This window comes from Nymphalis io, chromosome 2 (assembly GCF_905147045.1).
Source record: "Nymphalis io chromosome 2, ilAglIoxx1.1, whole genome shotgun sequence".
Lineage (NCBI taxonomy): Eukaryota > Metazoa > Arthropoda > Insecta > Lepidoptera > Nymphalidae > Nymphalis > Nymphalis io.
Window position 1 is genome coordinate 7,175,582 of NC_065889.1, and position 1,122,855 is coordinate 8,298,436.

Consider the following 1,122,855-nt stretch of genomic DNA (forward strand, 5'->3'; position numbering starts at 1 on the left):
AATTAAGCACATGAAAATTCAGTGGTGCTTGCCCGGGTTTGAACCCACGATCATCGGTTAAGATTCACGCGTTCTTACCACAGGGCCATCTCGTAATTATTAAGTATTGTAATTTACAATCCCAATTTACTCGACTTTATGACACATATACCCATCTATTTTTCATATATGTTACGGTATACAGTATAATCGTTAAACGCATAGGAATGGATACACTTCTATAAGTACTTACGTATACTTACCCACTTACTGTAAAAATATTTTCTCTGCAATTGAGGACTGATACAACATAACAGAATATAAGAAGAGTACAACGAAAACTGTACACTACTCACTGCACACTTAAATCATTTGAGCCTAAATATGTGAGTAAGCCCGTGTAATTACAGTAATCTTAGTCCCCAAGTTTGGTAATGCATTAATAATAATATAAGTGATGGTTAATATTTCTTAAAGCGCCAATGTCTATGGGCGATGGTGACCACTTAACGTTAGGTGACCCATTTGCCAGTCTGCCTATCTATTTTAAATAAATTAAAAAAAAACGATGAATGAAATCAAAAAACGTTTCTGCGATCATGCCTCAAACCAAAGTATAGGCAAATACAAGATGTTTTAAAAAAAATACTCCCCATGAAGAATCGTTAGTCACACAGCGCATTATTTCATGTTTCGTATATGCAAAATTTTCATAACGGCGATTTTTTCTTTTAAATTTAGATCACACAAATAAAAACATACCTCATAGGATTTCAAGATTTACTCAACATGAAATAAATTAAGAACAATTAAATAAAAATCAAGTAAGAAATATTAAGTTAAGATTAAGACTAAAACACCTTATTTCCTTAAATTTACTTATAAAGATTAATTTTATTGATTAAAAATAGACCATCTCCATTCTCTTTAACGATATTTTTCACTGAAAATTTAGTTACAAGATGGTTGCCACTGTACAGATCTTTAATCACGAGACTTCGCTTTGGAACTTTGCCTTAGCTGTTTCATAGAGAGCATTGCTCATTCCCTCCCCAGTCTCTTTAACCATATAGTTGAGCAGGCTGCTGGGGTTCGAGAGTAGAATGTAAGGGTGGTCGAATTCTGCGACGCGGCCCTTGTCCATCACGAGAACGCGGTCAGAGTCCATGACGGTATGGAGACGATGCGCGATCGTGAGCACAGTGCAACTTGCGAACTGTCGGCGTATCGTCCTTTGGATTAAGGCATCCGTTCTGAAATGATTTTCAATGTAATTAATGTTTAATCATAATCATTTTTAATAATACATATGAACTAACCAATGAGACTTTAATACTTTTTTTAAATCATTACGGCTATAAATAATATTATGAAATTCCTGCTTAATGCACAATTAGATTATGAAAATAATTATGATAATAAGAACATCTCTTACTGAGGATCAACATTTGCCGTGGCCTCATCCATCACAAGTATCTTGTTGTCACGTAGCACAGCCCGAGCGAGACACACAAGCTGACGCTGCCCAACGGAAAAGTTAGTCCCGCCCTCTGTCACGTGAAAGTCAAGTGCTGGCACGGCGTCCTTTAGTTCTACCTTCAATTACATCATAATAATACACATGTGATCATATAATCAGTTCATAAATAAACACCGATTGAATTTATAAATTTGAAATCATTATTGATTATAAAGATTATTAGTGGTATTATTATGCGGTTAAATCATTATTATTACCTAATTTTGCAGCTAATACATTTGATATGGACAGTGTGAACAGATGAATGTTATGTAATGAACATATCACAAGAGAAGCATCGCAGAAGGCAAAACTATTAATATAGGTTATGACGTAAAAGAAACACCGCAACAAAAAGGGTGGATTGTATTCGGAATGAGAATCGGGATGAGCAGAACTGTTACAAATCTTTACTCCATATTCGATTGGAAAAGGGTTTAGAGATGAAGCCCCAATAAGTTGTCGATACAATAATCGTGATGGTCAATCATATCAATCATATTACAATAAAATAGACATATAAACGACATTTACAATTATATAGAATTTATAATAGCAATTCAAAGACCTTACGTACTTTAAACTTTCAATCGAATACAGATATTGTCATTTCGTTATTAAAAATTCCAGGATGTTACGAGAATAGCGAGCTCGACGTTCGACCTCTGACTTTTGTTTGACATTTATAGTTCAGTATCAATATACGTATCTATTTTATATGTAGTGGTGATTTTCCTTTGTTACTTTTAATTTATTAAATTAATAAAATTAAATATTTTAAATTTATATATATCAGATTATATTTTTTTATCTTTACTTGAATTAGGATGACTATTACACATTACAATTTTTTTTTAAATTAAAAAAATTATAAAATCATTAAAACACTTCGTATATAGTAGCAATAGAAATTTTTAATAAACACACATATATGATGTGAGCCACATTTATTGACGTACTCAAATACGATTCAAAATTGAAAATTTGAAAAATGATATAAATCGCTTCAACTCGAATCGAATGCATTAGTCTTATCTCACTGGATATGCAGGCCCGGACTTAGCGATTCAAGTACCTAGACATTTGAACCCCATCCACCCATTCCGAAGGGATTAAAATAATATTATATTATTTTTGGCGCCTTGTAGGCCTAGGCATAAATCCGGGACTGTGTATAATCTTCGCTTATCGAGACATTAGAAACATAATGTATGCACAAGGTCAGTTTTCTACTTACTTGTTCTAACGCTTTCCAAATTTCATCGTCGCTGTAGAGATTGAATGGATCCAAATTGTATCGCAACGTAGCAGAGAATAGCACAGGCTCTTGTGGTATAACTGATATGTTTGATCTCAATTCCTGGGGCAAATTTATATAATTCAATACAACCCTTTCACGACATGTACATAGAGGGGTTTTGATTTTTATTATAAACTGTCATTTTCATATATTTATTATTCGTAATAATTAGCAATTATTATAATAAAGTAAGAAATCAGTGTGTTTTTAAACAAAACTTCTATCAATCATTTGGGATAAAGTTTGAATTTGCAAAACGTACAGCGAGCTATTAAAGGAAGGAACTCCAACAGAAGTACACACAAAAAATACAAGTTTAAAAAAATAAATGTTAAAATGTAGGTCCAATTATAGGAGGACACAACATGCACAAGAACAGACTAACAAACTAAAACAAAAAATTTAATCTTAAAACAAAAATATAAAGAAAATAAAAGTAAATAAATAAATTAAAACATTATTTGTCAAACCCAGTAACAATAATCAGGCAATGCTTATTTAAAACCTTGTTAGCATTTATTTTCTTTATTCTTTATTTAGTTAATAGGAAAATATTTTATATATTCGTTGTTTTAAATTCGATTTTACATACAATGTGTTAGAACTTTTGCTTCTTTTCCATGAAACTTTAAAAAAAATGTTTAAATTATAGGCATGTCTTACCTTTTTAGAGATTCCACGGGTATCGACACCATCGATCTCAATACTGCCCTCGATATTTGAGAGTCTGAACAAAGCGGACATGAGCGACGACTTACCGGCACCTGTCCTTCCGACAATACCGACCTATAAAACAAATTATTGGCTGTGTTTTCTGATTTTCCTATTAAGTAAATAAAATTATATGGACAATACATTTGTATTATCCTCTTAGAAATCTTTAAGTGGACCTCTTTATATTAACCACAAAAAAATCTTACAAATAAATTGTTATGAATAATCTAGCGGTCTTTCTCTACGAAGTGGGGAGCCGCCGGCGCCTGGAAGTCAGTGCATCGGAATACCCATTAAAAAACCAGCGGTACCTTCACCGTCTTTTCGGTGGGCGTCAAGGGATCGCTTGTGCATACCGTGGTCTATCACTACACTTAGCATAATATTTAGAAACACATAAAATAATATTTCATGAAATATAAAACAAACAAACGTATATAGATTGTCTATTTTAATGTGAATGTTCAATATAATTTTGATTAGTAATTTTGCACATGAAAAAAATCCAAAAATGAAAAAAATTATGTTCCTAATAAAATTGTATAGCCCAAAAACATACCTTCCATCCACTATTTATTGTAAAATTCAAGTCTTTAAGAACCGGTGGATCTTCGAGTCCATATTTCAAGCTGACGTTTTCAAAGCGAATTTGTCCATCTGAAGGCCAATTCGGTGGTGGTTGAGTCGCTGAAATTATAAATTGCCGTCTAAGACTAATCTAATATTTTAACTATAAAATTAACAGGAATTTAAAACCATATTGCTACAGATATCCATTACAGAAATAAATGTGAATAAATTTCAACTGCTTATATATTCGGTCAAGGTGGCTGATCTCAAGGACTAGATAACTGCAAGGGAAATATTAGTTTGTGCTAATATATGTGCTAACACTGGTTTGCTTTTTATTTTCAGTTTGTCACTCTCATATCCCAATAGAACGGCAACTCGAAGGAGATCAGACGCGAACATATGATTTTATATGATTTAAAAGGAGCGTAACGGTGCCAATTCCTTAACTTCGTACTACTACTACGAATCTCTTGACAGATAAACTCAATAACTTTCTATTTACCTGACCTAACGAGCTATTAGATCAGAGAGGCAACATAATTTATATATACCAATATACTTTTATTAGGTCCTTACATATGAAATTAGCGTTTTGTCGTACTGACCACTTTGATCTGAAATATCTCTGGTTAAGAATTCCAAATTCATATTTATAAATTCATTTAGCACCTAAAATGTACCACATTTGAGTTTTCATCATCAAATCATCAAAACAGTCATTCATTTGTTTTTTCCTCATTATTTTTTTCTTTGGCGTCGCTTATTACCGCATAATGGGAAACATGAAATATCGGTATATTTCCAAGTTCGAGTTCTACCGTGGCACCAGTGCTGCAGAAACAGCTCGAAGGATTAATGATGTGTACGACGCTGGTATCGCAAAAGAAGGCACAGTAGGTTTTTGGTTTCAACGTTTCCGTTCTGGTAATTTCGACCTTCAGAACCAACCCCGTCAACGGCCGGAGACCAAAGTGGAAAATGAAAAATTAAAGGCTATTGTGGAAGCAGATCCATCACAACGCACTTCAGAGATAGCTGCAGACGTCGGGGTAAGTAATAAAACTGTATTAATCCACTTGAAGCAAATCGGGAAAGTAAAAAAACTTGAACAATGGGTACCTCATGAATTGAGTGAATCGAACTTGCAAATACGCGTCGACTGTTGTGTTACTTTGCTCAACAGTCACAATAATGAAGGGATTTTAAATCGAATCATGACTTGTGATTGTGGTGAAAAATGGATACTGTACGATAATCGGAAGCGCTCGTCGCAATGGCTGAACCCTGGAGACCCAGCCAAATCCTGCCCTAAACGAAAATTGACTCAGAAAAAGTTACTTGTGAGTGTTTGGTGGACTAGCGCCGGTGTCGTTTACTACAGCTTTCTAAAATCTGGCCAAACGATTACGGCAGATATCTATTGTCAGCTAATGAAGGAAGAACTAGCTGCTAAACAATAGAGATTGGTCAATCGCTCTAGGCCACTGCTGCTTCACGACAACGCAAGACCTGCACAACACACACACACTGCACAACAAAGAACCACTAAGTTAGATGAGCTGTAAGGACCGAATACATATTTACACATAAAAGGAATACTAACATTATATAGATATTTTAGACACATTTTAGACAATAATATTCAATTATTTTTCATACGTGACGTACATTATATTATGTCGCAATTACCGCAAGTACACGTGTACACATAAAAAGCGTTATCGTCATTGTAAATATACCTCAAAGTATATACAAACACGAATATAATATAAGGTAAACAAATAATTAGAACACAGATCAGTCAGGAATTAAAGTAAACAACTTATGTTTGCACAATTGATTCATGGATACTTCTGAAACCTTTTAATGAAATTATATATATAAATCGTCATAATTTTTTTATTAATATTATGCAAAAGAATGCGTTTAATTCGTACGGTTGTATATTGTTATAATAAAATGTATTAAGAATGGAAATTTCAAAAGTAAAGAATAAAACTTTACTTTTCATTATGAGCAAATAAATGGTGTCTAACAATGACGAGATAAATTTTTACTTTTTATCTTATTTAATATTCATATGACTATGGGTGACTTAATAATTAACATTGGATTTTTATAAGCAATCTTATTGAAGTTTATTATAAACTATCATTTTCACTCTTATTTAAAATAAACAGATCGATTAGGGCACTAATTAGGGACTCTGTTCAGTGTTCTTACAAAAATATACGTTATGTTGGGATATTTACGGCATTAGAACCACCTTCGATATGAATACATATTAATAACTTTCTAATTATAATGTTATTCTTTAGAAAAAAAACTTACAATGTCATCTAACAGGAGTAAACAAAATTTGAAAATAATCAAGTATAATACGAACCTAACTAACTTTGTAAATGTGAAAGCGAGTTTACTTGTTTGTTAATTACGATATCACATCTTAACTGAATAACGTAATATCTGTACCCCGCTACGGGTGAAGCCGCGATCAGAAAATAGTAACAAATGAAAATTAACGTTCTCATTATATTCAATAGATATTATTAAGAGCATCTCGGAGCTGTGCATGTTCACTCTAAAATGCTTGCGAAGATTTTCAACCCAACAAACAGACAAAAGATGAAGCAATGAGTATTCGTTCGATGAAGTTTTCAATGTAAGGCGCCGTTATATTGTTACCGTTTTACTGTTACCTACTAAAGCTATAATATAGCCAACAAAATTATTACGTACGCAAGATAATCATGTTAAAGTTTCAATGAAACTTGGAAATATTGTGCAAACTGTAATTACGTTCAGATTTATCTAATAGATACCTATAAACTTTTGCAGTCATTACTTCCACAAATCAAAGTTTATTATAGCTATTTCATCATATATAAGTAGTAGGTACTTAGTAATTATCAAACTTAGCAATTATACGCCGGTTAGTAACGCCGGTCACACGTTTATGAAAAAAAAAACACATTTCCAATTACATTTCTTAGATATTTTTAATAAGTGAGATGGCCTAGATGGCCCAACCCTAAAACACGTGATTCTTAAGTAAATATTTTGGATGGTAACAAAGTCGGGCAAGAGCCCCCCCGTTTTCATGTGCAAAAGAAAACAACGTGAGAAAATCTGCGTGTGTCGGATGAAAATCTTTCGTCTCGAATTGGAGAAGCGAGTTGATATAAGCTGCGAACTGTCTCCTTAAAAGGGAAAGAGGTCTTAGTCCAGCAGTGGCACATTAATAATAACATGTTTCTTAACATTGTATCAAAATTTGCCGTCGTAAAAACTTAACAGTTCTGAAATATATATGTCACATACACATCATATTGTTTATTACTTATCGTTAAGCTGTTCTCACCAGTTGGTACTAAAGATTAATAAGTATAATTTTCTGCTGTTGCAGCTAATACAATTTATGTTATTAATGAATTATTCTTATAATATTTTCAGACAGTTATAATTATTTTGCCCTCTTGCACTGTGATCTCTGGTTTACTATTCAATGCGGGAATTTGCGGTTAACACGCGGCGCCGATGCGGCGCCGTGTATACTTAATACGTGAACGTTGAAAATTGTAGTACAATCTTTTTAATATTTGTTATAAAGGAGAGTAGAGACATTTATATCATTCGAAGGGTACTATGCCATAAACATGAATATTGCCAAATGTTTGAAATAACACAAGAAACAATAAGGCATAAGTACACTTAAAGAGGTTCAAGAATTTCGAAATAACCTAACCTAACCACCGACATCACTTATTATAACGTTTGCTTTGTATCGTTATGTTGGGCGAGCGACCTCAAGTATTACATACACAGGGTCATTAGATCTTAGAATCTATGGTGGCGCATTGGTATAGTAAAGAATGGCATTTACTTCTTGCAGTGCCAGTATGTGCTAATTTGACCACATTGGTAATGTCTACGTGAAATTACCTAAAAATAAAGGTAGAAAATATTTTAAAATCACGACTCATTTATTTTAAGAAGACAATTAGACTTTGATCCACATAATGGTAATTAAGTGGGCTCTGGTCATAATAGCCATACTAAGTTCATAGATGAGAACGTATCTGCGGCCTCCTGATCGATTTCCGACACTTTTCAAAAGGAGACTAGCACATAACTAACCGCATATGAAATATTATAGGAAAAAAGAGAAGATACAAACAGAAGTGCACTCTCTATTTCCTTAAACTAAATTTAATAATCTGAGAGGACGGTCATGTGACACGATCGAAAAAGGTTCAGATGCAGGATCAACAGTCTATCTGCAGAGCCACCGCTGTAATGCCAATGCCAAGAAAGTAATACCAACTTCAATAATCCGGGCTGCTTTTGGCGTTAAAGGCAAAAAAATTTATTAATCCGGCAAAGAATTTGAACCCTCGGCATCTCCAGCTTCTATCATAGTATAAGGCATTCCTTAGATTGACAACGGAATCACACCACAAGATATAACTAGTTATATATTTGTCTATGTACATATAGATCACCCACTTAACTAAAATAATAATAAATAATGCTTATTTCTCTTCAAAAAACACAACTTCAATGATATAATTAAAATTGTATTCATAGTCTAGAATGTGTGAAGAGGTGTCCGAGTTAGGCATATTATATCTGTATTACACGAACTGGAACACGCCAATACAATATTGATGTTTGGAAATGGAACCAACTTAAAAGAATTCACAACACATTTTATATATGTTATAACATGTTTAAAACGATTAGTTTTATGACGCTCGCGTACATTATTATAATAAAATGAAAAACCTTTCAAGTGAACGTTTTATTGTTGTTCTAACGAACAATTTACTTCAAACTCATATATTCTTTTCAATCACGATATTAGTACATTATCGTATCTTGTTGTTGTCTAGTCGAAATGCGAAACATAATTTAAATAACAGTGGTTTCATGTATTGTCATACAATACATTTTCATACATAATTATTTCAAATATGCAAAATTATAACAAAACCTTGAATAGTTTAGTGTAGGAACATTTTCAGAAGTATTTATATAAGTTAATTCGAATACATCTTTTAGTCATTTTTTCGAGTACATATAGGATGAATAAGTGAACTAGTACCTACTTATATTGTTTATATATAAACTAAAAGCCAATGAATGTCCCACTGTTGGGCTAAGGCCTCCTATTTTTAAGGAGAAGGTTTGGAGCTTATTCCAACACGCTACTACAATGCGAGTGGATGGAATCCACATGTAGCAGAATTTCAGTGAAATTAGACACAACAGGTTTCCTTACGATGTTTTCCTTCACCGTCAAGCATGAGATGAATTATAAACACGAATTAAGCACAATTAAATACTTAAAACCGAAACCATTCAATACACAAATAGATAAATTACACTAAGCACTCTTTGCCAGAGGTAACATTATAGGCAAATTATGTTTATACAAACTGAATATGATCTGTATGATTAAATCCTGATGTATATAGAAAAGCGGCTAATGTATCCATTAGATTTTAAAAAAACCGAAAACATAGACATTTATAAAATAATAAAAAATCTTAAAACTCAAAAATCCACAGGTAGAGATACAATTAAACCATATAATTATAAAGATATTAAAGCTATAGCAGTTATAATTACACAAGCAACTATTAAACTAAAACTATCAAATACTGTAAATTAAACTTGCAAAAATCCTTTGTCAAAATTATTTCGACTAAAATAAAAACATAATAACATATAAAATCACAACAAGAGCTATAACAAGACACAAGCTAATCATATTTAAAGCAAACAACGTTTATGGAAAACGAATTGTAGATTATCTACTACCAAAACTAATAAACGAACTTACTATTAGATTTAAAATTAAAATTGACAAATAAATTTTTGATTAAATATAAAATGTAACTACACCAGTACCTACACATACAATTTACATTTAGAATCTTACCTGAAACAGTCTCTATAGTAGGAGCACAGATCATATTATACTATTCTAGGTATGAGTATAATCCTAATTACCAAATACTTTTGTGATAATATATAATAATAATAATGTTTAAAATTGTAAGTATATCTGTACGTTCATACATACTTACAATATTAAATAAACTTTGTTTTTCTTTGTTTATTGAAAGCTCGCCTGTGTATTATTTTATTTTACTTTTTTATTATGTTTGATATTTGTGTATTTTTATTATATATGTTAGTTTGTCTATGTTTAAGCAGCACCCGATCAAGCTGACAATGCTTATGGGTGTCAAGAATAAAAGTAAGAATAAAAGTGTTTATGTCTGAATTATATGATGGCTTAAACTCAACTCACGGCCATCGTCCATGTTTTCCTCAGCGGGAAGATTGGAGTACTCCAGAATGCGCTCCACAGAGGTCATGTGTGCAAGCAGATCGGCGGTCACACGCGCTGCCATTTGTAGCATCATGGTTAGAGTCATGGATTGGCTCACCGCTAGACCCACGCTGCCAACGGCTATCCAATCACCTGACGCGAAAAACAACTATTACCACTAAATTCTTTATTCAAATAGACTTATCATTATACAATTTATTAAATATAAAGCTACGGTTTAGGAAGTAGATTATATCGAGAAAAAAGGGGCAGGACACTTAGTAGTAAGATTCTCTTTTATTCGGATTATATCAGATAGGTTTAATTTTTAATATCATGCGTAAAAATTAACTTTTACTAATTTCACATATGTTATCGATTGTTTTAACCTTGTTGTTGTTCTAAGCTTGTAACCTTAAATATGAAAATATTGATATAATTGTTATAAACATCACCTTTTTTAATTAATAAAAAAATATTCAACCATACTTATAAACTTTGCTTAATGCTGGATTAGTTAAGCAATGCTATGTCTTCTTCTTTAGAATGTCATATGAATTTAAAACAGAAAGTGAAAATTCTGTGCTTAACTAAACAGTCGCTAAGCAACCGATTACCCTTTTAAGAAATTTGATAACATGGCACACATATTAATTATAAAATTCTTTGAAAATAATTTTAGTTATATAAAACTCACCAAAATCAATTAAAATAAATATAGCTAGTATAACTCCAAGGTACACGAGACATAAGATATCCAGGAACAGCCCAAAAGCACTTGAACCACCCAAGAATGTATAAAAGGCACTCGAGTTGAGATCCTAAAAAAATAATACTCTCAAACCACAGTTAAAACAATATTTGCATCTTATGACGTTATTTATTTAATTATCGTAACCTAAAATTTTACATTTACTTTAAAGTTTGCTTCGTATTATTTCTGTAACAATTCGATACGTTTTCGTATCAATGGTCGGAGATTACAGAACCCTAAATAAAAAAAATACGAAACTCCTTATCTATTTAAATAATTAGGGCCACATATGAATATTAAATAAACAAAAGAAAATAATATTCTACAAACGATTACCACATTATCGGTCAATAAAGATAACCTTAAAGTCATTATTGATAAGTTACCTGAGCGTCGTCGAACATTTTGAGCAGCCTGTACTGAGAATTAGAACTTCTAACAGTTGATAAACCAGACATTGTTGAGTTTATCATACTAAAAACGGGACTTTTAGCTGTTAAAAAATTAAAAAGAGTAATTAATATTAAACATATCAATCAATACAAGATCCTAAGTTATAAATACTATCTTACTAATATCAAAAGATAATAATAAAAACGTAATACACTATACACAACAACGCATCAGATACTGTATTTATTTACGCATAAAAAATGTAATAGAATCTTAACATAGTTATAATTTTTACGACAAAGAACTCAAATATTACTTAACTAGTAATTATAATAAGACTCACTCGTACTCTCCAGCCTCTTAACAGCCTGGGCCGCATTTAAGTACCACTTTAAGAGTATAACGAATACGAGCAGAAGTATTGCTGTAGGTATCAATGTCCAAGGTAGCGCCAACGCGTTCAGTACTAGCACGCTTGTAACAAACAAGTACATCTGAATCGTCTCGAGCATGCTACGGGGAAGCATTTCATCCATAGAGTCCATGTCCTTAGAAAATCGATTGAGAACTCGACCTATAAATACAGCGACAATGAATGATGATGAACGTATACACTACAACAACAAATGAGTCACGAACCCTATAAATTCAATTAAAAGTTGATCTGTTCTTTCTGTAATCAATGCTGTACTTTCCTTTAAAAGTGTTATTTAATGTGGTTTTTATTTTTTGTAAAACTCTAGGGCTTGTCAATATATAATAAATCGCTTACCAGATGGATTTGTATCGAAGAACCTCATCACAGCCGTTAGTAAATTCTTAAACATCGTGTCGTGTAAATTCTGGGAAGCCCGCATTGCCATGACCACGAAAGCAGCTATTCTTACTTGCGTCATAATAATTATAAATAGTACAGCTCCACCATAGATCCAGAGATATTGTCCAGTTGTCAAAGGGCCTACTTGCGTGCCTAAGCTGGTATCTGAAAAAAAAAGAAAACAACTTGGTTGGAACTTGGAAAATAACTGATGACGGCAGTGTTAGTAAAGATTCGCAGTTACGCAAAAACGTAGTTATTCTATACAGTATATATTTTTTAATCACCGCAATTGCTCCATATTAACGACATTTTTTTTAACCAATTGAGAGAATTGTTTCGAAATATTTGTTGCTTAAAAGATTATACATAATACTAGTATATTACATAATACTAGTATTATGTATAATCTTTTAAGCAACAATTATTAATTCCTAAAATAATATAATTCTTACTTTACTCTAAATATTATAATTAAAAAATAATAATTCAGAAACTAGTTTCTGAATTATTATTTTTTTAGGAATTAATAATAAAATAAATAAATATATAGAAGGCTACAAATTTCAAATCACTTGACATTGAAATATATGTATATTTAATTATTTCTTCCGACAATATTCCACTTAAACATAAGTGCCTTAAACAGGATTCTCATTATTCGATGTCAGGTAGGGTGGCAATAGTTAATCAAAAACAATTAAAACGAGAGATTTAAGTTGAATCAACAAAACTGTTTTTAAATTAAACTGGCTTACCAACTTTGAAAGTGGGTAGAGCAATTTAAGTATTTGTATATATGTTTAATGAAATGAGTGTTGCCCAAACCTAGACAGTTTTGCCTAAACCCTACCACACGCTTTTAATATTTTCGGGACCGAGTCACCCTCGTCCGTGGGAGAATACCCCGCATATATGTAACCGCACTAGCGTTCCCTGGGTGGTGCCAATCAGGTGACAATCTAACTGGTGGTAGGCCTCAGCCGTGGTTAATGACCACCCACCGGACAAAGCCGTACCGTCAAGCAATGCTGTTGTGTACCGGTACGATGTCCGGTGACACCATTCCAAGATAGGGTCAGAACAGTTGCGACATTGCAGAAGATCGAAACATTGCATGCTGAATTCGCCACATCGGGAGACTAGTTACGGAGGGTAGCGGGATCCGTGGCCCAGTGCATCGCTGGCCAACCGCAGATAGATGGGGACCCAAGTAGTGAGCTAGCTACTTACAAAAGGCTCCCACTGTCAAAAAGTCCTTGGGGGGCTCGGGCGTTCCCACAGTCTCCAGCCTAGTCCCCCATCAGTGTGCTCGATATTCCTATGTGTATCATCGTGTCTTAGCAGCAAGACGCCTCATTCTACTTCCGTCTCTCTACCTTTTTATTCTGCAACAAATGGTCAAGAAACAAGAAAGAGGAAAGTTTCACAGTGGTTGCACTCCCTCTCGCTTAAAATACACCTCAACAACATTAGAGGGTTGTACTCTAATATCGTGCCAGTCCTCTACCATCTTGAGACTGAGAAACCCCACCTCTTGTTTCTCACGGAGACGCAGATTGGTTGTCCGTCCGACGTATCGTATCATTCTTACCCAGGGTATATCGATTTTAATGCCCACCACAAGGACTGGCTATTTTCATACCAAAACACTGACCATGCTGGGTGAGTGACGCGAAAGCTAGCGTTTAGCGTTAGATCTTACCCAGCTGGTCTATAGTGCTACGCGGGTACCTGACGTTGACTCGCATAAAGCATATTACGCAGCAAGCACGGCACGCAAATGATTGCACAGTTGTAGAGAGCTACAAGTCCAACGCGCGAGCTAGTAAGGCCCAGATTAGGGCTCAGAGAGAAGCTATGGTTGAGCGCCTGAGCGTCATCCTTAGGGCAGTGTCCGATTGGCACGATGCCAATTTGGTCATGTTCAATGCAACCAAGACGCAGACGTGTTTGTTTTCCGCCAAAAAGAGGGATTTTCAGCTACCTCCCTCTGTGTCCGTACCTATAACTAACCACCTTGACATTCTTAACGTTACTCTCACGTCGACTCTAAATTTTGACTCTTTTATTGAGTCCAAAGCCCAAATAGCCGCCCGAAAGATTGGTATCCTCTCCAAAATGAGACGTTACTTTCCTCAGAACAAATGCTCAGCTTATACAAAGCACAAGTGAGGTCTTGTATGGACCTTTCTTACCTTTGGGACGGCTCTGCTAAGCACCACCTTCGAACTCTAAAGTCCATTGAGAGGCGGGCCAGGAGGCTGATAGGAGACGACACATTGGTCGAGTCTAGACTCCAAAGTCTCGAACATCGACGTGTGGTTGCATCACTTTCAGTCTTCTATCGGATACATTTCGGAGAATGTGCGCAGGAATTACATGAACTGTACTGATGGTAGGGCTTTGTGCAAGCTCGTCTGGGTAGGTACCACCCACTCATCAGATATTTTACCGCAAAACAGCAATACTTGATATTGTTGTGTACCGGTTTGAAGGGTGAACCTTGTGCCTGTAATTACACTGTCTCACAGTGTAATTACAGGCACAAGGGGCATAAAATCTTAGTTCCCAAGGTTGTTGGCGCATTGGCTATGTAAGCGATGGTTGATATTTCTTACAATGCCAATGTCTGAGGGGGTTTAGAGACCACTTACCATCAGGTGGCCCATATGCTCGTCCGCCTTCCTATTCTATAAAAAAAGAACTAATTTCTTCCGTCCCCTTTTATTGTCGAACGGCCAGGCAAACGCGACCAAGGTGCCACAGGTACACAGTGAAAATTCCCCGCCTACGTACGAAACACATTGAATCTACATTCATCATTCGCAATGCGAAACTGTGGAATGCTTTGCCTGAGTCCGTATTTTCTGATAGGTACAACGTTGGTGTCTTCAAATCCAGAGTTTTAGGCAAGCGTGCTACATTTTAGACCGTGTCGATGCTTAAGGTCAAGCAAGTCAACGGTCAAACGCTTGCCTATTAAGTGTAAAAAAATAATACCACAATACGGCTCACAGGGAAGGAAAAGAAACGTAACGCGAGTGAACTCGGAGCAGCTTTTTTCATTATATTTGATAATTTCATTAAAATTATTTTTTCTCGTGATAAAACTTTGTGATTAACGTCATCAAGTTAAGTTTATGTTTAACTCTTATAAATACCTTCCATATATATATGACAAAAACATATAAAGTTTGTATCGACTTCAAATTAAATAAGCGTACATTGCCTGATTCAACTTTGTAATCAATTAATTATTTTTATTACATTTATTCTTTTCTCTTAAATAAATATAAATATTTCTCTTATCGATAAATCAAATCTTTTTGAAAGTCATCCTTAGCAGTATTATTTCACATCTGCACTATGGAAAAAAACCCGAAATATGTACGCGGCAAGTGAATGGTTTTGTACTTCAGATACGTTAGAATAGACGGCTTGTGGTTCTTCAAATCTGTTCCTGCCCCTATTTAAATAATCGCATAAATTGTAGAATATCTGACTTCATCACATAGTAATATAGGTATAATAATAATCAATATAGGTATATAACCTATATAGATTATTATTATTATACAGTCGAGATAGCCCAGTGGTTTGAACACGTGACTTTTTATGTGCTTAAATTTGTTTCTATCTTCGTATTATAGTGAAACATGCATGTATCGAATGAAATTTTGCCACATTTGAACTCTACTCAATCCACCAACCATCAATGTGTCCTCGGTAATTGAATTAACCCAGCAATTTGTGATTCACAGACTATTTCATAATTATATCACCCATGATAAATATTAGCAACAGCTAAATTAAGTTTTAACTTTTTAACTTACCAGGCTCTTCTCCAGGCGGTAATGATATCTCGTACTCGTCCACTTGGTTTGTCCTGTATAAAAATAATGAAAAAAAGAAATGTATAAAAAGAATATGAATTGTAGCTTTATCACGGAAATCTTAACCGATGATTGAGGGTTCAAAGGCAAGATATCACCGCTAATTTTTATGTGTTCAATTTCTGTTTTAATGTGTACATCTTACGATTAGTGAAGAAAAACATCTTAAGGAAACCTAAATGTGCTGTGTATCACATGTGCATTTAAAGGCTGTTCATTTATTTTAATTTTATAAATAAATCTTACAATTATTATTTTCCTTACCAATAACTTAGCCAGTAGTCTGAAAACGTCGCTCCCGTCTGAGTAAGCAATAACGAGAATACCGCCATGAACACGACAAGCCAAGATTTAACTGACATCAAATAGTCCTTAACAACCGCCCATTTAAGATTTCCTTTCGCCCTTTCCTCTGCTTCCAAAACTTGTTCTTTTTCTTCCTGGGTGTCTTTATTGTCACTTCTGACTGACACTCGTGACATTCTATGTTGCAGTGTTGGTCTACGGTCATCCTTTGAAAGCAATTTTGATAGTAAAAAAAAATACATATATTATAATAAAAAGAGCAGTTGCTTTTACTTCAATTATTTTAAGTGTATATAAAATCGAACATTGTTTGTTTCTAGTAAAAGTAAATTTTAATGACGATTAAACTCATTTACAATAGACAGCAATTAGAAAACAAATTATCGTTTCTAATAAAACACATCGCAGCACCAAAATAATAATATTACGTACGTTCGTAACATATAGTCTACGTAAATGGATTCTGTACTCTTATAAAAATACCAAATATTTCGTCCCGTAAACTTATATGTATTTTGTTTATAATTTTCTTTAAAATAAAACTTACAATTATGGTTTAGGTAGAAAGTTGTTCTAATTTTGCTCATTTATAGTAAATGTGTATACGCGGTATAAATTTCTTAGTTATTATTGCCAGTTGGCCACTTTACTAAAATAAACAAACCTCGACTTACTTCTTGAATGTTCCCTTCTACTTTATTCTCTTTATCGTCTGATATCAAAGAAGAAAATTCTTTCTCAGATTTGACCAAATCATCGTAAGAGCCCATGTTTTTGATTGAGCCCTAAAATAAAGTGAACCAGTTACCAAAATATTCACACACATTACGTGATCGTAAATTGATGTCTTAATGACCTAACTCAAAACAACTTAATTACCTCACTCAAAACAATAATAAAATCTGCGGCCTTGAGAAAATGAACTTGATGCGTGACTAAAATGCGTGTCCGTCCGCTCAAGTATTTCTTTATACATCCGTCGAACAGCTGTCGACCGACTTTAGCATCAACAGCTGATAACGGATCGTCTAATAAATATATGTCTGCCTAAAACATACAAAATTAGAATTAAATTATCGTGTTATTTGTGAATTCACAAGGGACTTATTTACTTTCTTAATTACTAGTATTAGGTTTTATTACTAAGCTCTTTTATTTCTACGTATCATAATATATTTGTATTATGATATGTAGGAATTAAAGAGTTTAGTATATTTATATTTCCGTAACAGCCTGTGAATGTCCCACTGCTGGGCTAAAGGCCTCCCTCTCCTCTTTTTGAGGAGAAGGTTTGGAGCTTATTCCACCACGCTGCTCCAATGCGGGTTGGTGGAATACACATGTGGCAGAATTTCAGTGAAATTAGACACATGCAGGTTTCCTCACGATGTTTTCCTTCACCGTAAAGCACGAGATGAATTATAATCGCAAATTAAGCACATGAAAATTCAGTGGTGCTTGCCCGGGTTTGAACCGACGATCATCGGTTAGGATTCCCGCATTCTTACCACTGGGCCATCTCGGCTATAATATTTATATTTAATCCCTACCAATATTTTACATACAAAACAGTGTTTGTTAATTTGCTCTTCTTTCACGCAACAAGAGCGCAACGAATTAATAGACACAGATAGTTATAATATGATATTTTATTACCGGATTTTCATCCCGGCAAAATGCATGGGGCAAGTAAAACTGGTCTTTCTATAAAAATGTTCCCACAAACTTATTAAAATTTAACCTCTGGTTTTAAATATCAAATTAAAAACGTGTTATACGTTACGTATGTACGTTACAAAAGGTACTTTCTTTTAATTTCCTTTATGTATCTCTGTTAAAAAATATAAATGGATATCTGACTTATCTATAAAAGATAAGTCAGATATCCATTTATATGTACCGTTGCGAAATGTTTAATGGATATTATGGTGGTCTACTTTTTTGACATACCTACCTACAAAACTTTTGTCTCCGTCTGAATTGACAAAACACTTATTTAAAAATATAAACGTACTATATATGTATTACATACTATTTATTGTGTACGTGAATCCGGAAAACAAGTAAACAAAATGTATTTAATTATATAATAATTACGATAATACAATTAAATCCTATATTTCGCTACATACAAAGTTTTGCAGTTAATATCGATTGTGACATTTAATTTTCGCTGTACGTGCACCTGTCGTGCGCAGTATGAACTGCAGCCGCTTCAGCATCGCTCATATTGACTTTCATGAAGTTAATTTGTCAAACTATCCAACGTCATATGCCTAATGCTCCAAGCTGTCATGTTTGCATTTACGACAAAATGCCAAATATTTTTAAATAATTTATTATAAATGCGAAAGTAATTATTTCTATTTATAAAGTTTGAGGTATATGGAGGAGATATATGGTTGCTATGTAGTATATATATAAAAACATAAGATGACAAAAATATGAAGTTCTTTATAAATTGATGTTTTTTTTATATAAATATTTCGTTACGCAAATGAGACAGTTTAAAGAGCTCTCGTTAAAACAATGTGAGTGTGTACCCTACTTTGACTTATGTTGATTTTTTACATAATATGATGCGATGCGAACGTAATTAAAATGAAAATAATTTTACATGGCAAAATATAACTGTGAATGTCCTTTTATATAAAAAAAATTAAAATATATATCCTTGACATATATATTGTTATCATAATTATGTATAATGTCTAATAATATCCTGAAATTAACCAAGCAAAGAAAAATCGAAACGATAAATTTATCAATGGTATTTAATTTCAGTTTCACTTACCTCTCTATAAACAGCTCTCGCTAAATTAATCCTGGCCCTCTGTCCCCCCGAAAGTGACACACCTCGTTCACCCACTAAAGATAGGTCACCGTAAGGAAACTGCTTGAAATCCGGCAACAGGGAACAAACTCGACAAACCTGTGATAACATAAAACTAAAAAGCATAATTATTGTTTCTATTAAATCGCTTATTGTTTGAAAGTAATATCAGTTTCGTGACGATAATTATATAACAAAACTAAGCAATCCTATATAGCGTCAAAAAAACCGCATGTTGAATAAAATATAAACTCTATGTTGCTTGTTACCTAATTATCGAGAATGAAATATTAAATTCAATGACACACTTTTAAGATCGATAAATTTAATGACAAATACTTTTGCTCAATGAATCGATGTTTTTTATGTAATAGGGGGGCAAACTGGCAGACTCACCTGCTGGAAAGTAACCACCCATGCTGCCCATGGACACCTGCAATACCGGCTTGCAGATGTAGTATTTAGATTCATGTAATATTAATAAGTATTTATTAATGAATCTAAATACTTTGTAATGGCTTTACTTTTCAGGTTGATAAGTCATTGCTATAGATATAAATGAAAATACAACAACATAATCTTAACGCAGGTTCCAATCTTTCCGAGCTGAAGCAAAAACTTAGTTTCTGTATTACAATAAAACATAATTCGAATTTGAATAACATCGAACAAACCTGTAATATCATATGACATTTAAAAAAAACAATAAATTAGCACTTTTATTTGTCTTTTATATAAACTGTGATATAATTTAGTGAAAAATATTTTTTTAAACTATATTATAATGTATTTTTATGATAACATTGTTATCAACTCATCTTGACATTTAAAACAGCTGTACCAATATCTACGGCTTACTTATAAGCGTTGCTTATCGGGTGCTTAGTTAAACAATTATTTCTCTTTTTCTTTCATCATTGATTTCACATTTAAAAGAAGAATACAGTGTACTGTAACTAATAGAGCCCCTTAAAAACATTTTTATGTAAAGCCATCCGTAGTTATAAAAATATGTAGTCATGATGATTATTATTTTTAAAAATTATTTTATTTATATGATTTTGTTGATTCATTCTACGTAAAAAGATAAAATTTCTTTTTTACAAATCAATTGCGTCGTAATATTTATCATGTATCTAATATGACTTAACTTAGTTTAATGAATTTTGAATTCTAGAATATTGTTAATAAAGTCAATGCTTGAAATTAAAATTTTGAATATTTTGTGACCTTTGATGATGAGTGACCTTGAGCCTTCTTATGAGGCCCATTGGCACACACACTGGTTGAAAACTTTCGACTTGAGACACTGCGGTATTTGGGATGAGAAGATATCGTGTAGCTTCCGGAACGCTGTCCAGCCAAGTTGAATTCGACGATTGACCTCTTTCTCGAAGTTGAACCTACTTAGTTGGATGATCTGACCTAGGTAGACATAGTTGTCTACAACTTCGAGTGCAGAATTTCCAACCTTGACTTGAGTGGGTGCAACATGGATGTTCGACATGATTTTCGTCTTGTCCATGTTTATTTTTAGACCCACTTGTTGGGAAACCCTGCTGAGGTCATCGAGCATAGTGCCGAGGTCTTCCAAGTTTTCAGCCATAATTACAATGTCATCGGCAAATCGAAGATGAGTGATGTACTCGCCGTTGATATTGATGCCAAGTCCGTTCCAGTCCAGAAGCTTAAAAACATCTTCCAATGCAGTGGTAAACAGTTTCGGAGATATCAGTCTCCCTGTCTTACACCTCTCTGCAGTTGGATAGGTTTTGAGTTGTGATCCTGGAGTCGGATTGACATGCAGAAGGCTATGCTCGGAGTTTCTCTGCGAGATCGAATCAAAAATGATGAATTCCGCAGGCGAACCAAAGTAACCGACATAGCCCGAAGAATTGCTAAATTGAAGTGGCAGTGGGCGGGGCAAATTGCTCGCAGAACCGACGGCCGCTGGGGCAGAAAGGTTCTCGAGTGGCGACCACGAACCGGAAGACGCAGCGTGGGCAGGCCCCCTACAAGGTGGACCAACGACTTTCCGAGTCGCGGGAAGCCGTTGGATGCGAGCAGCGCAAGACCGGCCAACGTGGAAATCAATTTGGGGGAGGCCTTTGTCCAGCAGTGGACGGCTTTCAGCTGATATGATGATGATGATGATGATGATGATGATGAACTTTAAACTGGAAACACATTTAATTTAAAAAGCTACTTAAACTTGAAAAATGAAACATATAAATATATTTAATCTTAAAAGCATTTTCAACACCGCCACGATACAGGGACCCCACTTCTGACACTTTTCTGTTAATCCAAATATATATAATACTTATAATGTTTTTTATCAAAGAAAAGAAACATTGTAAGTAGAATCTACGGCGGTCATATTTATTAATTACATGACTTTATGTAAATTATCATGAATCAATTTAAATTATATCTCGGTGCTATTTTTAAAAATATAATGTATCCCATGTATGATAATATTATGATATGGTTTATCAATTACTGAATATAAATATTAAAACTAGATTCTATAAAAATAGTAATATAAAATGATACTAACCTCCTTGTACCTGTTCACGTCATACGGCAATCCAAATAAAATATTTTCTCTTACAGTCGCTGGGAATAACCACGACTCTTGACAAGCGTAAGACATGCTTCCCTTAATTGTCAAATTACCACTGTTCACTGGTAGTTCACGAAGAAGTACTTGCAATAAGGAAGACTAAAAAATATACAAATACGTTATGCAATTTTGTAAACCTGCAAAGCTAACCTATAAAAAAATATAAAAGTTTCAAACACAAGATCGAATTTCGAAAACGACCGAACGAAAAAAAATAGAAAATAAAAACGAAACGAAAATATTTTGACCTTTCCTGATCCAACAGCTCCTATAATGGCACACAACTTTCCCTTCTTTAAGTGCATAGTTATGTTCTTAAGAGTCATTTCTTCGGGACTTTTAGATACATCCCATGAAGCACTCACACCAGACAATTCAACCATGGTTTCTCCTACTACCGAAGTGCGTGGACTGACTACAAAACAACTTAGTATAAATTGCAAGCTACAATTTAAGTCTAAATCGTAACATTTTATGGAACAAACATTTTAAATCCCACGATTCGATTTAAAAGTCGGAGATCTTAAGGTCTTATACCAGTTTTATTGAGGGTAAAATTACCAAAATAAGGAATTTAAAAAAAAAACTTATATTTATTAATATTTGAAAAATGTCTTATATTAGTGTTAGCGTATTATTAACAGAATATATATACGTATGCCAGAAATCAACTTAATTGATGATTGATTTGATAAACTTTTTATGTATATTTAAAATAGATAATCCTTATCCTTGAAAAATATTAAAAATAATTACTTTACCAATAGAAAGTCTGGAATTTTCTTTTGTAGAATATTTTTGTGCAACTATTGAATTTGAATCAATGGTCGTCATTTTTCCCTTAAAGACCACTGGGACAATCATTGCTGTAGGTTTCTTTAACAGTGATAAATCTTCTCTTTCATCTAATGTAAGAGAAATAGACAAAACTTCACCAAAGTAATTTCAATAATCGTTACTTCGAATAACAAAAGGATATTGGTTATTGAACAACAATTATATCGACGTAGTAGTTACTTACCCATTATCAGTACATTCTGTATTCGCCCTAAAGATACTTTTAACTCTGACAAACTTGCGATTGCAAGTGGTAAAATAAAACTTAAATTCATTTGCACTATTCCAAGAAATACTTTAATAGGATATATCTGAAATTAATTTATTAATTTTATAATATTATAATTTATAAAAAATACATTTTTAATGTAAACAAAATAATGAATACTGTTTTATTTGTATATTATATCGATGTGTTACAGTTATATAATAAAATTAATATAATTATTTTAACGTTTAAACAAATTACCATATCAGCTCTTAGTAAATTTCCCGAGAGAATGAAAGTCAACGCCGTGAGGAACAAAGTACTACGCTCTGCAAACATCATGAATCCTAAAAAGACGCTACGAACGAATATTGACTTCCTGAGCGCGGCGAGCTCAAAGGCTCGCGCCACTTTTACCACGTGCTGAAACGACTTCTCCCAGGCATACATTTTTATAACCTGTACAGGGAAAAAGTTTTATAATTGATTAAAATTAAAACATAACTCTATTAAAATTTACATATAATTTTACATTTAATTTACCTGAATACCATTTATAATTTCACTCATTAATTTAATGCGTTTATCAGTTCTTTGTGCTACATTCCGTCTAATAACAGCCGTTAATTTTGTAAGACAAGCTAGAAAATAACATTATTTTACAAAACATTAACATTAATTAACATTTTTATTAAATGATCAAATAATACCTTGTATAGGAAGAACTAAGAGGACAACACCAAAAAGTCCAACGTATGGTGCATATCCAGCAGCTTCGTACAAAAAGTACATCACAATCGCTAATTGTAATGGGACCAACCATAAATAGTGCAGAAACATGAATGCCATATCAAAACGAGCCACATCATTTGACAGTATGTTCACCAATTTTCCAGCAGCTACTTCCGAAATAGACAACTGGTTCATACGCAGTATCTACCGAAGTTAAGATTCTATTTTAATTGCGATTTTTTACTATGAGACTTTTTTAAATCCCAATATATTTGATGTAGTTAATCGTTATCGTTAAAAGTTTCTATATCTATAATATTACCTTTCTATATATTAGAGATGAGCACGCTACTTTCACTTTTAAACTAAATCGATTCACGAACAAGTTGTTATGATGCTGGCTTAAGGCACCGACTAAGTTTAATGCTAACATTCCAATCGCATAAAATCCCGCTTCTTGTCTTGTTATAGACTGACTTGCATTAGCTGACCAGTAAGATAGAAGCTCAGAAAAAAGTAAAGGTTGAACAGTCCTGTTTAAGGTGATAGAAAATAACGATATAAATGTTTTTATAAATGCCAATAAAATATATAAAATTATTCTTTCACTAGAAATACCTTGCCGTGGCGTTAATCAAAAGAAGAAACGCTCCAGGAAGATACGCTAACCAGTACGCCTTCGTAAGTGCTTTGACAAGTGACGGCTTACGATTCTCTCGCAGAGCTCTATCGTATTCCTCTAGCCAATATCTAAATTAAATTCACACATTGCAATCATAAGTCTATACTCGCAATTATTTATAAAAATATATATTAAACAATTCACTTATTATAATTTATATATGTATACGAATTATTAGGAAATGTGTGTAAATATAATAATATATCTAAAAAAAGCTATAAAATGAACGCAAATATAAATCTTTACCTTTCAAATTTTCCTCCAAGCCTGTCAGAATCATATTGCTTGCTTGGAATTATTAGGTCATCTTCTTCTATGTCCCTTTTATTTCCTCTGTAGAGAACTGGACATATCCAACAAATAAACAATCTTGATAATATATTTGGTTTATTTCTTTTTTTACCAACATCAGGTTTATCTTCCATTTTTTTTAATGTTTTTGACACTGCCTATTTATTTTTTAATTTATATATGATTTCTTTTTATTTATGATATTATTATTTAACATTAACTCCGTTATCCGCTTAAACACACGTTTTATATGTAACAGACTATTGACTAATCTACTTGCCAACTGATAACAATGACAATCAATTTCGTATCATATACAATTTTATTTCAAATTTAAAAATTAGGTGATACTAATAATAATAATAATAATAATAATTTTATTCAATTTGCTTATAATATCGATTGGCTTATAATATCGAATTTTCAAACAAAAAAATATACTTTTACTGTTTATTACAAATTAAATAATACACAAATAATTTCGATAAAGTTGACATCAATTATAAAAAAACTATTTAAGGCTTAATAATAAAATTTCTCCTTTCCATGAATTGGACAAACTCGAGAGCATAAAGAATCACAAGTGCACTTTGATTGAACTAGTTTTTGTTCAATACTCTCCACTAACATTTTTACATGACATATAGGTACCATTTTACAATTACAAATTTCGGAGTTAAGGTCCTTTACGTTACTATCTTTGACGTTTACAAATTTTTTGTACTGAGAAATATGATCAGAGGGAAGGTACAAAGAATCGTAAAGTGAATTTTTGTTTAATTCAAAAGCGGTTCCTTTTTGTTCATTGTCAATTTGTCGGCCACTACAATCATACCAATTTTTATATTTGGTGATATTGCTTAAGCTAGTGTTGTTTGAAGTATCTGTTAAACAGCATGTCTCTTTTGAATATTTTAATACAATTTCTTCTTCGTTATCAGCAGTTATTATCACATCACAAGCATTCGTTAAATCTTTCTGCTGACTAATGCTGCCAGTGCTTTTATTTATACAAATATGTTCTGATCTTTTATGATTTGGTATCCTATTTATGATATAAAATAAATTGTTGGATGGATTTTCTTGTACTGACTTCGATATAGGATCATTTTTTTCATATTTTGTTCCAACTGCGGATTTATTGCAAATTTCCATTGGGCAAACATACGAACAATTCAATTTATATCCACTACAGTGATTTGTGCATATGGAATCTATTGTTTTGGTAACTGCATTTTTAGGTACTTCCAATTGTTCTTTTACTAAATTTGATGAAATACTAGCCGTTATGTCATTCTTTATTTCCATTGCCTGTAATTTTTTACATTTAAATTTTATATTCTTAGTTAGTATTGATTGATTGGCAGTAACATTAAAATCTAAATAACATGGTTCACTAATAGTATACCGACATTTGCAGTCAGTTATGTAGCCACTTTTAAATTCACAAGAAACTTTTTTCTCTGCAGTGTTATTTTCTCGAAAGTTGTACTCACACGCCTCACACGATTTATTATCAACAAAAATAGAAAATGCTTGAATAGAAGTATCTTCAAAATTATTTGCATGCTGATTACTTATGTTACTTTTATCATATTGTACAAAAACGTCATTACATTGTAATATTGATTCAGTCATCTGTTCTTTTGAGTTTTTTAAAGCAACATTTTCAATACTCATTTTATTTTCACATATGCATTTGTCCCTTAAACGCTGAAAATCATTATCAATCAAATTAGAAACCTTATCCAAAATAGCAGGTAAAATGCTTTCTATACTACTATCGTTAGTAATACAAGAACACTGAACTCGCTTCATTTTGACCTTTAAATATTCTTGTAACAAACAATAAGCTCTTTTCCAACTTTCTTCACTAACGTTAAGTCCCATACATCTACAACTCAATCGGTTTGTATTTTCTGAAACAACTTCCTTAACTTTATTTAAAATGTTGGAAAATAATAGTTTTTCTTCTTCAGCAGTAATACGTTTTGATTTGTATGAAAAACGTTGAAATTCTACTAATTTTTCTTTAAAATGTTCTTCGAGTAAATTAAAAGCATTTAATTCTAAATCATTATATTGATCCTTGTTACAACAAACACATTTTGTTTGATCGTTATTTATTATGTCTGGAGTACTTTTTAAGATATTGTTTTTTTCATCAGATAATGTATTTGAGAGTCTCGAATTGTTTTTAATTGGTGTACATTGTATTTCAGAATTTATAAGATTTTTTGAATGTATTTGAGATCTTCTTACTTCTAAATTATTGAGGTTATCGTTACCAAGATTCGTGAAAGTAGAAATTGTATTCATTTCATCAATCTCTTTAGTATTTTTTATTGCATTTGTCAGTGTAACTCCCAAAAATTTTACGTAATAATCACAATCGTCTGACAACAAGTCTGATTTTTTTAAAACATCTCCAACATAAGAATTCCCACATACTTCTAAATCTTTTTTATTAATACTATTGCTGTGTGATTCTTTGTCAACACTTTTGAATCTGGAATTGGCTTGCACGGAATAAACTTGTGATTCTTTTTTGAAATCAAGTTTACAGCTGTTTGGAGTTTGTATTTTGTGGATCTGATCTGGTTTGGTTACTTCATATGATTTCATGCATATATCTTGTCCATCACCATATTTTATTTTATTATAATCATGGTTTGTATCTTTAAAAAAATTATCGTTACTTTTATCTAAATTAACTGTGCCAATATACTCAGAATTAGTGGTATTAGGGTAAACATCGTAATTCGTACCAATATCATGACCATTAGAACAACATTCCGGTACAAGATCACATGGAAATGTAGGATTAATATTATCCTCTATTAATATTTTGTCTATTCCGTTAACTGGTAAATATATGGTTGACTTGTTTTGTTTTATGTCATCACTCAAATTTTGAGAAAGGTTATTGTCATTTGTTTGATTTTCTTTGCTTTGGTTGTATAATATCGACTTATAAAGCACATCATTTTTGTCTCCTTTCCTGTTTAATAAAGTATCTAAAAGTTTTTCAATTGAAGTGTTTGATGGAATTTTATGAAAACAAACACACTCGCTAGGACAACTAGTTTGTGTTGAAAATTTATTAGCTTGAGTATCGGCATCTTCTTCTGGCGATATTTGTGACATTTTGTAACTAGATATGGTTTCCATTTTATTTTTTGATATATTTACTTGAAAGTTATCCTTTTGGGGAGGATCTTGCATTGAATTATCCCGTGTTCCACATAAGCATAGATTTACAGCAAATGACTGTTCAATTTTTTTTAATATTTTTTTCTTTTTATTTTCAATAACTCCATATTGATTAGATTTGATAATATTTTGTTTTGTACTATAAGCCACCACCTTATTCTCAGATATATCTAATTGTCCTAAAGTTTTACCATTTTGAAATGTATTTTCATTTTTTTTTTCTTCGACATCCTTAATACGTTTAATTTTTTTGTTTGTTAATGGAATATTATTCTGTTTCTGCAATTAAAAAAACAATAAAACGAACAAGTCACGATTGAAGTTGAAAATATATAAAGCAATAAAGAATGTATATTTGTATTTATATATATCTTATTATAGCTTTTTATTAGTAAAATTCTAATATAATTAGTTCATAAAAATTTAATTTACTTCGTAAGTCTGTGTTCGTATTGTTTATGTGCATAAATATTGATACTGCATGAAATCGATGGTTAAGCAATTATTTATTAGCAAGAAATTTATCTCTTCGAAGATATCTGTGAAACTCTTCAATACCCATAATTACCTATACTGTTGATTCTATGGCTTACACTGTATACCGTACTTACTTACCGAAGCTCGTTTAACTATTCTTGCTATTTTCCCTTCCATCTGTCGCAGATCTTCCTTTTTGACGGACTCCTAAAAATTATAAAATTCGTGACTTGTTAATATAATTTGTAATATATATTATTATTGCTACTACTCCTTTCAGCTTAATACCTTCCTAAGATCTTCAACTTGAACCTTAAGTTGAGTGACATCTTGTAATGTACGTTTAAAGTATGAAGGTGGACTCTCTGTGTTTTTTCGAGCAATGTGTGTTGTATTTGGTCTTTTAACGAGACACTGAAATACTGCTGCTGTAGAGACCAGAAATAATAATTATTGACGTAATATACAACCCAACAATTTAATTGTACTTTTTCGTAATAGTATTAGCAACATAAGAATTCTAGAAATATAGCTACATAATATATCGAAATCACATGTAATGAAGAAAATGCTGTGCAAAAACAAGACAGAAACATTTTATGTATTACATTTCCAAGAAAATAAAAACGGTTCAGTAATTATTCTGAAGTAATAGTCGTTCACTGAAAACCTAATTGAGATATTTACACTCTTTAGCGAACAATTATATGATGTAAATATTTACAAAGTAAAACTTCCAAGATGCAGTAATGAAACAAAAGTTGAATGTAAACCATTTTATTGTTATTAAAACTAATCCAGTTAATAAATTCTCCATTGTTAAATATTCGAGTAATTACCCCTTAAAAAAATTACCCGGGCCATCATATAATCAAGAAATCCATCCATTTTCATACATTTTTATTATTCTGAATAAAACCTTTTTTTTTAAAGCCACTTCATGATATATTATAATTGGATGTTTGATTATTATATCGTTCCATATAACAATTTATAACACCTATAACTATTTGCAGGGCTAAACACCATTATCACTTCAAACGTAATGATAAAAGATGATAAAAAATATATTGAGAAAATGTACACTCGACTGGCATAATTTGGAAAAATGGTTCTTAGCTGTGTATTGTTAATATTATATACTGATACAATTGAATATGTTACAACAAGTAAGCTATTTTTTATTAAAAACATATTCATACTTTTTTATTTTAATATAATATAGTGTTTCAATGCGAACATAATAGCAAACTCAGATAAATAAATATACATAAATAAATATCAAATCCGTCACACCATCTCAGAAATATGCAATACAAAACTAAGATTTAGATTAATCACCTCACGCAATATAAATTATTAATGAGCATCCAAAGAATTGTCTGAGCTTCATAATAAAAACTAAAGTTATTGTAGAAACATCTACATTTTCATTCCGTCTAGATTGCTAACGAAACATATCACTAGTAATTACATACTACAAAAGGTAATAATCAATTGAGCCCTTATGTTTAATGCAAGAGTACAAGGAAAGATTGATAAACATTGAACGTTATGAAGAAAACGTTCGTTAAGAGGAAGTGAACAATACTAGTAATAAAGACAGTTAAATGACTATACATTAACAAATTTGTACAGCGCTTACGTTGCGGCCTGCATTCACAGGGAGGTGGTCCTTTAGAAATAATTTCCTTGGCTCTTTTTGTAATTTGATCGGCTCTCTCGTTAAAGAGTTGTTCTGCCAGTTTCGTAGCCATTTTTTGTGCTCGTCGTTCTATGTCTTGCTCTTGCGCGGCATCGTTTACTTCCACACTATAAGGCATTACTTGTGTCCGATCCACACAAGATTTACCGATCCACTATAGTATTAATAGTATTAATTATTAAATATTTAAGCCAAAACCGAAAAATAACATAACAATTGTTTTTTTATCATGCATAAATTAAAAACTAACTTTTGCGTGATATTTTTCAATAGATGTAGCAATTGCAATATCAAGCTCTCCAACGAGTAATTGCTCAAAAAAATTTCGCAGGTTTGACTTAACAACACTAGAACGATCCCAGTTATGTTTATCTTCTAGACATTTAAGTAATTGGCATGGCATTGTTGATCCTGATTCACTTAATTCAGACTGGAGTCCTCCGAAGAGATCAGAGAGTAAGGTAGATAAGAGTTGGGTACGAATAGAAGTACATGAGCATGTATCCTGAAAAAAAATGGTTGAATTACTATACAATTTTTATTTTGTGTTAATTTACATATCAGTCCTGAAACAATCGGCAAAAGAACCTCAACAGAATTGCTTGTTTTGACTTTCCATTTTGTTAAACGAAAATAATAAAATAAATCTTTCTTATGTAGTAAATTAAAAATAAACGGCTTTCCTAAAAAACTCCAAGTTCCTAAGAGTTAGATGTTACATAGCCGACATATAATAAAAAATAAAACAATATTTACAAGTAACTTTTCCTCCGAAATGCATTGACAAAGGGCAGCGAGAGAAGGAGTTCGCTTCACATCTATGGCTTCATCCAGAGGAATTTTACATCTGCATTCTATCACTTTCTCCTTAAGTTTCATTAGTTCCTCTCTTTTCTGCTTCAACTCGTTAACTTTCCCTTGCATGCGATTATCGCACATTGTCTTGCAACCATCCAGATCTTCCAATAAGCCTACTTTCTCTGTCCGTAATTCTGTAAGCTATAACGTTTTCTTTACTTGTATAAAAGCAATAGTTTTTTTATTAGGATATAATGCAATATTTGAAAAGGATGTGATCCTTGATTTCACTTATGACAAGTATTAAACTAGAGGTTGCAAGATTGGCTTATGTTTAAGGATACTACTCTGTTTTATGTGGTCGTAGTTAGATATGACATAGTACATAATCTTTGTTTTTTTTAATAAGACAAGTAGTTTCTCATATAAGCACATGTAAACATACAATATCACTCTACATTATTATTGGATCACCTACAAACCACTAATAATGTATTGACATAATAAAAAATAAAACTGAATATGTTCTCAACGCGATATAAATAAACACGTGATATAAATAAAAATTGTAGCTATTATTTTTATGGGACATGTGTTATATTAATGCTTATCCCAAAAAATGTGGCTTTTTTTCTTTGTTGTTAATATCACTTGGAAATGGTTACACTTGCAAGCAAATGTCTCTAATATTATTTAGTAAGTTATCATGTTTGTCATATTAAATGATGCTGCCACACTACATAATATACAAGTATATACAAATCAAAAATATAAGATTGCAAAAAAGTACCAACGACCAGAGTCGACGGAAACAGAGGGTAGAAATTATTACTTAGATTTCTTCTTCTGAAGTAAGATTAGTTCTAGACCCACAACCTGACTGTGATGGAATATCAATACTTTTATGGCGAGTAATGGATAAAGATCAGATTGTGATGCCTTTTGCTTTTTAACCTTATATAGCAGTTCTGGGATATAAGATAAGTTAAACAAAGAAATCTAGACTCTTAACAGACCTCAGTGCATTGTTAAAAAAATGGAATGAATACATTAGTTTTATTGATGACTTAATAAAAAGTAACCCCAGACGGATGCAGGCAGTTTAATCAGTAAGAGTAGGTACAATAAAATACTTCTTAAAAGTATAACATTCGATCGAATTTGATGTTATCAATTAAGCAATTCCTCAATAAACGCGATTCAAGTTAATTAATATAAATTAAAAAGATATATTATTTTGCATTCCTCTAATTATGTATGTTGGAGTTTTAATATAAATGCATAATATATATAATATTGCCTCTATACAAAAGTAATCGGAAATGGGTGTGTACAGTATGCCAAGTGTGTCATTTGATTCGTTGTTAAGTCCCACATAGAGGCAGATTAAACAAGTTATCTCTGGAATTGTTAAACGCACATTATTACTGAAGTAACAAAACTTGATATTAAGTATATTAAAACTCAATATAATTATTTAATCACTAACATGTTGATAGGCGAAATATGACGTTGAAATTAGAGTTTAAAAGTTTTAAGCTTCTCACGCTTCTCACCTTCTTACGCTGTTTTGTTTCAATAAGTAAATTGAATAACAATAAGTATATTATAATTTTTTTTTACCAAGACAAAACATAGATAACTTATTGCACATATGTATATTTTGATATAAGACTATACCATTTGAAATAATTACGTGTTAAATATGTAGTGTATTATTTTACTGAAGTAAATCAAACTTACTTGTAGTTTAATTTGTTTAACCTCAGACTCTTCATTCAATAGCTGATTTGAAACTTGTGTAATCTGTTCTTTAAGCATTCCGAGTTCCCCACGCAGCGCTATTTCTGCTTCATGCGTTAAACATCGTGCCGATTGTATTTCACTCTCTAGAGATGAAACTTTTCTACGAACCTGATCTTCTTTAAACTGAATTTAAAAAAAAATTGTTATTAATTTAAGAAGTAGATTCGGGTTCAATGGCTATAAGTCGTATATTCTATTCTAATTAAAGGAGAAGAAAAGATAAATAAACGACTTTGACCTTGAATTCACATTCGAGGTTGTGAGGTTGTGTTACATTGTGAGGTGTTTAGCTATAATTATTTATATATTTAGAGATGTAAAGGAAACTTTTGATAACTAAATAAGAAAGTATAAAATTCATTCATCCATCATTATTTTTATAAACATCCTTGTTCAAGGTCAGTGTTCTTAGTCAGTTCGGACAAAAATTGAATCTTAAGCAGCGGTGAAGTTGTTTTCGGAAGTTTGAAAGTTTAAAGTAGATTTTAGTACTTAAGTGAAATATTCTTGTACCATATACAGGTATTAGTTTATGGTACAAAAGATATTAGTTTGTACTACATAATATAGCAGAACATATATATATATACATATATATATATATATAGGAGATCTTTATTCCTCCTGCTATTGGCATGGCCTATAGCCTGTTAACATATTCATGCTTCTTAGGTCATCATTATCATTTGCTTACCCTTACACATATTAAGGTTTAGCGCAGTGTGACGTTCACCTTTGTCCGACGCCAGCACACCTTGGTAATACTTTAGCTGGAAGGTTAATACCATGGCACCATATGGGTGGTTGAAGAGCTCACGTGCTCAATTGACAAGAGTGCCTAACAAAATTCCGTTAACTCATACAAAATCTACGGTATGTTATCTATTGGATCGATTCTATTGGCACGGGAACATACTCACATTCACTACCATAATATAAGTTGTTATAGTTTTTACTTATTAAACCATTATAGTGTGCGAAATAGTTAATTTATATCAAGTAGTTTCTACAAAATTGTGATTCGCGTTACGTGAGTTAGTTTTTATTAGTTCAGGTGGTATTGGAGGTCTTGAGATATTTTTTTATTTATATTATTTGTATAACTTTGATAGAGAGCTGTATATGAAATCACTTTATTTCAAAATATATTTTATATAATCAAATATGTACAAAATATCTCTTTTAGCAAGCCTAACAGCCAAGAGCTTTCAAGACAAAAAAAAATTGTTAAAACTGTAATCTTTTTATGTAATTTACTTGAAGATCTCTATCCATTTGAGATGCTTTGCAGAGCTGCTCCGCCAAGGCACTATCGCCTCGTGCTGCCTCTTCGCTTAGTCGCAGTCGTACACAAGCGCGTTCACACAAATCTTTCTCGACCAATGTTAAGCTATCTCGTTCCTCCTCGGCAACCTGTGCGAGCTCTTTAACATTCTTGGCCAATTCAGTGCAAACACTTTTGTAGCCGTTCCGTTCCTCTATTGTCTTTTTTATCTAAAACAGAAATATTTGACAATTATATGTACAAAGACATATCTTATTATATATGACACATAGAAATAACATTATGATCAAGTCACGGAAGACACCTAAATGCCAAGGTTTGGTTCTACCAGTGACAGCCGGTTTTTCATTAAAGTTCCGAGTCAAGTTATTTAAGGCTATGGTAAATACACAGTATAAGGTACATAAAAATAGTGTTCACTTAAATACTTCATGGTACTTTAATATGATGCTTATAAATTGCAAAATGTCATAATTTTCTAACTTGTTTAGTGATATCGTCTTCTTTCTCTAACGCTAAGCCAAGACGACGTTGGAAACCAAGTTCTAGGTCCTTCCAGGCGGCTTCAGCTCGTTCAAGCAGTTCAACCCGTTCAGCTTCACGACGAGCGAGTTTTGCCGCTCGACTTCTTAGCTCACACACCGCTGTATCCAAATCCGCTAAGCGTTGCACACAAGCCGAATCCATGCAGCACGCCTAGCAAAATATTATTTTAATAAATTACATTTAAAAAATTCACAAGAAAAAATCAATAATTTCTTATTATACACTCCATACAATCTGACCAATCATTTCATAATAACTCATCATTTTGATAGAATAATGCAAGAATATGTGTAATAAATATATTCGTGATTAATGGGATTATAAACACAAATAAAGTACAGTTTTTTGTGTGGCCGATTGATTAAACATACTACTTAATGATCAAAAGTTAATTACAATAACTCACAGCATCTATTTTGTTCATTATATCATTTGGATTTTTTTGTGTTTTTCTAGTAGTATGATGTGAACAAGGCGTGCTTTCCATGCGCATAATAATTTTCGTTTCTACCGGCAACTTAACCACGGGTCCCATTAGTGACTTGGTGTCAAAATTCGAGGAGTCAATGTCTTTAGAATACACTGGTTGTTCGTGATAAAAATCATTCCTCGGTTTCGAATATATACTTGATTTGTTGACAATATCAATATTCGCGTTATTTGAATTCTCGGAAGATTGTTGAACGGGTTTATTACGATTTTGTTCGATGAATCTAAAAAATAAACAATATGTACAAAACAAATTACGATCAACGATACAATGCTAAAACATGACGCGTATATGTTTAATATCAGATGAATATATACTAATATTATTATTTTCTCTATTTAAAACCATATGATAATTGCAATTATGAAAAATTATATTAAAATAAAAAAGGGTGACCGCAATTGTTGTGGTCTTACTCCCGAGACGCACCACAAGATCTTTCACGTCAAAAAAGCTGTTATTTGAATATGATTTCCATTTCGCAAATGCTACAAGAAATCTCTTCAAGAGATAATAATGCTTTTAATACTTAGTTTTATTTTTACATTGTATAACCGTTTCATTTCTAGTACTTACGTTTTTATAAATTACTTAATAAATAAATAACAAAAAAGTAATAAAAACGCTATATAACGCATTGGTTGAAACGACTAGTATTTTTTTATTTAGCCTTACATACAATACAAAAATTGTTATCGGACACAGCTATTTTTTATGGATGCTGCCGTTATCATTAAAACTTGTTAAAAATAAGTAAATAATATGTTCATATATTTAAATAAGATAATATAATCAGAACAATTTACGTTGCGTCAACTAAATAGTAAAATCTAGTACATTTATTGTAATTAAATTGGCAGTGTATGAGCCAAAGACATACTTAGCATAATACCTTGTTATAAAGTTACACAACTACCCGCGTATCTTGCTATTAAGAGTGGTAATTGTATCTTACCTTGACATTATTCAAAGGTTTGTTAATTGTTAATTACAAAGTTAAAAATAATCAATAACTCCTCAGAAATCAATGAAAACTAATCATCCCGCATCAATTAAATACCGATTATTACTATTAGGGTATCGATAAGATTAATTGTGTAAATAAAAGGAAAATTTTTCAACATATTGGAAATATCTACAATTCTTATTAAAATAGTTAAAAATATATTTCAATGGTTATAACTGTGTTCAAATTCACGAGGTAATCTTCAAAGTATAATCTCTTACAAGGGCTTATAATTGTCACCACATAAACAGAGCGTAATAATAACTTTTAATTATCTTCATTGTATTTGACGACTGTACTTAGGTTCCTTTTCCCGTTTATAAGAGTCCGAAGTAAACTGTTATATCTCCCGGTCGTTACACATATCCAGATGGCACGCATTTTAAAAATATCGTTTTTTTATGTTTGGACTGCTGCATTAATTACACCCGTAATCATTATTAAAAATGCATTACCGATACCATCTTTTTACTCTTTACATAAAACAATGAAAGGTATTTGTTTATACACTGATACCAAAAAGAATTTACACTGGTAACACTGTTTACACTGGTGGAACTTTGTACAAGCTTGTCTGGGTAGGTACCACCCACTTATCAGATATTCTACCGCAAAACAACAGTACTTGGTATTGTTGTGTTCCGGTTTGAAGGGTAATTACACTGGCTCACTGCCAGTGTAATTTCAGGCACAAGGGACATAACATCTTAGTTCCCAAGGTTGGTGGCGCATTGGTGATGTAAGCGATGGTTAACATTTTTTCAATGCCAATGTCTATGGTCGTTGGTGACCACTTACCATCAGGTGGCCCATATGCCCGTCCGCCTTCCTATTCTATAAAAAAAGGCTTATTATGTAAATGACTCATAAATATTTTTTATTTGGTAAAGAATTGCGTAAGGTTATAGAATATTAAAGTATATCAATCTATTATACGCTAGTAAATTATATTCACAAGAAGCTTATAATTAAATAAATAATTAAGAATAATTGATGATAATGATAATGATGCCCTGGCTGACGATTTCGATCACGGTCACTAAAGAGAGACTATTATGGATTTGGATGTAATGTAGTGCGCAAGTATTTGAGGAGACGTAAATGCCCTATTCCCTCACTCTCATAATCCAATGGCAAATCCTACAGGACCAAAAAGTGTACAGGCAAATGATCGACGAATTGACATGATTTTTGACACTGCTAATATCCAAACTCCGGGATGCTACTGAAAATTTCTTGATAACAAACTAATATATATTGGTTAGGTCGGGTTTTAAACCTACAAATCAATGAGGAATTTTAGAATAATAATTAAAAAAAAAACATGTGTTACCTGTAGTGAAATAGCAACTACAAAGAAACCATAATCACTACCATTAAGATAAAATATATATATATATAAGCTCTAGCTTCTCTATGTAATAAAATCTTACTGATAAAGGCTGTCTGTATCTTTGTGCCCAAGCTGCTGCCAGGCTAGTATCGCGCAAGTGAGATGCCGTTCCTCCGGCGTCTGTGAGATCATTTCGAGCTCGTCACGCGACTCACGATCAAATCGCTCGTGCGCCGAGCGCATCGCATGCTGCATCAGCCAATATATTTCAATGAATAATTAAAACATCGTACTGTTTCTATATCATTTTGAAATAGTTAAGTGTAAGACGTAATCATCGTAATAATAAAGATTAAATTAAAAACATTGAAACTACCATCTAATATACTTTTAAAACTTGTTTTCTCTCTGATTTTATGACGTTAGATACACGCTAGTTGGCTGTGAATATTTTGTCAAGGCCAAGCATGGAAAATGGTCGACATAGTTTGTTGTAAAAAAATAACACCGAAATAGTTCAAATGTAGGTCAGCCTTATCTTATAAAATCTAAGGGAAATACTTCAGTTTAGTGGTTTAGGCGTGATGAGGTAAGAAACAAACAGACTTTACTTTGAAGTTTATTATATTAAGTCTGTAAAAATAAATATCTTTTGTATTGTACTACAATACGTACTTTAAAAATAAATCAATTAATTACTATTTAAACCTTAAATTTAAAAATAAACGGACAATTATTCACCCTTAAATCCATACATGGATCCTTTTCAAGCACCTTGGAAATATTCCAAATAATAAGAGAACACATCGATGTTAGTTTTGTTGGCAACGAAAACGAACCAGTTTGCCCGTATTTTCTAGGGCTTTGAGCCTGGAAACAATAATTTTTGGCGTATTTTTATATCACACGATATTCTACTTCCACCTGTCTATTTACCATTTTCATTGAGATATTGTCTGATTTAGCATAAATTACCACGCGTAATTTTGGTTTAGATTTGAAACCTATAATTTATTTAAGGAAATTATATTTTTGACACATTTTTTCTAGAAATTTGTTGCATACTTCATCTTTGTTTGACATATATCATTAATAGAAAAATCCCCGTTACCACAAAGTTTGAATTCTTCTGATCACAGATCTCCTAATTAATATCTACAATTGGAAATTTATGTCAAAGATGTAATTAAGCTAACGTTAATATATAATTCAAATAAGAAAGATAATAAAAACTTATTTAATTATAATCTGAAGGATCGCCACAATAGTATAGTTTGTGAACGAGGTTAAACGCAATAATTACCGTACAATTGTCAAGAAACACGTTATAAAGATGGCGATTTAATTTGTTCATTTTATAAGATTAGAGTAACTAATAAATGGAGCCGAGATGGTCTATTGCATGAAACAAAATCGCGGGTTCAATGCCGGGCGAACCACATGAAGTTTTAATGTGTTTATTTTTATGCTATAATTAATCTTGTACTCAGTAGTTACAACAACGTGAAAACTTGCACATGTCCGGTGAAATTCTGCATTAATAATACACTGAGCGTGTATTACGTGAACCTTAAAACGCGCAATAAAACTTAAAACTTCTCATCAGGCGAGAAGGCCTGTGTCCAGCTACTGTACATTTTTGAACTATTACGATTACAGTAATTATATACCCTGTATCTGAGACTACTTAATTTTCTTTAATTAATCCATACTGTTTATTGTAATATGCTAATTGCTTTTTTTGACTTAACCTTGGTCGCCAAGTGTTCTTCTTTCTTCCAAGAAACATTAGCATTGCGATATACGACAATATCTGTGCATTACATTACATGTGTAGCTATTATTTTAAAAACGATATACGTTTATATAATTTGACAAAAAAAAGATGTTGTGGTCATTTCGGCGGTGTTTTCAGTAAGTGAGCTACATCATCAACATCATTATCAACCCATTTTCGTCCACTATTGGACATAGGCCTCTCCAATGGCACGTCACTGAGCTCGATCTTCAGCTCTCAATCTCCATTTGCTGCCAGCCACTTTGCGTATATCGTCACTCCTCAAGCCGTGGTCTCAACTCTACAATATTAAATAAATAAATTTTAATATATACTTAGTATGTAAATCTTAACAACATACAAGAACACAGTAATATATAATATTGCTATTAAGCGGAAGTTGAACGAGTGAATCGGTGTCATCTACCGTCTTGTGATATTATCACCAATTAATGTGAAGGACTTTTACGTTGATACAAAGTCTACATTAAGATATTACTCGCAGATTCAAAATAATATTTCGTTGGACAAAGAGCAAGTCAAACACTTATTTATCTAAAGGTCATCGATCAATAATTATCCAATCAATATAAAAATAATTATCCAAGTAATTATGTATCGGAATGTAGATAGATATTGTCTATTAATCTGTGTGAGCTGAGAGATATCGGAATATAGGCAATACAAATAATTACATTTGTATACACTAAAAACTAAACTAAAGAAAAAACATAATAGTGGTAATTAGAAGTACATTTTGATTTAATATTGTATATTTATAAGTATTCATATATCTCTTGTATTAAGATAAGACTTACCTTTTAAAATAATATAAGTATTTAATGAAAAATGAAAAATGTTTTATTGATAACAATTAAAGCTTTCTCATATTTGCAAGTACTAGGTTAATACCCGTCTTACTGGGTTACCCGCTCTTCGACCAAGCAAACTTAACGTACCAACACAGTCATCATCGACACAGTAAAATACCGAGAGGTTATGTTTTATTTAAAGTTTGACCTTAAATAACCTTGACAATAATGTATTAAGACTAATACTGTTCTTTTTTAGTTTCCAGCTAATATAAAAATAGTATAGTTAAAAAAATATTTATAAATACAACGCATGAGATCTTGTTAGGTTCTACAGATCTATATAAGATCACGACTCATTATTCTTTAGATCGATTTCCGCATAGTAAAATACATATATAATAGCATAATATTTACAAGAATCCTTTTATATTTATTAATCGTTTTGTGTAATTTCATAATTATATATTTTCATTTATTGTTCATACTGGTGGTAGAGCTTTGTGCAAGCTCGTCTGGGTAGGTACCACTCATCAGATGTTCTACCGCAAAACAGCAGTACTTGGTATTGTTGTGTTCCGGTTTAAAGGGTGAGTGAGCCAGTGTAATTACAGGCACAAGGGACATAACATCTTAATTCCCAAGGTTGGTGGCGCATTGGTGATGCAAGCGATGGTTAACATTTCTTACAATGCCAATGTCTAGGGAGACCTCGTGACCACTTACCATCAGGTGGCCCATATGCTCGTCCAACTTCCTATTCTACAAATATATTTGTAATAATAACATTTTGATATTTAATGACCTCTATTGACCATTACTACTTGTAACTGTTAGCTAAAGAATGCATTATAAGATATTTTAATTTAAAGAACTCAAATACCCTTAGGAACTGTAACAAACTTATTTAAACTACCTACAATTACTGATTAAGGAGATAAATATTTCATATTAATAGTTTATTTAATTTACTTTATATTGTTTTCTCACATTTCATTGATTTTTTTCTGCTAAGTGGTAAGTGGATTTTTAATATTTTTAAGTTGGCAACATGGGCTTTTTAAAATTAAAAAAAGACTAAAAAGGTGTTGTAAAAACATCGAGGGATATAATAAATCACCAAGTTGGATATTTGGTTTTTTTATTTATAATCTGTATCGTACACCTCCGTCCACCATATTAGGAGATAGGAAACCAACCTACCAGAAAAACTGTGTTTATAAATGAAATGAATAATTTATTGATGATAATATTATTAGAATATTCAAGTTCTATAAAAAAACTAAATCAGTCGGTTATAATTAAATGTTTTATAAATTCTGTTTTGATAATAGTGTAACAACAATATACTATTGTAATGATAATGACGGATTAATTTTTACGTAGTAGCGCAAGTCATGTTTTTTTTTAAAATGCCACATATAAAAGTTCATAACATTACTAGTAAAGAAAGTAATTGATGTTACTCAAGTGCGTGCTAAAAAAATCCAATTATAATAATGGAAAACTTTCAAAGCTTTACAGTCTTGGATAGAAATTTTAAGCAAAAAATATCCTTGACATTGCCAAGTAGATAAAATCTGGGGCAGCCAAATATAGGAATGCAGCGGCTTATTCTTAAGATGAATACTACATACAAGTACCTACGTACGTCGGAAACATACGCAAATAATTGAAAGTTGTATCGAGTCTCTCAGAGGCGAGTAACTGTGAACCGTTATAATTGTGCTTTGAGGTCACGCTTCTAAATATTGGACGAATTATTTTATTCATATAGCAATCTTATATATTTCAAATTATTATGTCATATAGAATAATAAAATACGCTTATACAAATTGAATTAACTCTGTCCTTTTATTTGCTATTCATTTAAATATATAACCAAATATTTGTTTTACATAAAAACACTACAACGAGTTTCATGACTTTTAAACTAAACCGAAAAACAGGAGTTTGATCACGTATTCTCTTAACTTAGTGTCCCATTAAAATCTCAAGCGCCTATCATCTCGACGTGACACAAAAGAGGAAAGCAGTAGAGGAAAAACACTTAATTAATGGTCCTTTCGAATAAATTAGTACTCTTTCATAAATTGATATATTTTTCAAATGTGCATGAAATAATTTGTTATTACTTTAACATATTCGACTTATAACTTATCCTCGATCAATTTTCATTACTAGCTTTCTTAAGATTCAACGAAATGATATATTGCGAAGGTGATTCATCATTGCAATGTTCGCAGTGAATACATCATACCTAATAAAAAAACAAAAGAGAAGGGTCGATATACCCGAAGCAGGCGGCGCCGCCGGCGCGGGCGCCACTGGCCGGTTCCCATCGTTAACGGTCCGGGCCTTCCAAGTATAGCCAGCATTAGCTGCAATGTGATGCGAGTGCTACCACACTATTTTTAGCGCAAACTCCGTGTCAACAAGAAAGCTGCATTCATACGTCGGGTGTCAAGGCCCATACGTCCTATTACCTGTTTAAACTAACGTTCAATGGCACGTCTTTTACATAATAATGTCAATGTAATTACTTGCTACTTACCTTTATTTAACTACATTTATTATATTATGTCATTATTAATTTTTGCATAAAATAGTTTTTTTTTATTATTAACATTAACATAGGTAATTAATATCTAACCACATATTTTATGATATTGTTGCAAAATGTATTGTAACTGCTTATTGTATTTTGTTTAATTTTTTTTCTAGCACACTTTAATAAGCACCATTTTGTTTATTCAAATTTCTTGTTAAGTTAATTTAAATTAAAAAATAATGTTTTTGATAATAATTTTTATTTATCCCTAATTGTTTGTTTTATAATATAATATACATATCACGCTGATAAATTTGAGTAAATTCAATTCAATTCTTAGGCAGCTATTGTCAGTAGAATCGAAATTTTATTTATTTTACCAATAAAATATTATATGAATAAAACTAGCAAATATTCTTAATTTAAATAAACGAAGATTACCTTTCAGTAAAATATATTGATCAATAATTTGAACAATTACAAAAAACAATTAAAATAATACGTTCGAACTTCTATTTTGTACTTAACGTTGCATCATTAACGAACCTTAAATATTTGAGTTGAAACTCAAATATATTCTCATTTAAACGTCAAACAAAACGGGTGATACATTTACTGATATTATAAAACTGAAACGTATTGTTTGAACGCACTGATCTCGGAATAATACAGCTTAAAAGAAATGCGTTTAATATTCCATATTTGAGTAAGGGTCTATTTTACCGTAAAAAAGTAACCAATATGACAAACTGTATGAATATAAATCAATCTTAAAACCCTTCGACGATTATTATCATTTTATGCACAATTATGTATTTGATGGCTATTGTTTTAATTTAAGATATAATGTAAACAAATATTAAAATAATAGTAATATCTATCGCTCAGCAATATTTACTTTCGCAAATATTGCTGAATGATGAATTACACTTAATTATATTTTCATACTTCCAAACCCTAAGAAAAGTAAAATTTTATATTTATAAAATATTTTATTACAAAATTATGATAATATCTTGCTTCTTCTTATATTTACTTAATAATAATGTAGATTTATACTGGCTTTGACTGATTGCAACCTATCCAAACAAGGAATAGATAAGAAATCAGCAAGCTAATAAATTCACGAACATAATAATTTAAAAAATATACTTTTTTTTTTAATGTTAGCAGATTCCAAATGAACGACTACATTCGTGGCGCATTGACGATGTTAGGAATGGTTAGATTATATATCTTACAGTGCGGAAGTTTAATGGACACTGGTCCACTTACCACAAGGCGCATTTGCCATTCTTTCAACCAAATTAAAATTAAAATAAATATGCATCTCTAAATGCATTGTCTAATTTGAGCAGAGCGTTAAGATATGCAAACAATACCGCTCATCTAAATAAGATTGATTTTGAAATTAATATCAACGAATAAAATAAAATTTTAAATATTCAACATGCTATAAACATGCAAGAAGAAACAAAAACTATTAAAGTAAAAAAAATACAGCTTATATTACCTATGATACTAAACAATAACTAATAAGGCTCGTATGGGACTAAGTTATATACCAAAAATTACGTATAAATAGTGCTCATTTGTTTTATGAGTCATGTTTTAACATTTCCATATATTACAATGTACAGAAAAAATAATAATTGTCTGATCATGTTGAAGCAGTAAGCTATCATTATTGTCTGCATCAATTTGATTTATAGTTACGTAGTTGTGCATGATTCTTAAAATCAAACAATAAAACTTTCCTCTTATAAATACAAAGTAAATGCTAATGACGATATGATGATAGCAATAATATGTTTATAATATATATGTGTTAAAAGATATATTTATAGCTGTGTTTTTTATTGAAATGAAACAAAATACAGGTTAACAGGTTAAATATTATGGCAACAAAAATATATAAGAATAGTTTATCATTCAATTTACAACATTATGCAACTGTACACGTCATAATAATATGCATGCTATATAAAATTACTTTACATGTATGCAACGCACAGCTTATAACATATAAACATGGCCCAGAGTCAAATAAGTAAATCAAATAGTACAACACAAAAGCTAATTAAATAACTATCTAAGCTAAGAAAGTAAGCAACGATGTTAATTCGTTAAATATAGAATGAATCTACAAAAATAAATTAATCTAAAAAAACTGAAATTCTGATTTAAATGAATTTATACCAAATAAACTTAAACCTATTAATTTTTTATTTTTACAAAACTAATTTATTTATTCCTAAAAGCCAGCGTGCTAAGCGTGTACTTTTTAAAAAAATAAAGAAACGCATTTTCTTATATCAGCTTTATAGTTAGTAAGATTAACGCTTGCAAACATACAAAGACTTCTGCTTTACAATATTCCTTATGTAGATACGTTTATATTTTATCTCGGTGACGGTAGCTGATAATATATTACAAAGGTATTTAAATATACAGCGTGATATGAAAAACTAACATTATATAAGTAGATTAATGTAAACATTGTTATTATTATGTAACTCCTATACAGGGAAGTACATATATTCTTAGTACTATGATATAAAACATAATTAAATATTTCTTAAAAATGCTACCAAATCAAACCATTTGATATTTCTTAAAATCAAGTCAACGATGATACCTTTAATATACTTAGAACAAGAAAAATTAATTAAATATAAATTTAGTTTTAAACAAGGAAAGTATTGTTTGATAATATTTTTGATTGGAATCTAAACCTTTTATAGTTTCCGTTTGGCATTTAAAACATGTATAGAAAAAGACGCTGAATGTGCCAAAATTATCAAAGATTCGTGCAATTTTACATGAGTTTTATTAAAATTCTTTAAAAATAATGGTCTAGTAAATTATTTTCAGTTTAAACTGTAACTTCGAAGTTATAGTGACATCGGTCCGGTCCAGTAACTTTAGTTGAATACAGAATTTCTTTTTTAGCCCGACTGCCTTTAATTATAGGTTAACGTTATAAAATTTCAAAACGGTCAAGCGTGTATCGACAAAATGATATTTTTTTTTTAATTAAGATTTTAAAATGACATCATCTGTGAGAAGTTTTTGATTTGTTTTGTCATCAAGTCACTGTGACAATTATAGCATCGAAATAGATACAAATATTCATTACAAATGTTCTAAAAATAATAATTAATGAAAGTGAAAAATTGTTATAGTGATCGTGATTTTAAAATCGCAAATAACAAACTTGCTAAGCAAATATCTGTTCTTAAATAGGCAAATACAAAACAGTTCAGTGCCTTATTCTCCTCTGTTTGTCAAACAATTTTTTTGTTTGTTAGCTGTTCACGTGCTTTAGTATTTTCATTAAAAAAATGTAAATAAGAGTTTAAAAATAACACTCGACACATATAAATTCATATACGTTTCCCGCATAATTTCAATAACGATTATGTTCGAATTTCGAACAGTTATCCAAATAAATTGGTAAGTTTTTATTTAACATTTTCAATTTATACATAATTAGTAACCTTTCCAGACTAACAAAATATAAGAGTTCAGTAAGATCAGTACTTTGCCTCAATAAAAAAAACAAACAGCACGTAGTTCTCTACTCACAACTATAATGAAAAAAGAATTATTTTGGGTACATATTTTATTCCCTCAACGCTATCAAGTTATATCCACTTTAAAAATGTAATTTATTGAAAACGGTATTTGAAAAATCTAATATTGTGCAAATATGCTTCTGATATTGAAGTCGATATTTGTTCTCGAGATATTCAATATGAGAGAAACATTTTCGAAGACGTGAATGTTGTCTTTCATAATAAAAGGGAATCACGGTTAAGAATTTTCTAAATTCCGTAAGTAACTTCTTGGATCAATTTTAACTTATATGACATCCATTATAAGCTACGTTTTCTGTAAAATATTATATATCAAACTATTTTGATGAAACTAATACTAATATTCGCTAGCTCGTTTATAGAATAACTATTCTAAAATAATTTAAAAAAAACTCAGTACAGCCTAAAATAATGAAGCGATAACGAAGTTTAATTCACAACAGAACCCTAAAATGTAGCTACATATATGAATGAATAGCAACCCATTTGTGTTGGGCGCGGCAACCCTCTTCTAAAGTGATTGTTTTTGGAGCGGAATCCACCGCGCTGCACCACTACAACCTGGCTGTGGAGTGGGCCTCGGTATTTATTTTTAGAAGCGCGAGCTTCCTAATGTTTCTTTACCGCAAACGCAAAAACTTGCAAATCTTGCCAAGAATGAACTTAAGACGTGCGCGAGAAACTTATCTTTATCGGGCAACAAATGGACGATTTGTGTGTTATTTTGCTGTTGTGTAACAAAGCGGAATTAGTTTTGTTTAGCGTCGCATTCAGTTCTATTATATATTCACAGAGCAAGTTTAGTAAGATTGTTTTCTATCATTACAAATATAATGAAAATATAAATAAACATTACTATTATAATCGATTGACATAATTTACCTATATGTTACAATCTTAAAAAAGAAAGCCGAGATGACCCAGTGGTAAGAACGCGTGAATTTTAACCGATGATCGTGGGTTCAAACCCGGGCAAGCACCACTGAATTTTCATGTGCTTAATTTGTGATTATAATTCATCTCGTGCTTTACGGTGAAGGAAAACATCGTGAGGAAACCTGCATGTGTCTAATTTCACTGAAATTCTGCCACATGTGAATTCTACCAACCCGCATTGGAGCAGCGTGGTGGAATAAGCTCCAAACCTTCTCCTCAAAAAGAGGAGAGGAAGCCTTTAGCCCAGCAGTGGGACATTCACAGGCTGTTACGGTTACGGTTACAATCTTTACCGGTCATTACTAATTTCTATTAATGACATACATTAGGTTTGGTCATTTTTATTTAGCGTGTCGTCTGAGAAATGGGGATTATATGACCCTTACTGAGATACATATATAGTCAGATAGAGAAAGTAGTAGGTAAACCTAAAGTAGTGGTAAGTAATCGAAAGCACGTTTAAATAACTTTGTCGGTCAAAGTTTTTTTTAATCGGATTAGAGTTCGGAGGAGAGTTTTGAATGTTACCATATAATAATTTGTAAGAAATAAGTATCTTTTAATCCATTTATCGCAATCATATTATATTTTTAACAAAATAAAACTATATATATATATATTTAGTTTTAGTTTAGTTAGTTTAGTATATATCGATTATATTAAATTGAAGTACAAACCTGTTTATAACTCATATTTATAAATTTATTTACTGACCATCGTCATACATCTTTTAATACATAGAACGAATACTAATTAAAAGATATAAATAATCACACAACTATGTACATTGAGCAACTCACACTAACGAACTTGTTATGTAACGACAAAGCTATATTTTGCAAAATTAAGAACGAATGAAACTGAATCTAACACACGTGTTTATTCGAATAACCTTCATCAATTTTTCCATACTCTATTGACTGTAACTTGTCCGTGAATGATACATTTTTTTTTTAATCATAAGCGTTAAAAAAAAAATTATCGATAGTAATTCCTCTTTGCGGTCATGATAGCTTCAACATTTTTTTTAATATCGTTAAATTCTATTTATTTTAATATACACACACGATCAATATACACTAGACTTGACTTAAAACTCTACTTTACTTTATCGACTGTCGTAATAAACTCCATCCTTTAAAATATAAAACACTATATTATTACTTAGAATAATGAATCTTACAAGAGTAGCTCTTAAAAGTATTTTTATTTACTGTTATTGGCTAACCCATTTGTAGTATATCATAAATGCATATTCGAAAAAAAACTGAAGGTATTATTTTATTGTTAAATACAAAATGACTGATGCTCGATAATTAAAAAATTAATCATTTCGAAATCGATATTATATTTTAATTTATTTATTATAATAAAAGTTATCAAAGCACGTGCCCTAATCGTATACCAACTTACCTAATGAGATGAATCATTAAATCATTCTTATAATAAATGACACCTCATTCACTAATGTTACCACAGATTAGATTAACAAAACAATTTAGGTCAAAATTGTTCACCTGCCGAACCATTATTGAGAGAGAGAGCATTTGGGGTTTTAAGCATATATAGTTATATAGATGTTCTGAATAAATAAAGACAAACAAATTACTTCGTACATAAATTATTATATTACTATCACAAGTTATATATTCAGTAAAACTCAAAAAATTCGCCGATCTAATGGCTAAATGCTGCAGATCCCGAGGTTAAAAACTGGGGCTTTACCACGGTTCTATCGAAAAATTCTCAATATCAGCTCGAAGTAGAAATTGGCCGTGGTTACCGTGCCGTACCGTGCCTCTGAAAGCACGTAAAGAAGTCCTGCGCCAGAACTCATAACTCGAACTGACGGAATAGAGAGTGCACATGTGTTTGCGTGTTTGTATTTTTTTTTGTACACACTTTTGCAATAAAATTTGACCTGCGCAGTTGGATAATGTTTCTTGATGATGCTTAATATCAGGCCATGTTATGATAATAATATGTAGGTTTATTGAAGTACAGGAAAGGACAATTTTATTAAAGTACTTATTAACTTTCTTAAAATATAAACCTACTTTAATAAAAAACCTGCGGTTATTTGGAATGCTGTTATAGCATATAGTATACATACATACACCTGTAGGTGCAATACGGACGATAATAAGCGCCGCGAAAATTGTTTATTGAAAACAGCCACGTGTTTTGAATTAAAATTGTTCATTGATTGATATTATGTATTACATAATGTATAAATAATACATTTCCACTAAGTTTAAATGTTATATCCTGTAATGTCTCACTTCTGGGCTAAGGCCTCTGCGTTTTATGAGATTGTGCAGACCTCATTACCACTGCTCAAATACGGATTGGTGGATGAACATGTGGCAGATTTTCATCAGATACGAGCAGATCTTCTCAGTATGTTCTTTTTAACAGCCGAGTACAAAATGAGCTATAAACACAAATTAAGCACGAACAAAGTCAGTGGTGCTTGCCTGGAATTGAACCTGTTGGCAATCGAATAAAAATTAACTGTAAATCAACTTTTAGGAATCCATACGTTTTCTAAAATAATTAAATAGGTTTTGATATCCAAAAATAAAAAAATGGATTCACATGATACGTCATGAATCATGTTAGAACATGATTTTTGATACACCGCCCGAACAGACACGTCGACTGGCATCGTCCGGTGGATTGTCAATAAAGCTCATTGTACACGCATTGTCACCATTCAGTATGATGACCCCACTGCATGTAACAATAACATCTCAATACAACAATCGAAGGCGACCGGAACATGTAGTAACTACTTAACAACCGTTACTTACATATATTTCCATCTTTCAAACTCGTAGCATACGAGTACAATAATTACACATTTTTAATACATGATTCCGTATATTTCTTATAAGTAAATTTGGTTTTTTTTATATTTTATAAGACGCAGAACGTAACTAACTAGCTACCGTTTACATTAAATTCACATAATACTTCACTAACACGACAATAACAGACTCAAACGATTTTTTTTTTTTATTACACAAAGTTGTTAACCGTAAATTCAGGTTAGAGACGGTTTTGTAATGCACACAAAATATATCGGATGAAAGCGAGGATACGAATGACTACGTTTAGTATGTATAATAACCTTATAGCATACATACCTAATAACATTTTTTATGTTTTATACCTAGGTATATAATGTAATGTTATATGAAATATAACTAAGATGGTGTATATGACGATAATCGTCAGCAAAATTATAGCGCTGCTCGAGAACGGTCTCAGAAGTTAAGTATGTGTCAATCAATAGTCCAGAGGTTTTGGCAGCTATGCTAAAGGCAAGGGATCAGTTCCTTAACTAGGTCATTTTTTATAAAATAATCATACACCGAACATAAACTTCTCAAGTGTTGAGACATCACAAATATCTTGTATAGACCTCAAGAATATCCTTGAAAATTGTGTGCAAATTATACTAGGAACCGGTGTATGACGGCTTCTCAAATGCAAAGTACGCAGAACTGTCCGACACGTATCCCCAGATTTGTCAGCGAGCATCGATTTGCAAAACAGTAGTGTCGCTTAAAATTAAGCAACATGGACTCAAGAGGATTAAAAGTATTGTTCTGAAGTGAAACCAGGATATCCTTGTGATTTAATGATCAGGGACACACATTGCACACTTATGTTTTTAAAAACAATCGTCTATTATGGTGAAGGCTCCGTTCTATTCTGAGTAATGATTAATTCGTTGGCCGTACTATGCTTAGTCCAGCTGTCTTCATCGAAAATGTCACATTGACTGCTGACCTATACATAACGGAGTTTCTAATTTTTTTCGCACAACCCGCAGTGACTGATCTTGGTAGAAATTAGTATTATTGCTATTGCTAATATACCTAATAAAAATCCAATTCTGGAAAGTAATGTCAATAAAAAAAATTACTTTTTTACAAACTGATTCATACAAATATTGATATGTTGGCTTATTTCAGCCACGGCGGCCATATTTAACGATAACTAGCCAACTGCGTAGAAGACATTGTTGTATAATATGCGTACTAGAATAGACGAACACTCATAATCCAAAAGAATAACAATTCGGTTAGACCGAAGAGAATTCAGGCGCAGGACGCATTCATAAGCTAAGGATTTCATAAGAGAAACCCAATAACTCATTAGTCCGATTTTGGTTGTGAAATCAGTTACAATTTATATTTCATATTTTAGCCATGTCACCTGTATACTTTTCATATAAATCAACATATAATCATTTGTAAATGTTGTCTGTCAACTCGCAGTTTGTTCGATCCAGCCGTGGGACGGGGCCGTGTTACATACCATTATTCTACTCTTTATACAAAAACAAAAGAAACATGTTTGAGGCATAATAATAGCTTTTAATTACAATTAACTATTGTGTACATATTTATTTTGTGAAAAGTACATATTGTTTATTTAATAAAACTATACTATATATCAACATTTAAAATATTTCTTCATGTTACACGTACAACTGCTACCTAGTATTTTAGGCTCCGAAACGGGGTATAAGGCTTTTCAGGGTACTTCGCCTTTGTAGGCAACATCCATATAAAACAAAAAAATGCAGCCCTCACTTCGTCAGTAAAAAAATATATTTTTTACTTATTATTATAACAATATATAGCAATAACGTATATAGTATAGGCAGGCGCCACGCGCATACACGGGAGGAGAGAGCGGTGGCGGAGAGGGGCATGATAGCATAAGAGTGCGTCATGCCGTTTGTCGTCACGGCATACGAGTCGGTCTTACCACCAAACCGCGCCAATAGCTGTATCACATCAAAACACCGATTTTCTTTCTCCAGTTATTCTGTTCAGTATTTTCTTTTTAGGACCCGTGGCCGATTATATTTTGATTGACAATATCTATAAGTAAGCGTAATGATTCAATTAAATATTAATTTAATAAAATAATATATCATTACTTATATGCATTGAAATTAATTGCACATAATTTACAATATATTTTTTAAATGGTATTAATTTCTGTGATTAACTTAAATTAAAATAAATATACCTGCATTCTTACCCACCATTCAAATCATGATCGTATGGGAAGGTGGCAAGAATTTATGTACCCCTTGAATCGTAATTCCGATTAATTATTATTTAAGTAACTTGTTTCCTATTTTAACCATTTGCCATTGCCAAGCCATCTTCGTATTATATAAAACTGTGACAAGGTAGACAAGCAGGTTGGTTATCTGATGGTCAATAGCCATATCAGCCATATGTTTATTGGCTAGATAATTATTTTTATAAAATTAATTATAGCTACATAGAAATTCTAAAAAATATTATTTTTAGTTTTAACACGCTTGATACTGAAATAACTCATTTTTCACCTTATGAACGTCTCACAATCCGAGGAGGAAAAATGTGCAATATTTAAAAGCTCCAGAGCGGAGTTAATACTGTTAATGAGGCTGTGAAAAACAAGAGTCACTGGCGAGTAAGACGACGTTCAAGTGCTGTCGGTTCATATAAACGTGAACATCTCGCGCCCGCCACTCAGTGGAAGGAGGTTAGCGTTCGGTCCGTGTCGTACTCTGCAAGGCGCTTTGCGCACGCGCACCCGGCCCTAGCGCAAGTACCGCGATTTAGTTTATTTGACAAGAAATATGATCGTTTTGCTATTTTAATTTTTCGTCAAAAAGACGTTAACGTGGACTTGCGTCACTCAGTTTTTTTATTTTGTTTTTGTTTATTTTTTTATTTTTCAATCAAAATGGTTAGTGGAAATAAAAGTCCTGATGATCCTATGAAAATACCACCGAAGAATCGTGAAAAAAAAACAAATAATTACAAACGAGCTAATATATTCTCGAAGACATGGTTCGTTTGGATGATGCCTACATTTTGGCGCGGCTACAAGCGGGACCTCTACGACTCTGATCTTACGAAACCCAAAGACAGCCATCTCTCCGACAAGCTCGGGGATCGGTTGGAGACGTAAGTATTTTATTTATTATAATCTTATTACAGTTAATACCTTTCGAACTTGAAATCCTAAATATAAAGCAAACATTATTTTATTTGTTAGTTAATGTACATGTAAATATTAACGAATTCAATTTACAGCTGTTGACCTCATATTTACAAGGTAATATAAATAACGCCATGTATCTTGAAATATTTAAATTGGAAAAATATTTCCTGTTTAATTCTTGATATTGAAGTAGTGGTTATAATATATAAAAGTTTTTTTTTTTTCAAATACATTTCCAAAATATTCAATATAAAACTTGAATTTAAGTATAAATAATAAAATTCTACGTTTCCTATATTTTTTTCGTAGTTAAAACAGGCGAGTAATCTCTGTAAAATTGTTTATTTCACAAGTGATAGAATATACGCAACTTTATGCATAATATGTCATATATTTTTTATTTTTAATTAATAAATACATTACTAAGACTTTAATTTTAAAGACTAGCATGCGATTATCAGAGCACTTGGTGGTTCCTTGAAAAATTTGACTTATTATTTATTAAAATATATGTTGCAGCAGAAGTAATCATATAATCCATAATTAAATAAGAAATACATTTATATTATATTTTGAACTATTTTTTTATAACGTAACGTTAAAATCTAAAGCACTTCATCACCATAGTTCCTGACAGATATATCTTTAGAATACAGCAACGAACAAAACACTTTATTTAGAAGGCTATGTCACAATATATTTTTCTAGCAAACGAAGCAATAAAAAATGTCGAATTAGTGTACTCACGATCTGAACCTTTAAACTATCACTTTCGTGTTATAGCTTCATTTTCGCACCTCAACGATCTTAAATTATACACTCAATAATGAATCACATGCATTTATTTTATTTAATAATTCTTCTTCTTCTTCTTCTTTATTTTATTTAATAATTACAGCGAACAATTGATTTTAGTAAATTACATATAAAAGAATTTTTATTTCCAAAAATAAAATGCTACATGAATTAATGTATTACATATTTTTAAATCAGATTTTCATATCCATCTCTATGAAATTTCGACAGGGCTTTATCATTAAAATAAATTCTAATGGACATTTTAAATTCAAGTTACAAAAAGTAGAACAGCTAAGTTAATCCCACGAGCTTTCCAATCGTTCCCTAATTAGCATGACAGTTAATGGCATAAATATGGTAACGAGAAAAACATTGGAATATCTGATGGCTCTCGCATACATTACATTTTTTAAAGATATATTTTATTAAACTTGAATAATAATAAACCTACAAATAACACACGTGAAATGAATATACAATAATATTATTGTTTCATAAAACTTCATTTACAAAAACTTGAGATTGTTTATAAAATTACCTTCCAGTGGATATAAATCAGCGGGTAACAAAAGTAGCAAATTATAAATGAGTATAATTTGAACAAATGTTTTATAGTATAGATAATGTTAAAATGGCTTCCATGTCGCAAAATAAATCCGAGCATTCTATAAAAAATTGCGGTTTTATTATTATATGATAATAATCAAGCAATACTAAACTCTGCAACAAGCAGAACTTCAAGGTAACACTTTAATCGCTAAAGCTGTAATATAATTCATGTATCAATAAAAAGTTATCTTAAATCGTAACTTTTGTCTTGGTTTATTTATATCCATATTGGCATAACATTAGACGTAATAATGTCCCAAATTATCTAAATCATCATTTTTCTTTACAATTTCAAATATTTACATTCGCATGTTTTATAGTTTGCCTGTCCTACTTTTGTAGCATTTTTTATACATAGTGTGCAATTAAGACAAACTAAATAAATAAATATTCTAGAATCATCCGTATATAACATTGCATTAGAATTTTGCAAAGTTGTAAGTGCATGACTTATAAAATCATTGAATAGTAAGCCTGAGGTAGAACGCTGAGGAACCCCTGGTTTTATATAATAATCTATTTTTTTTTATTTACATTAAAGCCTTATAATATATATATTGAAAGATATCTCGTTTTTGAAAATTCAGCAGGTAATTTATATGAAAGATGATCATATTAAAAAAATACTACGATAATATTACCGAGTAAAAATATGTTTACATTATATATATATTAAGAACCTTATTATTTTCCTATTACTATAAATGGCGTTTCAATTATCATTATACTATAAGTATGTTATTTTGTATCACTAACATATTTTGACGATATATTATTAGGAAAGTACACTATATTGTAAGTCACATTTTAACGAGATGCATTTAAATAGTCATTAATTAATTACAATCATTAATTAATTAATTAATTACACATTCCTTAACATTTTTATGTTTTTATAATACATATTTAAAATTATATATATAAATGTTGTATAAATGTATAATGTATATGTATGAATGATTATTCGATTGATAAATCAACTCTTAAAATAAATAAATCGAGTATTTTATTATTATTTGTGTGTAGTATGTCTTATTTTCCATATCGCTAGTCCTGTTTATCACAATTAAACGATTTCCCTAGGAGGAAAATAATTCTAATCGAATGACGACTGATTCAATCACTGGTTGTTACTAATTACCCAATAAAGGTATGTGATGGTCACACGACAATCACTCATCTCACCTATATAGGCTTATTGTTATTATATCTTGTAAAAATTATCCGTTCCGTCAGATTTAAATAGAACCATTATATTTCAAGGATCACCGTTTGTCCGACCAAGGGTATTTGATTTTTCCTTTTCTGGCGTGTATCTACGCTATTTGAGCGCAATATTCTGCCAATGTCACGAAGGATATTTTCATTAAGGTTGTAAGCGACTCAACCGAAAATCAATCCATCGACAAAAGGAGTTTTAAACAGTAGTGCTATTTTGTAAGAGCATACACGAAACTCAACGCAAAAATCGGTCGTGTAATGTCAGAATGTGACAAGCGACATTGACCATAATAATTATGTCATTTAAAGAATCCATGCATCAAAATAGTGTATCGGGTGAGTTATGAACGAAATCTTACAGAATAGCACTGCAAAACAGGCAATCAGCCGGTAAAGTTTGTAAAATCCTTTTTCGTGCAGTTTAACAGTGCCGTGTGTACGCCTGCAAATTATATGGTAAAGAAAGGCTAAAATAGGACAGTACTTATACTCTAAAGAGAGTTATATAAAATCATAGAAATTTTTAAGTAAATACATTTATTTATAGATAAAATATTATATAATGAAAATAATTTTAATTCAGTTATGTTTCCTAGCAACTTAAATTTTCCTAAAACCTTTCATATTTAATATTTAGTACTGTTATTACTTAATTGAAAAGTGTATTAAAATCTTCCTTTTTCTTATTCCACTATAAAAATAATTAATTCGTAACAATTTATGAGGCTCCTATAAATAAACGATCAAAAGAAGCGTATTCCTTGTAGGAATGAATAAAAAACTAGATCCAATTCCCTTGTCTCTGGTTTATTTATAACTGGCTAAGATTGCATTACCAGGATCTGGGTGCGTTAACCTTTAAGCTTCGCATTTTATAACACATTGAAATTATAAATGAGGAAAATGGATACTTAGACAAGCATTTTATCTATCTCGGATTAAGAAATCCCAAATGTTTTTTTAACCTAAAAAGACAATAGAATTTTGAATACAATAAAAAGCAAATATAATCAGACATAGAATTAAAGAAACAAAGACCTAAATAAACAGTTTAAAAAACAATTCATTTATTTTTTAAAACAGGTTTTTTCTGACAATTAAAAGTAACAAGTAACTTCGTTTATATACATGGCATACCCATTTTAAGATATTTTTTTTATAATTATTAAATTATATTTTACTCGATAGTATTTGTCTTTGGTGTGTATCCCACAAAAATTTGTATTAAAAAAACATTTATTTTACAAATATATTGCCAGTTATCGTTAAAAATATTCGTTTTAATATGAAGACCAAATAAGATATCTAATAGACAGTACAGTTATTATTATATCAAACACTTACCTAGAGAATACAATTTTGTAAATCTAAAATATTATATTAGCTAAATTAATGCATACAATAGGCTAATCATGCAGGCATCATGTAGGCTAACCTGTCTATTTATACAAATTTGTTTTAAAAAAAAACGTATAATAATAGAAATTCCTATGTAGTTGAACAATGTAGAAAAATATAATATTGAAGGTCATTTATGGTTATAAAAACGAATAGTACCTAGTATTCTACCTATGAAACGTACCTACGTGTGTTTGTCACTTTGTACTACGCAAAAATAACAGCCGATCACGAATTGAAATTTTAAACATATGCGTCTTTGTTTTAAAGTTTTACACTATTGAAATAATTGTAACCTTCTAAATTGTTCGAGTCTTACAAAAGTATACATGTTGCTACATTTTTTTAGTAGCCATACACAACATATTTTATTTTCAAGTGCAAAATGACAATAGCATGTAATTTTTTGGGTTTTTAGCATAAAATAATTTACATTATCGTGAAATATCGTTGAGTCATTGATAGAATAAAATAATGCGTCAAACGACGCAAAATACACAAACTAACTTTAGAAAATATGTTATACAAATTGTTTATATAGTCTAATGGTTATGACAACCCGCTGCAATGTTGTGATTGTAGACATATAAATCTTATGGCATTTGAAATATGTTTTTCTTAGAACTATAGTATTATATAAAAATAAGTTAGCTTACGCAGATGTGAGTGCTATCCATTATAATACAATCACAAATAAAATAAATAGATATAACACCAAACAAATAATAAAAACCATAATTAAATGTATACAGATTAAAAATAATAACTGAGTGTCATCACGGCCGCGTTTTATTTTTAATAGTTTTAATAGTTTAATTTAATACTTTATTCAAGGCAAGAAAGAATATTGACCTTTTAACTTTAAACATATTAAAGAAGGTGTTCGTTGAAAAAAAATGCAAAGTATTAAAGAATAAAAAAAATTCTCTCTCAGGTATGTATATAATATTTACAACTTTTATAAAACCACTGTGAGCCAATTTAAATAAAATCTTAAGGTAATTTTACACCTATTCGATTAGCCTCGATCGAACATGGCCATTTGGCTATAGCCTTTGCGAATTTGGTGTAGCAAGACGCAATTTATCGATACACATTATGCATTACATCAAACAATCCAATCGATTTGCCTCAACAACGACATCACCAAGACGATCGAGGCCGATCGCTGTGCTGATCGAAGGTGCTTCTCACCTTTATATCACGGGTTACTACGCGTTTAACTATATAAGAATTTATTTATGTACAGCATCAGTGTTTATAGACGACGGAGACCCTAACTATCAAGTGGCACATTCTTTCGTCAGCTATAACACAATAAATTGAAAATAAGACTCGCATGAAAAGGAATTCGTTCTACAGCCAAATCAGCTCGAAGACTTTTTGCGTTTATAGACTTCTATATATATACCATAGTCACCAAACAAATAAATAAACAAATACATTTTATGTTTTTATTTTTATAGGGTAGTTATGAACAATACTCTCTCAGAAATAGTACATTGGTTTAGTGTTACTAATTTACCAAAACATAAAACAGTAAAAAGACAAAATGTATTAAACTTCCTATTCCCAACGTGAAATTTTTAAAAACGAATGTACTTTTAAATAGGTAAGCTTTAGATGCTGTAGAAGCAACAGAATTTCTTGGTATCACCATAGATTCTAAGCTTCAATGGGGTCCTAATATAAATAAATTGGCAAATAGACTCGGCAGCTCTGCAGCTTTCGCGGTAGTTATTTCCACAATATAATGTCTTATGGCATTCTACTCTGGGATAATGCAGCCTATATTGATACGATTTTTGAACTGCAGAAGAGGGTTATTTGTGCAATTTATAACCTGAGCCCAGAAGAATCACTAAGATGTAAATTTAAAGAAATTAAAATAATGTCCCTTTCAATGTCATTATCATCCTTGAGACTGGTGGTTAGTATATGTCCAAGGTATTTAAATTGGAAAACTAGAGTCAAGCTCATATTATTAATTTTTACCGAAGGTATATATTTTTGGACATTTATTACCACTTTCAAATATCATTATCATGCTTTTTTTACATCATATATAAGTCCATGTGTTTTGGCATAGCCTTCACAAGTTGCTAATAGTTTTCTTAGAACACAAACTCATGCGCTAAGCAAAACCATATCATCAGCGTAACTGATATTATTGACGTTAACTCCATCAATATGGCAACCAACATGCTGGTTATTGAGTATATCAATGAGCTCGTTAATATAAAGATTGAAGAGCGTAGGTGAGCTTAGCCCTCCTTGCCTTACCCCACATTCCAAGCAATATGATCGAGATAGCGCTCCATCCCATTTGACATTGTTAATTTGATTGTTATACCAATGTTTTAAAATTCTAGTAACCTCTGGTGGTATTTGTGTCTGTTTCAGCTTTGTCCAAAGGATATATAAATCATTTATATTTATGATAATTCGTTCTGATAATATATCTAAAGCCTCATCTCTACCCTGAAATTTCTTTTCTTCTTCAATAGCATGTAGGCAAAGATTTCTTCATTCTTCTACATTTATGGCATTAGGTTTTTACTCAGCTTATATCATTATCATCTATATCAATCGTGGTACCATCAAAACCACTCCGATTTGACATTACAACATTATTGTCTGATTTTAGTTTTTTATCATATTTAGTAAGACAAACGACGTTGTCTTCTACATGCTGTGTTTTAAAACCATACATTGACCATATATTCATGTGAAAATTCAGTATATTATTTTGAATTACGCTCTTTCCTTTCCAAGTAGTTCAATTAGACTTTTCCCTCACGTTTCCCTTCATAATACAATAAGAAGGGTTCTTTGTCAAGATTGATCGTACATTTCTGTCCAGCTATTGTAGTCAAGAAACTATTGGTTTTACTTACTAGTAGTAGAATTTTCTACAACGCATAATTTAAGTATTCCAAAAAAAAAAACGTTTCGTCAATTTCGAAGTATGTGACTTTATCGATTCGTTAATCGTAACTCAAAAAGGATCGGTTACTGATGACTATTACAATAACAATTCGTTAAATATAGGAACCAGATTTTAGTTAAGAGCTTTCTTTAAAAAATGTTTTGGATTTAATCTCATTTAGAAAAAGCTTTTGTTATTTTCACCACCATTTCAAGCAGTTATATTTTGTCGTCTATTTAAATATTATACATCATTTAGTCTGATAAATATTTGTAGATAAATTAATTTAAAACCTGCATTAATAATATGAATGAATGCCAAATGTTAATTTGTTAGATTATAATATGCTTAGCGATAAAATGTCATTGCGAGAAAATGCACTTACATGTATATGCACTTGATAATAAGATCTTGAACTTCTCGAATGTCTAGAAATGTAAATGTAATGTCCTGTATTTAAAACTTATAACGCAATACAACAAGTTTCCTGTTTTATTTAGCCGACTTTCCGGGTAATTGTGATTACATGCTATTTCATTGGGTAATATGGATGATGACAGCGGCACTTCGATATCATTTCTGTGCCACACAGGAACTGGAGAGTCATTAATCAATTCAAGATGGTACTTTGGACCCGTTTAGTGGAACGTATTACAAATATGTGTAAAAACAAGCTACATGCTATTTCTAAGGTGGCTTTACTTATATTTAGTACAATTTTTAAATGCTTTATTGTCGGTTGAAAAGTATTTTAATGCTGTGTCAGACTACCTGTTCTTTTTTCAATTAAAATGTAAATTCTTTATCAAATGATTCCTTTTTTATCTTTTCATGTATTTACGGATTAAATACACTATTTGAAGTCTAGATATTTGACTAAGCCAGTAAAACAATATAGTATTAACAGCGTTAGTTTGTACAAAAACCAAACAATCTGAAGTATCTTAGAATTTTAAAATATGTATTAAATATTCATTTTTTTTAAACATAAACAATAAAAAAATCGTTTAAGAACAGTTCATATATTTATTAGTAATAGTTCGAATTGTAGCACAAAAGAAGTTAGGTATCAATTGAAGTCACATGCCCATCCTAATTCCAAAGAACGAAGAGCTCGGCTATTGTGCGTCACGGTTAAGTAGCTGAGATCATGATGAAATTATCCTGTCAATGCCTGCGTGTCATAAACATCTTACCCATTTCCTGAAATATATCAGCAAAAAAATATATATATATTGCACGTCCAATTTTTTTTAATTTTATTTTGGCCAAATAAACCATTTCATATTCCGTCCTTAAAAACTAGTTAAAAAATTACAGAATAACGTAAAAAATGTAAATAATTTAGAAACTCAACAAAAGTTTAATACAAAGATGTACAAACAGACGTTAAGGTCAGCAAATGCAATCACACGCCGTGTCTGTTTCGGTAAGAACATGTTCAATGTATTTAAAATGTCGAGGGAGGTATACACGACACAAAGGTTTAGAGTCTATACGAATGGGAAGTACTAATCAAGGCGATGAGCGTCTTGTTAACAGACACATTATGTATACAATATACTACTCTACTTAGTCATACTGCACGTAGACTTATACGTATTGCAAACATTACTAAATACCAGGTGATGCGGGATATCTTAATTAAATGCAACCCATATGCACGACTTACGATTAAAATTATTATAATTGTAAATTAAACATAAATGTATTATGATCGTTCTAGTAATTTGACGTCATTAAAATCGTATCGAAGTATCCACATAAATAATTTATTAACTATTATTTATCAAGAATATACTTGTTAGCTTTTAGCTATGAATAATTTATCGGTTATCTAAATATATGATCAGTAATGAATCGTAAAAATGTTTTCTTTATAATAAAATAATTAAATATTTAATAAAACTATAATACATATTATGTATGTATTGAGGAATAAATATACCCCAGATCTCGTGTAGAGTAAAACACGCGTAGAGACACTATGATACATATATTAAATATAATCAAACCTTTCAATTAAAACAATACTAATTGCAGCTTTCTATATGACATTGTATTTTTTTAATATTATTGTGAAATAACTTTGATCTTCCAAACTTTGCTTGTTTTTTTAATTTTTGTTAGTATTATATATTATTATATTAAGGTCTTCAACAACACTACAATGTTTTTTTAATATAAAATAGGAAGACGGGCGAGCATATGGACCACCTGATGGTAAGTGGTCACCGTCACCTATAGACATTGGCATTGTAAGAAATGTTAACCATCGCTTACATCACCAATGCGCCACCAACCTTGGGAACTAAAATGTTATGTCCCTTGTACCTGTAATTACACCGTCTCACTCACCCTTCAAACCGGAACACAACAATACCAAGTACTGCTGTTTTGCGGTAGAATATCTGATGAGTGGGTGGTACCTACCCAGACGAGCTTGCACAAAGCTCTACTACCAGTCAAATGTGTTGTTATGGTAGACTTTAATGCTAAAGTGGGAGTACAAGATAGCGGTGAATCGAAAGTCGGACCTTCGGCTTGGGCTGCAGAAATCACAGGGAGCAAATGCTGGTAAACTTTCTCGAAGCGCAGGGGCTCTTTTTGATGAATTCTTTCTTTCAAAAGAAGCCCCAGAGAAGGTGGACCTGGTGAAGTCCTATAACGTGACAAGGAACGAGATAGACTTTATCATTTCGAATAAAAGGCATATTTAGAGATGTCTCAGTAATTAACAGGTTTACTACCAGAAGTGATCACCGCTTGGTTCGAGGCACTCTAGATATCGACTTCAAAGCCGAAAAATCGCGAATGATTCGCGAATCGCGAATGCTACTCTCCGACCTACCATGCTCCAAGCTGCTCAAGGCGCCGAAAAGTTCCAAATGGAACTTCAAAATCAATTTACCGCGTTGGAAACCGTAAGCACTATTGATGAGAAAATCGACACGCTGGTTAAAATACTGCAAAACCCGCAAGAGTTTTCCGCCACAGAAAGGAGACGACGCACCAAAACTCTCTGCTAAAACACTCGAGTTCACGAGGAAACGATGAGAACTACTATCGTTTTTGTCAGATAAGGCCTTAAACCGAACAATATAAACGCTGACGCTACGCGATCTCCGATGCTCCAATACTCGTGCCATCAAGGCTGCTATTGAGAAAAATTGGGGATCGAAAGTGTTCGCTCGCAAGTTTGGGAGGCCGTGTCTGACTAAACTTAAAACTGAAAATGGTGGGGTCGTTACCTCTAGGCCTAAGATTGTCGGAGAAGTAGAGAGGTTTTATGGGCAGTTATTCTCTTCAAGATCGGATAAGCCTGTAGGAATCAGTATTGATGACCAGCACGCTCCTCTTACGCGCCATTACTCAGCTCCCGGTCGTTGATCCAGACGGGATTAGGGCGGCTCTAGAACAGCTTAAAAACAACAAAGCTCCGGGAGATGACAGAATCACAACAGAGTTGCTTAAGGCAGGCGGGACTCCAGTCCTGAAAGCGCTAGCAGGCCTCTTTAATTCCATCATCCAACATGATAAGACCTTGGAAACGTGGAGCGGGAGTGAGGTGGTATTGTTTTTCAAGAAAGGTCTCTTGAAAAACTACAGACCAATCTCCCTTCTGAGTCACGTGTATAAGCTGTTCTCAAGAGTCCTCACGAAACGACGACTTGACGAGTTCCAGCCCCCAGAGCAAGCCAAGCTTTCGATTAGCCTACAGCACTGTGGACCACATCCATACTGTTCGGCAGATTGAGCAGAAGACCGAAGAGTACAATCAGCTGCTGTGCATGGCATTTGTGGACTACGAGAAAGCCTTCGACTCCATCGAAACCTGGGCAGCGCTATATCAAGGTATAGAGATATATCGAGGTACTGAGATGTCTGTACAACGCCGCTACAATGACTGTCCACGTCCAGGACTGTAAGACGAAGACGATCCAACTGCGCAGAGGGGAGAGACAGGGGGATGTAATATCCCCGAAACTGTTCACCACCGCGTTGGAAGATGTTTTAAAGGATCAATGGATTGGACTAGGTATGGAGTCAATATATACGGCGAGTACATCTCACACCTACGATTTACCGATGATATCGTCATCATAGCAGAGTCGCTAGAACAACTCACCGAAATGCTGCGTAGCCTAGGAAAGTCTTCCCGACGTCAGTCTCGGTATGAACTTGGACAAGACCAAGGTCATGTTCAATAGGAATGTCGTGCCGGGACCGATATACGTCGAAGGGAAACTTCTCGAAGTTGTTAGTGAATATACCTATACCTACATAAGACAGATCATACAAGTCGGAACAACTTCGAGAAGAAAGCCGATCAAAGAATTCGCTTGGGATGGGCAGCATTTGGCAACCTTCATCAAGTCCTCAAGTCGTCTATACCGCAGTGTTTGAAGACGAGAGTCTTCAACCATTACCTGCCATGACATACGGTGCCGAAACGTGGACACTAATTGCAGGACTAGTCCACAAATTCAAAGTCAGCGTGCTATGGAGCGAGCTATTCTCGGAGTATCTTTGAAGGATAAAATCAGAAATAAAATTATCCGGAAAAGAAACGGAGTCACCGACATAGCTTGACCGCGGGACCGCGGATCGGCAAACGCAGCGTAGGGTGCTCTCCAGCCAGATGAACTGATGACCTTAGGAACGTGGTGGGCACCAACTGGATGCGGAAGGCGGAGGACCGGGAGCTTTGGCGCGCCTTAGGAAAGGCCTATGTTCAGTAGTAGACAATGATTGGCTGTTGATTATATATTATAGAAAATAAATCTGACAGTCAGTTTCTTTCTGACCGCATATTTTAATTAGCAACAAAATTTCAAGTAATAAAAAAAACAGCGATTATTGAAAATAAATTAATGAAAAATGTAGTTGTCAGTTATCTTTCACGAAACTAGTATTAAAGTGTAATAAAATACAACCTAATAAAAATAAAAAATATAAAAAAAACTTTAGTTTAATTTTAGAATATCTTTAAGGTTTTTGTAATAGTCGCTAAAAAAATATTCGTAATGAATTCTGTTATAGTTGATTTTCAATTTGAATTCAAATTATTCCAAATACGTTTTCTTTATCCGTTTGGTTTATCAACTACAATAGTAAAACTATGAATAAGAAATTGAACCAGTTTAACACATTGCACCGTGTCCTCGTGATAAGTAATGCTCATACATATTATTATTAAAATCGTGAATCAATATCGTTTGCATTATAATATGTAATAAAGGTTTTATGTATTTATTTTTTAATTTGTTTCTCATTTATTACTCCTTATTCAAATCGACTTAATATTTGTTTCATATGGCAACATTGATTTCGGATCTATGAAACAGATAAACACCAATAAATACAGATGATGATGCTGTTACGAAATCTTAACAATCCTTTGTAAATGGTCGAGGAGGACGAGCAAGGGTTGCGTGAACAAGTCTAGAGTATTCGAAAGGAAGAATGACACATCGCAGTGCTTATTCAATTATTGAGATGGGATCTCGAGTTTTGCTTCAATTAAATCGTCCTAATCCAAGTCTATAGAAATGTGAATTTTATTACACAGCGGATACTGACAATAAATTTAATAATTACAATTAATGAGTAGTAGAGTTGATTATTGATGATAATTTATAACTCATTTCGCACAAAATAGAAACAGTGACATTTGGAATTTTAAGTTTCTAAACAATTTTTTAACGTAAAATTAGGTGATTTTATAATTAATTATTCTTTATTTCTCAATAAACTTACAACTGAAACCAATTAATATTTTTTTGCTTCTTCTCATTTTATCATAAATTGCACCCGTGCGAGACGGTGCAAATCGCTAGTAACTTTATAAAAACAAAAACACTTTTATTTACAGATTATTAAAACTAATTTAGCTTAACTCTATCGATAATACAAAACATCCTTACACAATTTTGTACATAACTGACTGATGTTGATTATACAAGTTTCATTGTGATAGTCCCTGAAATGCAACCGTTCTCATTTAGGCACCAAATAGTGATGATATGCTCCTGACTATATCAGCCACGGTGGCAACTTTGTGTTCCTATTCCCTGACTATCGTTATTCGATAGAACGGCAATCCGTCACAACCCCCGAATTGAGGCGCAGGACCAACAGCTTTACGTGCTCTACGTAACGCAGTCATTGTATGTGTAACACTATCCATGTCTAATGATAATTTCTTAACAAATCTAATAATATTTTGTCAACTGAAGTTGTTCGTCTATCAAAAATATTATAGCGGCTTTGCATGTGTCACCACTTCTTTACAATTTCTTTTTACAGTATGCTTTGTACCGCTGAATTTCATACTCTAATTAGACACTCGATAACAGAAGGATACTTGATCCCATTACGAATCGAAATTATCAATCTAAGTTTAAGATCCTCGCTTTATATAATCTGGGTCATCCAAGCTCTTTACTTATACTCAGAGGACTAAGCTTGACATTTTTATAATTTACAATAAGTGGTTACTTTCAACTATAGAATAAAGCACTACAGCACATATAAATCTCTCGTTAAACCGTCAATGCGTCGCTTGTTTTTTGGTATAATAACTCATAAGAAATTTTTTTATATGGTCAAAGGATGTACATTTAGATAATAGCGTTGAATATTACCTAAAGAGTTTTTATGTTAAAATCGACGCCAAGGTAAATGACTTCCGCAGTCCCTATGTAATAATGAGAATGGCTAATATAGTGATTATTACATACTCGTAAGTGAACTGGTCATCTGACACGGAGTGACCTTCGGAAACAAGTTAATCGCTACATCCTTGTTTATATTATAAAATTGTATCGACTAGTCTTGCTCTATAATATGTTTTGTAAACAAAGGTCAATGTGACCTGCTTAAATAAATAACTTTTTATTTCATTCCGAGATATATGGAATAGTAAGGTAGTAAAGCGTCTACTTTAGCGAAAAAATCCATTATTGTTGTAAAACTCTATAACAACTGATACAATAATTTTAAAATACATTTAATTAAGATGAGCCATTCGCATTAATGTATACTTTAAAAGACGCAATAAGCGCACATTAAAAATATCTTACATTTTTTAAAGTATTCTTTACATAAGCAGTGCACTTGCTCATTAATTAATGAATATTAACGCAATAACACAAACGTAACGACATGCTGGCTATTCTGATTATGAAAAAGTACTTACATATATTTATAGATTGCGGAAAAAAATATTTTAATCATGTTAAAGATGGTATATAGGTTTAAAATTTATAGAGAAAATGTATCTTTTTTTAATAGAACATTTTCACTTATATAAAAAATATAATAATACAAAATTTAAAATAATTTTTATGCATAATACTAAAAGGCTTTACATTAAGTTTAAAAGTGTTAATAATTATATTAGATTAGCTTATACGCTTAATATGCAAGAAGCGTGCTTGCAGGGTGCATGTTGAATCTAGAACTTAAAAATGCATAACACGTTTTCCAGCATGTGGGTACACGAATACCAGACTTTCACTCGATTGATCATTCATGTTACATAAATTGCCACAAATGGTTATATATTCGAAAATTAAAAAAAACTTTATCCTTATCATTCAATTTATCTTCGATGTATTTATATATATATATATATATATATATATATATATGTATATTTTATGCTTCAGATAGATAGCCGCAATGGCTCAGTGGCCTTTTATGAGAGTTGATTATCATACGTCAATTTTAACCGATGGTCCCGGGTTCAAATCCCTTAAGCATCACAAACTCAGTGAAATTATCATGTACTTCATTCATTGTCTTATTTTTTCTCCTGCTCAGAGATGAAAGGAAAAATTTCGATAGGAAATCTTACATTTAATGGATAATATTCTGCTTGAGAGTGTGGCTACACTTGACCAACCACACTGTCCTCTAACTCACAATATGGTGGAACTAGATCGGCAAGATGTATGGAAAATATTTGACGGATTTTTAAGGTCGTTTAAAAAACCAAACTTTCAAAATAAAGAATCTATTATAGCGTTCAATGTCATATAATTCATAAGAAATTCTTTTAAATATATATATATATATATATTCAGAGTTCGTCTTTCGAATACTGAATATATATATATATATATATATTCAGTATTCGAGTTTCGTGACGAACTCTTGACGAACTAAATAAAAACTTTTATAGTATTAAAAACAAAGATCGGTTAGATATTTAACTGTATAACGAAAGCACTAAAAACAAATTTGTTTTTAAGTTAAATACGGCTACGTTTAAGAGAAACTATTTTAAAGCATTCTACTTTATATAAGTCGCATTGCCAAGTCTATGCATGCTATCTGTGGGCACGTGTGACGTCGATTGTAGCCAAACCACGCCATTTCTTTTCAGTTAGAAAGAAAAAAATAAAGGCCGGACTGGCGTGAATAACTTTTATACCTTTATTTATTTCAGTGCGGTCGTGCACACTTTGCTATTTTTTTTCTTTAGGCAACTGATTCGCAAGAATTTAAACATGATTGGTTTACCTTTATTCTTAGAATTGACGCAAATGATAATAGATACCAAGAAAATAACTTAAGCTGAATACACACTTACACACTGACTACTAGCTAGCATCGTATTAATATAACACGTTTTGCATTTGCAATCATTTTACGAACTCGATTATAATTTGAGTTGCTGTAAATTTGTTTTAAACATTTATTGGAATGGTGGGAAAAGGTCAGTTTAAGCCGCAGCTAACGATAATAACATAATCATAATCAATTAGATAGATTGTGTAAACCATCGCGTCGAAGCTAAACAGGGACAAGGCAATGAAACGATCGCTTGTGACGCCATAACGGTAGACTTTAAAAAAATACCAATGCCCTAACTTAATAATAATTCATATATCGGACTAATACTATAAATGGGAAAGTAACTGTCTTTTTGTTACCTCATTACGTTTAAACCAATCGTAATGAAATTTTATGTAAAACTAGACTGGAAATTGGATAAGGGCATAGTCTAGTTTATTACTATTGCGATCTATAGCGAAACTAAACTTGATCGGAGTCACGTAGATCAACTATTAGTTTTTTTCAAATTGTTTTTCATTAAATAACCAATCATCAAATATTTGATGTTACATAAAAGTTAACGAAAAATATACTTGATTAGTTTGTTATTATATAACCTGCTTACATTTCCGTCGTCCCTTGTGCAATTCGAATGAGAGAGGATTAATGAACTCCCCGAACGTCGAAACATCCAATGCGGAAACTGCAATATGTTGATAAACATTGCTACAGCATTAATGGAATTATGAAATGCAACGTGATAACTTCCGAATAGTGGGAAAAACGATAATGGTTATTATAAATTAAAAATATTTCTTTGTTTTACGTGTATGAAAAAAAATACGACAATTTGAAACGCAATTATTATGATTATCGCCCGAAGCCCAACTGATTTTACAAATGCTTTTAATTATCATACATTCGATAACTGTTGTTTCACTTCGTTAAGGGGGAAGTCCATACCAGTCAGAAATACAACAAACAACCTCTAACCATAATAAGCAAAGTTTATTATCATTAACAACTATTTATAATAAAAAAAGTGAACTGTTTGAATTAGAATGATGAAATCGCTTCACTTCTTTGTATAACCTAAAATATACGAATAACGTTGTATTAAAAAATTTGGTGCTTATAACGCCAAGCAGTTTAGCATCTTATGGAATTCTTTTAAATGCCAGATGAACATGGTCGCTTAACTTGTTCAGGTACTATTTGCTTAACAGTTAACAGATGTGAATGTAACGTGACTTGCTCATTGTGTGAATTAAGTACATTTTTACATATACAAACGTTTTATATTAAATACGTACTACATAAAAAATTATAAAAAAATCGATCTTAGTCTATCATTAAATTTATGTTCAAAACATTTTCAATTTCATTTAGTTTATTTGAATATCAAATAAACTTAAATATACCAACTAGTAACAGACGAATAATGTTCGTGTGTCCCCCACTGTGCTAAAGAGGAAAATAGCCTTAAAGCTATTCGTCGGAATTTCTGTAAACCGATGTTTCGATTTCATCACGAACGCGACATAAATATACACACATATTAAGCATATGATAACTCAGTAGTGCGTATCCGGATTAGAACCTACGAACGTGTCCTACCAATTGGGCCATCTCAATTCTTTTTTAACGCTACTCGTGATTTTCAATTGAAATTATCGTGACGAAAACATCATGAGTGTGAAGAAATCCAAAAAAAACCCTTATCCTTCTCCCTACGTACACCAGTTCCTCGTGTACAGGCTGTTATCGTATTTTATGGGAAAGTTTTGAATTTAAAACATTAAAAAAAACTATAATATATTTATATAATAAGAATCGATGTATCGGTGATTTAACTACACAAACATTAACAATCTGCACGTACCTATATGACCCAAATGTACTAGGTATGTCATGACAAATTAGCCTACTTAAAAAAAACAATATAAATACCTACTCGGAAAATATCTACTTGGACAACAGAATATAAATAATACGAAATCAATGATATTATATATGTAAAAGGAAGTACGACATAGATTCTTTACTCTTGACCGCTTCGTTATTAGTTATACAAAGTGACACTAATATGCCACAATCGCTAACATATAGAAAAGTAAACATGATACCGGTTATAATTCTTATTCACAAGTAGATTTATACGCTTTCACTACCTATATTTACATATTTCAATGCCAACATTGCTTAGAAAAACATATCTCATTAAATTAGTTAAAAAAAATAAAGTTAATCCTTTGATAACTTCACTTCGCTACTGTTATTGTAAAATTCCATATCTAAAAATTATATTCGAATTTTAAGCTTTAAGAAGTCTTACGTTTTTATGTGTGTGTGTGTGTGAAAAACAAATTATACATATTAGTAAAGTTTGAGAAAATAATTGTTATTTTCAAACCACATTAATGACTTGCAACTTTCAGTATGTTTAGGGACATGTTTTGTTCCATCAAATATATATATGTATATATTTTACTGCAGGAAAAAAATATTACAGTGTACCTATAAGCAGCTTCTAAAGCAATTAAAAGAAAAGAAATTGCAGAATTATTCTTATCGCGGTCTTCTAATCGTCTTTTTCCTGGAAAACACTGCGCTGATTGTTGAAATATAATATGCCTTCTTAGGTATACATGTAAAACATAATTGTAGACTATTTAAAAACAATAGTTAAATATTAATTTAGTAAATATTTTGATACTTTACATTTTTAAAAATAATAAACGAATAAAAGAACGAGTTTCGGCCATGACAACCAAAGTCAAGGCATAGCTAACTGCGCATGAAACAGTATAGTGCACAAGTTTGCGCAAACATAGGGGTTCTTCTTTATTTAGTTCTTATTTTTATAATCCAATGGGACTGGAATACGACAAGCCTGGAGAGAGCAGGTGCTTGCCGAAGCATGGATGTAAAAAGACTGCTTGCTTCCTAGCTTCAGGTTGCTAGTGAGAATTACTTATAAAGAAAAGTCAATAACTTCTAATATAAATCCCGGTTATTATTAAGAACTTAAAAAAACTAAATTACTTAGTTTACAATATTATGACACGGAGTCGTCTGTTGACAATGGAATGATAATCAAATATTTTAATTCACTTATAATTAACCGTTAATATAAAACGTTATTGAAACACGAAAATAAAAATATTAGGAGGTCAAACAAAATCTGACATCGAAACCTGATCAGCCTTAACATGGTTTCATTTTTTCTCTTTGTACTCATCGCATAGAATATGTAAATCCATAGATAAATATCTTACAAAATCAGTTTAAACATTCATGAACATAATTATCAATTTGCAAGTGAAATATAAAGCAATTGATTTTAAACAACTATATATACTCGGCTTTACATATACTCGTAACTAGCTATCCATCCCGACTTCGTAGGGGTCTTTTACCTTATGCTTTTTTTATTTAACCATACCACACATATTAGGTACTTCTGGAAATATTAACTTTCTAATAGTGGAATGGTTATTAAAATCGGTGCAGTATTTTCTTAGTGCCGATATACCGAATATAAACAAATAAAGTATAAATTGTATTTTATTTATATACATCTATATAAATTTTATAGCCAACGTAAATAAAGTATACTTTTGTTTTGACATATATTAACTTATATAAATATTTATTTTTGTAAGAGCCAAAATATGCCAAGATATACATGTCAGTCAGAAGTACATCTGTGTTGTAGGAAAATACAGTCAGGAAACCTACACGTATCGGATATTCTTTGACATATCACATAATATGTATTCAGCCACCCACACTGGAGCAGTGATCCAGTTACTTTATTAATTATTTTTATGGTATTAATAAATAAAACTTTTTGTAGATGCTTAAATAATCATATAATGTTATATCATATTCATGCTCTCACATTTATCACAAGCTTTAAATAGGCTATTATAAACTCATATTAGATTTTCATTAATTGTCCACTGTATTTATAAAGGATAAAGTGTTTTTGTTTTACAAGCAATGTATTTGTTTTAATTCATATATTTAAAAATACATTATTTCATAACAAATAGAAATAGATCACGGTGCTTAAAATTATTATAATTTTGTTAATAAACGATTTATGTTGGTGGTAAAATTCCATAACCTGTAACTAAAAAAAATACTTGAATTCAAAAATGTATAGAATAACGGTTACTCGATCTCGTATAGAAATGAAGTAACTGTGTGTAATCAAAGGAATAGAGTAACTATATTACCCGGCGATATATATTGCATATCAACCTTTGCAACACATATAGTGAAATGGAAGAAGTAGAATGAATTGAGATTTTAAATGATTAAAAGTTTTTCTTAGAATTCTTTAATAGAATCATTTTAACAATTCAGAAACTCATAAATGTTTTATCAACTCTTAATATAATTTTAAAAATATAATTAGTTACTTCCTTTTGTTTCTGATTTTGTTCTTTATTTAAATATTTTTATTTTCAGATATTATTTTATTTTTGATTTGAATATTTTGTAATTGTGTTTGTGAATGGTGTGTTATCCTGTGATTGGTTGTGCATAGTTAGTTTAAGTTAATGTAAAAAGTGAATTTGAATGTGTGTTATGTACAACTGTTAGAGATCCAAATAAATAAATATAATTGATAACGGACTGTTAGCGTTTCGCGCGACAGAGATAACTCTCTACGAAGCCGGAATTAGTCGATTGTCTCTTTTCAATGGTGGATGTGCAATATTTATTACTGAGTACTATACTAAATTTTTTGCCGGTTCTTTTCTGTGGAACCGAACCGGTAATATCGCTAAAGTTAATTACATTTCAATAAAATATGTACATTTTTAATGGGAAATATGAGTCAAGTATTTCCATTGGTATTTATGTGTTCGTAAAAATAATAATTAAACTAAAAATAATTATTTTATTTTGTAAAACTATAAATATTATGAATGCCCTTCTAGTTTTACTCAATCGAAAAACAACGATTTCGTAAAATCGTATGATTGAAGGATGTCTTGACTATCTTACAACTACATAAATAAGATACATAGTATTAATTTTCATCCTTAATTTTCGAAATGCGTAAATTTTATATTGAATTTTTACATTGTTTTATTTAATAAATGCTTTTAATTTTACGCTGTAAATATGTTTTTTGCAGTTGGTTAATAATTCGGTCTCATTTTTCCTTATAAAAGAATAATTTAATGTGTGACATTAATCCGATTAGACATAGACATATCTTCGAACTTGATAAATAAAAAAAAGTACTGTAAGCATTACCAATCATTCGGATCCAGTTTTGTTATGTTGTCATGTTTTAGTTTTAATTAATTCCTTGACTTTAAGATCACCTTAAGTTTAAGGAAAACTTTTCAATAAATTCTTATCTTTGACCCATTTCTTTCTAAACTTGAAACTTGATGTTTAACTAAATGAGGTAGAACGGATATTAACAACTCTATTTAAAAATAAGAACATATATATTTAAACTGTGTACAGACATTTTTATAATATACAAAATTAAAAAAAATACAAAATACACATTACAAATTTATAACAAAAAAACGCCGTCTAAAAAATTGTCCTGTGGTATTGTACCCAAGACGCAATAAGAACATATTAAAATTGATATAAATAAAATTTATACGAGCTTTTAAATTTTAGTAACGTTCACGTTTAGTAAATTATTAAGTAAGCGTTCATTTCATCATTCGTAAATTGTAGCCATAAGCATGATAGCGCGAATGTTATAAAATTAATTGTTGTAAATATTTCAACGATTAAAGTGTTCCATCAATTATTTACAACTAATTCCAAATTAATATTTTTATATTTAATATTGTATTCGAGAATACCATACAATTCAAACATTATTAGTTGTTATATTGAATAATTCCATACATTGCAATTTCGAACAGTAGATTTTATATCACAAGATATTTGAACTCATGAAAAAAAGAGCTGACGGTGAAATATACACGACATATGGAGAATAATTGATTTATTGATAATTATGATTTTGATTTTGATATTTAATTTAGTTGTAGATAAGAGTGACTAGGTACTGAGTTTTTTTCCGGTGATTTGCTTGTAGAATCTACATTCCTAAACTATGGTAGCTTAAATTTAGTTTAATCCTGTGTCATGATTTAAAATTACCTGCACAAGCTTACTTGAATAAAATCCGGTCCGGGTAGCTTCTTATAAATCGGATCTAAGCATTACAAATCCATTGAGGATAACTTTATATAATTAAAATTAAATACACTTAAACTTGTAGACTTTAATAGGAAATAATGTTGACAATAACGATAACAATTATATTGATCGTTTAACGATGTGCGATACAACATTCTACAACACATTGAATATCATTAACTGCACAAATTACTTCTGACAGTCGAACAATCTACATATAATTTGTTCCTATATATATGCATTAAACAAAGAGACGTGATCGTCATCGTCTGGTGCATCAAGTAATTATAATTTATTTCAGATAAATCATTAATTATTATTATTAAATAGTGAGTTAAATAAATTTTGGCACATCTGGCTCAATGTATAGAACACAAATTATAATTGAAGATTGCGAGTTTAAGGCCGAGCAAGCACCGCTTACTTTTCATATATTTGTGTTTATAATTCAAATAGGGGCGAAATAACCTATGAACTTAAGTTAAGGAGAAGTCCATACGAGCCCCATTGTACAACATTTACGAGTACTTAGTTATATACTAACACAATAGTTAATCATCATGGACCCCTGGTCACGGCTTAATCAGCGTCACATGTATAAAATAACATATATGTGATCTTTAAAAAAATAAACAACATGATAAGGTCAAGGGCGTGTTAATTAATATAATGATGACATGAATAGTATGCTTCGAGGTGCGCTTGATAGATTAGCTGGACGTATTTACAAGAAACGACGCATTTGTAGCCACGTGGCAGCTAAGTTAACGATTATTTTAAATAGATAAATTATATATATACAAAATGTAATTATTTATATTTGGTTTTGAATTTGGACTCAAAAATATACCCATTACAAGGAGCCTATATAAGTAGGTTAACTATACACTGTACAGAAGAGTAGAATATAACTTCACATATATTTTATATTTCGATTTAAAAATGACTTAATCCAAAAAAAACCTTTTTTTTTCATTTTACAAGGAATACAATAAATTTGGATGCATCAATTGATAAAACTTATCCATATGAGATATTTAAATTATATTATTTATTAACAGGAAATGGCTAGAAGAAATAGCATTAGCGAACAAACAAGGAAGAAAGCCGTCTCTTCTCCGCGCGATGACCAAGGCTTTCTGGATGAGCTACGCACCTTCCGGCTTCATTTTTCTCATACAAGCTCTCATCCTTAAGTAAGCATTTCGTAATAGATAATAAATATATGGTATTTCAAACCTTCCTAGTAAACTCAATACAAAACTCAACTTCCTCAACAACGTTACAAGCACACTGTGTGTTGAATCATTTTTAAAATTCTACTAATAAATATATGATATTTTTAATATCTAAAAAACGATAGTTGAAATTTCATTCAAACGTTTGTGACAATTTTAGGCCGTTCCAGCCCGTGGCGTTGAGCATGATGCTGTCATATTGGGAACCCGGATCTGACATGACATACGAGCAGGCCATTTATTGTGCATCCGCTGTCATACTCATGTCTCTGTTGATAGCATTCCTGAATCACCACGGAACTTATTCAACTCAACAATTTGGAATGAAAGTCCGAATCGCTGCATGTTCTCTAATTTATAGAAAGGTTAAAATTTATTATCTAATATCAAAAAAATAAACGTATTTTAAAATTCTTTTAAGTAATTTGTTTGTTGCAAATATATTGAAATGTCAATTCGTATTTTATAACAATAAGTTTATACTTCTTTAGGTAATGCGTATGAGTTCTGGTGCATTGGCTCAGACGACTGCAGGGCAGGTAGTGAATCTTTTATCCAACGATGTGAATCGGTTTGATTACGCTTTCATCTATACACATTTCATCTGGATACTGCCCCTGCAAGTGGTCGTGGTTTGCTATCTGATCTACATTAAAATTGGATATGCTGCTATTGTTGGAGTCATTGGGATTGTATTACAGACGGTTCCAGTTCAATGTGAGTACCTACTTACCTCAATAATAAGTGAGAATAATCCTTTGATTATCATTAACAGCCCGCATTGGAGCAGCGTGGTGGAATAAGCTCCAAACCTTCTCCTCAAAAAGAGGAGAGGAGGCCTTTAGCCCAGCAGTGGGACATTCACAGGCTGTTACGGTATCATTAACAGTATGAAGACTTACGCGCAAATGAACTAAAATTATAATTAATTATTGATATTGTACGATGAATTATACAAACACATTTTTTCGCTTGCTAATGATAGTATCAGTTTTTGCTTTGTTCCTAATTCTCTTTGCTCTTTATCTTGGAATACACATACCTTATGCGGTAATAAGTTGTTATATAGTCAGCCTGTCTACTGAAAAAATCTTCTAAATCCTATCCATAAAGATTAGATTTTACATATCGCGCTGAGGCAAGAATTATGATGATTATTAGTTATTATTATCTGGCTAGTAAGTAAAAACACATCACTTTCAAAAGCTCAATCCTTCAGAATTCTTAAGAATTCTTGATTTTTACTTGCGACTTCTTTTATATTTATTTGATTATTTCTGTATAAATGTTACTTACCCTAAGATATTTTATGTATAATTTTATTTGTGTTTTTCTTATACAGCATACATGAGTAAATTATCGGCAAGGTTACGTATGAGAACCGCTTGCAAAACTGATGAACGTGTACGCATTATGGATGAAATTATTAATGGCATGCAGGTGATATATAATGCATTAATAATTCATTATTATTATAAAAATATACAAGATAATTTAAGCTAAAGAAATACACACTAATTATAATTCTTGTAATATTAGGTTATCAAAATGTACGCCTGGGAGAAACCATTCGAGAAGGTTGTAGCGTTGGCACGTAAGAATGAAATTAATTGCATCACATCTGCATCATATCTACGAGGAGTCTACCTTAGTTTTATGGTCTTCACCGAAAGACTGACTCTTTACATCACCCTTCTATCTTACTCTCTATTCGGATACCAAGTTACAGCGGACATTGTAAGTATTGTTTATAATAGAATCACTTGATAATCTATTGAGGATAAACAAGTTAAAAGGAATAGTATCGAACACTTTAATTGTAACACGTGAATCAATTACATCAACTGCGTATTATTATGATATACGTGTAACGATAATACTTTGCTTGTAAATGTGCGTTACACCAAAACCCAAAACGATTTTATTACAGGTGTTCCCCTTGGCGCAATTCTTCAATACACTTCAGGGCACGCTATCAATAATTATGTCAAATGCTGTGTCATTTTTGGCAGAAGCACTGATTTCAATCCAACGCCTTGAAACTTTCATGCTATTAGGTATGTGAGGCCTCTTGGTCTCGATGCATGCCTATTTTAATTGCATGCTGATACGTAAAAGCATGTTACACTATGTTTAAAAAGACCTCATTATGACAGGCGCTGGTAGAAAACTGAATGCTGCATACGTATTTACTAACCCTATATTAAGTTATTTATTTTTTTAATATGTAATGTAATGTAATGAGTCGTAGATATGTTTATACATGTATGTATGAAAAACATAAGATTTTATCAAATAAAAAAAAATATTGAAAATTATTTGTCGATTGATGATTTCCACAGGCTTTCCCGTTGGCTCAAATGTTCAATATTCTCCAAGCTTCGGTAGCTATTTTATTACCAATGTCTCTATCAATGTTGTTAGAGTCTTATACTTCTGTTCTTCGAATACAGCAACTATTAGTTTTGGGTACGATTTTAAATATTATATTGTGAGTGGCTCTTGTGAAACGTTTAAAGTGTGAGAAATACGTAATACTTAAATTAGCCGTTTTTTTTAATATATTATTTGCTTTATTTAACTACTAATGTGTTTATGTTTATCGCTTTTGAGTACTAACGACATTGTGTGGAAAAAATATTACAAAATTAATGGGAAAAGTAACATTAAACTAACTGTAGAATTTTAGTTTCTTATCCTTATTTTATGGATTCATGGTTGTTGGAATGTCATGAAATTATTTCTACATATGCATCCTTTAACTATAGCTTATACATCTGAAATATATAATAAATACATAATATTTTTAATTGTTTGTTGTATATTTAATATAAAACAAAATATTAATTAGAGTTCATTTATTAATATGCTTTAATCTCACACAAACAGATGAAAGAGAAGATCTTCGTAGTGTTGCTGATGTAGATATTGCAAAATTAGTTCAGAGGGTTGAAAATAAAAAAAATAAGAATCTTGGCGAATTAGACCTTCGCCAGAACACATTTAAGAAAATAGAAGAAGAAGGAATCTATAATCCAGGTAAATGAATTACAAAATTAATTTTCTAATGTCTTCCATAAGTTTCCATTAAAATATACACAAGACACAATACAATAATAATGCTGAAATTCGACTTAAGTGCTTCCCGAATTATACGAAATACTGCGCATGCTGTGGTTTCGCAGCATAGTCTTAGATATAAGCTAATTAAAGAAAAAAATATAAATAAAGGCCGAAAAATGACTACAATATATAAATACACATATAAATTGAGCTTCGCTACTCATTACTTACTCGTTAATTATACAAACTATATATATTATATTTTATATATTTTTGTAAATAATATATAAATAATAATAAATATATAAAAATAATTGAAAATTATAACTACAAAACTTTCTACACTTTAAATGTTCATCTTAGCGAGATACATATTTCAATATGTAAAAAAAATATTATTTTACTTGAATTTCAAAAATTATTATTTATTTACAAGGATTTGACTGCAATGAAAAGGGACTAATAGCGAAGCCAGTAAGCTCAGTTCCAGTTAGCTCAGACGTTGGTTTACTGATTCAAGATGTTTGTGCTAATTGGACAGAAGATGGTCCTATAACATTACGCAACATTAACTTAACTGTTCCTAAAGGAAAACTTTGCGCAATAATTGGGTCAGTCGGTTCTGGAAAGGTACCCTTCACTTCTTTATTTTCTTTTTTCTTTTTAATGATATCATAATTTAATAATTATTATTTTTTACAGAGTTCAATATTACATCTATTATTAAACGAACTACGCTCAACTACTGGAAAGATACATCTATCTGGGCCGTTATCCTACGCTTGCCAAGAACCCTGGTTATTCGTGTCCACTGTGCGCCAAAATATATTATTCGGTTTGCCGTATAATCCAAAAAAATATAAAGAGGTATATTATATTTATAATAAACATTTACTTGTTTCACTTTGTCTAAAACTGAAATAACTCATAAATTAATAAATTTCAGGTTGTAAGAGTATGTGCACTTCAGAAGGACTTCCAGCAGTTTCCACACGGTGATCAAACGCTTGTCGGTGAAAGAGGTGCTTCATTGTCCGGAGGTCAAAGAGCACGTATTAACCTCGCCAGAGCCGTTTATAGACAAGTGAGCGTAACAGCAATAATATCCTATTTTTTTTTATTTTAAGTAATGATTGGCTTCAACCACAACTTCCTTCGGCCCTTGAAGACAATTTTATCATATAAAAAAGTCATCAACTTAAAAACTCTAACTATTACGCAATTAAGCATGTCATAAAATTAACTTAAAGACAATATTGACATACACACCTAAAAAACACAAAAATTAAATCTTGGGGCTCTAAACAAGAAGCTTGTTAATTCAATCAGCTTCTAACCTTGTAGCTTGTATTTACGATTTCGTGCTATTTGCCTATTTTCTTTCTGACAAAGACATATGTATGATATTTCAGGCGGATATTTACCTACTAGATGATCCGCTATCAGCTGTGGATGCACACGTGGGGCGACAACTGTTCGACGAATGTATCACGGGCTACCTGCGTCATACCACTCGTGTCCTTGTAACTCACCAGCTCCACTATCTCAAAGCGGCAGATTACATCGTTATTATGAACAATGTAAGTTTAAAACATGTTTTGATGGCAACGACTCGGCAACTTATTGCACCAATACTACAAATTTATATAAAACAAAATATATAGTGTATAATTATCGCTATAGAATTATTAGCTTATGATTATTGGAAATGTTTATTAAGTAGTCTTTTGAAACATATATTGTTGTTTCTTTACATCAATTGTTAATTCAATAAAAATATCGTGATTTTATTTGAGTAAGGATAACATTAAAAACCTATACCTCTTGGTTGTTTGATGACTTTACCATATTATCTTTAATAGGGCGCTATTGACACCAAAGGTACATATGATGAACTACTGACCTCTGGCAAAGATTTCGCTAAATTACTACGTTCAGTTCAGGAAGATAAAAATGAAACGAACACGGAAAAAGAAAAGCCTCCTCCAATGTCACGGCGAACATCCGCTAGGGTGAGTAATAACAAAACACAACTACCATTTATACATAATTAAACAATTAGATTTTTAATTTCCTCCTGCTGAACATACTCTCGTAGGTACTTAACGAAATTATATTTCATTTTTTTTCAGTTGTCAACAACAAGACGGCCGTCTCTGTCAGAATCTACTATAGGTGGTGAAGTTCCTGCTCAAGAGATGGAAGAAGAAGAAAGAGAATCTGGGTCAATGGGATGGCGAGTGTACGGAGCCTACTTAAGAGCTGGTGGAAGAAAGGCTAGATTAGTCTTTATGGTACTGCTGCTTGTAATTGGACAGTTATCAGCAACTCTTTGCGACTACTGGGTTACTTTTTGGTAAGTTATGTATGAATTTTAGGAGTTTTTAATCTTAATTAAAAAAGGACTAACTAAAGGAACGGTCGGGAAACGCGGCTTACGTTGCTCCACATTTTCCATAGAGAAAGCTTGGAACTTATTCCAGTATACTGATCCATTGCGGTTAGGTCAAGTTTTTTTATCCGTGTCCTTCGGTTAAGATCTACCGCGATTGCTCAGCAGATAGACCACGTAGATCTTAACCGGTTCTAAATATCTGACGCTTTCCTATCAGAATTTGGTACTAATAATATAATTATATTGCAGGACAAATGAAGTCACTCGTCTAAAAGAAAGGGAAACAAACAGTACCGTTAAAGAATACGATAGAGTGAATGACCCACCCATGAATTCGACGTTCTCACTTACAAGTTACTTCTCCGGCATTGAAATACTACCAAGTATGATAATATACTTAACACTTTTTTACGAAACTGTAAAAAGGTATTATCACATATTTTTATGTTTTCAGATTTGAATATCCATGCTCTCATTGGACCATTGGATACATCTCAATATCTATATGTGTATACGGCATTAATTATTTGCTGCATCTTGTTCATTACTGCTCGTGCCTTTATGTTCTTCAAAGTCTGCATGACAGCTTCAAGAAACCTACACAATGACATGTTCCACTCTATGCTTCGTGGAGTAATGCGGTTTTTCGATACAAACTCCTCCGGTAATATACTAAAAATAAACGTAATGTCTTTACATTTCAAATTGAGTCTATATTTTAATACTTATCTTTGTATTTTTAGGACGTATATTGAATCGTTTTTCAAAGGATATTGGTGCGTTAGACGAATTATTGCCGCGTTTCCTTCTCGAGTGCATTCAAATTTACCTTGTAATGTTCAGTATATTAGCACTAAACGCTGCTGCCTTGGTCTGGACATTGTTACCGACAACTATAATTCTTCTATTATTTTACGTCATACTTCAAATATATTTAAAGTCAGCACAATCAATAAAACGTTTAGAAGGAACTAGTAAGTAAAAATATTTGTAGTTTTATTTGCTTTATATACAATTCCATGTTATTTTATACTTGATATTCTGTTAACAGCAAGGAGTCCTGTATTTTCTCACATGTCTGCAACATTGAATGGTATAAGCACAATCCGATCTTCTGGAGCACAGCAGCGGCTAATTCAAGAGTTCGATAGATACCAGGTTAAATTCGTTTCAACACTGCACACTGATAGCAATATTATGACATAATAGTAGAATTTGTGTTTATAATTCATCTCGTGTTTGACGGTGAAGGAAAACATCGTGAGGAAACCTGCATGTGTCTAATTTCATTGAAATTCTGCCACATGTGTATTCCACCAACCCGCATTGGAGCAGCGTGGTGGAATAAGCTCCAAACCTTCTCAAAAAGGGAGAGGAGGCCTTAGCCCAGCAGTGGGACATTAACAGGCTGTTACTGTACTGTTACTGTAGATAGTAGAACCTAATAAATTGTTGTTTAATATTTTATATTATTAAACGATATGCTAGAGTGAGAGACTGGGCCATCCGATTGTAATGTAGTCTCCAATTGTGGACATTGGCTAATGAGTGGCTGCACGGAACGCTTCCTCCAGTAAAACTTACGACCGTGACAATTTCTCATTACAATTGAGATGTCTGCCGTCCCGCACAAAAATTGCAGGATAGTCCACTAATTTATTTTTTTTGTTTTTAGGACATTCATACTTCTACATGGAGCAGTTATTTGGCTAGCGGAGTAACTCTTGGTTTTTGGCTCGATTTCATATGCGTGATCTATTTAACAATCGTGATAGTTGCTTTTCTCGTTATTGATAGCAGTAAGTATTGTAACTCACTAAACAAATAAGACATCATATTTTCAATGTCCATAAAGAGGTCGTATATATACCTACTGATTTATATGTTAATTATTTTATTTTATTATTAATAATATTTAATAGACAAAATTATAAATACATAAAGGGAAATATGTTTAAATAAAACAAAAATATATAATGACGACAACGTAAATTAAATACTCTTTTACATGGAGTGATTTATTTCGTTGCAGAAACTATATTCTCTGGCAACGTGGGACTGGCGATATCACAGACTCTCATCTTAACGGGTATGCTCCAGTTCGGAGTGCGGCAAACGGCGGAAGTGATCTCGCAAATGACTAGCGTGGAGCGAATTCTGCAATATACACATATTGAACGGGAACCCCAGTGGGATAAAGGAAGTAAGATAATTGCAAATAATTCTATGTTTACTTTCGTCGATTTCTTATTTAAATTATATTTTCAATAATTCATTTAAAACAATGCGATAGTGAAGCCTTAAGAATCTATATACGTTTCAGCTAAAGAAACCCCTAAAGGTTGGCCTTGGTGCGGCCGCGTCGAGTTTCGCAATTGTTACATGAAGTACACACCCGAAGATATACCTGTTTTAAAAAATTTGAACTTAATCATCGAAAGTGGTTGGAAGGTAAGTTTATATACGCTTTGTAATTAATTAGGACTTAAAATTGTTACCAAAGTGGATTTAAAACTATTTTAGAAAAATATAATAAGTACTTCTTTCGTCTTTGTGGCTCAAATACTATTTTGAAGATATAAATATTTGTATATTAAAATAACAGTTACAATGGATGTATTGTTGAATATTATTTTGTCTTTTTTTTCCAAAGGTTGGCATTGTCGGTAGGACGGGTGCCGGTAAATCTTCGCTGATTTCTTCTTTATTCCGTCTTGCTATTGTAGAGGGAGAAGTTCTTATTGATGAGGTCGATACCGGAAATCTTTCCCTTCAGGTTTGAAATATAACATTTATTTAATTTACATGAGTTATTTAAATTAGAATAATAAATATATATTTTTTTCAGGAGTTGCGCTCTAAAATATCAATCATTCCACAAGAACCAGTTCTATTTTCTGCAACTATTCGATACAATTTAGATCCATTTAACTCTTATGATGACGAACAACTGTGGAAAGCTCTAGAAGCAGTGAGTATCTCCCTCATATTTTTGTATTTGTTAGTCTATCTTTAACAGAAGGAGTTTAATATTTTTATTCAATTCAAAGGTCGATTTGAAAGCGGCAATCCCAGCTTTAGATTTTAAAGTATCCGAAGGTGGTTCTAACTTTTCACTTGGTCAAAGACAACTGATATGTTTGGCGCGAGCTATTCTTCGTGGAAATCGCATACTTGTGTTAGACGAGGCTACAGCAAATGTAGATCCAAAGTAAGTTTACTATTAATAACTAGATATATATAATTAAAGTACTTACTAACTAATATAAAAATGCATACATTTCAGAACCGATGAATTTATTCAGAGGACCATACGAAGGCGTTTTTCAGACTGCACAGTTTTAACAGTAGCTCACCGATTAAACACCATTATGGACTCGGATCGTGTTATGGTGATGGATTCTGGACGCCTGGTTGAGTTCGATCATCCATACAAATTGTTAAGCAATCCTGAAGGTTACTTTACAAAAATGGTCAAAGAAACCAGTGACAAGATGTCAATGCAGCTGTACGAAATTGCGAAGAAAACATTTCTCGACAGCGGCGGCGTGATAGAATAAAATAAAGTGTTAAGTTTACTATATTTAGTATTATAAGTTCATTGTTTTGGAATGATGCAGTTAGGTACTTAGAATTATAATTGTTATATTGCCGAGGGTATGAACAACGGCTAACGCATGTAATTCAAAAGGTTAAATAAAATTGTTGCCATAATTTAAATTAAACATCTAATTTAAATGTAATTTAAGATTCTTTTCTACGTTTCATATTAGATTTAATTTACATATAGATATGTAATGATTTATATATTGTACACATTCGCGATATAATTGGACTTAGGTGATTATAAGTTATGTTTCCAAATTATGTATTAAAATCGATCTATTTTTATGACGTATCACTTCTCCATTTTGGATAACTTCGAACATTATTAACTCGACTTATAGATGCGAATTCTACAAATTAGTATTATATTGCATGTAGGTCACATAGATTTTAACTAATTCGTTTTAAAAGTCAATTACTTTTAAAAATAAATATTATGATACATTACGAAATCGATACACTTCCCAATTCATATTAATAATCGAAATACCTTTTTGTATATAACGGCATGTTATTCCAATACAGACTGAGTGATGAATGAAAATGAATGAAAAATGCTTTGATTAAAATAATCAAAGAAAAAATGTAGCTATTAAGCAATGCGAATTTGTTATTTATTTTTATTAAAATACTACTTTTAATTTTTAAATATATTTGATGATATCAAATAAAAATTACTAAAGAATGTAAATTGTGATGCGGAAGTTATGCCTCAAACAAATAAAAAAAAGCTTTAAAATGTTTCTTTCATTGTGACAATACCAACTTACCTTCGAACCGAATCTAGTTACAAAATCAGGCAATACTAAATTTTATTTCATTTTCGTTCAATGAAGTTAAGTCTTTATATTTAATTGTGTTAAGACTACTTACACACTCTAATATTCTTTGATTATTATTGTAATTGCAGACAATATTTATGTTGTTTTATAATCAGTAAGCCCAGTGATCCTCCGCTGGGCAAAGGCCTCGTCTCCTGTTAAGGAGAGAGTTTAGATATTTTGTCACACCACACTGGTCTAGGCTGCATGTTGGTGAAAACATGTAGCAAGATTAAGTGTTCTTTGTCAAAGATTGACTAGAAAATTTAATAATTTGTATGTATATCAAATAAAGTTATTGTTTAAATAGCAATTTAAATACTATTATTAGCATTTGATATGACTTGATCTATTTAATACAATGAAGTCAATTTAAAAAGGTACAATATTAATAATACAACAAAATCAAGGTTCTTATTTATTTAAGTTGAAAGGATAATATTAAAACCTGTCATATATATATAACATATAAATACGAATTTGATGGAATAAAAAAAATCTGAACTTGATTTTATAACAAACAGAAAGTAATACAGTTACAAAACAAGGAGCTTATCACTCCAAAACAAAAAACGGTATAATACAAACAACAAAGTATTATTAAAATATTTGGTGCAAAATTATCCTACACAGTATTACATAATTAAGATGTAAATGTTTAAGAGGTTATTGTTCAGAAACTGAAAACTTCCATACTAAGTACAAAGCAATATAAGTTATTAAATACTTATTTAATTAAAACTTTTCTGACAATCAATTCCTATTTTATGATAATAAAATTTTTATTTTAAAAATTAACTTACTAAAATATAACAAAATTTAAAGTTTTCTACTCTTTACTGATTTTTTTTTAATTGTAATGTTCTTATTTCAGGTATCTTTTAGATAGGTAAAAATTAAATCAATGTCTTTGTGTTTCAAAATTAAAGAATTTACATAATAAGGTATATATTACATTATATATTTATGTACTTTTTCTTATGTAATTCCAACAGTTATCAAACAATATATAATTAAGCTTCACAGAAACTGTTTAACTACTTATATGCAATATTTTAAAAATACACAAAAAAATTGTGTTGAAAAAAAATTACAGCCACTATTACCTAATTCACACATTAAACATAGCAAACATTACACGATATGCAAGAAATATTTTAAATAGTTTAATAAACAATGCATTTTTTGCACTTCTATTATTTACGTTGTAGATTCATTAAAAAGAAAACTATTGATTAAGTTAATGTAATAGCCCAGTATTCCATTTGAACGCACATTTAATTTTCAAATATATTTTCTACATAATATGCAATAATTGCTAGCCTTGTCTTAAAATTATTTTGAAACATATCAGATCCTGCAGACATCATAAATATCAAAAAGTAAATGTGAGCAATTTTATTTCTTGTAAAAAAGCCATAGGGTCAATGATTAATTATTGACTCACACCAAACATGTATTGTTTTACCATTAACTATTTTGTATAAGTTCCTTACTCTACATCTGGTAAATCTTCTTCTTCAATAGAGCTTGAATCATCATTCTCATATTCGTCTCCAAAATCACCAATTTTATTCGAGAACATGTCATAATTTTCATCTAGCTCTGTACCACTCTCATCTTCATCCTGCCACCGGTTGAAATCTACTCTAAGCCAATGGTGTTTCTTTTTATCACTGGTTAAAGAGGGCCAGTATGTCTCATCCGGCCGCTCTTTAGCTAAGACAACCTCAATAAGCCTGCCTTTATTTACATGAGTGCTCTTCTCTGGATCTATTTCTGCATACAACGGTATTTCAACTTCGTACAATTTTTGTTCAGGTGTACAAATCCCTTTGAAGGAAATTGATTTTTTTTCTATTTTAATGTCTGGCTTTTCGCATTCCACATTAAAAGTTAAAAACACAATGGCATTTCTCTGTGCCCATGAAACTGAAGGCGGAGTTGCAATTGATTCTACACTCATTGTGGTTAAATAGGTTAAATACCTATTGTTATTACGTTAAGCAATTGATACCTTTTAATTTCACGCCTGCCCTAATTCAATTAGATATAGTAAAATACTACCAACAAATTACTGGGAGCAATGCGCCAAACGCCGACAAAGTTACAAATTGTAAAGTATTATGTTAAGTATATACTCTGTGCAATATGACGCTGTCAATTTGCTCTTTGTTGTAAGTAGGCATGGACTGTAGAGGTAAGGAGAAGTATCTTGTGTATAAAAAGTGTCCCCAAAATGAATGTATTTTAGATGATGCTGCTGGACCTTATGTGGAAATTTCCGTACCAAGTATTTACGCGTTTGATTCTTTGGGGAAAACGGAATTAGAGATAGAAAGAGATATCCGCCTCAAATTTATAAATTCTAAATAAACATATAAATTTATAGGTACCTAATAAATATCTTATAGCTAATAGTGCTATTCTACCAATTTATGGATACGAAATAAAATACCGGCGTTTAGAATCGTCTAAAGTGTTTTTAACATTTCTAGAATAAGCTTCACCTGCGTAATACTCGGTTTGTGAGAAATATTATTTTATACTATTTTTATAATAAAAGATTGAAGGATTTTAAATTATTTATATAAAATGTTTATCTTCAAAAACTACAGGAACACTGTAATGGGTGTTGTTGTTTTTCATTCTCTATTACTACTTTTATTATGAATGGATATTCACAAAAACCTTTTCAATAAACACAATTTATAATAACAAATTTAACTGGCGTAAATAAAATGTTACAAACATATTATTACCTATGGTTACAAAGTAAGTAAAATCCTGACTATTCAATATAATGGTAAATTGTAAAAATATCAATTATATATTAGACAATAGAGCAGAATGTCATGTGAATAATAATTTCAATTTGTTAAGAAATATCGTTGTTTAAAAAATTATAATATCAATATTTGTCTTGGGACATATTAAAATACCTATACTGGATGTAGGTAAACTTTTATGTCAGTTTCGGAACCTAAGAGCAAAGCAAGTCTTAGGTTTGCCAACATATCAAAGATATATTAAAAATAATTTTTACTATAGGCTCAAATTATGCCAGTTAATGTAAAAATATTTTTAGGTAATGAATATAACGAAGTGTTTTAAGTTTTGGGATGTCTACCACTTTTGTGTCACTTAAAGATTAAGCACGAGGCAGTCCCGTGCATCGACCCTTCTAGGAAAGTGTCATTTGTCTTGTTTAAGAGTCTGTGAGGAATTGCACAAAATAGTACAGATGGTTGTCATTGAAAAAGTAAGTAAAGCCTACGGAATGAGTGAGTAGCATTGTTGTTAACAAGAAAAATTCTGAGGAATTAAGAATAGGTATGTCTAGATCCTAGGAATCTAAATAAATATGAGAGGGCATTATCCGTTAGTGTAGATGATATTAGGTTAAAGCTGAAAGGTGCAGCTTATTTTCACAATTAGATGCAGTATGCACGGATCCACCCTCAAAAAAGGTTGTGGTCACGAACACCCGAAAATCGGCCAAGTGTGAGTCGGACTAAAGACTCGCTTACATAGCATTCCTACAAAGGAGAAGTTTAAAAAATATATGCATGGACTTAATATTAGGAATGTTGGTATGCCTTGCCTATAACGGTGGATCCTTATAGTCTAGTATTCCTGTACGTTTTTGGGTCAACCTTCCTGAATATAAAAATCCCAATTTTGTCTTTGATGTTTACAAGTATGATACAGTTGATTCTTGCTTGTCCGGAATTTGCGCAGACCTTCATGGATTTCTACTCGACTTCGAACCATATCCTTGGCTAAAATACTATATAGTAAGTTTTTTTGTTGAGTTTCCCAAAAAAAAATATAAAAAGAGAAAAGATCCGAAATTATTATTATACAACCAACTTTGAGAAATCTATTCTAGAGACAACTCTAATTATACTGAAATAAACTGATAATGCAGACAGTCGCCTTAAACCCACCCTTTCGTACATAATATTACCTATATTATGTACGTGTATATACAATGTATATGTATATTCATAAACAATATTTAGTATTACAAATTTCCATCAGCATTGAATTCTTTTTTTTTTTAACTTACCATTTTACGGTAACAATTTCAGTTACCCGAGCACAAGAATTTGAGATTAATTAAAACGCACGCTCCGGGCGCTATAATTAAAGAATTTGAAATACTTCAATGAGAGGATTTTTTTAAGGATACATATGGAATTTATTCAACCATTTTGCAATCTCTTCGGACTGAAATACGAGCGAGAAATAATTAAAATAGTACTGTTAGGACTTATCAGCAAATTGAAAATTGATATTATGTAATATCTACGAGTCGAGTGTTATATCTACGGACAACACTAAATTTTCATGTGCTTCATTTGTGGTTATAATTCATCTCGTGCTCGGTGAAGGAAAACATCGTGGGAAAATCTGTATGTGCTGCATGAAAGTCTACCATGTGTATCCACCAATCCACATTGGGACAGCACGGTCAAATAAGCTTCAAACATTCCCCCCAAAAAGGATAGGAAGCCTTAGCACAACAGTGGCATATATACAAGCTGTTACTTTTTTTTATGAGTAGGTATCTATTAAATCTGTATATTGAGTTTTAGAATGTTTCTCATATTATTTATGCCTTGATTATTAATTCTTGTATATTTCATATATATGTATATACCATCTGATAAGAATTTAATAAAGTTTGACGAATTTCATGATGACCTTGTCTCTCTTTCGTATACTTAAATTTACCCTCTTATTTTTTTATCTAAAAGGTATCTATATGTACGTTGGCGTCTTTATCAGTAAAAATGATATAACAAATTTCCAACAGTTTTCCTATTATTTTGAAATTAATACGAAATAAATAACATCACAACTTTTGTTAATAACACAACATTTGGTAAAGAAATATACGTCGATCATAACATTTAATTTTAATCCATAATGATTGCAAATATATCGCGTCAGTTTCATGTCAAAAATTTTCATTTTGTCTTTACACCTCTTGTGATTGGAATAGTCTATAAATCGAACTATACTAACTATGGATCATAATTTACTTTTATGACTCAATCACCAGTCATATTGGAACATAGACGGAAGATGACCAAGCCATAGAATATGTAAAATATATATATATATATATATATATATATATATATATATATATATATATATATATATATATATATATATATATATATATATATATATATATTCGTAGACAGAGAAACTAAGAGATCAAGGGCCTGTGAAGTGAAGTGGGCCGCGATTGAAACAGAGATAATTTGGGAATGTCACACACATTCATCTAAAATCAACAGCCAATCGTTGTCCACTGCTGAACATAGGCCTCTCCCAAGGTGCGCCAAAGCTCCCTGTCCTCCGCCTTCCGCATCCAGTTGGTGCCCGCCACCTTCTTAAGGTCGTCGGTCCACCTGGCTGGAGGGCGCCCTACGCTGCGCTTGCCGATTCGCGGTCTCCACTCTAGGACTCGTCTGCTCCAACGGCCATCGGTCCTACGACATACGTGACCAGCCCACTGCCACTTCAGCCTGCTAATTTTGCAAGCTATGTCGGTGACTCCGGTTCTTTTCCGGATAATCTCATTTCTGATCTTATCCTTCAAAGATACTCCGAGCATAGCGAGCACATTCATATAATTAAAAAAAAAACAAAAGAAAATGTTGCCATAGTAACTGCATTCCCTATTTTGGGAGATAAATAATTTTCAACACAAACTTTAACAGTTGATGCGTTGATTGTGTTTGATGTTAAATTTTACTTATCCAGTGAGAAGACAGAGAAATTATCCGTATATCATATTCAAGTGTATACAATGGTGCATTGTCGTATAATTTAATGAATATTTGATGTTGATGAAAATTGTTGATAATTAAATTACAAAATATACGCAAAACAATAATCAACAATTGTCATTTCGTCAAAGTCATGACGTGTACTCAAAGTCAATTAAATATATTGTTATTTAAAATGATTAATAGTAAAATAAAAAATACCTACATATTTTACTTTTATTAAACCTAAATTAAATATCACAACTGGAAATAAAATATTAATAATAAGCTATCAGAAAATAAAAATGCCCTCAAGTAAAAGAGTTCATGGCAATTCCGATTTCCGACAAAATAGTCACAAGATTCTTCTGAGTAAACACTTAATAATTGGTTACATGAGCGTCGATGTTAATCGCCAGTATTTACCTAGTTTCTAACAGCTTAAATTTTTAAACTTCGTTTCGAATGGTCTAGTTTCTCTAGATTTAAACCATAATTCAGATGCTGCTGTGAAGCGCACAACTGATAAGAACAACGAGAAAATTAACCTTTTATTGCATTTTATTTTGCATTATAATATACAACATATAAAAATCTTGACTTTATTACATATCGAAGAACATTAATAAGCGTTATGTGTAGTGCTTTCGGTGTATCGGAATCTTTAACTATAAGAGCCTGCTTGTTTAGAGATACAATATATTTATATTCTATTGAAACCGTAACAGCCTGTGAATGTCCCACTGCTGGGCTAAAGGCCTCCTCTCCTCTTTTTAAGGAGAAGGTTTGGAGCTTATTCCACCACGCTGCTCCAATGCGGGTTGGTAGAATTCACATGTGGCAGAATTTCAGTGAAATTAGACACATGCAGGTTTCCTCACGATGTTTTCCTTCACCGTAAAGCACGAGATGAATTATAATCACAAATTAAGCACATGAAAATTCAGTGGTGCTTGCCCGGGTTTGAACCCACGATCATCGGTTAAGATTCACGCGTTCTTACCACAGGGCCATCTCGGCTTTCTATTGAAAATGATCATAAAATTTTGCTAAAGATTAACAAAGCTTACTAATATAATTTATAAAAAAAATATATAGTTATTGTAATAGAATAGATATTCTTATTTAAATGTTTATATTATAATTCAGTATACATTTTGACTACAGATAAAAACAAATCGAATTTTAAATATTTCTGTCATTGTTTTGTAGAAAAAAAAGTAAGAATGCTTGAATTTATGATTTTTAGAAAATAAATTTAAATAATTCTTTATTACACAAAAAAACTATTTTATATAGCAGTTTAACAAGACTATACATATGCTATTCATATGAATGACAATTACTCTATAATGTATATCATTTTCATTTAGGGCACTCGTTATTTACTAGTAAGTTCTTTCAAATAGTTCATAATACTGCTATAAATATAATATTCATCTTTAAATGTTGTTAATCTCCAATTAATTTAATTGAAATATACATATTAAAGATTATTTCATCTTAATTTGCTAATATTAATAAAAAACTCAATTGTATTATTCATAATTAATCATTATATATGTAATAGCTTTATATTCATTCGATTGCATTTTTTTGTTAACACTTGTTGTGTATATTATTTACAGATGAACCTTTTTTTTTCAACGCTGAAAAAACGCGTTGCGCGTTTCCCCCAGCGGGGGGTATGTCGGGCTCGCCGGTGTCCAAAGCGCCGAGTGCGCCCCGAACATCGGAATACCCACTAAAAAACCAGCGGTACCCTTTCCATCTTAGCGCCACGGGATCGCTTGCGCATGCTACCGTGTAGCTCTGTATTTACAGATGAACTAACTAACTTAAACCCTAATATACAAAAACCTGTAATTGAAAATGATGAATTTTCATTATTCTATTTTACTACACTAGGCAATCTTAAACTATTGTATGGAGCACAAATTGATGCTTTATTGACAAAGGAATCAACAGAGGAAACTCTTAAGTCAAATGATTTTGAAAGTAATTTAAATTATTTGAGAAGTAATAAATTTGCTGATTAAAAAACGAACAGAAAAATACAAAACATTAAACAAGAAAGAAATTTTAAGTACGTATGCTTGCAGCATTTTATTAATTAAATTAAGAATGAATCAAAGATAAATAATATATGCTTATAGAGAAAATAAAAATGACTTATGGTTTTTATAAAAACAATATAATATAAATTGACATATTTAAATCATTAAAAATTTACAGACGATACAAATTACTCAGATGCTGGTGTCAATGCCTCTTAGCAGATTTGAGAGGTTTATTACTAGGATTCCGTGATGACAATGGTGAAGTCCAGAGGTTACAATGTTTTGATATATATGGTGTTTATTTTACAGAATGAATGGAATCCACGACAAGCTCTTAATTTTCTACATTACTTCTTATCATATATCAAACATTGCTATGAAAACCATATAAAATTCAAACAGAACCAATCGCACTACAGTTTCTAAAGATATTAATAATAAAAATACCGTAGATGAATGTAATAATGTCATTTTGCCTTGCTGGTTCTCAATAAAAACTTAATTATTAACTAGGTATAAAATTATTAATTATAACACCTCAACCTATTTTAACTTAATAATCATAAAAAAACACAACTGACAACTTTATCCTGACAATGTAAAAATTGAAACCCTTCATAAATTAATGATGAATTAAACACACGATAAAATAAAAACCAATTATAGCCATGACCTCACATATATAAATTTCAAGTTCAAGCAAATATAAATATGAAAAAATATGAAATAAACATACAATATTCTCTAAAACTTCTGAAAGAAAATGGGGCAAATAGATGAAAATACGTCATATGTCAAGATGGCTAAAAGTTCTTCTGGTGTAAAAAAATCATCCGCAAAGACTTCTGCATTATTTTCAAAGGAACCTATAAATTTCTTTGACCCTAAAATACAAGGAATTTTACTCGTGGGGCTATTAGCAGTTTTGGCATTAGCACTCTGGTTTGGTTTCACTAATGGATGCTTGGGAACACGACGTCGACGAAGAAGACGGTCATGCAGTTGGTAAAAAATATTAATCATCAGAAATAAATACAATAACATTTTCGTTGACTGGTAGCATCAAACAAGCACACAAATTTTATTAATTCATACTTTACATAAACACATGTGAAAAATTGAATAATTTGAACACTTTTTTTCAGTTATTACAACTAAATAATATAACTATAATCAATGGAAAGTTACTCAACAGCTGCCTATTCAAGCTTATGATGTTACATCCTTTTTTTGTCTAACTTTTCATATATATCTTTGTTAAATATAATAAAATTAATTAAAAACAAACTTTTACTATTATTACTGTTATTGTGTCCATCATATGGGACTTAAAATATTTATTCTTAGTGTATTAATGAAACTTGATGGTTTTATTTAATAGTATATTTTTAAGACAAAGTAAATTTGAATAAAATTTGTATTTCAAGAACTGATGCTGGAAAATGAAGGAGTATTGAAAAAATTAATGGAACTCGGCGACAATCAGTGAGAAAACCCAAATGTGGCTGTTTATGTATCTGAAAATTGCAACACAACTCTACATATTAGGTACTTATATACATAAGTACAAATGTAAATCGAGTTACTAAATTTTTAAATATATTTTTTATGAAATAAATATTACAGTGGTTTGAAAGTTATTTATTTATTTATATAAGAATTCAAATCCACTCACAGTTTACATATAGTTTCTTAACATTAACCAGTCTTAAGTATGTAATATTTACTGCTTAGACTGAAAATTAATACATAATATATGAATAGTAAAAGTAAAAATCTGATATAGCACAGAAATATTCAATTTACTTGGTTTCTTTTTATATAATCTTTCGTGTTCTAAATCCATTCATTTTGACTAGTTTCTTCCCATTTCTCTTCTCCTTTACCCCAATCATAGCTTTCTTCGTTTTCTTCTTCTTCTTCTTCTTCAGCATTTTCGATTTCTATTGATAATAATTAATACTTGTTAAATTACTGTTATAATTGATTATACAACATACAATCAGTCATTATTTTGTTCTTTATTTATAAGTTCTACCTTCTAAATCGTATTATTATTAAAAATAGATGTTTGGCCATCGTATAACATACGTGTAGTTGAGCTTTGTGGAAGCCTGATGATAACACAAATAAAGTTCCACAAATAATTTGTCATTTATTTATTTAGTACATCTTACGAACTAGTTAAGAATTTGTCATATGATAAAAATTTAGCTAGCTTGTAATTGAGGGGTATAGAAACAAAGGTGCCAATCTCCACCTTTGTACGAAAATTGACTAATAACGCCATCTAGTTGCAGAGATTTAAAGCTTGTGATCAATCAAAACATTATTATCAAACACGTCTATCAATCAACAGCCAATCGTTGTCCACTGCTGAACATAGGCCTCTCCCAAGGTCCGCCAAAGCTCCCTGTCCTCCGCCTTCCGCATCCAGTTGGTGCCCACCACCTTCTTAAGGTCGTCAGTCCAACTGGCTGGAGGGCGCCCTACGCTGCGCTTGCCGATTCGCGGTCTCCACTCTAGGATTCGTCTGCTCCAACGGCCATCGGTCCTACGACATACGTGACCAGCCCACTGCCACTTCAGCCTGCTAATTTTGCAAGCTATGTCGGTGACTCTGGTTCTTTTCCGGATAATCTCATTTCTGATCTTATCCTTCAAAGATACTCCGAGCATAGCTCGCTCCATAGCACGCTGAGCGACTTTGAATTTGTGGACTAGTCCCGCAGTTAGTGTCCACGTTTCGGCACCGTATGTCATGGCAGGTAAGACGCATTGGTTGAAGACTTTCGTCTTCAAACATTGCGCTATAGACGACTTGAGGACTTGACGAAGGTTGCCAAATGCTGCCCATCCCAAGCGAATTCTTCGATCGGCTTCCTTCTCGAAGTTGTTCCTACCGACTTGTATTATCTGTCCTAGGTAGGTATATTCACTAACAACTTCGAAAGGTTTCCCCTCGACGTATATCGGTCCCGGCACGACATGCCTATTGAACATGACCTTGGTCTTGTCCAAGTTTATACCGAGACCGACACACCGGGAAGACTCGCCTAGGCTACGCAGCATTTCGGTGAGTTGTTCCAGCGACTCTGCTATGATGACGATATCGTCGGCAAATCGAAGGTGTGGGATGTACTCGCCGTTTACATTGACTCCATACTCAGTCCAATCCAGCGTCTTGAAATTATATTACATCCCTCTGTCTCACCCCTCTGCGCAGTTGGATCGCCTTCGTCTTACAGTCCTGGATGTGGACAGTCATTGTAGCGGCGTTGTACAGACATCTCAGTACCTCGATATATCTCCAGTCGATATGACATCTCTGCAATGAGTCGAGCACTGTCCAGGTTTCGATGGAGTCGAAGGCTTTCTCGTAGTTCACAAATGCCATACACAGCGGCTGATTGTACTCTTCGGTCTTCTGCACAACAGCCGAACTGCCGAACAGTATGGATGTGGTCCACGATGCTGTAGCCTGATCGAAAGCCGGCTTGCTCTGGGGGCTGGAACTCGTCAAGTCGTCTGTAGAGACGGACGACGGTTCGTGACGACTCTTGAGAACAGCTTATACACGTGACTCAGGAAGGAGATCGGTCTGTAGTTTTTCAAGAGGGTTTTATCACCTTTCTTGAAAAACAGTACCACCTCACTCTCGCTCCACGTTTCCGGGGTCTTGCCATGTTGGATGACGGAATTAAAGAGGCTTGCTAGCTCTTTCAGGACCGGAGTCCCGCCTGCCTTAAGCAACTCTGTTGTGATTCCGTCATCTCCCGGGGCTTTGTTGTTTTAAAGCTGTTCTAGAGCCGCCCTAATCTCGCCTTTGTCAACGACCGGGAGCTCCTCGAATAAATGGCGCATAAGAGGGGCGCGCTGGTCATCAATACTGATTCCCACGGGTTTATCCGATCTTGAAGAGAACAACTGCCCATAAAACCTCTCTACTTCTCCGACAATCTCAGGCCTAGAGGTAACGACCCCACCATTTTCAGTTTTAAGTTTTGTCAGACGCGGCCTCCCAAACTTGCGAGCGAACACTTTCGATCCCAGATTTTGCTCAATCGCAGCCTTGATGGCACGGGTATTGGAGCGGCGGAGATCGCGTCGCGTTAGCGTTTTTATTGTTTATTTATATTATTTTATTTATTTTATATTTCTGTTTCAGGCCTTATCTGACAAAAACGATGGTAGTTCTCATCGTTTTCTCATTAGTGTCTCAGCAGAGAGATTTGGTGCGTTGTCTCTTCTCTGTGGCGGAAAACACTTGCGGGATGTGTTTTGCAGTATTTTGACCAGCGTGTCGGTTTTCTCATAAATGCTGCTTACGGTTTCCAACGCGGTGAATTGATTTTGAAGTTTCATTTGGAACTTTTCGGAGCCTTGAGCAACTTGGAGCATGGTAGGTCGGAGAGTAGACCTCATCATTCTCGATCTTTCGGCTTTGAAGTCGATATTTAGAGTGCCTCGAACCAAGCGGTGATCACTTCCATTATTAAACCTGTTGATCACTGAAACATCTCTAAATATGTGCCTTTTATTTGAAATGATAAAGTCTATCTCGTTCCTTGTCACGTTATCGGGGCTTCACCTCCTCTGAGCTTCTTTTGAAAGAAAGAATTCATCAAAAAGAGCCCCTGCGCTTCGAGAAAGTTAACCAGTATTTGCCCCCTGTGATTTCTGCAGCCCAAGCCGTAAGGTCCGACTTTTGATTCACCGCTATCTTGTACTCCCACTTTAGAATTAAAGTCTCTCATAACAACATTGTAGTGGGCCTTCGAGGTGTCGTTGAGGGCCTTTGCGATGTCCTCGTACATCGCTACGACCACATCATCAGAGTATGTCGAAGTTGGCTGTACGTACATATATACCTGTACGACCTTCAGGGAGTACCTGTCGGAAAGTTTTAGGACAAGGTACGCTACCCGGTTCGACACACTACTGATTTCCACAATGCTGCTAATGAGATCCTTTTTGACTAGAAAACCGACACCACCCTGGGAGAGGTTATCACCTTCGCGGAAGTAGAGTAAGTTACCGGACTCTAGAGTTATCGTGTCCTCCCCCTGTCTTCGGACTTCAGATAACCCCAGTATATGGCAGTTTATATGACTTAACTCTACTTCTAATTCGGCGAGGTGATGGTCCAGCCTCATCGAGCGTCCATTGTACGTTGCCATGTGAAGTCGTTTTATATGGTACCCTGCCGATACCGCGACCGCTACCTTGGTCGGGCCTAGCGGGCTTGCTGGTAACTGGGGGCCTTTTTTGGGCACATCTGCCATTAAGGAGGGTTTGCCCATACTCGCCGCGCTGGGCAGGCGGGTTGGCGAGCGCAGTAGGGGGGTAAGATGTTTATGGGGGGGGACGCTGCTGCGTATCCCCCCTTTTCCCCGTCCCTCAGTCGCCTCTTACGACACCCACGGGATGAGATTGGGGGAGTACTATTCTAAGCCGGTACTCCACGGCAAAAAACGGCAAAAAACACGTCTATATCCTTTAGAAATCTATAGTTGAAAACGAAAAGTTAAAATAAAATTATCTATGTCCACTGGAGATTGTCACTTATGTTTTGACAACTTCAAAATTTCAAAATATAAACGGGCACGAATCTACAAAATTAATGTTTAAATGGAATTAAATGTTTGTGAGTACCTCCGAACCTAGCTAGAAAGAAGCTAAGAGCCAAAATTTAAATAAGATAACTTTTGTTCAAGTTTAAAAAAAAAGAATACTGTTTTGTTACAAAAACATAAGTACAAGATTATAATAATTTTAAGAATAATTTCAAGTAATTATAACCAAATGATTCCTACTAAAGATAAAAATAAATATTTTGTTAATCATTATTCTAATTAAATGGCTTTAATTTAAACGCAATCAACAATATCCATTTCAGCGCAAATCAAATAATACTATATCCATATATGATTATTACAAGCAATCTCCACTTGATGGAAACAAACATAGCAATATCCAAATTTCTAACTATGTTTGTCGTTAAATCTCCATGTCAATCTGGTTCAAACTTGCTGTATATTTTCTTCCAACTCTATCCTATTGATTAGAAAAACACACAGTACAAAAATATGTGTATCTTTACAGATACAGGTTTTTGAGTTTTTTTACAAAATCAAAAAAACTGGAGATTGTCCCTTTGTTTCTATACCCCTCAATTTATCATAATGAATATATCGTGATTATTTATACCTTCCACAGCAGCATCTTCATTCTGTGTCTCCTGCAATTCTATAAATGATAAAGAGCATAATTTTAATATTGTGAATACAGAATTTACATATTAGCAGTTTTACCAATACTAAATGAATATAAAACTTTTTCCTTTAATCACATCATGGCGTATCCATATCGTCGCAAGTTCACATAACTATGATTACAATGATTTATCATTTTTTCTTTCATACAAAAAATAAAACATTTACGTTGATTTCTCTTAATATTGAAGACTCTGGGCAGTAGCAAAGAAAGCATACAGTACAGTACAGTAACAGCCTGTTAATGTCCCACTGCTGGGCTAAGGCCTCCTCTCCCTTTTGAGGAGAAGGTTTAGAGCTTATTCCACCACGCTGCTCCAATGCGGGTTGGTAGAATACACATGTGACAATTTCAATGAAATTAGACACATGCAGGTTTCCTCACGATGTTTTCCTTCACCGTCAAGCACGAGATGAATTATAAACACAAATTAAGCACATGAAAATTCAGTGGTGCTTGCCCGGGTTTGAACCCACGATCATCGGTTAAGATTCACGCGTTCTAACCACTAGGCCATCTCGGCTTTTTAAAGAAAGCATATTAAAGACAAAACAATGAGCTGCGAAACACAGGAGCACTGGCTAATCGTCGCAACTTTAATCAATTATATGCGGTCATTAGTATTTCACAGCGTCTTCTATGTCTTATTTAATCTATTTTCGGTACGTATTGGATACGTAATATTTCAAATGTTTTTTTTTTAATGTAGCCAGACCTAAGTATGGTTGAGTATTAAATAATTATCAATGCAATAAACCTACAAGCCTAGCCAGCGATTTAAACTTTTATTAGTGAATGGTAACGAGTTACAATTTTACTTTAACAAGAAATGTGGCAGTCAATAGTGCGTTTTTATTTCACGGCAATTTATAATACTATATAAAAGATCCAACAGATTCTAATTATTATTAATAAATAAAATATTATTACGATAAACATTATGTAGGTAGTGTCCAAATTATTATTGTGAATCACAACACATGAGATACGTCTCATTACATTACTCACTATTGAAAACAGAGGTTAAGATTGACAAAAACGAGCATCATTTGGCCTTTTTATGTAATTTACTTATTCAACTGTCGTATTCCAAATAGTAAGCCGAGATGGCCCAGTGGTTAAAACGTGTGAATCTTAACCGATGATCATGGGTTTAAACCTGGGCAAGCACCACTGAATTTTATGTGCTTAATTTGTGTTTATAATTCATCTCGTGCTTTACGGTGAAGGAAAACATAGTGAAGTCTAACCAGCATGTGTCTAATTTCACTGAAATTCTGCCACATGTGTATTCCACCAACCCACATTGGAGCAGCGTGGTGGAATAAGCCCCAAACCTTCTCCTCAAAAAGGGAGAGGAGGCCTTAGCCCAGCAGTGGGACATTAACAGGCTGTTACTGTTATTTCAAATAGTAAACTGAAATTTTATCATTCTATATTCTATATATGTGTAGTGCCTGCCAACACCAATGTATTATATGTAAATATAATAATACGCACAGTACATTAAAAATATTGAATCATGTTAACAAAATGCAGTGCATTTTGATAGAAATAGTTTATTATTTTGTATAGCAAAATATAATAAACCATTTAAATAACATAAATTATAAAACTCACGTGTTGCATTCCCGCCTCCCTTCATCATTTTCAAGATGTGCTGCTTCTCCTTAGAGAGATGTCTCTTCCCGTTCAAGTGCATCGTCATTTGTTCAGAGCATGTTACAGACGTCTGCAAATTAAATGGAGTCAGTTTAAATAAATCAATGTATTCCAAACCGATTTAGACAAAAATAACTAAATATATAACTAGCATTATTTGAATATTGGCCATGACAACTTTCAGATGCCTTCAAAATGGTGTGAGAGAAATGTTTTTTTTATTACATTGTTTGTTTTTTATTATTATTTAGAAGTGTTAGAATTATTATAATGCTACTTAAGATATTTTTTTATTTAGTTTGTTTCTTTTCATATCTTATCATATCTTGACCATTAAATTTTTATAGAATTATTGTTTTCATTTGTTGTTGTAGTTACTATTAACAATATAGATAAGGTGCGATTGATATAAAAATATTGCATGTAGTGTTCTCTTCTCCTTTGTGCAACCAATAGATCTGAATCAATAAATAAATAAATTATTTGTTGACAAAAGGATGAACATTTTTATTACAGGCTATATTATAAATTTTAGCAAATCTAAAGGTATAACGGTTAGAAAATATAATAAAAATAGTCATAAGTACAACATACCTTGCATATTTCACAATGCAGATCAGGTTGAACCACTTTCGCATCTTTCTCGACAGCTTCATCCTCTTCAGTAGTTGGTTTAAGATTTTTCTTTTCGCGGCGGATAAGTTGCTGCCTGTTATAAAAAATTAAAGTATTTATATTGCATCTTTTTTAAATTGTGTTAATTTTCAATTTTAATTTATAATTAATTATACAACTTACACACGACCTTGCATTCCTTGTTGTAGCAGAAACGGATTCTTGGGATTCTTACGACCCTCGACGATCCTATAAAAGTATCCGTTTAATCATTATGAATCACGTTCAAGAGTTCAATCTTTAAAAAAAAAACAATCGACATACGATCTGTGTGATTTCCCAGCGTAATGAGATTCCGAATGTGTTTTCGATGTAATATGAACATCACATAATTCACAGTACAGCTCACGTGCCTTCAGTGGTATCTGTGACGGGAAAGTGGTCCAGTAAATAAACGGAATTTTTACAGTAATAAAATTACAAAATGAAACAACCCGGAAAATAGACAACGCGTTCAATATTGGGTATATTTCATCTTAAAGCTTTAAACATTTGTGCAACGTTTTCATCAAAAATATAATAAGGGAGGTAGATTTAATAAGACAGAAACCTCACGTCTTCAATAACGTGAAGATCGACAATTTGTTACAATATAAGTTTCAATTTTGACGACGGTGTTCACATAAATCTCACTTGAGCCAATCTGTCCACAATCACGAGGCAAGGTGTTGCGAACAGCATATCAAGTGAGAAGCAATTATACTTTAAATGATTTCCATTATGTGAATCGGTTGGTCGCCAAAACCACTACTGAAACATTACGTTGACAAATTGCCCAGTTACCTCTTTGGCGCGACGGAATCCTATCTCGGTTGGTTGTGTTAACCATTTTTTCTGATTCTTGATATGGTTTTTGGAAATGTAATGAGTGCGAGCTGTAAACAAATCAAATCGATATGTTTCGTACAATTGGATAATGTTAAACTTATTATTTGACCGTCATCAATTTCTTTTTTATTCTTTCATTAGCAGAACTTACAGACAGCAAATGACTCGAAGCTTTGAGCGCAAAGCCCACAGTACTCTGGTTCCATCAGCTGTAGTAAATCACGTGGCAAATTCTTCAGCTGATCTTTTGCAACACCGCAGCCTATTTAATAATTAAAAAAAAATAGATTAAATAAATTACTAATAATCCATTATAACATTTATTGATAATTATCTTATTCTACTAACGTAAAAGATATCTTATAGTTTTGTCATCCATTGGTTGTCTACGAATTGGTGGTCCTTCAGGACCAAATCCTCTTCCCCACATGAAATTTCCTGGCGGCCCCTGTGGTCCTGGAGGTCCATGTGGCCCTGGAGGCCCATATGGCCCTTGATAGAACACAGGCGGTGGACCATTCGGTATTGGAAAATAGCCGCGTGGCCCGAAATAACGTGGAGGCCTAAAATTTTGACCATATCCACCACCTGGTGGACCATAGCCACCGCTATAATCTCCATAAGCATTATTGTAACGATCATTCCTGAAACAATGGATTTCTTATTTCTTAACTAAATCATATTAGGATAACATATAGATAGGATAGATAACTAGTTCGCCTATGTATAATATGAATAAATTCATAATTTCTTAGACAAAAATCAAAATTATTTATTCAATACTCTTATAAGCACTTTTGTACTTATCATGTTTTAGGATTAAATTGAATGGAAAGCCATCGAATAAAGTTATTAATCAGTATATAATTTAAGCTAGTAGATATGTTTTTCTAAAACAAGAAGATAGTTGGGCAAATAAGCTATCTTAAAGTGATCTAAACGCACCATTGGAAGGGCCCAGGTGCAGTGGGTATCTGCCCGTAGTCATCGGCTATGTGTGGAAAATCCCCAGAATAATGCCACCACCTTTGTAGTAAATAATTACCTCTGTCAATTGACATTGGCACAAGCAGTGATGATGTTGATGATAAAGTGCAATATAACTTGATATGATTAGAAAAATACATACATTAATATAGTGATGAGGTATAAATATGAGAGTGTGATAAGTTTTTAAGATACATTAATTTTGTAAATGATTTGAAACTTAATGAAATTAAAAAAAAAACTAGAATAGATACATACATACATTTCCCATGTATAAACAAATATATATATAGGTTACTCCAATCAGAGAAGTACACATAAACAAATATCAGATTGATATATTCCATGCAATTCGGTTATAGCTCTAACAATTCTTGATTAATATATATTTATTTATAATACAACACTATGCTACTTAAATCCACATTCATTATTTAAGTACCGACAAATTATATCATGTCAAATCAATTTCAGAATTAATTGTATCTGTACTAACGTGATTTGAATATGCTACATATATACATAAATACATATTATACAGAACCACATACATATATGGATGATTTTTCTAGCTGTTAATCTTTTTATATGAAAAATTAATATGTTACATCATTCATATTATTGTACCTGTAATGCACTGCAAAACTCACTCTTCAAGCATAGCAGTAGGAAGTTTAGATGCTTAGAATAATTAATGAATTGTACCACCAAGGCATACTAAAAAGCCCTACCAATGATACAGACCTGTTGTTATTCCCAAAATTTTTAGGATCAAAAGGTCTTTGTGGATGTTCTGGAAACATTCTCTCTTGACCTGCACCCCAAGTATTTTTGTTTCCTTTGAGGTCATTAAATTCTGTATCATCCATTATGCTAGAAGTACATTTTTATTGTATTATTATATTTGACAATATCATTCAAAATTATAATAATAGGTGGCAATGATTGTTTAAATTATGTATTAGTTATACTTAAAAACAATTTCTATAATAAATAGTTTTCATGAACTGAAAAATCCAAAAGCTAAGCTCATTTCACTATTACATCTAAAATTGATACTAGATTTGTTCTTTCTTTTTATGTGGCAATTTTAATGAATAAACAATTTATTGGTTGTTATCTAAAGATGTAATAACACTGAAATGATGGTACTGTCTAAAAAAATCTATAGTTTGAATTTATTGGGCAATAAAAAAGTGAAGTAAATATAAAGGATAGCATATTAATAATATTACAACACATTATAAAATATTTCTTTTAAGATAAACAGAATTAACCTTATACAATTTATACCAAATAAATGATGACATCAAACAACAGTCTTAATTTGTCCAGAAAGTTTGATAATCTTTAGGATATTTAATACTAATTACTATTTATACAGCTAACTGATATTATATGGTGATTTGTATCATTTAATCAGTCCTCAAGAAACAGAATTTATGAATATTTTACTTAACAACTAATCTCTTTTATATTTCCTTGATTCATCAATACCATTATTATAAATCACCCCTGCCCTCCTAGCACGCAGGCGAAAATTAGTAATTTTAATCATAGCTATCTATATTATAGCAGTATTATAGAATTGTGTTTTAAATAATAAAACAGTAGGTATTTTGAAACAATTTTAAACATAGTAGCCAATCGTAGGTTTAAGCACTTGACACAGGCATTTTGATTTAACAAAAGGAATATTTTATATTTATAAAAAATAATTTTTCATTACTACTATTTTTTGCTATTGAAGGGCAATGTTGTCTTAACTCCTTTATGACAAATATAATAGCTAGTATAGTTTGTAGACATGTAATAGTTTAGTTGATAATATTATAAGTTTTTTTTTTATGTTATCGTCAATAATGCCGAAAATAATAACTAAAAAGAAAACTACACACCTTTCGCTTACAGTGATTACTTCCTCTTCAACAAAATGCTAAAAGTTATTTTAACGTATATTTATTATTTAATGAAAACTTAAACTAAAGGTTTAACTATTACTTGATAAGTAACTAATGATAATGGTAAAGATTATAACAATGTTTCATTTAAGTTTTAAACCGTAGTCATTGTTTATTACAATAAATACATTAATAATAAAATAAACTAACAGTTATAATGAAATATATATTCGATTACCGGTGTACTTGAAAGAAACTGGAAATTGGAAAATAATATTAAAAATCTCGTGAACACAAGCCAACACCACAGAATCCACAGACAAAAACGCAAGTGTTATATTTATATTCCCTATAGTAATACTTCTCTATGGGTAGATTACTATAAAAAAGAGACCAGATCTTTATTTTTATCTCTTATGTTTACTACAATTCGAAAAAAAGGAGAAACGAAAAACAATAAGTAGAACTCCAAGAGAGTTCTATTAGGAAACCTATGAAATAGATAAATATTAATTCAGTTTCGATAAAAAAAAGTTATAATATGAGGACGTTTGGGATTATAAAATAGTGCCAAAAATCAGATGAAAAATTTAGTCCATTAAAATAACTGAATTATGAAATTGAGAATTATGTACCTTAAGCAAAGTAAACTTATATATAAATGTTTATTTATTATATTTGTTTTTACTCGCTTAGACCTTTCTTATACTCCTCATACTACCTCAAATACTGCATTGTGTAATCAATTTGTAAGCGAAACAATTGTATTTTTTGTTTCTAACATGTTTACCTATTTTATAAAATAAAATTACATATGACTTAATGACTAATTCGGATTATTTAACCCTAACACCAACCCAAAGCTCATTCAGATAGTTATATACACCTCCAACGTGTGCTTAAATACCAATGCTAAGCTCTGAAAATCTATAAATGTTTCATAATATAGAACAGACAATATAAGTATATTATAAATGGATTTTGTACCACTTCCGTATCAATATCACTATATGAAAGGTAATCACAGAGATTTCTTAACTGTAATATTATTAAGTGTGTATCCATTGTTGGAGACCCTTAATAAATAAACAGTTAAAAATAAATAATTTCGTGTGAACACCCTAATTATTTGTAAACGTATTCTTTATATTCTATAACCTGTCACCTGTTTATAAACTGACACTGATAGCTTACACGCTTTTAAAGTCTGATGTATTTCATTTCCATTTTGCCATATACATTATACATAGTCCATTAGATTTGATTTGATTGCAGTATATTTATAACCTTTGTTAGTTGTAAGGTTTAAAACAATTTAAGTTTCATTATATAGCAATTCTTTTATAGAGTATATAGATATGAGTTGTTCTAGAGGGAATACCAATAGAACACGACCCCAAAAACATCAAAATAGAACTGTATTTAAAAACACTTTACATGACACCAGTAAGAAAACTAAACTTTTAAATAATTTAGAAGTGACTGGTGTATGTGAACGTTGTAAAGAAATAATAGAATGGAAAATAAAATACAAGAAATACAAACCTCTCACGGTTCCAGGAAAATGTGTGTCATGCGAACAGAGAAATATTAAACATGCGTACCACATTATGTGTAATAAATGCGCAACTGAAAAAAAAGTTTGTACTAAATGCTGTAAGCCCTCAGAAGTGAGTATAATTAATTAATTGAATATAGATATATTATTATTCTTATAAGACCTTGAAAAAAAACTAAAAATCTATTTATACTTTGTAAATTTATGTGTATATGTTGTATTTTTTATTCTGCCAAATATATAATTATATGATAATAATTTTTAAATTGTAGTTGATTGTTGAAAAAAAAACTGAAAAACTGGTTGACAATGAAATTAAGTATCAATCAATATTAAAAAATCTTTCTGAAAGAAAAAGACGAACGTTTTTGAGGTAAGAAAATAATGTAATATGTAATGTTTTGTGGTTTTTCTCATTGACTTTGATTTTTAAATAATCCTCTTTGAAGAAATTAATAAATTAGTGATATAAACAAAATATAAATTTAATATTTTGTTGCATTGTAATATATAAGATAAATTTTCTCTCTACGAAAATTAATTTTCATAAAACACGAGAAATACTGCAATTTGATTTAGCGAGTAAATCAGTCTGCACACTGTTGCTTCTAGACAGTCAGTGATTGTTAAAATGGAACTGAAAAAACCTGGCATATAATTTTAAAAAATTAATAAAACATTATATTGCTTTGTAGTGTTTATTGTATTTTTAACCTCAAATTTGTGGCTGAGCAAAGTGCCACTTTCCACTTAATGATCTCTTTTATGAAAAGCGTGCAGTTCTTTTTATTAATTAAATTTTAACACTTACAGGCACATAAAGAAACAAGAATCCGATGGTATTGAAGTAACTGATGTGGACATAGATGCATTTTTGTTAGAAATGGGTAAAAAAGAGTTAGACAATGACTCTGGTGATGATATTAATTTCTCTGATTTAGAAATCTGAGAGAAGATATAATAAATTGTTTATTCCCTGTTTAATACATTAATAAAATAATAAACCATGTGTTTTTATTAAAGGTTTTTTATTAACAATTCCAAATTTTCGAAATAATTATAGAGATAAAATTTTTAGTATATTTTTTTTAATATTTTATTAATATAATTATTGTGATTACATTTTCACACCTTCTAATTATTAACCAGGTATATAAAATCTGCTTTAAATAGAACAAATTGTACAAAATGGCAACATTATTGCATTTTTACTTTTCACAATGAATAACTTAATTTATGTCTGTACAAAATATAAAAATGTATTTAACTAAAAAATAAATAATATGATTAATTTAACTTTATTATATATTAATGGATTTATTTATCCAATAAGGCCAAGGTGACGGAGCTGAAACAAAGTCATATAATTTTTAAGTTATACTTATAGAAAATAGTGGATTTTATTCACTTTAACAAAATCAACTCATACTGAGTGATTTGTTTAAAAAAACTGTTTAGCCTATAGAGTATGAGTGCCTGACATGCCATGTATTTATGTATAATCCCTGTGCGATGAAAATTGATTGACCTTTTTTTGAGAAATTTTACTTATAAACATAAGTACTTATTTATAAACATTGCTTAGCGGCTGGTTATTACATCATTGAGAGTCTGAGAGTGAAATCAGTGATCTTTTTTCAAAAAAAGAAGACTACGTAATGTTCAACTAATCACCTGATAAATAAACCATTATGAATAAGGCCGAAAAATTTTTTGAACAATATGATAAGTTGTGTGTATATTTTTAATTCACATTTTTATCATTAGAAAGCATGTTTTTTATTTGACTTTTCACTGGCGATTATTATTGCCGGTATAATAATACTTGTTTGCAATTTTAATTAGGGAAATGATTTTTCCTTAAGTTAAAAAAATATTTTAAAGATTTAACGGAAATTAACTAAAATTTATTATTTAACTTTTCAAATAAACAGAACTGTTAATTAAAATATAAATAATAACTTACCAAGCTATGTCTTTCTTTTTGCCTCTGTAGTATTGCCTCTGTTTGATTATCATCAAATTTAAGCACTGCTGTTATTACTTTAACTAGAGTTTCGGAATGTTCAGAACCTGTCAGATATTCATATACAATATTCTTTAAATATTCTAATTGAGTGTTCTCCTGCAGTGAATGCAAATGTCTTAAACTAACAAGTGCTTCATCTAGTCTTCTTTCTAATTTTTCATTAGATAGTCTTAATTTTTCATTATTGTTTTGCATATGATTCATGTTATCAGTCACTGATTGATTTATTTGTTCTAGATCAATCAATTTCTTTTCTAATCGATTTTTTGTTTCTGACAAATTATTATACTTATGAACAATGTCGTCATTGTTTATACAATTATTATCAGTAGTTATGCTTGTTTTAGGATATGACTGTGATTTTATTTGGTCCTTTAATTCAAGATTCTCTTCAGCCAGCAATGAGTTCTCGCGAACCAAGTTATCTATTTTATCTTTTCCGTGTTGGATTTCATTTTGAAGACTTTCTATATCACGAATGAACATGTCATTTTTTTCGTCACTATCATTAGTCGCAATGATTTCTCGTAATTTATCATTAAGTTGACTATTTTCTTTAGAAACTTTTGTCATATAAGATTGCAGGCCCACAATATCAGACTGCAATCGTTTATTCTCCTCTTTTAGCGCATCAAACTCCAGCGCACGTTCCTCTTGTTTTATTGTGATAGCCTCCATCTTGCAAATTTCTGATCTGTTATGTTTATTTTCTTCTGATATTGTATCGTTAGTGTTCTTTAGGAGTTCTATTTCCATTTTTAATTGTTCAATTGTGTCTTTGTTCTCGTTAAGGATTTGTTCCTGCTCATTGAAGTTATCTGTTTGTGTATTTTTTGCGTGTTTTTCCTTTTTTATATTTTCTTCAAGTTCAGATATAACAGAGTTTAAGTGGTCTTTTTCAATTTCTATTTGAGTATGTGATTTGCGAACTTCTTTTAATTCTGATTCGATATTAGTTACATTTTTGGAAATAGTTTCAGATAAGTTCTTTAATGATGTATTTTCTTGATTAAGCTCATCAATTCGTTTTTCTAAGTTAAGTATAATGGTTGTTTTTTTCTGATAATCTTCTTTAAGTGTTGATAATTCATTGTGTTCTATCATTAAAGCATTGAAATTGTTAAACAGATCATCATACTTTTGAGATATATTCTTAAATTCATTTCTTGATATTTCTTTGTCATTTTCATGTTCTTTTAATGAAACCAGTAGTTCATCATTTTCTTTCTTTAAAATCACAAGCTTTTCATCAATTGTGGTTTTCTCCTTACTATATTTTTTAATTTCTTCATTCAATTTTTCTGAATCAGTCATATAATTATTCAATTCCTTAACATAATCATCATTTTGTTTTTGTAAATCTTTTATCTTTTGTAACTGTTCACTATTTTCAAATTGCACTTTCTCTAATTTTGATTTTAATTTATCGTTTTCTTTTCGCAATTGATTATAATCATTGTTCAAAGTTTTGTATTGATCCGACATATTTTGAACGTTAATTTGTAAAGAGACATTAGAAAGACGCAAATCTTCGGATACCTTTTCACACCGAGCAAGTTCATTTCTTGTCGTGTTAGTTAATAAGATCATATTTTCGTTAATTATATTAAGTGTTTCATTTATATTTTGTTTGAATGATTTTGATTCTTTTAAGGTGTTATTTAAATGTTTTCGTAAGGCAATCACATTAGTTCTCAACTCTTCACATGATTTCTTTACCTGTTCTCCTTGAACTACTTTATCTTTTAGTGATGTTATTTCTGATTTTAACTCCTCTACAGTAATATTCAGCTGTTCGTTAAGTGTTTGAATAGACTCATGATTTAATAAAAGTTTTTCAATTTCCGATTGTAATTTTACAAGTTCTACCCTTTCCTCTTGAATCTCAGATTCTAAGTTACTACATTTTAATTTCCACATATTGATTTCTTTTGCTTGTTTCTTATCATCTTGTAATTCATGTTTGTTTAAAGAATTGATTTCTGTTTTTAATGTTTGATTTTCGTTTTCTAAATTGCTAATTTGTGTACTTTTCTTCGTATTTTCTTCAAGCAACTGTGTATTTCTATTTTCTAAATAAACATTCCTATCAATCATTGCTAACTTTTCAGCTGTTTCTTGCTTCATTTGTAGCTGTAAACAATTGTACTCCTCATCAGCCTTACTCTTTGTTTGTTCAAGGTATTGATATTTTTGTGCAAGAGCATCTAACTCTGTTTTTAACTCTCCCGCTTTAGTTTTATCAGCATTTAGTTCAGTAATTTCATTTCTTAACTTATTATGCTCTTCTTCCAATTGACTTATGTTGCTTTTATAATTATTTATTATTATATTAAGTGACTGAATTTCACTATCACTACTTGCTAAGCTATCTTTTAATGATTTGATTTCAGTTTCCTTACTTTCTAACTCTTTATGAATGCTTAGTTTATTTTCAGCTAGTGATATAGCATACTCCTCTTCTCTTTTACTTAAAATTTCGATTTTTTCATGTAACTTTTCAATTTCTTCCTGTGCATTTTTTAAATTTATTTCGACTATAGAAATTTCTTTATTTTTTAAAAATTCAATTGAATTATTTTTATTTTGTAATTCTTCAATATTTTCATTCAGTTCGTGAATCTTTTGCCTCGCTTCTGTTAATGATAGTGTAGCAGCTTTAAGCTGTTCATTTTCTTTAACTTTAGTTTCAAGTTCAGAAGAAATTATTTGTAATTCTGTAGTCAATTGCGCATTTTTTTCTTTAGTAGATTTAAGTGATTCTTTATACTTATTTAACAATTGTTCTAATTTTTCAATTTTATTATTTAAAACTGTCGTTTCCGCTATTCCGGTATCTTCGCTTGGTTTCCGGTCATTATTTATATCATCAGTAACTAAATTAATTAACGGTGCGTCATTATCATTTTTGTTATTTGTAACTTGGAGCTTATTTTCTGTTAACTCAACAGTATCCACTATATTACTATTTTGTAAAAGACTTAGTTTTGTATTGAGTGTTTCAATTTTTATATTTTTCTCCTCAATTTCTAAACGCAGGGCTTTTTCAAGGTGTGCCTAAAAATATATTTTTATTATATTACATACGGTTAAGTTAGAAAGGAAAAAAACAAATGTGTGATATACACATACTTTGGCACCTTGTTCTAATGAACATTGTTCTCTTAATTCAGATAATCTTCTTAAAGCTTTATCCTGTGTCTCTACTAAGACATTCTGAAAAAATAAAATATTATAGTTTGTATTCTTCCTTAATGTGAAATATATTTTTCTTTAAATCATGATTTTAATTTTATTTTACAAAATATCAATGAAAATATTTTTTCTAACATATATTAAAGAACATTTGTAATAAAATGAGTTTATTGTGTATCATAATTCATTTTAATAATGATTTTGTCGCCTATTAATACTTTAAAATCTAAATATTAACCCTTGCTTTTGCATTTTCCCTCTCCAGAAGTTTGTAATGACGAGCAAGATCTGCATACTGAGTTTTATATTTAGTACAACGATCTTGAGTACGACGGTATGCTGCATACAACTGTTCTTTTGTAACTCTGTCTAGGTTTACAGTACTTCCAGAAAATCCTTTCTCTTCAGCTTCACTGGCTGATACTTCCATATCTGACTGTAATTATAATAAAGTTAAAAAAATAATTATAAGAATGTAATTTACTTATAAATTTGGGTGAAGGTTTAAAGTGACACAAGGGATTAGATATATCATAGTGCACTCTTTACTCTAGCACCTCATAGTGGTGGGCATAATAACAGCATGCTGGAAATAATAAGGACTATGTACTTTTTAATCTGGACAACAAAAAGATCCAATCATAATTATTGGCCTGTCTCGGCTTTTGAACCTGGTGCCGCGTGATCCACAGCCATATAAGTTATCTACTTTATTAATCTCACAAAAATAATAACTTCAATTATTAGCCACTTGTAAAACTAAATTTTTATGCTGTAATCAAAGTAGGTTTTTAAAACATATTTAAAGGAATTAATTTCGTTTCCTACCTGCAGATGGTACATTGATGGGCTCTCATAACTCGGCAATCGGAATGATATATCACTAGCAAGTGAGCTGTTGGATAATCTTCTTTGTCCATGATTTTCCTGATGCATCTATAAGCAGAAAGTCTGATACTTAAAAGTCTTTTTAATTTTAAAATTTAACAGAATACATAGAGAAAATGTGTTACTTAAATATTCCATTACCACCAAAGTAAAAGTGTTGCAAACTTTAGATTGTTTAAATATTATAATATCTAATAATAATGAAAACAATACTCCTTTCTGAGAGGGGTTATATTAATTACATTTATAAATTCCAAAATATATATTTTTTACCTCTTGCTTAAATTGAAAGTCTGATTCAATATTTTGCTGACTGTTCCCTGCCTGAGCAAGAGGCACCTCTTGAAAAGTATGATGTTGATTGTATGTTGAAATCTTGTTTTTACTCAGAGTATCTAAAAAAAATAATTAAATAGTTATGAAGAATAGGAATAAGAAAGAACTTAATTTAGTACTTACCATTGTCACCTATGGAAAACAAATCATTATTTGTTATGTCAGATATGCTGCTTGAAGCAGATGTAACTGCAGCCTGGAAAAATATAAAAAAATAATAATTTTTGCCAAGGAAAAAATTAAAGATTAAAACTCTTATAATGACAATACTATAATGCAACTTATTATAACTCTCATTTTATTAGTATTAGTATTAATATAATTTTCATCTCAAAAAGAAACTCAAAGACATTTTTATTAATTGTCATAGCCATTATGTTTTGTAAGATATTTTTTGATGAAGGAATAAAATGTTATATTGATTTTTTCTTACTTGTGCAGCTTGTGCAAATTGTTGTATCCTTTGAGGAGATGACTTAACTTCCTCAGCTAATTTATCTTTAAATTTTTTGAACATGATTAAATTTTAAAATACTACTTTCAATTATAATGTGCAATTTAATTATGTTATTTTATTTATTAAATGTTACATAGTATATATTTATTTTATTCCAAAGTATAGAAATATGTATATTTTTAATAATTAAACATATAATTCTCGTTTAATCAACAAAACGTCATGAAGTTGGTAAATTCTGACAATGACGTTTTGTTTCGGATTTATCTGTATTAAATGTAATATTGTATTGCTTACAATAATAAGCGCATAATAAGAGTATTTGTGTCTATTATTATGCTACTGAAATTGTTAAAAAATGTGTACGTTAACTAGAAATAGGGATGGTCACTAGAGAATAGAGATAAGTAAAAGTATATAATATGTAGCACAGTGCACAGAATAAAACAACCTTAACGTCACGTACTAATAATGTTGGTACTTGGTAGTGATACATATTATACTAGGCATGGGCGATACAAATCGTATATATAGAACTGTACATACTAGTTACTTCATATCTTACATGCACTGTACAAGGCTTTTTGCATAGGCGATAAAAGACTGTTTTCTAATAAAAATAGGTCTATTCAAATAATTTCTCTTATTGTATAACCTCTTGACTACTGCAATCACTTTTTAATTGTTATAAAAGGTTGGGCTTATCGAATATTTTAAATTAAGTATGAAATTGTAACTTTATTAACATAAAAAATCAAAATTAAAAATAGTGTGCAAATATAAGATGAATTGTTTTTTTTTTATAATGAGTAGAACAAAAAATGATTTTGCATTTTTGCAGTAAACAGTGGTTTCCTTGTCATGTTTGTTACCTTAAACACAAAATGACTACTAAAGTACAAAGCTGCCTTTGTAATTTCAGTGATTTCAAAATTAAAACGTTAGCGATTTTCATGCGCCTAATTAATAATTTTAATTTGAGGCACAAGTGATGAGGCAAAATTATATATAATTTTAGTTAAATAAAAAATATGAATTAATAAGCATCCCCTACTTTGTATTTTGTATTAATTGATAATGGATAATAATACTTTTTATCGTGCCGATCGGACTTTCGTGTATTATGAACCGATTAAGGTGCTCTTCACTTCACCACAGCCCATATTTTGCTTTTGATTAAAAAGAGTGTTTATCTGTGTAGCATGTCTTTTAATATGTACCTATCATTTATGTCAAAATCTGTTAATGTTATAATATTGTTGTAAGTTGTAACTTGTAACAACCTCTCAGTGTAACCACTGCTCACCGATAAATAAATATATGCATTAATTTATTATAATACGATAAATAGTAAATATATAAGTGAGATTTAAGTGCCCGTTTACAATTATTGGGAGTTAAAAGTAAGTGTAATTTGTGTTTATTATGTATATACCTACTAGAAGATTAGTTCAAATAGCTGGATGGGGAGGACTTATTGTCGCAACGACTGGATTTTATTTACAAAATAAAATTGTAGATAATGTAAGAAACGACAGTTACTACAAAGATGCTTTAAAAAAATTGCGAAGCCATCCAGGAGCAGTACATTATCTCGGTGAACCTATTAAGGATAAGCGTTTTAAATTAAGTGACAGTGAAAATAATTACTCCGATGCATCATCAGCTAAACTTCGTGTTCCTGTATCTGGACAAAAAGAAAGAGGATATTATTATTTTTGGGCCGAAAAAATCGATGAAAAATGGTGTATTGTTAGAGCAGAACTAGAATTGAAATCAAAACCCGATGAAAGATTAGTGATAGTAAAGCAAAGTTAATTTCAGCAAAAAACCTAATATTGATTACATAAAAATAGTTAATGGATATTATTTATCACTATAATTTAGTTGGTTTGTAAAGTTCTTTGTTAACATAAATTATATAAATGTTTAAATATTTGTTTCAGTTTTTAATTTTATCCGAGTTTAAAAAATGATGTTTATTGGAACATCACGAGAAAAGTTTTTTTATCATAATACATTGTTATGTCTAGTTAAATCACTACAAGATAAAAATATAACGGTTGATCTTCGAAATGATTCTTATATTTGTGGTCAACTTACATCAGTGGATGGGTAAGTTAATGAAATAAAATAAGCATATACATTTAATTCTTTATTTTCATTAAAGGTAGTAACAGTTACTTGCATTTCTTATATTGATATTAATTTGGCAAAAACTTATAACATTGCATATTTTTTAATTATTCCAAAATTAATCATTGTGAATTCATTAAAGTGTATTGTGCAAATAATTTCATTGATATTTCCTCTTAGAGAGAATCTTTAACTAATGAAAAAAAATTAGAATTATTCTACACACATGTATTACGATGACAATATAGTTATTATAATTAGATTATTTATTTCATATTATTTACGAAAATAAGTTTGAATTTGTACTAAGTGCCAAATAAGTGCTTCTTCTTGACAAAAAAAAAAAACAAACAACAAAACAAATTTATAGTGAATTATTATTGCTTGTATATCTAATTATGATCTTAATAATATATTGGAAATATTATTTACAATTTTTATGACTGAACTATAATATCACTACAAACTAACTATAAATGATGTTTAGGAGGAATTAGTAATCAATTGGTTGGAATCTTAACCAATTATTACAGAAAGAGAGAAATTATTTGAAAGAATTGTTTTTTTCAATAAGCACCTCTAAACAACATTTATAAGTAAGGCCAAAATTTTCAAAAACTTTAAATGCAAACTTAGATTATACTTTCAATACACTTTCAACAAACTTTCAACACGTCACAAAGTCGTAGCACATAAAAGAGATATTAATTAAACCTACATCTAATATTTATTTATGGAAGGGCCACAATTACTACATTATATATATATATATATATTTAAAATGCAGTATTGAGATTACAGATATTGATTAATTTTGCCATTAAAGCAGAAAAATACAAGTTATAAGTCATATTAAATATGATTAAAATGCACACTATTATTATTACAGTTACATGAACCTCTCAATGAGTAAAGCAGTGTTTTGTGATTGCCAAGAAAATGAATATTATTTTGATAATTTATTTGTACAAGCTCGAAATATTAGATATGTACATATACCAGAGACAGTAAGTAATATAATTGCAAGTATAAAAAAAATATTTACAATATTTTTAATTAACTACTTGATGACAATGTTTTCATATTTAGGTGTCCATATTAGGAAACATACTAAACGAATTTAAAAAAGGAAATGGAAAAGATCCGAATAAGGAAGATAAACCTGTAAAATCAAGAAAAGCTAAAAAGGCATTACAACAGCATATGAAAATTGTGGCATCATTAGAGAATTAACTTTCTATTTACTTTTTTTTAATTATTTTAAAACTTTTCTTTGTAATAACATTACATTTATGAACAACAATATTTAATTAAATAAAAAAAAAGTTTGTAATTATATTTTATTTAATCAATTTATTTCTTTTCATTATCTGATATATTATCCTGAGAATCAGATGGAGTTGGCCTATCTTTTATGTTCATATTATGTTCATTACTAGAATCTTCAGATTGTACTTTGGTATCACTATCCTTACTGTGATTATTATTACTGAAGTTATTAGATGTAATTTTCTGTTTGCTGTCATGACAAGGCATCACTCCATTTTCTGTGAAAAATAATTTCGGTTTGCTTGTGCTGTATTCATCTATTTTAATATCTTGGGTAAAATTCTCGGTTTTGTTGGTTCGTTGATTTAAAAACGCCAATTGATCACTAGAAAACTTCCGTATACAATTATTTAGAAGTAAATTCCTGATATCGTAGTTTCCTGATTTTTCTAAATTTTGTGTAGTATTGGTGTTATCATTCATTTTAATAGATTTGTTTGTATCACCATTGTTTGATCCATTCATATCTTCGACTACAGTTCGCTCCCGCTTATTTCGTTCCTGTTGTATTATAACAACCTGCTTAAAGGGTGTAGCCTTATTTGTCGCAATGCTTCGGATATTAGCTGGTCGGAGAAACCCGTCATCTTTGATTTGTGTAGCCGGAGACGACTGTGAGGCTGAGTCAGATGTCTGACTACATAAATAACTTGATTGATTTATATTTGCAATTATTGATGTTGGACTCGGAGATGATTGAGTTACATTTGGTCTTTGCAAAACTTGTGGAATTGATGAACCTGTAATGAATTAATTATTATTATTTAATATTTAATTTTATTTAACTTATAACGAATTTGTATCTATGTCTCCACAAATTTATTGATTAAATATATTTTTTCACCTTCAAAAATTAAAAAACATCACCATTTGCTTTTGCCTTCTTCTTTTTATGGCATTTAAAAATTATGGTGGAATAAAAAACACATAAAAAACATTACACTCCTTTTTAGCAGCTGTGTAAAAAATGAGGTACACTATACCTGGTGGCTTGTACTTCGCGAGTTGGGCATAAACTTGCTTGATGCGCTCGATGTTAACCTGCGAGGCCTTAGCGTGGTCGACTATCGGTTGTGGGTAGTCTCGTCCAATGATACAATTCGCATCTTGTTGTACCGTCTCCGGTGCCATCCAGGGCTCGTGAATGAAACGAGTTGGTAAATTCCTCAACGCTGGAATATACTTCCTACCAAACCAAAGAAAAAAATCTATGTTAGTTTTAATACATGAGCTATCTTGTTCTTAGCTGTTCAGGTTCGTGTTTTGGCTGAATAACAGAGCGACGGCTTTGCCTCTGACATTGAATGTCAGAAACTCACATAAGTCATTATTGTTACATTGTTTACTTGTAAGAATTTACCAATGATTTGATGTATCTTTAATTAAAGGTATTATCCGCGCGGTCGTAGAATAAAACACGTGGATTTAACCGAATATGTGGTCAAGCATTTATGTGTTTACACTTGCTTAATTTGTGTAGAAGGTAAAGGAAAACATCGTGAAGAATCCTGCATGCATCGGGTGAAATTCTGATACGTGTATCAATCAACCCGCATTGGGGAAGCATGGTAGAATGAGCGCTAAAAGCTCCTCCTTCAAATGGATAGGTGGCACATATTTCGGCTCTATTTTAAGTGTTTGAAATTCATTGACAGTGAGAGCCGAGAAAGTAAAGAAGATAAATCACTTGAAGAAAAACATCAATACTTTAATATCAGATGATTTTCGCTTCCACACCTCCTAAGCAACGTGTCGTGAAAAGCTAATAAACAAACTTCCTTAAGAGGAGAAAAGTTCGTCCAACAGTTAGACATTAGCCGGCTGTTACTTAGATCTATTTCTAAATTGTCATGCGGTGTATATGTGAAGCTGCACGTGTTTTAATAATGTTTTATTTACGATAAGCATACTATACACATGTGAAATTAAGAAAAATAAATACACTGTACACAAAACAAACCTTTGGAAAATAACAGTTATCACACGGGACAGACTTTAATAAATGTAGGTCATTATGAATTTATGTTTTTGTTGAAATATATTTATCCTCCAACTGTTTAACAATAATTTCTTAACTGGGAAAAACTTTACACAAACTTTAATCGAAGCAACGAATATAAATAAAATCTTTGTAGAAGATCATTCGAAATCCTACCAAATTTTGGAAGATGTCAGATGTCATTATTTATTTTCGAAAACTCCTTTTTCACCTGTTCTCTGAAATTGCAAATGCTTAAATTAAAAAAAGCACTAAATAGAACTAAATTTATTAAAACGAAATAAAAAGTAATGAAAAAGTGAATGTGTGATATAAAATGTTAGGCCAGTAAGGCTATTATGTAACAAATGAATTTGAAAAAGCATATTATTCTACAAAAAAAAAAAATAGCTTTGCTTCTCCTACATTTCAAGAATAATTATAAACATACACAAAAGCTGCTCCTTAAAAATAATATGACATGTAACATTGACTGTGTTAATGAAATCAATGTGATAAAAAATGTTAGTTATGGTAGTGCTTTATGGAAATTGTGCTTATACTGTCCGATCCAATTAAATTAACATTACGAATAACTATTAAAAAATAGTGTATGAGTTATTTATAAATATATATAGATAAATGATTATTTATTATAGGTTTATGTAAAATTTATTTCATTTTTGTATAAAACGATTTAAGATCCGTTAGTTTTTGTCGTATGTTTACGTTTACGTTTCTTTATTTATTTAATTACTAGCCAATGGCATAATTTTTTTTGTATTCTTAAATGGTATAATAGACTAAAGTGGTAGTCTTGACCTGAATTTTTTCGTGATGTATGAAAATAACTAATACATATATACATAAATACAAATAATACTTACGACATTTATTTTTGCACATTGCTAATATAAAATACATACCTAATGAAGTCACCATTTGGATCAATTTTTCGACCAAAGCGGACGGGGCAATAGCAGTGGAAAAATTGCTGGAAGAAAGATGAGCACGACAGCCACATCCACATGCCCGCATTAACCGACCAATCGGCGTCCAGGAGCAGCTCGTCAAATACCTATAAAAATACTCATCAGTGTTGTAGCTAGATTGTCCGTGCCGATAAGTTTTTTGGTTTTTCTGTCAATGATTTTTAGTAACAATACAGCACAGGGCTGGTTACACACTCAAGATATTGTTGAAAATAGTGGCTTGTGAGATGTAAAATGTCTATAAAACAATAAACACCTTGCCTTACTTAGTAGTATCTTCAGTGTAATTTTAAAAACCCTTTTTGAATTTGGGTCATATGAGTACAAAAAGTAACATAATTTTATCTTTATAATGAATAAACTAATATGCAAGTCGATAGTTTTATTTAACATAATAACATTTAATAAACGTAATATTATACACCTATTTTTATTATTGAAACTTGGTTGGTTTTGGAAGTTTGCATAAAACTTGCATACAAAACTTAAAGCGGTACCTTCATGCCTTCCTCCCATGAGATCCAGAGGTCGCCTCTCGTGAGGAAACACGCAGCTGCGTGTCGCGATAAATGATGGATCCAACCTTCTTCTCGTAACTGAATCATTATTGCATCTATCCATGGATAACCAGTTTTGCCCTTAAAAAAAATCAATTTTGGTTTAAACTGCTATTTGTTATTCTTATAAAAAAATATTTATCTATACATAACTTGTCCTGACTAATTCATCAACGCAGAGCCACCAAACCAAATCCAAATCCAAACCACAGGGGTTAGAAACATTAAATTTTGGTAATTGATATATTTTATGATGGAAGCACCACAAAATTACGAAATGCAAAATACATAATGTCTTCATATCAATATACCCTAGGGAGGGCGAATTTCACTATCATAGTGAAACTAAATTAAATGTAAATAAGACGTGCCTGGTTTGTCCTGTACGGGCTTATTTCTCCTGGCTTATACCTGGGCTTGATAGTTTGATCATGGGTCAGCATTCTGAACACATTTCAGGAAACAGTATAATAAATGTTTCCAAATGACTTCTTTTGGAGCCAAAACAAATTATAGAAGATGGATTTATGTACTCTCAAGGTGCAAGGTTAGGTGTATCACTTAATCGGCAGTCTCGAAGCTTTACCTCAACATGACCCACAATTCTCACAAAGTTATTTTAGGATGTGCTCGAGAAGAGGTAGTTTTCATTCCAATATACCATCCTTCAGAATATTCATTCTAATTTCAAAGAATATAGTTCCATCTTAAAGCGTGCCTTTTTATGACAATCAATAAGTCCCAAAGCGCGCGAGCGAAGCCGCGGGCAACAGCTAGTCGTATTAAGTTATGGTCAAGTAATATTAGGTGAATTATTAACTTACATTTGCCCACTTCAAGAGAGCGTCTTGATTTTTCTGCCAAGGGATCTGTACACATATCGGGTTCCCTTCCATTCGATCAAAGTTGGGGTTCTTAGTCGCAGCGCAATAAAAAAATTCCCTCCACAGTATTTGGCCGTGTAATGACAACGGCGGTAGAACTCGCTTTACCCTTGTATACAGCTCGGTCAGTTGATAATAAAATAGCCTTGTGGATAAGCACCCAAATCTGCAACGGCGAAAAAACATGTCTTAAAAAATCTGGACAACATGCCTTATGATAAAATCTAATTATAAATTATGGTAATTCTGTTTATCACGAAATCCGTGCTTCAAATTCCGTCTATTCCAATTGAAGTAAGAAAAAAAGGTTTAATTGAAAATTGACATTGATTGAATCAACATTATTAATGATTATAATTCATCTCGTGCATGACGGTGAAGGAAAACATCGTGAGGAAACCTGCATGTCTAACTTCATTGAAATTATGCCACATGTGTATTCTACCAACCCGCATTGGAGCAGCGTGGTGGAATAAGCTCCCAAACCTTCTCCTCAAAAGGGAGAGGAGACCTTAGCCCAGCAGTGGGACATTAACAGGCTGTTACTGTTTACTGTTACTGAATCAAAATTTTTTTATCGTAGTACATTATTCACACACGGCCATCTGATCCCAAACTAAGCAGAGCTTGTACTATGGAAACGAGACAACTGGTATACAACATATAATACTTTTTTTGTAAATACATACTTATGATTTTTATTTTACCAACATGACATTGTTAATTAACTATTGCGGATAAAAGTGACGAAATTCAAATAAAATCCGTAATATATATACATTTATATATCGCTTCATTCTAAACAGCCCTAAACGCCAAATGACGTCACACATACGGTATCATGATGTTATACCTAATGTAAAAAAATAGAGTCATTTACTCATTTGCTTTGCCAATTAGGCGCCATTTTAAACTTTGAGTTGTTTACGTTTAAAACTCGTTTAAAACTTTCAGTACGTTGACCTTGTACGAAACGTGCGGCTGGTACGAAACAATATTTTAAATTCTCAATGGCGTGTACTCATCACATGGATCTATCTTGATTTTTAATCTTTATATATGCAGAGTTGATACTTTAAAAATAAAAGTCGTACTTTTGTTGTAATCAAAAATACATTAGTGACATTGTTTACCGTGACGCAAAGACCACTAATTTTTTTTAACGCTGTTAAAGCGCGTTACGCCTTTCCCCCACGGGAACAGTGGGGGGTATATGATGGGGCTCGTCGGTGTCCAAGGCGCCAAGTGCGCCCCGAACATCGGAATACCCACTAAAAAAACCAGCGGTACCCTTTCCGTCTTAGCGAGGAGAGCCGCGGGATCGCTTTCGCATGCAACCGTTAAAAAACACTACCTCACGTAACCGGTAATGTGACGTCACCAATTTTTTTTTTTATTTAATAATTTTCTCCCAATTTACGCATTAAAATATTTTTATGTTATTTCAGCACTTTTAAATTTTGAAATGTTGTCACTAGTCATTACGAGATAAAGATTTGTTTACATTTTTTTTCTTCTTCAATACGAATGGACTATTTTAGCTGTATTGACAGCTCTCAATGTATTGGTTTGACTTTTTCACTTAGTGGGTTAAAAATGATAGCAATTGACTGGCAGTTAAGTGAACATATAATTAACAGATCTTGTACAAATTAATCCATATCAATGTTGCTATCATAAAAATATTATGCACGCTATAGTTGCAAACAATACACCATAAATCAATTGGAGCAGCGTGGTGGAATAAGCTCCAAACCTTCTCAAAAAAGGAGAAGAGGCCTTAGCCCAGCATTGGGATATTCACAGGCTGTTACTTTACTACTTTTATTAAACAATCAGTATAAACTTGATTAAAATGTATTTAACCTCAAGTAAGGCGATAATCCTGTCTGACTAGCGAGCAGAGACTGCGGCGTCATCTTCGGTCGTCCAAATGAAGCCACCCACGCTTTTCTCTCTAAGTGCCTTTCCAGCCTCAATAAGGCCTCGTTCTCACCACCGATCCAAAGTGGAGGTTTGAGTCCGTCAGTGTCAAAGCCTAAAAGTAAATATTTTATTATTTATACTTTTCTTTTGTTATAAAAGAAAAAAACACGTGTTTTTAACAGACTTCGAATTATAATATATAATTATATATATTATTATGTTATCGAATTAAATTTACGAAACAAATCATCGCACTTTCTTATATAAAAAAATATTAAAAGTAAAATGATATAATAAAAAGTGAACTTAACGCATTAAAATCAATAACTTTCAGTAACTAGCTATGAAGCGTGTCTGTCATTGGAATGGTTTTTAACAAATAGGTCACAATATTGCGAAATAAACCTTTATACAAGCTACTCTAGCAATCAACGGCATGCGTACGTCCACGTGACGTATTATATATTTTATTACAAAACAAAATTTTGTTTTTAAAGTTTCTTTTTTTGTTTCCAAAAAAAAAAAGCCCGAGCTTTTGTAATCTGATCAAAACACTTTTTAATTTCCACGAAAAATAATAAAATAATAAGTTGAAAAAAAAAACATAAAACCCAAGTTTATGCAAGAAACTTGTTACAAAGTTACTTTTAATGTCCGGTTTCTAAATGTTAACCGAAGATTTTTATAATCGTCTGTGCTATACATTAATCTTCGTTTAAACTACGGTTAACTTGACGAATATATATGTCGTTTATTAGCTCCATAACTTTATTAGACGTTTCATTTTGCGTCAAACTAGTTTTTTTTAGGTAAATTAACAATAAAAATTATTAACATGAAAGACAACGCATTTATTATTCATGTTCTTCATAAGAACATTTAATCTTTCAGCGTCTGATTTGGACTTGAATTATAATGTATGTACACCCTGACACTTAAGACGTAATACAGGCCATTTGAAAGTGTTTACAATTTATATTAAGATAAAATATTGTGACGTATGCAGAAACGAAGGAACTTCAAAAACGGGGTATTACGTTAATGACAAACTTTAATAATAATAATAAATATATTAACGGTGTATTTTAGTAATGGCAATAAGTGCAACAAGTGCCCAAGTATGACTTTATGCAAAAAAATATCTCTGATTCACTCTTCTCTAACTTATGTGGGTTCGGTACAAAAGATATTACATTTGGAAAAAAAAACCTAAATACATGTACAAATTAAAACATCAAATTATATATTTCTGGACACAGAAAGCGTAGAAGACCCACTTCACGGTGAAACAATTTAAAATCGTTGAAATCAGGGGACCAATTCTACTAATTTATAACGGTTACGATACGTTCGCGATTCTATTTCGATCCAACTTCGAAGAAACCTCAACTAGATCGTTATGTTAGTGGAATAGGAAAACGATTATACGGCAACGATTACGTTTCGATTCGATTGCGATAAAATGACAATTCGTTTAGTTGAATTGATCTCCGGAACTCGACGTTTTTTGTACTGACCTCACCGAAATAAAATTAATACCGACCATACTTACCTAGTGCTACTATATTAAATAATACTTTAAATTTTAATTAGCATTTTATAATTGTAATACTATATATATTTATACTACTTGTGTAATCCTATTTTCGTTTTTGTCACGAGGAATGTAGTGTGTTATGTATATAAGCTTTCAGATTATCAAATAAATAAATACCACTCGCCATTAGGCGTCAAACTTAAAATTCAACGCAAAAATCGGTCGTGAAATGTCAGAAAGTGATATGCGACATTGACTATAATATGACATTTCAAGTATACACGCGTCAAAATAGTATATCGGGTGAGTAATGAAGTGAGTTATTATTGTGATTATGATATAGTATTAAAGTCGGCGTATAATATACTGACCAAGCTCTTCGAGGGTGGGTACACCGAAGCGATCTTCATGATCGGCCCCGAGTGGGGTGATGGCACCGTTGAGCATGTCCGCCGTTATGGCGGGCTCAGCCGGCGGCGGTGGAGGCATGCTCGCGATCAGTGCTTGGAACTGGTGGTACGTTAATGGTGCTTTGCCTCCATTGCGTTCTATAATGCTGTATAAATGAGAATATAATATACGTGTATTTTTAAATTTCAATTTCAACCATCTATATAAATAAAAAATAATGTTTGTATACGTTCCTAAAACATGCATCCGATTGTGATGAAACAGTGAAACTAAAGAAAAAAACACTATTTTTTTCGTGTATGTTTGTTCTTCAATATAAACGTTCTATGTAAATGCGAAGCCGAGACGTAGCTAGTATAAAATATGGCAAAAGGGACATAATATCATAGTTCCACTGTTGGTGACCCATTGGCGATGTAAGGACTCGTTAATATTTCTTACATTGCACATTTCAATTGCGTTATTAATAAGCATATGCAAATATAAATAAAAGTAAACTAAAATTTAATGACTACGATTGTCGGTCTAATCGTATTTCGTTGTTTGTTTTAGTCTTAAAAATGACTTATTTTATTTAAAACACTAGTTTTCGAGCGCGGCTTCGCTCTTTTTTTGGGAGAAGGATGTTAGGGTACCTCCCTATGTCCTTAATGTACACCTGACAACGTGTAAGCAAAATTTCAGGATGATTAAGATGTAAAAGCGTAACAGACACTCAATCAAAGTAACTTTTGCATTTATTACATTAGTTATATATTTTGAAGACTATAGGAGATTATTAGTGCGCTTCCCACTTTGGTAGTCTTTACAATTTCAGAACTCGTTAATCTTAACCGATGATCGTGGGTTCAAACCCGGGCAAGCACCACTGAATTTTAATGTGCTTAATTTGTGATTATCATTTCGTGCTTGACGGCGATGGAAAACATCGTGAGTAAACCTGCATGTGTCTAATTTCATTGAAATTATGTCACATGTGTATTCTACCAATCCGCATTGGTACTTTCACTCAAAAAGGTAGAGGCCTTAGCCTTAGCCCAGCAGTGGGACATTAACAGGCTGTTACTGTACTATATATTTTGTTTTTTATCCCTGACATTTACATTGCTCGTATGCGATACGATTAAATATTAATTAAAAAATATATTTATGTCAATCAATCAATCAACAGCCAATCGTTGTCCACTGCTGAACATAGGCCTCTCCCAAGGTGCGCCAAAGCTCCCTGTCCTCCGCCTTCCGCATCCAGTTGGTGCCCGCCATCTTCTTAAGGTCGTCGGTCCACCTGGCTGGAGGGCGCCCTACGCTGCGCTTGCCGATTCGCGGTCTCCACTCTATATTTATGTATTTGTTTTAAATCTATTACGTACTTGTCCAGCTTGTACAGTGTGTGCGAGACCCTGGAAGTGACTTTTATGCCAACTTCGCGACATTTGGTCGTTATGTTGTGGTCTCGAACGCGACCGTACGGCTCCGGATCCTCCTCGAATGTGAGTGCGGTTGTTTCCCATTCCCGAAACAGTTTTGGTAACGCATCCGCCGGCTGGCCTCTCACGACAAAAAGCCGTGAATTCAACTTTTTCAAATTGTTGTCTAAATCTTCTAGGCATTGTAGAAGAAATCTACAATGACATCACTCTAGTTAAGAATATTATGGTCGTTACACAATTCTGCCAACATTAAATACCGACTTAATCAGATGAAACAAACGTCATTAACGCTCTGCACAGTTATCGTTCATTGAAGTGTTACAGTTGATGCATGTGTAAGCTTCAATTTACAGTGTAACCTGGATAACTGGGATCACAAAAGATCTTATCACTTAAAGATGCTTTTCATATAGCCTGTTTCCTAAATTAGTTAGGTTTAAAATGACGGTTGCCTTATTTACTAATTATATATATATATATAATATATATAATAATTATTATAATTTTAACATTACATGTATTACGTGCTTCAAAAATCAACGCCTATAAATTTGAATAAATACGCCAGGATTTACAATATTTGACATTTCAAAATATTTATAAGTCTCTAATCCATTTTATCAGTCACCTTACAGGCTCTCTCTATTACATTCCTTACTCTGGTCTCTTCTTCTATTTCGAAGAAGAGCAGAATAAATGAAAAAAAAAAAGAAATTGGAGTACGAATTAGAGAAATAAGTATTCAAAGGTGTCGCAACCTGTCCTGGCCAATATTTAAAATTATGTTTTTTGCCTTACTTTAAGAGGCTATTAAGCTACAAAGAATTATAGTGTTAATATCGAATTAATACTATAATTGAAATGTCGGTTAGAAAGGCGTGATTATTCTCAGTTATTTCAACTCAACAGTGTCGGTACCTGAAATTATCAGTAATCGACGTTTCTCACATATACAGGGCCCAAGTAACCAGATTACACTGTTACAATACTTGTTACATAGATAGATTTGTTTTCGTAATGATTTCCAACTGATTAAAGGAAGAAAATTTTATAGAAACTATTCGTAAGCTATTCGTAACTTAACTCTTACGTATACTTCACAAAAACTAATTATTGATATAAAACGAATAAGACAAATTAATTACCTACAATAGATATTGCGTCAATTAACAATAAAAACCTTTTATTAATAAATATATTAATGTTACATACCTCCATTTGTTGATGCCAACATTCGACGAACTTGCGAACCATGGATCGATAATGAAAATGCATCGAAACGTTGCTGCGCCGGTGAGGCCCTCCCGTAAAGCCGGGTTATCGTGAAGTCGGAGCCCCTTCCTGAACCAGTGCACGGTGTTCTTCACTGGTTGACGCCCCGATGGCGTGCTCACTTGCGCCGCGACAGGAGTCCGCGTGCTCGACGCCGGCGGCGTCTCCGCGGCGGCCGACATAACTACGTCACCGACATCACTGTCTAAAATCACATGTCTTTATTTAAAAAGACAAATAATTAATAATAATATAAAAAAACTTCAAGTCGGCCTTGCGTCGATGATCTATATATGATACATCTTGATGTTTTTAAGCTGAAAAATAACGCAATTTCAATATCAATTAAAAACAAAACCTCCACTTTAAGTTAAATGATGCAATATAAGAGTATTTCTGACTTGACTTTTTAATATGGGCTCATAGATACTTATCAGTATATAGGTAGTATGATACCGCCTTTACACATGCGTGCTCGTATTGGCTTTAGTCTGACTCGAGTGACCGTTTACACATTCGCTTGTATTTATTTCTACTTCAACTTGACCAAACGGACGACATCGTCATTCTAGCGGCTTTCTGCATTGCAGCGATTTATACATATATGTCGCTGCAATGCAAAAAATATACATAATAATTATTAATATTATAATATCAATAAAATAATAAATAAATCATAAATTGTACAAATTCTTTCTTATTAAATATAAAATTCTTTAATAAATATAAATTCTAACATTAAAAAAATGAAAGAAAAAGCGAATGTATAACGATAAGATCGCCTCGCCACTCTATTGACTCGTGTTGAAGAAACCGCTTTTAGACGCGAGCGTCACAAGCGGCGAGGCGAAGCACGAGGTGAATGACGAATGCTCCGTTTACATTTTCGTGTCTCGACTCGTCGTTCGCCTCGTCACTCGCGCGAATGTGTAAATGCGGCTAAAACGTATGAATTAAAATGTATTATACCTTTTTATGACAAAAAATAAAAACATTACCTAGTGTGTAATTTTTGTTACCATAATTATTTAAAACTGACGAAGTGAGTGAAAAACGTAAGATTGAAAATGTTTTGTATCACACCAATTTTCACTTTTCATAATATAAATACTGAACATATATGAAAAATAGGCATTCCATGTGACCTGTAAAAAAATATTTGCTTTATAAACTTAATTTTCAACTAACCAATTTTTTATAATGAAGCTGATTTTATTTAACAATTTGTCAAAACTTTCTCATATGGCATTAAAGTACTTAATTTTTGACAAATTAGTTGTTGGGATTGTATGCACCATAATCGACATCATTATATTGAATATACACAGGGTATAGTAAGTAGCATTGCTTCATGGCAAGAGTATACAGCAATGATTATCAAAACAAAATTGTTAGCTATTGCCATGCCTGTCTCCTGTCTCATTGCAATTAACTTACCTGCCATTTAACATACACATAATAGCGAGTTGGAATGCAAGTTCTGTTCACTTACCTAATACAATGCGCTATCAGGTGGGGTTTTAAGCCGAACGCCAAAAAAAAACATTTATGAAAGCAAAGCCAGGCATGCTACCACCGATTGTGCATGTCTACTTGTATTTACATCCTGTTTGTAATGATTTGCTTTAGTAATCATGGCTTAATTATGCTTTCTTGCAAGTTACAGGCATGAAGTGAAGCAAATTGACATGCATGATTTACTTGCAAATTTTATTCTCTGTGCGCTATTTATAAGGCATGCACCAGTTTGCTCTCTGTATATGACAAACAGCAAAAGTTGAACCTGCCTTAAGTATGCCAGTTATAAAATTATAAATATCAAAAATTACAATTCAATATAATACTTGGAAACTGTATGACGCATTTAATTTTCTATGCCACAGAATCTGAAAAAGTAGGTACTTTTGTTTCTTGTCTTATATTTTATTCGCTAATGATATTTATATAATTTTGACCATGATGTAATAAATTATTCCCTAGCTTTACAAATTAGATATTAACACCTAATATATATAATACAACAGCTTAAATACTGTTCTCTCATCGCCTTTTTTAATTATATCAAGTAAGGAATACCTGAAAATAATTAATAAGTCCTTAGTGTCATATTTGGAGAATATATAAATTTAATTGGATATTATAACTACTTGTATATGAATTATGAAAAATAACACTACTGAGTTTCTGGACTGCTATATATATTTCTACGGAGAAAGAAATATATATGGAAAAAAAATATTTACTTTGTCTAAATATGTTCATTGAATATGATTGTTTGTCTATATAATAAAACGAAACTATGGTTTTTCTCAATTAGAATTATTATTGACAATTTCCTATTAAGAATATACTGCAATATTTTTAACAAAGCATTTGTTTAAAAAAATTTTAATTACTTATAATAATTAAAACAATATGTTTAAAATACTCTTAGTAAATGTCAAACATAATTATTTCAATCAATTTAGAATAAAAAATCTATATCATTAGTAATTGGTGATTACCATTACTTGATCTTGAAAATAGAATCTAGTAGTTTAAATTAAATTTTTATTTATCGATAATATTCTTACCTTGCAATCCGCTCCGCAGGAGTTCTTAAAACAAGATCTCCAGGGAAAAACATAGTAAGCACTTGTTCAAAATTGTAAATGTCTCATTTTAAATGTAATATATTTTTTTAGTATAAAATCAATAGTAGAAGAAAATGTTAATGTTGACTCATATCACATCGCTACAAAACATTGATTTTTATATTTTGCTAGTCTCTTTTGCAAAATTTTTAGCACTGAATAACGTTTTTTTTATCGTTTTAACACTTGCAACTTAATTTGTATATATAAACTTATTATTTCCTAAGTAATAATTAATTGTAGTTGGAATGGACTTTCTAGAACATCACTAAATTAAAACTGCGTTGATACAATACAAACAGAGAATAGCCAAACTCGGAACGCAGTGTACAGATTACTGGTAGAATGTCAGAATAAGAAATCAGCCACGCCGCTTGCAACGTGACTTTTATGTACAATTATAAACGTATATACATTAATACTATTACGTAGTATATACAAGACAGTACATAATAACTTTGGTATATAAGCAACATGACATATCTTTGAAGTTTGAAGTAATTTCAATAAACAATTTTTTCTTTAGAGTTTAGACTTTACTCCTTGGTACAATAACTCTTACAGCAAGGCCATACTTGCGACAAAATGTGTGTGATATATGTATGTAAAAAATGTAAATTATGAAAAAAAATTGGGAAGCTTTAAATGTACAAGATATTTGCTGTAATAATCATTTATTAAGTAAGAAGGCATTAACAATTACAAGAATATTTTAAAATATATGCATCAAGGTGTAGCATCGCCGTAACAACAAATACTTTACGTATGTTAAATGTTTACGTTTTAAATTCTGTCAGCATTGAAATGGTAGCCATTATTTTATTCCTATTTCTTAAACCATTACTAACAACATTAATGCTTTGCCACTTTGACTTGAGATCTAAGATATTTTGCCTGTAATATATTTGAAACCAATTGTATTAGGTTTAAATACGTTATAGGCAAAATATCTTTGTACCATTTACAAAAGCAATATGATACTATGGTATTTTATTTAAAAACAAGCATACATTTTGCCCTGCCCTGGGTACCTACGACAACTAGTGAGTTGCATTGTCAGACGTTCTTATTTTGTAAATGGTAACTCGATTGGTAAATATCTAAAGACAGCTCAACGTTTTCATAAAATAAAAATTGTCAATTTATGTATTTGTTAAGATAAAATTAGAAACGACTAAAGAAAACTTGTATACAATTGTATTCACAAATATGAAACCGGTAATTAGTGCTCTTAGGAGACGTTTGTCAAACGCTAAAATGTGTAATGTGTGTATTCGGCCTTTTTCACATCTTGGCAAATGGCAATACCATAGTTATAAGTTTAATGTCAAATTCTTTCTGAAGTTTCCCTCATTGAAAATGTACGTTTAAGTTGTTCTTAATATTTATCCAAAGTTATCTTTGAGTGTTTTGCTTTTTTTCATTGAATCTCATCGAAATAAAGTGTAATACATACGCACTCGAAAGATGATGATATTATTTCGAGAAAATATTAATAAAATAAATATTTTCAGTGGGGGTTGACGAGACGTGACAATGGGTCGTGTTATTCGGGCTCAGCGTAAAGGTGCCGGTTCGGTCTTCGTATCACACACTAAGAAAAGGAAAGGAGCCCCCAAACTCAGATCCTTAGATTATGCAGAACGTCATGGTTACATCAAAGGCGTCGTAAAGGTACAATCTAGTATTACAATATTAATTATATTTCCAATTATTAATTAAGTCTATTTTAATTAATTTATATTTATTTATAACTAGGACATCATTCATGACCCCGGGCGTGGCGCTCCATTAGCTGTTGTGCATTTCCGCGACCCCTACAAATTTAAGACCCGCAAGGAACTTTTCATTGCTCCAGAGGGTCTTTACACTGGCCAATTTGTTTACTGTGGAAAGAAGGCTACTCTTGAAGTCGGTATGGTTCATTTGTTTACTTTTTATTATAAAGTACCCCATTGTTAACCTCAAATAAACACTAATATCAAAATTTATTTTATATCACTGGCGACAACCTTGTTTCCATGCAATCTGACCTCCAGATTTAAAGAGTAAATTTTAACATTCAATGCATAATTAATAGTAAGTTTATTTGTATTTTATAGGAAATGTAATGCCAGTGGGTGCTATGCCTGAGGGTACAATTGTATGCAACCTCGAAGAGAAGATGGGTGATAGAGGGCGGCTAGCTCGTGCCTCTGGAAATTTTGCTACCGTCATTGGACACAATCCTGATGCCAAGCGTACTAGAGTAAAGCTTCCCTCTGGAGCCAAGAAAGTTCTGCCATCTAGCAATAGAGGAATGGTTGGTAAGTTAAAGAGAAAATTCAAAATCACAAGTACAAAAGTCTTATCTTAAAATTTAAAATAAAACATTATGCATTACTACAGTGCACAATGCAGGATTAACCCTTTAACCGCCTAGGTCGAATTAATCCGACAAATATTTTCGAGCCCATTTCGCCTGAGTCGTATATTTACGACCAAAATAACACTGATCGTTTTATCAGCTTTTTTATTTAATTACGCTGTATTCTATCAAAAATATGTTTACATTAGGTAAATAGTTAACTAAGTAATCGTTTACAGTTTAATACACTTTAGCCTCTTAATTAGAATTCTTAAAAATAATATCCAAAGTTAGAAGAATTACTAACATTATTTTTAGAAAATTGTATTGTGTGTTTCGATTCACTGTGCCGGGCGCTGGGGGCACGCCAACAGATATGAAGTCGGGCGGTTAAAGGGTTAAGAAAATACATATATTTACAATGATGACTTTCACTTACCTACTCTGAATATACTATGATTACACAGAGGCTCTTTCTGATTATTTATTTTGCATAAATATGAACTAACAATTTAGACAATGTTTCTAATTTATTTTAAATTTAAGGTATTGTTGCCGGTGGTGGACGTATTGACAAACCTATCTTGAAGGCTGGACGTGCCTACCATAAATACAAGGTTAAGCGTAACTGCTGGCCATATGTACGAGGTGTGTCCATGAACCCTGTCGAGCATCCTCACGGAGGTGGTAACCATCAACACATTGGTAAGTTTATTTTGATTGAAATAAAATATATGCTAATAGAAAAATAAATGTTACAAAATTCATGTACTTTGAGCAATGTTTACAATGTATTTATTAATAGTAAGTATTAAAAAAAAAATTATGTTAACCTTTGAGCCTTGTGATCATAAACCAGAGTCCCAAAACTTTACAACTTAAATATAAATTAAATTTTTAGGTAAGGCATCTACTGTCAAGAGAGGCACATCAGCTGGTCGCAAGGTCGGTCTTATTGCCGCTCGCAGAACCGGAAGAATTCGTGGTGGAAAGACAGAGGCAAAGAAGGAGACGTAAATGTCATTTTACAGAAAATAAAAGTTACAAAACTACTGGTCTTATCTTTTATATTCTAAATGCCTACTTCATTGGTTTTCTTAAATATGGAACTAGAATATAATGAATGTAATAGTTTTTACGATGTTCTTATATATTGTCAAGTGTTTGCTTTTTTCATGTTGGTAAGTCTACTAAGAATATGAATAGTCTAGCCAGTTTTATTATCAGACTAAGGAAGTAGTAAATTATACGTGAGAAATAAAAGTTGATAAAATTTTAGTATGTACATATAACACAAATTAAAAATATCATTTCATCCGAATCGTTTCATTAGAAAATATATTCTCAAATTGCTTAATATCGCGATTTCAAATAAAAAATAACATTGGTCTTATGAGTACATGTTACAGTACAATGTATTCCTATGAAGTGTTACCAAGTGTAAACACAAGAATTCTTAATGTCAACCTTTGTTTTGTGGTCTTTAAATATCAATGTGTTTTGTAGGAATGATTTATTTTATAGTAAATAAATGAATATTCTTATTTTTATTATAATTGTTATGAAATCTTATACCTAATAGGATTTTACGTAAGTCTTATTATCTACTGCATCATTAATTAAATCTGAAATTTCTATTTCACTATCATCTTTTTCAACATGAATTGATTTAACAAAAGTTTTATTTTGCACTGGTGTGCTGTCTGTGTCATCAAGGATAGAACTGCCGAGACTAGTATTACTGCCACCAAAATTTGTCGCTTTTTGTATGGGTGCTGTTAAAACATCCACTCCACCAACTAAAGCAGTTGAAAGAGTTGGGTTACGACGAGTAAGTTGTGATTCTATTGATTTTTTCAGTTCGGCAATTTTGGGGCTTGTATGTGAAGTGACTTGAACTTTGATTGTTGATGTTGGATGTTCATTTTCAATGCTGTTGAAAAAAGCAGTTATAAAAACATTTAAAGTGTATTATTTGAATATCGATTTAGTTTGTATTGTATTATTATATACATACCTAGAAATATCCCATTCTTCAGTGTCCAAATTCACAATTCCAGATTCGATTTGTTCGTTATTATCGGTTTTTTCTGTAATACTTTGTGATGGGGATGCACTCAGAGATTTCATTTGTATTGCGTCCATATCAAAAATAACTTTTTTTTTATTTAAAGAAGATGTAGAAGACGCATTTTTTAAAACCCCTTTTGTTTGTTTGAAATTATTAATGTTTTCTTCGGAATAAAATTTTCTTGGTGATGAGTCAATTATAGACTCTATTGCATCACTACTATCATAGTTTTTTTCCAAAATTGTCTTTTTGTTGATTATGATATCCTCAGTTTCGGTTTGATATAAATCATCATTTTTTGGGTAAGATTTATCGTCACGATTTCTAAGAAATCTCTGATTCGAGGAGTTTTGATTGTCAGGTTCGTCGGTTGGACGTCGTATTGGAGATTTCACTACGTTATTAACGACCCTTGCTTTTTGTTTATGAGTGCGCTCTTGTTCAAGTGACTGAGAGTTAGTGTCGTCACTTACACCGTTCATATCAAAAGCTTCAGAATTTTTATTTTGTGTTAGTGATTTAGAGGATTGATATTTAATATTCCTTTTTGGTTTTGAAACTTTTCTTCCAGTTTTCTTAGGAGAAATTACACTGTGTCGTTGGATTATTGGACTGGTATTGGAAGATTCTGGAGGTGTCTTTAGTAATGCTATTGCTTTCTTTGCTATGTCATTATAAGATTTATTAGTGTTATTAATAGCTTCACTAGATTTCACAAATGATAAAGCTTTTGTCTTAACATTAGTAAAAACTGATGAGAGACTGAATGTTTTAGGCGACTTGTTCGGTGAAATATAGTCATTTCGTGGGGAAACGTTTTTATTGGCAGTAGATTCATCTAAATGAGCCATTATTGAATGTAATATTTTTTCTCTTACTGGAAACCTCTGAAATAAAATGAATTAACTATTTCTATTGACTTTAATATTTATTGTTATACGATAATCGCTATTTGTATCTATCGAGATTACGAGATGGATTCACCGAAAGTTAAATATCGAAGAAATGGTCGCTGTTCAAAATCGAGTAATGTACCTATAAATATACACAAAATAAAAATATATTTTAGACCTTTGTTTTAGTCTCCTGTTCTTTTTGTAAGAGCACGCGTTGTTTTCGAAAAGTATTTTGGGGAAGTCGATTTCTCAACGGGTCCACTCCAAGGGATATCAATCGTTGGTTAACTTCTTCTGTCACTTTTGCTCTTACTATTTTCATTGGGCTGTAAAATATTGAAATAAATTTAATTAGTTTTGTGTTAATGAATAAGTGTGATATTTTGAGCAGTTATTTTAACGAAAAACAATTGTTAATAATTAGTAATAATAATCAGTCGGAGACTTAAATACCTGCTAGGAATGTGAACATAACCATTTTCCTTTTTTGAAACTGTGTGTTTGATAGAATTTATTTTATTTTTAGGTTTCTTTTCGGATTTATTTCTAGATTTTCTGACTGTATCAATTTCATAGGAAAATGAACTTTTTTTTGAATTTATATTTTTCATACATTGCTTTTCAGGCTTATCGTCAATCGAAGAATTTTTAATTACATTTTTTGTTTTAATTTTTTCGTCACATGTACTTGAGCTTTCACAAGTACTTGTCTCATTCATATTCAGAAGCTCCTGTGCTTTTTGTTGAAGCTTAGAAAGTGTAATTAAGTCTGCTGTAGGTGTCTTTTGCGTAGTTCTCAATGTATCCACACGATTTGTCTCGCTTATTTCTTTATTTATGTCGTTTATCTGAAATAACAAAGGCGAATAAGTAAAGCAAACAGTAGTAATTTCTAGATATTAGCTAAACGAATTGTTCTATTTTGGTTTTGCTTATTCGACATTTCTTCTGTTTCTTAGATTAGAGGGGTCTTACTTTATTCATGTGATTTAATTCTTTTCTCGGGGCTCTGCTTAAATGTTGTTCTAATATCTCTTGTAACTTTGAAGATTTTTCTTTTTCTGCATCAGCTCGAGCACGATATTCGTGCGCCTCATTCGTTACATCATTAAGTTTTTGCAATAATACTTTATACTCATTTGATTGCTTTTCTGCTTGTTTCACCCAATAGGCCATTTGATTCTCGATCTCTTTTCTTTTCTCTTTTTCATTTTCACCTCCCTTGAGAAGTTCCTCTTTTAATGATATTATTTCCGAACTCTGCTGCTTGATTGTTGCCTGTAGTTCTTCCATAATTTTTAAATCATTTTGAAACGAAGATTGTTCCTGCTTTTCTTTATTGCTAATTATATCAATAATTTGTTTGCGCAAAAGTACTATTTCTTGATTATATTTTTCGTATTCTTCTTTTTTCCAAGTGTCAATCTTGTTTTGCATATTCCCATCTGTTGAGACTTCAGCGTCCTTCATTTCTTTTATTAATTTTTCATTGTTATTAGGCTTAACATTTTGGATTATATTTTCATTTTCTGTAACGTTATCTTGACCATTTGAACTACGTGTATTTATAATTAAAATTTCCATTTGCTTTAATTTTGCTTTAAGTTCCTCTATTTCTTCATTTAACTTAGAATTTGTATTATCATTAGCTGTAATCTTTTCAGGAACTTCTTTTTGCTGAATATTTAGAATGTCTGCATGTCGTCTTGATATATGGCTTTTTAAGTAGAATTGATTTAAAAATATTTTTTCACAATAACTACATTTATTGTATTGTAAATCAGCGTGTGAAGTGGAACTAAATATGTCTCCTTTAGTATTATTTAATTTTTTCAAAAGCATTGTAGCTATATTTTCATTGCTGTAATGAAACGGCGTGCGTAAAGAATGTTTACTTTTTCTTTTTAATTTTCTTATTTCTTCCTCTTTTTCTTTCAAACTTCTTCTAGTTGTTTCAATTTCCTGAAAAAAATAAACAGTTTTGATCAACGTTGAAACAAATATATATTTAGACTACATTATTATTTATTAAGTAATTTATTTATATTAACTTACCTTAAGTAAACTTGTAACCTCTTCTCGCATTACATAAATACTACGATCGAGATAGTTTCTACAAAATTGTTGGTATTCGACTGTTAATTGTGATAAACGAAATATTTTTAGTACACCTTCGTCTAGTATTCGAACATCGAATTCAGATTCCAATACACATCCCAGTATCTGAAGACATTAATAATTAGTTGTATATCATAATATTATCATTTCAAAAAACAGTTTAGATATCTATTATAAGTGTGTATAAAATTTGCAAAAATAGCTTTGTATCTTTGCTTGGTTTTATCTGCTAAACAGCAAGATCGTGAGTTGGTATCCGGGCTCCGCTTTCTGTGAAATAAACCGTCTCAAGGGAAATTTTGTATGTTGATTTTGATTGAATTTAAGGGTACAGATACCACCATTGTTACAGCGTGGAATACGCTCGAAGTCTTCTTTATAATAAGGGAAACTTTTGCCAGGCAGGTGGACAGTTACCTACGGGCTGTTGCTGAAATAACTTACATCATTAATGTGTTGTTCAAGTAGACCAAATTTTCTATCTCTTATTATTGAATCAATATCGATCAATTCTGTAAAGAAGAAAATGTTATTAAGACAATTTTATATCAGTCAAACGTTTGGAAGGTTAAACTGCAAAAAATTGCGGTCATACAACACAACACTGCCTTTTTATATGTGAATATATTTTTATATTACACTAGCTGAGCCCGCGGTTTCACCTGCGTATAACTTAAAGAAATTACTAAGAGCAGACTTCTAATATTTCAGTATATACAACATTTTTAGTTTATTTTTGTGGGATATGAGCATTTATTGGCTTTTGCCGCACCCGCATCTAGATAGGGCAACAAACATACTGTACTGTAATGTTTTTCTAAGCAAAATGTCATTTCATGCTTATTACTTTAAATTCACAGACTTAGACATAAATAAATAATTATATTTTGCTATAGGAAAAGCTACCCAGCAGTAGGAACGCCCTGTACTTATTTGTAATTTCTGTTTAACTTTGCGGGTCGTTCTATTCTATTTTCTTCTATGCGATTGTATGGCTAAATTTTTTTTTATTTCTGTTTTCGATGAAATAAAGCTAATTTTTATTTTGTTATTATTGCATGAGAATAGTTGTTATCGATTGAGATCGATTGAGACCACTTTAAAATATGACAACGCCAACAAGGTTTTTTTTGAGTAATAACTAAACACAACGGCTTACTTATCTGTTCATGTAAGTGCGGCGTTAGTTTTATTAAAATCTGTTAATTTAGCATTAAGTTCATTATATAATGTGAGCTCCGGGTAATATTAATTTAAAATAATCGGAATAAGATACTTTCCTCCGGAAAAATGGAGCCTATATTTTAACTTAGACCACTATACATCTGTGAAAACCGCATTCTGTGTAGTTGTTTTTGCGTGATGTGGTACAAAAGTATAGACAGACACAAAAAATCTAAAAGCTGTTATTTTGGCTTCTGTTGCTTTAATAAAGACTTAAATATTAGTTTTTTTCAATATCTATAATGTACAGACATCAGCCTGTTATAATTTTATTATATGTTTAGATCAGCGATGACACGTGACAAGCTAAAGTATATTATTGTTTGACTATTACTTAGGCATAGCGTGATCGGGATTTCCCTAGAGTCTACAAATACACTTAAAATCTATGACTCATCCTAGTACTAGTATAGTATTATATGATCTGTGCCATATAGAATACCTTAAAGAGTATCTGTAATAAATCGATCATCAATCGACCATCAACCGATCAAGAAACGCATAAATTGTGTGAGATAGCTGGATTTTCAAGTCCAAGTTTACTTTTAAGTAAAAATGTTACTTTGTAACCGATATTAATTCTTAAAAGTACGTTGTTTGAGATTGATAATAATTATTAATTTCATACAACAATTAATATGTTTTAAAATAATGATAAACGATTTTTTTTAATTCTAGACCGAATTTATATTTTATTACAAGTTATTATTTAATGTCATATATTAATATGAATGAATCAAAGTTTAGGGATGTTTCTGGATGACTGGTTTCAACCAAATTGCATACAAAAAGGTATGCATGCTGATTCGAATGGGATTCATTAAATTTTTTGAATCTTGTCTTTAAAATGTTTTTTCAAATAGGTATATTTTATTTGGCTGAAAATAGTAGGCGATTGCTTGATTTTTTTAGAATATATATAAAATTAATTTATTATAAGGTTATAAACTTACTTATTTTGTTCCATTCTATGTTGACGCGTGGCTGGTGTGTATTAAATGTAAAACCACATTCTTCCGCCAAGTTTGGAAAATTGTGATGATATTCGTATGATGTTTTATAAGTCATATTTGAGCTTTATGTTTAATTTAGTTAATGTCACTTAACACTTTCATTTTTCTATGATTTTTAATCAAAATAAATTGTTTGTTATCAAAGCATAAAAGGCGAAACATTGATAAAACAGTTAATGTCAATGTTTGTCTATTAGTTGCTTAGCGACGATTATCTAGAAGCAATATTTTGAAATGTTGTTGCAAGGATTTTTGTTATTTTTTTACTTATTGCATAAAATTGGGTTGCTGTTTGTCTATATTATGTTGTGTGTATGTACATATATGATATATAATTTCTTTATTTTTTTTTCTTTTTAATGAGTCTTACGACTTTTCGTCGTTGATAATACAATTTTTTATATGTAGTTATAACTTTTATTTAATTTTGGGTGATTGAAAAAGGGTAAAAATTAAACAGATTGTTTATGTGGTCATAAACCACTTTGCCAGTCATAAACTTTATTTGTCCAATATACATTGCATCTTTTCCGTCGTTAAGATTCGGTTGCGTTACCTATTTACTAATTGGGAGCAGTCTCATGGTTCACGGGGCGGCCTAGCGACATTGTTCCCTTTTATGTATTTTTTTTGTATTTTTTATGCCGCTGACCAGTGTTTCAAGCAAAGGCGTAAGAAATGTGTGCAATGTTCAAATAGACGCACAAAACGCGAACCCAAAATAAGCTGAAGTAAGTAACAAACTAAAAACTTTAAAATCCGAATATTTTGTAGAGCTCGCGCTCTGTGCTCGAGATAACTTTGTACAGTAAATTTTCACGTATAAAAATAATAAAGAACATCGCGTTGGCAGAATCATTTTCCGAACGAGCGTCAGGCTTTGGTAGGTGGTCGATCTTGGACATCGAAGTGTTCACGCTGATGGTTTTTCTTCGGTGGCGGTGGCGGCGGAGGCTACCGAGGCATTGTCTTCGGGTGAGGGCTGGCAAGCGAGGGCTGGGAACCTCGCGTACAATGCAGCGCGGTATTTCGGGTGGCTGTTAAGAGAATGTAATCTTTAATTTGCATTCTCTTTTAAATTGGGATAATTAGATATAATTTATTTTATATTTGTTATTCGTTAGCTAGTATTACATATTTGTTTTTAAAAAATCATATTTGCATACCTGATACCGTATACAATTGGATTGTAGACAGCATTAGCCTTGGCGAAGACAGAGCCCCAGATAGTGGCAAGAGGAGTGATCGTGGCAGTTTCGAAGATACCAGCATAGTTGATGACAAGGTATGGAGTCCATGCCATGAACCATAGTGAAATGGTCATTAAAGCAACCTGTATTTAGAATTAAATTTAGGTATTGTTTTAAAATGTACGTCATACATTTTTTAAAAGTTTGTTTGATTATACCTTAGCCAATTTGCACTCAGCGCTTGTGTTAGCCGCATCAGATGACCTGAGAGAAGCAACGTTCATTTTCTTGGCCTGTTCCCTCATCGCCTTCTCGTGAGCTGCTACCGCCTGGTATAAGCATTAACATATTCGATTAATTAGCGTTTCATTGAATTTTAATTGTTATCTTAAGATACTGTAATTTATATTATTGTACCTGTACAATGAAGAAGTAAGAGTAGATGATGAGGAAGAGAGGCATGAAGTAGCAGAATACTGAGTAGACTAAGATGTAGCTGCGGTTGAACCAGCTCTTGTCAAGGTAGTCCGTTCCACAGGCGGTCATGTTGCCCTCAGGTACATATCTTAAATAAGAAAATATTTATTTGGATATTGTTTTTATAAGAATATTTTGTGACAATACTTGATGTGTATATATTTATTTACTACTCACCGGCCCCATCCGAGCAAGGGCGCAACGGTCCATGCCAACGAGAACATCCAGATTCCCAGCACTCGAAGCATAGCGCCGTTGATGGTCATAGGCTTGGCGGCAATTCCTTTTACGATCACGTTGTAGCGGTCAAAAGCAATCATCGTCATGGTCCAGATGGATATGCATCCGAATAAGGATCCGGCACACGCGTATAGTTGACACGCTAGTGGTCCTGGAACATTTGATATTGTAAATTATGTTAATTAAATAATTTTTAAAAATAAGAAATTCAAGATATATTGTCAGTCAAATTGCTATTTCCAATTGGGCAGGTCTGCACTATTATATTAGTTATATTTATTGTTAGTTATTAAAACAATATTTAACTTACCGAATACCCATGTTTCGCTGTAACAGTTGACCACCATAGGAGGTGACATTACACACATCATGAGGAAGTCCGAAAATGCTAAGTTCACGACGAGAATGTTTGATGGTGTTTTAAGGGTCTGGAAAAATATATCATAATTACAATAGTGAATTAAGAAATTATTTATAAACATGTATAAATAGCGTGATTATGTTTTAATCACCTTTGTGGTTGTGAAGATGTAGATGACCATTCCGTTGCCTGTGATGGAGATGAAGCCAAGAATCCCGATCACAAATCCGAGCAGGCCGTGCCATAGCGGATTCATTGGTGGAAATTGATACCTACAAATATTATTTATATAAAAACTTAAATTAAATCAGATCGAATCGAATTTTGAATTTAAATTTTACCAGTGGGGGTCAACTAGGTGCAGCATCTCTGGTAGTACTTTGTCGACGACGGTCTCATTGCTGCCGAAAGCTGCCATCTGACCGCCCCACGCCTGAAGAGCGGCAGCACCAGGGTCCAAGCTTGTGATTGCCATTTTGTTCCTAAAAGTATGTACTTAAATCTGCAAAAATAATTACATCCGTTATGGTTAAACACATTTGGCAAGGTACTGGCTTAATATATAAAAAAATCATTATTTAAAAGAATTTTTGTTTTAGCACCAAATGAAGCACAACATTTTATTTTAAGATTTATATGTTTTGATTTTTATTGAATGATGGTGTTAAAACAATTTATTCCTTTATGACTCACTAAAAAAGGGAAAAGAGTGGGTAGATCGCCCCGAGATGGTTAATACCAAAAATACTGAAGAAAATCGCTTCACGAACTACTCCAGTCTTTAGTTTGCTATAACCAATCTCTGGCGTGGATGCCAAGGCGTTGCGGAGGCTACTCGATCTTTCGGACGCTACACTTGTCTTTTATAATAAAAGAAGGAGGATTAAATTATCGTCATAAGAAATCGATATTCATAATTAGATATAGATAATAGGGTGAATATATTACCTGCTAAGTGTCTTATACAGGGAGGGCTTCCTGGTATACCTATTCGCCTGTTATTTTATTCATATCAGCGATATCTACATCATGCTTATAAAAACAATCATTAAGAAATTCGAAATTTTTACATGATTAAATAAGTTATCTAATTTTTAGTTATAATTTTCAATTCTATTAAATGTGCATAATTTATATTAACAAACTATTATGTTTTAAATGAAATCATAAATAAAAAGTATATTAAAAGTATGTTTAAAAACTGAAATGTCATAATTTAATAGTTTCGTAGGAAAATGCGTAATGTTCATTTTTAGTACATATGTATACCTACAACCTTAGACATATAAGGTATTTTATTATATGTAATTGTAAATATTATCTTTTTGTTGATGTATGTTAACAAATCTTAGGCTTAGGTGCTCGAAACTTTTATTAGAAAGTTGATTGGACATATGACTTATAATTTCTTACACTAAGCAAAGCTTTATTTTGAGGTTTAAGTTAACTAAATTGATGAGCCCTAAGGTTCAATCCGCGATAAATTTCGATAACATAATAAGGTTATTGCTTGTCATCATTCAGTTTGCCATATTGGCTGTCGGTTGTGGTCATTGATTTATCCTACATGACTTTCTTCTATTAGCTTACTATCTAAAGTAAAAATATATTTCAATACAGAATGTTATGGTTTTTGTAGTAAGAATAGCGAGTTGAGCTATACAAACCCAATAACTTCACAATACATACACTTATATTTACCTAGATTTATTAACAAATATAAATCAATATTAACAAGTATATTGAAGTAGTTCTTAAGAAAAAAATTCAAAGCATATTTTTTTAGTACATCCCTGGACTTCCTTAAGTCGGCTAATATAGTTATGACACCACTAAGTATAAGTATATGGAAATATAAGTATGTTAACAAGATTATAAACATCGGTAGGACAAATGTCGAGATTGCACAGTGGCTCAAGTAGTAAGTTCTTAAAACAAAATCCGGATACAAATCTGTGCAAGCGTTTTTAAAATTTTAATATGTAAGTATAAACTTGTATGTGTAAGTATATAATTCGCTTGCTTATGGTAAACAATGATAAGCTAAATTCATATTGAAAATATTTTCAAGTACCTAATCGGGTTTCATGTTATATCAAAAGCCAACAAAAACTCACATATTCGAAAGGGGAAAAATGAAACAGAGATTCAGAGGAACTATTTTCTTGAGGTGAAAAAGGGGTCGATTCGGGAACTAATTTATAACTAAATTACCAAAACAATTAACTTTTTTAATTTTTATCAGTCCCTCTGTTTGGCTCTTTTTCCAAGATAATCTTGACAACGGCTAAAAATTACAAACGCAAATTAAATTATTATAGGTATTTTAAAATATTATAGGAGTATTTCAAGGAACTGTTCATTTCATAAAAATCGGTAGAGTCTAACAAAGGTTATGACAACTTTAAGTTTACGTACTTATCTTTGTTGTTTATTATTTTAAGCTTATTATATATGAGATTACCAGCCGATTTAATGATTTAAATGGTTTATGCGTATTGAAATAGACATACTAACTATCATGTTAATTTTGATTACAGTAATCAAGATTACATATTTGTACGATTGATTTTTTAATAATATATAAATTTAGCTTTTCTTTTAAGTTTAATAATTTCTAATGCCCATATCATAACATTTGTATTGCAAATTGTAAAATATTTTTGTACATATAAAAAGTTATGGTAATATTTTTTTAAATTATAGGCAGGACGAGTAAATGGCCACCTGATGGTAAGAGATCACCACTGCCCATAGACATTGGCGAGGTAAGAAATAATAACCATCCCTTACTCCGCCATTGCGCCACCAACCTTGGGACACGTTACACGGGCTCATGCATCCTTCAAACCGATACGCAACAATTGCTGCTTAGCGGCAGAATATCTGATGAGTGGGTGGACAAAGACGGGCCTGCACAAAGGTGAATTAGAGTTAATTATGCAGTAAAAAAAAAGAGCTTTTGTTTAAGTTCTTTTGTTGACTTTTTTTTCAATAATCCATCTTTTTACCGTGAGTTGTGATTTATCTTTGTTAGAAATCATAACTTACCTAACAGTTCTGATTCTCATTTAAAATCATACTTTTGTATTCATTATTGTTATGAATAATTTCATTGTTTCCCTTTTCATTGCACATCCATGCTTAGCTTATAATATGATCTGCGCGATTATTTGTATTTCACATTTATATTTCTTAGTGAGAAATGCATAAGAACTTAGGTCTTATTTATTATTCAATAGTTCTTTCCTTTTTATTATTATACATTCCCGTTATCTGTTTCTGTCTTTAATAAATAAAATAAAAAAGTTTGGTCCAAAAATTGTCGCAAGTCTCTTAAAATCTTGTGCGCGCGTCTTAAGATAATCAAGGCAAAAACGATGTTTGGTAGTATATTTATAAAGTTTATTAAAGTTCTTTACTCATATGATTTATAATTTTAAGTTTTTTTACAGTTATATAATAATCATTTCATGTTTTTTTGTGATATTGTGCAGATGGCAATGACAATTTATTTTTATCACATACCATAATAACATTTAAGTCAAAAAGGATTCAGGATAAAACAGGAAAACAGTGACAAATAAAAAATCAAAACAACGATCAATTGAAACATATGTAAAAAGAAATAATACCTTTTAATATTAATGATAACGATATAATAACTTTATTTTATAACTGTTATGGTGGAAAGTGGTAACATTGACTCTGTATATGTCATTATTGAAAAGTAAATGTTTCAAATCGCTAGGTAGGTATTGTTGTTTCAAGTATTTTTGAAATCTAAATGATAAACAATATTTCTTTAAAAGATGGACACTGAAGATATAGCATTAAGTGAGGATGAAGAAGAAATTACAGCTGAGACCGTTTTAAAAACTCTTCAAAACGCTTGGCAAAATGAGCGTTTATCTCCAGAAATACTGCCCCATCATAACGACATGGTCGAATGTATGTTAGGACAAATACAACACATGGAGCGAAATATCAATAAACTACCCAAAACTGATCTTCGCTCATGTATTCATAAAATGGAATTAAATAGAATTAAGTATATTATTTGTAATTATCTTAAAACTAGGTTAAATAAAATAGAAAACTACTGCATTGCTATAGTCAATGAGGAGAAGCAAAGAATAGAGTCTGGAACGAATTATTTAACGCCATCTGAATTTAGATATGCCCAAGAATATGTATTGAACATGGAGAATCATTTGAAGAATACAGTACTTGATCATGTTCCGGGGAATATGCAAACATTTGAATTCAATAAAATGGCTATATATCCAAATTATCAATCTCATGTCTTTCTTAAAGCTAATGAAACAGTAAATGGTGTTGTTTTAGAAGACCTCCTAGGTGACCAAGATGAGGAAATAGATTTAGAAGGTATGTACAAAATGTCAACATTAGTTATTAATAATAAATGTTTGTCAATATATATTTTTTTGGTAACATTGGAGCCGAGACCAATTAGCTTTAATATAATTGTTCCCATTGACTTGGGTCTTTAGTAACTAATTTTTGCTCAGATTTGCTACAATCAAAGACAAAAGATTGGCCTGAACACACAAATACTGCCTTTAATTCTTTGAAGTAAGAGTATATTTTAAGTTTAAATTGGTGTATGTTAATTCCTTTTAACTTTTATTGGGGATAAATTATTTAATAAATAATTTTATTAGTTACTATTTTATATATTGACTTTTTTTATTTTAGAGGGATCCCAGCATATACTGCAATACAAGCCAATAGCAGATTTAGTAAAAAATGGCAAGGTGCAACTCGTATAGTTTAGTATAATACAAACAATAATTTTATACTTTTTATTGTTTTAATTTTCCCTTTTCCTTTTAGTAACTTAAGAAAATGGTTTTATACCTTTTTTCATAAAAAAAAACAAACATAAAAATATTTTTTTTATTAAAACAATATACTTATTGTCATAGACATTTACTGAAACATAATCACACTTTCACAATATGTAAATAAAATATTTGTGGAGTAAATATTAAAAAAAAAATTCTTATTCATAAATATTGGGACAATAACAAATGTCTATTTATTAAATCCTTCACATAAACATCAACTGTTTGTTTAGGAACTTTTAATCAGTTTTTTAATACAATCGAAATCCGTACCTATGGTTGTTAGATGGATGGCCAACTCTAGCTGTATATATTTGACTGTCCATGAAAAAAACATACTTTTCTGGTCTTAAATGAAGCATGCCAATATATTATTGCAGCAGCAGAAAATTATTAAGTGTAAAATCCAGCTTCAAGAAATCTTTCCTGGTTTCAAGGCTATATTTCTGGCCTAATTTAATGCTAGGGAACTGAATGTTTAATATATATAATAATCACTTTTATAGATGTAAATGCATGTTGTATGTTTTAATGTAAGTAATAAAAAATAGGTAAATAGTAATTGTAAATATATACAACAGCTGTTTTTGTTTAAGTAATATTTGTAAGTTTTTAAGTACTATATATTTTGTGACAAATTAAATAATACAAAATTATATTTGGTCCATTTTACACATTCATGTATTTAGTATTAATAACTTACTAAATTTTTAATGTTAAATTTATCTAAGTTAAGTAGTATGAATAAATATACAAAAATAGTGATTTACATGTACTAGATTAATAGAGAAGCTAATTTTAATTACACAAATGCATATAAACAATTTGCAAAATATCACTATTTTTTATATATTTACTGTTTAATAAAATATAGGATATATATTTGTTATTTACGTCTGTGTAATTTAGCACAGCTTGCATTTTATTTTCTAGAAAAATATTGTTTCCGCACAATATAAATGTTTTTAACAATATCTACGTCTGTAATTATAAAATATTTTTAAAGGCACAATCAGAAATAAATTGTAAAATACAAATTTCTCAGCTCAATTGAATCACATTGTTGCTAGCTTAAGATTAAGCAGAAATCTTAATGCTTAAGTACTTTATAATATATTTAGTCACAGGGGATGGTCGTCAGCGTCGACATATTTTATATGTTGTAGATAAGCATTATGGGCCAAATCGCGTAGGCTCTGTTCAGAGGCTGCACCTAACTGTCTGACCATGCGCAAAAAGTGACCATCTTTTTTTTGAAGTAACTCGTGAGGGTGACCACACTCTACTATTTGACCTGCCTCCATTACCTGTAAACAAAATAAAATAATTTAATCATCCCAAAAACTGATATATTTATTTTGTATTAAGGTTTTACTATTTAAACAAGTACTAAGTTTTTTATAACCATAGGAACTATGATTTTTAAGCAAACCATATCTTTGTAACATTATAAAAATTTTACAAAGATAAATTTTATAAATTCAATGAAATTGTTAATATATTTATTTTGCTGATCCTAATGTTAATACTATGATAAAATGATTTAAAAAAAGGTCATACGCGAAATCCTCAGATAAATACAAAAAGCACTTGAGACTGTCACATGTCAAATACAGATGCAGATTAGAGATCAAATCTCAATTCGTCAAATGTAATCTTTTTCATAATTTCATATGAGTAACATGAATCAATAATGTTGTTCGTTATACAATACAAGTACCAACATGTGATTTATGTTAGGGGTTTTATATCCAGTTTAAGTAATACATTAAATCCAACTTGAATTAGATATTTTTATCTATATATTATAATGTAAAGAAAAAACTTTATACCAGTTTTTATGCGCACGGATGATTTTGAGACTTGTTAAAGTTTATACGTAATATCTGTTACAAATAAAATATATTAAATAAAATAAAACATGCATACTTTAAATTATACTTAAAAACTAGTACCTAATAGGTTTTTTGAAATTTCTTTGTTTTTTTTATTGTAATAATGACCAAGAAACTACTACCGAATCTTATTTTTCAATCTTCGAATCGATAAATATTATATTTTCATTATCATCCCTATATATGTTATATTTTTTTAACAATAAATTACGGTTGAATTTGAACCAATGGACGACCACAAATAGTTATAAATACATATTTCGCAAACTGCATAAAAAATCAGTATCAAAAACGTACTAATCTATACTTCTATATTAATATTATAAAGAGGTAAAGTTTGTGTGGTTGTAGGGGGGGGGGGGGGGTTAACATCTGAAGTTACTTATCCGATTTTGAAAATTATTGTACCAATAGAAAGTCACATCACTTGTGAGTGTCATAGGATATATATTATCCCGAAAAATGAAGACTCGTGGTAGTGGGATTTGCGGAGAAAAAACGGTTGAACGAAAACGTTTCTTACGAACGCTGCCTTAACGATAAGAAATATATGATTGAGTTATAGAAAAAAGTCGTAGAGCTTGATAATGGCCACAAAAAAGGCAGTAGCAACATATGTGCAACTTTTATATTTAAGTAACAAAAAGTAATTTTTTATATTAAAAAAATTATTGAAATCGTTAGGTCATGTTTATTAGTCATATTATCAACAATTATGAATTCTTATATTATAAAATAAAAAAAACTTATCCTTTATTAACCTTTTACTGCATATAATTTGGACCAATGGTTAAAGAGATAATACGACATAGGTATGGAAGAACCGCGACCATGTCGCAATTCTATTAGACGGTTTTTTTCATATACAAAATTAATCAATCTATTTAAAAATAAATAGCTTTAATAATAGCTAAGGAAATTTTATTTGGATAAAATTCTTTTTTTACAGTTTTTTTTGTAGTTGCATAGTTTAAGAGATAAAAGAAAATATCAAATACGCGAGGCAATTTTGTTAATGTCCGGCCAATCGATCACAAGTAAAGATGCTTACCGCCCAACGAAGTGGGCACGGGTCAGCTAGTGTTATAATAAAGTTACAAAGCCGAAAACTAAACTATTCAATATATAATATATAACTATTTCAAGTTTTTATCACATCTAAAAATACTTACAACAACACGATCCGAATCCGCGACGGTATGTAAGCGATGCGCTACCGTCACCACTGTGCATTCGGAGAAGTGTTTACGTATCGATTTTTGAATTAGAGCGTCCGTGCTGCAAATAACAAAATTATAGGTTTTAATAGACATATTGCGTAAATATGTAGATGGACATAGTCAATACATTTATATACATGTGATAAAAAAAAAACATTATTGCTTATATGGTAACAGAAGTCATATAAATTAACAAGAACAAACTGATTGTTCACTTGGCTATCGGTTTTCTTGTACTCATTTATGTTCGCGTTTGTTCCATCGTTGCTTTTCTAAGTGCGTGCGAAATACACTTTAATGAAAACAGCCGAAAATATCGACCATCTGAATGTAAGGATTTTTTCCATAGACTTTGGTAGGTACTGTCAGAAATATAACTAATTTCTTTCACCGTTATTATTTGGTTACGGACACAGTAACATAGCAACCGAAGTCTTCTTTGGCGGTCGAATAATTGTATTTAGTACTTAGTACTTAATTATAATTTGTCTACATAATTTGAACCATAAAATTTTTTGTTTTTTTTTTTGTCAAAGCAATGATTATTAAAAATATGTTTGAATAAAAAATATTTATATTTAGGTAGTTCTTTTGGTCTTCCTTTTTTCGTATAAGCATTACGATAGAGGCGTGAACGTTTTCCTGGATTTTTATAAAATCAGTAAGTGCGACAAAGTGAGCTATATAAGGGCTATGCGATGTCTCGCTCGCACGTTTTATTAAACATAGAGTACGCACTTAGGGTCGACATTGGCCGTGGCTTCATCCAGCACGAGCAGGCGGTTGCGCGCGAGCGCGGCGCGCGCGAGGCACAGCAGCTGTCGTTGGCCCGCGCTGAAGTTGGCGCCGCCTGCCTCCACCTCCGACGACAGTGACGTGACGCTCTGCTTCAGCTCCACCTGGGGACGACGTTCAATTTATTTTTTACCGACTTCAACAGGAGGAGGCCATACATACATACATACATGACTTTATTTCATTGAAGCTAATACCTTGGTTGTCCAATATATTTTGTTAAAATCGGGATAAATAATGTTCGCCAGGCTCATCAAAGTTTGCTTATGATTTTGTTTCATTTCTCAATAACGTAAACGTAAAAATGACCGTTTACATAATGTTGAGTTGTATTTTTATTTAGTTTCAGCTGTCCCGTCGTGTTTTTGCGTAGAAACAAACTAAAAACTTACCTCTAAGTATGTATATAATATTGGCGTAATAAGTTGACTTTTAAAAACAAGCCTTTATATAATTTTCTCAAAGGAATACTCTGTCATAAGTACTACAATTGTGTGCAATATTTGATCCACACATACTAACAGGTGAAGTTTAATGAATGTTTCTAATGTGCACAACTATTCCATGTCGGTGTATTTTATTATCGATCGTGTTAATGTCGTCTCTCTCACACTCATGAAAAGGACAGACATCCCTTGGACCTGAACCTTGACATTTATATTGAACTTCTCGTTATGGTTATATATGTTTTTAATTTGGTAGTACCTATTATTTAAAACAGTAACTATAAGCAGAATAAAATGAAACTACTATATAATAAATTTACCTGTTCCAAAGCTTTCCAAATATCAGCGTCAGTATATTTGTCGAATGGATCCAAATTATATCGCAGACTTGCTGAAAACAGCACTGGTTCTTGAGGAATAATGGAAATCTTTGCTCGAAGTTCCTACAAAAGCAATATTTACTTGTATAAACAAAAAAAAACAGTTTTTTTTAATAGTATAGGTAGATGGACGAGCATATAGAACATGGTAAGTGGTCACCAACCAAGAAATGTTAACCATCAACCTCGGGAACTAAAGGGTTATGTCCCTTGTGCCTGTAATTACACTAGCTCACTTACCCTTCAAACCGGAACACAATACCAAGTACTGCTATTTTGCGGTAGAATATCTGATAAATGGGTGGTACCTACCCAGACGAGCCTGCACAAAGCCTTACCACCAGTTAAATCTCAAAATATTTTCAACTAAAACGATTTTCGATTTTAGTTAAATAAAAATGTAGCGACAGTCAATATGAATTTCAATGGTTTATCTTGCATTTGACCGCGAGCCCAAAATAAAATAGTATGTTACCTTTATGGCTTAATGCGTACAAATCCGATAATACTATATTGTAACTGTTATTAATATTATTATAATAATAAATATTGTGCAATTATATTCAAAAGTATATAACAATCGTTATTATAAAATAAACAATGGAATAATTAATTTTATTGATAATTATCAATTCGCGAATCTCAATTAGTGACCAAGTACTACAAGCTACTTTAGATTAGTAATGAATACATTAATTTCATATAATTTAATCATAGAGTGAACCTTATAATTATTTCAATTGCGTATATATGAGTATTCTATTTAAAACAAGACTCAAAATTGTTTATAGTAAGTTTACCTTGAGAGCTATTTCGCCGGTGTCGATATCGTCGATGTAAACATGCCCGTCTATCGGCGCTAAACGGAAGAGAGCTGATATTAATGACGATTTTCCCGCGCCAGTTCGACCGACGACACCCACCTGATAAATAATTATAATTTCGTAACAAGAAATGTAATATATAATTGAAATATTTACTAGTTTTCGCCAGCGTGTTTTTTTTATAAGTGTTAGGTATAAAAAAGTAGCCTTTTCTGGGGTTCAAAATTTCATCAGTGGTTCAGTGGTTTAGTCGCGAAAGCTAGAGTTACTTTTGTATTTATAATATTACTATAGATTTTCTAAATAACTACCTCATTTTAAGGTAATATGACTATTTATGAGTTACCAAAACCAAAACTTTTTATTTTATTTTATACTTACCGCTGTTACCGATAATTTAAATATTTTATGTGTATCAAATAGAATAGGCACTGTGTACGTTAAAATGGGAGATATTAAAGGATTTTCATCACAAGCCGAATTCCAGGCTGGCGAAGACGCGTACTAAATATATAAGTTTTTAGAGTACATTCAGACAGTCATTGATTTTTATAAGCATGAAGATTTAAGAGTTAATGGTTTTATCAAGCACTATGTGTGACTTTGAAGGCTATATAATCTTTGAATTAATTAAATATAAGAAGACACATAATTTTTTACAACGCGACAATATGGGCTTTACTTCGCTTTATCTATAACCTTTTACGTCATAAAAGTATACTCGTATACTTGTGTGTATACAATGCTTTGGCTCACTCCTTCGAATGTCAATTAACCGATGTTAGAAAGAGATATCGTTTCGTAGCTATTAACTTGCTATACATTTTTATTAATAAGGCCGTTAGTCTAATATAAACTTAAGTAGGATTTTTATTATTGTCATTTATAAGTCCAATATATAATAATAATATATTTAAATATTAAAACTTAAATTTATGGTAAGTAAGTAGGTTACATAAAATTCAGATAAATATCTTATGTAAATAAGATTAAAGCTGATCTGAAACCAAGCAAGATTCATTGTAATTTCTATAATAAATAACAATAAGTAAAAAATTTTTAAAAATGAAAATTGCAAGTCATGCTCAGCGAAAACCTTGAACAATATTTCGCTAGTTTCGAATATGTCGATAAACGATGATTCATGAAATAATAAAATATCGATAACGCATAATACTCTATTCTGGAATATATAAACGGATCGTTAGTCTAATGTGTCCTGCGTTTAATCCTAGGGGCCGACGTTTGATTTTTCTGTAAACAATATTTCAGTAAGAGCCCGGAGGTTGAAAGTTTTAACACTTTCGAGTCTATGAACGTAAAGCCGTTGCTCATCGTCCGTCGGAACTCACCGGTCATGTCGGATTACTATCCCATCAAATTATGAGATAGAGAGATAAGGAGTGCACAGTGTATTTAAACATATTAATTAAAAATAAAATTTTAAACATATTATGCAAAGCAATATCTCCTGTGTAGGTCTCTATTGGGAACAGTTGCTGTCACCGCAATCGATCATCATAATAGTTTTTCCACCAGCTTGACATACGTATTTGACAAATAAATGAATTAATTGCTTGGATATTTGCTCACCTTCCATCCACTTTCAATAACTATATTCAAATTCTTAAGTACTGGTTCCGCTTCCTTGTCGTATCTAAGATAGAGGTCTTTGAACACGAGACGAGCGCGTTGAGGCCACTCCTTCGGCGGCGAAGGACCATCTGTTTGCTCTTGAGGCAGCTTCGTAAACTGTAAGACTCGCTCCACACTCGTCATCTGAGATATCACTTCAGTGGTCTGTTTTATGCCATACTGCACCATGTTTACCAATATGAGTCCTTGGCTGATAGCGAGGCCTACGTTACCGGATTTGGTCGAACCTAAAAAGATAATATTTATGCAACTGACAGTTACTGACTTTTAATACTATAAATCGAGTAACTTCCGTCTGCGTATGTTATGTAACCTTGTTCTTGTTGGGTGAGTCTAAAAAAGTAAGCAATAGCCCTCAAATGTTTAACTGCTCGCAAAAGCTTCTTCTTCTTATCAGTGGAGGCGATTGACTTTATTACACCATGCTACTCCAGTGCGTGTTAGTAATTATACATTTTGCAGAATTTTATTTGACATATGCATTTTTTTTAATGTTTTTCATATCGCCAAATATAAATATGAGGAGCCTAAGCGGTGCCCGGATTTGAACCAGCGATCTTCGTTTAAGATTTTACTTGTGGTAGAGCTTTGTGAAAGCTCGTCTGGGTTGGTACCACCCACTCATCAAATATTCTACCGCAAAACAGCAGTACTTGGTACTGTTGCGTCCCAGTTTGAAGGGTGAGTGAGCCAGTGTAATTACAGACACAAGGGACATAACATCTTAGTTCTCAAGGTTGGTGGCGCATTGGTGATGTAAGCGATGGTTAACATTTCTTACAATGCCAATGTGCATGGGCGTTGGTGACCACTTACCATCAGGTGGCCCATGTAATTTAATCTATTCATTTTATTTAATTCGTTTTAGTACCTATATACTGAACCATTTCGTCTTTGTTTCAAATATTAATATCAATAAAATCCACGTTTTTAAACGAATTAAATAATAAACAAGGGACTAATTTCTTTTCAAAAATGGTCCATGGTTCCTTTCTTACAGCTTAATGATCGAAATGATAAAAGAATGATTTTGCTTACCGTCATCTAGTAATAAGAACGTGTAGGCGACTATCACAACATACATTGCCGAGATAAGACTCAACCATATCGAGAACGCTGTGTTAGTTATGAGGGTTAAGTACCTGGAATGACAATATTTTTATTTAATTTTATACGCAAAAAAACTATGCATAAAAAATTACTTACCTACTTTTATTATTTTGCGTAATAAAACTTAAATTAAAAATAAATCCCGACTCAAAAAAAAAAACAAAAAAAAAGGCTGAATAGGTAAAAAGTAAAAATCATAAAATAAAACTAAAAAGTAATAAATAATATGAATATTTTAAATGTATTAATAATCAAAAATTAATAGTAAGATTTATAAAAACATCTCGACAATATTATATTAGAATTTATAATACAAGATAATAAGATTATTAAAATTAAAATTTTGTCGTGTCGGGGGACCACACAACTTTGAAATATCTTGATTCCAGTTTTGTCGGCAGGACTCACCAGGCAGCGGTGTGTACATCCTGCTTGTCGTCGAACTGCGCGCGTAGCAGGTCCTGCGCCCCGCACGCGCGCACCGTGCCCAGCCCCGCCATGGTGGCCGACACGTGCGAGAACACCGGACTGCGCGACACGCCCTCGATCCTGAACAACATAAGTTCTCGTGCATATCGATCGCCAACAAGCTCAGCGGTTCTCTGCTTGCAAATTTTTAACTGAGGCAATCTACTAATTATAATTACTTTTATTGCAATTTAGTCCAATATTATTGTTAAAAAATGTTTAAGACTTTACTGAGAGTAGTTAACTTGTTTTAGTAAGGTTCAGTAATTTTCCATGTGAATATATTTCTATGTGTATATATTTCAAATTGATTTTGATGGGCTAATTTAACCGATAGAGTATAATAATGAAACTAAAAAGTTATCCAAAAATTAGTCTAAATCGTTCCTGTATCCAGTAAACAAGGTTATCTTGCTGCGAGCATGTTCAAGCCATTATCATGAATGTATATACATACTCAAAACCTCAATTCAAGCTTGGTTTTAATGAAGAAACTCAATATTGACTTGAGGCTTAATTATAAGTACAATGCAATGTTTTAAAATAAAATAAATTGTTCAAATATTATAAGTGTGCCGCTTTGAGTGAGACTTCCTAAACAATGGTGCATAGTCTGAATTGTGTTTGTAAATAAATATTAATAGTATATCAGTGTGTAAAATTCTACAGATAACAAAATATTATTTACGTTAACACAATTTTTCCGATTAAAGTATAAAATTTGATTACAGTAATATAAAATGTTTTTGTTTCAAACAGTTTCAATGCAAAAATAAATAACGTTTTTGGAAATAAGTAAATAAGTTATATCTGATTAAGTATCAACTATGGTAACACATATTAAAAAATTGTAATTAAAAAAAAGTATTATTCGAATAATAATAAAAGTAATTCACAAATTACACCTTTACAAACAATTAAAATTAACAATAGTTGCCTGTTAATGTCTCCTCCTCTCCTTTTGAGGAAACAATTTGGACCTTATTCTACCATCTTTGCGTAAAGCGAGTTGGTAGTGCCTAGGTTCAAACTCGCTATCTATCCTCGGTTAATATTTAAACTACCTACCTACTACTAACTATTCGTCAGATCGAACAGGATATTACGCCTTGCAATTAAATGTGCAATATTATTAGACAAAATATTTCTATGGAAGCGAATAATCCCTAAAAAATAGAGCAATTAAAGTGTTTGCATAGTGTGGTGTTTCATATTTGCAATACAAATAAACTTTTCGATTTCAATGAACTTATAAAAAGATAACTCAATACGCGACAAAACAGCTGAACAAACAAAGATACAAAAAGATAATTTTCCGCTATTAATAAGCTCGTGTTTACAAAAATCAGTTTCAAGTTTTAAATCAGAAAATAATTTTTACATACCTTTTAATGGCTTGTGCTGTGGTCAGGTAAATTATAGTCCACAGATACATGATTATGCCACAGAAGAGTGTCGTGAGCAGCATATAAGGATTAACAATGGCAACCATCACTAGTATACCGAACATCACCATGAACACCTATGTAATAAACAGACATAAATCTAATATATTATATAGATAAAGTCGAAACATTATTTAAAATAATAATGACAGGCTCCTCAATAGCTCAAGAGGATGTATGTATATATAATTACTTGTCATATATATTCTGACAGATTTTGATAACAGTGACCATTCCCAAGAGAGATTAGCCATCTGGGATGTCCCATTATAGTAAACAAGTATGTGCGCAAACACAAAACACTTCTCTATTCCCTCACTCTCATAATCCGACCGGACTAGAATTAAATCAGGCGCAAGGTCAACCGCTTTACGTGTTTTCCGAGAAACAGGAATATTATAATTACCAACTTTCAGTCTCCGGATTGCTACTGAAATTTCTTGGCAGAAGTACCTAATAACATTTTTAATGGCAATACCTGGGATTTGAACCCAAGAAGTGGGGCCCAGCTGTCTCATAAATTAGCCAATGTGTCTTGTATTGAGTAGGTTTCCCTCGAAAGGCAAATAATAATTAATTAAGTAAATATACCTGTATACTATCTAAGTACATTTTAGGTAGCATCTCATCAACTACTCCCATATCCTTAGAGAACCGATTAAGAATACGTCCTGAAGGATTGGTGTCGAAGAAGCGCATCGTCGCCGATAAGATGTTACTGAACATCTGATTGTGAAGTTTAATTGAACTGCGCATGCATACCCAGAGGAACAGCAAAGATCTAAAATACATAAAGGGCAATCTTAAGTATTGATTTTTTATTAAAGTATATTTTGCGGATACACGATGAAGACATTAATACAATTTTTGAACAAATCATAGTTTGATTGACTTTTCTAATTTTTAATAAAACTTGGCATGACATTATATAGTGGTTCTCAATACATGGGACTCTGGCTCATCATCACTTCTAGTAGTTCTCGATAAATTATGTACACAATTATTAAAAAAAAAATTGAAAACGTCCATCACTGGAGTGGGTAAGAATCACAGATAAGCCGGATTCTCCCTCAAGTTTCCAGGTACCCATTAAAGGATTTTCCATGCTTAATAAAAAAAAAGAGCAGCTGTCCTGCGCTCGCGATACGGTTTAATTTTTCTGCTTTTCGAAAATGGACGTTGAGTAATTTCCTTTTCCTTATTCCATGCTTGGATTCTAAGAGGTATAAAGCTGATTATGTTATAGTAAGTGTACCGTGCAATAAAATATCAAAGTTTAATGTCTCTCCACTAAAACGATTGGGAACCACCAGTTTATACCCAAGGGAGTCAAGTAAAGCATAATTCTAAAAAATATAAATCATTCAACAGACGACTTATCTCTTCAAATGATTTTTTTTAATAGTATAGGTAGGACGAGCATGTAAGCCACCTTATGGTAAGTGGTCACCAACGCCCATAAACATTGTAAGAAATCTTAATCATCGCTTACATCGCCAACCTTGGGAACTAACATAACATCGTCCCTTGTGCCTGAAATACTGGCTCACTCACACTTGAAATCGGAACACAACAATAACAAGTACTGCGGTTATACGGTAGAATATCTGATAAATGGGTGGTACTACCCAGATGAGCTTGCACAAAGCCCTACCCACCAGTATTATCTTATTAGTCTTATGTTTTCAAAAGGAGTCAAGGTCAGATAACAAACGAACATTCTGTCCATTCGTAACGAGACATATCTGATAGTTCTTTTCATGTTAAAACTGATAGCTGATTAGATAGATGTTGGATAGTTCAAGTACAAGAGTTATTTCAAATAAGGGCAACACATAATAAGGTTAAGGTCATTTTTTACATTTTATTTATATATACGTCATTTGCATATATGTCCCGTGAAACATCCGTGTTACGGTAACATCAAATAAAAACAAACGATTTTTAAAAGTGTAAATAATACGTTTAATATCCATTTTTGAGCAATTTGTTCTAAAGTCCTTGACGTTTTAACTCGAGATATGCTTGCACAAAAAATCTACTGACAGCAGCTGAGATTAGTGTCTTTTTTTCATTTGACAAGGATGTATAGGAGATAGATACATATAACTGTCTCTTTTTAACATCGATACTAAACAAAGCTAAACTAAAACAATTCGTCCCGTGCCGGCTGTTTATTTTTCGGCGCCGTATGTAAACGGCATTACATCATGATCTATGGTAAAATTTTATTTATATCTCTTAGTCACACATTTTCTTATTATTCTATAAGATTAAAAAAACAAGTTAGGTTCCAAATGTAAAATTAAAAAGAAAATAGTGCTTTACCTTCCAGTCGTCAGAATGATGCATCCCAAAATAGCGATCGCCCAAATATAAATATAGAATGAGTGATCAAAGGGTTCCTCGTTTAATGCAATATTTTGTATAGTTATTGCCGTTTTCATCATAGTACCGATAACTGTAAGGTTCGGATTCATTGTGCTCGTGGACACCAAGTTATCCAGAGGTGAAGTAACATTTGTTTCGAGAATATCGTCGTAACTTAATGAACTATTGCTCGTGGAGTTCGAATCTCCGCTAGCAATGTCTTCCATGAGATCATATTTTGCGCGTCTCAATTCAACATCATTCATCCTAAAATTATATAATAATGAATACTCTACTAATCTCTTTTAATATTATAGAAAAATTGTTTGCTATTTTTTTTTCTCAAAAGCGAGTTAGATAGGTAGGTAGTGCGCCTTAAGAGATAACTATAAAAATGATTATCAACGTCCACTGTCATATATTATATACGCCACACACCATAGAATTTACGATGTTATGTCATTTATGCATAGTATAAGGGCACACACAAACCAAAGGCCAGCAATGCAATATACTTGTTTGTGCAATAGAATAACAGAGTGAATGTTTAGTCTTTATTGAGCAGTCGAATTTATTATAAATAAATGTGGTGGACATTGTACGTGAAGTATTTTCTGATAACATTATTCGTGGGAACATTGTTATCAATATATAGTTAATCAATATATTTTTTAAATATCTGTGACTCTATTTTGGCCTCGCATCATATATAAACATATAAAAACATAGCTTATGGATAGGAGAAATTGATAGGGATAATTTTAACCCTAGGAAAGTTGCAAAAAATATGTAGGTCGAATCGTAATTAGATGATTGATGAATAAAAACGTACCAATGTGTGAGCCAAAGATCGCCAGCTGAAGTGATAATTTGGGCTAGAAGAATTGATATGATTGTAGAAATTAGCAGGGACCAGTTGCCGCCCGCTCGGAAGTACTTCGTGTATACCGATCCTGATACTCGACCTACGAACAAACATTAGTGAAATATTAATAAGCTATTTAGGTGCATACATTTCAAAGGAATTTGGGTATTGACTGTTAAAAATCTGTGTTTAATTATATAATACGAACATTGCCTTCGTTAGCCGTATAATTTTTCAAGCTTAATATATAAATAAGCAAAATGTAACACATTTAATTGTCCAGTAGAAGTACATAAAATAATTAAAGTCAATTATAATCACCGTCTCAACGCTGTGCCACGCAATTTGATCCTTCGAGTAGATAATATGAAATAAACAGCATGGAGACCCGGTATTTTATTTACGTGATTCGATCACGCGGGTAACATATGGGATGACAAATAGCTGCTATTAGTGCAAATGGTCATATTAAATTGTCTACTGTACAGACGACCACAAGATATGATAGTTTCCAGTGATTAATATATCTTCACATTTTCGCGTCTATCTTTTGAATATGCTACTGAATTATTAATTAATGTAAATTATCAAATACATAGTTGGAAAAATGCCTCATTTTGCCTTGGTGGTAGGGCTTTGTGTAAGCCCCTCTAAGTAGGTACCACCCACTGATCACTTATTTTACCGCTAGACTACAAAGTATTTTTGTGTTCCGATTGGAAAGGTGAGTGAACAAGTGTAAAAACAGTCACAAAGGACATCATTTCTACTAAGAAATGATTTCCACCAACCATAGGAACTATCCTATGGTTGGTGGCAGATTGGCGATGTATGTAACGGCTATTTTTTCTAACAGCGTCTTTTATAGACTGTGGTGACCATTTAAAAGTAATGGTCCATTTGTCAGTCTGCTTATTATAAATAAAATTAAAAAATATACTTTTTGGACTAACGGAAATATGAACTATTAAAAAAAACATAATAACGTACCCAATTAAAGTTTTAAGCTAATAAGCGGTTGCTTTGTAATTCTTATCGCATAATATGTTATTACACACAAGATATATCAATTTAAATCTAAGTATATCTAGTACTGTTTACACGTCTTAATAAATTACTATTGACATAAACGAAGTAAACTGTGTCATTTGGTAAAATTAGTTATATAAAACAATCATACATATAGAAAATACTCATTGAGTTCATTGTAAAACAGACGGAAAATTAAGATATATGAATAGACAGCATTGTTTGCATCTTTGAAAACGACACGACCCTAACCTAACAAAAGCAAAAGATGTAGTCTAGTCTTCCTTTTATCACAATAACTAAAATCTTTAAAATCTACCATTTTAACGTCCATAATGCCTGTTTGAATTATAGTTATAAAATATTTAAAATATTTTGTGTAAAAAATATTGATTGTTGTTTTGAAAACTTACAAATGGCTATATTTCCTTAAAAAGAGGCAATTATTTCGAAATCAGATACATTCTTCATTTTTTTTTTTATATTGGTAAGATTATAAACCAGAAATATAATTTAACATCGACATAGATCTACGATTACGGTCATAGAATAACATTATAAAAAATTGACATCGATATATGCAAACATTTGATATAACACATTACATAATTCAAATATATTGTACGCGTCGCTTAGGATACTGGTGTTGTCAGCTACCATTTACTGTCTTTGATAAATTAAGGTCGTCATTGATAACACACGTTTTTGTACTTTTATACATTTAGTGATTTCCATGAGCTAAGTAACAGTAAGTTATCTAAGAATATACATAAGTCACGATCGCATCGAGCATAATATATACAAAATACATCGCATATAATATATACATAATACATCACATATTATATATACATAATACCTACACTTTTTTGGCAGTCCACAAATAAGTACTAAACGAATAGCCATCTTTTTTAGGTCTTACTAAGTCTTAATAAACATCAGTAAGTACTTACGTAATAAATATATTATAATATATATAATGAAATAATTTTTACTTCAATTAATACAAATGAGTAAAGTCTTACCTTGTTCTATTAATTCGGCGCTTTCCTGCTGTTCCTCTTCCTCATCCGGCGAGCCTTCCGTTGTCGTGATGAGACTTGTCCGAGACTATAATTGTGAAATAAAAAAATAGACGTTTTACGACCAATTATTAATTTAATACATGAACTAAAAGAAATAAAATGCATAGGGAAAATATGGTGACGTGGGTGAAGTCGCGGGGAGCAATTGTAATAAATAGTTACTGCGGGGAGCGGAGAGGGATTGTAATAAATAATTACTTGGACTGAAATGCTTCGTTGTCGCACTTGTACGCGGCCTTCCTCGAGCGTTGCAGGTTGATCTTCATCTTCAAGCAGTTCTTCGAACAATGGGCTCTTTGACACTTCTTCAAAACTGGCTTGAGTTTCTATTTCACCCTGTTTATTAGGATATACTTATTATCTATTATATGTAGTGTTTCACGAAAGTACATTAAGCTGTAGAACCTGTAGCGGGACTCTCTCCAGTCGTGTCAGACTATTCTATCACACATCGAATTATGACAATATGGGCATAGAGAGTTTACAAATGTTTGCACATGAAATATATTTCACGTTATAATCTAACCGTAACACCTGCTACACGTACGGAGAAAAGTAAGCTAAAAAATAGACCGATAGACGCCGCGCGACAAAATAGCGAGTTGCGCGACATCGGAGCGACATATTGATATTTATGTATTTTTTTATTATTTACATTGTTCACAAATTCTCGTAACGTATGCCAACAATAGTGCGCGTCCTCAGAATGTGAAAAATATAGTAAGAAATAATAAAACATTTTCGAAATTAATTAAAATTAGTATTAGTCCTAATAATTAGTAAGATGTTACTGTATCGTTGCTATTATCTGTAGCGATAGCCTTTGTAATATACAACAAACAAAAAGAAATATTATATTATATTATATGTAAATGATAAACGCTTATGACTCATAATAATTATATCTCAATTTAACCAAATTAAAATAAGCACAACGTAACTAACTTACTTTCAATGTATGTATGTTTTAATTCAAAATAAACAGCACTAAAATTCGACGTTGAAAATTTTTGAACACAATATGGTAGAAGTTTTCCTAATCCCAAACAAATAATACTTACTATATATATTAGAGTATCTAAATATAAGTCGGTAAGGATATAAGTAAGTAAGTATTGACAAGGACTTTGTAACTTTTGCTATATAACACGAAACAATCTGCGTGATCTCGTATAATCATAGCAAATGTTGGTTAGTAATCTCCGTAAACTTAAGCATTTTATCTTTTAGCGATTAAAGATCTTAGTCAGATAAGTTTATCTGATCAAACATTTTAAAGTAATATTTGTATTTATTTAGCTGCTCACTATCTACGTATTTGCGTAGATTACTTTAGATAACTTATGTAATTATTTTTAGATTTCAAATCTCGATTTTTTTATTTTAAATGCGACCAAATTTAAGCTTTAAAACCTTGGAACTCCCATTTGAGGAAAATTATATTTACGTAATAGGTATATTTTATTTACTTCTGGAATGTAGCCATATAGCTGTCTAACGTTAGTACATTAACAACGTTTTTGTATTTTTTTCTTTTATTAGAGAATTAGCAAATGAAAACAATCGGTTTAATAATATAATATTTACTACGGTTTCTAGGTTATCGTGTACCGAGATATTAGTTGATAACATTGTACATCTACAGGAGTGCTAATGCTGAGTGTTCTATTTATGTAAAAACAATGAATATCAACTACTTGTTGGTCTCTATTATGGCATAACAGCCTGATGCGTATAGATTACACAATACTGTCAGAGGTCTCTATATACAATTATATTTTCTGTCACCGAATAATCGTTAAGATTATTTGTTTATAAAAGAAATATATATATACATTTTAAACTGTCGATACAATGTGTCCTATAATTTCATCTTTCATATTCCTATAGTTATAGTTTAGGTTAGGTTAGGTTAGGTAGGTTAGGTTAGTATCTGCGCTGACCGAGCTTCGCTTGGCTCAAATAAATTACATTTATGTGTTTGTTGCGGGTTTTTTAAAGGAAAACACCTAATTAAATGAACTTAAAAACCCAAAACTTTTCTTAATACAATTTTTTTCGTTATATATATTGGTATTAAAAACAACATTTATAATTTTCGACAGCTCATCTTTCGAAATTTATTACAAACTAACGTTCCATAAAATTAACATTTAAAGTTGTAGATATTTATCACACCTACAATTTTTATCAGTAAATAGAAATGCATAATTTTTTATCTCCGACTTCAAGCCGCTAGATTAAGATGAAATCTTAATATACAAATACTAAGCTCTTACTAATAATCCAAACCCGTTAAATAGCCATAGCCATGAGCTACGTACATATTCTTAGAAACAAAACAAATCGCATTCAAGTCCATTGTTCTGGTACGGTCATCATCAGGTTGCTTTCAATATTAACCTGTATTTACACTTTGATATTTAGCCTGAACATCAATCGTTGACGCGTAACCAAACTAAATGCCCAGAAATCCTTTATAGTTTTTAGGACTTTTCCAAAAGTGTATATTATTTATGCTACAGTAACAGCCTGTAAATGTCCCACTGCTAGGCTAAGGCTCCTCTATTTTTTATTTATGCTAACTTTTTACTAATTTTGTCTTTATTCCTTTATTCAATGTTGCGCAATTATACGATAAATCTATTCTCTAACTGTCATAAACTGACAGAATGACAATTCAATGCCATCGGAATGAGATTCCAGGAGGAAAACGGTCAAGTTTTTTTTTTAAATTATTATAATATGTTATTTACTCACATTTCGCAGTATTATAACCTTGTCGGCAGCCTTGAGGTGATGCAACTGGTGGGTAACAAGAATTCTTGTAGAGTGCCGCAGTAGTCCCAAGATGCATTCAGACACTAAGTGTTTGCCTACGTGCGTGTCGACAGCTGATAGCGGATCATCCAGGAGATAAATGTCTGCCTGTTTATGTAGATAAATGATAATCGTGAAAATTTGCAATCTTCGAATGACAAATATTTAAAATTTGAACAAAATAAATTTGATATAATATCTTGGACATAATTTATATTTAGAAAAAAAAGAGATAATTCTATCGTAAAATGTTATGTAATAACGTCAAATTATTAAGCGAAGGCCACGTCTTAATCGTCTATCTCAAATGTCTCTTTGTTGTATCTAATCACTATATTATGTTAAATGACAATATGACAAAATCGAACATCAAACAACACAACAACAATGACAAAGTCATATTTGTCAATAATATTATCTATTGTCATCTATAACATATATATGTATATCATCATTATGATGATATTATATGCATCTTAAGAAAATGTGACTAAACAAACGAAACACTAACCAATATGATTGATGACAAATAAATTTGTAGTCAATCATATTCGTCATTTTAATTGATTTCGACATTTTTTAAAACGGCATGGTTTTTTAAATACTACACCACCCACTCATTACTTTAAGCAGTAATACTTATATAACAGCCTATCAATTCAGTTACAAGTATAAACAAGGAACATAGCTCCCAAGGTTGGTGGCGAATTGGTAATTAGAGGAATTGTCAATATTTTTGGCAGCGCCAATGTCTCAGGGCGGTGGCTAGCACTTACTATCAGGTGGCCTATTTGCCTTTCCGCCTACCAATTATGAATAAACAAAAAAAGCTCAAGCTTAGCGCTCTAGAACTTATTTACGTACGATATGATGATATGGTTTAAATGAGTCAGTTGCGAGATAGGTTTTTTAAGAATATACAAGATGAAATATGAAGTATTTTATCAACTGTGTTGATTGTCTGTTATCTCTAGACAAAAAAAAACGCGTTAAAAATATCTATTATGTCCCTGAGAACAGACATTTCTATGATGTATTGTATCTATTTTCAATTCACGATATATTTTTAGATATATACAAAATGAATGAAGTTTTATTAAAATGAACAGCATTTATTAGATACTTTGAAATAAGTAATTATGTATCAAATGTATACACAACAACGCTAAGGTGAACGCCTTGCCATGCGCACATTCTACCTTTTTTTTATTGGTCTTAGAATAGGCCGACGACGTTACATTTTTAAAATTTAATAAGTTCATCTGTTTAAAGGTAGTTAAACCTATGGAATAAAATATAATGTACTAACATTTCTATAACATGCTCGAGCGAGTCCGATGCGCGCACGCTGTCCTCCGCTAAGACTAATTCCGCGTTCTCCGACCAGCGTCGCGTCACCAGACGGTAATTGTTCGAAATCCCGTATTAAAGCACACGCCGTCACCACCTGTAAATAAACATTGTTATATTTCATGTAATTGTGAACATAGCTATGTAACTTGTAAGCTAAGTTCGACCCAAATACATTTTTTATAATAATATCCTGGGACATTATTTACACACGGCCATCTGATCCCAAATTAAGCAAAGCCGGGTTTCCATAGCACAAGGTGTCGGGATGAAATGACTACATATACTACTTTTCTTTTGTAAATACATACTCATATGAATAATTACACCCAGACTCAGGACAATCAGACATGTTCATGCACACAAACGACGTGGGAATCAAACCGACGACCTTCGGCGTGAAACCACGTCAACTGGCACGCAAAAATTTGAAAATAAAATATCAATTACTTTAATGAATAGCCGTTTGCTGATAGGATTTCTTCTCCGTATCAGATCTTTCTGACTTTTCTTAAATTATACTTTTAGGATAATTTACTTTGCCCATATTGTTTTGAAATTTGTTAAAATTTATTCCGGGTAGAAAATAATTCCCTAGATCTCTGAAAGTTTTTTAAAAGATTTGGAATCGAATTTGATTAATTTTATTTTGTATATAATTATTTTCACATTATATAATTAAATAACGTTTATTTTCCAAATATGTATGTTAAATATTTTTGTTATTTTTTGTATTTTTTATAAAAAGTTTAGGTTCTTAGATTAAGAGTGGAGGTGTGATGTATGTCATTCATGTTGCTATGGATAAGACTCTCTGTCTTATCCATAGCATCACGAATTGTCTTGAATAAACTAGCTAGCAAATGGCCTTGTGTATTTTTTACTTCTTATCACCATAATTCGATTGTCAACATTTTACGAATGAGTAATGAATTAAGTTCTTACACAATAACACTGATGAACCGTTTGAAGAAAGAGCATTTGTCAGATTATATCCTACATATCAGAACCGTTATGTTTCTTGTTATACCGACAAATATATCGGGTTTTGTGATGTAATTTCAAGTCGTAAATCATATCAGACGTCCTAACTGATTGTTATTCTGTTTCTATTTCAGTCTTTTGTCACTAATGACCACGTAATGTTTTCGTTACGCGCTGTAGACACACTGTATTTCTATTGTTAAGATTTTTAAGTGGAAGTTCGTAGCAAATCATTGTAACTAATTTTACGGTATAAAAGCTTGAACTATAAAATATAATTAAATTAGCCCGCAAGTTAAAATTTCCTATTATTTAAATATTATTTAATATTGCAGAGTAAAAAAACAAATATTATGAAAATTAAATATATTTATTGAATTAAAGAAAGAACGAAAAATTTGCCACGAACTAAAAATTAATAATTTAAAATGTTAAGGCTATTAAAAGGTCATTTTTAGTAAATAGCTTTTAATGTGGACAAAATAAAATAAAAATAGCTGATAAATTAAAAATTTAAATCAAAAATATCGTTATCGTCAGCTGTTATTTGCTGCTGAGAATATTTTTTTTCCATTGTTAGTAATTTTATAGTTCGCGAGCGCAAATTTAAACGAAATATTAAGTAAAATGTTCAAAATTTGGAATATATTTGGAAACCCATATTCAGTTCATTGTCATCAACTTAGGCTTCGTAATGATTTAAAAAACATAATAAAAAATGTATACTTTATTCCATAATACAATCTAATGTTGGCTGTTTAATAATACCGATATAACAAACAAACAAACTTTTGCATAAATTAAGATGTGAAACATTTTTAAAGATGAAAGCTTGAACCGAAGTGACGTTAGCCCACGTCACGGCTAATAAGAAGTGCAACTAACGCCAGTCTTTTGTTCAATGTGTATTTAATATTTACAAGACGATGCCTTTGTTTATTATTCAGAACGATGACTGATAATTGACTTCATGTTTTTTATTTATTAGAAAACAGTAGTCAATTTTATGGTAATAGTTTTTAAACGTCGCCCTTTTAAATTTATAATTGTTACTTTATACGTTTTAAATTTATATTTTTAATATTTTGTAAGTTATTTAAAATACTACCAACGTTTATCGATTTAATCAACAATACCTCGTATATTACTATCGCCAAGTTTATATTATACATACATATTCAATCGACCTTGATAAAATGTCAATAAGCATTTGGATATATCAAACGTAGTCAACGTGTTACATAATGTCATACATCTGATGTACTTATAGTATGTTATAACAGAACTTGTATACAGAGCTACTAAAAGTTTTTATTGAAAATATTTTATGGTAGATATATAATTCCACAGATTTACGATAATAATTCAATCATAAAAGTTTAAAATAACTTTACATAAATAGGAGGGAATGTGTTTAATTAAAAAAATATAATAATTTTATTCAAATGAACTAAGTATATAAAATTTTTATATATACTTTTTTTATTGTCATAATATTAACTTTTTTTTTATTTTGGTTCTACCTAGTTTCTTTTGTATAGGTTATATCAGTATATCGTTTTGACTTTAATCATCAAACCGTAACAGCCTGTGAATGTCCCACTGCTGGGCTAAAGGCCTCCTCTCCTCTTTTTGAGGAGAAGGTTTGGAGCTTATTCTACCACGCTGCTCCAATGCGGGTTGGTGGAATACACATGTGGCAGAATTTCAGAGAAATTAGGCACATGCAGGTTTCCTCACGATGTTTTCCTTCACCGTAAAGCACGAGATGGATTATAATCACAAATTAAGTACATGAAAATTTAGCGGTGCTTGCCCGGGTTTGAACCCACGATAATCGGTTAAGATTCACGCGTTCTTACCACTGGGCACATCAAAGTACTTCTTAAAATATGCATTGTTGTATATAACGATAAGTGATATGTTTACACTGAAGAAAATATTCATCATGCATTTAAAACCGTAACTTTGATTTATTTAAGTATCGGTGTGTCTTAAGAAATAAATAAATTAGTCAATAAATATTTTCGAATAATAAATTTAAAGAATTAAATCATCCATATTTATTTCCTCGACTTTACCCGCTCTTCCATCCGGCAAGTGATACCATATTGCCGATGACCGATGGCTCTTGACTCACGATAACGATCCTCATGCTATCTATTAAGTATTTCGTATACATATATGTATATACCTACTACCGCGTACCGATTGTCAATCGTATACTTCACGAATTCATACTAGTGTTTGTTTCCCAAGCCGTAATTAGAAACTCATTACCTTATATTAAAATATTGTACTTACATTTTCATTTAAGTTTTAACAGTACTGTATACGTGAAAATTTAAGGTCCCATGGCGTATTTTATATGGTATCGGATGTGACGTCACTTTTGACTATTGTAAGGTCAAAGACTTTAATATTATAGATGTAACTCCAGTATAATATTAGTGACATAACAGTATTTTAGTATTGTATGGTATAAATTGTTACGTAGGTTTATGGAAATAACCTTAGTTAGTACTTTATATCAATTTTCCATTTGAGCGATAAGTATATATTTAAAATAATATAACAGTATCGTTTGTGAATTTATACTTGTAATTATTTTCACAATTTAATAACCTCAAATCACAATAGTAATCGTTCTAAGCATCAATAACATGTCTTCTAACAGCAAATTAAAAAGTAAAAATGTGTAGTCAAGTACGACGAATATTTCATTTAATATTCGTTTACTTATAAAAGTACATGTATAATGTCAATCAAATATTCAATAATCAAATATTCTTATCAAAAATACGTAACCTAAACTAAGGTCACAGTTTCATGTCCGGGCAAGCTTCACTGAATTATTATGTATTAATTCGCGCTTATACTATATATATTATCGCCGGGAAGTTTGCACGGCTCGCAAAACATCTGCTATTAAAATTACAACAGACTAGTTTCCACACGCGTCTTCACCCGCTTATTAGGAGGTAGGGCAAGGTTAAGTTTAAAATACGAAACAAATCATTACAATAACAATGTTAAATAAGACGGAGTAACTAGTCGTTATACCTTACCTTCTTATATCTCATCCGGTCGTACGGCAATCCGAACAGTATGTTTTGTCTAATGGTAGACACGAAGAGCCACGGTTCTTGGCTCGCGTACGCCAGCCGCGCTCCGCCGAGAGATACGGTGCCATGTGCCGGCTGCAGCTCTCCCAAGATCACTTGTAGAAGGGACGACTGGATAAATAGACAAAAATATAATTATTTAATTATGGTTTTAAGAACATTTTCACTTCTTACAATGTTAAGGTGAGTTATAAAATAATAATTTTTATTTTTTAATGTACGCTTAGTAATAATTTAATTAAGCTCATTATAAAATCCTGTTCCAACAAACCAAATTAGTTTTATTATCAAAAAAAGCTATATGAACGGTAATTTTACATTAATTAGCATACAGTTGATAAAAGTGAATTAATTTTGATCAAAATTTAATTGCCGAGGCGTTGTCACCGTGACGACTGAAACAGCAATATTTTAGGAACTATCATACATAAGAACATGAAATTCTCTTGTGTTGACTTGACACAAGATTTTCAATTCAAACTTTTTCCATTCAAACTTTTTCCCCAAATTAAACCTCAGGGTGACGTCAGGTTAGTCAATATAAATGCAAATATAAATATAATAAAACAAAAATAAATATATAAAAATACAAATAAATAAAATATAAACTGTATTAATTATCTGTCTCTGATTTCAAAATAACTGTCTCTTTTTAAGATAATATGGTTATTTGTGAGCTACCAAAACCAAAGAAACATATTTTTTTAGACAACCACTGCTGCCTAATAATTTAGCTATTTTATAATTAGCATTATGTACGTTAAAATAGCAGATGTTGGAGGATTTACGTCACAAACTGAATCCCACTTATAACCGTAATTATAATAAATACTATAATAAATACTTTCTATGTCTAACTTCAAATATTCTAGGTCTAGATTTAGATGTCGCAACAAAATATTTTAGGAATGGGGCATAAAAAAGAAGGTGTGTAGAGAATTCTTATCGTAATCGTAGTCGGTAAATAACGTTTAAAATTTACGTTTATTTATTGTTATTTACATAACATAACTATGTTGCAATCATTTAAATAGGATATCTTAAATATGTTTATATATGTAACTAATCAAATTAAAAAGTACATTTTTCATATTAAGATAAAAATAATAAAGATGATATCTATGGGAATTTAATAGATGAATATATTCTTACTTTGCCTGATCCAACTAAACCGGCGACACCAACGAACTCGCCGGGCTGTGCTGTTAGCGAAATATTCCTCAGCGTGTGTACGATGGGGTTGAGTTGCCAGCTCGCGTTCACATTCGATATAACTAAGCCCGTAGGTTTCAATTTATTATTCGCGTTCTCTTTTTCTTTATCTATTCCATTGCCTAGAATATTAGCAACTATTCCGTTCGTTTTGGGTTCATCCGTTTCCAATTCTTCAAGAGTTAAAAATTCCTAAAATGTTTATTATTTAATTATTTACTATACTACAACATCATGATTAGTATTACATTTATAGATCACGTTCTAATTAACTGTTAATTATAAAGCTGTTAAGGCTAACTTAATAAACTTAAGCGATGGAGAAAAATTAAAGTCGTATTAATATACCTCAAGTCGTCTTATGGACACTTTAGATTCAGCTAGGAATGCCAGTGCCATAGGGAAAAATATGTTACAAGCCAGTTGTAACAAATTATAGTATTGAACTAGGGAAAACGTGATGCCAGCACGTATTTCACCCCCTGCAACCACAAAGGCAACAACTGCTGCGAACAGAATGAACCGCTCCGTGAACACGCTGAGGGCTGTCGAAAAGCCCTTGATATAAGACGTCCTTAATATGAATTTTACTTCGTATCTGAAATATAAAAATCGTTTTAAGCACTTCTCGTTTATATTATTTTCAATATATTTACTTGAATTTGAAATAATTAGAGGTCGATGTTCGTCTATAATTGACTGCCGCGTTGGTCTAGTAGCTAGGTGTAAGGCAGCAGATCCGGAGGTCCTGGGTTCAAATCCTAGGAAGGGGCCAATAAAAAAATTATTGAGTTTTTCTGTCTAAAATTTTCAATAGTAGTCCGGAGTCTGGAAGTTGTAAGTGTGTACACCCCCGCACCTCGGAAAGCACGTTAAACGTTGTCTTGCGCCTGAACGTGGTCGTGTCGGATTGCCGTCCGATGGGACTATGAGAGTTAGGGAATAGAGTGCACCTGTGTTTACGCACACTCTTGTGCACTATAATATGTCCTGTGCGGTTGGCCAATCTCTCTTGAAATCTGTCTTGCCGTCTAGGCAGAAATCGATCTGGAGGACTATTATTATTATTTCGTTTATTTTATTATTTCGTTTCGAATATTTTTTAGTTTTTTTTATTGATACTACAGCTCGAAAAAAAAATCGGCTGTAAAACATAAAAGAATAAGGTACTGCAAAGGTAGATATCAACAAACGATTTTAAAAACGAGGAAGTTATAATTAAACAAATGCAAATATTCAAACAACACGTAATAACGCAAAATGTATACCCAACGTTTTAAACACCGTATAATTATACAAAATGATGTTGTTACTGATAATACTTAGTAATTTATATTTAACGTAATTTATTTAATAAAAGTATCAGAATTTTTACTTACTTGCGCAATTTATCTACAAGTTTCTCGAATGGTTTTTCCCATGCGTACATTTTTATCACTTGCACCCCATTTACAAGTTCACTCATGACTTTAACCCTTTCGTCCGTACGTTTCGCTATCTTCCCTCTTAAAACACCTTGGCGACTAGATAAATATGCTACAGAACAAACACCATAAGATCTTATTATCGGATAAAGCTATTTATATAATGTAATTTCCATAAGTATGATTATTGAATAATTTATAAGATGTTCAGGACTAATATTAAACAAAGGAGTTATTGAATAGAGCCATTATATCAAAAATATAAGGCCCAATTACAGCAATGAATGTGGCAGTGAAATTGAATTTATTAAACAAGTTATAGTAATTGTCGTACATATAAAATATAAATATATCTTGTTATATATCGCACGCTTTACTTGAACTGCAAAAGTAATTTTTAACGGTTTTTTCTTAATAATTTTGTCTTTATCTGTGGTGGTAATGGTATCATGCGTAGGCTGTGTTATGTTGTGTGAATTAAATCAATTTGACCTTATGAAATACCTTGAACAACTACAGTTTGCAGGAATATGACCGCCAGCGCAGCCAATGTAGCAAAGCCGATATGCTGCCAGACCAGGTAAGAAACAACTGGTACTACTATTGGCATAACCCAAAGGTAGTTCAAAAATAAAGCGGCTATATCGAAACGGTTAACATCGTTCGACATTAAATTTATTACTTGTCCCGGCTCCGTTTTGCTTAAGCCGATCCGGTTTAGCTTCAATATCTAAAAGCGGTAAAAAAACACATATTTAATACAAACTGTTGTACCATTCAGAGTTTTGCAGCAGATTTAAAAATAATATCAAGACCTTTTAAAAATGCAATATTTAAATGGTTAGTAATATTTGCATTCATTAGCATTAGGAAATATAAAAACTTGTTATTATTAATGTACAGGCAAAGCGAAATAATTTGGAATAATTTATAACAAAAATAATTAAGTTATTTGTAAAGATGTGATATACTAACCTTTCTATATAACATTGAACAAGCAGCTATTCTCACTCGCATCCCGATACAGCCTTGAGCTAAAGTTAGGTGGTTCAGCATCAAAGCGGTAATTATCGTCAAAAAATTCATTGCGAAATTATAAATATGTGCATTCCTATATGCCTCTGGTGTTTTATCTCCAGAAAAGTATTCTATAAATAAAGCTAGACAATAAGGTACCATCGGCCTGAAAAGAAAGTTTCGATTTGTATAAAATTATAAAACATTTAATGATTAAAAAGTGTTTAATCATTTTCAGCTTTATAATAACCTTTACAGAGTTGTAGTTAACCTTTTTAAAAAACGAATAATCAATAATAATATTGAGTCATTAACATAAATAGCCATTTAGTGCAGCAGTTTAAGTGCGAACTACGATTACAAAACTAACAATCCTAGCGAGGATTGTAAACAAACAAACGGCATGGAAAGCATAAAATATTATTTTCTAAGTTGTTATGATTTGTTTGCAAATTTATACAAAGAGATTTTTAAGCTGAACAGTAATATAGACGTAGAAGAACTCACCATAAAATGATAAAAAGCAGACCTACGAATAATCCACACATCATGTATTCCGCCCAGAAGCAACTTATAATTGCTCTGGTAAGAGAAGGTTTGCTTTTTTTCGTGTGATGTTTTTCCATTTCTTTGTTCCATGCTTCCTCGAGCCGATCGCCTAACCGGCCGGAGTAATCCCCTCTACGAGCTTGCCATAGATCATCTAATGTCAATCCACATTTGTAACCCCTTTTGAAAAGTCGAAAGCTCCACCTGTGATAAGAATACATTAAAAATAAGATCTATAGCCGAATTCCAATAGCAGGTGCAGTTTAGATAAGGAGGAGGAGTTTAAATAAACAACTTTGTCCTTGAATTGACATGACATCATTGGTCGAGATCTAAAAGAATTATATGGTTTTCATTAAGGATTCGTTTGAAAACGGCGCCGGCGTTTCGAATGTGGGCGTAGCTGCTATCGGAATTTTGGAAGTAAAATTATAGTGTATATGAGTAGTTAGCATAATACAGCAGAGCTATTAGCTAATCGCATGGCATATGTAAATCTAGTTAGTTTTGCTTTACTCCTTCTGTAAATTTTCATTGTAATATAGGTAGTATGTATAAAACTACATATAAGTATATATATATATATATATATATATATATATATATATATATATATATATTGTAAAGGGGTTGTAAGAGGAGGGGAACACGGGAATATATATATTCCCGTGTTCCCCTCCTCTTACAACCTCTCTTACAACCCGGGTTCCTTCAAACGAGGCGTGAAGAGGCATCCTTCCTATAACGACTTGACGTAATTTTAAATTTCATAAAAGAGGTAAGCGGACGTAAAAATGGGCCACCTGATGGTAAGTGGTAACCACCACCATAAACATTGGCGCCGTAAAAAATATTATTCATTCCTTATATCGCCTTGTGCCTGTAAGTACACAGGCTCACTCACCTATCATACCGGAACACAACACTATTAAGCATTTCTGTTAGGCGGTAGCATATCTGATGAGTGAGTAGATACATTAATTAGACTATCCTGGGGCCTCCATCATCCGTGTACATCAAGATAACACCATGATTATGGGAAAGTATAGCAACAAATAAGTTATTTAGATAATATCAAGTAATCGGCAACCGTAAAAGGAAACAAAATTTTAAATATGCTTAAAGAATCTTTAAACTCATACGAATTACTTTCTAATTTAACTAATTAGCAACCATGAATATTTAAGGATATAAGAATAAAGTCTTGGACACTGGCTATTTGATGTGACAAGGACGGATATACAAATCGACCGCGACCGCGAAGGCGCTAAGTGTTTATGATAAAATTTATATTGTTAGCGATGGCCGATCCCGCTTCATTTTACTGCTACAACATTAAAATGCATGCATTGTTCGGCACATACATAACTCTACCGTGTGTTTCTTATTTATGACAAATATTCATATGAACAACTTTTGTCTTGATTTATCAACCTAGTTTATGGTTGCTTATTTTTAACTAAAAATACTAATTAGTACTTTCCAAATAGTCTTTAAAATAGGAAATTTGGAAGGCCCATAGCGTTCATTAATTCATAATAACGCGTGTATACAAAAAATAAATAAGGTATAGAGTCGAATAATTGAAAAATAATAATATTGAAAAACAATAAACCCAAACACATAAGAATCTGACGATCTGACGAAAATCTGATGCGTGCTCTTTAGGATATTCCAAGCGTGCAGCTTTACAGTTTACTTAGACAAGTATGATTAATTAAGTCCATTTTTAAACGATAGTCAGCCATATTTAAAAACTAAACAAGCTGAATCTGATCGGATCAGAACTTTATTGATCTTAATAATCTTGGAATGGACCAAGTTTATCGTTAAGTTTGCCGATATTCCGCGTCCTAAAAGCTTTTGAGGTGATAAAACCTAGCAAAATTATTAGAAAGCGAACCGAAGCATTTTGTATATGTACAACACAATAAATATATATATTAATAATTGTAGGTTAGCAAACACATCCCGCATTTATACAATGATGAAGAACGAATAAAAAAGAAGTATTTTGACGTCTTAATAAGGATTTAGACCAGTAGACTATATATAATCGACTATATCTGTATTTATTTATATACACAGTAAAACTATCTATGTAAGTTCTTCAACGAATACAAAACCGAAAGCCAACCATAGCCCAACCATACGATTTAATACTTGATCGAAAGGCTGGTGAAAGCTGCGTACTACATTTATTAAAGTACAGGTTCTACTGAAATTAGAGGAGCAAACGGGTTGAAAAAACGTAACGTTATCAACAAATACTAAAAATGCCGATTCTAATAACGTCTTAGCAGATAAGTCTGCTTGTTTGCAGCTGTATGACAGATACTATATGAAACCTTTGGAACGGTTCCTATTATAAATTAGCATGAGCTCTGAATTATTAGCTTATTCTATTATTATTAGCTGTGTATGGATACCAAGTACGGGTACCTAATTACAATTACATAGAATTTTAAAAAATAAGCAGTACGGTACTCTCATGGTGTGTTTGGGTTTACGTTATATTCATATTCGTGTTGGTAACCTCTGACGCGGCTACAAATACTGACTCGAAACAGAAAACAAGGCGCGAACATGCAGGAAATGCGTGAACACCCGCGAATATTATCGACATTCGCATTTGCACCGTTTTACCAGTTTCCATAGCACGTGTGAATTTGGTGCCAACATTAATAATAACAAATACCAAAACATAATTTCTTCACCCAATTGTATTAAAAGTGTGTTGAGAAATTAAGTGAGGTACCTAATGTAATTTTTTTATTTTTTCAGTTGAAACACTTGGACCTTTGAGTAACGGTGCAAAAACTTTTTTTTAAAGTATAACACCTCATATTATTGCCTCTACTGGTTGGGCTGGTTCATTTTTCGCCCAGAGGATCGGAATTGCGATACAATGGACAAAGGCCACTAGTCTTCTTGCCATGATTTGTACAGTAATTATTTTTAATTTTGAATTGTATCTATATATATACAAATATAAATAGATATGAACTTTAATGGTTTTCTATAAATTGAAATTGCCGCTCAGGCTTTGCAATTTAGATTTGTATATCTATAGCATAAGTCATGACCTCTAGCCCATACAGATTTTCTACAGTACAGTACAGTACAGTAACCTCCTCTCCCTTTTGAGGAGAAGGTTTGGAGCTTATTCCACTACGCTGCTCCAATGCGGGTTGGTAGAATACACATGTGGCATAATTTCAATGAAATTAGACACATGCAGGTTTCCTCACGGTGTTTTCCTTCACCGTCAAGCACGAGATGAATTATAATCACAAATTATATATCTTCTGACACTCCATTCTAGTATACAGTAAGAAATATTTATTTATCATTTATTTTTTATTTACATAGAAGGATAAGTCAATAAAATATGAGAGAGGAAACTCATTTCTGTAATACAGGTCTTTGAGCCTGGCTCAGAAATCAGGAACTTCATTATAACTTGTTACTTTTTATGTGAATAAAGATTATTATTATTAATATTCGAGTATTCCAAACACAGGAGGAGTAAAGATAAAACAAAAATTTTACATTAAATTGACGATATATTATTGGTCGAGATCTCTAATAATAATCTATGGCAAACATTTTGGATTCTGGAAGTTTTTATCGGAACTTTTTAAGTAAAATAAAGGGAATATAATAGTTATGTTAATACCTGTTTGTAGAGCATAACATAGTAAAGCTTTTACGAAATTGCGTGTAATATGTAAATACAAGGTTTGTTTATCTTCACTTCTTCGATTGGAATACTGACTGCTTTATATAACCGTGGATGGATATTATAAATTGTAAAGTTATATATATGATATGGCTTTTCTTTTTGGCTTTAAGCTAAACTTAAACGAAAGGGGCGGATTTATTAGCAGCTTTGCTTCCACCTGAGGCATGATACCAAAATTTTTTACAAACATGCTAAAAAAAAATCTGCAAGACGGATTTCTAATATCTTAAAAAAAGAAGTGTACAAAACTCTACCGATGAAATTTTCTCTTTCCCTTTTACTCTACATTTGAGATAATAAATAAACTTTTGTACAAATAATGTTTCAAATAAATTGTTGAATTACAAATATAAAGTGGTCCACTCAGTTTCTGACTATAATTATAGAAGGAAACGCGACAAAAATACGTATAGCCTGTACTCGAAAAATCCGTAAATCTGTCACTGATAATGTATGATATTTTTACTGTCATTTGGAATGTCAATATCATTTCCAACGAGAAAGTTGTTTAAAGATTGATCGGGATTATAAAATAGAACAAATAAGATAACAAATAGTTTATATCTTTATAGTTATCACAAATAACATTTAAATATAAATGATGTATACGACAGCTCGTTACGTTTCATATGATAGATTTTAATGTAACATATCAGGCAATTTAAGAATACGGACTAATTACGGACGGAAGTATTCACAAACTCCTATTGCAGAAACATTTATAGAAGCTCCTGCAATTGGTGTTGTAGACCATAGAGTACACCTACAAACTGTAAGTTTGTTTTTGTCGGTAGAAATGCCGTCTGGATGGGCGCCACTTATATACTTTTACTGCGACGTTCTTATGTATATATTTTTCTTTTGAGCAAGTCAAAAGGTTATTTTTATGTACCTGATATATGTTTTTTTATTACAATATATTTAATATTTATATTGTTTTATGAATTATAGTTATATATACATTAAAATATACTTATAAGACTTTATAAAATAGATCGAACACATCGTCGTGTTAACCACTTTGACCCACTTAAGTGGTGACTGGTGATGACAATGCTTTTATCTCCGTAAACATTCCGCTAGTTGATTGATCATACCAGTCATTGTTACTTTATAATAATTTATAATATCATGCAGAATTATTACACAACAATATTACACCAAAAGCTATAGCCACAGATAAACAACACACTTAAATTTAATTGAATTACAACTTGTTTTCACAAAGTAAATAAACAAATATTCTAAACGCATTCGTCCCAAATTATATTACATAATCTAATCTACAGCTAGCTGTTCCTCGCGATTTTACCAATATTAAACTCAGAGCATACATATCTGTTTTATACAGTATCATGTTGTTTAAGATTTATTCACATTCAGCCCACATTTATCCACTGCTGGACATAGGCCTCCTCACAGGCGCGCCAATTCTCCCGGTCCTGTGCTAGTCGCATCCATTGAGCACCCGCCATTTTACTAAAATCGTCTGACCATCGGGCGGGTGGTCTGCCCACTGGCCTTTTTGCTTCTCTAGGCCACCATTAAGATTTATTGGTTACTATTAAGGCCTTAAATACCATTGTGAAGTGAACCTATATTCTACAGAAACAACCAATTTAACGCAAAAACAATTAAGTATTCAAATTGGACTGGTTAGTTTCTAAGATTTGTGCATGTGCGATTGTGAGTGCGTTCAACCATACAAACTATCTAGCTTTATAATATGAATATAGTGTTTTTCTACTAACGTTCAATATAATTATAATGTTAGTGCAAAATATAATTTAATTTCATAAGCACGCAAAGAGCGCACGTTTGTACACGTCCGTACCTGTACGCTTTGTACAGTTAACATTAGGGTCTATCCTCTTGAACTGTGCAATTGTGCATATCAACTGACCATAAGAAACATTTTTTTTTTCTCATGCGCATCAAATATTTTTTTTATATATTAAAAACTATTTGTTAAAATTAAAACAAACATTAAACGTTACTCATTATTTAAATAAAACACTTAAAATATGTGCTATTTAATTTGATATAGATTATTACTGTGTTAATTTTTAAAACGTAAATCTGGTCATTATGACTCACCTATTAAAGATTGGTCTCGGACTTCTCTGTACGCCTTTTTAACCCATAATACACTTGTGTATGAATTTGCGGTACCTCTCTTAAGCACAAGTCTATTACAAAGTAAAAAAAGTAGAAAAGCTTTTATTTTATTAAATTGTTCATTAATGTTGTACTTTTAATAACATTATTGTACTTTTATTTATATTCACATGAATGTATTTAGTATTAATATTTCGGCTGAATCTATGTAAATGAAACTAGATATAAAACATTATATAGTTTAGAAAAATGAAGCAAAAAAACTAACAAACAAAAACAGACAGATACACTTTATTTTCACTATTTATCTTAAAGATAATGAAACTTCGCTATAATTATAATTTCAAAACATCGAAATTTCATGTATCATCAATAATAAATATTGTTGCATGAATTTGATTAAGAATTGAACGATTTTTCACAATAATAATTATAATTACTTTTATAATTTAATTATTTACGATATTGGAACATTCGAAGTTCATTTGCTATAATCGGACAACATCTTGTGCACCTTGCAATGAATATGTTTGGTTTCCATAGACATCCAACTAACACGAAAAGACATTTGTGCGATTTAGTATGTAAAAAACTATCAAATAAATAGCTTATTTGATAATATTTTACTTATGGTTTTTTTAAGTATTTTACTTTTTTTTTGTACTTTGTATTTTTTTTTCAATTTATTTAAATACAAAATTTATAAGCTAGACACAGATAATAGCAAGGTATTGCTATACGTTGAAAGACAAAGATTCAACTTAACACTTTAGTCTGCCTTAAAATTAAAGTTTATCTTAAAAAAATAAAATATCAAATATAACGGAAAAATATTGTTAGTGGTAGTAAATGGCCAAATGATTGGAAAGATGACATGGATATGACAAGTATTTTTCACCCAAACCGGATACACAGAAAAAGGGAATCCGAAATGAAAGTTAATTCGATATATTGTAATTAAATTTAAATTAATAATAATAAAAGACTATCTGCAAAACCCTCCATTTGTTGATGATTATGATACTGAAAATATTATATATACAATAACAGCCTGTAAATGTCCCACTGCTGGGCTAAGCCTTAGGTCCTGCTTTTTTTGTAAGAGGAGCGTTTTTGGGGCTTTTTCCACCACGCTGCTCTAATGCGGGTTGGTAGAAGACACGTGTGGGAGAATTTTAGTGAAATTAGACACAGCAGGTTTCCTCACGATGTTTTCCTTTACCGCACGCTGCACGCAATTTATAAATTTATTAAATGTTCAGAATATCTGCCATATCTAAACAATCTCATTTTTAAATGATATTATTTTTTTTAATTGAACCAATTTACTTTTTAGACATATAAATAATAAATTCACCCGTAGAAAGAGCTAAGCCTATTCATATTTATCGCCTAGTATTGATTCCTTTATTTTTAATAACGAATACAAATAAATTTGATTAATTTATACATTTTTTGCTGTATATCTCTGAAATACGTTGAGCGTACTTTGCGATTTAGTTATTGCTGTAAATAGAGATACCTATAAAACCTCGATATGTACGACCTTCTTATTTCGTGGTTAAAAATTATAATTTAAGGATTGATGTAAGTAGAACAAGATGTTATCAGTTACTATGGGGATGCAATCATCCCTTGCACCCTTTCCTTTTTTTCATAAACGAATTATGTTGCTAGGGAACAATCGTCAAATATTATTGTTTGCTCAAGATACCACATTCATTTCAAGCTAAAATAATAACGACTACAGTATACTGCAAATATACTTCCTAAAAATTGATTACACCAAATGTATGGAATTTGAAAAGCATCAATGAGTGACGTAACAAAAGATTCCCGTAATTTATGATAGGACTTTAAGCTTTATTTTAAAGATTATTAAATAGCTATAATAATCATTAGTAATTCTTAAGTAAGTACAAAGCGTATTTCTAATTCCTCATAATTACTTACGATAGAATATAAATATTTTGAATTGAGTCAATTCGAAAGCTTTACGTTTTTAAAAATGAATATTGTAAAATAACGATTCAAAAATGCTGTCTTAATCAGTCTGCTTGAGTAAGTCAAGTAGTTTTTTTTTAAATTTGAATGTATGAAAGGTTGTAAACGGGAGCATATATAAAGTATTACAATACAATTGTCATAGCCAATTTAAAATTTTAATTGAATGCGTAATATTCCATCATCCAAACGTAAGTTCTAAATTACCGATAATGATATATTGTATTCTCTTCTTAAATGTTACAATAGGAAACAGGCATGTCCATTGTGCATGTACGAAAAAGCAAAATAAAAAGCGGAAAGTTCAAGAAAACTTATATTTCAAATAATTATGTCATAAAAATGTAATTGCGTTCGTTGTCATGGTTGCTACTAATATTAATTATCTATGTACGAAACACAGTATATTACAAAATAACATATATTTGTATAAAATATGTAATATTACATAAAGCAAGCGTCAAGCGAAACAAACCGAGTTAACTCACCACAAAAATATTTTTGATAAAATATTGGCGTTATCATGAGGATTTTTCTCTTTCAGCACTACTTTTGAATCCATTTTGTATGTATTTTTTTAAAACACAGTTTCTATTTTTAGGGTTTTTTAATTTCACCAGTTGACCTTAAGCAAAATAAGTACCACGTACTAAGTACATTGAATGTTGTATACAACAAATTCACAAACTATACACATTATTTTTATTAATATCCGAGATTTTTGTAAATGTAGGTATTTTTTTATTTTGTAAATAAATCACTTGTATGCGGATTAGTATTACAAAATGAGATGGAAATTTAATAGCTTTTATACGATTCCACGAAAACTGACCACACTGTAACGTCGCCCAGAACACGTCTTACTTCACTATTTTAATGAAATCGAAGTTCCATTCATTATTTAAAATATGTTTATATAATAATAAGTACGACAATTTTTTAAAGTCAGGTATGGAGTTTGTATCACAGATAGAACGGTAAGTAGCGGGCCGGTCCGGGTGTACCGATATGAGTGCACGGCGCCGCTCTGGCGCTCCGGCACTGACAAACTGACGGACCGCAGTTCGGTCGGGTGCGGTGTGTCTCAGCCGCTCACAATTCACATCTCTCGCTCTACACTTCCACATGATCCCGATTGTTGCTGAATCATTGTCGCTATAAATAATTATAGATGCTAGCCTTTTTAAATTAATTGTAATGTTTGAGACTGCGACTTAAATTTATGCTCCGTACCATATATGAAATAATAAAGTGGTTTTGCAAAACAAACTAAATTCATTAATATTTTTATTCAGTTATATACAAGGTACATATAATTAACAGATTACTGCCTACTGCCGAAGATTTCAAAAATTGAGAGTAATTATTAATTTCATGTCTATTTTTTATTTAATACAAACAATGTCTTAGATACTAACATTTTATCTTTTATTAGGCGAGTACCTATTATTTTACAAAATAAAATTTATTGGGGGTAATGACCGACCGTCGCCTTTCAAATCAAGGTTGAATTTCATTACATAAAATAACTGATTAGATTGCTCTTTACTCTATAAAAGCTTTTTAAAATCTTCGCTGCTTAATCTCTAGCTAATAGAGGATCAGATTCATAAGCAATATTCTTTAATTTGAATTTGAAACAAATTTATTTATGTGTATTTATTAAGCTTAGACTTTTTTTAATCAGGTACACACTGCACGTTTATTAATAATAAACAAATAAGCTTAATATAAATTAATCATCATCATCCAGTTCCTTATGAGATACACTGTGTAAATCTTTTCTTAAACGGTTAGTAGTTTCCATCCATCCATTATAGTTCAATCATAGTTAGGAGAAGGGGCAGGTGTTTGATATTCTATGTTCTTTTTTGTATTGTACCCCTGAAAACGTGTTTGTAATAATTTCATAACGAAATCAAATCGAAACAAACAAGTAAATAAACTCACTTTGACACTTAAGTGAATTACTAATCTTAAAAATCGTTTATCATACGTTATACCTTCCATAATTTTTTTCTAAATTAATTATTCAAATGCCAAAAATTTGGTCGATTTCCAAAGTGAAAAATGACAACAAAATACATTTAAATATTAACTACAACAAAAAATAATATATTGCACTGCAAAAAAGTGTTACGCCTGGACCAATTATTGTACCATTCGGGTTCTAAGTTGGGTTTGGAATTAAATACCCAATACCAATTTTCATTAGGACTGGTCGTTCTAGCTAAAATGAAATAACTTCAAGACTGGATAGAAAAGTTTAAGACTTTACAGTTGTCATTCAATCAAAACAAATTATTATGGTATATTGTCCAAATACACAAACTATTCTACTACAGTATTTACAATTTTAAATCTTATTATACTACTGTATTATGTAGTAGAATAGTTAACAACATATTATACTACAACTACGCCAGGAATTTTAGCACCAAAAATGCGTCCACTCTACATAGAATTCCGCTACTCGATTTTTCGATTGGATTATGTTATAAAGGTGTCCACAGTCCCCTAAAAGTATAAAATCGTGTTTTTGTCAACCCAAACCGCGAGCGTTAGCCGCCATGTTGAAAAACATATTTTTGCAAACATCTCGGAAATGTTGAGTTTGACGTTAAAAACAGTAGAAACCTTCATTGTAGAGGATAAAACTTCCCATCTTTTTTATTTTAATCTTTTTTCTCTATTGTTAATATTTTCCGATATAGTTAGTTATTTTTTTTTACAATATTATTTTATTTATTATGTAACTTATTAAATTAAGTACATAGGCAAATAGTAATATAATAATTATATTCATACAATGTTTTGTGTCTAAATTTTAAATCTTATTATTTGTTGAATTTGTCCAAAATGTTTTAATTTTGTAATTTGTTAATTTTAATTCTATCGCGTATTTTTCTTTATTTTATTTTGTGCAACTTAAATATTATACAATAACAGAGAAATGTCGCTTTGTTGGCGGGCGTTAGTAACTGCATCAGTTTTACACTACTTCTGTATTATCATGCATATTTTATTTCTGATCTGGTATGATGGTTCTAAATAAAAAAATGTTATTATTTTTACTCATTTATTGTTATATAATATAACACCTATATATTTATCTATCCATATAGATTTACTATATAATCAGTTATTTTTTAGGTCATAATTATATTTTTTCTTTTCTTCATCTCTACCATTAGTCAATTCTTTTGTAATATTACAAATTAATATATAGATTACACTGCTTATAGATACCGACTCACTGATTCTTTACCTTAAAGCAACAATGCAAAATATTTCAAATGATCTTGCCCTTTAAATTTAACTTAATTATAAAGCTCTTTGCACTTTACGAATGTGTTGACTTTTAGATTCTTTTACTGCCTCCTCTAACCTATTTGTGAGGTGAACTAAGTTTGGTAAATCACATTGAAGAAGAACATGTTTTATAACATGCTGACACTGACTAGCTGTTTTAGCGTCTTGAACTGAAGATATAATTTTCATTGGGGATAAGTAATTTTTTTGTCCTAAAGTTGTATGTCTGAAATCCTCTTCAGTTTGACCAAAGTTTTTAGGCCTTGATAACACAAAATCCATGGCAACCATAGGCTTTATTTCTTCTAAAGAATTCTTTGATGCCACCTGTAGTGATAAACATAATTCAATCAAGTTTATTAGAATTTGAAAAAAATATATGCAATATATGCTTAGAATAGCAAGGCGACGAGCAACTTTGACGAGCTGGTTGGCGTAGTTGGTACATATTTGCCTTTCACACCGAAGGTTGTGGGTTCGATTCCCACCCAGGACAGACATTTGTGTCCATGAACATGTCTGTTTGTCCTGAGTCTGGGTGTAATTATCTATATAAGTATGTATTTACAAAAGAAAAGTTAGTATATGTAGTATATCAGTTATCTGGTTTCCATAGCACAAGCTTTGTATAAGCTTAATTTGGGATCAGATGGCCGTGTGAAAAATGTCCCAGGATATTATTATTACTAAGGGTATGCTCAGAAATTCAATTCAGTTATTAAAAATACAATTTAAAAAATATAATTTGAATAATGTTGAATCATAAAAGATAATATTTAAACACTAATATATACTTTTTTATGTTAAATATCTACCTGCACTTCAAATCTCCAAGTAAGATCTTGATAACTTGCATCTTTTTGTTGAAGCAAGTTTAATGCTTCAGATAATTCCTTTCTCTTGGCATTATATAATTTAACTAAAATATGCTGTTGATCTTGGGAAAATCCTGCTATAGCCAGAGAAGACCTAAAGTTTGGTTCTGACAGCTGAAAATTTTTAAATCATTTGAGTTAAAGATATAATATAAAACTTTATATATATTTATATATTTTTTAATTTCGTATGTTTGTTACCTACGTTATGTTTACATCCTTCCACTATTAAATAAGCCAAAGCATAAATAAGATTTTTAACAACAACCACGGGAACATCCAGTTTTTCTGTAAAACAATATCATAGTCAGTTTCTAACCACAAAAAATATACAATTATAACCATATATTTATGTGTTACCTGCAGCAACAGTACATTTTTTTTCGTTCACGCCATTATTAAGATAGTCAATAGTGAGTTTGCAAAAATCAACTAAAACTGTAATGCAAAATATATTAATAACTTATTTACATTTTTTTATAGAAAATGCAGGCGGACGAGCATATGGGCCTCCTGATTTTAAGTGGTCACCAATGCCCATAGACATTGGGATTGTAAGAAATTTTAACCATCGCATACATCGCCAATGCGCCACCAACCTTAGTAACTAAGATGTTATGTCCCTTGTTATAAAAGAACAAGAAATAGAAAGAATGATTTCTATAATAATGTTATCAAGTACTCCACCTTGAGTAGAATGTTGATGAAGTAAATTTAAATGTTCTTTTTGTAATTCACTCAAAAAAATTATCATTGTGGAATGTGTGAAGCTGTTTTTTATTCTTCTTTTTCTGGCGTGTATCTACGCTAGTTGAGCTCAATAAAAAAATCTAATACATTTAAAGGATATCATAAGTGGCTATAATCTCTTTATTATTTTAAAAATTAAGGGCTTAAACAAGTTTTTGTGGCCATATCTGTCAAACAAAGTTTGACGTCTTCTGTCAATTTGAACTGACATGTCATTTTTGGTTATTACCATGGAGTGTAGAGCAGTATGGCAGCACTAACAAACTATCGATAGTTGTCCTCGAAAACTATTCAGGATATCGATAATAAAGAATCGTCTTGTGTCAATACCGACGATACTATCGATAGTAATTATAGCTCTCCATGTACAATACTATTGATAACAGCAATACTATCGATATAAATTCATTCAATAGTAATGATTTAATAAAATTTTAATACTATCAATTTCAATAAAATCATTGACTATCGATAGTCCAAAACTATCGATGCTATAGATAGTATCGATAGGTTTTGGTTAAAACTAATGAATTTTGCAATACTATCGATATATTGTTACTATCGTACCAATTACTATCGATAGTATTTGCTGTTATCAATAGTATTGCTCATAGTGAGTTATCGATACCATCGATAGCACCGATAGTATTCACACGTGAATATAATATTGATACACTACCGATACAATTGTTTACACTTTAACTATCGATAAACAATCGATTGTCTATCTACAGTGGACTATCGACATGCAACATTAGTGTAGAGTTAAGGAGAAGTTTCTTTGTGTATAGAAAGCGTACCTCAAATTGTATACAATTTAGATACTGGTTAGCTGGAGTTATATAGTCCTTAGCCTTACAAATGTATGCAGAATATAGAATACAGAATAGTTTAAGGCATGTGCTGATTTGCTTTTTTTTGTTTTATAATCCTTAAAGTCAAAAAGCTGACGTCATTGAAATCGCGGGGCACAACATAGAGAGATTACTGTCGATAAGTTAAAGCCTGGCTACATATATACCCTGGTAGATTAATTAAATAAAAAATTACCACGAAGGACCAGCCACTTATGCGACATCAAGCTACTAACTAAGCTCGACTAATAACGAAGGACGATGATTCGTTTCCACACATAAATATTCACCAAATACCTCTAATGTCAATTTCATTCGAATCCAAAAGTAGCGCTAGTTCGACAAGCGTTAAGTATTTTACTTTGACAAGTGTATCGTCTAAATCTGTTAAATGGTTTTTTGTGCATCTGATACGTCCTTCACATATGGAAATTTTATAACAATGATATTCAAGTCTAGGCAGAACTTTCAGAAGCTATCGATCAAACACCCTTTTCTCTATGACATGATGACCTTACATGATGTTTGAAGCGCTCATATTGCAAGTCCAAGCCAATTTAAATTCCACGCTGAACACAGCACTACGCTGCAGCTGTCAAGGGTGATCTACTTACTGACGACAGTCTCAAACAAAAAACAGATGTAATTCGACCATGTTTAGCATACCCACTAAAGAGGTCTAATCGTTTCTGGAGAAACGACGCTTGACCTGTGGTAACCGAAAACGTCTTATTTGAGAATTGCTCAATTGTCAAGCACACTGTCCATACGTTACTCTAACTTTTTTTTTTATATAGAATAGGAAGGTGGACGAGTATATGGGCCACCTGATGGTAAGTGGTCACCAAACGCCCTTAGACATTGGTATTGTAAGAAATGTCAACCATCGCTTATAGCCAATGCGCCACCAACCTTGGGAACTAAGATTTTATGTCCCTTGTGCCTGTAATTACACTGGCTCACTCACCCTTCAAACCGGAACACAACAATATCAAGTATTGCTGTTTTGCGGTAGAATATCTGATGAGTGGGTGGTACCTACCCAGACGAGCTTGCACAAAGCCTTACCACCAGTAAACTACATCCTGGTTGCCTCTGGAAATACAGTGACTTTTTTTTTCACACGGGTAATTTTCAATAATTATTTGGAACTTGAAAGGCAACCGGGATATGCGGGATTCTTATCCACTGAAACCACTGTAATCGCCGTCCTCAATACGGAACATTCAAAACAGGGTACGCGAGGCCCTTGACTTTGATTTTGTCGCTCACCTCTTCTATTACATACTCCCCAGAGAAAAACTATGTGAATAAAAATAATAATGTTAATTCTATCATAACATTTTATTTTTTAAGTGAGCAAGTGGCTTTTTATCAAGGAGAAAACTGAGATTGAGAAAACTTAAATTGAAATGCCATGACATCGGCTTCTTATCAAATAACAAGAATATTTATTTCAATGATCATCTTACAAGTACAAATAAGTTACTGCTACAATTGGTAAAGAAGACTTGTAAAGAAAAATCCTATAGATACGTATGGGTTAAAAATTGTTGCATAATGGTACGCCGAAATGATACCAGTCCGGTTTTACATATAGTTAATTCTTGTGATGTAAAAAAAATTGTTTAAGTACTATCGTATATTGCAAAAAAAGTATTTCCTATATTTTGTTGTATTCTCTTGTTGTTATTTTGTATGTTATAAGGCAGGCTCTGTATGGCTATTCAATATTCTTATACTGCATTTTATTTATGTATCATTATCCTTATTTGTTATGTTTATTCCAAGTGTATTTCGCTGTACTTGCTTCTAGAATAATATACTTAATGCTTATATTGCTAAGAGCGTATTGGGCACTTCGCAGCTACATTATTCAATTATATTATTTGCAAGAGAGCGGTAATCACTTATCAGGTGTTACTAGTACATTTGCTGAACAATTAGCAAATATTTTAAATGATATTTTATTGTGCACAATTGCCTTTTCCGCTTATAATGGCTAGGGATCTTAGTATTATTTATCAAAACGTTCGTGGACTCAGATCTAAAACTAATATTTTTTATAGGAACCTTATTCATGTTGACTGTGATATTATATGTCTTAGCGAAACCTGGCTGAATGAGTCTCTATTTGATTCGGAATTCTTCGACACACGGTATTCTGTATACAGAAGCGATCGTGATTACACTTTACGAGGAAATAGCTTAGGTGGCGGAGTTCTGATAGCTATAAGATTTCATCTCAATATTCACTCCTCATCTAAAATAAATTTGACAAATTCTGCGTCTGAAGTGATCAAAGTTAGCTTATCAATTAACTTGCTACCAACATCTAGATTAGTGCATATATACTGTTGTTATTTCCCTCATGGTAAATACCACTATGAAACATTATGCGAGTTTTTTGAATTAGTATCGTCAGAACTCATTTATAATCCTGACGACATTTTTTTAATATTGGGAGATTTTAACATTTCAAATGCTAAATGGAGTTACTGCCAGAATAGTATGGATCTTCAGAATATTTCTGACAATGACATTCTTATTGACTCTATATACCATTTTCTGAATTTTAATAACTTAAAGCAATACAATACAGTACCTAATATTAATAATAGATTTCTCGACTTAGTTATAAGTAATTGTGAATGTTCAATAGTAAGACACAGCGACCCACTTGTACCCGAAGACTCACATCATCCTACATTACTCATTTTACCTAAGATAACCGTACCGCGTGCAATTTCTAAGGCTTCTCGCACCATACGCATGTTTCATATAGCCGATTATACAGCAGTTAATAGAGCTCTGGGTGACATTGATTGGTTTGATCTCCTTAGTGAATCAGATATTACAAAAGCAGTAGATTTATTTTATGAAACGGTTAACAATGTTATACGTGAAATGGTGCCAACAAAAACTGTTGTATGCAACCGTCATTATCCATTCTGGTACTCAAAATCCTTAGTAAAGATTATTGCTGAAAAACTTAAATATCACAAAAAATGGAAAATGTACAACAGAAATATGGACTATGATACTTTTTGTTTATTGCGGGAAAGACAAAAAAGGGTTCAGATTTATTGCTACGACAGTTACATTAATTATTCCGAAATTCAAATTAAAAAGAACAGTAAATTTTTCTGGACTTTTGTTAAATCGAAACATGCTTCTAATTGCTTCCCTGAAACTATGTTTTATAATGATTCAGTTGCTACTGGTGGCAATGATGTTTGTCAACTTTTCAGCCAATACTTTAATTCGGTCTATGAAGCGACAGTTTCTGGCATTTCTGATCATGATTTAGATAATGTATCATCCAAGACGCATTTAAGTATTTGCTCTATAACTATTACACAAGAGATGGTCGAATGCTATCTTAAAGGTCTTGATATCAGAAAGGGATACGGGCCTGATGGCATTCCTCCTTTATTTTTAAAATCATGTCGCGCTACTCTATCATATCCGATCTATTTGTTATTCAATAAATCGTTGACTACTGGTAATATGCCTTCTGTATGGAAGCGATCATATATAGTACCAATATTCAAATCAGGTAATAAGCACGACATAAAGAATTATAGACCTATTTCTAAATTATGCGTCATAGCGAAAACTTTTGAGAAAATTATCTATGATTCTATCTTTCCTTTATTACGTCCAGTTATTCTTGAACAACAACATGGATTTGTTAACTGTAGATCGACAGAGTCCAACCTCTGTGAGTTAGTGCACCGTGTTTCTTCATCTATGGATAAGGGCAACCAGGTAGATGTAGTTTATACCGACTTCTCCAAGGCTTTTGATAAAATTTCACATAGCATATTACTTAAAAAATTGAAAGAAGTCGGTATACACGGCGATTTGCTTCGGTGGATAAGTTCATACCTTCGAAACCGTAGCCAGGCTGTGACAATCAAAGGTTATTGCTCATCCTTCTTTCCTGTCTCTTCAGGTGTACCTCAGGGATCTCACCTTGGCCCCCTGCTTTTCAATTTATATATTAATGACGTCAATGGCATAATTAAAAACTCATGTATTCTGTTATACGCAGACGATATGAAAATTTGTAGAGAGATTGCGACTCCGTTGGATTGCTCACTTTTGCAAGAGGATCTAGACAGATTGTGTCTATATTGTAAACACAATTCTCTATATTTAAATATAAATAAATGTAGCGTCATTCCTTTTTCACGGAAACGCGATCCTACTATATATGATTATCGTCTAGACGGTGTTGAGATTAATAAAGTGACCGAGGTGAGAGACCTGGGTATACATCTGGACAATAAGTTGACCTTCGGTTTGCATATAAGTAAGACAGTGGCTAAAGCTTGTCGAATGCTTGGTTTTGTGTTTAGAACGTCGAAAGATTTCAAGAAAACTAGTACCCTAACTCTTCTATATAATTCCTTTGTACGACCTATCCTCGAATACGCTTCCACTGTTTGGAATCCGCATTACAAAACATACATACACCGATTGGAAAGAGTCCAAAATAAATTTATAAGATTTGTGCGTTTTAAGGAATTTATACATAATAATGAATGCTTAATTACGTTATCACTCGCTGACAGAAGAGCGATCAGAGATCAAATATTCTTATTTAAATTAATTAATAATTTAGTTGATTCCCCGTTTCTCTTAGGTTGTATTAGTTTCCGATGCTCTCGAATCACCACACGTAAGTGCTTACTTTTTAATCCGTCACTCACCCGAAGCAAGTATGCGCAAAATATATTTGTATACAGAGCCTGCACCGATTACAATAAACGATTTAGCGAAATTGATTTTTTTACAACAGAGAATGTTAATAAAATAAGAAAATTATTGAAAGAATACTTGTTTAATAAATAATTAATAAAATTGATATTTTTTTGTAAATTAATAATGTATATGTATATTGAATCAATTACTTGCCATAAATTGATGATTTATGATGTTACTTTAATTGTTGAAATCAAATTTAAATATTTTTAATGACATTGTTTATATTTATGTTCATTAATATTATTGTAATTTAACTTCTTGATTTTTTTTTTTTTTTTAACTTTGTAATTAGTCGATTTGATTGTACTCGTAGATTGCATTGTATTTTTGTCTCTTTCTGTTGTCTTTTTTACATGCATACTCTAACATTTGTACTATTTTTAAGTGGAAACTTTATTGGTTTATGATTTAGTAATAATTCCTTAATTCTATGTAATAACACACTGTATGTTTCCCAAATATAAATAAAATAAAATAAAATATAGAATAATTTATTTAATGTATGTGTTAAATCTTGTTTTATGAATTAATTAACATTAGTGGATTTTATGAAATTTTAAATATCTCGAAATTATTCATAGTTACTAAAACTAGCAACATTTGAGCCAACATTGCATGGACGAATTTGATAGATTGTCAGTTTAATTATTTCTTTTTGACATTGTTCGCTATTTCTTAATTTCTCTGTTATCATTTTAATTATTTAAGGTTTACAAAGTTATGAATAAAGAAAAAGAATATTCAACATGGCTTTGAAAAAGGTTAAGGGTAACTTTGAAAGAATGTTTGATAAAAATCTCACCGATTTAGTTCGTGGGATCAGAAATAACAAAGATAATGAGGTACATATTATTTGTTTTAAACCAATTATGATTATTTAAACAGAGAAGAATACAATTAATTTAATTTTAAATAATTTTGAAACTTCTAGGCAAAATATATAGCCCAATGTATGGAAGAAATAAAAGTAGAATTGCGACAAGACAATATCGGAGTGAAAGCTAACGCTGTCGCAAAACTAACATATGTAAGTAACTAAATATACTTAACGCCGTGAATTGTTATTGTCATATAAATACATGTGGTATGTACTTAAATAATCCAAATTTTTGCAGACTCTTTATTAAATGTTATACAAAAAACAAATCAATCAATCAACTATTTTTGTTACATACTATTTTATTAAATATAGTTTAAAAATATGTCACTAAATTTTTATATTTTTAATAAACAACTTTTCAGCTTCAAATGTTAGGATATGATATATCATGGGCAATATTTAATATAATAGAAGTGATGAGTTCAAACAAATTTACTTTTAAACGTATTGGATACTTAGCTGCTAGTCAATCATTTCATGCAGATTCTGAATTGCTTATGCTTACCACAAATATGATAAGAAAAGATCTGAATGCTCAAAATCAATATGAAGCTGGGCTAGCACTAAGTGGCCTCAGTTGTTTCATATCCCATGATTTAGCAAGAGACTTGGCTAATGACATCATGACACTGGTTAGTATGAAATCAATTAAAGAAAATAACCTAATAAGTTTATTGATCAATTTATAATAAATGATATATTTTAGATGAGCTCAACTAAGCCATACCTGCGAATGAAAGCTGTGCTAATGATGTACAAGGTATTTCTAAGATACCCTGAGGCCTTAAGGCCAGCTTTTCCTAAATTAAAAGAAAAATTAGAAGATCCGGATCCTGGTTAGTATTGTTTCACATAAGTTACAGCCCATGAAACCTACAAGGGGGAAAAGGCTCCCTTAGGGAGAAGGCTTGGAACCATTAATTAAAACTGAAATGTTAAATACACACACAATATAGGGCAAAAATTTCAATTGTTTTTACCATTGACCATAAAGTAAATAATAAACAATGATTTGAATTTATATTATTTCACAAAACATATATATACTATAGTTCATGATTTAATTGTAACTGATATTATTTTATTTTTATTACTATAGGAGTCCAGTCAGCAGCTGTTAATGTTGTTTGTGAATTGGCAAGAAAGAACCCCAAAAACTATCTATCTTTAGCTCCAGTGTTCTTCAAATTAATGACAACATCTACTAATAATTGGATGTTGATTAAAATCATTAAACTGGTAAGTTGATTGAATTTTTCTATGATTGAATTTATAAGAAAAATTCTACCTTATATAAAATAACTTGCAGTATTGTTCCAAGTCTGTATTTTTACTTTTTTTTTAATAATATACAATTACAACTAAACACATACTAAATTTATGAATCATAATACTAAATGAACTGTAGGTGTAGGTGTTCATAATATTAGTATAAAATAAGTTTCATTACACATTTTATTTATTAAGGAGGCTTAACATGTTTCTGAAAGGTAATGTCAATAAATGTTGCCAGTATATTTCAATGGAAGGAAGATTAAACACAAATAAATAAATATTGTTACCGTTTGTCTTGAATAATATAGTAGAGCTACTAGCAAATCACAGATAATATGTATATCTAAGGTTTGTTTATCTTTAATGTGCCAGCCACTTGAAACTGGTTAAAAATTACAATAATACAAATCTATTGAAGGATATAAATTCAATGAAGAATTGTATTTTTCTATAATATTTACTAAATAAAAACATTTTGTTTATGCTTGTATACTCTGTACGTGTTAATTTTCAACTATAATTTATATGTTATTTGAATTTGAAATAATATAATCATTCAATCTAAACCTACATTTTAAATGTAGATCCTAAATTCCTACACTATGATTTAAAGAATACATAAATTACTACAGAGCCTATTTAAATGAAGCAGCTATTTTCTTTAAAGTGCCCGTGTTATCAAATGATTTTTAAATTTATACTGAGAAGTAAACGTCCTTGTAAAGTAAACAATTTGAATCTTATTTCACCACACAATGCAAGTATCAAGTGAATCTGCCCATCTAACATGGTTTTAATCATAAGGATGAATAAAGCAAGGCAATTATGCTTGCCCGGATTTTGTGAATAAATATTATTCTATATACATTGTTACATCTTAATACTAAAGTTATCTGAAAAGGACATTTTTTTAAATTATTAATTCAAAATCTCCACACAAATGTGCGTTCGTGCCTTTGGTTATATTTGGTTTCTAAATCTGTATTAAATGCTCGCTCCCATTTCAAATTACAAAAACTACATGAGTAGGACACATTAAAAATGTGGAATTTTTATTATATAAAACTGACAAATTCTATTTTTATTAAAAATATTGCAAACTGTTTTAAATTTCATCTAATATCTTATTGTTAATCCTTCACAGTTTGGTTTAATGACTCAGTATGAACCCGACATTGGGAGAAAAATTACTCAAAGCCTCATAGACCTTATTTGCAGGTACCCTTGTAACTAGAAAATGATAAGTTAGCAGCTAGTACCATCCACCACACCCCACTTGAACTGTATCGAGAAACACATTCAGAGAGAGGCTTCCTCATATGTTGCAGCTATTGCAAGTCTTGTTTGCAACATGTTTAATATTAGCAGTTTGATGTGTAAAGCTTTCTCATGACATCAAACTATGAACACATACATTGTTATTACCATTCATTTAAAGTAACATACAAAATGAAAGCAATGCCTTGAACCTTGCAATTATACAGCTCAATTGTTTACTAACTCACACTACGTTACACAAAATTGGCATGCCACACATTTTATATTATTTTCGCTGCTGTTAACAATTACCCAATCAGATGAATATGAAACTAGGAACGAGGCAACAACCTTGTAAGAAGTCAATACACAAGGCAATACAATATACGAGAACATTCTATATCAGGGTTCATGATATCCGCTCTCGCATAAGCTAGTTTTATGTAGCATCATTATATTTGTTCCAGTTTGGTGCCTTAACCCCATTAGAGCCCCGACTTGGCAAGAAACTGATAGAACCATTAACTAATTTAATTCATAGGTGAGTCGGAGTCTCAGATGCTTGTATACAAGATCGTCTATCCATATTTATTTGGACTCTATGGGGTGAAGGGAAGCTAAAAGCAATTGTAACATTATTTATAATTAATAAGAAGTATTATAAGTCAATAAAGATGCCCGTCATTGGTAGCATTTAGAAAGTGCTTAAAAAGCTTCTTCTGATTTCTTAGGAATAAGCTTTATTTAATTTATATAGTTGTAGGGAATAGATATAGCAGCTTTGTTTGCTAGAAAAAATTGTTGTTTAAATACATTTGTAGCTTTCAGGCTAAAGAGCAACGTAAGTCCCATGAATCACGACAAGTTATATAGAAAGACATATAGATTCACGCTTTTTTTTAATTATTAGAGCACTTTTTTCTTACTATTGATCCTTTGTCCACCTTACAGCACTCGTAAAGATGCAATATTGTTAATTAATGAATTAAATTTTTATAATTATATAATATTTAAATGTGATAAAAGTAGATATATTGTGATTGCTAGATTCAAAATGTTTAATTGATGTACAAAAATATAATCGTATTGTTTTCCACGTGCGCTTCGTCGTCGGTCAGTACGACAGCCATGTCGCTGCTGTACGAGTGCATCAACACGGTGATCGCGGTGCTGATCAGCATCAGCAGTGGCATGCCGGGACACGCTGCCTCCGTGCAGCTCTGTGTGCAGAAACTGAGGATACTCATTGAAGACAGCGATCAAAACTGTAACTAAACTTTTATTACATTTTAATATTTGCATTTTTATTTTTTTAAGGAAGACTAATCTTAGGAGAACATGCACTCTCTATTCAGTCACTCTCATAATCTGATAGGACGACATTCTGACATGACCTGATAATAATAATAATAAAATCATTTATTTCGACCAAACAGGGATCATAAATACAAATAATAGTAAAAAGACAAAAATTACAATAATAAAAATCTGAATTAAATCAAATCAATTCAAATTCACACTAATCAAAAGAATCAATCACATTAAATTATATTAAATTACATTAAATTCCATTAAATTAAATCAAAAATAAATTTAAATTAAACAATGTCATTAATGTAATTATTGTCAATTCACATATTCATTATTAGTCAATACATGAATCATATTGCAATGATTCGTTTACTGACAGTCAAATCTGCATGCGAACATTTTAAGGAAGACCAACCTTCTTAGTAGAAGATGCACTTTCTATTCAGTCACTCATAATCTGATGGGACGACATTCTGTCACGACCTAAGAGAGAACAGGTGCACGTTTTGCTGGCGATATTTTTGGCAGTGTTCCAATGTTTCCATGTTGTTCCAACGCAGTACCTTGTGGTCTGCAGCCTTATAGGATAGTCTATAAACCAATACGGCAATCATCAATAACATTATAATTAAATTTGTTAAATTAAAAAAATATATGACATATATTGTTTATTTCCAGTAAAGTACCTGGGATTGCTGGCGATGTCCCGAATACTCAAATCTCATCCGAAATCCGTGCAAGCTCACAAAGACCTCGTCCTGGCGTGTCTGGACGACAAAGACGAGTCTATTAGACTCCGAGCGTTGGGTCTTCTATACGGAATGGTATCTATATAACAATTCTCTATTATTTTTGACTAAACGGGCATTTTCTAGCATTTAATTGACATCATTTTACACATTTATCATGCCAATATAATATAATATATAATATACAATGTATTTATACTTGTCACTGTAGATAAACAAACCATTATTTCCTTGTGGTTGTGACGTAATAGATTAGAGCCCATTTCAACTATTTATAATTTTGTATTATAATGCTATAAAGTCGATTATTTTTATTTATTTTTAACGTGTCGTTCCTAATGAAGAGGAATGCTGCCACTAAAGATTCTAAATAAATGGATTTTTTACTTGATTAGCAATGATGTTGATCAGCCGTCATAGGTATTACTCATCATGGGACATGTTAGTTATACTACATGAGTATTTTAAATTTGTTTTGGATTCATATGAGTGAAGCGTGCACCTGGTTTTTTAAGGTATCCAAAAAAAATTTGATGGAGATAGTGAAGAAGCTGATGATGCACATGGAGCGCGCCGAGGGCACGCTGTACCGCGACGAGCTGCTCACGCGCATGATCGAGATCTGCTCCCAGAACAACTACCAGCACGTCGTGGACTTCGAGTGGTACATCACCGTGCTGGCCGAGCTCACGGAGATGGAGACCAGCGCCAAGCACGGTACGCCTCGTGCGCTACAATACGAATCTCGCATACTCTAGCTCGTAATAATGGATCATCGAATTATTTATAGACATTTTTAATTAACTGAAACACATCAAAGGTAGGGTAGGCATAGTTGCAAGTCACGGGAGACGCGAAGTAACGCTTGTGGTCGGCAGGCTGCATGATCGCGGCGCAGCTGACGGAGGTGGGCGCGCGCGTGGCGCAGACGCGCGCGTTCGCGGCGCGCGAGTGTGCGGCGCTGTGCGCGCGCGCCGCCGCCGCCCCGCCGCGCGCCGCCTCGCGCGAGGTGCTGTACGCCGCCGCCTACGTGCTCAGCGAGTACTGCACGTGAGTCGACACGACTATATGGATATATTTTTGTTTAATTCAAATAGTCAAACGGTCGGATGTGACTACCGGGTGGGTAGTGAGTGGTTATGATCGCCCATAAACATAAACTGGACCTAAGAAACGATAAAATATTTAGTACAATGTCAATACGCCGCCAACCGTGTGCTACATCGCTTGCCCTCGTTCCAGTGACTTCACCGGTTCGCAAATTTCGGAGAGCAGCTGACCGAGGTCACTCTTCCACATACCGAACCGATGTAGCCTCACATTTAATATAATCTTGTAAGAATTGGATTGTAAAGTGTGGCGTGTGTATCAGCGCGGAGGACGTGATGCGCGAGTCGATCTCGGCGCTGACGCTGGTGGCGGGCGCGGACGCGGGCGGGCCGGCCATGCGCGCGCGCGCCGTGTGCGTGCAGGCCGCGCTCAAGCTGGCCGCCAAGCTGCTGCGCGCCTTCGAGCTGCGCGGGGACCGCCGCGCCGTGCTCGCGGTCAGCACGCTCGCAACTATATAACTCATATGGTTGTGTTGATAAGTCGAGAAATTAATTATTGACAGTGTACACTCGTGTACGCAGGTGCTGCACGAAATCCTCGCCGGTGTGCGTCCGTTACTGTGCAGCGAGGACATGGAGGTGCAGGAGCGCGCGCACAACACCACGGCGCTGATGTCGCTGGTGCTGCGCCGGCTGGAGCCCACCGACCCCGCGCTCGGCGACTCGGTGGGCGAGCCTCTCGGCGAAACGCTCGTGGACCACGAACAGAGGTATTTATAGTTACAAATCTTTTAATCCAAATTTATACATTGTGTTCCAATTTTTGTTAAGAAGCACGACTACACTAAGATGAGCCACCACGATAACCAAATCACAACATAATAGAGGAAAACTTATATTTGCGCGTAAATAAGTAATGTTTTGTGCTTAATTTCTAGCAATGGACTCGAAAAAAATGAAAACGGTGAAATTATTGAAGAAGAATCAAGTAAAAGTTTGAGCGGTGGCCTTATTGAAGAAATTGCCAACCTATTTGAAGGAGAACTTAAACCAGTAGCACCGAAGGCACAGAAGAAAGTACCGATACCAGCTGAGTAAGTTCTCTTATGATATTATGACTGTATTTATCTAGAAAATTCTATCCATACCGTCATCTAATTAATATGATATATATTATTTATTTACTACTAGCCACCTGTGCCGGCTTCGCACGGTTAGAATAAGGGCCTACATTAAACGTTATATTATTATACAGTAATATTAATATATATGGCGTCATTTTTTTTCGACATCTTCAAACAAAACTTATTATACACCTAAATCCTTCTTTCATCATTCATTCAAAATTATATGAAAATCCGTTGGATAGTTTTTAAATTTATCGTTCAGTTGGCAAAATCAGATTTAATTATTTAGAATAACAATATTTCTCAAATCAAATCATTCATAATACTCAAAATAAAGCTTGTGTATAAATACGAAATGGAGAGAATACCATCGGTACCCAACAACTATTCATTGCAGATAGAGAACGTTATAAAATATCATTTAGGAAAAATTAAAAAAGGACACGACTGTCCTGAATGACGGAATCAATTTTTTTTTACTCAATTTAAAACTTTAACATGACGATTTTAAAAGTAGAACATATTTTAATTTAATTTTATGACAGACATTTAAATAAAAATAAATACAAAATAAAAATAAAAAGAACAAAATACACATTACAAATTTAAAGCAAAAACACGCCGTCTAAAAGATTGTCCTGTGGCGTTGTACCCAAGATGCTGGCACTTTTGCCTCTCTGCACCGCTAGACTCAGCCTTTGGGCTAAATAAGCGCCAGCTCTTGGGTCACCAGAAGTGTGGACCAGTTTCTTAGAAATATCTTTTACTAATTAATTTAATTAATATACATCACATACATACACGTTAATGTCACTCGAAATGTAAGAATTCTTGTAAGAATTTCTAACGATACCCCAAAAATCCAAATCTGTTCAGGCATTAAAAAAAATATGATGGAATAAAGACGCTCATATACTACACATAGGAGTCGCATAATATTACCTACGTTGAGGTTGAGATGAAGTGGCTTCACAAACCAGTAAAAATGAGTCAGAACTGTCGTTTACTTACAGCTTAGATCTAAACCAGTGGTTGTCACGTGACCGCTGGTCGTCCGACAGCTCCAGCTCGGAGGGAGAGGACGAGGGCGCCGCGCTGTTCACGGCGCCGCAAGCCGACGCCAAACCGGTCACGCAGTTCACTCCCGAGGAACTGCAAATGGTAATCACGATAACGGGTGTTGTCCAAGTCAAAAACGAAATACAGTATTAAATTATAAAAAATGTTCATTTAAAAAGTGACTTAAATTTTCGTTACTTTTTATATTTATGATTCAATGCATTTGACGAGCCGGGTGGCGTGGTTGGTAGATACTCGACTTTCACGCCGAAGGTTGTGTATTCGATTCCCACACAGGACAGACATTATAATATTATTTGTTTATTTTAAATCTCTATAACGAAAGCTAAAATTAATGAAACGAGATGTGAATCGTGTTTAAATGGCTTCATATAAAGTTACACCCATCTCTTCAAAGCGAGTACTGTTTATTTTGATATGCCTGTTAAGGTCTTTTCTTGATAAGTGGTCACCTTCGTCCATACACATTAGTACTAGTTATTTTATAAACTGGTATTTTTACATGGTTAGAGAAAGAAATTCGATACCAGGACTGGACGCATAAATAAATGTTATAGTAACTTTATATATAATAACTTCTTTTTAACAAGAATATAGGATATTACTTATATTTTCAGTTGCGTGAGGCGCGCAGACAGGAGCAAGCGAACAATCCTCACTATCTGAAGGATGACTCGCCGCGATCCTACCAACAGGACGATATACCCATTGCTGAAATAGCACTGGAAGTGCCTCTCCAAGTGCAATGTGTGTACAATAATTATAACTCATTCCAATGGTAGAACGCGTGAAGATCATTGATATATAAAAAAACCCAAGATACACAGTCACGAACAAAAGTAACGCTCGAATTTGTCACCAAACACTCGGCAATTTTATATAAATAGTTATAGTTATACTATAAACATTTTTTTTTGCAAATTCAACATTACGCGGATTGCTTAAAATTGTTTTCACAAGGCAGAGTGCGTAAAGCAATAAAATTTTACAACAGAAATTAGCCGGTAGGATTAAGGCATGGAGTGGAGGCGAATATTATTTATATTGATTATTTTTATACGACATTGTATTAGTTTTTAAGAGTTTGTTAAATTGTGTTCTAAACACGCATATATACTTTTATCTGAGCTTAAATATGTTTTGGGTAGGACATGTGTATAAATCAACGAAAAAAAAATTCTGGTAAAATTATTTATTTAATTTTTTGGTCCAAAAATTATTAGTAGAACATTTTATCGAAACTAAGTAGGTAAATAGATACCTATGTAGTTTAAGGTAATTGGGTAACGAGCTACCAGGCCGCGAAACTCAATTTTTTCAAGTTTCAGGTATCTACTACGGATCACTCTTAAAACTTTAAAAATATAATTATTTTTTAAATTGACATGGCAACAGCAGTAAACACATTAATTCACTTGAAATAAATTTAGTTTATTGTAGAGTTGTCTTTTTGAATTCGATTTCAGGTTTTCTGTTGTTGTCTTTGCTATATTATGTAAACGAACGTCTATAAACTTTTCTATAATAGCTTTTGTAAGACTAATTTTTAAAATTTCCAATTTAATTTTTTTTTTATAATATTTAATATTTGTCAAAACTATAACACAAAAAAGTTTGAAATTATTTATTAAAAAAATAAACATAATAAAAAAAATCGACCCATTGACTAAGAATAGGGTCATTTGTATTATAATGCGGTCATTGATTTTTGTCATATTATACTTGTACGGATGAATGAAGTTTTGAGACAAATTAAAACAAAATCATATATTGCGTTGTATATTAAGTCATAAAAACAACAAGAACAAATAAAAAAACAATTTTGCTTACCAATACGATATCCCATCCTTAACTTTAACGTTCTTGACGTAATATTTTTACAAAAAAAATTGAAAAAGTCGTCATTTTAACGAGTTTACAGTGACGCGGGCGAAGCGAGACTATTTGAAATGAGCGCACAATTCAAAATTGTGCGCTCATTTTATGCGGACATTTTTGAGACGCTGTATGTGTATCTTGGGTTTTTTATATATCAACGGTAAAGATAAATAAAAAACCTTCAATTGACATAACATCATTGGTCGAGATTTAAATAATCTATGTAATTCATTATGAATGTCGGCCGAATTGATGATGAAATTTTGGAAGTAAAATTAAACTACTCAAGAGCTGTTTGTAGTGCATAATATAACCGAGCTATTAGAAAATTGCAGGAATTTTTTACATCCAAGGTTTGTTTATTCTTAAGCGTCTTGCGTTGGATTATTGTCTTGCATTACATTAAACTAAGATTATACATACTGTTTTATTTTTATGAATAATATATTTTTGATTTTAGCCAAGAGATCTGATAAGTACTTAATTATAAGAGAAAATTCGAAAAAAGCCAAGAAAGAAAAACGGCCGTCGAAGAAACGAAAGAATAAGATAGAAAGACATTCCTCAGAATCTGACAGTGACGGTGAGTAACTATATTTTAGACAATATATTTTTTAATAATTCATATCAAGTACGAATATTCCATACATAAAATAGGATACATTATCCTCATATTCCCAACGTAGCAAATATAAGAGTCAAAAGCGACAGATACCGATAAAATAATCTAACGATATTATGCGGTTAATATGTATCCATGGCGTACATAACAATAAATTTAAAAAAAATTGTTCAAAAAATTTATAAGTTGCCAGCCGTGTGCCAGTCGAGTGGTAGTAGATATGAAGTTGTTTATTCTTTGCCGTCAGAGGGTGTGGACCGCGTGGGGCGGCCGGCAGTGGCGGAGGGCGGCGAGCTGCCCGACGGCGCGGCGCCGTCCGACGACGAGCAGTCGCCGCACGACGACCCGCACCGCGCGCTCGACCTCGACCTCGACCTGTGCGTCACACACACACTCATACCACACCATGTTTCACCTAATAGGCTTAAGTTCTACTAGCCGAGTTAGGTGTCTATCTTTGTAGAGAATATTAATTCCCGAAGGTTTTGTGTGTTATAATGATGAATGCGAGGTAATACCGCATATCGTCGCATATGAAACGATGTATCACATTTATTATATGTGGTACATGATAATAACATTCTTATTTATCGAATTTGAAGTGAACTAACATAAATTGCAGTTAATACCGTGATCTTATTATTGTTTTTCTGTATAGGCCTTTGCGAGAAGAAGAATTGCTGTCGTCCAGGATACAGCAGTATCCTTTACCAGAAAGCGGCTTATTGATTAAGAAAAAAGAATCAAAGAAGAATAAATCTTCAGAAAAAAGACCATCAGAAAAAACTTCTCATAAGAAGAAAATAAAAAATTCTAAACATAAGGAAATAGACTTAATGTTACCTGAAATTGCGAATAATGATCTAGGAGACAATTTACTCATAGAAACTGGAGATGACTATTCTCCTAAGAACAATCTAACAACCGATGATGCCTCTGATAAGAAACAACCGGAGAAACTTAAGACTGAAAAACACAAGAAGTCGAAGAAAGATATAAAAGACAAGGATTCAAAGAAAAAGAAAACTTCTAAAAAAGGTGCACATTACTCTTATAATAATTGAGAGATAGATACTTTAATAAATGCTTTTGATATTAAACAAAGTAATTTCTTTACAGATAAACATGAAACTAAAATTGGATACGAAGAAGCTTTAGGTATTTCCACGCCTAGCAAAGAAGTTATTTAGTGTTTGGCATAAGCAAGTTTTAACATTTTCCAAGACCCTTGTCACACGCTCTCAGTGCAATTGTTTATTTGAACAATTAGTTATGTTAGTTAGATTCATATATAAATATATTATAGGCAATGTTTTCATTAAACTTAAAATGAAACATGTCCATTTAAATAAACTTATATTTCTATTGATGTAGACTAATAAATATATATAATCATGTACAGTTTTATTGAAAGTTATATAATTAAGACTTAAGAAATAAAAGCCATTCATCTACACTTGAATATCTATTTTAGTTCAAATCCGTTTATACAATTTTGAAGTAAACATTTACAAAACCACAATTTACATTATATGTGTATAAAGAAATAAAAAAGACTTCAAAAATATATCTGCTGTCTTCAGCATCGGGCGGAATCTATGTGTCCTGAATTGCCACCTTTTGCACCAATGCTTTTATAAGTAATTGCTACCTATAAACGATTAATAAATCATACAATATATTTAAATTTATAATTGTAAACAATTCATTATAGCTGAAATTTAATAAAAACGCTAATTTTATTGCTCACGGTGATTCTTTCTAATAAAATAAATGTGTCATCATGATTATACAATAAAAAAATCGAAAAGAATATTCGCAAAAAATTAAACTTACTTAAAATAAAATATGTAAACTTACATACTGATACGCAAATAAATATAATCTGAAAAGGATTTATATTTTTTTTTTTGCAAATTTATAACAAACTTTTTTAATAAATAATTGTCATTTTCGAAAATGAATGAAAAACCATTTATTTTAAATATATATATATAGATAAAGGTGAGATTTTTAAGTCTTAAATAAAAGTATAACCTATTTATTTTTAAACATTTTTTCCTGTTTTTCATGATATTCATAATTATAAAAAGTCTCTTATTTCAGTTAAGATCATGTAACATAAGCTTTAATTTGAACCCGGCATATTACCGTTGTACCTTTAATTGATATATAATATGTATTAATTATAATACTTTAACTCTTAACATATAAAAATGTTATGAAGCGTGATAAAAAAAACTACATTCTATGATCCAAATAAAATTTTATTTACTGTGTAACCACTGTTAACAGACAAAAAATAATATCACTTGGATAAATCAAAATATTAACTTATTGTACTTTAATTTTAAGAATACCCATTGACAAATACATACATGAACTTAGATGTCAGTTCACTATATACAAAGGAACACAATATGTAGAACATATTATACTAATACACGATTATTGCGCTGATACACGTTCGAGGACACACTAAATGAAGGGTCCTATAAATTAATGATTCAGTATTTTACAGATAAAACTACATTCATAAAGTAAATGTCATTTTTATTAAAGGTTAATAACTTACAATAGAGGGTAACAACAATACTATCAACGTTTAAGAATGCTAAATAAGTTTCGAAAAATATAAATTAATCAAAATAATGTATGATTAATGTCAGCAGATACGATTACAACAATAAGCTCAATAATGAGAGTGATTACTTAGTCTAATGAAATCAATAAATAAAATTGTGAAAATATGCAAGTTTGCTAAGAAAAAAATGTGTTTTTAAATTACAATTGTTTGACATTTTAATAAATTAACTACATTTAAAAAAATATACTGCACTTGTTTTCTAAGTGTAACTATTTTTATTATAACGATAACGGAAACTTAATATGCTCAAGGTTGAATTAACTTTAATACAATAAAATATGTAATAAATATATAAATTAAAAAAATAAATGAAACAGTTGTGTTTCTACTATCTACATGTCAATCTAATATGAATAAATAACACAGCTCACGTAATTCAAAGTTATTATAACGCTAATAAGATGTGACTAATTTATTCAGAACAAACTTGTTCGGTAATATTATTCGAAGAAAGTTTAAATATGAGATTAATAGGATGTATTTAAATAGGTCTACTTTCTATTACAGTAATTAGTGCACAGATTATCCTATGAACATTCTAGTAAAATATAGTATAAATGGGAAATAAGTACCTCATTGTTTTATGAATAATTTAATAATATTTTATTATAATTTAATATTATATATATTTTATGTGTAGCACGATACGTGTAGGAATATTTTATATTGCATTTCTTTCAATTCATTCAATTATAAAGTAACATCACTCACTGTTTAAGAATTATTTTTTAGACCATAATCTGTGCACCAACGCAGTTAGAGTAGATTCACCAACTACGGCGACAATACTGTTTACTTCTCGAGCATATATTTGGGTATGTCGAACTTTACCCCGACGCCAGCTTGCTTGGCGAGCGCAACAATCTCGGAGAGCTGGACCACGAGCTTGGCCGCCTCGTCTAAGTCGTCGCGGGGCACGATACGCAGTCCGGAATCTGCGATCAGTTTTCTCGCTTCGTTCACTTTTGTACCCTGTTAAATACAAATTTTTATTTACTATTATTATTTATTGTGGCGCAATATGTAAAAAGCAATGCACTGCAATAACATGCAAATGCATTTTTTTTTTTGTAGCAAAGTTGTTAATAACAAAACCTAATTTATACAATGATAATAGAACAAGTTTATTCTCGTTGGTCATTACCATACAAACAATCTATATAAGACCAAAGTCTAATTGATGTAGCATAAATAACTGAGGCAGAAAGTGTAATATCAGTAATCAATCGTTAATTACTACCCATATTACAAATGGACATGTATGTAGCATATAATTATAATGCTTTTCTTATCACTAATTATGTTAAAAGCAATTAGCAAGCCAATTTCGATTTAAAACAGTCTACAAAAATAATTTATTTACAAACATAAATATACTAATGTCTAGATACTATATTATTCAACATCAACCACACACTAATATTGATTATATTATTTACCTGAAGACGGACAATCACAGGAATTTGAATGTTTAGATTTTTAGCGGCGTTTATAATACCCTCTGCGATGACGTCACAGCGCATGATACCTCCGAAGATGTTCACCAAAATAGCTGTCACTTTCGGGTCTGATAAGATAATCTTGAAGGCTTCCTATTAACAAGGTAGGTTTATGTATCTTATATAGTCATGAAATAAAAAAATATATAACAGCTAACGTCATTTATGTATATCCTAATTTTAAATAGAAATGTGGATTATGAATTGCAGTATTATACAATATTATTTTATCTCCATAAGATTAAAAGATATCAATTTTGGTTTACTAATGTGGGTTTACATATGAATATTTATAAAAATTAAATTGTATGTCAGTACCGCTACAGCTTGTGCAGTGGCTCCGCCTCCAACATCAAGAAAGTTGGCAGGGTCCCCTCCATACAGCTTGATGATATCCATGGTGGCCATTGCCAGCCCTGCACCGTTTACCATACACCCGATGTTTCCTGATCAATTTACAAATTAATAACATTAACTTTATATAAATTATATAAATTCTAATATTATACCACAACTTATAGTCCTTAACAACCACACACTAGCCCCCCTTTATTCATCAATCAATTAAACTTATTTATTAACTTACCATCAAGTGCAATGTAGTTGAGGTCAAACTTGGCAGCTTCAATTTCTTTAGCATCTTCTTGAGTGGTATCCCTCAATTGAAACAGTTCCTTTTGTCTGAACTGGGCGTTGTCGTCAAATCGGAATTTTGCGTCCAAGCAGAAGACTGTAAAATTATTTATACTCAGTAACAAATTCCTCTATATATAATGAAACCATACCATTTACATTTATGTATATATAAACTTACATTGCCCAGTAAGAGCATCTTCGGCGTAGGGATTAACTTCAATCAACAGAGCATCTTTCTTTAAGAACAAGTCATACATTTTCTTAATCATATCACAGGCTTCACTGGAACGTTCTTGTAGGCCAATCTAAAATCATTTAACTTTTTATAATATAATATTGTCCAAACTTAAGAATGTAACAATAGCCAGCAGTATCATGTTTAGAACCTTTTGTGTTAGTGGCTTACTATAAGATAGTTACCTTTTCAACTACACGTGCGACTTGCTCATCGGTAATACCAGTGACAATGTCAATTGGCTCATAGGTGATCGCATCTGGGTTCTCGGCAGCCACATCCTCAATGTTTACACCACCTTGGGACGATGCTATGATAACAGGACCCTATAAAAAAAGTAATTAATATGTAATTATTACTCTTTATTTAAAGTTTATATTGTATTAGAATTCTTCAATAAATCAGTGTTGAAATTTCTATAAGAAACTCAAATCTATTTTTATAATGATTGAATATTTTTATAATGATGAATTATATAACCTGTTTAATAACAGTGTATAACGTCCCACTCAACTAAAGCCTCTTTCTGATAAATCAATGTGATAAAATTTTATCCCTTCTCCACCGAGTATGATATTAATATAAATATAGCATATAAAACTCTATGTACATGAAATTACAAATAACAGGTTGAAAATATTTAGTGATACACTGGTAAAATAGCCTATAAGTACTTTAATACAATTGATTGATAGTTGTGCATGATTGAAGTTAATTATTATTGAACATCTTAAACAATGTACAATTTGCTACATTGATCAACAATTACAATTAACCAGAGATATACAATAGAATGAGATATACAATAGAATGTAGTTTATGATTTTAATTGCCTACTATAAATAATATTATAAAAAATATATGATGGGAGAATGAAGTTCCAATTATATATATTACATTTTTAAATTACAATGCAAGTACATTTTACCTTAACATATTTTTAATATGTACATAAGTATTTACACACCTTAATTTTTGTAGACATACTAACATAATATACTAACTTATTACATAAGTAGCATTAAAAACCACTTTATGGTGAATGATGGTCCACTGTGTATGTATTTCTTTGATTGTTAAGGAAACATTGTAATGTATACATTTCAAATTTTTACAAGGATGTTTGTTGTGTTGCTTTTGCTTCAGATATCATAAAAACACACAATGTTGACTCTAATTTCACCAAATGCATAATAATATCAACATCTATATGAGATGAATGGGGCACTAAAAATGTCAAACGAGAAATTGATATTTTTTTGTAAATTTGTATATAAAAAGCTAATATACATACATTGAAACTACGCTCCATCATTATAGCAACGTAAAACTCCCTTCGGGGAAACTTCCTCTCCGTGACCATCACCATGTTACAGATCCTCCCCGCTGCTCCTGTTTGTTTTGTCACCAAATACTGCTGAAGCATTTTACCCACAATATCTCCAGCTACTTCAGGTCTACAAATTAAATAAACATTGTTAGAATGTATATGATATAATAAAAAAACTTTTAACATTTTACACTGATGAAATAAGAGTTACAATTACTTAATTTATTTGCTTACTTGTCAACCATTCGCACACCACCTTGCAGGCCATTTTTAAATGCACCCTTTCCTCTACCTCCAGCAAGGACCTATGAATAAAAAGATATATCCATTTGATGATTTTAAACGAAGTATTATTTATTTCAAATTATTGCTCATCAATCAGCTGTTTATACGACATAACATTGATTTTAAAGAGTAAAATTAAAAAAAGTCAATGGTAACGAATAATATTTCTTTGAGATTACCTGCGCTTTTAATACAATATCTTTGGTATTAAGTTCTTGGGCGTACTTGACTGCCTCGTCCTTGGTCTTAGCAATGTTAAATTTAGGCACAGGAATGCCATGATCTCTCAGCAATGTGTAACTCACATACTCATGAACATTCAGGTTTCTAACTTGCTGCTTGATTGGTAGGTTGTTGGATGCTGACGATGCCAATAGCTATAAAATGTTTCCAATATATTTATTATTAGTTCACATTTACTACATTATAAACTGTTGAGTTTGCTGAAATTATATACATTGTATTTTTTCATTGCATGTGTAGTATTATTAAAATCTATTTAGTAATTTTTTATTATACTTAAAAAATATTTCATAGTATTAACTTGCCAGACTTATTTTGTAGATATTTAATTTAGTTATAATTTGGGTAAAAATAGATTCATTTTTAAAAACAAACAGTTTTATGTGTTCTAAATACTACTTTGTTATATATGTGTTGATGTATGTATGTATATTGTTGATGAAGAATTCTGACAAATATAATTATGTTAAGAAAAATTGAATTTAATTTAGCAAAATTTAGAATGATGATACAGTTATGCAGAATCTATGTTAACAAAGCAATTTACATATGTAAATTATTAATGAAATAATTACTAAGAAAAAATATGCGTGGTCTAGGGTACTTGTAAAAATAATGTATATAAATTATTATATGTTCTAACAAATATCTTTTATTGATATAAATAAATCTAGCAAGTTAGATTGCGCATTATTATTGATTTATTTCCGCAGATTTAAAGATTCATTATCAAGATTTTTTTATCAGATTACGGCTGTTACAATCTTATATAAAAAATAAACATTGTCTAGATGACGTAAGGTCTATGCGCTGAAAATGACAAGGTCAAATTTATAATTATATAAATAGACATCAAGTACATATATATTTACGTAACAAAAGAGAATCCGTAAAATTTAAAATTAGCGGGACATTCTGTACATAAAGCACTACATAAGTGTAATCTCGTAAGACGTAAAACATATCGAACAATGTAATTGTTGTGTGTATATTTTATTACATTGATTCAAGAAATATGTACTTAAAAGATTAGCCAAAATTTGAAATATAATATAAGTAATCACTAACCTTTGTTCCATTTTTAATAAATATAGTTTCTGCAAGTCCAAAAGAACGAGGTAGTAAAGTCGCCATTTTTCCCTACATATAATTGTGGTATTGCCAGTCGCGTGCGTTGGCAAAGAAGTAAAGAACTGTCACTATTCAAAAAAAATACAAAAAATATAAAAATCAATAAACAACAGCTGATGTCGCTAGTGTCGAATTTCGATGCATTTTTTTTAAGTGTCAACATATATATTTAAGTACCTTGGAAATATTAAATAATATAACTGTACAAATAATACAAGACAGTAATATAACTCACTTTACAAGATATAATCCAACAGCAAAATTGTGAAAATCATGTCATAAAATTTATTTCTGTTTTAATTTTGTCATTATTAAGAAAGCATAAAGAATAAGCAATTAATAATAATAATGAAACCTGTTATTATCCTTATTTTAAGAATAATAATTAATGCTTATATTATCCTTATTTTTTAAGAATACAAGTTGATAAGTAGTGACATAGAATTTAATGTTAGGCTATTTTTATCATATTTTGCTATTTTAACGAATAAAATATTATTATTGGTAATTTATATCAATAAATGAACACACTCAAAATAAATAGGTAATAATTAGTGATTGGCTTCATGGCTTGTTATTCGTATTATGTTGGTTACGGTTATACTTGTTCGACCTATACTATCTAATTCTAAGTTCTATAAAATTGCTGAATATTGGCTATTGTGAAAGATACCTTTCATTCTACATAAAATTATAAATTTAAATTAATTTTTAAATATACCTTTGATCATTAATTGTTTTCCTGCCGTTCGATTTTTCTTTAAAATCACTGTTTCTGTTACTACGGCCCACGCCCTTCAAGATGACATAATGGCTTTATACCGGTATACTGGAGAACTTAGTCATTTGTGACCATGCATTTGGTCGCTGAAATGATGGACGGCATACAAAAAGTTTTTAATGATTTGTCCATTCACTTATACTCTGATATTAACAGCTTCATTATATATTACATTGAAAGTGGAGGAGACGAAATGCAGCCCTGACGTACACCTAGACGTATAATTACCTCGTCTGTATTTTCATGATCCACAATTTTTACTGCCTTTTATTTCTCGTACAAGTTATTATTGTTAAATTTTTGTCATCCAAACTAAATATGTATTAAAGCGTTTTATTAGTATACACTCACACTACGGTCAAATGTTTTTACAAAATTGATGAAAATAAACGGGATATCAGTTTAAATATTACGACACTGGATATCAGTTTAAATATCACTGGTGGTAGAGCTTTGTGCAAGCTCGTCTGGGTAGGTACCACCCACTCATCAGATATTCTACCGCAAAACAGCAGTATTTGGTATTGTTGTATTCCGGTTTGAAGAGTGAGTGATCCAGTGTAATTACAAGCACAAGGGACATAACATCTTAGTCCCAAGGTTGGTGGCGCATTGGTGATGTAAGCGATGGTTAACATTTCTTACAATGCCAATGTCTAAGGGCGTTTGGTGACTACTTAGCATCAGGTGGCCCATATGCTCGTCCGCCTTTCTATTCTATATAAAAAAAAGACATTTCTGTAAGAGAACGTTTAGTACAAATAGTACCAGCACCACAGTGAAAGGGCTCTCACCCAGCTATTCATCACACCGACCGGATTCTGTTCTGCACGACTGTCGAGAATACTTTCAGTACGTAATTACTGTCACGTATAAGACTAATCGCAGGAATTCTCTGCACACCTTTGATTTCTACTTTAAAGGAATGGAATAAAATGGGTTAAATCCAATCTTAAGAAAAACTTTCAAATGTTGCTATAGATTACTAAATTAGTAAATGAATCCACTCTTCTTCCAGAAGTTATTTAACTTCGATTGGGATGTTTGATCCTAAACTTAACTTAACTTTCCTCTAATAGGTTTTCTTAATGATATATATATAACAAAATTCTCAGTAGCAGCCTGGAGTCTGGAAGTGCACACTCCCGTACCTCGAAAAGCACGTGAAGCCGTTGTCGATTGTCGTCCCATCGGATTATTAGAGTTAAGGAATAGTGAGTGCACCTGTGATTGCGCACACACTTCTGCACTATAATATCTCCTGTGTATGGCTCTCTTGAGATTGGTCGCCGTGGCCGAAATCGGTCTGGAGGACATTATGTATATACTCACCCAACCTTGCTCATGACTGATCTTTTTCTTATTTTTAAAAAATCAACAGAAAAGTATTAAGAAAGAAAAATGTGTGTCAATTAAATAAAACTGAATTATATCTTTTTTTCATTTCTTTCACACATTGAAATGGTTACTGTGACTTACCTATACATTAAATTTGTCTTAGATTTTTAAAATGTCTATAGATGTTGCACGAAAAATACAGCAACCATGATTATTTCTATATGTATACATATATGTTCTGCAAATATAGCCTATTCATATTTATAGTAACATATAAATATGGTAAGATTTTGCATTAATCAGGGGAAAATATAGTATTAGTATGATAATAAAAACCACAGAGGTACTCAGACTACTTTTTATTTATTATTATTACTATACTAATTGATTTGATTCAGATGTTTTTGTGGTCAAATCAACAATATTTTTATGTTTTTCTTCAGACCATACCCCATTTCCAGTAAAATAATGATTTTTTTCAAGTAAATACAATATGAGACTAAGCTTTTGTGATTGGCTTAATGTTGTTAAATCTATTTGTTCATAATGTAATGAGGCTAACCATTTATTTTGCTTTTCATTTGATTCTAATAGTTTTAGTGTTTCTCTTATCCTATTCCAAGGATACAACAGAATAGGGCAATTTTCATAAATATCATTAGCAGAAAAGTCTACACTCAACTGTTCATAAACATATTTAACTTGAATTAATGGGATGTTAATCCAAAATGGATGTCGTTTGATTATATTACGTATATGAGTGACATTAAATGAGTCGCCTAGTGACTTGCTTATACAGAAGACTAAATCTTTGCCTTTTCCCAATCGATCACCTGGTGCTTTCTCAAAAATTTCATAATGTGCAGAACTGCCAGAAAGTATATTGAGGCTCAAGCATTTTTTGTTGTAACTGTATAATTTCATCAGCCTTCTTGTCGCTGTCTTATTATAGTAGATCATTTTCAAAAATCTTGGGTGGCCATAAAATGCATTAAACTCCGGTATAGTTTTAGCTTTTTCTAATCTCTCTTTAATTGTAGCTGGGCTTAGTGTATATATTTGAAAACACCTGATTTGTGCTTCTTTACTTATTCCATATTCTTCCAAAGTTTTTCTTATTTCTAATAATGTTGAATAGTTTATTACAGCTAGCTTAGGATACATCCTTAATATTTCTTTTATATCTATTCCTCCAATTGATCTAAACTTATACAATATATTCTTTAAGTTGTCTGGGGAGGCATGCACTAAATACAAGTTGGATTTAATTTTTTTAATTGGAATAAGTATTTCACTCAGCAAAATATTCAGAGTTTCATTGATGGATTGTAGTGGACGATGTCGAATTGTTGGATATGTATCAATTCCTCTTACAAATTCATCTGAACTTAGATCTAACATAAGTTCAAGGTATCTTTGTATAATTTTTATTCTTAATGAATGTAAAGTAAATTTGTTAACATCTCCATATACTAATGTGGTGAGAGATGAAGGCCATTGGCTCATATAACTTGCCAGTCTATTTTCAATATTAAATGCTTGTGAAATGATTCCAGATTGTTTCAGTTCCCCTATTGTTTTTCCTTTTACTAATGTCAAATATGAAACTAAATATTGAGTTGATATATTGTTTACCCCGCATTCTTCTAATACTTTAAACCGATATTTCAAGGTTATTGGCAGTATACTACACAGCGAAGGGTGATCTAAAAGAACATTGCTATTAAATCCTAGATCATACAATGTAGTGACCAAGTTTTTAATTTGACTAACATCTAATTTTTTTATAACAGGGTGTTTTATTTGTAAATATTTAGCTGTACTTTCACTAACCCTAAAATATTTACACAAGTAAATTATATTATCTTCGTGAGTACAAAAATTTGATCGCATGGTCTTCCAAAAGCATGGGTCATATTGATATAGTCTTCTTAAAACCGTGTGGTGTTGTTTAAGCATCATGCTATTAAAAAAAATTAACAACATAAAATTAGACAATTTACATATTCGTTCATAATGTCTTAATTCTTACATCATAAAAATTAAAACAATAAACACAGTCACATTGACAAATATAACACTTGATAATTCAAATGTCAATATAATTAACGTCAATGTCTAATATCCTTTTTTCTTATTTAGTTTTTTTTTAAGTAGCTTATTGACGCTAGAAAAAAAGTATATTTTTAATATGGGAAACATATACTTTGTTGTTTAAAATACACATTATTAATTGATTAATTAAAAAAATTAAAGTTCTTAATTAAGGCAATCATTAAAAATGAAATTGATTTAAGGATTACACATCGAAATAACTGATGATAAGAATTAGTTCTTAACAAAACGATAAGATTACGAAACATAAGGAAGAAAGAATTGAATAACAATATGTCATTTCTAATAGATTGAATGGTGCAATATCTTTGCCAAAAGAAAGTGACACTTGTGAAGTTGTCAAATTTGTTTGGTTGATATTTAACTGGATACGATTGGTACTGCAGATTTAAATCGAAGAACACACCCATTTTATAATTTTTACTTTCTTATTGTTTTATTGTGCCGAAATAATTTTATGAGCTAACTTTAATATCAACATTATGGTATCTAAATCTAAAACTGGGTTGTTTGCTCTAAGTTTTTTTGGATTAGCATCTTTATTGATAACCATAGCTTTTGTTAGTCCATACTGGTTAGTTACTGATGGGAAGTTGAAAAATCCTAAGTTTTTCAAAATAGGTAAGCATAATAAATGGCCTTCTCTCGTACATTTACATAGAGTGAATAAAAAAAACACGTATTTTAATTTTTACAGGTTTGTGGGAAGTATGCTTCAATGGATTCGAAGAAACTCATCATTGGTATGACACAGAGTTTGAAGGCTGTAGTTGGATTTTTGATGAAGAATATTATATAATACATGAAATACTACTACCAGGCTTTTTTATAGCAACGCAATTCTTCTTCACAATATCTATGTGTTGTGTTTTAATATCACTTTTCATATCGTATTTGTATATGAAAAAAGACGAAGACGATGATAACTATGTTACTCTTTTAGTAACTTTTGGCACGATTCTTGTTATTGGAGGTGAGTTATAATTATAATGCATATTTTTGAAATGCATTATAATTATAAATATTTATTAAAATGTAATGCTGCAATAATGTTTTTTTTCATCAGGCTTCTCAGGCATAATATCGGTGGTAACGTTTGGAGCTAGAGGTGATGGACGGGACTGGATGCCTAATTGGGAGCACAATGATCTTGGCTGGTCATTTGCTCTCGGAGTTGTTGGGGTTATCTTTCTCTTTCCAGCCGGTATATTATTTCTCATTGAAGCGAGGGTACGAAAGTATAAGAGATTGCACGAGATGCAAAGTAGAGATCCCTCATCTTACAGTATGCGTGAGAGAAAAGTGGCATACCCTAGCCATACTGATATTTAAATATCTTGGTTTAGTTTCTATTATAAGTAACAAATATTATTAGACTATAGCAACTTTTGTTGCAACTATTACATCAGAATCCGTCCAATCTAAGAATCTCAGTTTAAGATTTTGTTGTTCATTAAGTATTAAAAGACCTTCCTTATATAAATAAAATAAAATTCAACTTAATTTAGAATATTCTTTATTAGTTTATTAAAAAAATCATGATCATTTATACTTAATAGCAATATAATTGAATCAAATAACATTTTATTTTTTGTTTTTGTGAGACATAAATTATTATTATATTGAAAATTAGCAATGAGTAATATTAATGTACACATTAACCTGCAGTAATAATGTACTACAGTACATTATTACTGCAGATTTCTTAAATGACAGAAAGATTCACTTATCCAATTAAATACTCATTGGTTCCGTACTGAATCATAAATTTCTTTATACCATTACTATTCAGATTGAAGTAAAATAAGTTAATTTGACTTTAATGAGGGGTTCAAAAATAATGTTTTTTTTTAATACAAATTATAATGCATGGTTATGAAAAGTAGCAAGCATTCAAAAATATTGTTGACTGCAATTAATTTTTAATAGCAAATAAAAATTACACCTCCCATCAAAATTGCAATGTGTGTAATGTAAATGTTTATAAATTTAATACCTACTCAGAATAATATATTGCACTTTGTGTTTCAGTATTTTGGTAATAATGTTTTAAGTATAGAAAATTTATATAAGCTTTTTATAGGATAAATATTAGAACTCAGTCATATGTTTGTCTGTGTAAGTATAAATAGTTTGACAATTAAATCAAGTTAAATAATGACAATTATACATATTAAATGTATATTTTCATGTATAATTTATCCTTTATTGTATTAAAATGTTATTGTTTTACCTGTTTTGCTGTTTACTGAGTAATTTGTAATTGTAATATGTAAATTAAGTATTGAACCCATTTGTCAATGTTATCGCAAATTAAAGTATAAGATTTGTATTTTTATATGTAATTTACTGAGTAATAAATTTATTACTTTTGAAAAAAACTACTTAATTAAATGCTCTTAACCTAAAATAAATCGATATTACGAATCTATTCTTAAGGGTTTTCGTAGTCAAACTCAAAATGTACATTGCATTTGTAAATTGAAATGGGCTGATCTAATTCTCTTTCTTTTAAATAATCTGCAAATCATTATTTATATGAACAGAATATATTTAATTTTTACAATGCATACAATAAAATCATTTTATTTCAATGCACAAATATGTATATAATATTATTATACTTTTGTAACTTGTCATACAATCTAGCTTTATATTCAGTTTATTTTTGTGGATGGTAAAATAAAGAGCCGAAATGGCCTAATGGATAGAACATGTATATGTTAACCAACCTTCGACATCCTGTTCTCGTCCGCGGCTGGACATGCATCTTCAATGGCACACCACTAAGTTCGATTTTCAGCTCTCAATTTCCATCCAATGTTAACCGGCGGCAGAGAGGATAATCTAGCCAAAGCCTACTGAGTTTTCAAGTCTATAATGTTCCTTTAATCAATGAACGAAAATTTCGTGAAGGAATCTACATGTGTAGGACATTTTGCCAGTGGATACTGGAACAGCATGGTGGTAAAAGCTCCATGGCTTTTTCTTATGAGGAGTGGCGGTCTTTACCGGTTACAACATTATTCTCTACTGATTGCAAGTGGTGCTAATATGAGACGATTCGTCTTATAGGTTAATATTATTCTACATTCTTTTAAGCATAAATGGCAAAATGTAGTTTTATAAAATCCAAATATGAGTTAGACGAGAATCTAAGTGGAATTAGTTACTCTAGAAAGACCAAGCACTATACTTAACTGTTTCATTATAATTATGTTTATTAAATGTACAGGGTACAGTTCTTTTACTTAGCAGTGCTTCTTTCGCGGCACTAAAACCTAGAGAAACGCTTTTACATTCATTGAGACCCAATAGAACACCATAAATAAATCCACTTGAAAAACAATCACCTGCCCCAGACACGTTTTCAATGCTATTTAACGCTTCTGCAGAATACAGACGAACCTCAAACTCGTGAGAGTTTATAGGGGATAAATTTGTGTTTTCGTTTAAGGATTTGACTGTAACCACACCTGCTGATCCTCTTGTAATCAATAATAAATCGACAAATTCTAGCACAATTTTTGATAGATTAATAATTTCCTCTAAATCGTTACTTTTCTTTATATTGTTGTTAGGCTTTAAAAAGTCTGCCATTGCTCGGAGCTCCATTATATTCGGTGAAGCGTATTTAACACGATGACTGTTTGATAGAGCTTTTATAGCTTTTCTTCGATCTGTTGGTTCAAAAAATACTAGAAAAAAGAAAAACAAATAATCAAAATTTGTTATAAAAGTATGAGATGTGCTGAAATCAAAATCATTATAACTTAAATTAGCAATATAGATAATCGATTGCGAAGTACATGCGCGAAATTCTTAGATAGCTAATGTCAGTTCGGCTATATAGTTAGCGGATAGTGCTAAACTACTTAGTCAATCAAAAAAAAAAGACTTTAAAAAGAAAGCCTCCTCGTAGCCTGGCACTGGAAAAAACTGAAATTATAATAAATCCTGGGTTTGTCGTGTTGTCTGGTCAGTCCACAACTCTATTATTGAGTGCTATTCTGGTAAAAATAGACATTTAAACTTGCCAAAACCAACTGATCTAAAGAAAGTAGACTAAACACAAAATTATTATTTATTTTGGTTTAATTGGTTTGGTATTTGATGTTTAACTAAAAGTTTTAGTATTAAATCAAAATAAAATATATCCAGTAAAAGAATTCCCAGTTCCATTACCACCCTGCAGCTGTAGTATACCTTCCTACTCAAGACTTCAGTGCTGGTTTGTTCTGCATTTGAGATTTCTCTATTTTTACATATCTTTAGAGAAACATGCTGTTTTTTACGAAAGACAATTAATTATTTTGTATACTGTATTAGAAATAAATAAAATAACTTTTTGGAGTGAATTTGGGAGTATCATATTCTTTATTGGTGCTAAGTAATATTAATCTACACTCTTCTAAGCATAAATAGCAAAATGTAGTTTTATAAAATCTATACAAATATGGGATAGTTGTGAATCTAATTGTAATTAGTCTAATCTAGAAAGAATGAGCATTATATTTAACTGTTACATTATAATTATGTTTATTTAATGTACAGGGCACCGAGTATGAGTGATGGATGCATAGACAGAGACACTAATAGACGCAATGACGATTTCCTTCTCACTTACACAGGAAAGAGAATGAAAATTACGTTACAAATGGTTTAAACAGAGATAGAATTATCAAATCTTTTGTCCCTTATCGCGTATCCAGTTTTGGAGTTTGTTTGCTGTTGTGCCACTTAAGTAGCGAAACGAACTTGGTGGACAGTTGGTGCATTCATTGTGTTTATTATTCAATTTTTGCTTATTTTTACGTTAGAAAACGATTCTATTCCAGTGAAAAGACCGAGAAACAATCCCTATATATCCTCATATCGAAGATTATGTAAGATGGCAATGGTGCATTGTCGTATTATTTCATGTTAAAGCGATACTAAGAAGGAAATTGCTGGCGTGTGTTTTCACGCGTAAGTACGACGCTTTTGTCCCTAAATATAGTTTCTCAGTGAGGTTTATTTTGTAACATTATTATCTTTATTATTATTGTTCATATTTTCAGATGCAGTTTTTTATCTAATATTTTCCCATAGGGTAATTTCCATAGTATAATTTAACAAAAAATAAAAAATCTTGTAATGTAATATTATTTTTAAATAAAGTAGGTATTATTTTTATACATAACATATCTATGAGTAAATGTCAAGCTTTGACGTTAAAAGATATCATTCACTTACACTTACCTACACATTTGACAGTCAAGTGTCAACCAAACCAAACTAACTGACTTGACTCCACCCTACGCTACAACTTATTTTAATTGCATTGTATGACTGTATGTTAACATAATACATTATACACTATTAATTTATTTAATTAAACAAAGTTTAAATTTCATTTCGTTAATTGTGGAACATAACAAGTTGGTTATACATTTTTCGAGTTCATATAATTATTTTTAAATTATTGTGTGTTGTTCGTGTAACTTCAAAGATAAAGCTTAACGATTTATTTAAGTGCATTGTTTATTGTTTTACAGAAGAGTCGAATTAAACATTGTAAGAAATTGTCTAAGGACTAAACCGAGTAAGTATATATATTTTTTTAAGTATTTATAATTTGCATTCTTCATTTTGTTGTTGTTTGGGGACAAGTTTGAAATGAATTGTATAGATTATATATGGGATGATTTTTATGTATATTATCTTAATTTTTGTTACATTTAGGAAAATAGATTAGGCATTTTATTCTGAACTAATTTACCAAAACTTTTTTATTTCATTATTAAAATTTGGTTACTAAACTTTTTTAAGTTTTAACACTTTTTTGATTTAGAATGTACATAATTATTGTATATTATATTATATTTCTGCAGATCTCAGGTTTTGAGGACATGATTATATATAAAAACCTAATTACTTTTAAAAATAATATTTGCTTTTATTGTATTATGACAGAAAAGATAACTTTTTATAAAATTTTAGTTCAACCAGTTAGATAGACCTGGTTTAAATTCAGTTGCAAGATTTGACCTATAAAAATTTACAAGAGAAGTAAAAATATTGTAAAATAAAGAAATTTATTGGCAACTGATCATTGAAAATTTTTGCTTTATTAAAATATTTTTTTTCTAAAAAATTGAATGAAAATTAAATAAATTTTCAATGAAGTAAAACAGATTAATGCCCTATGGTATGACATTATATCGAATTGTTTCTGTTTTACTTAAAAACAAATATTACTTACAATTTAAAAATAAAATATATTGTGTGAGTGTTTTAGACTCAAGAAAACACAAGTTTTTGTTGAATGTTAAATAATAATAGTATTATATAAGACATCATTTTAAGTTCATTATTGTATTATTTACAGTAACTAGAGGTCCCAGGTATAAAAAATATATAACTAACACTACACTTAATAAAAATTACAATTATGGAGTAAGAAATATATTAAATGTTGAGAGATTAATTAATCAGAAATTCATAAAAATAGATGAAAATATTGTTTGTGTGATATCATTTACCTCCATTACTTAAATTATGATTAACAAAGTTGTCAAAATTCAGCTGTGTTTTTAGAGTAAGGGTGACATACCCATCCATCTATCAAATTTTATAAAAAAAAACCTAACTATGAACTAAAATGTATAAATGCATATGTTTACCCAGGTGCACTCTCATTACCCGATAGGACGGCTAATCCTATAAGATACATTCGACCAACAACTCGATGTGCTTCCCTAGGCACTTTCAGACTCCGGACAGCTAATGAGACTTTTTCTAACTGAAAATCCAAATACCGATTTACCGGCGTGACTCAGGGTTTGCCAGGGTTAGCCTGACACGGGATCTGCGATCCAACCAATAAAAACCAACCTGACCAATAAGCCAGTCATGTTAGAGTATTACCCATATAAAAGTCATCATCATCAACATGACGCACTGGTTAGGCAATTATGCACATTATTATGCGTTCAATCTCTAGATTTCCTATAAATAAAACAAATCTCTTGCTGTCATAGTAAATATCCCATGTGCAAAGAACAGTTCTTAGACCATTTTTCTTCATTATTTACATAAATGACAAACCCAGTGAAACCCAGACAACCCAAACAATCCAATCGAAAATTCTTCCCTTGTTTGTTTTTTTAAATCAAAAGTTACAATTGAAACAGTAAATAGAAAATGCTAACTTCAATTTGCTTTAGTACCAAAAATTTTACATAATTCTTACTTTTTTAGGACTTAATATACACTAGACAATAAAGTTTCTTTTTTTATCTTTTTGTGTGATTACAAAAAAAATTTATATAATACTCTGGGAATAATAAATTTAAAAACGGGACACAGTTTAAAAAGTAATCGAAAATGAATTATAACAGTCAAATATATTTTTTAATATTCAGTTTATACCAATTTTAATAAGTATATTTTTATACTCATAAGAAATATTTTTTGCTAACATTTCCCACAGCAAACAACGCGTGTGAACTTTTTAGCATTGTGTATGTAACAAATGTATGACTGCTAGTCATTTGGTAAGAATTGCGAAACTTTTCATGTTTGTTATTCATCGCAATCTCATAACCTTGGTTTTGAAGTAAAATAAGTACTTTAAAACCTAGCACCATTAATGGCCTGTACCAAGGCTTTTGGTTTGCTCTAGTTAATATAATACCGTTATGTTATGTCCGGCCCTATTTATAAATATTGCAGTTGTTGTAAAAATCTAACATTAGTAAGTAAGTATATGGAAAATCAGTTGGGTATTAGAAGTAGTATTTAAATCGCGGACGGAGAGGAGTAATTATTAGGTAAAGTATCTTAAACGCTATTTTTTAACAGAACGAACGTACCTATGAAACATTTTTCACTATACTTTGGGTTGGTTTTAGATAGGATTGGATAAAATTGTATGCATTACTTTTGCCTAAAATAAATTTTTAAAACGTTATAATATTATAACGCTAAAATGTTCGTTTATTTGTTAGAATGGCCTAATTTCTGGATTAACAATTCCTTTTGAAAATATATTTTTACGTTTTAGTAAATATTTATGGGCTATCCATTTATTGAGAAAGGTTATAGCAGCTAGCTGATGTTTATTTATAACCATTGAAGTTACCAAACTTGAAGAAACGTTAACGAAAACTCAAAAAATTTAATACATAAAACACATGACCAAAGTAGTATTTGCAATTGCAAAATTGGTAACGATCCGAACGAAGCGATTGTTCGATTTTAAATGGAAGTTCATGCTCAATAAATTATTGGTTTTATGTAATTATTTTTAAACCAAAGCCTTTTGCGATTTGGTGTTTTTCGAATTTTATTCCTAATTTCACCAGTATACTAGAAAAATACTACCATAAACAGTGTTGTTGTTTTTTTTAGATTCACTAAAAATTATTGATTTGTGTCTTTAAAAGCATTCAAGCGCTACTCGAGGTTATTTTACTTTATATAACTTGAAACGTCCTTTGATCATTACTGACATTGCATATTCCGTCATTATATTAAAGGTCAAGTTTAACAAAATTATTAGCGAAAGAAATCCGATGGGAAATCTAGAACATTGAGGTCATTGTTCTTTTAAATACAGATAAAATATATTTATTACAGGCAAAAATGAAGAAACGAAGCTTAGCTGGTAATTGTGGGATAGTCGTTTTTGTAATTGCCCTTGTGACTGTGGCATTGGCATTCGGCACGCCTAATTGGCTCGTTAGTGACAACAGGATACGAGGAGCTAAAATGGACAGGTGATTTGAATACATATTCCTATATAATGTAATAATTATGTATTATTACTATGATATTTGATTGCGGTATACCGTTAAAAATTTGCATGAAGGAACACGTCGGATGTGTCTGATTAAATTTTGCTTCATGTGTATCCCACAGTGGTATATCGCGTTGGAATTAGCTCCAAACCGTCTACTTAAAAATATATGAGGCCTTTGCCTATCAGTGAGGCAACTACAGACTACTTGCTATTCAGATATAACATTCTGTATAGGTCTACTCAGCCAAAAATAAAAGAGTGATGCTCGAACCACTTTGTAAAGGGGTGGTCTCAAATGTCAAAGTACTAAACGCCTCGAAGTCCGGGTATGTATTTGTTTCATACATATTTATTATTTACAGGTTGGGATTATGGAGTCACTGCTTCAGGTCTCTACCGGATCCTTTAGATGTTAATCAGAGACGGTTTTTTGTCGGTTGTCGTTGGGTTTACGATCCATTCACAACTGGCTATGACAAGATTCGTGGATACCTATTACCAGGTTTGTATTCATGCTATCATTTTTTTATGTTATTATTCTGTGTCATTAGCTTCGAATTCCTGATATTTTTATTAGATAAGGGCACATTAAGGCACTCAGACGCAAACAGACGCCTCTTGAGTATAAATAACACCTTATTTGCTGTGAATAAACGCGTCGTTGTGCATTCAGACTACTCGTAAGATGAAATAAGTAAATCGGTTTGTTAAAGGTGCTTTCGCCATATTTTGTAGCATATTAAACCCTAACGCACGACTTGGTAGGCAAAAGATATAACACAAAGGCAGGCAAAAGAAACGTACAAGAATATACATATTACAATGTTCTTTGAGTATGTATGAACCTGTTTCACAAAACGATTATTGGAAACTTATGTTGCTAACACCCATTGGCGACAAGAATTTCCTTAATTTTAATGTAAGTTCTTAACAACAACGTATACAATATTGTGTAACACAGATACTGTCAATCATTGAAATAATGGTAATGTAATGTGTCTAGAAATAAAAACGATGTCAATTGTATCTTTTGTATAGGGTTGATTAATGTCCCTTCGTAGAATTCCGTATACAAACATGGCATTATTATATACTTAATATTATTTGTCCCCTTGTCACGCCTTAATAGTTTCTATAGATTTTAAAATTAAATTTACATGATATTTTATTTCAGATCGTTTTTATGATTAAATTAGAAACAATTTTATACTCTTGCCTTGTAGATCATTTTTGTGACCAACTATTGTTTTTATAAAGATTCACAACTTTTAATTATTGTCATTAATCATAATGTCATACAAGACAGGAACCTTCACAATCGTTATTATTTACACATTTTTTTAAAACATGTGATCGCCGTATAATGTGCCAAGTGCGAATTTTTTTACGTATTCGTTGAAGATAACTGCGATTTGTACGGAATTCCGATTATTGTCACTATACGCCGCTGTTTTCATTTCATACAATACAATACGTCAACACTATCGAATGAGTAAAAACACTCTTACTAGGCATACAGGTAATGTTTATTTCGTTCATGATTACGGAATTCTTTGAATCCTTGAACTTGACCGAATTCTCATATTTTGATTCCGTGTAATCCTAAAACCATTCATCAGCATTTTTTGCAAAATCTTATTTAATCACTTGTGATTGATATGATATGTCTGTGTGTGGTCTTGTAATTTTGAATCATTTTTAAAAAAATTGTCCATTTTGTTTGTGATGACAATATAGTATAGCAACACCTTGTTTAAAATAGCGGCTAAATAAAAGTTTGTTTTTAGAATGTTTTTTTTTTTAATCCATAGCTTATTTTAATTATTTCTCTTTCAGGATTTATGGTAGCGACCCAGTTCTTTTTCACGCTGTGTCTTATCGGAGTCTTGATATCGACGATATTAGTCATATTCTTTTTCCTATGTAGCGGTCCAAATCAACGCAGATATGTATTATTAATTAAAGGTATAGGATATATAATGTTAGGGGCAGGTAAGATACTTTTTTATTTTCTCATGTAACATTTTTTAAACGTCATAATTTGGTATGGATTATAATTTAATCTATCTCTTCAGCAATAAGCGGTGCTATAGCAGTTATAGTTTTTGCGTCACTTGGAAACACTGATGGATGGATGCCCGATCATTCTAATAATTATTTAGGTAAAGACTACTTTTTTAAATATTGTATATTCGATATTGCTTTGCTATACAAAATATATATTCAGTAGATACTTGTTATTACGGATGCACGGTAAAATTATAGGTCAAATCTATTCGTTATTACCACATCAATGTCGATAATTTGTAAGTGTAATTGAGGCTAATATGGAGTCAGTCCAGCGTAAGGCCGTTTCTTAAAATGACTCCCTTTGTTATTAATGAAGCTACGAGCTTGACCAGCGGCTTGTAAAAAAAAAATGTTTGTTATTCTTTGAGAACTATGTAGGTATTTCATGAGATGATAATTATGCTATAAATCGTTCTAGATCTTGTTGAGCTTGATTAAACATCATTACAATTACAACACCATTTTCAATGTTGTTGTCGTCTGTCGATAATTTTTTTGAAATATTTTAGTAAGTTTATATATTTTTAAATGAATAGTTTTAAATTTAAAATAATAAATTCCGCCATTTTTGTCTACATAAGAATTTTAAGTGTCACACTTAACGTATATTTTTTTTTAGGGTGGTCATTCGGCCTTGGTGTTGTGGGTGTTGTAGCCTGTCTCGTCACTGCAGCCTTATTTTTGACGGAAGCGAATATACAATTGAAAAAACGCAATCGTTTTAAAGAGTCTCAAGCACGTTTCGAGTTGGAAAACGAGTCGAAGGCGTAACGACTATCACAGATTATATTTCTAATATGAGACTATATAATACAAATATGTATAAAAATAAGTCAGAAGACAGTTAAGGTATCCTGATTTTTTGTCTTTTATATTTCGAATATATTTTTTAAAGTAAATAATTAATACTTCATAAGCCTTCTAATTTAATTCTGTGTCTAAATGGGTAAATTATAACTGTCAGTTTTTTTTTTCATTCAAATTGAGTTGAAAATAACTATTAAAACAAAGTGTCCTTAATAAATATTTAGGTATCATTTTGTCAATATTAGAACCAGTCTCGCAAGTGTTCTTATGCACCTACTTAAGAATTTCACCCTGTTTTAATAAAATAAAGGTATACTTTATTGTATAGATTTATCAACACATTAATTAGGTTAATTCTTACTTAGAAGTTGATAAGTTGTTATGAATTGTAAATTTTTATTTACTTTAAAAATAGTAACTATTAAGCTTTTATAAATTAAACAAAAATGAGGTTTTATTCTTTATAAATGGCTAATATGAAAATATATATACAGATGAACTATATTATAAAAAAAAATACAATTGCTCCAAATTGATTTTTAATCAATTTTTGCTGCAATACTCTAAAAACATTGCCGTATAATAACTTAGTTAACACATTTTTTTATTCTTTTCTTGATTAATAATTAGTAAACTTTATCGTTCGTTTATATTCATTCGATTTATAATTTCTTCGCACTGGTTTAAATGTTCTCCAGTTGCCGTGATCATAAAACTCCGTCCATCTTTTACTGTACATTATTCTATTTTTACAAAATAACTAAGTATTTACATCTTTTATATAAAGGTTTAAGGTAATTTGGTGTCACAGTGAAATTATAAACTTTAAACTAAGGATATATTTTAAATGTTAATGATTAAAAAACATCTGTGTGACCAAGCGAAAGTATTTGTATATGAGACATATACGAATGAGTGACTTTTGAATGCTTGTTTATAGCTTTCGCTTAGGCGTATTAAATTCTTTTTTATGTAATCTTAATTTTATTGTATATGAACCTCATAAAAGTATATGGTATTCCATTGGATATTTACTTGTCGTTTTAATCACTTTAATTAATGTAGCTTTAAATAATATAAGCTTTGTAATGATTGCAGATATTATTATAAGGATTGCCAACATTTTGTGAAAGTATTATTAAGTATTCTTTTTTATACACTTCATTGTCCGTTTTAATGATTTTTCTGTACAATTGTATAATCTTAAGTTATAGAATAAGGCACAATAAAATAAACGTCCAATTATCTTGTTAGTTCAAAACGATTCCGTCCACAAGTTCTACAGATCTGAATTGAATATGATCTTTTTTTACATGTATCATTTATATGAATTTTATATTAAATTTTAGATTTTATTTTTTTGTTTTATTTCTCTCGATGTTATATACGCATAATGTAATAAATTATTTAAATTTTCCTTGTTTGTATTTAGTTGGATTAAACTTTCAATGGAATGTAAAGTGAATCAACGATAATGAACCAGAATTTTGGCGTGATTGTGCCATAATTATTGTATCTGTTATACATAAAATAATAAGAGATACGTGACATAAATCGATTATTATTATTCTTAACACGAAACGAAACGAAAACAATTACAAGAATGAAAATATAAAAAGCATTTTATTGAAATCATCAAATCAAAAATTAACGATATTGTATTCTTACAAACATGAAGTGAAAATGACTTTTAAAAATAATACATAAATAAGTATTTGACTTTATAATAAGAAATACATAAATAATTAACAAAACGATCATTAACTACTTTAAATGCTAAGAAAACCAATTAAAAATGACAATTCAAATAATTGTATGTTCGAAGCACCCAAACTTCGCGCCAAAAGTGATATTTTTCTTCAATGACGGGCGTTGATGCACTTTTCTTTTTTTTTAAATATATTCCGGCACAATGAACTGATATATTCGGTCGAAGATTTTTAAGAGTATAGAATACGTTATACATACGATACGACGATGCAGCGAGCCACAATGTGATTTCGTATCGTGTGTTTTGGCCTAAGAGTATACGCATTTCTTATGAAAACAAAGTAAGGTTTTAAAGTTTTGTTGCCATTATTACTCGCAAAAAATATTGCCGTGTGATATAGAAATCAGACAGACAATAGATTTGTATGATGTATAGGATTTGCAAACAAGGGATACGAAGGGAAAATAACGTTCAAACTCGAACAGCTTTCTTTTTGTGAAAGTAGCGGAAGGAATGTTTTCTGCATTATACGACAAATATATAAGGATTTAAGATATATGATCTTTTAATGACTTCGCCAATGAGGTTCAAAGAGTTGTGGCATTAAGGAAACTTTTTTGCTATAAGAAGACCTGTAATATTCGTATAAATCATTTTGGGAACTGATATAACAAGAACATGTTAATAAAGTTGAAAATATTACTTAGATTCCATAAGAAATATTTAATTAATTTCACTAATTATATTCATTTATTTATTATATTTTTTATTATTTGTTTTTACAAGTTAATTTGCAAGTCTATCGAAAAGTCATGTACATTGTTATGGATATGTCAATCCCATAGAAATTAAACCGACAAAAACAACATCTGTCAGAAGTCAAACTGAAAAATCTTTTTCGGTAAAATTGACGAATTCGAAGCTCGAATAGATAGATATCGAAATATTTGTTAATGAATAAGAAGAAATAATTACTAATTGTTACAATGACTGCGGCTAATAATGAATATCCAAAGGCTTCCAGTAAGTTATTTGCGGGCACGCCCTTTAAGTTTTTATATTTATATCGGTGTTTCTTATTCAATTTTTTTGTTTACAATTAATATTAACTCTTACTATCATCATAACATTAAAAATTAATTAACTTAATTATATTTAGCTTTGTATATAAATTAATAAACGTGTTATATATTATTGTAGATGCCACCTTAATAGGAGCGACCATTACTTACATCGCGGGACTGTTCCTGTTGTTGTCTTTTGCTGGACCGTATTGGATTAAATCATATTCGGGAATGTTCTCTTCGTTTAAACACATGGGCCTATGGGAATACTGTTTTGATCGCTTCAGATTTCCCTCCTATCAGTATGATAAGTATTTTGATGGTTGTCATTACATTTTCGGTCAAGTAAGTTTATTTTGTTATAACATATAAAAAATTACTAAAAACAGTAGTTTTATTCATTAAGTACTTATTATTACTTGCAGGAGTTATACGTCATCCGTGAATGGTTGCTGCCGGCATGGTTAATGGCAGTTCAGACATTTGTGACATTAGCTTTGATGCTGTCTTTCATGGCACAGATACTACTGGCCTGCGTAGTAGTTCGCATGCCACTTAGAACAGTGCTGCGATATGAATGGATATTCGTATCTATTTCATTTATTATGGTTGCCATATCTAGTAAGTTTCTGCACTAATCATTTAATTTCTTTAATATTAATATTAAAGATAAACAATGTGATCCTTGATTTATAAATAAGTAAGAGGTAAAGCTAATCTTGATGATAACATTAAAGTATAACCTGTGCCCTGTTCACTAAACTGAATGCCTTTATAATAATGGTTTGTTGTTATATATTATTAACATTCCAAATAATGAAATTAAATTAAGTAACATTTCAATAGTTTATAATATGAATTTTAAAATACTAAATTATAATGTATGTTCGTATTATAAGGTTAAATATATTAATTATTATTTTTATATTATTTCAAGGTGTGTTTCTATTTCTCGCTGTTGCAATATTTGGAGGCAACTGCTATCGTCGTGATTGGTTGCTGTATCCATCGTTCAATATTCTTTCTTGGTCTTATGCATTTGCTGTTGTTGCCTTCATATTGTTTGGTAAGTTGTTTATCATTATTAAAAAATATTGTTCTATGCTTTATTATTGTTATATTGATGCCTATAATTAATATAGTTCTATTTTGTAGGTTTGGCAGCAATTCTTTTATTTTTGGAATCACGTAAATTATATGAGCTGCGATTGGAAGCTAAGAATCTTGTAGCTCAAATGCAACACAGCCAGCCTGAGCATGCTTTGCATCAATTGCGTGATCAGTTGCATCAACAACAGCAACTTGGATATTTTAGGAACTAAATATTATAATCTAACTAAATATTTTATTATCAACGCGTTTTCCTGAATTAAACAGTAATACAAATATTGCAAAGTCCATTAAACACAAATATTCACACAGTTTGATAGTTGTATAATAGTGAACACAATGTTTTACACTAATTTTGACCTTATGGTGCTTTTCCGCGGATATGGATGGCAATATTTATGTTTGCAACTCCTTAGAAAGTCAACAACACAATGTACAGTAATACAATGACAGTAACATAATGTTGTCAAATTTTTTATTGAGGTCTTAATTGCAAAAGTATTTCAGAAACAACATAAAATTGCCACTTTCCTTTTGCAAAGACAGCCTTGGATTTAATCTTGCATTAGTTGTAAACTATAAATCTCTAAAATATTCAATCATACTATTTAAAGACAAAACTGACTTAAACTTGTATTTTTAGTAACTAAGACTTATATATTTTAGTAATATTTGGTAAAATTAGAACTTGCTATTTTAATGTTTAATTTTACATTTAAGTTTGAATCTGTCAATTTTAGAGCATCTTCATTAAAGTTGAGACGGCTCAAAAAATATTATTTTAAAGGTATATTCCACAGATTAAATTAAGATATATATTAGGTCCTTACATATGAAATTAGCATTTTGTCGTACTGACCACTTTGATCTGAAATATCTCCTTTTTGGTTAAGAATTTCAAATTCAAATTGATAATTCATTTAGCTGGTAAAAAAAACTTGAACGATGGGTACCTCATGAATTGAGTAAATCGAACTTGCAAACACGCATCGACTGCTGTGTTACTTTGCTCAACCGACACAATAATGAAGGGATTTTAACTAATCTGATATTCGGAATAATAATCCGATAATCGGAAGCGCTGGTCATGGCTGAACCCTGGAGACCAGCCAAATCCTGCCCTAAACGAAAATTGAGTTAGAAAAAGTAACTTATGAGTGTTTGGCGGATTAGCACCGGTGTCGTTCACTACAGCTTTCTAAAATCTGGCCAAACGATTACGGCACATATCAGTTGTCAGCAACCGCAAACCATGAAGGAAGAACAAGCTGCTAAACAACCGAGATTGGTCAATCGCTCTAGGCCACTGCTGCTTCACGACAACGCAAGACCACACACTGTACAATAAACAACCACTAAGTTAGATGAGCTACAACTGGAATGTCTGCGACATCCACCGTACTCCCCGGACCTTGCTCCAACAGATTACACTTTTTTTCCGGAATTTGGAATCCTTCTTACAAGGAAAAAAAATCAACTCCGATGCGGCAGTCCAAACCGCCTTCAAGGAGTTTATTGATTCTCCATGGTTTTTTTAGTAAAGGGATCAATGAAGTACCTATGAGATGGCAAAAGTGCATAGATAACAACGCTGAATACATTGATTAATTAATATATTTTACAAAAAAAAATTTACTTTATATTCCTCCCGCACAAAACGCCAATTTCATATGTAAGGACCTAATATATAGTGACAGTTAAATACAAAAAGGGTATTTATTTTGTGTTTGGAGAATGCCCTTGAGGTGTAGTAAAATGATGAGATAAGTTGGTAATAATAAAAAAAAAAATTGCAGAATTTTAGTCAAGGTTTATTGAAATCAGAGGACAGCAAGAAAATCAGATGATTTAGAAAATCAGATAATTCACAGAAAGGAATCTCAAAGAGTTTGTAAGTGCCGTCACAACTTTTAAACTTATTGAATTTTAGTTCAATATTTAATAAATATGACGGAATAATAAAGTAAACGCAAGGTTTATAAAATCACTTATTTGTATGAATCTCATTCTGTAATGAAATCCGTCCATAATGTCAAAAGTATTTGATTGACAGTGTATGTTTAAGATTAGACTCATATTACATATTAATAAGGGCTGAGATGGCTAGTAAAAGACGACCGCATGATTAAATGCGTCTGAGAATCATGGACTTTAATTCATTTCAAATCTAATACATACAATCAAACCGACACATAATGCATTGAGCAATGTGGTGGAATCTTTAAATTCTTCTTGGAGGAGGCTTTAACTCAGTAGTGGGATTTTCTGGTATATATGATATAATAATTGCTACCATAAGAAATTGATACGCTATATCTCGTTACAAACACTGCCATGGCAATACAATGTGATATGAGTCTTAATTGTAATTTATATTATATTATTAATTTGATTATTTCTTAAGTAAGCATTTACTTCTTTTAGAAGTTGAATTAATAAGTTTTATACTTTAGTGTTGATGCAAATTTTTTTGCTTTAATTGTCATTCAATGTATTTTAAGAATTATGCAACATGAGTATTTACTTAACTTTTTTATTTTTATAATTTTTATTAAGTTAGAAAGAATTACTTACTATGTTATATTATAGCAGTAGATTGCACAAGTTTTTTGGATGCGGTAACAATCAAATTGAAAAATATTAATTATCGATATGTATGCAGTCTTATGAGCTTTGTAGGAAATATATTACCGAATATTAATATACTATAAGCATTCCAATACATTTGGTGTCAAAGGACACATGAATCTTCTATTTTTTATATCACTTAACTTGATACATGATGTAGTCATGTGAAAGCCATTATAACGTATTAGAAAGTATTTTTGTAAGACAAAAATTAGAAGTGCACATTTACTGTATGAAATAAGTTTTCTTGTATTAAAAGTGTATTTTCATATAACCTGTTTCATTTTCACAATAACGCCTCATACTCTCCGAAATCCTCAAGAAATCCGGTAAAACTTATGTAAAATAAATTAAACTATTTAATCCAAATTGTCGATGTAAAATGTTTATATGTACATTGATATTGTTATTACATATACATTTACATTCGGTATATATACTTTAATCCCCATCTATATTTTACGCTATCACAAACTAATCTTTTTATTAAAAGTATATATATAATATTCCTTATACATTTTAATATTATTCAATTTATGTCCCACTGATACTGATGTATAAAAGAGAATTTTAAGCAAAGTCTGCTAATCTGTTTTAGGTGTAATTTTGGTGGACAAACTGGAAAAATGCTCTGTCCAAGCTATATGTTAACAAATGCCTAATCTATACTAACGTTTTAAGTGCGAAAGTAACTCTGTCTATATGTTACGCTTTCACGACTAAACTACTGAACAGATTTTAATGAAATGATATAAAGGCTTAAAGTTTTCCTCTTCCCCCCCCGGACTGCCACGGGTGCGAACGTACACTACACCTGTTGTTTTTTTTTATCATCATCATCAAAATTATCGATGTTATTTTTTAAAAACAATTAAATATAAATTTTTGCATAAAAATCAGTAAGAAATAATAGAAGCACATACATATGAAGAGTGGAGCTAGGTGCATACGTCTAAAACAATATTACTAATCTCCACTTGAGTGCTGTCGCCCTGGTACTAGTAAGTCGATTACTAACGAGGTATTGTTAATTAATTAATATTTAGTCTTTATTTTTTAATTAACTTAGAATAATGAATAAAGCAAGAAAAAACCTATACACCTCTTGATATTCTGATTTCCTGGTACTTTGGATAATTAAATTTCTAGCTACAATTTATTAAATTTATATACTAAAGAAGCGCTGAAGTTGTTTGGTCAAAAGCGTCTCATCTTTTTTCATTTTTAAAAACAATTAAATATAAATTTTTGCATAAAAATCAGTAAGAAATAATAGAAGCACATACATATGAAGAGAGGAGCTAGGTGCATACGTCTAAAACAATATTACTAATCTCCACTTGAGTGCTGTCGCCCTGGTACTAGTAAGTCGATTACTAACGAGGTATTGTTAATTAATTAATATTTAGTCTTTATTTTTTAATTAACTTAGAATAATGAATAAAGCAAGAAAAAACCTATACACCTCTTGATATTCTGATTTCCTGGTACTTTGGATAATTAAATTTCTAGCTACAATTTATTAAATTTATATACTAAAGAAGCGCTGAAGTTGTTTGGTCAAAAGCGTCTCATCATTTTTTTCATTTTTAAAAACAATTAAATATAAATTTTTGCATAAAAATCAGTAAGAAATAATAGAAGCACATACATATGAAGAGAGGAGCTAGGTGCATACGTCTAAAACAATATTACTAATCTCCACTTGAGTGCTGTCGCCCTGGTACTAGTAAGTCGATTACTAACGAGGTATTGTTAATTAATTAATATTTAGTCTTTATTTTTAATTAACTTAGAATAATGAATAAAGCAAGAAAAAACCTATACACCTCTTGATATTCTGATTTCCTGGTACTTTGGATAATTAAATTTCTAGCTACAATTTATTAAATTTATATACTAAAGAAGCGCTGAAGTTGTTTGGTCAAAAGCGTCTCATCACTTATTGTACCCTGGTCCTTGAAACTATCGGAAATAGGAATAATATGCAAGTACATTTCTGACTGACAGACATGACAGGGAGTGCCATCGCTACTACAATTATGCTTTACTTATAAGTCTCCTAGTACAATTATAATTTATACACTAAGTAACAAAAAATGGATAAAAGTCTATTTATTCCATAATTTATATTAAATACTTTTTCGTGAACATTGGTCTGGCTGGCAATTACATTCTTTTGGTTTTCTGGACAGAGACGTGGGTGAAGTTCATAGTACCTTCAGTTCTCTTAAAGCTGACAGTACTCCGTGATAGAACAATATCAGTATTATGTTTTTGAAATTGGCAAGACATGAGGTAGTCTCAATTAGGTCACATTTGACTAATCTCTGCTTTTGCAATGGTTCTTTTCCTATACTCCTAAAATAATCGATCATCACACCGGTATTTAAGAATGGAGACAGAAACGATATCAATAATTGTAGGAAAAATTAATAAATAATAAATTAGTAAATTACTTTAATAAATATAACATTTTCTCTAATTCTTAGTTTGGATTTAGACAAAGTTAGTCTACCGAAGACGCCTTTATAGCACTGACTTCGTTAATTGTCAATCAACTGGACAAAGGAAAAAATTTAATTCAAAACCGTAATACACCCTTGACTTAAAAGAGACCTTTGATACCGTTTCTGTTATACAAAATCTTTATATAAAAGCTAAAAATCATTCACGTTAGAGGACTCCCCTTATAATTATTTAGCGACTGCCTTTCTAATAGAACACAAAAAGTTATAATCGGTTCCTATGTAAGTAGGGACCGACCTTGTTTCTCGTCTATATAAATGTAATTTAGAGCTAAAAAATTAACAGGTTTTTCGTATACAGATGATACTGCGATAAATTTCTCAGGCACAACATTTGATAAAATACGTAAAAATATAAAGAACCGACTAAGGGAAGTCGCCAATTGGCTAAATTTACTTACCCCGTATGTAACACAAAAAAATTATATTTGCTTTAATATCAATAACAAAACCCAGCTAGATTTAAATTTTAATATAAAATCCAAGGTGGCTTATACTAAATACTTGGGGATCATGATAGATAGATAGATCTATCTATCTATCATGGTATCCACATATCTATCGATCTTGTAGCCCCATAAGAAAACTTATCTGAATTTTCAAAATACTGAGACATGTAGTACCAACGATATGCTACGTAAAACTTATATTGACATGGGTCAGTCAGTTATATCCTATCGCATAACGGTCTTGGGAGGAACTTGTAAAACGAGAAAGCTCAAAGAGCCTAAAGTTATGTTCTTTAAGACTTTAAGGTACCCGACTGTTGATATATACCGTCTTAGTGAGGTTCTTACAGTACTGAAAACATGTTTTACTTGTTGTCCTAAAAGTTATTTAGTTAGTTGAAATAAATCACATAGTATTTTCTTCAAGTAGTTACAAATACTAAATTAGCTAGAAATTATTTTATTAATAGGTCATTTTATTTATACAACTTAATTATTAAAAACTTAAAATAATTACAATGCGTTATCTGGAATGTAAAAAATCATTGATAATTGGCTTAAAAAACTTAATAATTATGAGACTGAAGCATTACTAGATATTTTAAAATAACTAACACGTCACAATTACAGAAACATATGTTTTAACTTACACAAATAAATACTCATTCACATACACACACACACTTGACATACACACATTTCAGTTATTTAATTTAACTTACTTTGCATATTATGTAAGTTTAATTATGTCTTAAGCTAATTATTTGAATGGAATGCTATGGAAGAGCGGGGACTTCTGGCAGAAGTATTGTCATACATAAAAGAAGGTCCCTACAACGTTTGTAATAGCGATAAGTTTTTGTCATAATAAAATTTTTTTCATTTCATTTTTTTCACTTCTCCCTCTTATTACGAGGACGAGGCGAGGAGATCCGCGGGTAAAAACATGTTTCATATAATTAAGTCGTCTATGGAACGAATTGCATAATGTATGTTACTCACTCGGAGTGCCTTTAGACGTCACATTAAAAAGTCTACATTGTCAAATATCTGTTCATTACTTCGAATCCGTTTCTACAATAATGTGTAACATATTGGTATTTGCAGGTTTACCAATTTATATTGGTAGCAAATGTTTCAATTATTATTATTATATTATCTTCATTTTTCATACTTACTGAGTGTTAACTTTTGAAGGGTAGCTGGCAGAGAAATAACAGACTTAATTAAAGTTAAATTAACAACTTAAAACAGAAAAAATAAAAGATCAATAATTAATTTGTATGTAATAGCAGTTGCTGTCTAGACGAGGTAAGGTTTGATGGCTTATTAGTGTAATAATGAGACTACCACTAGGAAAGACGCGGGTTTGAAATAGCGCTTTTTGTACCTAGTTTATATATAGATTACATTCTATAGAACAAAAAAAAAAAAAACTGTCCAAAAAGTCTGATAACAATTAGTTGCCTTATTATCGCTGGTTTCAAATATTAACCGGTTCATAGACAGTCATTGTCTAACAAATCCGTAATAACCCAATATCATAATTCATTTAGATCAGATAAATAAGAGACATACATATTATAGATAACTAGTAGATTATATCTGATTAAGTAGTAAAATCCAACTTTTTTTTTCATGAAATGCTCTTAACTGCTGTTTAGATGGTTCCTTCGAGATGTGGTTGCGGAGCATGCAACCGTATCTCTCTTTATGTATGACAGTATGAGTATTCAACAAGACCAAACTAAAGTAGAACATTTATGTTGAGCTGGAAAAGTATCTCACATAGAACAGACTGTGAACAGTGTTCGGTATCTTTACCACGGTTAGAAGAGCAGAACAAAACATTTCTAAGCAGACTGTTGTGCCCAAACAGTGCGCAACGTACTAAAAGTCACCAGTCGACCAGCGATAGCCGTATTGAGTTTGTAGTTGACTATTAAATACTGGACTAGTAACTATTAAACAAAAAAATAACCTTACCAGGTTTTTTGTATTCGGTACATATCTTGAGAACGTAGTCCATAGTGGTAGCTGGTAAATTTCCGTCTAATACAATTAGTGGTGCATTTTTTAATACGTTGATATGTTTATTTACCTGTAGTAAAACGTTTCTAATGAATAATAGAACAGTAGTTATAATAAACCGCTCTTAATACAATACATTGAATTAATGATAACTTCTTAGTAATGATTGTTCCTTAATAATAAACATAAATAATGAAAAGTCACATACGACGAAATTTATGTGCATTTTATAAGACATAAAATTGGCTATAATCAATCGAAGCTATAAAATAAAATATATAACAGAAAAGAGAGTATGTATATTTTATTGTCGTTTTTTTTTTAATAATGTAAGTTAATTAAATATCTTTAACAAAATAATTATGAATGAACTTAAATGTGAAGAAAATAATGACTTGGATTCATTATATTGTTCACATTTAAGTTCATTCATTTTTACATTTTTTTTAGAATACCTGATACTAAGTTGTTAGAGCTTTATTAGTTCCATTAGATTATGAGAGGCAATAGTAAGTGCATTTGCGCACGCATTATAATATGACTTGCGCAGTTGGGCGAAATCGGTCAGGAGGATATCATGCTATGTTTATATATCCTGTATCTGTCAGATAGAGGATCTATAGAGGTATAACTCTCACATATTTTCCTCTCTTGATTTAATTATTTAAAGAATATAACGTGCGAGTATGTTGTTAGTAATAAAGTTGTGTTTTAATATTATAAAAAACCGTTACTCACAAGTTCTATAGTAATATGATTATGAATATCCATGTCTCCAAGACCCATTAAACATTCGCCTTTTTTGTCAAACATTGCTGCGTACATAGCTGTCCGTGTGTTTTTTACTATACAACCTATTAAAAATAAAAAATAAATGTTAATATTAAACAATTCATGGTAATTATAAAAGTAAGTATAATGATTGGACTTCTTTTATTCCATAATATTATCTTATTGTATGTAGATCCGCAAAGAGCGACAGATAAAAAATAATAATGCTTGAATGACTGCCAATTTCTTATGTGAAGGTTATCGCTAGTATTTGCCGAAATTGCAAAAAATCACCATCAAACTATACAATATTAAAGACAGATACAGTATCCTGTTTAGTAATGGGGGTAAAAGAATAAAATATAAATGAGTTTTTTATCATTTTATATTTTTTATAATTATAGGTTTATCTCTTCTCCTTTTTTGAGGAGGTTTGGAGCTTATTCCACCACGTTGCTTCAATGCAGGTTTGTGGAATTCACATGTGGTAGAATTTCAGTGAAATTAAACACATGCAGGTTTTCTCGAGATGTTTTCCTTCACCGTTAAGCACGATATAGAGTCAACGGTGTAAACGGCGAGAACCTCATACTCCTTCGATTTGCTGTAGATATTGTCATCATTGCAAAAACTTAGCAAAGTGCTGCATATTCTTTGCAAGTCTTCCTGGCGTGATGGTTTCGATATTCAATATTAAGGTCGGTTTCAACAGGTTTATATCTGGCCATTAGGTATAAAACTATCAGACAGAAGTGGTAGTGGGTAGGTCATATATATATGTCGAATTACCGATGGACGATAGAGCAGATTAGTCTTAGAGTGTCGACGGCGGATTGACAATCGCAGCGTAGGTCGCGCTCCAGCCAAGCGAATCGATTACACGGTGGCGGGATCGGACTGGATGTAAAAGGCGGAAAACCGGGTATTTTGGAAAAAGCCTATATCCAGCAGGGGACTACGATTGGCTAGATACTTTTAAAATCATGTAGTTAAAAAACAATTTCGAGTAACTACAATTGTTTACACACTACTGTAAATGAATGATAAATAATGGAATGTAAAAAGATCAGTTTCTGCATAAATTATACTTCTTTGGAATTATTGAACGAATCGTTTACTTTCTCTTTATGCTTAAGCTATTAATTATTTTCTTACCTATATGGCTATATTTTGTTTTGGGCAAAAGTTGTCATTACAAAATGAACAATAGAAATAAGCCAAAACACAGCAATTTATTAAAAATTAAAAACGCATGTACGTTTATTATAATATAGACGTTGAACTGATTAATACCAAACTCCTAAAAACGACAAAACTAATAAACTTATCTACAGTTAGAAATATACATAAGATATTTATTGTACTTAATGTGCATTAATTATATCTGTCACACATAAATTTTATTTAATTATAATTATTTACCGTCCAATAATAATCCAGGTGCAATATCTTGTAAGTACTGCCCATCTGTGTCATCTCCGATGGCTGTAAGGAGTCGTGCCCGTCCGTCTCGTAGCCGCCACAAAGCTTCCGCCATATTTCTGGCCACGCCGCCCGCACATTGCTCCGTTTTACAGGCGTGAGTACTGCCGTCCAGCTGTTAGACATACCATATCAAATTAATTATTAAAGCATTTTAAATGAAAGAACAAATAATATATTTGATTAATTATCTATATTTTATAGTCACTTCACTTGTTGGTAGGGTTTTGTGCAATCCCGCCTGGGTGGGTGCCACTCACTTAACACTTATTCTACCGCGAAGCAATACTTACTATTGTTTTGATCCGGGTTGCAGGCTGAGTGAACCTGTGTAACTACAAGCGCAAGGGACATAACATGTTAGTTCCCAATGTTGGTGGCGCATTGGCGATATAAGTAATAGTAAATATATTTTACTGTGCGAATGTCTGTGGGCGGTGTTGACCATTTATCATCAGGTAGCCCATTCTTCAAAACTGAATGAATGAGCTCCAACCTTTTTCCTCAAAAGGCGAGGTGTTACCTCCAGCTTTGAGACATTAGGAGGATTGTTTTCCCTAAATTGTTATAAAGTAGGTATAAAGTATAAAGTAGGTAGTATACTGTTTTATGTAAGAAATATGGATATTATAAACTATTACTAATATTCGATGTCAATAGCCACCCATCCACGCAAGAGATTTTTAATTTTATCACAATAAAATGACGAGAACTCTAAAATACCGTATCTTATAAAATAACGTTGATAAAACACACAAGTGAACAGTACTAATTTATACCCGCACTTGCGGGTAAGGCCTATTGTCTAACGACGGGAAAAAATATATTTTATTTTATACATTGCCATAACCTTCATTCCTTTCAGTACGAATATAATAAAATCTCAGCCTATTGCTGCTTGAAATTAAACACTACTTTTAAAAAAGAAAAACTTTATATTTTTTAATGATAGTAATTTCTATGCGTTTGGGCATTAATTGATTTAGACCTTGACCTTAAGTGCTCAGTTACTGAAGTTGATGCAATTATATACTATTAAGGGTATTATTATATAACAGGCGGGTTATACTGTAATCTGTATTGTTATAATATTCTTAAGCCCATTTTAGAATACGTTTATTTAGAGTTGCAAAGAAAATTGAATGTAAGTACATTAATTGAAAAAATATATGTATTAAAATATTATAATATAATATTTTAATGGTATCATTGTTATCTACTGAGTTTTAACTGTACCTACTTCACACATTTTAGAAATGAATAATGTATTAGTACTACTCTAAACTTAAAATAAAAACATGATGTCGGCTCATATTTTTATTTATAAAAACATGATGTCGGTTCATATTTTTATTCCATTCTAAAGTTGTAGTGTGCCCTTAAGCTAACGAATACGATAACGCAGTAAAATATACAAAGGCAGTCTTTCCCGCCTTGCAATGAAAATCGCATGCAAAGATAGAATTTTATTCAAAACAATCTAGGTTCCCTCGTGTTAAGGCACCATTTTGTTTTGCTCAGCATTGCGCTAGCATGTGGCGTTGACCGCATAGATGGTATCAACCTTTGCACGCGATACTGAAGTGCGCTAGTGAATTATGCAATCTACGTATTTTTGCCCCATAATAAATAAGAATAATTTATATTGCGCTAAACCCTAACTTATGCAAGTTTATACGCACTGACATAAAATTCGCAAGTTCAAACATGGGTAATTAATAGAAAATTTTAAGTGGAAATAATATTAAAATAAGGAGCGTTAATATGAATTTTCAACTCCTAGTATTTTTTTTTATAGTATAGGTGCGGACGAGCATTTGGGCCACCTGATGGTCAGTGGTCACATGCAAATTTATTAGACTTAATTATACTTTGTTGAAAGTATCTCAATATAAGTTAAAATAGAAATATTTTTTATGTGTAAATTCTATATCTATATATATCTAATAATTAAATTAGGCTGTAAATTAAACTGTGATGAAACGCTGGATGCTATTTGCTTGCAATGGCACGATTTGTTTGCATAAAAACCTCATTACTAGCATTTTTATTGACATTGACTCTGAGAACTGATTGCAACCCCGTCTAGGAAGGTACGCATAATAAAGACCTAATACTTTTTACACATACATGTATGTGTGCACATATATTTGATACTCGACCTATGTAAATGATAAAGGGTAAGGTGGGGCACAAAGAAACCAAAAAGTAATTTTAATTTAAAAAACAATCTGTATTCATAAAAGCCACAAAATTGTTAAACTTGCAGAAACTTTATTTAATTATCTACTAATCTGTCATTAAACAGATCAAAAATCAACCCTAAACCATTTTTATTTTACTAAAATCTTGATTCTGTTTCTCTGTGCCTCAGGTCTGGGGTACATTAAAACACTACCTGGGGTACAATGGAAATTAGCGGGGTACAGTGTAATATGCATTTTTATGGATTAAAATGTAAATAAAAATTAACCAATGTAGTATTTTTTTGTGATTTCCGTCGGAAATGTATAAATGTTACTTATTGTACATTGAAACATGTTTTAATATGTCCTGTTTTACTGTGCCCTGCCTGTCTATCAGTGTATCCTATAAAAAATACACATCTAAAACTTTTGAGGTTTATAGGTCCGGGCAACTGAATATGTGAAATATTATGAGAACATGTTTTTCAAGAAAATATTGAAAAATTTGCACAACCACCAAAACGAAAGTATTACCTAATTAAAATGAAAATAGTAAAAAAGAACTGCCAAATTATCTTTTACAATCAGAAATGTATATAAACAAATAAATAAAATTTAAGTATCTGTCGGTGATTTAAAAATATCTGCCTCTTTTAAAGTAAGTGTGGCTATTTGCGAGTTACCAAAGCCATAACAATATTTTTTTTATTATTGTCTGTTAGTCTGTGTGTCCGGGTTAATCATTGAAACGGCTAAAAATTAATAATTGAAATAATTGAATTATTATAAGAAATATTTCAAGGTCCCGTTTGGTCTTTATTTTATCAAAATGGGTTGAGTATATTAAAAGTTATAAAAACGTACGTATTTTTGGTGTTATAATATATGTTGCGGCCATTAATATAATGTATAAGAAGGCATTACATTAATTCAGTATATCCATTTTTTTGTAATAACTAGAATAATAATAATTTCAATATATTTGCTTCTGGAAGTTTTATCACAGCTAAAATATGACATGATTAACATATTTTGGCCTTTTTATTCCTTTTAACTGGATTTTCGATTACGATGCAAGTTAAGCCGCTGGCGATGTTCTTATTTTGAAATAAAACTATAAGCCGGCTTTAAATTAAAAAAATGACAACTGCAATAAGATAATTCGGCTGCATGACAAATCAGCGTTACGTGTGCAAATGTTTTATTAGAAATACGTAGAAATATTATGACTGTTTTACTGTACCCCTTGTGTTATCCCTTGTGCCCCACTTTACAAGACATGTATGTATATTATGCAACGGACTTTAGTTCTATGTTTATTAATATACGCATTTTAATTAGTGACAAAGTGTAATTAAATCTTGTGAAATGACAAAGTGCTTAGAAGAGTATTTGGATAAAGTAGGTTTTAAATTACTTTTTTTTCTGATTAAATATTGTCTTTTTAAGGTTACCATATATATATATATACAGTTTACATTAATGTATTATTATTAACAATTTTGGTATCACGTATGTTATTAATCGACAGCTCGAAATGTTTGGCGAAGACGCGTCCGATTACAATTAAAATTTTCATCAACATCTCATCGATAGTAATTGTAATCTTCCCGGAACATGTTAACGTTCTTCGATAAATAATGTCATTGTCACCGATATAGTTAATAACAGTATATAAGGGAAATAGAGCAATTATTATAGTTAAATAATAATTATACGAAAAAAATACGATAAACTTATAATTATATTATAGCATTATTTGTAACTCTCTTTTTTGTTATAACATGTTTATGTTTCTGATAGTGATCGACGTTGTAATGAGACATTTTGTAGAGATTGTATTTGACATCGATATTTATATTTATTGCAACAGTTGAACTTCTGCCACATGTGCAATCCACCAACCCGCTTTGGAGCAGCGTGGTGGAATAAGTCCCATACCTTCTCCTCAAAAAGGGAGAGGAGGCCTTAGCCCAGCAGTAGGACATTCACAGGCTGTTACTGATTGCAACAGTTAAATAAATTACATAGTTTGTAAGTGTTTAAATACATATGAATAATTGTATTAGATGTTATTGATAATAATAAAAAAAATCATGTTATTCTGTGGAAGGTTGAGTACTAGAAAGTTTGTAAAACCTTATGTTTAATGTTTGCTGAAAATAAGTTTTTAACTGGATTTGAACTAGTTAATCGTTAATTTCGTTTAGTAATTAGTTAATCGTGATATGTCTTTTGTAATTAGAAACCTATATTAGTTCCAGAATCAGTTAATTAATTTGTTATTTGATACGAATAGTCGACACCGTATCAAATAACAAATTAATGAGCACGACTGATAAGCTGTGTGATGATAAGCTTTAAAGAGTGATTGATCTATTTCGTTGATGTCATCATAAACATTACATCTGATTATAAAAACTGTTTAACTTTTCATTATTTCATTATTCGCTATTTTTCATAATCACATTTATACGATGATGAATACAATAATTATGGCCTTCAGAGTTCAAAGATTTTATCGAGGGATGTTTATTACTTAATGAGAGATAATAAGGCTACCGTTTCCTATTAAATGCGTAACGTCCCACATAAGCGTAAAATTTCGATCGACGTTTCAACGCCAGACACAGCGTCAGCGGTCAATATATATCTCAGCAGTGAACGACGTCTCCATTATAACATTAGTCAATAAAGAGCTCGTTTGTTTTTTGAATTTTGACTTTTTGTAAGCTGCTACTGTGGTACACAATCACTATAGTATATTTCGTTTGTAAGCATCGTAACAGGGCGTTCGTTCTGACACTGTAAGCAGACGATGGCGATGACGATATAGGACCTCAGGCTAACTAATAAGTCTTAAAAATAAAATAAAAATTGAAATATAAAAACTATGTTTATTTATGAGAATTAAAAAAAATACAATTTGGTCAAGAAAAAAAACTGGATATGGGCAATAGAGCCAATTAAAGCTAAGAACCATACATAAGACTACCTCCTAAGTACAAAAATAACTTTTAACAAAAATGTTTAGGCCGTATATTAGGAGAAGAATTACGAAAAGACGCATACCGGAATTTTATATTTATAAGAAACTGATGAAGCTTTTCATAATTCGGTTTGTTGTTCTAAATATCTAAATTTACGACTAGCTCCTGCGGCTGGATTCTTATGTGAGGGGAGGTGATAGGTAGGTTACGTGTAAATTCGGGGTATACGTTACGTTTAGGCCAAAATTCATCCAAATCCATGTAGTAGTTTTTGCGTAAAAACTTAACAAAGATCCATCCATTGAGCCTCACCAACTTTTGCGTTTGTAATATTAGTATATATGAAGTATTATCGAAGTCTTTATCGTCGATTTTGAAAAATTAAATCGACGGTTTACAAATATCGCTCGTTCAATATCATTACTTGCACGGCCAATGAACTAGTTTCTGCAACAAAAATACTACAAGCGAGCGCAGTTATATTTAACAACATGTCTTAGATATTTGAGATGCAATCACACGATTAAAGCTTGCATTGTGTGTGAGTATAATATAAGATGAATACAGAAGTATATCTAAATGATACCTAACATAACAAGTGATCCTTATTTCAACTACATTTTACTTAGATCATAAAAAAAACGCTACATTTGTGTTTTTACGTACAAATATGTTTGTACGATGTTTTCCGTCACCGCAGAGATTAATTATAAACACAAATTAAGCACAAGAAAATTCAGAGGTTCGAACCCGCAACATTCGGTTAAGATTTAATTGTTATTATCATTGGGTTATCTCGGTTCTTATTTTATGATAAGAACAAATCTTGCACTTATAAATATTTTTTGTGTATCTCGGAAACGATTTGGTTTAAAGTTTGTAATTACAAATGATTTTGCTTTTTAAAATCTATATAGGTACACCTATTTTATAAAAAAAAACGCAATTAAAAATATTTTTTACATACATAATATTAATAAATATCTTATAATGAACAAGAGTACTAAGAAAATTTATGAATATATTTACATATCTTAAAGGAATCCAAAAGCTAAACTGGAGGAGAAAATTTATTTGTTAAATAAAATTGCTATAGTCTTCTTAATTTTACTTAATTTTTATTTTACGTCTGGATTAAAAAATAGTTTACACTCTTAGTATAGACGTAGTATAAAAAGTTTAGTCGTGTTAGATTTTATAGCAGTTCAGTTTAACAACTTTTAACATTAAATTGAACGTAAGAAGCTATTCAACATGAAATGTGCTCAATCTCATTCATGAAGTGAACCTTTCTATGTTTAGAACCCGATGCATAAATTAAAAGACTTAAAATAGACTCCACGTTTCGCAAGAAAATTGACGCTAGCATTTCATCTCGCTTTCGCTCGAAGACACCGTACATTATGTTCTCGCGATTACTTGATAATTGATCTTAAATCGGCACGTTTTGGACCGTTATATTTTTCCTTGTTAGATCATATGTTATTACAACTTTTTATGTATAAACCTCTTTTTTTTTTAAAAAATAGCAGCAACGAATGCATAATATAAAATATTACAGTGATAACAGCCACCTTCATTGTCATTGTGTACATAAGATAAAAGAAATACAATATTTTTAGACTGTCTTAAAGCTTCGTTATATCCGATCATTAATAGAGTGTATTGGGTAGTATTTTGGCAGCAAACAGTTGGTTTTTCAATGGTTTTTGCAATGTGGGAGGGCGCTAGGGGGCGGCGGTATCGAGCGTGGGCGCGCCGCCCCGCGCCACTGAAGCCCTAGAGTGTAGAGCCAGTCCGCCGAGAGGCATCGCGCGCGCCCGCCGCTATTCTCTGCACTCGCGAAACTTGTTTCATCCAACTAACAATCTAGTGCACATGACAATACAACTTTTATATATTACCAAAGCGATATTTACGTGCACTGTCTCACAGCGGCGCTGCTGTTGAAGCAGCAGACCTAGAGTTAATTCAAGTTCGTAGCCGTCGTATTATTCCAAAATCGGTAGACCTAGCGACTGAAATAAATAGTGTGATAAATTGATATGATTTGTGATAGCAAATTAGTGGTTATCGAATAAATTGGGTGGTAGTAGCGTCACGTCTACGTCATGGTACGAGGTACGTGTGTCTAAAGATCTTAATAAGATGGCTTTTTATCCGAGTTCGTTTTAAATGAGTGTTCTGCTCGTATAAGATGAACGAAGGATAATAAAAAAAATCATTCGACTTGAAATATATTTTATGTTTGGATTTTTATGGTTTTTCCTTTCACTAACAATAAGTAGATTTATCAGATTTGACATTAAGTACCTATTTGTGAACATACTAGTACAAGTGCTACCGTTAACAGAATGAAGCTAACAAAGTGATACATATATTAAATGTGATTAGATGGCACCAAAAATATTCCAAGGCCTTTAATTAATAACGACTTTATTAGTAAATTTAAAATAAACATGACTATTTAATTAATTCTTGGTAAAAATAGAGCAACATTTGTATAATCACCGGATTTAATATCATAATTGCTTTGTATGTTAAGTAAATTTCACATGTTTTTAATTATCAAATCTTGGGATACCGTTTTTATTAGTCGGTTTAAAAAAATAAGTGCATTAAATTAATAACTACAAGTTACGCAGTATTTATCGATATACAACATGTCACATATAATTGGTTGTTTTTATAATTGGTTGTGTTTATAATTGGTCAATTATAATTCGTTATAACTATTTATGACTACCATGAATATAGATTTACGTAATTTATTAAAATACCAAAACTGTAGAATCTATGATGGAGATTAGGTTATTATAGTTTGCTTGTTATAACTTAAATTAGGCCTGAGAGCCTGCCTAGGGGCGGAAATACGATCAAAGCATGGCTTTTATATAAAAAATTTTATACTTCTGAAATATTTCAACGGCTTGTCATTGTACTATCGTTATTTATTACATTGTGATAGAAATGGCCCCACAGACGTCGTGGTTTTAATTAATATCCTGTAATATACAGGACATATTTTTTTTAATAATCAAGCAATTTTTTTAACAGTGAAATATGTAGTTACTTAATTAAAAATAGTTAATGTAAATAGAGGGGAAATATTCATTGTGCTATTCATCTACAACGCTTTCTATATAATGATCTTTGCATTTTTAAAATGTACCTATGAACAAATGTTGTACTTACATGTATGCGTATTAAATTTAAATTATTAATTTCCTTCACAGTTTTATTTAATTTAAATACTTTATAAAAATAGAAATAAATCGTTGTAGTTAATACGGATTACCACTAATATAGATATTCAAGGATTGCACCAGTCTATAAGCTACATCTATAAATTGGTGGAATCCACAACGTACATATATAATATTGAATTAAATGTTACTTTAAACATTATATAGAGATAGTTAGTGTATTTAAAAAGTAATAGTTAATTAACTAAAGTTAATGTTATCAATATGAATTGAATAATTTTGTAAGAAATAAGCGTTTTATGTATAAGTATTTATGTTAAATTTCAAAACAGCATCAAAATTTGTGACGTAAACATATGTACCCAATTATATTATATTTGGATTGGGAAATCAAGTGCAATCAGTTTAATTTGATTAATATGTAGACTATTGTTGCAAAGTATGGTACAAACATGTTAAATTATTTTTGCTTAAAAAAAGGTAGAGTTACCAGGTTTGATGCATGAAAGATTATTTTTTTTCAGATCAGAACGAACACATAAGTAATTTTATGCATCCTTCTTATTAAAAAAAATTAAAAAAAAAAACAATAAATTATACGTCATATTATAATAATTATTTTTTTAATTGTGAAATATATTGATAATTTTACTTGTACATTTGCAGTGCAATCTTTGGTATCGCTTTGTCTAATTGTAAATGTATTAAGAGATTCCCTTGTGATATCTGCTGTGTCCTGAGTGACGTCTTACGGGGTTAAAGGATCGAATGGGATTAAATAACATTAGTTTGATAGTATGATGTACCGTCTGTCTCACATCATTTGCATGACGTTTTTATGTTTGTGCCGTGTGTATGGAATTAAACTTATATCATTTAAGGTACCCTAGATGTGTAAACATTATGTCGAAAATTACGAGGATGTACATGCGATATTTTTTTATTGTTCTACAAAGCTTTTCCATCAATTCATGACAATATCTTATATAATACTTAAAGTGGGTACGTTTTAGACACCAACAAAGTTTTTAAAAGGTTTAAAGTAATTAGAGACTTAAAGTGGTTTTAATCCCAAGTTAGCACGCGAGTTTAATTTCCTAAAACTTTAACGAATTCCAGAAAGATGTCTCTTCTGGGCACAAGTCGTTACAGTGATTATTATTTAAAAGTAGTTTGTTGTCATTGAAAATGTCTATTTATTAAAGAATGGTAGTGAATGTCAGGGTTTAATGAAGAATTATTTTTAGCGTAGACTGTCTGATATATTTAATATTATTCAACGACATTACATAAATGTAAAAGTAAATGTTTAATAAGAAAATTCATATATTATATAACAATTACAATACTTCCACATTTGTTACAGTTATAGGTCAAAAAGTTGTATTTTTTTTTGGAATAGGCATTCTGGCAAATAGGCCAACTGATAAGTGGTCGCCACTGCCAATGCGCCACCAACCTTGGGGACTAAGATGTTATGTCTCTTGTGCATCTAATTACACCCGCTCACTATTTCAAACAGCTGCTTGGCGGAGAATATGTAATGAGTGGGTGGTACCTACACAGATGGGTTTGCATAAAATGCAGTAAAATATATAAATTTTTTACTTTACTGGTGGTAGGGCTTTGTGCAAGCTCGTCTGGGTAGGTACCACCCACTCATCAGATATTCTACCGCAAAACAGCAATACTTGATATTGTTGTGTTCCGGTTTGAAGGGTGAGTGAGCCAGTGTAATTACAGGCACAAGGGACATAAAATCTTAGTTCCCAAGGTTGGTGGCGCATTGGATATGTAAGCGATGGTTGACATTTCTTACAATGCTAATGTCTAAGAGCGTTGGTGACCACTTACCATCAGGTGGCTCATATGCTCGTCCGCCTTCCTATTCTATAAAAAAAAAAAAAAAAATAGTTTACAAGATATGTACAAAAATGTATTACAATATGACACATCTACAATAACACTATCTTGGATAGGACGGGCTATGATGATGCGTTATAACTCTTAATTTACAAAATAAAAAAAATTAGAGAAATATTATCAATTATTTTGTGACAGAATAAAGTCCTTCATAATTTTAACTAAATTACTTTAGTATATTATCATAATCAACATTTCGTGTAAATGAAAATTTATAGTACCGAGTAGGCAAATAAATGGTTTCTACAATAGTATTATAAAAAATATTAATATGTTACAGTCTTGAAAGTAGTTATGTCGGCATGAAGATATTAAAAATGCACATCCACACGTTCGATGTGTTGGATCATCGGAATACAGTTATCCATTTTAAATTGAACAATCGGCTGCTATTGACAGATTGAAACCATATTTCCATTTCTTTATAGAATTTTGTGATTATTTTCTCTCTTTTAACAGTATGAAGAGAAATATTGTGGTTTTAATGTTAACAAAGTATGTTTCTTTATTGTAAATATTTATATTATTGTACTGACTAATGGAGCTCTAGATTTCTTTTAAATTTCCTTAATTATATTATCTGTTTTTTTTTTTGTCAAGGAATTCTTAGTACTAGCCCAGAGCAGGAATTTCTAAGTTGATCGAGTTACATTGCCATTAACTTTAAATACCTACACATGTAATGTCATACATCCCTATTATCTCCAGTTGTATCCAATTTTATTTATCTAGATGTCCAGTATAATAGCCGTGTTTGCGCTCAATATTGCGTACTATAATATCTCCAGGCTGAGCAATGTCGTAGCCAAAATCTTTTAAGAGACATAATCAATAATGGATTAGTATTATGTGTGTCGAATTTAGACGAAGAAATATGTAATTTATATTAGACGTGTATTTTACTATGTCGTAGGGCTTTACCACCCACTCATCAGATATTCTACCGCTAAACAGCAAAACTTGGTATTTTTGCGTTCCGGTTTGAAGGATGAATGAGCTAGTGTATCTACAGGCACGAGGGACACAACATCTTCGTTCCCAACGTTGGTGGCGTTTTAGCTATGTAAGGAATGGTTAATATTTCTTATATCGCTAATGTCTACGGGCGGTGGTGCCACTTAACATCAGGTGGCCCATTTGCCCGTCCGCATACCTATAACATAAAAAACAACTTAAGCTTAAATATTTAGTTAATGGGTAACATGTTAGGAAGTACTGTAATCGTCTGTAATCTGCATGAAATAGTAAAATAGTAGATATATATTTGATTTAAATTTAAGTTTAAATGTAAAAGTAATGGAGGGAAATACGTAACAAAAATAAAACTAAAAATTATGAATTTTGGCGGAGATACGAATAATAACTTATTAAGAAAAAACGAAAAAACTTTTATTGTTAAAAGGTTATAGTTCAAATAAAGACAAAATACAATTTAAGCCGCGAGGAAACTGTTAATACGTCGACATGTGGTGTAATCAAATTGCACGGCCTAAATAAACGTGACGTAGCGAAGATTATGTTTTTTTTTTGTTAAATTCAATATAAATTAATGTTGTGGGGTAAATAATGATGTTGGGGCTGAAGTTAAATCGAGGCATTATTAAATTGCAGCTTTTATACCTGACGTTGGACTATTAATAGGTAAGTAATGGCGAACACATTAATCGCGTGATGTTGAAGAATGATAAATTGTTAAAGTTTTATTGCCTGGAAATGCACTGGCCTTATAAATGGACGATTTAATATTTATATCTACATTATTCAGATGTATGATATTTTTAATGGTGTTACGGTTTATAAATGCACTATAAAATATAATAAAATAATAATTATATTATTAGTATTAAAATAATATCTAGTGAAACATTTTAAAACAGATATTTATTTTATTCTCATAATAAAATGAATTTAATTTACGATACGATATTGGGATTATATCTAAGCCAAATGTTTCAGTTAATTTTTCGGAACTGTCTTAAAATTTAATTCTAAGATTCAATCCGTTGTAAATAACATATTAAATAGAAGCTTGTAATAATAATGAGAATTATTTTAATATTTTACATTTTTTTTTAATATAAACATATCATATACATACATACATTTAAATTTTACAGTAAATAGTTGATGATATCCATGCACAAAAGTGAAAGTAATTTCGGAAAATAGCGGTAAGTGCATTATTTGACAAGCAAGCAATCATATACATTTCATAGATTGAACGATAATTTATTAGATTTCTAGATACACAATCCACACAAATATATTTTAAATTCAAAAATACTTACAATAAAATATAATTCCTCGATAATATTACTAATACGGCTATTATGTTAATATCTTAAACAGTTTTTCTCATAGAAGGGTGTAATAAAGTTTTTCGAAGTTATTTTTCACCATTTCCTGCCTGACCTTGACTGGTCTCTCTGAGAATGACCGTCGTAGCAAAAACTCGGTCAGGCACACGCCATTGTCTCATTCATATTTGTAACTTATTTTTGTTTGGCTGTAATAGTAAAGGCTCGTCTTATAGTCATTTTTTGGCATTTTGTAATATATGTACGAACACCGACAATTACTTTTCTTTATATTTGTACCAAGCATAATTATACAAATTTAAAAATATATTCTGGTTTATAAAGCACGCTTGTAATTCGGCGGATGTATGAAGATTTTCTGTGAAGTAGTACTCTACTCAGACGAATCAGGTTTTGGTAAATACAACTACATCAAAGGCTAATAAGTATATTTATATATCGCTGTATCGCTGGAGTTCCCGGCACTCTACTCCTTAATAATATTTACTGAACCGCATCTAATGAGAACGATATTTGAAAATTACATTTATAATAGGTTTTTAATAATTCAAAAAATCGACTTCAAGGAAGGAACAGATTCTCAATTGATGCTTTTTATATGTAATGTTTTTATGTATGTTCATAACTTTTTCTTTTGATTCTTTTTGCCTTGGGTTTAATATAGCCCCGAGTTGGGCCTGTCTGGAAATTTTTAAGTTTTTGCTTATAAGAATGAGCAGTTTAGAATCGTCTTGTAGCAGGACAGTTTAGTTTTATGTAGCTACTATCGGTTCCGAATGTAGATTTTACCGAAAACCGACAAAAACAATCTCAAATGAAATTACAAAGTGAACTAACTATATACAATTAAATTTGTTAATCCTTTGTATAGCTAAACAGCAATACTTAGTATTGTTTGAAGGGTGAGTGTGCCAGTGTTACCACAGGCAAAAGGAACATAACATCTAGTTTCCAAGGTTAGTGTTTTGCGCATTGACGATGTAAGGAATGTAATATTTCTATAAGCGTCAATCTCTATGGGTGATGGTGAGCATTTATCATCCGGTAGCCTATCTACACCACGCTTCGCCTTCCTATTTTATATGAAAAAACCTGTATGCAAATCAACGAACCCTATATACGTTTTTTATTGTCATATATATGTAATAAATAAAAAAAACTTATCTGTTAATGTACGAGATGAGACAATGATATAAGATTTAATATTTTAGTAACGATTATTTATTATTATAATGTATTTCTGACGACGAGATGATTTATAAAAACAAGTAAATCATAATCCTAGGTGCTTGCATGGATTTGAACCAGAAGTCTTCGATTACGAGTAACTGTTCTAATCGCTCCGCTATCTCGGCGTTTTAATTTAATTTATGATTTTTTTAAGTTTAACAAAAAAACTTAAGTCAAGATGTCGTCCTGGGAGCATTGTATCATATATATTATGTATACGATACATATATATAGAAAACGTTGTAAGACTAATTGGATGAAAATATAGTATAAAGTTTTAGCTCAACGTGCAATTGTGTGTTGAGAGGAATGTATTAATAGCTAAAGGTCAGCTCATAAACGCAATTAAAGTTATACACAGCTCAATAGAGCGAAATGTCACTATATATGTATACATATACAATATCAATGCTAAATAAAATGGCTGTATACGAAATTCAATAAAAACATGTACATACATACATGTAACGTGTTGCGCAGCTGACGGCTCCCTGGGGGCGCAATTCTCTGCCTTGGAATCATGGATGGATGAATAAGTAAGCAGTGGGGCGCATTGCTGACGCGTTAAACTTATATCCAAGGTCAAAGATTGTTTGAAAATAATGCACTAATTGTTTATAATCATTACGATAATTGATTTGACTTTATTTTTAACTGCTATTATAATTTATTTTCAGTTTCTATTATATTTTATACAAAAATATTGATAAATTTTTCATTTATTGTATTCACGCGTATTCTGTTAAAGGCTATACGGGTATTCTTATCTGATATAGCTTGATGAGAGCTCAGTTCATATAAAAGATTTTTACGTATAGTTTATATTTGAGATTTTTACATTTTAGCAAAATACACAATTATTTGGCAATTTAATTGAAATTTTTAAAAAAGTAATTATGTTTTTTATCATAAAAAATTATAGTGTTATTTTTTTGTACCTATAAATAGTTGATGATATTTACGACAGTATTTATACAAAGCAGAAACAAAGGTGTAGTCTCAAAGGTGCATATCTAATATTATATCCTTCCGCGTACATGACTCATCAATTGTTTTGCGTCAATATTCGTCTATATTGAATTGAAATATGTGATTTTATATAACACATATTGAATTTTGGTTATAATACACATAAAATACGCTGCAAGTGATTTAATTAACGTACCTATGTAATTTTATTGTCGGGAAAGTGTAATCACGTGTGTTGCTTGCCGGTTATTCTCTGTAGAAACTATATTCCAAATCGTCGGTAATTTTTAATTTAACATTTTAATATAAAAATTCAAAAGGTGTGTATATCTATTTGAATAAAGTATATTTAGTCGCCTCGTTGGTCTAGTGGCTAGATATAAGGCCGCTGACTCGGAGGTCCTGAGTTCAATTCCCAGGTCGGGCCAATAAAAAGTTATTGGGTTTTTCTGTCAGCTAGGGACTAAAGAGTGCACCTGTGTTTGTGCACACACTTGTGCACTATAATATGTCCTGCGCAGTTGTCTTATCTCTTCTGAGATTGGCTGCCGTGGTCGAAATCGGTCTAGAGGACCTTATTTAGTTGATTTGAACGTTCCTTTTGGCTAAATCTAAAACTACCTGTATGTAAATATGAATGTTGCCAGAATTTAAACCAGTTTTATTAGAATTAAGCATTAAACCAGTTTTATTAGAATTAAGCATTAAGCCAGTTTTATTAGAATTAAGCACTAAAATCAACACAAACAATATCCAGAAGCAATATTAGAACCATCTTTCTCTGACATAAAAATACATCAATGATATGACGAAAAGTTTTACGGGCGCTGTTCTAGCAAGAAACGTTTGATAGTTTTGGATACGTTTAGCGAAACGATATAGAAAGCATTGAAACTTTACAGAACTTTCATCAATTCATTCTTATTGGTTTCGTTTATATACGTTGTTATAAATAAAAAAGTTTCTTTTATTGTTTTCTATCAGCAAATTCGATTGTTTATGGTAAACTCAAAAAGAGTTTTCTATGACAGCAAAAATCCTTATAAGCTAAGATCTTTGCCTGTTAGTTGTAGATATCCATTCATAATGCTTTGTTTTCGAATGTCATAATACTGATTATAGAAAAAGATAAAGCTGTATTTAATTATGCAACGTTTATTTGTAAGTCCGTTATTTTAAATTAGACTATTATTTAAAATAAGACCAAGAAACTAAAATGTAAAGCAAAATAAAACAATTAATGAAACAATGTGAGAACAAATTAATTTCCAGTTGAACAATTTTAAATCGAGTACTTCACAATAACTATTACAGAGATGTTAAATCAATAACTCGACCTGGGCCAAGGCGTAGATCAGACTAAAGAGAATTTAACCTCAACGTGAACTTTAGCTTTATTACTGAATGTTCTTATTGCCTAGCAATTATTGTTTTCCCTATTGTTTAAAATGTTCATCTTCCTCGTTGAAAAATCCTTTTTATTGTTTTAGTAGATGAAATAGATGTTGAATTGAGTCAATGTTATGCTCAAACTTTATCTAAACAAAAAGTTATTTATAATGATAATAAATATAAATATGAATGTGTGCATGTTTGTTAATTATACGTTTCTATGCTATTCATCCGATTATGTATAAAGTCATAAGTTTCATAACTTTAGTAAGTTTTGCGTAGGCTAGCGAGGCCCCGACAAAACAATCTGGAATGTATGTTTGTCCTTCAATATAAACGTTTTATGTAGATTCCTTGTTCGAAGCTGCGACGGGCAGCTAGAAGTAGGTATAATTATTGATGTATTTAATTTATAAAAATATATATGTATAAGCATGAATAACATCGTTTGTCTAGACATTTTTGTAATAAAGACATAAAAAAATATTTAAAGGTAACCGTTAACTAACGAGTTCATTAAACTTGAATCCCTGTATTTGTATGTACTTGATTAAATTAAGAATTTGAATTTATACAAAAGCGGCATTGTTAAGTTTATGTTCATTTAGTAAAACATTGGTAGTGAAATTTAATGTAATTTACATTTATGTAGGGTTTACACTTACTGGTTGTTGGGCTTCATGCGAATCAAGTCGTCTGAAGCTTCTTAATAGGTAGGCGAAATGGCAAATGGACCACTTTCTGGTCACCGACGCCCAGAGTTATTTGATATAGAATGAGTGGTACGTACTACCTAGCCAGACGGGATCGCAAAAAGTCTTACTACCCTGTTGCTATCTACTTTCAGGTATCCTAGCGCTAAACAGCTATATTACATTGTGCGTATTGGTTTGAAAGGTGAGTGAGCCAGTGTAATTTGCCATCAGCTTAAAGAGTGTACCTATCGGCAAAAACGATCACTAATCACCAGATGGCACAATACCAATGATATGTTCGATTTTAATTATCGATGGATAAATTTTCTTCATCACTGAGCTTACTAGAGGTGACCGTGCCATTCTGGAACGAATGGCTGTCCCAGTAAGCCATACTTAATCTTAAGCTCGAGCAATTCTTATTGGGAAAGGTATAGATTCTATTTTCGATTACTATTGTTACAATCACTTATTCGATGGTTTTATTTATAACAGAAAAATTACTTGGGAACTTATTTATTGTTAAATTACTTATGTGAATTAAGTTTTTTTTTCATTAATACTTGTATCTCCACATGTGTGTCCGTGGCATATTTAGATTTTTTTTCTTTTTGTGTTGAACTCTCCGTCAATTACGTATTGAAGTTCTAATATACTAAGAGCAATGTATTATATAATTAAAAAAAGCGGACTGCGCTATATTTTTCAAAATGTCAATATTATTTTATTTTATTGTTTACTTAATAATACATACTAAATGATAATTATAAATGAACCACAATGGCCCAGTTTATAAAGAGTATTATTTTGAATTTTAACCAAAAATTCACTTATTTATTTATTTATTTATTTATTTATTTACTTGCTGGTTCAAATAGTACAATTGATTTGTCGCAATTATTTTTATAATGCTTATATTTTTATAGGTCATTTTTTCAACATCAATACGTAAAAAAATATCGTTAAGCATAAAAACAACATCAATATTAACTGTCTTTTTCATGTGCTTAATTTGTGTTAATAATTCATCACGTCTCGGTACTTTTAAAGTCATATTATTATTATCTATTGTCTATCTATCTTTCATTGCGTAAGTTATCGAGCACACCGCATTTAATTCTGAAGGTAGTTATGTCTTAAGCCATAGTAATATTTTATAGACTTATTTTTGATCAAACTCTTTGGTTTATCACAAACTGATTGCAGTTTTATTCTTTATAGACTGCCTCTTTTGTCAAGTTATTGGTTTGTTCTGTCGAGAAATTCTCAACAGCAGCTTGGGTTTAGAAATTGGCAGTGATTAAAGCATGTAAAGTCGTTAGTCCTGCGCCTGAACTGTTTCTGGTCGTGTCGGATTTGTCATTCCATCAGATTTTGAAAGTAAAGGGATAGAGAGTGCCCTCGTGCTTGTGTACATACCTGTACACTATAATATATCCCGCGCAGACGGCCATCACCGTCATCATAAATTCAAAATTCAATGTTTTCTATCACACTATATTTATCTGGTAATCATTCCTATTTCAAATATTTTATAATTAATTTATTCTTGCGCTATGTAACCTCTTTCAAAACAACCTCTTTCTTTATTATGATACTGTTCACAATGTTTATAGTTTATCAAGCGTCCAAAGCCAAGAGTTCATTGTTAAAAGTTTATGGAGATGGCCATTGTTCGTGATACTGCGAAGATGAGTTAAAAGTAACATCTTCTTTAGAAAAAGAAGTAAAGTTTGCATCTTATAAAGCGATTTGAATAACAAAAGACGCAGTTATTATATATATTTTAAAATTAACTTTAATGTAGGGTGTTTATCGTATCAGGAATTTTATTAAGAAAACAATAATATTTTCTATTAGTTTCCGCCCGTGGCTTAGCCCGCGTGTAAGTGAGTGAGGTGTTGGTTTTGTGAAGTTACCCTATGTCCCGTTTTATACCCCTGACAACGTGTATGCAAAATTTCATAATGTTCGGTTCAGTAGATAAGACATGAAAGTGTAACAAACAAACGAAAAAACTCACTTTCGCATTAATAATATAATATTACTTAGGACTTGGGCTGGAACTATGAAAATACAAGCTACTGTATTTTCTTTCAACACAATGTTAAAAAATAAAGCACTTTCAATAAAGTTACATGGATTTTGGAATTGGATTATTCTTTAAAAAACCATTTTACAGAATAATGTATTCGAATGCCATTCGTATGAAAGTAAAAAAAAAATAAGAACGGAATATATCATTTGGTTTATCGAAAACCACGAAAGATTGAGTAATATGTATCTCGCAATGAACTTTGTTTTCGGATAAATATCATAGCGTGGGTGTACAACGCATTTATTGTAGTATGTTACCGTCAGCGAGCAAAGTGCCGCATCACTAGAGCGACTGAGATGTAGTTTGGCAACTCGCCAAGCCGCCTCGTTGATCGCAAGCTGTGTCTAACCGCCACCGCTTTGCGTCTTCATACAACAATTATCATTGAAATCTTGATAGAAAAATCTTTATAGCAATGTTACTATATATTTGCTTTAGATTTTTATTTGTGTGCTTGTTAAATGCCTCATTAGGAACCAGAAAGACTTAGTGATTGAGTTATTCTCTTATACCTCCTACCGCTCCGTGTGTTACCTCCTCTGTGGATACCTCCTGCCACTCCGTGTGTTGTTGAATGAAATGAAATAAAATTATATTTATTTCCCTCAACATAAAGGAAAAATTACATGTAATTTAATTAATCATTATAATAAAACCGTTTAACAAAGTACACATTCCTTTGTGAGAGGTATCCAGTACTAGTAGTACTGGTATCTATACTAGTTAACTGTTTTACAGATTACCAGGCTCCCTCTCGCACGGACCGACAGAATGGTAGTAATTACTATTAACTAAATTTAAATTAATTAATAAATTAAATAGTTTGCATGAAAAGATAAAACAATAATATTTCAAATATTAGTTTTTTTAATATATTTTTTTAATTAGTTAGTTTCTATTGACGTAAATCTGATTACATGTTACTTTATTGTGAACTTGTTTTCACCCGCGTGCGTAGAGGACAGGTGTTATCTAGCCTTTGCCCTTCTTTGGTATTCAAGCTTGCATCATACCAAATTAGATCAAAAGCGCAACAGACAGAGAGAGTTACTTTCGCATTTATAATATACTAGCTGACCCGTGCCCACTTTGTTGGGTGGTAAATATTTTTACTTGTGATCGATTGACCGAACATTAATAAAATTGTCTCGTGTTTTTTTTTAATATAGAATAGGAAGGTGGACGAGAATATGGGCCACCTGATGGTAAGTGGTCACGAACGACCATAGACATTGGCATTGTAAGAAATGTTAACCATCGCTTACATCACCAATGAGCCACCAACCTTGGGAACTAAGATGTTATGTCCCTTGTGCCTGTAATTACACTGGCTCACTCACCCTTCAAACCGGAACACAACAATACCAAGTACTGCTGTTTTGCGGTAGAATATCTGATGAGTGGTTGGTACCTATCTAGACGAGCTTGAACAAAGCTCTACCACCAGTAAATTTATTACCACCGTGTATTTGATATTTTAAATTATCTCTTAAAATATGCCACCAAAACAAACTGTAAAAAATGAATTTTATCTGAATAAAAATTCCTTGGTAATAAATTAATTTTTAAATAGATTGACGTATATGAAAAAACCGTCTAATAGAAATATCACTCGATAGATTACGACACGATCACGGTTCCATACCTATGTCGTATTATCTCTTTAACCATCCGTCCAAATTATATGCAGTAAAGGGGAAAATTCTTTTGTTTTTAACGACTTAAATTAAATTTTTTAATATAAAAAACCACTTTTTGTGACTTGAATATAAAAGTTAGACATTCGACCGTTTTTTCTCCGACTTACTTTGCAAATCCCATTACCACTTTTCTAAAAATGTTTTTCATTTTTCGGGTTAATTTATAGCCTATGACACTTACAAATGATGTGGCTTTCTAAAACCTCACAAACTTTACCTTATTATTATATTAGTATAGATACTAATATTAAATTATTAAAACTTTTAAAATTCGTGTAGTACTTTTAATTTTAAGACTAATTTATTTCAATTCTATCAATGATTATATTAATTTTGTCGATGGCAATATTGATAAGCTATTTGTCAATTATGGGGAAGCGAAATTCGGGATTCGGGCGTGCTTGTATCCAATAACGTGTAATGGGTTATTACATAATGCAAGCTGCGGTCGCAGCGAATCAAAATAGTACTTTAGTAGTATCCGCCCATGGCTTCGCACGCGCGTGTTTAGTAGCCATTTTGTAAGAACAAACTCGAGACTGATCGCAGAAATCGCTTGTTAAATGTCAGAAAGTGGTATGCGACATGGACCATAATAATTATAACATTTAAAGAATACACGCATCAAACTAGTATATCGCCATAAGTTGGTTGTCAGCGCTAGCAATGTGTATGAAAACTTTCACGATGATTGTTTGAGTAGTTTAAGACATGAAATAATCAAACTAACTATCAAGCACATTGTAATCGTCATTTTACAACATAAATATTTTTTATAGCTACGTAATGTAGATTCTACAGATAATAAACGGTGAGCAATTCAGTAGCTACTCTTTTCGTTACTAAAATACGTGTAATATATATATGCAATTTGTATGAAACTTCAAGCCCTGGTTTATATAATCTTGTACAGAGAGTGACTATAAATATATTTGTTGGTCATGTAAAATGATCTCCGGGATCTTATTATAGAATCGTATCGAATACCACAGAAATAATGTATTGAATTTTTGAAAATATAATGATTTTATATCGGCTGTAATATTTTATATATGACAGGTTTTTATTAAACTATTACTAAAATTACTTACTTTTATGCTATAATTTTAATTTATCTTACATTATAATTATAACATAAAAATCACGTTTGTCACATTAGTAGTCTAAATTAGAAGCAAGTGACACTACGAAGTGCACCTATTTTAATAACACTAATAATGCACTGAATCCTCCGAAGCGCGCTGCATCTAGTATATGATTATGCGTATTTGTTTAGTTTTTTCAATTAGTAAGACTAAAACTCTATTTATTTATTAATAATTTTCGTATGTTTTTTATTATGATTTTAACTTTTAAAACATAAAACACTAATTGTAATTTTAAAAGTTGCGCACTTTTTGGAAAAATATAAATCCTTTCTGTAAAAGTTTGTTGTCCTTGTGTTTACCTCTCTAAGGCCATGTGGCTATAACATTGAATCTTAACAGGAGATTGCATTCGGGTTTAAGGCTTAAACCCAAAATAAGCATTACTTTTCGTTTACTTAATTTGTGCTTATAATTAATTTCGTGCTCGTTATTGATGGAAAATATCAAAATGAAATCTGCATCGGACGAAATTCTGTTTATGTATCCACCAACACCTATTGAAGCAGCTTGATAGAATGAGCTTAAAACTTTCTTCTCGAGAGGAGGGGAGGCCTTAGCTCACCTGTGTTACTTATCTACTTACTACTATATCGATTTGAGATGATTTGGAGAATTTTTTGGAAATTAAGAAATATTTTGCAAATTATTGCAGTATCAAGGTATATTTATCTATTTTAAAAATCAATATGCAAATATTTGAAACAAGAATAAGAAAGAATAATTGTTGATTAAAAAAAATACCTTTGAATTCCTCAGTGGTGCAGCGTGATAGGTTAAGTCGGTGAGCGGTAAAAAATAAAGGTCAAACTGTAGTGCATATTATAGTGACTTTTGTTTTTCTTATGGAAAAAGTTTAATATTTCTTTATATGTATAATGCACTATATACAAGCTAATTTGTTGTACCAATGATAAAAAATCATATGTGATAAAAAGATAGGACTTTGATTTTCATACATAATATACTATATGATAGGTACCTATTACATGTTTATTTTTTTGATTGATAAAAAAGATTAACTACAGAATATCTTGCCGGTTCGGTACAATAAAATTAACCTTGTAAAATGTCGATTCAAAAGTGCTTGTCTACTTGAATAAAGTATATAAAATATCAGTCTAAGCTGTCTGCAATAAATGTCATGCAAACAGTTACTTTAAGCCGAGATAGCCTAGTGGTTAGAACACGTGAATCTTAACCGATGATCGTGGGTTCAAGCCCGGGCAAGCACCACTGAATTTTCATGTGCTTAATTTGTGATTATAATTCATCTCGTGCTTGACAGTGAAGGAAAACATCGTGAGGAAACCTGCATGTGTCTAATTTCATTGAAATTCTGCCACATGTGTATACTACCAACCCGCATTGGAGCAGCGTGGTGGAATAAGCTCCAACCCTTCTCCTCAAAAGGGAGAGGAGGCCTTAGCCCAGCGGTGGGACATTAACAGGCTGTTATGTTACAAACAGTTACTTTAATATACTTCATAGGGTATATCATGTCATACTATAACATATGGAATCTTATACGAGGCAAAAGATTTATATACAACACACATACATATACTCACGCAAACGTAGATATTCCAACAATAGTGTCCGATGATTTTTTTTTTAAAAACCGAACCAGTTTAAACCTTTTTTATCAAGAAATATAAGCTCTTTATGGTAAAATAAATGAGGAAACTAAGAATGACTTTATATTTTTAGTATGGCGATTTTTTGCTGACGTTTCCAGAGCTTAGAGGATTCCAACATTAAAAAAAAAACATCGAAAAGAGCTCGCGGACTCGTTGTATAATACTTTTATTTCTACTATTCTTGGACTATTCAGAATAGTCGTATTTCAGTAAAATTTTACATTTATTTAAATTAAAAAATTAAGTGTACGTAGAATAGGTATTGACTGTTACTAGTGATCAGAATCGGTTGAGGCTTAAAAATCAAAAAACTTGTACCATAATGTAGGTTTGATTTAAATAATTTTATTTTAATTTAATTCGAATTAATTTAATCTAATTTGTAATATGAAAAATCTGTAAAATATTATTATTGTAATTTTTGTCTTTTTACTATTTATTTGTATTTATGATCCCTGTTTGGTCGAAATAAATGATTTTATTATTATTATTATTATAATCCCTTGCCATGTTGGGATATTAAATTTAATTTAATTTTTCTATTATTTAAAATGACAGATTTACTAATAAGCTAATTTATAACATACAAACAAATAAATTAATGTTTTTCGTTCGTTATAGGTTTTCCATTTTTAGTATTGCCACGTGACGTTAATGAAACCTAAGTAAATACAAACACATAACTTAGTTAAATATGCTCCTTGCACGCAAAACTTCCTCGTTGACTTTGGAATGAGAGCTCCTTGTCTGACTGTTTGGTACAAATTCATTTCATGAGATAAGCTTATTCTCATGTTTGATCAATATTCAGTGGTCTCGGTTTTATGTCTAGACACAGATTAAACTAGACCAGCAGACAGTGAGCGATCATTTGTTAAAACTTTACATTTTTACCTATATGTCGATAATAATGTCCACACCAAATTTAATCAAAAATTTCTCATTTACGCCGACCGTGTATGTTTTATTATTCGTATGAGACGGGAATGTTTAGATTGAATTAAACTTGGCACGGAGTTACTCTCCGCTAATGTATGAATGTACATATTTAATTTCGTACGGCGAATAATGCATGCGGTGTTATAAAACGCGAATTTTCATTTCACGATCTTATCGTATTTTAGTAGCTACTTCGCATTTATTAGCTAAATATTTGCTTCAAACATTGCATAGGATTTTTATCGGTCATCGGTCACCGTCTTTTTTTATATATTATAATATGAGCAGTGCTATTCTGTAAGAACGATATGAAACTTTTGGCAATATACTATTTTGATGCGTGTATTCTTGAAATCTTATGATTATTATGGTCAATGACGCATATTCACATTCTGACATTTCACGAGCGATTTCTGCGGTGAGTGTCGACTGCTTTTACAGGATAGCGTTACTGTTATGGTAATAAATAATATTTTTATAATAAAGGTTGCATTTCGGTCGGAGATGATGGGTTTTAGTTTTTTAATTAATTATATATTTACAAGGATAATAAAATTGATCAGTAGATAGTAATTTACTTTTTTATGTTACCAAACCAATCGGTTATTATAATCTTAAATAATATACACAAAGTATATCTTCATAAAATTTATCTTTCTTAATTATATTAACACTGTTTAACTTGTAGATATTTCTTGCTCACGTTTTGTAAAACGCTGTAAGGCTGAATTGAAATTATTTCTTATTTAAGTGCAGTCGACGATTGATTATAGAGGGCATGAATTTAATTATTTGTCAATTATTTAATTTTTTTGTGTTAACCCAAAATATCATTAAACATAAAGTAAAATTTAAGAGAACATAAAACATACTACTTTCAAATAAATTGTTTATTTTTTTCAATTTTAGGATGTTAATGTTTATTTATTAATGAAAAAATGTGTTTAATGTTTCAAAATTAACAGCGGGTTTAGTAGTTTAAATATATACATATATAGAAACAGGGGCGAAGCAACAGGGACCTCGAAACCGAGTAAGCAAAAAATCGTAGGAGAAATGAAAGAATTTAAATGTATTTTAAGTCTTTGACGTTCAAGTCGCTAAATTTGCGTAAAGAAAAGGTCATCGCCGCAGTTAGGATGAAGCAACCAAACAAATTCTGAAACAGGGCCCATCAAGGGCAAGCTACGCCACTGTATAGAAACAATTCGAAGTTAAGTATATTACGTGGAATAGTTACGCCAACTCTATTACTGTGGATACGAGGAAAAACATGATCCACTCAAGTAGTATTCTAAGAAAGCCTTCTAACTATAATCTATTGACATTTCATTATCTCAATTGATTCAGGCAACGTCTATTCAGAGGACTGTATAAAAATAAGGCTGGCGTGTAATCGGCATTGACCCAGTGTCAGTAAAGAAGTGGGTTAGGGGAGTGTTGGTGAGCCCACGAAAGTCCGCGCCCGCAAAGCTCATCGAAGACATGAAGAACACATTTTTTACATTATTGTTATAATAAAAATAATATCTTTATTCTTCGGGCAACAAGGCCCATACTTTTAGTACATGATAATTAAACATAACATTACATAACATATATTAATAATTAGAATCACAATCACACTCACAATCACAATCGCAATCACAAAAATAATAATAATTAAAATGTATTTAATAGTATTTTTATTAATATAACATCGAATAATATTAGATTTTAATTTTGATATTTTTTCATCCGTATTAAGGTTTATAATACAAAACGTTCACAACAATTGATGTTTATATTTGATAGTGCTCTTGTTACAAGCGAAATGTCTATATCAGTTGTGGGATTTATGTCTTACATCGGTTTACGTCACTCGAGATGCAAGAAGATGTGTGCTTACTGCTTACATCGCAGCTACACGAAGTAGCAAGTATTGGCCTCTTACATTAGTGTCACGTCCTTAATTTAAAGCAGAAATATTTACAACAAAAAAAAGTTTTTCTATAAAATAGTCGGTAGATTGAATTGCATGCCAAGAATTTAATAATTCATATTCATATTCCGTTTTCTTTTTGTTCTTATGTATTCTTTAAAATTTATTATTATAATATTATTAGTAATTACAATTACTTAATTAGTAAAGTACAATTACTTTTTGACGTTTATCTTTTTACAGCAGAAAATTTATATATTTTTTTGAGTTATTAAAATATTGAAAGGCAGTAATGACTCGAAATATACGAAGAATAAACGATGGCAATTAAATCAAGAAAACAAAGCATTTTCTTTCACAACGACGACAATTTACATTTACAATGAAAGACATCCAATATCTGTTGGGTGAAGGTATCATTATAGCATCAGTAAGTATGAAAATGCACTGTTGCGATTGAAAGGTGAATTATATATTAAACGAATAATTTTCAATTTTCTATGCGGAATTTAATAAACAAAAAACTATTAATAAATAAACTTACCATTATGTACAAGTAACTGGGGCGTCGTATCTTAATACTTAGTAACAGCCTGTGAATGTCATACTGTGAAGGTTTGGAGCTTATTTCAATGCGGGTTCGTGAAATACACATGAGGCAGAATTTCAGTGAAAATCGACATACGCAGGTTTCATCACGATGTTTTCCCCCACCGTCAAGCACGATATGAATTATAATAATAAATTTATTAGCATATGAAAATTCAGTGGTGCTTGCCTGGGTTTGAACTCACTATCATCGGTTAAAACTCACGCGTTCTTACCACTGGGCCATCTCGACAGATCTTAATACTGACTTGACCAAATATTTGGTCGATACGCTTCTGTGTTGCTGTGTGGAAAAAAGGACAAGCTTTATAATATTAAGAATGTATATAGTAAGTAGGTGTATGCAAAAAATATATATACTTACATTTTACTTCCCATTTAAATTTAGAACAAACCCTAGTTATAAATTTATAATGTTTATTAAAAGACTATATTCTTGATATTAGTGTAAATATTGGGTATATATATTTTAAATCTATATCGACGTATAAAGGAGACCGCGGCGTTCAAAGTACTTTGCTTTGTAATATTTGATTTGACACTGTTAAATAATGTATGTCTCATCACTCACGCCCTCATAAATGATTCAAATATGATTCAAGCGAAGTTTCTTAGCATTTTCTTCACATTATACTTTTTATGGGAGCGCATTTGCATTATTTTCTATTTGATTGCAGTACTTTTTTTACAGAATATCTATATCTGGGTAAATAGGCAAAGACAAAACAGTTCAGTACCATTTTGTACTCTTTGTTTGTCAACCGATTATCTTTTCTTTTTGTAGTTATTGACAAGTTTTGGTGGAATCAATAAAAAAAAGTAGAAAAAAACTGTTCTTAACATGAATCGAATTTCAAATACTAGTCGACTTATTTATTCAGCATTAAAAAAAATTAACGTTTTTGATATCTCCCATTCAATAATAAATAAAGGCATCGGATAGTCAATAACATAACCGCTTATGGAATAGGTTAGATTTTTCCATTAGTACAAACGTATTTTGTTGAAATGAGTCATATAGTATAAAGTACATAAATGTCAGATGTATCTGTATAAAAGATAGGTCATTGAGGTCACACGTGGCAGTGCTACGGCTCCATTCTATAAAATCTATCTCACTGTCAAATATAACCACAAAATGAGACCGGACACGCAACATTCTTTGTTTATTTTTGTACTATGACGTGAAATTTGTCGTGTCATGAGGCGTTTTCCGGAAGCCCCACTTTGTTAAACTAACAGTCGCCTTATCAACATGTTATAAACTTAATTTGCGGAAAGAGCAAACAAATTTCGGTTATTTTGGAAGACGATAAAATCATAATAACGTTAAAATTTAACACGCAGAAAACGTAATAAAATATAGGAATAAACTTTGATTACATTTAAAAGATAGTTTATTTCTTACATTACCCAAGAAGGGATTATGTATTATTAAGTAAGTAAAACTCTGGGTTCTAAGTCTGATCTCTAATCGGTCGGGTCAATTTGTTGTCATCGATATGGCACGATTGCCACTTCGGGTCATGAGTCCTGTGTTTACGCACACAGCTGTGCACTATAAATAGGTGCCGTGGCCGAAATCCTACCCATTATTTTTTTTTAATAATGTAGTTAGGTGGACGAGAATATAGGCCAAGCCTGATGGTAAGTGGTCACCAAGGTCCATAGACATTGGCAGTGTAAGAAATGTTAACCATCGCTTACATTACCCATGCGCCACCAACCTTGGGAACTAAGATGTTATGTCCCTTGCCTGTAATTACAGTGGTTCACTCACCCTTCAAACCGGAACACAACAATACCAAGTAATGCTGTTTTGCGGTAGAATATCTGATGAGTGAGTGATACCTACCCAGAAGAGCTTTCACAAAGCCACCAAATTCTACCGCCAAACAGCAACGATTAGTATTGTTTTGTTTCAATTGATAGGGTGAGTGAACCAGCGTAACTACAGACATAACATATTAGTCCCAAAGGTTGGTGGCGTATTGGCGATGTAAGGAATGGTTAGTAATTCTTACAGTACCAATGTGTAAGGGCGCTGGTGCTCAACCTATTTTGAATAATTAAAAAAAAACGTTCTTAAGTTTTTTAATAAAAAATATATAATATTAAAGTAAAATGTACTCAATAAAACGCTTATTTAAATGTCTGTCTAGGAGATATTTAATTTATAGTCTGCAAGACCGACATTTATACATTTTATATATATAGAAAGGTGTCCATTCTTGGATGATTGAGGAGCTTGTTTTGAAATAGTCAAAGGCTTGGAGACAATGCTGAAGGATATTATAAAAGCGAGTTAATTTTGTAATCTTGATATAGTAGAATCTTAACTTAATTTAAATTTATTAGTACATTTTTTAAGGTAGTTTGTAGAATTAGAATTTATGTAATTATCTTGTGTGTATATATGTATATATATAAATATAATTAGTGTATGTATATTGTAACGCTTAGTTAGTCTAGTGCGTAGCTTATATGCCAGATCCTTAGGTCCCGGGTTCGACACCTACGTTGGGCCAATAAAATTTATTGAGTTTTTCTTTCAAGTTGTTGCCGCCAATGTTTTAACATACTTTTATAATGATATATTATATAAGAGAACGGGACGTACTTTTACTAGTGAAATTAAAAATTCATGTAAATTGACAGTCGTTTTTATTAAATCGTGTGAACTAAGTAACAGCAAAACATTGCTGTGCACCGTATACGGCACCGTGTTGCGGCACGACGATATACCGTCTCCCAGCAGCGGCGCCGTGCTGTTACACGGGTGGCGCACCGTAGACATGGGTCCGCGCCCAAATGGCAAGTGCTACAATTCAGGCGCGGACCCATGTGGTGACAAATAATACATATAAATATAAACAACTGTAGGAAATGTTCTCAGTTGTTAATAAATTTGTAACAAAACTCTTTAATGTTTCCCTTTTCACACCGCTTCAACATCAGACTGAAACTTCATCAATTAGTTCTGTGTTTTGAAAAATGACCGTTAAAATGTCTAGCGAATAAATTAATGTGTTTTTTACTTGTCCCTTTTTGTAGACCAAATTAAAATTCATCGAAAGAATTATTTTGCTTTATTTATGTGCCTGGAAAAAAAATACAAATATCTACATAAGTAGTACTAATAGAAAGATATATTATATGCACCAACAACAAGTGTGTTGTGTGTGGGTGTGTGTTTTCATTTTATTCATATTTGTGGTGTGTGTGTGATTTGAAAGCTTAAATAAAATATATATCAAATTTAGGAAGATACGTTGTTTATATTATATAAATATTAATACTTTCATTTGGTAGTATTCTAGATACAGTAACAGCCTGTTAGTGCCCCACTGCTGGGCTAAGGCCTCCTCTCCCTTTTTGAGAAGGTTTAGAGCTTATTCCACCACGCTACTCCAAAGCGGGTTAGTAGAATACACATGTGACATATTTTCAATGAAATTAGATACGTGCAGGTTTCCTCATGATGTTTTCCTTCTGCGCCAAGCACGAGATGAATTATAATCACAAATTAAGCACATGAAAATTCAGTGGTGCTTGCCCGGGCTTGAACCCACGATCATCGGTTAAGATTCACGCGTTCTAACCACTAGGCCATCTCGGTTTTTCGGTATTCTAGATGCGACGCTATAAATAATTTATATTAATTCTCTAAGTTTCGGGTAAGATATTTTATCTCCAGACTAGGACTCGTATATCTTTAAGCAATTGAATATAACGATCATCATCTAACCTAAGCGACTCCTATCCTTTCTAGCAATTTTGCTTGCATTTGGTCAGGAGTTTCTTTTTAAAAAAGGGGTTTTCGTGAACTATTTTTCACGATTGCAACCAGTCTTTACTGGTTTTTGGCCAATCCAATAACTGATTGGATTAGATATATCGATGTGATTTTTCTATCTATTTAAATCAGTGATATTTGTATGTATATGTTTCGGTTCCTTAAAAATAATAATTATTGAAGCGATTTCTATTGTACATGGTATATTTTATTATGAAAAATTTGTTTTATCTCCGTTTATTATATTCTACAAATTATTTGTTTTGTTTACGGATCATATAATGATCTACGAAGCGTAATTCAGCAACTACCATCGGTTTGGGCTTTATGGATCATAAAGCTACAAATAACAACTCCCTATAGTTGTATGTCCCTAGATAAATGATAATATGATAAATATTTTGATAAATGTACTATGATGAAATAGATACTAGTATTTCATTGTAAATGCCAATTACACATTTCTACTATTCGTAAGCAAAACGAAACATATTTTTAATAAAGAAACCGAGCTTCAGTACAAGTGCCTTCTTAAGAAAAGTCGTTACGAGCTTACCCTGAAAAAATGCTGTACTCGTTACTACTCAGTATTATTTTCTTTGTTTGAACTAAAAACTTCATCAATGGCTTGTGTATAATTCCAGTATCCAGGGTGCAGGAAAATAATATAAGTAAATATAATATATGTAAGAATACAAAAATATTGTCAAATTCCGATCTCTGGCTTGCTACTTAGAATTTCCATTACCACTAAATTTTAAGAGTTTTGTTTTAACCAACTCGGTATTTTACCCATGACCAACGGACAGGTCGTATATGTTAGTCACGAGAACGACGATGCACTTTAAGCCGTACCTTATATAATCGTTAAAAAATTTCTCGAAAAATATTATGTACACTTTTAAATTTACAGTTATTTAGGACTACATTCTTCACGCTATATTAAAATGATTCAAGTGATATAACCGATTAGTAAGCTTAACTTGTGAAAATACGAGTACAATAAGTTGCGAACAAATAAGAACCGAAGTAATGTTTGATTGACGTCACAATCGTTTGTACTAAGATTACGTCGTACGAAGAGACGCTATTTTAATATAATGTTGATTATTTATATATGTATATATAAGTGTTTCAAATGTATTCAATAGTGCTATATTTAACTAATGTATTTAATCAAAGTAGTAGTAGTAGTAGATTTTTAAGTATTATACTTCAAAATCTGTCTAGCTATAAGGGCTATAATACTAGCTACAAAAATGTGGACATTTATTGTAAAACAAAAAAAAATTGATAGAACAAATAAAATGGCCAACAAAACTGCTTGCTGCATTGTTTTGTTTACTGAAACAATTTCACTTAAATATCTACCGCCGATAGTAATTTTAATATAATAATATATAAGTTTGATGTAGCTTTTTATACCTAGTACTTATATTTATCTAAAACGTAATTGTTATTATTCACTTCGAGATATAAACATCTGAAAAACGTTAATCTTATTTTATTGTGCTTGAATTGTTCGAGTAAATTGGGAATGTAGTGAGATCAATGGCAGGAAACCGGATATATGTAAGAGCGGACTGACGGATATCCGGCTGGATTATGCTGTACTTTGTTAGGTTATTTTTAGCGGACCCTTGTAGCTTTACTCGATTTTATAAAATTTTAGACTTTAAAAAAAATTATTTGTTGGTACCTTCTTTAAAAACTGTTATTTAACGCTAGTTAAATTAACCTAGTGGCAAATTACATGTAATAACGATTTTATTATATTGATCACAACAATTTTTACCATGGAAAGTCAATCATCCAACAATGCATAAAAGAAAAAAACTATATTTAGCTTTTCTTTGTGTGAATTTAAATGTGTTTTCTTTAATAAAGACGTCTGTGCTTAGTAATTTGGTGAGATAAGGAATGGTAAATGTTTCTTACTTTGCATACATTGCATTAGTTCGTCCGCCTACTTATAACATAAAAAAGAATAGTTTCATTTTACCCTGAACGGTATTCGGAAAACTCATTTAAATTAATTATTAATGATAGTTGCAACAGTTAGTGGCTTCTTGGTAACTTCAAGTCGGACCGTTTTAAAAATCAATATTCTTTGCTGTAAAGTACTTTGTATTTAGTGAAACATCTGTATATTCTCGACAGAAAACAAGATCTACTAGTATTATTGACTTCCGAAATGATTGTTTTGCCCAATCTTGAATTCATGTTCATGATCTTCGGATCTGCAGCCGTATAAGTTAAAAAAAAACAATGAGACTGTCTAAACAATAAATAACATCATCGATAAATATATTTTTCCAAATAATTTAAATTTAAAGTTTAATAGGAATATTTAAATATTGAAAAGGTTCAGGTAATGTAACTGGTTGGCAAGCGGTTCCGTCTGGCGCAGTACGAGTATCTATAAGCTTGTGGTTTATTTTCATGACTCTTTTTTACTTGGCAACATTGGTGCTATACGAGTAAGTGGGCTTAGTTTTATTGCTATAGCATTAAAATGTCATGCGCTGCGGCAAGTTTGAATTTAGAACATTTTTACGTTAACTTTTTAAAAACTCGATTCAATTCTTTGACGTCAATTCTTTTCGAATGACAACTCGCTGTCAACGACTGCGGGAGTCAGCAGCACAGATTAAAAATGCACAATAACGTTGGATGCTAAGGCCGCTTTATGTTTATATTCCTTTGTGCGTAGTTTGAGTGGCTTTGTTTCGTATTATTATAGCATGTTCAAGACGTTAAAATTATGTAAAAAAAAGGTTTTATAGCCATAAAATATTCATATGCATTCGTATTTCAATGTTAAGTATTTTGAACCTCAAAATAACTTGTAGCGTTTATCCATGTAGCCATTAGAATAATTTTTATATATGAATTACTAAAGGTTTTCTACTTAAAGAATATTTTAATGTAATTGACTTAATAACTTTCTGTTGACTTTACTTGGTGGTAGCACTTTATGCAAGCCCGTCTGGTAGGATATCGCTTATTTATCACATATGCTACTGCCAGGCAGCAAATTTTTTTTTTTTAATTTCTTACTGTTTTAATGTCTGTGGGTGGTGGTAATTACTTACCAGTCCCATGTCTCATTTGAAAGTTTAAAAAAACTATAATGAAACAAACCGTTAATATACATAATGTTATTATTAACTGATCTGCTTTGGTTCTATTTTTATTTGGTGTTTTAGATCGTCCAATTCTAATAAGATCAAAATTTAACAATAACTGAAGAAATTTAATAGAAGTCGGTCTGGAAAACGATTTCGTTGATTAAAGTAGAACTTAGTAACCTTTGACATGAGCTAATTACCTGTCGCTCAATCGATGATAAAGGTTTTGTAGCAATCATAATTGCATCAATTTAACATTCGAAGAATCTGATATCGGAAATTGGAATAGTTTTTACTTTTAGTTTTTTTCATTGGCGAATTGTACTGAATTATACCTAACTTATACTAATTTCTTTTTGATCGAATTTTGACTTGGTGGTGGCGCTTTGTGCAAGTCAATCAGAGAATGTCCATCATCATTCATTATTTTACCATCAAACAGCAATAGAAAGTATTGAGCTAGTGGTTCGAAGGATGCAGGAAGCCATCGTTATTACAGGTAGAAGGAACATATTCGTAACATCATAGGTCCCCATGGTTGTTGGCTTATGACGATGTAAGGAATGGTTAATATTACTTACGGCTTCAATGTCTATTGCCGGTGGTGACTTATCACCAGTAATCCTGTTTTCACTTCCTATATAATTTAAAAAATAATAACAATGAGGCCCATTATTGTTTGTTATTGTCCACTAGAAATCACTTGATTTTAATAATATATTTACGTTATATTTTTATCTTAGGAAACTAAAAACTCAAGTGAATAAACAAAACTCTCATTGCCATATCAAACTATTATTAAACAGTTACTAATATAGCTCGACGTTAATAAAATGAAATGGACGTAGGTTTTTTTAAATCACATAATTACAGCTTGTAAAACCACAATTTATTTTTTATGAAATACTTTCTTCAGCAGCCGTTTCCTTAATATCTTGGGACAGTTGCTCAAGACAGTCTCATTCATTTTACGACTCAGAAAACTTACTTTTTAGAATGTTTTTATGAAACTACCGTTCTCCACTTTACTATCTTAAGAGTAGCGTCGAAAGAATTTCTTGTAATACGCTTAGCTTTATAACTCTAGACTGTTTTCATATATGTAGGTAAAAGAATAAAAATGTCGGCACAAAACACTATTTATTATTTTTACAAAACATTTTACATAATAGACTTACCTACCAATTAAAATAAATGTTATAATATTATAGCATCAATTTAAAAAATGAATTAAAATATATTTTTTTAATTTATGTATTATTGAGATAGATTTTTTTTTTGGAAGTTTCAAATTTTTTTTATTTTTTTATTTATAAGTAGCTTAATCTAAATTTGTGTTTTGCTTGTTTCAGATTGGAGCATTGTCCATCGGTCCATTGGTTCAACATAATGAAGTTTAGCTTGCAGCACAAAGGATTAGTCGAAAATCGAGGTATCGTAATATAAAAAAAGTTGTAAAAATGTTAACATATAAAATTTAAGGATAATTTTCAATATCAACATACAAATGTATTAAATAGACTGGAAATGATCACAAACTTTTGTTTCCGGCACAAGTTCAAGGCACTGGATTATAGCCTTGGAAGACATATGAAATAATTTATCTTTTGTCTTCAATCGAGTCGGATTGTTGACTGTAATACCTTGTGTAGTTTGTCTAAGGTCAGAATGGCCGTCGACTACTGAATAATTTTACCACTGTAAATGTTCCATTGCTGGGCCTTCTTTCGTTATCACCACGGTATTCCACTGCGAATTAGCTTTAGCTATGTCACGTACATATAATATTTCTGACATATATATACGGTATTTTTCACTTTGCTGAACATTACATGAACTACGATCCAGACATAAATAATTAAGTGTTTTTTTTATAGTATAGGTTAGGTGAACGAGCATATGGGCCGACTGATGGTAAGTGGTCACCAACGCCCATAGACATTGGCAGTGTAAAAAATGTTAACCATTGTTTACATCGCCAATGCGCCATCAACCTTGGGAACTAAGATGTTATGTCCTTTGTGCCTGTAAGAAGTGGCCCACTAGATAGAACATATAAATAGACACAATTTGTATTTAAAGTTCAATTATATGTATGATAAATTATATGTATGATATGATAATGAATTAGGTGAAATAATGGGCGATTTAAATAAGGGTTATTTTCGGACTGTAACATGCACGTTTGGAGAAACATAAACAACTGTGTTATGCATTAACTACGGTTATATAATTACGTTTTGTATACCAACATTGATACAATCATTAAATACAAACGAGTATACATTACATTACATTACATAGTATACATACGAATATACAAATTGGAATATAGCACAATGTGAACAAAGTCGTGCATTTTTTCATATTTTAAAAATAATTTTACAACAGTTCTATAAAATTTACTCATTCATTTTGAAGCGAACAGAAAAGGGACGGACTTATATGTTAAAAATGCTCGGAGTTTCCTGAAAAAATCCTGTTGTATATAACATTGCCCGTCAAAAGAGTTGCTGACTCTTTGTATTCGAGTAACAGGAAGAATTAGTTCGTGTTTTTTCCTGATGTGTATCACATTTTAAGAATTATATTAATAATAACAATATTTAAACGCTTCAATTGTTGATGGTTAATTTTGTAAAATATTTGTATTAATTAAATTAGAAAATCTTATGCTTTACTGTCGCTAAAAGAAACGATATTTGCGATACTTCTCCTCGAATATCTCGATGCGTGATTCTGACCAACTCGGTCTTGTAGGCATAGGATTTGCAGCAGAATACGCCAACAATTATAAATAATCATAATAATAAGGAGTCACTTGGACTTTTATATGTTATATTTTTATTAATTATTTTCGCCGAGAATGCCTGTAACGCACCTGCAAGGCCTCGGGTGTTGCAGGTGTCCATGGGCGGTGGTAGTTACTTTCCATCAGGTTAGCCTCCTGCTCACCTACATCCCCTCTTACATAAAAACGTGAAATACGGCACCGTAATTGATATTATGTTTAATCTTTTATTGGATTTGCTTCCTGTTATTTAGGCGTAATTTATATATCAAGTCAAGTCAAGTCAAGATGGAATATACATGTTTTTCTTCCCGATGCTTACCAACTCCTTACCAAGATGATTTATTATGCCTGTAAACTGTCAGGGATGACTTATTTATGGCACGTAAAAAAATATTGTGCTTTTTACTTGTGTAAACATTGAAATAACAACATATAAAAAAAAGTCTGGTTGGTAAAACGAATATTAAATTGAATTCTCATAATATATTACTGCATATCGAGTTGAATTCGATTCGTTTAGTATTTATTTCTTTAAAGTTACTATAAATTAAGGATATATTTTTAAATAAAGGCTCATACAAGAGCTTATGAATCGTATTTTTTTTAGTATAGTGTTGTAAGCTCCAAATAAAATATACACTGCTTCTCTTTATTTGATGTTCACTAGAAAAAATTGACATTAAAATCTCTAAAGACTTTCCACCTAGTCTTTTACATCAGTACAGCAACTAATAATCGCAATGATTTTAGTGAATATTTTATTCACTTCCAGTATACAGTGAGTGAGTTTATATATATATACTGTAGTATACACAAAATTAAAAAATAAATGAATAATTAAAGTAAAAATAAATAAATAACAACAATACGTTTAAATAAAACAATACGTAAGTTTAAAACTACCAAGATATACAAAGTATATTATAAGTTATCATATATGACGTGTTGTTTTGACTAAAGTGTATAATCTTTCCTAATCAATTTACTGAACAACTATTCGGTTTCCGTTCGTTATGTTTCACATTTTCATCTCTAGAGGTGAATTCTCGTTGAGGTGTAAACAAGCGCTTATTAGTATGACAAAGCGCCTACCTCAGGAAACAGAGAGGCACAGGTTGAGATGACGATAAGGCACGACCTCTACTATCAGACTTTCTATATCCGAACTGCGACCTTGTTTCAAGCGCACTTTAACACATCTCCATTCAATCATATAACATAAGTTTTTTTGTTTAAGGAGTGTTAAGGAAAACAAATTGATAAGATCATGTTTGTCAATTATTAAACATCGCGGTTGTGGCTCTGGGTATACGTATTTCGTCATTAAAGGAACGCAGGTCAAGAAAAAACGTGATTCGGTTTTTTTACGAGGCAGTAACCTTGGCTTACTTTCTGTAGATAAGCGAAAACACTTTGGGTGCGATATTCAAGGAGGTGGGGGTAGATCTTGTCCGACCCAACTAAGTATATCCAAATGCTAGATTATTATTATTACAAAACAATAATACATTGATAAAACTGTTCGTTTTTAATAAATAAAGGAATTTCTATGGGCGCATAGCCTATAATACAAGCTTTTGAATCACAATTATTATTGTAATTAAAGACTTGTCATATACAAAGTCAGGTAGCTATTACAATTATTGCAAACGTTAAAACTACAGATTACAACTCACCATATGCTGCAAATAATATAATCTTTACTTGAAAATTGTTTGTAAAAATTGACTATTAACTAATAGCCAAAAGAAAAGTCTAGAGAGCTGAAATTTGATACATAGTTTTATTTGATAACTTAAGCATCTCCGCAACGAAAGAAATTCTGAAAATTTCAAATGTACGTGGGGGTAATTTCAGGTGTAACTTTGTATGAATTACCTGTATGAAATCGAAAGAAGAACTAGCAGATAGTAACTTCATGTACATATATTAAGATCCGTCTCATTTCGCATCTTTAAAGTTAAATTGTTTTTAATTAATCATTAGTTAATTGGTATTTCCAATCGCGTAGAGTTTCATTGATAACAGTTAATAGTTATTCAGCAATACAAAACTGAATTGTTGAAAACAAAATACTTTTATAAACTGCTATAATTAAAATCCGATACCGAAGCAGGATCTAATCTATTGATTGTAGTAAATTCCTTCTTTTTTCGTCGTAAATAAAATGTAACAATTTGTTAACCTCCTATTGCGAACAATTGTGTAAACAGTTTTACATAATGGCCACCTTTTGCATAGAAAGCGATTATCTCGTAGAAATATTACACAGAAATTTATCACATTTTTGTTGCACGTTCTTGAGAATATTAATAGTATGAAACAAATCTTGTTTAACAAATCAGAATAATACAAGTTATGTAACAGATCGGCTTATGAGTTTTTACAAAAGATATTAAATAGACTATCTTTAAGAAGGCAAAAATCATGTGCATAAGCAGGTGTTGAAATTGATTCTTTTGTATCCACTGTGATGCAACATGATGTGATATTTCAAATATCATAAGAATAAATGTTTGCTTAGCAATTACGGCAGCATTTAGTCACGGTTTCGATGATAATGTTTGTTTTATTAATTTTTATTATGAGATAAAGATAATCAAATGAGCCACTATTTAATCCTAAAGTCATTATAAAATTAAAAGGCAAAGGCATTATAAAATCAATCTTAAATAAAACGCTGCTAACGTCAAAGTCTAATAAAAATTAATGATGTTATTTATTTGGCGTGTAAGTTTTGATTTTCTTTGTACGTGTAATAGCTGATTCTCACTTAATATCGGATTACAGTAATAGAAAACATACTGTAATATAAATATTCAGTATAAAACAAATTGTTTTAGTAACCACATTACACAGCCCAACTACCGATAAAATTTTCCCTTAATTAATAAAACTGTTTTGAATATACATAAAGATGTGACACGCTACATTGCCTCGTGTCATGAATATTATTAACTTATGAGAACAAAATATTCACATAGACCAATGCTATTGAGATTATGTTAATATTAATTCAATAATATTCTATTTCAATGTACTTGTAATAATGAATCATATATCAATATTTATCTAGATACCGATACAGTTTTGCTGTTATTCTAATTCTTTGTTTGGTTTTCCTTTATTCCGTAAAGGAAAACGGAACAAAGAATTTGAATATCGAGAACACTCATAAGTGGGACAGGAAGAATACTGGTGTTTGAGTCTTGAGAGATAATTCGATACATTTGTATACCATTATGAAAGGCTACGAACAATTAAAAACAGAACCCTTAAGAAATCAATATCCTATATTATTGTAAATAATAAAAAAGAAAAGCTTCTAGCTCCTTTCTCTTCTCACTTCACTATGTATTTATATTTAATTATTCTCTTTAAGCTTTTGCTATGAAATAATTGGAATAAAATAAAAAAGATATCCCTTATTTAAAAGAAATTTTTGTTAGTTATTGTCTACCGAATAACTTTTAGCATTCCCTTCTGTAAATAATAGTATTTATTGAGATATTATGTAAGTAGGTTTGTTTATTGCGGAAAGAGGTTAGGCTATTCATCGTATTGGTATAACGTTGTTTGTGGGTTTTTGTTTTCCGACAATATTATAAATTAATCATCATTCGTTAAATTCTTCAGTAAGGTAAAATAAAAATTTATGAATTACGTATTAAATATAATATAAGCTTCGTTATAGTGGCAAGTTCGATCTCCTCCTCCTACCCTTGATGTATTGTCGCTCCCATTTCCAAGAAAAGGTTTTCAGAAAACTGAAGGGGAAAATATGAATTAAAGTCTTCCAGGAAAACTGTGCTAGTATTATTCTCTAAATAAAATTAATTCACATTTTTTGTAATAAAAAATATCAAAATTTTAATCGCACAGGCTATGATCGCGTAACTATATTGATATAATGGGTAACGGGATTTCTCCATTGAATCATTTTGTTATTAGAAAAAAAACAGACATTTTGTCGTCTTACAAGTAATGGATAGTCAAACTTTTAATTAACATAATTAACTTATTATTCTAAGGTACGTACGTATTTTCAATATTAAATTTTTAACATTAAATTAATATAGTAATTCATATATTTAACCGGCTATATATCTATAAATAATACTAGAAGATTATTAATTTAGAGAAGAAAGGGTGTTTCCGGCAGAGTAAAATAAAACACAAAAAAGAAACAGATTTTTTGTATTAAGCGCACCAATCCGCATTCAATACCATTAACAGTTAGGGTCTCAGCAGCTTACCAGCAAAATCATCAAACAGTCAATCATCCATCAAAACACTGCGAAGATCCTAAATAAATTGAATAAGGACAACGGAATCATAATCCAGACGGTCCATTTATATTTTTTTATGCCCATCCATTTTATTTGGTCTGGTATCGCGTGTCTATTGCTCAGATATTAGCGTGTTCTGGGTCAAACCATGATTCCACATTGCAGTAACTACGAAACGACTATACGAAAGTCATTATGAAACTATCATCGAACTCTAAATATAAATAACTGCAGTTGTATTCAACTAATAATATCAGTCATTGGCAACATATTATGTAATAATATTTATCTTTTATTTGCTACTATTTGTAAACGAATAAATAAACTTTATCTATGCAAACTGCAGGTGAACGACTCACATTTCAATTGAATTCGGCATTCACAACGATTCAATACATGCATTCAATAACTTAGATTGGTTGGTTATATCACTTGGTACAAAGTATCCGCCAGACTGGGTGAATTGGAATTTATTTTGCTTGCCAAGTTTCCTTGTCATTAAATTGTTTGAGTTAATCCTTAATACGGCGACCGTAGGATGTTTATATTTATAAACGTTTTTAGTGGTTTTCTTTGTAATAAATTATTCAAAATATAGAATAGCAAGTTGAAATAAAGCAGATAATTGTATTAAATAGTTAATTGTAATTTTATATGTTTAAATAATTATATGTTATCTTAACAAAAACCATGGGAAAAGTTATTTTAACATATTGTGCCTTGATTAAGTTAAGCAGAGTTGGAGTTAACATATAAACGATAGATATCTACATAGCTCGCAGTTATTACAGCTAAGTTGATTCTGCCCATTACATAGCTTGTTAATTATTGATCAAATACTAACTGGTTGAGCTGTGCTCGGGACAATAGTACTAGTAAATTAATAGCTCACACGATAAATGCAAATAATTTGATACAAAAGCTTACTTCGGCTTGGTATTTTATATTACCAATAGTTTATATTATCAATGAAGTCATTATGCAACAAATGATATAATCGATAATTGTTTTCGTATCTTAATGTGCAAAGGTGTTACAGCTTCATTAAAATTTTGTATGGAGGTAAATTTTTAAAACGGTCCATGAAATTTAATTTTATATATCCCTCGTGTCAGGCGAAATGTATTATTTATAGCGTACATGTTCCCACGTCGTATCCTCGCTATACGTTTACATAAAATTACGTTCATTCCCCGCGACGTACGAGTAAGTTCTCATTACAGAGTGACGAGTACATTTGTCTAATAAGAGAGGCATTCTAATCGTAATTACATATGATATATTCATAAGAGAAGGTAGATATGGACATAGCATATAATTGTTAACGGATTTCTTAAATCCGAAACGTGATGGATTAGTGGTGGAACGCGTAAATCTTAACCAGTGATTGCGAATTCAAATCCGTGCAAACACCATTGTTCGGCTGAAAAGGAAAAGCCCTTCAGGAAATTTTCATGCGTCGAATGATGTTCCACATAGGAATAGCGTGGTGGAATTTGCTCTAAGCGTTCTACTTAAATGGGGTAAACACACTGTACTTTTTTATATTAAAGCCGAGAATACTTCAAAAACAAATTGGTTTTGTGGTGACATTTTGATATTAGATTTTCTGATAAATTCAGTATCTAAGTTCGTCTATATTTTCTGCTTAATTAATCTTGAAGGACCGAGGTCCTAATCATTTAGAATGTTCACGTTTGATCTGTTACGTGTCAGGATAGTTAGGAATTTTCCATCTGTGACATTTCTAGAGTGTCATTTGGATTTAGTTTTAGGTAATTTATTCAAAATTTCAAATTTGATTTAGTTATTTTATAATTTTAACGATACGAAATAAATTAGTTTAAGAATAATTTAAAATAGCAGTCAAATTTTACTAAAAATGAGGAAACGTGTTTTTGTAATGCCTAACTGAAAAAAACTACTAAACCAATATACCTACATAAAACTTATAACAGAAGATGCCTCGCGTTTTGGGGAAAATATATATAACAAACTATAATTTAATGTTCTTGTAATATATAAATGAGCAAAAACAGCCGTTCAGTACTAATTTCTCCTCTGTCAATGGATTTTCTTTTTTTGATTGTTAGATCTTGTCGAGTACTATTAATAAAAATTGGAAATAAGAGTAATAAGAAAAATTAGTCGGAATGTGTAAATTAATATATTTTAATAATAGTTTTGGTCTAATTTCGAACAATGGATGTACACCAGTACTTTTGAAATAGCAGTCAAATTGTTTGTTACTAATTGAGTATATTTTATATAAGAAATAAAATAAATTGATAAATTATTACAAGTTTAATTAAATTATACGTAAATTACTTAGTATGCAGGATGCTCTTTAACCTACATTAAGGCATTGTTAAGCAGGTCAATGTCTTTGAAGGAGTGCTTATAAAATATATATCTTATTTCTCCCTTTGTTAGCGAGGCTGTAAAACTGGCATAACGGGTTCCAAAATACAAAGCCAGATAAAGATAAATGGGAAAAATTTTACATTTCAAAGTGAATAATTTACACATTACATAATAATACATAAAAATAAAGCAAATGTATGTTTTGCAAACAAGAGACATACAGTCGTCAGTGAATAACATGAGATTTAGAGATTGATACGATTTTTTTACACATACATCGCCAATGTCTATGGGGCGGTGGTGACCACTAACATCTGTTGGCCCGTTAGCCAGTCCACCTACCTATTTCTTAAAAAAAACACTATGTATATTGTAAAATTTCAATATACACGATATTAAGCAGAGTTGCATATATTGTGTTGAGCTAACTGAAAAGGTATAAATGTTTCAAAACTTTGTCCAAAATTGTAAAAAAGTTATGATCACGGTCAAAACCGGAATAAATTAAAAAAAAAAAATTAATTTACTTATTAATGTTTGACATTGTGCTAAAATATTATGGGATTAAAATTTAACATCTTTGCTCTTAATGAGGAGTTAAGGGGGCACTTGTTAACGTCAGCTTCTCTGTCAGTTTTACGTTGGTGCTTTGTCACGCTCAGAGTGCTAGAGATAAATTGTTAAATACGATTATACATCCTTATTATATTTGACTTTAATTAGTTAAAACTTCATTCCTATGAAATAAATGTGTATAGCTGCTCTGAAAATAAGTTTTTATTTTATAAAGAAATCTAGTAACACATTAAGCCTAACATTCATTTTTAATTGACTTTAGACTTTTTATGTGACTCATTAAACTAATTAAACCGATAAAAATTAGTTGTTTTGTCTTTCTCTGTCAATGTTATTGTTATTGTGGAATATATTTAGTCATTGTTGAGTTATAATTAAAGCGTGTTACAAGAGTAATGCTCACAAGTATCTTAATAAGGCTACAATGCCCGCCTCGGGAGCTAAATGTAATTTGGTTGTTCTCGAGTGCCTCTCTGGCTGTATACAAAATTCATTCTAGTGGACTCAGACGGGCCTACAGCTTAAAACATTGTATTGCTTTATTTTAATGACAATGGACTTTTTACATCGGTCCGTTGTTTTAATTTTGAACATTATAGATTTTAAATTGTATATTAATTTACATAAACAAGCATATTTAATGTGTAATCACATTAAGTTAAGAGTCGTATTAAAAACAAAATTACTGCATTCGCTGACGAAACTTTCTAGAGTAAAATAATTAAAAGTTAGAGTATTATATTACGCAAACCTGATGTGAAGTTTATAATGTGAGCAAGTACACTCGAGCTCTCGATTATATTGCTGACAGTGAATAGAGTTAACGTACACGTAATGAGAGCCGATGTTCACTCGTCGACATCGGAACTCATTTTCATCGCTAAATGAGCTTTGATGACACACTTAAAACTCAAGCACCCTCCCGCATACGTTGCATGGTAACGATCATTTAGATTTGTCACAGAAATGTAATTATATATTTTGAATTTTTTTTATACGAACTGTTAACGAAAATGAAGTCACTCGAAATTATTGTGATCATGTGAATTGTTTTTATAGTTGTAATTCAATAAATTATTTATTTTGTAAATATTTCAATAAACGAATTGCTGTTCATTTAACGTTATCCTACTTTATTTTTAATTTCTTCAAAATCGGTTTAGCAGTATAGGAAAAAAATGGAATATTTACATATTAATATCGGTTTTTACATTCATGAGTCAATTTAGCTGCTTTAACTCCTTTCTTATTGAATTAAAGTAGCTAATTGTCTATTAATTTAATTTTTTATTTTATAATTGCTCTTTTAATACTTTAAGTTTTTGGTTGTTAATGAAATAATTTTTAATTAATTAGAAGGGATTTGACCAGGGTGAAGTATATAAATAATTTAATTTCTTATTGACTTAAATATTTAATTGTTCATTATTACACCTAATGCCTACGTGGCTTACTACGGGCGAACTAATGCACCGTAGCGCAGGTGTAGCTAGCGTAGAGCGCGCCAGAGGGCAACGTACCATGAGCTAGGGATGTGCAGCATGCATTAATGCACCGTAGTAACCTATGGTGTAGTATTTACGTAACATCTAATTATATTTATTGTTCATGTTGTGATTTATTTTAGGAAGCATCACGTACAGCTTAATCCAAAGACAGTGCATGTATAAACTATTTTTTAACTTGTCAATTCTTCTATCATTTGATTTAATATACATCCCGTACATCCCTTGTGTCAGGCCTACTGACCTTTTGAAGCGGCATACAATAATGTACAGTTTGATGTGTTGCGGTAGAATAATGGATCTGTGGGCAGCACTAACTCAGACGGGCTTGGCCAAAACCTATCACAGTTGGTATACAGCAGTACCTAACAAAACGGTACTTGTTAAAAGGTAAATGTATTGTATATATCTGAATTTACTTATTTCCGTTTATGATAAAGTAATTTAAAACCTTAGTAGTGCGAAGTTTATATTTTTAAACATTTAGAGCATTTTTCCTACCATTTCGCGCCATTATGATTTATACACCAATTTTATTATGATTTAAAAGATTTTATAATTTTCATTTGTATTTCAATATTATATTATATGTATTTGTTAAATTATATTCTATAAAGGTAATCTAAAAATTAAAAAAAAAAATTGAGCGAGACGGTTCAATGACGAAACTCTTGGGAATGTTAATTGAAGATCGTCATTTTAAATGCTGGCAAAAGTGAAATAGACTTTCAATGCATCACACGATACACTTATAAAACTGAAAACTGGTGAATGGAACACAATAGGCGATTACCACGGAACAAGACTGTAACTGACTATGACAGGCTCGCCGAATACCACCCACTGGCCTAGGATCTAGAATCCGCTAAGATAATTTGACAGTATCAAGAAAGACAACTGACACACAACAAGATTTTTTTATAAAATAGGAAGGCGAGGACGAAGGACGAGCATATGGGCCACCGATGGTAAGTGGTTACCAACGCCCATAGACATTGGCATTGTAAGAAATGTTAACCATCGCTTACATCACCAATGCGCCACCAACCTTGGGAACTAAGATGTCCCTTGTGCAGGCAGTGAGTGGGTGGTGTCTACCCAGACGAGCTTGCACAAAGCTCTACCACTAGTGGCAGTGATGAAGACAAAACAAAAATTACAATCCAAAAAATGGATGCTGATTGTGATGCTGTCTGGAAAAAAGAACTTCCAGGCACATCAAACTACCAAACACTAAGTAATAGCAAGATACACTAAAGGCAAGGACAACACGTCTGTGGAGACTACAAGACATGACAAAAAAAATAAAGACACGTGAATATTTCTCTCGTTTACAATCTCGTATTCTGCGATGGAGGAAACCTGCATGCGCCAGAAAATTTTCCTAAAGTACATATGCATATTTTTACTAACTATTACTATTCGTAGATTTATTTACGATGACGGCAATTATAGAGATACAGTTTCCTAGGAAATATTTTACATCCTGAAATTAAATCACATAGTCATCTGTCGTCGGAAATATCTGTAAATGTGTTTTGACATTTGTATTGATAATAATTTTCCTATTATTAACATCATAATAAATTTTATGCACAGATGCGAATTTTACATTTACATAGATTTGTATTTGATAAGGTAGTTGAAATCAGGGTTATATACACTGCCTTCTTTTTACTCTATAATACTTAAAGTACTATTTGTCTATACGCAATGCTGGTTTTTCATAAATACACGATTGTAATGAAGATAAACATAGTGTTTTTGAATAATACCGACATATAAGGTTTGTGCCAAATGTTGGCTATAAATTTCACACGGAGCCAAAGTTTGTCGGACGCATCGTCTTATTGCATCTCTAAATTCTTATTTAAAAAACATTTATAGATTTTTTAAAAACGTGACTTCTTTATATTACAGCTTATTTTTTAAACCCCGATTTCTGAACTTAACATGTTGTTCAGATAGATATCTTGGCAACGCGATTCGTATTCGCCTAGATTATTTTGACTTAATTTCATAAACCTAATGAAAAAAGAGGTGGCGCAAAACAATCTGCGAAAATTGCCACTTTCTATCTTAAGAAGCGAAAAAGTCACCGAATTTAAAAAAGTTATTTTTAGGTTCTATATTTGAAAGCAAAAGAAACGCTGGCATAATAGCGGAGGCATCCCAATTGCATATTTAACGAGGTCTCGCCAACTACCCGGAAGGAACGCGCGAGTTGACATTATAATTGCTGTGTAGTTAAACTTAGTTTTATTAAGACAAAACTTTTTGCAAAAACAAAATACGGAAATCCATGTTGACAATTTGGAATAGGGGTAGAATATATCATTATAGCATTTTTTGACGATGTGTTTGTTTACATCGCGACGAACTTTGTCTAAGATTACTATACTTAGACAAAGTTAAGATTACTATATAACAGAATAAATAAGAAGATTAATATTTACTCACAACTTACCAATTTTTGGCTTTTCAATTTGGGCTATGATGAGACAGAGTTATTACTTAAACTAATATAACATTGACTTAAATTATTTTCCTTTGTACCCCATCCCTTTCTTATATTATACACTTATATTATCTTATACACTTTATAAATTATATTTAGGTTTATATATTTTGTTAAATTAAATTGTATTCTATTTTAGGTTTGCATTGAACAAATAATAAATAATTATGCTATCGAATTGGAGGGCGTTACTAGCTACGACACAGTATAATACAGTATATATTGTTTATGTTATGTATTTATTGTTCAAAATAAATACATAAAATAAAAATTTCAAATCATTCGTGATAAATTGTTTTCCAAAATCTCTATGTTTGTAATACATATATTTTTGAAAATCTTCTGTCATCTAATGTATTTGCTTATTGAGCGTTTTACATTATACTATAAAGTTAAATATTATCATTGGCGCTATAAGTTCAAGTTTTCGAACCGTCGGGTGCATTGTCCTTTCTAACAGCTCTTTGGTATACAAGCGGTAATGCCTAACAAAGAATATTCGTAAAAGCTCTCGCTTTTCATAAATGTTTATATGGGTTCAGCTGAAGAAAGAGCAAATAGTAGAAAGCTTTAACGACAAAACAATGGATGTCAGGCAATTGTTTAAGTCCTTCTAAGCTATTGATCGATGGTATTCAGCTGCTAATCCATGCTAAGGTGTAAACAGTGTGACAAGAATGTGCGTTTAATCCTTTCGAGTTAGTCAGTTTATGCGGTCTGCTTGGTACTAGCCTTTGTTATATCACCTAACATATAATCGTGAAATACTTAAAATCTAAAACTAAAAAATAAGTCAATGTAAATGTCTTTCCCAAGGTTGGTGGCGCATTTGAAATATAAGGAGTGGTTAATATTTCTTACATCGCCAATGTATAACATCAACTGGCCCATTTGCCATTTTGGATGTAATATCCCGAATTAAGAAATAAGTGTTAAGAAATAAAATAGATTTGTAATTTGCTTAACTATATTTCGTAACAGCCTGTGAATGTCCCACTAATGGACTAAAGGCCTCCTCTCCACTTTTTGAGGAGAAGGTTTGGAGCTTATTTCACCACGCTGCTCCAATGCAGGTTGGTGGAATACACATGTGGCAGAATTTCAGTGAAATTAGACACATGCAGGTTTCTTCACGATGTTTTCCTTCACCGTAAAGCACAAGATGAATTATAATCACAAATTAAGCACATGAAAATTCAGTGGTGCTTGCCCGGGTTTGAACCCACGATCATCGGTTAAAATTCACGCGTTCTTACCACTGGGCCATCTCGGCTTATTATAAACTATATTATATTAAACGAAATATTTTATAAATTTTGAAAAACTAAATCTCACTTATTCTTTTTTAAATAGCATTTTTGCTTGAATTGTATAAATGTGTACGGTTCCATTAATCGATAGAAAATGGGTCATCTGTTTCCAGCATGAGAGGGCTTAGGAGACGTTGTTATTGGGACAGTTTTCCTCACTTAACCTTTAGATAGAATCATTGTACGTGACAAAGGGCAACTAATTCAATACGTCAGTACCCTTACTAACATTGTGTGGCCTTATTTCTAAAGTATTTTTATTAAGCTAACTAGAATTATCACAACAAGAAAAGCTATTCAAATAATTTAAAAGTTTGTTCATATGTTAGATGGTCAGCAAGTTACATAATTAAGCTCTAAGTAACAGTAAGTATCAGTAACATCAGTAACAGCCTGTTAATGTCCCACTGCTGGGATCCTCCTCTCCCTTTTTTTTGGGGAGCAGGTTTGGAGCTTATTCCACCACGCTGCTTCAATGCGGGTTGGTGGAATACACATGTGGCAGAATTTCGATGAAATGAGACACATGCAGGTTTCCTCACGATGTTTTCTTTCACCGAAAAGCACGAGATGAATTATAAACAAATAAAAGAAATTAAGCACATGAAAATTCAGAGGTGCTTGCCCGGGTTACAACCCACGTTCATCGGTTAAGATTCACGCGTTCTTACCACTGGGCCATCTTGACTTTTTCTAAGTAAGCGAATTTCCCACTAGCTACTGTTATGGGGTGGTGGATTCACATATGGCAATTTTTTTATTCAGAAAACGGAGATTAATTTTAAACACCTATTACATGAAAATTTATTGACGCTTGCCGGACCTTGAATACGCAATCATCGGTTACGATTCACATGTTCTAACCACTGGGCTACCATGACATTATACTTTATGGTTAACGACGACGACAAGCGAATTAACCTAAAATTGTAAGTCTTTTGTGTCAAATAATATAAAATTGTTAGTTAGTGCCTGAAACATGTTGAATTTCTCTTAATAATTATGCATATATACATATATTATGCTATATGTCAGAAACCTTCCTGCGAGTACCAAAAACAGCTATATAATATGTATTGATAAATATAATTGTATGCAATTAGTAAATAAGATTTTCTACCTATGGGATATACATTCCCAGATTTTAATTAATTTTAAAGATTCAAAACCAGTTAAGTGACGATTGTGATATTAAAATCCAACCGGACCGCGTGAACCGCAAATAATTTATTATGTCAAATGGCACTGACACTGCGGGAAAGAAATGTGGCGCTTGTTTCATTTTATTTTATGTTAAATATCATTACTTTAATTAATGATAAAGATGTTTATTTAATGTTTTTTTATCGTAGGTTATATTTTGATCTATGTGTATAATTATACATATATAAAGGGCGATTCGTGACTGACTTACTGTATTCCAGATTTTGAAGACATCTTTATCGTAAAATAGAGGCGCACTGTTAAAAAAAAAATTAAAATAAATGGAAAATGGTGAAGTAAGAGGAGAGAAAAGACAATGTCAATCTAAACCTATCTGTTATATTTCAATTTGGCTCTCCAAATAGTCGACAGAAAGTATATAAATACCTCTCGAGTATATACGGTTCATAGAGTATTGTGAAATTATATCTTCATATAAAAGTTTACGTGAACAAAGCTCGCAGGCTCAGCAGTTCCTCAATAAAAACGCCCAAAAGACAATAAACAATATAAATCAGTAGTTTTCGAAGACACTTGGCGCCTGAATAGCCTGCTACCTCAGATTGTTACACGAGTATTTCAGATAAGCTAGATAGAATAAAAATATATATGTATTATATATTTATTTTAAAAGGTATTATAAAATAATAATCTACATACAATATATATCTTTTTAAATTCTGATCGTAGATTAAGACACTGATAAATAAAGATACGCCCAAATGGTATTATTACCTACGGTTTCTATTTCGAGAAGTGTATTTTAAGTTGAATAAACCTGACGCGTTATAATAAGAACGCAAAGCACGATAAAATATTCCATGACTTTTAATAAAGACCAAAATACATGTAAGAAATGACTGAAGTGGTTACCAGTTCATATGACCTTATTATATCTTACAATGTGGGGAGTTTGGTTATCTTCGTCGATATAAATCATGGGGGCGGGGGTGACTCCTTGCTCCACCCCTGTGGGTCGAGGCTCGAGGGGACTCAACCGGACTCCGTTTATTTTTAACTTGCACTTGAACATAATTTTTATACTGGACACTTAGCTCGCCGGACCTTTCGTCGGTATAACCACTCTGCTCTTATTATTAATGCTATAATTATATTTTTGTTCCATAACTTGCATTTGTATTTCAGTAATATATAAAATGCTTTTGTGTAAGTTTTCGTTTGTTCATTATGCTTTTTTATAAAAGATTTTATTTTTATTTTCTTTGTTTCATTTCATTATTTCATAAAGATAAACTTATGCTTTTATAAAATAATAAAACTTTATTTATATTCATATTTTCTTATAAAAATCTTTATCTCGTGGTCCGATCAGTGGCTTTCAACCGTTTCGTTATCACGTAATAATATCAATTTTTAGCGATACCGATGTGTATCATTCGATCTTAGAAATATTATGCATCATAGAGTTTTATTATGAAAAGGAAACTATTGTAGTATAAAAAAAAAGTTCTATCCCTTATCAAGAATAATAAATTGCCTTGAGCCCAAAATGTGATACTTGATCGCAACTCCAAAAGATTTCCTTCGCGACTTTAAGTCGATAACTATTAGATATATCCATCCTCTTTTCGGAACGAAAGGTAATCTTTGAATATTGCTACTTCTATCTATATCGTTATTTCATAGGTGTACTTATATAACTCAGTGTTAATAATATGATATTGTTTAATTCCTTGGCAAAAGTTTTACTTTATATAAAAAATTAAAACGAGTTAATTTTTTATCGATTCTAATTAACAAAATATGAAGATAAAAAGTGTCATTAATTTAAGAAAAAAAAAAACACTTTTTGGCGGTGAAGGAAAACATCTTGAGGAACCTGCATGTGTCTAATTTCACTGAAATTCGGCCACATGTGTATTCCACCAAGCGACATTGGAGAAGCGTGGTGGAATAAGCTCCAAAACTTCTCCTCAAAAAGGAGAGGAGACTTTAGCCCAGCAGTGGGACATTTACGGGCTGTTACTTAATACAGTGTAGCATCGATATAACAAAACTGAAGGGAATTAGAAAAGCTTCGTTATACCAAGTAATTTGTTTCAATGAGGTTTGTTATATAGAGGTTAGGTTACTCTACGTTATAACAAGATAAAAAAAACTTGTACGTTTACATGCTTAATGATTTATTATTTCTCTCACCATTGTAACTGGCAAAACTAACAACGGTGACAAACAAAAGTGCTTACATTACTTGCCAACAAACAACAATGATTGTCTTACAAAAAATTTAACGTGTCTAAAACCTGTCGAGACATGTATTATTTAGGAATTGAGCGTGAGTGGTTGATTTGATACGTTATGTAAAGGTTATAAGTTGACAAAATTCGTTAAATAAAGGTAACTAATACTTATTATTTATATTCTGTTTGACATATTTTGTATTGGCTCTTATGGGCAGTTCTAGGGGATTTCGAAGAATTTGTTGAATCGAGGAAATTGTTGCCTAAATAATTTTATTAAAATGTATATTTTTATATATTAATCTATAACTTGAGAATAATCGATGAGTTTTGTGCTGGTTCTGTAGCTTATACCGAGATGGCCCGGTGGTTCGAACACCGTGAATAGTGATTTTTGATTATTATTATTATGAATGATATTGTGGGTTCAAACCGCGGCAAGGACCGCAAAATTTGTTTAGTTTAATTTGTGTTTATCATTTCTTTTAAATTAAACTCGGTGGTTAAGGAAAACATCGTGAAGAAACCTGCATGTCTTATATGTATATTTTTGGGTGATAGACGAACTTATTAACTAAACAAAACCCTATCACTAGGTAGAAAAAATATTTTAGCAATTATATTGAATATAAAGATATATATGCATATCATTAGATATCAATAACGCCAGGGAGTAGGAAATTCCGTAAACAAATCTATTTTTATTGAATATCATCCTCTTATATCTCATTCGGTTAATACTAGATAACGGTTTCAAGAACTCGATAAAACTTTCCAATACCACCTCGAGGGTGTCAACACGCAAACATCGAAGTAGTTAAAACACGCACACTGTCATTGTTATCAAAACAATAAACTGTAGTTTTTATTAGTTCGTAAAACGAGATTATAATGCCTTTAATTTAGATTAAATTTAAGTTTTTTTTTTTAATTTTTTAATTTATGTTTATAAATTGAGGACATTAACTAAAGTCGAAAATGGTGAAAAATTATACATACAATTAAATGTCTTTAATTTTGTTCTGTATATTTGTCTATCAAAAAAATATAAGAAAATATATTAAAAAATAGATGAGTGCGACCCTGAATAGTGAAACTCTTACATGTCTCAGACAACAATATCGATCGTACAAAGCAGTTTACCGTAACTTACATCGAGATAGATGAGCGTGGACATACTACATATTAGCACGCCATTAGATCATGCTGTCCAAAGAACTAGTTATGTGCACGATACTATCTGAGTCTTTGATCTTATCGATTTTAGAATGACTACGAAAAACCTTTAATTTACTTTTTAACGAAAGCTAAAGATAAAATTAGGCAGACATTCATAGATTTCCAAATTTAAGTTACTGCTGATGTTTTAATTTAACCTTAATTATTATTAATGAACTACCTAAGTAGGAACGTGTTGACAAAAATGACTAAATTTCAATGTTAGTAGAGTTTATTAATGAGGTTTTCGTAAAGCGGAACGTAACTACATCCGGCCATCGCCGCATTGTCCACATGATATAATTTCGGGCAGGAAATTACACGCTGGACACGCGACATCATCTACGGACTACAGTTGATTGCATGATATTAACATTTTTATTATTTTAGTCCTGTTTTTTAAAAGACTGACTTTTATTCCAAATTATGTCTTTGTTCCATTTACAGTTGGTCTTAGACCTTGGATTAATAGTGCAAACATTTGTTAAAATATATTATCACCTCATTTTATTGCCTCTACTGATGACAGCTGATTCATTATTATCCCAGAGGATCGGAATTGCGATTTAAAGGGGAAATGTTGCTAGCATTCTTGCCACTATTTCACGCGATTATTATTTAGACAGCATCTTTTTTTTTATTTTTACGAGTATATTAAAACCTTATTGTAAATGAATTTTTTGTACTTCATCATAATAAAATTAAAAGTTAGTCTAAATTTACTAATAAAAATAAGTAAATTAAAAAGTTAATAAAATAATGATAATATATTAAAGTTAATATTATAATGTATAAGATTATATAAGTGCTCGCAGATGTTCATACGGTCTGCAAAAATATAATTGTATACAATTATGATATGTATATTTTTGATATTAGATATATACTTATTACTGGGCATATAGTATAGTGTTAACTTCAATTCGAATTAAACGTACCCGAATTTTAGTTTTTTCAAATTTATATATATAGACATTTTTATGAAATACAAAATTAAAATAACAGTAACAAAATACACATTACAAATTTAAAGCAGAAACACGCCGTCTAAAAGATTGTCCTGTGGCATTGTACCCAAGACGCTGGCACTATTGCCTCTCTGCACCGCTAGACTCAGCCTTTGGGCTAAATAAGCGCCAGCTCTTGGAACATCAGAAGCGTGGACCAGTTTCTTAGAAATATCTTTTATGATTCTTTTTGTATCGGACGACCATGGACCCAATGTTTTTAACCCAGCCTCGCAAATTCATATTCGTTGGATATAAGTGAATATTTGCGGCGCTTGAGTATTTGAGCAGCTTCAGCGGCTGCACTGGCCTTACGAGACGTATTCTTGATATGAGATACTGCCAGCTTATCTACGAAAGTTGCATCCCACATATGAACACGTCCCATCGACCATGGCACTAATGTCACTCCATCGGGTCTCTTGCCATCATTTCTGCATAAACCATTCGGTTCCAAAGTAGCAGGAATCGATGCTGTGGCAAAAGCCCGATGAAGTATGTCATTAAGAGATCCATGGCGGCAGCTAAGTCCATGGCGTCCGAAATGATCCACCTGGGTACCACAGGGACATGTGTGAGGCTCGCACACCTTTAAACCTAAGCGAAGGCATACGGATTATTATTAATATATAAGTATGTCATTAAGAGATCCATGGCGGCAGCTAAGTCCATGGCGTCCGAAATGATCCACCTGGGTACCACAGGGACATGTGTGAGGCTCGCACACCTTTAAACCTAAGCGAAGGCATACGGATTATTATTAATTAAGCTTATTACTTGCCGATTACTTGCCGGTGCTGGAACCTTACAAAATGAATTTGTATTATAAATAATAAATATTGAATGTTTCAAAAGTGCTTGCTTGTAAAAGCTTAAATGATTAAAGTATATTTAGATTTTGATTATCGTTTATATAAAATGCCTTTTATAAAAAAAAATGTTTATGTTTTGCTGTACGTAAAGTTTGCATATAACGTTCAGTGCAAATTACTTCTTCACTTAAGGTATATATAAGATGGCCTAGTTGTTAGAACGCGTGAATCTTAACCGATGATCGTGGATTCAAACCCGGGCAAGCACCACTGAATTTTCATGTGCTTAATTTGTCTTTATAATTCATCTCGTGCTTGACGGTGAAGGAAAATACCGTGAGGAAACCTGCATGTGTCTAATTTCATTGAAATTCTGTCACATGTGTATTCTTCCAACCCGCATTGGAGCAGAGTGGTGGAATAAGCTCCAACCTTCTCCTGAAAAGGGAGAGGAGGCCTTAGCCCAGCTGTGGGACATTAACGGGCTGTTACTGTAAGGTTCATTTGTGAAATGTTATTTCCTCTCGGAATGTATGTACATAGATGAGTTAACATACGCATAATTTTTTATTAAAACCCGAGCGTTAGTTAAAAATACAAATTGACTGAGTAATTTTAATGATTTAAATGAGTAATGGTAAAATCGCCAATTATGGGTTTCAACAATTATTCAACCATCAAATAGCAATTATTTTTTCATATATTAATACTTTGTATAGCTTTATTTTGGTTTCAATAGTGAGTGAAACAGTGTAATTAATTACAAATGACATATCTAATTAATTACATTTATATGGTGGTTGGTGGCGACTACTTACCATCAGGTACACTTGTTCGGTTGTTTTCCTATAATATTTTCATTTTCCTTTATTTTTTTTAAAGAAAGATAAATCGTCAAGCACGTCTTTGGCATTTATAAATGTCTCCAGCATTAGCCTATGGACTGTTCTTTATATATAAAATAGGAAGAAATATATACGAAATAAATACAAATAGATATAATCTCCATGAAATAACCGATAATTAAATATTTTAAATGATCTATTAGTGATATTCACGTGAAGTTTCATGAGTACATATCGCTGTGGTGGAAATTACGAACTTAAACCGCAACATTATCTATGGTTGAGTGCATCAAATTACTATGGTAATTACTATCTAGAGCTGAATATGAAGACTTTGTATATTTTTATACAAAAGGATCCAAAATAATTTTGAACTTAACATTTTTATTTTATATATATATATATAATATTTTATATCTATATATATATATATATATATATAATATTTTATATCTATATATATATATATATATATATATATAATATATATATAAAATAAAAATGTTAAGTTCAAAATTATTTTGGATCCTTTTGTATAAAAATATACAAAGTCTTACAAGAGTTACTGTCTCTTTGGAATCGGGTAACAGAGGTTTTATTTTAATTTATAATTTATTTTATCTCAATTGCCGAGCGTCCGCGCTCTTGTTTAACTTAATTGCAAAAATATTTTTGATGACTACAAGTATATCATAGTGAGAATAACATGTACATTGCAAGCATTCACTATAATAATGAATTTTAAACTGTTAGCATAAAAATTGCCGCCGTGGATGCAGCATCGTTTCTTAGAGAGATTCGCAGTTCAGTTAGCAAAGGTCTATTAGCCTATATATTGTCCCATTAAAATCTTTCGCTCTACGAACTTGTTCATAAACAATTATTCACAAAAGCGCAGCGTTTCGAAACACATAGCCGTTTATTTTGTTATGTAATTCAAAGAGTTGTTTGATAATTTCCTCCTGATCGATTTCACGGCGACCATTCTCAAGGGAGACTAGTCAACAGCGCTGTAGATATTATAATGCAGAACGGTGTCCTCAAACACAAGTGCACTCCCTATTCCCTTACTCTCATAGGCAATCCGATATGACCGGATAGAGATCAGACAGGAACAACGACTTTACATTATTTCCGAGCAATTTCTTGGCAGAAAAAAATCATTTAATTTTTATTTTTGGTTTAAGCTATGCCCGCGGGCTATGTAGCCTTATAAATAGCAAAGACGGAAAATGCGAGTGATAGGAAACTTGCAACGTTTATGTATAGGAAGTAAATTAAAGCAGGCTGTGCGGTAAATGTGCCGACGCGCGTTGATGTGCTATCAATATTGAGCGGCAATTACCTGCGGTTTCAACCTGGAAACTTGCAAATGAATTTTAAACACGAGTGATAGTGATAAAGGGTATATGAATTTGAAATGGTGAATAACCATGACCTATTATTTTGTAACGGAAAATGTTGTAGCAAATGTGTTTATCGTTGGGATATGTTTGAGTTAATATCCGGTGACAAGCAGGCGATTTTCTTAGTCGATAATTTTCAATTTAGACTTTGAACATTAGATTTCAATTTAGAACTTTGATTTGAATAAAGAATATGGTAATGATTAAGATCATGAAATTATTGAAGAGATTAAAATCATATTTGCTTAGATTTAATAAATGTATGCCGATATATGAGAACTGGAACTGGAATGATGAAGAAATAGAATGAATGGAAGAAATGGAACTGAACTCTATAAAGAGCTAGCTTGTCAACGGTCATCTGTTTACAATATTAGTGTTTTTACAATATTTTTTGTTTTATTTGATGGTAGGGCCCTCCTTAAACGAGACTCTTCGAAGTATTGCTCACTTATTGGACCAAACAGCAGCATTGTTTTACTGTGTTCATACTTGAAGGATGAGTGAGCCTGAATGATTTAAAAAAACTTGGGAAAATTTGTCTTGTTAGGAATAGTTACTACAGTATATATATATAGCCGGTTTATTATCATTTACCTTAATAATTTTTTTTTAATAAAAAATTAAAACTAATATCACATATAAACTTGTAAGGGATATTTAAGTTAAAAAAATTTATAATATTTTTTTAAATCTTTAAACTAAATACCACAGTAACGGCCGTTATTTGTCACAACGTGCTTGAATAATAGATAAAAAGACAAATAAATCGTTTGTACAGAAATCTGTGAATGTTTTATTTACATATCAATTATTCAAATCGGATTTATTATAATTGTGTTAAATATTTCGTAAGCTTGTCGTACAATATAATGTCAAATTCGGTATACGCTTAGAATATAAATAATTAATCAAATACCTACGTATGTAGGTGTTTTTCAGTGGCGTTCTTTGTTGAAGAATGACAAATCGACAATGAAGTAACAGCAATATTTACTGAAATGATAAATTAATTTGTACAACCTATAGTGTTATGTTAGAATGGTTTGTTTATGCTTTGGCATGTACGCCATTGCAAATGTATGGACCTATAGGCTATATAAGCCGCATTACGCAGTGGTGATAATAGTTTCACCATCCATATTCAACCAACCATAGGTAGGACTTTGTACAAGCCCAGCTGGGTATCATTATATTAAAAAATATAAAAATTTAGAATGGCACAAGGATACTACATCTTTTATACGAGTACTAGTACTATGCTGGTTATCGTTTTCATGGTTTAAATAATTATTTATATATCTAACAGTTAAATATCTATGGGCAGAGGTGACTTGCTACTGGTCAATTTCAGTAGTTGAAAAAAAAATAATACTTTTAAATTGTCAAGTTAACCGGCACAATAGTAAAAAATTTCACCAATCTCACACAAGTTATTGCAATAAAAACAAGACAATTAAAAATTATCATTTAATTTTAATGTCATTGCTTGTGTGTGCCACAAGATATATAATGTAAAAATATTGTCTATTGTATTTTTATATGGAATAAATAAAAATAATTTGAAAAATATGTTTTTGTAGTTTGGTTCTAGAAAAACAAAATTAATGATCAATTGTCTAGATGTTATTTTTATTCGTTTTGTTAATAGCACCTCAGTTTATCGACACTACCGACAAATGAATATATAACAAAATTTATATGAAACATAATAAACCTTGCAATTTAAATTTGATATTTGTATTTTAAACAAAACAAAGAGAGACCAAAACCTCATTACAACGTTGTCAGAAAAACGTTATTTGTTTGTTTTAATTTGTAAACCTTTTGAATAGGATACTGGTTTATTTAAACACCTTACTTACAATTATATAGTTATATCTGGCCTTACAAATCAAATACTACGCTCTTCAAAGGTTAATTTAAAACAAAAACATTATTATTGTTCTTTATTTTAAACAAGTGTGTATTTTGTTTTGTCTACATTAAGCTGAATGTTACGTGTTATTTTAGAACTGAAAATGTTATTTGACTAAATGTATTGCACGTGTTTCTAGCCATAAAGCTAACCTAAATACGTTAGTTAAAATTGAAAGGCTTCGTTTTACGAGTTCTTTCAGGCATATTTACAATAGGCACTGGAGGTAGGACATGGGATTAGGTTGCTCGTAAAACATTGTATACTGAAACATGATACTAAGCGCCGTTTTGTGTGTGAAATCAACATGGTTACTTAAACTGAATGGTGCATGAGTTGCTTAACTAGAAGATTATATATAACAGTTTAGATAGAAGTATGCCAAAACGAAAGCTTAATATTATTTTGTATATAATACACAGCTGGGCAGACGCCTGCTCTCCTCTTTAGGAGAAGTTTTGCTTTTTCCAGAACTAGGTCCAATGATGGATGTGTATCCAGTAACATATATGTTATAGAATTAAATTCCACTTATACAGGAGCGTCTTATAGAAATCATTATTAATATATCTATACATCTGTAATTAAGAATTGACCTAAATATTTTGAATTCTAAAACCTTTAAATATATATATATCGGTATATGGATTATGTCAGTTAAAAAAATCAAACTTATGAGGAAATAATGAACTTTTGTTTTTCATCTTGTTTAAAAATTAATTGTTAACGAACAGAACACGGAACGGAACTAATGAAATATTAATTACGTTATATATAAATCCATGAAAAAAAGACTTCACGGAATAAATAAATTATTCACTTAATAGCTACCAATATGTTTTCTGTCTTTTGTTTTTACTTATATTTGATTGTTTATTTTTTTATTGCAGGAAATTACAAGGAGTACGAGCATCGAAATGCCACCTAAGTAAGCTAAAAAAATTAAATAGCTATCATACAACACCATCGTAATAATTCAGATCGATTGAGATACATCATCGCTTACCTTTTGTGTCATATTGCTTATCGTTTTTTTTTAATTTAACGAGCAACAGCTATTCGTGCGAAAATTCGTGCTTTAGAGTGCTTTTTATCTAATCTTAATTTTTGTGTCTATGTTTCACTATATTCAAATTGTTCCTTAATATATGCCGAGTTAACGATCGATAAACACTGACGGCTTCGGCTATATATGTCGTTCAGGTAATGATTAGTTAAAGAATGCTGTGTCTTCCTCTTTTGAATATCAAATTAATGATATCAGAAAGAGATAAATTAGTGTGTGAATATCATGGTGGTAGGGTTTTGCGCAAGCCCCGTTGAGTAGGTACCATTCATTCATCACGCATTTAAAAGTGAGTGAGCCAGTGTTACTACAGGAATAAGGTACATAACATCTTAGTTCCTAATGGTTGATATTTCTTACGGCACCAATGTCTATGCGTGGTGGTTACCACTTACCATCTAGCGGCCCCTTTGCAAGTCTGATTTTATATTACACAAAAACTCCAGTGCGTGTTAATAAAGCTGCTTTAAATTAAAAATAAAAGCACTTCTTTTAAGAAAACATGCGACAAAATTTAGTGGGCTTAAAAACTGTGGAGCTTGTAAGTTTTTTATTTAATTGTTTTAATTTATGCGAAATTTAACAAGGCCAACATTACAACATATAAAATTTATTTAATTTGGCTTTTTAAAACTAAGATGGTTTAATTTGATAGTAAGTATTTATAATGTTTTTTTTTCATGTATAAAATATGCCTACTAGCGTTTCATCAAGATATAGACCCTCAATCAATCAATCAATCAATCAACAGCCAATCGTTGTCCACTGCTGAACATAGGCCTCTCCCAAGGTGCGCCAAAGCTCCCTGTCCTCAGCCTTCCGCATCCAGTTGGTGCCTGCCACCTTCTTAAGGTCGTCGGTCCACCTGGCTGGAGGGCGCCCTACGCTGCGCTTGCCAATTCGCGGTCTCCACTCTAGGACTCGTCTGCTCCAACGGCCATCGGTCCTACGACATACGTGACCAGCCCACTGCAACTTCAGCCTGCTAATTTTGCAAGCTATGTCGGTGACTCCGGTTCTTTTCCGAATAATCTCATTTCTGATCTTATCCTTCAAAGATACTCCGAGCATAGCTCGCTCCATAGCACGCTGAGCGACTTTGAATTTGTGGACTAGTCCCGTAGTTAGTGTCCACGTTTCGGCACCGTATGTCATACGTAGGTAAGACGCATTGGTTGAACACTTTCGTCTTCAAACATTGCGGTATAGACGACTTGAGGACTTGACGAAGGTTGCCAAATGCTGCCCTTCCCAAGCGAATTCTTCGATCGGCTTCCTTCTCGAAGTTGTTCCTACCGACTTGTATTATCTGTCCTAGGTAGGTATATTCACTAACAACTTCGAGAGGTTTCCTCTCGACGTATATCGGTCCCGGCACGACATGCCTATTGAACATGGCCTTGGTCTTGTCCAAGTTTATACCGAGACCGACACACCGGGAAGACTCCGCAGCATTTCGGTGAGTTGTTCCAGCGACTCTGCTATGATGACGATATCGTCGGCAAATCGAAGGTGTGAGATGTACTCGACGTTTACATTGACCCCATACCCAGTCCAATCCAGCGTCTTGAAAACGTCTTCCAACGCGTTGGTGAACAGTTTCGGGGATATTACATCCCCCTGTCTCACCCCTGTGCGCAGTTGGATCGCCTTCGTCTTACAGTCCAGTCATTGTAGCGGCGTTGTACAGACATCTCAGTACCTCGACATATCTCCGATCGATATGACATCTCTGCAATGAGTCGAGCCCTGCCCAGGTTTCGATGGAGTCGAAGGCTTTCTCGTAGTCCACAAATGCCATACACAGCGGCTGATTGTACTCTTCGGTCTTCTGCACAATCTGCCGAACAGTATGGATGTGGTCCACGGTGCTGTAGCCTGATCGAAAGCCGGCTTGCTTCGTGACGACTCTTGAGAACAGCTTATACACGTGACTCAGGAGGGAGATTGATCTGTAGTTTTTCAAGAGAGTTTTATCACCTTTCTTGAAAAACAGTACCACCTCACTCCCACTCCACGTTTCCGGGGTCTTGCCATGTTGGATGACGGAATTAAAGAGGCTTGATAGCTCTTTCAGGACCGGAGTTCCACCTGCCTTAAGCAACTCTGTTGTGATTCCGTCATCTCCCGGAGCTTTGTTGTTTTTAAGCTGTTCTAGAGCCGCCCTAATCTCGCCTTGGTCAACGACCGGAAGCTCCTCGGAGTAATGGCGCATAAGAGGGGCGCGCTGGTCATCAATACTGATTCCCACGGGTTTATCCGATCTTGAAGAGAACAACTGCCCATAAAACCTCTCTACTTCTCCGACAATCTCAGGCCTAGAGGTAACGACCCCACCATTTTCAGCTTTAAGTTTTGTTATCGGCCTCCCAAACTTGCGAGCGAATACTTTCGATCCCCGATTTTGCTCAATTGCAGCCTTGATGGCACGGGTATTGGAGCATCGGAGATCGCGTCGCGTCAGCGTTTTTATTGTTCGATTTAAGGCCTTATCTGACAAAAACGATGGTAGTTCTCGTCGTTTTCTCATGAGCTCGAGTGTCTCAGCAGAGAGTTTTGGTGCGTTGTCTCTTCTCTGTGGCGGAAAACACTTGCGGGATGTGTTTTGCAGTATTTTGACCAGCGTGTCGGTTTTCTCATCAATGCTGCTTACGGTTTCCAACGCGGTGAATTGATTTTGAAGTTCCATTTGGAACTTTTCGGAGCCTTGAGCAGCTTGAAGCATGCTAGGTCGGAGAGTAGACCTCATCATTCTCGATCTTTCGGCTTTGAAGTCGATATTTAGAGTGCCTCGAACCAAGCGGTGATCACTTCCGGTATTAAACCTGTTGATGACTGAAATATCTCTAAATATGTGCCTTTTATTCGAAATGATAAAGTCTATCTTGTTCCTTGTCACGTTATCGGGGCTTCGCCAGGTCCACCTCCTCTGAGGCTTCTTTTGAAAGAAAGAATTCATCAAAAAGAGCCCCTGCGCTTCGAGAAAGTTTACCAGCATTTGCCCCCTGTGATATCTGCAGTCCAAGCCGTAAGGTCCGACTTTCGATTCACCGCTATCTTGTACTCCCACTTTAGCATTAAAGTCTCCCATAACAACATTCCTTCGAGGTGTCGTTGAGGGCCTTTGCGATGTCCTCGTACATCGCTTCAACCACATCATCAGAGTATGTCGAAGTTGGCGCATATACCTGTACGACGTTCAGGGAGTACCTGTCGGAAAGTTTTAGGACAAGGTACGCTACCCGGTTCGAGCCACTACTGATTTCCACAATGCTTCTAATGAGATCCTTTTTGACTAGAAAACCGACACCACCCTGGGAGAGGTTATCACCTTCGCGGAAGTAGAGTAAGTTACCGGACTCTAGAGTTATCGTGTCCTCCCCCTGTCTTCGGACTTCAGATAACCCCAGTATATTACAGACTTAACTCTACTTCTAATTCGGCGAGGTGATGGTCCAGCCTCATCGAGCGTCCACTGTACGTTGCCATGTGAAGTCGTTTTATATGGTAGCCTGCCGTGAACCGGTGATTCTTAGCACCCCCTGCCCTGCCAATACCGCGACTGCTACCTTGGTTGGGCCTAGTGGGCTTGCCGGTAACTGGGGGCCTTTTTTTGGGCGCATCTGCCATTAAGGGAGGGGTTTGCCCATACTCGCCGTGCTGGGCAGGCGTGTTGGCGAGCGCAGTAGGGGGTAAGATGTTTATGGGAGGGGGGACGCTGCTGCCCATCCCCCCTTTTCCCCGTCCCTCAGTCGCCTCTTACGACACCCACGGGATGAGATTGGAGGAGTACTATTCTAAGCCAGTACTCCACGGCGGTATAGACCCTATGAAGTCGAAATAATAAATTAATAAGAAAAACACGTCCAATTCGCGAAATACTGTGAAGGACGTTGCTGGAATAAAATTTAAGGCCATAAGCTTCATGACGACAGTGACTGTGGCTATGTCATTCAATTTAAAGAAGAAAATAATTGTTGTGGAAATAAATTAAATTGCTATTGTTGACGTTAAGCAGTATTTGTAATAAACGTAAAATGTTTATAGTCCATAGTCTCAACTAATACATGAATTTTCTTAAAATAAAAGACGCATCCGTTAAAATAGAAGACGCAGACGACTTAGAAGTTACAAGCGTTAAGTTTTATAGCCTGAAGGATACACTGTTTCAGTTGGCCCAGAAAATATATTTAATGTTAAAAGTGAAGGGTGAATGGGACAGGAACATAACTCATTTCATAAATCACTCGAGTGCGCTCTGGACCAAAGCGTTATCGTATATGTTAATATATAGACTAGCTATGTAGTTGAATTAGATAAAATCCTTATGTAATAAATTGTACACATTACTGTGTCGCATACGGTACGTATTTGCGACTCGTTTGCACATTTCATGCATGTCTAAACAAGGTCAATTGTCAACATGCCTGGCATTTGTATCGATGCTAACGCTAAATTAACTTAGCTAATGTAACAATGATACGACAGGTATGTCAGCAATGCATCGAAGTTTTATCGAAACATCATCGGATCGTGTGCATTACCGTTGATTACCTTTATAGCTGAAACGAACATAGCTAGCAGCTGGTTCACTAATTAAATTTATAATTTACGATGCGTATCTATGTAATTTACTAGGTGTTCATCACGGTTACACTCGTTTTAAAATATTCAAGCACCTCCTTGGTTGCAACGTGATAAAGTCTATAACGTTTTTCAGCAAAAGAACTATTTAATCAAAAAAAATTCAATTAGAATATTAGATTAACTTCTTCAGACGAACAAACTGTTTAGTGTTTTATTATTTTACTATAGATGATTTAGGTGTTATGCAAATTTGTATAAGACTATATTTGACTTTCAAAAATCATGAGATAATTACATTAAGCAATTTCGTACTAACCGGATTAGTTGTTAAGCAACTTAGATAAATATTTGATGAGGTTTGCGAAGTGACTTTCATGTAGAGCCTTTGACATTTATTGGTTCCATAATTTCCAGCTTATCGTTAAGTCTCCTATTGTGATAGTGTTCGATGTGACTAGATCCACAATAGATTTGGGCACTTGGCCTCAAAGACGGTCTACAAAGTGATGTTATAATCGGTGACAAACTTTGATACTTGCGTACTTGTTGTTACTATGTATAGGTAAGTAAAATTGGAACTAATTGAAGAAAAGTTTTATGCATCTGCTATTTAAAACATTTTATCAGTCTGTAAATTTAATTTTAATGTAGATTTTTGTAATTAACAATTATATATTTTATTATGTGTATAACAATTTCATGAAATATATATATTAAAATAATTTGAAATATTATAAATACAGAATTGTTCTAACATTCTGTTAAATAATGAAATGGGGCTGAGGGCCCTTCATTTATTGATGACCTAGTTTTTTAGCACCCTTATAAATCCACTACTGTTTATATATTATACGGTTCAAAGTATAATTATGCATTATTAAATTAAATATTTAATGAAATATAAAAGTATATTTTCCGTTTTAAAAAAACCTAAGAATTTGTTTTATGTTCCAAATGTTTGCACTAATTACAATAAATATTTTTTTTTGATTTAATCCAATTTAAAAAATAACAATATGAATTCACTTAAAATTAAAATCAAATGTTTGGAGTATTAGCAGTAGTTTAATTTCAATACGACTATTTGTATTTCAATCACACGCAACATCATTTTGTTTTGATATTTATAAAACAAATCTAAATTAAACAATTGTACTCAATATGAACAAAATCACATCAATCACGTGTGCACACGAAAAGACCAACAGAACTTTCCTAGTTTGCTTTAGACGTGATTGTTTATATTAATCAATATGACATTCTATTTAATAATGTTATTTAAAAATCTTTCACCGCTTTTTCGCACAGATAAAGAAATACATTATATTGTGTTACCATATTATAATCTTTTCTTCGTTTTTATAATCGCATGTAATCCATTTGCATTCTGAATTAAATTGGAAATCTTTCAAAATTGATTGTTTATATTGCATACAGTGCCACTGACAATACGCGATGGTAACTACAATATTTAATTATTTATTGCATCCCATTATGCGTAATAATATTTTCATTATGTGCATACACAGCAAAATAGTATATAGCAATAGATTCCATTACCCGCCTTCTTACCCGTAATAAATAAATCAAAAAATGAACAGACACTGACAAAGATCCAAACATACAAATCTTTACGTTTATAGTAGTTAATAATAAGATATAATTATAACCTCATCAGATAGCATCAAACATAATTTATATTCACTAATATTTTTAGTAGGTACAAGGATCTTATATCGTGGTGGGAGAGAGCCAAGGCTTTCTATTTTCCTTGTTTGTGACGTTGATCATGATGAGTTATAACCATTATTTATGCCACTCGATTGAACCGTACCCTCAGTCGATTGCCAATTCTCTTAAATACAATTACATTTGGCTGAAGTTCATATTATAATCAGAGCTTAAAACAGTGTTCTATGATTGATATAATTTAATAGACTAGAATTTATAGAAAAAACACGCGGTCTAAAAGATTGTCCTGTGGCATTGTACCCAAGACTCTGACACTATTGCCTCTCTGAACCGCTAGACTCAGCCCTTGGGCTAAATAAGCGCCAGCCCTTGGGTCACCAGGAGTATGGACTAGTTTCTTTGAGAGATCTTTTATTATTATTTTTTAATATCAAAAGATCATGTTACAAAACCCATAAAATTGAATATTGGCGGCGCTTGAGTGTTTGAGCAGCTTCAGGCACTGGCTTCAGGAGATGTATTCTTAATATGAGATAATGCCAGCGTATCTACGCAAGTTGCATCCCACACAAGGACACGTCGCATCGACCATGGCACTAATGTTGCTCCATCAGATCTCTTGCCATTATCTCTGCATAAAACGTTTGGTTCTAACGTAGCAGGAATCGATGTTGTGGGCAAAGCCCGACGGAGTATGTCATTTAGAGATCCATGGCGATATGCACGGCCAGCGCTTTTGCGGCAGCTGAGTACATGGCGTCCGAAATGATCCACACGGGTTCCACAACCATAATAAAATATGTATGTTTATTAAAAGTCAAGATGGCTAAGTTGCTATAATGGTACTGAAGTGATAATGTGATTGTCACCTTTGTATCCAACAACACCAATTAGAGCAGTGTAGTCGAATAAGCTCTAATTCCAAAGAGGTATTGTTTCTTTATAATAAACAAATAAAATAGGCTTTATTTTACATGGTCATCCTTGCAAACCACTTCTTACATAAATGCGCCTTGAACCACCAGATTTAAAATTTCATTTCACCTATTAATTACACTCATCGGAAAAGACCGGAACGCTGTTTGGTGGCAGAATGTGTATGTATTGAACACCGATAATAGTCGGTATATAGTAAATTGAAAAGTATTTTTGGTGAGTGGGACGAAAAAGGTTTCGTTCAGAACTTTAAATAATAATAAATTTTCATAAATTGCCTTTGTTACTCTTTTAATTAGCTACTTATATTAAATGTAAAAAGGTGTTATATATAAATGCTTATGGAGCGTTATTGAAATTTTAAAAAATGTGTGTTTTTAAATTCAGAAATAAATATAATAATATTTACATATTAATAAAATAATGTTCTTTTAAATATAAGTTTAAAAATAGCTGATTAATTTAGTTTAACAAATTATCAAATATCATATCGATTTTAAAACTACTAAAGTTCATTTATTTAAATGCATAATTATATTATTTTAAATTATATTATTTAATTAATTATATAAATAGACTTTAATAAATAGACTTTAATAAACAAAAAAATATAAATAGACTTTAATAAACTTTAATCAACTTAAGCTTAATCAACTTTTTTATATTACAATTATTTAAAAATAGAATTTTACACGATTTCATATTATTTTTTAACCGTTTTTTACTTCACAACCCGTCTTTGTATGACAACCTTTAAAAGACATTAAATGAAGTAAAGAAAGTAAATGAACATACTATCTACTCTTCTATGATACATAATCAAGGGAGAATACCGAACTGAACATTTATTATAGTGTACAAGTGTGCGGACCTCGGGATCTGCGGCCTTATATCTAACCATGGCAAGGCCATTTCAAGATCAAGGCATTCATAGCGCTGTAGATATACAAATTATGAAAGAAACCGAACGTAGTATATGAGAAAATGATATACGATATTGACTGTTATAATAATATTTATTGTATTATAAAAATCAGCTGAAATAATTTCGTCCATTCAAAATCGAATGTAAAAAGAAATGTAATTTTCTAACTAGTTGTAAAGTAGATAACATAGAGTTAGTGGTCAACCTTCGGGCTGTATAGGGAATTCGTTTACGAGTTAGAAATTAATTTCCTGCGGCACAAAGCAATCGGCGAGTCCGATGTGTCTCTGATAGGTACGGCTCGGCACGTCCCATTGATTGATTCACAAACTGTTTTGTGTTTCGCTTTTTACGTTCAGGTAATCGGGTCAATCGTTGTGAAAATGAATAGATTTTCGTGCGGTTAAATTTACTTCTACTATTAACTTTCTATCATCTTTAATTTGATATACACGAAGATAACATTTATCTTACCTATAAGCCTACTTATAACTAGAAAAAACAATGTCCTGACTGTATTTCGGTAATGGTGATTAATCTCAAATAAAAGCACTCTAATCGTTCTTTACCTTCGGCTTATCCTCCAGGCGCACGATCTTACGATCTTTCCAAGACACAGGAGTATTCCAAAACGAACACCTTCCTGACCGGGCTGAGATTTTTTTTACCTTTAACCGAAAAAAATGGCTGCAGTGGGCAAATGGCTCACTTGATGGTAAGTGATCGATAACATATATACACTGGCAATATTTTCCACTAACACTGTCAATGCTAAAACTAAGATTTTATGTCACTTACGTCATCCAGATTACAGGATCTAGTTCAGTCAAGCTTTAATCGAGAACACTAATATGGTGTGTTGTTGTTTGACGGAATAAATAATGTGCGTGGTAACCCATGCGGGTTGGAACAAAGTCCTATCACCAAGTGTTTCGGATTTCAGAAAAAATATTCTTTGTTTTATTTAGCACCTTTGGTTATGAATGCATTTATTTGTTTGTAGGTTTATTTATACAGTAGCTCGGACTGTCCCACGACAAGTTATAAAAAGGGCTTTGTGACAAGAATAAATAAAAACTAAAGCGAGTCTCAGATAGGTTTCATGTTTTCACTGCATTCTGCACTGCACATTTAGTAAGCGCGATATTTTAAATTAAAAATGTACTTGCATATACATTTTTACTGAGTGATATTTTAATTAACGGCTTGGAATTTTTACTGTATTTGTTTTGCCTTGTAATATTTCATTTCAAATTATTAGTCGACTTTAAAAAATATAGCCTATGTTGCCTCCGAATATTTATATGTTTATGTTCTCAAAAAAACTACAATATATATTTTTTACAGCGTATTTATAGGAAGGTTTTAGTATACAAAATATTAAGATAAATTTATGGAGACACTTAATATCCTTATTGGCTAAGTGGCTAGCTTAAAAGGCAGCAATTTCCAAGGTCCTGCGTTCGAATATTGGGTCCTGGAAGTTATATATAATGGGTTTTTCTTTTAAAAACTCCTCAGTTATTATGTATATTATATTTATGGAGTCTTGAGGTGTGTTTAAGCTGCCGTGCCTTGGTAAGCACGTTCCTGCTTCTGAACCAGTTGTGTAGTTTTGTCATCGCACCGAGAGAGAAACTGACGGAAGAGATGCACTTGTATATTTTCACCCACACGCATGCAAACTATATAGTCCTGCGCAGTTGGTTAGTCACCTTTGACAATGTCTACCATGTCCGAAATCAGCCAATATGGCATGATCTTGAAGACAATTATAAATAAGTAATCTAATTGTTTTTATAATTGATAAATTTGATTTATAACAAAAATATACTAAGATATAAAATTTCCAATAAGTATAGATAAATATGGCTTTCATTTTATTAACTATTATTCAACGTGTGCTTTTGGTAAATAATTAGATATTAAGCTTATAATGTGATTACAGTATTGCATTGTATATATTTCACATAGAATTTCTAATTATTTCTGGAAAATAATTTGAATTATTACGTTTAACATTTATATCTCCAACATGCATGTTATCCCGAGGTAATCTAATTAAGGTCCGCTTTAAATATAAATACATATTTTGATATGAAATGATTTCGCTACGAATATAATTTCGCTCGTCTATAATTCCCAAAGCAATTCATAAAAGTGGATGTTGACAGATTTATGATGATATACTATTTTGATTCGTATATTATTGAAATGGTATAACTATTATGGTCAATGTCGCATATCAGTATCTGACATTTCACGACCATTTTCTGCGGTGAGTTTCGAGTTCAATTATATGGAATAGCCCGCCCTACAGCAGTGGATTAATGTTAATTGGATATTATGACATGATGATTTTTATTTTAAAAATGAAAATTATATTGTTTTATTTCGTATTACACTTACTCCTATAAGAATTTTTTTTATACGTAGTTTTCCGGAAACTAATCTGACAAAGGTTTTGTACTTATTAGCTCTGGTTGTTCAGTCTGACGTAAGGAGGGTTCCTTAATGAGTTGCTAAGCCATATACTCTATCTGTAGGTAGATATATAATAGCGTAATGTACTTGTGGAATAGATTTCTTAATAATGTTGTTTATTACTTTTTCATCGTTTGTGAAACAAACTGATGTAAAGAAAATTAATAGCTTTTATTTTATGTGCAAAATTTATTTTATATGGTTCAGTAGAAACAATAAACAATGAATTCAAATAATACCTAGCACACCACATAGATTGCTGGTAAAAAAATTCATTAAAGAAATTTGGCAAAATATTTTGATCTGTTCTTTCCCGGGAATTTCCCGATTTGTTTAATATTGCGTGCTCTGCGCACACATATCATACTCCTCGTCAATCTGGGTATTTCCCGACATTGTCACAACTATGTATGTCATAGAGTAGGTAGTTTCAATAATATTTGAACGACATAAGAAAACGATCATATTCACTATATAAGTGTTATTAAAACAGTTAAAACAGCAGAACACTTTTGTAACACTAATAATATTTTATAAGGATGAATAAAATATTCATTTCCTAATGTTCTATTATATATTCTTCTTGTATTTTGGTATAAGTTAGTCCTTATTTCTATTTTATTTTAACATCAGTGTTATTATTTATTGGTCACAATTACATAAAATTAATATAAATCTTTAAAATACGAACATTATAAGTATGTTATGACACAACCGCATATTTGAAAGAACTACATAGGTCGTCTCAAATAATATAAAAGCATTAACCAGCGTTTTCTTTAGAACTGGAAATATTTTCCTCAAATTACGAATAGAAGTTTTCCTTTTAAGATAAAATGCATGAGATTTCATTCCCCTGTGTGGGGGGAAACAGAATGTATGCTGCTGTAGAAGGGTGGTGTTTTGCGTTTGCCTCGCAGCAACGTTGAAAGCATATTCAGGTATTGAATTAATTTAAATGCAAAATCATACATGTATCTCGTTTATGGTTTATGGTTAGTAAAATGTGTGAAGCGAAATTATATATAAATTGTGTTATATTCGAATACGACATCATACATTAGCATAAGTTATCTTAAGAAAGTGATATATTTTTTTAATTAAGAAGATGTTGTTTGATGTAAATTGTATTTAACTGAAAACTTATTAGGTATTTATAATCACATACGTATTGAATGAATTTAGGTTCTTGTTGATATCAATTTTGTACTCAAGATATATACAGCCGGAAAAAATAACAAACATACATCCAGATATGACACAATACAGAATCGTAATCGGGGGAAACCTTCGAAATTCGTTTTTCAATATTTTTGTATTGGAAAATAAGGCTGATTAATTTAATTCAACTCAAGCTACTATAGCTTTTTTAATATAATAAGAAATAATACTGTATAGGTTAGGTAGGGTAGGGTAGGGTACTGTAGTAGTAAAAAAAGTTTACCCTAGGTACTTACTTACTAGGTTACCCAAAACTGGTTTAGAATTTATATTCTACGAAATACGGGTAGCGTTCTCACTATCCCTATTCCGTGAGATTCTTAAGATAATGAGCTGACATTGTCATCCAAACGTGTTGTCCACGTTTCAAAATAAGAAAATCCTTGCAAAATAATATTTATTTCGTTTTTTTTCCGTGTCTTGGCTTAAATCTTGTTTGCTATCAACCTCTTTCCTATTTCCTGGTTCCTGTGTAAAGAGAAATGACATCTATAACGCTTACATATTCCTTTTAAAATAATCACTAATCCTTTGAATTAAGCTTTCTTTTCATATATAAAATATATTGTTTAATTTTTATTATAAAACTTTGCTTCTCTTGGGGACTATTATAGTTAACCCTGTTTTGCGTTCTTGGATAATATTTTAAAAGATTTACATAATCTCTTACGACCTTTGAGAATTTGTATAAAAAAACCGCAACTACTGTTGCATATTCATTTATATTTTAATATGAATTATGCACTTAATTTGAATGCTAGTTACAAAACTTCTTTTACCAAAGGTTGTTGTTAATGAGACAGCCATTGCGCACCTTTTTAAAAGAATATAAATCCTTTTTTATTTGTTACTCTTATGTCATCTGTTCTTTGCATGTTGCACAATAAAAGTTACTTAAATAGTTTGGAAATTCTTCAAAACAATTTGATTAGGAAAAATTAACTAATACATTAATTTTAATTACTATCGATGATAGTATAAAACACGCTTAATCATCTTGTAGTCACAATAACTATTTTAATTTGTTCGTCCAGCTAGAAAGTCGCTGACATCCCTCTTATCACCACATTTCCGACATGGTACGAGTGTAGTATCCCCTCGCCAAGACCATTAGAGTAGCTATAGATAAACAACAGCTTACGTGGCACCGTGGACTTTGATTTGGTTAATAATAACATGTCCAGAGGTAATATTCGAAATAGTTTAACATAAATTCTGGTAAAAAACAAAGAGAGGTGGCCTTTTATCTCTCTGCTACTAATATGCAGGGATTTACTTCAAGGGAAGCTGTGACTGGTGTCTTCCACAACCCAGTTAAATAATGGTATTTGTTAAATTGGAAATTTTGGAATTTGGAAATTTGTTAGCCGTATAGATTGGTTACATATACCAGCTATCACATGATATAATAATAATGTAATAAATTACTATGACAAAATTCAAAATTTTCTAACAATTTTTGACGTTACTTTTTTTTGAGAACCACAATAGCATTCGCATGAATTCGAAAACTTCGACTCCAATATTTTCGTTCATTGCTTACCAAAATTCTGTTATTACACTCTCCTTCTACAATTTATGAGATGCTATCTTGATTTAACAAGGAGCAATTGAATAAGCTTGAGTGTCTTTAGAATATTTGCAAACGGCTTATAATCGATCTTCTCAAAAACGAGTACGACCACCTTTGACACTGTCTCAATTCACTTAAGAGCCGTTCAAGTATGAAACTCACTTCCTGTATATAAAGTACAGTACTACTAGTACAATCCTAATCTTTAGCACGTTTTAAGTTACATTTAAAAAAAAAACCTTTTTGTCGCTCAATGTGTCATAAATGTTTATTTTGTAGATATATATTACAAATATTTAATGTTTATTCTTCCACGTATTTATATGTATTAAGGTTTAATATATATATATATATATATATATATATATATATATATTTAATATATACTTATATGTGTATGTCAGTGTTCACTGCTACTTCGTCGTGTCCCAAACCAGGTTGTCTGGATGAGATCGCAATCTTATCATGCTAAGCCCGCCTTTGTAAATCGTATCTTGCTGATGTGTTATTGTTGTGTGTGTTATTATAACATAAAGAGTATTTGTCGTTGTTGATCTTTACAAATTTGATATTTGGAAGTAAGATTTCTTCGAGATACTTCAAGATTTACAAAAGTATCTTAAGGAATAAATCATTAAGTAACATGCTTTTCTTACCAACTAAATATTCCTCTGAAAGGTATTTGCAATACGAGTAACCAAAATAAGTGGATTAAAAATAGTATTTATGTCATAAATTTGAAAAACCAATAAAAGTGAATAGGAATTTAACATCTTTATTATCTGTGCAAAAATAAAACTATAAAGCGGTAATTATCTGGCACTTGGCTTGCTTTAAAGTGTACAAAGGGTATATTGGTTTGAAATCTATAGGTGACTGTATTATCTGTTAGCTTTGAAGCGGCTGAGCTATGAAAGTTTGACACTAAAAGACTTAAATGATCAAAATGTGTATTCTTTTAAAAGTGTACTCAATTTTAGATTAACATGTTTCAACATTATCTATATATATATATAAATGAATAATTGACTGAATGACTGACATATTAACACAAAGCCCAAACTACTCGGGCTAGCACTATAAACAAAATATATAGCATACGGGTTCATTTAACACTAGTTTAGCACTTGAGAAGGATTTTTAAAATAATATATAGAATATGAATAGATGCAAGTTTGTATGAAATTCATTTTTTCAAGAAGGAGCTATGGGAATTGATACATTGCAATTCTGAAATATGAAGTAAGCGAAGCCGAGGGTCTAGCACTTTTCCCTCGGCTTCGCTTACTTCATAAAGATGGAAATTTTTTAAACAGTATCATAACTTATAAAATTGCTTATTAAGCGTTACCAATGGTTTTATCAAACAAATAGAAGCAATGACGCATTTCAATAAATTTTTTAGGCGTCTACGATATATTTTGATTTCTAGATGCCCTACGCTTTTTTAAATAAAAAAAGTATGTACCGACTATGCAAATTATACACCATCTATGTAATTTTCGATATTCACGTATTTCACAGTTTTTTGCTTTAATTTTTTTTAACTGCGGCGATTTTTATTATAAAACCAATTTTAAAATAACTTTCGTACCTAAACAAAATTTACGTTTCTGACATAAGGAGTATGTGTTGTTTTTCTTCATAAAAATAATAATAATATTGTCGTAAAAGGTACAGATGGTTGTGCGTGATTTGACTGTTAGTGGAGCGACGAAGTGAGCCATCAACATACTTACATGTTAGATTTAATTAGTGCTAACGAATGGGGCGGATAAACACAAATTAGTCACGCAAGAACAAGTACTTTGAACCGACTTGAAAAAGGCAGTGGTTATACATATATCTCTGTCCATTTACAAAACACGAATAATGATATCGATTATCTTTTAACCGACACGATCTCATAAATCTCTCATGAATGAATAATTTTGGGGTCAATCTGAACTAAAATTTGAATTTCGAATTCAGATTTCTGTCTTGGAAAATTGTTTACGTTTAAATAGAATTCATGCGTCTGTATTTATAGCGTGTCACGCGGATTTACCAATATTAAATATTGATTATACAGGTCGATTTCATAACATTATGAGAATTTTTTTACATTTTACCTGAATTATTGAAGTTTATGATTACTTTTACGCTTTTTCCTTTTTGTTCATAGCTTGAAGTTAAATGGTTTATGTCCTTTATCAATGAATGGATTATTTAACGCAAAACGATTATCTCAAATGGGATTAGTATTACCCAAGATTAGTTCTTTCAACCATAATTTAGCAATTCGGATTCTACTAGACCGAATCTTCTTGAGATTAACGCGTTGAACCATACAAGCAATCTAGCTTTATGAACATAATTGAAAATAGATAGATAACGTTGTGCTATGACGTGTTACATACCAGGTGGACATATATGAATAATCTGTGTTTTTATAATTAATGAAATGATTAGGATTGACGTCGTATTGGAGATATAATTCGTTTTCGTTTAACACAACTAAAATCCATTACGGAAACAATTGACTTAAATTTTAAGCTAGGGAAATGAAAGTGTTATAGCGTTATATTACTTCCATAACATTGACATAGTGACCCGAGGACCCTAGTAACATTTGCATGTTATTACCTGGCAACACCTTCGTGGCTACCTTGCGGTGTCTCCTGTATAACTAATATGTTTATGTGTAGCTCAAGGTCTGTTAATATATTGCCTTCCTTCGCTTTAAAAGGGTTGTAATTTTCACTTTGTACTACATTATGTTAACAAAATTACGTGCGTTGAAATTTCTTAAGCAGGTATGTAAAGAAACTTTTCTTTTAATTACAGCCCTCAATTAATGGCTTTTGTCGATAATAATAATAGTACATATTTTATAAATGGAAAAGGGTACGCGAAATATATAAAAGTATGTATCACAAAGAAATGGAAGAAATAATTTATTTCACATAAAATAATAAAACGGAAAAAATTTAAACAAACTGCTGTAAAATTTACAAATCAACTTCATTTGGAGAATAAAGGAAGCGGAGCTAGGTTGATGTATGAACGTAATATATACAATACTTTTTTATTTTATTTTTTAAAAATTTTAATCGAATAACAGTAGTAAAACTAATTAATTTTGTTAGTATGCTACTCATAGTACTACTCGTAGTAGTACTCGTAGTACTAATTTTTTTTAAGCTTCGTAAGGATTCCGATAATCGGATATCCAGATTTTAAATCCAGATTACTATACGGATCTTAGACGGATTATAGTCTTTTTAATTAAATAGAAAGGTTAAAAGATTTTTTTTCGACAAATCTTAGTAAAAGTTTGGTTATATTTCTTGTCGAGGCAGTAATTAGTCAGTCATCACTCGTAGAGATTGCTACGCGTCTGCGCGACGTCTGGCTCGTCGCCAGCTCTCTCGCATTGTTAGACTTTCTAATAAAAACATTGTTAGAATTTCTGTTAAATTGTTGTCCTTTGATTTCAAATGAAACTGATTCAGCAGGAACTATCGTTTTTTATGTCCGTTTTAAAATTTCCATCTCAGTTGCATTTTCATCTGAAAGGCGCCTTGGATTTTATGATTTGAGGAAATCGATACGAGACAAAAGAACGTTTATGTTATCATTCACGTATCGTTTATCTGAACAAGTTCAGAGACAGTATTAGTTAATTATATTAACATCCTCAGTTACCATCATATAGCTACATTAAATTTTCTAAAAGCTAAGTTTTATGATTTTGTTTAACAAACATATCTAAGAATCTTCACTATGTTGTTTGTTATATTTAAAATTATATTTCGATAATTGTGATATTATGATATTGATACATACAAATTTCTTAATATTTCATTGAAAGAATCTATTATAAACTTATTGATTTTATACATACGAAAAAATAGTATATTGTTACAATAAAGGAGTCAAATCTATCAATTCATATTCAACCACCAAGCACAATACTAATAATTAGTATTGTTGTGTTTTGGTTTGAAGGGCGAGTGAGTGTAACTACAGGCATAAAGAATATAACATCGTAGTTCCCCAGGTTGGTGGTATATTGGCGATGTAAGAAATGGTCAGACCAGACCACTTACCATCCGGTGGCCCATATGTCCATCCATCTATCTATTTTATATATAATAAGTCATCTATTTTATTTTATCTATATTCGAATAAAATATCATACAACTGAACCAACATAACAATTTTATGTACAAAATTGATAAACGACAATGTTGGTCTAAAGGTTTTGTCGGATTATAATTTAAATTCAAATAACACTTACAGGTGTCTGGCAAATTTATTTTACTTGGCTTGCTATTGAATTAGGTATTTGTCATCGTATTGAAACGTTAGAACTATTGTGATTTGAGTTGTAATTAAATCTAATGAATTTAATCTACTTTGATATGAACTAAATGCCATGTAAACGTGCATTTGATTGGTTCATTGTGTTCCAGTAATGGATTATTATGTAAATACTGTTTCATTAATAACGTGCAATATCTTATCACGATGCAAAGTGAATTAGTATATTAACATGTGACTGCCTAATAAAGGTTAACTAGCTTTTAAAGGTCCTGTGTACACACGGTCCAGTAAAAAGTTTTTGGGTTTTTGTCAACATATTCTCAATCGTCCGGTAAGTTTTGCAGTTGCCAGTGAAAATGTTCTTGTTTCTCAGAAAGCACGTGATGCCTTAGATCCTTAACCTGAGGATTGCGAGGCGGGAGGTCACTCCCTTCTGCCACGAGTGCGGTGCGCCTTCGGACACGGCGCGTCACACCCTGATTGAGTGTGCTGCATGGGGGCCTCAGCGCCATTACCTGGCGGCTATTGTAGGCGGAGACCTCTCGCTGCTGAGCGTGATAAACGCCATGATCGGTAGCGAGAGGGGCTGGAAGGAGATGGTCTCTTTCTGCGAAAACGTCATGTCGCAGAAGGAGGCCGCGGAGCGGGAGCGTGAGAACAGTGCTTCCGCTGACCCGCTTCGCCGAAGAAGACCGGGGAGAGGGAAGAGGGGGAGAAGACTTCGGCGCTATGCAAACCTTCTCCTCCCGCCGTAAATGTCGCCGGGGCTAGGGGTCTCTGTAACCCCTTAGAATCTGGAGGCCTGCAGAGGCGGGCCTACCATCGGGATGTCACGGTAGTATGCGCAAGCGATCCCGTGGCGTCCCCCGAAAAGACGGTGTGGGTATCGCTGGTTTTTTGGTGTGTATTCCGGCGCCTTCAGCGGCGGCGAGCCCCACATACCCCCCCACTTCAAGTAGGGAGAAACGCGTAAATGCGTTTTTAAACGCATATGCCCGATGTGTCCTTCAAGCATCTTATTGCAGGGTTGTCTGGAAGAGAAACTTCAGTGATAAGACCGCCCCTGCATTCTATATATTCATAGTATTATTAGCTTTTTTTCACTTTACTTTTTCACTAATGTTTTTCTTTGTTTGAGCTTGCAATAAAGATATTTATTATTATAATTATATAATTGCATCAAATTCTCTATACAAGAAATGCTTTGTTGCATTTTAATTCATGTAATTGTATCAGTTTTGATTAATTCATCAATGACACTTCGACTAAGCTGTATACTGTACTTTAGCCTTGACCGACCTCTCAATTTACTATTAGGCCAACATAGATTATGTTATTAGTTAGAACCACAACCATCAAACCTCGGAAGTCATTAATTTACCATTTATGCTGACCTTACATCTTAACCTGTGACTTTTACGTTAACGTTAAGTTTAGTTACCTAGTTGAATGTTACTTTGCTTACGGAACTTAACGTAACTAAAGTTATACAGTGCATCTAGTAAGGAGGATAACATGAACTTGGCTTTATTACATATTACTATATATTATAAAACAAAGACCTCTTGCCACGTCTTTCTGTCTGTCTATTTGGACGCGATAAACTCAAAAACTTCCGAACGGAGTTTTATATAGTTTTCACCAACGGAATGATTCACGAGGAAGGTGTATAATTTATTAAATGTTTCTACAACATTGGCTGAAATATGAAGAAGATTTTTGACTGACGAAAAAAAATCAAGCTGACTGACAGCTTTACCAAGTATTTCATAAACTAATAAATTATACTGTTTTCTACCCGTGTGAAACCGGGACGGGTAGATAGTTACTAATAATAGAATGTTACGTTATTGCTACTTCATCATAGCCGCAGTTATTTACAGTATATAGTAAAAAACGTAAAGTTCATACTTCGATATAAGCTCGAATGCTAAGGCTAAGGACTAATGCAGTGTTACTCAAATTTAATCTGCCTCGAGCGAGATCTTAGTAGTTTCAAAGTAAAAAGTATGAACATGTTCGAAATAAATCTCTTTCAGAGTTCGGGTTCAGCACATTTTCCCAAAGTTGTAAAGCTCCGTCTTTTGTAACATTAGGCTTTAGTAATATGTATGAACATAGTTTATATAACTTGTACTTAGTTCTTTTAGAATTTTCCTAATACGAGTCTCATCGTCAGTAGAATAGTTGTTTAATGTTTACAAGTTATTTGATTATAAATTGTCGCTTGCTTATAAAATATATTTTTAAATAATTTTATCTTTTATTTTTATTTATTTTTTAAATATGTGTTATATCTGCGTTATATAAATAAAAACTACGTTGCTTATATTGTGTCTGCTGCTATGCTAAAATAGTTTATACCGTTAATAATAATTAATCTAATGTAAATATTCTTTAACATAATGTTAGTTGTTTCGTGCCCAAACTTCAGTGACCCGGAATGTATGTCAGTTGTGTTTTTTAAGGCGAGCTTTTAGTCATCAAGGGATTCTGGATTCACATATGTGTGAAAACAGAGGTGTACATTCTATTCCCTCACTCTCATAAACCGATATAAAGAGTAATACGACAGGACTGAAAATAGTGCAGACTCAGGACAAATGGCTTTACGTGCTTTCAAGGCACGCGAGCTTACACATTTAAAACTTTTAGGTTTCCGTGCTATTACTATAATTCAATAAAATTATTAAACTTAAACTTCTTATATACCAAAGCGGCTACTTACTTACACTATTGCCACTGATAAATACGTACTTACACTATTGCCACTGATAAATTTAGATTTATGAATGTCTATACAATGTTCATGTTTACATTATTAATCGACTCGTAAAGTTGCCAATGGAAACTAGAATAGAATAGGAAATCTTTATTACATACTTGTTCTATAATTCAGTTTAAAATTAAAGCATACTATGTATAATGAGTGTTCAAAGACTGCCTTATTGCTTCCAGCTATCTCCGCCACCCAACCTTTGATGAGAGGCTTTTTGAATAAAAAACGGGCATGTGTAGTAAAATTGAATATACACTTTTATAATATAACCATAATTACAATATATTATTTAAATACACTATAACTAGTGTCCACCCGCGGCTTTTTTTTTTATAGAATAGGAAGGCGGACAAGCATATGGGCCACCTGATGGTAAGTGGTCACCAAACGCACTTAGACATTGGCATTGTAAGAAATGTCAACCATCGCTTACATAGCCAATGCGCCACCAACCTTGGGAACTAAGATTTTATGTCCCTTGTGCCTGTAATTACACTGGCTCACTCACCCTTCAAACCGGAACACAACAATATCAAGTATTGCTGTTTTGCGGTAGAATATCTGATGAGTGGGTGGTACCTACCCAGACGAGCTTGCACAAAGCCCCATCACCAGTAAAACCCACGCATCTGAGGCTGGGGGCAGGTTAACACCAGGTCTAGAAAAATAGCCTTATCTTTCCACCAAATTTCATCAAAATCGGTTCAGTGGTATACACGTGCAGCATAACAGACAGATACTTTCCTATTTATAATGTTAATAGATATATAGATTGATAATATACATATTTCTGTAAACTTCTGTGCCTGTGGTACAAGGGACATAACATCTTAGATTCAAAGGTTGGTGGCGCATTGGCGATGCAAGCGATGGTAACACTTCTTACAATGTCAATGTCTATGAGCGTTGGTGACCACTTACCATCACGAGCATATGCGCTCATCCACTTTCCTATTCTATAAAAACAAAAATATACATAACATATCTACATGAACATACGATACAAAACGTATCTTCATATTATTAAATATATTATGTTTTATATATATTTTTGGTAGCTTAATATATCCTAGTGATTACTTACAACAGGATAAGATTGTTTTCGTAATTTTTCACAGTCGGCTTTTTCTTCGTAAGTAAAATTTAAGTTTGTTTTATCAAGGGTTGGATTACGCCATGTACGCCTCCAGGCAATATATGTATCGGGGCCTTTCCCTTTTTCGTTTTTTTTACTTTAACCTAATTTTCGAATGTACGCTGGGTTTTTACTTCATTACTATGACGTAGCGATTAAAAAAATAATATAATTTATGAAAAATAAGGACATGATTTTCGTGTATAAAAACGACCCGATGTTTTTTACGGGTAGGTAATGAAGCGTTGTTTGTTGTTTGATGAATGTTTTGGTTTTAATTCTTCTGTTTTTGTGCCTGAACTCGTCTTAAGCGGCTGGATCGATTTTGATGAATGTTTGTGTGTTTCAATAAGTCTCTGGATAATTTAGATTGGACCCGGTATGTGGTGGTGCGATCGGATTTCAGGTTTTTCTTCCAAAAAAATAAAGCTCATGTACATAAATTCAAAGTAATACTTCCAATTTTATAACAAATTAAATATAAGCCAGGATATACTTTATAAGGATAAGCAGGTAATAACGATATTGTTTCCACGGATTATTCTTGAACAATGTCGTAAAATATTGGTATTCTGAAACATGTTTCTGAACGTAGTTTACAATTATGTAACCCACTTGAAATTCACAACGTCTGTTGTCTCGTATTGCATTCGAATACTTTAATATCGACAGCTTGGGATTGAAACGGGAAGAGGTACATTGGCGAAAAAATAAAGACACTACATGGGCGGTAACTGAGCGAGATCATAAGCATGCTTGGAATGTATAACTTTACTATTTTCCTTTTAAAATATTTTTTATGATGACCATACAATAGTATATTATTATTACAAAAATAGCGATTTTTTCTGATGGTCAACAGATCACATCTAAAAAAAATGACAATTTTGGTCACAAGTTTCAGTTACATTGATTCACTTTTCTAGGATTATGCGTTCAATCGTACTCATTTTTTCCTTGTTTCCGTTATTTATTGGCAAACAAATAAAACTTGGAAGCATGAGTAATAACAAAAGGTATTATTTTATGTCCATTTTTCGAATGAAAACGATTTTAACCTATACAATACAATACAATAAGCTAGTTTTTATTTTATATAATAATTTTGTTTGAACGTCTTGTCGCCTTTTTAAGTAAAGAAATAAATAAATCTAAAATATTTCATATATATTTTTAATCTATATATCGCCAATATGTTGTAATGTTTTAAAATTTGAATGTTTGACATAAAATAAACCAAGGCCGTTAAAAAAGCTATTGCCATCTTGGTCGCCATTTTGTTCACTCGTAAATAAGTAATCCTCGCCAGTTAAAGAAGTATTATGACTTCCCTTGCCTGCATTATAGCCAATTAAATCCATTATATGTAAATAACAAGGACATAAATAAAGGATGAAATGAAAAAAAAAACATAAAACGTGCAAAATGGCAAACTTAAAAGTTTTATTTAAAGAATAGCTCGAGTAAAAAGCTCGGGAAAATGTTGCAAGTATATTGACTGTGCCATAAATATTAAAATTAAAAATATAGAGCCGGTAACGGGCTAGTCAAGCGATTGGTTTTAGAAATTGTCTAAGATTCCAAGATTTTTTACTACGGTCTGAATCATTATCCACAGTTTATGTAAATGTCAGCTTTTTCCTTTTTTATAAGTGTTATTACATGGATCGGATTCCTTATTTGGTTTTTATGTATGCTATTTTTTTTTAAATATATATTTTTAATTGCTGTTTAATATTTATAACAATTGTTTTTTTGAGTATAAGCTATTATTTGAGTGTTATAGGAAAAAAAAATGAGACGTCAAATTTGATGCGAGTTGCATATTATCTGTAAACATAATCCAATTGTATTAATAGTAACTAAAATACTAACTTGTCACTAGCTACATATTTAATAAAAGATAAAATGAAATTAAAATATTTAGTATATTATCTTATGCAATTATAAATAATAATTTACACTAATCAAAATAAATATAAAAATATCAAATTGTGACTGCGTGCGTGGATATAATCCACAATCATATTTTATTCAAGGAGATAGCGCTGAAACTCGCTTGTTGCAATCAACAGACTAAATATTTTGTTAATTTCCCATATAAACTTTCCTAATATATCTTCTTATCGGGTCCCTACGTCATGAAACCTTTTTTTACAATATATATGAGTAGTTTCTTCTATGATAGGATATCACCATGTGTAAGTTATATTGGAACATAAATATGCTCCTTATATAATATAATCAGTAATATGATATTTATACGTATACCTAATCATCTGTACACTTTGTAAAAATCAATTAACATCGTAACGCGCCAACGGTACGGTGAGATTAACAGCGGCAATTCACGCGACATTGAATGAACGGCATGATAATGTTACACGATGTCGCAACGTGCTACGTCACGACGACGTAACATGTTAGGTGTGATAGAGCCCATTGTTGTAATGATTGTGAAATGCTAAACGAGTATGAATTAAAAAATTTAGATGAACAATATGTATCGTTAAATATAAAGATCCGATATTCAGGTGAAATAACGATTTTTTTAAACTACTTAACGATTTTATTACGAAATTCATTTTGGCGGTAAGGCCAGTAGTATTAGTATTATAATGTAATTAAAATTCCTCTACAGTAATTCGTTGAAAAGAGGTACTGAACAGTAATTTCTTTTGTTAAATTTTTATTAAACAGCCTAAATGGTGTCTGTTTTCTGACTTAATTTATTTTAAGAAGGCTACGATTTATGCGCTTAATGGTAAATAGACGGCATATACACTGGCACTATAAATCAAAGCAATTTCTTACACCGCGAATGCGTTGATAATAGAATCTAAGATCCTATAAGAATATAAATAATAAGAATCCTCATAACCTACTGGATCTGAAAATATAGCAATTGAGTTAAACAAGAGTATGGATGCATACTTTTTTGAGAATCAATAAAAGTATAAAAAATATATAGATAAAATAATTTTGGGTGAGCTTTGTGCTAGCTTGTCTGGTATGTACCACCTACTCATCAGATATTCTACCGTAAAACAGCAGTACTTGGTATTGTTGTGTTCCGGTTTGAAGGGTGAGTGAGCCAGTGTAATTACAGGTACAAGGGACATAACATCTTAGTTCCCAAAGTTGGTGGCACATTGGTGATGTAAGCGATAGTTAACATTTCTTAAATTGTCAATGTCTATGGGCGTTGGTGACCACTTACCATCAGGTGGCCCATATGCTCGTCCGCTTTCATATTCTATAAAAAAAAAATACTCATTCAACTCTTCAAAACGAAACTCAATATAAAGTATTGCTGTTTGACGTTAGACAACTTTGGGAGACCCATTCAATATTTACAAATACCGATTTGCACAAAGACGTTCGCCCGCAAAGATCAATACATACAACGACATCTATGTATCTACTAGTCTAAGTATATAAATAAACGTAAATGATTGTTGTTTGTCCTCTATGCCCTAAGCCAGTGATTCGATTGTGATTAAAATTTCTAGATTTGTCCTGTGTGTAATATAAGGTTCCTTCCTGGTAAAAATTATACTACTTTTTATGTACACCCTTATTCTACACGTGCTAAGCAGGACGGGTAGCTAGAGTTGAATAACTGATATAACGAATATTTAAATTCAATTTCGGAAATACTTATATTTTCATTCGTGATGAGGAAAAAGAATCAACTGTTTTTTTTCAATTACGGTAACCAGTTTCGCATTAACAAACTATATTTCTGAAACAATGTGTCAAATATTGTTCATTAGTAAAAATTTGAGACAAAACGTTCCATATTAACGTTTAACAGCCTATTAAAAACGGGCTATAAATGTTTTACAGTGTGTTTAAGCGTAAACGAAATTTCACTTTGCAGTCTGGTTCGGCTTATTACGCTGATACGTCCCCAAGTGGATTGCTATAAATGGCTGTACCCTTTTCACGTAAAATGAAACGACGTACAAAAAATAAAAAAAACGTGTATTGAAGTATCTCAATCTATACTTCAAAAAAAGTGTGCTATGCGCTTTGCGTTCTCTACATTATTCATAATCGTAATAGCCCGTAGGCTAAGATAAATGAAGTTATAATAATTAAAGTTTTTCATTTTTAAAGAACAAACAATAATACCTAAATTAGTTATTTAATTAGAGCCAAGATTTAGTTTAGGTATCCTATATAGTATCCTTGGTTGGTATTAGGTTTGAATGCTACTTTACCTTATCTTATTACCTAGAGATTTGCATACTTAAGGGAAAGGGGACTTGCATTGTCTAGGGACCTCTAAACGAATACAAGCCCTGGTAATATGTCTGAAATATAATAGATATGAAGTGCCTGGAAATTAAAAAAAACAGTATATTGTTTCGTATGACGAGTGGTTAGAAATCGTGAATCTTAACGGAATATTGCGGGATCAAACCCGGGTCAGTACATCTGAATTTTAAAGTGCTTAATTTATTTTTATAGTTCAGTATCCTGAGGGAATCAGCACGGGTCGAATAAAAATCCATAAAACGAGTATCTACAAACCCGCATTGGAGCAGCGTGATCGAATAAGCTCCAAATTTTATTCTCAAAGACTTGTTCAGGCTGGTACTTCTAGACTTTTTTATTTTGTATACAGAACCAACAAATAAGCGTTTGTATATAGTTCTATAACGACGTCAGTCATCACCTTTGAATGTCAAGTCGCTACTCCTAACAGACACTGTTTTATTGTCGGGTGATATTTTTAGCGAGCCTCAGGGCATTGAGAAGTGACGGCAGCGCGGGTCAACACTCGACAACACTGACTCCATATATCAATAAAGACATGAAAAAGTTGAGTGTCGCTCCGGGGCCTCTAGTCTTTGTACCATTTACCGCAACTTGTACGAAGGAAATGTAATATAACGAATGACGTCAGATCACTGTAAATAGCACTTCATGGTAGTTATATAACACAGAGAATATACGTACGATACGATAACATTTTATTGGATAGCTGAAATGAGGACAACTATTATATAGATAATTATTATTATGTTTTACTACGATTGAACTCGCGGCCTCGCCAGCGTGGAATTTATTTCGGGATGAAAATCCTTCAAAATGTTCAATTTTAACCTTAACCCTAAAATAGTGGACAGCTAAAATATACGTGAATTTTAGTTGTTATAATAAATCAGTTATTTGCATTGTTTATTTTTTAGCTGTTTTAAAAATTATTCCGGACAAACAGACAAACAGATTGTTTTGGTTTTGGTAACTCCTAAATAGCTCCTTAATTCACCAGACGGATATTTCAAGTTTATTTATTTGTTTCCGTAATCCGTAACTGTCCGTAACCACTACTGGGCTAAAGGCTTCCTCTCCCTTTTTTGAGGAGAAGGTTTGGAACTTATTCCACCACGCTGCTCCAGTGCTGATTGGTGTAATACACATGTGGCAGAATTTCAGTGAAATTAGACACATACATGTTTCCTCACGATGTTTTCCTTCACCGTAAAGCACGAGATAAATCATAATCACAAATTAAGCACATGATAATTCAGTGGTGCTTTCCCGGGCTTGAACCCACGATCATCGGTTAAAATTCACGCGTTCTTACCACTGGACCATCTAGGCTTCTATCTTTTTGTTTAGATAATTCAAATTCCTAGCAGTTTGTCGAGGCAATCAAAGACCGCTATTCTTTAAAATTAAACAAGATATTTTTTTAAAGAAAAGTATGTACGGCTATTTACTAATGTTTTTTTAAATTTCAACATCAAATCTCAAACGTTGCTTAAAAATTGTATGTAAAACATATTGATAAGTATATCTGACCGTAATAAGCTTATTATTTTAAATTAAATAGATTATTCACATTTATATGTATTTTAATAATAATTAAGAAAAATAATTTATATTTGTTTTATCCATTTTAAGTATTTTTGAGAAGTTTAAGTAAAGACGTTATAGATATGTATTATTATAAGTTGAACTATAAGTAGCAGACTAAAAAAGGTAAAAAATGAAACAGGATCACACTATTGTAAATCACTTAGTTTACACTATTAATTAATTGCACTTACTTTATACAATCTGTGTCGAGTTAAGTAGCTTCTACAAGAGAAGTTTTCAGCAGTTGGTAACAACTTGTAATTAAATCAAGGAAACAACCTTCATCGTCGAAGGGCTCCTTTATTTACTTTCTAAACTAACAAAGTTTCAAATTAGGAGAAAAGCTAGTTACAAAAAAATACATTTCGATATAACATAAATATATTTTTTTGTAAGGTCGGTGTAAAAATGTCATTTTTAATTTTACTCCTGTATTCAAAATGGTTTTAATGAAATATTAATATTCACTACTCTATATGATGATGTCAAATGGGACGGAAATCCGACACGTCTTAACGTGCTTTCCAAGGCACGGGAAGGTTACAACTTACAATCTCTGAGCTCAATTGTTTATCAAAATAACTCCAATATTTTTTATTGGCCTGACCTAGGACATTTATAAGCTAGCCACTTGACCGACGAGGCAGTTCTAGTGATATGACGAACTAAGCTAAGCGCACGCTTCACTTGTTGGTATAGCTTTGTGAAAGCCCGTCTGTACATCCAGTACATGTTCATCACATATTCTACCGCCAAACACTAATTCTTAGTATTGTGGTGTTCCGTTTTGAAGGGTGAGTGAGCCAGTGAACATAACGGGCACAATATAACATCTTAGTTTGCTATGGAAACAAAAGGTATATACAATATTACATTAATACAAATATTAAAAGAAAGAGAGAACTATAAAATTAAATAAATATTAAAAAATGAAATTAATAACAGCTACCATTCTTTAAAATATTCATAACATTAAATTTATTAAGGGAGAAATACCATCATTTAATTATTTATAAATATATATTATATTTCACAAGGTTTTACATCTCATTGATATCATCGCATTGATAATATAAGGGATGGTTACTATTTCTTTCAGTGCCAATGTCTATGGTATCATTTACCAGTCTGTCTACCTACTTGAAATAAAAAATATTCATAAATGTTATTAAGGATTATAAATACTTATAAAACATGCAATATGTGGCTTCAAATTTTCGATTAAGTCTTTGGTACATTTATTTTATCTATGTGAATAGAAACTTATCTAAACAGATTTAGATGGAAGCACACAAGTTTGATACAATTCGAACGATAAACGGTTGCTTGAGACGTTGTCGCCCGTTTTCAATATCCCATTGGCAGCGCAAACTATCTTAAATCTTGATCGCCCCGACGTCCGCAATGGAGACGGCGACGTGTTAACTAGCAGAGAGCAAACTATTGTTATCTACAAGAATATCACGGGATATATTTTTGTTTGTAAATCAAGATAATTATATTTAAAAAAATATCGCAGCAAAAAATGGCCGCGATGGCTTGTGGATAAAACTTGCAGTTATCCGATAAACGAATTCAAATTCAGTAAAGATTTGTGATTCATGTGCTCAATTTTTATAATAAACCAAAATTTATTTTGTAATTGAAAACATACTTAATAATTGGTGTTTAATTATACGAAACAACTATTAACTAATTACTTTTTATTAAGATTAATAGGTATAGTTCTGAAATTAAATTAATATATTAATAAAAGTATTTATTTTACAAAACGTTGATAACTAGATTAAAGAACATAATACACTAAAGTAATTCATAGTCGTATAGCTTACGATCACAATTGCGTTAACTAGTGGTAAGAACGCGTGAATCTTAACCGATGATCGTGGGTTCAAACCCGGGCAAGCACCACTGAATTTTCATGTGCTTAATTTGTGTTTATAATTCATCTCGTGCTTAACGGTGAAGGAAAACATCGTGAGGAAACCTGCATGTGTCTAATTTCATTGAAATTCTGCCACATGTGTATTCTACCAACCCGCATTGGAGCAGCGTGGTGGAATAAGCTCCAAACCTTCTCCTCAAAAGGGAGAGGAGGCCTTAGCCCAGCAGTGGGACATTAACAGGCTGTTACTGTACGTATGTACAGGTTAGCCATTTAATAAGGTTTAAAAAAAAACAAATTATAAATGTTTAATGTTAACAATTATTGTTGTGTTGTCGAATAGGATGTCAAATTAAAATTAAGTTTGATGGACTGCAAGAGATGGATAACGATCTATTTAGAATGTATAAAATAACATGATATGATATATTAATTGGAAATAAAATAAAGAAGCAATTCATAAATGAACTATTTGTTTTTATACATAAATATACTTTTTGCTGTTTTTTGCTTGTATTTTATAGTACGTAAATTTAGTAAATACAATAAAAAAATAGAAAATGTCAATTTTATGAAGAGATGCACGTTGTTGTATTCTGTCAGTGCGACCTCGACATGATAATGATATTGACTTTAGTATTTTGTTTTCTCACCGCTGCTCACTATTTGTCATTATAATTCATAAGGCGATGTCTATATATTTAGTAAAACCTCTTTTATATATCTTTTATATAATAACAGAAATTATATTATTTCTGTTATTGTCGTTTGTTTATAGAAGTTATTTTGGCGTGATAATGGTTTTTTTTCTATAATTGGGCTTTTTAAAAAATGTAATTGGTCATAATTTATAAACACGAAGCTTTGTTAGTAAGCAAACTAAAATTAACTAAAATTTTAACGATTAAAATTTGTTTCAGGCCTCGTACTGGATTGGTAGGTGCACTGCAGAGGCTTACTCGGCCCCTTCTGTGACTAGCCAGGCTTCGAGTTCAAGGCACGGGTGGCGGATTGTAAGATAATTACATTATTAACTTTTAAGAATATGTATATTTTTATTCTTACTATATTGTTCTATATCGCGAAACTAAAATCTTTTTGTAAGATTTTTGTGACGTACGTATATATATATATACGTGTCGTTTTAACCTGATTACGTTAGTTATTCCTGCGAAGATTGATTGTTTTTCGACGGATGGTAATATCATTAATGAAGTTCATAGCGTGAGCAGACACATTCCATACATTATTATAAAATATTTTAGGCGAGTCAGATTATTAACTCTCAAAGTTTTTGCAGCTTCACTGTGTTTATTTATTTACCTATTTAGTACTATCAATTATAGCTATAATAACTGAAGACTGAACATGATCTTGCTAAGACTATTAATCATGTTTTAAGTAGACTACGATGGTCCTACAAAGTATACGTCAATTAATTATAGTCAATGAGATAGGAGCCTGAACGCATTTCTATGCAAACTAAAATATTTAAAGGAAAACATATCTTTTGTATTTATTTAATAGATATCTGAGAGTGTACTTTCTTTAAAATATGTATAAAGTACGATATTTGTTGTTACCAATAAGCTTTAATACTTTATTGCTTAACGCTTCAATTCATGTGTCTGTCTTGCAGAGGCGTGGGGCGCGGCGCGTGGCGGCGGCGCGGGCGCGGGCGGCGCCATGAAGCGGCGCCCGCCACCATGACGCTGCCGCCGCCCGCGCGCCCCGCGCACTACCCCGCCGCGCATCGCGCAATGCGCTATTACCGCATCTGGATTTACGCGTGCAACGGGGCACTGCTGCTAGGGGCGCTTGCGTTTTGTGCAGCAGCGGGCCGCGCACTCGCGGACTATCGACGCGCACTAGTTCCTGGCCTAGGCGCTGCGCAACCTGGTTTTCTCTACGGCTACGCAGCCTTGCCTGCCCAAGCTGGCCTTTTGCAACTTTTGGGTTGCTTGGCCGCATTACGCCTTTCAGAACGTATGCTCAACGCCTATTGGCTTGCATTGCTGGCGCTACTCGTTGGTGACGCAGCGATTGGTGTTTATTGGGCATTCCGATTTGAGCGTGTCTGTCGAGAGTTACGACCACAACTACGTATACGTTTAGCGAAGGACTACGATTTGGACGGCGACTTTGCAGAGGCTTGGGATCGATTACAAAGAGAACAGCGCTGTTGTGGAGTGACCGGTCCGGCAGACTTTACAGCGTTTAATCGGACTACATTGCCACCTAGTTGCTGTCGAATACCGGCCCATACTCCCGCCGTGACGCCTGCCACATTAGCTGCCACCTCCGCTACGTCACCTGTACCATTCACACCAGTTCACTGTGTGCCGCACACAGCTGCTTGTGCTGAACGACTACTATCTTGGTTACGAAGAACTGCGGATGCGTTGTTTGTTTTAGGGTATTGCGTTATAGCATTTTTGAAATTGTGCTTCCTTGGAATATTGCGCTACGAAATTAAAGAGATGATACAAAAAATTAGAATATTACGAAGTGAAGGCGCAGGTGAGCTTCTAGAAGGGAGCCCAATGCACGGAGGGCCATTGTCACAGACCGTTGTGGTTAATGCTGTAAATGCTAATGGAGGTGTCCGCACTCATGGTGGGAGCCCAGAGAGGGCGGGAGAAAGGGAAGCTCTTCTCGGACGAGCTTCAGAACCATGCTCACGACGTAGCTTACACGACGAGCCTCTCGGGCCAAAAACTGTTAACGGTAACAATAATTGCGAAATGCGCGAGCTGGCGCGTGGAGAATACCGACCTCTGGCAGCTGACAGTGCAGCAACTCGAATCTGACTAAGATGTTACTTGGAGCGGTTGTTCGGGCGTCGATGGCGCTCATTTCCAGCAGATGGCTTTGAGGTGGAGCCCCCGATGGCTCGCGGTGTACCAGTGTGCGTGCGCCGGTCGGGGGCTCGCGTGCGCCTCGACCACCGCCGTCACACACGCTCCGAATTCGAACTTTAAGTGCGAGACCGTCAACCGGTGCCGGCACAGCCGCTTCGTATGCGGTGTTAATATCGCCGCTGTCAATTGAAGACTTGTTCGTGTGACTATGTGTATTTTGTGTTTACAATAGCATAGTTTATACATCAGTCATGGTTATTATGTGAAGTAAATGACATTCCGCGTTGTTACTTTAGAAGAATTGTGATCTGCGTGAACTGTAAATTTTATTGAGTGGCAACGAGTAATTTAGATGAGATAAACCGATTCCACGAGCAAAGCTTGTGTTTAGTTCCTATGCTTGGCAGTTTATAAATTATTTGAATTTTAGTATTTACTGTAATGTTTTGTTTAAATTGATATCATAAAATATAGTTTAGAGTGCATGGATATATGTATGTTATTAGCCACAGAGAGCGGTAGTATATGTTATTTGAGAGAAGGTGCATATGATGTATTTGTACCAAAAATAATTATTAATATATTGATTGTATTATTTTAGAGTTAAGTCAGCTTTTGATTGTATACCAATAGATTTAAATTATGTACGTCGACTCAGGTTCAAATTATCTTTTATCGGTTTACATAGTGCAAGTGTTGTTAGTCCCAACACCGCAATTATGATATGTTTTTACCGAATCAAAAAGTGAGTTCTCTCTTAAGACGTAAAACAAAACTCTTGGTTATAACTCCATAACAATAATACGATTACATCATATTTTGGTTTTGAGATTTGAAACATACATTCTTAGTTGTTTTAAAGGATTATTTTATTCCAAACAACAATACAAACGATCAGAGAACAAAATCTTCGACGTCATCACTTGTTACTGATTGCATACAATAGATTCAATCTATGACACGTGTAGTATGCGAGTTGTGCTTGGACAGGTTGACAAAATAGTACTGATATGAGCTTAAACGACGTAGTGCCTAATTATAAAAGCTTATAAATAAACAGATAAAAGTTGATTAACCATTTTTTTTAAATCAAATTTCGTTACCCATAATATTTGTAAAGAAAACGTACTAAAATTTCGAGTGTCTATTAAATTTTTTTCTTTGTTATTAGGTCATGGGAGCATTTACGTATTAAATGGCTGTGTAAATAGGTGTAACCTATTCCTCCTTATTAATAAATAATTAAATCTTTTTCAAAATGTTTGTCAGCTATTGGGTTGTTTCCGTTTTTTGTATTAACATAAAACTTTTTAATAGTAATATAATCATAAGGAACTATTTATTTAATAATTAAACCTTGGGAATACTTTGTTCCAAGTTTAAAGTGTTTGTTTCTTATGCTAAATAAATTGAATTTTGCTTAACCATTAACCAATGTTTAACGGTATTTGATACATAATTAAAGACCATTTAACAGAAGCACAATTGTGACTTTTGTATGTATATTATAACTTTTATATTTATTCGAAATAATATAAATTATATATATGTCAGTGTATAGACGTTCATATTTATGTCTATCGAGTTTAAAAGTTTAATTAATTAGGTGTAAACTTATTGATTGTTAATTAATTATTAATCGTAAAATGCTATAGATTTTCAGTGTTTAATAGGTATCTTAGTTCAGCCGCTGTTCGATATTGAAAATATTTGATGGATGAATGAAAATATAATATATGTAACATTTATGACATATTAAACTATAAATTTACATTATTATACCGTTAATTTCATTTGTAGTTTTTGCTACATACGAGTATATATTTAATCATTGTTGGAAACAACCCAATTAAGTGATTATATACACACAAGATGTGAGCGGACAAAATTATTAACAGATGTTGCGGGTTTTAAATGAGTATTTATTATAAATGAGATATTTAGTGTTGTTTTTAATTTATAGTAATTGTATTTGCTATGCAGTGCCGTGATTTAGAAGTGGTAATATTAATAGCTATACACCGATACTCGGATAGAAAGAACTAGCGTGACACAAGCACGTATAAAAATAAAATTTAGAATTTTTAAAAGAAAAAGAACCAAAAATAAACACTATGTAGTTAAGTATAACATTGCAGACCTACTCGTAGCCCATGCATGTCTAGTTCTTTCGCCTGACAAACGCCGTAAGTTCGATTGATCGCACGGCGTATCCATTCGCGAAACCTACACATTTGTAACATTATAATGTAACTTTTTAGAAAATATTGTAATGACTATTAAAAAATTAATTACTTTCGCTTAGAGTAGGTATATTTTATGAATTTATGCAGAAAAATAGTTTTTTAATATTGTTGTCACTGAATGTACCAATCTTATTAATATTTGTACCTATATTCGGAAAGTTGGATAATCTGTAGCTAGGATCAAATCTAAATCCTGCATTTCTTCCAAACGTTAAAAATAATATGTGCCTTGGCTTATAAAATCGTAAAACTGATTTTGTGTTAAATATAAAAGATTCGATTTATATAAAGTACCATTGAAACTTGAAACCTCGTCATTGATGTTTAAAAACAAAAACCTAACTGTCACATCTTTTATATCTTAACTACAGAGCAGATTTTTTAACGATTGAACAAGGAGGAAAATTTTATATAAAAATCCTTTTTTTAAATTATTTGATTGATTTATCGATATTAATTATTGAATATTCACTTAATTAATAAACCCTATTCGTTTCGTAAAAGTTTTTTATAAATGTTAAATAACTTAAATAAAAACATAATGTGTGTTTCTTCAATCATTCATTAAGGGTAGTCTTGTTACAACTTTCCGAAGGTATGCACTAGGCGACTGAGAGCTAATATTATCATAATAAATGCATTAAATAAAATCTTTGTTAAAATGTTGTATTATTTATTTAATATCCTCAAGTTTAATTGATTAATATAATATCCTGATCCCAAATTAAGTAGAGCTTGTACTATGGAAATCAGACAACTGCATATACTACTTTTCTCTTGTAAATACATACTTATATAGATAATTACACCCAGACTCAGGACAAAAAAACATGTTCATGCACACAAATGTGTCCTGGGTAGGAATCGAACGCACAACCTTCGGCGTGAAAGGCAAATATCTACCAACCACACCAACCGGCTCGTCAGAATATCATAACACTAAGAGAAGTCTTACTACAGGGCAAGGAGTTCCTATCCTTTAAAGAGGTCTAAAGTTTGTTCTACCAGGCTACTCTGCAGTGTACGTGGCAGTATCTCATCCGACAAATGCAATTTTACGAATTCAGTACATGAAAGTCCGTACTGATTGCCTGGATATGAACCAGTGATTAAAATCCACGTATTCAAATGCATTACTTTCTATTTCAACTCATAAGTTCAATAGCGGTAAGATGTATCAGACATAGTAGCAATCTAAATATTAACTTGTTCACATGTACCAATGACGTATTTTTTATTCAGATGTTTTGATGTCATATAAATATTAATCACTGCCTATATAATTAGAGTATCTTAAAATCTATTATTTATTTTCTATTTTGTAATGCCCAACTTAAAAAACTACTTAACTGAGACGCATAAAACTTATAAAAGATGCAGCTGTTTTCGGAAAAGGTTTTAGTATTTAATGTTATTATATAACTGGCTACGCTTAGCAATTTCACTCGTTTTAAATTTAGACTATTGACGTGAAAAGTATGAATTTTTATCAATTCAAGACAAATTCTACAACTTAACTATCAATACTATTAATAGCTTATCTGGGAACGCACATGCTGATATCGCTATGGGTGGGTGTGTTACATGATCGCGTTGTAATCAATTTTACAACGACGACAATTTCTATCCTGGTATCCTAATTTATAATTCTTAAAGTTAAAGATCTTTTTACTTCTGTATAGAAGTAAAAAGATATACTTCTGTATATCTTTTTAATTTTTTATAAGATCTTTTTACTTCTGTATAGAAGTAAAAAGATATACTTCTGTATAGAAGTAAAAAGATCTTTAACTTTAAGAATTATAAATTAGGATATATAAATATAAATTAGGATATAGAATTAGTAACAAAAATTTCTATCTATACAGATAGAAATTTTTGTTACTATTTTTGTCTTCTAAGCGTTCTTAAAGTTAGTTCTATTTGGGGCTGTTAATTTACTATATATTTCTGGTAAAACTTTATTTATTATAATGATACATTTCTTCTCATCGTACAAAAAATATTATACAAATTAAAATTATTTTATAAATTACCGGACATACAATAAATGCGAATATATGAATGTTGGACTGTTTTTTACGCGGACCATCATAGCAATGGTTCAATAGAGATACATACATAGAGTAAAAAAATTCGGAAGCAATTTTTAATAATTCATTTTTGTATATCAATTTTTATGTAGCTTTTACTACCTTCAGTAACAATAAAACCTATTCCGACGTTAGATATATTTTTGTAAGTCACGCGGAATTGCTTTAGTGCGGTTATTTCGTCGTTTCGAAGCTTCGATTAGAAGCTTCGAGTTCTCTAAACAGCAGTGAAACTAGTTTTCACAACACAGATTTATTGTTAGATTTAACTATACTGTCTTGCATCATATACTTTAAAAACACATCTTATTCCATATGATATATAATAATTTAATTATAATATGAGTATCCTATTAAATCACTTAGATTCAGAGATGCTTGTAAGAGTTTTGGTATACTTTGATTTTAGTATTTATGACATTTATTTTAGAATAATTTATGACGTTTAGTTTGTTTTGATATATCGTGTCTTGTGATATTAAGATAAAAAGGTAAAAGAATAAAAAAAAACAATAATATTTATTCCAGTAAATAGTGTATCTGAATCTAATATTTAAATGTTTTTGGAGAAATTTAAGCTCAACTTCGACCCTTTTAAAATATTATAGCAATATTAACATCAAAATAAATATTTTGATTATAGATCTTTAAGGATAAAACTCGTAGTAATTAACAAACTTCATATAGGAACAGCCGAACAAATGGACCACCTGCTGGTAAATGTTTGGTATTATATATATATTTTTATAGAATAGGAAGGCATACGATGCATATGCATTACGAACATATGGGCCACCTGATGGTAAGTGGTCACCAACGACCATAGACATTGGCATTGTAAGAAATGTTAACCATCGCTTACATCACCAATGCGCCACCAACCTTGGGAACTAAGATGTTATGCTCTTGTGCCTATACAATGGTTCACTCACCCTTTAAACCTGAACACAACACTACCAAGTACTGCTGTTTTGCGGTAGAATATCTGATGAGTGGGTGGTACCTACCCAAATGAGCTTGCACAAAGCTCTACCACCAGTAATAACACTGGCTCACTCTAAAATCGAACCAAAAAATGAGGAGCGGTTGTTGAGTTTGCACAAACAATCTACAATCAAGTAAAGTTTTTTAAAAGAAAATCAAGGGATCAATTTCGTAAAATCCCTACGTAGTTTTTCCAGTGTGAAATTAGAATCTAGAATTTTATTCGTGCGCTATAAACCCCGTGAGGAAATGCGAGCATGAAATGAAATTCTGAAACATATGGATCCGATAATTCTCAGTGGAACAGGGATCAGCACGTTGGATTAGTTCGGATTTTATCTACATCTCAGTGGATTGTTTCACTGTAACACGTGAGTATTGATATCGTAGTTACGTTTCATCACTTTGTTAAGCTTTTATATAACTTGCAAATTTTAAGTTTAGGTCAACACTGAATTAGAAGTACATTCTTTTTTCATACGGAATTGAAATTTTACATGTTGGTTTATTTTCATCGACGATGCCTTTTCATGGTAAGCATGATTGAAGCATTTGATTCTTCGCCCAGGATTAGCTGCATACGAAGGAATTACTCAACGTTCAACAGCATAGATAAACAATTTTTTAAATTAAAACTTGTTTATAATATTTTGTTGTTATTTGCTGTTATTTATAATAATAACTTCTACGAATCAGACTAATTGTCGCTTCTCTGAGCTTACGATTTCATATTCATATCATTCAAATGTTATTTGTATATCATTTAAATGTATCCATGTTGGTTTAAACCAACTTGTTTAACTTATAAAATTGCATATCATTAGGTCCTAGATTCGATTCCCGATGTCAAATCAATAATGGCAGAAAGAGCGAATTCAAAGTTTAACGAAACAGTCGCTAGGCAGAGTTTATAAGTAAGGCCAGTTATTTATTTAAATTAAATGATGGCTCCAGTCAAGTCAGAGTATTTTTTTACATTTAATTAATGAATTATTCATTTTACTATTAAATGAGTCATAATGTTATTATTAATTAATTTTCCAGTTATAAACATTACTTAACAAAAAAAGCTATTTAAAACCAGAACATATATAATATATACATATACATAATAATAATATAAAAATTAACTACTAGACTAGACTAACCGGTTTTTGTTTTGCTCCAATGCTAAATATATATCTACTTATTTTATAACTTTGTGTATATAACTTTAGCACTATATACTCGTAATAATGAGATAAACAAATTATTGCGCTAGTTACCTTGTTTAGTCTTGAAAATATTTTAAATACATCTGAAGTTTTTACAATAAATAAAACCTGACAAATGCTAAGGATATATCGATTTAATAAATATATTTTTATTTTCTTATTTATATAATTACCACAACATAAAAATAAGCAATTGATTTTGATCTTAAATAATTTATTATATAAAGTGGCTGTTTTTTTCTATTTTAATTCAAATTACACTTGTTTTGAAAAAAATAATTAACTAATACTTTAAATAAGAATTTTCTTTACTTAATTCATTCCCGAACATAGCAGTTAAAACTTCTTACAATACTTATGCAAAATATTTAATTATTATCAAACGGTTTTTAATTAAACGAACTTTGTTTATAGACTATGTCGTATAGATAAGATATATAGTAATAGTTAAATAAATACCAATGAATATGATGTTTAATATGGTAATTCGAGTACATTTTATTTTACAAATAATTTACAAATACAATTAAACAATATTGATAGTATTAAACTATAATTAACTTAACTTACCTGAACTCGATCTTCAGTTACTCTGTACGTCCTGTCGACATTAGCTCCACCAATGATAAGTACGTCTCCAGCGGTACCATCTCTTATAATATTCTCATCCCTATCGCTGCCTTTGGAACGACACGTATGAAACTGTCTTGAAGAATTTGTCATACATTTTCCCGTGCTCTTTGAGACGGCGATATTATGAGCGTTCTCTAAATTGTCGGCATTCCTCAGTTTTTGAAATTGAACGGCAATATCGGCGCCGACTTTTGCGTTGTTCTTTATGAGCGCGATGTCTGAGCGTCGTTAAGGAAAGAAATTGTGGCAATTAGTTTAACTAGGATCATTTTAGGACCGTTACGTTGTTATACGTTTAATTTACTGCTAAAATTAGCTCCGATGAACGGGTCAAGATTGTAATTAAAGACGTTAATGCTCTCGGCAATTGTTTGCCATTTAAGTCGTAATCTCCTTCGTGTAACTTCAGCTCATCTATATTTACAAAATTCAACCACAATCTATTTATGCAGGGTATGATCATGATGATAATGTCCTCCTGAACGATTTCAGCCAATCTCAAGGGAGACTAGCCAAATGCGCAGGACATATAGTGCACAACATACCCGATCTAGGGTTTGAGCCTAGTACCTCGGGATCTGTGGCCTTTTATATAGTCACTAAATTAACGGGGCAGTTATGTTTTCCATATCGTATAATTAAACTATCAAAACAGTTACTTGATGGTAAGTTAAACACCGATAAGAAGTGTCATAAATTCTTTAGACCATGAATGCGACGGAAATACATATCCCTTAAGTCTGTAATTACCCCTACACCTTTCACCCTTCAAAAAGGAACAATGTTTTGTTTTAATAAATAATAAATAGGTGGTGGTGGGTTGGACGATCTACCCCCAAGCTAAGCATCATATATTTACGTAAATTTATTTCACAAAACAAGTTTTCAACCTTTTTTAAAATGTTTAGTATAAATTGATATCTATAAACAATTTAACTTTGCCAATTTCATTTTCCCCTATATCGAATGATGTTTATCAGAAAAGGATACTAGCGTCGAGCGAGACGCCACCCGTAGCTGCAGACACTGCGGCCAGAAGGAATGGGGTCACTTCCTTACCCCGAATTCCTTGCTTATTTGCTTCAAGCAGCGCATTCTTTATGACAGTCTCAATAACATTCCCTACATAGTGACAAAAGTATGTCATTATTGAATTTATTGAAACAGGATCTAACTTAAAGCAATTAAAATACGTCTTCAATGAATTTTATTACAAAGTACAGTAAAAGTAAGTTCTTTAATAGCTTTAAAATTATGAAAGCAAACTAAATGTTGGATATTAATAAAGTAAAAAAATATGACAAAGATGGTGGGTTAAAACCATGGCAAGTAGGTACGACTGATTTTTTATGATTTTTATTCGTGTTTATAATTTTACTTCTGCTCAGCGGCGGAGAAAATCATCGTGAAAAGACCTGTATGTGATGTATAAAATTATGCTTCATTCCACCAACCCAGTGTGGTGGAATAAACTACAAACTCCTAGAGGCAGTTCCTCTAGAAGAGAACAAGCCTTAGCATTGAAGTCAGACATTTATTGGCTATTTTTTACTGTTAATAAGTAATACTCGTAATTTAAGTCTATAAATGTTAAAATTATATACTTTTACAAAAACTAGAATCTATAACGAGTGTTACAAAAGAAGATGAAGTTGTATTATCGCATAGAACGTGAACTCGATAAGTTGACCTAATTCTATTTTTCTATCTTTTTCCGTTTATTACGTCTTAATAGTTAGCTCGGTAGATAGTTTATTTCAAAGGCAGTTACTTCTAAATGTCATCGCGTAATACCCTCACCTTTCAGCGAGGCTTTATAAAGGGTACGATACTCGTAGGAACGGTATTGGTCTATACAGTCGGCAAAAAAACGTATAAAATGTATGCAAATGGCGTACTGGTTCACTTAGGTACCATTATATGCAAATTTTAACACTTTTTCTATTTTATTTACATATTTCGGTTTAGCTTTATCTATATCTTTAACTACATCTATCTTTATTAAATCTTTATTTTTGAATCATGAATTATAATATCAGTAATCTTTAGAGGCTTTACTTGTAAACGTTGCTCAGCGACTGTTTAGTTCAACACTGATTTATCTCTTTCCGTCATTATTGATTTTTCATTCGAAAGAATAAGATAGAGCATTGTTTAAATAATCATCCACTAAGCAACGTTGAGTAGAGGTGGCTCAGTGGATGGACATATTAAGCCCGTTAATGTTAACAGAAGGTCTCGGGTACAAATCCTGACAAGCAACACTGAGCTCTCAATATCATTCTTTCATGTCATCTTATGTTTAACGGTGAAGGATAACGAATGAGGTCGGTTATATTCTGTCACATGTCCACATTATCTAACGCGCACGGGAACAGCGTAGACAAATAAACTTAAGAGAAGACCTTTGACCAACATTAGGAATTTTATAGGTTGTACTTAAAAAAATCTAAGATATTTACCATCCATAGCATGTTCTTCAGGTATTGGAACAGCAATGACTATACCAGAAGATAATCGTTGTGCTGCTATCAAAATTCGTGCCGCTTGCAACGCATCAGTCACCCGGTGTGGTGCGTGGTGACCGGAACGTGTCGTGTAAAATGCTGGAAACTCTTCCGATCCACCGAAAGAACAGACCGTTACTCCTTGAGTTTCCTTTGGAAAAAACATAATTTCAATGAAAACCGTTAGACATTAAGAAGAAGATTTGTTTTATAACGTCTAATGGATTGTTGGTCATACATTACTCGAACAAACAAGACGGAGTCTACATTTAAAATTGATCAATAGAACTTTCGTAATGGCTGCCTGTGTACAAAATTAAACTAATTTATTCTGTGATATAATGATAATAATTTCCTCCAGAACGATTTCGGCCACGGCGGCCAATCTCAAGAGAGATTAGCTTACTACGCAGGAGATATTATAGTGCACAAGTGTGTGCGCAAGTGCACTCTCTATTCCAAAACTCGCATAATTCGAAGGGAGGGCAATCCGACACGACCGGAAAAAGAGCAGGTGCAGGTCTAACGGCTTCCGAGGCACGGGAGTGTACACACTTCCAATTTCCAGACTCCGGACTGCTACTGCAAATTTTCGGACAGAAAAACCTAATAACTTTTTATTGGCCCGGTCTGGGAATTGAACCCGAAAGGACCTCCGGATCTGCGGCCTTACATCAAGCAACTAGACCAACGAGGCATTCTGTGATATGAATGCATAGTGAAACATTATATAACATTCTATCTCTGAAAAGATACATTGAAATTCTAACTCAGTGAGCGTAAAGCTATGTGAAAATGTGCATCTGAATATGTTTAATAATATTACGACTTCCGTTTGTATCAAAAGGAAAATATTCATATTTTATATGAAAGGGATTTTGAATAAAACTAGTAAAACCTGTGGCTTCGCCAGCGTGAAATTTAGTTTGTGACAGGTATCATTCAAAACCTGGTAGATCTAATGATCGTGAATTTGACATGTAAAATATTTCAATTATTAGGTAGAAAATTCCAATGGTAGTCCAAAAATAAAAAAAATGACTCTTGGTTTAGGTAACTTGCAAATAGCCATGTTAACTTAAAAAGCAAAGGCTGTTATTTTGAAATCACACATATACACTTCAATTTTATTTATATATAAAGATTTATTGCGATTATAAATAACTACCTTACAAATATTATAAATATAAAAGCTTTTTTTTAATCTGAATTCTCGCAACTACTAATAACTACGGCTGATTTGGAATATTTTTAATTTAATAGTTTCTATTTTATAACGGATACAGGCTAAGAATATATAAACAGCTTATTATGTATGTATATAATTAGAGAGTAAGTCTAATTTTCTACCATTACATATACACAAGCATCTTGAGATACATTCTACTAATCAATGATTATTTATTTATTTTTTTAATATATTTTTTATTTTACCAAATATTATATCCATAAGAATGTGTCAATTAAAATGTCATTAATTAATATACAGATTAAAATTTAAATAACTTTTTTTAATTAATTGATTTTAGAAACATACAAACAACTACATATATTATAAATTTTAAGCTATATTATAATGTTCTCCTGTTCTAGAAAATACTAGATAATAATAGAAATCTATTACATTATGCTTTATATCATTCATATTTTCATACCAAGTATTCCAAAGTTCGTCCTATATCCAGGATAGATTTGACGCCGCTGCAAACGACCAACGTCTTGCTCCGTCCCAACTCATTGAGGTCAGCTGAAACATCCATCGTGTCCTCGCCTTGACGATGAACTCCACCTTTCATAAATCATGCTTAAGTCACTGCGGATACTCCACATAAGGAAATCTTTGAATTTGAACAAAGCGAGTATTTTTTGTATTTGTTACATGTATTATAATTTTATATATTATAAAAATGACTGTACATAGCTTAAAATTAATAGACTAAAAATATTTGCACTAGAAAAAAAAGAGTTACAATCGAATTGTTAAAAATATGCGTGACAATTTTAGGATGTGTCTATTTTAGAGACACATTTTTTAATAAAAAAAGTTTAATTACTTACGAGATAAATCATTATTTCTATAAAGAACTTCTATTCGAAAGACATACAAATCAAAATTAAAATAGCTTCCATACAATCTTTTTGAAAATGAATTGTTAATAAATATAAATATAACATATAATATTGTCTATATTATATGTTATATTTTATTTATTTATTTTATTTATTTTGACACTTTATTGCACCCAAACTTAAAACTAAAAATTACAATTTTTAAACAAAAAAAAAGTTGCATGAGGTGCAACAGGCGGCCTTATCGCTAAGCAGCGATCTCTTCCAGGCAACCTTTGGGCAGAGGATCATAATATTTATAAATGGGAAGGGTACAAGCCAGTTTACCTATATACTACATACACTTCTACATACATAATACATACATACATATATATACTACACTACTATTATATATAATATAAATATATATATACTATAATAAATACATACATAAATAAATACATAATATATATATATAATAAAAATTGGAGATATAACAAAACAAAAAATTAACAACGACAACGACTGCTTAGTATTAATAATGCGACAAGTAAAAGTCCTTAACCATACTTTTAAAAACGGCCAATGACTGTGCGCGCCTTGTATCTAAGGATAATGAGTTCCAAAGTCGAGAAGCTTCAACTGTGAAGGACTTAGAATAGTAGGAAGAAGAGTGAGAAGGAATGGAGAGAATTAAATTTTCATTCGAGCGAAGAGCGCGCTTATGAGTCTCCCTTAGAAGAGTGAAACGCTCTTTAAGATAGAAGGGTGTCGCTGGATTAAAAAGAATAGAATAGAGAAGAGATAAAATGTGAGCATTCCTGCGAAAGCGAATAGGGAGCCACTTGAGTTTTTGGCGAAATTCGGAAACATGATCATATTTGCGCAAACCAAATATGAACCGTATACATAGGTTTTGTAATCGCTCAAGTTTGTTTAGTGGTATGTACGATTAAGAAGGAGTGTTGAGCGAGTAAAAGTTGAAGAGAAAGAGTTTATAGATAGAAAGGACAGTTTATTGAAAGTCACAAGCACACACACACTAAAAGTCAGAAGAAGAAGAATAAGTTTAGAAGAGGCACAGAATTACACAGAGACAGTTACAAATTATAAATTATAGAAATAGGACGCGGCGGATACAATTTCTTAGAATTTCGAATTGAGTTAATAGCGTGTAAGCGTACAGCTGACTGACTCGATCGGCCGGTGCATCGTCCATCGGCGCGGCGCAAGCGCCGCCCCTCTGTGACGTAGTCGTTCGAGACAATGGGACCGGGCAGCGGCCGATCTATTTATTAACTACTAATAATTATGTTTGCGTGTCCGCTTTACATACAAATAAATATGTGTATTATTTTACAATATATTTTTTATATTTATTTATTTTTATATTTATGAAAATATATAATTATGCTACATCACCCCCCTTCAGAGACCGGGTTACGGGCGATAATAGTCGGGAAATTTTACAATGCGGCCCGAGTGTGTTTTCTTAATATTATCACCGGCAAAAGATAACCTCTGATGTTTCTCTCGTGTGTTGTGATGATGAGTGTGAACGTTGGATGGTGGTGTATTGTGATGGTGTGTGAGAGTGTAGGATGGTAGTGTGTTTGTTGGATCACTAAGTATGTAGGCCGGTTTTAAGCGATCTATCGATACTGTAACCTGTTTACCATTTACCATGATTTTGTACACCTTGTCGCTACGTGAAATAACTAAGTGAGGTCCGGAGTATGCTGGTGTTAGGGATCGTTTAGTGGTGTCGTCTCTGAGAAAAACGTGAGATGATGTGGGTAAGTCCTTATAAATGAAACTTTTGACCTTACCACTGTGGTGTGAGCTTGGCGATGGATGCAAGTTCCGCACAAAACTACGCAACCAAGACAGGTAGTCCGTCATGTCTGCCGTTTCTTCGCTACGAGGATCGAGAAAGTCGCCAGGTAGTCGCAGAGGTTGGCCGTAAACAAGTTCAGCCGGTGAGGCTTGTATGTCTTCCTTGTATGCGCTGCGAATTCCCAGTAAGACAAGAGGAAGGGACTCAACCCAAGGTCCATTACCGTGGCAGGTTATTGCAGCCTTGAGCTGCCGGTGAAACCTCTCCACGAGTCCGTTGCACGCTGGGTGATAAGCCGTGGTTCTCCGATGCTGAAAACCAGCACAGACAGACAATTTTTTAAATAGGGCTGATTCGAATTGTCTGCCCCTATCGGTAACTATATCTGTGGGACAACCAAATCGAGATATCCATCCGCTTAATAAGGCCTTTGCCACAGTTTCTGCGGTTATTTCCATTAGAGGGATTGCCTCAGGCCATCGCGTAAAGCGGTCTACGGCCGTAAGGCAGTATCGGTACCCGTGACATAACGACAAGGGTCCTATCAAATCGATGTGGACAAACGCGAATCTCAATTGTGGCAGTTTAAAATTTCCCACTGGAGCAAAGACATGCCTGGTCACCTTACTGCGTTGGCAAGCGAGGCAATTGCGTACCCAGCTCCGGCAGTCTTTCCTTAGTCCAGGCCACACGTAGCGTTCTGCGACCAACTTGGCAGTAGCATTGGCACCAGGATGACTCAAGCAGTGTAGACTTTCGTATACCTGCCTGCGTAAGTCTCTGGGAACAAAAGGTCTCGGGGTGGTGCTACTGACATCGCAGTACAGCTTATCCCGAGATCCAGGAATTTTTATTTGTCGGAGTTGCAGAGATGTGTTGCCTTTTAACAGCTCTGATAACTCAGTATCAGAACTTTGAGCTAAAGCTATTCTCTCAGGGTCAACAGGTTGGGTGATTTCCTCAATACGCGACAAAGTATCTGCCACCACGTTGTCTTTACCAGATATATGTCTGATATCGGTGGTAAATTGAGCTATCAGATCGAGGTGGCGAAACTGCCTAGGAGAACAATTGTTCTTACGATTATGAAAAGCGAAGGTGAGAGGTTTGTGGTCTGTGTAGACTACGAAGTCGCGAGCTTCTAACATGTGCCTGAAATATTTGATGCTCTCGTAGATGGCAAGCAGTTCACGATCGTAAGGCGAATACTTGATCTGAGCTGGGCTTAACTTACGAGAGAAGAATGCAAGAGGCTGCCATGCCCCCTCCTTCAGCTGCTGAACGACCGCGCCAACAGCTCTATCCGATGCATCAGTGACCAGGGCCAGCTTTGCGTCACAGTCTGGATGTGCTAACATGGCGGCTTGACAAAGGCTGTTTTTGCAGCTTTCAAAAGCTTCAACTTCCCGTGCTGTCAAGTTGACTGGACTGGAACCCTTGACAGAACCAGATAGTAGTTCGTTTAAAGGTGCCTGGTAAGTCGCTGCGCCGGGAATAAACCTACGGTAAAAATTCACCATGCCTAAGAAACGACGTAATTGTCTTACCGTCGTTGGAATGGGAAATTCCTTAATGGCATCTACCTTAGACGGCAGTGGTGTTGTTCCCTGAGCTGTGATGCGATGACTTAAGAACGTGACCTCGGATACACCGAAGATACACTTAGAGCTGTTTATAACCATACCGTATTCTCGGAGTCTGGTGAAGAGCTGGTGGAGGTGCATCTTGTGGGTCTGTTGGTCTTTTGAAAATACGAGGAAATCGTCCAGGAAAGCATATGTGAAGTCAAGACCTCTGAGCATTTCGTCGACGAAACGCTGAAACGTCTGTCCGGCGTTACGAAGTCCAAACGTCATGTATGGAAATTCATAAAGTCCGAACGGCGTTGTAATAGCGGTCTTCGGAATATCCTCTGGATTCACCCTGATTTGGTTGTACGCCTTTTCCAGATCTATTGTGGAGAATACAGTACAGCCGGAGAGGCTGTGAGTGAAGTCCTGTATGTGACGGATGGGATACCTGTCTGGAATCGTGCGAGCGTTGAGCATCCTATAGTCGCCACAAGGTCGCCAGCCGTCATTTTTCTTTGGCGCTAGGTGTAAAGGCGATGCCCATGGTGATTCGGAAGGACGACAGATACCACTTTGCAGCATGGTTTCAAATTCAGCCTTCGCAATTTTAAGCTTGTCTGGTGCTAGCCGGCGAGGTGTACAAAATACTGGTGGTCCAGGTGTTGTTTTAATGAAGTGCATCGTATTGTGTGAGTGTGTACGGTGTATGCCAGGTGGGCGAGTAATATCGGGGTACTGTCGTAGTATGTCGTGGTATGCAGAATTACCAGAGATTACCTTTACCGATGATATTACGTCTGCTGAATTGGCAGACGAAGCCGGGGACGTAAGCGTAGTTGTGTTGTCGATAAGACGCTGGTTTCTGCAATCAACAATTAAATTGTAATAAGACAAAAAATCCACGCCTATTATCGCCTTCGTAACGTCCGCAATAATAAATCTCCAAGTAAAGTCACGACGTAACCCTAAGTTTAAATTTAAATTAATAAAACCGTAAGTATAAATTTGTGTACCGTTTGCCGCACTTAACTCGAACTTCGTTTTCTCACGTCGTCCTGATAAGGCTGATCGGGGGAAAACGCATAGATCGCTGCCGGTGTCCACTAAAAATTGGTTTTTGGTTCTGCGATCGGTCACAAATAAGCGGCCGGTACTCGGGCAATCACTGGCCGCCATTACTGATCGCCCTTTGCGTTTCCCGACGCTCGGTAGTCACATGGCGGTATACACTTTTTAGCACGTTCGCCGAAATGTTGATGGTACCAGCAGTGTGATGAAGATTTTGATCGCGTAGAACTCGAGCGATGACGACTGCGGTTCCGGTATCTAGACCGTCCGCGCTCTCTCGACATCCTTTCTATTTTTTCGGTTAAACTAGCGACTTGTTTAGCCAGGGCTGCAATTTCGGTATTTTCACTGCTATTACTCGTGACGGCTGATGTTGACGCCATTTGAGGTCCGACCACGTCGCTAATTCGGTCAGCTAATTCCGCCAGATCGTCCATCGTGCTTTTCGATTGCGAAGCAATAATTGCTTGCATATTATGAGGGAGTCGACTTGCCCATATAGTGCGCAGGAAGTCTTCTGGTACTCCAGGTCCAGCTAAGTTCGTAAGATGCCTGTAGAACTGTGAAGGTTTTCTGTCTCCTAATTCCTCGTGCATGAGGAGCTGCTTTAATTTCTTCTCCTTGGAAGCAGATAATCTTTTTATCAACTCGCTTTTTAGCCTTTCATATTTATTAGTAGTTGGGGGGTAGGTGATTATGTCCTCCACCTCGCAAGCATATTGAGGGTCCAAATTCCCCGTTACATAATAAAACTTGGTCTCGTCAGTTTTTATATTTGACAGAGCAAACTGTGCTTCCATCTGGGAGAACCAAAGAGCTGGTTTCTCGGCGTAAAATGGTGGGATTCTTACACCAACCCGAAATGATTCATCGTGGTCTCACCCGCATGTTCCGGAACGTTCGGTGCCATTTCGATGCGTGCTTTAGGCTCGCTCATCTTGCTTGTGTTCTTCGGGGTCACCAGTTGTAGTGGTATGTACGATTAAGAAGGAGTGTTGAGCGAGTAAAAGTTGAAGAGAAAGAGTTTATAGATAGAAAGGACAGTTTATTGAAAGTCACAAGCACACACACACTAAAAGTCAGAAGAAGAAGAATAAGTTTAGAAGAGGCACAGAATTACACAGAGACAGTTACAAATTATAAATTATAGAAATAGGACGCGGCGGATACAATTTCTTAGAATTTCGAATTGAGTTAATAGCGTGTAAGCGTACAGCTGACTGACTCGATCGGCCGGTGCATCGTCCATCGGCGCGGCGCAAGCGCCGCCCCTCTGTGACGTAGTCGTTCGAGACAATGGGACCGGGCAGCGGCCGATCTATTTATTAACTACTAATAATTATGTTTGCGTGTCCGCTTTACATACAAATAAATATGTGTATTATTTTACAATATATTTTTTATATTTATTTATTTTTATATTTATGAAAATATATAATTATGCTACAAATTGCTTCTCACTTAAGTTAGTGTAACAAGTGTCAGCATAGTCAAGAATCGGTAGAAGGAGAGATTGTGCTAGCGTAACTTTAGTTGGAATGGGTAGAAAGTTTTACAATCTTCTCAGTGAGCCAATGGAAAAGAATATTTTTTTACTAACCTCATTTATTTGAGGTGTCCAAGAAAGGTGCCTATCAAAGATAACGCCGAGATTTTTTGCTGTTTCACAGATTGGTATGCAGACGCCATCAAAAAGGACGGGCGGTAATTGTTTCCACTCAATCCTTGAAATAAGTCTCGGGCTACCAATGATAATCACCTTTGTTTTAGTGGGATTAACTCTCAGACCATAAGATTTACTCCATTGACTTATGTGCATCAAATCTTCGTTTATTAAATCAATGGTGTCCGAGAGCCCGCTAAATTGAGTTTGTGAATATATTTGGAGATCATCTGCGTACTGGTAGAGAGAAGAAATGTGATTAGTGATAGAGGAAATGAATATAGAAAATAATAAAGGACACAACACGCCACCTTGCGGGACGCCAGCGCTTAGCATACACCAGTCTGAGTTACGACCATTAGTGTATACTCGCTGCCGACGTCCTCGCAAGTAACACTGAAACCAGTCAGAGAACGTAGTATAGCTAGTAAAATGTCAAAATCTACAGTGCTAAATGCATTACTGAAATCCAGCAGTGCTAACACTGTAATCAGTTGGTTGTCCATACCAAGTCTGATGTCGTCCGTTATTTGAACGAGGGCAGTAGCCGTACTATGACCACAACGGAAACCGGATTGGAAAGGATTCATAAGGTTATTTTTGGATAGAAAGGGACTCATTTGTTGATATATAAGACGCCCAAATACTTTTGACAAGAAAGGAAGGATCGATATTGGTCGAAATTCGGAGTAACTATTCGGATTGGACTTTTTAGGTACAGGGATTATTTGAGCATCTTTCCAGATCGTAGGAAATGTACAGGATTCTATCGACAAGTTGTAGATAGATGTGATGATAGGAGCTACAAGGTCAATAATGGGAATAATCATTTTACGGCTAATGCAATCCGAACCCACGGCATCAGAGTTGATGTGTAAAATGTTCTTCTTAACATCACATACAGTAAACTGACTTAAAGAGAAAGAAGGAATATTGGGAGTAGAAGACGCTGAAATATTTCTAATAGTGCTTATTTTCGTCGCACCATCTATGGTATCAGAAGACGAGAAATGCTTGTTAAGATGATTTATATCCAGATTATTTAAATTTAGTTCTTGGCGTGCTTTCCCAATTCCAAGTGTTTCAAGAAATTTCCACACTTTAGAAGGATCATTGTCGGTTAAGGACCGATGAATATGGCGTCGTTGTTGATCTCTACATTGCATGTTGCAGCGATTCCATGATTCCATGATTTTAATAAAGGGTTTTGATTTGTTACTAAAATAATTAGAGATAAACGATAATAATTAATGTTTTTTATATTGTTACTCTGTGAGCTTATAAAACGAACTTCTTGGATTTAATTTTACATATTTTAAAAATATATCTAGAGAATAAGGTTGTTTAAATATCAAATAAATAATGTCCCTGAAAAAGAACTCGTATATTTAAAATAATCATAATTAATAAGTATTTATAAATAATAAATAATATATGTCATCAGTAATTAAATTTTAATGTTAACGTCATACGCGCTACAGTAAAATAGTAAATAAAACATTAAGAAAAATACTTAGTACGAAGTATTAATCTTTTGCTAATTACATAAATTAATTAATATAAATGTTATTATAATTATGACGTAATAAAAAATATTCTGAATTAATTTTATGTAAATTTTCAATGTTCGGTTAAATATTATAAATGATGTTTTCTCAAGCAATACTCTTATTTGTTTAACATGATACTTATTGTTATAATTCCTGGAAACAAGGAAAGATTTATGAATTTCAAAGAACGTAATTAGATGAACATTATTTCACTACAAAAAAAATTACATTTTAAGCGAGTTTTTGCATATTTTTTTTATATATGCCCCGGGATGGCAAATGACTCTACTCCACCTGATGGTAAGTGGTAGTAGAGTCCAAACAATATGAATATATTAATTATTAATATATTTCTATGAATATGAAATATTATTAGACCAACTTGTAATAGATGTAGCTGTTTCGTAAGTATTGAATAATTTTATTAAAAGACCTGTAAATGAATTATTTAATACGATGTTATTTGCGTTTATAACTTGATAATAGCATAATTATTATGCATTATAAGTAGTCTAAACTAATATTTTTTTTGGTCAAGAGCAATGGTAAAGAAGATGTTATGTTCTTTGCATCCACTCAATTCAAAGAATTGCTGTTCAGCGTTGAATATGGCCTAGTGGTTCGAACGCGTGAATCTTAACCGATGATCGTGGGTTCAAGCCCGGGCAAACACCACTGAATTTTCATGTGCTTAATTTGTGTTTATAATTCATCTCGTGCTTGACGGTGAAGGAAAACTTCGTGAGGAAACCTGCATGGGTCTAATTTCATTGAAATTCTGCCACATGTGTATTCTACCAAGCCGCGTTGAAGCAGCGTGGTGGAATAAGCTCCAAACCTTCTCCTCAAAAGGGAGAGGAGGTCTTAGCCCAGAAATGGGACATTTACAGGCTGTTACTTACTTATGCTGATGAATAGTAGTACCAAATTTAAAAACAAACCGAGAGGAAAACGCAATTAACTTTTTTTGTTTTTGCTTATATTATAATAAGCCCATATTCAAAGCTAATTTAAATAAAAGAAAATTTTTAAATGTGTTTATAAGTTAAATAGGAATAATTTTATACTCAATATAAATATTATATATAGTTAATTTTAATTGAATAATATAAATCCGTACTAAATTCTGAATAGTGGTGGAACGATCTGAAATGTGAATTTTGCTCCAAATATTCAAATAACTACTGCCACTGGCAATCATTTAACGAAACGATTTAAGATTTGTGCGGTACAAATTTGAATGTTTGCAGCGAGCGAGAATCGTGGCATGAAATTATCGATTCCTACTGTGGAATTTGTTATTAATTTCACCACCTATTTACCGCGCGATCGCTTTTATTGAATGTGATACTTGCAACCGAATTGGTGTGAAAATTCAGTTATGCCGCTACATAAGTGTGTGGTCGTTAACCTCTCGCCGAATGCATTAGCTTTTCATAATTTGTCGACATTTTTATACTTTTATTAGAAAATAGGAGTTTATAGTTTCTTATTACAATTTTTTTAAGTATTTTTTTATCATGATGATACTTTTTTATCGATTCCACGCAAGGCGGTTATTTTCAGCTGAGAAAATTATTTATTTATTTGGTAATCCAACAGCTTACATTACATTACCAAATTTCATTAGCATAATATACCTTAATACCTTTAGTTAATATAGGTAGAAAGATGAGAATTGGATGGCTTAGTAAAATGTGTTAAATATTATATATATATTTATAATAATATATAATAATAAATAATATTATAATATTTTTTTGTATTGTTTCTAGTTTATCTGTATGTGTATATAGGAGAGCATAGGCTATAGCCGTATATATATATTGCTCTCCTAATAAATATATAAACTAGAAACTATACAATAAAATATTGTTTTCTTTGTGATTTGAAGTTTACAGAGAATTTAACGACTATAGGTATCGAATCATTCAAGCATTATAATATTTTGTAGTGCATAAGTTGATGCGTAAACACAGCCCCGTCTGTTCCCTGACGCTAATATGACGGGACGATAATCCGACACGACCGAAAAGAGTTCAAGCGCAGGATCAACGGATTTACGTTAAGGCACAAGAGTACAAACAATGCCAAATATCAAGCTTCGAGCTGCACCTACGGATTTCCACGTAGGAAATATCCAATATCTTTTTATAGCCCGATATTTGAACCCAGGAACTTGAGATTTGCAGTCCTATATACATTCAATAGACCGGCAAAGCAGTTAAGGTATTAAACTAACTACAATCACATGGGAATTCTACTAAAACAGATAGTTCTTGTTCATCAGCAATTATTCATCATTCGATCTTTTCTTGTTCTCAATAAAGAAATTTTGTATTTAAGTCAGAGAGAACACACATATATGTATTGCAAAATAGGCTATTCTTTAAAAGGATTGTAAAATATAATTCGTTTGGCACTCGTTCCATCACATCTAAAAGAACATACTTCTGTAATAAATGACAGTTTTTCCTTGTTACGAAAACAACAACGCTATAAAGCTTTGTTGACATTCAACTCAGTTACTCGTATATTACAGTAGGTGTGGCCCGCGGTTTCATCCGCGTTAAACTACTTGGCGTCGTATCGTGAAATTATTTAGCCTTTCTCAGTAAACAGTATTGTTATCATAAATATATTTCAAATCTAATATTAGGGCGCTTAATCACATAAACTCTCCAGCTTTATAATATACATATGGATATACTGTTCGTTGTAATGTTATGTTACCGTGATTTATTACCTAAATCATTCCCTAAAATCAAGGATAAAAAGCAAAGTAATAGTCTGCATTGCTAGGCTAATCTCCACTCTACCACCCTATGCCACCGCTGTTCTAATGCAGACTGGTAGATACATATGTAGCAGTATTTAATTTGACACATGGAGTGTCTTAACGGCGGTTTCTTTCACCCTTGAGCAATCTTCTCTTTTAAATTTGATTTGCTTTTTACGAAATGGGGAAACACGCCTCCACACTTTGCCCATCCCTATCGTGGCAATACATCGCTCGCTTCACGTCTCTTTTCCATTTTATTTTTCCCAAATGGCACAACAAAACAGAAATAACGGTCGTACAGCGGTGCACACCCCCACCATACCCTCGCTGTTTGAGGTCGAGTTCTCTAACATCCGAGGACTCCACACTAACCTCAACGCTGTCCACCACCATCTCGAGACAGCACGGCCAGCAATGTTGTTTCTCACGGAGACACAAATACTCCGTCCTGCCGATACCAGCTACCTTAATTATCCCGGCTACACGCTTGAAGAATCCTTCAAAGCGAAAGCCGGACTATGCTTGTTCGTCAGGACGGATGTTTGCTGTCACCGACTGCGCTGCTTGGAGGACCCCTCCTTCTCCATGTTGGTGGTACGTGTGGACCTGGTTCGTCAGAGCCGAGTCTACGTGTGCCTCTACAGATCCCACAATGGTGACTTGGAGACAAGCCGATTATTTGACCATCTTAGTCGGGTGGCAGATGCTGCGCAAGAGCAATTTCCTAGCGCGGAATTGGTGTTTTTGGGGGATTTTAATGCTCACCACGAATCATGGTTGAAATCCCTCAAAACTGACCATGCTGGAAGGACTGCTCATGCTTTTGCTCTCACACATGACTTGACCCAACTGGTTGATCAGCCCACCAGGATCCCAGATATTGATGGGCAAGCACCTTCTCTACTGGACCTTCTGCTGACTTCTCACCCGGTGGAATATCAGGTTGTGGTTCAGGCTCCTCTTGGCTCTTCGGATCACAGCCTTATATCTACCAGAGTGCCACAGGCCAAGCTGCCGCCACTAGCGGTATGCAAACGTCGCGTTTGGCACTATAAGTCGGCGGATTGGGACGGTATGCGCGATTACTATGCGTCGGTCCCTTGGAAGGAACGTTGCTTCAGTGGGAATGACCCGACAGCTAGTGCCGCTGCTGTTGCTGGCGAGATCATGTTGGGAATGGAATACTACGTTCCTAGCTCAGATCTCGTCAGTAGGAGTACGCGTAACCGTTGGTTCACTCGTGAATGTGCCGATGCTGTATCATCTAAGCAGGTGGCATATCGCAAGTGGATCAACGGCTGCATTAGCGGGGCATCTAACATTGACTCACTGAAAGCAAACTATAATAAAAATTCCAAGTCCTGTAGAAAGGCATACACGAGAGCGGATGCACAGCGCATTGTACAGATTGGTCATGACCTTGTTTCGCATCCTAGGGGCTCCCGTAGCTTCTGGCGTCTGACCAAGTCTGTGCAAAACAATTTCTGCCAACCTTCGCTGCCACCGCTCAGAAATCCGGACGGGTCGCTAGCTCACAGTCCGCAAGAGCAAGCTGATCTCCTGGCTAAACTCTTTGCCGACAATTCCGTCATCGATGATTGTAGTGCGCTGCCACCTACAATACCTTCATGTGGCCATACGATGCCTGACATTAAAATCAGGCAACGTGATGTGCGTGCGGAGCTGCAATCACTTGATATACGGAAAGCTAGCGGTCCCGATGGAATACCAGCCATAGTGCTGAAGAAGTGAGCAGCGGAGCTGTCTCCTGTGTTAACGCGCCTGTTCCAACTTTCTCTCTCTTCGGGATGTGTGCCGGAGGCTTGGAGAAGAGCTAATGTGCAAGTGGTTTCCAAAAAAGGGGATCGGTCTGACCCGGCAAATTATCGGCCAATTGCTATCACCTCAGTACTTTGTAAGGTGGATGGAACGGATTTTAAACAACCAACTGATCCATTACCTAGAAGATCACTGTTTAATTAATGATCGTCAGTACGGGTTTCGACCAAAACGGTCCACAGGTGATCTTCTAGCGTACGTAACACACCTCTGGGGTGAAGCTATCGACAAGCATGGAGAATCATTGGCTGTCAGCCTCGATATCTCCAAGGCTTTCGACAGGGTCTGGCACAGAAGTCTTCTCTCCAAGCTGCCGGCATATGGTCTGCCTGCTCAGCTATGCACCTGGATTGCCAGCTTCCTACACAAGCGTAGCCTTCGTGTTTTAGTTGATGGTTGCGCTTCACAATTCTATGTAGTGAATGCTGGGGTCCCCCAGGGATCTGTGCTATCTCCCACACTCTTTCTTTTGCATATCAATGATATGCTCTCTCTTGGGAACATACATTGCTATGCAGACGATAGTACAGTGCATGGTGGATACCACGGACGCGCAGTTGCTGGGCGAGCGGAAATTGAGGAGAAGCGGAAGGATCTTGTCATTGAACTCGATAGGACGTTAGAGCTTATCGCCAAATGGGGCTCTGATAATCTTGTTGAGTTTAATGCCAAGAAAACACAGGTATGCGCTCTCACGGCGAAAAAGTCAACATTTTCCCCTCTTCCCTCCCTCTGTGGTACTCCGCTGGTGATGCAAAGCAAAATCGCCATGCTGGGGATTGACGTTCGCTGCGACCTTAGTCCAAGGGATTACATCGAGGCTGTTATAAAAACAGCTTCACGGAAACTCGGAGTTCTGAACAAGGTGCGGCGCTTTTTCACGCCACAACAACTGTGCCTGCTGTACAAAACACAGGTACGGTCTTGCGTGGAATATTGCTCGCACCTTTGGGACGGCTCCGCTAATTACCTACTTGAGGCCTTGGACCGGTTGCAGCGACGTGCCGTACGCATTATTGGCGACGTAAAGGTCACAAACACCCTTGAACCTTTACAATTGCGTCGTGAGATAGCAGCACTGAGCGCTTTCTATCGACTGTATCACGGCGAGTGCTCTGAGGAATTATTCTCTCTAATTCCTGCTTCCCCCTTCCTTCTTAAGTCCACGCGAGCTGGTTCTCGATGTCACCGCCTAGCTGTGACATCAATTCCATCGCGAACAAAGAAATTTGGCAACTCCTTTCTTTGTCGCACTTCCAAAAAATGGAATTCCTTACCAGCTCACGTGTTCCCCTCCTCTTACAACCCGGGTTCCTTCAAACGAGGCGTGAAGAGGCATCTTGCGGGCCGGCAAGGCGAAGGCGGCTAGTGCAGAACGTTTTTCCCGTCTGTACTGGCCGTCGTCGCGTTTGGACTCTACTACCACTTACCATCAGGTGGAGTAGAGTCATTTGCCCTCCCGGCGAATATAAAATAAATAAATAAATATATATATATATATAATAGGAAAAATTTAATGGCAATAGCGCCACTTTCTGTACAATTCTACTTATACAAAGAGAGACTACATCGTTAGTCTACTATATAAGGCTGTAAATCCCGAGATCTTAGTCTTAATTCCGTGCAGTTGATTTGCTACTTTTTTTTTTAATTTAATATTCTATTTAAACGTATATTTATATTATCACTTACCTATACCTCCAGTAACAAAAATAGGTATGTCAGCTAATTCAGCTGCGATAATTGTTCCAGCGACCGTAGTGGCGCCATCTTTTTGAGCTGCTAACACGGGTGCCAGGTCTCTTCTAGATGCTTTAATAACACCCTTTGCTTTGGCCAGGTATTGAAGTTGGTCTCGTGTTAAGCCTATCGTTAGTTGCCCTTGAAGTATTGCAATAGTGGCTGGCGTTGCTCCCTAAAACAATACAATATATAAGAAATATTTTAATTAGTGTTTATTTATCCTTAGTATTATTTTATATATAAATGTGAAAATGAGTTTATTGTTTGTTACATTTTTACGTCTTAATCTCTAACACATTGTTAGAGATACAGGGGTAGGCCCTTTCCTATTACACAAAGACGCGGCCGGAAACTAATTTTTAACAAAGATTGGTATAATTTTGTTAAGTATAAATAAATGCTGGGCTACTTCGGGCCCTCTAGTTTATTATATCATCAATAAGTTATATTTCGTACAAATGTCTTTCGGTTTGAATGGTTACTGACGATGAGACAATGTGATCACAGGCACAAGGGACGTAACATTAGACTTGAACACGCTTAGATCTGGTTATTGGCAGTGCAATGATGGTTTTAGAAGTATTTAATGCTTCATACAATTTGCAAATTTGCATTTACCCTTGCTCATATAATTATTTTATTAATTTACATGCACAAAAATATAAAATTAAAATATCTTATATATTTTCTGATAATAAGTATTATTTAAATATGATATATTTTTAGAGAGAGAGAGGCATTCGCCTCCTTAAGAAGATTGGATTGAAATGTTCACTCGTTTAATTGAGTGACAAAAGGATATGAAGTGTTGTGTGACGTTCAGCAGCGGATTAGCTAGACGAAAGCCGCTTTCACTCAATTAAGGGCACTGCAGCTGACAAACGACCAACGCTGACGGTAAATTAAATAAACTTCGACACACGTATGACGTGCTACGCATGCCTCATAGGATAAATATCCTTTGAGGCATGCGTAGCTCATACCTTTATTAAATACGAATTCATTATATTTTTCTTTTTTTTCATTTATTTTTTTCTTCTTAAAGCAAAGGTATTAGATTATATAGTCTCAAATTCAGTATTTCTATAAAACAATACGATGCAATTTTCTTTTAGTAAATTAGCGGAGCTACGGCGGAGCTATATGTGTGTATTGGATTATATATAACTTAATATGACAGAAAAAATTATGACAAATCAGTTGCATGTATATCTTCATAGTTTTTTTAACATATTCAATTCAAAGACAACTTCAACAAGCAAAATTTGAGCAATGCAGTTCGTTACACACATGGCGTAAACATTCAAAGTAATTCTTGTTTCTTGAAAAGGAATAAATAGGGCGCCTGTTTCGGAGACGCCGAACGTGCTTTACAAGCTATAGCGGCAAAACGAGTTTCAATACTTTGCAAACGTTACGTTTAAAAAAAAAACTTTTTGTCTAGAAATTTAAAATTCGAGATATATTCCTTGTAACGATATTTTGAAGACTATTGTGTGAATAATACACATAATATTCATTTGCAAGTAATGTTTTATTCTGTTTGATTATGAAAATTAATCAATATATTATTCATATTCATTCCTATTATATTAAAACGTAATTTAAAATATTATTAGTATCCTAAACATTTTATAAATATAAATAATTTTAGGTTTCTACATAAAATGTTTGTATTACTTACTTGGCGTCTGATGATATCCTCTACTTCAAGTGCTGTCTCCAAATTCTTAGGATAAGGCATTCCGTGAGTGATAATAGTTGATTCCAAAGCCACTATCGGCTTCCTGTCCGCTTTCGCGTCGCGCACTTCATTCGAATACACAAAGGGATAGGTGGAGAGGCGTCTCGAGTAGCTAAGAAATCTAGCCATCTGAGCTCTCGAGGTAACTCTTAATAGACATGCCATCTTGATACTTCAAACAAGACAAATCGTCGCTGTGGAACAAAGAATTGTGTTAAAGTGGGTTTAGTCGAACAAACATAAGTTTTTTTTCAACAATATTTTTTCACTGGAAGAATGAGAAGCTTCTGGTTTTTGTATTACGTTTTTACAGTTGAATCGATTTTGGTAAAAACAAAATAATAACTATCAAATAAAGTAGCTTTTGATTGTACTATGGTAATACCAGTTAATATTTTTTACAGTGCCAATGTTTATGAGCCTCTTACCGTAGTAAGATACACTTAACATAGGTGGCCCATTTGCCCTATTCATCCTATTCAGCCTTTCTTTTTCTTAAAAAATAGCATTTTAACCATGTCCAAACTACATCAGCTTTTTTTACAACACATTTACAACTTAATGATTATCCAATTAATCAATATTTATTTTACTTTAGAGTTCTTAAAATAATTACTTTGTTTCGAAATTATCATAACATAATTACACATTTTCTTAATTAAGATCCTGTGATTAAAAATACATTCCCTGTCTTAATAAATTAACAAAGACATTATTTTCCTTAGTTTAATTATAACATCACTAGTTTTAAAGTACAAAAAAATGTACACGTTAGAAAATGTAAGATTACTATAAATAAATGTGTGTGTGATTTTAATTAAAATGTAAATAAAATAGTAATATTTAAAAACATACATAATTTTACATAACCAACTCCACAAAAACTTGGAATCTAACCGGTCTAGGGTTTTGGGTAGCTAGGGAATTAGGTTAGACTGAATTTAAATTAATTCACGCTGACATTGAGCCCGAATCTAATAAATCAGGTCAGATTCACAACTTAAGATATAACTTTAATAAAAATAATATTGGATTTGCAGCTGGAATTACCGTTATAGATAATGATGTCCTTCTGACCGATTTTGGTCACGGTGGTCATTCTGAACGGAGAATAGCCTACTACATAGGAGCCAAACGGCAATACATAGTATTGTTGTATTCCGGTTTCAAATGTGAGTGAGCCAGTGTCTCAAGGGACATCACTTCTTAGTTCCCAAGATTGGTTTCGCATTGGAAATGTAAGAATGTAAAATATTATTAATTATTATTATTTAATGTAAAATATTACTAGTTTTTTTTTGTAGTAGTGACCACTTACCATCAGGTGGCCCACTTGCCTATTCCATCTATTTTAAAATCCATGGAACGGTTATCTCAAGGCGCAGGAGCAACGGCTTCACGTTCTGGCTGAGATAAGAAAGTGTTAACACTCAACTTCTAAACTTTGGGCTGCCAGTGAGAATTTATTAACAGAAATTCCAATAACATTTTATTGTACAAGTTTTATTACGATCACGATTACAGCAAAAAAATTTAAAATTATATTTTTTGTAAAAATAAAACAGTAAGGCGTTTTCTACTGTAAAATCGAACAAACAAACAATTTTTTTTCAAACAATATTTGTTTGTCAGAAAATACATACAAATAAATACAATTCAAATCAGGGTAGTATGAGAGTTAGTTGAAACGTCTTAATAAAATACAAATATATAAAAAAAAACAAATAAAAGGATCAAGAACACTGCTCTTAGTTACAGACTACTTCGCTCAGAGCAAAAAAATATTCAATTTCTATATTCCGCACATATACAATCTAACGCATATTCTAACAAATTCATCAACATCACAATAGTAATATTTTAAATACTAAATACTTGTTGTTTAGAAATTAAATTTAAAGCAGATATTGCTTATGACTTTAAGAGATTACACAAAAGCTAATAAGTAATTGTTATGACATCTATCGCCGTATACTCTCATTTTAGCCAATGTATGAAGTTGTTAAATTAAAATATAATTTTTAACTTATATAGAAAATATTCTTATAAATTTTAATTTGGGGGCAATAATCTCTTCCCATACGAAATATTGAATTATAGACTGTGGCAAATAGACGGACTGAATTAAAAATTATAAAAAACTGATTATGCGAAAATAATGGTACACTTTATTATGTTTAATTTAGCGATTAAAATCTTTTTAAAAAAAATCATCCGTTACTATATAGCTGTCTCTCGAAGCTTTTTAGGCCTATCATCCGGTCGGCATTTCTCTGTTTTATATAATATGTTTTCATTTAAAGACACTATAAAAACATAACATAATCTACGTTTAACCGGCGTATTTTGGCAAAATAATGTAATATATAAAACTCTATATTGGTATATCCGTCTGAGATAAATAGACTTCGGCAATGTTTGACCAATCACCATAAAATTGACACATACACGTATTTTTATAATCTAGAAGGTTTTAATACTGATATAATTATATAATCCACTTTGTTGTAACTCGCCCCACTAGATGGCGCACTAGATGCTTAAACGATAAAGAAGTTAAGATAAGTTTTTTTAATATTTGTACAGAACAAATAACATGATCAAAACTTAAAGCAATAAAAATTTTAAACATCAAATGATAAATGATAAAAAACACGCGACACATTTTTTTTAATTTAGAATTAATTGGGTTAACGCTAAAAATTAATTAACGTATAGCTAAGTTAAATAAAAAAAAACTTAGAGATTTTTATTAATTAAATTGTAAGTTCTTGTCGATTGAAAAATTTTAATAGAACATTTATATTACTGCAAAAACTGCCATCCGTAGCAAATTTATATCAATATAATTTTCTCCGTTCGTTATAATGCTTAAAATAATGATAGAAAAAATATATTCAATGTAAAAAAGATGGTGATTTTCAACGCAACCTTAAAAATAAAATTGTGTAATTTCCTCTATAAATGCCTCTCTGCATTAAAAAAGGGAATATCTTATATATTATATATTAATAAGATAATAGTAAGTTACAAAATAGTACCGAAAATATATATTTATGTAGATGTAAAATACAATTTTGCGGGAATTTATGGGTAAGTTTTGTGAGGGTGGTCGATTAGTAACCAAAACGTTTGTACTCAATGCGTCGTTATTAGCAACGAATTGGTTTATCCTTGTCACATTGTCTTGACAACGGTGTCTCATATTATACTATTTCATTTGAACACGTTTTGTAATCTTCTACATTTTGATATTATTCATCTTTTTCGGTGAGTTATGTAATCATGTTATTATGTAACAACTTAAAATATCTAGCAATGTTTATTATTTTGCGTCAGAATAAGACATAAATAAATTTGGTTTCAGTGTTCATCTCGTTAAAATGGATGCGATACTTACATATATATAAGTACTGATATATATGTAGTTATAATAATTTGATTATCTGAACAAATAGATTTCTTTCACTTTACATTTGTATTGTCACAGTCCGTTATAAATGAGCATCATGTTAAGACTACAAAATATTTAAAAAAAACAAAATTCTGTAGAAGATATGCCCGATAAGTTAATAATAATCAAAGCACACTTATTGATTGAGTTTTCATATCATAATTCACTACTTGTTATTGTTACGTTAATAGAATTTTTTCATATTTATGGTTCTTTAAGTATCCCACACGTTAAGATGTCATTTATTACCAAGAAGCTTATGCCGTCACATAGAAATGCATTATTTTACTATCCCTTGAGCTCTGATATTAGTCCAATCAAATATTGAATATGTTAGATTAAATGTAAATTGCCAATGATTTATTTTTTCCTTTTTCATTTCTACAAACCATTTTTTTTCTGAAATTTCTTGAAATGTGATCCGCAATCGTTGTTTCTATGTAAATTTATTCTTTCTCGAGTGTACTAGGAGTAATTTCTTCATGGCGTATATTTGCCTTTTATTTTGATATAGTCTTTGTGTATTATTCTTATTACTTATAAATAAATGTTGAACAAAAATTATATAAATAAGTATAAGTAAATCGAGTTCATTGTTTGTGAAGCTTAGTAGCTTCACAAACGATGAACTCGATTTACTTATAATAAATATACGATCCTAGTGGATCGTATATTTGAAACTAGGCAGTATGCTTGTTAAGTTTTCTTGTTTGTACATATATCATATATGTACAAACAGAGAGACCATGAAACAACAAAATAAAAAAATATGTTTCGGATCTTTAATTTGTCACTATAATAATAATGAGCTTATAAAATATGTGTCATTTATGCACGAGTGACAATATATCCCTTTAGTTGTTTGTATTAATTTATCTGTAAAGTATTAATTTTAACATTACGTGTAGAAGTTAGTAATAGAGAAAATACATCCTATTTTATAAAACTACAACGCTATGGGGATTACTTGAATAAGAGGATTGAATTGTAAGTGGACGTCCGCTGTTGTATACTGAATGAATACGAAATTGAAACAATATAATATTGTAGTTTTCAAAAGCAATTAATGTTTTAGAATTTTTATACCTAAAATAAAAAGATACTTCATTTAAAATTATAATCGGCCGTTATGTTTTTAATGATAGAACATTAAAGCAGTTTTGAGGTATTTGCTAAACTGCCTTATTCAAATGTCTGCCATTGCTCAATCTCTCCAGAGACGAAAACATACACTGAACTCGAAAACTCTTATGAAAAAATGATTATTAGATTTTTTGTTGAGCATCATCAAGTTTGGTTTCAAGAAAATCCTAATATCTTGAGCCAGCTCCTCTTCGAATAAGTTAGATTGCAAAGTTCTTCGGATTTGAGAAGCTTTGCTCAAAGCATGGATTTCATTAGAACTTTAGAAAGTAACGATTTTGTTGTAACAAAATTAAATATATTAATATAGTCTCAACAGACGTATTTTTTATCTTTGGTGTATCTTTCTATCAGCTTTGATTGTCGTTTTTTTGTTTTATTTTCATCTTATTCTCTTTTTTTCGAACTGACTTTTTGCTTTTGGCCCAAATGGACTCAACAGCGTCATCTTGTTCTCTGTTATTCCTTATTAATTTTACGTTAGAAAGAAAAAGACTTGGCATTGTTTATCTAATCCCCTGTTAAATAAGGTTTATAAGTAAGGCCGCTAGTGTTCGGCGGTGAACACGAGCAAACCTACATTGTTAAATAAATTTCTACCACATGTGTATAAGCCTGCATTGGAGCAGCGTACTGAATTAAGTTCCAAACCTTATCCCAAAGAGGAAAGTTTCAGTCTATTCAGTGTTTCTTTTTTTATCACATTTTTTCTAATCAATTTAAATATATATTAATAGGTGTAAATATGGCGTGGGGTCTACCGAAACTCCCGGGGCTGATATTCTCTGATCCAACGAAGACTCAACACCACATCCGTAGTTCACTGCGGTATTATCAAGGGCATAGGTTTCCTGATACGCTCATCCGGGGACCAGGTGGAACAGCTACTGACGTGGACAGCAACGCATTTGCTTTACCTGACGATTCTGTCAAGTAAGAATCTTCTAATATTTTTCATTTAGTACATCTCATTGCGGTTTCGCCTGTGAAATTATATATTAAAATACTTTATACTAAAAGCGAAACACAGATGGCACTGTGCGGAGTAATACGGGTGGCAAGTGGTCGGTGTACGTTTAGTCAGTCAGTACTTAGTGAAAGTTGGTCGACACACAACTTGCCTAGGAACTGCTCAGTATTTCAACGTCCACAACGTATCACCAATTTATGAAATTATGAAGACGCGAGACCGTTTTTATTTGTTGTCTTCTTAGGCGATAAAATTAGCGATTTATTTATTTATTTGATTTGTAATTATTTGTTACTTTTAATTGTAAAAATTTATAATTTTTATTAAATAAAAAAAATATATGGTATAGTAATTATAATATCATGACATAATTTTGACAATTGTAAGCGCGTGATGTTATATGTATATTTTATCTCTTTTAGCTACGATCCATCGTTAACTTACGGACGCGTGAAGCAGCCAGCTCTGCCCGCAGTGATTCCACATTGGGTCCACTACGACAAGAGATGCCTGAACTTCACGGCTTTCTTCAAGCAGACGGTTTACGATAACCCAGATGAGAACTATCGCGTTCGTGTTGTAAACATCGTTTATTTTCTCGAAGATGATTCAATGACGGTGATGGAGCCTCGAGTCAAGGTAAAATTCAAATATCAAAGAAGGCACTTAAATGTATATATGTATGTAATGTATATACTTATATGTATTACAATCTAAGTAATTCGGATTATTATTATTTTTTACAAGCGTGCCATTTTTATTATCTTTGATTCCTATTGTAACGAGTGAGACCACCAAAGATAGCGGATTTACTTTGTTAAATGATGAAACTGATTCTCTGTACCTTTTTTTCTCTTCTCTTATGCTTAAATAATTAATAAGTCATACAAAACTTTAGCTTATGTTAAATAGGAATGGAAAAAAATTATTAAAAATTATTTTTTAATTGCTTAATTGAAATAACTTTTAATTTTTATTCAGTAGCAAGAGTATATATAATATAAAAAATAAAAACAATAATATACTTTATTTAAATAAAGCATTACAAGCTCTTTCAGTGCAAAAGTGAATGCGCAAATAAGTGCACTTAGCACTTTCTTTTCTACCCTCACTCCCATAATCCGATTGGATGGCAAATCTGATAAGCCCGAAAAGAATTCAGGGGCAGGACCAACGGCCTAACGTGCTCTTAGAGGCCCGGTAGTGTAAATACTGCCAACTACAAGACTCCGGAACGGGTTGCTACTGATCATTTTTCAAAAGAAAGACCCAATAAATTTTTATTGACCTGAACCGAGGCTTAAACCCAGGACTTCAAGATTTGCGGCCTTATAAATTACCCAACAGAACAACAAGGATTTTTTTTAAATAAAAGTAAAAAAAAAACAGATAGGATATATAAATCAATTTACGAGAAAACATTATTTCCGCAGCTTTTCACTAATGCAAGAGTATTTCCTTTTGGCCTCTCAAGAAATCACCGTTGTTCACGGTAAAGGATAATGCAGGTTATTGGTTGTGACGGCGAATACACTTGCTTTTATATCTAAGATACTAGGCCAAGAACAATAAATTCGTTAGAAGGAATACAAGTGATCGCTTTATTTTACTAGTAACTACTGCGGTTCTTGCGCCCAGCGGTTTTCTCGGTGGAATCTACATTCCAAGTCGTTGGTTTAATTAGTATTGCAAAATGTCAATTTGAAATAGAACAAGCCTAGTTGAATTAAGATTTTGAATGATGAGTGATTTTGGTCATCAGCTACATTTTTAATTTTGTTTTCAAATTCTTTTTATTTAAATATTTCTTATAAGTGTACAACGCATCACGAAATTTCGATTTCATGTAAAAACATATTTTTTTATAATTAAAGTTAAATGCATTCTAAAATTAAGGTAGGTATTCTAAGTACAATAATAAAATAACTTTTATTTTAAAAGTGAGCATAGACGATACAGTAATATTAAATAATATACAGCTAATTGCTAATACAAGCCGAGATGGCCCAGTGGTTAGAACGCGTGAATCTTATCCGATGATCGTGGGTTCCGGGCAAGCACCACTGTATTTTCATGTGCTTAATTTGTGATTATAATTCATCTCGTGCTTAACGGTGAAGGAAAACATCGTGAGGAAACCTGCATGTGTCTAATTTCATTGAAATTCTGCCACATGTGTATTCTACCAACCCGCATTGGAGCAGCGTGGTGGAATAAGCTCCAAACCTTCTCCCCAAAAAGGGAGAGGAGGCCTTAGCCCAGCAGTGGGACATTAACAGGCTGTTACTGTACTGTACTGTACTGTACTGTAATTGCTAATGTAGACATGGTAGAGGAGCTGCAAAAAAGATTAGTCGTTTTGTTGTTTCTATATTCAAAAACATACTTCTGAAAAACTGTATATGAATTTTGATGTCACTTCGACCAGCATGTATAGATTTATAAATAAATTGTACGTTTGCAAAGATAAATTTACCAAGAGAAACTATTAATGGTTATAATCCTAGAGAGAGTAGCCAGAAACAATTTTACTCAATTTTTTTTTTATAGAATAGGAAGGCGGACGAGCATATGAGCCACCTGATGGTAAGTGGTCACCAACGCCCTTAGACATTGGCATTGTAAGAAATGTCAACCATCGCTTACATAGCCAATGCGCCACCAACTTTGGGAACTAAGATTTTATGTCCCTTGTGCCTGTAATTACACTGGCTCACTCACCCTTTAAACCGGAACACAACAATATCAAGTACTGCTGTTTTGCGGGAGAATATCTGATGAGTGGGTTGTACCTACCCAGACGAGCTTGCACAAAGCCCTACCACCAGTAAACTCACACATTAAGTCAATAATCCTGTCATAATTTTTCTTATGACAATGGCTAAGGAAACGAGCGAAGTCGAATTTTAAAGAGCTTAAGCTTGAAAATTTGCGACTTTCAAATGGGTAGTAAAAATTTTATTTCTTTTTAATTTCTTTTAACATTAAAATTCGTTGTCTAGTGATTTTAATTGAATGCTTAGTCAAATAAATAGCAGTATGTGGTTTTTTCAAAAAATCTCAAAAGTAGCCTGGAGCTGGTAGTATTACTTACTCGTGCCTAGATAAAGATAAGGCCTTGGCGTTGGTCGTGAACTTGATTTCTCTGGACATATCTGATTGTTCCAACTAGTCAACACTTGTTTGCGATTTCGTGTGTATGTATGTGTTTTCTGCTTTCATGGCTAGTTTCTGTAATTTCCCGCGGTCAACGCCGTGGTATTCGATCAAGAGCACTTATAGATATTATTAATAATTTATCTATTGTACCAAATGGTTATTGAACGGTGTGCCATTTCTGGCAAATTGTTGTATCTATATTCTGAATAAACTACACGAGATTCTGCTGGGTTAGAAAATAGTTTGTGAATGTGATACGATTTACTCCGCTTGTTTACCGTGGTTTACTTTTATTTTGTTGCGGTAGTGCGATGTCGGTATTTTAAATGGAGTCTGTCAGTAGATTATAAACCAACAACAAAACTGCCAGCTTACTTCAGAAATAAAATGACGTAGTATGTTTACAGAACAAAGAAGATGAATCAGTAACTTATACGAATGCGGATCTTGAGACCGCAAGATTCAAATCCAAGGTCAATGTGTGACCATCAAAATGTGTTGAGTTTTTTCTGTCAATTTTTTTATAGAAACAGCTCGAAGTTTGGAAGTTGATAGGTGAAGCGGGGTACATTAACTAAATTCTGACTTATAGGCGCGTTTGTCTTCGATGTTGTCGGGATGTTGTCCTGTCGGAATATGGAGAGTGCGGCAATAGAGTGTGCACCATTATTTGCGCATAATATTTTACTATATTAAATGAAATGTAAAATTACCACTAGGTTTGAACCATGTATTGTTCAAAGAAGAATCAGCTAGAATAGCCAGTAGTTACTCTTATATACTAACATCAGTATGTGATTTGCTTTTTACATAATCTACATTTCATCAAGTACTATCTATAAAACAAGATTTGGAGATAGATCAATATACCTTGTCTATAATTGATACATCAAAAATGATGATCTTTATACTTTTTTTTGTTAACTGAGTGGATTATTTCTCAATTATAATAAAATAGAATGCTGCTGTAATACTCAATACAAAGAACTCGCGCACCTTCACAAACGAATAGTTAACATGATATGTTAAAATTCGGTCACATATAGCTGACTTTTTTATATTATATGTAGACAGACGGGCAAATGGGCTACCTGATGATAAGTGTTCACCGCCGCCCGTAGATACTGTCGATGTAAGAAATATTAACCATTCCTTACATCGCCAATGCGCCACCAACCTTAGGAACGAATATGTTATGTCCCTCGTGCCTGTAGTTACACTGCCTCACTATCCTTTAAGCCGGAACGCAAAAATAACAAGAATTGCTCTTTAGCGGCCTTACCCAGACGGGCTTGCGCAAAGCCCGCAAAGTAAAAGTAGTTCTCACATTATGCTTAATTTATATTTGTAGTCCAAATTTTGATCCACGGTGAAAAATGATATTGTGACGAAACCTGCATTTGTCAGTGCCACAATGGAGCAGTGTTATGGAATAAAATTGTCACCTTTGGCCAGTTGTGGGATATTTACGGGCTGTTACTACATTATAATATAATTTATCTGTTTATTTTCAATTTGACATTTCGTATAAATAGTATTTTTAATCAACTATCATAAAATACATTGGAATTAAAATATACCATTATATACTTCATAAGAATACCAGGCTTCTGGTAAAAAGAAACGGTATGGGGAACTGAGTTAATGTCGTTTCGTTTATGCTTTCTAATGAAAATAGACAGATCTTCCTTGTGTAATGCTATGTGATTGATTATTAATGAATGTTCTGTAATTATAAATATGTAATCTGTAGACAGTTATGGGCCTCGATGCCTGAATAATAAAGTTATTATTATTATTATTATTATTATGTGCGTTTTTGTTGGGTGATTTATTATATTTTATATTTAAAAAAAATCTCCAGCATAGGTAAAAGGTTTGAAAGAAAAGGTAATTTATAAAGATAATAAATTGTAGCTTTATGTTTCCGATTAGTCTGAAAGGCGAAAATTTTCATATGTTTTTATTGGTAGTAAAATTATCAGTAATGTTTATAATAATAACAATGCTTACTAATGAATATTTACTTATATAATGTAAGAATGTTGTCTGGGATGTATATGCAGTTCCATTTTAAATATTTATTGGCATCTGATAATAGGTTTTAAGTATGAGCCTGAAAATAATAAATCTAACTTAGGTTAATAATAATTTTGTTACGTGGTAGATAATTTTACCTTACATTGGTGAATTAACAAACCAAAGTAATAACTCGACCGTTTGACCTTTGAAAAGATTGGACAAAGTTTAGATTAGACATTTTTTTTTAAAAGTTTCATTGAAAATACTTTGCTCAGTTTATTGAAGTTGTAATTACTCTCGGCGCTTGTCCCGTAAATTTTCATAGCAAGGACTTCATGTACTGTAAGAGCTGTTAACGATTTGCTTTGTCGTCTGGCCGCCGCTAGCTCCTTTAATAACTTTACGGTTGATAAATAAAATTAGTTGTTTTATGTGAACACTTAATAACGGTACTTGCTCGATATTAATTGTGTAAAATCTTACACGGATAAGTAAGAAAAACGGCTATACAAATTGAATTATAAAGCCGTTAGTGTGTGTACATAGTAATATTTAAAACTCTTATTTAAAAAATTCATATTAGATATGTCTTTCCACTAAAGTCAGTTTATAAATAAATCTAGCTTTAATTTCTTGTAACTTTGCAAAAGTACATGTTATTTTAATGACACAAAAATGTCCCTGTAATCATTTTGTTCCTTTTCACGAGTTCTACTCGTATATTTAATGTAGTGTACATTTGGTAATAAACATTTAACACCGACTAAAGTGTATCTTTTAGCTTTCAGTAAACTATAAATATTTTATATTTTGTAATTATTCTCAATTAACTACAAAATACAGTACAACAACAGCCTGTTAATATCCCACTACTGGGCTAAGGCCTCCTCTCTCTTTTGAGGAGAAGGTTTGGAGCTTATTCCACCCCGCTGCTCCAGTGCGGATTGGTTGAATACACATGTGGCATAATTTCAATGAAATTATGTAGATACATGCAGGTTTCCTCACAATGTTTTCCTTCGCCATCAAGCACGAACTGAAACACAAGCACAAATTAAGCACATAAAAATTCAGTGGTGCTTGCCCGGGTTTGAACCCACGATCATCGATTAAGAATCACGCGTTCTAACCACTAGGCCATCTCGGCTATTTATTATTAACTATGTATGTAAATATTAGCTAGAATAAGTCTTAATGATTTTAGAGTCTTATAAGGCATTATAAATGGAAACGGTTTATAGTTTATGAACCAAAAAAAAATCTTAATGTTCCGGTTTCACATACATTATTTATCGAAGAATGTTCGAGATGTTTCTGGACGACAACGGTTTTTATAATCAAGGCACGGACGTCGAAAACTTGTCGAACATTTCTCAATAAATATCGTTACTGAAATCGGAACCATTAACTGTTTCATATTTCATCAGAATATAGGTTTTAGGATATCACACGGGTTTTCAGTAATAGGTAATTATTGAAAATAATAGTTAGCAGTCAAGATAAGTAGTGCGAGAATGATTCAGATTTTAAAACGAAATATCTTATAATTCAAATAAATAATATATTTAAATCTATTTGAGCGTACATCATAAAGCCAGATATTCTTCGTAGATTAAAATCTACATATATAAAACTGTGCATAGTATTATTCAAATTAATATTTAGTGTATTTTAAGATCATCTTCATCAGTTTTAGACCAAGTGCAATATTTAAATAATTGAGCCTTTTTCATAAATATAAGAGATAGAACACATCATCATCAATAATTCATCTCGTGCTCGGCGATGAAGAAAAACATCGTGAGAAAACCTGTATGTGTCGGGTGAAATTCATGTATCCACCAACATGCAATGGAGTAGCGAGGTGAAATAATCTATATAATATAAACCTTCTTCTTAAAATGAGAAAGAAGCATTAGTCCAGTGTGATATTTCCATTCTGTTATTTTACTTTTTATATATAACTGGAGTTCCATAAATTTAATATAATTAAAATAAGTTAATACACAACGGCGTTTTCCTTGTTTACTCAAAGTATATTTCGTAATGTTATACATACATCGACTTTTACTTAATAATATTACAACCTTATGAATGGCTTAAGGAAATACAAGCAAGAAGTAGTTTACAAAACGAGCTATTTAGGCAACGGAAACATTGTCATGTCGAATATTTGGTAAACATATGAACTAAGCCAAAATAGATTTCTTTGTCCAAAAAAATGTCACCTTGAAATAATTCGAATCGTAAAAAACTTAAAAATATATTTTTTTATCCTCTATAAAAAATATAAAGTATATTCCGTAATAAAATACTTACATATTATATTCTTGCTCGCAAGTTATATATTACGATGTTATTCGGTTACAATTTTATCAGAAATAATAAAACATTGCTCTTGCAATTACTTCTTTAAAAACAAGTGAAGTGGACTATTATTGAAATAGATTGCATAAATTACGGTTCCATATAATTAGGGTTTGACTCTAGCAGGAAAATGTTTCCCAAATCCCCGAGGTTGCATGATTAAACGTCCAATTTGCCGCTCAGAAGATTGTAACAGTTTTTATTTGCGAAAAATACGACTAAAACTTATAAGAGCTGCTTCACATTAGAAATACAACTGGTATTGCTCGCTGGCTGTCGGTAGCTGGTCACATTATAAATCGTGCCTTTACTTAACTGTGTCGATGGTGTAGATTAGCTAGCTTATGAGGCTGTAGATCGTATGGACCTGGTTTTGAAATAGTAGGTTGGGCGAATAAAAAGTTATTTTTTATCGAGGGATTCGCAGTAGCAGCCTGGAGATTTTTTTAACTTATATCTACAGGGACTGTGTCCGTGCCATTTGGTTCGAATGGTTTGGTTTTCTTTTATTTCATTTCGCTCCGCTTATAATCTATCTAATACACTAAAAAATACCAATATGTATTAAGATAAAACATCGTACACACTACTTGTTATATTACATTCATTACATTCTACTTGTTATATAGCAGCAACCTCAGATCCCGTGTGGAGATTCAGTCAGCTTTTCGAAAGCCACGCAAGCCTTTTTGATGTTATGATCCCTTGAGAGTGAGGCTTAGTCCTGACTGGCAAAATGCCATTTCGGGTTCGGGCATACCCTCCCCGACAAACTACTTTGCCGCGACACTACTTCTGGCCCTTATCGCGTAACTTGGAGCAGTCTCGGTCTTTCGAATGAAAAGGACGGTTGCATCATCGCCGTCGTCTGTGTAAAGCACGAATAAATACACGTAAGCAGTTCACAGATAAACCCGTTGGTCCGGTACCTAATCTCCGTCTGGTTGTATGAGATTATTGTCCCATCGGACTTCTGTTTACGCACTTATCTGCTTTAACATATTTTGTGCAGTTTCAATTGGAAATAGCCACCTTGCCCAGAATCCAGTCAGGAGGTCAACATCATGCTGTGCCTCTACTTTTATCGATGACACATCCTTCACAAAGTAGGTGAGCATGTTAATAATAATCGGCCCAAAATTGAAATCCGGATATCGGATTCCGCTTATGTAAATAGTGCTATTGAATTATATGCCAATAAACTTTGTCATGACGATTAGCGTATCGGTCGGGTCTCATGTGAACCAGCTCTAAGTGAAGATGCATTCGTCTACATTGAATGCGGTTAGCGCCGCAGGGAGGCTTTGTTCCACTGACTGCCGACTGCTCGTTCGTTTCAAAGTATTGGTCTTTCATGTTTCCCATCCATTTAATACTTTTACGTGGTATGGTATGCCATTTTTAGATTGAAATTAAATTTTCTTGGTAACAGTTATTTCTGTATTATTTTTCTCACCTATCAAATTTAACGCAAAGTATTTTGTTGCTTGCGACATTATATACTTAGTGTTTTTTTTTACCTTCAGATAAAGTTATCGGTTGGCTTAATTTGGTTTTAGATCCACTATACACAAAACAACCCGTACCGTACCTCGCCCCCTCTCTAGTCTTTTATCACATGAGACTGCTAGATTTAACATGATCTTGTGTCGTTTTATTAACATAAATAAAATAGTTGTAACTTTATATTGAAAAGGCCACAATGTCATTTTCAGTAACAGCCTGTGAATGTCCCACTGCTGAGCCGTCCTTTTTTGAGCGAAAGGTTTAGAGGTTCATCCACCACGTTACTCTAATGTATGTTTGTGGAATACACAAGTGGCATTTCAGTGAAATTAGACACATGCATCGTTCCTCACGATGTTTTCCTCAATCGTCAAGCACGAGATGAATTTTAAACAAATTCAGTGGTGCTTGGCAGGACGATCATCGAATTTCATGCGTTCTAACCACTTAGCCATCTCGGCTTTTTGCTTCAATTAAAACATTTAAAACAGCCATAATTGACACATTTGATGTTTTCAAATGCGATAATACCTATTACATAGATACACATTTAATAAAATAGTTTAAAAAAACGTGTTAGATTATTTGACTGTGGTAGATATTATGATAAACACTTTCATTGTTTTGTAAATTTCAATAAGTGCAATTTGTTAAATACGCTACGGATGTTGTAATATACCTGATAGTCTCAGAACTCGTTAACAATGTTATTTTACGAATAGAAACAAGGATAAATTAAAATTATATAAGTATGGGTATTGTCCATACTTATATAATGTTAATTTCTTCGGAACGGAATAAAATAAGAAGTCTATACAATTAGCAGCCGGTGTCGAAGCGATCATCTAAATTATTCAACATAAAATAAAATAATACGTCAATTTTTAATCACGTGATAAATCGAATCCTATCGTGTTAAGTAATATTCATACATTTTAGGATTTTTCTAAAAACGAAATAGACTATGCGACTTTGGCTGCATTCGTTGAAGGCGTGCTCCGCGTGGAGTGCGGAGAGGGAGATCCTGGTCCGTAAAGTCGGATAAGACCGAATCGGCGAATTTCTGTGAGACCTTCATGGTCCAGAAGGAGACGGCGGAGCGGGATCGGGAAAGGGCCGATCCTGCTCGGCGGAGACGACGATGGCGTCGTCTCGGCCACAGCACGGGAGAGGCCGCAGATGCGTTATATCAACACGATCCCGCAGCCTCTCCGATCCGTGCTGAGGACGGCCATCGCAGTGGTTTTATTGGGTAAGAATCCCACATACCCCGGTTCCACCCCGATGGGACGCGGGTATCTTTCTGAAGGTTTCCACTGCGAGAAAAAAAAGGCCCGAAGAATTAGAAAGATAAGAGTATATCGAGTTACATGATTTAGGCTCGAACAGATAATGAAGTTATTTTAGTTTTATTTGTACACAAACATATGACGTCTGTAAAATGTAAATAATGTTAGTTTATAATAATCGGTGGAAAACTAAACTTGGTGGTAAACTTTTTTATGAATACTACAGTTTGCCCAATGTTAGAAATTTAATTATAATCATTATTTAAAATTAAGTATATAAATAAATTTGCACATTTCGAAAAAACTTTTATTAACCATTTTTTATTGACAGCTCAAAAGCTCGTTAATAGCTATCGAAACAAAAAAATATATTTAATCAGCTGAGAAACAGAGCACAGAGCTAGAACACTGCAAAAAATTGATAACATTTGGTATGAAGTAAGCTCTAAGAGAAAGGTCATAACAAACATATAACAACCCCTGCCTCGACGGTAATATCTAATATACGGGCAAAGCCGCGATCAAACACTAGTTTTTAATACATATTCTCATTTATACTTTTATTCAATATAGATATATAGGACAAACTTTTTTATCAAACGGTAATATATACCCAATATATTTTTTATTTGAATACACTTATAAATTGTATCTTGCAGAACTCGGGATTATGGCAAGGAAGGTTGGTGAAACGAGGTAAGATACCCAAGAACGACCTCGGCGAGTTTTGGCACTGGAAAGATCTAGATGTCGGCAAGGATATCTGTATCTATGGCAAAGTGTTTCACACAGTCTCGTGTGATCTATTTACTAAGGTAAGATTTAAATTTATTTTATTTTATTTTAGTAAAAAGGGCTATCTGTATCTATTGTGATCATGTCATAAATCGGGTAGAAAGCCATCTTGTTTTCAATACGCATAGACATTGATACTATATGGAATACAAACCATTCTTTACCGAGTCATCAATTGGTTTATCTGCTTATTTTTATATTTGTTTTTAATATATTTTGTACAATAAACGAATCAACAAATATTGGTAAATTATAAACTTAATTTAGATTGATTCTATTATCATAAGGCGTCTATTTGGCACTAAGAGACCCATTATATAGAACTCGTAGATTTTAAACGAAGATCTCGGTTTAAAATGCAGTCATTAAATTATTTGTGCATTCATAATATTTAACTCATGGTTGGTGATAAAGAAAAACATCGCGAGAAGATTTGCTTATTTCGTATGGAATTGTTCCGTTTGTGTATCTACCAAACCGCTCGGTGAAAAAGTAAGCTACTAAAACCGTCTTCTTAAGGAGGAGGAGAGAAAGAGTCCAAAAGTGAGGCATTTAACCTAAAGTAACTTTACTATATTCATATATTTATATTTCAAACTAGAGTTGTCTTCTCGTCGGCATCTTTGATGTTTTAATTAAACGCGTTTAAATAATGAGAGCAGGCAACGTAATTATAAAACTTAATTAAAGTTATAATATTATTTAATTAAAAGTTCAAATGAGATTTTATTATTTGTAAAGAGTTGTAACTCAATAAAATAAAATCAAATCGAAATTAATAATCTATTATTCATAAGTCGTGAGCTGGCGGTATCAATGTTTGTACAGTCTACATAATTAAAATCAACTGTTGACAATAATATTTAAATATACAGTAACGAAGCTGTCTGTATATTAAATACTAGAAACTATATAAATAGACCAAACGAGCAAAATCGCGGGCAATAAGCGTGAGTTATAAATTGCTAGATTATGGAAATTGGTGATGTTTTAATGGATCAGTAAAAGCGTTATCAATTGGTTTTAATATCACAAATTGGGAATTGGGCATTGCGCCAGCATCAATAAACTAGTGAAAAAACATTGTAAACGTACTTAAAATAAAAATACTTCATTTAAAAAAAAAGTATTTTAACACAAATACGAGAAGTTAATATTATATTTAAAATTAAATATGATTAAAAAAAAAACAGTTACGTCGAAAGAATACATTTTAACCTTAAAACGCTAAACTAAAATCGAAAATACAAACAATGTGAAATAAATATTATATGTGGGTAGTTTTTGGTGGTGGGTTTTTAATGCATGTATTTACAAATATTACAAACTTTTTTCTCCACGTCACCTACCATAAAGCTAATAGAAATTGATTACGGCTTAAAAAATTGCAAGGAAAATCTTAACTATGTTTTATTCTATATAATATTTTACTCTTTTAAGCCTTTTTTTACAATATTAAATTAAATTGAAAACTACCAGACCGGATTAGAAGTTCTACTTAAATTAATTGGTAAGAAACTCAATACAATAAGTATTATTTACTTATTTTTTGTTGTTCCTGCTTACAAATTGCATACTAAATTCTCACCATTTTTCACCGACATATTTTTTTCGAATATTTTTATAATTACTTGTATTTAGTACAATCATTTTACTCCTTAATTGACAAATGTAAACATGTATCATGGACTTTGCACCAGGAAGTTGTTGCGAAGATGCTGTAACTGTGACTGTTTCTATCAAAACAATATTATTATGTATGTACTAAAATATTTAGTAAGTATATTATGTTGAATTGATTTGATCTGATTTAATTCAAATTTATTTGATTTCATTTTGTATTGTGATTTAATTCGAATTAATTTAATCTAATTTTAAATATGTAAAATCTGTAAAATATTGTTATTGTAATTTTTGTCTTTTTTTATTATTTATTGTGTTTTATATATAATTATGATCCTTGTTTGGTCGAAATAAATGTTTCTTATTCTTATTTCGAAGAGACCGTTGGTAGGCCCTTCTTTGTTACATCCCAAAGGAAGTCTCGTCCTCAAGATTATAAATAGCCCGTACGAACCTTTATGTGGAATATGGTTGCATGGATGGGTTCCATTCGAACGAAGGATTTCAGTCATTCTTAAAAATCTATAGTATACCTTTCTATTAAGAAGACTTTTGTTTACTCGTAATGTTAGGTGATTTTGTTTTTTTCAAATAATAGGCAGGAAATATTACGCATTTTACTTTTTTGTGCAGACGATAATGGGAATTTGCTTTTAGAAGACCAGTTATCGCCAACTTGACTTCGTTTCTTTCTCAAATAAACAAAATAACATCGAAAATTATTTTATGAAACTTGGTTTGTAAGTTGTAGTCGATTAAGCTGTATGCATATATGAGAAATGTAAGTTCTATAATTTTAATTTAATTTATGAATGGAACGCCAGGGCATTGTGAAAGTTGGCCGATTTTTTCATTTTGTTTTTGGTCTAGACACATAAAGCGTCGCTATTACGACTTAGCGGTATTTTTGTCCTCTCTGACTACCGTTCTTGTAATTTAAAGTTACAATTTTTATCCTGTTATTGTATGTGCATTTTGTATTAATAGAAATATCTCATAGAAATATATCATATAATAATTATAATTTTAAATTTTCAAATATGACATGAATTTTGAGATATTTGAAATGCGACTTTGTTTTAATTTAAAAAAAATAGGGGAAATAAAGATCTGTGTAATTTGTAACTTTAATAGATGTAGATGTTACTTGTATCTTAAATAATGTGTCAATATTAGTATCTATTAATAAAGATGTAAAGTTTGTTTGTCTGTCTGAACGCGCTCATATCTTCAAGCCGAGTTGAAAAAAACTTTTTGCTTTAGGAATCCTTCTTATTGTGAAAAGTATAGACTATATTACATCATTTTATAATTCAAGGGGACGAAGTAGACATGTTTAAAGTGCGCGGGGCAACTGTATAAAAAGGCAACGTTCTTATTGGCAGACTGATCATCGCATAGTCAAAATTTTAATACATGGAAATTATAAGAGCACCTTCATGTATGTGAAATAGACGCATTTTTATTTTAAGCTGCTTCCTTCAAACCGCAACTACATTCAGCCCCGTTTATATAAATATAATTATATTCAACACACCAAGGAGAAAATGCGTCTCGATGAGAGTATTAATGTAATTTTTTTTAATTTCCTCGGGTAAAGACGGTATGAGTAGTATCAGTAAAAATTAAAATTAATTACTTACATAGTTTGTCAAAAGAGCCCTTCATAATTTCATCGTGGATTTCGTTATCTATGCTGTTAATCTTGTTAGCTGATCGGTGACATAATAATTACTACACGTATAAGTTTACTTATTTGAACCAAAATCTTGAAATGAAACGTTAAAAGAGACCCTTAGTTTATTAGTTTATATTTTTACAAAATTTTATATAAGATTTATGGCCTGGGTAAGTATTTAGTTTAGGGAATGCTTGACGGTATTTAAAATTCAACTTTACTACGAACAGTAATAACACTAAAAAAACATTTGTTATTTGATTTGCAAGGTACGGAAGACGACCAGATACTGGATTCAACGTCAAAGTCAAAAGTAAAAATCTTCATTCAATATAGAAGCGTTACATTTAATTACTAATTGTTATAAATCTACCACCGGAAATAAACACGAAAGAAACAGCACGATTTTTTTTTTATATCTCATATTTTAAAATCGTAGTCAATACAATTGGATGGTAAGTAGTCACCAAAGTCACTTAACTTTGTTATTAAGTACCATTAATTGTTTCATACGCCCTCAACTATGGGAATTATTAATAAGTATTGTGCCCTCAATTTTTATTTCTACTCTCATTACCATTCTTTTTTTTAAAGCAGTAAGTTCCTCAATATCTACAAATAAAATAAAAAAAACTGTTTACAAACAAAGGTGTGAAAGATCTGAACTGTTGTGCCCTTTATATTTTTATATATAAGTTATATTTGTATCTGTGTCACTGATTTATGTTGTCATAAACTGTGATATCTCGAAACTGGCAGGCGGCAGCCATATCAAATACCGTGTGAGGAACAAAAATATTTTGTGTATACTTATTTACATATAAAGTAATTTATTTTTTAATTCAACTGCGGAAAGCATCTTCGAGGTTATCTGAACAATAACTCCGATAATTTCTTAAGCATTATAAATAATTAAGAGACCATGTAATACCTTATGATATACTTTTCTTTACTAGAACTTTTAACTATATCCACTAATAATAGAAGCTAATAGAACCATTCCTTTCATTACCAATGCGCCACCAATCTAGGACTGTTTGTTGAGCCGTGTCTATGAGTTAAAGGCTTATAAATAGGTATATATTATTCGTTTTCTTTAAAAAACTATTTAAAGAAGTATGGTTTTCTGTTTTTTAGCAAAAATATACAATACCTAATACGTTTTACATATCTACTCTATTCCCTAATAGATGGCGCTGAACGCTTTTAAATTTCAATAAAAAATATATTTACCAAAATCATAAAATTGATGATCTGTTAAAATTATGCTTGATATGATTGCAAATTTACAACAATGGAATTGAAATGTACTATGTCCAAATATGAAAAAGATAATGAGTGTTATTTTTTAATTTTTGTGACTTGTAAGAATATGTCAAATAATAACAAAGTTGTAAATTGTCTATGGTTTCATCTCAATGTCTTAGTTCCATAATATTTGACAATACCCGACAAGGCTCTGTAAGAGTGAGATCTACGCCGGATACTTTTGTCATAATTAATACATATATAGTGAATTGATAAATAAAAAAGACTGAAGACTTATAGTGATAATAATATGTATAATGCGATCATCTTGCGCCGCTACCAATTTTGAAGTAGGACCGATATCTGACTGTTTTGTGCAGAAACGCAATCGTTTATTTTTTCACCTTAATTTTTTCCTTTGTTAAAAAACGCATTAAAATGTATAGAACCTACCTAGGTTATGTTTTAGCAACACAGCTCCTAATATTGCAACACACGATCTAGAAAAATGTGCGTCGCTTGATAGCTTGCGTTATCATAACCCTGATAGTAAATAAATAACATGCTGACTACTCGACAGCGACGGATAATTTATGATGTACTCGTAAATTCTAAATTCAGCACCTTGTTTTGCATAAAGGTCACTCGATGACCTATTGTGTAACACCAACCTCACTTTTTATAATATTGATACTTTTTGACATTATTTTAAAAAAGTACTACTATTTTTAACAAATGAACCACACCATGTCACGTGGTACTGTATAACTATTTCGTACACTGTAAATGTCCGTGGTATTTAAGAATTTACGTCACTTGTGCAATGTAATTACATTGGCTCAATCACGTTCGAATCAAACCTGATCAGAACAATATAAAGTAACGCTGTTTAGTAATACAATATGTGATGAGTAGGGTAGCGTCAACCCAGATGGATATACATACAGTTTCAAACGATCCGTTGACGTCATCTGATTCCAGTAACAATTTCTTAATTATATTTAGCCAAACCTTTAAGTCCTTTTTATATATTATACAAAATCGTTTTTATGTAATATATAAAAAATTATATACCCTAAAATATATGTCCTAGAGGTCTGCCTATGATGGTAACCGTCCTGGATTAAAAAGCATTCATGGATTTTCATTTTTCACATTGAAATTTAAAGTAAAAAATTATAGTTTTTAACTTTTAAAATAATTCTAATTAAAGTTTTTGATCTTATTTTAAATTACAGTGTCTTTGTTTTGTAATCATTTGACATTGGGTTCCATACAAAAAACGGATTTGGTGATTGTTCCGGTATCTTGAGCATTGCCTATGAGTAATATAACCTTATCCGTGAATAAGCGTTGTATCCTTTTACTAAAATCAATAAAGGTTTTATCCCAATTGGCTATTTGTATCATGACTATCGGTGGAAATATTATAGTTTTTTTAATAATATTAATTACTTAAAGAAAAAATGGAATACCTAGAAATACATTTTGGATTGTTTAGAAAGATCGGAAAATTGTTATTATTATCCCCAATAAATTAAAGTTTTCTAAGAAAACGTCTAATCTACGATCCGACATCATATTTTGTTTAAAAAGGTTGGAACACAACAATAACAAGTACTGCTGTTTTGCGGTAGAATATCTGATAAGTGGGTGGTACCTACCCAGACGAGCTTTGCGAGGCTTTGTGCAAAAGCCAGTAATATATAATGTAATTCCAAGAAAATATATGCTTTTAATATTTTTTTCTTTTATCAAATTATTAGAAATGATTACTAAAAAAGGAAAACAAAACATTCCATAAAACATAAAATTATATAAATTAAAAAAGAGTAAAGAAGCAATATCAATAACAATTTGAAAAAAAACAATCATGAACAAAGATCGTTCCTATTTTAAAAGAGTAGTATTCTTTTTATTTTTATTTATCTAATTACAAACATACCTCTCATTGAAATTTACTTTTGTATTATTTACCCTAACTTATAAAAATATATATAAATAGTTTCAATTTAAATCTATTTACGTTAAAGCGTGAAATTATATAGACGTCATTCTGCGGCCATTGACCCGTTAGTATAATTCAATAGGTGGCGATGACTATACATGAATACAGACTGCCAATTGAAAATTGTGTTGAATCAGAATATACGATAATCTTTCAATCGAAATTAAACATTAAATAAAACAATATAATATCGAAAAAATACTTTTGATTAAAAACTTTTATGCGTCAGATACAAAAAAAAATGTTTATTATTATTACATTATGACAAAATTACGTACAATATTTAAATAACAACTATACCTGTTACACTAACGTTATTTTATTTTTAATAACTATTCGGTAATATTCATACCACGCATAAACTCCGAAAATCATAATCGTCTATCTATTTTTAATATCCATCATCTGGCAACATTTTCTCATTCGAACTTTATTGACCTTGACTTCGCAAAATATATTCTGTCTTTTTATACTACGGGTGAACGAACGAGACAGATAGATAAGAGCAGGCCCTCGCCACACCACGCTAGTGACGTCATGAATTCCTGCTAATAAAATTCCCTTTCTTATTCAACAGACGCCTACCGTTTATCGACTTATTTTTCTCGCACTAAGTCATAATGACGAAATGAATACACGATTCAATTCTTCACGATTACTTATCTATTATTAGTTTATATAAAATTACGTTGGTACTTACATTTGGACGTTGTATCGCAACTCGCTTGTTTCGACGGACCCGTCAAACTGGTTCGTTTCACAGAATGCTACCCTACGCTATATTTATTCCGTATCAATTTCTTTAACGTTTCATATTATTGTCGCTTTATTTTTAATGTTAAATCACCTTAAAACATATATTTGATTATCAATTCAATTGTAGTAACTAACTTATTACTTTTAATTCTAAGTCTTCTAAAAGTTTTGTCTGTCTGTTACGCTTTCACAGCTAAACCACTGAACCGATTTTGATGAAATTTGGTGTGAGATAAGATTGAACCCCAAAGAAGTCAAACAGTCAACAGCTGACCCCTCCTCCCCTAACACGCGTGCGAAACAGCTGGCGAAAACTAGTAGTAGATATATCAAATTTCATTGTATTATGTGGAAAAGAGTAATAACTAAGTTTCTTTTTGTTTCTTCTCGGTAGAATCTACATTCCGAACCGGTTGTAACATAAGCGTAGGTAGGTAGATAAGCTTAGGTAGGTAGATTTAATATTATAGGTAATCCTGTTACAGCATATAAATAAAGTAGATTTATGACATTTATTTTTAGTATTTCTCGTAACATTTCTGTTATATATTTGAGGTTTCTTTTCAGTACATTACGTCACTTTTTGACTTTCGACAACTGCCCAACAAGGAATAAATACGATACGATAAAACAATGATAACAATAATATTGAAATTAATAAAATTTTTACATTAATCCTAAATTTATACAAATTGACACGACCTTCAGCAATGAAGTAAACGACCGCGAGAGATATACAAATAAAAATTAAAAATAGTTACTGTACAATTCGAGACCGCGTGGAATGATGGCAAAAATACTAACAGCATTTCCCCTTTGAATCGCAATAATATTTTTATGTATATATTTTACATTAATATTTATTTATATCACTTTAACACAAAGTTCGCCATAAAACCTTGTCAATCCTTGTTGATGTGTGGGAATTGAAGTGTTTGTTTCATCAATCACTCCCTGCCAAGTGCCGCTCTGACGAATTGCAATTTCATCTGCTCTCTGTTATTATGATTTATTAGCAACGCTCTACGGCTTCGCTCAAATTATTTAAAATCTAATGACTCGTCCTGTTTCTGTACTGTAACGACACCATGCACAGCATTATCAAAAATATATCAATTATAATCAGAACGAACTGAAGAGCTTGGAGTTAGTATTGTTCGTGTCGGTTAGAGGTTAGTTTCGGTAGAATCTACATTCCGGACTGGTGGTAGACTTTATGTTAAAATAAAAATTTAAATGTTCAATAGTGCTTATGTTAGCCTACTTGAATAAAGTATATTTTTACTTTAAATCATGTTAACGTGGAACATACGGTCCATGATACATATGTATACATCTTATACTATGAAATGAGCTATTCTTGTATATACCTAATTATTTCTTTATTCTCGAAAACAGTTCTAACGATTTGGCTCAATTTTGTTATTTAGATAAAGTTTAATATTATTAAATTATTATTAAAACGGTCGCCCAGGTAGGCATTTACTTTATAAGTGGTTCAACTTAGTGACTTATCTAATTATAGTGACGAAAACACACATCTCTAGTTACCAAATGTGAATAAAAAAAACAGGGATTGAGTTTCATTTACTTACTATTTTTTTAAATGTAGTATGATTTCTATAAAAAAGCATTGTAGCTTTAACTTATTCATTAAGTCTCATCAAAGCATCGAAATCTTCTTAAAATAGTTAGTCAAATCAGTTTGGAGACAATTCTCGCGTTTGTAATCACCGTAAGCCATTAATGAAATAAACAAATACTTTTACATATTTTTATTTTTATAGGTACACAATATTATGTATATTAAACGTAATGGTTTTAGGCTTGGCCCAAAGAATATAAAAATTATAGTACGGTTTCAGGACGACAATTAATTTAAAAAAATTAGAATTCAAACGTAGCATTTTTACTTTTAGTATATATATTAAAAAGTTGAACATTTAAAAAGGGTTGATTTGATGAAGGATTAAAGGGGTGAAGAAATAACGTTAAAATTTCAATTTAAAAAAATCACTTCTTAGTGAGCCTCTATGTTAAGTACATATAATATTTATTTTAAGAAATCGGTTAAAGAAGTAAGCCGTCTTATTACGAATTAGCTTATTTTGTTTCAAATAAGATCAGATAAAAAGTAAAAAAAAATATCTTTCTATGAGGTCGTTAAACTCTTAGTGCATTTTATATTGAGATACAGTTCACAAAGAATGGTATCGTAAAGTCAAAACGTTTTTAGAATAACTTAGAGTGCGGTCAATATGATTAAAATAATGCGTCCTTATAGTCGACTATAAAGAATAAGTTATCGTCGAGCCATAAAATAAAGCTATATGTTACATTCTTCATATCCTTTACTAACTCTTAATGCTTCTCAAGAACATTCGGCTTTAAGTGGATTTCAAGGAAAATGTCAAAAACTTTATATATTTAATATATCTTTGATGTATATCTCAATTATTAAAGTTTTTGAATTTTCTTTTTCACCATTTTCTCGTATAGATGAGAAGTGACAGGTTGATTTTTACTTTGAGCGATTGGCATTTGATCTATCGAAGGATCAGCAACATGAAAGATATTGTAATAAAATAAATTACTAGCGTAATTTATACATACGTCTAACACGTCCCGATATTGGACTGCTGAAAAACATCCTGGAACCCAATCGCAGCGCCACCTATACCGGTTCTTATATAAGCCATCCACGGATTTATTTAAAGATACATTAATTGTCATAAAACCAGTCCGGTTTAGGAGGACTTCAGTAATATACATGGATATGTAGAATAGTCATATATATAATGTTTTTCGGTAGCGACTGAGAATATTATATAATATAGTATATTATAAAACAGTATGTACAACATACATCCAGTATATGAACAGCAGCCCAATCCAATACAAGTATATTTATATTTATAAGTTTTTTTAAGGTTAAATAATTCGAATCATTTAAAGCTATAACATTGTAGCAATTCCATTAAATAATATTATAAATTCTATTCTACTATATAGTACCTACATGTCACTAAATTTTGTTTTTACAAAAATAGCGTCTATTACAATAAAGTACGGTTTACATCAGAAGCACGACATCAAATCGCGTCGCAGCGCATTTTACATGTGGTAAAGGAAATTAAAGTGTCTACCTACACGATATTTAAAGTCCATATTTGGCTATAGGAACACAGGCTGCAATTGCATGCCGCCTCGTTCATTGGGAACGTTTGCATGCGCGTTCCATACAAATATGAACTTTCAATATTGTGTAGACACCTTAAATTCCTTTACCACATGTAAAATGCAATTCGATGCAGCGAGTTTTGTGTGAATCGTACTTGACAGAGCCTTAATTACGTTTTAATTATAAATTGTTAGATTGTATATACATGTAGGATCATTTCAATACTATTATTGTATTCTGTAAATAATAAAATTGTTCTGTACGTAGAATAGATTTAAAAATAGCAAAACATTGAAATTGAAGCATACTGTAATAGCATCACTTCATATAAAAAACTAAGTTTTCTCGCCGCGTATGGCTGTTCGTCTGAAAGCGATAAGCTCAAAAGCTACCGAACGGGTTTTAAATGGTTTTCAACGTTTAGGTGTATAATTCATTAAGATATGATGTTAATTGGCTAAAATAATATAAAAATAATTCGTAATATGTATAACATTATACGCGTTTTTTTTATATACCTTTATTCTACCTGTCTGAAGCCGGGGTTGCTAGTCTATAATAATAAAAATCGCCTTAATCGCATTTTTATATCATTAGAGCATTTTTTGTTTACATATAATATTAATAACGGAAATGTTTTTAGTTTTTCAGATAAACTCAATTAATATGTATCTGTATAATAAAGTAATTAACGATTATTGCGTTTTAGTTTTAGCGAGGATAATGTTTCGTAATAGGTATTTTATCAACATTATTAAGTATGTATACAATTGTACGTGTCATGTTCTTAATATTAATTAGATATTTATTACGAATCTATAGTTATATTATAAATGCGAAAATAACTCTGTCTGTCTTTTATGCTTCTACGGCTAAATCATAAAACTGATTTTGATGAAATTGTTATGTAGCATGATTGAACCCCAAGGAAAGAAGACTACTTTTTAAATCTAACACCTGATCCCCCACCAACAACCGCTGGCGAAAACTTTTTTTTATTTTATTAGATAACATATGTGTGAGCTTCTATTTATATTGAATTCAGCATTGAATGAGAACTTTTTATTTCTTAATTTTATCGGTTAGTGGTTTTTTTAATGATGTGTCCCAATGTTAGCTAGCCCAAAGTAATCTTTATCATCTCAAACATAGTCGCAAAGTCGTGAGCCTATGGGCATCATACAAGACAATTATTATAAAAGTTTCCTTAAAAATTAAATGACGTCGGTAGTTTTTACCCCTAATTGACATCCCATTTATGTGCACAAAGCGCTTCGCTTCCTCATTTCATATGCGAACAGCCAAGATGTATAACGATCCTCTGGCTGGCTCTTTTTTATTTAAAAAAAAAGGTACGTGCAAATGAGCCACCTGATGCTAAGTACATTCGCCGATAGATATGGACTCTCACACCCCCTAAATGCGCCGATAAACATGATATTTAATACGTTGTAGCCCATCAACCTTTAAAAACACTGGCTTGAAGGAAGAGTGAGCCAATGTAAGTATAAAAAAAATGACACAACATCATAGTTCCGAACATTTTTGGGTTTAATTTAATTTAACATTGGTGATTTAATTTAAGGAATAGTAAAACTTCGATAAACTTTTTGTATATCGTTTATAATTTCGTGAAATAAATAAAAACTTTTCCCAGGCATCATGAATAAAGCATAAAATATTATCGACTAGCTCTTGATACGAACCAGAACTTGATATTAAAAAATCAATATGCATTTATTGAGGCATTACGTATAATTTTTTATCGAACAGAATCAAATTTATTTAAGTTTTTATTTTTATACTAACTTGACACGTATATTCCATGAAGTGGCGAGTTATTTCTTATTATATTGTATTTATAATACGTTTTCCTGTTCATTATAATATATTACATCTATACTAATTAATAAACTGAAGTGTCTGTCGGTGATTTAAAAATAACTGCCTCTTTTAAAGTTAACATGGCTATTTGTGAGATAGCAAAACCAAAGCAATATTTTTTTTAGTTTTGTCTGTCTGTTTGTCTGGGGGTAATCTTAAAACGGCTAAAATTTACAAATTTAAATAACCGAATTATTACAAGAAGTATTTCAAGGTCCCGTTTATATATTTCACCAAAATCGATTGAGTCTATTAAAAATTGTAAAAAAATAATGTTCATGTACGTATTTTTGTTATTATAATATATGTTGCGGTCATTAGACCATAGATGGCGGTGTGCGAAATATGCCAATTTCTGAATCGCGGTGTCTAGATTTTCCGGAGTGATCATCATGTATGGCAATACATATTATCATTCGCGTTTCGTTTAATTTTTTGCTGTCGTTGTTCTGTCGTCGTTTCGTTTGATTGTTTTGAGTTTTTTTATTAATTTCATTATTACATTAATAATATTAAATACTTTGTGGCTTTAGGTTGCAACTATTAACTCAGTTGTAATTTTTTTCTATTCGTGTAGACATCTTAAGTTAATATTTTTGTTTTGAATTTTAAAGATTTGTTTTTACTTTTAAGGTTACCTATTCCTTAGTTGTAGGGCTTCATAAAGTTTACATTCAATCGCTAAGTGATAAAGTGTTTATAATTAAATTAGATTAGAAGGGTTACAATTTTTTTCTATTACTTTTAAGTAAATGTTTTATTTGTAACCTGGGTAGTGACAGATACATTATTTCGAAGATTTCTCAATGATTTTGATTTGATTACCTATTAATATATATTTTTATAGATTCTTCATAAAATTCCTTACAGATTAGTATGTAAATATTCTAAAGTTTTTTACACACGTTGTTAGCATTGGAAATTAAGTGGGAAGTAAAAATTGCGATAATTTTTTTGTAAAATAAGGTATATTTTTTAAATTAAAACTGGTTCATGTATAGTTTTCTCCTTTCTTTGTCGCACTTCCAAAAAATGGAATTCCTTACCAGCTCACGTGTTCCCCTCCTTTTACAACCCGAGTTCCTTCAAACGAGGCGTGAAGAGGCATCTTGCGGACCGGCAAGGCGAAGGCGGCTAGTGCAGAACATTCTTTCCGTCTGTACTGGCCGTCGTCGCGTTTGAACTCTTCTACCACTTACCATCAGGTGGAGTAGAGTCATTTGCCCTCTCGACGATTATAAAAAAAAAGAAGTTTTTGCTTGATTTCATAGCTAAATCGTATATTTACAAAATGCAGTATCACTACACACGTTTTGACGCGTCCCATTTTGGGAGGCGCGCCAGTTGATGGGTTAATATTTCGCATAGATTATAGATTTCATTAAAGCTTGCATTACTTTTTTTTATTTTGACCCTATTTATAGTCTGATTAGATAAGAAGGGTTGTATCTTTTTTTATTACTCGCTGCTGATTTACTCATGCACAACTTTATGAGCATGTTCACATATAAGTCATTCCAAAGATATCGTTGTTATAGCAAATGGAGATACTACATCAATATAGTATAGGAGGCATTAAAAAAAATCAGTATATCCATTTTTCTTTAATTACTAGAATAATAATAATCGCATTAATATTATAAATACGAAAGGTTGTGTGTGCTGTAAATATTTATTACTTCTTCGCGCTTATCACAATTAACATATTTTGGCCTTTTTATCCCGTTTAACTGGTTTTTAGATAATGACGCGGGCGGAGCCGCAGGTGATCCACTAGTATTTAATACAAAGGAAAATGTATTAATATACGTTTGCTGGGGCATAATATATATATAAGATTAATCGATTATATTGTGAAATAACAACAACAACGTTTTAATTTTTTTATTAAAGTAAAATTCATATAAAATATATGTAAAAAAGTTAAATTTTCATTTAAAGCTCTATTAATAATAAAAATAGATTCGAGATTCACAAGGCTGTTCTCCTTACCCAGACATATTAACAATGCTTATAAAATCTTAATTATGGCGTATATCTTAAATTAGAATGTAGCTTTGAAATGAGAAATGATTTTGACTCCCATGTACAACATGATAAAGTTTGGTATATCGTATGCAAAGCCACGCGCTGGTTGAGGCAGGGGTCTAATGGCGTACACGATGGTATGTATAACACGGCTGGCGGTGTACACTCTAAACAAGAGAGTTGCCCACTCGCTGGGTGGTCCGGTGGTCAGGTAAAAAGCACCCAATATCCAGAACACAGGAATATTTTCCAAATCATTCAAGTGAGCTCGCCTGACTCTCTCGACATCGAGGTCATCGAACTTCACTATTCCCTTAGTCTTTTCAGCGTCCTCTTCGTTTGCAAATACTTTCTTTTTGTATTGTACTCTTGCTGTCAATATTGCCATAATCAATATTTTGAGACCAAGAATAATTGAACATAAGACGTAAGACTGGATTGCTGTTTCTTCTAAACACATCTCAATTTAAAATATATTTTTAAACAATATTAAAGAGAACTCTGAACTCAACAACTGGTTTTCCTTAAATGTTTTTATGACTGAATATATGAAACCTCAGTCTTCCTTGTAAATGCTGGCCATATACTCATACTATATATATATGAATTTAATTTAAAATATTAATATTTATTAATTTCTAATATACAAAATCAATATTATTAATGGCATAATAAAATACTTTAGAAAAAAAAAATGTGAGCAAAGAAAAACACCCTTCTATAACCTGTGTTAAAATGAAGTAATTAAAAAAAAATCTTAAAAAATTACACTGCGGTTATGTAATGAAACACAACTTGGATGCCCATGTACCACGTGATAAGATACCCTATTTTGAACACTATAACCCTCGTCGGCTGTGGTAGAGGTACCACTGTATACACTACGGTATGTATAATTCTGCTCACTGTGTACACTCTGAAGAGAAATTTAGCCCACGCTGCTGCCGGTCCAGTCGTCACGTACAAAGCTCCAAGTATCCAAAACGCTGGAATATTCTCTATGTCGTTGCGATGAGCGCGTCGTGATCTTTCGACAACTGGATCGTCAAATTTAATTTTCCCACCTAAAATCTGCACGTCTTCCGGATTTATAAAAATACCACGGGTTAACCGGAATAGCCCTGTCAGCATTCCTACGGACAGTAACTTCACAGCAAGAATCGATGAATACAAAATATAAGATTGGACCACAGGACTGGTTAGCGTTATCATAGCCATGTATTAATATTTTTTTAAATTCCAAGTCACTGAGAACTGCACGTCGTGAAGATTATTATATGAATGTTTAAGGTTTCTCTTCGATCCCACTATAGCTTCGTCATCGTTATTAGTAAGATTGGAGTTCATTAAAAGCGAAATAGCTAAGTGGATATAGCACGTGGAGCACTATACTTAGTTTGTGTTTATAATTAATCTCGTACTCATTGATTGAGGAAAATATATATAATTACAGGCACAAGGGACATAAAATCTTAGTTCCCAAGGTTGGTGGCGCATTGGCTATGTAAGCGATGGTTGACATTTCTTACAATGCCAATGTCTAAGGGCGTTTGGTGACCAATTACCATCAGGTGACCCATATGCTCGTCCGCCTTCCTATTCTATAAAAAAAATCGTGAGGTAGTCTGCATATATCAGAGAAAGTCACATATTTATTCAAAAACTTGCTCTAGAGCAGCACGGTGCCTATGCTTCCTTTCTTTCTATTTTTCTTAAGAGGAGACGATTGCTTTACATACACATAGACTATTTACACGACATTTTATTATAGACACATACCTACATATTATTATGCACGACATATACAGACTATTTTACTTATACAGAATATTAATAAGACGTGTAATATTATTCACACGCATAGAAAATGTGCATCATCATATATTATTTTCATAGTAGTGTAATCGTAGGTGTAATGGTGACTTGACAAAAATAGTGTAGATTAATTTAAAAATGAGGGGATTTGTAACGTAAGTTATGTATCATACTAACTTGTTGGAAAAATTAAATATCAACGAATAAATTATTTTAAAAAACGTTACGGTTGAAAAATTCGCTTATTTAATGAAAAAAAATGACGTATAAATAGGAAATTAAAATGTAAAATTATTCAGATAAAGGTTACAAGTACAAATAATGTTACGGAGCTCGTGTGTCTGAAATCATTCGTTAATTCAATGGTTTTCGGAGCAGCGGAACGAGGAAACTCAATTTGCATATCAAACACAGAACACGGTACATTGAAACTTGTTTTTACTTTTAAATAGTTGTTTGTGTGAATTCTGCGAAATTGAGGATATTTTAATTTACAATGACGTTATAGAATAAAATAGAAAAGATTAATAGAATTCGAATTTGTTTATCCGATTAATATGAAATTTGACACTTTTATGTACTTTTTAATGAAAAATGTAATAGTATCTACTTCATTGTAAGTCGGTATTTGATGTTGCTGTAGCGTACAGCGGCATTCTTTGATGTGATGATTTTTGAAATTCAAAATTTAAACAAAATTCAAATACCTATTATGTCGTTTAGAATAAGTAGTAATGATGTTTAAATAAATACTATTAACACATAGTATTTAATGTATTTAATATTTTTCGACTGCCTCGTTGGTCTAGTGGTTTAATGTATGTATGGTGTAATGTTTAAGGCCGCGGACCCGGAGGTCCTGGGTTCAATTCCCAGGTTGGGCCAATAAAAAGTTTTTGGGTTTTTCTGTCAGAAAATTCTCAGTAGCAGCCCGGAGTCTGGAAGTTGGAAGTGTTTTCACTCCCGTGCCTCGGAAAACACGTAAAGCCGTTGGTCCTGCGCCTGAACTCTTTCCGGTCGTGTCGGATTGCCGTCCCATCGGATTATGAGAGTTAGGGAAAAGAGAATGCACCTGTGCTTGCGCACACGCTTGTGCACTATAATATCTCCTGCGCAGTTGGCTAATCTCTCTTGAGATTGGCCGCCGTGGCCGAAATCGGTCTGGAGGACATTATTATTATTATTATTTAATGTTTAAACATACATGAAACATAATGTATTTGCTTATTAAGATAATACTCCAGTTTTTTTTAAATACGCAGGTATAATTCTAACGTCTGAAACGCTGATCAAAGTAAGATTGAGTGCTAAGTTTTTCTGAATAGTCATTGGTCGTCAGCAACTAATGACGCTATAGGCGACCAATGAGCGTTCAACAGTTAGTCTGATTAGTTTTTCTGACTTTGATCAGCATTTCAGAAACTGTAGGTTAATATTTTTTTTATTCTTCACAAATATAGAAAGCTAAATAATAATCTTGCATGTTCAGTATTACTGTTGAAAAAGTATTGAAAGTGCTATATGTGTGTGGATGATGTAAAAGATAAAATAAAACCTTAGATATGTAAGTTGAATCGTTGATTAAAATCCGTTTTAATATGTGGTATTTTATTGCTAGTAATACCTTAATTATAAAAGTTAATATTAAACAGTAATGAAATTTATCTAATACGAATATTTAAATAGTTAAGTATTTCTTTGAACTTCGACTATTGAACGAACTTTAATGTGAAATAAAAAAAAATATGCAAATGAAATTTTCGATTAATATCATTGCGTACGCGGGGATTAAATGTATCATCGGTTAGCGTTATGAATTTATTATTACCACATATTACAGTTAAAGCCATTTACACCTCTACATGGATATGTTCCTGTACCATCTTCAAACGTAATCCCCTTGTTAGCTTTGAGTTGGAGTAGATTGCCTACTGAGTGCCATATCGAATGCTATCGGGTAAACATAAATTGACATCTGCAGATTGTTTTCAGAGCTTAAAAGAGAGTATTCGTAGCGTCAATACCATAATAATTTGTTAGGGCTTAATGCCTGTGGTTGATCTACGGATGCAAACCCATGATTATTTCTACCATTAAAAATAATACTTTGTATTACTCTGTTCTGTTTGCCCTAGTATTAGTTTCTTTTGTTTTTCGATATCGTTGACGTTAGAGTTGGTTCCTCCTGACCGGTCTAGGCCAGTCTGGGTGCGGGCCTGGGGGTTGCCCCCTTTATCCGGACTAAACCTCACCGACAGGTTTAGCCACCGCGTCTTTTTATTTTAGCCCGAATGGCCAGGGTCTCAATCACCCAGTGGCTATTGTTCGTTGACGTTAACTACAATTTATATGAAATTCCGATTATTGTAACTAGACAGCGCTATTTTCACTCCAGTTAACGCCAACGCTATCGAATAAGTGAAAAACTCGCACTAGGTACACTGGTTTAAGGGTGACTGAGTATCACCAGCACATGGGACACATGGAAATAGTTTAAATAATTTTATACACACGCACACACATACGCACACACGATAACTACTAACTGTATACTATAACATTCCATTCATATTTATTAGTTATTCTTTTTGGAACCTTATACTTATAATACTGTTGGTAGAGTTTTGTGCAAGCTCGTCTGAGTAGGTACCACCCAGTCATAAGATATTCTACTGCAAAACAGCAGTACTTGGTATTGCTGTGTTCCGGTTTGAAGGGTGAGTAAGCCAGTTTAATTACAGACACAAGGGACATAACAACTTAGTTCCCAAGGTTGGTGGCGCATTGGTGATGTAAGCGATGTTTAACATTTCTTACAATGCCAATGTCTATAGGCGTTGGTGACCACTTACCATCAGGTGGCCCATATGCTCGTCCGCCTTCCTATTCTATAAAAAAAATGTTAATAGTATGGAAGTGAACGTTGACATCTGCAACACAATTTTTATTTTCGCAGTGTCATCGTTACAACTATATTTTTTATAAAATTGTAAATGTTCTTGAATAAAATGTTTATCTATCAATATTTATCCATTTCTCTTGTAAATCCATTGTCATGGTGCAAAAGTTATCATCACATACCATCAGCTTCCAAAGGAACGTTGCCTTAAAAAAAAGTTCTTAAAAATAAAAATAGAAGACTTACAGGGCAGAGCTATAATACTTTGTTTTATTATTACAAACCGTATTGTTGATAATAATAAGACATTTGACGTAATCTTTAATCAGAACTACGCTTATGTGTTAATCTACGGATAGACTTTACTCGCTGCTCGAATTGTAATGTGTTTCGTATCTTATCTTTATTGATCGGACGCATAACTGTTTAGTGATAACACCTACTAAATATATACTGAGACTAATATCAGTAATTCAACCTTGGAATCCCAGTGTGACTGCCCTAATTTATTGGCATATATTACTGAACCACTGTTTGTCTGTCTGAAGCCTAATCTCTAAGACTAGATCGACGGGCCCTAATTAAGATCTCGTATCTTCAAAAGGGAACCCATATCTATACGGGACGAATACCGCAAAAGAAAATTCAGTTTAAAATGTCTATATGTTCTTTGTGCATAGATAGATACATTTTTGTAAGAGTTAAAATGAATATAAGTAATATAAGTAGTATTATATATATCAAGGCATAAGAACAATTCCTTGCCTCGTAAAAAGATCTAAGTACTAAATTGCAATGTTTACTACTGCAATGTCTTAACAAATAATCGCATCAAAAATGTTATAATATGTTTTTTTTATATTAAAGTCTGTGGATTATTTAATTTAGTAGTCGTTAATTCGTTTGTCTATGTCGATTATTTTATTATGTAGGTGCCAAGTATGTTCGACCATAATATTGATTGTAATTTTTACGACTTTTTTTCATTCCTATTACAGTACACTAATACGATTTTAAGCTAGTACTATTTTGTTGATTGCCTCGTTGATCTAGTGGCTTGATGTAAGACCGCAGACCAGGAGGTCCAGGGATCAATTCCCGAGTCGGGGTAATAAATAGTTATTGTGTTTTTCTGTCAGAAAATTCTCATTAACAGCCCGGTGTCTGGAAGTTGGAAATGTGTTTACTCCCGTGCCTCTGAAAGCACGTAAAGCCGTTGGTGCTGCGCCTGAACTCTTTTCGGTCGTGTCGAATTGCCGTCCCATCGGATTATGAGAGTTAGAGAATAGAGAGTGCACCTGTGTTTGCGCACACACTTGTGCACTATAATATCTCCTGCGTAGTTGGCTAATCTCTCTTGAGATTGGCCGCCGTGGCCGAAATTGATCTGGAGGATATTATTATTATTTTATTACTATTTTAAAATGGTGGAAGTCAGTTACGGTATTACTTATGGTATTTTTCGTTAGGACTGTCGAGATGAGTAGCAGAACTGTATTTCATTTTGAGCGAAACACGCCTGATGATGTTAATAAAAATGTTTTTATAGGTAATCATAAATACTTATACATTTTCTATAGAAGGTATTTTTATTGCAATATTATAAATAAATTGGTTGTGTCTTTTTATGTTCCTATAAATATTAAATATTTTATGAGTAAGGTCAAAAGCTATTATTTTCTCGTCCGTTTTATTTAAGAAACAAAAGTGTTTTTAACATATTTTAATAATACCTAATAAAAAACTTTAGTTTTATAAGCGCATACATTATTTTCCAATAGAATTAATTAATAAAAAAGTTTGCTCGCCCCCGGGTGGGCTCGAACCACCAACCTTTCGGTTAACAGCCGAACGCGCTAGCCAATTGCGCCACGGAGGCTCTTATTGACAAGGCCCAAATTAATCATCCAAAGATGTTTTTTGAATTATGATGATTACAAATTAGTTGTATTTTTAAAATAAGATATGATATGTATAAAAATAAAGGTTATGTATAAAAAATAATATACTATTGTAAATAAATAAGACATATTTATAAACTAACTTTTACACATGGCTTTTTAGCCCACGTGTATGTTTTTTTATGACAAGATAATTTTGCTGCGCTTTTGTTAGGCAGGACGAAAAATTGTTTCTATTTTCAAATTAAATTAAATAACTTTTAAAGAGACGATATAGCTTAGTGGCTATAATAAGTATAACTTAACGTAACCGAAGATTACAGGTTCTAGCCCCGACAAGCACTACTAATTTTTGTTTTTTGCTTAATTTGTGCTTATAATTCATCTCGGGCGATTAAGTGAAACATCGTGAGAAAACCGGTATGTGGCGCATGAATATCTTCCACATTTGTAGTTGTATATCCAGTATCCACCAACCCGCTATGGGGCAGCGTTGTAGAATAATCTCCTCTAAAGAAGTGGAAGCCATCAGTGGGACATTTACCGGATGTAGCCTAAAGATAGCCGGTAAAGTCTAAAGATCGTTTAAAATAAAATAAAATCTATTGTTTTGGTTTTGTTAACACGCAAATAGAAATCCTAAATTAATAAGAGGCAGTTAATTTGAAGTCACGGACAGACACTTCAATATTAATTATTTGTATAGATGATATCCTCCTGACCGATTTTAAGGGAGTCCACCAAACTGCGTAGGACACATTACGCGGGCACTATATTCCCTCACTTGCTTAATTCGATGGCACATCGGCATTCCTAGACACCACTATATTTGTTTTATTTATTTAAATGGTGTCTGGAAGAGACCGCTCTTTTAGCGATAAGACCGCCTTTTGTACATAAATAGTTTTTGTTTCTTTTTTTATGTTTGTGTTTAAAATGGTTCTGTAACTTTTTTGGTGTACAATAAAGCATATTCTATTCTATTCTTTTTTTTTAATAGAAGATTATTTTTCTTTAGTATTAATGTACTCACATTAATACTAAAGAAAAATAATCTTGCGTTAAACAGAATAGCGATAAACGAACTACGGCGACTGGTCATCAAACCAGTTTCAAGCAACTTTGTTTTAGTTAAATTAATAAACAGTTACTCTGGTATATTAATTGTTATTTATAATTCATTTTAGTTTAGGATACACTAACCGGTTGCTTAAATTTTGTTAATAGTGTTGTTAAATGTGTTAAATGTGTGTTAAATTTTGTTAACATTCACATAACCATAGGACACATAAATAAGAAATTTAAAAATCTCAAGCCGCTTATTTCGCATGCTGTACATGGAGTCATGGACAGCATGTGTCCAAACGTGAAAATCACGAATAGCATCATCTATTGAATTAGTTTTCAATTAGACAGCTGCGCTCCAACTTAACGGAATAGGAGTGCTTATACCTATTTGTCCCGCATTTTATAATGAAACAGCTACCCGTCATGATTTTGAACGGGTATGGTATTCAGAGGTTAGGTATAAAAATATATGTATATAATATAAAGTGGCATATGTCCTTCTTTGAGGCTTAAGCTTACCGAATTTCATCAAAATCAGTCCATTGGTTTTACCGTGAATGCATACAGGCAAATTTCACTTACATTCGCATTTATAATATTAGTATGCTATAGATGAATATATTATGTGGGCTAGAAATTATTTAATAGTATATGGTTAAACATAATTTTACTTACTACTTACGCTTAAACTGTAATATTTTGCTGTATTTTTACATAATATATAAATGTAGTAAATATCGCTATATCATAAAATAAATATATCAAACATTTTATATAATACTAATAATAAGAATATCAGTAGTATTATTTAAATTTAGGAGTAATTATTACTAAGCAACTACAATTTCATTATTTAATTTATATTTAAAAATTTTTTTTAATAAAACCAGTAAAACTTATGATACGCACCTAGACATTTTAATTAAAATAAAAAGTTAAGATTTTTCGAGGAGTTACATAAAAGCCTACATAAACCATTATTTTAGAGTAAACAAATATTATAATTTATATTTGTAAAGGAAAGTATATTTGTAAAGTTTAGTCATTGGTTGTAGGTAATAGTCCTGTCAGCTGGATAAAGATTTATTCCGTTGAGGAGATGGATAGCGAGGTTAAATCTAACACAAGTCATTGGGGTATTGGAAATATACGGATACCAACATTTCATCCAATACGTGCAGGTTTCAAAGAGTTGTATACATAAATATATTATATTCATGTAGCATTTGCGTGACTTGGTTAGAATTTTCAACCTTTCGGTTAATACCAATGTGGCCTATCCACCTCCAATTTTATTCTTATTTATATTTGAAATAAACGGTATAATTATATTAAATAAAATATGAATATTAATAAAAACTTAACTAATAATATTTTCTAATAATAAATTAAAATGTATTGTATTAAGATCAAATATTAAAAGAATTAAGATGCAAAACACAAGTGAAATAAGATAAAGAGAGAGGGATAATCGAAACGTAATTAATATAAACGAATATAAAATTAAATAAATAAACAATTTTACAATATATTATTTACAGGATAAATTAATTTGTTAATGAAAATTAGATAGTTATAATAACATTATAACATTTTCTTGTTTGAAATGTTAATTTGTATGGACTATAACTACATTTGTTGTTTCGTCATGTTTTGATCAATCAATCTCTGACAGGTGGTTAGGGTGATAAATTACATTGTTATCTATTCTCCGTTGTCGATGGTCGTCAATATCAAGCACACGTTGCTGCCATAGACAGAATGGGGGGCCACCCCCCAGAATTATCGTCCGAGACGCCTTTAGAGGTCACAAGAGTGGTTGTCCGAAAAAGTATACTATATCATTATAACTACTAAACTTTTGAATATGTTTATATAGATTTTCATATTAGGTCCTTACATATGAAATTAGCGTTTTGTCGTACTGACCACTTTGATCTGAAATATCTCCAAAGAGGAGAATATCTCCAAAGTTAAGAATTCCAAATTCAAATTTATAAATTCATTTAGTACATTTGAGTTTTGAAAACAGTCATTCATTTTCCTCATTATTTTTTTCTTTGGCGACGCTTATTACCGCACAATGGAAAACATGAAATATCGGTATATTTACGAGTACGAGTTCTACTGTGGCACCAGAGCTGCAGAAATAGCTCGAAGGATTAATGATGTGTACGGCGCTGGTGTCGCAAAAGAAAGCACGGTACGTTTTTGGTTTCAACGTTTTCGTTCTGGAAATTTCGACCTTCAGAACCAACATCGTGGACGGTCTGAGACCAAAGTGAAAAATGAAGAAGTAAGAGCTATTGTGGAAGCGAATCCATCACAAAGCACTTCAGAGATAGCTGCAGGCTTCGGGGTAAGTGATAAAACTGTATTAATCCACTTGAAGCAAATCGGGAAAGTAAAAAAACTTGAACGATTGGTACCTCATGAATTGAGTGAATTGAACTTGCAAACACGCGTCTTTACGCGATTTTAAATCGAATCATTACTTATGATGAAAAGTGGATACTGTACGATAATCGGAAGCGCTCGTCGCAATGGCTGAACCCTGGAGGCCCAGCCAAATCCTGTCCTAAACGAAAATTGACTTAGAAAAAGTTACTTGTGAGTGTTTGGTGGATTAGCGCCGGTGTCGTTCACTACAGCTTTCTAAAATCTGGCCAAACGATTAAGGTAGTTATCTATTGTCAGCAACTGCAAACCATGAAGGAAGAACTAGCTGCTAAACAACCGAGATTGGTCAATCTATTAGTATCAATATATTAGTTACCTATGAGATGGCAAAAGTGCATAGATAACAACGGTGCATACATTGATTAATTAAATATATTTTACAAAAAAAAATACTTTATACTCTCCCGTACAAAACGCCAATTTCATATGTAAGGACCTAATAATAACGAGTAGGTATAGTATATATTGAAATCTGCGTTAAAACACTCAACTGAACTTCTTGTAGGAATTGATGTACAATAATTTACTATATACAGAGCAGTAAATATGTAAATTAATCCTTCAAAAAGTTCAATTTTTATTAAATTTTATATGAATATGAAGTGGGAGGAGTTATTTATAATAGATTTAATATTATTGACAAAAACTACTTATGCCATTTTAATTTTACTTTCAAAGTTTTAATACCAACTTCGCCTACATTCTGATTTTATGAATCCACAATGAATACCACATAATCTTTAGACCCTTACCTACCGATGATGTCATTTAAATCCAAGGTCATATTTATTTATGCTATATACTCTACTTAAACCAAAACCCGTCAATAAGCGCCTAGCTAAATCTTTAAAACCGGATAATACTTAGATTTATTAGAACTTTAATTTATTAATTTTATTTTAGGGTATACAAACTGTTACATAATTCCTAAAATACACAAAACAATAAAGTTTCCACAGAAATATTTGAAATAAAGAGAAATAAAATGCATATTAATATGAAAATATGTCATATTATTAAAAAGTACTAAATTGTCTATGGTTTCATTCTAATATGTTTGATTAGATACAAGGCTACGTGTCTATGTATATAATTCTAATTAACACGTTAATAGTGGAATTAATTTAACAAGACAAAAGATACACAGTAACAATACCACACTAACTTAAGTTTCATTCAATGTAACATTGTCTGAACCTTGATTCATGAATATATCATTTGATTTGATTTAATTTGTTATAAAGCGTTAATTAACAGGATATAAAATTTTCATTCGCATCTACCTGGCCACAATAAAATATCCGATGATAAGTATGGATGCTGTCTAAGATGGAACTCACTTCCATATAAGATGCCTATTTACTTTTGAATCTTCCTTTTTTATGCTAATGGTCGACAATCTGTATTTATGGCTTATGCTTGTTTATCCACATGTAAAATTTAAAATTTGTCAGAACATAATAATATAAATGATAGCAACACAAACATTATTAATTAGAATTATCTCTAATTACATTTTAAAAAGGTCGATCGGGTTAGGTTTAATTTATTTACCTTAATGTGCTAAAAGCAATGGCTACATTGAAGATAGACAGACGTGGTGCAACATTAGCTCTTGAAATCAAAGTATGTATTTTAAATTTAAATTCAAGTTCAATAGTACGTATTTTAGTTTAGACTGTGCGTGCATAACCAAATTAATTATAACTCGAAACTCTCAATAATTTAAACGTTTTATTTTAATTACTGTTTTTGTTATATTTAATTTTAAACGTTATGTTTATTTGAAGTAAATAGATTTATTTAATTAGAATTATTTAATTATCACAATATTCATAAAATTATATGTATTATCTTCACTTATGATATGTCCTACTACTTTATGGTTTTGGACAAGAATACAATATATTACTTTACGAATGTGTGAACAAACACAGGTGCAGAGGTGCAGAATGTATTTGTTCATTCTAATAGTCCGATGGCTTGGCACTACGACGACGGAGAGAGATCAGGACATCAGATGCTAGAGTATTAGCCCAACCCTGTACCAACATTGACCTCATGATCTGTGACCTCTGTTAGCCTGATCTAGCTAACCACAAGACAAACAAAGCAGCTTATCATAAAGTTCTAATTATATATACTTCATTATTGTTTCGTTGTGTGATTTAATTCAAAGTTATCTTGTACATTGTATTTTATACCATTTTTTGTGTATATAAACAAAATCTATATAATATTATCACTAAGGGCTTTATTTTATTTTTATCGTTATATTGTGTTATCAATATATCTGTATTTTTTATAAAGATTTAGACTAGGCGCTTTGCTCGATACACATAAAAGTGTGTGATGTAGATAGCGACAGTGATAGAACGAGATAGATATAAAGAACGGTCATATTAATTATTATCAGAATACTTCGTCGGCGCTGCTTGAATAATACATATATATGGCCTTGCTTGTAAACGTTGCTTAGCGACTGTTTAGTTTAACTCTGATTGCGCTCTTTCTGTCATTATTGCATTGACATTCGAAAGAAGAAGACAACATTAACTAATCACCCGCTAAGCAACGCTTATAACTAAGGCCGATATTGTATTACAAGCGTTTGTGATGACGTTAAATCATAACGATTCATGGTCATTGATGTGTTCCTATATTTGAAAATAATTACGGTGATAACTATGCATTATAACTAAAAAATTGTATTATAAATTAAAAAAATCCTACGAAGGAAAATAATTTTTGGCCATTATTATTATAAATACCTTTAATACTTTTTATTCACTCAACAAAATACATAATTGTAAAGTCACAGTATGAACATTATCACTTTTTTGTTATCAAGGAGCGTCTATATAAAACTTATAACACAATGAACAATTAATTTAACCTTAACAAAATTATCTGAATAATATTATAGCGCAGTTAAATAGTGAGATACAATTTTGACTCCCATGTACCACTTAATTAAATATGGTATTCCGTATGCGATACCACGAGCTGGTTGAGGCAAGGGTTTGACGGCGTACACGATGGTATGTAAGACACGGCCCGCAGTGTACACTCTGAACAAAAGAGTAGCCAGCGCACTAGAAGGCCCTGTAGTCAAGTACAATGCACCCAATACCCAAAACACAGGGATATTCTCTAAATCATTCAAGTGAGCTCGCCTGACTCTCTCGACATCGGGGTCATCAAACTTCACTATTCCCTTAGTCTTTTTAGCGTCTTCTTCGTTTGCGAATACTTTCTTCCTGTATCGTTCTCTTGCCGTCAGTACCGCCATGCCTAGTACTTTAAGAGCTAAGATACTCGAGTACAATATGTACGATTGCACCGCCGGTTCAGCTATCGTGACGGGCACCATGTTTATATTTTGCGGTTTTTATTTGCAAGTGAATTAACTAACGCAACACGTGCTATCGACTCGACGAACGAAACTTCAATGTGATATAAAACAATGCTGACGCCGGCCGGTAGATAATAAATTGTTCAACTCATCACACAATTGATCACCTTGTTTTGTTAACTAAAATGTTAAATCATCATGATAAAAGTATTTCGTGTTTAATGTTATTTTTTTGCCTTTTATTACTATATCCTGTAATTCATTGTTAATATGAAAATAAGGGAATAAGAATAATACGATTTTGTTGCATAAAGGTTATATAATTCAGGAATTATAAAAAAATAACAGAGGAATTAAACTCCAGTGAACGAAATTACAATTACAAAGCGCTCATATAGTATAACACAACTTGAATACCCATGTACCACTTGATAATAGTAGGAATTATGTATGCTATAGCCCTCGTCGGCTGCGGTAGAGGTACCACTGCATACACAATTGTATGTATAATTCTGCTCACTGTGTACACTCTGAAGAGAAGTGTAGCCCACGCTGCTGCCGGTCCAGTCGTCACGTACAATGCTCCAAGTATCCAAAATGCTGGAATATTCTCTAAGTCGTTGAGATGAGCGCGCCGAGTCCTCTCTACAGCTGGATCATCGAACTTAACTTTTCCTTTCAAAGCCTTAGCATCTTCTGGATTTGAATAAATCCCTCGTGACATCCGCACTAGCGATGTTAAAGTCGATAAAGATATTAACTTTAATGCTAATATCGCCGAATACACAATATATGATTGGACAACCGGGTTTGATATTGGTATCACCGACATTTTAGCTGTTTAATGGATCGCTCGCTCAGACGGGAGTTACGTGAATGTCGATATAAGTGTTCTGACTCGACGTGCGTCGCTAGCCGGTTCGTAACGGTATATTTGCTACGAGTTTTGGTGTTGTTTCATTAAACATACTTCATAGTTTATTTTAAACTGTCACATAGTGAAACAGTAATGTACAAGTTACACTATGTTTTATCGCTTGACTTAATTTATCGAACGCTTTCTATAATTAAAATCATATATTAACGTCAGTGAAGTCACGGATAGTTCATCGAGTACCTACGTTTATTTATTAATTTTCTGTTAATATAATATTTTTAAAATATAAGTAAAAGATATTTTTTTATTCTAGACAGTCTCGTTGCTTTTAATAATTACGTTTTTAGACGTGGCTATTTTGTTTACATAATAGTCAATCTTGTAGAAATTACAATACAGCATAAGCCAGACAGGTTTTGGTTCTTTTTTGTATTATTAAAAACCAGGAAGACAATTCAAAAAACAGCCAAGAAAATTATGGTTAGTGACTAAAATATTAACTTCGTTTTTAAAACGAATAAAAAAAAATTTACGATGTATGGTAGTCATATTGTTCGGGGGGTCTTTTTATTCAATGCATAAATGAAGTGTTAATCTTACATTAACAGCATAGAAAAAAATCAATTGTTTTGAAATGTTGGCCGGAATGTTGTTAATGCAGCTTGCATTAATAATAATACCACAGTGGCTGCCTTTTACGTAACTTGATAACCAATACCTCCTAAAAATATTGAAATTTGCAAAAAACAGCCATATAGGTTGGCTGACTTCTGCAATTTAGGTTATTTATTTATTTTATGTCGATTTTGGCTGCACTTTACACCATGTTGTCTTATCAAAAACTATTTGTTGTAATGCCTTTATTTGATTGCTCATAACGCAAATACGTTGTTATAGAAGATATCAACATGGCTGTCTCTTAAAAAAAACCGGTATATCAAAATTAATATGGCTGTGCTAATAACTCATTTTTCGAATAAATGCCACATGGCTGCTTTTTGCATAACTAGGATTCAATTGAAAAAATAAAACTAAGAAAATAAATACATTTAAATAATATTTATTCATTTACAATATCAAATAAGTAGCTACTTTGCTATTGCCGAAATCTACTTAGATGTGGCCATCGAAATTTTTCAAAATCACTCGTTCACTGAAGATAGCTCTGCCAAGTCACAAGCGAAGAAAGGTATGGGATGTTTGTAGTAATGAAACGATCAAGAAGCCTCTTCGTTCCTTACCGGAAACGGCCATCGCAGCAGTCTTAGTAGGTAAAGACTCCCACATAACCCAGTTCAGGAGCTCGGGTCTGACTGGAGGACTAACCTTTGCTTATAAAATAATAAAATATAGCTAACATTTTAGCTAAAGTAAATAACTGTTACAAAACAAACTAATGTTTTAAAAAATAACATTATTTATATGTAGCCATTATCTTGAGTATTTGCCGAGAACTAGCGCTATGCGGTGTGTAAAGCGAATTCTCGAAAATTCGATCGCGTAAACAAGCAATATTTACACGAAGCTCTTTCATCTCTCCGTTTCCATGAAATGGAAGTTTGAAATTAATTGCTTTTACTCGTACCAATGTACTAATAATATACTACCGAAAGTACGCAAATACTAATTTTATAGTAATTGTGTATTAAAAAAAATATCATCTATAATTTCACATCCAAAAAAACCGAATTTTAGGTCAGTTGGTTTTTATATATTTCTCTTCTTATTAAAACTTAGTGTGGGCCCATTTGGTTGCTGGCATTTTTCAATACGCATTCGATATTCTATACTGGTGCTGATTTCGTATTATGAAATCATTTTAGGTCTAAAATTTATTTTATCATAATTTTCTCTCTTTTTTGCAATATAAAATTAAATTGCGAGACAGTTTTGTCGTTGCAAGCTCCGTGACAGATATTGTAGTACTGAAAACAAAAAAAAGAATGTTCATGCCATTTTAGTCACCTGAATTTTATTTAATATAGTGAAGCTCTCAAAGAACCTAGAATTAAATTATCAGGCGAAAATACGGTTATTAATGAGATTTTAAATTCAAGAACGAAAAATTGGACAATGGGACTGACGTGCCTGTGTAGGACAAAAGTCCCTAAATGAAATAAAGAAAAAAAAAACAAAGTTGGACCAAAATAGCATTTCATTTTACGTATGCATCTGAAAAATTGTTTAGGTCTTAGTTATGCTATTATAATAAAAAAATCTGTTAAAAAAGTGTTAAAAAAAAATATTCAGGACTTTTTTTATCGTGAGCGATGAGGGCTATTAAAAACATAGATTAAACAAAATTTTCGAATACTTTTTTCCTAAGAACCACCATTCCTAAGATATTTAAAACAACTGAATTTATACAGGTGGTAGAGTTTGGGTCCTGGGAAATCTCGTGTCTTGAAGACTCGGAACTTTATCCAGATTTAACATTCTCATGAATGTGATTACTATTTAAAGCGATAAGTAAAGATATAGGTACATTAATTTATCAACGATAAAAAACAAAAACTGAATAGTAAGATAAATAAAAATAATTATAACTATCACATAATATCGAAATTGACGAAATGAGTTCACGATAATCCAATTAACTGCTGGCAAAAAATCGTCGACAACCATTGTGTATTTTACTTTCGTATGTGGATGGAAGAAGTATCTCAGAGAGTCCTTTGCATTTATTGGAATGTATGAAATTTTTTTTTCATTTTCGGTCGTTTACTTCATTGCTGAAAGTCGTGTCCACTCTGATCTAGGGTCTGGGACACGATCTCTGTGAATTTTCTCCAGTCCTTCCTGTCCTCAGCTTTTCTCAGGGCTGTGGTCACTTGGAGACAAGTGAGGTTGGTAACTTGGTCCGATGGTCCGACCATTGTGTGGGGCAGCGGCCACTTGGTCGTTTCTCCTCTACTTTGCCAAGCACCATCAACTTGTCGCGGTTGTCAGGCTGAAAAAATAATTTCGAACTAGCCCTTCGAAGGCGGATGTGTGACTTTCTCTCTCTTATTTCATTTTACCCTACCTAGTATTGGCGCTTTCCTAAAATTTTATCCACTTTCTTCAGCAACGCTCTCGTAGTTTCATACATTAATATTACCATTTCCTCTAAATTGCTATCGATGTTACAAACGAAACTTCAATGTTATATACAACGCCGAGTAGCGACGCCAATTATTGTTCAGCTCATCATTGATCACCTTATTTTGTTATCTAAACCGTCAAATCATCGTGATAAGCGTATTACGATTTGATGTCATTTTTTTGCCTTTAATTTATAAATAATAATATAAAAGAAAAAATAAATGACATGATTTTGTTTCATAACATTTGTTATATTTCAGAAATTATAAAAATAAAAACAAGCGAATGTAACTATAGTAAGCAAGACACAGTTACACGGCGCTAATATAGTATAATACAATTTGAATTCCCATGTACCACTTTATAAGAACAGGGATTACGTATGCTATAGCCCTCATCGGCTGCGGTAGAGGTACCACCGTATACACTACGGTATGTATAATTCTGCTCACTGTGTACACTCTGAAGAGAAATTTAGCCCACGCTGCTGCCGGTCCAGTCGTCACGTACAAAGCTCCAAGTATCCAAAATGCTGGAATATTCTCTAAGTCGTTGAGATGAGCGCGCCGAGTCCTCTCTACAATTGGATCATCTAATTTAACTTTTCCTGTCAAAGCCTTAGCATCTTCTGGATTTGCATAAATCCCTCGTGATAACCGCACTAGCGATGTTAAAGTCGATACAGATATTAACTTTAATGCTAATATCGCCGAATATACAATATACGACTGGAGAACTGGAGTTGATATTGGTATCACCGACATTTTAACAGTTTAAAACTGATCACTCTCTAGGAACGCAGTTATTTCAATGTCGATATAACTTATAAGTAATCTGTCTCCACGTTTGTCGCTAGCCGGTTGGTTATTTGCTCTGCGATTAGTTGTTGTTTCATTAAAAATATTTCATAGTATATTTTGAGCTGTCACATAGTGATACAGTAATATACAAGTTACACAAGTTTTATCGAAGCTAATTAACGAAACGTACTCAAGATAATGCCGCTGTCAAAAATATCGTCCAATGCCAACCAATTGTGTATTTTTTACGTCTAAAGTCCGCAGATAATGCATACCAAAATATTGATTATTATATATTTATTTCATGTATTATTATAATTCCATATCAATACTTTTATAACCAACGCGAATAAAAATAACTTTAAAACAATGATAAAAGAATATACGATTTAAATTATAAGTATATTGTTAAACCTCCGCATTACAAATTCAATACGAGCAGTTATTGCTGTACTACGGTAATCCTCTTATTATTGTTGTGATCGGATGTAGCCTTAAATCCATTCGATAGAGCAATCAGTCCTTTCGAATGGCACCGTGTAAACATGGTCTCGACCCGAAGCTGACTGCACGTTACGGCTATAAGGCGACCTATATCAAGATCGTATGACGTAAATACATTTGTTTTGTTAAGTTATTCGCTGTGGGTATACCGATATGTGTATTTAATGGAATTTTTCGACCGATATCTTGATTGATCACCGATTCAGATGTACTGTTTGCTTGTATGTTGTTTTATTTTGTGTAAAGTTAAAAAAAAACCGTAAGTGTAAATGCTTCATTAAGGAACCTTTTTGAGCTTATACCATTTCCGCTGCTCCGGTACGGGTTGGATTACACATTTCGTAAAATTTCATCCGGTATATTACGATGTTTCCTTACGATGTTTAGCTACACAGCTGAGTACGATATACATTATTAATAGCAATAAAGCACATGAAAACTCAGAGCGTACATTGATTTTGTATAACGTAAGTCAATCTGAAATCTTACGGTGATTCCAATTTTGAATAATTTTATTTTTTAATATTAATGTATATTTTAGAAATGTATACATAGTCTAAGAATAGACGACTGTATCATCAATCAAATAATATTTATTGTAATTGCTGTTGCTTAAAATTATTCACAAACTATAAAATTAAATCGCCCCCGGGTGGGCTCGAACCACCAACCTTTCGGTTAACAGCCGAACGCGCTAGCCAATTGCGCCACGGAGGCAAGTGACAAATGTGTCTAAAGTCATCATAGTCAGCGACTAGTATGTCATATTTTGTATAATTTAAAAGGAATATATTTTATTAAAAAAAATACTTTTACTTAATATAATATCACTTTTTAATAAATTTTGTTTATATTTATATATAAATTTACGTTTATATTTACCGCCAGATTCTGATATGATGATTTAATAAACTGCTTGAATACTGAACGCTCATTGGATGCCTATTGCGTCATCGTTGACATTGATCAATGACAATTCAGATTTAAAGTAGAAATAGTTTACCTGACTTTAGTAAACGTTTCAAAAGCTGTAGATTGTATTTACTACTTTAAATTTTAAACGTTTGCATGTACAAAATATGCATTAAGGATAAGTTTATTTCGACGGCAGAATGAGATGAACTTTTTCCTATTTTTTTTACGCTACTCTCCATTAGTAAAAACTAACTTGCTGAAATGTTATGAAAAGATAGCACCTACCTTATTTTGTATTTGTAAAAAATATAATATCCTAGTATCACGTATTGACGAAATTTAACCAATTTTCTTTTGTGCACGTCTAGGGCACATTTCCGTTCAAATGATATTATTTTAATTCCCCTTCTTTTAAAACAAATACCATATGTTTAACGTATTTACATATAGACTACCGACATATATTCTTACATACGTGATAAGATAGATATAAGATATTGAAATATTAACTTGTAAGTATTTTTTTCATTTTTAATTTGTCTATACAATTTTAATGAGGGAACGGAAGAAGCGTTTATAAGATATTCTTTAAGGAATAAAAATATATTCTTAAATATTAAGATCATGTCTTAACATTTGTATGACAGTTCTTAAAAAATTAGAAAAAACATTGTAGAATAATATCAAGAAGATATGATCTTATATTATTATTTTACTTTGCAGGAGTGGCTAGAGTCACAAGGCATAGAGCTATCAAAGGAGGAAGAGCTACCCATGGACTCATATACTCATAAGGAGCGCTGGAAGTCTGTGCAGCCACCAAAAAGAAGTAAGAACCATGAGGACCGATTAAGGAGATTCCTGGAATACGAAGGAAAAATATTAACGTAAGCTTAAAACATCTCAATTAATTTTTTGTTTACTTTAGTTTATTTAATTCTGCCACGTTTTTCCACTAACCTGTAGTGTTGGTGGTTGGAGGTGGAATAAGCTCAAATCCTTCTCCTCAGGAGGGGAGGAGGCATTTGCCTGGTAGGTGTGTGGCAGGGAATGTCATTTTTTGTTAAATACTATAGCTGTATAAAACGTTTCTATCCAAAGACAATCATATAAAGAAAAAATCTTTTATTTTTGTTTGGGCCAGGCGTTTGCTGGCATACGCAGAAAATCAAAATAATAGTCGGATGAATAGTTTAGAAACGCATAAAGGACAAAAATACAAACATTCATTTTTATTTATTATAAGAAGAATGAATTTAGAATAATGTACTTGTATCTAGGTTATTTCTAACACAACATTTATTATCTTAATCTGAAATAAAACATTACTATTATACATAAAAGAAAATGTCATCATTAAATGAATCGATTATTCATATTATTTTAAATAATATATACAATATCTTTAATGACTTCAAAATTCAAAATCGATTTTCGTTATTAATGCTCTGCCTAATTATTAACCATTATCTTTGTTAATATAAAATACGTCAATAAGACGATAAAATGTTTGTAATAAGTTCCATTTCCACCATTTCTTAAGTGGTTGTGATATTTCAGATTTCTAAAGTTAAATTTTTAGGTGAATGTACAGAAATTTTTACAGGCAACTCTTATTGGAGCGTTGTAGAGGAATGAGCTCCAATCCTTTAAAAAGGATAGATGGCCTTAACCCAAATGGGGGACACATATCGGCTGTTACTTTATTTTTTAATCGATTCCAAGCTATTAATAATTAATTTTATCCTACTAGTAAATCCAATTTTAGCAATGTTTGCAACTTAGTCTTGCTATTTCTTTTAATAGTTCGTAAAACTGGCAATTGATTATTCTAGGCTAATCTATATATCTACATTATTTTGAATTTATTATATTGGGTATTATTTATATAATCTATGTAGGTTCATCCAACACATGTATTTTTATAGTTATTTAAAAACTAAAAACTTCAGTATAACAAATTTATTTAAAGTAATTTTAATAAGCTATATTAGGAAATATATAACTTTGTGTACATTTAAGTAGTAGTAAGTGCGGGGGCGGTAAGTACGTAGCAGGATCTCGCAGCTTCTGCGATCTGTGTACGAACCATCGCAAGGGTTTTATTAGGTGAGATCCCATACGATTCGGTTGCTGTCCAGGACCCGCCAATTTCTATATTTAATATAGATTGGCAAACTGGCAAATGGGTCCCTTGATGGTAATTGGTCACCTCCGCCCATACACATTGGCACTGTATGAAATCGCCAATGCAACACGAACCTTAAGAACTAAGATGTTATGTCTCTTGTACCTGTAGTTACACTGGTTTCATAGATATACCAAACAATATAAAACAAAACACTATAACTAATTCTATTTTACAATCAACAAAGCTTCAGCCTAATATAGACATATCCATCAGCTTAACAATTAGATAGTTCAGCTAATTTAACACTAAATCGGCAGTCGAGTTACTGTCTAATAAAGTTATCTTGTATGCTGTGTAATTAGATCCGATGTAGTCCAACAAACTTAATCTAAAGTTTGAAAGACAATGCGAAGTTTCCCATGGTGATGTTCAATGTTTAAGCGTTCGTTCTCATGATTATTACTGTAATAGTAAACAGTAACAGACTGTTAATGTCCCACTGCTGGGCTAAGGCCTCCTCTCCCTTTTGCGGAGAAGGTTTGGACCTTATTCCACAACGCTGCTCCAATGCTGGTTGGTAGAATACACATGTGGCATAATTTCAATGAAATAGACATATGCAGGTTTTTTCACGATGTGTTCCTTCACCGTCAAGCACGTCAAGCGTCAAGATGAATTATAAACACAAATTAAGCACATGAAAAGTGGTGCTTGCCCGGTTTTGAACCCACGATCATCGGTTAAGATTTACGCGTTCTAACCACTAGGCCATCTCGGCTATTATTATTGCTGAAGTCATTACAATTTAATAGGTAAATGTGATTTTTACTTTGTTTGAGCATGTTTGATGCTCAATCACTCATTCAATCATTATCAATCAATCATTAACACTAATTATAATTATTTTATACATTACAGCAGACGAGATTTTTTTTTTAGTTTAACGGAAAGTTTTTATAAATATCTCACCTTACAGCGTTACTTCGTAGATTTCAGATATAATATTTGGTATTAGTACTTACTACTATGGCCAAGGGACCTACGGTTGTTATTTTTTTTTTGTAAATATCCTAAATCGGTTTCTTCCTATATCATCATCAATCTATTCACTCAATTTACTTTTATTTTACTTAACCATTAAGTCACATTAAGCATAAAAAATATTATTGGTGTATCAATAATATCATACTTAAATATAATGAAATTAATATTCATAAATATTATAATTAATGAGTTATATACGAGTTTAACTGATAGGGTTAATCTTATTTACTAAACATGTCATGCCTTCTTCGATAAATAAAGCGAATATCTACGTAAGATATAAATTTATAATAATAATATCAACATTTCTAGTTTAATTATAAGTAAAACTTGATAACAGTTATTCACAAGAAATATTTTATAATAATATTGAAAATATTGATTTATTAATTACAAGAACATGAAATTCACGCTTTTCACGTCAACAGTCAAAATTTAAAACGAGTGAAACAATTAAACGCATCTACTTGTATATATATTTTTTATAGAATAGGTAGGCGGCCGAGCATATGGTGGTAAGTTGTCACCAACGCCCATATATATTGACATTCTAAGAAATGTTAACCATCGCTTACATCGCCAATGTGCCACCTACCTTGGGAATTAACATGTTATGTCCCTTGTGCCTGTAATTACACTGGCTCACTCACCCTTCAAACCGAAACACAACAATACCAAGTACTGCTGTTTAGCGGTAGAACATGAGTGGGTGGTACCTACCCAGACGAGCTTGCACAAAACCCTACCAATAATAATATGATAGACTTTTTTCGAAACGCACTGCAAGTTCTGGTAGAAGTTCTGTGTATGTATATATTTTCAGGTGTTTCAGTTAGGCGTTAAAGAATAGCCTCAATAATTACCATTTATAAAGTAATATATCATAGAAACACACTGACGCAGCCCAAAAAACGTATTATTTCAATAATTTTAATATAGTAAAATGACTTTTATGTCAATTTATTTCTGAGACACTTAAGTAACTATAGCTTTTTGCTACTACAGCTACCGATTACCTGTTTTACTATTCCGTTAATTCACATTAATATATCACTCGTAAAATGTTAAAAAACAATCGACTCACGGTGATACGCTATTTTGATGCGAGTATCTTTTAAATGTTATAATTATTATAATAAATGTCGCATGTCACCTTCTGTTATTTTGCGATCGTGTAATTTTCGGCTTGAGTATCATTACGTCATCCTACCTGGTGGCACTGACAAGGACAATAGGGACAATAGTTATATTAAAAAAGTGCGAATAATTATATCTTTTCTACTTTCCTGCAAATGTGTCTTATTAATAGTGAATGTAATAATTTGTCGCATGTTATTACAGATAAGTGCGGACAATAGACTCGCCTGTCAGCTTAAGGTATGCTAATTAAGGGCTTGGAGAAAATCTCTACAAGTATATTTTGCGTAGACTTAATATTACGACCAAGACACGATTATTATATACGATGTATACTTGCTTTTTTAAGTTAGTATCGGAAGAATAAAAAAAATGTGAATTGATATGTTTTTATAAATATTTGCAATCATTTTAAACATTGATGTTAGAGAGAAGTTTCACGTAATACTTGGTGCATGTCCATCGTCCACATATAATATGTTCTACCGCCAAACAGCCATACTTAGTACTTTTTTTCATATTAGCCGGGAGGGCAAATGACTCTACTCCACCTGATGGTAAGTGGTAGTAGAGTTCAAACGCGACGACGACCAGTACAGTCCCACTTTCATTAAAAAAAAAAACATCATCGAAATTATAGCAATAATTTCATCTTTTTGGATGTTAGTGAAAGGTTATTAAATTTAATTCCGTGTAAGCTTTCTGAACCTGTTTTTAGACTCATAACTTTTTAGTAAAAATAAGTGTCCGTGTACGAGATAAGAAAGATAAGTTAAGTTATAAGTTGCGTCTCTTAATCGGACTTTTTTTTCCAATCAGGTAAAGGATACACAATAACTCATTACTTTAAAGTTATATATTTTACATACTTAATTTCTTAGTATTGACAAATTTATAGCATGAAATGTTGTAGTCATATCGATAAAAATAATTTATAATAAAATTAATACATATTATTTATTCATTATTGAGCCGGTGCCCATTGATTAGAAAACTTGAATCTTAACTGAAGACTACGGGTTGGTACCGGGACAAGCACCACTGAATGTTAATGTATTTATAATTGATCTCGTGCTTGGTCGTGATAAGCCACATTGTGATAAAACTTACATGTTTCGGATGAAATTCTATTTCATGTGTATCCATCAATCCGCATTGAAGTAGCGTGGTAGGTAAAGCTCTAAAACTTCTCTTCAAAAGGAGAGTATACATACATTATATTACGTTATCAATTTCAGAGCGTCACGGTAGCATGCGCAAGCGATCCCGTGGCGCTCCTCGTTAAGACGGAAAGGGTACCGCTGGTTTTTTAGTGGGTATTCCGATATGCGGGGCGCACTAGGTGCCTTGGACACCGGCGAGTCCCACATACCCCCCCACTCCACTGTTCACCGTGGGAGAAACGCGTAATGCGTTTTGCAGCGTAAAAAAAAAAGAAAAAAAAAAGTTTACTTTATAAATTACACATACACAAAACATGAGAAATTCCAGCTAATAAATATCAATATGGTGGTTACAATTTCTCAATGCCCGAAAACCTTTATAAATCAGCTCAGCACTTAAGTTTATAACATTATTATGGATAAAGCAACCCTTCATAAGTAGGTGTAAGTCGCCCCATGAGAAAATGTCGCTATTTTATTCGTTGTTATTACCTATAAACATACCTCTTTTATTCTGAGGATTTTATGTCATAAATAAATTCTATTAATAGAAACCCGACTTATTCGGTCTAGTTTTATGTAAGAGGCAATAGGAAGTGACTGCTCCGTTTGATTTACGAATGGATTTGTTTGATTTTGTTTTAATAAGTGTATTGCGGTAATTTTCATTTTATTCTTTTATACACTTATATAACAAAACTTCCTCTGCTAGAGAGCTAACTTGGAAATAAAATACGATTTTTATCATGACATAGTTATATATAATACACTATTAAAAATATATAATTTATTAGGCTACTAAATTAGATTTTACGCCCTGCTTGTCGAATGAAAGTACTTGTTATAATAAAAAACATTAATTTGTGAAAATAAACAATAATTAGGATCAATAAATTGAAGTATATTTTTCAATCGTAGTTATCATGATGACAAGTTGTATGTTATTAAATTAAAATGATTTATCTACTGAATATTCATTATAAATTAATATCGAAATCGCAATTTACAGTCATTTAATTATGTGTTTTATTTTGTTATCTATGTATTTGTTTACCAACTATATAAACAAATTATGAAAATAATATATGACAATGTACAAAGTTAAGTATGACTTATTTTTTTATGTAATATCATAATAATAATAATACCCTTCGATTTAAAACCGACTCGTATGCCGTGACTGCAAACGGCATGACGATATTTTGTGTCAAATATAAAAACTATTCAACTTATAAATAATGAAGTAAAAATTACATAAAAAATAAACAAAAGAAAATATAAAAAAAATTATATTGTTAAAAAAAACTATAAATATCTAACAAATCCACAGAAAGTGCATGATGTTATTACTTTGCTTTGATAGTAATTGTTCTTTACTCAGTAAATTATCATACATTCATACTAATCAGTATATGTGACAGGAATGTCTCTTTTCATAACTTTCGGTGACAATACTTGTCAGAACGCCTTACTAAATTAACTGAGCTCTCACGTTAAACAATTTCAGTAACCGTAGCACCAAACCTTATGCCGTAATTATCACGCTACACCACCGTGTCATGTTTCCTTTTCAAGCGGTGACAACGGAGCGAATTCTCCCTGTCGCTTGGTTCATAATGTATCGTTATGTTTACGACAATGACTTTCCAAGCAACATAACAGTGAGATGCTTTATGCAATGAAATTTGAGCTTTAATGACTAGTAATTTTAATTACGTCTGCTAACTCATTCGTTAGAGTTAGCTAATTATAATTATTAATAACAAATTTATTTATCGCAATAAATAAAAAGTTTATTTGTTTCGTTTCTAAATCATTTGTGTTGAATCCGTGAGTTGTTTCGCGAACGCCTGTAAAATTACTGGTTCAAAAAAAAAACTGTATATGTGTGTCTTTCAATACAAACGTTTATTCTACCCGTGCAATTAAACACATCGAGTTTGTAAATAAAAAAAATATCTTATTATTATAATTATATATACCAAATTATATAGTATACGCGCCACACACACACACACACACACACACACACACATACACACAAGGGAGTAGAGAAAGGTAGCATAAGAGCGCCGTATGCCGTCACGGCATACGAGTCGGTCTTACCCCCTAGGCGTGCCAATACACACATACACATATCATTATCAACTATATATTACCCGTATGTATTAACATAAAAAAATCAGTATATTAAATATATTCTATAACAAAATTGAATTAATTAAATTTAATTGAATCTGTAACGATTAACATGGACGGTTAAGTTTTATGATTATTTTACGTTTACAGCATGAGTTATTGTGTTTTGATTCATCATTACTTATTCAAAATGGCGTATTGAACTTGGATCCGTCACAAGGGTAGCTACGTATTAATAAATCATTAAACTTTGATGGCTCTAGGTATTCATAATATATTATTAACAAGGCAATCCCTAATGATCGCGTTCATTTTTTACCTTCATTCAATATTATAAATATCTTGCCTCGTTAATCTAGTAGCTAGATATATGGCCGTAGATCCCGAGGAGATTGCCTCGGAAAGCAAGTAATGTCTTTGGACCTGCCTGATCTCTTTCCTGTCGTATCGGATTGCCATTCCATTAATTTTTTTTTTGTTTATAGAATAGGAAGGCGGACGAGCATATATGCCACCAGATGGTAAGTGATCACTAACGCCCATAGACATAGGCATTGGAAGAAATGTTAACCATCGCTTACATCACCAATGCGCCACCAACCTTGAGAACTAAGATGTTATGTCCCTTGTGCCTGTAATTACACTGGCTCACTCACCCTACAAACCGGAACACAACAATACCAAGTACTGTTGTTTTGCGGTAGAATATCTGACGAGTGGGTGGTACCTACCCAGACGAGCTTTCACAAAACTCTACCACCAGTTAACCGTAATGTTTAGTAAATGAATGCGTCAGTAACAGCATGTAAATTTCTCCCACTGCTGGTAAAAGGTTAAGATTAAGGACTAACTTCAAAACTTGAAGTTTATTCTAAACTCCACCACGCTGTTCCAGTGCAGGTTGATGGATACATATGTCACAAAATTTTATTCGCCACATGCAGGTTTCCTCAGGTTGTTTTCCTTTTCATTTGAATTATAAACAAATAAAGCATATGAAAATTCATACACACATAAGTTGTCCGTTAAGGTTCACGTGTTCCAGTTCCTACCAGCTCGTATAATAAATCGGGTCAAATATATTAGCTTCCCTATTATTTAGCAATAAATAATATAAATGTACCCCTGCATAGCGTGCACGCCTGCTCGAAGAAATTGTTGACGTTTGTGAATGCTAATATTATTAAATTATTATTTGACCGATTTTTACGTCGTTGCAGCAATCAATAAACGTTTCTACGAATCGTATTTTATATTTCAACGCTTAAAAGCGTTTTGTGTTTAAGTTTGTGAAGCAATATTAGATAGAAGGGTCTTATCGTCCTCAATTTATCAAGCATTGTCTTCAAAGCAAATAACTCTTATTTGGATAATCTTGTAAATACGGGTAGTATTTACAAGATTATCTGAATGGAGAAAACAAGTTTTGAAGTTATTGCGAAGACCCTAAATTTTGCTTAAATATTAGTACTATACCAAAAAAATTATTTACATACTATATTTACATAAATACACAATAAAAAAGATGAAAACCTTACCAACCTTGCCCTGCCTGACATTATTATGGCAGTCGGTATAAAAGACGAAGTGCTGAAGCGCCATTTAGCATCTTTTGCATTTTGCTCTTTCGTCTTGATTGCTTTTCAGTAACAATTAGTTAAAATTAGTCACTTAAGTCATTTTCATTTATACAATTCTCAAAAAACGACAGGAGGCCTTAGCCCAACTTTAGGACATATACAGGCTGTTACTTTACTTTTTTTTAAAGGTTTCAAATCAATCTTACGATGAAATTCATCTAAGACATATTACATATAGTTGTTATTTTTAGGTTCAACGTTGTTTGGGATAACAGGGACGCTGAATACGGAGAACTGACGGAATACAAAATGTTCTACTTTTTGCAAGACGATACCATCGCTGTTAAGGTAATTCTGTAATTACTTTTAACTATGATTTTTACCGCATATTTAAAGTCATCTATTGGATTAAAACATGAAATTGCATAAAGAAATTATATTTCTGTTCGTTCAAAATGAATACCTGTCCCTTAGTGTTATGGTTGAAAATTGAAAATTGTCCCATACTGCAGGTTTTATCAAAGAATTGACTTTTATTTTTGCTCCGTCACCTATAATATCGTGTTTAGGAAAATGAGATTTTAATACGTAAAGTTAAAGCAGGTTAGTAAATTACGTAGACGATAATTATTTTTATAAATAGTAGTAATCTTAGTAGCTATATATATTTTTTACAAAATTATATTTTTAACAAATTTCACACTTTGGCAGTAGGTATGCTTATAATAAAACTAACTAAATTATAAGAAAAATATTGTTGCTATTGCATTTACATCGGGAATAGTTATTTTCTCTGTTATATAATTGTTCAAAGTTTTCGCACCCATTAAAGCTGGAGCGATAAAATCTTTTGATGGCAGGGTAAACTTTGGCTCTAATTTCGCAACAATCCGGGCCTGCAGAACATCGAAGCGATGAATATTTATTGTAAAGACCCGAGTGCTGAGCGTTCGAATTACGAACCTATACACGTTTTGTTCGCTTGCGTCTATATCCCCGTGCTTACACAATAACTTGCAGTATTGCTGTAACTGTAAATTTGTTTAGGGTTTGACTCAAAGATGTTGCCATATAGAGCCTCATCTAGGCTTTATAATATGATATATTCAAATAATTAGGTAACTGGTCAATCATACGTAAAATTAACCTTAGTCATGTGACAATTAAAAAAAAACACTTATGTGTACGTTCAACTTAAGTCCATCATGGTGGTAAGACACGTCATCATTTGATCAATGAATAAAATGGTATGTTATTTGACATTTATTTAAATTTTGACGTTTCTTAATTTTTTTCCCGGAAATAATTTTCATATTTAATCGTCATCCCTACTAGTTCATAAAACAATGTTTACTCTGTGTAAATAAATCTCGAAACTCATATCAATTCTCATTGATAATTAATGATTACTTACTTAAAAAAAAACTACTTACTTTACTTAATAAAAACTACCTATTTTTTTATGGTGTCCATAATTTCAAGATTATACTTTTATTTAGAACTTTAAAATTTTGTCGCAGGAGATACACGATGACAGAGGTGGAAAAGATCCTTTCCCTCTTCTTCTTAAGAAGAGAAAAATACCCAAAATGTGGAAAGAGAGACCATGTAAGTCAGAGTAAAGAATAAACATAGAATTACTAAGGCATGAATCTGAAAACTGTTTTTATACAAAAATAATTTAAAACACTGACAATTAATAATAATAAAAACAATATTTCGCTAAAATAATTTGAAAAGGTTAAGAGGTAGAAGAAGTGTAAGTACACAATGTAGAGCATAAAATTTAATAATGGATTTCTCTCGATCACTCTCAAAACGGATTAAGGAGATTAGGGAGGCTGTAAGTTAAGAATTGACAATTTTTTACAAGGATGTAAAAATTATATAAATCAAAAAAGCAGAATATATAAATATTTAATGAATATAAATATGTAGCTAATACAGATTAAATAGTAAGCAGTATTCGCCGGAACAACGAATGCCTTACATCAACCCTCAGCTTACAGCCTCCTTAAAATATTTTCTATAAAACTTTATACTCTAGTTTCTTAGTTTGAACTTTTTTTTTCTACTCTTAACATTTTTAACTCTACCCTGGTGTATAATCTTTTTCGTAGACAACAGCTTTTGCTTGCTTCGAACGATGTCATAAATGACTTAAACGTTGATTTAAATACCTACTCGTTTGACTGGAATATATGTATAACGTTTAATTATAATTTACTTCAAATAAACGACATCGAAAAGTTTATATAACTATATATAAGTGTAAGAGATATCTATTTATATCTCTATTGTTCTTATATTTAAAACTAGCTGTGCTCCGGAGTTTTGCAATACATATTAAACTTAAATGAGTTGTTGTAACTTTCGATAGATTTAACCGATTTCGATTAAATAAAAACCAAACGGTATCTTGGAACACTTCTTATAATAATTCTGTTATATGCGTTTGTATTTATTAACCATTTTGAAAATTAACCCGAACTAATAATCAGACAGACAGATAGACAGACAATCAAAAAACAATGAACATAATGTTCGTTTTGATTTTGGTATCTCACAAATAGCCGTATTAACTTAAGAAGCAGTTATTTTGAAATCATAGATAAACACTTGAATTTATTTGTACAGTTAAAACTGCACTCTTTTTATTTTAAATTTAACTTAATCCAAGCTACAATATAATCCGTAAAGTTTAAAGGACTCATATTCAAACAACCGGCAGTCTACTCAATTTTCATTCTCAAACCGTTACTTTTAATCTTGTCGGTAAATAAGTTCAAATGCTTGACGTCTACTCAAAATTTCATAGCGTAATCGCCTTAAGAGCATCCTATTAATATAAGTTTACGACGACTCAGAGATTAACCGTACCGTATATTTACCGAGATTTTACCGTCAGCAATTTCCAACATCTCATTTGCAAGGTAATTAGGATGTAGTTAGGTGGTAGGTATTGTTTACTGACCTGGAGCTTTCTCGGCTCGGTTTAAATGAAACGGACAAAATGAAACATCGAATAGCTATTTCGTGGTTCAAACGTACGGAAACTGTGTTGTGGGTTGTCAAAGCACGTAAATTGGAAATGTTGCATCAGTTTTATTTACGAGTGAGACATTTTAAGAGAATTTTATAAATTAAAATATTATATATACGTTATTTGTTAATATATAACAATAATCTAAATGATAACGGACACTGATTTTTTTATTTTAATAATGATATCGAGCGAATAAACAATTGATGTCAATTGTCTCGTTCTTTATGTAATATAATATATTCTGCATATGTTAAAAATGAGTAATGAAATGAAAGCAGTGAGCACGTTACATCCATAATGCTACCAAAATTGGATTTTATTCGTGTATTCGCTACACGTCCGCTGTAGTCTATATTTATGGCACTGATTAAGGCTAGCAGGTTATTGTTTATTCAGCATCATTCCCATCGATTGCTATGGAAACAACAGAGGAGGAAATAACCGAGTTCTATTCGCCGAGGGACCTGATTGTGGGTGAAACTGTGTTCGTTCTCGGCCGCCGTTTCCTGATATTCGACTGTGATAACTTTACTAGAAAATATTACAGGTTAGTACCCAAAGGATTATACTTGAGTAATCAAATATAGACGAAACAACAATTATATTCTTTATTCATTGTATTTTGGTTTTAAAACAAATTATATATGTAATTCATAACATAAATATAATTTTGTATCAAATAGACATTATATTCTTAATACTGATTAGAGTTTTTAACCATCCCATGTACCGTTGAGATGTATTATATATTTCAATATTCTATTATAAAGATTTTTTTTTCTTTTTGTCGTTGACGTCACGTACCATATTATATTCTGTCTGGTCTGGTCACAAATAACATTCAAATTACGTAGACAAATATAACAGCTTCATATATTATAGCCTGCTATATATGGCTAATATATGTAGATATAAAATACCGGTACTAACTTTAACTACAGATTATTTTTTTCTATTTATTTGATTCATTAATAACATCGTAAATAACTATATCAATAGATTTAAAAAATTAAAATAAATAATAATTTATACTTAAGTACTAATATAACCAAATCAAGTTGTTACGCCTTCAGCGTCCATGCTCTACAATGTAGAGTCTAAATACCTACTGTAAAAAACAATAATAAATTGCCGTTGATTTATTTAAGACTTATTTTATTTATTTATTTGATAAGCCCTTTGTATTGTAATTGAACAGAAAAATTATTATTTATACTTTATAATAATATAAAGACTTAACTATATGGTATACCAATATAACGAAATAATTGCACTATAGTTAAAACGATTATGTAGATACTTTCAATATTTTCAATTATTAGTAAGCATAACATGTTTTTATGGTAAAAGGGAATGCAACGTTACAGAGATAATTTTGTACGCCCAGGCCCGGATATCCAAGACCCATAGCAATTTTGACATTTGAGTAAATCCACACTAAAATACCCCCCCCCCACCCCCTATTCCGAAGCAGTAAAATTGCTTTATTAGGCCTAGGTATAAATTCGGGGCTGTAGACGTTGCCTTTATAAGTAAAAGTCGATTAAAATCAGTGTATTGCTGTTTTGTATGTCTGTCGGTATGTGTATCATTGTCGAGCACAAGTCTCTTTTCCTTTAAGAAGAACGCTTGAAACTAATCTACCACGATGCTCCAATGGTTAGAGATGAATTATAAAGACAAATTAGGCACATAAACATTCACTAGTTCTTGACTAGGTTTGAACTAGTTATCCGGTTTAGGTTTAAATGTTTTAACCGCCGGATTATCTAGTCTTTTTTTATGTTAAAACTTTGTTAGAATCATTGTGTAAATTATTTCACTTCAAGCATAAGTGACATAGAACTATGTTAATTTCATTAAAAATCAAAGATTCATTTCATTGTGCACCCGATTTAATTAGTTTTGTCCGCAATGATCAATGAGACAAATAATGAACCGAAGCCTGTTAAACCTATCATGTGATTCGGTTTCTAATAAGATAATGCCCGCGCAATTTGACCTAATTCTAAGTACACAGTATTTACTTATCTATAATAAATTTAAATTTAATTTATTAGCAGCATATTTACAATATAATATATATTAAGTACATAAAACGTTTTTTATAACTTTATATTTTTATATATATAATTAATATAGTAACATGTTCATCATGAAATAAACGCAGTTTATATACGAGATAGGCCTCACAAAGAATTGAAGATGTATATTCAAAAAATAAAAATAAAATAAAACAAAATAGGTTCCGCAAAAGTTCCTGTAAAAGTAGTAATATAATATAAAAGTATGCTTCAGATAATCTTTTTATGACATCGATACAAATATATACACGTATATGTCTATAAGCCACAACATTTAATACACCTTTACGGGGTGATTTGTTTAATAAATATGATTTAATTAAAATGAATCGTGGATTTATATTTATTACAGGAGAGGTCAGAAAATAAATATCCTTTTTTTACTTTTTGTTTATAGTTTATATGTATATAACTGACTGCCTCGTTGGTCTAGTGGCTTGATATAAGGCCGCAGACCCGGAGGTCAGGTTTTCAATCCCCAGGTCGGGCCAATAAAAAGTTATTGGGTTTTTCTGTTAGATTCAAAATTCTCAGTAGCAGCCCGGAGTCTGGAAGTTGGAAGTGTGTACACTCCCGTGCCTCGGAAAGCCGTTGGTCCTGCGCCTGAACTCTTTCCGGTCATGTCGGATTGCCGTCCCATTGGATTATGAGAGTTAGGGAATAGAGAGTGCACCTGTGTTAGCGCACACACTTGTGCACTATAATATCTCCTGCGTAGTTGGCTAATCTCTCTTAAGATTGGCCGCCATGGCCAAAATCGGTCTAGAGGACATTATTATTATTATTATTTATTATATGTATATAAATCACACGGGAATGACGAATAGTTTTCGAAAGCGCAATGGCTATTTTTATTCACCAAAACATACCCATACCATCTAACCCTAAAACTAGTCCAAATTTATAATCTGGTATTTAAAAAATCACTACCCAAAGATTACTGGCATCTTAGTCCAAGCAAGCGAAAATTGGATGCATATTATAACTAACTTAGCTTGACTACTTATTTAAGTTAATTTTTTGAATTAATTAAATATTTCATGAAAATGAATTCTAATCTGTATTTTTTTCATATTGAAATAAATTGTAAGTAGTTATCATGTCGCTAACAATAGAATGCGCTCCACGAATTGAACCAGTCGTAGAGAAGTTTCTAACTTTGTTCTTGACATAGTGTCGCATGCTTTAGCATAGTTTCATAACACAATGTTATTGTTCAGGACAATGCTGAACATTGAACAGCCCCCACGCATTGAGGTTCATCATGAGACTAAGAAAGAGTTTCCCAAGGTAAGTTGACATTAGATCTAATAACCGTTTTTACTTCAGTTCACTTAAACGCGTGACATTTTTTATTAATTACTGCTATGTCTTTATTAATGACTTTAGTGTATGGAGACCATAATTAAAGAATTAAATACTTTTTAAAAAATATTAGGCTTTTCAATGTTAATGTTTGCATAGAGGGCGGATTTCTAAAAAAAAACTCTTTTAAAAAAAAACAGATTAATATACTGTGAAAGTTGACTCTGACTAATATTTCTTGCACGCTATCAAAGGCTTTCGATAAATCAGAAATATTCCCGTAGTTATACGACTTCAATAAAAAAATTTTGATGAGCACTGGAGCAATGTAGATTGGTTTTTTTTTTTTTTATAGAATAGGAAGGTGGACGAGCATATGGGCCACCTGATGGTAAGTGGTCACCAACGCTCTTAGACATTGGCATTGTAAGAAATGTCAACCATCGCTTACATATCCAATGCGCCACCAACCTTGGGAACTAAGATTTTATGTCCCTTGTGCCTGTAATTACACTGGCTCACTCACCCTTCAAACCGGAACACAACAATATCAAGTATTGCTGTTTTGCGGTAGAATATCTGATGAGTGGGTGGTACCTACCCAGACGAGCTTGCACAAAGCCCTACCACCAGTGGTATGTATGTAGGTTTATATAGTAATTAAAATTTGACTGGCGTAAGATTTCTTTTTATAGAGTATTCCTCCTCACATTGGTATCGGCACTCCGGAGGACACGTTGCAGTCCTGCTACGGCCTGACACCAAAGGCTCCACACAAAGACGTCATCAAATACAACCTGAATGCTAACAAAGTAAGCAATAAGCAATATTTTAATAATATATTTTAAATATATTTCATAGTAATTGCTAATATTAAGAGAATGTTTTATCAAAAATGGTGATGAATGACTTTTTTTTATTGTCTCGTATGCATTCCTATACTATATTTGATTGTAAAAATTTTGTTAGTCTTGGGTGAAAGTTTTTGGCATTGTATGGCGCGAGAGTCATTAGGGTTATTGATTAATAACAAATTTAGAGTCACTGCACCGCATTTCAGCCTTATCGTTTAGCTAGAAAATATCTAATAATCTATGAACACATACTCATACGGCCTGACTTATAATCGTTGTTAGCGGCTGTGCAGTTAAAAACGGATTCCGCTCTTTCAGTTATTATTGGTTTGACATTCGAAAGAAAAAGTCAACATTGTGTAAGCCATCCGCTAATCAACGTTTATAAGTAGGTAAGGTCGTTAATGCTTAAAACATTTTTTTTATTAAACATAATATAAATTGTAGCAATTTAACGCTTAAATTGTTCTTTATTATGAATTTACTCGAGTACATCTGTTGCGAATTGAAGTTTCTAACATCAATACAAAGTTTAATTTAGGTACACGTGAAGTCGAGTTATCCGAGCGTAGTCAGACGCTAAACTCGAAACTATAATCCATTTCTGAATACAATTATTTCATGCCTTGTCTCTATAAACACAATATCTGAAACAACTAGGATGTTATAAAATCTCGCATAATTGCTTGTACATGATGAAATATTCTCAGCTGCGACATTTTACCTCGCCAGCGGGTAGCTAACTACGTTTCGAATGCAATTCTAAAATCTCTTGGTGCTTTTAAATATTTTCTTCTTTTTTATTTTGAATTTATTTTCTTTTCGAAAATCTCAATTCTAACGTTGTAATTGTAACTATAATTGTAAAAATGTAAACATCACTCGTAACAGATAGTTTAATTTACTTTTTATTTGTAACCTAGTTGTTAGATATATATATAATAATAAAAACGCTTTATACAGATTTTGCTATATAGCGTTTACGTATATATAAATTTCATTAGAAAATTTGAACAATATATACAGGGTTACAGGGTAATATGTCACGATCCTTTTAAAGGGTTATAGTTCAGGACAATAGCTATCAAATGACCCCCAAAATGCTTATGCAAAAGTGTATCGTTTTCGAGTTATTAATTTTTTAATATTTTTTTTATTTAAAGGATGTTTAAGATTCTAAAATTCAATAAAAAAAAAATCAACGTATTTTCCCTATTTTTTTTTGTATTTCTTGCTAGGGTACATCCTAGTTAATAATAACCAGTTATAAAACAAAAACAATCTTCAAGCATTTTTAAATTACAGATCCAAAACTGTACAACTTTTCGATTTTTAATTTTGATTCTTTAAGATACTCGCAATTTTTTTGTAAAAATCACTATGGCTCTTATCGTGCGGATCATTTTAAAAACATCTGCGTTTCCTTAGCTATCCATCGGTACATAAAAAGTACAGTAACAATCATAAACTCAGGAGAAAATTAGATAACAAAGAGACCAGGTAGGAAATTCTAAGAAATGCTATTGTTAAGAAATTAAATCTGGATCAAAGACAAAAGGACCTCAATGCAAAGTAGTTAAAGATTATTTTTAATAGGGGTAATAGGTAAAAAAGGAGAGATAAACCAGAGCTGTTTGTGGAATACTATTATCAATTCCTTTGAATTTACTGTCATTTTTTCTAATTTCCTTTTATCTCATTTCTTTTAGGAATAAGAGTAATAAAACCTTGTCGGGGTACATAATACTCACTGTACTAGCACTGCTCGTATAGTGTGGACGCGCTTTAGTGAATATTGATCTCTTAAATTTTTGAAAAAAACCGCTTCGTTTACTGGACTCTGTTTCTTACAACTTCGTGACTCGGCTAGCTAAAAGGAATTTGTGATTTGTGTTTATGATAACTTGGCGCGTAAAAAGGACTATTATGGCTGCAGAACAAAATTCTTCTCGTCGTCCGTACTCTAATGAGGAATACGCTGACATCTTATTTTGCTATGGATATTGTAACGGTGACGCCGCAGCTGCTCGTCGTGAGTATAATCGTCGATTTCCGAATCGCCGGACACCTGACAATAGTGTCTTTATTGGTGTGTATCGTCGAATTAGAGAAACTGGTCGCGTGCAAAGGAGACAATCTGATTCCGGACGCCCTCGTGTCCGTTCTCCAGATGAAGAAGATGTAATTATTCGTCATTTTCGAGAGGACCCTACAGTTTCCACCAATATTGTGGCAAACCGACTGGGCGTATCTCAATGGAGAGTCTGGTTTACTGTCCACGCGGCTGGATTGTATCCCTATCATTACACACCCGTACACGTGATTGAAGAAGGAGATCCTGCAGGATCCGTCTTGCAAGACGTTTAGATTTTTGCCGATTTATGCTACACTGTGATGCAGAAAATCCCAATTTTTTGAGAAAAATTTTATGGACAGACGAGTCAAAGTTTGACAAAGATGGTATTATTAACTACCACAATATTCGATATTGGTCTCAAAAAGAACAGGGAAACCCTCACAAAAAGCGATTAAGCGGTTCCCAAAGACGTTTCTCGGTAAACGTCTGGATGGGGATTATCAATGATAATCTTATTGGGCCACATTTCCTACCTGATAACTTAAATGGTGAAAGTTATGAAAGCTTGCTTAGAGAAATCCTGCATGAGTTACTCGAAAATGTTTCGCTGAAACTTAGGCAGAGAATGATATTCCAGCATGATGGTTGCCCCGCACACTTTCGAATGTCCGTAAGACAGTGGCTAGACAGCAATTATCGTAATAGATGGATTGGCAGAGGAGGACCAATCCCATGGCCAGCGAGAAGTCCAGATTTGACTCCGATGGACTATTATGTCTGGGGGCATATGAAAAGCCTGGTTTATGATGTTTCACCAGTACAAACAATTGAAGAACTCAAAACAAGAATAATGAATGCTGCAAATTCTATTCGACATAGCTTGAGTAGTGTTGTAGTAAAAAGTGAATTAAGAAAAAGAATGCGTATTTGTATACGAAATAGGGGATCTCATTTTGAACACGAATTATGAATAATAAACAGTGTAATTTCGAAAGTATGGAGTAACTAAAAAGATTAAGTATTTTGTTTTTGATTTAAATTCAAAATTGCAATGACAGCTCTGGTTTATCTCTCCTTTTTTACCTATTACCCCTATTAAAAATAATCTTTAACTACTTTGCATTGAGGTCCTTTTGTCTTTGATCCAGATTTAATTTCTTAACAATAGCATTTCTTAGAATTTCCTACCTGGTCTCTTTGTTATCTAATTTTCTCCTGAGTTTATGATTGTTACTGTACTTTTTATGTACCGATGGATAGCTAAGGAAACGCAGATGTTTTTAAAATGATCCGCACGATAAGAGCCATAGTGATTTTTACAAAAAAATTGCGAGTATCTTAAAGAATCAAAATTAAAAATCGAAAAGTTGTACAGTTTTGGATCTGTAATTTAAAAATGCTTGAAGATTGTTTTTGTTTTATAACTGGTTATTATTAACTAGGATGTACCCTAGCAAGAAATACAAAAAAAAATAGGGAAAATACGTTGATTTTTTTTTTATTGAATTTTAGAATCTTAAACATCCTTTAAATAAAAAAAATATTAAAAAATTAATAACTCGAAAACGATACACTTTTGCATAAGCATTTTGGGGGTCATTTGATAGCTATTGTCCTGAACTATAACCCTTTAAAAGGATCGTGACATATTACCCTGTAACCCTGTATATAAAGTTCTTCCGATCTGAAGCATTGCCAGAGCGATTAAAATTTAACTGTTATTTATACGAAGAGAAAATATTGGCTTTTACAGTATGATTATAAATCAGAAATAAATTTGTACATGAATAATATAAATGGAAATATTTCGGCTTGGTCTTTCCGATTCAATATATAACTGTGCTTATCTGATTGATGAAATATAATATTGTTATCACATTGTTTCAGGACGTATTGAATCTAAATAATATTTGAATAATTCGTTTATTTTTTGGTTGTAGGTTATTTATGTATGTGTTATCGAAGAGAAGTGTGTAGGTCACATCAAAAATTGTCGTAAACTTACCTACTATAAATTTAAAGAGGCAAATGAAACTGATATTTTATATTATCAGATAAATTTTATGTTTCATTCAGTACCTACGCTACCTCTGTGAGCTGGACTGGATACACCCAGAGGACAAAGACCGTCAGTTCGTCCTCTCTTACAGTCTCGCAGACGGTACCATTAAGATTGGAGAAATACCGCGCCGTAATTCAGGAATACGCGAAGGAAAGTTCTTGAAGTCGATGCGTTTGCAAACGCCAGAATCTGACCCTAACTTTCCGACCTACTACACACCAGAAAGATTTTATATTGGTAAGTAAGGTATGTTTAGCGTACTAATTACACTTTTTTTAGATAACACACAATTTTAACAAATTAATCGAGTTTTCACTAATAAGTTATTCACGCCTCTTCTTTCTTCTTTGTTCTAACCCTCTTCCCAGTTCAGCCGGGGTCGGGTCTCCTTGTACATCTGCGCCAGAGAGCTCTGTTCTGGGTTGTCTGTGTACTCAGATTCTCTTTATGGGCCTCTTTTTGTATGTTTGACCACCAGGTTGCGGGCGGTTGCCCTCTTCCCCGCGGTCGGTCCGGGATATTTAAGGCTTTCTTGATAGGATGATCATCGTTACGTCTCAGGATATGGCCGTACCAGCGCAGTCGACATTCCTTCAATTTTTCCACAATTGGTGTTACCTTGAACGATCCCCTGACATACTCATTCCTTACTTTGTTTAGCCGGGTGATTCCTCCCGCCCATCTAAGCATTTTCATCTCACTTGTATGCAGTTGTTGTTCGTGTGACTTTTTGATGGTCCAACACTCTGCCCCATAGATCATGGATGGGCGTACTACCGTTTTGTACACTTTTCCCTTTACACGAATGGGCATTCTATGGTCACAGAGAACACCCGAAAGCGATTTCCATTTTATCCAGGCGGTTTTAATGCGGTGGTCCACGTCCTTATCGATATTTGCATCAGTAGTAAGCACAGTTCCAAGATATTTGAAGTTGTCTACTTTGGTTAGTGCGCGGTTGTTTATGTAAATATTACATCCCGTCTCTTCTGTCCCTCCATAGTCACACTCAAAATATACGGTCTTACTTCGACTAATGCGTAGCCCATGGTTTTCTATTTGTGTCACCCACCGGTTAAGTGATTCCTGTAGGTTTTGTGCATTTTTCGCCACTAGGACTATATCATCTGCGTAAAGAATACACTCTGGCGCTGGTTTTTGTATGCCTCGCGTGATGTAGTCTATGGACAGGTTGAATAGCAATGGGCTCAAGGCAGATCCCTGATGTACTCCTACATTTAAGTGGAAGGGCTCGCCAAGACCGGCTGGACTTTTGACGCGCGTTTTGGTGTTTATGTACATATCTTGTATTAGTACCACATAGTATTCCGGGATGTTTTGAGCTCTCATAGCCTGCCAAACTAGATTTCTGGGAGAAAAGGCTTTCGATAGGGTATCGAAAGCCTTTTCTAGGTCGATGAACAGGAGATACAGATTTTCTTTGTTTGAACGATGTTTCTCCATCACAACTCTAATTAACTGAATGGCATCGATGGTAGATTCGCCAGGCGTGAAGCCGTATTGGTTCTCAGTTATAAGGGTACAGTCATTTTTGCGTGCAGCGATGATTCTTTCAAACAGTTTCAGTGTGTGTGATGTGAGTTTTGTTCCCCATAATAAGTTATTCACACCATTAAAACAAAAAAGAAGACTATTATTAAGATAATTATTGAATATTACTTTCAAAATATAAAACAATTTACTTAAAAATGTCTCATTTTATTTTCAATAATATGAATATTTTAGAAATCTATATTTATAAAAAAAAAAAGTTGTGCCTGAATCTATATCTTAAAATCAAATATATATACGGACGAATTGAGAACTCTTTTTTTTGTAGTCGGTTCAAAATCATTGAGTCTAAAAAGCTGAAATTTGGTACATTGTTGTATTATATAACGTAAGCCGCTTAAAAAGATTTTTTGGCAATTTAAACTTTAAGGAGGGAAATGGGGGTGATGGTAATTTTATATCAATTTTACCCGAGTGAAGTCGGGACACAAATCATTTCGTCTCGCCTTTTAGAGCATAATCTTATTTTCAACTTGTAGCAATTACTTAACATATTGCCATTGCTTCGCTTTGCAATTAATAAATTTAAATATCGTGATTGAAAAAACTTTAATAAATAAGGCGTACCTATTACTCGATAAAAAATTATATATATATATATATATTGTGTATTATACTTGGTAGATTATTAAGCTGTTATCATTTTAGACAAACGAGGCAGATGGATTTTGTTAATAACAGTAATTACTGATATTTTTGTGTTTAACAGATACAAAAAAGAACGATAAAAACATTTTGTTATTTCAATTTTCTAACTAGGCATGTATTTCTTTATAAAATATAAACAAAGAAAATAAAAGAAAACAGTCAGAATGTTAAAATTATTATAATCAAATTATTTAATAAGGAATTCTTAAATATATTAATGAAGAAGAGGTAGCCAAGTGGATATAATTGAACTGAACTCGTCGTTTGTAATTGAAGTTCTCAATAAGTGGAGAAAAGGCTTTTGCGGATACCATAGATATGTACTGAATACTTACGCCTTACTAGTATTATTAGTTGAAATAAAAATTCTAACACTAAACTAAAGCCTTGAAAGTGTTTTTTTTTTGTGATTAACGCTGTACAAATGCCTTAAAGTTATATTAAAAATTACTTCAATAAATGCTTAATTGTCAATTATAAAATCAATTAAGCAAAACGGAAATTCATGTTAGAGTCTTGCAACAGCTATTTCAAATTTGAATTCAAGGTCCAAATTTTGGTCAAAACACTGGGTCTTGTTTTAATTGTTCTATCGTTTGTCTTCTTATTCTATCCAAGGGCAACATGCTACTGACATATACTGATTATATAATCAGGTTTCACTGACGATATATTTCATTAAAGTATAATTATGATATTTTCAAGCACTTTCAGTTAATTCAGTGGTAAATAAAATATGAATTCAAATTTAAGGATGGGGGCGCAAATGTTAGAGACCGCAATTGATATTAGTATTCAAGTAATATATTTAGGAAAAACAATACATTAATATGGATTAAAATAAATAAATAGTAGCGTTATTAAAATACATTTTCTTATTATTATAATAATATAAAGCAACAAAGTATATAGTATTACACTATTTACGTATAAAAAAAGTCCAGAGTTAGCGAAAGGAGCATGACGTCAAAATAGTGTCATGCCGATTGCCGTTACGGCATATCTGCAGTCAGTTTTACCCCCAAGGCGCGCCAAGATTTTTTTTTGTTTTACATAAAAAAATGTATTAACCATGATATATGTATAATTTTTAATTCAGGCGCAATAGTCCCGGTCTTCAAGCATCGTTTCAAAATAGTAGGTTGCGATCTCTTTGTGTACCGCTACATGAGTGCCAATCCGAACAAGTTCCCGCAGGAAGTCATTGACAATATACGTAACTATCACATGAGAGAGGGCAATTTGAAAGATGAACTTGAGGTAAGATATTTTGTACGGAAACATTTTTTTTTATAAATCGGAGCCGACAACCTTAAACAAAGGTTTCGGATTCCAACCCGGACAAATACCCGGGCAAAAAATGATGTTTACATGTGCTCATTTCCTACTAATATTATAAACATGAAAGTTTGTGATAATGAGTGTATCTTTATTTTTCTTTCATGACACTTTCAAACACTTATCATTACAAAAAAAGTACCACACCAAAAATTGTACTGCAGTTTTATTATTCCTTAATTATAGTCTTAAAATTAAAAATGAGTGTTTTGGTGTTAAAAAGGGCCTTAAAACAACATGCTATGTGTTCAAAATATTAACATGAACAGGAGGCAGTTCGTGACGAACAAGCGGCAGACACAAGAGCTCGTTTGGCGAAGATTGGACAAGCGGCTGTGGCAGAACCAAGCGCTATGGAGCGCTGTCTCACCTCGCTCGATGTGGTCGAAGGCAGTGCCTCACCACCACGCCCACCAACACCACCTATGACCACAGACCGCATCTCTTACGACGACTCCTTGCGCATGATGAGACTGAGGTAATTATGATTTCACATATAACCTTTTACAACCTCGTACGGGCACCGCCTACTCATAAGTTATTCCCCTCTGGTAATTAATTAAAAAACAAATAAATTAATTATAGAGCCAGAAGTATTATAACCATGAATTTATGATAAATAATTTTGTTAAACGATATTTGTGAAATTGCTATTGCTATTTGTTTTTCGTGAAATTATTGGTCACCGTTAGAAAAGTTCAGCCGCCAGCCTTCCTAACTTAAATGAAAAGGAAAACTGCTATACAATGTAATCACAGCTGCCGAAACCCTCCTTAATCATTTAGATTAAAAAAATATTTAGTTAACAAAATCGTTGATGCGTAAATTATTTTACATATTATTTCAATGCCATGACATTATATCATGGTTTATCTTAATGTCTGTTCACAGTAAGCCAACATGCGACAACGTGGTACCATTAAAGGGCATCCTCAAATCAAGTGCTGCTCGTGATGATCATCAGAAAATAGTATGCTTCAGTGGACCGGCTCCTGAAGAACGACAGGAACCCACCAAGCCAATAACTTATGCCCCTGGCCAACAACCACATTATAATGAAGACGAAGATTTCTGCGAGAAATATAAGGATACGGTATGTTTAAAAAATACCATCGGTATGACTTTTATAAGGTTTTATAACCACATTTTAATCATAGATTTGGTATCATGTGCAATGCTTGAAATTGTATTATAAAATTATTATATTTAAAAATTGAATTGCTTTCATTGAATATAGAATCATTTAAATAACTTTTTGAAAGCCAAAGTAAAAATTATTACCGCACTCTTTTTCGAAAAGAAAATATCCAGACCGGACAAGAACAGGCGCAAAAATTTTAGCGAGTTTTCATTTCTAGTTTTGTAATTGTTTGCAACACAAATAACATGGATTACCCTGTGGTTATCAACGTTTGTTTATTTTGTGTTCGAAGTACATTTCTTATTTCATTTTCTATATATGCGGCTACAAAAAACAGGTACATAAAACTTAAAAACTATACAAATATAGTATCTACACATATTCCAATGAAATATGTATTTCTGAGAAATATTTTCTTGAATTTTTTTCATATTTATCATAGGACGCGGCGGAACGAGCAGAGCGTCGGGCTAAAGATATATGCCCGTACGAAATTATACCAAGTGAACGAGATCAAAACGCAACTGATGAAGAAGTTTTGATAAAACCCAAATTACCAGGATACCTTGGGTCATATGGAGTGGATTGTAAGGCGGTAAATATTGTCACCAATATCTTCGAATGTACTTAATATAATATGATTTAACTATATTTTATGAAAAAATTACTGTAATTATCATTTGTGTTCCGGGATGTCAGTTATTCTGACGCTAAGCATAAATAGTTTGAGGAGTTCGAGAAAGTGGTAGTGATATTAAAGACAAGGTAGATAACATTTTAGATCCCCTAGTTAGCAACACATTGATTGTTTAGAAAATGGCTCAACTTGCAGTGCCATCATCTGAGGTGACCACCTATTGCATTTGTCCGAACGTCTTCATGCTATGGTGTATAATCATTTATCCTGACGGACTAACAACGAACAAGTAGTGGTTCCAAAACTGTTGTTAGAGTTTCGGGTTTACCGTAACAGCCCGGAGTTTGGAATTATTACAGGTATGCAATCCCGAAGTACTTTGAAAAGCACGTAAAGCTGTTACTCCTGTGTCTGAACTCTTTCCTTTCTATGAGATTTAGGAGATAGAGAGTGCATGTGTGCACACACATTTGCACTAAAATATCGTCTGCGGTGTCTAGTCTTTAAAAGTAGCCGACGTGTTAATTATTTTTTTAACTATATAAATAAAAAACGATTAAAAATTCACTTTTAGATTCCCGACTATATGCGCTTACAACCGGATGCCTACGATAAAATCAGGGATCTACGTCGTGAGGTGCCGGAGATTTCGCCTGCAGCAGCACGCGCTGCAGCCTACCTGCAAAAGCCGATGCCTCCTTTGGAGGCCTGCGCGGAACCTCCACCCGATAAGCCATGTACGAGGACGAGGGCTGAAGACGTTTCATTTTCTTGCCCACGCGAGGAACCAGGAATGCCGTGCTGCGATATTGACAAAAGCTTCCAGTAATATGATTGTTTTTTTTTATTAAATATATTATTTTTATTGAGTGGATATATTTTTTTCATTTCACAGACCTCAATTTCATCTTATTAATCTATTCAGTATATAAAGGTACCAACATAATGCCGATGAATATAGTTCAACATAGGGACTATATATGTTAACAAACAGTTCATTATGGTACATAACTGTCGCTTTTAGATCTTATTATATTCGTTTTTCTCTATATAAGTATAATATATATCGTAAATTATGCATTTTTAATATAACAAAAAGTAATGTTAGTTTTGACTAATCTTCAATTTCAATTAAATACTACGATTGATTGATTTAATTCAGATCTTACTCACTGTGTCCCGTCCATCTTAGTGATAAACGAAATTGAACTAAACAATTCTATATCAAGAAACATATAATGTTAATAACGAATACTTATAGAATTCTCCTTATTTAAATTCGAAAATTATACCAAAATATCAGCTAGTTTTATTTTAAATTATTGTTTAACTATTTGAAAGCTTTATTATAAGAATTTGAAAAGTATATATAAATTAATATTTATTTCACAAAACAATAGTAGAAAATAATATTGATTCTCAATGAGAATTAACTACATTAATTTCAACTTAATATTCATAATCTTATTATTTAGAATAATTTAATTAAAAGCAAAATAATAATAGAGAAACGTATATTTTAATATTTCCTTCTCAAAAAGCATAAACACTTACATACAGTATAAATACTTGTATCTTCCAAATTCTTGTATCGCTATGTTGCCATAGAAACCGCTGTACGGTTACTGTTACATATGTATTTTATTATATATGTATATTTATACGAATTATACAAAATATATGATCACAAGTACAATCACTGCCAATGTGACGAACATTCCACCAAATAGTACGTATTTATCCTGAGACACTCTTCGTTCTATTAGAGATATCGTTGCATTGGAGAGCCCCAGCGTATTGGCCAAGTCTATTAACCTACGATGCGCACCCTTCAGTGTTTCGCGATTATATCTCAATGTCTCCAAAATATTTGAACCTGTAAATTAAAATAATTGGTAATGTTTCTTTTTTTTAAATAACATTTTTAAAAACTTATTCCGTTTTGTTTTAATACTTAAATCTAATAATTAAATTTATCATTGATGGTAGATGGTAACTTATGGGTACGATTGTATGGAGCAGTAACGATCAACGCGGGTGAAGCCTTGCGGAACAGGTAATATAAACATAGATTGAAATTTTTCTTATGTAATTTGAAGTTTATATACATATAAACAATTAATAATTTCAAAATTCTCAACTTGTAAATTATATATATTCTCAAGTTGTAAAACAACAGGATATGAATCTTCAACACACGGTATAGTAAATAAATCAATACTAATAGATGCAATTTCCGTATTTCGACATGAAATTTTAAGACCCGTGCGCTTAGACAAACTCGATTCGAGTCGAAGCGATTTTCATATCAATGCTTAGCCACGTAAAATTGGCGTTTTCGCCAGACAAATTCGTCAATCGATCCCCTAGTGTCAGGGAGTATAAACGATTTAAATTTTGCTTTAAATCGAATATAGTCACACTACCGAGAAAGACGCCATAACTAAACACAAACCTAATAAGCTTTATTAATTATAACTAATAAGCTACAAAATTGAGTTCTTGATAAATGTCACAGAAAAATATTCAGATGCTCTTATTATAAGAATTGTGTCCAGATAAGGATCTGGTGTTCATTATATTCTTGGATAAATAATTTATTATAGTGATTTTCATTTACGTATTATATTTGATGTGTAGGTATTACTTATTTATAGTGCCGTTTGTATGTACATAAATAAATAAATCTATTCATATTGACTGGAAAAAGACCCATGATATTTGTCGAAATAAGAAGCACTTTTGTCCAAATAGTTTTACCTCAAATAGAAACCAAATCACAGGCGAATAGCACTAAAAACATAATAAATATTTAACCCCGATATATAATATTTCAAGGTTATATATTTGTCACTCGTTTGGAAGGCAATTTGACAAAAATTACCAAATCTAGTGACATAGTAATGTTGGTTAAATGTGCGCAGATATTCGTGAACTCTTTCAATATTCATAAATGCACAACACATTACTATTACTTTACTAACTTCAACTCAAATAATTAAGCATTTGTTTTATGATATTATTTATACGGTGTTGTGAGAACGAGACGTACGCTGATCTCGTGCGCAGCTTTGATATCTGATTCATTGTTTTGATATCAACACCATATTAGTCGTACTTTTATTAAAGAAATGTAGTTAACTCGACAATGTAGAAAAGATATAAAGATTAATTACCTTTGTTACTAGTGAAGTGTCAAGTTCAATGACGTCATTTTGACTAATCCATAATGTGGTAAGTCCATAAATTATATTTCGTACTTCGTATAAATCAACCCGTTCACAATTAGCGCATTTTATTTTATTCCCATGTATACAGTATTTAAATCACATAATATTTTAAAATACGAGCTTAACATGCACGGCCTTGCCACATGACCGCAAGCGGTTTTATGATTATAATGCGTTTCGTATATTATATATATTTGTGTATATATATAGTGTAACCGTTAATGGAATGTTTTGTAACGTGAACTATTTTATATACTGTCCGGATATCATTAAAATAAATAAAAAGACTAACATAACTTTATATTAATTACTAGCTTTGCCCTTCAGTTTCACGCGCGTTCGAATTGTAACATGAAGCTATTTAGGCTTTTTTTCTCTCTGGAAAAACGCATTTACGAGTTTTCCCCACATAAAGGGGTATGTGGAATTCACTGGCGCTGAGTGCACCGGAATACTCATAAAAACAGCGGTACCATTCCGTCTATTCGCGATCGCTTACACATGGTACCGTGACGCCCCGGCGGCTGGCCCATCTGTGCAGGCCACCATTCCTAGAGGGTTTCCCGGGTACAGGGAACTCACCTAGCCCCAAGCCATAGTCACAGCCTCACCGTAAGCCTAGCGCTTACGACGGGAGGACTAAATACGCATAGCGGAAACTATATAGCCTATGCTCTAAACGTTTTCTCAATAAACAGACTTATGCCTAAATAATATCAAATCGCACTGGTAATGTCTGAGATATTTATTTATTTATTAAGGTTATTTCTCGTTAAGCATCCTTCAATACCATCGAGCATTTAAGGACCTTAACCAGCTTTATAGTGTTGAGAAACCGTCTCATCACCAGAGGTCGATGCGACTCAGAGAACCGTTTATTCATATATTATAAATAACTTTAAAAAATAAAACTTGTATCATGAATATTAAAGAAAAAAAAATACTTTTTTCGTTAAAAAAAAAAACAAGTTACGAATCATTAAAACAATTTAATAAAATAATAAAACACGAAACTGGCCTGAGGGAAATGAAGTAAACAAAACTCTCCTTCGGTGCTGTTTTTTAAGTTCACTAATGACGTAATTAGCGAAACGAAATTGTTTTCAAACATTTTTACCATAACATTAGTCTAATTAAATATATAAATTGATTCTAGACAAGTAGAACTAAACGCGCTCTTAATTCGTAGCACGACAAATTTCGTCTACTTTTGTATATAACGATTGTGTATATGTATTTGTCTTGGTGTAAATAAATAAAAATAATAAAACGATGAAAGATTGAGTAGTAAAAAGCCGAAATGTAGTAGTAACTCTTTTAAATATTGATATATTTAGATAATAGTGATCGGGACGTAAAGCTTTCACACACACTGGTATACAAGCACGTATATTAATAAAACATGCGCTTAACATGAACATATGCTTGATAGTCGCACGTTACTGATAAAATACAACACACGATGATAGCAACTGACAAGTCTCTTCTAATAATAATATAGTATATTCTGTATTATACAAGAAAAAGTCGAAACAAAAAAAAAATACAGTCACGTAAACTTCTTAAACGTAGATAAATTATTTTTAAGCATTACAATTAGCATATTTTTAAGAATTAGACGAGCTTTTTAAAACAACTGTAAATTCTATACTTTTAAAATTTATACGGTTGAACATTAAAATTTGGAAATTATTTACAATATCCGCTAAGATTATCCTTTTGGGAATTTCAACTTTAAGGGGGGAATGGGAAAAATTGTATGAATTTAAGACGTACGAAGTCGGGACGAACCGCTAGTATTTTATATTTTCATTAAAAACACAAATACTTGCTGTTGGGATATGAACGGAATCCTAAGTTGTCTTAGTTTTTAAACATATTTAATGCCCATATTATGGCAACAATTAGACTTTGAGGCAGAAATACGAACGACTTAAGTTTGTCCTGTGGGTTGCAAACAGAAATATTTAAAAAAAAAAAACAAGTTATTTTATACAAGTTCTCTTTTTGGAGTCCTAGACGTTAAATCAAAAGAAAAATCTCAAAAATAATAATCAAACTTAAGATATCTATACGCGGTTTCCTTGTAAAGACCAGCTCCTACACATAAACACAACCGTAAACCAGTGAGTATGTCTGTATAGCTTTGTACCGATCACACGTAAAGCCTATTCTATATATATTAATTCGTGATCCCCAAAATATATCTAATAATTATAGTGAAAAAAAAGAAAATTAAAGTATCGCATACGCATAATTTGAAGTCACACATAGACGTGAAGAAAAAAATCTTAGTCAAATTTGTTAAGACACGAAGGTCAAATTCCGATCAAATAAATTACAACGTTACTAAACACATGTTTTTTAATTTACCTTTCGTTTTCGGACAAACCGGTTCAGTCAATATATATATATATATATATATATATATATATATTATATATATACATATATATTTTTAATGTATTTTCGTACTATGTTTTCCTGTCCGATTTTGCCCACAGCGGCCATTTTCAAGTCAACTGTAAGACAGGACATATTACTATAGTGCACAAGTATGTGAACGAACAGAAATGCATTGCCGTAATTATCATTTAGTAAATTATTCAGTATTTAGTTAGTTAAATCAATTCAAGGTCAAAGTTGTTTATTTACCATAGTTTTTTAAATTGGTATGGAATATATATGCTTAATAAGAGTTATTAAATGACTTGCACTTGCGAGTGTGGAGCTTTATGTCACAGAAGGTATCGAAAATTTGACAAATGAAATTATTAGGATAGCATCGCTTATATATAAAACACCTTAGATAATAACGAGATACTCAAAGAAAATTTGCACTTATCAAGTCGAAATAATTATCTATTTATAACCCTCGTCTACACATAAGCCGTTTAAAAAAACAAATACATATATACCTACAAATAAAACAGACAACAGTCGTTATGCCTTGTTAAAAAAAAACAATATATTTAAAAAAAAATGGAAAAAATTAGATTTTCTAAAATTTATCGATTAAATTCATAGTGGAAATATTATTTAAAGATCGAATGAATCGGTAAAGGAAAACACGGTCTGATCAAAGGTCACTGATTCTAAAACAGTATAAATTATTTACTATAATAAAATATTTTTAAACATCTAAGTATTATATGTGATTATTAATTCTTACAACCTGTGCAAGGTTAAGTTGAAGTGACATAAGAACAAATTGTTCTCTGATAAATTAAATTCTAATTTTAAATTAAAATGTTATTCGTATTCAACCAGACAGATAGATATACTTCATCATATATGTATTTGTCAGTATGTACATTTTAATTATTAAAAAATACCTACATCTATTTAGAATAATATGAGAATATTTTTTCTATATTCCAAGCACCTTTTTCTTTGTACATAAAATTATTAATTTTAAAATAATTAACCGAGGTCGACCGGCAATCTTATTGATATTTCGTCATTTTTAATCTCATTACTATGCCGAAACTATCTAACTTACCGTAATGACCTTGCCAGTATATATAACAAAATATATAGTAAAATAATTAGCTTTTTAATAATATTTATATAAAAATGTATTATAATTATTTAATATTATTTATATTTACCGAAGCGCCATGTAAATACGTATATAACATTAAATCGTTCACTTAGGTACTAATTATGTGAATAATAACGGTAATTTCTTTTATAATTAAGCATTTACAAGAACGCCACCTATTATCTTATTGTAAAAAAAATATTAGATAATTACATCATATTCAATTATAATTAATAAATTAATAACGTTTTCTGTGAATCGACTGCAATGAAACTAAAAGCAAATGTCACTCGTGGCCAAGGAAAACTTCTCATTGATATTACCACTAACTCGGTCGGATTATCATAAAACAATTACAAATACATATTTCTAGAAAACTGCTATGCTATGCTATATGTAATATTGTTGTAACGCTCAGTAATATTCATAAGGATAACATTAAATTCTACATATATTAATAGCTACTATTGATATAACAGTATTAACGTTCGCATTATATTTGCTTTAAAACTACACTGCCAAAAAAATCGACACACCCGTATTTTTTTACTTACAAAGTTGTTATCTTAACTATGCGACGAACTAGGTGGATTGTTTTACTTATGGGACATACATTTAACATTTTATTACCCACTTGATATTGATTTGGAGGAGTTGTAAGTGTTATTGAGGATATTTGGAATATTTTTAAAGTATTGATAAGAAAACGATACTTTGTGCACAAAGTGCATGGTTAGTTTATTTCCAGTTCTTAACGCGGAGTCATCTCGGTTCGATGTTTATTATTGATTAAGTGTATGAAACTTTGTTGAAACAATAATTTTAATAAGTTTAAACATAAAAAATGGATACTACTGAAGCAGAAGCTGCTCAAGTCGTAGCTCTTATTCATGAGGGGTTAAGTCAGCGAAATGTGGCTAGAATACTAAAATTAAGTCGTTCAGAGGTGCGAAGAGTGTACAAACGCTACTTGGAGACTGGGGAGTATCGCCGGAGACCAGGATCTGGCAGGGGGCGTGTCACGAACCCGACCGATGACCGTTTTATTGGTTTGACGTCTTTAAGAAACCGACATCTTTCGGCTGTTGACGTTCAAGGTAGACTCCGAGAAAGTCGTGGAGTGTCTGTGAGTGAAAATACTGTAAGAAGAAGACTTCGAGAGCAAAACTTAACCCCTCACAAGCCAGCAACAGGACCAAAACTCACAGCATCCCATCGACAAGCAAGACTACAATTTGCTAGGCAGCACGTCGATTGGACACTGGACCAATGGGAGACAGTATTGTTCAGTGATGAAAGCCGAATGTCTCTAGTAGGCTCTGATGGACGACGTAACGTCATGCGAAGGCCAGGAGAACGCTACTCTCAGTGTTGCATTCGAGAAACAGTCCGATTTGGTGGAGGCTCTACAATGTTTTGGGGAGGTATTTCTTTGACGGGACGCACAGAGCTGGTTTTTTTCCGTAATCGTGCTGTTAATGCTGAAACTTACATAACGGACATTCTGGAGCCTCATGTGATGCCTTACGCTGGATATATTGGGGACAATTTCCAACTTATGCACGACAACGCACGACCTCACTTCGCTAGAATTGTTAAAGACTATCTCAGGGAAGTCGAAATTCCAGTTATGCAGTGGCCAGCCAATAGTCCGGACTTAAACCCGATAGAGCACCTCTGGGACCAGCTAAAACGTACGGTTCGAGCACGAAATCCAATTCCAGAAACCCTGAATCAACTGGAAGCTGCCCTAACTGAAGAATGGCAACGGACCCCACAGGAAGACATTAAAAAGCTAATCAGGTCACTTAATAGGCGTATGCAGGCAGTGATTAGGTCAAGAGGAGGAAACACTCCCTATTAAAGTAAGATTTGGGCACCCAAATTTAAAAACAAACGGCATAATCGTTTTGTACACAAAAAAATAAAATTGCGTAAAATTTTATGTTTTCGTGTTTTGTCACATATTTACCTAAAAACCTATTTTTTGCGCACTATTTCTGTTTTTGTACAATCCTACAATTGCATTTTTTCATTATCAATCTTAAAAATATAAAAATGTGGTAGTTTAAAACCATACGATAGCTTTTTTACAAAAAATGTAGGTGGGTCGATTTTTTTGGAGGCCAGTGTAGCTATTCCATATTATTCCGTTCGTATTTATCTAGTAAATTCCGTCATTTATATAAACCCATAACCTTATATGATATTTATTATCCTTAGCTTATTTCAATAAAAATTACATCATTGTTCCATATTTAAAAGAAAGGTACAAGTAAAGGTACTTATTCGTTATGAATCTGTGTAAAAATAGTGTTTTTAATGTTGCCTAAGTTATTATTGGAACCGTGAAAGTAGATTTAAAGAGGAAACAATAATTTAAAAGGAATAGTGTATTTAAAAATATATATATTAATATATTATTAATGAAAAACTTTTTGTAGTACGTAATATAGTATATCCTTCTGCCATTGAAGTATAACCCCACGCTACCTCAATGAACAGCACGAAGTAGGCTTCAGCGGCTGATATAGATCCTTTTTTAATTGTTTGCACAGCTTAGGACAGCAGGAACTTAAAAAAAATTCAGCAGGATTTCTGATGTTTTGCAGAAAGAAGTCTCAACAACATTCAGATGATTTATCAACGTTTATTGCAATGTTCATGCAACGGTCAACGGTACTGATTGATGTTTTACTTTTTCCTACATAATCTTATTTGATATAATATCCGCATAAAAAATAGTTGTAAAAAATAATAGTCAATTTCAAATATTCTTCGTTTTAAATGGACGGCGAGTTTTTAAAAATATGATTTGATTTATTTAGTATTAACTTAAATAATCTTATTAATCGGAAATTGAATATACGGCACATAAAAAAAGTTGTAACACAATTACGTCAATTTTTTACATAAGCCTTTCCATTTTTATTATAGGCTTCTGTCTAGTGGTTATCGATTAAGAGCTTTATCCACTATAATACTCTACTGCATAGTGGTGGACAGAATTCCTTTCGATATATACAGATTTTCTCATTTTATTTGTTAAATAAGGCGTTGTGCTTCGCCGAATACTATTTATTATTATAACTCCATTCAATTATTATTATAACTCCATTCAAGCCCAACTTTCATATACCATTAGCTACTCTGCACGATTCCTCCCACGTCACACATACACCCGCGGTCTTGATCTTGTTAAATAACCACAAGAACTGCTTTATCCATAAAATTTCTCAAGAATTGAACTATCGAATGCAATATTTTTTCAAATACGGCTCTCGCTGGAAGCGATTAGAGCGTTCAAAAGTACAAACAAAATCTTTCGCTTTATACATATTATAAATGATACTGGGCCATTTCGGCACCAATAAAAGAAACTAGTCATATAAACACCTACGCATTTTTCATAGCAATAACTTACATAAGCGCAAGATGACGATGAAACCATCAGAGAATTACAAAGATGTGTGAAATTTGTAATTCTCTGAATAATTACTAAAAATCCTATTCATACTTTTGGTTTCGTTTCTAATTTTTACCTCGTTCAAGCTGTCTGATTTTGAAACAAAGTATCGAACATATAAGAAAGGATTCTTCTAAGATTATTTTCAACCTTTATATGTGAGCATATTTTGTCAGAAAGTTTCTAAGATCCTATTTCTTGTCGTCTTATGACATCTGTAATACACTATTATTTCTATATTATATGTAATATACCTCTGTATCTATTTGAAGCATATTATATGTGTAAGTATGTATATTTCTGTGTAGTGTTGATAATATAAATTACTAATTTCTGTTTAGCCTAAAGGTTGACTGGTAGAGAATGCCTTCAGGCATTAAGTCCACCTTTTGTTCCAATTACATGTTGTGGTGGTCATGAAGTTTTTAAATAAAAATAGTGTTACCCTATTACACCATATTTATTAGGATTATTATGTCTCAATCTAAACCACGAGTCAGGCATGTAGCCACAGAGAAACAGTTTACCCAGCTTTTAAAAACATCTTTTAAATGTAATTAGAAATTATGCTTCTCATTATGTTAAATCTCACCATACATAAAGGACTTGGTAATTTAAGTAATATATATATATATATATATATATATATATATATATATATATATATATATATATATATATATAGAATTAATATTCCAAATGGGCCACCTGATGGTAAGTGGTCACCAACGCCCATAGATATTGGCATTGTAAGAAATGTTAACCATCGCTTACATATCCAATGCGCCACCAACTGATGAGTGGGTGGTACCTACCCAGACGAGCATGCACAAAGCTCTACCATCAGTAAAAGTTAGTTACCATGTTTCAATAAAATAGTTATTTTCAATAAAGATTCAAACCTGTGTGTAACATTTCGTCAACATTTCTATGTGAATGCTGCAAAGAATTTTGTTCCTGAGCCAAGTAATCAACCGTTATAGCCGTGTGATCATGGCCGAACCTTCTACTCACTAACTCTTCTCTCTCTGCCTTTTCCTGCTCACGCCTACGTCTTTTATTCTGGGCATTAATCAATGATGCCTGAAAGTATAAAAACATAATGTTTGTGAAATAGTGATATTGTTTTTAAGTAAGTTTTTTATTTTATAAGTCTTATAGTGGTCCTTACTGAAGTTAAAGGATTTTATTAATGCTAATAACTTACTGGTTATACTTTTAGTGACCAAATGAATAATAAAATTTAAATATATGTTGACAGAGATTTTATCAAATTAATATAACTATTTTATTTTCACTCAGACTTCAAGTTTATAATATTATAGCCAGAGAATATATACTATTCGTCATCATCATGATAAAACTTGATAAAGAAAATATTTATAATAGGTATTTCAAATTAGAATTTATACTATCTTTAAAAAATATTATTTTATGTAATTTGTTTTTTTAATAATATATTTTACCTGTATATGTTTATTGTCATATTTGAGCTGATCAACTCTCATTTTAGCCATCGGTCTTTGATTAATAGGAGTTTTGAAGACCAAAATATCTAATTTTTCACAGTTTCTGAAATGTAACAAATAATATGATTTAATAAAGACTAACAGTCGAATGTTAGTAAAACGTATCATAAAACTAAATTATTATTTTTTACTTAATATGCTTGAAATACAATTTTTTGTTAACAACTGTTAATATTCATTTAGATAATTTTTCAGGGTAACTTACGCACTAATAGCATTGATTTTTGACTGAATATCATTCTCGATTCTCTCCCCATCTGGTTCGAATTCTAATTTGTGAAACAATACAGAAGTTTCCTGTATTAATTGACTCGTTTGGTGGTACAAAGTTTCCATTTCTTAGGCCGGTCAAAAACTTTATAACCATACCACTCTCTCTAACTTCCTTTTTAAAAATAATTCAATTTTAACTTAATTATATTATAAGACAAGTTTTTTTTCAATTGGATTGTAATTGAGTTTTAGATAAAACTAGACATTTGAATGTTTATCAATCTCACATTCACTGTCATAGTGTCACTTATTAGTTACTATAGTATTGTCATTTTGACGTGGCACTTAATAAATTATAGCTGTAAAGCTAATATACACATAAATTACATACCTACATAATATAAATTACTAATCATTTATGTAAAGCTGCTATAAATATATCATAAAAAATACCAAATTTTTGAGGTGCACCTCAAAAATTTGGTGTTTTATATTATATATTATTTTTGTGCAATTTATTTAATAGATAAACAGAACAAAATATGAAAGCCAAATAATATTTAAATTCTAAAATAATATAGTATTTACAACATCTGAAGATATTTGTTGACGTCAATACGTGTAATAAGAACAAAATAACTTTAATCAAATACGTTGGTTAACTTAACGCTGTAACTCTTTAATGTTAACGTGTTTGAGATCATAACAAAGTTAACCTTTTTACATCGTAATTACTTTATTTCAAACAATAGATACCTATTGGTCTGAAGCTATAATTTAAATAATAAATAACACTATGTCATTTATTATTTTAATTATTACCATACATTGTCATGAAAATAAGGCTTATTATATATATATGTATAATAAGCCTTATTTTCATGTAGTTATTTAAATAAGCATATCCAAATAAATTTGAATATAAGCTTGTACAAAATTTTCGAATGTTAATAAATTAAACTGAATAACTAAGAAAACAATAATTTAATCAAATCATAGTTTTCATTTTTTTAAATAATAATTGTAATTTTGTTTTGGTTATCTGTGTATTTGTGGCACTTTGTCTTTCATTCAAGTTTCATAACATTTGACTCATTCGAAAGCTATTAAACATAATTGAAAATACCGTTTATTACACTCCCCAAATATTGTATTTATCTATGAAGTGAAAGTGAAAAGTGGATTTTTAATCATAATGGGTGATGCTTGTCAAGCATGTCTCACGAGGGTTCCTCATGCCACTCTTATAGCAACGATAATGTGCTGTTTGGGCGTGGGGGTGTTTTGTGGCACTATGTATCGTGGATCAGCGCTTTCAATTTTGATGTTTGACGAAGTTTTTCATTTTCGACTGATATGGATTGAAGCACTTCAAATGATATTCATCGTAGGCAGTGCTTGTATGGCTGCTCTAGGATTTATGTTGTTATGCTTAGGGTGCCTCACAACAGGTGCAACAAGACAAAAGGTGTACAGAGCGTGGCGAGCTCGGGTCGGTGGAAGGATATCTTGCGCAGTCTTTATGATTATTACCTATATTTTGACATTCGTTTGGCTGATCCTATTGGGCTTTTTAGTCATAACAACATTCTTGTTCACAATATTTTGGAAACTATGCTCGAAGCCGAAAAACATTGAACACTCTACCTGTATCGATTTCACTCAATTCGACTTTATGTTCCCATCTTCTGTTAAACAAGAAGACATGAGAATTTGTGAAGCTCATAAAATTAAACTATTTTGTAAGGACTATGTTGAAAAAGCTGAGTTTATGTTTATTTTGGCAATGGTATCATGTTTACTTGTAATATTGAGCTTAGTACATTATTTGATGTGCTTATCAGCTAATTATGCTCATATTCGAGACCATGAAAAATTCCAAGAACTGCAAGAGCTCCAGTACCTCACCAACCCGGATCTACATGCTTCAAAAGATAGATTCTAGTATATGGCCCGCGCACCATTGTTGCGCTCCCTTGAAGCATCTACTAAAATGTGACAAAGCAGAAAAGTAACTGCATTTTAAGATGTCATAAATATGTGTTCACAGATTACAAATAACATCTAAAGACTGATACAGTGGATGACTAAGATTAGATTGAATACAAATTTACATATCTCCAATCCACTACAGTATTTATTTTTATTTTTTGTAACCTGACATTCCACTAACTTTAGTCCTTAAACTTTAAATTGTTAAACAATATTCCCCCTATAAAGTATATTTTATTTACATTATTTTAGATAATTCAATGCTTGGACATGCTAAAGCATGATAATATTTATTTTTATTCCCTTTGTTTCTAAACTAGGCTGATAGCCTGCATTGTTGCTCTAGATTCTTCCATTAATCCTAATTCAATTATGATAAGATAATATTTTAGAATTATACTTGCTTTATTATTATTTACATTTAAGAAATAACAGTAGAAGTAGTTTTGTTTTACACAAATTTTATATTTTTGTTTAAAAGTTGATTCTTGTTTTGATGTCTAGACAACATTTAATATTTTGTGTAAAATTGGGAAATGTGATTAAATTAATTGTTCAATGTTTAGTACAATAATGATAGTTTAAGGCAGCACAATTTATATTACTTAGTTGTAAGTTAAAATAAGAAAATTGCTTATGATAAATAAGGCGATTTTATTCTGAAATTTTTTTTAATAAGATGGCTCTAAGACGAATTTTCTAAGTTTTTATTTAAAAATTACAATAATTATGAAAAAATTAAATTGTCTGTTTATAGTAAGCAAGTTTAAAATTTAGTAGTCAATTATGACAATTTTATATATTATGTAGGAAGATTACCTCTTTTGATAAAGATTTTACAATAAATTAGCTTGAAATAAAAGAAAGCATAGCTCTTTTTATATTTAGCCAAAAAAAAAAGTAAAATAATTTTGAAAAATTTTGCTCACAGATGGAAAGAAAATATGTAGAATATGGTGCATTTATAACTCAAATATCTTAAATTTGTTCTATAAACATTATTTCTTAAAAATATATATAGATTTTGTGACGTTAAATTTTTTAAAAAATCTACTCTGTCTAACACCACGAAGAAACAAATCACTGGCATTTATCATATTTATTAAGCGCACTAAAAATGTTTACATTAATTGAATGTTTGTAATAATTAGTTATAGGAATTAGCCCTTAAATTCAAAGTAAGTGACTGAAATATATAAATTAACTAACAAATATACAAAGCCATATTTCCAAAAATATTTCATGATTTAATTGAAATTTTATTTATAAACATAAATATTACAACAGTAATTTTCAAAACTTGTTATAGTTATATCCATTAAAAACTTGGTGTTCTAGTATTTTTGTAGCTATTTGAAGTAGCATAGGATTTTTTCAAAATAAATAAAGAATTTGTATTTCGTTGTTTGTTTTTATAATTATGTACTAAAATATAATCTGATAGAAATTATGTACAAAAAAAAATCCTTTTAATTATATTATGTATGTATCCAGAAGATTTAGTGTTGATTCGAAATTCTAGAATATAAAAGCAAGAGTAACAACTTTTTGTTACGTAAAATTAAAAATCCGAATGTAGGTCGCCTTTGAAATCCTTGTCGACGGGCTGAAGGGGTCAATCCCTATTCGAGCTCATTAAAATGGAAGCGTGGAGTAGCTAGTTGGCCCGATTTTAACTTTTGTAATTAAATTTCAACTAGCAGACATATTCATGAAGTGAATAATTAGTGGAACGGTAATTATGCAATAAAAAGTATAAGCAAGAACTTTACCTTTGTTTTTTTTTTTAATTTATTATTGTACAAAGAGCAAGATATGGTTCTAACAAATCACGAATAAGGAGCTTACATTTATAATAATAAATACAACATCAGTTTCAACGTAATATGAATTGCCTTAAGTGGAAAGATTCATTATCTTATTTTTTGCGTTCCTATATAGTTGTGTTGATCAGATATTCAACTTCGTCTCACGATGGCATGTAGGTCTACTATAAGACTAGTAAGATTAATCATCCTTTGAATTCCTTGAAACAATATCTTAAAAACACTTCTTGGCTCAAAATTGGTCAGTCTTCACTGATTCTTCAGCTATTGATATGACTGCGAAATAAACAATTTGCAGGTGAAATATGGAATCAACTTTCAAAATTGCACAACTCAATTACCAATGCAGATTGGTTTAAAATTTTAGCACCCATGTTATACTTAGTAAAGTAAAATAAAGGGAGACGAGATGGGGAAAGGGAACTGCTAGTAAGAGAAGATGATAAAATATTTCAAATATTCAAACACGCATGTTTAATGTTTTTAACCTTTTTTATTATACTTCTCTATAGTCTAAAATTTCTGTAGAACAAAAAATACTAATTATCGTTTTTTCATTAAATTATGTTTAGCATCTTATTGTAAATCCAAGTTTTCGCAATATAGTGAGTTGAACAAGTTCTATTGGTCTCCTAACTCATAGTAAATGCTGTTGTGGTACCTACTACTTAATCAATTATTATGTATGGGTATTATCTTTTAAGGTTTCTATACGACTACTGAAAAACTACAGAATATTATTTTTAAGTCTCTTTTTTTGTTAGGAAAAAATTTAAAGGAGTCAAATAAAAAAAATATTTCATAACATTTTTACCAACACCAATGAGTTAATTAAAAAAAATAGTATATTTATGAAAAAAAAATTAATCATTCGTATTTGAGGATTTTGGATTTTCAACGTAGTCTACGTTGAAGAACTATGTTGAGAAAAGCACCTAATAATTTAAAGAACATATTCTTCCCAAAGTGACGTGTAAGTACTATGGTTATAATAAAATAAGCCTTTAGGTACAGACGTCACGATATGTGGCAATTGAACTACTTAGTATATTATATAGCAGTTTATAGGTAGTTTCAGTGACGTTTCGTTCTAATATGCTTTATAACTATACATATAAATTATAACTTGAACTAGTTTACAAAGTTTTTAGTATTATTGTGATGAATAAATTAAGCATATGCAATATTGTAAAAATAATGACGTTTAGATATCATCTTACACGTATATAATATTTATTTGGACTATTCCTTGTATTCATTTTATTACAAGAACTAATTGTAACACCAAAATCGGTGCACAAAACAACTAGCTACCAGTTTTTTGTTATAATAATATTTATTTATTTCAGTATAATTGATAACAATATAAACGCGCATAATCATGAGCAATTTACTTAAGATAAAGCATAAAACAACCTACTGGTTGGTGTTTAGGGAGACCATTGACGCGGACCATTGACCATGACGCATTTTAATGTTTTTTTATTTATGTAAAAAAATTATTAATCAAATAAATATTATGGCAAAGATATTTCTTAATAAATCTTCTTAAAATGATTATTTATTGTTTACTTAGTATTTATAAATAAAACTAACTGCAAAATTCTTTGCTTTTAAATCGTATAAAAAGTGTCGAGACTCAAGAAGATTCAAAACTTTACAGTCTATCAAAACTGAAAGCCATGAAGCGACGCTTTCGCATTAAGGTGTCAATAATATTATGTTAATGCAATAGGCATACACTTTATTTTCGTCAGGCTAGACAAATACATACAATAAAAATAATGTATAAAGTAAAAAAGTTTTATTTAATTTATGTCTAATTTGGGTTTCATACTTAAAAAATTAGACATTATTATGATTCACTTTGATATATTATACAATCATTATATAAAAAATATAAGTATGTAAGTGAATATTTCAAATAACATTTATCTTATGCTTTTATAGTGATGTAATTGCGCATATTTTAATTATTTTGAAGTAGTTGTTTAAGACCGCCATATTATTTTAAGTTTCATAAAACAACAATAGATGGCGATACAAAACTTATTTATTGTTGTAAACTTCGATCAATTATAATGCACTAGATATGCACTGCGGCATTTTGACGTCTTAACATTGGCTATGATTGGACTTTACTAATTTGAAATAAGACCTATATACAAAAGTATTGGTGTTCATATTTTTCGGGCAGTTTTTGAAGCGCTTACATAATCTAAAAGTTGTAAAGGATCTTTCATTAGTGATATAATTTGTTATAGTGAACTCATACAAATGAAACACTTTAATAAACAATATAAATACTTCGTTATTGATATAAACAATTTATTAATCCGCAAAGAAAAAAATAACAACGAAGTAGTAGACAAATATTAGATTTTATTGTAAGCCGCGTGCGTTTTCTTAATATAGAATATAATATAACTATTTTTATAGTATATGGCAACAATGTTATTCAAACTTTATTAATTAAAAAAAAAAATAATCCCTTTTCCAATTAATCACCTATTAAAGTTGTTGATATATGTAATTAAACAAACGAGTTCGTAGCTCTAGTACCTACCTACTTTTATTCCGGATTAATGACTCTATAGTTGATAGTCATGTTTTAAAAGAATGCAAAAAATAATGAACCAAACCCAGGTTTACTATCCTTTATATTAAATTTATTACGGGTTAATACACGAGACAGGCTCATCATAAACTTACGTTTTACTGATTTGTAAAGGCATATTCTCTTTACAAATAATCAAAATGAATACTATACTATTATTAAAATGTGTTATTATTATTATTTTTTTTTAATGTATTTAATGTATTTTTTTTTATTTAATGTATGTGTTAATTGTATTTTTATTTACATTATCTATTAAAACACGTTTTGAAGTCTCTTAAAGCTTACTTAAAAATAGTTCTTTTTATCTTTACTATTATCATTTTAGCAGAGCGTATGTACTTATAAAATGTTGTGTATATCTTTAATTTAGAGTAATATACAAAGAAATTATTTTTAATGACTTTTATATTAGTTATTCAGTTTGTGCTTGTACTATAATTTGTAAGTTTTCTTTAATAGTTAGATAAATAGAAATGTACCTCTATATTGAAATAAGGTCCTTCTGACCGATTTCGGCCACGGCGGCCAATCTCAAGAGAGGTTAGCCAACTGTGCAGGACATATTATAGTGCACAAGTGTGTGCGCAAACACAGGTGCAGAGTGCGCTATTCCCTAAGCTCTCATAACACGATGGGATGGCAATTCGACTAGACCGAAAAGAGTTCAGGCGCAGGACCAACGGCTTTCCGTGCTTTCCGATTACTTAATTGTGTTGAGATTATTAAATTAAAAAATGACTATCGTTCAGTCTGATAGTATTTTTTTAGAATAAATTTATAAACAGGTATTAATTCGTTCATTTCAATGCTGGCTTTTGGTAGTACCAAAAAGACAAATAATATTTCACCGATGTCACGTAAGATGAAGAAGACCTGAAGGAGTCAGATCAATGAAATTTTTAAGAGGAGCATTTCAGTATTTAGTAATTAACTAGCTGTTACTCGCGGCTTCGCTCGTGTTTAAGTATAAGTAAAACATAAATTATTGTTTGGAAGTCTGTGATTATAAAAGATAATATATATCTGTTAAAGATAATATATATTCTCCATTGGAGAGGCCTATGTCCAGCAGTGTATGACGAAGGGTTGATGATGTACGTATATCATTCTGGTTCGAAAAAAAAAGTTAATGGTTTTTTTAGATTGATGATTATTTTTTAATAATCATCAGTGACCTTACTGTGACATCCTGTAGTTTCGCTTATTGTAATTTATAAATGGCTTGAGGAATAAAATATTTTATACAAATCTTCCTATCTACGACTGTGTTGCTCAAATACTATCATTACAATTGTAATGTAATGATTGTATTTGTTGTGTGTTGTAGTAAGTATGTAATTACTTACTACTATATATATAATTTTACTATATATATATAATTTGCATATAATTTTTTTTAAAGTAAATGTCGCATATCAATTTATTCGAGAGTGTTCTTACATTACAGTTTTTCTAGGATAAATTAGCCGATAAGACATCGGCATTTGGAATCTTATACTAATTAAACAATTAATACTTCAATTTAAGCAATTTTTTTATCCGGTTATGCTTTGTTTAAAGATAAATGCAAAGATTATTATTTTACTTGACTGAATTTCCAGCGCATGATTTGAATAAACAATGTCGTATAAATGCTACTGCTACGAGTATTTATATCATGTTGGTTTATTTTCTGTTGGTATTAATAAATAAACAACGACCGGCAATTAAACAAAGATATACTACTAAATAATTTACTATCAAGAACTACTAAGAATTACATTTTATCATAAAAAATGCATCGACATTATATTTGATAGAAAAATTAAATGTCTAAGAACCAACCACAAATACAATAGGATAGCTTAAATTTCTTAAATATATTTAGTACATATAGTTGTATATATATCTAAGGGTAGGCTGACATCGTTTCGTCTTAAATTTCTGTCGAAAACGATTTGGTTTCACCAAAAAAGGCTAAGTTTATGCTTGATATGCTTCTCGTAATTTATTTAATAATTATAACATTTAAAGCATACTCTACACTGCCCCAGGAATCGCAGCAGTGAATTTTAGCCGCGATTCGTGGCCTCTACACTCGCAACTTTCACAATTACGTTCTCAGGAAACGGGCTGAACTGAAAGGGGAACACCGGGAAGAGAAAAACCATCTACACTTGCGTTTCTCTGCTTTCGCGTGCTTTATCAACGCGAATGTAGACTGGGCGTAAGCAATATACGCATCAAAATAACGTACCGCCGTTAGTCGGTTCCTTACAAAATAGCTCTTTCAATTACACCGTTATTATTGTAATAAGACACAAAAACTATACCAATTATCTTTTCATACGCACTGCATTGAATAAAAAGTGTAAGGGGCATATTTTAATACCACATTTTGTACCTGTATAATATATTTTCAATAATGCCATTTTCATATCCTTAATTATACGTATAAATCTTAACCTTTTCAAAATCTGCCCATCAATGAACCGTTTATTATTACAAACGTATTATTTAACCTAATCAACCAATCATCAAATTTTCGAAAAAAAGAGATAGAATTTATTGACTGTTTAAATGTAATGCAATTAATTATAATTTAAAAAAGACATGTTTAAATATTATTTATAATTATAAGCTAATTATAAAAACAAATTTGGTATACCGATGGCGGAAATATTTTGAAAGGGCCGGAAGCGGTAAGAAGACATCCTTGGCAATACCTTTTTAAGCCATACTTCATTCAGTGAACATATTCGAAAGGTCAGTGGCACATCGAATAGTGGGGATGGCCATGCTTGCATGTATGTATAACCTCCGTGCTATTTCATGGCCACGTGAAGTTTAGGGTTACCTGCATGTTATGTCACCATCTCTGTAACATCTTACATTTCATTAACTTATTTGATTTTACTATCTTACTTAATTTGAATTTATGTATGCAAAATATATATCTATTCTTATATAATTCGTAGCAGACGGACAAATTGGCCACCTTTGGTGCCGTAAGAAATTTTAACCATTCCTTACATCACCAATGCGCCACCAACCTTGGGAATTAAGATGTTATGACCCTTTAACCAGTGCACAGCAATACTTATGTGGATTGGAAGTAGAATTCGTGATGAGTCATCATATAAACAAAGAACATGTGTGGTAGACGTTGTAGGGGCGGTGGCGACAACTTACCACGATATAGCCCATTTGCCAGTCCACCTACCTTAAATAAATTAATAAAAATTACCCATGACAAGAAGCCCTTGACTGGTGGTAGAGCTTAGTGCAAGCTCGTCTGGGTAGGTTCCACCCACTCATCAGATATTCTACCGCAAGACAGCAGTACTTGGTATTGTTGTGTTTCGGTTTGAAGGGTGAGTGAGCCAGTGTAATTACAGGCACAAGGGACATAACATCTTAGTTATTATATAATATCATATAAGCGATTATTAACATTTCTTACAATGCCAATGTCTATGGGTGTTGGTGACCACTTACCATCAGGTGGCCCATATGCTCGTCCGCCTTCCTATTCTATAAAACAAAACCGGCATTTCTTAAAATAAAACATAGTTAACATTTGTAGCCATCTAACAAGATTGAATTTTCTGGGTATATTTAGCGCCCAAAAATGTTTATAGAGGTCAGTACGTCATTGTACTGTTATCTAATTTTTGGATATAGTCTTCAAGTTACAACGTCTCTAGATAAATGCCACATTCACTATTATTAAGCCAATAATGGTTGTAGTTCGAAATTTTCCAAAACCAAAGTTGCGTCAGTTAAACAGAGTAAAATGTTTTTATAGGGTAATTTTATTTTATAAATATTAGTATTTATGTATATGTAAACAATTTTTTTGTTAAGTTATTGCTTAGAAATTGATGTACAGTAACCTAAAATAAGAATATATTTTTAATAAATAAATATATTAATTTGTAAATATATAGGAAAGATAGAAAGGTGAAATTTCAATTGTCTATAGACGCTTTTATAGTGTTGTAATACAGTTAGTGTTGTAGCATAGTAATATACATAAAAATATATAAATCAAGAACTGTTTCTAGTGCATAATATTGCAGAACTAATCGCAAAACGCACGGAATATATAAATACATAAGATTTGTTTATTTTAACTCCTTTATCGATTGTAATATTCTATTGGTACATACAGGCACATTAAACTATTGAACACGATTAAAATAATGGAAAGATACTTAGGATTATTCCTACTATTTTACCTTTACCTATAGCCAAGAGGATCATAGATTATTCAAGATCTCGAACAATAATATCGCGTCAATTCGATGTCAAAGTTATTTATTTCTCATTACACCTCTTGTGGTTGGAATAGGCTATATTACTAAGGAAATCAAATAAATATGCAAAAGTATTTGTGACAACATATTTAAAAAAGTATGCTTTGATTTAAATATAAAAGTATTAAAATCCAATGTCTGTTTGAGTTTACTAATGGTTTGTTATAAATTAATAATATAATTAATCACTGAATAATTAGATACTGAGTTTTTTGTCGATTATAAAATATATAACAAGTAAAGCCACTGCTTTTGTATGAATACTGTATATTGACAATTCAAAAGTGCTCGAGTCTATTTTACTAGGATTTGTATGTTTTTTTTTAAATTGCAATTAAAACAGCTCGGACGCATTGCAATGCAGTGAGTATATTGCAATGGCGCATTTATAAATCTACACGGACGAACAGTAGGGCTATTCTGTAAGAACAAACTCGAAACTCACCGCATAAAACTGTTGTGAAATGTCAGATAGTGATATGCGATATTGACCATTATAATTATATCACTTTAAGAATATAATATATAATATAAGAGGACCGACGACTTAGAACGAGTAGCGGGAAGCCGTTGGATGCGGGCAGCGCAAGATCGGCCAACGTGGAAATCCTTGGGGGAGGCCTTTGTCCAGCAGTGGACGTCTTTCGGCTGATATGATGATGATGATGATGATGACCATTATAATTATATCACTTTAAGAATATACGTATCAAAATAGTATATCACCATAAGTTAGTTATTAACATTCCACGAGGTGAGTAATTAAGCGAGTCCTTACATAATAGCACTATAGAATCTCAACGGTAAAAAATATGGAAAGTTCAATGTTGTTAACACTTTACGTAAAAGGTTTTAAATTTGCCTAGAATTATCACTTCGGTCAAGATATTCGCTTACTCAAAAACATTGATAAGTGCATTCCTATCAATATCACAGTATGTATTTATATGGAACATTATATTGATAGTATATAAGCTTTAAGGGATTTGTATATAAGACTTTTAAATGCGAATTTGATATTTTAAAAATAAGGAAAAAATATATAATATAATTAATCGGATACGGAAAATTTGTAATGTTTAACAAACTGATTTCATAAAGATCAATTATAGGATGTACACTAAATAAATTTAGTATTTTTTTTAAATCATATAAACATTGATAAATTTGAAATGCAAACATTTTTCATTTTAATGCAAGAAAATACTTGTATCATATAATAACAATGCTCACTGCTTGTTTCTAATGACTGTATTATGCGTAGTTAAACAGCAATACCAAATATTTTGTTACGTCCGATGCAAGGTGTTAATTGTTAAATAAATACACTTCAAACTCGTATGAGTATGACATACATTTACATCGAACAGAAATCCCAAGAAAAACGTCACGCATCGATGACGCGTTAGCTTTTAAATGTAACAGTTTAACGTTGTGCTTATTTTTAGTAATAATAATAATGACCTCCAGACCGACTTCGGCAACGGCGTGGCGGGCAATCTCAAGAGACCAATATACCCAACTGCGCAGGAGATATTATAGTGCACAAGTCTGATCGCAAACACAGCTGCACTCTCTCTTCCCTCACTCTCATAATCCGATGGGACAGCAATCCGATACTACCGAAAAAAGTTCAGGTTCAGGACCAACGGCTTTACGTGCTTGCCGAGGCACGGGAATGTACAGACTTCCAACTTCCAGACTCCGGTATGCTACTGAGAATTTTCTGACAGAAAAACCCAATAACTTTTTATTGGCCCGACCTGAGAATTGAACCCAGGACCTCCGGGTCTGCGGCCTTACATAAAACCACGACGAGGCAGTTTTATTTTTAGTATTGTCATATTAAATGTTTATATAACAATGAGAAATTTAGATATGTAAAAACTTTTTAATTTAACAGAAAATCTATGTACGCATAATACATTTATTTAGACATTTAAGTTACTGTGGGTCTGAATTCCTACGAACGGCAAGCTTTGCTTTGTTTTGGCAACAGTATTACCCAAAGCTTCGCAACCCCTTCCCATAAGCTTTTGTTGGATTACGCTTTATATCATTTCATAGATAATATAAGCTGCAAAAAATTTACAAACAGAACATTTCGGTCATATTCATTGTTGTCTATGAGATAACAGCGGGTTTTTACGTTATGCATACATCAGCAGATGACGCACTAGCTGGTGTGTTAGTAATTTCTATTTGAACAATTATTTTGTTATTAATTTATTAAGAATACCCAACGAAGGAAACACTTACTAGTAGTACATTACACCGTGCAATAAAGTTTTAAAATACAAATAAAATAAGGAGTACACTCCTTCAATTATAAGAGACCACATCAAGCATATTAAATAATGACTCAACAGAATTACAAAATAAATGTTACTCAGTAACTTAACCGCATAATAAAATAAATAATTAATAGATTTTAGAAGACATTGAATATCCGCCTAACGTTATTAAATTTGTAGAAGTTTAACTGAGGAACTTATGCATAATACTTTTTTTTAAATCTGTAATACTTTTAAAAATATAGATACTCATAATATAGTATTTACTAAAATAATTATAAAACGCTAACAAAATCATAGGCAGATGCTAATTAGCCTAACACAGAACACAGCAAATTCTAATGTCTATTAATGACAACAGACAGATACATTGACCTTGGACAACCTTGTATTCATCTAAAAAAACATCGTGAAAAGTTCCTGGTTAATATAAACACTATGGTTATATAATAAACACATTACATATAAAAAAACGTTCCCCTTGCAGGACCTTAACGTACTTTTCAAGCCACAGGAACACAACATGGTAAACTTTTGGACTCTAAAAATGTCTTAACAGAAGAACCCATAACTTTTCGTTCGTCCAAACCTTTGGTCTTAAATTTGAATCCAGGAAATCAGGATCTGCGAACGTATAAGCTAACCGCTAGACCAACTAAGCAGTTAAGCCGTTTATATTATTTGAATTTATTGAATATATACCGACATTTTTTTGACTATTTAGTATTTATCTATACTAATATTATAAAGAGGTAAAGTTTGTGAGATTGTAGGGGGTAATCTCTTTTTTTTCCGCTGGAAAAACGCATTTACGCGTTTCCCCCACTTAAAGTGGGGGGGTATGTGGGGCTCGCCGCCGCTGAAGGCGCCGGAATACCCACCAAAAAACCAGCGATACCCACACCGTCTTTTCGGGGGACGCCACGGGATCGCTTGCGCATACTACCGTGACATCCCGACGGTAGGCCCACCTCTGCAGGCCTCCAGATTCTAAGGGGTTACAGAGACCCCCTAGCCCCGGCGACATTTACGGCGGGAGGAGAAGGTTTGCATAGCGCCGACGTCTTCTCCCCGGTCGTCTTCGGCGAAGCGGGAAGGGGTAATCTCTGGATTTACTAAATCGATTTTGAAAATTCTTTTACCAATAGAAAGCCACATCATTTGTTAGTGTCATAGGCTATGAAAAGACTTTTTCGTGGTAGTGGGATTTGCAGAGTAAGTCGGTGAAGAAACGGTCGAACGAAAACGTTCCTTAGATACGCTGCCTTTACGATTGGAGATATATGATTGAGTTCTAGAGAAAAGTTGTAAAGAGCTTGATAATGCCTAAAAAAAGTCAGCGACAGCAAATGTCTAACTTTTATATTTAAATCACAAAAAGTAGATTTTTATATTAAAAAAATAATTTAAATCGTTAGGTCATTTTTATTAGTCATATTATCGACAATTATATATTCTTATCAAGTGTTTAAAACAAAAGACTTCCTTTTTACTGCATATAATTTCGACGAATGGGTAAAGAGATAATACGACATAGGTATGGAACCGCGACCGTGTCGTAATGTATTGAGTGATATTTTTGTTAGACGGTTTTTTCATATACAACAATCAATCAATCTATTTAGAAATAAATTGCTTTATTACCGAGGAAATTTTATTTAGATAAAATTTGTTTTATACAATTCGTTTTTTTGGTTGCATCAAGAGACAATTTAAAAAATCAAACTCGCGAGACAAATTTATTAATGTTCGGCCAATCGATCACAAGTAAAAATGTTTACCACCCAACGAAGTGGGCACGCGTCAGCTAGTGATATGTATATACATATTTGTATCCATGATATAAATTATATATTTTTATTTATTTTACTCTATACATATTTATTTATTATTATCGTTAATTATAAAATCTTTCCATAACCATAAATATCCCGTGACGGCCTCATTTTTAATTTGTAATTATATTCTGTAAGATTTAATAACGCTATACCGGATGCAGGTGTAAACAATAAGTTTAACCGTGGCTTAGCTGTTATCAACAAACTTGTATAAACTGACTATAAAATTCTGATTTGTACTATTGATTCCTAAGAGGATATATCCCAAAATCCAGTAGAAACGAAGTATGTAAAAAATATTGCTTTTTTAATATGTTAACAAAATTTATTTTTAAGGAAGATCGTGTGGGAGCCTGTATGTGTCAAAATATATTACTTGTGTTTACGCTTATTGAAGCAGCGTAGTGGAATACGCTCCAAAAACGTCCTCCTCAGACAGAAGGCCTTAGCTCAGTAGTGGGACATTATAAAGGTTGTTACTATTAATCATAAAAATATAAACAATTGACATAGATCTCATAAATATTTCATATTTTAAGGTATAATCGTATTTTGTAATATAAATTTCTTAGATTTTGAAATTAATTTAAATGTCACGTAGAGTTTGATAAAAAAATTACTATCTTTAGAAACTCCTTATCTCTGATACTCATAAAGCTAAGAATCAAAGTATTAATTATATCATTTAATTTATTTATTTTTCATTAAAAGTAGCTGCGTTACAGTTATTATCTAAATAAAATAGTTATTAATTGTAAATCAAAATAATGTATGCCGGAATTTCTCATTCTACAATTATATTTCTAAAAAAAATTTTTTTTCGCTTTCTCAACCCTCAGTCAACTTCCTGTCACCGTTAATGAGAATCTCTTGCGGGAAAACCCAATAACTTCTATGAGCCTGGTGTATCCCGAGGTCCTTAAATAAACACAGATTTTGAAATAAATCAAAATTATTAAAACAATTTTAATTTGTTTCATAATATAACTGTATTTTGTATTTGTATATATTACACAAATGAAAACACAAGTCCGATGACGGTGATGTTTGAAATTTAAATAATTTATACGATTTAAATTAAAGTCCAATATCAAATGTGTCAATATAAACGATGAAGCAAAGTGACGCGGGTATCTTTAGTGGTTAATTTAAAATAAAACTTGTGTTCATATGTTATATATCAATTTGAAATATAAAATTATTAATGTGTTAATATGTGCTCGTGAAACAAAAAACTAAGATGCTACTAACCGTAAGATGGACCTCTTTGGCTTTACCGCATGTTCTCGCTAACTCAGTCATTTGTGTACCTCCGTAACGATCGTGTCCACCTGACAGAGGTATGTGCGCTCCACTTAATTCGAATTTTAATCGATTTTTAACGATCGATAACATTTTTTTTTTCAATTAAACTATCATCAAAATGTGATTTGTTAACGTTTATCTATAATGTTAGTAATACTGTCCTCAGATAATTATTAAAATCTCATAACGACGTTTAGTGCTCGATTATATATTGGACGATATCGTTTGCTACAAAATTATAACATTGAATATAAACAGTGATAAATCGTACGATTAAATGTTTACGTATTTTTTATTTAATACCTATTTTATATGATTTATAAAATGTGTTGCATTGTTCACGGTAGCTAATTTAATTATATGCGTTGATATAAGCGTTACTCGATTTTATATCGATTATTGTGAAGTGATGTCCTTGAAAAGGAAATTGTCGTTAAGAACAAAGGTCCAGCTCGAATCAGTGCCGCTCCATGATGGTGTAAAGTGTAAACAAAATGAGGAAGTCGATGTTGTTCATTTATCAACGGCCTTACGAAACCCGGTAATGTTATCGGATCGTGACGAAATTACGCCGGACAGACAGATTGACTTTGAACGGGTGTCACAAGATATCGAAAATATAGATGAATCGGAAAAATGTCTAATTGACCGTAATGCCAATGTTGCGATAACTCCGCAGTCCGATAATATTGGCCGTGATTCCCTTACCCAATCAGAAAAGGTTGAGTAAGTATGACCGTGGCGAAATATAAATTTAATTTTTTTTCAGATTTATTAACAGTGTACTTCATTTAATTATATAATAGTAAGTTATGATTGGATTGAAGTAATTTACAGAATAACGTTACTTAAATGATTGGTTGTGTTTTTCCGTAGTTTAAATCCTGTGACCATGATCACGCGCCGTACAAAGTTAAGGCCACCACAACTTTTTTCAATATGGAGTCGTACTAAGTCAAATTTCGCACACGCAAAAAAATTATCAATAATCAATTCTAATACGAAGCTTCCTAGCAATGTAATGTAATGTGCTCTTAGTAAAATTATTATTATAAATGCGAAAGTGATTTTGTTTGCCTATTATGTTTCGACGTCTTTGCTACTCAACCGATGTACATGAAATTTTTCATTTCATTTCAAATGTTGATGTTGTTTGAGGTACAGAAAAGGCTATAGGGTACCTAAACCCTGCCCCTCTCCCGCAAACAGGCGAAGCGGCGGGCTGAAACTAATAAAACAATAAGACAAATCATCTAGTTTTCGAAACGATTATATAATAGGTTAATTTTTAACACTTACTTGACAAACAAAGACCTTCCATTAGAAAAAAAAAACAGTGTTTTACTTTAGTTTATAGTATGCGTGAGATAAGACTCATATTTTATTGTAGCGTAATTAACAAAAAAAAAATAATGATATTTTTTAAAGATCACCACCCATTATCACTTATCCGTGCTTTTATTACAAAGTAACTTTAATTAAACATATTTCGTATTTTATCATGATAGTGTTGAATAAATGAAAAACAATACTAACTACACTAATAAGTGATGCCGGTAATGTTAAAAATATTTTGAGACAAAGGAGTTTGTATGTTTTAAATTTTAAATTAATTATAGTTACTACTTTATATAAAGCTTAAGAGCTTGTTTTTTTTGTTTTATATTTAACCTGCTAATGGCCGAAAATACCAGCCCGATTTAAAAAAAAAAGTGTTAAGACATTAAATTTATCGAAAAAGGCTTAAAACACGACAGATAATAATTAATTTAAAATAGGTACAATTATTCATTAAAAAAACAAAGAATAACAATTTATAATTTTATTAATTACTCTCTGTAATTGCAATTATCTGAAGCATATCCTCACACGGTAATGTTAAAGATTTATTTAAATCGTTAATAGTCATAATATGCATGACTGTGATAGTTTGTTGCATTCATCAGCATGCAGTCAGCGTTTTGATACTGCCAGTATCAAGGTACCAACTACCTTCATCTTATAAATAGAATAAATCCTTCACCTAATAATTTTACAGTATAGAATACAAATGATTTTAATGATACTTTGGTCTCGTTGGAAAAATGCATTTACGTGTGTGGGGCTCAGCGGCGCCGAGTGCACCGGAAAAACCACTAAAAATTAGCGGTACTCGCAGCACTCCGTCTCTTCGGGGGCGCCTCGGGGTCGTTGGCGTAAACTATAGTGACGCCCTGTCGGGGCGTGTCGGCCTCTAATGTATTGTTAATATATCATACAGTACAATTGTGACAGTTGATAAAAGATGGGATAATCAATTAGGTAACTTGACTTTGCGTTATTAATATATTAGTTGGTGCTTATAGAAAACCAGATATATGATTTTATAACGCCGGGCAGATAATATAAAAACGTAAATATTTTAAATTATTTAACAAAAACTTTATAAAAATAAGTAACATAAAACAATGTAATATTGTAAAATACATTTTTAAATGTACGCTAATTATGTCGAATTTCGTAAAAATAGAAATGTTATCGAGGGAAAAAAGAAAATGTCAAATAAAATTCCATACTAATTGAGATGAACTTTTAAGTTCACTGATTCAGATTTACAAAAGGAATATTATGTTCTCATAATTTCACCGTCTGATTACTTTTCGTATTCACATAAAGGCCGAAGGTATTTTATGTCAGCGGTTTTTCCCAACTTAAGTGTAATATTCATGACTAAGCTTACTAGAAATGTGGCTTTCTTGAGATATTCCTGCTAATAATTTATGGCAACGCGTAGTTGTTTATTATTTTATGTTTGCCTGAATAAGTAGAGAACAATAAAATATATATTGAAGTTTAAAAGAAAACAATAATTATGATTCCTCACTCCACTATTTTTTAGACCAAACGGGCTTGTACCTGTATAGTAATGGCTCATCCTTCAAACTGGAACAGAGCGACACAGATTATTACTCTTTGGTAGTAGAATAAATGGCTAGACGGTGACAATGGTGGTATTCACCCAGACAGGACTTATGAAGGTGCAATATTACTTTCTTTCTTCAACTCTCTTTGACTTGTTCCTCAAAGCATTTTATATATTGAAATCAAAATATATTATTTATATACTTCTAGACTCTATCAATTACAAATACGAATAAATCATATAAGTAAATTAATATAACACTACCACCGGCTTGAAATGTAGGTTGTATCATATAAATAATATCAACGAATATTAATTATTTTTATTATCTACAGTAGTGTCCTACGTATGTTTGTATTTACAATAATAAAAAATAATAATAACCTAAATGTTGGCTAAGTTCTCACCACTGGGCTGAGTTATCTTCTCCTTTTTAAGGAAAATGTTTTGTTGTTGTGTAATGTTTCATTCATTATTAATAGTAGTTTCCACACAGGCGTATCACAAACAGATATAATTAAAAAAATGATACCTTTAAGCTCAAATTATATTTATATCGTCGTGAAATATTTAATTTATAAATAAGGTCCTGTTACATATTTTTATAAAATTCAAATAATATTCTTCGCACGTTTCAATCAATTTTATGTTCTACTTTACAGTTTAATTTAGGGTCACAAACGTGCCACGAAAAAGAGTACGATGAAAGATTTTACACCTTTTACGTACACATAAAATGTTTCACGGCTTCAATCTAGTTTTTATTCTACATAGGTAAGGCCGAGATGGCTCAATTGTTATAACATGTGATTTAATCGAAGATTCCGAGTGCAAACACGGGCAACCAGCAACTTTCATTTGTATTCAGTACAACAGTAACAGCCTGTTAACGTCCCACTGCTGGGCTAAGGCCTCCTCTCCCTTTTGAGGAGAAGGTTTGGAGCTTATTCCACCACGCTGCTCCAATGCGGGTTGGTAGAATACACATGTGGAAGAATTTCAATGAAATTAGACACATGCAGGTTTCCTCACGATGTTTTCCTTCACCGTTAAGCACGAGATGAATTATAAACACAAATTAAGCACATGAAAATTCAGTGGTGCTTGCCCGGGTTTGAACCCACGATCATCGGTTAAGATTCACGCGTTCTTACCACTAGGCCATCTCGGCTTATTCGTGTATAATTCGTGTTTATAATTTCGCTGAGCAGGAAAATGAATTCATTCGTTTGAAATTCATTCTCTTGGAGGAAAAAATTACCAAAAAAAATATTACCACATGCGCATCCAACAGTGGTGAGCCCAGCAGTGGTACTTTAACATACTATTGCTCGACCTTACTTAATATAAATCATTATTATGGCAATATATCTCTATATATAAAGAGAATCAGGCGTTCTCTATTTCCTTCGTTTTCCTACGTTATAAACATTATGGTCATATTAACATTTTGGTTAAAATTCGTATTGCTTGTACCACAATTTGCATTGTAACCAAATAAGTATTGACATAGTTTGGTTTTCATAGTTACTCATTCATTTACTATGTTGTTGGTATTTACCATTTCACAGGTTTTTTTACGACTGAACATTTTTACAATATTTTTTTGATTTACTTTGGGAGAATTTATTCAAATTCATTGTTTTAAGCTTTGTAATTTTTTTCTCTCTATTTTACACATAAAGTAAGAGAAAAATATTGTACACAAAGAAATGCTTAATTATATTCAAAATTATTTTTGAACAAATGACTCATCCCAAAAAAGTCAAGCATAGAGGGACGGAATTATTTGTTAAATTGTCAATTTTAAATGAAAACAAGTAAATTTAATTACGTATAAGTATAAGAAGAAAAAAAAAGTAATAGTTGATACATTAGTAGCAAATTTTCATCCGACAGGTTTCTCACGATGTTTTCATTTTTCGCCAAACGCAATTATAAACATAAACCAACCATATGAAAATTCAGTAGGTACTGCTTACTTGGGTTTGAACCCACAATCATATGTTAAGGTAAACGTGTTCTAACTCACTGGGACGTATCGGTTTAAAAAATCATTTCATAAAATCCTGAAAATATTTAACTTAGTAATCATAACACGTGACTGAATTATTTTTATAATAAATATTAACGATTCTTATAACGTTTTAATGTAAATTTTTCAATCCCTACAATACGATAACCTTTTCAATCAAAAATAATGATATTTTTTTCTACTTAATTTTTTACTATAGCTATAACTTTGAATTAAGAATCTTATGGTTCGTAAGCCGACCTTATGAAATAATCATTCACTCGTGTCGTTTCTAAGGTCTGTTTGGGCTTTCCTGTCTTAAAGGTTTTACCTTAGTGTTTTTAGTTCAATAATACTATTATTATTTTTATTCTACCGCAAAACAGCAATACTTGATATTGTTGTGTTCCGGTTTGAAGGGTGAGTGAGCCAGTGTAATTACAGGCACAAGGGACATAAAATCTTAGTTCCGAAGGTTGGTGGCGCATTGGCTATAAGCGATGGTTGACATTTCTTACAATGCCAATGTCTAAGGGCGTTTGGTGACCACTTACCATCAGGTGGCCCACATGCTCGTCCACCTTCCTATTCTATAAAAAAAAAACTACTTTTTGATTTATTTTAATCTGATATTTTCCACAATGCCATCGTCAAGTAAGCACTATATTTTTCCAATATAACTTGTTCTTTATATAAGTAATTCGCTTATTTAACTTTCGTTTATGTATATACAAAATATTAAAACAGAATGTCAAAGTTAATAAAATAAAATAAAATTCTTTCAAAATTTATTTTCAAAAAGGAGAAGGTTCTTAATTAATCGGCAACGACTTTACGTGCTTTTCGAAGCAAAGTTCAAAACTGAAAATCCTAATATTTTATTTTTATGGTCCCGACCTCGGTTTGAACCTAGGACCTCCAAATTTTCAGCCTTAAAAACAAGCCTCTAGACTAATGAGAGTCAATCTACGTCATACGGTGTTTACGTCGAATGTTAAAGTGCAAGACTCACGTGTGAACCAAAAAAAAACCGGTTTGCAGTTATTAGCTATCGGTGACGCAAACAACAACAAAAATAAGATGAATTGGATTTTTTCCGTACAAAAAATTTCCACTCGCAGCTATTTAATTTTTGGAATTTTTGTAAAGAAAGTCTTGTCTTCCTTTTGGTAAACAGTTATTTAACTATGATATATTTTGTTTATAATAATTATTGTTACCTATAGGTAGTTTATCTCTATTATACAATTCATAAGGTTTTTAAATCATAAACAGGTAGTACTAAAACAATGGAAAAACTCTTCGTTATAAATATTCATGAATACATATTTTTTAAAAGTTTAAAATTCATTTTTATTTTCCACTGTAACGGTGTTTCATTGTCATGTTAACATGTGATAAATAAAAAAAAATTAACATATTTTTAAATCCTGTTTCATTATTTTGTACATATTTCTCCATTAGTCTTGTAACTTGTATGTAACTTTACTTTCCTGACCTTCTTGTATAAATTTCTAAATCAAACAGAAAGCTGGCTTTAATTCCAAGACCAAATGAAATAAATTTGGTGACACAAGGTTGCGGGAGCCTACGTATTCACCTCCTTAAGAGTATATACTTAAAAGGTATTCTAAAGGTAGGATTTAATAATATCCTTAACTTTATATAAAAAATATAATATATTTTACGGGTTCTAAGCTCAAAGATTTATATTCTGTATTCATCTATACTTCTACGTTTTTTGGTTAAAGCTTTTTAAAAAAATATATATTTTCCAATAAATACCGACTTGACATAAATTAATTAAAATTTAGTCTACATTATATTAATAAGAGTATAATTCATTAGCATTTATTCTAAAAAAATTTTTCTCCGTCCTTCATCAAGATCTCAATATTTTTGTATAATATAGCTTATAAAATCCGGTTTTAAGACTTGCTCACGATGTGTTACAAGACGATGGTCAAGAAAGCCCTCTTTAAACCCCAGTTTATTAGTCGTCCTTGAATTATATTGAAGTTCATTGAACTCGATTTTTAATTATAAATTCTCTGAATAACAATCAATTACCATATTGCACATCTGCCGGGTGTCCTGTGTCGATCACTTTTTTTTTTAAAAGAATTTATTTATAATACTAAAGTCGATTTTGGCTCACATCAAACGGCGTCTTTTTAAAATTTAAAGTCAAATATATCAGGTATAAGAAGGCTCTATATGTTTCCTTGAAAGGTCAAAAATATTTCGTCAAAAACAACCTGAGTTAAGACCACGGTATAAAATAGCCTAGCTAAGAGTGAGAGTCAGGGCGGCAAGTAGTATTAGCAAGCAACCTCGGATGTTCTGGCATACACTAAGAGTCCACTTCCTACCGATTTCTTTAATAATAAGAATATAACAGTGCCATAAAATAACATTTAATCGCTGGAGAAATAAATAAATATGAATAAAAAAGTTCACCGCCCCCGCCGTCCATTTAAGGTCAGAATGCATACAAGAAATTTCCATTCATTTTATTTTAAAAACGACGTCCGAACAAGCTCTCTTACAAAATACTGTTTCTTGATCACGTCGGAGGTCATGGCACCGGATAACACGTAAATTCACTTTAATATTGAACCGTTAGTAAGAGTCGCGATAGTACAGTGGATAGAACACTGATTTAATTGAAGATCACAGAATCAAATCCGGACAAGCAATAATGAGATTTGATATGCTTAGTTTATATTTAAAATTTATCATTAAACCTACTGGTTACTGGTTTACTAATTTACTGGTGGTAGGGCTTTGTGCAAGCTCGTCTGGGTAGGTACCACCCACTCATCAGATATTCTACCGCAAAACAGCAATACTTGATATTGTTGTGTTCCGGTTTGAAGGGTGAGTGAGCCAGTGTAATTACAGGCACAAGGGACATAAAATCTTAGTTCCCAAGGTTGGTGGCGCATTGGATATGTAAGCGATGGTTGACATTTCTTACAATGCCAATGTCTAAGAGCGTTGGTGACCACTTACCATCAGGTGGCCCATATGCTCGTCCGCCTTCCTATTCTATAAAAAAAAAAAAAAAACATTTCGAGGATACCTACACATTTCGAATGAAATTCTGCCATTGGTGTGCCATTCAATCCGCATCAGAGCAGCTTGGAGGAATAGCAAAGCTTCAACTTTGTGTTATACGAGGCGAGGGGGCCTAGTAGTAGTAGTGGCGTTTTTTATTCATTTCTATCTAAAACTGCTACATAAATATAACTATCCTCCGTCCTGACTAACTTTATAAATAATGAATTAACAAAACAAAAAAGGGGTTTAAAGTTAATACGTTGGTTTAGTCATTTTTAATTTAAAATATATGCGTGTCAAGCAAAGGCACGCATAACACATAGACATATTTTTTTTAATTAAGGAAGTCCAAATTACATGAACTTTAAATATCAGCTACCAGCCAAACGAGTTCTTTTATTACGCCTAATGTTTTGTATTTTCGTTTATTTATTAATAGCGGAAAGATATTAAGAAAATAGATACTGAGGTTCGAAGTTGTATTTGAATGATTTGTTTGTTTTTGTCTCCTTTTGTACTTGTATATGTATAATAAATATAATATATTTTATTAAACAATGCATATATTTTTTGTTTATACATTTAACGCGTCATTCGTTATTGTAATTAGTATAAATGATGCGTATTTTTCGCTAAGATTATAGATGTTAAATTGGAATGAGTGTTTACTGGTTAACATTATTTAAATTTTGTTTGTAACTGCCTTTGAAAGTCCCACTGCTGGACTTTCCTCTTCTTGGACTGGCCTCCTCTCCCTTTTTGATGATAAGGTTTGGAGCTTATTCCACCATGCTGCTCTAATGCGGCTTGGTGGAATACACATGTGACAGAATTACAGTGAAATAAGACACATGCAAGTTTCCTCACGATGTTTTCCTTCGCCGTAAAGCGTGCTTTATAATGATTTATAATTACAAATTAAGCACTTGAAAATTCAGTAGTGGTTGCCCGGGTTTGAACTCACGCTCATCGGTTAAGATCTTCATCAGGTTAAGATCACGCGTTCTTACCACTGGGCCATCTCGGTAAATTTAATTGTAATTAATTAACAAACTCATTTTCATATTAAAGTAGCAAAACAAGTAGAAAAAACATTCTGTTTTGGTTGGCTGTTCTCGTTAGAGCTCGTGTTTCAAATTAATTCGTATTTCATATTTTATCAGCTTTTAAAATGACTAATGTCTAATATAATGACTATCTATAAAAAGAATACCTAACTGACTGATTGATATATCAACGCACAGCCCAAACTACTGGGGCAAGCACCATGCTTACGGGTTCTTTTTTAAATAGTAGGTTAACACAGTATTTTTAAAAAAATAACCCCTAAGGTGATAAAAGGGATAAAAGTTTGTATAAAAGTCCTAAATTTTTAACAAAGTGCGAAACCGCGAGTAAAAATATTTTTAACATATAAAATATACTACTTAATAAGAATTTTTACAAAAGAATAATTTTACGTTAATTTTTATTTAAACGAATAACTCTATGGACAAATCGATCTGAAGTAACCTCCTACGTAACTGCATGTTATGTACCTTATTTATAAAACCTGGTGATAAAGGGCTTAGTGCAGGTCCCAGGTTTTTGTGGTTACAACGCATCCATTATTTCTTTTCTATGTGGTAGGGCTTTGTGCAAGCCCGTCTGGGTAGTCACCCGCGCATTACGTATTCTACCGCCAAACATTCCGGTTTTAAGGGTGAGTGAGCCAGTGTAACTGCTTGTAGTTGAAACAAGGGCGTAACAATTGACATAACATCTTAAATCCCAAGGTTGCTGGCGCATTAACAATGTAAGGAATATCATTGACATATACTATGAGGGTGGATTGAAAAGTACTCGGCCTAACTAAAAAAATAAACTCATACAAAAACAATAATATATTTATTTTTGTACGTAATCACCATCAAGTTGAATGCACTTCTGCCACCTCTCCTTCAAAGCGTAACTAAAATTGCCTTCTATATTTTATTTTGCTAGCTTATTATTTAAAGTGTTTGCCGTAGGTCAATTCCGATACCGGACGGCTTGGTGATGGACCCGATGTCGCCCACTGCGCTAGTCGTCCCAAATCAGCTCATGGGCCGCATCGGTAGTGGGCTGAATTTAATCAGAGATCACGGCAAGAAAGTTCAAAAAGTAAGTATGTAAAAATATGATATCGAAAGTTATGGTAGTGAATTTATATGAATATTATCTATGGAATACACTATTATTATTAATTTATTTCATTAGGTAAATCAACAGTATATATATAGTTATGTATATTTACCTAGGCCGGTTTTCAGTTTTAGTTTGTCTGGTGTAACCCACTATAATGGTTAATATTTTTAAGTAAGATGAGTTAGATATGAAGTTCAAGATCCGGATAGACGGTTTACTAAAGATCCTCTCTGTCCGACATTCCTTAAGTCGTTTCCTAACCTCAACGATATTAATTAATTGCCTTTCGTTGTGGAATTTCATATTATATTCATTTCATATATATTATTTACACATTGTAACATCGAAAAAACATCATCATATTTATGATTTTATTTGTATAAAATACTTACTCGTCGCGATGTTACAAGAAAAAATAGGATTTCCCAATGATACATTTTAAAATATTGAGATTTCAACAAATATAATAATAAGATTAGTAACCATCCGTACCGTCTTAACTCACCTTACGGTATACCTGCGAGCGTTTTTTTACATATCTTGTTCTTCTTCTTCTTCTTCGAGTGCCACTCCGACTAGCGAAGGTTGGCAGTCAGCTTTAAATACTCCTTCTTGTTCTTCGCGAGGCGAAAGAGTTCGACAGCACTCGCGATTCCCGTCCATTCACGGATGTTGCACAGTCAAGACTTTTTTCTGCGCCCAACAGCTCTCCTTCCGGCAACTTTTCCCATCATAATCAGTTGCAAAAGTTCATATCTTTCATGCCTAAGCACGTGTCCGAGCTATGCAACTTTTCTCTTCTTGAAAGTCTCCTAAAGTTGCCGTTTTTGGTTGACGCGTCGCAGAACTTCCACGTTCGAGACCTTTTGAGTCCAACTAATGGCCAACATACGTCTATAAGCCCACATCTCGAAAGCTTCTATACGTTTTTTGAGGTCTTCTTTAATTGTCCACGCCTCGCATCCGTAAAGAAGTATAGGCCAGATGTAACAATGTAGGAGTCGTATGCGCACAGGGATCTTAAGTCTGCGATTGCAGAGTACTTTTATCAACGTGCAGAAGGCACTTCGAGCTATTTCGATGCGAGTCTTTACCTCCTGTTCACAGCTCCAGGTGTCATTAAGCCATGTCCCCAGATATTTGTACTTGCGCACCCTCTCAATTTTTTGGTCTGCTACAATGATAGCAATGTCATCGAAGCTATGTTTAGATAACACCATGATCTTCGTTTTTGATAGGTTCATCCTCAGACCAACGTTTTCACTGCACTCATTAACACAGCTCATAATTAATTGCAGCTCTTCAGGAGATGATGCTATTAGGACTGTATCGTCAGCGTATCTGATGTTGTTAATATACCGGCCATTTATTTTGACTCCACATTCTTGGCCTTCAATTGCTTCTGCTATTATTTGTTCCGAGTACAAATTAAATAGCGTGGGTGATAATATACAGCCCTGTCGGACTCCTCTCTTTATTTCTACCTCATCAGTCTCCTCATTGTCAACTCGTACAGTAGCCTTCTGGTTCCAATACAGATTCTGCTGCAATTAGACGGTCATGCAGTACTCTGTCAAAGGCTTTTTCGTAATCGATGAAACAAAGGAAAACGTCTTGTTGCATGTCTCTGCATTTTTGTACGAGAACCTGCATTGCGAAAAGAGCCTCTTTCGTGCCCACTCCTATTCGAAAACCAAACTGACTATCTGCGAGATGTTCGTCGCATTTAGCTCTTATTCGCTCGCATTATTTATTATTGCATTTAGCTTTTTTACATACATAAACATATCTTGTTACAAATCTAAATATATATTTATTTAGAAACGCGCTAAAATTTGATATAATATTTAATTTGATCATGACGGATATTGTGTGATAAATTAATTAAACTACATATATCTATTATTTTTTCCTATTTTTTAAACATAAAAATGTTACTACAAATAAAACATACATAAACAGTGTCTTTGTAGACATTTTGTAGATCATAAAATAATATTTTCAGGTGTCCGTTATAGTTATATAGCATTCATTAAGAAAGCTGAAGCGATGATAATACAATATATTTAAGTTTTGTATTATACTAGCTAAATAAGGTTCCACTGATGAACTACAAGACTCATAACTAATGCTAAAGCACCGGTAGTAAGATAGACTTTTTCAATAAAAATTTGACTCAACACCTTCTATAGTAATAAAATACTTCTTCATAATTTCTCATCTATAAGCGGTCATTTTTAATGACTTAAACAATGTGTACATTAAACAACATGTGTCTTACTTTATGTTATATTTCGTTTACATTCTTATATATACTTTATTATGAAAATATTGCGGACATTTAATCGTGTCATTAACCTGATGCAACTAACAATAGTAAAAAAAAAAGAAAAATATGTTATGTCATACTTATTGTTTGACCAATTATTTCCCAAGGCATTTATTATTATTTTAATTATAGTATTCCGATCAATAAAAAAAATACCGGACGACAGACCTGCGATAGGCTTTATATATATAAAAAAAACAAAACAATTTTACCTAGTACAAGATTCATAATAAAATTAAAATAATCAAAGTAACAATACATTCCATACCTGTCCTTGTAAATTTTTTAATATATATATAAAAATAACAAATGAAAAAAATAATTTAATAAACTCATAACCAATTACCGGATCGCCTTGGTGCTATTTTGGAAATAAATCATGAATAGTTCAACTGATTTAGTTTGAATGGGTCTGATCAAAGTATATTATTCAATAGACTTGAGTCATTTAATTCCTATCAATGCCAACGGTCGCATCATTTCACAACGTTACCTCACAACTAATATAATTCCTTGCTCATAAAACGTCTAAGATGCACGTCTGTTAGACTCATCGCATGGGCATAATATCCTTTTCTTTTAATATTTAAGGATAAATGTAGAGTGACTAAATATTGCATTTGTCTTTTTCCTACTAGTATGACGTAATAATCAAGTAAAAAAATGAAATGTGACTTTGTTATATTTGCGATTATTTTTCGCGCATATAGTTAATATTGGTCAAGCACCGCGATCGAACGTCATAACGCTACACGGCTGTCTACACGTGTGATATGTGAAGTGTTGTGTTTAACCGTGGCGTTCGAATAATGTGCGATTCTACAACTATGTATACTGAAATACATGAAGATTTCGCGGCTATTGTATCTGTGAGTACATCGTTATATCAACAGAACCTTTAATTGTTTACTTTTAAATTCTACAAATATTTATTTAACTCATTACATTTTCTTCCTTAATTATTTACGATTACAGGATGTTAGATTCCTATACTATTTTATTAAATGTTGTATAAATATCTGCAACCTACTAACACTTACAAAGCTTACAAAGAAAAAAATATGAATTAAAACGATAAAAACGTAATCGCAGTTTATTTTTTGAATAAAATAAAACAGTTAATTATACTAGTAAACGATTAAGAAGACGGAAACTATTACACAAAATATTACTTATTATTACGAGGATAATTAAAAATATAAAAATAATTTATTCAATTATTATATAACTACAAGTATAAACAGTCTTAGAATAAATAATAAAGATATTTACAGCTTTGATGTTAAGTTGATGAAGCTCTATATTATTTAATAGTAATTGAGTTATTAATTTAATTAAAAATTAAATTGAATGTTCCCATTAGATATCCACGTAAACCAATGATGTATTTATCACTGGTGAATCTTAAATAAATAAATAAATAAATTTTAAGAAGTGACAAAATTTAGACTTCATCTTAAATGACGAGACGTAGTCTACTATAATTCTAAATAGTGTTAATTTCTCATATAATCTTATTTGTTATAAATTTAACCTACTCTTACTATTTAATTTTCATCATTCAGCAAATAACTTAATTTTTTTTATATGTATTCTATACTATTTTTTACTGGTGGTACGGCTTTGTGTAAGCTCGTCTGGTACCACCCACTCATCAGATATTCTACCGCAAAACAGCAGTGATGCTTGGTATTGTGAGTGAGCCAGTGTATCATCTTAGTTCCCAAGGTTGGTGGCGCATTGACGATATAGGCGATGGATAACATTTCTTACAATGCCAATGTCTAAGGGCGTTGGTGACCACTTACCATCAGGTAGCCCATATGCTCGTCCGTGTTCCTATACTATAAAAAATATATACGAAATTTTGAAAACAAAAATTTAAAAAGTTAAATATATATATCATCTAGTGATGATTATGCTCCAGTGCTAAGGTTATCATTAGTAATGTTAGTCCGAATTTAAACTCGTGATATTCGATTAATATTCACGTGATATATACAACAGGTCATCTTGGTAAAGTTCAATTATTTTAATAATTAATTCAAGTTATATATGTTTAAGTTGTTTTATTTCTAATTTTCAAGTAACTCATAGATTACAGGTAAAGAAAACATTACAAGAATCCGATAATTCTGTATAATTAAAAGCTTAATTAATATCTGACACATTTATATCTAACAATCTGCATTAGAGCAGTGAGGGAATAAGCTCCAAACATTTAAAAAAGATGAGGATGCAGGCTTATTGTTATACACTACAATGATTTGATTTTAATTTTTATGTTATAATATGAAATAGATGATTTATTTCGATGTTTTAATGGTCAGTTTAATTTCAGTATCTCTTAAAAAACCGGAAGTTTGAAGGTCTCAAGAAATCATGGACATCAATCGTGAATATAGTTTTGATTGAAGCCAAAGATTTGCCAGACGCGCCGGCGAACGGATCCAGCGGTCTTTACTGCAAGTTTAAGTTAGTATGCTTTTTTTCTGAATTTATTTGCTTTGTTGGCGCTATTGGAGTCTACAGCGTTAGTGAGTGGGAAAGTTTACAGTGTTATTTAATATAGTATTTAATATATTCTTTTACTCGATACTTTTATATCGAGTAAAAAAATCATATAACAATGTCTTCTTTACCCACGGTCATTGTCTTACAATAGATAAATAATATATTAATAATAGTTCGGCCCACCATTTAAACCGGAACACATCAATTGATAGTGAACGTAAAAAAAGAAAATAAACAACCCTGATCGAAAAAAAATATCAAAAATTAATCAGAATAATATTGTTAATTAGTTTTGTATTTCAGCTTTCTAGTTTACCTGTTTACATTATATACATTTTTGTATAATTATAATTGTTTTAAATTGATAATTAATTAGACTTTTACTTATAAGAGATTTGTGCAAGTCAGCCTGGTTATGTACCACTTATTTATCAATATTTTGTATTGCTGTCATTAAAGGCAGAGTGACCCAGTGTTATAAAAAGCATAAGGATCATCATATCTTAGATCCCATTGAAGGACCCATGTTTAAAAAATAATAATAATATCGACCTCTGTTTTTAAATAATTAATAAAAGTAATATTCCTATTTTTTGGTGTTAAGACTGTAAACCAAAGTAGCCCAACGTCAGATTTCAACATGCAACTTTTATATCCTAGGCGGCTTGAAGGCCATTGAACTTTGATTACATCTTACAAAGCAAGTGTCTATGGGCAGAGGTGAAACATTTCCTTCTTTGGTATATTTGCAAATTTGTCTTTCAACTACAAATATAATATCATTTTATATAGGTAATATATGTAATAAATAATATACATACATACTAAATCGGCAACAACTCATAATATTATTGCCTGTTAATGCTTATTGACGCAAATATCACCTACATACGTAATTATTTCATAAAACGAACACGTTTCAATGGTAAAATCCTTCATAATTAGCTATTATATACAATTTAGTATAATATAAACAAGTATAATGTCACTTAGTATTAGATCAAAAATATATTTATCTTTTAAATTAACTATTACTTTAAATATATATTTGTAATTTTGCTACTTACATCATGTGTTTTTTTTATATGAATAGCAGGTAAGGTCAATAATTAGTCAGTCCAATCGTGTTTGTCTCCTATTTTATTATAATAAATTTTAATCATAATTTATTCGTGCATCTTCCACATTAAGAAGTGTGGTTAACGGCAAAGAAAGAAAAACTATTATTTATTTTATTAGCAATTATTAAAGAACTATGATAGATGAACTAAATCTGATGATAGATGAACTAAATACTGGTGGTAGGGCTTTGTGCAAGCTCGTCTGGGTAGGTACCACCCACTCATCAGATATTCTACCGCAAAACAGCAATACTTGATATTGTTGTGTTCCGGTTTGAAGGGTGAGTGAGCCAGTGTAATTACAGGCACAAGGGACATAAAATCTTAGTTCCCAAGGTTGGTGGCGCATTGGCTATAAGCGATGGTTGACATTTCTTACAATGCAAATGTCTAAGGGCGTTTGGTGACCACTTACCATCAGGTGGCCCATATGCTCGTCCACCTTCCTATTCTATAAAAAAAAAAAAATATATCACCGCGTTCGAGCATTTCAATTCTTATAACTAGTAACCTTAATAAAATATGGAAATCTTTATTAAAAATGTATACATACTTTTGTTTCCTGCCAAGGTCTATAAAAACAAAAATATGCATAGACATTTTGTTACACTGCGTAATTAATATTATAAAAATATTATGTTCAATATAAATAATATTTATGTATGTAACAAATGTTTAAAAGTGGTTTTACATGTATATGATAAGGAATTTGTATTATATTACCATATAGTTGTATCTAAGCTTCGTGGTAGGGCTTTGTGCAAGCTCGTCTGGGTAGGTTGCATTCATTATTTTACCGTGACACAGCTATTTGCATTATTTGGATTGAACCAGTGGAACTTGAAGTCACAAATGCTTTTCATTAGAAATATTACATGGTAGCATATTTTTCGAATATTGATAGGTTAATAACATAACTGATCCAATTTTTCCAATTGGCATTTCTGTATTAAATATAAAAACTCGTACAATATATTTTTAATTATTTAAGATCCCGCTTGTGTGGCTGTGCATTCATAGGTCAATGACCCTTTTTTGTTATTTAATGTTGTAATTAAAAATAATTTCCTTTATCCTTTATATCATTCTTTCTTTAACTAAAACAAATATTTTAGATTAGGTAGTGAAACTCATAAGTCAAAGCAAGTAAACAAAACAAAGCCAGTATGGCGGGAACGGTTCAACTTGTACTTGGACGAAGACAGCTCTCTCGAGGTCAATGTATGGCACAAAACAAAACAGAAAAACTTTATGGGCCGGTAAGTACAAAATGTACAATTAATTATTATTACAAGGTCTCTTTGAAATCGTAGAGTATTTTTATCATGTTTATTGGATAAAATATTACGAAAAAAATTGTATTATCTGTGATTAATGAACGTAATTAAAAAATGTCAAAGTTTTATTTTTAAGGTTGTTTTTAATTTATCGCCATGCTTAACGATTTTATCATCATCGAATCTATCAAAAAATAAATTGCCATAAGATAAAAAATTTGAAAATACCATATTATAAAATAATAACAATAAAGTATAAATATATACGCTAATAGGAATGATATGTTCGAGGAAGTACGTTTCTTGCTATTTCATACGAACATGTGAACGTGTTTAATAATGTATGCGACAATAAAAGTAATAAAAAGCTTTATATCGCAACAAGATTTGTAAACGGTTATTAATTTTTTGTACGCGGATCAACAACAAATGTATTGTACAATTTTATTGTTTTTTACCTTTGTTAATTGCATGGAAAAACTTATTTATAAATTGAAAATAATATAAATAATTAATAAAAAAATATATTTAGTATACATTATAACCATGAACAAATAACATAAAATAATAAAAAAAAAATAGTCCTTCTCATAAGGTATAACTGTATATTTACTAGTATTTTGTGTTTCTATCAGTTCTGATAAAAGCAAAGACGAATGTCAGGTCACAATCTTGTTAGAGTTTCTTTATTAAACCATTATTCCTTAGATGCGTCATCGATCTCTCTCAACTGGAGAAAGAAAAAACACATGATCTATGGTCAGAATTAGATTGCGGGTTCGGCTCAGTGCATATGCTGATCACGCTCAGTGGATCCGAGCGTCGCATTTCAACTGAAAATATGCTTACTACGAATGGTGTACATCATGAAGCGCCAACGGAAGATAAGTTTGTAAGTAGCTTTACAATATTAACATTATTACAACCTTCCATAAAACTTATGGTAAATGGTAATTATAAGAAACAACCGATATCGACATTGGCACTGTAAGAAATATTAATGATCTCTTACTCGTCAAAACGCCACCAATCTTGTGAACTAAGATGTTTTATCCCTTGTGCATGTAGTTTCACTGACACTCACACTCCTCAGACGGTAGAATATAAGCGATAGAATATGTGATAAGTGGGTGGTACCTACTCAGACGGGGTTGCACAAAGCCCTACCACCAAATAAACGGCTAAATCGTTACTAAATTTAAAAAAAAAATTATTTGCGTATTGCTTTTACACTTAATCTTAATTAGCTTAAATTTTAAAGTTGAAGAGTTTGTTTATATGTCTAAACGCACTGATTTAAAGATCAAATAGGGGGCCAATTGTAATATTAATAACGGCTACGATACGCTCCCGAATATATTCCAATTCAACATCGACTGAACCGCAATAAAATATTGATGTATTTTACTAATTTACATTGGTAGTATTTAACGACATTTCCATTATTAACTTTCCTCAATTGATATATATTATACATATAACACAGTATGAATAGGTATGTATGACATAAAAAGATGAGTAACTCAGAGGTTACGGGTTACTTTTAAAACTTTTTGTCGTCTTTGTTGTGTAATAATGACGCACGAAAGTTATAATTTGAAGGATAAAGTATATGTGTAATATTTACGACCTTAAGGAGATGTGTTCTAAAAGCGTCAGTTTTCGAGATATTAACATTCTTATTAAAACGTAAGAACATTATTTGTATCGGAACGCACGAATATCTCTATTATTTGTCTATGAATAATACAACACATTCAATTTATTACAGAATAGAGCAAGAGCCTCTACTCTAAAAATGTTTTAATTAAAAGCATAAATGCTGTTTGTGGTTCTCGCCTTTTCAGTTTAATGAGCAACTTCGATTCAGACGATATAATTATTATATGAGTGTGGGTTACAAGTGTACACAAATGTACAAATAGTGAAAAACAGTGAGATAGCGATGAAAATTTCTAGAATTGAATAGCTTCTGTTATCGGCGACAGGAGAACCGAAAAAATTGTTAAAGTTTATTATAGATTATTTTTATCTATACACTTCCGTGCCTCTGTCGGTTTTGTTTTTGTCCTAATTTTTTAGCTCAGTTCAGTGACTTATTTAGTTAATTTATTATTTTAAATCAATTGACCGTAAATATTCTGATTTATATACATCTTCTTCTTCTTTGTTCAAACCCTCTTCCCAGTTCAGCTGGGGTCGGGTCTCCTTGTACATCTGCGCCAGATAGCTCTGTTCTGGGTTGTCTGTGTACTCAGATTCTCTTTCTGGGCCTCTTTTTGTATGTTTGACCACCAGGTTGCGGGCGGTCGCCCTCTTCCCCGCGGTTGGTCCGGGATATTTAAGGCTTTCTTGATACGATGATCATCGTTACGTCTTAGGATATGGCCGTACCAGCGCAGTCGACATTCTGATTCATATACATCTATTATTTAAATTATATATCTATAATACTTTCCATATTATTCTATTACAATTAATATTACATATTTCAATAATGATGATGATTATTTTTTTCTTGTTTTTATGATTGAGCTCCACCTGCATAATGTTAATGAAGCTTGAGAAAATTAATACGGAACCTTAGGCCTTATTCAGGTCTTTGAACGTATCTGTTATTTTGCTGTTGTGATGTGTTTTAACTATAATTTTTCTCCAATTAAATCCTAACATCTCCAATGTCGCATCAAGTTTTAACGTCATCAATCATAAAATGGCGTAAATTATGTATAAATTTTAAATTATGAAATCTTATAATTTTTTTTTTTCACTTTAGCAAGGAAACCGCTATTTTATTGCAAAAATCCGAAAGCGAAAACTATGACACTTTAATTAAGATTATATTTAGTTATTTTAAATCATCATGACCAAGCCAGTGAACACAATATTTGTATGAAAAAAATGATTTTTTCTTTGCTTGTCCCGTATGCGTCCCTGGTCACTCATCTTTTTGCAAAGGTTGTTGAATAAATACAACCATTTTCCTTTTTCACAAATTGACTACGAGAATATTTAATAAAACTAGTCTAATGTAAAACTACTCAAGGCGTTTTTCAGATTATCAGGTCGTATGAGGTCAATTTTAATTAGAACTATTGTTGAAATACAGGCCAGTTCAAAATTGAATTATTATTGTTAGGAAAAAAAAATATGTAACGCATTTATAAATTAACATTTTTTTTTAAGAACAGTAACTATTTTAATTAAATATTTAAATTTTTTTTGGTAATTCTTCGCCTGAATTGCCTTGTACGTTACGATACGTTGTTACGTTCTATTTCGTTTTATTTGTAAAGCATATACTCGTAAAGTTAAAGGTAATTATATTTAAAGTCATTCGAAATATTGTAACTAATCGATAGCATTACCATAATCTAACCTTTCTATAAACACCTTTTGATTATTATACATTACCAGGAATTGAAGAGATTTTTTTTTAAATTTAGCTTATTAGCTCCCACCCGCAGCGTCAGCCGCGTGTAAGGAGGGGGGGGGGGTGAAAATCAGTTGTAAGCTACCCTATGTCCTTTTCTTTACCCCTGACAACGTGTAAGCAAAAGTGTTCAAGACGTGTACAAATAAACAAACTCACTTTCGCATTTATAATATTAGTTAGGATTTCTTCTTCTATTATTTTAAGCATTTAGATATAGATAGTGATCATTCTTTCAGGTTTGGTATAAGTTGGATGATTGGACAAATGTTGGTGAATTAACAGTGACAGTGCACGGTGCGAAGGGTTTAAGCGCTCTAAATATTAGTGGTAACGTCAATGCCTTTTGTGTGCTGGAGTTGGACAACGCGAGGATCCAGACTCACACTGTGCGAGGGACCTCAGAACCGAACTGGAACAAGACCTTTACATTGTAAGTAAACATTAAAAATCTCATCGAAAAATAAAACAGGTACACTTTACATTTTCTAAGTCTTTGCCTAAGTCGATCGTTATTGAGTTACGAATACGAGCTGTTACAGTCGTTCTTTTCGTTTTTACGTTATACACAAAGCCCCGAGTTTATGCCTCTAAGGCACGGCTCCTCCGCCACAATGGTGGCACTCCACCGTCGGCTCCCTACCGACCACCTCACACAGGTACCGGCCGAAACAACCGTGGCCGGTCAAAAGCTGTGTGCAAATATAAATAAATATAATATAAATATCAGTGCCTAGGGACCCTGGAATCCGGGCGTGTAACTACATGGGACTTCGAAACTTACGAAATATTTTAAATTTTCGCCTCGTGATTTATTCTACGTTTGTAAGCGAAAGGAATCGTTTCTTGAATATAGTAAAAGGTTTATTTATACGAGCCGCATTGCTTGTACCTATTTTCACGTAAAAGAATTACAGGTATTAGGTATTTTAATTAAATAACACGATATATTAATTTATCAATAAACTACTTTTATTCTCGGGCTTATAATCTGATGACCTCCATGACCACGTGACCAATACTAACTATATATACATGAGCATTGAACTGAGGCTTAATACTAATGTAACAAAACCAGAGCTTAATGTCGCGTCCCCACAACGCGGCATTATGCGTGGCGCGACATGATTTCGCTAATTTGTAAGGTGCAATTAAATTATATTTAAATAAATAAATAGTTCGTAAGTTATGTACTACACTCAATACCGCGCCAAGCGATCTCTCTTCCTGTACCCAGCAAGCATGCGGTAGTTTTGTTATTTTTCTTATAAGATTTTAAAAACGTTTTCAATAAATACAAAAATGCTGGTGTAAATTACCTTTAATAATTATTTAATAAAGATACTATAAATAGCTATATGCTATATTTTTTAATAATTATTTAAAATGTTACAAATGATTAAATCTAAAACTAGTTTTTTTTATATAAAATCTGCATTTATTAAAGCATGAATCCAAGCTTTATTACATACGTATTTATTTACTATAAAGTAAAGTAACAGCCTGTAAATGTCCCACTGCTGGGCTAAGGCCTCTTCTCCTTTTTTGAGAAGAAGATTTGGAGCCTATTCCACCACGCTACTCCAATGCGGTTTGGTGGAATACACACGTGGCAGAGTTTCAGTGAAATTAGACACATGCAGGCTTACTCACGATGTTTTCCTTCACCTTCAAGCACAAGATGAATTATAAACACAAATTAAGCATTTGAAAATTTAGTAGTGCTTGCCCGGGTTTGATTGCATCGGTTAAAAATCACGCGTTCTAACTACTAGGCCATCTTGGCTTCCACTAGGCTATCTTGAATTTATTTACTAATTATAATTAATTATAATTATTAAATATATTGGTTTTAAAAAGAGGTAATTTTAAAAACCAATATATATACTTAATCTCTTTTTAATATGATTATGATTTAACAAGTATATTGTATTGTACAGTGAACCTATAACCTAGCGACTGCACATGCCGACTCCTTTACATATGCGTTTAATTAAATAGTTACATCATTCTCACAAAACATACGGCAAAATACAGTCACTAAACCCGAGACTAGTTTACTGTGCATAATATATTGAAAGTATAATTACTTGATTAACATTTCATTTGTCATTGAAATTAATCAGTCGTCTAGTCTAGTAAGTAATAAAAATCCATAAAAATATATAATATAATGTAATATTAAACTCAGGAACTAATTATAAAATAAAACGTTAACTGGTAAAACCAGTCCAGTCCATACATTTCAAAAGCTTCGTTCTCTTAAGGCTTGAATGTTATTCATATTGTCTCACTATAAATTGGCGGATATATGTATATATGTATATATGTACATGAGGCAGTAACCGTCAATTTTGGATACTAAATATTGCATTCGGTATAAAACTATTGCATTCAAGCTGTTTCGTATAAAAATCAAACAATGTTAGAACACATGTCGCAAATTTTTAAATCTACGGTATTTATTTCCAAGCCGTTAGTTGTTAGTATTATTATCGTCAAACAAATCAATATACATTTTTTTTTATCTTTTCTTAAATATTGTCAAGAAAAAATTATAATATATTGACGTAAATATATAAAATAACTTTGTTTTAATTTGTTTACGTTTTAGTATAAAATAATCATGAATCTATTTGTTCACTACAAAATTGAGTTAAAACATGAACTCCCACAATAGAATAATCGCGCAATCGTTTTATATAATTAGTCGATTATGTTACACAATATTTAATAAAACTAACTCGACAACGTTCTATTGTTTTTTTTAATAGTTTCATTATTTATGAGCTCTGTAACTAATAACCTACATGTTTCTTATAATTTATGATCTAAATAGGTAAAGGGGAAATACCTTGTTGTTCGTTTAAAAATAATATACCGATATCGGAAGATTTTTCTTGATAAATTGAATCATCGTCTAAAGAAAACAATAACTATCTTAGAGCTGTGAAACGCGTAATTTTCACAGTAACAGCAAATATTACTTGTTGTTAAATTTTTATAGATTATTATTTTTAATACTGCTTATGTATTTATAATATAACAAATTTTCAGCTGTGTTAATGACGTCACGTCGGCATTAGACATAGCTGTCCATGACGAATCGATATTGCAATCGATGAAAGGCGAGACAATCGGAAAAATATCGATACCATTGTTAAGGATAAAGAACAATGAAAAACGATGGTATGCTCTGAAGGACCGATCGAAACGACATAGCGCAAGAGGAAACTGCCCGAGGATTCTGTTAGATATGTGTCTTGTATGGAATCCGGTAAGATTAAAAATATATATACTTACTTACTTACAAAATAATTACATTACATAAATTGGAACGATAACATAAGTTAATTATAATAATCACAAAGTAACAACAGAACTAAAACAGTAGGTAGATTTAGAGTTAGTGATGACGTCTCAACACAAATATCATCTTGAAATAAAAAAATAATTTCAAACAAATTTTAAAAATCATAATCAAATCATAGACGATTAGTGCACAACTTGTTTCCTAAGAAAAATAATTCCTTTAATAGAATCTACGTTTTCTTGTTTTTATTTCATTTTTATATATCATATGTTCTGCATTTCAATATATGATTTAACTTTTAATAGTATTTGAAGCTTAAAAAGAAAGTAGTTAAATGGTCGTAGATATTGAAAATTTACTGTTAGTTCATATATAAATTTGTTAGTTTTCACACAGATAATAAATTATAGTAAGAGTATCTTAACATAAAATAATAATATAAAATAATATATATTAAAATTAACCAATAAAGCCGAATTAGTTACTTAGTTTAATTATAGATTAGAAATTTAATAGATTAAAAACTTTACAGAATTTGACTTAGAGCATTCCTTTTCAGGTTAAAGCTTCAATGCGCGTACTAAGACCAAAGGAAACTAAATATATATTAAAACCGGCGAAATTTGACATCCCTCTTATATACAGCAATTTGAAATTCATTAAGGATATATTTAAAGTTTTCCAAAATGGAAACGAGCATTTGAAGTAAGTTTAAAATTCATTATATGCATTGTTTTATGTCGACTGTAACATGAATATTAAATATATCACCTATTTATAATACAGGTCATTGAACTTATATTATTTTACTAACATTATGTCTCCCTAAAATAACTCGATTTTGTGAGTTATTTTCGTACTGTGCGTCGTGGGTTACATATTTAAATATTATTCAAATACAATATTGTAATAATACTAACTATTTGATAAACAACGAGTGGAATTGAATTTTTTTTATTATGATTCACTAAATTACGCTAAGTGCATGATTCCTTGTACTTTTCGATGAGATTTATTGGAGACAATGATACAACATAATACGTTATTTTTTTTTTTTATAGTATAGGAAGGCGGACGAGCATATGGGCCACCTGATGGTAAGTGGTCACCAAACGCCCTTAGACATTGGCAATGTAAGAAATGTTAACCATCGCTTACATCACCAATGCGCCACCAACCTTGGGAACTAAGATGTTATGTCCCTTGTGCCTGTAATTACACTGGCTCACTCACCCTTCAAACCGGAACACAACAATACCAAGTACTGCTGTTTTGCGGTAGAATATCTGATGAGTGGGTGGTACCTACCCAGACGAGCTTGCACAAAGCTCTACCACCAATAATTATACGTTAGTCATTATTTACACAATACAGTTACATATGTCATAATTGTGTCAAGTAAGTGATGTCATAGCTATGTATATATGTTGATATTAAAATACAACACGACGGAAGACGTAAAGATAGCGGCGATTTTGAAGTGATCAATTTTTAGGATATTTTTATATAAGGATGATCAAAAAATCAGTCGTATCTTTTAGTCAACAAATCATTAAGAGGTAAATTTGATGCAACAGATAATATTTTCTAATTTAATGCACAAAGTGGACTCTCACGTATTCTCACGTATGCATTCATCATCATCTAGTTGTTTATTTGTCTTTACTCTTTCTGCACATGGGATTGGGATGAGAGGAATATCGACCCAATTTTAAATAAAATTTAATTATTTATTAAAATGTAAAGATACACATTTTTACTCCTTTAACATATAAATATGTATTGTTATATAGAGGTATGGCGAACAACACTGCCATTCCATTGTATTACACTATTCGATAAATAATTCGTTGGTTTATTTGAAAATAATTGTTCGTGATTTAACTACTCATCAAAACTGACAGCAGGCGAATCATTTTTAATGTTTGTATCATTATGCATAATTTCGAATTTATGCGAATTCACTTCGAACATGGAAAACACAGTAATTTTAAGCTAATTTAAGATCCGTGCAACAAGCGTAAATTTCGTTACACAAAATTATAATCCTAAAAAAAGTTTCCTAAACTTAGCTTTTATTTAATTTAAATGTGTTTTTAACATGACTTTAGAGCACATACATAAACAAGATATAACATTACGATATGTTTTTTATATTACACAAAGAAAATATTGGTTGGGTTTTTGTAAGTCCCTCTCGAACTTTTGTGTGTATATTTTTTGCCGTCGATATCTTCATTAATATTATATTGTCATATTGAAAAAAAAAATTACTATGCGCTTGATCCTAAAAATTCAGAGGAAATTAAGAGGTAATGACGTCATCCTTATTATAACGCCACAGAACAATATTTCGTACGGCATGTAATTTTATTCTTATTATAATATAAGCCCATAGAAAGTAGAACACTATGTATAGTTATATATGAATATGTTTTTCTTTTTATTTAGGCGATTATTCGAATGGGAGAATCAGGAGAAATCTGCGATGGCCTTAATCGGGTGGCTGAGTTTCTGGTACTTCTTTAGGATGTGGATGACGCCGCTCCTACTAGTCTTGCCCTTTGTCCACTATTGGCTCACTCAAAGAAGTAAGTTTATAATTATGTAACACTAGCTACGCGTCCCACCTTCGTACCGCCAGAATAACGGCCTACACAGAACTTTTATAACGTAATACAAGTAACTCTAATGGTTCACGCGACACGTCAGTAAAGGACCCAGCAGGCTTGATTTTTTTTCAACATCTTCAACATTTATCATATTTTAGCTAATTTTCACAAAATCTTAATAAATTATATGCCTAAGACTTCGTGAATAAATGCGGCGGGAGACTTTTTTTATAATTCGTAATAATAATTTACAATACTTTATATCTTTTACTACAAATATAAAAACATACATGCAGTTTTTAAAAGACATAATATATTGTACTAGCTTAATATCTACTTAAAATAATTGGCAGACAATTTGATTCTTAAAATTACTTTTGTATTTATTTTTGTCAATTTTTTTTTTCAAGGCGAACTTTATAAATAAGCAAACGAATATAACTTAATAATTAGCTTATAAATACCGAATTTATTCAAAATAAATGAATGATGTCACTCACCATACACACGATTAACACTTTGACACGATGTATGAAATGTTTTATAATTTTTTTGGTTTTTCAGACAACAACGCTCTCGTCCCGGTATGTCAAATAGATGATGAGTATATTGAAGAAGACCAGGATACTAAGGTAAAAATTAAGAGAGTTTAAATAATCAATAATGCCTTTACTAGATTCGTGATATTATCAACATTATTTAGTTTTAAATGAGTAAAATAATTCTGGTCGAATATAGTCATATAATTTGGATAAGGAATGCAATATAACTTCAAGAAATACATTTAAAGCATTTCTCTCTTTATTCAAAGGTTTATATCGCATCAAACGAATTAGATTTTAGCAAACGTCATAATTATAATGAATCAGAAATCAATTAATCTTTTCAACAACTATCCTACTACCTATGCTGGTAGTAGGATAATTGTTGAAAAGATTGAAATTGAAGGAGAAATTAATTATTTAATCTTAACTAAAGATCGCGATCTTAATTAGACGAGCTTTTATTAGCTACTACTATTAGCTATTACTAGGTTCTTCTAACCTTTGGCAACACCGGTGGGTGTGCCAAAGCAAAGTTTTGCAGTAGAGTGGAAAAACCTCCATATAGTCTACTCAACAGAAGAGGAGGCCGTTTACCGACATTGGCATATGGATTATTGCCTTTTTTTTATCCTTGGAATCTTTTTTTTTTCTCCCCGCAACATTTTCCCGAGTAGTCTCTTTAAAGATATGACGTAAAAATGAAATTAAAAATGCATTAGTAGAAAATGATAAACATATTATTATAATGTAGTTCCTTATTATTATAATGAAGTTAGCGATTGATTGATTACCGTTTGCAGTACAAATGCAAATATACTCGGAATAATAGCCATATTAACGATAAAAGGGTATTTGTTTTTTTTTCCAATTGACGCAATATGCTATCTATTAAAATGTTACATCATGATAGGTCTTCGTTTCAGGATGTAGGTATACAGTTAATTTATGTGCTGATTCGACTTCATTCGCGTTGATTTATCGCGCTATTCATTTTTAATTTTATCGAAATCCGATCAGTGATATCGTCATAAATACTTAATTATCGACAGTTACTTTTATTTACGCGTTAGAACGCGTGAATCTTAACCGATGATCGTGGGATCGAACCCGGGCAAGCAGCACTGAATTTTCATGTGCTTAATTTATGTTTATAATTCATCTCGTGCTTGACGGTGATGGAAAACATCGTTAGGAAACCTGCATGTGTCTAATTTCTTTGTAATTCTGCCACATGTGTATTCTACCAACCCGCATTAGAGCAGCGTGGTTGTATAAGCTCCAAACCTTCTCCTCAAAAGGGAGAGGAGGCCTTAGCCCTTAGCCTTAGCAGCAATGGGACAATAACAGGCTGTTACTGTACTGCTACTCTACTGTACTTTTATTTAGCGAATCTTGTAAGATAACATTATGTTCGAATATTAACTTAATTCGACAATTGTTCAGTTATTCTACATTCAACAACAACACTTACATTGCTAGGTAGTTAATCCTGAACAAATTCAACATTTATATGCTGAATTAAAAATTGCTATTATAACTTTGTAATATTTTATCTTATTATAATACGTTTATAACTTTAACTCTACGTGCAAGTTGAGAAACCTTAATTGTACCTATAATAAAAGTAGCAGAAAGTTGTTATAAATTTCATCCAAACTTACTCGATATTTACTTGTTAACCTGACTTCAATAAAATTGGGACGAGAACTTTTTTCCGACTTTAGGTAGCTTTGTAGTAAATACATATAAAAAACTATTATTTTAAAACTAGGTATTACTACAAAATTATTTTGCGTATATTTTATGTATTAAATTTTATTGTATTTTCTGTTACAGTTTGTCAGTCAATTTATTTATTTTATTATATGATTTTAACAGGATGAAAAGACGATAAAAACTCGCCTAAGCGAGCTTCAAGATCTAACATTAACCATCAAGAACGGAATAGACTACGTGGTATCGTTACTCGAAAGGATAAAGAAGTTAGTATTTATATATCAATTTTTATATTGTATTTTATTTTTGTTATAAGTTGCTACAAAGCTATTCTATAAAAACATATGACATTCGACGTGCGACGATAGTAATTGTAAAGAATAAAATATAAATATGTTTTCGATAGGATTACTTTAATGTTCTTATCTTGTAGATTTTATATTATTGGAGTCAATGTAACTCGAGTCTCGCTCGTGTCTCGATTTTTTCTTACAAATCAACTCCACGTTTATCCACTTGACGTTTTTTACAAATAAAATGAAAGTATGCGCGCTTAAAGCGAGGCTAACAAATATATATTCAAGCGCTTTATTTGAGTCGACAAAACTTGTGTTTTTTGTGGTAAAGGAAAATATCGTTTGAATAAAACCATAAGCTTTTATATCTGCAAACCCGCAATACACTAGCAGATGAATTAAGAAAACTACACATAACATTCGTCTCAAGTTGCTGCATGTTGTCGTTTCACTCACGATTAAAGTGATTTTTACAAGCAAAAAGTTTTAAAGATAAATAAAGTATCAAAAAAGTTATACGAAGACGAAGTGTGTATGAAAGTTCTATAAATATTTTATAAAAACAAAAGATCATTGATTAATTTCAAATGAATATTTCTTATGTTACATAAGTTGCATCCTTAAATAAATGACCATAGTCATGGCACTCGATGTTGCAGGTTGGCTCTGTTTGTTTTTTTCAATTCACGGTCAACTTCACCGTCAAGTATCGATTTTTTATATTACAGAATAACCTTGACGATTTCTAGCATTGCAAATATTATATATTTGCATTTATTTGTTAAATTTGTTTGTGTGTATCTTGTTTCATAACTTACGGCAAAATTAATATTTTATTATTTTAAGATTTATTTAAACAGCGTCAAAGCTTAAGCGATTTGTTGTAGTATTAAAGATACTTAAATAAAATTGATGGTACAATACTATAACCATATATATTTTTATTAAGTAATGTTTATATACATATTAGATCATTTTACAAACAGGATAAAATAGTACTGAAATGTACATAAAATATTTTTGTTTGTAAGGCGATCAAAAAAAATTACTTTAAAAAAACTTTTAAATACTTGTGATAAAAGACTAAAAAAACTTCAACACAAGCTAATTCATAAATATATGCTAAAATTTTCAACAATTATAGTACTTCGATCACTGGGCAAACTACTACTACTACTGTATATAACAATATTAAGCAAAACGTACTCGCGTTTTATTACATTTCATAAAATATGCATAAAAAATGAACAATGTGTATTATATTGCGTGAGTTTTGATTTAATCATATTTTAAAAGCAAAAGAAAAATAATCATAACGATAATATAACATTCGACTTTGATAACAAAAAAAAATAATATTAATGTAATGCTCCAGGAAATACGAATCTATAAATAAAAAAATGTTGACTCATAAAAAAATACAACGGTACAATACTCATGTCGAAAAAAAAGCCTTTGTTTATGGCAATCAAATACACTGACGTCTGTCATACTGGGAAATAATAATAATGATGATAATTTCTTGTTATTGCGATTCGTGGAAATAAGAAATATTATATTTTGTGACAAAACAAGTTTTTATATATTTTTTTATTACCTAGTCAATGTAATCGCGTATGATTTTTTTTTTATGAATGTAAATTTTATTTTACCGACACTTTATTGAAATTACATTTATACAGATTAATAATATGAATTCGTATCTATCGTTAAACAATTAATACATTTTTTTTACAATTTTTTTCTTTTTTTCAGCTTGGTAAACTTCAGCGTGCCATATTTAAGCTATTTAGCTATAGTGTCTCTCATTGGGCTATCTATAGCTTTCTATCTTATACCAGTCAATTATTTATTTATGGTATTTGGTGAGTATTTGATTTTTATCAATCTAAAAATACACTATACTACAAAAAGGAAATGGCCACTTAGATAGATATTTCGGGGATATATTTAAGGAAATTTCGTTTCGCATTCGGGTGGTATAATAAAACTATATAAAAAACATCATTTCGTAAGTCTCAAAGTCGCATTAATGCGATGGTTATATACATTTAGACTTTAAGAGTCGTTAAAGTACTCGAACTCGAAACTCATATACAATCAATTACTGACGTAGAATAACGATCCTTAAACTGTTTGTGACGTAGAGTAACGATCCTTATACTGGTGGTAGGGCTTTGTGCAAGCTCGTCTGGGTAGGTACCACCCACTCATCAGATATTCTACCGCAAAACAGCAATACTTGATATTGTTGTGTTCCGGTTTGAAGGGTGAGTGAGCCAGTGTAATTACAGGCACAAGGGACATAAAATCTTAGTTCCCAAGGTTGGTGGCGCATTGGCTATAAGCGATGGTTGACATTTCTTACAATGCCAATGTCTAAGAGCGTTTGGTGACCACTTACCATCAGGTGGCCCATATGCTCGTCCACCTTCCTATTCTATAAAAAAAAAAAAAAAAATATAGGAACCCGGCGTATGTGACACGAGTAGCACATATTGCACGAATCACGGCCAAACACTCCATATATTTTAAATAGTTATTATGTAAGAATATTATCACGTACATTGCGATTTATTATTCCAGGAAATTGAATAAAATATTATTATACAAAATCATTTATTTACACGTTAATTTTATAAATCAATAATATTGTAAAAGTTGTTTCGTATTTATTTATATTTTTTTTTTCTGAATAAGAGGTAGATTGACCAAAACAATAATGTTTATAACAATATCTGTGAAGACATTTAAATTCAAGGTTTAATTAAACTCAAATTTTGGAATGTAGATTTAGAATGTAGACCGAGAACACAATAAACTCTTGAAATAACTTGTCTCAACTCATAAATAAAACGAGGTTTCGATGAAATTATTTCTTATAAAATTTGCATTCATAAAATATTTTATCACATAGTAACAATATTAAAAGTTAATCAATTCCCGCCATGAAGATTATCTGTCAATTTTACTTTACTTACTTTAATACTTTATTGTACATCACACCACAAAGAGAAAAATATAAAACATGTATATTGTCTAAATAAATGTACAATTATGGCGACCTTATCGCTACACAGCGATCTGTTCCAGGCAACCAAGTGTAAGTAATTACAGATAGGAGATGGGGTATGAATAAAATAATATTAATATTTAATTAAAACAAAACCAATTATTAAATGTAAATATAAAATATTATTGCTTAATATTATAAAAAGGTGCACAGATACCTACTCTATACTAATATTTAATTATAATTCGTATTACATCTAATATTATGTATTACAATCTGATTATGTCTTACACTCAGAAAATATTAACACAAACAAAATAAGCACACGCATATATGACCTACATGAAGCAATTAGTTTCTAACATTATGTAGAGTACACGATATGAATTAATTAGTACTTTATTGTAACAATGAATTAGTAATTAATAACATAATTACATCTACACACAGTAATGGTTGATATTTAATTGCAGGTCTTTATAAGTTTACACGTAAGTTCTTAAATCCAACGAGAGTTCCGAACAACGACATCTTGGATTTTATATCACGTGTGCCGGATGATGAGATCTTGGTAAGTACGCATACAAATTAAAAAAAATACAAATTTAAATAAAAACTTTATTCAAGTAATTGCTTATAGGCAAATAAAGGCACCTATCAGCGGTTCGGAAAGGCTTTAATTTATTTCAATTTATTTAATTAAAATAATTTGTTTCAATTCTAATTTATCTTATTATAAAACAATTTCTTAATAACTTCTAACTAACGTAACTGATCTATCAGTTACTACCGAGAATTGAAGCTGCTTAAATTAGTACCTAATGGAAAAAATTGTCAAAAACCGTTGTCAGAATTAATTCATTATAAGTTGTGTGTTTTCCACGAAATTCCTTTCTAAAAATACAGTCTACACTACAGTCTATAATTTAAGGATAACATTTGCAAAAAAACAACACAAAAATTCTATAACTAAATGTATTTAATTCAGAAACAATGGCGGGAGTTGAAAGTTCCAGAGCCAAACTTCAATTCATCAGATCCGGCGAAAAGCAGATAGTAAATGTCCAAGGGAAATGTTGGACTTATATATATATATACACTTTGTTCTTCGGAGTAAGTGCCATAGTGGAGAAGCCAGGGTGTTAAGACTACTGCGAGCAAGTCAGGCAACAAATACAAAAATGCGGATCATGTATCTGCAACTTGTATGAATAAACTAACTGTTCCTCGAGAATCTGTCACCGCTTTTTTTTCGTTAAAGTTATAGAGTACCAGGGCCACCATGTCCCAGGCTACTTCAATGTCAAATTTCATTTCTATCAGTTAATTATCTTATTCTATGAGGTAACGAACAGACAGGCAGAGCTATTTACGCATTTATAATATTAATAAGAATGGTGAGATGGAAAATTTCTAGGTTCTCATAATGTTTTAAAATAAAATGTTTGTATAGAAAAAAGCGTTTAACTCCTGTCACGTGTATTTAATTTTTTTTTTTTATTAAAAATCCTCAAGAATATTTAACACTTATTTTTCATAATGACACAGTCAATACTCATTAAGTTCCATAAATAAATTAAATTTAACCGCGTAGTTAAAAAAGCGGCGTCTGACGCTGGGTTTGTACTTGCCTTTAGCTATAATATACGATTGTGATTTTTATGCTTAATCATATTTATTAAAAGTATTATAAATAAAAAGTATTTAATCGATAGTATGCCTCAAATTGAGGTTGATATAGATCTTGTTATACTCGTTGAATGCACTTGAGTATCTTGATTGGGTTCCGGTACGCCTAATTCTTTCCAATCTTTCTGTAAATTTATGAAATAAATTGTTAATATATATTCTATATATATAGTTTGTAAAATTTGTGATATGTACGTTCAAAAACAAAAGTTTTTAGAAATTCTGTTTACTTTTATTTGTAATTAGGACACAAAGTTAATTTATAACAAATTTTGTTTTTCAATGTACTCAACTTGATTGCTCAATAAAACTTGCCTTTGTGATACATTGAAAATGAAAATGTTTCGTAGATTTAAGTGTATGGAACAATAAAGTTGATAAATTAAAATTGTTTATCATTGAAAAAATACCAATCTATAAGTCGAGATGAATCTTATTCCAATCAAATTAATTATGAAATCAATATATTTTTAATTATTTTTTGTCAGAAAATCTGCATGATCGGATTCTGAATGCAATTTTCCAAGCAATTAAACAGCGTGGAGTATTATGCTCTTTATTTTTTTATTGAAGAGAATCGGCATTTTCCCGACTTTGAGACATTAACGAGATATTAATTATCTTCACCATAATTTCCATATCCCATTTATTTGAAGGCAACCCAGTGTGCAAACTGGCAGCCCGCCTGGTGACAGTTTTGGAATCCTTTAACTGGTTCATCATATTCGTAGTTCGCTTAAACGCTGCGTTTATAGATACCCTTAATGAAAATTCAGTCGACGACACTGTGCTCGCTCTATTCTACTCTAACGTACACTGCCATTAAAAGTGATCAATCACTTACCAATATTTCATTGTCCGGTACACGCGAGAGGAAATCTAATAAATCATTATTTAACATCCTGCCTGGATTTAAATATTTTCTTGTGAATTTATATATACCTGTAAAAACATAGTGATTTAGTACGATATATACATCATATAAATAAAGATAATAAAATAAAATGTATTAACAAATAAATCAAAAAGAAAGAGTTCACAATTAATTCTTAATATTTTTTTTATTGGTAAATAGGAAGGCAGATGTTATAATATTTCGTTAGTGACGCAGTGAGTCCAAAGATTTGTAAATTCTCAATTGTAACATGGGATATAAGCTCGCCGCTTTCGCCTTTATGGCGCACAGTCTCAATAGCTAACCGGTAAAATTATTAAGCTTGCAGGTTTGATAGTAACCCCTTGGGGTATCACACCCACGGATAAAAAAAAGCATTAGTAATATTCTTCGAAGAAAAACGATATCATAGGAAAAGAGCCAGGAGTGTGGTACTACTTGAAATTAATATGTCGCCTACTAATAATATAAGTTTTGTAAATATGTGCAAATTTTACACGCTGTAGCAATTTTTCAACAATAAAAAAAAACAATTACTAATGACCAACAGCTTTTTTTCGATATTAAAACAAGTCGAAACTTTATCAATAATTGTCTCATTGATACAGTTTTGTTAAATAAAACCTCTTACCCAAAGTCATAAGAAGATAATTAAATGGAATCAAATACAAGACAACGGACGCAACTATCAGTAACACCATAGTAACATAACTCAGAAACGGCACCTTGAAAGTAATTAAACTGAAAAAAAAATACCCTAAATTTAACAGAATACAGACTCATGGAAATCACTTAATCGCTAAATTGCGTTAATAAAGAAATACATTATAGATTTCTTATTAAAATAAAGAAGTCAAATTTTTAAGGAAATACTAAACAAAAAACTCGTCTCTTTTTAGTTTAGATTAGGCACTGCTGCTGGGATTGTCGAAAATAACGATTCCTTACACTGTCAATACACCGCTATCTATCAACGCTAAGATGCTGTCTCTTTTGACATGTTTTTTTACGTCTCTATTTCTTCTTTAATTAACTGAGTTACTTACCCTTCCGACTATATAACAAAAAACAATGAAACTTTGATTATATTACATGCAATGTAATTTTAAGTACATTATGACAATAAATATGATTTAATTTAATTAATTATGTAACTCATTAAATTAAGTACATACACAAACAGTAATATGATATTTTTTATTCACAAAATGTTTTGTCTAAATCTTAAATGTTATCATTCGTTGAATTTAGTTTAAAATGTTGTAATTTTGTAATCTTTTAATTTTAATTCTATCATATTTTTTATTTTTGTGCAACTCAAACAGAATTGTCGCTTAGTTGGCGGGTTTTAATAACTGCATCACACTACAGCAGTTAATATCGTTCACATTTTGTTTCTGATCTAATATGATGGTTTTTAAATAAAATAATTATAACTTTTTTGCGTACGTTGTAATTAAAACAAAAAGTACTATATATACTGTGCAAGTGAATATAGTATTTAATATTCTCGAAAAAATAATATAAATTCCTATTATTATATTATTATAATTCTAGATACTATTGCAAAAAATAACACCAAAGTTTTCGTTTAGGTTCCTATAGCTATATATATAAAATAAATGGCAAATTGTCTTACTTGTAGAGTCTCTCTATATGGGACACTATAAATTCAATTCCATTTTTTATAGTGAACGTCATTTTTTGTAGATCTTGTAATTTTCCAGCGAATGTCTTGTCTTCCTGAAATGTTAAGAAATCATTGTATTCAAAGAAGGTAAAAAAAACTGACGTCAAGGTCTAAATAAACAATACGTCATTATGACGAGTGACAAGCAAAATTGTAGATTCTTAGGTCCTAGGTTCGAACCCCAGGTCAAGTCAATAAAATATTGTTGAGATATTCTGTCAATTGAGTTAGTAAGTTGTGTGTATTTTACCCCGTGCTCAAAAATACAAAAGTTGATATATAGACAATTCTTAAATTTTTAATAAAAATACTTAACGAAATCTTGAATATTAATGTTTTTTTTTTAATTTTAGTCTAAAATCACTACTAAGCATTGCGATTTATCTAACATATTTTTTTTATTTTCTTTTCAATAAAATAATTATCACTCACTCTTTTATGAAATATTGCAATTAATCATCATTTTTTATCTTAAATAGGTCACGTAACTTAGACATACTTAGGAATACTGAATGAATAATGTAAAATTATATTTTTTTAATTTAAATATGTTGTATATTGATGAATAAGGAGGCATTACATACAGGATAGAAACAGTATAAATGGAATCTAAGTTCCGAACCGATATTAACTTCACATACAATTTAATCATTGAAACATGACAATTCAGGAGTTTTTATAAGAGTTTATATTTTGTCTGATTTCATATTAAGTTGAACGTTTCCTGACTAAAACTGTTTTTTTTTTTTATATTCGCCGAGAGGGCAAATGTCTCTACTCCACCTGATGGTAAGTGGTAGTAGAATCCAAACGCGACGACGGCCAGTACAGACGGGAAGAGTGTTCTGCACTAGCCGCCTTCGCCTTGCCGGCCCGCAAGATGCCTCTTCACGCCTCGTTTGAAGGAACCCGGGTTGTAAGAGGAGGGGAACACTGTATGTACATATAAGCTCTAGAAGTATAACAACTTAACGAGATTTCGAAAACGAACTCGCTACGAACGGGAATTCAATTATTGGACATCAGTGATGCCAACGTGACGCAATTAGTGACGCATCGATTGATAACTCGGTTTTCGCCGTGAAACCTTCAGGGAAATCGATTTCAACCTTTGTTTTTACATCATCTAAGATTTAACGCGTTATCGTGAAAAATAATAATAATATTGCATAATCATTTAATTATTGTCATTGCTGCTCAAATATTTAAATATCGCTTCTTAAATAAAGTACGATTTTAAACGCTTCTTTTGCCTCGCATATCTTGAGCAGGTAGCGATTACGAAATGTATCTCAAAGTAAATTTTATTTGACATGTTTTTTTATAATATAGGTAGGCGGACGAGCATATGAGCCACATGTGGTGGTCACCAACGCCCATAGATGTTGGCATTGTAAGAAATGTTAACCACCGCTTACATCACCAATGCGCCACCAATCATGGGAACTAAGATGTCATCCTTTGTGCCTGTAATTAAACTGGCTCACTCACTCCAAGTTACGTCATAAATCGTTATTGGTGGTACATTTAGATTAATTATTTTACAAAACCAAGTAATAATAATCACAGTTTTTAAAACATTACTCTTACCTTTACATATATACCTTCTAATACATCATCGTTTGAGTGCCCCGGTGTATTTGCATTATCTGATCCTAAAAACAATGATTTCTTTCAAACTAATGTAAATATCAACATAAAAGTTTATCTTATGTTTATACCAACCTCGTTTCCTACGAATCCAGTAGCCGAAGAAAGGAATTAAGAGCAAGAGAGGGACTGTCCATAGACGAAGATAGAAACAAAAAACTAACCATCCAAGCAGTACAAAGAAAGAAAACTCCTTGTCCTCCCATTCGAACACGAGCCTATTGAAAAAAAAACGTTATACTAAAAACCGATTCAATAAATTCAATTTTTTATTTATTTTACACAAAACAATGAATGCTATTCAATAAATTTTTTTTTTTTAATCTGAAAGCTACACAAACAAATGCGCCAACTAATGATACTCATTAATGGAAGTAAACGCCTTCCCATAAAACATTGGCCACAGACATTGACACAATAAAAAGTATAAATATCAATACTTTTTTTTCATAAAATACATATAAATCAAAGAAGGGAAAATTAGAAATTGACAGTAAGTTATATTATATTATAAGTTGGTTTTAGCTAAAGTCAGCATTATATGCTTTGTAGTTTTCAGCAGTGTATAATAAATACAGCCCATCTCAACACATGGGTATCATAAGAATCTACTACGGCGATTTTGTAATGTAAAAAATTAACTATTGGTGTGTCTTGAGGGTAAGACCGAGGTGTATACCGTGACGGTAAACAGCATGACGATCATATATGCCGTCATGACCACTCTTCGTCTCCAAGTTTATACTTGGGAGTAGTGAGCAGTGTATATTATACACGTAGTTGCTGTATATTGTTATAATAATAAGAAAATTATATTTATTTAATTAATTAAACTCTTTTTTTTATTTGCCACACGAACCAATCATTTTCGTAAACAGATCCCTAACCATAATATAGAAGACCAGGTCGCGCCAATACTTAATAATCATGTACTCTTTTAAATATTATATTTAATTTAATTAATTATACACTTTTCAATAAAAAAAATATCCCAGTTCTTATTCGAAATAAACTCATATATTTACAAAATACTGCATCAAATTATCCGTTTAACAATAACTTTATTTAAATTACAAATTAACTTACTTGTAATACTCGTTCAATTGAGCGGCTAAGCTCAATAGGTCTGATACAAACTTCATATTACTGTAGATCAGAGCAATATCAAATTTAGGTGACTTATTTATATATTTAACCTCCTTTGATTGAAATAACTTCACGGTAGCTTTAACCTGGAAGAACATTTGAATTAAAAAATAAATATAATAATTGATTGATTTAAAATATTACTTATATATCTTGAATCTATATGAATGAATTATAATGTTATATAATAAACTCCATACCTGACAATAATCAGAATATTAAAAATAAAATAAAAACTGTAATATTTCGATTTATAAAATCTATTTTATGGTTAGTGACTTTAAAGTATTGATATGTAAAATTGTATGATTCTAAAATACAACATAACATACCAATACATAAAACAACAAAAGATTCTAATTCTTATATGCTTGTCTACTTCATCGAATTTTCAAAAAGGTCCAGCCTTTTTGACGAAACTGTCACTTTCTACGTAGACATATAATTTGTGTGTAATAATTTAAAAATATATATCATTTTTGGTAATATAACTTACAGGATTCCAGGCCATGTACATCTGTAATAGTATCCTGGGACAGTTGCCTTTCGCGCTGTTTCTTTTATTTCTATCTTTCAGCGCATACCAGCGCGTGACGTTATTCGTTATCCTGAGCAGCGGTATCGATACCTTGCCTATAGACTCGTTCAGAAGCGCATTGCTTAGAGAACTGTCATACACTTTGAGATCTAAGGTTGATGTCACATCGTACACTTTACTGAAAGCATACTTAAATATAAGTTGAAAAAGAAAGTTGTTAGTTTGGCCGGTGAGTGGAAAATTTCAAAGTCGATTTTCTACAATAGATTATCAATTCTGATAACAAGAAGCATAAAAATAAATAAACAACTTTGACTTTAAATTGACATGACAACATTGGTCGATATTTAAAATAATTATTGGTATTCAAAGATTCACTTTTACATATATACCATAAAGAACATAGAAAGCAGTCCACATATTAAAACAATATATTAATGTAATATTGATATACAACGCCAAAAAAATTACTCACAAAACATAACATTTTTTCCACTTCGGTTCGGTACTTGCCCCAGCTCTATGCGTTTCCACCCTCTCGTTGTCGATCTCTAACGTGCAGTATGCATTCGGTCTGCTAGTTAAGCCTTTAGCGCCTATGACATTTACGTGCAACATACCTACTATACTCCAATCGGTTGGCAGTTTTAATACACCCTAAAATATACACACATACTATAGATTATTTTTTTATAAAATTGATTTCATACCGCATTTTATTAGATATCAGGGCTTGATTTAGGGGAAGTCATTATGGGCAACCACCACCCCCACTACAAATACGTCTAAAAAAACTCTTATGATGCACACAACTGTAACATACTTTATATATATGTAGATTAAACTACAAATATAATTCTGTATATAAAGTATCTACATAATTATGTTGGTAAAATAATTTTTTTTTTTGCAATAAATAAAAACATTTGACTGAAAACAATTGTTCAATTTATTTGGCAAAAAATTAGAGACCTAGACTTTTTTTTTGCCCCTAGGCCTGCTGACCTCATTTAGAGGTCCCTGGATAACAAACATCAATGTTTGCTTTGCCTGATTTTACAAACTATACAATGTAAAAAAAAACAATTTCATCTCGATATCGTTTGGCATATTTATTCAGGGTTGTGTTAACATTAACGTCATATCTTACATGTTTCTCCTCACAATCACGGGTGTCAAGCAAAGAGCTTGGAGATATTTCAGAGTAACGAATTGCACACATCGTTAACGATATATGTATCGCACCGTAGCCATCATCCAGTTGCTGCCAAATTTCATGAGTGCGTTCTTTTTCGAACGAAGATAAGTCTAAAATGCAACTTGAGTACAGGAAATATTAATTATTGCTGGATTAATTAACTTGTATTAGTAAAGTTGTTTTAACTGATATTAATTATATTATGAAATGATTACTCTTATCTCTAGCCGTCACTCAGTGGCAAGAACACGTGAAACTTAAACGAAGATTGCTAGTTCAAACTAGGCAATCACCGCTACCATTGCATGTGCTTAATTTGTGTTTATAATAATTCACCTTGTGCTCAGCGCTGAAAGAACACGTCGTGAGGAAGCCTGCAGGCAACAAGCAAGTGACGGATGAAATAAACTTCAAAAAGAGGAGTTGCCTTTGCCCAGCATTGGAATATTTACAGGCTGTCCCAATGATTAATCTAATTTAACAATGAATCAAATAAGCACCTGATTAAAAAAAACAGTTAAAAGTTGCGTTAAATAAATATTTGTATCGAAATTTTCAATTTAAACAAATATTGTTTTTTTTTAGATTATATCTTACCTGCCCATAGAATTTTTCATTTTTCCCTTGTCCCAAAGGGATATATCCAATATGTAATCATTATAGAGATGCAATTGAAATCTTTCCTTCCATTCCGGACTTTGACTGCTAGGAACACTTTTAGATTTAAAGGTTTCATTCCCCAACCTTAAAATGTATACTCTGAATTAATCACTGTAATTGTTCCTTTCATATAAAATATATTTTCACTCATTTAAATATAATATCTTAGCACAATTTCAATCATACTCGTGTGATCGACGAATAAAAACTTATTATATAAAAAAATAAATGTTTGTTTTAAAATAGGTTAGGACATATAAATCAAAATAAGTGTTACTTAAATGTGTAAGTGTATATACTCGTAATATACGTACTGAAATTTACAATGAACGCTATGAGATATTCCATCATCAGACACCAAAGGAAGACATTTTGCCTCTACAAGAACGATTGTCACAATTGTATTCCATCTTCGATCTGGTTTTTTAAACTGTAATATAAAAATTTAATCATATTGTTAACAAAAACATTTCAAGATTTGTAGCTATGATCAAGGTCTTACCTTGCTGTTATTGACGCTTGATTCGAATATAGAGGAACTGCTACTTCCATTAAGTTTTCGTAAGTTTATAAGTGAACTCGGTCGCCACCTGACATCGTGAAATATATTGATACATTTTTGTCGAGACGTATGCAATATTATACTCGTAGCTTCAATAAATTATAAAGGCACTTACACATCTGCATTGTTCCGCTTGTTCCGGAGATTCACTGAATTTTTGAATAAAGAATCCATTGAATATTCCAATCTGATTTTTTTTATTACTAGGCTTATTGCCAGTACACATCAATAAATCATCGAAACTATATTATTATTGCTTTACTTTCTTACGCCATACTTATCTTATCAATGTTAATTTACGATAAAAATATTTAATCCAAGATTTATTTCATGAAATGCTTAGACACAATAATTATAAATATAATATTACTAAATAATATATACGTCAGTCGCTTTACGCGTCTGTCCGTTTATCGGCACCGTTTAAATATTCTATACAGGGAGATCTCAGTATATTATAATTTATACATTAGTATTTAATTTAACAATAGCAGGGTTTAATGGGTTTTAATCAAATCTTACCGTAAATAATAATTGTAATGTTGCGTGTCCTTAAAACATTCAACGATGGTATATAACCATCACTACATATAATTATAAAATAACGCGATAAACTCTAGAAGGCTTAGGTGTATAATTAATTACGGTTTTATGTAAATTAGCTGTAATGTAACGATGGTTGTAATATTGAGTAAATCATAATAATTGTATGTATTACGAAATAAACGCTTTACGTAGACCTTTATTCTACCCGTGCGAACGTTACAGCTAAGTCTCAGTTATTATATATTTATGGCTTGTTCCTTGTAAAGGTTTTGTTTCCTCAGGCCATATTGTCATTCAATTAAAAAAATAACTGAACTGAATTTAAGCCTACGTATACTATCTCTATCCAAGAGTACAATTCAGTCATTATACATATCACTTTGATTAGTTGATAAATTTTATTTTATCTGTTATAGCTTGAAGAAAATCTGCGATTTGATGGATAAAATAATACAATTTTTTATTGTTTTTTAACACTGAAACTAGTTTTCAGCCGCGACTTCGCTCGCGTGCAAGATTCTGGTGTAAGGTATAAAAAGTAGTGCATGTCCTTCCTTGGGGTTCAAGCTTGCTTCACACAAGTATTTATTTATATTCTTCACAAATATTAAGTGTAACAGACAAACAGAGTTGCGTTCGTATTTATTATATTAGCGTAGATATAATGCGTGAATCTACAAGCGATCTCTATATTTTCTTTCTTTTAACTTTTGTTGAGTTTTTGCTGCTTTTATTGACGATTTTGCAAGTACAACTACAGTCACGAGGGAAATAACTCTTAGTTCTCTAAGTTGATACCGCATTAATTATGTATGGAATGGTTAAAAAGAGCTTAATTTTTTTATGATCGCAAAAAATCATATTCAAAATATTAAAAAAAACTAGTAAACAAATTTTTACGATATCTGCAAAACTGATTTTTTTACAATAAGTATAAACTTTGTCTTAAATTGGGTGCTTATTGGGCCAACCAAACGTGGTACGACTCAACCCCAAAAAACTCAAGTTTGCGCGATGACTGCTAAAATGTTACCTTTTGTAATATCTCATCATTTTGAGAATAACGCCTCGCTGCAAAATCCAGTATCGGGACGTTCAGTTCCGCGGTCAATTTTCTAACCCAACCAATGTTTTGTTTTAATAATAATACATATATAATAATATTTTTTATTTATTATTTATTCATAAAAAGTATATATTTTTCTTTAAGGACAAAAAATCAAATCTATTTTTAAGTAAATTGCTGGTTGGCGTGGTTGGTAGATCCTTGCCTTTCACGCCGAGGGTTGTGGGTTCGATTCCCACCCAGGATGTAAATTTGTGTGCATGAACATGTCTGTTTGTCCTGAGTCTGGGTGTAATTAGCTATATAAGTATGTATTTACAAAAGAAAAGTGGTATATGTAGTATATTAGTTGCCTGATTTCCATAGCACAAGCTCTGTTTAATTTGGGATCAGATAACCATGTGTGAATATGTCCCAGGATATTATTATTATTATACTAGATCATTATCAAAGAATCTTTTATTATTTAATATGAATAAAGTACAATGCTAATATACAATTAAAAAAATAAATATCACTGTTTCTTAAAAGTATAATCAGCCTTGAAATTTACAGAATATCAGGCTATTTTTAATCACTGTGTTAAATGTTTAAATGGCAACGAGTTGCGCCCGCGGTTCCACCCGCGTATAACTTAAATAAATCACTAAAAGCGGACTTATAGTATTTCAGTAATAACAACATTTTTAGTTTTATTTTCGTGGTGTATTCGTATTTTTTATCGCTGCATCCAGATAGGGCAACATACAATTGGCCATGAGAAAAACAGAATTCCATTTAATCTATTCCGACATATTTTAATGTATGTCTCTGTACTTTATTTTTTATGACTGCAAACGATACTTTCACAAAAAATCCTTTTAAAACAGAAAGGTAAATCTCTATTTAAAAAATATGTACTTATGATTAAATAACTATTAAAAAAGGACATATAAATTTAATAACACAAAAGGGAATCTGACAGCAAATCTACGCAAGAAATGCATTATTTTAAAACCAATTTGATTACCATAATAAAATGTCCTTTAGTCATTTCTATTTTGGCCACGGCGGCCAATCTCAATAGAGATTAGCTAACTACGCAGGAGATATTACAAGTGTGCGCAAACACAGGTGCATTCTCTATTCCCTAACTCTTATTATCCGATGGGATGGCCGACAGGACAGGACCAGGATGACTTCGGGCGCAGGACCAACGGATTTAGGTGCTTTCCGAGGCACGGGAGTAAACCCACACTTCCAACTTTCAGACTCCGGGCTGCTACTGAGAATTTTCTAACAGAAAACCCCAATAACTTTTTATTGGCCCGACCCGGGAACCTGGGACCTGGGGACCTCCGGGTCAGCGGCCTTATATCTAGTCACTAGACCATCGAGGCAGTCATGTGATTACCATAAAAAAGCTTATAGTCATCTTTAAATGATACACATATAATATCATGGATGCTTTTTTTTTCTTTAAAAAAAATTTTTGGCATACGTGACTGTTGCTTAATGTTTAACCGGTTAGGCAGCGCACGCAACGGAAGCTCTCAAAAAGAATACATTTCCCCGTTTCTACAACATTTTTTATTAATGCTTTGTTCCTATTGGTTGTAGCTTGATGTTAAATAGCCGAGATGGTCTAGTGGTTAGAACGCGTGAATCTTAACCGATGATCGTGGGTTCAAGCCCGGGCAAGCACCACTGAATTTTCATGTGCTTAATTTGTGCTTATAATTCATCTCGTGCTTGACGGTGAAGGAAAACATTGTGAGGAAACCTGCATGTGTCTAATTTCATTGAAATTATGCCACATGTGTATTCTACCAGCCCGCATTGGAGCCGTGTGGTGGAATAAGTTCCAAACCTTCTCCTCAAAAAGGAGAGGAGGCCTTAGCCCAGTCTGTTAGTGATGTTAAATAGCCTATAGCCTTCTTTGATAAATGGGCTATTCAACACTAACAAAATTTTTAATTTAAACCGGTATTTCTTGAGATTAGCGCGTTCAACCAAACAAACTCTTCAGCTTCATAATATTTTTAAAGATTAGTCATGAAGTATAAAATTAAAAAAATCTTATAGCTTAACAATTATTATCACTTATAAACACTTCTAATAGGAAAAAAAGAGATCAAAACTAAGAACAACTAAGTTATTCTTTAAATTATGCGTCGTCAACAGCTGTTGATTCTCCTACGCTACTGTGTTTGATATTTTTGTAAAGATGATGTGTACATTGATAGAAACTAATATTTTAAGTCTATTTTAGTTCTAGTCTTTGTTTGTGTCTCAATCATCTGTGGATACTCTGAAGTAAATGCGGACAAATTCAAATGTCCTTATCTACTTCGGTGTTTTTTAAAATGCGAGTGTAGATGTTTTCATTTACGTACCAGATTATTTGAATTGCTTAGAAAAATTAAAAGATAGACTTGTAAATAAGGTTAATAAGCTTATTTTTTGTAAAAAAAGCATTTTCACAAAAATGCAGATGTCCGTATCTACTTTGCTGCCATCGAAGTAGTATTGTTGATCGAAGTTCTTACCGTACCAATGTCTATGGACGTCTAGCATTAGGTGACCCATCTGCTCACCTACATATAATACTTTAAAAAAATCAATCTCTATATCTTCTTTTCTTTTTTTCTTTCGACTTCTGTTGATTCAACCTCAAATTTAAATTTTTTTTAATGACAATTTTTATTTAAACAACTTATGTTACTTCCTTAAAATAAAATTATATAATGTCAAAACTTTCTCTATTTTTGAAAAAATATTTTACAACACTTAGTAACACAAACTACAAACTTTTTAGAAATAAGTGAGAGTAAGTTCAGCCCTTACGCCATAAAGTTAGCATACTGTCAATAATAAGTCTAGTCAATCTAAGTTTAGATATACCTTTATAAATTTTTATGACGATCTTATTTAAAATTGTGTTGAGTTAATAATAATATTTAATTGTAATTTCTCATAAAATAATATTATAAAACATAAACACTATAGAACAACATTACAGTCCGCCATCTGTTGTCGAAAGAAATCAATAAATGACGTCGCTAACCTATTCAAACGGCTTTTCTTGGTACTTCTATTCACCGCTAGTAGCGCCCATGTTAGTGAATTTGGCAACGCGTCCAAACAAAATAGTTTGTGGCGCTAATGTCACATAATGGGAAGCAGTTTGAGGTAGTGTTATTAGTAAGAGGTTATGTAGAAAATATATATTTTAAGGTGTGGTGCAGTCAAAGAAAACGCTAAATATGGAAAAAAGGAAAAATTCGTTAGGTGCTGTTAAAATGTGCCGTTTTTGCCTGGTACAAAATGAATCATTAGGAAGTTTATATGATAGAAACCATTCTTCAAAAAGTTCTGTTAATCTTCACCTAAAAATTCTATCATGTGTTTCTATAGAGGTACGTATTAGAAAATACTTTTTTCTCGTATTTGGTATATAAAAATGTATTGAAGTATCAAAATGTAGCTTGGACGCCACCTATAGTAATGCATTTTGTCTACATGGCGTAATGGCGCCTAACGTCTAATTGATTATACAAACATTATTTGCCATTGTATAGCAACGGAATGTATTAAAAAATAAGTGCACAACTAAATATAAAATACCTAAAGTACAAAGAAATTTTGTCATAACTTTGTCAGTATATTCTCTTTCATTCTCACTGCTGTCACTATTAGCGCCACCTAGTGTTTATAAAGTTTCTTAAATATATTAATTTGAAATATTTCATTCAAATTAAAAATTCATCTTCACAAATCCATAGGTATACCCTTCAGATCATATGCCAACATTTATATGTGAACGCTGCAAATTCTTTATGAACCTGTTCTATGAATATAAGCAGATAGTACGTCAGGCAGATGAGACTATACTACAGTATATTCGACATGGTACATCAATGGAAATTATTTCTTGGCCTACAGAGCTAACCAATGTATGTATAAACTTATTAGTAATAATATTTAGCGTTGACAATAAATTTTTAACAGTGTTTATTTCAAAATCACTTTAATATTTGTAATTTATTGCAGATTTTTCAGAATAAAGTAGTAAATACTGTTGTAGAAGGGGGTGCAACAGTACAAGTAACATCCCATGATAATTCAGATAGTGATGATGATGAAGGAAATATTTATAACATCAAGGTGAACAATGCATGATGAAATATTATATTAAGTAAATGATTTATGACTTGGAAGAAAAAAAACGCTTAAAATACAAGGATTTTGAAATTTATCTCTTTAATGTAGTATAGTTAATCAGATAATAATGACTAAAATTGGTTTTGAAACATACTTGTTTCCTGTATTCATGAGATAAAGTACAATGTGAAAATGATTTTTTTTTTATTAATTAAAACCATAAAATTTGTGCAACTCATTTTCTTATAGTTTACAATGATAACAGGAAAAGTATAATGCATACATTTATTTATTTTTTTTATTCTAATTTCTATTTTTCTAGATTGGCAATACACCGGACGAAGGAAACACTGCTTGTGTAAAAGTTGTAACTAGTAAAGATGAAAATGAAATCAATGAAGATTCACACAGTCGGGGTAAAGGTAAATTAATTGTGTGTGCTAGTTATGTTTATTTCGTAAGATTATAATTTGCATATTATCTACCAATGCGTGTGTTCATAGCTATTTAATATCTGTTTAGTTTTAAATAGAATTATTTTTTATTTGCTCATACCTCTGTACAAGCATTTCAAAGGTTTATAATTTAATAATGAACCACCAGGTTATGCCACTATTTAATTATATTTTTTTTATTTTGTGTTTATTATTACTTTGCATTTTGATTCCTATCATAACATATTATTTTGATGACAAAATTCCTGCACGCAATTATACATCATTATAATTGTGGACAAAAATTTCCTAACATTATCCCATTCTTCAGCATAATGTTTAGTTCTGGCTTAATGTCTCCTTTATTCTGTGTGGTATTATATATTATTATACATTAATGATTTTTATTTCCTTGCTACATTTTTGAAATGCTTGTAATTATTTATAAGTATATACATATGTATGAGTTAATGTGGTATTATGATGTCCTAAGATCTCACTTCACTTAAAGCTTGTGTAACTTTATTTAAAGTGAGAAATGTGCATGTACCACACATGTTTTTCAGTATGCATGATTTTTTTTTTATAGATTAATTTAATTAAATCCATATTCATCCAATATTGAACAAATTCTAATGTGTGTTTAATTGAAGGTAAGAATTTTTTTTTAATACATACGCTAAAATGTAATCTTTCAAAATTTATGGGCATTTGGGAAACTGTCAGTTTTTTAAATGATGCAGAGTCAGAAGTAGATCAGGATCAACCGAGGGGGTCAGAAAAAGGGCTAGAAGATGGGTGTTGGCCATGTGATGAATGCAATTGTACTTATCCCCTGCAACAGCTGCTCAATTTACACAAGAGACAGAAACATAGAGTGAGGACTGTGCCGTGTGATCAGTGTGATGCGTAAGTTAATTTTATTGAACTTACATGTTACGTACCAAAAAGTTGGTGATTATTTCGTGCCCTTTCGGTCTAGTGACTAACTTATAGTATTGCATTTGCCGAGATTTTTGTTGTGTGACATTTTTGCCGTAAGAAATATTAACCATAACATACATCACAAATGCGCCACCAGTTTAGAAACTAAGATGTTATGCCCCTTGTGCCTGTTACACTCTTTCAACTGGAACGCAACAATAAAAAGTTCTGTTGTTTGGTGGTAGAATATGTGATGAGTGGCTAGTCTCTATCACCGAGTGAATATATTCTTACTACATTATCTTGTTTCACAAAATATGATTTGCCTGTAGAGTAGTTGATGTTATAGTTTCTTACTACTTAGGCTATACTGTGTGTGTGTGTGTGTGTGTGTGTGAAATTATATAGTCTATAAGAAATCCTCAATAAACAGGCTATGGAAAACATTTTTTTAATCAGACCGGTAGGCACTGATTAGCGCGTTTTTTGGAATACTAGAGTCAGTAACTCAAGAAATAACTAACAAATCCTTTTAGAGGTAAATAACATAAAGAATGTTTAAATTAAAATTTGTAGGAAAATACGCCTAAAATAATGTAGAAAATTATAATATTTGTATGTTTTATTTATATACATTATTATTTGCAGTAAATTTTTCTCAAAATATGACCTAGCGGCGCACCAACTGCGGCACACTGATGAAATGCCGTTTCAGTGTATTGCATGCGGGAAAAAATTTAAACGACTCATATTACTTAAGCGTCACGAAAAAGTGAGTATAAAACAGAGCTTCATTTATATTCTGCTAGCTAATGCCTAGCAAGCAATGCAATAAAAACAATTCCATTAACTTCTCATCACATCTCAAGGATAAAAAGTCTTATCAATTTTAGTTTAGGGATTTTGAAGAACTAATGTCACCACTTATATAAGAACGCAATAATTAGAATATTTATGTTTATTATAAGTGAAAATTAAATACCTTCAATACATTCATTTTCAAATATTGATCAAATTAAGATTAACAGTTAAATAAACTTTAAACTGAAATAGTGTTCGAATATTATAATACATCATCCGACTAATAAACATTCAAAAATTAGTAAATTTGATTTTAATCAGCGTTCAGAAATTGGAGGTTAATATAGAGGAAATAGATGCCAATGTTTATGTGCTTTATATTAATGTAGCAGTAAATCATTTATTGCATCAATTACAATAAATTACAATAGCAAAACGAGTGAAGCCAAACCTTAAATGTACATATTCCATGCGATTTGTAAATAGCTCTACTAAAGTATGCATTACCAACAGTTCTTCATTAATATCCTCTTAACTACTTATATCAGTTTGATGTTACTACCAAAGTTACACACTTCGCTTTCATTCAAAATGCAATTATGTCACGTCACTTCAAGATCTAATTCGTTTAATTTTATCTTCACTTCTGCCATTGTAACAGATTTCTTTCGCATATATTTTAAAAATAACTAACCTATCCCAGCATGTATGCCTGCCTGCCATGGAAAGCGTCTTTTTTTGTAAACTTCTTTGTTTGACGGTAATATGTTAACATTTTTTTACCTATATATAATAAAAATAATAATGTACATTTCAGCACATTCATTCGGATTTACCGCAACAAGTTTGCCCGAGCTGTCCAGCCACATTCTTGTCTATTGAAGAGTTGGACGAACATCAGAAGCGACACATTCGCCTTCAACGTCCCTACGATTGCGCCCTTTGCGGCAAAAAGTGAGTTATTAGTATATTATGGATTGACGTATAGAATGCCTTCTACGAAGATTTACCTTTTTTTAAACCCATTTCAGTTAAGAGAGATTCTTGTATAACGTGATAAATTATAAATGAGACATGGTACCCAACAAAATAATAATAATAATATCCTGGGACATTTTTCACACACGGCCATCTGATCCCAAATTAAGCTTGTACAAAGCTTGTGCTATGGAAACCAGACAACTGATATACTACATATACTACTTTTCTTTTGTAAATACATACTTATATAGATAATTACACCCAGACTCAGGACAAACAGACATGTTGTTTGATTGTTTCCCATTACTCTTATGTTATTTATATTTTGTGCAAACACACAAATGTCTGTCCTGGGTGGGAATCGAACCCACAACCTACGGCGTGAAAGGCAAGTGTTCTACCAACCACGCCAACCGGCTCAAAAAATGAATTATTTAAAGTTTAAATCTGAAAATCTTTGTGAAAATTATGTGTTTTTAATTAAAATTAATTTGTAATTTACTAAATATTTAATAATTCTTGTAAAAATGTGTAATCACATATATTTTTTACAGATTTTACGAGAAAACGTCACTTCAAAGACACAAAGATGCTGTTCACAATAAAACTCCCACATACTGCTGCGAGTATTGTCCAGAGCGTGAGTCGACGAAGATTCCCATAGTTATAAGATCCTCAGTAATATAGCTATGAACATACGCAACTTAAGACTTAGTTATTTTTCTAAAAACGTCACAATTGTAATAAAATATGTACTAATAATTAACCTTTTTTTAGGATTTGTATCGGTGACCAAATTAGCAAGACACGTACGCTCGCACGCCGGTGAGAGGCCGTATCCTTGCAAATTTTGCAATAAATGCTTTACAAAATCTCACCATTATACCAGGTATTAAAATCAAGTTCTGAATTAACTAGTGCTTTGCTAAATAATGTGAAGTAAAAATACTACCTGTATGCTTATTCGTATAGCAGACATTGTGAACTAATACTACATGAATTGATTTATATAAAATATCTTAATTGAATCTACTAAGGATAACACATTCAATGAATTTTCTTTTAACATCTAACTATAATGTAATCTATACATATAGAATACATTTTATACAAGGAAATGAAAGTGTACAAATTTAGTCTTCATACGTAATAACGAAATCACAAGGACATTGTTGTGGATATAGTTTTGCATGAATCGTTGGTCTAGTGGCCTGTATATAAAGCCGCAGATCCCGAGGTCCTCGGTTTTCTGTCGAAAAATTCTGCGTATAGCCATTGGTCCTACGCCTGGACTCAGGTCGTGTTCGATTTGCCGCCCCATCGGATTGTGAGAATGAGGCAATAGAGTGTTCACCTGCGTTTGCCCTCGTTTGCACTCACGCACTTTTGCCCTATAATATGTCCTGCGCAGTTGGCGAGTCTTACTTGAGATTGGCCGACGTGACTGTATTCTGTCAAGAGGACATTATCATATCATTACAAAGTTTTGTATCCTTCCAGACATCTCCGTTTGAAACACCGCGAAATGAACCGGTCGGGACGCGGTCCGTTCGGTGAGACGGAGCTGTACCGCTGCGAGCAGTGCGAGGACACGTTCTCCACGCAGGACGACCTCATCTACCACTCCGCCATACACGCCACGCAGAACCTTACGTGCCCTCTCTGTCAAGAAAAATTCGAAGACATCGACGCCGTCACTTCGCACATAAAGTCGCACGTCAATAGTACGTCATATTGCCACGCATATGCAAATTAACTCTCTTGAGAATATACTAAAAAAATCCCCCTTCTGTGTTGTTGGAGCTTGTCGTTTTTTATCAGCAGCACAATTATAGATATACATAGTGAGAGTTTTCGGGTCCATCTAATTTTTAAACCAATGAAAATTTTATTCAAATTTATTTCTTATATCCATAAATATAACGGATATTTGAAAAAATACAAATAATACGTAGCGTCTGTTGACGATTCGAGTGGCAGGTATAAATAAACGAACAACTTTTACTAAAATAATGTGTGGGATTCGTGAAAAATATGGAATATGTAAATCTAAAATTAGTTTATCTTTACACTTTATGTCACTGGAATATAAATAGTTTAATTAAAGTATAGTAAAATTCACTGGTGGTAGGGCTTTGTGCAAGCTCGTCTGGGTAGGTACCACCCACTCATCAGATATTCTACCGCAAAACAGCAATACTTGATATTGTTGTGTTCCGGTTTAAAGGGTGAGTGAGCCAGTGTAATTACAGGCACAAGGGACATAAAATCTTAGTTTCCAAGGTTGGTGGCGCATTGGCTATGTAAGCGATGGTTGACATTTCTTACAATGCCAATGTCTAAGGGCGTTTGGTGACCACATACCATCAGGTGGCCCATATGCTCGTCCGCCTTCCTATTCTATAAAAAAAAAAAAAAAACTCACAATGTGTACCCACCGAATGAATCTTTTTTCAACTCGACTTCCATGTGACGTCGCGAGATGGTGCTTGTTGTGGGATCGTTAAGACATTCTACGCACGAAATTAAAAATTACTAAATTAAAATAATTAGGAAATTGTTATTTATTTATTTTGTTATAACATTGAATTAGATTTAAAGACTCATGTTATGTAATACATACTCTTACAGGCGAGGAATTCAGTTGTGATTTTTGCGAGCTTGTTTTCACGTCAAAAGAAAAATTGGAAATTCATACACTGAAGACACACGAAGACGAAATGCAGGATGTTCGTATAAAATAATATTTAATTTATATTTTTTTATACCAAATTATTTTTTATGCAATATAACAAAACTAGAATATAAGTGATGATTTTAAACTATTTAATTCTCGTTAATAGTTGAGTGCTGATGATTCGTCCGTGGAGATTCAGGGAGAAGTAGACGATGATTGTGATAATGAAATAAATGGTAATTTCTATATAATTATAAATATAAAATATATTAAACATTCATTTTATGGTATATATAAGTGAGCTCTAAAGACAGCTATATTATGCACTACAAATAATAATAAAATATCTTCATTTAAAATACAACAAAATTTCCCTTAATTATATAAATCTGCTTTAATTTCACCTCTAAAACTATCGATAACAGTTTTGCCCTTATTTAAGACGCCATTTTTTCCCAAACAGAAATGTAAATAAAAGTTAATTTTTTATATAGCAACACTTAAATCCTATTACGGATCTTACTATGTGTCTAGAGTACAAAAGTTTACAATGCGCTTATACTTCTAACGCTGCCAGTATATATTGGCTAAGGTACCATACCATAATATGGCCACTACACTCGTCTATCTACCTGAAATAAATAAAAATAATGATTACATGTTATGCTTATATATTTTACAGTTAAAGATAAAGGAGACCATATGCTTATTGAAATTAAGAAAGCTGGAGATTTCATGGTGAGTTGATATATTAAATGTATGGCTTATCAAAATACAAACATTCTTAATAGAAATATATTTAATTATTAATAACTATTGCAGATTGACAACACAAAAGACGACATAGAAGATAAGCCAGATATTACAAATTCTGAAGGTAAGTATCTTAATTGTATAGACATAGAGTTTTCGTTTTTTTTTTTTAATTATTTGTCTGTATTAATAATCAATATGCAACAATTAATTAATAATAATTATGCAATAAATTTTATTAACAGTGAAACTACAGAAAAATGAAAATTACACAATAAAGTTCAAAACACCTTGATGGTTTTTTAGCTTTTAGTCCCATTACTTAAATTTATAAAATGCTGTAACTGTTTTCAGTGCAACTTATAAATAATACCTTTAAAAAAACATTGCTCACTATTAATGTTATCTTACAATTATACGTTTTTTTTTCTTTAAACACAAATAATGTGCAAACTTTTGATTTACGCATAGTTTTTTTATAGAATACGAAGGCGGACCAGCATATAGGCCACCTGATGGTTAGTGGTCACCAACGCCCATAGACATTGGAATTGTAAGAAATGTTAACCAGCGCTTACTTCACCAATGCACCACCAACCTTGGGAACTAAGATGTTATATCCCTTGTGCCTGTAATTACCCTGGCTCACTCACCCTTCAAACTGGAACACAACAATACCAAGTACTACTGTTTTGCGGTAGAATATCTGATGAGTGGGTGGTACCTACCCAGACGAGCTTGCACAAAGTTCTACCACCAGTAACTTATATATACAGCATAGTTTAAAAAAAATCTTGTTAAAGAAAGCGAAACTGAAACAACGTACACAGAGATATCAAACGTGAGCACACTGGCAATATTAAAGAAGGAATCCACAATAGTAGAAGAAAAACCAGCATCCAAACCTGTGGATATCACGACACATGGACAACCAGTCAAGGCCCCCACCAGTGGCAAATCGGATGACGGCATGGTAATAATTCAATCATCACCATAAAATAGCGTTTGTATTGTAATATAAGGAACATATTTATTCTATGTCTACAGTTTTAACTTACCAAAGAGATAATAATAATAATATCTTGGGACATCATTCACACACGGCCATTTGATCCCTTAATTAAGCAGGGCTTGTGCTATGGAAACCAGACAACTGATATACTACATATATTACTTTTCTTTTGTAAATACATATTTATATAGATAATAACACCCAGACTCAGGACAACAGACGTACTCACAAATGTCTGTCCTGGGTGGGAATCGAACCCACAACCTTCGGCGCGAAAGGCAAGTATCTACCAACCACGCCAACCGGCTAGCAATATATTGTAAATTAAATTGAGAATAGCTAATATCTGACCATAATGTTTTTGTTCAACAGCTTATATCAATAAACTTGATGTATTGTAGTGAAACTTTATTTAATAGTATGTTAATATCTATATAAATGAGTGAATATTGTTATCACACATTTTATATCGTGAAAAAGCAATTACTTAAGTTACATAATGGTGTCTACAAAACCAAAATCCACCAGACCCAAAGAACTATCAATAGAAAAGATAAGTGGAAGTAGTTAGAGGCCTTCGCAACATTATTCCACAGCTATTTGGTGGATTTCGTCCTTCGACATGTGACAGAATTTCTAGGGTAGTGTCCGCGCCTTGCGTTGCTATATATTTTTTGAAGCGCCAACATACATAACTAATACACACATAAGTATAAACTATTTCATAATTTGAACTTAATATTCGCTTAATTTAAATTCAATCGTAACCTTATCCACAGACAGCAACTATATTGCGGAAAGCGGAGGAAATGAAACGTAAAGTAGTACAGCAAACATTAGATACAGGTAAAATTTACTATTTATACAAATAAAATGCATATAGCTGGAAATATGACTAATATATTAAATTGTTATTATTTTTAGTGGTCGAGAAGAAATTAAAACCTGTTACAAAAGTAGAAACAACTAACACCGGGGGAGCCAGCGATAAATCTTTGCGTCTATTGGAGAAAGAATTACAAGATCTCAAAAGGGTATTTCATATTTAATAATTAAAGTAGAAGAACCATTAACTTTTCTAATTATATATGGTTATATGCATTAATAAAAATAAAATTTAAATAATTTAAAATATTATTATATAAATCAGTTTCATGCTTACACTCCTTGATGAAACTGTTGTCGTCGGGGTATCCCTCGATAAATATTGCATATATCATTTCCTGTTGTATGGATATAAATCCCTACAACAGGAAACAAAATGTGAGTTAAATAATGTGTAATTTATTCTGTAACTTGTTTTAGACCAACAGTCGCACAGAAATAACCAAAAATCCTACAAAATCTTCAGAAATAATAAGAAATAAAAGGCCTCAAGTTCACACCTCAACTCCGAAGTTAAAGTAAGTTTAACAATGTGACATATGTATGTGATGGTACGTTGCCTTGAAGGCTCATCTTAGTAGGTACGTAAGGACAAATCATATGTTTCGAATGTTAGGATGGAACTTTTAAACGGCGTTACGCAACAGTGATTGTATGTCGAATTAGAAAAACTATCTGATTAATTAATAAATTTATATTTATCCAGCAGAGTTACAGAAGAAAAGAAATTACCGTTAATCAATAAACCGCCAGCTCTCGAAAAAAAACTAATTGAAAAACGCGTAATAACCAAAGAGAACAAGGAACCGAAAGAAACGAAGGAACCTAAGAATAACAACGGCAGCAATAAAGAAGATAAAGATAACAAGGAAAAAGAAACTCCAAAGGTCAGTAACGTTAAAACTCGACTATTTTAATATAATAATTATTATATTTAACCATAACCTTATACTTTTAGAGCTTATATAAAAATGGATCAAGTAATGATAAGATTAATATAGAAGAAGGAATTCGTCGGTCGACACGGCCGTCGAAGATCAAGAACTACGCAAAGATGATACGTGCAAGGTCGCAAGTTGAGGATAATGATGACACCAGCGAAGACGACGAGGACTACATAGAAGTGGATAGAAATTTAGAGGTGATTAGAGGAGATGGTGTTTAGGCTAAAGAGATGATAATGATTAATACAGCCTCCTGTAGGACAATCTTTGGAGTTTATTTCACTTCTAGTATATGACCAATTAGGAGATAACTTTTTACCATCTTTTTTTCCACTTTGCTACTTAAATAAACTTTTAAACATTTTGAATACAATCGAAGTGAACCATTTGCTTCGTTTTAGGCTCGTCTTAAATCTCGAAGATCAAGTCAAACGCCAAAGCCAACGCCCAAACCTGTTTTTGCACCGGGCACACCTGTAACTGCGCCACGGAAACGAGGGCGACCCAAAAAAGAAAACCCCAAAGAAATGTAAGAACTAGCAAGCATTTATTTTAGTTATAATAAAATAATATATCCAAGTTTACTTATATTTTGCCTTGTTCAACAGTCCTGCTAAAATTAGAAAAGATGAAATTGAAGAAGTTGACAATAGCAAAACAATCAATAGCATAAAACAAGAATCTAGCACAGCGAATAAAGATGAGATGGAAACTGATGCCTCCAGTAATGAGGCTGATAATAACAAGGTAAATTAAACGACACGATGATTAATTTGACTGTTTAAAATGCAAGTAGAAATAAACACTATTATAATTAATACATAAGAAACAACATTTTAACAAAGATTATATATTTTCAGAGTGTTTGTAAAACACCTCCAGAACCAAAGCCTGCATCGAGTGATGTACTTGTCTCTCCAACTGGGCAGACTTTGAAAAAGGTTGTTCCATTAAAATAAATTTGTTACTTATTGATTATTAACATCTCGGAGTCTTATACAAACACACATTCTCGCTGCATGCACAAGGAATAAAGCATTACTTACCAAATGTTTTTACATTGCAGCTGTGTATTCGACTTTCGAATACAAATACTACTTTAAGAAGCAATAAGCTGAAATTAATTACATATCATTCAAATTTATTCTATAATGACATGTTCATAGATTAGACCTTTATTAACTCATTATTAATAATTATCACAGGTACCAATCAAAGCTTTGCCGCCAGGAGTAAAACCCTTGCCTCTACCAATCATCGCTCGACGTAAGTATTTATTAAATCTAAAAATAAATGTACCATAAATAATTATATTTTTCTAATATATTCAATGATTGTTCTAGCGATGGCAACCGGTGAACTATGTGAAATGCAAATAGGAAAGAAATTAGTAAAGGTGCAAAAAATAGTCATGACTAAAGCTGAAGTAGAAGCTATGGCTAAAAAGGGTCTTGTGGAAATGAAGGTAGGAACTAAATAATTAAAATTACTAAGTAAATTTGCAAACTTTTATTTAATGTAGTAGGCATCATCATCTTTCTTTTCTCCATTAATCTCGTATCTCTAATCACATTCTCAGTTACTCTCTGCTAACACATGTCTATTTCATCTTTCTTTTCTTAAAAACCACATAAATTTATACATCTTGTAATGACATTACATGTTCATATTACGACAACAAACGGTTTTCCGTCATCATAATGGTCCAATCGACCGAACAACTCTGATCCATACAACAATTGACATTCGTGTTTTGTAAATTTTTTCCCTTTAGCTTTAAAAGAGATTAGGGTCGCAAATAACCGGTTGTGAATATTCATAAATTATTATTCTTTCAGGATGGCACAATGGTACTGAAACAGGGCATAAAACTTCCTACAGTTGAAACGTCAGCTATTAAGCCAACTGTAAACTCAGTTGGAGACGAAGGTAACTATTTGTCAAAAAAAATTTAATAAAACTGACAGACAATATTACAAAAAAATGTATTATATCTTTTAAAGTAAATATTTTATTGTAAATTGTGTGATTGATTTGACTGTTAATAAATGCGAGTTTTATAATATTTATTAAATTAATATTTTTTTAGAAACTGAAAAGGAAACAATTAAATCAGAAAAGGCAACACCTACACGATGTGATCTTGGAGATGAATCGTAATGAATTTGTTTTTCATTATTTAAATTATATTATATTATTCAATACCTGAATGTAATCATTATTATACATTTAAAAACCATTTTAAGACATTTTGTCTTATTTGTTAAGCATGATTTGGTTTAAGCATTTTTACCTTTTGTGTATTTTGTCGTAATAATTAGAGAATTAATAATTTAGTTTTTGTATCAAACAAAACCTACGTAAATATAGGTTATATAATAGTATATATTTTAGGAACATAATGAACTTTCAACATATGTGTGTTGACTTTTGAAAGAAGCTTGATTTAAATTATGTATAACTGACCTTAAAACAAATAAACATATTGTATATTTTTATGTTGACTAATAAGGACACAGATTTAATAAACATAGTAAAACAAATTGTATTTTTATTTACATTCCTTCAAATATTAATTCCTATGAATAAATTATTAAGTTAAAAAATGTTCAATGCTAAGGTAATACAATACTTCGAATTGTTTGCTATTACACAATAGATGGCATGTTTCCTAATAGTGCTGCTGAAGTCTTAATAGATGTCGCTAGTAGAGTTTCCCGCCAAGAATCGCTAAATACAAGGCGGCTTGTTTAAAATATTTAATCAAACGACATCAAAACCGCGCAACAGTCGGGTGTGAGTGAAAATAATTTAAAATTAAAAAAACCGATAAACTTTCTTGTGACGTGTCAAATAAAAAAAAAGTGAGTATTTATTTATTCTATTAATATATAAATTAAATAATATTTATACATATTTTATAATCAAAATATAAACAAGCCTAACTTACTAGGGATAATGGCAATTATAATATTATTTTAATTTAAATATTTCATACGACCAATATAATAAAAAAAGTAGTTGCTTTCATATTATATTTTAACTTGTCCTACTTAAGATAATGCAACCTGCTATTTCATATGTTAATATTTTATTCATTAGGGTCATAGAAATTCACTGAAACAATAGATAATGATCGAAAAGATAAGATAATGTTTAATTCCTACCATAACATGCCAAGGTTTTATGGTATTCGCCGGTCTATTTTACCTTTACTAAAACTATAATAAATTCAGATGCGTTTACGATTAAAATTGCCAAAAACGTATGTAATTGTTATATGAATAGTTAGAACAAAATATAAAGAAAGAAAAAAAATTATATGCATTTATTTTAACAATTTAGTTTTCAGAATGCCAAAAAAAGCTATACTTTTAAAAAGAAATATATTTATTTAATTTTACTATAACTTACATACTCGTATATAGCATTGAGACGTGAAAATCACTTGAATATATACTTGGAAACAGATATAATTGGGGTCTGTGTATATGTTATCAAGCATCTATTCACAACGCAGTGTTAAACGAATACTTCCAAATAAAACATGCTAATGGGACAAGTTATCCGGACAATTTGACAAACCTTTTTTAAGGCTCTTTCCATTTTGTGTAGTTTAAGTAATATTTTTTTTCCATTGCATTAGGTATATATTAAATGATTTTAAAAACTATATATTTATTAACAGTAGTAATTTTTTATAATAAATTATTTCAAAATGAAATTATGTTAACAAAAAGAATATATATCTTTTTTACAAAAATACTGCGACTATAAAAATTCAACTTCATCATTCGGCACAATTTCTTTTCAACTTCTCCGACACATATAAACTAGGCGCTACGCGGTTTCACCCGCGTAAAACGTTACTGAGGAGCGACGTCAGAGACTTAGGTAAATGCTCAAACAATCTACATCTTCATATAATAGTATAGCTAATTTAAATTAAACAAAATATAATATTTATATATATATATATATATATATATACATATATATTTATATACATGTAATCTAGTCTAAAATAAAAAAAATGGGAGACATTTCCGTGTTACAACGAGAAGTAAAATTATTTTAAAGATTTTTACACAATGTAATCACAATACACGCGAAGCCATAATATATGCTCTTACAACTCAAATAAACATAATTGGAAAATTTGCCGCTTAGGTAAAGTTTAGAATTTTAAAATGGATTAAAATTATACATAATTACAATTATCAAACATTCTTAAATACGTTTTTTTTTCTATCTAAAGAACAGAACACAATTCTTCTATTATATCATTTGATTAGAAATAGTACCTACCTATATGTATTTCTATTTGATATAATAGGCAAATAATTATATAACTAAGACATTGATGTAATACTCTGATTTTAAATTGTATGCGATTTTTAAACTATTGACAGAATAAAAATTAATAATAATAATATCAAAATGATCCCAAAAAACCGAGCAATGGAATGCTCAATTCAAAAAGTTGCAAAAATATCCGCCTGCTATTTAATTGTTAAATTTAAGATAGCGGCTATCACATCGGCGCACTAGTGACCCCTCCCCTAAAAGCTATAGCAATATAATTGCTGACGGATTTTTACAAAGTACACTCTTTTATTGACTAAACCGACTGGAATTAATGAGAAAAAACGATAGTTAGTACATATATAAATATATATGAAGGTTGGATAAAATTATATAATATGTTTATGTAAATATATAATGTATAAATCAGTTTTATATTCATGTAAATTCGTAAACAGTGGAACGATAAACACAGCGAATTCAAAACTCAAAACGAGCACAGACGCAAAAACTAGAGATACAAATTTAATTAATGTAAATTCATTTTTAGGAATATATCAAAACAATTAAAAAAATACTATATTGTCTATAGAATCGTCCTGGTATCATAGATTAGATTTTTTTCATTATACTTTTATTATATTAATACGTATTTGTTATAGCCAAAGTTAGTGCTGTAAATTCTGCTGTGCACTGTATAACACATTGTGAGTCGACCGCAGCACACTATAATCGTGTGACGTGACATATTTGACGGTGGCATAATGGTGGCAGAATATGTTAACGTCACATTACCGCTGGAACGAATCGGCTCACACGCTAAGTCTAACATACTCTATAATTAAACAATAATTCCATCTACAGCAGTAATTTATTGCAACGATGCTTCATTGCTAACATTCGCTCATTAACTAATTGAAATCCGAGACAAAGGCAATGAGCACGAACAAATATTTAAATGTAACAGATTACTTTAAATTATCTTAAATCTTAAACGATTATATCCTGCGACTAAACGCTAAAGGGAATTGATAAAATCTTAATTGGAATTACATTAAACGCAAAACAATTTGTTGTATAAAAATAACTTTCATCAGTTTTACGTACCTAATCTCTATCGGCGTGCGAATTTGTAAAACTTATATAAGAATATATTTATAGCTATATAAATAATTTCGTGTGTCTCGGAAACGGTTCAAACAATTTGGCTCAAATTTTATATTTAGATAAGGTTTTGCTTTCTATGTTTATCTATGTCTGCTGAAAACATTTTTTTTTATAATTAGGCCCAGTATTCTTTGCTCGTATTCTATTTGTTTGCGGATCGGTTATCCGTTTGAATTGAAACTTATACAGTTGTTGGCAGTTGGCACGTGCATGGAGGTTTCTGGCATCGGACAATTGTTTACGATAAAATTTAAATATGTATTTAAACGTACACCGAGAATTACTCTTAAATAAATGAACAAATCAAAATTACATTAATAACTTAAAACTAGATTTATATACAAATTTATGATGGAATATAAGAAATAAGCACTATTTTTTTGAATTAGATAATGCGCGTTATATATGGTAGGTACCATTATAATAATAAAAAATATTTAAGAAATAATCGATAAAGTCGAATAGCTTTCAACAAAAGTCGAAAGATGATCAAAAACCTGTTTTGGATGTTCAAATACTCATGATTTAGCTGTCGGTCATTTATAGTCGATTCCGTGAACGCGCCTTATAGTCTATACCTTTTCAGACATGTCTATGCATTCCTTGCAATATGCGTTGCCTTCCAATAAAAATTTTACAATGTGTCCGGTGAAATTGTTTTTGAGTTCGCAACGTATGAGAGACGATTGAAACTCTTACGATAGACATGAAAAAAATGTAGAATTAGTAAATATTAACACTAATTCTACATTTTTATATTTTTTAAACAAAAATCTCATTATTATATTTAGTACAAGCGTGTTAAGTAGAACAGATTTTCCATATTTTTTATTGATCATAATAACTTTAGTAGTTGCCAAATTTGTAATATTATGTCATGTTGTTATCGCCTGTAATTAAGATACTGAATTTTGAAGGTTTTATGAGCTTGTGCGTTTGTGATCTAATAAATAAAATAAATATGAACACATACAAAAATACAGAATCGAACTTAGGAAACGGATGTACTGAAAATATTTGGCCACCATTATAGTGACTTCCAAATGCGTAGATGACTTCTTCCACAGCAGCCATTCTCAAAGGAGAATAGCCAACTGCGCATCGGATACTATAATCCAAAATTGTGTATATTCCTCGATGGAATGGCAATCCGACACGACCGGAAATAGTTCAGGCGCAGGACCAACTTCCAAACTTCAGACTGCTAATCGGAATTTCTTGTTAGAAAAATGAAAAAAACTTTTAATGGCCCTACTTGTGGTTTCAACCGAGGACCTCGGGATCAATCTTAGAAGTCAGCTTATAGACCAAAGAGGCATAAAATATTCGTAGATATGTCATTTACGCAACCCATTGAGTTGTTATCTCGCTTACATTCTGAAAGTGCGATATATCCTAATGTAAACATTTGTTTAACAAGATGGACGATTTCAATCAACATCGTAGACGGTTACCTTGAAGATATATGTCAAAACTAACTTTAATATCTACTTATGACACTTAAAATATCTTGATAAGTTATCTTTTATTTTTAAACGGTATATTTATATATCAGTAATGTTTAACGTGAAAGATTTAACCGACATGACGAATTTTTAATACAAACAAATGACTAGATAAAAGATGAAATTACTACAATAATATTTTATCAATGCTGATTAATTTATCACCTTAAAAAAAGTCAGCATCAAATATTCATTCATAATTTTAGTTTATTACTATTAATTATAGAGTTTAACATAATAACATAAAATTAATACTTGTTTCTAATTATACAAAATAATTGTTATATTGCAACATTTATTATAATAAAAACGATTCGTTGAACTAATATGCTAGCTAGCGTATAGGGTCCAAATCTGAAGGTACACCGGGTAACCGGGACATTTGATATTTTTTTTTATTTCAGTCAGTAATTTATAGAGAAATTGGCAGCGTTTAATCTCCCGTGTGATGGGAGGAGCCCATATGACATTTGAGTACTTACTTGGTGGTATAATATCTTCTACGCAGATGGCTATAATATTTGAGAATACATAATTAAATTATTATATACCGTAACCGTCTGTGAATGTCCCACTGCTGGGCTAAAGGCCTCCGCACCTCTTTTTGAGGAGAAGGTTTGGAGCTTATTCCACCACGCTGCTCCAATGCGGGTTGGTGGAATACACATGTGGCAGAATTTCAGTGAAATTCAGTGAAATTTTACTGGTGGTAGGGCTTTGTGCAGGCTCGTCTGGGTAGGTACCACCCACTCATCAGATATTCTACCGCAAAACAGCAATACTTGATATTGTTGTGTTCCGGTTTGAAGGGTGAGTGAGCCAGTGTAATTACAGGCACAAGGGACATAAAATCTTAGTTCCCAAGGTTGGTGGCGCATTGGCTATAAGCGATGGTTGACATTTCTTACAATGCCAATGTCTAAGGGCGTTTGGTGACCACTTACCATCAGGTGGCCCATATGCTAGTCCACCTTCCTATTCTATAAAAAAAAAAAATTGGACTCATGCAGGTTTCCTCACGATGTTTTCCTTCACCGTCAAGCACGAGATAAATTATAATCATAAATTAAGCACATGAAAATTCAGTGGTGCTTGCCCGGGTTTGAACCCACGATCATTGGTTAAGATTCACGCGTTCTTACCACTAGGCCATCTCGGCTTTTTACATTCATTACATTCGTTACATTTTATTACATTCATTACATTCGGCTTAATTATAATTATAGACTAAATTCAATCTTAAAAAAAAACGTGGGGCATTTTAATTTTAAGATAGAATTTTACACTATATATAGCATAGAAAACAATTCAAATGTTAAAACTTTCTTAATGTTTTCTGTCGTATTAACAGTAAAATTGCAACCCTTGACCCTGTTAAAGCAGAAATAAAAAAAAAACAAAAGCTAAATGAATAAATAACATATAATAAATTAAAACATTAGCTCATGGCAGGGCAGGGCGCCGCCCAGAAAGCGATATGGAAATGCGGACCGGATATCCGGCGATATATAGCCTCCATTATTAACGTTTTTACCTTGAACGTGTCTGCATTCGTAAAGAAATAGCAAAGGGGAAAAATGCGTTACATTTGTATATAAATAACGAGAATTTTCCCTTAATACAAAGCATATTGTACTCGAATAAATATTGGTTCTGTTCAAATAATTTACATAAAACGATTCGTATAAAAATATTAAATAATCGTTATTGTTTAGGGTTTATATTATTGTATTTGGAAACATAACATTAAAAAATGAACAACATATTGTTATTACATTTTGTAAATTGTCAAGTAAAAACACTTTTTATATACTAACAACAATATTATATTAAAACAATACTCATAGAAAATATAAACCGACTTTAATAAAATCTAAAATATGATACCAAATATGTCTAAATATAAAACTTAACAAAGTCCAATACCAATGAAATTGAAATGGGCCCACTTTAGATCTGTACTGAACACAGCGTTGAAATAATATATTGATGATTTTTAAGCACTGAGTTATCGGTTCAAACAAAAAAGTTTTACCCGAACCATAATTAAATACAAACAAATTGACAATTTCCTCGTTTTTTTGAAGTCCGTTAACAATTATCACATAATTTAGAGATACACGATGCATTTACATAATATTTTATATTGAGGGCTTAATAAACTATATACAAATCAAAATTAATAAAACTGACCGTAGAAATCATGACTGCGACGAATAGTGGCATGAATGCTAGCAGCATTTCCCCGTTTTATTATATAATTGGACATGAAATTGATATGTCCTCTCCTGAGATAGATTACTCGGTGTCAATCTCATAATATACACAAGTAAGTCACAAGAACTCAAAATACATAAAGAAAACAAAAATATTTGCTTAAAATATATAATTCAAAGCAGATTCATTTTCTAAGCCCAAAAAAAAATAGAAGAAACATGCTTATTGGTATTATGTACGTTATAACCGACCATATATAATAATGATGATTTAAGCAATATACAAATAAACCATGTTACTCCACTATTGTTTGTTATTTACATTCTGTACTCTACTGAATTGCAGTATAGAAACACACGCAAGGAATAATACGTAAAACAATGTTAATTGCACTTAACATTTAATAACAAATCTAAAAACTATATATATATTTTATAGACATCTTCTATAAAACACTTTTTGAAAACCAATCAGAACCTAAATAATAGTGTCAAGAATAGAAGACGAAACGTGTATATATACATATGTATAAGCAATCTTGTATTGATACGATATCGTTGATTGAGATCTTAAATAATCTATGATCATTTTTGAAAAATATAACTCTCAGAAAAAAGTAACTACTCGTACCTACCGAGTTTAATACCGATCATATTGATTGAATTCCGAACCGGTACAAAATTTTAAAATTAGTTTAATCTTTAGATATTTGATCGAATTATACTTCGTTTATTTTTATATATTTGACCTATGTATATACTTTTAAACATATGATCCTTTTATGATAAGACAGTTGACAATGCATTAAAGTATCAAAATTATTGAGCTTGAATACAATTTTCCGTCTTCGTCGTTTTCTGCAATACATGACTAACCACATGTACTTAAGACAAATCATAGTAAATTGCCTCAGGTGCGTTGTTCACGGAAAATATGATGTTATATTATTTAAATCATATGCTTTGTAGGTGGTATTATCTCAGCGTTTTAGATCATAAATACAAACATATATTGCTTACAATAGTTAACACAACTATGTCTATCTTGAACGTATTTAAATAATTATATTACGAAAAATAAACAATCAAGAGAATAAGAAGATGGATGTATATAAAGTGAAAAATGTCCCACGGGTGGGGTGTAGTGTTCGTCAAAGAAAACATCGTGAGGAAACCTGCACGTGGCAGACGAAAATTTGCAACTTGTATCCACAAATCCGCATTGGAGCAACATGACCGAATAAGCTCCAAACCATCTCCTTTAAAAGGAGCAGATGTCTTAGCCCAGCATTGGAACGTTTACAGGCTGCCATTTTACTTTATTACAGAGATACCTCAGTTCAGCGGTAATTTTGATACATTTAGTTTATAAATTAAAAATTTCTTAGTCGTTTAAGTTGAATTTGTTACGGCCATAAAAACACATGACAGCTTCATGACATGAAACTTAAAGATCAAAGTCAAAGACCATAAAAATATTAAAAAATTACTGATTTATTTTGTGGTAAACCTTCCGGGTGCTATAATATCGTCTGTACTTTTAGGAGAATTGAACCATTTATATGATAATGAAGACCAAATATGATCAGAGGGTTTTTACGTGTAATTTATTAAGCAAAATGACGAACTAAAAAAGTAGTACGTCACTATATACTTGCATGACGTATGTAAGTTACCACACGATCTGATAACGGTTTGCATCTTTATTATTATTAATAAGAATCCAGTATTTTTAGTAACGTAACGGCAAAGTAACGTAACGGCATGCATATATATTGCTGGGCTAAGACCCTCCTTTGGTGTGGTGATTTCTCCATCACGTTGCTCCAATACCGGTTGATGGTACAATAAAACATATTAAGTTTTATTAATCATCTTTATTATTTGCATTTCAAGTTACGTGTAAGTATGCGTCACGTCAAGTTCAGGAAAGCTCGTTGAAATCTAATACCACAATTAAGTGATCGATAGCAGAATAAATTTTGATTTATCGGAAATTTTGTCTTAGTCAGCAACGGAAATGGTCTTAAACAGCCTTATTAGTATATCTTAGGAAATAGGAAATATTCCATAGATATAGTGACACGCTTTTATTATGTATTAATAAAATAAAATATTTAAATAACGTACATTTTCTTTATTTTTCTTTTTTATTAAATAACAGTATAGCTATCAACAACATTTTTATGTTAAATGCTACATCGAACTGTAAATAACTCTAGTACAACAAATACAGTAAGCTTATTTTACAATAATATGTAAATGTACAAATCTTATTGAAATATCCTTAACCTGCCGTACCTCACCTTGGCGCAGGAAAAGGAACCAGTTTCAATTGAATCGCTGACGTCACCGACAAAAACAGATTTAATTATTATCTCATGAAGCTCTGCGATACGCTTTTTGTAATCGAGTTATTAACATTTTATTACAAAAAACACCTGCATCATATCGTATGCTTTAATAACAAACTTTTGAGAATTTAATATCTACGAAAGGGTTATTTTTTTATTTTATTTTTTATTAAAGATTTTCCATTTATAATAACTTTCATAAAACAAAAACAAATCACATTTTTGCAAACAACGTAAAAACTGATGAAATGTCATTACCTTGCCTTGCTTTTTAAGGACTATTTGTCTTGCCTTTTAACAAATATAGAAATCACTTAAAATATGAGAACAAATTTTGAAATAGACGTAAAAAATGTTATTACGCGAAAAAAAAACAACATTGCATTGGATAAAAATATTTGATACATTTTTCCATTATTCAATGTTGGATATAATGATAGAAATAAAGTTAAATAAACTAACCTTTTTATGTAAACGATAAGTTTCGTCCTTTCAACAATTTGTTATTATACCACCTTATATTATATAAGTATTTTTCTTGAAATTGGATTTTACTTACGAGTAACTAAAAAAGCGTGTTAAACAGTCTCACTAATAGAATAGTTAGTGGAACTGTGGTTGGATACTTTCATATCAGCAGAACATATTATATTACAACACAATGATTTATGAATGAATTTTCATACAACTTTTACAAAACAGATTAATTAAGGATGAAGGTATAGAAATACATGGCGTGCCATAATCGATATAATTTTACAAAAGTAAAGTACTATTATTTAATAGTTGCAAATAAAAATGAGCAAAACTACATTATTATGATCTATTGTTGCGTACTGTCTCAGGCTCACAAAGCTGTGTGTCTCAATACTCGCACACACTAGTCTATACCTATATTTTAAATGCGAGAGTAACTCTGTCTGTTTCGCAGTCTTGGCTAAGCCAATGAAGCGATTTTGTTGAAATTTGGTATGAAGCAAGCTTGGACTCCAAGAAAAGACATAAAGCAATTTTTCATATTATCTTACACCCTACCAGCAAAACCACAACAGGAGCGAGGCCGCGGGCGCAAACAAGTTTTATACAAATTGGATTTTAATAGCACAGCATAACGTGTTCGATTTTCTAAAATGCCACTTCCAATTGAAAGAGGTTCTATTGTGTAAATAACATTCTCATATTTATTGGAAATCATTATATATTTACTACCATATGCAAAGAGATTTTATCTACTCGTACACAAATGAAAAATCACATCAGAAAACATTACCTGTTTGAAATATTACGACGTAGTTATTTAAATTAGATTTTAAATATAGTTTTTAATATAATTTTATCATTTTTAATTAATTTTACAAAATCTCAGTTTTTATATGCACTTTTGTCGTCACTTATATATCAAATAATTATTTCAAAAGACCTTCGTTCGTTTTACTGTTTCCACTAAACTGCTTATTTAGCGTTTCCTTGATCAATAAATTTGTAATAAAATATTTTCCAAGAATATTACCTACATATTATTAATTTAAAAACTATTATTTTATTTTTAGTAAATCATATTTATTACCTTAATTCTCCTTAATTAGAGAATATTTAGGACAAATAATTGCTATTCAGAATAAAAATAAATATGAAATGTAGATCGACCAAATATATTAAAAATAAATACAATCATTTCTTTTTGTCAATTTATCATCATTATGTTTCTTACTTATCTTTGGTTGAAATTCGAACATTTTTGTTATGTGGATATTTATAGCAAAGACCCTTCACAATAAATACTTAAAGAAATATTTATCTACGGCAATTTTCTATGTTTACCATGTATTAAAATATAGATATGAAATCAGGTTCCAGTTGTTTTTATCACGAAGTGGGTAGCCCAGGTGACTACTGGAATAATGTTAAAAAGTTTCTTATCTCTCTGTATGCTCTAGACAAACGTTCAGATACGTCATGATAAAACGTTTAGTACAATTATTTGTTTTTATTAGATACACATTGTAAGATAAAAACTACAAACAAGCATATCTCGAATACCAATGTCCAGTGATAGCATTGCTACGGCATTACAAATTAATATGATTTTTTATGTTAAGGTTCCCAAGATAGCACATTGAATCTTAACCGAAAAAGGCGAGTCCAAACCCAAATAACTACCACAGCTTTTGTATACTCAATTTGTGTGTATATTTTTGTAATTCATCGCGTGCTCGACGTTGAAAATATTGTGATAAAATCTGCATGTGTGATGGATGAACTTCTGCCACATTTGTTCCTTCTTCGCAAGGGTAGAGGATGCCTTAGCCCAGCAGTGGGACATTACCAGGCTGTTACTTTTGCTTTTTTAAGCACCCAAGCATAACGATTCAGAAAACACAAATTATCTTCGTGTTCATAAAAACCGTAAATCAATACACGAAATATACAGTTGAGGCTCACGATCCAGTTCTATAATCATTTGGTATATTTTTTACACAACGTACTCCTACGAGATGACGCGCTGTAATTTGTGGAACAAACCCATAAGATTTAAAACGAACAAAAAGCATCTACAAGTAAGTAGTAGATAGCCCTATCCTTTCTAACCTACGCTATTTGAGCGAGACATTACCGATTTTTTTTCTCAAAAATTACCGAGTCATTCGGGCCCATGGAGCGTAACCCCCACATTTTACCTTCTCAATTCTCGGTATACAATTACCGTCGACGGCAGACCGCGAACGCGTGATGTGGGACTAACATTCGGTCCTATTATTCGTCGAGATGACCAAAAAACTCAGATAATTATATTGCGCGTGAGTGGCTTGGTATTTCCAACGCTTTCAATGTTTTGCTGTCCATTGTTTTGACAATCATAATACTATGTTACATTCAAGATTTTAAAATACAATTATGTACACGCGATACGCTTTACTAAAATTAGAATCATTTCCCTAAATGGTTTCATCAATTTACAATTTTTTTCGAAAGCACATTAAGCCCTTAAGCGTGATGCATTCTAGAGCTGATTATTCCATGTAGAATATTTAAATAATTTGGTTTTAATTTGATGAATTCAAATAAATACATCATGAATTATATTTTCTAAGTGAACATCCTTGGCGGTACACACGTTTCTATATGTAAAATAATTAAGATAAAAAATCATTTAATTAATAGTAAGATTATAATTTTGCCAATAAAATCAATAGGTATATAATACAAAATGGAAATTCAATTAAAAACTTTTTAAATAAGATTTAAGTCTGTGGACAATACATTAAAAAATAAATCACCGTATTTATAATCTATCTTTCTATTTCTATTGCAAAGTATATTTATGTATGTGCTTAGGATAATATGTACGTACATGGCTTTTGTTTTAAGTCAAATATAAGCAATAGGTATTTACGAAGAATTGAACGAGACGCTATCAAACAATAACATTGAATCGTTAACGTGGAACCTTTGTCAATGAACAAGGACGCAAGTGATGCGTGAACGTCGAATGTCTTTCCAGACATTTTACTGTAATTATAAATTCAAAAATATAGGTATTTAGGCTAATTTGCTTAACAAAATTCTATTGTGAACATTTCAAATAGCTAACTCTCGTGATTAACTATTTAATGGCGACATACATAATATATAATAAACTAACTGTATTAATTAACTTCGAGTTCTCAGTAATCTTGATGTCTTAATAATTGTTAAAAAAAATTAAGGAGAAAATTATTATATGTATCTCGTACGCTAAACGTGATAACCTTTCAATTAGAGTAATTCAAAAAGTTTTGTTTTAACCCTGTTTTCCTTTAGATATAAACTGTGCGTGTTGGTTTAGTTCGTGACATTCAGTACCAGTTCCTCGTCAAAGCACGGAGACGACCGCTTTTAATAGAGCCATTCATTATTATATAACGACGAACAATCACAAGCCAACCCAGAAAACATGAAATGCAGGTCTTACTCAAACAGTTCTTAAAAAAATCGTTTATAGTTAGTTTGACTAAAGGTTTAATTGTAGGGCTTTGTGTAAGCCAGTCTGGGGAGGTACCATCCATTCATCAGACATTCTACTAGCAAACTACAATACTAAGAATTTTTGTGTTCTAATTTGAAAGGTGAGAGAGCCAGTGTAACAACAGGCACAAGGGACATGATATCTTAGTTCCCGTGGTCGGTAGCGTATTAGCGATGTAAGAAATGGTTAATATTTCTTACATCGCCAATGCCTATGGAGGTGGTAACCACTTACTATCAGATGACCTCTTTGTCCGTCCGCTTCCCTATTGGAACTAGTAATTCCTGATATCAGCGCGTTCAACAATACAAACTCTCCAGCTATATAACATACTAAAAACATTACTGCCTCGTTAGTCAAGACCTGTAAGGCCCGGAGGTCATAGTTTCAAATCCCAGGTCGGGACAATAAAATGTTATTGAGATTTTCTGTCAAAAATTCTCAGTAGCAGTCCGGAGTCTGGAAGTTGGAAGAGTGTACACTCCTGTGCCTCGGACACCACGTACAGCCTTGATCCTGTGCCTTTCCGGTCTTGTCGGATTGCCATCCCATCGGGTTATGAGAATTAGGGAATAGAGAGTGCATCTGTGTTTGCGCAAACACTTGTGCACTATAATATGTCCTGCACAGTTGGCTTATCTCTCTTAAGATTGGCCGCCGTGGCAGAAATCGGTCTGGGGGACTATTATTACTAAAAATATTATTTACATATTATATTTATTAACTAGTCACCCCACTTCGTATTTGTAACTTTAAATCCAGACATAATTTTTTTTAATCATGTATAACCGCAACATGTTCTAAAAATCCGCTAGTCTGTCTCATGAACATCTCGATTAATGACCTATTTAATATTAGCTACATATTGTATCTCATGAAATATAAGTATGTCACCTTGATACGGAATTTGCGGATTTACTGAAAAATAAATACATAAAACTTACCCATTTTTATATTTTCTAAGTAATAAAAAAATAGTTGATAGCTTTTACATATGTATATCTTTAAAAGGGTTGCAATTATGGTTCTTATACCAAGTAATACTACTTTAATATGTCTTGTTTGATTTAGTTAAAATTACCTAAGTAAGTTTAATAGCATTTTTTGTAAGTAATCATAAATTATTATTCACTGTTGTAGAGGTCTTCTATCCTTTGGGGATTTGAAGCTTATTCCACCACGCAGTTCCAATACGGATAAAAAGATGAAATCTTGATTTTTATAAACTAGGTTCTTTCCCATGCTTAAGCAGAAAGCATAGAGTATAAACATTCAATACATGCTTGTCTAAATTAGAAGCCGCGATCTTCTACCACATCGCTATATAAGATCTACGTTTCGATGCGCATAGCCATCTCGCCTAATATGTGTAAAGTCTGTCATTTTATTTTGTTTAATGTTTTACAGTATTTAACGACATACGGCCTTATTTATAAACGTTGCCTAGCATCGGTTAAGTTAAACACTGATTTCGCTCTTTCCGTCATTAGTGTTTTTACATCCGAAAGAAGAAGACACAACATTGTTTAACCAATCACCCTATATAAACAGCGTTTATAAGAAATACCGTTATTCTATTATACAAATTAAGATCATATTTATACAAAAATACAAAAAAAATAAATAATTACTTAAGCACAATAATATGCTACGCATATCATTTAGATGAAATTTGAATCATTCAAATCAATCATTCTGTTGTAAATATGATAATATTATCGGGAAATAAAATAAGTCCTAGACGATACAATTACCCGGTCTCATGTTCTTACATAGGTTACAGAAAAATATTCTGAAATAAATTTTAAAAAAATTATTTATATCGTCCGACTAATGAGTCTAACTAATGGTTAATGAACCACGTTGCTTGGAATAAAATAAAAAAAAACACGAAAATTAAAACAAAAACTATATAACCTTGAAAAGTACCTTTATATTAATAACAAAGTAAGCGTGTTGAAGTCACCATTAAGGGCGTTCCCTCGATATTTATTACTTTTCCAAGTAGCATGTTTCAAAGCATATTACAATATTCCCGTCTGACGGGCGCGCCCGCCCCGAGGGAAAACGTCTATTATTTCATTGCCATTTGTGTCTATTACGTATTGCCCCGAATTGACTAGACTTTAAAATTACGACGATTTATTAACAAACCGACACGAAGGATGTTGCTGTGCGTCGATAAGGTATTTTACCTACATCCAGATACTCTAAATTTTTATGAATTTTAATACTACTTAATGCAAAGCTGTCAAATGTAGATAAAATATACTTTGCGCTGCTATATAATGTTTATGTGTCAAACAGTGTTTTCTTCTATCGAACCTACAATCTATTATGACAGGAAGAAAGAAACCAGTGCTTGAGTAAACACAGTTTATAAGTGAGGCAGTAATGTATAAAAATTAAACATAAATGTATATTTTAAGCCCTTTTTGAATTAGGTATTAGTATCTATGCACGAAACGTTTATTAGAATCATATCACGTAATCTGACTAACTTACAATTCTTGAAGTAAATGTTATTGTAGCCAATGGATGTTATTACGTTATTCTGAAAATACATTTTAAATAGCAACTCGAAGTTAAAAAAGGGATATTAATTACATCCAGGCCTCGGAAAGTAGGTAAAATCTTTGGTCCTGACTTTTTCTCGGATCGTGTAGAGGGTCAGATCGCTGTTACGTCGGATTTTAAGACTAAGGGAATATAGAAAGAAATATAGAATAAGGTGCACTTGTGTTTTTTTTTTATAGAATAGGAAGACGGACGAGCATATGGGCCACCTGATGCTAAGTGGTCACCAAACGCCCTTAGACATTGGCATTGTAAGAAATGTTAACCATCGCTTACATCACCAATGCGCCACCAACCTTGGGAACTAAGATGTTATGTCCCTTGTGCCTGTAATTACACTGGCTCACTCACCCTTCAAACCGGAGACTGCTGTTTTGCGGTAGAATATCTGATGAGTGGGTGGTACCTACCCAGACGAGCTTGCACAAAGCTCTACCACCAGTAAGCGTGGTAAATATGCGTGTTTACGCATATTTGCACTATAATAACTTCTACCCAGATGACATATCGCTTGAGATTATCCGCCGTGATCTCCTTGAAGAATAATATCGTATATTCTTTAATTATATAGCCATTGATTATTATAATCACGCTGGCGCCTTCATTAATCAGACGACACTTTTCGCGCCAGGGATTGCGAATATTCTGAATTAATTAATAAATTAATTAATATTCTGAATTTCGTTCTTATCAATAATTTTTCTACTTTGAAAACGATAATCGCATTTGCGAAAGAAACCGTATTGTTGTATCATAAATGATGCTTACATTATTTCAGAATACGGATAATATTGGGTTATGAAATTAATATAAAATAAAACACTTCACTTTAGCAACTTTTCTACATTTTCTTATTATTTTTACGTAACAAACTATAACCATCAAAGTAGTAACGTTACACAAATTATATAAGCTTAGTCAGTTGGTCATAATCACAGCATATATATTAAAGATTTTTTTTATATAAGTAAATATACCATAAGTAATAATACCATAAAAACTTGCGTCTTCCGTTACTTGAACGTAAAGAGATATAGTATTGGAATTATCCACGAAATATCCAAGAAACTTGAATACGCATATTATATATATATATTAATTTGAAACCTAGGAAAACACATTCCCTTCCCGTGAATGCAATTAGTACTATAGTATATTTGCATGGAACGATGGAAAAACATCAAGACTGATTTTCCATTCATTAATAAATAATTATCGCGTGCCATCGTCATTGTACACACATTATTTTTCCAGATAAAACTAAGTACTAATTTTCCATACTAAGTTTTTTTATGCACGTACACACGCATTTGTTTATAAAAGGCGTCAAAGTGATATAATAAACATTTTCTCGCAATCCATAGCAAATATGGCTTACGCGAGAGCGCGTTATGGAAAGCGAAGGTTGCTTCAAAGTGCAACGTCTCTGAGGGCTTGATTGTGTAGTAGCATTGAAATTCCCAATAGTGTTACATAGATATTCATAAATGGAATCAGCGACCTCATTGAATTATAAACTAAATTATAGTACCACTTGTGTTAATTTATTTAGCAGCTGTAGTATATTTTGTATATAGAAATTAATTTATCGACCATTCATCAGTTGACAAAGATATTAAGCTTTCACATTTCAGCTTTATATCAATTCAACCCATCCAGTCATTGATAGAAACACGGGTATTTGATTTATCTTTTTAACTAATGCTTTATTTATTTTATTTTTATATTATTTTATAATAAAAAAAATCGCGAAAGTATTTTCAAAACTATTTAAACATAAAACAACTGTTGCGTATTGCTTCACAGCGGACGTAAAGGCACCATGCTCTTTTCAAAACGCTACTTATGAACAGAATTATTCTTCTAGTAGCTAGTTATCTGACTTTATTTATAAACCTCACATAATTGTAAACATTGTGACGCCTGTGCGCTAAAATGAAAGACATTGTAAAGTTAATTTTTCATCAAACAATTTTCTTTGAGATAACATTAATCGTGATAACGATGGACATAACGTATGTTATCATCTATCAACATTTATAAAGTGGAAAGTATACAATTTTCTTTTTAATACAAAATTTGTTTATTTAAATCATACTAAAGGACAAAATATATTTACAACTAGCTAAAGTCAAATCTGCCCTATTAATGTTCATAATGCCTATTTAATTATACAAAATATTTAAATTATTATTAAGTAGCAGGAGTTATTTTTAAATCACAGATAGATACTTCAATTTTACTTATAAGGGTTTATTTAGCAAAAAATAGTAGACCACAAAGATACGTATGTGAACTTAAAGTTGTTTTAACTTTTGATAGATCGCACCGATTTTGATAAAATTGAGTCTAAACGGTAATTTGGAATTCTACTTATAATAATTCCGTGTTTTTGATCCAGTACAAAGTACAGTAACGGCCTGTTCATATCCCACTGCTGGGCTAAGGCCTCCTCTCCCTTTTTGAGGAGAAGGTTTAGAGCTTATTCCACCACGTTGCTCCAATGCGGGTTGGTAGAATACACATGTGGCATAATTTCAATGAAGTTAGACACATGCAGATTTCCTCACGATGAATTATAATCACAAGTTAAGCACATGAAAATTCAGTGGTGCTTGCCCGGGTTTGAACCCACGATCATCGGTTAAGATTCACGCGTTTTAACCATTAGGCCATCTCGGTGCATAAGATCTCGGTAAATTAAAAAGTTTGTGAAAAAAAACGGTATATTTTTGGATTTATGTATTTAAATAGTTTTTCATACAAATTATACATAACACTACACGTCACTTGCATTACCTCGAACGAACACTAATAACAGTAAAAAATATGTAATTTCCCGCATGTGATAAACGTACAACTCATACTATCATGAATATTTTACACACCTAAAGCATCTTTAAAAAGATTTGTTGTAAAAAAACTCTAATGAAAATCGGCAAATCACATAGATGCTTAATATCGTTACGCATGATCGAATTTATTGTTTTTTGTTATAGTAATAAATAGAATATTAATTATATTATTGTAATATTAAAACAGTAACAGCCTTTGAAGACCTTTTTGAGGAGAAGGTTTGGAGCTTATTGCACCACGCCGCTCCAATGCGGGTTGGTGGAATACACATGTGGCATAATTTCAGTGAAATTAGACACATGCTGGTTTTCTCACGATGTTTTCCTTCACCGTCAAACACGAGATGAATTATAATCACAAATTAAGCACATGAAAATTCAGGGATCTTGTCCGGGTTTGAGCCCACGATCATCGGTTAATATTTACGCATTCTTACCACTAGGTCATCTCGGCTATTAAAACTGTTGGATAACCAATAAATAAACAATCAAGTGCACTTCAGTATGAAATTACCAGTACAGTACCCAGTATAACAATTAGTATTAAGTCATATAAAAATTCACGATTACAGCAAACCATACTATATATTCAATTAAATTGTTATATATTATATTATATATAATTATATTCATTGAAATTATAATATATTTATCATATAATATAATTTACTTATTATAATTACATAGGCCAATAAATGTCATAATTATCCAGTTAGACGAGTGATTATATATTGTGTAGAAACCATAAACTAGTTGCATATAGTTAACATAATAACTAAGAAGATAAACGTCCCGTTCCCTGGCACAGATGAAAATAATAATTAACTTATAAATATAAACAATATAACAAATTGGCTAAGAGCCGTCGATGCCCTTCATAAAACCTTTTACGAACTTCCAACAAGTCAAATAACATGTCGTTATCGAATCAATATTCGGTATTTCGATATCTTCTAAAGTAATCTTGAAATATGTCACAAATGTACATATCAGATGTATGTACATACACTATATTTTCAACCATTACTTTATCAAAACTAATGTCATTGTAATTATATAGAATATAGAAATAATTATAGATAACATTATGCTTAATACGGGAACAGCCATATAATACATATACGAATATAATTTATAATACAAATATTTGATATTTTTTTATTCATATTCAGTTATGGCAATATATTATTTTGTTCCAAATTGACGAAACTTATAAAATAAATAAACTACGCTCGCTTACGCTTTGTTAGACGTAAATTAAAATAGGGCAACATTTTCTTAAAATTAAAAATAAATGTTTCTTATTTATTCCCGCAAAAATTATCGACCTTTTCGTAATCCAATTTCTATTAAACAGTAAAATCTTTAGAGCATGAAACAATCAAACAAACTTACATTTATCTATAAAAAAACAACTGACTGGCTGACACATCAAAGTATAGCCCAAACTACTGGCGCTAACACAATGTTAATTTGATACGGGTTCCTTTTAAATACTGTGTGTGTTAGCACTAAAGAAGAATTTTTGAAAATTTAACCCCTAAGGTAGTAATATATATATATATATTATTAATATAATATATATTAATATATATATTTTCATACACACTTTAATCCCTTTAACTTTATATGGGATGAAAGTTTGTATGAAAATAGCTCTAGCTATGGCTCTGTCTACATTTTTGAAAAAAGAGCTATGGAAATTGGTATTTAGTAATTCTGAATTATAACGCAAGATAAGCCGCTGGTAAAGCGTTAGTACGTAATATCAGTAAGATACTTTGCTGACAGTCGTTTATCGTAACCAGACAAACTAAGACGGACTAATAAATAAGATTGTTCAGCGCACAGAATTGGCACGTTAGCTGAATATTTCCATGTTACGATTACGACCGTTCCAAGGACTGGCTGCAACTATACACAAATCGTAAAGACATGCATTACGAGCGTGAGTCGTTAGTCGCAACTGATGTACCGTCATAGTTAATTTTTATATGTGTTTTGTGCTGCTCGGTCTTAGAAACGTCTTTGTAGATTGTACATTAATGTTATGTTTTATTAAAATCAACAAAAATTTACATTGTATAAAAATCTTTTCATGTTTGCATGATGAAACTGAAAACGACACAAAGATATCATTTCGAATTAGTTTTTGCATCGTTTGTTGCGAACAAATTGCGAGCATTTTCCTGTAAATTTCCAAAATAAGGCCTGAAAATAATAAGGTGAATGGGGACGTTCACGGAGAATCAGTTTTAGGCCCTGAGGCGTTTGCCAACAACACTACTAAATCCAATGTTCTCATAGTAAGAGAAAAACATTGCTGGAAAGCTTACTTGAACTCCACGGACAAGAAAAACCGTGTAAGCCAAAAGAGTCCACCTCCTTTCCGTGCTCACAGGACAGCGATGTTCTCAGCTATAATTTATTTTTTAACATTATTTGTCTAAGAGTATTCCAAGATTTAAAGATGGTGTCATAATATATAAACAGTAACCCAACCTTTTAGTCGATTAAACTGTTTTCTGCAATTCTTTCGCCAAAGATAGGAAAGGCTAGGTCGGTCTATTTATAGTGATCTTCATTATATAATAGTTGACAAACCTTGCAAAATAAACTGCAACTGCTTAATTTAAACAACTAAATATTGTATTCGTTCAACGTGATTTTTTCGCCCGCTCTTGCAATGCAATCGCAGTTTAATCTCGTTCAATTTATGTGTTTACTAACGATGTTATCTGCAGCTGTAATGTCTATTCGGATAGTTCCAAAATTAAATATTCTACTACTCGGGACACATCAAAACAAGTTACTTTTCACCGACTTTAACTACAAACGCTGAGTTTTCCTTGTATGTATGTATGTAATATGTGCATGATTTTTTCTAAGCTACACATCGATTTTTAAGATTCTTTCGTGGGGATGATCAATATACTATTAGTAGAAAATTTTATATAATAAAATAATAATGTGTGTTTGTAAGTATAGTAGAATAGAATAGAATAGAATAGAATAGAATAGAATATGCTTTATTGTACACCAAAAGAGTTACAGAACCATTTTAAACACAAACACAAAAGAAACGAAAACTATTTTGTATATATATATATATATATACAGTACTATAGCTAAATATACATACATATAAATAAATAATATATACATAAACATACATATATAATATATAAAACAAAACATTAAAAAAAAAGAATGTTATTATGATAATAATAATAAATAGCAATAAAGTGCGGCAGATAATAAAACAACACTCTCTGATAATTATAAAGATAAATAATATGCCTTGAGTCGGATTTAGATATAGTATAGAGGTAACAAAACTTTTATATCTCGTAGATCACGTACTGGTTTTTTTCTGCTTAAAAGTAGGATCCTTTACGAATAAATGGGTCCTTTATAATCGGTAGGAGGAGTTTTGATTTCACAACTCAATATATGTTTTAGATACTGACGCGGAGCTGGCACGGCACTAACACTTTGTTATTGAAGTGTCAACTCTGTGTGTAGAACTAAGAGCTCTAAGAACAAACTCGAAACTACCCTATCGCGAAATGTCAGAAAATTACATGCGTCATTGACTACCATAATTATACCACATATAGAATACACGCATCAAAATAACGTATTCGATTTTCAAAAATTTCGAACTGAATGTTTAATAAATAGCACTTCTGGTGCAACATACTCGTAAATAGTCTCAACGATTAGATCCGCGAATATTATTATAAAATTATCTATCGTTCCATTAGCAGGCACAGCTGTATTCTCTATTATCAAATATATAAATTCTAAATTACTACGCATTAGATACATTATAATCCGGATATCCATTACGTTCAGGGAATAAGAAAATAACAATTGATTTTTTATATAACTACAATTACATAACAAAGATTCATGTGGTACTGATTGGAATATTGATATTTCGTTTTATAAGATTCATTGACTCGGGAATTGCTACGAGTAGCTTTGGATTCGATATCCTCTAACGTTTTTTTTCGTACCAGTCACACTGGCGTTTGTCTAGTCTAAGTTTTTGTATGTGTTTTTTGATTCTTTCCTACTTGAGTGTTAAGTGTAAAGCGTTTATATTATACGTTAATGATAACTATGTTTATAAAAAACCTATTAATTTCAAGTTTCACATATTATTAAAACCATAAATCAATACATTACAAACAGTCTTTCATATTCGTTTTGTTTAAACTTACGATAGAGTTTAACAAATTAACAAGAAATGCAACAAAAAATTCGTAGTTATATACAATCCACTAAATAACAACCAACTAGCATATTTCTAAGTCCATCACTCTGTATATACATATTCCTTTTATCGAAAAGCACAGTTCCTACAGTAACGTTAAATAATAAGAATTTCCATCTAAGCTGAATTTGTAACACAATTGGTATTCAAATTAAAGACAAACTTATATTGCTTTTGTTTAAATTTACAAGAAAAAGAGACGAAGTATGTGATGTCCTAAACATTCAACAACAAGTTACATATAATACAAAAAACCGATGTAATTATTTTTTATCATCTTCAAAATTATCAGATCCTTTTATTAGGAAATTCGAAAATATTACAATCATACACGAAGATCTCTTTATCGTCGGTAACTTAGCATCATGGCACATTGATCAAAATTTCATCAACAAATTGCTACCGGATATCCCAATTACATACTTATACTACAATAATATAAGAAAAAGTCATGTTTGAAAATTATAATGAATTAGGAACTATGCTATATGTAATTGAGTGCTGTTGAGCGGTAGAGCACAAGATGAGTGGGTGGGACCTACTACCTAGTTAAACGAGTCTGAAAGCTCTACCAACGAGCAATATACGCGTATATTATAATCACTTGTGGACGAAATGCGATCATTTTTTTGACAAAATCGCCCATTTTTTGGACGTAACTATGACAGTGCACCTTTCGAGTTATATCATTTCATTCTACTCTTTTCAAAATGAATAAAATAATAGAACGTTTGTAGCTCAAAGTAATAGTTTCTGATGTATAAAGTTTAAAATGTTTTACGATATATCAAATCATGTTACATAGAGAATATCTGTGTATTTTTTACGACATCACGTCCAAACCACTGAACCGATCGTAATGAAATTTGACATAGAACTAGCCTGGGATCTGGATAACGATATAGGCGTATTATTTACTTTATCTACGGAAAAATCAATTTGATACAGATGAAGTCGCTCAGAACAGCTAGTTAATTTTACTCGACAACAATTTGTATAAAACTTACGTGAGGTAGACACAAAAATACATTTTATATCACTGCAGCACGCTAGACTATAGAGCATTGACAATGATGCAAAAAATATGTATTAAAAACTGGTCATTTAATGAATACAACGTACATATAAAAGCAAATTAATTCAATTCACGGAAGGAATACGCAATCACTGTCCAGGGAATTCATTTACAATCACGATTACCAAAGCGTCAACTAATGGAGGCTTGATTAAAATTTTAAACAGTCACCTTCCAAGTTTCTGCCAGTTGTAATAAAAAGTTCGTGTAATATGTTATTGTGGTCAGACTTGCTACAATGGTTTTGACCATTGATGACTTCGAAAAATAAAAATACTATTTCACATTTTGTTGTTGTAAATTTTTCGTTTTTGATATTTTTTAATATTTAATATTTTTTTACATAAAGTCTTGTTAATTTTTTTATTTAACCACGATTATAAATTATTATTCGGGATTAATTATGTTCGTCTATCTGTCTATCTATGCAAAATGGTTAAAAACACTGCTTCTCTATAAATCTATATCTAAATCTATACTTATAAAGAGGAATGATTTCATTGCTTGTAATCGATAAACGCTGAAACTAGTGAAATCGATTCACTAGTTTCAGCGTTTATTTCACCTATTTCACTATTAAAGAAAGCCAAAAAAAGCGCTATCGAGTTGCTTTATCCGTGTACGCGTATATATGTACGAGCATGTACTCCATGATTACAACTGTCTGCCGCTAACTAAATTCCAAACATGAGAAGCCGCGCGCACGCACAAATAAAAATTGACACGACGACGAAAGTATTATTTCTTAAGTTTTAAGATGGTTATATAAACGAAAACTCGCTGTCGATCGATATTTAAATTATTCCAAATAATAATCTACAAGGACTGACTAAATTAAAGTAGCCCTAATTTCTTTTATATCAGTAAAAACACGAATAAACTTTTTGATGGCACCTTCATGGTCGCTAATCAATTTTATCGACATTATAATCATAGTCACTTTATATTATATTCTTCAAGTTCGTCGTCACCATTATGGCATAAATCCTGAATATTTTCAAACAGTCAATATTCATTAAACCTTTCTAGAACACACAGCCGGTCAACGTTATTTACGTAACGTAAATTAATGATCACAGTAATATAAAAATCGAATGATAATTTCAATTTTCTTTTTTTTTATATGTACAAGGTCGCATCGTATAATTCCGAATAAACCATTTAAAAATTATTGTTGTATTAAGTTGTATTAATTATAATTTGAAACATATTGTAGGAAATTGTAATTGATTTTTAAAAGTCGTTATTATAAACAATTAACTCGACGATCAAATTTTTTATATATACTATCTTATTATTAGTCTAAATATTTTTTTAAGAACTCTATATACAAATTACGATTTATAATAATTCACACCGCACATTTAACACAAACCGCTGTCGTGAAATACCTTCACGTATCTTCCTGTATTGTCGCAAGTTATTATCATATAAGCGACAAACTAAATCTAAATCAAACGCAAATACTACCAGCATGACTTGGCCGTAACATTACATAATGATGTAATTCATACAGGCCCCCATTCGAAGTGCAGCAATTTTGTTATTTATGAGCTATCCGAATAAATAAAGGAAATGTAATCAAGGATATTGTTCTTGGCCTACTAACATTTTTTTTTTTGTTTATGGAGGCTACGAACTGCCCAAGTGTTTATATGAATAAAATTTCCGCTTTCTGCGAATACGTATTTAAGAGGAAAAAGCTTGTTTTATTGTAGAGGTCGTCGGTGCATAATTAATACTTGAGAAAGGTAAAATGTTTGAGTTCAATCGTTTAGGTCACATGGGTTCGGTCACGGCAAACAGCGCGAACCTTTTACGAATCCTGATGCACTTAAATATGGATCGTTGCCAACCTTTGGTGCCTGCATACACATTCCACTGACCCTGCTTTGTAAATATTTTTTACAATAACAATCATCTTAACCTTAAGTCTTATAATGATCAACGAATATACAGTCCTATATCTATAATATGTCATTCTAGTAAAAAATCATCTTGTAAAATATATAGAGCGCCATCTCTCTAAGCAACCATCAAACGTCATTTCTTTTATCACCCAGATTATATAAGTGTACTCGTAGAAGCCCGTTATAATGCAATTTGACTATGGGATACACGCTACCTAATGTCATTTAGCCTCATTACGTTACAACTTTTAAAATGCCCGGAATCACACAGAGTTTACCACGAACCGTTTCATCCGAAGTGTTTCTAAGTATACCCGTGTAGCAACTGAACCGTGCTCTGTTCCAGCCAATCATTGCCGTACTTTCTAATTAATATAATTTACTTCCGTTTCGAATCCCATGCTCATTTCCCTATCGCTCGCATTATGCTTCACGAATACATTGTTCCTGATACGGCCCTTTGTTATCGCTATTGTCATATTGTGTAAGTTTACCGCTGTGCGTGAAAAAATGTTAATTGGTGTGAAACTAAAGTTATCAGATTTAATGAAACAGCGACCCGCATCGTTCTCGGGATTAAAACTTATTTCACTAAATAGCAAAAAAATTATGCATTAGATACTGTTTGATAATAAATAGGTTGCGTGTAATTTATATTCAATAGTAATTAATAATACTAGCAATTGTCGTGCACAATTGCACAATTACCGGTACCGTTAGCAATTACCTGAAATCTCAAATTAAAAATATAACCTACATATTAAAATAATATGTCAGAATATATAAGAAGTTAATGTCAGTTAGATACACTTTACCATTCTCAAATATTATTTACGATTATGATTATAGTGAGTTTATATATAGAGGTTCCAAAAGCAATGAATTTAATAATATATTGAACAGATGTTGACAAATTTTCATTGCCAATATATAATAATATAATAAGTTATTATAATTTCCTAACAAAAGTGACCTTTATTTTTAGATTCGTTTTCAATGCAATTCATTTATATCGATTTCGAATATAAAAAAGTTGTAAATGCTTTAAGCTATTTATATTTGTGTGAACAACTAGAAAATAAATAAAGCAATATTATAACCTTAATGTATTATCCTGATACGTAGCTGCAAATCAAATAATACTGAGGCTAATTCTACTAATGTGTACCAGCTACGATACAATTCTTATTCATACTTTATAAAAATAATGTGCTTATCGAGGTAATTAAAACCGGTGGTGGGGCTCTCTGCAGCCTCATCTATGGGTACTAGACAGTACCAAACATCAAGACTGTATCATTGTGTTTCGATCTAAAGGATGAGTCAATCAGTAGGCTCAATTTCACTAAAGTAAATTCTCACAAAGACAACCCTTATTTGAATCGTAACTGGAAGCCAATTCTACTAATTTATAAAGGTTACGATGCGTTACCGATTCTATTCCGATTCAACTTCGTCTGTACCGCACCTAGATCGTCGTGTTATTAGAATAGAAAAACAACGGCAACGATTACGTTTCGACTCAACGTTTTTTAAGTTAAATAATTTAGTAATATATATAAATTACCAGTTTTCGTCCGCGTTGAGGAGGGGTGGTGGGGCAGGTGTTTGATATAAATAAATATTAGTGTTTAAGTAAAACTTTAGCTTCATATAAAATCTCATCAGAATTGGTTCAGTGTTTTAACCAGGAAAGCGTAAGAAACAGTCAGAAAGAGTTCCTTTATTATTTATAATATTAGTATAGATAATATTTTTGCTTAAAACAAAATAAGAATTCTGTAGAGGTAAATTTTATGAAAACAGAATGTATGAAACGTTATGAGCTGGTTTTATGCAATCGACCGCTAAAAAAGGTTGAATATAACTGCATAATATGTTGTTTTCCGAGAAATAAACGCTTATTGCCATAACGTTTTTCGAGTAAGCGACGGTTATCTTTCTACTCAGCATATTGATACAAATTATAAAAATAAAAAAGAGCAGTCAGATACCATCATAATGTTAAGCCATCTTCCTCAACACATACTTCTGGACGGCAAGGCTAGCGTTTACACTTTATAGGCTGAACCGAGTAAGATGTCTGAATATTTTAGTTTTTATTTTATATTTACATATGTTCCTTTATAATCGCCATATTTTATAGAACTTCGTTACCTAAGAAATAAATTTTAAAATGTAGGTATGTACTAATATAGTTGCATTTCAATCTCATTATCTAATAATACGACGTCCTTTACATTTAAAGGTTAACTTGTTGTCATTCACATGAACATTCACAAAAAAAAATGTCTAGTTATATAATATACATAATTGCATTTCGATTGAAATTAATTTACCATTGTTGGGAATTCTAAAAATTAGTTAATTTGAGTCGAGATGGCTAGAATACCTGAATTTTAACCCAATTTAAAATGTAAACTTATTTTTAAAATTATAATTTAGTAGTATGTAAGTAATAACTTTCTATTATTTGTTTACGTTTCAGAACGATGGGTGAATTGGGTAACAAGATTGGACTGGACGAACTCTCTGGAGGCGCGAAGGGCATCAGTAAAGCGTTGCTCGCTGAATTTATTGGTAAGCGGACTTATTCTGTTTATTTATTTTAACACTTAAAAACTAATAGGGTATATTTATGTATATTAACGTACACAAGTAATCGTTTTAGCAGATGCGTATGATACACGCATGAAATAAGAAACATCGCTAATATTTCATAAGTAAATGTTTTATGATCCAAAAACTATCTTACCGATAATTAAAATTAGAGAAGTAATTTGCATTCAATTTTATATTATAAACGAATGAATAATCAATTAAAGAAATCTTGGAAATCGATTAGCAGTTTATAGTGATAATATATATAGGTAGGTAAATATATAAATTAATCTGATGAAGATGAAATAGAGGAATTAGATGAGCATTTTTTTTCCTGCATATGACGCATTTAAGTTAATTGCAACTTATTTTAATAGACGTGCAGCGAATAACACCAGTATTCACATATATGTTTACAAAAACTAATACTATTTATATTAGCTTAGAATAGTAATTTTACTTAACAAAGATCGATATTTTTATATAAAAATTAAAAGAATATACTGTATGCAGCATGTACAATAAGTATTGTCCAATTCTTATTATTAAAATTATTGTTAGTGAAAACATTTATATTATATAGTTTACGGTTTGATTAGAACTACAGATCAAATACGTTTTAAGTTATTTGGGTGTAGAATGGAAATTGATCTTAATATATACCCTTATATGCATGTACATATATTGCAGACATATAAACATTTCATAAAAAAAAAATTAGCAATAGAGTTATTCAAATTAACGGTAATAAATTGCACTAATCTTGTCTTGTCCAGGTAATTTGCTGTTGAACTTGTTCGGATGTGGGGCGTGCATCAACATCTCGCAGGGTCTGGAAGGAGCGCCTGACATCGTACTGATAGCCCTCGCTTTCGGTCTGTCTGTCTTCGCTATTGTTTCAGTAAGTAATTTCTTTTAATTTACCTATTAGGTAAGGCAAATATCTCACTTCTTAAGGAGAAGGATTTGTAGCTGTCTTAGGTGCCCTATGTCTTTCAGTACCCCTATAAATATTTCCTCAATATCAGTGGTGCTTCAGCTCAGGCCCTTCGGTTAATATCCACATTTCTATGCACTGGCTTATCACAATTATTATTACTGTAATTCCTGTAATCTATATCCAGGTCTCAGATATCCAGGTCTCAGGCTAGCTATATATCAATTTATCTGGCAGATACTGGCCACCTAATGGTAAGTAGTCACCACCGCCCATAGACTTTGGCACCGTAAGAAATATTAACTAATCCTTACATCACTAATGCGTACCAACTTTGGGAACTAAAATGTCATATCCTTTGTGTCCTTGTGTAATTACACTGGCTCACTTATTGCTGTTCAGCGAAAGTATATGTGATGGGTGGTACCCCCCCAGACGGGCTTGCAACAAAGTCCTACCACTATATAAATTTCAATTCAATCATTTCAGACAGAGATATTTTCGCATTTATAGGATTTGTCTGATTTTTTGATCCCAGTCGATGAAATTAATAAGACTTCATATTTATAAATTACAATATTTTGTTTTTTTTTTTATACGAGTGTGTTAGGGCTATTGGGTATGTATCATTATTCCAAGCAGTTACAGTAAATATTTTTATTCTGTATATAAATATATATATATAAATATAAATATATATATATATTATAATTATTTACGGAATTATTGTACGGAATAATACAATCAATAAAGGCAATCACAACACAATATCTAAAAATAAAATTTTTGCATATATAGTTCGTCGGTCCTTTTTTGGGTATGCGCATTAAGATCAAACCACCAAACCACTGAGTTGATTGTTAAAACATTCAACGTGATCATTATTCTCTAGAAAATGACAGAATTCTATGACGTAACCCATTAAATTCAAAAATAAAAATTTAAAACTTGTTTGTATTGCGTACCTTTTCTGCGTAAGCTCATCGCTCATCCAATTAAGTTCAATTATTAGTGGTATTTGCGTAAAGGTTTCTGAAACACTACAATCAATATACACTGGGAGTGGGAGTACTACAGTCGCATAATTGATAAATAAAAAATAATTTAGGGACATTCCGAGGCACGCTGAGCATCTTTTCATAATAAATCAAAATAAACTCGCCGGAGTTTTTTCTCTATTGTTGGAAATGGTAAATCTTGACCATAAATCGTTTTATCTTGAAACAAGAATTCTGTATCTCATGTGATATGCCAAAAATTTACTGCATAATTATTATGAGACGCCATAATTAAGATTAACTATTATCTTTACGTAACCTTACTTAGCATGGTTTCAAGTTGACACAGATTAATGAAATAGAAGACATCGTATCGTTTAATTTTGTAATTGACATTGTATAATTGCAGTCACTTTGTAATTGACATTGTATAATTGCAGTCACTTTGCAGTCAGAACATAGAGCGACATACTAACAGCGACATTTTAATACCAATATATTTCATTTATATATTTATTATGACAAGAGCGTAGTCAGGCACGCAAATATGGACATTGCCGACCAGAAAATCTGGAGCTCTACCCTGCAATAACGATCAAAATTATTAAATTTTACCCAGTGGTATTCCTTTTTGCGATACCGCTTTGGTACCACCCTCCCTCTTCAATTATTCTACCACCAAATAGCAATGAGACACAAGGGTATTACAATCTTGGTTGCCATGGTTGGCATTAGCAGCCCGTTTGCTTCCCGTATTTAATTGAAAAATCCAAATTATTGATCAATACACAAAAATGTATAACCGTATAATAAAGTCATATTGTAGAATGGAACGAAATATTTTTTGTCAATTTATGACTTAAGCTATCGGGGCCTTCCCCTGAACATAATGTTGGCTACGCTCTGCTATATAATTTATTTGTGTCAACTAATAAAGTAATTGTTTTTTTAAATCCAGGCTATAGGTCATGTATCAGGAGGCCACGTAAATCCAGCTGTTACCGCCGGTATGGCTGCCACTGGAAAAATTAAGCCCGTCCGTGGAATCCTTTACGTGATAGCTCAATGTGCGGGTGCAGCAGCTGGTTCTGGACTACTTAAGGCATTCACACCTGACGAAGTTGCTGGCAAACTCGGCGTCACTGGACTCGGGAAGAACGTGACGCAGTTACAAGGATTTGGTATTGAGTTCTTCCTCGGATTTGTCCTCGTGTTTGTCGTTTGCGGGGTGAGTTGATTTTTTTTTTAATTATCTTGTACATAAAACAAATATTACCACTTATATACATACGAGTATAACTAAATAGCGATCAATTTAGATTAATTTTATTTAAAAAAAAAGTATTTTTAATATTTACGCTTAAGAATATTTACACCGATACAATAAATTGAAAGTAACATTGATTAAGTGTTACATGACTGAAATCATTATATCATAAAAAATAAAACACGATATCAGAAAATATAATATTTCCTCCTATAAAGATAATGTCAGCAGCGCCGAACGCTTCTCGGAATCTCAGCTCGACTTTTTTGTCACTTTTTTTTATAACTGTCATTTAAAGAGAGCGGGTTTTGTAGACGCTCGAAATTATGGACGCATTCAAAAGGAAATATATAACAGGATAAAATACAGTTACAAAAAGCTAACAGAATTAATCGTCGTATCTTTAACACATATAATAAAATAATATTCGCCCGTAGCTTCGCCCGCTTTTTAGAGGGTGAAGAACAGGTCCGTCCTCCTTCCTTGTGTCCTTGGGGTCCAAGCTTGCTTGATACTAAATATTAACAAAATCGGTTCAGTGGTTTTGACTTGTAAGCGTAACAGATTGACAGAGTTACTTTCGCATTTATAATGTTAGTATAGATATATAATTATAGCAAGTCCGTAATTTTATAACATTTGTTATAAAAATAAACATTATAAGCAATATGTCAATACAGAGGCTAAATTCTACAAATTTCATATACAGGGACCTATTTGTCTGTTTATCTCTGTAATCTTTGTGTTGTAATTTCACACATACACTATTAGACGGTGGCATATCTCCAGGGCCGGAGTGATAAAAGCAATGTAGACAGCTACCTACTGGCCAAATCTTACTTGGGGGTCTTGCAGTTTGAAGTGAAGAATAAATGTTAAGCTGCATAAAGTCAAGACTATTTTGATAGATATATGTCCGTGCTAAAAAAGTTTCGTTGATTTTCGAAGTCATGTGTGTCTTACGCATATGTCTATGACGAGCAGGGATGGATTTGACTAGATTAGCCTAGGCTGCCCTAGTCCTGGGATTACTAAGCTTATGGGTGGCAGGGTGGCAGTCGCATAGGAATTATGTAACTCAAAAACAACACACAGGACATAACATCTTAGTTAATAAGGTTGGTGGTGCATTGACGATTGACGGATTGGTTAATATTTCGTACATCACCAATGTCTATCGGTTGTGGTGACCACTTACCAACAGGTGGTCCATTTGCCAGTCCAATAAAAAAAAATAGTAGGATATCGGGACGGCAAACGGCATAACGTCCTCATGTCCTATTTGATCTTACACCCAAGACAAATAAGGCTCGGACTAAAAAATCCAAAGCCCCAAGCCACTTTGACATTTGAAGCGCCTCCATCCCAAAACTGTTAGCGTAAAAATATATTATTTTCGGCTCGATGAGGCCCCTCGGCTGGCCGGACCCCTAGGCAAACAAAGGCATAGATACTCAAAAACATATAAAACAATACGACAATACAAACATAAAGCTTCATTAGTCGATCCGTAAATAAAACAATTAAAACAAGATCACGATCATATACATGCATACACATGGCATTAGCAAGCTAAGAACAGATTAATTTGCAAGCGAAGACATCACATTTATTTATGTTTAATGATTTAATGACAGTACTCGAAAAGGAATAAAACATTAGCTTCCGTGACGACCGTCATTACTGAACCGATACAATCTGCGTTAATCTGCGATCATTGAAATATTAAAACATTGCTTTACGGCCCGGCTGGCTTCACGGTATTTATGCGAACAAATCAATGTTTAAAACATTTAGAATTACTTGGGGTTTATCCAATGACTAAATGATTGTTGAATAACTCCGCTGTTCTGCGCTGCATAAAGAACATAGTTTACTGTTTCAGAATTTAAAAAATTGATAAACACTGTCCCATAGAATTGCGATTCAAAAGAGTAATTATGTATATTTTTATTTAAATAATATTTAAATTAGTTTTTTATTATAATTAGTTATCTTTCTGTTGCCCGTTTCTCCCGTTCCGCGTCCTGTCGTTATTGTTGTTGTATTACGTGGAGAAATAAACAAAAACACATTGAGAAGAGAAAATACGTGTGTGCCATAATTGTTTGTCTATATTTTCATTACAAGTATCGTTCCTTTAAAAAAATACGTCGTTCAAAATAAAACTTTTAAAAATTTTTCATCAAATATTAGACACTATTTTTTATAAAATCACTTTAAAAGATTAAATTAAAAAAGAACAAATGATGTCATACATTTTCTGAACTCATAACAATACATGATATCGTACTAAAATATATTTAACTTAGTTACCAAAAGGTAAAGTTCACTTTATCTTCGTACGAACTTTATGCGCAATTGTCTTGCGTACTTTTTAAGAGGAACTGGTTGTGAGGCGTTATAGTTTTTATATTGTACTAATTCACTAGAGGCCGTTGACCTGAAACTAAAAATGACTATGGCGAATTCGGTTTTGTCACGAACTACTTGAGGAAATAAATTAAGATACATAGTGTTAATAAATGTTTTAATCAAATAATAATCATCAATATCGAACAATGTTGATTTTTTTTATTTTCCCGACCTGGTGTTGAGCCCAGTACCTCGGGGTCTGCAGACATATAAGCTAACTACTTACTTACTAATAGCTATATTTGTTATTCGCAATAAATAGATCATATTTATTGAATTAAAATCTAATCCGAAGAATTAAATATATATATTTAAAATATATACGAGGTATTTTAAAGTTTTTAACTATTTATTTGACAGCAATGGCTACTACATAAACCTAAATCATCATCACGAAAACCTTTGAAAGCTCTTATTAAATTATAATTTGATCAAATACTCGGTTAAACGAGTGGTTTGATGTTTGATTGGTTTCATTATTATTAGTATTAAAAATGGTTAGAGCACCTTAGGAATAAAACGATCGCATTCGGGCTATTTTTATGTTATATATAAATATGTAATAATGTTCTTTTGCAGGTTTGCGACCCAAACAAACCCGACAGCAAAGCTACCGCTCCTCTCGCCATCGGCCTGACGGTCACACTGGGACACTTGTTGGCGGTGGACTACACTGGCTCCGCGATGAACCCAGCTCGCTCCTTCGGCTCCGCGCTGGTCGCTAGCGAATGGGCTGATCACTGGGTAAGACGATCGTTTTCCTCTCTTTATATGAACTTTATATAGCGGAGAGTTGCAACTAGTAATAGACAGCTTCAAAACCTTCTCCATCAAAATGTCATATACTTGTGTACTAACTTTTATGATAATAATCTTGCAAATTGTAATCAGTGGCGTAGCTACCAGGGCCCTTGAAGGTTGGGGCAAAAAAAATTGAAAAATTATAATGCTTATTTGTTAAACTTAATACTATTTCCATACTAGCACAAAACTTGTTGATATGCGATATTTGTGTCATTTATGAATTAAGTAAGAGAGACAAAAGAAAAAAAGATCATTTACTATTTCTATGATAACCAACTTTTGAAAATGAACCACCGTGGAAATTGAAAAGGAATTGCCGTCTCTCAAACAGTTACCTATGCCATTTTATATAATATATATGTAGGTATACTGTTTGATTTCAGTTAGATCATAATCATTGTTACCGCATAATATAAAAGATCACCAAAACGAACTGCATCCATTTTAATACTTATATGGTAAATAGCATACAAACAATTACGATATCAAATGAATAAAATATTCCATGAGCAATACTAATATAGTCATAATTGATGTAAACGAGATAGAAAATATAAGGTCGTTAATCACAGCGAGGTTACATACTTGTAGAAAATATGAAGTAAACGTAATGTTGAGTATTGTAAGGACCTGTTCGCTATTCGTCATATCTTGTAATTTATTTATATTTACAAAGTATAATTTAATTTAAAATTACGAATTTAGCCAATCCTGTTCTCGAAATTCTTCATGATTCCATAATAAACTACTTTACTTTACTGGTGGTAGAGCTTTTTGCAAGCTCGTCTGGGTAGGTACCACCCACTCATCAGATGTTCTACCGCCAAACAGCAGTACTTGGTATTGTTGTATTCCCGTTTGAAGGGTGAGTGAGCCAGTGTAATTACAGGCACGAGGGACATAACATCTTAGCTCCCAAGGTTGGTGGCGCATTGGTGATGTAAGAGGTGGTTAAAATTTCTTACAATGCCAATGTCTATGGGCGTTGGTGACCACTTACCATCAGGTGGCCCATATGCTCGTCCGCCTTCCTATTCTATATATAAAAAATATCGTAGAATATTCAAGATCTCGAGCAATGATATCACGTCAATTTTATGTCAGTTTTTTTTTGTTTTTACTCCTCCTGCGATTGGTATACGAGTTGTTATAATGCGATGAATACGTACGTCTTCTTAAATACTTCTTAATTCATAGTTCTTTCTGTATTTTAGTAAATATTTTTAGCTATATATACCAATTTCAATGGTATGGTTTGGCATACCAGCGTTCGTTGAACATTATCATTTTATGAATATTTATTCCCGATAGCGCTTATATCTACTATTATATGAATGATATACGCGCCAGATATCGTACCTTAGTTAAATGATTATTATAATCTTAGACTGAGCCAGCTTATACGTTCTCACTCATATAAAAAAAAATGTTTAGTTTTTTTAAATCATAAGCGAGACAAACTTTATGAGTTCAGCTGATATTTATTATTTATAGCGTTAGTTTTGATATAGTTTTTGGATTATATACTTTTTGCTTGTAATAGTGGTTATAATTTCTATATACATAATGTTGTAACATTTTATTTCTATCTAAAATATACAAATCTATTGATTGATTATACCAACACATCTCACAACATGTTTAAATCAAAATAAATAACGCTTCTAAATAAATATACATCCATTATATTATTTTATATATTTGAAAGGCGCTCTTAGTTTTTCCATGGTCACAACACACACCACAATACATAACATTTTAATCAAATGTTACGACTGTTTACGTGGTTTTGTCAGTAGGATATGTTTAAATTTGCGTTTTACCCCTCGAATATTAAAGCCATTACGTCATCTCAGCCCAGTCACAGGCCCAGTTTATTGCAACTTACGGATATTGTATATAACTATGCTAAAAACCGAAGTTGAAATATAGTACGATGTTTCACTTAACGGAAAAAAAGATAAATTTTATACAAGCACAAATGTAACTTCCGTAAACTTAGAGGTATTTGTCCCGTTGTGAGAACTTCACGTGTTCTATTTATTGGGCCGTTTCATCTCATCATTTGTTGTTCTGCGTGGCCTTTTAAAATACTAAGTGGAGTTCGGTGGTATTGTATAGGTGTACTGGGCGGGCCCGGTGGCAGGCGGCGTGGCGGCGGCTCTGCTGTACGTGCACGGCTTCTCCGCTCCGCCGACCGACGCGCCCTCCCCGCGCTACCGACCCGTCGCCGCCGACGAGAAGGAGGTAACGACTGCGCTGTAATATTACTCAATATATGAAATATTTCAATATACACCATAATCATATTTAAATAAGTATATGTATTATGACGTCATTTACCATGACAAGTTATAATTTATTTGTATTTAAATGTAGTAATTTATATATTAAACTTAATAATTGTGTATTAAGGAATAAAGAATTTTAACTATAATATAATATACATTTTCAAAAATTCTCATTCTTTTTGATTTTTAACTACATAAGATGTAAGAGCTTTCGGTTTTGTAAATAATTGTTTATTCGCAAGCATTCCGGACGCCCTGCGCCGACAGCGTGGACTGTCGAACAAACCGTAAGCTTGTATGATAGTTATAGAAATATTATATTATTTAACTATTTAACGAATTCATACTTATTTTACTCAGGTATATGAAAAAAATTATATTTTGTTATTATTAATACAAAATTATAAATAATTAATACAAAACAAAAATAAGTAGGCAAGTACCTACATATATGATTTCTGTATCACTTTGATATTCGTGTATAATAAGTTGAATTATTTCAGCTAAAGCGTCTAGACGGCAAGAACGACGACATGGCCTGAAAACGATTGCCGCGGCGTTGCCCGCGCGCCCCCTCCCCCCTCTCCGTCCCCCGCGACACCCGCCCGATGCACTACCAGCGATACGTATGAACAGTACCTTCAAAACAAGTGATTATTAATCATAAATGTAATCATGAACAGTTTATATCAATGAATAAACATTCGAACTTTAGTAATATTATACAAAGATACAGCTAGTTGGTATCATGTATAATTGCTAAGAATTTTTGACATATGTTATGTAACAATATATCTGCAAGTACAATTAAATTATACACAAATGTCAAATCTTTTGTATAACTATAGAGATGTATACTTACTTTATAATATAAAGCAATCTCGTTCTAGGTTTAATGTTTCGCTCTGCGCGAATGTGTGTGATGAAAATATTTTTTTATAAATAATTTATACAGAAATGTTTTTATTTGAGTGCTCTTCGAATTCGAACAATGTTAAAACTTTACTGCCACCTTTATTTAATAATTGTTAACAAACGGCTCGAATTATATCACAATATTTTGGAGTATGTAATCAAAATATTTACCTTTGTGCGTGAGAATGTTAAAAAAATATATAAAATTATATTTAATACTAAATTATTTACTGTAATTTTTATTAGCATAATTTTTGTATTTATTATAAATCATAAAAAAACGTCAGAATTATAAATTTAAAAGTATAAGTAAAATTTAAATATACATTTAATAGTTTTCTGAATTATTCGAATTTTGACATTACAATTATTGTAAACAGTTTGTTTATTTAATCCAAAATATCAGTTTTCATTAATAATTTCCTTTCTTATGAATAATACAAAAATAAATGTCTCTTGTGTTGCACAGACACTTGAAACACCACCGATGTCATTCGTACATTTATAATTAAATTAAGTTATAAAATACTCTCGCATGTTATCATTTAAACAAACACTGCATTGAGATAAAGATTTGTGTCAATAACTACGTCCTAGAATAATTTGAAATAATTATATTAATTAATAAATGTATTTTACTTCATTTGCATTTTCATTTATATGCCAAATAAATGGTAAAATAATGCGTGTATATTTATTCTAAAATCAGAAAAAAATAAGTTTATGACCTTGGCCATTAAAAAAAATAGAAGATTATTATAAATTATTTTAACACGCGTAACAAAAAACACACACAATATTACAGTTTTGACAAATGAAATAATTTTGTTATTTAAAAAAAAAAATGTTTCATTATGTTGTGTTACATATAGTAAAAAAATGGACCCACGATAAAAGCTTGTTTTTTAAATAGCATCATTATTCTATATGAAATCCAAGTTAATCTGTTAATAATGGTACCAATTTTATTTAATGATGAAAAGTGGTGTATTGAAAATTGTCACAACACACGTTACATGAAAATTGGAACGATATTTTAAAATAAAAAAAGTTATGTTTTTCAATTTATATTATAATCAACATAATACAAAAAAGCACAATGGTCACGTACTACACAATCTCTAAATTTATCGACTAAAACACTAGCTATCCTTTAAAACTTCAAATATCAGTAAGAGATAGCAATGTTTACCTGTCAAAATTCAAAGATTGTGTACAACAGATACATCATAAACAAACACAGAGTCAATTACAACTATACAGAACCTCTTTGGACATAATATAAACTTACAAGTTAACACTAAAGTACATAAGACAATCATACCAAATCAGTCTTACAGATTCACTAGACCAAAGTTAAAAACTTTTTATTGCTATAATTCATAAAATAAAGACTTTTATTTGACTAATAAATGCGTACCAGCTAACAACACTTCTAGTACACTAATGAATTTATATAAAATATAATATTTACATGTATGTCACAAAAATTTTAATGTGCATACAACTTTTTTTTAATCGAAAATGATTCACTCAAACGTTACATATAGAAACGTTGCGCAACATTTCGAGCAACTAAAGGCACGGACATGTCTTTGGAGATTAGAAAAGCAAAAAATTAAAATATAACGTTGCAACGTGACCGTACTTGATGGGGGTACGTCTCATCGGGTCCAAAGAGATTTCACTTCAACAAATAGTCACCATTTTGTAGAAATATTTAAATATTTTCTTTTTATTGATTTTAATACACGTTTTTAACGCACGTCAAAAAATACGTAAATATTTTTTGACGTGCGTTAAAATCTTTAAACACAATTGCTTATAGACATAAGCGCTGTCACTTCCTATATCATCATTAAGCGACCAACTTTGGGAACTAAGATGTTTCTTGTGCCTCTAGTTACACTGGCTCACAACAATACTCAGTGTTGATACTTGGCATTATAAAATATGTTTAGTGTGGTGATAACTACCAAAACGTACACCTCACACGAATCCCTACCACCAAACTATATGTAACGGTGTACTGTAGCTACATATTTCATCATCATAGACGTAGAAGAGAAATGTATTTATTACTCAATTTTACAGTGCAGTGCCTTAAACTGACGCTTAAAAATATTACGTGTACATATAAAATTATTTCTTTTTTCTGTAATTGTAACTATTTCATATAAAATATACCGTAACAGCCTGTGAATGTCCCACTGCTGGGCTAAAGGCCTCCTCTCCTCTTTTTGAGGAGAAGGTTTGGAGCTTATTCCACCACGCTGCTCCAATGCGGGTTGGTAGAATTCACATGTGGCAGAACTTCAGTGAAATTAGACACATGCAGGTTTCCTCACGATGTTTTCCTTCACCGTAAAGCACGAGATGAATTATAATCACAAATTAAGCACATGAAAATTCAGTGGTGCTTGCCCGGGTTTGAACCAACGATCATCGGTTAAGATTCACGCGTTCTTACCACAGGGCCATCTCGGCTTGTTATTAAAATATATCGAATAGTTATTATATTATATGTTCTGCAATGGCCGAAATGAGACAAAACAAGGGTTTTGTCTCATTTCGGCACTTAAGCATTTTCTGGGAAAGGTCCCAGCAGTGGGATCTTTATGGGTACTTGTTACTTTAGTTGCTGTTTTATTAATATTTGTATGTCATATAGATTTCTCTACAAAACAATTACTTGCTCTAAATACACCAAATACACTTTCGTATTTTAGAAAAATATTTACAGCGGTACTTACATCATTGATTTATTGTTTTGGGTTAGTATTTTGAGATACTTGATATATTCTAAACATAACATGAAAATACATAATAATACTTAACACCATTATTATAGAGCAACCATAATTACACAAATATATAAATGATTTCACTGAGATTTCACAGAATACCTATTATTATTTATCTGTGCATATTCACTTAATATAAAGCTGTACATTATATACATTATTTTGATACGTTTAGAAAAAAAACTGTACAACAAATATGATAAAAAAATACATTATCTAATTAAATATTGTAATATTTTAAATTATAATTATGAAACAGACCTCATTTCGATTTTGTTCTTAGTCACATTTAAATTAAAAAAATGCTATATATTGTATTGGTATATGAACTTATGATCTTATGTAAAAAATATGTAACATCGGAAATATAAAAAGCGAGAGTAATTAACTCTGACCTATTATTTGCTAAATTTAATAAAAATTGTATAAAATTTAAGTTGGTTGTAAATAAAAATATATGTTATGTAAATTATATAAATTTAAAACATTTCTGTTTGTCGTGAGGTATTCTCGTTTTAAATAGCACGGAGTCAGCGCGATACTGCGTCGACAGTAGCGGCGTGTAGCCCATTACCTTTAACAAATAACAATTATATTTAAAATATATAATGTATATAATAAAATATCAAAAATACAATTAATATCCACAAAAATAACGCATGATTGTTTTTGTATGTCCTCATTGGTGTAGTGGCTAACTTATAAGATCCTGGGATCTAGTCCCTGGGCCAATCCAATCTAAATTATTTGGTTGTTCTGTTACTGGTGGTAGGGCTATGTGAAAGCTCGTCTGGGTGGGTTGTACCAACTCATCAGATATTCTACCGCAAGACAGCAGTACTTGGTATTGTTGTGTTCCGGTTTGAAGGGTGAATGAGCCAATGTAATTACAGGCACAAGGGACATAACATCTTAGTCCCAAAGATTGGTGGCGCATTGGCGATGTAAGCGATGGTTAACATTTCTTACAATGCCAATGTCTATGGACGTTGGTGACCACTTACCATCTGGTGGCCCATTTGCTCGTCCACCTACCTTTTCTATATTTAAAAAACAAGATCTCAGTTACAACTCGGAATATGAATCATTTTCGTGCCTACAATTTCATAAATCCATTCGCTTATTAACTTTTTAACAGAACAGTTTTTTTGGCTGGAACAGTAACGTTCTAAAACATAAGGCAAAAATAATTTTTAAAATGCTTCATTAAAAAAAATTGTAATCAGCGTAATATTTTTTTTTTACGTGAATGCACCAATTAAAAAAAAACATGCGTCATAGATATAGTTACATTCTATGTATTCGTTGCAAATGAATTAATCGAAGATAATCGTTTAATAATGATAATCGTAAAAAGTAAATATGTATAGGAAAAACCTTTCATCCACTCAAATATCAATAAAATATATAAATTAAACAATCCTAAATAATAATATATTAAGCCAATAGCTTTAAATGTTGGCTTTGTACATAATAAAATAACCTACGCGATTAATATTTACCAGACTTATTACAATAAATATACTTTAATAAATGTACTTATGTAAAATTAATATGTTGTTATTATTTAATAATAATAGACAATCTTTTCTGTATATGTCCTAATGGAAATCACTATAATCATTACTACATAAAAATTAAACTGTCAATAATCGAATCGGTAATAAAATGTTACGTTGCCGCAAACACTAAATCTGTCAAAAATTGAATAACCAAATGAACGTATTATAGGTAGCCGCGTAAAGCCGAAAGCTCTATAAGCCTGAACACTCTCCGTTCGATTCGGATTACCTACCCATCGGATTATAAGAATGAGTGAGTAGAGACTTGGAGAAAGAAGCTGAGGGGGGCTCACACCTACACTTCCGAAAACGATCAGGACGTCATACAAATCAATATATCCAAACACGCATTACCCAGAACAAATTTATAACAATTTGAAGTATAGTTTAAAGATTTAATATTTTTTGGTTACTTAGAATAATATAAGAAAAGAGAGAAGGAATCACCTGTGAGAAAAACTGTATACATTTATGCCTCTCGTGAAAATGTGTTTCATCAGCAGACAACGTGACGGGGCAGCCTGGGCAGCGGAACGTCCAGCGTGACGTCACCTGTTTAATTACAAACACATTCATTAGTTCGTACAAATTACAAACAATGCTTAGCGGCTCAGCTAAACAATGTTGTGTCTTCTTCTTTCGAATGTCAAATCAATAATGACAGAAAGAGCAAAATCGGTGTTTAACGAAACAGCCGCTAAGCAACGTTTACAAGTAAGCAAGTAAGATATAATGTAATATATAGTACACAGTATAAGGCATAGTACCCTATTCCAATCGAAAGAGTAAAGATAAACAAACCTTTAGATTTATATTATATCCATGCGATTTGCTAATAACTCTGCTGATAATAAGAATTTATAGTATCGACTATAATAAGTTCTCGACTAATATAAGTTTAATCATGATTTTTTTTTAAGAATAGGAAGGCGGACGAGCATATGGGCCACCTGATGGTAAGTGGTCACCAACGCCCATAGACATTGGCATTGTAAGAAATGTTAACCATCGCTTACATCACCAATGCGCCACCAACCTTGGGAACTAAGATGTTATGTTCCTTGTGCCTGTAATTACACTGGCTCACTCACCCTTCAAACCGGAACACAACAATACCAAGTACTGCTGTTTTGCGGTAGAATATCTGATGAGTGGGTGGTACCAACCCAGACGAGCTTGCCCAAAGCTCTACCACCAGTAATATCATGATGCAATATTATTACACTCGACTATTCATATCCATTTCAATTTTACTTCCAAAGTTTCGATATCAACTTCGGAGACATTCAAAACGCCATTTTATCCATGATGAATACCAAAGATTATACAAGATCTCGACCATTGACAACGCGTCAAATCAATTGATTGATTGGAGTAAATTATACAATGAATGCCATTCCATAGCAAAAGTGATATGCGAGCAGGCACTGTGTGATATCACGGGATAATGTTACTTCATGACGCAAGTTTATCTATTAGTGTTCGCTCGCGGCTTCCCTCGTATGCTAGGAAATAGGGGGTTGTGTCGGGTCATGGTTGAGTTAAAAATAACTTTCTTCTTTCCAAATTTCGTCATAATCGGTTTAGTGTTCTAATTCGATTCTTGAAAGTGTAACAGGCAGACAGTGTTATTTTCACATCTATAATATTACCATAGAGAATAATCTTATGATAAAGATTACCTTATTTTATTTAAAATTGCCGCTAGTTGACTTTATTTATTTTTTATTTACTCTATAAACAGAAAAAAAATATCATCTTATTTTATACAAATACCGATAGATTAAAACTTCTCGAGTCCCTAATATAAAATTAGATTGAGGTATCGACAATATACTTGAGATACAAATTAAGGTGGGAGCCATTTCGAGCAGTGTGTTAGTACACTGCTCGAAATGGGGTTCAAGTAACACACGTGTCGACGCGACCTTGAGTGTAGCAGACAGTGGAGGGCGCGACACGTGGTACAATGAGGTGTTATCATCACCTTGACGGGCGGCTTCCTGGTGATGTGCGCGACGAGGAAGTTCATAGCGATGTCCTCGCAGTTCATGTACTCGTCCACGTAGTCTCGCACGGCGGCCGGCAGAGCGCGCCAGTAGGCCCACAGGTAGTAGCGGTGTACGAAGGCCGCGCCCGTCAGCACCATGCTCAGCTCGCAGCTGCAACCGCACACACATATTACATCTTTCTACACGACCTGCTTTTGTGCAGTTGTATAAGGTGGCTGATTCGAAGGATTTAGTATATAGAACCCAGATCATTTCGGTCAGGGTCGTCATTCTTAACGAAGACTTATGCGCAGTTGGCCTTATCAACTGCATAGGAGATGCGTGCTATCCGAGGTGCGAAAGTGTCACTTACACGTTTGTGTCTGTGTACTTGTGTGCTCGTTTAGAAAGTAGTTTAGTGAAATTGTAGTAGAGCATATTTCCAGTTGTCTATGATCCTATTGTTGATACCTTAGTGTATATGTGCCCACATAGTTACTCTTTACGCAGCAATAGAACGCACACATTAGCAACTTACATTGCACACTTGCACTGTAGCGATTTGGAGAAAGAGTGGGTCGCGTTATCGTGTATTGAACTATCTATAAGATATAAATACATTAAGACTATCTTTCATTTAAAAATACGATGAAAATACAAACGCACATTCTAACGTCTTTTAGATACAAATATAATTTACCTGTAATTTGAATTGTAAAGGAAACCGTTATTGAAATTAAGATCCCAGGCGTGATACCTCCCAGGGAAGCCGACTATGCGGTCACGATGTTCACGCCACACTCTGTAAATTGAATATTTTACTAAATAAGCAAAAAAAAAATTCAAACTCTCCCGATACAAAATTATAAGAGTTCTTTGAATTAAGTAAAAAAATCGTTTATCCATGAATGACTAACTTTCAGGAGGAAATAGAATGAAGTATAATGTTAGACGGCAGCTCTTAATTTGTAATACAGTTTTAATCAATTTTTTGGTACAAATGGTTTAAATTAACCAATTTTTTTATAGAATAGGTAGTTTTATAGAATAAGTGGTCACCAACGCCCACATTGGCATTGTAAGATTGTAATGCGCCACCAACCTTGGGAACTAGGATATTACGTCCCGTGTGCCTGTAATTACACTGACTCGCTCACCCTTTAAACCGGAATACAACGATAGCAAGTTCTCCTGTTTTACGGTAGAATATCTGATGAGTGGGTGGTACGTACCCAGACGAGCTTGCACAGTATCACCAGTAATTACCTTTTTTTTTAACGCTGGAAAAACGCATTACGTGTTTCCCCCACGGGAACAGTGGGGTATGTGGGGCTCACCGGTGTCCAATGCGCCGAGTGCACCCCGAACATCGGAATACCCACTAAAAAACCAGCGGTACCCTTTCCGTCTTAACGAGGAGCGCCACGGGATCACTTTCGCATGCTACCGTGGCCCACCAGTAATTACCTAATATAACTCGGAAATAGCAGACATCAGGAAGTGTTCCTAATAAGGCTTCATAGCGTCATCGGATACCCGACCTGAAGGCGAAGACGATCTCGTCGTGGCGGAGGTGCGCGTCGTCGTCGACACAGAGCACGGCCTCGGTGTCGATGACGTGGTAGGGCAGGAAGCGGTTGTTGAGCGAGTTGCGCGGCGCGCGCACCACCGCCACCGGCGCGCCCGCCTCCGGCCACGCCTGCGTCGCCGCCGGCGCGCTCACGCCGTTCCACACCACCACCACCTGCATACATACATCTACGTCTACATTCGAATCCTTCGGTCGCTGTGCAATTGAGTACTAAAAGGCCGCCGCGAAGAGGGGCACGGCAGAACCATATCTTCCTTCGAATATCCCTAGTTTTTGAATGGTGTGAACCGGATTTAAGGAAAATAAAATAATTTTCTGTATGGAGATATGTACAGTAATTTAATAACATATTTAAAGAACAATAATATTAATATAACTTCTTTAGTTTGTTGACAAGAAACGATAAACATACCTTATTTAAATACGGCAAGCCTCGTAATCTCGCTAAAGCGGCAGCTAAGACTGCTTCTCGTTCATAGGTCAAAATAACTATTGTAAACTGTTCCCTCGCGCGATCGCCACCTAGAGCCTCACTGAACTCCTTCCCGGAACCACCTGCGCCAGCTCCGATTGGTCTGAACCCGGCCGCCGAACCCATAAACCTAGCTTCCGACGTCACTGGAGGGTCCCATGGCAGTTGTGGGTACAGAGCAAACGGCTCGCCCCATTCATTCCACAACTCGTATCCGTGCAGCAGAGCCAATGAGTAGTTACGCCGGTATGCCGGACTGGGGTAAGGTGCCTCTAGCGGTCCGAGAGTTTCTTCCGGCTCAGTGTCTACGGCTGGTGGCTCAAGTTTTGGCGGATAGTATGAATCGTTGAACGCAGGTGAGCCCGTAATGGCTAACGCCGGGCGTGCCGGTATGTTTAAGCGCATTCGTATCGTCGCAAGCAACGAATCCATACTTGATTGCACCGAACTTAAATACCGCTCCCATAACACACGACCTTGTCTTCGAAACGCCAGTAAATCTGCATCGGACAACGCTCGAAGGAGGAAATGTAACTCTGTTACACGAGCCTTCGGTAATAACAAAGTCGCTCTTTTCCAATCCAGTACTTCGTCGTATGGAAGACGAATCCGGTCCCCACCGAGGACTACTGGAATAGCACCCGATCGTAGCGCCTCATATAATCTCGCTTGTAAAAGGGCTGTTGTAGCATAATTACTATCAGCGGGAGCAAGTATCAAACCAAATGTAGAATCGCGTAAAATAGATCGCCGCGAACGATCGGTACCGCACAGCGCCCAATCCCCAATCGGTAGAACTGCTCGCCTTTCTATGGGCGGATCACACTCAAACTGTAAGAAAAATACATCCGACGATGGTGCCGATTTTGCTGCCTTTTGGAGAGATTCGATCAGATATTTATCATCGTCTTTATCGATTCCCTGCGGTGTTGGCGTCTGTGAGCCCTGAAAACTGAACGATGCTTATGAATACATACTAAACCATACGCTTCGTACTCCATACTTTATAAAATTATGATTACCTCAGTATGTATTTACGTCTCGCTGGCGCTATAGGAGCACAATCTGCCCATACGTCTCCTCCTGGAGGGCCGAGAGCCGGAGGCATTACAATATCGAAACCCGGTCGAAACTGTTGTAAAGTAAAAGTGGATTGAGCGATCATTGCTCTTCCCGTCGAGGCGGTATGGAATGCGTCACCAGACCCGACAGATAACTCACGACGCGCCATGTTTAGTAAAATATGGTTACGACCATCGCCTCCCCAATATGGTAAACTTTTAATCGCCGTCTCATTCAATAACAGCTTAAATGCGTCTGTTGTAGAACTGAAACATTGTTACATTTATAAAGTATAACCGCAAGGAAATAATCAAATTATATATACAAAAACTTACGAGGGACTTTTGTCAAGGGGAAAACCTTCTCCAACAAGAACGAGATAAACACATGCCTCGTTAGGGTTTTGCGTAAGGTGTGAATTGTAAGTAAGTGTTTGACGTAACGTTGTTTTCAGAAATCCGTCAACCTCAGCGCTAGCGAGCGGGTTATGAATGTCGGGATCATAAAAATATATTGGAAAACCAGAAGTTAAGGAGCAACGTGAATGATCAAAGCAGGAATGCATACGACAATGCATTTCGGAACTTAAACTAATAGGCGGTCGAATCGACGGAGGTTTCGCGGGAAGAATTTGTGTAGGGGGAGCAAGCTCAGGAGAATCTCGACGGATCGCTTCCAACTGCGCAAGGCGTGCCTGGTCAGCCGAAACGCGCAATCTTTGCAGTTCGGCCGTCGCCCGTGCGTACTCGGCCTTAACACTGTCCGCTTTCGCACTCGCTGCTGCAGCTTCTTTTTGTAATTTTCCACGTCGTTCTTCCAATTCTCTCAACTCAGTTGATACCGAAGCCTTAAAGAGTTCAACATTTTTACATTTTGATTTTAGAGTCGTACTATCTAAAAGTAATATAAAAATACATTACCTTTATCCTCAACATTTCTTCAATTCTTATTTTAAGATCAACTACATTCATAGTAGATAAATCGCCGAGGGCTTCCAAAGTGTGTCGCATGCTGTTTGAGCCCAATGACATAGACGTTGATTCATACTATAAGAAAATAAAATATTATATAAATCATTAAAAAAACCTGTTTAATAGCTGAAAATCACAGGTCAGTTACAAAAATAACTGTAACTTGCTATATCAATAATCTAAAATATTTGATGACATGTGCTCAGAAACACGACTACCATTATTACCAATACTACTATGAATTATATTTTATAATTTAATAATAATGTCTTCCAGACCGATTTCGGCCACGGTGGCCAGTTTTAAGAGAGATTAGCTGCAACAGTGCAGGACATATTATAGTGCACGAGTGTGTGTGCAAAAATACAGGTGCACTCTCCATTCCCGAACTCTTAATCCGACGGGACAGCAAACCGACAAGACGGAAAAGTGTTCAGGCGTAGGACCAGCGGCGTTTACGTGTATTCCGAGATATTTATTTTACTACTAAAAATATTTTTTCACAGTTAAATTACAATAAGGATCCGGCACCGAATCATGGGAGGATACTTACATTATAAGGCAACTAGACAGTATTAGCATGTATTACTTAACTTGTCAGTATTGTGCATATCTGGAATTTGTACATAGAATTACTAAAAGATTATATTATATTATATATTAGATTATAGAAATTACTAAAAGATGCTACTAAATTCAAAAGTGTTTAATATACGCATGTACTGTAGATGTGCTTTTCAAATAAATAAATAAAGATCTTCCATTACTCCTTCCATGATTGGAATAACTTTCTCTCATTTAAGCAATATTGTAATTTTACTATGAAACAATATTTTTAGTAGTAATGTAAATAAAGATATTTTAATTAAGTACTTTATAGTGCATAATATAGCAGAGAGCCTTCTTATATTGGAATAGACTATAGATGCTTTGTAATTATAGTTAAGGACAAACAAACATAGAAACTAAGTCACTTCAAAGTGTGTTTAAGCAATATGTTGATATCAAAGAAAGATTAAATAACTGAATATAATTAGACATGCAATGCATTTTCTCTTCTTGTTCATGAATAAAATGTAGATGACAAATTCTATTTCTTAACAAATACCAAAGTTTTTAGTTAAAACGAAATTAATTTTATATTTTCACAATACTTCTGTATTTAAATTTAAATTACAGAAAATTCCAAGTAAAGTAGTAACAGATTCTTAAGAAAAAACCTTTACACTTTTAAAATTAGAGATATAAATAATTTGTAAACATATTCTATATGTTCTTGATAAAACTAAGACGGATCCAAACATACAAAAGGGGATTAAAGCATATGCTAATAGGAGTAGTTATGTTTATACATGACAAATAATAAATATATGATATAATTAACTTACCTTAGATAAATAATAGTGAGTTACTAAAGGCACGATAAATAATATCACTGATACCATGAAAATTACCCGAGATAGTTTTAATTGACCTAGCCATTGGCAAATTCTTTCGTGTAGAAACATGTTTATTTTTATTATAATAACTGCACTTTATTAATAATAAGCCTTCATTTTTTTGATAATTATAAATAGTACCTGTTGTAGTAAAATTATGAATAAAGTAACTGTGATTTAAGATTTGATTTGGGAAATATTTTAAAATTTATTTGACTGAACCATCGTTTATAATTGACTGGCAGTTGTCAATGTCAAACTCAACTAAATATATTTTTGTTTTTTCTTATAGGTACAGGCAATAATATTTCACCATATAATCCCGTATTTTTAAAGAATTAAGCACCACCCTTCCATGTCAAGTTTCTTTTTTGCATCAATATTTTTTTATTTAAAATAGGTAAAAAATTTAATTCTCTAACTGTAGAATATAAACGAATGGAAACATGTTTGTTTATATACTATTAAAGAGGAAAATTAATTTCAATGCACAGAAAATTTTCAGAATGAATTGTCATAACAATAAATGATGCATCAGATGAAAGCGAGGATGAGGATGATAACGAAATGTAGAGTTGAAGAAATTCATAAAAGTTGAATGTGTATAAAAGTTTAAGTACTGTAAAAATAAAAAAAAAATACAAAAGAATTTGTTATTTATTTATGTGCTGACGGTGCACTACTACAAACTCAAAAATATTTCCGTAATAAAATAATTACTATTCCTGCAACATATGTTATCAGGCATCTCTCAAACTTAATTAACATAAAGATTTTAAATTAAAAAAAAATGCATTTTTAATACTTTGTAAAAAATATTTTTTATTTAACAAAAAAGAGGTAATGATAAATTTGTTGCTTGTTATTTAATATTTTTAGTATGTTAAATGAGAAATAGGCTTTTTTTTATATTATATATACAAAAAGTACATTTTTTTGTTAAGGTTAAATACTACTTTATTAGGTAGTGGGAATGTTCAATATTTTAACCGAGAAACAATGCTGTTTGGAATGTACACGCTATTACTTAAAAAAAATGCCATTACTCAAAATCAATAATATATAAAAACTAAACTACTTTTCTTTTTCAATATTTCAATTTCTAATCTTAATTTTTCTTTTTGTAAATTATGAAGTTCTTTTTCATATTCCAACATATTTTTTTTCTCTTTCAATCAACACTTTCTCCCTCTGTACTTTTAAGCCTACTACACTCTTGATCGGATTGAATATTCACGGTAATACTTACTCGTCGAGGTACTGATAGTACCTTTGATAATTTTTCTTTTAAACATTGGTTGTGACACATTTTAATTTTTCTCCCGTGTTTCGACAAACACCTTTTCAACTGTAATCACATGGAGGAAGACATTTATATGTTATTATTATTTTACATAATACAATATTCTTTATACATGTATTATTGGATTTGGATTTGTCAAATTAGGAATAATATCTTGATAAACTTATTAAACTAGTACTTGTTGCATATTACATCACACTGATAAAGTGTGATGTAAAGTAATGAGCTAAAGTAAGAGCTTTAATAAAAATTCCGAAATGATTAAGTTTATTTAAAGGTCAATACAATCAAGTGCTTCAGATAAATCTCGAAACACCAAAATATAAATAAATACCTTATCAGACTTTACGGACGTAGTATTTAAACTTTAAATATTTTAAAAGATAAAGTTTTATAAGATAAGTTTCAACTGATTAAGCATTTAGATTTAATAGTTCATGTATACAAATATACATACATAATAAAAATATAAAATTAAAGAAATATTTTTAATTAGTAGTTACGAAAAAAAAGACAATGGGTAGTTAATATACATTGCTGGTACTAAATTAAACTAAATTTTAGTTTAAAATTTATTTATTGCGCTACAATTACAATAAGAAAAAACTTATTTAAATGTTTACTATACAAAAAAAACTTAGTATTAATTTGTATGGAAAAAATAATAATATATTGATGTGATGTCGAATGGATACGGATAGTTAAATTATGTATCACTTAACTGTTAATTCAATACAATTACAAGAAACATACTTTGTTTAGTTAACTCGCCATTAGTTTTGCGAGGTGAAAGTTTACGTTAGTTATCGTGATGAGTAGGAACTAATTTATTTCTTTTAATTATATATATACATTAGTTTGTTGTATACTGGTAAAATCTAGAAAAATCTTGTTCTTTAACAACATTCGATTTAGAATCAAAAGGAAACGAAATTAACAAAAATTGGTGATCAGCTGTGGAAATTTTAGTATTTCATCATACTTATAACATAATGGCTAGAGTATCGGTACAAATTGATTAAAATAATCAATTATTTCATATTTAAATGTTTTCGTTTTACCCCCATGATGTTCCAATAAGTGTTTAAATAAAACATTTGGAGTGAATATAAGTCCACACTTGAAACAATCCTGTCTACTTTGTTTACCTTTATTGAAACCAGAGCACTTTTTTATATGTTCCTTTATTTCTATTTCGTTTATAAAATGTAAACCACAATAGCACTTGTAAAGATTTACTATAGTTTCTGCTATTGGAATAAAATCATTTCTTTCGGAAGTGCGTTCATCACCGTCAGCATTCGAAACAAGATTATTTACTAAATGATCATTTGCTTCAATTTCAACGTTTGTAGATAGACATAACTCTTCGATATTTGATTTATTATATCCAAACTCTTGTATCATTATGGTATCTCTTGAAATGTCCGGGTCAGTGTCGTGCAATTTCAGATGACCTTTAAGTTTTCCTTCGTCAAATATCAAGCCACATCGGGGACACTTGGATTTAGCAGCGTCAATTAAACAATAGTGTCGCATTGTACTGCGTTGGTCTCTTATGCAAACGTCACATTTAACACATTTGTAAAACGTATAATCGCATACCATTCCACTAAACTTAGATATTGGACTATTTGTTCTTGTTTCATGTTTATTTGCAACTTTATTGCCAATCAAAACTACTTTCATAACTTTTTTATTAAAACTATTAAATACTTTATGTTTAAATAAATGCTTAACATAATCTCTTTCGTAAATAAGTAATCCGCATATATTACAATTATTACATTTATGTGAGTTACATTTGTGGCTAATAAAACAATTTTTCTTTTCCAGAACAACATGACAATATCTACATTGATATAAAACGTAATATTTCATCTTCGATATATTTTCGTTGAAAACTTTATCTTTTTCTCGATTAAAAGTAACAATTCTACATAAAGACAAATTAATTTTAAAATGTTCTTTTTCATGTTCAATTTTTGAAATGTTGTTTACAAATGGTATGTCACATGTTTTACAATAAAATATTTCAGAATGGATATTACAATCCTCTATATGTTTGTAAATAGAACTACTACTTGCATAAGACTTACATTTGTCACATTTGAAAAATGTTAATGCGGGTGGACCATTTTGTATAACCTCCATTTTTACTCGATTCTCATATTTGTATATGGAATTTTCGATAATTTTGTTTATTGTATTTTTATCGACCGTACCGAACAAATGATCGAGCCACTCGTCATTATTAGAATTGAAATTGAATACATCAAATGACAAATATTTGAGCTGGTGCTTTCTAAAAATTAAATGTAACTTTTTATGTTGTTTAAAGCTCGACGTCATAAAAGTTAGATTGCATATTCTACAATGAACTTCATCTACTTCTAATTTATTAAGGTGAGTATGTGATTGACAGTGTTCTATCACTTCATCATATACATTCATAGATACATCACAATTTTTACACGTATAAAGATACTGAATTTTATCCCCAGAATTATATTTTGGACGTGAAGTATCTTTCATTACTGCTGATATCTTACGAATAATATTGTTTGAACCTAAAAGATTTGTCGACTGAACTTCGTTTTCATTTAATTTATAACCATGATACTGTTCATGTAATGTGTAAGCTGATTCAGTGAATATCATTTTGCAATCTGGACATGTTAGGCTGTTAACTTTTTCGCATACATGATTCATAACTTCATGTTTATAAATGAAATGCGTTTCACAAGATACGCACTTTGGAAAATCAGGCATTTTAGGTTTTATTTGTTTAGAACGCGAAGAGAATGTTAAATTGAAAAATGTAAAATCTTGCAGTTTTAAATTATATCTTATATGTAATTTTCTATGAAAATTTAAAGACTTGTAGCTAAACGTAAGTCCACAGAATTCGCAAACGTGTTTTTTTAAACGTGTGCAATTAGATTTACGATGAACTTCTATATTAACATATGTCGGTAAATAGCATTTACAAACAGAACAAAAATAATAATGCATTATATATTTTCCCAATTGAATTGACGATTGAGATTGTTTTGTGTTCTGAGATTCACAAATAGAATGGTGATTTGAAATGATTCCTTTCTTAAAAGTTACATCACTTTTAGAGATTTGATACATTTTACCTGGACAGGCATCATTTACTTTTACTACGCTAAAATAATTCGAATAGATGTGTTGTTTTTGGTGAAGAGTCTTGTCATTTTGTTTAAATGTATTTTGACATTTTAAGCATTTCCAGGTTCCAATTATAGACAATGCGTGCTTAGAATGACTCTTAGCATCTTCAGATGTTAAAAAATGTAACTCACAATGAAGGCATTTAAAAAGAATTACTTTTAAAGCCATTATACGAACTTCATTCATTTCATTCTTAATTAACTTATTAATGCGATCTTTTGAATAATTATTTATTATTGGTAAGTTAGTTTCTTTTGTACACTTCGACGTTCTAGCGTTTGAAATTTTCCGATAATATTTATTTGGAGGTAATATCAATTTATTGTTTTGTTTTTTTGTTATTTCGTTTCTATGATATTTACGTAAATGGGTGTTATATGATAAAATATCTCTATAATTCGAATCACAAAATTTACATCTAGGATTGAAATCGACGCATTTAATTTCAACTTTTTTTCTTAGTTTATGTTTAATTAATAAATGCCCAACATAAAAATTTTTTACATTAAAATAATATGTACAGATTGGACAACAAAATAAATCACTCGTTTGTATATCGTCTTCTTTACCTTGAATATTCATTTTTTTTTTAACTTTTTCACTTTTTAACAATTCATAATTTTTCTTAATAACATCTCTTTCATTTCTGTATTGTATGTTTTGTAATTTACTGTTCTTATTATTTAATATTTCATACAAATGATCTATTAAAGATTGCCGAGATGGAAATATAACACTACAGTGAAAACATGCAGTCGCTAATTTGCTACCATTAGTTTTATCTTCAAGGTCCTTGATTTTAACAGTTACATCCACTTCATTAATCTTACTGTGTTTTTTAAGTTCAGCTTCATTTATATTATTTACAAAATTAGAGTTGTTTTCATAATGCCCTAAATTATGTTCAATGCTACAATTTACATTTTTAACTTGTTTATGTGATGTATCTTTTCTAACATTTATATCATTTTGACACGACAATTGATGATTACTAAGACCTTCTGTATTAGAAAAATAAATTAGACATGATTGACAGAATTTTTTACTTTTTAATAGTTCAGGCTTAATATTTATTAAATTTATTTTAATATCTGATACTAATTGCATTTTTAATTTAGGTGAAATAATCTTGTTTGGTTTTGTTCCTCTTGTTTTCGAAATAATCCCTGTGACTACTTTATTCCTATTTATATTTCTATGCAAATCATTTTCGGAAGATTTTTTTATGCTATTTAATTCATGTTGAATATCTGTAAAAAGAATATCCGAGTAAAATAATAATTCATAAAGTTCAAACTTATAGAGTGTTAATATATTATATTTAATATTTATACATAGTGTAATAAAAATGTTGTTCAATATAATTTAACATTTTCTTATATTTCTATGTGTGTTATGCAATCCGAATAATAATAGAATTACGAAATAGGCATTTACCTGGACGTGTCAACACCCACCCAATCAATATGCCAAATATTGATAGTGTGGTATAGTATAGGCAGTGGTGACCAATGGTGGCACCATCAAAACCATCATGTGGCTCATTTGACTGTCCATCTGACTATTTTATAAAAAATTAACTATATATTTAAAACCACGTCTACAAATAAAAATTCAATACATACATACCATACCAAAAAGCCGAGATGGCCTAGTGGTTAGAACGCGTGAATCTTAACTGACGATCGTGGGTTCAAACCCGGGCAAGCACCACTGAATTTTCATGTGCTTAATTTGTGATTATAATTCATCTCGTGCTTGACGGTGAAGGAAAACATCGTGAGGAAACCTGCATGTGTCTAATTTCATTGAAATTATGCCACATGTGTATTCTACCAACCCGCATTGGAGCAGCGTGGTGGAATAAGCTCCAAACCTTCTCCTCAAAAGGGAGAGGAGGCCTTAGCCCAGCAGTGGGACATTAACAGGCTGTTACTGTACTTACTGTACATACCATTTTCATAATCCAATATTTCTTTTTTAAGTTTGGATAAATCTGGAAAAATCTGTTTTATTATTGGATTTTCCATTACATCATGCTCTTCTATATCAATATCATCAGCCATTTTGCACCTGAATAAACACAATATAGAATGAAAATTTTGTATGATCTTTTTACACACAATGTTTAAGAGAATTAGAATATATCTGATTACTATTCTAGAATGAATTCGGATTCTCAATCAGAATTAAGATCTTCAATCTTATATTAGAAAATCTAAAATTTTCATAAGTTTTTTTTAATATCATCATCTATTAAAACTATTGTATAGAAAACAAAAAATAAACAGTTTTTTTACTGGTCCAAATTTGGATCTATTTAAAAAATAAGTTAGTTTTAGAACAAACTTAAAATACTAAGTCAATTTGTGAGATCATAAAATGACAATAAAAATATAGTTGAAGTGAAATAATAATACAATTGATGTGCAACAGCAATATCAAAATCGTCTCCCAAAATGCATTTTTATAAGTCCTGAAATATTTTTAAGCCTTTGTTTATAATTTTTATACAGTATGCTAAGTAGTCAAAACAAAGCCTTGAATATATATACGTTTAAGTAAAGTTATACTATATTTTTTTTTATTAGAAATTAAACAAGATATATGTATATAGTATGTCTTACATTACTTTTAAAACTTAATAAAAAAATTAAGTTAACTATAAAATAAAAAGTTATAAATTAAACTTTAGCTATTTTTATATATCATATCACAAAACTCACCAGAAAATCAAATTTAAATATTAATTATCCCAAAAACGTATTTAATACTTATTTTGGTTTGTAATATGTCATGTTCCAACTTCTAGGGTAAGGGTACGTAATCTAATAAATTAATAAGGGATATCAGAAATCAGAATAGATTAAAAATATGAACGTACTAATTTCACGAATGTACCTAATGCACATATAATACTCTGTGGATCTAAAAATAAAAATAAATACAAAAGCAGAAATCTGAAATATATTAATAATAATAATAAATTCAATATTTAAAGTAATAATTCGAATAATTACGTATTGTTATAATGTTAATAATTTAAGCCAGATGATATAATAAGTATATTATATCAACTGATGACCATAATTTGTTTTGTTCTTTGGTATGTAAATAAATAAATAATGTAATAAATATATTTAAATATTATCCCCACCAAATGATAATTTTTATACCATCTGTGTATCCTGTTACTGCGTCAAAATACGTAATGATAGATTATAATCATTGGGGATAACTTGGAGTAGGATTATATTTTTAAACAATTTTTTATTCATTGTAAACGAATTTATCAATGTGTGTATATAGTACTATATACTAAATGTTTAATTTAAATTATGTGCTTTTTGTTTTCGAAGAATATTTTCATGTTTAAAATAAATCATAATTTCGTAGATATTAAGAACATTTCAAATTAAATCAAATTAAAAAAATAACAATATTAAGACCTTTTTTATATATAGAAACCTCGTCCAAAGTCCCCCCCCCCCTTACTCTACCTCACCTCACAGCTGATCAAATGTCAATTGTCAAGAAAATGGAGTTTTGTTACGCATAATAAATTATGATAAATGTTTCAATATGAAATCAAAAAACATAATTCTGAAAAACTGTCAGGGTTAGAATGGAAAGTACAACTCCATTTCAACCTTGGGCTACTGATGATAATTCGAAAAATGTTAAAACTGAAAGAGAATTAGTGGATGACGCGAAACTTCATCGGGAAAATGTCAATCATCCAAAACATAGGCAAACTGCGTCTTACAATAAAGAAAGTGTCGTCGCTCCTAGTGCCGTTCCTGGCCCATCGAGTGCCACGGATACCGGTAATAGTCCAACCGGTGGTATGGTCTCCAAGATGGACTCAAGCAAAATAGCTTCCATGCAGCAAATTGTCGAGAACACTCTCAGGTAATAAATATTTAAATAATTCTATATAACGCTGAATATATACCTGGTCATCTCCTTCTCCGCAGTCACTATATGGACTGGAAGTGATATCAATTTATCTTTAGTTGTTTATTAAACAAAAGTAAACATATACCTGTAGTGGTTATAAAATAATGGTAATAGAACACAAATGTAATTATATCTATATTAATAAATAAAATAGTCTATGCTTTTGTATGTTAAAAACATCACAATTTTTTAATTGTAATTATTTTGAATGTAATCAATAAATGTTTAGACAGTTAATTATAACTCAGTACAATTCTCTGCAGCTATAATTATTTATGTAATTAAATAAAATATATTTCTAAATTTCTCTATGGTCAAGAAATAATTGATAAAAAAAGTTTACTTTTTGTCATACAGTTATACTAAAAATGAAAATGTAATAATCTAAAAAATATTCAATTTTAGTCAAGAAGGCAGACAAAGAGTCTCACAGCTGCTAGAGGCAGTGGAGGCTCTGAGTGGAGCGGAGAGACTATTGCTTTATCTCCGGCTACCGACTGGCGTACCTCCACATGACCCTCTTAAGCAGCCTATAAACCCTTTGGGATCCAGGTGACTTAATTTCACAAATTGTACTATAAATGTGTGTGTTTTGACTGATAAAGATATAGTAGTATTATTATTACCGGGGTTTTGATCATTCATAATTTTTAAAACATATCAAGTCCTTTAAATAATTTGATATATCTCATACATACACATATTATCTAACACACTTTTAATATAGATAAACTGATATTATAGTTGATTTCATTGTGGCTCTATAATTAAACTTGTTCAAGTTAAACAAACAAAACTTGTCATCCTTTTCAGCCCAAATCATAGGAAAGCGAAAATAATATGCTTAGCCCTATCAAACTTGCTTAGAAAATTTATATACAACTGCCTTTGTTATAATAATGAGACCTTTGTTTTATCTTTTTAGAGCTGAATTGCAGCAAACTGTAACTTGGATTCAGACCCACTTGGAAGTCGATCCCGACGTCTCATTGCCTAAGCAGGATGTTTATGATGAATATATGTAAGTATTAATCCTTAATTATTTTTTTATATTTTTCACTAACACAATTTTCGCTATCATATAATTTTTGTATTTTCTTATATCAATATCATAAGTATGAGTTTGTGTAGGACAAGTTGGGATATCAATTGTAAGAGATTATTATTTAAAAAATATTACAAAGCAAAAATAAAAGTTATAATTTTGACCAATGAAATAAAAAACAATAAAAAAAAAATTCTTTATAAAAACACTTTGTTTTCTATAGGGCTCACAGGGATGTTGAAAAAAATTTCTTTATTATTTATATTTTTACCAAGCTGGTCACAAAAAAAGAAGGTTTTTTTTAAAAACACACCAATAATAATGACACTTATATATTTCTATAGATAATCATTTTCAATGTACCTGATAACTTTTATTTAATCTAAATATATTGTTTTTTACTAAATTAATTAAATATAGATAATGGATAATGTTATAATATACATTCAATATATATATCAGAACAGAAACAGTGTTCATGCAATCTGACGTAACTCAATGTCAACGTTATGTTTTATCTTTATTAAAAATTAATTATTATTAAGGGGTAAGCTATTAAAAAAACTAAAAGAAAAATCAAACACCTCTTATCATTATAATTTTGTATACGTATTAAATATACTTAGATTAGATAACAATAATGACAAGGACTTTGGTATAAATGGACGGAAGCATTTTTCGATATAGTCTTTGAAAATCAATAAAATGCGAATGTAAAATAACAAATATTCAGTTAAACACGCTCAAAATTATTTTACAGTTTAAAAAAGAAATATAATATAAATGTAAGAGGTAGTCGCCTCTTCCACAATTACTGGTAGTAACATTTGGGTGGACCCAATTTTCAGATGAAACTGTAGCAAGTGATAAATGGTGATATGATAATGATAAAAAAAATTGTTTTTGTGTTTTTTTATTATAAATAGATATAATAATATATATATTATATTTTGAGATTATTGTAAAATTAATATTTCATTGCAATATTATTTGGTAATGTAACTTTTATCAATATTAAAATATTGTATTTTTATGTATATTGAAGTTACTTCGTTCTTAGATATGACTAATGTATATTATATTTGAAAAATATTATATTATAATAATTTAAAATATCTAAGTTACATTATTAAAACTTTGTCAAGTAGTTACACACTAACAATCTGTGAATGTTCCACTGTTGGGCTAAGGCCTCTTCTCCCTTGAAAAAGAAGAAGGTTGAGAAGGTTTGGAGCTTATCCCAACACGCTGCTCCAATGCATGTTGGTGGAATACACATATAGCAGAATTTCAGTGAAATTAGACACATGCAGGTTTCCTCACGATGTTTTCCTTCACCGTCAAGCACGAGATGAATTATAATCACAAATTAAGCACATGGAAATTCAGTGGTGCTCGCCCGGGTTTGAACCCACGATCATCGGTTAAGTTTAACATTCACGCGTTCTTACCACTAGGCCATCTCGACTTTTTTTGTCAAATAGTTGCAATCATTCTAATCTCAAGCCTCCGGCACATGTCGATTCATCCAATACAGTACAGCTTGTACATAATGATCAGTTTATGTGAAATACGAATACTACTAATACATGAAGGATACTAATAATGCTCTTTTATAGCTAAATGACAGCTCTAGTTATTTTAATTTCAGAGCTCATTGTATGAGTAGCAATATGAAGCCTCTATCGACTGCTGACTTTGGTAAAGTAATGAAACAAGTTTACCCAACCGTTCGTCCACGTCGGCTAGGAACTCGTGGTAATTCAAGGTAATGAACATTTCTGATAAGTAAATATTTAAAAACAATCTTATTTCCACTTTAATTTTAATTTTAAAAGAAACTAACAACATCTTACATAATGCCATTTTTTCCATAATGAATACCATAGATTATTTAACATCTCGACCAATGATTTCATATCGATTCAAGGTTAAATTTGTTTATTTTTGTTTACTCCTGACGATGGAATCAGCTATACATTGTGATGTTTATGAGTCGAAAGGAGTTTCAATTCTGTTATATATTATTCAAATTCATAATTTTATATTTTTCAAAATTTATTATTTTTTTTCGTCTAGATACTGTTACGCTGGTCTTCGCAAAAAAGTTAAACTCGAAGTACCGCAGTTACCAGACTTGGATGAATCTTCTAAGGTATATTATTATATACATATATTTTTAATTATTCTATTTCCCTGATTGACTCATTACGAGATCTCCCGAAACTATAGGTCCGATCGACTTAAAATTCAGTATAGTTACACCTTTTGCGACTTGGATACTCACTAAGAATGGATTTTTCGTACGAAGTTGGAACGGGTAGCTAGTCTTTTGGTTAAAAACTATGTTTATTATTTCAGGAGCCGAGTGGAATTATGAAAGAAAGTGAAAGAATAGTTTGTGATTGGGCTGAAAATAAATTCGGTAAGTTACACTTGTAATACCTACACTTACTTATATTTAATAGTTTATGTTAAAATTTTTATTTATATTATTCTGTACATGATTATAACTTTAATTGTATGATTATGATATTATAAAACTACTTTCTTGGAGAGTTGACAAATAGTGACATTTATTATTTTTATTAATATAAATTGTGTGTAAGAAACTATTGGTAACAAAGAGATTAACATTAATAAGACGTATTAATGGAGATTTTGATATAAAAACAACGTTGCACCTAGGCGTTGACGTTAACTGCTATTTGTACGTAATTCTAATATTTGTCACTAGATGGCGCTGTTTTCATTAAATAATTATTTCAATTCAATAGTTTATCCGTATCGTATATAGAATCCACATTCAAATCCGGTGGTAGCTTTCATATTAATATATCCGTTAAAGTGACGATTGAAAAAAAGTAATTATGAGTATCAGTCGGATTTCCATCTATATTTGCGCTACACTATATTTCCTGCTTACGATTAGTTTAGTCTTTGCGACTTACTAACTTTAATCATTTAAATATTTCAGGTTACTTTTACTTCTTTATTACATTACTATATATTTATTAAAATTTTTTAAAGGCATGAAATTTGTAAATATCTCTGAGCTGTCCAGACATCTCGTGTCTATGAGCGTCACACAGCGTGCTCCGCTCGGGCCGGCCAGCTCATCACCGCCGCCTTTAGTTGCCGCTCACGGTACTTATACTTACATGTATTATATATACCTATTATTAAAATAGGAAACTGAAATATAGCAAAACAAAGTTAAGTTTGACGTTTGGCGGTAAAATAATAATTGATATCCCCCAAATAATAATATAATATTGTTTATCGTTAGAATAACTGGACTAAATTTTACACTTTTGCATTTATTTCATGTATTTTAGTGATTAAAAATAATTATGTTATTTCAGGTGGCTCGGAAGAAGTATCCGGTCCGCAGTTAATGAAACAACAGTTAAAACGAAAGTTACAAGTAAGTTCGGACGTTTTACTAAATTTCATAAAACATACGATCGGATATTTATTTATTACGCTTTACGTCGATCAACAGACGCAGGGAACCCCCGGACGACCAAAGAAAAACAAGGGGCAAGAAGCCTCCGGCGAGTCGCCCCCGTCTACCTCGTACGTGAGTCAGCACCAACCGGTGAAACACGAGAGTGAGATGCTAACCGAGCCGTCCTACGGCTACCAGCCGGCGTACGTGCCCGTGTACGACGTGCGGCCCAGCTTCCCGTACAGCGCGCCCCCCCGCGCGCACCCGCCGCACCCCCCGCACGCGCCGCCCGCGCCGCACCCCGCCATTTCCGTGCACGAGTACCGCCCCGACCCCTACGTGTTCGAGCCGCCCTACGCGCACCGCGACCTGGCCGTGCCTCCCGACACCGCCCACAACCTCCCGATCAACCTGAGCAGCGACGCGTCCCTGGACCTGTCGACTGAGCGCACCGAGTGGCAGAGGCGCCGGCCGCCGGACCCGCCGACGGCTCGCCTTCCACTTCCCGGTAAGAAGTTGATCTTGGAGACGTATCAGAGCGAAACGCAGGCTAGCTCGCCGCGATCCTCGCAGACCGACACGCGTTCAGTGAACCAACCCTCTGAAGAATTTCCGCGAACTGAATATTTGCCGAAGAAAATGAGGGCGGCCGAAATACTAGGCGGAAAGTTAGCTGCATCGCGTCAATCGCTCGTCGGCACCGATCCGGCGACTTCGTCTACCTCCGTCGCCGTGGAGCCGGTACGTTCTGAAGTTGCTTTTTTAGAGGATCCAAAAAACTTAACGAGCCGGTCCAAAAGCACCGCCGCGGCGCTGGCCCGGGAGGAACAGGAGGCGGCGAGTCCGACACAGTCGGTGAAGGCTCCGACGCCTAAGTGTGATCGCAATAAATTACGAAAATTTTGCGGTCGTACGAAAGGACTATCTCCAGATAGAGCGGAACAACACGAACGCTCCGCGACGCCTGATTCCTGTTGTGGTCTAGATGGAATAAATATAAAAACAGGAATGATTTGTGAGGAGAAACACTCAGAGATTTTAAATCGGGAACGTGTAATCAGTATTTGTAATATTGATAAACATGATCTAGATGACTATCTTAATGAAGGGAACAGTCAGGAGCACGAGGAAGAGCTATTGCAATATTTTCACCACCGAGACTCTGAATATGACGCGACAGCAGATTCGAACACCGCTGAAAATCCAGTTACTTTTTTAGAAACAGGTCAGGACCCACACGACGAGCACAGCCAAGGAAAGAATGAAAAGATATCACAGTTGCGTGAACTACTAGCGAAGAATTTAAAAAATCACACACAAGGTGGGTCCACTTCTCAGAACGTTACAAACAACCAGATATCCCAGGAGCATCCCACAGATAACAAACACGAGCCCCATGTTACAAAAGCTACTATTTCAGAAGGAGCATTTAAACCAGTCGGCAATATTATCGAAATAGTAAATGGCACCAGTTTGTCGAATGATAATGACACTGTTGTAAATAAAAATTGTGATACGATTTCGAATGAAAATGGAATTTCCGTGAATTGTCCCACAGACAATAATCAAAGTCAGCTTATAAATTCTACTGGTTCTCATCTTTACAATGGCAATTGCCACAACGAACCTCAAAGTCCAACCACAAGGACTCAGCAATACGATTTCGTACCTATTTCCGACGGATGTCATTCACCCGGGAATTTTAATTCGAAATCACCGCTTAGTTTTGGGCACAGGGGGCACCATCCATCTAAAACTAATAAAACATTAATAATGGGTGGATCTTTGCAAACGTCGCCCATCTCCCATAGTACGGCAGCTAGTCCGTTTGTCAGCCCTCGGAATACACCAGTGCCAAGGTCACGTTACTGCTCTCGGCCGATACCGAAACATAACGGAAGAAAAAGACGTATACCCTTATCGCTGGGTGTAAATGACCTTTGTTCTATGCCATTTGCAATACCAAATGATCAAAAATTTATGCTTTCGAAAACAACCATAAGTGGGCCCAACATTAAATATTGCCAACCAATGTCGGCGCCACCTTCACCGAATATTCTTTCTAATTACAAACAGCAGTTGCTACAAAACTCAACGGTACCAAACGGTACTAGCAACGTGTGCCTGAACTTTGTACCGAACGCATTTCGTGATAACACGAATGGCGAGCTGTCTCAACCTCTATCAGCAGATCCGTTGTCGAGCGAGGTCAGCAGATTTTTTCAAGAACCCGTGGCTAATTTTAGATTAAGCCACGATCCTTCGTTTAGATCGCAATCAGTTCCACTTAAACAAGCTCCAATGAATATAGGCTTACTGAGCTACAACAACACACCAGTCGGCTCCGTGCCTCCGACGCCTGTGCCGAATGAGTTTTGTGATTTCGGTTCCCTCGCAGACACGTGCGATATTTCAAAGGCCGGCCTTAACCCTGAAACTTTAGATAAGATATACGATGCGATCGATAGTAGTAACGATGTACTTAACGCCGGACCAGCGGCTAACATTTTGAATACTAATGATACTCTGACAAATGGTTGTGACTCCTTGCCCGATCAGCAGATCCTAACCGAAGAGCAGTTAAATTCCTTTATACCAAGTGGTGGTGCGCTACTCGATAGAAGTGCACAGTTTAGCGAGTCTTTTCCCAATGATGCGTGCACAAACGTTGAAGAGTTTCTGAAACGAACAAACCGAATAGAATTTGATTTAACCGAAATGATAACTGAAAAAAGTAAATATTACACATCGCGATCAGTACCCAGCACACCGTTGCCGTATAAACGCACGACCCCAAATTTGCAAATTGATTCTCGACGTTCGCGGGAGTTATTTGCCGCTGAGAATTATTCTAATGTTTCCAATGGTATATCTTCGAAGTCTGTACCGTCAACTCCGCAATTACCTGAGGATAGGAACGTTTTTAGCTATAGTAATAGAGATTTCCTAATCAATGGAAACTCCGTTGACATATGTACTTCGAATCAAATACGATCCGTTGTAGAGACTGACCAAGAATTAGCTTCCCCGTTGGATATTTTACGCGAAGACATTTTGGATCCTCTTCCACCGGCTGCCGATTTATTAGCAGACCTCGACAAAATAGATGGTACCCCTTATGTTGACCTCTAGTAGGCAAAATAATTATCACCAATTAGAAATAAGATTAGATTGAATGTTTTGTACAGTTAGATATCGAGTATTGGATATCTTTATAGAGTACAATGTCTTATATGCCTTCAGTGAAGGTGAAATTATTTCAACATGTAGTTTAAAATACGAATCGCACACTCCCAAAAATATGAGTCAATACAATACACCACAATAATGTGATAAGAATATTATATCTCCATGATAGAATAAGGATTACTAACAATAGGCATGATGACAGTATTAAAGAATTAAAAAATAAATTATTTTAGAGAAGAAACTATTTTAAAACGGATTCTAAAAAATGATCCAATTTTAATATACACATTGGGATCAATAAGATTTTTAGTAAAATAAAAATATAAAATTCTGCAATCGGCCATTTTATTTGAAACAACAATCAGAGCGAATGACGTCACGCCTCAGTATCTATAACCGTTTCTCTTGAACAGTTGTTGTCTTTACGTGTTTCAAAATTAATTTTGTATCATTTAATTAGTTGAGTCGTTGGTTATTCGCGTTTTTGTGAAGAAAATAAAACATCCAACATCTATCAATGATGGAACAAGGTTTTGTTAAGGCAAATTCCTCTAATTTGTCCAGGATTTGTTGATGTTAGGAGAGTTTTTTTCATCAAATAAAGACTTTTGCTTATCTGAATTTCGAAATGTCAAAACTTCCTTGTAAGTACATTTTTATTTTTCTTTAGTGTTATCATAGGTTTTTTTTTGTTAGCTATATAGTGTTACTCGCATATGAAAAGCAACAATATTTTTACCAGTAAGAACTTTTAAGACAATATTTCATTTAGCTCCACTAGTACTGAATTTGTGAATTTAAATATTTACGAATAATTTTATAAATCTAAATACATCATAAATATATAATAAATCTTTATTACTCTCTGCCTCAATTTGCAATTTCTTCAAAATGTTCTGTAACCACACTTTCTTCTAATTGCTTTTCACATTTTTCAAGAACCATCATCTTTCGTTTCTTACTTATATATATGGTCGTTCTGATTCTGTAGATTGTTCTTCGATCTGGTTGTCATTCGAATGTATTTTTACACAGAGAGACCGCACACCACTTGTAAACTTTGGAATTCATTTTTAACCTTAGGAAATACGCAATACTTTCTGCCTTTTTTCGTTGAGTATAGACACAATACAACGTTTACTGAGGCGTGACGTCACGTGCAGGCGCCATCACACCAGCAGGTGTTTTCGAGCGAAATTCAAAATAGGTAAATGAAAATAAAATTATTTGTTTTTGTTGAAATAAAATTATTTTCAGTAATAGTAGACGTGTGCCTACATTATAGAAGGTTATTTCAAAATCAGTCATCATGCCTATTATGAGATTCAGTTTAAATATTTATAATTTATATTGATCTGGTTTTAAATATGTCCCTTGAAATTCATAAATATAATAAAGGCCTATACGTTTGATGAATGACGTTAATATTAGTCATTGAATAATGTAGCCATTGATTGCTATTTCATATTTGAATCAGCATTATCGTGATATTTATTTTATTTAACGGGGCCAAATTTAGTGTCTGAATTTGAAAATATGGTAGTATTAAAGTCTTGTTTGATCAAGACGCACGCGCACGCGCTTAGACGCGCTTACATATTTTATGGAACGCTAAAGTGATGATCCAAGAGGGTAATAATAGTCCACGAAATAAAAATTGGCAATTATTAAAAAAAATATTATAAATACAATCGTAACTTATTAAATTACTCTTAAAATATGTTATTATCAATATCATTAATAAAATGTGTAATCTCAGCGGGCAATTTCTCCTATGTAATTAATATTATAACAATTACAGTGTTTGCGCACTAACGTCGTTACACCGCGGACGTCTTTAATACTACTGTACGCGTGCTTCATGACAATATGTAAGCTCATTGTAAATTAAAAGCGAACATCGAATTTTATTATATATAATTATATAATATATATATATATTTTTAACAATCAACATCTAAATAAAATAAATAATGTGCTAGCTATTCAATTCCTTCTAAATAATTAATGTAGTTACGTAGATTTAAACAGACCAAACAGCGCGCCAAGCGTGCAAAGTGAACTATGATTAATTGGATTTCTTAAGAAGAACTTATATGAATAGTAGGTATATAGTTTATAAATATGAATTTATTGTAAAACAGCACAAAGATTTTAATATATTTTAATATCGCATAGGAGTTTTTCTCTTATATACTAAATTTACAAAATCGCATCTAATGCGATGATGAATTTTAAACATGCCCTTTATGGCTGCAGTGAGCTTATATGGGAAACCAAATTGAAAATGAATATTGTTATAAACATCAAAGAGGTTAGTCAAATAATTAACAACCATTTATGGAAGCGAGTTATAATATATTAATGTTTAACAATGCTAGTTTACCTCAAATACCACTGTTGGGTGTTGGCTGACCTCAGTTGTTTTTGGTCAAGATAGACCTTAAAGTATCGGAATGTTTATTTCAATCTAATTGTTAAATATTTTGTTAAAGCTTCTTATAATTATAAACATTATCACCTTCATATATTGTACATTATTATTATTATATTTAATTAAATGTAATAATAATGTACAGCATTCGAATAAAGTAGAAGTTTATATTTATTTACTGGTGATGTGCCTAAATTAAATATTATATTATATTAAAAATAATATACAACAGGCTTAGTAGTGGGATTGTTAAACGCTAGTACAAATGACACGATGATTTGACAGGGATATACAATTATGTAAGTGAAACCGAAGACTGTTAAAAGTTTATAAATAAATTTGAAAGTGAGTTATATTTATTTTCATTGTGAATTGTCTCGAATAATAAGACAATGAAATAAGTGAACAACAGTATATTCCAATTTGGTACATAATACCAAAATAGTCTTGTACCTTATTATGCTAAATGTACACTGTCAAGATTAATGTGTTAGTAACAAGTAAGACTCGTCGAGATCTCGTTGAGGACATCGAAAGTTAAATCGTTTCGAATTAAAAAAAAAAAAAATTTAACGATGATAATTTACACATATGTCTTTGATAACATCTCTACAGATTTTTGTATATAGATTAATGTTATTTTATATAACGTGTTTAGTTATTTAAGATATATCTTGACTGTAACATCCATCATACGTCTAATTATGTCTCTATAGTGTATTAAGTACTTAGCTAAAAATTTCTTTGTCTATGCTTCGGTAGGTCGTGTAACAAATGAATCACAGTTTCGAGTGAATACACCAAGGCAGTATTTCCTACACTTCATGTAGTATGTGTAATGCATTGATAGGGGCGTTTATTGGCCTTTTTTAATGACTATCAGTGTATTAAATAATATTTCTTCAATCAGAATTTCAAAAATAATTATAAAATATTTTTTACTTGCCCAATTACTTATTGTTTTGTCTACAAAATATATGTATGAACGAATGTACTTTAATCGATTTTTCTTAAAGATTAATGTGTACATATGTGCAAATAAGTATATTAAATAATACTTAAATTTTAGAGATTTTACTGGAGACCGTCAACAAAATATTTAATCTGTAATCTGTATAAATATATTCTTAATTTAAATCAATAATTCCTTAGTTTAGATCGCGTCATTTACAAATGGATAAATGTAAAATCATCATTGTAGTGAGACACCTTTATATCATATGCTGGAAATTTGTTACAGTCATGTTAATTATATAATTACTGTTATGTAAATATTAACGTTAACTTTTGTAGACGTATAAGAACATGACATTGTTTATTTTTATTACAATTATGTTGTTCCGTTAATATTATTGTTTTTATTTCTTAATATTTTTATAAATGTACGATATTAGATAAGGATTTAAATATATATTTTAAGTAACAGTATCCATGTTGTTGATTAGTCTTATGGATGTTGATTTACACCACTTGCTAAGCAGTGATAATAAATGGTACGATATAAATTGATATGGTTTTAGTATGTATTTACTTGTGATTTTTTTATTATCTGTCCCAAATTCCGTCAGTGTAGAATATAGGAACAGGGCGCTCAACTATTTTTACAGTTAAAAATCCGAGTAAGGAATAATTTTCCAGTAAGGAATAAAATCCAGATAGTAAGTTTTATCTTTTACTGTGGATTTAATTAAAATGTTTGTTTTTTTCTAGCGTTTCAAAGAGAAAGCGACGTGTACTTGAAGTGAAGTAAAAAAAAAATCACCCTTTTTTATGATCATATAATATTTTGAGCCTTTTTTACAAAATGATATCTTTCAACAATGTAATCAGTCAAATAAATATAAGTGGAAATATGCTCTTCTATATACCTATTTCCGATATTAAAAAACGATGTTATTTATTTCATGTGCAATATTATGTAGTTTTCTCTTTTTAAAATATTTATGTTTAAAAACGAACGCACGAACGCGATTCGAGAACATTGCTTCCGCGCACGTCGAGGTTGAGGAATGATCTTCTTCCAGAGAAAGGAGCGCTATAATTTGGAAGTTTTCAAAATTCGAATTTGTAACTATAATAAAAACTTAATGTGCGATTGGCACCGGGTGCCAAACAATCGCACATGCTGATATAGTAGAATAACGCGGGCCGGTGTCACCCGCAGTTTCGGAGGCAAATAACAAAACCGATTTTTCTCAAACGCATATCGTTACACAAGCGCAGAATAACTTATAAATAAATTGAATTATATCCGTTATTTAAATAAATAAAAAAAATGTTTAAGCTGTTATTTGAAACTGAATACTTATGTGAGCAATTTCAAAAAAAATTGTACCGTAGGTTTTCGCCGTGTCCCTCAACTTTGTTAAATTATTTTTCATGATGAATGACGTCTAGCAGAATATATTGATTTAAGTGAAAAAAAGATATTTTTAAAATTATATAAAAATTCTCGATTTGTTGTTACTTTACCAAGTATAAATTTAACAAAGATTTTAAAATATTTAAGACGATTGAATTTACCTGTCCCCTTCCCAACTCGCGTCAGATTATCTTGATAATTCCAATAATTTCATGTATCTCAATAATTTAGTAAATATAATTTGAATTCTTTCTTTGATTGAAGGTATTAAAAACATTTATTTTTATTTATGTTCTATTTAAAATAAATCTAAAATTAAAACCGAAAATTTGAGCTAACCGGAACATTCCGTATTGTGACCGCTATTTTTTGCCAAAAAATCTTCTAAATAAGGAACAATTCGACACGAAATGGCAGCACATATATCATTCTCCGTCGAGAGATGTTATTTTGCTTTAATTTTCAAATTAACTTATGGCCAGCGCGGACGCAGTGTGGAAATATTCTGCGTTTCAATTTCGTTACTCGGGTAAGTGACCAAGTTTTACTATTAAAAATCACTTTTATTTAATAATTATTAAATTATTTTATTTAATAGTTATTGTTGACATGTTGCAAAATATTTGATATCAAAAAGTTAATAATCTTAAGTAGGATGGGTTATTGTTAAACAATTTAAAACTACAAGAAAGTAGCATTATGTGACCTCCGTTTGTGATTTATTCTACGGTCACATTTAACGGAATACATAACAGGTCGGAATGCATAATTCTTAGTTCATATTGCACCCGACTGACCAAATAAATGTATACTGTTACAAAATGTTATCAATATAGATATGTGGATCAGAAAATATGATCAAACTTTTTAATTTCTTAATCATTATCATGTGAAATAGTAGGTATTACAGTAGTACTGATGTTCCTCACTTCCAAGTAACAAAAAAATGTAAATGTTGTAAGGCCCAATGCTTTTCGAATTTATCAAGCTACAGCTACATATCTGAAACTAAAAACACAGTCGGAAAAAAGCTTGGAAAAGAAAATAAAAGTAAGGTCACTTCGGCGACGAGCGGCATACTTTATTAAAATCTTAGTTTATTGATCATAATTTTTTTTTCAACTTTGAGATAATTATTAGATAAAGAAATTGTAAACTAATGTACTAACCTACACAGATCCAAATAACATCACACAAAAACACACGGCGTATTTTTTTTTTAACAATGTGGTATCGTCTTGATGAAAGTTAACTGACAAACTAAATTTCGAATGAAGTTTTTTCTCTCTGTGTTTTAATTAACGCCATGTACTTAAATTTATATATATTAGAACAGGAAACCGTTTTCGTACATCATGCTGCTATGTACGTAGCTATTAAGAATTAATCGTATTCCTTACTGTACGGCCTTACCCGCCCGAAGGTCTTCCCCGAATTGACCTTATAAAAAAATTATCAACGGGCATTATATGCCATATATTTAATGTTTCGCTTCTAGGTCGGAAAGCAAAATGTATGTCATAATAGCTACACATTAAGGCAATTTTGAAATAATGTGAATACAATCTTTTCTTTTAAGACTTCCATTTTGTCACGGTGTCTTTTCAAAGTTCTGAAGTTAAATCTATAAAATCTACGAGTTTTTACGATTAAATTCCGTGCGGCCATAATTAGCAACAAAGTCACAAAACTGAATAAAACACACTTATTTTGTGTAAATCCTTAAAGCTACGGCTATTTTCTTTGATTTATCAAGTGATAATACGGATTACTAGTTTAGTTAAATTTAAAAAAGACATGAGTTTTATACTTATCTTTATATCTTTAATTTTAATTTTGCTTTTAATTATCTTTAATTTTGCTTTTAATTATCTTTAATTTTGCTTTTAATTATCTTTAATTTTGCTTTTAATTATCTTTAATTTTGCTTTTAATTATCTTTAATTTTGCTTTTAATTATCTTTAATTTTGCTTTTAATTATCTTTAATTTTGCTTTTAATTATCTTTAATTTTGCTTTTAATTATCTTTAATTTTGCTTTTAATTATCTTTAATTTTGCTTTTAATTATCTTTAATTTTGCTTTCAAATATAGTCGCTCAACGGAAACAATGACGCCACAAAAGTCAGTTTTGTTTCGATATTTAATAAAATATACCTCGAATTCCGCGTTCCTTCTTATTTTTCTTTATAATAAATTATATTCCCTAATACATTATGCTAAAGTTTGTAATAAAAAAGAACATTACAAATAAAATATTTTTTACGGAAGGGTACTGTTTATTTTGAAATTGCTCGTGTTGTTTGATATTAGCGGAAGTCTTAAAATCGCGTTAAAGGGAGTAAACTTAAAACCATTAATTAAATCTGTTAGTAGTGCTTACATTGAATTAATATGAAAAAAGAAGAAAGACAATATGAATACTTTATTAAAAATATTAAGAGTAAATAATTATAATTTATATTTATTAAACATTTTATTCATTCCTTGATTTTCCAAAATTATGTATAAACCATTCAAGTAGTATAGGATCATCGTCATGACAATAATGATCTAATACTTGGACAGCTGTATAAGGCTGCCAATTGAACAGTAAACTTAGTAATGGTAGCTTCTGTATGTTATTTAAATATTTTTCTCCATATTTTCTTTTTATTTCTCGAGCTAAAGATCTTTTGACAAATGTAAAAAATGTGTCTAAAAAATTAAAGCACACATTTGGATCCCAAAATTTCTGAAAAAAAAAATTCAGTTGATTTAAAAACAAACAGGTCTTAAGCTCTAATTCTATTTCCTGCAAAGTAAATAACTTAAAAAATACAATGTTGGAAAAACCACTAATTGTGCAGTAATTTGTGTGCATTTTTGATTGTGTCCTATTTGGATGCAATTGAAACTGCACGCAATTTATGATGCAAATCTTAAGTGTTTAAATTGTCAATGCCAGTAGAATTGGTGTAAGGTAATTTTTGACATAACCAAATAGGGTAAAATAATATATCAATTAAGAGAGACCATATTTGTCCTATCAGAACCTCAGGTTTTCAATATAGAAACTTTTGTTATATTATGTATATATATTGATAACACCTTTGAAATTTTGGGCAAGTCTTTAACATTGTATAATTTTAATTCTTCTACAAGTCCATTATCATTTCTGAATCCACAAAGTATTGTATTAATTCCAACAAGAAATGACTGCAACCACCACTTTTTGGTTTTAAATGTCCTGAAAATAGGTAAAAGTTACAAACAAATTTCATTTGTAATGGTATTTTTTTAAATATATTAACTCTACTTCAAAAATAAACTGATATACTTTATATAATATATACATTATATTATTATATTTATCTATAGTTTCTTTAAACTAAACAACTTGAATATAATTTTTGTCTGTGCATGTATTTTAAATTTAATACTTTTTATATTTTTAGTTACTTTTTCTTCTGTTATTATTGTTTCTGTTTTAAACAAATTAGGGCTGTTTTGTATTGTACACAGATCAGAAGCAGGCTGAATTCAGCGCTGCCTCATATACAACATGTCATTTATTTTGTTTTTATTGTTACATAATTTCTTTACATTCATAATGTTATTTAATTTCGAGTTTAATCCTTGCAACAATGAGAACAATAAATTTATATTATATTATTATTATAAAACAGAATTCAAAATATAAAATTAAGCTGATTTATTAATATCCCGTAGTTACTTGAAATTTTTATCTTGTTTTAAATGTTCTATATGCCTGTTTGTTTTGAGTTCAATAAATTCCTGGGAAGATAAATATTGTATTATTGTTTCAGGATCATCTGTATTTGGTGGAGTTGACACTGGTTCTTTGTCACATCTTATACCATCCATTTCTGCACCATAGACAATTTTATGTCCATTTAAATTAGTGGTCATTACTAATGAAAACTCTTCTGCCTCATCCACTGGTACATCTGGATTTGGTAATGTGTCAGGCTTATCTAAAAGATAAATATGTAGAAAATTTAGCTGAACACATGATTATTGAACATATTAAAATTAAGTGGTGCCATTGTTATTCAAATCCTCAACATTCTCGTCAGTTGCAATTCTCATATTCTGACCACTGACCCACCTCAACTCTTGTATGTATAATATTAATTATTAAAATAATATATTAAACGCAAACTTAAAAAGTTATATCCAACTTCTGAATCACTGATCAACGTTAATTAGACTAATTTAGCATTTGTCTGAATCCGATAATACAATAAAACGCTAACCAGAAAGAATATACTGTTCGAACTTGAAACCCCATGAAGTAAATTGTTTATCTCTTTCTGACATCTCCTTTTTTCGTTTTGTTTTATCAGGAGTGTCTCTCGCACATAAATATATATTCCCTTTGTGTAATATAGCAACAATTTCCCATGGTTCCTTCTTTTCATATGGAGTAGATGCCACGCAAGTCATCAATCCTCGATAACAGAAGAACTTAGCATCATTTAATTTATCTTGTATCGGAAAATTTAACCTTGCTTCATGCTCAAGTAAAAATTTAAGTAATTCTGTCAACTTAACATCTAGGTTAGCAGGTTTTCGTTTAACTTTATCAAGGTGCAAATTTAAATCAAAATTGACTTTTTCTTCACAAATATTACGTGCATATTTAAGGTTCTCAAAATTAATATATCCTATGATTTTAGGTTTTGTAAACTTTGGAAATGACTTCTTGTAAATGTATTCATCAACACGAAGCTCGGGTTTAAACATATTATTATATTCGTTAAATACTTTTAATTGTCTCTTATTGTTTAGCGTATATCTGCGCTATTACAATTTACAATAGAGCGTAAAATATTCTGTCAGTGTCAATGTCAAGTATAAAGAATTTATCCGTAGACAGTAAAATTAATAGATCTAGGAACCGTGAAACCGCGATTGAAACCGTAAACAGAGAAACTAATAGACGCAATGACAATTTCCTTCTCACTTACACAAGAAAGAGAACGAAAATTACGTTACAAATGGTTTAGACAGAGATAGAATTAACAAATCTTTTGTCCCTTATATCGTAACCAGTTTTGGTGTTTTGGTGCTACTTGAGTAGCGAAACAAACTTGACAGTTATGGTGTATCTGGAAAAGGTTTTATAATTTTTATAAAAAAAGCATCTAAAATAATGTCAAAACTTAATTTTTACTATTAGGAATATAAGATTCAAAATTTCGGATCAACTACTATTGGTAAGCTAAGCCACTAAAGCCACAAATAAGTGCAGATATAATAATAAAAAGTATAAATTCACTGTTTTAGCATTTAAACAACAATTAATATTTAAAATGGCTTATTTAAATATATATGTATGTATATGTAGATTGAAAAAAAAGTTATTCAAACGATAAAAGTAGGAAGTTAAATTGATCACCAAGAATAAAGTGATATTGGCACATAAGACTAAAATATCAGAGAGCATGCGTAGAATATCGTCGGTTGTGATCACGAGTCAGTAGCAAGTTCATATAAAAACGTAGTATAGTTACTGTCATGTTGAAAATTAATATCTCTTTAAATATGCGATAGATACAACTATTAAATTTTCTATTAGGCAACTAAATTTTATAAGGTAAATAAATAAACACAAATTAATTAAAATGTTCCGTAGAAGACTGTCGCATCATCATAATCGACGTTCTTATTTTGTACAGTACAGTAACAGCCTGTGAATGTCCTACTGCTGGGCTAAAGCCTCCTCTCCTTTTTTGAGGAGAAGGTTAGGAGCTTATTCCACCACGGAGGGGTCCTCCAAGCAGCGCAATCGGTGACAACAAACATCCGCCCTGACGAACAAGCATACTCCGGCTTTCGCTTTGAAAGATTCTTCAAGCATGTAGCCGGGATAGTTAAGGTAGCTGGTGTCGGCAGGGCGGAGTATTTGCGTCTCCGTGAGAAACAACATTGCTGGCCGTGCTATCTCGAGATGGTGGTGGACAGCGTTGAGGTTAGCGTGGAGTCCTCGGATGTTAGAGAACTCGACCTCAAACAGCGTAGGTATGGTGGGGGTGTGCACCGCTGAACGACCGTTATTTCTTAGTTGCGCTACCACTTCGAAAAATGAGGAAAAGAGACGTGAAGCGAGCGACGTATTGCTACGAATGGGGTGGGCAAAATATGGAGGCGTGTTTCCCCAAATGGTTGCCAAAAGGGAAAATATACTGTAATAATTACTAAGTATTTCCGACAAAATATTGTGAGTGGCAGCCTGGACATAGTAAGTAGTCAATGTTACACTCGTGAAACAGTTACTTTTAAATATAAATAATTTATTCAACCGTGTTTCAATTAAGGCAAATTATATTATTTACGTTCATATAGATTTTCTAGTTATTATCCATTTAGAGTGGCCGGCGCTACTAAAATCGATCTAAAGGACATCAAAGATTTTTTTTTAATTCAACTTAATGTTTCTTTTATATATTTTTGATCCTTACTTTAGGGCTAAGGGTACCCACTCATAAATAATTCTACCGCAGAAAATCAAGTCTGCATTGCCGTGTTCCAGTTTGAAGCGTTTTTTAGCCAGTGAAATAACATCTTAGATCTCGAGAATAACATTTTTACGTTTCCTTCTGTCAATGTCTGAAGACAGTAGCAACTTACCATCAGATTGCCAATTTGTGAATGATTCTTTCAAAAAATAAAAATTACCACTCTTTAAAAATTTGATACATGAAAATATGTATAACAGTAGCAGCCTGTTCATGTCCCACTGCTGGGCTAAGGCCTCCTCTCCCTTTTTGAGGAAAAGGTATAGAGCTTATTCCACCACGCTGCTCCAATGCGGGTCGGTAGAATACACATGTGGCAGAATTTCAGTGAAATTAGACACATGCAGGTTTCCTCACGATGTTTTCCTTCACCGTCAAGCACAAGATGAATTATAAGCACAAATTAAGCACATGAAAATTCATTGATGCTTGCCCGGGTTTGAACCCACGATCATCGGTTAAGATTCACGCGTTCTAACCACTGGGCCATCTTGGCTTTTTTATTTACTTTGTACTTGGCAAAATTTTGTATAAATTAAAATAGTGACATGAAGTAAGTAAAATAAATTATTTAAGCGTAACTATTACTTACCTATTTACATTATGGTAGGTTTATTTAACGTAAGTTATAAAAATATACAAGAAATAAAACAACCTTTAACACATTTTAAAAATCGAATTTAAAAGTTTTTTAAATTAGCTGATATATTCTGTTATTACAACGAACAACGACGCTTGCGCAGATCTGCCGGGGTATGGAGAGGTCGGTAGGGAACTCCCGCGCATCGTACAAAGATACACATATACAAACGTCATTTTTCTATGAGTGGTTTTCAAATCCGCCAGTTTACCGGCTGAGTAATTTAAAAACTACTGTAATGTTTTTATGATGTAATAATATTTCAGATGCTTAGAATACAAATATAGCAAAAAGTGATTTCTGATTTTTTTGGAATACCGACACTACGATCATGACGATATTATTTAAGTCTGACAACCTATGTACTTAATAAAATCAATGTCATGTCACTTCGTTCGTTGCACTTCGAATTTCAAAATGTTGAAAAACAAGTTTTAAATGTTGTAACAACAGCAAGTAGAAAAATGCTACTTGATTAATATGATCGCGTGATGCACGTTGTGCCGTAAATAAGTGAAAATGGAAATAAATAATCTATTTCATAAATGTAGGCTGTGTTTAAAAATCGGAGATTTTTGTTCGATATTTGAGAAAGATGATACGATTCGATTATCGGAAATGGTTATGTCTTTTGCTAATGTTCAGGTAAATCTAGTTATCTCCTTATACAATAGCCAGTATTTTGAATACTTTCAAACAATATTATAATTTTTGTTAAAAATTATCACTATTTCGTGGTATTTATTAATTAGGTACTTACTAATAACTGTTAATAATAATTATAAATGTCATATCGTATACTTCAAGCATTTATCGCCTCCGTTACTTAAAAATAGTAATTGTTAATGATGAAATAATAATTTTAGATTCATGAGGGTGATGGTTTATCAGACCGTGTTTGTACATCTTGCATTGAAAACTTAAGCACTGCCTACTTGTTTAAACTTCAGTGTGAAAGAATTGACGATTTAATGCGAAAGTTTCCTGGTAAAAACCTTTTTTTAAATCATAATATTAGTCATAATAACTACATGTTATAATTATTTAATTACATCTTAAATCTACAGATATGCAAATCGATAAACCTGCTGTTTCCGATTATAATGACCTATACAATCAAGAGCTTCACATGCACACTGAGTACATAAAAGAAGAAAATAATGAAAATTTATTGAAAGCGGGAAGGGCTGAGAGACAATTGAGTCCTTGCTATGAGACTAGTGATGAAACTGATAGTGACATAGACTCTATTAAATGTGTTTATTGCAGTCAGTCCTATAACAATTACGGTGCACACACCTGCCATGTTACATGCACCATTGAGCACAATCAGTTTCAAAATTCAAGCAGCAATGAAACTCTTGTAGCTGCAGATGTTACACCAACAAAAACTTCACTATCTACATCACCATCACCCATAACAAACTTTCCGGAATATGTTAATGTTTCTTGTGTACTCTGCGATGAAAAGTATGACCAATATGGGAATTATGTGAACCATTTAAACAAATGCACAAATAATGTTAAACTTCATCATTTTGTTTGTCCTGTCTGTCATGAGATGTTCTCTAATAAATTTGGATATTTAGAGCACTTGAAAATACTTCATTTCAAAGTGGATGATACATTGAGCGATGCTGGCACAGACTGTGTTGATTTTGCTCCAATGATTGTAAAAACCAGAAAGCCTAAAGCTGTTCGTCGACAAATAGGTTGGTCCGTTGAAGACATCTACCAAGAGATAGAATGTCAAAAAATTGAACAGAAACCAACGCCAATATCTAACAGTCCCATAAAAAATTTCTTTTCCAAATTGGGAAATGAGTGAGTGACACAAAATTTAGGCATGCCAGGGACCTACATCAGCGCTTTATGGGAATGCACTAACCAACTGCTTAAGTAAATATTAAAACTGTTAAATCTGTTTCGTGGGGTGTTTTGTTTTTTTCTTGTTTTTCTTCAACTTAACCTTCTTTTTATTCACTGTAAATAATATTTATTATCTTCAAGAGTTTATATTAAAAAAGAATTAACGATTTATTGTAAATATATTCCTTTCCTAAGGTCTTTCAGTCGGCAAAGTACTCCTAAAAAGGTAAGCTTCCGCAAATTCATTGAAAATGGTAAAGCAAAGACATCAGTGTATCTACCATTTAAGAAGTATATACAAAACTACAAGCTGAAGAAAAAGGTCACTAATTATAGTCCAATAAATTCAAAAACTCAAGTGACAAGCAAAATTCAAGCATGTCTTCCAGAAGAGATATCAGGTAATATAATTATGAAGTATTATAGTTATACACTCATTCTCAATACGAGGCGTTGACGCTCTGTTGTTTCCCACACACGCTTTTGACGCTGCAAATGTCCTGCTGCTTGGCTAAGTGATTAGTATAATAAGATGCTATATAAAACGATGAAAATTAATAATAGTTTTTAATTGTGTTTTTTTTAATGTATTTGTCATAGATAGTGACTATGCATCTCCAAGTGGAACATCTGAAGATTCGTGGAAAATGAAACAAAATTTAATATGTGCATGTGACAAAAAGATCTTCATGCTCTCTGAACAAATACATGTAAGGACACAGTTTCTAACTCTTCTCTCTCTTTTACACTTTTTCTGTCATTTGACAATGTAAATATACAATACATCCTTAAGAAAAAAAAAACTATAAAAAGTATAACGGAGATATTTTTGGTAAACCATTCATTTACCATTTTAATTTGTAAGACATAATGAGGAGCTATTTGACGAGCCGGTTGGCGTGATTGGTTGATGCTTGCCTTTCACGCCGGAGGTTGTGGGTTCGATTCCCACCCAGGACAGATATTTATGTGCATGAACATGTCTGTTTGCCCTAAGTCTGGGTGTAACTATCTATATAAGTATGTATTTACAAAAGAAAAATAGTATATGTAGTATATCAGTTGTCTGGTTTCGATAGTACAAGCTCTGTACAAGATTAATTTGGGATCAGATGGCCCTGTGTGAAAAATGTCCCAGGATATATTATTATTATAATGTATATGCAGAGGCGTCTTTACCTATAGTGCAGGGTGTGTGGTGCACACGGGCGCAGCGGTGTTAGGGGTGCCGGCGGCCGGCCTCGGCAATTTCAATGATCCTGCGCCCGTGTTATGACGCTGGGCGTTATAACTCAACCCTGTATAAAAAGAACTCAAAAATATTAATTATGTTGTTACCCATGTACAATGGCCTAGCATCGAGCTTCCCGAATCTGTCAAATGTATCCCAATTGATATTGAACTCGTCTGTTTTATATGAGGTCGAAATTAGAATGAAGAAATTTGACAGATGTGGGAAACTTTATTGTTGCCCGACATCATTTTAAATTGCACCCGAATCTCCCTTCACTGTTGTAAATATAAGGTGTTTGATAAACACCCTATCAAGCCGAAACGTTCAAATGTTAACATGTTAATATAAATGTTATGTCAATGTTAAAAAATGGAAATTGTAAAAATTCTTATGTGAACCTTGTTCTCGAAGTTTTTTTTTACTTATTTGTTTGCTCGAAATTAATATTCTTGAATGACTTGGTATCCTAATCTTGAGAGGTACATTCACAACTTCCAGAGGTACAGAGATAGTAAAACAAAGATCATGTTATATCAGAGCTGACTCTTGTATAACATGATCTTTGTTTTCTACATGTTTAATTGGAAACTGATGCATTGAGAAGCATCAGCTGGGCTGTCCAGCATTCGTTGCTTCGGACACGAATGCAGACCTGCAGGTCTTGTAGCGTTTTCGCCATGACGACAATGCCGTCTGCAAATAGCAAATGTGAGATGTACTCTCGTTTATGTTAGTTCTGTATTCTTGCCAATCCAGCATCTTAAACTTTTTTAGCGCAGTTTATATGATTTCCATGTTTTTTTAGGATCGTGATAGAATCGTGGCTATGATAAACGAATTGGGAGGAGTTGTTGCAGAAAATACAAAAATGGAGATGCTGTCAACACATTTTATTTCAGTGTTGCCAAATGATACATTTACTGGGATGATGGTCTGTTCGCTCGCTACAGGGAAATGGTTACTTCATATAAGTTTCATATATGATAGTTTTCGATGCAAAAAATTCCTACAGGTAGTATTTTATTGGTCAATTAATATCGGGTTACGATATCACCACTGCCCATAGACATTGGCATTGCAATGTATGTCACATCTTCAATGCGCCATCGCCCACCACCCTTGGGAACTAAGGTGTTGTTTCACTTTTGCCTGTATATACACTGGCTTACTCACCCTTCAAACCGGGAACACAATACTATGTATTGCTGTTTGACGGTGGAACATATGTTGAGTGGGTGGTACCTAACGAACCTAAGGTTTGATGCGAACTGAATAAAAAAGTCACTAACTATATATATACTTAATATCTTACCATTGAACCGATTTTGATGAAATTCATATAATATGAACATATATAATAGTATCTATAATTAATATGTCATATATATCCACCAATCTGATTTGTATCCGCTTGGTGGAATAAGCTCCAAACATGCACTTCAAACCTTTATAGGATGTTAATAACTTTATATCATAAAAAGGTAATATATATATTAATAATTGTATTTTAAAATGGGATTTCACGCCATCTCATTTTGATCCATAGGCGTTGCAAGAATCGATTGTGGGTTTGTGACAAGCATAGCCACCTGATGTACTGAATGTATTCAGCACCTCAACGATACGTATAGTGGCGGGATCCACAAGCAATACCATTACCAAGGATAGTTGTTCTCATTTTTATATAAAACCTCAAGACTCGGAATAAATGGGATAAAGAAAAACCAATGATGAGATCCATTTTCAAAACACGGTTCAATAATTAAAATCGTTTCAAGAGTAACATTAGAATGAGTCGTTGCTTACATATTTGCGACCTTCGACTAACATTAAATAAATTGAGACATTTTTGATACGAAGTAGCCTACATAAGAATGATCGGATAATTATCATGCGTTCTAATTTTGTCATACCTATTATAATACATACTTATTTTCTTCTAGGATTTTTTGTCCTATTTGTATTAAAAATTATATCTTGTTAAAGGAAAATATGTATGAATGGATGCGGCAACCCAAAATAGTGGAAATAGACAACACAAGCTTGGAAGTAGCAAAGGCAGCCGTGTACTGGCATTTGGAGTTGCAGACGAACCACGCAAAGTTTCCATTCGAAGGGAAGCAGATTGTTCTTATAATGAAGAAAAAATACAGACAGTACTATCAAATGATATTCAAAACTCTTAAAGCGAAACCTGTCACGTATGATCCAAGGTAAATTTACATATATACTCTGAACCAGTGTTTTAATTATTAAATGGCTGGACCGATTTTGATTATGCTTTTTTTTTGTATTTGTTGAAAGGCCTTGTATGATTCACAATGGATTTGAAAAGATGTTTTTATTTCAACCGTTAGAAGTCTGGACTATTTTAAATCAATACATATTATAAAACAAGCTCCGTCTTTCTGTCTGAAAGCAATAAACTTAAAAATTAGTAAGCGGATTTTCATACAGTTTTCATCAATAAAATGATTTATTCATGAGGAAGGTTTACATGTATAAAATAACGATAACGATGTCGGAAAACGCCACGCCAACTGAGAGTTTTACTGGTGTGCATTGCTTACACCAAAATATTTATAATATATAATGTATTACGAATTAAACTTTTCATGACCCATATTCCACCCGTGCGAAGCCGGATTAGCTAATTGTATATAAAAACGTTTTAACGTTATCTGGCTTATTGCAGGACACCTGGCAGCTGTTGTTCCGCGGAATACTGCTTCGTCGATATGAAAATAATAGAAAGAGTGAAGCTGCGTTTCTTCTTTCACCACAATGTTCCAGTTTTCCCATATCAATATATATTAGTTTATTTACTAAAGAGGGGTCGAGTTGATGACGAACATAAATATTTGTTACAAGACTGTAATAAGATAAAGGACAAGAATTTTTATCTTAATAATACATATTAGCACGATTCGTATCTTAAGATTATAAAAAAAATTATCTTACTTATATTTTTATGAATTAAAATCAATTTTATTTTTGTTTAATGGCTTGGGTAACAAATATTTTATAATGTGAATTAAATAATCTTTTCAATATATTATATACCTCGAAAGTTTTTCATTTGTTTTTTTAATTTATCTTCTTTGCCTTGAGACATTTTTAATAATTCTGGCTTGATGATGGCAGTTGTTGTTATATAATCGATTTCTTCTTGTCATTATCTTAAATTAATTGTGATAAAGACATTATTCAAATAAGTTCAAATATCAAGACAATTTGAACTGGTAGGGCACTGCAGGCCCATCTGTGGGTATCGGCCACTGTCAAACATCAAAACTGTGTATCGTTGTATTTACAACTTAGGTCTTAATGTTGGCAAATTGACGATGTAAGGCTCTCCTTGCATCGTGTTTGGTGGTAGAAGAACTAGAGAGTGGTACACACACACGGGACTGCGCAGTTTGCTGCCACTAGTTATAAAACAAATAATAATAATTCTTGGGCGCAAAATAGGTACCTGCGTATAGAGAATCCAACACACAATAGTAGCCAAAATTGTCCCGACCATACCATACACTTGGTAAGTATTTGGAAATACGTCATCATTGAAGTAAGAGTTTTGATCAGAATCGTCACATTTGCATAAATATACAATCATTTTAATTTAACAATGAATTTGATAGATTAACAAAATAGACTACTTCCTTTTTTGCACTATTTTCGTTTCAACTAAAATTTATTATATAGATCCTCTTTGGAAAAAAATTGTTTTAATAAAATTAGGAAGATGTAAATTAAAAAAAATGTTACTTTTTTGTACTAAAATAATATTTAAACGATTATAATAACATGTGTGAAAAAATATATTTATATCATGTAAACTTTTTTTCTATAAGCAAATCAATTTGGGCGCTCGTATAATTTCTGCTCCGTCAGAGCTTGACTGTGACGTCATTTCGCCCATTCGTTATTGCGGGCGACTCTTACGATACGCGCGTTGATAATTTCGTATTTATTTTATCGCTCTTTGTGATTTAACGCCCCAAATACGTTCTTTCACTTGTAATAATATTAGAACGATTATTAATATATTATTTTATGCTAAAATAAGAGCAGTATTTTCACGTAGACTAACAAATAATCTACCGAAAGTCGACCTTATGATTGCGGATTCTTTCACTAATCATACAAAATATATTAGTGAGCTTATTATTATTGTTTATTTTAATCTTTTGTTAATGCAGATTGATCATAACTGTGATCGGCAATAAGTCCGTACGTACTGTTCATGTAGCGATACTAGTGCTTTCCGCTTTCGATAGAAGATAATATCGATATAGAATATGATATACATTTCCTATATTTTAATTTTACATACACAATTCGGGGCGCGATAGTTACGATACAGAGCCACGGCATATTATCGTAAATTTGCTTGTGATGAAAGTGCAAATAAAATTAACAATCTCGAATGTGAAGGATGCAAACATACTATGGCATTGGTCACATAGCGATGTGAGGAGCCTACTTATAATGAAAAAAACTGTTACTGGAAGAAACTTTTTTAATGTAAAATGGCAAACAAGCAGGAGGCTCACCTGATGGAAAGTGATTACCACGGTCCAAGGACACCAATCTCAGACTTCGGTTAATAAGCACTTGTGATTTCAGATACAAGTTTATACTCAACGACGTGTTCTCGACAAATATTAGCGCGGCCGTCTACAGTGCTGTCGTCTGCCAACATTGAATATTGCTAATTTGCACATGTCATTAATATGCAGAAGAAGCAGAGTAGGTGATAACACAAAGCCTTACGGAACACCAGAATTGACGAATTTTAAGTAAGAGCATGCATCGTCGAAAATGACCTTGATGATGATGAGATCGGACGATCTGACAAAATTGGTGATCCAGTTGCATTGTTTCCTGGGAATCACAATCAAAGGCTTTTTCTATGTCCAGACTAACTGCTAATTTTGTTGTAGTCGAGTCCAAGAGGTGGCTTCTTAAACTCAACTGCTTCAACCCATCGGTCAGATAAACTAAAAGATCACCGGTGGTAGCTATACATTTAATTCAATACTGTAACATGCTAATGGTAATGGCTTATTTGAATAAAGAATTATCTGATTTTATTTGTACTATACGTACTAGTTTACATTTGACTACGTATTTGACTTTCAACGAAACATAATATGGTAAAAATCAATTTCAATGGGTCACAGTCATTAAGAATTTTTTTTAACGTATACTATTGGCGATACGGCATTGTTCACAAATTATCTTCAAGATTAACAATAAACTTAAGATTAACGTTAAAATGCATTTTTAATCGATACAAACTCTTATGACAATAATTACGGTATTCAACTTATCAAGGCCGTATTACGAACATTCTGAATTATGTTTATATTAAACGAATACATATATCTAGTCTGTAAAAATTTAGTATTTGATCCTCAAACTAAAAACTTAAACTTATTAATACGACAAATTTTACTACTAAGATACTTAGTTACACGAAAATATCTACTTGTTTTTGTTGATAATATATATATATATATATAGAAAAAGTATTTTTCAAGAGTTCTATTTGTTGAATTAGTATGCTATGGTATATTAATATTAGTATATTAAATTTATGAAAGTTTTTTTAATACTAACCGAAATATGAATAAAATCAAGAATAACGCGAAAATACAGGCGACATTAGTATGGGCGAGCGAACAACGTTCGGCGATGTGACGTCACGTCGATTGGTCGCTCCAGAAAAGAAATTAAGAACTCGTAACTTTAAAAAACTGTAAAAGATTAATTTATGCAGATATCGTAAAAATTCTTTCGCCAGTATTTTTTATATTTTAAATATGATTTTTTGAGATCATAAAAAAATAACTTCATCTTCCTAATTAAAATATTAAGTATGTTAAATGATCAGAGCTGGGCAAAATACATATATTGCACTAATTAAAATGCAAAATTACAAAATTATTATCACGTTAGAAGTAAAATAAAAGTGGAATGAAAACAGCACCGTCGAATGCTGACAATCAGAATTTCATACAAATCGCAGTTATCGCCAATGCGAGAGCCAGAGCCGAGAGTGCGTAGTGCGAGATTTTTTATTTATTCGATAATAAGTAAAAAATCTCGCACTAGGCACACTGTTTGCGTCGCACGGAAATGTAGATGCGCGTTTAGATTCATTTTATTTTTAGTATTTTTTTTTTTTGGTTAAAAATATTTTTTTTTTAACTGGTAACATAAAGGATGTAAATCCCTTTATTTATTAATCTAATAATTAATTGATGTTTCATGTTAGTTGTTTACAATTCAATAAAGCTTAATGATGATTGATATATCTAAATAATATATAAATAGAGCTCCAAGCTTCCGGGTTGATAGTATTGTTGTTCTGTCGGGTAACACCTAGTTTTTATCTTTAATTGTAAATAAAAATACAATTATAATTCAAAAATATGGGGTGTCTTTGGTCAAAAGAGGTAAGTTATTTGAGTCACGGTAGCATGCGCAAGCGATCCCATGGCGCTCCTCGTTAAGACGGAACCATTACCGCTAGTTTTTTAGTTAGTATTCTGATGTTCGGGGCGCACTCGGCGCTTAGGACACCGGCGAACCCCACAAACCGTCCTACTTTTACCGTGGGGGAACGCGTAAAGCGTTTTTCCAGCGTTAAAAAAAAATTTAAGTCCGCGGGGCGTCTTGGTAGTATGCGCATGTGATCTTATAGTATTTATGTAATAATTACAAATACTATGTAAAGGATGACATTATATTTTTAAGGATGAAGAGCTTCCTCCTATAAGCAGATCGCGGTGGAGAGGCCATGAAGAAACACATTCTTGTAGACCAACGAGCCTTGAGAATTCAACATCAATACCGCGTCAATATGTATTAAGAACACCTATAATACAAAACGTGAGTCAAATTAATTCATTATATTAGATATATGATAAACTTATGTTAATTAGAAAAGCGAGCAATCTTTCAAATTGTCATACATGATGCGAAGGTGACTGGGAAATTAAGTTATGCTCAATTTAAAATAATCATTTGGACTATATATACGATTTTACCACAGCCACTACAGCTATGCGGTATCATCATTAAAAATATAACAATCTATTATAGATTTCAAATTTTATAAAGATTAAATGGCATATCCAGATATGGAAGTTCCACATCATAACAAAATAAGCATATATTTGAAGATTAAAAAGTATAATTTATTTCAGCCAACTCACAGTTTTATTTCAGCCAATAATCAGTCAAATTACCTATAAACTCGACAGGTAAATAGAATTGTTGTACCAAAAGTCAAACCGAGGAGTGAAAATAGTACTGGAATACCAACTCAAGGCTTAAAATGTAGGCCTGCAATTAATGTAGAGTCTAAATTAAGGGCTATTAATCAAAACAATATTGGAGGACCTAAATTTGGAAAATATAAATGTAATAAATGTGGTCGTTCTTGGGATAGTCGACTTTGCTGGCCTGACAAATATCAGATTTGTAAATACTGCCGAAAACCAGTATATGCTCACAGTCACGTAAGTATACAAGAAGGTCCATTTTATTCAATGAAAAAACTGCATAAATTTAGTTAATGTTAGAGTAAATAAAATATTGGACAATATTTAATATATTCAACTGACTTGTAAAATGAATTATTATCAACATGTATCAGATTGACTTAATTAATGTTTAAAAAAAAATTATTTACAGAGAGAATTAGATCCTTCTAATATTACTTATGATGCACAAAAAAAAGGAGAGCATCCAAAAGAATTGTGTGAAAAGTGTAAACAGCTAGGACAGTACTGTAATACAACACAAAGGTTTTTAAACCAAAATTATATTCTCAATCAAGAAGTAGAATATATAAGAGAGACTAAGGATATTTATAAATGTTATAAAAGATTTTAAGTATGAACACTGTTTGTGAGATGTATTTATAAGGATTATTGTAATAAAAATAAAAATACTGGATAAAATTTAGGCTTTAATTTCTGATTTTCTCTTTAATAAACAGATGATTAATCATATCAACAAATACTTCATGTTTAAGTTTATTCAATAACATTTGTGATATGTCAACAGGAACATTCTGTATTGCGGCTATGAAAGAAAGTAATGGTAAAAAAATTACTGAAAATACTTCTAAATCTCTTTCCTCTATTAAATTTTCAATTAGTGCAAATTTATTGAAAATTGTTGTTATTTGATTATCACTTATAGGTGTTTTAATGAATTTATACTGAAAGAAAAAAACCTTTATAAAAACTATTTTCATAGTTCATAGTATTATACATTGTAAAAATATATATATTACTCACTCTTATGATGTTAACAAAATTTGTGTAGCAATAAAATAGACATCCATTAGTAGTTTCAGTATGGTTTGATTTTTCCGCTACAGATAGTAAAAGTAAAGCATCGTGAAATATATCCAAAATTTTCCCATTTCCAAATACTGATAGACTGTCCCAAATTTGATACCATTCTTGCGTAATAGTTGAACATATAACCTTAAATAGAAAAAGATATTATATAAAGCCGAGATGTCCCAATGGTAAGAACGTGTGAATCTTAACCGATGATTGTGGATTCAAACCCGGACAAGCACCACTGAATGTTCAAGTGCTTAATTTGTGATTATAATTCATCTCGTGCTATATGGTGAAGGAAAACATCGTGAGTGTCTAATTTTATTGAAATTCTGCCACATGTGTATTCTACCCACCCACATTAGAGCAGCGTGGTGGAATAAGCTCCAGACCTCCTCAAAAGGGAGAGGAGGCCTTAGCCCAGCAGTGGAACATTAACAGGCTGTTACTGTTTTTATATGAAGTGAATAATCTTTTATCCGCCACTTTATTTTCATGGAATGAATATTGTATGTATAAAAAAAAATACTGTATATTATATATTTTCCTTAGGGCATAAAATAAATAGCTTTTCTCAGGGTTTAAGCTACCACTCCTCACATAAATCTATCATAATTGGTTTAACATCATAAGATAATTCTGATTGTTCAATAAGATTTACTTTAAATTGATTACATTTAAAAATATTCATTAATTGGTATAACAATATGATTGCTCTTGAGTTAATACATCAGAAAAAACAAAGAAAACTATGTTTAATTTACTTTTTGAGGAAAAGGTCAGAAGAAATACCGTATTATTACTTTATTATTAACATCAAAGTTAATTGGTGGTAATAGAAGAAACAGGAGAATGGTTATACAATATTTCCTGGTGGTTGATATGAAATTTAATTGAATAGTAATTGTTTATTAATACCCTATTTGGCTGCCTCGTTGGTCTAGTGGCTTTATGTAAGGCCACAGACCCAGAGGTCCTGGGTTCAATTCCCAGGTCGGGCCACTAAAAAGTTTTGGGTTTTTCTGTCAGAAAATTCTCAGTAGCAGCCCGGAGTCTGGAAGTAGGAAGTGTGTACACTCCCGTGCCTAGGCAAGCACGTAAAGCTGTTGGTCCTGCACCTATATTCTTTCCGGTCGTGTCGGATTGCTGTCCCATCGGATTATGAGAGTTAGGAAATTGAGAGTGCTGTGTTTTCGCTTACACTATAATATCTCCTGCGTAGTTGGCTAATCTCTCTTGAGATTGGCCGCCGTGACCGAAATTGGTCTGGAGGACATTATTATTATTAATACCTGAGAGAGCCAAACTGTTAAATGTTCTATGTCCATATCTTTGTGTATACGTATTCCACTTATAACTTCTACAAATGTATTGCCTGGTGGATTCCAAAGACATCTAAAGTAATACATATTCAATGGGTTGATATTTCTTAATTTACTCTTTAACCATTTGCTTTCCTTCTCTGTAATTATAATAACATAAATATGTTATAATCTTACAAGAATTCTTATTAACATTTCATATAAATGAATATATAATTTAATATTTGATGACATAAATAAATATTAAGTGAATCAGTTGAAAAAATTTCTAATTAATTAATACATTTTTTTTATTAAATTTAAAAAATAAATGTAATTCTTACCAGGAATAAGGGCCTCATATGTGTTTAAAAGTGATGTTTGTAACTTTAAAACAAGGTCCAAAGTAGAAGGTGCAAGTAGTGAAAAAGTATTGATCTTCCATCTCAACATGTCAAGTACTTGAGCTAGCATGGCTAGTGTTGGAGCTCTGTATTCTATTAATTCATTGAGGGGATAGGCTGCTTGTAAAAGCTTGCAATTAATATAAACACTGCCAATATTTTTACTGAGGAGAGCACTATGTAAGTTTGGCATAATTATTAATAAGAATAACTTTGGCCCAGGTATAGCATTTGATGTTTTAATACAACTCAAAAACTTTATAAAATTGTTTGTTTTTTCATCAGTGTTTAAATTGTTGGCAATTATATCTTTAGCTACTAGAATAATGCATGGTTCTGTTTCCTCATTGTAGTAATGCTTTGAATATTTTTCTAGTGATATCATAACTTTAAGCATAATATCAGTTTGTTGAGTATTTTCACTTGCTATAGTAAAAATTCTGGCAAATACCTTTCTAGGATTTTGAATGAATACAGACAACACATCTGATGCATCCATGTCTGGTGATATGATGAGTTTATTGAAAAATTCTATCATCATATTATTAAACGCTGGAGTTTGGAAGTTGTTGTTGAATAAGTAATTATTAAAATGCTCTTCTACAATTTCATGTTTTGGACTACTACTACATCGCTGAAATACAATAACTGCTAATAATATTTCAAATTCTGTATCTTCAGTATTTGCTTTGAGATGACTATGCAAAATTTTAAACAATTTTAAACATTCATCTTCATTTAAAACATCCAAATTATTAGCAATTTGCTCTATGAGGATTTTATTTTCAACCAACTTGTCTATATGCAACAACGCTTTCACCCACAGTGCACTTTCATTATCTCTCTTATTTATGTTTTCCACAATATCTTCTGTATTAGATTTTTTTACCACTTCAATTAAGTCTAATGGTTTACATGAGATTTGTTGCAGCATAGTGACAACTGGGTGATCTGAAATACTTGCAATTTTACATAGCGTTTGGTGAACTTTGTAACATAATTCACCAATAGTTTGTTGCATGCTTTTTCCATTTTCTTCAAATTCACTCCAAGAACAAAATATTTCTACACTAACACCCATTACTAAATTTTCGCACACATCCAATAAAACTAAGTTAGAGTTATTTATGCATTCTAACAGAGAATTATTACTACAATCGGATATAGCTATTGATGTTTGATTCTTATTAATTACACTTTCTTTGTAAGTTAATTCATATATCTCTTGAAAGTCAGATGGTTTTAACTTTTGTACTGTAACAAAATTGTTAAAACAATCTATTAGCAGACACAGCATCAAATATAAACGGTTTCCGATTAATTTGTACATCTCGTCCTTACTAAGGCCTTCTAATTTCGATTTATTGGGTGGGTCCACAAAATAATTGAGACACTTCTTCACATTGTTTAGGGCATGTATCAATTCATCATTTTCTAAATTAAAGAAGACAAACCTACATAACAGTCTATAGGAAGCAGCACTTAAAAGTTTCAGTTTATGCAAGCAATCTGTTGGGTTGAAATACTTAAAGTTTTCTATCAGAGCGTCTGCCACTTGTAAGGCTAGTTGTGGACAACTGAACACTAATATTTCGTATATAAATGTATCCATGTGGAGTCTCCACAATATTTCACACATGAGGCATTTAGGTACTGTTGGTATCGTCCAGATAAAAAAATCTATGCCATCTAAGCCAACCATTTCTTCCAATATAGTTAGATCGGCATTAATAACAACATAAAAAGTAAATTTGCGCATTATTTGCACTGATTCTTCTAAGATTTTGTTATCAACCATATATTTTTCTTTTTGTAAGAAATTTCGTATACTGTCTATAACATATTGTATTTTGTCTTCGTTACCTAAAATTTGATAGTAATATTATAATATTAACGGATTTTTTTTATACAATATAAAAATATTTAGTTTACCTCCTCTTGAAGTCAATTTAGAAAAAGAATGTACACTGTCGGCAGATATGATGACTCCCTGAAATGCTGATAAACTTGGAGTAAATTCCATTATAATAAATAAAGAAATAATGCATATAAATTATTTAGTCGGTATTTCAAGGTAATATTTTCAAATTAGAATAGGGTTGATTGATGTGTACTTGACTGTTGACAAATGACAGGCGACAGACAATGGATATTTTTTAACTGCATTCGTTCTTAAGTTAATTATTGAGCAGTCTTCTATTTCTTTTCTATCAATTTGCGTACTAATATCGAGTTCAATATTTCTTTTAAATATTAGTTCTAATTTGCTTGAATAAAAACATTTTTTTTATTGTTTAAAAAATGGGTCATATAAAAGAGGTAAGAAGAGATATTAGTTAATTTCTCTTGGAACAGCGATACTCAACCTTTTCTTAATAGAGGCCACAATCATGGCATCACGGGCTGCAAACAAAAATTATTTAAGTAATGATTTCTTAAGTTTCGGGATTGTTACAAATTGAATAAATTGAACTTTGTAGTGCCGTGGCTACAACACAAGCAGTTGCTTAATTCGAATCATTTAGGTGTAAATAAAAACCTTTGAAATTTAAAATAGTTGGTGGGCCTACCACAAAACCAAAACTGGTTACTCGATAAGGGACCAAACCTTTTAACACTTCTATCTCTATCTAAACCATTTGTAACGTAATTTTCGTTCTCTTTCTTGTGTAAGTGAGAAGGAAATCGTCATTGCGTCTTTTAGTTTCTCTGTCTACGTTAAAAACATAATTTTTCACGAAACCATAATATTTATTATTCATCATAGATTATTCAAGACCTAGGATATCGTGTCAATTTAATTTGATTTTTTTTTATATTTTATCTTTACTCCGGTGGTTAGAGACTATAGACACGATAATATTACATTATGCAACGCAGCAGTGAAACAAATAGACCAAGGGGCCGTGAAACCGCGATTAAGAGATAGTTTGTCAATGTGTGCGTATAATGTTGCCATAGTAACTGCATTCCCTGTTTTGGGAGATAAATAATTTTCAGGATTTAATTAAAACAAAATAATATTATTAAATTTTACTTTTTAATATTTATTATACATTTTTTTAATTAAAATATTTTTTTGTCTTTCAACTACACCTAAAAACCGTTGCATTGTTTGTTTTTGTTTCCGTCATCAATAGTACTTCAGCATCTTTATATGGTACTGGATTAGCATTCTTCTCTGATGTTGAAACCTAAAACACACAATTAAATTATTAATAAAGAAAGGTTGCCACATTATATTTCTATGTTAACCTTTTGACTCGGAATCTAATATTATTATAAATTCATGAAGAATGTTAAATAATATTGTCGTTAGGAAATTATAAATAGGAGAACGAATAAATTAAAATAACATATTTACATATAACGAAGCACTTTAGGTTATTATTGGACTCCGTGTTTATTTGTTAACATTGTCGACAAGTCGATATTTTTTATCGAAAATCGGAACATTTTTTTAGCTGACGCTGGCAACACTCACATGATAAATAATTATAGGTTATGAATGATAAAAACTGGAAAATCCTATTATCTTTAGGATTTTAATGCAATATAAGGTTCCGGCATGCTACGGCATGAATAAACATAACTGAGAAACTATATTTAGGGACAAAATAGTCGTACTTACGCGTGAAAACATACGCCGGCAATTTTCTTCTTGATATCGGTTTAACATGAAATAATACTACAATGCACCATTGTATAACCTTCGATATTATATAAGGATTGTTTCTCGGCCTTTTCACTTAATTAGAATCGTTTTCTAACATAAAAAGAAGCAAAAATTGAACAAAAATCACAATGAACAAACACCAAAACTGGTTACGCGATAAGGGACAAGAGATTTGATAATTCTATCTCTGTCTAAACCATTTGTAACGAAATTTTCGTTCTCTTTCTAGTGTAAGTGAGAAGGAAATCGTCATTGCGTCTATTAGTTTCTCTGTCTACGTTATGCAAGCATAGGGTAGACATGTAGGGTTATCAATATAAAAAATAAAATAGTATCTAAGGAATGTATTAATTAGTTTTATTTTTAAGTCTTTCCAAATTACGAAGATTCTTAATTGCGCTAGGAAATTTCGAGTCAATTTTTAATGCCATTTTGTACATTTGCGTTGCTAAGTCATATTTTTTCCAACGATGATACAATACTCCTGTAAAAATGAAAATTTAATTATCATACAGCCATAATATGGCATTATTTATCTAATTCCGAGATTATTCTGTTGCGAAATCAAACATTGCATTGGAGTCGATATTCACCAAGATTGGCGTAATGAATAGCTTGAACGCGATTCTGAAACAAATTGATGGCTTTACGAAAATACTTCTCCGCCTTATTATATTCATCTATTTTTCCATATATATTCGCAATAGCAAAGTGTATTAGCGGCGTTTCTGGTAATTCTTCAAGTGCTTTAGGTATTATTTGCAAAGCTTTCTCTATTTGTCCTGAAAGGATATATTTTAGGTTTTAATTATTTTCTACATGAAAATATATAATTGAGTTCTTTTTGCGGGTTCGATACCTGTATTATCCAATAAAGCCAGTAAATTTGTCCAAGCGGATACATGTTTCGGATTTAAGTTGATCGCATGAAACCAGTTTTCTAATGCATCGCCAGTTTTATTCAATTCTAAATACTGAAACAGAACGATAGATTCAGAAACTAAGCCGAGATGGTCCAGTGGTAAGAACGCGTGAATTTTAACCGATGTCGTGCTTGTCGGTGAAGGAAAACATCGTGAGGAAACCTGCATGTGTCTAATTTCACTAAAATTCTGCCACATACGTATTCCACCAACCCGCATTGGAGCAGCGTGGTGGAATAAGCTCCAAAAACATTCTCCTCAAAAAGGGAGAGCCTTAGACCAGCAGTGGGACATTCACAGGCTGTTACTGTATTACAGAAACTAAGATATAACATAAAAATAATTACCAAGTTTCCTAAATTGTAAAAGCAATCTGGATAACGTTTTCTATAGCGTAATGCAGTTTTGTAGGCGATTTGGGAATCATTGTATCTGCCTGTATGGGCTAATACGATTCCTAGATTCATCCAAGCCGCTGAAAAGTCGTTTCTAAAAATATAATATTATTAAAGTTTCTGTATCGATTACGTTAATGTCAGTAATATAACCAATTAATTAATAAATGTAATAATTGTCTATGGTTTTATCTTAGCCATTTATGATAAGATAAGGAAGGCGATAGATGAGTAGGATTTATGCTAATGCAATATAATCTTATATAGGTATAATAATAGAGAGTAATTAATACTTTTTAATTGTTTAGTTTTTTGTTTTTCAATAGGTAGAGCGAATGGGCCCCCTGATCGTAAGTAAGAAATTATAGCATTTCCTTACCTCATCAACGTGCCTGTAATGGCACTTAGCCACCTAAGCCTTTAAACCGAAACAAATTATTAATCAGTAGTGCTGTTTAACGGTCGCTACTTATGTACTTAGTCTTAATGTAAGTAAAAGAAGAACATTTAATGATAAATATATATAGTTTAGTAATAATTACTATGTTAAAAAAATACTTTCGGATTAATAATTTTATTTACTAACTTATAACGGAGAGATATTCTTAGATAATGTTCTGCTTCCTTATACTTTTTTTGATTCTTTAATAAATTCGCCAAGTTGTTCATGGCTTGATAGTATTCTGGATACAGTCTAAAAAAAAACGAGAAACAGGTTACGTTGAAATATTTCTTAACTTGAAAAATGAGTACTCGATAAGGTAATAATAAGAAAAAGCGAAAAAGCATTTTTCTAAGTCTACTCTCGGCAGAGTGGTCGTGATTATCAGTTACGGTCATTTAACAGGGTTCTTGCGTCAACATTAAGCGACTTCTATTTGAAGACGTTTGTTTAATGTGCAGTATATCTTACACGTATGAGACGTCTCCAAGACTACACCTTTAAAACTTCTCTAGATTTTTCTTTGGGCCGTCTGTATAAGTAAAGCAATAGCCCATCTTTTTGTTTGGTAAAGGCTATCCACTATGCCCTAATGAATGTGTGATCGCTAAGTTCGAATTGAATTAAGCAATAAATTAAGCAAATGAACATAGCGATTATTGTTCTATTTTGTGTAAGCCCCCGTCCTCGTTGGTCTAGTGGTCAGATAAAAGGCTGCTGATCCCGAGGTCCTGGGCTCAAATCACAGGTCGGGCCAGTAAAAATTTATTAGGTTTAGTGTCAAAAAAGTCTCAGTAGCGACATCGGATTATGAGAGCGAGAAAGTGTGTTTGCGCACATACTTGTAAGATAGCACTATAATATATTCTGCGCAGTTGGCTTGAGATTGGCCGCCGTGGCCGAAAATCGGTCAGGAGGACATCGTCATCAAACCGTGTTGTATTTCGAGACGTCATGGCTCTCAAATAAGTTATAACTATATAAATTAAAAAAATACCTAAACATCACACAAATATATTTAAAAAAATTACCTTATAGCTTCTTTATATTCCGCTAAAGCCCAGTCTGCATGATATTTGGCGTCGGCAACTTTTGCAACGTTGTAGTGTACTTTTGCGTTTAATGGACAAATGTTTAAAGCATTTGTAAAAAGCTGGTACTCATTTTGCCAGTCATATGATCTTTGCCAACTTTTTAAAGCGAAAATACATATTACACAGGTAACACATACTTCCATTAGCTGAAAGTATTCAATAAATTTTAAATTTGAATTTTTTTTTCAAGTTCTAAATGTTGAAAAAAATACAGACGGAAGTGAGTCAATAGCAAATGTACGGATGTTTTTAAAAAGTGCGGGCAAATGCGATGTGTATAGATTTAATTATGCGATACATTCTGACTAATCTGATTTAATTTTTTTTTAGGTTAATCTGAATTAACCGGCGCGGACTTAGAGATCAAAGGCTCCGATGCATTTTGACAAATTGATATTAATTTTAGCTGGGCAGGGTTCTCAGTTGGCCGGGTCCATAGGTTTGTACCTTGTTGACCAAGCATATATCCAGGGGATAATTCCCTACTTATATAATCTATAAAACAGCGATAAACAAACATGTACATTGAATTCAAGTTTTTATAATTTTTGATAGACTAAATCGCTATTGCTAATTTTACATTTTTTACTAATGTTGGTGATGACCAAGTATTTACATTTTTTACTAATGTTGGTGATGACCGCGGATAAACAGATATCGGACGAAAAAAATGTAGTTTGGTATGGTAACTTGCAATCAGCCCAATTAACTTTTTAAAACGGCAATTATTTAGAAATCACATCGTGACACTTTTATTTGTATGATTTAGTTTGAGCTTACCACAATAATATGAAAACACAACAAACCTTTAAATAATTGTTGTATTTTTTTTTCATTTTGTATAATCCAATAGAGATGAGCAAACAGTAGCCCGCTGACGGTATGTAAAGGATTCTTTCAGCGATAACAAAACCTACTGGATATACAATATTAGCAGCGGGAAGAAATGGAATTACCATCAATGATATAGCTAATAATTTAATTCTGAAAAAAAAATTATAATGTCCTTCTGCTTAGAAACATAAACACAAGAAAATATATCCTTACTTATATAATAAATGCGAGAACGTGTTTGTGTGTTTATTCATTTGTTACTTACACACCTTAACACTCAACCAATCCTGAAAAGGTGAACCCTATGTGGGTTCCTAACACCTATTCCCTCCCCTCTGTTTTTATTTAAAAAATTCTCAGGTCATATTGAAATTAGGCAGTGTTCAAACTCCTGTGACTCCAAAAACTCTTGAAGCCATTGGTATTGAGTCTGAGCTCTATCTGAACCCCATCATGTCAGATTTGCTGTCCCATTTCATGGATTATGTGAGTGAGGAAACGGAGACTGCATTTATGTTTGCATTGTTTTAAAGAATTACTAGTCTACATTTTTCATCAATTGATTTTTTTATATAATTAAAAAACAGTTAAAATCGACATCATACCTTTTCATAGCTTTATTGCTTTTTTTCGTGGCTAATGAAATAATAAAGAATAAGGCATAAAAGTATAAAGATAATACAAATATTAGCCTATAATCCAGTGTCTTGCTTATTAATGGTACACATCCCATTGACCAATCATAGCACAGCCATTGCGGCCATATTAATAGAAGAATATTAAGAAAATAAATATAATTATATGTTGCTATCTGAAACAATATAATGTTGTTACAAGTAAAGTTTCTATACCATAAACATAATATGAGTACATAGATTATATTAAAATATTTTCAGCACATCTATTTGCATAATCAAAATAATCACTTTTTATCTGTATTATTATGTATCAATATCTGTGGCAATGCAAAGTAGGATAAAATAAAGAATAAAAAAGTGTCAGCCTGTAAATGTTCCATTGCTAGGCTAAGGCCTGATCTCTTTTTCAGGTGAAGATTTGAAGCTAATTCCACTGAGCTGCTCCAATGCGAATTGGGGAAATATAAGTCAGACCACCAAGCTTGAAATCAAATATAAACAGATAAAAGAAACAGCACATGAAAGTGTTTAAATGGGTTTGAAAGCAGTCATCATTAAGATTTACTTGTTTCTTAGTAGGTTGCTAGTTAAATATATATATTAATTTTTATGGAAATAAATAAACATACCTTAGTAAAGAGATCTTCACTGAAAGCTGTTGGATTATCAGTTTGTTTAAATTCTGGTTTAGTGCCTCCCATCACAACCCATCTTGCATACAATAGAAGCATCGCACATAATATTACCCATGCTATTCTATAAATGGATTTGATATCCACATTTACATTTATAAAGTAATTTATATTATTTCTACTTTTTAATCTTCCTTTTGATCTGCGTTTCATATTAATTACTAAGTCATATACACATGATATTCCCTAAAATGTGTTTTTTATTCAAATATTAATATTAGTTTCATTTATATATAGTATATTTTTTTATGATTAAGTCATTGTTTTGTATTAGAAAGAAATAATTGAACAATTTCATGTGTGTTCACTCACCAGCACAGTAATACCATTCTCCTTAAAGAGCATTGAAACACCCGCTAATATAATACTGATAAATAAATAAATATTTAACATACTTTTCGTCTTAACTGCTTTATCATAAATGAGGAATGATATGAAAAATGTTATGGCAGATAGTAAATCTGCCCGTCCAACAGCACCACACACAGCCTCCACATGTACTGGAAGTACGCTAAATAACATTGCTGCTAGAAATGGTACATCTATAGTGTCACTTTTATCAATGTTTCCCATTTTGACTCTTTTCCAAATACAGTCATATGACATCCATAAAAGAACACAGCAAGCTGCATGACAAAATAGATTTGTGGCTTTAAATTGTGAAGGCGATAACTCTTTATTTAATAAATAATTCAACCTAAAATAAAAAATATTTAACAATAATATTATGATGTATTTACATCAATTTCTTCTCTTTTTTAATTTAAAACTTACCTATATGACAAAATTGTTAAAGGCCGGTAGGACTTATGACTTAAATTGCTTTTAATACTTGTACCCCAGAAATCGTTTTTGAATGGATCTACCCAAGATTCTGAGGTAATATCTTTGTTTTTTACAATAGCTTCTGAATCGTCAAATACAAACTCTCCATTTAAACTGAATATGAATGGTATAATTGATGCAAAAACAAGACAAAGTAATTTAGCCAACATTTTTCAAATTCATAAATTAAGTTACGTATACTTTTCATTTATTTCTATTCTAAGTAAAAGCAAATGCATTATATTTTTAAAATAATATTAATGACTCCACTTTAGATATATATTAAGTTTTTTATTTAGAGTAACAAGTAAAAACAATTACATGTTTTTGTATACTATTTTGACATTGACATTCTGTAGTGTCAACAAAAATTGTCGGCACCACAGGTATTTTTTTTATACAAAACTGTGACCGTGACTATAAATTTGTTGCTTGTATAATACGACAGTACCTGAGCGATAAATCTAGATAAAAATGTAGATTTATTTAAGTATTTATTTGAAGACAACAAAATGTTTCTCAATTCCCCCAGTTGGCGGTACTAAATATTTTTAAAATGTTATTTCTTTAAATTAATCGGACAAATTGTTTGCAGGTTAGTTTAATAAAACAAATATGTTCCTTAAAATATCCGTATTTATTTTAGATTAGAATATCGTTTGTTTAAGAAAGTTTAATTATATTTGTTGTTAATTCTCAATTTAATGAGACATAGATGTAACAGTAAAATTTGTAGCAAGTGGTTGAAGAGTGTGCTTTATATCAAGTGCCGTCCTGGGATCCCGTAATGCTGCTGCGGCATGTGCGAGTTGTAAAGCACATTCAGGGGGCGCGCTCGACGGGAGTGCGGTACATTCCCGCTCTAGGGCGCTACCCACGCATGTGAGAAGCTCAGCAAAGCCAAGAGATATAGCTGCACGGCGTAATCGGTTGAGTTCCTGGATATTATTGTTTATTTTTAAACCTACTTGACAAGTTGATAGCACAAGAATATAGCGAGACAGTAGACATAGTGGCCAATTTTTTCAATAGGGTTCTAAAATTGAATAAGATCAACGAAAATACACTGAAATAATTATAAGCAAAATTTATTTATTTAACTGTTTTTGGGGAAATACAGAAAAAAATATGTTACTATATCCTATACATAAATTATGCGTTATTTTTGCGTTGCATGCGTTTTAGCCAGATGAAATAGTCCTATATTTTATAATTGTACAAAAAATTAAACAAACATTTACATTAAAATAATCAATATGTATGCAATAATATATACCTTATATAGGTGTTGAGTTTTGTCCGGCAACTTCCTAGCGTGTCTTAGAACTTTCTGGACGTCGGCGAGCAGCGCGTGCGGGCGCGCCCACGCACAGCCCGAGCCGCCCCCACTGTACGAGCGCCACGACCGCACGGGGAACGTGTCCGCTGAGAAAGAAGTATCATGTAATACCACCGAAGGTCCGTTTTGGCGGAAGTCGATCTAATCGACCTGGCATCGCCACAAACTTTGGCCGAAGATCCTAAGAAATTCGGTTCGGCTAAAAGTTGCACAAGGAACATAACATCTTAGTTCCCAAGGACGCATTGGTTATGTAAGGAATAGTTAATATTGCTTACGGCACTAATTTCTATGGTGGGGACGACTTACCATCATGGGTCTCCCATTGCGCGTTTCACTAGCTATTTTATATAAAAAAATTACAATATTTGTACTTACAAGTAATTAAATTTGAGGGTGAGAAATTTTCATGTTAGGATCTTCTATTATTATATAAAAAGGTGAAAATCAGATGAAAATTCATTCAGTAGTTTTTGAGTTTATCGTGTTCAGACAGACAAAGGCGGCGAAGGGACTTTATTTTATAATATATATTGATTTATTAATATATACCACCGTTATTTTTCTTTTCTGTTTTACTATAATATGTGAAGTTTTAATGTACTTTTATGTAGATATTAGTATGTATGTGTAAGTATCAATACATACATCCCCAACTCTTATTTTAATTTTTAAATGTCAATGTCAAAGGTTGTCTGAAATAAATCGTTAGCAAGCGTGGCCGCCTTTTCTGCTGCACATATTTTTGTGTTTCTTTATTTTGGCTTATTTATAAATGATGTGAATTTGGGGTACAGTAAAGAGTTAAATAAATAAGAAGCCTTTGTCGAAAACGAAACATAGACAATGATAATATTAAAAGTTTTACTAGAAGTAGAGTTCTCCTCAACAGGTCCCAATTGGTCCAGTGGTCCGAGCCATGGTGCAGCCGAGGCTCCAGGTCTAAGGACGCTCAGTAATAAGCATGATCGTCGAGCTCTCGATACTTCGCACCAAGCTGATAATGTGCCCCACCAGTCCGCTCCAAGCTGGACTATCGCAGACATGCCTTCTACCTGATTAAGGACACAATAGATTTGTCATGGTCACATAAATTTTTATATATGTATGTATATATTTATTCAAACACCTGCATCTTAACCGAAGATTGTGGGTTTAAGCACCACTGAGTTCATGTCCGACAGTGAGAATATCGCGTGGAAACCAGCATGTATTGGATAAAAATCTGTTACATGTATGTATCAGATCCGTATCATATCTACCAATCCGTATTGGAGCAACGTGGTGGAAAAAGCTTTTAAGCTTCTCTTCAAATGAAGATGAGACCTTAGCCCAGCAGTAAAAAGTAACAGCCTGTAAAGGTTCAACCCTTTAGTTTTTAAACATCTAAATAGATAAATGTTCATTGTTATGACTCCCATACAGTACATTTAAATTGAATTGTATATAGTCGACTTTGTATTCCATATGAGAAATAGAATAATTACTAAGTTTCTTGCCGGTTCTGCTTGGTAGAATTGAAAGTGCTTATAGGCATAAGAGCCAACTTGAATTAAGAATTTTTATCTGCCTGAATTACCTTTAGTGCTCCATGTAATAAAACACAGAAGTTGGAAACTTTGCTGGGGTCGGAGGAGTCCTCTTCTGTTGACGTTCCTTCTGTGCTGCTTCCTTCCTGTAAAATAAATATAAATAAAGAAAGTGTCACACACACACACAACTATTCAATGACTACTTAATAAGAATTGTAGTGTCGAAGTTTAAGGGCAAAGTTCAAGGCCAATTTTATGCTGACGTAATCCTTTTCAAGTTTTATCATTCCTTTACTAACTTTCAAAAAACTTAAAGAAAACCATATTACTCATGGTTATCTTTTGAAATTAAAAAAAAAAAGAAAGTAGTTTCCAATATTTACAAATTTTCCAAATGTATCGTATCCATGCTATATATAATAATAGTTACAAGTGTGACCTCACATCGCCGAAAACTATGAGGCGAAGGATGTCGTAAATTTACGTGATGCTATGGGTGGGCTGTTTGCGATTTTGGTGTTGCTTCATTTTTATACGTCGGTTATACAAGTAAACGATGACACAAACTTGTTTTGCACATACCTTAGTGGGTGTTTTAGAACCATAGTTTTCACGAGGTGCAGTGTTGCTACCTATTTGAGCTTGAGGTATTACGAGGTGTTTGCTTATTGCTATTGGTGTACCTTTGAAAGAATAATTTTAAATTAGCTCAATTCTAATAACATTTTATCTCAAGATATGTTATACAATTAAAAGCGTGGATGAGGATGGAAGCCCCATTATTGACGATCTGGTGCGGTAACCCCAAAAGCGAGCGGAGCACGGCAGAGGAACACAACAATACTTAGCATTGTTGTGTTCCGGTTTTAAGAGTGAGTGAGAGTATGTGTTTTTTTTTTTTTATAGAATAGGAAGGTGGACGAGCATATGGGCCACCTGATGGTAAGTGGTCACCAAACGCCCTTAGACATTGGCATTGTAAGAAATGTCAACCATCGCTTATAGCCAATGCGCCACCAACCTTGGGAACTAAGATTTTATGTCCCTTGTGCCTGTAATTACACTGGCTCACTCACCCTTCAAACCGGAACACAACAATATCAAGTATTGCTGTTTTGCGGTAGAATATCTGATGAGTGGGTGGTACCTACCCAGACGAGCTTGCACAAAGCCCTACCACCAGTAATTAATTAACTTAAAAAAATATATTCCAAAAAAGAAACAATAATAGTTTTTTACTCACCTAAGTCTTGTTGTTGTAGGAACCCAACTACATGTAGTTGACTAGATAATGTGTAACTTCCCGATAAGCCCTCTTGGGAAGCTGGATGTGGAGCTGGAAATAGTTGCACCCTTGTCTCAAGCTGTCCACACTTAAGAGTGCACCAAAATTCTTGATAATGCTGTTCACATAGTCGAGTCATCGCTGCTATTACCTTAAGATTTCTATTTAGATTAACTCAAAGATATTTAAAAATAAACATTTAATTTATGCATATATATATATATATATATATGACCCATTTTTATAATTCACTCAACCAATTTTGATAAAATTTGGTATGAAGCAAGTTTGATATAGGGTACTTTTTTATACTTAACACTTTTCCCCTCCTAACACACGAAAATTAGTTGTATATAATGCTATTATATTGTCATAACTGCCTCGTTGGTCTAGTGGCTTGATATAAGGCCGCAGACCCGGAGGTCCTGGGTTCAATTCCTAGGTCGGGCCAATAAAAAAGTTATTGGGTTTTTCTATCAGAAAATTCTCAGTAGCAGCCCGGAGTCTGGAAGTTGGAAGTGTGCTCACTCCAGTGCCTCGGAAAGCACGTAAAGCCGTTGGTCCTGCGCCTGAACTCTTTGCGGTCGTGTCGGATTGCCGTCCCATCGGATTATGAGGGTTAGGGAATAGAGAGTGCACCTGTGTTTGCGCACACACTTGTGCACTATAATATCTCCTGCGTAGTTGGCTAATCTCACTTGAGATTGGCCGCCGTGGCCGAAATCGGTCTGGAGGACATTATTATTATTATATTGTCATAAATGCTTATAATTGTGTAACACACTATACTAACCCATTATTGTTGTAATTTTTTTTGTGAATATGTTGAGGAACACCATTCCTTATATCAATAAATAAATAAATATTTAATTTTATACTTACACCAGGCACATTTAACTGATCAGGAGTATAGATAGCACCTCGACTTATATTACTATTGGAGTTGTTGGTTGTATTACATGCAAGATCAACAATTTTCTGATAAATTGGCATCGCTGGAAAGAAGATTTAAATGGTTTAAAGTATTATTAGTCTGATGAAATCATTATTGTCAAGTTCTTAGTATCATATATCATTAGTAAACTATAGTTTTTATAATAAACTCTTTTATAAAACTTGTGCTAACATATTTTATGCATATTGGCATTTTATGAATATGAAGCTACATTAAAAAGCAATAATAAACTTATTATTAAATACAATCTTGCCTATTATTAGTATTGCTATCCTATATTATTATACATACACTGCATTTGTGAAATTGTGTTTAAAAACATAATGAAGTTTGACAAATTTTTAATAGAATTCAGATAAAAAATTAAATTAAAAAAGCAAGTCATAAATGCTTATATTTAAATACCATATTGCAAGCTTAAATCATGAGGAGATACTATTGGCAACACATGTATCTTTCCAGGGTAGGTTGGTGGAAGAGGTAGTGCCTGGATTATGCGATTCCTGCCAATTGCACCCACACCACTACTGCCATCTGTAACCTGAGAAATATTATTTTTACTAAATCTGTTAAAGGTTTAAAATAGATATATTATTTTTTTATTAAAGTTTAATATTAAATGCCATTTAAGTAAATATTTATATACCTACAAATTTCATAATAAGGGAATTATTTTATAATTTACAACTATTTACAATAGAACTTTCAATAGTATAAATAAGTTAATATCAATTAAATCATATAAAAACAAATAAAGCCTATGTGAAAGTAACAGGAACCATACCATGACCCCGCAAACTATTATTGTCAATCATCAAAGCATTATGCAATTGAAGGGGTAAAAAGCTATTTTATAATTTAAAAAAAACATACGATTTTTTCATCACTTATGATGCATCATAAGTGATAAAAAAGCTACTTATGTAAACAAAACAGTTTTTCATAATATACTAGAAATAGGAATACCAAAATTATCTGAACTGGTGTTTGGTAACCCCATTCATTTAGTATCAGCTGATTAACTCCATGAAGAGCGGTTTCTATACATGTCTTGTCTCCATCATCCAGTAGAGGTAATTTTGTCCTTATAGTATCAAAATCACGAGTGAAAGGAACCGCAACTGGAACAATTGATGCAATTTTGATACCAGTATCTAATGAATATTGATATTGGAATTTTATATAAATACCTTCATAAACTGAAGAGAAGGTCACTAATGCGACATACTCTAATTTAGCATGGATGCATAAGTAGTCTAGAAACGTGTTTATAGCTGCTGTAGCTAACGTAAATCGAGTGTGGCTCTCTGTCGTGTCCGTCGTCGGCACGGGCCGAGACATAGACAGGGAAACGTCTAATAAAATAACAGTAGGCATAATAAAAGTTTTATATATACATTTAAATCTTATAACTATTACAAGTATTGTATTCTGTCAGCAGTTGTGTATAATACAAATGTTTCAACAACAAAAAAACATTTGTTTACTCTTTCGATATAGATTCGTCGTGAAAATGACAGTGACAAAACTGTCACATAGTGACACAGAACAGATAATTACTGACAGTCACCCTCGCCAGTTTTGAAATTTGCCTTTACTAACAATCTGAACTATCATAACAGAATCTTGGTGACGAGATTTAAAGTGTTCAACTTGTAAAATTTTATAAAAATAATGTTTTATTGATTTGAAATATAAATTGAAATTAGCTTTATTTGAAATAACTTATAAATTAACTTAACTTATTTATTAACTCTAATATATACAAGATAATGAAAATAATAAAACTACTTCAGTAATTAAATTACTTCATATGCTTTTTATTTGTTTATAATTATAAATAGCTGCAATCATGCCTATTTATAAACCAAATAAAAGTTATCTTGAATAATAAAACAAAAAGTCCAATAAGTTATTAAAAGAAAAGGAATAGAACTAAGAAAAAAAAATTTTTTTTTTTCATTATATTCAATTATAACTATAGTTAATTATAAATATGATAACTTTATGTAGTTTTTATTTACTTTAAATGCGTATAAGAGTGGAATTAATTTTAAACGTTAAAGGATGCTTACAACAACCAACAAATATAAATGAATACCGGATACCTACTTAATCTAGTAATGTATCAGAACGGATACTGGAGCATCCCACATATTAGCACAGCTAATTGCAACTGATCAGTTGTTAGTGTAGATAAACAAGCTGCAAATAACGAAAGCTTAGCAGCTGAAATCATGCGATAGCCGAGCGATTCACGAGCCGGTTGGCGTGGTTGTAGATACTTGCCTTTCACGCGGAAGGTTGTGGGTTCGATTCGATTCCCACACAGGACAGACATTTGTGTGCATGAAAATATCTTTTTGTTCTAAGTCTGGGCGTAATTATATATGTAAATATGTATTTACATAAGAAATGTAGTATATCAGTTGTTTGGTTTCCATAGTACAAGCTCTGCTTAATTTGGGATCAGATGGCCGTGTATGAATAATGTCGCAGGATATATTATTATCCCAGGATAGTATAGCTACGGACCATCGCCTATTAATTACAATGCGTATAAGTGTGTCCAAAACCATCCATCTAAACGCGAATCGATATCATTCAAGAGTAAGAGACATGTCATTTCAACTTCTGGGAGTCGCTCTCGATCACTGCGTCGTATGTTCGTTATATGTCGATATATGTCGATAAGGCTTCTGCTGCTTTTCAAGTCTTTGTATATAGGTTTCTCTCCAGAAAAAAAGCATTTCGCTTCGCTTCGCTTTGCTTCACACGCCCAGTTACCTATACGTAATACAATAACATAAAATTAACGCTTTTTGTATACGTCTATAGTCTAAATTTAAAGGGTGAAACTGCGAAGCACTACTTACCTAGATATGATATACTAAAACCTTCCTCGAAACGCGCTGCATTTTCTGGTATACCTATGTATATTATTTTAGTACTACTTTATTTATTAGTATTGATTTATATTTTTTCCAAGATCCACCAGTATCTTCATTTAAAAAAAAAGTCGTAGTACAAATCCGTGCATGGTTTAACTAAAGAAAGGTACAAAAACTACCAATACGCATATATATAAAATCACATGAATATGATGTATATTTTAGTTTTTGTGTTCAATGACATGCATGTTTTCAAAACAAGAGAAATGAAAGAAGCGTGGAATGCGACAGAAGCCCACGAACAAAATATATAATGTTAATTATACACATATTATTTTGTAAATAATTAAATAAGACATAATTTCTAGAAATTCTTAAAGCTTTATTTTATCAATGTCAGTGTCGAATGCGGTAAAGGTATCGAACTATTTTTAAGTTTCATGGACCATGTTTATCGAAAAGAAAATTAATTAATAATACTACTTATATATATAATATTTATTATTTATATATATACTTTGACCATTTTAGCAAAAATTAGAATCCTACCTAATTTCTTCGAAAAACTATTAAATGTAAGCTCCAAATTCTTTGGATTTACTCTTGAACCTAACTTTTTGTTTTATAAATTAAATGATGTATATGAGAACTCTAAGCATAGAGTAGAGAGAGATGTAAATATACCTATATTTTAAATAAAAATACAGTCGAATACAAACCTACTTGAATTTTCACAATGAAAATAATTTGATGTCTAAATTTATTATTACTATTTCAAGTTACTAAATGGAAAACAACGTTGAAAACAATAAAGTCAACGCAGACTTGGAAAGAGAAGAGTATGATTATTTTAGTTTTAATTTTGTTAACGAACCATGGGATGATCGTTCAAACAGAAGTAAAATTGGAATAATTTCGTTGCTTGTCGCTATATTTATATCCACGATCGCTCTTGTCTTCAACAATTTGGTTATGCATTACAGAGGATTTGATTCGGAGATATTCTTTAGTAATGTTGAAATAGACTGTAATTTGGTTAAAGTAGACGAATATCCATATGCTGCGCGAATTCATTCGGTAGCGTCAAATGAAGTTATATGTATAGGCGCTGTCGTATCGTCCTCTTACATATTAGCAAACGAATTATGCATAAAATCAGGACCTATAAGATTACGTTTGGGAAATCCTATTCAGTAAGTTCGAAAGAATGAATTTAGTTATATAATTTTTATTGTTTAAGTTATGACTGTTCTTGTAAAACCCTTTGTCCTGTTTGACTAGGAAGGACGATTCTAGGAAGCTGAATTTTGGAACATCTCTAAATTTATTTTATAATGCTAAGATAGGATTTTTCTAAAATTTTTATCTTAACAATAACTTTGTATGAAATTGACCCGTACGAAGTCGTGACGGTATCGTTTAAGATTCTTTATTTCTTTATGTCATTAGTAATCTAAAAAATAAATTTTGTAGACAGTCGATATGCCGAAGAAAGTATTGATTTCAATTTGTCTTGTTTTCAGACCGAGATGTAAAAAAGGATTTTCTGTTGATACCGTGGATATTATACCTCATGACGGTGGGATTACAAAAAGTTTGGTACTTTTGAGCAGTTTTGAGAATATGAGAGACTGTATAAAAACAATTAAAATAGGTGTTAAAGTAGATTTAAAGAGACAGTTTTATATAATTGGAAGACCTTTTCGCGGCGAAAGAACTTTACCCTTACAGATTGCTAGATTCATTGCAGACAATTACACGAATGGGGAAAATTTACATAATTTAAACGGGAACAAAACAATTTGTGTGCAAACAGTTGGAAAATGTCCAGTACGAGCTGGAGACTTACTCGTACAAAAGGGTCGGTTACTTGGTTTATCGTCAACTAGCGTGCATAGTAGAGAAAAAACGAATTATGCATGTTTTGCTAACTTGAGTATTGTAAATAAAGAATTGAAGGCATTCGACGTGGAGGTTGACAATAAATAATTCATGTTAATTGTTTAGTTAATTAGTTCCCTGATTTTTTTTATAAACATCTGTTTGAACGAAAATGGGTTTCATATCTAAAACTTGATCTCATAACACTTCTTTCTGAGTTTTACTTATTGTCTATCCGCTATATAGAATAGAATAGAATAGAATATGCTTTATTGTACACCAAAAGAGTTACAGAACCATTTTAAACACAAACACAAAAGAAACGAAAACTATTTTGTACAAAAGGCGGTCTTATCGCTAAAAGAGCGATCTCTTCCAGACAACCTTTGGGTGAAGGACAATAAATAACGCGGTAAGGAGGTGTACTAATCATCTCAATTTTTATTTTTTAAATATATACAGTACTATAGCTAAATATACATACATAAACATACATATATAATATATAAAACAAAACATTAAAAAAAATGTTATTATGATAATAAAAACAATAAATAGCAATAAAGTGCGGCAGATAATGAAACAACACTCTCTGATAATTATACAGATAAATAATATGCCTTGAGTCGGATTTTAAATGTGTTAATAGTTTGAGATTGTCTTCAGTGGAGTGGTAAAGAATTCCATAGGCGAACTGCTTGGACAGAGAAAGAATTGGTATAAAAAGAAGAAGAGTGAGAAGGAATTTTAAGAATTAGATTATCGTCAGATCGTAGAGTGCGGCCGTGCGAGTCCTTAAGGAATTCAAAACGGTGTTTAAGATAGTGCGGAGAATTTGGATGAAAAAGTATACAGTAAAGAAGAGAAAGAATATGAGTATTCCTGCGAAGACGGATTGGGAGCCACTCGAGTTTTTTGCGAAATTCAGAAATGTGGTCAAAATTGCGGAGTCCAATATAAACCGAATACAGAGATTTTGAATACGCTCGAGTTTATTTAATTGCTCCTCTCTTAGGTCAAGATAGCAGGTATCAGCGTAATCAAGGATGGGCAGGAGGATGGCTTGATCTAACGCAATTTTGGTAGGAATAGGTAGAAAATTACGTAATCTACGAATGGACCCAATTGAGTGAAACATTTTCCTGCTCACTTCACCTATTTGTGACATCCATGAGAAATTTTGATCTATATATATTCCTAAATTTTTAACTTTGCTGCTTAATGGGATTACAGTATTGTTAAGAACAGGTGGCAAACAAGAATAGTCTACACGAGGTAATAATTTATAACTGCCAATTATAATAGCCTGGCTTATAATAGGATTTACTCTGAGACCAAAAGAAAGACTCCACTTTAAAATTTGGTCTAAGTCAGAATTAATTAATAGTATGTGGTAGGTCAGTAATTTTGGAATATAATTGATTAACTACTATTAGTAATACTCATAATTAAACTTAGGTACTTACTTTAAAAAGAAAAAGGAAGTTTTTTTCGGTAGTGCGAATCTAAAGAACAAACATAGCTGTTTAAATACGTTTATTGCAAAATTTTAACACGCTTTAGCATTTAAAATCATATAGAAATGAAATTGTCATGTTAAATTATAAAAAGTCTAAAGTGTTAGTTTTATGTAGTTCGTGGGTTCGATTTTCTACGATGTACCATGCGAGATGTTGAACGTCGCATTATTCTCACAGAACCCAGATCTATTTCTTCCGGAGACGTAAATCCTTCCCAATCTTTGGTAGCTAAATATATTACGAGTACTATTAAGAACGTCAATATAGTATAAGTCATCAAATTATTATTTTCTGACGTTATATTCCTCAGACTCTCTGTGTCCAAAAAAATTTTGATTTTTGACTTTGTACCTCGTGATTTTAAGGACATTATCTGAAATAGTAAAAAGTTAGTATATTACGAATTTGTTTTGTATACAATAGTGTATGTACGCGTTATAATTGAAATGGATACTAAATTGTTCTTTAAATAGGTGATGTTATGTGAGGAAATTATATGTATATTTTTTATTATTCATTTTTTCGCTAGTTATATAAAAGAATATACATATAATATTAATATATAAAATAAAAGATGTATTAACAAGTGCAGTTTTATTAAAACCGCGAGGAAAATTGGGGCCTAAAAGGTATTATGTATATAAATACATCTCTGTTGTAGGACTATTGTTTAATGTTTGATATTAAAATCATTTTCTGACAATATTAGAAAAAATAATTAATTAATTGTAATGATAATTGACACTTGGTCTGGCATGCAGCATTTACCTACTCCATTAATTATTATCGGTTTCTAAAATACATATTAATAGCATAAATGCGAAAGTGAGTATGTTTGTTTATTTGTTACGAATTCACTTTTTAACTATCTACTTGATCAATAATCATGAAAATTTTCATACACGTTTTCAGGAGTACAGAAAAGGACATTTTAGTTTCTGCCCGCGGCTTCGCCCCCGTGTTAAGGGGGAGGAGTCGTGTACCCTTTGTCCTTTTCTGTATTCCTGAAAGAATAGTTGTTCAGGGTCAGGAATTAATAGGGTCATTTTGATGTTATGATGGCTTTATCGCCTTTCTTGAAGCATTGTCGGTCTTCCGTATAAAGAGAGCGGATGCAATGATGCATGCCTCATACACTTTTCTCTGTGACGCGATGTTGTAGCAACTCTGTGGGATACGCTATCATGGAGCTGCAGTAGCGTAGTTGCATCACGTAAAACGATTAATGTTCGAAATAAATAACTGTCGCCAACATTTCGTAACAATACCAATAGTTTACGGGCGACGATGACCACTTACCATCGGGTGACTTATTTGTCGACTGTTCTTCTATTATCAATAAAAAATATAAAAACTTATGATATATTCAAATAATGCAATTCAAAATCAATCAATAGACCAGATAATTACTGTTTAGGTACTGATAAGTAGAAGCAGTAAAACTTCTCCAGAATGTGAAGATCTATATTTTTATATTGCTCCAAAGTATAATATAAGACTTTTTATCCATTTAACTTTTATTCTTTTTTACTTTACTCACATGGCTTGTATCCAATTAAACACATTCGTTATTGGCGAAAATATAACCCATTAACTGCTTGTCACATGCGCGATTGGACGTCACACGGCTGTCGCGGCTGATTTTCCAGGGCTGATAGGTGGTCGGTTAAAAGTCGGTTTCTGAAACAATCTGGCACACACAATTAAAATGTTAATTTGTCGTAGTCACCCGTCACTACCATCATAAAGCTATCTAGTTTATGATGGAAAACGTTGTAATCTGATAAGACAAAATCGTTTCGAAATTTCTTCTTTGTTACCTTCACTTTGTCTTTTATTTTTTCACTTGTTAATATGGAAAATTAATCATAATAGTATTTTTACATTTTAATTAACTAATTTGTTATTACAATGTCAATTATTCAATTTAACAAATCCATGGAAAGCATTCACTTTTAATTTAAAGCTCGTTTTGTATCTTTGTTTGAAAATATTTATAATATGACATTAACGTAGACAGAGAAACTCTGTCTACGGATATTAATGTCATTGTGGTATTGACGAGTTATGACTCTTCCTGTAAATTGCCATATAATTTATTTAAATATATCGTAGACATAATTTAAACACTAAAAAGAATCCACTTTTAATAAGATACACAATAAAGATTTTTATTATTTTACAAATAATTATATTTGCTTGTAATTATAATATTATACATAATATTTATACGTCAATAATAAAATTGTGTCACCTGTTTTCAATTAAATCGCCTTGTATGTTATAGTTCTTATAATTTTAAAATGATGATAAAATATAGGACGGAATCGATAGCTACAAACGTTTTTAAGAATAGAATCGCGTATAATGCAACAGAAACTTAAAATATATTTATTCAAATAATTAAATATCAGCAGTCGCATCGCAGTCAATGTTCCACCTGGAACCTGCCGCCTAGGTAGTCTATTTACGAGTTGAATTCTGCCGCTACCTTTATTATTGCAAGTTGCATAAATACGAGTTGTATGCCATTGCGTTATCTGTCTAATATCATCATAAAAATTATCATCATCTTCATCAGCCCATGTTCCTATACTGTTGAACATAGACCTCTCCCAAATTATACAAAAATGGAGTAACTATAAAAGAATAATAAAATAGTCGTTGAATGAAGTAACTTAGGTATTTAGACGATTTATTTAAATGCTGAATTAATTAGCATTATTATATTACTAGCTAATCGTCTCAGCTTCGCACGGGTAGATAAGAAGAAAAATGTATTCTGGATAGGATTTGCGTAAAAGCCGTTCTTAACAAGCGTCTACTTCGGAAAAGGAGTAACTGTAACAAATTTCAAGTCAATCGGGCGGATAGCTTTGGATCTCGTTAAATACCACTCGTATTTCGCAAGTTTTGAAACGATTTCAGATTTACAATATAGAATTTTCTAGGAGTAATCAATGAGGTATATGTAACCGTGTACAGGCAGCAGGTATAAGGTTTTGAGAAAAAAAAGTTAATATAGTTAGAGATGCGAATTCGTACATTGCTATGATAGTTGTTGTAATAATTACATAAATAGTCGATTATCGTATCAGAAGAGAGTGTATCTTCAAGCCCAACTTCACGAACAGAACTGTCCGTGGTCCGTGGACCACTATTGAAATTTCCTTTATTTATTATATTACTCAGTCATATATCTTAAGAAAATATATTCTTAAGAATTTTTCCAACTAAACATTGGGTGACAATGACCAAATATAAAAAAGTTGTCATGACATAAAGTAAATTAATTCTATGGATAATTTAAAATTAATAGCTGAACAGCCGTCGATAAAAATATTAATTGCTGCCTTATTAATTGCTTGCCTCGTAAATATTTCAAGGAGACAAGTAATGTTTTAAGATATAGTCTTTTTCTTACCTTCATAAAACAAGTGTTTAACATAACATTTCATATTATTTATGTTTATTTGTGACGAATGGAAAATATTTTATTTTTGTCAAGATTCGTTCCGAGTTGAATTTATTTTTAAAGTTTCTGATACATTAAAAATTTTAATTGTATTCATATATTTAACATATGTCTCTCTGAAGAGTCTACATGTTTAACATTCTTGTTAATATATCTTGTAATAACACTAAAAATATTGACATATATATACAATTATTTGAGTGTATAATCAATAGGGTTTGTATATTTATCCAAACTATTAGTAAAATTATAAAACGGCTAACGGTCATTTTCATATGTAGAAACGTAAATAAACGTTAATTTAAGATATACAACTAAGAAATTATACGTAGATGAGAGCAACTTCCGAAAGACCTTTTAGGGACCCACCTCAAAAGATTACATAAAAAAATATATACAGGTATTTAGCAAACATAATTTAACCTGGTCCTTGCTTTTCTTTTCAAAAATATGAGTTATATTCAAAATGACTTATAAGTACAAGAGTTGAGAATAATAGTTACTTATTAAAGTAAGATATTAAAACTTAATTGAAGTAAATAATTAAACCGACTGGTAAGGCGACCGTTTGATTTCCCTAGATGTTATGTCATTATTATTATATAAGACTACGCTAATTTAACTAATTATTATTTCACTGAAATTCTGCTACATGTGTATTCCACCAACCCGCATTGGAGCAGCGTGTTGGAATAAGCTCCAAACCTTCTCCTCAAAAAGGGAGAGGAGGCCTTAGCCCTGCAGTGGGACATTCACAGGCTGTTACTGTATTGTACTGTAAGGCTAAGCACGACCAATATTTTTTTTAATAATATCTTTATTTATAAATTATTTATCAATAAATATTAATATTCCATGTAACCGACTGACATGGATTATTGGCAATGTATTGTCTAATTATAATAATGCTTTGTATGACTAATTAGAGACTGGACAAATCAAATGATTGTCCCACCCACCCACCTGATTGATACACGTCATTGAAATAAGCACATGACGCGTTTGCATCGGTGAAGTGCATATAGTAATATGAACGTACGAGTTCATAAACACAATAGCTGCATGTCCCACGTTAATTACCATAGATCGGTGCCTATTGATAATTATCTGTGCTTATAATACTGTACCCATTATATAGGACACGTGGATTTTAAACAAAGAAAGTAGACATAAATTCCTCCAAGCACAACTTAGCTTTCATATGCTTAATCTATATAACTATATAAATAAATAAAATTTGAGTGTCTGTCTGTGTCATTTTAAGATTTATGATGTTTTCATATTTATTGTGGTAAGCTAACTTAGCAAAATAATAGTAGTGATTTCTAAATATCTGCCACTTTTTAGGTTATTATGTCTATTTGCGAGTTAGGAAAGCCAAAACATAATAATAATGTACGGTTAAATGGCAGATCTAAAAGGATGTTCATTACAAACTGAATTCAACGCTAGGGAAGCCATTGCTATTTTGTTAATGACTTATCTTGTTTAATAAAGGAAACTGTCGCGAAAAAAACTGCATGTGTTGGATGAAATTCAACCATATGTATCTACCAACCCATACCGGGGAGGAGGCTTTTACAGAGCCTTGGGCATTAATGGGCTATTACTTTATTTTTATTTGTAGGTTTCTAAGTAACAAATTTTGCCATAGACACCTATAACATTTAAGTTGTATTTATATATACGGAAAATGGGTTAGTTCTATTTTTCGAAATAATTTAAAAAAGCAACCGATTTATTCGTTCAACTAAATTCGTGTTTTATAAAATCCGTTTATAATAATAATAAATGTCATTAAATTCTCTAGACTGTTTAAAATCGAGCTCGTCCTTTTTTCCGGTTGGCTGTATTCGATAATTGTCGCTTGTCTTTTGGATCAATTTGTTTTGTGTTTAACGCTTGAAGATTTCAATGGAATTATTTATAAAACAGACGGAAAAACTCTGGCTTAAATCATGTTCTACAGAGATTTCGAACATTCGATAAACATAAACAATCTAAGAAAGCGCTGATTTTGATTCTGTTTTTGTTCAATTGCTTTTGGTAACAGAATAGAATCATAACACTTTAATGACATCACAATAAATGTATGGTATTTTATTAAATACGACCCTATCCTTACACCCTTCCCTCCATTCTTACCTAATCAGTGGACCCGTTATTAAAACATCTTTAAATTTCACGATTCGTGCATTTTCTCTTATGCATATTTTTACATTTGGTATGTGTTCGCGGATTTTTCTATAGACGTTTGGTTTATATAAACATCTTCCATAAGTAATTTTAATCTTTTTGTTAAAATTGTAAGTAATCTGACGTTTCGCCTGAAATTAGTTTCATAAAGTATAAGATGTCTTTCCTGATACTACATAATGTGAAAGTTATATACAAATCGATTTAACAATAGTATTTACCTCTTAATTAGCATGATTTAAAGTAATATAAAAATGATTACTATTGATTAAAAGATGTGCTTATTTACTTTCTGTTTTAAATAAAACATTTCCCAAGAAAAATATTTTTTTAACTATGTATTCCATAATCGAAGTGTTTTGATTGTAATAACGAAAAATAGAAAATATTTTTGTCAAAGGTAGTTTCGCTTCCAAAACACTTTGGCGACGTGACTTCAAACCAACTTTTTGAGTGTTTCTTGGTGGTAAAGCTTTGTGCAAGCTCGTCTGGGTAGATACCATCCACTCATCAGATGTTCTACCTCAAAACAGCAGTATTTAGTATTTTTGTGTTCCGGTTTGGAGAATGATTGAGCCCGTGTAATTACATGAACGACATAACATCTTATTTCCCAAGGTTTGTGGCGTATTCACGATATAAGAGATGGTGAATATTTCTAACAGTGCCAATGTCTATGGGTGGTTGTGACCACTTACCATCAAGTAGCCCAATTGCCCGTCCGCCTGTCTGTACAATGAAAAAAAAAATCACGTCAAGCAGGTCACAATGTGTTAAAAAATTGCCCAGAGAGATCAATAACTTACATATCAAAGCACGGTCACGTTTTAATTTGGCGATGGTAATATTAAATTATTTATATCGTGCAACTCCATCATGCATTGTGACACGTTCGCGAGTTCGTTGCCAATGTTTGAGACCTTGAAGGTTCAATGCCGATATCGGTAATCGATATTTTGCCTAGTTGTTACTTTAAACAAAAAATAAACTTTCGAACGCGATCTATTGAACGTACCATTTATTGGAGAACAACAAGCGCCTAATGTGCTCGTATTGTGAGTATTTGTTGCTTAATTTATCTATATTATGAAATTAATTAATTTACCAATAAATATATCAATAGCGTAAGATATATACATAAGCATAAATATTACCCTATTATAATAATGTTTAAATATAGAAGAATAAAAAAATATGTTTTAAATATTTTATATAAAGATTTAAATTATTACTTTAGAGCGGAGACAACCCTTAAAATACCGTTAGCATAAATAAAATTTTATAATTTACATTTCAAACAAATAAACGTTTATTTATACAGTTTCCTTTACATGTAAAAAGGACTATGAAGTATTTATTTAAATATGAATCGCTTAGGAAAATAAAAAAAGCTTTTGTCTTAAGAAAAACCCAACTTAATTTAAATAATATAAATATCATTAGGAATCTCACCCAATTTTTAAAATAACAACTACATACATTAAAACTCGTTCAAAGGCAGGAAAAGATAAATAGAGTTTCGATCCCGCGAGGGTAAAAGTTGAAATTATGTTTCTGAAACAATAAGAATTTGTCATTTTATATGCGTTAATAATATTTGTTATATCAGTGTATTTGTCATAATTAGGTAAAGAATTGAATAATATTCAGCATGAAATTGTTATATCTCTTTGTGTATAGAAATCAGTTTTTAATTGACTGGCAAGAAAGAGAAGATTTTAAGCAATTCGATGTTTCGATGATAAACACATAAAAATCAGTAGAGCTTGCACGGACGTGAACTCGCAAACTTCGGTTAAGATTTGTGTTTTAAGCATTGGGCCATGGCTCAACAGTTGGTGCATTTCGAACGCGGGATAAGCTAAATCCACTACAGTTCTTAATCCACAACGCCATTCCACTGCGAATGGAATATACAACATATGTATATTTTTTTTTATTTGAATGTCGATCGATCAACGCTTACATAATCTTGTTACACACACATATGCACAATCACATTAACAAAATGCATACAGCCTACAGGTATTCTATTCTTATAGTGTTTTACAACACGAGATGAATAACAAGTATTTCTTACTAACGAATAATGTGCTTATCCTTTAAGTTTGCTGCTGCGCACGGTTTCACCCGCATTGAACGTTATTTCATTGGCCCCTTGGCTACGATGATGCTATATAGACTATAATCGTCCTCAGTAAATTGGCTATCTAACACACTTTTTTAAAATTATTCTGGTAGGTTCTGTGTTCTGTTCGCGTTCAAAAAACAAACTATTGTTTATATAATAAGCATATATTATAGAATACGGTATTCATATGATATATTTCATGCATTTGACTCGATGTGATGATTACATTACATTTCATTTATAATAGTTTCTTTGTAGAAATCGGACCGAATATATTGAGATACTGGATTATGTTGAGGAGTAATTTTATGTATCATTAATACATAAAGAGCTGAGATGGCCTATTATAGAACACGGTTATAAATAAAAAATATCTTAATACAAATTACAATATATTCAGCCCCTTTTATTAAGTTAACCTTTATTTGGAGTCCCTGCTTTTCCACATACAAAATTAGTAGGTTTGATTACAAACTATCCTTAATTATTTGGAAAAAGATCTAAGCGGACGATTGCGGGTACAAATCTGGGTAAGCATTATTTTTCGTGTGCTTAATTTGTGCTTTAAATTCATATCGTATTTGACGGTGCAATAAAACACCGTATGTATCGTATATATATGTACGTATATTCTAAAGGATATAGCAAAATAGCGTGGCGAAATAAGCTCCTAACGTTCTGTATCAGGAAATTATGAATTAGCCCAGCTGTGGGATATTTACGTGCTGCTATTTTACAATATAACTCATTAGATAATGTGCGCACGGAACAAAGAGACAAGTATTAATTTTACAGAGTCATAACAACACAGTACGGGTACTATTAAGCAAAATACTTAATTAGATAAATAAATCTCATGTCATTTCTTTGTTAAGTTTACGAACGTTTCAATTTGCACGAGTGCTGTTTGAGAGCTGGTTGTAAACTGTAAAGATTTTACTGTTTTCAGTAAGACGTATACCTTGGAAGCTTTATCTTGTCGACGCTCAGAGAAAAACAATTACATATTCAAAGCCTTTGATGTGACGTCTCATATCAAGAATTCTAACAACTATTTTTATTATTATATATATATATATATATATATATATATATATATATATATTTTATGAAATTCCTTATATATATATATATATATTATTAAATTTAGTTGAAATATATTACTAAATATTATAAAACAAAGACCCCGGCGCGTCTGTCTGTCTATCTGAATGCGATAAACTCAAAAATTACCAAACGGATTTTCATAATGCGTTTCTCCAGAGAAAAAAAGGCCTGATATCTATTAAAATAATATATATACGTTTTATGTTGATCTTTATTCTAATCATGCGAAGCCGGGACGGCTAGCTAGTAAGATATAAGTAAAACATATTAAAATGTACGTTTCAGATAGAAATTAAACAGTATGCAATGCAAGTGAAATTGAGATGGGAAATGTTGTGTTGTTGTTGTTATTGAGTTGATTGAATAATGAACCCATTCAGCCCACCAGCAAACCCAAAAAGAATAATCGAACTCGGTTCAGAAATAAAACATTTGTATATTATACATAAAAACATAGACGAAATAAGATCCTCAACCTTTTTTGAAGTCGTTTAAAAACTTAATATTAACTTTATGTATACGGAGAAATATATATAACATCTTAAGTCATTACTACGGTTCAAAAGATTTGTTGGGTTTTCCACCATTGCCAATGTCGGCTAAGGCCATAACTTACCATTAGCTGGCTTATTTGCGTAACAGACTTGATATTTATCATATAAAATCTTCTATAATAATATTCCAGCATATATCATTATATTACATTGTATTTATCATAGCATAAACGAAAATCGTCTATTCATATACTTTCCTACTAATATTATAAAAGTGGAAGTATTTCTATCAGTCTGTTTTTACCTCTTAACAAATAAACCAGTGAACCGATCGTAATCAAATTTGACATTGAGGCCGCGTGCGAACAGTTCCCACAAATATAAGGACTTAGACATATAAATGGGTGGGGGGGGGTGTACAAGGAGAATAATTGACGCGGACGTATGAAGGAACAGGCCAGGCCAGCTATATAATGTATATGTAATGTACATATAGCATATATTTGTGTTTTTTATATTTTTAAATATTAAAATAATGCAGTTTGTTTATTATTTTACATTTTTTTTCTGAGCTAAAGCTTATATTATATAAAGATCGTGGTTCTGACGGAGCAAATGAAATTTTTCAACGAATTTTTCTCCTTTGTAAAGTATGTCGGTAGGTATAGACGCCAACCTTCTTATACAAGGCGTAAAAAGAATTGCATACTATTTATAAATGTCATCGTATACAAGCGGCGGTAAGCTTTTAGATGAATCTTCAGAATAAGTGGATGTTGGTGACCAATTCCTTCAAACCGATTTTGGCCACGGTGGAATTTCAAGAACGCGGGAAATATTATATTGTACAAATTTTCGAGCAAATACTAGTGCACCCTCATAATCAAATCGGACGGCTGCAGTTCTATAAAAATTCAATACTCACTCGTGAAATGTTGACAATCGACTAATGGTGATATAATATTATGATGCGTGTATTCTTAAAATGTTATAATCGTTATGGTCAATGTCGCATATCACTTTCTGTTATTTTACGACCGTTTTCTGCGTTGAATTTCGAGATTGTTCTTACTGAATAGCCCTGCAGAACCGACACGAACGTTAAAAGTCCAGGCGCAGTACCGACGGCTTTATGTGCTTTCCGAGACATGGGAATATAAAAACTGTCATGTAGATACTTCTAAAGGCTATACTTCCACTGTCAATTAGTTCGTCAGTAAAACCATAAAGAAAATTATTGACCCGACTCGGTACTTGAAATCAGGATATCGAATATTCGACCGGTAATCATTAATACTTAGTACTGCAGTGACCGAATTAAATCAGAAAACGAAATACGAAAATTTTATTCGAAATAACTGATAATGAAACGTATGATAGTTATAGCCGTTAATATTATGCATATGAATATGGTTTATATTAGCGTTATTTTTATTATTATGATAGCTACAAAGTTATGCAGTCACAAAATGAACTTACCCCTATAAAAATGTTTCTGAAAAAGAAAATATAATGATAAGTTAAGTTTCAGCTCAAAGTTTAGATAATATATCGAAGTTTCTAGCGATAAATTACTTAAATAATGGCTTATACACCTTTTTAGTAGTTCAAAGGGGAATATATCACATTGGATTCCGATAATAATGTAGAGGTCAGAGCTTAATTTTCATATTCACCAAGAATGAATTTATCAAAAGACTATAGGAACGGAAATTAAATTTTTAAACGATTCGTATAGAAGTCTTTACTCTTTTGACTTTACTTTAGACTTTAGGAAATTCTTTTAGATACACTAACTAATATTATCAACATGAAATTACATTTAAACAAACAGGCAACAGTTAGTATTATAGATAGAAATTAAAAAATGCAAATTAACATATTTAAATTGCAATGACAATTTCAAAAATGATACACGATGAACGATGACGGTTGCGGAGGCGGTCATTGAGAGCATGTCATGAATGGTGCCGGCGCATGCGTGTGGTGCCCGCCTTCTTAGATATAAGCACGCCGCCCGTACCCAGTCCGCACAACTTTGGCGCGCCCAAACGGTTCGGAGAACTTGGCGACCGACCGCAGAACATCGCTGATCACGCACCTCGATTATTTTCCTCATACTTTTTCAGTGATTTGTGACTAAGTTGCCGTGTACGAAACTTTTATTTTAACTGATATAGACTTGCAATTCACATCGAAATTCGACATTTTAGAGGTAAGCAAACGAAACTTTTTTTTATTATTTGTCACTTTTAAGTTACACTTATAATTTACGCTATAAATTTATTTTCAATGATAGTAAATACAATTATTTATATTTTAAGTTATGTTATACTTCTATTATTTTTTTCTTCATTTTGGTAAAATTACTTTCTATTAATGCAAATAAGAAATACAGACAAAACAGCAACAAACTTAGCACAACAAAATAGATCCGATCATATTATAAAGTTCGTTTAAAAAGTTAAAATATGTTATGAAAGATATTATTTTTCAAACGATGTTCATAACATACTCGTATGTTATAAACGAATCTATACTAGTTGATATTTTTATATATACACATACATCTTATTAAAAATTAAATTATATATAAATATTTAAAATATATTTTTTAAACTGCAAACCAAGGCCATAACATTTGTAACATTTCAAATATCTAAACACTTCCTGCCAGGCTCCGATGTTCCAATTTGTCGGATCTCTAATTACTAGGCTTGGGAAGAGTATTCCATTAACTTTTCTCGTTACGTTCGTTAAAGTATTTTATGGGTACCTGGGATTTTTTAAGCTATATTTCGTAACTTTACCATCAAGAAGATATTACATTTCATTAATTTTATTGTGATATCGAACAAGCTAAAACAATGTAAGAAACTTCAGAGACTATACGCCTACAACTACACCTCACTATTATATATATCTACATAATAAAAAAAATTAAACCTTTTTATATTTATTTATCATTAATGTAATTGTAAATTAATTTAATAATGCTGTATATCTACTGAGGTAATTGTAATGAAATGTTTCTATCTGCAATAAAACGCAACAATTCTTTCTCAATTTTTTGTTTCGTTCGCTTTAAATTTGAAACAATGGTAAGATTACGACGAAGATTTTACTGTATGAGTTATTTCAGTGAAAAGATGTTAGTTTTTGTTTTGTAGAGATTTTTCAAAACTTGGACACGGTTTTTTATATGAACGAACAAGAGAAATTGGAATATTAAAAATATAGGGCGGATGTAAGGTCTCCTGTAATATCTATTTCTAGTCAACATTATAAGAAATATAAAAAACAAGGAAACAGAAATAAACTGTTAAAGCAATTCAAAGTGGAATTTTATAATGGATGCACAGCTTTTACTATAATGGAAGGTAGAATATTCGTAGCTTCGTAATGACGTTCGAAGTCATATCTCGCAGGTTAATCAAACTTGAGTACCCAGCCAGTGAACTGTTTTAAAGCACGGAATAGATCTCGTATTCCATCGTTTTATTGGTTTGAGAATTTATGTTAGTGTTTATTAAAAGTATCTTTTTATGTCTATTCTTTAGTGAGGTAGATTATATTAAAAACCTATACTATAATACAAATAGATAATAATTATTAGATTTTGAAGTACCTATTTTTAATTTTGATTTGTATACTTTTTATATCCTCAATGTAAATATTATGCTATAATTACATTATTGTCGCTACTATTAAAAGAAAACTTTCTATTAATTTGTATATATTTTTTATTTAATCATAACGCAATATTTTAACTTCAACTTAGTTACTTCTAGATTTTTTTGAAAGAACTGTATTTATTTTTTTGCTATTATGTTGCTGCTAAGAAGGGTTAGGTTACATTCCGGAACTCGGTGCTCCATGATTAAATAATTTACAACATTTACACAACGATTCAAAAGTTATTCTGATAGCAGATTTGATTACAATATATTTTTGATTATAATAAGTATTCGCAAAGCTGTAAATACAACAATAGCCCAAATGATTACAATCGTACTGTTGCTGTCCTCAACGTCGCGCCGTTAAGCTAATATAATAGCTCCTTTGTTTTTCTGTGCTTGAACTAAAATAAAATAAAAGCGCAAAGAGAATATCCATACATAAATAGTAAATTGGATATTTTGGATATCATTTTGTTTTATCTTCTATATATTAAAGGTTTTAGGTTTATCATTTATTTGATCCCTAAAAGTCTTAAATTATTAAGACTTTTAGGGATCAAATAAATGATTACATGGACCGATATTCATCTGCCATAACATTTTGGTTATAATAAATTAAACAAACAGTTTGAGTTTGTTCTAGAAAGTCGAACTTGTATTAGGTACGTTATAATTGCAGATGTACTTTATATAGGCTATATTTATGCGTTTATGCTGCGTTAAAATAATAACAAGAGCTCTGTAAAGTTTATAGAGTGGAGGTATGGTTTAACAAATGAGTGAATAGGACTCAGAGGGACAATGGTTGGATTTCTGACAACGTTTGAATAATTAATGTTAGAGATACATTGCTCGTACGCAGTTGACGTAATGTAAACATCAGTAAAATAAACTTTAATGTGGTTTGATAAATATTTAAGAATTTATTCACCACAACACTAGGAATAAAAACTATTTACCGTCACCGAGTTAACTCTCAATTTTATATTTGGTTTATTTTCTCAGTCATTTAGTAAAGACTTTTAAGTATAATATCTGTAATTGAGCTAACGTGAAATTTTAAGTATTTTTTTCTATATAAACATATATTTTTATTCTTTTAAACATAATAATGCTTACCACTCAAGGTATTTATTTTGTAGCGGACTATTCTGTGCACACGTTGGAGATGCATTTATATATATGTATATTTTTGCACAGTTCGCTTGCAAAGTACCTAAAATAAATTATTTTAACTTAATTGCATTATAAATAAAAACTTATTGAAAAATTGAGAGTTTTGATCGTTTTAATGATAATTATTAAATTAATAATAATAATTTTTCATAAGACAATTAAATTTATCTTTTATGGCATTTATTTATTGAGAAATATATATCAATATATTTAGAATTTAATTAAATTAGAGAAATGCATTCGAATTTCATCATCTTAGAGAGAATTCAAACCGCAATTAATTATAATATTATGAATGTTTAACTCGGTCGTCTTATCAAAGATCTCTATCCTATTTTGGGACGCTCCCTAGGGGTGTGCATGGCAAATCTATAGGGTCTAGCAGAAGATAGCTTCTGAATTATTTGATTAGTAATAATTTTAAATTTATTGGATATAAATTGAAATTTCTCGATTTATTTCAAATAAATCGATCGAATTTTGTGTGCAAGAGTGTGAAAATGATCGCTATGCTCAAGGGAGTTTAGCGACATAGATATATTCGTAACAGCCTGTGAATGTCCCACTGCTGGGCTAAGGCCTCCTCTCCCCTTTTGAGGAGAAGGTTTGGAGCTTATTCCATCACGCTGCTCCAGTGCGGGTTGGTGGAATACACATGTGGCAGAATTTCAAAGAAATTAGACACATGCAGGTTTCCTCACGATGTTTTCCTTCACCTGAAAAATCAGTGGTGCTTGCCCGGGTTTGAATCCACGATCATCGGTTAAGATTCACGCGTTCGTACCACTGGGCCACCTCGGCTTTTTTTTATAGATTAAGTAGATATATTATAGAGCACAATTATGTGCGTAAACATAAATGCACTTTCTATTCCTTCACTCTCATAATTCAATAGGATGACAAATCCGATATAACAGAAGAGTTCAAGCGCAGGACCAACTTATATGCTTTCCGAGGAAATATAAACTGGAGACTGATACCGGAGAATTTCTTTACAGAAAGCTTAATAAGTTTCGATACGGGGAAACCAGAACCTCAGAATCTATACTCTTATAGGTCAGCTACGAGTAGCTAGAAAAACATGGCAGAGATTTTTATGCTAGTGCCAAATTCCCTCGTATCAACGTTGAAATAATATTTTCTTTCTCAATTTGGAAATTGAGTTAAATCTGCTCATCGCCGGATATTTTCCACCCTAACAGGGTACAAAACAAAAATGTAAATACAATTAAAGTACTTGAAAATTTAAAAAATATTTAACCGAATTGAATCGGCCGCTCTACTAGGTTCAGATTAAAACTCGTGTATTTTATCTCTATATCCGTTCCATAATAAGGGCGACCCATGGACGACCTTTTCAAGGATCTTTTCAAATTGCAAAGAAAATCATGTCAACTTCTACTGAAACATAACTTAAAATGTCAAACATTTTAATCATTTTTTTGTAATTTTTATTCACAGTTTTAGCTGTTGTTAACATATCGGATAGTTTTACTGTTCGCTTAATATTATAAATACCCATTACATAAATGAAACTGTTCAAATATTGTCTTATATTATTAATTAACATTAAAAATACTTTTACTATATCATTATCATCACACGCTTAAACGTAAAACAATTTGAATATAAATATTTTTCCTATATGACTTTGACAAAACGTTTTGAATATTTTATTGTAATATCTTTGTAAAAAAAAAAACAAATATTGTAATCATAATTAAAAATATTGAAATTCAATTTTGTCACTGCAGACGACGTTTCAACGGTAATGATAAATATTTTACACCATGTCTAAACAGGTATTTATCTCTCAAATGCACTTTAAGGATTAGCAATAACCTTAACGCAGCGTTTCGAAGCAAATTTACGAACATTTTATGTTAACACTATGGTTATTGCTATACATTGTTAGTTCTCCTCTTGAGCATAAGCTTAATGTTTATTTGAGGATATAAATGGCCATTATTATTTTTAACTAAAGCAGTATGAATAAAAAATCAAACTAACAGTCGTTTCTTTAACAGTCTAACCTCACTGTTATAATTGTATTTATTGAGTACCGTTATGATAATTCAAGTTCTGTAACTACACATCCAGTGAAGTAAGACGTGAATAAGGTGAAGGTATAGGTGAGTGGTGGTCAAACGGATTGTGGGAAGTGATTTGCTTTGTCAGTTTGCGTAGATTATACAATTTCATCATAATTGTATTAAAAACAGTCATGATTGTATTAAATTTGAGTCATGATTTTTTTTTTAAACTATTTAGAGTCGATGTCAACATCAACATCGACTCTAAATAGGTTCGTAATTCTAAAAATTAAAAAATAAACACAGAACCCTTAAGTCGGTCATGATTTTTTTACAAAAAAATCGAGAATTTTCAATACACTTACGAGTTGTAAATGTTTTAAATTCCGGTCTTACATATGTAATACTGCAATAGTAACATAAATTTTATGTAGTGGTTTTCGTAAACCGCTCAGTAGGAACCGTTTTTAATGAACTTGTGTATGGAATATACGTAAACTGTACCATTCGTTACGATAAATTTTACAGAACATTTACAATTTAATTAAAGGCTTTAATGTAAACATTAAATAAATTAATATATATATATATATATATATATATATATATATATACATATATGTATTAATTTATTTAAAATATACATTTTTAACGAATATATATATATATTTATACATATATGTATTCGTTAAAAATGGCTTATATGTTATAATATATCCCCCTCTAATATTGCCTCTACCTGGCTGTTGCCGTTTTTTTTTCGCTCAAAAAGTCGGAATTCCGATTCAACGATATACTGCTAGCAATCTTGCCGTAATTCCATGTGGTAATTTCTACAGTTGTTATTTTAATTTTGATTTTTGTATACTTATTTACTACCTCAATGTAAATAATTCTCACTGGCATTATGTAAGAAGTACATTGATTGAGCTTAGTCTTAATATTATTTTTACTCTGTCCAAAATCTTCGCATACTTGATCATGATTGCTTATAATTACGGTGTAATACGAATACACATTATAAGATATACATTTTCATTTAGTTAGGGGGAATGAACAGTAAACAAAGCGTCGAATGGAGTGTACGGAAAGAATGAAGGTTTGATGGGCTATAGGATCCTTAGGTAAATAGAAAAACAATTGGACCTTTATTCCTGCAAGCCATTGTCTGGAAGATGAAATATGTATTGCCTATTTTAGATCTATGTATAAGAATTTATACAGAATATTTAAATTATTGATAACCATATTATAGCAAACAGTCTGATTTTCATTAAATATGATTATACAAAGTTTCTGTGTGATAAACGTAATCTATTTTTTTTTGTGATGTAAGTGCATGATAACTTACAATCCAGATTTATAGAGTTCAGTATACTATATACAGCAATCAAAGGTCTGAAAGTTTTAAATGGCGTGGATTGAGAAAATTGACCAAGTTTTTAATCGCTACGCTTAGTAGCTTTTCCGAGAGGCAACACTTCATCTAGTTGTCGTCGAGTAACTGCGGCTATTACCGCAATAGCCTCTGGCTGGCTTCGTTTTCTCGATGTTTCATTTCGAACTTTTTAAAACTGACTTTATTGTATTGAATTCCATTTTTAAAATTAAAATTAGATTGGTGTATATGATTAGCTTTTAATCTATGTTGAAAATCTCTTAAATATTCCTGTATATCATTATAGTCAGATTAATAAAGATGTTAAGTGCTGAAATAAAGTAAAAGTCAGTTATGCTTTAAATGTAATTTTACTAATATTTTAAAAGGGTATATTTCGTTTGTTTTATTTTTTAAAACATATAACCCCGACGGCAATATTTAATTATATATTTGGTTTTAGAATTTTGAGTCATTTGCCAGCATTTATATTACGTTAAAGAAAATGACATAACACATACAATATATTATATTATTCTTAATTTGATATAAAATAGTAGATCTTAACCGATAAATGCGGGTTTAAATCTAGTGGTGGATGATTTACGGTCTGTTACTTGACTTAAATATTTACAATAGCTAGTCCGTTGCTGTTCATCGTTTTTCAATCTTTAGTTGTAAATAAGTGTTATAGTCGGTACATTAAATACGAGGAGTCTTCCTAATCGTACTGCTTAAATGACAAATCGCCACTTAAAGAAATCACTTATACCATAAAGGTTGTTTTTTTTTTTTAGTTTAAAATTGATCACCTGAGTGTATTCAGTAAAAAAGCGTCGTTGAAAAGCGATCTTCGAAGAGATCGAGTAATACTCACACAACAAGTTACGAATCCGTTAACTTCACTCTAGAAGTTAAGCCCTTCGATCTATGTATCTTCGTGAATTCTATGTTATTTGAAAAAAAAAGAACCATTAAAATTGTTTCAATCGGTGAATATTTCCCTTCCTATATAGTATATAAAGCAGAATATACACTCTCCTATTTGAATTTGCTTAAAATTATTATGAGCATATTTATTTATTTTAAAGGCTTACTATTATAGTGCTGATCTTAGGACCTTTTATAGGATAAATTATATTATCCTATAAAAGGCCATTGTCGTCTTGGTAATATTGGTTACATTTTAAAATGTTTAAGGATATATTAACGTGTCGTGAGAAATGCATACGTGACAGTGTACGGTAGGCTGGCAACCTTGAGCCGAAGATGGTACTACATATAGTAAGTCTATCGATACTTCTAATATCATTTTATAAAGAGGAAATACTTGTTTGTTTGTAATCGATTAACTCTGAAGCTACCGAACGGATTTTCATAATTATTTCACCAGACAATTTATCCAGAAATAACATAGGCTGTGTGTATTATATTATAATAATTATGAGATTTATGTTTGAAATACTGGGGTTGTACAGAAAAAAAGTAGGAAAAGCCTCAGCCAGTTATGCGTGTATATATGTACACTTATAATCACTAACACACGAGCGAAACCGCGGGTAGAGCTAACGCATTATATATTTATTTATTAACATTAAAACTAACGGTGCGAGAGCGGGTAGATGTAGTATTTAATAACTTCATTACATAGGCGACGAATGCTTTAATAACCGTTTGAAGCAAATAAAAAACTTATATAGCTTTCGAGTTCATTTTCAATAACACCAGACTTTTCCATTTAACAATACTTGTTGTGACTTGTTAAGGAAAATAAATTTTATTTTAAAGTGACTTTATCTCACTCCCTTAATTACTTTGAACGCTCTTTGCCATTAGGTTCTGTCATTACATTAAAAATAAAAAAAGAATAACATGTTTGTTTACTTTCAAATAATTAAATACGGTATTTATTAATTCTATAGTATTTTAAGTGAAACAGAATGATGACATTGTTCCAATGGGACGGCTTTGTAATTAAGATAAGGGCCGACAAATCCCGTGTCGAGAACATGTCTTGAATCTATTATCTAAGGGATTGGAACAGCTCCATAGCACGAATGACAAGTTAACAAGTTAAACTCTTAGTTATTACAAAACTTGACAGAGTTTTGTTTTGGTTCAAGCTGTACTCGTCTAACTCTGCTATTTACTTTTTATTTCAATTATAGAAATGATAATTCACATTATGTGAATAGATAATATTGCGATTAGTATTTTACGGGCAGTATTTTGTCATTACTGGTGGTAGGGCTTTGTGCAAGCTCGTCTGAGTAGGTACCATCACTCATCAGATATTCTACCGCAAAACAGCAATACTTGGTATTGTTGTGTTCCGGTTTGAAGGGTGAGTGAGCCTGTGTAATTACAGGCACAAGGGACATAACATCTTAGTTCCCAAGATTGGTGGCACATTGGCGATGTAAGCGATGTTTAACATTTCTTAAAATGCCAATGTCTATGGGCGTTGGTGACTACTTACCATCAGGTGGCCCATATGCTCGTCCGCCTATGTATTCTATAAAAAAACTTTGAATTCTGACGAAATTATTTTGAAAATATCTCCTATATTCAATTATCCGTAGGCCGCTTAATTTTCAGATAGAAACATTATATTATATAATATAAGGGTAACTTAATTTTTTTCGAGGAAAGCTCTCGTTATATATTATATATATATATTGGTATGCAAATAAGCTATCATCATTTTATGTGTTTTTTTAACTTCACCTGTATCTATGTGGTTTTTTAAATATTTTTTTAATAATAAATCTTTTTGATTTGTGAATAAACAACCATATAATATTTACGTTGTACCGATAAAAATACTTCATAATTTATTGTGTGGAAAAAATATTGAGAATATTATATGATCGTTTGTATGTTAATAAATTTATAAAAAAAAACATGTGACCTCTTTATATCATCTGTTCTCATTGACGAGACGAGACATAGTTGAAAAAAAGCTTAAGCTGCTAAATAAAAAAACAAAATATATGTCGATATTCGATATTCAAATATCAAATCAGGTTATATAAATTTTAATTGGTTTCTGATCAAATCGTTCATAAAGTGCACTCGGCATAACGCAGCTGTCGCAGGCGATATGGCGCGTAAATCTGTCATCACAGCGTATTGCCTCTTGCGTTGATGCATGTAAACCGATTTTTATTTATAACCGAGAACGTAATTTAAAATAATACATTTTAACAGCGAGCGAGTTTTAATATCGATTATTTACAAGCATATTTTATACATCATATGTTCGGTTCGCTGATATTTCAACCGCGGCTTCGTCCTCGTGTATTTTAATTTAAAAGTTAAAAAGGGGTCTACGTTCTTCGGTAGACTATCCATATAAGATTTGCGGTGTCGTTGTTTCAATTCCAACAACCACACTTTAACAATTAAAATATAGACAGTCAATGTTATTCGTTTCGTATACTTAGACTATTTCCTATCAAAATAATTAATAAATTCATAACTTTATATTCATATTACTAGCAAAACTCACGGTTACGCCAACGTGGAATTCTGTTTGTGTGAAAATCTTTCAAAACCTGTCATTTTAACGTTTCAATGCCTATTCAATGCCTATTTGAATTGAATTTATAAAATATTTAAATTATTAGTTTTTAGTAACTTGCAAATTGACATTTAATTATTTATTTAGATAAAGAAACAAATCTGTGATTAATTTTTTAGTAATATACGTAATAGCCATGAGTTATTTTGCAATGCACATAAATATCTTAAGTAATTATAATGTAAATATATATAATATATTTTATCCGGGAAAAAGTTATGATTGCAAAACAAGTAATATCATTATTATTTAAAACTAAGTAACATTAAAAAAGTAATTTTATTCATATATCATATAACTAAAACTAAAATAAAATACACCTTACAAATTTATAGAAAAAACACGCCGTCTAAAAAATTGTACCCAAGACGCTGGCAATATTGCCTCTCTGCAGTCTGCACCTCTAGACTCAGCGTTTCTGCTAAATAAACGCCAGCTGATATAATATTATCTTATATATATTATCTTTTAATGTATTTTGAATTCAGATTTTAATATTATTGAAGTGGCTTTACAAACTTCAAATACAGTGAGATCGTATTTAATTTTGTTTAGTCAGGTAGACATGATGTCCGGTAAAGATGCCCGCAGGATGTGCCTGATTAAATTACCCAGACGAGGTTAAGGATCGTCGAAAATTACCTCGGCAATAGTAATTTTCGACAACACAATTATTTTTACATGCGAACTTTTATCATTATTCCTCTTAATATTTTTTTTGTAAGTTATTTATTAATAATACTATGTGTAGGTATATAATTTGTATTATTTTGACTTTTAATTAATGTAAATTCAATTTTCCTTAGTGTCCTTCAAACACTAAATAAAGTTGAATTATAAAGTAATGATAAGTGTAACTTTAGAGAGATTGTTGTTAGAGAATAAAATTTTGAGTTTCATTCGTTGTTATATTCCATTGCAGTTAGGTTTTAGTCTTGGGCAATTTTTTGAAACACCTCAGGGTATTCCAAGGAATTTTTTCATTCATCAATTTTAACATTATTGGAAAAAGTCCGGACATTACCCAATGATTTCCGTATCTGAACATTTTTTTAAATATACTGAATGAAAACCTTTCTATTTTAAAGATGTGGCTGTAGCATGAATTTTGTTGCATTCCCTTATATACAAAAAAAAAAAACAAAATACGAAAAATTCAAAATTTAATATGCAGTAAAAACTTTTATATAAATTATCTTAATGTTTCTAATTTCTACCAAACTTGTATTAAGAAACCAATACTTGTTTTATCACGTGTACTTTACTTAAATATGACAGTTCTCAAAATGTTGCTTTATAGCAATTCAGACTGAGATTAAGAACGTTCTTTAACTGTGATTACGGTAACTTGCAGGATTTTAGTGGACTGATAAAAAGTACTCGCGACAGAGTTAGGTAATAAAAAGGAGGTCGGCATTAATCGTTGTCATTTAACTCAACTATTTTTATCTCAATATTTAAGGCATTGTAATTAATGTAAGAATGTAGAATACTTTTTATGCTATAGTATTCTCGTTTAAGAAAAAAATATTTATATTATACATATTTACGATGAATACAATAAATTTTTAGAAACATTTTTTCTTGACTATACATAATTTTACACATTTTGCTTATGCAAGTAGTAATTTGATCTAAAGCCTTATCGAATCGAAACTTTACAAAATTAAGTGAACAGAAAAACCGGAAAGAAAACTATTTACTTTTTTAATTCGAGTATGGCATAACAAAAAGGTGGTTTTGACTTTAGCTGTTGAAATACTTCTACTGATGCTCATATGTTCCTGTGTAGGTCCTTAGCTACTTATTATATTTTGACAAATAAGGAGTTGTTGGCTTCATCTCATAATTCCGCGTGTTATAAAGAATGTGACGTCATATTAAATCTATATATTAAAGTAATAAATATAAAAAATTTATATTTATTACTTTAATATATAACATTACAGGAGAAGGAACATTTTAATTTTAGTATCAAGTGAATAGTTTAGTTAGCGTTTACTTGGCATACATATAAGATTAAATTTTGTATTCGGAGTCAGTACATTTGTTGGCATTTTAAGTTTTTTGAACTAATGAAAGATTTATTGTTATGATAATTAAAATAAACATATTCATTATTTAAACATTACATGAATATTATGTATTTTGTACTCTTTAATAGCCTTTAAATATTTGTTAATAATTATCTTCCGCGTTTGTTATTAGTCAACTATTGTCGTTAATTGTATTGTATGTCAAAGCGCAGGGTAGAGTGTGCTACGGCCACGAGTCGTTTTGATTTATAGCTGTTTGCTTGGTCATAATAAATCAATTTTATTGACTGAATCTAGCTGTTGTCATAGTTTTCTAGTAGTGTTTATTTTATTGTAATATCGCCTTCCTGATGTTAGTATTCATGTTTTAACTTACTAGGTAGTAGGGCTTTGTACAAGCCCGTCTGGGGTACCACCTACTCATTTAAGAGTTAGAATATCTATTCTAGCTCTTAACAGTAACACTTAATATTGTTGCGTTCCGGTTTGAAGGGTAATGAGACAGCTAAATGCACAATGGACATAAAATCTTAGTTCCCAAGGTTGCTGGCGCATTGGCAATGTACGGAATAGTGAATATTTCTGTGCGTTGGTGGCCACTTAGCATCAGGTGTTCCATTTGTTCGTTCGCCTAACAGAAGGGTATACGACTTGAAGATATATACATTAAAGTCGCTTCAATTGGGAATCTATCATCAAAATCTATGATATACTGTTATATAACATTTCCTAACATATAATTTTAGTACGATACGTTCGAGTTACAAAAATTAATAAAAATATTTTCAATTGGTGGTGGCAAACCACCAATGGTTTATTATTCGCTTTAAAAGACACAATTTTAATTTTTTAATACGTTTTAATGATATCCGTACGAAATTCGAAATTTAATTCCAAGCAAGTGTCATTCAAGAGCCGGTTGGCGTGGTTGGTAGATACTTGCCTTTCACGCCGAAGGTTGTGGGTTCGATTCCCACCCAGGACAGACAATAGTTTGCATGAACATGTTTGTTTGTCCTAAGTCTGGGTGTAATTATTTATATAAGTATGTATTTACAAAAAGAAAAAGTAGTATATGTAGTATATCAGTTGTCTGGTTTCCATAGCACAAGCTTTGTACAAGCTTAATTTGGGATCAGATGGCCGTGTGTGAAAAATGTCCCATGATATTATATATTATTCAGTCACCGCGTACTTGATTTGTAATTCTAATTGATTTCGAGGAGTAGTTGTAAAGAAAAGAATTATGTTCCGAAAATCTGTCATATGTACATAAGTAAACGTCGTAACCGGAACCAAACCGCAGCCAACAGATAGCTTATTCTCATTCATCCCTTTTTCCTTACTAAGAAATGTATTTGCCTTGTTATCGATTGTTAATATATACGCACTTAATTACATTTAGTTAGTAACTTAGTTTTTATATATATATATATATATATATAATATATATATATATATATATATATATATATATATATATATATATATATATATGTATATAATATTTGATTAAAGGAACAAAGGCGAGATGGAATTCCTAAACTAATCTGAAAGTTTGATTTGGAATGCGTGAGGAACAGAATTGTCGAAATCCCACTTCATGAAATACTTCTGCGTGACTTTGATCTAAACATCTACATTTCCACGATACATTTAAACCAATATCTGCACTGCTGGTATTAGTTAAATTAAAAATATTTTATGGCATTACTAAAGTTATACATAGGTAAATATATCTTATATCAAAGTGCATTCCGTGCTTAAAATAAATACAGAAGGGATCGAGTACCCTTTAAAATTAAAATCTCGCAATTTCTATTAGAGCACTAAAAATGAAATTTAAAAGTTTATGGGCGATGGTGACTAACAATCAATTGGCCCACTTACCCATCTGCCTACCTATATTGTAAAAAATGGAAAATGTTTTAATACCTAGGTTTGCCCATAAATACTTATATGTCTTTATCTAAGTCCCAGGATACATCGATGTAAATTTCATTATCAATGGTTCAATTGTTCAACCGTGATGAGGTGACAGACAAACAGATTGTTTCTGAATGTTTCTTTTAAGAATCTTTGCATTGTGTTAACGGTACATTAAAAAACTTCTTTAAATATTATGATATTGCTAAAATGGCACTAGAAATATGTTTATTTAACTCCACATTTCGCCTTTATAATATATTGATATATAAAAAATATCGGCGAGCCCTTTTTGTGGAACGCCACACACGTTGACATAAGCTATCATAGAAACGGTGTTATGAGCAGGAGTCGCGATGAAAAGTGATGAAACTGGCAATCGGGTTTCTTATTATTTTCTTATTAAAAGTAAGATAATAAAATATTACAGTATTTGTGGAGTTTCAAGTGACGCTGTAACTGTAACATTACTTATGAATTTAATTTAAATGTTTTAAAAGGCTTATGTCCTTTCTTAATGTTTATCGATTAGAACACGCAAATATTAACCGAAGAATAAGGGTTCAAATTGGGTAATAGACAAAATTATTAGTTTACACATAATTATATTACTACATATAATATAAAAGTATAGATTTATGTCATAGAGGAGAAAACCTATAACGAATCTGTAATATCTATTATTGAAAAGATACCCGATTCAAATGTTCCAGAATGAAGGCTCAATAAAATGTTACATAAATATGTCCTTAGGATTTTTTTTCATTCGTATTTTCCTTAACAATAACGAGTCACCGCTGTCAGAGGAGACTGGTCGAATCTGCGGGAAACATTTTTTACGCTTCACTTAGGCACGTCTGAAATGTTTTGTGAAGCAAAATATTGTTTGAATTCATTAAATTATCTATTAAAGTTTTTTTCTCTATATATTAAGCATTTATACAACAATTAGAATTTACTTATTTATTTTATTTAACAAAATTATTAACATTTATTTTTGTTCTTGGCACCCAAACCTCTTTAAAGCTTATTTGATTTAAAAATTAACTAGTTGATATAATCATATGTGATTGATATAAAAGAGTTATCAGTTTCTCAAAGGTTTTTCGCGGTAGATTTAACATTCCGAACTATTGGTAGCTTTACATTTAATTTAATCATGTTAATTGTCATAGTGCAAAAGGGTGTGCACAAACACAGGTTCATTCTGTATTCCCTCACTCTCATAATCTGATGGGATGACAATCTGACATGATTGGAAAAAGTTAGTTCGCAGGACCAGCGACTTTACGTGCTTTCCAAGTCACGGAAGTGTACACACTTCCAACTTCCTAACTACTGCGATTTTTTTCCACAAAAAAGCTAATTATTAAACATTTTATTTAGGGTCTGAATCCAGGATTTCATAATCTGTGACCATTAGACCAACGAAGTAGTTTTTAGTCTTACCCTTTTACAGAATAATAGGTATGTCTTAAATATACTATTAACATAGGCTTTAATTTGTTGATATATGAATATAAATCTAAAAGTTAATATAATTTATGACATTTTACATATTGTGGTATTTATCATGTCTATAAATTCTCCATTTGGAATTTTATAAAACGATTGCGAGTGGGCGCAGTCAAATTCAAAAGTCGTATTTTATTTGGCTCACCCCTATCTTTTGACTGCTTGCTATTTTCGGGTCCAACAACTTTATGCAACTTGGCACGACCACAGCCATTAACTGTATCCATTTATTTCGTTATTTATTCGGGATTATGCAAATAAAAATCAACAAACTGATATTTAAATGGGACGTAAGTTTACAATCTAATACGTCACTTGTTGAATACTCGATTCTTGTTTTGGGTTCAGAATTAAGTTGAAGTTAACTTTTGATGCTAAATTTGATTAGGATCTCATAAAATAGCGTTAACTTAAAAATTAGTCAAGAGAGTATTTGTGGAACACTGAAAAGATTAAAATTTTGATTGTTTGGAAAAATAGCACTTTCATTGGCAATATTTATGTAAAACAGATCAATAGCATCATCTAAGTAGGATTATGCTCCTCCTTACCGATTTCAATCATGGCAGCCATTCTTAACAGATAGTCAGCTACACATGATATATTATAGTTCACTAACACAGGCAATCTCCATTCCTCATAATCAAATGCGATTCGAATCTGTTACGAGAGAGTGAAGGCGCAGAGCAACAGCTTAACGTGTTTCCCACTACATTTATTATTGGTCTGACACGAGATTGAATGCAGAACTATATAACCTGTGGCATTATCAATAAACTAGACACTAGACCATGACAGAAATTAAACATAGTTTGTGCTAGTAATGGTAAATTTTAAAACAGGAACCTTGAGGACTTGAATTGCAGAAGAAATAATGTATAAATGCCGGGATAATACTATAAATTTTAAAATAATATTCTATAGTATTCTGGAATTAATAACAAAATTTTCGTTTTAATATTCAATATTATATATTGAGCGATTGATATTGAAATATATATTAAGCGGCCGACTAATCTTAAACGTTATTATTTGAGTCTATAAGTATATTTCGTTAAAGCATTATAATTGTGTTATTCTGCATTAAGCAAATTACTGTAACTGTAACTGTGGCCTTGTTATATTTCTTTAATAAATATTCGTATAATAATAATTATACAATAAATATATATATTGAAAAACTAGTAATTCTGTATAGATATTGACTTGATTATTGACTTTCATAAAGAAAAAAAACATTACTAAGATTTATTTGTCTAAAACAATTTATAGAACTTAAAAGTCTATAGATCTGATCTCTCACCATATCTTTATCATATTATAATATTTTTCTAATCTGTAATCCGACAATACTATTTATTGGTATTTGCTTTCTCAATAAGAAGATCGTAAGGTATTTAATTTATTATGTCATGTTCATCATAATCAATATATAATGACAAAATGTAATATACAATTACAAAAATAAGCTATAAATTGTTTTAAATGTAAAAAGTAGGTACGTATAAAATATAAATAGTCGTAAAGTTGTATATTCATCTGAATTGATATCTTTTCAATTTTTAAAATCTTTTAATTCATCAATGATATAATGTATATTTTTAAATCGCATTAATAAGTGCACTTTTCTGATCACAACAGCGTTCTCGGTTAAAGTATTTTCAATATTGAGTGAAGTTTTCTTTGTGTTCGTCGGTATATCTAATGTTTTAGAAGTATTATGTTACCGGAATTTCGTTTAGAAATTCGCATATAAAAGTAAGAAGTTTTCTTGGAGTTTATAAAATATTATAGTTTTATTTATATTCAACAAATTTTATTATGGTATTGTGAGTTGTGTAATTTATTATTATTAAAGAAAATCCCTTTGCCAACTATTATTGATGCAGTAGTTTTCATTCGTTTTCTCTCATATTTTGTGTTGTGTACATGTGTAGTTCTGTGTCGGTAAATATTTGTACATTTCAAGTGCAATGGTCCGATCCAAGAACAAGCCTTTGTCATTGATGTAAGGACGTCGCTTAAACATGTCGGAACGACACTCCATGTTTCGCATTGGAAAACTGAAAAGTTTTCTAGAACGAAGTGAAATTTAAACAAACATACATCTGCTGCGATATATATACAACATCTTTCATTATCTTTTGCACTATACAAGTTTTTATTTGTTTACCAGTGTTTTATGGCTTAGTGCTGAATGGACACATATCTTTTTTAATTTATTTATATATTTAAATAACAATACAAAACTTAACATAATGATAGCAGCTAAAAACCACTAAGGTTTATACGTTAACTATCATCAGTCTAGATTATATAATAAATTAATATATTTAAATACTATCACTATATTACAGATCTAAATACGTACATATTCTTTTAAAGTAAACTTAAAAAATATGCTTTAGTTTAAGCCTAATTTTATTTGAAACATGAAGTGGGCCCCCAATCGTCAAGTCCCGATAAGCTTTAGAAATTATAAATCATTTAAGATCTTATTGTGTTGTATAAATTGAAATCAATTCAGTACGTAAAGTCATTCAATTGCCAAGCGTAATAATGTAAATGCAATAATTAATGAAGCCCAATCTTTTTGTCTTAAAGATTAAATTAAAGCTTTTTAACTTATAAATGCTGGAAAGGACAGTCTCGTAAATATTTGTATGTATCCCGACTTAAGTATCCGACTGTATTCGACTTAAGTCAGACATTTAACAATCCTAACCATGTGTGAAACTGGCGGGAGCATGATCTGCGTTTTCGTCAAAGGTTAGATGGCTCTTTTGCATAACAATTTGGAAATATGAATATATATTTTTTAAAAGAGCATTTGTCTTTAGTTTGCCTTTTAAAGTCCAGTATTAAAAGCTATTTTTTCTTGCTATTTAAAAATTCAGTTGAAAAATATAAATCTTTATAAAATCGAATCATGCACTTTTCATTTTTATTATTCGGACAGAGATTCCATTGAGCACTTTACGTTATTCTTAGTTCTTTTATTTGCTTTTGGCCATCACACTTCTCTTGAGTAATTTTTTGTTATAGACAAGTTATATAAAACATTATATAACCTTATATTTATATAGCCTTTCGACTATTATTGATGATAGATATATTTAATGACTATTATTTTGCTTCTCATAATGGATCCGTAACAGCCTGTGAATGTCCCACTGCTGGACTGAAGGCCTCCTCTCGCTTTTTTTGAGGAGAAGGTTTGGAGCTTATTCCACCACGCTGCTCCAGTGCGGGTTGGTGGAATACACATGTGGCAGAATTTCAGTGAATTTAGACACATGCAGGTTTCCTCACGATGTTTTCCTTCATTATAAAGCACGAGATGAATTATGATCACAAATTTAGCACATGAAAATTCAGTGGTGCCTGCCCGGGTTTGAACCCACGATCATCGGTTAAGATTCACGCGTTCTTACCACTGCGATCTCGGCTTTCGTTTCGTTTCATGATGGATGATAAATGTTAAATAAAAGAATTACGAGAGAAGAGCTACGTTTCTGTGCAAGATGTAATAAATTATCTTAGACAAATATATTATTCATTGTCTCAAAATGTGTTAGGTGTGTGAATGATAAATTTCTTTGAATGTTGATACTACAAGTAACAAGTAACAGTTCCTGAATGTGTCACTGCTGGTGCTGGGAAAATTCTACTACCATAATTCCAATACCATTAGGGATCATTCCATTACCATGGGCCGTTATTTGTCTTACGGAGCTCCAGTTACGATGAAATTATAAATCTAGATTATTATTTATGAAAACATATTTGTGTTTGCAGTTAAACGTGCGATTTTCGACGAAGACGGATTACGTTATGCTGTTAAAATCCAAGTTAATCATATTATTTTTATTAAAACTGGCAAAAGAAAAAAGTATTACTTATGTACTTGATTTATTGTTAATTCTATATTGTTTATCTAACCTCACAAAGATCCAGTCGGTAAATGTGAGTTATATGTTTATCGATTGCATAAGATTATTTTTCATGAACTAGTGAAAAAATTAAATCTTCAAGCAGCTTTACAGAGATTTACCAAGCCTAGCGAAGAAGCTTTACGAATAAACCAGCTTTCAAATATAAAAAACGCGTTGAAATAGATTCATCCATTTGGGATCCAGCTAGCGCAGATCGCAGACGGGTACAGGTGTTATGCATTTAACACGTTTTTTATATTCAATGTTGGGGATTAATAATTTAAAAAAAATAATAATAACAAAGAGCGAACATTTTAACCATTAAAAAAATCAAAATGAGATATTGTATTGTAAGAGATTAAAAGCATTATTCTCCCGAATGTTAAGGATATTGGCACATTGTATAAGATAAAAGCAAAGCTACTTTCTGTAATGACCCGTAATAATTATTACGACACGTTAAACATGTTATAGGAGAACGTTATAGTAGGTTTTGCGACGAAAACATTTATTTCTTATGCCGTCAATTTTTGGAACAGCGGGAATACGAAACCAAAACTTACGAAGGATAGGACATATCTATTCAGTAAAAAAATCATTCTTTTCATTTTCTATATATTTTTCATATTATGACTGTATGTTATTATTTACAGATAGATAAATAGATTATGTTTGATAATATAGGAATATACAATCATTTAGTTTAATGCTGTCATATCACAAACTTGTAATGTGTGGATTCTCGTTTTTTTTTTAACTCAATTTTGAGATATGTTTTATGTAATCTGTGAATGTATCTTACTTTTTCAATAAAGTATATACATATATGTACATGTTTATAAGGTACTCAATTACGTAAAACCGATTGTTCGGATTATTAATTAAAATTTTGTGAAAAAATTGATAAATGGACGATATTTATTTTCATTCGCAGATTTTATTCGATCTTAGATATATAAAATATTAGGAAATTAATTATTTAGTTATATGTATAATCGTCAAATTTTTATCGTTTATATTATAATTGTATTTTTATGCTATATATGTTTTCAACTTCATAGACGCTTATTTTGAAAACAAATAAAACGTAAACGGTGAGCTACATTATAATTATATAACTAAAGCTTAGATATTATTTTTGAAAAGACGTCTTAATTAATAATATTTATATTTGGTGAAAACTTAAAAATTATCACACGATCTACTAAGAATAATGAAGAATATTTATTAACTGTTTTAATCATTTACAATTTAAAGGAGTCATTTAAATAACAATATATATTTATTAGTTATCCCACAGAGTAAAAATATAGTTGGAATTGAAATAACAAATATTCTATTGTTAAACGTCAAGGCCACGTGTAAACTAACGTCAAAGAGGGATTTAAAAATTAAAAGCTAATGGCACTTTTTATATCTTAAACACTTACAATGTTTTTAAACTATAAAAGGTAGGACTTTGTTATCTATAAGTTATCTGTTGTTAACTGCAACAGATAAAATAGTGTGATGTTCTATGTTAGTTAGATTTTATTAACTTTTTCTTTATAACTAAATTTTATTAATGTATAATATATCGATCAATTTTGTTAGTACTTACATACCTATTTCATATAATTTGATTAATTTATTAATGTTACACTTTCTGTTTCTGTGTGAACTTGTAACCGCATCTTCTTCTTCATCATGCAAAAAGAATTATCCAAATCTGAATGGTTCCTGACGCGTTCAGCCAGATAAACACGCCAGCTTTATAATATCAATAAATATTTCAAACACATCTATACAAACAACGTAATTAAAAGATTAAAATAAATGAGCGGAAATGTCCAACAATTTGTTCAAATATTAGTTTCCGCATAATTATTACGATAATGCCCTCGTTTGATCTTTACAAATGGAAAAATTATACAAATGCGTGTGTTATGACGCTATCGTACATATTGTTAGTGTTTGCGCTTCAAGTCTCGATAATTTGCACTTTTACCCTCTTTTCATAGTACTCGTAATAAAATTATCATACGAATGAGTTCCCATGTGAAGAACGTTACGTCATATTATTTTGGGCTGCAAAATAACGTTTATAGTGTTCGATGCTTGTTATCGTAGTCTTAGAAATATTATATAATATTAATCTATCAAATAAATATTAATGTTTATTTTACCGTCGTTAATATATTAATAACGACTTTATCTGTATTTTTATATACAACAATATAGGCATAACATGAAATTTGTAAGAGCATTGTTTGAAGCTTTTACTCGGGCATTAATCTTAACCGGAGCATAGTCATCACTATTGAATCAATCCTAGTCAGTCTCTGATTTATAGCGCAATGGGCCGAATGCTTAAACAGTGAATATTAAACATTCGATAAGACAAAGATTAAAAGGCCCTGTATTAATGAATTGTTAAGTTAATTAAAAACTTTACATATTGCAGTATTTTTGATTCGATTCATGAAAATTCAGTTATTTTTTTAAAGTGTTTTTAGTTTAAGCGGACGTTCGACAAAGTTTTATTTATTCGATGTTAATTGATATGTTGACTGACTGACACTCGATAGGTAGTCGTGTAGGTATTTGCAAAATTGTTCATTTATTGCAACTTCTTTTTAAATATTTGCTATTATTATATTTTTTGGATATCATGCGGCTATGAATGATTCACATAAAATTATGGTCCGAAGCTGTTTATGGATATACAAAAGTTGCTAGATCCCTTAACCATATGGTAATAACTCGGCTCGGGAAAAAAATCTCAGATTTTTCTATACTCATTTAAGACATTTTTATTCACGTCTAAGAATTATAGCAAGTCCACAGATAATTCATATTATATTGATAATTTTAGATGAATAGAGAATAAGAGGATTTTTTATAATAGCATCGAATACCAATTTTTAAATGCCTATTGCGTTTGAGAGAACATTTCTAAGCTTGGTTGAACAGAAGTCGTTAAGAGTTATTGAATAAATTACAGGGTGATTAATTGACTATTAATTACTCTACCGTTTAGCACCTCAGTTTTCTTAATTAAGCCTCCCTTAAAGTAACCACAAATAGTTCAATCATTACTAAAATTAAGGAGAGCCTTTGACTTTTTTTAGAGCATCTATTTTGAGTGATGAGGGTAAAATTTCAAAGTGTATTTTCGCAACGAAAAATACGTAAGTTTTGAATGAAAAGCCACTGACGTGAACGATTAAATTCAAAATGGTTGATGCCTTCAAAGATGATTATTAAATTAATATTTCTAAACTTTTAAATTATTATTAATAATAAAAAAAAATTCAACCAATATTATAAAACTATTAGAATAGGTAAAACTTTCCACGATGACATTGAGAAAAATATAAAACAGTTTTTCTTAATTTATATTTTACAAGATAAAAAGATTTTTCTCATGTCATTCCCAGAGTCTAAGCTGTCGTGTTCAACAGGCTAAATAAAAACTCGCTGTTCCGCAAAAACCAAGACAATATGCCGCGAAATAAAAGACAACGAACGGATTTAAAAAAAATGTCTTTACATTTCAGTCTATGATAAGGTTATTTTAATTACCCGTCTTTAGCAAAGCACAAGTGTGTATAAAAATAACAACAAACGCGTTTGATTAAAGAACTTTTAAGTATTCTACTTGAGAGCTGTTACTTTGAACAATCCTTTTCTTTTGACGATATTATTTTATATTAAATTAGGAGTGAAAATTTCAAGTAGGCAATATTTTAATCGTTAACACAAGCAAGTCTTTGATGGGTCGCTTATTAAAATTGTTATATGTTGCTTATCAAAATAACTTACCTACAATTCCCTACTTATGTTCAATATTACCAGTCAAATTTTAAACAGTAATAATGACTTTATTGGGAAACTAAGTAAAATTTACAAAATTTGAAACAAAGTGTTCTTAACAAAAAGCACTTTTGGTAATCATAATATTATTGGGAAGTATATAACTACTACAAGTTCAAGCAGTTTTCATTTGAAAGAAATATTATTTATCAATTTTACTCTTAAAGAAGTATTTTTAATGAACACAATATAAAGAGATTTTATAAATAAAACCATATTCTTTACTTAATAGTTTTTGATTTTTATTGTAACAAATGTTTAAATAACATATAAAGGTAATATTTCGGACTAAAGAATAAGTTCTTTATTTAATAATACGTAAATGGATTGTAATTAAAAATATCCATGAGTTAAAACAATGTAAGCGTAAAATATAGTAAGCTGCGGGATCAACCTCAGAAAAGCAATGTAATTTAGAATAGTGTACATGCAATTTTAAAGACCGTATATACGACACATATTACAAGTTATATACGGTTATAAATATAAATTTAGAATTTTTATTTTGCGTTTGCTTTTAACGTAATGATAAATATACAAATATATTTATTTGTTATTTTCAAAGATCGATTGTATAGTTGAACTGAGTAGATACATTGATCGATTCGATGTATCTACTCAGTTCAAGTTAGGGATCAGAACATGTTTATTGATTATTGTTTATTTTATATAAACATTAGCTATACAAACATTCTCCTCTGAAGTTAAAAAGTTGTCAGTGTTAATAAAGCTATTGGCTGTGAACTGTATTTAATGCTTATTATAATTAAATTGACTCCAAAATTTACCTTGTTCCATCATTATACATGTATTTCTGCACAAATGTTGATTTATTCAAGTTAAGTATTTTGAAAACGCAGACAGTAAATATTCTGAGATCTTTTATAAATACGATAATGGTTGTTGTACTCAAAAAAACGTCCAAGACTTATAACAGATAGTTATTTATGTAAATATTATTTATTACAATACAATAATAATAATAGTTCTTTTCGTGATCGAAAAAGTACTTTGAAAAACTTACTTTGAAATCTTTTCTTTTTTAATTTTTTATAATATTTAAAAAACAGTAACAGTAACAGCCAGTTAATGTCCCACTGCTGGGCTAAGGCCTCCTCTCCCTTTTGAGGAGAAGGTTTGGAGCTTATTCTACCACGCTGCTCCATTGCGGGTTGGTAGAATTTAAAAAAACAAGTTATTAATTTTATTGTGTTACTTTAATAAATTTTTAATAATAATTTGCTTAAAAACAAATGAAAATAAAATGTTAAAAAGTCACATTTTCTCAATTTCTATTTTTTTGTGTTATAGTTGTGTAAGTTACATAAACATATATTTTTAACGGTGTTTTTATATATGAAGATAATATTTATAACGAAATCAGATAATAGAAAATAATAAATAAAAAATACCTAGCAGAAATATAAAAGTGGTTAACATATATAACACAACCGTAGTCAAAAGATTGCCATCACATAGAAACATTCTAATTTTTATTTATGTAGCGCTTAAGCTCAAGTAGACCCGTCAATTTTGTTAAATTTCTATTTCATAATTAATTAAACGGTTTTAATTTTTTTGAAACATCAAAAGATAACTTAGATAAAAATATTTGATTTTAAAAGTACGAGCAGTCGACCTAACCTTTCGAGAATCAGCCACGTAGGTGCTTATAATATTATAATTAGTGGTTAAACACGTATTAACACTAATTATATCTTGTTAAAATCTAAGCACGTACGGTATTCAACAATTATAACGTTATTGACCATCCAATAATACCATTAATGCAACAGATAATATAATATTGTGCCAATAATCTCGACTATTTAATTTAATAATTACGTAGGTACGTGATTAAAAAGGGTTAATTTTAGAAACATTGTCTTAACGCGATATAAACATAGACCGTGGTTTATCATCTGGTCTTCACCAATGCACCGAGTTTGAGGAAATGCGAAAATGAGAAAAGCTTAGGTGTATGATTCTTTAAGGAAATGCTGTGACGAAAATATGGCAATGATTGTAAAAGACATCAGAAAAAATTATGTCGGTCATCATGAGGCTTCATTCTTCCCGTGTGAAACTGATATGGTTAGCTTTTATATTATAAAATAAAGTAAAATAAGTTTGAAATCCGTAATCCGACTTGTGCTGAAAAATATAATTTTGTATTTCAATACAACTTATTTACTATGGTGGAAAGTATACAAGTTTTTGATTGATTGTGTTTATTCTTTATCGCCACTTTAATAAAAAAAAATCGATTGCCGTTTATAACTTTGCCTACAAGGCAAGTTTGATTCAGTTCAGAACTGTTAACAAATACAATTTACATACAATCCAACTTTGTAACATAACATCCATAACATTTGATTGTAATTAATACGGAATAAATTCATTAAAGATAACGGAGGGCTAATGGCATATTCATAACAAGACATAGTCACCCAATTCATCGAAACGAAATGAAATATAATATGTTTATTTTATTATATAGATAGTTCATATATTTTTTTATTAAAATTACTATGATATTGGGAAAATAAGGGATATTGGTATGCTATACTAGCTGCTACATTCGGTTTCACCTACTCGTTACTGCTGCGTGTTTCATAGCTGTTCTATGGTAGTTCTCGCCTGCGGCTGCTGATCTATTGAGTTGTTAAGACGTGACATCTTGACAAAAAAACTCACATTCGATATTTGAATATAAGGATAACCTTGCTCACTAAAAGGTTAATAACGATTTATTCAAATCCGTAATCCGCTTTATATAATAGCAGTATGGTAAGCAGTATATGACATAATAGCTTAGACGTCTGCATTGATTCAATGAAATGGTGTAATGATTCAGCTATAATGTGTCAATGGCAGATTCGATCACCTGCTAGCGACTAATGCGCGTCCGTATTGTTCCATTGACCGGTAATCAGGTACAAGGATGCCTTGATTGAAAGCTCTACCACTGACTTGATTATGCAGTAATAGTTCCTACTTGCTACCCTAAAGGCAGCTCCTAAATCGTCTTACACCACACTGTAATTAAACCTGATGGATGTTACATGAAATTTACTAGATCTAACGATAGTTAATACTCCTAAATGCTTTTACATCTTAATCTATATATTAATATGTGAACATCGAAACTTTATGTTAATTATTCTTGTATTTTATAAAAGGAGAAAGATTTTATTTTGAAGAAGTTTATTTTGTTATTATTACTATATTATTATTATTGTATTATTTATTATGTTTATTTATTATTTTTATTCAAATAAAATATATATTATAATAATTAATTATAATATATAATATAAAAAATAATTAGACAGGTGACATTTTAATTGGACAGTTTGTTATTCCAAAATATTATGTATGTATGATATTTTTGTATTCTTTAAAAGTAATATAATTTAATAATACTAGAAACTAATTATTTCTGTTACTGGGTGTAATCAGTAACTATTTTAATGGTTATAGTTATGTCTATCGCCTCTTGGCAATTTCTTTGTTAAAAAAATATTTGTAAACTATTATAAAATGCGACTAATTTCCTTGTTTTGCTCTTCTCAGGTCTGAGTATTTTCTTTTCCGAACCGGTGGTAGATTTTAATTTGACAATTAATAATTAAGTGTAATGCTTTGTATATAATTTGAATTTGTGCTTGCCCAGATTTGATGTCGTGAACCTCGGTTAAGACCCATTGGCCAATAAATAATATAAAGCTTTTGTTTATAATAACGTTATCATTATTACGTGCACAGTCGACGATAAGTACTCTTTAAGTATAATCTGGCTTAATGTAAATGGATTTATTTTATATAATTTGTTGGGTTCAATTAAATTTTGCAATTCATTAGTTTAATGACCGCGTACAAAGTTGATACGAGGTTTCATATATTTGTAATAAACTAATTTACCAGCATTTTTTGCTGTAATTAAAATTTTTATTTTAAATAATTATTTTTTAACTATCACTGTGATTAGTTAACAAATGATACGATCATTTGTAATATGCTAATGCCATTCTTGTCAGTCTTGTCCTTCTAAGAAGTGGAGTAAAAACTAATGTTTATTTGAAATATACATACATTAATGTATTCGATTGTATATAGATTTTTTTGAAAATTTGTGTGCAAAGATGCACAAAACATTTGAATTTTTATCAAAGATACTCAGTTCAAATCCGGATAAGCACAACTGAGTTTTACGTACTTAATTTGTGTTTCTAATTCATCTCGTATTGGGTGAAGGAAAACATATATCTATATATCTCGTATTGGAGGAACGAAAAAACATATGTTCATATGTTGTCTATCATTTATCCACTAGCCCGCAGTAAAATAGCATGACAAAATAGCAGATCAAACTATAAACATTCTCCTTAACAGCAGAATAAATAGAACTATGACTATTTATATATATATAACAAAGAGTTGGTATAATATTATGTTACATAAATTAATTATTAATTGGGCGGTTTTTTCAGAATTTCTATATAGATAAATTTAAAAATATACAGAGGAGATTTTTTTTTGTTTAATACTTATTTTTTAATATCAATATTTATTAATAACGAAAGTGTAGTTCGAATGTGACTAAAAAAAAGGGCATATCGTATTACTAAAGGAGCAATTTAAATCTATAATATAAATGCCCGTGTTCTAGATACGAAGCTCTGACGTGACTGAATTAGGTCATGTCGATCATTTCCCTTTTCATCGAGAGCTTGACATGATACCCGAAATTATATAAATCATTCGATATGTAACAAGTTAACTGCTCATTAAACTTTATATGTTTATTGTTCCTAATTTTTTTCTTAACCACAAAATAATAATGTAACACCCGCATACAGCCAAGCTCAATTTTTAATCTGTTGACTGGTTTAGACCATGTTAGATTTTTGATTAATTGTAACAATATATTCTATAAAAATAATAAGAGATGACTTACATATATATTGTTATAATTTTTTTTTCGGCGAGTAGTGTTTTGTTTCCAATTTAATAAATAATGTAGAACAATGACATGTAATGAACATTCCATGTACAATATTATTAACAAAGCAAAGAATATTCATTGCTTTGTAAGTTTATGATGTGTACTTCGTAAACTTATTATTTGAATTGTATTCTCTAAGAACAAACTTGAAAATACGATAGTGAAATCTCAAAAAGTGATGATCGTTTGCTATAATAATAATAATAACGTTTAAATGATACAAGCGAAAAATTTGCGTATTGCCGTAAGTTGGTTATCAATAGCTTGGAGAGGTGAAGTGCTTACAGAATAGCTCTTTTATATTCGTTAAAATTATAACAAACTTATATTACTCATTCGACATTGATGTAGAATAAAATATATTTATATGTGTGTTATTTTTGTATATTTAATTGTTTTTATATATATTATTTAATTGTTTCAGATATCTCTACGGCTAACGGGAATTAAATAACTTCGTTAACATGGTAAGTGCCATAATCGTAAGTCATTTATAATGAATTTAATGAGGAAAAGTAGTTCACTGTATATATTCATATAAAAATAATAATAAAAGTATATAATATTATAAATTATATTTTTATCTTTGTTATAAATAAAATAATATTTTAATATTCCATAGCATCACTGTTGTAAGTAGGCCAACGTAATGCTTGTATTAGAAGTGGGGACACCAATAGTTAAGATCGAAGCTGTGACTTTCAAATCGCTAGACGGCTATTAAACCGTTGAGCTACTGACGCTTTAATTTTGACTTGGAGGCGCCTACATTAATGAATTTTGACCTTTTACAGTCGCTTTATCTAATATTGAGGCTTTAAGCAATTACTTTTTAATATAAAATATATCAACAGTAATCCACAACTGAATACAATATATTGTCAAGATTTAAACGTTACATCTCGAAATACCGTACCTAATTGTGAAATGCAGCTAAAAAGTCGCAACTTGCAGGTTATATAATAGACTATTTGAACTAGTTCATTATTTATTTAGATTTTTTGATAGTAGGTTACGGCTGGCTAGGTATGAGTGGGAGAATAATTACTTATTCTACCGCTAAACAGCAATATTTAATAATGTGGTGTTTCAGTTTGAAGGGTGACTAAGCCTAATAATTGACGGCATAAGGTACAAAACATCTTAGTTCTCAAGGCGCATTGGCGATGAAATCTTTAATATTAAGCGCCAATGCCATTTGGCGATGGTGACTACTAATCATCAACAACTAAACAAAAATAGATTTTTCATATTGTTCTCTAACAAAAAATGTATATAGACAAACTAAAATGTAGTAGGAAAACAATCAAGTAAAATATGATCCAGTGAATTTCGGTGATCGTTACGCAATTAATATATCAAAGGCAAAATTGTGATTGATTTCACAAGTACCCGAATATTGCTTGGGCATTTGTTACGCCACGTGACGTTTCTAGAAATTTAAGTTCTTATTACAGGTGTGGATATATAGAAAGCTCTTATGAAACACAAGTTAAACGTACAATTACATATATAAAAATAGGCTTTGGTATATCGGATTGATGTTGATAGATTTCGATTCTGATCGATTACAATGTTTTATGAAGAAGGTTTATACTATTGACTTCGTTGTAAACTACCACTGTACTGTTATTTCTGTACTGTTCCAACGATCTTCAAGAAATTTGCCAAATTTTCTCAGACAGCCTCTGGATTTTGACTAACACCATGAAACATCTTAATAAGCAATGGCAGATGATGCAAATGGGCTATATGCCCATAATTATGTTATAAAAAATATATACATATACATAATATATATATATATTTGCGACAGAATATCAAGATTAAATATTCTCATCACTAATGAGACCTCAAAAGGTACAAAATTAGACATTCCTTTTTGCGTTTTGAATAGTTACGGAATAGTCGAGTAGGCACAATGAATCGTTACATTTCATTCATTTAGTTTTACCTTTTTAAACTTGACTCAGATATCACAAATCCCCGAAGTCGGTGATTTAATGAATTCACACGTTGACATTGAAAAAGTATAAAGTCAAATCACTTATAATAGTAAAGAGAGAACAGAATAATAGAGAAAGATTTTACAAAAAATAACTTTTATGTTGTTAATCCTAAGTGTCTTCATTACTCATAGCGTATTAATTGTTAGAGTATATACTATTTTTATCGCCTACCTTTTTTAGTGTATTATTCTTCAATTTTTTTCAAACTTTATTGATTTTTCGTGTATTTAGTTTGTGTTTATAATTCATATTGTGTTCAACTGTGAAAGAAAGCAAGCCGAGGGAGCCTGCGTATGAACTAGAGGGACGTGGTGGAAAAAAGCGCCAAATCTGTTTAAACAGTTAGATTTCTAGCAAAAAGACCCAAAAGTTCAAAGGGTTTTGACCCGAAACGACGTGGTGGTGCTTTCAGCCTTCCTATCAAGTACAATTATATATTGTTATAAATTAAAAAGCAATATACGGTAGGTACAAATAAGTACAACGTGCTAACCATCTGAAACAGGGCCAATTACTTATAGAAGTCGAGTTTCACTACTTTGTCGCATTGGAAACTAGTTACTAGTAAATCTGAAATGCATCTCCAAATACTATATTGGATGTCTGATAGGCACGTTCAGTGTATTAGAAATTTTATTTATAACTTACTAATATATTTATTTTATGTAATCGCAAAATTTTATCTTCAATATTATTGGTTAATGTTACGAAATTAACTGCAATATATCAATGTATATAATATTACATACTATATTTGAATATATTTATGTCGGTACTACACAAGTGCATTTGTTTTCAAAATCAAATTCAAAAGAAAATAAATTCGTATCTTATTGGTTGATTATATTGATTATAAAGATTATTAGTTTAAATATAAAACGGCTTAATATATATATGTCAAATAATAGTAATACGTGTTATATAATCGACATAGTTTATTGTGATGTTCTATCAATACAAATACGTGGAAGTACAACGGAAGTTCCAAGCAGAGGACTTCCGGTCGTAGAGCTACATCAATATTTGCCTATTTCCGAGCCGGCAGCCGTGTCACTTGTTGCACATCACTAAGATTTCGGTAAACTTGTTGCTCGATTCTTGAACATAATGTCAATTATTCTTCTTCAATCTATATATATGTATATATTATATAAAGATAAATTATATATAAACAAAGAAACTATCTAACTTCTATCGTTTATTTTTAATATTTTCGAGCAAAAATATTAATTTTTTTAAGGAATATAAAATATTTCTGTATTTCAAAATAAAAAAAAGTTAAAGTCATGATCAAAATAACTTTAAGACCATTTCACTCAAAGTGGCTTGTTAAATTATTATCACCAGCCGTTTCAAATATTGTAACGTTATTTTTATGTTGTGTATTAAATCGCTTTATACTTAATACTGCTTTACTAGCTTAAATGTTCAATAGAAAATGAAATATAGAAAATTATAAAGGTAGAATCATGTTGTGTTTTGTTTATTTCGAGTCGAGATGGCCCAGTGGTTACGACACCTGTATCTCAACCGAATACTTCGGATTCAAACCGGGGTTGCACCATTGAGTTTTCATGTGCTTAATTTGCATTTTTCTTGTGCTCGGAGGAGAACATCGTGAGGAAACCTGCATGTATTGAAAACATATCTAATTTAAGTTACCTAACTTTTTTCTCCAGCAGAGAGGAGGCGTTAGCCCAGCAGTGGCGCATTTGAGAATATAAATTTTAATATAAAGCGAAATTTTAATATGCGACCAAATTTCCTTTGTCGCGTCATAAATCCCGAAGTCTATATCAATTTTCCAGTATTCACAGGGATACTAGTATCAGTTTATGTTTAAAATGATCCGAAAGCACAAACTTTGTTCAAATAAAAAGACTTATCTTGGGTAATTTATTGCAGATATTTAACCTGTGAACTATAGCACCCCACAAATGGATAAGACATAACTTCAACGATTTATTTGCAAAGTTTAGATGGATTTCGCTTAGCGATTCTATTTCTCTTATTTCAGAAACTACGAGACCTTTGCATCGTCTTTACCTTTACAAACTACGAACAAAAAATTTATGACGTTGTAGAATTCTCTATGGTAGAAGAACGCATAATTATGCTATATTTAATAAGCAAATAACCACAAAAAATAATCTAAAATATTTTTAGAATTTAATTATCGGTTTGGTAGGTAATTAATATTTATTTATCCTTAAGATTTTAATACCCACCATCAATCAATGTAAATATCGGTTTGTTAAGATTAAAATATTATAAAAACAAAACACTGTGATCGATCAAATCCCATATAATTTCTGTCTGTATAATTTTCTTAGAAATCAAAATAAAGTACAATGGCTTTCAAGAACCGAACCCATACTTTACCTATTCTGAAGGTAAATTTTAATAAAGAAATAAATGAATAATATTAATGAGTGATGAATTGATTTAGGCTATTTTTTTTTCGTTTTATTATCTGAACATATAATAATTATGCACATATACTTATTACAAAAGTTTTAAGGTTTACGGCCAATATCAAATAATAAAGATCTTTATACAAGTAGACGTATACAAGATATTTTAAGTCGTCATGTTACATGGATTAAATTGAATGTTAGCCACGGATTCGAAATATAGATTCTACTGAGCGGAACCGGCAAGAAACTCAGTATGGATATCAACGAATAAGAACTGAGACATTGACCACTATAATTATATTCAAAAATACACTCATCAAAATAGTATATTACTATAAGTCATTTGTCAATATAGCTCTGCTGGTGCCTTTCTGCGCTTGAACACCTTGTGTCGTGTGGGATGAACACTGTAATATCTCCTGAGCAATTGGCTATCATCTATTGGACATGATATTTGTGTTTATGGTAGAAAAGACAACTAAGACGTTTCTTTTTTATTATAATAAACTTTATTTTTTTACAATGTAGAGGCAATCACTATTCTTTATACTATTACTCTATACCATGTAAAGCAAAAGTGTGTCGAAGCCTTATTTTATGACTGTAATCCAAAGCATTAAGTTATTGGAGACATTTATTAACTTCAAATTGGAATACCGCAATACAAAGTATTGCTTTTTGAAAGTAGAACATTGGAAGAATAATTGAAAGAATAGTACTTATTAACTATCCTTAAAGATCTGTTGAATTAATTTATTTACACTTAGATTATGAATAAATAAAGTTACCGCTTTCATTTATTGTTAAAGTGGTCCTTTAGAATTTAACTTAATTGCTTTCAGTTGTGAGAAAGCAGTTAATCTAATTCGATATTTCAAATTAATTTTATTGATTACAGTTTTATATTTAAAGTGTTTTCTAAAACAGTAATTTTACTTGTCATTTTTATTTATAGCTTTTAAAGTTTGAATTACGTTCTATCTTGTACTAAAAATGATGATTGTTTTAACTTAATTATTGCTTGATAAAAGCATTGGCTTCTGGTAGTGTAAACGATTAAATACAGCTTATATTTTTATATATATTAGCATCCGCCCGCGACTATGCCTGCGTGGAAAGAGAGGTGATAAGAATCCTATGTGTTAGGTCAGGATATAAGCTATCTTTCAAATTTCATAAAAACCCCTCACCCTTTCGTGTTTATAATATTAGTATAATATGTCATTATTGTATAGCTCACAATGGTTGCATTCTTTGCCTATCAAAAAATATGACAAAAAAAACTCCGTATTGCTTCCTCTTATTAGAACTTATTTGAACTTGAAATCACAGGCTCGCAGTATAATAACTATATTGGATTAACATTTAACTTTTATCGCTTTGTTTTCCGCCTGATCCGTGCAGAGATAAATATTACAAAATTTGACCACTTTTCTTCATTGATGTTACAGTTGTCTATAAATATTAAATATACAAATATAGATATGTAGTATCTGATCGGCTAAAGAGTCGTCAGGGACCAGTCATCAGTAATAAATACCACATACATATTCTACTTAGCCTTCCTAAGGTTAAGCCGGCATTGATTATGTATAGGTAGTTCACTTATCTCATCTTAAAATCGGTTCAAGTTTCAAGAACATTCACATTATTGCTGCTCCCGCCAAGAAGCGGGACCATCATTTCAGGCAATTTAACACATATTTCGCTGAAATAAAACATCGAACAAATTGACGGATGCACGAACCTCAGCTCGGCGAGATGATTACACAATGGCGAGTGAGCTTGTTTCTAAAGCGTTTTCCCATTGTTCTCGTATATTTCTACCCGGCTTTAACTGACGCCATTTGAATCTAACGACATTTTTTTCACACAAACGTATTATATTATGTAATGGGGCTTTAAGGTATCGTTCTCATATTATTATTCATACATAATTTGCTTATGGTTTGAACCCACTTAATCTTTATTTATAATTATTTTTCATTTTATGATTCTGTTTCAGAAAATTCATATAAAAAATATAATTATATCCAACTAGCTTCTGTGGCGTCGCTTGCGGTTTGGGGAGAGGGGGTGATATTAGGTAACAGCAAAAGTAGCCTATGTCTGACCTTGGGGTTCAAGCTTGCTGAGTACCAAATTTCTCAGTTCATTGTTTAGCTGCGAAAGCGGGGTTATTTTCAGACAGTCAGACAGAGTTATTTTCAATTAATATTAGTATAGGTTTTGAGTACCGGTTCGGTACAAGAACACGTATTGACGCGTTCTAAACGTTAAGATTGCTTAACCGATGTTCACAGGTTCCCACCGAGACAAGCACCACTAAATTTTCATGTGCTTAATTTGTGATTCTAATACATCTCATGCCTGACGATGAAGAAAATCATCGTGAGGAAATGTCCCTAATTTAACTGAAATGTTGATATTTATATAACTGCTCACTACAAATTTTAAAAACTTTCATTAAAATGTTCTTATCTATTCTTTGATCTTATTGTTCCAAAAATTTAATTTTCTCATGTTATATATATGTCTAAGTAGTTCACAAACGTTTTAAGTAAGTAAGACACGTGATATCGCAGCGTATAGAAACAATAAAGAATTGTTCTAGACATCTATAAGCCTGAGTTTAATTTTAAGTGTGATGGATGAAGAAGACATATGACTTATTACTACTTACGTAAGAGAAATAACTGAAGTGAATAATATAGTAAAGTGCCCTATTTCCAAACATATCTTCATTTTCAATATATAAACAAAATATTTATTTTAAAACATAAGTATGTCAATTTTTTTTATTAATTTTGTCAAATTTAGAATAGTCTCTCCCGATTCCCACCCGACGCAAAGCGGCCCATAATGCAGGCCGCATTTCCGCGCTGTACGGCAATGGACAACCTCGGTGGCAAGTTTGACCCGGAGCGACTATTTTCAATTGTTTTGTTTCAAGCCGTTTACAATAATAATTATTAAGAAATTATGTCACAAGAACTTATTAGATACGTGTTAGTGGTTAGATTATAATTCTGTAGATCGAAAGGTTCTGGCTAAAAACCCCGGGTCAGGTCGGATAAAATTTATCGGGTTTTTGGTTGACAAATTCTTAATAGTAGCCCGTAATTTTCATGTTGGAATTGCTTACGATCACGTGCCTCGCACGTAACCACTGTTGTGACGAATTGCATCTTATCTGATTTTAACTTGTATTATTAATAATAATAAAAAATTTCGATAAAACAAAAGGCAACTACAAACTACAAATCGGTAGTATATAGTTTTATATACAACGATGCTAAGTTGCCTCGTAAACGGTGATAATGTACAGTCCTGTGCAAATAGTGCTCTCAGTTCTTCCAAATGAAGTGGTCAAACAGTCGTTGCTAATGGCCGGCCTGAGAATAGCACAGGTGGTTACTTGGTGGTGATACTTTGCTTTAAGTCAAGTGTTTAATTGTCGACGCGAAATAATTAGATATATATAGATCGTTATAGGATTATAAGATAAAAAAAAAGGATTATAAGATACGATTTAGGTAGTTTTATTATTTCATTATATATTTTTTGTGCAACGATATTAACTTTACATAATGTATTGTTATTGAACTCAATCATTCGTTTTAGTATGAACGTATTCCGAGTAATGTTATTGTGGTCGGTTTATAATAATTAACTGTCAATTAATTGTACATTCCAAGAAATACCTATGTTATATAATAAAGCATACATAATAATATGTCTTATATTATTGAACAAAAAATATATGAATTGAAAATTATCTTTTTCGTATATCAATTTATAATTTTGAAAAAAAAATTAAGACAATCAGTTGGAAATCAAAATAATCTTTATAAATATATTCATCCCCAATTTTCACCCTTAAAGTAGAAACTTTCCAAAACAAACCTATATTAATGATAATGTTGTTTAAGGAATAGTCCACCTGATTTTAAGAGGTCCTGTTATTTGAAATTCGTACCGTAAGAAATACAGCTATTTGGTGGGTTAAGAACTGATCGTTGTGGTATTTGTACCAATTCAGGAGACATTGCACAAATAAATATAACAGAATAAGAGTAAATATATGTAAATTATATATAAATATATATATTATATAAATATTCTGCTGACTTCTCACCCGGTGGAATATCAGGTTGTGGTTCAGGCTCCTCTTGGCTCTTCGGATCACAGCCTTATATCTACCAGAGTGCCACAGGCCAAGCTGCCGCCACTAGCGGTATGCAAACGTCGCGTTTGGCACTATAAGTCGGCGGATTGGGACGGTATGCGCAATTACTATGCGTCTGTCCCTTGGAAGGAACGTTGCTTCAGTGGGAATGACCCGACAGCTAGTGCCGCTGCTGTTGCTGACGAGATCATGTTGGGAATGGAATACTACATTCCTAGCTCAGATCTCGTCAGTAGGAGTACGCATAACCGTTGGTTCACTCGTGAATGTGCCGATGCTGTATCATCTAAGCAGGCGGCATATCGCAAGTGGATCAACGGCTGCATTAGCGGGGCATCTAACATTGACTCACTGAAAGCAAACTATAATAAAAATTCCAAGTCCTGTAGAAAGGCATACACGAGAACGGATGCACAGCGCATTGTACAGATTGGTCATGACCTTGTTTCGCATCCTAGACTTACACGCACACTTGATGTACGGAAAGCTAGCGGTCCCGATGGAATACCAGCCATAGTGCTGAAGAAGTGCGCAGCGGAGCTGTCTCCTGTGTTAACGCGCCTGTTCCAACTTTCTCTCTCTTCGGGATGTGTGCCGGAGGCTTGGAGAAGAGCTAATGTGCAAGCGGTTCCCAAAAAAGGGGATCGATCTGACCCGGCAAATTATCGGCCAATAGCTATCACCTCAGTACTTTGTAAGGTGATGGTGATCACTGTTTAATTAGTGATCGTCAGTACGGGTTTCGACCAAAACGGTCCACAGGTTATCTCCTAGCGTACGTAACACACCTCTGGGGTGAATCTATCGACAAGCATGGAGAATCGTTGGCTGTCAGCCTCGATATCTCCAAGGCTTTCGACAGGGTCTGGCACAGAAGTCTTCTCTCCAAGCTGCCGGCAAATGGTCTGCCAAGCGTAGCCTTCGTGTTTTAGTTGATGGTTGCGCTTCACAATTCTATGTAGTGAATGCTGGGGTCCCCCAGGGATCTGTGCTATCTCCCACACTCTTTCTTTTGCATATCAATGATATGTTCTCTCTTGGGAACATACATTGCTATGCAGATGATAGTACAGTGCATGGTGGATACCACGGACGCGCAGTGGCTGGGCGAGCGGAAATTGAGGAGAGGCGGAAGGATCTTGTCATTGAACTCGATAGGACGTTAGAGCTCTTCGCCAAATGGGGCTCTAATAATCTTGTTGAGTTTAATGCCAAGAAAACACAGGTATGCGCTCTCACGGCGAAAAAGTCAACATTTTCCCCTCTTCCCTCCCTCTGTGGTACTCCGCTGGTGATGCAAAGCAAAATCGCCATGCTGGGGATTGACGTTCGCTGCGACCTTAGTCCAAGGGATTACATCGAGGCTGTTATAAAAACAGCTTCACGGAAACTCGGAGTTCTGAACAAGGTGTGGCGCTTTTTCACGCCACAACAACTGTGCCTGCTGTACAAAACACAGGTCTTGCATGGAATATTGCTCGCACCTTTGGGATGGCTCCGCTAAGTACCCACTTGAGGCCTTGGACCGGTTGCAGCGAAGTGCCGTACGCATTATTGGCGACGTAAAGGTCACAAACACCCTTGAACCTTTACAATTGCGTCGTGAGATAGCAGCACTGAGCGCTTTCTATCGACTGTATCACGGCGAGTGTTCTGAGGAATTATTCTCTCTTATTCCTGCTTCCCCCTTCCTTCTTAAGTCCACGCGAGCTGGTTCTCGATGTCACCGCCTAACTGTGACATCAATTCCATCGCGAACAAAGAAATTTGGCAACTCTTTTCTTTGTCGCACTTCCAAAAAATGGAATTCCTTACCAGCTCACGTGTTCCCCTCCTCTTACAACCCGGGTTCCTTCAAAGGAGGCGTGAAGAGGCATCTTGCGGGCTGGCAAGGCGAAGGCGGCTAGTACAGAACGTTTTGCCCGTCTGTACTGGCCGTCGTCGCGTTTGGACTCTACTACCACTTACCATCAGGTGGAGTAGAGTCATTTGCCCTCCCGGCGAATATAAAAAAAATAATATTTTTTTTTATTATTTAAGGTCGGCTGAGGTCGAAAAATCTTTGCTTAGATAGATACTACAAATAATTTTCTTTCAGATGTCGTGGGCGATCTGGTGCGCTATGGTGGTAGCGTGTTGCGCGTGCGCACAGGCTGCACCTGCATCTAACGCGCTTACACCAGCTATCGATTGGGCGCAGTTTGACTCAACGGCTCCAGACGATGTAAGTGCTATCTTTAAATTAAAAAATCAGGATAAAGTTTTCATGTATATTTTTTTATATTATAAGAAAGAGTATAATTAAGTATAAAAAAGTTAAGTAAAGTATTAAGTAACAGCTGGTAAATGTGCCTGTGCTGGTCTAAGGCCTCTGGGTTAAGAAGAAGGTACAGCGCTATTTCCACCACGTTGCTCCATTGGTAGGTACACATTGGACAAATTATCATACAACAGATGCAGGTAGATTGTTTCTACTTCTTAAGATGTTTTCTTTCACCAGAAAGCGTGAGATGAATTATAAGCACATGAAAACTCTGTGGTGCTTGCCTGGGTTTGAATCCGCAATCATCGGTTAAGATTCACTCGGTCTAACCATCTCGGCTTTTTAAGTAATAATAGTATTCATTTTTATATTACCAATATTAGTTTTTTTAAGAATTAAACTATCTTTTAGGTACGGGTATAGAATGCAACGACACTATTATTATCGTTATTAATATTATAAATGCGAAAGTTAGTTTGTTTGTTACGCTTTTACGTCTTAACGACTGAACCGATCGTCGTGAAGTTTTGCATACAAGATGTCAGGGGTGCAAAAAAGGACATAGGGTACCCTCCTCTCTCACACGCGCATCAAGCCGCGGGCGGCTTTTAACAATATTCATCTAAAAATGTTAATATTAGCCCTAAATTTCAAGGTTGATTATCCACTAGACGTTCTGAAAAGACTCAATTTAAAAGGTCACGTACAAATTTCATGATCGCCACTTAACTTTCGAATTTGCATAGAGATTCACTTCAGACATCAGAATAACATCGTGGTTTAAAAGACTAAAAGTTGTTTTACGTAACAGAATTACTGATTTAATAACCATAACTTTTAAATAATGTAAATATCCATGGTAATTCCTTATCTTTTGCAAAATAGATACTATCTTATTAATACTAATAACTTATATAGTACCACAATCGACCAAAGTCTGAAAGTAAAACAACAAACATTTTTCTACTTTTATATTCATTTTTTTTGCATTAATAATTACAGTAACAGTAACAGCCTGTAAATGTCCCACTGCTGGGCTAAGGCCTCCTCTCCCTTTTTTTTTTTTTTTTTTGAGGAGAAGGTTTGGAGCACGCTGCTCCAGTGCGGGTTGGTGGAATACACATGTGGCAGAATTTCAATGAAATTAGACACATGCAGGTTTCCTCACGATGTTTTCCTTCACCGAAAAGCACGAGATGAATTATAAACAGAAATTAAGCACATGTAAATTCAGAGGTGCTTGCCCGGGTTTGAACCCACGTTCATCGGTAAAGATTCACGCGTTCTTACCACTGGGCCATCTCGGCTTGCATTAATTTGGAGGGTCCGTAGCTACTAAGTGAGCCGGTGATGGCAGGGAGCCGGTCTGCATCCTCGCCATCAGATATGTTGAAGCATTAATAATTAAAGTTATAAAAAAATAGATAAAATAAATAGTTAAAGTTCGTCAATAGTCGAAAAGGAAAATCGGTTAATAAGCGGAAGCGAAAATAGTACTGAATCGTTTGTCTTTGCGTATTTTATAATAATAAAACTAAATTAGAATTATGAAAAACATTTAGATAAATGAAATAAATGCGAACGGAATAGTCATTAAAAAACCTCAAAATATAAAAATATTATTTATTCAAGGAGTTTCTTTAATAATAGAATTGTAATTCGCGGTTCAAAAACGATTCGTTTTGCTTACTACTACTTATATCAATTTGTTATAGTTTATATTGAAGGATCAGTCGAAACGTTTGTAACTCACGTCAGTTATAAATTTCACCGTAATCGCATGTCAGTGTTAACAATTCGTATTGGAAGTTTGCGGTCGTTACATCGTGTCATAACATTTCAACTTAGATTTATTGGGTTTCTGTTAAATAATATATTACATAACATATTTAGTATGAAATTTATTAATTTAAATTTCATTCGTGTACTCGAACTGTTTAAAAGAATATATTTTCATATATATAATCCATGTGGGTTCCGTTATATATTAAAGTTTTATAAAGACCGAGTTTATAGAAGAGAGTTTTATAATTGTAAATTAGTGTTAAACGCCTCTATTACTAGCGTTAGCACAAGTGCCTCAAAAACATGCAAAGAGTCGAAATACCAAACCTCCAAGCAAAAGCATTCCTAAGGCAGGCGATAGAGCGTAAATATTAATATGAATTTTCGAATCATTTTCTTGGTGTATTAGATAACACCAAGGTTTGTCAGAAAGCGAATGTTGGTAATACTCTGCACTAAATAATGTCCCTATGCATGAGAAGTAATAAAAAAAATGTAAAATAGTTAACACCTTAAAGGATATTAGTAACAATAACTTACTAAATTATTAAAACATCTAGATGTTTTTTTGTAGTGAACACTTGGGTGTTCACTGTCCCAGAAAGTTTGAAACGAGCATAAAAAATACGATAAATTTCGTCACATATCCAGTAGATGCAATGTAATGCAAGAAAAGACTGATAGATTACTGTATTGATGAGAGATCAATAAATCTAAAAATAAATAATATTTATTTAAGAAACAATTTTGTGCTTCATATGTGTTTATTTGGATAAGCAGTTTTTAAATATGTCGCGCCTGAGTCGTATAATAGTTAACAAACAAACAATAGTTAGTATTATATAAAGAAACATTCACGAGCTCGGCGCCTCTTCTGTTAGTTTTGTAAATTAAATTAGATAAGAATAAAATATGAATTATGCAAAAGCATTCCGATGCTCTAAGAATTTATTTTACATTATAATTGCATTTTTTATTTGAGCTCTACAGATGCTTTGATATCTTAATAGCGCACTTACAACAAACGTATTACTTATTACTTCTGCACCAAGTTTTAATTCTGGGCTGGCCTACTGCCAAATAACTTTTTCTGCCACTTCAAACTTTGAAGCTCGACTCGCATAACTACCAGGCTAGTTATATTTCGTTCCTTTGCTTAACTTCCGTTTGATGAAAAGAATATCGCTTTGATAAAGACTTGAAAAATCTTCATTCTTTATTTATTAATATTGAAGTTATAATTTTACATTTTACAGAATTGCGCAATATATGTATCTAAATATTTTGTCAAAAAATATCATAATTAAATAATTTTGTATGTTTCATATAGGTACGGGAGTTACTATTCCTTTATATAATTTTGTATTTCGCTTCACGTCATGACTTAGATTTTAACGAGGTTCAGATATCAGAATAATATTATTTCAATGACAAGTTGCTATAGTTTAATAAAGAAAATATTACATGATACCTTGAGAAGAACCGGCGCAAGAAAATCTGTGTTTTTTCTAGTTTTCTGTACCTAGAGCGAGTTTTTTTAATTTTTCAATAACGTTAAAAAAACCAGCACCGTCTAGTGATAATAATCGGATTTCCATATAAATAGCAGTAAACGCTAACGCTATCAAATAAGTAAAAAAAATCGTACTAGGTACACTGTATGTGTTTACAATTTTCAATATAATCAAGTAAAAGCCAGATCCCTGCGTTTCATTCGCAAGGTCTTCTATCATCTATGAACTCCAATTGTCACCCTTTTACACATTACAGCCTTTTATAAAATATATTCATTAATACGTGTGTTAAATTAAATATTTATATTAAATACAATATTAAAATTCGGTTATAATCGTGCCGTGTGGTTCCGGTAGAGTAAAATAGAGCCACTCCATCTGAAACCATTGGTGTCGATTAAGATAACTTTGTTAAGTGCATCTATCATCATCTATCGAGCATCCTGGTGGTAGAGCTTTGTGCAAGCTTGTCTGGGTAGGTACCACCCACTCATCATGTGGTACAACCAACTCATGTTGTACTTCGGTTTGAAGGGTGAGTGAGTCAGTGTAATTACAGGCACAAGGGATATAACATCTTAATTCCCAAGGTTGATGCACATTGGTGATGTAAGCGATGGTTAATATTTTTTACAATGCCAATGTACTGGGCGTTGGTGACCATTTATTATCAGGTGGCCCATATGCTCGTCCACCTTCCTATTCTATAAAAAATCCTTGGTAAAGAGAAGTATCCGCAAGGAGGGATACTGTCGATCAGGCCAATCCTTTTTAGTGCTGGAACGATAACACTGACGATAATGATGCGATTTATTTTATAATGTCTGATAGACTTGTGTTTAGAATTAAATTTATTATTTGTAGGAAAGCATCGGTTACGCTGTTCCTTCCATGAGCGGACGCCTCACGGCCGGCGCGCCTTGGCTCTACCTCTTAGCTGAAGTTCCACGTGATTCTCAGGTATATATTTATATCATTTAGTTCTTTATTATATTATTTTATTTTATTCATTTATATTATCTATTACTTGAAGCGTTCAGATTCTGGGCGTTTTGCCAATAATTATAAATAATAAAACAAATTAAGTATACTTTTAATGCTCTTCAGTCTGATATTGATTAAACACTAATTTTCTTACAAAACAAAAAGGCTCTTTTAATTATTTTCTAAGTAAACTTGCAAAGTAAACTTGATACTTCCTCGAGTATTTAAATGTAATTAGCGACTGTCCTTATTAATACAGTAAAGATGCTATAAAATATATTTTAAACATGTATTTTTATATTATACATACCAACTCCACTGTAAAGATCTTGTACGATTAAATGTTAACAAAAATTTTTCATGAATATGTCATGTATATATGTATAAAATTAATAAGTAGCTTTGGTTAAATATTTTTGAAGCATGAAATAAAACTCGTGAGTAGGTATTCATCATGTCCTTTGCAATGAAATGCTTTCATTTGGATGGCATGTCGGATGACGCAATATTCTGCATACAAAGCGGACTAGAGTTGACGTCAAAATAGACGAACTCATATTCGGTGTCGGTGGGTATATAACGAATGGGATGTGTACAAAGGTTTCAAGTAATGAGGGTTTGGCTCGCTCACGACGCACCCTCTACGTATCCGTGAATCCTGCGGTGGAAATACTACAACGGGAAGCATACAACAATTATCTGGAAAGACAAGCACACGCCAACCGTGATTTTCTGAACTGCGTGGGAAAACGAGGTTAGAAACAACTGTTTAAACTTTAAAACTGATAACACTTATGTGATTCCAACTTAATGTCTTATATGCTTCTGTTTTGTAGTAAATTTGCTTAATTTTCGTGTTTCATTTCCTGTTTTATTGTGTATACGCTGAGATAGGAAATAAAACGCAACTTCATCTCAATATTTTGTGTACATTTTGCAACTTATCTGCATACGTTCATTTCATTATGAATTTGTTCAGATAAGTGGAATAACGAACGTACGCTGTAAAGTTATTTTTATTCAACTAGCGCGTTTTGTTGTTAACTTAACTTTTCCTGTTACATATAACTGAATGTTTCGTTGTTTGGCTCTTGAATATTGAAATATAATTCGTTTTACTGGTATATACAATGTACTTTAAATATCTATACCTATTATTCTTCCATTTGTAGATCCTTGGAGCAACCCAGACTGCATATTGAAGCATTAAATATTCACATATTAGAAGATAGAAGCCAACTTTTGCCGTCCTGCGACTAACAAAATATTAAATATATTATAGTTTGCTACAATACAAGAGTAATACTTTATAATATTGTAGAATGTTTTATTATGATGATTAATAAAATTATTTGAAAACCTTTGTTATATTTTATCATTTTTAAAGATTAATACTCTAATATGAAAGTCCTCATGTCATGTTTTTGGTTAACATTTAATGTTTTACGATCGGGTATTTTTTAATTAGAAAGCTAATGTGATATATTTACGCCATTTATTAAAAGCCATGTTTAGTCAATGGTAAAACATATGTTTCCTTTATTATAGTAGTAACCTATTCGCTACGTCACCTTTCGTTATTCTCTATATATTAATAAGAAAGAGAGCGGCAGGCTACAGTTTAGCATCTTGCTTTTATCAAATATCAAAACAAAGAAACAAAAATATTTTCATGTCGGGATTTTGGCCTCAGTGCCCAATCTCAAGAATTCACCATTCTCTCGGGGGAATAGTTTAGCGTAAAAATGTGTACGTAAGTACAAGCGCACTTTCATATATCGATTTATAGATCACGTACAGGACCACTATTACGTGTTATCCGGGGAAAGGTGTCAAACAATGGCAACTTGCTAACTTCGAGCTGAGATATTTTTCACCAAAAAATTAAATAACTGTTTATTTTCCCGTCTCGTGATTTGGACTCGGCGTTCAGTGATCCGCACCCTCAAAAGCTATTTACTACACCGAGGCAATTAACAAAATATTATGCAATTAAATAAAATAGTTTTGTACTGTGATTGCGAAGGAGAATGACCGTGTGAAGCGACGCATGCCTCAGCTGTCCATCGACATGCCGATGTCCGTTCTACGAAATAAGCTGAATCTCGAGATGGAAAGGAAGGTTCATGCTCTGCGGGCTGCTGTCAATAGAAACTTCCTCAACGATATTGGAAAGAGAGGTATGATTTCACACATGATAACATAAATACGTCAATAAACATTTGTGAAATGTCAGTTACAACTGTTTTTATTTTGTAAGATTGTAGTTAGATCGTAATAATATCGCTGCACTTACTTATTCGATAATTTAATATTGCTTTTTCTTTCAGGTTCCAACGTAAGATCGTCGGAAGTCGATAAATATTAAAAATCTACAGCGTCACAGCGCATCGCATTCTGATGATTATACCTTATTCATTATTTATCTTCATGTATATGTACATGTTTTTATATAATAGCTTACATAAATATACTTGTAATATTTGGTAGAATTTATGTAATCATTTAGTCTTAAATGTTTTAATATTTTTATGATAATTTTTATCCGTATTAGAAATGTGAATCTTTATAAACAAAATGAAATACTTAATTGTTACTTTTTTATCTTTAAGTTAAACATTTCTTTAGATACAAATAAACATTGACAAAATAATAAGTACTGTTGTTTGATTTCAATTTTATTTCTTCCTATTAATTATTTATAATATGGGATTATATAAAGTATGCTTTAAATATATTATTTGAAACAAATTCTGTACAAAATAATATTTTACTTAACTCAATACAAACACATTGACAAACATTTCACACAATTAAAAGGATTCATAAAATAATAACAAATATATCGTTTTCAATTAATTAGCCGGCGGTTAAACGCAAAGAGCGTAAAGTTTAATTTTCTAATAAACATAAACATATCTGCGAACACAAAGTCATTACTAGAAATGTTATTAAAATCATAAATAGGGTAAACATTTAATTAGAAGCCAACATATTAATAATTTATAATAATAAACCACAATGGGACACCTTACCTCATAAGCTGATATGACAATGTTTAATTCCTGTAAAAATCATCAACACGAATAAAATTTACCAACAACGCAATTTCTAGTTAATTAGCTGTATCGGTTTCAAAAGCCAATTAACCGCTTTGATCTTTGTTTTTGACATCCAATCAATGTTAATTTACATTTTTCACAGAACATTAAATTGTATTAAAGTTTTTAACCAAATGAAACCCGCAAGGCGTTCGTTAAATATTTCCTTTAATAAAATTATACAACGATGCACCGTCTTCCTCGTTAGCTAAATTCGAAATTTATGCAAATAGTTTTAGTCTCTAATGAGATTTCTTAAACGTTACTATATATTTTAATTTTTACTAATTATTTTAGAATGTTGCTGAACTCCACGAAGGGCGCGCGAGGCCGAAACGGAAGATGCCGTCGCTCTCCATCAACAACCCCATGGAGGTTCTTCGCCAGCGACTCCTGCTCGAAGTGGCCCGCAAACAGATGCGCGAAGCAAACCAGCGGCAGGCCGTTGCCAACAGAGTATTCTTACAAAACGTGGGTAAACGAGGTATGTAATAAATAAATAATAATATAATATCATAATATAATATAATTATCAAAAAATAGGATGCCAATTTTTATTTTATTTTATAATACAGCAATGATTTTCCTTAAACATAAGAAGCAGTTAAACTTAGTCTTATATTAACACTCAACTGACTAATAGATTAACATTTTATATCGTTGGTAAATAATTTAATTTGCAATTAGTCTAATTCTAATTGATACTTTGAAAATTAAAGGGATAACATCAAATTTTTCATACCAATTAAAAAGATTTCCTTGTTTCTGATTGCGAAAATTGGTACAAAAAAGTATTATCATATTTCAAAGCTGTTAATTGAAACTTTGAACTTTCTCAATTTTGAAGGGCAACTTTGTACTACCTTAATTTCAACGTGACAAATAATATAATTTTTCATTCATTTCGTTTTATTAAATAACTAATAAAAAAGTAAGTTTTGAATTTTAATTGGTATTGTTGTTTTCCTAACAGGTTTTTGGGCTAATACAGTTCCATCACGCTACGACAATTAAAAAATCCTGGAAGCCATTTTTAGTTCTGCGGATCCTCTCGCCACCTATGTACAAGTTTCTGCGACAACATATATATTTTTGAGAGAACAAACCTAACAATGTATTTTATTTTAATAGTCGTTTACGAATGCAGTTTATTTACTCCTGTAATTAGTCATGAATATAAAACTAGCGAATTTAGTCGCTATGCTTAATTTTAAAAATATTCTTCGTAGTATTTAGAATACAAGATACTCGACAAAATTACGTCTACTTTTAAATTTATCAAGAATATTAAATACTTTTCGAGATACTGTAATTAACAGAATCACCGTCCTTATTTTCAATGCTTATAAAAATAGTTCAATTTCGTTAATTTTACAAATACATCGGTGTGAATGTTAACCGGCTCAACATTCGCTCCAACTGCGATTTTATTTTAAACGTATTTTTGTTTGCATGATTTATTATAAATTTTTCTAGTTGTAGTTAATATGATTTGTGCCAAATAAATTTGGATTAACTGATTCTATCACAGTTACATAACTATCTTTCTTAGTAAATTGTAATTACATAAAAAAAACGAACTATCCACCTATTTTTATGTTACTTATAGATATGTACAGGATAGCTGTTACATGTAAATCTTATTATGTTATAACCATTGATCTCTATTAGCTTATAAATGTAGGCGAATGTAATAGTCTATGACATTTAAATATTAATTACGTTCAATAAAAACGTTAAATTATTGCTATTCGTTTTATTTAACACATAATTCAACTAGCATGTTTTGTCAACGTCACACCATTCTAGATGAAAAATTATCGCCAAAGTATAAAAAAAAAACAAATGACAAACGCACTTATTGTTTCACGTTTATGTAATTTACATATATTATATTCCTGATTTAATATTAATGTAGCGTGGCTTGATTTGATAATAGTGATATTTAAACAATGTCTTGTTAAATACGCTAACGTGACCTCGGGGAAATATGCGACGCATGGCTTTGATATCACATCGCAAATAACGTGTAGGTAAGTTTAATCTATACCCATTTCTTACAAAGCTCCAGTAATGAAACGTGTTTTATTGGGGTTTGTAATATTATCAAAAAAAAAAAATTAAAGAATTACAGCGACAATTTATCACACAATCAGTGTTGTTTTTTAATTTTATAGAAATAATTTACTTAGTGAATTAACCCTTTAATCTATATAATCGATAAATATATTTTTATTATTGTATTTAAAAAGCAAACGAGTATTTTTAATGTTTTGAATTCTAATTATTAAGCATCAGTCTTATGCAGTGTTGCCTTTCGAAAGTAAAAATCATTCATAAAAAACAGGAGAAAACAGTAAATCGGTTAGAAGTGGTTAATCCTAAACGATTAATATCACGTTTTCTGACAATGAAATATAAAAAAAAAATCAACCACATACTCGTACTTGCTGTTTACGGAGAAATAGCTGAAAGGAACCGATGGTTATTCTGGAATTCATAATTTTAGCTGTATTTGTTTGGCAAATAATATTGGCCGGATATAAAATATGGCGCTAATTAATAAATAGTATTAATTAAAAGTGGTGCAGAAAACACAGTGACAGTAAATCTACTGATAAAATAGTAGGAATGGTAAAATACAAATAGAAACTGCTATTTACCGAATAGTTTTGTAAAACATAATAATGTTGAATTGCATGATTTGTCATTACTTTGTTATCCTATTTCTAAACGATCGCTGCTGTGGTGTAAACTGCTTAGAAAAAGTTATATCATATTATGACTATTATTATTTGTTTATATAATTTAACTTTCATTTTGCACAAGTAGATTCTCTACTACAGCTACGTTATGCCCACACTTTGAGCCAATAATTTTGTTGTGCACCTACATTATTGCACTATAATATATAGAAAAGTAGCTCTTTTATTATTTTATTCTGATTAGGGTTTATTTCGTAATATACATATATAACTCTATTGGTTTACGCGGTACACGCCAGGAAAGCTTTAAATACATTATTTTTATCGACATCTTCAACAAAAATCGTCATTTTTACTAAACACAATTTATATAAAACTATAATGAATTATACAGTTTTACCTTCCCCATGAAACACTCCCTCCAACAACAACAAACCGTATGAAAATCGTTAGGTAGTTTTTGAGTTTATTTCGTTTAGGCACAGGTAGACGCGGTGAGGGGGACTTTCATTCATAATATGTAGTGATAAAATAAAATAAAATGTAAAATGTTTACTTCTGTCATGACCATGGTCTGCTACCTAACTTTGCGTCAGTTTTCCATCAAGGTGGTGTTGGATGGAATTATGCTAAGATAATGAAGATAACCTTCGTCATATCATACGAGTGTCACGGGGTAAGGTGGTTATATTCTACTAAACGATATTTATATTCACTTTATGTCGATAAAATGCCATGGTTCAATTTTCCGTCATCATCAAATTGGAATGCTGTAATAAAGGGCTCAATCAACTTTCAAGCTGAGGCCTCTCTTTGACGACATTAATTAGCTTTTTCAAAACTATTGCACACTGTAGATTCATATGCTCACATCTCTGTTATATAATATTTGAAATTGTTAATGAAGCTTAAAAAATTAAAGCGCTGATTGGGAATTAAAGAAAATTCAACTTTATAATTTAATCTCGATTTATTTGTACAAAAAAATATATTTTTTAATGAAAAAAATCACGTTTAAATGCAAATATATTAATACAGAATAATTGTTAATTTGAGTATTTTTATTTCGTATGAAAATGAAAAATTGGTTATTCGACTAATGTTTGATGAATAGGAAAACTCCAGCTCAACAACTATAGACACAGAAGTCAAATATCGAGCATGCTCTATCCTTTTGTTGTAGGCGACAGCGGGTAATCAGAGCCGCACATCCTACTCGTATTAACTACTCCTGTCTAATATTATGTGACTTCGTTGATATTTGTTTGAAAAGTCTTTAAGTATTATGGCTGTATCTATTTTTTGTAATAGCGCATCAACTTATTATTCCTCAACCTTATTATGAACATTGTTATTCGCAGGCAGGCAAGTATATAGTGTATATATATATGTAAATAGACTTCGACACTGTTTGACCGAGTATCATGAAAGTTGAGTATTATATAATGGAGATTGATTTTTTTATAATATATACTTTGCTATAATTCGCCATTTGGTTACGCTATTCATAAACATTGAACATGTTTCAATGGTTTACCGTGAAAATTGGCATAGAACAATTTGTATATTGCATTCACATTAAAATATGAGTTGTTGTTTCTTATGTACGTGTAATTGAGAATGGGGAATACTTTCTTTTATACACGTTTTATTTTGTTCACAAAACTTAACTATCATCGGACGCCTCATGTATCACAAAACTCAGATCATTTATTTTTATAAAGACTGTATAAAGTAAATAAACATACACTGACAGGACAATATCTGCCGGGTTTTACTTATCGGTACTCATTGTCATAAATCCGAAAGTAACTCTATCTGTCTTTTATGCACTCATAAGTAAACTGAACCGGTTTAGATAAAATTGCGCAACACCTCCCCCTATTACGCGGACAAAGCCGCGGGTGAAAACTAATAACATATAAAATGTAACGTCTCGTTTGACTAACATTTAATACAAGTATACTACAACACTACACGACATGAATTTTAAAATTTGGAGGAAAGCTTCATTTCCTAATATAAAAGTCATGTTATTAGAAATTTGTTGGTAAGGGGGTGATGCACCCCTTTAATCTTAATGACTTAGCCAAGTTTTAATGTTGAATATTAAATTTTTAAATTTCCCTCGTGCCAAGCTCCACAGTAATTTCAGTGCTTGTTAAATTTTGACATTGATTTACACGGTATAGGGATGTAGCTGGTGACAGTTTTTCTCGATCCCATTAACCATCATGTGGCAACCATCGGTTGGCCTTTGCTCAAAAGTTATCCTTAAATGAATTGAATATACTTCGTGGATAGTAATGTAATATGTTTGCAGTTTTTGAATTTTCAACTTCATGTTGACGTAAAATTTACCACGATTTTATCTTTAAAGTTTTAATTCATAGTTTTATGTTTAACTTTACAAGAAATTCATTTCGATTTCTCAATATAACAATACTGTTATCCCGTCTAGTTTAAGAAATACTTCAGAAGAAGGATGATAAAATCTTAAGTATCGACAATTAATTCCGCACTTTATTTTAATGTTTGAATTCTGTGTTTACTTAAAGAGTTATAAGACTGTTTTCAGTATTACTTATTACTTTATGGTATTATAACTTCTAAATATTTATAAAAATGAAACAAATATCATTCGCGGTCATTATTATGTTCTACTTTTGAAATGCATTTAAAATACATACGAGTTACCAATTTAAGTATATTAAAATAAAGTTTTTTTTCATACACTTTAAAAATAAAATTACGCGTCCTTACACTTTATCTAATCTGAAAAAGCGTTCTATTTTATATATTTTTTATTCACAACCACGTTTTTGTGGCATAACAGCTATCTATGTATAAAAAATACACATTATCTTGATGAGATATTGCGAACACATAAAATTCTAACATTACGAATTGGAGTGCTTATTTTACACGACAAACTGCAATTAGCTACTACCATTTTGCACATTAGTATAACAGTTGAGCTAATGCTGCGCTCGAAGGCTCGCTACGAGTCTACGAACGTCAAGTGATAATTAAAGATGATTTAATTTAAAGCGGCACGCCGAGAGCCACATGATTTCATTACCCTCTTCTCGACACGTTTTCCTCAAGTAAAGAGCCCTTTGCAACGCCACTTATAATAATTGCATATTTTTGTAATCAAAAAAGAGAATACGTATTTTTTTAATTTCGTGTTTTTAATCTATGTTTATTTAAGTATGTTATCTATACTAATATTATAATAATAAAAGATTAATTTGTTTATAATCGATAAACTCTGAAACTAGTGAATCAAGTTTACTCCTTTACCATTAGAAAAATAATTTATCGAAGTGTAACATAGGATTTATTTATTTTAATAATTTTAAGACATTAATAGTCACAAACTGAATTACATGCGGGCCCAGCTACTATATAATATAAATTGTAAGCGTATCGCTCCCGAAGTAGACGAGTACGAATTTTACGCAAGTCGAGCATAAATTTACAACTAAATCTATTACTAACTTGTATTGATATAAAAAACACTTAAGACGAGGCTGTACGCTCACCTTTTACAACAGAAATAAAAATATTAACTCTTAAAATAAATAACATTGTTAGTTATAATATTAGACACATAAAACGCAACATCATAAAATAATTCATAAATATACTATAACATTTGTAGTGTCATGCATTCGTCTTAGAAAATGTGATAAGGATGATAGCAGTGATTCCTCACTGGTGGTAGGGCTATGTGCAAGTTCGTCTGAGTACATGCTACCCGATACCACTGACTCATCAGATATTCTACCGGAAAACAGCAGTACTTGGTATTGTGTTGTTCCGGTTTGAAGGGTGAGTGAGCCAGTGTAATTGCAAGCACAAGCGACATAACATCTTAGTTCTCAAGGTTGGTGACTCATTGGCGATGTTAACGATGATTAACATTTCTTTCAATGCCAATGTCTATGGGCGGTGGTGACCACATACAATCAGAAGGCCCATTTGCTCGTCCGCCTACCTTTTTTATATAAAAAATAATATTCGTTTACCTAACAGTGAAAAATTGCAAATTCAATATCAAAAAATATTATGTAGTTCAGTTTCTTTCAAACCAATCCCTCATTTCTTTGACAGAAACTCTTCATTAAGGTCGAGAGAATAAAAAAAGAACGACTTGGTAATGCGGTTCAAATAGTTTCAAATTCATTACAAAACAATAATATAAAAACATTACCTTAAAAATACTTTTTAATAAACGTAATAAAATTGAAGCGGACTGGTGTCGTTGTTACTATTGGTGTCTTTAACATTTAAATATTGTTAGACGTAACTGAAATAGCGTCGCGTGTTTAAAACTCACGTGGACTGAATAGTGATTTGTACTCTTTATAATTCGTACTTGAAAAGTTTCATTAAAGTCAAAATTTAAATTGTATTTTGTGTTTTTTAGCTTGCAAATTGATAATTTAATTCAATCTAATATTTTCATGTATTTTATATGTGGATAATTATTTCGACAAGTTCAACCGTTGATGGGGTTGCCATCAACGCTTGACCTAGTTGAAAAGGTTACATAACATTTTGTAATTGCAATTTTATTTACTCAATACGTAATCTTATTTTCAAACAGCTTTCAATATGTTAAATTGTTACTTATAATTAAAAAAATATATCTTATAGAATATTTTAGTGTATAGTTTATAAATAGAGTATAACTGTAGATAAAACTTATGGATGATGATCATGATGTCCTCCTGACTGATTTCGTCTACCTCGGCCTTATTGTCTGCCTCGCATAACAACTTTGTAGATCCAGCTTTCAGCGGTGGAACCGATATAACTTGGTAACTTTCATTCAAAGACCCTAATCATTCCTTAAAGGCCGGAAACGCATCTGCAAGCTCTCTGGTCTTGCAAATGTGGTAGGCGGTGGTAGTCAATTTAGAAAAGGTCCTGCACGTTCGTCCTCAATTTCATACAAAAAAATAATGCAGTACAAATCCGCTGGGACAATAATTCGTCAAACCAAAAATATTTTGTACGCAGAACTAGAAATTAAATGAAAAACTGGTATCTTTTTAAATCTTGATTATTAGGAGAAGAACCAGACCTTGGGATTGGCAGCCTTATAAATAGCTTAAATGCTTGAACTAAAAATATTATATCGACAATTATGATATTGCTAATAATTATATTCTTTTTACACATTTTTTAGATATTAAAACCTAATGAAATTGTTTAAGCGTGGGCAGGTGAATAAACACACTACGGTTCGATATATATTGTAATATGTGCTTTGAAAATATATATTATTTCAGACAATTGCAACCTTTTTTAGAAATAACACAATATTTTTAGATTAAGATTTTTCTCAAAATTTAAAAATGATCAATATATAAATAATATATATTTAAAATAAGATAACATATAACCAAATGACATAAATACTATGCGTATGATTTTGAAGAAATATACACTTATTAAATTTCTACTCAAAGATTTTTTGTTTTAAAATAATTCCAGAAGATTCCGGTACGCTTTGTAAAACTTTTCTCATTGATGTGAAAACGCGATTTTTTATAGCCGAATTTCTTCTTGTGAAAGTTTTAATAATATTTCTACTTACTTACAGCAAATTATTCAATTTAATTTATAACATTAATTTTAATGTGTTTGTTTTAATTGAATTCATTAAAAAAATGCTTTGTATAAGTGTAAACTATATCTTTATCCCCAAAACATCTGTTTCCCCAAACATCATTGAAGCAATGTGGTGGAAAAAGGTTTAAACCTCAGGAGATCCTTGTCCAACAGTGGGCTTATCAATACATATTATATACATACATATAAAAAAATCGCGCTCCTGCCCTTTTGTCCACGTGGTTTATTTATAATTTATATATATATCAACACTAATGATGAACAGCTAATTAATAAAAAACTATTAACCTGGTGCATCAAACCGCCTTGCCCTATGAAAGTTCATCTTTGCATGCTGTACGCATTTAACAAAGATAACAACAAGTGACAAGATACAGCAAGTGGCAAGAATTACTACGTCATTACAAGTATACGAGTAAGTATGCCCAATAGAATGTTAATTAAGAAACTAACAGAATTTTATATGAAGTGTTGAAATATTAATGTTTTTACAAAGTTTTCATTTAAGGTATAAGTGGATTTTGGATAATTTTATATTTAAGTTAACAATGAGATTTTTACAATTGTTTTATAAAAGAGAGTGAATCCTGCCAACAAATTGCTTTGCTGTTTGACAGTTTTTTTTATTGCGTTCGAAATTGAATAGTGAAGTATTATAAAAGAATATTTTTATTTCGCTACTTGAATTCAACTCTTTTTTCCTAGATTTTTATGTTAAAGGGAGTTTTTAAATGTGCGTCGCAAAATATGTGTAGAATGTTTTGTTTCGAATTCATATTCATAAATCGAAAAGTCTGTGCAGCCCGAAGCTGTTTGTGTTATGCTTACTTATAAGACTAGTATTTAAAACTTTAAAATGTGTGTTCTAAAATATGAAAAAGACGCGTGCTATTTATTATACACATTATAAAAGTGATACTTTGCGTCATTCATTTAGAAACGTTACACGTACAAACGTTTTACGTTACAATAACTTTAAATCGAACTTAATTTACTCTCATAAAAAAATAAGTAGTAATATAAAAAGGTAATGATAGCCTGTAAATGTTCCACAGCTGGTCAAGGGCCTCCTCACCTCTTGAGGAAAATGTATAGAACATACCACCAATCCACTAGAGTTTGGATTATTCATTATTATTTATATGTGTATTTTCATCTGACGTATGCAGGTTTTACTTTACCAGGTCTGCGCGGACTTTAAGCCGTTAGAAAAAAAATGTCCCTTCGAAAATAAAAAATATCTTCATTGTTTCGATTTTGTCAACTGGAACTTATGTTTACCTATCTAAAAGATAACGTACGATATTTATTGCACTTCGCCACGTAAGGTAGAACCTTTTTATTTATATGTAACTTTTATATGAAAACATTACATTTATTTGATACAAATGTACAATTTGAAGACACTATGTAAGTTTGGTATAATAACACGCAATATCTCACCTTTAAATCCTACCAGAAAAGTTATTTTTTCCTACCAAAAAACTCTTGACATTTTTGATATTATTCTAATTTTTCTTGATATTTTTTTGGTACGATGCATCGTTTACGAGCTTATGAGATATGCCAACACGCGTTTATCAGAATGTCTCGTTCCCTCTACGAAAACTTGGACTTACATTTAGGGACCATCTGCAATAATATTCAAATTTAAGCTTATTATTAGTATATTACATACTTATATTTAATATATTTCTTATGCGATAGCCAATTCTTAGGCAATAATAAAATTACTAATAATAATGCCACTTATCTTTATTATCATCCTTATATCGATATTGAATAAGATGAGATGAGTAAGTAAAAAATAGATACTAAAGATTATTACACTCATAGGTAATGCTAAAAGGTATAATTAAATTAATTTCGGTTGAACTATTGTGTCGACAAACTATTTAATAATGCAAGAAGACTATTATTGAAACCTTATCAATTATTATTAAACTGAAGATAAAATTTTAATATATGTGATTAATTGATATAACAATATATATATTTAAGGGTATATTTATATTGTTTGTTTAAAACGTTTACGTAATTAAACGTAATTAATGTAATGAAAATTATAGTTTGTTTGTTTTTCCGGATTTACGCAAGAACTGCTAATCCGAATGATATGAAACTTTCGCATTCTTTTAGTTATTTGTTTCATGACGGACCCAAATTATGGCAGAAACACGAAAACTACTAACTACTTTTATACGTGTTTTTATTAATGGTAGTTAAACAAAAGTAACGATAATAATTTTAGTTTATTTGTCACGTATTTTCCCTTATCATAATAAATAAATAGCTTAAATAATTTAAGCATTGCATAAGCATACGTGAGAATAGTTTGCTTGATCCGTTATATGATCCGTTTATACACATAATACATTTTAGCATATAATATAATTTAAATTTATGATAAATATATATTTCATTAATATACAAATATAATAGGTTCTAATTTCTATTCCTAATTCACTTGTTATATCGAGACGTGATAAATATTGTAATAATATTTGATTATATATATTTACTGGTGGTAGAGCTTTGTGCAAGCTCGTCTGGGTAGGTACCACCCACTCATCAGATATTCTACCGCAAAACAGCAGTACTTGGTATTGTTGTGTTCCGGTTTGAAAGGTGAGTGAACCAGTGTAATTACAGGCACAAGGGACATAACATCTTAGTTCCCAAGGTTGGTGGCGCATTGGTGATGTAAGCGATGGTTAACATTTCTTACAATGCCAATGTCTAAGGGCGTTTGGTGACCACTTACCATCACGTGGCCCATATGCTCGTCCGCCTTCCTATTCTATAAAAAAAAAAATTATTCAGGTAAATTTATTAGTAACTAGTAATTTATTAAATTAATGCCAGTCAAATAAATATTCCTGAAGCTATAAAAACCACAAGACAGTTATATTAATCCTTTATCCGTTTCGGGTGTTTAATTCATTTATAACAATACTAAAACAACGAGTAAAACTTTATAACGAAACTATGTAAGCTAACAATTTATTATCAAACAAGTTAGGAATTCTTTTGTTTTCAGTAGATTCCTACGGTATTTTCCTGAATATTGTATTTAAATAATTTCAGGCACGTTAAAAGTAAATTATAAATCGAATGCGGTAAAAAGTTTGTGATTTGAACGAGAATGCACTCCAAGCCTTTTGTATTTTGACAGTTTTTTGTTAGGACGCATACTACAGATGCCTAAAAAACTATAACTTATTATATTATTATTTAACTATAATACATGTAACAATTATTATTTAATGAGATGTCAATTTCACTTATATAAATAGTACGAGTACACACAAATGCAAGACAGGAATCGAAACCGCAATCCTGGATTGGAAGACATCTGCTAACTCCACTGCCAACAGCGAAAAGGGCCATTCAATATTATATCACGCAAGTACACTATCTATTCTTTCATTCTTATAATATATGAGTAGGCAAATTCAACTCGAATATAGACTCGAGTATAAACAGCTCAGGCGGAAGACCAACGGCTATTGTTTTGCGTTTTTAGAAGATCGGGAGTGTACACTACTTCTTAATTTCGGGCTATTGAGTAGTTTTTAAGTCCTAGTGACTTTTTACTGGTTGGATCCGGGGATTGAACCCAGTACCTTGGAATATGTAGCCTTACAAGCTAGCCACTCGATCAAGAATGTAGTAACACAAAATAAATAATAATAAGCTCATACATCAGTAGCAAGACGGGCACCTCGACCTTTCATTATCATCCGAGTATTTCACTACAATGATTGATCAAATATAAGTCGTTGCTAAGTGATAGTTTTATTTATAAGCGAATAGTGCGCCACTAAAACATTTATCTACTACTGAAAACCACAAAAAGAACCAGAAAAGAATCGCAACTTTGATAAATATGGACGAAAATGGAAGGTAAGTTATTTATATTATACTTTCACGGGAGCAAGCTCTTCTTTTTAAATGTTTTTTGGCTGTGTTTCCTAAGTTAAATATTGTTAAATAATTCAGTAGGTATTAAAACCATCAATTAGTAATCAGTGCTTAACAAAGTTGGAGGAGAAAAGCATTACATCAATTTACATTGACAACGGCTAATAATACATTTAAATTGTAATTTAAAGTCATCTTCAAAAATAAGTTATTGTAAGATGAATTTTTGGATGTAAGAAGATGGGGTTTCTTGATTTGAAATATTTGGTCTATAAGTATACGTGTTAAAAAAATGTGTGTGGCTGTGTTGACTGGTTTAGTAGCTTGCTTATGAGGCTGTAGGTCCTGAGGTCACGGGATTAAATCCCAGGTACCTATAAGAGTTATTGGGCTAATGAGAAATATGGCCGTGTTATACAAGGACTTTTGTACCACGGAAAGCACTCAAAGTCGTTTTGGATCACTGACCTATCATATTGTATGGGAGAGGGAATAGGAAGTACATCTGTGTTTAAGCATATTGAGCACTTTATATCTCCAGCGTAGTTGGCAGCGTAGTCTTCGACATAGGCATGACGGAAATTGGGTATTTATTTTACTTTGCATTTATCTTGAGGATAAATTATGATTTTGACTTTAAAACAATTTCATTCGATGTATAAAAGCATTATTAAAATAACACATATTGGGAATAAATTCAGTAGTCATTTTATTATATAAAATGTTTTTACTTTAAGTTGATTAATATATAAATTTTTGCGTATTTTAATCAAGTATTATGTAAATATATTTTATATAAATTGCATCTGAACATCATCAAATGAAAATCAAGTGAACGGGCTTTTTCTAGGCAAGCGTACATCCTAGAGCGTGTCTATGGTTAACATCAGGCCAGTCAACGGTCAAACGCAACGGTCATGCCTTTATGAGTTTAAATATATATATATCGATAGTGTTAATACGCTAAGTTACAGGTAAACCTTTTTAGATGCTTTTATTTATCTTTACCTGTTGGTATGCATGGGCGCGCATCGACTTTTGGACCTGAATATTTAATCAGGGGGTGATTTAACTCAACTGAATGATCAAATATTTTGTACACATACATACTTACGATGCAGTAGTAATTTTTTTACATGTATTTTTATTTAATTTTAACTTGAAAGCAATCGTGTTAAAAGTTTTAACATAGCAATAGAGTTTAACAATCGCCTTTGATTACTGGAAAAACAAATAAAACTTTTATCACTGGTGAATAAAATCTTATTAGATTAATTAACCACATAGAGATTATTACTTATCAATCTTCGGTTAAATCACATACAATTTTGATGTAAAACTGTAATTTATTGATGTAAATTTATTTGGTTCGCTTCGGAAATAAGACTGGCTCATATGACGAGATATATTAGATATTAATTGACCAAGATATTGAGGAAAAACATTTCCCTTTAAAATTAAGATGTTGGCTAACGCTCACGGTGGTGAATTTGGTCACATTATTGAATTCACATAGTGATCTCTCTATGTCTCTCCGTGTGTGTGGCGCGTATACTTAACATACTTCGTTGCTATATATTATTATAATAATAAGTAAAATATTTATTTCATTACCAATATTTTACGTGTTTATTTATTTTAATTAATACTTATTTATTTACTTTAATTGGGCATTATTTCAATAAACATCTTTCGATGTTGCACATTTGCCGGGCGTCCTATGAGAGCCACGTTTTTTTAATACTAGCAACATTTTATTTCAAGGAATTATTAATTGTTTGATTTTCTTCATTTAAGCGTAAAACTTGTGTTAGAGGTGGGGATGACAGCAACATAAGCGATCAGGATGGTGTCTGCGACTTTTACATCATTATTGTCCCTAAGCCGTTGAGCAATTGAGGCATGGCTTAAAAATATGTTTTTAAATTATCATTTTTGTATTACCCTATCTACGTTTATTGTCTACTTGTAACCTTAAAACGTTTTGACAAAAAAATATTTTACCAGACATCGCCGTACCGCTATTATACGCTAAATGGAATTATCTCTTCCGGTAATTACAAATATCCCTCGGAATGACAAACCTTATTTGTACATGCACAATCTTTAATCGGATTTCTAGCATTGAGGTCTGTAACCACATACGAGGTATATATATAACATTAACCCCACAATATGCGTGTCATACAAAAATATGATACGCCTATTGGGAGTTCCTAATTATATACACATCTTAATATATTTATGGTCCCTACATATAAAGCGACATACTTATTTAAAAAATATAGTTTATGAGAAAGCGAGTTAACGGTGTAAATAAGGATACTAACTGTAAAATAAAATTCTAGATTTTTTTTGTATATTAGTTATACGTAATTTAATATTTACATAACTAATAAGGTAGGCAGACTGCCACCTGAAGTAATGGTCACCATTGCCGACTGACATTGGCATTGTAAGAAATACTAAGGATCCCTTACATCGCGCCAACCTTGGGAACTAAGATGCTAATTACTATTAATAGTAATTACAGGCACAAGGGACACCTTGTTGTACACCAGGGATTTATATATATATATATATATTTATTAGTTAACACTTATATTTAGGTTTATATTTTCTACTTATATTTACTGTAGGCTTAGCACGTTTGACGCGTTTGGTATTAAAATGAATATTACAATTTTTCACTGGATATTATGACTCACTTACATATAAAAAAAATTGTTTTATTTTTAATTTCATATACATAAAAAATCGGTTAAAATTGACGTGTTCTAGCCTTGGGTCATCTTAGCCAATATGTAAGTATTTCGATTAAATAGTGTTTATAAAAAACACACAAAGATATATTTGTATATAGCATAAGAGTAAATAAAACGTCAAAACCAATATGAAAAAATAATGTTTCCCGTGCCTGTTATAAAGTTAATACGATGTTAATGATACGGAAATTGCATTCCACAACCACAAAATGTTTAATCAGTAAACTGTCACACAATGTTTCATCAAGTAATGACAAAAACAATGTAGATATATATAATAAATAAAAGTATTTTATAACTGGATTATAGACATATTAATTTGTTTTATTTTAATGTGATGCATTAGAATGATGGCAGGCAAATGGAACACGTCATAAATAAAAAAAAATGAAAACAATATATATCTTAGTAAAACCTTTGAAAGGACATTTTACAAAAAAAAAAAACAGAAGTTACTCTTTTTTAACAATTAAATTTTAATTATAATAAAATAAAATTAATTTGTAACCTGTCAACGATGACCGTTTGCCTATCCAAAACATTTTGGCATTGGAAAATTATACACCGTTCTTAAAACGTTAATGTACCGCCTATCAACGCATTTAAGATATAACAATGATTGTGACTGTAGTTACATTAGGCTACTTAGCTTTTAGACTAGAGCACAGGAATATATAGTCTGTTGCTAATTGATAAAATAGTTGGTGACGCGACTGATAAAGTCGGTGATATTGACCCAAATACATAAATATATATCTATATATATTAAAGAATAACTGACTGAATGACTGAAATATCAAGGCATAGCCCAAACTACTATGGCTAGCACGGGTTCCTTTTACACAGTAGATTTTTTGAGAATATAATCCGTAGTGGCGATAGAGAGTATGATAATTTGTGTAAAAATCCTTCATTTTTTGAGAACGAGCAATGAAAATTGGTATTGGGAATTTTGTATTGTGAGACGAGCGAAAGCGCGCGTAAGCACTAGTTATTATTGTTAAACATGGAATCGAGAGCGGTGTCTGTATATGTGTATATCAATGCTATACTCCATTCAAATATAAGTTAAGTTAGATTTAGAATGTCTGTCTGAAAATGTATGGCCATGCATGATGCGATACGCCACTAGTTTTAGTGATGTATCTAAAAAAATTGTATTAATTTTTTATACGTCACAATAAACTTATTTTTATAGAATAGGAAGGCGGACAAGCATATGGGCCACCTGATGGTATGTGGTCACCAACGCCCATAGACATTGGTATTGTAAGAAATGTTAACCATCGCTTACATCACCAATGCGCAACCAACCTTGGGATGTAAGTATGTCCCTTGTGCCTGTAATTACACTGGTTCACTCACCCTTCAAACCGGGACACAACATTACCAAGTACTGCTGTTTTGCGGTAGAATATCTGATGAGTGGGTGGTACCCAGACGAGCTTGCACAAAGCTCTACCACAAGTAATACGTAAGACAACAGTAATACTATAATAAAGAAAACATGATCAAATTCATGATTTTTGAAATAATACACGCTCTTGGAAAAAAGAAAATTATAGCTAGTATTTAAAAAAAGTTTTTTCACAACAGAATAGCCATAATGGACGCATTATTATTCGCCATTAATTTAGAAGTCATGTTGCTTCAAATGGAGATTTTAGGTGAGTAAGACTTATGTTATATTTTCTTAATATAGTAAATTATATATTTGATATGTTATCAAATTAAAAGACTTTTACAACACTACAAATATTAATTATTTTTAATTATTACAAAAAGAAGCAGAAATTATAATTAATGGTACGCGACAAATTATGTTTAACGTATGTAACGTTCTTTTAAATTCATTCACTCCTAGCTCCATCTCTTGAAATAATATACTTTTAGAAAGAAGTACTCGACGACGATTTCCAGGGTACGGGTTCCGAAATAAGAGACAAAAACAACTTTATGACAAGCTCGTGAGAGATCGGTGAGTTTCACTAGTAATGTATAGATGGCACTGTAGTCCTACCTCTGTTTTCTAGACCAAACATACACTATTATTAGAAAATGTGGTAACATAATATTAAATTTAAATAGAATATTAATTAAGAATGAAATATCTACCTTTCCTTTTTAGTGTTTAAAAAAAATTACCTTTGTAACAATTACATTCAAAGTGGGTAGGTATTCATTAACTAGAATTATTTTTTTTTATTTCAGCAAAATTGCAAAGGAAGTTTCTTTAAGAACTCTGGTTGAATTAGCTGAAGGTGGAGATTGGTATACCCTAAAACAAGTTGTGAATATGTTAGAAACTACCGCTAATTCTGGGACATCTCTCCGGGCTCAATATGACAAAACAAAAACGTTAGTAAAACTTATAAAATATAAGTATTTACTTTTAAAAATATACAATTAAATTTAAACATTCACAAGATATATTTCGTGAGCTATTTCTTGAATATGTTTCAAGGTCTTTAGAGGATATCACGATGGAATTGCAAAGAAACAGACAGCAGTGGGCAATTGATCTTCGCAATTGTGACATTAAAATAGCTTTTCTTCGAGACAGTATAAAGGTAAACATAAAATAAATTGCAATAATACTGAATAAATAGACAATAATAAAACATTGCTTAACAGCTCTACTGTTGGTAGAGCTTTATGCAAGCAGTACTTGTTATTATTGTGTTTGAAGGGTGAGTGAGCCAGTGTAATTACAGGCACAAGGGTCATAACATCTTAGTTCCCAAGGTTGGTGGTGCATTGGCGATGTAAGCGATGGTTAACATTTCTTACAATGCCAATGGGCATTGGTGACCACTTACTATCAGGTGATCCATATGCTCGTGCTTCCTATTCAATAGAAAAAAACTTTGGAAAGCAATGTTGTTATTATTATTCTATTATATATATATTATATAAATTTTGTCCATTTTTATTTTCAGGACAGCGTCCTGAATTCGCGTTTTCAATTCGACTATGTGGATAAATGGTTGAGTGCACGCGCTGAATCTCTGGAACTTCAAACACAAACCAAGATCACACCAGCGCCACGGCTCGAATTTGAGGACTGCGTGCACGATGAGCTGCTACGAGCTTTTGCTCTACAGATAAAGGTTATATTGCTTCGCCCTCGTGTGAAGGGCAGAGGAAGTACCCTATGTCCTTTATTGTACCCCTGACAATTTGTATGCAGAATTTCATGATAATTGGTTAAGCAGTGACGTGAAAGTGCGGAGTTAGTTGTGCGGTACGGATCAAAATTTTGTATAAAATTATCAACTAGACTACTATTCCTGTATGTGGAATCCTATCGGGACTCCTAGCACAAGTACAGAAAATGACATAGGTTACTAAGCCCATGATCAAAAACTAATATAATAGTAGTACTAATAATAGTAGTGTATAATACATTTAATTCAATCTTGAAAATTTTAAACATTCATAAAAAAAGTCTAAGCAACATGTACTAATTTGAATGTTAGAATGATTTTTCACATTATAATGTTTGTATTTTATAATTTAAATAATAAATGTAGTATCCTACTGATACAAATTTATTTAAAAAAAAAATTGACAATATTTTTTGTTAAATTGCTAAACAAAATAAATTTATTGAAAAAGAACGGGGTAATTTAGTACAAAGTGTGGCCTCCTCTGTTGTTCAAAACTTGTCGGCACCTACAATTATTCGGTTTATGTTATCCAGCGGCAAATTCTTCCAATGCAACATCAATTCTTTTAGCTGTTGGGTTGTTGTCACTCTGTCCAAGTCCTCTAAAAACCGTCTATACGTGTAACAAACACATGTATATATTTATTGCACTCAGTAATTTCAGGATACAAATTGACAGATTATTGATGATTTTGTTTCTTTTAGGAAAGGGAAGATTTGTTGGAATACTGGAAATCGCGGTACGCTAACGATACTGCCGATATAGAAAGTCGACTCGCAGAACAGTGCGAAAAATTACGAGACACTGTTAAACGCCGAGGGGAGTTAGAGTCTTTGGTAATCCTAACTTCCTGACTATTTCTATGAATGTTAAAGTGAGTTTATTTGTTAAGCTTTCTCGTCTTAACTGCTCTACTGATCGCCATGAAATATTACGCGTTGTCAAAGGTACAAAAAAAGACATAGGGGGTGGCCCTACCACGCGGTTGGAAACTAGTTTATTATATTAGAAGATATGAAATTCTGTATTTTTGAAATTCACTTAGACAATACAAACGCGATGTTATATCCTGCAGAATATGTCTCTATAAAGGCCCAGGACCTCATGCTCTGCAGCAGAACAACCACCACAACCAACGTCAATTCTTAATACTGAAACATTAATAAAAATAATTATGTCAACAGTAATATAGTAATATTTGTACGATCTACTTGTTAGGAATAAGACATATTCTTGATAAGTCATAGTTCATTATTTATTGTCCTTAGGATGACTTTAATGAACAAACCATATAATTTAAAAATGATTATGATGTCCTCCTGATCGATTTTGGGGACGGCGACCAATCTCAAGAGAGATTAGCCAACTGCACAGCACATGTTTATAATGCACAAGTGTGTGGGCAAACACGATCTCTCTATTCCCTCCGACACGACCGAAAAGAACTCAGGCGCAGGACCAACATCTTTACATGCTTTCCGAGGCACAGGAGTGTACACACCATCTTCTAGACTCCAAAGTAGTATTGAGAATCTTCGACAGAAAAACCCAAAACTTTTTATTGACCCGACCTGGAGTTTTAATCCAGAACTTCGGGACCTGCGAACTTACCTATATAATATACCCACTAGACCTACGAGGCAGTCAATTTGACACTAGGCCAGAACCTCTGTATGATGAAGCCAGGAAGGTCTGTGCCAGATAGGCGTACAAGAGTAATGAATATGTATAATTTTTAATAACATATTTAAAATTAAAGCTGTGATAAATACAAATTTAAAAACCTTCTCTTTTGTATGTCGGTTTATTAACAGATTATATATTTGTAGTACAAATTACACGAGGGCGAGATGCGGGCATGGCTGACTTTCAAAAAAGAGCGTGGGGCCAGACTTGCCCGCGAAGAACGCTTGCGCCGAGCCGCTACGCGCATCCAAGCGTGGTGGCGAGGCGTCATGGTGCGCCGCGCTTTAGGGACTTTCCGTTACTTGCGTAACGTAAAGAAAACCATGCCTAAAAATAAAAAGAAGTAATATTTTGTAAACTATATATAGTAATGTTCGATTCTTTTCGAATAAAATAGTAGCTAATAATATTTCGATTTTCAGTCAAATAAACCTTTACTCCGCATAATATTGCAAATAATGTTGCATGCATAGACAAGTATAATGTTAGGTTTACAACGTAGACAGAGAAACTAATAGACGCAATGATGATTTCCTTCTCAGTTACACAAGAAAGAAAACGAAAATTACGATATAAATGGTTTAGACAGAGATAGAATTATCAAATCTTTTGTCCCTTATCGCGTAACCAGTTTTGGTGTTTGTTTCGATACTCAAGTAGCGAAACAAACTTGACAGTTGGTGCGTTCATTGTGCTTTTTGTTGAATTTTCGCTTATTTTTATGTTAGAAAACAATTCTGATCCAGTGAAAAGGGCGAGAAACTCCTTATATCGAAGGTTATATAATGGTGCATTGTCGTATTATTTCATATTAAAGCGATAGCAAAAAGAAAATTGCTGGCGTGTGTTTTCACGCGTAAGTATGACTATTTTTCCCTAAATATAGTTTCTCAGTGATGTTTATTTATGCCATAGCATGATGGAACCTTATATCGCATTAAAATCCTGAAGATAATAGGAATTTCCAGCTTTTATCATTTATGACCTATAATTAATTATCATGTAAGTGCTGCCAGCGTCACCTAAAAAAAGTCCCGATTTTCGATAAAAAATATCGACTCGACAATGTAAACAAATAAATACCGAGTCCAATAATAAGCTAAAGTTCTTCGTTATATGTAAATATGTTATTTTAATTTATTTGTTTTCCTATTTATAATTTCCTTACGACAACATTATTTAACATTCTTCATGAATTTATAATATTATTAGATTCCGAGTCAAGATGTTATCATAGAAATATATGTGGCAACCATTCTTTATTAATAATTTATTTAAGTGTTTTAGATTTCAACATCTGAGGAGAATGCTAATCCATATAAAGATTCTGAAGTACTATTGATAACGAAAACGAAAACAAACAATGCAACGGGTTTTGGGTGTATTTGGAAAACAAAAAAATAGTTTAATTAAAAAAAAATTATAATAAATATTAAAAAGTGAAATTTAGTAACCTCATTTTGTTTTAATTAAATCCTGAAAATTATTTATCTCTCAAAACAGGGAATGCGGTTACTATGGCAACATTAGTATACATTGACGAACTATCTCTGTCTCAATCGCTTTATAATTGTTATTTTGTCCAATCAAATTATAAAATAAATAATCATTTACAGAAAGCGCGAATATATGCCATAATTATCTTGCATTTGCTGTTGTTTATTTAAAAAAAAAATTAGAAAACATTTTCTTTGTTCAAACATTCCTTATTTTTTACGTTTGCTCGTTTGCTTGGCTCCTTTGTGCGATTAGGTTATAAATATAAAAATAATAATTTATAATAAATATAAATTTTATCTTATTTTATTAATATTTTTAAACATAATAAATTTTAAAAAGAAAAAGTTTATATATATTAATTTATCTTGTATTATTAAGAATCTGCCATTATGAAACGGAACGCCTCAAGCTTGAACACTCAAACTGTCAATGTCAACTGTCAACAAAAGCATGGTTGCCAGAGAGTTGTCAACTTCACACGAACACTGACAAATGACAATTCAGTTACGTTTTCACTTCGAAACCGGTGACATGTCGTTGATATTATAACGAATAGTTTTCTTATTATTATATTTCGATTTGTTTATTTATTACAGAAACTTAAGTTATATACTTAAACTTAGCGTAAGAACTTTATACTAAAAACATTCATCCGAAAATGTGTAGTGACTAAACCGTGCCATTGTAGTTTGAAATAAGTTTTTGCAGTTACATTTCTGGGAAATTTGGATTTTATCATCTTTGGTTTTGGTGAGTAACGTTTTTACTTGGAATGATTCTTTTTCAACATTTTAATCTATTAAGAAATATAGCTTAATACTTTGAATGCTTTATTATATTTTGTTAAAATTATATTAATCAGCTTATTTTTTACTTTAAACTTAAAATATTGTTGTATGTAAGTAACTTTAAATTTATAGTGGTCATGAGGGATTACAAAGTTCATTTAAATGTTTTATTTTGTTTATATTTAATTATTATTTTTAGTTTTAAATTGATAATCATAAAAAAGTAAATATTTATAATTCAGCATTTAAAAAAAAATTAAAAGAAAACAATTATAACGCTTTTTTATTAAAAATAAGTTATTGTATTTGAGTTTATTTTTAATTTACCAATAGGTTTAAGTAGTCTGAATGTATGAAAAATAGCCATGTTTGGTTATTTTCATATATCAAATATTGAAGAGATGTATAAATAAAAATTGTAAAGTAAATATGCAGTAAATATATTTCTAAAATAAAAAAAATCAACCAGCTTACTCAAATCCGTGCCAGACTAAAGCCTTCCATATTAAAATGATATATCATTTATATCTTGTTCGTTAAAATGATTTGTATTCAACTCTTTATTTTAAAATAACTTTATTATATATGATAAAATAATTTTTTTAAATCTTTATCGTATATGAAAACTTAAGTATGTTAAGTATGTTACTGTTTTTTGAACATATTCCAGCAATATCATTAAAAATAAATTATATTATTTGGCTTCTCATAGACACATTTTCTAAATAGTACTTGATACTTTCATTATTTTTTTATGTTTTTTATAAAATCTAATATTGTGAATTAATTAAACTATTAAATGTAAAAAAAAACATCTTTTATAATCATTCTATTTAAATAATTTTATTGAACACTGCTAAGGCTGGGTTGCTTAATTGTTTTAGTGGTTAGCTAGCAAGAGTTTGACCCCCGGTTCCAGGTAGTAATAAGCTTTTGAATCTTATAACTCATTCTAAGTAGTAGAATAAGTTAAAAAGTAGGCACTGCTAACCTAATTTCGTTGATTCTTTGCTCATTGCTCCAAGTGGTGGATAGTGGACTTATAGGAGCGAGAGAACAGACAGTTCCCCTGTGTGTGTGCATAATGCATCCGCAGTTGTACATTATAATGTTTCTTGCGGCCGATGATTAACCATTGAGAATAGCTGCGGTGAACGAAATTCGATTAGTAGGACATTATCACAGGTGTTATGATAATGACAGTGGAGTTTATCTATTAAAAATATATAATTGATTGTATTTAACTTTGGCTGTGCTCTTAGCTCTCACTAAATAAGCAGTGTTGTGAAATATTTTCTTAATCATTCTTATTATGTAGGTACTATGATTAAATCAACATTCATAATATTATCTTCTGTTTTGCTTAAATTATCCATTAAATACCGAAGTAATTGATAATAAATATGTATACAGTTTTAAAATGTAAATCGCGGCTGAGCAAGTTATTTCCCAGAATAACTATAATTACACCTAAATAAAATATGTAGAATTGTATTCTGTATTTATTAAATAAAAAAAATCTTACACGAGTCGTATATGTACCTTAACAAACGAGTCGCAGTCGAGCTACCTTATTGCGTATATAGAGAAACTAGCAAGTTTTTTTACGTGATACCTTTCCGTTCCGTGGTATACGGCGGCGACAGTGCGCAGTAATTAGTACGTTAATCGCCCTAGCGCAGCACACTTGATGCAACTGCTTTTCCGAGAAGGCGATCAGCAGAGCTTGCGGAGAGGGGCGGCAAATTGCCGTCAGATATGTGTGCCGTTTGTTGGTAATTGCAAAAATCATTCGTCTCATCGCGACGAACGAGCTTTTGTTCTTTGTCGTGTGTAAGTCTATAAACGACTTCTGCTAATAATGCTTGCTTTGAAAATTATCTACATGTTAGATAATAATACGTAGAAATAGACTAGCGACCTCACTTAAAATTTTGTTAAGTTCTATTCAACTCTTTCTATTGTCATTAATTTTAAAAAAAGACAGCTTTGTTTAACTAATCACCCTCAAATGACCATTTACAGGTAAAGCCGCAGAAGATTAAAAGATTACCGATGAAACTGTCTATTCCTGTTTTTTATTCCCTGTAGGCTGACAGGCAAATGTTTTTAAATGGTCAACTTCTGTTCATTGAAAATGGCAATGTAAGAAGTACATAGGTATTTACATATTTATTAAACCATTCCGTTGTTTTTATTATGTACCGACCATGCTCGACATCCCATATATTAAATTCTTTGTCTAACTAGTGATAAGTTTTTGTGACGACCTAATCATCAAAAGACATTAAAATAATAAATACCATAACGTTTTATAAGAACATGCCTGAAGCTTAAGAGTCTAAAAAACTACGTAGTTCATACATTATGAATATATACTTTTTATAAAGTTCAGAAAAGATATTATAGTCATTTTTATGCATATCTATGGTAGAAGAAATATTGAACGTGGTCGCCATTTATAATTTACATACTAATATAAGTTATATCACACGTCGATCAATGTTTTAGTAAAAGGTTTTGTAATCAACAATCCTATAGTAGTACACGGTTTTTCGTAGCTTTGAAAGATTTGAATCGTGATAATATAAGTACCTAAAAAACTCATTAGAGATCATTTTCAGAATCAATCATGACTCGATCTATTGACACTTTCACACTCAATTCCTTAATTGTTACAAATTTTACTCTTAAATTGCGGTCTCTTACTAAATTCTATATTTAATTAAATGTATTCTTAAATTAATCATCCTTTAATTTTTATCTAATAGTGACGAAATGATTACTAAATTTGAAATATTTAAAACCACTTTCAAAGGAATATTATCAAGTAGGTAGAAACTACCTACATCATATTTATTGAAAATAATTATATTTATTCATTCTGATTCTAACAACGGAAATGTATCTCAAATCAATTGTTGAAACCCTCGAGGGAATTCGTGGAACTCGAGGTTTTGACGATTCCTATGATATATCACATAAACATATAATATTATATTACTCTATAATATTATATCGTTTCCAATCTAGATACCATATACAAAAAATATTTTTATGACCATAGACAAAACATATTTAGTTTGTGTATAAACCTTATAAATATTTCTATAATTTAAAGATTAAAATTTTACCCAATTTAATAATATAATATATAAATTAACAAAACATAAGCGTGTCGATTCACCGCGATCACTTAAGTTGAAGTTGCTTACGTAACTTCTAATGCATTATGCTATTAACTGAAATTAGAAGCCGATACTGTTCCACGAGGATTATTAAGCGAACGAGTTCACTAAAAATAATAATTAATTTATTGGAATTCTAATTTATAGACTGGCAAGCTTTTTAAAAACAAAGCTTCAGAAAAAAACATTTGTATTTCTTGAAAAACACGTATTCACTTGCGAAACTACAACATTCCTGGAATTATAGTCATTCAGTTACCACACTGGGTATTTTGTCCTGGCATCTAGGTTATTATATCCTGTCCCTTTACGCCTTTTAAGGAAGTTTTTACATTTTATTTTTTTGTGTGCGTAACTTCATTGGCTTCGGCTTTCGTGCTGTGTCAGTCGACACTCGTTTCTCAAGATAAGTTTTTAAGTTAACTAATTCTAGGAGTCCTTGTAATTTACAGACGTTTGTAAAAAACAATACAATCAAAATTGTTTTAATTTACTTTGAAATAAACTTTTTATATGCCCATTAAACAACCGTTTTTACAGTAATAACTTGTTTTTTGCTTTTAATCGTATATGGGATAATTAATAGTCAATGGTATGTAAAGTTAAAATTTTAGTACGATTATTTTTACCTTTTAACCCAGAAAGTAGTTTCAGCGTTCATTTCCTTATAAAACTTCGATTTTATCTACATTGTCTTAACCGTAAAATAAATGTTCTTAGTATTTCTTAAATACAATTATAAAATTCTTGCATTATAAAAATTTACTTCTATTCTTATTGTGGTAAAGTTTAATAGAAGAAATAGAGATGTTGATTAAACAGAAATATAATATGTAATAGTTAAAAATCGAAATAATATACTTTTCTCAAGCATACTCTTTGCAATCTCGAATCGTCATAATATTAAACTTAGAGCTACCCCATAATCAATATATAAATTATACCAAGAAGTACCGGCAAGAAACTCAGTAGTTATTCCCGTCAATTAAACAATATAGATAAGTTAATGAAATACAATTAATTTTATATATCTTGACTGAAAATCACCACATACTCATTCTTACTATTGTAATTCCACGTTTTTATATAATCTATATAATCTTGTATTGAATTGACTTATTCATTACTATTTTTTTTAATATAGATATAATTTTATTAATAGGCAAAGGTAAAAAAAATGTAATAGTTCGCACGTTTGCTAATGTGTTACACGAAATAAATTAATTTATATCTTACAGGACGTCAATGAACTATTACTACTTACTTTTATCGTTCTTATCATAGTTTTTAGCTTTTATATTAAAACGATACAATTGATTATTTTCGCTTCTAAAACCGGTTCAAGCTTTCTGTTTAGAAGTAAAACAATTAGTATTGTTAATTCTACGTAAAGGTGATTGTCCGTTGACGATGCTTTAACATCCGTGATTTATTGTGCAGTTCATTCTCTTTGACAATGAATTAAAAATATTCTAATGAAATATTACTTTAATCACTTACATATCTCACTTTAACATGCCTATAAATATTTATTATAATCGGTATTATTCATTCTTTAATCGTTTATTCATTAATTGTAATATCGAACCATTTTTTTCCACAGGATGTAAATCCATCATGTGGCTTATATTGATGCTGGGTGTGGTGACGAGCGCGTCAAGAGTGCTTGCCGCCGGCTACTGCTCCACAAACACATTCCCAACGAACACGTCTTCGATGCACTTCAGCAAGGAACCGATCTCATACGAATATGGTTTCCAGGACAAGTTCAAGAGTATTCACTGCTGCGTCAAAGGATACAGGAGCATCGAGTGGTGAGTGACAATTCTATTAATTCTCTAATCAAATTTCACTCACGACGATATGATTGCTTTGTGAATGTATTCGATGAACAATACACAGGTGTCGGTCGACGAACATTAAAACTCTCGGAATTTTTATCCATTGTGTTCGCGAATAAAATTATAATCGCCTTTAGTGCGTCTATGTCTGGGCGCCATGGGAGTCTACGATTATTCAAATGTCCTCAAGTAGGTACTGTCTGAGCGAACACTGTCCGATAATAAATTAATTCTTGTAATATCAAGTGAACCGTAAAACAAACATCACAAGTAACTACACGACTCATAGAAAATTTTTATAACATTTATTTTTAAATCCTTATAATATGTTTAAATAAATAACTTATTACAAAGACTGCATGTAACGCGCCTTTTCTATGTTCTATTTCCGAGGTACAATACAAAAAAAAAATCCTTCTATTATTTCTTTAAATTACTATCGGACTTCGTAGAATCGTATGCTAGCGGCGTTTTATTCGCTTCTTTAAATATTGGTACATAATTGTTTTCCTGGGCCACTCCTACGAATAGCTTGTATGTATTTACAACCAGTTTTCACATAGTAATTACATTGATTGTGTATACGTATGTAATAATTATTATAGCGGGTCAGTTTATTACCTATATTAGCATAACATATTTTCTCATATTTCCACGATTCGATCACAACTATGTAGATAGATATATTTATATCATACCTACAATGTAATGTATTCAATACCTAACCGCTTACTTTTGGCCCTGGCCGTGGATCCTGAAAATCGCATTTTATTTTATATTATTAATCATTAGAAATACGTGATTACAAATGACACGGAACTAAAATTTCTATCTATAGGCTGTGAACAATCGCATTTCATAGCGCTGTCAGCGCAGGTTATAATAAAACATTACTTGATTGCACCTGCGCAAAAACAACCGAGCTTCTCAGAAGTGCTGATTGCTGCTTCACTCGACATCGCTCGATTCAACGCCCACGCCTACTTCTACGTAACGTGTTCCATCTGTGACAATAATGTGTACTTTAGTCATAAATGAAACAATAAGATAGTATAGCTCGAAGCGGACAATACAGCGAATCGAAAGGGACGTTTTCATAAAATCCCACTTCATGTCAATATAGCTTCTCTTTATATATATATGTACTTAGAATAGTTATATCAAACGATTCTTAGTAAGAAGCGAACTAATATTTTACAGTTATTACATGCATTAAAAAAATAATGGAATTGTAAATATGCCAATCATGATTCAATTTAAAATTATGTCATGCATAGCAGCAACAACATACACTCGTCAAATAATAATTGATGGTAAAATTAAAAAAATATTAAACTAAGAATTAAATTAATACTAAATTATATACATATTATTTATGATTTTTTTTCCAATGTTTCGAACGAACAAGAAAACACAACTAAATAACTACGTTTAGACTGCTGAACAACACCACCTGATGGTGATCATAGCCGCTGGCGATGTTAGAAATATTAACCATAATATCGCCAATGCGCCACCAACCTTGGAAAATAAGATATTATGTCTGGCTCACTCATCCTTCAAACTAGAACACAACAATTCTAAATACTGCTGTTTTGCGGTAAAATATCTGATGAGTGGGTGGTACCCACCAAGACGGGCTTTTATAAAATCCTACCACCAAAGTAACACGTGTCATATTTTTACAGAAACACCACAAAACATTTGCCAAATTTTGTGCAACACGTCATTTTATAGTACTATAAATATTTTCACTTTAGTAACATGAACTATAATAGCAAATAAAAAAAAAACTTTGTTCTTTTTTTATTTTTTTGTAGCTTAAACTTATATCCGGTTACTACATTCAAGACACCATTCGCTTTGCTTGCGTATGCTAGATTTGTCTACGAAGCTGATTTCTGATGTCACGAGTACATGACAATAACTTTTAGGAAGAAAATTAAACGGGCAGTTATTTGTTACTTAAAAACGATTGTTTAATGTACAAAAACAGTTCGTTAAATATTCATATATTCATGCATTTGATTCATTTTAAATCCTTAAAGACTGTTTAGTCAACGGTCTTAGAAAAGAGATTATAATCAAGGAGTTTATCTAACTAAAAGTAGTAAGTAAATAATAAATATTGTTCTAATGTATTTAATTCATTCGCGTGACTCACTACATATCTGATATGAAACACTAGGCTGGCGGGCCAATGTATTATGTCATTATCCACTTGTTTTAACTTGTTAAATTGCAATGTATAAAATTATCATGCTAGATGGACATTTCTTAGAAATACATGTTGATTGGGACACGAGATGCTGTTTTTTATTTAATTCGGTTCCGGGGTCGTGAACATTGGTTACGAAGGCTGGTAGAAATCCTTACTAATATTATAAATGCGAAAGTTAGTTTGTTCGTTTGTTACGCTTACACGTTTTATCTACTCGACCGATCACGTAGAATTACTAAGAACTACATAGGGTATATATTACGTCTGTATTAATTTATACATCTGCCCCCACCCCTTACAAGCGGGCGGTAACTAGTACAAGTCTATAAGAATATTGAATAACTAGAAGCACTGTAATTTTGTAATTTATGTAATTTTTATAAATTTGTTGAATAAACTCAAGAAAAGGATTTGTATTAAAAGTTGCTAGATAAGAAGCTGACGCAATATATTTCTTAAAACTAATTATATTACTAGTTGGATCGGTTTTCCTTTTAATGCGAGTTCTCTTTATTTAATACAATAAATAAAACATAAAATTGATAACAGAAAAATGTTGGCAATTTAAAGCAAAAATACTCATTTAGATTGAATTTAAACTACCATGAGATTAAGTAATTTAAAAAAATTATGTTATAAATTTTGATGAAGAAGTTAAACATTTAAAAAAAGGGTATCCCGTGCCTAAGTACGTATCGATATACGTCATTATTAACACAAGTATATTATATGTATTGTTGACACGCTTACGAATGTGTTAGTTTATTTACCGGCAGCAATTCTAAGAAAATGCGGCTACGACTCGTTAGTGACTGTCTTTTTTTTAAATCGAATCGTCCCTAATCTAATCCGTCGAAAACATTACATATATTTTTTATTACCATTCAATGTTAAAATCGTGACACGTGGCGTGAACTTGAGAAAATTCAGTATAATATATTAATTCATACATATTAATGTCTCAAGGAAATTGTTATTTGAATATTGAAGTATTTTTTTTCATATTCATATTAATTATTCATAATTTATCATAACATATATATATATATATATATATATATATATATATATATTATAATCGAACAAAAATAACACCAGCGAAGAGAATTATATGTGGATGACCCATGGATAATCGAGAATATCGTCTCAAGTCTCCATAAATCTAAAGGCTGCGCCCGCGCCGACGTGTTGTTCATCACCTCGGGAACTCATTTTATTATCCCACTTTTACTTTTCATCTCTACTCTTATCTACTTGAAACATGTCTAGTTTTTACTTGTACTTTCATAAACAGCGCATATCATTATAGTTTGACATAATTTTCGACACGTAATGTATCTTTGACACTTTACCGTGTCTACGTCTTTAAAATTGATTGTAGCTACTGCGAATCATGACGCTATCACGATTCGCGTTCGCACATGTCAGAATTCAAAACACTTTTTTGTGCAAACTTATCAAATTCTAATCTATCGACGTGACTTTTTTGTACGTCGTCAAGCTAAATCCGCTCGCTGAATTACCAATAAGTACGAAACTCGTTTAACGAGTACCGTAAACCGTTGTGTCGTTATGGTTGACAAAAGGGCTCGGCGAGTACCTGGCCGGTCGCAGCCCGTATCTGCGAAGGTATCGCACGTCGCAAACCTGTATTGTGGCGGTTCCCGGAAGGCTCTTTGTTGCGCACCGCGACCCGTTCCCCTCTCGTCTCGCCCCTACGACTTGCATCGCTCGCGCAGCCTGCTTCATGCATCTAGTGTGCATTCTATGAGAATTTGCCTGTCCTTTTATTGCATCCTCACAGTAGTAATTGTCAGTGTTCATATCCTTTTTCTATTTTTCCAAAGAAGCCTTTTTTTCTTTCTAAATTGAAACATTACTTTTAAACGATATTGTCATCATTTATGAAAGAATATTACAGAACTAAGTAAGTAGTGGTGCATTTTGTAATTTTCTTGTATATAAATATTTATCTATATATTTACTATATATAAAAATATCTAGTACCAATTATTTGGTGAACGAAAAACAATGCAATGTTGTAACACTTAACCGTATAAATTAATAAAATTATGTACGTATTATAAATTCTTTTTGCCTACCCGCTAATCTCTGATGTGTCAATAAAGGTGTTCCCAGTGGTCGTTTTAAATTCAATACAACTAATGAAGTGGCCATAAAATATACAAAACATCTAAAGGCGTCCCACTGTTTCCTCACACGAAAAAAAAAAACGAAGTCTTGTCTTGACATGTTAAAACGAGTCGATTTGTTGAACCGATTATTTGGGCTTTTAAAGCAGCCGCCGGTACAGGTAGAGTTGCATTGTTTCATAAATTCGTTAGTAGTCCTTTAAATGTAAAAGTCTTTGACATGATATGTTTATTTTTATTTTTTATTTTTTATATTTGTCGGGAGGGCAAATGACTACTCCACCTGATGGTAAGTGGTAGTAGAGTCCAAACGCGACGACGGCCAGTACAGACGGAAAAAACGTTCTGCACTAGCCGCCTTCGAAAAGTAGACCAGCAATTCTTATTATTCTTCGACTGAGATGATCTTAATAATTATGGGAAGGCTTTAATATATTAAAAAAATTATAACTAGATGTTAATAATTTGTGTTTTACAAGCATTATTATTTCTAGAATTTTATCTGACACGATTCTTCATTATCTGTATATCGCAAAATTTCTGCTAGCAAAAATTGCACATACGACTATATATTTACATTTTTTTAAAAAATTCTTATTAAATCCTTTCAAGCTAAAGAAAACATATTAAGATATCAGTTCCTATGGAACATATAAGTCTAGTAAATAACTGACGTTTTAAAGGATAACATGCTTTTCTATTTAAACATAATGAAGTTCCCGATGTACGATAAATAGTTTTAAAATAAACGCCTTTCAAAAAAAAACCTTTCATTTAGTCAACTTAATAGGTGATTAGGAAAACGCAAACAAATAAGGTGATTAGTTTTGTGTTATTCGTGGTATTATTTACCTGGTAGAAGGTCTGGTGGGCTTTGTCTTAAGTAAGCCCGTCTAGTCAGGTACCACACGCTTATCACGTGCTCTACAGCCAAAATAGCAATTCTTAGTATTGTTGTGATTGAAAGGTGAGTTAGCCAGTTTAAGTACAGGCACAAAGTACATTACATTTTAGTTCCCAAGGTTGGTGGCACATTGGCGATCTAAGGAATGGTTAATATTAATTATATCGCCAACGTGTATTGGCCACCATTTTCAATCAGGTGGCCCAATTGGCGTTAATCAACTAGAACAACCGAACAGATTTTCTTTATTGATTGTTATTTAGCGTTCATTTTATTTTTCTAGTTTGTCAATAATTGCCTTGTGCACTTGAAACGCTTCCTGCGTCAAAGGCGTGAATTTGATTAAGGTGATGCATTAAATCGACTTAAAAAAAGTATAGATCGCTTTGCGTTTGTTTCAGAAAGTAGACCAGCAATTCTTATTATTCTTCGACCGAGATGATCTTAATAATTATGGGAAGGCTTTAATATATTCATACAAATAGTTTCATTTGTTTAAAACGTAATACAAAACTGCGCTAATTGTAAAAGACAGATTATTAAGCTAAAAACAGATTTTCTTAAAAAAATCCATTGTACAACTAAAATAAATAGCTTCGTGTATTTTATTGACGTGCCTAGTTTTTGAAAGCCGTCTACCCTGGTTTTTTTCGAACATTTACGGCCTTACCTATGAACGTTGCTTAGCGATTGTTTAGTTAATAATTGTTTTTTTTTTCCTTCCTGTCGTTATTGATCTGACATTTGAAAGAAGAAGATATGTAATTGTTTAACTTATCATCCGTTATATAAACAATGTTATGAGCAAGACCTTTGGTATTTATATTTCATGACTACAACATAATGAAGCTACTTTATAATAGTTGAAACTTGTGAACTATTAACATGTCGAACCTGGAATATTTAGACAGTAACAGCCAGTGTATGTTCCACTGCTGGGCTAAGGCCTCCTCTCCCTTTTTGAGGAGAATTTTTGGATCTTATTCTACCACGTTGCTCCAATGCGGGTTGGCGGAATTCACGTGTGCCAGAATTTCAGTGAAATTCGACACATGCAGGTTTCCTCACGATGTTTTTCTTCACCGTCAAGCACGAGATGAATGATAATAACACATTTAGCACGTGTAAATTCAGTGGTGATTGCACAGGTTTAAACCCACGATCATCGGTTAAGATTAACGCGTTCTTACCACTAGGCCATCTCGGCTGTGGAATATTTTAGTTAAACATTATCAAGGCGTAATATTGAAGGCAAAAGCTCAGAAGGATGATCTTCAACTTCGTATTAAATATTATTATGAATAGCAGAGATCAGGCCCATTAAACACGAACAGTTGCAGAGTACACAATGCGTCCCTTTCGTTTATCTCTTGTATGATCTTTGACAGTTCACTGTTCTCTCATACACTTCCACTCTCGAAATACAATGGCATTGTTAAGGTTTTTTTTATTTACTTCAAAAGTAACTCGGGGGACAAAAGGTTCAGTGTGAATAATACTTAATTATAAACTTTTTTAACAAGCCAAGCAAAAGCCACGCCTATTGACAATATAAATATTGATTTATTGTGATTTACAAAAGAAACGATTATAGATACACAAATAATAATAACAAATACATAAAATTCAAATTAAAAATAATCTTAGTATTTTAGATATTTTTGGGAATGATGATCACGGTAATCATGTACTATGCAATGTTTTCTGCAGTATTTTTGTATTTTGTGGTTTTTTTGCAACATTTAACATTTTTTGTTTGTATTGATAATACGTTAGAAAATAAAATGTACTTTCAGAAGGTGATATTACAGGATTCATTAACTTTGTCTCTGCACTTCATTCGCGGATTATCTAATATAAGGAGATTTTTAAACCGAATTTATAAAAAGTGTTTAATTGAGATTAGCGCAGAAAGTCTATTTATTCATAAATGCAAAACACATAAATAAATATACATATATAATATTTACAGTATAAAATGTATGTGCAATATTCTCAGTTTAAAAATTTTGAAATGAATGATATGAGTACAGAAAGAAAAGATAAATATGGTCATTGAACTTATGTGCATAAAATATTAGTCATAACAAATTCTTGATAAATTTTATTCAGATTTCCTTTTCGTGTCGTATTTCAAATAATTCAGTAAATTCAGCATTAATAGTTGAACAAATTTAAAGTGAAAAATGAATGTCTAGGAATTATCGGCTTGGTAAATATGTAGTTTAAAAATAGTTATCAAATGTTGTCCATTTGAGTTTAACAGCTGAATGTCGGATAAACTAATGGAATACAAACAACATTTTACGGTATCTCGTATGTAGGTATTTTTTTTTATTGATTTATATACAAGTTCAACTGACATTTTGAAAACTTACAGACAGCCATTCGTAATATTTGTTACTTGCACGTTACACACTATTACAATAAGTTTATTATAAATGAACTGAATTAATTATAACAAGACAATAATATTATATAATAATATTTGACATAAGCTAGAAGAAGATAAGCTGTGCCTATAATATTGAAACTTATTTTAAATATTATGTGTGAATCACCCTAAAGTGATTAAAAATATACATATTATTAAAAACTAATCAGGGAATAAGAATGATATGGCTTAAGAAACAATCAAGAGCACACGGTATTTACGGCATTACTCATAAACGTTACATAGAAGTTGTTTATTTAAATACTGATTTCGTTCTTTCTGTCATTATTGATTTGACATTTGAAAGAAGAAATCATTAACTAATCATCCGTTAAGCCACTTTTATAAGTAAGGTTAGCTTTGACAATTCATACGTTTAAAACTCATGTTAAATCAGGCGTATTATTCGATAAGAGATTAAAAAAAATGATAAAGCAGTGGAATTAGCATTCTTTGATTTTAATCCCGGATAAATAGTAATTGTTAAATGCAATTTACTATCATGCCTATGTAATTTAACCGTCGGAAAAGAGTAATTACTGTATTTTTTGTCCGTTCTTCTCGGTATTATTTAATTATTATTATAATATATACACAAATTACACATTTTTTATATGAATTATTTCGAAGCGTAAATTTTTATTTATTTAATTTGTTTATTTTATTTACGAAACAAACAGTAATATTACAATAATAATACACACACATACACAGTACACACACAGAAATAGTACAAGATAATATATTTTTTAAAAGAAACAAAATTTTTAAACATCGACTTAAAAAGTTTCCTCAAGTACATAATTCATTACAATGCAAGTAAATGAAACAAGAAATGTAATTAATATGAATAAATTAACAATTAATTAATATTCGTAACAATAAAAAGGTAAACAATAATATGAAACGGTTATTAAGTTATTCTATCAAATAACTTGACCAAATGAAAAGACGAAGTTGATTGAGTTCTGTATTATTTTCTAAATTGCTTGAGGCTCTATCTATTCAAAATTCTCAGACGCTCGTTGAATACCCAATAAATTGGCTCTCCCAACCGTCTAGTCGTCTACCTGCCCGGTGAATACCGCACTGAAAAATACGCCTATGTGTTTATTGAGAAACTGTTGAACCGGATTGCAATTATATTCAATTAATATCATATATACACTAATGAAACATTCCATTTTTTATTATATATAAATTGATAGATGTATTTTTTTACGATATTATAAATGCGTATATGTATATGTTATATCAAGTTTGTATCTTTAACAATGGAACCAACTGGAAAATATAAATAACAGCCACTGACTGAAAATATAATAACCAGTAGTTACAAGACGTTAATGCGAAATTCATAATTGATGATTCCGAGTATAAACCCGGACAAGATCCACTCGATTTTCATGTGCTTAATTTGTGTTTATATTTCATCTCGTGGTGAATGAAAACATCGTGAGGGAACATGCATGTGGCGGATGTGAATCTTCCACTTATACCTTGTACTACCTTCTAGTCAAATAAAGAGAGATACTTTGCGCAGCAGTGGGACATTTACAGACTGTTAATTTACTTACAAACGAAAAATGTATGATGCGGCTTTTGTTTTTTTGTCGAAAGTCGAACGACACAAGTATTGTTTACACGCGTTTAAACGAAAGCTAATGAGCGGTAATGATTACAAACGGAAATGTCAGTTTGCCGAGATCGGATACCCCGCAGCCTCCGCCCGCGCTAGTTCACACGATTCCCTTTTGCTTCTAGTGTACACTTCTATACAAATATCGAACCACAGTGATATTGACACGTTGGCATTGAGGCGCGTATTTAACTCTGCTCCGAATATTATACATTCTATTAATATATAATACTATGTAGTTAAGAATCGTACATTATAGTTTAAAAAAAAAATACTTAAATATTATTAGAACATTTATTTAACAAAAAAAAATTGCATAGTATAATACCAAAATATATAGATTCAAAAAGTTTGTTTCATTTAAAATAAAAAATATATGAGTTCGTAATGTGGTGGAAAAGACACATTTATACTGGAGTCTTAAAAAAATATATTTTTTCTTTACAATTCTTAGTTATTGTTCGACATCATTAATGATGCGAATCTTTCCTACATTATTATTACACTGTAATGATATATCTCATCTCGGGACCACCGTGTTCGCCGGCAGCGAGGAATGTCGTATGGGAAACATGACACCGAAGTTCAAAAGAACCATGAATGGAATCACGCAAGCCGTATACATTGTCACAACAACATAGGTGTCACCTTTACTTATAATTAGTTATTTTTTAACTCTTTAGTAAATCACAAGCACCCTGCTTGTATCCATTAAATAAATTATTTTTAAAATCAAAAAAGTGCAATTATACAGCTGAGATGGTCCAATGGTATTTCTAAACCGATGATAAAGGGATCAAACCCCAATTGATCACCACTGATGTTTCATACGCTTAATTTATTTTTGTAGTGTATCGCTTGATTGGTGGTGAAGGAAAACATCGTGAGGAAAGCATGTGTGGGATAAAAATCTGCCACATGTGCATTACATACCAACATAATGTGTTCGAATGAGTTGCAAAAATTATTGAAGATTTATGTTATAACGTATTACTAAAATTACATTAAAACAATAAAACAATTCCTCCCACTGTCTGCCTACACGAAAACTCATGCATAACAAACGCACCGATGTGTAGTATGATATCTTAAATACGAATTCTATAAAACAGCATAATAATTCATGCAATAATAGACATTGCACGGTCGTCGTATCGTATGGGTTTCAAGAAATGTAGCGCGAGCTCATTAAATCGTCTGTGCACGTCCGTTAAATGGCTTCATCGTGAAAATTAACATTCGGCCAGCATCATGGCGAGCCGGTCACCCTCCCCGCCATACTGCTCACCTCTTAAATAAATATTGGACCTCACTCCAGACCTCCGTCGAGGTGTTGCATTCTTAGTACCGGTACGTACACAGTTTTTTACTCATCAACCAAAATGAATGAGAAAGCGACTTTTCAGCGTCGTTTTTGCGCGACTTTTAATGAAGTTGAGTTAAGAAATTGCGATTGCTTGGGTGTGTTTATGATAGTAATCACAGTATTGAGCATATTTCCTTTACAAAATCTATTTAATGTATGCTGATTCGTGTTCGATAACATTAAGCGTGCTGGTGAGTCAATCCTGACATCACACTGAATACTTCACTTTATTTCCTATTAAAACCAATAAATAACTTGTATTTATTAGAAAGGTTCAAAGACCGCAAGTAATAATAGTATGGTTCAATTTTTTATCTCGCATCTCGGTATGGATGTTGAAACATCTCTCGTAGCCTTTATTGCAATTTGCATATCCCTACTTTTTACTCAATTACAAATGTCGCATTTAAACGAGTTCTGTAATAGTGCACTTTTTCACAATAATGACTCCACTCACAATAATAACGAAATTATTCTATAGCTGGGTCGCTCTAATGAGGATACGTTTGTAATTTTAATATAATAGTGCGATTTGCTACCGAGAAGACTAATTGCTAAGTGAGGTCGGCGATACATCGTCTGATTAGCTGGAAGATCGTTGCGTGCTTATGAGATCTGCCGACGGACCCTCGGGCCGACTGCCACACTGCACGCGAACACGCATTGAAGTTCTCTAGCATTGCAAGTAGCATTGCCAGATGATCGAGAGTCTGGATCCTCCAGATATCATATTACGTTCCACACTTCCGTCAAATACAAAATCCTAAAAAATAGATCGTACTTATCTAAATATTGCAAGTATTTGGATTAATCAGAAAATTAACACAATATCCATCAATATGAATCACTGGTGATTATGGTAAAATAAATTGAGAATAAATATAGCAAAGGCAAAAATTTAATTTATGTAAACGATATTGTAACTTTGAAACTAAATGGTCATCTGACTTTGTACGCAGATGACACCTGTTTATTTTATTTCGGTAGTAACATAAATGACATAGTTTCCCAAGCTCAACATGATCTAGATGTTCTGCATAAATGGTTCAATCATAATCTCTTAACTATTAACGCTTCCAAAACTTGTTACATTGTATTTAAAACTAAAAATAAAATGATTCCATCGCATGATCCATAAACTGTTGACAATTTTCCAATCGAGCAGAAAACCTTTGAAAAATATTTAGGTTTACGAATAGACAATTACTTAACTTTTAAATATCAAGTAGACTACATAAATAAAAAACTTTCATCTTTAATTGGGTCATTAACAAATTTTTCAAAATGCATACCTAAAAAAATAAAGTATAACATCTACAATTCCCTCGTAAAATCGCATTTATTGTATTTAGTAGAAATATAGGGTAATACTGGAAAAACAAAACTGCAAGAACTACAAAGAAAACAAAATAAAATAATTAAAATACTTTTTCGATATCCACCCTTGACATCAACAACTACACTTTACATGGAAACAAACATTATGAAACTACGACAACTTTATGTATATAATTCTTGTATTCTTATTAGAAAAATTATTAATAAATCGATACATTCAGATTTGACGTTCATAAAACAAAGCAGAAAAAACAAAAAAAAAGCCAAGATGGCCTAGTGGTTAGAACGCGTGAATCTTAACCGATGATCGTGGGTTCAAACCCGGGCAAGCACCACTGAATTTTCATGTGCTTAATTTGTGTTTATAATTCATCTCGTGCTTGACGGTGAAGGAAAACATCGTGAGGAAACCTGCATGTGTCTAATTTCATTGAAATAATGCCACATGTGTATTCTACCAACCCGCATTGGAGCAGCGTGGTGGAATAAGCTCCAAACCTTCTCCTTAAAAGGGAGAGGAGGCATTAGCCCAGCAGTGGGACATTAACAGGCTGTTACTGTATAAACAAAGCAGTAAATGTAGCACCCGTAGACAAAGCTTATTAGTTCTCCCAAAAATTAGAACCAAATTTGAAACAAAAATATTACTTTCGATGGAGCACAACTTTATAACAAATTACCATCTTATATAAAAAATGTAAACTCAGTTAACGGGTTTAAGACTCAACTCTCAAAATATATTTTAGAGAATACCCACTTTTATAGCGATTAAAATATAAACAACGATTTTATTATATTCTATTCCGTTAACTGACTACCTACTTATAAGGCGAATATTTTTATTGTTACATTTATCATGCTGTTCTCATGTAAGTGAATCTGTCTTTGAGAATAAATTCTTTAAACCTAAACATAAAAATGAAGTCTAAACTAATATGCATCAATAATAATTTAGCCCGTTTACAAGTAGATATTAAGCATAATAAATAGTAATAATCTCCTTTACCGGCATTATGAAATTATGTTCAGAAATGTTTGTCTTCCAACCTGGTAACGCGAACCAAATTAGATGTCGTAAAGTTTCTAAAACATAAAGTATACCTAGTTATACTTTCATAATAACGCGACGAACTAGGCCGGCTTCGAAAACTTATTACTATTTTACTAAAGGTGACTTTTTGCTCTGTTTTTTTTCAAGTTTCTTTATCAATTAAGCTATATAAAATTTAAAGTAAATAAATGACAATTATTTTATATTATTAAAATAATTATGTTTGTTGAGCAATGTTAGAACGAGAAGTCATGCCAGCGTGATTGATATACGACATTAAATTGAAATTAATTTGGACACAATTTTCATTATTCTAGACTTCATACATACCTTCATACATACCATATGCCAATGTTTATATTCGTCTATAACCTCTTTCCAATTATAACCATTAATTGTTTATTAGTGAGAACGTATTATATATATATATATATATATATATTATATCTAACTATTATCTATATCAGTGATAACTACCGAGTCGCCTGTCGCTTCTTTGCTGTAAGTAGACTTTACAGCAAAGAAGCTTCAGAGCTGTTGGTAACGTTTAATTAATCTTGATAACCGCCTGTAAGAGCCTTTGAAAACACCATTTTGATTTCATGAACTCGACTAATACGCGTAACTGCAGATAATAAGCAGTCTACTAATAAACAAAGCCTTTGTAACATTCGTCAAACAACGAAACATTACAATTGTTATTAACGGGTGAATGGCACTGGGCCAGATACTAAACAGTTGAATTATAGATATTGCAATATTAGATGATATATTAACTTCTAAATATAAATAACGTTAAAGATTTAAACATTAAAACCTAAAATTGCTTATACCACTATATCGTAATTCGTAAGGTAATATATAAACGGTCTTAGGTGTTATCGCACGCGCATCTTGACATTGATGTCCATGAGGACTTTATTATGCCGTCGCCGTGCAATGCTCGTCCGTCCCCATCTCCTGCGGTGGTCACCATACATTACTTCGCACGTACGCTTTGGAATAACTTACTTTTCATATATAAACTCCATATTCGCGTGCTTTATGTTCGTTTCATGTGTGCTTTATGTTTTATTTGGTTGTATACCACGATTATATAACACACTGTTGATTCAAATATTATGTCCAGATCGCTTGTAAGAATACGATCAAAACGTGACCTTTATTATGAACGATGTCCCACGTCCGCGCCTCTAAGAACGATGTTATCGAGGAATTTGAAGAAGAGCGGCGCCGTCGGAGCCCTCGTCATCCAAATCGATCATTTCACGCACCCGTCGTGCATAATGAAAAAGCCATTTCCGGCCGATTCGCGGAATTTGATATTTAATATTTCGCACAATCGAATACACGTCGCAAGAGCACGCACGGACGATTCTGTAGTCTGTGAATACCTGCCTATTTAACATTCGTCGCGTGACTTATAGCAATAATAAATTCCTGTGCACTTGCAGTTTCACGTAGTGCCAAGAAACCGCGATCGGCTACCGAATGTTAAACGGCCATTGTTTGATAAATCTTCAAACTGATGCCATATAATGACTTCATGTGTCGACTTCGATACCTAAGGCAAACCTCTTATTATCAGAGGTTACGATATATCCTGTATTTGTTATGCTAGGCTTATCACCAAAAGTTGATAGGTGAATGGTTCCTGTTTCCGACTACATTCACCTCATTTAAATACAAAGACATCGTTCCAATACCGGTAGCGTTCGCACTACTATTATGGATAGCCATGTCCGCCCAAATCGAAGCAGTAGAAAAACAATTGTTAATGCCACCCATATCTAAACTACATTCACTTGTTCTTAGTAATGATACAGGATAAATAGATATTCGCGAATCGATTTCTTAACAAAGAAATTGTTACTATTTTAAGTCAGTAGTAATTCTATTACGATTAAACCGCGTGCTCTATAGAGTCAAATGACTCATCGGGTAAACCAAAGAAATCTTAGACCTTTGTCTGGTCATAATGATACGAGCGATACTAGGAAGGCCGTTATCAAGTACCTGGATCAAGTTTTACAGATGTATAGCGATCAGTGCGAGCTGACGGGCGTCGTGTTCCCAGGCGAGGCAAAGCGCGGCGGCATTCCTTGCCCATACGCAGCCGCGCAAGCCACCTGTCTGTTCCGGGACGCGTCATTACGTACCTCTAGAATACATTCCCTGGACACCAAGACAGCAATCACAAAGTGCTCTCTTCCTCTTGGTAGTTTTTACCGCGTTTCCTGCACACTACCGTCGCCGAAGAGAACCGCACTCGCGTTATATGACCAAGCGACTTAGGCAACCCGCCCTTACCTTTTTATGTGAAATAGACACGCTAAATTTCATATAAGGCAGACCATGTAGCAAGAAAACTTGTAAGACATGTTAAATACACATGTATTCGAACACCTACGAACACCTATCTGATTGTTGATGGCCTACCTACAAACATCTGTATGGGACAAACAATTGTAAGTTAAAAATGAAAATTGATCATTTAATAACTGACAACAAAAATAAAACAATACTTCTGAACCTATTATTATTTTGAAAGTACATTCATATTCATTTTATAAAACGTTCCAGGTCGCATCTTTTAATATCTCATTCATTTCTTAAATATAAAGCAAATGAGGGCAAGGTAGTCACGAATTAAATTTATTACAAGGTTTTTTGTTCGTCAATTATAGCATGTTTATATTTACTACCTAACAAAGTATATTTATGCAATTTATATTTGATTTCATCTATAGATTTTCACAATAAAAGATAATTATGAATTTGGTACTTGTTCATCTGTATCAATAATGAGTCCTGTTTATTAACATAGTTACTTTGTAACCGTTTGTTTCAATGTTTCCGATTGCTAACCGCTCATCGCTCGCACGCGGTAACTGTAAGAAGTAGCGATACAACGAGTATTACCGGAGGTACGCTACTGCCGCCGCTACTCGCTCACTAGCCATATTATTTCTGCGAGGCTGTTATTAATTGAAATGCCAACATGTAGTTCAACATTCTTTGCTTCTATATAATTACTCATGCCGCCTTTGTAACCGGTAACAACTAGGTGCCCATCATTCTTGCAGGAAAAACGTACGTCGTATCTTAATTGTTTGGTCGTTTTCATAAAAAGTAACGCACGAGTGTATAATACGTACATCGTTATATCGTTACGATTTATTAAATGATTTCGAATTTCAACTGAACATAAATTCAAAGAGAGGATTCAATAAATCATGAGTTTATCGCGAATCGCGGTGTATATGGTGCGGCGGTCGCGTGCTGCTGCTTGGATATCCGTTCATTGACGCGTTGCTTTTCTGCTTCGTAACTTCGTAAAGAGCGATGACACCATTGCGAAAGTAGAAACTCTTTCAATGTTTTTTTTCTTAATATTATGCCATTGAATCTCTCAGAAATTCAATTACACAAGTGCGTATTGTGGTAGTGTCTTATTGATTTAATGATCGTATGTAGCACGGGGTTTTTATAAGTTAAATTTCTCATTGAATTCATTTTTGTTCGGTTCTATTGAGAAAAGTACATACAGAATACCAATGGCTTAGGAAATTATTATTTTTTTCTCACATAAATAATTGCGTCTCTTTATAACTCTGAAGTACTACTTGCTAAAAATAGTTAAAACGTTTAAACTAAAAAAAATAGTTTGAAAATTTAGTTTCTTTGCCATTTTAAAAGTTTTTGAGGCAATGATAACACTGTAATAATATATTATATTTATAAAATATCTATTAAACGAGCTATTGATGGATATTTTATAAGATAGATCACAATATACTTTATTCGAGGAGGCTCTTACAAGTCCTTTTGTGTCATAATTAGTTAGTCATCATTTTATAAGACAAATTTATTGTAAAGCTACCAACGATTCGAAATGTAGTAAACTGAGAAAAAACTGTTTTGTATCCATTGAACTTTCGAATGTTCTGTAAATGATTTATAAATAACGAAGGCATTATATGCTTGTTTTTAGATAATAATATCGTTGTTTATTTTCCATTTCCTACAAGCACGCAGTTGATAGTGCCATTATTGTCGCCGGTGCGTGACGGACAAACATGTGATTATGGAGTAATGTAAGGGCGATGTCGTTTCACCGGCGTGTGACAAGTGAACATAAGAAATATCTATAATTGTAGTCGTTTCAAAGAAACGATCATAATACCAACAAATGCCAACAAAGGGTGCGATGGTTGGTCGGAGTTTCTTGGACCGATGTCAATTTGGTAATTACTAGCCTTTATTAGCGATTTTGTTAATTTCGTCACCTGCCTGTCGAAGAATTCTATTTATTTCCGATTAATGATATGTATGTGTATGAAATACAGTATAAAATAAAAAAACTAAGGAAATCTCACGAACGAGAATCTTAACCGAAGATCGCGTTTTCAAATCCGGGCAGATACCAATGGCTCTTCACGTGTTTAACGTTGTTCATATTCTCGGCGAAGAAACATATTGAGAGAAAGTCTACAAGCGTCAGATAGAAATCTGCCACAGGAGGCAACAAATCGCACTCAAGCGAGCTGGAACCTCAAACATTCTCCACTTATGCCTGCCCAGCTGTGGTACATTGTCCATTGGGATATTCGTACGGCATTACTTCTACAATAAAAACACAGAATCTGATTAAACGAAACGATGCATCAGCAATAATGACAAGAAACAACACATGTACATACCATATTGGTGACTCTTTTCCAGGATTCAAATTGCAAGTGATTGCATATTATGATTACGTATCAAACAACAAGCCATTAAGTAACCATATATGAAGCCCTATTAAAGAAACTTCATATTTAATAAACGCTTTGACATGTAAATGAAATGTTAAATTGTAATCAGATTTCTATTCATTTAAAGTTACAGCCTATATATATAGTATAGTTGAGTTTGGCCGTCGTATCCGGAATCGGTTCAAAGAATATATTTACCCATATATATCAGTAACAGCGTGTGAATGTCACACTGCTGGGTTAAAGCCTCCTCTCCCTTTTTGAGAAGGTATGGGTAAGCCCCAAGTATTCCACCACACTACTCCAATGCGGGTTGGTGGAATTCACATGTGGCAGAATTTCAATGAAATTAGACACATGCAAGTTTCCTCACGATGTTTTCCTTCACCGTATAGCACGAGATGAATTACAATCACAAATTAAGCACATGAAAATTCAGTGGTGCTTGCCCAGGTTCGAACCCACGATCATCGGTTAAGATTCACGCGTTCTTACCACTGGGCCATCTCGGCTAACCATATATATGATAGTATAAAAAGTGATTTGCTTGAGACCTTCATGTTGAGTGCTTAATATGACGTCAAACAATTTGTAGTTATTTTAGTCCCAATTACGAATATTATTGAAGTTTCGTAATTCCCCTTGTAAGTTTATTTTCTTGTATAAAACATAATTCTCCATTTGATATCACCGTAGCCGGGTAATAAAAACCACATCCTATTTAGTTTAACCGTTTAATTGTATGGCGGTTTATAAATTCAGTATTTATGTGATTATCATATGTGTAGTTTTAAGAATTTGTCTTTCAAATTAGTTATGTAAATTTTATTGGCCAGATAAGAAATGTCTTGAGTTTTTATTTAAAATCTATTTACATGTGATGAATAAGAATTACTTTATAAATGTTATGCTTTAAACTATTATATTACTTGTTTTGATTGTGTAAACATGATTTGGAAAACCCTGACGTTAAATCATCGTTTGAATGTCAGGCCACTCGGAAAAGTAGGGGCTTAAAATAATTGTATCCTATTATTTCTAAATTTGCGTGTTTGCTGAAATAGATGGTATTTCTTTATAAAGTCATCTATCATTACGGAAAATTATACGTTTTATCTTTTATTGACTACTTGTGATATATTGAGTAGTTAAGACATTAAAGCGTAACAAACGAACAAACTAACTTTCGCATTTATAATCAGGATATACTTGGAATATTAAAAATGTAAAGTTTCGACTTTATATATCCTCTCGAATGTAATCAAATTAAAAACTAACTTTTTGAATGAAATTTTAAATAAGTGACGGGAAGTTAATGTCTAAAAGTCGCTTAGCATTTTTTTTTAAGTAAATAAAGATAATTATATCCTATATGAAACGAGTTTCGTTACAAAAATATGTAACGTCGAATGTATTGAGATAACTCTGATTATTTTAATTAATAAGTAAAAGGTTATATTTTAAAATAAAATATGCGTATTAACTTAATTGCAAGTTATTTCATAACCCTCTTAGCATATATTAAAAGTATATAATATAACGGTAATATTTCAAATATTGTTATATTTATAGTATTCTAGCGTTTTACTCGCGCCTTCGCTCGCATGATATCAGAATTGCTGTATACCAATTTTTATAGCACTTTCTTCAAAAATGAAATATTTTCATAAAAACTTCATTCCCCGTCATCAAAAATCTTTCCTTATGGTAGCCTTCTGTGTAGAATGTTCATGTCAGTGTGTTATTCTTTAACATAATTATTAAGTTCCTTCAAATGTACGTTTTATTATCATGAATGTTGTTTATATATTCAGTCATTAAAACGTTATTTAAATTTTTTTGATACGGTGATTTTAAATATAAATATTGATATCCCACTACCGGTAAAATGGTAAAAAGCTTATTGCAGACGCTTCTTCAATAGGATAATGGATATACATGTGACAAAATTTCATCGTACTCACACACTTGCGCTATTTATAAACATAACTCTATTCCATTTAATTACTTATATCCACTTTTACTTACCAAATTTTCGATAACAAATTCGCCGGCATTCAAAACGCAATTTTTACGCGAATCCATAATTAATATCATAGATTATTCAAGATCTCGACCAATGATATCGCGTCAATTGATGTCGGTGTCAAAGTTGCTTGTTTTTTTTTTTTTTGGGAAACAAACAATTTTAAAAACACTGTAATATAAAACAAAAATCACAAATCAATCAAGTTTCCTTTTAAAGCTAATACACAAAAAAAGAAAATAACAAATTGAATTAAATTGAATTAAAATTGAAAGTAAAACAAAAATAAAAACTGCAAATACATTATCACTTTAGGCAAAAGAGTTATTTGGGTTTATTTCTCTTGTGGTTGGAATAGGCTATTTATATTTAAAAATGGAACCGGTGAAAACTAAATAGTGCTTTAAGATTTTAAACGCCATGGATTAAGCGCTGATTTAAAAGTCGCACGTTCGATCATCACCCCTGGAGCTATTGTCGTTCCCACTTCTAACACAAGTTTTACACTCAATAGGAATATTAGTAATTCCAAAGAACAGGCATCGCTATTATTCTTTGTATGATCTGTATATATATTAAAATTGAAGCGTTCAATACGTTGCGTCGTTTCCGTTATTCATCAAACAACATAATAAAATGTTAAGTTGAACAGGCACGTATCCATTTTCTCATAAATTTAAAACATTTAATTTTGTTGACGTTCAAACTTTGTGTGAAAATATATTATTTATCGGTTCTTTATGTCGGCCCCAACAGCTCTTCGTCTCGATGCTATGTCTAGTTTACGTTGGTCTGAGGCCTCGTGGCGTTCCGATGGAGATACTGTTCGAAATATAAGATGGGATAAAACAAAACCTATCATGCGTATGTATGTGTAAATACACACATAGGTTGTGTTTTGTGTTCGTGTTATATATAAGTATCCATTGTGCGGTGTTGGATGCACGAATGATTTGTGGCTGGATCCTGACTGCAATCCGACACTCGGGTCAAAGACCGGTTCGCCTTTCGGAAATATTCGCAAGATGCATGGCCGGACGAGACGCAATGACCTCATCTCTGAGTATTTTTTTATTTTTGTTCCTTTTTGTATTATTCATTTTGTGTCAGAAAAGTGATTTTGTTCGTTTTCGAAGGATCTTGAAGGATTTATTTTAATATGAATAAGCCGCTAGGAAAGTTATTCAAAATTGTAGGCATAGAGTATCCCCATCTAACTGTATTTGAAATGTAAATAATGTTCTGAGAGTGCGTACGACAGTGTCGACAATAGGCCAAGGGGTCAGGGCGACCTTTAGAGTTGCCAGCAAGCCCTTCTACCGTTAAACTATTATTATACTATTAACATTTAAATGTTCAAAAAGGTTTTTCTATGTTATTAAACTTAAATCTTAATCATTAATACACGTTAGACTTTTCATGGTGTTCTAACGTCATAATAAAAATACAGAACGTTTTTACAAACCACTCTTGAAATAATCGCAAATATAATTAAGCTAATTTACTCTGTTACACAGATTATATTCCTTTTCCCACAAAATATAACGAAAAAAAATCATACACTGACAGACTAATTTCAAAATAATTGCCCTCGAGTTACTGGAGACGTCTCACGTCATGAACATTTGCACCGAGATACAAAAAACAGCGGAGCGGAGCCTACAAAGTGCACCGCACTCCGTCTGCATTCGACTTTTTATTCTTTTTTCCCCTTTACTCTGTTACAATGTTATGGATTTCCGTTGGCAAAACCGCGTGCGTGCAACACAACTCGTTTCAATAATTTTTCTTCGAATCTTCGCTCTTGTGGAAAAATAATTGCCAGTAAGTGACACACAGTTATGTTGAATGGTTACGTATTACTTTACAAGATAACTCGTATTATATTTGTCAAAATCATTTCACAATAAATTCGTTACTTATTAGACATTATATTAAGTCTAACAATTATAATTGGATTTTGTAATGTTTTGTATGAACGATCCATGAATCATTGTCATAAAAGATATAAATATTAGCAACGTTCTCCCAGGGACCGAGTTCTGTAAACATACGCACACTTTTAAATACTTTTTCTTGGAAGCATATTGTAAAGTAAACTATGTACGTGTTTCGCGTAATGGGAGCAAGCAATATGTAGAGCGATTTGAAAGTTCCATCAGCTTTAAAATGTTCCAAGATAATGTTTCACGGTACAGTTATACACGCAAGTTATCTTCGCGAACAAGCGGATATTACCGGTGAATCTACCTAATGGATATACACCAGGTTGCGCTCCGGCGCCGATTCTCGGAAACGATCCCCACGCGGCCTTGCGATGAAACATCGAACAAATGTTTGTTTTACTTTCAAACGATTCAAAAACGGCTACCGCAAAATTTTACTGTTTGCGGGAATCGTTCGCCTCTTGTGACGTTTTGTTTGTGCGAGCTTCGTTCTGTGAACAGTTTACAGCTGGTATGACTATCAGAATTATGGGAATCTAAATATTTAGCCTTCGCCGTTTTCCTAGAGGTACTCGCTCGTGGTGAGATTTGACGTCGCGTGAATGTCATTTGAAGCCTTAGAATAACGATTTTCCCACTTGCGAGAGTTTAATAATGTAATACCCATTTCTCGGAATAGCTGACAATCGGCAGCTGCAAATGCATTGCGCCACCAGCTGCGACCCGCGACGCAACCGGCCTCTTCCCGCCACCATTGCTGTCCGCGACCGCCCGGAATCAGAATCCACTTGGCTTCCTGATTGTTAACTTTGTTTTACAAAGTTTGTTTTAAACATTTTTATCTATAATCTCTACGATCTTTATCTGAATTAATGTAAATTGTTTATACACAGAATACAACTGACGTGATAATGCGATAACATCTGTACCTATATTGTGATTACATCAAATGTAAAAAGATCGCTTAAATTTATAAAATTCGAGGAACATGTATCAGCGCTAACCTTCTAGGTTCGATTGATTGATTACTGGTGGTAGAGCTTTGTGCAAGCTCGTCTGGGTAGGTACCACCCACTCATCAGATATTCTACCGCAAAACAGCAGTACTTGGTATTGTTGTATTCCGGTTTGAAGGGTGAGTGAGCCAGTGTAATTACAGGCACAAGGGACATAACATCTTAGTTCCCAAGGTTGGTGGCGCATTGGTGATGTAAGTGATGGTTAACATTTCTTACAATGCCAATGTCTAAGGGCGTTTGGTGACCACTTAGCATCAGGTGGCCCATATGCTCGTCCGCCTTCCTATTCTATAAAAAAAAAAAAAAAAGATAAACGTATAAAATTAGAAGCACATAATACGTATGTCATCATCCACATGTGTTATCGTTACAAATGCTCCCACGATTTCAATTCTTATTGCGTGCGCGCCGCCTAGCAACCTTCTCGTTCAGGGATGACGTATATTGGCAAAAAGTTGGACATTGCGAATGAGTCACTATAAAAGGTAAACTTTTGATTACGTGTGTTGCGTAAATTGCTTAAAAGTCGATAAATATAAATACAAGTCTCAAATATTAATTAGTGACCAATATTGCTACAGTGTTTTTTGTCAGTACTTAACTGTACTACAATACACCTGTCAATATTATGACAAAATTCCTGTAAAATAAAAATAAAATAGCAAATATTGGAACAGTAAATAAGGAAAATCACAAATTTATTTATTAAAAGCTAAGTTATTACTAAAGAAACAGTACCTAACTACTACTATATTTTTTTAATAAATCGTTTATGATCACAGATTAAATATAGTTAGCTTTTATTTACAACAGTTACTATTAACCTTTCTATAAACCCTTCGATGGCTGGGGATTTTTAGCATGGAATCATGACCATGGCACCGTTTGAATTAAAAATTATTCACGTAATCACTGTGCAGTTTTTTATGTATATGTTGATGATTTTAAGAGTAAACTGTAACAAACTACTGCTTACTTCTTTTAGTTCTGTGATAATACATTAACGGACAGATAAAAAATATACATGTGTTTTCGACACAGTATCCTCATAATCATAAAAAACACGCACTTCTAAATTTTCCAAGTTATACATTTGACACGGATATTAGAAAAACATTGACAGATAAGTCAAAGCGTGGAATCTGTATTTGTCGATTTTTAATCAGGAATTATAAATTAAATTGTAAATAATTCCTAAACGTATGTAGTATAAATAAATTGTGAAATCTTTTTTTTTTTGTTTTGTTTTTAGTCTATATCGATTCTTTTGATTTCGCAACGAAGATTACATCTTAGTTTTAATTATACAGTAATTATAATTTTAACATGGCAGAATCAATAAAATCATGATATGCAAAGTGAACTCATTTTATCTTTATTTTATTAAGATTATAAATAATAAAAACAAATATAACATTAAAATATTTACCATAAATGTACACTAAAAATAATATACTATATGAGATATGAGCCAAGTTGAATTTTTTGTGTATAAATTGTTACAAAAAGTAATTAAATATTTATGTAGTTTTATTTTATTCTCTATAATTATTCAAGAGAAAATAAATTTGCCGTCGTGACATATAAAAGAACGTATTATAAATAGTTATACTTCTTTTTTAAATTGTATGTAATATAATAAATCTGTGTGTAGCGTTCATTGATTTGCTGAAATCAGATGCAATGAACGATAATTGAACAATTTAAAAAGTCTATGTATATTTTATATTTGTCTTACACTCAGTTTCTCCTCTATCAATTGAAATATTTACTATCTCGATAACATTACGTACGGTCTCCACAGACGTGTTGTCCGTGCCTTTGCCGTATCTTTTATATCGTTTTGATTAGCTTTTTTTTATTTCCAGACAGCATCGCAATCTAAATTTGAATTGCACTCTAATCAATTGACTTTTTTTATTTTATGAATTATTCATTGATTGAATGTTGTGTGCCAGTTATCTTCGCTTACAGCTTGTCAAAAAGGTCCAAGTCAGTCAGTCTACGATTAAGAATTGTTATATTTAGGAAAAGTTTTAAAAGATATTTTTCGATTTTCACGGCGATATTCTTAATTTCCTTTGATTTATTGTAAAATATCACCATTTTCATTACTTTCTTTTATTCGTTCAGGTTTAAAGATGGTGTAGCGTATCCTTGGTCTGCGGGTGTGTCCAACTTAATCCTGTATCCTGAAGCGGCGAATCAGACGCTGTACACGAGACGCGCCGCCCGCGCTGACTCCGGAAACTATACCTGCCGCCTCAGCAATGAGACGCACAGCGAGACGCATACAGTCAGATTAGATATCTTAGGTGAGTATTTATAATGACAGTCAGTAAATGTACGACCACGACTGTACAAAGACTTTCTATCTTATTAAAGATGAATGTCTGTCAGCTTGAGCTGGGTGGATATGAGCCAGAATTTATTTCCACAAATGCAAGATATTTCACAGTGTTTTCATTTTAAGTGAACGTTTAGAATAACAACCTTTAAGTTTCCCATCGCTGGACAAAGTCTTGATCTGCTCTAAGGTTTCGAGTCTACAAGACGCTACTTCAGTGTGGTTGGTGATAGAAATGCGCTAGAATTTTACCGCCAAACATTATATGATTATAGAGACAAATTAAGCACACGATGACTCAGTGATGTCTGGCCGGTTCTGATGATTTTCATTGCAATTTTAACTGAAAATTATTATACTAAAGTATTTAGAAAGTAAATCGTTTTAATTCTTTCTCAACGTTACATTGAAATCTAAATTAAGGAAAGTTACATTTTAACGCTTTCACTCGAACCAGAGAGACAATATTTAATAACCATTTTTATCGTAAATACAAGCCGAGATGGCCTAGTGGTAAGAACGCGTGAATCTTAACCGATGATCGTGGGTTCAAACCCGGGCAAGCACCACTGAATTTTCATGTGCTTAATTTGTGTTTATAATTCATCTCGTGCTTAACGGTGAAGGAAAACATCGTGAGGAAACCTGCATGTGTCTAATTTCATTGAAATTCTGCCACATGTGTATTCTACCAACCCGCATTGGAGCAGCGTGGTGGAATAAGCTCCAAACCTTCTCCTCAAAAGGGAGAGGAGGCCTTAGCCCAGCAGTGGGACATTAACAGGCTGTTACTGTTACTGTTTATCGTAAATAAATTCTCGTTTTTGTTTGTAAAAATATGAACGAAATATACGCTTGAAGCGCTTTAAATGAACGTGTTTTCACAGAAAAACCAACGGATGCGCCGAAAACAATGTTTATTTCGAAGGACCAGTGGGTGGAGGAAGGGACCGAACTCCGGCTTTTCTGCGAAGCGCTGATCGGTGAGTTTTCACTTTTACAATCGCCGAAATAAAATATTAATAACACATCTCTGACCCTTTTTAATTGACACTCATCCGCTCACGAATGTTGCCAGCAGTTTTCGTAGAAATTAGCCGGCTGTATTTTTAGCAGCTACTCATTACGTTACCAATTAAAGTGGCGAAATAGACTACGTGGGCGTGTATTATTTTATCTAATATATGTAATTATTTCATTGTATTGTTCATTTAGATATTCAATACAAACAAAAAAATGCCATCTTAATAGTTTAATTAATTAAGTTATAGCTCTTTCCCGCGACTTCGAACTTCTCTACTTCTGTGTCCTTCTTTCCGTTAAATTTGACTAACCATTCGAAAAATCGACATTTTTTAAAATTTATGATATACGCAAGGTTTTTCAAAGACAACATAACGATTTGATTTTATTTTTTATTTCTGTTAGTTTTTCTAAACTATTCACTAATTTTAGGTCGATCGTACCTGGCGGATGCTAGAAGCGACCTTCGTTGGTGGAAGGTGTGGGCAAATGGTACAGAAGGCGAGCTTTTACTTACACAGAACGAGATCAAAACTACAAGGTATGTGTCATACTCTTATTTAAGAATTTCATATTCTATATACGAAAAGTATATCATATCTCCGGGTGGTCCATTTTGCATTGAACCATTGTGGTGGTTCTCTTAACCGTCTCGTCGAGAGGAAAGGAGACCTTTCCCCAGATTTGAGTCACTTACTGTCTATTTATTTGCTTTTATATAGATAAAAAATCCTTAGTTGAGGTGGGTTGTCTCATTCTACTCTGCCAGAAACACGGCGCTGTATTAAATAGATTAAATACTGGTATTTACTCGCGACTTCACCCACCTGTTAGGGAAGGGAGGCAGGTATAAAGTAAAAAAAATAAGCCAATGTGTCCTTGGTATTCAAGCCTTTTTTTTAGAATAGGAAGGCGGACGAGCATATGGGCCACCTGATGGTAAGTGGTCACCAACGCTCTTAGACTTTGGCATTGTAAGAAATGTTAACCATCGCTTACATCATCAATGCACCACCAACCTTGGGAACTAAGATGTTATGTCTCTTGTGCCTGTAATTACGCTGGCTCACTCACCCTTAAAACCGGAACACAACAATATCAAGTACGGCCGTTTTGCGGTAAAATATCTGATGAGTGGGTGGTACCTACCCAGACGAGCTTGCACAAAGCTCTACCACCAGTAAGCTTGCTTCATACTAAATTTTATAAAAATCGGTTTAGTGGTTTAGCCGCGAAAGCGTAACAGACAAACAGCGTTACTCTCGCATTTATAATAGTCGTATAATTTGAACATAATAAATATTAATAGTTGAGGAAAAACTCAATTATAATATATTCCCTATAATTTTTGATCGTCTGAAAATACAGCGGTAACACGTGCACTGCACGTAATGTCATCTCCGTCAAGTTGATTACGGCTTGTTTCCATTAGCAAAATTACTTGATTCACTTCTGCAAAGTCAGAATTAGATTTTCCGCGTATTAGACAGACATAGTGAATTATGGTTTATTTAAATTTAACACGAAATATTGTAGGCATGTTTTATATCTGGACGAAATAAATTACTAAATTATTTTATGCCACTATTTTTGAAGTTTTATATATAATACGACATCGAACCGGATATATGAAAAAAAAAAAACTAATAATTTCGAGCATATTCGATCTGTCATTTGGATTCAGACGTTAATTAAAATTAATTAATCGTATACAGGCGGTTTTTTTACAATTATCCGGTCAATTACGTATACAGAAAATAGAATTTTTTATTTATGTAATTAATAAGATTTGCCAATAGTCCACTAATTATTATTTAATGTATAAAAAGTTTTAACTGTTACGTCACTGACAAGTCAAGTATGTTCCGCAATGATTGATTGGATAAAACGGGTGAGTGCAGATTCAGTTCAAAGGGTTGTTTTGAAGGATTGACATGGTTTTAAAACGATTGATTAATAAAGTTTAGCGTTTTTATTATTTGTATCTATGTGTATATAAATAGGCAACGATATAACAGTTTAGTGCCTATTAATAATTTAGTTTTCTATTTGTCAACCGAAGTTTTTGGTTTGTTATCTGTTAATGAACTTTAGTGTATTAAATAAAATTTTTTGGATATAAGATTGACAAACATTAGCTACATTACATTTTTCCCGTGATAAGTTGAAAATAATTAATAGATAATATACAAATATAAAATGACAATTTAATTAATATATAAAACGTGTCAAAGACATGTAACGGCAAAGAACGAGTGTATTATTTGATCATTTCATTTTTAAAGTAAAAGAAAACCTTGGAATTAGAATTGTTGACAGGATTTCCTAAATTGATATGCAACTAATTAATTGTAATGTCATAAAAAGGTTATATTTGATTTTATACCTTTTCAATTATATATAAATGTTATTTAAAGTCTGTTTAGTTAAACAATACTGTGTCTTCTCTTTGATGTCAAATCAATGATAATGTGGTAAATCAGTGTTAAACTATGCGAAATGTTTATAAGTAACTTAGACACTTAATTAAAAAAAAATGAACTAAAGAGTTATTATATTTTCAGAGAGGACGTGAAAGACATAATCGGTTCCTACCTCAGCATAAAGCGGGTGTCCGCGCAGGACTACGGCACGTACGTGTGCGTCGTGCACAGTAATGACGTCGTCTCTAGAAACTACGTCACCGTGCATTACAAACGTAAGGAAATATAAAAAAATATATTATCAAATCTTTTACGTAATTTTGCCTTCGAATTTGCTTAATATTTTATCATAAACTATACTACAAATAGATTTAATTTTAAACAACCCTATGTTTTGTATTTTTTTTAATTATCGTTAATTTCTCTCAATTTGAGTTTTTAAGTTTGAAAAATTTAACGTATTTGTCACTTCGGATCAGTCTTCCCAAACGAGTTTTACTAAATATTTTAATGAAATATTGACCAACATATTGTTTGGTGTGCGCGCGCAGACAGCTCCGCGACGGGCGAGGCGCCGTGGTGCGGCGGCGCGGAGGTCCCGTGGCGCGCGCTGGCGCTGGGCGGCGCGGCGGGCGCGCTGCTGCTGCTGTCGGTGCTGGCGTGCCACCGCCGCTGCACGCCGCGCCTGCTGCTCGCCGCGCGACACGCCCGCGCGCGCGCCGCCACCGCCGCGCACCGCGCCAGAGGTACCGCACACACGCACACCGCACACCGCACACCGCACACGTGGTCTGACACATGCTAGAGATTGATAGTAGAGCTGTAGATCCCGACTTCCTCGATGCTCTTCACAGAATTAACGTTGTCTCTATTTTGTCTGCTCACTTAGGGGGGGCGGAGGCAGATGGGTCGAGCTCGCTCAAGACTCCTTTTGGCCCACCTCAGAATTAAAGTAAATCACTTACTAAAAACAATATGTCTCCGTCTTCTATCTATGATCTGTTTTTCCGATAAGTAATTTTCAATAAACCTTGTGATAATTTAAGGATTTGGTCGACAGTGTTGCCGATTTCGCCGATCACAATCTCCTATTCCAAACTGATATAACTCACAGACTTGCCTGTTGCCGCCCTTTTTAAGCAAGAGTAATAGATGAAAATATTTTTGTTACCATCAGGTCGTATCAGCTTAGAGATTATGTACAGCAGAATCGGTGGCGTCGATTTACACCAAAGTTTAAAAATCTACAAGTCAAAGAAAAGCTTGATACGTTTCACTACTTGAATTCGTAATGCAACCGTGTGTATTGTTGTCAGTGCTAGAGAAGGAGTTCGACGTGGTGGTGAGCTGGACGGCGGTGGACGGCGAGCTGGTGCGCGGTGCGCTGCTGCCCACGCTGGCCATCAAGTACAAGTACCGCGTGCACGCCGTCACGCTGTCCACGCAGCCCGACCACTGTAAGTATCGCACTACACGGCATAACTGAGATTAGCCAACATCTTATAGTGTACGATATGCACGTAGTGCGACACGACGGCATTACTTTGCAAACTGTACAGAGATTAACAAAGGAAGTCGCAAATAATATCAGTACGGTTCCAAGAAAGCGACGAACGAACGGCTTTCGAGAAAATTTAAAAAAAATGGAAAAGCATAGATTTTATAACAATACATGAAAATCGGTAACATGCTATCAATAATATAATATAATAGTGCGTGCAGCTTCGCGTTTTGGATAGAACGAGGTTAAGACGTACTGAATTTCACATATATATATATACGCAATACAATATATGATATATTACAATATATATATATTTATACAAAATATAGTCTTTACTAAAAGAATAACATGCAACTTATACATTTTAAATGATTTCATCCTCAGGGTACAGTGAGCTGGTCGGCGAGGTGACCCGTGGCCGCTCGCTGGTGGCGGTGCTCTCTCCCGCTCAGTACACTCCGCAGCAGCTGCTCACTGCGCTGAGACAATTGCGAGCCCTACCAGTGCCCCCTGTCGTCGTTCTGCTGCAGGTTTGTTCTAATAATTATTAAGATTCGTTGAATTTCAATTGCAAGGCATTTTCTATGTATTTTCTTCTTTCTAGCACAAGATAAAATGTTATAAGGTTTCTTGGATATCTTAAAAAAGTTAGAATAAATTGGAAGCTTCTTATATATTTATTTCGATCGTTCTTACCAAGAAAATATTATAATGGTAAATGGAGTACAGATAAACAAATCTTAAGAAAGTTTCATATTCCGTGTGATTTGTTGTCTTTGATTAATATATCTTTATCTATAATATTGCATTTAATACATAAGTATGTATTAGTAAAATTGATGAAACTATGAAGTTACTTCAATTTAGAAATCTTTATATATTTATTTTACACTTTTATTTAGGAATTCATTTTAATATATGATAATTTATTATAGTGATAAATTAAGATATGTAACTATTATTGTCACTTAACATAAGTTGCTAATAAACAGGAGTTGTAAAAATTAGACAATGTTTTGACTTCTATTCTCGACCGCCAAAAACAACAGAAAGAGAACAATCGAAATGCATCTATTTATCCAGTACGAATTTTTTAATCGTACGACTGATACTCTCATTTATATAATAGTTTAGTATTCGTTTAACTCTCAATGTCGAGTCGTTAAATAAGCAAGCGTGTCAATAATTTTCTCTCTAAGTTGGCCTTCCCGTCGATTTTTTCTTTCTTACATTTTTATTGAAGGCTTTCGTGGCCAGTAAGTAGATTTACAAATTTTTTTTTAAATGTATTGATACACTTAAGATTTGTAGGCTCATTTATATTAAATAAATAAATGATGGATCATGTTATGAGCAGGATCTGCCAAAGCTGAAGCGCGAGGCGAAGGACGCGGGGGAGAGCCTGGTGGAGGTGCTGCGGCGCACGCGGCTCGTGGCGTGGCGACACGTGCACGAGCGCGCCTTCTGGACCGCGCTGCGCCTCGCGCTGCCGCTGCCGCCGCCCGCGCACCCGCAGCCGCACGCCGCGCTCGCACGGGAGGTACTGCGTACTGACTCACTCTTGTCCCTTGTCCGATTGCAATTGACACAGCATCATTCTTCGTGACGACACGAAATAAAAATATAGTCAAATTAGATCCGCCATACATCTGAATACGTTAGTTTAAAAAAAAAAAGAGTAACTACCAAGTTTCTTGTCGTCGTCGGTTCTTCTCGGTAGAGTATACGTTCCGAACCGGTGGGAGCGCTTGACGATTCAAAAGTACTTGTGAAATTCGTTTTAATTCTATTCCATTAACGAAATGTTATTTAATATAATAATAATAATATCCTGGGACATTTTTCACAGACGGCCATCCGATCCCAAATTAAGCTTGTACAGAGCTTGCCCTATGGAAACCAGACAACTGATATACTACATATACTATTTATCTTTTGTAAATACATACTTATATAGATAATTACACCCAGACTCAGGACAAACAGACATGAACATGCACACAAATATCTGTCCTGGGTCCATCCACCAACCACGCTAACCGACTCGTTAAAATTATTTAATATGTTTATGTGTTTTCAGGAAAAATCGAAGACGATTGAATCGGAGGAGAGCAAAAATTCTCGTTCGGGAAGTCTGACGGCGCTCGTGTGAAACACCGCGGCGAAGACTTCGTCCCAGACTCGTGCACAGCTCTGTAAAGAAACGAGGCAGTTATGAAATGTGTATAAAATAGTGATAGTGTGTGACACTGGACAAGAGTACGTTGCGTGGTTTTCATAATGAACATCTGTGCCGCCAATAGTATGAAGACTGTGAGTAGATATTAGTTATAGAAACTTTTTGATCACATTAATTGTATTTTTAGTTAGTTATGTAAATTGACTTGAAATCTGTATACAGTTTTCTAAGATCTCAGTATCTTCTTCTCTCATACTTACGAACTACTTTCCATTCTCTTTCTCTTTCTTGTGCCAAAGGGAAATTGCAAACATGACAATTAATATTTAAATGTTTGGTTGTATTTTATTTATTTTATTTATGTTTATGCATAATTTTACTATCGTAAAGAAAATGAGTATTAATTTAATAAGTTTTTCTGTCCATTTCGTATTTCCTAGTATCGTTAATTTTTAATTTAATTTCTTATATAATGTCCAAAATTTAAAAAAAAAACGTGACGGTTTTGAGGTCTGTGATAATCGATACGTAGAATAGACAGCAGTGTGTGAAGTCGTTGTTCTATATTTAAAAATATAATCTATGTTACCGGATAATTTTAAGCACCGTCCGCTTATAATAATAAAACAAATCTAGCCAGATTGTAAACTGTCGAAAATTTATGTACGACGCATATTGTTTTTTTTATACAACGGATCAATTTCAGTTAAATTATAAACACACTTACCTTTTTTTATCGATGGAAAAACGCGTTACGCGTTTCCCCCACGGGAACAATGGGGGGGTATGTGGGGCTCGCCGGTGTCTAAGGCGCCGAGTGCGCCCCGAACATCGGAATACCCACTAAAAAACCAGCGGTACCCTTTCCGTCTTGACGAGGAGCGCCACGGTATCGCTTTCACATGCTACCGTGACGCTCTGATGCATAAACACACTGACCTAACTTAACCTGATTAGATTATAGACTGTCGATATTATGTACGTTTTATTGTAAATTGAATCGGTTAACAATTTTTCAACCGTTAACAATCTGTCTTAATTGATTCCATCCTAACGGTCCTTTTAATTTAACGGTAATATAAATATACACTAGAAAATCTTAAAGAATATATAAACTTTAATATATTACAACACTTAAGCTATCACGCAGTTGGTCGTTTCTAGAGGAAAACTACTTTTATATAATAATAATAATAATCGAATTTTGTAAATCTTTAAATTAATTTAAACGACTGAATTATATTATGTATAATTATTATCTTTATAATGAAAGTCCTCCATTGAAATTTTGTAAAGGCTGTTATAGCATTTTAATTTAATACTGTCTAATTTTAAACAATAAATATTACTTCTAAACACACTGCCGTTTCGAAGTCTTGCATGTGTTTGTTTGACTGTAAATTGTTGCATAGTATTTTCCCACATTATAATGTGTATAGTTTGTAGGACCAGTAGTTCATCTCTTGTAGTATTATATACTCATTACATTCCAGATTTTTTTACAATAATCTTAAGCTAATATAAACTTATTGTATAAAATTATATAAACTTCAAAATAAAATGATAAAAAGCTATTTTTTGTTTCATTTGTAAAGTTTAATCTTTATTTTTGGTTCATATTATACGATAATATGTATACTTGTTGGTATAAAATATATATGATGTGTCTTTTATTTATTTCTTTAGAATCTCTTATATCTTTAACGACTAAACTGCAAACTAAAATCAGTAGACCTACTCTAGTTACTTATTAAGCAACTAAAGTTAGCATCGAAAATAGTTATTATTGAAAGGGTTCTTTTTACTTTTGTGTTTGCAACGCGTTAGTCTTTAAGTTAAGTCTGCTGTCAGTTGTCTCATTTAAGCAGTGCGTTTAGAAAGGCTTGAACTTAATTAAATAAAAAATCTTTAGACCCCCTATTAAGGGGGAGGAGTCCCTCTTAATTCGACACTATTTAAGTCTAAAATGATAGTTCGCAGGTGATTAAGCTTTAATCATGAATATCTCGTTAACCATAGATTTCCGCGTGAGGGAGTGGTACAGGGGGTTTGTAAACCCCTCCCGATTGCACCGACGTGCAGGATGTAAAGGAAAAACCTGTGTCTCAAGGCCAGACCTTCAGCCGCAAACTACCTTCAGCTCCATTTTATTTAAAACTTTATTGACCACCACAATATGTAGTTGGAACAAAAGGCGGCCTTTTAGCTGTCAAAAACGACACGAAGACATCAAAAAAGAAGTTATTTCCATTCTCACTAAGGAACCAGTTTGGTCTAGTGGCTTGATATAAGGCCGCAGACCCGGAGGTCTTGGGTTCAATTCCCAGGTCGGGCTAATAAAAAGTTATTGGGTTTTCTGTCAGAAAATTCTCAGTAGCAGCCCGGAGTCTGGAAGTTGGAAGCATATACACTCCCGTGCCTCGGAAAGCACGTAAAGTCGTTGGTCCTGCGCCTGAACTCTTTCCGGGCGTGTCGGATTGTTTATAGTAAAGGTAAAGATTTAGCAAATGCAGATTTATATCGCGGAATCATCCAACATCTGTTTATTTTAAAGCTAATATAAAATCAAAAATAAATCCAACTTAGACCAACAGAAAACAGTTATCATGAGCGAACTTTAGAACTAGCTGAATAAAAACGTGACTGAAATTTCTAAGGTAGTTTCTTATTTAAAAAACGGACGGTTAATCGAAGACATATTATATATATATATATTATATATATATATATATATATATATATATATATATATATATATATATATATATTATAGTATATATATATATTATATATATATATTATATACTACCTAGAGAATTAATAATTAAGATGGCCAGTTGTCAGTAACTTTCATAAATCACTTATTCACTTCGGATATAATTAATCCTTAGAGAAGCTTATGTTGTCTATTGGTTCGAGGGTATTCGACGTTTGGGATTAAAAAGCGTGATAATGTTATTTAAAAGATTACAGACAAAATAAAACACTAGGTTAGCAAATATAAAAATTGTATTTCGTTGTAATAATGATCTAACAATTTCTCATTAAAAATAAGTTTTATAAGTAGCCAGGCACTGGACACATTATAATCAATATCACACATATTACTCTTTAGTAACATTAGGAATCACCCTGCGAAACTTTAACAATAACTTAAAGTTTCTCACAGATCAAAACCTACTTCATCAACGGTAACCAAAAATCACAAAAATTTCAACATTATTGTTATAAGTACATTATAATAATTAAATCATAGCACATGATTACGTGACGCAATCCTGATAATAAGTAAAGAGTTAATTTGATTTGATCACATTTAAGTACACAAACCGTACTTGCATATAAAAAGCCTTATCGAGATTACTAGTGCTAATTTACCCAATTTAAAGAGAAACATACGAGTTGCTATAATCTTCGATATTGTTTATATTCTATTAAATTGTTAGAAAACAAACGCTGAATAATTTCATGCGTGCCAAGTACTACAACCGTTTCCGGAATCCTGAAATTCAATTAACCCCAATAAACATATTACGAGTTTATAGCATTGTATCCTCTCTTCAACCTTGGATAAACTATATGTAAAAATATGTTATTCGCTGTATTATAATAATTAATTATTCGGTATAATAATAATTTATATCAGGAACATTATTCTCAAGTCTTTTGAGCGTTATAAAAGCTCAAAATTTGATTAAGATTCGTCTAATTTAGCGTTTTAACGGCACAAACAATTTCGTTTCTATATACTCACATAATATTAATTTATATTCTATTCTTAACAATAATAAGATCCATTAAATATAACCTATAATGATTTAGGAGTTGTTTGTTTTAAAAAAATATATATTTAAATTGGTTAATATAATGCATTAAGTATCAACCCCTAATTAACCATAGGTTAAAATTATGTAAACGACATTTTAACCACAATACATTTTGTGAAGCATAATCTCATACGACTTAGATCTTTCAATATTATATAATCTAACATTAATTAAGTAAATAATCATTCTAATTTTCTACAATTTAGGAAGCATCATTCCTTTTCTTCTGTTTCTTGTGAGTGCTTTTTTTTGTACGCCTGAAACAAAATAAAAGCGGGTTTTTAATATTCATATAACGGGGCAACAACTGTTTATGTATGTCTCTCTGAAAAATGGGCTGAAACCTGTAATCGAAAAATATTATCTAAACCTCAGAAGTAGTACTGATGTAATTATTTAGTACTTTTATACAAATAAAAAAAAAACAGTATAATTTTTTCGCCAGCTCCCATATAGACAGAGATATGTTGATTCAATATTAAAACTTACTTGTAGTGCAACTCTAGCGAGAGTCTCGGCCATGGCCCGGCCGGTCTGGTCCACCATGCCGCGCAGCACTCCGCCCTCCTTCTGCAGCAACATGTGCGGGTGGTCGAACTCTACCATCTGACCCGCGTCCATAACCAGTACCTAATAAACAAACATCACCTATAATATGATAATGATGTCCTCCTAACCGATTTCGGCCACGGCGGCCCATCTCAAGAGAGATTAGCCAACTGCATAGTACATATAGTACACAAGTGTGTGCGCAAACATAGGTGCACTCTCGACACGATCGGAGAGTTCAGACGCAGGACCGACGGCTTCACGTGCTTTTAGAGGCACGGGAGTGGACGTCCAACTTCCGGACTCCGGACTGCTACTGAGATTCTTCGACAGAAAAAGCCAATCACATTTTATTGGTCTATACGTAAGTCTTTAATTTGTTAAGACGATTTATTTTATTGATGATGATATAGTTAATCATTCGAAAAGTATATTCAAGAGTTGTGAACAGCAGTACTTGGTATTATTGTGTTCCGGTTTGAAGGGTGAGTGAGCCAGTGTAATTACAGGCACAAGGGACATAACATCTTAGTTCCCAAGGTTGATGGCGCATTGGTGATGTAAGCGATGGTTAACATTTCTTACAACGCCATTGTCTATGGGCGTTGGTGACCACTTACCATCAGGTGGCCCATATGCTCGTCCGCCTTCCTATTCTATAAAAAAAAAGTTTTGTTTGTACGTCTGTATTTTATTGAAGTAGAAAGAACTGAAACACATTGTATAATATCTGTATATTATTTGTCAACAAATAGTGTAAACGAGAAATGTAAATGTTTTACCTTATCGGAATCCATGACAGTGTGTAATCTGTGAGCGATGGTAAGTACAGTGCAGTCCGCGAATTTGTTCCTTATTGTTGTTTGGATCAAAGCATCCGTTCTGTGGAAGATCAAAAGAACCATTAAAATGATATTATTTATTAAAAGTTTATTTATATCTTACTTCGTATATTTGTTAAAAAAAACTTTATTCGCTATATTTTCTTTTCCCCGGGTTTCTTCGGCGAAGCGGGGCTGCAGCGGCCTCCCATTACATCGTCTGGTAACGACATCCACCAGTAAGCAACTACGTTAACCTGAACGAGAGCGTGCATTGCTTTCTCTTAACCCAGCGACACAAGTGGGGACGTACTGTCTTCAGTCTCGCCAGACCCACCAGGGGGCTAGCTGGGCTAGAGCTCTGATCCTTCCAACCTCCACCGACCCTGGACGATAGTAGTAGTGGGCCTGCACCTTAATCAACGTCGGTGATACTCGTCCCTCGAGGACTTTCACTCCCGGAGGTACCCGGCCTCTAACAGTCTTCTCATATAGCTCGGCAGCCCATGATATCAGAGCTCGGCACCCCATGGTACCCCTGATTGTCTCGAATCAAAGACTGTTAAAGGCGTTTGCAACGTCTAACGATATCGCTAAGACCACCTGCCCCTGGGCCACCACTTCAGGGCGCCCAGCGTGTCGATCGTTGAACGGCCCGCTCTGAACTCGAACTGAGCCTCTGAGAGACCCGAACCGACCCAGTGGTGTTTAACGAGACGGACTGCGCTCATTTCGATCATTTGTATTGGCTTCCATCGTTCATACTGGCAGTGGTCCGGCTGCCAGGGACCACCATCCTTGCCGGCCTCTCCGCAAACGGTGCAGTGTAGCTTGCCTGTTCAGCCAGAGGATTTGTGGCCGTCGGAACTGCAGCGGTAGCAGAAGTCTTCGCTTAATCTCCGAAGGGCAGAGCACTCTCGTGTGGTCAAGGCCCATGCACCTGAAGCAGCTCAACGGTCGTTGCTCCAGGATCGTGATCCTCGGCACCTCTTTGACGATCGGCCAAGTTTTTCCTCGCCGTGAAGAGACAGCTGCGAAGAGCCGCTCTAAGGAGACGGAGTCGTCGAGGCCCGTGACCCTCAGGTGTTACCACGATCCCATCTAAGTCTGTGTGGAGCTTGGCTGCCAACTTTTCTGCCTGCTCCGCTTGGGCCCTCGGCAACTCGAGGATCCTGGCCCGTCACCGAACGACGGACTTTAAGGCCGCCGCTTATTCCCAGATCCTAGTCCTTCACTCCATGCTCAGCTCGATCCAGGATTTGAGCGTATGTCACGCCCTTTTCCTCCGGTTGCATATCCCTAATTGAACTCCGGGTAGCCTACCCAGAAGGACTTGCACAAAGCCTTTCACTCAAGTATGAGTCGGTAGAATCCACTACTAAGAATTAATGTAAAGCATGCATGTTTAAGTTGTCTAGGTTACAAAGCAATGAGAGCGGCACATTTACAATGATATCATCACAACAGGTGGGTACTGACTGCGGGTCGACGTTGGCCGTGGCCTCGTCCAGCACGAGCAGGCGGTTGCGGCGCACGATGGCGCGCGCGAGGCACACGAGCTGGCGCTGCCCCACCGAGAAGTTCCCGCCGCCCTCCGACATGCGCGAGCTGAGCCCGGCCGGCAGCTCCGTCACCGCCTCCTTCAGCTCCACCTGCAACGCGCGTTCGCCGAGCTCTTAAATACCAGTGGCTAAATATTCCATTGCGGGTTATTATATAACACTTTCATGCATTTTGAATAACTTAAATTGTTTCATCATCATTTATCACTCAAAGTGATATTATCAAATATTTTTTATTAGGTTATTGTTAAAATTTCTAATATAAAAAGTTAAAACCTTTTTTATTGTACAACCAAGGAAATATATATGAGTGTAAAACGCTACCAGTGAACTTATTATGAACTAACAACAAAAACGTATAAGCGTTAAAGAAAGTAATATTTGTAATAATTTGAATTTGATGGCACAAACCTCCTCAAGAGCCCGCCACAGAACTTGATCCGGATACTCATCGAAGGGGTCTAGATTATGGCGCATGGTGCCAGAGAACAGAACGGGCTCTTGTGGAATAATAGATATCCGACTGCGTAGCTCATGTAGACCCAGAGTGGACGTCTCACGACCGTCTATTATAATTTCGCCTTCGATTGTAGCTAATCTGTGAAAGAAACAATAATCATTAAATATAATATTAACATAACATTTAAGTCGGGACCGGAAAAATAGGCAACTGCTGCACAAATAGCGTTGGATATAGAAAAAAATTGCGCACGCAGCGTAGCGGTTTATACGGTACAAATGATATAAGAAAAAATGCTTAAAATGTGGTCTTTTTCTCTCTACGTCATATCTTTCTTTTCTCTCGTGCAAAGAAATGTGACGAATCCTTCAAATTTTACTCTCAATTCTCTTATCGTATATACACAGTGAAACTTCTTAAACAAGTAAATAAATGAAGTTCTAAAAAACAGTGCAACCTCGTGATGGTCCTTTAAATAAGACCAGAATCAAAAAAAAAGCCTCTGATTAAAAAAAAAACTATGTACTACTAAAACTATGAAAACATTGTAGTAACTTAATAGTTTTGACAGAAGCCCAGTTTTATTTTAAGTTTACTAAAACACTACTTTACAATACAGCTCTCAACACTCTGCCCACAGCTACGCCCGCGTGAGAGGGAAGGGGTCTCCATAGAGTAGCAATCATCCAAACATCCATCCGTCCTGATATCAGCTTAACTGAACCTGAACCAACCTGAACAGCGCGTTTATTAGTGAAGATTTTCCAGCACCAGTGCGACCGACTATTCCAACTTTTTCTTTAGGCAGTATCTCCAATGTAAGGTCCTTTAAGACCGGAGGCTCTTCGGGCGTATAATACAGGAACACGTGATTGAAACTCAGGCGGCCCTTATCTGGCCAAGATGGCGGCGGCTTCTTGTTGGGTTCCGATTCTAATGGCGGTTCCGAATTTATGTTCGAATATTCTTGTATTCTGTAAAATAAATAAATTTTTTACTAAGGGCGACTCATTCGTATGAAATAAAGACTTATCAAAATCAATTGCCTTGCCTTTCAACGCTTGTCATTTGGTTCTCTAACTCGGTGGACTGTCGCATGCCCCACTGGAACATGCCGGTCAAACCCATCGCCTGCGTTATGGCCAGACCCACATTACCACCATACTCTTCTATAAAAATTAAAATAAATACATTTATTAAAAATTAGTTAAAGTGAATGAATTGTATAACCGAAGCAATATCAAAATTACTAAAAACAAGATAATGAAAATAGCTTTGTCATTACTAGATGTGTATTATTTATTAAGTAATTGGAATAAATAATAAATAATACTATTAAAAAACTATAACTAATAAAAAATAATATTAGACTAATTAAACAAAAACGTATAGAAAAATTAATTTAATTAATTTTGTGTGTTCAAATAAATATTTTCTTACCTTGACCGAACACTAGAAAACTCAGTGTGACAACAGCTATGTAAACGACACACACAAGGTCCAGCCAAAAACCAAATGCACGGGAGCTCGCTATGAATAAATACCTATAACAAGGATCATTACTGTAGTAAATCAAATTGTCAATTTCAAAATCATATTTGAAGTAAAATTTTTTGTAAAATTACAAAAATAATTTTTTTTGTTATTTGATATTCATAATATCACAAGTCAAAAACTAAGTTGAATACAGAATTTATGTTGATATTTTGGAAGCTATATTAAATATAGGTTAGTACAATGAAAACGATGATTTTCTACATATTGTCAAAAACTTAACCTATTAAAACATGATAGATAATGCAACAAATGATAGAGTTCTGTGTATGTGAGTGAAGTGAGAAAGAAAAATGACACGAAATATTTCGATAACAATGCTTTGCCCAGTGATAATTTACTATTTGTACAAATTGATGAAACACTCACCAAGCAGAGCTATGGAGGTCCTGATGGTTATCAAACTCTCTTATAAGAGCTTCCTGAGCACCGAAAGCTCGTATCGTAGTGATGCCTTGCAGAGACGCGTTGAGATGAGAGAATACAGGACTACGTGCTGTGGGGAAACGCATCAACTATAATGGAGTTTGCCAACTAGGGATTCTAAGATGGAACTCCCAAGTGTCTGTATTTATAGTGGCTCGAAACTTTTCAAGAGTAATCATGTTGGGCGGTAGGTTATGTGTGGGTTCTACCCACCCAGGTAGATAAGCACAATGCTCCACCGTTGGTTAAAATTATTATAAGATTTATAGTGTTTTGTCAGACTTGATTCTGTACACAAAGACGATATCAAGTTTTAAAATATGTAAATGTTTTAATTTACTTATTTATATATTTGAAATAAACTAATAACTAATATACTACTGGAATACGTTTGTGATGCCGAAGGCTACTAAAATAAAAAAAATAAAAATGATTCTAAGGTAATTAAAATTTCATTTTACAGACATTATAATGATCGAATAAATAAAGCGTGTACTTGTATATAGCAATTATAGCTTAGCATATCATATCAAATATAATGACACAGTTACTAAGTCACAGGGCGCACGGGTAAGCAAAACTCGCTCTTAAAACATTCACCTTAAGGTCCACTACACTTATTGCACAATAAAAATAAATATACAAGAAGCTACTACGCTGAATCGAATGTAACTTAAATATTATAATGAATGGTGGTGTACGTATATGATATAGCAAGGGTCATGGCAGTTAGCCTCAGAGATGACTCACTCACACCCTCGAGGCGTTTGATGCTGCGGCTCGAGGCGATGTAGAAGATACGCAGCCCATAGAACACCAGCCCGATGGCCAACGTCGGCACCAGCAGCCAATAGTTCACCACCGCCACCACCACCACTATACCGATCAGCGAGAGACCGATCTGGAATATTTAATTTATATTACAATGTTCTATAAGGTTAAATTCTCATACATGATTAAAATATTATTAATATTATATAGAGGGTTTCTTTGTTACTTCCGGATACACACAAAAAGTACTAATGTGATTATACGTTATACTAATATAGATATTTTTAACATAAATTTATTTAAGTTCTTAGAAGCCTTAAAAAACTGTATTTGTCATTAATATTCTTATCTTTTTTTTTTGTTATGCTTTTTAAATTACTTGTTAATACTATAGTATTAAAGTATATAAATACTTTAATACTTGCTAAATAACTTGTTCTTGTTAGGTTCACTCCATGTTTCAATGTTAAAGTGGAATCTTTGTTGGCTTATGTGAGACTTATTTTGTTATCAAATGTTTGTGTTATATTATGCTGTATGTTTCCCAAATAAATAAATAAAACAAATATAGAATTTCATATTATATTATTATTTAATATAGTTTTGTGGTATATACACAAGTTGTTGATTGTTTGTCATTTTTCTCATTATATTAATGTCACCTACTTTTTGAGAGAATGTCCAAATAATCTTTATCAATAATTTCTTTTATTTCAGTATTTCTTGTATTATTCATTTGCTTTTCTTTTTTGTTATGTTTGAGGAATTATCGTTTTATTCGTTGTTGCTGTATATAGTATGTATTTATATCATATACTTATAATTTTGTATGTACTGATAATATAATTTTGTATGTACTGATAATATAATTTATTTATGGATATATGTATAATATGTGTATTTTATATTTACATTTAATGATTTGTTTTGTTTTAATTAAATATTAATATTATTTTATTCATACCACCACCTACCCCATATCCTATCTGTAATTACTTACACTCGGTTGCCTGGAAGAGATCGCTGTGTAGCGATAAGGTCGCCATAATTGTACATTTATTTAGGCAATATACATGTTTTGTATTTTTCTCTTTGTGGTTGTGATGTACAATAAAGTATTAAAGTAAAGTAATAATCGCTACCCAAACTACAACAGGTACATGAAAATTATTAATGCAATTTGTGTTGATCTTCAAATTTTCTACAGAAATGTCATTTGTCTAGTTTTTACAGATAAATGACAGTTGCCATTTTTATGTTTAAAAACATTAAAAACTTAAGTTCAATTTATTGTTCATAGAGATTAACCCATAATATGACTCGAAACTTATAAAGTTTTCAGCTGTTACTGTTTGTAGGTGAACGTTCAACATGACTGACCTGCAATACATCAAGTAGAGCAGACGGCAGCACTTCATCTACAGCCCCCATGTCCTTAGAGAACCGGTTCAGGATCCTTCCGGACGGGTTGGTGTGGAAGAACCGCATCGGTGCCCGCGTGATGGAAGAGAACATGTTGTTGTGCAGGCGAGTCGATGCTCGCATCGCCATCGAGAAGAACATGAAGGAGCGGAGTAGGGAGACTATCACTAGCGCCACCACCATAACTGAAAAAAATAAATTAAGCGAACACATAATAAAAAAAAATATAATAGATTAGGTGGGACTTTCTTCAGAGCAGATATGAAATTAATGTATATAGATCTGTAGTTTCGACTCACTTTCGATTGAGTTAGGGTTGACAAAACATATATATTTGTGATATATGGTCAGCATCATAATCAATTGAGTAATTAAAACCGCTTTTTAAATATACTCTTTTATTTACTATTCAAGAAATAATATAATAAAATAAAAAGAAAGCTAAACATTATTTCAAAATCAACACTCACTTGTATAAATATAAATGCATTGATATCTAGTTAGACCAGATTTAAAGTATGCATCTTCAGGAAGCGCTCTCGTGAAGTTGGATGTAAACTGCAGTGGGTTTGTCATGTTTTGCGAATCTAAGCTTTCTATTACTGATCTTGGATGATCTTCCTCTTGGTTGACCCTTTAAAGAACGCGCACAGAATACAATAAATATCTTCCCTTAGCAAATGCAAATGGCTCTGAACTATTTCAGCCACGTCCATTCTCAGGAGAGAATAGTTATCTGCACGAAACATATCATAGTGCATAAGTGTGTGCGCTTTTAGAAGAGCACTTTCAACGGCTTGACCAACGGCTTCACTTAATATCTGAGGCACGAGAATGGAAACACTGCCGACTGCAAATTGTTCGACAGAAAGATCCAATATTTTTTTTTACTGACCTGACTAGGGGTTTAACCCCAAAACGTTCGTGCCTTCGGCCTTATAAGTTAATCACTAGACCAACGAGGCCGTCGTGGCCAATATTCCTGTATATATTGTTGCTAGTAAAGGAGTTTTTGTAACAATGGACACAAGGATGAAGGAATATATCAATTTAGATTTCATGGGCCAATTATAAAATCAAGTTCTAGTGTAAATCGAACTCGAGCCCATCTAGATAAGTACCACCAACCCCACGATTACTCTGCCATTAAGAATCAATAGCTCACCAAAAGCTCGTCCACCAGTCGGAGCTGGAGCCCAGCAGCTGCGCCAGCACGGCCACGAGTACCATGAGCGTGACGAGCAGCGGGTGTCCGCTGGCGCGCAGGTAGGCGCCGTACACGCGCCCCGACACCGCGCCCGCCGAGCGCAGCTCCGCCTCCTCGCGCCCGCCCTCGGGCGGCGCCGTCGCCGTCAGGTTGTCCACCGAGCTCACCTGCCGTCAGCACCACTTGAGTACACAAGTCGAACTTCTGAGGCGTACGTTACGTGACACGAGGGGTCTTTGTTTAAACACAAGTACACGAGTTCGGGGAATTGACAGTCTTTACATTTTACCAACTTCGACTTAAGGAGTCTGTTGGTGATATCGCGTATTTAGGGGTTCAGCGGAAGGGAGTAGCAATTCGTTCCGTCTTACTGAGAATTACAACGAGGGTTGAGTTGGGATTTCACTGTTAATTTATATATACACAAAATACACAAACTTACAGAATGAATGCTCATTTGTCTCTTTCTGAAGCTGCCTTGCAGCACCGACTCCTCGTTGTCCGCATTAGGTTTGTCCTCGGCGTTGGGCTTCTCGTCCTCCTGTTCGTCCCTCGCCAGTAGCGTCGCAAAGTCGAGACCGGATGCGCTTAGCGTTTCAAAGTCACCCGCGGCCGCTATTGAACCGTTCTTCAATATAATAATCTGTTGATTAAATTGTTTTATATTTGTATTGTATTTATAATGAATATGGGTACATAATTATTATTTACTATAGATATGTATATATATATATATATATACATATATATATATACATATATCTATATATATATATATATATACTATGTATATATATATATATATATATATATATACATAGTGATGATATATGCAAGGTAGCTGGCAGCAGTTGGAGATTGAGAGCTGAAGATCGAGCTCAGGTGCGTGCCATTGGAGAGACCTATATCCAGCAGTGGACGAGAAAAGGATGATGATGATGATATATATACATAATACTGAAACGAATATAAACAATAACTTATGGTACTCATAGTTAGTGTTCAAAATAAATGTTTGTGTCGTGACCTGGTCGACGTCCCTCAGGAACTGCAGCTGGTGCGTGACGAGCACGCGCGTGGTATTCCGCAGGTAGCCCACCACGCACGACTCGAACAGGTGTCGGCCCACGTGCGCGTCCACCGCCGACAGTGGGTCGTCCAGCAGGTAGATGTCGGCGCGCTTGTACACCGCGCGGGCCAGCGAGATGCGTGCGCGCTGGCCTGTTACGTAACGCAACAACACGCAGATTGGTACTATGCCGCATAATGTTATAAACAATATAAACTAGATCATGGTAGCTCTTCCTCTCTCATTTTTTTTTTTAATATTTATTTATTCGGTAATTCAACAGATAATATGCATACCTTATTATTTAAAGTATTATTTAACATTTAACTAAAACCAAAATAAGATTACAAAATTAGTTTAAACATATATTAAATTACTAATTAAGAAGTACAGTAAAACTATTAAGAGATGAGAATCTAATGAATGAGTCTGTATGAGGGCTTGAGTGTGTGAGTGTGTTTTTCTTTTTGTAAGTGTGTATTGTATTTATAGTAATTAAGTTGAATTTTTATCTCTTTTAATTATAGCCTTTTTAAATGCTGGCTTTGACGTGATCAGCAAATCAATTTCTGAGTATTATGCGTTATATTTTTTATCTTAATTGTATAATTACTTCTACATATCAATACAAATAATACTTCAAATATTTCACTCATTGCTGACAAAGAACGCATGAAGAGAAACAGAACAGGGGAAAAACGGTTACCTAATAAAATAAGTACAGGCAAAACGATCAATTTAATTTCTTATTTTATTTTATCTCAGTATATATGTGTATTATTTGCTCTTTTTATGTCAATTAATTTAGCTCATTTTTTAGCATTTTTAGCACTTATATATTTTAATTATTATTATTTTTGTGATTGTGATTCTAATTATTAATGTATGTTATGTAATGTTATTTTTTGTACCAAAAGTATGGGCCTTGTTGCCTGAATAATTAAAGATATGATTATTATAAAAACACCGAATTTCTTGTAATTTGAACTATATCGCAGTATGTTTTAGTGTGTCACCTCCGCTGAGACTGACGCCCCGCTCGCCGACGACGGTCTTGTCTCCGTGCGGGAACAGCGAGAAGTCCCGGTCGAGCGCACAGCGCCGCACCACCGCGTTGTACCGCGGCCGGTCCATCGCCTGCCCGAACAGTATGTTCTGTCTCACGCTGCCTGCGAAACAGCATCATTCGTCAGTGGAAAGAAACGGTACGCTGGTTTAGTTATTTATTTATTTTTTTAAATTCATTCATAACAAGTTTTTTTTTTTTTTTTTTTATAGAATAGGAAGGCGGACGAGCATATGGGCCACCTGATGGTAAGTGGTCACCAACGCTCTTAGACATTGGCATTGTAAGAAATGTCAACCATCGCTTACATATCCAATGCGCCACCAACCTTGGGAACTAAGATTTTATGTCCCCTGTGCCTGTAATTACACTGGCTCACTCACCCTTCAAACCGGAACACAACAATATCAAGTATTGCTGTTTTGCGGTAGAATATCTGATGAGTGGGTGGTACCTACCCAGACGAGCTTGCACAAAGCTCTACCACCAGTAGTTTGCCTTCAATGCGATTTTGTTTAAACGAAAGCAATAATATTATTTTATTTTTATCTAAATTTACAATTTATATAGGCATGTTAGCTCTAGTTCGTGAAATAAGCGTTGCTTCAGTAAATCTTCAGGGTCATAGGGATATCTTAGTTATTATAAAAATATTAGTTGTAAGTTATTCTAAAAATATGTCACTAAAGCGACTTGTCTTGTCGCATCGCATCGATCATCGTCATTATCATCATAAACATTTACAAAAATATATATACGTTTTTTTTTTATAACTTCTTTACCTGCAAAAAGCCATGGCTCCTGACTGGCATAGGAAATAGTACCACCGATGTGAACACTGCCGGACTGAAGTGGTAGCTCTTTCAGCAAAACATGCAGTAACGAAGACTTTCCGGCTCCTACCGGACCTATTACTGCTATTAATCTGCAAAATTAATAGGTAATTAAAACTTTTATTAAACTTAATTTATTTTAATTCCTAGATCGGCGTTAACAATTTTTAGGTTTTTCTATTAAGATATCTCAGTAGCCTTAAGAAAAAGTTAGAGTAAAGTCGATTTCTCATTGAACTTTTTTGTTAGGAAATAGAGAGTTCACCACCAGTTTGCAGCGACACAGTTACTATTGACTAGTTCTTAAGAACAGTGGCCAAAAGTTGGTATTAATTAATTTATTTTTTCCCAATACCTTTATATTTTTATGCATTTAGTGAATATATATATTTTTTTTATTAAATTTTTATACTAACTTGCCAGGCTTGACAGTAAGCGATAGGTCGGTCAGCGTGTTCTCAGCGTGGGAGATGATCCACTTGGCGTTAGCGTGTTTAAGTCTGACTCCTCTCGCGTCCTCTTCAACTCGAGTTGCCAATTCCTCGTCGTCTTCCTCGCCTGATTCTAGCGGTGCATCACTCTTATCTAATAAGCAATTATCAAATAACCTCTCTATATATAGCCTAGACTTCGTCCGGATTGAACAATTCACCTTTCTTGGTTGATATTAGTAATGTTAATCGATATAGGGTACGGGGGGGGGGGGGGGGCGAAGAAAGTGTGGATGGATTGTGTAAGAAAGGATATGTGTATGAAAGGGGTAAGTACTGAGATGACAAGTGACAGAGAGAAATGGAAGGAAAATACATGTTGTGCCGACCCCACGTAATGGGATAAGGGCAGGAAGAAGAGGTAGATATTACATAGGTATAATAATTTCATAATTTTTAAACTAAAAACAGTTAAATAGTATGTTTATGATTTTAATATTTTTTTGTATTATTTATAACTTTAGAACGAGGACTTTATCTTTAGAGTTATTGTATAATTAAAATTCTTGCGCAAGAATTTTTTATGGCGGTGGTCAATTGTGCGATGGCGAAGTAGCCTGCGTAAAAAAAACACATGCATGTTCCATTCGTATGAACCATATTGACTTGGTTTCATTGGCGTTGTGTAAGGCCGCCTGTGTTGGTACCACAAGGACGTAACATAACTTAGTTTCCATGGTGGTCTCTATTGGCGTTGTAATATTGTTAATATTTCTTACAGTAACAGCCTGTGAACTGCTGGGCTAAAGGCCTCCTTCCCTCTTTTTGAGGAGAAGGTTTGGAGCTTATTCCACCACGCTGTTCCAATGCGGGTTTTTGGAATACACATGTGGTGGTACAGATTTTCAGTGAAATTAGACACATGCAGGTTTCCTCACGATGTTTTCCTTGACCGTAAAGAACGAGATGAATTATAATCACAAATTAAGCACATGAAAATTCAGTGGTGCTTGTCCGGGTTTGAACCCACGATCATCGGTTAAGATTCACACGTTCTTACCACTAGGCCATCTCGGCTCCATTTCTTACAGTACCAATACCTATTGGCGTTTGAGAACACTTACAATCAGGTAGCCCATTTGCCGGCCTGCCTACCGATTTAAAATAAATAAATAAATGATAAATGTCCTCAACATGGCCCGCGTGAGGTTACAGTTGTAAAAAACAAAAATACATAGTTATTTTTGCTATTGGGTCCTGAAAACTAAGCTATTAATATTTTCTAGATAAACGACCCCACAATGTGTCAACAGTATAAGACAACCAACCTACTTTGTTGCATTTATTTTTTTGAAATGTCAAATTTAAAAGACAATTCATATGGTAACACTTACCTGCTTTCACGTCATCTTTCTTTACAACTTGACCTAAATTTTGGACGGGAGTTGTATCTTTGGTTTCCGGGACATCTTTGACAAATGGAGCAGATTCTACTTTTTTCTCCTTGGATTCTTTTACTTTTCGCTTTGAAGACGTTATTATATCCGCCAGACCCGGCACCGGTTTGCTTGTGTCCTCATACAACATGAAACTTTGGAGTCGTTTGATAGATATTGATGCTTCAGCCACTTGTGCTATTCCTGAAAAAAAATTCGTCGATCATTTTAGTTGCACAATAAAAAAACCCCAATTACTTTAAGGCGATATTTGTAAAATTCATTAAATTACGTTCTTAATATTAGTAAGCTAATATTTCTTTATATGTTTTAAATAAAAAAAAATGTTTAATTTGCAACTTTATAGGCGGAGATTCGATAATCGATTGGTGGACGAGAATTGAGAGTATCATTTTAATAAGAACGCATCATTTTTGGGCACATTGTTGTATGAAAGAGAAGGAAGAAATGACGTAGAGAGAGGGAGAGCTATATATTTGAAGGAGTTTCTCTCATATCACATGTACGGTGTAAAAATTTTTTATTATATGTTGATGAACAACTCACCTTGTGGAAAGAACACGGTCATAGTTTGTCTTAGTATGTTATAGAAGCTGGTGACAACGAACACCTGTTTGGCGCTTATAACGTTGTTCTCCAGCACGTAGGCGAGTATCGAACAGAATAAACATATTCTCGTTGTAAACATTATAAACGATGTCAGCACACCACGTATGTACGATGTTGCACGTATCTGTTTTATTTCTTGTCTGCAATTCACATTGAAATACATTACTTTTGAAGTATTGAATCCGGGCATACATTACGGAGTTTACACTCGAATTTGTAAATCAATTCATTTCTTGGGGCGTTAAGAGAAATATCGTGAGGAAATCGAGACGTTTTTGATGTAATTGTGTCACATGTACATTTGTATCAACCCGCAGTGTAGCAGCGTGTAATAATGGCAGGGGCAAGCGGGCTTGAGTAGACTATTGCCCAGCAGTCTTTAGAGGTTGTTTCTGTATATATTTACAAAATGTTTACTTATGTACTATAATTAATTCTATTCTATTTCTTGTCACAATTACGTAAAGTGGTGTTTAACTAAAGAAGAAGCATAACTCAATAAATCAAGTCATTTTTACTATTCATCCGTATGTCATAACCTTAATTATATTTTTATAACGTATGTACAAAATAAAGTTATATGTTAATTAATACAGTATATAATATATATTTGACTTAGTACTCACTTTCTGGCTTTAGCTACTAGATCCGCAAACGGCTTCTCCCAAGTGTACATCTTGATGACCTGGATCCCGGACAGGATTTCGTTCATGAGCCGCACGCGCTCGTCCGTTCTCAATGCTGTCTTCAATCGTAGCACTGATGTACGTTTTCCTAAATACGCTGTTTACAAAAAGATTTATAATTAATTGCTATATCTTATACATGTTATATGGGGTCACCGCAGTGCAGTATTTTATAACACTGCAAGACTAAGGTTTTCACATATATTTACGGACAGACGCCTGCCTGACGCCAACCTTGAGAATGCTTTTGCTATTGGTTTTGTTTCACAGAAAAAAAAACATAATCAGCATTAACATCTATGGTTTGAGATAGAGTGGCAGAGATTTTTTTAAATAAAAACGAGTAAATAATTAGTAATTCCTCGTGCTTATGCAATAATTGCCAACACTTTCAGCTGAGAAACAGTGAAAATCATTGTATAAGAACGAAGAAGTTTCCGACTTCGCAGTCACTCATGCCACCTGGACCATGGGTGAACGTTTCTATAATGAGATTCTACAATTATTTTTAAATCTTATATATAAAAAAATTGATAAATAAGACATATTACTTAACACAATATGATATAAAAGATAAAAAGCGTGGAGTTAGTAGATATTTATAATTATCCCGGCAGGATATAAGTATGTATATAAATTGAATCTTATTTTATTAATATTACTTTGTAATTAAAAAGGTAGAAATGAGTACGAAACTGCTGAGTTTCGTGCCCGTTCTTCTCGGTAGAATCTAAATTCGAGATCTCTGTTTAACTGTCTATCTAATGTATCTACTGTTGGTTGTCTTTTTTTTTCGCTGAAAAAACGCATTACGCGTTTCCCCCACGGGAACAGTAAGGCGGTATGTGAGGCTCGCCGATGTCCGAGGCGCCGAGTGCGCCCCGAACATCAGAACACCCACTAAAAAACCAGCAGTACCATTCCCGTCTTAACGAGGAGCGCCACGGGATCGCTTGCGCATGCTACCGCGACGCTCTGACAACTGTTGGTTGTCATTGTTATTCAAGATGGAAATTGATAAAAAATAATATAAATTTAAAAAAAGTCTTAATATCTGAAGAATGTGGTCGTTTCACAGTTAGACACAACTACAATTTTTATTTTTACAAAATCAATTATATATTGAATAATTATTATTATTTAACAATAACAAAAAATACACTCCAATAGTTCAATAGCCGTTGCGTAATTGTAATCAATTGATATTCGTTCGTCTCGAAGGACGCCCTCTACATTATCTGCTTGTAACCAAATAGATCAATGCACCGTGTGACCTCGATCTATCGCGGGATATTTTTGTTACGTCGTAACTAAAATATAAAAATATATATCCAATTATTTTCATAACAGCTAATTTATTACACTTTATATCATAATGTAACAATCGACAGTAAACATATTAATTAATTAAAAAATATATATTTTATAATGTCTTTAGATTTGAGTTAAGGAAAACATTTCAGATTGTTTGTTTTTTATAATAAGTTACAGGATATAGTTGCAGTGTGAGAGGATTACGATTCGCTGAATCAGTAGTTAATTAATTATCCAAGGAACGAGTTGCAAACAATGTGTTGCAAATGAATGAATACCATTAAAAAAACATATTTTTTTTAATTTGAAGTATAATGACTTTTTAGTATTTACATATATTATTTATTTTGTAACGTAATGGTTAATTAATTTATATCTAGATATTACGATTAACCTTTGAAATCCATATAAGGTACACCAGTACATGTTAGGTAAGATTAAATCGAGTCGCTAATTTGCCAAGTGTGTATCGGGACACGTTTGCCGTGTAACAGGGGATAATTCAACCTATCATGTACAAGATTTATTATCAAGTATAAATCTGTTCTTGTTTTTAATAAAGTAGGCTCTGGCGTTAGAACATGTGAATCCTAGCCGAAGGTTACAGGTTCAAAATATCATTGAATATTTATGTCCTGTACAGTAACAGCCTGTTAATGTCCCACTGCTGGGCTAAGGCCTCCTCTCCCTTTTGAGGAGAAGGTTTGGAGCTTAGTCCACCACGCTGCTCTATTGCGGGTTGGTAGGATACACATGTGGCAGAATTTCAATGATATTAGACATATGCAGGTTTCCTCACGATGATTTACTTCACCGTCAAGCACGAGATGAATTATAAACACAAATTAAGCACACGAAAATTCAGTGGTGCTTGCCCGAATTTGAACCCACGATCATCGGTTAAGATTCACGCGTTCTAACCACTAGGCCATCTCAGTTTCTTAACTGCTTATGTCCTGTATGCGTTTAAAATTCAACTCGTGTTTAGCGGTGACGGTAACGTCGTTGCGGTGAACCCTGACCTACCTACGTGGAAGACGTTCAAAAACGTCTCAAGAAATTATGAAGACACATTACAATAACATACATTAATGTGATTTGTATTCCCTTGTATAATATTGAACGGTCAATTTTGCGTTAAAATATATACTAAAAATTTTAAGTGGATTAACGTAATGAAGCGCGATGGCGTAATGGATAGAACATGTGACTATTACAAAAAAACCGCAAGTTATAACCAGCCAAGAAAAGCTAATTTTTCCGTTTACTAAATTTGTTGTTATATTTATAAATCATTTCGTGCTCATATGCGAAGGAAAAACGTCACGAGGCAACGGACGTGTCAGAAAAAAAAAAACAAAATACACTGGCCGCCAAAAAAATCGACCCACCCGTATTTTTTTACTTACAAAGTTGTTATCTTAACTATGCGACGACCTAGGTGGATTGTTTTACTTATGGGACATACATTTAACATTTTATTACCCACTTGATATTGATTTGGAGGAGTTGTAAGTGTTATTGAGGATATTTGGAATATTTTTAAAGTATTGATAAGAAAACGTTACTTTGTGCACAAAGTGCATGGTTAGTTTATTTCCAGTTCTTAACGCGGAGTCATCTCGGTTCGATGTTTATTATTGATTAAGTGTATGAAACTTTGTTGAAACAATAATTTTAATAAGTTTAAACATAAAAAATGGATACTACTGAAGCAGAAGCTGCTCAAGTAGTAGCTCTTATTCATGAGGGGTTAAGTCAGCGAAATGTGGCTAGAACACTAAAATTAAGTCGTTCAGCGGTGCGAAGAGTGTACAGACGCTACTAGGAGACTGGGGAGTATCGCCGGAGACCAGGATCTGGCAGGGGGCGTGTCACGAACCCGACCGATAACCGTTTTATTGATTTGACGTCTTTAAGAAACCGACATCTTTCGGCTGTTGACGTTCAAGGTAGACTCCGAGAAAGTCGTGGAGTGTCTGTGAGTGAAAATACTGTAAGAAGAAGACTTCGAGAGCAAAACTTAAACCTTCACAAGCCAGCAATAGGACCAAAACTCACAGCATCCCATCGACAAGCAAGACTACAATTTGCTAGGCAGCACGTCGATTGGACACTGGACCAATGGGAGACAGTATTGTTCAGTGATGAAAGCCGAATGTCTCTAATAGGCTCTGATGGACGACGTAACGTCATGCGAAGGCCAGGAGAACGCTACTCTCAGTGTTGCATTCGAGAAACAGTCCGATTTGGTGGAGGCTCTACAATGTTTTGGGGAGGTATTTCTTTGACGGGACGCACAGAGCTGGTTTTTTTCCGTAATCGTGCTGTTAATGCTGAAACTTACATAACGGACATTCTGGAGCCTCATGTGATGCCTTACGCTGGATATATTGGGGATAATTTCCAACTTATGCACGACAACGCACGACCTCACGTCGCTAGAATTGTTAAAGACTATCTCAGGGAAGTCGAAATTCCAGTTATGCAGTGGCCAGCCAATAGTCCGGACTTAAAACCGATAGAGCACCTCTGGGACCAGCTAAAACGCACGGTTCGAGCACGAAATCCAATTCCAGAAACCCTGAATCAACTGGAGAAGCTGCCCTAAATGAAGAATGGCAACGGACCCCACAGGAAGACATTAAAAAGCTAATCAGGTCACTTAATAGGCGTATGCAGGCAGTGATTAGGTCAAGAGGAGGAAATACTCCCTATTAAAGTAAGATTTAGGCACCCAAATTTAAAAACAAACGGCATAATCGTTTTGTACACAAAAAAATAAAATTGCGTAAAATTTTGTGTTTTCGTGTTTTGTCACATATTTACCTAAAAACCTATTTTTTGCGCACTATTTCTGTTTTTGTACAATCCTACAATTGCATTTTTTCATTATCAATCTTAAAAATATAAATATGTGGTAGTTTAAAACCATACGATAGCTTTTTTACAAAAAATGTAGGTGGGTCGATTTTTTTGGAGGCCAGTGTAGTTATATTTCTATTTATATATCCGATCCGATCCGCTGTCAAAAAGCATAGGAGAATAAATTCGAAATCGTTCTATTCAACCTTTGTGAGGTCCCAAAAATTGAGGTATTTAATTGTTACATATTTTTTGCTCTTTTAGGTATCAAATTCTTGAAACATCTTATTGATAGTTTCATAGATAAGTTTATATTAACAATTGAAGCTTGAATGTTGTACGCGATGTGACACTAGCTGTGACGTGAAGAAACAAACAAGGAAGCATTGTTGCAATTGAACATTTACCAAGTAGACCCGCCATTAGCGGACGATGAATGCCTTCATTCTACAGTATTGAAAAGCATGTTTTGATACTTTGTCATGCGCATTTTGATATAAGAAACTTCATCTTTTAATGAAAAAGTAATCGAAGTTTTTGGAATTTTACAATAAATAATAATTTATAGTTAAATCGAGTTGCAATTAATATTCGGTTACTATTCGGAGTACAGTATTCGGCTGAATACCAACTGTGTAGTTATTGCTACACAATAATTTAATTACTTACTACTAAGTTGGTTTTCTTAATATTTAATTATGACTAAATAAATGTTAAGAAAACCAACTTAATACTTAATAGATATTATTCGCAAGGAAAAAATTAAGTTTTCGAAACTTTGAAAATCGAATTACGATTTCTGTATTATTATAAATCATAACATAATTTTCGCATATTGCGAGGCAATTCGTGAATAAATGCAGATTGAATAGTTTTATAACATTAATCGGTCAGAGGCCGGATATACCAATTAAGGCCACCAATGTACACTCTTAACTTTAATAAGTTTATTCTTAATTTTTAAAAAATTGCATAAAATACTTTCATTATTTTTTACTTTTTTTTTAATTGTTTATAAAATATAGCCAACATCAATGCAGTTCAACGTCCGCTTACCGCTCCCTGTGTTGTAAATATACATACCCTTGACATAAATGCAATCCTACCTTGCAGCGGTATAAACGCGAGCATGAAGCCGACGCCGACGACCGCCGCCCAGTTAATTTCGCACCACATTAGGAATGTTATGATAACAGTCGCCAGGGGCCCGATCCAGAGGTAGTGCACGAAGATAACGGCCACGTCGAAGCGGTTCACATCGTTGGAGAGGAGGTTTACAACTTGACCGACGGTTGTCTCCCCCAGAGCAGTCTTCGAGAGCCGTAGTGACTGATGACAAAACGAATTATTTATTTTTATGTTATATTAAATTGTTATATTTATCCTCTAACCCCGCATTGGAGCAGCCTAGTGGAATAAGGTCCAAACAGTCTCCTCTTAAAAGCATTGAAAGTGAAAGCGGTGGAACATTTATAGGTTATAGTATTTTTTTAGTTATCGAATTTTATACGACGGTAATAATTACATTGCAAGCAAATCACGCGGCTTTGGCGTTGCCAGAAAATTCTTCTAAATTTGTTATATTAACCTGCATTATGCCTATTTGAATTGTTTGAAATATAAGTAGCTGGTTCTTTAGGTAACTCGCTACTATCCATATTAACAAAGAGGCAGTTACTTTGAAATCACACACTTAAATTTTATTTATGATAAGATAAATAAAAGATACCTGTGTTAGATACATCAGTTACATGATGTCATTGTGTGTGTGGTCCATGCCAAAGCAGCTAAAACCTAAGCAAGTGCTTTCTTTTTTTAATTATTTCATTTACACAATTTATGAAGAAATATAATTATGCTAGCAATTATTCCATATTACAAACGTATATCGCCATTACCTGTATCGTTCCTATCGTTACCTATTTAAAAGAATAAAATGTCTTACATTTAATATTTCGATACGACCCAATAACAATTGTTTAATGTAGTTATGACAATATATAGTTCGCCAAAAAGGCCGTACGTAAATGAAATAGGTACTTATATAATTAGCACAATGACAATACAGATGGAACACATGGAATATTTAAATAACGAACATGACATTTACTGGTGGTAGGGCTTTGTGCAAGCTCGTCTGGGTAGGTACCACCCACTCATCAGATATTCTACCGCAAAACAGCAATACTTGATATTGTTGTGTTCCGGTTTGAAGGGTGAGTGAGCCAGTGTAATTACAGGCACAAGGGACGTAAAATCTTAGTTCCCAAGGTTGGTGGCGCATTGGATATGTAAGCGATGGTTGACATTTCTTACAATGCCAATGTCTAAGAGCGTTGGTGACCACTTACCATCAGGTGGCCCATATGCTCGTCCGCCTTCCTAGTCTATAAAAAAAAAAAAAAATGACCACAATGAAATTTAAAAATTCACCGGTAAATAAATTAACAATGAACATCTAATTATAAAATCAATTCAGTCATCGGTCTGACTATTTGAAGATGGGAAATACTCAAGGCAATTCTTACGTAAACAATGACAGTTAATGACTGCTCGCACGCAATTTCCTTCAACTGTAAATAAAGCGACACTGAAACTAAATATACCTACTTAGAAATATAAATATCACAATTTGATTGATTGCCCTGGCAACATTTGACTAATTATACGACTGTATGCGTATTAAATTTTAGAGAGCTGGAAATCTACGGACACATTTAGGTTTTTCAATAATAACTTCTAATATTTTACGCTCGAGAAAACGAGACTTAAAACAAGAGGTATTTCATGTTAAATTAAAAATCGTAAAATTTAACCTCAATTGAATACCATAACAGCTTAAAAGTACGGTGAAATAAGAAAAAACTGTGCGATGTCAAAGAAAGAACAATTTTCCAGAATTATATAACCGATAGAAATATCTAAAGTCGTTTTTGTAATGATTATCATCTTTTAGACTTAAATCAATTGAAATTATAAATTCCATCAATTATAGCTCAGTTTAATAAAGCTATACTTTATTTTTATTTTTTAATATACTTTTAAGGTTTTATTTCTTAAATAATACTCTACTCGTTCGACGCAGTATTATATAAACTTACTATGATTAATTTGAAAAGGTGCAAATTTTACCTAGGAATGCATCGTGTAGAACTTATTAGTAAATACTAGAAATAAAGTGCGATAATTTCGAGGTTTTTGAAAACCCTTATCTACAAATACATTGTACGTGCAAATCAACCTATTTCCGAGAATTATTTGCCTTACAGACCCAATATTGTTTGAATTAATAAAATACATAAGTATATGTATAAAACACTCTTTTTATTCATACTAGGTTTAAATGTAGCGTGATTTAAACAAATTTATGTGTAACTATAACGATAAGGCCCTTTCGAAAGTAATCATTTATTTAGGTAAGTTCTTCGTCCTGCTGACCTCGATTCTCACAGTATATGACGTCACAATGATACAGCACGCAATGCTATTTTACTTACTTATTTCGAAACAATGTAACCTTGTCGTTTCACATACATACCGAAAGAAAAAAAAACAGGTTCCGTGCGAATATGTTTCGCCAATTGTGTATTTACCTTTATCGGCACGATGAACAATATTTTTGGAGTAATTTCTATTTTGCCTTTTATTTTCCGTCTTAACGAGGAGCGTCACGGGATCGCTTTCGCATGCTACCGAGACTTTTTTTTTTGTTACCTACTTTAGGTTGGGAATTTAATTTTTTTACAGCAAGATGTGCAATGAGGCAAAAACAATCTGATGAACTTAACATACGGTAAACAAAGTTATTTTAATAAATTCTATAATAGTTTAATTTTGAAATTTTTTGGTACTGATCCCTATTTATTTATTTTTTCTTACACAAAGACAATGCGCGCGACCACGTTTATTGAGTTATTCGTAATTTGAAACTGATGTACAATATTTATAAAAAGTATATTTATCGAACTTACCTTTCTATATATGAGCGAGCAGCAAGCGACCCTGAACTTCATACCCATATGTAGAATAGCCATCATGTAAGGATGTACCACGAAGACATTGAGCGCCGAACATAGCACAACAGCGCCCGCGTAGAGATACGCTTCAGTCGGCTTCACTGTTTTCTGATCAGGACTGTAATACTCCACAAGCCATCCGAGGAAAATTGGCTGCGCGATGCTACACAAAAACAATATACATAATTTAAAAAAAAAACCTATTTATTGCAACTTGTGCTACTTGGTATGGTTCTAAGTCTAAATGATGAGTTTTTACTTAAAAAATTGGCAAATCTTTTTTTCAACTGTTTGTCATCCTTCAGACAGTCACCAATAACTTCACATACAGTTTAGTTAACAACTGAAAGTAAATACAGAAACATTTGTCACAACACGTTGAAAACACAAAATGCCAGTTTTTAATTTGTGGAGACGCAACTTTAGAAATATATATTTACTATCTAATAAGAGTAATCACTACATACTACAATTATATGTTTGTGGCGGTAGGCTGATTATACGCCGAGTTCGCAATCATAATCGTGATTCAAATTAAATGCGTATTTCTTATTACGAAAAAAAAAATACCCGAATATTATGTACGAGTTACTCAATTATGAAACGGAACATCAGCAATTATTGTAATGAATACGATGACCAGCGTGCTGGTCAACAAATGTAACCTTAATTAAATCTAAAATTAGGCTACGATCGATCTACGTCGGGATCATTGAACTTCTTACGGTACAAAGATATGGTTGACACGATTTCCGTGAAATTCCCATGAAACTAATTATTCTACCGCCTTAGTAACAACTGACAATTCCAATATCTACACTAATTGCTCCTTATTAATCTCACTTTGTGAGTGTGTTATTTTGCCGCACACGCATAACCTTTTCTTTGAGGTTCAAGAGACGGCGATGCATAAAAAGTTGATTTTCTTGTCCGAAGTAGCCGATAAATAGACCGAGCATCCGTGGCTGTTGGATACTGAGAAAGACATATTGAATTATAATAATATATATAGACGCTGAGAAATATTTTTTAAACAAAATAAATATATTAGTAAGCGTATTCCAGGATAGCACACGCGTATCTAAAGAATTAATTCTCAAATTAAATATAACCGAATTATAAGTAATACGGAAACTTCAAAACGCAGAAAGAAAATTTCACGCCTTATCTGTATTTATTCGAAACGCTTCATGGGTATTTGAAAAATGTCACGTACACTTATAAACACTTGCCAATAAACAATCTATAAAAATAAATAAAATTTAAGCGTCTGATTTCAAAATAATTGTATGTTTTTAATTAACTTAAATGGCAATTTGCGAGTTACCAATAACAAAACAATCATTTTTATTCTAGAGTACCGTTGCTGCCTTATTATTTAAATATTTTATATCGAACTTAAATAGGTGTTATGTACATTTAAATAGATTTAGCAGATTAATTATGATGAGTCTTTTCCGTAATTTAAAGCAATGCCTGTTTTATTAGTTTTTACAGCGTAATATGTGTGCGGACTATCAAGCCACTTCGCCTTGCCGAGGCGAAAGATACCAACTACAACGGAAATGTCGCTAGACCATATATCGTTGAGCTATTGAGATTTTTTTAACGAGTTTATATAAATAGGAGATCAAATATTAGGATCACTTTGACAAGAATTTTAAATAATCAGGTTCTAGTTGGTTCTTGGGTACAATTCTTATAACAAATTGTCACTTTATCTCAATCGAATCGAAACGTAATCGTTGGCGTTTATGAATTTTCCTATTTTTTAATTTAATTATCGACTATTGGCATAAAAGTAAACAATTAAGTTTGGTTTTGACATAACGGTATATAATCATATCATCATATCGATATAACATCATAAGGGTTCGGTTTCGATCCGAATAAATATAGAATAATCAAAGTTGGGTTGGAGTTGAAATCGGAAACGTATCGCAATCGTTATATATTTGTAGAATTGGCCCTTTGATTTAGAATACGGATCGATCGCGTATGTTCGTCGAATGGTTTAAACTTTTGAAACGTACATTCAGCTATAAACATTACGACCAATAACTTCTAGGAAATCCGTTACAAAATCATAGATGACAAAATAACACTAATTTAACAATTATAATATAAATTATAATAAATTATTTTGCTTTGTCAAGAAAAAAAACATTCATAGAATAGGAATAATAATAGTGAAATCGTGATTTAATCAAATAATTTTTGAAATGTATATATAAGTGAAATTTTGAATTTATACTGTTTAAAACAGTTATTTAGTAATCACTACATTGTTAATTTTAAAGTTCCGTACAACCTATGAAAATATGAAACTCATTGAATAAGTCTAGTCTATGGGTCTGTTATTACTATTTGCTCGGAATTTAATGGACTAATTTTTTTTTAATCATATAAATAAATAATTATAATAATTTAATTTTCTTGAGGTGGTATACACACCTACGAAATAAATGGAAACAACAATAATAAACAAAACAAATAAATAGTTTTTTTTTTAAATTGGAAAATGCATCGTTTATTATTTATTTAACACTTTTTGCACAACATATACATAAAATGAGAGAAGTAGGAAACAATCAAAGAAAAAGAAAATAAAAAATGGTGCGCAAAGGCGGTCTTATCGCTTATAGCGATCTCTAACAGACAACCTTTGGTGAAAGAATTTTGTAAGAGAATGCATCGTTATGTAAATATACCTACGAATATTTCAGCATTCTAGAAATATACATTTTTTTCTATTCTATAGACTAAGGTTAAAATCGTTCAGCCATGTGTTTATTTATTCATATTACTTTAGGTTATTTCAGTACCTAGTGGTTAGCCACTAGAACATTCGATCGATAGATACGACGACATAATATATTGTGGGAGAAAATGTTTTCAAATACATACAATTTTTCTTTAGTCTTTATATAAATAAAATGAACCGCCTATCCGTTCTGACTTCGTACGGGTAAAATTAGTACACAGTTAGCTCTCATGTCAAAGCCCCCCCCCCCCAAATTTCTACCAAAATCCAGAATTCTGAAAATCCTAAATGATAATCTTGTTATAACGAGTCAGTAGGTACAAGATGTGTACCGAGAATACTGACGGTGTATCATAATCAACAGCGAATTGATAAGTTTAAAACATTTGAGAGTAATTTGTTGAGTTTGAGGCGTTGGATAAATGTAATGTAATGTAATTTTAATGGCGTGTGTGCGTTAGAAGAGTACGGTCAGCAGATAAATAAATACTGTTTTTGTTTATAAGTAAGTACTTATTAATATAAATATCTTCAACTCCAGAATAAATAAATAGAGGTTAGATATTTAGACTTTCAATTTCGGGCGGTTAGTCGATAATTTAATTTGTAATGCAGTAAATTAGTTAGCGAAACGGAAAGTGATGCTAAGTAAAACAGTGGTACAATAGTTATCTTCTTTGAATGGACGTTTACTGTGCAATCATACAATCAATAAGCAATGTATGTACATGTCTGTTGGGTCTTATGTAACATATATAGGCACGCTTTATTCTATGTACAGGAGGAAATCGTTTCAAATTGTATGCTGTTACGTTTTGTTGTATAGTAAGTAATTCTGGTAGGGATTTATGCAAGCTCGTCAGGGTATGTACCACTCACTCCTCATATATTCTACCGCCAAACAGCAAAGGTGAGTGAGTCAGTATGACTGACATAAGGGACATAACATCTTAATTCCCAAGATTGGTGGCGCATTAGCGATGTAATGTATAGTATATTAATATATAGCATATATAATATTTCTTACAATACCAAAGTCTATGGACAGTGGCGACCTTTTAACATCAGGTGGCCCACTTACCACTTGGCATTTTTTAATACAATTAAAAAAAAGTCTGATGGATATCACCAAGAGATATTATAGTGCGCAAGTGTGGGCAATTAAAGTAAACCTCGAAATAGACCTCGTGATATGTAGCTTACACTAATGAAGCAATGTGGCGAGATGGCCTACTGAATAGAACACGTGAATCAAACCCAAGGTAGAAAGGTCGCGATTTTAAATCAGCACCGCTTTTTTTAGGTAATACGTATTGTAAAATTTACCTAGTGCTCGGCGGTTAAGGAAGATATCGAGGAGAAACCTATATTTTTGAGAGCCTAGCTGCCCGTCCCTTCGTACTCGTAAAATACATATAAAGTATTTTTCCCATTTCGACCCCTCTTGAAATTTCTAAAAAATAAATCTTAGGCAATGCATTTCGAAATTTCAGCCTTCTAGGCACCGTTTGCATTTATAATATTAAGACAAACGATTTTATAAATATAAAGATCACCGTGAGATGTTTACATTTGACAAAGAGCATCTCCGTAACACCGCCTCATAAGGAAATCCAGGAATTATTGCTCAGCATTGGGGTTTATAGAATGTAATTTATGTAATATTAGCTGTTATGTGATTTATTACTATAACACCTTTATGACAAAACAGTTCAGTATCTTTTCCTTTTTTTCTTGTCAATAGATTTTGTGTCTTCCTTTAAAAAAATAGAAAAATAAAGAGTAAGAACAATACATTTGAGTAACTTGCAATAACTTTATCATTTATAGTTCAATCAACATAAATAATAATGTCCTCCAGACCGATTTCGGCCACGGCGGCCGAAATCGGTCAATCACAAGAGAGAGTAGCCAACTACACAGGAGATATTATAGTGCACAAGTGTGTGAGCAAACACAGGTGCACTCTCTATTTCCTAACTCTCGTTATCCGATGGAACGGTAATCCGACACGACCGGAAAGAGTTCAGGCGCAGGACCAACGGCTTTACGTGCTTTCCGAGGCACAGGATTGAACGCACTTCCAACTTCCAGACTCCGGGCTGCTACTGAGAATTTTCTGACAGAAAAACCCAATAACTTTTTACTGGCCCGACCTGAGAATTGAACCCAGGACCTCCGGGTCTGCGGCCTTACATCAAGCCACTAGACCAACGAGGCAGGCAATCAACATTACCAAGTAAATTAAAAAATATAATTGAACACTTCACATAAAAACAAATTACGAACGACAACTAGTTTACATAATAATTTTATTTAAAACGAATATGTAAATTTTCCATTAAAATGATGATATATTGCTAAACACAAGGGGTTTCTTTAAATTCTACGATTGAGTTTATGTATACAGTACCTACCTTATATATTTTTTTCTATTTCATTCGTTGGTAGAATATATTTACATAAATAATTGTATATTCAATGTATAAAATTTAGAAAAAATATATATACCTTATGTTTTATTTTATACAGTACTTCCTACTCCGATATTATATCATATATTATTCTGAGATATTTTTAATGAGGGATTAATCAGTCATGTATTTTAATTATATAAAATTAAAAATAATAAGAGTTGCTGGTAGGTTGAAAACTAATAATTATAGGTTTTTTTTTTGTAAAAAATAAATGTCGGCTACCACCTACTTTGTACAACTATAGCTAAAAAACATCCAGTTGACCTCATAAGTATATATCATAAGTATTCAACACCTGGACTAGATATTTCAACCGTATAGGTGCTACTATGTTAGTATAACAACTTTAATCAAGGGTGTTTTGTAATCAATCAATCAGTTCCAACATTTATAAAAATCTTTCGACAGGTTTCCATACGAAATCCTAAATATTTTTTCCATATTTTTTGTTCACATGTCGATTGTTAATATAGCGTTGAAATTATTATATATTAAAGCAATCGCTGTGAAGTAATTAATATTATCGAATAGTTCATGTATTAATTTATAATCACCCAATTGTTTGTGTTGTTTAAAGTTAAAAGTTCAAAAAGAATCTGCTACAATTATGACTTCAAAATTCAATTAAATCTGTAATCTCGACCGTACCGATGAATCTCCTCCGTGTCTTCTCCATCGCAAGTGACATTATCTGTACACAGTTGCCACAACTAAAAGCTATTAAAAAGTATATATATTATCGAATTTATTCTTCCTAGGTACACTGATTTAATGCGTCCCCGTGCTAGTTATTGAAATCCGTCTAATGCGTGTCACGTAATGACGTAACGTATTCAAACAGCAAGAATAATAATAGGTAAATAGAATTAAGCGAGGCCGAAATTCGCCCAATCTTTTCGGCGGAAGACCGGTAGCATGACTTTTTATCTAATTTTTTTTTGCGCATCATTTACAGCGCCTTTCGAATAATGATGAATGTTCTCCGGAGCGTATTTCGAGGAGATATAATCATAATAAAACACAGATTCGTTCCTATTCCCTCGCTCCCATAATCCATAATCTTAGGACTGCAATCCGACATGACTGGTGAAAGATCAGACGAACGAGAATCTTCTTTATATGCTTTCTGAGTCACTGAAGTCATATTACTAACTTGATAATTCCATACCGATGCTGAGGCTTTCTTCTCATAAAAACTCTCTAACTTTTATTGGCCCTACCGGAATGATCGGGCGTTAAATCTTTGGACTCAAGCGCTCTCAAAAGTTAGCCATCAAACTAATGATGAAGCAGTAATATAAAAAAAACAGTGATAGCGAATCCGTTGTATATAATCTTATAGCTAATTTATAAATACTAAATTGGCTTCTATATTCTTTTAATCCAATAAAATTAATTTAAAAACGAACCATTCACAGAATTGAAGTCGGTTATAATTTAAAGTAAGTACATTTACAAATAAATAATATTAATAATACAAATTTTCCTCTTTGCGATTAAAAAAAGGTAGGTATTTGTTTATGGTTTAGCTGTTTACAGTTTCATATTGTATATTATATGTTTATATTCATCGAAGCTATGTAACTTTTATGATTATGCAGCGTCATATTACATAGTTAAATCCGACTCTAATTGTTTCATTGCTAAGTTTTGTGTAGTCGGTGTTAATATTTTTGTTTCTAGTCAATGGTGCCGATATAGCTATCACGATCTCAGAATTTATATTAAGATACACTTAAGTTACCGCAAGTGCGTCATGTTATGAAAGCCACGCATGATTTTTTTTTATATCTACTATGACGTAAGCAGATCAGTTATGGGGAAGAACACGTGTATTCGATGATTTTCATTACATTCAATGATATCGCTTTATCAAAGTATGTCGAACAATTGAATCGGATACTACTATTTTGTTAGGAATTCTTATTACCAGTCGCGGCGATTCATTTTTAGCAGACTTCAAAACGAAGAAGGTTATAAATTCAGCTTTATTTCACATTAGTGGTTTTACTGTATTTTTTTTTATTCGATCAATAAAATCTCGAGGGTGTTTCCATTTTTAATTTTGTATAAAATATTTCGACTCCTTGAAAACCAGTGGATTTATTTTGTATATATATATTACATATTACTCGATATTTTTATCTGTAGTGTTGTTAAAAAGATTATAGGATTATACCACCCTCAGGTTGGTTTAAGTAAATTATGTAACCTAATATCTTTGGTCACAACCCACTTCCTCATTTGCTGCTTTTTTCCAGATAGAATGAATTTGTTATTAATATGTATTCGTAAGACAACTTTATAGTATAAGGAAATCGTGATACAACTGAATTTTATGAAAATTAGTAAATTAATCGAGATGGCCCAGTGGTAAGAACGCGTGAATCTTAACCGATGATCGTGGGTTCAGATCTGGGCAAGCACCACAGAATTTTCATGTGCTTAATTTGTGATTATAATCCATCTCGTGCTTGACGGTGAAGGAAAACATCGTGAGTTGACCTGCATTTGTCAAATTTCACTGAAATTCTGCCACGTGTATAGTCCACCAACCCGCATTGGAGCAGCGTGGTGGAATAAGCTCTAAAACTTCTCCTCAAAAAAAAAGGAAAGGAGGCCTTAGCCCAGCAGTGGGGCATTCGCAGGCTGTTATATACTTACATACTAGTAAATTAAAATGTTGTATTATACATATTGATATAAATGATGAGTAAAACATTTTTTTATGTTTTGCCATTTTGAAAATACCCATTTTTTCTATATAATTACGGCTTGGGTACTATTATTTATAATGTTTAATTTATTATACATATATTTGCGTATGTACTTAGCACGCCATTTTATTACAAATTGTGAAACGTCACGTAATGACGTAACGTACACTACAAATAATTTGTAACATTATGTTAGGTTACATACTTGCAACGAAAGAATTTAATTTTGAAAAAAAAAATAGTATGTTGAATTCTGTTATGAGCAAACATGTATTACATAAGCACGAAACGAACACATACGAAACCTCGAGAAACAAGATCCTTAATCCATCTAAAACAAACAACAATACGGTCAAAGGGCATGTGACTCATTGAGTTGCGTTACGATTATAATGTTATTAAATTGTTTTGGTTTTTATGAGTGCTACGTTAATCAGGTACTTATATTGAGAGTCACTTCACCTTGTCCGCCAATGAGAATACGTTAACCCTCGGAATATCGCAAACATCACACGTAATATGCATAATATCTAGAGAGTAATAAAAAAAATATCGACTCGTGACAAAATAGCAACACGAATATGAATACCTACTTTAAATGTTTAAATGCATTATCTTTAATATAACCTACAAAATTATTTTATTTATATATATAAAAGAATAACTAACTAAATGTCATATTAACAAACAGCCTAAACTACTGAGGCTAGCACCATGAAAAATTAGGTAAATCTAAGGAAGGATTTTTGAAAATGTAACTACTATCATAGAGATAAAAGGGCTAACAGTTTGTTTGAAAGATATTAAGCTATGGAAATTTATGTTTAGAATTTCTAAATTAAGACGCGAGCAAAGCCGCGGATAAAACTCTAGCTTCAAATATTATTGAAGTTAAATATTGGTCGTGATGTGAATGAAATTTCAAAACTTTTAACGCATAAAGGTTTTACTGTAAGTCACGTGTAAGTTGCACGCGTTGTTTTTTTTTTTAAGATCATTTGAATGACTTTACTGTTTTTTTTTTTACTTTAAATGTATGTACTATTAATGTTATTTTTACAGTGTTGCTATTATTGTAAAAAGTTACAGTGAATATTATGTTGTTAGACGTATCTTTTCACGTTCTTATCGCCCTATAAACATATAATCATTTAAGGTTTCGCTTGGAGTTTCAAAATCGCTACACTTATCTAATCATAAAATCAATACTTATCCCACTATATTCGGTCTAAGCTTTATATTATACTCGGCATTAATAATTACGATCACAACCATCGATGACAAGTAACATAGATGTAATGTTTGAAGAAATTTCACGTATTATATTTATTTATTTCGTTCAAAATAGGTTGACGTCCTTTATTGCGAGAATACCTAACTATTCAGATGTTATAGTGCACAAATATATGCACAAGCACACGATATTCACTCTCATAATCCGATGGGACGGTAAAACCGACACGACCGGAGAAAATTCAGGCGCATAAAAAACGGCTTTACGTGCATACTGAGGCACATTGTTACAAACAATGCCGGCTGCTACTAAGAATTTCTTGTCAGAAAACTTCAATACCTTTTTAATACCCTGACCAGAGATTCGAACCCTGGAATTCGTAAGGCTTAAAGGCTAGATGAACAAGGCAGTTATCTATTAATTAAAAAGATATAAAGCAGATTTTTAAACATATATGTATTTGCATATGTTAAATAGTATCAAAAGAACTTACCGAATACCGCATTCCATAAAACAGAGGACAAATCCATAAAGCATGCAACGCGCTGCGTACGCTTTCAGTATAACTCGGAGCAAACTAGGCGTACGCTTCCCTTGCGCGCGGGCCACCTCCTCTTCCCACAAACGAGCAAACTTATCTCCAAGGGGACCTGATTGAAATTAGACTCATGCTATAATTTATAAATTTCGAAAATTTTCATTAATATAAATTTTTCCATACAAATAAATAATAAAGTTTTATTTCTCATAGACAAAATCAGACATCAAAGTCATACCGATTGCATTCGATTCAAAATAACGACACAAAATACATACAAGTAATTATTATAATCGCGGTTAAATGATTCAAGATAACAAATACAATAAATGCTTAATGATTACAAACACTCAACAAAATAATTTACCACATTGCTACATCAGTAAATTACACATGGTATCAACAAAACAATTACCACTGGACAATAATTAATTACACTGACTAGCATCATATGGTCGAATTTTACGTTAGCCATATATAAGCTTAGATAACTTTTTATACATTGCCCTGAAAGTCACAGTATGTTTAGCGTTCTATTAGTATCATTCCTATTTAAATGTATATATATATATATATATATATATATATCATGTTGTATTAAGCTGAAAAGTTAGTTTCTATTTTTTGGTTTGGAATCTAATCTCAGGATCCAAACAGTCCGATTTTATAAAATCTTTTTGTATTAAATAATAAATAGTTATTTATTGAGAAAGAAACATTATATAATATGACGAGACGACTGGCTGATTCGCAGCAGTAACAGGTAGCAATAATATATATATATATAGATATATATATATATAGATCTTTATTAAAAGCTGACTTTCATTTCAGAACAATTTAATTATTTTATAGCTTTTAAGCTTTCATGTGCTTCGTAAGTAGTATGTGTCATGTTTGTACTGAAATATAAATGGACTAATAAATATTGGCTGCATGTCAATTAAAACATAAGACAAGTATGTCATGATGCTGCACAGTATAAAGATCATTTGTTTAAAGTAGAGACAAAATTGTAGCTTTTCTTTATATAATGAAATAATTTACTAATTCATATATGAATCTTCATGAATGTTTTTCTGTACTTGTGGTGTTAATATGTTTAATTGTTTATTAAATTATTTATTTATTATATTAGTATATATATATATTTATGATTTATATTTTAAAACGACAAATAATAACTTCAGGTAAACTCAGATAAATTAAAAAATTAAACTGTCAATCAACAAGTATATTACAAAAAATTTAAACAATCAAAAAAAAAAAAACATAAGATGTTGTAGTATTATGAAATACTATGTGTGTTGATCATTTGTTTCGTGACTAACCTCTTTGTCTATACTTAAACCCACAATATATGCTCAGAACTTTTTGAACATGGACTTCAATATTTTTACATATTAAGTTGTTTACTAAATACCTTTAACTAGATACTAATACTACTGTAATATTATGATTTTTAGTTTTCAGTAATTATTTTTTTTTTATAATTTAATAAGTCTTATACAACACTTGTGCAGTTAAGTATTAAGATAGTACATATTTTATCTTGCATTATTGCATAGTTTCTTAGCAATATTATTATTCTCAAAAATAAATTATATTCAGCTTAAATAGTAAATACATCATAGGTGGAAATTATTGACAAATATGATGCAATATATCAGATATTATAAAATAGTTCTTTTAATATTTTTAGAAAATTATTTGAGTTTAAAAAAAAATGTATTCGCATATTCAATCATAGATGTCAAAAAATTATACTGATTTTAATATCTAAATTCAGTAAGAAAATTTATCATCAGCCATGTAATTTCATTCCAATTTCAAATTTGAAGTAATAAAAAATAACAAGTTAAAGTAAAATAGATGAAGGGTTGAATGAAACTCACCTGAAGCATGTTCGTCTAAAGGTTCATATAAATCACTTTCTTCCATTTCTTTCTTCAGCCCACTCCAAAATATAGGTAAAGTCCATCTAAATAGTAGAATAAAAACATCAAATTATATTTTTTAATTTTAATATACTTAATATTTATACATTAAACTTATAAAAATATAGTTTTGAAACTTACGCAAAAGTCAGAGCAGAAAATGGGTTAGCCTTAGCCCGAGGATGGGGTGGCTTACCCTTTTTTTTTGTTGATTCCATTATTTATATTTATTGAAACTGCAAGAAAGATATTTTAATTTCTACTTACTACACTTATAATAACTTATTATTTTATTAATACCAAAAAATATATGCGGGTATTCAAATTTTTAATCAAAAAGTTACAAGTTGCAATATTACAATAATTAATTTATGAAATAAAAATTGTTGCGGTAATGTCATTTACACAAGAAACAGTTAACGAAGTTTTTTTAGATTTTTTTTGTGATTAAATATACTAACTTTTTTGTTTTTGTTGGTTTAGATTATGTTTATTCGGATTTAATAAATAATTGCATGGCGCCACTTCAAATACACTGTTCTGTGCCAATTTATTTTATTTGTACCCTTACAAATTTGCTATCACGAGTAAGTTTATTGTTATTATTGCCTATCAAAATACGTAATTATGATACTAAAATTGTAAAAATTTGTAAATATTATTTAGTATGAAAATTGCTATTTATTTAAAATAATATTATTTTGTTAAACTGAGATTATTTGCACCGTTACAATAACCTATTCACCACTACAGAAAAATTGGTACTAATTTGACGTTTAAGTCATTTATGTCTCATGTCTTGCGCACTGCACTGACCTATGTCATTCCTTGGTTATGGCCCTGTTATACACTACGGATAAATGAGGTTTTGTTTCTCAAATTAAAAAAATATATATGTAAAGAAATATAATTTTAAATAATAATCTGACGATAAAATATGTTTCTCAAGACTCAATCATCTCTAATATAAATATCTAAAAAAAGAAATAGGGGTTAAACATACTCAATACTGTTCATCATCGCGTTAGACGACGTCTTCAAAATTAAATAGGATATAGATTTTATTAAATAGGATAGAGTCAGTTTAAATGGAGTTATTGCACTTCATACCTTTGATTGGACCATCTTGGAAACTATGTCCCTTCTTCTTTATGCTTGTAATTATAATTATATTTACATTTTAGTTAATGTAATTACAAACTCACCCTTCATACCAGAATACAAAAATTTATACAAAGTAGTGCTTAGCTGTAGAAATGTCATAAGTAGTTTGGGACCTACACATACGAACACCTTTCACAAGGAATTACTATCATTTTTTTCTGCTACATTTCTTATTTCTATTATTAATATAAGTAACTTTTGCTTTTCTCTATGCAGTAGTCTCCGCCTTTCAGATCATTAAGACGGTAGCGTTGTGTTCTGAATGGTAAATATCTAATTATCTTAATAAAGTTTTATTAACCTTTGGCATTGTTAAATTAAGCAAAGTGTACAATTTAATGAAAAATAATAGACATATAAATAAAGTGATACCGATTTGTAAGGAAAATGTGGTATTTTCATAGAGAATACTGATAATTTTACATATTGTGTGGTTAACTTAGTATTTACTGTTAGTTTCCCTTGTTGTTAAAATTACTAACGACTTCTGACCATACTTCTTAATGAGTCGTCAATAAAACTTTGATAATAAAATTCCGTTCTTGTTCTAATTCACTTTTGATGTCGAATCGACTGGTTACCCTATTTATTTTTTGCATTGTCTTGCTGTCAAAGTATACTGAATAGGCTTACCTTTGCAAACCAATATTTTTATACTCTTTAATCGTAATGTCAATTGAATACAGAATATTGTCACGCGTAGACAGAGAAACTAATAGACGCAATGACGATTTCCTTCTCACTTACACAAGAAAGAGAACGAAAATTACGTTACAAATGGGTTAGACAGAGATAGAATTATCAAATCTTTTGTCCCTTATCGCGTAACCAGTTTTGGTGTTTGTTTCGCTACTTAAGTAGCGAAACAAACTTGACAGTTGGTGCGTTCATTGTGTTTTTTGTTCAATTTTCGCTTACTTTTGTGTTAGAAAACGATTCTAATCCACTGAAAAGGCCGAGAAACAATCCTTATACCATATTGAAGGTTTTACAATGGTACATTGTCGTAATATTTCATGTTAAAGTGATAGCAAGAAGAAAATTGCCGGCGTGTGTTTTTACGCGTAAGTACGACGATTTTGTTCCTAAATATAGTTTCTCAGTGATGTTTATTTATGCCATAGCATGACGGAATCTTATATTATATTAAAATCCTGAAGATAATAGGATTTTCCAGTTTTTATCATTCATAACCTATAATTATTTATCATGTAAGTGCTGCCAGCGTCAGCTAAAGAAAATGTCCCGATTTTCGATAAAAAATATCGACTCGTAGACAATGCAAACAAATAAATATGGAGTCCAATAATAACCTAAACTGCTTCGTTATATGTAAATATGTTATTTTTATTTACGTTTTCTTTTTTATAATTTCCTTACGGCAACATTATTTAACATTCTTCATGAATTTATAATATTATTAGATTCCGAGTCAAGATGTTATCATAGAAATCTATGTGGCAACTATTCTTTAGTAATAATTTAATTGAGTGTTTTAGATTTCAACTTCTGAGAAGAATGCTAATCCAGTACCATATAAAGATGCTGAAGTACTCTTGATAACGGAAACAAAAACAAACAATGCAACAGTTTTTGGGTGTAGTTGGAAAACAAAAAAATATTTTAATTAAAAAAAGTGTAATAAATTTTAAAAAGTAAAATTTAATAAACATATTTTGTTTTAATGAAATCCTGAAAATTATTTATCTCCCAAAATAGGGAATGCAGTTACTATGGCAACATTATACGCAAACATTAACAAACTATCTCTGCCTCAATCGCGGTTTCACGGCCCCTTGGTCTATTTGTTTCTCTGTCTACGCTGTCATGTCAACTGTCATACCAACAAGCTGACCACAAACTAAGCTGTGTTTAAATTTATTTTGTGCAGCTGTGAGTTTAGACATTTTAATAAATTTGATTAGTTACCGGTAAATAAAACTGGAATGTAAGTGCTAGAGACATTATATTTGTAAGTTTAAATAATTCAAATTCCCAAAATATAAGTAATTTAAGTGACCGGTCGCGATTGAAGAATGTTTATTCGGTTGTCGTATAAAGAATGTATGCTGTGTTTTTAAAACGATATAAAGGCATGATCCTCGCTAGCATATTGTTTTTTTATTTAGGTTGTGGTATAACTTTAAGTTTTATTAGGATAGAATGTGCATCTACAACAACAAACCCTAACACAAGAAAAAGTAAGGAGAACTTTGACAACAATTTAGATAAAATAGAATATGCCGTGCTAATTATTAGCAACCCCTTGAACGAAGCGAAACGTGATGCGATAAGAGCAACATGGGCTAATTTTATTGATAATATATTTATAGAAAATGGTGAGCATTTATATAAATGGAATCACACTTGGACTGGGAACAGCATTAAACATGGACTTATTAAATGTTTTTTTGCTGTGGGTACTGAACATTTGGACACAGAAAAGATAAAAAAGATCCAAGCTGAACATACTAGGAGTAATGATCTACTACTTTTAAGTGATTTTGAAGATAGTTATAATAACTTAGCTAATAAATTAATTCACTCCATAGAATGGATGAGTAATAATTTAAAAGAACTAAAATATGTTATTAAGTGCGATGACGACTCATTTGTTAGAATTGACTTAATTGTAAGAGATCTTGAGGCTTTTGCTCCAGAAATGAATGGACCAACAATCAGCCAATATGTCACATATAAGGTATCATATACCTCTTACATATGTTTATTTTGCATCTTCTAGTAACAATATATGCTTGAGAAGATATAATTTTTAGATAAAAAATAGTGTGTATTTGTTTCAGAAATCTTTACCTACATATAAGGGCTTATATTGGGGGTATTTCGATGGCAGAGCAAAGGTGTTTTTAAATGGTAAATGGCAAGAAAAAGAATGGTTTCTTTGTGACACATATCTGCCATATGCACTTGGAGGTGGTTATGTGATTTCTCGTAGTATTGTTGACTACATAGCCAAAAATGCACAATTTCTAAGGTTTGTATTATTAAATTCAGAAAATTCAGGTTTGTTATAAAACAAATAAACAGTCTTCATTTTGAGCAAATACTATTTCTCTCTCTTTTATAAAATATTTAGTATCCAGTTATCAAACATGTGATAGGATGATAGTCAATTTAAAGTAAAATTGTTAGTTATTGTTAACCAAAAAACCACTATCAATGTCTACAATAATAACTGTTATATTTATATCTTGATATATCAAAGCTCATCTCTTACTATATTACCAATTGTCTTAGAATACTAATGGGCTTGTTAATAGAGCCCATATTTGAGATTTCATTTGAAACATAGTGCTTTTTTAATAATTCATAATTTTTTTTTACATAATATGGTTCACATTATAGTTTTTGTATTGCTTTCAGTCATTATAATTCAGAAGATGTTTCAATGGGTGTATGGACAGCAGCTCTTGATGGTATTAATAGGGTTCATGATACCAGATTTGACACGGAATGGAAATCTCGGGGCTGTGATGGCAGTATGCTTGTCCGTCACAAACAAACACCAAGTGACATGTTCCAGATGTACAAAACATTAGTACATTCACAAGGAACTAAACTTTGCAAGACTGAATCAGCTTTAAGAAAATCTTATCATTATAATTGGAATTCATTGCCAAGTGTATGTTGTAAATAGGATCTAGAGTATTTTTTTTTAAATGATTGAAAATTTTTAATAACCTTTAACCCACTAACTTTTAAATGATTTTAAAAGTTTTTAAAAAATCTTTTACCCTTTTATAAAATAGCTCTTTCATGCAAACTAAATAGGATTGACTGTATTTAAAATGCCTAACTAACAAACAAAGAGAAAACAGTCTATATTATAATCGTTTTTTATATTATTCAATTGTGGAGAGTTCACCCACCTGCTTCAAATTTGAATTATACATGTCTATTTTATATAATTTGACATATAGACAACATCTGTGGTTACTGCTCCATTATGTAACTTTAAAACTGACTTGTATTGTGAAATTTTATAGCCTACAACTGATTTATGTTAGATTATTTATTATTTATAGATGATATATAGCACAGGGCCAGTCTCATTTTATCAGGGTAGAGCAAGATCGCTTCTTCTTCAGCCCTTCAGTCTTTCAGCCCGCCTTAGGGTCCGTTCACACAGACCGGCTCGGAGAGGAGAGCAGATTTTTATCACGTTGGAAACAGTGTTTTGAGTGATTGTAGTAAAGTTTATTTTTGCATTTGCACCTTTTTTGTCATTAAAAATGCCTGAACGCGCTTCGTGTGAAGTAATAAAAGGAGCCGACCGGCTCCGCTTGCGTGCTCTTTCTCGCTCGCACCCGCTTTCAGATCTCTTCCAGCCGGTCGATGTGAAATAGTTGGCGGCTCCGCTCCGGCCAATTCCAAGCGTATACGACCCGGTCTGTGTGAAAAGAAAAAAGCAGGCCGATGCTCTCCGAGCCGGTCTGTGTGAACGGACCCTTACGTTCCACCATATTTGCGCCGTTAGTGTTGACAATTTTTTTTTTCTCGCTGGATAAACGTTTTTACGCGTTACCCCCACTTGAAGTGGGGGTATGTGAGTTTCGCCTGCGCTTAGAACGTCCAGTGCACCGGAATACCAACTAATAAAGCAGCGGTGACCGCACCGTCTCTTCGGAGGGCGTCAGGTGATCGCTTGCACATACTAGTGACGCCCCGACGGTTGACCCGCCCGTGCGGGTTTCTAATCTCGGTATCCCGGGAACCCATTCAGCTCCAGCAAGGCAGAGCCTTGACCCTTGTGATAATGCTTAAATCATATCTTTTACCACCTTATCTATACACAATCATTTTGATTATTACAGTTTCATTATGCTTTTATTGTCATTAAAATAAAATTTTGGTGCCCCTTATCATCTGGCGCCTAGAAAGACTGCTCCTTTCGCTCTACCCGAAGGCCGGCGCTGATAATATAGCTGATTATCAGCTAATATACTGAAGCAATAAAAAAAAACTAAATAACAGCAAGTTTTTTTATTTAGAAATTTGAACACAAAAACATTTGTCAAACATAATAATTTGAATAAAAATAAGAATATAAACAAAATGCAAATATAATTAATAAACACATTTCAAAATAACATTTATTCAAGTTAAAAGATTAAAATAAATTATTTTAATGGTAATGAAAGATGTCATGAAGAATAAATTCCAAGTGAAAAACGTGTGCTGTTTTTATATTTATTAATCTTATGAAATTATCAAAGAAAATTTCATACTAAGTACTAAATATTTAATTAATATACTCACCAATGCATTATTCTATTTTTAAAAAGTCCAACACAGATAACGCAACTTCTATGGCAGACAAATGTGACAGTTCCTTGTAACTGGAAAGTGGGAACCATAGACATTGAAAGCTCTATAGATTATAGCGACGTGTGCGTTAATGCAGACCTAATATAATTTGTTAAATGTGCTAGGTCTACGTTAATTTAGATTCTCACTCGTAAATATAACTTCAGAAATAAATGGAATATACTTTCAATACAGAACTATATTTGTAAGAGATTTTTAGTATAGATTTGCAGATTCTATTTTCAAAAAACCTACAGTAATGCTAATATCACATTCATAGAGGATTTCTATAGTTCATTTTTAATGTCGACTTTTTACTTTTACGTCCATGTACGTTTGGTTGTTGTAGAATGTTGTTCTCGTCAACTCTTCTTTGAAATAATCAATCGTTCTCTGTAACCCATCTTGTAGAGATATCTAAATGAAAAAAAAATCATAGTTTACCTTTTTTATACTGCTACAATTGCTTTGTAATAAAGTTAATTATTTTCAATATTCCATTTTGCTTTCTCGTTCGTTCGCTAAGTCCAATAGTATGGTAAAAATGTACAAATATATATATATATATATATATATATATATATATATATACACATATACATTTGCACATACATATATGCCGATGATTTATATTAAATAGGTATTTATTAATTCTTAGCTTTCTATTTTGTACAATTATTTACTACATTCATTACCATCGTATATGCAATAAAGATTGAAATAAATAATTATTTATACCTTAGGAGACCAATTGAGATGTGTTTCAGCTATGGTGATATCTGGACGTCGGCGCTGAGGGTCATCTTCGACAGCAGCACCAGTTGCTACGGTACTACGACACCCGGGGACTAGATTCTTTATTATTACAGCAAATTCTGGAACACATTTTTCAAATTATATAGATCTGATTACATTTTAGTAGAAAAAGAAATGTTATATACCTTCTATAGTATGTTCTACTGGATTTCCAATATTAACTGGTAAGGTATAACTGGAAGCCATTAGTCCTAATAGGCCATCTACCAGATCCGAGACATAACAAAACGACCGCGTTTGTTTTCCATTGCCATAAACCTGATGAAAAAAAAAAACAATTTTAACTTTAAAATTAAAAATCCCTGCAAATATTTAAAATTATTGAAAACATCATCACTCTATTCCCTCACTCTCACAAACCAATGGACGGCAGATCTGACACGACCGAAAAGATTTCAGGCGCAGGATCAACAGCTTAACGTGCATTCCGAGGCACGGGAAAGTAAACACCGCCAACCTTCTAACTCCGAACTGCTAAAAGATAATTTCTCGACGAAAAAACCTAATAACTTTTAGTAACACTCTGGATCTGCGACCTTATAAGCTACCGGATTAACAATACCATAAAATAAAGTAATATTTGAGTTTAAAAAATAAAGTTTTTACTTACTGTAATAGTTAAATTTTGTATAGCTTGCATAATGAAATTGGACACGACTCTTCCATCCGAAACGTGCATTCGAGGTCCATAAGTATTAAATATTCTGGCAACTCGTACAGACACATTCTCCTGCTTGGCGTATGAGTACGCTAGTGTTTCTGCCACTCTCTTGCCTTCGTCATAGCACGCACGTGGCCCTGTAATTAGCTCTCATTAAATCGAACGTGTGCGGGCTTAGATGAATGCATTCGAATCGATTCGAAGCGATTTAAATTAGAGATCAAATATAGAAAAAAAATATAGAAAAAGCTAAGCTAAGGATTCTCTTAAGGCGAAGGTATAAAATACTTTTTTTTGCTTTATATATATTTCACGGGTTATGAAAATGGAATAGAACTTTGTTAATGTATATTGAAAATGACAGTTCTTGACAACGACGAGGGAAGTAACGTTAGCAAATGTTCTGAATCCTATCCGAATCTAGTTATGCAAAATGCCACTTTATGCATCACATCGCTAGACCCATAGAGGCGAAGCAGCAACGTTTACCGCGGGGAAAACACGCGAAATATAATTTTAATAGTAGTATTTTAAATACCTATTGGATTGACGTGGCCCCAGTATGATTCCGGTTGTGGATGAACCATTGGGTCACCATAGACTTCAGAGGTGCTAGCTATTAAAATTTTTGCTCCCACTCTCCTCGCCAAACCTTAAATATTTTATATCAGAATTAAATAATGACTTAAATTATTCTACAAATAGGCCTCCAGATTATAAGTGATCACTATTGCATAGACATCGGCGCTGTAAGAAATGTGAACCATTACACAATCAATGTGCTGTCCAACCATGGAAACTAAAATTTTATGTACATAGGGTTTGTAATTACGAATCTATAAAATTTAACAAAAAATTTGCAGCAAACGTTTAACAAATATTTAACATATGTTGAAATATAACAAACTCCATTGTTTAAGACTATATTAAGAAAAAAATATATTTACCAAGCATATTGATTGTTCCCAAAGTATTTGTTTTAATTGTTTTTACAGGGTTTTGCATGTAATGTGGTGGGCTCGCTGGACTAGCTAAGTGGTATATTTCATCTGCCTGAAATAAAAAAGGAGTTTATTTTTTTAACTGTAAAATTTGCCACAGTTAAAAATCTCTTTGGGATATAATACTCAATAAAATTAATTATGGACAATTTAATAGTAAATTGTCACAAAGCTGTGAATTGTTACAAAATTTTAGTTATATATATTGTTTTTTTTTTTAATACAAATTAATTTATGAAGTAAAGATCTTTTCTTCTTCAAGAGTTTATGTATGTGAGCGACAACTTTGTAAATTTAATTTGGATTCTTAGTATATAATGTTGGCCTACTAAAAAATAAAATACTTCATAGTGATATAATATAAACAGTATCATTGGTTATTTAATAATTAAATTAAAGTAGCACTTCAAGTAGATTAGGTACTGTTTTGTTATCATTTAATAATATATGTTTTCTTCATTTATAAGTAATTGTTTGATTAGATTATAGCCCACGTTTATGAAGTACAAGTACTCCGACTTCGTCCGGGTTGAAAATGATCTTTTTATGCCAAAAATGACTTTTATAGGATAAAAGTTGACACCTTGGGTTACATTTTTGTAATTTTCATAAGGATCTCAAACTTTTTAAATTCTATAGGTGAGAGATTTTTTTTTAAATTGGTTAAGTAGATTTTGAGTTTATCCATAACAAACAAAAAATCAAATCGTTTTTCTTTTAAATATTTGTATAGATTAATATGATAAAAATATGAAATAAAAATCAGTGTCTAGTCAAGTGTTAAAATATTGTCCAGCCATTTGACCCGCTTAGTTTTTATGAGTAATAAAATAGTTATATATTAACTTAATTGTGAACATAAAAAATAACTGTAAATTTTGTTTTCCAATATGCATGTTACAACTAGAGTGTTCTTTGTTATAGTTATTTTATTATTTGTACATATAGTTACTATGAAATTATTAATGCCAAGACAAATATATAACTTTATCAATACAAAAAGGTCTCTTTTGTTTCAATTTAAAGCATCAGACTAATATTATAAATGCCAAAGCAACTGTTAAATATTTATTTGTTATATATTATAAACAATAATGAAATTTGGCAGAGGTAGCCTGTAGTACCTGGGTACCTTATAAAAAAGGGGAAAAATAAACATGCATTGAGTCAACAGCTACTAATAATTAAATATTAAAACTTTGGTCACAATACCTCAATATATAATGGATTCACAATATCATGATGAATCATCTCAAAATTTCTGTGTCCGAACCAATGCTCAACATTTCTTTTGCGGCCAGTGAAAAAATTGTCAACAACAATGACTTCATGTCCTTGAGTCATAAGAATGTCGACAAGGTGAGATCCAACAAATCCTGCCCCACCTGTGACCTTTAAGAAATAATAATATGAAACTCTCACAAGCAAGTTGATAGCTTGTGAAACTATTACTTTATTTAGAAAAATATGAAATTACTAAAGAAATATTGCAATGTTTGTCAAGAGACAATTTAAGGGGAATGATAAATTGGAAAAGTTTCTTTTTAATTTCAATCAATTAATAATTAAAAATAAATTGGAGTATTTTAATAATTCGTCTAATTTTTGTTTGCCAACAATACTTATAAGTATGTGTTAGTGTATAATTAATTACCAATATTCTCTTTCGTTCCTTATATCCAAGATATTTGACATCAGGATATTTTTGTGGTATTCTTCCTTCTAAAATAGCTAATTTTTTCTCTAATATTTCTATTCGTGCTTTCGCTTCTGCCAGCTCTAGGTTTGAATTATCAACAACTTTGTTACTTTCCATCTCTTTTAAAATATTTTGATTGAAGTAATTTTTCTTTGGCATGTGATTAAAATCTCGGTACTCTATGTCCTGGAAATCCTTATCTATTCTTTGGTTTTGTCTGGCACTTCCTGTGCTATTTATTTGATTTTGCCTAAGAATGAGAAATATTAAGATAACTGCAAAATAATAATAAGTATATTAAAATAATAATGTGTTGAAATTAAATATTAAAAGCAATAAGGCTTTAGTATTATTCGTGACATGATATTTAATGACCCGTTTAATAGCTAAAATGCAATAATATATATTTATGTACTTACGTAAAGATAAAACACAAATGATGGTTACGGTCTTTCGAAATTTCAATGATTGTCTTATCATCTCTGAAAGTACAAATTTATTTCTTATGTTCACATTTCGTCTCTTCAATTTATTTTTATAATTTAAAGTAATATTACATATGAAATGTTTAATTACTAGCTTTTATCAAACTTTTGAAAAATAAACAAACCACACAATTAAACTCATGCAACTACAGTATGATTTTGACAATATTGACTTTGACAATTTGACGCAAGGTGAACAACAGAGAATGATATTGGTATTTTTTTATAATTGAAAGCTTTGAGGTTAAGCTATTAAATCTTTAGGCGTAAATGCGCTAATTCAACAGTGTATCTTTAAGTGAAAAGTTGGTTTAATTGTTTAATGCTTAAGGTCCAGAATAAAAAATAAAAAAATATATTTTGCAACAGATTAAAACTTTAACTTAATTGTCTGCGATTTCTTAATTTTTTACAGAATGTTTCTAAACAAAATTTAATATTGTGTAATGTATTATAAAATATATAAATAAAGTGTTATTGTAAATGTATTATAATGATATAACTTTACCCATATCTGCTTATAGAATTTGTAAAATCAAAACGGATGACTAAAAATATATAATATTTTAATTTTGTATTGTATATATATACGTCATTACAACACTTCGCTTGAAAATTACTGGCTAATAACCTATTACAACTTTATTTTAACTAGCACTACCAGCTGTCGTGGCTTTACTAGTTGCAAGAAAAAAAAATAAGTAGATAAAGATTTGTGTGTTTATAGCGGGACATGTTTATGCAATCGAAAAAACGTACTTATATTCGATTATGAACTATATGTTTGTTTTAGACTTTTTTGCATAATTGTTCTTTACAATTTGATACTATTGCCAAGTGATTGTACATTTTTCTTTTATTTGAATGTGTTTAAACACGTTGCATTTCACAAACATGTCTTTTTTGAGGAATAAATGTCTATAAACTGATGTCTCATATTATTGTGGTCACTTAGTTTCTGTTTTTTGTTTAATAATTTTAACATAGTTCTCCTATCAAAAAGTTTAACGCAAATCAGTTCCAAACGCTCTAGTAGAATAAACTGATATTGTACACCTTCAGCCCAGCCTTTGGGTATTAAACTAACTAGAGGTGACATGTGAGAAGTTAAGAACATATTATTACTAATGCACTTTCAAAACACACGGTCAAAATCGCAAATACAACCTTGATCAAACAAACATAAACACCTTACTAAGCAACATACTCTATCAGTGTGTTTTTATTTCCCTAAATAAACAATCCAGTGTGATAAGTATGTTAATACTTTTTTACAATTTTTTTAAGTATATACCTTAATTTTCAATTATATAACGACTTAGAATTTATACAATATAATGTTGCCATGTTGATAATTCCCAAATATATATTTTGAGGAAATTGTTTTGAATGTGCTCGATTACTAATCTGATTATAATATAGATATATAAAAAGGCCAAGGATATAGGCATAAAAATATATATTAATTCATTAAAATATTAACACAACTAGTTTTATATAAAGGGAATATAAAAAATACACGTGATCTGAACTGGTTGCACCGTTTGCATACAAGTATGCCTAAAAGGTATCATATACGCTATGTTTTAATTACTTAAAAATTTCACGTGTCATTTCACATTTACGATATGGGTAAGAAATCAGAAGATTAAGATTCCGATTTCATACCTAAGCAACAGAATTTATGTCGTTAAAAACAGAAAGAGATCTTCGATCCGGTCAATGTCCCACAAGAATCAATTTTTGGTCCATTTTTCTTCCTCATATAGGTACATAAATAACTTCTTCTTGATGATGATACTTCACTATTTTTTTAATAATAAATGTAAAATGACTGTCAAAACATTAAAACGAAACATAGCCAGTTTTTTTAGTATTACAATAGCTTGCCCTTATGTTATGTTATGTTATACCTTGCTTATATTGAATAAAAATATTTGGCAATAACATTGTTTCATTGGAGGTGAGCCGTCAAAAGTTTATGTGTCGACTCTAATTACATGTCTCTCTGTTTTACTTTTATCAATCTACCAATTTAGCATTACAAGAAATTGGTGTGTTTGTTTTTGGAATACGAGCATTAGATCAACAAAGTTTGTTGAATTTCAAAATTAGCTAAAATCGATTTCTTCGAAAATGGGCTGTGTAAATGTATGGGCGGTGTATCGCTATAAGCCATGGATTAGAGAATACTGTTTCATTATATAATGATTGGAGTTCAGTGCATTTTCTGATTTATAACATTTATCGAAAAATATAATGGAATAAAGAACACAGTGCTAACATTTAATATAGTGGATAATTATGACAACGATAAATATAAAAAAATATGACAACGGTTCTGATAACAAATCATGTAATACTAATTCTAAATCTATAAGAGGATAAAGATTAAGAGATCGATTAAATTATGACGAATGATATCAAATTAATAGTCATTGTGTACCTAATTATTTTGTTAGTTTCAAAATTATTTAGATAGCTAAGAAAAAATTCTGAAAAATAAAAATTTCCAAGCAATAAAAACTTTAAAATGGGAAAAAAGCTAAACATTGGTAACTATATATATATATTATGTATAAGGTAAAAATATTTAAAGCGCAAATTTAATTTTGAAATTCTTTTCTGATAAAGACTTACTCTTTCTTTTGTTATACAGTATTTAGCGTAGAATTGATGAATGTGTGGTTTAAAATTTTATGTATCCACTGTTAGGCTTAATAAAATATTTACTTATATGTAAAATATTGCAATCTACTGTAAGAAAACAAATGTCGTTGTATAATGGTTGTACACGAAAACTTTAAATATACAAAATCACAATTACAAAAACGAGTTTTTATTTAGATTTAGATTTAAAATTTTAGATAATTCAGACTTTTTTTTTAATTTTACTTATATTTAACATACGTTTATTTTAATAGGAACATAGGACATTTGAGATATAATCTTTATTAAAAAAATATCAGTCACTGCATTGTCCTCGAACTCGAACCAATATATCAGGCTGGTCGACAAATAAACCGTCTACACCCGCGTCTAGAAATGCCTTGATTTCACTCTCAAGGTCACCAAATGCGATAGGTGAATTATTATTTTGGAACTCTTTAGGCAAATATATATTTTCAGCTCGAAAAGTCCACGGATGAACTTCAAGACCCACAGCATGAGCATCTTCCACAAAAGTCGTCGGTGAACCCAGATTATTCGCTAGATTTCGAGGAATAATATAACTCTTTTCTGGTCCTACAGCTGCAGCATAATCAGCGACATCAGCAAGTCCCTTTGGAGTTGCCATTTGAGCATAAGTCAGCCCAGTACCAAGTTCAGCTTGATCATAGGGCATGCCTGTTCTAGCACCATATAATTGCAAAAGTCGAAGATTTGTTAGTTTTTTGAGCTTTCTTAAATTGCTGATTTCAAACGATTGTATATAAACAGGAGAATCTTTGTCGAAATAGCCGTTTCTGTGAAATACCTCTACTACTTTAGGTTCCATCGCTAATCCTAGGCGTTGGAAATGTAAGCCATATTTTAATTCTGGATAAATTCCAATAGTTCGATTTTCACTTATTTCTAAGGCTTTTACTAATTCAATTATTTCTTGGAATGTTGGTATGTCGTAAGCTTTATCCAATCTTGCATTTCCCGGCCGTATTAGTGGTATTGGTTCTGTAGCTCTTAACGTTTTAATTTCTGCGAGTGTAAAATCTTCTGAAAACCAACCTGAGACAATTTTTCCACTGACATTTTGGGTTCGATAACGATCAGCAAATTCAGGACGCGTGGATACATCAGTAGTATGACCCAGTTCATTTTCATGTCGTGAGATTAAATATCCGTCACTAGTCATCACTAAATCGGGCTCGACGTAATCGGCTCCCATTGTTATTGCCAAAGCATAGGCACCAAGAGTGTGTTCAGGTACATAGCCACTAGCACCTCTATGGGCAACTACTAATGGCTTGCAATCATCAGCACCACGCCTCTTTAATTTCTTAAAATCGGAATATGATGTAGCTGTTACAATATTAGCGATGAGAACCGCAAATAGAAGTAATAATATACGTCTTTTCACGTTCATGATTGATTTGAAATGAAGTGATCATGAATATAATAATAAAGATAACTCAAATATAATCAATCTTTTATCAAAAATAAAAATAGGAAAGTTGATTAAGCTCGTTGCAGTTTCGGATTATGTTCCCAAATTCGTTCTATTGTGAAACTCTTTGGTAATTAATAGTTTATCGATTGATTGTAATACTAGAGCTTTTCCCGCGGTTTCGCTTGCGTCATAATTCAGATTTTAATATTTTTTTTTAAATTATTATTTTAGTCAAATTTAAAATAGTCCCTCCCGATTCCCACCTGACGCAAAGCTGCCTATAATGCAGGCCGCATTTCCGCGCTATACGGCAATGGACAACCTCTGTGCAAGTGGAATCCGGAGCGACTGTCAAATCCCCTCTCTCTAAGGCAGAATTTATAAATATCATTTTCCATAGATCTTCCTTCAAAAAGAAAGGATATACTAACTATACAAACTTTCATCCCCTTATCATTAACTTAAATAATTTACAGTACCTTGGAATACTTCCAACGATAGATAATAATTTATAATTTTAATCCATTTTTAAGATTACCTACTCTTGACAAACAGATAGACAAAAATAAAAATATCGGTTGTTTTGTTTTTGCAAAAAGCCATATATTATAATGACAGTTATTTTTTGTAAAAGACAAATACCTACTTAAAATTTTTGTATTTGTATAGATAAATAATCTGCGGGAAAGAGCTAATTAATATATATTTAAATGTAATTAATTTAAATGTCTTGTTTACTTATCATTAATTAATCCTTAATTCTTTACAAAATAATATAGCTCGTATAGTCAAGCACAACAAGCTTTTATTACTTCTTTTTACATTATTATTTTAAAAAAAAAAGTTTTAGTACAAGTAAATAATTATAAAAATAAGCAACTACTCTAACATAAAAAGTATAACAATGTAGATATATAATTGTTATTGTAAAATAAAACAAAATTTTGAGTTAAAATTAAATTTTTTGTCAATTTATTTCTAAAGCTATCAATGACCGCAGTCACTTCGGAAAAACAATTTTTAGTTACCACGAGCTTACAATAAAATGAGAAAATATGATCGACTTACAGAAACAGGATTATCACTGTATATGACAATTTAAATACAAAATAAAATGAACAGATTCTGCTGAGTTTAAATAAATTGAATTATTCATCATTGTTGCCACATGTTGGTGACAAACGTTTGTGGTTATTAACCAAATTGTATACGATGTAGCTGAGTTTCTGAAGAGCTGTAAAATTTGAAAGCATCAATTGCTTATTTCATTTGAATAATAATATAAATTCTAGATTAATGAAAGCTTTACTGTAATATTGATTGTTAAAACAACATTTATACATAAAGCCGTAACGCCCGTGTCACATAAGGCCATCATTTTTCTATTTCTGTCATCATTGTTTTGACGTTAATTCATGACGACATTCATATTATAATAAGGTAAAATACGTACTTTTATATAATAACAGTAAAATAATACACTTGCTATGACTTAAATTAATTATCAATGAAATGATTTCAATTCCTAAATATTAAAAAAAAAATGTTACCTAATCTTATACATATTAAATAGTGTTTGACTTTGTTCATATTCGATGATTAGAGTAGACCACGCATCGTTCGACGGATTGAATTGAGTGCCAGCAATAACTGCTGTTACTGTTTATGTCATAGTACCATCAATGAACGTGGGTGGTGCGCGAATCATATTGGGCAATTGTATACAAAAACATTGCACTTATTTAACTAGTATCGGTTGATTTATAAGCATGGGCCCCGTAGACGCAGCGCTATGTCCGGTTGATCTGCAAAGAGACCATCAATGCCAGCATCAATAAACTTTCGCAATTCACCCATTAAGTCACCAGAAGCAGATTTTGATGGATTGTCACTTTGAAATTCCTTGGGCAAATAAGTATTTTCAGCACGGAATGTATAAGGGTGCACTTTTAGACCCACTGCATGAGCATCTTCGACGAAGCTAGTTGGATTCCCGAGGCTGTTATCTTCGTTACGGGGAATAATGTAACTTTTGTCTGGTCCAACTGCTGCTGCATATTTTGCAACTTCAGCTAATCCTTCCGGAGTAGACATATTCCCATACGTAAGCCCGGTGTTAAGCAAAACTTGATCTGCTGGCTGGAGGGATTTGTCACTTTCGAATAATTGTAGTAGTCTTAGATTAGTTATTTCCTTTAATTTTTTCAAATTGTTTACTTCAAATGATTGAATGTACACCGGTGAATTGGGAAATAAATAACCATTTCTATGGAATATATTAACGACAAGTTCTTCCATTGGCAAACCTAAGTTACTAAAGTGGCTACTGTGTTTTATTTCAGGATAAATACCAATTGTCCGTCGTTGACTTCTTTCCATGTCCTTTACAAGATCAATAATTTCTTGGAAAGTAGGGATTTGAAAAGCGCCGTCCATTCGAGCGTTGCCTGGTCTTACATCCGGTATACGTTCAACGGTTCTTAATGTTTTGATTTCGGATAAGGTAAAGTCTTCTGTGAACCAACCACTGATTTCGACTCCATCAACTGTCTGAGTTCGGTGGCGATTGGCAAATTCTGGATGACTTGCAACATCTGTAGTTAATCCTAGTACATTATCGTGTCTTGATATTAGGTGTCCGTCTTTTGTCATTACAAGATCAGGTTCAACGTAGTCAGCTCCCATTGTTATAGCGAGGGCATATGAGCCCAGTGTATGTTCTGGTACATATCCACTCGCACCTCGATGTGCAATAATAACCGGTGAACAAGAATCGGGTCCGATGGATTTGTTCGGAACCGACGCAATTGGAGTTGCCAATGCTATCGTTAAGCCTCCAATCACAAGAAACGCCACTACTCCAGTTAAACTTAACGCTTTTGTTTTAGTCTGAAATAAAATTAATTTTATATTAAAAAAAAATGTATATGGAATTGATTATAGTGAACTGGAAAATTATATTTGTTAGTAACATACAATGTATTTAAATGATAAATAAAAATTTTTGCAATCAATACTCTAGCCACGCTATGACCTCGAATTTGATGCAGCAAATGTCACAGGATTGAATAAAAACGACTTAAAATAACTTGTTAAGGAGACATTAATTACTTTATAAATTAATAAAATAAATTATTATAATAAATGGAAAGCAAAATGTAACCTCGATTATAAACCTTTTATTTAAAAAAAAATGTTTTAACTTACCATTTTCCAGACAAATGACATGCAAGTTGTGAAGAAAAACAAATTTTCACGAACTATTTATCTTTCGAGTATATACTTGAAATGTTTACAGACGAGTAATAAATTGTTTAGTTTTTATTTCCGTGCTGTAAGCATATTTTATTTATTTAGTATGAATAACAACCACACAACTGCAAGTTAACAACACATGAGATAAAATGAGGTTCGTCAGTGATAAAAGGTGAGCGTCGAAGAAACTATTACATTACAATTATTTTCCTGTTCGTCATTTAATACTTTGTGTATTAGCGTAGCAATACAAATGTATTTTTATATTGTTTCTTTTGTTTGTACAACGATACGATTATTGGCAGAGATATTTTGTTCTTCGTAACGATTTAATCTTGTATATATTTCTTGTAAGTAGATCACAGACGAGGTCAATGTTATATTGGATGATCACATAACTCGATTTTTAACGGATTTATATATTGTATTCCTTCTCACTAAGTTCAACGACTTTATTAAGACTATTTGTGTCAAATTTTACGTCATTTGTAGGTAGTTGCGAAATAATAAGGCGTAATGAATTGTGTAAGTATTAATATTCATAATGAGTTATAGGGTTGCTATGCTGCTTAAGCATACTTTATATGGAATGAGGTGATAACTTGTTATGACTACATTTTTTTTTCATAAAGACAGTCTAGCTAACCTGAGGCAAATCATCTTTGCCCATAAGCTGCCTTTCGTTCGAAAAACGGGTTCTAAAATGTAATTTTATTTGTTCGATTACCATTAAAATTTGACAGTAGAATAACTAGTAAGTATGTGGACATAGCATACTTACTAGTCCCACCGCCATTTGAATGTCACAAGTGTCCACTGACAAAGGAGAAGTGTATAATTATTTTGACCTACGGAAAGTATAGCTATCGCCGTGTTTTAAAATCGTTTCGGTGGTTTCAAATGGCCGTGAACGAAAGACTTCTAAAATTAATATGTATTGTTGAGTATATAAATAATATATAAATAATATAATATATTTAAAAAAATCCTTTTTACGTTTTCATTTAATATTTCAACTAATGATTGTTACTCGTCATATATTTCTAAAATATTTTTGAGTTCCAAATTACAATAAAATTTAAAAAATGCATAATTTTTAGTAACCAAGTTTTTTTTTGATTGTACATTATTCTTATATTTGTGATAAGGAAGATAGGTACTTAAGATAACGAAAATGACATTCCGTATGAAGTTAGATAAAAAAAAAGAAAGAATCAAAAACATGACGCCATGGCATATCTTATTCAGTCTTAAAAAAAAGAAATTAAGTATTTTAGATAGCACGTGTCAAAAGCATATCTTTTTTTTTTTTAAATTATGGGTATTATTTTATATAATTAAAGGTAGAACATTTATATGTGTTTATATAATATAACACACAATATATTACTACAACTACCATGAAACTACAGAACACTAATAGTGTAAAACTTTCAGTAGAAAAAGAAAAAGAGAAAAATAGAGGAATTGAGAAAGAGATGCAATGAGCAATGGAGTGAAGTACGTAACGTGTTAGAATATTGAATTTCTTGATTGTTCTTGCCTGTAGGATCAACATTCCAACCCGATATATATTTCGATTTTATTTGTCTAATTGGATGGTTTAATTTAGTTTATCTTAATATATATATAACAATATCATTCTTATTTAAAAACTACTACTCTGGTGGTAGAGCTTTGTGCAAGCTCGTCTGGGTAGGTACCACCCACTCATCAGATATTCTACCGCAAAACAGCAGTACTTATTATTGTTGTGTTTCGGTTTGAAGGATGAGTGAGCCAGTGTAATTACAGGCACTAGGGACATAACATCTTAGTTCCTAAGGTTGGTGGCGCATAGGTGATGTAAGCCCATGTCTATTGGCGTTGGTGACCACTTACCATCAGGTATACTCGTCCGCCTTCTTATTCTATAAAAAAAAACAATAAGTCGATGTAGAAAAAAATCTAAAAATAAGCTATTATTAACTACTAACTAACTACTCTGAAAAGTATATGTTGAACACACAAGTGTATTCTATAAGTGTTTGCAAAATGTCAGCTTAATCTGTGTGGGGAAACTGGCATAGAAAAAGGTTACAATATTAACCATACACAAACAGATGAAGTTCATTAAAATATCATGATGAAAAAAGTAAGTGATTCGTTCTATTTCATGTCAAATTGACTTAGATTAAATTCCAATTGAGTAACACACAAACAAACACACTTACTAACACACGCATATTACTAAGGATGTCGTATTATGCGTGACACACCTGTGATTATCAATACATGTGCACGCTGATTTACCAACGTAATTTACGTTTCTAAGTTGTTGAATGATTATACTATGTAATTATAATAGATTTTATTCATTTCATCACTAACATTTCTTTTAGAATTACTATCACGATGTTTTAAACGCAGTTAATTTCAAACCCTTTGCTTAAAATCTCTTTGGGTGGGTTCTTTCTTAACGTTTATGCAATCCGTTTTATTTATAGTTTCTAAATTATTAATTGTTTTGTTCTAATTATATTCTGTTGATTTTCTCTATTTAGATGAGTTTATATTTTTAATAGCTTTGCTTCCATAAGTAACTACCTAATTTCTAATCTTAAATCTTAATTGTATCTATTTTTAGTTCTTTAAAATCTATATTTTCTGTCTCCATGTTAGCACTATTAAAATCGATAATTCGCAGTCGTTAGACAACAGACATGTTTAATTTCTATCACTCGGCTTTAATTGTTGACAGTTACCATATATATTATCACCGGATTCGATATTTTATTTATCACATTAAGAAATTTATGACTTTTAAGATTTAAGACGCACTGCTTAAAAATATACTATAGGACCTACTATTATTGTTACAGACAGTCCAATATTTTTAAGCTCTTAATATTTTTACTTGTTGGTAGTGCCTTGTGTAAGCCCGTCTTGTATATCTACGTATACCCATTTTTAGTTTTGCTGTATTCTGGTTTAACTGGCTCTTTCATTCTGAGTGAGCCAGTGGAACTACATGCGCAGAAGAAATAATATCAGTTTCTATGTTAAGGATGATTAGTATTTATTACCGGCGCCAATGTTCATTTGTCCGTCCGCCTACCTATGATATAAAAAAGCAAAGTCCCCATTTGATGGAAAGCGGTCTCCACTTTCGAACTTGGCGCTGTAAGAAATATAAATTATTCCATTAATATAAGTTAAAGGACTAATTATGTCGCCAAAGCATATTAAAATAAAAATTTATCTGTGGTCACCGACCATAAGATCTTATGACCCTTACACATCCAAATAAACCATGACCGATTTATATATATTATGTCAATTTAATTTCTTAAACCAGATTGTCTTAATGCGCGTGGTCCTTTTTAGCTTTATAAAATCAAAATAATGCTATTTTTTGTACAAGTAAGCTCTTTGCAACTGTCTTGAAATATCATGTTGAAGTATAAAATAATACCTATTTATAATTAGATAAATAACATATTAACACATATTCGCTTACCTTTATACCATTTTTTTTTGTTTTTTTTTTTATGACATATTGCAATAAATAAAAAATGGAATCCTTTACGGCTAGCCCCATGCATAATGCCATACATGTCTGAAAATGTTTTTGCTAGTAGGTTAGTCGCGTAGTTTCTCGCCAGTCACCACCATATGGGCTGTTTTAGAGTTGAGTGCTGAGTTTAATGGTAGAAGCTATGAACTTACTGGTTTTCTTTGTGGAAGAGAGGGGACTCCTTGCACTGGTTAACCCAATAACTTAAAAGGCTCCCCAGCTGATTGGTTTAATTTAAAGAAATAACCTTTTTTTGCTCGGTCGGCTCTTACAACACTGTGGTGCTCTATTCTACTTTGAAGAAAATTGACACGGCCAACATATGCAAGCAAAATATAAATAAATTATATCGAAAGCTAAGAAACACTTTGTACATATCCCTCCTCTTAAGGTTTACAGCTTATTTCATCACGCTGCCCAATGCGGGTTACTGGGTACATCTGACACGAACGTTTCCCAACGATGTTGTCCTTGACTTCCCACTACATTTACATCTGCTTGCTCGGTTTTGAACCTGCAATATTTGGTTAAGATTCACGTGTTCTAGGCACTGCTTATGTTAAAAATATAAGTTTCATTAGCGCAGTTATGAAAACATAGATGCTTAGTTTTTAAATGTTTTTATGTTTGAACTGTTTTAATGAACTCCTTATCTCTGTTATGAAATATTTATTATCTGTAACAAAATCACGAGATTGTGAATGTAACTATTATAAACGTTACTGCAGTGTAAATATGTTTATTAAAAAGGTATAGATCCCCTGAGGCAGACAAAACCAACCCCGTTTGTTGACACAAAGATTTAATAAAATAGGGTTGCCTCCTCAAAAAATTACCGCTATTTCATTCTATATAAACAATCACACAAACATATAAAAAATCAAAATGTCCTAGCAGTATAAAATCCATTCTACAATTTGGTAGTATATGTAGTCTCTGAAAGAAACTATTCTATTTGATAGGACTAAAAGATTTGCTATGCTTTGCAACTCCACATAAAAGAATGTACAATAGCTCTTTTCACACTAATATTACTATCCCTAAGCCAAACAAAGACATTTTTGTTTACAACTATATTAACTTAACAATAAATAAAAGTTAGTAGTTTAGATAATATATTATATTTTACAACGGTTATTCTATACATTAACGGTTATTCTATACATTAACGGTTGTTCTATACATTGTTGTTTGGTTGTTTAATACCTCATCAGCTTAAGCTTTTGCTTAAAATTAACGTCTATTGTTGTACGTATATCTAGCACCAATTTGACGCTTTTTGGAGAGAAATAGTTATTAATGTTGAAAACAAACAATGCAAATTATCTATAAAATAATATATATATATTAAAAGTTATAGTGTAGGTGTGTGACCCTATATGAGGGAGTTTAAAAGATCCCTCAGCGCCAGATCCCTTGCAAAATTCGTTTGTTTTTTTCCACCTACCCTTCACTACGTCGCATCATCTAATCCCAGTAGATCGAATTAATAAAGTTTGTCGTTAATCATTATCGTAAGCTGCGAATACGGAATTAGACATTGATTACAGCAAGGGTGAATGGTTAAGTCGAGTTTATTAGCCAACAAGATTTACTGTTGAATAAAAAAGTTGATTATTTTTTGATTTAGCGGACTTAGGACCGAACGGCAAAAACCAATAACAGAACCCTATTTTTAAAAAGACAATACATCAGTATTAACTGATCAAAAACAGACCTTTATATTAAAGTTATCAATTTATAAGCAAATGTTTAAAGTTTATTTAAAAAAACGAACACAACAGACAATTATAATTTTGATTTTACTATGTTTTTATTAAGTTGCTTTTTTAATGCACATACTTTATATATTATGTAAGACAACATTATAAGATACATATTGATCACAAATCACAATGAGAATGCATTTGTATTGATAAATCAAATTAATATTTATACGTGAACATAAGACACAAAATAAAGTTATTTAAAATAATTGAAACTGTGGATAGTGATTTGTTTGTTATTAATTGAATCCGACTAGAAGACTACATCTCCAGTTCGCCTTCGAAGGAAGGACTTTCGCCTTGTGGAAAACCACTTTATAATAAAACAATATACATAAATAATAATATATTTACTATAATAGATATATCTGTTGTGAAATATTGCATACCGACTTACGGTGATACGATATTTTGTTTCGCGTATCATATTTGAAATGTTATAATTATTGGTCAATGTCGTTTATTACTTTCTGACGTTTCACAATTGTGTTCTGCGGTCAGATTCGATTATTTTTAAAAACCTTCACTTGTGTGCCAGTAAATGTTTATAAGGATAACGCTATAGCTACCTACTTAGACACAACCTTTTTTTTAATCAAATTTATAAGTCCATACGTATGTACGTTGCATTTACTCGCAACAATTGTGTTAGTTCACTCTTAATTTATTTACTATGGTTTCCCACAGTTACAAGTGTTTGTGGCAAATCTAATTATATAGGGGACAATCATTCGAACTAGTTGCTCCCTGAGGAATCTCTTCACGGGGTCCCTTTTCTAACAAAGTTTATTCATTTAGCAATACTGTGTAGGGTTCTTGTGTTGTTCTTAACGGGTTACCCATTACTGCCCATTTATTTATAATTTTATTAAGTAACACTTCAAAAAGTAACACACTAAAAAATAATGTAAATGTGTTTTGAAATCACAACTAATATTATACATGCGAAAGTGAGTTTGTTTGTTACGCTTTTACGTATTAACTTAGGTTCAGGTCAGGGACGCAGGAAATAATATAGGGCACCTAACTCCTGTCCCTTCTTCTCAGAAGCGGGCGAGGCCACGGGAGGAAACTAGCTTTGCACATATTTATATCATATTATCATGAAAATTTGGCGGATTATTCGTTTGTTATTTGGCAAGATCTCAAAGGTTTGCAACACTTTATATCTCCTATGTATATACCATTCTAAATATGTTTTTCATATTTTTGTAGAACCTCCATTCTCTCTATCTATTTTATCCTCTCCCTCCTTTCTCTGTTCGATTACAAATAAAAATTATAAAGAATATCATATCAAATTATTAAAAGTACTTAATCATCAAACAAACTTCTTTTCTTTTCAACTTTGTGATAAATCAGTGTTAATTTAAGTTTTTGTTTTTTTGAATTAATAAATATTTGAACGAAAATAATTTATTAAATTATGGCTAACGCGAAAAAATGTACGCTTTGGGCTACAAATAAATTATTTGATACAGAAGTGATTCGGTTAAGTGGATAATAGCCGGGTTGGTCATCCAGGGAGGAGCAGCCCCGCCTACGAATATTAGGCTCCTTTTATTAAAAAAAAAGGATCGCTTTAAGTATTTGAGTAAACATTCCAATAAATACATGTCTCTTGATCAAAGTGCTAAATTAGGAAAACTGTTCGTATTTTTTTTCTGCTATAAAATATCAAGAACGCTTATCACTAGTTTTACATAATGTTATTTTTAAGCCTTGAGAGTTAATATTATAATTTTGTATGAAGTTTTTCCTTTTCCATATTATAATAGTTTTTGTAAGCCTCGGTATATAATTACTATATACACGGACATCATCACGTGTTTAAACATCGATTACGTATATAATATGTCGAATTTAAATCTGCTACATGTGTGGCAACCAACCGCTAGAGAATATGGTGGAATGAGTTCTAAACATTAATTTACAAAGGTTACTATTACTTCACTTAAATATACTACAGTGTGTCTAATAAGAGTTTTTTTTAATTCCGATTTTTGTCACTAGACAGCGCTGTATTCATCCTATACAAATCGCAGTTAACGTCGTTAATTGAATAATTATAAAATCACACATTAACTCGCATTAGGCACACTGAAACAATAATAAATCTGCTAACGAAACCTCTGAGTTTTATTCGTCGGTTCTTCTCAGGTTAAAGTTTGGTATTGTACGCACGAAGCGTTTCAATACATTACTGATACGATTATTTCTAATACGTTTTGCTAGGAATAGTTTACCATATTCTGTTTTTCCTGACACATACAACCTGAGTACCTTCAAAATAAGATGAATAGGCACATTTTAGGCAAGCGCACTCTAAGTAAGACCCCTTTTATATTGAATAAAATAATTTTGATTTGATTTGAATAGAGCTGTCGGAATTTAAGCTAAGCTGGTCAATTTAAAAGACTGGCCACCTTAAGAGGAGATATTTTCATTAATTCAGCCGTGTTGGAGTATCGTGATATCCTGATTCGAACCTCGAGATCCGCTACCATAAATTGACTACAAGAACAACAAGGCACGGGATACTGTACAAAAAACATATATTTTCGCAGGTATGTGCATAATACCTACATGACAACTACCATGTCTACCATCTACCATACCATTTACTGGTGGTAGGGCTTTGTGCAAGCTCGTCTGGGTAGGTACCACCCACTCATCAGATATTCTACCGCAAAACAGCAATACTTGATATTGTTGTGTTCCGGTTTGAAGGGTGAGTGAGCCAGTGTAATTACAGGCACAAGGGACATAAAATCTTAGTTCCCAAGGTTGGTGGCGCATTGGATATGTAAGCGATGGTTGACATTTCTTACAATGCCAATGTCTAAGAGCGTTGGTGACCACTTACCATCAGGTGGCCCATATGCTCGTCCGCCTTCCTTTTCTATAAAAAAAAAAAAAAAATCTGCCTCATCTAAAACGAATTTCAGAATGATTATTGAATTTGGTAATAGGACATCGAAATCTGTAGGTTAGAGGTTGTAACCTTAAAAAAAATAACCCAGATAAAATGACGGTACAATAAACCAAATACTATAAATAAAAATGTTTTATGTTTTAAACCAGTGTTATTAAATTAGTGTCGTTATCCCTAGGGTATAAGAATCAAAATACATTGAAGCGACATCGTATAATAATTTACCTACTAGTTGTGCCTCTATAAATGTTATTAGAACTCAATAGTTAAGCTATCGGTCAATCGCCGTTGCCTACAATCGTAAAGATCGACATGAGCTACAACAATAACAATTATATTAACAAAAAAAAACTGCTTTCTTATGAGAGAGCGTGTCGAAAGCACCAATAGACTAAATTAAAATTACTTATAACGTTAAAGGCGTGGATTATTAATTTATTCGACATTGTCCCGATATAATACATTATGAATAGAATTGATGAAATTAAACACAAAGTAGGTATGGTCATCGGCGATAGAAGCGTTGACCTATGTTGTTAGTTTACAATTCGATATTTGAATTTATTTATAAACATGACTATTGTAATAACTAGTAATGCCAAGTTAAATAATTTGAATTTTTTAGCTTAGACGTGTAACCTTTTTTAGTAAAAAAATATATTAAGATATTTAATGTTATAATATTTTTGTAGAAAGGACGAAAATACATATAAAAATAAGTAAGAAGTTATATAAAAACGATCAAATTAATAGACCCCATCACAAACTAGCTATCAATCAGTGAATTGAAAATTAATCGACGTTTCATTTTGTCGAGCCTTCAAGGTATAAAATTTAAAGACTCCAAAATACTTCATTATCCGTGACAATCGACTATCAATCATCTTAAAGCTCGCAAAACAATAATCACATTATCATTCTCCCATAATAACAAATGCATCCACGAAATGCATAAAGAATCCGCTTTGTAGTCTTTTTTTATGAAAATAAAGAAATTTTGAAAAATATCGTTCCAAAGCTGCGTCTCGCTCGAAATCGAACAATGTAAACTTATGACCAAACGTATTATTTATTGAAAGCAAGAAAAAAATGAATACGAACGAGCTTGACATATTGTTAAAGGTCCTTATAAAATTATTTGCTATCACGCCATCCGAAGCTTGTTACGAAGAAGCAATCTTCGAAACGAAACAAGACTGGCTTGTCGAATAACGTTTATAAAACGTCATGTTCGTCCAATAAAACAATAAAATATATATACATGTATCCGAAACAGTCCGTCGGGTTAATTGATGGACTTCGGTCTTAGGGTAGGTAAGTAATTGTTGTCTTCTCATTTTAATAATCATATAGAATCCATTTCATGAACACTGTTAATAATGCTTAGGATAAATTTTTTAAATTCCCAAATGTCATCCAGCTTATTAACAATCGTCATTTTTTGTTTAGCTTTTATTTGTTTTTGAACGGAGCGTTTTGGTTTTGGCGCGGTCTTTTCGACCTTTCGTTTTTTGTCTCGCGTCATGCCATCTCCGAAGATGAAATATTGTTTACAGATAATTAGTTCTCTTTGATAAAGCCTTTTTCTATGAACATTTTTAATTACTTATACATTTTCAAATTATTTAATAACGTTATTTAAGATTATTAAAAGTAGGATTAGTAGGATTTAGGATGTTAATGAATAAAACTATGATTAAAAAAAGTCTAATAATATACCTAAAAATCCTAATTATATTTATCATAATATTCTCAACCTTTATTTCGAAAAATAAAAAATGTATTAAAACTAAATAATTAATTTCACGTTTCATGGTGCACACCAATAAAAGTCATGTGCAAAAACATGCGACTAAATGAATAAAATTTAGATTCCACAGCACGTGATCGATAGACCCATAGATGCGATCTATAGATCATATCGATTCGATAATGAAATGCGTGAGTAAGACAAAAATATAATTAATGATCGGCGTTCTAAATTCGAATCGGTCTGGTGCAGACAAGTTGGCGTCGTCGCAATAAACAAAAGGCAAAAATGTTTTGTTTCATTTTTGATATATTTTTTATTTCTGCATGTAAAACGTTTGTAGTTTCGTACAATTAATCATTCGAGGTTGTATTGTTGCATCTGTTGCGCCGACTTGTAGATCGAGCAATCCATTGTCAGAGATGGATCTCTATACCATTGTTACGTTCAAAAACTTCACCACCTGTTAATGGAAATAACGGTTTTGATTGAATTTAGGAGGAACAACAAAATAAATTACGAAAACATAATCGTAACTTATTACAAAAACCATTGAGGTTTTATTATGTAGCGGGTCATAAGGTCAAACATACACTATGGACTAGGTTCAAAAGATTGACATCACCCATTGATACAAAAACAAGTTGAATAACATTTTATTCATATTATGACTATAATACTATACTAAGTAATCTTTATTTTAAAAAATAAAGAATTAAATATTTTGTTATTATGAATTTATATCACAAGTAGTACCTACCAAATACAATTTGATATTTATTCTTAAAGGAACATGTTACTTCTTTAATTAGATTACATACAACATTTAAATATATAAACCTAATTAATTTAACATAGAAACAGAAAATATTAAATGTAACTGTTATATCATATGTTAAATTATAACCGATTTTAATAGTCCCGGACACAGAAGTATAAATAAATAATAAATATTGGAATTGTTTTTATTGCCTGATAGTTTAAAACTTGTATGTTGTATATAACGCATCAAAATATGTTGCAACAATTAAGAATAAAAAAAAAGTTAAATTTTACCTGTAAGTCATCAATCTGAGTATTGATCGATCCAGACGATGTCCTGACATGGGAGTCGTTCGTCAGACTCGTGGTAACTCGTTTCTTCGTGGGAAAATAAAGATCCGTGCATAAATTATTGCATATTTATATATGGACTTAGTATATACTTATTAAATTTAAACGTAGTAAACATAAACGTAGCTAAGATTATACTTGTTATTATTATTATTATAATTGCTTAAAAAACTATACACTGCTATGCAAATGTCTGCTATTTTGTTAAGAAAGATTGTTCTACTGCGCAGCCCCTAAGGTTTGTTGGATAATTTATTCTAGTGCTTCTTACTATTCTAACGAGGAAAACTGCACGTTTCCTCGTTAGAATCAATGTTAGTAGATGTACAAATTTAGAACAAGAAAAAGAGCTACTTGCCTGGTTTAGGCCGTTGTTTTCATTTAAGATTCGGGTTTTCTATCTACTGGTCATATTGATGTTTTCATGAAGTCTTTTTGTGCTATACAACTGTTTGTGGACAATAAAGTTAAATAAATAAAAACAAAATGCTACTAATTCGTGTTATTTTATAAATACTTTTGATTTGTAAAATATGTATATACGTAAAGTAACTAATTAAACTACTATTATTATTATTAATTAAGGCTGAATAAATATTGAGTTTATGTTACTTGTACTTAGAAACATTAAGAAAACAATTGCTGAATTGATTTGACAGTCGAGTTTTTTTTTTTTAAAACGTTACATTTGTGTAGGTGTTTGCGTTGGTGTAGAAGTGTAGATTTTTTTTAATGATTGATATATTTATAATATCGTGGTAGATGGTATAATATTATAAAATATGAAACGTTTTCCTAGAACACGATTCATTTATCTATTCCGAACCACTAAACTGTAACGTGGGTTAACATATTAAAAAAAAAACAAACGAATGTGCGACCACTTTTTTCACCTGACAACACCAAACCTTTGTTTTTTATGTAGCCGTTTTGAAAATTAAATTATAGGTTATAATTTTAATATGATAGGTGTATAATATATTTTATCTCTGAATGTTTGATACGAGATGTTATCTTGTATTTTTTTTATTAGATCCGAATATTTAGTAAACAACTTGGAATGTAGTAGAGCCAATGCTTATTATATTATAAAGAAGACTTTGAGCCCAGTGGTTGTAATTTGTGAATCTTAAAAGAAGATTGCGGTTTGAACTGTATTTTCATGTACTTATTTTAAGCTCCAAGCCACGTCAAAACAAAAGAAAGCACGAAATGCAAGGGGACATTAATAGGATGCTGCTGAAGATTATACAAAACTTTGAATTGATTTTGTATTAATTAAAAAAAAAAAATAAAGAACGTTTTTTGCCCAGATAGGCTAGTAATTTTGTGAACGACCTCATTTATCCTACACAACATCAACAATTAAATTAAAGCTAAGTCAATTTTGCTAATTTCAAATAAAAAAAAACAATATCTCTGACATCGATAATATCTAAAACTATAAAGATCGGATCTATAAAGTAATCCGCATAGTCTATGACGGTTTGCGCAATCAATGCTTTTTCAAGACAGTGTTTTTTATAAAAACTGCGGCTGCGACAAAAGATGATGGCTATTCAAGATAAAAGGGTCATAAATAACACTAGGTTTTAGGGTTGTAAGGGGCATCCATTTTTTTAATCATTAATATTTTTATAGTCAAAATGTTTTACTGAAATAAAATGCTTCGATCTTGTGACTTTAATGTTTTTGGCTCTTTTATGTTGTAATTAAAATAAAAAAATAACTTTTAATAAAAGTTTCGAGTACTATAATAGACATATTTTTAATTTTATTTTTTTATCAGTACCTATCATACTTTTAAAATATAATTCTTATTTTCTCTAGATTTATATTTTATAGTTCTCAATGATGTAAATTTTAGTAGTACTTGTAGTTAAATTATTGTGAATTATTCGTAATAGCTTATTCTCCTATCTATGGCAGATGTTTCCAATTAGCAATCGAACTATCAAGCTTTTCTCAAATGTTAGAGTTTTTGACCGACCTTTCTTGGTCGCGATGATGTATTAGTTTCGCGTAAAAACCTGCAACAACAACAAAGCAGCATGCAGTTAATTTAATTGAGAATAATATATAACTAAAAGAATATAAACTTGAAGTTAAGGTCAAAATAATTTGGTTGTTATTTTTTCTTCTTGTTTTAGAGTTTTAAATATGTATATCATAATAACTTAAGCACAATGATGTCAAAGCTTTCACATGCTTCTTTAAAAAAAATGCCTGTATTTGTGTTGTGTGCGTTCATGACGACGAAAAACACAAATTATAAACCCTTGGATCTTATCGTGTATGTAAATCAGAACAAGCTACCATCATATCATATCTTATTTCGTTAAATATTTTTAAAACTTATGTATTTCGCCATTGATAAACATGTACCTACTTCACGATCATTTTTTTCAAATGTTAAGAGTTCATAACCGTACGAGGTCATCGTTTGAAATCTTTAATAAGATGTATATCAATTTATCACACAATACAATATTTGTACATAATATTATGTCTATTCAATCATACAGAATAACATATTTAAACGTTACTACCGAACAAAGCAATATTAGGCATTTAAATGAGTGATATAAGTCTATTTATATCTTAGATAACAAAGATTAATATATTTTTGTTATATTTTATTTTTGTATTAACATTATTAACAGATAAAAAAGTTTCATTGTTTTAATTACAAAAAAACTTTACGACCCATTACTGAACCTTGTACTGCAACGTTGTGGAATCGCATTGAATGACGTAACGTTCCATCCTAGTTCTACGAAGTATTCAATATTATATATATAAAACATAGTTGCAAAACTGATACTTACTTCGAACTCAAAAATATTTAACTCACTATTCAAAAATTACGTCAAAATTTGCACTGATCGATTGTGAGATAATTAACATTTTATTTACGAATTAAACTCGTCGTCTCTGGTACCATATTCGTTATGATATGTAAGCGTAGCGTAATACAAGATATTTCTGCCCTGGCTAAGGCGGGCGTGCGTCGCTTGGCAACGCGCGGCGGGTGGGCGTGGCAATCGATACGACCCTCGCCTTCACCTCCTGACATGCCTTTTCCTTTCACTCAGCTTTCACCTGAAACATACTGCCGGCAGATAATTGCGAAATTCGCGAATAGGTAAACAAATAAACGAAACATTGGAATCGACTTAAGTGTCATTGACCTCGTTTTAATAGTTTATATAATCTTAATATAATCTTGGTTTAATATAAAGAAAATATTGTTAGCGTGTTTAAGTTATATTACTTATATATTTTAAAAGAAAGTTATCACATATAATTAGTTACTTTGTAATAGAGGACTTTTTTACTTCAATTTTCCACTCGACACGTTAATAGTCCGGTTTTTCCTAGCCCGGTTTTAATTGATGTAGTCTTAAAACTAAAATCACATAGTAATATTTTTTTTACGCCTGTTTTATTATTATTAAATAATTATATATTTGTAGTAAAAGCCGAGATGGCCTAGTGGTAAGAACGCGTGAATTTTAACCGATGATCGTGGGTTCAAACCTGGGCAAGCACCACTGAATTTTCATGTGCTTAATTTGTGTTTATAATTCATCTCGTGCTTAACGGTGAAGGAAAACATCGTGAGGGAACCTGCATGTGTCTAATTTCATTGAAATTCTGCCACATGTGTATTCTACCAACCCGCATTAGAGCAGCGTGGTGGAATAAGCTCCAAACCTTCTCCTCAAAAGGGAGAGGAGGCCTTAGCTCAGCAGTGGGACATTAACAGGCTGTTACTGTTACTGTATATTTGTAGTGTAGCTAAAACAGAATATTTTGATATTTCGAGTCCATCTTAACATTGATTTACTATCAATAGAGTTACTAGTAAAATCAACACAAAGACAAACAACAAAAGCTACATTATATAATCTTGTTTTATAATCTTTAAGTTTTTATCTGTTATATATTATATTGATTATTATACATAAATTAGCTTTTTAATTAAAAAATCATGTTACTATTAAAATAAGATTAGTTTGATAAATAGATTTCTACATATTATAGTGCTTATTCCACTTATTTATTTGTAATCTAGTGATCTTGTTTGCACCCGCGGGTTTGTTTGCGCGTGAGCAGGGGGGAGGAATGTACCTATGTTCTTTTCTGAACCCCTGATAACGTGTAAAAATGTAAAATTTCATGGCTATCGGTTAAGTAGTTAAGACTGGAAAGCGTAACAAAACACAAATAAACTCACCATCGTACTTATAATATTAGTAAGGATACCAGCTTAATGTACGAGTACCACTGCTGGGTAATTTTATCGTACATTCTACCGCCAAGCACCTAATATGCATTTAAAGGTAGCTTGTGTAAGCACAAGGGACATAACACCTTAGTTTCCAAGGTCGATGGCGCATGTTAAGGAATTGTTAATATTTCTTGTGACGCCAATGTCTATGGGCAGTGATGAGTATTTAGCACTAGGTGACCAATTTGGCTGGCTCCATCTACCAATACATGTAATATAAAAGAAAAAAAAATATAATTATTAAATAATTTTATCAATACAACGAACATGTTGAAGTGCGTTTGCTTCGATGTTTGTTAGCTTCAATGTTTCCTATAATCAAAGCTTGAATTTAGGATAAAAACTTAAATGAAAAATATAAAGGAACACAAAGACAACGCCACACGGTTCTACAAAGCAACTCTTGAACTGAATAGTTTTAAATTAAAAAAAAATATTGACAGGTCTTGGTACTCGACAATTTAATTTTGATTACTGCAATTTGTGATCGGTTCGGTCTTAAGCTTTGCTGTCAAAAAGAAATTGCGTTTCCTCATTTTTGCGGGGTGTCAACGGCAGAACTGATACAGTAGCCACGATTAGTGTACAAAGGTCGCTGTCGAGTGCAGCGAGGGCTGGGGGCGCGATTATGAGCTGTCACTGGCAGGGCGTACCTGCGACTAATTCAGACGTCTACCTCGTGTACCTCATGTGGAAGATATGGATTTCATAACCGTTTGTGTATTCTGTGCACGTATCGAATTTCATAATCGTTTATTTATGTTTGTGGATATTGCAACTGTATTATATAATTGAAAAACAATACCTTCAAAACCACTCTCTATAGCGGCCATCTTAATATTCTCTGCGTAAAAATAATAATATATTTTTGTTTTAAATGTTAACAGAAATCAAAGAAACAGATGTATGTTTAAGCTTGAAAGTTCGATTTATTATTATGGGTACAGTTCTAATTTTTTGTCTATGTTCGGAATGTTCTAGATGAAAAAAGTAACCTCCACAGACAAGTATTAATTACCTGTTGTTCGGTTCGATCGTTATGTAAACAAACACTATCAAGTTTGTTTATTTAGTATGGATGGGCCGTGCCGTCTCGTCTTCTAATTAAAACTAATCGCCTTATTCAGGCCCATAATAGTCCTTCCCGATTTTCGACCCCGAGTGACGCTCCATCCATCCCGAAAATATATGAACCATAAAACCGCAATTACATTTTATAAACACTGCATTTATAACTACTTTATGATTGTATTATTTATTTTATGTAATATATTATGTTGTTGGAGACTAATTTTTTTTTCTAAACCGTATAATGCTTTCAAATATTTAAAATTTCTGGCAGAGTACACTCCATTAATTTATAGTATTGGGATTCGTCGGAAAATTATGGAGATGGCTTTTGTTTCTTATTTGTAACAATAGTTTTTATTATATTATGTAATATTTATAAAAACTTTTTAAAATAGTCTTGTTTTTGCGGAAATTAATTTTGTCGCTTATATTATCATTAAAATCATAACCGATTAAAATTTGTTAATATTTAGTATGAAAATTAAAAGAAGGTATGTTATATAGCAACGTTCTACGTTAATATGTAATAATTTTTTTCAAACAAAAACATCGATTTACAAAAATAATATAAATATTGACTTAAAATAATAACATACAGCAACTGTTTATATCTTAAAAATATAATATGTGATCAGATAAAACAAAGTCCGTTTCCATGCTAGGCATTATCAGGCCCGAAGGGACGCAGGCTCGCCCGTCGCCGCGGAGCGCGAGCGGGACGCGCGTACTAAATTTAAATATTTTAATCCTTAATTTAAATTTTTGACATTTTTATTTTATGTTGGTATTCGTGTAGTTTCATTTTTGATGTTATTTGTCATATTCAAGCGGCGGCGCAAGGCGTCACTGGCGCCTCGCTGCATTTGTTTATACTAAGTGAACTGTCACACATACATATACCTTGAATTAAGTATATTAGATTCATTAAAAATATAGTATTCTTAACGTCGTAAAAATTACATTCAAACTGTATTTTTTATTTTTTATTATTAAATTTTGTAACGTAATGGCTGTTTTTTTTTATGTATCAAGTAAAGAAGTATTATAAAAAATACCTATCATGCATTGTAGGTACGATTTGCGATTTAATTTTTTACCTTAACCATTAATATATTATGTCATAAATTCTTATATACTATTCTTTTATAAAATTATAAATATTAAAAATAATTAATCGTTACCTAATATTAATCTATATCTATTTTGTTCTATTTACCTACAATAAAGTACAATTACATTAATACAAGTAGAATTAAATTTTTCCACAAACAAATAAAATGTCATCATATTTTTTTTTTATAAAAAACCTTCACTAATTTTTATTTAAACTTGATTTTAAGGGCTTTCACGTAGAGCCGTGGGCGCAGGTTATGGTAAGTCTTAAAAAATATACAGATTAAATACGAGATAAAATCTATATCATCAGATTGTTATTCAAGGAGTCATTAAATTTTATTACCATAAGCTTTACGATTAGATAACATTAATAATGATTAATTATACGTTTCTAACATTTAATATCATAATAATAATTTTATTTTAATCACTTTTGTAGTTTGAGTATTCACATCGTAACAGCCTGTGAATGTCCCACTGCTGGGCTAAGGCCTCTTCTCCCTTTTTGAGGAGAAGGTTTGGAGCTAATTCCACCACGCTGCTCCAATGCGGGTTGGTGGAATACACATGTGGCAGAATTTCAGTGAATTTAGAAACATGCTGGTTTCCTTACGATGTTTTCCTTCACCGTAAAGCACGAGATGAATTATAATCACAGATTAAGCACATGAAAATTCAGTGGTGCTTGCCTGGATTTGAACCCACGATCATTGGTTAAGATTCACGCGTTCTTACCACTGGGACATCTCGGCTCTTTGAGTATATGTATATGTTTTTGAGTTTATATATAAATTGTCAAATGAATATTTTAACAAGAAATAATTAAATACTATCAGATATTGATACGATTTTTTGATTGATTGTTACTAAGGAATTTGTAATTATATTTTTTATCATTGAATATGTTTGCATATCGATAAACAGGTAGGTAAACAACACGAGTGTATGTATGATTTGTATCGAATGTATTATTTTTTTTGTAGATAATTTATTACAAATAAATAAAAGAACTTATTTACCACAAGTATTATGTATATATTCTTTATAATAAACCACCACTGTCATTGCCATTAAATTATTTATTTATATTATAAGTATTTTTTAAATGATGGCTGTAACATCGGGATGTAATTTTATTTTAAATCAATTCGGCCTTATGTTAATTCTTTTTTGTGATGACTTTTTCTCGAGGAACATCGGATTTATTTATATATGATTAAGGATATAAAACTTTGTGGACATTGTTTTGTCAATAGTACTTTTTATATAAAGAAAGATATTGCAGACAAATATCATAAAACCAGACTATATTATATTTATTTAAAATACAAATTTTACAATACAGTATATTATTCTTAATTTGGATGAGCTACTGATCTCCTAGCGAGATTGCTGTGTGCCCTGTTGAGAAACAATTTGCCTCCCTCGTTTTTTTATAGAATAGGAAGGCGACCATATGGGCCACCTGATAGTAAGTGGTCAAAAACGCCCTTAGACATTGGCATTCTAAAAAATGTCAACCATCGCATACATAGCCAATGCGCCACCAACCTTGGGAATTAAGATTTTATGACCCTTGTGCCTGTAATTACACTGGCTCACTCACCCTTCCAACGGAGTGGGTGGTACCTACCCAGGCGAGCTTGCACAAAGCCCTACCACCAGTATAGGATAGTATCTTTATTGACATACATATAAGCTTTGTCATCATCAAATAACAGATGAACGTATATATTTCTGATATCATATCTCGTACTATATAGTTTTCATATAAAATATTGCGATGGTCACATAAAAAGTAAAAACTAAATTTGAAAATTAAACTAATCAAATTATATAGTATATACATTTTTTCTTAAAATATAAATTATAACAAATTTACATTAAAACTTCTTGCTTCAGCTAGCACAAAGAAAATTTAAAGAAGAAAGATAAATTGAATTCTCTTAATAGCTCAGCAAAAAAAAGTTAAAATATTGTAACTTAAATATTAAAATCATAATTTTGAATATATAAGCTTAAATTATTTATGGTTATTAAAATAAAAACGGACCCCACAAATATATATTGGTACAGCGGCCAAGACTATGTGCAGATACAGATTATCTACACTACCGCTTGACAATAGATTATGCTTTTTATCCCATAAAATAAAAGAGATAGAAATTCAAGCATCATAAATCTCTTATACATGCTTGGCTCCATATTTATTAAGAGAAACTGATCTTGTCATTGTGTTTTTTTTTTAATTTACAAAACTAAGCACAGACAGCAGGTGAATTGAACATGAATATACCTAATTATAATGTGAGCGTACTGAAAATCAGTGAAAGTAATAACAAAACCATTAATTACGATAGGTAATTAGATACATGGGGTAGGTAAGTACATATGAATACACACCTGCTGGCTGACAAACAAATTTCCTTATCAAGAAATATATTTATCATTACTAATTAATAATGAGTGTTCTTTTGCAAACAAAATTTCACTTATATTCGAATGCTCACCATAACTGTTTATACCTTGAGAAAGGTTTTTTATTTGACAGCTTAGCGTATTTTTAGTATACGTAATTTGTTGTTTTTTAAAAGTATATATATAGTATTTTTTATTACGAATCATAAATTCTTGAAATTGAAATAAATATTTTTGTAATAGTATAAACTGTAATACTGTTTCTACGTATTCTATCGCATCGTTCATCCGAATAAGCTGAATCCTTGGTGTACAGGATTTTGTTGATACGTGAAGTTCACTGTCATAGTACCGTCAACATAATATTCCATATCCACGCTTCTTGTAGCAGATAATTGTACGTTTCCTATGCACTTGCGCATCTTTTATCGCATAATAAGAAGCGCGCGTAATTAGAAGACGTTCGGTGAAAGAATTTTGCAAACCATCGATTTTATGGGACATTTCTAAACTTCAACAAGTCATTCTTTCAAGCAAAACTACACAAATTAATGGGTCATACATACATTTTCGAGAATCGATAAACGTGACGCGTCCGAGCTATTTGAACTACAGACATTACAAATACTACTTTTTTATTACGAAAAGGCTATTTTAAGTTTAATTTAATTTTAAATTAACGGTCCTTAATACAGTAACCACATAACTACGCAGCTTGTATGGTTACCTAACATTCGTTCAATTTTGTATATTTTTATGCAAACATCTTCATATTTTATTAGTCGTACCTTCTTGGCGGAGTGGTCGTGATTATGAATTATGTCACCACATAATTCATAATCACGACCACTGGGTGGGTTCGTTGCAGCTTTCTCGAAACTCCTCTCTATCCTCTCTATCCGTGGCTCTACGTGTACTTACATAAATTAATAAAATTAATAATATAATATAATAATATAAAATAATCAGTTTTTTGAATGAAATGTAAAATAATTTCTGAATTTCATTAAACACTGTGACATTTCAGTCACATGACATCAATACTTAAGAATACGAATACCAGACATGCTTAAACATAATTAAAAAACAAAAACAATTATTCTATATGATCTATAAAATATATCCAATATAGTCTAATACACATTCGATATGATATAATCAAGAAACGTAACATATAAAAGCGTTTGGTTTATTTGAATATGTAAAAGAGAAAGTAGCTTATAACAAAATACAGTTAAAAAAATTGAAGATGTCCCGCAATAATGTTATTTTGTATTTTGACTCGTCATGATAAGACGAGGTGGCCGAGTGGTTAAGGCGTTGGACTGCTAATCCAATGTGCTCTGCACGCGTGGGTTCGAATCCCATCCTCGTCGACTTGTTTTGGTTAAGAGTTTTTATTTTCTAAGTATTATAGTATATTTTTTATAGTTTGTTTTTTTTAATTAAATTATATATGCATAAAATAAAAAAATATATTTGAGCAATTTATAACTTTAATTTCATTCAATATTATATGCGTTTGAATGTAGTAAATCATTGCACGATCATTAAATCATTTTCCATTCTATTTGAACTTGGTTAAACCAGTGTTTACATTGAGGGGATCCTCCCCCTATACCTAAAATGATCTAAGGCGTAAACAGTATTTACGCATGGAGTTGTTTAAAATAAAATGTAAAAGAACTACCTAGTTAAGAAAATTACATAATAATAAACAAATTTTATATTATTATTTTTATAGACATTTTTATTAAATTAATAATTATTATTAGATTTTAGTTATACCACATAGGTATATTAGATGCCGCGGTATGTTGCCTGTTTATTTAAAAAAAAAAAAAATTTATATCTGAAATATATCTTTTCAAATGATCTATTCTTAACTTCTTAAATGATTTTATTAATATTTAATAGAATATTTTTATACAAATCATTACTATAGCGTATGTTGTTTGTTGAGCAAAAATAACGATGATATTCAGGATCGATTGACTCTTGATTTTAGTCAAACGTGTATATATCCGACGTATAAGAATAGGTGATTATTTTCAATATATTTGTTTAAGAAAATGATAAACATAGAATTGATACAGTATGGAAATATTCCCTAAGATAAGCAGATTTAGTACATAAAAAAAAACAATATTTTTTTAACGAGAATCTTAATTTTATATACATATAAGTTGAATGTACAATTAAATTACATGGAAAGATTAAAAATAGTGTCCGAATTTATTCAAATAATTATTTTGGCTGTTTAATCTCTCTAATTGTATGATAATTTAATTATTTAATGGCACGAGAGGCTGAAACTGCTATAATGTAACCGGTTATGGTTATAAACTATTAAATTAAAGCTATTTAAATTAAAATTCTAAACGTAATTGTTAGTATTGTGACTATCAATCCATATTCGTGTATCGTCCCTTACGAATAAACAACATAACTAGTCTATTTTTATTACTTCTACACTAACCGATAAGGGAATATGTTTCTTTTTCTCTTTTCTATTTAATTTTAACTGTTTTATTCGTCAATATTCTTAGAAATGTGACAAATATATTATGCAGCCACGGCAGCTGGAGCCTGTATATGTTATGTTAGTAAAAACTGGTTAACTTATAATAGATAGATCTATTGTGTTTTTATTGATTTTTATCTTGAACGTTGTTTAATAATTAAGGTTACAATCATATTTATTAGTTAACGGATAGTTTACGTAATTTTTTTTTTACATTTGACAAATTCTTAAATATTATTTATTAAGCTTATACTAGAAGTATGATCATCAGCGATAGAGTTGTTAATATTCGTTTATTTTGATTATTGTATAACATAAAAATAACTACTTATAATTAGTGAAAAATAGTACATTTACGATTATTAATAATTTTCTTACCTATATTGGGTATATTATTTTCGGTACACCGTACAATCAACATTTCGTAGTGGTCAGTTATGTATTTTTATATCTCTATATTTAACACCAAATCATACTAAAATGCCGAGATGGCCCAGTGGTAAGAACGCGTCATCTTAATCGATGATCGTGGGTTCAAACCCGGGCAAGCACTACTGAATTTTGTGCGAACGCATTGGAACAGCGTGGTGGAATAAGCTCCGAAACTTCCTCAAAAAGGGAGAGGAGGCCCAGCAGTGGGACATTCACAGGCTTTTATTGTGTACTGTATACACAAGTGAGTATACTCAATTATTATTAAGATAAGAATACAATTGAACACATTCAACAAATCACAAGTATAAATAATTAATTAATTTAATTTTTCTGTCCACTTGTCCGCGTGTCTTTTTTTTAACGCTGTTGTCGGGTTTAATGTGTCTCCTAATTATATATTATTCACATTCTACAGACTTTTGAGACCGTGCCTTCTTCAGTTTCCTTTTTGTATTATGTATATATATTGCTCTTTTTTGGCATATAACATTTTTATTGTATATATATAAATGTATACAGACATACTACTTAACATCCGCGGTTTTCCTACGTTTTAGAAGAAGTAACAAAGGCTATATTTTACATTAAAAAAAATTAGAGATCGAAAATTGCAATAATGTAACCCAAGGTATCAATTTTTTCCCATAAAAGTCATCATTGGCGTAAAGAAGATAATAGTTCAACGGACGAAGTCAGGGTGAGCCGCTAGTTAGGTATAAAAATATAAAATCTTTATATCCTACCGTAATAGTGGTAGCCTTACTGTAATAAGTAAATCTTTTAACACAACAATTAAAAATAACTTCGTTCGTAATGTTTCGTAAAAAGTGTGAAATATAAATTTCGTTTCATATATTCGAATAAATATGCAGTCACAAATATAGCTGCGTTTTTGAGGAGGAAGCTGCAGTTGCCAGCTGGAAGCACCGTGCTTCCTGCACACTCACGCCTGAAAGGCTCACGTTGTCAATGGCGGAATTGAAAATTAAAACTGTGAATGTTTTCAATGATTACCCACGAACCATTACCACTTGTGAATATTAAACAAACTTAAAAATAATAGATGAAGTTGTAAGTTTTATAAAATGTCTTAATATTAATATTTTCTATATTTGAATATTGTTTTTTTTTAACCATTATTTTAGTTTATTTATTCCAGTTTATTTCGGAAAGGACTGTTGATGATGTTAAGAGGTAACCTTAGTCCATAGACATTAGAAATGCAAGAAGTATAAACCTTCTGACTTCTCACATCATCAATACTTCGCCAATTATGGGATGTAAGATTTTTTTTTATGAAATAGGTAGGCGGGACGAATGGACGGGCAAATGTGCTACCTGATTGTAAGTGTTCACCACTACCCATAAACATTGGAACTGTAGAACATTGACAATTATTTATATTGCCAATGCGCCATCAACTAATATGTAATATCACTTGTGCTTGTAATAATTCTGATTGACTTACTTACTCTTTAAGCTGGAACAGCAACAATATATTGTAATTTGACGGTAGAACAACTAATGAGTGAATGCTACCCACACAGAATTACCACAAAAAATTTTTTTTTCGCTGGAAAACATTTACGCGTTTCCCCCACATGAGTTGGGGCTATGTGGGACACGCCGGCGCTGAAGGCGGCGGAATAACTACTAAAAAACCAGCGGTATCTACTCTGTCTCTTCTAGGGGGCGTTACGGGATGGCATTTACCGAGATGACCACAACGCCCTGGGTAATCCGATTAAAACACAATCCAATTAAAGAACAAGAATAGACTAATTCTGTTATTTCTTGCAACTGTTATTTGCACGCTTAATAAATATATAAGTTTTTTTTATAACGCTAACTCTTTATATAATATATAACTCAAAAAATATACTTAAAATAAACACCTCGCTTATGAGTAGATTAGTGTAATTTATAGAGTAAATAATTATTACGGCCCCGTGTAATTACTTTATTAACATATGTAGTTATACTACATTCTTGCAAACTATAGGTAATGAATGTACGTTCTTTTACTATATTTGGACTTTTAAGATAAATCATTTTAGAATAATTTAAACATATGTCAATGTAATCAGCTTATTAAGTTTAAAAAAGTTTTTCGCTCTAGTTTTTCATAAAATATCGTTTGTTTTTGAGGTTTTCGTTAAAGAATAGGTTTAGGTACAGCTCATTGTCATTTAGTTTTTTTACACTGTCCTCATAATTTGCGTACATGTTATGGATTATTACTTGTCTATAATATAAGACCGATTAACTCACTATTTGCTTCTGAAAAACAGTACTCTGGAATAAAACATATTCTCCTTGTGTTGAGAACATATTTTAGACAATATTTTAAGCATAAAAATATACCCCTATTTTCATCCGACACAAACACGTCCTCATGATGTTTTCTTCACCGCCAAGCACGCGATGTTTTTGTTTCTTGTATTTGTATCTCCATAGACTCATTGTCTGCTCTTGGTGTATTTAATATTTAATTTATATTAATGTTAGCTTAATATGTCTGTTTTTTTATTACCAGACAGCTTCACAATCTATATTTCAGGATTAACAACTTTTGACGTCTTATAGTCCAGATGAGTTGAATTCCTTGAAAGGGTGTATTTTTATCTTGGTGGGATTCTTCCTCTGTTATGTCTCATTATAAGGATGTGGATGAATTAATTATAAAAACAAATTAGTTGAATAAAAGTTCAGAGGCTCTAGTCCGGGTTTGAATCTTCTTATTTCGCTTAAGATTCACGGATTGTAACTACTCGGCCATCTCGGGTCACTCGCAGAAAGTTAATAAATTAATTGAAGTCAATACGAAATGAGGACAGATAATAATAGTACACAAATTAGCCTTCGCACGTTACGTACGTTACTGAGTTTCAATTGTTTTCTGTGGATCTATTCTGTAAGAGCGAACTCGAACATGATCGTGAAATGTCAAAAAGTGACATGTGACATTAATTAAAATGCTCAATTACTTCTTATATATGTATAATAGGCAAAGACATAAGAGTTTGGTCCTTTTTTCTGTTTGTCAACCAACCGCTTTGTTTTTTGTTGGAAAGATAATAAAAAAAAATACAAATTTATGTATGTTTCTTTAAATATTCAATAATGAACACTAGATATGTTTCCGGCGCAATCGGTCTGTTTCCGATAATAATAGCTGTCATGGTTGATATTAATCAGATCATTTTTACTATCATTATAGTTATATGTATTATATCTTTATAAATCGAGTATTGGAAATTGGGTTGTGTGTGAAATTATAAAAATATTCCACTTAATTCAAATCTAGATGAGTTTAAGCAAGATATAATGGGACTAGACAAGACAACGAGGTAAGGAACACATTTAATAAGTGCAAATAATTACGCTTCGGAGGGCGGAGGTCGGCACGCGCCGCGGCGTCGCCACGTGGCCGTCTCGTCCACGCATTGTTGTTGAAGTTATTTATGAATATTGTTGCGCGGAATATCACCGACACGCGCCTACTACACGCACTTATGAACATCACTAAGCTATGGTTTTAGTATTGTCAATGAAAGAATGATTTGATGATCTTTGAATAAGATTTGTGTTTAACAGAAGTTACCATTTTATCCGTACGTTTGTGTCGATCGTATGAATGGAATGTATGAACTCTGTATTATTATTTTTTCAAATAATAAAAATATACTTTTATGGTGAATTGAATTAATACTGGATACTAAATATAAAATATAATAAAATAATAACAATAATATATGATTTTTTATTTATGAAATTAATATTATAGTTAGTGTATTAAATCGTTTCAATATAAGTAGTAATTATTTACATAAAAAAACTGTGTGTCACAAAATTATCAGGCGTTATGTGACATTTTATTGCAAACCGTCAAAAAATCGAAATGATCAATAAATAATGAAATAATACAGCAATGTTAGCTAAAGCCCGTCGATTGGTATCGGAAGTGGGGCGGGATGGCCAGGCATGGAGGGGCGACTTCCGGGTTCCGGCCTAGGCCTACTGCTTCTCATAACTCATCATCAGCACTCCGCGGGAGGCCCGCACCCTCACGAACAAAGAAAAATAAAGATTTGTGTGAATTATATCCCTCTGTGTAAGCAAAGGGGAAACATAAGTTATAAAAAGTATATCCACAACGACGTATCTTCAGATTGCTTTTTATCTGTTTAGAACCGAAACAGAACTAAAACATTTAATAGCTATGCCATTTATAGTCTAAGCAACGCTTAAGATTCTAGTTAACAAATGAATAACGTGTGTAACATACAAACTTGCACAGATAATAGACCATAATCGGAAGCGTTTATGTTTTTTTAGTTAAAATCGGTAGGCAGCCTGGCAAATGATGTTAAATAGTCACCACCACACATAAACATTTTTGACTGTAACAAATATTAACCATCGTCAATGTTATGTCCCTTGTGTCTGTTGTTACATTGGTTCACTTACCCATCAAACCGGAACACAACAAAACTAGCACAATTGAGCAAAGAGAGTAATCGACTATTTTTAAATAAAAAGCACTATTTAATTACTACCTAAGTAGTGTGTATACTTACCTACCTAATAATCTTCAAAGTCATCAACACCGACAATCTACTTCAACGACAAACAGTAATTTTTTATGCTTTGTCCAAAATTTAAATATAATCGATCGATTTGTTTAATTAAATAATGTTTGAATATTCTTACGTAAGGTTAATGGGTATAGATACCCATTTTTGTCTTTTGTACCTCGTGTTAATGATGGATGCTCATTAACACATAGAGGGTTTATGGATATGGATATATTTCGTCGCGGAAAAGTAATCATTATCATATCGAAAACCCTCGCAGACGAAGCCCCAGGAACAATGTCGTATGTTAGTTTATTGAGTGTCGACACGAGATCGCACATCGCAGACGCGATAGGCGGCCGTCAAAACAGTTGTCCCGATAGTGGAACAATGTGCTCCTGCCGTTTCTCTGCTATCGGACTATACCCTTACATCTTTCATTTGTATTCAGGACACGATTGAGATGTTAGTTTAAAATTTATCGTTAAAAGACATTTTAACGTTAACAGCCGGCAGGTGTTGTGCTGATAAAGATAAGTTTATTTATGTAAGCTAACGTTTATCGTTAATGTATGTACAAGTGCTAACATTCAGTGTCACACATGCTATCTATGCCTATATAAGGCTATGCTCTAAATAACAGCGATGTTGATGGCAGACAATTTCGAATTATTTGTCTTTTTAGAATTATATGAATAAACTAAAACTAGATGTCCATCACGGCTTCGCTTATGGAAATTTAAGTAACAATTATTATATGTTGGGTTGTGTATGTATGTGTTTGCAGCGTGATTCGATTTTCTAATCTCAAAAACTTATATGACCAGGTTATTTGCGAGCTAAAAAGAAATAATGAGTCAATTTGATGTTGAAATGAAGAGAAGATTTCCTAAAATAAAGCAAGACAGCAAAGACTAACTCCAAACTTTTTCTGTTATAAACTGTATGTTGATAGACAGTCAGCCAGGACATTGCCTTTTATACTATATGTACATACGTAAAAGGCAATATAAAATGCATAGATTATAATAAATAAAGATACAGAGATAAAGATGGGTTATTCTTATATTATTCTAGTACTAACTTTGTACGTGGTATTTCTTTTTTTTGACTAATAACTATAAACACTTCGTCTCTGAATAGCACTCCAAATATGTATTGAATATGTTATTGTTTTAATTTATTTCTTTTTTGCTTAATTGAGAGCCAACCTATTTTGTCGTCTTATGATTTAATTTTTTTTCCGTCTAACATATACAGCTAACTTAAAAGATACGACTTTTAATAATTTGCCGATTCTAATAAATAAAGATTTCAGTCTTTACAGAGAGGGCCGCCCGAAAAACGACCGCCCGGGTTGCGTGCATCCGAATTCAAAGTCTATTGTATTTTATCATACATTCTTTTTTGCACCTCAACGGAATATATTTGCAATTTTAGCAGACAGGATTTATCATGAAGCTTTTTGCGTTACGGTGATTGTCTTTCAATCGGGAACATTTCTTTTGATATCGATCCCTATGATAAACGGCTGATTATCCGATCGGTCCAGTTCTAGGGCCCAGATAAGGCAGTCCAGACTAAAATTAAAGTCATTAATAACAATTCATTTTATAAACAACATTTAAAAAAGGAATCTTAGATTATCGAAAATAAATCTACCGTTCGAAATATAAAACATAAATAAAGAACTACACTAGCAATATGGAATTCAATGCGTTAAGAAGAGCATCTTTTGGCTTATTATATTTGAAATAATATGTTAACATATCACTTAATTGGTGACTTGATTGAAATATGTACCTGTATATCGTGTTTTAAGGTTTTATAATTTATAAATGTTTTTCTATGGTTGATGATGAACTTGATATAATCATGTAATATTATGAATTAAGTATAATGAACGTTGTATATGAATAATGTGGAGTACATTATTATCACGGTAATATTAAAGGCAGACTTACCCCAACTACCAGAACATACGCACTCTGCTAATAATTGTTTTAAATTCTTGAACTTCATAATTCAAATCTTGTGGTATGAAGGTTTTACTAGTGGTAGGGCTATGTGCAAGCTCGTCTGGGTAGGTATCACCCACTTATCAGATATTCTACCGCAAAACAGCCGTACCTATTTGGTATTACTGTGTTACGATTTAAAGGGTGATTGAGCCAGTGTAATTACAGGCACATGGGACATCTTAATTCCTAAGGTTGGTGGCGTATTTGCGATGTAAGCGATGGATAACATCCCTTTGAATGCCAATGCGTATGGACGGTGGTGACCACTTACCATGAGGTGGTTACCATTTGTTCGTTAACTTACCTATTCTATAATAAAAAGATGGTAATTTTTGTCAGTGATATTTTAAGCATTTTCACATTAGTATGTATGAGAAAATTATTTTATATACTTCAGTAACAAATAGCTGCTTCAGTTTAGTCTTAACAAAAAAGATGTATATAGAAATATAAAAAAATATATTTGAAGATAGCCGTGATAGTATAGTTATGTAATTTTAAATGTTACAGTTATAATGGTATAATGTATTTAATTGAATATCGTTAAATAAAATAGCAAAACGCATAGGATGCAGTACAAATTCAATTGCAACATATATTTATTTGATATTTATTCGGGTTAAAGAAACTTTAATCTCATCAAGAAACACATTTACTAACATGAATATAATATTACTACAACAATTGCCCAGCGGCGCGGAAAAGCAGCGTGTATAAATGATATTATTAGATGATAGAAAAATACAATTTGGAAAAGGGTATTTGTGAAAAACTTGCATTATTGTCGATAGACTGGTCTTATCGCAAATACACGAATTAAGTACAGCTAGGAAGTGGAATGAGTTAGTGAGAATTTATGTATTTATTATTATTTATTGATTTTTTATTGCTACTTTTTATACTATTAAATTTAATAAATTATTTTACAGTATTATACAGTTTGTTTCATTTTATGTATTCGTTATTATATATTGCTTTGAACATATATTTTTAATAGTCTTATAAAGTGACGCATTCGTTTTGCTTCTTTAATATTTTTTAATAATTTTAAAGCGTTTTGCTCCGTCAAACATAATATTTTTCTTTCCATAGTTAATAGTACGAGGTTTTGATAGTTTTATGTTATTAGCGTTTCTTAATTTTATTCTTTGTGATTGATGGTTTTTATTCAATTGTATTTCTGTGTGTATATTTTTATCCATTTCTTTTATTAGTATGCAAATAAAGTAATTGTAAATTTGAGCGACATTCATTATTTTTGTATTTGTAAATTTTTTGAGTTGATGTAAAAAAGTCGTAATTAAAAAATGTTTTTACTAATTTATTCTGCTTAACTTGTAATTGCGCTAAGTTTGTTGGGGCAGCTGTACCAAAGATTACTATTAAATAGTCTAATGTGGTTTGATTAGGGAGTTGTAAATCGTATACTTTACTAGGCGTGGAAGACATCTAGTAATATTTCTTATAATTCCGTTTAATGATGTTAATTTGCTTTTTATTTATTCAACTTAAACTATATTTTCATATTATTATATATAGAACCAGAGTTTTTATGTATTAATAAAATTAAAACATCAATCAGTTTGAATAAGCGTGCGGACTTGTAAATAATCTAAATATTTTAAGATTTAAAGTTATACTATTTTTTGCTCCAAATTGACGTGGAAAATTATTACTGTATATAAAGCGGTCTAACAAAGAGTGTAGAGTTAAATTTGATAATTTTCATGCTGGGTGTATAAATTTAATTGTATTTAATTAAAATATCTAAGTAATTTAATTCTTAAGGACTTTCTGGTGAGTTAACATAACGAACACCGGCTGGTACCGGCAAGCTATAGGTACATATAATAGGATCACGTTAAATGACGAAACAATAGCGCTTCATATAGCTTATCTGTCGCCAGCCTACCTTTTTACCTTCAAACAAAAATATTCAGCAATACGAACCTTATTGATTGACATTTCTTTTCCAAATATTCCCAAAAGGGGCAGATATGGGCGTCATGAAGGGTATGATTTTTCTATTTAATACACATGGGTGCATAAACAAAAAAGGTAATAGCCGGGGTTGTGAGGGGCGTGGCCAGGTGTCAGTCGCAGAGATCTTATCTAGATGGGGACGCGCCGACGGCCGTCGGGCGACGGCGGCGACTACTCGGAGACAGGTCCGTTTCTAATTTATTATATGAACAATTGCTTCATCCATACTGTAAATTGCATTTGAGATATAATATTTAATGTTAATATATACTATTTAAATTTACTGCGATAGTTCCTTTCAAAACTGAGTAAATGAATTTATTATATAGTTACGATAATATACGATTTTTTTTCGTTAAAATCTTGGAAATTTATATTCCATTCATATTTAAGGTATAAATATATAATATTCTAGTTATGTCAGACTAAAGTCTTTTATTCGTGTTGAAAAAAATGCATTCTCAAAGTTAAGGGGAAAAATTACGAATATGTAGGTACGAATAAATTAAATTTCACATGGCCGCACTTATTGAAATCGTTGTTTAAAATGAGATGTTATACGTTACTAAAGATATATTTTTTATTAATAACAAAGTAACAATTACATAAAGAGGCAAAAAATAGCAGTAATTAAATAATTGTCTAATATTTGAATACTTTACAATAATACAGTGCGAATTATATAATTTTCTGTTTTAGAACTTTAGTTAGCTTATAAATGCCCTTGCTGGGCTAAGTCCTCCTCTTCTCTTGAGAGAAATATATGGAACGTTTTCAGTACGCTTTTTAATCAGGTTTGGTGGAAAAACGTTTGGCAGAACTTCATACGACACATGCCGTTCTTTACGATTCAAACGCCCAGCACGAGATAAATTATAAAAAACAATAAAGCATATGAAACTCAGAGGTGCTTACCCGGTTTTGAACCCAAAATTTTCAGTCAATATTCCCGTATTCTAGGCATTCGGCTTCATAGAGATGTAATCGTATCGAATTGAAATCATTTCATAATATATGTTGTAATCAATTACTTGCATCGCCTCATGTACTCGTACGTCTAAAGTTGAGTAAGGTCTACGTGATCAAGCCCATTAACTCTGTGAGCCAATTATCTCTCATGTTCTACGAGTCCGTCGAGACGTGTATGAACGCAATATGTTAACATATTTTTTAATTTCTCCTCCGTACGGCCGAGGAGGCAATGGCAAGTTCATGTGCAGGAGTGAGATTTATAATAAGAAAACGCTCCTACCGCGCATGCACCATAAGGATCTATAAATCTTTTAAGTACTGAATCGGCCAATCCCTGTTGAGAAACGATAAATCATCGGCGTGGACGGTACAGTCGAAGTGAACACGGATACCGTCTCGCTCGCACCGCTGGCCGCTCGCGCTCCTCGCATCATTTATCATTTCTTTCTCTCGTTTCTTCTCAATGATAAATTCAATTCTCTTTTCGAATATGATTGTTCCTCGTTTTGTTATTGTGGTGTTTTATTGTGGTACCGTCACGGAGTAAGTTTTTTGATCGGAATCCGATCGAAATGATCGCGAGAATTGGATTTCCATTTTAGATTTCGTGCCACGAGTGATCAATCTTTTAGGCCTTCGCATGGAGGCCTCGGAACTTTTGTTTACGATTTCGGTTTGGAGAAAAAAATAATGTTTACTTATTTTACATTTTGCAATTTATAACAATGTTAAACGAAATAGTAATATAATAGTTTTTTTAATTGCAATAAACATTGTTCGTATAATTTGGGTGTATGTGTAATAAGCACATTTTATTTTACATTTTAATATATATAATTACATTAAAATACATTTGAATTGAAATATGCTTTTATTTATCTTTGCTATTTACATGGCCGTAGAAAAGACAATTAACAGATTCTCTTAAAATAACCTAAAATACATCATTTTCTTTCAGTCAATTAATTATACATAGATACAATTTTTCTATCTATAATAGTTAAAGTGTGTGTCCGTGAAAAAATAGTTACGTTATTTTTAAATATATAAAATTGTGTATATAGACATACAATTCTGGAATACATAGTACAATTTAATAGCAACAACACAGATAATAAATTTACAATAAATCAATCCCTTATTTCTATTATCACTTGGTATCGCTTAGAATATTTATTTATACATGACCTTTATTAATACCTTAAAGCTACAAATGTACATTAATTATACAACCTATTAATCGTACTTTATTGGACTTCGGTACTTTGGCCATTAACACATCGTTTTGTAAGTATTTGACAGAGCATGCACTCTAACTTCACTCGTTATATAAAACACCTTCACTGTTAGCTTATATTGTTACTGATAACTAGTCACATTATAAAATTTAGATTCGCGAAAGGAACAAACCAAATAGTATTATAATTAAGAAACGAACATGTTTGCATCGCAAGGCTTACTTTAATATATTAGATCCTTATATATGAAATTGGCGTTTTATACGGGAGGAATATAAAGTCATTTTTTTTTTGTAAAATATATTTAATTGATTAAAGTATGCACTGTTGTTATCTATGCGCTTTTGCCATCTCATAGGTAGTTCATTGATCCCTTTACTAAAAAAACCATGGGGGCGAGAATCAATAAACTCTTTGAAGGCGGTTTGGACTGCCGCATCGGAGTTGAATTTTTTTCCTTGTAAGAAGTTGTCCAAATTCCAAAAAAAATTATAATCTGTTGGAGCAAGGTCCGGGGAGTACGGTGGATGTCACAGACATACCAATTGTAGCTCATCTAACTTAATGGTTGTTTGCAGCAGTGGCCTAGAGCGATTTTTTTTTATATGCGCCGGGATGGCAAATGACTCTACTCCACCACCACCAGGTAAGTGGTAGTAGAGTCCAAACGCGACGACGGCCAGTACAGTCGGGAAGAATGTTCTGTACTAGCCGTCACCGCCTTGCCGGCCCGCAAGATGCCTCTTCACGCCTCGTTTGAAGGAACCCGGGCTGTAAGAGGAGGGGAACACGTGAGCTGGTAAGGAATTCCATTTTTTGGTAGTGCGACAAAGAAAGGAAATTAATATATTGATTAAAGTATGCACCGTTGTTATCTATGCGCTTTTGCCATCTCATAGGTAGTTCATTGATCCCTTTACTAAAAAAACCATGGGGGCGAGAATCAATAAACTCTTTGAAGGCGGTTTAGACTGCCGCATCGGAGTTGAATTTTTTTCCTTGTAAGAAGTTGTCCAAATTCCAGAAAAAATTATAATCTGTTGGAGCAAGGTCCGGGGAGTACGGTGGATGTCACAGACATACCAATTGTAGCTCATCTAACTTAGTGGTTGTTTGCAGCAGTGGCCTAGAGCGATTTTTTTTATATGCGCCGGGATGGCAAATGACTCTACTCCACCACCACCAGGTAAGTGGTAGTAGAGTCCAAACGCGACGACGGCCAGTACAGTCGGGAAGAATGTTCTGTACTAGCCGTCCCCGCCTTGCCGGCCCGCAAGATGCCTCTTCACGCCTCGTTTGAAGGAACCCGGGCTGTAAGAGGAGGGGAACACGTGAGCTGGTAAGGAATTCCATTTTTTGGTAGTGCGACAAAGAAAGGAGTTGCCAAATTTCTTTGTGCGCGATGGAATTGATGTCACAGTTAGGCGGTGACATCGAGAACCAGTTCGCGTGGACTTAAGAAGGAAGGGGGAAGCAGGAATTAGAGAGAATAATTCCTCAGCGCACTCGCCGTGATACAGTCGATAGAAAGCGCTCAGTGCTGCTATCTCGCGACGCAATTGTAAAGGTTCAAGGGTGTTTGTGACCTTTACTTCGCCAATAATGCGTACTGCACGTCGCTGCAACCGGTCCAAGGCCTCCAGTAGGTACTTGAACAATCTCGGTTGCTTAGCAGCTAGTTCTTCCTTCATGATTTGCAGTTGCTGACAAAAGATATCTGCCGTAATCGTTTGGCCAGATTTTAGAAAGCTGTAGTGAACGACACCGGCGCTAGTCCACCAAACACTCACAAATAACTTTTTCTGAGTCAATTTTCGTTTAGGGCAGGATTTGGCTGGGTGTCCAGGGTTCAGCCATTGCGACGAGTGCTTCTGATTATCGTACAGTATCCACTTCTCATCACAAGTAATGATTCGATTTAAAATCCTTTCATTATTGTGTCGATTGAGCAAAGTAACACAGCAGTCGACGCGTGTTTGCAAGTTCGATTCACTCAATTCATGAGGTACCCATCGTTCAAGTTTTTTTTACTTTCCCGATTTGCTTCAAGTGGATTAATACAGTTTTATCACTTACCCCGAAGCCTGCAACAATCTCTGAAGTACTTTGTGATGGATCTGCTTCCACAATAGCCTTTAATTCTTCATTTTCCAATTTGGACTCGGGCCGTCCACGGCGTTGGTTCTGAAGGTCGAAATTTCCAGAACGAAAACGTTGAAACCAAAAACGTACCGTGCTTTCTTTTGCGACACTAGCGCCATACACATCATTAATCCTTCGAGCTGTTTCTGCAGCACTGGTGCCACGGTAGAACTCGTACTCGTAAATATGCCGATATTTCACGTTTTCCATTGTGCGGTAATAAGCGACGCCAATGAAAAAAATAATGAGGAAAAAACAAATGAATGACTGTTCTCAAAACTCAAATGTACCAGCTTAATGAATTTGTAAATTTGAATTTGGAATTAGTACTACAGTAGTACGACAAAACGCTAATTTCATATGTAATAGAAGTTTCATACCTAATAGAAAGTGTGTTATAAATATATGTCAACAATGACATTTGACATAATTTTAAACTGGGCAGCTTAACGTGTCCCAGAGATCACAAAACTCTTCGCAAACAATACCCGCGAAGGTATATCTTGTCAAATATAATAAGACACTTCTCCACACATACACTGTGTTTACATAAAATATACAACATGCTGTAAAGCTTTCGACAGCCAGCGGTCATTATTTACAACTCTGTTGTTTTAAGTTCACACCAAATCCAGTGTTGTTTGGATACTTTTGTTACAACTATTTTGTATTCTATTTTCTCATAAAACTCTTTGCTAACTCATAGTAGGATTCAATTTATATGAAACTTCGGACGGCTGTTAATCTGGCATTGATTTCAATTGTTTTAAAATCGATCAGATTATTTATAACATCTATCTTTTAATAAGCGTAATGTATTCTTATAAGCATAGAACTGTAGCGCTTTAGTGAACTTTTCATTCCACGTTATATTATATGTATTTTTAAAGAAACGAGGTTAAAAGAATAGTTGAATGCAAGCTTTAGGCGGATTTTTGTGAAGCATATAATATGTGGAGCTTTGGCTGCGTGGATTATTATGCTTCCTTATCGTCGAATGAAGAGTTCTCTAAGCGCGGTGCGGTCAATATGCGGCAGCGGCACCGGAATGGTGCATTAAATGATGGTGGTGGTAAGACTCTTGCGTAGGACACCACCATTCTGGCACGCCATGGGGTACCGCGGGTGCAGGCTGCTGGAACTGACTCCAATGTCCACCGAAGCCGATTTTGTTTTCCATCATACCATTACCACCTATATTTGTGAGATGTGAGGGTTGGTTGTGGTGAGGAGGCGCAGGTGGCCTTTCGTAAGATTTTTGGTCGTGAGGGTTGAGGTACTTATCGTTGAGGCTCTCTAGCTTGTCGGTAATTGTTGGGTGATGCTGAGAGTGATGAGGCGGTGCTGGAGCCATTGTCGGTGGTGGGGGAATAGGGACAGGTGGACTGGCAGCTCCAGCTGTTACGCTTACGCTCCCTGCTGAGGAGGAATCATCGCCGTCACTGTCGTAGCGCGGGGACGCGTCGCCAGCAGCGCCGTGGACTTTCATGTGCTTTCGTAGTGAAGATGGGTGGGTGTAGGACTTGTCACAGCCATGCACGCGACAGTTGTAGGGCTTGTCTGATGTGTGCACGTGGGAATGTTTCTTCCTATCAGACGAGTTGGCAAACCGACGATCGCAACCTGCGTATTCACATTTGAATGGTTTCTCACCTGAAAAGATAAACAAATGACGTTAAATCCAAACCATCATAATAACCGCAATGTTTTCATTCAAAACTGACCTATAACCTTAACCTAACAATTGTATTTAAAAAAATATTTTCATCGAAGATAAGAACTGTCCGGTCTTCAATTTTTCACTACCTTAAAAATAAAATTAAATAAAACATCGATGGAAGCAACTGCGAATATGAAATCATGTCATAAATAACCAGATTTGCTCGTTGTTTATAGTTCACGAGGATAAATAAATATTCGTAACAATTGTACGGGATACTTAACACGTCTATAAATCATTTATATAAGAAGACTTTGTCACACCACCTTAACAATGCTAAATGTAAATCTGTTACTGTATATTGAACTTTATCAACTTCACCAAAGCTATATTTACACTTGACCAGTTACTAAATTATGATACCATTTGACAAAAAAGAACCCCAATAACACTGCTTATGACGTGATGATTAGGCTGAACTTTATTTAATCTGTAGTATCGTAATTTTTTTTTCTTTTTTTTTTCGTTTTTTTACGGCGACAAATTAACCATCACATTTCATCCACTAATAAATATACACCAGAGAATGGGCAGCAGCGTCTCTCTGAGTACTATGACTAACTTACTGCGATCGCCAACCCGTCTGCCAAGCTTGGTGATTATGGCATATCCCCCCAATGATTGTAACAACCAAACCACGGCCCCTAGTCCCCGGCAGCTCTGCTATTCCTAGCCTTCGTAACAGCTGTGGTAACTGTGGGGCAGAGGGTGCTAAGAATCCCCGGCAGATTTCGTGTTACTAACACCGGTGACCTCTGGCCCTGGCAACATATAACACGTGTGCACTGTGGACCGATGAGGAGATTTTCGAACTGGAGGAAGAAATGAGCAGGTTACATTGGGATATCGTCGAATTATCCGAAGTCTGAAGACAGGGGGAGGATACGATAATCCAGAAATCCGATAACCTTCTCTACTCCGATCGTGTTGATATAACGCATCCGCGGCCTCTACCGTGCTTTGCTCCGCTCGTGGCCCGGCGGAGTTCTCCTAAGAGGGCGAAGGTAATCTCGCCCCCCTGCACTCTTCGCTAGTGCGTACGGTAGCGCGAGCCTATCCCGGCTGCCATCCCCCTTCAAAGCCGTCTGAAACGAAGCGACACGCAACCCGCGAAGCCCCCACCTCACGCATCCACGGGCCCAGGACTACGCCCTATCTTTTAAGCCGCGGGCGTCGGGGCTGTGGGAGGGCCGAGATGACCGACCGACGTTGTGTCTGCCGAGCAGGATCGGCCCTTTCCCGTTACCGCTCCGCCTTCTCATTCTGGACCATGACGGTCTTACAGAAGGAGACTACGGTAGAAGGAGGAGGGCGATCAACTGTCCCAAGGTGGTGTCGGGTTGATAGTCCACAAGTCCCTCATTAACAACGTTAAGGGAACCAAAAAGATCTCAACCTCTACCTTACGGCTTATGGAGGAAAGATGGAAAATAATTCTGACGTCCCCAGCTGATGCTGTTAGTCACAGGCTGCTCAACAGACAGATTTCAAAGTCTCTAACTCGCGACACTCGGCAATTTAATACAATGCGCATTAAAGATTCCAGCGGAATAAGTGCTCTAAAGTATTCGCCAGAGATTTGTCTGTAGGGCAGAGTCAACTGGCGAGGCTGAAGACTGAGGATGGTAGAATATTCACGTCAAGATCTGAGCTGTTGAAAGAGGTTGAGAAGTTCTACGGTCAGTTGTACACGACAACGCAATCACCTGTCAGTAGGGAAGCTGCAGATCCCAGAGCAAGACTAACCCGACATTACACCGAAGATTTTCAGGACGTCAGTCTTTCCGAGATTAGAATGGCTCTCGAGCAACTCAAAAACAACAAGGCACCTGGGGATGATGGTATTACATCTGAGTTTCTGAAGGCGGGTGGTACACCGATCCTCAGGGCTCTTCAGAGGCTATTTAACTTCGTCGTAGACAAAGGTCAAACGCCAAAGGCATGGCGCAGAGTTGTGGTGGTGCTTTTCTTTAAGAAAGGTAACAAAACCCTTCTGAAGAATTACAGACCCATCTCACTGCTGAGCCATGTTTACAAGTTGTTTTCGAGAGTCATTAGACGATTCGTCTCGAGCGAAGGCTTGACGACTTCCAGTCATCTTTACAAGCCGGTTTCCGAAAAGGCTTTAGCACTATAGGCTTTAGCACTTTAGACACACGCAAGTTATACAAAAGACCGAGGAGTATAACCAGCCACTTTGCTTAGTGTTTGTGGACTATGAGAAAGTATTTGATTGGATCGAAACCTGGGTCGTACTGAAGACCCTTCAAAGGTGCCAAATTGATTACCGGTATATCAAGGTGTTAAAAAGCTTATACGAGAACGCCACCATGTCAATCCGACTCTAGGATCAGAACTCAAAACGTATCCAATTGCAGAGGCGTAAGACAAGGAGACGTGATATCTCCGAAACTGTTTACCGCTGCATTGGAAGATGTTTTCAAGCTTCTGGACTGGAATGGAGTTGGCATCAATATCACGGCGAGTACATCAATCATCATCGATTCGCAGATGACATTTTGATTATGGCTGAGACCTTGGAAGACCTCGGCACTATGCTCGATGACCTCAGCAGGATGTCCCAATAAGTGGGTCTTAAAATAAGCATGGACAAGACGAAAATCATGTCGTACATCCATGTTGCACCCATTCAAGTCAAGGTTGGAAATTTTGCACTCGAAGTTGTAGACAACTATGTTTACCTAGGTCAGACCATCAAACTAGGTAGGTCCAACTTCGAGAAAGAGGTCAATCGTCGAATCCAACTCGGCTGGGCAGCGTTCGGGAAGCTACACGATATCTTCTCATCCAAAATACTGCAGTTTCTCAAGTCGAAAGTCTTCGACCAGTGTGCATTGCTAGTGATGACTTATGGATCAGAGACGTTGTCGCTCACTATGGGCCTCATAAGAAGGCTCAAGGTCATTCAAAGAGCAATGAAGAGGGCTAAGCCCAGCTTAGCCCTCTTCATTGCTCTTTTCTTTTCTCTGCGAGATCGAATCTGATGAAATCCGCAGGCGAACCAAAGTAACCGACATAGCCCGAAGAATTGCTAAAATAAAGTGGCAGTGGTCGGGGCGCATCGCTTGGAAGAAGAATTGATAGCCGCTGGGGCAGAAAGGTTTTCGAGTGGCGATTATGAAACGGAAGATGCAGCGTGGGCAGGCCCTCTCTCTACAAGGTGGACCGACGATATAATAAGAGTCGCGGGAAGCCGTTGGATGCGGGCAACGCAAGACCGGCCAAAATGGAAATCCTTGGGGGAGGCCTTTGTCCAGCAGTGGACTTCTTTCGGCTGAGATGATGATGATGATCGTAATATTCCATATTTGTTAATGCATTTTCTTTCCTTTTAACTTTTTGCTTTTTTAATTTTATTGATTTTTATAATTAAGTGTTTTTTTAACTACATTAGGCTATTTTGCACCACGATTTTTCAAAGTAATGGTCAATATTTTTACGTCTGGTGTGCCGAAAACGAAGATATTCATCGAAGTCCACGGATTGAAATTTGAGATATTATATTTTTTTTAAAACTCTAAATTTATGAGTTGTCATTAATTTTCCGTATAGGAAATGATCGTTCCGAGACTTCAAATTTGGGAGGAAGTTTTAAAACATAACAATAAAATGTCATAATCAGCTAATCCACGTTAGGGAACAGTAGATTAAGCTTGAAATTTTAATAGGAAAGAGATAGTAGGTAATTCCTTTCTTGATTACGTTCAATTTATTTTTTATTTACAAAATATATCGTCTAGCTTTCTGGGACGTAATCTTTCAAATGTGAAATCACGGTTTTTAAGTTGTAAACATATTATTACATTGTGATAACTTTTTGCAAAACAATTTTATAATATCGGCAGCAATGCGAATTTTTTATCACAATAATGGCTATTATTTAACCTTTACGAGTTTACCGAATCGTGTGTCATGTGTGGAGCATTCAATAAAGTTACAAGTAGGCTGTATCGCTAGTGTCCACGGTGTACACAGCCACAACAATACACTTTCCTTTGTCATGTTTACAAATAAACCTCTTCGGTTGTAATCCCCCGTATTGTGTTTGAAACTTGAAGATCGCGCTGAGAAGCTACAGATGCTAATCTCAAGTGTCTGTTAACGCAGCAATAATAGGGCTTTTTAAAGTTTCTCCACCGCAATTTTTGTAACAGTGTCGATATTATGAATGAACGCATCACATTCCACTGCTTTGAATGCTGATACTTCCTTTCTTTCATTCACTTCAGTACAAATAAGTAACTAGTATTATTGAGCCGTGTCATTCACGCTCGTACAAAGGTTGAGAGGGTGTATAACTATGGCCTATCTTGTATTTATCCAAACACAGCTTAAAATTAAGCGCCTTGTATAAAAATACACCTAAAAAATAAAGTCTACTGTTCTTATTTCGGATCAGACAATAAAAATGTTCGAATCCCCGCCACTAATGAGCCTAATACAAGATAAAAGATCCCAAAACATGTGTCGCCCGTCTAATTACTAATCGAGCGTTTCATCTGAGACGATGTCACAAAAAAGGATCAACGACAAATTCTATTAGCGTGTGATGTGTTATCTCTGCGCACGCGCCGCAGACGCGTTAACTTCTTCACACGCACTATTTTTCTATTCTAGAATACATCGCTTTTTATTTTATTATCTACATCGAGGATCAAATGGCATAAAAATTGGCTAAGTATTGTTTTTTTGATAACTCAAAACATTTTCTTTATGGAAAATTTAGTCTTACATTTGTCTTATTTAAGTTCAGTTCTTAGAATTACCTTTTAGTGGCATCGACCACCGAATATAGCTAAATATATTTATAAGTAACGCTATATATGTTTAATGATAAAATAAAAACAGAAACAACATGAGTTTGGAATGCACGTCGTGAATTCGTTGCATGCCAAGCCGGGACACGGGCTAGGGTCAGATGTTTATCTTAAACGCCTGTATCACCCACCAGAGACACTTTTTTGTAACGTTATTATCGATGTGAAATTTTATCTTCGCCTTATTTCCACGACGTTAAGACAACTTTAATATAAAAACAGATAAGCATTGTTTAATTAATTAGAATTTGAGAACATTATAATATGGATATCGGAATGCAAATTCGTACTGGTATCGAATTTTATTCAATAAAAGCAATTCATTCAGTTGGCACATCGCCTAGAAGGAATTGCTGCAGTATTAGATTACCATTCGCTGCTTAAGTGCGCACTGCTGAGAAAACAAGCTTTTTAGAAATAGCGCGAGTGTTGTGACATCCGACACACGCGGCCTTTACACCCAAAGTGTTTGAATGGCATTAGGTGAGTTTAGAGAAAAAACAATTGCGGGTCAGAGGATATCAAGTTGCCGATGTTATTTATGAAAATTAAAACAGTTTAGGTAAATCGATACTGGTTTTACTAGACTACTGGTGTTAATACCACTATACAGTATTTTAATATTTTCTGCACCTTGTGTATAATAATCAATAAGATATTAATTTACATAGACGGTAATAATGTAGTATTTTAAATTTATTTATTGGCAAATAAATAAAAGTGAATACAGCTACATTTGAAAGCTCATGTTGTATTGCATCTTTAATTGCAATGTTTACTGATTGTATATTCAAACATAAAATAAACATAACGTTTTGTTAATTGATATTTATATACTTTTTATTTATATTCAAAACCTACGTAATTTACAATTATAAACTAAATTTGGTAATTTTTTTATTATTAAAAAATTTGAATTCAACAAACAAGCTGTGTGACGAATACAAAATTATATCATTTTTTAAAATAGATATTAAATGCGTTGTTTTCATTAAATCATATTTGTTAGTTTAATAAATACCTACAGCTAATAAATAAATGCATGAATCGTTGTAATATGACGACATTACTTACATTTTTTTATCGCATTAAATCATATATCTTTCAGCCGTAATAAGCATTGTTTAATCGCTTAATAGCTATTATGAAACGAAGCATATTCGAGTTAATTCAATCTCCGATAGACAGACGGCTAATGAGTGCTCGATGACTAGCGTTTTGCTGACACTATCGTCTCCTTTCAACACGAACGCACACCATGTTTTGACTGACCTATAAACTAATCACTGCATTCAATAATATCTAAATTCTCAACCAATAGCAACATCGAAATCTATAAATGAATGTCAGCGTTTCCATACTATATAACGGTACACTATGAAACTATTAATAGTTTAAAAGTAACATAACTTACTGCATCCTGGATTGTATGTGACTATCACATAATAAATTATTATTGTCACTTAAAGTAAACACTGATTGACGATTCGAACGATCCTTCGAAAACCGATTTTCTCTCGCATATTTAAAAAGGAATTTCGTACACCGTATAATGATTTATCGCCTCCCTTTATCCGAAACGTATTTCGAATTAGAAAGATATATTAATATCTTCATTTTTTCCACTTCTCAAAGAATACGGCCCTTGTCCCGTGAATACAAAAAGAGTATGCCGGGTCGGCGCATTCGGCGCCCAACGACCGTGTGACAAGGTGCTTTATGCGGACGATTATGAGCAGACCGAATAATGTTCCAATACCCGATAAATATCTGCCAACTCATACAAAAGCATCCCAATAATAAAATAAAAATATAATAGTAAATGTAGCAACAACACGGGCCACAAACTGCACAGTCATATCTCCGCTGGTAAATATAAATTAAATGAAAACGTACGGCGTGAGAGGAAGAAAGACGGCGAGTGTATAACGAAAACAAATTAAAAATGATCAATGTTTAAAGTTGCACTTACGACTACGCTGTTGTGTCAAGGACAGTAAGTCTTTAACTTATTATATATAAGTACTTGTATAAATACATTATTATAATCTATAAATATATCACTTAAATTCTAACTATCGGATTGCACTTTGTTAACATTAATTTCCATTTTTGTCACATGGGGATAAATAAACGAAATTGTCTTTTTAAAGGAAAATTGTAAATAACGCCTAAGTCCATTCCTGGTAAAACTAAATGATATAGCAGCACATTTGCCCGTCTGGCAATACAGAAGTAAATTAAACTGCAAGGGCCATTGTTCTCGCGGAAACTGTGAAAACACCATGCGTCTTGCTCTGATAACTATCAGTTGAGAATGCACAGTAGAGATATTTCTATCCACCGATATAAAGAGAAATGAATAAGTACAAAATGTGTTTTTATTTTAATTGATTTTTATCCTACAAATGATGAAATAAAAATATTTTACCTTATAATATATCTCTGACAATATTAAAAATTGCTTTAGCAGTTTATGTAGCGAATTTCAAGTTAGCGGAACTTATCGGATTCAGTTCTCAGAGCATAATGTTGAATAATATGGTGCGATACACCTGCGTGCAACAGAATGTCTACAAAACGACAACCAAGCGGGTTCGCTCGTCAATCCGTCCGTCAGGCGTTTTGACAGCCCTAACCGGCATCATCGCCGGGATCCGAGAGATAAAAAATAGCCAGAAATACATCATAAACAACATTTTTATTTGATGATAAAATATAAAGACACAAACTTAGGATTTGACTTGAAATTCTAAAATTTAATCCGAATGGTCAACATTATAAATAAAATTTATAAAATAATTATTATATAATCAAAAAATAAGGTTAAGTTTCTAATTTATAATCGGTGTAAATTATCATTATAGTAAATTAATTAAATATAAACGTGATAATGTTAATAAAGACTTACTCGAAAAAGAGGGAGAGTTATTATACTTGTACTAGAATTTTTATATTAAAAATCTCCGACATATTTTATACCATATAAAGCAATAGATTAAAATTCATTAAGCATATGAACATTATAATTCTGCGGTGTAATATAGTTTGTCCAATAAATCGAATGAATTATGAATTTGTATCGGTTATATCCACTCAACACCCACACGGGCTCAGATTTCAGCCCCTGGGCACGTTTTTGGGACAAACGATTATTTTTAACGAATATTAATAGTTGGTTTTGTTCTTATTAGCATTTTGTTGTCTTCTTTTACGGCGCGCCCACATTCTTGGCATACTTATGAGTCTATTTGGTAGTTAATACTTAAAAATAATAATAGATGTACTTTTATTTTTTTTCTACTATAATTTAGATTTATTCCTTATTTATCACCGCAAACTACGATTATTTGGATTATATTAATTGAATGATTTATTTAAAAAAAACTTTTATGCGATGTTAATTGTTTTATATAAGGCTTTGTACAGCAAAAACAATGGGATAAAATTACACGAACACAGCTTGTATTTAAGGAAAAAAAGCTTCGCAATGTCATTTCATTTATTACGTATAGCTTTTTCATTTACTTTTTTATGAATTGGTTAATAACCGTTCATCACCTAGATGCAAATTGTTTTTTATATTATGATGTCTTCAACCCAAAGTTCGTCTGGAATATCAGTTTTTAGTATAAATACCGTCTTAGGTTTAATTCTTTTCATCGTTGCTTTTTTTGTTTGTGTGCAATAATGGATATCTATATTATATTGTATTCAAAATTAGGTAAATAAAGATGAACAGGTCCTCATTAATATTCAATGTATTTTAAATACTAAAACAATCACATATTGTGAATTATTAAAAACGTCCGTTTTGTCTATGAAGCTGCGCAGCCTGTGACGCAAAAAGAGTTACCTAAACTGTCCATTGTCCTTTTCTTATTGTCATGTTAACATTTCGATTGTTATCCGATGCTTGTCTCCGAAGTTCCATCGAGACTTTTTGGTGGTGTAAAATGTCGAGTATTTGTCTCAAAAACCTATCGTCAACACAGAACGTGTTAAGGTGACTGTCTTTTACTTTTCTTTTTAACATGAAGCTGGAGGCAATATGACACTAGTAAGTTGCCGTGACTTTACTGATGTCATATTTATAATTTATCAAGAGTTAAACAAACTTTAATTATTTTGTTATTGCGTATATATATCATATTTTACTTATTTTAAATGTAAATCTTTAATAACCTAAACATAATCACACGTACTTTTTCATCTAAATAAAATCACCAAGTGTTAAATTTGGATTTCGAGTAGAGTTATTTTGTATTTGAAAAAATGCATATTTTGTAAGAAATTTAGTTACATCACATATATAACTAGAGATAAAGATAATATCATCTGGATACATCACCAGAGATAATGTTTTACCAGGCAGTGGCACATTTACGGGCATTAACTTACTCTCTTCATTTCTTTCACTATGTTTTAAAACATTTATGACATGACTTTTCCAAACGTCATGATAATTTAATGTTCGTTTTAAAATAGCCGATTTAAGGTCCGAAAACAATCGGCGTCGTGTACACAGTACATACTACCTACATACATATTAATAGCGACAAGGTGTCAGTGAAAAAACACATGAATGATGCAGTGAGACCCTCCGCCGTCGCCCTACAAGACGAAAGAATTTCGCGCAGTTAGCTACCTCAAAGAGAAAACAGTTTTTCTCGGCGCATTGAAAACACCTGATAGCTCATTTCGTTTAACAAGGAAAGCTACTATTTCTCTCTAAAAACTACGACGATTTAAAAAACATTTTCTAACAACGTACGAATATAAATATTAATTAATTCTTCAGAGCGCATATATTTTTTTAATGATTTACTCGCTATGCATTCATTTTATATTACAGAACAGTTTGTGTCGTTATAAAATACAAGCCGAGGTAGTAAAGTGTCAAAAAGGAAGGATGGTAATAAGATAGAAGAGCAAAAGAGGCGTAGGTAGAGTCTACGCCGGCGCATGTGCGCGGTCGAACTATTGTTAGTACCTACACTGCAATCGCGCACAATTTATGTTGCTTTGGCCCCAGTTCTTTGTACTTATATCGTTATAAAATAGAAATCGCTATGAATGGATCACATATACACTCCTTCTGTATTTAATTGTCACCGAAAAATAATACTTCTCTTCAGCTACTAATAAATATTAATCGTGCCATAAGCAATTATTAAAAATACATTATTTTATAAATACATTATTAGTTAATTAACATAGATATTACGTTCTACAAAATAGCATCGATATATGGTACGTGAGAAATATCCCTCGTTATATAAAAAGTAAATTTCTACTAATTTGCATTCGATCTCGTTGCTTTTTGTAGATATCGATTGCAATGTTACCTTCACAGTGTTCATTATTTCTTGCTATATAAATATATGATAAAATATGAGGATTAAACTGGAAATTATACTAAATCACATGCATCAATGGCGAATGCAATATAAAAAGTATAAAGAAATATTTATCGATGGAAAAGTGTTCTTATCTGGTTCTATTTTATTCATTATTCATTAAGGGAAGATCGATGCGGGTGGTAGAAATAAGCACATTACGATTAAGCAAAAAATAAACCTACACTATCTCGGTATAACCGCTATAGATAACGTCCATGTATTTTTCATGATGTCGATCTTGCGCACCGCATTAATCAGTTAAATATGGAAACGAAATTAATCATAAAATTTTCTTGTCACTTGTCTATCTTGAATGATCGGCGATTAACTGACGATCTTCATAATTAAGTGTCATCGTTTATTTCACTATATATATTTACAGTGTCGTGACGAAGAGTAATTTTAAAGATGCTATTCAATGCAGGAGACTGTTCGCTCTCGCAAAAGCATCCGTTTCACGACGACGGAGTTTTTATTCGCACTCCGATGCTCTGTTCACACCGTTGCCGATGACGTTTAGCGAAATTACAATTCATTGGAATGAACCGAACGTGTTTTTGTCAGATAAGAGTTCGGTTATTTCTTCAATCAGGTGCTAAAATCTGAACCGGGTGCATCCTTTGAATCGTATAGTTAAAGCCAGCCCTGATTCGCTGCCTTTGTCATTTAAATAGCATCCGAGGGCTCAGTATTTAACCGAGAGACGTATAGGCAATGCTTTCGATGTCGTCACCTCAACTTGTTGTCAAATATACAATGAGGGGAAATAGTAACAAAGGAGATAAAAACGTAAACCGCTTAGCACTTCTATTTCTATATACACTATAATATCACGTAACGGAGCTGTTGAGGGTAGCGAGTGATTGGTTTGTCTGTGTACGTGGACTTTGACGTGTATGTGTGAAATAATACGTTAAGAACTGTTTGTGAGGGTATGCTTTTATCTATGATTATAAAATGCCACGCCCCTGCAGTAGACTAAAATGATTCTATTTTTAAATGTAGATTTTTAATAATAATAGATTTTATTATTAAATAATCAAGTGTTTTTCCATAGAAGTGAAATGCATTTTATATTAATAACAACATTAGTAGATTGGTATTTTATTTTAAATGATTTTTATACGAGCCGATTAAAGATACCTAATTTTCTTTTAATGAACCTTATAAGCGTTTTATTATATCTTATTCGGATACAAAAGCCCGATGACAAACGACGCGAAGTTTAGGAAGAGCTGGACGAGTCCCCTCAGTATGTGACGCACACATTTGTATTTTCATTGTTTGTTATATTTTTTATACAATTTATCAATCTGAGGCAGATGGCCGGCTCACATAAACACCTTTTAATATTCAACCGACTATTATAGGGTTGCAATATCATATGTAATGATAAAATGGCCGAACGCTTTAGTGTTAATAAAGATTTGAACTATTATTACTTTATATCAAAAATATTTAATTTAATTTGCTAAATTGCTCAAAAAAATTAGGATTGGTATCAAAAGATTTTTGATTTTATTTTTCCAGGATAATTTTTTTGTTACAAATATTCAAGACATTTAATTTTTTGGTCTGCTGAATTTTTATACATAAGTAATTAATGAAAAAAGCCGAGATGGCCTAGTGGTTAGAACGTGTGAATCTTAACCGATGGTCGTGGGTTCATGCCCGGGCAAGCACCACTGAATTTTCATGTGCTTAATTTGTGTTTATTATTCATCTCGTGCTTGACGGCGTAGGAAAACATCATGAGGAAACCTGCATGTGTCTAATTTCACTGAAATTCTGCCACATGTGTATACCGCCAACCCGCATTGGAGCAGCGTGGTGAAGTAAGCTCCAAACCTTCTCCTCAAAAGGCTTTAGCCCAGCAGCGGGACATTAACAGGCTGTTATTGTAATTAATGATACAAGTATGTTGAATATTTGAGTATACTTTGAGGTTTTGTCGTATAATTTAAAACTACCTATTGAATAAAATGTGTTGATAAAAAGCGAATTTAAAGATAATTCGTAAATAGGTAGGTATTTCTAGTTTAATAAAATGACTAATGTATGGAATTAAGGCAGTCGTAAATTTTGATTAGGTAATGAAAATATAGCGGTAGATATTAGATGATTTATATTATTAAACATTAATTGTAACATGTGCCTGTATTGACGGGCCGGTTGGCGTGGTCGGTAGATACTTGCCTTTCACGCTGAAGGATTTCCATTCCCCACATACATTTATGTACATGAACATGTCTGTTTGTCTTGAGTCTGGGTGTAGGTGTACATAAGGTGTACAAAAGAAAAGCAGTATATGTGTATACTAAGTTGTGTTATCAATTGTCTGGTTTCCATAGTAAAAGAACTGCTTATCTTGGGATCAGATGGCCGTGTGTATGATGTCCCAGGATAACAAAAAATATATACATTTTATATATACATTTTTCGATGTCTAAATATGAAATATGGTCAGTATCTCCCCCCAAATCAAATGAAATAATAATAAAATTAAAGAGAAGCTGCTGAAAGAGTAATCTATTTACAGAATTTGTGTGCGTATATATAGCATAGATTAAATCTGATTTTGCATTTTATCATTTAACTCTTGTGAGTGATGTATTTTTTTGGAGTTCCCTTTTTCACATGCCTGTCCAAAAAAGGAGCGTAATGTTTTCAACGTTTATGTTTGTTATGTATGTGTGTTTGCAAGCTTCTTTATTCCGCTGAAACTTATAATACCAGAATAGATTTGGATGTATGGGGTATCAATAAAATCCTTGCAGCATCCCGAGCGACTCTGGCTAAAATTCATTCATTTATAATTCATTAAGGACAGCACTGTTTTTAAATTTGCAAAAAATATTTTATTTTAGTTAGCCCTACTAAAGGGCTACTCTTGACAGCCTCGAAAAAACACCGCAGAAAACATTCAGAAAGTGATACGCAACATTGACCATACTAATTATAACATTTCAAGAATACACGCATCAAAATAGTATATCACCATTAGTCGTTTGTCAACATTTCATGGATGAGTAATGAAGTAAGTTTTTACAGAATTGCACAATCATGTTTAAAATCATTAAAAAAAAACGATTCATGACTTCTAGAAATACTGCTCAACTGGATGAACTATTAAGCGTTCCAAAAAATGAAATAATAAAAAATATATTCTATTTCAAATTTAAATATAGCGTATTTAGCTTTCATTGCACGCATATGTTTAGTCAGTGGCAATAAACCGGGAAGAGCTGCACTCGACGGGTGCACACAATACCGACCACAGGGGCGGAGCGTGAAGGGTTCCGCATTGTTTGCAAAATATTTTGAAAGCGTCATTTTATACGGCATATTAGCCAAGCACTGCATTTGATCGGGGGTCGTCTTCGAAATCATATCATCATTACGTTCCCTTACCGCATATATCGATCAATAAAACAATTAAATAATTGAAAAAAGACCGCGATTACAACTAAAGGATTAAACTAAGGTTAAATAATGCTTCAAGATATGAATGGAAAAACGTTACAAACAATAGATGGTCTATTATAATTAAGTACAAACCATTTGGTATTTATCTCTATCCTGCTAGTTGAGGATGTCATCGTGTCAACAACAACAGCATGTCAGAAAAATCTTTCTCATAATCAATAGTACTAAACGGTTATTGAACTCTTACGGTGTTTTGTATGTTACGCAAATATATTTCTATTCTAAATCAAAGATTAAAATTTCTACGTAATAACAAACATTACATAAAATCATTATATGTCGCAATCGTATCATCATTGGAACGCTAGCGCCCTCTGTCGGCGCTTGACGAAGTCAATGATTCACCGGCTGAGCGGCGCACACGACACTTCTTGTGCAGCAGCCGGCCAGTGCGGTCAAATATTGAAACCGACGCGCTGAGTGATTGAACATTATAAACGACTTCATTAATCTAATGTGTTTCGTTTCTCCAATATTACCCATCGACGCCCGCAACTTAGAAACTATGAACCATACTGATGAAGCTGAGGCTCATCTTCCGTCATATATATATATAACATTGTTCACAACAATAGCTATCTCTCGTGAGAAAGGGCAGGTGTAAAAGTTATTTCAAACGAGCTCTATAGCAGTGTTTAAATGAAATGAAGTAATCGTCGCGATGTGGGCGGAATGCGCGCGCGCCGCCGGCGGTTTGACGCGACCCGAGCCGGCCTCGGGGCTAGCGATTAGTAACACTGGTTTATTTAGCAACTATTAATGTAATTCGATGTTCATAATTATAACATTTATTTTATAATTGTATGTTTTGTTATCATTTCTTCCTCGCCTTTCTACTTAATTAACCTTTAAAATTTGACAGCTCTGACAAGACACGAATTTTCCTTAGGGTCAAATATTTAGAAGAATTATCAAAACTATTTAAAATAATTTGTACATATTTATGATGTCTTAAATATATTAAACGCCCGGCTTCGCTTGGATAGCAATGAGTAGTTGATGATATGGTATGGTTGATAGTTTATACTTTAGTCTTAATGCATAAGACATAGCGGTTCTTTAGAGCTGATTGATATAATCGATTGAAAAAGGGCAATAATTTCATAGCATATCATAGCAATAGTAATGTCGCTTAAAAATACAATTAAACCTTCCTCATGATTTGTCTACTGAAAACGGAATGAAACTCAATATAGTAGATTATGACATACACAACGAGGGACTTAAATTATAGGACTTAAATATACATTTAAATAATTTGAAAACAATACAATCTGTATTCTAAGAAAATAAACTTTGATATCGCTTATTTATTTATTTACCGTAAATTTTAAATTATATTAATCTACTTAATACATAAGTAGATTAACACATCCAAATAACTTATAATATCAAATATGACATAGTGACTACTTACTATTATGAGTTAAAAATATTTCAAAGTTTTAATCTGTCTGTTATAATGTTACGACTATATTCAATATAGAAAAATGATATCACATATAGATGTGAATCGCTTAAACAAATTGATACGTTACGAAGGGGCCATAGCAAATAAATTCTGCTACTGAGTTCCAAACACGGTGTCGCGTTACCTTTGAAACGTGTTTATAAAAATATCAGTTTCACGGAAGATGACCAAGCATCGCCTCTGAGCCTTGATGCAATCGAAAAAAACAATTCATTGTTGTTAAATACGTAACTTTTACCCAAAAGCAAATAGTTAATTTTTAATAATAGTAGTTATCATTTATTTGCTGGACACATTGCTGGACCAACATGTTTCCTCCATAGCTAACGTGGAAATATAAAAATCAAAGTGTGCACAAAATTAAATCAACATATTATGCAACCATTTAATTATGACTTCGATACCCATCTGAATAATAAAATCGTTCAAAAAATTTCCTTTAAATAAATGCCACAATAAAACTGATTGAGATGTTCAATAAGACAAATTATTTAATTTTTATTAAATAAAAAGTGAAGTCTATACTACATACTATATATAAGAATAGACTACATACAACACAAGTAAACAGTATATAAATAAGCTAAAGTAATTGGTGTAACGCAAGCTGCATTTGATAAAATATAATTAGTTTTAATGGGGATTGATTTTTAGTTTTATAAATTGAAATTTACTTGTATATGTAACGGTTCTAAAATGAACACGTATATAATGTAATGACACGTATATATTAAAAAAAAAAAACATATTCAAAACATAAATATTAATTTTAATTATACTATTATATACATTTGAATAAAATGATAACTAAATATTCAAAACGATAATAAATATAATAACTAAATAAAGATAGCATGTGTTCATTTTGGTTAAGTAGATGTATTAAAATGTTGCTAAAACTTTGCTTTGATCTTCAAAGCTTCTAAGCTTAAGAGTTCTACTGGTGGTAGGGCTTTGTGCAAGCTCGTCTGGGTAGGTACCACCCACTCATCGGATATTCTACAGCAAAACAACAATACTTAATATTGTTGTGTTCCGGTTTGAAGGGTGAGTGAGCCAGTGTAATTACAGGCACAAGGGACATAAAATCTTAGTTTCCAAGGTTGGCGGCGCATTGGCTACGTAAACGATGGTTGACATTTCTTACAATGCCAATGTCTAACAACTTACCATCCGGTGGCACATATGCTCGTCCGCCTTCCTACGCTATAAAAAAGAAGTTTTAGTAAATTTAATTTTAATTGCTTAACTATTTATTATATTTATGTACTAACTTAGCTTACTCTTAACTAGTCAATAGACCAGTTTGGCTTTAGAATAAATGTTAACAAATGATTGTGCAAACTTCGCTTCCTTCGTATGAATCTTCGCAGGCACAACGTATTTGTTAGGGACATTAAATAAAATATTTTCATTTCATCTACCATCATTTATACAGATTTTAATAAAAGCGTCGAGTGAGTATCTGTTGATTTTAATACAGGATATTTACGTTTAATTGGAAAATCTATATATCTATTGTTGAATTCAATGTTAATTTGTCAGATAAAAGTTAATAATTAATATATTTTATTCATATTGTAAGTTATAACTAAGCATACGCGTAATAGATGGCGCTAGTATACTCTTGAATCGCGGTATAGTTTCGCTCAAGTCAAAATTATAATATGTCATACTATTTTTTTGTTTTGCGCTTCCCACCAGTAGATGGCATTGTACCCAATCCTAGATCACGCAACCGTTTTGTTTATTTATTTGTACAATACATTTCTTTGCTTTAATTAAATACTGAGTTTAACAACAGTGTGCAGTTTGATTTAATAGTACAAGCAAGGACATCTGGTGCCGAAACCCGGGAAGTGTGTGGAATTTAGATGACAGTGTTAAGTGAAAAGTGTTTAAGTGTATGTTCGGGATAAAAACTGTGGACTTTGGTGAGTTGTGTTAAAGACTTATAATTTGCATTGAAAAGGACTTAGAAAAATTTGAACTTAAAATTAACTTAGTAAAATTTGAACTTGAAATTAACTTAGAAAAATTTGGATTAAAAATTGACTTAGAAAAATTTGGGCTAAAAAACACTTAGAAAAATTTGGATTAAAAATTGACTTAGAAAAATTTGCGCTAAAAAACACTTAGAAAAATTTGGATTAAAAATTGACTTAGAAAAATTTGCGCTAAAAAACACTTTGAAAAATTTGGATTAAAAATTGACTTAGAAAATTTTGCGCTAAAAAACACTTAGAAAATTTGGATTAAAAAATTAACTTAGAAAATTTGCATTTGAAAACGCTTAAAAAAAAAAATCATTTTAAAAGAACTTAGAGAGTATTTGGAAATTGTACAATGGAGAAGTTACTAATGAAACAGGAAGATACGTTTGAGCAATTAAAGAAAACTTTCATAAATTATAAAAAAACACCCAAAGATAGATTGAAAGTAACTTATATCGAATCAAAACTAGAAAACTTAGATAGATTGTTCGAAACCTTCATGAATATACACGGTGATATAGTTGGCAGCATTAAGAGAGAGGAAAGGGCTAAATTGCCATACTTCACCGATGATATGTACACAGGATTCGAAGATATTTATACTGAATACAAAGCTAGAATTAAAGATGATCTCCGATTGTTTAGTGCAAATACCTTTTCACCACAATCACTTGGTCCTGAAGGATCGGTCCTATCGAATACAAAGGTAAAATTACCACAGATCCAATTACCGAAATTTTCTGGACTATATGAGGAATGGCAAACATTTCATGATATGTTCACCTCATTAATTCATCAAAATACTGCATTGAGTCCAGTACAGAAGATGCACTATTTAAAGAGTAGTCTAACAGGAGAACCGGAAACATTACTAAGGAATTTAACCACAACAGATTCTAATTACGAAGACGCTTATCAGCAGTTGATTCGCCGTTATAACAACAAACGCTATAACTGCAACGAAATTATGAAGCGTTTACTCTCACAAAGAAATGCCACTGACTCTGCAAGTTCCATCAAGTCACTACTGGATGTTACATCTTCATCGCTTAAATCATTGCAAAACATGGGCATAGACACCACCTCATGGGATGTAATCGTTAACTACATCGTGGTGTCAAGACTAGACTCAGAGTCAAGAAAGTTGTGGGAAGCAAAAGTCAGTGAGTTAGATTCGGAAACATTACCAACGTGGAATCAACTTGTAAATTTCTTAGAGTCAAGATTCCGGACATTTGAAATGATCTGTGGCAACAACAGGTCCATGGTAAAATCCCCAAATGTACATTCCAACAACACCAAACCAAAGGTATTTCATTCCACCGCCCAAGAAGATAATAAACGAGCAAATCCTTCTTGTACTATTTGCAAGGGTCAGCATTTGTTATATCAATGCAAACAATTTGCAAAGCAAACTCCTAAAGAGAGAACTGAAGTAATACAATCAAGGAGACTCTGCTTCAATTGTTTTGCACCTACACACTCCGTTAAAGAATGTCGATCGTCAACTTGTTGCCGCCGCTGCGGTAGACGACACCACACTTTGCTGCATCTGGAGAGGAGCGAACTACCAAGTTTACCAGAAGCTCAACCGGTCAATAAGGATAGTATTGAGAGGCAGACACCAGTGATAGCTCATTTGGTTACAAAAAGGAATCAGAAGGAGATGTTGTTGGCAACCGCCATAGTCAGAGCAAGTTCCGCAAATGGGTACTCACAAGTTATACGAGTTCTTATTGATCCATGTTCAGAGGGTTCTTTTATAAACGAAGCAACGACACAATCACTGGGTTTAAAGAGAACCAATATCAATGGTCTAGTCTCTGGTATAGGTGACAAGTTGGCAAGGTCAAGAAGCATGGTGTCTTTAAGCCTAGAGTCAATTCACAACCAAAAATCAAAGCACGCAATAAATGTTGATGCCTACGTATTAACAAAGTTGACATCATTTTTACCAACATGTCAAACAAAGATTACCGACTGGCCAGAAATTAAGAGACTTAGCTTGGCTGACCCTGAGTATGGATCACCTGCAAAAATCGATATGATTCTAGGAGTAGAAGTGTATGAAGACATAATTCTAGAGGGCCTCTTGAAACATCCAACAGAGAAGGGCCCGATAGCGCAAGAGACACAATTTGGTTGGGTTCTATCTGGTCGAGTAAGAAACAATGTCACTTCAAAAAACCCACAATTAGTCGGGTTTCATATAAGAGTAAAAGAGGATGACCTATTAAAAAAATTCTGGGAAATTGAAAGAGAGCCTGATGCAATTTTGAAGAAGTCTACGAAAGAAGAAATCAAGTGTGAGCAATTTTTTGAAGCCACTACTACAAGAGATAACAAAGGTCGATACGTGGTGCGTTTACCTTTCAAGGAACATAAGCCAAGATGTGTTGAAGGTAAGACAAGAGATATAGCCTTGCGTAAATTCCACTACTTAGAGCGAAAATTACAAAATAATCCACCATTATATGAAGAATACAAACGCGTAATTAATGGATACAAGGACCAAAATCATATGGTACAGATTCAGAACATTGAAGACATACATAACCCAAAGGCAGTGTACTTGCCTCATCATCCAGTGATCCGAGAAGATAAAGAGACAACAAGGGTACGCATCGTCTTCGATGCGTCTTGCAAGGGCATGAACAAGGTGTCTTTGAACGATTGTTTTCTTGTTGGACCGAAGCTGCAGCAAGATCTGCGCCACATTTTGATGCGATGGAGACGTCATCCTTTTTGCATAATAGCAGATCTGGTACAAATGTACAGACAAGTTCGAGTAGAGGAGAAGGACACTGACTTTCAGCGCATTCTTTGGCGATCGAACCCTAAAGATCCTATTGAACATTACAAACTTTTGAGACTTACTTTTGGTACTGCCTGTGCTCCTTATTTGGCTGTAAAGGCATTACAACAACTTGCAAAGGACGAAGAAGCACAGTACCCTCGTGCAGCTAAAATCGCTCTTCAGGATTATTACATAGATGACTTGCTAACAGGATGTGAGACGGAGATGGAAGCAGTAGAGATATTTGAAGAAATGAATAACCTGATGAGTGCAGGTGGGTTTTGTCTACAAAAATGGTGTAGTAACAGTGAGAGATTACTGAATCATATTGAAGATGGATGCAAGAGATTAGACCAACCCTTAATTTTCAAGATCAATAATACGATTAAGGTGTTGGGTATTAGTTGGAATAAAACCACTGATAGTTTCGAGTATACACTACAACTACCAAATTTATGCGAACGTATTACGAAGCGCAAGGTTCTTTCTGATATTGCTAGATTATATGATCCAATGGGCTGGATTTCGCCAGTAATTATAACAGCAAAGATATTCATCCAAAAATTATGGAAGGCTAAGTTAGATTGGGATGAGAACTTACCCGCCGAGTTGTATAAGGAATGGTGCTCATTTCGTCAAGATCTGCACAACGTAAGAAATATTGTTATACCAAGATGGTTACAGTCTCATAAGGGTGATAAAATAGAATTACATACGTTTGCAGATGCATCTCAGGCAGCATACGCTGGTGCTGTCTATATGAAAGTGACGGATGCATTCGGCAATATTCATGTTAATTTGGTAACATCCAAAACAAAGGTATCTCCAGTTGAAAAGGAAATAAGTATTCCTCGGCTAGAATTATGCGCCGCCTTGCTCGCGACTAAATTGATTTACGAAGTTTCGCAAATTATGCAAATACCTAAAGAAGATTTATACGCATGGTCAGATTCCACAGTGGTATTAGCTTGGGTCCGTGGAGAACCGACGCGATGGAATACATTTGTTAGTAACAGGGTTTCGGAAATTCATACCATGCTAGATTCCAGTCAGTTCCGTCACATCGAAACAATTAATAATCCTGCAGATTTTGCTTCTAGGGGTATAAAAGGAGCTGATTTAGCTGGTCTCACGCTGTGGTGGCACGGTCCAGACTGCCTGCACCACAACTGTACGTACGATTTTCGCAATGATTTCTCCACATCTATTGAGGAGCGGCCCATAAAGACTTTAACAGCCGTCATTCAATCAGAACAGGAATTTGTCTGGACAAGATTTTCAAACTTAACAAGAATGGTCAGGATTTTAGCATATTGTAAGAGATACATAGGAATATTAAGGTCATCAAGGAAAAATAGAGTAATACTATCAAAAGAACGAAGGATCAAAGAGTTTGAAATTATTACTGTGAAAGAAATGGAAGAAGTTCTTCAGACAATTATAAGAAACACCCAACATATTTATTATGCGGAAGAAATACAACAGATAAAGTCTCATGGAGAAGTTAAAAGAAAAAGTTCATTGCATACTCTCTGCCCCATTTTAGACAAAAATGGAGTCTTGAGAGTAGGTGGCCGTATTAAGGAGTCAGAAGCGAGATTTGATGTAAAGCATCCAGTTATTTTACCGAGTAATAGCCATCTTACTTCATTATTAATAACTGATGCCCATTATAAAACTATGCACGGTGGGCCGCAAATCATGCTAAATTACCTACGTTCCAAGTATTGGATAGTACGGGCTAGAGAAAGAGTTAAAAAATGTTATCGCGAATGTGTTAAATGTTTACGATTTTCCCAACAAAATAACAATCAGCTTATGGGTCAGCTACCAAAGTGCAGGCTGAAACCTTCAAGACCCTTTAAATCTTCTGGTGTTGATTTCACTGGGTTTATAAATATAAGGTTCTCACCTGGCAGAGGATCAAAATCATATAAGGGGTACATATGCCTCTTCATATGTATGTCCACCAAAGCGATACATCTGGAAGCAGTATCGGATTTATCTTCAAAGGGCTTTATTTCCGCATTTCGACGATTTGTATCTCGAAGAGGCCAATGCGTCGATTTATATAGCGATAACGGGACTAATTTCGTAGGAGCGGAAAAGGAGTTAAGAGACATGTTCCTCACTGCCCAATCCAAGCTCCCTATAGAAATCGCTCAGGCACTTGCAAACGACGGAACCTCTTGGCATTTCATCCCACCAAATGCACCTAACTTTGGTGGTCTATGGGAAGCAGGCATAAAATCAGCCAAGACACACCTTAAACGCGTAATTGGAGATTCAACTTTAACTTTCGAGGAACTCTCAACCGTTCTGACCCAGATTGAAGCCTGCCTTAATTCACGGCCTATGACATATTTGAGTGAAGACCCCGGAGATCCACAGCCATTAACTCCCGGTCATTTTTTAATCGGTGAGCAAATGGTTGCGATTCCCGATGAGGCTCCGACTGACGTACAAGTAACTGGCTTGCAGAGATGGAAGCTGACACAAAAGATGGTAAATGATTTTTGGAGAAAATGGTCAGAAGAATACCTGGTTAGCTTCAATCAAAGGTACAAGTGGTTCACGAAGAAGCAAGATCCGGATATAGGCAACATTGTTGTGATTAAGGATCATAACCTACCACCAACAAAATGGTTACTAGGCAAAATAGAACAAAAGCATTCTGGCCATGATGGACTCACTAGAGTATTGACTATTAAAACTAAAAATGGATTGATCAAACGTCCACTCAATAAGGTTTCTATTCTGCCAAGTGCTATTTAATGTATGGGCATTACTAAAGCATAGTATGTAAGTTAGGTTAAGTTATTTTAATAAGACTGTTATATGTCATTTGATATATTCTTGTACTTTGTTTTTGTTTCTGTGTATCACGGTGGGCGGTTGTCATGTAAGAATTTATATAGTTCATATGAACTACCAAAAGAACAAGTTCTTTGGTGGGCGGAATGTTGAATTCAATGTTAATTTGTCAGATAAAAGTTAATAATTAATATATTTTATTCATATTGTAAGTTATAACTAAGCATACGCGTAATAGATGGCGCTAGTATACTCTTGAATCGCGGTATAGTTTCGCTCAAGTCAAAATTATAATATGTCATACTATTTTTTTGTTTTGCGCTTCCCACCAGTAGATGGCATTGTACCCAATCCTAGATCACGCAACCGTTTTGTTTATTTATTTGTACAATACATTTCTTTGCTTTAATTAAATACTGAGTTTAACAACAGTGTGCAGTTTGATTTAATAGTACAAGCAAGGACATCTATAGTAATCTGTAATATAGATATAGAAAAATAATAACTAGTTCTTACCGGTTATTCTCGGTAGGAATCTACATTCTGAATCGTTAGAAACTTCCGAATTTAGATTCAATCCTGTTACATATTACAAAGTCCCTTAACTAAAGTATTTCTTTTTTTATTTATTTTAATTTCTCAAACTATAATAAAATGAGTTATTCGCATGCCTAGAGATAGAAAGGTTGATAATATTATTTTTAAATAATGTATTACAAACATTTAAAATAACTTGTAAATATTCACCGATTTTGTTCGCATTAAGTTTATATATTAGCTTCTAGATATTATTATGGTTACCTCGTTTTCATATCTGGGATCTAAATAAAAAACATCACTTTATTGCATGTTGCCCGATCATTAACAGCGAAATAAAAAAATAAAAATAAAAAAAAGTTGTGCCTCACAAACCTGTGACCTAAAAATATTCCTAAATCTCATTTAAATTTCTGTTTAGCCTACCACATCGTTAATATAACCCAGCTGAATGTAATAACACACTTTTTTAAAGTAGACTCGTGTGAGCATTGAACTGTTATTTTATAAGGTTAACCAAATGTATAGCTGACACCATTTTGGAAAGATTCAACTGCGAAAACAAAAAAGTAAAACAGTAGTTTATCCTTAATATGGACTCTTTTAGACATTTTTCATTGTTTCCAATACAATTTTGAATATCCTGCCTGAAAAAAAAAACCTTTTTGTCATATAGACCTGTATAATGTATTTTATATTACTAAAATAATATACATTTAAAAATTAATTACGTTAGCCATGAGATTGGATTGGACTCGAATAATTTATTAAATAGCTTTTTTGACTCAGGATCGTAGTCGTAATATATTTGCACTCAACTAATTAATGTTATTATAGCTCTAGTCTCCCAGTTCTCTGTTGCTCAACGGATATTCAGAATAATTTATAGACACCCATAAAACAATTCTTCAAACTTAACCACAAAAAAAAAAAAACTTTATTCATGGACCCGTATGAGATAATAGATGACGGGGGCACAGGACAAAAGTTTAAACGCAACACTAGACAGTTATAGTAAAAAAAATATAATAGCAGATGTCCTTACTTCTCGACAGGCCAAACGAATTCCTGGACCAATACTCAAAAGTCGATTTTTAAATTTTAAGTATCAATAGTTTACTTACAATAACTCTAGCGTGCGAGAGAGACGAACACGAGCAACCGAGGCGACGGAACTGGACATTTTAATTTATGGCGCATTTTTTTTATTTCAGAGTACACAATACCGATGAATCTTTCTACTAATAATAAATTGAAAATGGAGTTCTGTCTCGACTGACTTTTGTCGATAGACCATACCGAGAAACGGACTCCACAAGATGACCGAGGTTATTATAAGACGCCCGTTACAACACTGTGTTTGTGCCCAAAATGTGTGACATCGATTTTTAGGGCCGATCATTTGTATTAAAACTGATGTATTTGTGTTGGTCCAGTTATTGTTGAGGCGTGCCTAATATATCGCAACAGAGAGCATCTGTAAAGCCTCAGCGGACAGAGGCAGCGGGGGGCGTTTGATTATGAATTAATGAGAAATGAAATGTTTTGCCGGATCAAGATACATACAATCGAATGGCGTCGATGTCTTACTATGCGATGACAGTTATTGGTTATAAATTCTGGATAAACGGGGTTTAGTTATAGCGAACTCATAAACCTATTATATTTATTAAATATTTAATTAAAAATAAGAGGCGAAAAATTACCTTTTTAAATAGTTTAACAAATTATTCTGATGGATCCAATTATTTTATGATTAATTATATATATATTATAATGATAAGAATTATATTAGAAAATAATAATTAATTTGATGGCTTACCTGTGTGAGTTCTTTTATGTATCTTGAGATTTTCAGATCTAGCAAACACTTTTCCGCAACCAGGAAAAGGGCACGGAAAAGGCTTTTCTCCCGTATGAACACGTATATGATTCACTAACTTATACTTCGCTTTAAATGGCCTCCCATTTCGTGAACAGCCTTGCCAAAAACAAGCGTGTGTTGTACACTCAGGTCCACCCACGTGCTCCACTGTTAAATGCGTCACGATTTCATGCATACTTGAAAAAAGTTTGTTGCATAGTTTCCTAGGTGGAGGCTGTTCGGGATCTAGCCACTGACATCTCATGTCACGTCGCGGTGGAGCGCGTACGTATCGGAGGAATGCATGCGGTGCATGCGGATGTGCGTGTGGAACGAGCGGCGGAGCACCGCTCTGGTAATGTACATCTCCACGCCAATCCCAGCTCTGCTCCAGCGGCTGTTGAGGAAACAGTTCGCCACAACCTCCGTAGTCTCGTAAATAGCCCGTTTGGTAAGAGTGCAGAGGATACGGCTGGTAGTGCGGTGGGTGATGCGGCGGCGGCGGATGCGGTGCGGCCGCGCGATGCTGCGCGCTTACACCGCAAGCCGGCTGCGGTGACATCTTCAGCCCATAAGAGGCGAGGTGCGCATGGTTGGTTTCGAGGAAAGCATTCATGGCGGGGGTGGCCGCCACCGGTGCATAGCCCCATTCGCCCGCCACCATCCACACGGCGGGATGGCCCCGCTTACGACTTTTCCGTTAAACTGATTTACAAAACGACCAATAACAAGTTCAATAGTTCGATTTTCCCTCCGATTCTTTACTTTCTTCTTACATTCTTCGAAGTCTTAACGTTGACCTGTTTTAAAGAAATAGAATGTGTTTAGTGAATTCATTAATACGCTTTAATAAAATTTGATTCGCTCTAACGTCTCTCGTATAAGTGGAGTAAAATATTAATTCAATCCAAAACCAAGGTGATCGTAACCTCTCGGGACAAATTTAAGGCCATTTCTCAAAATAATAATACACATTCGAGCACCCATAACCGGCATCGAACGTTTATTTATAATAAAAAAAAATGTGAGGCAGGTACTTTTGGACATTAAATTAAACTGTGGGTAAATTTATAGGACACTTTTATACGCCTGAGACAAAAATTCCAATTGTGTTCGTGTATATTTAATTTTAGTTTATTTGTTAGACAGGCCCCAATCTCTTTTATTACGGACTTTAGCATTGATAGTTTATTAAAATAGTTTTATGAATGATAAAACCAGTTTCACGAAGCGACGAACGATCCTAGGTATTCATAATTTTATTTATTTATGCTTTACGTTATAGTTTTAGCCGAAGCAATATTCACTTAAATTGTATGTAGGTGTTAATTTTGACATTTCTAAATGATAAGATCTTGAGCCATATGTACTGTCTGTACGTAAAATCGAATGTATATATTTATATGTTAGGAGTATGTACTTATTTTGAAATTACCAAAAGCTGGTAATAGCCATGGCAGAAAACCGGTCTAGTTTTAATTTTATAAGATACGTAGGTGGACGGGCAGATTGGCCACATCATAGTTAGTGGTCACCACCGCCCAAAGACATTACTCATCCATGAATCTTGGGAAATAACATGTTATATCCCTTACCCTTGCGTCAGTAGTAACATTGGCTCACTCATTCTTCTAACCGCAAGACAATAATACTAAATATTGCTGTTTAATCGGTAGAATATGTGAAGTGTATTTTGTATAATGTACATATATATACATTATGCAATGTGCAATAAGAAAAATAGAGCAAATTTTAAATATTGTGTTGTTTTTAACATATGCCTGAACATTAAACAGTGAAAATTAGGCTACAATATTTTTAAACTTCAGATTTTCCAATTATTTTAGAGAATATAAGAAAATTAAATGTGTTTAATGCAATTTTCTGTATCGCACAGTCTGTGAAAGCCTTTAAATGTATTGAGCATGTTATATACTTTAATAATTTTAATAATTTATTTGTTGAATTTTGTAATTTTGAATATTTAACTGATTATCAATTGTTTATAAATTGGTAATAATTCGCCACAGCAATATAATTTTATAAAGTACGCATTATTTAACTTATAATCTTTTCCACTAATAAATAATTTAATATGTTTATATTTTACTTCATATTATAAAATAATTGTGTAATATTGTGGATTAAGACTCATTTAAGACGTCCAAACCATTACCAAATGTCACTAGACCAATATTACTGTATTATATTTACTTATAAAATATATGCGAAATAAAAATGATAAATTTTAATTAAATGATTTATTTTCGTTTTGTTTATACATTTAAAAATGAAACGTTCATAAATCAATTATCTGATCAGTCACATTTTGAAAAGTCAAAGATAATCGCATCACAGTTAATAACTTTGTTTGTGCATTGTTTAGAAGTACTTCATCGTTTTGCATGGTCCACGTCAGAGTGGGAACCTACCTGAGTCAGTTAAACAATGTCATTCCTTCAGATATCCATCTAATCTTTGTTATCTAGGACTCCCCGCGGCGGGACCGCTTCATCACAAAGCAACGGGTTGACAGGTCTCCACTCACAGACATCGAGAAATAGGATTACTAAAATTTTGACATTTCGTTAAACAACCTTCAAAGCATTATGTCTCTTAAGTCCTCTCACATTAAACTAATATCGATTCAAAGATAGCAAAAAAGATTAAGTCAGTTTCACGGCTAAAACAGCTGCGAAATTGTTTGCTACAGTTTCATGGAATTAACTTTGATCGTATTAGATGAATAGAGGCATGTTACAGTAATGCGAGGCAGTTGAATCTATTTAAAAGATTTTCCGCCCAGACAGTTGGGACGTCTTGCAAAAGCTTAGGATTTTTATATGGATTATAATAGATACTGTGAGTTAAATCTCGTAATAATTGAGTTCTTTAATTTATTTTTTTATTTAATCGTGCTTTATTCTTTAAAAGTTACGTTTTATATGATATAAATTCATAGGTATCTACTTTAATTAGTATAAACATTTACACATAATTACTGAAACAGAAGGTGAGCCAGGATAGCGAAAGAAGTGTTGTGTTGTTATAAACAATATTTATTAAACAGGCAGAGTAACCACCCTGCTCAAGTTCAACAATAATTATGATCGTTCATTGTAGATACATCGCTTTTTATACAAAAGTTAAATCATTATAATGTCGGTAGTTGTAAAAATCATATCACGAAATTAAATAACATTAAATCAAAATTTATAATCAAATTAACTTCAATAAATATTAGGTTATTCTAAATAATATACGCGTTGGTCGTAGCGTTGAATTTAACATTACATTGTACACAGAAAATATGAATATGAATTATTGTGGAATAATAAAATGGTGATTACTACAAGAAATAAGGTACTTATATTTGTTCCTATTTCAATGTAAAGCTTATGGATTGATAACAAACCAAGATAGAAGATATTAGAATAGAGTATTATATTCCCAAGGACACGTGGATCCTACCGTTGAGCTATAACGTTTTATAAATAAAACGACATAATACACTTCATTCTTTACATTTAATATAACTTACTCATAAATGAACTCTTTGACATGTGTATATTTTTTGTTTAATTGTTTTTTTTTTAAATTATTTTTCATTGCCATTTGTTATCGTACTGTTCGTTTTTAGGAATTATAATCTTGTGTCACGACGTAGAAATATTTATAAACAGTCCATGTCTATGTTAACGGACGATGTTTTTTATTCTATGATGAATAAGCATTTTAATATTCACAAGTATTCATTTTGAACTGGCCAAAAATTATTTTCGAACGTTATAAAGATGATGATTTTTTAAAGTTGAATCTCTAATTACCTACGCTTGTCATTGTTTGTTGATTTGTTTAATATATAATAGAAAAAATATATAAATGTATATAAATAAATCTAAGTAAGTGATAGCTACATGCATTTTTTATTATTTCTAATTTAATGTTATGTGAAAACCCTATTTAATAAGTCATATTTATTTTTAATTTATTAATTTATTTCCACACAGTCTACATAAAAAATATTCAATGCATAGATAAATATGTATAGATAACTTATATATAAATAATGCATGTATCACCAATTAAATGACAGAGTTATAATAGTAAAAAATAACATAATAAAACCTTTTTCCATATCGGTAAAGTTTATATTTTAATGCTGTACTAATTGTTTTGAATTATAATATATATATAGTCAATATACAGTCATTAAGACATTATTGTTATTGTTGGCAGCTTGATTTGCTGTAAACTGTATTATTAAGGCGGGAAATATTGTTAAAAGACAACACAAGAGACTTAATATAGATTAAAAAAACTGAACATAATGAACATAACTGAACGTAATAGTGATATATTGTTAGCAAAAAGTATGTATGTGATTTTAACGTATAAATTAATTATCAATGATAGCCTTCTACTTTAAGCCTTCGACTAACGTTTCAACTTATATTTATTAGTCGTTTCCATCAATAAAAAATTCTTGATTCTATATAAAATTCATAAGAAGATTCTGTCCTGCAATTAAATTTAAGAAGTGAAACATAGAACTCTGTCCTAGGGATTAAAAAAACTGATAATTTGGAAAACATTATGTAAAAAGTCATTCCTATTTACGTGCTTAAGGTACAACTGAATACCTAATCATCTAGTATATATTTTTTTATTTGTATCTAATAATTCCGAAGGTTGCTACGTAAAGCCTGCTATGGGTAAGGTACCTACATATCTTACCGTAACCTTTAGTTACGTAAACTAAAGGTAAAATGTTCTTCTGAAAAAATTATGTCCAATTTATTATTCCGCTTGACATCATTTTGCAGTAAAATAAAAAAAAAATATTGTTCTATAACGTAAATTTAAAAATACATTGTATGGTTCATTTACTTATCACAATCAGTGGTTGGCAAATCTATACCAATATTATAAATGTGTCTGTCTGTTACACTTTACACCACTATTATACCGATCCTGATTAAATTTGAAGCAAGCTTGAACTCCAAGAACGGGCATATATTACTTATTTATATCTAATCACATCTGCCATGTGTATTCCACCAACCCGCATTAGAGTGGCGGAATAAGCTCTTTCTCTTCAAAAAAAGGAGAAGAGGCCTTAGCCCAGCGGTGGAACATTCACAGGCTGTTACTTTTACCTAAAACTAACTATAACTAAATTTTTAACTGTGTAAATTTCGTAAGCATATGCTTAAAATTAACTTCAAAATACCCACCTATTAAACTTATTAACACTTCCTAATTACCTTAAACATAGTACTTAAGATGGAATTCCGAATTTAATTGTACACATTGTGTAAACTCTGTTCTCAAGTAAGTGACTATAATATGTCTTATTGAGAATAAATGTCTTTAAACCTAAACCTAAAACCAGTCGAAGAAAGTGGGTAGTAGTTTAAATATTCATAACCTTAAAACTTATGTTTCTAATAATTAATCGAAATTATTTATTTATTTATTTATTTAATATTATATTGTTAAAGAAAATTATATTATTTGATTTGTATCGAGCATCTGAAATTAACTTCTATTATCTCTTGATAATAATTCGATATGATTCTATACAAATGCCAAAACACATCGAATGCCAATTACGTACCAAATTAACTAATCGTCAAATTTAATGTCATTTGTATTTGAGAAATATGTAAATTATTTATATATTTAATTTCAATTGAAATTGTAACTTAATGTTACGTATTGTGTATTCATCCTAACTTAATATACCATAATATTTAATTATAATTTAACTTAACCTTAATTAATCAGCCTATTTTTTATTGTATTTTCATGTTTTGTTTTTGTTTTATTTCTTTTATCTCATTTATTACTCTATTTGTAATTAAATTGTTAACTGTGTAAATTTCGTAAGCATATGTTTAAAATTAACTTTAAAATACCCACCTATTAAACTTATTCACATTTCCTAATTATCTAAAACATAGTACTTAAGATGGAATGCCGAATTTAATTGTACACATTGTGTAAACTCTGTTCTCAAGTAAGTGACTATAATATGTCTTATTGAGAATAAACTCCTTAAACCTTTCTTTAAACCTAAACCTTATATAAAATATCTAAATTAATTCCACGTTAGTTATTTCTAATTACAATAATTTTATAAGTTTACATATTATGTCAAAAGCAATCTTTTCTGTAATATTTATATACTAATAATGTAATACTATAATACCTTAAAAAACTTTTGACTGCCTCGTTAGTCTAGTGGCTTGATGTAAGGCCGCAGACACGGAGGTCCTAGGTTCAATTCCCAGATCGGGCCAATAAAATTATAAAATAAAGTTATTGGGGTTTTATGTCAGAAAATTCTCAGTAGCAACCCGGAGCCTGGACGTTGGAAGTGTGTACACTCCCGTGCCTCGGAAAGCACGTAAAGCCGTTGGTCCTCCGCCTGAACTCTTTCCGGTCGTGTCGGATTGCCATCACATCGGATTATGAGAGTTAGGGAATAGAGAGTGCACCTGTGTTTGCGCACACACTTGTGCACTATAATATCTCCTGCGAGTTGGCTAATCTCTGTTGAGATTAGCCGCCGTGGCCGAAATCGGTCTGGAGGACATTATTACAAAAATATTACAAACAAAAATATTTGTAGTGCTTTTGCTTCAAATATCTTAATTCCTCGTTATATTTAGGATTATTTTGTAAAATAATAAGCAGATTTACAAAATCAATATCCCTAAACAAGTGCCGTCGCCGTCGGCTTTCTTTTTCTACTCTTTTTGTGAGAAAATATGGTACAAACATTTGTAGACTTATTTTTTATTGTAATTATAAATATTATGATTGATACATGTAGAAGATAATAAACAATTGTATGCCAGAAAGTTTTGTCTGCAACCATTAGACAGATTTGTTTTAATTATTTTTTTAATTCTATTTGTTTGTAGTAATGAAAGCTTATGTATAAAGTTTACACTTGTCTCTTAATTTTTAAAATATCTCAGAACAATCTTTTTCTTTTCATTAAATTTTTATTGCCATATAATTTTTATAAGTAAATAAAATATTGAAGTTTATCATATTTATTTCTTTTTTTTTAAGGAAAGAATAATTTATAGTTAAACGGGAATCACCTAGGTGCTTATGTGCGTACAAATGTACCAAATACTTAAAAACTGCATCAAATGTGATAAATATTATATAAAGTATACTAGGCTGTATGCTTTAATACTATTGCTTTTTTCGATAGGTAAATCGTAGCAACAAAAAGTGTGATACAATAGTAATAAAAAAAAATACTAAGCATCGATGTCAATAATAAATAATTTACAGCTTGTATCGCTGAGAACGTTAAAATATAATCATTAATGATAAATTTAACGTGTATACACATAAATAAATTACGTATTTAAGATTAATTTTATACATACCTGAAAGCAAATACCACTAATCCAGTTCAAATCAACGTAATAAAACTAAAACACAGTAAACGCTTGGCTAGTTATCCCTAGCAGCACAGGCGTGGACACTTCACTGAACGTACTATCTACGGTAAAATAATTTTCAGTATTCTCATGAAACTAGAGCTACAATCATCGATATCACAGATGGCGCGTCGTTATAAAAATCTTGCTTCGATTTCACAGCCGGCTTCAGTACGGGACCGTGTCTTCGGCGACATCGGTTTTTCGATCGAAACGTCACTCGGCGATTTTTTCTCGTAACGTTGAAAAGCTGCGCGACATGTGTCCACCGACTCCGCTGAGGCTCTCAGCATGACTGCGGGCTCCCGCGACGCCGCCCCTCACCACACCCGACATACTGCTTCTTAGAAAATATTTTGTAAACGCACTGCGACCGAAGGCGCGAACGCAGCCCTGCGCGTTGAGAAAAGGGCGGGGCGTAGTGAGCTTTTTCGCCCAATGAAACCGGCCCCGAGGCGAAACTCAAGTTATATGGCTGTCTCTTTCGCACTCGAGTACGTTTTAAGTTAACATTAGAAAGAGCGCTTTGATGTTCAACGACGAAATGTACAATGAAGAAAATTTCTCGATGTTAGTGTCGTAAAGTGTTTGCTTTATCAGATTTACGTTGAAAGCCTCGCTGTTAGCTACGAGGGCGCTACATCTGGTTATACTTTTTCGCAGCCCGGCTATCGGACTTGTAAGACAAGGATGGCTGGAGGCGGGAAATGTTTCAACTAATGTATTTTCCTGTGGGAAGGAAAACACATGTCGTCGCTTTTAATTTAATACGCATCACGCTGCGTTCTCTTGTAGCTCTTGCCCGATGTCCATTGCTTATTATCATTTAAACCGGTGAAAAAGTATTTAAAAATTAATTAATTCATAAAACATAAAAATATTTAAATATTTAACACAATGTACTTTATATTATAACATTTATAAAACTAATAATCTGTTATGATTCTTTTTGGAAATATTTATCTACTAAAATGTATTTAAGATTTAATTTAAATAAAAAAAAAATTGAATTAAGCAACAATTCGACTAGTCTCTGTTTAGCTACAAAAAGAAACAATTGTAATTATCTTTTTGCTCCATAATCTTATCATACTTCAGGACGGTGTGTTAAAAGGAACGGAGCAAAAATAATTGTCGTAATTAATTTGATATTCCGGTTTGAGTCAGGACTAATTATTTTGTAAAAAGTTGCATTCCACGTGCGACGCCGCGGCACGCCTTCCTGCCAGCGCAGCGGGATTGGTTACTGCAATGCATGCAATGAAGCGGGTGGACACGCAATTAATTCTAAAAATTTTATTACGAATATCAAAATCAACAATGTTTTATTTATTAATAAAACCGCAATGGAATCGTACCCTGTACGTCCTCCAGAATCGATGCGAAAACATATACTTTATTATAACGTAGCGAGTAAACATTGTTTCTGTTATTTAGTTGATTTAGTGCACTTATAACCTTATACTTCCCAGCGAAATGTTTATCAGACCGCACGAGTCGGATTCGTGATTAATTTAATATATTTAAACTTGAGTACTTCCCTCACGCGATCCTTTTTGCGTTCTCCGATTTAACGTGATCAGTATACTGTAATAGCTTTTTATTCATGTGATGGGTTTTATCGATACTTTTTATACGAACAGGTTTTGATCTTCGCCGTAATGGCCAGCTCATTGTTAAAACTTTGCAATGTTTACATGTTAGTAAAAAATTTACTGAATGGCATAACAATCTCTCCCCCCTAAGGCTTAAACGCTTAAAGTCAATTAAAATCGTATGTGGTCCTTACATATGTGTGTAAAAAGATTTCTCGCTAAATAACTGGCCAATGGAATGTTGCTGGTCTCGTGAATAGGAAAAAGTAACTATTTTATGCGGTGTTACTTAACGGAGTATCGTTATAAAATTACTTAGCTAGTGCTTGCATTTTATTGAGGAGTTCGAATTAATTAGCGCAGGTAATAAATAATAATTAGCCTCTTTAAGTTTTATGTATAAAACATCAATCAATTTACCTACTGGTTCTTTAATACACTGGCTCACTCACCCTTCAAACCGGAACACAACCAGACGGGCTTGCACAAAGCCCTACCACCAAGTAAACAATGTTTTAGTTTAATATAAAGGGAAATATTTATGCTATATTTTATAGATATAATATGATCAAGGTAAACATATGACAATAATTAATAAAAACAATTATATCTAAATATTTGTTTTTTTTTTTTTAAAATATTATAATAAAAAGCTTAAAGACGAAATGGGACCACGTGATGTTATATTAACATCTGTGCCTATCTGGGTATGGATTGTAAGAAATTCCTTACATACATGGTTAGATCACAAGGTAGGTAACTCATGGAGCTTAGAAGGTAACGCATGTAGCTTAGAAGGTAACGCATGGAGCTTACGTTGTGAACTTAGTCGTTAAGTATTTAGTGCTTGTAAGTACAGGTGACTTAATCACCTACTCTGGTGACTGTCACTCAAGTAACTAGGGGAATGTAGATACATAAGCACAAGTGACTTCAAGTGTTATTTAATTTCATTAATTGATATAAACATTGGTATACAAAAATTGATATTTTTTTTTTATAATAAAAGTGATATATAGACGGAATTCAATTTTGAAATTTCTTATTTAATTCCGCAGTTTTGTTTTAGAGGACAATAATAAGTAAAACAGCATGCATTATCGGGGTGGTACGCCTACCCCATACAATATTTCATTAAAATAACGATATTATTTATTTCGGTGTTTTTCGAGTGATGCTAGCTACAAATTACTATGGACAAAGACACCGCGGGACACCGCTCTTATTACGTGCAGCTCACCAGATGGCCCTGCATCGAATTCAAACAAAAATGATTGTAATTCGTCTAAATTACAAGGGTTTATACTATATAATATTATAATTCAAATTTTATTTGTGTTTAAATAAACTTTTAAATTAAATTGTAAATCTTTAAAAAAAATGGGTTTTCATGTAAATATTTTATGAGGAAAACGTAAAAGCTTTCATCAGTTCTGACGTAGAATATTCCAGATCTATTTGATATATTTTCAAAAATAGATTTAAATATTTGAATTTAGCGCAGTAGTGACTGTACAGTATGTGTCAGTAGGCACTAACGTCTCATTCTACCACGAAACATAACTTTGTATTTCTGTATTCCGCTTTAAATGGGGTGCATGTCAGTCACCTCCACGTGGTGCACCCTGGGCAACGGGGTCGACCAGCAATCCGATGTTTTTTCCGGAATGCTTGTCGATCGCGGCTGAGACTGACGCGGCGGAAGTGTCGCGGGCCGCTCCTGGGACTTCTCTGTTGCGCAGAGTGGACCAGCGAGCGGCTTCGTGGCAAATAGGAGGACTCCGGGGTCCTTTCGGGCCGCCGGAGAGAGGAGGAGTTGGTCTCCGGAGTCCTTTCGGGCTGCCGGAGACGGGAGTAGAGGAGTAGAAGAGGAGGAAGGAGAGGCGGGTTCGTCCAGTTTCGGTGTCGATGCTGGGCGGACAGACTACGGTCACCGCCTTCTCAAACTCGTTTCCCCATCCAGGCGCCAGCCTGTGGTGGGACCGAGGGCCTTGCCTTCACCGGCCGGGTCGAGAGGAGAAAACCTCAATAAAAAACAACAGGTGGGTCGCTCACCCAAAGCGACGGCCGCAGGTGAGGTCGCGGTGGTGTGCTAACGCGTTCCCGTAACCCCGCCACCATGCGGTGAGAAGGAAACGAGGAGGTTTTAGTGGGTAGGACGGTGGCCTTCTGCCTCGTGAGTCCCACATACCCGTCCCGGTCATGTCCGGGCGGCAGGCGTAAATGCCTTTCTTCCTCGAAAATAAAAAAATAAAAAATTTCGCTTTAAATGGTGAGTGAACCATTGTAACGACAGGCATATTATTTTAGATCTTATAGACTGCAGTGCATTGATGTTGCAAGGACTGGATTAGGTATATATGTGCACTGCAGTATTAATGGGCAAAGGCTAAGTAAGGTCTTCGCCAACTTTCTTAAAAAAAGAAGAACTTACAAACGTGACCATTTCACCAAGCTATTACAAAGAAATTGGCGAAAATAGTAGAATTGGACGTAGAATGAAAATTTCTATTACAAGTTACTATCTAATTGAAGTTTGGAAGCCAAAACCAATCTATAAAAATTACAGACAACACAAAATAAACTCATAAAGACTATTTAAATACAGCTACTTAACATTTACTATAAAAATTTATAAGGATACAAAACTAATGAACCTAACTCAAATCTATAGATATAGCACCTGCATTCATATTAGAAAAATCCTTACAAAAGATATACACTCAAATTACTTTCACGAAAAAAAAAAATATTCATAAGCGAATGATTAGAAATGCTAATAACATATGTTTAGGCCCATCAACGACAAACTACGGCAAGAAAAGTATTTTGTTTTAAGGAGCCCGCACCTACAATAATTTGCCGAAGGATATCAAAGATATAAAATCGCTACATAATTTTAAAAAGTGTCTTAAAAGCCACATTTTAAAGGATTCTTCTTAAAATTCAATTGATTATTATATAAAATTAATCTAAATAAATATAGTTGTAACTAATATAATATAATACCTAATAACACTACACTACTCCTAACTTAAAATAACATTACTTATGGATATATCTTATGTAAAATAACTACTAAAACTACTACTCAACTATGTATGTATATAAGATAATAATAATGTACCAGAGAATACTGTTAATGTACTTATTGTAATCAATTATACATTTTACAATAATCACGTAATATTTAAATTAGTTGATTTATATATGTATGTTTAAAAGCATTATCGTAAATAAATACACACAATATATATTGTGCATTGCCTGTCTATATAATGAACAATCCGCACACCAAAATTTAAAAATATAAAATTTAAAAACATCAGATGAGTCTAATGTGTCACCTTCCTTACTAGTCATTACTTTGTATACGCACTATATTTATTTACAAGACTACCCTACTTCACGTCCCAAACTACTCGTACTTGCTTGCACTGCACCGATACATTATTATATTATTAGGTTATTATAACATTCATTGTTTCACTGTGTACGCCTCTCCGATTTAAAAAAAAAATTATTCTTATTGTTCTGTAATTTTCTCTGTAAGCGATTTGTATGTAAATCTTTTGAGAAAATAACCGTAAGTTAAAGATTTTTTAATACTTACTTTTTGTTTAAGTAAGATTTACTACACGTAAAATGAGACGTAATATTTTCTTCTTCGTTTCATTGGCACTTAGAGTTTTTAATCAATATTTAAAAAACTAAGACCAACATTAAAAAATGTTAAGAACAAAATTCGCGACTGAGATGACCGAAATACTTTAAACTTGTTTTTACCGCCTTTTTTATATTTTACAATCGAATTACTGTATGCAATAAATATAAATTGAATCGAACAATACATTTTAAAAGTAGCTTTTAAGACTAGGTATTGAGCTCAGCTTCAGATGAATAACTTAATAGAAGTAGCATATTTAAATTATCAAAATAAAAATATAGATACTTTATTCAAGTAGTCTTTTAAAAACTTTAAATCGGAATGTAAAAACTCGTTATAAGAATAATCATTGCTTTGTCCTTTTCTCAAAACATATATACATAATATAATTCTTAATTTTTTTATTAAGATCTATTCATAATCAATTTTTTATAAACTAACCTAAAATACAAACATTAAAATATCTGTGGTAATTTATTATGGAAAAGAAATGTTGAAAAAATGTATTGACTTTGCGGAGCGGCAAACTTGGTTTGATAGTAGTGATCTCGTGTTTATACAAAATATTTACTATTATATTACGTATATCTATAGCAATATACGTATTAGTATATATAGGTATGTAATGGAGTAGATATATTAATGTTGTTGTTGTATTAAATTCGAAATTATCGATGTGTACATTGAAAATAATCTTTCTTTAAATTACAAGTATTTTAAACTCAACATTATTATAATGGCTTGATCCGTGATTCGCGATTGGGAACGCAGGATCTACAGCTTAATGAAGTAACCACAAGAGAAGTAAGACATATAATAATATAATGTAATACGAGCACTTTTTATATTTATGAACAATTTCTAAAGCTTAGAGTTAAAGCTCAACTTCTCATCAGATTGACACTGTTTTTTACTGAATATTTGGCTAATTTCAAATAATATTTCGGGTAAAAGATCTCCGTTTTCTTTACGACGTTAATGCTTCTTCTGCATGTATAAATATAAATAATATAATTGCATTAACGACCTTATTTATTTTAAGCGTTGTCGATTGATTAATTAAACACTCATTTCTCCCATTCAGTAATTATTGATTTGACATTCAAAAGAAGTTACAGCATTGTTTAACTAATCACCTACTAAAAACGTTTATAAGTAAGGCCGTAAGTATTTTCAAGTTTCTATATTCAAATTTAATTTATTTATACGTCTGACAAATATATTAAAAACTAATTTTAAAATATTTTAACCTATTTTTTTTATAAAAATCGGCCCTGTGGTCACAAATATCATAGTGTTCGTGTATCAAAAATATCATAGTGTTCGTTGAAGTCTATTGAAGGAGACTAAAAAAAAGACGTATTTTTGTAAGGTGTAAATGTCGTCAAATGTCATACATAGTCATTAATAAAATAAAATAAAAAAATCGTAAATTAAAAATAAATAACGCATTTTTTAGAATAAACACATGAGTTGTCATTTCAATGTTTTAGTTGTTATTCATAGCACAAATATAAGACTTTGTGATAGCAAGGAAGGTACCTACTATGTAATTATGTACGTGTTCATTTTATATGACGTGAAGTTAGCTACGAATAATGTGACGCCTACATCACCTCTTGCCCTTTGTAACTGTAATTCGTGTAATTAATTCGATGGCAATCCTGACCACAGGCCCATGACTCTTGGAATTGATGCCCCCTATGAGCTCGCCGACAGTATCCCATCTGATCGACTTTTTGCTGCCACCTTTCAACTGAAATTAGATTCCGATTCGTAACGTTGTCATTTCGTTTCTGTCTCTTCGCCTCGATAAATACAATCTGAGAGAAAAAAAATATATTTGTCAACAATTGTTTTTAATTCTCAACCTGTTTTCAGATGTTTAACATTTATTTATTAAAATTAATTTTTTTGTATAAATTATGGGAATTTATTAACTGATCTATTTAAGCATCTGACTGAATATTCGAATAAATTGTAGAAATATGTTTTTCGGTTTAACTTATTAGTATTTTTATTTTGTGAATTATGATTTGTCCAAAACAAGTTTAAATAATGTCCATATTTCGGGCATTATTTAAACACAATTGTTATATTTATCAATTTAAAACAGCTTAACAATTAGGTATAGTCTTTATTTATACAAAACATGTCGAACCGGGATTCGTACGGAACCTTAAAAGAAATTATACGGTATAAACAACGTTGTATTTCAAAGACATAAAGCACTAATAGAATCAAATAAACGAATGCGCAGTTTGAAGCGTATTAATTACTTAGGCATATGTGGTAAACCATACTAACCCCCGCAGAGATCGCAGGAAAGCGTACCCAAGAAGCCTCATACAAGCGTACATGATAAGCGATAATAATTTAATATGCCATTTGCTCAGAACCAAATTGAGCAATTTATACACGTCTTTCGGCGCCCGCGCATCATCCGCCGGTGCGTGTGCGATTTAATGAAATCTTGTTATTCAGTTACCGAGTTCAGCAAGTAATTAATAATTTTTAAAGTTATTTATTTACTACCGTGCGGATTTTTAATATTAAGAAAAGTCTAAATTGATTTTATAATAAGTTTTTATTTGTGTATCTTTTGAGAAGAAGGGTTATTTATAAAGAATAGTTAATGTTATTCCGAGGTTCTTTTATATAACGTATTCTACATATATTATCATAATTACAAGTTGATTTATTATTTAATCTTATCATTTGAATCTTTCATTCAGTATAATTCGATATAAACTATATAAGGTTTCTTAATCCTTATATGCCGGTACGATTAATTGATGCCGACTCTCACACATCTTACAGCTTTTTAATAAGAAATGTAAGTCATTATGCTGGTCTATTATTAGTATATTTTAATCAACGCGATCGATAGAAGAGTATACGCATAAAAGAAGGTAATTAATAATAAGAGATTGACAGAGCAGGTCGGTGTTGCCACATGCCGCAGCAAAAACCAAATGGAAATGAAACGATTCGAAACGGACTCGGATATAAAACGATGACGATTGCACCGTCTCAGCCCTTTTTGCTTCAAATTCAACCCGAATTTTTGATGATTTGCAGTATAAAGTATACAATGAGATACACATCAACTCTCGCATAGATGTATGTTTAACTTTATCTATACTATTAGAATACATATACTTAGTTAGTATGTATTTTACCTACATTAAAACAAATATTCTTATGAAGTAAATACTAAGACATACATTAATTTTCTACCATATAAATTATAGTTTATTAATTATAAAAAAATCAAACTATTTTTATTGATACCATTGTTGAATATATAAAACGTGCTATCGTCCCATTTATACCATGTATGCAGAGTGGAGTGGTGAATCTATCGTTGAGTATAAAGGCAAGTATTTCAAGTAACGGCTTACGCGGCCAATCGCACCGCCTCGGACGCCCACAAAAACAGATCAAAGTGCCCGCACCGTCGCGGTAACAACGCGACGAATTGGTTCTATTTGAGAAATCTCACAATCGATTGAAAAACGAATCACGGGTCGGCACTCACGAGAAAGCAGAGCACAACAAATCGGGGTTTAGGTAAGTACTTGGAAAATAGTGAGGGAGATTAAGCGGTACTTGAACTTTTTTCCGATTCTTAATTCAAATTTTTATAAGATTTGTATAGATTTTTAGTTTATCTTACATAAAAAAGAAAAATATTTCCAATTATTCTATAATTTTAAGTTCTACAAATGCAATAATTCCGACGTATGATGTTATCTTTCTCTAACATTTAAGATCATAGGCTGGTTTCCTTAGATAAGTTATAAAGAAGAAAATCTTTTAAAAAAAAACAAATAAATCACTATTATAATTTAATCTGATAAGTTTTATTAACGAGTAGCTTACAGATTTTCAGTTTTCAGAGTCAACAACAGATCCTAAAGCAGATAAGTGTCAGTCATATCCTTTCATTAAATCAACTTTTATACTGCCATTAAATTATTTAATTATCCAAATCTTTTTAACCTTCAAATAGATATAATTCAATTGTTACATAATAAAATATGACGATTTATATAAAATTAGTTTTCAGCTACGTGTTTGGGGTAAGGTGTTAGGTATCCAAAGTAGTTATGTAATTACTTTAAGTCCTTCCATGCAGCTTGAAGCAAGCTTTATACCGAATTTCATAAAAATCGGTTCGATGGTTTAACCGCGAAACAGCCGACAGACATGTAAAGTTACTTTCACATTTATGTTATTATTACGATAAACTTCAAAATAAAATTCTAAAAATCCACATACGAAAAATAGGGGTTTTCCTATAAAAATGTATTTTACAAAAACAATTAATGTAAAATCAGCATTCTGTAGCGTATCCAAATTATTATATATTCTTATTAATATTATGCAAACACATAATACAATTAAATAATCAGTAGTAATAACATATATAATAGTTTTTACTGTTTGTGTTCCTCTTGTAAAGCTACTTCACACATACGAGATTTCTACTTGAATAATGGTATAACATTAGTCTGCGTTAAAAAAGGAATCTTAGAGACTAATACTATAGCTATAATATATTGAAAAAATACATAAGTATATTTTTTGTAAATACTCGTAAAAAATTGCAATATAATAAATTAAATTTTATTTTAAATTAATATATTGATACGAATAAAAACGATTACATTAAGTTTTTAAAAATATTCAGAAGTAATATATTACTCAAAAGTTTATTAAATAATGTTTTATAAGACGTTTACGGCGCGTTCCTTCCTATTTATACGTGTATGATTTTTTTAACAGACTACCCACTGCTATATAAATATTCAAAGAACCAGAAACCTCGCGTAGGCAGTTTATAAAATTGCATTAAAACAACGAACTATTCCACTTGTTTATTTTGCTAATAGCTTATAACTTGACTTCGCGCGCGATGATGTTTTATTTTAACAAATCTTTTTTTAATAACATTTGTTCTGCTATTGTTGTAAAAATTATTCATCCTGTGTTAGTAATGTTATAAGCATTGAATGTTTGTTAGATAATCACGCCCGAATGTCTTAAGTAAGTGTTAAAGTTAAAGAATCCATTTTATGTGACGTAAAATTTCGAGTTTTAAACCTAATGATTTATATATAGGTACATATTACTAATTAAAGATATATAAAGTAAAGTTCAGCTGTATATGTATCTATCCCGACCGTATTCGGCCATCGCGACTGGGATCTGACTATTGAGAACTTCATTGGTATGTTCTCAGGCGACTGACGTAGCCAATTTTTGCAGCGCATGTACGACCACATTCGCTGTAAGTCAGTACCCCTCCGACATAATTATTATGTATGGCCACAGGTGGTCGGGCCTTGAGCTCGTCTTTTGCATCGAGCTTTTCTCCCTTTCTTCACTCAAAACCTTAGTGTTCACTCAGCCTGTAATTGTCTCACTATAGGGATAAGGCCTCCTTTTGAGTAGAAGGTTTGCAACTTTCTCCACCATGCTGTTAAAATGCGAGTTGGTGGATAAATGGGTCAGATCTACCACATCTACCACATGCCTTTTTCATCGCAATGTTATCTTTCGACGTCGAGCAAGAGATAAATTATTATTAATACTCATTAGTTGAAATTGCCAAAGTAAACCGTGTGTCAGCATACACTTCCAAGCTGATCATTACCATAAAGAAATATAATTCCATAAAAATCACAAACATACATACATCACACATACATACCTAATATGTTCTACTGTTGAGTATCTAACTCTTTGTGGATTATACACGAAGTTATATAATCTTACATTAAATTTTAGTACTGATTCGAAACTAAATAAAGACGTATTCCTATATATATAAATTACTAATAAATTTACTTTAAAAAATTAAATAAGTATTAATAGAAGTATAGGTAGGCGGACGAGCATATGGGCCACCTGATGGTAAGTGGCCACCAACGCCCATAGTAATAGACATTATCATTCTAAGAAATGTTAACCATCACTTACATCGCCAATACGAATGCAACCAACTTTGGGAACTAAGATATTATGTCATTTGTGCATGTAATTACACGGGCTCACTCACCCTTCAAACCGGAACACAACAATACCAAGTACTAATGTTTCAGTAGTCAGTAGAATATCTGATGAGTGGCTGGTTCCTACCCAGACGAGCTTGATACCTCCAGATAACTTGTTTTCTACAACCAAAAACACACGCTAATTACTTCCGACTGTGACTTAAATTATATTAACTTAGAATATTTTAAATAATGATGTCAAAATATTTATATAAAATAAAGTATATTACCAATTCAAATTTATAAACTTTTTTCGATATAGTGAATTTATATAAACAAAATTACTTTTTTATTTCAATTATTTCAATCTATACAAATATTATAATATTTGTATGTTTTCTCATATAACATCTCATATCTTTTGGAGTGAAGCAATAACTAGAAATGTCAACAAATATGACAAAACGTAATTATTTATCTGTGTATGAAAAAAGAAAAAATAAATCAGGTACGACTAACCATAATTTAACGTTATTGAAACTGCGAGGAACAGCTACTACATTCTTACATGACATAGCAACGGGTTAAACCATTGCACCCTTGGGCTATATCCTGGCTTACCAATGAATAAATTCACCACTTCAGATTAATTACTTTAAATAGCACCTATTTCTACACTATATATTTTATTGATCGTCTGTGGTACTTGGAACCAATAAATAGCAAAGGTTAGAAGATCGGCTTATTAAGAGTACCGTCGGAGTTTTCGGTCTTAGATTTTGTCGAGCGTTATAACTAAAATAATATTTAATTATTACAATGAAATATAATTTAATTATTATATTATGTGCACGAGATTGGGTAATAATTGTATGATTCAACAATCTACTATTGCTGGTGGTAGGGCTTTGTGCAAGCTCGCCTGGATAGGTACCACCCACTCATCAGATATTCTACCGCAAAACAGCAATACTCGATATTGTTGTGTTCCGGTTTGAAGGGTGAGTGAGCCAGTGTAATTATAGGCACAAGGGACATAAAATCTTAGTTCCCAAGGTTGGTGGCGCATTGGCTATGTAAGCGATGGTTGACATTTCTTACAATGCCAATGTCTAAGGGCGTTTGGTGACCACTTACCATCAGGTGGCCCATATGGTCGTCCGCCTTCCTATTTTATAAAAAAAATCTACATTTTGTATTGTATGTAACGATGACATAGTATAATTTTTATTATAAAATTAACGATATTATTTTGATTATTAACAATATTTCGTTATCTCGCATTAACGATCACAGAATACAAGCAACGTAATCAGCATAATAGTTAATCAGAGGATCTTTGCGAGTCACAGCACTCTTAGCAATCGTTAGGGGGAACATTATCGAGATTTACCCAATCAGCCCTATTGACATCCCGTGTTCGAGGAACTTAATAAAAGATCCTGCCATCACACATTTAGCGCAATTATTCTTATTCGTTATAAAAAAGCTTATTATTTAATTTATCTGTGACCATAATAATTAAAGTCAGTAGTACAATACTTGTTTTCTTAATAGTCGTGCTGCGATTGATTTTGAGCGTTTGAATTTGTGAATTTTTGCTCATTTAAAAATAAATATAGTGATTATAATTATAATTATGAAACCTGTCTATAGTTATTATTAATTTTATTCGCAGCTACGGCTTTATTTAAACCAAATTGTTAAGGATAAAAAAAATTTTTAGACCCGGCTATATAATATTATGCTCATAAAATTGTTATCTTTGCGTAATTACAATTTAAATAAATTAATATGTCAATATTTAAATATCGATAAACCTATGAGAACCAACTAGAGTTAATCAATTAATAACCAATTAAAAAGATATAACTATACATGATATAATATTTTTAAAAATAAAATAACCTAGCAATCGGTTCACTAAAATAAATTATGTTCGTTTTCGCAATTTATCCTTACCTTTCATTAAAATACCATTACATAGACACCACTAGACTTTTAAAATAAGTAATTAATAGGAGTTGACGAGTGTTCTGGTATATAGGCTCAAGCAATTAGGAAGATGTAAATTAAATAAAAATATTATTTTTTAAAATAATCTTTACACGATTATAATAACATATGTGGAAAAATTATGATTATATCATGTAAACCTTTTTTGTATAAGCAAATCAATTTGGCCGCTCTCGTATAATTCTTGCTCCGTTCGAGTTTTGACTGTGACGTCACATCGCCGGTTCGTTATTGCGATACGCGCGTTGATAATTTTCTGTTTATTTTATCTTTCTTTGTGATTTGTATATGTGGCGTACATATGTTCTTTTACTTATAATAATATTAGAACGATTATTAATATATTATTTTATGCTAAAATAAGAGCAGTATTTTCACGTAGACTAACAAATAATCTACCGAAAGTCGACCTTATGATTGCGGATTCTTTCACTAATCATACAAAATATATTAGTGAGCTTATTATTATTGTTTATTTTAATATTTTGTTAATGCAGTTGATCATATAATCAATATGAGGCAACAAGTCCGTATTCTTCATGAAGATATGCTTTCCGCTTTCGCTAGAAGATAATATCGATATAGAATATTATATACATTTCTTACATTTTAATTTTACGTACGCAATAGCATTCTCCGTAAAAGATGCGATAGAAGATGCAGAATGATAACATCTCTTCCGCCCGGAGATGAGAGCAGTACTCCATGTGGGGCTGAGTTTGCGCCTTGTAGAATTTTAGGCGAGGAGCTGACGTGAAGTACTGATTTACCTTGTTGAGCAAATAAAGCGTTTAGAGGCTAATTTGGCTTCACCTTCCAATAGACCGCCGAACTTAACGTCCTGATACTGGATTTGGTAGCGAGGCGGTATTCTCACAATGAGGGGATGGTCATTTTAGAAGTCATCGCGGTCAAAAGGTGTCATTTTATAAGTCATCGCGCTAACTTGTGTCGTATTGAGGTTGAGTTGTACCAAGTTTAGTTGGCCCCAATCTCCGACTTCGGTTACTAAAAACTTGTTATTTCAGACACAAGTTTATAGTCATCGACGTGTTCCCGACAAATATTAGCGCGGCCGGTATATAAGGCGTCTACAGTGCTGTCGTCTGCCAACATTGAATGATGCTAATTTGCACATGTCATTAAAATACAGAACAAGCAGAGTAGGTGGCAGCTTTACGTTTAATTATATACTGTAACATGCCGATTCAAAAGTCCCCTTATATTGCAATTACATTTGTATCATATGTACTATATTAGACTACGTATTTTATATTCGAAAAAACCTAATATGGTAAAAAACAAATTTCAATGGGTCATCACAGTCATTAATGATTTTTTCAATATATATCATTGCCGATACGGCTTTTTTCACAAATCATCTTCAAGATTAACAATAAACCTAAGATTAACATTGAAATTCATTTTTCATACAAATTCTTATCACAACACTATCGGTATTCAACGTATCAAGGCCGTTATTACGAACATTCTGAAATTCAGAATTATGTTTATATTAAACGAATACCTTAACTAGCCTGTAAAAATTAAATGTTTGATCCTAAAACTAAAAACTTATAAATACGACAAATTTCACTACTAAGGTACACATATTAAAATATCTACTTGTTTTTGTTTTATTTATTTATTTATTTATTTATTTATTGGAAATAGTTACACCATCGACTTATCACTAACACATTCACTTAGCATTAGATACAGGGTATTAAATCTAGGTGAATAAATCATTACAGGTGTAAACAACATTAATATATAAAGAGAAAAAATATTATTCCCGAGTTCTATTTGTAAAATTAGTATGCTATGGTACTGTATAATAAATATATGAAAGTTTTTTTATACTAACCGAAATATAAATAAAATCAAGAATAACGCGAAAGTTTAGGCGAAATTGTAAGGGCGAGCGAGCGACGTTGGGCGATGTGACGTCACGCGTCGATCGGTCGCTCCAGAAAAGAATTTAAGAACTCGTAACTTTAAAAATTTGTAAAAAAACCTTTTTTGCAGATATCACAAAAAAAAAATCGCCAGTATTTTTTATATTTTAAATATGATATTTTGAGATCATATAAGCTCATCTTCGCAAGGAATTCTCTTCACTCTTATAATCTAATGAGTAACTTATCCCATGCATTCAATATTGCGTCACACGAAAAACTTCGTATTATATAACAACTACAATCAAGACGCGTTGGGAACACTGGTGAAGAGAGTACAAATGGCGACTACCAAGGACGATTAAAAATGATCATCCATAATATAGGTGACCCAATGGGTCGAATACCATCCATATCGGCTAAAGAATCAAGAACCCACGAAGACAGATATCAAGTCTTCACATATATAACATACATTCTGCGTCAATGAAGACGTTAGCTGGTCTGGCTGGTTAGCTACGTCCAATGAAAACTTATATTTATATTGCGTATTAATAGAATATTTCAGTTAATAGTATTTAAAATATAAATAATCTGTATTTTGTTAGCTCTTAATCATTTATTTAATAGGGTTGTTTTATTTATCTTATTTCCTTCATTTGATGTCGTTTAGGTATTTTTTTAATAAGTTTTACTTTATAAAAGCAGATCGGCTCATTTAGTCGTAGTTGTAAAATATGATGCCTATTTTTTATTTAAGGATATAAACATATTGAGACGAAATTTAATTCGATGTTTGTACAACTTTACTCAGCCACGCCTGTCCACGCCCTATACGCCCACGCGGATAGATCCTTAACAAATAATATTATTATTGATTTTTAGATTCCATATTGTATTTAATTTTATTGTGAAACTTACAATTGAGATGGTGCTATCAATCTAACATCGTAAAAAAATATATGACGTCATTCTTACTCATAAATAATTTCTAAAATATAACCAATACACAATATTGAGGGCAATAATCACATATTGTCTATTTTATTATAAAAACACTAAATAAAGACTAACTTGACTGTGTCTTGCTGATTCAAGTGAGGTTAAAATTATATAATAACATATGTTTTTCATTTATAAAATGTGTTGTCGGACAGGCAAAAGGGCCACCTGGTAGTAAAGGTCATTATCGGCAATATACATTGGCGCTGTAAATATTAACCGTTCCTTACACCACCGTCAACCTAAGAAGTTATGTCCCTTGAGTCCTAAGTACAGTAGTCACTCATAAGGTAGATCCCGAGGTTCTGAGTTAACCCCTCGGCTTAGACCAATAAAAAGTGATTGAGATTTTCTGTCAATAAATTTTCAGTATCAACCTGAAGCAGGTAAAGCCTTTGGTCCTGCGCAGTCTTCCTTGAGAATTGAAGAATTATATTCTTGAAAATATATATTAATGAAAATTTACCATGAATTCTTAATATAAAAAGTATATATTAAACACTAAAGTAAAGTGTGTATGTGTATGTGTAGGTATATATATATATATTTTAAGAAACTAACGTGTAAAATAGACACTGCAAAAACAATTGACCTCATTGACGTGAATTACGCTTGTATCGCCTTAACCCCTAGACATCGGTGTAATATCGCCTCGTTGTCGTCGTAGAAAGGCACTTATGGCCCGCGCGCGTTTTTCCCGACGTTATGGGCGCCCCTACCGCGCTCCGCGGGACTCCGGCCGCCCCCACTTAACGCAATTTATTGCAAGAACCTTTAATAAATAAATAACCATGGAAAATTTGATAAAATAGAACTTAGTCGCGTGTTGCTTATTTACCGAAAGATAGTCGTGTGTTATATAAAAAAAATTATATGTACATAAACTTGCGGTTAGTAAATTTACTTCTAAAGCTGGCAATGAGATATTTACACCTCTTTGATTTATCCATGCAAGAAAATTATAATTTGGCGTTTTAGTTTTATGTTCATACTATCGTCCACGTTGGAAATTTACTTATCATAGGTCGCTAGAAAGGCGGAGACAGTATAAAAAGCATAAACTCATTAGTACAAGCCGGAGCAGGAGCAGAAGAATTAATGAAGGTGAACAATAATTTAGGGTTTAATTAAAAGTGCAGCACCCCACTGCGACGCCGCCTCGCCCGCTCGAATTATTATTTCTACATAATTTGTGAAAGCTGTAATTTAATAAAACCCTCCCGCCTCCCGAACAACATCGCGATGAATTAATAAGATCCTGAGAAATGAAGAACAAACTGATTGTCAATGATAAATGTCAACTTACTTGTATTGAACATGATTTATATTGTTTTCTTTGAACACAAATCAGGTCACGATGCTTATAAAACAACTTTTCTTTTATATATCATTAAATCGTTCACTTATTTAATAAAATTGAGTCGTGATTGAGTCTGCAAATCTGAGGCATGCACTACTTAATATTCATGTACTTAATTAGTATAGTTGTATAATACTACACCGCACAATTTCTCTCTTGCAACAAGCAGGATATCCGATTTTTGCTTAATTTTTGAGTAACGTGTTCTGCCACGCTATTTGGTCAACAGTGATTAGTTCCGCGTAAACAAAAAAAGACTAAAAATACCGCGAAACGTTCACGTTTCTTACTTCACTCAATAATATTCAAACGCACTTCAAATACAAAAAATCTTTCCTTATTTGTCTATATCATTATTTCATAAAAACGCCGATATAACTGAATTTTATTAATAGTCTTAAGAAGAAGTTATGGTATTGGTATTGTGTGTAATTTCAAGTTTCAGTCAATCAGAAAGTAAAAATAATATCATTTAAGGCAAGGCAGCCTGTCCAATGGAGAATATCCAAGTCCAAGTGTGTGCGCAGGTGAATTTACTATTTCCTGACTCATAATCCGATTTTACGGCAATCCGTCACGACTGAAGAGACTGCAGGCGACCGACCAAAGATTTTATAGTATCGGCACGGGAGTGTAAGCATTGCTATCTTTCAAACTTCGTAGAATTTTTGAGAATTTCTTGATAAAAAAGCTAAATAACTTTATATTGGCCTGACCCATTATTTGAACCCAGAATCTAGACGTTATGAACTACCATATGCCATAAGACCAACGAGTATTAGAGTATCATTAAGTAGATTATACTTCAATTATAATATGAATATATTTACAATTAAAACAACAAGAGTTTAAAAACAAACGTCTATTAACGTCTTTTCTCACAAGTATCGTGTTAAATACACGTGCTTTGCGACCCCTAGCTCGGAGAGAAAGGCGATTATTCTCAAAATCACAGTTATTACACAGCACAATAGATTTGATGAACGAGCGATCGTTGAAATCAGAAACATGAACAAAAACAAACAAGAAATACGCGATAATTTATTTTTCTTATAAAATGTTTCAATTTTAATTGAATTTGCAATTCCTAATGTTATAGAGAGTTGGAAATACTTTTAGGTAATCATTAAAATACACGCTTACAAAGATAGTTTTTATTACACTCACAAAAGCTGAAATTGTTTGAGGTTTTTTGCAATATTAGCTAAAGTAAACGTGTGACGATTTATAGTAAAGTCTAAAATTGTATTTACTAACGCTAACTTAATAACACCAACACGATATAGAAACAATAAATTATGAAGTACCTTCATAATTTTTATTTTTATTTTATTACTTAAAACGATAAACTTTCCACAGTTTCTTTAGTTATTGTCTATCGTAATATAACTCTCTGCATTTATTACGCGAAAAACGAAAAGATAATTTTTCTGATATACTCGATTTAGTGAAATCTGTGTGACTGATATTTTTGTACTTCCAGGTTCAAGTTGTATTATGTATTTAATAAATAAATTCATGTAAATCAAGATACATTGCGTCATGCTTATAAAAAAAAATAAAAAATCAAATGACTAAATAAATCGATACGTCAAGTCAATTGTACGAAGAACAATAATGAGCTCGCGACAGCTTCGTCGCGTTCAGCGCCACCCTTGCACCGGAACAATGGCACGCGAAATATGAAACCGAACGGAAGTGCCCGGACCCCCGGGATGAGGTTATTTTCTTGTACTCACTCCACTTAAACAACGCTTCACTCGAAGAGGGCTAATGCTCAGTCGTAGTTATTTCATTGAAGTCAACTCCGCGACGTTCATTGTTCAAGCGTATAATTACACGATTCTTTTATTGTTGCGCATAAAATCAAAGAATATGTTATATTCATTTTCCCCTGACTTTTGACTCGGACCGTATTGAGCGAACTCAATGGAGGACGGTTAAATCTTCTCACGAGCTACTGCGTTTTTAATAGGTAAGTATTCATATTCAGGTATTTTTATACAATTAATGAATTTTGAGCTAAACTGAATATGTAAATACTGATTTATAGATAAGATAATACAAAAATACTTGTGTTCTAATCTGTTTGGCATAACAAGACTATTTCATGGATGGCAACACATTGGTATTGTTTTTTATAAAATTGGTATATGTAGCAATGAATGGTTTCAAATGAGTTAAAATTATTTAATTAACACTTTATAATACGTTACAAAGACAACATAGTTTTTCTTCCTGGAAACATAGAAAACGTCATAAGTCTAAGTATAAGTTTGCTTATCCGATGAAGAGATTTCTTCTAGCACACCCAAGAAGGAAAAAATAAGTTATACAGATGACTAAGAAGTAGACACATGGTCATACAAAATCAAAATACAATGTACATTGACAATCACATATCCTAGTATTATGACTATTTAATATATTATATAACTAATTCGCTAACATACATAGTTCGTATAGGTAAATTTTATTGTTTACATTGTAACAATATATCTATTATATGTATAATTGCTCTAGCTAGACTGATTAGACATCTATGGTATCACATTTATATTGTAAACAAATTATACTTATATCTTATTTGTCAGTTGCAGCTGCTTTCAGTTCAGTACTGTCCACCACTTGACAAATCAACTGCTTTTAAAAAGTCGAAACGATTTATGAATTAAAAATGTTTAATCAATTTTCAACTCTTACAATCATTAGGTACTAAATACACATTAAATATAAAAGAACGATTACAAAGTTCCATACTGTTATCAAGGGCTTTTCCGAGTGCTTTCATCATACGTCACGTGCGCGTAAGTGCTATTATACAGACTTCTTATTTGTTCATTGATTTGCGCCTTTTGCGTCCAGAACGTTGCTCTGATCGCGTTTTCAAGTGACACTTGGAAAGTACTCCGTGTTAAAAGCTATTGTCGCGTGCCACTGCACCTTAATAATAATCATGACTTAAGGCTCTTAAGCAGTTAAATATTATTAACACTTTCTGAGACAGTAAATGACTAGAGACTTCATAATTATTAATTAGCTATTGTGCTTGGTGCTGTTCCTGAAATTGTTAATGTTAAACTGTTTGAGCATGATGAATGTAAATCTCAAGGTTTAATGTTTAAACAGTTAGTTGACAAGCTAAACGTCTATTTTTGATATTGTAACGTCTGTAAAATGTTTTGTAAACAGTATACAGTGCTTAAACTTGATAATATTCTCCTGGCCGAATTCAGTCGCGGTGGCCATTCTTAATTCAGACTACCTAACTGAGCCAGACATATTATATTGCACAAGTGTGTGCGCATACACAAGTGCACTCCTACTCTAATACAATTAGATGGGATGCCAATCCATCACAACCCGAGAGAGTTCAAGCTTTACATGCTTTACGAGACATGGGTTGTTAATACTGGCACCTTCAAAATCTCGGGCTGCTACTGGACATAACAGTTCAAAAACTTTTTACTGGTCCAACCCAAATTTAGACGCACCGGACGTATAATTATTATTTTCACGAGGATGTTATGTACGTTATACCGTGGACGCTTTGTCTGTGATATTAAATCTAGACTTATGTTTTAAATACGAAAGTTACTTTGTCTATCTGGTTTCACGGTTGAACCCCGACGAAGGACAGGCTACTTTTTATAACAACACCTCTCCACAACACCAACATCTCCATCCTATCAAATACGCAGGCGAAGCCCCGGTAAACACAATTTGCTAAAATTATAATAAAAAAATATCTTTCGAAATGATAAGATTTACGTTTACAACTGTTTCAAAAATTAATGGTTTATGTCATTTAATGACATAAATCATTAACTTAAAATTATTTTCGCAATTATATTTACTTGTTGTTTGAAAAATGATTTGTTAGACATTTACGAATTTTCTCTTTTCTCCTCTTCCTAATAACATGTGAAATTAATTTTAAATAATAATAATCACGGATATTTTTTAAGATAAGCCGTTATTTGAGGCTTCAAAGGCATACCCTGGTGGCGCAGATCTCTCGCTACCAGACTGAGATGATACCGCAGGTTTTTTATGCTAGCCCGCCGATGAGCCCCACATACCCCCTCCCACTTCACGTGGGGGAACTTCACCAGCGAGAAAAAAAAAATTGGTCGTTATTGTTGTAATGTCTGCAGGTTTTTATGTCTTGCAAACAAAAAAAAAATATCGTCAGAAAAATAACGTTTCACTTCAGCAAATTAAGGCTCGCTAACAAGTGGATCGAAAATTAAGCTGATATTCATTTTTGGATACAAATTTGGAATTGATTATCGACAAGAACCGGCAAGAAACTCTATAGTTTTCAGTTGCTTCACTGTGAGAAGTGTGCTGTGTTTCCTTAAATAAATAAAAACAACATAAACGTAAAGCTTACTGGGAGATTTAAATACAGTCACGTATACCTTGCCCTAGGAAGGATATATTTATTTTTAACGCAAATAGGACCTATATATGAAAAATATATATATAAATAATAAAATTAAATGTATTGTCTCGTATTAATAACCCTATAATCACAGAGCTGAATGAATTTTAACTGAACCATTTTTCGACAAATATACTTTGTTTGATTTGTAAAGATTGAATGGCCGGCAGCCGTTCTCTGTGAGTCTCCGACTCGCGGCACGAATCATTGTTTGGTCTTCGCGGGAGTCCCAGGAACCCTGCCATTTTCCCCACAGGGTTCCGCTAAAGACCAACCATGTTAATTTAGAAGTCACCAAATGCGCCTGTTGAACGTCTCCTGCGAGCACCGTGGACATTATTATTTGCAACCTTTTATTAGGGTAGTATTCAAAACAAGTATAAAATTCATGATTGATTCCTTGGTATTCGTATTATTAATATATATTTTTGGTACAGTAATTTTGATATAATTTTAGAAGTACCTATAAAAGTTTATTGATTTTGATTCAATTATACAACATATTTTTGACGAAATGGCTTTTAAAAAAATTTAATATTAAAAATAATACTTTAATAAATTTCGATGCAATCACTTACGTACTAGATGCATTATATATTTTTATGCACGTATATTATGAGTGTATTCATAATTGTTTTTGTTTTAAAATTCGTTTGAAACTATTGGCGTAGACTTCGTTGGGAATCAAAGAAAGTCATGCTAGTTCAAAATAAATTATCGAATTCATCGGTACGTTCACGTGACTAATTGCTTTGGACGTGTCTCTGCGGGTTCCATTTTTAAAAAATAGCGCGTTTTCAAAATGGATCCCGCAGTGACAGCTGTGAACAGACGCGCGCCTGCGCGTTATCAACAACTGCGGTCACAGCCCTAAACCGGCCAGCGTGTTGTCATTTGCGATTGCGCAGCGATAACATGAGATCCATTTTATTCCTTTTACTATAAAATATAACTGTCTCCGTGTTTAAACAGTTAACATTAATGTTTAATTTAATAAGGGTTAATAATTCGTCAATTATTTTTCATCAGTATTTCTTTTAAATCTATTTGGAAATGTTACTCACATTAAAAAAAAAACTTACGGTTAGTTAATTTATTTGCTCTCTGTAAACAATACTATCTTTTAAAATAATACTTAGTATATAATCAAAGTAGTTACCTAAATAATATAAAGGTAAAGTCAAATATGCTTTTTTAATTATATTACAAGATTTTTTTTAGATAAATGCGAAGTCTAGTTTTATTACAATTTACATAAGTCCAATTATAGGTAAATTCTATAAATGTTTATATAATTTAGGATGTGTATTAATATAACCACATGACCATAAAACATATCCTTATGGTGATATATAATGTTTAATTGATGTTGCCATTAATTAAATTTAATTACACTAATTTATCTTATTTATTATTGATAAATTAAAATAGCTTACTATGTTTATTGAAACTAAATGTATATTATAATATATGGTAAATAGAATTCTGTGGCATTACAAGTTTGGTAGAGTCGTCCGACAAAAGCTTAAACGTATGGAGACCAGCGGGAGGGCCAAACGGTCCACAGCCATTGCATAAATACAATAATTATCAAAACATATTTTTTGTTCCAAACAAACATATATACATTTAAGTAATTAACATATTGTATTATTAAGACTTAGGGAAAGGACATATGCGTAAGGATTAAGTAAAGAATTTCTTCCTTTTTAATTTGTTACTTGCTATGATAATATTGTAATTATAATGTTATTCAGTTAGTATGTTATGGTTTTACGAGTAAAGTACTGATCCAATTTAGATGAAATTTGTCTTTAAAAAATGCTAAAGCTATGAGGAAATATGTAGATTTTTTTTATAATCAAATTATTTTAAATCATTAAAAATATTATATAAATACCTATGTTTGTTTGAACGTCATAATCTCGGGATATAGGTACCAACGCGGATGGAACCACGCTAAACATCCAGATTTTATACATAAAAAATTGACTAAGTGTTCTATAAAAACGACAAAGATAAAAATATTAAGAATAAACATGCACATGTTTATGTACCTATATGTCCTAACTTTGTATCGGATAGACAAATGTAAGATATATAAGATAAATTGAGCTCTGTGGATTTTTAAACAAAGCATAATCTATTACAAAAAATACTAGGGTTATTTTAAGCATATATTTTCAATGAAAGTTAATATTTACATTATGCGAATTTGAGAAATAGCTTCGGCGATATTATGTGTACATAACAGTACAGGAAGGAACATAAGAAACAAATATATGGGACCACCTGGGGACCTCAATAGAATAAAGCTCAAACCAACCAAATCGATCTAACTAACCGTAAACGGATAATCGGAAAACATACATTAAAAAACATATACGTCAAATATATAATCTATTTCTTTTTTGAAGTGAATTGAAGAGTATGGACAAAGAGATCGTTTGACGCTACATTCTTTGCTAATATATTTATAACCTTTAACTTTTTTTATTCATTTTTATATTTTTAATAACACGGATATCGCATCTACTTAGGTTAAAAGGCAATGTGTTGATTGACTGTTGTAACCCGTGTAAGTAACAAAGTAACAGTCTGTACATATCATCTACTGCTAGCCTAAGGCCTGCTTTTTCGAGGAAATGGATTGGATCGTCTTTTATTTTAATAATTTTTATTTTATTTATTTGGAAAAACCGGCGTTTTATATAAAAAATCGCAAAACCACGACAAAATCATTCAATACAAAACACTTTTAAATGCAAGTAAGTACAGCATTGATATATTATTACACAACGCAACTACAACGCGAGTTAGTGAATATTTTCATGTGACAGATTTTCACCCAACGTATGCAAGTTTCCGTACGATGTTTTCCATGAAATTAAAGTAATTTCTTCTGCATATGTCCACCGACCGGCCTTAAAGTAGCATGGTGGAATAAGCTCCAAACCTCCACAAAAGAAAGTCCTTAGCCTTGCAGCTCGATATTTATTAATAATAATAAAAGGAAAATAAGATATTACAAGCATTGAAATATTAAATAAAGTATCCTTAAATATATTTTTCTTCTATAGTTTCTAATAAACGTCTTATAATTTATGATCGAACTAATGTTCAAGTTTCCGCTGTAGTCGACACGGGCAGAGACATAGTGGACGATTAATCAGCGTTTATTGTCCAAGCTATCGTCGCTGCATACTTTGAAAACACATTCGCTCTGTGTAATGTTTTTGTAACGACATAGTTTATTGCAATTTAATTTTTACCGAAACTTAAAACTGTTTTAGAAGATATATCTTTATTTTTATACGGAAAACGACAAAATGTAGAAACTACACATTAATAATATTATTTCTTTGTTATGTAAAAGGAATTCACTAATATTTGTTTGTATTGCATACATACGACTTACTTGTACTGTTTTCCAATGAGAAAATCGCTTGGAGACAATTGTAAAAAAAAATCAAGTGCATGAACAACTCTCAGAGAGCACCATCTACAGCCATCTACGAGTCTTAACTGGAAGTATGATAATACGATGACCAAATTGATAAAATAAAAAAGTTTGAATCGAAATTGTTCAGCTCTTTGCTCTTCATTATACAATTTCACGTCAGATCAAATTAGTTTGGAATTAATATCATAATTTGTATTCAAGAAAGTGGAGCCGCTTACATTTACGAACTTTTTTTTCAATTATTTTAGAGGGGCTGTAAAAGAGCCACATGAAAATCAATCGTATACAAAGTACTGTAAAAAATATATAGTACTTCTTACATCATCATTGCTACAGACCACGGGATTTAAGATGCTATGCTCATTGTTCCTGTAATAGCTTTCGCTTAATTACCATTCAAACCAGAACAGCAATGTAAAGTATTACTCTTTGATGGTAGGATGGTGAGTAGGTGATTTCTCCCCACATAGGTAACAAACAATGTGTGTACACAGATATTCTTTTAATGTCATGCAAACTCTATCTCTATATCTAAATCCACCTACCTACTTTCAAGAACTAAGACAAATTATTATAATTTTATTTAATTTATTACATTAAGAAAAAATAAATTTTGAATAATAATGTATTGGTTGTAGAAGTTGTAATTACATATTATCTTAGTAATGAGATTTAATTTAAATAATTTGCAAATGTTTGATGGATCATAGACCTGGAGTAAAAAAAAATAAAGGGTATTTTAGATACGTTTGTATCACAGAGAAAAGTTGTAAATAGGGCCCTTATTTACGAAGTGAAGACCAGTAATTGCAATCATAAATATTGCATCTCGGCAATTTATAATGCGCAAGGGGCGATCCATTAGATGAGATGTCGGTATCCCATTTTCGTATAGACATTATTCAAGATTAAATTGTGGGCGTGAGAGAAAAGGGAGGCATTCACCTGTTATGTAGGCACCATGTACCTATTAGTTACATATTGATTATATTTTTTAATGTTAACCGAATGCGTTAAAAGAGTAATATTTTAAAATAATAGAATAGTGTCATAACCATAGATATGTGAGTTCAGACTCGTACGTTTCGAACGGTTTACGGTTTTAGATTAGTAGGTGATTATTATAGATTTTAGGGAAATCAAATTTATTTCGGAAATTGTATTTGTGAGATGTTTTTTAAATGACATATTGATTCTACGTCGAAGTCACAAATGTATGCTACCCATGGTAATTATGTAATATATTTATAAATCGAAGTACATATATGTTAGTATATATGTACTTCGATTTATAAATATATTTATTGAAATATCCTTCTGAGAGTCGGCTGTAGTTCATCACTTATCATGACTTTTCTATGTAATTGAATTTTAATTATTATTAATTGAGTTACTGCTGGTATGGCTTTGTGTTATCAGATACAAGGGAAAAGGGAGAAGACATAGCATCTTAGTTCCCAAGATTAATGACGCATTGGCGATGTAAGCGAAGGTTAATTCTTCTTACAATGCCAATGAGCGTTTGTGACCGCTTACCATCAGGTGGCCCATATGCTCGTCCGTCTACCTATATTTTATGAAAAAGAGCTATTTATTATAGACACAGGTATATTAGAATTTCCTATATCATACCTAGTAATGTATTAGGACTGTAAGCCCATACCTAGTCATTGCAATTAGTAAACTATGTGCTCTTTTTGTTTCTGTATTTCTATTAATGAAAAATGCAGTAAAATTTACAAAATATACCTGATGTTGGTTATTGTATGTGATCACTCATCGTTCGTCTGATTGAAACTGTATCCAGTTAAAGGAGAATATTTTTGGTATACTACAATAAATATACGATAATTGGAGCATGAGTTAATCGATAATTATGATCGGAATTATGTAAGAGTCTTTCTAGGAACATCCAACGGGCTTACGTTTGACGGAAACGGTCAGTATTTAAAGCCATTCTGTAATGACATACTCAAAAATCACCCTAGAATACCATCCTGAATGTCAGGAAGTCATAAATTATGTGAAATTGATGATAAAATTATTATTTAAAGGGTGCAACGCCTCAAAATACCGTATCAATCAATCAATCAATCAATCAATCAACAGCCAATCGTTGTCCACTGCTGAACATAGGCCTCTCCCAAGGTGCGCCAAAGCTCCCTGTCCTCCGCCTTCCGCATCCAGTTGGTGCCCGCCACCTTCTTAAGGTCGTCGGTCCACCTGGCTGGAGGGCGCCCTACGCTGCGCCAAAAAAATACCGTATCAGTGGAAGTTAATTCAACATTTCAATAAGATAGGTACGGTGTGAATAAGTAAGCAGAATAGCACTGCTGGTTTAAGTGTTACATGTGTCGCAATCGTATCACCATTGGAACGCTAGCGCCATCGTCAATGATTCACCGGCTGAGCGGCGCACACGACACTTCTTGTGCAGCAGCCGGCCAGTGCGGTCGAATATTGAAACCGACGCGCGTTCCTAGTTATAGTGCTAAGTGATTGAACATTATAAACGAGATCATTAATCTACCGTGTTTCGTTGCTCCAACATTACCCATCGACGCCCGCAACTTAGAAGTTAGAAACTATGGACCATACTGATGAAGCTGAGGCTCATCCTCCGTCATATATAACAGTATGTACAGATAAACCAGCTTGGAGACGACTTTTGCGTTTGTAGTAGTATAATACTCTATGTATTATATTCTACTGAATTCGGTGTAATACAGTTTGCGCTAGCTACCACGTGCCTCGACTTTCGCATAAGTAGCGTTGTCTTTATGCTTTTTATTCTTTTCTTACGAAAAGTGATTAGTTCATAATAAAATGAATGGGGGACAGTGAAAATTTAAGTCGAAAAAAAATTGTCACGATGAACATGACTTTAAAATTATGACATTAGCTAAGGAAAAAATTAGCTCCATAACTGGAGATGAAAGAATTATTCTATTAAAGAGAAAAGAAATTTCAGGATCTTGAGATGATACTTTAGATATAATATTAGGACGAATTAACATTAACGATTTATAGGTTGTAGGCGAAGATGTGGATAGCGAAATGTCGATAGTAAAATTGTTATAATTTATATTTTATAACATAAAAAGTATTTATTACACGCTGCTACAAATGCAAGAACGACTCCAAGCTGATTTGACTGTACCTAATCCGTAACAGCCTTTGAATGTCCCACTGCTGGGCTAAAGGCCTCCTCTCCTCTTTTTTGAGGAGAAGGTTTGGAGCTTATTCCACCACTCTGCTCCAATGCGGGTTGGTGGAATACACATGTGGCAGAATTTCAGTGAAATTAGACACATGCAGGTTTCCTCACGATGTTTTCCTTCACCGTAAAGCACGAGATGAATTATAATCACAAATTAAGCACATGAAAATTCAGTGGTGCTTGCCCGGGTTTGAACCCACGATCATCGGTTAAGATTCACATGTTCTTACCACTGGGCCATCTCGGCTTACCTAATCATTTATTTTAATTAAAATTTTTAGGTTATGGTTCCCACCAAAAATGTGATAGCAACACGAGAAACATCTATTTTTTTATTATCTGTTTTGCAAACATCTGACGAAGGCATGACTTAGGGGTAGGCCGGGCAAAGTGAATACCTTAACGTTTGGCGGGCTATATGGGAAGGGAACCAATACAGATAGATAAAAAAACATTATTGAGTTTGAAACAGTATTTATTGACCTTATTAATATAATCAACAAAAAACACGTAACATCAGTATTTTACTTAAAATTATTAATCGCATAAAAATTGATACCGCTATCCGTTTTGCCCAAACCACCGAGTAAAGTGGATAGGCTCATATTTTTTTCGCATTTTTATTATTTTTTTCGCAAAGGACTCATGACTCGGGCTAGCTCTATTTGTTTACAACTCAAGGGCGTGGGGAGTACCTCGTGACGCGAAGGGAACGCTCTTGGGCGTGTTATTTTGAAATAATAGAGGGTATCCGCGTTGCCTGGGCTGTTCATTATGCCAGACAGGGCATAATGAACAGAACGGCCCAGCATCCATAGGGATGGGCTGGGCCGTTCTGTTCGTATATAAAAGTTCTATTGTCTTAACTACTTATTTAAAAACTAAAGAAATAGAGCGACATACATTTTTTTAAATTTATATCTACTTAATAGAAAACTTTTACATTAGATTAATATAGATAATAAATAGTTAATTTTAGCGACATTGTTTATTGAAACAAATGCCTGCAATTAAAAAGCTACCTACGATAACACGTATAAGGCTGGAGTAACAGTTTATATATAGGCAAGTACTTAATTGCATATAGTGGGACAATATTTATATGAGGGTAGGTATATTGATATATGCATTCTTATACAACTTTAGGTGGGCGGCGTGTTAGGCGTGGCTCGTCAGGCCCCTCCCTTCTGTGTCCGCCTCGCAACTGGTTCGCAATTATAAACATGTTTTAGTTTTTTTTATGATTACTGATTTAGGTTTGACATGTAATATCTTTTATAAGACGATTATACAATCGTATGTTTTTAAATTCCGAAAATATGCTAAACAGATATTGTACAGGTGGAGGATATGATAATGAGGCATCAACGGAAAAAAAACATATTTATCGTTTTTGTGACACTTTGTTTAAAATATTTTATCTTTGCCTCTCATTTTACGGTATTTATGGTTTAGAATATATGTATTTATTCACTTTTAACCTATAATTCTTCAATGATCATAAATTGTAATTTGTACCTAAATAACTTAATTAGCAATTAGATACACTCTACTAAATGGGTAATATATGTAAGGTACCTAAGCGTCTGTTACTTGAATAAGCTAAAATGGTCTAATGAACAGCTAAGTCTTAGCTGAATGACGTGTGTTAGCGTGTCTTAACAGCATCATCGGTGTCCTCCTGTCATGAGTGTGGTGCGCCACTGGACACGGCACATCACACTTTGACGGAGTGTGCTGCGTGAGGTCCCCAGAGGCATACCCTAGCGGCAAAGGTTGGCGGAGACATCTCGCTGCCGAGCCTGATTAATGCTATGCTTGGCAGCGAGAGGTGTTGGATGGAGATGGTCTCTTTTTGCGAGAGTGTTATGTTGCAGAAGGAGGTCGCGGAGCGAGAGCGAAAGGCGAGGTCAGCCGCCGCTGATTCGCTCTGCCGAAGAAGACCCGGGAGGAGGCGCCGACGCTATGCTCACCTTCTTCCCCCACCGTAAGAGCCGCTGGGGTTAGGGGGGTACTCCGTACCCCGAGAACCCCCTAAGAATGGAGGCCCGCTTGAGCGGGCCAACCGTCGGTGCGTCACGGTAGGATGCGCAAGCGATCCCGTGACGCCCCTTCGACAAGACGAAGTGGGTACCGCTGGTTTTTTAGTGGGTATTCCGGCGCTTTCAGTGCCGGCGAGCCCCACATACCCCCCCACCTCATGTTTTTTTTTTTTTTTTTATAGAATAGGAAGGCGGACGAGCATATGGGCCACCTGATGGTAAGTGGTCACCAACGCTCTTAGACATTGGCATTGTAAGAAATGTCAACCATCGCTTACATATCCAATGCGCCACCAACCTTGGGAACTAAGATTTTATGTCCCTTGTGCCTGTAATTACACTGGCTCACTCACCCTTCAAACCGGAACACAACAATATCAAGTATTGTTGTTTTGCGGTAGAATATCTGATGAGTGGGTGGTACCTACCCAGACGAGCTTGCACAAAGCCCTACCACCAGTGAAAACCATGTGGGGGAAACGCGTAAATGCGTTTTTCCAGCGAAAAAAAAAAGCATCATCGATGTATCACTAAAACTTAGCCGAGCATCTTTGATGATATGATTTCGAATTACGAATGTTTTCAGTTTTATTTTACGTATAGCGTATACGGTTTATAAGGTAATTTATTTCTGTTTATATATTAAATGCAAATTATTAACTTTTTAAAATAACCCTTTTAATTTTAATGTAAAAAGTGTTGACAATTATTGTTCTGTGAAAAATATAACTACAAAGCTATGTAGCTACATGCTAGCTATGTAGTAATATTAAGCATTGCATTGCCGTTAATTTTATTTAAGTAATTTAATGAAATTCAGTACCCACCTAGTATTTTAACGATAGCTTTGTCTACTCCTACCTACCAACACTGAAATATCTTCTCGCTATTACTGGATAGTTTAGGTTAGCCTTATTATTCAGTATATTGTGTACCTACGACATTGTATTTTAATAAAATATTTTTGGTTCGAAACAAAGGAAAATCAATCATTTGAGTAGAAGCTATACATAAGACATTAAGCAGGTTCGAGGAAAGACGCATAATAAAATTATTAGTAATTTTCATATATTTTGAAAATGCTTAATTTTATTTAAATAAAATTCATGATTATTTTACATCTCTTCAAAATAGCGTGCGTCGCTTTTATTGAAAAAAGAAATTTAAACCATTCAATTATACCTTTTATAAGTAAATGGTACTTTCAAAGGTATAAGTGTACCCTAAGCAAAATAACGCGTGCGCCGGCGGGAGGCCTCGCAGACCACCGCAGAGATCGACGATCCTCCAACTTTGCATTCACAAAGAACAGCTGCAGTTGCATGAATGAACAAAAAAAGATTATATACCGTACGATATTTACCGGAAAAACTCAATGATTTCATGTAAATGAAACTGTAAACCATATCTGTTTTAACGCTTTTTTAATTAGTAACATAAATTATCCAGTCCGATTCGATAAAAAAAGACAGTATCAATATGTGTAACTTAAGCTAGTTTCAGCTAGTTTGTTATGTATTGATAAGTATCCACACTTCATAAAAATGTAAATGTCAACAAACAGCAAAAGCGTTATAAATGTTGAATAATATATTTTAAATCTTTTCTTTCTCATAAAACTGCGTAAACGATTAAAAAACTTCTGCACATAAATACAAATTGCATATAAATTTATGTGTATTATTATAAAAGTATTTTCTTAATTTATATGCATAGTAAATTTGATTGAATAATATGAATATTGTTGAATTGTACTTAAATTATACAACTGTAATAATTTATGTCCTCAATATAAATAATTCTTATGTAAAGAGAAGTCAGCTGTAAATATGTTCATTACAATTATTTTATTGCTCAATCTATTATCGAAGTTTTTATTATGAAATCGTAAATATAGTTTTAAACCAGCTTCATTGCATAATATTCAAAAAATATATTATAAAATTTTAAGAAAATTATATAATTATACTTACAGTGCCGAAAAACCTTTTGTATAGGTAAATAAGGAAGTAAAAATTTTAAATCCTATTAATATTCATTTCTAAAATTTGTTATTTATTTTAAACTACCTAAAATTTACAATTGATCGCACTTTCCCAGAAACCTTTACACAACTTCAAGCAACAATACTGTACCAATTTCAACGTAATATAACTTAAAGGCTTAACTTATCATAATTTTAATAAGGCTAAAATATGCGTGAACACATAAGGACAAAAACAAGAATATTTTTGTTATATGAAAATTGTTTTCGTAACAAATGACCTACAAACAATTAAAAATTTAGAATTTATTCTAATTACTGAAATAACAAGAAGCACTACCACTTGTTTAGTAAATAAACAAAACCAAAACAGTAAATCATTCTCACGAGACGACTAATAGATTAATTTGTCACAAACAAAACATTCATGAACATTGTACTATCAAACAAAAAACAAAAAAAAAACATTACCAACTTGTCATGTCACTTTAAATCAATGAGACAAAATGTCACACACACTCCTTTATTTGTTACAGACAATTCGATGTCCGGTGCAAACGTACAATGCAGGAGGAACAATGATTGCACCCAACATTTTGCTTAGGAAACATTCTTTATTTTATGAAATCAAGTGAAAATCATGAGCCCTCCGTGACGGGACACGTCGCTTTTAAAAGGCAATCATAAATCACGTTCAAATTACTGAACAGTGTACAAAGTACACAAATAATAACTTCGAGCTTGATAAAATGACCAATGTTTACTTGCAACATTATTTGTATATTATTAATGTATAAGAATAAGGCTTTAGATGAATAGTAAACTGCAATTATTTGCATTAAACGTCGAACATAAGAAAATTCGTTAAAATGTATTTTAAATTTATAAGAGATTTTTTTTAAATCTACACATATAGTAAATCTGTAACTGGTCGCTGTCTGTACATGGAAGATATAATATAAAATTCTACCCACCATAAAACTATTATGATTAGTCTGTGCGTTAGTGCACGCTAATCTTCCCCCTCGGGGGGCGAGTATCACCGTCCAGGGTGCAGCAAGGTGCAAGGTGCAGGCCCAGATGAAGTATCTGGGCCTGATCCTGGACGGGCGATGGAGCTTTAGGCAGCACTTCGTGCAACTTGGCCCGAAGCTCGTCCACACAGCTGCCGTCTTGGGTCGCCTCCTACCCAACGTGGGAGGACCGGGATCGCTATGTCGGCGCCCCGATATGGGTCGATGCGCTCACTCCTCACAACCGGGCCCTCCTACGGAGGCCGCAGAGGGTCATAGCGGTAAGAGCGATAAGAGGGTATCGTACGGTGTCTTGGACAGCGGCGACGCTCCTCGCGGGTGATCCGCCCTGGGAACTCCAGGTGGAGGTGCTCGCAGAGGTGTACCGCTTACGGGCCGAGGCGAGAGACCGCGGCGACCGTCCGGGGTCAGCGGATGTCGGGCGGATCAGGGCTCTAGCCCAGCAAGCCCTGATAGCCCGAAGGGAGGAGGATCTGTGGTCCCCCACAGCGGGCCTGGTGACAGTGGAGGCGGTACGTCCCCATGACGTCTCTCACCAGGAATACTTATTGGGATGCTGTGCATCGTCTCTGCTCAATAATACAAGTTTTATTGTTATGTAAAACTTGTACTATTATTTGGCATGTGACGATGCACAGCATCCGTGAGAGACGTGTTTATATCATATGTACATATATATATTATCTGGTGGTATATATTATCTGATTCATTACCTAATTCTATCACTTTCCTTAACCAGTATACAGGACAAACACTAGTACATGAATCACTCAACAATTTCCAACCTGATTGCCTGTATGTAGCTGTGTCAGTCTTAGAGCCAAATATGGGATGTAAAACGATATAGTCACCAAAATCAAAGTAATGACATGAATCTATTTTTAACAACTTAAGGTCATGAACTCCTCTACCAGATGCGAATAACAAAAGGCATGCTAGTCGACGTGAAGCTTCAAATAATGAATTAATGGCTGGTGGATTATTCTGAATCCAGGTAATCAAGTCAGTTGGATCCCAAATTGGAGGTTTTACGGTCTTTGAGTTAGAAAGAGACATAGCTTTTAAAATATGTTTGACTAAGAAATGCGAATTTAAATTTTCATTGTTTAAAACTTTTCCAAAAGTTAGTTTGTAGTCTGATCTATTAGCACATGAGGTAGCCGTTTGATTTACAAAGGTTTGCATAAAGCTCGCCTGCGTAGATCCGGAAGCCAAAATACTCTCTTCCACATTGGTGCTACGAACAAAAATATTCCATGTGCGTTGTTGAGATGTTGCAACACGCGTGGCATGAGACTCGGCGGAGAGAATACCCAAGCTAGTTGAAACCGCCATGGACGACTGAATGCGTTGCAAAACAGAGCCGAGGAGTCCTGACAATTGATCGAGACGTAATTCTGTACGACTCTTGTTTCTTTCGTCGCAAACAAACCACTTTGTTGGAAATAAAAATCCGAGATAAGGTTTAACAACGGTTTTATTCGGTAAACGCAAGTGACAGAACAGAGAAAAAAAAAACAAGCGCCTCACGACAGCGAGCGACACAGAAAATTTCGTTTAGGAATGACTATTATTATTTGATGTTTATTATTTCAACATCCTCCCTTAAACTCAAATCAACCCCATCTTGGAAGCACAGTATGCCAGTTTTGAATGTGGAGTCGCTTTAGTGAGTGCATCAGCTACCATCAAGTCTGTCTGTATGTACTGCACATCAATGGCCCCTTTAACAACCTTATCGCGTACAAAGTGGTGCCTCACATCAATATGCTTCGTCCTGGAATGGTAAACATCGGATTCTGAAAGTTTAATAGAACTTTGGTTATCGCTGTAAATAATCATTGCCTCATTCTTCAGTAAAGGCCAAAATGTTTCTTGAAAATACTTTAGCCACATAGCCTCTTGAACACAGGACGACAAAGACATATACTCTGCTTCAGTCGTGGACAGAGCAACAGTTGGCTGGCGTTTAGAATTCCAGCTGATTGCTCCTCCCTGAAACAAAAATATGTACCCAGTGCAGGAACGCCGGTCATCTTCTGAGCTTGCCCAGTCTCCATCACAGAAGCCATGAGTTATATTTTCTTCCGAGTTGTGTTTATAACTCAATCTATATTCTAGAGTCCCCTTCAAATATCTCATAACTCGCTTCAATGACATCCAATGTGTCATTTCAGGTTTTTGATTGTATTTACTCAACATATTTATAACGAAACTTATATCAGGCCGAGTAATTTGTGAAATATACAATAAGCATCCGATAATTTCTTGATAAGGGATTCCATTCAAGATACTGGATTCCTCAGTTATTCCTTTTAACTTTGTATTAGTATCCATTGGAATCTTAACACTCTTGCAATCAGACATGCCATATTTATTTAGAACTTCTGTTATGTATTTTTTCTGATTTAAATATATAACTCCTTTCTTCCTGTCTCTTTCTACATGTATGCCAATACAATAATTAATATCTCCCAAATCCTTTATTTGAAATGTTTTTTAGCTCTTCCTTGACATAATTTTTGGACTCCATATTATTAGTAAATAAAATGATGTCATCAACATATGTAGCTAGAAAAATCATGTTACTGTTGTCAACAATTTTATAGTAAATACATGGATCTAACTTGTTCTGTAATAGACCCATACTTTTAAGAGCAGAACTAAGCTTTTTGTTCCATTGCCGGCTTGCCTGCTTTAATCCATATAAAGATTTTTTTAAACGACATACATTTTTACCGTTGCCATACAATGGTGGTTGCATCATATAAATCTCCTCCTCTATGTCGCCTTGAAGAAAAGCTGACACAGCATTCATTTGACAGATGTCCAAATCAAATTTAACTGCCAGCGCAAACAAATATCTCAAAGAAGCATACCTTATCACTGGTGAAAATACTTCTGTGTAGTCTATACCTGGTCTTTGTGAACAACCTTTAATAACAAGCCGTGCTTTATATTTCACTACTTCTCCATTTTCATTAGTCTTCCTCTTGAAGACCCATTTGCATGGTATGGGACGTTTGTTGTCTGGAAGAGTAGTGATGTCCCAGGTATTATTTTCTAATAATGACTGAAACTCCTCATCCATTGCTGCTTTCCAATGTTCAGCATCAGAGCCTGACAAGGCTTGTTCAACAGTCTGTGGGTCTAAAATCTGTTGAACACACATGAAATTATTGTGTCTCTGATGTGATCTTAAAGTGATATTTCTTGTAAAACTACCATCAGCACTACTGTCATCATTGGAACTAGGATAATATGTTTCATCATCAGTCATTTTATTCAACACACAACTATCAAAAGATGTGTCAGTACTTGAGTGTGACAATGTGTCATCTTGGGTCTCACTCCGAGTATTATCAATAGATGTCACTTCATCATTTCCTGTACTTAGAGGAATATCCACAAGCTGTTTGGTAAATACAGGTTGCTGTATATTATTATCATCATTATTTAATGATTTTTCAATAAATATAACATCCCTACTAATTATAACCTTTTTATTTGTTGGATCATATAGTCTATAGCCTTTTGTGTTGTCACAATATCCCACAAAAATTAATTCCTTTGACTTACGATCCCATTTTAAGCGTTTTTGTTTTGGGATATGTGCCATGGCCTTGGAACCAAAAATCTTTAAATTGGAAAGGTTTGGTTTCTTACCAGTCCATTTTTCATAGGGAGTTACCTCAGCTAAAACCCGCGACGGCGATCTGTTTATGACGTAGGCAGCAGCAGCGACCGCCTCTGCCCATAAATGTTTATGCAGCTTTGCACCAAATAACATGCATTTTGCCCGCTCCACCAACGACCGATTCATCCGCTCTGCTAGCCCGTTATGTTCAGGTGTGTACGGAGTACTGGTCTGGTGTTTGATGCCGGAAGCTGCTAGAAAATCAGAGAATTCTTTATTACAGTATTCTTTTCCATTGTCGCTTCTTACTATTTTTATTTTCTTTTCTAATTCGTTTTCTACTTCTTCCTTAAATTTCTGAAACACCGATTTAATATCCATTTTGTTCTTGAGAATATACACATATACTTTACGGGAATAATCATCTATAAAAGTTATGAAGTACTGCGCACCACCAGCAGATGGTGTCTCCATCGGACCACATAGATCTGTATGTATTATTTCTAGTAGTGCTTTTGCTCTTGAACCAGAATGTGGAAACAGTAATCGTGTTTGTTTTGCTTCACAACACGTTATACAAACACTATCAACATTTTTATCTGTGATAGTTATACCCTCAGCACACAATTCTAACCTCTTTACATCAGCCAAATTTAAATGCCCCATTCTTTTATGCCATGTAATAATATCTGTCTTATTTTCACATGCAACTGCATAAGCATTAGCAGAAACAGTGTTCAATTTATACATGTTATTGATTAGACTTGCATTAGCTATAAGTATCTTATTGGCATTAAATATGTTACAGCCCACATCACTAAATTCCACGTTACAGCCATTTTTAGTTAATTGACTAACCGATAACAGGTTTACACTCAGCTCAGGAATATATAAAACATTTCTCACCTGGATTGGACAATCATCTTTGCAAAAAATGGTTTGAATGTTTACTTTACCCATATTTTGCACGGAGACAACATCATTATTAGCCACCTTTATTTGCTGAATCGGAGATACTTGCATATCATATATCCAATCACAACGTCTTGTCATGTGTGATGTGGCACCTGAGTCAATGTACCAGTCATTCGGTTCCACATCACTGTAAGCTGAAAAAACTGCTGAAAAACTGTTTTGGTCAGATTTCTTCGCTGTGCATTGATTTTTGAAGTGTCCATATTTATTACAATTAAAACAGCGGGGCCCTTTTCCCTTTTGCTTGGCATTGCTTTTAGAGTTATTCTTGTGCTTTGTAAATAACGCTGAAGACTCGGAAACTTTCACTTCCTGTAAAAGTTTTATCTTGACAAAATCTGACGAAATTTTTATGCCGGAACTTTCCAAACCCATGATCATCGGTTTATAATTCTCAGGTAAACCTGCCAACATGAGTGTTCCCAGCCATTCGTCATCAACTTGAAAACCGATATTTCGTAATTTGTATGCAGTACTCATTATTTTATTTACATATTCTTCGACGCTTGTGCAATTATCCAGTGTTGTATTGATTAAATCTCGCAATAAGCCGACTTTTCTCGACAACCCGGAGTCCTCGAAAGCATTTTGTAGGTTACTCCATACTTCTTTAGATGACTGTGCATTTTCAATATGGACGTAGTTTATTGGTTCCACCAACAAAATGATTTTAGACTTGGCCTTGACGTCTTTCTTGGAGTCGACTTCGGTGCCAGGATCGACACACTCCCACAAATCTTCATGATTTTACCGCAAACTTCCAAGTCGAATAATTTTCCCGTCCGGCTAATTTCTCAATTTGTAGGTTAGACATAGCCATTTTTCTCGGGACGATTTTCGATGAAATTACGAAATATCAACAGCTGTACTGTACTTTATGATAATAAATATTAAACCTTGAATCTTTTAGGTATACGGCCTGGGCCCATAACCTGTTGGAAATAAAAATCCGAGATAAGGTTTAACAACGGTTTTATTCGGTAAACGCAAGTGACAGAACAGAGAGAAAAAAAAACAAGCGCCTCACGACAGCGAGCGACACAGAAAATTTCGTTTAGGAATGACTATTATCATTTGATGTTTATTATTTCAACACACTTCACTTTCACTACTCATAATTATACTGGATCAAATACTTGTTAACACAGTATTTTTTTTAATGAAATGTAGATAAAAAAGAACCTCAAAACACTTCAAGAATAGATGTTTACACTAAGAGAAGTAACGACGCTATGAGAGCAAAACGGCTAGCTGCCACCCTGAGACCAATCAAATGGTGGGGAGCGGACGTGACGTCACATACACTAAATACCAGAAACAAGAAAGGGAAGAATACAACGCACTCTTACGGATGCTGTGCATCGTCACATGCCAAAAAATAATGCGTTATTTGCAACGCCGTTTTTATAAAATATTAACTCTTATGAAAGATATCGAGATAAGAGCGAAAATACATAGACAATTTTTACTGTTTTTACTGTACTTTTTATAGTTTTGACATATTATTACAACGCGTAGTTGAGTAGGTTGTTTGAAAACACTCATACACATACATACGTATTTATTTTCGGTTTATAAATAACTTTGTAAGTTAAAGTTTATAGGTTAGGTAGGTATTTCGTTTCGTTGCCGCATATGTTTTTCATGACTTTGCTTACTTGTCATTTATACTTAGTCGATTAGTTTGTGAAAGTGAAGTAAAGCCTTAAATAAATACAAATAAAAATAAAAATTAGTACAAATCGTGACCGCGTAGAATGGTGGCAAGAATGCTAGCAGAATTTCCCCATTGAATCGCAATTCCGATTCTCTGGGCGAAAAATGAACTACTTTGTCGGTTAATTATTAATAAGTACATTTTACATTTACATTAAACAAAACAGATTTACTAGTTAATTACTTTAGTTATTTATAATTTGTAATATAATTTTAGTCAATATTTGACAAGCATAGAAATAGAATTTATAATGTTCTATGAATATACTATTAGAACTTACTGTGAATTTAATCCGAAATAAATTTCTTGGATCTTTCAACGCTACAAATCAAGTACACATTTCTTCTAAAATTTTTATTAAGAATTTTGTTAATAGACTACATTAAATTGTAACATAATTTCGTACACTTTTTTATGCTTTGGAAGTCATAAATCAATACAGGGTACTTTGCGTAAAACATAATTTATGAGGGCTGCTTACAATTTAGAACAATAGAGGCCCAAATTGTGCAATGTGAATTGAAAAAGCTATATTTTGCTGTTTTACAATATGCCATCGTTTAAATGAAATGCCAACATACGCAATAACACTTCCTGGTATATCCGGTGTTATATAAAACATCATATAACAGGTCTTGTTATTTTTATATCATTATGAAAAGTTTAACATAAATATGTATCTAAAACAAATCTAAAATATAATAATTCTTAGTTTCGCAATTGGATTTCTATTTTTAAATAGTATGTGGATAAAATAATTGTCTTTAATAAAGTATTTTCATTTATATGAAAAATTCACTCGCAGAAGTGATCACTAAACTATATTTGGTCTTAGTTTATCTTTTTTAAAATGGATAAATGTTTTTAAAACATGACAAATAGACGGCGCAGACGCAGAGCAAGCAGCTTTAATGTACCGTCGGCGCGCAGCGAGCTCATCATAAATCAACCCGGTTGATTTTATCTTATTTCTAATCGCAGCGATTAAACGATTTAAGAAATAGTTCAGTCCATCTTTCATACGTTAGTGTCTTAAAATGTTTAATTAAATTAGATATTTCAATTAATTGTTAACAAATATATTACTAGTGTGAAAATATAATGTGTTATAATAATGCAACAGAAGATCACAAGAATATACACTATAATTGTATAGTAAGTCTGGTTGACCTTCAATCACGCTTTTTGTAGTCTAATGTTTGATAGACGATTCTATCGATGATACCTCTTTTTTCTATTTACTTTTAATTTACATAACTTTATTATTTATTTATTTATTATTAATATACGCTCAGCGTAGTGGACGGATAACGGCTCGTAAATAATATTAACGAATAGGTACTTGTGTAATTGCCGGTATATATATCTACTATTAAAACCGACGTTTTACATCAGTGGATACCTATTAAGGTATATTGACGCGTCCCGCATGAGAGCCAATTTAATGATCTATCCATACACTTCATCAAGGGCCAATTAATAAAAATTACCACTTACATAAAACTATTAACGTCCAGCCGTGAGCGCCGCCGATAAACTAATCGAAATCATCTCGCAGAGCCATAATAAATTAATTGTTTTATTATGTCACAAGCAAGATGCGATAAAACTTACAAATTGCTATACAATTGAGACATCCCGCTATCTATTTTATTAGGCACGTGAATCTTTTCTGAATAACGGCCGTTGTACGATTCAACCTATCAAAAGTCAAAATGGCTGCATCGCCCATTTTTCTGGCCTCAGCATGACTCTTATGCTAATGAGACCCAAAAACAAACATTGCTACAAGGCAAATGTGTAACATACAATAAAAATAAATTAAATAATAAAGGGAATCGTTAAAATTGAAGAAATGTCCGTAATTTATCCACGAGTCACCTTTTAGGCATTCCGTGGATGCCTTCACGGCGGGGTCTCGCCCGCTCCAGTCGCGATCTCCAAATAAAAAGGCGCCACAAAAAGACGTATTCAATAAGCCATTGGCCATTACGAATGTAATCGATAAGATAAATTAATAATAATGAAAATTTGAAGATATGCTTTCAAATGTTTTAGTCTGTCCACGACATATCGTACATTTTGTTACTGCCGGTTTCTATAAGTATAATATGCTAATATTCCGTATTTTAAAAATCAATCACTGTCGATAATCGACTATATTTTTATTTTACGATTAACATTTACAATTAACAATAAAATTTATTTTCATATGCGACTGTTATGCGACCCGTGGCAACCGACTGAACATATTTAAAGCTATTTAATGAATACAAGACAGATATAATACAGAAAATAAGGCAATTGAAATGGCGATGGACCGGATTAACAGTAACAGCCTGTTAATGTTCCACTGCTGGGCTAAGGCCTCCTCTCCCTTTTGAGGAGAAGGTTGTGGAACTTATTCCACCACGCTGCTCCAATGCGGGTTGGTAGAATACACGTGTGGCAGAATTTCAATAAAATTAGACACATGCAGGTTTCCTCACGATGTTTTCCTTCACCGTTAAGCACGAGATGAATTATAATCACAAATTAAGCACATGAAAATACAGTGGTGCTTGTCCGGGTTTGAACCCACGATCATCGGATAAGATTCACGCGTTCTAACCACTGGGCCATCTCGGCTTAACGATAAGATAATAAGGTTAAATAGATAAAAATAATCATAGAATGGCAACCACATGATGGTAAAAGAAAAAGAGGAAGACAAGAGATGGTCAGATGACATCGAGAAAGTTGGAGGTGCAGTCTGGTCAAGATAAGCAATGGATAGGATAGGATGGAAACGGCTGGGGGAGGCCTACGTGTCCCAAAATATGCTGATCATAGGAAACCTAAAGTACCTAATAGATAATAAGCTAGATATAGTTTTTAATAGCATGATATACCTAGTTGAATTGTGATATATAACACAAATATATGTAAAGGTTAACTATATTATAAAATTATATATATATTGTAACTTGTTTAAACTCTCATAGCGGCAAATAATAGTAAGAAAATCATAATCTTATGTATATTTAATTTATAAAACGTATGTAAGTACTTACCTAATGTTACTACAAAAGAGATTTAAACTTTCTTCAAGGCCTGGGCCCTGGACATTATAATATGTAAAGAAGCCTTATTTTAATTGTATTAAAGCCTTTTTTAATGGTAATCGTTATCAAAAAAACTTTTAAAAAATGTTAATTTACATCATTATATTATAGAAGTCCCTTTCGCTTCAAACATTTTTTAAAGCTCTCAGAAGTAATAGAAATAAATAAACGAAGAGCCCCTGTTTACTATTATATTTTTAGCTATCTATCAAAATTTTTTTGTATTATCTTTGTTTTATTTTTACAATCTCTCATTTACTATATTCTTAACGATACTTTTAGGTAATTGATACGCGCAAGCAGATATTCAAACCCACTGTCGCTTAAAAAATCAGAGCGAGACGTTGTGCTCAACGGACCTGTGACATTTTACTCTTCAAACAGAGGGCACAGGGGGTTTGAAGTCTGCACGAAACATTGATAGGTAACAATCCGTCCAATCCATCCATCGAGCAAGATCGACGAAGTAAAAGTTTTAATTTTTCAATTTAGTCTTCTGAATTCTAATTAAGTATATTGTACACATAATAACTGATTCATTCGTCTTATATGATGATAAAATAAATTGTATCGTAATCGAAATCGTAAGATTTTATCGATTACTAGACGATAACTACATAGCTAACTAGATTTTATGGTAATTTAAATAGTGGAATAGCTAATTGAACAGGTCTAAAAATTTACGATATACTTTGCTGAACTTGATAAATAAAATTTTTGCTATATTACGACATCGTTGTATCGTAAAATATGTACTTAGTTATTTAATAAAAAAATCTTAATAAGGTAATAAGGCTAACGATATTTAATCGTACAAGTTTTATTTCAACGTATATCACGCTGACCGATGATTCTATAATAGGCGAAGGAAAACATTTTCATGTGGCGGTAGAGTTTTATACAAGCCTGTCTGAGTCACCCACTCATCACGTTTTTATCGCCAAACAGCAGTAAATTATGTATATTTAATGTGGTGAAATCGCATTTATTTTTATGTCACTTATTTCGATTATAATATCACTTATTTCGTTTTTATGTTTATACATTCAAAATTCTACGTTTTTAACAGTTGATAATAAGATCGAAACATATTATACTAGTCTGACTTCTATCTGATTTGAAAAAATCAGTCAGACGAAGCATTTAAAAAAATAAGAATCTACTTCTTTATTTAGCCTTTGTGTTGACTACATTTCAAACGAAAAATTGAATTATTGACCTAGCTACATTTTTAATTTGTAATTAATTTAGTATTAAAAATGGAACATATATTATTCACGTCATGTTATGACATCATTCAGACGCTATGGTGATGATAGCTATGCTGCGAAACGAAAAGAAAAAGTTATTGATCAAAGACCGAAAATTTAGTGATAGATCATATTATGAAGATATAATGAACGGTTATCACGTAAATGTCAAACTTTTTATTTACCAAGATTATTCAGTTTTTAGGTGCCCAAAGTTCTTGATCGTAATTGTACTTTTTTCCATATAATCTCTCCATAAAGAAAAATCGAACCAGTTTTCTTTAATAATTTTGAAATAACAAAACTTTGTGCGCAAGTTTGCCATCTGATTGAAAATAATCACCACCAACCATATATATTGGCACAGTAAGAAATATTACATGTTTCGAACATAGCCAATGCGCAACCAACCTTGGGAACTAAGATGTTATGTCCATTTTGCCTGTAATAACACTGGCTCACATTGCTTATAAGCGATAGAACATCTGATAAGTGGGTGGAACCTACACCGTATGTGTTCTGTGTGCTTCCACAAATCCATAAAATGAAGTAAAAAATGTGTTAAAATTATGTCTTCATTTACAATTTGCAAAAGCAATAAGAGTCCTGTGTTTAGGCTGAAGCCTAAAGCCTCACATGTACATGTCACCGTGGGTTAACTTTAAAATGTAAAATAAAAATAATCTGTTTTATATATACATATAATGCATCATAATTAATATTATGACTTCTTAAGTTAAAAAGCCGAGATGGCCTAGTGGTAAGACCGCGTGAATCTTAACCGACGATCGTGGGTTCAAACCTGGGCAAGCACCACTGAATTTTCATGTGCTTAATTTGTGTTTATAATTCATCTCGTGCTTAACGGTGAAGGAAAACATCGTGAGGAAACCTGCATGTGTCTAATTTCATTGAAATTCTGCCACATGTGTATTCTACCAACCCGCATTAGAGCAGCGTGGTGGAATAAGCTCCAAACCTTCTCCTCAAAAGGGAGAGGAGGCCTTAGCTCAGCAGTGGGACATTAACAGGCTGTTACTGTTACTTAAGTTCTAATAATATATGTAATATTATAATACCGTAAATGTACAGTTAAAAAAAAGATTTCTATTATATTTAATAGTACCACGATCTTGTGGCAAATGGCAATCCGTTCCATTGATACTGACCTAGGGCATAGTTGTAGTTTAAGGGGTAACCCTTACTAGTTAGATACTTACTTTTAGGTAATACCTCAATGCTTATTACAGTTTTGTCTAATTGATGAAAATACGGAATACTAAGAATTTAATTCAAAAAGAGGCCTTACAACTCATCATCATTCTTAATAATGATTATTATTAAAAAAACTCCTTATTTTCAAAACTCTCTCAAATATTGTATTCTATAAAAAAAAAATTTATTATTATTGGCATCGTTTCTGGTTAAAAAACAAGCAAAAATAATTATTTACGAATTACAGCGAAAATCGAACGAAATAAACCATCAAAATATGACGGCAAGGTTCTATTCGTATCAATTTTGGCCGGGGCCATTTGGCCATTTTGAACCAAAATATCCTTTTAAGGAATACATCAACAGTTATTATCAAGTACAGGCAAGAGAAACAGTAAATTACGTCCACGATTTATAAAAAAATAAATGTGAGAATTATAGAGAGATGAAGATATAGCTTTAAAATGTAGACATTATGTCATAGAACTCTTCTTGTACTGGGATTTAGTAGTCTGTGTAATGTCTAGGTATTTCAATGGTATTTCAGATATTTTACTGTAATAATTATGTTTTGTAATGTACTTAAATCAAATTAACGCTTGTCGAAGTTGTCTTTCATCACATCATCGCCACAATCTCCATCACTATATATTAAAATTATCCAACTATAATAAAGACTACATAACAATAATAACTCCTTGTTTATATATTCTTTTCTGGTGTAACAATTTTATTGGTTGATGCTTCAGCCTTTTTTCGTGAGCACCTAAACAAGCACCCGAAAAATATACCGTCTGTTATACTACCTATTTCATAAAATTTAGTCCATCAGTTATTATGGATAGGAGTTCCAATTAGATATTGTATCACCTACCTGTTGCAGCGGCTATCAAAATAGTTCCGATTTTGGCCACGCATCATAATATGCTATAAAAATATGCAAAGTTAAATCTAAGCCTAACAAAGCTGCAAAATTTATATCGTTTTTTATTTACCATATATCATAACGAATAGAAACCGCCCACAATTCATTTTTTTTTTCAAAACTCAATACTAAGTACAAATTAAAAATGTTAATAATCGAATCGATAATCAACATATTACAGCGCCACACACACTAATTTAATTTGTTAAAAATTAAATAACCAATGGTTATCACTTTTTTTTCTTATTTTATAAATGTTAAAAACTTATAAAATATATATACAAATCATTTTTGATATTAATGATACATTAAGAAACGTTTTGAATCATCATTTTAATGCACCTCTACTTGTTAGGTCGATAACAAAGATAAATAAAACAACCAGCATATCTTGTTTCTTAAATTTTATTGGTAAATTCACATTCAAATTATATACCACGATGTTGATAGGTGTTACATTATGGGATTTCTACAGATAAAATTTAGTACATTACTATGATACTGTATCGGTATTTTCGACACTACTGCAATAAATAGCTACATCGACATTAGGGTGCATAAATGCTTCAAAATTTTTTAATCGGGAATGGTGAACTAGCAACGAGACAGTCAAAAAATAGAAAAATTGAAATACAATGTTACATCATTCGAACGAATTCACGATACAGATCAAACATCAAAAATATTTCTATATTAATCAACTACTCACATCATTATTGAGAAATGATAAAACGTGTGCGAGTCACGACCAATCCGACGCGATGCAAACGAAACGTGTATAATAATTTACGTTAATCGAAGTTCAACTATTGATCGCGACTGCCTCGCGTATCTTAAATATAGGCAAATATGCCTAATGAATTTATATAAACGATTTTAAGAAACGGACGCTGTCGCGAGCCGCGCACCTGAGATTCAGCGCTCGCGACGCGTCGCACACACACATCTTAATCGCACCGCTCTTTCCATATAAGCTTGATCACGGATCAATTTCAACCCTACTCTCCGAGTCAATACATTAATCTAGGAGTCGCACGTTTAGTGCGAATGGACACGAAGGTGGCACAATTTGGGACGGTATTTAGGTCAGAGCCTCGATTAATAAATTACAATAAAATGAAATGGAAAAATTAAAATTGTGACTTGGTTTCGTGACTGGGTAGTTTGGGAATGGTATCCTATTATAACTGGTATCGGCTCTGCCTAAAAACCGCGTTACATGTAACAGTACGTGTATAATCATAAATCCAGCGGTACGTGGCGGGCGGTGCGAGGCGTATGCGCTTACGAATCGCCCCACCAGTCGGTGCCGCCGCTGTTGCCGCCGCCGCCTCCACCGTATGACCCGCCGTAGTTGCCACCGTATGAGCCGCCGCCACCGTATCCGAAACCTATTAAATTTTAAATTACATGAGTTACATATTATACAATTACAGTACAGTAACAGCCTGTTAATGTCCCACTGCTGGGTTAAAGGCCTCCTTTCCCTTTTTGAGAAGGTTTAGAGCTTATTCCTATATATTGTTATGATATAATGAATTGTTCTTGTGCAACTAATATAGAAGGACTTCCGCTCACGTGTTATGGGAGGGGGAGAAATGTTAGATAGCTTATGTGTTAAGTCAGGTATGCTATACGTAGCGTCTCATTACCATGCGAAAGCGATCCCGTGGCCCTGCTCCTCGTTAAGACGGAAAGGGTTCCGCTGGTTTTTAGTGGGTATTCCGAGGCGCACTCGGCGCCTTGAACCCCCCCACTGTTCCCGTGGGGAAAACGCGTGACGCGTTTTTCCAGCGTTAAAAAAAAGGTATAGCTATACGTAATCCAAATTGAATACAAATCCATTCAGTAGTTTTTGCGTGAAAGTGTAAAAATGATATATACTAACAAACTTTCACCTTTCTAATATTAGTAGGACAAGCTGTTAGATATACAAATACCGCTGGAGCTAATACCAGAAGGTCCGGCAGAGCGAGGCGTCTGTCGCGATTGTGTACGGAAATCGCGAGCGGCGAAGCTGCTAGATGCGAAGCGACCGCCGCCGGATCGACTTCCCGTTCGTCGACCGCCGCCCCCAGAACGACCGTCCACCGCTGCACTCGTTAACCAACTATAAAATATACATATAAATTGTAAATGATTTTAAAAGAAAAAAAATCGTGTATGAGATAATTTCAAGTTGGTTACTGATAAAACAAATCGACATATATTTAAAATTTTATAAAGTGGAAACAATTTATATAGCAATTTTTTTTTCATATAACATTGAGTATGCCTGAGCAGTTTTTTAAGAATATTTGAAAATACTCACTTGGGAACATCTTGTTTAGCCTCGATGAGCAACTCCACGAGTTCCCTTGCAAGACCGCGGTTGGAGTCATTGAAGAAGGATGTGGCAACACCGAGGTTACCCATACGACCCGTACGACCGATACGATGCACGTATTCTTCGACGTCCGATGGCAAATCGAAGTTGATCACATGACGTACATGCGGTATATCCAAACCTAAATATTATTATATTAAATATTTGTTTTTTACACACGTAATATGAAATGATAAACAAAAAGTTAACACAAACATAGTTTTAAAGCTTAATATTTTAAACTTTTTTTATCAATTTATGTTTATAAAATACATAGATTTGAAACTGATATAGAGAATCATTCTAAATCTTATTCTTTTAATTTTTCACAATAACAAATACCTACCTATAATCCACGCGAAAGGCAAAAACAATAAGTCATTAGAATGTTAAGCAAATGCTTCTCTTTTTTTGAAAGTATAAAAAAAGTTTAGTAAATTTGTAAAATTTTTGATATCTTTTGTAACGATTATTTGTAATTTCTTAAACTTTATAATAACCAAGCCCTTCATATCTCAATTTAATGTAAACTTGTAAAAATAAAATGACCTCTAGCAGCAACAGCGGTGGCGACCAATATTGGCGTCTGTCCTGATCTGAAGCGACGAAGGGCTTCCTCGCGCTCCCGTTGCGAGCGATCACCGTGAATGGAGGTCACTGGGTACCCGTCTGCGTCCAGAAACTCCTCTAGCTGATCCGCACCTGTCAAAGGGACAATCAATAAATAAATATTAACACCTCCTCAGTCAGTGTTAATATTGACCGTAGTGTCTGTCTGTTTACGAGAAAGGGAATAGAGTGGACTTGGATTTGGGCTCTACTTTAAGCACTATAGTTACCCTGCAGTTGGCTATTGCTCTATGGTGCAGTGACTGAAATCGGTCAGACGTCCATCATCAGTCCCAGCCCATCCAGTGATGATGGATGCATCAACATTTACAACTATTTTTACATTGAATTTATGACAGGCCGGCCTTTCTGACCCTTTTGAAATATTTTGCCTGGCGAATTGACTTCTCGAGACCCAACCATTATAACGAATGCAAAATAATCCAATTCCAATTGTTTTCATAATAAACAAAATGTACTTGAATGAAAAACCAACCTTTTTTTGTTTCGACGAAGACGAGCGTTAGCTGGTCTTCTTCAGTTTTTGAGCGTTGCAGCAAGTTGGACGCGTTGAGTAAATCCAATAAGAATGATCGTTTATCTGATTCTTCTACCCATACCACCTAAAAAGAAATATTTTTATCTTAAATACAAATAATTATACATATATGCATAAATATGGTGAACAATAATCATCGTTGTTATAATTATACTTGAACATTTCTTTAAAAGTTAGATAAATACCTTTTGGGTAATATTTTCGGAAGTAGATCCGACGCGTCCAACGGCAAGGAACACGTAGTTGTATAGAAAGTCTTGCGCTAAGACTTGTATCTGCTTGGGGAAGGTGGCGGAGAACATGAGGGTCTGTCGCTCGCCGGTCTTGGGCATCGTGTGTCCTTCGACAATCTTGCGGATCTGTGGCTCGAAACCCATGTCCAACATGCGGTCGGCCTCGTCGAGCACAAGATGGCGGCAGTAGTCGAGCGCTAACCGTCCACGATTTAACATGTCGACGAGACGGCCTGGCGTCGCGACCAGCAGGTGACAGCCACGCTCCAGTTCGCGGAACTGATCTTGGATTGGGGAACCTCCATATCTATATGACATACACACAAATTCATTAGAAAAAAAACTTTTCCCGAGTTGGGTTTAGGCAGACGGCCTTATCTGTGGCGACTTAAAAATAATAGAATAAGGGCATACAAGTATTGACTTTTTATACTTACACGACGCAAGGTCTCACACGGGAGCGGTATGCAAATTTTCTAGCCTCATCGTAAATCTGTGTGGCCAGCTCACGAGTAGGTGCCAGTACGAGACCAAGGGGATACTGTTTGCGTTTTATTGGCCTTTAAAGAAAAAAAACAACAATTAGGAATTGATAATAAATGTTTTACAAAGGATATAAGATTAGCTCAAAGATATGTCTCATGAATAAACCACTCTTACATACCCTAAGTGTTTAATGGGTCCTGCTTCGTACATCTGGTTAAGGATGGGCACAAGGAAGGCTGCGGTCTTGCCGGAGCCGGTTTGCGCGCACGCCATCACGTCTCTCCGCCCCAGTACTATCGGTATCGCGTACTTTTGCACCGGTGTCGGCTTGTCGTAGCGTGCGGCCGCTATGTTCGTGCGCATTATTTCCGTCAGGTTAACATCCTCAAACTGAATTTAAAAAAAATACATATTACACAGATAAATAAAATAATTACACATATATATCATATTGTATTTTAAAATTAAAGTAGAAAATCCACAATACGACTTATGATTACTTAATCTCGTTTCACATCAAACAAAATTAAGGTCGCGTCTTTGTTTATCATCTTAGTATAATTCTACTCTTAATAACTATAAAACAAACATCATGAAATAATAGGAAATATGAAATCAATTTTGGATTTTTAAATGTATATGAATTCATCTTTATGTTTAAAGAGTATATAACAAAGTCAGTTCTTTTCCATTCCATTTGTAAGCTAACTTTGATCAAACTTTGATTTGTCTGGTTAGCACATAAATCTAAATAACTTGAATGAATATTAAATTCGTTCAAGTTATCGTAAATCTTATTCGACAATTCATATAATATAACAACTTTAATTTAACAACATTAATTTGACAACTTCTATAAAAAAAGAAGACTAAATAAATCATAACTTTTGCTCAATATAAAATATTTGTCTCTGTTGAAAGAAAGAGAACAAAAATATGTAACATTAACAAAAATATGTACATTTTTCAATAGTTTGTGAAATATTACAAAACATAGCAATAAAATAGATAGCTTGACTAAATGCTGATTATATCATATTTGTTTATACATTTTCATTATTTTTGAATAAAGTGTTTACATTTGTAATGAAGTCCGGGACATTCTCCCCGCTGGCCTCCACTGGTATATCCTCGTATTTGGAGAAGTTGATGCCTGTGTTTCCAGTGCCAAAGAGCTCCAACTCCTGCCGCTCGTCGCGAGGTAACGGGATTGTCCAGTCGTTCTAGAGAAGAAAATCATAAGTCAGTCCTATTATTTTTATAATATAATACAAATATATTGACATTTCACATATTATTATTAATTTTATTACAAACATTATATTTTTATCTTTATAAATTCGCAAATGCATAAATTGTTACATTACGAAATTAATGTCTCCTCAGATTTCAAGCTTGTGTATATTATTTTTTAGGGCTTCAGGCTATTAATTAATAGTAAGTCAACAGCATTTATATAATATCCAGATTAAGCTTAATTGCGTGTTGTTATACGAATCGTATGAAAATGTAATATTGCAATCACCTCGTCCCTGCGAGACGATGTACGTCGCACGTCATCGGAACCCCAGCGCGTGTTTGCGCGCTCATCGGAGCGCGGCTCCGGCTCTTTCCAACGGTCATTGCGCGGCGGTGGCGGCTCATTGTAGTCTTCGTCGCGTCGAACATCTCGCGACGGTGCCATGGCTCGCCCACCAGGACTTGGCGGCACACCTCCACCTGCACTGTTTCCACCACCCCCGCCTCCTCCACCGCTTCCGCCTCTGCGATCCGGCTCAGCCCATCGCTCTGAGTCGCCATTTTGATATCCGGCATCACGACCTGTAGATTACAATTTTATTGTTATATGGATAATCATGGTAGGTATATTCACTAACAACTTCGAGAGGTTTCCCCTCGACGTATATCGGTCCCGGCACGACATGCCTATTGAACATGACCTTGGTCTTGTCCAAGTTTATACCGAGACCGACACACCGGGAAGACTCGCCTAGGCTACGCAGCATTTCGGTGAGTTGTTCCAGCGACTCTGCTATGATGACGATATTTTGAATTGAATTGAATTGAAAATCATGGATGGATGGCCATCAGCCATCAGAAAATCGGGGATCGCGCTGTAATAAAATTAAAAAAAAAAAAAACAATTCAGGCCAAACTGATTGAGGTGTTTACAGGTGGTACAAGTCTTTTAAAGCAAGGCAAAGATCACATGAAGTCGATCTATTGAAGTGGTCACTACAAAAATCGGCCGAAAAATTAGTATTGGAAGTGATGGTTATAAATGAAACAACTCGCAGAAATGGATGAAGTATCTCATATCATTTTTAAACTTCTACGTGATTATCTTGGTATGACTCACGCCACCGACACCGACAAGATATTATATTGAGTTGGATTGTTACTCTCAGTTAAATCTGGATTCATCGTGATTAACCTGACTCCAAGCAAGATTTCATGCAGTGGAAAAAAGACATAGCACCACGCAATAAGTTCAAAGTGTTACAGTCGACCTGAAAATTAATGACAACCATTTTTTTGGACTACGAAGGAAACATGTTAATTGATTATTAAGCTAAAAACTTTCCATAACCAGAGTAATAATATGCTAAAATCTTTGAGATAAAAGAAGTATCTCTTTGATGTTTCTTTTAAATGGAGAAAATCGGTGAAGGATTTTAGCTTTTGCGTAACTATGCGGCCGTCTATAATAGTCGTGTTGCACTGCCCTGAATAATATGGGATATATTTCGATATTTTAAATCACCAATCCTAAAGCCCAAACCTGGTTCTGAGTTATTTTTACCAATAACCAAATCTGAAAAAAGAACTGCTTAGGAAGAAATTTACTTCATTATAAGTTTTATAAGTAAAGCCAACCGAACTTGAATAAAACAAATATATTTAAAAAAAATGTTTGTATTTCTGTTGTCTATATGTTTATAAAAAAAAACATCCGGCTATGGTAAAAGTGAGATGTTCTGTTTACACCAACGAAGGCACCAATAAGACAAGATTTATTTTTTGTAATTATTATAAATATTATATATAATTTTATGTAGATTAATTTGACCCGTACAAAACCAGAACGGTTACCTCGTATTTTATAATAATAATAACATTACATGAAAAAAAAATACACTCACAATGAAAAAATTGAACGGATGACGAGGCGACTATGCCCAATACATACATAGATTTTTGCCAGGGCAAACACTGGATTTTGGCTACGATCTATTGTGTTTTTACTCAAATTTTGAATTATTATACTCGCTCATCGCAAGAACCTCTGTTCATTAAAAGTTATGTACGTTTAACAATTGATAAGGTTAAAGGCTGGAAGCATAGCTTTTGCCTTTCCCTGATAAGAACGAGAGCTCATTGCGACTTGAGATCTACCACTAGAGTGGATCTTAAATTACCACTACCCGACCCCTTGGACACCTGATACTATCCTAGTGTGCATCTCGTCAACTAAATCACAATTTTATCGCTGCAAGATAACAGGCGTTGGTAGGCAGAACGTAAACTTCATGAGGCGAAACCGTTCGAGCTTTACACTAATATTTAAGGTGAGTCATAGCTATTCGGTTGTTGCTTCTGGGCTCACTTTCGTTGGTTACGGAATTATTCTTAAATATAATATGTCATTTGCCAACCAACATAAATCGATCTTGCTTTTGTGGAACCATCGGGACTTATCTAAATTCACCGTAGAAGTCGTGCTTCCCTAAGAAGTTAGCCAGTATGTGGCCTCGGTCTTTATCGTCAACATTCTGCGTGCTTAACTTTGGGCCGATGTCCCCGATCACAACTGTTAAATAAGTTTTTGAGTTATTATGTATAGTTCGACTCACGTCACTCATACAATTCCTCAACCTTATAGACGGAGTGTGTCGATGTCGGTGCATATATAACTGTATAACCTCTAGATAATACCTCCGATATTATAAGTATAAAGCACGCTACCCAGGATACACTGTTCACTTCAACAACGTTGTTGATGAGGGACGAGATCTTACAAATAACCGGACTTTAAAAGTTACAAATATACGATTTTTTTTTAATATGTTGTCGGACGGGCAAAGGGACAACCCGGTGGTACGTGGTCACCACTCACCGCTGATCATAGACATTGGTGCTGTAAAAAGATTAAGTTTCCGTCACATCTCCAATACGCCACCAACCTTGATAACTAAGATGTTATGTCTCTTGTGCCTGTAGTTACACTGGCTCACTCACCCTTTCCAGAACACAACAATACTAGTATTGGTGTTTGGCGGTAGAATATGTGATGAGTGGAGTGGGTAGTACTTACCCAAACGAGCTTGCATAAACCTCTACAGAAACCATGTAAAACGATAATTTGTACGGTAGTTCTTTGATATTTTTATGGCATACACCATTTTTGTTATTTTTTTTAAATAAATAAAAACAATCCATACAATTGCAGTGAACGTCGTTCGTCACGTAAATTTAAAAGTAAAATAGTGTAGTAAAGTATTCTGTGTCCCACAGTTGGGCTATGGCCTCCTCATCTTTTTTGAGAAGGTTTGGAGCTTATACCACGCTGCTTCAATGCGGGTTGGTGTAATACACATGTGGCAGAATTTCAGTGAATTTAAACGTTAATTTAACATAAACTTATTTTTAAAATCAAGCCAACGACTGTCTCGTTGGTCTAGCGGCTACATATTTTAACATATTTTAGTGCACAAGCGTGTGTGCAAACTTGTGTTTGCACACACGCTTGTGCACTAAAATATGTCCTGCGCAGTTGGCTAATCTTTCTTGAGATTGGCCGCCGTGGCAATCGTGGAAATCGGTCTGGAGGTCTTTATTATTATTATTTTTAAATTAGTTCTCAGAATTTATAAAAAATAGCAGCTTGGTTTATTACATTAAAATAAAATAAATTATTTCATTCTTGTTATATCAATCCCTTACAGACGCAAATAAAAGTATAAATTAAGTAACATATTGCAAAAAAAAACACTTTTTCAGTTTTTATTATTGATTATAGTTTATAATTTGCTTTTCTGGATTATTTTATTATTACATAGTACCTATATAATTCCTGCAAATAGTTTTTATGTTGTCGGTACTCCAAAATAACTGCCTCGTTGGTCTAGTGGCTTGATGTAAGGCCGCAGTCCCGTAGGTCCTGGGTTCAATCCCAGGTCGGGCTAATTAAAAGTTATTGGGTTTTTCTGTCTGAAAATTCTCAGTAGTAGCCCGGAGTCTGGAAGTTGCAAGTGTGTGCACTCGTGCCTCGGAAAGCACGTAAAGCCGTTGATCCTGCACCTGAACCCTTTCCAGTCGTGTCGGATTGCCGTCCCATCGGATTATGAGAGTTAGGGAAGAGACAGTGCAACTGTGTTTGCACACACACTTGTGCACTATAATATCTCCTGCGTAGTTGGCTAATCTCTCTTGAGATTGGCCGCCGTGGCCGAAATAGGTCTGGAGGACATTATTATTATTACTCCAAAATATTTTTAATACTCATGTCATGTCATATCATGATAGAGATAATTGACAATCGATAAAAAAAATCAGTGACGGAAGAGATAACAAGATAGATAGATAGAAATAAAAAGCATTTTTAGGAGTTAGCAACCTTCAACTTACTCCAGATTAAAAATAAAAATATTTAAAACGAGAACATTTAGCATTGCTGCCAACGGTTGTTCTTAAGTCTCAAAAGGCTCGTAAGTCGTAGCGGTAAAATTTGAAGAGTTCGTACCTATGTACTCACCGCGGTCCCTGCGCGGGAATCGCGAATCGTAGCCGCGATCGTAGTCACGTTCGCGGTCACGGTCGCGGTCGTCGCGCCGACCACCACGGTCGTAGGCTCTAGAGTTGCCTCCGAATGATGAACGGTTGTCCCGTGCTTCGTTAGGACGAGAATCTAAGCTTGAACGCTTAGGTTCGTCACCTGGACAATTAAATTAAATCCTTTTTAATTAAAGAGTAGCAATGCCCATCATGAAAGTTATATTATTAACTATTATTACTAATTCTTATTTTACTGAACTAATGATTGTTAATATTTTACGTTATGGGATTAATAATCAACACGATTTATGAAAAATACCATCAATTCATAATTTGACCTGGACCTGGATAAATGTAGTATCATTTAGTATCTAGGGAAAAGAACCGTTTACATATTGTAGAAATGTCGTTATTCTAATAAATTAATGTAATAAATATAATTTTATTATTGGCTATATTTATAATTTGTAAAAAAATGATTGTCGTGTTGATTAGTGATTGAATGTATTGCCGGGGCGTTTTTGATCATATTTTACGATTATGTGTTTATACGTTTTTAAAATCCAGTTTGAATGGTTTCAATTGACGGTGGTCCACAAGGCCATTTAATGTGTCATAACATCACCATGCCCTTGTCCCATCTATCTGAAAGATCATTTCGATTTTTCATATATGCAGTCAATGCAGTGCTTCTCATTTAAGATCATCCTCATCCAAAATTTATACCTAACACTGTCCTTGTTTAGAACCGAGATGGCCCGTTGCTAGAATACGTGTATCGAAGATTGCGAGTTCAAGCCCAGGCAAGTTAACCACCTAATTTTTATATGCCAAATATGTGTTTATAACTCATCTGTTGCTGCTCGGTGAGGGAAAAACTCCCGAGGGAACCTGCATATGAGAATGCATAACGTCTGGGTTTTTATCACCATCATTCTCTACTGGAGGTACCGAATGTCGGAGTATGACCAGCATATCATACAAGTTGCATTTTTTTGTCATATAAATTGTATACGAACTTTGATTATTTGCCAAAAAATACCTATTTATATGCAATAAATATTTCATTTTCTAAGTCAGAACATTGTCTCGTTGCCTTTGTTACAACCTCTTGCAAAACCAAAGTCACAAAAGAGAGAAAATTATATAAAGAAAGAAAAGTAATTGAGTTATTATTCCAAGAAAGTTTTATGTGGCTGTTCGGTATTAAAAAGTTGTCCTCGGTAAACACTTACAACCATGAGCCCTGCACCCATTTCTATTCAGTTATCCCATAGCCATCACATTGGACTTGAAGACAAAAGTAACTGAGAGTTCATCTATGCGCACACATATTTGGATATAAACAAATGCTTTTTATTAACCATTAATATTATCCATAGAGTTTAAGCACCACTCAAACCAAACATATTTACATTTACTCTCTATAGACTTATTCAATTTTTCGACTGAAGGTCAACTACAATTAATATACAAAATCCTGTCAATTAGGCAGTTATACTGTTCACCTTCAGTTGTTTGAATAAGCAAATATCTCAATTTGAGTCGTATGCAAGTTCAAATAATTTAATTATGTTCTGAGTTGAAATTCAACTGACCGTGCCAATCTAATCTGCATTGTCACTCAATAATAATCAATTTTGCTGATTAATCTAATATATTTGAATTATATTACATAATATTGTGTAATAATTTAATAAATGATTAACAGTAGGAAAAAAGTTACATAAATTAAACCTTCATTATATAAACAAAAACAAGCAAGAAGTAATTGGTTAATTAATTTTTATAAGCACTAATGTAATATTAATTTTATATAAACAATAAATTATTAATTTAAAAAAAATTCTAACTACAAATACAATCAAAGTTTATCAAAAGGTCAAGAATTCAAGACAAACATATCATATTGAACTAAGTACAAAAATGACAATACCATGGTTTTAAGTGACAGTCAATGTAATATTGTTGTCATGTTCTAAGAAACAACTTGTATGCTTTATTAAACAAAATTATGTTAAATTTTACATAGTAGGTATTTTCCTAAGAGCATAGGAGGGTGTAAGAGGTCATTGACATATCAACCGAGGCAGGGTTTTATTATGCTTTCTTTGTTTCGTCTAGTGGTTGAAAATAGGTAAAATATGTTCCTACATGTTATTATATATATTTTAGTTTTAGTAACAAAAATAATGGATGAATATGACATTTTTGTGCTAGGTGATAGCTGGTCAAGTACTTCAAGCTAAGGAATTAAAGTTGAACTACTATTATCAATTAAACCACCAATTATTTTGAGTCACATATATAAATAAAAAAAATTGATAAATATTTGCCAGGCACTTATCTTTTGGCCTACTTTTCAAAATTGGATTTATCAAACATGATTGATCGCTTTTTGCAGAATTAATCATAACTTTTAATACAATTTTTACCTTTTGCCTCCAACTGCCTGCGCAGGTGTGGAGGAATGTAGCGGCCAGTACTCCTAGGAGCCTGAGGCTGCAAGTCCAGACCAGCAAGCTGTAATGAAGAGAAAAAATTAATCTCTAAAAAACTTTAATAAAAATTACTATTACCTACCCATCAAGTTAGATTACGTTTAAGTAAATAAATCATTTAAATACACTCAAGTTATTACAAACTGAGTTATTTGTAAACTGTGTCATTGAACTTCTATCAGGGGTAAAAAACATATACTCTTAACTATTATTATTAAGCAGTGTGATAATAGCTTTATCTCGAATGACTTCCTTAAAATGAAGTCTGATGATGAAAATGATGTTAAAGTTTAATGCTATCACAATATTTTTTAGAAATTATCAAATGAAATATTACATTTGGTATATACAAAATGAATCTTAAAAAAGACATCTAGTTATATGTATATAACTTAATGTATTTGATATAATTCTTACCGCACAATGAAGAACAAGTATTTGTATCTTACGATCTTATTCTTTTGTTTAAAATCATTAAAAATATTGTTACTTTATATGGTTCTTTGTTTGATTAATATAAATCAAATGAATACAATTTATTTCCTGTGTTATAATTAATTGTTTATAAAAAAATCTTTAGTTTTATGTCAAGTAATAAATACAAATAATTAAGAGAAATTAAGATGATGATTATTTACAGTGTAACTGAATCCATCTAAGATATGTATTAGTTTAATCTATATAATAACGTACCTAATTATTAATTTATTAAATCAATTTGAGACAAAAAAAACATTATTCAGAAAATGTTTCAATTCAAAGAAGAAGAAGCAATGATCTTAATAAAACTTGTTTGTGTGTGCTTATTCTGCAAAATATTCCTAAATGGATCATTATTCCGATAGTTAACCCATAAAATCAATGAGACACCTTAGATGAGCCAGGTCGCCATGTTGGTTATGCCAAGACACGTAAAGCTTAATTTTATAGTTAGTATTGAAGCGGTGACTCATTAAATTACAAAATTTGCAATAATATTAATATCTCATTATATAAAAGCCTATTCTTTAGGTTTTTCATTTAATAAATTAAAAATCAATACAAAGTACATGTACATGAGGTACCGACCTGCTGCTCTAGACCTGTTCCATTTTGGTTGGTAACATTACTCATATTACTACCAAGCGGTACGTTTTTTTGGGAACTTTGCTCCAAAAATATTATAAAAACACAGTCTACAATGAATTTTGCACTAACACAAATTCACAAAATCACATGAAAAGACTTCAATTTTTCTCCTCGAAATCACTTTTCATTCGCAGTTTTTATTCATCTTCATGGATAATGACTTTGTCTCTGATCATTCACTCACTCCCTCAATATCATTCGGATTTTGAACGATATGAGTATAGTAATAGAGAGTTAGTACTAAAACTAAAAATGAAGACCGTAAAATAATTAAATAATTTAATGAATAACCAATTTTAAATACACTAACGAAGCTTGAATTAATGAATTTTAATTTTAAATATTATAAGAATTTGTTGACATTAATTTTATTTATTTTTGAAAGTACTTGTTTTATATTATTTACAAAATATCTTAATAGTTATATAATAATAATAATAATTTATTAAAACATTGTATATATTATGTTGAAAATTTAATAATTTAAATGTTTTTTAATATATATTTTTTTATTAAATTGTGACAAAAATCTTCCCACATTTTTTTTATATTGTCATTTTAATGTAGTTATAATTATTATATCAAGAATGTAAAAAGACAGAAATGAAAGTGAAATAAAATACAAAACGGAAAAAACATCTGTCAATATCACCAATATGAGAATCAAAATAGTGATGTATGCTACATTTTAGGGAAAAAAAATCAGTATCGATATTAGTTCTGAATTATTCAAGGTGACTAAACGTTAATAAATAAACATACTAATATTGTTTAATAGTAAAAGTACAAAACCAGCAGTAATAGTATCTGACGGGTTAGGAGTCTAAACACGATATACTTTTACTGCTGGTTGACTAAATAGGATGGTTTATAAAATCTGCCTGTCATTTCGCTGGCTATCTTGTGGAACTGTTGTATTATATGCTTTATAATACTTAAGTAATTTTCAATTTATTACGTTAACAATTGACCTCAATTAGAATTATATTTAACAAATTATTTGTCAAATTTTAAAATACATTTAGTAAGTAATTATTTATCTAACCTTATTACCTAACCTAATAAAATAAATAGATATTAAAATCGGTATCACACGATTACAAAGTTCAAAAAATGTTCACACTTGATCAGTTATTAATTTATTATAAAAAAGATTGCAACAAAACATAAACTCATTTAATTCCATGATCAACACAACTATCATAGTTGTAATTTAGTGTCAAACAGAGTGACACCGTGAACTTGTATTGAAGGAATAATTGTATTTATTATCTCAATAGATAAATGATATGGTACCTACCCAAAGTATAATTACCAAAAATACTCAATTTTTACTAAGCTATTTATTATTATTAATATCATACCATTTTTATTGAGGATATGTTGCTGAAGTAACGATAGCTAAACGAAAATTAAACATTCAACAGCGCCAAAATTTAAACATTCGATAACGAAATTATATTATGATCGTTTTGCGTCTTAGTTTTGGTTTTGCAACGGTTCGAGGAAAAAAATTCTATACATAGGGTATTTTAAGTTAATTTATTATTCAAATATGTAACCTATTGATCAAACGAAAAATCCGAAAGAAATTCCTCATTGTTTTTGAGAATACAACGAATTTCTTCCGAATTTTCACCGGTTTCATATTTCAGAATTGGCAACCCTTTTCGTTTCGTTAATGTTTCACAGGAAAGATTATTTTGTAATAAGACTATTTAGTCACTAAACTAACTAAATACTATAACGAAATATTAAGCAATCATACTAATTTGTGCGAGAGTTATAAATACCCGACTGGAGTGAAAATAAATTTTTGCACCTCGCAACACTGACAACCTCGACCATGACGTCAAGAAATTGTGTATCAGGAAATAGGAATGTTGATTAATATTTTTGTGATTACATATAGCGTAAGAGAGTACAATCGCTTGGTTACGTATTTTATTTAAAGGGAACAATTTACAATACAAATACCAACGTAATCACTAAAGACTTTTGCAAAAAATAATTGTCTTTACGACAGATTACGAACACCAAACAGTCTTCTTAATAATATGACCAAAACGTCTGCTAATATTACTTGCCTCATTTTTAAGTAAAAACGTTTTCCACTCTTTTATTGCTCTAAGAATATATGACTTATCTATGTTATGTTCTATGATCTAAGTACAGTTGGTCGTTAGCCAACGAAAATAGATGAGGCTATATTTTAGAGAGAAGATGTCACGTCAATATTATTAGTTTTTTTTTTTTTTAAAGATCAATAGTCTTTCTTGTTCAAAATCGTTCTCTTACCAATGATTTGGCATATTTCTGTGACGTTTTAAATGAGATAAAGTTTTATAGTCATAATGTGAAATCTAAAGTAATAAAGTTAAAAAATTAATACTCGTAATGTTGTGCAGTGTCTCATTTACCAGTTCTCCCAACTATTATAAATAAAAAAAATGATTCGGCAAACTCATAATAACGATGATGTAGTTATTATAAAATATTAAATTCATCATCATCCAATCAGTCGGAAGACGTCCACTGCTGGACAAAGGCCTCCTCCAAGGATTTACATGTTGGCCGCTCTTGCGCTGTCTGTCCAACGGCTTCCCGTGACTCTTATCATGTCGTCGGTCCACCTTGTAGGGGTCTGCCTACGCTGCGTCTTCCATTGTATACACCAGAGAACGGGCATTTGTGTGTCTCTCGAGTACTATGACCAACTTAAGTGTGTACACTCCCGTGCCTCGGAAAGCACTTAAAGCCGTTGGTCCTGCGCCTAAGTTCTTTTCGGTCGTGTTGGATTACGGTCTCATCGGATTATGAGAGTTAAGGGATAGAGAGTGCACCTGTGTTTGCGCACACACTTGTGCACTATCTTTTATATATATACTATAACATCTCCTGCGTAGTTGGATAATCTGTCCTAAGAATAGCCGCCGTGGCCGAAATCCGTCCGGAGGATTATTATTATTATTATTACTATGACCAACTTACTGCGATTGCCAATCCGTCTGCCAAGCGTGGCGATTATGGTATACCCTCCCAATGATTGGTACAACCAAACCACAGCCCCTAATATTAGACGTAACCATATCGTGACAAGTTCACAATACAATCTAACTTATATAATAGAATAAGGTGATGGAGAATTTGGGTGTCGTATAAGAAAATCTGTATCAATTTTCAAGTAAAATGCTTATAAATGTAATCATCTAACAAAAGTAGTTTAGATGTTCTAAATTTTTTCAACAAATCGGTATAACATTGACTTACTAAAAAGAAACAATATACAAGCAAAGACAATGGTAAATACGCCATGTCTCTAACCCAATGATTAAAGAATAGGTACAGAGAAAGTCAGGTACATCCTATTTATATTTATTCTATAACAATTTACTATTTGTAAATCCTTAATTGATTAGTTATTTTATTTGTATTTGATGATAAATAACAAATATTTTTCCTACTACTAAGAATTAAACTCTTATTAAAATTCCCGTATATAAAATTGTATATTATGTACATTTGGAATACATATTTCTTTGGATGACACTCGCGTGGGCAATTTAAACGGAAGTAGGCATTTGACCTTCGTGCATCCTCGATAACGCTCGCAATCATTTAGTCATTTGCATCTCATCATTCTAATTTGTTAATTCAAAAATGTGGACGAAATTATATTTTTTGACAACATTTCTAATACTAATGAGGCCTAGTAGTGCTACCGCATCTATTGTACAAGATGTGTTCAATGATTTCGATGAGCCAATACAAGAATACGATGTAATAATAAGAAATATAGAATATGAAGATTCTCCAGTGGAAGAGAGCCCATGTCCAGAAGGGTATCAATTGGATATTTCAAATGTGTGTCGCGAAGTGTGGTGATTTAGCACCCGTCAATAAGCATGCCCGGTATATGTGTAACATGATTCAGTGTCGAAAAATATCTGTGTTAATCGTTTAAAATAAAAAATAGACATTACTTTGTTTTTTTTTATGTTTATTTTAAAATACCTCTTATGTTTTTTTCACAACTATTAGAATTAATCAATTTATGTAAGCAAATTCTAATTATGAAATCAAAAATCTCGAATTCGATAATTTAAAATTTCTTATTGTTAGAACTGAAATAAAAAAAAAATACAATAATAATATCATAACAGAAGGAATTTATGAATTTCAATTTAATATCAAGTAAATATTAATTAAGGCCGAGGCAGAAGTGAAGCGATTAATTGCCAGGTATCGAAAAGTTCTAAAATTGGATTTCCGATGACGATAATTAGTGTGGCCGCAATGTTAGAGATGGCACCACGGAAGCGATTCACATAGCCCACGAGAACTTCTTCCACGATCGCGTTCACAATAGTGTCTATGTCACCTCCACCGATTACTCCATCCAAATCGGACTGAAATTGTTGAAATATTAACAGAATTAACCAAAAAATACGTTTATTTTATACAATAATTGTTTTATATACTAGGAATTAGATTATAATTTTATTTAAAGATATAAAGAAAAGCTTTGCCTTAGGAAGTCATATACTAGGAAAGGTTTTACGATTAGACTATGTACCATCACACTAGTTTAACGCGGACGGTAGTAGATAGTATCTTTACATTGGGAAATTGTAATAGTGAATAATAGCTGAATTTACTATACATATGTATATATAGATATAGTAGATCGCATAAATTTTCTGTTCATAAATTATCTTGTCTAAAATGTTTGATTATCTTGTGATTCGTAATGAGTAATAACTCAACAGTCTAACTAACTAATGTCTTGTAATCTATATGAGAGTGAGTGGGCCAGTGTAATGCTGGGCGCAAGTTCATAAAAGTTTAGATGTCAATGTCAGCGTATTGGTAAAGTAATAAATGTCTCTATCACTTAAAGGTAAGGGTGGCAGAGTATATGAATACATTTATCTCGCTAATAAATAAAAAGTCAAGGAAACTATTTATAAATAAAAAAAATCTAAATAGTACCTTAAAAGACGGGATTTCAAATGTTGCTCCTTCAATCCGATCAATTATTACAGATTTTTCGTTATCCGACTGTTTTAAGAAAAATATCGCTTTTATTCTAAAGTCCTCGACTACAAACCTATAAAAAATTCGTTTAAAAATAGTATTTTTTTTCTTTATTTTTATAAAAATGACAAACGTAATTTAAATATATTTTTCTAAACTCACTCGGCTTTTCCTTTTCCGTAAATAGGAATTGCGGTCAACAGATCTCCAGTTAGATTGTATAGTCCTGAAATATGAAGTTTATTAATGCGTTTGTATTTTTTTGAATTGAAAAAATTGTAGTTAGTACTCAACCGATCATCATGAAATTTTGCATACACTTAGTCATGGGTACAAAAAAGGACACTTAACGCCTACCTCCACACGTGGGCAGTAATGCCTGGAAATTACTATATGTATAATATATTGTACATACCAGCCTTGATATCTAGTCGGGGTACAGAAATGTCGACATCGAATGAGAGATCTCTCAGATTGAGTTTGCTTTTGTGAACCACAAATTTGCCTAAGCCGCCTACGAAGATGTTCTTCAACTGCAAATCTAGGCTATGTAAGAAAAGGATTAACTTTAGAATATCTTTATTATCTGTGGTCAATTTATTATATAAATAAAAGTACTAACTTTTGATAAATTTAATTTTGAGAAATATTTCAGAACATTAAAGGCGCAAAGTTTACAAATTAATATATATGTATTGTGAACAGTGTTAAAAAGCTTTAAACTTAAAATCAAATAAAAATATTTTAGTACAGGTTGAAAAGTATATAGTAATTTGAATGGGAATGTCCTGAAACCTTTTTTATTGATGATTTAAGACTAAATACCAGAAACGTTTTTATGGCTTCAATTTTGTCAAATGGAGACATCATTTCATCACAGTCATATAGTCAGAGAATATACGAAATTTGATCATTAGTATAAGGAAATCGGAAATCGCATAATAAGGAATCGGAAATCTAATATGACATATTCTCAATTCCATTCTTTGCTTATTATCATTTAGCTTCAGTTGACAACGGGCACTAAATATTTCGACAGTGACATAAGTCATGACAATAATTGTTTCCTTTATGTTTACCACCAGTAAACAGACACCAGTAAACAGAAGAACAGCTGCCATATTGTAAATTATGTTTTTTTACAAATTAACTAAATATAACACGTACCAATAAAGAAAAGATTTCATAATAAATGGCGGAAAGTACGTAAGTTATTATGGACAACAACAAAAAAAAATTTATTTTATTAATTATGTAATGAGTTGAATTTTTGTTTGTTTAAGGCATTATTAAATAAGGTTATGTAAGAAAATATGAAAAACTTATTATTAATTATTTTGGCATCTGAATTAAATAACAAATAACATAGCTTTATTGCTAAGGTACTTACTTGATAAGCCCAGCGGGTATTAATAGATGGAAGTTGTCTAAAGTCAGAGGATCTAGTGGTGGTATGCCAATGATTCCGATGCCATTATTAATTAACGAACGAATAATGTTGATCAGTTGATTAATTAGTGCATCTACCATCCAGTTCTGATTTTCTATCTCATTTGATGAATTTTCTAAAAAAATATTAATAATTATTTATAATGGTAAAATTATAATATAATTTATTTTTATTATTGTATAGTAGGTATTTTTATATAAAAATAAATGCAATCGATCTTTTTGTCAAAGAACTAAATTTACGTAAAGGATAAAATTTTTTGGCCAATATCAGGAAGGGAGACTAGCAAATTGGCAACAAAACATGGCAGGCTTTAGTTATTCCATATGTATGGAATGGAAATCATCAAATTTAAATTGCTGTGCCTAATATTTAACTGGCTCATACATTTTTTTTATTAGAAAATACATATAAAAAGGTAATACCATAACCACCTAATAAATATAAATAATAATATACCACCCTTAGTCGTAGATTAAAAACCATTTAAGTCAGTGGTACCTACCAAAAACTTGCACTGAGACCTATGACTAGTAATTCCAATTAATTGTTAGTTTATATATGTACTTATGTAAATACACTGTAACTTATGTAAAATACATACCCACAACAATAACTTCATGTTTCTGGACATTTGGAGCGGCTGCCACAAAACCGCATAATGCGAAAACTAACAATAATTTCATTCTGAAACGGACATTTTAGTGAAATAGCAATATAAATCGTAATAATATTTGATTAGAAAATTACATAATGTTTGGCCTATTATATGAATAAAAATGTAAATATAATAATGCCGACATTAACTCCATTTTTTAGAACATTTTATGTTAATCTAAATGTGTTTTTTTTTTATTACGTAAATCATCCACGACTCAAAAGTATAAAGTGCATTCATGTGAAAATATAATTCTTTAGATATAATATGCGTTCGTAGTTTAAGACATGCTTACATTTTGTACAATTTATATGTAATTAAATGGAATAATGTACTCGTTGCTCACTTTAACGTTTTAAGTATAGGTATTAAATAAATGATTATAAATGATATACTACTACGTTTTTGATTGTTGATAAAAAATGGGCCTTGTTATGATTTTGATGATATCCGCATGAGTGTAGATAGATTTTCAAGGTTAATTAGAGTCGACTTATATTTAGTAATAGCTATTTAAACTTTTTGTTTGTTAAAATTTTATTTTATAAATAAAAATGTCAGAATAATAAAGTTGAATTTGTAACAAAAGTAATAATATAACTTTTTACTTGTATTATTTAAATGTTAAGGAACGTTTCATATTTTTATGTAATTATAGCATATAGTATACTGTGATATAATTAAATAAATGAAAATCCAGATATATACCAGCTATCACAAATGCAATGATTTAACAATTGGAAGCAATTGAAGATGTACATGGGCTTTAAAAATACACTGTAACTTTTATATTCCTCTTTTCCCCTGTATTTAAGCTTAGCTTAGCCAATTTAGCCCAAGGAGTAAGGATGTAACCCTACAATTACACATCGCTAGGCGGCCTTTAAGTCTTTGAGATATTTGGACTCAATTCTAAGTTTCTGAATATTTTGTATATATAAATCTCAAGTAAAATCAACTTTAATTATTGCCTTAACAATTACAAAATAATAAGAAAAAAAAAACTGCAATAAAAGTTGTCGATATATTACTGAATTCGAAATATAATATTTTATTATTAGTCACTTTGGTCTCAATAACGCTATTTTTCGAGAAAAATCAAGGAGATAGAGGAGCATGCGTGATTCGCACTTTGATAGTAGGAACCGTTGATTATGATCACCATATTATCGAACATTCCTCTATAAATAACATTATTGCAACAGTAATAAGTAATAATAATAATATCGTTATATTTGAACACTTACGGTGTAAGCCTTAAGTAGTATTATATAATTTACAAATTAAGAAAAAGTAATTATATTTAATGTATGATATATGATGTCATGTAATATAAAATATTGGAGAAAACAAAAATTTTAATTTTTTTATTTAACACAACTTACCTTACGCTTCAGCAAGTAAACGACTAATTAATTTTACACAAATAATAAAATCAAAACTATTCGTTATCATTTAATTAGATGTATTTATACCTAAATTATATTATTATTTTAGATTTGGGATTTATCAAGACGTATAATATTGTGATAGCAATGATATCAGTATTATTGATCAGCTGTTTATTACTGGGATGTTTGTAGATAAACGTAAGTATTTTTAAGGTGTTACTGCCTACTGTAAAGTATTTTTAAATTATTATTTTTTATTTTTTTATTTATTACAACTCTCCTGGAGTAATTACACCAATACGACATTTAAAGCTATAGTACACACGTGAGTGTGCAAACACAGTTGCACTATCTGGTTCCTCACTTTTATAATCCGATGGGACGGCAAAGCGAAACGAATGAAAAGAGTTCAGGCGCAGGATAAGTACGGGGGCGTACACACTTCCAACTTTCAGTCTCAGGGCTACTGAGATTCTTCGACGGAAAAACCCAATAACTTTTTATTAGCCCGGCCTGGGGTTTGAACCCAGGGATCCCGGGATCTGCGGCCTTATATCTAGCCACTTAATCAATTACAGTAAAATTAATATGATGACGCATGCGTCGATCCTTTATTATAGTCGATGGTCGCATATCACTTTTGACATCGTGTTTTGCTGTAAGATTTGAGTTTGTATTTACAAAATAGCTCTATATTTATGTAAACACCTTTCACAATCAATAACTTTTATCTATAGTTATATAAAACGTTTGGTATTGTAATTGATTGCAGTTATGCATATGGTAAAGAAAAAAAAAACACTAAATATAAACACGTAAAATAATATATTTCGAGTAGTACACTATTAATAAAACTAAAGTAGAGTTGCCAAAATTTGCCACGAGTCAAAGTTATTGAGAAAATTATTAAAGAAACTAATGAAAATTTCACCGTATGTCTTAATGAGGAACTGATTGAGGCGATTAATATTGCTCGCTAAATGATCCGCTATAATGGCGTTTGCTATATCATCTATATTATTGTCGAAATCCACATGAGACTGTAAAAAAAAAGAAACATGTTATTTTACATACTTAACATAAAAAAAAATTCAACCATCCCTCTACTAAATTAATCGTAAGTTTGCATAATATATAGTCTATAATTACATAAATGGTATACCAATCTCATAAATGGGCTATTTTAATGTGATTTAAAAAAAAAATGGTCGATCTTGTGATTAGCTTGTTCAAATAAACAGACAAACGAACAAACTCTTCAGCTTTATAATATTAATTAAATATTTAATAGTAAGTGTAGATTTATTATTAATAATTTTATGACATTCGCTCCATGTCGATGGAAACTGTAGACTTTCAAAGCATGTTGAGTATTACTCAATGAATACTGAAGTGATACCAGAATATTTCATATTAAATACTATAATTGTCGTAAATCGTATTTAATTTTATATTTTATACGGTATATTGTGTGTTTTGAAAAAAACTTTAACAGCTAATTCAAACAAAAATTATAAATATATGCATTAAATATTAATATTTCTCAAAACAACACCATTTAGAAAATACATTTTTCATTCTGTTTGGTATTGTACTAATCTGACGTATGAAAATCGATGAATAAATAAAAACAATAAGGCAATAAATCAAAATAGATTCGACATCTTGAACAAACTGTGGCTAATAGAGAGGTGAGATAGAGCGTGAACAATGAACTGCATTTGAATCGTACAAATACAATTGCATAATAATACATATTCGTACTCTTACATCGCTCATTTGCTTAAAGACGGCGCCCCGCGAATTTGTTTGTGGACTTCAATTGGATTTTGTTGATTAAGAACTACATATATTAAATGTTGTTGTAAAGCTATCTACAATAAGGGCTCTTCGTTTCATTTATATTTAAAAAAAATAACCTATGTTTATTAAATGATTTTAATCTCTGCCGAACCGTTCAAGTGTTTAGTTACAAATACACATATTTTTTAGCAACTGTACTGTACAAATGCTAGCTGTGTTCATACCACATGTGGTTTCATAACTTCGATAGTAATATAATGTAAAAATTTACATTTAAAGTTAATATTTTAACAATTAACTCGTACTAAACATGTATAAGAAATTATTTTTATCATTTGCTTTAAGATTCATCTTTAAGACAATTACAATCATACGTGTACTACGTGTGTCATATACGTATATATGATTGTAATACATACACGCACACATACAAACATTTATAAATCAATTTGTAAAAATTTGGAAAATTTACAAATTAAAAGTTAATATTAATAATATTAACTTTTCATTTTGAAGGTTTTGTCGATTACGGTAGTAAAATAGATGAAAGAAAGTAATATACATAAATACAGGCATATCGATATTTACAAAACAATTTTAAATAGAATTTGTTTTTATGACATTGTCGTCGACTATAATTAGTCAGTTGAATGATTTACACGGTATTATACTACGTGATTGTAGAAGTCCTGAAAAGTCTTAGGTCAACGGCCTTTTACGTCTGAGTTTCGAACTAATTGACCTACTAAAGTAACAAAAATTATTGCATAGCAACATTTGGCTACCTGAAACTACCAAATTGTTATTTACGATAAAATAATATAGAAAATACTGTTGTCTGTTATACTTACGACAATTTGTTGTATGTTGAATTGAGAATTAAGAATTTTGTTAATTAATATAGACTTCTCGTTATGCGACTGTTTCAAGTAGACCTTTCCAGATAGTGTTAGATTGTGGATTTGAAACCTGTGTATGAAAATTATGCTCAAGTTTATTTTTAGAACTCTTTTAAAAGACTTGCGTCTTACGGAAAAAGGAAAAAGTCGTATTATTTTATTTCAAATAGCGATTTTCGAGTGATTTCCGAAAAAATCCAACAATATATTATTATATAATGACGGTAATAAAAAAAACCCCTACGCTGTCGTTTAAAGAAATGATAAATGCTTTAGATTTTATACGTATAAAGTGGCCCTAATGGCAAGAATAAATGGCAAACATTCGATAGATTATACTTCTTGGTCATCATCACTTGTCTTTATTTCATTTATTTGGAATCGGAGTCGTGCGTTTCAACCATTGCGTAAAATAATATTACGAAGAAATTTACGCCTGCCTTATACCAATCTGGGAATGTTTTATTGTATCGACTATTTAAGGCAGACGAAAAATCGAGGTCGTAGGAGTCGAGTCGAGGAGTAGACAATTACTATAATCAATATACTTAACGAAAATGCCCCCAGTCTGTCTATTCTACCGTCCGGGACTACTCGGCCCCGATATAGTATGTAATAAATAAATAATAATGATTCGACAATGTTCGACCGACTTCAAATATAATAAACTGATATGATAGAACTCAAAAGATCTGATACGATGATAATGTGGGTATCCAAATGATTGTGAAGTGGCGATTTATCGTAAAAAAACTGTGTAGCCTTATTAAATTACGAATAATTAGCCTATATTGAATACGGATAAAGTTTTAAATATATTACTAATAATTTTATTTTCTAGATAATTAGTTATATATACGATTGATTAGAGCATTGGTCAAATACCTCTAGGCAACTTATGAGTTCGAATCTTATTCATGACTAATGTTTATATTGTACATAAGACACCTGACTTAAATAATGGAAATTATGTGACATTTATTTATCTATTTTATAGTTGCCTTATAATAGACAGATAGATGATAAGTTATATTTCCGCAAAGAACAGTAAGATATGTATTTAATTGTTTTTTTACAGTTTAGATAGAAAAAAGATATATTCTTACCTATCTTATCTATCTAAAAATAATAACCTGTCTGCTTACAGTATCAATAATAATAACCTACTGAAGGAGTTTCAGCCAACTGCTCAGTGGGCAGGCTTAGTTATACAAATGATTGTACAAAATTATGTTCAGTAAATACTTGTTTACTGAACATAATTTTAACATAAGTGCACTCGTGTATAAGAGTAGTCCCTCTCTCTCGTAATATGATAAAACTACAATCCAAAACGACCGAAGCAACAGGCTGGATCAACGCTTTTACGTGCTCTTCGAGATAAGGGATTATAATACGACTTTTTAACAAGGCGGTGACATTCCGAGTCAATGAAGAAGTCATCTGGACTCTAAGATGTCAAATGCAAACCATTTCTTTTATCGCAAATAAATACCATATTTTGATAATTTTTTTTAATCCTTAAACTTAGATTGTGATTTTGCCTGGTAATAAACAAAGAAATATTAAAATACATTAAAGATAAGATACACCAAAGGCACGGACAACACGTGTAAGATACAAATATAAAAAAAACTTTAGACTGTTACTGATTAGATCTTCAGACAAATCCTATATTATTCTTTTGGCCCAACCCGATATTTCTCACGTGTTCACGTAAGGGATCGGTAGCTTTAGTTGGTATATCGTGTAAAATGAATCAGTTCAATTTCAAAGTATATTAAATTATTCCTTACTCAAATATTCCTTTTCCGGCTATTGGTATTATCTCGTAAATAGCTCCCTTCATTTTGTAGTAATCTGTAAAATACAACTTTAATTGAATTATTAAAGTTTATAAATTTTATAAAATTTTATAAATTTAATAAAAATATCCAAATAGAAAGTTACACAAACGATCGTTCAAGGAAACTTGAAGGAAAAAGTGTACAAAGGCGGACATATCCCAATAAGATGATCTCTTCTAGCCAACCAAAGAGGGTAATAAATCAAACTTATACTGTACAAACTAAAAGCAAAATTCAAGATGCATAACAATAGCAGGCGGCATTAAAAAGGCAAGCAGTATAGTAATATCAATTAATTTAATCACTTTGTTAATTTATCTCACAATACCTGCTTGGAAGGTGATAAGTGGAAAAATTATAGATAATTCGACAGAAATTTCTTCTTTTATGAATTCTGTGTTTTGTACGTCAAAGTTTCCTAATCCAGTAAGCACGCCATTCCTAAACCCAGCATTTAAGCTGAAAACAGAAGTTCATGAAAGGCCTTCGAAGAATTTCCTATTTCTTAAATTGATATCATTCTCAATAAAAGGCTATGGAGCTTATTTCACTACGCTACCATTGCACGTATCAATAACAAACTATTTCAACATTTATTTGAATAAAATTTATAGCGCATTTTTAAACGATCAACATATTGTCTTTAAGAGATGGTTAGGTACTGTCATTTATAAATTATAACATATAAAATATCCATAGACCATATAAAAAATCACAACAAAAAAAATCATTAAAAAGATTTAGTGCATTATCCGATAATCATAACCAGACGACTTTAATATTCAACTTATGTGATAAGCAAATGAATGTGTACGATTATATTTTATCACAAAGATGTCATCAAGTAGCCCTTTTTTCTCTTATCATTTGAATATAAAAATTACGTTTTAAAATGTGTTGGATGCAAATATATATATTATTATATAGGCCGCAGACCCGGAGGTCCTGGGTTCAATTCCCACATCGGGCCAATAAAAAGTTATTGGGATTTTCTGTCAAAAAATTTTCAGTCTCAGCCACTCAGAGTCCAGACTCTACGACCAGAGTGTACGCTCTCGTGCCTCGAATAGCATGTAAAGCCGTTGCGCCTAAACTCTTTCCGGTCGTGTCGGGTAGCCGTCCCATCGGATTATGAGAGTTAGGGAATAGAGAGTGCACCTGAGTTTGCGCACACATTGTGCACTATAATATCTCCTGCGTAGTTGGCTAATCTCTCTTGACCGCCGCCGTGGCCGAAATCGGTCTGGAGGACATATTTTTCTATATTATGTAAATAATATATTTCCTCATGATGTTTTCGCTGAACACGAGATGAATAAAAAACTCAAATTGAGCACATGAAATTTTTTTAGTTCTCGGCCCGGTTGGAACCCACAATCTTCGGTACGTATTCTGAGCCCTTAAGTTCAAGAGCTCGTAACGCTATTTGGGTCAAAGCAAACAGTCAATTCGACAAAAAAACTCACGTAAAGATTTGGGTGTTAATTAATATGATATAAATAATTAACAAACCTCAGTATTTTATTTGGTAAAGAAATTTGAAACTCTTTGTTGTCAAATTCAAATGGATCTAAATATATTGGAATATCATTCTCAATATAACCATTCTTAATGGAATATTTTAGCATCTCGAAAAGTTGACGTATTATTGCATTGCTATTTATTTCTTGACTTGGTTGAAATACATCTGTAATAAAAAAGTTAACATTTATTTTTATTTATTAATTTATTTTGAACAAATTATACATATCTTAAACAATATATACAATAGTAACTGCAATAGTATAATACTGTGTCGTAGCTATTAACGCCCTCCAATCCGACTTCACATTTATTTATTATTTGTTCATTGCAAAAATAACAATCAAATATCATTTAATTTAACAAAATATAATATATACATATATACATCTATACTAAAAATATTTGTAAAGTGTACAATAAGGAAGGGATGAGGTAGGAAGGAAAAATAAGTTAGGTCAATGTTATATAAATCGTTTTAGTAATAATTCAGTCTCGTCATAGCCCAAATTGAGAAGCCAGTTGGTCATTTGCATTTTACATTGGTAAGTCGTAAGTGAGAAAATATTGATCTTCTTATAACATTAAAAAACTTATTAAAACATGCTTTTACTAACGTTCGTATTACAAGTAGTTACAATATTAATTGTACCACAGACTTATCTAAATAAACAGGTGACGTTACATAAAAGCTTGTAAAAATCTTCTATTTTAATAAATAAAAAAAAAACTAAACCAATATACACAAAATTTTCATAAGATGCGGCGCGTTTAGGAGAAGTTTTCTATTTTATAAGTAACTGCACTTAGTAATTTCATTCATTTAAATTTAGACTATAGACGTGAGAAGCGTGAATTACATGTGAATCTAATATTATTTAAAGTCTTAAATTAAACGATGAATGTGCGCTTTAACTGATGCAAATATTATTATTTAAGTTTAGATATCAATACACAAAATGTAGCACAATGAATGTATGTGAATGTCTTTGATTAACGAAAAAGTGTTTTATGATTAAACAGACGTACCTTCTGTATTTCCAAATGCAGTTATACTAAGAATTAGGTAAACGATTTTCATGACTGCGAGCCGTTGGCTGTTTGTACTATATTTAACTGTGTACTCTTAGGATTATATACGAACTATGAAGTAAGCTTGGCCATGAATTAATTGATTAACTAATAGTTGGCGTTATCATCAAACGGTTTCGAAAGCAGGATTTTCTTATCTGGTCTAATTTAGTTGGGATTCTTTATTTACGATAGTCTGTCAAGCCCGCGGCTTTGTTCGATTGGACTAAGCGTACCTATCTTAAGATATTATATTATTTTTTATTTCAAGTATTGATCGCTATAACAATCCTAATTTCATGTCAAAAAAGATGAAATCAAATGAGTATGCAATTCATCTCTACTTTTTTTAACTAAATTACCGCTTCAGTTTTATTATGTTATGATTACGATATATACCCATTTTTTTATTGCCAGAGCCGTTCGATTATACGTTATTTATATATTTCCCAAAATGAAAATACTAGCGGATATAACGCATTTACCATCAGCTTAAGTTTGAATTTTGTGTTTTCAAGTACCTGAAGCTATTCTGGTAAATCATCTCGGTGTGAGAAAATAGCGAAAGGAAATTTACGATCTTCTAAAGTTACATATATATGTAAAAAAGAACACCGCGCATGGGTCCCAAAGCTGGGCAAAGGTTTTCTCGCAAGGATAAGATTTGGAATCATTGAATTCGTTCGTAGGTATGTAAATATCTTATAAGTGATATGTGATATTTTTTTCATTTTACGTCACACTTTTTAATACAGTAGTTAGATACTTCATTTGGTAATCAGTTCTTTGTTTTCTGTTATTGTGTATTCGTGCTGTTAGTGTATAATACGTACTTATAGTTAATGTCTGTTTAGGAATTGATAAGTATTTATAGGAAATAACAAAGCTCTCAATTAGCATACACATCAAGTAGACGATAGAATAAACGCTTTGTACGTATTGTCAAATATTTGGTTGCATTGCTGCAATAAATCTCCTGCCTAAGCTCCATGAAACTTATTGTGCAATGCGTTTTAATTGAATTAATTTCCCATGGTCATAAAAGATGTGGGATCACAATGGCTTCCGTGAGCTGTATGGTATTTAAATCCTTGACACAATTTCGCTGAGCAACGGACTAAATCCAAGTTGTTGGCATATCGACGTTCCTATCTTGACGCTTGATAACCATGAATGGTCCTTCGCTCTTTCGGCGAGACCGTTCCATTGTGTTAAAATTTCATTAATGATCTAAAATGTTATGCAATAATGTGTGAGTCACAAGCATCTGGTCAGTTGTCATAAAGTAAAGCAAGACCAGGCAGATATCATAAAAATAAATTATAAACATTATGTTCTTATTATTGTATATTATAACTTAATTTAATTTGTTTATGATGTTTTATAAAAACTTTTCGAACTGTTCTTTTATTTTTCAAGAACGATATTTATTGTATCTTTATTATTCGGCACCTTCAAATTCCGGGTAGGGCCAAATAGTTATTGGGTTCTCGGTCAAAGAAATCTTAGTATTAGGCTGGAGTTTTGAAGTTAGCTGTCTTACATTCTCATGCTCCGGAAAGCCCGTTAAATAGGTCGTGAGCGCCTGATCTCTGTCGTATTGGAATTGCCCACATTTGCACACTATAACATCTTTTATGCAAATGTCTAGTCTTTGAGATTGCTTACCGTGGCCGAAAATCGGTCAGGAGGACATTTTATTATTAATAAAATATTTATATGTGTATTAAATCTGCATTGTTTCTATACCAAGCGCTTTATTGCTGGCTTAAAACAGGAATTTATGAGATGTAAAAGTTTAATGTCTTGAAGCTATAAGACAGTAGGTATAGGTACTTTAGACTATTAGGCCGAATTCGCGATCGAAATCTTCGCCGTTTTTAATATAAACAAAGTATTGAAACGCTATAAACATGTATGTTTTTGCGAAATAAATTACTTTTTAAAGTTATACAAAGTCGACATCTGTATTTGAGTATCAAAACAGATTGATTTTACGCTATGGAAATAGGTCAACATCTGAACACTCAAATAGAGCGTGACGAAAGGAAGCCTCAGAAATAATTAAATGACTACTAATATGAAGGAACATTTGTGATAATTTATCATATTCCCGAAGGTTAGTTTTTTATCGCATGATCTCCAAATAATACATTTATAATTTTTAAGTTTCATTCGGGTCCATATATATTTTTTATATATTTAAATTAATTGTCTTAATTCTCTTGTGTTAGGAATAGTTCCAATTAATTAATAAATATAGTAATTGTTTATGGGATTATTTTAGTATATATGGTAAGACAGGGGCTGTATGTGAGTAAGATTGCTATGCCTATGGATTAATAACGAATTTTTGTTTAGTATCATCAGTTAACACAACGTATGGTAGTTGTATGTTACAGGCTTAAAAATTTCCAAGCACCTAAGCCTGGAACACACACACTTTAAGCCTGGAAAATACTATATGCTGTATACTGTAATACTGTTGCTCTTTTAACCATTTAGTTTTATAACCAAAATTGTTTTTTGTTACACAAATTTTCAAGCTTTACCTTTGCGACATAACAATGTATTAAATTAATATACTTTCAATACGTTCTGATGATAAATGTTATTGAAATATAGAAAAGTACATAAAATATGTACGTACATATTATAACTTTTCAAGTTTTTTTTCACTTTGTAAGTATAAAAATTTTGCATTGTTACTCAATTATATTCAATGCGAATTATTCAAATAACAGTTCATGTAATTATTTGATACCTATAGTTAAATAAGCGTCTGGCGCTGATATTCATTCACACCGTATCTGTTTTCTGTTGCTTCTTGGGATAATTTATTTTAAAGAATAATTTATGTAGCCCTATATAAAAGTAAAAGGTTGAAGTGTTAAAAGATTTCAAATTAATATCTTTTTTTATTTTTGGTTTGTTATGATTATTTTTTGAATAATTATTATTCAGCACCAATGTTGTTTTTGTTAGTTGTCAAATAACTTAAGTTGTTATATTTGCGAACTCAAGTAACGCGAGCTGCAGCTTCAATTGAAAATGGTTACACTTCCAAACAAGTAACTTTAACATCCTGAAATTCTAAGTCTGTTATTTTTACAATGTTCAACGATTCCGGCAGACTAGAGTAAAAGAGACTTAAAGCAGTTAAAAAGCAACAATGGCGCGGGACGACAGCTTTATTTGTAATCGCTGTGTTAAAAAATTGTACTTTGATTTCTTAAGCGACTGGAAAAGTATAATGAACTTTACTAGTATACTAGCTGACCCGTGCCCACTTCGTTGGACGATAAATATTTTTACTTGTGATCGATTAAAATTATTTACATTTACATTAATAAAATGGTCTCGCGTATTTGATATTTTAAATTATCTCTTAAACTATGGAACCAAAAAACAAACTGTAAAAACTAATTTTATATAAATAAAATTTACTTGGTAATAAAGCAATTTATTTGTCCATGGGTCTCCAGGGTTCAGCTATTGCGACGAGCGCTTCCGATTATCGTACAGTATCCACTTTTCATCACAAGTAATGATTCACGTTGAGCAAAGTAACACAGCAGTCGACGCGTGTTTGCAAGTCCGATTCACTCAATTCATGAGATACCCATCGTTTAGGTTTTTTTACTTTCTCGATTTGTTTCAAGTGGATTAATACAGTTTTATCACTTACCCCGAAGCCTGCAGCTATCTCTGAAGTGCTTTGTGATGGATCCGCTTCCACAATAGCCTTTAATTCTTCATTTTCCACTTTGGTCTTCGGCCGTCCACGGGTTTGGTTCTGAAGGTCGAAATTTCCAGAACGAAAACGTTGAAACCAAAAACGTACCGTGCAATCTTTTGCGACACCAGCGCCGTACACATCATTAATCCTTTATACCACACAATGGAAAGCATGAAATATACCCATATTTCATGCTTTCCATTGTGTGGTAATAAGCGACGCCAAAGAAAAATTAATGAGGAAAAAACAAATGAATGTTTCCAAAACTCAAATGTACCAGCTAAATGAATTTATAAATTTGAATTTGGAAATCTTAACCAAAGAGGAGATATTTCAGATCAAAGTGGTCAGTACGACAAAACGCTAATTTCATATGTAAGGACCTAATATATCAGTCGCTCGGTTTTTTAATAATATATGAAGGCGGCCGGACAGATAGGCCACCTGATAGTGATCACCACTACCCATAGACATTGGCGTCATAAGAAATATTAAGCATTTCTTACATCACCAATACGTGATCAACCTACAACTAAGATGTTATGTTCCTTGCGCCTGTAGTTACAATGGCTCACTTACCATTCCAACCAGAACTCAATACGAAGAATTTCTGTTTGACGGTAAAATAAATGAATATGATAAAATAAATGAAATATTTCTTTGTGGTACCTACCCAGGTACCACCAAGAAATATTTCATTAGGATCGTGTTCGTGTAGAAACAAATATTTTTAAAAACAATTATTAATGTCAAAAATATACGCTCGTATATCGTATCGTATATCGCTCGTATATATATAGTCTTTTTCAAATTCGATTTCAATTAAAATTTTACACTTACAAATTGCTGACACATTTAGTAGTAATTTATTACCTAACAATGATATATTACTTTGTAGCATTGAGTATTCGCAAAAGGCTTAATGGTTACGAAGCGTAGAATTGTCTACGTTATATATGAATTCGTAGACGATCCTCACAGGTACATTAGTTCAGGCACAGAAATGGACGATCGCGCACTGTAGCACTCGAAAAAAATAGAATTAATCATTTAAAAATATCGTCTTAGAAAAAGTATTTTCATTTGCGCCAAATAAACAAAACCCGATTACGATATTTAAAATATAAACGTATTAATTGAAATTTATTAAAATGTGGAAACTTGTGTTATTGGTAATAATTTCTGTGATGGTTTCTATTAAAACAGCACCCGCAAATATTTACTGTAAGTAATTTGTTTGATTTTTTTATATTTTTAATAATAATATCTAATGAAAACCATTTCTTTTTCATAGTGTTTTCAAAAGTTCAAATGTTTAAAATTTGTAGGTCGTACATAATTTTTTTAATAAATATAATATACGTACAACTAAAAGTTGTAACATATTTATTGTTTGGTTTAACCCAACAACATTCTATGTACTGACAGGATACCTTTGATTATACTGATTTACATAAAGTAAATGATAATATTTAATATATTTTTGTTAGGTAGTGAATCGGAATTATGATCGTTTCTAAGAGTGGAATGCATAATATATTTTTCACCTCATATTTTCCATTTGAATTAACATCTGAATTAATGAAATGAAAACATACAATAATATAACTCTCATTTACGTAAGTTTTTATGTGTGTGAGGTCGAATAAAGGGTTTCTAATAATAAAGTTTTATGTTTCTCCATCACCATTAACAATATTTCATTCGCGATCAAAGGAGATGAGAGAAGTTAATTTAAATATTTGTAAAACGTAATTTAAAAAACAAATGAGAGTTGACGTCTTTAATCATTTCGACACTGGTTTATTAATGAAACTATTTGTTCGCTAAGTGTTCATGTTCTTCCTGAATGAATGAATGAATGAATGTGCTAATTTTTTTATGGCTGCGAGCTAGCTATATCATATTGTTTATAAATAGTCAAGTATCCGGATAGTATTCGTGTTACAAAAATAAGGTTAATTCATTGTATTTTTTTTATTAAACACTTCGTCTTATTGCGTTTACTGGTGACAAGAGGACTGGTTCGTTTTTCGTCCAGATGATCGGAATAGCGATTCAAAGAGGAAATACTGCTAGCATTCTTGCAACCATTTCACGCGTTCATGATTTGTACAGTACTAGCTTTTTTTAATTTTTATTTGTATATATTTAAGGCCCTAATTTAAATAAATTCAATTGATATGCAAAGTACATGTATGTACTTGATGAATTAAACGGCTTGTAGCAACATCTGATATTAATGTTATTATTTTTGTTGTTCTAACAACAAACGTTTCAAAATCATTCGATTTACATTCAATAAAAAGGGATCGGTTGTACATTAAAATAAATAAAGCAAAGCAAATCAAAGAGGGCGTTGAAATATAAAGTGAAAACACATATAGTCACTTAGACCTAACATTAAGATGCCGATATACCTAACTTTTTATGTATGTTCGTATTTTATAGCTCGCGGACCTCAATATGCAGTTAGTACAGAACCTGAACACCCCAAGCAGCCTTTCATAGAAATTCGTAACGCAACATATCACGGCAGTGGTCCACGAGAAGAGGCGCGTGCGATGTGCTCTGTCAAGACACAAGAGATTAACGCAACGGCTAATGCAACTATAACGAGACGTTTACATGGAGTCGTTACGTCAAGTATGCATTTTTATCATAATTTATTATTCGTGCATCATTGTATGGAGTTTGGAGCTTATTGCACAGCGTTGCTCCAATGCAAGATCGTGGATACACAATATGTGTCAGAATTTCATCCGACACATGTTACTTCACGAAATTTTTTTCATCGCCTCACATAAGATGAATTATAAACACGAATTAAGCACATGAAAACTCAGTAGCGTGATATCCGGGTTAACATTCATGCGCTTAAGCCACTGGTTCATCCCGGCTCAATGTTACCTATATGGATCGCCTATGTAAAAGAGTTGAGTACGAACATTGAATACAAATATTTGGTTTATACGTATAAACACAAATTAGCAAAGACCATTAAAAGACGATAGTGAAGTAGCCAGAATCCCTGCGAACTATGTACGATATTTTTGTTACGCAACGTTTATCAGAGTTTTCTGAACACGGTCCATAAATAACATCTCCAAGAATGTGTTTGAGGAACATGTTTTTTTACGTAGTGTTCGATGATCTTTCGACAATTTGTTAGTATGTGCGTACATGGCTTTAGAATAAGCCTGATTTATACTCCTATCACAAGCTTAGGCTTTGATAGGGTGCTTTTAAAAAACAACTATATTTATAATAGCATATTATGACTTTCGCAGTTGTATATAAATATGCAACCTATACTTTGCTGATATAACTTTGGTTTTCAGGAGAACTTCATAGTTCGATTCAGCGTCTGGAGGTGATAATTCACGGACAGATGCAGCAGTTGTGGCAGAGTTTAGACGCTTTGCGATCTCAAATAGCCGGTAACTCCCGAGTTTCTTACCCCGATCGACGCAGTATTACATTTAGATACAGACCTAATTTAGTTTAATTAATTTATTACATTCGATATAATAATGTTTTAAATTTATATTTAAAAAAAAACGTCCCTATTCGTTGCAGTCGCAAACGGTACAATTAAAAATCAGTGTTGGTTTACAAACCCAGTATAGAAATGTACAAGTATCTACCTTTCAAAACCAATTCGGGACATATCACAGCAGACATTACAACATAAGATTATATTTAAATAATTTGTTATAATTATCATCCTTCTTACCTTTTACTTAAAACAAAATTTTATTTATATTTTTTTATGAAATATTTATTTTTTTTCATAATTGGTACGTACATATACATATTTTTCTGTCTGCATTACCTATTTGTCCTTAAAGAGGTTTCATTAAATCAAAACAAAGATTAAAAACATTAAAATGTAGATTAAGTATCATGAAGTACGTGATAAATTTATTAAATTCAAATTAGGCTAAGCTTTGTTTTTTTTTTGTTTAATGTTAAGCGTTCTTTTTTGTTGTTTATATTCTTTACTTATTCCTTTGTTTAAATATGTGACGTTTTATAACTTATGCAAAAACTGCCTGAACATGACTTACCGGATTCGTGATATGTTTTAAATTACGTACGTATTCTATATTATGTATGTAAACGTGGAATAAATAAGTTATTTTCGTACCTCGTTTTATCTTAATGCCATAATTATATTACACCTTTTTTTTTGAATTTACGTGTCTAGTTTAAAAGATATAATTAGCTTAGAATTGTGTTAATTTTAAAAAAGGCAATGTTTTTTTTTGCATAAAATTGAGATGAAGAATGTTTTTTAGGTAATCGAAGTTTGAAAATACAATATTGTTACTTTTGATATACCACTCCTATATTATATTGAACAATTTTCATATGTTTGATATTAAACCGTTTTAATTTTTATTTTTTTTATTTTTTATAGAATAGGAAGGCGGACGAGCATATGGGCCACCTGATGGTAAGTGGTCGCCAAACGCCCTTAGACATTGGCATTGTAAGAAATGTTAACCATCGCTTATATAGCCAATGCGCCACCAACCTTGGGAACTAAAATTTTATGTCCCTTGTGCCTGTAATTACACTGGCTCACTCACCCTTCAAACAGGAACACAACAATAACAAGTACTGCTGTTTTGCGGTAGAATATCTGATGAGTGGGTGGTACCTACCCAGACGAGTCTGCACAAAGCCCTACCACCAGTAAATGGGTAAAAATGAACAGTCAGTAAGTGTCCCACAGCTGGGCTTGTCTTTTCTCCGTTTGAGGTTTGTAGTTAGTAAACACCAACACAGACGTGACTGCTTTCAGTTTGATGTTTCCCTTCAACGCCGAGTGTAAGATGTATTATGAATACAAATTATATAATAAAAATCTCATTTGTTTTTGCGCGGTTTTGAGCCAACAATTTTTGGATAAGTCTCATGTAATTCCATCTCAATGCAATCAAAATGGGTAACTACTTAACTTAATTATATAAATCATTTAACGATTTAGAAACCTTCTAAATAGATTTAAAAAAAAAACAACAAATTAATAATGTTCAATTTATTAACAATTAGTTACCCTTAGCGTTCACCCGGTCACTAGGAGTCAGATTTCAATTACACTTCATACATAATGTATTTTTACGTCACATTGTCTCTTTCTTGCGTCATTAAATATCATTTCAATGAAAGAGACAGCAATATGAATGTAATTTCCTCAAGTGTAATTCAAATCTAACTTTAATAGATACCAGGCAATTATAACAAGAAACAAAGACTCGTTAGTTACAAAAGTTAAATGATGGCGCCTATATCTAAGTCTTTATTAATAAATATTAACAAATAAACAATTTTATTATGCTTCCTATGATTTTATTTATTGGAATGTACTTCCTAATGTGTTAGTGCATTGAGTAATTTATTACAATTGCAATTAGAAAGGGACGGAAAATATTTCATTTTTGAGATTCGAAGTTCATGTAAATTATCACTAGAACCAGTTATAATTGTATAAAAATTAAATTTACCAAATTGTATATACCAAAGAGCTAATTTTAGGCGTAATATATCGTATACATATATAGATATATATTTATCTACGTCACATTCTTTAACTAAATATAATGAAAATAATATTAAATAATAATCTTTGACTTGCAATAAATATGAAAATATGTTAGTAATTATTTGTATCAATTACGATCGTTAGCATACATACGTTACCGTTGAATGAATTCCCGTGTACAACCTATTTTAATCCTAACTACATTAGATATAAGGTTCTTTATGACTCGTACTAACTATCACGGATGATTTTCAGAATTAATATTTAAAAAATGCACATAAGCAACAGATTATACAAAATTACTTTAACTGTCATACAGTGTAACTGTTATTAGTACAAAAATAATTCATCACTGTTAATTATTACGAAATTATTTCGGTCCTTTTTAATTGTTTTTATTAAAATTTAATTTTCAAATAAGGCAATTTTCGGTTTTATTTTTTACATTGGTAACACTGAATGTTTATTCTCTTCTACGTTATGATTCGTGGGTTAGGTGTGCGTGTTGTCGGTTCATTATTGAGGGTTTGCGGTAGCTTGTAGGTATCGACGTAGTTCTTCTTGCGTGTCGAAGATCATGACGGGGAAGGGTGAGCCGGGCACGTGTCGTCCCGCCCATCTTACTTCAACTCGGTAATCGCCGGGCTCGGTGGGTGAAAACTGGAACAATAATGTACATTAAAATTAAAAACACATTATTATATAAATATATAAATCTTGATGATTATATTTATATTATCTTGCAAAATGGAATCATAAACATCGCCATAATATCCCGAAAAATTATTGTCAAACAAAGACTCGTAGGAGATTTATAAATTAATGGATCTAAATACTAAAATCCCGAATCAAACTTTTTACTATTAATAACAGGATATCATAAAATATCCTCTATATTTTTGTTTTTTAGTGTTTGGTAATTATATTAATGTTCAAAGTATATGTTGAATTAATATGACAGTTTCGATTAGAAATGTATGCAAATATTTAGATAATATTTGCATACATTAAAAAGATAATTTAAAGACAGCGAAGGTGACACCTATATATAAATCAGGAAGTAAATTAGATCCAGGTAACTACCGACCCATTTCTGTTCTACCTGTTCTTTCAAAAGTCTATGAAAAGTCAATCTATAATAGTTTGTACACATTTCTAACCCGTAATAAAATTTTATCTCAAAGGCAATATGGTTTTCGACAACACTCAAACACTCTTTCAGCCACAATTGACCTCATCACCCGAATTAAAACCAATATTGACAAAAAAAAGATAGTATTAGGTCTTTTATTGATCTCAGAAAAGCATTCGATACAGTGAGCCATGATATACTACTGCAGAAATTATCTAATATAGGCGTAACTGGAAAGGCCCTTGAGGTGTTAAAATCTTACTTAAATAATCGTCACCAAATTGTGAAAATAAATGACAAACAAAGTAGTCCAAGACCCATTCTCTACGGCGTACCTCAAGGTTCCATTTTGGGACCTCTACTATTCCTAATATATATCAACGATATACAAGATATTGGGTTAAAAGGAGATTTGGCTCTCTACGCCGACGACTCTAGTCTTTTCTATTATGGTTCCTCTATTACTGACATTATCAACGACGTTCAGAACGACCTACAACTTCTTGATATATGGTTTAAACGTAATTTGCTGACTATTAATATAGAAAAAACAAATTATGTAATATTTACTGCAAAAAACAAGAAGATAAAAGCCTACAAATAAATAAAAAGACGTCGGAAAAATATCTTGGTTTGATACTCGACAATAAGCTGACATGGGAACCACAAATCCAAAAAATCATCAAAATTATCATCCTTGACCGGAGCTCTTCGTGGTGTAGCGCGATGTTTACCGCGAAAAGTAAAATATCTAATATATAACTCATTGGTGAAACCACATATCGATTACTTAATTGAGATCTGGGGGACTGCGGCGAAAGTACACCTTAAGAAAATACAAACCGCTCAAAATAAATTGATTAAAGTGTTATTTAACTACAACTCCCTAACATCATCTGAAAAAATTTATAAAAATACTAAAATAGTAAATATCGCTCAAACATATGCCTATAAAATGTGCATATTAGTACGAAAAATATTGAATAAAGAAATCCACACAAATTTAAATTTTAAAACAAAATCAGCTATACAAAGAATTCAATTGCGTAACACAGATTTGCCTTGCGCATCCCTAGAACTAATTACGGAAAAAAAAATATTACTTTCGAGGGAGCTAAGATGTACAACGGGTTACCGAGAGACATTAAAGAGCCCACATTTATGGCAAGTTTCAAAAGACGTCTAAGATTTTATATAACAAACAACATAGTACAATAAATATATATAAATGATGAAACAATAATTTTAAAAAATTCTGTTTAACAAGCTCGTCGATCGAGAAGAAAAAATTTCTGCATCTACCTTCTTTCTTATGAATTTTTGTAACACTGTACGCTTAGATTTTTATATTAGTTTGTAACTTTCACATGTAAGTGAATTTCTGTAATTCTTTTTTTTTTCTTTGCGAAATAAATTCTTTAAACTTAAATATAATACATGAAACATAAATGAGTCGATAAATGATAGTGGTATACCTTGCATAATATAGTGCGGTCCTTTTGGCTCTCGCGCTGCATTTCGACCCGGAAGGCGCCCTTGGGCCCGCGCACGCGCACCGTGAGCTGCCCCGCGCCCGCGCCGCGCGTGTCGCACAGGAAGCGCGACTGGAACGTAGCCAGCACGCCCGGCTCCACGCCCGGCCCGTACACTCGGACCTGAAGATAGACATCATTTAAAAAAAAAGTAAAGTAACAGCCTGTGAATATCCCACTGCTGGGCTAAGGCCTCCTCTCCCTTTTTGAGGAGAAGGTATGGAGTTTATTCCACTACGCTGCTTCAATGCGTGTTGGTCGAACACAAGGGTGGCAGAATTTCAGTGAAATGAGACACATGCAGGTTTCCTCACGATGTTTTCCTTCACCGTATCGCACGAGATGAATTTAATCACAAATTAAGCACATGAAAATTCAGTGGTGCTTGCCCGGGTTTGAACCCACGATCATCGGTTAAGATTCACGCGTTCTTACCACTGGGCCATCTCAGCTTTCAAGACATCATTTGCTTTCAAATAATTAGTATAAAAATTTCAGTGTTTAGAGGCCCCGTAATTATATTTATTTATTTTTTTATTAATATAAGTATGTACTTATCTTGTAGTTCAACCTAGTGAGATATTAAAACAATAATCCGTCTGACATGGATTGTGTACGCTCAAATGAAACTCTGCAAGTGAACTAACCTTAGAGGGGTCAGGCGCACCGGCGACCTTGAGCACGAAGGGCGACCCGGGCACGTGCTCGCCCGCGAACTGCACGCTGAGCACGTGCCGACCCGCCTCCGCCGGCTTCACGTTCAACGTGAACGTGCCGTCGCCGTGCTCGTACAGCTCGCAGTAAGCCACCTACGCAGACGTCAGGTTAAATAAACGCCGACAACACATTTTCGTCCAACCATACTATAATTACTGGCACTTATTATTAATAAAATATACAAATATTAAACAGTCTATGGGATTGCGACATATTTTGTCTAGCTTATAAAGCTGCAGGTCCCAAAAGCCTTAATTTTTTTCTATCTCATCTCGAATATGAGTTTTCTATTAAAAATTCTGCGCACAGCGCGGTGGCTATTGTTATAGAGAATTATTTACCTTGTTGGGTCCAGTGCAATGCGCAGTCAACTCCCCGGGACCAGCGCGTCTCGTGTCTATCCACGACCGTATCTCTCTACCGACCACTCCCCCTGCGAGGCCGGCGCCGGAGCAAACGACTCGCGACGCGTCTCCGCTCTCCGAACCGGCCATTACTTTTACTGTTAAAGGGCAGCCTGAAACAAAATTGTAAAATAAGCGCCGAATTTAAGTCAACTCGCGAAACGTTTTCAGGCAACGGATAAGGGCGACTACTAGATTTTTTAGTCAGGCATTGCAAAAAAAAAACGTTTCTCATTTATTAGCATAGATATGTTTTTCAAATTTAATTTGATGATGATGACTTTTTACGGCATAAATATTTTCGAATATTATTTATTATAATAATATAGTTAAATTGAATAAAAATAGCGTCAAGGTTAATATATTAATAAGTAATTTTTATTTACTCTATTAAAATAAGTTATAATGAAAACTAAAAAGACATTTAAATCTACCACCCCGAAGTTCTCAGATTAACTCGTCAGTTACTTATACAGAGAAATAACATATAATCTACGTATCATGTATGGGGTGGGGTTACCTTTAACGAGTCGGCCGGCCCACACCACACGCAGCTGGTGGTCGCCGGGCCGGCGCGGCGTGTAGGTGGCGCGCCACAGTCCCGGCCCGGCCGCCGACAGCGACACCGACACCGCCTCCCCCTCCACCGACGTCAGCGTGGCCTCGGGCGCGCCTGGGCCCGCCGCGCTGCCGTCTACGCACACACGCACACGTCACATCAATCACCATAGCGGACTGAGCTGTCCACTGGTTACTTAATGTAGCACTTTAAGTAACCACACGTGTGTGTAATCTATTATATCGCAGGCTCGATTAAAAAACTTATGATCTCAAGGACGATAGTGCTTGCTAATAACTATTTCATTATTATTGTGAGGAAGTGACTTATATCGTATGTGTAAACTAGGTATATACATATATAATAGCGATAATTAAACTATCTAGTCTAGGACAAACCGATAGTAAAGACGGCGGGTGTATGCGGCGCGGCGTGAGCCAGTCCGCGACCGGCCAGCGTGACCCGGTCGGCGGTGTTGCCGGACGCCACGAGGGCCCTCCGAGGCGCTCCGGCTACCAACGCTCCGTTGTAAGTCATCTCTAGCTCTTGCTCTCCGCTTACTCCCTCCACTACCGTAAGCGTGACCACCGCTCGTCCCGACACTGTCTCTACGCCTGTGGTTAGGAAATGTTATAATTAAATATTTAAAAGTCCACTTTTTTATTGTATACACAAACACGAGCATAGCCATTTTCCATTATGAATTAATTCACTTTTATTATACACGCAAAAATGTGTTTGTCCTTTCCACGAAACAATGTAGCAATGGATCAATGTGACATATTGCTTAAAAATTAGAATTCAAATTTTTATAGAGGAAAAGTGCACGTTAGCGATGCTGGGAGTAAAAGTTATAAATATTAATAATAAGCTTACGTTGATGTCTTCCAGCCAGTAGACACTCGAGCGTCCCTGGACCCGCATTACTGGTGTCCAATACTAATTTCGAAGGCGCTCTCACACGACCCGAGTTGTCAGTGCCCCATCCGCCCACCGCCACAATAGCTGATGTATCTATTACCTGTTTAAAAATATTAAAACATTATGTACTGTGAAAAAATATTTAAAATTAAAGTTCATATAAATAGTTCAGTAAAATAGTGCTGTATTATAAATAAAGATATTTTAATGTAGAACTTTTTGGAGTGCAAATATAGCAAATCGCATAGAATATATAAATCACTCATCAATCACTGTACCACCAGTCAGTAGGTACCACCCACTCATCAGATATTCTACCGCAAAACAGCTAGTGTAATTACAGGCACAAGGGACATTACATCTTAGATCCCAAGGTTGGTGGCGCATTGGTGATGTAAGCGATGGTTAACATTTCTTACAATGTCAATCTCTATGGGCGTTGGTGACCACTTACCATCAGGTGGTCCATATGCTCGTCCGCCTTCCTATTCTATAAAATATATATATATAGAAATCAATGTCTGTTTTTGTCTACTCCTTCTTCGGTTGAAATAATCTATAGACAACATAAGTATAGCTTAACAGTCTTAAGACTGTTCCTAACTGAAAATTACTTGAGGTGGTAAGTATGTAGTTAAAAAGGTGTTAGCTGTTTTACATTCTCGCGAACGTTTTACGTCCTCTCCCGTCGCGTTAGATTGCGTCTCATCGAATTGTAAAAACATGTGCATAGATTGTGTTTGTGTACAAATGCCTGCTCTATAATTTATCCCCCATAGATGGCTAGTCTTTGAAATTGGCCGCTGTGAGTACATTTTTTAATGCATTTTCGACTTATACCATACACATTATTTATAATAATATGTACTTACTTTAACAGAAAACGGACTTCCAGGCAATGGTCCTGACGAGGAGAATATTCTAACTTCATATAACCCCACTACAAGGGGGATGTACGCGCAGAGCCATTCTTTGGGTGCACCAGCCACCACTCGGCATTCTAGCAGACCTGAATCTGTTGTGTCTTCTTTACTGTCTGTTAATTTTTCAACCTGAAAGTAGATCATATTTAGAAAAAATACAACTAATGGTAAATTCTTGTGCCCTAACCCGAAGTAGTAATTGTTTACATTAATTAAATTTAATAGGAATTACACTTATATTTGACACGGCATAACCAATAAAAAAAACTGCATGTGAGTACATTCGTATTATTATGATTAAATATATATATATTTATATACCTGAACAGTGGGCGCCGTGTCCTCTACACAATGAATGGTGAAGGCGGCTTCTTTACCGACGTGCGCATGCGCGAGTCCCGTGCCAGAGCATCGAGCTGCGTTGCTTGCTCTACCACTCAGGACACCAAGAGACACTGGGCTTCCTACTACTGGAGCTCCTGAAAATTATTATTTATATTTAATTTGATATATATCCGGCTCGAAAGGACTATAAAAATAATTAATCATTCAAATCAAAATAAATCATATGTAATCTTATAAAATAAATATTAATTGTATTATCATTTAAGCCGTAATGTATATTAACTTTGTACCTCCATAAGTGATATAGATGCGGTAGTGAGCGGGCACTGTGGGCCTTAAGCGAACTTTATGTGTGTGCCCATCTTCTCTTATGTCAATAGGTAAACGAACTCGCCTTTCACCCATCGCTTCACAGATAACTTCCAGTTCACCGACACCAGCATCCTTTGTATCGACTAATAAAAACAATACAAAAAAATAAATCATATTTGCTTTATTCAATTACTTGCATAAATTAATTGTAAGTCAATTGACTTTTAACAAAACTGTAAAATTATTGTTTTAATATATAGTTGCATATTTACATAATTTTTAGTAAATTTTTAGTAAAATATATCCTTCTTACCTGTGAAATTGATAGGAGTTTGAACGATGATGTTCCCAGTTGGCAGACCTGATAATATAACTTTGTTCGGATCGAAGGATTCACATGTGAATGGGCTGCCAGTGACCGGTTTGGAAAGGTGTAGTACTTCTGCATATTTAAAAATAAATATTAAGATACATTTTAAGAATTACAAATACGTCAGAAGTTTAAATATAGAATTTTTTTTGAGTTATATAGTAATATAAGTGATATAGTTATATAGTAATATAATGTAAGTAGTTCAGATCTCACCTATCGAGCTTTGTCCAACTTCATTGATAGAATATTCGGCTTGTAGGAGACCGGATTTGGTCTGGTAACATCTGACCGGTAATGCTCGGGCGCCTGGTCCAGACACGACAACATCAAACTCTCTGGCGGGTCTTCCGAGGGTGTCTATACTGAATGATGCCACTTTTCCTACTTGTGCCTGGTAAAGGCCTAAGCCTGACGCTGCTACCTGAAAGAACATGAATACAAAAATATTATAAATATACTACAGCGCATAGATTTTTAGTCGTTTTTTGAACATTCCAAAAAGTCACATATACATATTGAGGTATCATCGCCCAAGAGTTGTGTACCCGACGGTAAGTGGTTATTTTCTCCATAGGATTTAAGATGACTGATGACACTGACTCCTTCACCTTTGCACTCGGAGTGTGGAAATACTTAGTTTTCGTGTTTGGGTCGATAGATAAAATAGCATGTGGGTGTCCCACCAAGACGGACCTGCATAGTTTTAACAACAGGTAACACTTAGAAGGCAAACAATACCTCCTGTCCGTGGTGCGCCGGCAGCACGTCGACGAGCAGCGGCTCGCGCGCGACGGGCACGCCGCTCCACAGCAGCGCCAGGCGGTGCGCGGCGGCGCGCGACGGGTGCCACACGAGCTCCATGCGCGCGCCGCCGCGCCGCCGCACCGAGTGCGCCACGCCCGCGCCGCCGCACCACACGCGCGCCGCCAGCCGCCCCGCGCCCGCGCCCGCCGTGCTCACTGCGCACCCACGGGACTCGCTTAACTTATGCACTTGTATTTATCTTGAAGACATACGCCGATAAATTTATGCGAAGCGCGTTGCATCTTCTGGTATAAGTTTTATGCAGGTCGGTTTAGTAGCGTTTTCGGTTAGGATTTTGTAATCTTAAAAAAGTCTCTTCATTTGTTCGTATATAATATAGATTATTATTGATCATTTTTAATCTCACCGGTTAATATCGCAGGTCGATGTGCCACCGCATCGCCTATAGACAGCACTTTCACTGCAGACGCGTCCAACGCCTCCACCTCTGCAATGGGCCCTCTAGAGCTTCTCACTAGATATCTGCCTACACGGTTAGCGGGAAATGTTAGGAGGCCCGTGTCTTCTAGATTCGCTTCGAATATCCGTGACCCGGCGGGAGATATAACTTCGACATCAGACAGAGTCTCATCGATTTCTATTGATGCCATTCCACCTTTGAAAATAAAAATCACATATATTACACACGTATATGTACGTACATATGTATACGAAGTTAAGTATTTGGCAAATGTTTAGCTTGAACACAGATTAAATCCAATAAAGTTTTCGCTTGCGGTTTTGTCAGCATAATGGGAGGTGGGCGAAGGTATTAGGTACACTGTGTCCTTTTTCTGTAACCCTGACAACGTGTAGGTAAAATTTAATGATGATTGAGTAGTTAAGACGTGAGAGCATAACAAATAAGTAAAGGAACAAACTCACGTTCGCATTTATAATATTAGTAAGAATGTTAAAATGTTACCTATTTGAACATATGTGTGCGGTTCGCTGACCCGACACACAAAGGGGCTGCCGGGGACGGGCTGCTCGTTGAACGTGACGGATACACGGTGCGCTTCGCGGGACACCGGGACGAACGTCACGTCGTACAGACCTCGGGCAACTGCTACTACCTAAGACATAATAACACTAAATTAAATATCAGTAAACAACTAAAGACTTCTGGAGCAAACGAATCAGAAATTCAATCATGGTGTTTTAACAAATTTCACTCGCACACATTTTTAAAATTGCCTATTAATAAATTTAAAATCTTAATTTGAAAATAATTTAACACGAACGAAACATTATTCTATATACAAGAGTGGAAGTAACGATTACTTCGATAGACGAGAGTTGTAAGTGGTCACCAAACGCCCTTAGACATTGGCATTGTAAGAAATGTCAACCATCGCTTATAGCCAATGCGCCACCAACCTTGGGAACTAAGATTTTATGTCCCTTGTGCCTGTAATTACACTGGCTCACTCACCCTTCAAACCGGAACACAACAATATCAAGTATTGCTGTTTTGCGGTAGAATATCTGATGAGTGGGTGGTACCTACCCAGACGAGCTTGCACAAAGCCCTACCACCAGTCTCCATTAAGAATGAGTAGATCAACACTATCATTTATGATATAGTTATTATTATAGCGTGTTGCTCATCAAGGAGTTCATACTTACTTCAGCTTTGACTGTCGTTGACGGCGTAGATACAACCAACTCGAGGGTGCCCTCCCCAGCGCCAGCGGCGTCAACGCTGAATGTGACAGGCTTGCCAACTTCAACGCCGCGTTCCTCATCAGCATTTTCGTCCAAATTAAATCCTTCTAAAGTCCCTTCTAGATCTGTAGGGAAAGTGTTATATGTTTAAGTTTTTGATAACGTAGTCGAAGTTATTTTTATTTACTAGCTTTATATAGAAAATAATTCCATATATATTTTTATATTTAATGTATTTCATCTTAATTGCTTATTTTACAAATATCTTTATGTTTAAAGAGAACAATATATATACATATATATTATCAATGTTTATATTCGACTCGATCCTTTCATTCGTCTCTTTGTAAAATCCTTAAAACCTACCTCCAGGTCCAAGCCCCGTAACCCTGACTCTTCGTACATCATACACGTTGCAAGTGAAGGGCGAGCCGGGAACAGGTCTTCCAGCGCATTGAACTTGCACGCTATGCCTCCCCACCACTTCTGGCGTGTAAGTACCAGTGTAACGGCCATCTCCCGACGGAGTCACTCGGGAACGGACGCTACTACCGCCTGGACCGGTCACGTATATTGTCGGTTCTCCAGCTGAAAATATATAATGAAATTATTATGAATCATACATATTTTGCGAGTCATTCTATATTTATTTACATTTATTAACCGACCGAAAAGAAGAACTTTCTCAATTCGGTTATATTTTTTTAAAGTTTATAAATTAATTTATTTAATTCACTTATGAAACGATTTGGAATTCTTAAATTATTTATATTCTGCGGTAAATTTGAACTTTGTTATCAAATAATAGCCCCACAGAAGTATTTTTCACGCACTATGCACATTGTAAGTACTGCGCCTAATTAAAAAAAAGCCGGTATTGTAAGAGTGTTTATTCCAAACTGTTATGCAAATGATTTTTTTTTAAATTAACTTAAGTTATTATACACAAATAATGTCCTCCAGACCGATTTCGGCCACGGTGGCCAATCTCAAGATAGATTAGCCAATTGCGCAGGAGATATTATAGTGGACAAGTGTGTGCGCAAACACAGGTGCACTCTCTCTTCCTTAGCTCTCATAGTCCGATGGGACGGCAATCTGACACTAACGGAATGAGTTCAGGCGTTACGTGCAACGGCAACGGCTTTACGTGCTTTCCGAAGCACGGGGCACACTTCTAACTTCCGGACTTCGGGCTACTATTGAGAATTTTGACCTTCGGGTCTGCGGCCGTATATCAAGCCACTAGACCAACGAGGCAGTCAAACCCATAACATTATGATAATGAATGAAATAATAATTAAATGTGTAAAATACGTACATTTATTTAAAATTAATTTAAATCCATTTATAGTGGCCAGTTTGAACATGGTTTTGCAATTGTGTAACAAACCATTAAGACATTCGTCTAAGCACTTACTGTAACTATTAAACAAGTCCTATCATACTTAATGATAATGAACTAACATACTACAGACATAAATATAGTATATTTGTAAGCATTTCTATTTGTTACTTAAACAATGAATATAAATTATTAGTAAATAATATCAAGAGATAATGATGGTAACAGATTATAATAAGCTAGTGTAAAAAAAAATGGCGGCAAATTTTAATAAATTACAATATTTAATAATAATTGAGATTGTTACTAGCACCGAAAGTGGCAAATAGTGACAAAAATAGAATCATAATAACAGATGAAGTTAAATTAAAAGTAGTAATAGGTGTGTACGAGGCGAGTTATTATAGTTAATTGTTTTAAAAAGTCATAAGATAATGCTATTGTCGAAACGGTGACATTACATAAAATTCCAATATGAATACTGAATGACAAAGAAGTCGTTTTTTGTAAGGATAATTTCGATTAGAAAAAAAAAGAAAATCTTTTTTAATTTTACTTGTTAAGCCATAGCAGGTTTTGTGTTTTTTTTTTAATGGATTGCAGTTCTTACGTCATAACGTCGCAGTAAAGTACTAGAAGTAGGCAAGGGACTCACTGTGGAAGCCGGTGAGGTGTATGTCGGCGGGCTCCCCGCGCGGCGCGGACGCGAGGCCGGGCCCGGCGGCGCGCGCGTCGGGCGCGGCGGCGGGCGCCGACACCGCGCACGAGAACGGCGAGCCCGGCACCGCGTGACCGTTGAAGCGCACCGACAGCGTGTGCGGCGCCGCCTCCGTGGGCTTGAAGTTCACCTGGAACGACATTTTGACACGTGTTGTAACATTTCTGATGTGTAATTAAATATTATATTATATGAATATAATTTCGAATATTATATAATATGATTGATTAATTAATCAACCCAAAAACAGCATTTATAGTGAACGCCGTATCCCAAATTGTTAATAAGAATGTTATGTACTCATATTAGTTTGAAATAATTAAAACGGCATTGAATCATACCTTGAATCTAGCGTTTCCTTCACTTTGGACATAGTTCGGTACATTCCTGCCGTTCACAGCTACTATGATTTCCAAGTTGCCGGCGCCTGAAATTATGCATATTAAGTATTTATCTACACTAACGATAAACTTTTACTTGTGGTAGGGCTTTGTGCAAGCTCGTCTGGGTAGGTACCACCCTCTCATCAGATATTCTACCGCAAAACAGCAGTATTTGGCATTGTTGTGTTCCGGTTTGAAGGGTGAGTGAGCCAGTATAATCACAGGCACAAGGGACATAACATCTTAGTCCCCAAGGTTGGTGGCGCATTGGTGATGTAAGCGATGGTTAACATTTCTTACAATGCCAATGACTATGGGCGTTGGTGACCACTTACCATCAGGTCCGCCTTCCTATTCTATAAAAAAAAAACTATTATAAATATCTATTAAATATCTACCCGTCTTCGCAGGAATAGAATAAATGTCTAAATAAAATAAATATTTAAATATTATTACATATAACTCTTCAATGATCACCGTTATATTTCAGCCAATTTACAGAAAAACATTAATGACTTATACATCTAAACTTTCCTCGTTAATTACTCCAACGGTAAAGACCGTATGAAAATCTGTTCGGTAGTTTTTGAGTTTATTACATCCAGACAGACAGACAGACGCGGCAAGATTTTTTTTTACTGATTATAGTGATACTATTTAAAGGAAATCTTTTATTTATTTATTTATTTATTTTAAGGACCACTAGTAGCTACTACATGTTTTAATGACAAATGTAAAACAATTTAGTGAAAATAGCTAACATGTGAAGCTTTTTAAAGTAGCCACAACAATTACAATATTTGTTTTAAAAATACATTAACACATAATTATAGCAACATGAGTAGAAAGATTAAAAAAAAAAAAAATAAGCCCAAATTGGTACAAATTAAAGACCATAAAAAAATAAACATGCACTTAATAAAATTAAAAACACAAATAGTTTGAATTGATATAGGTACAAATTAAAATTAAATAATTCATTAAATTCATGCAAAGTTTACGTTACAAAAAATTACTAAAAATATACTAATTAATACAAAATAAAATTAAGATAACATTATTTATTATTTATTTATTTAAAAAATAATATGCTTATGATTATGAATATTAAACATAAATGGGTCCAAGGAAAATGAGGAAGCAGGACGCAGCATTTAAAGCGCTTTGTCCTGCATACGGATCTTGCAGAAATCCTTAGTGACGCTCCATGGTCGTACCATACCGACACTTTATAACCGAATCTTTAGTAACTATAATACATATATTTTCACCGTCGATTTGTATGATTGTATGTTTCATTAGGTAAAGAAACGGCTCCTAAAGAATAGTAAAAAGAAATACCATTTACCTGCATGGGAAGCATTGATGGTGAAGGAAACGGGTCTTCCGACGACCCCGGGAGATATATCAGTCACGGAGACACGAGACGCGCTGTAAGCTTTAACTAAGAACGGACTTCCTTCAACGTGACCACCCATCGCACCGGCACGAACCTAAAAAAAATAATTTACAAATACAGTAACCGTCGTTTGCTGTTCCACTAAAAGATGCGCAATGTTTTTTTTTTATATAAGCAGCCGGACGAGCAAATTGAAAAAAAGACATATAATACTTATTATTTTAAAAAATGATTGTATTTTTATTTTGAGGCTAATGATGAGGGTGTACTACATTTATTTATTCATAAATATAGAGCAATACCTCTATGCTATGGTCTCCAACATCAACTGGCACAAATGATATTGTATATCTTTTACTCGGTTCGTTTTCACCAACTGTCTCTTCAGCCGAAACCTGAAAAATAAATTTTATACAGATTATAAATCACATAAAGCTTTCATCATCCAATAAAAGTAATAGCTTAATCAACTTGATTAAAAAAAAATGGTCAAATTGTCTTTGTATACCTGAACAGATACGGGTCTTCGGGCTGGACCCAATACTTCAACGTGCGGCGATGTTGGCGAATCAACGCTGAACGTGTATGCGTCACCCACGGATACTTTGTCGGGGGACTCCCCCGATCCTGCACCAATTACCCGCGCTGGTGCCGACACGTGACATACGAAGGGGCTGCCTAAAATTATCAACTGTATAAGCATTTTGGAACATCTATAAAAGATATCCCCCGAATAAATGCACAAAGTACACTCGACATACAAACGTAAATACTTACTTTCCTACTCACTGAAGAAGTGTAAGCGCAATGTAATAAAAAGTAATCATATTAATAATTAAGACTTATAACCAATTTTTGTATATAAATGGAAGTTATAAACATGATACACGTAGAAAATTATTCAAAAATATTATACACACATTTAAAAACTTTGTCTTCTTCCGATCAAATTACTGATGACCGGAAGAGAAAAAAGTGTGTAATTAGGTTTATCTGAAACCGATGGAAGCTTTACCGTTATTTAATCTTGTTAGGTAACTCAAAAGCGCCCGTAAAAGTGTCCTAGTTATGTTGATTTTGTTTTTATTTGATTTTACATTTATTGACAATTCTATTATCTTTTTTATTATACGAAATAATTTGTTTTTTTTTTTGATAATAATATCTTTATTATTTCAAACGCATCGAACTTACCAGGCACATGATCCCCGTTAAATCGCAGTTCCACGGTATGTGGACGAGGATCTCTCGGCGTGAAGCTAATGGCATATGTGTGAGCTCCTTGAGCCGCTGCAGCGGTGGGTACGCGACCACCGTTCACCGTCACTTCAAGGTTACCGGGCCCCGCCGCCATCGTTTCAACTAACATGATAAATTACTGTTTGAAATTTAAATTTAGAACAATGTTTCGAGAGGAAAATGTGTTGGCTAATCATTTAGTACCAAGAAGCTCTCGTCTACTCACCGAGAAAAGTTACGGGCTTTCCGACTGTGCCGTGAGCGACATCTTTAACTCTTATAGCCGTCACATCGTATACCTAAAAAATTAAAATGATTATAATAAAAAATACAAGTGTGTGCAACTCCGAACACGTGATAAAAATTATTTACGTGATTCCCGTCAGATATGTTTCATATAGTAAAGTTACACTAAGATTGATCGTTTTATTCAATGTTCAATACATTTGAAAACATAATAAATTGGCTTTTTATATTTAAAAACATGGAAATTTAAAGAACAACAAATGCTTCTGTGGTTTTTTTTTTTTTTAATATAACGTAATTTTACCTTTAAATGAAACGGACTAGCAGGTATGGGCGCGGAGTCGACTAATACATTCAGGCGGTGCTCGCCCACGGCTCGCGGAACGAACTCTGCGCGGAAGGTCCCGGCGCCCGCGGCCGCCACCGCCGCCGGCACCGACGCGCCGTTCGGACCTACGCCCCACCATGTCTCAGCTCACCGCTACGCCCTTACTACCCCCTCCACTACGCTCGATTCTTTTTTAAATCTCGATTTATTCACATCTCTGGTTTTTTTAATGTTAGGAGTTAGGGCGAAGCGGATGAGCTTTATAAAATGTATGTTATATACTTCAAAATATGGCTGAATGTATTTTACTTATTATACACATATTTATCTAATAATAAAATAGAATTTTCTTTTGGTACTGTGAGCAATATAACGTAACTTAAGTTAGTGACGGGTTAAATTTGTTAAATTAATGAGATATACTTATTAGAATTATAACTACAAGCGTAAGTTAGTGGGTGAATTGGTTAATGTTGCGAAGCATTATATTTTTTCCTTTTTTTTTCTATAATCTATTCTACTATTTTGTGTCACTCAGTCATTCCTTCAAAATTGTGTTTGTCCAAAAGGGGGAAATTTTTGTCCTATGATTATTCAAAATTTTCATTTCATCTTTCAAAATGAATACAAATTCTCTCATTTATGCCAGCCTGCAAAAGAACCAAAGTGTTTATGAAAAAATGACTAGCTCGATTCAATTATAAAACATTTTACATAACAAATTATAATTGCATTCTTTTTAAGCAAAACTATTATTACATGGCTAGAAAGTGGTATATTTGGAATTGTTAGTGTCACTAATATTTTATGATTCAAACAAACATGTCTATCTATGTGATATTACGGTTTATACATACCTTCCACATTGACTTCTATTTGGTCAAGTGTGGCTGATTGATGGTGGAGGGTTAATGCTGCTGGTTGGTGTAGGGGTACAGGTCCTGGTAAAGTAACTCTTGCACTGCTTCCTCCGCCTTCCGATACATCAATTATGAGAGGACAGCCAGGAACACGCATCTGAGAAAATTATTAGAATCTATATATAAATATGCAAATGCAAAAGAGTTCAATACCTTCTTCTTCTTTGTTTGTCAAATGATTTTCGTTTTTTTTTTATTTGATAGCTATTGACAAGCTTTAGTGTTATCAATATCAATTGACGGTGTATTGACATTGTAAGAAATACATAATAAATATATCTAACAGTGGCAGTGTAATACTTAAGAAGTCATAAATATTAAAGTTTTATTTTGATGCAATGATAAATTATAATGTTTGTATCATTATAAATCTAAATTTGCTTATAATTTTAATAATATAATAAATCTTACACATCTATAGTATCACTAGATAATTACTGATAAGTATGTCTATGTACAATCTATAATTAATTTGGCCTCTTTAAAAGCCGTAAAGTCTAAGTTCTTAGGATGTATAGTTAGAAAATGTAATGTATTAAATCTTACTTTGTTAAATGATACATTAACAACATGTTCACAAGCCTCGGTTGGTGTGAATGATACTGTGAATCTGGCATTTCCCTGTAACAATAATATAAAATATGTAATCCTTTTAAAAATATAAATATTTAAAATTAAAGATCATAAATAGCAGAGTATGTAAAGAAGTTGATACTCATCTTGTATGATTAATTATATTACTTACTTGTGGATGGACTTGAGTTGGTATATTTAAACCTCTCGCAGCTACTGTGATTTCAAGGTTTCCTTCGCCAGCCTGAGCTGCATCAACAGCAAGCTGTACCGGTACACCTATGCGAGCAGAAGCTCCTCCATTGACACTCACAAGCTTGCTGTCGTATGCTTTGCAGATAAATGGTGTGCCCTAGAAAAATATGTAAAAGTTAAATTTGGACAGTTACATTGTTTGTTTTTAATTGTTAACTGATGTATTTATTTGTTGAGTCTTGGTTATACTAACTACTGAATTTGTGGTAGTAAAAAATTGCCATACAATCAATTTATTGAAAAAAACCAACAATTTAGCAACAAGGATTATATATTAACAATGACAACATTCATATATTAAAAAATTTAATAGCATAGAGTAATTTCAAAGAATTATCCTTACTGGTACAGGCTGGTTATTATAATTGGCTGTGAGTGTATGAGGTCCCACGTGTTTAGGTGTAAAACTAGCCACCAGTCCGGTGAGAGCCTCTCCCGTAAGGCGCACTGGAACTTCACCACGGGGCCCTCGAACTGTCACAGTAAGTTCGCCACCACCTGATCCCTCTACTCGCACAGAACATGATGCTAAATCTCCGACGGGAATAAGTTCTGGAAGCAATAAATATATTTTTGGGAAAGGAGAAACTATATATGTTTTTTGACCATAAATAAACAATATTTAGATAGTATTTGTCGTTGTCATTGTCAGCTGCTACTGTGCGCTTGACAGCGTTCGGATAATTTGTGCTTCGTAAATAAAATTGTTTACTACGTAAAAGAAAAAAATAAAATATTATAATTAAATATAAACTGATTCTAATCTTTAAGTAACGAATATTGTGTCGAAAATAATGTATTACTATAAATAACAATAGCTACTGTGTCAGTACTATTTATTTATATATATATATATATATATATATATATATATATATATATATATATATATATATATATATATATATATATTTATATATAAACGATCCCCAAACGAGCGAAGCTGCAGGTGAAAACTTGTAGTATTTATAATTATGTTGTTAATATTGTTGTTGTTTAGATTTACTTACCAACTTGTGAAGTGTCGATTATTACTCTCTGCGCGGGTGCTACGTGAAAGACAAAGGGCGACGATGGGACAGGTTCTCCATTGAATTTAATATCAACTCGGTGAGGTGTTGTTGTTTCTGGCCTCCAAAATACTAGACAGCGTCCACCTCCTACTACCTAAAATAATTAATAGATTTCATATTAAAAATCACAATACCTCTTTCTTTTGTTTGTTTCTCTTATATATTTACAAAAGAAAGACTTTATAATATTTTTAGAAATACATGTCGTAATGATTGTTGTTTTTTTATTGCTACATCGTATAAAATATGTTTTAAAAGTTGGCTGTGTATATTTTTTATTTTTAATCCCCATTAAATTTATAATACTACACAAATAACTTTAGTTTCACCTATTGACCTATAAAAACTGGAAAAAGCGCTCTTTACATAATATATGAATATATATTCAAACAATACACTATTAATATAACTAAATTCCCTGATATTTAATTTAGCCCTTGAGTCAATAGCTTATTAATAAGTCAAGTCTAAGCACTGTCAATAGCAGCAGCTTCCAGGGTTTACTAAGTTTAAGTTTGTTTAGGTTTACATAGTACTTACTTGTACATGATTGGGGACTTCACCCTCATTGATTGAAATTTCTAATTGCCCTTCACCCGCAGCACTGGCGTCCACTGTGAATGAAAATGCAAATTATGTCAAATTTATAAACAGATGCAATTTTCGTGCGTCGGTCTATCGTTTGTTTATTATTATTATCATCTAAAGTGTCTATACCCTATTCCAATCGGAGAAGGAGTAAAGGTAAACAAACCTTAGATTTACAAATTGTATGTGATTTGCTAATTGTTTTGCTATATTATACACTAGAAACTGTTTCCTTTTTTCTTGATTCATTTACCTTTATTTATAATACAACACTAGTCCACTTAACTAGTTATAACCACATTAATTTAACTTTCGAAGTTCCTATTACAACTTCGCGGACATTGAAAACGCCATTTTTTCGCGAATGCATAGTGAATATTTTAGATTATTCAAGATCTCGACCAATTATATCGCGTCAATTCGGTTTCAAAGCTGTTTATTTGGGTCTACTCCTCTTGTAATTGGAATAGGCTATATATTTTCAAGTGTACTGGGATATCAAAAAGATTAAGCGCGATACAAGTTTATAGATATCATATAGTTTAAGATTTAAATATAAATAAAGTATCGCAAAAGAAAGGTTTCTTTTTTTATATACAAATATTAAATATGAGCAAAAATATTTGCATAAAATCGAATATCAGGGTTTTAAAGTAAGATAAATAAATAAAAATAAATATTGCACCTATTGAACCTTAATTAATTTTTTGAAAAAGTGTTTTTAAAGCATTTTATGTTAAAAAACAAACTAGTGATTGTCCATAAGTGAATTAGTAAAATCGATTTATGAAATTAAATGTTTTTTATACAGAAATGTGATTTCATTTCGCACTTGACCTGTTTTTTAACTTAATATTTTGCTAATGTGCATGCGACTGCTTTTAGTGAGTTAATGAAACATTTTTGTGCAATTTCCGAAACGTGAATGCATTTTCATTGTAAATTGTATAATGCCGTATATTTATATTTATGTTTTATCTGTGTTAATAAAGGCATATACCCCTACTTTATTTCAGCTGCTGTATAAAAACAATTATAAACTTTTGGTATACATATATGTATACAAATACACAAAAAGTATGTACTACTATTGTTGTTAAAACAAAAAAAAAACCTTTAGAATATAAAAATACCACATAACTTTTAATACAATAGCATGTTTATTTTAAACCTGCACCAATTTGTTGAAAATGCAAAAACGGTTTAGCCGGAAATGTGAATAATAACTGTGTATCAGGAATATCGAAAACAAAATGTAGGCTTTAGTTTAAAATTTCTATTTTTATCAGTCTTTGTGTTTCGTTTTTTTATGTTTTAAAACACTTGTTTCGTATCAATGAAAGCAAATCACAAAGGCGAATATCAGGGTTTCTTAAAATTGTTTTTACCTCGTTTTAGATACACATTGAACTTCGTTACCATTTTATAAGCCATCTATACGCAATGCGGATTCAGGAGTCACAAGCGGAGAAAAATTGGGATTAACCATTTTAAATCGACAGGAGACATATCGCTTCGTAACTCTAAAAGGTCGTATATAGAATTTGTTAAATTAAAATAAGAGAGTTTCATACGTGGAAATATTTCTTTAAATTGTATGGTATTTAACGAATAGAGTAACATTTAAAACCAGTTTATTATAAAATAAAAAGTCAGTAAGTATTTATTATTATTAATGTGTGTAGCACACAGTACATATAAGACATTTTGATTTTATAAATTGAAATTTTATTTTCACATATGACCTTTTGCACTGACAGTAGCGATATGCCTTGTCGAATTAAGTCAGTGACAATTTATTTGAATAAATAATTTAATTTACCTCTAAACTGACACTGTTGTCCGACCAGAGCGTTGCCAATATCTGTGACTTTTATGAGACTTGCATCATATACTTTGGCGACTAACGGACCAGCGGCCAATTTGTCTTCACCAATTGAAACCTGAAAATGAAATTAAGATTGCAGAAATTATAAGAACATTCGTTTACGATTTAATAGTAATAATTGTTCAATATCATTCAACCAGTCTATATGTTATCGATTTCATTCAATGTATTGATAGATTTTATTGATTTTTTTGTAGTAGGTAAATAAAAAGTTTAGAGTTATAAGATAATATTCAGGTTACAAATTAAAAACTCATTTTTTTCTCAAAAAAAATCATAATTTACTTTTTTGAGTAATTATCGTATATATGTAATGGTATAAATATTTTTGTAAATGTATATTTATATTAAACAAAATATTTCGTAATACGTAAATAGTTGAGCAATAAATATAAATACTTTCACTTCTATCAGGCAAATATATAGGCAGTCCCTATGATTGCTTGTTTTTTTCCCTCTAGGACGTGCTGGAAGAAATCTCTTCATGGGATAAGCATTCCTTTTTTACTTAGTTCCCTTTTGTAATTTTAATTCTGTTACGTAGAATAAGATGTTAAATAAAATAAGTTGCTTATTCTAAGTATGATTAAGTTTTATCGTCATAGTTGTAATACATATATTTTTAATATACAAAAGCGTATGTTCAGTATAAAATTTAAATAAATTTTCACACTTCTCATTGGCCTTTTCTGTTTTCATGGATTCTGTCGTAAAGTTTATATCTTCTTTCGACTTCTAAAGGTGAAGTTCATTACTTTAAATTTGACGTGACATTTTCGAAATACAAAAGTTTATAAACTTAGGTACGTTTAGGTGTTCATTGTTTAAAATCAGTATCAAATTTCAACTGTAAACTCTATACTATTTCTTTATTTTTCGTTATTAAAATATAGTACCAGCCTGTTAATGTCCCACTACTGGGCTAAGGCATTCTCTCCATTTTGAGGAGAAGGTTTGGAGCTTATTCCACCACGCTGCTCCAATGTGGATTGGTAGACCTGGTATATACACATGTGGCAGAATTTCAATGAAATTAGACACATGCAGGTTTCCTCACGATGTTTTCCTTCACCATTAAGCACAAGATGAATTATAAACACAAATTGAATGAATATTCAGTGGTGCTTGCCCAGGCTTGAGTCCACGATCATCGGTTAAGATTCACGCGTTCTAACCACTAGACCATCTCAGCTTTATAATATAGCGTTCTTCATATTCAAAACAAAAAAATCGCAGAATGAAAGCCATCGATAATATTTTAGATACAAAATATAAACTATATTTTCATTTCTAAAATACTTATACATAATAAGCTCTCACAGAACTATATAATACTGATTCTTTGTCACTATCTACATTTATAAGGAGGTAAGTTAACACTATTTCAATGTGTTAAATTATTTTTATACCTTTGATATATTATCTTCATTCGAAATCCTGACAAATAGTTACCCTTACTTGAAGTTAAATTTACTAGGCGTGATAGGGAGACCTCTTGAAGATGATATAGGTTATAAAATAAAAAAACCTTTATTAAATTTTATTGATAGCCAATTTTATAAGAAGTTACAAAATCAGAGGAACAAGAGTTAAAGAACTGTTAAAAATTATAAGCGATTTTTAATTTACAAATACCTAATATAATATTATTTCTCTTTTTTTTTGTTTATGTGTACCTACCTTCATGTAAACATTTGTTTTTGTAATGAATGTATTTTTCATTATTCGGGTCCTTTTTTTAACTGTAAATATTCTGGTCTATAGAAGTGTTGACAATAATTGTAAAAACAAAGATTCTATTCGACAGTAAAAATCAGTATTCCACACTACATACCAATAGTACCCACCACGTGTGAAATGAATGAAAAGTGAATAACTAAATAACCGTTGGAGTTTGTGAAAATTATAATACGCGTACGTATTACAATTTTTTTTTTAAATTCATGTATGGATAAGCGGTTCCTCTTACAGATCTGAACGTTGATAGATAAGTAAGGCTATTATTATCTTCAATGCGTTTCTATGTAAATACGACCGTGCTCCGAATTTATGATTCTCTTTCGGATTCTACCTACATTGTAATCGATGGTAAATTTAGTTCATTGATTACACATATATTATATTCCATAATCAATATATGCTTAAAAGCGATTCCACTGACTTTTATCACGAGATCTCCGAAACTATAGATCCGATTGACTTTAAATTTGACATGGTTACCATGACGACGTAGACGCTCACTAAGAATTTTACGCAAATTCTAGCTATATTTATTATTTTGTAGGTACGAAGTTGGGAAGGGCAGCTAGGAAATATTTAGTTTATACAACGTTGTCATTGTCATTTTCGAATTTTATTTCGAATTATGTATTTTTATAGAAGAGGCACTTCTGGTATAGTCAGAAACTGACAAGGTTTTTGTTTCGTCTCTTGAAAGCTACCAGTTAACTATAGATGTACTTTCATTATGGGTTCAAGCACCATTAAGTTTTTATGACTTTATTTTGTGTTCGTAATTCATTTCGCGTTTGGCAGTGAAGGAATACGTCGTGAGGAATACTTCATGGTCGGATAAAATTGTGGTTGAATGGTAGAATATGCTCAAAATCTTCTTTCAAAGATGAGGTTGAAAGTGATTTTGTTTATTTGTTACGCTTTCAATTCTTAATTACTAAACCGATCAACATGAAACCTTTCAAACACGGTATCACTGATATTATTTAGACACTTAGTATGAACTAGAGTTTGTATTCTTAAAATATTTAAATCGTATATTTTGAGAGAGACGTGACGTGTATTTATATTAAGCTCGCATTATATTATACTTTAAATAATTGTGTACTTTTTTAGAAATGTGCATATTTATAGTTACTTACATCTATTAAATGTGTGCCGACTTCCTCAGGCGTGAACTCGATACGGTATACTCCAGGTCGATCCACCACGTCTAACACGCGTGCTGTCACAGGGCGACGCGACGGCGCTGTCACTGTGACACCGACCTACAGAAAGAGGGAAATAAAATATACTTTATACATTATATATAAACCCATTTTATCACGAAATATGAAAAGGATTATTATTTAACGCTTTAATTTAAATATATTTAAGAGGTCACCACTTCTCCTACACAAGATATATAGTTCATAAATGTTTAATTTCGAAAACCATCGAAACTGTTATAATATGTCCCTGGGCCAGTAATTACACTGGCTAACACTCTAGAGCAAAATAAAGTATTGCTGTTCAGTGCTGATTGGGAGGTATCCGGGATTACACAAAGTCACAGTAATACTAATGATTTTGTATAATAACTTATTGAAAAAGCATTGCATAGCATTGATATAATGAGGTGCAGTTTTTTTTCTAAATTAAGTTTGTGAACTATGTATATCTTAAAAAAATACAAAGTGTTCGTATTTCTTTGTCCAAATAATCACTTTAGCAAAGCACTCAATATCTATTTAACTTTTAATCTAACACGAAATAGCATACGAAAACTAGTCCGTTGAACAAGTATTTTCATTTTTATTAATAAAAGAGCTTTTTGCCCTAAATAACTTTCAAATGAATAAAGCTTTTGCAGTTTTTAAAACGAATTTTTCATTTTTCAATATTGTCGAAGCCCGATTCGATTGAAAATTGTTCAAGTTTGGCGAGTAAATTATTTTTTTTAAAGATTATATTATTAATATAGAAGTATTTAAAATTCATGAATACTACTTGATAGATAGGTTTTATGTCCAAAGATTTAATGTAATTCATATATTAACGATCAGCGATTAAATTTATTATAAAATATCACTGTCGAGCACAATAATTAGTACTCGATACTAAAACTGGCTTAAAGCACTTTTCAATTAATTCAATTGAATGCATAGTCTATGGGTAGAATAATTAAGAGGTATGTAAAGATAAATTAATGCATAAGTGTTAGAATAAATTTGATATTCTACTACTAAACAGCAATACTTACGTATTGCTGCGTTCCAGTTTGAAGGATAAGTAATCCAGTGTTACTATAAGCACAAGGGACGTAACATATTCGTTCCCAAGGTTGGTGGCGCATTGGCGTTGTAAGGAATGGTTAATATTTCTTACATCGCTAGTGTCTATGGGCGGTGGTGACCACTTAACATCAGTTGGCCAATTTGCCCGTCCGCCTAGTTTTTACATAGAATATATATATATATATATATATATATATATATATATATATATATATATATATATATATATAGGTGTATAAGCTTTTGTTAATTGTGCAAGTCAAAGCGATTTTTACGTATTTTAATTCAAAGAAAATGTTTGATAAATACATTACGATTAGAAATTCTTGAAATCCGGCTCCTTTTGGAATTTATCCGGCTGAATACAAGTGAGCAACAATAATTGGTACGACCCTAAATTTTCTACGTACAAAGAATTGTCAACGTTTTGTGAAGCTGACTAGAACCGACGGTTGTTTTTGTTAATTTAACGTTATTCCACGGCACGTCATCCACGGCAGTCAATATAAAAAAAAATACTTAAAATAATAAGGAAATCTTTAATACTAATAGTTTTAAATAATAATAATAGTATGATGTAAGAATTTAAAAAACGGAGCGACAGAAAAAAAGTTTAATCTCAAAAATTTATACGTTGTGTCTGTGAAGATACAAATAATAATAATAAAAAATAACACGTTTTTTTATTAAATTAAAATTTAATTTAAAATTTCTCTATATAACATAACAATTGTATATACATATAATACTCGTAAGACCATATAGGATATTCGTGTTTCACATCCACTCGAAATGTCATTTATCATGTTTGTATATTACAATACTCGAGAGCTATCCAACGCGCTATTATGATACTTCCTGTATTTATTTCATTTTCACTAAATAAATGAAAACTATTTTTCATATACATTTATGTATTGCGTATTTATATAACGTAAATATTAATATAACCTGCATTCACATAGCTTAGATTCAAATTTAGTACACTGCGTTTCGTATTAAAATAGGTCATAAAAAGTCTTTCAAAGCTGCACTCTAAATAACGGCAGACAGTATATTTCCGAGTAGAGATCAAAAGCTTTTGATGCTAATACGGCGGTGCTATAATAAAAAGATTTTTGTTCTAATAACATAACGCTGCGTGCGTATAAGATGACATATAATCCTAAAAGGTTCACTGTAGCGCTAATAAATCTAAAATTGTCACCACTCTTGCAAAATGCCAACGCTTTCACATTGAGTGAAGATAAATCATGCATCCATGGTTCCACTTTTTTATGACACAACTAAGTACGTGCCTACTTAGTTATACGGCTATTTGGTTTCCATATAACGGTAGTACCTACGTCCTACAAGCAATATGCTTATGAGTGCTCTACAAGTCTGGATTTCGTTTAAAGAGTTGTACTTACCCGCTTTTTATTTGCTACACAAAACGGACGCTTAACAGATGTTTCTGGCGCGCTTGCTGTTCGTATTTACACACTTGAACGTATGTATAAACAATTATGCACGGTTGATTTGTTTCGAAAGTGGAACATGGTATTCAGAGTGAGGTAATATTTTTAAATAAACCGTGTAAAACCTACTTAGTTCATATCTTTAAATCAAGATTGCAATTTCTCCGTAGATATACATTTCTGACCGACTTCTAAACAAGGATTTTTATATACGGATTGTATACGGTTGAAACGATTTCGATGATTTAATCTTTATTCTATTAGGATAGGTCCCCAGGTGATCTTATAGATTTTTCTTTGACGTACATTGTTTACTTTGCAATTTGGTCCAGTACTTTCGGATATATAATTACGACGTACGAGTTAGATGTTTAAAAAAAAAGAAGTTCGTTGCTAACTAACATCGGATCCCTTTTGTTAGGTTGACACTAATTGTTTTAAATAATACTAAACCTTTTGAAAATTCACATAATATGTACTGAATAGATATATAGTAATATTACAAGATATATTAATAAAAATACATCTAAAAATAAAACGTGACGCCTTCAGCAAGATGTATAGCATGATATAAGCATATGAGCAAATATTTGCATGTGCGAAGTACAGGCGAATCAATCATTCTGATTGTTTTCTAAGTAATTTACTTGGTTATAAATTACAATGATGTTTTATTTTGGTAGAACAGCATACACTTGCCAATAAATAAACTTAACTTTATTAGATAAATGAAATAGCTATAATAATACTGCATTTGATGTTACGGATAAAACGTTTTACATAATCGACATTAATATGATATCCTTTTGATCGATTTCGGCCTCGGTGGCTATTCTCAAGGAAGCCTAGCTAATTGCGAGGGATATATTATAGTGCACAAGTCTGTGCGCAAGCATAGGTGCACACACTATTTCCTCTTTCTCATAATACAATAGGACGACAAATCCGACACGATCTGAAAGAGTTCAGGTGCAGGATCATCAGCTTTACGTGCAGGCGGGAGCTCACACACTTCCAACTTCAAGACTCAAGGCTGCTACTGAGAATTTTTCGAGAAAGAATCCCAATCATTTTTTATCGGCCCGACCCGGGGTCGAACCTCGGGATCTGCGGCCTTATATTTAGGCACTACCTTAATACATAAACTAGTGGATCATGCACGGAAAATTAAAAAAAATATCAATTCAAATTTTTTTATTTCAAGTTCTTGTGTGTACTACAAAAACGTTGGAAAACCTTTTAATGAAATCACAATTGAGTTATTTTTTACTATTAAGTACATATTCCGCTATTTTTGAACTCGGTTCTATTATTTATTAATTTTTATATATTATTTTGTATAAGGAATTACTCTACGCTCTGCTACGCTCGAGTAATTGATAAAACATCAGCCACCGTATGCTTTATCTTCTATATAAATAAAGAATATAATAAGATTTTTATATTTGGTCACTATGAAACCAACCTAAGCAAGAAATTAATAACTACCTACCTCGTTTTTATTGAACGTAGGAGCGCCAGGGGAAGTCGAAATTTCAAACACGGCCGGCACTCGCGCAGGTATCAGCCTCGTGGGCTCTCCTCCGCCACCGCCCGCCGGCCCTGCCATCACTTCTACCTTCCACGGAGAACCTGAAAATAACAAATTATTTTAAAATAATTATAATGTTATTTCTTTATATTATATTGATACATAAGAAGAATTATGTATTAAGAAAATATTTCGATTTTCATGCTTTAGAAGATAAATAATGATTAATATGTACACAATTATTTTATTGTAATTTCGTACAATCACCAATATATTATGTAATATGTATTTAAGCGTAAAATTTAATCATTTAATAATAATATTATTGACAATATAATTTAAATTTTAAATATATTGTTGTATAATTTAAATTTTATATATACAAAATTTAAAATCACGGTTAAAACACGAAGCAGTTATCAATGTCGTCCATACAAATTATTATTTAGTTTGTCTGGACGTGTTTCAGAGAATAAAAAAAACAAATAAAAAACCTAGTTATAACGATGAGAAATAGAAACGATGTGAATGTATGCTATGTAGGTATGTATGTATGTGTGTGTCTTTAGTAAACAGTAAACAAGCGATACTTAATAAAATATTTTGCTGTTTTCAAAAACTACTCGAAGCGTAAATGATGGCAGTTTCACTAAATCGTTTTCGAGTAATCGTGATAATTAACTAAAATATAATTGTACAAGAATAATCACCCGCTAAATAGACAACAAAACAAAATAAGGAGGCGATCAATCATTTCGTCAAATTGTTTCTAGTTTGTCGGCCGAGTGAGGAAATGACTTTATGCAAATAAATGTTTCACAGATTGCTTACTTTATTCTGAAATGTCTTGAATATTGACTTTTATTTTAACGACTTCTTATTTTTAAATATTTTAAATTACATATGTATATATTTAATTTAATTTATTATGAAATATGTATCGACCTATAAAATAAACAACGTTAATCGTACTGGATATATATTATGTATATATTAAAATTGTAATGAAAAGATTGAAAGTATCGAATTTACAAAAAACCGTGTCATAAATATTAATCCGAAGTTTAAAAAAAAAACAAAACACAGGCTACGTTAGTATACGTTGATATATCAAAGACTCTCAATCGAAACACGTCGGGGAGTGGTTTGCGATGTAATTTACGTTTTTCAAACCCCTGCCCCGATTCGCTCTCCACCGTTGAAATACCGACGAAAACTCGAACTAATTAACGATAAAAAACATTAAGGTTTCAAGTTTCAGCGCCAATTATAATTTGCCTTTTACAATGATAACCGGCTAGAATTATCCCAAGCTGTCGGACTAATAAAGTATAAAAATTGAGTACCTTTACGTATCTTTTAATTTTATTTTTATTCCTAATAAATAATCTAAAAAGTAATAACAGTCCGTTAGTGTCCCATAGCTGGGCTAATTCCATCACGCAGCCCCGCTGATTGGTGGATACAATTGTGGCAGATTTTCATCCGCTACATGCAAGTTTCCTTACAATGTTATTTTCACTGCCAATCACAAGATCAAAATTCAGTGATCCTTGGCCGGGTTAAGATTTTTTATTATTCTCATAAAAGTTAAATTCACTTACATCAAGTAAGTGAATTTAACAGCATATTATATTTAAATGAACATATATTTAACTTACATTATAAGCGAGCGTAAAAAAGACTACTTCTAAGTTACAAACATTGCAAAATAAATATCATAGGGTTTCCCGCATCCTTCTGTTTCAGATTCAGATATTGCTGAAATGGATTATCAATCCATTTCAGCTTCTTATATATAAATAATCTATACGTAGTTAATCCCACTCTTGTCATTAACAAAATTAGAACAATCAACAGTCTTCGTTCTTATCCTTTAATGTATCAAACATTAACTAAATACTTTTCACCTAAAAAAGAAACGAGTTATATAGTGTGTGATAGATCGCCTTTAGAATTAAAATGTAGACAACGTAAAACCAATTGAATGAAAATTGAAATGTTAGTCAGAAAGACTTTTTCAAAACTCTATTATGAAGATTGACTTATTTTTATTTAAAAACGATATAAAAGAACAAGGACCACGCAACAATTAGATCTCATACACTATATTAAAATATTGAATTGGAATGTTCTAATAATACTACATACTAATAATTATCTGCACTTTTGTTCTCTATGCGTTCCTAAGCCATTTGATTTTGATGAAATTGTGGTGCGTACTCTCGCGAAGGTTCTGCCCCAATAAAACATGTTTTTTTGTATGTTCGTCTTGTAATATTTAAAACCGTTCATGTAGATTATTATTCTATCCTTTAAAGCCAGTACGGATAGCTAATGATATATATATATATATATATATATATATATATATATATATATATATATATATATATATATAATTAAATGAACGCTTGTAAAAATAATCAAATAAAAAAAAAAATAAAAAAAAAAACAAAATAATATAATAGTATATATACAGCCGAAAGTAGGATATTATATCGTGATCCTTTAAAAATGTCTTTATGTTACGGTCAAATTACAACATAATTTTATATATAATAACATTAAAATAAAATATATAAACAAAAAGAAAGTATTGTAACGAATTTAATTGACCCACAATCATTTTAAAAAATAGTTCTTTTATTATTTCATATTTTTTTATAAGAATAGATACAGATAGAACAAAATTAAAAATAGCTGCTGTATATTTCGTGAAATGGTAGCAAGAACGCTCGCAGCATTTCGACATTGAATTCCAATTCCGATTTTCTGGACGAAAAATTAACCAGCCCTCCTGTCGTCAGTGGAGGCAAAGAGGAGAGGCATCAATGTGGGGAGAATATGTTTTTACTATTGTACTTTTTATTATTAATTGTTATGTACGTAAGATATTAAATTTTGAGAGATTGGAATTGGTTTGGGTAGAACCTTAGCGGATTAATATTATATACATATACTCTAACATGACTAATAATTTTATAAAGATGAGAAATGAACAACTTGGTACGTTTCTTTAATTTTACGTGAAAAAGGATCTCATATATAATATACAAATAAGGGGGTTCACCACGCGTACTATTATACGGTTGCACATTTGGCAGAATTTCACCTTTTATTTTATAGATTAAAAGCACAAACTAAGAACATTAAATCCCAGCAGTGCTTGCCCGGGGTAGAACGTGCTCGCATCCGACGTTTTATTGAAACGTTATACCTTGTTACGTGATCACCCAAGCTAGTGATCAATGGCTATCTTTAAATATTATTATAACAAAATACCTTACTCGAAAATATAAAACGAATGTCCGTGTTTCGTAAATGAAATATGTATCGGTTGAACAATAAATTGCACCAGGTGATGCCTAAACCAGTTCGAGCTTCTTCCGTTACGTCCCTGCTCGCTTAGTAACGGTACACGTTATTGAATGCACCATCGGGACTAATTAGTGGTCTAAAACAAAGTATAATGACGCTCTTTCAGAATTTGAAATTCACTATTTAAATCTTACCCTCGACAAATTCGACACTATTTTTAGTTTTGACTATGTTATCAGAGTCGGATTTTTTTTATCAAGTCTGCATCAGCAAATATTTGTCTTTAATAGATAAGTTAAATGTAATAAAAAAAAAGAAAACTTTTGATATTATTTTGTTCGAAATTTAAAATAAATGACATAGTCGATTTTAATATTCGATCCGTAGAAATAATGACTATTCTGAAGAAACCCCTTTTCTATCTTAATTATTTCATAATATCTTGTGACTTTGAATTCGATATTAAAACATGGCTTATTTCACAGGCAATCACCTTGATTTCTATTTAGTTGAATCATTTAAACATTAGCTGTGAAAAATAAGTTTAGTTTTTATTGTTCCCATTCACAAGCTTAATTTTAAATTGGTCTGAAACAATCGTCATCTGTTATTTAGTTTCATTTTTTCCTCATTTTTTCGAAAAATTGGGGTTTTACTTAATTGCTGTAATTTTGTGTCAGTTGATTAAGATTTTAAATTGTCCGACATGAAAGTTAAAATGTTTTTTTCTATTCACAGCACTTATTTAAAGATATTTGTGTTTATCGCAATGTTATAATATAATATTATTTACATTTTGTGAAACAAAATATCGATTATAAAGAAATAATATAATCCTTTTGAGTCTCTTTCACCGATCCTACACAAGTCTGAGGTATTATTTTGAGAATTGGGAATTTCGGTGGTATATTTTAACAATCAATAATGCTTTTATTACATATTGAATAAATATATTGTATTTGACTACCATAATGTTAAAAAAAATGAAAAAAAAGGAGACTGTAAGTGGTCCGCAGCTGGACTTAGCCTTATTTGGATATACGGCACGGTACTCACGGCCGAGCACGAAGAAATTATAAACACACATACAATAAACTGATTAAAATTTAAAGGCACGTTTGCCTGGATTCGAAACCGCAGTATTTGGTTAAGAATTGCGCGTAGCTAATGGGATCAGATCATTCATATCATAATAAAGGATTTAATATTATTATTTCATTATTATTTGTAAAGGATGAAATTGGGAAAATGTAATGTTAAAATAAATTGTTTTTTTTTTATTTATAAAATTTTCATATTATATATGTAGATATATGTTATATTATAAAAAAATATAAAACCGAACCTGCGAAAGGCACTATAAAAATGATGTTCATAAAATTAAGTTACAATGCGGGAAATTCAATTAATTAAGGGCAGAAAACTTTACAAAGGTTTTATTTTATTTATTCGCGACAACTACGTCCTGTCCGTAATATCCATATGTACCTTTACCGTGACCGTCGCGTCGCTCGCATGAGGTCACGATAAATAACGGCAAATTCTAGTAGCCATGGCTGAACCTGTCATTGGATATCTCTCTCGTAAGCCAGTTTTTTTTAACGAAACTTCTTAGGCAGCAATTCGATATAATCTGTAACTGGACGAGAATTGAAAGTAAAATTTTAAAGACGCGTCACGCTTGGGCACATTTCGTAACATGAGAGAGAAGATATAACGTAGAGAGAAAGAGAGCTAACGTAAAACACAAATTTATAAATTTGATTATTTTTTAAAATAAAAATTGCAAAATATTTTAGTCATTGGATCGAAATTAAATGAAATTTATTTTGTTATGCAATAAGTGTTAAGAAAAGTTTCTATGTATATTTAAGTATACATAAAGAATTTTAAATTGGTTTAATTTCGAAGGTGACCTTACAAAAGTATCTCAATTATTTTATACTACTGCGTTTGAAATAATAAATAGAATGTTATTATTAATTTAGTCTTATATTTTCGATAAAAGTTATTAAGAAACTATGTCGCTAATAATAAATAAGTGAACCCGAGACTGTTATTTTTAACTTTTTTTAATAAATTGCATTTATTTTTGTAAGTGGGATTTTAAATAGACTTTTTTGTAATTATTGAAGAGGCTTGTTTGAACGTTATCATTTTAATGTCGAAGCCATAAAAAACATACCTTAAAAATAAACAGCTAAATAAATAAAACAAATGAATAAAAGGTAAAATGCATAGTAGCTTCTAGTAGGAACTTCGAACCACATCAATATTCAATAGTGTAATGTAATTTACTTAAAATTTCGAAATAAATTAAATAAAAATATGTCTAAACTATGTTTTATGCTTATGTCTAAACTATGCTTTATGCTTTTATATAAAATTTAACTTGTTTATTAATGAGTTTAACTTGTCTATAATTGAGAAATATGGCATAAACTTACGAGAATCCCATACTTCCGATTGATTTGAATTTCGAACGAATTCGACGCATCGATAACGAATATGATATTGTATTTCGAATTTGAATAACGAATGTGATTGGTAAAATACCCCCGAATTTCATTTCATACAGTCAAATCTAGAAAAAAAAGATTTATGTTCTTCACGTTTATTGTCATAAATATTGATCTTATCTTATCATATTCTTATATTTTATATTATTATATAATAATGTTTCCTACAAAAGTTGTAGGCCACAAGATGATATATTTTTTTGTTCAATAGATTTTTTTGTGTACAATGCTTGGTGTGGTATAATTGAAGGAGCCACACGCATTTTAAAACATTATTCTACAATGTAACCCCGTAAGCGTGTTTCCTTTGTTGGTGCTACTAAATAAATAAATATTTTATTAAGCATTTCCGATTCTATGAAGTTCTTTCATCTCTTTCTCAATATATACATACGCATACATACGTATGCTTTTTCTCGTCTTAAAGTTGTTTATGACTTAGCTGTAAATAACATTTCCAGAAATCAAGGAAAAATATAATCCAAAGCGTTTGAACTTAATAATGGGATAAGGGATTGACATGAAATACATATAATCTGACATATATATGTATATAAAGTATAATTATATCATTGAGTTTTTTTCACACAAATTACTCACACATTAATACACATATTTACCTAATGAAGTCAAGTCAGTCAGGTCAGAGTCAAGACACATACTATGGTATTATTAGGTCAAAAATATGTTTTAATAATTAAGGGAAATATTTATGTCACTTTTTTTAATGTAACTACAGCTTAGGTACCGTATTTACAGTGTAATTACAGGCACAAGGGATATAACATCTTAGTTCCCAAGGTTGGTGGCGCATTGGCTATGTAAGCGATGGTTGACATTTCTTACAATGCCATTGTCTAAGGGCGTTTGGTGACCACTTATCATCAGGTGGCCCATATGCTCGTCCGCCTTCCTATTCTATAAAAAATTTACTGTAAGTCACCTCTGAAAAAATGCTCAATACTATCTTTAATTCTAATTTAAATAAAATTACCAACTACTTAATGTTAAGATATGGAAGCGGGATGTTCGAAATAATTGATTCTAAATGAAAATATATCAATTATTAACCAAACTTAATACATCTCAACAAAGGTTCTCGTACCTCTATAGAGGATACTGTTCGATTAGTATATTTTGTTTATTTTCACAGTATCTTCTATCTTATTTAGAGTGACGCTTCAGATATAAAAAAAATTTTACTCTTTCTTCAAAATGCCATTATAATGCTATTAGTGTCATTTAGGGGTTAAAGACTTCTTTTCTAAATTTAACAAAGTACGAATATTGACTGTAGTGTCAGAATATATTTATAACAATATCACGATAGCCACAAAAATCGTTTTTCATAGAAGCGGTGACAAACATTGTATAACATCAAAAAGTAAATATAAACACGTAACAGTAAGTTTTCGACTTCGCAAAGTCATACATCCTTCCTGGGGCAGAGTATTCGGTTCTATAATAAAATCTCGTAGATCATTTTACATTTACCGAGATAAATATTTAAAGCTCTTACTAAAAATATTAATAAATCAGATTTAATAATCAAAATGCCGAGATGGCCCAGTGGTAAGAACGCGTGAATCTTAACCGATGGTCGTTGGCTTAAACCCGGGCAAGCACCAGTGAATTTTCATGTGCTTAATTTTTGATTATAATTCATCTTGTGCTTGACGGGGAAATAAACATCGTGAGGAAACCTGCATGTGTCTAATTTCACTGAAATTCTGCCACAAGTGTATTCCACCAACCACAAAGCAGTTTCCATTGGAGCAGCGTGGTGGAATAAGCTCCAAAACCTTCTCCTCAAAAAAAGAGAGGAGGCCTTAGCCCAGCAGTGGGACATTCACAGGCTGTTACAATAAAAAATCAGATATATTATTTTGTATGTGTATAGTCAAAAAAAAAGTGCTTGGAGTTAGTATTCTTTTGATTTTCGTTTTTTTAGTTGATTGACTGAATTAGTAAGTAATGTATAATTGTTATGATTAATAAAAAACTAATACATTTCTTCTGAATATGATTCTTAAAATCAATTAATATGACAAATAAATATAATTTTACTCGAAACATTATTATTATACATTTCTGTCATGATAGCTAATTGATTTTTCTTCTTTTACTTTGACTTACCTACTCTAAAAATAACTAGAAATAAACAAGTAAATTATTCATAATAACTGCTATTAATAGCATAAAGATATCAAATAATCATTGAAATCGATATCAAGGGCTCCACAGATACAATATTGTTTCGCGTAAAGCGTATATGCTGGACGCTATTTTTTTTCTAATCTTCAATTATTTCCAAACTTTATTAAAAATTGTTTAATATTTTATCAATCAATTTCTAATATAGACACACAGTTTTACAATTAAATTATTAAGATATTTCATAAAGTAATATCAATTACATTGGTATTTTAATCTATACGGATGTATATGTGTGAATAAGCGAGTTGTTGCCAGATGTATCTACCTCTCTAGATAATTGCATGCGTTCAGCTGGTTGACCTTCAAATGGGAAACTGCGTTGGACGTTCAATGATGAACTGTTAAGGAATGCGCGGAACCCTTTGCAGAAGATATTTAATGGGTAAAATAATTTCGAAATGAAACTATAAAACAGATTTCAATATTCATTATTAAAAAACAACGTTCAATACAAGATGATTTATCAAACTTTTAAACTACTGAATTGATTTTAATAATACCTTCACCATTAGAAAGCTACTTTATCCAGAAGTAACATAGGCTATATTCTGTTACAGTAATAATAAGATTTCAGTATGTATATACTATGCACTCTTATAGTCACTAACAGAATTCCACGCGGGTGAAGCCGTGAACCACTACATATACATAACGTTAAAGATTTGAATGATATGATCTAAAGATGAATGAGAATAGCAATGCGCATGAAATTTGTACGTATGCTTGAATTGTTATTGCGTAAGATACATAGATATCTCATACACGTTACAATAAAGAAACATTATACTTACTCAAAATTAAGTTAACCTTGAAATGTACTCCCAATGGGGCTAGTACTCTTAGTTGTCATTGAAATGTACTCCCATCTGGGCTAAGGTATTTTCACTTGGATTTAACATTTATTATATTTAGTCGAGCTTTTGTAATTTTATTTGAAGGTCGCTCGAACTATTATTCATTATGTGTTTGTAATATTTATTTCACAGTCGTTTTACAATAGTTGCTTATTACCATATCTAACGGCTTCCTTTGTCTCAATCCGGATATTATTATTGTTTTAATAGATATGCTTATATTGCTTAATGAAACAAGGACTTTATTTTAATTTATACCTTTCATTATTTCATTTATGTTTTTACTGATCGCATTTCATTGCGTGTCGATATCGTGTAGTGTCGAATAACGTTTTTATTCTATGCGAGTATTCGGCTGAATTCTTGAAAAAAGAAAATGATCGCTAGGAAAATTGGGCTGATAATAATTAATTCAATTTGATCCGGAACATTTTGAAAGGCTTTATTTTAAGTTGACCTGTAGGTAGTTTTATTTAATAATGTAATATTATGACAAACCGATAACAATATAATAGCTAAATACAGAGATAAAATGTTCAAAAACATTATAAATACCTTTGAATTAATAATTAAGAAAAAAGATATAAAAACTATCTATAAATATGAATTAATTTACCGTAAAAGCAATAGCTAGCTATTAAAAGTTGAAGCCAACTGATATCAAGCAATGCTCTTAATTTTTCACTTTTTATATTTGCGTAAAAACATTTAAATGTTCTCTTAGTACCAAATAAAAAACTCGATCGATCCATATCGACAAGATTAACCTAAAGTGAAATATGTTATTTGTGAAGGGACAAGGGAATATTCGGTATTGATAGCCGGAGGGTTATTTTAAGTTTTGAACAATTTTATAATGATATATCCCTAAGGGCATGTAAATCTGCTACTGCTGGACTACTCTGCTCTCAGGAGATGATTTGCTTATTTCACTACGCTCCACTGTGGCTGGTACATCCCATACATGTAGGTTTCCTAACATTGTTTTCTCCGATTGAGAGTAGAATTATTTAAAAAAATTAGGTACATAAAAAATTCAGAAGTGCCAGGATTTCAAGTCGTACTCTTCGGTTAATTTCGCATCGAAAGTGATACAATCAGGTTATTACATAATGTCAGACAAACATAAAGTCCACTTTTTATTTTATTATATTAAAAAGAATTTTAAGCATTTTAATCCAATATAACGAATATTATATGAACACGACAAATATGCGGAGTATCGAATATATTCAGTACATTTCTATTTGATAGTGCAAAGTTTGGGCTGGACAGATCAAAGCTTTTTTTTTGTTATTTAGATATACTTTATCGTTAAACAAAGTAATGATCTGTTCAATTTACTGCTTATTAGCACTTTCTTATCCGGGATTTAGACACTTAAAGAGAATAGATGTTGTCTTTAAAGATTATCTTAAGATAAAAATAAACAATAATGGTAGTAAAGAGAAAAACAAGCCTTAGGTAGCAAATTGATATTGGCTCTCGTTCAGTAAAACTGTTTTTTTTTTTAAATAGAATATTTGTTCTGAATATTACTAAGCAACAAGTAATTAATATAATTTTGTTGTGGAAGATAAAAATCGACTTAAAATTCTTAAAATAATATTTAAATATTTACAATTCGAAGTCAGTATTCATGTCACTAAACTATTCAGCTTGCCTATTTTTTTATGTTATACTAGGTTTCACCCGCGTGCTAATGGAGGGTGGGTTGCGAGTCTTACATTAATAAAAAGAAGACTTTGTTCTTCCTTGGTGTTCAAGCTTGCTTCATACTAAATTTTATCAAAATCGGTACATTAGCTTAACTGTGAAAGCGTGACAGACTGACAGGGTTACTTCCCACTTACCTACAGTATTAGTATGGGTGTAACCTTCTAAGCATTTAATTCATTAAAGTTACTTACATTTGGTGAAGATATCGAGTACTATACACATTTAAGAGAGTAATATACGTCATAAGTACAACCAGTTTTCTATCCTTATATAACTCTTCGAGATCGATATTCAAATTAAAACGGACAACCGTCGTTTAAAAATAAATCAGATTTGTGCATTAAAATTTTTAATACGTTAGCTTTACCATATATTACATATTATTTTACTATTTTAATGCATCCAACTGATTTCAAAAGAGAGAAGAATTATAATTGAAGTAATAAGTTGTTTATAATATAATATATAATTTTTTATATATAAATGTTATATTATAAAGGCCCTTAAGTTTGACGATGATTACATTCCATATTATTAAAATTTGTAGCGCTAAAATTAATTGAGTCCAATATGACGTTAATTGGACTTTAATACATTGCTATGTACTATACACTTATTAAAATTTCCTTGAGAATAATTGCGTTGGAAGTTTCGATGTTACGCTCGCTCTCCAATTTTTCTGTCGTTTTTTATCGAAAAGAGTAAGAAGAAAAGGTTTAAATTCAGAATATTTTATATAGAATAGAATAGAACTATAACAATACTGAGATCATATCATTTAATTAGTAATTTCAATAATACGTTTCATTGAAAGACATACAATTTCAAAAAAAATCTTTTAGTCTCATGATCTATTGTATTTCTATAGGAAATAAGTGAATAGGCTCATACTTTAATCCACGTAATCAAACAAAACCTATTGAATACTTGATTGTATTTTTAGCAGAAATTTAATGTTTGCGAATTTTCTGGTCCAACGTTTGAATTGGTTTAAATAGTATTGCCACGTGAAGTTAAAAAAATCCTTTGTAAAATCTTAGGGACATCTATCAGTTATTAGACGGTAAAACTGAAATCAGTCACATTGAACAACAAAATATAATTCTGTATCTAGCTTGCATCAATAATTTGTATGAATGAACGTTTAATATTCAGGAATATCATCTTTAAGAGCGAACGAATGTAACCGTATTAAATGGAATGAATATTAAATAACAGAAATTCAGTTTCGTATTAATTCTCGCAATCGTTCTTCAATGCGATGATGGTATCGACTATAAAGGTTCTAAAATCAAAGGATAGAATTTCGTCCCTTTACCAGGAATAAATTTATAAATATTTAATTCAAAAGCGATGTTTAAATACAGATACTGAGTTTTACATCAAATAAAACGTTTCTTAGTTAAATTATTTAGTATAACGAAATACACGGCATAGATAAATCATTTTGAGTTATTACTTCACGGAATATTAATTTGGAAACATTTTTTTAAATAAAATGATTATAATTTGAATAAAACTTTTAAAAAAATTCGACCGACTTCAAAAAACAAAAAATAACTACACTAAAAAGCCAAAAAATAACAAAGCACAGATTGGCAACAATGAACGTAATACTTTTTTTTTTCTTATTTCGTTTAGTGCACAGTGTTATAAATAAATAAATAAATATTTGCTTATTGAGTTGCTGGGAAGATGCAAATTAAGGCTTATGTGTTTAGATTGTGGTATATATATATACCACATATATATATATATTTATATACATATATATTTATATATATATTCATGAATTCTTCGTAGATCTACCATGTGACAATTCTTCGTTTGCGTTTTACCCGTAAAAGGTCGAGACGGCGTCTTGCAACTTATAAATCATAAATACATAATTGCATTACTATTATTATCAAACATTGACATTGCATACATAAGTCCAATCATTATTAACCAGTGCTTAGTTCCAATGCTCAGTAATCGGCGTGCGACCTCGTTTCGTGCGTAAGCAACGGTTCTTGCCTTATCAGCATACGCTAAGTGATAGCCAAAGTAACCCACTGTGTTGCCAATTTCGCTATTGTTTCAACACTGACCGGAGTACTTACGAATATATACACTTCAAACTTCTTTAAAAATGCTTAAAAACTTTATTATATAAAATGATACATTGTACACATTAAAAATATTATAAATAAATTATGAACAGCGCACATAAGTTACATATTATTTTTATATCAATTTCAATTTTTAAGCCTTCATCAGTAAAAAATTAAAATAAAAACTTTCAAATTTTTTTAAATAACAGTAAGGCTCAGCCACTAATCATTAATGGCTAATAACTATTCAAACTTCTTAAGATTCTCAATGTGTTCACAACATTCCACTTAATCTTACCCAATATTCAAAGTGACACACCTTTAGTGGTCAAATGCCAAATACTGGCATTTCGGTGTTTGGACGGCTATTACGGGCAAGCCGCTATCACGAACGAACCGAGAGCGTTTACTTAGTTGGTCCTTTTTCAACTTGAATATTTTATAACTTCAAAGAGCAGGACAGATTTTTAAATTTAATTTTCATTTATGAAATGTGGTCTAACCTTAATATCTTGATTGATCATTCCGACTTCACAAACTTTGGAAATAGATAACTTAATAATTAAATCATTGCCTTTAACTTTAAACTAATTTAATTATTAAGATCTTGGATGATATTCTGTTTACAAGGGTAACATAAACCGTTTTGAATTATTTATGAAATTAAAAACCTTTCACTAACCGAGAAATAATAATAATAATATTCTGGGACATTTTTCACATACGGCCATCTGATCCCAAATTCAGCTTGTACAGAGCTTGTGCTATGGAAACCAGACAACTGATATACTACATATACTACTTTTCTTTTGTAAATACATACTTATATAGATAATTACACCCAGACTTAGGACAAACAGACATGTTCTTGCACACAAATGTCTGTCCTGGGTGGGAATCGAACCCACAACCTCCGGCGTGAAAGGCAAGTATCTACCAACTACGCCAACCGGCTCGTCAAAATAAAATACATTTAACATAAATACATAACATAAAGACATAATATAATGAAATTGTTGAAGGTAATTCGAAAAAATTAATTGGCATTGTAGATACGCGTACAAAAAAAATATCGCGTAACGTAAACTACGTTCCGAAACCGGTCACAGGACAAGCGGCTTTACATGTTTTCCGGAGCAAGGGAGCATACATCGTACATTTTTTCACGCCTGTAAAATTCAATAACTTTTTATAGATCCTACAGGACATTGAAATTCTGTACCTTAGGGCCTTATAAGTAACAAGGCCTACAAGGCTACTAGTAAGTATGCAGAAAGAGTACGTGTTTCTTATTCGAAACTATGCCAAACAGGATAATCGTGTAAAAATTACATCGCTTGCTTGCTCTGATTGGTACTTATTATATAAAACGAATGCATAAATATTAATTCCGCTTACGTGTCCTCAATCGTGCATTTGTAGTAATGTGTTTTTAATTTAGTATTAGACAAAATTCGAAAAAGGCTTAATAATATTCACCTAAACAAAAAGCTGCTACAAATATTTATATTTATTGACATGCTACAATTCTTACGTTTTTGAGTTACGTTAAAGAATATTAGGTCGTTATAGAAATTAATGTTTAAGATTCTTTTTTTAAATATTATTATTTTAAGCATGCTTAATGTTTATTTTTGTTTGCATTCTTAGCGTTCATCCGATTGAGTTGAGACTTTATGCAATTGTTATGACACTTGCGTGATGATTTCTGGTTAGTGCAATTTAATATCTAATCTACATAATTATCATACAATAGAGGAAGCGTGAGTCGAGTAAGCAGAAAATAAAATATTAAAGATACATTTACAGACAGTGGGAGAGAATAAGCTATATATATATATATATATATATATATATATATATATACATATGTATGTATGTTATTTCGTTATACGAATGGATTTTAAAGAAAAATAGTTAGTGACAAGATTATTTTAAATAAAATTGCAGCGAACTGTCATAAAAATGTAATTAAAATATCAGCTTGTATCCGATAGACTAGGTTTGCGTGATTGTTCTTATTAGGTACATTTTAAGGCCGACAGTTAATTATTTTTTTTTAAGTCATAATACTACTATATAAAAACATGTATAACATTTCAACGTTGAAAGCAAACATAGTTGTTGGTATATAAAGTTGAGTTGAACCGCAAGTGAAATTTTTGATATAGCAGTTAAATAAATATAATATAATATGTGTTGAAAGTATGATTAATCTATGTGTGCAGGAGACAAATTAAAGACGGTTATAAATGGTAACTTGTTTTTCTGCGGTCGAGCTGTTTCGAAAGCCGACGCAATGCAGTTTTTAACTCGTTTCTTGCAGGTGCCATACTTGTGTAAGTAACAAACGTGACATCTCGTTTCTGTATATGCAATTGAGTGTGTTTCATTTTTACTTCAAGTCCGATTTCTATTACCACGACTTGGATTTCACTGGTTATGTTTAACTTTACCAAACACGTTGACTGATTGCTTTAACTATTGATTTGACGGAAATCAATAATTTTCCCATTAAAACTGCTTAAGGGCCGTAATAGGTACCGAAGTCTTGGGAAACAGTTCTAGAAGGTGATAAGAACTTCGTAACGGCCTCAGTTAATTAATTTATAAAAATAAATTTGTTTATAAATTACAATAATAATAAATCTTGTCGAGTTTGTATGAGTATCACCGTTTTAACTCATAAACAAAATAAGAGGCTGTAAGTATCCCAATGCTGGGCCTCTTCTTAGTTCCAACACTTTCAGTTTTTCTTTACCGAAGGATGAATACAATTCAGCACATGAAAATTCAGAAGTACTTGTTCAGGTTTGAACCTGTTTGATCTTAGTTTCAAATTCACATGTCAAACCACTGGGCCATTTTGGCTTAAAGTTAATATATAGTATATAAAATGATGTCAGCAACAGTTTTTAGTAAACGTATGATTATGTAGAATGACGTGACCAGATTAAGTTGAGTTTGCAGATGACAGCACGAGCAAAAAAAATCTTTTTAAACTAAAAAGTTAATTGCTTTTAGTGGGAATTTAAAAATATGAATTATAATAAACCTATCTTTTTATATCAAAGATACAGCTTTATTTACTGATCGTGAATAAATCATAATAATAAATTAAATGGTCTTGATTTATTATTATTATTTGACGGGCCGGTTGGCGTGGTTGGTAGATACTTGCCTTTAACACCGAAGGTTGTTGGTTCGATTCCCGCCCAGGACAGACATTTGTGTGCATGAACATGTCTGTTTGTCCTGAGTATGGGTGTAATTATCTATATAAGTATGTATTTACAAAAAAAAGTAGTATATGTAGTACATCAGTTGTCTGGTTTCCAAAGTACAAGATCTGCTTAGTTTGGGATCAGATACCGTGTGTGAGTAATGTCCCAGGATATTATTATTATTATTTTTTTTGTAATTAAAAGAATAAAATGTAAAATTAATTGTCACCTTGAACTGTATGTTAAGTTGATTTTTTTTATCACATTCAATAAAATCTTAATTAATCTATCATTTTAATTTTAATTCTTCTTCTTCTTGAGACGGTAGCAACTAAATAAAATTAATATTAACAATTAATTTTATTTAGTTGCTACCGTCTCAACAATCTGCTATGTTTTTTGATTTAATTATTTACAATTAACTATTTAACTTGACTTGATTGGTTTCTGTTTTTTTTAACTGTTTGTCCTAAGAAAAAATAAATAAATAAAATATAAGCGAAAGTGGAAAGTTAGCATGTAATCTTATTTAAAAAAATTAAATTTAAAAATTAGCAGTCGGTTGTGTTTAAAGATTTATTATTTATTCAAAGTTTGTTTGTCAAAGTCAAATGTTATAATTCATAAATGTTATTAAAAGGTATTTATTATATCATCTATATTTTTATATTTTTAAATATTGTTTTGCTGTCTTTTTTTTTACTCTTTCTGTCTATGAGTCAAGTTGGACATTCTAGATTATTTTTAACAAAGATTATTCTAAGCTACCCTGTAAACAAATTAATATTTCCGTAACTCAAGTAAGGTACAGCTCTTTTATGTTGTTTTTTAACCATTTTTGAAAGGCAAACGAAAAACAGCCCGACATTTATATGCTTTTGAACAAAGACTTACTAAGGAAGAACTAGACTTGTTAAGGGAAATAATTTGGAGCTTATTACGTTACGTTGCTCTGCTATGCTTTGATGGATAAATATGTCTATAGAGTTTCTCCCAACACATACATTTCACGACTTTTGCCTACACATAAAAACTTAATCTTTATAACATACCGGGATTTGAACCTGCCAACTTTTGGTTACGATCAAAATATTCTACGAACTAGTTAACAGTATAGTAATATATCAGAGCCGAGAAAATATTAAACTAATTTATAGATATGTATTTTTTAATTATGCTCTTTGGTGGTAGAATAATTGATGAACGTTTGGTATCCTGCCACACAGGCCTACATAAGATCAACCAATTCTACTACATTTATCATTGAATAGAAGCATTACATTTACTTATTGGTAAAAACTACTGGTTCGGAAAGAAAATACTGACCAGAGAAAAACCAATCTTAGTCAGTCTGTTCGAAAGTTTTTTTGGAAAATTTGTAATTTTTTACAATTATAATTATTTATTAATTATAATTATAATAATAGCATTTATGAGCTCACTAATTGTATTATAACTATTTTCGTACAAGTGTTCCTTTAGATATTTTAGCAATTTTGTCAAATAATGTTCTGGAAATAAATCAAGAAATAAACCATTTTTAAATCAAATTCCGAGTGAATATTATTTTGTATAATTGTTTTTTTTTTATAGAATAGGAAGGTGGACGAGCATATGGGCTACCTGATGGTAAGTGGTCACCAAACGCCCTTAGACATTGGCATTGTAAGAAATGTCAACCATCGCTTATAGCCAATGTGCCACCAACCATGGGAACTAAGATTTTATGTCCCTTGTGCCTGTAATTACACTGGCTCACTCACCCTTCAAACCGGAACACAACAATATCAAGTATTGATGTTTTGCGGTAGAATATCTGATAAGTGGGTGGTACCTACCCAGACGAGCTTGCACAAGGCTCTACCACCAGTAATATGATATCTAAAATATTTTCTGTTAAAATGTTTATTATAAATAATTTCACAGTCAAGGTCATATTATCATTCTAGCGTGTTGTGGTTGAAATTCTACACACCTTGATATCCGAGATTCGCGAGAAGTTCTGAATTAATTACCTCGTTTTATTGTATTGTTAAGTTTTAAAAATATATAAACTGTTTTTTATACCTACTTATATTGTGTCAAAATATGAACTCATTGTTATAAAATAATACTAAATATGTTTTAAAAAGACGTATATATTTATGATTGAAGTGGTACCAATTCTGTGAGTTGGCAATTTGTGAGAACTAAGAATACATCTATCTCTTTCTTGCATGTGGGGTTAAGTGGGTTAACAAGTATAAAGTACTAAGTAGTGTCTCATAAATTCGTTTATAGAATATATGTAACGTTTATGTTGAATTATATTTGAACATCATAAATATACCTTTGAAGGGCAATTATTGATAAAGTTATTTATTACTTGCAATCTTTATTATGTGAACATTGTGAATGTATGAATGTGTATAAACAACTGTATATTTGATTTAAATTCTTAGTTAAAAATCTAATTTGTAAATACAGTGAGTTAGCAATTTAACTTTAGATGTTAAAGCAGCAATAAACGTAAAAGTTTTCAACTGAATCATCTAAATAATGCTTGAGAGTTTGTTATGTAAGAAGAAAGTGATAGTCACTGCGTGTTGTTAGAATATATAGCTTATGCAAGTAAATCACACAGCGAGTGAGTCGTTAAAAAGTGAACTATCAGTTATGATTGTTTGAGTTAATACTCTAAAACTAAAAATATTTTAAGTAACTAACTTCAAAATGGGCTCTCGGCAACAAATATTTGAAACCATGATTTTTGAATACCACTACCAATTACACGACCTATTATAGATTTTACTGTCTATATTTATATATAATAAATGGAAAAGTAACTTTGTCTTTCTATCTGTTACGCTTTCATTGCTAAACCACTTAACTGTATTTGATTAATTTTGGTACAAAGCAAGCTTGGACCCCAAGTATGTGGGCTTATTTTATATATCTAACACTTGGCCAGCCTTCCTAATAAAGACTGAATAACCGTCTTATTCCTTATTGTATTTAGTTTTATAGAAATATAAAAAAAATACCTAAACGGCTTGTTGGTTCTGCCTGTAGGCGACACACTTATAAACGTTTCTCGTGAAGTAGGATGTATGTGTATTTTATTTATAATTAAAGCTGTGTTATATAAATTTTATTAAATTTATTTTATCATAATACTACAAGTAAGTTTTGCCATAAATCTGTATGCATACTTATAAAATCGTTTTTACTGACTATCAACGCACAGCCATTGTTAGACTTCTGTGAGTTCGCCGAAGCAGATAAGTGTTGCATTGCAGATTCTATGCTTCAGATTTCTACAAGATTATTCTCATCTTATTCAACGCTGAACAGATGCGCTTTCGACATTTGAAATTTATGAAAATGTTATGAATAATATTATACAGACATTATATATACATTGATGACGTTATATTGCATGATTTTACATAATCAATTAAATGAAAGCGACTTTCAAATAGAAGATTACATTTTATTTTGTTCTTAATAATAGAATATATTTCCTATATATTACATAAAATCATGTAATAAACGATAATGTGATTTTAATACTGGTTGAATGTGTTACTTCTATATGATATAACTATAATGATTAATATGCAGTTTCCGCCGTGTGAGGGGCGTGTTTTAGATACCTGTGTCAGTCCCTGGTTGAGTCAAGACGCGAAAGCGTAAAAATCAAACAAACTCACTTTCGTAATAAATAAAATATAAATAAATTAAGAATTATTATTAAGTATTAAAAAGTCGAGTTGGCCCAGTAATAAGAACGCGTGAATCTTAACCGATGATCGTGGGTTCAAACCCGGGTTCAAGCACCTCTGAATTTACATGTGCTTAATTTCTGTTTATAATTCATCTCGTGCTTTTCGGTGAAGGAAAACATCGTGAGGAAACCTGCATGTGTCTAATTTCATCGAAATTCTGCCACATATGTATTGCACCAACCCGCACTGGAGCAGCGTGGTGGAATAAGCTACAAACCTTCTCCTCAAAAAGGGAGAGGAGGCCTTAGCCCAGCAGTAGGACATTTACAGGCTGTTAATAAATAATATGGATATCGGGATGTTATTATTAAAACAAATCATTAGACCTATTATTTATTATTTTAAATATTGTCATGATCGAATTCTACTGATACCGCTGAATGGAATAAATGATGAGGAATCCGCAATGGTGATTGGGTAGCTTTTTTATTATTACCATTAAATTGGTATTCTTGAAATTATAATAAAGTGAAATAGTAATTAAAACTTCTGTAATGCGTAAAATTAATTGATCAATGTGTTTGTATTATTAAATTTGTAGATTTTTTTTCTGAAAACATCTTATTAATTTTTGAATATCATTACGGTAAGGCCTTACTTTTTGCTTCTCTCACCAGTCACGCAACATAAGTTATTCCAATGTGTGCGATCGTGTGATATTATAAATCATTACATCCGATAGGTAAAAACATAATACTCAACGGATATTGACCACTAACCTAAATCGTTACAAAGGATTTTTTTGCTTGCACACACAGATAAGGGTTGCGTGAGTAGTCCCTACAAAAGAGTTCAACGCACGTTTCCGCATTGTCTTTACGCGGTGAAGCGAAGCTCGCAGGATATCCCCTTGAGTGCATCATTTTAATTGGTTTTAGTCAAAGATCTTGTATAACAATAACTGTCATAAAAAACTAACCTCGCTATGTAACTAATGTCACACGAATGTGTACCGGTTTTGAGTTTAGCTCGTAAAACTGGGTCGATTATTATTTGTATTTGTTTCGACAGTGAGGTTAATAATTAAAATATATATAGCTGTACTTATAAACAAGTATTTTAACGAACGTCACGCTTTTTTTAAAAATTGATAATATTACTAGAAAATTTCGATGCACGATATAAAAATAGTTTTGATAATTATTAATTAAAAATTCATAAAGCCAAACGATTGTTTAAGTGACATTTACAATAAGCGGGTTCTTGTGGATGGATGTACGAATATATTTTACAAAGGCAATGACGTGTCTCGCCCACACCACATCCTGCTGACATACAGATGGATGCGCGATCTCAGTATAATATGCAAATAGAATCACTATTGGAACCAGACCTTCGAAACAAGGAAACGCTCCCTCGACGACAGCTATCTGGGGCAGTATAATGACGTATGCCAGAAAGAAATCACAACAATAACACTTTCATACACTCACTACACCACAAAGTTAACACTGAATACTACTTTAATCACACGCTCAACTGTTCTTGTAGTTAAAGAGCAGAGAGACACTGTTAAAAGCTTAATATGTGTTAGCCCGTATGCGTATAAATAAACGGCGGAACTGCATTTTGAATGTTGAGAGGCGTCGCCTCGTTCTTAGCGACTGCGGCCCGAATGTCAGTCGCGGTGCGCAGGCGCCGAGTCGCCCGCGCCCAGCCTCGTGACGTCATTAAGGTATTCAAAATGGCGGCGTGGAATTCGAGAGCCTACATACCGTCAGCATCCGCAATTTGAAATTATATAAACACATATATTTACGTGTAGTTTTCTATTTATTTTCCATTTATTCCGTCAATCGATTTCGATATACAAAAAGTAATTAAAATAAATAGCAAAACACAAAATATTAGGCGAGTGCAATGAACTTGCGTGAATCCTATGTTAGTTAGCCATGTTTATATAGTATAGAATGCAATCGGTACAAAGCCCCTTTCACTGACACGAATGAGACAGATGTGTGTTCGGCCCGATGAATGAATGGCTAGCAACAGAAAGGGATAGACAATAAGGTTATGTGAACAGCCTTCAAAATAAGTAAATTTCAACTTTTACTCTAGAACTATCTGTCTCCACAGAATCAGATCATTTTTCTCTCAATTTTTACAGTTTAATTTAAATAAAACTGTATAACATACAAATATTTATTTCTATAGTGATAAAATAAATTATTGTATAAATTTATGTACATTATAATAAAAATAATTATTGAAAAAAAAATATTTGCACAAACATTTTCAGACAATATGATAAGTATATTTCTTTATTTTAAAGCTGCATAGTTTATTTAATTTATTTATTATCCGTAGGCTCAATTAGTAAATAAATAAAATAAATTAAGTATATAATATTGTATAAAATGAAATATATATTTATTCAATCTAATCAATTCAATACAATCAAAATATTCAAAAATTAATTAATCATAGCGGAATATAATTAGAACGTAATAGTTACAACTTTTAATCGACTTAATTGTACAATGAAAAAAACATGAAAAAAAAACTAACTGTAACATTTTATATTTTTTTAAATGTAATATTGAATTCTAATGAATTGGATTATTTAAGAGTCGAGATGGCCCAGTGGTTAGAACACCTGTATATTAATCGAAGATTGTGGGTTCAAACCGGGCACCACCACCGGGCACGGGAACCACTGAATTTATATGTGCTTAATTTGTTTATAATTCATCTATTGTGCGGCAGTTAATGAATCATGAGTTAGTTGCGAATCTGTCACATATGTATCTACCAACCGTATTGGAGCAGCCTGGTAGAATTAGGTCTTTTCTTTCTCCTCAAATGGAGACAAGGCCTAAGTCCAGCAGTAGGACATTTACAGGCTGTTACTTTTCTAGATTATTACTAGCATTAAATATCTAACTATGAAATAATAACTTGAATAATATATTATAGAAGTCAAATTATCTCAAATAACTAATCACATCAATAAGATATTGTTCGTTAGGCTTAGAATTAATAGCCTATTGTTATGAAGAGCTATAAGGCATTCATATATTGATACATCCATACATTAGATATATATTCAAGGTTGAAATATATATATGCAATATATTACATAGTAATGTGGTATTCACAGATACGGTAACAACGATCTTGTATTATACTCAATAGCTATTGTATAATACCAATTACATTTATTTTCTGTTACTAGAAACGATACGACTGTTCGTGTAATGACACTGGAACACACGATTACAATGTTTATGTTTGAATTATTGCTAAATATAATAAACGTCTTGTATAAAGATCTATTCTGGTAATAGTTTTAGTAAAAAAAATTGTCATGAGTTCAAACAACATAAATGAGTTAATTAATGAATTACATAGTTCATGTAATAATGCTTATGAAACGGCTGTTCTTGAATATTTTTAACTAGGCCAACGTTCATGGACTAGACATTAGAACGATAGCTTTTGTTCTGTCTAGTCATGAGAATAAATTTCAATTTGTTAGGTTTTTAAACCCATTGATCTGTCACTTATGATGCCATGAAGCTATATATATAAAAAATATTGAATATTGAATTATACTGAGCAGGCAGACATCATTCAATGCGGTATATGGCTAGTTTATTGCCTAAAAAAATTATACAATAACTATATTTTAATTAATGATTAATGAATTTTTAGGATCCAAATAACACTTATTGGAATTATCAACATGGAATTAAATCAAAATGCATATTATTTTTATAATATATAAATGCTGTTAAATTTTTGATCACATATTTCACTTATTATTTTAACAGATAAATTAATTATGTATACATAATTATATATACATCACAAATCATATTTAATGTTGGTAATTCTAAGCAGTAGTATTATTTGTATTGCAGTGGAGTCACTTGGTTCTTAGAGTAAAAAAAAATTAAAAGATTTATTTCCCCGTCTTGTTGCCTCCACTTGCGAGGAGGGCAAGGCTCGTCCATTTATCGCTCAGAGAATTGGAATTGCGATTCAACGAGAAAATGTTTTCTTACATTCTCTCTAACATTCCACGCTGTCATAATTCGTACATTAATTATTAGGTACATAAATGTTTGTATATGATTTTTTTTTATTAAATTGAAAATTTAATGTAATAATTAGATGGTATGATATTTAGTTTAATGTGGTAAGAGGCCACGATAAATGGAGTAAAAAAGTTACAAGATGGTACACCAGAGAAGGTAAAAGGAAGAATGGTAGACCACAAAAAAAATGAGATGAGGACATTAAACAGGTAGCAGGTGTTACGTGGAACAGAGAAAAGGTCAGAATGGAAAAGGTTGGAGGTGGCCTTTGCCAATAGGCAAACATATCTGCAGAAAATAAACAAGTCTCAAATACTAGAATAAGTCTAAGTTTAATGGGTTAGAATATTGTTATTTAGGTTTAAGATCTGAATAAATGACTATATTATTATATTTAGTTTGATATAGTTTAAACATATGTATTCGCGAATCAATAAAGGTGAAAAACGCGCATCTAATATTTTGAACCAGTTGTACGAATATCTCTTAATGGGTCTCAGAATTATATAGTCATTTTCAGAGAAAAAAACGACGTTGAACTCATAATCTGTCAATGTCAGATCAGATCAGAGATCTGATTGGTAATAATTTCTACAAAACAGAAGTCGATTCGAATTTCAACAAATACTTTAACTTTTTCATTTCTGACATAGCTTATCGCATAGCATGTTTAAAATCGCATGTTTTTTGTTATTTAGTAGAACAAAGTACCCGATATAATTTTTTATTTAATAAAATAAACAACGAACTAATACTCATAAAATACAACAAACAACAAATGCAGATATACCTCTCTAGGTATATTTTAGTTACTTTTACGGTTTAATGACCTATGATATTATACTATTGAGTAATGCAAGCGATATTAATACGATCTTAGTCTTGCAAATGTATTATATACTATTTCCGTAATTTATAACTTGGCTAACGATTCATTACATAATGATTTTAAATAAATTTAAATATAGAAGTTGACTGTCACTTTTATATAATATATTTTTAATAATGTTTTGTAATTTTTTCTTAAAAACACAAGATTTTTTTTTTGAGAATTTATAAAATATTCTATTTCCCATTTACACAGGGTCAATTGATTGCTATGATATTCAACATTTTGAAATATTTTTTAAATAAATCGCAAGTTCCTATATATAATATTATTAATGTAGGCAAGTATCACTCTTCAATCAAATCAATCTCAATCAAAAATTAAATCAATCTTAAATTCAACTTTTACTGTATTATAATTTTGTTGTTAACATAAACTAGTTTTCTAAAAATATGTAAATTATTACTATTAAGAAATGAGCAGACTTGTTCGCGTATGTACCTAAATCGTACGATGATGTTACTTTTAGTTTTATTTTGAATAATTAAATATGTATAAATGTGCTTGTAAACACTTTCATATGAGCTACTTGAAGCAGAAACAATTTATTTATTAAAACGCGTTGCTAAAACCTTTGTCTCGTGGACTTTGAACTAAGGTATTGGACGTAAAAATATTGTTTTTTTTTTAATCATTTTGTTTTGTTACTCTTGTTTGTCTATTCGAATTTAATAGTGGACTATATAAGCTATCGTAAAACCGAAGTTTATATTAATTTGCCTGCTAATAATTATAGCGTTTTATTAGTCACTTATTTAAAAGTATCGCAGTTCTAGGTTCCAATTCAAATCGGGTCAAAATCGTTGGGGTTTTCTTTCATTCATTTTTCAGTATAAGTTTTGAATCAGGAAGTGGGTAGATATATTCTCGTGCTTCGGATAGCACATAATGCCGCTTAGCTTCAGCTTTTTTCAGCGGTATTATATTAGCTTTCTCAAGCATTGAGCTATCAAATGAAAAGAGTTATTTTCAAATTTGATTGATAGTTCATCTCAACTCTTCAGTTATATTATACAAGTATAGTCTCATCAGAGTATGCGGCAGAGAATTGAGGAAGCACCCGTGTTTGTGGACTCACTTGACACTATAATATGTCTGGCGCAGATGGCAAGTCTTTGAGATTTGCTGTCGTCGGCGAAATACGGTCAGGACGAAATTGTTATTAATCTTTCTAATTCCCAACGTGTGACATGGAAGATCAGAACATTATTACTGAATATTCTTTAAAAACGACCCCTTTACAGTTTGATTATATTAATTTTAAATGTGTTTAAGAACCTTATTATACGCTTCAAGTAGAAAATTACTTTCTTTTACAAAGCTTTCTAACAACGTAATAATCGCCAGGTTAAGTTGTGTTACGTAAATAACGACGATTGTTTCATGGAGTTTTGGACACGATAAGTACAATTTTAATTATGAGTTTTCTCTGTTCTCTTTAAATACATTCAGAATCTGCATACATTTTGAATTATGTGTATATTTTACAGTCGAATAAATTTCGAACTTGGCAAAAATATCTACATTTATTTACCAAAGCCTGTTAAAAGTACCTTTAACTAAAGATTAATCTACATACTAAGTAGTCAAATGTAGTGACTAAAATATCGTTCATAACTTGAACTAAAACGTGTATTTTAATAAAATTCGTAAAGAGTAAAAGAGGTTTGGGAAATTGTCCGGGAAAAAATATTGTTAATATGGTGACGTAATAAATTAGCTTAGAATACGTTTAATCTCAAATATATTACAGTTTGTAGTTTTAAGAGTATTTATGTTAATTTTTTTAATTATGTATTATTTATATAAATACATTTTAAAACTTTTTATAGTTCGTATATAATATAACTCTCTCGGGATTACTTTGTGAGCAAGGTATTTTCCTTTACCACAGCTTTCTGGAATAATATTAGAATTATGATCCCAAATATTTTACAAACTAAGTTGGTTACGTTAATCATATATTATCTACACGAGGTGGCCACAGGCGGAGAGCAAATTTAATTATTTTTCGGTAAAGTATCGAATAAAGTTAACTGACAAAATTTTTATAGCACAACAAATAATTAATTATTTTAATTTCACCCCTATTAGAGTATAAGTCAAATGATTTACGACAAATTATTTACTTATACGTTAATCTTAACCGTTAATTGCGAGTTCCAGTCCAGAAATTTTAAATGAATATTTAATGCTGATAATAATACAATTCACTAAGAATTATTCATTTTGTACATTGATTTAAAAAAGTATTTTTTTAAATGTTTTATAATAATTAATTTTTCCATTAAGTGCATTTAATAATTATAAGGTTGCACATTTTTGTGATTGTTATCAAATTGAATTTATCTGGCAGTCATGAGGATAAAGAGAATAAGAGAAGACGGGCGAAGCGTTCCAAGAACGTTGCAACTTATTTGTATTTGCTGGAGCATTACCAAGAACAAAATGGGATGGCAGTTTGTATTAAAATATCTTAGTCCTATAAACATGGAATTTCGTAAGCGTACGATCCTGACGCGAAACTCACAAAAATTAATCTTAAATTTAAAACTTACAAATTGGTATTGTTATTTAATTATATAAATGCATATTAATTGTATACAATTCGTTTCGTTAATAGTAAAAATGTATTACAGTCATGAAAAATCTATACGTGTAATAAAAAATACGACATAAATCCAAGTCATTAGAGAAAGTAATTGAAAAAAAACTACAAATTATAACAATTTGTAAAATTAGAAATATAATGATCTCTTGATATTTATAAGATACAATGTATGTACATATTACTAGTGTTAAATTCATCCGCGTTGAATTAATTATTAACTTTGACCACGTAATTAAACACGATATAGTCGTTAACTGTGAAAGTAAACTGGATTTGAAGCTGATTTAGGTAATTTAAGTAATTTACGTTATATAATTGGCGAAAAATGTTAACCGTGGTTTTATTTACAACTTTGTATACATTTTTGTATATGTAAATTATTTTTAATTATATTCGAAAAAATTGCACATTTCCTAAAAGTATATGATACTATCGTTGACTAAAAGTACCCGTAGAACTTAGCTAGCTTTATTATTTCTAATGTAATAATATTTATGTTTTGTTGAAAAAAAGTAAAATAATGCATACAAGATATACTTTAACTACTTTGTATGCGATTTTATGGGATGAGTTGATTTAGTTGTTCGAGAATGTACCACAGAGTCGCCTACATTGAATTTGTAAAAATATTGCATACACAAATAGATTTCACACAGGTTTGTCTTATACAAGTACTAATGAACATGAAACAAAAAAATAACACTTTCTTTTTTTATTACCTCTTCTAGAACTTTCCAAAACACCATAAGATATGACGAAATTAACATTTAAGCTTTTCTTAACTATGCAACTTTTAAGCGAAAATATTCACTTTTACTGATTTCATAAATCTTTAGAGTAACTATTAAAAGTTGAAAATCTTTCACTTGAAATATGTTATGATTATTATAAGTTGTTCAGCCCGTACTTGTATCCTACCTAAACATCAATACTTGTTTTGTTGTGATGATTGTTTAAAGGGCGAGTGAGACAGTGTAACTGCAGGCACAATGGACATAACATATTAGTTCCCAATGTTGGTGGCGCATGAGTGATGTAACCAACGGTTAATATTTCTTAGAACGCCAATATCTATGGACGGTGGTGACAACTCACCATCAGGTGGCCCATTTGCTCGTCCGCCTATTTTATAAAAAAACAATGCAACAAGTGAACATGTTACGTTGTATTACATAGTCAAGTAAGAATATATTTCAACTCTCGAGTCAACTTTGAACAAAACGTTTGATCGAAATACATTATAACTTAAACATAGGCTATGGTTTCAAAAAATACTAAAGTTTTGTATACGTTATTGGTAATATTTACTGATGATAAACTTCATAGAATAATATAACATTTCCAGAAAGAAATTCTAATTTATTTTTTAGTAAGATATTTATGGAAATAAATAGTTTTTATATAAATAAAGAAAAAAATACCAACCATCGATTTTATATCACGAGTTTGAAATTTTTAAGTATAGAAAGCAATAGTATTTATGCTTTCTTCCGTGCAACGTGCTGGAAGAGATCTCTTATTGGGATATGTCCGTCTCTCTCATGCACATGCACATGTTTTACTGATTGTAATATTATTTATTTGTGCAATAAAGAAATTTACAATACCGACAACTTTAACATATAACGATAAAACGATTGATTAATAATAACTATTTACAATACTTTTTTTTTTAAATTCAATTGCAAAGGACGACTATCTCGGATAACACAATTGTTTATAAAACAATGTTTGTGGATATTAATGGAGTTCAATTTGAATTGATACCTAAGGAGAAAATTTACACCGTACCTTTGTGTCGTAAATACACTGGATTCACCATTTTTTCGCTCTATCGATCCGTAATTTAGAATTTAGAATTATGTTATCTGTTAAATTACAAAAGTTACTATATGAAATACTATAAAGTATGTGTGTGACGAAAATAATAAAACCTTATAAATATCTAAGTCAAGTTTTCAAGGCTATAGCTTTAGTAGAATGTTATGGAAACGTCATCGATTACATCCAATAAATCAATTAATCTTACTCATTAAGTTCATATAATGGAAATAATTTGTTTTAGATTACTGCCTGAGCAGTGTAATAAAATCTAAAAAATATGTATATGTACTACAGATAAACTTACCAGGTACGTGTTGGTCGTTAAAAGTGACCCGGACGGAGTGCGGCCGGAGGAGGCGAGGCGTGAACGCAGCTATGTACTTGTGACCGCCGAGCGGTCGAACCGAGCTCGCCACTAAAGTTCCATTACCGCCAGAGACTTCGAGTTCTAGTTGACCAGGGCCGGCTGAACTTGCATCCACTACAAAACATTTAGGCGATTTCAGACGAGTTTTCTGTTACAAATATTTAAAGAATGTTACGTGAAATAATAACACTTTATATTAAGCTTGTATAAGGGTCCATTCGTACATGCGGTTTCATCAAAATTTTATAACAAGAATTTTAGCGATATAGTCATAATTGTGTTAAAATTTTAAGAATTAATTTAAAACAAATTACTCTATTGTTTTAAAAATAAATATACGATTACTTACCTATAAATTCCACAGGTTGGCCGACTATTCCTTTGTATGTAGGCTTAATAACTATTCCTTTTGCACCTCTAATGTTATCCCGTTGAAATGGTCTGTGAAAAAGAAGTTAAATGTAGTTACTTAAAACTTCATATAAATATCTAAGCTTTACTGCAGGAAAACAAATATTTCATTTCGATTGATACTTGTACCTACAGTATTTACGTCAGCAATTAAAACGAGCTCATTCAGATGATTGATAAAATATTTGTATTGTACGCATCGTCAAATTGTTGCTTTATTTTATTTAAAAAAAAGAGAAGAGGAAAAGAAATATAAAAAAATCTTATCAAAGTTTGCGAGTAGATTATTTTTATATGTAATATTATTCTTACAGTTAAAAAAACGCTCAACTGTACAAGTAATTTACGAACCAAGGATGGACAAAGTTGATGTTTACGTAAATTCATGGCCTGTAGCAATATCAAGGGAGTTCGGTAAGTTACGGTTTTTTATTTTGTTATTTTTAGACACTGACGAACATTAACTTAACTGTAAGCGATTTTTCTGCCGCTTTTTGATTCATCAAAGCGTAAAATAATTTCAAATTTGAAGCATAAAGATGGAAGTAATACGGTATTTTATTTTTCATATTGACGTTTATTCAAGTGATCAATATAGTCTTACAACGAATGACGCTGTATTTAATTATTATAGATTTTGAAATGTATGTAATATTTAAATTTAAATACTTTTGGAGTGATTCTGGCTTACATAAAAAACATTATAGAAGAAAATCTACAAAAACATTAAATATATATTCGTCCTACTCTAACGATAAAATCCAAATAAAGAAATAAATAACATCCATTTCAAAGTAGACCAATAAGGGATCTACAACCCCAATAGCAGGTAAGGAATGCAGAATTTATAACATCGAGATCTCGTTCGTTCGTTCAAGTGCTTTATATTTTCTTTATAGACTTTCTTATTTTATTTCTAGCTTTCGTTTCAATCTTACATCAGTTTCTATTTATTTACAAAGACAAAGCAAATAAAATTACCCGTTTAGACCATTTCCTTTGGGAAGCTAAACAAATTAGTATGAAACAAAATATAATAGAGTATCTGCTAAATTTTTATACCGTTAGCTAACAAACTTTAAATAATTTTGTACTTTGTTTTCTATTAATTTCCATTATATTATTAATCAATTTCCAAATAAAGGCCAATGTTCGCAAGTATATTGTTATCATAATTTTAAAATACATAGCATATGTATTTTAAAATTATTATAACGATATACGTTGAAATAGTTTGAAACAAGGACGTTGGGAACAACATCGTGTCGTAAATTTCTAGCTTAATATACATTTTTTGTAAAAGTTTGCGGCGTTGTGGCTCTCTTTGTAATTTTGGTTCTCTTTAAGAGAAAGTTTCGCATATACCGATAAACTTGATGTATAACAAGTAATTTTAGTGTTACGTTTTTTTTTTTCAATTAATTTTATCAAAATATAATTTATCAAGCACATGCCATCCAATATTGAAATCGAAATGTCATATCACTTTGGAGAGTAACAGTATTGCTTTTGTTTATTGTTACCTGAAACGAGAATGCGCGGCATCCGTTTCAGTGCGGGCCCCCCCGGTTGGGTCGCGGGGGGGCCTATTGGATAAAAAAGACTGCTGTTGTTGGTGTTTCTCCTCCACGCTACTGTAAGACGAGTCTCGTACCACATACGAACTTTCCCGAACTTCGCGTTTTGTGATTTCTTGCTATAGAAATAAAAATATACATAAGACACTGATTAATGATATTTATTTGATTTTTTTTATTACTGATAACGATATAACTGATAATTTAAAATAATTAAAGAGAATAAATAATTTAAGATATTTTTATTCATAGTAGGAAGGCAGACAGGTATGCCACTTTATAGTGGTAGCTTCCGTTAGCAAAAACGTATACATTGTAAGAAGTGATGGATTGGCCTATTGTGACTTTAAACCGGGATACAAAACCACATTGTGTTGTTTTTTTTTGTGGTTGCTACATAGATGTGTCTGCAATAAGCTTCAATTCAAGAAATGTAAGCATAGTCTTCGTCTTTTAAAGTTCTTTCAATTATTACACATAAATCGTTTCTCTTATAAGTTAAATTATAAGTCATAAAATACAAATAGGACATTTAATACTTAAATAAATATTAGTGACTTTAAATAAAACTCTTATAGATCTCAGTCCTCTTCGCACATTTTCGATAAAAATAGAGCATACTTACACGACTCGTGTAGGTGTCCGAATCACGCTCGTCGACCAACCGATCGAGATGCCGGTTGAAGGAGTCGCGCGAGAAATCGCTAAACTTGTTTAGCTGTGTGTTACGCTGCGTTTCACGATCCAGGGTGCTTTGTCCGTGCCGATCGCTAGTTGCATCAAGGCTGGAATAAATGTTTTATTGTGAAAATGTCAGTTTTTTGTTTAAAATATCAATGATACAGTACACTTACGTATTATTACTAAACATTTTTCTAGTCGTTTCGATGGTATCCCAAGAATCGTTTCTTTGACGATACGGTTTTCCTCCTGGATCTCCAGTATCTGCTGTGCCTATTAAAAAAAAGAAATATAATAAAAATATTTTTATACGCTTAGTTTTATTTTAAAACTTTTCTACTCACTCGGACTTCCATATCTTTTAACTCTATCCGTTTCTAACGAGGACAATGGACTGCTCTGGTCAAGATTGTCTTGTGACCCGCTGTATGAGCTGTACATTTTATAGTTTGACCGCTTTTCTACCAGTCGCTTTGTTGTTGTCACAGGGCTGTATCGATCGGTGGGGCTATTAACTCTGTAGCAAAAAATGTGGTAATTTTATGAAAACAATTATAATGAACACAATTAAATTTTTAGTTGAGTTAATTGGTTACAATTGATACTGTATGTTTATACAAGGACAAGACTATTAAACTGTTGTACTTGAGTTCATGTCAAGTTAATTATTGACGCCAATTATCTCTTCGAAGTGTGGTGTATAGTGTTCGTATATTTTGAATATCACCTACCGATTAATTGGACTGGCCGTTCTGTTCAAAGGACTATCTTTCCTCGTTAGCGGGCTCGTCCGACCGATCGGGCTTGTAGCCCTGTATGGGCTGCTAGCTCTATATGGGCTGCTCGACCTAGCAAAATCGAGCCTTGATCCGTTCCCTAAATGTTTCGATGTTATTGGACTGGCCGTTCTATTTCGAGAATTCTCGGAGTCGTATGTTGTATAATTATCGCGTTTATTTAATCTCGGATTCGAATACGAATCGGTAACATCGTAAGTTTTTTCTTTTATATCTGAACCAAATGAAGATTTGTAATAATCCGTTGAATTCCGTTTCTCTTCACGACGATCTATTGAACTCGAACCGTGCTTTGTATTCGTTTCGTATAAATTTAAGTTACTATGCGGACTCTCCGATCTCAATCTAGTGACTGAAAATAATTAACAAAGATAAAAGTGTTATTAGAAGCAGCCTTAACTTAAACATATTTAAACACATTTATGTAAAACTATTCTATTGGCACGCCTAGGGGGTTAGAACGCCTCGTATCCCTTCACGGCAAAATATAATTATTTCATTAACGAAACTTTATTGTTATTATTTATTTTTAACCATATTTATTTATTGGTTAATTATCACTTCTTTCAATGACCATCAATTTCGATGTTTCGTATCAGCCAGGCGCCCGATAATGCCCACACATTTTTTTAAAGGTTTTATTTTCACCTGGACTGGATATTCTTGCATAAGCTGGCGATGGGCTCGCACTGTCGCGATGTTTCTTAGAACGTGGTCCAACCCTGAAGACGTGGGGTGACCCATGTACATCATATCCATTAAAATAAATGTATAACTGTAACACAAATAAATGATTAAATGTTAAAAATAAAACGATAAATCTTTTACAATTAAATGAATGTTGAATAACTCACTCTGTGTTTACCAGCCGCTTTGGGCATAAATGTTGCACGATACTTTGTTGGAGATAATTTTTCCAAAGCACACATAACACTTCTTTTGTCGTGGACAATGTCTAATTGCAAATCTCCTTTGACACCACATTGACTTGTGTCCAGTTCAAAAGAATGTGGCTTAAGCGGTTCAGCTCCTTCTAAAGCACCTGAGCTAAGATGTACACCAGCTGGATCGAACACTTCACACGTGAATGGCCCCCCCTAGAAAGTTAAGAAAATTATTTTGTTTTTTGTTTACTGAATGAGTATATGTTGAATTAATAGATAAAATAATTCGAGGAAGTTTGTGAACGCAATGCAAACGCTTCATTTGATTTTAAAGTTTAGAATTACAAAACATCTTTTATCCGAAAACTCGATATTTTAATGATTGGGTAGTCTTACTCGTTATTGAAAATACTATCCTAGAATTTATATTATTAGTGATATAGTTTTATGCGTCCTTAAAACCTTCTCCTAAAAGTACTTAGTCTCAAATGTGAAATGTGGAATGTTTACAGGCGTTACATAACATTTTTACATTATAAAACCTCGATTTGAAGTTTTATATGACAGAGGTCAAGAAGAAAGACGTGAGGAATAATATATTTTTTTTTTCCGTTTTTTAAAGTAACCTAAAAATTTGCAATTTTATCAAGTTATTAAAAAATTACATATTTTAAATTAAAACCTGAATATGTTCTCCTTTATAAGTTATTGCAATTGTCCAAACACCAGCTTCATCCGGTTGAAATGTTGCACTTGAAGCTGTTGTGCCTGGAGCTGATGGCGGTGGGTGTCTTGGCCTTAATGGCACTGCGCGACCACTCGGGGAGTGAGCAGTAACGTCTATGTCTTCTCGACGTGGTGCACCTGTTGACAAAAAAAATGCGTACCTTTATAAATAACCAATTCTTAATTAAATGTGGTAAGAATCTCATTCTAAAAAACCTATTTTTGATATACAAGTAAATTTGATATTGAGTGGGTACAAAAAATTATGATAATTTGGACTCAGAACATTAGTAGATATTTTAATACTTTTGCCTTTTATAAAATAATGAGGTTAACCTGTAGCGCTGACGAGCACTTCGACAATGCTTCCAGCAGCACAAGGCGCCATGCCCGGCGGTGGTACCGAAACCAATCTAGGTAGAACTCTGAAGAAATATCTTCCGTCCACTCTGAAAATTAAACATTATTGTAATAAAAATTATAAAATTCCAATATTTGTATAATATTTTATATATATTACATTATACTATTATATTACATATATAAACCGTCTTTGATTGTTACCATTGAATTCCAATTACTATAATAATAGCTCAAGACTATATCGATGAACAAGTAATGACTGTGATTGTAGCTCAGTTTAATTCGACAGTGATATCATTTGACTATAAATAGCCCATATAAGAATATTACCTGATGTCATCCACGGTAAGTACAATTTCATGCATGCCTGCATGCTCAGGGACAAATTCCCCTGCACCTTTTGAGTCCAACTTTAGTCTAGATTCCTGCTCTAGCGGATTAAGAATAGATACTTTTACTTCTGATATCGATAATTCGTTTGTTATACTTTCAACTTTGATGTAAGTCTGAAAATAAGTAATAACTTTAAAGGTCTTACAAACTGGTTGAAAAATATACAAATATTTTATTTAACCGGATTCTCGCAAAACTAAATTTGTAAATATTTGTAACTAGCTACCCGCCCCTACTTTGTCTGGGTTGAACAATTATATTTTTTACACCAAAAATTACTTTTATAGAAAAAGAAGGAGAAATTTGATACCTTTTGTTACATTATTCCATTAATTTTCGTACGGATCTCTAATTTTTTTAATAAAATATAGATAATAAAATATATGTTACTTGTTGATAATGTAGTTTTCTATACGCAAAAGAAATTTTAAAATCGTTTGAATAGATTTTGTGTTTACCCATTGCAAACAAACATACAAAAATATCAAATCTTTTCTCTTTTTAATAATAGATTAGCTACTATTACTTGTTATTATTTTATTTATCACTTTAAGCTAATGCATTAAATAATTATTATACATTCATATAATAATCAGGTTTTTCAACTTGTAACTGCATCCGATACAAGTATATGACAAAGTTTGGCAAAATAAAAAAGGTATAATTGGCGATTAAAGCCCAAGTAATATATAAGACGTAATATATATTTTTTAATAACTGAGATTTAAAATTAACTGCTTACGAGGAATAGGACCTAGTTCAACCACATCATTAGTCGGCCTATATTAATAGGCTGAAAAGTGATGTGAGATTATAAAAATGCCGAGATGGTTAGAACGTGTGAATCTTAACCGATGATCGCGGATTCAAACCCAAGCAAGCACCAATGATTTTTCATGTGCTTCATTTGTGATTATAATTCATCTTGAGTTCAGCAGGGAAGGAAAACATCGTGAGGAAACCTGCATGTGTCTAATTTCACTGAATTTCTGTTACATGGGTATCCACTAAACTTTTTTTTTTTGTTTCGCTGGAAAAACGCGTTTACGCGTTTCCCCTACTTGAAGTGGGGGGTATGTGGGACTCGCCGTCGCCGAGCATGCGCCGGAATACCCACTAAAAAACCAGCGGTACCCACACCGCCTTTTCGAGGGGCGTCACGGGATCGCTTGCGCATACTACCGTGACACCCCGACGGTTGGCCCGCCTCTGCAGGCCTCCAAATCCTAGGGGTTCTGAGGGTACAAAGACCCCCTAACCCCGGCAACACGGCGGGAGGAGAAGATGCGAATAGCGCCTACGCCTTCTCCCCAGTCTTATTCGGCGAAGCGAGTCAGCGGAGGCCCTCTCCTCACGCTTCCGCTCCGCTACCTCCTTCTGCGACATGACATTTTCGCAGAAGGAGATCGTCTCCAACCAGCACCTCTCGCTACCAAGCATGGCGTTTATCACACTCGGCAGCGAGAGGTCTTCACCGACTAAGGTCGCCAGGGACAGACGCTGAGGTCCCCAAGCGGCACACTCCATCAGAGTGTGGCACGCTGTGTCCGAAGGCGCACCACACTCATGGCAGGAGGGTGTAACCTCCCGCCTCGCTATCCGGTGCAGGCACTTACCCAAACAACCGTGTCCGGTAAGTACCTGCGTCAGCCTGAATGTGAGTGTGCCGTGACTCCGTTCCACCCAGTAACTCAAGTGGGGGCGGACCGCCTCCACTGTCACTAGGCCTGCCGAGGGGGACCTCAGGTCCTCCTCCCACCTGCGAATCAAGGCTCGCTGGGCTAGGGCCCTGACTCGCTCAACCTCCGCCGACCCTGGACGGACGCCGCTTGACCTCGTTTCCACCCGGAACCGGTGCACTTCCGCAAGCACCTCCGCCTGGAGTTCCCAGGGCGGATCGCTCGCGAGAAGTGTCGCTGCCGTCCATGACACCGTACGGTACCCACGTATCGCTCTCACCGCTATGACTCTTTGCGGCCTCCACAGAAGAGCTCTGTTACGAGCGGTGAGAGCATCCACCCAAATGGGTGCACCGTACAACGCCATGGAGCGTACCACGCCAGCGTATAAACGCCGACATGGTGTTTCCGGCCCTCCTACATTCGGTAGGAGGCGGCCTAGGGCGGCAGCAGCGCTTATAAGCTTCGGGCCGAGTTGGTATCCACTAACCTGCATTGGAGCAACGTGGTGCAGTAAGGTACAAACCGTATCCGCTAAAGGAGTGGAGAGAGCCTTAGTCCAGCGTGACAATCACAGGCTGTTACGTTATGTCAAAGTGGTATTAAGGACTTTTTTTAAAAACTTACTGGTTCTCCGACTCTCCCTGAAGTGGAATCAAGAGCGACTCGCAACATGTCATGGATGGGTGGACGAGGTGGTACATTTCGGAACTGCGTAGCCCAGGTCATTACACCTAAATGTTCCACGTCGCTTTGGCTCATGTCTTTAGCCGATAACACTGGCTGTACACCTGCAATGAAATAGAAACATATTGCTTCAACTTTTTTAATAATTACGCAGGCTCATTTTATTTTAAAGAACGGAACTAAAATACAATTTATCGACCATATTGTTTTACGATCATTAAATTTTAATTAAGGCTTTTATTTATGATAATTTATTTCAACCAATTAAGTTTTATGTGATCAATGATAATTATTGCATTCGATAATATGACAAATATTAATATATTGCTTTAAAAATATTGGAACATACGTTGTGGGTAATAATCATAATATTACTGCTTGTTGATACATTCCTTTGATCTAAATATAAACTGCTCACTTGGGAAAATAAACCACTAAATGTACATTTTGCAATGCAATGTTTCTATTTATACGGACTAAATATCCATGAATTCTGAATAATATGCTATGAATACAAATAGACCATATTCAGCCTGGCTTTTAGTTAAATTAAAGAAGTTTTTTTTGTTCTATAATTAAAATAAATTTTCAATTCAACGAACGTTTTAATAAAAACGAATCATAAAATATAATAAGCGTCCTTCATATTTTTACAATTTTTATATATTTGAAAATCTGTTGTAATAATTAAAGACAAATTAATATTGAATCTTGTAAGGTATTCTTATTGAAGTAAGAATACTCATTAGAAACTACAATGTACTATTTTAAAGATTTATATATTAAATACAAATGCAACATTTTTAATGAATTCATAGTTACCCGTGTATATTCAACGATATAAAATTTCAACAGAATCTAAACTGATTCATTGGTTATTATTATTATTAAAAGTTACCAAGTAATAAATAATACATTAGTATTGTTGCGTTACAACATTTAACTTTTTGTTATATTATACCTAATTTTTTTCCAGCATCGATAGCCATTTGACAGTTCTCTTCCCATCGTGCTGGGTCTCTTCGAAGTCTGCTCGGTGGTGGTGCGGGGCCACCCATCGATCTTACCAGTTCATTGGCAACACGACCATCGTTCCAGTCGGTCTGAAACAGTTAAACAGCTATATATGTAAATGATTTTATTATCAGATGTTTTTTTTTTCAAAAAAGTCAGTGAAATTTTCCATTTCGATTTTAAAGTTAAATTTGTCAAACGCTTAGCTTAGATTCTTCTACACGATGAAATGAAAAAAAATTACTTAATTCGTTTATATTCGTAAAAATTGTTACATGATCTCCAATTGTAATTAATATCAAATTACAATTATAAGTATTTATATATAATAAGAATCTCTTTTTTAAATCTCGCTTCTTTATTTCTAAATACGACATTTTCTTTAATAAATGCATGTATGGATGTATATAAAGTATTTATAACCCTTTAATAAAAAAACCAACTACGTTAATTTTCACTTTTCACCGTTTTGCTTAGTCAGTTTAATGTTTATTTTTATTCGTAGCTCGTCGTTCATTATCCTTTTAGAAAGCAAAACAATTAACAACCACGAACAGAATTAAGCCAAAACTTTATAAGTCTGTTATTATTTACGATGTATGTTGGTTATCTCGCCAAAGTGCTTTTGTTCAGCGAACAAAAACAGATATCATATTATGCTATCATTCGACACAACGGACTACAGCTTACGTATCACTTGTGTTGCATAACAGCTCGCTTATTTATGTGCAGTTGTTATAAGCTCACACCTTAAGTTTCCTGTTAGCCTGGTATTTGAAAAGTGTTCACGAGTATACGTATAGAAATAATATATTTCCATTAAATTATCAAAAGACTCTATTTAAACAAACCGAATGAACGAACTATTTTATGTTGGGATTATCTAATTTGTGAGAGGACTTGCATTTTTTATTTTTGTATTAATTAGGCTTTTTATATATACATTGCTAATAAATTGTTATTTACGATTGTTTCAAAACTCTTGTTGTTCCAAAGTTAAAGAACAGCCAGTAAATGACCCACTGCTAATCAAAGGCTACTCATGAGAAGGTTTGCCTATTCCACGCGACTTCAATGCGGGTTGGTGGATGAACACGTGACAGAATTATAATCGACACACGTAATTTTCTTACGTTTTTTCACTTCACTACCGAGCATAGATGGATAATAACAAAAATTTAGCACATGAAATTGATGCCTGGGCTTGAACTTGCAACCTTTGGTTAAGATTTACATATCCTAGCCACTGGGCTATCTCGATTTGTTTCAAAGTGACTACAAAATATAAATAAATAACACTTCTTAAGCAAAATAAACACTAAGTTTGTGTCCGTGTCTCAAAGTACCTGTTTGTCGAATTTCACGACTAGTCGTTAAGACGTTGAGACTTGAGGCGTAAAAGTAAAATAAACGATAAAACTAACTTCCATATTTATAACCTTTAAAATAATTTAATAGCTGGAACTCGATTGTTGTTCGGAACATTATGGCAGTGCATTGAAATGTTCGCAGCATAAACATAAAAACGAATTTCAAAATAAGAAGTTTTAAGCAATTTTGATTTTGCGACGTAATCATAAATTTCCTCAAGTATTTATTCTCTTAAATCTGGTTTCTAAAGCTATTGTACATTTTTTTAAATGTCTCTCGTATATGAAAAATATAACCGTGACCTTAAAATACGGAACGAACGCCCCTTTCAATTTCAATCTCTTCATTTGTTAAAAATATATTTTCTCCGATATATTTCTCTTTTTCAATTGAAGAAGAAGAAGTGAAATTATCCCAGGTTATGTGAATAAGAAGAACGTGGATTTATGAATTTCAGTGGATTGTGTATTGAGTTGGACAGTGAACATGGATTTTGTTGAAATAAAACATTTTTAGTTATTATTTCACGGCGATTTTTCTTAATTTCATCAAGCAAGCTAAATAACGGTATCGTAGGCATTCTTAAGTTTATGTCAGTCGACTTCTTTCGAAGAAGAACATAATTAGAATATTATAACTTTGTTTACGGACAAAATCATATTGGCTTCTTGGAAGTGGAGTGGCTGTACATTCTTTTGAATGTTGTTTTGACTTAGGAATAATATAAAGGACCTTAGTTTCATCAACAGTAACAAAAATCTCTCTTAAATGTGTTGCAGGCCTCACAATACCAAACAATCACGCAAAGTCGGTTGGGTTTTCGTAAAAGTAAAAGGAACTGTTTCACTCATCTCGTAGAAATATTAGAAGACTCAAATTCATTGCTAATTTTTTTTTTTTGTGATCAATTTCATTATCATCAAATCAACAATGCATTTAAAATAAATATGCATAAGAGTTATTCTCATTAGGTTATTTAATACTATTTATAATCTAATTTATAAAAAAATCTTATAATCTAATTTATAAAGCCGAGATGGCCCAGTGGTTCGAACGCGTGAATCTTAACCGATGATCGTGGGTTCAAACCCGGGCAAGCACCACAGAATTTTCATGTGCTTAATTTGTGTTTATAATTCATCTCGTGCTTGACGGTGAAGAAAAAAAACCTGTGAGGAAACCTGCATGTGTCTAATTTCATTGAAATCCTGCCACATGTGTATTCTACCAATCCGCATTGGAGCAGCGTGGTGGAATAAGCTCCAAACCTTCTCCTCAAAAGGGAGAGGAGGCCTTAGCCCAGCAGTGGGACATTAACAGGCTGTTACTGTACTGTAATCTAATTTATTCTTTCTTTCTTTAATTGATTTTTAAAATAATTTGATATAAGATCAAATCAACATTAAAAACAGATAATGTACATACTCGTATCATGACCGCGTGGAATGTTGGTAAATATGCAAGCAGCAATTTGTCGATGAGTGTAAATTCCGATTATCTGGTCGAAAAATTAATCAACCCTTTCTATTATCAATATAATTTTTTTTTATAAGACATGCCTAAAGTCTGTCATTTTTAAGTATCTCTCAAGTCCACGGTATTCAATAGCAATAAGAGTGGTACTACCTACAACGATAAATAAAAAAATAATGCAGGTAAACTATGTTTTTATGATGTGAATTTTTAAATTTTTATTAGATTTTATTTAAATATATGGTGCAAATATAGCGAAAAAAAAATTAAATAAAGATAACAATAAGCAATTACATACATAATACATAAACTTTTAAATATATTATAACAAACGCTGCATTGAGTTTTAGTTGTATAATAAATATAAATATAAAAAAAAACTCACCGTAAAGTTTGAAATAGGCCTTTCCAGGCGAGAATTAACCCACTCCAGAGTTGATTTAACTCCTGCAGCATCTGGCTTCATAAAGTAGGACAGATATGTCATGCCGGAGAGCTCGTCAAGCCAAGGCGACGCTAAGTAGTCAGGTTCCAACACCATGGGCACATCGAGCTCTCGATGAGCCAACTTCATAGCTCTTCTGCAATTTTCTATAGCTTCATGGCGATCTGGAAATAATATATAAGTGTTATTTAAAGTGATTATAGAGACACAATTATTTATCTGTTTATGTAACGTAAAACATTCTTTATTTAAATAGACTCTTTATAAACACACTGAATCGTCATGTTACAGGTTTAAATTTAAAATAAAGCTACAGTTCTGAATGTAGATTATATCGAGGAGAACAGGCAAGAAACTTCTACTTCGCTATTTTTTTCTCAAATGAAATACGTACTCTTTTTTTAAATAAAGAATAGGAAGGCGGACGAGCGTATGGGCCACCTGATGGTAAATGGTCACCAACGCCCTTAGACATTGGCATTTTAAGAAATGTCAACCATCGCTTACATAGCCAATGCGCCACCAACTTTGGGAACTAAGATTTTATGTCACTTGTGCCTAATTACACTGTCTCACTCACCCTTTAAACCGGAACACAACAATATCAAGTACTGCTGTTTTGCGGTAGAATATCTGATGAGTGGGTGGTACCTACTAAGACGAGTTTGTACAAATTCCTACCACCAGTAAATTCGTAAAATAGTCATCATATTTGCTAAAATGATTATGATTGATTGATTGATTATTATATATAATATTTTTTGTATCTAAAGCACTGTTATATTTTAATTTAGAATAAGATAAAGCATAGCATGCGTTGTAATGCCTCTTTAAATATTTTTGTGTGCAAATATCTGATACAACTATTGTACATCGATTACAACGAATTTAGACAATTATCAACATTAATTGTACATTTATCTGGTTTCAACCCAATCGGATACATAGTATAATAACACATTCGAGATTAACAAAGACTATATATAATATGTAACATGTTTATATATATGTGCAAAACCGTAAACATTTCTATTGAATAATCAATTAGGCTTATGAAAGGCATAAACGGAATACGGAAGGGATGATAAAATAGAAGCGATATAGAAAATTTATCAATCATCTTCTGTCGTGAGATTGAAAAGCATTTATGGAGAGAATAATTAATCCGCTAAGAGCTCTCTACTTTGTCTCTGTCTATTTTAAGTAAAATGTTGCTAATTTCGTTTCAAAGCAAATAGAAAGCAATTAAATTGATATTTTAATATTCGCAAAGAAGGACTTTTATAAGAATCAGGAGCTTATATTATGCATAATTTTTAATTTAATTGCAATTTAACTTAGTACTGAAAATTGTCTTTTTTGGGTCATTGTTGAGAATAAATTAATACTAACTAAGTTCCTTCCAATGTGGTAAGGTACCAGGCTTGCAGAAGTCGACCAGAGCTGATAGTAGTACTCCGCTGTTCCAGTCAGTCGTGAGGTTACCAACTCGACATTCTGGTAGTGCTGCCTGCAGCCACGATAACATGAGTTTTCTGCAATAAATAAAATAATTTAGGCAAGTATGTACAAAATAAAAACAGTAACAGCATTGTGCATGTTGGAGATAAAGTCTTCTCTCACTTTGAGTAAAAGTTTTAGAGATTTAACCAAGTTACTCCAGTGCGGGTTGATGGAAATCCATAAGACATATTTTTATTCAATGTAGGTGTTTTCGTACCCTGACTCGACTTGGCACGAAATGGATTATATACATGGATTATAGTGTTACTTGTTCGGGTTTGAACACAGAAATTTCAGTTAAAATTTACGTCTTAAACTTAGATTATTACATATATTGATCAGAATTTCATAATCCGTTAAATGAAATGAAACAAAGGTAATGAAAACTTGTAAATCGTAACTTGGTAAAGTTCGATTCATATTATTATCTATATCAATATATATCATACACGTATCATCATCAGTCTTTATTCTACTGCTGGTCATAGGACTCTCCCAGCGCACGACATTAAATACGAATTGATTCATTTTATACATACATATTTTCCCGAGATGGCCTAGTGGTTAGAACGCGTGAATCTTAACCGATGATCGTGGGTTCAAATCCGGGTAAGCACCACTGAATTTTCATGTGCTTAATTTGTGATTATAATTCATCTTGTGCTTGACGGTGAAGGAAAACATCGTGAGGAAACCTGCATGTGTCTAATTTCATTGAAATTATGTCACATGTGTATTCTACCAACCCGCATTGGAGCAGCGTGGTGAAATAAGCTCTATACCTTCTCCTCAAAAAGGGAGACGAGGCCTTAGCCCAGCAGTGGGACATGAACAGGCTGCTACTGTTATACATATTTTCATGTATCAAATTTTTAAACAGCGGTAATTTTTATTTTTTGAAAGAATCATTTACAAATTGGCAATCTGATGATAAGTTGCTACTGTCTTCAGACATTGACAGAAGGAAACGTGAACATGTTATTCTCGAGAGCTAAGATGTTATTTCACTGGCTAAAAAACGCTTCAAACTGGAACACGGCATTGCAGACTTGATTTTCTGCGGTAGAATTATTTATGAGTGGGTACCCTTAGCCCTAAAGTAAGGATCAAAAATATATAAAAGAAACATTAAGTTGAATTAAAAAAAAAATCTTTGATGTTCTTTAGATCGATTTTAGTAGCGCCGGCCACTCTGAATGGATAATAACTAGAAAATCTATATGAACGTAAATAATATAATTTGCCTTAATTGAAACACGGTTGAATAAATTATTTATATTTAAAAGTAACTGTTTCACGAGTGTAACATTGACTACTTACTATGTCCAGGCTGCCACTCACAATATTTTGTCGGAAATACTTAGTAATTATTACAGTATATTTTCCCTTTTGGCAACCATTTGGGGAAACACGCCTCCATATTTTGCCCACCCCATTCGTAGCAATACGTCGCTCGCTTCACGTCTCTTTTCCTCATTTTTCGAAGTGGTAGCGCAACTAAGAAATAACGATCGTTCAGCGGTGCACATCCCCACCATACCTACGCTGTTTGAGGTCGAGTTCTTTAACATCCGAGGACTCCACGCTAACCTCAACGCTGTCCACCACCATCTCGAGATAGCACGGCCAGCAATGTTGTTTCTCACGGAGACTCAAATACTCCGCCCTACCGACACCAGCTACCTTAACTATCCCGGCTACATGCTTGAAGAATCTTTCAAAGCGAAAGCCGGAGTATGCTTGTTCGTCAGGGCGGATGTTTGTTGTCACCGATTGCGCTGCTTGGAGGACCCCTCCTTCTCCATGTTGATGGTACGCGTGGACCTGGTTCGTCAGAGTCGAGTCTACGTGTGCCTCTACAGATCCCACAATGGTGACTTGGAGACAAGCTGATTATTTGACCATCTTAGTCGGGTGGCAGATGCTGCGCAAGAGCAGTTTCCTAACGCGGAATTGGTGTTTTTGGGAGATTTTAATGCTCACCATGAATCATGGTTAAAATCCCTCAAAACTGACCATGCTGGAAGAACTGCTCATGTTTTTGCTCTTACACACGACTTGACCCAACTGGTTGATCAGCCCACCAGGATCCCAGACATTGATGGGCAAGCGCCTTCTCTACTGGATCTTCTGCTGACTTCTCAACCGGTGGAATATCAGGTTGTGGTTCAGGCTCCTCTTGGCTCTTCGGATCACAACCTTATATCTACCAGAGTGCCACAGGCCAAGCTGCCGCCACTAGCGGTATGTAAACGTCGCGTTTGGCACTATAAGTCGGCAGATTCACTGGTGGTAGGGCTTTGTGCAAGCTCGTCTGGGTAGGTACCACCCACTTATCAGATATTCTACCGCAAAACAGCAATACTTGATATTGTTGTGTTCCGGTTTGAAGGGTGAGTGAGCCAGTGTAATTACAGGCACAAGGGACATAAAATCTTAGTTCCCAAGATTGGTGGCGCATTGGCTATAAGCGATGATTGACATTTCTTACAATGCCAATGTCTAAGGGCGTTTGGTGACCACTTACCATCAGGTGGCCCATATGCTCGTCCACCTTCCTATTCTATAAAAAAAAAAAAGATTGGGACGGTATGCGCGATTACTATGCGTCAGTCCCTTGGAAGGAACGTTACTTCAGTGGGAATGACCCGACAGCTAGTGCCGCTGCTGTTGCTGATGACATCATGTTAGGAATGGAATACTACATTCCTAGCTCAGATCTCATCAGTAGGGGTACGCGTAACCGTTGGTTCACTCGTGAATATGCCGACGCTGTATCATCTAAGCAGGCGGCATATCGCGCGTGGATCAACGGCTGCGTTAGCGGGGCATCTCTCATTGACTCACTGAAAGCAAACTACAATAAAAATTCCAAGTCCTGTAGGAAGGCATACACGAGAGCGGATGCACAGTGCATTGTACAGATTGGTCATGACCTTATTTCGCATCCTAGGGGCTCCCGTAGCTTCTGGCGTCTGACCAAGTCTGTGCAAAACAATTTCTGCCAACCTTCGCTGCCACCGCTCAGACATCCGGACGGATCGCTAGCTCACAGTCCGCAGGAGAAAGCCAATCTCCTGGCTAAACTCTTTGCCGACAACTCTGTGATCGATGATTGTAGTGCCCTGCCACCAACAATTCCTTCATGGCCACACGATGCCTGACATCAAAATCAGGCAACGTGATGTGCCTGCGGAGCTGCAATCACTTGATATACGGAAAGCTAGCGGTCCCGATGGAATACCAGCCATAGTGCTGAAGAAGTGCGCGGCGGAGCTGTCTCCTGTGTTAACGCGCCTGTTTCAACTTTCTCTCTCTTCGGGATGTCTGCGGAGGCTTGGAAAAGAGCTAATGTGCAAGCGGTTCCCAAAAAAGGGGATCGGTCTGACCCGGCAAATTATCGACCAATAGCTATCACCTCAGTACTTTGTAAGGTGATGGAACGGATTCTAAACAACCAACTGATCCATTACCTAGAAGATCACTTTCTAATTAATGATCGTCAGTACGGGTTTCGACCAAAATGGTCCACAGGTGATCTTCTAGCGTACGTAACACACCTCTGGGGTGAAGCTATCGACAAGCATGGAGAATCGTTGGTTGTCAGCCTCGATATCTCCAAGGCTTTCGACAGGGTCTGGCACAGAAGTCTTCTCTCCAAGCTACCGGCATATGGTCTGCCTGCTCAGCTATGCACCTGGATTGCCAGATTCCTACACAAGCGTAGCCTTCGTGTTTAATTGATGGTTGCGCTTCACAATTCTATGTAGTGAATGCTGGGGTCCCCCAGGGATCTGTGCCATCTCCCACACTCTTTCTTTTGTATATCAATGATATGCTCTCTCTTGGGAACATACATTGCTATGCAGATGATAGTACAGTGCATGGTGGATACCACGGACGCGCAGTGGCTGGGCGGGCGGAAACTGAGGAGAGGCGGGAGAATCTTGTCATTGAACTCGATAGGACGTTAGAGCTCATCGCCAAATGGGGTTCTGATAATCTTGTTGAGTTTAATGCCGAGAAAACACAGGTATGCGCTCTCACAGCGAAAAAGTCAACATTTTCCCCGACGAGGCGAGGCGGGAAGCGGGCCGGCAAGGCGGGGACGGCTAGTTCAGAACATTCTTCCCGACTGCACTGGCCGTCGTCGCGTTTGGACTCTACTACCACTTACCATCAGGTGGAGTAGTCATTTGCCATCCCGGCGCATATAAAAAAAAGTAATTATTTGATACAATATATTTTATTGGCTCAACCCGGTATTTGAACTAACGTAGCGTTATAATGATGCAAATGTTAGTCTAGATGAATGAGGCAATAACTCTATTATAACAGTACCACTTAACTAATTATAATTATAAAAATAATACAAATGTTGCTATTATTATATCGCTGTATATAATCCACGTGATATTTTTTAAGGTTCAGAATTGACCCACGTTGTTTCTGATTATATATACTATAATACGCGTATATTTAGAAAATAACTTATATTTTTACAAGATTATGTATTATACTGTAAAGATAATAAGCACTAATTTATCATAGCCAGCTTGGAATATAAGTGTAAGTTATAAACATTATCGATAGATTTTGCAATAGCAAAAATGTAATGAAAGTTTACATATAAGGTGTATTAGGATGTAATGCAATCGTAGGCTACTTGCGCCCGCGCAGGCGTGCCGCGCTAATTGCCCAGTCTCGCACTGCGCCGGCGCATTAGTGTGGGGCGGCTAAAAACAGTTATCTATTATAACAACTCTCTGATTCTACTATCTGATATTGATCGTTACAACAGATAAGGCTATTTTAAAACAGTAAAATAACTAACAATAGCAAATTAAAAGTATATTGTAGTTTTTAATGTGTCCAGTAACCGAATTTAAAAAGTATTTAGATTAATGAGTTTCCTTCTACCGATATTCATTAAATTGATGAATATAATAGTAATTTGAGAAATGTAATAGTAATGTTCAAAAGGCTAAAGATCTTTTTAAATATAATTTCGATGTATCTTATGCGCATTTGTAATCAAAACATTTAGATCGAAGTAAGCATTTTTTTTAAGTATTGTCCTTATTGCATTTACTCACTTTTCGTTAGCAACGCAAAACTGCGATTCAGTACGAAAATGCTGAATTCCTGTTATTAACAACACGGTCAGAATTTGTTGAGTTTTTATTTTATTTCTGATTAATTATTTCGGTGCCGTGATGGCCCAGTAGTTAGAAGACAAGAATCTTAACCGATGATTCCTAGTTGAAACCAGTAAATTTTGCTTATAATTTATCCCGTGCTCGTAGGTTAAGGTAAACATCGTGAGGAAGCCTGCATGTGGCGGGTAAAAAATGCCACATATATGTAATAAGCTCCAAATCTTCATCTTAAAGGGAGAGGAGGCCTTAGCCCAGCATTGGGACATTTATAGCCTATCAGTTCAATTTACTGAAAGTGTTTTGTCCGTTTGTAGTTTATAGACATTTACGACAGTACCTACAAATATAGGTTTTGTAGTATTTGATTGATTGATTAGGCAAACAAAGTGTTTCCTTTTTTCAAATATCATATCAGAAATAGAGATATCATCAATCAATTTAACTAAACATCCGCTAAAAAATGTTAATAAATAAGGCCGTTTAAATTAACAGTTAAGAATATTAATTTATATTTTATCTATTACCTGGGAGGGAATTTGCTCCGTCCAATTTGATAACGGACAATAAGAGACCAGATTAGTCCCAGAATTAATTTTAAATTTCCATTTACGATGTCCACGTTTCCTGAAAAAATTAAATACAATTTGCAACAACTAATATACTGTTAGATTATTTTATATAGATTCGACTTTAAGTTATCATTTCTCTAGGCAAATAATAATTAATGGCTTTTTTATTATTCCATGTTATAACATGGAATAATAATAAATTTTAAAACCATCCTGGGAGAACTTCAATATATATAATCCTGTATAGTTTTAGGTGATTATAATTACCTACTCATATGCCTAGAATAGCAGGAAATATATTTATATACGTTACTTGAAGTTATATCTTTTAAGAGATAGCCGATTTAGCTAAAATATTTTTTGTTGTTTAATGCTGGACTAGTATAGTACCAAATGACCTTCATTAATATCAGCATAAACTTTCCCCATGTATGGTACCTTAAAAGATATTGTTTTCCATATATTACAATCCTTTCCCGCATTAATGCCCAAAAACAGCGTGCGATCGCTTCCGCAACCATTGCTGACTCACATTGCCAAAGCCGGTCAAATTCAACTGAATTATTTATTTATTTATTATAATTCGGAAGTGTCAATAGAATAAACCTAGCGATGTTAAAGTCGCAGGTTCGATCGCTCGCGCTATAGTCCTCCCCACTCCTAACACAAGCTGTACGCTTAATTGGGGGGTAAATAGGAATGTAAGTAATTCATTAAAAATGGCCATTGCTATCAGTCTTTAAAAAATAAAAATAGTAAATAACATTTTATGATACCTATATTAACAAGCTTAACACCATCGTCCTCAATGGCCTGTAAAGCGGTGGTAACATTTTCAAGTCTATGGTGCTGATTGGTTGGGTTCGGGCTCCAGCCCTTTAACCTTCGTCCCTGTAGAGCTTCCACCAGAGAGCACAGCACTGTTCCATCACGTAAGTCCTCCACAAGATCTATTACCTGTTTAAGAAAAAAACTGTTAAAATTTATCCTTATTATCCTTATCCTTGTTAAATACAATTAACTATTTGAACAGATCAGAAATTTACACAATTAAGTTCATGTTAGTCACGTTATTGAAAATCAATCACTCCGTATAATATGTATTCGCTTCGTATTGTTTTTGTAAGTAATCGATGTTGAAATAATAATTTCAATGATTAAATTTATACTAATCTTACCTTTATATTTAAAGGCTTCAAGGTCTCATTGACCCAGTTCCTAAATGTGTTCGCTTGGATTTCCACCCAAAGATCTTCATGTCCTTTAATTGCCATAGCTTTAGCTGCAGTTCCTTCTGGACTCCTTGCTGCTAGACCGGCTTGTGTGATCCGACCCGCTGATCCCTCAGGGGTGTGGGCTTTTACACCCTGATGGGACACCCTGACACCCTCCATGTTGCTTTGTTAGTTAACAGGACAAATGACCAAATCTTTTTATTACTTCAGTCATTATAACACTGCACGGTTGCGTCATCTGTTACAAGTAATTATTGTATTAATCACGTGGTTTGAATAAAATTGTTTCCAACGTTGTTTCCAGTAACATAGATTTAAAAATGTAATTTAAATAAGGTATGGTTAAAATTATTTAAAAACTGAAATTATGTGGGTTAACAGTATTCTTATACTTCTTTCTTTCAGATGTACAAAGGATTTTTTAGTAAATTCTAAGTAATCTATTATTTTTATTTTGAGTATTAATTAATTATTAATAACCATGCATAATTAAGTTGTAATAGTATGATGTAAGCGATAATTGAATTAAAAATTAAAAGTATATTTTACTCGAATATTCTCTATATTTCAAAAGATAAAAAAGTGTACCGGTTCGGAAGGTAAATTCTACCTCTTCTAATTACTCCTTTTCACCAATCATTTATATGTAATAATCGATATTCATAGCAATATGATCTGTCATAACTAACAAACTATAATATTATTATCAAAAGATTGATAAAACAAACACCTTAAGAATTTTTAAAATTTGCAATCCAAAACAATAAAGAAACAGCGACACGTGCATATCGTACATTCTACTTATAATGAGGAATGTTATATTAAGAAATAACGGACGTATGCCTAGTTAAAAGGAAAATAAATTCCTATGTAGTCGATAGTTTAAACGACCTTTGCGATAATGTGTGAATCGTGCGGCTCGTCAATGTCAGCGAAGCGGGCGCTAAGAGTTTTCAGCAGATTGATGACGTATTGTCACTTGCCTTGTGATTGATGATACGATCTGAGCTTTTTTCAAAGCGAGCGATGAACAGTTTCAAATTCCGAACGTCATAGTGGAATGAGTTTTAAAATAGCATCTATAACCAATCAGATAATACATATAAAAAATCTACAGTCGTAGGAACTTCTAACGTTAGGTAACGCGATGAACCATGTGGCGTGTGGTAGTTTTAAGTAATCGATTAGTAACCATCTATTGCAATTGATAAGCTACCTTGTTGTTGTAGTGGCTTAATTATAATTTGGCTTTCCAGGAATAATCCTGGAAGCACGTAAAGTCACTTGATATGAAGTGCTCTTTTGCACATACCGATGTATGAGATTACAGGAGAGATCACCAAACTTGTGTTTAGGAAAAATAATCTAAATAGATAGATATATTTAAATATAGTAATGAGCCACCTAATATTAAGTGGTCACCACCGCCCATAGACATTGGCGATGTAAGAAATCTTAAACATTACTTACATCGTCAATGCGTTTATTTATGTAATTTTACTATTTTATTTATATTTGTTACGGATTTAAGACTAATGTCAAAATAACTGTATTCTAATTAATATAATAGTATATGTTATTATTACTTTTTTTCGCTAATTTTCGTTGCGTCCTTGTTGTTAAGAACATATAACAATTGAATAATAAAAAAGAAATGTTACACGTGTCACTTCAAATATAGATATTACAATAAAATAGGTAGATAAAAAGCGGTCCAATAAATTTAAGAATGTTAAATAAGGCGAAAGATATAAAGTGAAACATAAAACTCCCATAGACTTAAAACAGGTGGGTCCGCACTCTTTAAATTGCCTCTTTTAGGAGTTTTGTCGAAATCAATATTGCCTCTGTAACTTTCCCTTCTAATTGCGAAGCCGTGAAAATATTCCCTTATAATAAATTCTATATATTACGAGCCCTTTAACAGAATTAAATTTCTTGCGAATTACATTGTGGAGTATCTTATTACTTTTAAGAACTTGAAATTTATTAAAATAAATGTTTTATGAAAAAAATATAATGATAAATTTTTGTATTTGTATTTATACAGTTGTATTGTGGAGCCTTATATCGTCTGTGTAGTTGGCTAGTGTTCATTAAGCTTAGTCGCTTTTACCAAATCGATTAGGAGGTCATCACCATCATATGAGAAGATTATACCTTATTCCTTCTAAAATATCGAAATAAGATAATATACATCACATATTATACATACATATTATATATTTTTTAAGAATTTAAAAAGATGACATATATAATATATTTAAGATTTTAACACAATCAAAACAGGTAATATTATACCACATTATGCTTCTTCACTAATTAAAATGTTAAAGCCAAAATCCATAGCCATTAAAATCTCACTAACATCCAATATGATTGATCAACACAAAATCCCAACTATTAAGCCACATAAAAGTAATATTACGTTTTAATTATATAAATAAGCATAATTATATATTAAACAATTCTATTGGTAGATTATCTAACAAAATTTTATTTTCCTACGGTTAAATTTCGCGTCGCTTAAGACGTTATCTTAAAGTATATCTTCGCATTATTATAATGTGTTTATGTGCGCGTGGGCAAAACACAGTTCAAATCAGACTATTGATATGTATTAATGTGAATATTCTATTAAAGCCAACCACTGTGGGCTGAGTATTTGTTAGAACGTTGGCTGTACCGTCATCACTATTTTAGTTGATCATTATCATCGATGACAGTATTTTTTGTATGGTACAGTCTTGTCTTATTTTAGTTCATAAGAGTACAAAGAACACACTTATTGTAAAATGATTTTTATATTTATTTACTTGATAATTTGTTTAAGTCTTAGTCTAGTTAATAGATATTGGTTTTGTTTGAAAGCTATTGCTTTCGAAACATAGAAATGTATCAATAAACTAATAAATGAGGTTAAGGGACTTCATTAAATCCGCCAATAATAAAAATTGTCTATTAAAAAAATTATTAAAATGCATATAAAAGCGAATCTTTTTGAATACTATAATATATAATAATGGCCGTTTCTAATCCAAGTAATAAGTTTTCATATGTTAAATGCTGTATTCGTGTTTATAATTTAACTCATGAGTCTATGAAGAAAATCATTTTTAGAAAATGCATGATGCACAAAGTTCCGCATTAAAGCGCACTGGAATAGGGTAGAATAAGTTCTAAACCTTCCTCTTAAGAAGAGATAAGACCAACGCTCAGCAGTGAAACATAGCGTATTTGCTTTAAAATTGAGAAAAACTTAATATTAAAAAAGAACATCTACACATCACATTGTTTGAACTTCGAATGTTGCATTAAAATTTGAATCGCCCAAAGTTTGAAATACGAATGAAAACGTAACACTGTTTTATTCATTTTATTTGATAAGAAATGTTGCTAAATTAATACTATTATGTAATATGATTTGATGTTGCCTTATAAGGCCAGCGCATTCAAATGTAGGTATTTATATAAAATACCAATTACTCATCTTATATGGTTAACTGGTCCTTGTACATCGAGCAAACATTCTGACTCATGAGACAAGACTCGCATTTGAATTTATCAAACTCTTTATACAATACATGGGTATTATACATGTTTACTTCTAATTTTTTTCGAATCGATCGTAGTTTTACTATGACTATCGATGAAAAAAGTGTAATGCTTCTACATTACGTAATTAATTAATTCGAATTGAGTTTCTGCCGCGATTTGATGTTTCACTCTTTCAATCACATTATATATAAACATATTATAATATAACCTTAGTCAGTGTGTTTACTAATCAAATGTAATGATGTAATGATAAGCACCCTCTTTGATCAAACATCAAAGTGGTCTTAATGAACAAATACGTGGTTTTGAAAAACTGACTGGAGTTAAAGCTTGCGCTAATTAATTTAATATTACTCCGCAGCGCACACAGACACAAAACAATTATAATATAGTAAATAAGAAAAACATTAGATGTAGATATATGTACATACATCAAATAAACGGAACGAAACAATTCAAAAACGAAATATGCTACAGACATAAAATTCGGTAGCGAAATATTAAATAATAAGATAAACATGAACATTAGTAACCTTAAACGATTAAAACTATCACACAAATCAAAGATTTTTTTGTATTAATTTTGATCCAAGCCTTATAATAAATGCATATACAAAATCGTATATTCAACCTTTCGCGTTGGATATGTTAGTGAATTTTTGAAGAGTAATCCTCTTTATTTTTGATTCAGGATTAAGAGGCGGTTTTATGTGAAAATTTATAACATTTTTCATTTCATATGGATAGAAAATAGGATTGTTTGCCTTATACGGGATATTAACGATTGATACTTCTAAGTTCCACTGTTAAGGTAGTTCAGGAAACATGCAAGCTATCCTACTTTTTTAATATAAATTATAAAAGCGATAATAAGTCACGTCTATACTCCTCCATTTATTAATATTAATTATAAAGTTTTCCAGGTTACAAAAAAGGACATATGTGGGGGGCCACATGCAATCGAGGCCTTGGCCTGTTATAAGTTGATTATAAAATGATTTACAATATTAAGTATGTACTATGTACATATTCGTCGCCCCGTGTAGTTTTTTTTTTTATATTTGCCGGAAAGGCAAATAACTTTACTCCACCTGATGGTAAGTGGTAGTAGAGTCCAAACGCGATGACGGCCAGTACAGTCGGGAAGAATGTTCTGCACAAGCCACCCTCGCATTGCCAGCTCGCAAGATGCCTCTTCACGCCTCGTTTGAAGGATCCCGGGTTGTAACAGAAGGGGAACACGTGAGCTGGTAAAGAATTCCATTTTTTGAAAGTGCGACAAAGAAAGGAGTAGTACACAATAATAGGTCCTGAGTATTATTGTGTACTATTTTTATATGAAAATGGATGCTGGTATATTTGTTTAAATGTAATAGAATTCAGCATCGTCGTTTGACACAATGTTAGTAGGCAACATAACAAGCTTATGTCTGTATAAACTTGTTGTATTGAGGATATATATCATATATAATCAACTTTGTTGTAACTTGTTAGGTGGCGCTGCAGCTCAGATGACCACTTGCCATGACAATTGATACATCTATACTTATATACATATATAGATAGGTAGGATAACGTCAGCCGGTTTTTGCTGAATATCCTTTTCTAAAGTAAATAAATAAATTATTATAGCTACCGTTTGAATTGATCTCCTTTTAATTAAAATAATAGTAAGATATTGAGAGGACCTGATACTTGGATTGGTAAAAGCGACTTCAGCTGATAAAGGTTTTGAAACTGCAGGCATATGTATACATTATTATTTACATTGATGTATTTTTTTTTATTAAATCGTTAACAATACATTGGTAAAAATATTAACTACTGAGCCACCGCGATACATTTGCTTGAAACATCTGACTTGTATGTATAATCTTACACATACATAAGTTTTTTTTTGAATTAGCGTAATTTATTCGGTATTATAGGTTTTTTTTATTGTTTTAATTTTAATTAGTAACAACAAGCTTATTTCCGATTTTTATGGTATTCCGATGTTCGGGGCACACTCGGCGCCTTGGACACCGACGAGCCCCACATGGCGTATGTGGGGCTCGTCGGTGTCCACACTGTTCCTAAAAAACTGTTTGTAAAAATTATTTCTTAATCACTTGACGATCACTTTAGTTTTATATATTTTAAATAATACTATCAAAATGTATCTTTAAGGAATTTATAATATTCGTGTTTACCGCTGCAGTTAAGCGTAAAAGATGTTCGAAGTGGAAACGCTCAGAATCGAAGCTAAGATTTCACATCGCCAGGCCAACCGTTGAGCTATAATTGACGATCAATAATTTAGTTGGACACTGTTGAATAAAGGCGTATTCGAGTTAACACCTCAACTGACTCCGCAAAGTTAATATAATACAGGGAGCCAGTGTAACTGCAGGCACAAGGGACATAACATCTTAGTTCTCATGATTGGTGGCGTATTGGGGATGTAATTTATTGTTAATATTTCTTACAGTGCCAATGTTTTTGAGTGGTGCTAACCACTTACCATCAGGTGGCACATTATAGCTGTCCGTTTATATAAGTTAATATAATATACTTGCTAATTAATCAATTTAAATATCATGTTAAGTATATATAAATACACATAACAAGATTGTATAGAGATAACAGAATACCGTGTTGTTATTATTTATTGATTTTCATTTGCGAATAAATATAATAGTATCATATTAAGATATCTATGAAATTTGATTTGTATAGAAATGTAACTACTGAGTTTTTAGTTCGTTCGGTAGAATTTACATGAACAACATCTAATGTAAAGCAGACCGGTGCTTTACATTAGACTTTGCGCATTAAAAATAATGCAAATTTAACACGGGTATCTTTCAACAGTAAACATATACGCCTTTACTTATAAATGGTTTTTAGAGGGTTATTTGAAGAACAATGTCTTCTTCTTTCAATTGTCAACTTAATGATGACAGAAAGAGAGAAATCAGTGTTTAACTAAACGCCAAACAACCTTTATAAGTAAGGCTGATAATGTATGGCTAGTTAATCTTTGCCTAGCCTATTATATAAACAGGAATATTGTCCATTGTATATTGTCATATGAAATATGCAATACAATGATCAATTTAGAGTAACGATTATATCAAGCAAGGTGAACAGCAATAAACTATTTTTTTCCCTCTTCAAAAGCTTAATCGCAAATGTGGCTGTCGCTTTTTAAGAACACATATATATACTCGTTTTCCCTACAAATAATTCAGTTTTTATATTTAAATGATGAATATGTAGAAATTTAATAAAAAAAAATGTTTTTAATTTAAATAAAACATAATTTGACTTTTAAAATTCCAGTAAATTTTTCAAAGGTAGGTGAAATGAGCTTTAAAACTTTTTTAAATATATAATATAATATTTATCTGTTATAAAGAACTGCTTATTATCAGGAAATTGCGTCTCTTCACTTCGTCTCTAATATAATCCGTCAAAAGCTGGTAGGTATCTTACATCACCTTACACATATAATTTGAATTGGGGCATATAATAGATGACTCAACTTTTTAATGGAATATTCGTTAGTATTATCCGCTTGCGGATTCACTCACTTATCACTCTATGTCCCTTTCTCTAACCCTGAAAACGTGTATGCAAAATTTCACGATGTTCGGTTTTGTAGCTTAGACGTAAATAAGTAACAAACCCACAACCGCATTTGAAATTATATCATATTTAATAATATTTGCCAATCCAATGTTCATGCATGTATTGAAGTTGAACAAAATACCCTTTGTTTTTTGATCTTTTATCAAAATCCATAAATTACAACCTTCAGTTTTATTGAAATTATTATTGTCAGGAGGACTGGCTCGTTTTTCGTCCACAACCGATATTTCGATTCAACGGAAACATGGAAAGCATTCTTGCGAATATTCGACATTGCCGTGATACAAAATTAAAAATACCTTATTTTTAATTCTGTCTCCTCTAATTACGATATGGTGACATATTGATTTAATTGAGTCTTAAAAAAAATCTGACAAATTTAAATAGATTTATTTTTTATAACATGATGTCACTTAGAAGAACATGGTGTTATCGAGAGGAAATTATCGAAAAAGAGAAGCTTCTGCTCGTAGTTTGATAGTTGAAGCTATCTTTGTATTTTTTTAAATATATATTTTTGATGCCCGTTTTTAAGAAAATACTAATATTCCTATTTATCCCTCCAATATATATTGTGTTAGGAATGGTGGCGACAATTATGTAGCTCAAGGGGTCAGCGGGATCGAACCTGCGATTTTTACAGGGCTACACAGCCCGCAAACCATTGGGCTATAATCAGATCTATCAATTTAATATCATAATATACAATATATATGTTTATACGACAATTTTGTTTTCATTCTAGAATAATTCTTAATATTCACCCCACGTAGAAACTTACCGTGTGGATTTAAATTAGGTTACCCTGTTATATTGCTTTGAGTCTAGACATGAAAATAAAACTTAGGCTTAGGGTGTGATTTGTTTTGATGCAATATCGGAATCTTTTGTTTTATATAGAATTATTTTTATTATTAAGTTTAGTTTTTGTCGACGTAGAAAAATATTACGGACAATATTGAATATAAAACGTTATTATAAAACTATGACAAGGGATATATATTACTGGTGGTAGGGCTTTGTGCAAGCTCGTCTGGGTAGGTACCACCCACTCATCAGATATTCTACCGCAAAACAGCAATACTTGATATTGTTGTGTTCCGGTTTGAAGGGTGAGTGAGCCAGTGTAATTACAGGCACAAGGGACATAAAATCTTAGTTCCCAAGGTTGGTGGCGCATTGGCTATAAGCGATGGTTGACATTTCTTACAATGCCAATGTCTAAGGGCGTTTGGTGACCACTTACCATCAGGTGGCCCATATGCTCGTCCACCTTCCTATTCTATAAAAAAAAAAGTATATATTTGGATAAATAACATTTTTCCTAATATATATTTTCATTTGTAGGTGTATATATATAAGAAGTGTAAACAGAAATAACATTTTTGAATTTCGAATAAGGTTTGCGCCTGTCACTTGTTTTTTACATCAAAATGAAAACCTCGTAAAAGAGTCCTAGCAAACATTAACGTAAACTAAGATTCGGGCATCATCTGCGTCCAAAGTAATTATGGAAAAGATCAACATAAATAATAATTCGTTTTAAAAGTATGTAGTTAAATAATTAATAGTAACTATACTCGTATTAGTATACGCTACATCCACAAAACAATACACGAACAAACAAATTTAATAGTAATGTTTAATAATGGTTATATTACGACTTACTACGCAGAAAGTGCGCGGCAGTGTGCTCGCGGCCCTGTTTACATTTTATCCGTTTGTTGGAGGTGTGGTCCTTAATTATTTATGTAATTAGGTTGGTGCCTATTCTATATTAATTGCCTTAGAATAGTGTTGTACCTAAAACAATTATGTCACATATAAAATTGCATTTTTCTACGCTTTAAATTATAATACATAATTATTCCGTTTAAGAAATTAGAAAATTCAAAGAAGACAATTGTTGAAATTGATAATAAATCTAGCGAGAATATGAAACTAATCAAAGCACTTTATAAGCACACACATTAGTCAAATATGTATATAAACGTAAGAGTTGTTATGTTACATACTCCTTACATATTTATGATTGGTATAATTTATTTATTTTTTAACTCATTTACAACTACAATAGTCATCACTCAGTAATCTATTATTATCTTCAATATATTGGTTGTTTTTTTTAATAGATAAAAAAAATTAATCAATAACAAGCAACCATAACAAAATTAGTACATACTTAACACATAAATTAAATTGTTCAATAAAAAACAACATTCAAATTTATACAGTCACGGGGAAAATCATAAAGATTACTTATCTGCATACTCATGAAGAAATGAAATTGGCTTTTTTGCTTAGTACGTTTATAAAGAGGTCTCTGAGAATTGATAGGCTATTAAATAGGTGCCGCATTTATATTCATATATAAAATAACACAAAAATAGTAACATTGCATCATAATAATAGATAAACACATGGTATATTAATACTATTTACTTGGTTGTAAATTTGTACCCACTTATGCAAAACATGCGTTCAGGTTTGAAGGGTGGGTAAGGAAGTATAACTACAGGCAAATGCGACATTACGTCTTATTTCCCAAAGTTGATGACGCATTGGCGATGTTAAGAATTGTTAGTATTTCTTGTGTTCATGGGCGGAGGTGATGGTGACAGGTGGCACATTTTCTATCTACTTAACAAAATCATAAATAAACTTTTCATTTCACCATTTTTTCCTCCAGTTGAGGCGTTTTTTGATACTTTGAAATGAAAATCAGAATACATAATTATTGTATATTAGGCACTAAGCTTGTGCCAGACGAATGTTAACATTAGAAATATTTATAAAGACTTTGTAGGTTTATTAATAATTATTTCTATATTTATTAATTGTTTTAGATGATCAAATTATTAGTATGTATTGTTTATCACATATATATGGTTGAAGATAAAAAGAAACTCACGAGTTTACCGGTTCTTCTCGGTCTACAGATAATCTACACACAAAACTGGTATTAGCTTTATGTTATATTTATCATATTCAAAATTGCTTGTTTGGTTTTTATATTGATTTAATGTATTTTTATAGCCTATCAGATTTATTTATAAAACTTAATAAAATATGTTTATAATATGTTAATATATGTAGTAAATGTAAAACCGACTCGCGTGCCGTGATGGCAAACGGCAAACTGTAAATGACTTTCTGCCATCATGCTGCCGCTCTCTACTTGTGTGTGCGTTATGTGTATTATAATAATATATTTTTTTTTTTATTTTTTATTGAGCATCAATTACGATGTTTCACATCTAGTGGTGGTCACATTTAAAAAAAAGTAATGGAGATTTATTCTTTAAATATATGCAGACATATGATTGATCACAAGTGCTGGTCGTATTTATTGTTTGTGGGCTGATCGCTATTGGCTGTCGATGATGTTCAACACCCACTTGAGACTGTTTATGGAGTCAGAGGTATAAGAGTTAATTAATTATTATTCAATATCACATTAATTGATAATATATGGGATGTTTAACATTTTAAATATACTTGTAATATTTAAACTAACTTTCAAATATAAATATAATTCATTTAAATATACATCATAAGAGACGACCTTTTGTAGCTTTTTACTTTTTTAATGAAAATAAAATATTTTTAAATTAAAATTTTTAGCTACGTATAAATTATATATGTGTATTTGTCTGTGCTATTCTCAGGAACTACTGTATGAATTTTCATTATGTTTCCACCAACAAATAATATTAATTTGCGAAGAAATTTCAAAATGCTACTTTTATTATTACATTTATCGATTAAGCCAGGAAAAATCGTGCCATCTTAGAACCTTCATGGCTTGCAATGTGTAAATCCATACAATTAAATATGCAAACAAAATAGTTTTATATAAAAAAGTCCGCATTGCTATACGTCTATCTAGGTACGCTACTCCCTGCGGGCGCATCGCTAGTAAAAATATAAATTTAAAATACTGTAACCCTTATAAAATATAAATTTACTCGGCAAAATTTGACCGCTCACGTTAGAATTCGACAAAAACTAAAAGAAATTTCTGTAACAAAGAAAAATAAAAATGAAATTACTCAAGTCAGACAAGTCTCATTACGAAATTTGAAGGTACAAAGTAAAATTAAAATACATACTAAAAGCTTGATATTCAATTTGTATGAAGCTGGACTTTTATTTAATTGAAACGTTTCGTTAAAACAACTTTTAGATATTAATTGTTTTGATGTATTGTTTTATATTCGTGCGAATTCACTTTGAGGTTATGAATTAATTATTTTTATTCCGAGAAATGCAGTTCTCTGAATAAAAACGATGACTCATTGGACATTTACGGCGAAAGAGGTTATTGTTCTTTTCTCGCTTATCATGCAGACCTTTGGGTTCTTATTGACCAGTTCACCGAAACCAGTTGTAAACGAGTCCAGCATGTAGCACCCATCACTGGATTTTATCCATGTTTGTTAAAAAATACTTGCAAATTGACCAGTGTTTTGTGTGATTTTGTCTACCTATAAAAATAAACTTCACATTTGATGCCATTCATCATATGAGCGTTTATTTAAAAGCTTTTATAAACATACGAACACGAACCGCTTAATCCAATTTGTATTTAAATGTCAGCTGAAATTAGTTTAAGTCAATATCATCGTTTGAACTCAGGATATGCGAGACGAAAGAAAATTTTGCATTTCTAAGTACGAACAAAAAACATCCCTCTAAAAAGAAGAAAATAACTCTTGGAGTTCTAAAACACGAATGTATGCCAATTTAAATTTATATTCAAGGTATACGTGACGTAAGAAAGGTTCATGAGGATGCTTATTTAAAAAAAAAACAAATGTTCATATTCTTAGAAAGTTAGCATTTGTGGTAATTTGGATTACGAAATGCGATTATTAAATTTGTACTCAAGTTATTTGAGACGTAAGAAACATTCGCGAAAATACGTGTACACATTCATACGATTATTATTAAAAATATCTAACTTTTTTAATTTTGAAAATGGAATCGCCAGCAATTATTAAAAAACAAATACATTTACATAAATTTAGTGACAAATAACATTATATTATAAAACGTTCCATGACAATTAATCGTATCTAATACAGATTATAAGACTAGATACTATTAATTTATAAACATGTTGCAATTCTTCTTTAAATAAACGATGCTTATTGTACGTTGATAGTACTATGCTATGAACCTTCACAAAGTGTCAACAACAACTGTACAAAGTTTCAGCCCATTCATATGAATAACTTATGAACGCATGTATGTATATATGACTATGATATTGACATAGTATGTTATATTGTTACTAGTTTCAGCCTGTTTAATGTCTTAGATGTCCTTTTATGTACCTCCGGCAACGTATATGCGATATTGTCCATATTCATGACGATCGATTAATTATATACTTGGATACAAACTTTCATATCCTTTAGAGGGAATTTTGAAAAATCCTTTCTTAGTGTGTACTATATATTATGTCCAATAAAGAATTTCTATGTAGTTTCGTCCCGTCTGACCCAGTGATGAAGATTGGTATGTCAGTCATTTAAAAAATATATATTAAGAAGATCTTTTATACTGTCACTCTAGGAATGTTGAAGTGTGCACTGTTTTTGTTAATAGGAATGTAATTTATACAAAGTAAGTGAGATCTTGATTTTATTTAACGCTTCACTTGATAATACACCTTCTAGCCAATAAACTGTAACTAAAGTATCATATTTATCTTGGAAACTCATTAGTAACATCGAACTGTACAGGAAGGAAGTAATCTACCTTCATAGTTCATGTATATTGCATGACGATAATCACGTCTACTCAAACGCATTTAAAACACAACATTTGCTTACACGCATGCTAATCTACCGTTTGATGTGAGAATTTTATTTTGTTTTCATTTATTTCTTCAAAAAGTGGGTGAAAATTCTACTAACAAATTGTTGTTTTAAAGCAACCGCATTGAAATTTAATCGTTGCCGTTTAAACGTTCTCCTATTCTACTAACACAACGATCCAGTTGCGATTCGGTCAAGTTGGATTGGGAAAGTATTGTAACAAATATTTTATTAATAAATAAAACCTCCTTTCTTTTCCTGAAAATATGATACATTAATATCGGATAATAAAGAAAAAAGTTGTAGGCAGACAGTTGTAACTTGATGTGCCCACATATAAATTTAAAATTTGATTGACTACCACGTAGATTTTGGTTTGTAACTTAAAAATGATGATCCAAAATAGAGATGACCCAATGATGGCATAACATCCAGAATCCCACGAAAGCAACCAACAATCTCGGTTAACAAATCTAGTTTTAAGTCCTGATGTACATTAATATAATACAATAAATAGCTAAAACATCAGTGTGAGCATTTTCAATCTAAAGTGCAAGCGTGTAAATCTATATAATACCATTTTTTTTCGAGTAAATTATTTATTTAATCAAACTTTATTTATTATAAAGAATTTTATAAAATGAAACGCGCGCGATACTACATAATCCAGAATCAATTCTGAAAAGCGTTCTCTCATAAAGTTTCACCTGTAATTCAAAGTTCGAACAGGACCAATCCAATTAAAAGCACATTATAGATAATGGCTATACACGTTTAGAATTAATAAGAAAATGAATTATGGTAAATTGCCGCTTAATTTATTGTATAATTTTATTTTTAACGAGGGTCCGCAACGACGCGACGTGCTTCGTGCTTCGCTGCCTCCAATAATGTGTGAAACCGTCGACGTAGAAATATCTCTATATTCATACTTGATATGTACTGCATGCTTTCATACGCTTCGAGCAAATATTTTGCAGCAGCTCTATAATAATTGTGTATCAATGTTCTATTATTCAACATTTATGTAGCAATATTGATTTCCGCTTAAAGCGGTCGGACTTATTACGACCGAAATTAAGTAGCTCGTTCAAGCGCTGCTATAGGTATCTATTTGAATTTACTCTTCAAAACACCCTAGCTTTGGTAATAAACCGTTTTTATGTGATTTTACTATTCGAAATATAGTAAATATATTAATACTCACAAAATATAAGTCCTAATAAAAATAAATACTATCTTATAAATATTGTCTTATACACTATTTAACAAAACGCGTAAATAATCGCGGTGTTGTACATTGTATTAGCACAGGACGAGCGAATAGATCGGTTGGCAAATGTTTATTATAAAAATACATAATACAATTATTTAATCAATATCACAGGATAAATTCACTATATTTTAACTAGTATGCATACATACATTTTTGGCATTAAATAACAAAACATTTTATGCGATCCATTATTAGCATATATAAAAGAAAATCATCATAGCTTAATTTTGGACTAATATTTTCTATATAAATAACATTTTTTTACTTTAAACTGATAAAATCTCTTTAGAAGTTTTGTCATTGTGTTGTTATATTTCTATTATTTTGATTTAGTATATGTATGCTAATATATATAATAAATACGTCTTCAATGGATATATTATGCGTACATTGAAACGTATCAAGGCAAATCTCATATCTCAATGATTCATCAACTAATTAACTTTAGATCCGACGTAATTATCATTGATGTGTATTAATTTATGCGTAGTCATAAAGCGTTACTTCAAACAATGGCTGCCGGTATACGACAAAAATAATAATTAAAACAAAAAATATAACAGCTCTGGTTTTTACATTTATTAATGATCAACATTTTCATAAGCTATAATAATAATTTATCTGAAGATATTTTTTCAGACAATAATTATTTATTTTTTAATGTGGTTTAGTGTATTGCAAAAAAAAATTAATTTCGAATAACAAGTAAGCGGCAGTTTGGTGAGGTTATTCTACTTCATTGAACAAAGGGCTGGTTAGAAAAATACAAATGTGACAAAATTAATCCGATACACATATTTCTTTGTACTTTTTTTATTCACCGCGAAACACAGAACACATGAATTACAACTACAAATTATTAGGCAGATAAAATGTCACTGGTATATGTCCAGATTTGAACCCGCAATTTTCGCTTAAGATCTGCGTAGTTTATCTATTGGTTAAGACTGATTCTGATTAAAGATTTAGTCTTTTATTGAGTGTTATTAAAAATGTTTTTTTTTTAAGAATTTAATTACTGGCAACCAATAACAGTAACGTGTTTTTTTTTCTGATTGTTCTGTTCACGTAAAAGTCCAATATTACTGAAGTTATCTTTCTTTAAAATGTTTTAATATGTTTAAAAGCAACAAGTGCTGTCAGATTATACAGTCGATACACATAATCCAAAATAACCCCGTTGGGATTTAACCTGGCGTGTATAATATACATATATATAGTATAGTAATATATGTAAATGAGCCATAATTTAAATTGTGTTTTTTTAATTTGGGAATGCTGAAGTTATGTGGTCATCTTCACCATAAACACTGGCGATATAGAGCTAGAATGAACCCCTTTATATACGGTTAATGCTTCCACGTATGAAATCTGAGATGTTATATCTCATATACCTGTAATTGCACTAGCTAACGCGGGAAACAACAATAGATTATTTATGTTGGGCGGCAGGGTGGGTTTGGGTGGACTTCATCAACCCACAGGTGATATCATAATTAAAATTATTCCTCAAAATGCAATACAATATTTTGATTAATTAGTATTATTGAACATTTATCTTATTCTAAGTGACGTTATTTTATCTCACTAAGAAGATAATGCGAAATTATTTATCGACATTCTATTTTTTTTGTTTCCTTTGTCGGAGATAAGTTGCGTTTATCATTTTTACTCATTATTTAGATTCGTTAGTCACCAATTAGTTATTTGTAAGCTTTGTGGATTTAATACGTGGATCTTAAACAAAAATCGTAGGTTCAAATCCTGGTAAGCACCATTGAGTTTACAATTTATCATCAATCAATCACTTACTTAGTGGTAGGGTTTTGTGCAAGCCCGTCCTGGTAAGTAACACCTACCTACTCATTACATAATATTCCACTCACATATCTATATATCCAGTAGTAGAATATGAAGCAGCAGTGAAATATTTACATGGTGCTCTATTTTTCGTGATTTGGCCGATGTTCTAGTGACTGAAATTTATTTAAATCTAAGTAAACTTGATTGAGCTTACTCATTGTTCTGTGCACATTAGTGGTAAATTCAATTTTATGATTCATCAAATTCCTTGACCGCCGCTTTATGCTGGTAATATGGTTTGCATGTGTTGAAAGAAATTCTGAGATATGGTGTCGAAATTGTAATTGATAGTTAAACAACAAGCTCCTTATATATTCTGCTTAATAATAAAAAAGGCCGTAGCAGACGAGTGGAATAACAACCCAAGCGCCTTGAGTTATTTTTTAATCTAAATCTTCTGAACCGTTTGTGAGAAAGAAAAATATGTTTTAATATCAATACTTTTTACTCGTGTATTATTCAAGGCAGTAAATATGGACGCTACTGAAATATTTTATAATCAATAGGAGTTCAGTTTAGAGTCTGTTGTAGTAGATGGATTTTTGCTTAAAATTTATCTATAAATGTTTTTCATTATGACCATCTTAATTAAATTTTAATATACTAATTGTCATTCATAAATTGAAATGAATTAAAGTAAAAAAAGGTTTCTTAAAAATACTTAGTTGTAGGTCAATTTTATACCTAAAAATGGATACAGATATAAAGTGTGCCGGGACTTGTTAGAATTGTACAAAAAAAAGTTTTTTAATTTTTTCCATAACTGAAGTTTATTTTTTATGTAATAAGTATGTACATTGTTGCTTTTTTGCTTCTTAAATATATAAAAATACCTCTTTATTATTAAAAAGATATAATTATATGGTGGGCGTTTGTTTCCAGTCATGTTTGTGTCGCGATTTTCGATTATCCTTTTGAACACATATGTGAGATGGAACGTCAATCTCATTATCAAAATGTCAAAATTATTATCAAAAACACGTTATTAAATAAACAATATTAAATAAACTTTGTAAATGGATAACAAGTAATTCGATGATTTTTTAATCTTATATATTTTATTTTTTTAACAGAAGTCGTTGCTAAGAAGTACCGTTAAACTCTCACGAGGATCTAATGATAAGATTAGGAGCAAGAAAAATTCAATTTTCTCGTAAACAACGTAAAACGTATTGCGATTTTGTTTTTTTTTTCTGTGAAAATATTTTATATAAAAACAAAGTCATTACGGATATGTAAGACAGATGCTTATAAAATATGAATATGCTAATTTTAAGTAACGCTATTTCCCGTTTTTGTTTATATTTGTTATTTGATATATAAATATAAATGTATACGTAAATATTTTCGCATTAACGTAAATTGAATGATGTTATTTAAACGTCATACGTTTGATGACTAGCTTGTATAAATAATACTCGTTAATATCATTATTAAAACTACAATACGATAACTTATAAAATAATAACTTAACACAATTCTCGTAACCTTAGGACACGTGTAGTGTGGGCGTTGCGTACATATACGTATATATAGTATGATGTCATTAACTCGACACTTCACAATCTTTGTCACCCTTATTACTCGAAAATGCTTTCAACACTACAAAGGCTCTATTGACACACTGCTCTATTTTTGTTTCGTTATGCAAGCGAAGGAATGCGCGCGACCGGTTGTCCATACTTACTCCTATCCATTCATAACATTAGATGCACCTGTTTTTAAAGCCTCACTATGATTTTTGTTACTTTGTTAAAAATATTACACACACAACTACAATAACTGTTGTGACTTGTATTGCATGTACACTCGTTAATGCCCTTGTAGAGTATATGCTCATGGAATATGTTTAAATTAAATATTTGCACTTGTTACCTTATTCTAACAGAACTTCACAATAACCATTAAGTCACTTCATCGTATTTTCACAGTTTAATAAATCGAAATGTATATTTTACAAACAGTTCGTCGTGTTACGCGCATATGATCGCACCGCATGCGCAGGCGAGGCACTATCTGCGAGGAGTGACGGAGGCGCAGGTTGCGCGGGAGGTCCCCCCACCGCACCGACAAGGCTGCCCCAACGCAATGGCATTCCATCTGTGACGACAACGTGCCCATTTATGTCTTTGGACATGGTTGACGGCCGCAGCGGCCATATGGTGTCTTGCACTCGGTACGATTATGTTTTTCAATGGGGCTCTGTAATGTTGGTAAATTACTTCAAGGTGTGGGATTATAATGCTAGAACGGATCGTTGCACGGTTTCCTGTGTCATCTACACAGTACTTGAGCCTGTTCATTGAGGATATTGTAATTTTATCTAAATTATATAAAGCATTACGTTTTAGTCACATTAGCGTTACTACAAATAAATATGTATACCAATTATTGTACAATGTACCTTTTGTATGAATATTTTATTTTTAAATTGTCTCCAATCATATATCTTATTTTTGACACAAGATGGCCCAGTGGCTAGAACACGTGAATCTTTAGAGAAGATTGCTGGTTTAAAACCGGGCAATCACTACTGAATTTACATGTGCTAAATTTATGTTTATAATACATCTTGTGATCGGTGGTATCATCCACATGGGTCATCAATCAATCTGCATTGGAGTAGAGGAACGGAATTAGCTCCATGTCTTCTCCTCATAAAGGAAAGGATGCCTAAGCCCAACAGTGGGACATTAACAGGTTTTTATTTTACTTCTTCTAACTTGTTTAAGGGAAGGAAAATGTTATCGTGATTTATATCAGCATAAATTAATAATATATAGCCCTTTGCAAATGTTTTCTGGTATATATGGAAGAGTTAAATTGGATTCAAGGGTCGCTGAAGGATTAATTTGATGCGGGTTCAGTCTTGCGATACTAAGGCGACGAGAATGTAAAGACAATAATTTATTTCGTGCTCACACAAAACCCTGATTAAGCTAGATGGCTATTATGTGTATTCTTACGTAAATAAAATTATTTGCATGTACATTACGTGAAAACTTGGGTTTAAATTTATGTGATTCAACACAAAAACTAGTCTCAACAAAAAATATTAAATGTTGGTAGTTTTTAATAAATAATTATAGTCAGCCTTACTTATAAACGCTGCTTTGCGGTTGTTTAGTTAAGCACTGATCTCTCTGTCAACTTTGATATAACGTTTGAAAGAAGTAGACACAACATTGTTTAACTAATCATCCTTCTAAATATGGCCGTATAAGTCTAATAGATATAATATAATAGTCAAAGTTCTATATTTATTGCAAATGTGCCATTAAATCTCTGCTTTAATAATAAAAATACATAAAAAAATGTATCAACTTCTAATGTTACATTATTAGTAAATAGATCTCCTTACGTACTTAATCTCTACAAGCAAAACCGGCTGCTTTTCCAGCGTGGAATTCAATTTGCGACGAAAATCCTTCAAAATCTGCCATTTATACATATATAATACCTATTTGAATTATGCATACACACTACTTTAATCATTAGGTAGTCCTTACCTTACCTTTACCTTAGTCTAAAATAAAAAAATGATTGTTTTGGTCTAAAATAGTGGCCAACAAAATACGTATGTGACTTTTGTCTTTAAGTTATTATAACTTTTAATAGACTCAAGCAATTATGATGAAAAAAAAAATCTAAGCGGTACTTTAAATTTTTTTTTAACTTTTAACTGTTTTGAAGACTACCCCGGACAAACAGACAGCCAGACATAGAAATAAAAAAAAATCTTAGGTTTAGTTTTGTAACTCGCAAATAGCCATATTAACTAAAAGGAGAGTTATTTTGAAATTACTGACAGAAACTTGAATTTTATTTATTCATAATACTACATGAGAAGTAGCAATACTATATAATAGTACAGTATAAAATGACTCGTGGTTTTACACGTGTAAATTTTCTTACTTTTTACTTTATACACATAACTACACTGTTTCCTACACATAACTAGTAAAAAGCCAAGTGTAGTACAGTCTGCTGGGATAGTGTATTTACGATTGTGCATACCGCTTTGCTTGTTAGGATCATGCAGAGAAGTTATAAAGTTTTCCTATATAAAATGTATATATCTTATATATATCAACTTCGACAGAGCCCCTGAACCGTTGTGTTAGTCGAATAAGAAAGCTGCTAAGCGGAAACGATTGCGCTTTGATTCGTTTGCAATAGAGTGTCAATTTTTAGTAGAATTGACTCTCTTGTTTGATTTAATTCTCCGTTTTGATATTTCATATGGGTTGAAGTGATTCAAGTCAAGTGTAACAACGGGCCGGGTGTGGAGAATCGTGAGTGTGCCCAAACTCGTGAATAAATTTGAATGGATGAGCAGACCACGACGACATTTGGCCTAACGGACACAGGTGCCGGCTCGACGTAGCTATAAAAATTCGAGCTGCCTCGGGAAATTTCGAGTAATTTTCAAGTAGCATCCTGAATTTGGTCTCATTTTATTGATACTAAGATTTTCTTGTAGAGAATTTTGAATAAATATCTCAATCATGCTTTTTTATTAGATTTTTGTTTATGTGCTATCTTTTGTGAATGATACAAGAAAGATAGTTGGAAGTATTTCTGTAAAATGAAATAATTCATATTTTTATCCTTTGTAAGGTTTTTATATGATTTAATATATTTAATGGCTCGCTTGCTCGGTTGCTTTGACCCTTTGAGGAGATTCAATTGGGTTGTTTTCATTTTAATATATTACGTGAATTTTTTTTTTTAATATTAAGTTATAAAACAATACTTTAAGTAATTTACAAATAGTTATAAAGATATTCCGTTAACTTCAAATACGGGAAATAGAAAAGTTGCAGACGTTATTAGATTTCCATCTTAGTGGGAGCAGGTGAAACATTTGAAGGAAAATTTTTCAATACCTATATGAAAAATGGAATCGATGCACGACAGGTAAACGAGACAAATCTGTTTTGCGCCAAGCAGTCACTTAAGTATTGGGAGAATTGACTTCCGCATTGCGCGACAAATTGTATTTCATAAAATTTGTTTTGGTTCAAGAGAACAAATAATATTTTTAGACGAAAAGGACTTTGTCTATTTCTGTCACTTGTATGTATAAATACGTCTATGTTGTGGCCAGAATAGGTTGCACGAACATTTTCAAACAGAATCGATTTTAATGATACTATGTCGTAAAAGAAGGAGAATGATTTTCTAGTTTGGATTGGTTCGCGTGCTCTCATAAGCACAAGAAGCCAGCAGTGGCGATAGTTGACGCAATTCATACAATTGTTTGATTTTAATTTATTATAACACACTGTTGAACGTCACCGCGATGGTGTCGATTTTTTTGCGGCCCAGTATGTAAACAGCCTAACTGATAAATATATAGTCTGGGCAGTTTATTAATCAGGGACGGTTAACAAGCGACAAATCATTCAGGCCTATTGTAAATGCATTTCATTCAATAATTTAGAACGTAGCCTATTTGTTAAAGACCTAATTAAAATCAACTGTATCGGCAATTAGCTATTTAATTATAGAACTATACAATTTGGTTTATGTGATCATGGAGTGTACTTGTGTATTATTGCAACCACGATTAACATATATGTGGGAGTTTTTCTTGTATAACTGATTCACAAATCTAAGGAATGTTATTTAATAATTGCGTGTTAATGGAAAATAAAATAAATATTATTTATTAAATATAAAATAAAAATTCGATAATAAAATTACAAAATGGCTATTTTAAGTTAAGCTCGTTTAATTTTTTTAATTAAATTCTCTTCGTTTACGAATAGATACGTACACTTTAATTATATGACAGTATTTTTATTACTATTAAGCGAAGTAGGGAACATAAAAATAAAATTTTCTTTAGTAAATTCTGCTTTTAACGGGAGCGTTTTTGTTTCATATCGTATTAAAGCCAGCGATGCTACATTGGGGAACGTCCAAATCAATGAATACTGGTGGTCTGCTCATACAAACTTTTAAATTTAAAAATGAACAACGACTGCAGTTTTATAGTTTTTATAGGTCTGGTATATTCTACAAAGAATAATTTATTTTAGCGATGCGCAAATAAGTTTATTTCATTCGAAATCATTATTTATTAGGACATAGGTATACAGGTTTAATGAATTATGTAATACTGACATATTCTGAATTTTATTGTGTTTGCTATGTACTATATTGATTAAAGTTTTTAATGAATTCCTTTTAATTACTGTCTAGAAGTTTTTAAATTATTTTTAAACATCAGGTTAGTATAAGAGTATAATTTGGTCGGCGACAGACGCTGGCGACTCATTACTACACCCGCGTCGGGTAACGGAATTGCAATTTATAGCTTTCTCGTTGTTTTTCATAATTTATACGATAAGCAGAGCCGGCGCCGTCACAGCCCTTTATAAATTTCAAATAAGCCTGATTTATAGCCACCGTAAAAACTCATGTTTTAAATTTGACCGAAATGTCCATTCATAATTCGAATGTTACAAATGACTTTTAAATATATAGAAGTATATAACATATAACTGCAAATCTTATTTAAGACAACTTAATTTCAAAATATTATTGAATACAGTTTAAAATATTTTACGTACAATTTGTGTGCAAAGGCGGTTTTATTCCAGCAAACTTATCTTGTACTTATTATTGTAATATAAAAATCCAGAACTTTGTACTATATTCCTTTACATAAATTTATGTACGAAGATATACTTAAATATAAATAATAATAATTATAACATATAACATGGATGTTTTTTTTTACTTACAATATGTGTTGCACATGTACTTGTATGTATGTAGATTGAATTGTTTTTAATTACAAAATTATATTGGAAATCACTTTAATCATATTAGATAGTACGTATTCTGTTATAACGCCATTGTTTGCATTTTATCATATTTAAGGTCATTATGGATTGTGTTTCTTTACGAGTGGTTCACGTAGTATGGAGCCTTTTCTTTGACTTCTTAGACATTCTAGCGACACGTTGCCGTCCACTCTGAGATACGTGATTCGCTTAAAGAACCATTCCTTGAACTATAGCGATAGATTGTTATGGAAAAATACAATGAATTACTCGTAAAAAGTATATACCTTCTATTGATTTGTTTGATAACTAACAAAGAGCTTGAATTACAAAAGGTTAGTATCGATGTCGTATTAGAAGTAAATAATGCAAAGAGCGCCAGTTCAATGAGTTATTTGTATTGATACTTATAGGTTTATCATATGTAGGAATTTCATTAAAAACGATTCTTCTTGTTTTCATTTTTCCCTTGTATGTTCATGTTTTAATAAAATTAATTGCATTTCATATGGTTGAGTAATTTAATAATACATCATTAAATTAAATTGGTTAAAATTTGTTTTCGTAGTTTTGTATACTATGAACGAAATATTATTACAGTGATTTTTAATTTAAATGAAAATATTTTAACGTAAACCGAATATTAAATATTTTTAACTACAAATTGTACTTCGTTTACACGTGCCGCACCCACTCACACAAAAACACACACAAACACATGAACTCAAACAATCATACGATTACATTATAAATACATTAATGTTTTATGTTACTAATTACATTAAACACCATTATGGCGCAGTGGCTATACTATTGTGGCACACGTGAATAAGTGGTGACCAAAAAAATCATGAGGAAACCTGTATATGTAGGACGATTTTTTGACGCATATGTAACCACCAACACGATGATGTGCAAGATACTATGGTGAACAAAGTAAGAAGCTCACCTTTGCCCAACATAAGTATACTTACAGACTGTTATTTACTTTTATTTCAAATAAATCTCTTTCGACCTTCTTCATAAGCGTTGTTAGCGGCTGTTTGGTTAAACACTGATTTCGCTCTTTCTGTCATTATTGATTTGACATTCGACATAAGAAGATAGCATTGTTTAACTTAATCACCCGCTAAGTAACGTTTATAAGTAAGTCTGTTACATTATAATGTTTTGTTTCGTTCAAAATTTCGTTGTCTTTAAATTGTGTATAATGGTGAAATAATTTGGTTTTACTACATATGCAAGTGTATTATAATTTTATTGAAACGTTTGTACAATTAAAAAGTTGTGGGAAACCGCGTGCGGCGCAGCTAGTCTCTAAATCCTAACTATTATAATATTTATAATATAAATATATTATATAAATGTGAAGGTCAGTTATTTTATTTATTTATTTGTTTATTACGCTTACATGTCTTAACTACACAATTGATCTTTATGCAAGTTTGCATACATGTCAGGGTACAGAAAAGGGCATACAGTACCTAACATCTACCCTCTCACTCACACGCTGGCAAAGCTGCGGCCAGAAACTAGTAAATAATAAAAACATAAATTATTTAAAACCAGTATTGACTGTGGTTGAGGTTGATAAATTTTCTCGCACAAAATTGGAATATTTTATGCACTGTGCTTTTCAAATGACAATATAGGTAATGAAATAAGTTTTATTAAACTCCTGTTATTAAAAACAGTAAAAAATATGTACAACGTTCTGAAGTTTCACGTATTTATAAAAATACTTTTTATGTAGACGTTCTAGGAATAAACAAGCAGCGCTAGCTGGTTTAAATGAAAATTGTTGCAAATATAAATATTTTTTAAAAACCTAATTATAAATAAACCTTTAATGGAGCCTTTGGACTACATTTAAAATTGTAAGAGTAACTGTTCGTATCCCATGTCTACTTCATGTTTTATTCAAAGACATGCAGGATTCCTTTAAACCCTTATAAAATAAAAAAATCTTGCACAAATTGTAACTCGTAGTTAATAGTTAATAATCATATACATAAAAAAAATTGTTGTAAGTTTGAACCCTCAATCGTCAGTTAAGATTCACGTGTTCTAACAACTATGCCATATTGAGTAATAATTTGATTTCGAAATACATTATATATTGCATAAGACGCGGAAGCGAATTTTTATTACACTACTGAAATACACTATTGAAAATATGAATATTTTTTTATTTATATGAATTTGCATGTTTCGAATATTCTTTTTATATTCGATTTTTTTATTGACAGCACTAAAACTGGTCACTGAATAACAAAAAAAAAAAAAGAAAATTCGATTGCAAACGAAAGGGAGAAAGATATAAAGTCAACCCAGCAGTGCTGTTCTGTAAAAACTCACTTCATTACTCATCCGTGAACTGTAGACAACCGACTTATGGACATATACTATTTTGATGCGTATATTTTTGAAATGTAATATAATCATGACATATAATTATAATTACAATAAATGTGTTTGCAAAATATATTCTTTGTTGTAGGGTTATTTTTTAAGTTGTGTTTTAGGGCATTGTGCAAGTTTATGTGTCTTTAATTATCAGTTATTCTTGTTTATATAGAAATAAGTTAGCACTGTAAGAAATATTAACCATTTCTTACATCGCAAATGCGCCACCAGTTTCATATATATTTTATATTTAAATATATTTCATAGCACATAGTCTCACTCACCCTTCAAATCGGAACACAATACTAAGTACTGTTGTTTTGCGGTAGAACATTCTTAAGCCATATAATAATACGTCATATTGCTATGGTCTAGTTTGAGAGTTATGTAAGCTAGTGTAAAGGACATAAAGGACATCTTGAATGCATGGGGCATTAAGTATAATATAAGTAATGGCTTATTTGTATGCCAATGTTTAACGGTAAAATCTAAAGTTAATGTTAAAATCAAGTAACATTTAAAAAAGAAATGGGCAGTTTCTTACGAGTGATAAAAGTGTAAAAAATATTGAATTTAAAAAGTTTTTATTAATTTTCAAACAAGTCAATCTGGCGCTACAGCGAAAGCATTAATATTTTCGTTTCTTCCCATTACTTGGCTCGACATTACCATTTTTATGGTTCAGTAGTAAATGGCACAAGCTCTGGTCATTAGACAGCACTAAGGGAAACTTAACGCTCGGGTAAGCTTTTAAAATTATTGTTTCTGATTTTACAATAGTTTCTAAATTAAATAATAAAATCGGGCGTTTAAGACTTCCATTCTCTCATCATATTGTATCGCTAAAACATATTATACATAATAAGGGAATAATTCTAGTGAATTATTATATTTTTTATACATAAATACTTTAAGAGAAGAATTTGAGGGGTATTGAAAGAATTTATAAATAAAGTTGATCAATAAATAAAAATATAGAGTTTCGTTACTAGAACACTACTTTTCCTATTATTATAGTAATAAATAACAACGATATTGTATAAGCGTTGAGCACACACAAGGGAGTAGAAAGCGGCAGCGGAGAGGATGCATGACGGTATAAAGAGAGCGTCAATAGATGTTTCATATCAAAACTTTTCTCCTGAGGATCAATGTCAGGCGATCAATGAACAATATAAAAACCACCTCTTTCCAAATTACGTTGAAACTGATAGAGTATTATTTTATACATATAAAACGTTTATATTTACGGCTTAATCCCATTATATTATCTACAATAATTTGTATCAAAAACTACTAATAATAATGCATTGTGGTGCAAAAAAATATATCGTGAATCGATCGTGTAGTTGTACGATATGAAATTTTGTATCGAAAACTCACAGAAACCAGCGAAATGATTTGTTGCTTGCCACTTTATATTGCTTTCAAAGTATAGGGTAAGGACTCCTCAGTTAACAAAGCAATATAGGGGTGATTCCACAGAGAATTCAGTATTACAATATTTTTTTCATATTACATTTACCTTATGTTTATTCTACATATATATAGAAACGAAATATTAAAAAGCGTGGAATTAATATTTGTTGATTTTCACATGGACATATAATTATTAATTGTATATTCTCGCGGATTCTTTTCGATCGAATATAGCTGTATATACAGTTTAATTCAGTTGTAAGAAGGGTTTTATCTACTGGAATAAATAATATATTGATGTATAGTCAATATTTTTTTTTTTTTTTATAGAATAGGAAGGCGGACGAGCATATGGGCCACCTGATGGTAAGTGGTCACCAACGCCCTTAGACATTGGTATTGTAAGAAATGTCAACCATCGCTTACATATCCAATGCGCCACCAACCTTGGGAACTAAGATTTTATGTCCCTTGTGCCTGTAATTACACTGGCTCACTCACCCTTCAAACCGGAACACAACAATATCAAGTATTGCTGTTTTGCGGTAGAATATCTGATGAGTGGGTGGTACCTACCCAGACGAGCTTGCACAAAGCCCTACCACCAGGACAATATTATCAAATTTAAAGTATTCGCTTCTTACATCACCATTTCAATAAAATTAGCGAAACAAGTATGAATATAGTTTTCTTTGTGTGAGATGATTGAAGGCAATTTCTTTAACAAAACCCGCTCTAAAGGTTTGTTTCAATTTATATATACACCTTTAAAGTTAAAACTATATAGTAATACGTGCTTATTTTTTTTTATAAACCATAGCTAGTTTTTATTTATAAATAATTATGGTATGATATAATATGTGTGGTAATTATATATATGTGTAGATTTTATTTCATATTATTCTCGAATTCAATATATAATAAAAATTTTAGCTATGTCAAATAGTTTATTTATATATTTTATCGATGAGCTCATGATGAGGTATATATAAAAGTCGTCAAGCTACTTCAGTGTTCGTTTATTGACACTCCTAATTATTTATTCGGTTACGACTTTATTCCTATCCATATTTTAAGAGTGGATTTATACATTTAATAACAAAGGTATACTAAGTGACTTCTTGATCTAATGGTTAGTTTATAAGATACTAGTTTCTGCTCACAGCTTTGCCGCATATGAGAAGGGACACCTTCCTTTCTCATAGGAACTCTATGTCCTATTTTGTATCCCAGAAAATTGGTAGCAAAATTTCATTATTATCGATTGAGTAGTTAAGACGTGAAATCTAAACAAACAAATAAGTAAATAAACAAAAAATCAAACTCACTTTCCCATTTATAGTAAGGATGTAATTCCGTTCTGTTGGATTTTCCATCTCATTAGATTATGAGTGAAGAAATAGAGAGTGTTCTTGTGTTTACGCACGAACTTTTGCACTATAATTTAGATCCCTCGCAGTTGAATCGTCTTTCTTAATAATGGCCGCCGTGGCCAAAATCATTAAGAACGAAATGTCATCATCATGATTTTTTAAGTCATTATAAAAGAAAAACTGAACTTTCGAGAATATACAACACTTTATACCCACTTATAAGTTACCATCTCTTTTAAAATAGATAACAAACAAAAATAATAATATAAAGAAGATAAATCGATATTATAAGGTAACGAGTGTTGTTATGGAGTAATATGAGTTGCAAAATCTGCAAAATCACTTGCATGGCAGTCGCAGTTGGATATAGAGTTAAAAACTGTTAGACTATCCTCTGGGATCTCTCTCATTTTCCGGTACAAAAATAAAACGTAGACAGACGAAATACAATTTCACGCCTCTTTCTTGATAATTACGTCTATCCCGACAAGGCCACGTATCATCTATATACAAGTACTTTGTAGTTTTCCAATAATTACTAATTAATTTATAACATTTTGTCGTTTTAGTATGTGATGATAAAGCAGTGTTAATTCAATATCTTTCAAAATAGAGTTTTAAAGACCGTAATGGTTTTATAATTATTTTAAAATTAAGACGAAACTAAAGCTACTTTGATATGCGAAAATCACAACGACGCTGATGGTAATGGATTTTGTATAAGATCGTCAACTAAGTGGCTGCTACTCGAGTTAACGAAAGCAGTTTTTCAATGGCTTAAAGTGGATAAGAATAACATTATGACTTTATTTTAATTTCAAATTTCTCGTAGCATTCAGATAAAAGGAATTAAATTAAAAATGGTAAGCTTTTGAAGAATGCTTTCGTTTCCAACATTGTTACATTTTAAAGTATTTTTAATACTTACATATGTTTAAACGGTAAAATGTTTTTTTTATTTGTTATGTTTATAAAGTAATATCTCCATCCATAATAATTATAAGTCTTATATTTGAACTGGAAAGGAGCGTTTGAAATAATACTTCGTGTTCCAATATAATTTAATCCGTCGACATTGTTGAAATAAACAAAATACACATGACTTGAATTTCTTCATCTTACATATTCATTGCTAGAAATACAATTGTAAATTTACACAATATTATCAAAAGACAATTTAAACCGTCTTAAAAGGGGTCTCAAAGAGGCTAAATTATTGTAGACGCTATAGGGGTGAGTATGGGTACTTCTTAGGAAATCGCTTGATTGAAATGAGTTCTTACAAAATCCTATAAAAGTTTAGTATCCGGGTAAATTGGAACAGCTGAGAACGTTCAAATATTTATTTAATTTGTGACACTCAAAGGGCCGCTCCTTAACGCCTGTCCTGAACTGTTTGCAGTCGCGCGTTGCGGCATTTTGCTCAAAGTTTACGCAAGTAACTTAAATATTTCTTAAGAAAATTAACACACGTTAAAGTAGAAGGAAGTAACATTTAAACTTAACAACTTGATTGATTGCATTATATATAATTTGTATTATTTTAATTGTATTATTATGTATATAGAAAAATATTGTTTATCCAAAGAAGTATCTTTTGCAATTAATTTTTTTCCATCAAAAGGAAGTAAAACATTTTTAAATTTTAAGGAATCACTTAAGAGTTTCAGTACTACAAGAAAACGTTAGCAAATTTACTAACACAAACTCTGCGAAATTGAGAAAAAAAATACAGTAAAACGAATTACTTTTATAACTTACGGATTTATCGCCGCAATGGGAAATCTTCTCGAGAGTTCGAATATTTATCATCAAATTAATACAAGCTTAACTTTTTTTTTATTTAACACGTGACTTGAACACGTAAATCTTAAACGAAGATTGTATGTTCAAATCCAGACAATCACTACTCAGTTATCATGTACTTAGCTTGTGTTATAATTAAGTTATCTTAGCTCGGCTGGTGGATAAAATTGCAAGCCCACTCAATACGAGAATAAGTATTTTCCCACCAGTGGGAGATTTACTAGCTCCTACTAAGTTACTCATAAAATATCTGAGAATAATTTTGTTGTAAAAAACATTGTTATTTGTATTGCAACGTTGTTTCTACTTCTATATCAAATAAGTAGTATGTATCCTTTGTGTTATAAAATAAACTTGGTCCCGACTATGAATAGAAAAAAATAAATTTACATACCTGCAATATTTTATTCGATTATATCTTCAATGAAACTAGAAATACGGTTTATTATAGCTAGAACGAATTTGACAAATTGTAACTTAAGAACTTTGTCGACGTAACAACAAAGTGCAGGAGCGTGGTGAGTGTGCTGCGTTTACAGGAGAGTTTAAAATGCCTTGACGGCTTATCCGAGACACAAAGCGTCGACGGAGGTGGGCGCATTTTGCTGCTGTGCCATTTACCGCCTAACTTATTGGTACTGATACAATTCATTACTTTCATTGAAATTTTTAAAATATTTTCCGTAACTTTAGGTACTACTAAGCTTATGTTCATATTGTTATGAAATCAATTTTCAACTGAAATACGGTGATATATTTCTTAAGAATTAATTTATATGGTTTTATTAAATAAAATAAGTAGGTGGAAAAGTAGGTAGGACAAATCGACCACTTTGATGACAATGACAAGATATTATTACACATATATATAATACTAACTAACGTAAGTATTGCTGTTCGGCAGCAGAACTACTTTTTTTTTTTTAAAACTGCATTTATTAACATAATTTTCTGATATCAAGTAATAAATGTACAAAATACAATTAAATAAAGCTGTTGTAATAATGTTTTGTGAAACATGTTAACTTATAGTAATTTATAAATTAAAAAAAAAATATGTGCGGCGTTTCTACATTTGAATGTGATAATAAGTTCTACGCATCTGTTGACTACAACCGTATGACGACGTGTTCCTGTCAACCTTTTGTTTATGTCACTTTTCAAATGTCAGTTTTATAGGAAAGAGATTTTACCCATTTTAATATGCATATATGTAGAATATATATTATATAAAGTAAAGTAAGTAACAGCCTGTTAATGTCCCACTGCTGGGCTAAGGCCTCCTCCTTTTAAGGAAAAGGTTTGGAGCTTGTTCCACCACGCTGCTCCAATGCGGGTTGGTAGAATACACATGTGACATAATTTCAATGAAATTAGACACATGCAGGTTTCCTCACAATGTTTTCCTTCACCGTCAAGCTCGAGATGAATTATAATCACAAATTAAGCATATGAAAATTCAATGGTGCTTGCCCGGGTTTGAACCCACGATCATCGTTAAAGATTCACGCGTTCTAACCACTAGGCCATCTCGGTTTTTTATATTATATATATGTAGATAATTATCGCCGGTGTATGTCAAGTATATTTGTGTTGTTTTAATTTTTTTTTGTATTTGTATTTAATCAAATATGACTCAATATTTTATATTAAATATTGCAAGCAAAGGTAAATACAGCACCAGAAAATAATAATACATTAATATAAAAATATATGTCGATACTGCCGCTGCTATGATTTACTGTATGATTTGGTGATATCAACAGGTTAAACGTACGAGTTTGCGAAAATCTTGAGAAATTTTCAAGTAGACCAAATAATTATGGAATCATAAACGATGAAAAAGCCTTCAAAAGTTATTCAAGATATTTGCTTGAGCTTGCTTAATTAGTGTTCGTTTATTTATATAAAGCCGAGATGGCCCTGTGGTAAGAACACGTGAATCTTAACCGATGATCGTGGGTTCAAACCCGGGCAAGCACCACTGAATTTTCATGTGCTTAATTTGTGATTATAATTCATCTCGTGCTTTACGGTGAAGGAAAACATCGTGAGGAAACCTGCATGTGTCTAATTTCACTGAAGTTCTGCCACATGTGAATTCTACCAACCCGCATTGGAGCAGCGTGGTGGAATAAGCTCCAAACCTTCTCCTCAAAAAGAGGAGAGGAGGCCTTTAGCCCAGCAGTGGGACATTCACAGGCTGTTACGGTTACGGTTACGGTTTATTTATATAGATTCGTTATAGTTATATAAGTATGTAACAGCCTGTAAATGTCCCACTCAGCGTTAAGGCCTTTACTACCTTTTGTAAGGAAAAGATTTCGAGTTTATTCCACCACGCTGCTCGAATGCGGATTGGTGAGGTTTTTCGAGGATTAGATGAATTTTAAACACAAATCAAAAATATGTAAATTCAGTGATGCCTGCCTAGGTTTGAACCCGCAATCATCGGTTAAGATTCACGGATTCTAATCACTGGGTCATATCGGCTATTTTCCATTTCCGCTTATTTATTAACTGTACAAAATAATAACAATGAAACAATTTACTGTACACCAAATAAAAGAAAATCAGTATCAAATATATATCTTTCCTTCTTACATTTGCCTATGATATAGATTACATAACATCATACGACCCATGAGGACGCAGATTAGCGTTAAACTCAGACGGAAACAGAGAGCAGCAACTTGTAGGTCAAACACAAAACAATCTTCATTTTGAAAAAAAAAGCAACAAAACTTCCAGGCTCGTGAAAATTTTGATTAATTTTAAAGAAATAGATAGTAAATTTGTATTGTTGTTTGAACTCAACAACCAACAACTATAACACTTTTAATTAATATATAAGAAGCACTCAGATCTACGAATGTGCTTATAATGATTATTTAATTAAATTCTCCTTGGTATGTCACAGGTATTAGATTCCAGCAAGTGCGGGTTCAGTGCCCAATTTTAAAGACACGTAGCGTACTTATTAGTCCAGGAGATAGCGTTGAAATGACAAAAGCATTTCATGCGCTCGATTGGCTTGCTTGCGAACATTGGCTGCTTTAAAACTTCTATTTACTTTGTGTAATTCTTATTATTTATAGTTTTTTTCATTTTATTGATCAGTTTTGGCTTTTGTGCGGGCTTTTATAACAAATTTCCAGACTTTTGCGTTTAAATCAATGCTTGCAATTGCAAAAATGTTAAACCTATAAAGGGGGGCTCATAAAGTCTAAACAACGCGCGTTTTAATTGGACATATCTACAAAAATGCAACATACTACACAATAACAACAACCTTAATATTTTGTATTTGTCGAGTATTTAAACGGGTCGGTTAGCGTGGTTGGTAGATACTTGTCTTTCACGACGAAGCTTGTGGGTTCGATTCCCACCCAGGACAGATATTTGTGTGTATGTTCATGTCTCTTTGTCCTGAGTCTGGGTGTAGTTATCTATATAAGTATGTATTTACAAAAAAGTAGTATATGTAGTATATCAGTTGTCTGGTTTCCATAGTACAAGGTCAGCTTAGTTTGTGATCAGATGGCCGTGTGTGAATAATGTCCCAGGATGTTATTATTATTATCCCAGGATAATTAAATGCATTTTTGTTATGAATTAAAAAAAATATCATTCGTATTCAAGAAAAAAAATAATGATATCGTTTTAAACGTTTTCTTTTATGTTTTAATAATTGATGATATGATTGAAATATGTTCTCAATATCCGCATACAATAAGTAATCCAAGGCTGAATAGTTCCGTAGTGCTCGTTTGGTCCAGCTCGGATGATTTATAGCCAGCCAGCTTCAACTTGATGTCACTTGATTAATTACTTTACAGGAGAGAAAATGTGGCATATCTTTGCCGCTTCCTTTGTAAGTATGTTTAAGTGTTATTAATTCATTATTATTACAAGAATATTTCGAGTATTGAGAAATTGATATAAAGCGATAAAGCCGCTTTTTTTAATAACGTATGTTTTGTATTTTGTTTGTTTTTTTGTTTGCAAATCTAGTATAGAAAATTATAATATTCGAAGCATTCTATTGCGCACGTTTTGTTATAATACTTTTGACCTTTGAAGATTTATAAATACTTAATCTGTACTTTAATCTTTTTTATCGATTAATGTTGTTTTAAAAACTCCTATTATTTCCTAATTTTATTAACACACTCGTTTCAGTCTACGTGCGAGAGGAAGAGATGTTAGGTACCCTATGTATTTTTCTGACAACGTGTCACGTGAAAGCGTAACAAACACACCAACAAACAAACTCACATTCGCATTTGTTCACATTTATAATATTAGTAAAGATGTACAGTAAGACAGCAACATGTTATGTATTCATCCGTTTTAGGTTTTCAATTTCGTTTTAATAATATTAAAAGTGTTTTGGTTAGAGAACGGTATGCCTGTTTCCTTTAACAGATGTTTTGTCTCCTTTGTTGCAGACGTGGGTAGGTGTTTCATGTATTATTCAGATCGTTCGATGATCGCGGGCGGAGGCAAGCATCTCGTTAGGACGGTGAGCTGATACGCGACCTCCTAATGGCCCCTTTTGCTGAGATTATACGAAATCTTCTGAAGTATATGATAATAATTATATATTTCCCATGTATGTTATTTATTTAATTGCTGATATAACGAGTAATATTAATATATGTTGAAATATTTGATATCAGAATTTAATCAATACATAAAAATAAAATTGAAGTGTCTGTATGGGATTTTAAAATAACTGTCTCTTTTAAAGTTAATATGGTTATTTGCGATTTAACAAAACCGAAACAATATATTTTTTAATTTTTGTCTGTCTGCCTGTCTGTTTGGCCAGAATAATCTTTGAAACGGCTAAAAATTACAAAATTGAAATAACTGAATTATCATAAAAAGCCACGGCAACAGCTAGTAAAAAAATAAAATCGGCATATCGTACCTACCTAGCAAGAACCGAAAGCCACCCCAAACAACATTTAATTTTATACAATCAGTGAACGGTTCCATTACGTTGCCCATTCTTTCTTAGCTTTGGTTTAATGATAATTTAGTAAATGATTAATGACTATATAAATATATTTTTTTGCAAGATTGTGTACATGAAACCAGCCTGTAAATGTCCCAGAATTAGACACAATTTGAGAAGGCTGGAGATTATTCAACCATGCGGGTGAGTATATTTTAGGATTTTTTAATATATATTTGACTTGATTATTATTAATAATAATATTTTCAATTAAATAAATACTTTGTTAACTTAGAAGTCAATATATATCTTTATAAATTACAATACCTTGGTAATACTATAACAAAAAAAAAACGAATGGGAAATCCAAGCAGAATTGAACTGAAATTCTATGTCATATTTCGTTAAGCTTTTCAAGATAAACTTTTCAAAAGAGGGAAGCGTATTTAAAGTGAAATACCTGCTGGTTCGCTCTGACTGCACTTCAATGGGCTGTCAGTTGGCCGTCGGGAGCTCTGCGGTGGGCAGCTCGTGTCGATATCACTATTTTGTGTTACATCAATGCTATCCTGCCTTTAGAACCGATTAAAATTTTGCATCATATTTTTTAGGGAAGCCAGAAAATGTTCAATTAATTGAATTATGTTTGTTTAAATAAATAACGCGATTTTTTTCAAAATAAATATTGGATAATCTATTTAATAATATCTGTCACAATATTTTTTATAGCTAATTCTTAACTTAACCAATTTCATATTTTTCTCTACTGAATCTTAATCTGATTATTTCACCCCCAACGTGATGATGTCAAAGTCAGTAGGGCACACACAGATAAAAAAAACTTTTGTTGAGCACTTTATTAAAATGTCTTCGTCATAACAGTTTTGTTCACCCCTAATGACCCTATTTATATGAAATCGTTTTTGATTGTTGTTGTTGAAAAACTAAACGCAATCTAATATTTATTCAACATTTTTACATGATCATCTTATTATATTTACAAAGGGTTTTGCAGGCGACTGACTCTTACAGAGACTGATTGTCTAACCTTCGTAACCTTTTTAAGGAATGAACAAAAATAATACTTTTATTTTGAATAACTATTATATTAAGACAGAAGGAAAATCTTTATATTATATTATCACCAAATAACTCGTGTAGCTTAGATTATCTTTATTTATAGGGCTAACATAAGCTGGTTGGGTTTTTTTTAATATTGAATAAAATATAGAAACCTCATCATATATATAAATTTCGTAAACGAGTTCCATTTGATAACAACAGTCAAACAAGTAAGTAAGTAAGTAACAGTTTGTGAATGTCCCACTGCTGGACTAAAGGTCTCCTCTTCCTTTTTGAGGAGAATGTTTTGAGCATATTCCACCAGGCTGCTCCAATGCGGGTTGGTAGACACATGTGGCATATTTTCAATGAAATTAGACACATGCAAGTTTCCTGACGATGTTATCCTTCACCGTCAAGCACGAGATGAATTATAAACACAAATTAAGCACATGAAAATTCAGTGGTGCTTGCCCGGATTTGAACCCACGATCATCGGTTAAGATTCACGCGTTCTAACCTCTAGGCCATCTCGGATATAATGATTTGGATCTTGGTCAAACAATGTCATAAATATACAATTATTACATAATGAGCTCAAAAATTAAAAATATTAATAATATAATCAAAAACATAATATAATGAATCTTGCCTACTGTTGGCTGGCCTTATAGCTGCCAGCAATTTTATATACCATTTTATCGTAGTAAGGAGTCTGCACGAACTTGTTATACAAGAGTATCTTATTATCAAAATAAAAAAATATAAGTATTCGAACAATATTTTCCATTACGTTTCACGTTCATCTAGTACGAAAATATTAACCCGTGGCGGGGCTTTGTGCAGGCCCAACTAGATTTTTACCCCGCTGGCTTTTTCAAAATTCCACTGCCCAACATTAATACTGAGGTATTTACATTGTATTGCTTTGTTCTGATTTGATTGGTGAGTTAACCAACATATTCTCAGGCTCAAGGAATTAGAAATTTCTTCCAATTGAAATTATAGTACTTAATTATTCAAGATATTTGTCTAAAATGCTCAGTCAGTGTTCCGAGAAAAAAAAGTAACATGTACTAGATAAATTCGATCCCTCTTCGAAAAATACACTTCCACAAGTACATAAGATTATTTCGAGGAGATAATATCTGTCAAGACGGCGGAGAATTTAATTTCGAAGGGATCAGTAAGACAGCTCTAAGCGCTACGAACTCTAAATCACTGAGAGAACAACAAGTTTAACGGACAAGTGCTTTCATTATAAATATTTAAAATGATCTTGTGAATATTTATTTTAAGCTGTGTTGTATTTTAAATATAAAACAATGAAAATTGTATCTATGAAAGTCATTATGTGGAATAATGACTAGAGGAATTTTTGTAAAGCGCATACAATCAAGAAACTTAAGGTAAGAAGACTCTCTATAGTCGTTTTCTGCCACTATATAATAAAAATAATAAAATAAATTTATTCACCAAAAAGAAACAAAGACAAAATTAAGCCAAAAAACCATAAAATAATGAGTTAATAATACGATATTTGATAATTTGGTGAAGAGGTCGTAGTCTCAGCTAGGCTGCTTTTCAGTCTACGCCTTGTACTTATGCTGAATAAACAAACGTTACAGTAGGTCATATTGTGGTAGCTCACCACCAAGGATGGAGACCTCTAAAAAAATTAATGCCTTTATTAACCGAATGATAATATTCGATTTCATAAAGTTGATTTCTTCATTCAACTTATTTATTTACCTTTATTTACTGGAAAACTGATTGACATTGACGATCAGATCAGATTGAAAGTCAGATAGCAATAGATTTTTATGCTTTTCAGGAAAATATCGTTAAAATAATAATGGTTAATCATAAACTTAGTAAAGTTTTGGTACATGAATTATTTCTAAAATGATATTTACGATGAAGAGCAAAAGTCACGCTAGACTTTTGTAATAACACTATTATCTTATTCCATTAGAATATCTAACATAGTAATATTATAAGCATTATTGGTACATGAAGGTATTTATGCTTTTCAATTCACACTATTAGAGACATAAATATTAAAAGACATTTGAAAGGACGTAAAAGAAAAAAAAGACCTTGAGACGTGTGTCAACACGTGTCAGCATTTGTAAGAAGGGTACCTGGGGGAGAGAGACAGATAGATCATTACCTATTCATAACATTATCATATCGTGATTGTGTGATATTTATTTATATCATTATATTATTAAACTTGCGATGCGAGTTATTATTATATATTTGTATATATTGTCAAAAGCTACTTACTAATCAAATTAGGCAGATTAATAGGCAATTAAGGACAAACTGATAACTCAATGCAGAACAGATCATGAAATAAGCCTTTTCTTTGTAATTTGATTTTTTTCTTATATTTTATTTAGATTTTTATTTTGTGCTTTAAAGTTTTTGCTGTAGTATTATTCTTGCATTTATAACCTTTAGCTGAGGTACCATTTTTTGTCTTTACTTTGTGAACTCTATATTTTCATATATTTGTTTGTACTTTGTTTGTTGGTGATCTAAGAAAAAAATAAAAATAAAGTACCGACATAGACTATAATATACATATATATGTATGTATATATTTCTAAAGCGTAGGCTATAATACTCCACCTTATTGCCTTCACTGGTGACATGAGTTGGTTCATTTTTCGCCCAGAGAATGGGAATTGCGATTCAACGAGGAAATTTTGCTGTATTTTCACCCTTCCACGCGATCGTGAATAGTAAAGTAGTTATTTTTAATTTTGTTTTCTGTATACTTTTAAATTTTCCTATAATATAATTGCCGTTTTTTATTATTATTTTATTTAAAAAAATCATTTAATATTCTTGATCTAAAAGTAATATAACGTTAAATAAAAATACATAAAAATCTATAGTAATTGTGACATTAAAACTAAAGAATACACGTATCAAAGTACAGTATTACCGTAAGTCGGTTTTTAACATTGTTTGAGTGAGATACGAAGTGAGTTCTTACAGAATAACAATGCAGAACTTAAAATAATGAAAAATATTAACGGAGCAATGAGCTCTTATTTGGATAACAAAAAAAAATATTTCATTTAAATAGAATGCAGAAAATTATACATTTTCTAAGTTGTTTAACTAAACAGATGCGCGCTACTACTGATTTTTGAAAATAGCGTTCAACTCAATTCAGTTCTTTGCTTAGAGGCTTTCAGCTGTGCCAAAAGATGTTCGTATTATTTCGCCAATGTCGCGAGACTTAAAATTAATTATTACTGACCTAAATAAATTAAAAATGTAAGCTGTGTACATCGCTTATTATATTCAAGAATTTAATTATGAACTAGCCTAAATTATTTCAAATTAAATTTGAGAATGGCTGATGTTTCTTTCGTCAATAAATAAATAATAACAGTGACTGCCACAATTACTTATTATACATTTCTAAATAGTTTATTTTTTAATATGTTTTGTATTAGTTTATTTTTGTAGTAGTTTATTTTTTAATATATTTTATATATATATATATAGGTAGCCGATCGCAGCGCCACCTAACGGGTCCAATCTAAGCCGACCAAGGACCTACTCCAACACAAAAAAAAACCAACAAGATCGATCCAGCTGTTTAGGAGCGGTTCATTGACATAGACTGAATTATTAAATACATAACACATTTAAACTATAAAAAATATAATCTATGTTTGCAATATATATATTTGTAATTCTACTTTAAGATATTGCAATCCCAGCGACATTAATGTTCGGGCTTTGTACCATGCGATCCGTCAAGACTTCACCCCGTCGTTACAACGAAGCTTACCAATTTACCGAAGAGCTTCTACAATAGAAAACAAATACAACAGAATACAAAACAAACAAGACGATAGTTCACTGCACGCAAAATTATATCGATAGTATTAAATAAGAAATTCCCTCAGCTTTTGAAATAAATATTGTTAGAAAGTATTGGAGGGAATAAAATATAATAACGTGATGTTTCAAGATATATTTTTTATAATAAGTGATACGGTGTAAAGAATCTTCAAATGAAATCGAAAGGTTTTCTCTAAATCTAAAATATATATATATTGAATCATGTTTCAACATTAGGTAAATCTTGAATATGTAATTATTTTATAAATAAATACAAATACAGGATTTATAACATTGACATATGATGTGCTTTTAGATATTTTTTATTCATTTTAAATATATTAATGAAATATATTATAATTAAAAAATATTAAAAGAAAAATCCCCGCATAATCAATGCTCTCCTATTAAATTCAAACTTCATGGTTATAGCAAAATTTTGAACACGCTACCATTTTTGGCCGCCTGCCATACGGATCGGTAGTAAGGTTAACTGCCTACAAAAATTGAGTATCGAGGTATTCCCGAGAGATATACCAAATAGATTAGTTTTAAGAGTCTACTCATAGCACATTTATAGTTAACTAGCTGTGTCCTGCAGAATTACTCCCGTTTTTTGATTAAACGACTTAATACACAATTTTACTATTTTATTTTTATTTTTATGGTTACTCCTTTGGTCATTAAGCACGTAGCGTCAATTTAAATAGTATATTTAAATAGCCTTTCAATAAACTGGCCATCTATTGAAAGTAGTTATTCAAGTAAGGCTTGCAGTTAAGAGATTCGAGCCTTACAAACTGTTGCTAAGCTTAAAAAAATGTATGAGAATCCTTGTGCGCATTAGGTCAATTATTATACAATTAGCGAGTTCATGGATGATAGGACATCTTGAGGATGAAATGATCGATTCACTATTTCTTTTAATTAAAATTTGTACATCTACAAAATATGACAAAAAAGATACACTGAGTTTCTTTCGCCGGTTTTTCAGGGTGTTTATTTTTTTACGGTGGTAGTTTTTATTTTGACAACGAATAAGTAAGTGTTGCTTCTATATAGAATAAATAATTTTAATTTGATTTAGTTTGAAAAAAAACATAAGGGCACCGCTTTGTAATTTACTAGCCGCTCCACGTGGTTTCGCCCGCGTTCGTTACATCTCCCTACCCCCATGATGTAGTGTGATGGGTTATTGGACAGATAGATCTTGAATATCTAAACAAATAGACAAAACAAACGTATCAGCATTTTTATTTTTATAGATTTATAACGTTTTTTTTTTTAAGTGAGTAACATGCAAACACTTTGTACGAATTAGAAACAAATATATTTTTAGTTATGGATAGTAAATATATATATTGGTCCGCGGTTGCAATCAATGATATCAAATGTAGGCGGTTCTAATAATTCCGACAGTAGATAAATGAGTAGTAATCAAAAAGATTCGTTAACAAATAAACCATATATGTGTGCTTATGTAAATACATAACATAATAAAAATAGCTACTGTTCTAATCATGACCGCATGGGATGGTAGGAATGCCAAATGCTATCATTTCGAAAACAAAAATTGAAATTAGCTAATGTAACCCTAACGCTGTTTCCCTGACATGAGATTTGGCAAATGTGTCAGCGTATGTGGCGTTCCATAATAATCACCATTTTTAGAAAACCAGCGTCACTCAATCACGTCTACTGCCCTCACTTACCATCTTCATGACTAATTTAGAAGAAAAATATAAATAACGTAGAGTAAAAGTAGGGTAGTAAAGTCTCATCTCCTTTTTGAGGAGAAGTTTGGAGCTTACTCCAACACGCTACTACAATACGGCTTGGTGGATACGCGAGACAGATTTTCATTTGCAACATCTGAAGTTTTCCTTCAACACTGAGCACAAGATGAATTATGAACACAATTATGCACATGGAAATTCAATAGTGATTGCCCGGGTTTGAACTCGAAATCATTGGTTACTAGTAACGTCTTCTTACCACTCGGCCGTCACGGATTTTGGGCCATTCCAGCTTTTGAATACAAATATATATTAATAATTGATGACATTTTTACTGTAAAATTAAAAAAAAACAATCGCAGTAAAGCTCATCTGAAATTTTTGCACAAAAAAGTAATGTGTACTCCAATAAGATACATCATTGTTTATTATAATGCTTATATACATAATATAATTACTAGCAAAATCCGGTAGACGTTGTCATGCATATATATATACATATATAACAATTGTCATGGCACCACGAATAAAAGATATATAAGTAAATACACTTTAGCGCCTTCTAGTTAGTCTTAAAAAATTATATTATTTATATTATTACTTAATTTGTCTCCGCGAAATAATACATACCAAGTGCTTTATTTATTTGGTAAGTACTAATGTCACCAAATGTTCAAAATCTATTAATTTTAAACAAATATACCAATATTCATGTTTATACTTAGATTACTTAAAACAAACTCGCGTCTAAGAGGTATTTGCACTTGAGCGAAGTCCGAAGGAATAGCCAGTAATATTGCAAAGGGATAAATATTGGTTCGATTAGTGTACAAATGAAACGGCAAAGACGAAGCGATAGTTTTCTCACGAGTGACGTAATTAATCAAGAAGCAGGAGTTGTAGTGAACGCCCGTGGCTATAAATCATCCCGACCGAAGTCTAACGAGCACCGTGGAGCTATTGCTTTGGATTTACCTACTCATGCTTCTGTTGTAGAGTAACAAACTTGACTATAAAACTTATATTGGTCCAAACATTTGAAAAAGTTTGCTTTTAAAATGACTTTTAGTACTGTAACTATGTATCTAGTTATACTGATAAATTTCGCACTTATTCTTTTTTTAAAAGGCTTTGCACTAAGTATAAGCTTTGACATATTAAAAGCGTAAAGAAAGAATGTAAGAATACTATTAAACATAAATTCTTAAAGGATTATGTGTTTTTAAGAAACTTGCCAACATGGACATATTAAAGTAAGACTTTGGCACATTGGCAATGGCACGTTGGCCGTCTGCCAGAAATCGACTTAAGAAAATTTACTTCAAATAAAAAAGATTAACAAGATCGCGACTTTTAGTCTTAGTTGCGCCATTTTGACAGTTTTTAATTTGTGGCTTGGGAGCTGGTTAGCTTTTCGGTGTATGATTTTCTCATGTTTCATCTTATTATTGATAATGATAGAATTTCAGATAAAATCGACTCCAGTTAATTAAAGGCCTACGTAGCTACGCTTTAAATTTGTAAAAATAAAAAGGGTACTAAATTTTTTGGTCTGTCTTCCTCTGAGGCTATTAGGGAAAATTATCTTAGAAATAAAGAAATTTCATGAGGCGATATCCAGGGTTCTACATTGTTTCTTCACTGGTGGTAGGGTTTTGTGCAAGCTCGTCTGGGTAGGTACCACCCACTCATCTGATATTCTACCGCAAAACAGCAATACTTGATATTGTTGTGTTCCGGTTTGAAGGGTGAGTGAGCCAGTGTAATTACAGGCACAAGGGATATAAAACCTTAGTTCCCAAGGTTGGTGGCGCATTGGCTATAAGCGATGGTTGACATTTCTTACAATGCCAATGTCTAAGGGCGTTTGGTGACCACTTACCATCAGGTGGCCCATATGCTCGTCCACCTTACTATTCTATAAAAAAAAAAAATTGTCACGAAACGTAGTTTCCTAAAAATATTAAAAAATATATCTATTAAGCTTTAAATTTGTAAAAATAAAAAGGGTACTAAATTTTTTGGTCTGTCTTCCTCTGAGGCTATTAGGGAAAATTATCTTAGAAATAAAGAAATTTCATGAGGCGATATCCAGGGTTCTACATTGTTTCTTCACTGGTGGTAGGGTTTTGTGCAAGCTCGTCTGGGTAGGTACCACCCACTCATCTGATATTCTACCGCAAAACAGCAATACTTGATATTGTTGTGTTCCGGTTTGAAGGGTGAGTGAGCCAGTGTAATTACAGGCACAAGGGATATAAAACCTTAGTTCCCAAGGTTGGTGGCGCATTGGCTATAAGCGATGGTTGACATTTCTTACAATGCCAATGTCTAAGGGCGTTTGGTGACCACTTACCATCAGGTGGCCCATATGCTCGTCCACCTTACTATTCTATAAAAAAAAAAAATTGTCACGAAACGTAGTTTCCTAAAAATATTAAAAAATATATCTATTAAGCTTGTGGTTCTAGTTGCTTCATCGAATCGTCATGACTCCCGAAACACGAAAAAATCTTGACAAATATTTTGCTCACTGATTTTAGCTGTACACACTTAAAAGAACAATAAGATTTCGTATACTTGTAATCACCTCTGACGATTGCATATGTAACATTAATTATTTCCATTGATTGACTTTTAGACGTAGATTGATTCAAAAAGCCTTTGGAATATCAGAGGCCTGGATGTTTGAATCATTGATTTTCTTCACTATTATAAGTAATTAAAGCATCAAGAGGGAGACATGAGCAAATTATATAACACACCATGTTTTTTACACTTTTGAAGCGCTGTAAATCAACAACGTAGACGCAAAATATTAGCAATTTTTTTTTTATTATCTTCACAAGTTAATAATCGAACAGTTCTAGTCTGCCAGGAGTACATATACATGTTTCTAAACCATAAAAATATTAAATAAATTGATTACTACAAAAGCCGTGAAAACGACAAATATCGAAGATGTCTGCATCAGAAGAAATCTGAACTTCAGCGTCGGAGGCAGACATGAGCAAATAATAATATATATGTTTGTTATGGCATAATTACCACTATTAATAATGCCTAGCACATGAGCAAATCACATAGAAGTCTTATTCGCAAGCCCAATTTAGTAACGAAGTATTTGTATATTCAAAAGTTATAGTGCAAGTAATTTAAAACTTACATGAAACACAGTATTCATTCATAATTTTTATTAGAAGCTTTAAAAAAATTGGTAAAATAAGTACGTCTCTTATATTTGTTGTTTTATTTTTGTTATTTTATTTTTTAAATATTACGCTTTGTCTTTTCTTGACCGATTTCAACCAATACCCGTAACGTGCAATATGCCCTATTCAATTCAAATATTTAATAATAATAATAATGTCCTCCAGACCGATTTCGGCCACGGCGGCCAATCTCAAGAGAGATTAGCCAACTACGCAGGAGATATTATAGTGAACGAGTGTGTGCGCAAACACAGGCGCACTCTCTACTCCCTAACTCTCATAATCCAATAGGACGGCACTCCGTCACGACCAGAAAGAGTTCAGGCACAGGATCAACGGCTTTACGTGCTTTCCGAGGTACGGGAGGTTACACACTTCTAACTTCCAGACTCCGGGCTGCTACTTAGAATTTTCTGACAGAAAAACCCAATAACTTTTTATTGGCCTGACCTGGGAATTGAACCCAGGACCTCCGGGGCTGCGGCCTTATATCAAGCCATTAGACCAACGAGGCAGTGAAATATGTACCAGAGATACATAAGATGTACAATGTTATCTAATCGTTTCCCTGAATATCTTTATTATAAAACTAAAGTAATTCATATCCGTTTGATAATAAAATACAAATGAAACTTGAACAGCATTGTTTCCGCTGTGTAAAGTAATTAATCAAGGGCAAGAGCTCCTACCGGCTATTAATCATCCACGGCAGTCTCCAACAAGAACAATGGTTCCCCTCTTAGGTTTTACCTCATCTATTACACACTAATACAAAGCTATTTCAATTATCTTATAATTATAAAAGCTTAAACATTGTAACAGTAAGTTATATTTGATTATAATTATGTAATATCTAAATTAATAAAATCTCGGATTTTTTAGATGAATAAGAATTTTTATATTTTTGCAGAACACCGCACCTGCAACATATTTATAATAACCAGATATTCTAGTAGGATTGGCGATCAAAAATCAGATTTGTTCATCTATTTATCCCTCAGTCCTTGCAAGTTCTGCTAGACATAGTTATAATCCCCTAAATGGAACCACTCTTAACGGACCTATGCCTTTATCCAGCTATTAACAGCTGTCTTCTCTGAGTCCTAAGTCCACTTAGGCTAGAGGCTAACTAAAGCTTTTCCGCGTCGTGTTCTAGGACTTTTTTTTCTCAGCCCGAAGTCCCCGGTGATTTTAATCAAATATATACGCTTCAAATTCAGGCAAGTAGACTTGACTTTTCAGTGGCGAATCTGCATTTAATATGAATCTCGTATATGGCGATGAAGAAAAACATTGTGAAAAAACCTGCATATATCGGATGGGATGCCATCTATCATTTTTTTCACATGGGACATAACATCTTAGTTCCCAAGTTTGGTGGCGCGTTGGCGATGTAAGCGATGGTTAACATTTCTTACAATGCCAATGTATGGGCTTTGGTGACCACTTACCATCAGGTGGCCCATTTGCTCGTCCGCCCTACCTATTCTATAAAAAAAAGAGAAAAAAAATCCATTTCAACGAGATTCGCCTAAAACCATCTCCTTAAAATGAGACAAATCTAGACTAGATAATGCGTAATTGCTTTTTAATGATATTAGGCAAATTATATTTAATACCCAAATTAAAAAGCTAAATCCAATCCTACCATTATAGTTTGTTTTAAATAAACGTAATGGAAGTTCACTCATGCTAGTGTAGGTTTCAAATTTATTTTAAAAATAAATATCAAAGCATTAATGTTCAAATTGACTTTTTGCTTTGTGTATTTAGTTTTGAAAGCAATGGTGTAACAGATTTTTTATCTGATTTATGTTTGTATGTATTTCCAATTAAAAAATCCGCTATCAAAGTTATTCACTAGTTTTTTGTTTGGTTTTCCAATTATATATCATTTTTACGCAAATATATCACTTGGTTAGGTGTTATTAATGTTTAATTATATAATAGTTTTTTTTATATATTTTATATGTAATTATAATTAAATATTATCTGTAATAAAATACTATAAATATTACGTAAAGCGACCGTTCTGTCTATAAATAAACAACCAACCCGAATCGAATACATCGTCCACACCTATCTTCTCCTTATTTTCCATTTTTTAAATATATTAACAATATATAAAATATGGTTACGTTGACTTATCGCTGAAAATAAAATATTTTGTGTTTTTCACAAATTCTCAGAAGAACTTTGTACGACATTTTGATGTATCTTTTATAGTAAACAAAAATTTAAAAAAAAATTACCGATTTCATTTTAATAATAATAAGTTATAACATAATTATAACCTTAATGTAAAGATCCATGTCTCTTGGATGAGCTTATCATGAATAAAAAAAGCTATTAACAAATCACATTATTAAAATACTCGCCACGACTTGGCCAGTTTTTCATTTATCATGGAGTCCATACGCATCATAACACGCATATTTTAAAGTCCTAATATTTAATATGAATATTTTATTGCCTATTATATTAACTTAATACATAATAATTAACGCAAACATTTAAAATGATAATGAACGATGTAATGTAACCTACATCGTAAAGGCACCAATTTCGTATTTACTTGTAAAGATTAATACTATCAAAGGTATTCGACAAGCTTTAGATGCTGCTAATGCGCTGCTAACCGATGTCTTGTCTTATGTAGCTTCACTAATTTCACATCGGATTTACCAACGTTACAACACTAATAGCATGGATTCTTGACTACAAAGCATTGACGAAGTACTTATAGTGTGTTATATCGCAGATACAGTTATCATCATTCAGTGCATAATATCACATATTAAGTAGTATTTAGATAGGTGTCTTTCTGTCATTTGTCTAATGGCTACCTAAGTTCAATTCAATACTTCGGGCAATAAAATAGTTATTTCAAGAAATTCCTAATAGAGAACAGAGTTTGGAACTTATTTACTTGATCATAGGCCCTTTTTTAACAAGGAAAAAGTGGGGGATTTGTAGGGCTCGCCGGTGTCCAAGGCGCCGAGTGCACCCCAAACATCAGAATATCCATTACGTCTTAACGAGGAGCGATGATAGGCCCTTATGCAAGCCCATCTGAGCAATATTTTTCTTAGTATTGTTGGGTTCCGGTTTGAAGGATCTAAGATAGGGTGCAAGGATCCAGTGCGACTATAAGCATAAGGGATATATATAACATCTTAGTTTCCTAGGTTGGTAGCGCATTAGCGATGTAAGGAATAGTTAATATTTCTTACGATAATGAGCAGTTGTGACCACTTACCATTAGGTATAAAATAAAAAAGGCATCTTCATAACAATGGCAACAGAGGAAATTATGCATTATTTAAAAAGGTGGTTGGTTTTGATGAAATCCAAAAAAATGTTAAAAATAGTTAAACTTGTTCTATTTTCCAATTTGTTGCAAAATATGTACTATCGAAATAAAACAAAAATATCGAAACTAATTACCAAAAATAACGTACAAAACCACGTGACTATTTTGCTAACAAAATTTTACATGACAATTGATGTAGTAAATTAAAGTTTCACTAAACTAAGCCATTATTTCATTTAAAATTTCAGCGCGCTCTCAACATTCTCGTGTACTGACGAACCTCTTGTGCAAAATAAAAATAGACTTACATAAATAACGCGGTACAGCGCCGAGCGGCGAGGCAGATGTCTGCAGGAAGAAAACACATAAAGTAACCGGAATTTCATTGACATTTATATGAATAGCAACGTTTTTAAAACATCGTGTATAATAAAAAAATAAAAATGAAATCGTACTTTGTAAAATTATATACAAGTAATGTTTTTATGCCCTATCTAAATTCAACCGCTTAGTAATAATAGTAGTATGCAATTATTACTTAAATATCAAGACACATTTTCACAAAAAATAAGCTTTAAATCAATTATCAATACAACACTTTTGTACAATACAATCTGATTTTAATGATATAGAAAAAATATCCCAAATAATGAAAGTTAATATGAAATAGGAACACATACAACACTTTCCAGGTGATGGACTTTCGTGCACTGGAACAAACAAACTCATCAATTATTCCACAGCCAAACAGCCTTACAATGTACTGCTGATTTCGATTTGAAGGATGACCGAACCAGTATAACTGCAGGCACGAGAAACCTTAAATCTGAGTTCCAATGGCTACCAATAGTATAGGCATGCTTAATATTTCTTCCAGTACCAATTTTTATGGGTAATTTTGACTACTTCTTGCTTTGTCAATTTTTCCTGTATGGTGTGTTTTTTAAATGAATAATATAACAACTCCCGTTTCTTTTACGAACCTGCTAAGCTATTTACTTTGCTAAGCGGTCCGTAAATCTTTGAAATTGTCCTGCAAATAAATCAGATCTCAAATCCTATATTTCCTTGTGTTTAAATAATTGACTGTCTTCTTTAACGTCGGAATGTACACAGTGACTGTATGTCATTGCTAATAAATAAATATTATGCAGGTTTTGATGTTTCTATGCTATTAATTATGAATAAAAGTTATATTATAAATAAAAGTTTTATGTAAATAATAACTTTAAAAACATAAAAAAATATTTGAATGTGTAATATTTTATCAAATAACTTAATATAATATCATCATCATACATACATATAAATAGACGAAAACAAAACGATTCAGCAGTGGCATTCTGTAAGAACACTTTATTTCTCACCTTTGAAATATTGACTTATGGTGATATACTATTTGGATGCGTGTACTCTTGAAATGTTATTATAATTATGGTCATACCACTTTCTAATATTCCGCGACGTGTGTTTCGATTTTATTGTCATCGAATAGCGTTTATCTTACCTGTTTTTTAGCTTTTAACGAGATTCGGTGTTATCAATAAACAAATATTGTAAATAAGAATATAAAACAAATTGTTCGAAACATGTAAGTTCATATACGAGTATGTTTTCCTCAAATGTTTAACAAAAATTACATTCGCGAGGCCGCTGAGCGAAAATAAGTTGTAATTATTTATTATAATAACCTCTTGTATTTATATAACTGTTTAATGATGACGTAGAATTCATATTTATATGTCTATAATTAAATAATAATAACAAAAAATATAAGATATTATAAAGACTACGTTTTCCGTATAAATTATTCGCGAGAACGTTGACAAAATTCATACATTAACGCTATGAACATGAGAATTGCCCGAAGCTTTTATATTTTAAATCCTGTGTTTGAAGTTATTCTACCAGGGTGATGTTTACGTAGTATTTATGTTTACATTTATTCATAAAGTTACGTTATTCTATAGAAATTCGTTTATCAAAATCATGATTCACTCTGTTTCCGAAATCGGCAATCAATTTATCCGATTTTTGAATTCAAAACATCTAATGGCGCGCCCAGTTGGATTTAATATAGTTTTTTTTTATATAGTTGTAATGGAATAGGCGTTTGTATTCCATCTCACCAGATGGAAAGCGTAGATGAAGACGAAGGTGGTACACGCCCATCCAAAAGAAACCTGTTCACTCTACTCTTAAAGGCTCCAGAGTTCAACTTATCAGGAAAAATAGACGCAGGCAGATCGTTCCAAATCTTGGCGACTCTCACCAAAAACTAGCTGTCAAACCGTTTAGTTCGACTTTTGGGTATGTCAATAACGTATGGATGAAACTTTTGCCTGCGCCTAGTTTCCGATAGAGGAATGGACATGGCTCAATCAGTTCTAAAAGACCCTTCGAGCACTCTCCAAAGTGTATCCTATAAAAAACCGACACGCCTTATGTATCTTCGTTACTTTTCCGTTGGGTGTGTACTGCGCGTGCGGGAATATATATTTACTAGTACCCGCCCGCGGCTTCATCCGCAAGTGAAAGAAGAAGACCAGATGATAGGTACCCTATATCCTTATCTAGAACCCAGGCAACGTGTTTGTGTAAGGTAAAACGTGAAAACGCAACAAACAGTCTAGTAATAAACTAATAACTCACTTTCGCATTTAGGATTTTACTTGCGAAACTACGTCCTTATTTATTTTACTCCTTTTTTTAATCTGGAATAATCAATGTAGCATACCTACATAGCTGTATGAAGGGAAGTATATAAATAAAAGGACAAGCAATCGATTTATTTCTTAAATAATTCTCGTTGCCGATTAGCCGCTAACCCACGTCTGCGCACGACAATGCACGAACACGCAACCTTGGCACATAAAAGAACAAAACGACATTCGTGCGTGCGTGACGGCTCATGTAATTTAACACAAAGCAAACGTGCGTCATTGTGTGTTACGAACTTTGAGTAGTAACATCAGAAAATAGAAAAGACCTAATTCAAAAATAAAACCAAAATTACCATAAAACTTACGAGTGTGCTACAACTTGCAGCCAAGATGGCTCAGTGAATCTTAACTGATGATCATAGGTTCAAACCCGGGCAGCGCCACTGAATTTTTATGTGCTTAATTTGTGTTTATAATTCATCTCATTCAGTTGAAGAAAAACATCGTGAGGAAACCTACATTTGTCTAATTTCACTGAAATTCTGCCACATATGTATTCCACCAACCAACATTAGAGCAGCGTGGGGGAAAAGCTCCAAAACCTTCTCCTCAAAAAAGGAGAGGAGGCCTTAGCCCAGCAGTGGGACATTCACAGGCTGTTACTGTTACTACAATTTGCTAGAGAATAAAATTTATTCAATAAATATTTTAATTACATTATGTTTGCAGTAGTGGTGAAGCAATAAGCAAGTAAATATGCACCAAAAATAAGAACAGCTTATGGTGATTAAGTTCTTTATAGATACTCGCAGTGCAACATGTCCAAATCACTCTGAGGAGGGATAAAGACAAAAACCATTTTGACTTTGAATATTAATTATATAATAATTAGAAGTTGTTATCGTTTAAGTGGATATATAAGTTGTTAAGTGTAGTTATATAGTAATCAAGAACGATTTGTAATGGAATATATAAATGTAAGGTTTGTTTAACTTTTCTCCTTATTCGATTGGAATAGTATATAGGAGTTTATGTCCCGGAAATTACAATGGCTTACATTTCACGGAGTATTGATGCTTAGCGGTAGAATAATTTTTAAGGTTGTCTATCCAGATGGAGTCTCGCAACTTCCTACTACCAATAGATTTTATATTTTACACACTTGAAATTTTAACCTAGCTTTATAATTCTTATTTCAAAGTTACAGTAAAACATTATCGATTAGAAGCAATGTATATTTATTAAAGTTATATTAAATTATTTTAAAAAAGTCAACACAATATAGTTTTGAAACGATCAACGAGACAGCTTTAGTCTAATTAAGCTGACGACTGACCTATAAGATTATCGTAACGTAACCACAACGTTGTGCGAGCACAGTGTTCACCTTTCCCTTTCTTTCACTTTTCTCTTCTTTCATTCATACTGAACATGGTAGGTGATAATATAGGTAAAATTATATAACGATAGCCTGTACTGGCCTATATATAGTAATGAAGGGAAAAAAACAAAGTAATTTGTCAAAATTTCAACAATCGAGTAGAGCATATTATGGTCCTAACTAATGTAACTTTGTTCTCTGTACTCACTATTAACTTTGTTAAAGGTTACATAACGTTAACAGTCACCAGGTTAAGCCTTTATTAAGAAAGGAATTATGTGTGGTTTGTATAAAAGAAATTAATGACTTGTGATTTTATGTAGAGATATTGTAGACATTTGTGAAAAAATCCTAATTTAGTAATTATAGATTACTTTTACTTTTTATGTTCTAAACATTCTGCGAATGAAAGTAATTTGATGATACATAAAATATTACTCTCTGTTTCAAATTGGTAGGCTTACAAAAGTATAGCTTTATATTTTATAAGACCAAATTGGCTTGATATTAAATAAATATTTGCAATAAAATTCATTCTAATAAATGAAATAAAATGCTGTAACTGGGTTTTTAAAAGTGTTAGCAACGAAGTTAATAACGGATTTGAAAACGCAATCACGCAACGCATTGAAATGGGATTTTTATATCATCATTTTTTTGTTCGACAGTCTATTTAAAAAATTCAATTGTATTCATATTTGAACAAAGAGTTTTATTAGTGATGCATTTTACAAACATTTATTTAACAAAAAATGTAGCATGTTTGGGTCCAATATTGTATATTTAACCCACTACCACTTAATAGAATTTTGGAAACATTTTTTGGTAAAGATAATATTATAATTTAATTAAAAAATTAAATAGTCGGTTTTAATTTAATTTAATAGTAAATTTATAGTCTGTAAACGTTCCACTGCTGGGCATAGGTCTCCTCTCTTGAGTAGAAAGTTTGGTGCTCCACCACGCTCCAATGTTAATACAAAAATAGATAAAAGATAAAAATTTGTTCTTAATAATTGTTTTTATTATCAACTGTTTTTCTCAAGCAACTTGTACGCAACCCGTGCGTTAAATTGTCAATGTATTCTCAATTATGAAATTCAAGCTACGTCTTCTATTGCTAATAAAAGTTAGGTATTTTGGTTATAATTGTTAAGTAAAAATATTGACTTATATAGTCCATTATATAAATTTAAGAGGTGGGTATTAGGTAAAAAATTAGCCTATGTCTGTAGCTTGTTCATGCTAAATTTCAACAAAATGTTTCAGTGATTTAGCCTTAAAAGCGTAACAGACAGACAGAGTTACTTTCACATTTATAATAGAAAATGATTTCACTCTAGTAACAAAGTATTGATTTCAAAACAATAAGCATATTATAATACACAACATTAGATATATAATTTTAATTATACCTAAACAATAAAAGATTAAGGCTTTAGTGAACATCAACAATGACAATTAATTCGTCACATATGAAAGGTACCTTAACATAAATTTATATCATAATGTATATGGAAGCAAGGGCTTTAGAATATTATTAAATGGTGTATGTATGTATGTGTGTATTTATTAATAACTAGCTAACCGTCTTCGCTCCACACGGGTAGAATAAGGGTCCGCGTAAAGCTTTTTGTTGAAGGACAGTCATACAAAAAAATCTTCTTTTTTTGGGCAAATCACCTTCGCGAACGTACGCAGAATAAGTGACCAAAGTTTATATAGATAAATGTACTAGTATATATTTGTATGTAAATGTATGTATGTGTAATTAATGTAGGAATTTTATTACACCAGCTCCCTAAATTTTTGTTCAAGATTTATCACACTAAAGGTTAGGTTAGGTTATTAAAGGTGCTGGAAGCACCGAAGTGTGGACCGCTATTGCACAAACATTGCACAATACCCTAATTTCAAGCAAAATAAAGTTATTCTATTCTAAAAATTTTCTCGCACTCTGTATAATTGTATAAATTATTATTACATAATTTTAACTTTAAACATAATGTTAACATTTCTTACAACGCCCATAGACAATGGCGTTGTAAGAAATGTTAACCATCGCTTACATCACCAATGCGCCACCAACCTTGGGAACTAAGATGTTATTTCCCTTGTGCCTGTAATTACACTGGCTCACTCACCCTTCAAACCGGAACACAACAATACCAAGTACTGCTATTTAGCGGTAGAACATCTGATGAGTGGGTGGTACCTACCCAGACGAGCTTGCACAAAGCTCTACCACCAGTAATTATTCAGGCTAAATATATTTTTTTATGTTTCAAGAAAAAAATATTAACAAATTAAGCAATTGAGGCTGGACCATCACCTCGCCGAATTAGAAGTAGAGTTAAGTCATATAAACTGGCATATACTGGGGTTATCTGAAGTCCGAAGACAGGGGGAGGACACGATAACTCTAGAGTCCGGTAACTTACTCTACTTCCGCGAAGGTGATAACCTCTCCCAGGGTGGTGTCGGTTTTCTAGTCAAAAAGGATCTCATTAGCAGCATTGTGGAAATCAGTAGTGTGTCGAACCGGGTAGCGTACCTTGTCCTAAAACTTTCCGACAGGTACTCCCTGAAGGTTGTACAGGTATATGCGCCAACTTCGACATACTCTGATGATGTGGTCGAAGCGATGTACGAGGACATCGCAAAGGCCCTCAACGACACCTCGAGGGCCCACTACAATGTTGTTATGGGAGACTTTAATGCTAAAGTGGGAGTACAAGATAGCGGTGAATCGAAAGTCGGACCTTACGGCTTGGGCTGCAGAAATCACAGGGGGCAAATGCTGGTAAACTTCCTCGAAGCGCAGGGGCTTTTTTTGATGAATTCTTTCTTTCAAAAGAAGCCTCAGAGGAGGTGGACCTGGCGAAGCCCCGATAACGTGACAAGGAACGAGATAGACTTTATCATCTCGAATAAAAGGCACATATTTAGAGATGTTTCAGTGATCAACAGGTTTAATACCGGAAGTGATCACCGCTTGGTTCGAGGCACTCTAAATATCAACTTAAAAGCCGAAAGATCGAGAATGATGAGGTCTACTCTCCGACCTACCATGCTCCAAGCTGCTCAAGGCTCCGAAAAGTTCCAAATGGAACTTCAAAATCAATTCACCGCGTTGGAAACCATAAGCAGCATTGATGAGAGAACCGACACGCTGGTCAAAATACTGCAAAACACATCCCGCAAGTGTTTTCCGCCACAGAGAAGAGACAACGCACCAAAACTCTCTGCTGAGACACTCGAGCTCATGAGAAAACGACGAGAACTACCATCGTTTTTGTCAGATAAGGCCTTAAACCGAACAATAAAAACGCTGACGCGACGCGATCTCCGACGCTCCAATACCCGTGCCATCAAGGCTGCGATTGAGCAAAATCGGGGATCGAAAGTGTTCGCTCGCAAGTTTGGGAGGCCGCGTCTGACAAAACTTAAAACTGAAAATGGTGGGGTCGTTACCTCTAGGCCTGAGATTATCGGAGAAGTAGAGAGGTTTTATGGGCAGTTGTTCTCTTCAAGATCGGATAAACCCATGGGAATCAGTATTGATGACCAGCGCGCCCCTCTTATGCGCCATTACTCCGAGGAGCTCCCGGTCGTTGACCAAGGAGAGATTAGGGCGGCTCTAGAACAGCTTAAAAACAACAAATCTCCGGGAGATGACGGAATCACAACAGAGTTGCTTAAGGCAGGCGGGACTCCGGTCCTGAAAGAGCTAGCAAGCCTCTTTAATTCCGTCATCCAACATGGCAAGACCCCGGAAACGTGGAGCGGGAGTGAGGTGGTACTGTTTTTCAAGAAAGGTGATAAAACCCTCTTGAAAAACTACAGACCAATCTCCCTCCTGAGTCACGTGTATAAGCTGTTCTCAAGAGTCGTCACGAACCGTCTCGCCAGACGACTTGACGAGTTCCAGCCCCCAGAGCAAGCCGGCTTTCGATCAGGCTACAGCACCGTGGACCACATCCATACTGTTCGGCAGATTGTGCAGAAGACCGAAGAGTACAATCAGCCGCTGTGTATGGCATTTGTGGACTACGAGAAAGCCTTCGACTCCATCGAAACCTGGGCAGTGCTCGACTCATTGCAGAGATGTCATATCGATTGGAGATATATCGAGGTACTGAGATGTCTGTACAACGCCGCTACAATGACTGTCCACATCCAGGACTGTAAGACGAAGGCGATCCAATTGCGCAGAGGGGTGAGACAGGGGGATGTAATATCCCCGAAACTGTTCACCAACGCGTTGGAAGACGTTTTCAAAACGCTGGATTGGACTAGGTATGGAGTCAATGTAAACGGCGAGTACATCTCACACCTTCGATTTGCCGACGATATCGTCATCATAGCAGAGTCGCTGGAACAACTCACCGAAATGCTGCGTAGCCTAGGCGAGTCTTCCCGGTGTGTCGGTCTCGGCATGAACTTGGACAAGACCAAGGTCATGTTCAATAGGCATGTCGTGCCGGGACCGATATACGTCGAGGGCAAACCTCTCGAAGTTGTTAGTGAATATACCTACCTAGGACAGATTATACAAATCGGTAGGAACAACTTCGAGAAGGAAGCCGATCGAAGAATTCGCTTGGGATGGGCAGCATTTGGCAACCTTCGTCAAGTCCTCAAGTCGTCTATACCGCAATGTTTGAAGACGAAAGTCTTCAACCAATGCGTCTTACCTGCCATGACATACGGTGCCGAAACGTGGACACTAACTGCGGGACTAGTCCACAAATTCAAAGTCGCTCAGCGTGCTATGGAGCGAGCTATGCTCGGAGTATCTTTGAAGGATAAGATCAGAAATGAGATTATCCGGAAAAGAACCGGAGTCACCGACATAGCTTGCAAAATTAGCAGGCTGAAGTGGCAGTGGGCTGGTCACGTATGTCGTAGGACCGATGGCCGTTGGAGCAGACGAGTCCTAGAGTGGAGACCGCGAATCGGCAAGCGCAGCGTAGGGCGCCCTCCAGCCAGGTGGACCGACGACCTTAAGAAGGTGGCGGGCACCAACTGGATGCGGAAGGCGGAGGACAGGGAGCTTTGGCGCACCTTGGGAGAGGCCTATGTTCAGCAGTGGACAACGATTGGCTGTTGATTGAAGCAATTATTTTTTATTGTTGCTATATTGTGTAAATTATTATTAATATTAGAAATATTTTTTCAACGATTGAACATGTAAAACACCAATTAGAGTTACCTGCTATAAAAACAACAAAACTTTGAGAATGTTTGGGTGTTTTTACCGATATGTGTGCACATACATTTCTATATCAACATTTTAAGCCCTCGTGAAATCACTACGTATGTTTTTAAAAGGACTTAAAAATCGATACACGTTTTGCATCATTTAAAAATGTAATCCTACAACATAACGATGTAAATTGTTGCCAGCTTATAAAATGTATAATAAGAAGTTCAAAGGCGCTTATATTCTAAGGACTATTATATTTTATGCATATTGTTAAAGCAGTTATCAAACGCTTAAGTAGCCGTCAGACAATCCTAGCAACGATACCATTACGTTTATACATAGGAGGAGCTTACCGTTGTAACGAGAGGCTTAAAGCCGGCTAGTGCATGATCATTAAACAGTATATATAATAATACACTTCATTTCGCTTATATTTTAGAAAACAAACTAATAAATTTAATAAGATTATTTGTAAATTTAAGATATTATAATGATTTTAAATACATGGAAAATTCTTCTATTCTTAATAAATAGTATAATCCTTTACATACGAGAATGATAATAAGAAAATTGAGAATTTAGATTAATAAGGATCATTTACGTTAAAGTCAAAAAAATATAAGCTATACAATGTTAATTATTAGAAAACGAAACGAAAAATCCTTTTTAAAATACATTTTACTCCGAACAGAAATTTCAAAATTCAACAAAACTTCTAAAACAGTCGGTACACACGCTAACTAATTGCCGCGTCGATGTTGCTGACAGTGCCACCGACCACAATAAAGCTTCTATATAATTACGTTCGCGATTACAGGAATAATTTCATGTGTTTTAATAATAATTTTATGAAGATGAAGGAAAACATCGTGAGAAAACCTGCATGTGTCTAATTTCACTGAAATTCTGCTACATGTGTATTCCACTAACCAGCAACGTGGTGGAATAAACTCCAAACCTTGTCCTCAAAAAGGGAGAGGAGGCCTTTCCCAGCAGTGGAACTTTCACAGACTGTTACATTATTATTGCTTCTGAGATTGTTTTGTTTTTTTATAGCCAAATGTAAATACATTTTCGTCATCAACGTATTGGACTTTATGTCATCGGGACGCATTTACGCTAAAACGCTGTAACTTTTCTGTTTACATTTAAACTACTCTAATATTATAAAAACCTGTTATCATATTGTCGGTCAGTTCAACGCAGGAAATTCAATCTTTATCAAAACTCCTTAATGGTTTCAGTACAAATACCTAGTTTCCGTTGCACAAATTATATCGAAGTGGCTGACGACGCAACAGACCACAGGCCGACAACGTCATTATTTTCACACCTTACCTACCTACCTACTTAATAGACTTTGTCATGTTATTATGGTTCATATATTATTTTTAAGTACATGTAGTCGTTTTTATGAGTTTTTATGTATGTATGTGACGATACATGTTACTTTTTTATTGGTCTCGCAGACAATTCTTCCATTCGGTACCATCACATATCATTTCTCGCTTCACCAACCTTAGGAAGTTAAGATATTATTTATTTATTTTTTTATATAGAATAGGAAGGCGGACGAGCATATGGGCCGCCTAATGGTAAGTGGTCACCAAACCCCTTAGACATTGGCATTGTAAGAAATGTTAACCATCGCTTACATAGCCAATGCGCCACCAACCTTGGGAACTAAGATTTTATGTCCCTTGTGCCTGTAATTACAATGGCTCACTCACCCTTCAAACCGGAACACAACAATATCAAGTATTACTGTTTTGCGGTAGAATATCTGATGAGTGGGTGGTACCTACCCAGACGAGCTTGCACAAAGCCCTACCACCAGTAAAGTTATGTCACCATTATGTCCTTTGTAGTCTCACTGACTCACTCGCCCTTCATCTTTCTACCTAGACGGGCTTTCCCAAAGCCACCAATCATCACCAATTTCTCATTTAATATAGTTTGAGTTTAATTCGCCGATTCTTCTCAGGTCAGGATAATCTGTTTTTTGAAGCGGTGGCAGTTTTTAATTTGATAATCAATAAATAAGTGTAATGCTTCTATGTTGAATATTCTGGGACATTATTCACACACGGCCATCTGATCCCAAATTAAGCAGAGCTTGTACTATGGAAACCCGACTTCTCTTTTTTAAATACATAATTATATAGATAATTATACTCAGACTCAGGACAAACAGACATGTTCATGCGCACAAATGTGCACAATTCCCACCCAGGACATGTTCATGCACATCGAATCCACAACCGTTTGGCGTGAAAGTATCTACCGAGCACGCCAACCGGCTCGTCAATTTTTTGAGTAACCGGACATTAATCGACGGCTGTAACTAGTTTGTTTTTCATTTATGCAACGCATTCGTTTACGTTATAATAATTACGCTTCGTGTAACATAACTGATTTAACCAACCGAACGAGTTGGAATTTTTGATGTTTGTCGTAATTAATTAATCGTTGGTATAATGATTTTGGGACCTTGCTTGTTCTGTTGAGAAGTTTGACATTTGGTAAATGTATCATGTATTATTCAGATTGTTCGATGATACCCTCTCGTTAGTTCGGACTTTCGGTCTGATAGGCAATGTTGTTATCGCACCGCAAATTGCTGAGATTATCTGAAACCTTTTACGAAATTAGCTTAATGTATTGATTTAACAGGAAAAATTAAAAGGTGTGTAAAATTTAACAAATTTCATATAAAAAACATTTCAAAATAGTTTATATAAGTCAATTTTCAAAAAAGTTTATATATGTAAGCCGTCTCGGCCTAGTGGCTAGTATATTAACCGAAGATTGCGGATTCAAAACCGGACAAGCATTACTAAAATATCATATGCTTTATTTGTGCTTAGAATTCATCTCGTGCTCGAAAAGGAAATCTTTGTGAAGAAACCTCCATTAGCTGAATGATCTGCCACATTGATAGACTTTATATATATATATATATATATATATATATATATATATAATAGACACACGTGTTTATAGACTCAAAGTGACAAAACTATTTCGGCATGTAAATGAAACACGAGTACGGTTCATCTTAAACTGATAATTGATATTTATTTATCTTAAATTGAAACATGTATAATATTACAAATGTGTTTATATTCTCGCGGGAAATCACACGGAACTCGCTGTAAAACCTTTCCATATTAGCACAAGTTAAATCTATCCGTATCGTCCCACGTGACTTTGCGGTAATCTAAAACTTTTTGGAGGACTGTAAATTTTCTTAAGGTTAAATTTTCTTAGCAAGCTATGGTTTTACCAGTTGATAAGAAAAAGCGATTGTTGACATAGAAAGTTTGTAGAAGTCGACATGCGAGTATACAAAAGGTTAGGTTTGCAGGTAATAATAATAATTACTATAATCATTCTTTATCAACATTAGTTAAATGGGAACGTTTCTTTGTCCTTTGTCGTAATATCCTCGACTATTAGAATCTAGATAATGATATCATACGCTGACTTAGAGTTCGCCGATTAAACGTTATTTTTATGTTATTTGTAGTCAAATTGACAAATTGACCCTGCCCATAGACATTGGTGATGCAAGAAATATCAACTATTCCGTACATCGCCAATGCGCCACAGGCCTTGGGAGCTAAGATGTTATGACCCTTGTACCTCTACTTACACTGGCTCACTCACGCTTCAAACCGAAGCACTAAAATACTAATGCAAGTGAGTGATTCAAGCGAAGGCCGAGTTATTTTGTCTAAGGAAACTTGTTGTTATTTTTTTCAGAGTTTTTTCTATTCTTTATCTGCATTTAACTGATAGAAAACAATTTTATTTGTATTCGTTTTAAGTATTAATTTCAGGCTTACAGTATACAATCATATATAATTTATTGTCAGGACTATTGATAACGACACCCTTGAATTAGTAATAAATAAATAAGCTTCAGTATTTCACAAATGGCTACCTTAAATAATTGATTGACCAACAAGAGTGACAGTCATTAGGACGCCCATTATTCTGCTTTTGTTAAATAAGGGGAACAGATTCCCCATTACTCCGTGACTAAATATGGAAATATTATTGTCAGTATTAGAATATTTGGTATATATTAAAATATATTGCTGAAAGTTCTTAGAAAGAATGTCATAAAAAATTTAATTTTCTACCAAAAACACACAACAAACTTAGATAAATACGCTGTCTTTCATATAATACTACTGCACTGTCGTCGTAATCCATTCTATTTATTTCTTTGTCGGGAAAAATAGCAAGAACAAACTCTTAATAATTTAGCTTAAGTCCGTAAATGGACAGAAGTTTGTGCGGCGAACCCATAAAATTTCCCGAGAGAACGCCAAAGACACCTTTGTAAATATTTTATGTATAATTGTTTTCAAAAAGTGATTAAAATATCACTTGGGAAAGAACTACATTCCATTGTCCGACTGCCGTATTTTAATAAAAGAAACTACTTAAATGCTTTCTTAAGTAAAAATGAATAAAATGCTATTATTTTGCAAGTGGCGAGTTCAAAAGGTTATTTTTTTATCAACGTACTAATTAATTATTTATTTTTAGGAAGGCAGACAAACAAATTGACCACCTGATGCTAAGTTTTATGTTCCTAGTGCTTGTAATTGGCTCACTAACCCCACTAGCCAGAGCACAGCAATACATAGTATTTATGTTTTTGTTATGTTATTAAAATGTTTTATAAAGAAAGAAAGAAAGTATAAAATAAATCACGCAAACTTTTAATGTTTAAAAGTATAAGTGAATCAAATCGTTTTCAATTTTCGAACAAACTGACGTGTTTTACAAATATACTAGGAAATTAAATAGGTGTGTAATATAATATATAGTAAATATCATAACATTATAATTAAGGAATAGAAATCCCAATTCGCCTTTTGCTTGTTAAGGCTTTGTTTTTCCTTATTGTGCAAAATTTTCTTGAATGTATAATGTTGAATATTGAAATTAGACTTTATTTGAAGGGTTACTTGCCTGGATGAATATTTTTGTTATCGGATCTTCGAACGAAAATCCAGTCGTTCTTAGTGTCTTTAACATTGATACTATTTAATGACTCTGGTCCGATAAGTGACGGTAAGAAACAATTCGCACAGGACGTAATTAATCAAGAAGCAGGACCTGACACTGCTGGCACTAATAACTTATCCACACGGGTCTCTAATGAAATAAATAGCTTCCAGTAGCTTATCCTAAATAAGAGCGGCTCATTAGATGCGGCTAAATTATTAGAAAACAGTGTTTTTAATTCAATTTTTTTCTCAACAACATTGAATTTGGATTTTATCTACTGTACATATTAAAACAGAATACTGTTTTATATGTAATTTTATCTACTGTACATATTAAAACAGAATACTGTTTTAATATGTACAGTAGATAAAATCCTTATTCCTTAAAAAGGAATACCTTACAGTACAGTAACAGCCTGTGAATGTTCCACTGCTGGGCTAAGACCTCCTCTCCCTTTTTGAGGAGAAGCTTAGTTTGGAGCTTATTTCACCACCCTGCTTCATTGCGGATTGGTGGAATACACATGTGACAGAATTTCAGTGAAATTAGACACATGCAGGTTTCCTCGCGTTTTCCGTCACCGTCAAGCACGAGATGAATTATAACCACAAATTATGCACAATAAAATTTAGTGGTGCCTGCCCGGGTTTGAACCTACGATCATCGCTTAAGATTCACGCGTTCTTACCACTGGGCCATCTCGACTTTGTATTCCTTATATCCCTTAATTTAAAATTAGAAACAGAACCTATCGTCGTTAATTATTGTCGTATTTCGATTGAGTAATATAATTTTAATATGGTAATTTGTATAGTTTCACTAAAGGTTGCTTGACGTGTGACACGGTTATATCGTTAAGCCCCATATATGCGATATGAATGGAAGAAATCCCAGGATACTATTTGTTATTATATTCTGTTAAACTTTTAAATCATTCTATTGTGTAGCAAGCGAATCATTTTTAAAAGAAACAAAACATAATGGACTTAAAGGGAGAAAATCTTGATGTCTTTGCTTCATACCCAACTCAAAGTCTTCTGGGTTTATGCTTAAAATGGGTGTTCCACAGGGAACAAATTTAGTAAGGGAGTTTTTTACTTAATGTGCTTTATTTATTTTATCTAATATAAGATAACAAAAAAATGTGGAGCTAATGTTGGATAATAGTCATCACAATTTTATTAATAATACATTATTTTATGACTTACGTAATTGAAAGTTTTACATGTATATTTACATGTATATATATATAATAAAGTCGGTCAGTTATCAGACTAATTAACTTATCAACGGACCGCTGAAACTACTGGGGCTAGCACACTAAAAATTTCAATAAGGTTCCTTTCACACAGGCTAGTAATAAGGGAGGATTTTAAAAAATTTTACCCCTATCGTAGTGATAAAGGGGATGAAAATTTAATTTAAACCTTGAAATGACGATTCAAATGCCAGTAATAGCCAGCATGAATAAAATATATGGATATGGATTTTTAATTTAATGGGATGACAAATGATTTTCCATTGAAAGCCTTTCAGCTAGCCTCAGCTCAACAAAATACGTGTTTTTTTTTACCCTTAATAGGCCAGCGTTTGATCGTTGACTTGCCTGATTTTAAACATCTAGGATGTAGCACGCTTGTCTAGAAGAATCTTGTTTACTCTGGATTTGAAGACAACAACATTGTACCTATCAGGAAATACAGACTCAGGCAAAGTATTCCACAGTTTCGCAGTGCGAATGATGAAAGTGGATTCGAAGCGCTTCGTACGTAGGCGCGGTATTTTCACTGTGTACCTATGGCGCTTTGGTCGCATATGCCTGGCCGTTCGATAATAAGTGTGATTACGTAAGTTAGACAACTGACAGTGATACAATTTTGTTGACTTTTTTATGTTACTCAGTAGAACTCTACATATATATAAATTGTATTATTGATAAGCGAGGTATAAGGTCTATTGGTTACCTTGGAGCTAGAGATTCCCATCACAATATATTTACGACAATATCATATATAATATTCATAACAAATTCTATTACTTTGATAGACACAGATATTGCATAACAAACAAATATTCCATAAGTATAAATATAAACACGAGAAGTAAAGATGAATTTGTAACACAAAGTTTGCGATTTCGCAATTTTAATATATTCTTCCTGCAACGAGGTATTCGAGTGTATAATAAATCCCGCGGATAATATTACCTTTACCAATAAATTTTTAAAGCACATTAAAAATATATTAAAGATTCCATAGATAAATGCTACAATACAAGATTTATGAAATAATCTTTTTTTATTACATGTGTGTATATATAATTGAAAAATTAACTACTCAGTTTCATGTCGATGCTTTTTAGTACATCTCGAATATAAATAAAGTATATTTTAATTTTTATTAGATATTAAAAAAAGTTTAAATGAAAAACGATCTTCTTTTGGTGCAAAATATTACAATATTTTTACTCATGAAAAGGAATAGTTCCTATAGGTATAATTTTAATGATAAAATTATAATGTCACAATAGCTTAACAATAACCTATTGAGACGTAAATATATTACAAAAGCTAGTCTCGTGTAGCTTATATTCTAATAATAGACTTGTATTTTCAAAAGGTTTGCGTTCACAGTTTTGGCAACTCTAAACTCCATATTATTAATATATCTTCGCCTTAACACCGATCTTATATAACGCCGTATGGTTTTAATCGCTCGTAGGCTACGTTTTAATTATAAGTGTTACCAAGTAATACACAGAAAATTGCAATTTTAATACACTTTACGTCCTAATAAGAGTCAATATTGATATTAAAACTTTGTTTTTCGTTTCTTCGAGTGAACTCGTTGATATAGGCGCCTCTTGTGTAAAATAAAAATAGAGTAATATAAATAACATCGTATGGGACTACACTCTACAAACAGGGCATATATTTTCACGTGCGAATAAATAAAGTAACTATCGCTTCCTCTTTGTTTGTAGTCCACTGAGTTTTATATAATCCTACATAAAAATTTTGCACGATATATAGGCGCAATAACCGGTAACGATGCATAAAATAAATAAAAATATACTAACATTTATTTGATGAAATGTAAATAACGTGTTTGAAATGAAGCTAAACGCTTTTAATATTTGTTAATTTACGTGAGTTTATTCAATGTAGTTTTAACCGTAGTTTAATTACGCGTTAAAAAAAGGAAGTCAATGTACATATGAAAACTATTTATTTATTGTAAATGTAAAAATTTTAAAAGAAACTGTAATTTATTCTGCAACTTTGGTTCAGAGCAAGAACAATACGTCAGTGATGCTTTTCCAACTAGAAAATCTACGAGTCGTTTCGCGCGTGTCAAAATTTATTTACACCCGGAAAGGAAAGATTGCCTGAAGCGTTGATGTTTTTAAGCTTACATTTGCGTGTCAAGTGTTTACTTTATAAATACGTATTATTTAAAATATATATATATATACATATATATATATTTTAAATAATATATTTGAATATATATATATATATATATTCAAATAGCTTACTACAAATCTTTAAATTTGCAGTTAAAGTTTACCATGAATATATCCCATGGTCGGACAAAGGCTTTCTTTTACAAATGGGCAGAATTTTTTCGACACATGATGCTTTTGAGTACGGTATAAATTTGCTGTATATAACATTTTATACTTTGTTTTCCTTATGTTGACTACTCATCAAGAAGCGGTCATTGAATCAATAGGAACTCCTTTGTGATATTAGTTTAATACATATTATATTTTCAAATATATCATACATTATAAACACAAACTAAGTGTTTCCGTGCTGCGTGGCTGAATTAAAACCCGTGATTCACGTGTTCTGTATACAAGGCTCATTTAATAAACTATGTATCTTTAAGCTTATTAACGTATAACAAAAAGTAAGATTTGAATGGGCTTTACAATATGGCGACGATTTTTCCCCAGATATCGAAAGCACAAATGATCGAAAAAAAGCCAATTAAAAAAGAATCACACAATGACTAATTTCTTAAAGTAGAAACTTGCACTTGCTTTGGATCTTAACAAACAATTAATTCAACTTTGGGAAATAATTGATAAAGAAGAATAAAACATATTTAAATGCTTTATACAAATGATTATTGTTACAATAACAAATTCAAATTTAAGTGCACATACATTAAGGAACAAAAAAAAAATGATGTAAAGCTAGTAAAGTTCAACAAATTTATTTTAAAAGGAAATTTTAAAATTAAAAAATGTCACACTAACGCTTTGAATGTTAAGGCAAATCATTTTGCAAGTAGATTGCATAAGAATGAAAATTTAAATCGTAATAAAAGTGCTACTGACAAACACTTTGATCGGGCCTCAGATTTTGCAATTATTATTCTATCTGTAAGGGAATATCACACGAGTCAAACTAATGTTCTTTAATTATACTTTAGACTAATAATACGTTAAGAATTATTAACATAGTAAAAAAACATTACTTTTCCAAGAACCGATATGGGTCAGTGGATTCAAACCGTGAACCATAGTGTCAAATCCAGGCAAGCATTCTTAAGTTTTCAAGTACTTAAATATTATTTTATCCACTTAGGTAATTTAAACATGTGCACCAGTTTTCGGGAAATGTAACCGAATTAGTTAATAATTATCATGTCTTATGGGACGCTATCAGATCCGACTCGGAAAACGTCAGACACAGGATTTACGGCTTTGGGTGCTTTCCAAGTCATAGGAGTAGCATTGCCATCTGCAGCAGTATAAGGTAACCGCGAGGCAGTAATAAATAATAATAATTATAAAATAGTTTGTAACAATAATATTACTCACTTATATATAAGTCAAACATTTAAACTATTAGGGAAATCGTTCATTCACCACTTATTATCATAATAATAATGCATGCACGCATAAATGCCTAACAAGTAAAATATATAAGGTTTCAATGTTTTTTCTTCAAAAATCTGTATAACATTCATTCTTAAGTCACTCTCGTATAATAGATGATGTTACAATAAGTCACAATATTTTAATTTTAGACATTTCAGTATCCCTTCCTTCGAGTAGTTTTAATTCCAGCTATTTCAAAAAGTACAAATCGAAGTTACTTAATATTAATGGCTTAATTAATATTATGACGCCATCAAATTAAATTATAATAATTTAATTTGTGGTAGGGCTTTGTGCAAGCTCGTCTGGGTAGGTACCACCCACTCATCAGATATTCTACCGCAAAACAGCAGTACTTGATATTGTTGTGTTCCGGTTTGTAGGGTGAGTGACCCAGTGTAATTACAGGCACAAGGAACATAAAATTTTAGATTATTAATACAATAATTTCTTAGTTCCCTAGGTTGGTGGTGCATTGGCTATGTAAGCGATGGTTGACATTTCTTACAATGCCAATGTCTAAAGGCGTTGGTGACCACTTACCATCAGGTGGCCCATATGCGCGTCCGCCTTCACATTCTCTAAAAAAAAATTGTGTCATAAAAATTCAAAATAAATAATAAGTGTTTTTTCTATAAACTTGTAATGCGTATTTTGTTTTTTATTTTAATTTTAGTTATAGAATATATGAATAAAAATAACTGTACATAGTACACTATAAGTAAATTATAGCTAAATAAATCAAAATTATTTTTTTTCGTTGTATGAAACATATAACAAACAATAAAAAAAAAAATTAATCAATAGTCACGCTAAGCTCGGTCGCTCAAGTTCTATATTATTTAAAAAGCATTCTCTAAAAACTACTAAACTCAATGAAAAAACCTTATCCCTTATATTATATAATTACAGAATACAAAAGAAAATGGATTGCAATTTTTTTTTTTTACGCGCAACCAAAGTTTTGCGTTCGAGGTGTGTTACCCATTAGCACATGTAGCGTGAGCTAAGATGCTGATGATGCAGATAAGCTGCGATTAGACTGACGTGGTAAAAGACGGTTGATAACATTTTATATTATTTATATATATATATATATATATATATATATATATATATAATATATATATATTGACAGTAACGCAATATAAATATAAACGCAAATTAAGCATATGAAACCTTTTTGGTGATTACCGAATGTTAAACAGAAAACTAACTTTGATTAAAATCAAGGTTTTCTCAAGGCTCATTATTTATATTACTTATAATTGATATTTTTTTATTTACTAATCTTTTTTAACTTGGATAGCATAAAAACTACACCAAATAACAAACAGTGCGCTAACGTATTAATTTTAATCAATTCGAGTAAACTACTGCAAAATTAAAAACTTGAGGTTTGTACTCGAAGAACAGTAAGTTGTGACAAAACTTTGAGCTGTGCAATTAAAAATAAACGCTCCGTTGGATTCAACTTCAAAAGTTTTTGTAACCCTACCAATATTTCGTTTTGCAAAATCCAATTTAAGTAATACACTGGTTTTTAACCTATATCCAACGTGTACCTTCGGCTTTAAGCGCCCGAAGTTGAAAAAGACTGATGAATTTAAATCGGTTTTGCTTTATTACAACGTAAATGATATTACCATTAATTCTGCAATTCGTCTGCAAGTCATGACACACGATTATAATAACTCAATTGGCATGAATCTTATTACATCCACTTCCTTTAGATTTACTTTATCGTAATAATATAAGAGGCAAGTAATTAGTGACAAGAATTCGTGAATCATAACCGAAGAATACGGGTTCAAAGCCGGACACGGAAGCACAACTGTATTTTCTTAATCTGTGTTTATAATTTATCTCGTAGATCATTCTTTAGGAGAAGTAAGTAGCCCGTGAATGTTCCACTGCTGGGCTATGGCTACCTCTCCTTTTTCAGGAGAAGTGTAGGAATACACATGTGGTAAAATTTTAGTGAAATTAAACACATGCAGGCGCAACCCCACGATATTTTCCTTCACCGTCAAGCACGTGATAAATTATAATCACAAATTTGTTGAGGAGAAGGTTTGTCACTTATTCTACAACGTCCGATGCGCCTCAGGGGATACACATGTGATAGAATTTCAATTTGCAGTGTGCGTTAAAATTCTGCACCAAACCTTTTCCTCTAGAGGCGAGGAATCTTATGCCCACCAACCCTTACCTTTTTTAATAAATGCATACAACCGCTTATAATTCTATTTTTATTATTTATTCTGTCAATGATTCAATATCAACGCACTATTCAATGCCACTTATTGCCGCACTTCATGTTAATTGAATCAACTTCATCTCATGACAAATATTTATGTTCGAATATTTGAGGTGCCTCACACCACCGAACATATTTTCAAACGTTAAACTATTTACATGACAACAAGATCATTGATGGGTGATATTTTTTTATCAATCTTCTTAAAGGGCTGCTAATAGGGAATGAAAACAATAACTGAAGTAATGAGAAAAATAACAAAAATTATTCCAATTATTCTTTACGTGTTTAAGATGACATCTAATAAATATATTACTAAGTAAGAAAGGAGATTCAATATATAAAAAAAGAAATATATATATTCAATACTCAATAATTAAAAAAGAAAGAGTTCATCTTATTCCATACAACGTTCTTTTAACGTCAAAATATTGACATTTTGAGGATTAACGTAAGTATCATAATTTTTTAGTAAAAGATGTTTAAGAAATTTATTTTGTATTCTTACAATTCTTATACATAGGATTCCAAACAACTGTTGAGGCATACTCCAAAATGGATCGGACATAGGCATTATAGCAAAAAGAGTGTTGATTTGAAGTGGAAAAAAATACCCACTCGAAAGATAAATCCTATATTTAAAAAAAATTAAAAATTATGTTAGGGATTTCGATTGTTTTGTATTAAATGTAATTGTTAGATTATATATCATTGACAGTTTCGTGTTTGCAAGTGGTTTCTGGCCTGCAATTTGATATGAAGCCGCTCCATTAGCCGCATGCCGTGATCCGGCTGACCGCTATGTAAATGTTGTCGATTTGTCCACCGCCCACTCACGGCCCGCCCACCGCGCTAATGACGCGCTTGTGTAGTTTCATTTCTTTGCTTTCCAGTTCACTATCTCTTAACAAATCCAAAATATATTCAGCATGATTAAAACTGTATTTTAATTCAGCTTAGGAAATCATTCGTACGTACAATCAAAGAAACCGAAACAGATGAATGAAAAGATGAGTTTTTTCAATTTAAATGTTAATTGGTAAAATTAAATCCTTTATATCTGTATGCCGATAAAATTTTTATATATGTAATATCAGCTACACAATCAAAATATATTAAATCGTCCTTCCGAGATATTTTTTCGGCACAAGTGCACGTATATTCGCTATATATTAACTAATTAATTGAAATATTCATTTATTAATCTAATTATTGGATTATTACTGACTGTTATTTGGAAATAGTTGAAATTTTGAACAAAGAGAATAATTTAAGGTATTTCATTTTAATTTGATTGGATTTGCGTTGTGATTTATGTTTACATAAATGACTTCACTGCAATGGATCGTTGTGCCTATGAATAAATAAAATTATGAATAATATGGAAGTTTCTCCATTAGCCCATATACTCGTATGTAGATAAATAAAGAATTATTATAGTACAGGCAATATATAATCGTAGCAAGCGATCTTTCATTCTGTATCCAGGCCGTTTAGCCCGTGCTATTAGATCTTCCCGATCCAATGTTATTTTAATCCGGCTTCATAAAACGAGGACGTTTTCAATTCAATTGAATGAAGGAGACACAAATATTGAAATTGATTGGGTTTTGTAAATATTTTAATAAAACATTATAAAACTTTAAATCATTAACATAGTCATTCTACTTATATTGTCTTACTTATGTACTACTACGAAATAAATTATAAAAAAAATTGTTTAAAGTATACATGCAATTATTTTTATTTTCTTTTATTAATATTATTTCACGCACATTTTACTATTTCAAAGTAATGAGTCTTATTTTGTTTGAACCTCACAAAAGCCGTTTAGCATATGTTATTTGTGGAAAGTGTTTGAAAACTTTAATTTAAAACAAGATACATGACATTTATTTTAATAATTTGGCAAATTAAAAAGGTTACCTCTTTCTAATATTAGTATAATCCTGTCAAATAAAGTACGTTTCTTTAGATAATGAAATTCAAATAAAAACTAAAATAATACAACATTTTTAAATAAATATAGAAAAACAGTCGCAGGCAAAATAATGAATATCTAAATATATTCGAGTAGGATCTTGCGAGCACTTTTGAATAGTCCTTTGATGAGAATTAATTATATTTAAACTTACCACCAAATCAGATATAAATTCTATAGAGACGAACCGACAAGAAACTCGGTAGTTTGTTCCGACGATTACGTTATATAGGTATTTCAATACAATAATAATATACGAATTAATTGTAGCTACTTAAATTGATCAGACTAACATAATGTCCATAAAGGACATTTATCCTATATCTACGAAACTTTCTATCACTTTGAATGAATAAATAATTTAAAAAAACTGGTATTCAAAATTGTGATCAGGCTACAAAAACCCAAATGCGAAACGAATACGTTCCCTTTTCGAATTACGAAAAAACATTGTGCAAGAAATACGGTAATGTTATTAAAAAGGCATACGCGACTACAAAATTATGCAAGTCGCGCTGAGGGTAATTTCCTGGCATGCAGGGTGGCTAAAACATTAGTTTGGCTTTGTATTTTCGCATGTAAATACTTTTTGCCGTTCCAAGTAAACTTGATAAACCGATGCGGCTCTTGCCAACTCTGGTTAGCGGTGCCTGCGTCACTATGACGTATGTATGGGAATTGTAAATATACAAAATCCTTTTACGATAATCATTCTTTAATTATATAATTCTTATAATATTGTACTAAAAGATTTGATTCCTTGATATCACTTGTGATAGTTTACCTATTTTTATCAAAATGACTTTCTTTAAAAATTATCTGAATACATGATTGTGGGGCTTATATTAACTTATTTAAATAACTTAAATATATTAAGTTATTTAAATAAGTTTATAACACGTTTGCTTATAATAAATAGTAAACATCTTCATAAATAGAATTCTTCATAAAAAAATATATCTTTTTTTAATATTGTTTTGATCTTTAATCAATTTCAAAGATAATTATTGCATTTAATTTTAAGGATTATTTAATGCATGTTGTAACCTATGAAAGGAAATAAAATTATCACATCTGATTTATTATGATGTATTTTACTTTGCTATTATCATTTAATGTTCGTTATTACGTATGGCGATTAAAATAACCATATAATATAAAAAAATTTGTATGTAATGTCGGATGCTAGCAATATTTTTTGTTAAACTCCAATTTTTACTATGTGAGTGAAAAAAGAAGCACTCCTGACATTGTGAAAGCAAAAAGACGGACCGTTTTTAATTTATTAAACATTACATTGTCTGCAATTAGATGAAAGTACACCAACAGGAGCTCAACTCTTTAATAATATTACACATGAAAGTTTTTATTTAATTACAAAAGACAAATATTAATTAAGCTACAATGTGACATGATACCCAATTCTTTATTATGGTTTTTTTAGCCGTTTTTGAGTTCAAAAATACTACGTTTTTCAAATAGAAAACTATAGGTAAGCTCTGACACACTTTTCTGTGTAACATTGACGTTGATATTTGTATCTTAGTCTACATGAATATGAGATGTATAACCTACCGGAATCGGCGAGAATCAAATAATAAAACAGAAATATTATGTCAAAATGACTAAGCTTTGTGTCAAGAGTGCCTAGTGGTTAGAACGCGCAAATTTTAACCGTTGATCGAGGATTAAAACCTAAGCAAA

General features: G+C 32.2%; 56 protein-coding genes, 3 long non-coding RNA genes, 3 other non-coding genes and 1 pseudogene across 93 annotated transcripts; 25 read left to right on the plus strand and 38 right to left on the minus strand.

Moving 5' to 3' along the window:
• Positions 1–901: 901 nt before the first annotated feature.
• On the minus strand, positions 902–43,894 carry LOC126774816 (uncharacterized). Its single transcript, XM_050496432.1, has 42 exons — positions 43,876–43,894; positions 42,344–42,430; positions 38,396–38,463; positions 38,201–38,329; positions 37,560–37,708; positions 35,037–35,343; positions 34,568–34,780; positions 34,057–34,293; positions 32,737–32,922; positions 30,952–31,194; positions 30,446–30,700; positions 30,136–30,349; positions 28,779–28,918; positions 28,629–28,697; positions 27,500–28,292; positions 27,063–27,397; positions 25,894–26,111; positions 24,756–24,935; positions 24,446–24,577; positions 24,150–24,360; positions 23,806–24,031; positions 23,639–23,736; positions 23,357–23,554; positions 23,072–23,198; positions 22,812–22,955; positions 22,299–22,465; positions 21,985–22,149; positions 19,386–19,523; positions 17,471–17,638; positions 17,287–17,376; positions 16,550–16,797; positions 16,226–16,278; positions 12,345–12,554; positions 11,916–12,146; positions 11,566–11,672; positions 11,123–11,246; positions 10,405–10,578; positions 4,072–4,199; positions 3,462–3,584; positions 2,736–2,858; positions 1,415–1,575; positions 902–1,232 (listed from the first exon to the last, which is right to left on the minus strand). The coding sequence occupies exons 1-42, from the start codon at positions 43,892–43,894 to the stop codon at positions 968–970; spliced, it is 7,653 nt and encodes a 2,550-aa protein (XP_050352389.1). The 3' UTR covers positions 902–967.
• Positions 43,895–52,672: 8,778 nt separating this feature from the next.
• LOC126779791 (ATP-binding cassette sub-family C member 4-like) lies at positions 52,673–85,915 on the plus strand. Of its 2 annotated transcripts, none has more exons than XM_050503928.1 (25): positions 52,673–53,122; positions 75,936–76,070; positions 76,273–76,477; positions 76,604–76,829; positions 77,455–77,552; positions 77,652–77,849; positions 78,043–78,169; positions 79,002–79,151; positions 79,612–79,805; positions 79,878–80,042; positions 80,122–80,259; positions 80,588–80,755; positions 81,038–81,187; positions 81,308–81,531; positions 81,820–81,953; positions 82,025–82,234; positions 82,314–82,544; positions 82,622–82,728; positions 83,246–83,369; positions 83,603–83,773; positions 83,894–84,021; positions 84,224–84,346; positions 84,419–84,541; positions 84,621–84,781; positions 84,857–85,915. In XM_050503928.1, exons 1-25 carry the CDS (start codon positions 52,899–52,901, stop codon positions 85,128–85,130), a joined length of 4,188 nt encoding a protein of 1,395 aa, XP_050359885.1. In that variant the 5' UTR covers positions 52,673–52,898; the 3' UTR covers positions 85,131–85,915. The 2 variants fall into 2 exon arrangements, with proteins under 2 accessions (XP_050359885.1, XP_050359890.1); XM_050503933.1 differs by lacking the exon at positions 78,043–78,169 and adding an exon at positions 78,455–78,581.
• Positions 85,916–87,380: 1,465 nt separating this feature from the next.
• LOC126780007 (uncharacterized protein CG16817-like) lies at positions 87,381–88,138 on the minus strand. The gene has a single exon (XM_050504251.1). It carries the CDS (start codon positions 87,961–87,963, stop codon positions 87,490–87,492), a length of 474 nt encoding a protein of 157 aa, XP_050360208.1. The 5' UTR covers positions 87,964–88,138; the 3' UTR covers positions 87,381–87,489.
• Positions 88,139–94,431: 6,293 nt separating this feature from the next.
• On the minus strand, positions 94,432–106,495 carry LOC126779930 (uncharacterized). The gene is made up of 12 exons (XM_050504137.1): positions 106,414–106,495; positions 106,173–106,210; positions 105,019–105,147; positions 103,636–103,931; positions 103,439–103,549; positions 103,243–103,334; positions 102,724–102,824; positions 102,583–102,648; positions 102,379–102,493; positions 101,743–101,854; positions 100,057–100,095; positions 94,432–95,789 (listed from the first exon to the last, which is right to left on the minus strand). Exons 3-12 carry the CDS (start codon positions 105,141–105,143, stop codon positions 95,683–95,685), a joined length of 1,164 nt encoding a protein of 387 aa, XP_050360094.1. The 5' UTR covers positions 105,144–105,147; positions 106,173–106,210; positions 106,414–106,495; the 3' UTR covers positions 94,432–95,682.
• An 864-nt stretch (positions 106,496–107,359) lies between these two features.
• On the plus strand, positions 107,360–108,745 carry LOC126779999 (uncharacterized protein C9orf85 homolog). The gene is made up of 3 exons (XM_050504240.1): positions 107,360–107,845; positions 108,006–108,106; positions 108,547–108,745. Exons 1-3 carry the CDS (start codon positions 107,534–107,536, stop codon positions 108,680–108,682), a joined length of 549 nt encoding a protein of 182 aa, XP_050360197.1. The 5' UTR covers positions 107,360–107,533; the 3' UTR covers positions 108,683–108,745.
• A 14-nt stretch (positions 108,746–108,759) lies between these two features.
• LOC126779868 (golgin subfamily A member 4) lies at positions 108,760–115,095 on the minus strand. Its single transcript, XM_050503989.1, has 8 exons — positions 114,615–115,095; positions 114,305–114,377; positions 114,119–114,240; positions 113,786–113,893; positions 113,196–113,393; positions 112,895–112,978; positions 109,700–112,819; positions 108,760–109,081 (listed from the first exon to the last, which is right to left on the minus strand). The coding sequence occupies exons 1-8, from the start codon at positions 114,696–114,698 to the stop codon at positions 109,055–109,057; spliced, it is 3,816 nt and encodes a 1,271-aa protein (XP_050359946.1). The 5' UTR covers positions 114,699–115,095; the 3' UTR covers positions 108,760–109,054.
• Positions 115,096–115,854: 759 nt separating this feature from the next.
• LOC126780015 (U7 snRNA-associated Sm-like protein LSm10) lies at positions 115,855–118,107 on the plus strand. Of its 2 annotated transcripts, none has more exons than XM_050504264.1 (4): positions 115,855–116,045; positions 116,585–116,753; positions 117,664–117,781; positions 117,864–118,107. In XM_050504264.1, exons 2-4 carry the CDS (start codon positions 116,611–116,613, stop codon positions 118,005–118,007), a joined length of 405 nt encoding a protein of 134 aa, XP_050360221.1. In that variant the 5' UTR covers positions 115,855–116,045; positions 116,585–116,610; the 3' UTR covers positions 118,008–118,107. The 2 variants fall into 2 exon arrangements, with proteins under 2 accessions (XP_050360221.1, XP_050360229.1); XM_050504272.1 differs by having other exon boundaries at positions 115,855–116,041.
• On the minus strand, positions 118,095–132,087 carry LOC126779879 (cryptochrome-1-like). 4 transcript variants are annotated; one of them, XM_050504034.1, is made up of 12 exons: positions 131,664–132,085; positions 130,583–130,844; positions 130,089–130,235; positions 129,031–129,295; positions 127,759–128,010; positions 126,349–126,533; positions 124,381–124,552; positions 122,455–122,680; positions 121,571–121,711; positions 121,008–121,159; positions 119,087–119,289; positions 118,095–118,843 (listed from the first exon to the last, which is right to left on the minus strand). In XM_050504034.1, exons 4-12 carry the CDS (start codon positions 129,270–129,272, stop codon positions 118,128–118,130), a joined length of 2,289 nt encoding a protein of 762 aa, XP_050359991.1. In that variant the 5' UTR covers positions 129,273–129,295; positions 130,089–130,235; positions 130,583–130,844; positions 131,664–132,085; the 3' UTR covers positions 118,095–118,127. The 4 variants fall into 4 exon arrangements, with proteins under 4 accessions (XP_050359991.1, XP_050360000.1, XP_050359972.1 ...); XM_050504043.1 differs by lacking the exon at positions 130,583–130,844; XM_050504015.1 differs by lacking the exons at positions 130,089–130,235; positions 130,583–130,844 and having other exon boundaries at positions 129,031–129,309; positions 131,664–132,087.
• Positions 132,088–133,006: 919 nt separating this feature from the next.
• LOC126779972 (60S ribosomal protein L8) lies at positions 133,007–135,122 on the plus strand. The gene is made up of 6 exons (XM_050504204.1): positions 133,007–133,084; positions 133,238–133,397; positions 133,482–133,638; positions 133,826–134,029; positions 134,617–134,775; positions 134,972–135,122. The coding sequence occupies exons 2-6, from the start codon at positions 133,260–133,262 to the stop codon at positions 135,085–135,087; spliced, it is 774 nt and encodes a 257-aa protein (XP_050360161.1). The 5' UTR covers positions 133,007–133,084; positions 133,238–133,259; the 3' UTR covers positions 135,088–135,122.
• Positions 135,123–135,544: 422 nt separating this feature from the next.
• LOC126774821 (cilium assembly protein DZIP1L) lies at positions 135,545–141,561 on the minus strand. The gene is made up of 8 exons (XM_050496447.1): positions 141,333–141,561; positions 139,600–139,667; positions 139,093–139,260; positions 138,013–138,999; positions 137,491–137,885; positions 137,213–137,363; positions 136,088–137,028; positions 135,545–136,003 (listed from the first exon to the last, which is right to left on the minus strand). Exons 1-8 carry the CDS (start codon positions 141,445–141,447, stop codon positions 135,646–135,648), a joined length of 3,183 nt encoding a protein of 1,060 aa, XP_050352404.1. The 5' UTR covers positions 141,448–141,561; the 3' UTR covers positions 135,545–135,645.
• A 291-nt stretch (positions 141,562–141,852) lies between these two features.
• On the minus strand, positions 141,853–144,514 carry LOC126779938 (opsin-1-like). Of its 3 annotated transcripts, none has more exons than XM_050504157.1 (9): positions 144,400–144,514; positions 144,002–144,162; positions 143,812–143,932; positions 143,610–143,727; positions 143,237–143,450; positions 143,000–143,147; positions 142,801–142,911; positions 142,559–142,725; positions 141,853–142,429 (listed from the first exon to the last, which is right to left on the minus strand). In XM_050504157.1, exons 2-9 carry the CDS (start codon positions 144,133–144,135, stop codon positions 142,306–142,308), a joined length of 1,137 nt encoding a protein of 378 aa, XP_050360114.1. In that variant the 5' UTR covers positions 144,136–144,162; positions 144,400–144,514; the 3' UTR covers positions 141,853–142,305. The 3 variants fall into 3 exon arrangements, with proteins under 3 accessions (XP_050360114.1, XP_050360122.1, XP_050360106.1); XM_050504165.1 differs by having other exon boundaries at positions 144,354–144,506; XM_050504149.1 differs by having other exon boundaries at positions 144,002–144,155; positions 144,350–144,503.
• Positions 144,515–147,382: 2,868 nt separating this feature from the next.
• LOC126779990 (DNA replication complex GINS protein SLD5) lies at positions 147,383–148,482 on the plus strand. The gene is made up of 2 exons (XM_050504228.1): positions 147,383–148,049; positions 148,380–148,482. Exons 1-2 carry the CDS (start codon positions 147,473–147,475, stop codon positions 148,451–148,453), a joined length of 651 nt encoding a protein of 216 aa, XP_050360185.1. The 5' UTR covers positions 147,383–147,472; the 3' UTR covers positions 148,454–148,482.
• Positions 148,483–148,566: 84 nt separating this feature from the next.
• Positions 148,567–185,520, minus strand: LOC126779847 (ATP-binding cassette sub-family C member 4-like). The gene is made up of 24 exons (XM_050503970.1): positions 184,953–185,520; positions 176,556–176,801; positions 176,007–176,214; positions 175,536–175,761; positions 174,987–175,143; positions 173,956–174,205; positions 173,548–173,799; positions 172,339–172,506; positions 168,246–168,383; positions 166,877–167,044; positions 164,315–164,452; positions 164,057–164,141; positions 161,970–162,102; positions 161,096–161,404; positions 159,359–159,548; positions 158,708–158,844; positions 157,263–157,403; positions 156,783–156,886; positions 155,682–155,971; positions 154,065–154,187; positions 153,205–153,327; positions 152,382–152,542; positions 151,596–151,701; positions 148,567–149,835 (listed from the first exon to the last, which is right to left on the minus strand). The coding sequence occupies exons 1-24, from the start codon at positions 185,024–185,026 to the stop codon at positions 149,650–149,652; spliced, it is 4,113 nt and encodes a 1,370-aa protein (XP_050359927.1). The 5' UTR covers positions 185,027–185,520; the 3' UTR covers positions 148,567–149,649.
• Positions 185,521–187,590: 2,070 nt separating this feature from the next.
• Positions 187,591–189,575, minus strand: LOC126775892 (COMM domain-containing protein 2-like). Its single transcript, XM_050498057.1, has 5 exons — positions 189,339–189,575; positions 189,012–189,089; positions 188,857–188,939; positions 188,592–188,765; positions 187,591–188,103 (listed from the first exon to the last, which is right to left on the minus strand). Exons 1-5 carry the CDS (start codon positions 189,403–189,405, stop codon positions 187,789–187,791), a joined length of 717 nt encoding a protein of 238 aa, XP_050354014.1. The 5' UTR covers positions 189,406–189,575; the 3' UTR covers positions 187,591–187,788.
• Positions 189,576–195,668: 6,093 nt separating this feature from the next.
• LOC126775387 (AP-3 complex subunit delta) lies at positions 195,669–208,085 on the plus strand. The gene is made up of 19 exons (XM_050497274.1): positions 195,669–195,870; positions 195,960–196,055; positions 196,271–196,540; positions 196,615–196,744; positions 197,008–197,147; positions 198,908–198,981; positions 199,559–199,707; positions 200,430–200,575; positions 201,016–201,217; positions 201,379–201,550; positions 201,873–202,044; positions 202,132–202,319; positions 202,488–202,643; positions 203,690–203,837; positions 204,374–204,503; positions 206,095–206,217; positions 206,504–206,633; positions 206,915–207,294; positions 207,376–208,085. Exons 1-19 carry the CDS (start codon positions 195,775–195,777, stop codon positions 207,444–207,446), a joined length of 2,973 nt encoding a protein of 990 aa, XP_050353231.1. The 5' UTR covers positions 195,669–195,774; the 3' UTR covers positions 207,447–208,085.
• A 417-nt stretch (positions 208,086–208,502) lies between these two features.
• Positions 208,503–214,330, minus strand: LOC126775396 (succinate--CoA ligase [ADP-forming] subunit beta, mitochondrial). The gene is made up of 10 exons (XM_050497286.1): positions 214,200–214,330; positions 213,068–213,265; positions 212,838–212,908; positions 212,568–212,730; positions 211,459–211,599; positions 211,217–211,343; positions 210,989–211,132; positions 210,721–210,848; positions 210,343–210,495; positions 208,503–209,875 (listed from the first exon to the last, which is right to left on the minus strand). The coding sequence occupies exons 1-10, from the start codon at positions 214,263–214,265 to the stop codon at positions 209,696–209,698; spliced, it is 1,371 nt and encodes a 456-aa protein (XP_050353243.1). The 5' UTR covers positions 214,266–214,330; the 3' UTR covers positions 208,503–209,695.
• Positions 214,331–216,725: 2,395 nt separating this feature from the next.
• Positions 216,726–218,449, minus strand: LOC126778955 (transcription termination factor 5, mitochondrial-like). The gene is made up of 2 exons (XM_050502704.1): positions 218,215–218,449; positions 216,726–218,087 (listed from the first exon to the last, which is right to left on the minus strand). Exon 2 carries the CDS (start codon positions 217,885–217,887, stop codon positions 216,757–216,759), a length of 1,131 nt encoding a protein of 376 aa, XP_050358661.1. The 5' UTR covers positions 217,888–218,087; positions 218,215–218,449; the 3' UTR covers positions 216,726–216,756.
• Positions 218,450–218,846: 397 nt separating this feature from the next.
• LOC126775815 (uncharacterized) lies at positions 218,847–220,636 on the plus strand. The gene is made up of 3 exons (XM_050497922.1): positions 218,847–219,117; positions 219,194–219,469; positions 219,563–220,636. Exons 1-3 carry the CDS (start codon positions 218,979–218,981, stop codon positions 219,826–219,828), a joined length of 681 nt encoding a protein of 226 aa, XP_050353879.1. The 5' UTR covers positions 218,847–218,978; the 3' UTR covers positions 219,829–220,636.
• A 1,014-nt stretch (positions 220,637–221,650) lies between these two features.
• Positions 221,651–388,636, minus strand: LOC126774828 (uncharacterized). The gene is made up of 11 exons (XM_050496459.1): positions 388,601–388,636; positions 364,579–364,832; positions 362,844–363,066; positions 348,445–348,578; positions 346,745–346,940; positions 345,273–345,404; positions 344,220–344,500; positions 243,873–244,047; positions 242,418–242,533; positions 241,635–241,749; positions 221,651–222,194 (listed from the first exon to the last, which is right to left on the minus strand). Exons 2-11 carry the CDS (start codon positions 364,801–364,803, stop codon positions 221,671–221,673), a joined length of 2,121 nt encoding a protein of 706 aa, XP_050352416.1. The 5' UTR covers positions 364,804–364,832; positions 388,601–388,636; the 3' UTR covers positions 221,651–221,670.
• LOC126778854 (uncharacterized) lies at positions 223,763–231,513 on the plus strand. Its single transcript, XM_050502576.1, has 6 exons — positions 223,763–224,080; positions 227,119–227,258; positions 227,644–227,783; positions 229,118–229,273; positions 229,357–229,443; positions 229,971–231,513. The coding sequence occupies exons 2-6, from the start codon at positions 227,125–227,127 to the stop codon at positions 230,120–230,122; spliced, it is 669 nt and encodes a 222-aa protein (XP_050358533.1). The 5' UTR covers positions 223,763–224,080; positions 227,119–227,124; the 3' UTR covers positions 230,123–231,513.
• Positions 232,722–236,945, plus strand: LOC126778842 (uncharacterized). Its single transcript, XM_050502550.1, has 5 exons — positions 232,722–232,892; positions 233,070–233,278; positions 233,359–233,554; positions 233,871–233,999; positions 234,089–236,945. The coding sequence occupies exons 1-5, from the start codon at positions 232,856–232,858 to the stop codon at positions 234,253–234,255; spliced, it is 738 nt and encodes a 245-aa protein (XP_050358507.1). The 5' UTR covers positions 232,722–232,855; the 3' UTR covers positions 234,256–236,945.
• On the plus strand, positions 250,916–340,014 carry LOC126778798 (CD82 antigen-like). Of its 2 annotated transcripts, XM_050502476.1 has the most exons (5): positions 250,916–251,229; positions 279,173–279,252; positions 304,677–304,714; positions 335,172–335,264; positions 335,891–340,014. In XM_050502476.1, the coding sequence occupies exon 5, from the start codon at positions 335,958–335,960 to the stop codon at positions 337,059–337,061; it is 1,104 nt and encodes a 367-aa protein (XP_050358433.1). In that variant the 5' UTR covers positions 250,916–251,229; positions 279,173–279,252; positions 304,677–304,714; positions 335,172–335,264; positions 335,891–335,957; the 3' UTR covers positions 337,062–340,014. The 2 variants fall into 2 exon arrangements, with proteins under 2 accessions (XP_050358433.1, XP_050358440.1); XM_050502483.1 differs by lacking the exon at positions 304,677–304,714.
• On the minus strand, positions 353,072–354,176 carry LOC126778848 (uncharacterized). The gene is made up of 2 exons (XM_050502562.1): positions 353,263–354,176; positions 353,072–353,111 (listed from the first exon to the last, which is right to left on the minus strand). Exon 1 carries the CDS (start codon positions 354,115–354,117, stop codon positions 353,425–353,427), a length of 693 nt encoding a protein of 230 aa, XP_050358519.1. The 5' UTR covers positions 354,118–354,176; the 3' UTR covers positions 353,072–353,111; positions 353,263–353,424.
• A 6,954-nt stretch (positions 388,637–395,590) lies between the features above and the next one.
• On the minus strand, positions 395,591–396,420 carry LOC126778896 (microsomal glutathione S-transferase 1-like). Its single transcript, XM_050502650.1, has one exon. It carries the CDS (start codon positions 396,207–396,209, stop codon positions 395,766–395,768), a length of 444 nt encoding a protein of 147 aa, XP_050358607.1. The 5' UTR covers positions 396,210–396,420; the 3' UTR covers positions 395,591–395,765.
• A 58-nt stretch (positions 396,421–396,478) lies between these two features.
• LOC126778924 (uncharacterized) lies at positions 396,479–409,419 on the minus strand. The gene is made up of 2 exons (XM_050502682.1): positions 408,817–409,419; positions 396,479–396,932 (listed from the first exon to the last, which is right to left on the minus strand). The coding sequence occupies exons 1-2, from the start codon at positions 409,263–409,265 to the stop codon at positions 396,515–396,517; spliced, it is 867 nt and encodes a 288-aa protein (XP_050358639.1). The 5' UTR covers positions 409,266–409,419; the 3' UTR covers positions 396,479–396,514.
• Positions 402,269–402,342, minus strand: Trnan-guu (transfer RNA asparagine (anticodon GUU)). Its single transcript has one exon. It is a non-coding gene; the product is annotated as a tRNA-Asn (tRNA).
• On the plus strand, positions 407,397–442,259 carry LOC126778590 (EF-hand domain-containing protein 1-like). Its single transcript, XM_050502272.1, has 13 exons — positions 407,397–407,518; positions 416,151–416,314; positions 424,873–424,969; positions 426,142–426,229; positions 428,064–428,214; positions 430,972–431,041; positions 431,752–431,868; positions 436,064–436,286; positions 439,369–439,529; positions 439,877–440,085; positions 440,499–440,700; positions 441,191–441,343; positions 441,960–442,259. The coding sequence occupies exons 1-13, from the start codon at positions 407,465–407,467 to the stop codon at positions 442,212–442,214; spliced, it is 1,944 nt and encodes a 647-aa protein (XP_050358229.1). The 5' UTR covers positions 407,397–407,464; the 3' UTR covers positions 442,215–442,259.
• LOC126778915 (uncharacterized) lies at positions 409,547–414,576 on the minus strand. Its single transcript, XM_050502671.1, has 2 exons — positions 413,524–414,576; positions 409,547–410,044 (listed from the first exon to the last, which is right to left on the minus strand). Exons 1-2 carry the CDS (start codon positions 413,970–413,972, stop codon positions 409,627–409,629), a joined length of 867 nt encoding a protein of 288 aa, XP_050358628.1. The 5' UTR covers positions 413,973–414,576; the 3' UTR covers positions 409,547–409,626.
• On the minus strand, positions 415,156–415,229 carry Trnan-guu (transfer RNA asparagine (anticodon GUU)). Its single transcript has one exon. It is a non-coding gene; the product is annotated as a tRNA-Asn (tRNA).
• Positions 442,260–442,882: 623 nt separating the features above from the next.
• LOC126778860 (probable Golgi SNAP receptor complex member 2) lies at positions 442,883–453,666 on the minus strand. Its single transcript, XM_050502590.1, has 4 exons — positions 453,360–453,666; positions 453,092–453,197; positions 452,528–452,708; positions 442,883–443,261 (listed from the first exon to the last, which is right to left on the minus strand). The coding sequence occupies exons 1-4, from the start codon at positions 453,488–453,490 to the stop codon at positions 443,053–443,055; spliced, it is 627 nt and encodes a 208-aa protein (XP_050358547.1). The 5' UTR covers positions 453,491–453,666; the 3' UTR covers positions 442,883–443,052.
• Positions 444,433–503,900, plus strand: LOC126778597 (multiple C2 and transmembrane domain-containing protein-like). 6 transcript variants are annotated; one of them, XM_050502294.1, is made up of 14 exons: positions 444,433–444,619; positions 479,529–479,661; positions 484,356–484,489; positions 486,765–486,908; positions 487,635–487,818; positions 490,599–490,792; positions 493,417–493,636; positions 494,232–494,377; positions 496,124–496,263; positions 496,849–496,916; positions 498,708–498,811; positions 500,597–500,706; positions 502,328–502,425; positions 502,843–503,897. In XM_050502294.1, exons 1-14 carry the CDS (start codon positions 444,615–444,617, stop codon positions 502,909–502,911), a joined length of 1,749 nt encoding a protein of 582 aa, XP_050358251.1. In that variant the 5' UTR covers positions 444,433–444,614; the 3' UTR covers positions 502,912–503,897. The 6 variants fall into 6 exon arrangements, with proteins under 6 accessions (XP_050358251.1, XP_050358259.1, XP_050358242.1 ...); XM_050502302.1 differs by lacking the exon at positions 444,433–444,619 and adding an exon at positions 469,349–469,575 and having other exon boundaries at positions 502,843–503,896; XM_050502285.1 differs by lacking the exon at positions 444,433–444,619 and adding an exon at positions 469,981–470,266 and having other exon boundaries at positions 502,843–503,900.
• Positions 454,433–457,130, plus strand: LOC126778834 (neuronal membrane glycoprotein M6-b). Its single transcript, XM_050502537.1, has one exon. The coding sequence runs from the start codon at positions 454,563–454,565 to the stop codon at positions 455,310–455,312; it is 750 nt and encodes a 249-aa protein (XP_050358494.1). The 5' UTR covers positions 454,433–454,562; the 3' UTR covers positions 455,313–457,130.
• On the minus strand, positions 503,442–512,157 carry LOC126774836 (multiple C2 and transmembrane domain-containing protein-like; annotated as a pseudogene).
• A 4,476-nt stretch (positions 512,158–516,633) lies between these two features.
• On the plus strand, positions 516,634–529,554 carry LOC126778494 (uncharacterized). 5 transcript variants are annotated; one of them, XM_050502110.1, is made up of 27 exons: positions 516,634–516,892; positions 517,259–517,429; positions 517,527–517,640; positions 517,960–518,059; positions 518,815–518,980; positions 519,644–519,767; positions 520,614–520,750; positions 521,332–521,417; positions 521,555–521,666; positions 522,278–522,501; positions 523,409–523,506; positions 523,621–523,690; positions 524,137–524,192; positions 524,277–524,331; positions 525,011–525,180; positions 525,999–526,065; positions 526,144–526,253; positions 526,525–526,622; positions 526,811–526,991; positions 527,063–527,245; positions 527,450–527,577; positions 527,657–527,795; positions 527,909–527,989; positions 528,254–528,314; positions 528,392–528,513; positions 528,887–528,977; positions 529,138–529,554. In XM_050502110.1, the coding sequence occupies exons 1-27, from the start codon at positions 516,740–516,742 to the stop codon at positions 529,206–529,208; spliced, it is 3,168 nt and encodes a 1,055-aa protein (XP_050358067.1). In that variant the 5' UTR covers positions 516,634–516,739; the 3' UTR covers positions 529,209–529,554. The 5 variants fall into 5 exon arrangements, with proteins under 5 accessions (XP_050358067.1, XP_050358102.1, XP_050358076.1 ...); XM_050502145.1 differs by having other exon boundaries at positions 526,814–526,991; XM_050502119.1 differs by having other exon boundaries at positions 517,960–518,053.
• Positions 529,555–529,819: 265 nt separating this feature from the next.
• LOC126778813 (aquaporin AQPAe.a) lies at positions 529,820–568,171 on the plus strand. 2 transcript variants are annotated; one of them, XM_050502509.1, is made up of 7 exons: positions 529,820–529,916; positions 557,789–557,880; positions 558,678–558,802; positions 560,795–561,064; positions 564,098–564,262; positions 566,444–566,569; positions 567,117–568,171. In XM_050502509.1, the coding sequence occupies exons 2-7, from the start codon at positions 557,793–557,795 to the stop codon at positions 567,153–567,155; spliced, it is 813 nt and encodes a 270-aa protein (XP_050358466.1). In that variant the 5' UTR covers positions 529,820–529,916; positions 557,789–557,792; the 3' UTR covers positions 567,156–568,171. The 2 variants fall into 2 exon arrangements, with proteins under 2 accessions (XP_050358466.1, XP_050358475.1); XM_050502518.1 differs by having other exon boundaries at positions 529,827–529,912.
• A 2,428-nt stretch (positions 568,172–570,599) lies between these two features.
• On the minus strand, positions 570,600–579,641 carry LOC126778519 (exostosin-3). Its single transcript, XM_050502157.1, has 10 exons — positions 579,370–579,641; positions 577,931–578,056; positions 577,346–577,857; positions 576,971–577,276; positions 575,889–576,900; positions 575,427–575,629; positions 574,586–574,687; positions 573,882–574,056; positions 572,342–572,446; positions 570,600–570,906 (listed from the first exon to the last, which is right to left on the minus strand). Exons 1-10 carry the CDS (start codon positions 579,487–579,489, stop codon positions 570,802–570,804), a joined length of 2,766 nt encoding a protein of 921 aa, XP_050358114.1. The 5' UTR covers positions 579,490–579,641; the 3' UTR covers positions 570,600–570,801.
• Positions 579,642–581,402: 1,761 nt separating this feature from the next.
• Positions 581,403–586,728, minus strand: LOC126778487 (zinc finger protein 91-like). The gene is made up of 3 exons (XM_050502098.1): positions 586,648–586,728; positions 585,876–585,994; positions 581,403–585,171 (listed from the first exon to the last, which is right to left on the minus strand). Exons 2-3 carry the CDS (start codon positions 585,985–585,987, stop codon positions 581,720–581,722), a joined length of 3,564 nt encoding a protein of 1,187 aa, XP_050358055.1. The 5' UTR covers positions 585,988–585,994; positions 586,648–586,728; the 3' UTR covers positions 581,403–581,719.
• Positions 586,729–587,449: 721 nt separating this feature from the next.
• LOC126778485 (uncharacterized) lies at positions 587,450–599,499 on the plus strand. The gene is made up of 9 exons (XM_050502082.1): positions 587,450–587,833; positions 588,287–588,433; positions 588,807–588,902; positions 590,578–590,694; positions 591,006–591,081; positions 591,288–591,351; positions 591,957–592,073; positions 592,292–592,353; positions 592,432–599,499. The coding sequence occupies exons 1-9, from the start codon at positions 587,547–587,549 to the stop codon at positions 595,507–595,509; spliced, it is 4,044 nt and encodes a 1,347-aa protein (XP_050358039.1). The 5' UTR covers positions 587,450–587,546; the 3' UTR covers positions 595,510–599,499.
• A 3,273-nt stretch (positions 599,500–602,772) lies between these two features.
• On the minus strand, positions 602,773–605,183 carry LOC126778776 (decapping nuclease DXO homolog). The gene is made up of 4 exons (XM_050502420.1): positions 604,622–605,183; positions 604,078–604,339; positions 603,453–603,591; positions 602,773–603,096 (listed from the first exon to the last, which is right to left on the minus strand). The coding sequence occupies exons 1-4, from the start codon at positions 605,109–605,111 to the stop codon at positions 602,839–602,841; spliced, it is 1,149 nt and encodes a 382-aa protein (XP_050358377.1). The 5' UTR covers positions 605,112–605,183; the 3' UTR covers positions 602,773–602,838.
• A 2,730-nt stretch (positions 605,184–607,913) lies between these two features.
• Positions 607,914–613,640, plus strand: LOC126778583 (uncharacterized). The gene is made up of 8 exons (XM_050502262.1): positions 607,914–608,171; positions 608,393–608,513; positions 608,594–609,350; positions 609,591–609,796; positions 609,996–610,105; positions 611,435–611,641; positions 612,616–612,842; positions 613,325–613,640. Exons 1-8 carry the CDS (start codon positions 608,046–608,048, stop codon positions 613,548–613,550), a joined length of 1,980 nt encoding a protein of 659 aa, XP_050358219.1. The 5' UTR covers positions 607,914–608,045; the 3' UTR covers positions 613,551–613,640.
• On the minus strand, positions 613,385–614,260 carry LOC126778946 (uncharacterized). Its single transcript, XR_007670253.1, has 3 exons — positions 614,105–614,260; positions 613,693–613,808; positions 613,385–613,501 (listed from the first exon to the last, which is right to left on the minus strand). It is a non-coding gene; the product is annotated as an uncharacterized LOC126778946 (long non-coding RNA).
• A 2,689-nt stretch (positions 614,261–616,949) lies between these two features.
• LOC126778867 (uncharacterized) lies at positions 616,950–618,539 on the plus strand. Its single transcript, XM_050502602.1, has 4 exons — positions 616,950–617,093; positions 617,395–617,529; positions 617,904–618,161; positions 618,337–618,539. Exons 1-4 carry the CDS (start codon positions 617,070–617,072, stop codon positions 618,535–618,537), a joined length of 618 nt encoding a protein of 205 aa, XP_050358559.1. The 5' UTR covers positions 616,950–617,069; the 3' UTR covers positions 618,538–618,539.
• Positions 618,540–618,593: 54 nt separating this feature from the next.
• LOC126778526 (uncharacterized) lies at positions 618,594–622,816 on the minus strand. 2 transcript variants are annotated; one of them, XM_050502178.1, is made up of 5 exons: positions 622,636–622,816; positions 620,644–622,566; positions 620,291–620,460; positions 618,948–619,139; positions 618,594–618,868 (listed from the first exon to the last, which is right to left on the minus strand). In XM_050502178.1, the coding sequence occupies exons 1-5, from the start codon at positions 622,724–622,726 to the stop codon at positions 618,614–618,616; spliced, it is 2,631 nt and encodes an 876-aa protein (XP_050358135.1). In that variant the 5' UTR covers positions 622,727–622,816; the 3' UTR covers positions 618,594–618,613. The 2 variants fall into 2 exon arrangements, with proteins under 2 accessions (XP_050358135.1, XP_050358126.1); XM_050502169.1 differs by having other exon boundaries at positions 618,594–618,883.
• A 1,903-nt stretch (positions 622,817–624,719) lies between these two features.
• Positions 624,720–630,524, minus strand: LOC126778565 (protein O-mannosyl-transferase TMTC4-like). The gene is made up of 11 exons (XM_050502239.1): positions 630,172–630,524; positions 629,710–630,094; positions 629,335–629,583; positions 628,673–628,878; positions 628,040–628,217; positions 627,171–627,379; positions 626,284–626,391; positions 625,650–625,791; positions 625,239–625,353; positions 624,973–625,161; positions 624,720–624,863 (listed from the first exon to the last, which is right to left on the minus strand). Exons 1-11 carry the CDS (start codon positions 630,390–630,392, stop codon positions 624,727–624,729), a joined length of 2,139 nt encoding a protein of 712 aa, XP_050358196.1. The 5' UTR covers positions 630,393–630,524; the 3' UTR covers positions 624,720–624,726.
• Positions 630,525–630,840: 316 nt separating this feature from the next.
• Positions 630,841–636,835, minus strand: LOC126778648 (integrator complex subunit 14). Its single transcript, XM_050502309.1, has 10 exons — positions 636,524–636,835; positions 636,300–636,454; positions 635,739–635,874; positions 635,261–635,373; positions 634,337–634,529; positions 633,676–633,776; positions 633,141–633,236; positions 632,430–632,616; positions 631,499–631,647; positions 630,841–631,160 (listed from the first exon to the last, which is right to left on the minus strand). Exons 1-10 carry the CDS (start codon positions 636,708–636,710, stop codon positions 630,924–630,926), a joined length of 1,554 nt encoding a protein of 517 aa, XP_050358266.1. The 5' UTR covers positions 636,711–636,835; the 3' UTR covers positions 630,841–630,923.
• A 2,175-nt stretch (positions 636,836–639,010) lies between these two features.
• Positions 639,011–640,313, plus strand: LOC126778807 (uncharacterized). The gene is made up of 2 exons (XM_050502497.1): positions 639,011–639,417; positions 639,748–640,313. Exons 1-2 carry the CDS (start codon positions 639,011–639,013, stop codon positions 640,211–640,213), a joined length of 873 nt encoding a protein of 290 aa, XP_050358454.1. The 3' UTR covers positions 640,214–640,313.
• Positions 640,314–641,587: 1,274 nt separating this feature from the next.
• On the minus strand, positions 641,588–643,625 carry LOC126778934 (uncharacterized). Its single transcript, XR_007670249.1, has 3 exons — positions 643,446–643,625; positions 643,166–643,315; positions 641,588–641,998 (listed from the first exon to the last, which is right to left on the minus strand). It is a non-coding gene; the product is annotated as an uncharacterized LOC126778934 (long non-coding RNA).
• Positions 643,626–648,238: 4,613 nt separating this feature from the next.
• LOC126778875 (diuretic hormone 45) lies at positions 648,239–700,889 on the plus strand. Of its 4 annotated transcripts, none has more exons than XM_050502622.1 (6): positions 648,239–648,351; positions 681,578–681,620; positions 691,867–691,992; positions 696,195–696,290; positions 699,713–699,899; positions 700,389–700,889. In XM_050502622.1, exons 2-6 carry the CDS (start codon positions 681,618–681,620, stop codon positions 700,427–700,429), a joined length of 453 nt encoding a protein of 150 aa, XP_050358579.1. In that variant the 5' UTR covers positions 648,239–648,351; positions 681,578–681,617; the 3' UTR covers positions 700,430–700,889. The 4 variants fall into 4 exon arrangements, with proteins under 4 accessions (XP_050358579.1, XP_050358570.1, XP_050358596.1 ...); XM_050502613.1 differs by lacking the exon at positions 648,239–648,351 and adding an exon at positions 653,080–653,243; XM_050502639.1 differs by lacking the exons at positions 648,239–648,351; positions 699,713–699,899; positions 700,389–700,889 and adding exons at positions 653,080–653,243; positions 698,341–698,494; positions 698,645–698,733.
• A 15,172-nt stretch (positions 700,890–716,061) lies between these two features.
• On the plus strand, positions 716,062–719,658 carry LOC126774844 (dynein regulatory complex protein 9-like). The gene is made up of 7 exons (XM_050496483.1): positions 716,062–716,122; positions 716,376–716,433; positions 716,667–716,813; positions 716,920–717,025; positions 717,395–717,565; positions 718,330–718,461; positions 719,455–719,658. Exons 1-7 carry the CDS (start codon positions 716,062–716,064, stop codon positions 719,656–719,658), a joined length of 879 nt encoding a protein of 292 aa, XP_050352440.1.
• Positions 719,659–721,304: 1,646 nt separating this feature from the next.
• On the plus strand, positions 721,305–760,532 carry LOC126778664 (uncharacterized). 2 transcript variants are annotated; one of them, XM_050502310.1, is made up of 11 exons: positions 721,305–721,561; positions 726,391–726,601; positions 751,616–751,797; positions 752,717–752,812; positions 753,285–753,393; positions 755,417–755,550; positions 755,827–756,021; positions 756,592–756,732; positions 757,164–757,309; positions 758,137–758,319; positions 758,860–760,532. In XM_050502310.1, the coding sequence occupies exons 2-11, from the start codon at positions 726,405–726,407 to the stop codon at positions 758,929–758,931; spliced, it is 1,455 nt and encodes a 484-aa protein (XP_050358267.1). In that variant the 5' UTR covers positions 721,305–721,561; positions 726,391–726,404; the 3' UTR covers positions 758,932–760,532. The 2 variants fall into 2 exon arrangements, with proteins under 2 accessions (XP_050358267.1, XP_050358268.1); XM_050502311.1 differs by having other exon boundaries at positions 758,137–758,305; positions 758,858–760,532.
• Positions 760,533–761,949: 1,417 nt separating this feature from the next.
• Positions 761,950–798,310, minus strand: LOC126778469 (ATP-binding cassette sub-family C member 4-like). 3 transcript variants are annotated; one of them, XM_050502069.1, is made up of 27 exons: positions 798,032–798,310; positions 797,712–797,806; positions 797,529–797,614; positions 795,589–795,745; positions 785,859–786,066; positions 782,994–783,216; positions 777,649–777,805; positions 776,960–777,162; positions 776,351–776,596; positions 774,942–775,089; positions 774,475–774,617; positions 773,643–773,795; positions 772,585–772,778; positions 772,000–772,200; positions 771,516–771,724; positions 770,821–770,984; positions 770,309–770,535; positions 768,908–769,058; positions 768,101–768,227; positions 767,618–767,721; positions 767,229–767,346; positions 766,912–767,151; positions 766,129–766,315; positions 765,635–765,807; positions 764,117–764,216; positions 763,275–763,415; positions 761,950–763,042 (listed from the first exon to the last, which is right to left on the minus strand). In XM_050502069.1, exons 2-27 carry the CDS (start codon positions 797,786–797,788, stop codon positions 762,998–763,000), a joined length of 4,182 nt encoding a protein of 1,393 aa, XP_050358026.1. In that variant the 5' UTR covers positions 797,789–797,806; positions 798,032–798,310; the 3' UTR covers positions 761,950–762,997. The 3 variants fall into 3 exon arrangements, with proteins under 3 accessions (XP_050358026.1, XP_050358010.1, XP_050358017.1); XM_050502053.1 differs by having other exon boundaries at positions 774,942–775,110; XM_050502060.1 differs by having other exon boundaries at positions 774,942–775,103; positions 776,347–776,596.
• A 2,378-nt stretch (positions 798,311–800,688) lies between these two features.
• Positions 800,689–804,195, plus strand: LOC126778792 (beta-1,3-galactosyltransferase 6). Its single transcript, XM_050502463.1, has 3 exons — positions 800,689–801,435; positions 801,539–801,729; positions 802,119–804,195. The coding sequence occupies exons 1-3, from the start codon at positions 800,797–800,799 to the stop codon at positions 802,390–802,392; spliced, it is 1,104 nt and encodes a 367-aa protein (XP_050358420.1). The 5' UTR covers positions 800,689–800,796; the 3' UTR covers positions 802,393–804,195.
• LOC126778730 (UDP-glucuronic acid decarboxylase 1) lies at positions 803,724–809,343 on the minus strand. 4 transcript variants are annotated; one of them, XM_050502367.1, is made up of 9 exons: positions 809,233–809,343; positions 808,195–808,489; positions 807,753–807,932; positions 806,487–806,592; positions 806,078–806,191; positions 805,489–805,676; positions 805,004–805,136; positions 804,801–804,937; positions 803,724–804,479 (listed from the first exon to the last, which is right to left on the minus strand). In XM_050502367.1, the coding sequence occupies exons 2-9, from the start codon at positions 808,396–808,398 to the stop codon at positions 804,363–804,365; spliced, it is 1,179 nt and encodes a 392-aa protein (XP_050358324.1). In that variant the 5' UTR covers positions 808,399–808,489; positions 809,233–809,343; the 3' UTR covers positions 803,724–804,362. The 4 variants fall into 4 exon arrangements, with proteins under 4 accessions (XP_050358324.1, XP_050358315.1, XP_050358312.1 ...); XM_050502358.1 differs by lacking the exon at positions 809,233–809,343 and adding an exon at positions 808,850–808,881; XM_050502355.1 differs by lacking the exon at positions 809,233–809,343 and adding an exon at positions 808,659–808,881 and having other exon boundaries at positions 808,195–808,514.
• A 2,301-nt stretch (positions 809,344–811,644) lies between these two features.
• Positions 811,645–812,820, minus strand: LOC126778785 (uncharacterized). The gene has a single exon (XM_050502449.1). It carries the CDS (start codon positions 812,806–812,808, stop codon positions 811,690–811,692), a length of 1,119 nt encoding a protein of 372 aa, XP_050358406.1. The 5' UTR covers positions 812,809–812,820; the 3' UTR covers positions 811,645–811,689.
• A 954-nt stretch (positions 812,821–813,774) lies between these two features.
• Positions 813,775–816,534, minus strand: LOC126778782 (uncharacterized). The gene is made up of 2 exons (XM_050502434.1): positions 816,040–816,534; positions 813,775–815,721 (listed from the first exon to the last, which is right to left on the minus strand). Exons 1-2 carry the CDS (start codon positions 816,058–816,060, stop codon positions 814,594–814,596), a joined length of 1,149 nt encoding a protein of 382 aa, XP_050358391.1. The 5' UTR covers positions 816,061–816,534; the 3' UTR covers positions 813,775–814,593.
• Positions 816,535–827,593: 11,059 nt separating this feature from the next.
• On the minus strand, positions 827,594–830,125 carry LOC126778941 (uncharacterized). The gene is made up of 3 exons (XR_007670251.1): positions 830,036–830,125; positions 829,198–829,237; positions 827,594–827,655 (listed from the first exon to the last, which is right to left on the minus strand). It is a non-coding gene; the product is annotated as an uncharacterized LOC126778941 (long non-coding RNA).
• Positions 830,126–837,400: 7,275 nt separating this feature from the next.
• On the plus strand, positions 837,401–837,482 carry Trnas-gcu (transfer RNA serine (anticodon GCU)). Its single transcript has one exon. It is a non-coding gene; the product is annotated as a tRNA-Ser (tRNA).
• Positions 837,483–852,387: 14,905 nt separating this feature from the next.
• On the minus strand, positions 852,388–886,702 carry LOC126778751 (zinc finger protein ZIC 4). The gene is made up of 3 exons (XM_050502373.1): positions 886,337–886,702; positions 878,880–879,721; positions 852,388–853,651 (listed from the first exon to the last, which is right to left on the minus strand). Exons 2-3 carry the CDS (start codon positions 879,583–879,585, stop codon positions 853,023–853,025), a joined length of 1,335 nt encoding a protein of 444 aa, XP_050358330.1. The 5' UTR covers positions 879,586–879,721; positions 886,337–886,702; the 3' UTR covers positions 852,388–853,022.
• Positions 886,703–933,332: 46,630 nt separating this feature from the next.
• Positions 933,333–946,764, minus strand: LOC126778542 (ATP-dependent RNA helicase DDX3X). 2 transcript variants are annotated; one of them, XM_050502216.1, is made up of 13 exons: positions 946,540–946,764; positions 945,406–945,493; positions 942,951–943,130; positions 938,721–939,016; positions 938,275–938,418; positions 937,374–937,585; positions 937,147–937,269; positions 936,662–937,016; positions 936,414–936,540; positions 935,858–936,010; positions 935,255–935,450; positions 934,899–935,053; positions 933,333–934,334 (listed from the first exon to the last, which is right to left on the minus strand). In XM_050502216.1, the coding sequence occupies exons 1-13, from the start codon at positions 946,582–946,584 to the stop codon at positions 934,228–934,230; spliced, it is 2,181 nt and encodes a 726-aa protein (XP_050358173.1). In that variant the 5' UTR covers positions 946,585–946,764; the 3' UTR covers positions 933,333–934,227. The 2 variants fall into 2 exon arrangements, with proteins under 2 accessions (XP_050358173.1, XP_050358164.1); XM_050502207.1 differs by having other exon boundaries at positions 942,939–943,130.
• A 4,001-nt stretch (positions 946,765–950,765) lies between these two features.
• Positions 950,766–953,772, minus strand: LOC126778823 (uncharacterized). The gene is made up of 6 exons (XM_050502528.1): positions 953,691–953,772; positions 953,027–953,201; positions 952,052–952,182; positions 951,799–951,862; positions 951,592–951,709; positions 950,766–951,008 (listed from the first exon to the last, which is right to left on the minus strand). Exons 1-6 carry the CDS (start codon positions 953,770–953,772, stop codon positions 950,805–950,807), a joined length of 774 nt encoding a protein of 257 aa, XP_050358485.1. The 3' UTR covers positions 950,766–950,804.
• Positions 953,773–955,989: 2,217 nt separating this feature from the next.
• LOC126774862 (uncharacterized) lies at positions 955,990–962,278 on the minus strand. Its single transcript, XM_050496505.1, has 6 exons — positions 962,235–962,278; positions 961,197–961,371; positions 960,013–960,143; positions 959,634–959,697; positions 957,790–957,907; positions 955,990–956,175 (listed from the first exon to the last, which is right to left on the minus strand). Exons 2-6 carry the CDS (start codon positions 961,310–961,312, stop codon positions 955,990–955,992), a joined length of 615 nt encoding a protein of 204 aa, XP_050352462.1. The 5' UTR covers positions 961,313–961,371; positions 962,235–962,278.
• Positions 962,279–967,202: 4,924 nt separating this feature from the next.
• Positions 967,203–969,523, plus strand: LOC126778904 (uncharacterized). Its single transcript, XM_050502662.1, has 3 exons — positions 967,203–967,239; positions 968,467–968,661; positions 969,357–969,523. The coding sequence occupies exons 1-3, from the start codon at positions 967,203–967,205 to the stop codon at positions 969,521–969,523; spliced, it is 399 nt and encodes a 132-aa protein (XP_050358619.1).
• A 1,524-nt stretch (positions 969,524–971,047) lies between these two features.
• LOC126778456 (filamin-A) lies at positions 971,048–1,067,794 on the minus strand. 3 transcript variants are annotated; one of them, XM_050502022.1, is made up of 55 exons: positions 1,067,655–1,067,787; positions 1,054,274–1,054,429; positions 1,049,568–1,049,862; positions 1,049,166–1,049,346; positions 1,048,345–1,048,444; positions 1,042,551–1,042,693; positions 1,041,099–1,041,322; positions 1,037,817–1,037,958; positions 1,036,796–1,036,959; positions 1,034,427–1,034,602; positions 1,034,070–1,034,182; positions 1,033,690–1,033,871; positions 1,032,978–1,033,220; positions 1,032,772–1,032,898; positions 1,032,058–1,032,475; positions 1,031,671–1,031,843; positions 1,031,500–1,031,599; positions 1,031,271–1,031,430; positions 1,030,592–1,030,764; positions 1,029,007–1,029,098; positions 1,028,595–1,028,771; positions 999,174–999,313; positions 995,088–995,213; positions 992,146–992,266; positions 990,276–990,349; positions 989,673–989,829; positions 989,006–989,214; positions 988,580–988,759; positions 988,381–988,455; positions 987,772–987,931; positions 986,891–987,039; positions 986,567–986,639; positions 986,296–986,463; positions 985,610–985,779; positions 985,404–985,496; positions 985,051–985,195; positions 983,661–983,746; positions 983,257–983,449; positions 981,623–981,844; positions 981,218–981,381; positions 980,514–980,664; positions 979,956–980,204; positions 979,523–979,743; positions 978,998–979,205; positions 978,725–978,853; positions 978,390–978,554; positions 978,076–978,233; positions 977,704–977,883; positions 976,787–976,931; positions 976,309–976,524; positions 975,872–976,045; positions 975,289–975,464; positions 974,878–975,039; positions 974,174–974,353; positions 971,048–972,226 (listed from the first exon to the last, which is right to left on the minus strand). In XM_050502022.1, the coding sequence occupies exons 3-55, from the start codon at positions 1,049,781–1,049,783 to the stop codon at positions 972,083–972,085; spliced, it is 8,667 nt and encodes a 2,888-aa protein (XP_050357979.1). In that variant the 5' UTR covers positions 1,049,784–1,049,862; positions 1,054,274–1,054,429; positions 1,067,655–1,067,787; the 3' UTR covers positions 971,048–972,082. The 3 variants fall into 3 exon arrangements, with proteins under 3 accessions (XP_050357979.1, XP_050357996.1, XP_050357988.1); XM_050502039.1 differs by having other exon boundaries at positions 985,610–985,775; positions 986,292–986,463; XM_050502031.1 differs by lacking the exon at positions 1,054,274–1,054,429 and having other exon boundaries at positions 1,067,655–1,067,794.
• Between the last annotated feature and the right edge of the window lie 55,061 nt (positions 1,067,795–1,122,855).

Coding starts and splice junctions, on each gene's coding strand:
- LOC126779972 (XM_050504204.1), top strand. CDS start 133,260: ATGGGTCGTGTTATTCGGGCTCAGCGTAAAGGTGCCGGTTCGGTCTTC. Junction 134,030..134,616: donor TAGCAATAGAGGAATGGTTG/GTAAGTTAAAGA, acceptor TTTAAATTTAAG/GTATTGTTGCCGGTGGTGGA. Junction 134,776..134,971: donor TGGTAACCATCAACACATTG/GTAAGTTTATTT, acceptor TTAAATTTTTAG/GTAAGGCATCTACTGTCAAG.
- LOC126778494 (XM_050502110.1), top strand. CDS start 516,740: ATGGAAAAAAGGAAAAATTCGTTAGGTGCTGTTAAAATGTGCCGTTTT. Junction 523,507..523,620: donor ACGAAGACGAAATGCAGGAT/GTTCGTATAAAA, acceptor TCTCGTTAATAG/TTGAGTGCTGATGATTCGTC. Junction 527,796..527,908: donor ATGAGGCTGATAATAACAAG/GTAAATTAAACG, acceptor ATATATTTTCAG/AGTGTTTGTAAAACACCTCC.
- LOC126778542 (XM_050502207.1), bottom strand. CDS start 946,584: ATGAGTAATGTTACCAACCAAAATGGAACAGGTCTAGAGCAGCAG. Junction 935,451..935,857: donor CACCGCTGTTGCTGCTAGAG/GTCATTTTATTT, acceptor AATAATATTTAG/GTTTGGATATACCGCATGTA. Junction 935,054..935,254: donor GCTAAACAAGATGTTCCCAA/GTGAGTATTTTC, acceptor TATATTTTATAG/TTGGTTAACGAGTGCAGCGG.
- LOC126778848 (XM_050502562.1), bottom strand. CDS start 354,117: ATGGAAGCACAGTTTGCTCTGTCAAATATAAAAACTGACGAGACCAAG.
- LOC126778834 (XM_050502537.1), top strand. CDS start 454,563: ATGGGTGATGCTTGTCAAGCATGTCTCACGAGGGTTCCTCATGCCACT.
- LOC126779879 (XM_050504015.1), bottom strand. CDS start 131,716: ATGTTTTTCCCTGGAGATCTTGTTTTAAGAACTCCTGCGGAGCGGATT. Junction 124,553..126,348: donor ACCCACCCTCGAAGAGCTTG/GTCAGTATATTA, acceptor ATTTACTTTTAG/GCTTTGACACTGACGGACTC. Junction 121,160..121,570: donor CATGGGAGGAAGGCATGAAG/GTACCGCTTTAA, acceptor GTATTTTTATAG/GTATTTGACGAGCTGCTCCT.
- LOC126779847 (XM_050503970.1), bottom strand. CDS start 185,026: ATGGATTCAAAAGTAGTGCTGAAAGAGAAAAATCCTCATGATAACGCC. Junction 164,142..164,314: donor AACGAAGCATTTCAGTCCAA/GTAATTATTTAT, acceptor TCACAATTATAG/TCTCGGACAAGTCTCATCAC. Junction 153,328..154,064: donor CCGGCGAAATAGCTCTCAAG/GTAAACTTACTA, acceptor TTGCTTTTGTAG/GAACTTCGAGCAAAGATTTC.
- LOC126778469 (XM_050502053.1), bottom strand. CDS start 797,788: ATGGAATCAACAAAAAAAAAGGGTAAGCCACCCCATCCTCGGGCTAAG. Junction 770,536..770,820: donor ATGCATTTATATTTATACAA/GTGAGTGTTGAT, acceptor TATTTTTTTCAG/TTATGGTGGTGGCGCTAGTG. Junction 766,316..766,911: donor CTAATAAACGCGCTGTTCAG/GTTGGTTCAGGT, acceptor TTTCTTTCACAG/ATTAGCTACAATCGAAGGCG.
- LOC126778583 (XM_050502262.1), top strand. CDS start 608,046: ATGGAAATAAATAATCTATTTCATAAATGTAGGCTGTGTTTAAAAATC. Junction 608,514..608,593: donor TTTAATGCGAAAGTTTCCTG/GTAAAAACCTTT, acceptor TTAAATCTACAG/ATATGCAAATCGATAAACCT. Junction 609,351..609,590: donor TTTTCCAAATTGGGAAATGA/GTGAGTGACACA, acceptor TCCTTTCCTAAG/GTCTTTCAGTCGGCAAAGTA.
- LOC126778813 (XM_050502509.1), top strand. CDS start 557,793: ATGGGTGAATTGGGTAACAAGATTGGACTGGACGAACTCTCTGGAGGC. Junction 557,881..558,677: donor GTTGCTCGCTGAATTTATTG/GTAAGCGGACTT, acceptor TGTCTTGTCCAG/GTAATTTGCTGTTGAACTTG. Junction 564,263..566,443: donor GCGAATGGGCTGATCACTGG/GTAAGACGATCG, acceptor GGTATTGTATAG/GTGTACTGGGCGGGCCCGGT.
- LOC126774821 (XM_050496447.1), bottom strand. CDS start 141,447: ATGACTTATAAAACATCATACGAATATCATCACAATTTTCCAAACTTG. Junction 139,668..141,332: donor CATAGAATGGAACAAAATAA/GTAAGTTTATAA, acceptor TCTTCTTTACAG/AATTGATCGATATTGATTCA. Junction 136,004..136,087: donor GAAGAATGGGATATTTCTAG/GTATGTATATAA, acceptor TTTTTTCAACAG/CATTGAAAATGAACATCCAA.
- LOC126778807 (XM_050502497.1), top strand. CDS start 639,011: ATGGAAAACAACGTTGAAAACAATAAAGTCAACGCAGACTTGGAAAGA. Junction 639,418..639,747: donor CGTTTGGGAAATCCTATTCA/GTAAGTTCGAAA, acceptor TCTTGTTTTCAG/ACCGAGATGTAAAAAAGGAT.
- LOC126775815 (XM_050497922.1), top strand. CDS start 218,979: ATGGTATCTAAATCTAAAACTGGGTTGTTTGCTCTAAGTTTTTTTGGA. Junction 219,118..219,193: donor TCCTAAGTTTTTCAAAATAG/GTAAGCATAATA, acceptor TAATTTTTACAG/GTTTGTGGGAAGTATGCTTC. Junction 219,470..219,562: donor CACGATTCTTGTTATTGGAG/GTGAGTTATAAT, acceptor TTTTTTCATCAG/GCTTCTCAGGCATAATATCG.
- LOC126774844 (XM_050496483.1), top strand. CDS start 716,062: ATGGACGCATTATTATTCGCCATTAATTTAGAAGTCATGTTGCTTCAA. Junction 716,123..716,375: donor GCTTCAAATGGAGATTTTAG/GTGAGTAAGACT, acceptor GACGATTTCCAG/GGTACGGGTTCCGAAATAAG. Junction 717,566..718,329: donor CTTTTGCTCTACAGATAAAG/GTTATATTGCTT, acceptor TGTTTCTTTTAG/GAAAGGGAAGATTTGTTGGA.
- LOC126778730 (XM_050502355.1), bottom strand. CDS start 808,719: ATGATAAGACAATCATTGAAATTTCGAAAGACCGTAACCATCATTTGT. Junction 807,933..808,194: donor AGGAACGAAAGAGAATATTG/GTAATTAATTAT, acceptor TATTTCTTAAAG/GTCACAGGTGGGGCAGGATT. Junction 806,593..807,752: donor TGAATCCATTATATATTGAG/GTATTGTGACCA, acceptor TTTTTATTTCAG/GCAGATGAAATATACCACTT.
- LOC126780007 (XM_050504251.1), bottom strand. CDS start 87,963: ATGAGTGTAGAATCAATTGCAACTCCGCCTTCAGTTTCATGGGCACAG.
- LOC126778955 (XM_050502704.1), bottom strand. CDS start 217,887: ATGAGCCAATGGCCTTCATCTCTCACCACATTAGTATATGGAGATGTT.
- LOC126778565 (XM_050502239.1), bottom strand. CDS start 630,392: ATGTTGGCTAAATTACTTTGTCTTGTTTTTGCATCAATTATACCATTC. Junction 625,162..625,238: donor GGCTTTATTGGATAATACAG/GTATCGAACCCG, acceptor ATATCCTTTCAG/GACAAATAGAGAAAGCTTTG. Junction 624,864..624,972: donor TATTCATTACGCCAATCTTG/GTGAATATCGAC, acceptor TCATTTTTACAG/GAGTATTGTATCATCGTTGG.
- LOC126778776 (XM_050502420.1), bottom strand. CDS start 605,111: ATGTTTAAACCCGAGCTTCGTGTTGATGAATACATTTACAAGAAGTCA. Junction 603,592..604,077: donor AAACAAGATAAAAATTTCAA/GTAACTACGGGA, acceptor ACCTATTTTCAG/GACATTTAAAACCAAAAAGT. Junction 603,097..603,452: donor ACTTGCCCAAAATTTCAAAG/GTGTTATCAATA, acceptor TTTTTTTTTCAG/AAATTTTGGGATCCAAATGT.
- LOC126778823 (XM_050502528.1), bottom strand. CDS start 953,772: ATGAAATTATTGTTAGTTTTCGCATTATGCGGTTTTGTGGCAGCCGCT. Junction 951,863..952,051: donor CCGACTAGATATCAAGGCTG/GTATGTACAATA, acceptor TTCATATTTCAG/GACTATACAATCTAACTGGA. Junction 951,710..951,798: donor TACGGAAAAGGAAAAGCCGA/GTGAGTTTAGAA, acceptor AATTTTTTATAG/GTTTGTAGTCGAGGACTTTA.
- LOC126780015 (XM_050504264.1), top strand. CDS start 116,611: ATGATGTTTATTGGAACATCACGAGAAAAGTTTTTTTATCATAATACA. Junction 116,754..117,663: donor CAACTTACATCAGTGGATGG/GTAAGTTAATGA, acceptor TTATTATTACAG/TTACATGAACCTCTCAATGA. Junction 117,782..117,863: donor ATGTACATATACCAGAGACA/GTAAGTAATATA, acceptor TTTCATATTTAG/GTGTCCATATTAGGAAACAT.
- LOC126779938 (XM_050504157.1), bottom strand. CDS start 144,135: ATGGCAATCACAAGCTTGGACCCTGGTGCTGCCGCTCTTCAGGCGTGG. Junction 143,451..143,609: donor CAGCGAAACATGGGTATTCG/GTAAGTTAAATA, acceptor CAAATGTTCCAG/GACCACTAGCGTGTCAACTA. Junction 143,148..143,236: donor CCCTTGCTCGGATGGGGCCG/GTGAGTAGTAAA, acceptor TTCTTATTTAAG/ATATGTACCTGAGGGCAACA.
- LOC126779990 (XM_050504228.1), top strand. CDS start 147,473: ATGGACACTGAAGATATAGCATTAAGTGAGGATGAAGAAGAAATTACA. Junction 148,050..148,379: donor TGAGGAAATAGATTTAGAAG/GTATGTACAAAA, acceptor TTTTTATTTTAG/AGGGATCCCAGCATATACTG.
- LOC126778842 (XM_050502550.1), top strand. CDS start 232,856: ATGACTGCGGCTAATAATGAATATCCAAAGGCTTCCA. Junction 232,893..233,069: donor TGAATATCCAAAGGCTTCCA/GTAAGTTATTTG, acceptor ATATTATTGTAG/ATGCCACCTTAATAGGAGCG. Junction 233,555..233,870: donor TATTATGGTTGCCATATCTA/GTAAGTTTCTGC, acceptor TATTATTTCAAG/GTGTGTTTCTATTTCTCGCT.
- LOC126774828 (XM_050496459.1), bottom strand. CDS start 364,803: ATGGCATGTCTATTAAGAGTTACCTCGAGAGCTCAGATGGCTAGATTT. Junction 363,067..364,578: donor AGGATATCATCAGACGCCAA/GTAAGTAATACA, acceptor GTATTGTTTTAG/GGAGCAACGCCAGCCACTAT. Junction 346,941..348,444: donor GACGAACTTTGGAATACTTG/GTATGAAAATAT, acceptor TTTTTTCCAAAG/GAAACTCAAGGAGTAACGGT.
- LOC126778792 (XM_050502463.1), top strand. CDS start 800,797: ATGTATGCTGTGTTTTTAAAACGATATAAAGGCATGATCCTCGCTAGC. Junction 801,436..801,538: donor GCCAATATGTCACATATAAG/GTATCATATACC, acceptor TATTTGTTTCAG/AAATCTTTACCTACATATAA. Junction 801,730..802,118: donor AAAAATGCACAATTTCTAAG/GTTTGTATTATT, acceptor TATTGCTTTCAG/TCATTATAATTCAGAAGATG.
- LOC126778867 (XM_050502602.1), top strand. CDS start 617,070: ATGGGGTGTCTTTGGTCAAAAGAG. Junction 617,094..617,394: donor GGTGTCTTTGGTCAAAAGAG/GTAAGTTATTTG, acceptor TATATTTTTAAG/GATGAAGAGCTTCCTCCTAT. Junction 617,530..617,903: donor GAACACCTATAATACAAAAC/GTGAGTCAAATT, acceptor TAAACTCGACAG/GTAAATAGAATTGTTGTACC.
- LOC126779868 (XM_050503989.1), bottom strand. CDS start 114,698: ATGTTCAAAAAATTTAAAGATAAATTAGCTGAGGAAGTTAAGTCATCT. Junction 114,378..114,614: donor AATTTGCACAAGCTGCACAA/GTAAGAAAAAAT, acceptor ATATTTTTCCAG/GCTGCAGTTACATCTGCTTC. Junction 109,082..109,699: donor AAAAAGAAAGACATAGCTTG/GTAAGTTATTAT, acceptor ACTTTGTTTCAG/CTCCGTCACCTTGGCCTTAT.
- LOC126774862 (XM_050496505.1), bottom strand. CDS start 961,312: ATGCTAAAATATTCCATTAAGAATGGTTATATTGAGAATGATATTCCA. Junction 960,144..961,196: donor TTACCAAATAAAATACTGAG/GTTTGTTAATTA, acceptor TTCTGTTTTCAG/CTTAAATGCTGGGTTTAGGA. Junction 959,698..960,012: donor ACTTATCACCTTCCAAGCAG/GTATTGTGAGAT, acceptor TGTATTTTACAG/ATTACTACAAAATGAAGGGA.
- LOC126778456 (XM_050502031.1), bottom strand. CDS start 1,049,783: ATGGAGGGTGTCAGGGTGTCCCATCAGGGTGTAAAAGCCCACACCCCT. Junction 989,830..990,275: donor AAGTCCCCAATCATGTACAA/GTAAGTACTATG, acceptor TAATTATTTTAG/GTAGTAGGAGGTGGACGCTG. Junction 985,780..986,295: donor TAACGGGGATCATGTGCCTG/GTAAGTTCGATG, acceptor TGATAATTTTAG/GCAGCCCCTTCGTATGTCAC.
- LOC126778854 (XM_050502576.1), top strand. CDS start 227,125: ATGAAGAAACGAAGCTTAGCTGGTAATTGTGGGATAGTCGTTTTTGTA. Junction 227,784..229,117: donor TCGTGGATACCTATTACCAG/GTTTGTATTCAT, acceptor TTTCTCTTTCAG/GATTTATGGTAGCGACCCAG. Junction 229,274..229,356: donor ATATATAATGTTAGGGGCAG/GTAAGATACTTT, acceptor CTATCTCTTCAG/CAATAAGCGGTGCTATAGCA.
- LOC126778904 (XM_050502662.1), top strand. CDS start 967,203: ATGGTTTCTATTAAAACAGCACCCGCAAATATTTACT. Junction 967,240..968,466: donor AGCACCCGCAAATATTTACT/GTAAGTAATTTG, acceptor CGTATTTTATAG/CTCGCGGACCTCAATATGCA. Junction 968,662..969,356: donor ACATGGAGTCGTTACGTCAA/GTATGCATTTTT, acceptor TTTGGTTTTCAG/GAGAACTTCATAGTTCGATT.
- LOC126775396 (XM_050497286.1), bottom strand. CDS start 214,265: ATGGCGACTTTACTACCTCGTTCTTTTGGACTTGCAGAAACTATATTT. Junction 212,731..212,837: donor GGTGTGCGAATGGTTGACAA/GTAAGCAAATAA, acceptor TTTAATTTGTAG/ACCTGAAGTAGCTGGAGATA. Junction 211,133..211,216: donor AGATGCTCTTACTGGGCAAT/GTAAGTTTATAT, acceptor ATAATTTTACAG/TCTTCTGCTTGGACGCAAAA.
- LOC126778915 (XM_050502671.1), bottom strand. CDS start 413,972: ATGTCGGTGATACCAATATCAACTCCAGTTCTCCAGTCGTATATTGTA. Junction 410,045..413,523: donor TTATACTATATTAGCGCCGT/GTAACTGTGTCT, acceptor CCCGGTTGTCCA/ATCATATATTGTGTATTCGG.
- LOC126778751 (XM_050502373.1), bottom strand. CDS start 879,585: ATGGTGGCGGGCGAATGGGGCTATGCACCGGTGGCGGCCACCCCCGCC. Junction 853,652..878,879: donor ACATAAAAGAACTCACACAG/GTAAGCCATCAA, acceptor TTATCTTTTCAG/GTGAGAAACCATTCAAATGT.
- LOC126778924 (XM_050502682.1), bottom strand. CDS start 409,265: ATGGTGCCCGTCACGATAGCTGAACCGGCGGTGCAATCGTACATATTG. Junction 396,933..408,816: donor TCTCACTATTTAACTGCGCT/ATAATATTATTC, acceptor TCCTGTGGTCCA/ATCTTATATTTTGTATTCAT.
- LOC126778785 (XM_050502449.1), bottom strand. CDS start 812,808: ATGAACGTGAAAAGACGTATATTATTACTTCTATTTGCGGTTCTCATC.
- LOC126778590 (XM_050502272.1), top strand. CDS start 407,465: ATGGCTACATTGAAGATAGACAGACGTGGTGCAACATTAGCTCTTGAA. Junction 416,315..424,872: donor TACGAAGGAAAAATATTAAC/GTAAGCTTAAAA, acceptor TGTTATTTTTAG/GTTCAACGTTGTTTGGGATA. Junction 440,701..441,190: donor GCGAGAAATATAAGGATACG/GTATGTTTAAAA, acceptor TATTTATCATAG/GACGCGGCGGAACGAGCAGA.
- LOC126778782 (XM_050502434.1), bottom strand. CDS start 816,060: ATGTCATTTGTCTGGAAAATG. Junction 815,722..816,039: donor TGTCATTTGTCTGGAAAATG/GTAAGTTAAAAC, acceptor ATTTTATTTCAG/ACTAAAACAAAAGCGTTAAG.
- LOC126778519 (XM_050502157.1), bottom strand. CDS start 579,489: ATGTTTCTACACGAAAGAATTTGCCAATGGCTAGGTCAATTAAAACTA. Junction 578,057..579,369: donor CTCACTATTATTTATCTAAG/GTAAGTTAATTA, acceptor ATTTTCTTATAG/TATGAATCAACGTCTATGTC. Junction 575,630..575,888: donor GCTTGCCGTATTTAAATAAG/GTATGTTTATCG, acceptor GTATGTATGCAG/GTGGTGGTGGTGTGGAACGG.
- LOC126778597 (XM_050502285.1), top strand. CDS start 470,085: ATGTTATCGGATCGTGACGAAATTACGCCGGACAGACAGATTGACTTT. Junction 490,793..493,416: donor TGGAACAAGACCTTTACATT/GTAAGTAAACAT, acceptor ACAAATTTTCAG/CTGTGTTAATGACGTCACGT. Junction 496,917..498,707: donor AAGAAGACCAGGATACTAAG/GTAAAAATTAAG, acceptor TGATTTTAACAG/GATGAAAAGACGATAAAAAC.
- LOC126779791 (XM_050503928.1), top strand. CDS start 52,899: ATGGTTAGTGGAAATAAAAGTCCTGATGATCCTATGAAAATACCACCG. Junction 80,756..81,037: donor ACATCGTTATTATGAACAAT/GTAAGTTTAAAA, acceptor TATCTTTAATAG/GGCGCTATTGACACCAAAGG. Junction 81,954..82,024: donor CGGCATTGAAATACTACCAA/GTATGATAATAT, acceptor TTATGTTTTCAG/ATTTGAATATCCATGCTCTC.
- LOC126779999 (XM_050504240.1), top strand. CDS start 107,534: ATGAGTTGTTCTAGAGGGAATACCAATAGAACACGACCCCAAAAACAT. Junction 107,846..108,005: donor AATGCTGTAAGCCCTCAGAA/GTGAGTATAATT, acceptor TTTAAATTGTAG/TTGATTGTTGAAAAAAAAAC. Junction 108,107..108,546: donor AAAAGACGAACGTTTTTGAG/GTAAGAAAATAA, acceptor TAACACTTACAG/GCACATAAAGAAACAAGAAT.
- LOC126778526 (XM_050502169.1), bottom strand. CDS start 622,726: ATGGAATTTACTCCAAGTTTATCAGCATTTCAGGGAGTCATCATATCT. Junction 620,461..620,643: donor ATATGAGGCCCTTATTCCTG/GTAAGAATTACA, acceptor TTATAATTACAG/AGAAGGAAAGCAAATGGTTA. Junction 618,884..618,947: donor ATTTTGTTAACATCATAAGA/GTGAGTAATATA, acceptor GTTTTTATAAAG/GTTTTTTTCTTTCAGTATAA.
- LOC126778664 (XM_050502310.1), top strand. CDS start 726,405: ATGTGGCTTATATTGATGCTGGGTGTGGTGACGAGCGCGTCAAGAGTG. Junction 752,813..753,284: donor TTTCTGCGAAGCGCTGATCG/GTGAGTTTTCAC, acceptor CACTAATTTTAG/GTCGATCGTACCTGGCGGAT. Junction 756,022..756,591: donor CGCCGCGCACCGCGCCAGAG/GTACCGCACACA, acceptor TATTGTTGTCAG/TGCTAGAGAAGGAGTTCGAC.
- LOC126778487 (XM_050502098.1), bottom strand. CDS start 585,987: ATGGCTGATGATATTGATATAGAAGAGCATGATGTAATGGAAAATCCA. Junction 585,172..585,875: donor AATATTGGATTATGAAAATG/GTATGTACAGTA, acceptor TTCTTTTTACAG/ATATTCAACATGAATTAAAT.
- LOC126778860 (XM_050502590.1), bottom strand. CDS start 453,490: ATGGAAACTTTGTACCACCAAACGAGTCAATTAATACAGGAAACTTCT. Junction 452,709..453,091: donor ATGACAATAAACATATACAG/GTAAAATATATT, acceptor TTATACTTTCAG/GCATCATTGATTAATGCCCA. Junction 443,262..452,527: donor TGACGAAATGTTACACACAG/GTTTGAATCTTT, acceptor TTTAATTTACAG/GTTCAAATATTTTGGAGACA.
- LOC126779930 (XM_050504137.1), bottom strand. CDS start 105,143: ATGGATGATACAGAATTTAATGACCTCAAAGGAAACAAAAATACTTGG. Junction 103,932..105,018: donor AATTTTGGGAATAACAACAG/GTCTGTATCATT, acceptor CCATTGTTTCAG/GAATGATCGTTACAATAATG. Junction 95,790..100,056: donor TGAAGATGCTGCTGTGGAAG/GTATAAATAATC, acceptor TATTATCAATAG/AAATCGAAAATGCTGAAGAA.
- LOC126778648 (XM_050502309.1), bottom strand. CDS start 636,710: ATGCCTACTGTTATTTTATTAGACGTTTCCCTGTCTATGTCTCGGCCC. Junction 635,875..636,299: donor CACCAGTTCAGATAATTTTG/GTATTCCTATTT, acceptor AATATTTCTCAG/GTTACAGATGGCAGTAGTGG. Junction 635,374..635,738: donor TGATTTAAGCTTGCAATATG/GTATTTAAATAT, acceptor TCTTCTTTCCAG/CGATGCCAATTTATCAGAAA.
- LOC126778875 (XM_050502622.1), top strand. Junction 691,993..696,194: donor ACTCAACGGCTCCAGACGAT/GTAAGTGCTATC, acceptor TATTATTTGTAG/GAAAGCATCGGTTACGCTGT. Junction 699,900..700,388: donor ACAAAACGTGGGTAAACGAG/GTATGTAATAAA, acceptor TTTTCCTAACAG/GTTTTTGGGCTAATACAGTT.
- LOC126778896 (XM_050502650.1), bottom strand. CDS start 396,209: ATGTGTTTAGAAGAAACAGCAATCCAGTCTTACGTCTTATGTTCAATT.
- LOC126778798 (XM_050502476.1), top strand. CDS start 335,958: ATGACGCTGCCGCCGCCCGCGCGCCCCGCGCACTACCCCGCCGCGCAT.
- LOC126778485 (XM_050502082.1), top strand. CDS start 587,547: ATGGAAAGTACAACTCCATTTCAACCTTGGGCTACTGATGATAATTCG. Junction 588,903..590,577: donor GATGTTTATGATGAATATAT/GTAAGTATTAAT, acceptor TTTTAATTTCAG/AGCTCATTGTATGAGTAGCA. Junction 591,082..591,287: donor ACTTGGATGAATCTTCTAAG/GTATATTATTAT, acceptor TTATTATTTCAG/GAGCCGAGTGGAATTATGAA.
- LOC126775387 (XM_050497274.1), top strand. CDS start 195,775: ATGGCTTTGAAAAAGGTTAAGGGTAACTTTGAAAGAATGTTTGATAAA. Junction 199,708..200,429: donor TGAAGACAGCGATCAAAACT/GTAACTAAACTT, acceptor GTTTATTTCCAG/TAAAGTACCTGGGATTGCTG. Junction 201,551..201,872: donor GTGCTCAGCGAGTACTGCAC/GTGAGTCGACAC, acceptor CGTGTGTATCAG/CGCGGAGGACGTGATGCGCG.
- LOC126775892 (XM_050498057.1), bottom strand. CDS start 189,405: ATGATAATTTTTTTGAGTGAATTACAAAAAGAACATTTAAATTTACTT. Junction 189,090..189,338: donor TCATCAACATTCTACTCAAG/GTGGAGTACTTG, acceptor TTTGCATTACAG/TTTTAGTTGATTTTTGCAAA. Junction 188,104..188,591: donor CTTGGAGATTTGAAGTGCAG/GTAGATATTTAA, acceptor TTATCACTACAG/GTGGCATCAAAGAATTCTTT.
- LOC126774816 (XM_050496432.1), bottom strand. Junction 22,956..23,071: donor ACAGAATGTACTGATAATGG/GTAAGTAACTAC, acceptor CTCTTACATTAG/ATGAAAGAGAAGATTTATCA. Junction 10,579..11,122: donor ATTTATTTTAATTGATTTTG/GTGAGTTTTATA, acceptor TTTTCGCGTCAG/GTGATTGGATAGCCGTTGGC.